This window comes from Rhipicephalus microplus, chromosome 6 (assembly GCF_043290135.1).
Source record: "Rhipicephalus microplus isolate Deutch F79 chromosome 6, USDA_Rmic, whole genome shotgun sequence".
Classification (NCBI taxonomy): domain Eukaryota; kingdom Metazoa; phylum Arthropoda; class Arachnida; order Ixodida; family Ixodidae; genus Rhipicephalus; species Rhipicephalus microplus.
This window is the reverse complement of record NC_134705.1, coordinates 5,454,095-6,607,527: the sequence shown is the minus strand read 5'-3', so window position 1 is coordinate 6,607,527 and position 1,153,433 is coordinate 5,454,095. Positions and strand designations below refer to the sequence as shown.

General features: G+C 46.0%; 3 protein-coding genes, 4 long non-coding RNA genes, 1 other non-coding gene and 1 pseudogene across 26 annotated transcripts in view; 6 read left to right on the top strand and 3 right to left on the bottom strand.

Annotated features, from left to right (window-relative positions):
• Positions 1 to 7,727, top strand: part of LOC119167758 (uncharacterized) — a 22,501-nt gene extending 14,774 nt beyond the window's left edge. For all 3 annotated transcript variants that reach the window (XR_012884071.1, XR_012884072.1, XR_005109299.2), the window contains one exon: positions 7,234 to 7,727. This is a non-coding gene — a long non-coding RNA (uncharacterized LOC119167758). The remainder of the gene's footprint in view (positions 1 to 7,233) is intronic.
• Positions 7,728 to 54,823: 47,096 nt separating this feature from the next.
• LOC142765178 (uncharacterized) lies at positions 54,824 to 71,816 on the top strand. Its single transcript, XR_012884070.1, has 3 exons — positions 54,824 to 55,032; positions 61,462 to 61,637; positions 71,692 to 71,816. It is a non-coding gene; the product is annotated as an uncharacterized LOC142765178 (long non-coding RNA).
• A 90,517-nt stretch (positions 71,817 to 162,333) lies between these two features.
• Positions 162,334 to 165,470, bottom strand: LOC142764732 (uncharacterized). The gene is made up of 3 exons (XR_012883840.1): positions 165,394 to 165,470; positions 164,412 to 164,525; positions 162,334 to 164,113 (listed from the first exon to the last, which is right to left on the bottom strand). It is a non-coding gene; the product is annotated as an uncharacterized LOC142764732 (long non-coding RNA).
• A 53,705-nt stretch (positions 165,471 to 219,175) lies between these two features.
• Positions 219,176 to 1,042,198, bottom strand: LOC119167762 (glutaminyl-peptide cyclotransferase). 14 transcript variants are annotated; one of them, XM_075865229.1, is made up of 11 exons: positions 1,041,792 to 1,042,065; positions 897,830 to 897,844; positions 823,609 to 823,758; positions 819,635 to 819,793; positions 799,655 to 799,765; positions 775,383 to 775,694; positions 752,265 to 752,450; positions 650,927 to 651,026; positions 626,942 to 627,064; positions 445,329 to 445,619; positions 219,176 to 226,040 (listed from the first exon to the last, which is right to left on the bottom strand). In XM_075865229.1, the coding sequence occupies exons 1-11, from the start codon at positions 1,041,876 to 1,041,878 to the stop codon at positions 225,835 to 225,837; spliced, it is 1,740 nt and encodes a 579-aa protein (XP_075721344.1). In that variant the 5' UTR covers positions 1,041,879 to 1,042,065; the 3' UTR covers positions 219,176 to 225,834. The 14 variants fall into 14 exon arrangements, with proteins under 14 accessions (XP_075721344.1, XP_075721341.1, XP_075721345.1 ...); XM_075865226.1 differs by having other exon boundaries at positions 897,830 to 897,860; positions 1,041,793 to 1,042,064; XM_075865228.1 differs by lacking the exon at positions 219,176 to 226,040 and adding an exon at positions 395,818 to 396,035 and having other exon boundaries at positions 897,830 to 897,860; positions 1,041,793 to 1,042,064.
• On the top strand, positions 225,926 to 536,040 carry LOC119167760 (uncharacterized). Of its 3 annotated transcripts, none has more exons than XM_075865242.1 (6): positions 225,926 to 226,056; positions 277,252 to 277,287; positions 288,465 to 288,638; positions 289,469 to 289,644; positions 354,157 to 354,230; positions 535,103 to 536,040. In XM_075865242.1, the coding sequence occupies exons 2-6, from the start codon at positions 277,270 to 277,272 to the stop codon at positions 535,477 to 535,479; spliced, it is 819 nt and encodes a 272-aa protein (XP_075721357.1). In that variant the 5' UTR covers positions 225,926 to 226,056; positions 277,252 to 277,269; the 3' UTR covers positions 535,480 to 536,040. The 3 variants fall into 3 exon arrangements, with proteins under 3 accessions (XP_075721357.1, XP_075721356.1, XP_075721358.1); XM_075865241.1 differs by having other exon boundaries at positions 277,249 to 277,287; XM_075865243.1 differs by lacking the exons at positions 225,926 to 226,056; positions 277,252 to 277,287 and adding an exon at positions 278,684 to 278,760.
• On the bottom strand, positions 233,517 to 260,289 carry LOC142765114 (uncharacterized; annotated as a pseudogene).
• On the top strand, positions 514,304 to 518,659 carry LOC142765177 (uncharacterized). Its single transcript, XR_012884069.1, has 3 exons — positions 514,304 to 514,559; positions 516,858 to 516,924; positions 517,842 to 518,659. It is a non-coding gene; the product is annotated as an uncharacterized LOC142765177 (long non-coding RNA).
• TRNAT-CGU (transfer RNA threonine (anticodon CGU)) lies at positions 530,489 to 530,561 on the top strand. Its single transcript has one exon. It is a non-coding gene; the product is annotated as a tRNA-Thr (tRNA).
• LOC142764731 (uncharacterized) lies at positions 551,844 to 585,786 on the top strand. 2 transcript variants are annotated; one of them, XR_012883839.1, is made up of 7 exons: positions 551,844 to 553,702; positions 554,159 to 554,218; positions 554,290 to 554,349; positions 554,402 to 554,506; positions 554,562 to 554,675; positions 554,972 to 555,153; positions 585,054 to 585,786. XR_012883839.1 is itself a non-coding variant. In XM_075865244.1 (7 exons), the coding sequence occupies exons 2-7, from the start codon at positions 553,528 to 553,530 to the stop codon at positions 555,013 to 555,015; spliced, it is 558 nt and encodes a 185-aa protein (XP_075721359.1). In that variant the 5' UTR covers positions 551,844 to 553,397; position 553,527; the 3' UTR covers positions 555,016 to 558,565. The 2 variants fall into 2 exon arrangements, 1 of the variants encoding a protein (XP_075721359.1); XM_075865244.1 differs by lacking the exon at positions 585,054 to 585,786 and having other exon boundaries at positions 551,844 to 553,397; positions 553,527 to 553,702; positions 554,972 to 558,565.
• Positions 1,042,199 to 1,153,433: the final 111,235 nt, after the last annotated feature.

Here is a 1,153,433-nt window from a genome sequence, read left to right as displayed (position 1 = left end):
ATAGCCTTACCATCTAGCATAAACGATATGGTATCAGTTTTAGTTGGTGATATGGAAGTCCAAAATTTGCGCGGGTTGGATTGAAGTGATCTTGGAAACTCAACTTTAACATAAAAGTCTTTAGCTTTTTGCAATTCGGTACGTAGTTGCAGCACGGCATTATTAAATCGAACGATACTGTCAGGATCTTGTGTCTTTTTTTTTGGCGCCGTAAACGACGAACGCGACGTGATGTATGCAGTAGAGTGCGACTTTGGGATTTCTTTTTTTAGACTTAAGGGGGACAAAGTTATTAATGCATAGTTCAACGATGCGCTCAAATTCTTCAACCAGTTTATCAACGTCTTCGCGAACACCAAGCGCTTGAAAAGAATCAAAATTAAATGCAAGGGTGTCCGTTATTGAAGCGTCATGAGCCCGAGGAAAGTCAGGGAAATGAGTAATAATCGGCTGTACTTTAGTCATTTGAGAGGGGATTCAAACGAACACAGCTTTGTGGTCAGAAATGCCATCGAGTATGTTGTACTGAAAACCAGTTTCAACTAGATGAGAACTTAAGAAGACCAGATCAAGGACAGATGTGTTTCGGGTAGGTGTTTACACGATTTGAGTAAGACCAAGGGATAATGAAAGAGATAAAACTTCCCTACAAATGGCCAGATCATGGCCGGTGCAACACAGAGTTCGCCAATCAATACCCGGAGCATTGAGATCCCCCATGAACACAATCTCCGAGGTGCCGAAGTCCTGTTCGTGCATGAACAAGCTAAGCTTTTCTAAAGTTTTTATTGGAGAACCAGGTGCTCTATAGCACACACCAACAATCATAGACAGCCCTTTTAAACATAGCTTACATCAAGCAACTTCGACATTAGGCGTATCTGGGAGCACAAAAAATTTTATGTCCGAACGAAGAAGAAGAGCGACACCACCCCCTTTACCACAAGATCGGTCGTTCCGTAGTGCTACATAGCCTGGGGGTGTAAATTCGGAATCGTACACGTCGCTGTGTAACCAAGTCTCTGTTATCGCAATTACATGGGGCGAATATGATGATACAAGAGCGAGTAAAGGTAAAAACTTGTTCACAATGCTTCTTGCATTCAAACACAAAAAACTTATACAGCTGTTACATGGCTGCAGTCAACGAGAACTTGCTCCGGCCGTAGAAGTAGAAGTGTTTTTAGCAACTTTGTTGGTAACGCGCTTTAGCGTGTCTGTATCAGTGTCCCACATGTAGCGTACATCATCAATATAAGCATAACCGTAGCTTAGTTTAACTCTGCATCCCTTATCACGAAAACTTCCCGTAGCGTCCCACAGTTTCTTACATAAGGCGCGCACGTTTGGTGATAAGTCCTCATTGATATGAAAACCAGAAACTTTCAGTTTCGTGACGTTTTTCATAACCCGCATTTTTTCCCTGAAGTCAAAAATTTTCAGTATAACAGGACGCGGTCTCCCATCCCGTGGTCGGCCCACACGGTGACAGCGCTCAATATCTGGACATGTTAGTTTAAGATGCTCTGTTAGTATTTGCAAAACATTATGCAATAAAGAGTCAGTATTTTTGTTGTGAGTTTCTGGTAAACCATGCAAAAGTATGTTGTTCCGGCGCGAACGGTTTTCTAAATCGTCGGATTTCAAAGCGAGTTTACAGACTGATTGTGCCTAAGAGAGACAATTTCAGAGTTAAGCTTGTCATACACTGCACTGCAGTCAACAGCAGCTGTAGAAAATTCCAGTGAAGATATGCGCGCTTCAAGGACATCAAATCGAGAATTAAAAGACTCATTTATATCTGCAATGTCACTAGCAATTTGCTTTTGACCAGCCAACAATTGCGCGACGAGATTAGCCGTTTCTGGAGTGGGACTGTCTGAGCAGTGATTGACATTCGTATTATTGGCATTAGCCCCCTGTGCCTTTGATGTATTTGTTGAAGGCACCCTCTAGGCCCAGGGTTAGGCTCAACGTCCCCACTCAATAGAAAGTCATCGTAGTAATGCAACATACGAAAACAGAAATCAACAAGACTGCTCGGGCAGAACAGCAGTAACAAAAAGCGGTCATCTGCGATAACTATAGGCATGCTGGATGTACGATACCTGCACGAAGAACAAGCAGTGATTAGGCATCGTTCCGGCGTCACCGCTGTTCTGCCCACTGAAGGAATGTGCTGACGGGATGTCCTTTATAGTCTCCCATGTAGACGTCGCTGTCCGCAGGTTACCGGTAACTGGCTGAAGAACAATGGCCTCAATCAATAGTTCAGCACGTGGCAGGCCGTTCGAAAAGCCGCAGAACACGCTATGGCCATCACCGAGACCAGTGACGGGGCAGTCCGGAGGCACTCTATCGGCAGGTTCCACGTGTCGCAAAAAAGGCACCATGGACGATGAGGCAGCGCCGTCGCAGAAGAAGCCATGGAAAAATCCGAGGAGCTGCACGAAGAACAAGCAGTGTTTAGGCATCGTTCCGGCGTCACCGCTGTTAATGGAAAGTACCTTAGTAACCTGCGATTCGCTGATGACACTGCCTCGATGAGTAACTTAGGAGATGAATTACAGCTCACGATAACAGAACTGAACATGGAAAGCAGGAAAGTAGGTCTAAAAGTGAATGTCCACAAAACTAAAGTAATGTGCTACAGTCTCGGCAGAAAACAGCACTTTGCGATAGGTGGAGAAACGCTGGAAAATGTAAAGGAATATGTCTACTTACGACAGGTAGGAGCCGCGAAGCCGAACCATGAGAGTGAAGTAACTAGACAAATAAAGATGGGGTTGATCACATTCAGCAAGCCTTCTCTAAACATGAATGGTAATCTGTCACTAACCCTCAAGAGGAATGTATATAACAACTGCATCTTGCTAGTATTTACCTATGTAGCAGAAACCTGGAGGCTTGCAAAGAGGGTTGAGCTTAAATTGAGAATGACCCATTGAGCGAAGGAAAGGAAAATGATAAGTGTAACTTTAAAAGACAAGAAGAGAGCAGAGTGGGTCAGCGAACAAACCAGGGTTCAGGATACCATAGCTGTAATCAAGAATAAGAAATAGACATGGGCCGGGCACATTGCATGTAGACAGGATAACCACTGGTCATCAGGGGTAACTGACTGGATTTCCAGAGAAGGCAAACACACGAAGGGGAGACAGAAATTTAGGTGGGTCTATGAGATTAAAAAGTTTGCAGGTATAAATTGCAACGAAAAGCACAAGATCGGGTTGATTGGCAGAACATGGGAGATGCCTTTGCCCTGCAGTGGGCGTAGTCAGGCTGATGATGATGGCACTTTCAATGTACGACGAGGTTTAGTTTTAAGTGTTAAGCAAAAGTGAGCATGCCAAAGTTGCGCTGAAGGCAAAGCACCCGCTTTTTATGCAGATCGCAATTTACAGGTGGCCACTTGACACACCAATCATACAGTATATGTATAATGCGCCACTTGACACACCAATCATACAGTATATGTATAATGCGGTGGTCCACTGCGGCTCATGTCAGCAGAACCCTAACAACAAAATTTGCCAAAAGCGTGAGCAATAAGCTTGTTTGCAAGACCGAACATGTACATGGGCTTCTTTGCAGACGTTTTATATATTCTAGGGACTTGCCTAAGTATGATGCACCGTTTGTGCGTAATTTTGATGTAATTAATAGACTGCTTTTTTCTTGCATTGTCGTGTAAGCAGCAGCCAAAGAAGTAGAGGCCACAAAAGTGTACAGAACTGAACGGTTTAACTTGGTATAAGCATTCACGTGTGATCACCGACAGGGGATATCGCAGTCACAGCTTTTTTTCTCTCTCTCTATGCTACTTGGACTACCTGTGCGAGTAGCGGAAATAATGCGATATTCATACCGCCGGTGTCACACAGACACTTGCGATCGCGGTCGGGGCATCTGCGCCAAACTCGATGCTGTACAGCGCAGCAGCGACAAAGTTGTTGCGCGCTGTACTTCTCGAGGAAAACCGGTATTAGTCACCGCTACACGGTCCGGATCAAATACAGTGCAGCGCGACCACATGCAGCAAGTACACTTGTAACAGCGTTCACTAAAGCACGTCACAGCGCACCGTGCATTCAGAACTAACGTCCACACAGAACAGTCAGCACTCAAGCATCACCATATTCGCAAGGAATAATATCACAATAATACAAACCGCCACAGAACACCGAAATAGAGGAAGCGCTGACACACACATAACACAGCCAGCGGTGCCTTTACATACCCGCACCGCTCCAGCCAGCGCGGGCGCACCACTAGGGACTAAAGTGCCTGGGGATGTTCGCGCAATTTGGCACCTAGGCCGCGCGTGGTCGTGAGAAAAGCACCTAGCGGGAGGCCTTGCCGTGGTGCTGCAGTCACCTGTCTGGAACGGTGCTGGAATGTAATGTCGCTGCCGAGCTGCGGCCGCCGAAGTTTCGTCTGCTCGACTTGAACTCTTGCTTGCAGCGCGTGGGAGCATATTGCGCTGTTGTAGCACATGCATGCGAACGCGTTGTTGCAAGACTAATGCGGATTTGTGAGCACGCAACGTACACATACCGATAGCTCCACCGACCATTGACACGATGCAGTATGGTTGGTTCCTAAATGAGTGTTAAAAAACTCCTTAAACCGAAATGGCTGTGCAGCTGGGCTGGGTCGTCCGGTGCTTCCTTGGTAATTTTTCATGGCAAATTCTGGTATTGATGTGGCGTCAGCACTAAATAAAAGGCAGCGTTGCATTGGGTGTCACTGAAAATTCGAGGTAAGAGCTAGCCGAAGGACGTTTGCACCTTCATGTTTTCTTTGCGCCACACAGCCCTTGCAGGAGTGAAATAGGCTATCAATACAGAGTTTCAGTGCGGGGGCTCCAAGCGACTTGCGCACGTGAGCCCTTGCGTTCTTTTGTATTCTCCACAGGCGCAGCGGTGAGTACAAAGGAACGCGATAGCGTGCGCGTGCTAGAGGCAGCTAGGGGTACCCAGCATTAAAAGTGCGTGTGCGCGCGCGCACGTGTGGATGCGGATGTTGCTATCGAGTTTGAAATGCGAAGCATTACTTAGTGAACTTCGTGACTTTGAGCGTATCTATCTATCTATCTATCTATCTATCTATCTATCTATCTACCCGCTGACGTCTGGTGCTCTCGTGATCACCTCCTTAACTTCGCGTGTACCAAAATTAGTATGGGAGGGTTCCATAGTTTGACGAATACGACGCACTGGTTAAGACCTGAATAAGGTCACAATCCTGTCACGTGTGTCGTCAAACACTTCCTGCCAAATAGTGACACATACCCGCGGGCGGGTATGTGCCACAAGTAATTGACACTTAATTTTTTTTGCATCTACCCAGGAATGACGAGAACACACGTGGAAAATTTTGACGCGTGAGCATTACGAAATTATGAACCATTTCCCGAAGTGAACCCTGCTGGGTTGCGAAGCAGCAGTGGTGCACACAGCGTTGACCCAGTTGAAACGGGCGTCGACGCGGGTGCTGGAAGAACGGCTTGAAGCGAAACTAGGTGTAACATTTACTCGAGTAAACGTTTGTTTGAAACACAAAAACATGGGAGGCGGGTTGGGTTTCGAGTACGTTTCATCACAGATAACGAGCTGAAAGGGTGTTTCCACTTGGCGTGCGGTCGAGTGTTGCGGCGGTGGAAAGAGTGAAGCAAGAGAGATGTGTGTTGCGAGTGGGTGGAGGAGCCGGCAGCTGCTGCGGGTGAGACGTTAACGCTCCGCTGCGACTTGACCTACTTGGCACCGCTCCAATACCTGCGGCGAGGAAAACGCGCCGCGACTACGTACGGTGCATTCGGACTACTAATGCGGTGCATTCGGACTACATACGTACGGCGTTACACATGTGAGTCAAAGAGATGCTTCGCATCTAAAAAGCCTTACATCGGCAGTGCTAACCCTACGAATGCCAAGACTAAATGTCAAGGTCCCAGCAGTAATCGAACCCAAGCATTCTGCATGGCAATCAAGCATATTCTACCACAAAGCCACGTCAGATCTCGGACCTACTTTTCAGATTGCTTAATACCTTAATATGCTCATGAAATGTCAATTGTGGTTGCAAGGGTTGCAGTGCTAACTATCCAATTTTATAAATATTACATATGTACACCTATGATGCAGCTTTGACGTCGGGTTAGCGTCAATTGTTGCTAGGTCCATGCGCTGAAGCTTACTTATGTAGCAGCGTCCAGGGCTACCATCCTCGCTAGCCCCAGCGCTTCATATCAGCTTATTGCTTCTGGTGTTCCTAATGCTCAAGTTCGTTTTCATCATCGCACATGTACAAACAACTGGTTATATAAACACTTGGAACTTTTCAATGTATGTCTGTGCATGCAACATTTGGATGTATATTTGGCGTAAATTCATGACGTGCCACTATAAGAAAATTACAACATGGTCATGCTAAGCATGCCTCCGGGGTCTTCGCATAACGTCAATTCTTAAGCTACGTGGAATCTGCTGAATTTTTCAAATATATCCTTGTGCAAGACATACTTTCAGCACGAATCTTGACATAGGTATGTGTCAGTTTTATACAAGAAAATGTAACTCTTAGGAATGCCGATTACCATATTTTTAATCGTATAGTCAGTGTATTTAACATTTCAAGCGGTACTCTCTTTTATATTCATACAAAACACAGCTGTAGTGCATGGCTCTTAGTTGAAGAATATGCTGGCAAAGCACATCTTCCACTTCTGCAGTTAACATGACATAACTTAAGGGCCCACTCAATGCTTCTATTATGGATGGCTTACTGCTAAGTTGTTACTGTTACTTCGTGCGATCAGGCTTACATTATGATCTGCGCATGATCCAGCTCCTCACCCGCACGATAGTGATTTGCATCGCAAAGCTGTTTTCTGGCACAACAACAGGCATGAGAATTTTGGGACAGGATGTGACAATGAGCAATTAGGTTAAATCTGAGGGTGCCATCAATTCAGTCGATCTCTGCATAGGAGCGAAAATTTAGCCAAGTAATAGTATTTTTAAAAGTGATGCATAGGGAAAAAACGAGGAGCTCTCAAAAATGGGGGCGAGAGAAGTTTGGTGTGTGTGCCTCCTTCTTTCTCTCTTTTCCTCTCTCTTTCTTATTGAGAGCTCGCCTTTTTTTTTTGTTATTTTCTCTGTTTTATCTTTTCGCTTTGTTTTTTTTTTTCTGTCTTTCGATGCATCACTTTCTACATTCTTTCCTTTCCAGGTGAAAATACTCCACGGTTTCAGTTCACTTTAACTGGAACCATGGCTGTATACAGCTGGGACCAAGTGGAAGCGCACAGGTTAGCAAGATGTTCCAGTTGGTCGCAGCAAGAACCACTCCAGACTGAAAATGAAACCAGCTGGCCTGGAAATAGAATCAGCTGGAATCATTTCTTATAATGAAACCATTTGGTGTGAATTATTATTATTATTATTATCCTTATGGTCATTCTGTTTATCTCAAAATACCTGTAGTGCAAGGCAAATAAGAGATAAGTGCTCACTGCCTTTATGATGGTTTTTTTTGTACATTTGATTCTGACAACATCAACAGTTCATTGTATGCCAGATCATTTGGCAGCAGTGGATGTGGCAGCGTGGCTGCTTCTAACTATCGACTTGAATTCTGTACAGATCTACTGAACCTGTTGCCTCTGGCTGATCGTCGTATGCTGTTAGCGTGTATTCCAGTAATAAATGTGTTACGTTTGGCTGCTTCGCTCTCATGGCTGTCTTGCTGGGCTGGCTTGAACTGCACTTCTGCACCTGCGTAGTCTGCACTTCCGACGCCTAGCGGGGACAAGAGCCTACATAAGGACGTTCTCCTGGAGGATGGCGATCATTTAGCAGCAGTAGTTGTGGCAGCGTGACTGCTTCTAACTATCGACTTGAATTCTGTACAGGTTGGTGCTTTGCCAGTCCTTTCTCTTTTTTGTGCTCTGTCATAGCCACTGCCGCTGCTGCCATTTTGTGTTGTGATTGCATCTTGTCACTATGCCTACGAATGCTGAATTGGCAAGGGAGATAGAAGCTCTCCGTTCTGAGGTTTCAGACATGCAAAACAGCCTTGAGGCATTCAATGAAATTTATGAATCAGTCAAGGCAAGAAATGAAGCTCTCGCGAAAGAAAACAAGGAGTTGAGGGATGAAAGCAAATCACTGAAAGATGACTGCAGGCTGTTCTCGCAGCGTCTTTCTGACGTTAAGCAGTATTCACAGACGAACAATGTCGAAATAAAAGGTATTCCAAAGACAGATGGCGAGAGCTGCCTCGCTGTTGTGCAGGTCATTGGCGAAAAAGTTGGCTGTGTAATTGCCCCAAGTGATGTAGATATAGCGCACCATGTACCGGTAAGGCAGGGCACGTATATTATTGGGAAGTTCTGTTCAAGGTCGAAAAAAACAGACTTCGCTACTAAAGCAAAAAAGGCAAGACTTAATACAACAGCTATTGGGCTTTCAGGGCATTCAGTTGCACCTATCTACGTCAATGACCACCTGACACCAGAGAATAAGCGACTTTTTGCACAAGCCCTTGAGCTGAAAAGAGCCAAGGGATGGAAATTTCTCTGGACAGATAACTGCATTATCAAGGCCAGGAAATCGGATGCTAGTCGAGCACACCACATCACTGGCGTGGGAGATCTTGCCATATTTAAATAACTTGTGATTGTAAGCCCCATTTTACTATACTATAGTCACCGTTCAAAATGAACGCCACCATATTTTCACTTGAACGCACCAAAGCACTTCTCAAGGACAATACGTCTGCACTGTCCCTGATTCATTTTAACGTCAGGAGCCTTCGTAAACACTACGATGACCTTAGCGCTTTATTTTCAGTTGTCGATCATACGTTTTCACTCATATACTTATCAGAAACTTGGTTGACTTCACACGACGGCGCCCTGTATGGAATCTCTGGCTACACATCAGAATATTGCCATCGTAAGGGTAGTCGTGGAGGCGGTTCAGCTATTTTGGTTGAATCTTCTGTGCCTAACCGGTGGCGACTTGATTTGTCCTAAAGCACACCACTTTGCAAATCCATTTGCATTGAAATTGACTGTCATTATTTGTCGATGACCAACCGTAACACCATCATTATATCACTTTACTGATCCCCTTCTTCATCATATTCAGAGTTTTGCGCAGAACTTGAGCTATTGTTAAACAAACTAATTGAAGAGAACAAGAACGTAGTTATATGCGGTGACATAAACATCAATATCGCTGATCAATAGAGCCAATACTGTTCTGAATACGTACGTTACTTTCTTGGTTGCGGCTTTTCGTCAGTAATACGTACTCCAACTAGGTACGATTCCAATACACTGATCGATCACATTTTGGTCCGTCTGTCTATTGATGACATCTGAGCAGAAGTATTGGATTCTGCTATTACAGATCAATATCCCATATTTTTGTGTTTCGGTACTAAAGAGATTCGCCGTAGTAAAAATAATGTGCGCACTACTTTTGATTCAAAAACCTTTGTAGACACCATTCGAAAGACTAACTGAAACGAAATATATGACAAAAGTAACGCCGAAACTGCATTCAACTTTTCTTCAGCTAAGGTAAGAGAATGTATTAGTCAGTCGTACTCTGAAACCATAATTTTACAATGGTTCCGTGCACCTAGGAATCCTTGGATTACTAAAGCACTAATGCATTCTATAAGGAAAAAGGACAATCTTCGCAAAAAGGTCAAGGCAGAGCCATTCAATAATTCACGCAAATGTCGGCTAAAAACTTATTCCAATATTCTGGGAGCTGCCATAAAGCACGCTAAACGGGAACACTATCAAATTAAGATTAGAAATAATAATGGCAACACAAGGCAGAAGTGGCAAGTAATTAAAGAATTTCTGAACAGCAATGAGCCTAAATCGCACCCAACTGCTATATGTGTTAACGAAAACAGATACACTGATTATGATTCTACTGGTGAGGTTTTCAGCTCTCATTTCAGCACCCCTGTACGTACTAATACAAACACTCAGTCAAAACTCTCACTGTCAAGTCTTCCACGTACTCCTCAATCTTTCTTTTTGTATCCCACGGTAGCAGATAAAGTTAATAATATCATCTTATCATTAAAGAATACTGGCCCAGGGCTTGATCAAATCTGCTCTTCTAAAATTAAACTTGTATCAAAAGAACTTTCCCCAATCTTAGCCTATTTAATCAATAAGCTTTTGCGGCTGCTGTGTTTTCTAAAGGCCTTAAAGCAGGGAAAATTATCCCCATTTTTAAGAAAGGTGATCGCGAATGCTATAACAACTATCGCCTGATTTGCATTTTACCTTTCTTCAGTAAAGTCGTTGACAAACTAATTTGCAACCATTTAATAAAATACCTTTCTAAATTCAAGATATTATCTGATCACCAATTTGGCTTTCGTCCAAGTCTTTCGACTGAAGTTGCACTAATAACTTTTACTGACAGGATTAAATTGACAATTGATGAAGGTATTCTTTTTGGAGTGGTGTTTATTGATTTTACTAAAGCTTTCGATACAATTAACCACGCCATCCTATTTCATAAGCTTGACTTTTACGGCATATCTGGACCACCCCTTCAGCTCATTAAAAGGTATCTTTGTGATCGGACGCAGGTTGTTCAGATAAACCAGAGTTTTTCATCTCCAAAAACCACTAACATTGGCATTCCTCAAGGATCAATCCTGGGACCCCTCCTGTTTTTGTTATTTATAAATGGCTTACCACTTCGTCTGAATCACACTAACGCTCTTATCTACGCTGATGACACTACTACTTTTACCGCACACAAGGATCCACTCATGCTACAACAATCACTAAACGTCGACTTAAATAACGTTCATTAATGGTTTGTATCAAATCTGTTACTCATCAATCCATCAAAGACTAATTTCGTGGTATTCCATTCCCCGCAGTTGTTTCCAAACATCGCTTCATTAGCAGTGACACTTGATGGACACTTCAATTCATGCATGTTTAACTAAAAAATTTTTTGGTGTGATATTATATAAACATTTGAAATTCAGTGAGCATGCGCAGGTCTTAATTCAAAAGGTGTCTTTCAGTATTCACGTAATCATCAAAACACGACCTTACTTCTCCACTGAAATCCTTTTATCTTTATATTACGCATTCATTCATAGTCACCTGTCATACTGCGTATGATCGTGGGGAAATACATATTGGTCACATGTAAATCGTCTAGAACGATTACAGAAGCAAGCTTTGAGGCTCATTACTTTCAAACCATTTTCATCACCATCAGCCCCCCTTTTTAGCAATATGAAAATTTTACCTCTGCATAAACTCTTCAGCCACAAAATTCTAATTATCATGTTTCGTATCCTTAATAATGAATTATACATTTCCAGTTTCTCAGGAGTTACTCTTGTAAATACTAACAACACGAGGTTTTCAGGTAACCGTAATCTAGTTCTACCTAAAGTACGTATCAACTATGGTCAAATGACGGCAAGATTTTCATGCATAACACTGTGGAAAATGCTGCCTGTTGATCTCAAATCATGCTTAATGTACTCCTTCAGTAAGCGCTTTAAGGTGTTATTGTTAAATGACTTATGACTTGAATGTTTTTTTGGGGGGGTTTCTTTGTTTCAAGCAAATTGTCACTATTGCTCATATGGCCCTACGTTTTTGCACCATTTTCTTTTACATATTGCTGTGATTTTGTCGCTGTTTGCTGACTAAAAAGCTAATCCTCTTTTTACTTTTTGTTAGGAGGTCCCCCTGACAGTTTTTGCTTTGGGACCTCCGATTGTTCATTCGCCATGCAAAAAATGTATTCACAAAAATGTATCTATTTTTGAATAAACAACAAACAACAAAACAGTACAAGTTTCATTTGAAAAAGGCACAGGGTATTTCAAGCAGTGCAAACAACTAAAAAACATTTTGCGTAAAGCACTGGACATATGCATAACCAAATATTGCTCTGTGCTGCATCGAAGTTTAAAGGGGCTGGCACTCCCTTCCCTCATATTGCCTTGCACCTCTCTGCCAGAGGAGCACATGGCACTGTAATTCATAGAAAGGCATAAAGCTACTCTGAAAAGGTCTAACTGTTTTGCCTCATACTGCCATCTCCTGATCTTTTGGACATGAAGTAAGGCTGCATGGAGAACAGGCAACAGTGCATCAGTCATTTCCTAATGCATACCTCCTTCGAAAATCCGAAACGTCCTCAGGGTGTCCTGAAAGAATGTGCTGAGGACAATCACAGGACTGGCTGATATATTTGAGTCCATTAAATGCAGTTAAAATATGTAGGTCTCTGTAAGGACCATATAAATACTGCTTTGAACAGTGTAAGAGTGGAACACAGATTTAATGAGTAAAATGCAAAACAAATGCAATGTTATCGATGCAATGGTAATAATAAAAATAATATTTTAAAGTTAATAATGATTATATTACTAATATAACTATAATAGTATTTTTTGGTTTCTATATACAAGGTAACTAATCATGAGGATTAAAAGGGGGTGCACAGAAAGGCAGTGAGGTTTATTTATAACAAATGCAATCTAACGAATTCTTCTAGAGTTGCAAGCCAAAGCAGGTCTATTAACACTACAAGGTAGGGCAAAAATAGCAAGACTAAAGTTTTTGTTTCAATTAATTCGTAGTCACATAAACATCTACACGTCAAAACTAATTTTTTCAGTTTTAAGTTAACACATTACAGGCACTCACAAACACCTAATAAATACACTTCCAAATCAAATTGCTATAAATGTTCATACTTCCCACAAACCATAAAAGAATGCAAACCAAATAAGTCCTTTTGATAATAACTCCTCATCTTTCACTGTGTCCTTAGATATGGTACAAGTGTCACGCGTAACCGAGAGAAGAAGAGATGAGAAAGAAAAGAAGGCGGTATCTACTCAACAGTATAATAGACGACGCTTTCTTAAAAAGTACATAGAAAGTGTAATTGGGTAAAGATGTACTAGATGGTGCTGTACCCCTACTCTCCGATTGGCTTCATGTGCAAGCTGTGCCTGGGTATGCATAGAGCGAGCGCATCTCTCAGTCTCCTGGATAGTCACCGTACATGGTGGATCGCTGGTGGGGCATGGACGAAGCAGAGTGGCGGGCACGTTGAAGACACTTGTGCTCGGTTTCCTTGGCACGCGTCTCATCGGTGTTACCCGTGCACCATATGCATTCTCGAATACGATTGGACGCAAAGACGCATGCACGGTAGGACGCCTCATCCCACTCATCATCGATCACTCCATGAATATGCTGTGATTTTTTAAAATTTTCTTTTGTTCTTCTGGGATTAAGAAAATTTATTATTATTTTCACTCGGTTTAACTTGCACATATGTTGTAATACCACTTCTAATATTATATTCTAACAAAGCTTATTCAGCAGCTGAGTACATCTACGTCGCCCTAGATTTCATACTACACTACGCAGTATAGATTTAAAAATACGCTTCAAAGTTAGGCTCCTCTTATTTACTCATAAATTGTGCCATTCTCTTGATGCAGTCATTCATAGACTGAATTGTTTTAGAATTGTCTAACACATTTGACAAGGTCAGTCATAAACATTTACTTTAAAATTAAGTCATCTGGACCTTGGCACTAACAAACTTTAGTACTTTGGATGCTTCGCATTGAATTGAACTCACTTTGTGCTCAGCTAAGTCCAGCTTATTTCTCATTTTAACTGCCAGTGCCTCTTCTTTGCTATCATATAAATTTTGTCATGATTTGCTGAAAATGGTGTTGTAGTTTGTGAAATTACTAACAGAGACTATTTGTACCTCATGTTATAGATATATTGCTAAATAAAAGTAGGGTGGAATTATTCTGAAACTCTCATACTAACTAGAAAGTTAGCAATGCTAACCACAAGCTTGGCTTGTGCCAGAGATATCGCACCACTCCTTCCTTTCTTAATGTTAACGTACTACCGAACCAAAACACGTGCACGCATGTGCCTTTAACACGTTTTGTTAACAGATTTGCCCCATGCTGATGAACAAGCCTTACCAATGCCTTTTGGCCTAATTGACACTTCAGGGCCTTCGATGCACTTTAAGGGCACAAGAAAATTTGTGGGTCTTAAAAGTGACTTGTTTCAAGACTTTGCAATATGATGGTTGATTGAAAGTGATAAAATACTGAAGTTGATAAAAGAGTTAGTTGTGTTGTATTGTATAATGGTATGCATAACTTGTGAAAAAGAAGCAAGCATGCAAATTAGTAAATTCATAATGAAAATATAGTGACATTAGTTGTCACTATTGGTTGTCGTGGTAACTCACCTGCAGTTTGATGGTAATTATGTAAGATGAATGTTTAATTACCTTGAGTTTTAATAAATTGGCATTTAGTTTGTGAATAACAGTATGCTAAAGAGCATGCACATATTTTTGTTTGCTCGTACAACGACAGCATAAGGAAATATTTTTAAAGAATGAGTGGTAAAAAATTTGTGGCACAAGCCAACAACATAACTAGCATTGCTCATTTTGTAGTAAGCCTGGACATTCGAGAATAATCTAACAGACTTCTGCACAGCCAACTATTTAAAATTACCAGGCAATTTTCAAGGCACGCCTACATAACAATTGCACCTGCATGCATGAGCTCGTGTCTCTCAGGTTTGATGCATGTGCTTCGTTATGGCAGAGCGTGGTGCAAATATACCCAATGGTTGTCGGCCACTGATTGGTACACGTGTTGTGCAGCAAACTAAATTTGAAATAAATTTTAATACAAAATGTTTCATTGCTATTTCCCTGTTGATGTATTATTTCCATTGCAGTATGAAAACAAGTACTTCAAATACTGGCTGTATCTCTTTTTGCACTTATGATAAGGACTCCTAGCAATTTTAAAACAGGAATCGAGTATCTGGAGAAAAAATCAAGCCCTTAAAATCTATAGAAATGTTAGGAAAGGGTAAGTGACAATTGTATAGGTAGCAAAATCACTGTCCTAGAGTGAAGCTTCTATTTATTTCTGTGCACTTACCATTTTAAATATTCTTAACCTATAAAAAATATTTAGTTCTACGAATATTAGTGACTGAATCAAATAGAACAGTATTCAATTTGGTATGTGAAATCGTAGAAAATTTGCACACCCTTTGAATTTGGCACTTTCAAAATTTCCCTGGAACACATACTTCTTCATGTGGACTTTACATGTTTTCTAGAAAAAGCTTCTGAGCCATCATCATGAAATAATCTTTTAATTAAGCCATCATAGCAAGTGTTATACTTGTACTTCATTTGTTTTTTGCAAAGCAGTTATAGGTTTCACATATCTTCATTTTCAAGAAATATGAAGTGAATGAATGAATGAAAGTATAGGTGGGCAGCTAATTGAATGATATAATGACCCGTATGGACTATGACCACTGTAAGGGTGGAGCAGGTGTTGTTAGACGTGGACTTACAGGCCGTTAAGAGTAGATAGACAAATCTGGCTGATTGTTGCGCTATTATTAGGTCTTATCAGTTCAGATTAAATACCAGCCAAAGATCACAAGCAGCAGTCCTGATAGATGTGGACTGTTGAAAGCAGTTCAAGCTGGAAAAGAAGTGCCATATTTATTAGTTACACATCTGTTGAAACTTTGAAAACCAGGAAAGTTTCTCGAGCAGGCAATGTTATGTGATGCTTTTTGATGACTGTGACATTGCACACTGTCACACTGCACATGTGTCTGTTTCCTTATATATTTTATACCAAAGCCACAAATAAAGATAGATGGCAGTTAAATACGTCCTGTGTTTCTTGTCTTATGCAAGTGTCATTCGGCACTTTATTACTTGTTGCTGGGCTGGTTGGTATAACATTATTAGGGGAAATGATAGACGATGCGAATGTGTGATATTTTGCGAATGTGTAAATATTTTCTGTAGTTCAGCTGCGAGTGACGCTCTTTCCCTGTGCTTTTTTATTTTTTCTGTGGTGCTTAGGCATCTAGAATTTTCCCTCTTAGCTTAATTACCTCCCTGAAGCTATGCACCCTCTCGACCATTAACAAACATTGTTAAACTATTGTATGAGGCATTGTTGATACAAAATTACATTAGAGTATATGCTAGAGCTCCTGCAGGATCACCGGCTAAATGTGACAACCAGTTCACCATTTATAGGACACAAAGTAGTGACATTTTCAATATATCTGTTCGCACAGTGCTTTATTTGAGTCATGCAAGCTTAAAATATGGTGCTTCCACAAAGAAAGTTTTCTTCCTGTGCTGTGACCTATGGGAAAACTATGTAGACAATAACGAAAAGAGATCACAGCTAGGCTTAGCGGTGCAATGTCTGCCTCTATAAATTAATGTAATCAATTAATGCAAGTGTGCTTATATCACCATGGTGTTGCCAGTTTATAACAACGTTTGATATCAACCTCTGCTCGCTCCACCATGGTGTTCCTGGGGGTGTACACAGTCTTACCTCTGAGACAGCATTGCCAGAACTAATTTCACTGTCACAATCTTGAACAGGTGTGCGACAAGCATGCACCAGTGCAGAGAACACAAGAGAAGTGGTCACTACTTACATGTTCAAGGTCCTATGCACGCACACGACTATGATTTTGCAGTGTCTTACATTTTGAGAGGAGTATACATCGTGATGGCTGGAGTAATCTCTGTGGGCACCAGCTAGACTGTCACAATGTTGATATTGTTGATTGAGACAACTGTTTGGGGCAAAAAAAGGGCACCGTAGAAAAAATATTTTTACGCTAATGTAAGGGCATGTGATGAGGAGACTCTCAAAAGGCATATGGTGCATCATCTTGCAATAGAGAAGCAACATTTATACCTGCTAAACATTAGCCATACAACCTTGTGGCTAGAGAAGGATGATGTCCAGAAGATACCTTCCTGAAATGTTAACCTGCACCGTCCTCCCTTGCCCTTCTTGGTGCACTGGAAGTTTTGCCCTAAAGGTACTAGTTTCTTCAGTGGGTACTCTTGAAGGGCTTGTGAATAAGCTCACTCTTACCACCTGCTTAACTCAAGGGCCAATCCTGCTGTTGTAACTTGTTTGCTTGGCAGAAATTTTTAACAGAAAAAGAAGCTTCAATCGTTACACAAATGAAGCTACAGCATTGCAAGATTACTATGATGTTATGTACCTAGACCTACCGCATATAATTCACTAAAATGTCACTAATTACCTCTATGGTGAGCCTGATCAAGCCCTAAGAAAGCATGTAAGTTTCTTGATCCTATACTTTTTAATCAGTACATGAACCTTGAAAAAACAAGATCGTCACGTGCTGTGCCTAAAACCAGTGCTTATGAAGTGCAATAATGCCATCGGAAGTATGAGCAAAAGTGAAGTCACCCTGCTAGAAAGCAAATTCTGCATGAAATGTACTGTTAACAAAGTCTTCTTGACAACTTCATTATTTCTATTTCTGCAATTTGCATAACCCTATCTCATGTATACCTTGCTGTCCACCCTATAATTATTGACATCTGAGGTGTTGCTTAAGTGACCATGCTCATTTAACATATCTGCAAGCCTCAGTGCTAACCTAATAAAATTGGAGACATTAATAAAGTAATGCTCTCTAATGCTCACCCCTTCAAAAAAAATTTTGGCATCCCCTTAAAATCCATTCTTTAAAAACTTAATGATCAGAGATGCGATGTATCTCCACACCTGATGACAAGCATTTGTACACTTACAGCCACATTATAACAACAAGCAGCCTTTGAAAGATGCTTGAACACGTGCCATCATCTCAGGTCAACATGTTTCCTGAAACCACCTTGCTCTTAGTTATGCGACAGAATGGTTTTCATAAATCATTTTCTTGCTAAGCTTAACTTGCCCCTTGACAAACTGTGCATTTAATTTTAGACCATTGTTCAGGAGCTATTTTTCTTGATAACTCGAGAAAACCCGATAAAATGAACCATGAGCTTTTGAAGGAAAATTTGTCAAATATGCATAATCACCTCCAATACCTAGTCTGAGTATACCTTTCAATAATAATAATCATTGTCAACTTAGAGCACATATCTGATGGCATAATACCTGGAGTACCGTGGAGTCTGCATAGGTATTTTTCACTACTTTATTGGGGGCCATGCAACAATTTTAAATTATTCATGCGATATACTAGAAGCTTACTGCGATGTGAATCACTCGCCGCAATGTAAAAGAATAATTATCGGGGGAACATATGGACTCTTTACAAAGGCTGAAGTTGGTGTCGATGCTGTTTGCCGCATGACCAGTATGAGACAAAGCACGGCGCATCAAATTAGGCCGAATAGCAGCGCTACGCTTCAATTCAATGCCTCCTCTAGAAATATGCCTGAGGAAAGGCTCGCGCTCCCAGCGGAGTTGGCCTGCCTTCAGTTTTAAACAAGCTCCGTGCGGTGGCGCTCACGACCGACACTATCATAAAGAAGATAGAAAGTACATAAAAAGATAAAAAGGCAGCTGCGAAATTTTGGAACCATCTAAACTCACTAAGAAATGAGACGAGCCTAGAGCAGAGTTTTATAACTACAGCCCAAGGTGCTAGGCTAGAAGGAGGCGAAGCTATTGAATATATAAGAACAAGGGTGACAGAAAAATTTCAACAAAGAAGTACTTTGTGCACCACAATAGACAAGGACGAATCAAGTGGTGCAATGGCTCCATTTTCACAACGAGAGTGGGAAAGCGCTGAGAAAAGGGTTCCTAGTAGTACATCAACAGGCCCAGATGGCATTCTAATTATGCTGATAAAGACATTAGGTCCGAAGTCTGAGCAGGCTTTGAGAGAGGCAGTGAGCAAAATAATAATCGATGGTGAAGTTCCCGATGGATGGAAACTTAGTAGGATGAGCATAATCTATAAAGGAAAGGGGGACAAAGCTGACATAAACAACTACCGTCCTATAACAGTGACATCAGTGATCTACAGGCTGGCGATGCAGATTATAAAGGAAAGACTGCAGGCATGGATAGAGGATAAGGGGGTGCTGGGGGAACTGCAGAATGGGTTTCAGAAACACAGGAGGGGTTGGAAGACAATTTGTTTTCACTGACGCAGTGCATCGAAATAGCAGAAAAGGAACACAGGCCCCTGTGGTTAGCATTTTTGGATATCAAGGGAGCAAACAATAGCGTGGTTCAAGAGAACTTGTGGGGAATACTAGACAAACTGGGTGTGGAAGATGGAGTCACTAATCCTTAAAGGAAATCTATAAAAGTGACAAAGTAGTTATAAAGTGGGAAAAACAGGTATCCAAGCCCACAGAGGTGAAACGGGGTGTTAGGCAGGGGTGTCCACAGTCACCCTTGTTATTCATGATGTACCTACAAGGAATAGAGGCCAAATTAGAGGGAAGTGGACTTGGCTTCAACCTCTCTTTTGTCAAACAAGGAAAACTCATTGATCAGGCACTACCAGCATTAATGTACGCAGATGATATAGTGCTAATGGCCAAAAACAAGGAAGATTTGCAGAGATTGATGGACATCTGCGGTAATGAGGGAGATAGGTTAGATTTTAGATTCAGTAAGGAAAAACCCGCAGTCATGATTTTCAATGACAACGAAGGTAGTGAGCTTAGAATACAGGAGGTCACGCTAGAGATAACAGACAAATACAAATATCTGGGCGTATGGATAAGCAATGGGACCGAGTACCTGAGGGAACACGAAATATACGTGAAGACTAAAGGTAACAGCAATGCAGCAGTGATGAAAAATTGGGCACCGTGGAATTACAATAGGTATGATGTTGTGAGAGGAATATGGAAAGGGGTCATGATTCCTGGGCTTACGTTTGGCAATGCGGTCTTGTGCATGAGATCAGAAGTTCAAGCAAGATTAGAAATTAAGCAACGTGGAATAGGTAGGCTTGCTTTAGGAGCTCATGGGAATACACCAAATCAGGGAGTACAAGGTGATATGGGATGGACATCATTTGAGGGCAGGGAAGCAAGCAGCAAAATAAAGTTTGAAAAGCGATTGAGAGAAATGGGGGAGGAGCGTTCGGCTAGGAAGGTTTTCAGCTACTTGTACATGAAGAATGTCGATACAAAATGGAGGAAGCGAACTAGGAAATTGACTGGTAAATACTTAGAAAACAGCAGGTGGCCAAACCAAAAAGAACTATCAGTTAAGAAGAAAGTGAAGAAAACAGAGACTGACATGTAGAGAATGGGCATGATTAAGAAGTCCGCACTAGAGATCTATTGAATGTTTAAGCAGGAAATTGCCAAGGAAAGGATCTATGATAATACTCGGGGTAGTTCTCTACTGTTTGAGGCCAGGACGGGAGTACTGCGAACCAAGACATATCGGGCCAAATACGAAGGGGTAGACACAGTATGCAGTGCGTGTGGAAAGGAAGAAGAAACTGCCGAATACTTGATAATGTTCTGTAAAGGGCTTCACCCTATAGTTCAGGATGATGGCGCAGAGTTTTTCAAAGCACTGTGGTTTAGGGACCGGGAGGGCAAAATAGACTTTAAGCGGGTAGACTTAACTAGAAGGAGGTTATCTGATTGGTGGCTAAAGTCAAGGCACGAGTGAAAATTAAACTCTTCACTGCAAAGTACGAATCCTCAAACTCACTTTTTAGAGAGAAAAAAATAAATCTAGTTTTTGGTTCATTAAATATAACGACTTGGTGGCGCTAGCCACCGCCCGATTTAAAGGGTACAGCTATATTCATCTATCCATTCATCCATCCATCATCACGGCGACGGGCGGTACCAGCTAAGTGTTTTTCACCTGCGGCCCATAGGGGCGCGTCAGTCGAGAGTTGTTTGAGACCTGCAACTGTGCACTACTGTTTCGGAGGCTATGCAAAGTGTTGCACCGTCCGCCACAAGTGACGCTAGCGACCGAGAACATTTCCAAATTGAAGGAGGGAAAGGGTGTGGCAGCTGTTTTTTTTTCTCATGCGGCAGGCATCTTCCTAGAAGAGGCGTTCCATTTTACACACACACACACGCACGCTATGTATGCTTCGCCGCAATACATTGCATGCACTTCACCCCATTACACTGCTGTATTGCAGCAACGTTAACTTTTTAAAAGACATTCAGGGGTTAGCAATTTAAGCTCGACAATGCTACCAGTAATGAAATTTCTATTTTATTCCGTTTCTTTATTTTTATACACTTGCCTAAACTAGTGTTACCGACCGTCCCAAATTTTACTGGACTGTCCCGACTTTGCCCGCGCTGTCCCAGTCGGGACACATGTCCCCAATTTTTTCTGGACTGTTCAGTACAGCTTTTACTGGAACATTCTACTAGGAGAAGTGTCGCGAACAGCACATAGCAAAATTTAGTGCCACATCAAGAGACCGACGCAATAAAGAAAAAAAACAACGGATTTGTTTGGAAGGCACCGCAACAAAGAAAACTACTTTGCCCACCCACACACAACTATCTTCACTGTTGGTTACCACAATATAAACACACACTGCTAAGCAAACAAACGCATCTGCGACCGTTTAATAACGCCACTCGGACAAGAACACTCTCTAATTAAAACTTGTGCATTCCGTATCTATCTCGCGCACTTACGAAAGAACAAGCTTCAACGAAAGCGTTGGCACAAGTATATACTTCGTTCCAAGTGACACCAGCTGTTTGATCGGTCCTCAAGCAACACGCATGCACCTACCATACATCCGCGTAGTACATGCGTCAGACAAACATCCACAAATCGCGTTCCACAAGGCCTTTATTTTATGCTCGTTATCATTGCTTGTAGATTTGGTGGCAAACACTTCGGGCGAATGACGTTAACTACTTGATAAGCACAGATGAGAAGCTCCTGAACACGGCGACATCACAGGAATTAACAAAAGCGGCATCGACTTGCACACGAATCACTTTTTAACGACAGAAAGCGACGACGTCCCCACGGGCAGAGGCGGTTCTCGCCATTTCAAACAGATTACAGTCCAATCCACCACCAACATCAGACAAAATAACGTCACGACTAGAATACGATGAAACCGCCACAGACCGTGTGTGACAAGTTAATGGCAAATTCTACCTGAACCGCAGAATAAAGAACGCCTAAATCATAGAGTTCCCCAAAATTAACTAGAGGGCACTCTGGCGCTGCGATCGAATGGCCGACAACAACGAAGATTTGCAGAGATTGGTGGACATCTGTGGTAATGAGGGAGATAGGTTAGATTTTAGATTCAGTAAGGAAAAATCAGCAGTCATGATTTTTAATGATGAGGAAGGTATAGTGAGCTTAGAATACAGGAGGTCACGCTAGAGATAACAGATAAATACAAATATCTGGGCGGATGGATAAGCAATGGGACCGAGTACTTAAGATACACGAAATATACGTGGCGACTAAAGGTAGTGCCATTTTTTGGGCGTGTTGGTAAAGGGAGCTTGACGACATATTGAGCGCTAAGAGACAGGGACAGGAGAGAGTGGACACCACAATGCGCTAACTTCAACAATTTTTATTTTCAGGAAACGCGAACCTATAAATCCGTGTACAGTGGCGCCACCAGTCTATCCACTAGCCCAGCAGAAAAGCCCTTTCTCGATCTAACAAGTCAACTGACGGTGCACTTACACATGCGTCACCTTTGCGAAAGATAGCATGGGCTTCAATTATCTCTCGCACGTCTTTATCTTTATGCTTCGCCAGAACACTGCAGGATGCGTACAAGGGTGTGCAACCACATTCCACGCAATGTACTGACAAATGGCCATAATTATTCTTGTTTTTAACATTGAGCTTATGTTCACGAAGACGGTCATTAAGGCATCTACCCGTCTGACCTATACATATACCACCACAAGTCAGAGGAAGCCCATAAACTACCCCTTCAACACACGCCACAAAATGATCGCGATGCTTCTTGGAGCAACCGACAGCAGGCTTGCGGTGCGGGTCCGTCAAGCGACTTATCCTGCCAAGCTTTTGTGGTGCTGAGAATACTACTTTGATGCCCACTCGACTAGCTACTTTCTTCAGGTTATGAGCAGTTTTGTGCAGGTACGGCACTACTGCAACTCTGCTCCTACTCGCTGCCGGTTGGATGTCTGCTTCCCGAGGGCGACTGTCCAACCGGCATTTTTTAAGCAAACCCTCGACAACAGACACCTGTATCGACTCTGGGAAACCTGCTGCGGATAACCTCTCCGACTGACTCATGACACTTTTCTGAATTTTATGATGGCAAGATTTCCGCAATGCGTTCCCAAAACACAGATTGGCAATGCTTCTTTTTACTAGCTTCGAGTGAGCAGATTGGTATGGCAACAGGGGCTTATTAGCTCTGGGCTTGTATTCCCAACACGTGTGCTGCTGCTTGAATTCCATTTCAACGTCTAAAAACCGCAGCACGCTATCGGTTGGCTCTTCTACTGTAATAATGAGTGGGCTAAGGCAAGCAGAAAAAACAGCTTCGAGTTGACTTACTGCTACGTTTTCTTCACGCTCGAACAAGACAAGGTAATCGTCCACGTATCTCACAACTTTTGCCACCCTGTGCTGTGACAAGACATGTGCCAGATTTCTATCATGGTGGGCCAGAAAAATGTCACTCAGTACCGGCGCCAAACAGGAGCCGATACAGATGCCCTGCTTCTGAAGGAAAGTTTTTCCATTCCACGTGGCAAATGTCGAGCGGAGATATAAGCGAAGCAAGTCTAAAAAGCATTGAACCGAAATCTCGGCTGAGTTTTGAAACGCAACCACACCAAAGCTGTCAATACATTCTTCCACGCGCTCGATTAGTTCATTTTGAGGCAAAGAATAATATAAATCTTTTATGTCAAAGGAGCAGGCGAAAAAACCTTTGTCTGGGTTACTCTTCAGGAAATCTAATATTTCCCCGGAATGCTTAATCAAAAAGGGGTCGTCAATTTTAAGAATACCGAGCCTTTCTTGCAAGAAAAGGGCTAGGTTCTCCTGCCATGACCCTATTTCCGAAACTATTACCCTCAATGGCCATTCAGGCTTGTGCGTTTTCGCGCTAAACATAATATCAAGGCTATCTTTCTTGGCTGCGTCAATATCACACCCTTGTACGCATCCTGCAGTGTTCTGGCGAAGCATAAAGATAAAGACGTGCGAGAGATAATTGAAGCCCATGCTATCTTTCGCAAAGGTGACGCATGTGTAAGTGCACCGTCAGTTGACTTGTTAGATCGAGAAAGGGCTTTTCTGCTGGGCTAGTGGATAGACTGGTGGCGCCACTGTACACGGATTTATAGGTTCGCGTTTCCTGAAAATAAAAATTGTTGAAGTTAGCGCATTGTGGTGTCCACTCTCTCCTGTCCCTGTCTCTTAGCGCTCAATATGTCGTCAAGACTAAAGGTAACAGGAATGCAGCAGTGATGAAAAAATAGGGCACTGTGGAATCACAATAGGTATGATGTTGTGAGAGGAATATGGAAAGGGGTCACGGTTCCTGGGCTGACGTTCGGCAATGCGGTCTTGTGCATGAGATCAGAAGTTCAAGCAAGATTAGAAATTAAGCAACGTGGAATAGGTAGGCTTGCTTTAGGAGCTCAGGGGAATACACCAAATCAGGGAGTACAAGGTGATATGGGATGGACATCATTTGAGGGCAGGGAAGCTAGCAGCAAGATAAAATTTGAGAAGCGATTGAGAGAAATGGGAGAGGAGCGTTGGGCTAGAAAGGTTTCAGCTACTTGTACATGAAGAATGTCGATACAAAATGGAGGAAGCGAACCAGGAAATTGACTGGTAAATACTTAGAACACAGCAGGTAGCCAAACAAAAGAGAACTATCGGTTAAGAAGGAAGTGAAGGAAACGCAGACTGACACGTGGAGAATTGGCATGATTAAGAAGTCCGCACTAGAGATCTATCAAACTTTTAAGCAGCAAATTGTCAAGGAAAGGATCTATGATAATACTCGGGGTAGTTCTCAACTGTTTGAGGCCAGGACGGGAGTACTGCGAACCAAGACATATCGGGCCAAATACGAAGGGGTAGACACAGTATGCAGTGCGTGTGAAGAGGAAGAAGAAACCGCCGAACACTTGATAATGTTCGAAAAAGGGCTTCACCATATAGTTCAGGATGATGGCGCAGAGTTTTACAAAGCACTGGGGTTTAGGGACAAAAGGGCAAAATAGAAAAGCGGTTATACTTAACTAGAAGGAGGTTATCTGATTGATGGCTAAAGTTAAGGCACGGGTGAAAATAAACCCTTCACTGCAAAGTACGAATCCTCAACCTGACTATTTAAAGGGGAAAAAAGATAAATCTAATGATTAGCTCACTAAGTATTGCGGCTAGGTGACGTTAGCCGCCGCCCAATCTAAAGGGTACAGCCACATTCATCTATCCATCTGTTCAGTGACCATGGGAATTACGAAGGAAGGTGTATATTGAGAAACTCTATGGTCTAAATTATAGAGTTTGTCACAATATTTACTAGAGGGAACTCTGGCGCTAGTGTCTATGGAAGCTGCAGCGCACGACGCTTCAGCCAGCATGGGAATGATGGGTAGTTAGTTCATAAAATTAAAAAAAAATGCTGCATGACAGAGAAGTCACAGTTATGAACCAACTAAATAGTATCTGAGGGACCATGTTTAATTAACGAGTAATCATGTGTTGGTTTATAATTGCAATTTATCCGCAGCGAAGCATACCTTTTTTTATTTTCGCTGATTCTTTGCATGATCGTTGCACTGTATCAATGTATAAATCTTCGGGTGTAATTAACGAGGAGCTTGACACGTCGGTATTTTTTCACAGTGTCACAAGATGTCCACGTGGACATCTTGTGACACTGTAAAATGTGGACGTATTATATATATATATATATATATATATATATATATATATATATATATATATATATATATATATATATATATATATATATATATATATATATATATATATATATATATATATATATATATATATATATATATATATATATATATATATATATATATATATATATAGTTATATAGTCCGGTAGATCCTCCGTGAGCGGTCACAACGTGGTTTATTTCGACGTTTCGGCCTAGAGTCTGGCCTTCATCAGGATTAAAGGTACAGTTTGTTGGTGCTCAGCTTTATACAATCTCAAAACAGAGGGCAAGGAAAGAGGAAAAAAGACAGAAAAGAAAAAAAGAAAAGAAAAAGAAGGAAAAAGAGAAAAAAAAAGAAGAGAAAAATAATATACGTTGGACTCGCCCTTGGGCGCCCCCCTTCTACTCTTCCTTCCACTTTCATCTCTCTCCCCCTTCTCCCCTTCACCTTTCTGATGTCAGTGGTCTGTGTATGCTTCCTTCAACTAACGCATTCCTCCCGACCAGACGGAGCCTCCTGGCACTGGCGGTTCGGTGTGGGGCAAAAAAGAGCTTTTTTAGGAAGTTCTAAGCCTTTATCTACTCGGAGTCCCGTCAACATTTCATCGTAGAAAGAGGGGTGCCGCGTATTGTAGCAGAGGCTGGTAAGCGGGCATTTCAGGAAGTTCTAAGCCTTTAACTACTCGGCGCCCCGTCAACATTTCGTCGTAAAGAGAGGGGTGCCCCGTATTGCGACAGAGGCTGGTAAGCGGGCGCAATGCCAATTCTTTGCCCGCTTCTGGATTACGCGTGTAGTGGGGGCCTCCCGGCTGTGTACAGGGTTGCTGTTGGGCATGTCATGCATGGCACAATTGATTGGGTAGTAAAATAAAGCAGAAAACAGACGACACCTGCACTTAGGAAGAGTAGTTACACTTGGAATTGTTTTGGGTTGTCCAGTGCCCTTCGCAGCTGCAGGGCCGTGAACTCAGTTACTATTTTCATTATTGCCGTTTTTGTTTTCTAATGCTTTAATTGCTGCAAGTGTACCAGGATTCTCATTTATTCCTCTATCGAGGATGTTAAATCAGTGGATAAGGTATGACTCTCGTTGTTCACGTTCTTGATTTGATTTAAATCCCGCCTCTGAGAGCGTTACTGATAGTTTGTCGAATGCATGGTCGGGAAGATTGAGATGTTTTGATAGAGGTAGACTTGGGGCTGATTTCGCATGGGTTCTGCGATTATTGAAGCGAATCCTAAATGGTGTTTCTGTTTGTCCGATGTACTGCATACCACACACGTACGTTGCATTCGAGTAGGTATACTACCACATTAGAGGAATCGCATGTTAGGTTTCCACGTATGTTAATCGGAAACTTGGATTGTGTGCTCGTTGCTTTGTCTGTTTCTCGCATCGCCCTACACACAAGACATCGTGGCTTATATATATATATATATATATATATATATATATATATATATATATATATATATATATATATATATATATATATATATATATATATATATATATATATATATATATATATATATATATATATATATATATATATATATATATAGCTTTCAACATACAAAACGAGTTATTTCTACAGCCTCTAAATATTAACATTAAAGAGAAACTTGACATTACATGCAATTTCTGCGACAGGCACATGCGCGCTGATAGCACTAAATACAGTAAGTACCATATGAATTGGCTGCTGTAAATACCTGTGCTGTTTTGAAATTTGGTGATACTATGCTGGTATATACATTCGCCCACGCTTGTAATTTGGTCATTGTGGGAAATGCTGTAATATAAAATTTTTGTCATCAGAAAATCTGAGAACCATGACTTGACAGGGTCGCGTTCTTTAAAAAGCCTGTTACGTTTCCCGAGTTTCGTATCAGGTAAGGTGCATTCATGGTTCATTATTCATCAAGTCTTCCTGCAAAACACTACAAAAAAAACTTGTCTTCATTGGATGCACTGATGCTAGTGCACATGTACGTGTTATCCTACATAAGCTGAGTCTTTCGACAATAACTCATCAGTTGCAATACAGCGCCTGTGTTTGCATCTCTTTAGGTATGCATGATTGTGTTGTATTGTATGCTGCTTTCTCAAAAGAAAACTAATGACTAGGTCGTTAGCTACCTGCTGCAACAAATAAAAAAAACAAGTTGCAACATTTTTTTTTCTTTCAGTACTCCTCTTTCTACCCCCCCCCCCCTTCCGCACACACATGCACATCAGAGCTATAAGCGTCCAAGAAGGAAGAGGGGCTGTTTACGGTTGCGCACCTGTCATTGCTTCTCTAAATGTTTCGATGCGAGGGGGTTTGTCGGAAAGCGAGGATATAATGTACGACAGGAATCAAAGGTGAACGTTTGACATAAGCCTGTCTGTTTTGGATAGAAACTGAAGGATATATAGTCAAGAGTCCGACGGAATCCTGTCTGGTGACCGTTTGACGGGAGCTGGCTACTTGCGGATGCCCGCTTTCCTTCATGAACTCAGTGCAGCGACAACTGCAGCGTCCGGCTCAGTCACACACCATTGCTACAAGAAAATGCGCATCAGTGCCCTACGTCCCAGGCTTCAGCGAGACCCTCGATCGGGTATTGCGCGGCTACGACGTCCAAGTGGCTCACGTTCCGACACGAAAGCTCCATGGCCGTCTTACAAATGTCAAAGATAAGTTGGAAAGACATAATTTTCCCGGCGTGGTGTATAAAATTCCCTGCAAAGACTGTGAATACGGATACATTGGCGAAACGGGCAATTACAAAAGAAGGCTCCGGGAACATTTTAATGACGTCAATAACAAAAAAGTAGCTTCTAATGCCCTCGCAGAACATGTTGCGTCTACTGGGCACGCTATCGAATCGGATAAAGCCTGCATCATTGCCACGGAAAGAAAGTTGTTACCACGATTGCACATGGAATCTCTGGCCATTCAAACTACTGCGCATACGTTGAACAGAAATATTGGGACACTCCCCCCTGTGTACGCGCGATGTCTGACACGTGATGAAACATGCATAAGAAGAGCGCACTATGCCATTTGCGGTCACTGTGAACAAGGCTCCCGTGTTAGGAGCCGAAACGTCTTTTTAAGTTTTGTGTAGTTCACCTTGGTTGGCGTTTTTTTTTTTGTTAAACTGAAGGAATAAGAACTCTAACCAAAATATATTTAAGGAAAAAAACCCCCCGATGTTTCGAAGCTGGTCCGGCTTCTTCTTCAGGGGTGAGAAATTGGCTTCAAAACGTCGTTTTTTAACATGTTTTGGTTGGACTTTTCTCATTACTTCAATGTACGAATAGAAATGGGGATGGTGGTAAAGGAAAGGATTGCCCCAGTGGCTTTCACAATACTTCATTAGGTAAAATATTTTCTGTTTTCATCTTGCTGTGTAATCTCCTATAGCCTTCTCATGACTCTAGGCTAAGCTTTGTATTGTGCTTGGTAGCTCAGGGTGAGGTGAGTTTCCGCGAACCTTACCTGCCTTCCAAACCATTTACTGCATGCAAGCTTCCCCTGAATGGATGAATCTGTGGTTCAAGAAAAGGAAAAAAGACGCTATCTTTTCTTGCGAGAGCAGGGCTCAGTGGCTTGAAGGGAGGGAGGGGGGGGGGGATTGTGAAAAGAGTTTAGAAGTAGGAAGGAGGAGAAGGTTTGGAACATGGAAGAAGGAAAGGTAGGAGAGGGCATGCCCGGCCGGCGCGGGGCGTGAAAAGTGTGGCGGAAGTAACATCATGGCGGCCATATTCCCTAGGTACAATGGCGGCGTTGCTATGGTTACGTGTTGCGCAGTGGAGCTGGTCTAGCAGTGAGCAGCCGTGGCGGACAATATCTGTGCTCTGCGCCGCGTTATTGGTTACGCAGTTCTGGCAGTTACATTACTCTTAGCAACGTTTACAAGTCCCTTTGACCATCACGGGGTTTCAACTGTGCGTAGAACAAGTGCATATCCATGTGTCGTGCGGCGGATGAAGCAGTTAGTGTTCAGCGAAATTGCGTTGGGCACCATGACAAAGCTGAATGACGACGAACGCTTTGCAGGTCAGTGACGGTTGAGCAGTGCTCCTGCTTGTGACAACGGACGACGCTGTTGAGCCCAGCAAGACGCCATGAGGACCATGTGAACATACGTAGTTTCGTGTTGTGTGTGTACAGTAACAACTTGCATGTGCGTATTAAAACACCTTTTCTGTTCCGCTTGGTACACTCTCCACCAGCATTGCATGTAGTCTCAACGTAACAGCAACCACGTTCAACTGTCACTAGCACAGTGCTCAAAGTCATCGCGGTCGCAAAATGCTGACGCCGGTGTGTTCCACGCGAAACACGGACACAGTGGAAGGACGCTGCGTCGGCCGCGTGGCGGAATGCAACCGCAGAATGCGCACGACCGATTGTGTTGTCTGTACAGTTGCTGAATTAATGACGTGAAAGCACTCGCCGTTGTCAGTGCATATAGCGCGCGTTCTCTCGTAGTTGCTTCGTTGTCGGTGAGCTGTTACTCCCTGTTATTACTCGGACGAAGCGATTTCGCTGAAGGTGTCCCGCAGGCTCAGAGTGATGAGCCCCGTTGCATTAGTTTTGGATCGTCATGACACGCGCGCTGCGCAGCCCACGTGCGCAGCCCACGCAGCCCACAGGCTGGCGATGCAGATTATAAAGGAAAGACTGCCGGCATGGATAGAGGATGAGGGGGTGCTGGGGGAACTGCAGAATGGGTTTCGGAAACACAGGAGGTTGGAAGACAATCTGTTCTCACTGACGCAGTGCATCGAAATAGCAGAAAAAGAACACAGGCCCCTGTGGCTAGCATTCTTGGATATCAAGGGAGCAAACAATAGCGTGGTTCAAGAGAACTTGTGGGGAATACTAGACAAACTGGGTGTGGAAGATGGAGTCACTAATCCTTAAAGGAAATCTATAAAAGTGACAAAGTAGTTATAAAGTGGGAAAAACAGGTATCCAAGCCCACAGAGGTGAAACGGGGTGTTAGGCAGGGGTGTCCACAGTCACCCTTGTTATTCATGATGTACCTACAAGGAATAGAGGCCAAATTAGAGGGAAGTGGACTTGGCTTCAACCTCTCTTTTGTCAAACAAGGAAAACTCATTGATCAGGCACTACCAGCATTAATGTACGCAGATGATATAGTGCTAATGGCCAAAAACAAGGAAAATTTGCAGAGATTGATGGACATCTGCGGTGATGAGGGAGATAGGTTAGATTTTAGATTCAGTAGGGAAAAATCAGCAGTCATGATTTTTAATGATAATGAAGGTAGTGAGCTTAGAATACAGGAAGTCACACTAGAGATAACAGATAAATACAAATATCTGGGTGTATGGATAAGCAATGGGACCGAGTACCTAAGGGAACACGAAATATACGTGACGACTAAAGGTAACAGGAATGCAGCAGTGATGAAAAATTGGGCACCGTGGAATTACAATAGGTATGATGTTGTGAGAGGAATATGGAAAGGGGTCATGGTTCCTGGGCTGACGTTCGGCAATGCGGTCTTGTGCATGAGATCAGAAGTTCAAGCAAGATTAGAAATTAAGCAACGTGGAATAGGTAGGCTTGCTTTAGGAGCTCACGGGAATACACCAAATCAGGGAGTACAAGGTGATATGGGATGGGCGTCATTTGAGGGCAGGGAAGCTAGCAGCAAGATAAAATTTGAGAAGCGATTGAGAGAAATGGGGGAAGAGCGTTGGGCTAGGAAGGTTTTCAGCTACTTGTACATGAAGAATGTCGATACAAAATGGAGGAAGCGAACCAGGAAGTTGACTGGTAAATACTTAGAAAACAGCAGCTGGCCAAACCAAAAAGAACTATCGGTTAGGAAGAAAGTGAAGGAAACGGAGACTGACATGTGGAGAATGGGCATGATTAAGAAGTCCGCACTAGAGATCCATCGAACTTTTAAGCAGGAAATTGCCAAGGAAAGGATCTATGATAATACTCGGGGTAGTTCTCTACTGTTTGAGGCCAGGACGGGAGTACTGCGAACCAAGACATATCGGGCCAAATACGAAGGGTTAGACACAGTATGCAGTGCGTGTGGAGAGGAAGAAGAAACTGCCGAACACTTGATAATGTTCTGTAAAGGGCTTCACCCTATAGTTCAGGATGATGGCGCAGAGTTTTTCAAAGCACTGGGGTTTAGGGACCGGAAGGGCAAAATAAACTTTAAGCGGGTAGACTTAACTAGAAGGAGGTTATCTGCTTGGTGGCTAAAGTCAAGGCACGAGTGAAAATTAAACTCTTCGCTGCAAAGTATGAATCCTCAAAATCACTTTTTAAGAAAAAAAAATAAATATAGTTTTTGGTTCATTAGGTATTACGGCTTGGTGGCGCTTGCCACCGCCCGATTTAAAGGGTACAGCCATATCCATCCATCCATCCATCCATCCAGCTTTCCGAGCTGGAGAGAGAGTCGTGCGTTCTGCTTTACATTTGGATGTAAACAAGCGAGGAGAATTTGCCCAGTCAATATGGCCGACTTCCGGCTTCATCCCGGCTTCACAACGAGTGACGTCAGGGCCTCTCCTACCTTTCTTTCCTCCGTGATTTGGAAGAACCCGACGGCCATGGTTGCCAGAGCAGAAAGATAATAGGGGCCATTGGCAGGGCAGTCCCAGCAGTACGACTTGGAAATGTGGAGCTGCAACCATAAATGCACATACCTATGGCCATTCCCACAAGAAAAAAATGTTCTAGATCACCTTTCTTGGGCAAGAATACAGAAAACTAGCTAAACGAGAAAACTAAAATAAATAAACAACTGATAATCCGACCACCAATTGTCACACAGCTGCGGAAGGAAGTAAAAATGTAATCCATGACCTTGGCACGAGTGGCTACACAGAGGAATTTATTCGCAGAACACTGTGTATAAGAAAAGACACAAGAAACACGACACCAATGGTGCCGCAACCACGCCGCATGTCCACCCCACTTGAGCGCAGGGAACATCGAACGGAGCACAACGGCAAAACACTGTGACACTACTCCCAACATGTTTGCCCCATACCAGTCCCGAAGGCACGGTGTAGAGCTCGTTACGTTTTGAAGTCTTTCTGTATTCTTTGAAGAGCACAAAAAGCGCGAAAGATTTGGTACGAGAAACTTGAGCCTGGAAAACGACTTTGCCATCAAGCCTTTTGCAGTGTCGACTGGAAAAACGCAATGATGGGCGAGGGACGACAGGAAGTTCTTACGCGCTTCAAAGATGACTATGAATGGAAAAGTGTTTACATGGAAATGAAAAAAATCTGCAAAAACACGGGCATTGCTATGTTGTGTTGGTACAACAGAACTGAAGGCCGTTTGGAAAAAGATGGCAGGAATATCACATAAAGAGACTCAAGAATTAAAAGCCTCTCTGATGGCCGAGAGGTGAAAGAATTCTTCGACCACGTTTCAGCTTGAATAAATTTATTTCCGCGAGTGATGAAGGATCACGTACGGCATGAACAGTGCGTTTCTGCCTCCTTCCTTCTTGAAATATGGCTGCGAGAATTTTCATGGTACCCTAAATTACGCAGCCGCTGTTTAATTGGTAGCAAATGACATGACAAAAGGCCATGGTCTGTGTCATCGTACATTTAAAAAAATTTGAAATCCACCCGGAAGGCGCATTGTTATCGGGAAACTTTTAGCGCAAACAAATGCTTCCTCACGACGTTCACAAGCACCTATCCTGTCTCTCTCGTTCTTCTTAACGTCTTGCTCACAACTTTCCGACTCGCCACATTTATTCAAGAAAAAACTGAAGTGGCATCTGAGGGCACAAGCAGTTCAACGCAATAGAGAGAGAGAGAACGGGTGCTCGATTGCTCACGAATCGTGCTGCTTTCTCGTCTTTGAAGCCACTATAATAATGAAGCTGGAGCTTAGCACTTATTCTACGTTGATTAGGTACATAATCATAGATCAAGCTCAGTGTAAATTCCTATGTAACGTAATAAAGGTGACCTGGAGTGGCACATGTGTCACAACAAGCTGCAGAACCCAATTCCATGCCTTCGTACCGTCATGCTCGTTTAATACAAACGTTTGTAGATTGTATTACAGAAACAACATTAAAAGACCAAGAAATATTTAGTTCCTCCGTTCGTTAGTAACGCACTTCGTTATGTCTTCTTCTGTTCTCTGGGAGCTGATCACGTGAGTTTTGCAGCATGAATTACCATACAGTGCTGTTTCTATTTTTTTTTATTTTTATTTGTAGATACTGCAATCCCACATGAGGGATTATAGCAGGGTGGGAAGTACAATCATAAAATGTTCCTAGTTGAACAAGAACAAAATACGGAAGCAAAGTACCGTTCTCGGAATTACAAAAAAAAAAGGAAAAACTGATATACAAAATTCACGAATACATGATCAACCATGGCGACAAAATACAATTCAAAATGTACAGGATAATAAATTTTCCAGAAACAGAGTCACATACGCAAGGATTGGAAAAAAAAACACATGGGGGATAATTCTACACAATTTCAAATATATACACATATATACATACATATACATACACACATATGCACACATTTATATTATGCAGTTAAACACAAGGCAAACTTTTCAAGTGATGGCTGTAAAACAACGTCATTAGTTAGGTTGTTCCATTCCCCGACTGTTCTCGGAAAAAATGAATACGTGAAGCAGTTATTGCGTGTTTGAAAGGGCGTAATGGAGAGGTTATGGCGGTGCCTTGTCGGATACCCAGAGGAGAAAGACAATAATTTGCTAGTGTCTATCTTATAGTGCTTCTTAATTAGTTGATATAAAAATTTGAGACGAGAAATTCGGTTTCTTTCAGTTATTGGTGGAAGATTAGCTCTCGCTAGCAGTGCACTAACAGATGTGCGACCATAACTGTTGTATATAAAACGGGCTGCCTTTCTTTGTATTTTTTCAATCTTCTTTTTATTAGTCAACGTAAAAGGATCCCATATAACGACTGCATAATCTAGAATGGGTAGAACTGTTGATTTGTACGCCAGCAAGCGCACAGTGGGAGTGGAGTGCTTGAGAACTCTCCTAAGAAATGAAAGTCTTGTGTTAGCACAAGCTGCAACATAATCGATATGCTTATTCCACTTCAAGTTGTTTGTAATGTAAACCCCTAGATACTTGTAATACTGCACCTCAGCAAGGTATATATTGTTACAGCAATATTGGAACAAGAGGGGCTCTTTTTTGTGTGATATGCGCATAAATACGGTTTTTTCAAAGTTTATGGGCATCTGCCAACTGTCGCACCAAGATTTAACTTTTTGAAATGCGGCATTTAACTTTATTTGGTCATTAGAGTTTTTTACCTCGGAGTAAATAACGCAGTCGTCTGCATAGAGTTTTATGTTAACGGGTATGTCATTCACAATGTCATTGATATATAAAAGAAAAAGAAGCGGACCAAGTACCGAACCCTGGGGGACGCCAGATTCCACAGAAACCCTCTCAGAGCATTTATCTTTAAATACAACATATTGCTGCCGGCTATGAAGGTAAGATAAAATCCATTTAGTTAACTGCTTGTTTTTGAGTATGTTGTCTAGTTTGAAAATTAATTTTTTGTGAGAAACCTTATCAAACGCCTTTGAAAAATCCATAAAAATTACGTCAGTCTGCTCACCATTATTAATTGTCAATGCAAAATCGTAAACGGTCTGAACTAATTGGGTACAAGTAGAGTAGCCTCTTCTGAATCCATGTTGAGACTCGGATAGGGCATTATGAGCAGTTAGAAATTCCGAAATATGATTATGAACTATATGCTCGAGCAACTTACAAACTGTTGACAATAGTGATATTGGCCTATAATTACTAATTTCATCTTTCTTACCCTTTTTATGAAGTGGTTTCACTTTGGCTGTCCTCCAATCGATTGGCAGCTGTCCTTCTTTCAACGATTTTGTAAAAAGAATGCAAAGATATTTGGCGACCCATTCAGCGTACCTTTTGAGAAAGGCATTGGGTATTTCGTCAGCACCACCAGATTTTTTTACATCAAGTTTCAAAAGCATGTTGAAAATTCCCTTTTCACTTACGGTAATGTCAGGCATCGGCGGTAATGGTGACACAAAATTAGGCAGTTTGCCATCATCATTAGTAAAGCAGGACTGAAACTGCCTATTGAATGCATTTGCAATTTTTGTGGCATCAGTAATTTGGACACCATTAATGGTAAAAGCATCCACATCAGTATAAGATGGGGAAATTGCTTGCCAAAACTTCTGCGGCGAACTAGTAATGAAACTAGGTAAAGAAACTGAAAAATATTTGTCTTTGTCAGCTGCAACTTGTGTTTTAACTTTGTGAGACAAATCTGAAATTTTGGATTCCAGGTTTACGCAGTCGCCTACAGATCGACGTTTTTTCTTTAACCTCTTTAATTTTCTCTGCAATTGTATAGTAGAACGACTTATCCAGGCATTCACACGTTTGTTTTTCTTGCGTATCAATGGCACAAATTGTTCAATACATTCATGTATAAGTTTTGTAAAAGAAGCCCAAAGATTGTGAACATTTGCATCAGTGCGAGAGAAATTATCTAGATGAAACGAAAGCACGTCTATTATAGCTTCGTCATCGGCTCTGGAAAAGTTTCGAAAATATGAAACTTCGTTAGCTTTGTCGACTTTAACATTGCTGAGGCTAAGGAAGACGGCCTGATGATCGGAAATTCCTGGCATGATTTGAGATGTGGCGTTCTCGAAAATGCTACCGCTTACGAAGAAAAGATCTAGTAGAGTCTTACTGCTATCCTGAATTCTTGTGAAGCCTTCAACAACTTGAGTAAGGTCAAAGGCAAAAGCAATATCAAGCATTGCCTCTCCTACCTTGTCATTACGAATTTTGGGGGACATTGTTAGCCAGTCAACATCAGGCAAATTGAAATCACCAGATAGGATTATCCGATCATCAGGTTTGACATGGTCACATAAATACTCCTTCAACACATCCATGGTAGAAGCATCAGAGTTAGGGGGTCTGTACATGGCACCAACAATATACCTAAGGCCGCCACTACAGGCTTTGCAGAATAAACACTCAATGTAGGCAACTTCAGGCATCAAGAATACATTAAGCGCACTTTTGTAGATTATACAAACTCCACCACCCCTACTACCACGGTCTTTCCTGTAAACTCGGTATCCTGATGGAACGAATTCACTATCGTATATTTCATCACTGAGCCATGTCTCAGTCAGTATAACAATATCAGGATCGTTAGCGATAATTAGCCCCTCAAGCTCTGTGCTTTTATTGACTACGCTCCTACAATTGATGTTAAGAAGTTTCAAGAATCGATCATCATTTTGCCTTTGTCAAACCCGCCTATCACTTTTCAGCCGAAAGCGGCATTTCTTGTCACTGTCCCAACCGTACATAACGCCGTTTACACTTAGCTTATCATAGATAAGCTTTACCTTAGCCCCTTTTTCCTTTTCGTCTTGAGCAGTTTTCCAAAGCATCCTTCGCTGCTCACGGACATGATGCGAAAAATCTTCCGCAATAGACAATGAAGTGCCTTTAAGTTTATGCGAAACTTTTAAAATTGACAGCTTTTCTTTATAATCCAGACACTTTATTACAATTGGACGATTTTTATTTTCCATACTGCGGCCTAACCTATGAATTCGCTCAATGCTGACCGCTTTAAGTCCCAGTTTATCTTCTACAATGTCCTTATTAAATTTCTTTTCCAATTCTTCATGTGTCTCATTCTTGGGTTCATAAAGACCATAGATGATTAGATTATTTCGGCGACTCCTATTTTCTAAATCATCTACTTTGTCCCTAAGCGCCACGAAGTTTCTATCAAGGTGGGACATTTGGTCTTCTAAGCTTTTAATCTTATCGCCCAATGTGGCAAGACTAGACAGCTGTTTCTCCATTGCCTCCATTCTGTCGCTTACTGAAGACAATTTCTTTTCTATCTTCTCATGAGAAGATTGCATAGATGCCATGGTTTCCATTATTTTTTGTTGTCCGGCCAGTAACTCACGCAACGTATCACTTTGGGAGGGACCGGGGTTTGTTTCAATGTCGCCACAAAGTAATAAACTTTTTGCTAGGGTGAAAATATAAGTAACAACATTTAGTACAAAGTGTGGGCAAGGCAGCAGCAACAAATAAGGGTTGTCACTACGAAACCAATGCGATGGCCGGTTATCACCAACCTGAAGAACGAAGCAGAAGGGATTACTGAGCATCCCGCCGGTAGTGCTGCTGCCTGGCCCACTGGGGTGGCTCGCCGGTTCACGCCCTTTTGTAGCTTCCAAGATGGACACGTGATGTGACGTCACCGAAGATGGTCGCAATGGCCATCTTGCGGTGTGAGGACTTTTGATGCTGCTGATACCGTAGTCGGCAAGCGGCGATGGCTCCGGTCCATATCTGCGTAGCAGTTCGGCTTGCTTGATTCCAGGGAGGCAGCCGCGCTGTGATAGCCGAATTTCTTGAAGCACAGCCAAAACCTGAAGAACGAAGCAGAAGGGATTACTGAGCATCCCGCCGGTAGTGCTGCTGCCTGGCCCACTGGGGTGGCTCGCCGGTTCACGCCCTTTTGTAGCTTCCAAGATGGACACGTGATGTGACGTCACCGAAGATGGTCGCAATGGCCATCTTGCGGTGTGAGGACTTTTGATGCTGCTGATACCGTAGTCGGCAAGCGGCGATGGCTCCGGTCCATATCTGCGTAGCAGTTCGGCTTGCTTGATTCCAGGGAGGCAGCCGCGCTGTGATAGCCGAATTTCTTGAAGCACAGCCAAAACCTGAAGAACGAAACAGAAGGGATTACTGAGCATCCCGCCGGTAGTGCTGCTGCCTGGCCCACTCAATTTCACCCCAGTCAGCGAACAGTGTACTCTACAAACACATCACCTACATTAAACTTCGTTCCAGCGCAATGCATACAATCCTCAATTACATCGCCAAAAAAAATACGGGTCTCACGGAAAGAACTTCCTTATGCTTCGCTATATATTCAAACATCAAATTTAAAAATAGCACCACCATGAATGGGATTACCACAATGGCCAAATTTCACTGCAAAAAGCACTCGAATAACTGCACCTTCCAGGTATTCAATATACATTGGATGAGGTTTTAGGGGTGTGGTGACATCATTAGTTCAAGTTACATAGTTCTAGCGTAGAATTAGCTTTTAGTCACGTTTACTATGCTTTTTAATGTTAATATTTCACCTCATCGGTCATATAGTAACGGTAATTTAATTTCCACATCCTTAAATGAGAGTGATGAATAGTTGATATCCAAGCATTTTTTAAAGATATATGACTGGTGTTTATCAAAGGACCTAGAATGAGTTCTGGGGAGGGGGATATACGAACAGCTTGATCATTTGAAAAATAGAGTTTTCGGCTTTACAAGCCGGAACGTCAATACGACAACAAGGCACGCCATAGTAGGGGATTTTTAATATTCGGAACCATAGGTCGGCAAAATAAATGGAGCCTGTATAGACTCGCTCAGTAAATGTGCTTTTATTTTAGGGCTCGATATAGGGCGCAGCCTATAGCCGGTATTTTGGTCACATACAGGTGACCAAAAACATTTTTCTCTGCAAAACATTTTCGCAATTGACTGCTTTCATGGAGTAAATCAGCCCTACATTTTTCGAATACACCTAAGGTAGTCACCAAAACACCTTGGACGTTTGGCGTACAATGACCGATCAAATTTTACGTCGATACTTACCACTTTTCGCCCCCACTGTCTCTTTCCAAGTTCGTGTTCTTCCTTTCTTGACATTCAACTTCACAGTATTTAACAAATCCGCATTATATTGGTTCTATAGAAGAAAATAGCTTGTGGGATACGCATCTTAAATAAAACTTGGCCGTGTACTTACGCCCCATCTCACTGTTTTGTATCAATCATTTCACCGTTCTCATCTCACCATATTGCCACGTGGTTGCGACGACAAAGTATATGCTACTTGGGTTGCTCAAGACGACACTTTTTATTTCGTGAACGAGTGCCTAGAAAAGTACAAAGTACTAGAAATTCACGCTTTACGCAGATAGCGGTAATTAGAGCATTGGTCGTCGGTAATATGATCTGCGTGAAGGTACGTCGTCATATATACCCGTGGCATCGAACATCATCCGTATTGTGGGTGTCTCAAGCTTATCAGAAGATTCTAAAATAAACTAGAATTTTCGCAGACAGCCAAGTGTGCTTTGCGCAAGGCAATTGATTATTATGTGGCATTTAACGTTTCAAAACCACCATATGATTATGAGAGATGCCGAAGTGGATGACTCCAGAAATTATGACAATCTGGGGTTCTTTAACATGCACCCAAATCTGAACACATGGGCCTACAGCATTTTTGCCTCTATCGAAAATGCAGCCGCCACAGGCGGGATTCGATCGCGCGACCTGCGGGCTAGCAGCCGAGTACCTTAGCTACTGAACCACAATGATGGTGCTTTTGCGCTAGGCAGTGACATAAAAATACAAGCGAAGTGGCAGTATAATAATGTTGCGATAAAATTTCAGCAGATGCGACAGGCTCCACTGTGGATGCTATTTTCATACAGAACCATCAGCGGATAGCCCCGCGTTGCTACGTGGATCGACGTCCTTGGGTATTTCGAGTAGGCTAAGTTTCTGCCTTAAACGCATGGCGTGACGACAGCATGCACTCACGTTGACTGTAAATTTTAGCGAAACGAAGTGCACGCTTCGGTTGGATGATATGCATATTATTAAGGAGCTGTTGTGTATTCCTCAAAGGTCGAGCTAGTCAATGGTCGAGCAAACCTTCACTATCCCGTGCTGGATGAAAGGAATATATCTATGTAATGTTTACAGCCAGCCTATAGTCCGCAACCACAACTGACGGTGTGGGCCGACATCACTCCTGTATGTCTATATATTTAGGGTTGTATCCGTTACAGTAAAAAGTAACTAAATACGTTACTCGTTACTTTAATAAAAAAGGGAACGTTTCACGGATCCACGTTACATATATACATAAAAATGGTAACGCATTAGCATTACCGTAACCGAAAAAACATAACGACTGTTACCTCTGCCGTAGCTCCGGAATCATCAGTTTTAATCAATGTGCCTTTGCTGCAGAAACCCACAATGAGAATTTTTAAATTTCAAATTTATGTTTCACACATACTAACCCAAGCAAGGAATATACTCAATGTTCAATTAACGAGAATTATTTGTACAAATGTGCTGAACCTTAGCAATGTTATATAGAGGCTTAATGACGCCTGCCCATGTGATGGCTTCTGACTCTGCAGTGACCCAGGGTGAAACCATTTTTTTTTTTCAGTGGAGCATTATACATGAAGTGAGGTTCAATAATCTACGGTATTCACAAAGAAGCTATCACTGAACTCCCAAGAAATTTACAACAATCTCACTTTTCTTGATCCTTCAGCACCTTCAATAAAGCATGTCGAAATCGGTCTGTTGGTCCTAGCCACCGAAATGGCCCACCGCGCACCAGTAGGCAATCACGGAGGCCTACGGAGGCTTACATTGGTGCCTTTTTATTGAGGAGGGGGAAGTTGGGAGATGTGGTGGGACGGAGGGGGGGCACTTGCAAGTTTGTGACACGAGATGTGGCTTGCAGACGCGTAAGTCTAGAAAAATCACGAAGGGGGACACACATCTCGGAATAGTAGCCATTTTGTTTTAATATGTTGCAGGTTTTATTTTTGTTTATATTAGAATTACAATCATGCCTACAAATCAAATTGACAAACGAACGTAGGTTCCCAGCACTCGTAATTGCATTCTTTAATATAGTCTTTTCGGGAACCAGTCCAGAGTGGCAGTTGCGATTTCAATTGTCTCACACACCTGATGGGTATTGAGCACGTGTACACGCAACAAAAAAAAAGCATTAAAAAGTTGAATCTTTTATACATACTTATCAAGCATTCTTATTCGTGACGTTTGTAAGAGAAATTTTGATGGGGCCCACTTGCAAGGGGTGTCCCCCTCCCCTGACCGAGCACAAAGGGGTCGGGGAGTCAACGTTCTCTGCAGGCGTGGTCAACGGGCGTCCAGGTCGTGACCAGTATGGACTGTGTATCTGAGCAAATATTGCATTTGCTCTCATCTGTACTTATGACCATCGACAAGTTTTTGCTTGGGGGGGGGGTTGCAAACCCTTCTTTCAACTTGCATCATGGCTGAGGGAGGAAGTGGTGTTGGTGTCGCTAGAGAGGGTAGCAAGTGCTGGTGCGGCTTGAAGGGGTCAAGTGCCCGTGTTGCACCACCCGCCTCGCCGACGCCCATGTCAACACTTAATTTATTGAACACTGCGGTGAGGACTAGTTGACTAAATGCGCAGATTTGTTTTCTTCCGTATCTTATACCGCTACATAAAACATTCTCATATTGTGAAAAGTAGGTATTTCGATTCGTTTGAAGGAAAGTAACATTCAAGGCATGACAGATACTCAAAATAGCAGTTTCCTGCAATCGCAATAAGAAAACTCGTAGCAGAGGGGCTTCTTTTTTTCGTGCAGCGTACAATGTAAAAGTGAGATCCAATTCGGAAAAAGCGAATTGAGTGACCTGCGTCGGTTCTTGCTCAATGTTCCATGAAAGAAGGTTTCATGAAGTATGACGTAGCCAACAACAGAAACAAACTGCTGCATCTTAAATTAAAAAAAACAAGCAAAGTGCTGCAGACTCGTGGTAGAACATGGACATATTGAAATACGCGTATTTTATTATGAAAGCGAAATAAAAACTATTTTACAAAACTATTTGCATTCATCGTGATGTCGACACATATGTGTAGTGTCATTAGTGCTATTTGGATGAAAAGTCCTGAATTTCAACTAATTCAGTAACCTGTAGCAGAAGAACCTTTTGAATTTTTAGTTTCGGTTTCCGTGCTGCCGGTGCCGCTACCGCCGATGAAATAACCGGCGTGCGCCGACAACGCCACCGCCGCCGACTCTGAACGACCCTCACGCCACCGCCGGTCGAAATCACCTCGGAGGGTGATTCTTAAAAGCGAAAGGAAGAGAAAAGTGAGCCCTGTAACTGTCTGCTTCAGTGAGCGATACCTCAACAATAGCTCACAAGGGATGGGGGTGAGGAGCGATAAAAAGGGGTAGGAGTGAAGGTGTAGAAAAGAGGAAGAGACGTGAGGTGGTAAGCCAGAATAAGCGACAACAAACTGAGGAGATAGAAGAGATAGGAAAGATGTAAGCACGGTCACTGGAGTCCGAGCACGGTGCACACTTGCGAGAGCTCTTGTTAGCGTCAGTAGATGGCGTAGAACAAGTCCAGTCGGTCAGAGCTACACTGTCGTCGAAGGTCGTCGGCGTCAGGAGGTGACGTAGGGTGAGCCCAGTCAGCCAGAGCTACGCTGACGCCGGAGATCACGAGCGCACGTGCACAACCGGTCGGCACGGAATCCAGTAAGCGACTCCACAGAACACCTACCAGTTTGGCGACTCCGGAAATCACCTCGGCGCACACCTATAGTCTAGTACACTCTACCTCTAGTACTACCCAAGAAGGATACATAAAAGTTTTATGTATTTTCCTCGGTTAGCCACCCTACCTTGGTACTACTAAAGTGAGCTAGAATAGGGTAGTGGGCTTGTTGGGGTCCCCTGCTTGACGCCGGGTATGTCACACGTGTGGTGACGCCACCAGCGACTTCAATGTAGGGCACTGCCTGACCGAGGCGTTGGTGCGCAACTGAAGTCATGCTTTTTGTGCGCTGTTATCCCATGCACTGGACGGAAATGCACACGAATTACGGCAGTGTAAACGGTGATGCTGATGTCGCTAACACAATAAAAATAAAGAAAGAAAACTAGCGCGGAGCTAGGTGCGTAGGCCGTTGGCCTACATGTGCGCGTAGGTAACCATCTAGAACACTGTAGCATGGTGTATGCAGCTATACTGTTAGCTCGTTATTTGATGTTGAATGAAACACACCGAATACCGTCAGTACTCGTGCGAATAAAGCTGTAGAAAACATTCCTTTCATAAACTCCATCGCCGTAACTCGCACGATTAAACTGCATGCAGAACTCGATGCATGCAAGGGATACTATGCAAACTTGAGATGCATTTAAATTCTCTTACAAGTGATAAGCAGCGATGGCGAATTTTTCAAAGCTTACGTTGCGCGGCTATCAATTGTAAACTGGATTCTTTGCATTTCTCGGGTCCTACTTTCGTCACGCACGCATTTTACGAGAGTGTGAAATTATTACCGATGCTGACCTTGGCATACACTCGGGAGTTTACCACGAGCTCTTAATGTTATACATTTCACAGCATTTAAAATTTCTCAGCTGCTCATTCTTTCTGCAGATCTCCATTATCTTGGCTCTGTAATTTGGCTATTTCACCACTGAATATTCCTATGCAAAGACTGTAAAAATCCACAGATAAGAAAAACAGGAAGCCACCCCTATCGGAAAAAAACGAATGGTGGGCATGGTGGAAACCACCACCCACCATTATAGTGGATTAATGTAGTGGGTGAATGGTGGGAAAAACCCACCATGGCGCATGGTGGGTATGGTGGGTGCTGCAGTGCCGGCAACACTTGAGCGCAAAATGACGTCAGAATCACCGTGACGAGCTGCCACAAAAAATAAAAAATTATTCTATAAAAACGGTATAAAAAAACACCCGTCCCGTAAAAAAAAAAAAAAAAAAAACAAGGCGCCATGGAGTATCGAACGTGCAACCTGCGGATTCCCATTCGAAGACGCTAACCACTGCTTTTTTTTCTTTATTGCCTTGCAAATCATGACTGTTCACATTTTACATATTTACATATGGGTCCATATTCAAGTGCGTCACAAAATACACCCACAGAGTTCATTGAGGTACCGTCAGCTCTTGGCTGACTATTAATCAATACTTGGGCATTCGTAACAATCGCTCAATGCACCCAATCCAGTCTGGCACATCCTCTTGGTTTTTCAGCATTTCAAGAAAATGGCACACAGATTTGCAAAAATATTGGCGCACAGCTAGCACTTCTACATCCGCGTTTTCAAAGGCACATCGGGTTTTCCATATACTGTGCAGGCCCAGAAGCATGATAAGATCTTATTTGCAGCTTAAGGCGCGAAAACGACACGGACGAAGAGAGACAAGTTTGTCTCTCTTCGTCCGTGTCGTTTTCGCGCCTTAAGCTGCAAATATGTTAAACCAACAAGCCCAGTCTGCTATTCTTACACCATGATAAGATCATAAGGTACACCTGCCTCGTTTTTAACCGAAAGAAAACGGATGCCATGTGGACTTAACGGTAATTCTTTTTTCAAGGTTCTTTGCAGTATATCCCAGAAAAAGACCCCGCTCCAGCAATCTATAAACACGTGTTCAATTGTTTCCGGTTTATTACACAAGTGGCAATTTGTGCTCCATGGCACGAATATTCCCTTATCCTGCAACCACGTTTTAACTGGTAAGGTACCAGTATGTAATTTAAAGAAAAAAGTTTTGACCCCTGGCGCTACAAGCATTCTTTTAACACGTTTCAGAACATCCTGACCTGGGCCTGCACAATATAGCTGACGGTACAATGGAACAGGCAGTAAAACATCGACAAGGTCTCTATACAATTTTTTACGTGGTACTTCAGCCAGATACTCTAACGAAAATCTTACTGACAAAAAGCGGAAAGACGAAACAACTTCTTTTAAATATCCTTGTATTGGTCCTTGCATATTTGATGATGATACGAGAAATCCCGGCAGCACTCTAGATAACCTTAGTTGTATAACAGTTCTCAAAAAGGGGTCATCCACATCACGCAGAAAAAGGAAACGATTGACAAGTTGTCTTATGTACAAATGAACTAATCCGAGTCCACCATCTCTAACTTTTCTGAAAAGGTTTGTGCGGCTTGATCTTTCCAATACAGAGCTCCATATGAAAATTGCAAATACTCTGTGTATTTTCTGTACACTTATTCTACTGCAGTGCAAAACCTGCATTACGTACCACAGCTTGCTCACCAGAAACAAGTTGCATGTTGTGGCCCGTGCGAATATCGAAATACCCCAACCTTTCCATTTTTCTACATCATTGCGCAATGCCTGTGTTTCTTTTTTCCAATACGGTTCACTGTCATGATAGAACTCCAGCGGCACTCCTAAATACTTCACTGGTGTTTCCTGCCATTTAATGTTTAGAAATACTCTTGTCGTGACGTCCCATTCCCCATGCCAGAAGCCAAGGCACTTATCCCAGTTCACGGCACTACCACTCGCCTGGCAAAAAGTTTTCACGGCATTTACAGCATGCATTATACTCTCATAATTTGTACAGAAAACTGCAATGTCGTCTGCGTATGCGAGGAGGCTAACCTCAGCTTCATGCAGTTTAAAGCCGCTTATTGCAGGGTTATTATTTACACTTAAGCAGAAAGGTTCAATGAAAATAGCAAAAAGCAGGGGCGATAGTGGACACCCCTGTCTTACTGACCGCAGCACAGGTATACGCTCACCCGCAGTATTATTTAATACCAATCTCGTCGTGCATCCAGTGTAAGCCATGCGCACTCCTTCGCTAATCAAACTCCCTACGTTAATGTGCTCAAGTAATGAAAGGAGCACGTCGTGCGGCACGCGATCAAATGCCTTTTCGAGGTCAATTTGAAGCATGGCAACATTGAGATGCATAACGTCACAACTTTCTAGGATTGATCGTGCTATGTTTATGTTGGTCATTATTTTCCTTCCCTTTATGCCACAAGTTTGGTGGGGCCCAATCAGTTTTGTCATAACTGTCTGGAGTCTTCTGGCCAATATTTTCATCAATATTTTATAGTCAACATTAGTTAGGCTAATTGGTCTATAAGCAGTAACACTTCTTAACTTCGCGGGATCTTCTGTTTTAGGTATTAAGACCGTGTGGGCTGACAAAAACGATGGTGGAAGTTGTTTACACTTAAAAGCCTCGTTAAATACCTCCCTCAAAATAGGTGAAACTACGTGTTTGAATTCCTTGTACACTGCAGCACTAAGGCCATCTGGTCCTGGAGACTTACCATTATTTAAATTATCAATTGCTTTTGCAACTTCTCGCTCTGTTATAGGCAATTCTAAAATTTTCTTTCTTTCATCATCAAGTCTTGGCATTAATGAAATGAAATCGCTATTAAAACGTTCTGCGTGTACACTGGTTGGTGTGAATAACTCTTTGTAATATTCGAAAAAAGCACCGGCTATTGCTTCTTTCGTATGGCACCTTGTTCCTTTATATTCTATTTCTCTTATTTCATTCTTACAGGCATGTCTCTTCTCAGCTCCAAGAGCTCGTTTTGTTGGCATTTCTCCCGCTACCAAGTTTTCTGCTCGAGCTCGAATCAATGCTCCACGATAACGTTCTTGGTCTATCAACTCTAGCTTCTGTTTAGTTATGTTTATCTCCTCTGAAAATGTTCCGGCCTGAGTACATTCATCCGCTACTAACTGTTGCAAGTTTTCACGCAAACGCACTTCAATTTCTTTTTCAGCATGTCTCAGGATACTGGCTCTCTCAAGTGCTTTCAGTTTAATGGTCTGTTTAAATATTTCCCACTTATGTCCCCAGGATTCAAGTGTTCTATTTGCTAAGTCTTCTATGCCCTCTAGAAAAATTCGATTAAACTCTTCATCCTTTAGTAGCTTTACATTAAATTTCCAGAGGTCCCAAGAGAAATTTTTGTTATTCCTTATATGTTTACCCATTGAGAATGAAACCAAACAATGATCACTAAACGTAACAGGTGTAACTCTGTAATCATGGCACGAAGGAATGATTTCGGAAGACACATATACTCCGTCAAGTCTAGCATGGCTTGAACGCTGAAAGTGGGTAAACATAACCCCTTTTCCACTGCAAAGACATTCACCCGCGTCCTCTAGCTGAGCTTTCGCCACCATATCAATTAGAACGGCAGTGCTTGAATCTCTGTATGACCTGGAACTTGATTTATCTATACTCGAACAAACGCAGTTGAAATCCCCAGCCAAAATTAGTTTACGTTCACATTTTAAATACACATCAAGTTTTTCAAAAAACTCTTTTCGATCTTGAATCACAGTGGGTGCGTACACACAGATTACTCTCCATTTTTCTCTTTGTAGGGATAAATCACATATAATAAAACGACCCGCCTCGCAGGTAGTTACAGACTCCACTTTCGCATTTAGGCTCTGCCGAATTAACAAGAGGCAACCTGCAGACGCACCTACCGCGTGACAAACGCACACATCAAACACTCTTGTGAAAGGCTGCACCATTCGCTCAGCGTGCTCTTCACTCTCTACTTCAGTTTCCTGTACAGCGACGATGTCCAGATCTTGTTCTATAATCAGGCGGTAAAGCTGGTTTTGCCGCCGTTTGGCAGAAAGCCCACGTACATTTAGCGTCGCCAATCTAATCGTCGCCATCGTGATGAGAGAAAGCCGAGCGAAAGACGCTTACCTTACCAACACCTAAACAACTGTCCGGCCGACGCTCACGGCGTCGTCCCGTCGCCGCCGCGTGAAAGCGACGACGAACGCAGGCGGCCAGCACCCCGAGACTTTTTGGAGCCAGCCACTCGCCACTGCCCTTGATCTTCCTGGGTCAGACGCTGCTGGGACGCCGCGTCTCCCTCATTCAGGCGGCGCTTTACTGGCGTAGCTTCAACTGTATCCATGTCCGAAGTAGCGTCGGACCCGATGACTGGTTCAGCCTTGTGCTGGGTTTCCATTTGAGTCGAACGCCGTGGCGTTGGAGTGCCCACAACCGTATTTTCATCTGTGCCTGCGTCTTGCTTAGGTGTCTCCGTCTTTTCCTCGCTGGTCGCCACTGCATGAGACGCCTCCTCTCCTGCCTTCGACGCCGCGGCCCTCTCTGCTTCCTCTTCATCCATGAGCAATTCACTGTGGTCGGCATTTGTTGCTCGACTTGCTGCACTGGCATAGGAACGAGTACAGTCCGCCTGCTCATGCCCAAAAGCGCGACAACCAGCGCACCTGGGCACCCTGCAGTCGCGACGAATGTGTCCCGTGTTCCGGCAACGCAGGCACAGCGGTGCTCTTCCTGGCACGACCACCAGTGCCATGCCGCTTCCGAGACGCATCTGGTGGGGTATGCGATCCGTAGTAACGCCTTCTTTGAGTAGTAGCCGAACGAATCTTGTGGTTGACTCAACTCCTTCGAAGTCTTCGTCTCTCCACTTGTCGCTGATAACTTCTTTCACTTCACCGTACTCCCGGAAAGCACGCCGTACAGTCTCTGCGTTGACGTCAAAGGCTACCCAATGCAACTTGAGACGCACCTCTTGCCTTTCTGGGTCGACGACGACGCACGGCCGGTCTTTCACGGAGAGTAGGCCAGCGTCCAGAACTATCTTCTTGGCTTCATCTGTCTTCATGTTAAGAAGCCAGACGTGCGACATCTGATACGCTCCTATGCCGCTTACCTCTTGAATGATGCCTAGTTCCTTCAGCGGCTTTCGGAAGTCGTTAATCCCGTACGGACGCGCTGCGATGTCGCAGTGCAGAACCAACGTGCGTCTGAGTCCTTCTCCTGTGGGCAGTGGTGGCAGAATTAAACGGTAGTCCTTGGGAAGCGATGTGCACGAGAAACCGCGGCTAGCGTCGGCCGCTGTAACAGCTCTTGAGGAGCCTGCCATCCTGCGTCCGCACGCGTCGGTGACCAGAAGCAGAATGTCACTGCGCCACACCAACACGACGTTAATTGCGTGTTAAATACTTAGTTGGCATATAAACTTACGGTTCAACTTGTGTTATGTTTGTCGTGTACACAACATAGACAAGATCTAGACCTGCTACTAAAATTGCACATTTATTAAACACAAGCAACTGCGCCCTGTAACGATTGCCACTATGTTATTGGCACTAGTGCTATTTTTTTTTACAATTCACAACTTAAAGGAAAAAAAAACCAAGTGGACTGGGGAGCAGCAACAGTTTACCGGCGGGGTCTGCCAAGTTTAATATCCGTTTCGCGCTCGTTCTAAAGGGCGACATCTGCTCACGCTTTATGACGCTTCTAGGCTCATTTCATAGATACGCCCGCCTAATTTATTTGAGTGAGTATTGGGATGCTTTTCGCGCAATGTAGAGGGCGGTCGCGCCAGCGCAATGCTGTTGCTCTTTCGCTTAAGCAACAACTACATAACGGCTTGGCCAAAACGAATGCAGTGCACCGGAAACATTACGCTATCATAATGGTTCACCAAGCACACGAATTGCCACGTCTGAGTTCTCGTACAAAAGCTAGAGAAGTGCCGGCGAGTGCGACCGGCGGCTGTCGGTGAGAAGACACTAAATTACGTTCTCTGGGAGTGCTTTAATCGAGTCGCATCGATGTTTGTTGCTTCTTGAGCGAACAGCATACACAATGAAAAATGCTTCATTTAGGTTAATTGATGCCATATGGCTGCGCTGTACTGTCATACTTAATCGTCGTAATCGTGTATTCTGAAACCCGGAAGCACGGATAACACAATTGTACGGGCTCGGTCAGTAGGCCTAACCTTTGGTGGAAATCATGATGGTAGAACATGTAGTGTACAGATCCCAGCTTGGTACACTATATAATTTGCCCGCTATTATAAGCCCACCCATCATCTGCTTACTGCTTCCCAGCATTATCGCGATGGTGGGCAGAGCTTCCCAGCTTGGTACACCATGTGGCCCACCATAACAAGCAGCACCCATCATCTGCTTAGTGCTTCCCAGCATTATCGCAATGGTGGGAAGAGTTTCTCTGCTTGGTACACCATGTAGCCCACCATAATAAGCACCACCCACCATATGCTTAGGGCTTCCCAGCATTATCGCAATGGTGGGCAGAGTGTCCCATTATGGCCCACTATCTAGCCTCTGCTTTCCACCATCGTTTCCGCTTTACCCATCATCTGTACACCATACCACCCAGTATGTCCCGGCATAACCACCATATTTTCCACTACGTTCCACCATAGCCATCATAATTTCCACCATGCCCACTATTATTTCCACCATGCCCACTATTATTTCCACTACGCCCACCATGTTTTCCAGTATCCACCATGGCAATTTTTCCAATAGGGACTCTCCCCAAGTACTGGGCACAAGTACATGAAAATTTATTCATCAGATATATATTGGGCACAGTTGCTTACTGGATATTTCTTCTTCAGGAGCAGTGACTCAACTTTGAATGCTTTGCCTTTTCCCGCTTCTCGGTTCTATCAGAATTAATGCCTTTCACAAAACCGCTTAACAATATAAAAGCTGGTTACGTCTTTTGAGAGGCCAGGGGCGTGTTGTGCGCATCCAACTTCTTGGGAAAACTTTTCTTTCAGGATTTTCAATACATCCAAAATGCTGTCAGAATGCCACTTGTGGCAAGAAAGTCACTCCGTAAACATGTTTTCTAGCTTGCTCCCAAAACTGTACAGGTGGCTAGATGGATACAACAGTCCACCTTTATTACGAAAGGTGGTTAAACGAGCGAGCTGAAAATATTCTCCTTGAACTGGCATCGTGAGTAGCGTTATGCAAACTTCGCAGTTTGTTTTAATGACACACTTTCGTGCAATATAGCCAGCAACATAAAAGATCAGCCTGAAATCACTTCTAGCAATATGCTGGTTGTGGTCAGTAGGTGCTGGCACAAAACTAGGCTCATTCACAGTGCTTGCACTGCCAACTGAATCATCTTGTGGCAGTGTGTCAGTAGCAGCATTCACCTCCAGCAATGAAGCTAGCTCGCCTTGGTCACAATTCCCCTGGCTAACTGTTTTCACGAGACCATAGAATGACAGACAAGTAATGGTTAGCAAAAACTGAGTTGGCGTGGGTGGTCGTTGCTGCTGGATGGCTGACGTATAATACCAAATAAATTTTCTAATGGGTCTTGGCTGCTCTCAGATGTAAATACTTAGGAGTAACAATATCTGAAGACCTGAACTGGCCCCAACATATCAGTAATATTTGCTCTACTGCTGAAAAGAAGTTATTGTTCTTACGTCGCAAATTAAAACTGGCTCCAGCCCCCGTAAAGTTAACAGCGTACTTAACAATAGTAAGGCCTACACTGGAATACGCAAGCATCATATGGGACCCTTATCAAAAAGGATTAATTAAAAACATCGAACGGGTACAAAGAAGGGCGGCTAGATTTATTCTTTCAAAGTATTCTCGTAAAGATTCTGTAACACAGATGCTGCAAGAATTAAATTTACAGCCCCTAGTGGACCGCCGTCGCATAGCCAGACTTAAATTCTTGTTTCTGCTTTCCCAAAATACATTTAACTTTGATGCAGAGCAGTACCTAATTCCCCGTCAAGTGCGGAGCCTACGAAGTGACCACCTCAGAAAATATCCAGTTCCTCAATGTCGTGTGAACACATATGCATACTCTTTTTTCCCTAGAACAATAAAAGACTGGAATGCATTACCCGATGCTATACGTGGTTCTCCAACTGCAGAACATTTTGAAAACAATGTTACGAAATATTTTCTAGGTGAATCTTCGTAAACGGTGATTGCTGTTTTTGGTGTGTGTGCCTGTCATCTTTTGACTATGAATCTATTTGCTGTAACTTGTCTCATGTACGTTGTAGGATGTAATATTGGGAAGTGTATTTTGTGATGTATGTGATGTAGCATGTAAGTCGTAGAACGTAGTATAGTGATGTATTCCTTTTGTATCGGCTATGCATTTCTTTTTTACGCATGACATGACGGTTGTTATATTCGTTTTCTACCCCACCCCTGTAACGGCCCAATCGGCCAACAGTACCTGGAAATAAAAAAAATAATAAAAAATATGCACGTAGTCCCGTAGCACATACTTAGGCTGAAAATGAAGGCCACACACGGCAGATGTGTCGTCCAGGGCTTTGTCCGCCCGATGCAAATTTCTTTCCCATTGCTTCTTGGGGGCTGCATCCTTCGGAACGCCGAACAAAGACGGCTTCTTGCTGCCCTTCACGTGGACGTAACCTGTACGACAGCGTGGCGCAAAACAGTGGTTTTGCCGCCGCGGAAGCATTTTAACCTCGTTTGAGGGTCACTGCTTGTCAGGCCATATCAATGTTCGCCGAAGAAACTAGGAGATTGAGGATGCAAAGCGCGATGAGTTCTCAAAGTAACAAAACTCGCACACACCAACCGCCACTCCAAGCAGGCAACTGCCCCAACGCCAACGCTCGCTACATTTAATGCGGCGGTGGCGCCATGCCGCGGAGGCGCGCCAAAGCACGTTTGTGTGACATTGGCGGCGTCACCGCAATGCATGGCGCTGGTTGCTGGACGATCGCGGAGCCAGAGTGCCCTCTAGTTAATTTTGGGAAACTCTATGACCTAAATACCTTAATTAGGTTTTCCAACTTAACGGTTCTGTCGCCGTCTATTCATACAATTCAAGCCAAGTCAAGTCGCTTTTAAGCGGCTATTGGGTGAATCGAGCGTTCTGGTCCTCTAAACACTGTACCGAAACACTGCCGTAGAATTCGTAGATGAGGTTTCAGGGGTGTTTTCTACGTTTCTTTCTTTTGTGAACGAAAATAATATTCGCTTTACATAGTTATGCAGTATATATTTTTACATACCTTTTACTTGTATAAATATAATAATTAAGCTCTCTAGTCAGCATTAAGAAATTAAGCTGCGCAAACGCGATGCGCACCTTCGCGGCTAGAACAATTTTATTTGTCAGGACGTGTTTACCGGCCGCTCAGTCGCCTCTCGAAGAAGCGGGTTTGAGTCGATTTCTCTTGTGTTTTAAAACTGTGCTTGCGCGTTGTGTTCGTGTTTTGTGTTCTGCCAGTGCTGCTGATTACGAAGATGCGCTATACTCAAGCGAAGACGTGTGACCATAGAATATACTTTTACAGCGCAAACATAAAACGATCCACAAAGAAAGCGACGACACACACCAGCGCTGACTAACAACTGACTTTATTTCGGGATATGTCAATGCATAAATACCTACCAGGACTCGGTGACTAAGATTTTAGGTGATTTTAGCAGAGAAGGACGAGGTCTGGTGTTTACTTTTGAGCTCCCACAGAATGGTGTTTTACAGTTTTTAGAATTAAGGCTCGAGTTTTGTGAACGTCATGTGTGTTGGTCCTATCATCCACGCGCAACTAAGGACTTGTTACCTTTTAAGTCGGCGCATTCGAAAATTGTGAAAAGAGGTATTGCGATGGGGGCCATGGAAGCGGCGCTTAGAAAATCATGCACTCACAAGATGCACGATAGTTTCGCAAATCAGATCAGCCGACTTTTGGCTGCGGGGTTCCCAAGGTCGCTTTTGATTGCAGTGGCGGAAACACTCTTCCAGAAAAAGAAAACTGCCAAGCGGGCGGACGCCGTACAGGACATAGCGAGGCCTGTGGTGGTCCCGTATATGCATGGGATATCCCATCAGCTCAAGAAAGTGGCAGGCAGACATGGGGTCGCTATGGCGCTGTCTGCCCCGAACAAGCTTTCCAAGCTGTGCTCCCGCACTTGCGGTATGAACAGAGGAGGTTGCAAAATCCGACACGGTGTGACTTATGTCCCGTGTGCCGTCGGCGTGGTTTATGCCATCCCGCTCTCGTGTGGCAAGTTCTACGTCGGAAAAACTGGAAGATGTATCAACGAGCGGCTCAGGGAACACGCTCAAAAAGTTAACAAGAACGAAGATAAAGGAGCCCATCTTGTGGCTCATATTAATTCTTGCTGCAATTGTGAGCCACGTTTAAGGGACGTCGATCCTTGGCAGGAGTAACAATGAACATGCGCTGCTGGCTTTGGAAGCCTATCATATCAGAAAAAGGGCTCAGCTTTGTATAAGCGACACGTCTCTGACGCTGCTCCCATCTGAGTTTCAGTTCATTTCATCACGTATGTAATACACGGTTTCATTTCTTTTGTCAACTCTGATTGTTCCTCTGAGTGTCTGTTATCTGTCGAGATGTGTGGCGCATGTGCGGTGAGGTTGCCCAGGAGGTATTTATGCATTGACATATCCCGAAATAAAGTCAGTTGTTAGTCAGCGCTGGTGTGTGTCGTCGCTTTCTTTGTGGATCGTTTTATGTTTGCGCTGTAAAAGTATATTCTATGGCTATGAACCAACTAGGCCCAAAAGAAGTTTTACTGAAGACGTGTGAGTTCGTATCGTGGAGCACTCGCCAGGTATGTACCACACTGCTGCTGTCGGCGCTTTGTTATCACGGTATGGTTCCTTTTGGCGTTGCGTAAGTGGTTGCCAGACTGGAAGGGTGGAAGTTGCCAGACTGCCGCTAAATTTAGCCGATTTTTTTGTAGTTGTTTTTTTGCAAAAGTTTGGTGCTATCCGCGGTGCACTTCTTGGCTGAAAATTTTTCTCCTGTAGTTGTGGCTTCTCCGTAAGAGTTTGGTGCTATCCGCGGTGCATTTCTTGGCTGAAAATTTTTCTCCTGTAGTTGTGGCTTCTCCTTAAGAGTTGGGTGCTATCTGCGGTGAATTTCGCGAGTGCATGAGCGACGCTGGCCGTTTTAATTAACGGAAGGAACCGCGCCTAGCAAAAGTCGAGCACGGTGCTGTCGTGCAATTAAGAGGCCATTTTAATTAACGGAATGAACCTCCCATTACAGAAGTCGAGGCGCGTTCTCTTGCTGTGTGCGCAACTGTGCGATTAAGATATCGCGTCTCAGTATTAAGGATTACGGGGAAAACTGAATAAGAGTCGCAGGAGGTGATGCGCTGTCCCCCCCTCCCCCCTTACTTTTCTTTTTTTTTCTCTCTCAGCTGATCGTGTCGCGTCGACCGCGCGCTACGACGGGGGACGCTACGCTTCCCCTAGCTGTGTCAGCACAAGACATATCGTTCGGACTCGTATATACATGTGATGAATAAGCGTTTCAAGGCTGGTTAATCGGGGTACGTCGGATATGCTACAGCTATGTACGCCTGGAAGGCTGCTTTATCGAAGCAGATGGAGCGAATTAAGCGCGACTTGCGCGTACCTGTAAATGGGACCCAGCCGACGAGCCGCCGTCGCTTACAGGGCCCCACCCACAATAAGCACAAATTGTTTCTGAGCTCAAGAGCTCAGTATAAAACAATAGGGTGGGTACATAAGAATAAAATGGCTTAATATGTCTCACTACACGCTCATCACTCACGATATGGCAGGGATCCCTAAACAGGATATCGGCGAGCGATCACCTCCATTAATCGAAGGAAAAGGTCTTTCACTTTGAGACGTGCAACGACCAAGTACGTCTCGAGAAGCAAAAAAAAGGAGCCTTGCCCCTGTCTACCCAGCATTGTGAGTGTCCCGCGGAGCTGGGACAGCTAGCTGTTTCCTGCAACCATTGTACCTGAAGTGTGGGTCTGCTCGTTTTTTTTTTTTTTTGCCGGGGCTATTGTACGTGACGACTTACTGCATCCTGGGTCACCATAATTAAGCCGGGGTCCTTGCGAATTCCCCATCACTCGGATGTCGGCGGCCGCTTCTGTGCTGTTCCCGACTGTCTGCAGGTCGAACTGCCGCTCGAAGCGATGGCGTCTTCGGCAGTCCAATAACGCGACGGCTCCTGAAATGGTGACAATGTACTTTGCACAACTAACGTTACGGCATTTCATAGGGATCACGATCCTAAAGCTTAGGGATTGCGACCGAGATAGGGAGCACCAAATAAGGAAATTTAAGAGGTTTACGTGAGCAAGTTTGGCCATGTGTCGACGCCCAATGCACCGAGGTGGAGTACGTGCCCTAGGTGGTGTACTGTTTACGTGATACGTGGGTCACACCACGTAGCATCACGTAACGTCGTTCGCACTCCCGCTCAAGTCAAGTCACCGTTGCTGTGGAGAAGGAGGGGCACCGAAGTGGAGTACGTGACCTAGGTGTTGTACGATTCGAGGCGTCTTCGCCTATCCCGCATTTTCACACATATGCTCGCGTCGCGTCGGCGCCGTGACCCACCCCCTCTTTCTCCGCAGACACTCGCGTCGCGTCGGGTCGGCGCCATGTCAGCCAAAGTTCGAGGTCCGAAAAGGCTTCTTTATGTTTTTTTTTATTCCAGGCGTCTTTGCCCCCTCCCCCCCTCTTTCTCCGCAGACACTCGCGTCGGGTCGGCGCCTAGTCAGCCAACGTTCGAGGTCCGAAAAGGCTTTTTTATGTTTTTTTTTTGTTCCAGGCGTCTTTGCCCCCTCCCCCCTCTTTCTCCAGACACTCGCGTCGGGTCGGCGCCTAGTCAGCCAACGTTCGAGGTCCGAAAAGGCTTTTTTATGTCTTTTTTTTTTGTTCCAGGCGTCTTTGCCCGTTCCGTCTTTCTCCGCAGGTGCTCGCGTGGCGTTAGGGCCGTGGCCCATCCACTCTTTCTAGCGCCGCGCTCGACTTCTGCTAGGCGCGGTACATTCCGTTAATTAAAACGAAATTGAAACGGCCTCTTAATTGCACGGCAGCACCACGCTCGACTTCTGCTAGGCTTGGTTCATTCCGTTAATTAAAACGGAATTGAAACGGCCTCTTAATTGCACGGCAGCACCGCGCTCGACTTCTGCTAGGCTCGGTTCATTCCGTTAATTAAAACGAAATTGAAACGGCCTCTTAATTGCACGGCAGCACCACGCTCGACTTCTGCTAGGCTCGGTTCATTCCGTTAATTAAAACGGAATTAAAACGGCCTCTTAAGTGCACGGCAGTGCCGCGCTCGACTTCTGCGAGGCGCGGTACATTCCGTAAAGAAAACGAATTCTGTAATGCGAGGTTCATTCCGTTAATTAAAACGGAATTAAAACGGCCTCTTAATTGCGCAGCAGCGCCGCGCTCGACTTCTGCTAGGCTCGGTCCATTCCGTTAATTAAAACGGCCAGCGTCGCTCATGCACTCGCGAAATTCACCGCAGATAGCACCCAACTCTTACGGAGAAGCCACAACTACAGGAGAAAAATTTTCAGCCAAGAAATGCACCGCGGATAGCACCAAACTCTTACGGAGAAGCCACAACTACAGGAGAAAAATTTTCAGCCAAGAAGTGCACCGCGGATAGCACCAAACTCTTGCAGTAAAGCCACAACTACAAAAAAAAATTTTGCTAAATTTAGCGGCAGTCTGGCAACAACCACCCTTCCAGTCTGGCAACCATTTATGCAACGCCAAAAGGAACCTTGTCTACTTCAGCAGTGTAAAGGCAAAGTAGTGCGAAGTTAAGCGCGGACAAGTTTTTTTTTGTGTGTGTAGAGTGTGAAGCATGCACGCGTAGCGGGAATTCGGTGGCAGATTTGAGCAGTGTGTGGCGGCTGTCCGCCTCTGTTGGCACTGGTGCTGGAGGGGGGTCCTGCTCACGAGCGACCACTATTTTTGTTTATTAATTCTGGGGCGTTTGTCAGCTGTAGACGTTGATGCCTGTTCATACTGTGCGCTATTCAAGGGAACGTGTCTAAGGCAGTTACATCTGCTGTACGTTCCATTTTATACAACTACAGTATTTATACGTTATGACTACCATCAGAGAAGTTTTGGCAAGGTTCTGTTTGGCGTCTCTCAATTTTTTCCTTGCGAGTGACCGAATGTATGCCGGTGCGTGCATCCGTGCCGGCACACGTCTTTATAAACTACCGTGATACTCGAGTTTACGCGTGTTCGTGTGCAGCCCGTTGCATCGTCTTAGGTAGGGCTCGCAAAGGTTGCACCTACACTTAAGTGTTCATGCAGCTCGTTTATTTATAGTAAAATTCTAACGTTCGGTATACTCCAGCAATGTAAGTTGCCTCATGCGGCCTGAATCCGTGCATTTTAAGCCATTCGTTTATACTGAACTGTATTTTAGAACGAATATTTCATGGCTAAATGTGGCCAAATTGCTTTACCTTACTGTGCGAGCACTAATTCAGTCATAAGTCCACGCGTTCGAGCACCATCGATTTTACTCTGCTTGTTTCCACTATGCTTGTATTTTGATTTGGTTTATTAAATATTTTATGCACCTCCCCCAACCTTGGTGTTGAAGCTTTGCTAAACACTTTTATGTGTATGAACGATAAGTATAGTTTATAGCACCACATCAAATGAATTTTTCTGATTAATGACAAGCTTAACAGTATATTGGATAAAGTAAACATTCTAGCCATGCGCTACAGATGTTGGCGGAATCTGTGGTATGTGCAGAATGAATATTTTATTTATCACTCAAAAGTCGCGATAATGTTATAAATCATGGTGAGCATGCATAAGTCATGCACGTATTGCTGGTAAAATGTAAAATTGGACACCGTATTTATTTGAGAATATTAAATATAGACTGCAAGTTTTCAAGCTATTGGCACTGAAGGAATTATACAAATTCGGAAGTCAGTTTCATCAGATCTTATTGCTGAATCACGGTCAATAGCTTCCAAAATTCTGGATCTCAGAGATCGTTGCCGAAGCTTGCATGCTTTATTGGGATGGTGTGTGGTTCAAGATGGGCGCCTCGTGTTTTTTTTTTTTTTTTGCATTGACAGCCTGTGGTATTTGAGTGAGAGGTACTGCCATTTTAGCCAACCAGAACCATTGAAACTGATGACCATAGTTTGGCCGCACACAATAGTAATTTACTGATACCAATTTATGACATTATAGGTATAATTGTCCGAGTGTGAGCAGTTTGAAAAAAGCTACATTAGTTGTATTTGGAATCAAATTCATGGTCAATAACATAGGTTACCTGCAACGGATACTTGATGAAAGTGCATACCATCATGTATGTTGTTCGAGGTATAGCGCATCCAGGACGGGACAGAGAAGAAAACACAGAGCACATACACGGCGCTAACTTTCAACAATGCGGTTTAATCCGAGAAACAGCAATACTTACACCCAAACATGGCGCGTCACAACCACGTGCTAGAACCAGAAAACTGATCTACTGCAACTCATGCGACATTCAAATAATGTAATTCTTTCAATGATAATGATATCGATGGCTTGCTTATACACGCGTCCCCAAACTTAGCAATGAATTTTGCTTCTATGATGAGCCTTGTCATTTGGTTAGTGCTTCTTTCGATTATGCTGGTGCGATTAAAGAGGGGTTGGCACCCGCATTCTTTGCAGTGAATTGCAAGAAAACCCTCAGGCTGTGCCTTGGCCACGTTGTTCTTGTGTTCATTCAGCCTATCATGGATGCATCTACCAGTTTGGCCTATATAGCATGCATCACACGTTAATGGGATCCGGTAGATGACTCCTCTGATGCACGCGACATACCTAATACGATGGTTCTTTTCGCACAGACCTTTCTCTGGGCGCTCCGGTTTCGTCTTTCGGCAAAGACTGTTTAGCTTGATAAGTGCCGAGAAAACTACTCGCACGTTGCAATGTTCTGCTAATTTTTTCAGGTTATGTGAAACACCATGAATATATGGGATTACATCTAATCCTTTCCTTGCTGGCATAGCACGCGTTTTCGCGGCTCCGTCGGAGCGGATTTGCCTCAGAAGGCTTTCCGCGACAGATGTCAGGACGTGTTGTGAGTACCCCGAGACAGCTAAACGTTTTGTTTGCTCTCTCATGCTTAAAGGCAAACAATGCTGGCAGGACTTCTTCAAGGTGTTAGTAAGGCACATCATAACAATCCCTCGCTTGACGAGCTTGGAGTACGCCGAGTTATATGGCAGTATAGGTTTGTTAGCACGAGGGTGATAATACCAGCATGTCTGGTCATCATTAAAAACAAATAGGACATATAAAACCAAATCACATTGTATTTGCCGAAAGACGAAACCGGAGCGCCCGGAGAAAGGTCTGTGCGAAAAGAACCACCGTATTAGGTTTGTCGCGTGCATCACAGCAGTCATCTACCGGATCCCATTAACGTGTGATGCATGCTATATAGGCCAAACTGGTAGATGCATCAATGATAGGCTGAATGAACACAAGAACAACGTGGCCAAGGCACAGCCTGAGGGTTTTCTTGCAATTCACTGCAAAGAATGCGGGTTCCAACCCCTCTTTAATCGCACCAGCATAATCGAAAGCACTAACCAAATGACAAGGCTCATCATAGAAGCAAAATTCATTGCTAAGTTTGGGGACGCGTGTATAAGCAAGCCATCTATATCATTATCATTGAAAGAATTGCATTATTTGAATGTCGCATGAGTTGCAGTAGGTCAGTTTTCTGGTTCTAGCACGTGGTTGTGGCGCACCATGTTTGGGTATAAGTATTGCTGTTTCTCGGATTAAACCGCATTGTTGAAACTTAGCGCCGTGTATGTGTTCTTTGTTTTCTTCTCTGTCTCGTCCTGGATGCGCTATACCTCGAACAACATGAATAACCAACAAGCCCGCCGTGCAACCTTAGTCATGTATGTGTTTAGGTATCATTGAATTTGCTTTCAACGCGCTATGCACGAGCGCAATTCAAGCATGGTTTTGACAAATATGCAATGTGCAAATTGCATTTTCTTTCATAAGTTTGCAACTGTGTTCGCCAAAGACATCAAGAAAGTCTTGCTTGTAACTTCTCTAGTTTGTGTAGATCCTGCTTGTTTTAAGACACACGGTTCCAAACCATTTTAAATATACAAACAAATTCAGTTTTTCTAAGAGACACATGTCACTAAATTGTTTTTTCGGTGTTTCCATCGCAGCCTATGCATGCACCTTGTACGAACTGAGTGTGAAATAATTCCGGACAAGCCTGTCATCAATTGTGGCTCGTGGAAAAGTTGACTTCTGAATGTACAGTAGCTGAGCATGACTTCTGTTTCCTAAGGAAAGGGAACTTCCCTGAGCCACCTGGTTGCTGTATGCAAGTAGCTCGCATGTTCGTATGTTCAATATTAAGTATTTTGTTTTTCTTTGAAAAGTCAGTGCTATAAGTTGTGTGTCTAAAAGCCACCTGTGCAGATAGCTAAGTGTTCAGGGGAACACAATGTGCAACAATAGTTATCACTGTCAGGCATGCCCTTGAATAAGATTCAATAATGAACTTATTAGTGACTGCAGCAGGTGGCCTTGCACGTATTAAAATTTTGAGCCGGTCACATTTCTTTATGGGTCCAAAGAATTCTGGCATGCCTGTGCTCAGATATCCCGCTGGAAAGTATAGTTGTGGCTTGTATCATTATGCAAGCAGGACAGTGAGCACTAGCACACAGCTACTACTCCCTGAGGTGCCGCATTTAATCTGATCATGGATCGAAGCCATTGACAAGCATTATAATGGTTACCTTTTCACTACCGGCTGGAATAGCAAGCACTGACTGCTTGTCTCACCAGGAGTAATGTTTTGGTGATCCTCGCTGCCTTGCATGCGTAATCATGAAAATTTTCAATTCAATTTCAAAATTTGTTTTATTGTTTTCTTGTACAAGACACATGAAACAAAAGGATGTTGGGGCTAAAAGCATATAGCCTGACAGAGGACCCAACACCCTTATATACAGTTCGTACATTAAAAAAAATTGAAAAAACAGCTTTCACAGCATCAGTCCTTCATGAACAAACGAAGCAACAGAGAAAAGATAGCTACCAAAAAATATCATGTTACATTGAATCTGACTGACTGTACAAATCTTGTAATATACTTACTACATAACGTACCTAAATAACAATCACTCAGGAAAGAATCAGACTAGAAACATTAGAGACATGTGATACATACCATTATATTGCCGCGAATGTAATAACAGACAGCGACGAATCGACGTCTTGCTTGCCCTCAGACCAGGAAGCAAAAGCCCTCTTCTTTCTTCACTTCCAAGGGATTCCACCTACAGGTGATGGCTCATACCCATTACCTGTGACATTATTCCCTCTCCTCGAAAAGCATAGGCTCGACGCTGGTAATGAGCGTTGAGAAAAATGAGAAAGAAAAGATGTTACCATGGAAACCAACAACTCAGTCATAAGGAAAAAAAGGGGCTGCTGTCATAGAAGTACTCAATAAAGAAAGGAGTTAGGACACAAGACAATCAAAAAGAAACGAAAGTGACAAAAAATAGTCATTGCATGGCAAGTTAGTCCACGTTCGATGGATGACTTGAGAAATATGGCCTGAGCCTTGACTTGTGCGCCACATCACTTTGAGGAAACCGACGGGAACGTCTTGAGGTGCCCTCAGGGAGAACTTCATACGTAACGTCAATGAGTCGGCGCAGAACTTTGTAAGGGCCGAAGTAGCGCCGAAGCAACTTATCAGAGTGACCACGCTGTCGGATGGGAGTCCACACCCAAACTTCATCGCCTGGTTGGAAGGTAACTTCTCGGTGTGTAAGGTTGTAGCGGTGTGCGTCGGTAGTTTGGCGAGCCTGAATACGGCGTCGGGTGAGTTGACGGGCCTCCTCGGCGCGTTGAACAAACAATGCAGCATTCGCGTTGAACATGCTCAAGTTGTTGGGAAGGAGCATTGCGTCGAGCATTGTAGTGACCTCTCAACCATGAACTAAGTGAAATGGGGTGAAACCTGTACTCTCTTGGACTGCTGTATTGTAAGCAAAAGTTACGTAAGGGAGTATATCATCCCAGTTCTTGTGATCAACGGCCACATACATTGACAGCATATCTGCAATGGTCTTGTTCAACCGTTCAGTGAGTCCATTTGTTTGGGGGGGATAACCCGTGGTTTTCCGATGTTCTGTACCACTTAGTCTCAGCACTTCTTGAAGCATCTCTGCGGTGAAAGCGGTACCATGATCAGTAATTATCACAGCTGGCGCTCCGTGACGAAGTACGATGCTGGTGACGAAAAACTGCGATTTTGGCTGCGCTGGCTTTGGGCAGGGCCTTTGTTTCGCTGTAACGCGTTAAATAATCAGTGGCAACCACAATCCACCGGTTTCCAGACGAAGAGGTGGGAAATGAGCCGAGCAAGTTAATGCCAATTTGATTGAATGGTGTCTTCGGCGTGGCGATAGGCTGTAGTAGTCCTGCTGGTCCGACAGGTGGAGTCTTACGGCGTTGACAGTCGCGGCATGTGCGGACGTACTGCTTGACTGTCTTCGTGAGGCGGGGTGAGTAGCATGAGCGGCGAATTCTTTCCAATGTGCGGGTGTAGCCAAGGTGTCCAGAGGATGGTTCGTCGTGACAAGCATGTAAAATATCGTCCCGAAGCGAGGTCGGTGCAACCAGTAGGTAAGTAGCCTGGGTATGGTCGAAATTTTTCTTATAGAGGACTTTATCCCTGATGCAGAACGAGGCCAGCGAACGTGCAAAGTTTCGAGGAAGGCTGCGTTTTCGGCCTTCGGGGTAGCCAATCAGCGGGCTTAGCTCCATGTCGTCACGTTGTTGTTGAGCCAAGTCGGTTGCTAATACAGAGGAAAGGAATGTATCGTCCTCTTCAACGTCTGCGTTCGTACTTCCAATTGGCGCACGTGAGAGACAGTCAGCATCAGTGTGTTTGGGTCCTGACTTGTGAAGAATGACTGTAACGTCAAATTCTTGCAGCTGAAGGCTTCAGCGTGCTAGACGACCGGAAGGGTCATTGAGGTTGGCGAGCCAGCATAAAGAATGGTGGTCGCTAACTATCCTGAATGGTCGACCGTATAAATAAGGGCGAAATTTTGTTATAGCCCAAACAACGGCTAAGCCTTCTTTTTCTGTTGCAGAGTAGTTTTTCTGTGCAGATGATGGTGTTCGACTTGCATAGGCAATCACGCGCTATACGCCATTTTGCCATTGAACCAGTACAGCTCCAAGTCCGACGTTGCTGGCATCCGTGTGTTGGCATCCGTCTGTGGCAGCGTTATCGTCAAAGTGGCCGAGTACAGGTGGGGCTTGGAGATGGTTTCGTAGCGTGTCAAAGGCGTGATGCTGATCATGACCCCAAACAAACGGTACGCCGTCTTTCGTAAGTTCATTTAGCGCTTCAGCCATTTTAGAAAAGCCATTGACGAAGCGTCTGTAATATGCGCAGAGTCCCAGAAATCAGCGAAGGTCGCGCTTGTTCGTTGGGACAGGAAATGCGGCAACAGCTTTCGTTTTCTCAAGGTCTGGGTGTATACCAGCGTGGCTGACAACGTGACCAAGAAATTTCAGTTCCTCGAATTCAAAGTGGCATTTCTCAGGTTTGAAAGAAAGTCCAGCTGTTCGAATCGCCTGAAGAACTGCCTGTAAGCACTGGACGTGCTGCTCAAACGTGTCCGAGAAGACGACCACATCGTCAAGGTAGACAAGACACGATTGCCATTTTAGCCCAGAAAGAACCATGTCCATCATTCTCTGAAAAGTAGCTGGCGCCGAGCATAAGCCGAAGGGAAGGACCTTGAACTCGTAGAGTCTGTCAGGAGTAATGAAGGCGGTCTTTTCGCGGTCGCGCTCATCAACAGATATTTGCCAATAGCCGCTGCGTAGATACATGGAAGAAAAGTAACGAGCATTGCGAATGCGGTCCAGTGAGTGGTCTATTCGTGGTAAAGGATACACACGTCTTTCTTTGTGATCTTGTTCAACTTTCGGTAGTCGACGCAAAATCGCAGGGTACCATCTTTTTTTCTTTACTAACACAACAGGGGACGCCCAGGGACTGGTCGATGGCTGGATGACATCGTCTTTGAGCATCTGCTGGACCTGTTGGCGTACAACGTCTTGTTCTTTTTGCGAGACTCTGTAGGCATGCTGTCGAATAGGTCTCTCGGTAGGCTCGGTGATAATACGATGCTTGGCAAGCGGTGTTTGGTTAACTTTGGAAGTCGTAGCGAAGCGGTCCTGAAATGAGCCGAGTAGCTTCAAAAGACGTTCCCGTTCGGCGGACGGTACCATCTTTTTTTCTTTACTAACACAACAGGGGACGCCCAGGGACTGGTCGATGGCTAGATGACATCATCCTTGAGCATCTGCTGGACCTGTTGGCGTACAACGTCTTGTTCTTTTTGCGAGACTCTGTAGGCATGCTGTCGAATAGGTCTCTCGGTAGGCTCGGTGATAATACGATGCTTGGCAAGCGGTTTTTGAATAACTTTGGAAGTCGTAGCGAAGCAGTCCCGAAATGAGCCGAGTAGCTTCAAAAGACGTTCCCGTTCTGCGGACGGTAGACCCTGGTTTACGTCGAGAGTGCTTGCGAATGTCTTTGCGGAATTGTCGCACGACGAAAGAGCAGATAATGTTGAGGGACCAGGGACGTCGGCAATATCCTCAAGGTATGCGATCGCAGTGTGTTCGGTTAGATGGCGATACTCCTCGCTGAAATTCGGGACTAATAGGCAAGCCTGGTTTCTACTGGGCTGAACAATACCTCGGGCAACGCAGATTTGTTGTGCAAAAAGTAGGGACAAATTTCCTTCTGCAATTACTGCATCGGGGACGTCTTGGTCACATTCAACGTGGATAAAAAGGCTGCTGCGGGGAGGCAAAGTAACAGATTCGGAGGATACACGTAGGGCAGCCTTCGATGAGCGGGAGTTTTCCTGTTCAGGATGAAACGGGTCCTCAAACGACAGCTGCAAGTCTTGTAGGTCAATAATTGCGCCGTGTTCGCGAAGAAAGTCCAGCCCCAGAATGAGTGGACGGGAGAACACAGGTAATACGAGGAAAGACCCTGTGAACGTCGAAGCACGGACTCGAACACGGGCTATGCACATTCCAGTTGGCGTGACGAGGTGGCCCCCTGCTGTGTGCAGCGGCGGTCCTTGCCCAGGAGCAGTTACCTTCTTCAGTTGGGATGCCAGGGCGCTGCTCATAACTGAATAATCGGCGCAGGTGTCGACGAGGGCAGTGACGACGTGATTATCGACGTGTACGGTGATGTCGGCGGAACGGAAACAGTCTTATGACTTTTGCAAACGACTGAAAAGTCAGAACGGTCTTCGTCGGGTCTTTGCGTCGAGGGAGGCTCTTTGATAGTTCGTTGGGACGCGGCTTCACCCCCAGGAGCTGCGGTTTCTAGTTTCCCCTGTGGGGACTCGGTGACTGGCCTCTGAAAGGAGCATAAAATTACGAGGGAATGCTAGGTGACATGGGGCGGCGAGGTGATGGTGATCGTGATTGGGGGCGTTGACCAAGGCGAGGAGCTTGCTGGCCCGTAAGGTACGCTTCGATGTCGCGGGGACGCTCACCGTAACGCGGGCACCAAGCATCAGGGTGAAAGCCATGGAGACCAAGTTGGCGGTACTGGCAATCACGGTAGACGTGACCCGCTTTGCCACAGTGGTAGCAGAATGGACGGTTATCTGACGTACGCCACATGCAGGCCTTTGTGGCGTTCTGCCGCGATCAAGACGGACGATAAGTTGGTGCACTCGGAAACCTTGAGGCGGGTGGCGGAGTCGAAGAGGTGCCCTGGAATCGATGGCTAGCCTGATCCATTGTCCCTATGGTGGGATCAGGGCCATGTGGTGCAGGAGATCGCAGAGCCGCCGCATAAGTCAGCACAGGGGCCTCAGGCCTTGTTGGCGCGAGTGGGGTGACCACCTGTCGAATCTCATTTCGGATTAAGTCTGCGCGAGCACTTACGGGTGGTTGGGGTCCCGCTGCTTGGAGTTGGTGCAGCTCATCCCGCACGACGCTTGTTATGAACTCAGCGAGGGCATGCCTCTCGCTATCAGCCCCGATAGAGCATGCAGCAGGGGTCACGTCATGGCGTTCATACTGTGACGACCGATACTGGAGAGTACGCTCCATTGTGGTTGCCTCATTTATGAACTCTGCCACAGTCGTCGGTGGATTGCGCACGAGTCCGGCGAAGAGCTGCTCTTTTACCCCACGCATTAAATGCCGCACCTTCTTTTCCTCGGACATTGCAGGGTCAGCACGCTTGAAGAGTCGAAGCATGTCCTCGACAAACATCGAAACTCTCTCGTTGGGTCGTTGGTTCCGAGACGAGATAGCCTGCTCCGCTCTCTCTTTCCTTTCAGTGCTGCGGTACGCATCACGAAACTGTCGGCTGAACTCATGCCACGTCGCAAAGAAACCCTCGTGATTCTCATACCACGTTTTGGCAGAGTCTTCTAACTCAAAGTAAACTCTCCGCAGCTTGCGAGCTTCATCCCATTCGTTGATGTTGGCAACTCGATCAAAGTGGTCAAGCCAGTCATCAACATCTTCATAAATGTCTCTATGAAATGAGCGTCGTGTTTGCGGCGCATGAAAAACATGCAGGAGAAAAAAATAGGCGTCGTTGATTTGACTCGCCTGGTTCGTAGTTGAAGTTACCATCTCTTCTTGAGAGAGGAGACCGTATTCGGGAGAGTCCTCGAAGACGCGACTGCTTCTTGCCGTGGGAGCTGTAGCTGTCGCCAAGTAGCTCGGTGTGTCGGCTGAAAATCTGCAGCCGAGGCGCATTTACCCAGCACCTCCACCAGTGCCGCGAATGTAATGACAGAGACTACTTGCTTGCCCTCAGACCAGGAAGCAAAAGGCCTCTTCTTGCTTCACTTCCAAAGGATTCCACCTGCAGTTGATGGCTCATATCCATTACCTGTGACAGTATTTTATAGTTAATAAAATACATGTAGTACAATATTTCCATCGCCCGACTACTATCATTACTAACATCAGTATTTTTAGGATCCGTCAAAAAGTATGTTTTCCTGCATTAGCACTTCTTTAACTTGTATCTTAAATGATTTTTCTGTAAAATCAAAATTAGGCTTATGCTCTAATTTGTTTAATATGCAAGTTTTTTGATGGGTAAAGGTTTGTTTCGTTGTGGACGGCGTAAGATTTGGCGGATAGGATAAGTGTGTTGTCTAGCTCCTTCGTTGGGCTCATGTAATTATTTGCTGTATATGATTTGCAATATTTTCGTGTAATAGAATTGATCAGCGCGAAGCATAGGATATCTTTGAAATAAAGGTGCTGTCCTCAAGTTTGCATAATTTCCTTGGTGTTTGCAGTATATGCGGAGAACCCTTTTTTCTAGAAGTACAAGTTTCTTGTAGTTAGTTTTGGTAGTTGTTCCCCACACCAGAGCTCCATAGCACAGCTTAGAATAAAAAAGGCAATTGTATAGCTGTTGTTTCAACCATAGGGGATTCAGTTTAGAAATCCTGTACATAATAGCAATGATTTTTGATAAGTCTACACATAGTTGGCTAATATGCGCGTTCCAGCTTAACTCTTCATTAAACGTCACTTCAAGAAACTTCTGGTTTGTCACTTGCTGCAGTTTCATTCCTGCTTAAGTAATAGTTATTTCCTTATCGATGGGTGTATTGCGCGACCTGAATATAATGTTTTTTTCAGCGTTTAATTGCAATTTATTTTGATTCATCCAGCAAGCTAGTGATACAAGATAGTGATTCACACTGTATTCTAATTAATTCAGGTCCCGTGATTTAAAAAAAAGAGATTGGTGTCGTTGGCGTACATTATTAATTCTGGGGAATCAGGTACATTAACTATATTGTTTACGAAAATTATGAATAATAACGGACCTAGCTTAGAGCCCTGAGGGACGCCTCGTTCAAGCGTTATATAACCAGACGAAACATCCTGCATACGTACGAACTCTTGACGATTATTTATATAGCTTACCAGCAACCGACTTGCAACACTTCTAATTCCGAACTTCTCTAACTTTTGCAACAAAATTTTGTGATCTATAGAACCAAATGCCTTCTTTAGATTTAAAAATAGACCAAGTGTATAGTTTTTGTCTTCAATGTTAATTATTATTTTATCTTTGATGTACAAGAGTGCTTGTTCAGTGGATTTATTCTTTTGGAAGCCATACTGACTTTTTGTAATTATCTTGCATGCGTTAACAAATGTAACTAATCAGACGTAAATTAAAGCTTCGAAAATCTTTGAAAACACAGTTAAGATAGATATTGGTCATTGTTACAAGCTGCCACTCTAGCGTCGCCAGCGCGATGTCGGCGACGGGAATGACAGCAGGTTGGTTCGTTCCGTACGCAAGCAGAGACAGTGAAGAGATCAGAGACGTGGGAAAACAAAACAAACTTTACTCTAGGGATATTGCAGCACACAGGATCTAATACAACACTTCAATACAACTAGCAAAATACATCGACACTTGATACAACTAAAGAAATATATAACAGAAACAATAAATCAGCTTACGAGAGAGAACTATTACAAACTACACAAACTAACAAGAATAGAACGACGGAGGAGAAAGTTCGAAGATATAAACAGGTGAAGGCATACGTGTGATGACCGGCAGCGTTGTGTCCCCGACGATCGGATGCGAGAAGTCGAAGAGAATTCTGGCACGACTGCGATGTCGGCGGTGTTGCAACGCTGGTGGCTCCGGGAGGCTAGTGCTTGCAGGTGACTTCGAGCAGGTTGAGCTAACTCGAAGCGAAGTCCCGATGTCTACGTTGCAGACGTTAATATCGCGTCACAACAAGACGAACGGCTAAGTTTAGGTGGCCAGCCGATACAGAGCCACACTAAAAACTTCTAGAAGAGATGCTTGTTGATCTGTTTCTACACAATCTTGGTCAGCGACTAGTCTGCCTAGCAGGGCAAAATCCTGCACTTAAATCCCCCTCGTGTCTCCTCGCTCTCTTCCTTGGGGACAAGTGACTTCTACATGGGTCCAATCATGCGCGTTTAATTGATGGAAACTCCGCCCCAAAAATATTTTGACCCCACCCCTTTTTAATTGGGAGAGGGCCCTCAACTAGCGAGAGTGACAACCTGTCGGGTTGTTGTCATACGGCTTGGCCACCAGAGCGTTTCCCACGCTTTTCCCCGTGGGAACGGTCAAACGTTTGGCTCTCAGCCGGTGCGTCTCGTAGTCTAATCCTTGTTCGGGGTATACCGCGGCCTTCTACGATCTTGCAGACGCCGCCACAGTTACAAAAGGATTAACCGTCGGCGGCGACGTTCTAAGAAGAGCACCCCATTTTGCCCTTCTCGGCTCCCTTTTATGCGCCCGCCGCTCTCACGGTCAGTGGGGGAGTACGGCGCCCGTTAATTGCCGTGACGTGGTGTCGCCGAAATAGGCCGTCCGTGACAGTCATAATAAACACAATACAAAAAGTCACAAAAGCACAATAACCTTCGGAGTGGAATATCTTAAAGCATAGACATGCTCGATGAATATTTCCAAGTGGGATTGTCTAGAAACACGACTGCCACAAACAGTTCTATGCAAACATACCCACTTATTGTAGACACCGAAATTTCGGTATTCTTAGTTGATTGGGCAGCTGACATCATTATTGTCTTACTTTGTGTTCCCCTGGACACATAACTTATCTGCAAAGGCAGTTTTCTGTTCTTAAGGCTGAATTTTATTACAAGCACAAAGCACGTCTCTGAATGTGTCAGTGCTGTTTTTTAAGGTTTTATGTCATGTTTAATTTATGTGTAATCTGCAGTGCACTTAAAATTGAACTTTTTGCATTGCAATAAGGCTGTAGCAGATCAGTGGTGTAATATTGACTGAATATTTTATTTTATTGTTATTGTAACCTTATTTTATTAAACAAGTCTCCTTAAACATAATTCTGTAAGTGCAATCAAGTGATTTTCTAATGTCATATCTAACTTTGCCAATACCTAACAATATCTGATATATTAGTGATACCTAACCATGTTTAACATTGTTAATGTTGACTGACAGAAGGCGCTCTGAAATACTGTAGCGTTTTTAACTTCACTGTGTCTTTTGTGCGAGTATTTTGGATTAGAATTAAAATTCGGGGTGTTGCTAAAACCACAATTTGATTGTTAAACACAGATTTGTGGTGAAACCTATTAATTTCAACTGCTCATGGTTCTAACATACCTAAATTTCGGGGTGAGAAAAAAATCCCTTGTTCACCTGCTGCTTTTTGGCTATAACAAATAGTCTACCTTTATATATTTGCTACTGAGCCAATGTGCTTGCTAAGCTAGCCTTCTGAATTTCGTTGCACTGATAGAAGTCTGCTCGAAGAGAACAGTTTGTGCCTTTTGTATGTGTGCAGGTTCCTGGACCAAGCATCTGGCCAGCCCCTCAATCGCTTTGTATAATTATAGTTACTATAAAGCATGCAAGTTTTGGAACAAAATGTGCAGTCATTGTTATGTTTAATAAAGGTTACAAGTACGCAACAATATTTGTTGAAGTTTTGCATTTACTTTCGGATGTACAGTATAATGCATTCTAGGCAAGACCAGAAACAATAATGAGTGGACGTTCAAAAGCCCGTCTTGTCTCCAAGCAAAACAGATTATAGTAATGATAGATCGCAGTCAGTAATTGATTCTTTCAACAATTATGGCACCAATTTTGCTGATTATATTAGTGTCAGCAATAATTTCATGCCAAACTACGTTGCTGTTTCTACTTGTCACTCTCGACAGTGAAAAGCTAAATGCACCGATTGTAAAACGCTGGCATGGTGTAGCAAATTAACCACGAAAAACGCTCAACAAGCTGGTTTACATGAAAAATAAGTGTCTAAAAAGGTGTTAAAAGATCTAGCAAAAGTCTATTTAGAATCTTGGTAAGAAGTTTACTACACTCTAAAAAAAGAGCGAGTAAAAAGGGTGTCTTTTTGTCCCACAACAACAATCGTCATCTATATTGTGTTCCGTCCTTGCGCTATCGCCCCGCGCCCGGTACATTCCGGTCAAGATCAACATCCCCATTATCAGGGTTACATTGCATTCTCGATAGGAAAGTGGTCAGCACCGAGTTTTCAAGAAAGGAAGCGCACGCAAGTCTGATGACGATTATTGTTGTGGGACAAAAAAACAACCTTTTTACTCGATATTTTGTTAGAGTGTAGTCTTCTGATAATAAAAGTATAGTAAATGTTTACAAAGGTTCTTTAAAAATCTTGAAAGACATTCTTTAGACTTCTTGCTAGAAGTGTTCTAGCCGTATAATAATGTGGCGTTAGCACAGCTACAGGAGGTTTTCAAGCTGCTTAGGTTTAAATAACATCTCAACAAGACTTGTATACTTTTGGACTATCCTTTTGGGACATTTACTAGAAGTTTTTTAGCTTTTCTTGTGTTTCGTAAGAAGGCACGAGTGAAAATTACACCATTCACTGCAAAGCACCAGTTCTATACTTCACTATTTAAAGCGAAAAATAGATAAATCTAGTTGGTGGTTCACTAAGTATTACGGCTAAGTGGCGTTAGCCGCCGCCCGATCTAGCGGGTACAGCCACATCAACCATCCATCCATCGTGCATCTGTGCAGGTCGTGCAAGGTCGAGCAGGTTTATTGGTGCAGAAGCAGCGCGCAACAAGAGATAGATTTTCCTTTACTTCTTTCTGTTGGTAAACACCATTATTATTTTTCTCTCCTAATAAATAACTTGTGTTGCGAGTACTGTAGGTGTGGGACACGGGCAACGTTTCAGAGACGTTGACCACGTGAACGAGGTAGGCGGCTGTTTTGAAAAAGTTCGGGGTGCCAGGTTAGTTGTTAAACAGCTAGAGCCGAACATGAAGGGGACTTAGCGAGAGTCTACTTGCGAAATTGAGCACGTGTGTGTGCGGGCTAAGCGGCACCTTCAAACAGTTCTTGAGGTAGGAGAGTTAGCGGAAGCGGCTGAATAGCGGGATTAGGGTTGAGCTTAAGGCTGTCAAGCGCTTGGTCCGATTGTTTAGCGGTCGATGGCTAAAGAGGCTATGAAAACCATGGTTGAGAGTGAGCTGGTACAGTGCGAAGAGTGCAAGCGCTTGTGCTGCTTTGACGAGACAGCATTCTCGAGTTTTGCCGACGCGCAGAAGGCGAGCTTCGTGTGCAGGCTGTGCGAGGCACTGAAGGTGGCCGTGCAGTGCATGGAGGCTAGCATCGAAAGGCTTCAGGGGGAGTTTAGGGTGGAACGGGAGCAGAGGATAGAACTCCAAAAACATCTCGGAGCATCGCGTGAGCGGGAGGAGGAGGAGGCCACCGCCAGCCTATTAGAGCAAATGAAGGGTGACCTTCGAAAAGAACGGGAAGGGCGGACCGAACGCGAGCAGCGGCCGAATAAAGGAACTAATGGCGCTTTGCGCTGGCCCCGAGCGGTGTGAGATGGAAGGCGTGGGTAGCAGAGAAGGTGACAGGCGGGAAGGAACAGACGAGAAGGGAGGTCAGGGGGCCGCAGTGTCTGGCCACAGCACGGAGGCTCCGAGAACATACAGCTCAGTGGCGCGGCAGTCTTGGAGCAGGGCAGAAACACAGGACAGATGGCAGAGAAAGAAACAGGTGAAGCAAACAGGGGTGCCATCACAAACAGGAAGCCAGCGATTGGAGCGTAGAAGGGCCCTGGTGGTGGGGGACTCTAAAGTGGCCAGGGTTAGGGATGGCGTCTTCAAGACAGTGAAGGAAGATGGGAGAGTCAGGGTGGAGGCCCAGTCAGGAAAGAGCATTGTGGATGCACTGGCCAAAGCTCAGGAGGCCGCAGAGAACAGCATGGAGCGCGAAAATCTCGTCATTATTCATGCTGGGCTCAATGATGTGTTGAAGGGCAAGGATCAGAACCTTCACAGACAGTTAGAGGATGGAATGTGTAAGCTCCAAGAAGCCTCTAGTAGTGTGCATGTGACCATATGCACAGTCCCAGAGGTCTGGGGGCAGTCTCGTGGGATTGAAAGGAGGGTAGTGGAGGTCAATTGTGTGATCAAGGGTATGAGCCGGCAACTCGAATACAGCGTAATGGAAGTTAAACAAGAGGTGTACGAGCCCGGCGCTCGCCCCTTTGCACAGGGTGGCATTCACTTCAGGGAAGCGACGGGCAGGAGGGTCGGTAATAGAATGGGTCGTCAAGTCACAGCTTTTTTAGGGAAACCCAGAGCCCTGAGGCCATGGCCAAAGACGGTTCTAACTCTTTAGAATATTTAAGCCACACGGAGTCCGTGGGAGAAGAAAGCGACGTAAGCACAAGGGCCGAGCTAAGTCAGACGTAGGCTATATTAACATGCAGGGTGGCTGGAATCGGTCTATTTATTTTTTATTTATTAGAATACCCTCAGGGCCCGTAGGGCATTACAGAGGGGGTGGGTACAACATATATAACACACAAGAAAAAAAGACAAAATAAAAAAACAAGTATCAGATGCGCAAATCAGGAAGGCAACATAAGTCAACTAAAAATGTATAAGAATTCAAGCACATACAAGACAAAGATAGATAATGGAAACTGCGTATAGTTACAAGCATTGCTGAGAAATTGCAGTCTTGAATAACAAAGGGTCTGTTATTGATACAACGGAAGAGGAAAGGTGGTTCCAATCGGCGGCTGTTTTCGGTAAGAAGGCTGCTGAAAAGAATTTGGTGCGGCAAAACGGAATGGCAACCTTATGCTGATGATCAATGCGCGATGAGTGGTATGACGGTTGTGAAATGAGGTCTCGCTTCATTGATGGTTAAAGTGGGAAGAGATAGAAGAGCAGTTGAGGCAGGAGAAACTGACTGTATATAGTATTGTGGAGACAAATCTTCGGGACATGGAGCAACCACCTTGCAATCGGGACTACGTATGGCAATATTGCAATAGAACAGAAGGCAGCAAAAAGGGGGTGGAATTGGTGCATTCATACATAAGAGCATGGGTTGGCAAAGGGTCAAGCTGGGATGCATAGAACATTTATGGTTAAGAGGGAGAGTAGCTGGGCAGATGACACTCCTTGGTTTGGTGTACTTGTGGACGGGAATGAGGCCAGAGAGAAAAACCAGGCAATGGTGGAGTGTATATCAAAGGACACTGAGGAATTAGGAGGAGAGTGCGAGATAATTATACCAAGAGATATGAATGCGCACACAGAAGATATAGATGGGTATACTGACTCAACAGGCAAAATTATCACAGATATGTGTGAAAGGCATGATTTGATCATTTGCAACAGTACTGAGAAGTGTGAAGGGCAAAAAACATGTGGGGTAGGAAGGCTCCAGTCAACGATAGATTACGCACTGATGTCAGATATGATAATCTCAGGGGAATGCACATAGATGAAGGTGGCTCCAGAAGTCTGGGTAGTGATCACAAACGTATCAAGCTAAGTTTTGGAAGAGCAGCGAAAGTGGGAAGGAGACAAGATGAGCAACTACAGGAAAATTTTCATTCACAAAGGCAAATAGACATTGCTACCAAACAAATTGAGAAAGTAATCACTGAGGATAATAAAACAGTGTGGACATATACAAATCTAATTAGACTGTTTGGGCTAGAGCTTGCTAAGGTACGTGACAAGTCACAGCAGAAAAGAAGAAACAAGCCCAAGAGTTGGTGGGATGAGGAAGTTAAGAGAGCCATAGCAAAGCCTCTAGGGGACACAGACATGCTAAGCAGCGGGGTGAACCGACTTAAGATGTTGAAAAAAATGGGACATCTTTCTGAGCTCTAGAAGGGAAGCATCCCTCCTGATCAATGAAAAGAATAGAAGAAATGGGGCTTAGTGGCTGGCAGAAGTACATAAAAAGGACAGAAAGGCAGCTGCGAAATTTTGTAGCCATCTAAACTCCGTAAGAAATGAAACAAGCCTAGAGCAGAGGTTTTAACTACAGCTCAAGTTGCTAGGCTAGAAGAGGACAAAACTATTGAATATATAAGAACAAGGGTGACATAAAAATTTCAACAAAGAAGTGTCTTCACAATAGACAAGGATGGATCAAGTGGCGCAATGGCTCCATTTTCACGATAGTGGGAAAGGGCTGAGAAGAGGGTTCCAAGTAGTACAACCGACAAAAGGCCCAGATGGCATTCCAATTATGCTGATAAAACCTTGGGTCCGAAGTCTAAACACACTTTGAGAGAGGCAGTGAGCAAAATAATAATCGATAGAGAAAAGTTCCCGATGGATGGAAACTTAGCAGGATGAGCATGATCTATAAAGGAAAGTGGGACAAAGCTGACATAAACAACTACCGTCCTATAACAGTGACATCAGTGGTCTACAGGCTCGCGATGCAGATTATAAAGGAAAGACTGCAGGCATGGATAGAGGATGACGGGGTGCTGGGGGAACTGCAGAATGGATTTCGAAAACACAGGAGGTTGGAAGACAATCTGTTCTCACTGACACAGTGCATCGAAATAGCACTAAAGGAACTCAGGCCCCCGTGGCTAGTATTTTTGAATATCAAGGAAGCGTACGATAGCGTGGTTCAAGAGGACTTGTGGGGAATACTGGACACACTAGGTGTGGGAGATGGAGTCAATATTCTTTTAAAAACGATCCATAAAAGTTGCAAAGTAGTTATAAAGTGGGAAAACAGGTAGAGGTGAAACGGGGGCTTAGGCAGGGGTGTCCTCTGTCACCCTTGTTATTGATGATGTACCTACTAGTATTAGAGGCCAAATTAGCGGGAAGTGGACTTGGCTTCAACCTCTCTTTCGGCAAACAAGGAAAACTCATTGATCAGGCACTACCAGCAATAGTTTACGCAGATGATATAGTGCTAATGGCCAACAACAAGAAAGATTTGCACAGATTGATGGACATCTGCGGTAAAGAGGAAGATAGGGCCCCGCCGTGGTGGTCTAGTGGCTAAGGTACTCGGCTGCTGATCCGCAGGTCGCGGGTTCGATTCCCGGCTGTGGCGGCTGCATTTCCGATGGAGGCGGAAATGTTGTAGGCCCGTGTGCTCAGATTTGGGCGCACGGTAAAGAACCCTAGGTGGTCTAAATTTCCGGAGCCCTCCACTACGGCGTCTCTCATGATCATATGGTAGTTTTGGGACGTTAAACACCACAAATCAATTAAAGAGGGAGATAGGTTAGATTTCAAATTCAGTAAGGGAAAATCAGCAGTTGTGATTTTTAATGATAATGAAGGTTGTGAGCTTAGGATACAAGAAGTCACGCTCGAGATAACAGATAAATACAAATATATGGGTGTATGGATAAGCAATGGGACCGAGTACCTAAGGGAACGCGAAATATACATGACGACTAAAGGTAACAGGAATGCAGCAGTGATGAAAAATAGGGCACTGTGGAATTACAATAGGTATGATGTTGTGAGAGGAATATAGAAAGGGGTCATGTTTCCTGGGCTGATTTTCGGTAATGCGGTCTTGTGCATGAGATCAGAAGTTCAAACAAGATTAGAAATTAAGCAGTGTGGAATAGGTAGGATTGATTTAGGAGCTCACGGGAATACACCAAATTTGGGAGTACAAGGTGATATGGGATGGACATCATTTGAGGGCAGGGAAGCTAGCAGCAAGATAAAATTTGAGAAACGATTGAGAGAAATGGGGGAGGAGCGTTGGGCTAGGAAGGTTTTGAGCTATTTCTACATGAAGAATGTCGATACAAAATGGAGGAAGCGAACCAGGAAATTGACTTGTAAATACTTAGAAAACAGCAGGTGGCCAAACCAAAATGAGCTATCGGTTAAGAAGAAGGTAAAGGAAATGGAGACTGACATGTGGATTATTGGCATGATTAAGAAGTCCGCACTAGAGATCTATCGAACATTTAAGCAGGAAATCGCCAAGAAACGGATCTATGATAATACTCGAGGTAGTTCGGGAGTATTGCGAACCAAGACATATCGGGCCAAATACGAAGGGGTACACATGGTATGCAGTGCATGTGGAGAGGAGGAGGAAACTGCCAAACACTTGATAATGTTCTGTAAAGGGCCTCATCCTATTCAGGATGATGGCGCAGAGTTTTTCAAAGATCTGGGGTTTAGGGACAGGGAGGGCAAAATAGACTAAGCGGGTAGAATTAACTAGAAGAAGGTTATCTGATTGGTGGCTAAAGTCAAAGCACGAGTGAAAATTGAATTAAAATCCTTCACTGCAAAGTACCAGTTCTCAACTTCACTATTTAAAGGGGAAAAAATAAATTTAGTTGGTGGTTCACTAAGTATTACGGCTAGGTGGCGTTAGCAGCCACCCGATCTAAAGGGTACAGCCACATCCATCTATCCATTCATCCATCCATTGCTGCACCACCTAACTATTGTCGGTTGCCTTACGTGCATGCCAAAATCCTATGCACACTGTTATGGGATGGCCCTGCTACCTATAGCTGATCTAGCCTCTCTTGCGTAAAAAACTTGCGTGAAAAACTCGCGGAAGAGGTTGCAATGTTACCCTCCAAACCCAAATAAAAAAACTCGAAAAGACAAGCTGTACTCAAGACCCTCAAGAAAACAGAGAACAGGCTACCTCAACATGACTCGGGGACACCAGAGCCAAAACACCCCTCAGACAAGCAATTTCGCAGGCAGTGGAAGGAAGACACTCCGTCACAGGGCACTAGCAGGATAAGTGAAGACTTGGAGCACACAGCTGAGCTAGCAGAGGAAGGCAATGACTGGACACAAATGGGCAAAAAAGGCCGACCCTGGAAAACAGACAACACCAGACAGACACAGCAACAGCTCAGAGTGAACCAGAATCAGAAGCAGAAACATCCTTTCCTCAAATTCAGCCAAATGACCATTCACCACAACGCAAACGCACTGTAGTCCTAGGTGACTTCAATGACATAGACTGAAAAAATACCTCCGCAAAGCTATACAAGACCAAAGACTACGCATCACTACAAAGTCTGGCGCCAATCTCGAAGAAACACTTCAACGAGCTGAAGGTGAAATTCAGAAGGCAAATTCCACCAACTTGGAGCTGCAACTAATAATCCATGTAGGTACAACTGACGTCCTAAATAAAGCAGACATTGAATGACCACCGACCAACTGAAACAAAAACTGACATACTGGAGCCAAAAAACACCCAAACACCACTACATAATGTGCGCCATCCCTGAACCAAAAACAGGGCACCAACAATTTGCTACAGCATGTCAAACATGGAACACAGCAGTCCAAACTGCTTGTACAGCACTGGGCCCCAGTGTGCGATTTATATCAACAGCTGAACAGCTAACCGAAGATCACCTAAATGATATCCACTTCTCGTAACAGGCAGCTGACCAGGTCGGCAATCAACTAGGCGAGGCCATAAAAATTTTTTTATTGCACAAACAACCAACTCGCCCACAACACTGGAGACAATCAACAAGACCAGATCAAAGGACAGTACAAACGCTACTGAAGGCAATGACAACAGCCATAGGCAAATTGGTACAGAGAAACCAGCACTGCTAAGTAACCAAACAGGCCAAGCCATACACACAACCTCCCCCCTCCCCCAATTTCAGTCCACAGAGATCACCGTCAATCAGTTTCCAGGAAAAGACGAAACAGAAGAGCAAAGCATAGAGGTGTGCGCCGACTGGTCGGCGCACCGCCGCCGAGAGTTTTCGCCGCGCCGCCGCCACCGACGCGAACTGATCGGCGCGCCGCCGCCGCCGACGACGTTTTTCATCGGCGCAATCGGCGCGCATTTTATGCACCAGTACCGAATTTTCGCAGATTTGTCTTTTTCATCTTGATTTATAGCTTCGTTTCACATTTATGTAGCCAGTAAAAAACAGGCTTCTTAGTTATCTTCATCCAGCTTTAGAGATCGAGAGTACCACTATGAACAGCGGCACAAGTTCGGCGGCCGCTGCATGAAGTGACATATTGGACAAATTGACAAAAAATAAATGTAACAGTTACAGTAATGCATAGACGCTGCCATCTGAGGCTTAAAATCAATTTTTGCTGGTTCTCTATGTCGTAATTAGCAATGATTTTGGTCATACAGCGTTGAATATACTGGCCCAGCGTGTTGATGCGTGCGAGGTCACCGTAGCACTATTCGAATATTCATATGGATGCAAAACGGCATCATAATCAGACCAAGATGGCAGCCTATGATCGTGCCCGAAACAGGGCGTATACACAGATGAAATGAAATGGTAGCAGTGCAGCACGAATGCAGCGCGTTAGGTGAAGAACTACACAAAGCCCCGAAAGATGAAATCGAAAGGGAGAAGTTTAATGGAGATGAAAAGCGTCGAGGCATAATACATGCTCGAACCTACTCAGGGTACATCATCACCTGTCCGTGGTGGTAAAGTTGATAATTTTCGAGAATGACCACTCATATGCAGCGTCTCAACATGCTGCAGAAAATATTTGATGCCTTTTAATTCAGGCATCAGATATCCGGGATGAAGATGCCAAGGCAGTAAGATGGCAAGAGAGAGAAAGGAAGGCTGGGGGATTAACCAGATCTTGGCATCCGGTTTGCTGCCCAGCACTGGGGGTGGAGAAATAGGGGAGAGAAAGAGGGTGTAGAGAGACAGAAAAGAAAACGCATGTGCACTCAGGAGTAGGATGGCAAACTTAACAGAGGATTTATTACATTCTGTACAGACAGGGCGAGAGATCCTTTGCGAATGAGCTCGGTGGCTCATTATAAAGTGTGCGTTTTGACTAAATCAGGGAATGGGTCCAGAATGCGCTGTTGAATCACGGGGGACACACACCATTTCTGACGGTGCCGCTCACACTCGCTCAAGTCAACGTCTTTGATTGGGCGTGGACACCACACTGCACATGTGGCACCAAGAAACCACTGTGGTCATCTCGTCGAGCGTCTTAAGGTGTCGGAATGCCACCTCACTTCCCGGCTAAGATGGACAAAACATGGCGGACAGCGGGCTGGCAGCCCTTCGGTGACTTGTTTGACGAACAAAGAACGCCGCTCTCCCCTGTCGGCCCAGGCGCCGCGTGCAACAACGCTATATAAGTGGTGAGCAGAGGCGTAATAAGCTTGTCTGAGGCCACTAGTTTTAAAAAGAACAAAATAAAATTTAAAAATACTTGCCAGCAAAAAGTTTACTAAAGACGGCTGGATTCGTCAATAATGCGGAGACAGACACTTGAGCGACATGTCATATATGACGTAGTCCAGCAAACATGTTTTCATCACGTAACTTGAACGGACCTACTGGCACTGTGAAAGATGAATAATAATTGTTGTGGACAGTGGTGATGTACTTCTGTTGCGAAGGTAATGCTCAGCATCAACCAAATAAATCTTAACTTTATATTCAGGTCTTGATAAAACGTTAGTCAAGTTAGAAAGCTCCTCAGGTGGCTAAGTAATAAATTACTTCACCATACTTTATGTTGAAGTAATTTGCGAGTAAATAATGCAACCTTTGTTTAATTGATATTCAATGACGTGACTGCAATCAACGGTGTGTCGTCGCTATAAAACTGGAACGTTATCTGCGGACACGAGCGGGCGAATGCAGCGGAAAACGAATATGTCACGTAATAAAAGCAATGTGATGTCGCACATATTCGCCTGTACAACTCCGTGCCCTTTTGCTTGCTCGTGATGTACAGTATTCGAAGGAGCTAGCCAAGTCTCGGGTAGAAGTCGAGCAGAGTAGCCGGGGCTGATAAGAGGAACGTTTATATACACTATTTACACACAAAAGGTGATGATGTTGATGGTAGCATCATAAGCGTGATGGGAGCTTCTCAGGGATGGTTTAGAGCGTCTCGGTGCTCACGCTTTACGCCCTGGTCTTCCTAAAATTATCTGCAGGAGAAAACGGTGGACAGTTTGTAGTAATCTGCTAGGCAGCTTTTCTGTAAGGTTAGTTTTTCAACCAAGAACTCACGTTCACAGGTTGCTTTTCTCGCTCATTTCGTTTTTGCCATTCCTTTTTTTTGAGATCTTGTTGTGCTCGCATGCCTTCACTGGAATTTGGAGAGGTGACATTTTGTTGTACTCGCGTGCTCAAAATGAGAAATAAAAGCAGTCTGTGAGCGAGAGTTTTTGGACGAAAAACAAACCTTACAGAAAAGCCGCCTTGCAGATCACTGTAAACTGACAGACTGCATGTCAATTCAGTTCAGGGCAGTCCGAACAAATTGTCGTCTTCATCTCCATCCGCCAACTGGGGGCGGGGGGGTAGTGGTTATAAGAAGGTGCCTAATTTTTGCAGCCCAGCAGGGAGCGCAGGGAGCAGCGAATAACGATTAAAAAAACGAGAGAGGGAGAAAGAGAGAGAAAGTCAAACACTGCCTTCTTTTCAACCAAGGAAAGAGATAAGGTGCACGTTCAGTTTGTCACACGCCGAGAGAGAAACATAATGTAGGTCACAGTGCTATAATACGCACAACACATCACAGCGCAATAACATTGCATCGCATGTGCAGAATAGGGTCTGCAGCGCTAGGCAGGCTAGGGCTTGTGAGAATGGAAGACTTGCAAGCACCACAGAGTGTGAGAAACATACCTGACGAGGGATCCCAAGCTTTCGGCTAATTGTTCAGCGCCTCTCTTGGCACGCAGAACAAATAAAGCAGCCTCGATTTCAAACAGCTCTCCCTAGGCCGTCAGTCAGTCAGGCGTGTCCAACGAGTTTTTGACGAGGGGAGCCAACAGCCCTAAAGAATTCGAAGTATGACTTTCGTGTTGTCGCCGCTTTTGGCGCACCTCGAGAGAGTTGATCCGGAACAAATCAGGGTAGGCTTAGCTGCAATCGTCTCCCGCGTCCAAGCGGTGCGCAGCCAGGGAGGCCGATCTTGACATTTTCTACAGACACACGCACATAAGCACGTACAGTTTCACTCCGAGAGGAAATTGGTGGTGGTCGCAATGACGTACCTAACGTGCATCTACTATAAAAAGGCGTGCAGTGTATGCGATAGCTTTTTTTTTAAAGTCTTGTAATTCTAGTATATTTTCATTATATAGCCGAGGTATGAGGCGGTTGTTACTCTCTTATATTTGAGTTGGAGTACTACAAATATTTATTCGCCGTGCATGACTTTTGGAAATGATACTCAAAAAAAAAAAGGAAACCGCTTCAATATTTTTTAAACTAAGTTCGCACGTGGGAGTACTTGTTCTCTGTCTGCGCTTTTCCATGGTTCATGAGTGTTAAGCCCCGCTGCTGCTTCTATAGCATGGTGTACGATTAGCCATATCCACGCAGTGACAGTCCTGACAATAGTTATAGCGAGAGAACAAAACGACGACACAGAGACAAGAAGGACACGAAAGACACGAGCTTTCAGGTTTCTGCGAGGCGTTTATCGCGTCCGTTGCTGAGACGACCCTGCGGACTAATAAGGCAGAGCAGAGGAAGCGACAGAATCGGAGCAACACGGATACAGAACGTGAAAGGATAGCCGTGATTCCATACAAACACCAGATATCACACAGGCTCAAGAAAATCAGAAAACATGTTGGAGTTCGTGTCCTGTTCTCGGCACCATTCAAATTAATCAGCCTCACCAAATGTACAAACCCCCTGAAAATGCAGTCATCAACGTCAGTCATCAAACGTAGACATCAAGCAGTTTCAACATAGAAACAAGTATGCGGCCTGCTCCCGGGAAGTTGCCTTTAGGACCCCCCTTTCATGCGGTGCTTGTTATGTCGGAACGACCGGAAGGTGTCTGAACGATCGGCTATTAGCGCTCGTGTCTTTCATGTCCTTCTGGTCTCTGTGTCGTCGTTTTGTTCTCGCGCTATAACTATCGTCATGCCATACCAACTAGCCCAAGCTGCCACACTGCAGCGACAGGATTTCCTACAGACTACCAAGCATTCGATCACCAGGAATTTTCCCTCCGGCATATGTTGATTGAAAGAAGCGACATATTTTTGCTGAAAACTCGGTTTATGCACTGGGGCCCGGTGCACAGATGTTCCAAATTGCAACTCTTGATCATTGCGAGCGCGAAGACGGCAAGTGAAAGCCTCTATGCTGTTGTCTGTATACGGCAGGTGTAACGAAACCCTCCAGTCTTGAGGGTGTTGGGCTAAACCATGCACTTTGCCCATTGCTATTTTTCATCATGGCGTTTGTCTATTAACTGACTTGTGCTATGTGAAGCACGCGGCAGTAGTGCCGATGTGCTATTTGGTGCTGGTACAAAAAGAAAACTAGTTTGGATCGCTTCTTCAATGAGTCCTTCAATTAAACCTATGCTAGGGGACTGCATAAAAGACTATACACATGACACACTTGCAAAAGTACAGCACATTGTAAGAGACCACTTCTGCTAATTGAAGGACTTGTAGACCATCACCATCTAGACTTTGGTGGTCTGCAGAAAACCCGGTTTATGCACTGGGGCCCGGTGCACAGATGTTCCAAATTGCAAATCTTGATGATCGCGAGCGCGAAGACGGCAAGTGAAAGCCTCTATGCTGTTGTCTGTACGGTCGGTGTTACGAAACCATATATAAAAATATTTTGCTTTGGACTCACTCGGACTGAGACTAACGAAATTTCTCTCTATTTAAACTCACTCAGACTAAGACTCACCGATGTTTTTGTTAGCCGGATCCACTAATACTTTCCTCAAATATACCCACTCATACTCAGACTGATCAAAACGTTCCTCCAGCGGACTCACTCGGTCTAATAGACTCGCGAAATGTTTCTAAAACAGACGCACTTGGTCTGAAAATGAGCGATATTCGCCTTGGTCCAGCTCATACAATAAACGTCGACGGAGCACCATTGAAAAACACATGTGAAAGAATTGCAATTGCCAAGCAACCTATATATATATATATATATATATATATATATATATATATATATATATATATATATATATATATATATATATATATATATATATATATATATATATATATATATATATATATAAAATAAGGGAAAGAGGTGTATACCTATGGGCTCGTTTTTTATGTTTTAACACAATATTATTGAGATCTAACAGACAGTAATGCCAAGGAATGTACAGGGGAAGTTATTAGAACCAATGGAATGTAAATCAGAAGAAAGAAAAGTGAATGAAAAACTAACCAGCCGTGAGCAGAAATCGAACCTACGACCTTCGGCATCGAACGCGTTATTCGAAGGTCGTAGGTTCGATTCCTGCTCACGGCTGGTTATCTTTTCATCCACTTTTCTTTCCTCCACTCTCTTTCCTGTCCCGAGTTTCGTATCAGGTAAGGTGCATTCATGGTTCATTATTCATCAAGTCTTCCAGCAAAACACTGCAAGAAAAACTTGTCTTCATTGGAAGGAACTGTGGTTAGTGCAAATGTACGTGTTATCCTACATAAGCTGAGTCTTTCGACAATAACTCATCAGTTGCAATACAGCACCTGTGTTTGCGTCTTTTTAAATGGGAATGATTGTGTTGTATTGTATGCTGCTTCCTCAAAAGGAAAATAATGACTAAGTCGTTAGCTACCTGCCGGAACAAATAAAAAAACAAGATGCAACACTTTTTTCTTTCATTACTCCTCTTTCTGCTCCCCACCCCCCGCACACACACGCGCACCACAGCTATAAGCGTCCAAGAAAGAAGAGGGGCTGTTAACGGTTGCGCACCTGTCATTGCTTGTCTAAATGTTTCGGTGTGATGGGGTTTATCGGAGCAGCGAGGATGTAATGTACGACAGGAATCAAAGGTGAACATTCGACATAAGCCTGTCTGTTTTGGATAGGAACTAAAGGAATGAGAACTCCAACCAAAATTTATTTAAGGAAAACAAAAACCAGATGTTTCGAAGCTGGTCCGGCTTCTTCCTCAGGGGTGAGAGATTGGCTTCAAAACGTCATTTTTTAAAGATGTTTTTGTTGGACTTTTCTCATCACTTCAATGTACGAATAGAAGTGGGGATGGTGGTAAAGGAAATGATTGCCCCAGTGGCTTTCACAATACTTCATTAGGCAAAATATTTTCTGTTTTCATCTTGCTGTGTAATCTCCTATAGCCTTCTCATGACTGTCGGCTAAGCTTTGTTTTGTGCTCGGTAGCTCAGGGTGAGGTGAGTTTCTGCGAACCTTACCTGCCTTCCAAACCAGTTACTGCATGCAAGCTTCCCCTGAATGGATGAATCTGTGGTTGAAGAAAAGGAAAAAGACGCTATCTTTCCTTGCGAGAGCAGGGCTCAGTGGCTTAAAGGGAGAGGGGGGAGTGGAGAAAAGTGCTTAGAAGTAGGAAGGAGGACAAGGTTTGGAAGAACGTGACGGCCGTGGCTGCCAGAGCAGAAAGAGAATAGGGGCTGTTGGCAGGGCAGTCCGAGTCGTACGACTTGGAAATGTGGAGCTGCAACCACGTACGCACATACCTATGGCCATTCCCACAAGAAAAAAAAATGTCCTAGATCACCTTTCTTGGGCAATAATACAGAAAACTAGCTAAACGATAAAACTAAAATAAATAAACAACCGATAATCCAACCACTGATTGTCACCACAGCGGCGGAAGGAAGGAAAAACGTAATCCGTGACATCGGCACTAGCGGCTACACAGAGGCATTTATTCGCAGAACACTGTGTATAAGAAAAGACACGGGAAACACGACACCAATGGCACTGCAACGACGCCGCATGTCGACCCAACTTGAGCGCAGGGAACAGCGAACGGAGCACAATGGCAGAACACTGCGACACTCCAACATGTTTGCCCCATACCAGTCCCGAAGGTGGTGTAGAGCTCATTGCGATTTGTAGTCTTTCTGCATTCCTTGAAGAGCACAAAGAGCGCGAAAGATGTGGTACGAAAAACTTGAGCGTGGAAAACGACCCTGCCATCAAGCCTTTTGCAGTGTGGACTGGAAAAACGCAATGATGGGTGAGGGACGACAGGAAGTTCTTACGCTTCAAAGATGACTATGAATGGAAAAGTGTTTAAACGGGAATGAAAAGAAAAATCTACTAAAACACGGGCTTTGCTATGTTGTGTCGGTACAACAGAACTGCGGGCCTGTTGGGAAAAGATGGCAGCAATATCTCATAAAGAGACTCGGGAAATTAAAGCCTTTCTGATTGCCGAGAGGTGATAGAATTCTTCGACCACGTTTCAGCTTGAATAAATTTATTTCCGCGAGTCGTGAAGGATCACATACGGCATGAACGGTGCGCTTCTGCCTCCTTCCTTCTTGAAATGTGGCCGCGGGAATTTTCATGGTACCCTAAATTACGCAGCCGCTGTTTAATTGGTAGCAAATGACATGACAAAAACCCATGGTCTGTGTCATCGTACATTTTAACAAAACTTGAAATCCAGCCAGATGGCTCATTGCTATCGGGAAATTTTTAGCGCAAACTAATGCTTTCTCACGACGTTCACAAGCACCCATCCTGTCTCTCTCGTTCTTCTTAACGTCTTGTTTAGCGCTCACAACTATCCCAATTGCCACATTTATTCAAGAAAAAACTGAAGTGGCATCTGAGGGCACAAGCAGTTCAACGCAATAAAGAGAGATCGGGTGCTCGATTGCTCACGAGTCGTGCTGCTTTCTCGTCTTTGAAGCCACTATAATAATGAATCTGGAGCTTAGCACCTCTTCTCCGTTGATTAGGTACATAATCATAGATCAGGCTCAGTGCAGATTCCGATGTCACGTAATAAAGGTGTCCTGGAGTGGCACATGTGTCACAACAAGCTGCAGAACCTGATTCCATCCCTTCGTACCGTCATGCTCGTTTAATACAAACGTTTGTAGATTGGATTACAGAAACAACATTAAAAGAACCAGAAATATTTAATTCCTCCGCTCGTTAGTAATGCACTCCCTTATGTATTCTGTTCTCTGGGAGCAGATCACGCCATGAATTAGCATAAAGTGCTGTTTCTATTTCACCACAGTCAGCGAACGGTGCACTCTACAAGCACATCACCTACATTAAACTTCGTGCCAGCACATTGCATACAATCCTCAATTACATCGCCAAAAAAAATACGGGTAATTCATGGAAAGAATTTCTTAATGCTTCGTTATATATTCAAACGTCAAATTTAAAAATTGCACCACCATGAACGGAATGAACTCCATGGCCGAATTTTACTGCAAAAAGCGCTTGAATAACTGCCCCTTCCAGGTATACAATAGACATTGCATGAGGTTTTAGATGTGTGGGGACATCATTAGTTCAAGTTACATTGTTTTAGCGTAGAATTAACTGTTTAGTCACGTTTACTATGCTTTTTAATGTTAATATTTCACCTCATTGGTCATTTAGTGATGGTCATTTCATTTCCACATCCTTAAATGAGAGTTATGAATAGTTGATATCCAAGTATTTTTAAATAAATATGACTGGTGTTTATCAAAGGACCTATAACGAGTTCCGGGGAGGGAGAGATTTGAACAGTTTTATCATTTGAAAAATAAAGTTTTCGGCTTTACAAACCGGAACGTCAATGTGACAACAAGGGACGCCATAGTAGGAGGTTCTAAATATTCGGAACCATGGGTCGGCAAAATAAATGGTGCCTACATAGACTCGCTCAGAATGTGCTTTTATCTTAGGACTCGATATAGGTCCCAGACTATAGCTGGTATATTGGTCACATATAGGTGACCAAAAATATTTTTCTCTGCAAAACATTTTCGCAATTGACTGCTTTCATGGAGTAAATCAGCCCTACATTTTTCGAATACACCTAAGGTAGTCACCAAAACACCTTGGACGTTTGGCGTGGAATGACCGATCAAACTTTACGTCGATACCTATCACTTTTCGTCTCCACTGTCTCTTTCTAAGTTCGCGTTCTTCCTTTCTTGACATTCAATTTCACGGTAATTTAAAAAATACACATTATAATGGTTCTATAGAAGAAAATAGCTTGTGGTATACGCATCTTAAATAAAACTTGTTTGTGCACTTACGCCCCATCTCACTGTTTTGTATCAATCATTTCACCGTTCTCATTTTACATACCTTATTGCCACGTGGTTGCGACGGCAAAGAATATGGTACTTGGGTTGCTCAAGACGACACTTTTTATTTTCATGAACATGTGCCTAGAAAAGTACAAAGTGCTAGAAATTCACGCTTTACGCAGATAATGGTAAACAGAGCATTGGTCGTTGGTAATATTGTTTGCGCGAAGGTACGCGCCATATACACCCGTGGCATCGGACATCATCCAAATTGTAGGTGTCTCACGCTTATCAGAAGATTCTAAAATAATCTAGAATTTTCGCAGATTACCAAGCGTGCTTCGCGCAAGGCAATTGATTAATGTGAGGTGTTTTAACGTTTCAAAACCACCATATCATTATGAGAGATGCCGAAGTGGAGGACTCCAGAAATTATGACAACATGGGGTTCTTTAACATGCACCCAAACTTGAACACATGGGCCTACAGCATTTTCGCCTCTATCGAAAATGCAGCCGCCACAGGCGGGATTCGATCGCGTGACCTGCGGGCCGGAAGCCGAGTACCTTAGCTACGGAACCACAATGATGGTGTTTTTGTGCTAGGCAGTGTATAAAAATACAAGCGAAGTGGCAGTATAATAATGTTGCGATAAAATTTCAGCAGATGCGACAGGCTCCACTGTGGATGCTATTTTCATACAGAACCATCAGCGGATAGCCCCGCGTTGCTACGTGGATCGACGTCCTTGGGTATTTCGAGTAGGCTAAGTTTCTGCCTTAAACGCATGGCGTGACGACAGCATGCACTCACGTTGACTGTAAATTTTAGCGAAACGAAGTGCACGCTTCGGTTGGATGATATGCATATTATTAAGGAGCTGTTGTGTATTCCTCAAAGGTCGAGCTAGTCAATGGTCGAGCAAACCTTCACTATCCCGTGCTGGATGAAAGGAATATATCTATGTAATGTTTACAGCCAGCCTATAGTCCGCAACCACAACTGACGGTGTGGGCCGACATCACTCCTGTAAGTCTATATATTTAGGGTTGTATCCGTTACAGTAAAAAGTAACTAAATACGTTACTCGTTACTTAATTAAAAAAGGGAACGTTTCACGGATCCACGTTACATATATACATAAAAAAGGTAATGCATTACCATTACCGTAACCGAAAAGAACATAGCGAATGTTACCTCTGCCGTTGCTCCGGAATCATCAGTTTTAATCAATGTGTCTTTGCTGCAGAAACCCACTATGAGAATTTTTAAATTTGAAATTTATGTTTCACACATACTAACCCAAGCAAGGATCATACTCAATGTTCAGTTAACGATAAGTATTTGTACAAATGTGCTGAACCTTAGCAATGTTATATAGAGGCTTAATGACGCCTGCCCATGTGATGGCTTCTGACTCTGCAGTGACCCAAGGTGAAACCATTTTTTTTTTCATTGGAGCATTATACACAAAGTGAGGTTCGATAATCTACGGTATTCACAAAGAAGCTATCATTGAACTCTAAAAAAATTTACAACAATCGGCCTTTTCTTGATCCTTCAGCACTTTCAATAAAGCATGTCGAAATCGGTACTGTTGGTCCTAGCAACCGAAATGGCCCGCCGCGCGCCAGTAGGCAATCATGGAGGCCTACGGAGGCCTACATTGGTGCCTTTTTATTGGGGAGGGGGGGATATTGGGAGTGTCGTGGGGAGGAGGGGGGACACTTGCAAGTTTGTGACACCAGATGTGGCTTGCAGACGCGTAAGTCTAGAAAAAACACGAAGGGGCACACAGATCTTGCAATGGCAGCCATTTTGTTTTATTATTTCGCAGGTTTTATTTTTGTTTATATAGGAATGAAAATCATGCCTAGAAATCAAATTGACAAACGAACGTAGGTTTCCAGCACTCGTAATTGCATTCTTCTATTGAGTCTTTTCCGGAACCAGTCGAGAGTGGCAGTTGCGATTTCTTACATTTATGGGTATTGAGCACGTGTACACGCAACAAAAAAAGCATTAAAAAGTTGAATGTTTTATATTTACTTATCAAGCATTCTTATTCGTGACGTTTTTGGTGTGTTGGGGGCTGGCTGGTCCCTACGATTTGCCCATTTGATTGGAGATAGAAAACTGATGACCTCAAGTGCTGAATTCCTCGTTGTGAAAAAAAAAAGCCTCGAAATGTTGGGATGAACTGAAACTGTGGACCATTGTCCGTAACTATGGCACGAGGAAAACCTTCCCGGCTGAAGATTGAAGACAGAAATTCAATGATGACCTTAGAAGTAACCGTATGTGTGAAACAAAGCTCTGGCCATTTGGAATGGTAGTCGGTGAGAGAAACAATGAAGCGGGCATTTTGCGGAACATTATACAAAGGACCGATTATGTCCATGCCGAGTTTCTGCCAAGGCCGATCAGGCCACTGGACTGGCTGCAACGGAGAAAATGCAGGTTTGGCCGACTTGTCAGCTGCCTGACATATATGGCAGTTGTAAACTGCATGCTCGACCTGCTTGTCTAAGGCTGGCCACCAGTACCTGTCTCGGAGATTATGTTTGGTGCGGACAATGCCTGGATGGGTCTCATGGGCAAGCTGTATTAGCTTGTTACGGAAGGAAGCAGGGGGAATCACGCGTTCATCGCGGAAAAGCAAGTCTTCTACACAAGACAGTTCCTGTCGGACTGCGAAGTAAGGCAAGAATTCAGAAGCAAGAGCACATTTCGAAGGCCATCCTTCACGTAAATATTTGAGAACTTGAGACAAAGTGGAATCTGCAGCTGTAGCTGCCTGAAGCTCAGCTTTAGTAATGCAGGAAGTAACTAATGAAACAACTTCCTCATCCCGCTCTTCAGTAACCGGTATCTGAAAAGGAAGGCGCGACAGTGCATCAGCAACCACGTTATTAGAACCCTTATAATATTGAACACTGAAATTATAATACATGAGTTTGGCACACCAACGAGAAATGCGAATGGGGCGGCGGCCTTCGGATCCTGCAGAAAGAAGAGCAACTAGTGCTTGGTGATCTGTACGTAATGTGAAGTGCCGGCCCCACAAGTAAACATGCCATTTTTCACAGGCAAAAAGGCACGCGAGAGCTTCATGCTCTCCTACTGAATATGTGCGTTCAGCAGGGGTCAATGTACGAGATGCAAAAGCGATAGTGATCAGCTGATCACCTCTGAGTTGCTGAAACACTGCTCCCAGTCCAACATCGGACGCATCCGTCGTGATGACGATGGGAAGCTTCTCATTGAAAATACTAACAGCTGGCTTTGAGGCCAGTATTGACTTAACTCGAATGAAGCTCTGCTCAGCTTCAGCTGACCAGTTAAAAGGCTGTGCTTGACGAAGTAGAGTACGCAGTGGTTCAACAAGATCAGCATAGTGAGGAACAAACTTGGCATAATAACCAACAAGACCTAAAAAAGATTGCAACGTTTTGGCATCAGTAGGCCGTGGGGCATTGACAATGGCCTGAACTTTAGATTCAACAGGTGTCAAGCGACGGGAACTGACATTATGTCCTAGAATTTGTATCTCATTCACAGAAAAAATGCACTTGTTATTAAGTTCATACCACATTATTCACTGATGCGGTTGAGAACAGTATGCAAGTTAGCATCGTGCTCTTCGCGAGTACGTCCCCACATCGAAATGTCATCCAAGTAACAGAGGGCACCATTACAACCCTTAAGAATAATTGACATCATTTTCTGAAACACTGCAGGGGCAGATGCAAGCCCGAAACACACGCGGCGAAACCGAAACAAGCCTTCGTGCGATACAAATGTGGTTAAGTCTCTACTGCACTCAGAAAGTTCAACTTGGTGATAAGCGGACGCGAGGTCCAGCTTGGAGAAACATACCGCTCCGGAGAGCTGATGAAGCAGTTCTTCAATGTGAGGAAGTGGAAAATAATCTACGACGATCGCCTTGTTCGGTTCTCGTAAGTCGATGCATAGTCGAAGGGATTCATATTTTTTCTTGACGACGACCAGTGGAGAAACCCAGTCGGAAGCATAGACAGGCTCGATGATTCCGCTGGCTTGAAGGTGAGACAGTTCCGCAGAGACTTGCTCACGGAGAAGAAGAGGAATGCGGCGTAGCTTGGCACGCACAGGGATCACTTTATGCACAAAACCGCGCGCACAACCCAGTTCACGGGTGAACAGGTGGTAGAATTCAGAAGGCGCGTTGGCCGGAAGATCATCTTGGACGTCGACTTGAGCACACGTCATAGACGCACCGACGATGTTGATGGACAAAGCCCTGATGGCATCACGTCCCAAAAGCGAGCTGCCATTGGCAGTTACATAAAAAGTAATGGAAGCAGTGTGACCACGATAGGAGACCTGAGCTGTAAAATGACCTAAATTATCAATCGTTTCCTTGGAATATGTTTGTAGAACGACGTGTGAAGGCAAAAGCCGAATGTTTGAACTTCACTTTATTTCCTTAAAGACCCCCGAGGGGGTATTACATAAGGGGTGGGTTAACAAATAAATTTTTTTTTATTGACACGGGTTTTCATTGCGAAAGACGTGCAGACAGTTGGTCGAAAAATGTTGATGGACAGGAAATGGCCACGACATCGTGGGGACGATCATTCCAGTCGTTTGGAGTTCGTACAAAAAAGGACATAGAAAAAGTGGTCGTTCTAATGCGTGGACGGGCAACTTGAAGTGGATGTCTAGTGCGGTGAGATATGCGGGCTGGTGGAACAATGTAGGGATGACGGAATGGGCTGTGAAAAATTTTCTGAAACAGGCAGAGGCTGGAAATGCGACGGCGAACGTCAAAGTTTAAAAGAGCAGATTCTTTTTTGAGGGATGATACACTAATATTATACGAATACGAAGAATGAATCTAGTAGCACGGTTTTGAACTGCCTCAAGTGAGTCGATGAGATATGCTTGGTGTCGGTTTCAGATTGCAGAGGCATATTCCAATTTAGAGCGAATAAGGGATTTGTAGGCCTGTAACTTGACGTCCTGCGGGGCGTGCCGAAGGTGACGTTTCAGAAAACCTAGTGATTTGTTTGCAGATGATATAATGTTGGTAACATGCAGGCGCCAGTTAAGATCATTGCACAGGGTGACACCGAGATACTTATATGATTGCACGTGTTCGAGGGCGACGTTAGCGATTGAGTAAGAGAACAAAGAGGCGTTGCTACGGCGGTGGAAAGAGACTGTTTTACATTTGTTAGGGTTAAGTTTCATACGCCAGCTTTCACACCAGTCCTGCACGTGGTTAAGGTCATCTTGAATAGCGGTTTGATCTGTCGGGTTAGTGATTGAGTGATAGATTACACAGTCGTCAGCAAACAAACGGATACTGGAGGAGACATGCGAAGCTAGATCACTAATATAAATTAAGAAGAGAAGGGATCAAGAACGGAGCCTTGGGGGACGCCCGATGTTACTGGAAGGGGTTTAGAGTTACTGGGTTAGGTTACTGGAAGGGTGTTACTGGAAGGGGGAACAATGACTATGAAAGTCAGCGGCACTGATTAAAGAGACTGAGGCACCAGTGTCCACGAGAAATGACAAGGGCACATGGCCCACTGAAGCTACGATGCTGGGCTCGGACGTAGTGTGGAGGCCATCCACATTTAAAACAGTGACCGTATTGGTCTGTGCAGTGATTGAAGGAGCGGACGAAGAAACTGGTTCAGGAAGATTTGCTGGATGGGAATTGCATACGGACTGAAAATGTCCGATTTTTCCGCTCGCAAGACAAGTGCGGTTTCTCGCGGGACACTGCGCGAAATTGGCTAAATGCCGAGCCGATCCGCAACGAAAGCGATGCGCGGTTGCGCTTGGAGAAGAAAATTGCGAACGCGAGTTAGGAGCTCGGTGCTGTTCCTGAAAACCAGAATTTGGCGGAATGGGGTCGCCATATTGCTGGCTTCTTCGCCCCCGCGACGCAGAGAGGCCGCCATGTTGGCCGCCACGGAAGGACTGTGCAGGCGGGCGTCCATGTTGGCCGCCGCGCCGAGACGAAGATGAAGTGCCGCCATGTTGACGCGTCCCGTGAAAGAAAGAGCCGCCGCCTTGGCCCCCCGCAGCAGAAAGTTGCTGCACTGAATGCGGAGCGAATTGCTCCAACTGGGAGCGAATAAGCTCGTCCTCTCGCGCAATCGAGAGGGCTTCGGATAATGAAATCGAGGAGCCTTTTTGAAGCACGCGGCAGCGGACGTTTTGCGAGGCTACCCCGGTGAAAAGCTGATGGCGGATCATATCGTCCTCGAGCGCGCCGAAGCCGCACGATGCGGCGAGCGTTCGAAGAGAAGTAATGAACTCGGCGACTGGCTCGCCAGGCAATTGTCGCTTTTCTTGGAATTTTACGCGTGCGAGATAATCGCACGAGACACCTTTAAAATGCTCATCGAAAAGAGCAACAGCATTCTTGAAGACATCACCCGACGCTGGCGTCGGCGACGCGTTGGTGGCGTCCAAAGTATAGAAGAGCTTTAACCCGGTAGAGCCCAACGCGTTGAGCAGCAGGGCCTTGCGACGCTCGGGCTTGCTGGCGTCCTCCCCGGCCGCGTCTGCGTAGGCCTGAAACACCAACTTCCAGTCCGCCCACGGAAGTGGCGGGTCTCCGGGCGAATGAAGAAATAGGGGAGGTGGAATAGGAGACGCCATTTCAAGCAAAAAGAATGGAGAGGTGCAGACGAGAAGAAAATGACGCCAGTACACTGTTTGAAGAAGACGACAGAGGTGGTGTAGCTGAATGAAGAAGGAATGAATCGACGCAGCACGCAGCAGCCACCTTGCTGGGAACAAAGAGCGTCTAGGGTTAGCAGGGTAGGTCCGTTAAAAGCAAGAAAAAGACGAACACGGAGAATGAAATGGGTTCTTACACGTCCTCGTCGCCATTGCTGAGTTGGGGGCTGGCTGGTCCCGACGAAGCAGAAGAAGAAGACGGCCGACGGAGACGTACGCGGCCGGCGGGGACGCCGACCAGTCCGAACACTAGGGTTGACGCGAAGCGCCGAAGAGCAGAACAACAACCGCACTCCTCGGTTACCCAACACTCACTGATTTTATTTTACAGTCGCCTTGAAATCCTGGATGCCAGAACGGCGCCTCCTGGCATCCTCACATGTCATTCCGAAACCGAAAACCTAGAACACAACAGTTTTTAAGAGAAATTTTGATGGGGCCCACTTGCAAGAGGTGTGACCTCTTGAGAGCGGTTACCAGGCAACCTTTAATGATACCCCTTTTCACCAATTTTGAATGAGCTGAGTGGAAAGATAAAAGAGGTTTACCACTTCTCGGTGAAAACAGCCAGCACAAATGAGTACTTCTAAGACAGAGTCTTAGGTCTAAGAACCTAATCAAATTTCCAGACGGTAACTCATGCGTAAGTTCAAGAGGATACAAGTGCTTCCTAAACAAATCTAGAAGACTGTGGACAACAACTTCAAAAACAGTATCCAAACAATCAATAAATACAATGAAATCATCAACAAACCTACAGACCTTCACAACGAGAGACAAGTCGAGATCTTTTTGAATGTGGCGAACCTTATGCGCGAGAAAGATGTCACTCAGGACTGGTGCCAAACAGGAACCTATACAAATGCCGCTTTTTTGAATAAAATGTTGCTCATTCCAAGATGCAACCGTTGACTTTAAATAAAATGAAAGCAATTCCAGAAAACCTTGGACTGGCATGCCTGACGCATTCTGGAAGTTTATCGACCCAAACGAATCAATGCATTCTTCTAAACACTGGAGCAGTTCGTTATGTGGAAGTGAATAATATAGATATTTCACGTCTATTGAGAAAGCCTTCAGTCCTTTGTCATTAGACCTTAAAAACTTAATAACCACCTCAGAGTCTTTTACCAGGAAAGGATCGTCAATAGTTAAAAGGTTGAGCTGTTCTTTTAAAAACAAGGCGACCTGTTTTTGCCAGGTCCCGTTCTCAGAAACTATAACCCGTAGTGGGCAGTCAATCTTATGCGTCTTAGCAGTAAAAAAGATGTCAAGACTTAGCTTCTTTGATTTGTCAATACATTTAGCAACTTTTTCTAGGCCGAGAGAGCTGCAAAGCCTTTTCGCTTTCAACTTAGATTTTGCTATAGAAGAGTGGCTGAGTTTAAAAACAGAGTTTATAGCCATGGTGGCTTTGTCCTTAAACAAAGGGAAGGCAAAACAGCAAAGCCACCTTCTTTGTCCGATGGTAAAAGAGCTAAGGACTGGGCTTTGAAGAAAGATACAACATTTCTAGTGGCCACTGCACTGCTAGGTGGTTTACAGCGTGTTAAAACGTCCACACCATCAGAAACACACCTGTTCATCTCGCTGTCCGGGGCGCGTCGAGCAACTTGTCGTACGAGTGTCAGTAGCTCTTGTGGCGTTTTTCGAGGTTAACGGCAAACTTTGGTCCAAGTCCCAAGACATCATGCACTTTCTCAGGAAGTTCAACATCACCAACGATGTGTACCCGGTTCTTCGGCAAGACTGGCTTCTTTAAGGGACAGCTCGTAGGCTGAGGAGTGTGTGTTGCCACATAAATTCCGTCGTGCTGTCAGCCAAGGCAGAGAACCCACGCCATTTCTTCTTGGCAGTAGAGGGCCTTTCTGAACGTTGTAGCTGCAGATAGAGGCTCTCGCGACAAAGGCGAGCCTGGCGCAGCCATTCTGAACGCAAAATCTTGCAAATGCGAGCACCATGTCTAAGAGAAGGAGTGAAGGCAGCACAAAGGAACGCCACCTCTGCAGGCAAGACCTTGACACGGATGCAGTAGGCGAAGGACCTAGCTTTGCAAACAGCCATGGCGATACGACCTATTAAAACACTTGGAGGAACAAAGGAGCAAGAAAAAGGGCCCGTTGTACTAGAAATGAAGTTATGAAGCGTGGAAGCTTGGGCAAGTTGGTAGGACATAACTGAATTCAGGAACAGCGCAACATACAAGTAGTTACTTCCTAACTACCGAAGCGAAAAAAAAACCAAGGACAGAAAAGAGCGTGACTTTCAACAAAGATTTAATATCGGAGTGATGTACATATATAGGCGAAAATTGAGAAAAATGGGCATGCGTAGAAGGGTGCAGGAACAAACTGCGATACACTGTCAGCAAAACTCTTGTTGAAAGGGCTTAGAAAACAAATGCTTAAGTAACTTAAAAAAGATCGAGATACGCAATCTCCTTTTCCAACAATGCAACCGATGGGCAACTTACACATTTACCGTCAAACTTGTTTATTTGATAAGCTTCAATTATCTCACGCGTGGCCTGCGAGTTGTGCTTGCTTAATACCTCGCAACGCTCAAAAACTGGCACGCAGACGCAGTCTCTGCAGTGGATTCCGAGGTGTCCTTGAACTGCGTTGTGAACATTGTTATTGTGCTCTCTTAAACGGTCATTAAGGCACCTTCCGGTTTGCCCTATGTATACCATTACGCACGAAAGCGCAATGAGATACACGACACCAATGACACAAGGTACAAAGCGCGTTCTGTGTTTCATAGTGAATCTTCCTTTAATAGAAGCTGGATTATTCACCAGCTTAAAACCTTTGTAAGCTTTTCTGTGGCGGAAAAAATAACAGTGACACAAGCGCGTTTACCGATTTTTTTCAGCCGATGCGACACGTTATGCAGATACGGAACTGCAACATATTTCATGGGAAGAGACACGCTTTGAGGCTGAGATCGCCCTCCTTGATATTTAATTTGCTTCAAAAGTTTTTCCGCAACAGCAGAACCTTTTCTCTCAGCTCATTCAGAATTGGTGAAAAGGGGTATCATTAAAGGTTGCCTGGTAAACGCTCTCAAGAGGTCATGCCCGCACTCGACGCAATGCAGTTTTAAAGCACAGGTAGAACGCCTCTTAAGCGCCGGTTACTCGAGCGCCCTGATTTCTGCTGTTGCGGAAAAACTTTTGAAGCAAATTAAATATCAAGGAGGGCGATCTCAGCCTCAAAGCGCGTCTCTTCCTATGAAATATGTTACAGTTCCGTATCTGCATAACGTGTTGCATCGGCTGAAAAAAATCAGTAAACACGCTGGTGTCACTGTTATTTTTTCCGCCCCAGAAAAGCTTACAAAGCTTTGTAAGCTGGTGAATAATCCAGCTGCTATTAAAGGAAGATGCACTGTGAAACACAGAACGCGCTTTGTACCTTGTGTCATTGGTGTCGTGTATCTCATTGCGCTTTCGTGCGTAATGGTATACATAGGGCAAACCGGAAGGTGCCTTAATGACCGTTTAAGAGAGCACAATAACAATGTTCACAACGCAGTTCAAGGACACCTCGGAATCCACTGCAGAGACTGCGTCTGCGTGCCAGTTTTTGAGCGTTGCGAGGTATTAAGCAACCACAACTCGCAGGCCACGCGTGAGATAATTGAAGCTTATCAAATAAACAAGTTTGACGGTAAATGTGTAAGTTGCCCATCGGTTGCATTGTTGAAAAAGGAGATTGCGTATCTCGATCTTTTTAAGTTACATATGCATTTGTTTTCTCAGCCCTTTCAACAAGAGACAAGAGTTTTGCCGACAGTGTATCGCAGTTTGTTCCTGCACCCTTCTACGCATGCCCATTTTTCTCAATTTTCACCTATATATGTACATCACTCCGATATTAAATCTTTGTTGAAAGTTAGCGCTCTTTTGTGTCCTTGTTTTTTTCGCTTCCGTAGTTACGAAGTAACTTCTTGTATGTTGTGCTGTTCCTGAATTCAGTTATGTCCTACCAACTTGCCCAAGCTTCCACGCTTCATAACTTGGGGGTAAGGAAACCCTTCTTTCAACTTGCATCATGGCTGAGGGAGGGGGTCTTGTTGCTGTCGCTAGAGTGGGTAGCAAGTGCTGGTGCGGCTTGAAGGGGTCAAGTGCCCCTTTTGCACCACGCTTATGTCTACAGTTTATTCATTGAACACAACGGTGAGGTCTAGTTGACTAAGTGCGTAGATTTGTTTTCTTCCGCATCTTATACCGCTACAGAAAACATTCTCATATTGTGAAAAGTAGGTAACATTTCGATTCGTTTGAAGGAAAGTAACATTCAAGGCATGACAGATACTCAAAAGAGCGGTTTTCTGCAATCGCAATAAGAAAACTCGTGGCAGAGGTGCTTCTTTTTTGTGCAGCGTAAAAGTGTAAAAGTGTAAAAGTGAGATCCAATTCGGAAAAAGCGAACTGAGTGACGTGCGTCGGTGCTTGCTCAATGTTCAATGAAAGAAGGTTCAATGAAGTATGACGTATCCAACAACATAAACAAACTGCTGCATCCTATATTTAAAAAAAAAACAAGCAAAGTGCTGCACATTCGTGGTAGAACATGGACATAGATTGAAATACGCGTTTTTTATTATGAAAGCGAAATATAAACTATTTTACAAAACGCTTTGCATTCATCGTGATGTCGACACATCTGTGTAGTGTCATTAGTGCTATTTGGAAGAAAATTCCTAAATTTCAATTAATTCAGTAACCTCTGGCAGAACAACCTTTTGAATTTTTAGTTTCGGTTTCCGCGCCGCCGCCGATAAATTAACCGGCGTGCGCCGACAACGTCACCGTCGCCGGCTCTGAACGACCCCTACGCCGCCACCGGTCGAAATCACATCGGCGCACACCTCTAGCAAAGCATAGTGAAGTGAAAAAGGAACTTACTATATGGCTACTAAACATGCAAGGAACAAACTCAAGTGGGCTGAACTCCAAGACCAAGTGAACAGACAAAAAATAGATATCTACGCTCTAACAGAAACTCACCTGCGGGACGATGAACAACCTTTTCTCCTCGGACTAATATGGCAAGGAAAGAACAGAAGCAAAGGACAGAAATGGCGAGAAGGCATCGGTTTTATTGCACCAAAGAGAATCACAGTAAATGGGGACTGTCAAGACAAGGAACACATGTGGATAAAAACAAAATTTGACACGCGTGACCTCTAGATTTGTGTCATATACATGGCAACAGGTCTAGAGGAAAAGGAGTGAATTGACAGCATTTACGCATGCCTCAAGGAAGACAGAGCAAACTTACAAAGGCCAACCAGTACTATTATTGGGAGATTTCAACTGCCACATGGTAGAATTGGACGGTTACAAAAAAGATGCTGCTGGCTCCTGCAAATTGAACAATGCAACCTACAAATAGCAAACCTCTATCCAGCTTGTGAAGGCACTTACACATGGTCATGCAAAGCCAAGAAATCTGCTATAGACTATATACTTTACAATGAAGAGGTTGTAAGGCAAGATATAAACATCCCATCTCTGAACATGGACGAAAACAAAACAAATAGCTGTGGAAGTGACCACAACAGAATGAAACTGTGCCTCAGACGCAATCAACCACATCGAGTAAACCGGCATGAAACTACAAAAGCCCACCGGCGAGGGAAAGAGCAAGAGCGGCTAGACGAATTTGCCAATAAACTTGAGTCAACGTTAACAGAACCCCTAGCATACGAGGAATTCATGGAAAAATGTCTGTCAGAAGCACAAGAAACCATTGGAAAGACTATCGAGAACAAAAGGACCAGAAACATACGTTGGTTTGATGGAGAACTGAAAACAGAAATCCGCATTCGCAAAGAATTATCCAGAAGGCAGTGGCACGCACACAAAGAGGGGTAATTTGGAAGGAATACCTGGCCCAAAAAAGAAAAGTAAAGGAAATGGCCGCAAGAAAAATAGACCAGAGATTCAAAAAGAAGAATATTTGCATAAAAACCGAGACCATTACAGCCAGAAGCCAGAAGGACACTAGAACCAAAGAACACCCCTCAGGAAGATCCACTCATACTACCGACTGAAAATAGCATTCCTCTACTTACCAAGGAAGAAATTGAACAACACATAAATAAACGTTTTGAAAATATGCAAACCAATCAAGTAGATCCATCACCCCAGATCAGCATTAGAAAAAAGGACAAGGCCAGCACACCCGAAGAAGAAAAACTGACGGGCCCAATTTCTGAACTAGAACTAAAAAGACGCATAAATGATCTCAAGAATCAGAAGGCAACAGGACTTGATGACGTACCCAATGAATTCCTGAAAGCATTCAAAAACGAGGCAAAGATAACGCTTTGCGGCTGCCTCAATGATATTCTGACAAGCAGAAAAATACCAAGAACTTGGAAAGTAAGCCGGGTAAAGCTGATCCACAAGAGAAAGCTACTTGCACATGATGAATGTCGATACAAAATGGAGGAAGCGAACCAGTAAATTGACTGGTAAATACTTAGAAAACAGCCGGTGGCCAAACCATGAAAGAACTATCGGTTAAGAAGAAAGTGAACGATACGGAGACTGACAGGTGGAGAATTGGCATGATTAAGAAGCACGCACAAGAGATCTATCGGACTTTTAAGCAGGAAATTGCCAAGCAAAGGATCTATAATAATACTCGGGGTAGTTCTCTACTGTTTGAGGCCAGGACTGGAGTATTGCGAACGAACCCATATCGGGCCAAATACGAAGGGGTAGACTCAGTATGCAGTGCGTGTGGAGAGGAAGAAAAATCTTCCGAACACTTGATAATGTTCTGTAAAGAGCTTCACCCTATAGTTCAGGATGATGTCACAGAGTTTTTCAAAGGACGTGGGTTTAGGGACAGGGAGGGCAAAATAGACTTTAAGCAGATGGACTTAACTAGAAGGAGGTTATCTGATTGGTGGCTAAAGTCAAGACACGAGTGAAAATTAGACCCTTCACTGCAAAGTACGAATCCTCAACCTCACTATTGAAAGAGGAAAAAAAGATAAATCTAGTGGTTAGTTCACGTATTACGGCTAGGTGGCGATAGCCGCCGCCCGATCTAAAAGGTACAGCTAGAGGTGTGCGCCGAGGTGATTTCGACCGGCGGCGGCGTGAGGGTTGTTCAGAGTCGGCGGCGGCGGCATTGTCGGCGCACGCCGGTTAATTTATCGGCGGTGGCGCGGAAACCGAAACTAAAAATTCAAAAGGTTGTTCTGCCAGAAGTTACTGAATTAGTTGAAATTCGAAATTTTCTTCCAAATAGCACTAATGACACTACACAGATGTGTCGACATCACGATGAATGCAAAGCGTTTTGTAAAATAGTTTTTATTTCGCTTTCATAATAAAAAACGCGTATTTCAATATATCTCCATGCTCTACCACGAATGTGCAGCACTTTGCCTGTTTTTCTTTAATTTAGGATGCAGCAGTTTGTTTACGTTGTTGGCTACGTAATACTTCATGAAACATTCTTTCATTGAACATTGAGCAAGCACCGACGCACGTCACTCAGTTCACTTTTTCAGAATTGGATCTCATTTTAACATTGTACACTACACAAAAAAGAAGCACGTCTGCCACGAGTTTTCTTATTGCGATTGCAGAAAACCGCTCTTTTGAGTATCTGTCACGCCTTGAATGTTACTTTCCTTCAAACGAATCGAAATACCTACTTTTCACAATATGAGAATGTTTTATGTAGCGGTATAAGATGCGGAAGAAAACAAATCTGCACATTTAGTCAACTAGACCTCACCGTTGTGTTCAATGAATGAAGTGTAGACATAATCGTGGTGCAAAAGGGGCACCTGACCCCTTCAAGCCGCACCAGCACTTGCTACCCACTCTAGCGACAGCAGCACGACCCCCTCCCTCAGCCATGATGCAAGTCGAAACAAGGGTTTCCTTACCCCCAAGACAATAACCTGTCGATGGCCATATGTGAAGATGAGAGCAAATGCAATATTTTCTCAGATGCACAGTTAATACTGGTCATGACCTGGACGCACGTTGACTACGCCTGCAGAGAACGTTGACTCCCCGACCCCATTGTGCTCGGTCAGGGGAGGGGAACACCCCTTGCAAGTGGGCCCCATCAAAATTTCTCTTACAAACGTCACGAATAAGAATGCTTGATAAGTATGTATAAAAGATTCAACTTTTTAATGCTTTTTTTTTGTTGCGTGTACACGTGCTCAATACCCATTAGGTGTGTGAGACAATTGAAATCGCAACTGCCACTCTGGTCTGGTTCCCGAAAGGACTATATTAAAGAATGCAATTACGAGTGCTGGAAACCTACGTTCGTTTGTCAATTTGATTTCTAGGCATGATTTTAATTCTTATATAAACACAAATAAAACCTGCAAAATATTAAAGCAAAATGGCTGCCATTGCAAGATGTGTGTGCCCCTTCGTGATTTTTCTAGACTTACGCTTCTGCAAGCCACATGTGGTGTCACAAACTTGTAAGTGTCCCCCCTCCTCCCCACGACACTCCCAATATCCCCCCCTCCCCAATAAAAAGGCACCAATGTAGGCCTCCGTAGGCCTCCATGATTGCCTACTGGCGCGCGGCGGGCCATTTCGGTTGCTAGGACCAACAGTACCGATTTCGACATGCTTTATTGAAGGTGCTGAAGGATCAAGAAAAGACAGATTGTTGTAAATTTTTTGAGAGTTCAATGATAGCTTCTTTGTAAATACCGTAGATCATCGAACCTCACTTTGTGTATAATGCTCCAATGAAAAAAAAATGGTTTCACCTTGGGTCACTGCAGAGTCAGAAGCCATCACATGGGCAGGCGTCATTAAGCCTCTATATAACATTGCTAAGGTTCAGCACATTTGTACAAATAATTCTCGTTAATTGAACATTGAGTATAATCTTTTCTTGGGTTAGTATGTGTGAAACATAAATTGGAAATTTAAAAATTCTCATTGTGGCTTTTTGCAGCAAAGACACATTGATTAAGACTGATGATTCCGGAGGTACGGCAGAGGTAACAGTCGTTATGTTCTTTTCGGTTACGGTAATGGTAATGCGTTACCTTTTTTATGTATATATAGAACGTGGAGCCGTGAAACGTTCCCTTTTTTTATTAGAGTAACGAGTGAGGTATTTAGTTACTTTTTACTGTAACGGATACAACTCTAAATATATAGACTTACAGGAGTGATGTCGGCCCACACCGTCAGTTGTGGTTGCGGACTATAGGCTGGCTGTAAACATTACATAGATATATTCCTTTCGTTCAGCATGTGATAGCGAAGGTTCGCTCAACCGTTGATGTTCTCGACCTTTGAGGAATACACAACAGCTCCTTAATAATATGCATATCATCCAACCGAAGCGTGCACTTCGTTTCGCTAAAATTTGCAGCCAACGTGAGTGCTGTCGTCACGCCGTATGTTTTAGGTAGAAACTTTGCCTACTCAAAATACCCAAAGCCGTCGATCTATCTAGCAACGCGTGGCTACCCGCTGACAGTTATTTATGAAAATAGCATCCACAGTGGAACCTGTCGTATCTGCTGAAATTTTATCGCAACATTATTTTACTGCCACTTTGCTTGTATTTTTATGTCACTGTCTTGCGCAAAGACACCGCCATTGTGGTTCAGTAGCTAAGGTAGTCGGCTGCTGACCCGCAGGTCGCGCGATCGAATCACGCCTGTGGCGGCTTCAACTTCGATAGAGGCGAAAATGCTGTAGGCCGATCTGTTCAAATTTGGGTGCATGTTAAAGAATCCCAGGTTGTCATAATTTCTGGAGTCCTCCACTTCGGCATCTCTCATAATGATATGGTGGTTTTGAAACGTTAAAACACCTCATATTAATCAATTGCCTTGCGCGAAGCACGCTTGGTAATCTGCGAAAATTCTAGATTATTTTAGAATCTTCTGATAAGCTTGAGACACCTACAATTTGGATGATGTTCGATGCCACGGGTGTATATGGCGCGTACCTTCGCGCAAACAATATTACCAACGACCCATGCTCTGGTTACCATTATCTGCGTAAAGCGTGAATTTCTAGCACTTTGTACTTTTCTAGGCACATGTTCACGAAATAAAAAGTGTCGTCTTGAGCAACCCAAGTACCATATTCTTTGCCGTCGCAACCACGTGGCAATGAGGTATGTAAAATGAGAACGGTGAAATGATTGATACAAAACAGTGAGATGGGGCGTAAGTGCACAAACAAGTTTTATTTGAGATGCGTATACCACAAGCTATTTTCTTCTATAGAACCATTATAATGTGTATTTTTTAAATTACCGTGAAATTGAATGTCAAGAAAGGAAGAACGCGAACTTAGAAAGAAACAGTGGAGACGAAAAGTGATAGGTATTTACGTAAAGTTTGATCGGTCATTCCACGCCAAACGTCCAAGGTGTTTTGGCGGCTACCTCAGGTGTATTCAAAAAATGTCGGGTTGATTTAGTCCATTGAAAGCAGTCTATTGCGAAAATGTTTTTCACAGAAAAAGAGTTTTGGTCACCTATATGTGACCAAAATACCAGCTATAGTCTGGGCCCTATATCGAGTCCTAAGATAAAAGCACACTTACTGAGCGAGTCTATGTAGGCTCCATTTATTTTGCCGACCCATGGTTCCGAATATTTAGAACCTCCTACTATGGCGTCCCTTGTTGTCATATTGACGTTCCGGTTTGTAAAGCCGAAAACTTTATTTTTCAAATGATAAAACAGTTCATATCTCTCTCTCCCCGGAACTCGTTATAGGTCTTTTGAGAAACACCAGTCATATATATTTAAAAATACTTGGATATCAACTATTCATAACTCTCATATAAGGATGTGGAAATGAAATGACCGTCACTAAATGACCAATGAGGTGAAATAGTAACATTAAAAAGCATAGTAAACGTGACTAAACAGCTAATTCTACGCTAAAACAATGTAACCTGAACTAATGATGTCCCCACACATCTAAAACCTCATGCAATGTCTATTGCATACCTGGAAGGTGCAGTTATTCAAGCGCTTTCTGCAGTAAAATTTGGCCATGGAGTTCATTCCGTTCATGGTGGTGCTATTTTTAAATTTGACGTTTGAATATATAACGAAGCATTAAGAAATTCTTTCCATGAAACCCGTATTTTTTTTTTGGCGATGTAATTGAGGATTTTATGCATTGTGCTGGCGCGAAGTTTAAGGTGATGTGCTTGTAGAGTGCACCGTTCGCTGACTGTGGTGAAATAGAAACAGCACTTTATGCTAATTCATGGCGTGATCTGCTCCCAGAGAACAGAATACATAAGGGAGTGCATTACTAACGAGCGGAGGAATTAAATATTTCTGGTTCTTTTAATGTTGTTTCTGTAATCCAATCTACAAACGTTTGTATTAAACGAGCATGACGGTACGAAGGGATGGAATCAGGTTCTGCAGCTTGTTGTGACACATGTGCCACTCCAGGACACCTTTATTACGTGACATCGGAATCTGCACTGAGCCTGATCTATGATTATGTACCTAATCAACGGAGAAGAGGTGCTAAGCTCCAGATTCATTATTAATGTGGCTTCAAAAACGAGAAAGCAGCGCGATTCCTGAGCAATCGAGCACCCATTCTCTCTCTCTATTGCGTTGAACTGCTTGTGCCCTCAGATGCCACTTCAGTTTTTTCTTGAATAAATGTGGCAATTGGGATAGTTGTGAGCGCTAAACAAGACGTTAAGAAGAACGAGAGAGACAGGATGGGTGCTTGTGAACGTCGTGAGGAAGCATTAGTTTGCGCTAAAAATTTCCCGATAGCAATGAGCCATCTGGCTGGATTTCAAGTTTTGTTAAAATGTACGATGACACAGACCATGGGTTTTTGTCATGTCATTTGCTACCAATTAAACAGCGGCTGCGTAATTTAGGGTACCATGAAAATTCCCGCGGCCATATTTCAAGAAGGAAGGAGGCAGAAGCGCACCGTTCATGCCGTATGTGATCCTTCACCACTCGCTGAAATAAATTTATTCAAGCTGAAACGTGGTCGAAGAATTCTATCACCTCTCGGCACTCAGAAAGGCTTTAATTTGCTGAGTCTCTTTATGAGATATTGCTGCCATCTTTTTCCAACAGGCCCGCTGTTGTACCGACACAACATAGCAACGCCCGTGTTTTTGTAGATTTTTTTTTCATTCCCATTTAAACACTTTTCCATTCATAGTCATCTTTGAAGCGCGTAAGACCTTCCTGTCGTCCCTCACCCATCATTGCGTTTTTCCACTCGACACTGCAAAAGGCTTGATGGCAAAGTCGTTTTCCGGGCTCAAGTTTCTCGTACCAAATCTTTCGCGCTTTTTGTGCTCTTCAAGGTACGCAGAATGACTTCAAAACGTAACGAGCTCTACACCGTGCCATCGGGACTGGTATGGGGCAAACATGTTGGGAGTAGTGTCACAGTGTTTTGCCGTTGTGCTCCGTTCGATGTTCCCTGCGCTCAAGTGGGGTGGACATGCGGCGTGGTTGCGGCACCATTGGTGTCCTGTTTCCCGTGTCTTTTCTTATACACAGTGTTCTGCGAATAAATGCCTCTGTGTAGCCGCTGGTGCCGATGTCACGGATTACGTTTTTCTTTCCTTTGGCAGCTGTGGTGACAATCGGTGGTTGGATTATCGGTTGTTTATTTATTTTAGTTTTCTCGTTTAGCTAGTTTTCTGTATTATTGCCCAAGAAAGGTGATCTAGGACATTTTTTTTTGTGGGAATGGCCATAGGTATGTGCGTACGTGGTTGCAGCTCCACATTTCCAAGTCGTACGACTCGGATTGCCCTGCCAACAGCCCCTATTCTCTTTCTGCTCTGGCAGCCAGGGCCGTCACGTTCTTCCAAACCTTCTCCTCCTTCCTACTTCTAAACACTTTTTTCCACTCCCCCTCTCCCTTTAAGCCACTGAGCCCTGCTCTCGCAAGGAAAGATAGCGTCTTTTTCCTTTTCTTCAACCACAGATTCATCCATTCAGGGGAAGCTTGCATGCAGTAACTGGTTTGGAAGGCAGGTAAGGTTCGCGGAAACTCACCTCACCCTGAGCTACCGAGCACAAAACAAAGCTTAGCCGACTGTCATGAGAAGGCTATAGGAGATTACACAGCAAGATGAAAACATAAAATATTGTTACGGTACGATGGATGCCTTTATTTACAGGAGATGATCAATGCGAGAGTCCAGGGATCTGGCCGATCACTGCTCGTGCCAACCTCGTTCTCCTCTTCTTCCACGCGCATCCTCAGTATCGTAGCAATTCCCCCTTTGCAGACGATGCCCACCGGGCGAGTTAGGCTTCGTTGCGATGATGATAGCGTTTTAAACGGGCAACATGAACGACGTTGGTCTTGCTTGAGCGGCGTCCAGTTGACAACAGCTGAGATATCACGTACGTGACATCGCTTAGACGTTCCAAGACAACAAACGGACCGGTGTAGTTGGCCAGAAACTTTTGGCAGAGGCCGCGCTTGCGAAGCGGCGTCCAAAGCCACACCAAATCCCCTTTCTCAAACCATACGTGCCGGTGACTTCTGTCGTAACGGTTTTTGGAGCGTTTCTGTGAGACGAAAGTTCGAAGACAGGCGATGCGCCGGGCCTCTTCTGCGCGGCAAATGGTTTCGGCGAGAGTAGGTTGATCAGTCTCGGAAAAAGGAAGAATAGTGTCAAGAGCTGTGCGGGGTTGGCGTGCGTAGAGCAGATAAAATGGACTGTACCTCGTTGTTTCGTGCTGTGCAGTGTTGTAGGCGAAAGTTATAAATGGCAAAATCGCGTCCCATGTTTTGTGTCCAGAATCAACATACATGGAAATCATGTTGACGAGAGTCCTATTTGTTCGTTCCGTCAAACCATTAGCCTGCGGGTGATACGGGGTAGTGTGACGAAAATGGCACGAAGCAAGACGGAGGAGGTCTTCAACTACATCGGCAACAAATTGCCGCCCGCGATCACTGATGATGACACGGGGGGATCCATGGCGTAATATAACGTGTGACAGCATGAACTGTGAAACTTGAGTGGCCGTTGCCGCAGGAATCGCCGCAGTTTCGGCGTAACGTGTGAGGTGGTCAACGCCCACAATAATCCATCGGTTGCCGTTCGTTGATCGCGGAAAAGGGCCGAGCAGGTCGACACCTACGACGTCAAATGGTGAACTCGGGGGTGCTATGGGATGAAGTAGTCCGGCTGGCGGAGTTGTAGGACGCTTGTGGCGTTGACATTTCACAGCTCGCAACGTATGCAGTCACACTTTTACGCATCTTCGGCCAGAAGAAGCGTTCTTGCGTGCGATAAAATGTCCTAGAAAAACCCATATGGCCAGATGTTGGGTCGTCGTGCATTGCTCGAAGTACGTGTTGCCGAAGACTTGTAGGCAAAACTAGAAGTAGGCGAGGGCCTACGCCGGAATAATTCTTTTTGTAGAGAACGCCATCCTTTACGACGAAACCACGTTGACCGTTCGTTCCGGAAACAAAGAAAGAAGCGAGACTGTTGTCATTGCGTTGCTCTGCTCGAAAAGTTGTTAGGTCGGGGAACGGAGTATCCACTACAGCCAAATATTCATCAAAGTTGTCAGCGTCACACTCGGTTGTCGGAAGGGGAAGTCGTGAAAGGCAATCAGCGTCGGCATGACGACGACCACTCTTGTAGCAGACTTCAAAGTCGTGTTCTTGCAATCGTAATGCCAAACGAGCAAGACGACCAGATGGGTCCCGTAGTCCAGTGAGCCAACATAAAGAATGGTGGTCCGTGACAATCGAGAATCGGCGGCCATAGATATAAGGGCGAAACTTGTGCACGGCGAATATGACCGCGAGACATTCCTGCTCTGTGACAGTATAGTTTCGCTCCGGCTTACTTAAACAGCGACTGGCATAGGCAACGACGTGTTCAGCAGCTCCATGGCGTTGGACCAATACGGCGCCAATACCTACACCACTGGCGTCGGTATGAACTTCTGTGGCAGCAGATGGGTCATAGTGGCGAAGTACGGGCCCTGACGTAAGAGCAAACTTGAGTTGCGAAAAAGACGACTCGCATTCCGCTGACCACCGAAAAGGAGCGTTCTTGTTGAGTAGGGACGTCAAAGGGTAAGCGAGGTCGGCGAACCTGGGCACGAAGCGACGGAAGTACGAGCATAGGCCCAAAAAGCTTCGCAACTCTCGTACCGACTGAGGTTGTTTGAAGCTGCTGACTGCTGCGACTTTCTGGGGGTCGGGTCGAACGCCATGCTTGTCCACCAGGTGACCGAGAACGAGAGTCTCGCGGCTGCCAAAGTGACACTTCTTAGAGTTCAGGGTGAGCTTAGCTCTCTCAAGGCAGGTGAGAACAATGTCTAGACGATGGTTGTGTTCATCGAATGTACGGCCAAATATTATAATGTCATCCAGGTAGCAAAGACAAACTTCCCACTTTAGTCCACGTAACACAGAGTCCATGAAGCGCTCAAACGTGGCTGGAGTGTTGCATAGGCCAAACGGCATTACATTGAATTCAAATAGACCATCTGGGGTTATGAAGGCCGTTTTCTCTTTGTCATTCGGGTGCATGGGTATTTGCCAATAACCAGATCTCAAATCCACGGATGAGAAGTACGATGCCGAATGTAAACAATCGATGACATCATCAATCCTGGGAAGCGGGTAGACATCCTTTTTAGTAACAGAGTTGAGCCGTCTGTAATCCACGCAGAATCGGCATGTACCATCCTTCTTTCGGACAAGAATCACAGGGGCAGCCCAAGGGCTACACGACTCTTGAATAACCCTTTTCTTTAACATCTCTTCTACCTGTTGAGTAATGACCTTGCGCTCCGCAGATGAGACACGGTATGGTTTCTGCCGGATAGGGTGAGCGGATCCTGTGTCAATCCCATGGCGAGTACGCCACTCGGGTACACTTATTTGCTCTTCTTTCTGCGCAAAGTCAAATATAGTAGCGTGCTTCGCAAGGACTTCGACCAAAGCTTGACGTTTTTCTGATGTTAGCGACTTGTTTACCATACTCAGAAAGTTGGCTTCTGTATGGTACGTTGCACAAATAGGATCTACTCTCTCGTCACTTAAAGATGCAATGAAACTAGTCACATTTTGTTCGAAGCGGGCGAGTCGCATTCCGCCGGGTAGCATAACAGGTTCATTTGAATAGTTCGACACCCATAAGGCCGATCGCCCATCACTGATCGACAGAACACAATGTGGAATGAGCACATTTTTCTTGGCGCAATTAAGAGGAATGAGCTCCACAAGAACATCAAACTTTCCGGCGTCCGAGGCAGAGGCGTCAACGCGTACGGTCTTCATTGAGTTGGGCGGCAAGACAACATCCTCAATGACGGGGATAGATCCTTGACAACACCTAGGATCGTCAGTAAATGCCGATAGCATAATCTCGCCAGCACCGCAATCTACAGTAGCCCCGCACTCGCGTAGAAAATCGATGCCCAAGATGATGTCATGGGTGGAGCTGGTCAGGACGGCGAATTCAGCCTCGAAGACCTTGTCACCCAAAGTGACACTAACAACACACACACCGATCGGGCACAATGTCTCCCCGCTCACTGCACGAAATGATGCACAACTGTCCCAGCGAAACATCACTTTATGCCCTAGCCGCAATTTGAAGTTAAGACTCATTACTGAAACAGCTGCTCCAGTATCTATCAAAGCCATCGTAGGAAGTCCATCAATAAGCACGGGGACCCTATTTTGAGTCATAAAAACGGGTGGAGGCATAGGCGGATGTAGTGACAAATGTTCGGCGACCTCACCTCCATTGGCCGCACCCGGAGGCGGGGAGGTGACGCGTCGACCAGGAGATGGGGAACGGAACCGGCGTGTTGTGGGGGGCGTCAAGCTTCGCACGGAGGAAGGCGAGTCGTTGCGTAAATTCCGGTGGAAATTGCGTCCTACATGCGTATCACTGTGGGTCGTTTGCTGGAAACCGTCCCCATCGTACACGTCCCGCATTGAACGCATACCACCGCGCCAGCGGTTTTGTCGAGAGGAAGGTGATGGTCCCTCGTAGTAGCGTTGCTGGGGGCGACGCCTTTGACCACAGAATCGAGCCACATGTCCACGGAAACCGCAGTTATAGCACACAGGGGCCTCACGCACGTCGCGAAACCTTCCACGAGGGGCCATGTGCCCATGATCGTCCCACGAAGACACCATTGTAGGTGGTTGGCGGGAGGCGTTCTGGAAACCACGGCGATGATGTAAGTTGTCGGTTGGGGGCTCTGGTGCTCTTGATTGGGGCACATCATATAGCGTGGCATCAACGGCAGCACACATTGCGTCGTATGGCGGGGAGGTGTTGATAGCAGGTGCTCTCGGCGGGTTGACAGCATCACGTCGTCCAAGTTCTTCGCGTACGATTTGCCTGATCATTGAGGCAAGATCACAGGGGGATGTTGGAGGGACGTCGACACTTGCAACGGTGGTGACGTTGGCAAGTCTACCGAATTTGGGAGTGATGCGCCTAGCCTTCAGTGTCTCAAACGTGCGGCAGTGTTGTATTACGTCCGCTACAGACGCCAAGGTGTCCTTGCCGATGAGGAAATTGTAGACATCCTCAGCAACCCCTTTGAGAAGATGCCCTACCTTGTCGTCTTCTTTCATGCGTGGGTCTACAGACTTGCACAATTTCAAAATCTCTTCAATGTACGTTGTGCATGTTTCACCGGGGACTTGAGCACGCTGCATCAAAGTTTGCTCAGCGCGCTTCTTCTTCATCAATGGGTCCCCGAAGCAGCTCGCTATTTCTTTCTCAAACGCTTCCCAGGTCATTATTGTTTCTTCGTGGTTTTCAAACCACACCAAGGCCGTTCCTTGAAGAAACAATCCGACGTTGGACGACCGGGAGGCCGCATCCCAACAGTTGTATTTACTCACACGGTTGAAGTGTTTCAGCCATTCGTCAACGTCTTCTCCGACCCTCCCTGAGAAGCTCCGTGGTACCATGTGCCGGGGCCACGCAGCGCCAGACGAAGAGTGCGTGGTGTCGCCGTCAGCAATCGGATCCATAGAGAGCGGTGGTAGACCAGCCAGTCGGCGGCTTCGGCGTAGTTCTTGAGGTAGCGCTTCCGTGATCGTTGGACTTGGATAGCTCCGCTGTACCCAGCACCTCCACCAATCTTGTTACGGTACGATGGATGCCTTTATTTACAGGAGATGATCAATGCGAGAGTCCAGGGATCTGGCCGATCACTGCTCGTGCCAACCTCGTTCTCCTCTTCTTCCACGCGCATCCTCAGTATCGTAGCAATATTTTGCCTAATGAAGTATTGTGAAAGCCACTGGGGCAATCATTTCCTTTACCACCATCCCCACTTCTATTCGTACATTGAAGTAATGAGAAAAGTCCAACAAAAACATATTTAAAAAATGACGTTTTGAAGCCAATCTCTCACCCCTGAGGAAGAAGCCGGACCAGCTTCGAAACATCTGGTTTTTGTTTTCCTTAAATAAATTTTGGTTGGAGTTCTCATTCCTTTAGTTCCTATCCAAAACAGACAGGCTTATGTCGAATTTTCACCTTTGATTCCTGTCGTACATTACATCCTCGCTGCTCCGATAAACCCCCTCACACCGAAACATTTAGACAAGCAATGACAGGTGCGCAACCGTTAACAGCCCCTCTTCTTTCTTGGACGCTTATAGCTGTGGTGCGCGTGTGTGTGCGGGGGGTGGGGAGCAGAAAGAGGAGTAATGAAAGAAAAAAGTGTTGCATCTTGTTTTTTTATTTGTTCCGGCAGGTAGCTAACGACTTAGTCATTATTTTCCTTTTGAGGAAGCAGCATACAATACAACACAATCATTCCCATTTAAAAAGACGCAAACACAGGCGCTGTATTCCAACTGATGAGTTATTGTCGAAAGACTCAGCTTATGTAGGATAACACGTACATTTGCACTAACCACAGCTCCTTCCAATGAAGACAAGTTTTTCTTGCAGTGTTTTGCTGGAAGACTTGATGAATAATGAACCATGAATGCACCTTACCTGATACGAAACTCGGGACAGGTAACAGACACTTTAAGGAACGCGACCCTGTCAAATCATGGTTCTCAGATTTTCTGCTGGCAAAAATTTTATATTACAGCATTCCGCACAATGGCCAAATTACAAGCGTGGGTGAATATATATATCAGCGTAGTATCACCAAATTTCAAAATAGCACAGGTATTTACAGCAGCCAATTCATATGGTACTTATTGTATTTAGTGCTATCAGCGCGCATGTGCCTGTAGCGGAAATTCCATGTAATGTTAAGTTTCTCTTTAATATTAATATTTAGAGGCAGTAGAAATAACTTGTTTTTGCATGTTAGAAGCTATTTATATATATATATATATATATATATATATATATATATATATATATATATATATATATATATATATATATATATATATATGGGTTGCTTGGCAATTGCAATTCTTTCACATGTGTTTTTCAATGGTGCTCCTTCGACGTTTATTGTATGAGCTGGACCAAGGCGAATATCGCTCATTTTCAGTCCAAGTGCGTCTGTTTTAGAAACATTTCGCGAGTCTATTAGTCCGAGTGAGTCCGCTGGAGGAACGTTTTGATCAGTCTGAGTATGAGTGGGTATATTTGAGGAAAGTATTAGTGGATCCGGCTAACAAAAACATCGGTGAGTCTTAGTCTGAGTGAGTTTAAATAGAGAGACATTTCGTTAGTCTCAGTCCAAGTGAGTCGAAAGCAAAATATTTTTATATATGGTTTCGTAACACCGACCGTACAGACAACAGCATAGAGGCTTTCACTTGCCGTCTTCGCACTCGCGATCATCAAGATTTGCAATTTGGAACATCTGTGCACCAGGCCCTAGTGCATAAACCGGGTTTTCTGCAGAACACTAAAGTCTAGATGGTGATGGTCTACAAGTCCTTCAATTAGCAGAAGTGGTCTCTTACAATCTGCTTTACATTTCCAAGTGTGTCAGGCGTATAGTCTTTTATGCAGTCCCCTAGCATAGGTTTAATTGAAGGACACATTGAAGAAGCGATCCAAACTAGTTTTCTTTTTGTACCAGCACCAAATAGCACATCGGCACTACTGCCGCGCGCTCTACATAGCACAAGTCAGTTAATAGACAAACGCCATGATGAAAAATAGCAATGGGCAAAGTGCATGGTTTAACCCAACATTGTCAAGAGTGGAGGGTTTCGTTACACCTGCCGTACAGACAACAGCATAGAGGCTTTCACTTGCCGTCTTTGCGCTCGCAATGATCAAGAGTTGCAATTAGGAACATCTGTGCACCGGGCCCCAGCGCATAAACCGGGTTTTCAGCAAAAATATGTCGCTTCTTTCAATCAAAATATACCGGAGGGAAAATTCGTGGTGATCGAATGCTTGGTAGTCTGTAGGAAATCCTGTCACTGCAGTGTGGCAGCTTGGGCTAGTTGGTATGGCATGACGATAGTCATGCCATATCAACTAGCCCAAGTTAAAGTTGATAAAGTGTTAAAGTTGATAATTTTCGAGGATGACCACTCATATGCAGCGTCTCAACATGCTGCAGAAAATATTTGATGCCTTTTAATTCAGGCATCAGATATCTGGGATGAAGATGCCAAGATAATAAGATGGCAAGAGAGAGAGAAATGAAGGCTGGGGGATTAACCAGATCTTGGCATCCGGTTTGCTGCCTAGCACTGGGGGTTGAGAAATAGGGGCAAGAAAGGGCGTGTAGAAAGACAGAAAAGAAAACGCATCTGCACTCAGGAGTAAGTGGCAAACTTAACAGAGGATTTATTACATTCTGTACAGACAGGGCGAGAGGTCTGCTGCGAATGAGCTAGGTGGCTCACTATAAAGTGTACGTTTTGACTAAATCAGGGAATGGGTCCAGAATGCGCTGTTTAATCACGGGGGACACACACCATTTCTGACGGTGCCGCTCACACTCGCTCAAGTCAAGGTCTTTGATTGGGGCGTGGCCACCACACTGCACCTGTGACACCAAGAAACCATTGTGGTCGTCTCGTCGAACGTTTTAAGGTGTCGGAATGCCACCTTACTTCCCGGCTAAGATGGACAGTACACGGCGGACAGCAGGCTGGCAGCCCTTCGGTGACTTGTTTGATGAACAAAGAACGCGGCCCTCCCCCGTCGGCCCAGGCGCCGCGCGTAACAACGGCTATCCAGTGGTGAGAAGAGGCGTAATAAGCTTGTCTGAGACCACCAGTTTTATAAAGAACAAAACAAAATTTTAAAAACTTGCCAGTATACAATTTACAAAAGACGGCTAGATTCATCAAAAATCCAGAGACCGATATTTGAGCGACATGTCATATATGAAATAGTTCAGCAAACTGGTTTTCATGACGTAACTTGAACGGACCTAGTGGCACTGGGAGAGGTTAAGAATGATTGTCGCTGACAGATGTACTTCTGTTGCGAAGGTAATGCTCAAAGTCAACCAAATAAACTTAACATTATATTTAAGTCTTGATAAAAAAATAAGTCAAGTTAGAAGGCTCCTGAGGTGACCAAATAATAAATTACTTCACCATACTTTATGAAGAAGTAATTTGCAAATAAATATTGCAACTGCTGTTTATATGACATTCAATGACGTGACCGCAATCAACGGTGTGTCGTCGCTATAAAACTGGAAAGTTAGATGTGGACCCGATCGGGCGAATGCGGCGGAGAACGAATATGTCGCGTAATAAAAGCGATGTGATGTTGCACATTTTCATCTTTACAACTCCGGGCCCTTCTGCTTGCTCGTGATGTGTTCGAAGGAGCTAGCCAAGTGTCAGGTAGAAGTCAAGCAGAGTAGCCGGGGCTGATAAGAGCAACGTTTATGTTCACTATTTACACACTAAAGGTAGCATCATGGAAGCTTGATGAGAGCTTCTGAGAGCTGGTTCAGAGCGTCTTTTGCTCGCGTTTTAAGCCGTGGTCTTCCTAAAATTCTCTGCAGGAGAAAACAATAGACAGTTTGCAATTTTGCAATAATCTGCAAGGCAGCTTTTCTGTAAGGTTAGTTTTCCAACCATAAACTCTCGTTCACAGACTGCTTTTCTCGCTCATTTTGTTTTTGCCATTCATCTTTTTGAGATCTTGTTGTGCTCGCGTGCCTTTGCTGGAATTTGGAGAGGTGACATTTTGTTGTACTCGCGTGCTCGCGTGCATTCGCTGGAATTCGAAGAGATAAAGACACAATGAGGGAGAAAAGCAGTCTGTGAACGATAGTTTTTGGCTAGAAAATAAACCTTACAGGAAAGCGGCCTTGCAGATCACTGTAAATGGACAGACTGCATGTCCATTCAGTCCAGGGCAGTCCAAAGAAATTGTCGTCTTCATCTCCGTCCCCCAAATGGTGGGGGTAGTGGTTAGAAGAAGGCGCCTAATTTCTGCAGCCCAGCAAGGAGCACGGCGCAGCGAATAAAGATAAAAAAAAACGAGAAGGAGAAAGAGAGAGAAAGTCAAACACTGCCTTCTTTTCTATTCAGGAAATAGAAAGGATGCATGTTCAGTTCGTCTCACGGCGAGAGAGAAACACAACGTAGGTCATAGTGCAATAATACGCACAACGCAGCACAGTGCAATAACGTTGCATCGCACGTGCAGAATAGGGTCTGCAGCGCTAGGGCCTGGGGGAGTGGAAGACTTGAAAGCACCACAGAGTGTGGGAAACATACCTGACGACAGATCCCAACCTCTCGGCTAATTATTCAGCGCGTCTCGTGGCACGTCGAACGAATCAAGCTGCCTTGATTTCCGACAGCTCTTCCTAGGCCGCCACTCAGTCAGGCGTGTCCAAAGAGTTTTTGACGAGGGGAGCCAACAGCCCTAAAGAATTCGAAGTATGACTTTCGTGTTGTCGCCTCTTTTGGCGCACCTCGAGAGCGTTGACCCGGAACAAATCAGGGTAGGTGAGGTGACTTTCCGCGAACCTTACCTGCTTTCCAAACCAGTTACTGCATGCAAGCTTCCCCTGAATGGATGAATGTGTGGCTGAAGAAAAAGAAAAAGACATCATCTTTCCTTGCGAGACCAAGGCTTAGTCCCTTGAAGGGAAATGGGAGAGTGGAGAAAATAGTTTAGAAGTAGGTAGGAGGAGAAGGTTTGGAAGAACGTGACGGCCGTGGCTGCCAGAGCAGAAAGAGAATAGGGGCCGTCGGCAGGGCAGTCCGAGTCGTACAACTTGGTAATGTGGAGCTGCAACCATGTACGCAGATACCTATGGTCATTCCCACGAGAAAAAAAATTCTGCATCACCTTTCTTGGGCAAGAATACACAAAACTAGCTAAGCGAAAAAACTAAAATAAGTAAAGAAATAACCGATAATCTAACCACCAATTGTCACCGCAGCTGCGGAAGGAAAGAAGAAAAAACGTAATCCGTGACCTCGGCACGAGCGGCTACACAGAGGCATTTATTCGCAGAACACTGTGTATAAGAAAAGACACGGGAAACACGACACCAATGGCGCCGCAACGACGCCGCGTGTCGACCAAACTTGAGCTCACGGAACAGCGAACGAAGCACAATGGCAGAACACTGCTAGACCACTCGCAACAAATTTGCCCCATACCAGTCCCCATGGCACGGTGTAGAGCTCGTTGCGTTGTTTTGTAGTCTTTCTGCATTCCTTGAAGTGCACAAAGAGCGCGAAAGCTTCGGTACGAGAAACCTGAGCGTGGAAACAACTTTGCCATCAAGCCGTTTGCAATGTGGACTGGACCAATGCAACGACGTGTGAGAGGCGACGGGAAGTTCTTACGCGCTTCAAAGATGTCTATGAATGGAAAAGGGTCTAAATGGGAACGAAAAAAATCTACAAAAACACGGTCATTGCTATGTTGTGTCAGTACTACAGAATTGCAAGCCTGTTGGAAAAAGATGGCAGCAATATCTCATAAAGAGACTCGAGAATTAAAAGCCTCTCTGATTGCCGAGAGGTAACAAAATTCTTCGACCAATAAATTAATTTTCGCGAGTGATAAAGGATCACGTACGACATGAACGATGCGTTTCTGCCTCCTTCCTTCTTGAAATATGACCGCGACAATTTTCATGGTACCTTAAAATACGCCGCCGCTGTTTAACTGGTAGCAAATGACATGACAAAAGCCCATAGTCTGTGCCATTGATACATTTTAACAAAACTTGAAATTCAGCCAGATCGCGCATTGCTATCGGGAAATTTCGAGCGCAAACTAATGCTTCCACATGACGTTCACAAGCATCTGTCCTGTCTCTCTCGTTCTTGTTAACGTCTTGTTTGGCGCTCACAACTTTCCCATTTGCCACATTTATTCAAGAAAAAGCTGAAGTGGCATCTGAGGGCACAAGCAGTTCAACGCAATAGAGAGAGAGAGAACGGGTGCTCGATTGCTCGCGAATCGTGCTGCTTTCTCGCCTTTGAAGCCACATTAATAATGAAACCGGAGCTTAGCACTCATTCTCCGTTGATTAGGTACATAATCATAGATCAATTGATTGATATGTGGGGTGTAACGTCCCAAAACCACCATATGATTATAATCATAGATCAAGCTCAGTGTGGATTCCAATGTCACGTAATAAAGGTGACCTGAAGTGGCACATGCGTCACAACATGCTGCAGAACCCAATTCCATGCCTTCGTACCGCGTCATGCTCGTTTAATACGAACGTTTGTAGATTGGACTACAGAAAACACATTAAAGTCTCCGTTCGTTAGTAACGCCCTTCGTTATGCATTCTTCTGTTCTCTGGGAGCAGGTCACGTGAGTTTTGTAGCATGAATTAACATAAATTGCTGTTTCTATTTTACCGAAGTCACCGAACGGTGTACTCTATAAACAGATCACCTGCATTAAACTTCGTGTCAGCACAATGTATACAATGCTCAATTACATCACAAAAAAATACGTCTTTCATGCAAAGAATTTCCTAATGCTTCGTTAGATATTCAACCGTTAAAATTAAAAATAGCACCACCGTGAACGGGATTAACTCCGTGACCAAATTTCAGTGCAAAAAGCGCTTGAATAACTGCACCTTGCAGGTATGCAATATACATTGCATGAGGTTTTAGATGTATGGTGACTTCATTAGTTCAGGTTACATTGTTTTTGTAGAATTAGCTTTTTAGTCACGTTTACTATGCTTTTTAATGTTAATATTTCACCTCTTCAGTCATTTGGTGATGGTCATTTCATTTCCACATGCTTAAATGAGAGTTATGAATAGTTAATATTCAGGCATTTTTTAAAGATATATGACTGGTTTTTATCAAAGGACCAACCCTAGAACGAGTTCCGGGGAGGGGGGAGATAGTAACAGTCTTATAATTCGAAAAATAAAATTCTCGGCTATACAAGCCGGAACGTCAAGAAGTTTTAAATATTCAGAACACTAGGTCGGCAAAATAAATGGAGCCCACATAGACCCACTCAGTAAATGTGCTTTTGTCTTAGGACTCGATATAGGGCCCATCCTATAGCCGGAATTTCGGTCACATATAAAAATATTTTTCTCTGCAAAACATTTTCGCAATAGACTGCTTTCAATAGAGTAAATCAGCGCGACATTTTTCGAATACACCTGAGATAGTGGAATAACCGATCAAACTTTACGTGAATACCTATCACATTTCGTCTCCACTGTCTCTTTCCAAGTTGGTGTTCTTCCTTTCTTGACATTCAACTTCACAGTATTTTAACAAATCCGCATCATATTGGTTCTATAGAAGAAAATAGCTTGTGGTATACGCATCTTAAACAAAACTTGGGCGTGCACTTACGCCCCATTTCACTGTTTTGTATCGATCATTTCAGCGTTCTCATTTCACTTACGGTATTGCCACCTGGTTGCAACGGCAAAAAATATAGTACGTGCGTTGCTCAAGACGACACTTTTTATTGAGTGAACATGTGCATAGGAAAGTGCAAAGTACTAGAAATTCGTGCTTTACACAGATAGCGGTAATTAGAGCATTGGTCGTCGGTAAAATGTTCTGCGCGAAGGTACGTCGCCATTTATACGCGTAGCATTCATATCGTAGGTGTCTCAAGCTTATCAGAATATTCTAAAATAATGTAGAGTTTTCGCAGACAGCCAAGCGTTCTTTGCGAAAGGCAACTGATTATTATGTGGTGTTTAACGTTTCAAAACCACCACATGATTATGAGAGATGCCGTAGTGGAGGACTCCAGAAATTTTGACAACGTGGGGTTCTTCAACATGCACCCAAATCGCAGCACATGGACCTACAGCATTTTCGCCTCTATCGAAAATAAAGCAGCCGCAGGTGGGACTTGATCCCGCGACCTGCGGGTCAGCAGCCGAGTACCTTAGCTACTGAACCACTACAACAGTGCCTTTGCGCAAGACAGTGACATAAAAATACAAGTGAGCGTGGCAGTATAATAATGTTGCGATAAAATTTCAGCAGATACAACATGTTTCACTGTGGATGCCATTTTCATACAGAACCGTCAGCGGGTGGCCACGCGTTGCAAGGTGGATCGACGTCTTTGGGTATTTTGAGTAGGATAAATTTCTACCTAAAACATACGGCGTGACGACAGCACTAACGTTGACTGTAAATATTAATGAAACGAAGTGCACGCTTCGGTGGGATGATATGCATATCATTAAGAAGCTGTTGTGTATTTCTCAAAGGTCGAGATCCTTAATGGTTGAGTGACCCTTTCCTATCACGTGCTGGGTTAAAGGAATATATCCATGTAATGTTTACAGCCAGCCTATAGACCGCAACAACTGACGGTGTCGGCCGACATCATTCCTGTAAGTCTATTTAGTGATGTATCCGTTGCAGTAAAAAGTAACTAAATACCTCACTCGTTACTCAAATAAGAAAAAGGGGAACGTTTCACGGCTCCACGTTATATAGATACATAAAAAAGGTAACGCACTACTGTTACCGTAACCGAAAAAAACAGAACGAATGTTACCTCTGCAGTAGCTTCGGAGTCGTCAGTTTTAATCAATGTGTCTTTGCTTCAGAAACCCACAATGATAATTTTAAATCTCAAATTTATGTTTCACACATACTAACCCAAGCAAGGATTATACTCAAAATGTTCAATTAACGAGAATTATTTGTACAAATGTACTGAACCTTAGCAATGTCATATAGAAGCTTAATGATACCTGCCCATGTGATGGCTTCTGACTCTGCAGTGACCCAAGGTGAAACCATTTTTTTTTCATTGGAGCATTATACACAAAGTGAGGTTCGATGATCTACGGTATTTACAAAGAAGCTATCATTGAACTCTCAAAAAATTTACAACAATCTGTCTTTTCTTGATCCTTCAGCACCTTCAATAAAGCATGTCGAAATCGGTACTGTTGGTCCTAGCAACCGAAATGGCCCGCCGCGCGCCAGTAGGCAATCACGGATGCCTACATTGGTGCCTTTTTATTAGAGGGGGGGGGGGGATCGGGAGATGTCGTGGGGAAAAGGGGGGACACTTACAAGTTTGTGACACCAGATGTGCCTTGCAGAGACGTAAGTCTAGAAAAATCACGTCTTGCAACACACATTTTGCAATAGCAGCCTTTTTTTAATATGTTGCAGGTTTTAATTTTGTTTATATAGGAATTCAAATCATGACTAGAAATCAAATATACAAAAGAAGAAAGGTTCCCAGCACTCGTAGTTGCATTGTTATGTTGTGTCTTTTCCGGAACAAGTCGAGAGTGGCAGTCGCTATTTCGATTTCTCACACATCTGATGGGTATTGAGCACGTGAACACGCTACAAAAAGCATTGAACAGTTGAATGTTTATACATACTTATCAAGAATTCTTATTTGTGACGTTTTTATGAGAAATTTTAATGGGGCCCACTTGCAAGGGGTGTTCCCCTCCCCTGACCAAACACCCAAGGGGTCGGGGTGTCAACGTTTTCTGCAGGCGTGGTCAACGGACGCCCAGCTCGTGACCAGTATGGGCTGTGTATCTGAGCAAATATTGCATTTGCTCTCATCTGCACATATGACCATCGACACGCTTTTGTCTTGGGGGGATGGAAACCCTTCTTTCAACTTGCATCGCGACTGAGGGAGTAGGTCGTGTTGGTGTCGCTAGAGTGGGTAGCAAGTGCAGTTGGAGCTTGAAGGGTTCAAGTGTCCTTTTTGCACCACCCGCCTCGCCCACGGCCATGTCTACACTTAATTCATTGAACACTGCGCTGAGAACTAGTTGAATAAATGCGCAGATTTGTTTCCTTCCACATCCTATACCGCTGCATAAAAGATTCTCACATTGTGAAAAGTAGGTATTTTGATTCGTTTGAAGGAAAGTTACATTCAAAGCGTGACAGATACTCAAAAAAGCGGTTTCATGCAATCGTAATAAGAAAACTCGAAGCAGAGGTGCTTCTTCTTTTGTGCAGCGTACAATGTAAGAGTAAGATCAGATCCGGAAAAAGCGAAAGGCAATGGCTGCTGCGCCGCGCGGTGCAGTAGCCATCCCCACACAGAGCAGGCTTCTGCGCTGCACGGAAGTGACGTCACAAAAATTGTCATGACATACGTCGTTCCCGATTTAGCGCGTTGTTCGAATTTACCGAATCGGAACGTGGCTCAGCTGGCCAGCAGAGGCTCACTTGCTGCTGCTGCTGCTGCTGCTGGAGTACGGCTGGTTGCTGCTTCTGCGAGCTGTCTACAGGCCTTGTTCTGCTACATATTCGCAAGCCTCGAACATCATCTTCATCTAAGCTCAACCGCTCATTTTCACTGCTATTTTATATTTACTAACGTTGTTTATATCCATCCCAATACGTATTTTTGTGATTTTTCGCGTATAGGCTGATTTAGCAGTATCTGTGCGCGGCCCTTTCTTTGGTCATCTGTGTTAACGTGCTTCGTATCTGTGTCGTAGTGCATTTGCGTAGTTGACAGCCGTGTTTTAGATTAAATATTCATTTTCTTGTTTCTTTTTTTTTTCATGGTGTAATTCTGAATTGAAAGTGTGCGCAACATGACGCGTGTGTTAGTAGTGGGCGTTTCAATGGTGAAATACGTCGACCAGTATTTCCCATCGCGCCGTGGCTTGTCTGTTAGCGTTGCCGCACACAGAGGAATAAGGATTGAGCACTTGCTCTCAATGATTGCTGACAAGCTGGCCTGTTTTGATGTTGTCATTGTACATGTTGGCACGAACAACACTGTTGACAGTGTCAACATGTGCATGGACAAATATCGCCAGCTCGCTCAGGGAATCATCGAAAGCAATCCCATGTTGCATGTAGCTTTTTCTGCCATTCTTCCTCGGGGCAGAATCGGTACCGCGAAGGGGAAGAACAGTTGTGTGATGTTTGTCATTTGAATGACCACTACAGGAATGTGAATGCCGCACTCGCACAGCTTTGTCTGGAGAGGGGCTTCACTATCCTGGATAGTCTTGTGGACAGCTGACCTGGATTCCTGAGCAGGGATGGTGTCCACCCCAGCCGGCTTGGCAACAAGGTGCTGGCAGACTTCCTGCACCGTGAGGCCTGTGCCTTGTCCACCCATCTAGAGAGGAGACACATCCAACAGTCCTACAAGGAGTCCAAGGCATCTGCATGGAGTGGGTGGGCTCGGCAGGAGCACTTTTCCATCAACTTGGAAGTCGATTTTCCAGCACTTGGTATGCATACAGTTCAATATTCTCCAGCAGTAGGTGGACCTTCCGCTGCACCAGCTCCTGTCTGGAAAACCAGCAGTGCTCTCATGCAGAGACACGACACTGACCAACTGGCCAGTACCATTCATGGTATTGGCTTTACGCTCGTTGGCGGTGTCCGCGTTCGCTGCAAGGGAAGCAAGGCTTGGTGGACCTGGGACAGCCTGCCTTCCCCCATTTTCCATGGCACAAGTGTACCATGCAAGGGAAACACTGGGGAGAGGCCTATTCAGCCAATGATCCCTAGTCGAGGTGCAAGCACCACTTGTGACAGGAAAATAAGGAGAGCCTCACAGGAGCATGAGAGTGCTCTTGTGCGCTCTTCTGTGGGGGAAGAGTAGGCCAGTGCTGGAAAAGCAGCTGTGCCACAGGCTGTCGGCCAGTGTGGCGACAGTGAGTGGAAACTGGTGCAGTCAAAGAAGAGCCGGCGGAAGGCTGCGGCACTGCACAAGCAAGAACAGAGCTCTAAACTGTGTGCAGACAGTGAAGGCAAAGTTCTTGCTGTGACAGCTGCCAAGTCCATCAGGTCCACTTCACCTATGACAGCAGTTGTGAGCCAGAAACAGATTCAGTCTGCTTCTTCCGCTGTCTGTGGTAGAAAGCCTAAAGGACGAGCCAGTGTCTCGCACAACGTCATTCGTGATAGTTTTAAAAAGGTGCAGCGTGTTCCTAGCAGGCAGTTGAAAGACTGCTCAGTTAGTTCCGCGACTCACTGTGAATCTGTCACGAATGACGCTGTGAACGAGGTTTCTGTCTGCAAAAGCCATCTACCAGCACTGACTCGGGATTGCATGCGAATTGAGCGCGATCCTGGCACAGAGGCTGGTGACCCTATGGAAGCTGGGTGCACTGCAGCTGTGCAGTACAAATATTGTGAGGCTGCTTTGACATCCAGAAGCAGGCCTGTTAGCCCTGGTGCCCAGGCTATTTGTGTAAACACTGGTGCCAACCCAACTGTCCTCAATAACCCAGTAAATACACTATATGGTGGGGGCAGCAAAGTTTATTTAAATGCAACATTTGATAACTTTCTTTCTTTTAAGAAAAGCTTTGATGAGTGGTGCGGGGAGGGCAGGCATGTAGTCATGATAAATAAGAGTAATAAAAGTCCATTCACATCAGAAGATAAGGACTTCGAGTATATTAGGATTAAATATAACTGCATTCACGGTCCCACAATAAAGCCCAGGGGGATAGGAAAGCGACCAAAGCAAGCTTACGATGGTACTGGCTGTGAAATGACAGTATCGGTAAGCCTATGTCAATCGCCTACTCTGCACTACAAGATAACTAAACTACAAGCTAATCATAACCATCCCACAGAATATTATGATTTGTATCCTCAGAAGAGGCTCCTGAATCATGGAGAAAAAGAAGAATTCTTTGACTTAGCTAAATGTAATATTGGCGCAAAGGATTTTAAAAACTTGGTCGAGCAAAAAACTGGTAAGAAGTTAACTACAAAGGACATTAATAATTACAAGCAACGTTTTTCTATTCCTATCCGCAATGAGCAGGCTCATGGTGAAATGGTTTTAGAGAAGCTAGAGACCTTGGTGAAAAATAATCCAAACTGGGTTATTCACTATGAAATGAATCAAAATAATAACCTGCAATTCGTACTTCAAACAACGCACATGCGTGAGATTTTGGAAAGGCATCCAGAGATTCTATTTATGGATGGAACGTATAAAGTGAATATTGAGGGTTATATTCTTTACTCTATATTAGTTCAAGATGGTCGTGGTCGTGGGAGACCTGTGTGTTATGCCTTCTTACGAAATGAGACGACTGAAATTGTTGAGCCCATGTTCACAAAGTTTGTAGATTTCAACCCATTTGTTGTGTCTGCTTGCAAAGTAGTGATGATTGATAAAGATCTCAATGAACTGCGCATTTTAACCAGTATTCTTCCTAATTCTAACATACTTTTGTGTACGTGGCATGTGTTGCATTGTTTCCAGCAAAAGGTTAATGAAAAAGCTAGACAGCAACGTGATCAGTTGCTTCCTCTCTTAAAAAGCTTAGTTTATTCCCCCACTGAGCAAGACTACTTCGATAAGCTTGCTAACCTCCAAGCTATGACTTGCACAGATTTCATTTCTTACTATATGCATAACTGGCACTTGTGTAAGGAAATGTGGGTACATGCATATCGGCAAGGCCTTCCTACATTTGGTAATAATACTAATAATCGCATTGAGTGCCACAATCAAAAGATTAAAAATGATCTCTCTTCAAGCATGCATTTGGTTCAAGCAATAGAAGCATTGGTAGGTTACATTGATAATGATTCTTTATCTCTACAGTTCTCTAAGCTTAAAGAAATGAAGCTGAACCTAAACATAAATGATCTCAATGACCCATTTCAGCTAGAATTGTCCCGTAATTGCACTTCTGAGGCTACAAGTAAAGTACTAGAGCAGTATGAGAAGTTTAAAAATGTAAGTCATCAAGTCACTTCCACTCCTAATTCTTATGTTGTAGTTTCACCAAGATCACAGTACAGTGTTTCATTGTGCTTGGCTTCTTGCACATGTGCTTTTTATAACCAGTACACTCTGCCTTGTGCACATATTTTAGCAGTGCGTGACTTTATTAAGCAAGATCTTTTCGACAAGGCTTGCATACCAGACAGGTGGTGCAAGGATCATTTCCTGAGTGACAGCTGCACAACCACTAGTGCCACACCAGTGGTAACAAGCAGCATTCAGTCACCACCCTGTGTGAAGCTTGACACTGCACAAGAGAAGTATACTTATGCTTATAGGAGTCTTTGTGAAATGTGAAAAACCGTGGCTAACGTATTATCTAATTGTGGTGAGAAGGAGTTAATGGAAAAACTTTCGTCCTGCGAGGCTTTCTTCAGAAATTTAACCACATTTCCTCGTAACCAAACTTCAGCAGCCATAAAGGCTGCACCAGCTCAGTTAGCACAAACTACTGCCACAAGTTATCTTGGGCATTCTAACAGTAAAAAACTTGTGGTACCTTTGGTTAAAGCAAGAAGGGGGCGGCCAAAAAAAGTGAGAGCTGTCAAGCGTAAATTTTTCCCAAATCAAGTAAAAAAGGTAGGCCTTGCAACTGTTAAAGTAGACATGCTAAATGTCTACAAACGGTATTCTCTTTCAGATGCAGATTTGAATGTTCTGGTACAGGGCACCTCCATATCAGATAGCGTAATCAATGTCGCACAGTATTTAATTCAGAAAAAGTATCCTACTTGTGTCGGCTTTCAAGATGTCTTACTGGGCCGATGTTTACAATTCACTCAAATCAAAGGCCCTTTCGTTCAAATCTTGCATGTTCAGAACCCCAATGATTGGCTTACAGTAACAAATGTTGGTGCGGACAAAAACACAGTCTTCATATATGATTCAATTGATCAAGATACCCCTCCTGACGCTGTTAGGCGAATCTGTCATATTCTAAAATTACAATCGCCAACATTAACCATTCAAACAATGGAGGCACAAAACCAGTGCAACACACTTGACTGTGGCTTGTTTGCAATTGCCAACATGTATTATATAGCGTCAGGCAGAAAACCAGAAACTTTGAACCTTAACCAAGTTATGCCACGCAAACATTTGCTGCAATGCATACAGAATGGTATGATCGAAGACTTTCCCCTCATAAACTCCATGGCTGCTCGCGTACAGCCAAGAGATAGTATTTACAAGTTACATTGTGTCTGCCGGCAACCACAATATAGTGGGGTAGTATTGGACATTACTTGTGCAAGTTGTTCAAGAGGATTTCAGGGAGCTTGTCTCGGCTCTTTAGCAGCTAACTTAGACAAAAAAGTATTCGTGTGTTCTCAGTCATGTTTGCTGGTTGCCAAGGAAAAGATACATTCTTCTAATTAATAATAGCATTCCATTTTGGTGTAGACATATGGCAAAATTTCTAAGCATTCTTCATGTCTCCTCCTCTAATTTTTGCTTTTCTTTAAAGGGCCACTCATCGGGTTTGGCGATTTTGAGCTGACAAGTGCAATGCGTACATCGGGAGTTTATGGTCACGTCTGCCAAACATTGCAACTCTATGCGACGCGGAAATGGGTCAAATTTCAAAACGAACGCTTCTCCCCCTTTTTTTTGGGTGGCGCCTCCAGAGAAGGAGGTTATGATGTGCAAGTATGAATCGCCCTACATACACAGCAGTGCAGTGACGTTGGTCTTATATGTATACGACTGTGCTCTGACGCTGCCAACAGTGGCACGTGACATGACTGAAATTATTTAACGTGACATGCGTAGTTAATGTAATTTGTTGCTTGAAGAGATTAATAAAACTTGGGATACATATTGAGACGCAATAGAAGAATGTGTTTGTCTTTTGCATTTTTTTCCCCGTGAATTGCAACGAGATGCCGAGCTAATGTGCTGGCGTTTCGCATGCGTTTGTGTCTCCGCGGTTACTGCATCAAGCAGACTCCTGTCCTGGAAAAGAAATTAATGGTCCTGCGCATTAAAGCACTCATTATGCTCATCTTTTCAACCGCATCAAAGCCAGCGTTTCCAAACAATGTCGCAAAAACAGGCAGTAGACACAATACAATGCTGGTCAACAAAACAACACCGCTCGCGCGCTCGAGGGTTGGGCTTGTTTGAGCACGTCATGTGCACGTGACCTCTTGGTTGGATGCTGGAGAGGGTAGGAAAGACATTTGGCTTGTGAAGGCTACACGGGGGAGTGGCAAGGGTTTTGAGCTTGCTTCCTTTCATCCTTGTTTCCTGCTGTTAAAAAAAGAAGAAACTGTTTTCTCAGCTCATAATGAACTGATTGAAAAACTTTTTGTGGTGTAATGCTCTCCGTTAGATACACAACTTCCACAGTTTGTTATGGGACCTGGTGAGTGGCCCTTTAAGGACTGACTTCAGGGATCGAAAGTATGAAGTTAGGCATGTTGGTAATGCATAACCGATCACATAGCACAAAAATTTGACCCAAGACAAGAGAAGGAACAAACACGAGTGCTCACTTCCAAGAAGATTTATCTTGAAGAGCAAACACATATATACTCCTGAAATGTGAAAATCAGGCAAATCATTCAAGACGCCCACAACTGCCATGCGCAAATATCTTACATTTTCAAAAAAGACAATTTGACAAAGCCCGAGACAGAGTGCTGAGGCAGTTCAGCTCTAGTCTACAAATCCTCTTTGCCTCGATAATTTCTCTTGTCATTTTATTTGTTGTTTTTTCTTACAGCAATAATGATGTCCCGCAAAATCATTTTGCAGCCACACGTGCTGCAATGAACACCCTTGTAACCTCAAGAATGGTCGCAATCGTTTCTTGGCCTTGCACTGCAGCAGGTGTGGCTCCAAACCACTTTTGTGTGACACCATTATCATTGGGAAAAAAAAAACTACAAGAGAAATTGTCGTGGCGAAAAAGATTTGTAGACTAGAGCTGAACTGCATCAGTACTTTCTCTCACTCTGTCTCTAGGAATTTGTCAAAACAAATTGTCTTTCCTGAGGATGTAAGGTTTTCGTGCATGGCAGTTGTGGGCTTTTTGAATGATTTGTCTATTTTTTGCATTTCAAGAGTATATATGTTTGCTCTTCAAGATAAATCTTGTTGGAGGTGAGCACTCGTCTTTGTTCCTTCTCTTGTTCTGGGTCAAATTTTCACGTTATGTGATGAGTTAACTTTCTGCATGCACCACCTTATTTTTTTCCTTGTTGTAAGCTAGTGGTGGAGCGTTAACTAGAAGTACATAAAAACATTGCCAAATGTATGTTACCCCAACGAACCAAATTCCTTTGTTGAGGCAATCCTTTCTGTGGCATTCCTTCTTTATTGACTTCTCATCACGTCAAACCTCAAACCTGTCTCTTTCATAAAAGTTCTAGAACTAGTTCTTGCTTTGTTTTGTTTTTTTGCCAAAAGTAGAAAAACTTCCCTTCGTTGAGCAAATTTTCCTGAACTAAAATATATTCATATCTAATGCACGAAATGAATAATAAAGAACAAGAAAATTTATAGGCTGATCACTAAATGTCAATTGAATAAGGATTTCGGAAATAATACCATGAATGGCACACAACAAACACTCATGCATGCAGCCTTTTACCATGTGCAGCTGTAAACTGCAAAAAAAAAGTATCAGATATTGTATATGATTTGCTTTTTTTTCTTTTCAGCAACAGTACCTTGCCCTTTAAGAGAAAAATATGAATATCAAATTTTCAAAAATAGTCATTTTTGAAAACCTGTCAATATATCAAAATGGTTTAGTTGATTCATGATTATTCAAGCAGTTCTTGCATGCCTGTGGCACTGTGATTGTTAATGTAGGCAGGCTGAGTTTGTAATGTTCTAAAGCCTCAGCATTTTAGTGTTATATTACAATATAAAATTCAAATATTTTATGAATTCAACTATGAAATTTTCTCACAATGAGTTTGCTACAAATTAAGCAACCAAAGTCTGTGTATATATTGCCCACATTAACGTCACACTGCCACAAGTCTCTAGGCGGAGCCTGACCACTTCAGAGCGCGTTCTCGGGTGGCGGATAGAGAAAAGTCTTGCAATGAAGTGATGCTAAGCAGCTTCTATTAATAAACAAGACTGGCACTTGTGCCCGCGGACCAACAGGCAGAAAATACATATGACAACAGGAGTCTTTTCACTGCTGTGGTGGGCAAGTTGAAAGTTTCAGGTGCCATATTTTAAACTCTGATTTATCTGTTGTTTTTTTCGCCTGTTTTCTTCATCTTGTACAGGTCCAGTACATTGTAGACTCACCCTGTTGTCAAGTCGTCAGGAAGTTGGGTGATGCTGTCTTCTTCTAGCTAAATTATGCAACTACTAAGAAGGGGATCAGAATTCTATTTTGTAGCAGTTATTTTACAAATAAATGTTAGTAAAATTTTTCTTGGTTGTAGTAGTGTCATTGTGTACTCACGGACCATAACATTACATAAGACAGGAATCCAAGTGCACAGCAAAAAAGTGCTGCTATGAGCACCTGTTATCAACATCAGCTCGTCATTCTTAATTTTGGCCTTTTATTTATCGCACATCGAGTAGCCGCAATGGCTTGGTTTACAGGCTGAGAGAAAATTTAGCTCCCTTTCTTGCACGCCAAAGGTTGCTGGCAGTGAAACAGCGTTGTCAGCATTTTGATAGATACTTTGAAAATGAACGTGAAAACGACGGAGGTACAAGACAAAGGCGAAGTACTGAGTCTTTCTAATCTCGTGTCTCCGTCGTGTTCGTGGGCGTTTTCCAAAAATGCATAGTTTCCAACTCGACCTTACTGATATATTGTGAAAACTTTATGAAAACGTGAATCCCCGAAGTTAAGTATAAAACTTTCACATAGAATGCATCACTTCTAGCGTCAACAGTTGAGCTATTACAAAACTTTGATACGTCGCAATACACGTAAAAGCAAGTATGGTCAAGCTTCACTGCCTTGTGAAAGCACTGCGGTAAAGCCAGCGTGAGCAGAAGAGCATTACATGATACGAAATGAACGCATGCACAGGCCACTTGTGCATCAAACAAATATAAGCATTTGCGACTGCTCAGGCCAAATATGCATGGCACGTCCGTTTCAGGCAAACAAAAGGACAAATACCAAACTATGATCAAGCTTCACAGCATGGAAAAAGCACTGCGGTAAAGCCAGCGTGCGCAGAAGAGCATTACATGATACGAAATGAACGCATGCACAGGCCACTTGTGCATCAAACAAATATAAGCATTTGCCACTGCTCAGGCCAAATATGCATCTTGGCACGTCCGTTTCAGGCAAACAAAAGGGCAAATACTAAACTATGATCAAGCTTCACTGCATGGAAAAAGCACTGCGGTAAAGCCAGCGTGAGCAGAAGAGCATTACATGATACGAAATGAACGCATGCACAGGCCACTTGTGCATCAAACAAAAATAAGCATTTGCGACTGCTCAGGCCAAGTATGCATCTTGGCGAGTCCTTTTCAAACAGACAAAAAGACAATTACCAAAAAATGATTGAGCTTCACTGCATTGCGAAAGCATTGCGGTAAAGCCTATAAGTAAATGATGTGCAGCAATCAAAGGATATATGCCTTATTCATCGTACGCACCTGTTGGTGTATTAAAGCTGCTCACATTTGGCAGGCTATTATGTGAGTGAGAGGCAATACCTGATGTGATAATAGCTGTTACATTTCTTTAATTGCTCACTTTGGGAACTATAGCTGGTTGATCGCAAGTTGAATTTGCATGAGTCCTTGAGTAACTTAGCCACGTGCCATCTTTGCACATAATGTCTTAGCTGTCACTGAGTTATATAGATAGATTGACGTGGCGTGGCTTTGATTGCGCGCGCAGTGCTGTTTAGGTTAACTGCTGCAGATGGGGAATAAATATTTAAAATCTCGTGGTACGCGATGCATTTGGTAAGGCATGCAAGGCTTATTCCTAATGTACGGCTCCTGCTTACGAGCTGCGCAGTCTGCGATCTGCGCCGATAGACAAACTGATAGTGGAAGAAAAATTGCTCTCTCCCACTAAAGGGAACCATGCATACGTGTGAAGCAGCGGGCGCTAATGCTTACACAGGCGGCGCCGTGGACGCTGGCTCTCATCGTGGCGTTGTGCAGGAGATCAACCTGAGGACGAGGCGCTAAGCACGCAGTGATGGACCGGCGTTTCTTTCTGTAACATGCCAATCACTGCTAATGGGTGAGAGACGCAAGACTCTTATTAAATGCAGAGACCCTCAGTACACTTTTAACTAAGTATAACGCGCACTCTGCTCATTTTCATTGTTCAACAACGCACAAGAGAAATCTATCACCAGCACTACCTTGGAGGTCAATATCCAGTGCCTAATACGGGGTGGCCAGTGAACGGTTGGGCAGTGCTAGCAGTCATTTTTTTTTTTTTTATCAAGGAACTCGCTATCAGATGCTGCTTGCGTCGGTGATGCGAGTCGAGAGAAGGGGGAGTGTAGGAGAAAAGAGAGACGGGGAGGGGACGCGCATGCGCAGCAAGGGTGGTCACGCCGCACACAGCATTGAACTCGACCATAACATGCTTGGCATCTAAAATGGCCCCAGTGTACGAGAGAAAATTGCTGGATCTGCAGTCAAAGATTTTCCGCCAAAGAAATGTAGGCTGCAGACTCTAGATCACATTACCGGCTGCCATTCGGTTCAGCACATTAAAAGTATGAGTTAATTTACATGGAGCATAGCTACATGCACTTTATAAATGTGCCCGCAAAATCACCTGTAAATTTACACGGTGGACACTAATCCAGAGCTCCCGCCTGTTTCTGAAGCATTGTTACAGCAGAACACTGAAAAGCATTGCTGCAAGAGCATATATATATATATATATATATATATATATTCACACAGCAATTCATACATGCCATTCTAACAACCTGACATATACACATGGCCCCACTCATGGGTTGGCTGCTGTGAGGAGCATGCACAGTAGCTTTCCTTGACACTCGCAGTGCATCATGTTACTGTAACATAAACAGCGTCATAAGGCTAGACTATATTTTAGTTTTATGACATTCTTTGGCTCCCAAGGAGCAGGATGCTTTTCTTGAAAAGAAAAAGAAAAGGCAGATCCCATGCACAGTATACAGGAATCGATGCATAATGCGAAGCAGCCAGGAAGGAGGAAACCATGCTGTACAATTAAGACGTGGATATTATGATTTGCATGTTAGGAAATGTCATTTATGGTCATCATACAGTGGTATGCAATGCAAATTTCGCTGTATATTAAGTTAGCGAAATTGCCGCAAGCACACCAAGAACCCGGCATGTAAATCACGTGGTGCATGATTGTATGTCATAATTTACATGTTACCATTTGCTCTTTATGTTCATCATGCAGTCACGGGCATAGGTTGACGAACTCACCCACGAGTCGACTCAATCAAACTCAGATCAAGCTGTGAGCCTCAGTCTGAATGAGCTGCATAAGTTTTGCTGACCTATGGTCACGTCATATTAATTTTGGTATAAACCAAGCTATAGCAAAATAACCGCAAGCACACCATGAACGTGAGATGCATGTGAACCCATTCGAGACATGCATGTGAACCCATTCGTGACATGCATGTCATGGTTTTTCCATTACCACACCATTAATTTATGTTATTTGTACAAAAATATCTCGTCATATCATATTTGGCATATATCTATGTAATGAAACGGCTGCGAGTGTACCAATCAATGTATAACGGTATGTATACCAATTTTGGCATGTACATCCCTTTAATGATATGCTAAGGAGTGCACAAGGTCGTAGGCGGCTAGATAGATAGGTATATATATATATATATATATATATATATATATATATATATTGAGAGAGAAAGAGAGAGATCGTTTGATTGTATGATTGATTGATTCAAAGTCACAGAAGTTCACTAAGAAATGCATTGCACTTGAAGTTAAACAATTGTAAAAGGTCAGCTTTTATTAGTATATTGCGTGAATGGCACCAGTGCTCTATCTGGCTTATTAAATGCATATTATTTAATTTATTGTTATATAAATATAAAAAACACACCTATTTCATTTGCAGAACCGTCTGAAGAAAGTAGCATGTTATGATCGTAAATCTGTAATGGCTGGATGGCTCATTGAGATGTTGTCACTCTCTGACCACATTGCTTGTATTGCCTCTGTTGGCAACAAAATGCCAATGATAACCCCATTTCATTCATAGACAGTGCCAAGCTTACTGCCTACATCCCAGATCAGTGGGCTTGGGCTGAAGGCTGCTGTTGCGAATGCGTGTTGCCACTTGCATTACATCGTCAAAAAGTTTACAGTGTTATAAAATTGAAAAAAGTAAAGTATTTCTTGAGTTCAAAAAACAATACTTCCCTGTAACTTCACATATCTTTAGGTAATATATATAACTTTATGAATACTTTTAGTCTACTAAGTGACCAGCAAAGTTGGCTTTCAATGAACACTGAGCTTTCTTCTAAAAAAAAAAAGCGAAATCGGAATTTATTTTTCAGTCGATATATCTTGAGCACCTTAATCATTTTTACTTCATAGCATGTTGAACAGGCTGCTATGACATATTATTTGTGCCGTTTTATTTTGACATGCTTCTACAGTGAATATCGAATTTCACAAATTTATTCAATTTGGTTCGTGCCAAAATCCCTTAATGAGTTTATATACATAAAAATGTAATTTATTTACAGTTACATTATCTCATTAGCTTGCCATAAACACCATTTTATCGAGTGCATCCTATAGACATCCTTTGAATGAAAATTGTTGTTTGATACTCTCTAGCTGAGTCGGCGAAAAGCTATAAACTAGCACGAACAGGCAAGAAAATTTTCGTCTACAGAAATTAGCAAGCAGAGCAAGTTTTAAATACAAAAAAAAATTTGGTGATTTTTTAGCCAGATTTTGCAAAAAGCTGTTGAAGAGTGAGAATCATTTTAGTGGAGAGTTGTAGATGTTTGACTGGCTTTTCGCCTGACATGTTACTCCAGATACTGGGTGATAACTATGATATATGCAGTGATAAACACATAACACATACACTCACACATGTGCACTACACTATTTACGATGTTTCGTTCAGATTTGGGGCCCAAAAGAATGTCAGTAGCACTTTTGTGGCATGTAACGCACTGGAGCTACTTTGCCATGGGCCTAAAATATCTGGTGACTCTCCTTAAAAAGTATAAGTGATTGCTGTCTATATCTAACAAAGTCTGGCATTTTGGATTATATTTATCATACCTTTATCTCGTGTTTGTTTGACACTATTGAGATTTTGCTGTAATTTTAAACAATGAAAAAATATTCCCCTAGGGTTATTCAAACAAAAGACCAAATTGAATGGTACTGCACAATATTACTTGCACTTTTCAAATACTTTCACACCATTAATTCTGACACGTCAACTCTACCATGCTGTGTCCAAACTTTTATTGCATGACTTCATCAGTGTACTGTTATCATTTACTTTAGAGTTTTGCCTCTAAATTTAAGTTTACATACTTTAACAAAGTAGTACGACCTTTTCGAGACAGTGTATTGGAAGGCTCCAGACAATTTGAACCCCATTGGGTTCTTTATTGTGCCCTAGTATTCCACCTGACGTGGTTCTCTAGGATTTCACTTCTACAGAAATGCAACCATGGTGCCTGGATTAATCAAAGCTGCATCTATTGGGTGAGTAGGCGAGTACTGTATGAGCCACTGAAGCGGCACCACCTCTGAAAATATAAGTGCATACTTGTGCACCAGCCTATACATGCAAATGCTTCTCTTGAATAAAAAATGATTTTTTTGTGGCTAAAGTATTTTCTTGCTATTTTTTTCTTCAGGCTTAGAAATGGCATAAAAAAGACATTCACAAACTTTATTGATAATGACTAACCAGCCTAAAAATTCATAAAGCGGTTTCATTTAAAAGGGAAGGAGACTTTGGTACATTAGAATTGTCATTTACTGATTTTCTTGCAAGAAATGCCTCAAGGCCCTTATTTGTAGGGATATATTACATAAAGAGGAGGGAAAAACAGATAGGCTGTAGCATCAATAAACAGCAGAACAACAATACTCATCAAACAAACACCTAAAAAAGTGTGACATAACAAACAAATTATACAAAAATGCAATTCTGAAAATAGAAAAGCTCTAGTGAGACAGCCTACAAATGGGTAATATTTTTAATAAGTTTATTAAATTTAAGTGTATTAATTTTAGTTGCAATATAAGGAGGCAGCCAGTTCAACACGATAATGGTTTTAGGGATGAATGATTTAGCAAAGATGTAAGTACAGCAAGCTATGTGTTTAATTTTGAAAGGACGATGGTGATGTGGAAATATGATTGGAAAAAAAATGAAGTAATGAGTGGCAGTATATTTTATAAAAAAAGAGGTAAACAAACTAGTGTACAATGATGGTAAAGGTTATCAAGACCAGCACAAGCCTTTAGGACTGACACACCAATGAAATGGTAGTAATCAGAAAAAAAAAAATCTGTTGCATTTTTTTGGAGAGATCGATGTTACCTATGATATAGGCCTAATCCAGGTGCCACATCTATGAAGTATACTCTATATTTTAGGATGAATCAAAGTAAAGTGGGTGAGATTAAGCACCTGTGCAGGAGCATGTTGTAGATTACAATTTGAGAGGCAGAGAGGTAGTGGCAACTACAAAGCGAAATAGGTATGACGACTCCATGTCAGGTCAAACATAGAATCAACATTTAAATAGTTGTCAGTGCAAGCTGAATCAACATTTATGTATTTGGAGTATGTGAAGTTCAGAAAGCAGCATGAAACTTTTTGTAAACGTGACAAGTTTAGCCTTACACTTATTTAGAAATGTAGCCATGATGAGCACCAAGTTGTAATTGAACAGAGGTTGCTTTATAATAACTGATAGCCAGAGTTACTTTTCATGGCTCAGTACACTACAAATGAGGTCATCAGTGAAAAAGTCTAGTTTGAGAAAAAATACATTTAGGCAAATCATTAACAAATATTAGAAAAGAACAGGGGACCAAGGAAACTTCCCTGCGGAGTGCCGAATGTTACTTGAGCTGTCGAAGAGTTAAAGCCATTAACAGAGGTGAATTGACTGCGATATCAGAGGAACCCTTGTATACTAAGATGTGTGTGTGAATGTTCAGTTGTGTTAACTACAGAATCTATGGCCCGTATTCACAAACCAACCTTGGCCTTTCCTCGAGTTCTCCTCAAGCTTTTGTACCCTCTACTTGTGTTATAAAGGCACAAAAATGGTAAGGAGGTAAAAAACTACAACAAGACTGGTTCACGAATAATGGCCAACTTTGTACATCAAGCGCAATAAAGGCTTACAACCGATAACAAAAACTTGAGGTAACACCGAGGATGGTTAGTGAATACAGGCCTATGGTCAGAGACCTAATCAGTGCACCGAAAAAACTGGGAAACAAGGTTTCAACTTGAAAGCCAGTGTCTATTAATAAGCCATGAGTAAATTATGTCAGCTGATGATCACAAGGAAGTTCCTTACAGAAACTGCTATTTAAACATGATGTAATCTTTGAAATAATTATTTATTTGAGTTTGAATGATGCCTTCAAGGAGCTTGGAAAAAGTGTAAGTGAAAGGAATGAGTCTGTAGTTTAGAGAATCAGGGCAGGTGCCTGATTAGAACATTGCATAACTTGGCTTCACACCAGTGATGAGGAATGCAGCAAAAGGATAATGATCAATCAAAAAAAGTGCAGTAAAGGCTTCAAAAATGCTCCCAAATATATTTTAATATATCGTGGCTAAAAACAAGGAGATCTACACTTTCAGCATTTTTATTGTTTGTAAATAAAGAAAAAATACCATCTTTACTGACGACTACAAATTTATTTCATAGAATAGAGAAATCATGAAATGAACTAAAGATTCGAAAAGGAGTAACCATTTCAAGAGTGAAAACAGATGAGAACGCTTTTATAATAAGATAGGCAGAATAGACGCCATTCAGCTAGTCAATGTTCAGATGGATCAGGGTATAAATGCGGCTTATATTACATTCCAAAACCTCCAGGGTTTATTACATAGCACAGTGAACACGCAGGGGCGTCTGCATAAGCAGGCGTTTAGTGTGTAACGACACCACGGACCCGAGCTAAGGGGGGGGGGGGGGGTTCTCACCAGAGATGGATTGGCCACCCGGGTGCAGTATCTGCCCACTACCTCCCACATGCATACGTCAAATAACTCACGGCCCTCAGTCCCCAGCAGCTGCGAAGCAACTGACCCCGGCGGCGGTCAGATCTGCAATGCAGCAGAGGGTGCTAAGAATCTCTGGATCCAGACAGGCCACCATTGGAACCTGAACTTGGCAACGTTTACTAACACTAGAACCTTATCTAGTGAGGGAAGCCTAGCTGTACTACTCGAGGAGCTAGAGGGTGTTAAATGGGATATAATAAAACTCAGTGAGGTTAGGAGGACAGATGAGGCCTATACGGTGCTATAGAATGGGCACCTCCTTTGCTATCGAGGCTTGGCTGACAGAAGAGAACTGGGAGTGGGGTTCCTAATTCACAGAAACATAGCTGGCAACATATAGGAATACTATAGCATTAATGAAAGGGTGGTAGGTATGGTAATTAAACTCAATAAGAGATACAAGATGAAGGATACAACCTTACGCGCCTACATCCAGCCACGATGACGCATCAGTTGAAAGCTTCTATGAAGACGGACGTGGAATCAGCAATGAGTAAGGTAAAAACACACTATACTATACTGATGGCAGACTTTAATGCAAAGATAGGCTGGACACCAGGCAGTAGGAGATTATGGCATTGGTACTAGAAATGCCGAAAAAGAGCTACTAGTAGAATTTGCAGAACGCAATAATGTACGTATTTTGAATACCTTCTACCAAAAACGAGGAAACCGTAAGTGGACATGGAGGAGCCCTAATGGGGAAAGTAAGAACGGAATAGACTTTATAATGAGTGCACACCCAGGCATCGTGCAGGATGTGGAAGTGGTTGGCAGGGTGTGATGCAGTGACCGTAGAATGGTACGGTCTTGATTTCACCTAGACTTGAAGAAGGAACGACAGAAACTGATACGCAGGAAGCCAATCAATTAGCTAGCACTGTGAGGGAAAGTAGAGGAATTGAAAGTCTCCCTTCAGAACAGGTGCTCGGCTCTTATCGAGGAAACCAGCCTTAGTGTTGACGCAATGAATAATAATCTGAAGAGTATCATTATGGAGTGTGCAGTGGAAGTTGGAGGTGCGGTACTTAGACAGGACACTGCCAAGCTGTCCCAGGAGACGAATAACCTCATTAAAGAGCGTCAAAGCATGAAAGTCTCAAGTACAACAGACAAAATAGAACTGGCAGAACTTTCGAAGTTGATTAATAGGCGTAAGGTATTCGATGTAAGAAGGTATAACATGGAGGGAATCGAACGTGTTCTGAAAAATGGAGGAAGCGTCAAAACAGTGAAGAGGAAACTTGGAATAGGGAAAAATTGAATATATGCACTAAGGGACAAAGAAGGCAAAATAACTACCAATATTGATAGGATAGTTAAAATAACGGAGGAGTTTTACAGAGATCTGTACAGTAGCCAGGACAACCACGACTTTAATACTATAAGAACTTGCAGTAACCCAGATGACACCCCACCAGTAATGATAGAAGGAGTCAGAAAAGCTTTGGAGAGCATGCAAAGAGGCAAAGCTGCTGGTGAGGATTAGGTAACATCAGATCTGCTGAAAGATGGAGAACAAATTGTGTTAGAAAAACTAGCCACCCTATTTACGGGGTGTCTCCTGACGGGAAGGGTACCAGAGTCTTGGAAGAATGCTAACATCATCTTAATACATAAGAAAGGAGATGACAAGGACTAAAAGAATTACAGGCCGACCAGGTTGCTGTCCGTAGTATACAAGTTATTTACAAAGGTACTTGCTAACAGAGTTATTAAAACATTAGAATTCGATCAACCAAAGGAACAAGAAGGATTTCTAACAGGATACTCAACAATCGACCACATTCATACTATCAATCAAATAATAGAGAAATTCTCAGAATATAACCAACCACTATTCATACCCTTCATAGATTAGGAGAAGGCGTTTTATTCAGTAGAAATATCATCAGTCATGCAGACACTGCGGAATCAGAGCGTCGATGAAGCATATACAAAGATCCTGGAATACATCTACAGGGGATCAACTGCTGTCCTAATGCTTCATAAAGAAAGCAACAGAATACCAATCAAGAAGGGTGTAAGGCAGGGGGATAAAATCTCCCCAATGCTATTTACCACGTGCTTACAGGAGGTTTTCAGAGGCCTAGAATGGGAACAGTTAGGGATAAGAGTTAATAGAGAATACCTTAGTAACCTGCGCTTCGCCGATGACATTTCATTGCTGAATAACTCAGGGGACTAATTCCAACTCATGGTTAAAGAATTAGACAAGGAGAGCAGAAAGGTGGGTCTTAGAATTGATCTGCAGAAAACGAAAGTAATGTACAACAACCTCGGAAGAGAGCAGTGCTTCAAGATAGTTAATAGTGCACTTCAAGTTGTTTATTTATTTTTATTTCATAATACCCCTATAGGCCCCCGAAGGGGTATTACATAGGGGAACGGGCACATGAAACAAATTTTTGTACGCTTATACAGTCTAAAAACAAGATTAAACAAAATAATGAAAGCGAGCTAAATACAAAAAGCAACAACAACAACCAAAATCAGATGCTATGAAAAAAGAAAAATTAAGTAGAGATGAAATATTGAATGCTGTAAACATAAATTAAGGGCACTAACAAATACAGTATACAAGGAAAAAAAACTAAAATGATGGCATGATCTTAAGATACAAAAGTTCACAATTAACACATAAATAATACAAATCAAGCGTGTACAATGGTCGTGAAAAACATTAACACATGATAACAAGAAAAATAAACACTGATGTACATATGAAGAAGCTTAATGAGAGTACGCACGGTGGATATCTAGTCGGAAATGTTGAGTAAAAGTTCGTTAAATGTTGGGAAATCTGCTTGAGTGGCAATGTGGGATGGCAAGCTATTCCATGCAACTATTGTTCGGGGAATGAAGGAATTAGCGTAATGAGCTGAGCGACAAGTTATACATTTTATCTTGAAGATATGGTCTGTGCGTGGAAAGATGACTGTTGGTGCTTCGAAAATGCGGTGAAGGTATGGGTGATGATAGAGCTTGTGGAGAAGCGAAAGGCGGGCAGTTCTGCGGCGATGAGTTAAGTCGTCAAGCTGAGTGCGAGTTTTTAGTAAAAGACTATGTCTACTTAGTGCAGGTAATAACCACGGAGCCGAACCAAGAGATTGAAGTAACTAGAAGAATAAGAATGGGGTGGAGCACATTTGGCAAGCACTCTCAAGTTATGACAGGTAGATTGCCACTATCCCTCAAGAAGAAGATATATAACAGCTGTATCTTGCTGGTACTTAGCTATGGAGCAGAAACCTGAAGACTTACAGACTTACAAAGAGGGTTCAGCTTGAATAGAGGATGACGCAGCGAGGAATGGAAAGAAAAATGTTAGGTGTAACTTTAAGAGACAAAAAGAGAGCAGAGTGGATCAGGGAACAAAACGGGTTTAAGCATATCATAGTTGAAATCAAGAAGAGGAAATGGACATAGGCTGGGCATGTAGTGCATAGACAGGACAATTGCTGGTCGTTAAGGGTAACTAACTGGATTCCCAGAGAAGGCATGAGAGTTAGGGGGAGACAGAAGGTTAGGTGGGCAGATGAGATCAAGAAGTTTGTGGGTGTAAAGTGGCAGCAGCAAGCACAGGATCGAATTAACTGGCGGAACATGGGAGAGGCCTTTGTCCTGCAGTGGACGTAGTCAGGCTGATGATGATAGTGGACAGCACCTCAACTGACGGCTTGAGGCTTTGAGCATTTTTCTGTAATCCATATCACTTGCTGTTAAATTCCCAAGGATTAATAGTGTAGACCTACACAGACATTTTTGTTTCTTCTTTTTATTGGCTCTTCGAGGCAAAAATGCATATTTACTACACCGTACTTTTGTAACAGGTATGTGTCATATCATGAGTTCGGGTAGTTTTGAGCGGCGTCTAATTTTGTTCAAAAAAATGGGGAGAACATAGAGCTAAAAGGCTCTCAGAAAAAGAAGTTTCAAGGTTTATCTCATCAAAATCAGAACCTACAATTTGTATAGGCTTCGTAATAAACTGAGTTAGGTGAAAGTCTTAACAAGCTTTTATAGTAAGGCATGGGCTACCTTATCACTAGCCGAGATAGATAAAGTGACAAAACTGAAGCCTGGAAGTTTAAAATCGCCGAACGTTAATAACTAACACTAAATTTGGCGTAGGTGAGGAGGCGACAAAATTTGTCAGTAGACCATCATATAAGGTCAGGAAGATTTTGCCCGGTCCTTTAGACCCACATGTTTTTGTCCTGCCATTGTTGAGCTTCAGTTATGAACTAAGTAGCCAAGAAGGGCATCTCTTAATCTGTCTATGTTATGAGAGATTAAAATGCATGTGTCGTATCAGTTTAGGTCATCGTGCACAATGAATGCATGGATCCGATGCAAGCAAATCAACGCAATACAGGCATCACACATGAAGCAAGCACTTCAGCTCCTTAGTCAGACATATGATCGCAGCACTTCCAACCATGCCCTGGTCACCTCAATAGCGAGACGTGAAGACTTCGTAGATCATGTGAGTTTTTCGACAAAATTGTAGTGCTTTTGTAATCTAGCTGCTATAGGCAACATTAAAAGAGGCTCTCGTGCAGTGCCAGGATTGCCAGCCTAATGCTGACTGTACTAACATTGTCGTCACAGGTGAAATTAATGAATTAGTGTGGTTTTAATGTTGGGTGTTGCATTAATTAAATTGATGGCAACCTGTACAGTATGGCTAGTAATTCAAGTAGTAATGGGTTAGTCATTTTTATCTCATTTGTGAAGAAAGGTTGGATGAAAACAGCTTGTATACCTTTCTCTTATGTTGATGATAATAACCTTTCTACTTGGAAAAGGTTTCTACATGCATACGAAGCTACAATAGTCAGCCCTGTCCATAGCTGTACGAGGTTTGCAAGTCCTACCTGCGAACCAATCGCTGCACTATAACGCGCTAAAAAAGAAAAGAAAACCGAAGAGCACCTGCAAGTACTTTATATGGCAGTCTATTTGCGAACATATTCAACTCATACTTAGTGGAAGCGCAGCAGCACATCGTAGCCGCATGAATTAAGATGTGTGACCCAGGGCATGAGGGAGGTCAAGCTGGTTTGCTTGGTGGTCCAGACACGACTACCTGGTCTAGAGGCACAAGCGACAACATGGCCAACATTCCAGATTTGTTTAAAAGAAATAAGCGGACCATCTCTTCCTCAGAGTGTAAGCATGTAAACATTTTAATATCCAGTGCAAGGGTATAGTTAGCACAGAAGCTTAACGTGGCATGCATAGCACGTACATAAATGACTTTTTTGTTAACTTTTTCATATAAGGCGATCAATAATGTGCTGCATGAAAACTGAAAATTGCATACGCAAGTTGGATCGCATTCTTGATTTTAGCAGCGCACTGAAAGATCCTCGTCCCTCAGAGCACTGCTGAAATCAATAACAATAATGTACTGTCTGCGACACAAGTTAACAAGTTTCTCCTAAGCACATATTGGACTGATCTTCCTGAATGCCACCTCCTTTGATTTCGAATGTTTGATTATCCTCGCAGAATAGGACATTTATACGCTTGTTCAACAATCGATGCACTTTCTTGCCGAGACGTACAAGGACACACAAAACTCCAGGCCCGTAAGCGAAAACGATGCAACTGACTGCATCGTTTCCTCCGCCCCTGGGTAAGCAATGCTGTCCACGCTATTTATTGAGGCTCTGATGACAGAAAAACGCGCCGCAGTAGACGTGGTACCAGAACAGCGTCACTGGAAGCATAGATTTCGCGAACGAAAGGCAAGGATGCTCATTAATTTGACACCAGACCACCGATTTTCTCTCTGTCTACCAAAGAAACACTCTGTCGACAGGCAAGGATGCACATTAATTTGACGCCAGACCACCGATTTCCTCTCGGTCTATCAAAGAAACACTCTGCTGACGTTGCGATGCAGATTTATCACACGGTGTTCGGCGAATGCTGTTGACATGGCACATTGCGATGTAGAACGTACACATGTACTGTACAATATTGTGTGCGATACTGTACGTATGTGTACTGTATGTGTACAATACTGTACACATGTACTGTATTAGGGTAGTCGTAGGATCAAAATACGCTCCAAACCGAAACCACGGAAAATCCCGCTGCACCCTCGAGCACAGAACAAACAATCAACTTATTTTTCTTTTAATAATACTTATAAACCAACAAATAATTTATTAGTTTGTTAAATTGAGCAATATATACTAATAATACAAAAACAATATACAACACAAATATTTTTATACAATGCGTTAATAATTATTTTATGCACTATAAAAAACACGTTACACACTTGTTTAATGACACTTTTGTAAGGTTATTGCATTATAAAGTAATTACTTGCACATTTAAATAGCTTTACGTTAATTTTTTTAAAAGTGACGTCACTTTTGTGCGGCGCAGCAGCCAGTTTTGTGTGGGGATGGCTGCTGCGCCGCGCGGAGCTAGAGGTGCGCCCCGAGGCGACTTCGACCCAACGTTACTAGACTAGGTTCAGTTGCCAAACTCTCCGCCGACGCCGTGCTTCGCCGGTGTCTCCACTTTCAGTTTGTCCGACAGATGGCGGGAGCGTTCCATTTAAATTTCGCATATACTAGTTGGTTGTGTGTGCGGTGTTGTGTGTGCGGTGTGTGATGTGTGTGCTGTGATGTGCCGCTCAGGTGAATGTCAGCAAGTTCTGCCACCCGCGGGTGCGGGGATTGTCTCGTCGGGCCTCAGCGACCAACGGGATACCATCAATGTGCGATGTCAGTGCATCGTCGCGATGTGTTGTCTGTGTTGAAATGAGGCCTAACTGGCCGCTCTCGTCGTAGCTGCTCAAACAGCACCAGCGCGGACGCGTAGTAGTACCAGCTGTGGACGAAAGGTGGCGCCCCCCTTCTACACCTGGGTGCGATGGCGAAGAGGGCGAAGAGGAAAGAGCGGGAGGAACCAATGGTACAGTGTGAGAAGTGTCGGAGATGGGCTTACCTAGATGAGACGAGCTTTCCATCAATGGAAGCAGCAGATGCCGCAGAGTTTGTATGCAACCTCTGCAGCACGATAGAAGTGCTTCAGGCAAGGATGCGTGCTTCGGAGACTGAGATTGACACACTTCGAGGAGTGATCTTGGCGGTAAAGGAGCAATTGCGAGAACCGCTGAGAGCTGCCGAGCACAGCTGTCCTTCCCGGCCGGTACTGACTGCATCCACAGCAGCGCAGACGCATTCGGTGGATGTCCTGCAGGAAAGGGATCAAGCGGTGGTGGAGTCGGAGGGTGGCCGGCCACTGCAGTCGGTGCAGGAGCAGTTGAGCTATGCGGTCGTTGGTGAACAGAGCGGCGAGGGTGCGCAGCGGGGTGGCGGCAGCTCCTCTCATACCACCGGCGAGGCGCAGGGTCTTCCCGAACGGACCCACGAGACGGGTGGCGTCGGCGAGACAATGAATCTGAAGCACGGGACTGCTGCTGGACTCGACGGGAGCAAAGCTGACGACCAGTCTCTCACAAACGCTCAAAATAATGAACAAAGACCGGGAAAGTGGAAGAAAAACAAAAAGGCTGCTTGCCGCTACACACCCGAGGTCCTAGTCGTTGGTGATGGCAATGCTCCAAGAATCGCGGGTGAGCTCCGAAGAATCTGGGGCAACAGTGTGCTCGTGAGGCAGGTCTCGGAGCGCAGGATGACGGCGGACAAACTGCAGCACCTGCTTCAGAGCCGCAGTGAAGGGGAAGGCCACAGCGCACAGCTGGTGGTCGTGCACGTAGGGGTCCACGATGTTCTCAAAGGAGTGCAACATGGAGATATTGCCCAGAACATCCGGCAGGCGGTGACACCGTATGCGAAGAGGCTGGTCATCTGCTCCGTCCCTGAAGTTAACACGAGAGGCAAGGCAACGCAGGCAAGAGCAATGCTCCTAAACGCAGAGCTAAGGAAGATGAGTGGAGCCGTAAAGGCAAAGTTTGTCGACCTCTCTAGGATGCTGGCAGGAGAAGGACGACTAGCCCAGGACGGCATTCACTACCTGGCACATACAACACGTGAAGTTGCGACCCAGCTGGTCCAGGAGACACGAAATTTTTTAGGACTACGCGAGCCTCACAGGAACAGGGGCAAGCCAACTCGCAGACCACCTCCAAATATAGGATCGAGAGTCCCCATGCCCGCCCTGGAGATACATTCCCCATCCCCGGAACCACCCAAGACCACAAGCGTGACCACCCACCAGGGGGAAATCAGGGCCGATGTACGGACCACCCCAGGGCAAACCCTCCGCGAACACACCCAGCCGGTTTACGCAGCAAACATAGCACAGCTAGCACCTTTGAGCACACCCCGTCCACCGGGGACGAGTTTGGCTCCGCCAACATGGGGGCCACATCTGGGCACTGCACACCCTACGAAGACCCCGTGGCAAGCATTCAGGCTCAGCGCAAGCCCCGAGCTGTATCAAATGGTTGGGGAAATGGTCCGCCAGCAAATGATGCGCCAAATAATAATGCCGAGTCAAACCACCCAATGATTCTGAAGAGCCGTCGAAGACACCACCACCGCAAACGCACAACCACCAATGTAAACGTTGGTTTTCTCAATCTTCATGGGGCGAGAAAGGCAGCTAAGTGGGCTGAGCTGTATAAGACGCTGAATAGCGAAAAGATCGCTCTGTATGGTGTGGTGGAAACTCACCTACGAGAGTTGGAAGAGCCACCAGTTGACCCCGAATGGCAGTGGGTGGGCTGCAATCGTACAGGGGATTGCCGCAAAGGAGGCGGCGCTGGTGTGCTGTGGCGCAACAATACAGCCTGGATGCCAATGAAGGGTCCTTGTGCCGAGCACATTTGGGTTTCTGGGACTATTCTTGGTGAGCCAGTTCTCTTTGGTGTGGTGTATTTAACGGTGGCTAGTGGACCACATGACGGTAACGACAAAGTCCTACAGTGTATCATTGAAGATGTGAAACGGTGGGGTGCAGACCGCGAGGTGTTGTTGATGGGAGACTTTAACGGACACATCCCGGCCACTGACGGGTACTTGGATTACAATGGGAAGCTGTTGTTGCAATGTGCGGAGCAGCTCTCTTTGGAAATCGTTAACCTTCGCACTGACTGTGAGGGATGCTTCACATGGTGCGCTCGTACCAGCCGCTCTACCATAGACTATGCTCTGGTGACTGCAAAACTGGCCGCTCGCATAGCACAAGTGCATATTGATGAAGAGGGCCAGTTCAGCCTTGGAAGTGACCATAATCGCATACGGCTGTTGTTCTCTAAGGGCGGCTTTCGAACAGGCTGCATGTCACCTCCACCCAGGCGTGGCATGTACTTGCCGAGCAAGTCCGTGGAGAGGGTCGCCAAGGATTTTGAAAGTAGTCCTCAACGGCGGGAATCCCGCTCGTACAGTGAGTTCATGCGCGCACTGGACGCTGTAATGCGTACCCAGATGGTCCAGGAGAGGCCGGGACGCAGGCCACAGAACCCATGGTGGGACAAAGAAGTGGAGGTGGCGTGGAAGGAGCGCCGCCAAGCAAATCGGGAACATCGAAGATTTGTCAAAGGCCTTGACACTGAGGTATGTGCAGAGAAGTGGGCTGTGTATCTGGACCGTAAACACAAGGTACAGACCCTGATTCAGTGCAAGATAGCAGACTACAACCTTAGGCTGATCCAGTCCATCAGACAGGAAGGAAGATCTGCAGCACACAAATTTTGGACATACATTAGGTCCTTGGACAGAGCCGCCCCCCCGCCACCTCCTCTCATAGATGCGGCAACGGGGCAACCAGTCGGAGAGCCCTGTGAATACATTGCACAGCACTTCTCCCGGATTTTCGGGACCTCAGACTTGAATACAGACACCACCCTTAGTAAAGAGGAGGCAATCAGTCCTAATACCGAACGCCCCCCAAGCCAAACAGAACCACCCTGGGCCCTCTCAAGGTTCACAGTTGAACGGGCGTTGAAGCGGATTAGGGCTGGAACGGCCACTGGTCTGGACGGCATGCCAGCGCGCGTACTAAAGTGCTTGGGAGAAGACTCGAGGGAACAGCTCGCAGAGATCCTCACGGCCATCATCGAAGGCGAGCCCATCCCTAAAGAATGGCATGAAGGGAAGGTGATTCTTATCCCCAAAAGGGGCGGAGATGCGAGGAACATAGAGGACTACAGACCAATAACGGTCACCAGTGTTATGTATCGCTTGTTCGCGGGGGTCATCAAAGCATGGATGAGTGGCTGGGCGGAAACCAAGGGACTACTGACCGAGCTTCAGAATGGCTTCAGGCCAGGCAGACGTCTGGATGACAATCTGTTCGTCGTCACACAGTGTGCAGAAATAGCTCGCAGGGAAGGGAGAACGCTGTTGTGCTGCTTCCTCGATGTTGAAAAAGCGTACGATAGCGTGCCGCACGGTCCTCTCTTTGCATGCCTGTCTGACCTTGGACTGCCCCGGCTGCTAATCTCCACTATACAACGGTTGTACAGTGACAATGTAGTGAGTGTGCAGTTGGGTGCCATAACTACTGGCCCAATTCATGTAAATAAGGGTCTGAGGCAGGGCTGCCCACTGTCACCATTGCTGTACATTCTATACGCATCCAGAATAGAGCGGGCCTTGTTGAACTCCAACCTCGGATTCAGCATGCGTTTCAGCACAACTAGTGCTGAAGAGAACTTCCACCTGCCTGGTTTGGCATTTGCAGATGATCTGGTGGTTATGGCAGAGAGTAACCAGGAGTTGCAATCCCTCCTCGACATCTGCCAGACGGAACTCGCGAGTCTTGGACTTCGATTCAACACTAAGAAATCGGCGGTTGTCCGTCTAACTGGAGGGAGTACCGATGCAGCAGCGTTGACTTTAGGAGGAGAACTGCTGGCCACACGCAACGATTACAGATACCTGGGCGTCACCCTGTGTGTGGATGCAGCAAAATATAGTCTACACGAGACTGTGATTCGACAGACTGCGTTGCAGGCTCAACGAATCCTTCGTCGCCGATGCCTATGGGGTTGCAACCGATTTCAGATGATCCGGGACCTGTGGAAGATGGTTCACGTGCCGGGCCTGACGTTTGGAAACGCGGTAGTGTGCATATCGCCAACGACACGGGAGTGGTTGGAGCGTCAGCAGAGAGAGGTCGGCCGTGCAGCGCTCGGTTGCCATTATCGAGTGGCCAACGAGGCGATTCAGGGAGACGTCGGATGGTCCAGCTTTGAAGCTCGGGAAGCCGCCAGCAAGATTGCCTATCGGGGTCGTCTCACGCTCATGCGACGCACTCGATGGGCGCGCCGCGTGTTCGAGTACCTTTCGGCAACATGCATGAGGACTGACTGGACACGACGACTCTACCAGCTGGAGAAGAAGTATGGCTTCTTTGCAGAAGCCAGTCCTATTGAAACAGCAGCCAAGTGGACGGTCGAGGTCCGCATGCGAGTCAGAGAAGCAGAAGAAACCCGATGGCGAGAAGCTATGGAGGCGAAGTCCACTCTCGAGTGCTACAGGAAACACCAGGACAGCATCTGTGGGTCGCGCCTCTATGACAATAGCATTGGCAGCAGCCTCCTGTTCGAGGCGAGAGCTGGGGCTCTTCGCACTCTGGAGTACCGCAGAAAGTTTGATGCCACTGTGGTCAGCAACCTGTGCAGAGTTTGCGGCGTAGCGAGTGAGACACAGGAGCATCTCGTCCTTCACTGCAGGAGTCTCCCAACTTCTCAGGTGGAGGGTGCAACCCTCCCACAGGCGCTCGGGTTTCAAAGGCTTGATGAAGATGGAAGCAGCGACAATGGGGGGGGACGGTACGCGGTCGCAGCCACGAAAAGGCGGCTTACTGAGTGGTGGGCAACTATACGGCGGACTTAGGACCTAGACCACTGTGTGCGCGTCTCTTGCCTGTGTCGTTCAAGAGTGTGGATCCTTTTCTTGGTCCTTTCTTTTTTCTCTGTGCTTTTTGTTTTTCTTTTCCCACTTTTCTTTTTGAGGCCAGGACACTGAGTGTGTTCCCCCGTTGCAAAGGGGCCGGCCGCCATCACATCATCATCATCATCATCATCCAGCTTTCTCAGCTGCTGCGCCTGCTAGGCGCTATACGGGCGCCGAATTAGCGCGTTTCTTCACGCGTAACCAGATGGAAAACTACAAAAACATCACTGCTACACATCCTAGCCACTGAAGCTCCTTTTATACTTGTATCAAAGCATGCAGCGCGACATGCTTTCGAGTAACGAGTTCGAAGCTGCCGAAAACCATCTGTCGTTTCGCTGCTTTTGCGCATGCCCTGCTTTTTTTACTATCCGAAAATGCGCCGTTGAGAGAGAACGCACATGCTGCATTAGTATTGCGTCCGATTCATGCGGAAATAAGAGGTGGTATCCCTGCCCGTAGTCATGACGCGGGGGGGGGGGGGGGCGTTTATCTACCGGCGATGGTAGGATTCGTTTAGTTCCCAGCGGCGTCTTCGGCCATCTGGGCTAGTGACACAAGGCCTGCGTAAGCGGGTCTGTGCTGAGCAGCACGGCCTCCCACTGCTTCTCATTCGTGATTTGGAATAAAATGGCTAATAGTCTATAGGGGTTTTTCTTTGCAGGGCCAAATCACATGCAATGTAAACGCTTATTCATGCATCTTGGCAGGCACAGAATGACCACTGCAACTAGCAATTTAGCACGAATTAAAAGTTAACAAGGTAAACATCTTTCGTTCAGCGGTTTATTCATAAATGCACTGGTCTTCCATTTCAGACCACACTGATCAACAGTACTGTACAAGATGTTTTAGCAAACCGGTCCACAACACTGAATAACAAACTGGTCCAGGAAAGCAACATCCCAGCAAGTGTTTGCATTGCTGCAGTCCAGAGAAAGCACATTTTTTCAAACAGGTATTCACAAAAGCTTAGCACGCTTCCTGGCAACTTTAACTTGCACACTTGTGTCTTTGTGTTGCCGTAGGAACCTTGCATAAAAATGCATGCGGGTGACCAGGTAAAACTTCATGATGCGTGCAGAGAGCTCTTCAGAATGAACACCACATCCGACTTGTGCAAGGCTGTGTCCTTGTGTCAAATCTTTGACAATGCACCAAAACAGGTCTCCAAACACTACGTTGTCCCTTGTTCTTTCCGTTATGGCGCTCTCAACATCCGTAAGAAGTGACGTCAAATCTTTTGATGGCAGCTGGAGGGCACCCGGAACAAAAGACCGCATCTCTGTCAGAACGGCTGCAGATGGTACGTCATTAGTAGCAAGAAGAGTAGCCTTACAGTCCCCGCAGCTTGAAAACTTTTCTGCTTTCTTCACTACGTATCCTGCCAGGTAGTACAGAGCAGCATCGTGTGGAGTTGGTCGACCATAGTCGTGCTGGTTTGCATCCTCTTCTGGCAGCTTCTCCAACACAATGCTGTGCATGAGCTGTCCGAGCTTGTCTTCTCGCTCCTTCTTCTGATGAAGGACTTCCAGCCTCTTTGAGCTCAGGCTCTCCTCCATGGTGACGAGAACAGGATCCGCATCGCCAGTGCAATTTCCTTTTGTCGCCATCTTTAAAGGAGTGTACAGGCTCAAAAGCCTGAATATTTGGCCGAAATGTACTATCGTAGGGTGATCTTCGTCACCACCAAACGACCTCACGACTCCAAAAAAGCGCTGGGGAGAAAAAAAAAACTGTCAGTGTGAAGAGCAAAACAAGGAATGCAAAATTACATCAAAATGAATCCTAAAAATACCTACTTCCAATGGGTCCTGGTTCAATTTTGCAGTCAGCACATATCTCACATCCTTGTCAAGAAGCAGGGTGATTATGTCCAGAACTGACATCAACGTGACTCGCAGAGATTCCGTCGTCAACTGAGATGCAAACAGCTTTGTGTTTTTTTCAATGCTGTTCTTTTCGGTCTCATTCAGCATGACCAGGAAGTCTTCTATCACCTGTAGCATGGCAGACAAATGCCCCCTTTAATATATTCGACTCATAGTATAACACAATAAGCATAAGGAAGCCCATTACCTTGATCTTGGGCGAGTTCTTACGGATGCCGGTAGCAGGGTGCTTGGCGTTAAGGACATCAAATAGGTCGTTAACCTGCATCGTGAACATTTCAGTTCCCTCACTGTCCTTTAAGCCTGGCTCACGCTGCTCTCTGTAAAACTTCATCCCAATGGCGACGCTCCTGCTGAATAACTGAAACAAAGGTTTAAAAAATCCAGTATTTGCATTTAGAAAACTTGAATAAAAACTAAATGTACGACACCGGTTAGGTACCTGTGTCGCAAGTCTGACATTCATCTTTTCCAGCTTGCTTGGCTTGACGTGCGAAGATGTGAACTTCGGAACAATCTTGAGGTGGCTGTCCTTTTCAGCTTCGTACAGGTGCACATAGTGTTGAAAGTTTATGCAGTTGGTGCCAGCCTGGTAAAAAACAGCAAGAAAGGCATAAGTAAATTTCATGTAGGCTATTTGAGCAATCCCGTTTGAATTACCTTTGCATATGTGTGTGTCAGGAGATGGTTTCTCACACACTTTATGATGTGGGGTACATCACATAGGAAATGAAGAAACCGTCCGTCTTCAAGCGTCGGGTGAGGAATCTTGTTGACAGGGTGGTGCAACTTTCCAGATATGCCAAGATGTGTCCACATTGATCGGTTGTTGCCTGCACCATCACTAACAACACCCAGAACTGTTGCACCATGGCGCTCAAGTTGCAGCACCGACTCCACAACAATCTTGGCCAACACAGCCCCAGGAGCTGCCCCCCTAGTGGCGAAACTGGCAATAGGCTGAACCCAATTGTGAAACAAAGGGATGAACATCAGTACAAGGGCATGGTCAGCCAAGGTGGCCTTGCTTTTCTCTCCGGTGTTTTCAAACTCCACAAAGCCATCAAACTTGTACGTGGTTTTGTTGAAGTCCACTCCCTCTCTCAGCTTGATTTCATCCAGCACGAGCGTACCACACTTCTCAACATCACGCTTGCTTGAAAAGAATGCCTCGAGCGCTTTCAGGACCACTTGATTGTAACCATACTCACAGGGTACACCTGAAAGCACCTGGTTAAGTCGACTTGTAGTTGGTAAGGGAAGCAAATTCATCTTGCGTATCAAATTGTAGGCTTTGGGGCTTGAAATGTGGAGAAGAAGGCAGTTCAGCACCCAACTTCTGGTGTATCGCACACCCTGTGGTCCCTTTGCTTCCATTTGTTTCAGAGACATCTTGAATGCTAGTTGTTGAAGAGGCGGAAGTGACATTAGATGCTCATTGATTGATGAGGATCTTTCGCTTGTCAATTTCTCTTTTAGTGCTGCCATATTCTTCATGAAAGACACTCTTGCAGCAGCTACCCTGATGGCTTTCTTTTGAAGGTTTTTCACCTTTTTCTGTTTGCACACCTGCCTTTTTTGCTTGTGAGAATTCTTTTTCAAAAGCCTGTTTTTTTTCATTGCGGCAGAATGAACACGTTGACTGCTTAGCTAGTGCCTGGCATCTGAGTGAAAAACCAGTGCTGCTTTGCACGTCGTATCCGGAGCATGCATGAAGGCTGTGCACTTTGTTTATCAGGTCACTAAGATCTAGCATGGCCTTAATGCTGACGCTCAGAAAAGCCTTCGCCTCGCGGCCTCTCGCACTTGCAGTTGCCACTCCGCCATTGCTTACAACGACGCACTTTTCGATTTGCGGCGCCTTATTTGCTGAGGTCAGTGTGAAAAATGCCGCAAACTTACCGCTGCCGTTTTCCTCAGTGATTCTTTGCCACGATGGTGGTAGCTCAACGCATTCCATTTCAGCAAACGACGGCGCGGATGGCTCGGGCATATCGTCTACCACGACATCGGCAGGAATTGTGCTGCAAGAAGCTTGTGACTGCGGTGATGCTGTTCCTTGGTCAGCGTTTCCATTGCTTTCTCGCTGCCGTTTCCGCCTCTTCTCCGCTGGCTTTGACAAGTACGAGGGCAAGTTCGGGAAGACTTTAGGAAGGGCACCCTCGACGAGACTCCACTTACCCCTCGGGATTTCAACAGTTTCTCCGTTGATCACGTGCACGTACGTTTTGCGAATGTCCTGATCGTGAAAGTGGATGGAGCATACCCTAGACTTCGTTGTGAGGTCTTTGTCTGCGCGGGGTATCGCCCTGTTCCAAGCTGCGTGAAGTCGCTCGTCGCTGGGAGCGGAGAAAAAATGCCGGACCGACGGGCTAGTGTCGTTCCGGTACCCGCTTGTACAGCCAGGTACGCAACACGTCGGCATGATTTGGTCGGCTTAGGGGCACCCACAGTCACCCACAGCACTGCATCGAACAAGGCAATCGATACGTTCAGGCAAACACATCGGTCTGAAAACGCGCACCACATAAAATCACCCGGCGACTGTCCGGCGACTGCCCAAACTGGCTGCGCAGCGCGGCTGGCGAGGCGAAATCCGTGGAGCCGGTTGCGACTGCAGCGCCAGTGGGAGCAGTATCAGTGGCCGTTCCGCGCAACGCAACGAACTTTGTAAACTGAACCTATTCTAGTAACGTTGATTTCGACCGGCGGTGGCGTGGCGGTCGTACAGAGTCGGCGCCGGCGGCGTTGTCGGCGCACGCCGGTTTTTTCATCGGCGGTGGCGCGCGGCCAATTTTCGTCGGCGGCGGCGGCGCCGGCGGCGCAGAAACCGAAACTGAAAATTCAAAAGGCTCTTCTGCCACAGGTTACTGAATTAGTTGAAATTCAAGAATTTTAATCCAAATAGCATAAATGACACTACACAGATGTGTCGACATCCCGATGAATGCAAAGCGTTTTGTAAAATAGTTTTTATTTCGCTTTCATGAAAAAATAACGCGTATTTCAATCTATGTCCATGTTCTATAGTAAATGTGCAGTACTTTGCTTTTTTTAATTTAAGATGCATTAGTTTGTTGTTGTTCTTTCAAAACCTTCTTTCATTGAACAATGAGCAAGCAGTGACGCACGTCACTCATTTCGCTTTGGCAGCGTCTCCATAGAGAAATAAAAAAAGGTGAAGAGCGGACACTCCCGTAGACCCCAGCGGCCCAATCGACCCTAGCACACCTGGTGGTTGTTGAGAGCAAATGGCGTGCACTTCCTGTTTCGGTTTCACTGGCGCAAATTTTGAATTTTTATTTTCTTTTATTTTTATTTTGATTAAGTTATTATAAAGAGAGATGCAGGTAGTGATAATTCACTACGATTTTATTCATCGCGCTTGTTCTTGTTCTTTTGTTCACTTGTTCTTTTGGAACAAGTGATCAATGTATATATCAGTCAAAGAGACAGAGTATCCGCAATGTTTTGGAGGAAGAAGACGACGAAGCTGTTGCTGCTTGGCTAAGTAGCTCTGTCTGCTGTTATCGTTTATTTTTGTTTATATTACGGCTCAGCACTGCTCAAGACGTCGGACGACTCGAAACGGTACCTGCCGTATCGGCGACCGACGGGTGCTGCGCAGCCCGCCGCGTCGAAAGGTGCTAGAAGAAACGAGACAAGCATCAGGGAGAGCGCCGCCATGACCTCCCAAGGTGTGACACAAGGTCAGAAGCACCAGCTGGTCTGCGCAAGCATACCTGACTGCAAGCGACAACACAGCGCTGAATCAGAGGACGAATCAACTGTCGTCGGGGACCACAACGGGGCGAACCTCACAGATCAAGACATGGACGAGGGTGGTTTCCGCCTTGTACGACATCGCAAAGACAGGACGGGGGGCATTCCTGTCTTAATCGCTCCAACATCCGAAGGAGCTAACTTGAGGCAAGTGAATCCTATTCACCTATACTCGGAAATTGAAACGATTCTCGGTGGAGCCCCAGTTAAGAGCCGTTTCACAGCACAGGGAGCCCTGCTTTTGGATATAGAGACAGAACATCAAGCTAATATGCTTCTAGAGACCAACACTATCTGCGGCCTTGCCATATCGGCTTGTGTACCACACAGCTACATGAAAAATACCTGCATTATAAAAGGGGTCCCAAGATGGTACTCGGACGAAGAGCTGTTAACCTACCTGAGACCTCAGGGAGTATACCACGCAAGAAGGATCATACGACGAGTCCAAACCTCATCCACCGAATGGGAATCAAGGCGCACTGACTCTGTAGTTCTCACATTCGCTCCCAATTCGGAACGTCCAGATAAAATCAACCTTGACTTCACCAGACACGAGCTGGTAGACTACGTGGAGACGCCACCACGCTGTTTTAAATGTCAGCGTTTTGGACATGTTGCCAAGCACTGTCGTGGGGAACAAAGGTGTAAGCGCTGTGGGGGGCCTCATGACTTTAAGACGTGTACAAGTAAAGAAAAACTTGTGTGTGCAAACTGTGGCGGCGACCACCCAGCTAGCTACGGCCGATGTCCAGCACGAACAGCTGCGCAGCGAAAAAATAAGACGTTTGTCCTCGGCCCGAAGACTGTGAACGAACCATCGCTCACAAAGAAGACTTCCGGCGTGCCACAACTTGGCGTTTCGGATAACGAGTGCGCAGGAAATTTTCCACGCCTAAATCCGACAAGAGCTGGTACTGAGTCAACGCAAGTGCTCAACGCTGGTGAGAAATGTATCACGAAAGAGTCCGCCAAGCGCACCTACGCTGATGCACTGAGCCCATCTCAAGTACCATCTGGAAGCCAACAGCAAGAAAACCTCGAGCACGTTATTCGCGCTCTGTTCACAGCACTGCGTTCACACGTCGCTAAGATGCCTGCGAGTTCAATGAAGGATATGTTGGGAGCAGTCCTGGCTTTAGAGTCAGTGTTACTTTGCTCTGCTTCCACAAACACACAGTAGAATAATGGCGCTGTCTCGCCCACCTGGTCTATTTCGTCCTTCAAAAGTGCACTTAATAATGCAATGGAACTGCGCCAGTCTTCTAAAACGCCTGTGCGAACTCAACCTTTTCCTGCGCGACATTCCAATACCGATTCTAGCCCTCTCCGAAGCCGGTCTACCGAATGCAAGGACGCTCCCAGGGTACATCCGACACGGCAACCCGAGCATAACGTCGTTTGCAAATGGAAGCGCAATGATATACATAAGGCGGGAAATACCTCACGTCACCCTGCCAGTGCAAGACCTCTGTTCCAACTCACTGGAAGTCGCTGCTGTGCAAGTGTGTCTGGGAAACCGAAAACTGAGTGTGGTATCGGTGTACATAAGCCCACGAAAAAAGGTCTCTATGGAGACTTTCCTAAAGGACCTCTGCACTCGATGTCCCGCTCCTCGAATAATCTGTGGTGATTTTAACGCGCACCATCCACTCTGGGGAGATAAGAGTGTAGATTTTCGAGGCAGGGAACTTCTAGCAGCTGCAGATGCTGCCGACTTATGTGTGGCGAACGATGGTAAACCTACATTTTTCAGGCCACCTGATTCATGGAGTGCAATAGACCTTGTACTTCACTCCACGGACCTTCTGGTATCATCGACCACGGCCCCAGACAAGATGGGCAGCGACCATTTCCCCATCTTCACCAATATCCTGGGATTTCGAACTGCTGGTCGGCAATTCTGCAATGTAACACGTTGGGACACCTACAGAGAAGTGTTGGACAAATCCACTGGTGAGCTGTTCGCAGATATGTTGCAAAGCAAGCGATCAGCAACTTCATTGCTGAAACTGCCTGACCATTTTCCTGCTCCAGACTTGAAATTGAAGAACCTCTGCGCAGCACGTAGACGAGCGGAGCGGAAAATAATGAGAACAAAAGGAAATCCGTCTGCGAAAACCGAATATAACAGGATAAACGCTGCAATTCGTCGCCATACAAAAAAATTAAGACGAAATCAATGGGCCGCTTTCTGTGAGAGTTTATCAACGTTTACGCCCTTGACAAAGATATGGGCAGTAATAAATAGTCTTTCTGGGAAGATCCGAACAAACAGGCCATTCGAAGCACTCGCTTTGAAACAAGGGATAGATTTGCAAACCCTTGCAGAGGATTTCGCAGACGTGTACATACCTGGTAGACCAGCAGGAGCGGCGATTCCTCTGTCACCCCAGTTTTTCCACACGATGGATACGCCATTCACCTTCCGAGAGCTGGATATGGCACTTAGCAAATTAAGAAGACGCTGTGCCGTGGGTCCCGATTTGATCAGCAATCAAATGCTGACAAATCTACCATATGAGCGAAAAAGGGCTCTTTTGGACATATTTAATCATGTCTGGAGCACGGGAGAGATCCCACTTGTTTGGAAGACAGCATGGGTGGTGCCAGTCCTTAAGTCCGGAAAGGATCCTGCGAGCCTCGCGTCATATCGACCGGTATCTCTAACATCATGCGTATCTAAGTTGATGGAAAGATTAATATGTACAAGATTAACTTGGTACCTTGAACAAGGAAGACGATGGCCACCGTGTATGACCGGATTTCGCCCACGGCTGAGTGCCCAGGACAGTGTTTTGGACCTCTTAAGCCACATCGAACACCACCGCGTCAGCGGACTCTCGACGCTCGCCGTCTTCATGGACGTTGCCAAGGCATATGATTGTGTGCTTCAGGCAGGCATCGTGAACGGGCTCCAAGCCATGGGTGTGTCGGGAAATGCTCTTCGGTTCGTACATGAATTTCTCAGAGACCGCTGTGTCCGTGTTAAGCTTGGAAATGTAACGAGCGAAGAGAGACGCGTTTCCCTCGGCGTCCCACAAGGAAGTGTTCTATCTCCCTTGCTTTTTAACGCTGCCATGGCCAGGCTTCCCGACACTCTGCACTCAGCTCTGAAAGCAGTTAAAATATCCATCTACGCCGATGACATCTGCATTTGGATCTCAGGGTACCAGCACAAACGTTTGGCCCGGATAGCACAGAGCGCTATTTCAATCATTGAGCGTCACTTGTTGACACTTGGCCTATCTTTATCAGCGGAAAAGTCGGCCTTCATGCTCTTCCCGGGAGTGCGACGGAAGTCAACACGTCTGTCGATGAATATTCGAGGCCACTCAATTCGTTGTGCAACAAGTGTTCGCTTCCTGGGCATTACCATCGACAACAAGCTATTATGGCGACGTGCGGTTGATGGTATAGTAACTGCATCAGTGCAAAGGATCAACGCTCTTCGTCGCATGGCAGGGGTCCGTTGGGGCAACAATCCTATGTCCATGCTTAAATTGAATGATGCGCTTTATAACAAGCCGCATTCTTTATCAGCTGCCCCTGATATCACCATCACCAAGCCAGTTCGAACGCCTAGAGGCAGTGCACAGAAAGGGTCTTCGCTTGGCGATGGGAGTCCCTCAGGCGGCTTCAAACACGAAGGTCACCAATGAAGCCGAGTCTCTTCCGCTCCGCTTTTTGGCGTCTCAGGCCTTATTGACGCAGCTGTCAAGACTGGGCGAGTCCTTCGCAGGCACGGCGCTTCTCCGGCGGCTAAGAGCAAGAACTGGCTCACATTTCAACGCGGCACTAAACACATTTCAATATTTAGGCTTGAAACTGCCTAAACGGCGCCCTATGGACCCGCCATGGTCTTTTGTGGATGTTGCGTGCAACTTCAGCGTACCCAATCTACCAGCGAAGCGCACCATTCCAGCCGCGGAAGCGAAATTTCTTGCGCTGGACCACTTGAGCACCATGTACCGTTGCCACCTACAAGTGTACACCGACGGATCAGTGTGCACACAGACTGATAGCTGCGCAGCGGCTTTCTGCATACCCAGCCTGGGCGTGTCATGGTCGGGCCGCCTGGATCGCGTGGTTTCGTCCACAACGGTAGAAAGCGCTGCAATTACGGCGGCTTTGCGAAAACTGCGATCCTTTTCTGCACGAGATGTTGTAGTGCTGACGGACTCCAAATCGGCGCTACAAAGACTGCATCGTGGCCTACCTCAAGAAAAGTTCACCAGGCAATCTCTGGCACTAATCAAACACCTAAATGGCAAGAGTTTTAATATAAAGTTCCAGTGGATCCCATCCCACGTTGGCATTGAGGGCAATGAAAAGGCTGATGCCCTTGCATGCGAAGCACGTACATCGTTGCCAAAAGTAAGAACTCCCAAGACGTACCAGAACAACAAAGATGTGATACGCAATCATTTCAAGGCGATCTACAGGTTTCCACACCAAGCATGTGTAATTCATGGACTTTCTCGTGAAGAAGCGACGCTGTTGTACCGCATTAGAACCGGCTCCGCATACACCCCGGCCTGGTCATTCAAGACTGGGAGATACGCTTCCCCGTTCTGTGCCTTCTGTGGTGACATCGGGGATATTGAACATTTCATTTGGCTTTGCCCACAGTTTGATGCGCAAAGAGCAGCGATGATCCGCACCTTGCGAAAAGGCTGTCATAGGCACCGGACAGTTGATGACATCATCTTTCCTGAAGGACCCGCGGCAACTAGGAGGAACGTGCAACGAACTTTGTTGGTCTTCCTGCGAGACACTGGGCTGTCTGACACGTGGTGACATTTTCCAAATTAAGGAGATGCTCAGGCGGAACAATTGCCGGCCATGCAGGCCAGGCTAACCCCGCCTGCTGCAACACCACCACCACCTATCCGCAATGTTTTATTCAAAGGCAAGGTAGAGTCTGAGAATATAAAAAAGCACAATATGACAAAGGTAGACAACAAATGCATCTCGCCTTACAAATAAATTGTAACAAATATTGTAACAAATACAGAGAGAACACAGACAACGCACACATTGCTAGAGTTGGCAGAAGCCGAGAAGCTGGTGAAGTATGACACACCGGGCCCGTGGGTAAGTAAGGATCTATGGCAAAAACACAGCGCGCAATGCTGAAGAAGGAAGAAGTGACATATACACAGCAATGAAGTCGCGAATCACGCCTGGGGTTAACCAAAATAATGCATAGAAAAAAGAGTGCACAGAAACCACACGACACAATATAGCAGAAAGGCAAAGCTGAAGTGTGCTGGCTGTCCTTAAGAACAGCTAGCCCAAAATGAAAAAAAAAAGCAGAATTGATGCCTGCTTGTCCTCAGAAAGGTAGGGCTTTGCAGCTTGCTCACTACGTGAAAGACAAACTTTATGCTAAACACTGGCAGGTCTTGTGGCTCTTCTTATCATCAAAAACTTAAGATCCCAAGTGATTTGCGCCTGGGTGTTGCTGTGACGCTTGCGAGCTAAAATAGATTGTAGTCATCACTTATCCAGAATTGTGGACCTTAATTGTTGTTACAAGAGCGGTATTACAGGGCTAATAAACAGCAGAAGGAAACCACTTTGGCTCATTATTTTTCACAAAGGCTCTACATCGTACGTTATCACTCACAAGCTATATAAAAATAAAATGGCAGCGTCCGCAGCCCCGTCAAACGCTACAAGTTTGGGTATTCTTTTGAAAATTTTGGTGGGTGAGATGAGGAGGTTGATGAGAAGCTAAAATACAAAAAGCGTGATAACGTGAACTGTGCCCACTTCATACTGTGTTCCTTACCCGCTCGAAGACATTTCAACAAGCGGTTTTGTTATCGATATATTACTTGAGCTGAAGAAATAAAGCATACACAGTGACCAAGCGACCCACAGTAAAGTGTACAGTTCGCCCGCATTTGCTACAAAAATACAGACAGGATACCCAACACTCTTTTTAAGGTAATGCAAATCACTTCGAGCGAATACACAGTGTCCCTACTCCTCATAGCGGGTAACCAAAACAATGTATGCAACGAATGAGTGGTTAGTTTGGTGAGGCTGTCTCCGCAGTCTTTTGATAGTTTTCCACTGTGCTGCTACTTTGGCTTGCAGATGTTTAATGGTTTGCTTGTACTTCATTGATGGAGACATTGTCGCTGGCACACAGGAACGCACTGCAATAAACAAAAAAATGGATGTAAAAGCGAAGAACAACTAATCCCATACGAGCACTTTCCTCGCTCTTTCAGACCCAAGGTGCACAACTTTCTGTGGTGCAAAGTTTTCGATTCCACTACCTAAAAACAAACCATTCACAATGTTGACAATGCACAAAAAAAAAATTAAAATCACTGAGAGCCCACCCTTACATTTTGTAAGTGCACACGTAGTGTCCTTTGGAGGATAGTTTCCTCAGAATGTCCTAAACATAAAATATCACATTAAAAACAGCTGCAATAAAAGCATAGTCACCATTTTCTCTAGGGCACTCAGACGTGGAGCTGTTGGCGGAGACATCTTCTGGAGGGTCTTGTGAAGCTTGTTCGGTGCCTTAGACAGTGCTGTCGGAACAATCTTGCGAGCGGCCTGCAGAACCAACAAACCCCTTTGAATGATTAGCTAATCGATGCACAATAGAAAACCAGTGATACATCTCTGACCCATAAAACTCTGACTTACAAAGATATACGTCAAGACCACGTACAAAGATCTTCAGAAGTTTCCAGGCCGCTATCCCTTGTAATGCAATGGTATCGCGGCCTGGGAACTTTAGAACACCTTCGTGCGTACGCAGTATCAGCACAGTACATTGGGAAGAAAAATCGTAGTTAAAATTTGTGCGGCAAAAGTATATTGGAAACGTCAAAAAAATTTGTGGGCAGCTTGCACTAGTGGCACAAGGCTAGCGAAGAAACGAAGATAATGGCCACTTGGCTAGTCCAGATTTGCCTCCGGCACACCAAGAATTATTCGTGTTGCGAGCCTTCGGGAAACGTGTCGTGAAGCATGCGAGGCCCAGCGAACGCTTCTCAATATTTTGCACCGAGCCACCGAGCCTATGACCTAGCTGCCCAGCTATGCTCAGCCTCGCGTCCGTGGCTCGCGTCCGTGGCAGACGCAGCACGCGTCGCCTCGGCTTGACGCCGTGCCGCCTTTGCTATACTGCATACGTTGCACAATGTTCCCGTCTAGCCACCGCATAGAGCCACAAACTTTCTTTTTAGCGAACCTTCCAGTCCTTACAAGCTTCAGAAAAAGGTTACAACTGCGTGAATGAGACGCCACGTAAGAAACAAACTCGCACACACGAAGCGCAACGTGTGTGTGTGCATCTTTCTATGTTTGTTTCATGGTGTCTTATTCGCACAGGTGTAACCGTTTTCTGAAACAAAAAATGACCGAACAAGACCAACAACATGTCATTCAACAAGCTTCGCTTGAAAACGTGCCTCACCTGTTATCTCACGCACGAAAACACCGACGCAGACGACGAAAGCTTCTCGCTGCCAGTCATGCATGGGCTTGTCGCAACGTTACTAGAATAGGTTCAGTTTACAAACTTCGTTGCGTTGCGCGGAACGGCCACCGATACTGCTCCCACTGGCGCTGCAGTCGCAACCGGCTCCACGGATTTCGCCTCGCCAGCCGCGCTGCGCAGCCAGTTTGGGCAGTCGCCGGACAGTCGCCGGGTGATTTTATGTGGTGCGCGTTTTCAGACCGATGTGTTTGCCTGAACGTATCGATTGCCTTGTTCGATGCAGTGCTGTGGGTGACTGTGGGTGCCCCTAAGCCGACCAAATCATGCCGACGTGTTGCGTACCTGGCTGTACAAGCGGGTACCGGAACGACACTAGCCCGTCGGTCCGGCATTTCTTCTCCGCTCCCAGCGACGAGCGACTTCACGCAGCTTGGAACAGGGCGATACCCCGCGCAGACAAAGACCTCACAACAAAGTCTAGGGTATGCTCCATCCACTTTCACGATCAGGACATTCGCAAAACGTACGTGCACGTGATCAACGGAGAAACTGTTGACATCCCGAGGGGTAAGTGGAGTCTCGTCGAGGGTGCCCTTCCTAAAGTCTTCCCGAACTTGCCCTCGTACTTGTCAAAGCCAGCGGAGAAGAGGCGGAAACGGCAGCGAGAAAGCAATGGAAACGCTGACCAAGGAACAGCATCACCACAGTCACAAGCTTCTTGCAGCACAATTCCTGCCGATGTCGTGGTAGACGATATGCCCGAGCCATCCGCGCCGTCGTTTGCTGAAATGGAATGCGTTGAGCTACCACCATCGTGGCAAAGAATCACTGAGGAAAACGGCAGCGGTAAGTTTGCGGCATTTTTCACACTGACCTCCGCAAATAAGGCGCCGCAAATCGAAAAGTGCGTCGTTGTAAGCAATGACGGAGTGGCAACTGCAAGTGCGAGAGGCCGCGAGGCGAAGGCTTTTCTGAGCGTCAGCATTAAGGCCATGCTAGATCTTAGTGACCTGATAAACAAAGTGCACAGCCTTCATGCATGCTCCGGATACGACGTGCAAAGCAGCACTGGTTTTTCACTCAGATGCCAGGCACTAGCTAAGCAGTCAACGTGTTCATTCTGCCGCAATGAAAAAAACAGGCTTTTGAAAAAGAATTCTCACAAGCAAAAAAGGCAGGTGTGCAAACAGAAAAAGGTGAAAAACCTTCAAAAGAAAGCCATCAGGGCAGCTGCTGCAAGAGTGTCTTTCATGAAGAATATGGCAGCACTAAAAGAGAAATTGACAAGCGAAAGATCCTCATCAATCAATGAGCATCTAATGTCACTTCCGCCTCTTCAACAACTAGCATTCAAGATGTCTCTGAAACAAATGGAAGCAAAGGGACCACAGGGTGTGCGATACACCAGAAGTTGGGTGCTGAACTGCCTTCTTCTCCACATTTCAAGCCCCAAAGCCTACAATTTGATACGCAAGATGAATTTGCTTCCCTTACCAACTACAAGTCGACTTAACCAGGTGCTTTCAGGTGTACCCTGTGAGTATGGTTACAATCAAGTGGTCCTGAAAGCGCTCGAGGCATTCTTTTCAAGCAAGCGTGATGTTGAGAAGTGTGGTACGCTCGTGCTGGATGAAATCAAGCTGAGAGAGGGAGTGGACTTCAACAAATCCACGTACAAGTTTGATGGCTTTGTGGAGTTTGAAAACACCGGAGAGAAAAGCAAGGCCACCTTGGCTGACCATGCCCTTGTACTGATGTTCATCCCTTTGTTTCACAATTGGGTTCAGCCTATTGCCAGTTTCGCCACTAGGGGGGCAGCTCCTGGGGCTGTGTTGGCCAAGATTGTTGTGGAGTCGGTGCTGCAACTTGAGCGCCATGGTGCAACAGTTCTGGGTGTTGTTAGTGATGGTGCAGGCAACAACCGATCAATGTGGACACATCTTGGCATATCTGGAAAGTTGCACCACCCTGTCAACAAGATTCCTCACCCGACGCTTGAAGACGGATGGTTTCTTCATTTCCTATGTGATGTACCCCACATCATAAAGTGTGTGAGAAACCATCTCCTGACACACACATATGCAAAGGTAATTCAAACGGGATTGCTCAAATAGCCTACATGAAATTTACTTATGCCTTTCTTGCTGTTTTTTACCAGGCTGGCACCAACTGCATAAACTTTCAACACTATGTGCACCTGTACGAAGCTGAAAAGGACAGCCACCTCAAGATTGTTCCGAAGTTCACATCTTCGCACGTCAAGCCAAGCAAGCTGGAAAAGATGAATGTCAGACTTGCGACACAGGTACCTAACCGGTGTCGTACATTTAGTTTTTATTCAAGTTTTCTAAATGCAAATACTGGATTTTTTAAACCTTTGTTTCAGTTATTCAGCAGGAGCGTCGCCATTGGGATGAAGTTTTACAGAGAGCAGCGTGAGCCAGGCTTAAAGGACAGTGAGGGAACTGAAATGTTCACGATGCAGGTTAACGACCTATTTGATGTCCTTAACGCCAAGCACCCTGCTACCGGCATCCGTAAGAACTCGCCCAAGATCAAGGTAATGGGCTTCCTTATGCTTATTGTGTTATACTATGAGTCGAATATATTAAAGGGGGCATTTGTCTGCCATGCTACAGGTGATAGAAGACTTCCTGGTCATGCTGAATGAGACCGAAAAGAACAGCATTGAAAAAAACACAAAGCTGTTTGCATCTCAGTTGACGACGGAATCTCTGCGAGTCACGTTGATGTCAGTTCTGGACATAATCACCCTGCTTCTTGACAAGGATGTGAGATATGTGCTGACTGCAAAATTGAACCAGGACCCATTGGAAGTAGGTATTTTTAGGATTCATTTTGATGTAATTTTGCATTCCTTGTTTTGCTCTTCACACTGACAGTTTTTTTTTTCTCCCCAGCGCTTTTTTGGAGTCGTGAGGTCGTTTGGTGGTGACGAAGATCACCCTACGATAGTACATTTCGGCCAAATATTCAGGCTTTTGAGCCTGTACACTCCTTTAAAGATGGCGACAAAAGGAAATTGCACTGGCGATGCGGATCCTGTTCTCGTCACCATGGAGGAGAGCCTGAGCTCAAAGAGGCTGGAAGTCCTTCATCAGAAGAAGGAGCGAGAAGACAAGCTCGGACAGCTCATGCACAGCATTGTGTTGGAGAAGCTGCCAGAAGAGGATGCAAACCAGCACGACTATGGTCGACCAACTCCACACGATGCTGCTCTGTACTACCTGGCAGGATACGTAGTGAAGAAAGCAGAAAAGTTTTCAAGCTGCGGGGACTGTAAGGCTACTCTTCTTGCTACTAATGACGTACCATCTGCAGCCGTTCTGACAGAGATGCGGTCTTTTGTTCCGGGTGCCCTCCAGCTGCCATCAAAAGATTTGACGTCACTTCTTACGGATGTTGAGAGCGCCATAACGGAAAGAACAAGGGACAACGTAGTGTTTGGAGACCTGTTTTGGTGCATTGTCAAAGATTTGACACAAGGACACAGCCTTGCACAAGTCGGATGTGGTGTTCATTCTGAAGAGCTCTCTGCACGCATCATGAAGTTTTACCTGGTCACCCGCATGCATTTTTATGCAAGGTTCCTACGGCAACACAAAGACACAAGTGTCCAAGTTAAAGTTGCCAGGAAGCGTGCTAAGCTTTTGTGAATACCTGTTTGAAAAAATGTGCTTTCTCTGGACTGCAGCAATGCAAACAATTGCTGGGATGTTGCTTTCCTGGACCAGTTTGTTATTCAGTGTTGTGGACCGGTTTGCTAAAACATCTTGTACAGTACTGTTGATCAGTGTGGTCTGAAATGGAAGACCAGTGCATTTATGAATAAACCGCTGAACGAAAGATGTTTACCTTGTTAACTTTTAATTCGTGCTAAATTGCTAATTGCAGTGGTCATTCTGTGCCTGCCAAGATGCATGAATAAGCGTTTACATTGCATGTGATTTGGCCCTGCAAAGAAAAACCCCTATAGACTATTAGCCATTTTATTCCAAATCACGAATGAGAAGCAGTGGGAGGCCGCGCTGCTCAGCACAGACCCGCTTACGCAGGCCTTGTGTCACTAGCCCAGATGGCCGAAGACGCCGCTGGGAACTAAACGAATCCTACCATCGCCGGTAGATAAAACGCCCCCCCCCCCCCCCGCGTCATGACTACGGGCAGGGATACCACCTCTTATTTCCGCATGAATCGGACGCAATACTAATGCAGCATGTGCGTTCTCTCTCAACGGCGCATTTTCGGATAGTAAAAAAAGCAGGGCATGCGCAAAAGCAGCGAAACGACAGATGGTTTTCGGCAGCTTCGAACTCGTTACTCGAAAGCATGTCGCGCTGCATGCTTTGATACAAGTATAAAAGGAGCTTCAGTGGCTAGGATGTGTTGCAGTGATGTTTTTGTAGTTTTCCATCTGGTTACGCGTGAAGAAACGCGCTAATTCGGCGCCCGTATAGCGCCTAGCAGGCGCAGCAGCTGAGAAAGCTGGATCTCAATGGAACGCTCCCGCCATCTTTCGGACAAACTGAAAGTGGAGACACCGGCGAAGCACGGCGTCGGCGGAGAGTTTGGCAACTGAACCTAGTCTAGTAACGTTGCCTCTAGCTGCGTGTAGCCGCCGCGCATTGGCGAGGGAGGACGAGCGTTGTTGACAGTTGCAGCCGCAAGTTTCGCGGGGGGCGCTAGTAGTAGGGAACACACCGAAGAGACGCGCGGGCGCGCTACGGCGAACGCGGCATTTTCGCGCCAATTTCTCGCTGCAAAATGTGGTTACATGCTCCAAACAAATATAGTCGTGTTCAGCTTGATGCGATCTGCCTCACAGTCCAGCTAGGTAGTTAGAGTGGCCAGTTAGTGTGCCAAAAACTGCTGTGTTCCACTGTGCGCGTCGAACGCAAAGAAAAATCCCGGTTTGAGCTACCATGAATTTCCATCGAGCGCTGAACGACGACAAGCTTGGCTCACCAACATCTCCCGGCAGGGATCTGGCGGAAAAGAAACGAGGGGGTACCTAGTGACCGCTCTTCGGTTTGTTCTCTTCACTTGACCGAAAATGACTATAAGAAAGGCACCAAACTGCGAATGCTCCTGCCAACTGCTATCCCGACGGTGTTCCCTAATTACCCGTCCTATATGCAAAAGCCAAGGGCTCCAAGGATAAGAAAGTGGCCTCGAAGAGAAGTACCAGATGGTGGTTCATCAGCTTGCGTGAAAATGAGTGCACGAAATGGCCCAGATGAAAGCAGGCATGAAGATGTCGAGCCTGATCTCTTCGGAGATCAAGAACATGTTGCACCAAGCGGGTCTTCGGACGGAACGTGGGACTGTTCATTGCCTGCTGATAGTATGTGCCAAACCAGTTCATGTACAGATAAAATGTCTCAAACAGACCTTGACCTTAAGCGGATGATAGAGGATGCGAAGAAAACGACAAACCGCCTGCAGCGGAAAATTTCCCGCCTCAATAAGTCACTGCAGACGCTCCAAAGCCAGCACGATACGGTTCGTGAACGGCTTCAAGCTTTCGAAAGCAACAAAGAAATCGCCTGTTTTTTTTTTTTTAGTGTACTAAGAGCCGCAGACGAAGGCCATAAAACCACCGAATTTATCAAGAATCAAGTGTCGAATTTCGCTTCCAAGAAGCCAGCGTACACTGAATCAATTCTAAGGGAGTGCGTCTTCTGGAAAGCGTGCTCCAACAAAGGTTACGGGTATGTGAGAACAAGAGGCCTGTTCAAGTTGCCTTGTCGTGCCACACTACAGAAGTACATCGGGCACTCAACAGGCGATATAGGCGTCACATCGCTCATAACAGAACGCCTCCGCGCAGAGTTTCAAGCGCTACAAGTCGAACAAGAAATTTTCTGCTCCCTAATCATCGATGAAATGGCGATACAGCAGAAAGTTATGTACGATCGCCAACTTGATAAGGTTTTCGGTCTCGTTGACATGGGTCCTGAGCAGCAGTCATGTTCAACGCCTGAAGTGGCGAACAGGTTGTTGTGCTTCGTCCTGCGAGGGCTATTAACTGCCTATGTAATAACAGTTGGGTACTTCTTTACCCGGTGCCTCAGGAGTGAGCAACTTCGTTCTATGACAATGAATGTCATAAAGGCAGTCGAAGATGTGGGTTTCCGTGTAACGAGGATTGTTACCGGCAATCACCAGTCAAATGTTGCGCTCTTCAAAAGCCTTTCCGAGGACGGAATGCTTCCGCATGTAGTGCCACATCCATTGCGACAAGGTGATCCTCTTTTTTTTGTCTTTTGATCCGAATCACCTCATCAAGAACCTCAGAAATAATCTTGTGGAAAGAGAGATGATGGACCGAGATAATGTAATTCAAGGTGGACTGTACTTGAAGAAGCTACTCAGCATTCAGTCACAGCTACTCGTAAAGGCAGTGAGGTTCCTAACACAGTCACACGTTGAACCGAACAACTTAGAAAAGATGAAAGTGTCAAGGGCTACGCAAGTTTTCTCCCCAGTCGTAATAGCAACGCTTGAGTTCCTACAAGAAAACCCGCAATGCCACCCTGATGCGAAAGAATTTCAGGACTGTTTGCCCACCATCACCTTCATAAAAATGGTGTCGAAGTGGTATGACCTTCACAATATTGGCGCTGTGAAGCCACGCGGTCAAAGGGAAGAACCATTCTACTTGATCGACGACGACCGTCTTTTTGTGGCTTGAAGTAGACTTAATCACGTACATCGAGGAGATTCAGCTTTCTGGTGGCAAAACAAAAAAGAAAATGACGAAAGAAACATGCGGGGCAACGATAATGACGATGAGGTCAACTGTGGCCTCGTGAATTGATTCAACATCTCTTAGACAACAAGTACGTTTTTCTTTTTTCACCTTCATATTTTTTATCGCAGTTACGTATATGTGTATTGACTTAGGTATCAAACAAACTTTTTTCCAGCTTTCGCTACGTCTTGACCCGCGCCTTGAACAGCGGCCCCGTGGAGTCCCTCTTCAGTTGCTTTCGACCGTTTAACGGAGGCAACGATAGAGTTGATGCAAGAACCGCGGTCCTCACAGCCGAAAAGCTGTTAAAGGTATATTTGGTGCCCGTTGGAGAGCACACCCATGTAACCTACGCACTTTTTTCCCCAGGTTGGAATCCTCCAAGCTGCTAAGAGTGGAAACACTACCCATAGCTCCGAAACAAATGCACCTCTGAAACTCAAACCCCAAGAAGGCAACACCGCGGCCGTGCCACTTGCGGTCGTCCTCGGTGCTCAGCGGCTTTCCTATGAGCTAGAAGTATTAAATGTTTGGCTTGCTGTGCCGAATGACCTCCAACTAGCACCCCTAGTATACCTGGCCGGTTACATCGCGCGTGCATGTGAGGAGAAGGTAAGGACGGTTATTTTTAATCTTTGCATTATTTGCTGCATTCTTTCGAACGCATCGCTAGCGCGCCAGCCAGTCGTAAACAATGTTCACTTCACTTTCGCCTTCTTCGAATGCTAACTATAATATGCGAACCAGCAGTTCTCCTTCTTTCTGGAGGGAGAACTGCTGGTTGGAGGACCAGCAGTTCTCCAGCAGGAAAAAATGGAGGACCATGGCACGTCCATTTTTTTACCTTGAAATGCAGGCAAAATTGTTCTGCTGTATTAGAAAATATACTGATCTTTTAGAGATTGTAGAGCTCCAGTTAATAAACGCACGTTTCATTGTAAGCATAATACCCGGCATTTTCATTATTTCCACATGCCCAGCAAAGAAAACAATTTCACACTCAACAGTCTTCGAACTGGAAATATGCAGACGGATGCTAATTTAGAGTTATTATAGCTCCTGAAATACTCTGGAATGAATTGAAGGTTATGTAATCCACCGTCGCGCCAGCGGACAAAGGCAAACGTAAAATCATGGCCTTTATTCAAAAGTGATTTTAACGAGAAGCTAAAACGTTGTGCTATAGTTAAATGCCGTAAAAGGGGTCTGAAAGTTCTTTCAAGTCCTTTTGTAAAATAATATAAAATACGTGTATTGATCATGTGGCCTGAGGACGGGGCAAACTTGTGATAAGCATGAATTTAAAGCTGACTGTCGCAGGGGCGGGATGGCTTAGTCGAGGCCACTCCGTCTCCCTTAGTAGCGACAAACCATTTGTAACAAGGGAATGGGTCCCGTAGTAGGGTGGAACAAAGCGCTGAGAGGATATCAAATTCAAAGTGTCCGCTTGCAGCACGAAGAGTCGCGAGTTAAAACATCCCGGGAATTCGCGCGCGCACCGCTACTCCGCCGCTTTTCATTGTCCTTGATCGGTGACGCCGCGGCGGCAGGAGAATGAACTCGGCCTCTCCCGCTGTTTCGGGCGCACGCAGCAGTCCGCACCCTGTGCGCTTTGATCCAGCGGCCGTGCTACTGTTATGCGCTTTTTCTGGCAGGGGAAAGGCAAGCGCTGGTCTCGCCGGGCAAACTTGAGCGGGTCTCCCCTATTCAACGCTGTATGACCAAAATCATTGCTAATTGCGACATAGAGAACCAGCAAAAATTGATTTTAAGCCTCAGATTGCAGCGTCTATGCATTACTGTAACTGTTACATTTATTTTTTGTCAATTTGTCCAATATGTCACTTCATGCAGCGGCCGCCGAACTTGTGCCGCCGTTCATAGTGGTACTCTCGATCTCTAAAGCTGGATGAAGATAACTAAGAAGCCTGTTTTTTACTGGCTACATGAATGTGAAACGAAGCTATAAATCAAGATGAAAAAGAAAAAGACAAATCTGTGAAAATTTGGTACTGGTGCATAAATAGCGCGCCGATTGCGCCGATGAAAAACGTCGGCGGCGGCGCGCCGACCAGTTCGCGTCGGCGGTGACGGCGCGGCGAAAACTCTCAGCGGCAGCGCGCCGACCAGTCGGCGCACACCTCTATGTACAGCCACATTCATCCATCCATTCACGGAGGAAGAGAAGGTTTCTTTCTCCGTGCATCCATCCAACCGTAGTGATGTGCGTGTGTGTGTGTGTATGGGTCACCGTGGTATGGGTAGGGTGGCTAGTATGGGTGCGCGTTAGAGCGCACAACATTTTGTCCTGTGGCGCTGCGTGCGCCTGCCCTTTGCCAAAAGGGATTAGGACAATCTACCAACTCTGTTCATTTGCGGGTTATAGTTTTGCCACAGAACACTTGTTTTGCTTTTACTACTAGTTTTGCCGGCGTGTAACAGAGGCCACTTGCTGTTTGGGTCGCGTGGCTTTGCTTGTGCCATGAACTGACGCTCTAGTTCATTCTCGGCACTACGTAGTGGAAGAGAAGACAAATTCTACATTTGGTGGCGACAGAGTTGGCCCCGAGTTTTCGTCGTTGTGTGACCTACTGAAAACATCTACGAAATGTCGGCGCAGGTAAGCACTGGTTGAGGACGGGCATTCACCGAAAAACATTCTTTCACTTAGAGCTCGTTCGTTGGTGTCACAGGTCGCAAGTGAAACTAGCGTCACACATGTGACGCTAGATCCCGTTGGCTGCAACTCGGGCCAACGTTGCTCAAGCATTGTCGCCAGTTCTGGAATATACCCCTAATTTACTGACAGTGTATTTTGAGTGGCAGTGTTTGGCGCAACTCGCTGTAAAAGCAAACTGCTGTTTTCTTTTTTATTTTGTTTTCGTTTAACACTCGGAACGTTCATTGATGAGCGTAAGTTCATTGAACTGCTGACGTGCGCGGGTGCGATGACTGGTGGGCCTGTTTTATGTCGACGTTCTTGTGCGTCGTTTTCAGGAAAGCCGGCAGCGGTCAATATATTTGTCGGTCCCGACTGTCATCCCCGGAAAATCTTGAAAAACAACCACGCAGCGGTAGTTCTTAGAGAAAGATGAGAATAAAACCCCGGGAGCTGTTGCTAGACGCTCAACGTTGACTGCCTCGATTGACCCCGTGTCGACACGCCTTATTGCCAACACGCCATATTCATATCAAAGCTTAACTAGACAAATAAAGCTTCGGATTGAAAAGCACTTATTGGTTCCAGTCAGCAATAGTCCCAGAGAAAAAGCTTTTTTTTGAAAGCAGTAGTATGAGCAAAAACAGGCGCCAGTGAATATTTATGCTTATGTCTTGCTTTTCTGGAAGATAGACGTGTCACACTGCTGGGCAAACTTATTGTAACTTTTTTTTATTTACTAGAAAGAATTTTGTGCAGAAACGTTAACCGGTTAATTTTCCTTCGACATCACAATGTTTGGATGTCATTAGGCTGCATAATTTGTGTTGGCGAATCATGTCTTTTATATTTGCTAAAAATAAATCTGACCATTTTCCGTTGAAGTTTTTCAAGTATGACAACATATTTTTTACATTGAGGGCCCCAAACAACCGAGGCGTATTCAAGCTTTAATCTAATAGAAATGTTGTATGCCAATAACCTGGTCTCCTTCATGGAACATTTAAGTTTCCTTTTAAGAAACCGCAGTTTCCTAAGTGCAGCTGTGCATATGCTTGCAATATGGTCTGACCATGTAAGTGACTTCAAGGTGACTCCTAGGTACTTGTGTTTTTCTACTTCTTTGAGAGGGCTATTGCAGAGACAATAAGTGTAAAGGCTTGGAGTGTATTTTCTTGTTATCCTCGGGAGACTTGTTTGTCACTATTAAGTGCCATGCCCCACTTTTGGCGCCATTCATCTCTACTTGAAGAGATTGCTGAAGTAACAGGTGGTTGTTTACACAACATATTTCTTTAAAACAACACAATCGTCTACAAATAATCGAATAGATATGTCCTTATGTACAAAATCAACTAAATCATAAAAAAAAAATCAAGAATAATAAGGGGCCTAACACACTACCTTGTGGCACACCGGAAGAAGCACGTAGAGAAGAAACACAACCCCTGACCTTAACAAATTGACTTCGGTTTTTTAAATACGCATGAATCCACTTTACAATTCCCGAAGGTAGCCCAATATTTTCAAACTTAAACAAAAGTTTTCCATTAGGCACCTTGTAAAAGGCCTTACTAAAATCTAAAAAAAAAAAAAACACATCAGTCTGCCCAGATATATTTAAAACCCATGCGAATTCATGTGCCGTAGACCAAGCTGAGTTAACGTAAACATATTTTTTTGGAAACCGTGGCGATATAACGAGAAAATATTATTTTTCAATAAAAATGTGTGAACATAATTGGTAGCAACATGCTCTAACATTTTATAGCAACTACTAGTGATAGAAACAGGATGGTAGTTTGTTAAGGAATGGCGGTCACCTTTTTTAAAAATTGCCACAACATGAGCTGTATGCCAATCGGCCAATATCACACCACTTTTGAGGGATGCATTAAAAAGGGCAGTAACGAAAAGGGCAGTGTTTAGCTTGCTTACATTCATGAAAAAAAATCAAGGTTGTATTTAATGTGGAAATAGTTGAAAATCACTTTTAAACCGCACAATACACCTATTAAAAACTAAAATGGGCCCAGAATAACAGAGAGCCATGCTAATTGGTAAGCATTCATTTTAAAAGACACGGACACTAGAAATAAATCAAGACACTATACAGGACGACAGATAAAAAACCAGCCACGAAGCTGCTCATGTACGTCCATGCACACCTAGCAATCCAACACTCGTGCGGGCCTACGTGACAGATACTGTTGAGGCATTTCATTTGTTCTTCATGCAAGCTAATCACCGACTAAGGCGCATGCGCCACCATTATTGCCAATCTATAAACATGTTCTTTAATTCCTGTGTATTCACCTGTATCTACTTACACTCACAGCAAAGTTGAAAGGTAAGCCGTCTGGTTACCGATGAACCCTGGTAAATACAGCAGCTACTTAGAAGTGGTCGCAGCTAAAAAGGACCCTATAAACACGGCAATCACCGATTTGTTTTTGAGTTGTATCAAAGAAAGAAAAGTCAGCAGCCATGAAAACAAAATCTACGTCATATCTACTTCCCAGTGTCTTTAGCCTGTGAGATATGTAACAAATCTTAAATGCGAAGCATTTCTTTGCGTACTGCTAGTACTTCTCGCGTCTGTCTGCATATCTATGTAGCTGCTTACATCGTGGGGCTCTCGTGCTCACCCCCTTAACTTGGCATGAACCAAAATTAGAATGGGAGGGTGTCGAGATGCTCCGCTGGGAAGGGTAAGAGCAGCGCTTCACAAGAGAGACTGCACGCTCGGAAGTCAAGCTCCAAAGAGCTCCACTTCATTCTCTCCAACATCCTACATCACCATGAGGGTGTGACTAGTATGTTACCCTCTACAGCTTCCTTCCAAAGCAGGAATGTACCCAACAGACATGCACAAATCAGTCACAAGGCCTCAGTCTGTGTGGATTTTTCAAACATCTTCCACATTGCGAGTATCGAACACCAGGAGACCCAGGAACTGCGGTACTTTCACGCAGCTTGTTCTCCGTCGCAGACTGGCCAGTTAAAACGTCCTGACTGGTCGGTGTTGACTGGAGCATCTGACATCAGGCCTGGAGATTCAGCAGTACATTCATGAACATTCATGCCTGTTGTATGGGCGAGGGTGTCTTGGATGAAGCGGATGAGGGAGTGCATAATACGGACGAGGAACTGACGCTTGGGACAAGATATCGACGATTCCTCACTAGGATACTGTTGGGCATCTGCGCAACATCAGAGCATGGCCTTTGAGCAGGACTCTGAGCAGGACCTAATAGTGCGAACCATGCACTTTAACCTCCCTGTTCGATTGCAGATAACGGGGGGGCTACCTGTGATGTGCTGAAATCCGTATACCTCGACAAAGTTCTGAAATGCTGTACAAGCAAACTGTGGCTCATTGTCGTTGATCACGGTATCTGGATTGCCATGTAGTGCAAAATGCTTTTCGTTGCGAGAATGACCGCATCATTCGATGAAGTGGCAGTGAAATAACTTCTGGTTATCTAGAGCGGTAGTTCACTACCAGCAAAAAATCTTCACCATCCACATGAAATAAATCTATGGCGACTTGGTCCTAAGGTGAGGAGGGAGTCTTGGTGTTGAGTAGAGGATGAGCCAGCTGGATTCTACTAGTAGGTCAAGAGCGAAACCAGGATATGGCTGTCTTGAGTTGGATAGTGATGTCAGGCCACCGAGCGAACTTCTGGCTTCAGCCAAACACTGGCTGATGCCTTGATGGCCATCGTGCAGTAATTCTAACATGTTCTTGTGCAAAACATTTGGTACAATAAGCCTTTCACCCATCATTAACTAGCTTTCACAGACATGGACGTTGCTGCGATATTTCCAAAAAGGAGTCGTGTTAAGGGGTAACCGATCATGTCTAGGTCAGCCTCTAGTACGGTATTCTATCAGGGTAGTACACTCTCCATTCAAAGCCTGCTGGGTTTTTAAGTTATTCAGATGACCTGCCAAACTAGAGGTAAGAGCTGCAAGTACTTGGGATATGAAGAGTTCCACGTTGTTTGCTGAAACTTGAAGTGAGACTTGAGGGTTTATGGACAGTGTCCACCGTGGCTAGGCATTTGCCTGGCGCATAGCTGATGGAGAACTTGTACGGAAGCAGTCGTATCCGGAAATGTTGTACCCTTGGAGGCATGACATCGAGGTCAGCTGAACCAAGCAGTTCGACAAGTGGTTAGTGATCAGTCTCAGTGACAAACTGAGCAAGAACTCATCGAATTTTTGGACAGTCCACGCAGCAGCCGGAGCTTCCCGTTAAATTTGCCTGTATTTATGCTCTGCACTGGTGAGAGCTCTTGATGCAAAAGCGATTGGACGTCTTTCGCTGTTAGGTTGGTCTTGTAAAACAGCTCCGATTGGTCCATAAGAGCTTAGCATCCGCAGATGGGATTATTGCAAGTCAAGCAAAGCTGGACACCCCTCGAAGATTGTAGGAACAACAGACACGTTGGTACCCGAGTCTACTTTTAAGCGAAGTTCGTGGGAGGCATTTATTGCGAGAAGTTGAATGTCGCTGAGACGCTTCTTTCTTGAATGGAAAACTGCCGCTCAGTGTCCTTTATTGTGGCATAAGTTGCATACAGCTTTCTTGGCCGGGCAATCTTAGCAAGAGTGTGTTGAGGAACCACAGAAGTCGCTGATAGCATTCAATGAGACCCGATACTGGTCGGCCTCTGGATGGGAGGAGTGTGAGAGGGGCCTGAGCTGCAGGCACTGGCATGCTTTTTTCCAACAGCGTCTATGTTGAAAAGATCTACTTGCAAACTCCGGGCTTGTATTTCCTTGAGTCAGCGCATCTTGAAGAGCGAGGTGCGAGATGCGGCAGAGCTGGTCCAGCAGGCGGGAATCCAGTAGACCCACGACAAAACACTTGTGCACGAGACAATCTTCCAGCATAAGACGGTAGTTGGATTTCTTGACCATGTTTTTGAGCACAGTGTAGGACGCGTCAACAGTCTCGCCGGGCAGTTGGTTGCGTTAGTAAAACTGGTTGGACCCGTAGAATTCATTGACCAGGTGAACAAAGCATCTGTTGAATTTTTCTTTGTGACTGCGTTATATGAGGCATAAGCTTCCGTGTCAGTCATGAGAGAGGACAAGAAAATGCGAGCTTAAGGCCGCATGCAGTGGAGCAAGGAGAAGTCTTCGAACTGTTGAATCCATGCTAGCCCCTGACTGTGTTGTCGAAGTTGAACTGCGGTGGAGAGCGAAGAAAAACGCTGGTGCCCTGGGGAGCAGCAGAACTTGAGGTCTCAAGATAATAATAATAATAATGTGTATTTTTCATCAATAGTTTGATGAAGGACAGCTGCAGGTAAAAGCTGCTCTCTAAAAGAGGCAGCTTGACAAAGGCCCACAGCTACCTTTTAGCGCGACAGCAGTGGCAAACAATCAGCAATGTGAAGTCAACAACAATAACAAAAACACCAAATAGATAAATAAATAAATAATAAATAAATTGCAAGGGAGTTTAATAGCGACGCCAGGTAGTAGGCAGGCAGCCGGTACGGACAGAAATGCTCGAGCAGTCCAGTGTCTACAGCTCGTGCACACACACGCGCTTCGCACTCCGAGAGAGATGGTCCCACTAGTCAGTGCCTTGCGAATTCCCCACTACAATACCCCGGTGACGAAGACGAGCCATCCTGGCGACTCAAGGTGACGAGAGAACAGGAGGGTCGTAGCAGGGCTTGAGGCGACTGACGTGGACCGTCTCACGACCAAGGCGGCGCTTGTCCGTGGATGGCTTGAGCGGTTCAATCACATAGGTGACAGAAGAAGGGTGGTGTATGACGCGGTAAGGGCCCGTATACTTCGGTGCAAACTTGGGAGTCAGTCCAGGAGAGTGGAAAGGCAGTCGGAGCCACACGAGAGAACCGGCGGGGAATGTGTCCTGAACAAGATCACGGTCGTGGCGATCTTTTTGGAGGGCTTGATTATCGGCTGTGAAGGACCGTGCAAGCTGACGACACTCTTCGGCATGTTCTGCCATTTCAGAAACTGGGCTGAACTTGGAAGCATCAGGATTGTATGGCAGAATTGTATCAAGTGTGCTGCATGGGTCACGACCATATAAAAGAAAAAATGGAGAAAAGCCCGTTGTTGATTGAATCGCCGTATTGTAGGCATACATCACGAAAGGAAGGACAACGTCCCAATTTGGGTGGTCCGAATCAATATACATAGCGAGCATGTCTTTGAGGGTTCTATTGAAACGTTCCGTTAGGCCATTCGTCTGAGGGTGGTAGGCTGTTCATGTGCGGTGTACCGTGCGGCATGAATGCAAGAGCTGCTGCAGAACTTCGGACAAGAATACACGGCCCCTGTCACTCAGGAGCTCCCGTGGTGCACCATGACGAAGAACAAACCGATGCAAGATGAAGGTTGCAACGTCACGAGCACCAGCCGAAGGTAGCGCTGCCGTTTCGGCGTACCTTGTCAGATGGTCGGCAGCCACAATCACCCATCGATTACCACCAACAGAGCACGGTAGCGGGCCGTATAGGTCAATCCCAACACGGTCAAATGGGCGTGCAGGACATGGTAAAGGCTGCAGTTGACCGGGTGAATGAGGGAATGTCTTGCGCTGCTGACACAGGGAACATGAGCGAATGTGTTTGCGTACAAACGTATACATATCCCGCCAGTAGTAACGTTGGCGGATCCGTTCATACGTCTTTAGCGCACCGGCGTGTGCGTGTTGCGGCTCAGCATGAAAATATTCGCAGATATCAGAGCGCATATGGCTGGGTATGACTAGCAGCCATTTACGACCCACCACTTGATAGTTGCGACGGTATAACAGGCCATCTCGTATGGCGAAATGCGTTGCTTGGCGGCGAAGAGCACGCGGGTAACCGGAAGTTGATGTGTCAGAAAGCATATTCAAGAGCGAGACAATCCAAGGGTCTTTCCGCTGTTCGGATGACATGTCTGACACTGACGGAGGAGAGAGGAAGGTCAAGGGCTGATATTTCCGTACCATCAGATTTCACGGGTGATTGTTAAAGTGCATCTGCGTCGGAGTGCTTTCGCCCCGATCGGTAGACGACGCGTATGTCGAATTTCTGGAGGCGTAGTGCCCAACGTCCGAGGCGACCAGAAGGATCTTTCAGTGAAGCCAACCAACAGAGCGCGTGATGGTCTGCTACCACGTCAAAAGTTTGGCCGTACAAATAGGGGCGAAACTTGTTTAACGCCCACGCAATCGCCAGGCAGGTAGTAGGCAGGCAGCCGGTACGGACAGAAATGCTCGAGCAGTCCAGCGTCTACAGCTCGTGCACACACACGCGCTTCGCACTCCGAGAGAGATGGTCCCACTAGTCAGTGCCTTGCGAATTCCCCACTACAAAATATATAAAAGCTTTAGTTTCACAAGAAAATGGTTCATTTTTTCCTCAAGCGTGATACTATTTTCAGTTGAAACAAACATACTGACATCATCGGTATATGACGTATTTAGCATCCGGATAATTACGAGTTAAATAATTTATATAGGCTATAAAAAGAAGGGTTCCAAGGATGCTTCCATGAGGCACACTCTTAGTAATAGGCTTCAGCTCTGAGAATTTTTCATCTATTTCAACCACCTGTTTGCAATATTTAAGGTAACTTTTCACTAGGTCTAGTGCATGACCACGAATTCCATAGCACTGCAACTTTTCAAACAACGTGGGATGCTGAATGTTGTCGAAGGCTTTACTAAAATCAACAAACATATTGAGAACAGCACGTTTGTTTTCAAATTCAGATAATATGTACTCTTTTTGTTCTAATAATGCCATTTCCGTAGATCGATGTTTCCTGAAACCAAACAGAGTTGGGGAAATCACGTTGTGTTTTTCTAAGAATTGGTACAGTTGATGGTGCATAAGCTTCTCTAAACCTTTCGAAAACACCGGAAGGATAGATATGGGTCTGTAGTTTTGAATGTCATTATTGTCGCCTTTTTTAAACAAAACACTGACTTTTGCTGTTTGCATTCTTTTGGGAAACGTTGCACTTGAAAAACAGAGATTGAATATGTGAGTGATATAAGGAACAAGAATATCTAGCGCATATTTAATGGGTCTAATCTGCATACCATCAACATCATGAAATGATGTATTTTTAAGTTTCGATAAAATGGAATAAACATCTTCGTCCAGTACAGGCCAAAAAAATATGGAGGATGAATTTGGATCTGGTAGAAATTGAATAAAATCACTAGCGTGTAATTATGCGTATTATTAACTAAGTGGTCATTGAATATATTTGCAAGTTCAGCTCCTGATAAGCTGCGCCCATTTATAGTCAGGCTCTCCACACTTGCCCGCCCATTTATAGTCAGGTTCTCCACACTTGCCCGTGTTGTACCACGGTTCAAAAATAAGTTCAGCTTCGTCCATAAGGTGTGAGTCTTATCTGCACTGGTTTCTATTTCAGTATGTATGTAGTGCTGTCTGCGCTTGCTGATTTCCTTATTTAATCTATTTCTGTATACTTTATATTCTTTTAAAATGTCAGAATTTTTATTCACAAGGAGTTTGTGATAGTTCATTTTTATGTTTAATTTTGTTGAGCAAGTCCGGGGTCATCCATGGCTTACGGGTTCTCTTGTTCAAGCGAACTTGTTTTTATTGACATTTTATTGGCAGGATCCCACTTCTTACACCATGTCGAAACGCTCTGCTGGGAAGGGTAAGTGCTGCGTTTCAAAAGAGACAACACATGCTCGGAAGTTGTGTTCCAAGAAGCCTCACTTTATATTCTCCAACTCCTTACATCATCATGAGGGTGCGACTAGTCAGTTTCCACTTATATGCACCCTCTACAGAATGGGAGGGTAAAATGCTTTGACGAATAAGACACGCTGGTCAAGGCATGAATAAAGTCACAATCCCGTCGCGTAGTAGTAATGAATTATTTATAAATTGTGTGATCTCACTCCTGTGCCTAAGTGCGCCAAATCAGACTTACTGCGCCATCCTGATAATACCAATGAAAATTGCGCCAAACTGTGCCAAAGTTTGGTTTTATTTCCCATTTATTTTATTGGAGCATCTGTCGCCAGCAATTCGCAACTTTCACGACTTATAGGTGGCACGACTGTACATCCAACATGGCTGTCGTTGAGATGATCGCCCCGAAAGAGATGGTACCGGAAAATATTCTTTTGGCTAAGATTGCAATTTTTAGCGCTTCGGTGGCCCTTTGATTTATCTTTTTGAGAAAGTAGGGGAACACTAGCATAGTCTATTAAGTAAATAAATGCTGGGTAGCATATGGGGTAGATAAATTTGTGCAAAATTGCAAATAAGGCACACTTGTATGCTCTTCACCAAGTGTTGTGCATAATTGCGCGCAACGCCTCATGTCATGTTGCAAAAGTATTGAGAGTCTCAATACAAATTTCTCATTAGTGTCAGAAACATTTCCCAAGACGCACTTTGTCTTACAGTTTTGCTTGCATTGTACTCTGCGCAAAGCTTGTCCAGCTCACCTAAAAGCATGAAGCAGAGTGAGCTGACGAAAAAAGTTGTTTTTCGATGCCAAAGCACAAGTACCATGTCATATAACCGGTAATATTATTTTAAGGAGCTTTTTTGACTAAAATAACAGCAAAATATCAAGAAAATGAATTTGGCAAGCAGAATGAATGAAACCAGTGGTATTATACAATTTTCACATATAAGAGGGGACGTTCTCATTGCTATTCCATGTTCCGTTGTTTTGAGAAGTACGACAGATAGCATGGTACGGAGCAGAAACGACAAAAAAAAGTGCCATCAGCAAGTAAGAACGAACAATAATTGCTGCAGATCCATGGAGGCGCCTTGCAGATGCCTCAGATATGTAATGATGTGATGAACGTTTTGAAATCGGTCCTTTCATTCTTTTCTGGAGGTGGAACGCATTCCTAATTTAGTTCTGGTGCTGTTTGTACAGCGACCGTGTCGATCAGACGATTTAAGTGCGAAAACTGCAAATCTGGAAGTTGCTGTACTCGTACACCAAACGTGTGTGGCATACATTTAAGGGCCTTGGTTATTTGCCTGTTAAATTTAACCATCTTAACCACTCATGCCTTTTTCGGGTGCTAATTTGATCAGGAGACTTACTTTTCCTCACAGTGTATATAGGCTGTGAGCATTGAGGCTTGCAATCAGTCGGATTTTTCTTTTTTTTTTTTCTGCTTTGCATTTAACTTCAAGAACTCAAAGGGTTCTGGTAATATCGAGGCCGTTCACAACGTTGCAATATGACCACAAACGTGGGAAGACCAGCAGCAACAACTGCCGTTTGAAGCAGCTGCAAAACTTCAATCATCTGAGCTTCCGGCCACCACTGCACAGCGGCGCTACGGTACCTGCAAGTTGCGAATAGCCATGCCGGCGCGTCAAAGCATGTGCATATCGTTCTCGGGGCCACCAAAGTCACAATCGCATGCCTATAATTATTCAGCTGAAATAAAAGCGGCCACGCATGCGTCCTAAGTAATCCATGATGCTATGTTTGGTGCCCACGCAACTTCTGCTGTGCAAGTCTGCTCAACAGTGAAACGCGCTCTCCACAGCGGCTCGTGATGTCTAGTCCAAACAGTGCGTGACACTGTGGCGGTGATTCGTTGGTGGACTTCTTGATATCGGGATCTAATTTCCCACGCTTCGCATCCACAGAAGAACACGTGCACGATGGAAAGGCATTGACTTTTTTTTTTTTTAATACACTTTATTCATGGATCTTCATTCAGAAGTTCATTTTCGGAGTTCCTTCTACCAGTACATCTGTGTTTGTAATCACTGTCATGGTAAAAGCTTCTAAAACACTCTGCCATTTCGAACTTGAAATTGCTACGGTTCGTATTCAAAGTGATGCTTTTTTTCATGTCATCTCACTAATAAAAGCATGCTTCAGGTCGTAGCAGCCGGAATTCAGTTTTAATACGCGCAGCTTTCAATAGGGAAGCTATCGCTGGTGGCTCTGCGGTCGGAAGGCCCACGGTGAAGCAGATACGTCTTGTTACACATCTTCCTCTCGCTTTCCTAGGTCAATTGCTGATATATAAAAAAAATGAAACATCACGTCTCTGCATTTATTGCTTCGTGTTTTTTTTTGGGTGCGGGGGGGGGGGGGGGGGGGGAAAGCTGCATCCCTTGATGGGCGCATTCGCAAGCCCTATCTCGAGGCCTAATGAGACATGCTTGTAAACTTTCTGTGCTACTATAACCTCTGCTTTGCGTTTAGGTGACTGACCGTGCAAAAACCACTTCGGCTATCAGAGTGATGGCTGACAGTGCAAAAACCGCTCATCTGAGTTATGGGATGCCTGTGCAAAAGATACTGTTAGTTAGTTTCACTTAGGCTCTTAGCAATGAATGCAATACCAACAGTCTGTTCGCATTGAGGGTACGAGAATGAAGGGTATAGCAGCTGTCTTTAATGTCCGCTGAATTAGCGCGAGTGCCCATGATCACACCTGAGGTTCATAACACACCCTCCCGAGTTCCTAGTTCCTTTCTGCTTTTTGAAGATAGGTGGCACGTTCCTCTCTGCTTTAGTAACAATCGATGGCAGGCCTGCCACACGGGGTGATGCTATCGCATCTGCACTCCGTGCAAAGGAGGTCTGACGGCTCTTTGTTTCAATTATATGGACAGTCTGTGCTGGCTTTCTGCTGTCGCGGCCACTGCCATCATTTATCGTATATGTATATGTATCTATATATATGAAAACTCAAGAAAGAAAAAGCCGTCCAGCTCGTCATGATGCGCTGACGCGCACTTATCTCCCACGCGTACTTTGCCCCGTGAATGTGTGTGTGTGTGTGGGAGGCGGGGGGCTGGGGGTAGATGCTTGCGCGCCTGGGCGCGCTTATTTTTCGATGGGGAGAATCATGTGCCTTCGGCTTGTTGGAACAATTGGGTTGGGCCCGGCAACTAATGCAAAGGTCACTTCGCTGGCTGCACAGGCCCTGTTTGCGAAAAGGGCGCGCTTTTCATACACTGCAAAGTATAACAACTGGGACACTTGTTGGTTTACACTCATTTGTACTTGTGACTGTTTCGTGCGTCGTTTTTGTTTAAACAGCGTGTTAAGTGTCGAGCGATAAACGTTGTTAATTCGCTCTTATCCTGGGTATGTTGTTTATAGACAGAATTCTCTAGCCACATAAAACATCACTGCAAAAGGAAAACGAAGTTTGTTAAATCGTGTAGTTTTAGCACAGAGAGGCGAGTGCTGGAGGAGGTTGGCCTTATAAGACTAGCTAAATGACGTTATGTTAAGCCCAGTAGTATGGTCGATTGTGAAGAAAAATAACCTTTCTATATCATTGAAGTCGTATCAGGGAAATGTAGTTGTGACTGGCGTCTCTAGTGTTGTACGTCACAGCGTTTGTCTACCATATATACTGATAACCACATAGGTGTATAGAATGTTATTTCATGATGTACAATTTTATTTAACCAGTATTCTGTTTATTTGCTACGAATATAATCACTGGACAAGTTTTTTCAGTGTGGCCAACATAGTGAAGCCAATATCTTTACGTCATCAACTAAAATAGGGAGGAGTGCTCATACATAAGAAATCTACTGTTATTCCATATTTGAACGGTTTTACCCGCTGCCTAAAAAAGGAGGCATCAAGATATGACCTGCGAGTGGCTATTTCTGCCTGGAAAAAGTTATCCACTTTTTGCGCGAAAGTAGATGAACGAGTTGTGAATCAGATATATGGCCAGGAAGATACATGCAATGTTAGTCATATTCATAATTATGTATCATGTATCACCGGTTTTGTCTACTCTATACCCTTGCCATGCAATCATGTATACGTGGGTCAGACAGGCCGCTGTCTAAATGTTAGACTTCATGAAAATTTTAAATTCTCTGAAAGGCCACTCCGGCCTTCATTTAGCAGCCCACTGTAGGGAATGCGGCTGCGTGCCGCTCTTTGATGATACTTCTGTGTTGTTTCGGCATAAAAACCAAAGAGGGCTGCACATATTCACTAGATTTCTGAGTCGTGCGTCAGTGTTCCCTCTGTGGCCATACATGTTTCGTCTGCACTTGTTTCACAAGCTGTTTCATCACACATCGCTGCGGGACGGTCTTATCTTGCCTCCTAGTTATATCTCACCCCGGCTGGATCATTCCCATAAGGTCGGGTTGCCTTCTTGCAGGACTTGCGCCTTTTCTCAGTCTTTCATACCTCGCACCTCTGAGGACTGGAACCGGCTTCCCGCATCAGCTGCAACCATTGTAAATCACCTTCATTTCAAAAGTGTCTTAGCTAGTTATGTGTAATTACAGCCAACAAAGTATTGTATTACCCGATGCTGTGTTGTTCCTGTACAGTATTTATTTTCTTGTCGTTTTTTCTGTCTTGATGTAATTCTCATCATTCCCGCGTTTTTGTTTGCTATAAAGCCTGTTGGCTAACCTGTATAATTAAGATCTTCTGCTCGATGTAAGATTCGTCGCTGCATTTGTAAAAATTTTTGTCTTTTCTTTTGCAACCACTCCCCTCTGTAATGCCGTTTGGCCCTGAGGGTATTGCAAATAAATAAATAAATAAATAAAAAATAAATAAATAAATAAATAAATAAATAAATAAATAAATACATGATAAAGAGTTGAGCTTTCTAGGTTTTGTAAGATGTGCGTGCTATTCCTAATGTGGCCTATGTTTTGTTGATTAGGTCCCTCGTGCCTTTTTCTCCACCCCCTTTGCCCTCCCTTACTTTTCATTATTTCCTTTATATATTGCTTAGGTCTCGCAATAAAGCTTCGGTTGACAGTCTGCGCTTGTCTGTCCTTTTTTTTTTACTTTGTGTTTTCATCCGTTTTTTGAGCAGTACATTATGGATCAGTACCAACTTGCCCAACTAGCCATTCTTCTGCTCCTACGATGACTGAGATTTGAAATGAGATTTGAAATGAATGGAAATATTTCGAGTTCTTCACAGGAGACAAGAGCCCCAAAATAATTATTCCTGCCCTCTAATGTAAATGCAACTTGCTTCACCTCCAGGATGTGAAGTTAGCTGCTCAACATTGCTCCAAAATAGGAAGTTTTACTGCTCTGAAGTGCTCCAAAATCTAAAATTTGGATGGTGTAAAGTGCTCTAAAATCTAAATTTTGCTACTCCAATGTGCTCCAAAAAAGAAACTTTTGCTGATCCAAAGTGCTCCAAAATAAAAATTTTGCTGCTCCAAAAATTGCTCTAAATCAGAAGACCTCGATGGCATCACTGAAATGCGAAGTGTTTATTTGCATACTGTAAGCACTTTTGGCGTCTATCTATTTATCTTGCCGCTTACATCTGGGTGCTCTCATGATCACCCCTTAACTTGGCGTGAACCTAACTTAGTATGAGAGAATAATATGGTATGACCAATTTGATGCACTAGTCAACACACGAATAATGTCGCAATCCCTTTGTGTACATTGTGAAACACTTCCTGCCAAACAGTGGCACATATCCATGGGCGGGTATGCGACACTGATATGCGAATATGTGCCACAGGTTATTGACACTTAGTAGCTACCAAGGAACGACGACAATACACGTGGGTGACATGTCGACAGCACGAAGTAGGCTTTATGTGCCCCTGTGCCATCGTTTTGGTCTTTTCAACCAGCTCGACAACCTCGGCCATCCTGGCATACGTGCCTCTAACACGCCTCGTGGCTGAGTCTGGCCCTTCATGCAGCGCGATCGCCTAACCTGGTTGCACTCCTGCATCCACTGCCAACGCGCTCAAGTCACGAGGCACATCACGTCACAACTCAAAATATTCCCTCAGCCCGTTTGTCGGTTCGAGCACGTCCACCTCGACGTCATAGGGCCCTTTCCTTTGGCTGAACCTTCCCACCCCCATCACTACTGCCTCACCACCATCGACCGGTACACACGATAGTCCGAGGCATAGCCCCTCGAAGGATTCACCGCGGAAGGCTACGCTTCGGCCATCTTCACCAGCTGAATTGCCCGTTATGGTGCGCCCCAGTCGCATAACCAGCGACCAAGGGCGACAGTTTGAGTTTCATCTATTCGGGCTCCTTGCACTGACCATCCGGTTTGAACGCTTGAGGACCACCAGCTACCACCCCTGCACCAACGGAATGATCTTTTCCACTGACAGCTAGAGGCCGCCATTATGTGTACCTGGACTCAACCTGGCTCGAGGCAATCCCAGCTGTCATCCTCGATTTTTGCGCCACCTTCGAGCCTTACAGCCAGGTTACACCAGCAGTGCTCGTTTACGGGGAGCGACTCCGTCTCCCAGGTGAATTTCTTGCAGCACTGCCGTTCAGCACGACGAGGTGAGATTCCTCTGACTTCATCGCCCGGCTCCAACGCGTCAACGCCGCCTTACACCCGTCATCACCTGCAGTCCATCACAGCAAGCCTCCTTCTCTTGTGTTCAATGAGCTAGCATGGGGCACACAGGCTTTTCTCCACGACGACACCGTCCGCAGGCCCCTTCAGTCACCCTTTAGTGGACGGACCCTACCAGCTCATCCATCGCGACGACAAAAACTTCACTCTATGCCTGAACGAGAACCACGTCCATGTCTCAATTAACCGGCTCAAGGCTGCATACATCGCTGCGAGCAAACAAGGCAGCGCCACTCAATCCACAGGCAACTATCGACAGCCCCCGATGTAGCAGTCGGCTCCTTTCACAACACGCTCTGGATGTCTGGTACGCCTTCCAGATTTCTGCAGATCCTCAAGGCTTTGGACTGTGGCGACACACTGTGCACAAACCGGCGCGACTGGCCTGAGCAACATCTCAAAATCTTGCCTGTTGAGAAGATATGGACTGGATTAGAAGTGGCTTCTCTCCTTCCATGTGTCCACTTAATGCCACTTCGTGCATTTATTTTTGTGTGCTAGTCAACTACACAAATGTTTATTTCAAAGCATAATTTTTTAACAGTCCTATACTTCATGTTGCTGTTACTCATCAATTAACCGGGTATATATAGCAACAGAAATGATGTTTTTGTCACTTTAGGATCTTTAAAAACTTTTAGAAATTTTTAAAAATAGATTCACCTAAACAACCTAATTTGGCAATGAACAAACTCTAATGTAAATGCAAGGCAAAAGCGGTAGCAGCGTCGGAACAGAAGCAGCAAGAGCTGGCTGAGTATACGGACGTTGCGCAGCAGCAACCAGGCAGTGCTAGCTCGCGTCTTGCGTCAATGTGTCGATGTCACTGTGGTAGTGGGCATGCCTCTTTACTACATATCGTCCCCCGTCGGAAAAAGAGCCATCCTGGCGACTCACGGAAAACAGAGTAAGAGCGGATCATAATATGGTTTCAACCGCTTTACGTAAACTGTTTCACGACCCCGAAAGCGCTGGTCCGTGAATGGCGTAACGGGTTTGACGATGCAGTTAACAGGTGAAGGCTGCGAGACAACGTGCTAGGGTCCCTGGTATTTTGAAAGAAGTTTCGAAGAAAGGCCTGTAGGGACAGCTGAAACCCAAAGCCACACAAGAGTGTCCGGAACAAAGTTAGGGTATGGGTGGTTATCGTCACGCCGAGATTTTCGTCTCCATTGGTCGATGGTTGTGAACGACTGGGCGAGCTTACGGCATTCCTCGGCACGGCGGGCAGCTTTTGAGATGGGCGTAGACTCTGAGGAATCGGGGTGGTAAGGCAGAATAGTATCTAGTGTGGTGGAAGGGTCTCGGCCATATAACAAGAAAAATGCCGAAAAGCCCGTATTCGCCTGTGGAGCAGTATTGTATGCGTATGTCACAAAAGGCAGAATGAGGTCCCAATCAGAGTGGTCTGAGGCAACATACTTAGATATCATGACGCCAAGGGTGTGGTTGAATCTTTCCGTAAAGCCATTCATTTGGGGATGGTAGGTGGTGGGAGTCCGGTAAATGATACGGCATTCGGCAAGGAGTGTGTTGACGACTTCGGAGAGGAATACACGTCCTCTGTCGCTGAGAAGTTTAAACGGTGCGACGTGATGGAGAATGAAGTTCCGCAGGAGAAAAGATGATACGTTGCGTGCTGTGGCAGCAGGCAAAGCGACTGTTTCTGCGTGTCGGGTCAAGTAGTCGACAACGATCCAACGATTTCCGGAAGCCGTGAATGAAAGGGGCCCGTACAGATCGATTCCAATGCGTTCAAAAGACCTGGCTGGGCAAGGGATTGGCTGGATCGGATTAGAGGTGTGATGAGGCAGAGCTTTCCATCATTGGCACTACGGGCATGACTGAATGTACTTGTGCAAAAAGGTGTACATGCCTCACCAATAAAACCGGGAGGAAAGCCGAGCGTATGTTTTGAAGATGACCGCATGTGTGCACTGAGTGTCAGCGTGGAAAGCTGAACATAATGCAGCACGAAGATGGCGAGGTATGACCAGTAACCACTTTCGGCCATCAGACTTGTCATTCCTGCGATAAAGGAGGCCATGGCAGAACTCAAAGTGAACCGCTTGACGGCGCAATTTTCGAGAAGATGGAGAAGTCGACGGGTCTGAAAGGAATCGTAGAAGAGCGCTGATTTAGTCACCCTTATGCTGCTCAGACGCCATGTCGCAGTTTGCTGGAAATGCAACCGTTTCGTTGATGGTAGATAGACAGGCAGAGTTTTCCGATGATACAGGTGAACGCGATAGGGCGTGGGCATCATTGTGACGTCGGCCAGACCTGTAAACAACACGCATGTCAAACATTTGCAACCACAAAGCCCAGCGAGCTAAACGGCCGGAGGGGTCCTACAACGTGAATAACCAACAAAGTGCATAGTGATCGGTGACTACGTCGAAAAAGTGACCATATAGGTACGGTCTAAATTTACGTAGAGCCCATATGATTGCTAGACGCTCTTTCTCTGTCACAGAATAATTCTTCTCCAGTTTGGTGAGGGTACGGCTTGTGTATGCGACAACGTACTCCTGGAAACCAGATTTGCGCTGCACGAGCACGACGCCGAGTCCAACACCACTGGCATCGGTGTGTACCTCAATCGGAGCAGTCGGGTCGAAGTGACGCAAGATTGGCAGTGAGGTTAACAGGTGGCGCACCTTTTAGAAGGCATCATCACAGGCGGGTGACTAAACGCAACTTTTCGAGCAATTCCATAAAAGTTCAGCCAAGGGTGCAGTGATCATCCCAAAATTCCGAATAAAGCGGCACAAAAACGAGCAGAGGCCAAAAGCTGCGCAGATCTTCCAGAGACGCAGGTTTAGGGAACTCTGTAACTGCCTGAAGCTTGGCAGTGTCAGGAAGACTACCGTCTTTAGAGACATGGCCGAGGATTGTGAGCTGACTTGCGTCGAAGCGGCATTTTTTCAGGTTGAGATGAAGGCCAGCGTCAGTTAGGCACTGTAGTACTTCATCTAGCCTGCGGAGATACGTGAGAAAATCTGGTGAAAATATAACCTCATCATCTAAGTAGCACAGGCATGTTTTCCACTTCAGGCCACGCAGAAGATTATTCATCATCCGCTCGAATGTTGCGGACCGCAACAGACCGCAACATTCGAATTTGTAAAGGCCATCAGGTGCGACAAAGGCCATTTTAGGCTGATCTTCAGGCACTATAGGGACTTGCCAGTAGCCGCTCCGTAAGTCAATAGAAGAAAAGAACTCCGCACCTTGGAGGCAGTCAATGGCATCGTCGATTCTCGGCAACGGGTGAACGTCTTTTCGAGTTATTTTGTTAAAACGACGGTAGTCAATACAGAAGGGAATTGACCCGTCCTTCTTCTCAACGAGAACGACTGGAGATGCCCAGGGGCTATTCGATGGCTGGAATACGCCACGCTTGAGCATGTCAGCTACTTGGTCACCGATAACCTGGCGCTCTGTCGCGGACACGGGATAGGGTCTTTGACGAAGTGGTGCGTTGGTGCCCGTATCAATTGTGACACACAGCTGACGTGCCGCCGAGGGGACTATGCTGGCAGTCAAAGGAAGAACGGAACTTGTTCAGGAGTTGTAGAAGCTGAGCACGTTGCGAAATGGTTACCATGTTGGCGATAGAGCTGCTCAGTATGTCAGGTCTAACAGTCTGCGGCGAAGAGGCACAGGTCAATCCAGCGACTTGGTGTTCGGCGAAAGAACCAGGCGGCATGTAGATAATTGCAGAAGAGTCACGACTGTAAACACGCCTGACGCACTCGCCCCGAAGTAGTGTTACATGACATGACAGCAGATTTGAGATGAGCAGTCTGCTGGCGCCGTCATGAAGTTCCAAAAGGGCATGAGGTGGCGATGAACTCTTGAGACGAACGAAAACGGCAGATGGCATGAAAAGGGGACTCGACTCGGCGAGTGCATTGCAAGACATCATGGCAAGGGCCAAAGAGTGCGGCGGTATGGTAACATCTTCAGCAACAAATAGTTTGTCCCCGGGTTCAGGAGCGTCATAAAAAGGAGCGTCGCTAAACACTTCAAAGGCTACCTCTGCGCGAGAGCAGTTGATGACGGCCTTATTTGCTGAAAGAAAGTCCCAACACAAAATGAGGTCATGAGAGCAGGAATCTAACACTAGCAATTCGACGACGTAAATTAGGCCGTCAATTGCAATGCGAGCAGTACAGGCAGCGGCCGGCGTGACATGCTCTGCGCTCACTGTACGAAGTGATATACTTGCTAGTGGCGTCATAACTTTTTTGAGCAAGTGGCTGAGTCTGGCACTGATCACTGAAACTGCGGCACCAGGTCGACAAGAGCGAGTGCAGCGACGCCGTCCACATATACATCCAGAACATTTGTCGGTGAAGAGAGAGGCCTTGGCCTTTTCGCGGGTGACGCAGTTCCTGACTCTCCAACTGCGGCAATGAGTTTTTCCACTCTGGCGATGAAGGACCACGCATCGGCGATGAAGAGCGATGTCGAGGCGATGGCGAGCAACGGCTAACACAAGGGCAATGGTCCGCGTATGATGACATCTGATCAGGGTGCTGGGAGCCTGCGAAAGAAGGGCGCGGTAACACAAAAGGGGCAGGTTTGAAGCTCTGGTGGTAGTTCTGGTGATAGGCAGGGACACGCCAACGGCAGTATCGCGCTGTGTGGCCAGGTAGGCCACAGGCAAAGCATATTGGCCGATTGTCGAGTGTACGCCATTGTCTGCTACTCTGGAGGGACCTTGGCTGAGCGAACCGGTGAGTGGGCATGGCTGATGGTTGTGACCTGAAAGTCTGAACAGGTGGCCTTGCGGCAACCTCAGCATAGCTTAGAGGTGCATTCACCTCGGCACAGGCCACAGGGGTCGGCAACAGCGAAGTGTCGCGGGCAGATGGCAGAGGCGCGCAAACTTGCTCCTGGATGACCTCATGAATGTTTGCTGGCAGATGTGATGGTGGTTGGCTGGCTGTTCATAGCAGCGACAGCTGACGAGTGACCTCAGCGCGAACAAACTCCTTTATCTCCGATAGCAGCGACTGAAGGTCAGAGGTGGTTGTCACGCTTGAGAGGGTGTCATCTGGGACCTTAGGGCGCCGCGTGAGAAGACGCTGTCGTCGTAGCTCGACGAAACTTTGACACAGCTCGATGAGCTTCGAGACTGTGGTAAGGTTTTTTGAGAGGAGCATTTGAAAGGCGTCGTCAGAAATGCCTTTCATAATGTGTCGTACCTTGTCAGTTTCCTCCATTGTCGGGTCAACACGCCGGCAGAGGTCGAGAATGGCCTCGATGTAGCTGGTGAATGTCTCACCAGTTTGTTGGGACCGGCTTCATAGGCGTTGTTCTGCGCGAAGTTTCCGCACCCCAGGGCGTCCAAAAACAGCTGCGATGCAAGTCTTGAAGGTCGTCCAAGTAGGAATGTCTGCCTCATGGTTTCTGTACCACAGCTTGGCAACATCCGTTAAATAAAACATTACGGTACCGAGTTTCATGGCATCATCCCATTTGTTGGTAGCGCTGGCTCGTTCGTAGGATTCCAGCCAATCCTCAACGTCTTTCTCGTCTGTGCCGCTGAAGATGACGGGTTCACGCAGGAGCTAGGCACCGGGATAGCCCCTGGGTGGCGAAGCTCGGGGGGTGTGTGATGACAGCGTTGTCAGGCATGACGGACGGCATTTGGCTACGCGATTCCAGGGTCGGGGAAAACTGCAGCAGCCTCCACCAAATATAATGTAAATACATGGCGAAACGCAGTAGCAGCATCGGAACAGAAACAGCAAGAGCTGGCCGAGTATACGGGCGTCATCGCAGCAGCAACCAGGCAGTCCTAGCTCGCGCCAACGTGTCGATGTCGGTGCGGTAATGGGCATGCCTCTTCACTACAAAACATATTTTCGGGACGCTGTAAAAATTCAACCCTCAGAGGGTTAGAGAAATTTATTTCAAGTGGCATTTCCTGTTAAGGTTTCAATAATGCTGTGGTTTTAGTGCACGAAAGCCTGAAACTGTTCTCAGTGTGCAATTGCGCACCAAGATGAGCCAGTCGGGAAATCTTGGCAGTCTGCTACGCTTCAATTAATTCATCAAACGCCTCGAGTTTCATGGTACTCGTTCGAGAAGAAAGGCCAAAAATTTTTTTGACTGTCTGTTAAGTCAAGACTTCTGGTTTGGCCTTTTCGGCAGTAGTCCAAGCGTGCATAGAGGCAACATAATTGATATGATTTAAAAGGAAAGCATGGAATAGTTGGAGGAGGTTGTCTTGTTTGATGTCTTCTCTTCTACCTGACATCCTTTGATTAAGTCGAACGGTAGCAGCAGTGGTGTAGTCCAGCTTCTGTATCGTAGCTGAATTCCTACTGTTCTGAGAGATGAACATGCCTAGACGGGCTCGTTCCTTTTTTTACCCAATCATGCGAATCCAATAGACAGTTATGCCAAGTAAAGCATGAAAAAACAACAATTGTAGTCTTTAAGGATACTGTAGTAATCGTGATGCAAAGCGAAATCCCCCTTTCCGAATAGTTTATCTAGTTCCGCATGTTGTATAGAGGAGTGCAGAATTGGTTGGGAAGAAAGAGCATACGACAGAAAAGATGCTCACTGGCAAATGAGGAGCATTTTTTCTCACTGAGAAAGTTTAAGTGAATTTTGTGCATAAGCTCTTTAGTGGGAAGTTTTTTCAAATAAACTCAGTTGGAAGTGAGCGTCGTTTCTGTCACGTGTTCTCTCTTTTAGTGTCGTGAATTGGGCTAGTTTGTAACTACTGACTTTGAAGAGGAAACAGCGCTAACGGAGACAACAAGGTGGCACTTTGTTTGTGTCTTCTCGTCTTTGTCCTGAGCTGGTGCTGTTTCTTGTTTCAAAGTGTTCTCTCTTCTCTTCTGAAAGGTCTCCCTTTTGTTAATGGGTTCCAAAGCATGCACTTTACTGGGTTTCCAAAAAAACATCAAGGCGGGGTGATGAAGAAATTCGCAAACAAAGTTGTGTGCTCAAGCTTCGACAAACAGTCCCGTTTACTTTGTTGTGTATGTGAAACTCTTGGCAGCCAGGGTAGCCCTTGTTTTTTTGTTTTTTTTTTTCCTGCAGCCACTGGCCACTGGAGAAATGTGCAGGGAGGAGAGAGAACGACTGGTCCAGCAGCGTATGGAGGACATGAGGCGCAAAAATGAAGAACTGCTTCGACGACATGCAGTGAGGGCAGCTGCCATTTCAGTCCCAAATTTATTGTTAGTTTAAATGCCTTTTAGTTTGACCCCTATGCATCTGGGGCCGTTAAAGCATTGAAAGGACCCTGACACAGTTTTATACATGTTATACATGTGTCGCATGTGCATTTAGAAGGCCCCTCGACCGATATTCTATTAACTCAACTGTCACGACAAGCTGCCACACGGGCAGTTTCGAAGGCTGTTGAGTCAATAGTCTATCGAGTTAATGGAGCGCCCCACAATTTCACTGAAACTTGAATGGGCACTGAGCAATGGTAGCAGAAGTGGCACAAGCGTGTGCTCTTGGTCGCAGTGTGCTCACACACATGACTAGAAAAAAAAGGGATATACATCTAACCAGTATGCTTCAAAACCAGTATACATGTGTGTGCCTTGCGACTTGCGCCTTGCGACTGTGTGTGCCTTGCGATTTTTGCCACTTGAAATGTGTGGGGTGCACATACTCTCGACAAGAGCAATGTGCTGGTCTTCAGTTCCACCGTGTATCGCTCACCATGGTTTCGCTGCTCAATAACCTAGAATCTAAATATGCAGTCACAACTATAAATAAACAATCCATTGAAATATTTAAACAATGTCGACAGACATGTTTGAGCTTTTAAGTAAACTCATGCTATTAACCTTGAAGTAACATGAATACAAAAATAAGGGTCCACAGCGCCATACAATATTTGCCAGAAACGTGTGAAGGGTCATTCAAAAATGCCTTGTAGCAACACGACAACTGCATAAATAGTTTAATAAACTTAAAATTCCACAAGATGGTGCATAGTTGATGGCTGTCAGCTGCACACATAGTAGCACCCATACTCTCCTCTTGTCATGTGAATGTGTGTTTTTGCTGCTTAAAATTCCTGTCATCCATCGATAGAGTTGCAGCGCTTCAATAGCCATGAACGGGAGGTCAGCCTTGCAAAAGGGCCCATGTGACACTGGTATCGCAGAGTAAGCTATTATGAAGTCATAACAGGGTTATAGTTGTCTGCAATCGGTGTCTGTAAACGCTATCAGGCGAAATAAGACAAAGAAGAAATGAGACACAAAAAAAATACTCCGAATCAAATGAGATTGGAACCCGAGCCCCCTGTATGGCATTACATTATTCTACCACAGAGCCACGGTTGTGCTTGAAACTACTTCACAAAAAGACCCTACACTGGCATAATGTCAGGCAACAAATCACATTAACCTGTGTATTGCAGTGTGTTGGAGGAGTAAACAAGATAACAATAGTGTGTCACACAATTATAATTGTGCAACATGTGGGATTTAAAGCTTCCCACCACTACGAAGAGCTCAGCAGCTGATAATTTTTCATGATCAGCCGCCACCAGCACTATCAACATATCGCTTCGAAGATGTGTAGCAGTACTTTGCTTATTCGCAGGACAGGGAAGGAATGATGTCAACAGATGTAATGTAGTGTGGTAGAGAAGTAACAGGGCAACTGGACATCACAGAGTGAAAATTGCATGATAAGCTTAATGTGCACATAATGCCTTACATATGTGTGGCTGGTACTACGCTTCTCTGTAGAATAATGAATAATGGCATAGTTGGGGCTTCTCTAGTTCAGAAAAATTATGATGGTTTGCGGCGTAGTGGGTGCCACCATGCAAGTATGCTCGTTGTGATGTCCCGACCAAAGTTTACAAAAGGCTCTAAAAAGGCCCCTCTTTCAGCTTTCACTGTGATTATGCTGCGTGTTTCGCACAGGCCTGGTGTTTGTTTGACAGTTCTGTACAAATGTGCAGAACAAGTTTCACATTTCTGACAGCTCTTCTGCACACCAACTTGAGCATTTGCCGTTAGTTATGTACGGCATTGGCACACTAGCAGAAGTTAAAATATGTGCGTCACTATGGATTTTAGTACCAGCACTACATTGAGTTTTTAGGTGCTTGACATGGCAAGGTTGACATATGTGGTTGGCTGGTTTATCAGGTTTATCAACATTTTGAAAACAAATACCTATTTATAAAAAAAGTTCTTTGCCTTCAAAAAGCAAGAAAATACATGATCACATATGCAGCCTTAAAATTCCAACAGAAAGCCGATGTATTCCGCTTGCATTAGAACGTACTCCATGCTCACAGGAGCTGCGCAGTCTGCGCTTCTTTTATTGAGCACTATGAATGACTTTTGATGTGTTGCAAATGTAGTGACTGGCTGACGTATCTGTAGAGGTCACTACAGTTCAGCTCTTTCATTAGGCTGCCATCGGAGCATGGTGTCCTGTGTAACTTGTTATAATATTTTGACTTGCACAAGTTGGTGGTAGCACATATTCAAATGAATGCTGCTTGGCGTAGATTAAGGCAAAAATACACATAGAACAGAGACAAGCACTGACTTACATCTGAGTTTATTTGCTCTTCAACGGGCCTTTTTAGGCTCCATACCTAGCTATAGTCGTCCAAACATTGATAAGATGGACAAAATTAGAAAAAAAATATGAAACAACCGAAAATAAGCACATAATTACAAGGACACCTTTTGTATTGTTTTTTTTAGGAAGGAGGTAGGCTCTTCTTTTCAATAAAAATGCTAGAAGGTCATCAGTTTCACTGACTGACATTGAATTCTCTTCTCTAGATTGTTATATTTAGTTGTTTCATCCACGTGTGCACTTTCTGTGCCCTTTTTGGTGACATTTTCATTTGCTGGCATACTTCCACTTACCACGAAGACCAATTGAGTTATTCATGCCCTGCACATACATATTCATTATCCTGGTGCTGGTTTTCAAAGTGCAATGCAGTGTTGTTGGTCTTCTCATCAGGAAAGTAAGTTGCTTCCTATAAAAACAAATGAAAACAAGAGGGCGCACCTGTGGTAGTATTATGTCCATGTAAACATGCGATTATATTTTGTGAACCTGAGTCATGTTCCTGGCACCTGCCAGGAACTTGACGCCAAGCTGAGCTAGCTGCTATCTCGCCTTGCAAAAGCAGGCACCATATTGAACCATGGCAAGTGTCGTCTTGAGGAATGTGAGGTGTTTTTTCTCAAAAATCGTTGCCTTGGCACAGTTAATCAGGTCAGATCTAGCTAAGATCAAACCAGTCAAAGGCATAAAAGCTACAGCGGATTTTACTGGCATTAGACTGTTGGGAATGAGGAATCATCTCACCAGATTCTTACCACACATCTTGGACATTGCGGCAACTGTCAGGGGCTTATTGAAGAAGTCTGCGAGTTAAGTGTGTCAGCATGAGCAAAAGACAGCTTTTGAGAAAAATCGAGGGACTCTTGCTGTCAAACAGGGACATGGAAAAACAGCACCTGTCTCTGCAAATAAAAGCTCATTCGTAAAGATGCAACCTAGTTGCATTGGCTTTGAGGCCAAGATTGAGTCTCAACATCCTTGCCTAACAGCCAGACCGAAAAAGCTTTGTCAAGGACAAAGAGTGGACGAATTCGTTTTGTATTGGGGGAAGACCTGCGGCATTTGCTTTCCCACATATTTTATTATGCTTGCTCGGCGATGGACTCCAGACGCTGTCGTTCCTGTTAGCGTCTTCTCTCGCACTCGGCTTGAACACTCGGAGCATCTGAAAAGCAAGTTCGTCATCTTCTCCCACATGCTGCTGGCTCGCCATAAGGGTAGCCGGCTAGAGAGGTAGTCGGTATGCAGCAAAGAAGTTGGAAGCACGTTCGTCTGGTATTGGCTGATGGTTTGTCGTCTGCGAGAACGACATCTGTTTCGAGGAGGGCCAGCTTTATGTTATCAATGGAGCCACTGTATTCGTGGCAATTAAGAAGCGGGGAGAAATGCTTCGGGCAACGCTTGGTGACTTTAAAAGGTCCGTCGTAAGGCAGTTCCAGTGATGGCCTGATTGCATTGTGCTGTATTAAGGCAGAAGTGCGCTCACAGCAAGCACAACTGATGAAACTTGGTCATGAGTGTTAATGTAGTGTAGTAGGAGACATATCTCTCATGGTAATTCTGAGGCGACTGGCATAATCATCAACGTTAAAAGGTGGTACTGGTGATGCGTCGAAAAACTTGCCAGAAAGCCTTAGTTGGTCAGGACGTCTTGAGGGGTCAAGGCGGCGATGCGGGCTAGTTGGTTTCGTTCTCTTGCATTCATATTTGTCGCGCAAAACGGAAGGGAAGGGAGACACAGAAGAAACACATGAACAGGACGGGCACCATACATCAACAGATTTTTTTATTGAAAAAGCCAAACCGTCAGACATTAGTGCATGCGCACAATCACACTCTGAGGGGCTTTCTTATGTCTGTCATTTCACGTGTTAACACGCTGCATGCATAAGATTTACTCTCAAATACTCTATCTCTTTTTTGGACAAGGCAATTGACGCCACACTGACACATTTTCCCCCATTCTTGCTAATAACGAATGCTTCTATCTTGCCTTATCCTTGCCTTTTCTAAGCACTCATGTTTTGGCAAAATCAGGAGCACAATTACACCTGAGGCAGTGATCCGCCAAATGACCCCCCACTGCCCGCACCTCAACTGCTGAATGGTGATCTCGCAATCTATCATTAATACAGTGCTCGCTTTGTCCTGTGTAGGATCTGCTACATGAAAGAAGTGTATTCTACACGACACCCGTCTCACAAGGCACGAACAGTGTTGCATGCACAAAAAAAAGCACACACAAGGAAGTACACAACACTGTTCATGTGCACCTATGTATATTCAGGCCCAATAAATAGAAAGCGGGTATACTTTCGTGTAAACAAGTATTGCGTCTGTGTGTCTGTATCCCTGTGGCACTAACCGTGCGACAGCGTCAAGCTGCGACAGCACGCACTTGTGCAGGGCAACTGACCATTTGAGCTCAACATCAACAATGTTAGCATTGAACTTTCAGTATCTGATTTGCATGAGGATCTGAGTTTTAGTGGCCATTACTTTATGCTGAAAGAGTGTTACTTCCACAATTCCCACATTTACGGTACCAGTGATTCTTGCAAAAGAGTTCTGGTCATTCTTGTTCTTGATCATCAGCCAGCTGGTAGCAGTAGAGGGGTTAGCAGTGGCTGCTATGCTGCATTGTGATGCCTTTTAGATGTAAGCCCAAAAGACTCGATGAAGCAGAGTTTGGCTCTGAGAAAAGGTTAACCTATTATCGGCTCACTCAGTGATTTACTCTAGTTGTAGCCTGAGCTCATTCTAAAGAAAGCATTTAGTGTCACATTTATTATTAAACTTCTGCAAGTGCGAGATTCACACATTAGCTGTATTGCCAAAATAAAGCATTGGTCTGCGTCTTCTGCCTCCAGGAAATCGAAGCGGACAAGAAGAATGCCGACCTGCTGAGCCGTGCAGCCATCAAAGACTGTTCGCTTCGCAAGCCACCCCCTGTAAGTGTCTGATCTTCACTGTGCTGAATTCATGGGTGCGTGCTTCTGAATAACGTGCCCTGCTTTATTACAACAAAAGCTGCTATCAGATCACAACAAGTGGGGTAGTTTTTGCTACCACTCCTAGTGGCAGTTGTATGCCAGACGAGTAGCGAGGAACAAAAGCAGTTTATTCAGTAATGCAGCCGAGTATATAAGGAGGCTTGTGATAAGCGGATCGATAGTTGCACATGCGCGTTGGTTGCCGTGCAAGCGTCACTTGCACTCTACTACAGCCGTAACCAAGATCGCAGAAAATAAGAAAAAACGAACACGAAAAAAATTTGCAGAAATGCTGGTCGGTCTTACTGTCATCATCAGCAAAGCAGAAGCACCTTTAACTCCTTAACTGCTTTGGACGAGCCAAGCTCGTCCTGCCCAAACTGTCACCAAACTGCTTTGGACAAGTAGAACTCGTCCTAGTGGAACAGGTACTCCCCCTAGCTGTCAGGTGGAGAAGCACACATTTATGCAATACATTGCATGTCATCCACCAGATGGCAGCATTTTCTCGAGAAATAGTTTTTTTACCTGCGGCAAGAGAATGCTTTTTGTAGGGAAAGACGGCATGCGGTGGCGGCAACACATGCATAGCTGGCCTGTGAACACGAGAAAAAAATGCTATCCATTTTCGTGATATTTTTGAAGTGATGAGGATTCGAATTAAGATACTTGTCGTGTGCCCAGAAGCGAAGACAGTGATGATGGTGAATTGAGTAGCTTCTCCGGTGATGGCGAAGACAGCCTGGATGTTAACATCGCGAGTGCCCGCCAGTGAAGCGGCCTTGCATTATTCCGCGTTTTGAAAATTTCCACGCAGCCCCGAAGCTTCCCGAGAAAAATACGCTATAAACGCTTCACCTGCAGGATTGAAGAAAGTTGTGGCATCTGTAACTATTTGGTTTATAAGGTTTTTAAATTTTATTAGCAGCAGTTAGCTGGTTTTCTATGCGTTGTTCAGGAGTAAACTTTATCCTGTTAATTTGACTAAGTACGTGGGGAAAATATTTTTTGAACATGAATTAGCTACAATCAGATTTGAAATCAGCAATAAAAAAGACGGGCACTTTCTGACCGGAAATTTTCAAGAAAAAGTGAGCAGTTAAGGGGCAATAGCAGAAAAGTTGTATGCCTTTAACCTCAATTTTTAATATCAAATGAGGGCGTGAACCTGGGCGACAGATACCACCTGTAGTGCGTGGTATTTTTTGCTTCCACCTAGTTACTGCTAAACAGCTACTCTGTGCTCCCGACTATGGCTCTGGTGACGAGGATGGTGTTTGGGCCCTTACATATAATATACCTATATTGTTACGACTTTACAAGAGCCAAATTCGGTGTCATAGTTGCCAGCTACTGGCGCTGCTGCCGCCATTATCTGTATTCCCTGTGACATAAAATGAAAAGCCAAAGGAAGTGAGGAAAACATTTATAAGGACAGACAGGATTTGAACTCGGGGCCCTTGGTGTGGCAGTCCACCACAGAGCCCCGCTGGTGCTTGAAACTCCACCGTAAAAGTGCGCTCAACAAGTGCTATTCCGGGCAAGCAATCGTGTCGGCGTACGTAATATTGCATTCTTACAATAACCAGCCGTCATACAATTCCAACTGCACAACAAGTAGGTCGTTGCATCCAACACATTACGAAAGGCTCAGCTATAGTTCTTCGTCTTCACCAGCACAAAGTGCACATAAAGCATCCACGATTCTCCGCAAAATCGCAAATAATATCGTAGATGCTTTTTTTACTTCATGAAAGTTGCCATGATTTATGACATCGTGGGGCATTTGTACTTGCACTCATTGACTCAAAAGAGTTTACAGAAAGCTGGTGCAGAAACCCAGCTACAGAAAGCTGGTGCAGAAACCCAGCTACAGTTCCAGCTGCACACAGTCATAGTTAACATAGCTTGAGTCATGGTAGCTATGAAGGGTTCAGGTGAATGAGGCAACAGACTAGGTCAACAAAACAACACTTTGTTTCTACATTAGCAGTACTGGGTTAATGTCGCGCAGAGGGATAGCTCGCATGGGCCTTGGGTGTGAAGGGTGCGGGGCTGTACCAGGGAGAGACCGTGTTCCCGTCTTCTTGTCGCTTTAGTCCACACCTCCGGTTTCCCTCTCCCTAGCCAGGGTATCTTTTTATCAGAGGGACTGGTTTTTCCTCACTGCCCAGCATGCGTGCTACCCCACATGTTGCGCCGGCAGGTTTTGTAAGGCAAGCTCCCAAGTACGTTCAGGCTACCTCGCATGCTCCAAATCCGCCATTGTCAAACAGTCCAACTGACTTCATAAAATAGAGGTAATCTGCCCCATTCATTGAAATACGCCAAGATTTTGGACATTTGCTGCCTAGTACTATACAAAAATCTCATTAATAGAGTGGAATTAATTAGGCAATCCCAGTGATTTGATCTTGTCCACCAGTCTCAGAAAGCATTACTTAATGTCAGCAGACTCATGTTAATTCAGATGTGCGTTGCTTCGATTAGGTTGTGTCAGAAGACCCATGATGGTCTTCTGCTGCTGCCAATACGTGAAGGCTAGTGACGGAAAATTTAGGGCAAATTCGTGGTGCATGGTGGACCACGGCACAACTACCGAGACGAACACTGAGAACCGATTTATTTATGTTGACACTTCGGGGTGGGAGGGGGGGGGGCACACTGCTGTTTAGAGGCTTTTAAAAAGCATCAGTAATAGCTATAAGACAAATGTAAAAAGGAATAAAATAGAAGTCTTGGGATAGTTCTGTCCACGCTATTTTGCATGGAATAAAAAAAAAAAAAAACACTAGGCCTGTGTCAAACGCGCACTTTCACTGAGAAGCTGGAAGAGCGGCCTTTATAGACAACCGCTACAAGCACACGGATATGGTATAATTTTTGTGTAGTAGGGAGGCATTCACTCTGCCATTTTTCATCATTCTTGGGAGAAACATGGTACTTGTGAGAAATTATGTGCATGTTATTGATGCTCTAGCTGACAATGAAGAATCATGCCTCAGGCTTTTCTAATGGTTTGAAACATTTGATTGCTCACTCGTTATGCAATTTACATTGTGTGACACCTGGTTGTTCTTGCGCTGTTGTAAAACGTTTTATTATATATAATAACATGATTCCTTATCAGACATGAAGCTTGCCTAGGGAAGCTTGCCATGGAGATTCAAGTGCTGGTGTAGCTCAGTGGTAGAATACTGGGCTTGCACGCAGGGGGCCAGGGTTCAAATCCCGTTGTGTTTTCAGTATTTTTTTCATTTAGTATTTTTCTTATTTCGCATTATAGTGGTTATGGTGACCAGCGATGGCAGTGGACCACTACGGTATCACTGATGACCCTCGTTGTGATCTCATAAGTTTTCACTGTAAAATTGAAAGTAGGCCCCTAACAAACTAGTTTCTCTCTGTAGCCAAATTAACAGGCACAGTCAAATGTAAAATAACAAAATAACTTGTGTTCTGTTTATCATGTAAACAGGTTTGTACCTTGTGAAAAAAATATACATATTTTGTTCTTTTATCATCTACATTCAACAAACAGGTAGGTACGTAAAAATGTGTTTATGGGAGAAAAACTACAGCAGTAAACACATTTATCACCCTGGCAACTTAGCTACCCATTTTTCTAGGGGCCATCATCGGCCAGATCTTGAAAACACCACAGTTGTAACTTAATATTGATCCCCAAAAGAAAGGGAGATCGTTTAAGCCTTCATGATGTACAACATGGGCAGAGATTTGTGCGCCATTGGTTCACTTGAAGGACAATGAAGTATAATTTTACATAGAAATTTAGATCATGGACGGTTTATAGTGGGACATGAATGGTTCTCCACTAGTGTCCTTGTTTCTTTCCCCTTTTATATACATGTGAATTAATAACCAAATAAGCAGGCATTACAAGAGTGGAAGCTCAGGCTAGTCGGTGCGTAGTTATGTTTGCAAGCTTTTTCAGCGCGCGAACATAGGGAAAAAAGGGACAGGTTAGGCAGCAAGAGTGCTCGTTCTGTCTACCCTGTCCCTTTTTTCCTATGTTCACGTGCTGAAAAAAACTTGCAGATAAGCAGGTGTTAGTTTGTGTGCAACGTAAAGTATTTTCTTGTGTGCATTTTTGTGTTGAAACGGTGTGCCACTAGTGTTTACTACCAAACTAGCCCCTACTCCAATCACTTCTAGTTTTTATGTCAGTCTTACAGTAACTGTGCACTGAGGATCTTACAGTAACAGATGTAAATTGTTTGCAACCAGAAACACTAGTAAGCGTCTTTTGTGGCTGCTCTGTAAGTTACTTTGTGCTCTTTGTCGCACCCAATCGTGCGTGCAATTGTTCATCTCTTCGCAGCCGTGCCACTGAGTCTGCGTGCAGTAGTTTCAACGTAGTGGTTCTATGTTGAAATGGAACTCTGAAGGAAGCTGGCTTTATTTTTCATTGGGGAAATGCATCTTTGTGGTTATGTTGAGCTCCAGTCTGTCCTTTTATGATGATGCCAGTATGGCAGCACTTTGCCAAGGAAAAGCTGCAAATTTTCACATAGCTTTTGACGACAGTCCACCAGTAAAATGCTTGTTGGTTTCTCAGCTTCTAATACTTATTTTAATATAAAATCACACTATGATGTAGAACATGGTCTCAGGATTACAGAAAAAAAGATTAATTAAAGAACTGAACATCTTGACCAAATTTACAATTCCCATTGCCACGTCCTCCCTTAAGCTACCTTCACCGCGGTACACCGGGATCCTGTAAGAAAGCATTTCATGATCTAGAAGGGGCTGTTTGCACTAGTCACAAGACATACTGCAGTTTGTTTAATTACTCATGCATGTATATGCCACATTATTGACATTATTGTGAGTACTAATAGGCTTTCTAGCATCTAAAAAAGTTATGGGCAATTTTTTAGACACTGTATGATATCGCTGCAGACCTACAAAAGTCAAAGAAAACTGTGTGTCACCTTTTTTTTTTCGCCATTTCTACTGCTCAGTTTAACAAATTTCCCAAATCTCAATGCTGCCAGCTTCACAGATTCACATTTCGATCTTCATAGTCTGTCAAAGGATTTGAGAGGTGGGGCAAATGCCAATGTGCACTTTATGATTGTTTGTTGAAGGGGATGGTTGGAAATACTACTTCATTGAAATAGCAGTGTTCATATTCGCTCCATGGGATTTGGAGGATGTAGAATGGTTTGTGCTTTTTTTTAGCTACTTTTTTTCATGCTGCTCCAAATCTGGTCTTTCATGATAAAAAAATGAGTTTTTTTTTCTCATGACCTGCTTCAAATTTGGATTTTCGTGCTCCGAAAGTAACAGTTTGTTGCTCCAAAAATTTCTCCGAATTGCTGCTGCACCCCTGAGCACCGACAGCTGATCCACGAGAGAATTCATGTTCGCCGAGTCAATGCAGCAGTACAGGAACAGGCCTGGTTGGTGAAGTGCAAGCAGCAACTGTGCACTGAGGATCTGGCAGCTTTCTGAGCCAAGCGTAAGTAATAACGACAAGTGGAGGAAACGGCATAGCAGGCTGAGCAGTATCAACATGGCAATAGTGGGAATGCATTTGCTGGGGATGACGCTGGCTTTTGCTGAGAGTTTTTGAGTAGCATTTTGACTTTGGCTGCAATCACACGTGGCCGCTGCGTGCGAAACCGCGGTTGCAGATGCGGCTAACGCTGTGGTAGAGGCGATAAAGACGTAAAAAACGCCAAACGCGTTTTGTCATTCCTTTCTAAAGAATAAGTGACGTTGTTTCTGACGATCTGGGCACTTTGGCCCTGAGAATGAACACTGGCGTCGCTGCGGTCGCGTTGATGTGACGTTACGGCACGAGCTAGCATGCTCCGCAGGCACTTGTCGCCTTTTTCTGCGCCCACAATGTACACGCTCTTTAGCGATACATTGGTGAGTATTCCTCAATTTCGTGACGTAAATTTTTCAACATACAAGGTGCAAGGTTTCACAGCAAGTGAAAGTTTCTAAAGCTGTAAGAAGTTTCTGTAATTTAGCTTAGGATAGACAGGCCAAACAGAAGATTTATTGTGAACATGGGGATGTAGAAAAAGACGTTCCTTGTTTTTATCGCGTACATCACAGAATGGGTGCTAAGAAAATATGCTAAGTCGTACTAATGTTATTACAACTAGGCACAGACTCCGGGAATAGAGCATCTCTGTGCCGAAGTATGAGAAATGAAATTGGGGCATTTTCACTTTACTAAATACATTGCACTTTACTGTGCAAGTTATGTCTGCATCTGCGAATGATCTAAATGATTTAACAGAACTGCCTTTCCTCCAGCGGAACACATTACATGAATATGACTGTCATAAGCATGCACGTAACATATTTGTAAAACAAACAAAATAATGCTGCCACACACACGATTTGAGAAGTAATGAGATGTTTCCGTTCACTGGGATCATATGTACAGGTTTCTTCTCATTAGACACCAGGGATTATGTAGTCTTACACCCTAATTTGTGTGAAATTCTGGAGGGTTCTACCGCCGCATCACAAATGTTGATGAAAGCTTCATGTGGGAGGACCACTGATAGCAACGATTTCAACAGGAATGTCAGAAAGATGAAATAAACTCTTTCTATGGCACACTCACGAACTTGGCTCAAGCAGTGTGGTAACCAGAGGATGGCTCACCGGGCCTGTCCTCTACCCCCCGAAATTTTTCCCTGCGCAGAGAAAAATGACCATTTCAAGTAGGCGCCCTCCCCCAACCCCGAAAAAAATGTCAACTTATAGACAGTTTTGCCAGAGCCTGCCAGTCTCTAGCAACATTGTACGTTCACCGGAAAACCACCCCTGGAAACAAATTCTAAAACCACGTTTTTTGCGTGGTTTCAGCATTTGTTACTGGCCGCGGCTGCTTGTGTCCGATGTTTTATGCGGATAAAATTATTCCAATGAAGCGCTGGCAACTCGGGCACAGCTGTGTCAAGGCAAGATGCAGTCTGCATGCCTAAATTAATTTTTTTATGCTAGTAAAAACAATCTGTTTTTCAACCGATGGTGATAGAAATAGCACCTGCATTGTAGCGATCACATAAAAAAACTTGATTCCTACTAAGAGTACATAGGTTTGTTCTGCACTTCATCAAAGGCAATGTAAAGCTCAGCGCAGACTGATAGCACAGAGGCGATACTCAGACGTTAGACTAGTCGAAGGCGCTCAGTTACTTGGAACACATCATGCAGTCACTGTCGTGTTCCATCCGTGGCACATAAGTGTACAGACACCTGAAATGGGCAGTAAAACATGAAAGCTAAAACTGAAAATCCATCGCACAGTTGTTTATTTTACAGTTTGAGCAATATCAATTATGTGCACTATTCCGAACAACACGGGACGCAAAGTACCTGGGCTTAACATGAATCCCCGCACAGTGAACGTCGTGGTGTCCACATTTTGTTGTTCTTGCATTTTTCTTGATTTTTTTTTTGAAAGCGACGCCGACGAATGGGTCATCTGTGCGAGCAAATGACTCATTGCCTGTCTTTCTGCCGCTAATGAACATTGCCACATTCTCGCTAATGTTGTTTTGGGTGTGAACATGGACTGTAAATTTAGGTAGGTTCATCTTGAAAGTTTGATTCATGAATAGCTTACTCGTGAGTAAACTATGATAGTTCACGTAACCCTGCAGCCGCAGTTGACGTCATCACATCAGCACATTTTATAATTTCTCAGTCACATGAACACTTCAAATTGCGAGCGATTCCGATCGTCACTGATCTCTTTAAAAAGTACCCGGTGTAACACAGGCGCAAAAATACCGTAAGCGTTTTATCCTGAGGTTGTATGCTTAGAAAAAAACACAAATATGTTCGGGGTTCAACAGGAGGAATGTTTCTAGTTCTAGTCGAAAAGCTGAATTGATCAACGTCACAATGAATTGAGCGACTCTTCTTCTGCATGTCGACGATGTGGGGGTGCTTTGAAGACGCGGACAGGAAAAAGACAGGTGCGCGCTGTCAATTCCCTGTCTGCGTCTTCAAAGTGCATCGACATTGCAAACATGCAGAACCAACTGGCTCAATTAAGTTCGCTGACAAACTTCTCCTGCAGTTTATGCATTTTCTGTTCGTATAGGCACGACCACTATCGAAGGTAACGCGAAGCAAGGGGCCGCGCTCATCAGAACGTCATGACGGATATTTTGCGCGCCGCCCATGGACCACATGAGCAGTGAGCCCCTTCATGTAGCCGCTAGACCTTGCTGCAAACACATTCTAAGGAATGCGCCAGAAATAACAGAGAAGCAAACTGAAACACACTACGAAAACACCGCCGGAACCATTGAAAAAGCATTGCTGGAAGTGCCGTACGGGAAGTCTGCTGGGGTAGGCTGTTCAGCGCGAGCCAGTTTTACAAACACCAAAACCGTCTATAGGCTTTTGGACCCATGTTATAACTAAACTACCTTTGCCTCGATGAGGCGATGACTGGTCTTGCACGTCATGTCCACCAACAGATAATCAACTGCAAGGAAATTTAACATGAGCTTTTGGATTTAAGTCCCATAAGCTGTTGGAATTAAGCCTTGCTGCATTGGGCACAAATAAAAACGTTCAAACGTGGATACGCAATTATTTGAATGGTAGAACCCAGTCCGTTGTTTTAAATATTGTCAAATCTTTGTCCATCGCAGTAACTTCAGGCGTTCCCCAAGGGAGCGTTCTAGGACCCTTACTGTTCCTAATCCACATAAACAACATAGTTGAAAACATTACGTCACCCATAAAATTATTTGCTGACGACTGCGTCATATTGCTGCGACTGGTTCGCCACGTTCAAGTAGCCCGCCATAGTCATTGTGGCACCAGCACCTGCAAGACCCGGCTGGCATGCGCCACACGTTCGTGCGCTCCGGCAACGAGGAAGAGGAAGATAGTTGGATCTGTGCCACTCGGCTACTCGGACTTTATGACCATAGTCTTTAGAATAGTGGGCACAAGGTCGCCCTAATAAATACGCTTGTTTTTTTAACCTGTCTGCCTCAACATCCCTACATTTCTGGTGGAGTTGCTGGGTTATGAACCGAAGCCCCGCGAGCTCAACCCCGTGGAAGTGACTCCTGTACACCAAAGGGCAAGTCGCCGTCTTCGAGGTGACTCACCTGAGTTTGGTCCTCTTCACTTCACACCAAGGGTAATTCAAACGATGGATGCCACCACTATGACTAGCCAGGTAACACCGGCACAAGTGTTCATTAGCCAACCGCACCAGCCGCCAGTATTCCACGGCGACTCGTACGAGGATGTTGAAGATCGGTTGGACCTGCGAGAGAGTGGCGAGCTTGAATGGATGGGACGAAAGAGAGAAGCTCCGTCGCGTATACTTCGCCCTAGAAGACTTCGCAAAGACATGGTTTGAGAACCATGAAACCTCGTTGTCTACCTGGGAGGTATTGCGACGGCAAGCGGTGGCTACGTACGCTAACATAGACCGGAAAGAAAAGGCGGAGGCTGCTCTTCAATCGAGGAACCAGCTCGCGAACGAGAGTGCTGCTATGTACGTTGAGCACATGGTTCATCTGTTCAAGCATGCGGATTACAACAAGGCTGAGGATAAGAAGGTGCGCCATCTAATGCGCAGAGTGAAGCAAGAGCTGTTTGCCGTTATCGTCCGCAACCCTCCAAGCACAGTTGCTGAGTTTTACTCGGAAGCGACAGCCATCGAAACAACACTGGAACAGCGGGCTCGGCAGTACAACCGGAATATTAACTGCGCATCTGCACAGGTATTCTCCGGAGGCGTGCGAAACGACGTTGAAGCCCTGCGAGAGCTCATTAGATCAGTTATTACAGAAGAACTGAGCAGACTGCAAATGCCCCAGACTCCAACTGCACTATCCGTTACGTACGTTGTTCGTGACGAACTGAGGCAGGTGATACGCGAGCCAAAGCGTGAGCTGCAGCCGGTTCGACCTATATGAACATACTCTGAGGTTGTCAGACAACCCACGGTACACACCAATGCAGCAGTTGCCATAGCGACGACTCCTCTCCCACCTGCGGCACGCAGCGCACCTCGTCCACGGGAACCAACAGCTACCTATCTGCCCCCAGGAGCACGTAGCACACATCACTATGTGGAGCGTAGGCCCAGGAAAAGTGACGTCTGGCGTGATCACGAGCGCAGGCCTCTGTGTTTTCATTGTGGGGAAGCGGGTCATCTGTACAGATTCTGTCCTTATCGACAGGCTGGATTAAGAGGCCTCCCGTCGTATGCACCGTGCCCCCGAAACGGCGAACAACCAGCGGAGATTGAGGAGAAACTTGTCCACGCGCCAGAACTCGCCAACTCTACGCCAACACCGGTCACGGTCACCATCGCCTATGCGCTACCGGTCATCCAGCCCACGTGGACCTTCAAGGCAGCCTGGTCATCACTCTCCAAGCCCACTCCCGGAAAACTGAAGCAAGCGACCTGTGGATGTGAGGCCGCTGATAACGTCAATTACGAAGATCCTCCAATATGGTTTGAGGGTGATGACAATGTATTTCCGGTAGATGGGTGCAGCAACGAAAACGTTACTTCAGATTTGCGGTTGAGGATGAAAGGATAGGAGCTGAATGCCTTAGTCGACACCGATGCTGATTATTCAGTGATAAGTCACAAGATGGTGAAAAAGCTAAACAAAGTTGTGACACAGTGGAGTGGTTCGCAGATACACACGGCAGGCGGTGACATTATTACGCCCCTTGGCAGATGCACTGCAAGACTTGAAATACGGGGCTTTATTTACGTGGCCGATTTTATTGTGCTGCCAGAATGTTCAAGGGAACTCATTATAGGAATGGATTTTTTGAGAGCTAATGGTGCCGTAATTAACCTGCGTAGGTCCAGCGTGTCGTTTTCGACTGAACGAGCTATACCTGTGGAAGAATCTGAGGAACGACGCCTAACTGCTCTACGCGTTGTTCATGATGACCTAACTGTGCCGCCACGCTGCAGTATAATGGTGCTCGTAGAAAATGACGCATTGTACAACCGCGAAGGCATAGCGGATACAAATGTAGGGCTGTTTTTGAACAGAGGTGTCTGCGTAGCTAGGGGTCTTGTTCACTTGACGAAAGGCCGTGCAAATGTCCTACTCACAAATTTCTCCAATGAACTTCAACACATCGCTCAAGGCACGGCTGTTGGCTATTTACACGACTTCTGTATGGTGACTGAAATATGCAGCTTAACGACATCAACCACTTGACCAGTGGTCTGCAACATCGACACATACGTGACCGGCAATCAGAGCCTTCCGGACAGTCAAACGAAACAGACTTACGCCTTGGTAAAAGAATTCTCTGATTGCTTTTCAAGTGCCTCGAAGGTCCAGCGCACGTCAATCACGAAACACAGAATTATAACGCAAGAGGACACGAGGCCTATATGCCAGCATCCATATCGGGTGTCACAGAAAGAACGGGAAATTATCAAGAAGCAAGTGGAGGAGATGCTTTCGGATGATGTCATCCAGCCTTCGAATAGTCCATGGGCGTCCCCCGTAGTGCTCATTAAGAAGAAAGACAACACACTTAGATTCTGTGTCGACTACAGAAAACTGAACAGTGTAACTAAACGAGATGTCTACCCCTTGCCAGGTATCGACGATACACTAGATCGGTTGCAATCCGCAAAGTTTTTCTCCTCCTTAGATCTGAAAAGCGGATATTGGCAAATAGAGGTCGACGAGCGGGACCGTGAAAAAACGGCATTCGTAACACCAGATGGCCTCTACGAATTCAAAGCGCTTCCATTCGGTCTCTGTTCCGCACCAGCGACGTTCCAGCGAATGATGGACACTGTCCTTGCCGGATGGAAATGGCAGTCATGCCTAGTGTATTTGGATGACGTGGTGGTATTCTCTGCAACATTTGACAAACATCTAGAGTGACTAAGCACAGTATTGGAAGCCATCTGGTCAGCAAAATTGACAATCAAACCCGAAAAATGCCACTTCGGCTTCGAAGAGCTGCGATTCCTTGGACATGTCTTTAGTTCCGATGGTGTTCGTCCTGATCTCGAAAAGACAGCCGCTGTTCAGAGGTTCCCTACACCCAGAGACAAAAAGTCAGTGTGTCGATTTTTGGGTTTATGTGCCTACTATAGGCGATTTGTTGAAAATTTCTCAAAGATTGCGGATCCTCTTACAAAACTGACAAAAGACGACGTGCCCTTCACATGGGAAAGCGAACAACAGAAAGCTTTTGACAAATTAAGAAAACGACTACAGGGTTCACCAATACTTGCCCATTTTGATGAGACAGCCGACACTGAAGTACATACCGATGCCGGCAATGTCGGCCTCGGCGTCATCCTTGTTCAGTGGCAAGATGGTGAAGAGAAAGTGTTAGCCTATGCCAGCCGCAAACTATCAAAAGCTGAGGCTAACTACTCTGCAACTGAAAAAGAGTGCCTCGCAGTCATCTGGGCAATAAACAAGTTTCGACCCTACCTTTATGGTAGACCGTTCAGAGCTGTCAGTGACCACCATGCTCTATGCTGGCTGGCAAATCTCAAGGACCCGTCAGGTCGACTAGCAAGATGAAGCTTCAGCCTGCAGGAGTGTGACATTACGGTCGTGTACAAATCTGGAAGGAAACACAGTGATGCCGATTGCCTGTCACGCTCTCCCGTCGATCCAAGTGTACCTGAAGAGGAAGACTTCCCGTTTCTAGCCATTGTCGGCGCATCCGAAATAGCTCAACTACAACGAGATGACCCGGATTTGCTGGCGCTTATACAACACCTGCAGGGTCTCGACGTTCAAGTCCCTCGCATATTCTCCAGAGGGCTCTCCGCGTTCTGCCTTCGAGGAAGCGTCCTTTACAGGAGGAACTTCGAACCTAATGGTGAAACGTTTTTACTAGTCGTGCCCACAGCCATGCGAGAGGAAATTCTGCACGCATGCCACGACGAGCCAACATCTGGACACATGGGTGTGAGCCGAACATTCGCCAGGATTCGCCTGAAATACTATTGGCCTAAGTTGCTCGCATCAGTGCAGCGCTACGTGAAAACTTGTCATCAATATCAACGGCGCAAACTCCACCCGTAAAACCAGCCGGCCTTCTCCAGCCAATAGACCCTCCAGATGCCCCATTCCAACAAGTCGGCATGGACTTCCTAGGACCTCTCCCGACATCGTGTGCAGGCAAGAAATGGATAGTCGTAGCCACAGACTATCTGACCCGTTATGCCGAAACTGACTCTCTGTACAGTGCGACAGCTGCCGAAGTCGCCAAGTTTTTTGTGAACAACATAGTGCTCAGACATGGTGCGCCCATCGTCGTTATCACGGATCGGGGCACCACATTTACTACAGACCTCATGCAATGCCTGATGCGCATGACAAATACCGATCACAGAAGAACAACGGCGTATCACCCTCAGTCAAATGGCTTAACCGAACGCCTCTACAGAACTCTGACCGACATGCTATCAATGTATGTCGATGTTGAACATAAACAGTGGAATGAAATATTACCCTACGTAACATTCGCATATAATACAGCCGTTCAAGAAACAACCCACGTCGCCCCTTTCGAACTAGCATTCGGCCGAAGAGTGACCACCCCGCTGGATGCCATGTTACCACTACAGGATGAAAGCAGCTATCCACCTGACTTAGATGACTTCTTGCAAAGAGCCGAAGAAGCACGGCAAATGGCAAGATACCGAATATGCCACCAACAGCACCCGTCGATTCTAGTCGGTACAACAAGCGACGCAGTAACGCACCTTATCATCCCGGTGACAAAGTGTGGATATGGATACCAGTGCGCCGCCGCGGACTCTCTGAAAAGCTTCTTTGCCGATACTTCGGCCCTTATGAAGTACTCAACCATATCAGCAACGTCACTTATGAAGTCAGAATCGCTGGACACGTGAGTTCAAGACGCCGCAATCCCACGAAAGTGGTACACGTAGTTCGCATGAAACCCTATCATGACAGATCGTCGAAAAATGAGTGAGAGTGCGCATGTATCTTTTCACTGTCTTAAGCATCGGGACGATGCGTCTGAGGAAGGGGGGTAATGCTGCGACAGGTTCGCCACGTTCAAGTAGCCCGCCACAGTCATCGTGGCACCAGCACCAGCAAGACTCGGCTGGCATGCGCCACGCGTTCGTGCGCTCCGGCAACGAGGAAGAGGAAGATAGTTGGATCTGTGCCACTCGGCTACTCGGACTTGACGACCATAGCCTTTAGAATAGTGGGCACAAGTTCGCCCTAATAAATACGCTTGTTTTTTTAACCTGTCTGCCTCAACATCGCTACAATATGCAGAGAAATTATGACTGAATCTGATACTCGCATTTTACAAACCAACCAAGATCACATAGCAAACTGGTGTAAAAAATGGAAAATGAATTTAAACCTTGAAAAGTGTTCCAGTGTGAGCTTCTCAAGGAAAATATTCAAATCATTTCATCAATATAACATTCATGGCGTACTCATTAACACACACTGTGATTATAAGTATCTTGGTGTTCATTTTACTGAATCATTTACATGGAACAAACACATTGACACGGCCATAGGAAAAGCTAGTAGGATGTTACACTTTATTCGAAGGGATTTCAAAGGGGCGACGCGCGAAATCAAGGAAACTTTATATTTCTTGCAGGTCAGGTCTATACTTGATTATGATGCGTAGTATGGGACCCCAAGACTATCTTATAATTAAAATAGAAAAACTTCAGAATCAAGCGGCAAGGTTTGTTTTAAATAATTATAGCCCGTACGCCAGCGTTTCACAGATGAAGGCCACTTAAGGATGGGATCTGCTACATGTACGTAGACAGAAACTATGGCTTGAACTGTTGCACCAGATATATTACTTTAACACAGGAATAAGTCACCATAGCTACCTTGTTCAACCCTCCTACACATCCATTCGCTGTGACAATAGCAAAAAGATATCTACCTTCAAATGCAGATCCAATACTTTTTTTTTCATTCTTTTCAAAAACAATAAGTACAGCTTAAGTGATGAATTGGTTAGTGTAACAAATAATGATTTATTTTTTTCTACGCTGTGAAATTCTTCTTGCATTATGCATGTTCTGTGTGTATGAAAATGCATTTGTGATCCATTATTATGTTCCGGCAAGATAAGTACCGGTATCTTGCCGGTACTTGGCTATGGAGCAGAAACCTGGATACTTACAATGAGGGTTCAGCTTAAATTGAGGACGACGCAGGAAGGAATGGAAAAGAAAATGGTAGGCGTACCCTTAAGAGACAGGAAGAGAGCAGAGTGAATTAGGGGACAAATGGGGGTTAAGGATATCATAGTTGAAATAAAGAAGAGAAACAGGATAACCGCTGCTCATTGAGGGTAACAAACTGGATTCCCAGAGAAGGGAAGCAGGTTAGGGGGAAACAGAAGGTTAGGTGGAAACAGAAGGTTAGGTGGGCAGATGAGATTAAGAAGTTTGCAGGTATAAATTGGCAGCAGCAAGCACAGGACCTGGTTAACTGGCGGAACATGGGAGAGGCCTTTGTCCTGCAGTGGACGTAGTCAGGCTGATGATGATGATGATGTTCCGATAAATTTGACAGCGTTTTTTATGTGCGTTTATGTATTTTGCTGCAAATTCATTTGTTTGGATTTTTTGTCCCCCCCTCGTAATGTTTATATGGTGATGTAGGTACTATGTAAATAAATAAATTAATATGAGGTGGCTATCTAAACTGGTAGTTTGGAGCGCGACCACACTGTTGCTACGATTCTGCACGAAGACAAAATCTGACACCACTAGGAATTTCCGCACCTAACCTCAACCTTACTTAACCTCAATAATTTCGGTCTAATCGTCAAAATTATTGTGAGAGAAACATGAAAATAAGCAACGTGTTGAGTGAGAAAGTACACGAGAAAAACACACAACAGCAGCGGCGGTATTCTAGGGCGAGCGCCTTCCAGTATATGTTGCAATACTCGATTCTGCACGTGAGTGCTGGGCTTGAAACACTTGTGAAAGCGCTGCCCGTAGATACATGGATTCCTCTGGTACAAATTATCCTAGGGTACGAGAGGCCCTGATATCCCCGAAAGGAATCACCCATGCGCATGTCATCCTTATAATGTGAATATGGTGTCTTTATTCCATCTAAAAATCACATGGTTATGCATCAGTGAGTTTGTTTTGTCTAAGCAGAAGTATGTTCTTGATTTTCACACTCATCGGAATTTGGTTGTCGTCGCCATGAATGAAATCCATCACTGGGATTAGCAGTGTGGCACAGAATTTTTCACTCGAAAAATTGATTTGCTGCACAAACTTGAAGGAAAACACGGGAGACAGGAAAGAGCGCAGACTACCAACTGTTTATTGTCGTTTCTTGAAGCCAATATATACGCATGCTACGCTGCGCTTCCACGATGCACGCAAAACGAAAGATGCCGCAAACAAAGCCGTCGCAAAACAAATCAATTCAAAAGTGACTGCCACCACAATGACAAATGCGAAAAATGGCAAATTACAAAAGTGATGCCCACCACAATCTAAACTGCATATTCCCACGGTGTGCGCTCTTATTTAATCTTAAACTTATCTTTTATTATCTTTTGTATTTTTATTGCACCAAGCATCAACAAAGGCGTTAAAGTTTGCAAACGTACTCTACAGACTTATGTTTCAAAAACACTTAGAAAGCGCTTAGCACCGAATAAAACAATAAAACAACAATTTTATAGTCACTCCAAGCAGCCCAAAGTGAGCAAACCCGAAGAAGCAGTAACCGAGGGAGTAAAAAAAATAATATAATAACAAACAAAGAACCTTACAAAACATTACGTAGCGTCGCATGGGAAATCAAACAGGAACACTCATGAACAAAGCAAAAGAAGAGAAATGGAAGAGAACACAATGCAAGGGGTTACGCACAACATTACACATGACTATGTAGGAAGACCAATTCCCTGTCCGAAAGTGAAATTGAAGGCATGCTTATGCACTTGTCATTAAATTGCCTGATAAAGTACGCCTCTACAATCTCCCTTTCGGTATTTGCACGTGTCTTAGCCATGTCTGATGCATTCTCAAACCGGGGGTGCAACCACATGTCGTACAGTGGAAATCTAAATGACCATTATTTTTTTCTTTTACGACCAGACTGTGCTCACGCAAGCGTTCGTTGAGGCATCGCCCCGTCTGCCCTATGTACACCCTTCCACACGACAAAGGGATCAGATATACAACAGCAAATACACACCTAATGAAGACATTCACATGCTTTTTTGTGCATTTAGCCTTCTTCTGTTTAGTCATTAACGAACAGATCTGACCTAACTTTGTAGGCACTGAAAACAGTACAACACCGTACCAATTCGCATGATTGTGCACTAGCAAAAGTAAACTTTTTATTGTTTTACATGAAACATTACTAAATCTGTTCTCTTCATTCATCTGCATCTTGAAACAAGCAAAAAGCGAACGCAAATGTTGGAACAGCGCACGAAGCGAGCGCATCATTATGTGGGCACGCCGCGGCTCGCATCGAAGAGTCCGTGCCATGACGTCTTCCGCCAGGCAGCGCCACTCCAACATCTCGGGGCTAATAATAATTAGAAATTAAGTTTTCAGTCAGCCTTAAGCGAAGATTCAACCTGCGCTTTCCCGGCAACCAGCTCTGTCGTCCCGTCTGTTCCCGTGTGTCCCAGGAAAACATATGCCAGTTTTTTTTTTTCTTTGACAGAAATGGATTTCGCTAGTTGTTTTGATATTAGAAATTTTGAGAGATACAAGTAGTACGTTCGGTCACTTTTGAGACTTGCACCTTTTGTTGTAGTTGGGAAACCCTACCCTCGGATGTGCAGTCTCTCCAAGTCGGTGCGAGACTGCGCTACGCCGATGTTTACTGACCCCCCACTCCCCTCATTATTTTGGGTGATGTCTTTTTTGTGCAAAAAAAAAATGAAGAAAATTTGGCAGGACAGCCCTCCTCTTATAGTTGCGGAAATACCCGAGATGCTGAATCCTCCTACTTAGCAAGTATGAATTGGCATCAACTTGACCAACTCTCAATTTCTGAAACAGTAATTTGGCGTGAGTTGATATCGTTTGGTTTTCCAAAACTGCATGGGGAGTACAGTTTTACTGCGTCAAACCATGGACAAACGAAGTGAAAGACTCTTAATGCTCTTCGGTGTTAGCTCCTTTTATATTGTGCAGGTAGTGAAGCTAGTGAAGCTAAAGTGAGCTAAGGTGCAGACTAGACGTGTCTGTTATAATTGCAGTATGCATGTACTATACGAGTGAAATAAAAATGAGTCAGTTTTAAAAAATTTAGAGTAAAACATTTTCAACACAGCGTGCCACTTTTAGTCCTTGAGAAACGTGAGACAGGTCCTGGAAAGTGCTTTAACATGCCTTGAGTTTTCGCTTTGAAAACCTGTACGAACCCTGTGGCTGGCGTTTATGCTACTGGGAGGAGTCTGTCACATAGGTGATAATACCAGCACCTCTACAAATAAAATTTCACGTCCTAAACAAAGGCAACATTTAAAAGGTGGCTTCACAAGGTCCAAGTCCCAAGAGCGGTCAGCACAGCACAGCCAAAACAAAGGCATATGCACAAGAACTAATTCGTCTGCCTCTTCCAGACCAGCAGATTAGGTGCGTGGCAGTATAACGAAATCCTCTTTATAGGGAATTTTTTCGATAATTTATCAATTTTGTAATACCCTGGTTCGACTGTAGTCAGTCTTGTATTTATGTAACTGGATTCAATTTTTTTTTAACCAGCATGAAATAGATGTAAACTATAGTTAAATTTTCAGTGATTTTAGCTTTTTAAACTAAAAAAAAAAATGTTTGTGTCATCTGCAAACATGATTATTGCAGGAGATTCACAGGTCTTTACCAAATCATCTACACAAAGCATGAATAGAAGTGGCGCTTAGGTCGGTCCAATTTCCTGTTCTAGTGTCATTTTCTGAGTGCGTGCCCTTGTTCAGTTAAAAGATGAACCAATATCAACTAGCCCAATTATCCGTGCTACTGCAATAGAAGGGGTTTGCGTAATTCTGTCTCTTGTATCTTGTCTGCTTACACATTCTTAATACCGCTATGAATAAGAAAGGGCCTGAAATTGACCCTGCAGAACACCTACTTGCGCGCCCTTGCCCACAACCATCCAATGAATAGAATTTTCACGAGTCTGTTTTGAAAACGCTGTTGATTCTGCCTTTTCTGATCAGCATGTGGCAACGTGGGGCACTTGTGTCGATGTTCTATGCCTCAACGCTCTATGCTTATTGTAAGTATTGTAAGTTCTTGCTTTGAAATTATAGGGTAGTACTGAGTTTCAGTGTATATACGTTATACGATGCTTGCCTCCGGCATTTTGTGACTTTCAAAAATACTAGTCAGCTCTGACTTACCTGAATATGACAACTTAATTTTAGCCTGAAACACAATTACACAAGCTTGTGCATTCACCGTGGCATGTGACAGTCTCACGATGGGCTGAAATTCCTCTAGTATCCAATTCTTACAAGCTGCAAAATCCAAAAAACAGAAAAACAGAAATAAAACAGAAAACTAGATTCTCTCATGAACTGTATTTATTCCTCTTCTCTTGAAGCAATGAGAAGTGTCGTCATTCAACACTGTTCTGCCTCTTCTGCTGGCAGCACTGTAGGATTGTTCTTATGCGGCATTGTTAGCACCTTGAAGCACATTGCCGATGCTGTATCTACGGTGTGGTGCACTCAGTATGGACATCTACTGGGTGCACAGGAACATGCAAGCAATTATCTAAACTACACTTGGACATGTGCATAGAAAAAATTAGTAGCCACTGTTAGTTTGCCACTCCTGATGGACTGTTGCTACTAAAAAGTTACAATCATGATGATTACAACCTATCATTTTTTTCTTGAGATGTGGTGAAAGGCACTAAAGTACAGGTGTGAAGAATTGTGGTATAGGGCCTTTCTTTGTTCCTAAATCTGGCTCGAGAAAAATGATTTAAAAGTAAAAGAGCATCTCAACATGCATGCCAGTGGTGGCATTCTCTATGGCTGCATACACAGCAACAGTCGACCCTAAAGCGACTACGCAATAAAAAGCAGCGCCTTTTTCGGAAAGCCAAATGCTCGAGGTCAACTGACCGATGGGCTGCGTACAATGAATCAGCCGATGAATATGCGCACGCGCTTGCCGTGGCTAAGCGTTCTTTCTTTGAAGTTACCCTCCCCTCTATGCTTAGAACTAATCCCCGTAGATTTTGGCTAACCATCAACGGAAAAAGTGAAAAGAAAATTGAACTGATGTCTGAAGACGACTGTATGATCCCAAGTGAAATGTGCTGCGAAGCCTTAAATACGGTATTTTCGTCGGTATTTGTGACCTGTACGCCATACTGTTTGTCTCCTTTCCCTGCCTGCAATTATTTACCTATGGATCCATTAATCATAGACTGGGTGGGTGTTGCCAAATTGATAAGGAATCTGAAACCTTCCTCCCCCGGAGATGATGGTATTAACCCCAAATTCTTAAAAAATACTGAAATGTTATCCGCTATAATTCTATCTAAGATTTTTTCACAGTCTCTGGAAACTTCTGCAATACCACAGGATTGGAAGGTCGGGAAGGTGGTTCCTTTGCCCAAAACAGGTAACACTCACAATCCCATCAATTACAGACCCATATCGCTCATCAGTGCACCATGCAAAATTGTTGAGCACATTATCTACAGCCATTTAGTCCGCTTTCTCGAAAAAAATTACTCCTGTGAAACTCAGTTACTTAGCCTCACTAACGACCTATTTTGCGCCGCTGACCGTTCTTCAGTTATCGACTGCGTATTTATCGACTTCACGAAGGCATTCGATACCGTTTGTCATAAACTACTGCTTTCTAAATTAAACTCAATCAATCTAGATGTAAATATTCTCAAATGGTTGGAGTGTTTTCTAAGTAACCGCACACAATACGTTGTTGCTAATGGCTTTATTTCCACGCACTGCTCTGTTACGCCTGGTGTGCCGCAAGGTTCTGTCTTAGGTTCCCTATTATTCTTAATTTATTTTAATGACTTGCCGAATACACTATCATCAACTATTAGACTCTTCGCGGATGACTGCGTAATTTACAGAGAAATTTTGGATTCCGCCGACCAAAGTGCGCTACAATATGACCTTAATAAGATTTCTACCAGGTGCGATACATGGTTAATGAAACTGAACACAAATAAGTGCAAAGTAATGCGAGTAACCCGTCAAAAACATAATACTACAGCGTGCACTTACATACTCATCCACGACCCCCTAACCAAAGTGTCATGTTACAAATATCTTGGCGTGTACATCTCGGATAACTTTTCTTGGCAAACACACATCGATCATATCACAAGCGACGCTAACCGCATGCCCGGTTTTTTACGACGAAACTTTGCTCTTGCTTTAGCAGATATAAAACTCGTTTTATACAAAACTTTAGTTCGGCCAAAGCTGGAGTATGCGTCGTCGATCTGGGACCCGCATATCAACTCGTTACTTCATGATATCGAAGCTATCCAGAATCGTTCCGCACGCTTCATATTATCAAACTATTTTCGTACGGCTAGCGTCTCGTCCTTGAAATCTTCCCTTAACCTACTTGATCTGTCTGTTCGCAGGAAAATATCACGACTTTGTCTTTTTCATAAAATTTATCACGCCAATTCAACGCTCAAAGATTCGATGCTTTTTCCTCCCACTTATTCGACAAGAAACGACCATCAGTTCAAGGTTGGCGTACCGAGCAGCCGGACAAACTATTATTTCAACTCATTTATTCCTAAAACCAGCTCGGACTGGAACCACCTCCCCACCTGCATTGCTTCAATAATTAATCCAGCCAATTTCAAGGTGGCTATTAGTGGCCATATTACCCGTTTTTTTTTTTTTTTCGCGAATTCCGCGGTTTTGTGTAAATCCTGCTCGGTTGTTCCCGTGTACGGCAAATGTTTTTGGCGCCTTTTGATTTTTCCTTTCTGTTATTGTTTGTTTACTTTTCCAGTTTATGCGGATATTTCAAATATGTTTCATATGTGTAACCACACTCCTGCTGCATTGTATACCTGTAGAGTGTTTTACCCCCCACTCCTCTCTGTAATGCCCTTGGCCCTGAGAGTAAATAAATAAATTAATAAATTTGTCACCACAGTCACTGATGGTTTCATTAAACCTGTAATTTCAGCGTGTGTGTGTCGTCTTCTTTTCTTGTGTACGCGTCCCTAAGCTGGTTTCTCTGTTTCTTCAAGTATGTACCAACCGACCCAGCAACAAATCTACAGCTACTATTCGCTTCAAATTTGCTTTGAACCAAGAAATTGTTGTTTGCCTTAGCCTACTATAAAGTAAAGAAATTTGTTACCACTGAAATTCACTGTACTCCTGATCTGCCCTGATCACATAACCAATGGTGGCACTTCCCCTAGCCTGTTTGTCTGCTACTCTGCATGCGGCCTTTTGGACGGAACAACAACGCTGTTTTGAGCTTCCAGCAATATTTGACTGTTTGTGCAAACTTGCACGGAAAGTCCAGTATGCTATTTTGCACACTGGTTGACTAAGGTGAGAAGCCGTAGACTTGCATAGTGTAGGACCGCCTATAAGATGCCGTGTTCTTATTATGCGTCCATTCAAGTGCAAAAAATTCTACATATGTCTTTATTCTACTTATGCTTAACAATTACATGACAGGAGCACTCTGCACTGGTGAAACATCACCACGAGTGCTAAAGCTGACGTCAGCGAACTGGTGCCGACAAGTGCGCTTGTAAGTTACGTCTGCAGAGGTAGAAGGTTTGAACGAGAACGTGGGCGCTGGAGAGAAGACATTTGTGCAGGTCAGGAGTACTGTAGGTCGTAGCCTTCACATAAGTGCTCGCCAAAAAATGATTACATCTAATCTTTGTCATCCTAGGGGTCATGCCCGTGACAGTGTCCTTAATAATAGTTGTCACACTTTGTTGTTCTAAACAGCTTGGAGGTGCTTGTGCATATCAAGCATAGCCTGGGGTAGTCGCTGCTGCCGCTGGAACCTGAGTGGCGTTTTATCTGTGCAGGCAGAGTCCTCGACCTCGCCAAGGGACAATGCCGAGAAGAAGCCCCCAAAGCCCAGGGAACCACGAGTGCGTCCAGTGCCGCCACCTGTTGAGGTGAAAGCTCTTTTTGCATCACCTGCAGTCGAAGAAATGTAGGTGCAAAATGTTTTAATCATTTATATTTAGTGCCAATGCTCTGTTCCCAAGCGTACTTACTAGATTAAAAAAACAACTCACTGCATTATGTTTATTAAAACATTACAGTAATATGTGCAGTGTCCCAAAACTCCACAGGTTGTACGTGACTAGTGCCTCATCTGAAGCACCTTTAGATAATGGCAGTTAGCCATATTTGTGCTTGAGCTTTGTTGATCGTGCAGAATCTGGTGGCAGCTGGCTGTGCAGATAAGACAGATGCTTGGGCTAGTTGGTGATCGGGAATCAACATATTTCCCAGCGCAAGACTACGAGTAGTTACGACGTAACTACAGAAGAAGAGACAAGGACAGAAAGAGCGCTGTACACCTGCACCTGTCCTTGTCTCTTCTTCTGTAGTCACGTCATAACTACTCGTAGTCTTGAGCTGTGCAAATATGGCTGTACAGCCTACGCAGGTGCAGCGCTTCACTACAATGCTGCATATAGTCAGCGACAATCGCTGTCCAACTGTGTCTAGTTTTTGCGACATTGTGCAAAAGAACTAAGGCCAAATACTGTATGATGTGCAGAGCCTGTTTTACCGGCAATATTTGTCTCCTCCCAAAAAAATCGTTTTTTTGTTTTCGTGAACTTCATACTATAACACTTTTTGGGGGCTTAGTTGCTGCATATTGACTAAAATTATTTAACACAAGCAAAATGCATCATTGTCTGTTATCTCTTAGTAATATTGTCTCTAATAAAAAGCGAGACGAGCTCTCAAGTTTACCCTTCTTTCCTTCATTCATAGTGAGGGTATCGTTCTGGTAGACTTAATGTTTTCAGATGGTATGAGAAAGATTATTGGTCAGCTGCTAGCTCATAATAAGGTCACGTGCTACGGTACACAGACAGGCAAATAATGAGCATCCCACATTCGCCGCAATGGCTGCAGGCAGTGCTGACTCAGGCTTCGTCCTTTAAATGCACATTATACCCTATTGACTGGGCGAAGGGATGACCGCTTTGTAGTGCGGTGGTATGATCCTGCTGGTGGCAAGTTATCTTTTTGTCCACTTTTCTTTCTGCACATTACATTACAATTACTTCTAATAACAACCCCTGTACTGCACATGGTATTACTGTCTGTTAGTTCTTATTAATATTGAGTCTAATGAAGAAAACAAGCCCTTAAATATCTTGCATGCGAGAGAAAAGCACTACCTACAACTGTTTATTGCACGACGACATGAAACAAGTGTTGAATGGAAAAACATGTGAGAATGGTAACAGATTTTCTATCTTGTATACATGTCAAGCAATTTAGAATAATTAGTATGCATAGTGACAGAAGGCTTGCTTACGGACCCCATCCCTCACTTCCTAATGAGAAATCTGTCTAGTGCATTCGAACCCCTTTATAAGCGACACTGATGTAAGAGACAAATGGTTATGTGAAACACCAGTGTGCCAACAGTGGAATACAAGTTGATAGGAAAATTCACATGAGGTATTGCTTCTAAGAGACATCTCATGTATAAAACAAGAATCGCCATCCGAAGCATGTCACTTATAAAGAGGCTTGCATACTGTATATAAGATAGAGATTTCCATGACACGTGTATGAGATAGGAAATATGTTATCAATCTCACTTCCTTTCTTTCTTTTTTTATTGAACGCATTTGCACAGCTGCTGCATGTTTACCACATTTACTCGCATAATCCTCACACTTTCACTGAGGAAAAGTTGGCGTGGGAGGGTGGGAGTGGGGGAAAGAAATACACAAAGAAAATTTTCTACGAAAACCTACAGAGCAGGGGGAAAAGAACAGAAGCAGCTGCAAATCAGGATTTTCACGCTAGCATCTAACAAGCTTTAAGAAGTACTAATCAAGACTTGCCACAGGTTGAACACAAGACAAGATCGATTTGAAGAGAGTTTTCAAATACCATACGCAAAGCTTGCGGGTGTAGTGTTAGTGTTCATCACTAAACGGCAGCTTGCAACAGGTCAACCTTGGGCTGATAGCAATCTGACACGGAATCGTCCGCAGTTACCTTCTGATGAAGTAGTGTTACCATCCACCCTAATCTTAGGCATGCGGAAAGCCCTGCGCGTCTTAATGACTTTCAGCTGCCCATACTGTTCAAACTCGTCTATTCCGAAATCGCTACCGTTCGCCCTGTTGAATTGTTTAGCGCATGATCAATTGCTTTCAACTCTAGCTTCCACTGGAGTACACTAACGCACTACAATGCACACTTGCTACTTTGCCTTGGTTTGGCTTGGTTTAAATTGGGCCTCTGTAGTGTGCTCAATGCTTAAGAGGTGGCGCCAGGCTGTTGTGCGCTGTCATCTTGAGTGGTTAGAAAGAGCAGATGACATTACGGCTACAATAGGAAAAAAGAACTCGACTTTGCAGGTTTCAACTTGGTTTTAGATACGGCACTGCTACAGCCAATAGCCTCATTTAAGTACTTAGGGGTCATGTTTCACTCGGACATGAACTGGAAATCGCATGTAGAAAAGACATGCTCCAAGCTAGCATATGGGTGTCACACGCTACTAAAAGCCTGTGAATGTTTTGGCACATCGATTTTACGCATCCTATATTTTGCATTCGTGCACAGTCACTTGAGCTACTGTATAGCATCGTGGGGCAGTACATATAAAACTCATTTGAAATGTATTAGCCGCCTGCAAAAGAGGGCAGTCCAGATTATCACATACTCAAACAGGACGGATACTCCAAAATAACTGTTTCAAATGATGCATGTACTTCCACTGGACTCTGTTCACGTGTCCAGTGTTGCTGATATAGTGCATGGAATAATAAAACGTGATGACCCATTCCCATTGAGCACCTTTACGTTATCCTTGCACTGTACAAGAGCTACAGCGAATCACTGTTTTAATTTACCGGTAGCCAGAAATGCCTACGGTCGAAGGCTCATAGAATTTCACGGCGCTCTCATATGGAATGCAATACCGACTGATGTGAAAAAGGCCAGAAATTTTTCATTGGCCATAAAGCATGCACTTCATGCGAACTTTCTAAGTAATACGACTGTATAGTCATTTAGCGTTATTAATATTATTATGATCATTATTTTTCTAGTGCTAATATTATTCTGTGCTATAAGTAGCTATGTTCTGCACTATGTTTCTTTGTATAATTCTAGCATGTGTTTTTTTTTCTATTTTCAAACATTGTATCCAGTTTGATGTCCTTTGTCGCTGTGTAACCGCTTGCGCAAGTATGTACGTATGTCACACAATTGGTCCCTCTACTAGCCAGTTATGCTATGGGACCAAACAAGTGTTTGCGAAGTTTTTTGTTACATGGATGTGAAAGTTACAATTAAAAAAAAAATTCGCATGTGATAATTACTCACTGGAAAAAAAAAATCGTATTTTTTGAGGGAATGTGGGGGGGGGTCTGCAAGTGCGACGATTATGCGAGTAAATAAGGTATATATATGCACTCAAACCACGATATAAGAAACCTGGATATTATAAAATACTGGTTATAACAAATTAAATGAAAGACAGTCTTCTAATAGGTTTAGTGTTAGGAATAAACGTTTATAAAAAAATTTCGGACATAACAAACTTGATTTCGTATAAGATGCAACTTTGTTATAATGAGGTTTGAGTGTATATGACGACATTGTGCAACAAACAGATCTAAGGAACACTTGTCCCCTGTGTATCTTTCTTGTGTGCTGCACTTTTTCTTGTGCTAATTTTTATCTCATGAAGTAGATTGTCTTCGTTTGCTGTTGGAGCTTTCCGTCATTGTAGTAGGGGCTCTCAATCAATCTTATTCTTTCTCTCAATTTTATTCAAACCGAATAGAATTTTTTTCAAATACTTCAAAATGAAACTAAAAAGAAGTTGCAGAGGATGCCTAAGCACATTATGAGATTGCAACATAGAATTATTTTTGTTTTTTTGTCTACGTTGGTAATGTTCTGTAGGAGTGTTCTATATTTGTTTTACAAGAATGATGGAATACAGAAACTGAATTGTATTTACTTATATGATTTGGTGCAATCAATGTGGTATCGACAACACTTAACACGTGAACTCTGTGTACGTTTCAAAAAGTTTATTTTAGGCATATATTACTGTGATGTTCGCAGGTCACTATGAACAAGACGCGTTTGCAACACTCGTAGCATTTATTGGGGGTAGCAAGAAGACGCGGAAGCTATGCGTTGGTGTCACTAGCTGGGAGCAGTCTGTCCTGCAAGGGCGGAGAGCTCGCTCGCTACGAACGCTCCTGCTTATGTCACTCGGTGCGTCTCGTGCAACGCTGGTCGCTGACTCCGGAGTCTCGTAGCACTTCCTCCACCGCAATTCAAGAATCAAGATGCCTGGAATCTGTTGGGTTGCTTCCTAATTAGTTGAGAGTATCACCTCGGAAGGCTGTTTTTGCTGACCATGCTTGCTGCTATATTTTCAAAGGCGGCAGCTGCTGCGGGTACACATTCTACAAAGGCTGTATAGCAGTTGTCTGTGTCCTCATTCATCGCAAATGAGGACGCTGTCGTTGTGGTAGGGGCTGAAAGCAAATGATCTGTGGGTCGTCTTTATGTACAAGGTCATTTGGTGTCTGCACCTTGACCTCGTACGAGACTGGTCCCGTCTGCTGCAATATAGTTGCATCGAGCCACTTTGGTCCGCTCCTGAAATTGCGCGCCAAAATTTGCTTGTTTACTTGAAGCGTAGCGTGAGCGGTGTTTCGCCGCGTAATTTGTTAGGACTGGCTTGTGCTGACCGTGCACAATAAGGTGGGCTTCAGTGCGTCCGAACGAGTGTGCATCTAACGACCTAGGAAAATATAAGATGGTGTCTCTAGCGTTGTTGCATGTGGCGTGATCCGATGCACCATCAAGAATTTAGACGTTTCCTCAAGACTTTCTGTTGCAGGGCCTTTGCGTAGGGCATTTTTTAAGGTCTGGACAAACCTTTCTGCCTGTCCATTGCTACTCGAGTGATAAGTAGATAGGAGAACTTGTTGAACGGCGTGTTCTTTCATGAACATCTTGAACTCACACGATGTGTACTTAGAATAGTTTCTCGTGCGCCTTATCGAGCGAACAAATCACGTAATCTTGCTATGGTTGCTTGCACTGACGCGGATGACATGACGTAAACCTCTGGCCATTTCGAATGCACGTCGACAGCAACTAGCAGCATACGATTATGGAATGGGCCCGCAAAATCAATATCCACATGTGACCATGGTCGTGTCGGCCACGACTATGAGTGCAATGGTGCCTGTTGTGGCATGTTGCGCTGCTGCTGGCATGCCATGCAGTGTCTCACTTGATTGTGAACATCTCGCCCCACGGATGGCCATTATATGTAGCTGCGTGCGAGTTACTTGCTTCGTACGATGCCTCGTTGTCCCTGATGTATTATATCCTCCAATACGGTAAACTGCAGTTTTGGCGGCACCACTACTCGCATTCCAAATATTAGGCACGCTTCGTGGACTGTCAACTCACAGCGTCTGTCAAAGTATGGTTTCAACTCTCCTTCGTCAACATAGAAAGGTCATCCTTTTCTGGTGAAATCCAAAACGAGGCTGAGAAGAGGATCACGAGCTGTGTGGCGCGCTATTTCTGTGCTTGTCACTGAAAGAGACGCTCACCAAAGCGTATGAAACATCTCACTAGTGCTGTCTTCTCCCTCGCTTGTCTCCAGCGGTAGTCACGAAAAACAGTCCGCATCCACATTGTCGCCTGATTGTCGGTAAACCAGGTCATATTTGTAAACTGAAAGAGTTACAGCCCATCGTTGTAGTCTTGCAGCCGCTATAGCTGGAAGCCCGCTCTTCGGCTCAAGAATCACTAGCAGTGGCTTATGGTCTCTGATGAATGTAAATGGTCGACCATAAATATAAAAATGAAATTTCTTGACCCCAAAGATTAAAACAAGTGCCTCCTTCTCAATCTGGCTATAGTTTTCTTCGGCCTTTGTTAGCGTCCTGGAAGCGTAAGCGATTGGCCTAACAGTGTGGTCTTTCATAAGATGTGGTAACACGGTGCTGAGACCGTACGCGGATGCGTCACATGACAGCTACAGCGGCAGCGTCGGATCATAGTGTGCAAGGACTTCGGTCGACGACAGCACTGCTTTGAAGGCTTCAAACGCTTGCTCGCATTTACGGTCCCAGGACCAAGAGACGTCTTTCTGTAACAATCTGTAGAAGGGTTTAGCAAGTGTTGCCAAATGCAGGGTGAACTATAGCAGTTCATGAGTCCAAGCAGCGAACCCAGCTTTGCTACGTTAGTAGGCCCTGAAACTTTCAAAAGAGCTTGAAATTTTTTGTTTGTTGGCTTGATGCCGGTCTTACTATTAACATGCCCAAGGTGCTGAAGTCTCTATTTGAAGAACTCACATTTTTTAAATCTTTACTCCGACGCCTTTTTGCACCAGTGTTTGAAACACTGCTTTGAGATTTCGGAAGTGCTCTTCATCGATTGCTCCAGTCACAAGAATGTCATTTAGATAACATATAACTCCTGGCAGACCTTTTCAACATGTTATCCCTGATGTGCTGGAACAATGCTGGTGCTGAGGCAATTCTGAACGGCAGCCTGTTTATCGCAAATAGTCCTTTGTGCATGTTCAACGTGAAGAGCTTTCTGGAGTCTTCCGACATTTCCACCAGCAGATAAGCCCTGTTTTAATCCAGCTTCGAGAAGTATCGCTCTCCAGCAAGTGTAGCTAATATCTCGTCTAGCTTCTGTAGGGAATACCATTCTCTGTCTATGACAGGGTTCAAAGTTGTACTGTATTCTCCACACACATGTATTGTCTTGTCTTCTTTAACAACAGTTACAATTGGTGTGGCAAATTCGCTAGACGAAACGTGGGCAATGACGCCGATTTACCGCAGGTTTCGCAGCTCTTCCTTCACTGCTGAACGTAAGGCGTATGGTACGCTTCGAGCTTTAAGGAACATTGGACATTGTTCCTTAAAAAATAAAGTCGCTTGCTCACCTTCTACCTTGCCAAGGCGCTCGTCGAAAGTGGCACTGTACTTGTGAATGAGTCCATTCAGTTGCATGCTGTGCTCCTCTTGCTTTGCGTCAGGCTGCGAGTCATTGCAGAGCTTGTGTAAACCATTAGAAGGGACAATTGGGCGAGTTGGTGCACTTCCATCTTAAACGAATATTAACGTGACGAAAACAGAGACGGGAAAGAAAAGACAAACTACAGCGCTGGGTAGAAGAAATATGTTGCATCAGAAGGGACAATTGGGCGAGTTGGTGCACTTCCTTTTTTAAACGAATATTAGCGCGATGAAAACAGGGACAGGAAAGAAAAGACAAACTATGGCGCTGGGTAGAAAAATTGTGTTGCATTAGAAGAGACGATTGCGCCAGTTGGTGCACTTCCCATCTTGAACAAATATTAGCATGACGAAAACAGGGACGGGAAAGGAAAGACAAACTACAGCGCTAGTATTCATTTAAGATGGAAGTGCACCAACTCGTCTAATTGTCTCTTCTGATACAACACATTTCTTCTACCCAGCTCTGTAGTTTGTCTTTTCTTTCTTGTCCCTGTTTTCGTCGCGCTAATATTTGTTCAAGATGCTTGTGTAAACCGCAGATTCCATCCCAAGCGAAGAGTTTCGAGCCTCTCACGTCTCAGTAGAGCTGGTCCTCCAGTGTCCATGACGTAAAGCGGAAGGTCACTAACTTGGTCCTTGTACTGCACAGATGCTTTCAAAACGTCGCTGGGCTGGACAACCTCTCCTGTATATATTTTCAGGCGCAGCTCTGTTGGTTACAGCTTCAAACATGGTCTAATCTTCTTCAACTGTTGCCTTGATATCACAGACACTGTGGCACTTGTGTCTAGCTCCATACTTAATGGTACACCCTGAGTTTCGACTTCAACAGTGACGGGACTCTGGCTTCTTGAGACAGCGTCTGGACGTTGCCTGTGTCGTCGCTGTACAAAGTGCGTTTCGACTTCTTGGAACTTGCTGACTTCGGCTTGGGACCACGACAAGCGCACTGAATTTGTCCTTTCTTGCCGCAGTTGATGCACTTACAAGCAATATGCGGACAGGCTTGTCAGAGCCGCAACGGTAACACTCAAAAGATCGCTTCCTTTTCTGTTCATCATAAGTGCTCACTTTGTGAAGATTGTCCCCAGCTTTTTTCGCGTGTGACTCCTCAACATTTTTTTGTAGCTTCTTCCAGAGCAAGTATGCGTTCAAGGGCTTTCTGGAATGTCAGCGTTTTGTCTTCTGTGAACAAGTATCACTGTATGTCCGTTCAGAATAAACTGCACACAAACATGTCTCGAAGCGACTCGGCTAAAAAGATGCGAAATGCACAGGTTTGAGCGAGTCTGCTGAGCTCGGCTACTTACTGTGCAATACCTTCATGCTGCAACTGACATCTTCTGTGAAATTTCGCTTGCTCTCGTATCACAGACACTCTCAGGGGTGAAGTGATTGCGAAGCAATTCTGTTAGCTGCTCGAACGTCTTTTCTGATGGCTTGTCTGGTGCAGTCAGAGACTTCAAAAGGCTATACGACTTCGGCCCAATAATGCTAAGCAAGGCATGCACCTTCAGACCTTCTGGAACTTTGTTCACTGCAAAAAATGAACTGAGATGCTCTTCGTAAGGTAGCCAGTCACTCGCAGTTTCGTCGAAAGCTTAAACTTGGACAATCTGATGGGACACTGCAGTCTTGGAAGACTTGACGCCTTTTGTCGTAGCATTGCTCTTCGGAAGGTTATCAATGCTTCGTTGCCATGCTTTAGTGCTTCTTTCTTGTGTCTTGCATTGAATTCACCTTCCTCGTCGCTATTTGCATATTTGCCAAGTCTCCCGGATTGGCCGGGAGACTCCCGGATTTGAACAGTTTCTTCCGTTTGTATGGTTGCCATGAAAATTTCTCAGAAATCGATATTTTGGTGCGTGATCCAGCGGCCTTGACAAAAAAGCAGCTCAATCCGCTGCAGCCCTTTTAAACCTATTCTATTTTATTATGAATGAGCTTAAGAGGCGTTCATTTAAACGTACAGTAGAATCTCAGTGATGCGAAACCGTGGCAGATACGAATTCGTAAAATTTCTCAGCGAAATTCTACCATGTTTATTGGGCCTAAATTTGAATGTTCCGAACACATTTCCTGATCGCGGTGGGTGATACGAACTTTAGTACGGAAATCGTCGAACGAAGGCCGAGAGCAGCGTACTCGAAGCTGCAGAAGTACGCCTGCGACCGGCGCACGCACTGCCTTCTACAGTATGCGTGATTGTCGTTGCCACAACCGCTGTCGACGAAACCGTGGTCGCTTTTTACGCGATCATGTATATATAACTGACAGAGTCCTGAAAGTGTGCGTCCGTTCAACACTCAACCAGTCAAAGCAAGGCTGCTTTCTGCAAATCCTGCGGACAAAACCGCGGCAGATGCGATCGTATACGGCATAAAACAACTTTGTTTTGAAGGGGCGTACGCAGTCAAGCGCACGGGGATTGAAAATGGAACTACCATTTGCCGCAACCGCTGCATTCGACATTGTGGTCGCGGCGGTGCGATAGCGATCTTTGAGCTCCGAGGGCACGTATTGGTAGACGAAAGGCAGTAAATGCGTAAAAAAAGTCACAGTTTCGTCGCAAGGGCGAAGCAATGAATGCGACAGCAACAACTTGGAATGTCACACTGAGAACGGCAAGCAGATCGAAACGTGCAGCGCGCTGCTCAGGCACAAATGATGCATGAAAACAATACACACAAGACGAGAGCGAACTAACAACGTTTACTGCTCGACACGTAACGGGCTGTTAAAAAAAAAAAAAGCAATGCTCGATACATAATCAAAGGTACGGATGAGTACAAACTAACAAGTGTCCCTGTTATACCTCGCTGTGTATGAAAAGCGTGCTTTTTTCGCAAACGGGGCCTGTGCATAAACTGAAGATATCTTCGTGGGCACGGCAACTAACGCAACCATTCCAGTGAAAGCCGAAGGCACACGATTCTCCACACCGAAAGATAAGCGCGCGCGCACAAGCATTAACTTCCCCCATCTGCGGGACAAAGTACGCGCCAGAAATAAGCGCGCCTCGGCACATGGCGACGAGCTGGGCACCGAGCGCAAGCGGCATTTCTTTCCTTTCTAGAGTGTTAATATTTTGGCCCGTGTTGCTGACTTCGAGCCTGTATTTGTCACGCCACTTCATGCAGGCCATCGCATCCAAAGAACCTTGCCTCGCTGAGCATGTTTCTTCCTCCGCTTTTACCACCGCTATCAGCAGCGAATTGACATATTCACAGAGGCAGCAGCCGCTCGCGTTGTTACAGAAACATAATGCTGACAATTTGCTCTTGTAGTGGTGGCAGTTTGATGTCTTTCGCAGCGACCAGACAAAGTGGCTTCTGATCGTCGTCAAGCATGTAGTCGGTGTCAGCGAGGTGAACGACGCGTTGTCCACAACAAATCAGCGCGGAAGCAGATGATAGAAAATCCTACCCTAAAATTAGTTGGTGAGAGCAGCGGGACAGGACAGCAAACTGGACATGATGGCGGATGCCGTCGATGAAAACACGCACAGTACAAAACGCGGAAGGGCGAATGACATTCCCCTGGGCAGCAACTAACGTGGGGCCATCGTAAGGCGTCATTACTTTCCTTAAATGTTCACACAAATCAGCGCGTATCACAGACAATGTCGCACCTGTGTCCACAAAAGCATCAACTCGCACTCCTTCCACTTCCACAAAAACCATGTTACACGGGCCTGCTGGAGGAATTTCAGTTCTGATTCCGAATGCAGTTTTTCCTCCACAAACTGCATCACTTAGTTTTCCGAATGAATATCAGAGGTGAATGAGGCGGGCCGAAGTGCCCCGCCGCGGTGGTCTAGTGGCTAAGGTACTCGGCTGTTGACCCGCAGGTCGCGGGTTCAAATCCCGGCTGCGGCGGCTGCATTTCCGATGGAGGCGGAAATGTCGAGGCCCGTGTGCTCAGATTTGGGTGCACGTTAAAGAACCCCAGGTGGTCAAAATTTCCGGAGCCCTCCACTACGGCGTCTCTCATAATCATATGGTGGTTTTGGGACGTTAAACCCCACAAATCAATCAGGCGGGCCGAAGTGGAGAAGTGGAAGGGCGAAGGCGAGCGGCGTCTCGTGTTTTGGCTGTTGCAGTCGATGCAGGAGGAGATGGAGACCGGTGCGGGGGAGACGAATAACGCCGACCTTGATAAGACGCGCCGGTGTACAAATCTTGTTCACGCACGTCGTTCCGACGCTTATCTTGCTGGCGCTTTCGGCAGAAACGAGATATGTGGCCGCGATAGCCACAGTAGTAGCATACAGGGCGAGACGGGCGCCACGGTAGGGAGTAGCAGGAATTCGGGGCACCTGGAGATAGCCCGGTCAGGTGGGCCGAAGGGTCAGGGGGCACGGAATGGTAGTTCACCGGGGGAGCGGCAGCAACCGACGCGTAGGATGGACGTGGCAATGTCGCGTGGGCGTCGCTGGGAGGCACAGCAGCAACTTGAGGGTACGTGGACTTCGTTTTGCCCCGTCATCAGTGAAGCTGTTAGCCTATAATACCATCATTAGACCTTCTCTCGAGTATGCGTGCGTCATTTGGGACCCATACACTAGGAAAAACATTCATGCCATAGAAATGATTCAACGTAAATGCATCAGGTTTATATTTTCTAAGTACCGCATGACAGACTCCCCTACAGCTATCATGAAAGAAAATAATATACAAGAACTTCAACTTCGTCGCAAAATTCTGAGATTAAAATTTCTTTTTCAGTTAAAACACAAACATTTCGCACTAGATGCCTCTACGTTTATACAACCACTGACGTCACGAGAAACTAGAAATCGCCATGCTGCGTCAATAACACCATTCCAGACACGTACCAATACATTTAAGTTCTCTTTTTTTCCTAGGACCATTGTAGACTGGAACGCCCTGCCGTTTGAGTCGTTACAGAACATTGAACACTTTGATTTTATCACTTCATAACGTTAAGCCCCAAAATGCTCCTATCGCTGCGCCATATGTTATTGCGAATATGTATTGGTGTGTATAGTTTTGTGTAAATATACTTAATTTGGTCACGAATTGTTACTAATTTATGTGGTGAAAATTGCTGTTGAATATTAATTGTCATGCGTACATTTATTAATTTTGTGTGCCTTGACTGCTGATTGCTTGTGATTTTTTTTTTCCCACTCCTGCATGGGCTCTGAAGTGAGCCTGCAGTATTCTGTAAATAAATAAATAATAATAAGGTGAGAAGCAGGTGGCTGTACAGGCGCAGAGCCAGTCAGGGATGTAAGTTCCTTCCTGATGATGTCACGTAAGGGCATTGCCGAAAGCTGTGTAGGTCGCGGTGTAGGAGTTGTGAAGCCCATGAACCGCAATTCTTCGCGTATAATGTCCCGGATGAGGTCACGCAGATGGCCATCTGACGTGGAGTGGTGGTCGCCAATGTCTGGTTGAAGGCGAACGGAGTCCAGCGCATAAAGGCGCTGGCATGTCGTCACAACATCAGCGATGGTAGCTGGGTTTTGCACAGCGAGGGCATTAAAGGCAACAGGCCCAATGCCTTTCAATATATGGCGCACTTTGTCCGATTCCGGCATGGATTGATTGACACGCCGGCAGAGTGCGAGGACATCCTCGATGTATGAAGTGTACGATTCACCGGGATGTTGTCGGCGAGTATCGAGTGTTTTCTTCGCGACGGCGGATCGAATGTCTGGTGTCCCAAACATGTGTCGCAGCTGCTGCTGGAAGGTAGCCCAGTCGGGTAAGTCAACGACGTGGTTAAAATACCATGTCTTCGCGACTTCGATCAGATAAAAAGGCACGTAACGCAGTTTGGCGGCTTCGTCCCACCTATTAGCCGCACTTACGCGGTCGTAGTCATCAAGCCAGTCTTCTACGTCTTCTCCCCGAAGACCAGCGAAGAGCGGGGGTTCCCGCTGATGTGTCCGTGTATGTAAGTAGAAGGGGCAGCTTGCGGCGGTGCGTGGTTGATGACATCAGTGCCGGCAGTCTCTATCTGGGACATGCTGCCTGACTATGGGCGCAAGCGGCGGCCTGAACGAAGCTCCAGGGGGTATAGCGGGCTGCGGGAGGTCAGAGGACCGAAAATCCACCTCCACCACGTATGAAGTATTGGTAGTCTTGAATGCATCAGCGTTTATTTGAGGAAAGACCTCGCAAAACGAATGGGCGGCGCCAGTACACAGACGATGACGATGATGATGACCCAGAGTGGCAATGAGGACAAAGAGACAAGCTGATGATGGTGACTGTGATCATGCAGGGATGATGACGATGTAAGTAACAAATGCCCACAATATATATTATAATAAAGAACTGAGACAGTCAGAATGGTTATTCGAGACCAGGTAGGAGCGTAGGCCTAGCCAGTGAAATTAGCGACAGCGTCCAGGTTGAGCGTCTCGTGCTTAGCACTGACTATGTGTTTGCCGAGCTTTGCACGGCCCACTACTCCATTACATATTTCCCCCTTGCTGAAGACGGACCCAAGTAAGTGTTCTAAGATGTCGTGAGGACAAGTGGTTCGTGATACAATTTGAGACGATCCACATGTACGATTTCGCAGCCTCGGCGACGCAGGTTCACAGTGGCCGTTAGGGGTTCGATGAGGTAGCTGATAGCAAAAGCTTGTTCTATGACACAATAAGGTCCATGGTACCTGCTGACAAACTTTGTAGAGGTACCAGGAGCAGCAGTGGGAGGCACCCACAGCCAAACAAGAGAGTTGGGCGAAAACTGGTAGTTGGACCATCCATCGTCGTGACGAAATTTCTGTAGCCCTTGTTCTTGAGTTGTAAGGGTGCGAGCTAATTGCCGACATTCTTCCACATACTGAGCGGCTTCGAAAACTGGTGGGCCTTCGGACGAGTCGGGTCGGTAGGGGAGAATGGTGTCGATTGGAGATGATGGTTCGCGACCATAAAAAGAAGGGAGAAAAGCCTGTCGTCGCTTGAGGTGTCGTGTTGTAAGCGTACGTTACGTAGGGAAGGATAGGATCCCAGTTGGTGTGGTCGGAGGCGACATACCTGGAAAGCATGTCGCCGAAAGTGCGATTGAAATTTTTCGTCAAGTCATTTGTTTGTGGGCGATATGTGGTAGTATAGTGGTGAATCACAAGGCATTCAGCAAAAAGTTCTTGAATAACCATTCGCGAGAAAGACGCGGCCTCGGTTACTGAAAAGTTCACGTGGAGTGCCGTGACGCAGAACAAAACGTTGCAGCAGGAAAGACGCAATGTCACGTGCCGTCGCGGCTGGTAGAGCGGCCGTTTCTGCATATTTCGTGAGTAGGTCGATCGCTACAATAATCCAGCGATTCTCAGCTGATGTATATGGCAGAGGACCATAAAGGTCTATTCCAACCCGGTCGAATGGTCGTACTGGGCACGGTAATGGCTGCATTGGTGCAGTAGGACAGCTAGGATTGTGCTTGCGGCGTTGGCACTCTGTGCAAGATCGAATGTACGTTTAAACGGATGTGTACATTCAGCGTCAATAAAACCGATAACGTAGCCTGGCGTAGGTTTTAAACAAACCAACGTGTGCATACTGCGGATCGGCAGGGAAAGCAGCGCATATGCTGGCCTGGAGATTCCTGGGTATGACGAGTAGGCATTTGCAGCCGTCAGGGAGGTAGTTGCAGCGATAAAGTATTCCATCACGGATGGCGAAGTGAGAGGCTTGTTGGCGTAGCGCTCGAGATGGCGGGTGGGCGAGTGTTTCAGATAGGTAATCCATCAGAGACGCAATCTGCGAATTTTCGCGCTGCTCCGCAGCCATGTCGATGGGTCCTGATAGTGGAAGGAAGTTGTCTTGGATGGAGACACTTGCAATATCAGTAGAAGCAGGCGAATGCGAAAGAGCATCAGCATCGGCGTGCTTCTGGCCTGAGTGATAAATGACACGTATGTCGTACTCTTGGAGCCGTAAAGCCCACCGTGCCAAGCGCCAGGAGGGATCCTTGAGGGAGGATAACCAGCAGAGCGCGTGGTGGTCAGTAACAACATCGAAAAGGGCGTCTGTACAGATAAGGCCGAAATTTTGTAATGGCCCAGATAATCGCTAGGCATTCTTTCTAAGTTACCCAATAATTTGCTTCTGTTCTTGTAAGAGTACGGCTCGCGTACACAACATATTCTTGGTAACCAGGCTCTCGTTGGGCGGGTACAGCACCAAGACCGACACCGCTAGCATACGTGCGGATTTCTGTGGGAGCGCTTGAATCGAAATGACGCAGTATGGATGGTGTTGTAAGCAGTTTGCGGAGCTTCGCAAAGGCACTGTCGCAGGCCGGAGACCACGACGATAGATTGCGGTCTCCCTGAAGTAGGTCTGCCAGAGATGCCATGATCGAGGTGAAATCCAGGACGGAGAGGTGGAAGTATGAGCAAAACCCAATGAAACTACGCAGCTCCTTGAGAGACACGGGCCACGGGAACTCGCGAACAGCACGTAGCTTAGCAGGGTCAGGAAGAACGCCATCCTTCGACACGACGTGTCTGAGAATGGTCAGCTTGCGTGCTCCAAAGTGACACTTTCTTCAAGTTTAGTTGGAGACCTGCTGCAGAGAGGCAGCGTAGAACCTGTTCCAAGCAACGAAGGTGCGTGGAAAAATCGGGCGAGAATACCACCATATCAATTAAGTAGCACAAACACGTGTTTCATTTGAGGCCTCATAGGATAGTGCTCATCATGCGATCAAATGTTGCCGGTGCATTGCATAGGCCGAATGGCATCACGTCAAATTCATATAAGCCATCTGGTGTAACAAAGGCAGCTTGGCCTATCATCCGGATTCATGGGCATTTGCTAGTACCCAGAGCGTAGATCAAGAGAGGAAAAGAACTCTGCGCCTTGTAAAGAGTCGAGGGCGTCATCGATTCAAGGCAAAGGATAAACATCCTTTCTTGTTATTTTGTTTAAACGACGATAATCTATGCAAAACCGTATCTTGCTATCCTTATTTTAAACTACAACAACCGACGATGCCCAACGACTGTTTCATAGTTGAACGATGCCACGCTTTATCATGTCACCTACTTGTTCATCGATGACACCGCGATCAGTCGGCGAAACACGGTACGGTCGCTGCTGTAGTGGTGGGTGATTACCTGTGTCGATCTGGTGGCATACAGTAGATAATCGATCTAAAGTAGCGCTGTGACTGTCAAAAGATGGCAGAAACTTGTCAAGGCGGCTCAAAAGCTCACACCTCTGTTGTGGGCTTAGGCCTTCGTCGATGACATTGTTGAAAATGCCGGTAGTGAAAGGGCCATTCACGGAACTACAGGAGAGGGCGCTGACTTCCGATGATCCATCAGGAACGTCAAGTGTAGTGATGGTTTCGAATAATTCCATTGAGCCGATACATTCGCCCCGAAGCAGCGTAATCGCGAATGGGAACGGATTCTCCACAGGCACGTCGGTCGCACCACATTGAAGAGTAAGGAGAGCGGTTGGGAGCGGTCATAAGTGGCGATGAATGAAAGCAGTGGAAGGCGTGAAGAATGGGGCAGCGTCGACGATGGCGGAACATGACACAGGTGCGAAGACAGTAGCGCGTGGAGGGATCTGGGTGTCGTCACTAATGACCAACTTCGCGTAGGAAGCGCGATCGTCCACAGGTAGAGCATCACCAAGGGGACAAAAGACGACTTCGGCACGGACGCAATGAATGATGGCTTGGTGATGGGAGAGAAAATCCCAATCTAAAATGATGTCATGAAAACAGTGCGGGAGTACTACGAACTGCACTGTGTAGGGCACTCCTTGAAATACAAGTCTGGCAGTACACGCAGCCACAGGCTGCACAGGCTGTGCAGTGGCAATATGAAGACATGAACCCAAGTAAGGCGTTGTCACTTTTCGAAGTGAACGGCAAACTTTTCAGCGATGACAGAAATGGCGGCACCAGTATCAATAAAGGAAAGTACGGGTGCACCTTCAAGAATGGCATTAATTACATTCGGCGGCGAACGAAGAGGGCTTGTGCTTTGCGACGAGGACGCAGTTCTTGCCTCGGGAACTGCGCTATTTAGTTTTCCGCGTCGATTGTAGGGGGGCGTCGGCGCATCGGGAAGGGCGAGCGTGGACGTGGAGAAGGAGATAGGCGATCAGAAGCTGGTCGGTGGCTTGGTTGAGGAGCGTACAATTCGGGGTCCGGAGTGTAGGGAGTGTACGTTTGATCGTACTCATAATGGACGTAGGTTTTCATGTGAGTGGAGTGGGTGGCGGCAGCACAGACGTGCAACGTGTCTGGGTAGACCGCACGAAAAACAGATTGGTCGGTTGTCGGCAGTGCGTCATGTATTAGGGGCTCGGTGAACTGGAGGTCGTGGCGGCTGGGTGGCATAAACAGGAGCAGGCCGTAGAGGCGGTGCTTGGAACGTCTGTGGTTGTGGTTGTTCTGCTGCTTCGCCGTACGTCAATGGTGCATTGACAAGTGGCACCTCCACCAATTATAACAAAAAACTGAGACAGTCGGGACTCTTATTCGAGACGACGTAGGAGCGTAGGCCTAGCCAGCGAAAGCAGCGACAACGTCCGTGCCGAGCGTCTCGTGCTTAGCACTGACTATGCGTTTGCCGAGCTTTGCATGACCCACTACTTCATTACATATATAGAAAAGTATACATACACGATGAATGACAGCGGTGGCGGTGGCGGCAAAACACCAGCCTAGACTGTCAATAACAAAGGGGCCAGGCGCGTTTTGGCGTTCCTGTCAGAAGAATCTAGTAGGGAGCAAAGCTTTGACTTGCACTTTTGCGACAGCCAGCGGCGCTGTCCCGTCCGTTCACATGCACCCCAGATACACGAGCTGTTTTAAAGGAAATAAATTTTGCTAGTTGTGTGATTCTTTGAGACTCTATCATTAGTGGGAATCCCTACCTTCGGGTGTTCGGCCACTCCAAGCCGACCGCAACTCCGTTGTTTGCGCTTGCGATTGAGACTCCCCACCCCCTTTTGTTTTTTGCGATGTTTTTTTGATTGTTTGTTTGTTTGTCCTTGGCGATTTTTTTTTTGATGCCGAAGAAATAAGAGCAAATAATTCAGTCCCCCCCCCCTCCGCTGCGGAAATCTCCCGGATTCAGAATCCTTGAACTTGGTAGGATAAGTTGTGATGTTTGGGGGTCACAACAAACAAGATGCGTTTACAACACTTGTAGCATTTATTGGGGTAGCAATAAGGCACTGAAGCAATGTGTTGCTGTTGCTAGCTGAAAGCAGTCGGTCAGGGAGCTCACTCGCTATGAGCGCTCCCGCTTATGTCGCATGGCACGTCTCGTGCAACGCCGGTCGCTGACTTTGGCATCTTGTAGCAGTTACTGTCCCCCGTATTTGGGTACAGATTTCACTGACGAATTGCATGATCTCTTACGCGCTTTACATGATATCTTTAGGCTTTCCCAACATTCCAATCCTTTTAGTTGACAACTTCAGCTACCCCATTATTGTGAGGAATAGTAAAATGCCTTATATTTTTCGACTTGATGTAACAAGATTTAAAGGGGAGATGCGGGTCTAAAAATGCGAGTTTTTTTCAAACTTACCAATTTTCATTTTCACCTGTTTAGATAAGATTAGTACCTCTACTGTTATAAAAAGAAAAATAAGGGCCGAGACTGGAAATGCTTTAAAATTGCATCTAATGAGTGCAAGCTGCCTGTTAAAAGGTCCAAAGTGTGCGGTCTTCGAGCACCTTGCCGCCGATCATGCGCCGTTGCTCGCCATCGTTGATCCCATGAGCCAAAGAGTCAAGTCTCACTCTTCAAATAACAACAGTTTCCCTCGCTGATGCAGCACAAGAAATAATAAAAATAAGCGCGCTTCTGCGCGTTTTTCGAGTGCCGCGACTGGGTTATCATGTAGTAAGGATTGGGGACCGCCATTGATCGCCACAGAAGCATATTTGCGGAGTCCATGTCTTGTCGAGCAGCGCAGCTGAACAATGCCTTTCTCGTGTAATTATCTTCGTTATGAACGGAAAAACCATTTCTCGCAAGTGAAAGCTGTTGTGCGGCATACTCTGTAGGAATAGGCTACGGACAGCTGGTCCGATTTGCGGCAGTAGTTGGCTTGCAAAAGCCAATGCATCAAGTCATTCACACCCGTCAGCTGGAAAGGTCGTGATGCGGCAATGGATGACGTCAGCGCAAATCTTGCGAGGTCGAAAGAGCTCGCAGTGAGGGAACTTAGCAGAGACGACATTGCCATTATGTACGGCGGTATGTGGCACAAACATGGCCGCAAAATGGCATGACACAGGACTTCGCAGTCCTGTCGAACTTCTTCCTAGCTTGCAGTGGGAACAAGGGTCTGCCAGATCAATCAATCAATCAATCAATCAATCAATCAATCAATCAATCTATGAAACTTTACTTTCATGAATAGATATATGTAATTACAGGGATTATTTGGACCGATAGCCTAAAGTGGCTAGTGGACGGTCCAATACAAAGTGCAACATAAAAAAGTGTACAGGTCAGCTCTGAGGTAACAACATAAAAACAAAGCAAAAAAACAATCATATAATACAGATAACACAGTAATACATTTTTCCTGCAGAAAAAAAAATACAATGAAAATCGAATCAAACACACACATGCTTACATGTCTTGACTCCACAGAAAAAATGATTTACATGCCATGCTGAAATTACGTGCCGTTTTAATCTCTAGGGGAACCGTGTTCCATATTTTTGTTCCATTAAACTGTATCAGTCTTTCTCCGTAAACATTAAAACATTTGGGCAGATTGAAATTATCATTCGAAGCATGTCGCGTATTGCGTTTAGGAATTGAAAAAAAATCAGCAGGCAAAGATGAATTTCTATTAATTATGTTATTTACTAAAACGGCAATTTTGTAGTCACGCAACATCGGAACCGAGAGAATGCGTTGTGATGGGAAAATATTCCTTACTGATTCACCTTGGCTTATGATTTTCAGTGTACGCTTTTGAAGTCGTTCAAGAGTTTTTAGATAACTGTTGTACGTCACACCCCACGATTCCAGACAGTAACCTATGTGACAATGACACAATGAAAAGTAGAGTGTGCGAAGTATAGCTTGTGGAAAATATTGGCGAGCTTTTATTAGAGAATAGCAGCCATAGGCTACTTTTGCGCACACACTCTGTACTTGCTCATGCCAGTGTAAATGTTCATCAAAAGTGACGCCTAAATATTTAAAACAAGGAACTTGTTGAATAGGAGCGTTGTTTATTGTTAGGTTAAAAGATTCAGTGTCAATATGTTTCCTACGAGAGTGAAACACCATGTACTTTGTTTTAGTACAGTTAACAGCCAGCTGATTGCTGGCAAACCATTCCGAAATGTTCGATAAATCGATCATCGCGTCATTTTGTAAATCTGCTAAGGAGTGTCCTGTGAAAACTAAAACAGTGTCGTCTGCGTACATCAGTGCCCTTGACCTCTGTAGGGATCGCGGGACATCATTAATATAAAGAGAGAACAATATAGGGCCCAAAACTGAACCCTGTGGCACCCCGCATGTAATATAACCGTAAGATGGCTTGATGTCACCAATGACTACCTTTTGTTTGCGTGCCGATAAATAACTAGAAAAAAAATCAAGCGAGTTACCTTTTATCCCATAGGAATGCATTTTTTCCAGTAAAATGGAATGACTAATAGCATCAAATGCCTTTCGTATGTCTAAAAATACTGCTATTGCTATGTTGTTTTCATGTAGCGCGGAATTAATATATCGCGTAAGCATCGAAACAGCAGTTGAAGTGGACCTGTTTGCAACAAAGCCGTGTTGCTGGGGACGAAGTACATTCGGTTCACCCAGGAAGCGCCTTAATTGCGACGAAATAAGTTTTTCAAGCGTAGTGTTAATACTACTCAGGACAGATATTGGTCTGTAGCTGTCCGGAAGATTCCGATCACCAGATTTGTACACTGGTATTACTTTGGCAGTCTTAAGTATACTAGGATATGTTTTAGAGGAAAATGCATGATTAAATATATGGCATAAGGGACCACACAAAACATCAATATTCTCCTTTAAAATCCTTGATGATATGGCGTCATGACCAGCTGCCTTGTTCCCTGGTAACTTATTAATTACTTGTCGGATGTCATCCTCAGTTACATCACATAGATCGAAATTATTGGTAACAGTACAGGATGCATTTAAATTCGGCATATGAGCAGGGAAATTCCTCGCAAGGCTGAGACCAATATTAGTAAAGTAATCGTTAAAGTTGTCAGCTACTTCACGAGTTGGATTATCAGGTATAATGCGTTCTTTGCTACCCATGCCAGTGACGTCTTTAACAATCTGCCATATCTTCTTCGTGTTACCATCATTTTCTTTCACTAGGTTGGTATAGTAGCACTTCTTGAATTTTCTTATCATTGCTACTGACTTATTTCTGTAAAGCTTAAAATTTTGATGGTAGTATTCATTGCTCCTGCTATTTTTCCATTTGTCGTAGTAAAAATCTTTCAGCTTCAAAACCTCAAGTATATTTCTATTCATCCATGGACATATGGCATGGTCATAATTTCGGCGCGAACAGTTACGTGTTGATCGTTCAATGACATCCACAATGCATTTTACAGCGTTATCACACTCGACGTCCACGTCTTCATCATAGAGGACATCAAAATTCGTACCTTGTAGTAGTTTTTTCACGGAATTATAGTCGACACGTGTTGTACGCTTAGTGGCAGGTACGTCAGATGGAGCGGAAGTTTGGCAAGCATTTCATGGCCCTGCCTGTGAGCGAAATGTCTTTGAAGAGTTAGCTCGAAAAAGCCGAGAGAGACAAACTCGGGGTGCTGGCGTATGTTAGTGGCAGTGGCCACTACAAGAAGCATTGTTCTTTTAGGTGTGCAAATTTCATCAGAATAATGATATCGTTTATAAATGAAAACTCAATTTTAACTTTAAAACTCATTTTTCTCAAAACACAAATTTTGCCATTTCTTCAATGTGTCCCTCCTTTTTTGGGCATTTCTAGTGCTCGGATCTGCATGAAATTTTGCCGTATTTTTCCCAAAGTATTACAAATACAATTATCTAGTTTATACTTCAATATTTTATTGTATCATAAAAAATTGTATGTAAACTTTTACAAGGGTAAGTGAAATAAGGACTTTTTATGTTTATTATTTTTCACCCCTATTACATATTTTGTACATGCTTCCTAATTAGTTATTTGCATTCTACACTTTATTTCGAACATTATGAACTATGAATGGTTAAAAATTACGGAAGTTTAGGGATGAAAGGGAGGGGGCAGAAGGGTTAAGGTTTTCACTTTGTCAGGTTGCAGACCTAAAGGTATGGAACTTGAAAGAAAACTAATTATATATTTGAAATCAGCACAAAAAGTTAACAGCTCAAATTTCATTGCTCTAGGGTGAATATTAAAAAATAACTGTCTTCGGGTAGCATCTTCCCTTAATGATCTGTCTGGATTTCAACCTGTCACAGCTTGTCACTGAACCTACTCAAACTACTTCAACCACATCCAGCATTTTGGATCCCGTTCTAACAAACATACTGCATCCTATTTCTTCGGTCTTGGATCTACCTGGCCTCGGTTGTCATTCCTTGCTTCATTTTGACATTGAGGCCCTTGTATACAAGCACACTAATCGGGTAAAGCACATTAGGGACTATAAACGAGCAGATTTCGATGCCAGGAACCGTCAACTGTTTTTGTCTCTTGTGGGCCTTTTGTGGATGAATACTTGCCGAAGTTTTCACTGCATTCTGTCAGCACTCATGGGGAACACTTCGAACGTCTTACTGCTGCTTTTGTGCCGCATAAGTTTTTAAGGTGTGATAGAGAATCGCCTTGGTTCAATATGTTTTTTAAGAGACTGTCTATTAAGAAGAAACGTTTGTTTTGCTGAGCAAAGAAGTCGAATTCTGAAGTGCATTGGGAATCCTACTTTCGTGCGGCTGCTGAGTACAAAGCTGCATTAAGAAACGCCAAGGATGCATTGTTCTACAACACTATGCCTGCTATGCTGGTTAACAATCCAAAACAATTCTGCAGTGTAATTAATAAAAAGGACATCACCACATTACTACTCACTACAACGCCTGATGGAGTTTCGTTTCTATGAAACAAATATGCTTCTGTTCTAAACAATGTCTTTGCGGCTGCTTTTCCTAATGATGTTTTTTGTGATGATTGCAACAACCTTTTTTTGATGCTCCTCTCATGGACCCAGTTGTTTTTGAGGCACCGGGCATTCAGAGAATTATACGAAATCTTAAACTTCACTCTTCCTGTGGTGTTGACAATAATAATTCATAATTCTTGATTAACATGAAGTCATATTGTTTCATAATTCTTACTAAATTGTTCGAACAATCTTTTCAAAAGGGGTTGTATTCCAAGGGATTGGAAAGTTTGAAGAGTGATTCCTCTGCACAAGTGTGGAAATAAACATTATACTGATAACTTTCGTCCCCTTTCTCTCACCAGTATATACCATGTAAAATCATGGAGCACGTCATATGCTCTCATTTGGTCTGTTTTAGAATCCAATTGGTTTTTCAGCACTGCTCAGCACGGATTCCTTAAGCCATTTTTATGTGAAACCCAACTTATAATTCCACGTGCGTTTCTTATTTCCACTTTTGTTTCACTCAGTTTTCGCCTACAAAGCCTCTCGGGAATGCTCAGTGCCAACCGTGCCTGCTGTGTTCGAGAAGCTTCAGGAGTATAGTAGATCATTTTGTTAAGATTGCACCCACTTTGTGAGTGTGCTTGTGGCCATGTTTAAGCTGAAAAAGTTCAGTCTGAACATCCAGTATGCTCCCTTCATCTGCGTCATGACTCTGTGACCTTCCCTGCATCCACCCCCGTGGATCTCGGGCAGACTGCATACAGTTGAACCCCGCTACAACGAAGCTTAAGGGGCGTGAAAAAAATTCCATTGAAGTAAAAATTTCGTTATAGTGTAACCGAAAAAATATAGCCGATCTGATCTTGCAGAACAAAGAAACGTTTATTCTCAAAATTCAAAAAGTGTCCGCTGCTTTTTATTCTATCCCAGCACGCTTACGGTGCGATTCTCACCCATGCATAGCGAGGCCATGGTGAAAAGCTCACTGAAACAATGACTACAACCGCTTTCGTGAACGAACCAAACAGTTGCATTAACACGTTAACACCAGCAACTGTCCACTGTCAAAATGCCGAGATAGCAGCAGGCTATCGTAGAGCGGTGACTTTTGCCTTATTTTATGCCATTCTTGGCATTCGGCAAGGTTCTGTGTGACGTTGCATATCTCAGTTGCCAGACTTTGGGGTGGTTGTTGCCAGACTGCCGGCAGATTTGGCAGAGAAATTAAGTGACTTCCCCGTGAGGGCTTCATGTCGTCCGTGGTGCATGTCGCCTGCCATGCATTTCGTGTGTGATTGATGAACTTGTCTGCGTGTGCGACTTTGGCCGTTCTAATTAATGGAATGAAACGCGTGTTGCAGAAGAATTCGGGGCGCGTTTTCTTGCTGTGTGCGCAGATGGGCAAATAAGAGATCGTGTCTCAGTATTAGGGACGACGCGTATGAATGCTTAAGGGGAAGCGAATTTGTGACCCGTGCTTCAAATTACATCGCACTCGTGTCACCTAAGCACGGAATATTTCCGTAGTGGTGCGTACCTAGTCGCTGGGAAAACTGAATAGAATCGCAGCAGGCTGTGCGCTTCTCTTTTCTGATCGTGTCCGACGATCATACCTCGGAAGTAGCCTCTCTGAATAGCTGATCGTGCTGCGTCGATCACTTGCGACGACGGAGATGCTACGCTTCCCCTAGCTGTGTCAACACAAGACGTGTTGTTCGCTCTCTATTCAGTTTCCCCAAAAAACGCGTTGTGCGCAGTCGACTAGGTACTCACGGCTACGGAGATATCAGTGCTTCAGCGGCGTGGCTCACAAATTCACTTCCCCCCATTCATACGCGTCGTCCTTATTACTGATCAAGACATGATCTCTTAATTGCACAGCTGCGCACACAGCAGGAGAATGTGCCCCGACTTCTGCAACGCGCGGTTCATTTCGTTAATTAAAACAGCCAACGTCACACACGCACTCGGGAACAAGTTCATCGCACACACATGCGAAATGGACGGCGGACGATGTGTTGTTTCCATAACTCTGAGACACGATCTCTTATTTGCACAGCTGCGCACACAACGAGAGAAGGCGTCCCAACTTCTGCAATGCGTTCCGTTCATTAAAACAGCCAACGTCACTCACGCACTCGCGAAATGCATCGTGGACAACGCAAAGCCCTCAAGCCCTCACGGGGAAGTCACAACTAGATGGGGCAAAATTTTCCGCCAAATTTGGTGACAGTCTGGCAACAGCTTATGCAATGCCATAGCCTCCTATATTTTTCTTGCCTGCCGGATGAGGGTCAAACGCTTGTCATGTATGACAAGCGTTTCCTTGTCACTTTCTGCTACCTACGTAGAATTGAGGGTCTTTGTACTTGGCCTTTGAAACCGGCAACTATGGCGTTTGCTAAATTCAGAGGCTATGCCTTGTATTGAAGGGGTTGCTTGCTGAATGAGCGTGAAACACCCATCAACTATAATGGCGTCACTTACATAGGGTTAATTATAATTAATTATAATTATGTATCCATCTTTTTAAAACTTTTTAAAGTTATTTTTGTTGCATATAAGCTCCAAAAATGTAAAAATTCATTTGAAGACAACCCTACTTACCACCGCAGTTACAATGACAGCCGCTTCTCAAGTGACCCCCGATTATCTGACAGGCAAGGGAAATCTAGGAGGCTGTGGCAACCCCAAACAGAACCTTGCTTCATTCTTATTATCCATCACTCGCGGCTGGCTGATTTTGTTGATAATTCATATGAATAGCCGCTCTGATTAGTTAACACACTGGGCGAGCGCGAACAAAATGACAAGCACAGGAATCTGTAAAGGCATGGTTCCGCAGGTGCACCCAGCAGCTGCACGAAGGAAACCATGAACTAAGCAAATGAGCTTCAGCTTCGGATTGTCTGCGGCTATACACTAAAGCCAATATTTTACATTTTGATGCATTTTCAGAACCTGAAGCGCTCGAAGGAGTGCTTTGCCGAATATCGATCCTGATCGAAATATAAGTGGAATTCACTGGTTGAAGTAATGAAACAAACATATCAATTTTATATGCACAAAAGACAAAAATAAATGAGCCAGTACAAGTTAAGAAACGACCGTCTGAACTGAAGGCACTTGTCAGTCCAATGCTGAAGGTGCACACGTGTCGTGCAAGCTTTTTAAAGTTTCAAAAACTTCCTAGACAACGGCTTCCTTTGATAAAGCTTGGCCACAGATTTTTTATCGGTGAAATCGACAGCATAGTTTGTGAACAGCGGCTTCATGAACTTTCTGCACATAAGTTCTATTAATCTGCTTCTTTGGATTTGGTTGCAACTGTCACACAGCAGTACTGGCAGGCCAACAATTACATCCGCACTCTTCACGATGCACGTCTGTAGAGGCTTAAGAAGAGCTGCGCGGTGCAGAAGCATCACGTCCACCAATCTTTTCATGGCATGCAGCATACGCACGAGCTCCACAGTGGGTAGCACAAGCCACCTCTGCCTGGTGGGAAATCAAGCTGTCCGTGGCACTAGTGCTGCTCTCTTTTGCCTTCAAGAATAACGACACGCAGCGCTCACAGTCAGTCTTTTCACTCACGACGCAAGATATGTATCTTGCGATGAGAGAAACTACTGCTACATCTGGCGAGGGCATAAACAGCTTTGTCGAAGTGCAGAGTTCCTGCAGTAGGTGCTGCGCCGAGTTCACTGCTGCGACCACGATTGTTGTCGATGTGCTGCTTGACTCGCCGCTCCTAATAATGCTCCCCGAGAAAGCGAACGAAGCTGAGCTCTGCACATTGCTTGTGTGGGAAGCTGCAACGATGCCCGTCTTCAGCATCTTCTCAAGGCCTTAAAGAGCTCTTCTGACATCAAGCATATCATTGCAGCCAGCGCTGCGTCGAAGCGTCCTAAACAGGGATTCGATGCGATCGCTTGAAAACTTTCTAGTCGACACAAATTTGAACCGTCTATCTAACAGAAATCTGATACACTAGACTTTGGCGACTGTGGTGAATACCAGTGCATGGTGAGTTTCTTTCGTTAGAAAGTTCATTGGTGCGCTTGCCATCTTGAGCTCTTAAATGTATTCTAAAAAAACAAGTTCCAGCCAATGAAGTCTGGAGTCCTCAGTATAATCAAACTGCTTGGTGTCCGGATCATTCTGGTGAATATGCTTCTGGCAGTTGCTGACGTCCATGAGAGTAAACCATTTTGGCTTGCTTCGTCCCGATGCACTTGATTTCAGTGTTGAGTCTCTGCTTCACTAGGTCACTTGAGCCTACTTCTCTGGCAGTTGTTCCCATGTATCTTTGTAGCGTAGTTCTGTACCGGAGTGCGAGGAGCTCGGTCCTGATATACTCGTATGACTTTGTTGAGAGGCTTCTATGAATCACGCACTGTCGTATAGTGATTTCACACCACTTTGGTTTTTTCACCTTGTAGTTTAGGACTTGGTCCATTATCACGCAGGCTTTAGTGCAGCCCTGATCGCAGTCTCTGGCTACTTGGATCGCAGTCTGGCTCTCTGGCTACGTTGCACTCTTCCTTTAATCCATGCAGCTCTTTCTTGTAAGCATCTAGTGTTGCCCGCAGCCTTTCATTTCGTTGCTTCTACGCCCTTTCTTTGTGGCGCCATTTTCGCCGCTCTAAGAAGGCTGTTGTGAAGCTTCTGATGTTAGCTTGAACACCAAAGGTCCTCAAAACACGCGCACCTGCACCCTTTTCCGCTGGCTTCGCATCAGTTGGCCCAAGAAAGTTTGCGGAATGACAGTAGTGACTAGCTTCTGCTACAAAAGGCAAGTCTTGGATGTCCCTTGGAGTGACATTTTCTGGTTGTTGCCGGCTACTGGGCTGAGTGGCTTCGTTAAGCGTGTTTGCACGAACTTCTGGCGCCGGTGCAGGGCACGAATCGATTTCCTGACTTGGCAGACTTGCGAACGTATTCATTGAGGAATTGCGCTTTGTTTTCTGGGTGCTGCTGCAGCTTCTCACCTTTAGTGGCTCTTTCCTCATGTAAGATGGGTAATGTGGAAAGACACTTGGCACCGCATCGGGCTTTAGCATGCGTCTTTTGATATTTTTCTTAAAGTCAGTTTCCATAAAATCTAGGCTGCACACGGCCGAGTAACACGAAGTGGAATTCGGCATCCAGTTCTTCCACGCGATAATTTGTAGCCATCGTTCACATAGCTCAGTGTTCGCTGGAATTTCGTGAAAGAACACACTTTGTCTTTCTTTCACTGGCTAGACGTGCAGAACAGAACGCAATAGCAGCGCATGGTGAGCGATGAAAAAGCAGGATGACATCACCACTGAAGCAAACAGACGGACCTACAACTGCCACTGCGACCAAACGACGGTTTAAACTTGTCATTTGCAAGGTGACTGGGACTCGAATTATAACTCCGGTAAGAGGCATATTGACAGTTTATTTCACCTTTATTATTTATTACACATAAATATTACTTTATTTAATGTGATGGCAACAACTCCGAGCAAGGTTCGTGATTACTTTAAGCAGACAACAAAAAAGCGCAAAAAACTGGCGCGCAAGCGGCGACGAGCGTTGTCTGCTGGAGGGTAATAGCACAGAGCTGTCAAGCGTCGTCGTCAGGCAGAATCGAGAAAGTAAAGGGAGAGGGCACGGCTGGTGCATCGGCGCTCACGCGGCAGGCACAAAAAATATAGGAGGCGCTGAGCATAGTGTCTTGTAAGAGTGAAGGTAGCCCGAAAACAGGAGACCGGGAGGCTCATAGAAATAGAAGAGAATCCGTTTATTTGGCAGACTTGCGCCCACTAAAGGAAAATATACACATCGGCTTAGCGGGTGGCAAACAGCGTGTTCGACGGCCGTCGGGGGACAGAATGCCCCACTGGATTGCAAGACGCGTTCACCATCCGAGATACGCCCCCCCCCCCCCCCCCCAAAAGAAGGTATAACAGTCGTCGTAGAATATGGGGCTATCTGGTAATCAACGAATGGTCGACGTGCGGGCCACGATCTTCGCAGATGAATCGTGGTGCGTCTTGGACCACGATAAGGTCGCGTGCCGGCAGTATCGGCATGCGCAACACTATACGCTTCGCGGCATTGCTTCCCTCCTCAACGTAAGCATCGACCCGATGCTTTGTTTAAAATAAAACAAAAACAAAAGGACAGACTGTGCGAAGGTAAATGGCAAATAAGCGCGAATCACGCGCACATAAACAAAACAAAAGATGCAAACAGGGAGCGTCTTGTAGCGTGCATGATAGAGCTCTAAACGAGCGACTTGTACCACTTCTTGTCGTGTGCGGCGTCGTTCGGATGAGCTAGCCCCATCAGGGACCACTTCATAGTCCACTTCACCCACTTGACGGATGACTTTGTATGGGTTGAAATAACGGCGCATGAGTTTTTCCCTTAATTCACGGCGGCGAATGGGCGCCCAAACCCAGACTCTGTCACCTGGCCTGTATGTTAAATTGGGTCTCCACAGGTTGTAGCGTCTTGCGTCGTTTCGCTGTTGGTCTTTTATGCGCAGACGCGCAAGCTGCCGGGCTTCTTCTGTGCGCTTAAGGTAGGCGGCCACGTCTAGGTTGTTTTCATCGGTGACATTAGGCAGCATGGCGTTCAGGGTAGTAACTGCATCCCTCCCGTGGACGAGATTAAATGGTGTCATTTTAGTGGTCTCCTGCAACGCGGTGTTTTAGGCGAAGACCATGTAAGGCGGAATTAAGTTCCAGGTCTTGTGTTCTGTGTCCACGTACATAGCGAGGATATCAGCGATGATCTTGTTCAAGCGTTCCGTGAGACCGTTTGTCTGCGGATGGTGCGCGATTGTTCTTCGGTGATCTGTATGACTGTAATGTAAGATTGCCTAAGTAAGATCAGCCGTAAACGCCCTTCCCCTGTTTGTTATTAGTACCTCAGGTGCGCCATGCCGGAGGAAAATGGATTTGACAAAAAAATTGGCAACTTCTATGGCTGTGCCATTCGGAAGAGCCTTAGCTTCAGCGTATTGGGTGAGGTAATCGGTGGCCACTATGATCCACTTGGTACCAGATGTTGACGTGGGGAAATGTCCAAGCAGGCCCATACCAATCTGTTGGAATGGTCTCGAGCGGGGTTCAATTGGCTTGAGCAATCCAGCTGGTTTTGTTGGAGGTCTCTTCCGGCGCTGACATTCACAGCAACTCTTGTCGTACCGCGCAACATCTGAGAAGAGGCGGGGCCAATAGTACCGCTCTTGAATTCTGTAGAGTGTGCGTGTAAAACCGATGTGGGCGGCAGTGGGTTTGTCATGTAACGCTTGTAAAATTTCTTCTCGGAGGATGCTTGGAACGACAAGTAAGCTGCCTTATTCGGTGCGAAGTTCTTTTTAACGACCACTCCGTTTTGCACACAGAAGTAGCATAACCCACGCTTGAACAGTGCAGGTGGTATGGAGGCTTTTCCTTCGATGTAGTCGATCAACTGTTGTAGGATCGCGTCTGAGTGCTGCTGTAATGCAAAGGTGCTGCTGCTGATAGGCCCAAGAAAGGCATCGTCGTCTTCATGGCTTGGGGGTGCGCCCGCAGGGGCTCTTGAGAGGCAGTCTGCGTCGGAGTGCTTACGACCAGAGGTGTAGACCACCTTCACATCAAACTCCTGAAGCTGTAGGCTCCATCGAGCGAGGCGGCCAGAAGGGTCTTTTAAACTGGCCAACCACCACAATGCATGATGGTCCGTTATGACCTTGAAGGGTCTGCCATACAAGTATGGGCAGAATTTTGAGGTGGCCCATACTATCACGAGACACTCCTTCTCAGACGTGGAATAGTTCACTTCCGCTTTCTACAGTGAGCAGCTTGCATACGCGATGACGCGCTCGCAGCCCTTGTGCTTCTGAACGAGAACGGCACCTAAGCCGATGCTGCTGGCGTCTGTATGTATCTCAGTTTCGGCATTTTCATCAAAGTAACCCAGCACAGGCGGCGACTGTAAACGTTGTTGAAGTTCTTTGAATGCCTCACGTTGCTCAGCTTTCCATTCGAAAGGGGCGTCCGACTTGGTGAGCTGCGTCAAAGGGGCAGCAATGTGTGAGAAGTTGTTGACGAAGCGTCGGTAATAGGCGCACAGTCCTAAGAATCGGCGCACTGTTCTCTTATCTTGCGGTTGAGGAAACTATGCGATAGCGGCTGTCTTCTCGGGATCTGGTCTTACGCCATCTTTGCTTATAACATGGCCAAGGAACTGTAGTTCTTCATAGGCAAAATGGCATTTTTCTTGCTTCAGTGCCAGCCCTGATGACTTAATTGCGTTCAGTACCATCTGGAGCCTTTACAGGTGGTCGCTAAAGTTGGAGGCGAAGACGACCACGTCGTCCAGGTATACGAGACATATTTGCCACTTGAGGCCAGCCAGTACTGTGTCCATTAGACGCTGGAAGGTTGCTGGAGCGGAACAAAGTCCAAATGGCATCACTTTCAACTCATACAATCCATCCGGCGTGATGAAGGCGGTCTTTTCTTGGTCTCTTTCATCAACCTGAATTTGCCAATACCCTGTCTTCAGATCAATAGACGGGAAATACTTTGCATTACTAAGACGATCTAGGGTATCGTCAATCCTTGGTAAAGGGTACACGTCTTTCTTGGTTACACTATTCAACCGTCGGTAATCGACGCAAAACCGAAGAATTCCGTCTTTCTTTTTGACAAAGACAACCGGTGCTGCCCGTAGGCTTTTCGATGGCTGAATTACACCGTCGTGTAACATTTCCTCAACTTGCTCTCGGATGGCCTGGCGTTCATGTGCCGACACATGATAAGGGCTTTGATAAAGAGGGCGGATGCCTTCTTGTGTTATGATTCGATGCTTTGCGAGAGAAGTTCATCAGACCTGTGAAGAAGTGAAGAAACAGTCATAACGTCGAAGAAGGTTCTGGAGCAGTTCCTCCTTGTATTCAGGTAAGTAAGGGTTAATGTCGAATGACAGCTGCGAGTTGTGGGTCTGTGGGGGTGATGGTCGCTGGTTTGGAAAGGGCGAGGGTGTCACTGACTTTAGCAATTTCATCGAGAAAGGCAATGCTCGTGCCTTTGGCCAGGTGACGGTGTCCTTGGCTGAAATTTGTTAGCAGCACTGGGCCCTGTCCAATCTGGAAGTCCGCAATGCCTCCTGCGATTGCGATATTACGGCCAAGCAATTGCTGTATATTACCTTCGACGATGCCATGGGCATTTTCGGCAGTACCAGTGGTTACGGTGATTAGGGTGGTTGATCGGGGTGGGACGCTCATGTCATTCTCGAGCACACGAAAGGTTGCGCGATTATGTGGTGCCGAGTATGAATTTATGGCTTCATCCGAGGAAAGTTTGATGGATCTGGACGCCAGGTTGATAACCACGTGATGTTGAGTCAAGAAGTCCATGCTGAGAATGGCGTCACAGCAGCACTGTTGGAGCACCAAGAAAGTCGCAAGGTATGTACCATCGAATGTCATCCTTGCAGTACATCGCCCTGATGGGGTGAGGAGGTGGCCTCCAGCTGTGCGGATCTGCGAGCCGTCCCAAGCCGTCTTAACCTTTTTCAGTTGTGCTGTGAATGGCCCGCTGATGACCGAGTAGTCAGCCCCTGTGTCAATCAAGGCAGTTACCGGGTGGCTGTCGATAGATACTTCAAAATCGGTGACGCATGGGCTGGAGTTGCACGTTGGTTTTGGGTTCGGGTCACGGCTTCGTCTTGTTGCTTCGTTTTCCTTCGTCTCGCGGCTTGGGTTGTTGTGCGTTCTCGTCGTCGTAGATGATGTGCTGTCATCATAAATGGTCGTCGTTGAAGGGTCGTCAGCTTTTCCTCTTGAAGCAACCTCACCTCCAAAGGTTTCTGGTTTTAGTTTTCCCTACGGGGACTTGGGGACCTTCTTCGTTCGTTGTCGCTGCGGTTCAGTGACGCGAAGCGTGAAGATGGCCGTGATGGAGAACGGCTGGACAAGTACTCTGTATGGCACAAGTAGTCTTCGATTGCCGAAGGTCGTTGTACAGGGCGTGGCCGTGGTGCCCGAGATGAGAAGCCATGCAGTCCCATCTGCCTGTATGGGCAGTGTCGAAGAATGTGGCCGGCCTCACCGCAGTGAAAGCATAGGGGACGATTGTCGAGAGTTCCTCCAGGTGTCGCATTTTCTTGGGCTCGGGCGTCTCTCGTATGTAGGTTGGGTGGGGAAGGGTGGACGGTTACTTGAGGCTGCAGGGTACCGTTAAGGACTGGGCTAATTTCGTCGGGGTGGCCTAGTGTTCACTGTAGCGGTATAAGTCATTGCTTCGGCCTCTGTTCCAGTCGTTGCTGATGAAGAGCCAAGCGCCTGCTGGACTTCATCACGCACTATGTCCAAGAGAGATGCTGCTTGGCGGGGGCTGGGGGAGAGAAGATAGCAATCGACGTAGTTCTTTTTTAACCACTTCTCGGATAGCTTCCCGCAGATCGTTGGTGGTTCGCCCACCTCCGATCGGTTCTGAGTAGAGCGAGCTGAGCTGAAACGGACGGTTGTATAAGCCGAGTCCGGGCGTCCAGGGTCCTTTGTATTGTGTGCGCTTCTTCAGTAAATTCGGCGACTGTTTTAGGGGCATTTCTTATGAGGCCGGCGAAAAGCGACTCCTTCACCCCTCGCATTAGGTATCTGACCTTTTTGTCTTCGGTCATGTCTTGGTCTGCTCGCCAAAAAAGACATTTCATTTCTTCGACGTACACGTTTAGGGTCTCGATTGGCTGTTGGGTCCTCGATTCTAGCAGCAGCTGGGCCCTTTCTTTTCGCATGATGCTGGTGAAGGTCCTGAGCACCTCATTCTTCAGAAATTCCCAGGTGGTCAGTGTGGTCTCATGGTTTTCATACCACGTGTTGGCGGGGCCGTCCAGGGAAAAGTAAACGTATTGCAGCTTCATTTCTTCATCCCACCTGTTTATGGTAGCCATGAGCTCAAATTGGTAGAGCCATTCTTCTGGGTCTTCAGCGGCATAACCATGGAAAGTTGGAGGCACCTGTGGCTGCTGCAGAATGACAGGAGTGGGTGATTGCGGGTTGCTCATGGTGGCTGTGGAAGCGTCCTTTCATGGTCACGTGGGGTCTGGTAGCAGTCCCAGCTCAGGTGGCAGGTTTTCGAGGCGGCGGCTGCTTCGAGTATCCGTGTCTTCAGCGTTCTCACTCTCTGCAGTGGCTGTCTTAAGGTGGTTCTTGTGCATACCCAGTACCTCCACCAGATGTCACGTAAGAGTGAGGGTAGCCAGAAGACAGGAGACCGGGAGGCTCGTAGAAATAGAAGGGAATCCGTTTATTTGGCGGACTTGCGCCCACTAAAGGAAAGTATACACATCGGCTTAGCGGGTGAGGAACAGCGTGTTCGACGGCCGTCAGGGGACAGAATGCCCCACTGGATTGTAAGACGCATTCACCATCCGAGATGCGCCCCCCCCCCCCCCCCTCCCCCAAAAGAAGGTATAACAGTCGTCGTAGAATATGGGGCTATCTGGTAATCAACGAATGGGCGACGTGCGGGCCACGATAAGGCCGTGTGCTGGCGGCATCTGCATGCACAACACTATCCGTAATACGCTTCGCGGCAATAGAGTTTCCCAAAATCAACTAAAGGGCACTCTGGTGCTGCGATCATTCAGCGACCATAGGAATGATGGGTAGTACACACATTTGCCTAGTCTTCATACTTGAGGGCGGGGAATCGTACTTGCAGCTTCGTTTATTGCTGGTTATGGTTTTGTTTTGAAAGAAAGAACGAACCCTTTTGAACTTAGTGACTTGATTCGAAATGGTAAGCCTAAAAGAATAAGGTTGTGAAGCAGAAACGGTGAACATTTGCTAATTTATGTTTTCGTGAAAAAACAGCTCCAAGCCACACGAACACACACGGAGCCAGAAGCAGGCCAGAAGTATCAATATTAGACAAATGTGTGTACTACCCATCATTCCCATGCTCGCTGAAGCGCAGTGTGTTGCAGCTTCCATAGACACTGGCGCTAGAGTTCCTTCTAGTTGTATATCAAGAAACTCTATGGCGCTGAGCGAGCATGGGCGGCGCCATTGTTCGATAGCGTTGGCAATGAGACTGCCCTGCTTTAGCCAGTGGGACTCTTCGATTTTCCACTTCTGGGTACCTGCAGGCGGCCATCATTAATGCATGAACGAAGGACGTAAGAAAGAAGCATGTACTAAGAAACACGCTACGCGCTATGTTGAATGTGTTTCAGCGATTGTATACAAAATATTGTTTACATGCGGGCTCTGTTACATTGGCCAAACAGACCAATGCATTAATGATCCCTTGAGGGAGCACGCTTACTCTCTAAAAGGTTCCGTTCCCAGCCACTTGGCGGACCATGGTAAAAAGTGTGGCTGCCAGCCAATTTTTGACAAGTGTGTGATTATGGGGCGATGTAAAAATCAGCGCGAGGGCGATTAGCGAAGCCTCCCACATTCAACAATTCGGTGCTTCCTGTGTTAGCGTACTTTCGATTTTTCTTCACGGCTGTGAATTTCGTTATCTAGGGTCCCCTGATATGACTGGCTCTTGATAAGGTAGGCCGTTCGGCACATGTATGTCCGATTTTGGCTGATGTTGCGGGGTTATGTGCAGATTCTGTTTTCCTATATATTGCAGTTGGATTGCAATAAACTTTAGTTGTTAGTTCAGCGCTTTGTTCTCAACTCTTCTATCCCCTCCTGTCGTTGGCGCTGCTAAGCACTTTCTTCATCTATCATGCAGCACCAACCAGCCCAATCAAGCACCTTGTTAAAAAGTGTTCGTTGTGGCGACAATATTTCTGCATTGACTCCTATGTACTGTTGATGGGGAACCGTGAATTTTTTATTGTCGGGAATTTCGTTGAAGTGGCGTTCGTTGTAGCGAGGTTCGACTATAGTATATTTAGATTGAAGGGGTTCGACAGTCTCGCATGGGCCGATATTTTTTAAATTATGTCATCTCAACATTGACCTTAGTATACTTGTATTGTTGATCTACTTTCTTTCAAACTGTTTTAAATTTGTAACAGCCAATAATTTTAATTCCCATCCCTTACCTGTCTAATCTGGTGCGTCTCAGAGTTGTCCTCTTTCATATCTGCATAAATGACTTACCCACTAACGTTTCTTCTTCAATGATTTTTCTTGCTAAGGATTATATATTATTTACTGTGAAATTAACAACATTTATTGCCTTAAATCAGACATTAACAAAGTTTTGGATTGGTGTTAACACTTGGAGTATGAAACTAAGCATTTAATAAGTGCAAGCACATGCGCATTTATCAGAATTCAGACGAACCTCCTACTTACTACATTAACAATGTTGCTCTTGAAACTGCGCTCTCTTATAAGTACCTCGGTGTTCACATTTCTTCTATTCTGTCGGGGAAAACTTACTGATTATATTATAAATAATGCCAACCGCATGCTTGGGTATGTTCGCAGAAACTTTCCTCATTCACCAGTTCAATAAACTTATTGCATTATAAAACAATGGTTTGCTTGAGCTTAAGAGTATTCTGCATCTGTCTGGAGTCCTGGCATTGATTCACTCATTTCTGATTTGGAAGCTGTGTAACACAGTGCCTGTTGTTTCATACTCTTTATTACCTAATAAGTAGCATAACTGATATGAAATCAAGTTTATCCCTCCCTCCTCTCTCTCTCATCGCAGGTCTATAGCTACGTTATGTCTTTTTCCTAAAAGTTACTATAATAAATAACTACCTGAAAAACAAATTCCTCAGAAGCCCTCCATATATCAGCCCGTATTGATCACCCTAATTGAGTTGGAATTCTATCATATCACAATAATTGTTTTCATGACTCATTCATACCCAGAAGTTTTGTCAGTTGAAATAGCCTTCCCCATAACATGACTGACATTACTGATTTTAATATGCCCCGTAACACAATTCCTATTTTATGAATATATTTCTTTGTTGCTCCTTTTATAACTTTTTCTTATTGAAATTGTCCTCTTGCACTCCTGCTTCTACTTCTCATTATTTGTCTCGGTGTGGGGTTTTATCATCCACTATGTAATTTCTTTGCCTTTATGCTTTGTTTATTGTATTCCTATGTATCCCCAGTCCCCTCTATAATGCTTTTGGGCCCTAAGGCTACAATAAATAAATAAAGAAAAGGACTCTTTCTTTTACCTCTCCCTTCTTGAAGTTTTGTGGAGGCCCAACAGATCTGGCAGGCAAGGGTGTGCTCTCTTCGAATCCAAAGTTGCTGATATGTTCTGTAGACATCATTGTATTAAAACATGTGAAATTTTAAACATTTTGGTGTGAAACAACCTTAAATAAAGTCCAGCGGCCTATGCAGTGTGCATTTGAACCAAAGAGGTTATACAGTTAAACCTGCTTATAACGAACCTCCATATAATGAATTCCTTGATATAATGAAGTTTTTCTATTCCTCGTCGTTGCTCTATAGCACATGTATTTGCGACCTATATGTAACAAAAGAACACTGGGGGACAACCCTGATATAACAAATTTTCCAAACGATCAATCTAGGAATTTCACTCCGCATTTTGGTACGAGCATGCATCTTCCACGACTGCACCACCGCCGATGAAGCGCAAAACGGTGGTGGCGTGCACGGCGCACCAGGCAAGAGCGATCGCTCGTTATTGGGCACGGGTGGGTGAGCGCGAGGCTGGCCTACACCCCACTCCACGAGCCAGCGTGCGCAAGTGTGTGCCCCCCACTACTCCAAACCAAAATAAAAAATAAAATAAAACTACGTTCGCGCATTGGCAGTGCCATGCTTTTAGTTAGCGTCACATATGCGGGGCCGCACTGCACATGGAGGGTGCTTTACCGAATAGTTTTCCGCGGTGTCCATATTGTTCGCTCTTCGTTTTCGACGCTGTGTGTGTGTGCATAGTATCACTGCACGTGCATGGTGCATCCCCCGGTGACGTTCAGCTTTTCTTTTCTAGTACTATTGCGATAGCAACTATATGGACAGCCTTAGCTTGTTTTTTTGCGGTTGCGGCCGCGATTCACTGTATATGTGTACATACCTATATATATGAAAACTTAAGAAAGAATAAAAAAAAGCCACCCGCGCATGGCACCTAGTTTCTCATGATGCGCCGACGTGCGCTTATCTCCCATGCGTGGTTCGCCCTGCGAAAGGGGAGGGCTGTTAGATGCTCGTGCGCACGCGTTTATCCTTCGGTGAAGAGAATCGCGCACCTTTGACTTTCACCGGAATGATTGCATTTAGTTGCCGGGCGCACAAAGATCACTTCGCTCGTTGGACAGGTGCCGTTTGTGAAAAGAGTATGCTTTTCAAATACAGTGAAGTTACAACTGGGGCACATTGTTGGTTCGCACTCACATTTGTACCTGTGATTATGTTTCGTTCTTCATTATTGTTTAAATAGCCTATTGAGTATCGAGCGATAACTGTTGTTAGGTCGCTCTCAACCTGTGTATGTTGTCTTCGGGTGTCATTTGTACATGAGCTGTGCTCTGCCCGTTTCGATCTGCTTGCCGTTCTCAGCGTTCTTTCCAAGTTGTCGCTATCGCATTGCTTTGCCCTTGCGGAGAAACTGCGACTTTTCTTAATTTTGGACAACCGTGTCTTCCCCACCAAGAGGATGTTAGATTAGGTGCTGATGGAAACTCTTCGAGACCACGGTGACGACGGACATTCGGAGGTTGACTCGTCACGCGCTTCCGTTTTGTGTCGCGCGAGTTAGCAGGCTGGTAGCTTTCACGATTAGCCGATTAGTTCTGGCAACAACACGACGATGTGTTAAAGGGAATGCAATGAATGCGATAGCAAAAAATTGTAATGTTTAAGAAGTAAGGCTGGCAGCCAATGCTTTTTGATCCGATATCGTGGAACTCCTGCAAAACGCTAGTGTGAGCAAATATGGCCACTCCAGAGAGAAGTGCTCTTTTCACACAGTCTCTTCACGTCAAAACTGCACTGATACTCGCAGAGATAGCAAGCGTGCCAGCGATCGCAACAGCCTTAAATTCCAGGTTTATTCCTACTCGAGCGATTCCCCTCCTCCTTCCTGCGATGTTTCATGCTCGTTCAAGACAGGTGGTTTACTTTCTGTTTGAGCTTTCGACAACAGTTATAACGTGCGGGAGATGTTTTTTTATGCACTTTTCAGGTGATAGGTATGGGCTGACTCATTTGATTTCTGCTTCAGCAGTGCTCGTGCGCTTTTACCGGCTTGTGAAAGTTACGATGCGCGGGGGCATGTTATCAGTTTAGACTTTTTACGGAATATGGCGGTGATGGCGAAAACCCGCCGCGAGCGTCCATATAATTGCTATCGTAATAACAACGCAGTTTTTCAATGTAAAATGAGTGTTTTAGGTTAGCTCTACCTTCAATCCCCTTTTGTTTGCGTGTTTATTTTCCGAAATTTTCTGCCAAACCTGCATTTGTGATGACGTTTATTCGAGCAGAGAAGTCGCAACGAGGTCGTAACAGAAAGTGGGCGTACGGCAAGTCTGGCAAAGGCGGCACAAACTCTCGCGCAAGCAGAGCACGGGCTTTTCGTTGTCTTCCGAACGCGCATACGCGTTAGTGCGTATGCTCCACTACAATACCCCCGGGGTGAAGGGTAGCCATCCTGGCGACTCAGGGCGTAGGCACAATGAGGGGGTCATAGTAGGGCTTGAGACAGTCGACGTGTACGGTCTCGCGTCCTTGACGCCGCAAATCTGGTGATTGTGTTAATGGCTCTATGATGTAATTCACCGGGGAGGTCGCGTCAATGACACGGTACGGACCATGGTACCGGGCCAGAAGTTTAGAAGACAGGCCAGGAACATGCGGGGGCACCCAAAGCCACACAAGGGGCCAGCACGAAATGTAGGAGCTATGTGGTAAGCGTCGTCGTGTCGAGCCTTTTGTAGACTTTGAGACTCATTTGTCAGAGACAGAGCCAACTGACGGCAGTCTTCAGCGTATCTGGCGACTTCCGAAAGCGGGGAGCACTCAGATGCATCAGGGCGGTACGGTAGTATAGTGTCGAGTGGGTGGGAAGGTTCGCGGCCGTACAATAGAAAGAACGGGGAAAAACCGGTAGTCGCTTGCATCGCGGTGTTATAAGCGAAGGTAACAAAAGGCAATACAGCGTCCCAGTTAGTGTGGTCGGAGGAGGTGTACATCCTCAGCATGTCGCCAAGTGTGCGGTTGAACCGCTCAGTAAGACCATTTGTCTGTGTATGGTATGCGGTAGATTTCCGGTGGATAATGTTGCATTCAGCGAGGATAGCTTGGATGACCTCCGACAGGAACACTCGACCCCTATCACTGAGTAATTATCGCGGAGCACCATGGCGTAGAATGAAGCTGTGGAGAATGAAGAGTGCAACTTCGTGGGCGGTCGCTGCCGGTAGAGCTGCAGTCTCAGCGTAGCGTGTCAGATGATCGACTCCGACAATAATCCACCGGTTTCCAGAGCTACTATATGGGAGGGGACCATAGAGGTCTATACCCACGCGGTCGAATGGGCGAGCCGGGCACGGGAGTGGCTGTAACATGCCAGTAAGGTGCCGCGGAGGTGTCTTGTTCTGTTGGCAAGTGGTGCAAGACTGAACGTATTTCTGCACAAAGCGTTACATTCCTCGCCAGTAATATCGTTGGCGCAGCCTTTCGTAGGTTTTCAGGACACCTGCGTGAGCACTTTGGGGATGTGCATGGAAATTCATGCAGATGTCAGAGCGCATATGAGTTGGGACAGCAAGGAGCCATTTCCGACCACCAGGCATGTAGTTGCGGCGGTACAGAATGTTGTCTCGTAAGGAAAAGTGGGCTGCTTACCGGCGTAGCGCTCTCGTGGAAGGGACTGTAGACAGATCGGTAAGGTAGTCGACTAACAAGGCAAGGTATGGGTCTTTACGCTGCTCCGAAAGCATGTCAGTGGTGTCGAGTGGTGACAAGGTGGTAAAAGGGGGTGACAGAGAAGCCACATCTGGTGATAATGGCGATCGGGAAAGTGCATCGGCGTTTGCATGCTTGCGACCGGAACGATATACGACACGGATGTCCTATTCCTGCAATCGAAGTGCCCAACGCCCCAGACGTCCGGACGGATCTGTCAAGGTGGACAGCCAACATAGAGCGTGGTGGTCTGTGACCACGTCGAAAGGACGGCCGTAAAGGTACGGGCGAAACTTCGTAAGCGCCCAGATTATGGCCAAACACTCCTTCTCTGTCACGGAGTAATTCAATTCAGCCTTCTTAAGAGCGCGACTTGCATAAGCGACTACGTATTCGGTTTGGGTGCCTTTCCGTTGTGCCAAAACTGCGCCAAGACCAACGCCACTTGCATCAGTGTGAACTTCTGTGGCAGCAGTGGGGTCGTAGTGGCGAAGAATAGGTGGCGAGGTCAGCAGGCGGCGCAGCTGGTGAAATGCAACGTCACATGCAAGTGACCATGCAGATATACCTTTGCTGTTGGAAAGCAGACTAGTCAGAGGTGCAATGATGGACGCGAAGTTGCGCACGAAGCGACGAAAGTAAGAGGAAAGACCAACGAAACTTCTTAGGGCTTTCAGTGATGTGGGCATTGGGAAGTCAGCGACAGCTCAAAGCTTATCGGGGTCCGGAAGAACACCGTCTCTTGTGATGACGTGTCCCAAGATGGTTAGTTTTCGGGCTGCGAAATGGCACTTCTTGGTGTTAAGTTGTAGGCCTGCAGAAGCTAGACACGTCAGAATCTCGTGCAGACGACGAAGATGTGTCGGGAAATCAGCTGAAAAGACTACGATGTCATCTAGGTAACACAAGCAAGTTTTCCACTTGTGGGCCCGCAATATGGTATCTATCATGCGCTCAAACGTCGCAGGCGCGTTGCAGAGCCCAAATGGCATCACTTTGAACTCATATAGTCCATCCGGCGTTACAAAGGCTGTTTTAGGGCGATCACATTCAGCCATTGGCACCTGCCAATACCCAGAACGCAGATCTAAGGTTGTGAAGTACTCGGCACCTTGTAAACAGTCAAGAGCGTCGTCTATTCGTGGTAGCGGGTAGACGTCTTTTTTTGTAATCTTGTTTAAACGGCGATAGTCCACGCAAAATCGAACGGTGCCATCTTTTTTCTTTACCAGAACCACGGGTGACGACCAAGCACTTTGAGAAGGCTGTATGACTCCACGTTTAAGCATGTCATCTACTTGCTCCGTAATAACGCGGCGCTCTTTGGCAGAAACGCGGTAAGGACGCTGTCACAGAGGCGAATGTGAGCCGGTGTCAATAGTATGAGTGACAGTTGTGGTGCGGCCCAAAGCAGGTTTCTGAAAGTCGATAGAAGAGCGAAACTTGTTAAGGAGAGCAACAAGTTGGCTGCGATGCGAGGGGGGAAAGTCTGCGTCAATAGCATTGCCGAAAGCTGGCGAGCTTGATGGCTCAGACGCCTGAGTGATTGTGACATGGCGTTTCGTCGGGAAGAATAATATCATTGATATGGTCGACAGGTTGCACATATCCTAAGGTTTCACCACGAAGCAAGCCAATGGGGTAGTTACGGTGGTTGGTAACCAGCATTACGGTTAAACCAGACGCAATCGTAAGAACGGCAAATGGGAGCACGATGCCCTTGCGTTCAGTAAAAACAGGGGATGGCGTAAACACTACCGTGGCATCAGGTTGCGCCACACATGAAAGGCTAATAGGGACTGAAGCTTCCGGAGGCAAGGTGATGTCGTCGTCAGCGATAAGTTTGCAGAGCAGTGGTGAATGGTCAGGCGATGGAAATTCACAACTTGGCACTAGGGACACTTCCGCACGGCAACAATCGATGATAGCTTCATGACCTGATAAGAAATCCCAACCCAGGATGAGGTCATAAGAGCAAGATGGTAGTACAAAAAATTGGACGATGTACAAAACGTCTTGGATGACGACGTGCGCCGTACACACAGCCGAGGGCTGAATGCGTTGCGCGCTAGCCGTGGACAGCACGATGCCACAGAGAGATGTGGTCACTTTCTTCAGTTTGCGACAAAATTTTGCGTTCATCACAGAAACGGCGGCCCCAGTATCAATTAACGCTTGTGTGGCGACTCCCTCAACATTGACATCAACAACATTTTGCGGCGAAAATGGAGGCCTTGATAATTGCGCAGAAGTTGCAATTTTTGCCTCTGGAACTGCACTGATTAGTTTCCCTCCTCAGGAGATGGTCTACGACGCATAGGAGATGGCGATCAGCGACGAGGAGATGGGAAACGAGAAGTTGATGGGCGACGATCCGAGTCAGAGTGCCCCTGTTTTGAGTTCCAAAGGAGGCGTACGCAGGTGTGGGACGGCGGCGGCAGTAGCGTGCAATGTGGCCAGCGATGCCACACGCGAAGCAGATAGGACGGTTGTCATGGGTGCGCCACTCATTAGATGGACGGAAAAAGCGAGGTGAGGGCCTGTAAACCGGCAGCGCTGCCGGAGGAGGTGGAGCCAATAAGGATACTGGATGCGGTGGGGGCCGCGCAACCACAGCTGCGTAGCTGAGAGGTGAAGATGGTGCAGGTGGTGAGTAGCTGACAGCTGAGAGATTAGATGCTGCTGAAGTGCATGCGTAAGGGGCCTGCACTGTAGGTAGGACATCGCAAATTTCAGTGCGTATGGCCTGCTGCAGTGTCGAAGGCAGACTTGTGGTGGGCGCGTCAATATGCGGCAGCAGGGAGAGCTGTCGGGCGACGTCCTCCCTGATGAAGTCTTTGATCTGGTTGGACAGACTTTCTTGGTGAACGTTGGCATTTGCGAGTGCGACAGCCGAGATCGAATCTGGTGGTGAGACACTCTGTCGGGCGATCGAACGCTGACGGCGTAATTCATCGAAGCTCTGGCACAGGCTTACGAGGATTGCCATCGAGGTCGGGCTTTTCGCTAGCAACATCTGGAATGCGCCATCCTCAATGCCCTTGAGAATCTGCCGAATTTTCTCTTCTTCGGGCATAGATGGGTTAACACGCCTGCAGAGGTCGAGCACATCCTCAATGTAACTCGTAAACGTTTCGCCAGGCTGCTGGGCTCTGTGGCGCAGACGCTGGTCAGCGCGGAGCTTGCGGACCTCTGGTCGGCCGAACGCTTCAGTTACGAGGGTCTTAAAGGAGGACCAGTTGGCGATGGCGGTTTCGCAGTTGGTAAACCAAAGCTTAGCTACGTCTGCCAAGTAAAAGATAACGTAGGCGAGTTTAGAGTTGCTGGCGCTTACGCGTTCGTACAAGGAGAGCCAGTCTTTGACGTCTTGCTCACCACTTCCGCTGAAGATTGGTGGGTCCCGCTGGCGAGTAGCGCCAGGGCAGGTAGACGGGGCAGCCGATGGTGCTGGCTGGGCTGGTTGGCGACTGCGTCAGTCATGTTTCGCGGTAGTCTTTCAGGCAACTTGCGAGAGCGGAGCTCTCGGGGGATCTACTTGGGGATCTCAGCAGCCTCCACCAAATGTGATGACGTTTATTCGAGCAGAGAAGTCGCAACGAGGTCGCAACGGAAAGTGGGCGTACGGCAAGTCTGGCAAAGGCAGCACAAACTCTCACGCAAGCAGAGCACGGGCTTTTCGTTGTCTTCCGAAGGCGCATACGCGTTGGTGCGTATGCTCCATTACACATTTAACAAAATCCTCTTCATAACAAATTTTTGCGGGAATCTATTAATTTTGTTATATCCAGGTTTAACTATACTAATGCTTCTGGAGCGGTGCAAGAGCTCTGCAGCTGGGGCTGACTCGCCACCAGATTGCTCAGGGCAGAAAGCGGATGGGGGCATTGTGGTGTGTGCGGCCATATGTGGCTTCTGCATTGTCTCTGTGATGTTGATGTTGCGTGTGTGACCTCTAATCAAACAAGGAGGCTGTGGAAGTCAACTGTGATCACTAGTCTCAACGATGGCGGGCGCTTGCGCAGCTTATGGCTGTGTGAATTGCATGAAGCAAACACAGGACATAACTTTCGATGTGTCAGGCATTTTTTGCTCGCTTCCTCTCGCATGTGTTGGAGACTATGAATGCATTGTCATGTGCGAATATTTCCCTTTTGCATACAGGTTAGACATTGTGCAACATTTTTTTGTAAGTTTTAGGTTTTCCAAAGACGTCAGATTGTGTAGTACATAGAAGCATGCTGCGAGGCGAGAAGGTTGAATGTGAAAAAATGATGGTCTTGTCACATGTTCAGTGCACTTCGAAGCAGACTGCTTCGAAAACACAGGGCAAAACAACGAGGTTATGCGCTGGTAGCAACCACATTCACAGCGAGTCTAGCGTCCCTACAAAAGCCAGTGAATACACTTCGTACAAGTGAGTGCTTTGGTTCTCAAAAGTCATAAACGTAGTGACAGCTCTGAATTTATAGGATTTTCAGTTTCCTATATTTGCTTGTGAACTGTGTGAACACATTGCGAAGTGATCATCGTAGTTACCATTCTTTAACGCCTTTAAGAGATTATGTGCCAACGAAAAAAATAAGTCAGATCTGTAATAAAATTACTCCATCGTTCCCACGCCTCCTAAGAAAAATAAGGAGAGGCACTTTCACTGCCACAGCGAAATGGATGGCCACAAGCGCATGTGGTACTAGGCGATCACCCCCTCCTGCTCTGAGCAATGTGGTCGCTGCGGCTTCACTGCGATACATGGGTGGGTATGCGGGATCGTTACTCTAGAAGTTCTTGTATAACCTCCTTGGTGCGAACCAGCACTTTCGCGAGCCAATCCGTTTACGGCTGTCGCGTAGCCCCACATGCAGCTTTGCTGCAGTACCAGAATGTGATACGGTGAAGCATATTAGAAAAGAAAATATACGAAGGGGTCATTGAAACAACGCAGTGCATCTCCATGTAGCAATCAACAACGTTTTCTCGAGCCAAGGGATCTTTTTCAGGACACGACCGCCACCAGCCATTGTCCCTTTCAGGTTGTGTGGCCCAGCCCCCACCATCTCCCATTTCATCGTGGGACGGGGGTGGCGCCAGGAAAAGATGAAGCACAGAAACAGCTTTCGTGGAGTGTGCAAGATTACCATTAAGTTGTCAAAATGGTTGTTGGGCAAGTTGGTGGTTCAGCATAGTCTGAAATACGAGCGCGATATGCAGACAGGGACAGGAAAGACAGACCTGTCCCTGTCTTTTCTGTTTCTGTCTACGTAGCACGCTTGTATATCAAACTGTGATTACCATTAAGTCTCGAGTGGGGCCTCCTTACTTCCCTCATAGTTGTAAGCGGCAACTGGAGCAAATTTTCTCTCGGTCACTGATCCCCTGACAACCTGCTGATGACAAGTTTGTCGACACGTTTTACTGGTGTTTTCAGTCTCCCATCACGTTGCGACATGACGACATGCTGTGACGGCATGCTGTCTTTCGAGGAGTCAGCCTAAGGTTACTGTGCAAGATTACCATGCCTTGAAAGATGAAATTACGGTTGCAGGACTGCAAATTCAAGGTGCAATGAGACGGCTCCTTTAAAAGAATATCAACGCTTTCTCAGGCAAGGGTTAATGCATGAACCAGCCTGTCGAGTGCGAAGACAAGAGGAATTTAATTACCAAGTCCTACACAAGTAACAATCGGCATGCCTCTGATGCAGGCAGCTGCGACGACATTTTGTGCACAACATAACTAATCAGATTACTAAGTTTACAGTGTGGAAAACACCCCCCCCCCCCCCCCCCCCCGTACTGCTTCCCAACTTTTTTTTAGACATAGCAACTCAGGTGTACAGGGAATAACTGACACATTCCTAGTTTCTTCACGGTTGGAGGAGATCTTTATTCATATTCTTTAGCTGTGTGAATCAGCTGTTTTGCAAATCAATTCAATATGATGCGCAGGATATTGCACCTCTTTAAGGAGAATAATTTGCAGCTAGAAACTATATTGCTTGGTTAATATGTGCATTTATTTTTTTCAATGCCGATCGTAAGCACTACATCATTATTCCTCATTATACAGCTGCGACAGGTTCGCCACATTAAAATAGCCCGCCACAATAATCGTGGCACCAGCACCAGCATGACCCGTTTGGCATGCGCCACGCGTTCGTGCGCTCCGGCTACGAGGAAGAGGAAGATAGTTGGATCTGTGCCACTCGGCTCCTCGGACTAGACGACCATAGTTTTTAGAATCGTGGGCACAAGTTCGCCCTAATAAAGGCGCTTGTTTTTTTTAACCTGTCTGCGTCAGCATCGCTACATTTCTGGTGGAGGTGCGGGTACTTGGACGATACTGTCTGTGCTAGATTCATACCTATAAGAGTTTTTACGGAAGTAAAGGAGGTTGAAGCGGAGTGAATAGCTTTCGTTATCATTGCGAGTCGCTTTGACGAATTCCCGAAGCTTTTTGCACGCCTATTGTACTTCAGGAGAGAAATCTTTTTAAGTTTAGGGGTATTGCGTAAAACATCCATTTTTGATTTAAAGTTGAGAAATTTTAGGATTGTGGGCCGGTCGACGTTCGCACGCCGCTGACCCAATCGGTGAGTGCGTTCGATGTCCCCGGTTTGTACGCCTAGGTGAGTTGCAAAGAATTCACGGTTGTTTCTGACTCTTTGTACCCCTCCTTTTCTGTTTTGGCTATGCCCTTGACAATCAAGTTGTTCCTTCGCATTCTGTTATTGATATCATCAACTACGTCAAATAATTCATCGTTTACCTTTGTGATGCTTGTCTTCACTTCGCGTACAGAGTCGCCTACATTCTCACACTTTGTTTCAATTTGTGACATTTTACTCAGGTTATTTTTTATTGCACAGAGTCTTGAATTAATACTATTGATTAAATGTCTCATTGTGGTCAGAGTAGCTTTCATTAGGGCGAGAACATCATCGATCTTAGGACCAGGGTTAGTTTCCACGTGAGTGAAATAACCGAACCTAGAAGCAGGAAGATTGGTCTAGGGCACAGGGATCTAACAAAAGGGGACGCAAAGCTAAAGCGAGCATTGCGGGACTTCCTAGGTTGCCGGCAAGGAATAAATGAGCCAATCCTCACGCGATAGGTCAACACGTCAACACCCATCACACTTCCAATAAAAGTAAAAAAGATGCAACAGAGCGGGATCAGCGGCCATACACTCGAGGGAACGTATAAAGCAGCAACTTGTGCCAAACTACATGCCTACCTAAAACAGCGAGAGCAGAACTTAGCCGTGGGAGCCGTTGGCCGCGAATCCCAGAGAGTTGATGGCCGGTACTCTTTTTGTAGCCCATGGTGGCGCTGCTTTTTTTGTGACGTCAGTGGATGGAATCACGGGAACATCGATGATGCAGGAACGGAATGAAGCAGCCCCGATTCTCGGTGACGAGAGCCGCCGGACAGCAATCAGCGGCACGAGGCAATGGTGTCTAAAACAGCCAGAGCAGAACTTAGCTGTGGGAGCCATTGGCCGCGAATCCCAGAGAGTTGATGGCCGGTACGCTTTTTGTTTGCATGACGCATGTTTTGTTGTCATGCAAACACTGCGGAATCAGGGCGTAGATGAAGTATATATAAACATTCTGGAAGAAATCTACAGGGGATCAACTGCTACCATAATGCTTCATAAAGAAAGCAACAGAATACCAATCAAGAAGGGTGTAAGGCAGGGGGACACAATTTCCCCAATGCTATTTACCGCGTGCTTACAGGAGGTTTTCAGAAGCCTAGAATGGGAACAGTTAGGAATAAGAGTCAATGGAGAATACCTTAGTAACCTGCACTTCGCCGATGACATTGCATTGCTGAGTAACTCAGGGGACGAATTGCAACTCATGATTACGGAGTTAGACAAGGAGAGCAGAAAGGTGGGTCTTAAAATTAATCTGCAGAAAACGAAAGTAATGTACAACAACCTCGGCAAGGAGCAGCGCTTCGAAATAGGTAATAGTGCACTTGAAGTTGTAAAAGACTATGTCTACTTAGGGCAGGTAATAACCGCAGAGCCGAACCACGAGACTGAATTAACTAGAAGAATAAGAATGGGGTGGAGCACATTCGGCAAGCACTCTCAAATTATGACAGGTAGATTGCCACTATCCCTCAAGAGGAAGGTATATAACAGCTGTATCTTGCTGGTACTTAGCTACGGAGCAGAAACCTGGAGACTTACAAAAAGGGTTCAGCTTAAATTGAGGACGACGCAGCGAGCAATGGAAAGAAAAATGGTAGGTGTAACCTTAAGAGACAAGAAGAGAGCAGAATGGATTAGGGAACAAACGGGGGTTAAGGATATCATAGCTGAAATCAAGAAGAAGAAATGGACATGGGCAGGGCATGTAGCGCGTAGACAGGATAACCGCTGGTCATTAAGGGTAACTGACTGGATTCCCAGAGAAGGGAAGTGGGTTATGGGGAGACAGAAGATTAGGTGGGCAGATGAGATTAAGAAGTTTGCGGGTATAAATTGGCAGCAGCAAGCACAGGACCGGGTTAACTGGCGGAACATGGGAGAGGCCTTTGTCCTGCAGTGGACGTAGTCAGGCTGATGATGATGATGATGATGACTCTTTTTGTAGCCCACGGTGGCGCTGCTCTTTTTTGCGACGTCAGTGGATGGAATCACGGGAACATCGATGATGCAGGAACGGAATGAAGCGGCTCCGATTCTCGGTGACGAGAGCGGCCGAACAGCAATCAGGGGCACGAGGCAATGGTGTCTAAAACAGCGAGAGCAGAACTTAGCCGTGGGAGCCGTTGGCTGCGAATCCACACTTTATCATCCCGGTGACAAAGTGTGGATGTGGATACCAGTGCGCCACCGCAGACTCTCTGAAAAGCTTCTTTGCCGATACTTTGGCCCTTATGAAGTACTCAACCATATCAGATCCGCTGGACAAATCCGCTGGACACGTGAGTTCAAGATGCCGCAATCCCACGGAAGTGGTACACGTAGTCCGCATGAAGCCCTATCATGACAGATCGTCGGGAAACGAGTGAGAGTGCACATGTATCTTTTCACTGTCTTAAGCATCGGGACGATGCGTCTGAGGAGGGGGTTAATGCTGCGACAGGTTCGCCACGTTCAGGTAGCCCGCCACAATCATCGTGGCACCAGCACCAGCAAGACCCGACTGGCATGCGCCACGTGTTCGTGCGCTCCGGCTACGAGGAAGAGCAAGATAATTGGATCTGTGCCACTCGGCTACTCGGACTTGACGACCATAGTCTTTAGAATCGTGGGCACAAGTTCGCCCTAATAAAGACGCTTGTTTTTTTCAACCTGTCTGGCTCAGCATCGCTACAACACAATATTCAGATATGCTGATGCAAAATTCAAACATGTTCTGCAGTCTATTAACAGCAAGTTATTAGAGGGAGGTAGCTCACAAGTGAATTCTAGTTTCATCTCTTCGTCTTTAAACTTATTTAGAATGTGTTTACTATTATTTTTTATTTTTTTTACAACTCATGATTCGTAATTCTGTAACACTTTTCTCAGTTTGGTGTTAATGGCCCAATCAAACCGCGTTGGTATTAAATGCCATAGCACCTTGTGAGCTGTTAAATGTTAAATAAATATGAATTCAATGTTCCACCTTGCAATACTCACGATAGCATGTTTTGACTATATGTATCAGCATGCAATAACTCGCATGCTGCTCAATTGCTACATTCGATGCACATTCGCTAGGTGATACCTACACTGACTGTGCTATTCCTTTCATATTTCATGCGTAAAGACACATGCAGATGTTCATATGCGTACAATGAACTGGGAGCGCGGGAACACACAAAGGACAAAGGAGAAACCATGCAGCACGTGCTCCTCTGTCTTATGTAGGTTCCTGTGCTCCCAATTGGCTCAATGAATATGAACTACCAACTACCCCACCTTTCTTCTATCTTGTTACATGCAGGTGCATTTGGACATACCTAGTGCTCGGGATTTAGTCGACGAGTGGCAACACATTCCTTTTGTTTTGTGCTCAACAGCTGTATATGATGTTTCCGGACTTCGTGTCTGTTTTCTTTATAATAATATGACCCTTCTGATGTTTCTTTCTTTCATACCTAAACTCCTCATGCTTTTCCACACTTCTTTTTCAGAAGGACTCCCTTACCCACCGAATGCAGAGGCTTAGCATGGTAAGGACACTCTCTTAGGAGTAGAGGCGATTAAAAAAATATAGTAGCGTTAGTCTATAGCATAGAACAATAAAATTTGTGCTGTATATGTGGGTTTTTATATTGATAATGATTGCAAGCATGTAATTAGTTTTATAGTAAGTTGCACACTTTTTTTTATGCCATGACGACATCTAATGTATAGCTCTTTTTGGACAAACGTTTTCTGCCTCTAATTTTTATTATTCTCAGTCATTATTGGCTCGTAATGCTCAACCTGAAACTGTAAAATGCAAGCAACTACCACGGAAGTACATGAGAAACAATTTAACAGACAAAAAATTGTGATCTGGGAATCTGTGGAATGCTCGGCCCATACTATTTGCTTACTTTAGGTTGGCAATAATTAGACAAGCTATATCAAGTTTAAATCAGGTACTTGCACTCTTTTCATGGTAAATAGTATGTGGGCAAAGTTTTGCCACGATCGGGCCACCCAAAGTACCAAAAACATGATTTTCTAACACAAAATGTTCCCTAAAATGAATCTTAACAAAAAATCATTGTAAAGGTATAAGTGAACTGTGATTTAGGTAGAAAAAAATCTCTTTTTTAAGATGATTTCTTACATAAGAGAGCTTGGCAATCAGTGTTAGTAAGAGCATGTGGCTTCAGGGAACTCCTCATGCGAAACGCAATGACAAGCAGCCAGGTGACGATTTCTAGGGGGACAGTGAGCCCTTAATCTCAACTCACTTGGAATTCAAATCACTATTTTCACTTTTCTTTTTTTACAGAAGGTAAACTTGTGACAGCAACTTGACAGCAAATAAAAACAAAAATATGAAATTTTGGAAAAAACGAAAACTTGTTTGTCGGCTTGCATCTTTCCTTAATATTGCCACACGCTTTGACAGTGAAGAAAGCAAAACACAGCCAGTAAAGATGAAATGCTTCATTGAGGTCCAGTAAAAAGAAGTAACGCTCTTTAAGTGCAGTGAGAGCCACAGCCCAGGCAGCAGTCATTGGCACGTGGCATTGAAGATTTCAGCTGGGGGCCGCATTAATTCCAGAATAAACTATTGCTCGTGTTGTGCATTCCATCTTTTGCAAGATGCTAGGATAATCTGGAATGTTGTGAGACATCCTGGCACAATCTGCACAAGGACTGTGGTTACCTGTGTAACCAGCTGTTTAGAAATAAGAAGCAAATCTAGCTATTTCGTTGCTTTTTAAGTAAAAATTATCATTTCGATATTCTGTGCTTTACTCATCTATAGAGCAGTTTTGTGTTTCACAGTGTAATGGCCACTCACAGAATTCGTTTCATAATCTTGGGTCAAAGAAAAAAGAGGATGGAGGGGTATAGAATAGGGAATGTTTTGTATGCAGAACACAGGATTCTTAATTTTTTGCAGGAGGCAGAAGGGTGAAAACATAAAGAAAAGCAAGCACGCTTCATCCTGTAAAGGCACCAGAGGTTAAACAACTCTTGTGAGTCATTACTGTTTAATACCTTGGCTACACAGGCAGCCTAAATGGCGATTAACGTAACCGCAGTTACATGTAGCCGAGGTTTGCTTATGTCACACGGTACGTGAAACCATGGTCATGGCACTAACCATGGTTTCATGAAGTGAGTTTCATTCGTTTGAAAATGCTACTGACAACTTGCAAGGTTCTACATTTCTTTGAACCGAACATTCCCGTCATTGCCACGACTGATGCCTCCAGATATGGACTAGGCGCTGTGCTATAACGAAGGAATTCTACAGACCGTTGCCTTTGCCTTGTGCACGTTGAGCCCACAAGCAAGGAAATACTCTGCAGCATGCATTTTGGATAGTGAACTTTGGTGCCTGTGGGGTCGTCCCTTCTTTCTACGAACTGACCACAGTGCCCTTGTTATCTTGTTTACTAAGAGGGCTGGACAACGGCCATTGCGCATTTCATTTCATTTCATTTCATTTCATTTTATTACCTTAAAGACCCCATTGAAGGGGTAGTACATAAGGGGTGGGTACATATAAGAAAACGTGAAAGCCATTTTTTTTTACAATGCAAGGTAATTTGTTACGGTGTTCAAAAAGGTGGTAGGACAGGTTATGGCGGTGATTTCGTTAGAAAGGCCGTTCCAGTCCGTAGCTGCACAAAAAAAGAATGAGGACGAAAAAGTGACGGTGCGCGTACGCGGCCGCTCAACTTGTTGCGGGTGACTAGTGCGATGGGAGATGCGTGCCGGAGGAAGAATGTATGGTGGCCTGCCGAGCGAGCTGTAAAAAAACTTGTGAAAAAGGGAGAGACTAGAAATGCGGCGACGAGATGCAAGCAATGATAGGCCAGATTCTGTTTTTAGTGCTGATATGCTGACGTCGTAAGAGTACGTAGAATGAATAAATCGTGTGGCTCGATTTTGAAGTGACTCGAGTTGATTGATGAGATATGCTTGATGCGGGCTCCAAATGGCTGATGCGTATTCTATCTTCGTCCTTACGAGAGATTGATAAGCTAGTAATTTGACATTATTAGGAGCGTGACGCAAATGGCGTTTTAAAAACCCAAGTGTTTTGTTAGCAGATGCAATGATGTTCGTAATATGCGTTGCCCAGGTTAAATCGCTACAAAGGGTTACTCCGAGATATTTATAGGAAGGAACTCATTCGAGGTTTGTGTCAGCAATTTGGTACGGGAATACTATCGGATTTCGACGGCGGTGAAAGGAAACAGTTTTACATTTGTTAGGGTTGAGTTCCATTAGCCAAAGGTTACACCAATCCTGTAAGCTTAGTAAGTCAGTTTGAAGAGACGTGTTATCCGAAACGTTGTTTATTTTACGATAAATAACGCAGTCGTCTGCAAACATGCGTATGTTAGAAGATACATGTAATGGTAGGTCATTAATGTAAATCAAAAACAGAAGCGGGCCCAGGACAGACCCGAGGGACACCTGAGGTTACCGGGGTAGTGTTAGACATTTGATTGTTGACGGAAACTGATTGCGAACGATTAGTTAAGAATTCTTTAATCCATGCTAATACGTCATCATTTAAATTCAACGCAGCAAGCTTGTCTTTTGTGCTTTTCTCGCGCTGCTAAAACCCAAGTATGCCATACCAACTAGCCCAGTCAACCGCTCTATTACGAAACAAGGGGGCTTTAGGAAATTTAACGACGACTTGGTTGAGGCAATTGTGGAATTCATCGCAAAAAGTAGACAAACTGTTCGGCGGACGGTAGCAAGCACAGAACAAAAAATCTGCGTAGTTTATCTGGATACAAACACAAACAAATTCTAAATGTGATGAAATGCTGACGTCATAAGACGCAATCTCATCGGATACCGCAATAACAATTCCACCTCCTTTCCGCTCAATTCTGTCGTGCCTGTATATGGTGTAATCTTTTTTGCAATTCAGCACTTCTTAATTATCCACATGTTAATGCAGCCAAGTTTCGGCGAGCACAACAACATCAGCTGAGCACGCGTCAATCGCAGACGATAACTCATCACGTTTAGGAATCAAACTTCTGATGCTGGTGAACAGAAAAGAATAGTCGCGTTTGGATTTCGCCCGCACGGCTGAGGGTTGCTAGGTAGTGGTTTGGTGCGGTAACAGAGAGTTGGCTGTATCACCAGTAGAAAGAGGGGCACTGTACGTCCCGATTTCGCAGACACTATCGGTTACACTGCAATAAGCATAACATTGTTTGCCGGCGTACAGCTTGTTAAAGTGCAAGCTGTACTGTTTCCCTGTAGCCTTGCCGAAATCGTGAAGCTTTTTGCGCGAGTAGCGAGTGGCCTTACAAAAGTCTTCCTGGATTGTGATACCGGTGCCCTTAAGTTTAGCCTTTTGAGATAAAATTCGGTCTTTTGTTTTGGAAGACGCAAACTTGACAATTATAGGTCGGCACTTGTTCTCGACAAAGGAGCCTAATCTGTGTGCCCGAGCAATGCCATCAGTGGGCACTGGTTCAGAAAAGGCGGTGGACAAGAGCTTCCGTACTTTCTCTTCAGCTGACGCCCATGTATCTGAATAACTATCGTCAAAGCCGTGAAAAAGCAAGTTGTCCCGCCGAGCCCTATCTTCTAAATCATCGAGGCGAGACAGCACAGCCGAATTGTCGCAGTTGACAATTTCAGCTACTGTGCGGCGAGTGTCAGCGTCGTCACTAAGGCGTTCCAGGGTGGAAACCTTGTTCTCAACCGCTGATAATCTCTCGGTTACATCTGTTACTCGATCTTCGAGCAATTTCTGGCTGGCTCTTACTTCGTTTAGCGACGACATTACATCGGCGTGGCGTGATTCTATTGTACCTGCGAGGGATTTTATAGCTTCCAGTACTTCACTATTGGTAACCTCGGCTACCGGTTTAGGAGGCCCAGTGTTAAGTTCTATATCCCCTGACATAATAAGCAATTGCATAGCATGAACACAGTCAGTGCAAACCATCAAAAGCACATGGGGGCATGGGACAAGCAGCAGACAACGGTTGCTAGTTTTTTTACAATGCAGGGAAGGTGAACAACTAACCTGTATGAAAAACAAGAAGGGCTTAAGCAACGCCATCTTCACTGCTGCTGCCACATGCCCACTGATGGCAGCTTGTTCACGCTGGCTCTTTATACTGTCCGAATCCCCTGGCGGCCGTGATGCGGTGGTTCCTCCGGTGTAGGTGTGCAGTGGAGCCGCGTCCACGCATGGCCGCGCATAGTCGACTCGTTGAAGATAGTAGCTGGTTACCGGGGTTGACCAAGAACGCACAAAGTAGCCAGGCTGCGGCGTTGATTCCGGGGTCAGCCGCAGAATGGACATCGGCCACGGAGGTGAGACAGCCAGTATCTGTATGAAAAACAGGAAGGACTTAAGCAACGCCATCCTCACTGCTGCTGCCACATGCCCACTGATGGCAGCTTGTTCACGCTGGCTCTTTATACTGTCCGAATCCCCTGGCGGCCGTGATGCGCTGGTTCCTCCGGTGTAGGTGCGCAGTGGAGCCGCGTCCACGCATGGCCGCGCATAGTCGACTCGTTCAAGATAGCAGCTGGTCACCGGGGTTGACCAAGAACGCACAAAGTAGCCAGGCTGCGACGTTGATTCCGGGGTCAGCCGCAGAATGGCCATCAACCACGGAGGCGAGACAGCCAGTATCTGTATGAAAAACAGGAAGGGCTTAAGCAACGCCATCTTCACTGCTGCTGCCACATGGCCACTGATGGCAGCTTGTTCACGCTGGCTCTTTATACTGTCCGAATCCCCTGGCGGCCGTGATGCGGTGGTTCCTCCGGTGTAGGTGCGCAGTGGAGCCGCGTCCGTCGAAGATAGCAGCTGGTCACCGAGGTTTGCTCGCTCGTGTGGTTTCCATAAGTATTGCAGTGCATGACCTGTGAACTAATACTGCCGCCTGCCCCTTTGGCAAAGGGGCATTATCAGGGGGCGTTTTGGTGGAATGAGAAATAGCTGGATAGGCGAATGTCTGATAACTTTGCAGCTAAATTGGACTCTTTTTTTATTGAAGCAGAATGATGAGAGGTTTATTTATATTGGTCAACTTGATACGCTTGAACATTCTGAGAGATTCTCCTGCAATTCAACTCTATGTATGTATTACTGGGAATTTTCATGATTATTCCCTGCTGTGATTGCGGGCGCGCCGGTAGTTCCTTTTTCATTCATCTGCAGTTGCTTCAAATTGTGCAATTTCTTGTTTGTTTACTTCTTGATGTTGCATAGGTACTTGTTCCTGTTGTGCCATGGCTCGCTTAATCGCTTCCATGCGGGAGTTCAGTTTCTTGAGGAGATGCATGATGGTGTCCAGAGCCTGGTCAGTCATAACGAGCGATGTTTGTTCAAGGGTGTGAGGAGCCTTCTGATGCTCATGTTGCTTTTTGATGCACGGCTGGGTCACAGTGTTAGATGACAAAGGGTTCTCTGCGGCAGGTGGTGACGATTTCTTGAGGAGTGATGGTCCATCTGATTCTTTAGGCTTGGCCAGCGTTAGTGAATTCACCGCTGTTTACTCATGAATTCCTTGCGAGGCCTGAATCCAAGATGTGATCTGTTGTTGCATTGCGTCAAGTTTCTGCTGCATGAAGCTTTCCATTTGTTGCTGGAACTTGGTCCAGGCACTTGTCAACGCTTCCTGTCTTTCCTCGACCTTACCGAGGCTTCTTCCCGCAGTCGATGCCGTCACCTGCGACCAGTCGGCAATGGAGTGTCTGGTATTTTTGCGATTGTTGCTGGCTGCTCTCCTTGTTTAGATTTTGTGGCAGCACTCTTCTTGGGAAGTGATTGGCTTGTGGCTTTCAATGCTCTAGTACGGCAGTTGAGGTCCAGAGAAATGTGGCCTGCTGCTTGACAGGCCACGCAGAACGGGTGTCTCCTCGTACTGGCTATCCTGCTCGTGCGTGCGGCCTCAGCGACAACATACAGCTCGCGATGGGCAGAACTTGGCCATGTGGCCCAATCTGTGGCACCGAAAACACGCTAGGGCCCTAGGCCTGTGCTCATACACTGGGACAATTTCGTAGTCCAAGGATGGTCGTGTCGGAGAACTAAGGGTATCGAAGGTGATCAGAAGCATCTGTGTCTTATCCGAAATCCCAGAATGTTAGCGGTATTGCAACGAATGTGATTGGCAATATATTCCTCAGTGTGCTCAGCTCGTATTTTCACGACGCCCTTGCTAGTGACCTCAGCAGGTTGGGTTGCGTCCACTATTGCAACAGTAATCCTAAGCGCCTCAACTGTAGATCCCAGCGTCAGCTCTCTTTGTGTTACCAAATTGTTCAAGTGCTGCTTTTGCTAAATGGATAACTGCATTAGCCTTAACTATATACCTAAATGCAGAATGGTCGGCGACAACGCTAGTGGGGGCAGCCTGTCTTATAAGGCGAGCAATCGCTGACTTTGGGATCTCTTGTATAGACATTTGGTTGCGGCCTGACGAGCATGAATAAGTGAGGCCTACTCACCCTCTCCGACCGCAATTCGCCCTTGAGTCTTCGCGTCGTGTATCTGCTGTAGTTGACTGTCTCCCACTTCGATGGCTCGTTGTCCTCATGATCCATGCTGTCCTGGGGACTCTTAGCGAGCTGCGTCGGTGTTGAGGGCGCTGAACCGGCCGATGCTGCCTCAGCCTCTGCTTCAAGCAGCGGGCACGTTCCAGACACTGTTGAGCGGGCGTTCCTATGTTCCGTCACAATTTCATCCGAACGAGAGGCTACGAGTGGTGCCGTGGGTTGCTTCAGTTGCTGAAATGGGTGCAGGAGTGTTCACTGAGTCCCTGGTTGCAGGGGGCTTGGTCACGTAGGCGACCGCCAACCCGCACGGCCGTACTCGAGCGTTAGGCCCAATCCATCAGAACGGCACAAATTTCCATCTATGAAGAAATTGAAGAAATTGTCCGGTGAATGTCCAAGAATACACACACTCCACTTACTCCGCTAGCGTTCATGATCTTTCTCACCGAAATCTAAAGGCATACGTTGAAAAAATCTACTAGACGAAGAGTTTATGTGAAGAGTTTATGTTGCACGCTCAGAGCGTCTCGCCTTGTGAGAAAATTACCATGGATATTATTGCCTCCTTTTGAGCAAGCTCCCATCAATTGCTGTTCTACGGTTATGCTTATTGATCATCACAGCAAATGTCCAGAAGTTCTTTTTCTTTTGCAAGACAAGTTTTTACGGCAACGGTCAAGAACGTCCTGTTACAAGTGTTTGCTAGTGATGGCTACCCAAATGGAATAGTTTCTGATCATGGACCTAAACTCAGCTCAGCTGACATTGAGGAGTTCCTTCAGGAACGGGGCATATGGCGTTGCTTTTCTTCTGTTTACCACCCGCAAACAAACGGACTTGTAGAAAGGTTCAACTGAGTTCTCAAGTCTGTTGTTAAGATGACACTATACGAGCGACGTGATACCTGTGTCACCATGGTGGAATATTTGGGTGTCTACTGCTACACACCTCATGCCACAACGGGAGTTGCACCCACCGTTTTCCTGCACGGACAACTGCCACGGACTCGTTTAACCATTGTTGGATTACAGGATTCTTAATTTCAGTAAAATCCAGGAATGACTGCGTCAGCGTGTAAAACAAAAACAAGCTTCATTCAAACTTTACACAGACTGCTGTCTTGAAGCCGGTACCACAAAACTTTGCCATCGGCGTCTACGTCCATGTGAGAAAGTCTGTTCATGAGAATATATTCTCTCACTTTTCGGAACTGAAGAAAGTCACTGAGCAACGAAGCTCAGCTTCATTTTTTTTTTTGGAAGACGGTCGCGTATAGAACTTCCAAATTTAAACCAATACACCAAGAAGCCGCGGGGAAGCTGACAAGCTTGGAATTCTAAATTTGAATCTGACCTTATCGTACGAGCCTTTTCAAGGTAGTGCACCTGAGAGTGAGCAACACTACGACTGTTCACCTACGCCACAACAAGGGACAGCAGCCCTAATCAACGGTGAATCACGGTCAGACCCACCTTCACTGCCGAACAAAATGTCCGGCCAGCCATCATGTAAGTGCCGACGAGTGAAAAAAACTTCATTGAAGCTCAGGGACTGTGCTACACAAGCGAAAGTTGTTTGTTTTTTTAATTAATCACGGTAAGTGTTGAATATAGGAAAGAAAATAAAGATGAGCGTGTCAGAATGAAGGCATCAGATGCATCGTTCTTGTGTGTTACAACTGAAAGGGCCAAGCTAGCGCACAGGTAGCAACTAAATTACAGTTATAGTATCAGAATTACTACAGTACAGCACAACAGTGTCTCCTATACCTCTCATTATTTGTTGGTTTTCATCAGCCCTTTCTAGTTCGGAACATTTATCAACCTTCCATTTATTCCAGTACGAAACTAAATCAAAGTTCAAGTAAATAAAGTTCATAATTTATAAGGGTATAGTGCACCACGACAAGGACACAAAAAGAGAGACGCGCACACACGAAGTGCTAACTTGCAACTATTGTTTTATTTGCGATTACACATGCTATTTATACAGTAAGAGTGGACCGATAAAACCTGGAACATATCATGTTAAGATACAGCACGCCTCATGTAAGCGTCATCATCGATTGCGACAATCGGAACTCGACAACTTCAAAGTGAAGATTCAAAATACTGCCGGTGTGTCGAGTGGACAGCTTTTAGAGCTCCTTTACTTTTATCTTAACTCGACCAATGCGACGTGGAGTGGGAACACTGTGAAACAAAAGAACGGGATATGTATAGGTTCCTGCATAGCCCCGTACTTGAGCGACCTGTTTTTAGAAAAACGTAATAAGGTCCTTGACGAGCGTGTGAAGCACACCGATGTGATTGCTGTTTTTAGATTTGTAAATGACTATCTGATCGTTGCCAATAATGATCATAATTTTTACGCAGTTGTGACAAACTCTAACCATGTTCTTGACAGCGTTATCTCTCCTGGTGCTGATGCATGAAGTACCAAATGACAATTTCACAAGATTCCTTGACCTCGGGCTGTATTTTTCGCCAGCAGGAGTATGCTGGAGCTATTAACCGCGAGGAAATAAACCGGTTCTTCCGTTTACGTCCGCTAACTCAAAATTGTTAAAGCGTGCAGTGATAAATTTCTGTCTTCGAAATTCACTGGTGAAGTCGTGCCACCACAAGCTTGATGAAAGCTTGTGGGCTCAAGCTAAACGTTTATTGGATTCTGGTTATCCCATGCGCCTGTTAACCGCCGTCATGGAAAATATAAGAGGGAGAGGAAGGGCAAACGTCAGAGACCAGGCAGACGTCACTAAGGCAGCCAAGGTTGCTGTATTGCCCTACATGCATGCCAGTTCGCTGAACTTGCGAAGGATAGCGAGAAAGGCTGGTGCGGATGTAGTTTTTTCTGCTCCAGAACGGTTGCAAAGAATGTGTAAAAAGGTTAACGCGGACTGCTGCGGGAAAAGGGACTGTAAGATCAAGCACCGGGAAAAATTTGTGAATTATTGTCGTCTATGGCACTCCTTTGACTTGTGCTTGCGTGCAAATTGGCCAATCTGGAAGGTGTGTGAATGAAAGGCTTGGGGAACACAAATACAACGTAGAAAGTGCTATATATGGTCATTTGGCCCTTCACTGTCAGAGGTGTGGTTGTGTCCCTGTGGTTCGAAACACCCGTATTCTCTTTAGGGCCCATGACACAACTAAACGAGAAATAATTGAAGCCTTTGAAATTGACAAAATGAAAGATAAGTGTGTGAGTGTGGCTTCAATAGTTTTGTCAACTAAAGAAAAGAAGTATCTGGAATCTTCACTTTGAAGTTGGGGAGTTCTGATTGTCGCGATCGATGATGACGCGTGCATGAGGCGTGCTGTATCTTGACATGATATGTTCCAGGTTTTATTGATCCACTGTTACTGTATAAATATCATGTGTGATCGCAAATAAAACAATAGTTGCAAGTCAGCACTGTGTGTGTGTGTGCCTCTCTCTTTTTGTGTCCTTGTCGTGGTGCGCTATACCCTCATAAATGATGAACTCCAACCAACTAGCCCAGCATTGTGTCTTAGCAAATAAAGTTCACCTGCTCTTTTAGAGATGGCACCTAATGCAATGAGAAAATGCACGCGTACATCGACCACCACAGAGCTTGTCGAGTAGTGCCGAATGACGGATTGATTAATTCAGCAGTGTTGCATTGTTGGGAGGGGGCTGACAACAATTTCCAAAAGGTTGCATTTCAAACGAAGACACAAGCCCTTAAAACTCTTGCTTAGTAATGATACATGTCTTGTGGTTCGTATTGCTATACAGATACAAGACTCCCAATCATCATATAAGGTGCCTGTAGTGTATTCAATACTACCCAGTACTGGCTGCTTTACACATGTATGAGCCAGCTTGCTAACCAATTTATCATAATTGCCGTTCGTCCCAATGACAATACTTGTGGTCATTGACTGTCTTTGCCCTCTTCAGTATTGAGCCGTATATGGAGCGTCCAAAATTATCAAAATTGCCTTTTTTTCATTTGGCCTGGTCAGCTATTCTTCTGGCCTTACCACACACAGCTTTAATGAACCCGGCTTTGGTATTTCTAGTGTGGTGAAATTTGGAGGTGGACTTTTCTTCGAAATTGATATGAATTTTTTCATTCCCATCGTAATGCCTATTTTCTAATGTAAATTGTTCATCGTTGCCAAAATGCATCTTAAGAGTTGACCTGCAGGAGGACGGCCCTCCACCGGACCCCAACTATCGCTTTCTGGCTGACCGAATGCGTGAGGGTGATGCAGATGGTGGTGGGGACCGCGGCGGCAGCCGTCGCCACCGAGACAATTATGGAGGCCAGGACTTTGACAATGTGCGGCATGCCATGCGACAGGATAAGGCACTACAAAGGGTAATTATAGCAACTTTAGTAAGTTTAGCACCAAAGTAGCTCAGTGGTTGTGTCATGTTGCTTGTGGTTTTATTCTCGTGGTCTAGTGGCTAAGGTACTCGGCTGCTGACCCGCAGGGCGCGGGTTCGAATCCCGGCTGCGGCGGCTGCATTTCCGATGGAGGCGGAAATGTTGTAGGCCCGTGTGCTCAGATTTGGGTGCACGTTAAAGAACCCCAGGTGGTCTAAATTTCCGGAGCCCTCCACTACGGCGTCTCTCATAATCATATGGTGGTTTTGGGACGTTAAACCCCACATATCAATCAATGTGGTTTTATTCTCAGCCACTTGGTTTCATTAGTGTACCAAGAGCAGTGAAATACATTTGAAAGATTTGTACCTTCTTAATGCTACAGTATCAGAGCCAAAGAAATAGTGGTATGCTACTATCACCAAGCAGTAGAACCTGTTTTGCTAATAGAATGCACTCTTTGTCTAGTTAGCCAGCAATGCAGATGAGTAAGAGAACAAGGAGCTGCCGGATGGAGCCAAGCAAGGACTATGCTTAGACATAACTTGCTAATACATTTAGCAATGCCAAGATATTAGTGGTGGGTAAATGATTGTGCTGCAGTGTATGCATGGAAACGCATTGTTCGTAGTGGCGCCGAATAGCCAGCATAGAAAGGCAAGGGAAGTGATTTCTGAGCAAGTTTATTGCTGCTGTTCAGCTTACCTTGAGGTTAAAGAGTGGGCCAGTTATATACTCTGACAGGAAAAAGTAATAAAATTAGGCTTACTAGAATGAAATGAAGCAGAGCGACCATTGCAGTTGTTCTCTGCCACAACCAGGAGTCTGGCCCTGTCCTGCCTCCCAAGCTGGCCATGACTGGGCGACAGCGGCGAGAGTACGAGCAGTGGAAAAGCGACCGTGCTGCTATTGACCAGGAGCGAATGCAGCGCCACACCGATGCTGAAGGCAACTTCACGCGCGAATGGGACCTCCACAAGGGGCAGAAGCAGATGGGGTGAGACATCTCATGACTCAGTCAACGTTTCATACCTGCCAAGTCTCCCGGGTTGCCCAGGAGACTCCGGATTTGGACCGTTTCTTAAGTTTGTACAATTGTCATGAAAATTTTCCGGAAATCAAAATTTTTGTGCGTGATCTGGCCACCTTGACAAAAAAGCAGCTCAATCTGCTCTAGGCTTTTCGAACCTACCCCATTTTACTATGAATTAGTTTAGGAGGCATTCATCTAAACGTACTGTAGAATCTGAGTGATGCGAAACCACGGCATACGAATTCCTGAAATTCCTCAGCGAAATTCCACTATGTCTATTGGGCTTAATTTCGAATGTTCCGAACGGCAGGTGATACGTATCACCTGCCTAATCGCGGCAGGTGATACGAACTTTAGTACGGAAATCGTTTAACGAAGGCCGAAAGCACCGTACTCGAAGCAGCAGCGTCTTGACTGGTGAAGTCCTACAGTGGGAGGGCAATGTTTCACTGATTTCCATAAACTCCATGCTTGGCTGGACTTTTCAAGGACGCACGACTCTTTTGACATCACAGTGTGCCACATCGAGAATGATGATTTGGGCCTTGAAAACTCATGTAGTGGAGTCGGACGAGTTCTTACAGACGTTCTGGGAACTGGAGTGCACTGGTATATCTGACACGGTTGACAGACGTAATGAAGCCAGCAAGGTGATGCAACATTTTGAAAGCATCATCACATATGGTGATAGAAGATATGAAGTGGCATTACCTTGGAAAGACGGATTTGAGCTTTCGGACAACAAGCAAGATGCTGTGACAAGGCTTTGTAGGCTACTCACGCGCCTAGCAAGGCAGAAGGGATTGTTAGAGACATTCGGCGACATCATACGCAAGTACCTACGAGCAGGACTCGCCGAAATTGTCGATGACATTCCTACCGAGCCAAACAAGTTGTACTACAGGCCACGAACGGAAGTCATCAGAGAGCAGGCGTTGCCTACTAAAGTTCAAGTAGTTTTCGACGCATTTTCTCATGATAAGGGATGCAAGTCTCTTAATGAGTGCCTTGAAAAAAGAGACAACCTCTACCAAAACCTTGGGAAGATACTTATGCATTTCAGGACACATCTCATAGCGGTAATTGCTGACATAGAGAAGGCATTTCTAAAGATATCTATACGTGAACAAAACAGAGACGCCTTTCACTTCCTGTGATTCGCTGATGGCAACTTAATGGGTAGTCAGCTTCAAGAATGGAGGAAGATGCGGGTACCCTTTGGAGCTACAGGCAGCCCATTCCTGCTCATGGCGACCATCCTTCACCATGTGAGGAGAACGCAAGGTGCCTAAGCAAAAACAGCAAACAGAACGGCAGAGTCATTTTACGTAGATGACCTGGTCACCGGCGCTGGCACAGAAGACGAAGCTGAAGAATTTAGTCACGAGGCGCAATAATTCATGAAATCAACGGGAATGGTCCTATGCAAGTGGACCACAAACTCACAGAATCTGATGGTTGCCCTTGAACGGAAGAAAAGATCTGCCAGTAAAGAAATGGTAGTCCTTCATGAGCAATTTTTTAATGTCCTTGGTGTTGCCTTGAATCCCACAAAAGATGAGTTCAGCTTCTCTGTCGACAGACTGTTGGATTTTATGAAAGAAAGACTTGAAGCTAAACGGTTCGTCCTGCAGGCAACGTCAAGAATATTTGACCCACTCGGAATCGTTCGACCATACACTATTGCCATACGAATACTATTCCAAAAACTGTGGACACGCGGAATGAGCTGGGTTGAACAACTACCTGATGACCTGCGACACGAATGGCAAAGCTTAGTCCGGCAGCTTCCACAACTGCAGGAATTGTCGATTCTTCGCTATCTCGGCGGAAGGAGCAAGTTGCCAAGTGGAATGCAACTCCATGTCTTCTTCGTTGCCAGCCCAGCAGTGTACGGAGCCGTTATCTACGTCGTCACTGCTATGGCCGAACGACCTATCTTGCTGATCTCCAAGGCACGGGTGGTTCCCATTGAGAAAGCAACGCTATTACGCCTGGAGCTTTTTGGCGCATTGGTTGGCGCAAGGCTGCTGACATACATGAGCAGTGCACTCAACGACATTGATATTGAATACACTATGTGGACAGACTCCACGATTGTATTGTCGTGAATACGAGGAGACTGCACTAAGTGGAAGCAATTCGTCGCTAATTGCATCACTGACATCAAGTGCCAAACAGAACCATCCCAGTGGAAATATTGCCCAGGATCGGAAAATCCATCTGATCTACTCACAAGAGGGGTGGCATTAGACAAAGTTAAATCCAGCTCATTGTGGTGGCATAGTCCTGACTGGCTATATGGCTCAACGGACAAGTGGCCTCTTCAACATATAATTTCACCTGGCATTGGTGAAGCTATCTAAAGCGAGGTAGCAGCAGTTCAAGTAGTGACACTTAGTCCAATTATACACAATGAGCATTTCAGCAAGCTTCAGCACCTGTTGCGAATCGCAGCTTGGATGTTTCGATTTACAGACTACTACTGACGTAAAACAGAAGAAACTAGCCACCTGACAGTGACTGAAGTTCTTCGGGCTGAGCACTACTGGGTTAAGTGCGTCCAAAACCAAGAATTGAATTCGGAATTGAGCTGCCTAACACATGGGCGTACACTCAAACCCGCATCCCCCATTGCCAACCTTCGCCCATTTATTCACGCTGGCGGAATTCTCAGAGTCGGTGGCCGTTTGTCACTCCTGAATTCACAACCTGGAGTCAAACATCCAGTACTTCTGTCACTCCTGAATTCACAACCTGGAGTCAAACATCCAGTACTTCTCCCAGCAAAGCATCATTACTCCATTCATCTGAGCACATCAGCAATTCCTACATGGCGGTGTACGAGACATGCTTACTCAGCTGCGAGAGTGCTACTGGATTTGTCGCGCACGTATTTTGGTGAAAAAAAGTTATACGTAACTGCAACGTGTGCAAACAATACACCGCCAGACCAGGAAGCGCCCCAACAGCGCCTTTGCCGAATGACCAGATAGAGCCAACAAACCCTTTCGAGGTTGTTAGTTTAGATTTCCCCGACCCACTCTTAGCACGCATGCAAGAAGGCGACGCAAAGTGTCACATGGCCCTTTTCACATGTGCTGTTTTGCGAGCTATTCACCTTGTGCTCGTCTCTAGCATGACAGCTCAAACATTCATCTTGTGTTTGCGACTGTTTGTCAGCCAAAGGGGATTGCTCTCCGTCGTCTATTCGGATAACGCGAGGAGCTTTAAAAGGACATCACAGGATTTAAAATGCCTGATCAACATGTTCAAAGAAAAGGACATCGCCAACCATCTCACCGCCAAGGGCATTCTCTGAAAGTTTATCATGCCCAATGCACCATGGTGGGGAGGATAGTGGGTGCGGCTGATCAGATCAGTAAAAACGTCGTTACAAAAGATTCTTGGCAAAGCCTGGCTTAACTACGAAGAACTAACGACAGTGCTGACAGAGGTCAAAGCAGTAATGAACTCTGGACCGTTAACCTTTGTCGAGACAGACACAACAGAACCGTGCACGTTGACTCCTGCCAACTTACTGCTTGGACGTCGAGTAACGGTGATGCCGTATGATACAGTTGAAAGTGACGCCAGCCCAAGACGATCAGATACCATTCCCAGTCATGCCTACAGAAAACTTCTAGCTGATAATTTTCGGGAACGATGGCAGAAAAAATATCTGCTGCAACTCTGATGTGCACATTTTGCTCGTTATCAACGAGCCATGAACTTAAAAGAAGGCGATGTTATCGTGCGTTCCGAGACTTTGCCTAGGCTACTTTGAAAACTTGCGAGAATTGTTCAGGTTTTTAAAAGTCTAGATGGGCATGTTCGCTTTTGCAAGGTAAAACGGCAAGGTGGTCTTATCGTGACAAGGCCCATACAAAAGCAGTACAGGCTGGAACTCCGTGATTGACTTCATCGTACGGCCGGGAATGTTAATTCTGTCGTGAGGGTTGGCGGACCACCTGAGGAAGAGAATGAATTAAGAACAAGCACCAGAGAAAAAACGGGGTCCTTTAAGTATTAGCAGAAAAAACTGGCCTCTTACCTGTAAATAAAGTTTCATTTTACTACGTCGACCCATTCGAGTACTTCTAAGCTGCTTCACGCCATATCTTCCACACAGTAAAAGATAAAAAAAGCCTCGTTGAGCTACACTCAACTATTAACTCTGTTATATCATGGGCTAAATCTGAAGTGGGACACTTGCAAATGATGTCCTTCCCAGCCTGAACACCGGAAGAGTCCAGACACTCTTGACCCCCCTCGCCCATGATTTACGCCAACTATACTACTTGTATACTAGCTGGATACTAGCATACGGCATGTTTAATAATAAATATAAATATTTATTAGATGCTAATTGATGTTTTAGACTTCAGGAGTCGTTAGGAACATGCATCTGCTCCAAAAACACCAATAGCAACCCTAAGCTATAGCATTTTTTTCTACTCCAAAGCACCATTTTTTCTGCTCCAGAATCTGCTCTAAAAAGCAAAATGTCGCTTCCATCACTGAACACCTAATCTGACATCCCCTCGGCAGTGACGGCACGATTTTCCGCATAAAAAAAAAAAAGAACAGCTGAACGTCGTCGAGGCATGAAGTGACTGTTCATGTCAGTGGCTTCCGGAACGTCAACGGCGTCTTTTGGTGGGTTCAACTGCGCTCGCTTGATGCGCTAGCTCCTCCTAGTAGAGATCAGTGATTACGATAGACCCCATATATAGTGAAGAGGATTTTGGTCTGTTGTAAAAGGGGTATGTAAAATCCAAGTACTGGTACTGTTACAAAAGACTTTTATGGAAACACTGAATGGGTCTGTCATAACTGAAGAAAATAATGAGCCATATCGAATTCATTCTCAATGAGAATTATAAAGTTGATTTCTTTGGAAATCATTCTTCAGAGTCTGTAGCCTTTTTCTGTTATATTCTAAAATATTGCTAACTGAAAACTATGTAAAGATGCTGTTGAATGTTTTTTTTTTGCCTGTTGAGCTGGTAAACATCATCATGGGAGTCAAAAAAACAGCGTCTTTTAAAAATATATAGCTTCGTGGCATAACTGGCCACCATCATTTTATGCTCTTTGTAAAAGTATTTTGTAAAGAGCAGTCTGTGTTCAAAAAGCAGATGTTTGAAGTTTAATAGGAGGATTCCAATCGACTGCTTCTGCCGTATAGCTTTAGTACGCCTCGCTAGTCGGATGCTCGTTCCGTATAAGCCTCTGGGATAGCGTCGTCTGCTTTTCATGCGTCGTGAGGTCATGGCTGTCTAAAATCTCACTACTTCGTGACATTTTCGCGCTCGTTATGTGTTAACCATTTGTTAAGGCAGCTAAAGCGAAAGTTCAGTCTTCAGATTACGATCACACATTGTACTTGTTATAAACATTGCACGCATGCGTCTTGAACTGGTTGTCATAGCATTGACTCATTGGCAAAAAGGTTCTGTTTATCAGCACTTCTAACCTTGCGACGAAGACCACCACGAGACATATCTTTATACCCCGATTCAAGCATGTCATACTTTGAAATTTTGGGCACTGCGGCCATGCACATTGCAGCCACGCTTTCTGCTTGAAGTCGTGGCTAGGCCTAACTCCACCCCGAATTTGGCAGGCAAGACCATGGCACTATCGGATATAGCCACGCACCCACCGGTCGGAACAACGGTGGCAGTGGTGGCGGTTGGCGAAACGCTTCGCCGGTGGCATTGTGGGGTGCAGTCGCTCGGTGCTTGGGGGCAAGTTTTATTTTCTTTTTGAAAGACTAATCTTCATCTCACAGTGGCGCGATGAAATATTTGCCATGCTGGCTAGCTGTTTATTTCAGAGAAGTGAGCACACTTGGCGGCCTGTGCGAGGAAAAGCGGCACCGTCTTCCAAAATGGGCAGTGTTGACTGTGGCATGTAGCGTGCGTTGAAAAGCATCGACAATAATGGTTCACCTTTATGGACGGTGAAACTGGGAGTATTTTGCATGGTGTGTGCAGTGTGAATAACGCGATGCATCTTGTTTGTGAAAACATTATTATTCGTTATGGGCCGGTTGCAGTAACCGGTTGTCGATGGAACTTTACGATCTGACATTTTAGCCAAAGTAAAAATGCATTTGAAGCGATCATCTGCAAGTGAGTACATCCCAGCATATGTGCGGTGTGCAGAAAAATAAAATTGCATGATCTCTGGGTGATATATACGATTACGCATGAGCTATAAGCATGTTGCAGCTTTGCCAAATCTGCATATACGCTTCACCATGGCAATAACTCATATTATTGGATACCTAATACGTGTTAATGGAAACGACGGAGATTTCAATTTCTTATCTACTTTGTACTTTTACGGCTTGATCCTTATGAAGTGACAATGCGCATTAGAAGTTTGTGTATCAGGCCCAAAGGAGCAAAATAGTGTTATGCCTGCGAGTCCACACCGAACATCCATGCCTCTGAAAAAGGCAATCTGTGTCAAGGCTAGCACGCGAGTCCGCCTGACGCAAACAACTAAACGGCGTCGTCACGCGGCGGCGCCGATCTGTCGCGCATGCACAGCGAGCCACCTCAGCCCAAGAGCCCGTTGCAGCAATAGGCGCCTTCCAGTCTGGCGAGTCTTACGCAATGCGTAACGACGTCACTCGTCTTTGGCTGCAACCACGCGCAGCGGCTCTGAATTTGATGAGAATGACGCGGCCCAGTGGCGACCCCATTGGAGGATTCTGACCTCACGGCCAGCGGCGCTTCTGGTTGGACATTTGGTTATTCAAAGAATCCACCCTGTGCATATAAAAAAAAAAAGACCTGCGGCACGTCGCGAGCAGTAGATCTAGGTGTCAGAGTAGAGAGCTCGGCTCTTCGAGTCTCTAAACTGTCGGCCCCAGTGCCGAATTTGTAACGGCTCTATTTTTTTGCTGTACATAAACCTTGTTAACTCACCGTCGTTTCAGCCGCTCATCTATCAGCTCTGCGCAGAAGCAGTCACGAGCTGAGAAACCTACGTTACCAAACGGCTGGTGACTGTGTCGGCGGAGATTGGAACAGTGGCGCCTTCGGGGCCGTGTTGGCGTCGCCGTCTTTCGTAACAATAGGTACGAAAACACATTTGAGGTGTCAAATGCAGGAAGGTAACTGTGCCAGATAACATTATATATTATTAAGTTGTCGGGCTTTACATCACATGAATTTTCACTGGGTTATTGGGAAACGCAGCAGAAGAATTTCACTTAAATTTTCACGAGGATATGTTAACTTCAGCCTAACGCACAGAAAAAAGTGTTTCTTTTTTTTTTCGCATTCATCTTCAATAAGACATTTGCACAATGAGTGAGAATCTTATCCGTGAAGTTGCACAGATCAGCTCAAAATCATGCTGCCACCAATGCTGTACTTCATTTAAAGCTGCATTGTACATGCAACAATGGAAATTGGATAAGTTTACATCCATGCCATGCAAATATTTCTCAAAGTTCCAGTCACCGTGTACATTCAAAACGTTCGCTTTCAAAAAAATCATATTTTCTTTATGACTGCCACCTACGTGGGAAAAGCCCACTGCGTGCTAGTCGCGTCTGTCAGTACTCTAAATAAAATTTCTCAATCCATTCATCTACGACGAGCAAATTTCCACACTATGAGCAGTGACCCTTCCGCAACCCCCTGCTTTCAAAAGCTGTGAATTTAGGACAATGTAGAAATTTCTGTCGAAAAAATGCACACGCAGCTCTGGTATTCAGAAAGATGCCGCCGGGGGAACTTTTCTTGTTCTTGCCAACCAGTACCTGCACCAAGAGATATCGCCACGTTCCATTTCTGAAGTTCTTGTTATCGTCCCAAAACACCACACGATTCTCAGCGCGCCTGCAGTTTTCGAGAAGGTTCCGGACTGTAGTAGATCATTTCGATAAGATCACGCCCACTGTGCGAACGGTACAGATTGTTCTGGAACCTACGCCACTGCCAGCGATAACGCTAGAACATTCGACAGCAAGAGTATAAATGCCGACGCGCTTCGCCGCTTGTCAGTTGTTGAACGAAGGCCGACGCTCCGTTCGCCGCTATCAGTCCGAGACTGCTATCTGTGCAAGACTGCTGCTGTAATCGGACTTTCCATTTACTGGGCACAGGTTCGCCCAAATAAACAGTTAAATCCCAACACGAAGTCTCCTGTCTTCGGCCACGTCACGACCCCGTGACATCTGGTGGAGGTGCTGCTTCGTTCATGTACCGGACGCCCCCCTCAAGCCGTGAACCCAGCCCACGTCGCGGAGAAGACACCGACACCAACCAAGAGCAGCGAACAAGCCGCCGACAGCAAGGTCTCCCACCGGAGTACGGGCTTCTACAAGCCAAGGCCATGACCTCTACTGCAGCGACTATGACAACCGGAGCGTCCCAGCCCGTGATCGTCATTCATCAACCCAGGTAACCACCACGTTTCATGGGTCATCGTTTGAAGACCCGGAAACCTGGATAGAAACATACGACCGTGTGGCCGCCCTCAACCACTGGGACAACGAAGAAAGGCTCCGTCGTGTGTACTTCTACCTGGAAGACACCGCAAGGACCTGGCTAGAGAATCGGGAGTCCACGCTCTGAACGTGGGATGTCTTCTGCGACGCATTTCTGCAAAAGTTCGCGAGCGTCGCTCGCAAAGAGAGGGCCGCTGCTCTACTAGAGACCCGGGTTCAGCTACCAAATGAAAAGGTTGGAATTTTTACAGAGGAGATGACCCGCCTATTTCGTCACGCTGACCCAGACATGTCTGAGGAGAAGAAGGTTCGTTTCCTCATGCGAGGGGTAAAACAGGAGCTCTTCGCGGGACTAATGAGGAATCCACCGAACACCGTCCAAGAATTTGTATCCGAGGCGACAACCATCGAAAAAACCCTGGACATGCGCACCGGACAGTATAATCGTCGCCTGACTCCAGAATGCGCTGCTGCTCAAGCCAGTGACTCCGACAACCTGCGTGAAATGATCCGAGCGATCGTGCGGAAAGAGCTGCGCAAACTGTTATCTTCAGCGCAACCTCAAGTGGATTCGATTGCCGACATTGTGCGAGAAGAAGTTCAGCAATCGCTTCGAATTCCCCAAACACCGCTGCCCGAGCCAGAAACTATGAGCTACGCCACTGCAGTGCGCCACAACGCTCCTCTCCGTCCACGCCGAAACGCCGCCCCGTCGCACTTCCGTCGCCAGACACCACCGCCGCCACCGACGACCTACCGTTCGCCAGCGGGCCAGCGCAGTGCGCCGAGGGAAACCGACGTTTGGCGCACCCTTGACCACCGCCCACTGTGCTACCACTGCGGCGAGGCCGGGCACACTTACCGCCGTTGCCAGTACCGACAGATGGGACTGCGTGGCTTCGCCGTCGATGCACTGCGTCCGCAGCCAGGAGAACGGCCACGTGACATCGCGACTACCTGACAAGAACTCAATGGACACCCCGAAGTCCTTCCCGTTCGCCGTCGCCCAGCCGCCGCATGTCACCGCACCCCCGGCAGTACTTCGGCCCAACGCGGGGCCGGTCTCCTAGCCCGTATCTGGGAAACTAAGGGCAGCAACCGGTGGAGGTGCGGTTGCCGTGCGATGAACTACCGAAGATCCTCCTCCGACGACGACACAGCGACGGAGCTTTCTGAACACAATGCCAACCAGGCAAAGCCCTGGCGGCGAAAGCTCACTTACCGGAGGTGGCCTGACGATGCAACATGGAAGCAGCGGAACAAGCCGACGCAGCCGTGACCCGACGCCACGCCCTAACTGTAATGCGACACGGCGAACTAGCGACATCGACGTTCTTATCGACGGCCACAGTGTGACCGCTCTCGTCGATACTGGAGCCGACTATTCTGTCATCAGCAGGTCGTTCGCCGCGAAGTTAAAGAAAGTTAGGACAGCTTGGAAAGGCCCTGAAATCCGCACAGCCGGAGGTCATCTCGTAACGCCTGCAGGAATCTGCACAGCGAGAGTCACCATTAACGGCCGTATTTATCCTACAGACTTCATAGTCCTACAGCGTTGCTCGAGAGATGTCATCCTTGGCATGGACTTCTTATGCCTCCATGGTGCTGTCATCAACCTGAAAACAAAGTCGATAACGTTATCCACAGAAGAATGTTACCCACGTTATCCACTACCACCGCGCACGCCGTCAGGACACCATGCCTTGAATGTGCTGGAAGAATAAGTCACCATTCCATCTCGCTCAAGCGTCATTATTTCAGTCGGCGCTCCTAAATCACCTGACTTGGAAGGCGTCGTTGAAGGCAGTCAGCATCCGTTCGTCACCCGAAATATTTGCGTCGCAAGAGGAATTGCAGAGCTGCGGGGAGGCAAAGCAATGGTTATGCTCACAAATTTCAGCAATGAGTACAAACATGTGAACAAAGGAACAACGGTCGCATACATCGAAGAAATTGTCAAAGCCACCAGTGCTTTCGCCCTCGCCGATTCTGCGGAACCTGCTCAGAGGAACCAAGCCCCTCTCATAGCTTTCGACGTCAATCCCAGACTTCCGAACGATAAGCAAGAACAGCTCAAGATCCTGCTCCTGCAATACGAAGATTGCTTTTCGTCGTCATCGAAAATTCGGCAGACCCCAATCACGAAACATCGCATCATAACCGAAGAAAATGCCAGACCACTTCGTCAGAGTCTGTACAGGGTTTCGACGCGAGAACGTGAGGCCATGAAGAGACAAGTTGATGAAATGCTGCGGGATGACATTATCCAGCCGTCCAAGAGTCCTTGGGCATCCCCCGTGGTGTTAGTGAAGAAAAAGGATGGGACCCTACGTTTCTGCATCGATTATCGCCGCCTGAACAAAATCACAAGAAAGGACGTGTATCCTCTCCCACGAATAGACGACGCACTTGATCGGCTCCATAACGCCAAGTACTTTTCGTCAATGGACCTCAAGACTGGCTATTGGCAAATCGAAATCGACGAAAGAAACCGAGAGAAGATGGCGTTTATAACACCGGACGGCCTCTTCGAGTTTAAGGTGATGCCCTTCGGCCTTTGCTCAGCGCCTGCAACTTTTCAACGCGTTATGGATACAGTACGGGCAGGATTGAAGTGGTAGACTTGCCTTGTGTACTTGGACGACGTCGTTGTGTTTTCCTCGAGTTTCGACGAGCATCTTCGGCGCCTTGAAGCTGTACTTCAAGCCATCAAGACGTCCGGACTCACACTGAAGCCAGAAAAGTGCAGATTTGGGTATGAGGAGCTCTTGTTTCTGGGACACGTTATCAGCAAGTCTGGCGTTCGTCCTGGTCCACGGAAAACAGCCGCCATCGCCGACTTTCCGCCGCCCACTGACAAGAAGGCCGTGCGCCGATTTCTGGGCCTGTGCGCCTATTATAGGCGGTTCGTGAAAAACTTCGCCCGCATCGCCGATCCTCTCACTAACCTTACCAAGGCCGACGTAGAGTTCAAGTGGGAAACGCCACAGGAACACGCTTTCCAGGAGCTTAAACATCGCCTCCAGACGCCTCTGTTACTTGCCCATTTCGACGAAGTCGCCGAGACAGAAATACATACTGACGCAAGCAGTGTAGGTCTTGGCGCCGTTCTTGTGCAGAGGGCTGACGGACTTGAAAGGGTTATTAGTTACGCCAGCCGATCGCTATCCAAAGCAGAAGCAAATTATTCCACAACAGAAAAGGAGTGCCTTGCCATCATCTTGGCTACGTCGAACTTTCGCCCCTACCTCTACGGCAGGCCCTTCAAAGTTGTGAGCGACCACCACGCCTTGTGTTGGCTAGCCACCTTGAAGGACCCTTCAGGTCGCCTCGCACGATGGAGCCTGAGACTTCAAGAGTATGACATTACTGTCATTTACAAGTCCGGCAAAAAACACTCCGACACCGACTGTCTCTCTCGTGCGCCTGTCGACCAACCACTACCCGACGACCCGGATGACGAGTACTTCTTGGGAACGATAACTACCGACGACTTCGCTGAACGACAGTGGGCCGACCCGGAACTTAAGGTCCTAATAGAATACCTCGAAGGCAGGACCGCCGAAGTCCCGAAGGTATTCAAGCGCGCACTTGTGTCGTTCTTTCTACGAAACGGTCTTCTACAAAAGAAAAACTTTTCACCACTTCGAGCTAAGTACCTCCTTGTGGTGCCTTCAGCTCTGTGACCAGAACTCCTGCAGACCCTGCACGACGATCCGACGGCAGGGCACCTTGGTGTTTCTCGCACGCTCGCGAGGATACAAGAAAGGTACTACTGGCCACGTCTTACCACCGACGTCACTCGTTATGTGAGGACATGCCGGGACTGTCAGCGACGCAAGACACCACCGACAAGGCCAGCGGGACTTCTGCAGCCAATTGATCCACCTTGCCGACCTTTCCAGCAGATTGGTATGGACCTACTGGGGCCGTTCCCGACGTCGGCTTTCGGAAACAAGTGGATCGTGGTAGCTACCGACTACCTCACCCGCTACGCCGAGACAAAAGCCCTGCCAAAAGGCAGTGCATCTGAGGTAGCTAAGTTCTTCGTCGAAAATATCGTCCTACGTCACGGCGCCCCGAAGGTCCTTATCACCGGCAGAGGAACGGCATTCAATGCCGACTTAACTCAAGCCTTTTTTCAGAGGGGGGGCAATGCGACGTTTCATTTCTGAAGTTCTTGTTATCGTCTCAAAATACCACACGATTCTCAGCGCAAACCGCGCCTGCAGTTTTCGAGAAGGTTCCGAAATGTAGTAGATCATTTCGATAAGATCACGCCCACTGTGCAAACGGTACAGATTGTTCTGGAACCTACACCACCGCCAGCGATAACGCTAGAACATTCGACAGCAAGAGTATAAATGCCGACGCGCTTCGCCGCTTGTCAGTTATTGAACGAAGGCCGACGCTCCGTTCGCCGCTATCAGTTCGAGACTGCTATCTGTGCAAGACTGCTGCTGTAATCGGACTTTCCGTTTGCTGGGCACAGGTTCGCCCAAATAAACAGTTAAATCCCAACACGAAGTCTCCTGTCTTCGGCCACGTCACGACCCCGTGACAATATTATGGTGGGCGGGGTCCCTGCAGTGACGTCACACTGTTTACAAACAGGGAGAGGTCTATATTTCACATGTCAGCGGCCGACTTTTCGTCGCCGTAGCTAGGCATAACTGTTCAATAACAGACTGGAGATATGCGACCATCGTGCTTAAATCTGTACGTCGATATCCGTGGCCTCATTCCTGTCCTGAAAGTATGCCAAGCAATGTTTGAAGTCAGAAGATGTTGAATTAGTGATGTCTGCAGTAGAACAGTCCGCTGTAAAAGAGTTCTCACTACCTTGCTGGCTTCACATTTTAGTCAATTATATACGAATGTCCATTGTGCCAGAATCTGTAGTAAACGAAGTTCAATCAATGGAAGAAAAAGAAAGGTCGACATAACGCCGCAAGTTTGTATGTAGTAACTGAATGTTGTAAGCGGATCTGTTGTAACAAGGCTCTACTGTATGTGTATTACCTATTACCATTTTCAGTGGCGGTCCAGTTGTGTCATTTTGCTATGTTTCCGCCTTTATGCGCCTTATGGTGGCAGTTCAAGTGCATATTGTTGAAGCTCACTACTGCACTTGTTTCTTTCTTTATTCAGTACAGCAGACAGGTCCAAGCAGGGTGAGGACAAAAAAGAAACAAAGCAAACGTAAACATAAAAATATATTTTGCAACTATCACAACATGATGGAAGGCAACAAAAAAATATTCCAATCGTCAATACTGTCATTGCGCATGTGCATATTCTCATACATAAAAAGGGTTAATAAATAAAATAAAGCAGTTGCAGTAAAGTGCTTGTGTTTTCATCTTTCATGTGTGCATGTTTGTTTCTTCTTCTTATTGTTTTCTTGAGTGTTTTTTTTCCTTTGTATCCTTCTGCGCAGTTTCTTCAAGAACAAGTTTTATTATCATTTCACTCGAGGTCTGAGCTTCATGAGACCTCGAGCAAAACGTAATTAGAGCTGCTTTCCAAGCACGTCTGTTTGACTTTTCAATACACACACAGACACACGCACTTGCATATATATATATATATATATATATATATATATATATATATATATGTGACGTAAGAAGGCAGGGATGGTTAGGAGAAGTAGAGGAGAAAGAAGTGCAGTACAAAATAAACATGGCGTATGAGCCAGGCCACGTCACCCATTCATCATAGCGTTACACAAGTCGACAGGATGAAGACCTCGCAACCACTTCATCGCCCGGCCATCATCATCGAAGACCTCAGCGAGACGCAGTGACCGAACGCGGACCACAGAAGAACGCGGGCCACGAAGACCACCAAGCATCATGACAGCAGCATCAGACGACCTTGACATCCCTAAGTACACCGGATCAGCGGACGACGGACCCGTACAGGACTGGTTCAACCTGTTCGAGCTCCATGCCGCCGCTGCATCATGGTCGGAACGGGAAATGATCACCAACTTCACTGACTACATCTCCGGTGAGGCATTTAGGTTTTACCTGATACACATATTCGAAAACGACGAATCATGGCAAAAGATCAGAGAAGAGATGATTGCCCGTTTTAACGACTACGACAAGGACTTCCTCATTACCAGTCATCTGCATACAACCACACGCGGCAGTCACAGTCAACGCTTATTTCTCAAGGAACGTAGCTTTCCACCAGGTTTCCCTTCACGAAAGCCGGTATTTTCAAAGTCATCGCTCCAGCACACGACACGAGACGTTGCTTACCCACCTCATGCACTTCATTTTTCGTCTCGCATACGTGGTCCACCATCCGCTTTTCCATCACGCTGTTCTTCAAGCACTCCTAATGCTCACCACTTGCCTTATAAGGACGCCGTATTTATGGTAGATGACCTGGCACATAGAGAAAATACCCTGTCAAGCCATTCTTCTTCCGTACGGTTTCATGCATCACCGTCCGGTGCACACACCCTCGACAGTCCAAACAAAACAGAACGCTCAGACGCATCGAACGTCGCACACTACCAGGCGCAAGAACCACTCGCAGTGAACTGCGAAAAAGAAACCCCTGAAGAGCTTCCTGTCATTTCTACGGCACCGCAGACTTGCCAAAATCTGCAGTTCAAACCTAGTAATGCCATGTCAGCTGTGGTGCCCACATGCAGAGCTCACGAATTCATGAATAGAACAAATTCAGAAGTACATGATACATCAAACCTCGTACACAGTTGTCTTTCGGAAGCGTGCGTAATGAACCACGTCACTGAAGCCTCTGAAGAGCCTGCTAGCAATGATGACGCATTACCAACTATGCCCGACAAGCAAGACACCAATCCACCAAGCATCAGCTGTCGACAGGAGACGTCAAACACCGAAGGAAATGAATGCCCCATTCCGGAAGAGGCGCCACTACAGCCATCTCTTGAGCAGCCTCAGCAAAGCAAGCAAAGCCAAGTTCATAAACCCATGCTACAACGAGAGAAACTGCAACGAGGGCATCGACGAACGCAAAATTCAACGGAAGCGCACTCACCAATAAAAGAACATCAGAAAATAAGATCTCTAAACCAAAGACCAATTCAAGACGTCAGGCACTTTCGCACAAAGAAAAGTCACCGGAAACACTCCCTGCACCTGCTATTACACCGACTGCACCACCACAAAAAACGCCGAGAAAGACGCAAAAGCACTGCTTACACACCGCAAGCACTCAGGCACTTCGTCACAGTCTGTCAAAAAGATCGAAAGCAAGAAGCACCAGGATTGCACTATTCACGACTAAAAACACAACCCCGACGACACCCGAGCTGCCGATGCAACAATGCATTCCAACCTTGCTCAGTCCCCAGAACAGTTCAAGCAGTATTGTCAGTGTTCACGTGTAGCCCACTCTGTCCGGAACGCAACAGTCAAGCTCGTCCACCAGAGTCGTCATAAAAATCGCCGGACAGCTCCCTCGGCCTTGAAGATTTAGTGAGATTGTGAAACTCTGTCGGGACGTGAAACTGTGAATTTGGCCATTATTTTGTTTACTCTCTACAATTTGTTGTAGCCTGTAACCGGTGCCATCTTTCGGGGGGAGGGGGAATCCTGTGACGTAAGAAGGCAGGGATGGTTAGGAGAAGTAGAGGAGAAAGAAGTGCAGTACAAAATAAACATGGCGTATGAGCCAGGCCACGTCACCCATTCATCATAGCGTTACATATATATATATATATATATATATATATATATACCACCCCTAGTCCCACGTAATGATTGCTTTAAGTTCAGTTACTTTCCACGTGCTATTGAAGATTGGAATATGCTGCCAGAGTCTATAATTGGTTGTTCCTCGCTTACATCATTTGAACAGAATCTAAAACGTTTATTTTCCGAATAACAGTGACATATGTTTTTTTTTTTTTTTTGGCGTGTGTGTGTACTTCTTGTTGGTTGCATGATTCTGCAGTAGTTGTCTTTCAAATCTTCAGCGCGGTGCAAAAGTGCCGCCTCAAATGCGTCATGTGCTGTTCTGCGCGTATGTATTGCATCGCATGTGTGTTCCATTTATGTATGTTATGTATAACTTCGAGTTGCTGGTCACAATAATACCGAGAAATTATCTCGAGACCTGTACGGTACTTCTTTTTTGCAAATAATTGTTTGTACTTCCACCCTGTAACGGCCCACTTGGGCTAACAGTATAAATAAATGAAATGAAATGAAATATATTGTAATGTGGACAGTATGACACTCAGGCGGGGGGGGGGGGGGGGGCATGCTCGGCTAGCATGAACACAAGAAAAACGAGGGCAGACACAGAACAGCCGGTCCAGCAAACAGGTGCTGTGTCTGAGTCTCATTCTTGAGTCGATGAAAACGAAGTCCTACGTCTTTAATTCCTCGTCAATAGCATACTCCAACATGCAGCCATGGTAGGCATAGCTTGAGGGTGGCGCCTAGTCCTCCTCGGCACCTGCTCACCTACCGCCACTGCCACCACCGTTCGGGGACGGCTTCTAGGCCTCCTTGGTGGCTCCTGACTACTGAATCCGTACCCGTTTAGACACGTGGACGTCTACACCGTCCACGTATTTTCAGCCATAATCTTGCCACCGTGAGTATCGGGACTACCGCACACTCTGCTTTCATAATTCAGGACAGCACCGGTGCTCTAAGTGCTGCGATATCCACACATTTTGCAGCCGTTGCAAAAGGCCCACCGGCCGGCACACCCGATGATGCAGCACAGATCATTCACGCCACCACGTGCCTGTCGCAACAACTGGGCAGCTTGACCATTTCCTTCAGCTGGTCCTGTACCGCCTTTGTGAGTGCCGGGGCCTCTGCGTCACACACCTCACGGACGTCATGAGGACATTCTTTCTAGCTAAGGTGCTGGCCCGTTTGGGCGAGGAAGCTTCCGAATCATGCCATACCACTTTATAATCAGTGGCCGCACGGGAGCTACTGAAGTTGCGAAGTTTCCAGGCTGACGTATTCCTCTGGGTCAATATCATTAACTAGCTTGGAAACTGCCGTAGCTGGACAGACCAACAGAAATGGTGGGAGGCCCCTGACCACACGATGCCGAACAGGCATGGCATGCATACAAAGGCGTCAGGCAGCGGTCCTGGTCTCACTGGTGTGCGAAGCTCACAAGTCTCTTCGCCCCCTCTCGAGTGCTGCCGACCACCTCACTGCCTACCCACCGTGTGCCATGGCTTGGGGCTGCAAGACTCGCCACATGGCCAGCGTAGCTCGGGCCTCTGTCACTCTGCCCTGTCTTTATAAGCCAGCTCATGAAGGGCACCATCTCGAAGCTCCAGCTGGGCCTTATGACCTCTCGACAGAGAACGTCGTCGACTTTTCTGCCGCAAGAAGCAATTCCAGATGCTGTACACCACTACAGTCACGCGATGCCAGCACCATACCACCAGACGCTCAAGGAATTTGCCACCAACATGACTCGGGGACGCTGCTCTCGGGCTCTCCATCACGTTCACGTGTGGTTGTACTGGTTGCTGTTGTGCAGGGCATTCTACATCACTACGAGCCAGTTCGTGCGGAAAATGCAAACAAAAGGGGCCACATTGGAGCCACATCCACCGTCGTTACAGCAGTCATTGGCCAAGTATGCAGGTGCTTCAATCAATAAATCCAGGGCTGCCGATGACACAGCTGTAGAAGATGTGACTTCTTGGGCGGGATCTGCCCGCTGCGCCTTGGCTGATGCACCACAAACAGATGAAGCCAGCATTAGCCCTTCCGGCCTCTCGATGTGCGTATATAATGGCGATGATGGGCAGTTCCTTAAAACTTCCAGCAGCTGAGTGCCGTGTGGATCACCCCGAGGCTGTGTGCCTCAACAGGGACTCTGACGCTGATCGGCCGGATGGCGACCAGTTCGCATGATACAGTGAGGCGATGCCTTTGTACAACCCTGACATCTGCAGCCCCGCGCACAGCCATGGTGGCGTTAACCCGTCTGGAGGCCACAGTACGGAACCTCTAAAGAGCATCTTATTTCCCCACGAGCACAAGACAGGACAGTGCGATGACACTGACCAATGTCATCGCACTGTCCTGTCCCGCGGCTGTGACAGCGATATTCTTGTGTCATACCATGAAAACCACACATTGCAGCCTGTCTGAATTCACAGGCATACTTGGTTACACAAGAATTTGCCTGCTCTCCTAGTAACCATGCGACGACCGGAACGAAATAGTCCGTGGCGTCCACCAGAGTCGTCACCGCCTGAATTTCAAAGCAAGATGCCACATAGTGGTCGTGACTGGCCTCTGCGAGGCAGCCAATGCCAGCCATCAGAGGCATCAATTTTTTTTACGGTGGTTCACAGCTCAGGCCCTCTGAATTTTTCCATCTTCGAAGAAACAACCACTGTGCCAGTTTTGGCAGGGCTGCATCTGGGCAACATGGCCTAGTGTAATGTGGACAGAAGGACACTTGGGCGTGGGCGCCCGCTAGACTAGCATCTAGAAAAGAAAGACGAAGGCAGATAAAGAATGGCTGGCCCAATGAATGGGTGCTGTGTCCGAGTCTCTTTCTTGTCAATGCGCGTGTGTGCGTGCGTGTGTGTGTGTGTGTGTGTGTGTGTGTGAATAAAAAGAAGACACGTCGGAAAAACAGAAAGGTTTCTTTACGTTTAGGCCGTGGGACCAGCCTTCGTCAGAATAACAGATGTAACAGTGGTGCAACAGCATATAAGCGCATACGTTTCGCTTGCAATAATCACGTGAGCGCAAGCATCATAAAAGCAAGTGCAACAATCAGACATGAAATTTATATGGAGGGCCTCGTATTACATCCTACTTACAAGCAATAAATTAACAAGTCACGACACGTGCACAAAGATTACAGCTGGTACAAGCAATAACATCTACAGCGGTCACTGATGCAAGATGCTAAGTTTCCCCGTACTCTCATTTAAACCGCCCGCGATTGTATTGAACTTAAAGATGACAAATGATTCGCGCACTTCCCTGTCATGATGCGTTCGGAAGCCAGACTCCAGAATCGTGGCTCTAATGTTATCAAATGAGTGGCCCATTGTGTTAGCATGCTTTGATGTTGAAAGGTGAGGAAGTGAAGAGATATGAGCCTTGTGATTGTTAAACCAAAGTTGCAGTTAGGCCTATCGTGTGCTTAAAACTGGGATTGATGATAAACTTTATTTCTTCAGAAGGAAACTGCGGACGATTCTGTTAAATAGCCATCAGCCCAATACTGACGTCCTACGCTTAACTTTTGAGGGCTCCTGTTGAGCGCCGACTGCTACCGCTACGCCCACAACGCCCACAAGCTTCGCGTATGGTATTCTGATTCTCGACTATTTGCTTCCACTTTTTTTGTCTCAAATAAATCTTGTCTTGTGTTTAGCCTCTCCTTTTATTGTTGAGGTAAGCTCTAATTAGTACTTCTTAAAGCTTGCTGTAAGTTGCTGGTGTGAGAATCCCGATTCGCGGCCACTTCGTTTTCTTTTTCCCTCTCTGCGTTTTCGTGGAAAGTTTTGCCCGCGTAATTCTGCCACCCCCCCAACTTTGCATCAGTTTTCTGGCAAAAAAAAGTGCGAGGATTATGGGAGTACATACGGTATTCTACTGGTATATGCAACTACTCTCTCTTGTGAAGAGATGTCACGTTGAAGCAGAACGGCACCTATATCGCGGCCGCTAGAGTCCGTATGTAAGATGGTCGATGCGGCCTAATCAAAGTGGCGAAGTACAGGTTCAGATGTGAGGGCACATTTTAACAGGTCGCATACCGTTTGACATTCTTTTGATCGCAGAAAGGGCATGTCGGAAGCAAGAAGCTGGTGCAGTGGAGCCGCTATTGATGCGAATTTTCGTATAAAACGACAAAAATAGCCGCCGAGACCCAAGAAAACTTCGCATCTCCTTCAGTCTTTCGGGGTGCGGAAAGCGAAGCACTGCAACATTGTTGGTCACGATGTGGCCCAAATGCTTGATAGCTTTTGTGGCGAAACGACATTTTTTGGTGTTGAGTTGAAGACCAGCGGCGGCAAGGCACGTCAGAACGTCATCTGAACATTGCAGGTGCTGAGGAGTTGACGAAAAAATGACGATGTCGTCTAAGTAGCAGAGGCAGGTCTTTCATCCGAGGCCGTGCAGCACAGTATTGATCATGCACTCAAAGGTAGCGGGCGCGTTGCACAGCTCGAAAGGCATAACGTTGAATTCGTATAGCTTGTCGGGGGCTGTGAATGCCGTCCTCACATTATCCTCTTCGTGAATAGGAATTAGCCAGTATCCGGAACGCAGGTCAAGGCTGGAAAAGTATTTCGTTCCTTGTAGAGAATCAAGGGCTTCGTCAATGCGAGGCATTGGCTACAGATCCTTGCGAGTGATCTTGTTGAGTTTTGTGTAATCGATGCAAAAGCGCATGGAGCCATCCTTCTTACTAACCAGAACCACAGACGATGACCAAGAGCTAGATGAGGGGCGAATTACTTCTCGTTTGAGCATGTCAGCTACGTTTTCTTCGATAAGTTTTCTCTCAGCAGGAGACGCGCGGTAGGGCCGACGGCGTACAACAGATGTTCCTACTGTTTGGATTCGATGCGTTGTAGTAGGAGTAAACATCCAGGAGCAAACATCGAAGGAACTTGCATGATTCTTTAACAAAGCAAGCAGCTGTTGCGTCTGTGAAGGTGTCAAGTTGTCGCTAATGGCTGCAGTAAAGGTGGAAGAAGAAGCAGGCTCACAGTTAGGGCTGTCGTTGGAAGAGACGGCATGAAGTGACACAACGCACGCAGGCCACCGTGGTATTCTGAGAAAGTAGAATTTTTTCGGATGTTGTATATTCACGGCGGTGACAAGTGCGGAATCATTGAGAAAATGAACTACACCGGAAGCGAGAATGATGCCTTTACTGACGCAACTAAATGATGGTGAGACCAAGGCGTTGCCGTGGTCGATGTCTTTGAAGGTAATAGTTACAATTCGCTCTTGACCTGGTGGTAATTCAATATCTTCCACAGCTGTCAAACAAAGTGGCCTCTGTGTGTCGTCGTTGAGTACACAGTCCATGTCGGTGAGGTGAACAACGCGTTGGCCACAGCAAATAGCCGTGGAGGCAGAAAAAAAAATCCCACCCTAAAAAATTGGTGAGAGTAGTCAGTCAAGATGGCGAACTGTATGTGGTGTCAGATACCATCAATAAAAACGCGGGTTGTGCAGAAAGCGGAAGGGCGAATGGTATACCCCTGGGCAGCAATCAATGTGGGTCCATCGTAAGGTCATCACTTTTTTAGACGTTGGCCTAAATCGACATGCAATAACAGAAAATGCCGCACCCGTGTCCACCAGAGCAGAGAGAAGTACATTCCTTCTACTGTCACCGAAATCATGTTGCGCGGGCCTGGTGGAGGAATATCAGTCCTAATTTGGAATGCAGTTTTTCCCCCAGAAACTGCATCACTTAGTTTTCCGAATGACTGGCAGTGGCGAATGAGGCAGGCCGATGTGGGGAGGAGGAGCAGTGAAAGGGTGAAGGTGAACGGCATCTGGAATTCCCGCTTTTCCAAAGTGCACTCGATGTTGGCGGAGAGGAAGATTGGTGTGGAGGTGATGAATGTCGTTGATTTTGATAGTACGAAGTATCTCGTTCACGCATGTTGTAACCGCGACGCTCGTCTTGCTGGCGCTTGCGGCAGAAACGAGAAATGTGGCCGCGATACCCGCAGTAATATCAATCTGGGCGAGATGAGTGCCAGGGGGGAAGGGTAGAAACCATGCGGAGTACCTGAAGAGAGTGCGGTCAGGTGGGTAGAGGAAGGGTCAGCCGGGACCGAACGAAAGTTGAGGGGAGAAGCGGCAGTGACCGATCCATACGATGGTAGCGGCAACGTCGTGTTTATTTCGCTGGGAGGCGTAGCAGCGACCTGCGCTTAGGTTCGTATGCGCTGAGACGGGGGTGACTGGACGTGAGCCGGAGAGTTCAGAGATCTCAGTTCCTCCCTGATAATGTCGAGTGATGCCGCTCCAGTAGACTGTGGAGAACATGGTGGAGAAGGTGAGTAACCCATGTTCTGCTACTTTTCACGAATTATATCTCTTATGAGGTCACGGAGAGGTCTGTTTGTCGTGGAATAAGGTTCGCCAATGTCTGGTTGTAGACGAATCGAGTTCAAAGTATGAGGCGCTGACATATCGTGACGACATCGGCTATGGTAGCCGGGTTCTGAGCAGACAGGGCATTGAAGGCAATAGGACCTATACCCTTCAAAATGTGGCGTACTTTGTCGGACTCTAGCATGGATGATTTGGCACGCCAGCAGAGCGCAAGAACGTCCTCGATGTATGACATGTACGACTCACCGGAATGTTGTTGGCGAGTGTCGAGGGTTCTCTTTGCGACTGCGGACCGAATGGCTGGTGTGCCGAAAACATGACGGAGCTGCTGCTCGAAGGTCGCCCAGTTTGGTATGTCAATGATGTAGTTAAAGTACCATGTTGTCGCCACACTGGTCAACTAGAAAGAGACATAACGGAGCTTGGTGCTATCACGCCAGTGATTAGCAACGCTCACGAGGCTGTACTCATCGAGCCAGTCCTCCAGTCTTCCCCACAATGACCAGCGAAGTGAGGGGGATCAGGCTGGTGGCTGTGTACGTAAACAGGAGGCGCGGCTGAAGACGGCGGGGGAGAGATGGCAGCAGCGCCAGCAGGCTTGTTCTGTGGCATACTGCCAGACAGTGGGGGCAATCGGCGGCCTGAACGCAGCTCCAGGGAGTCCAGCGAGGTGGGAGAGGATCGAGGACCAAAAATCCACCTCCCCCACATATGACGTCTGGGTTGAGACAGCGTTTATTCAGCCCAAGGGCTCAGCAGCGAACGGACATTATGAGACCGAGCGTGCACACACCCAATGATGATTGTGGTGACACCCAGTAAAGATGACGACAAAGACCCAGGCGGATGATGATGATTATGAATCATCATCAGGACGTTCGGTTGGTGGCAAGAGCTCGCTGCTGCGCGTTCACTGCGGTATACCGTCGAGTCGACCGTTACGTCTGCTTCGAATAAACCCCTCGTAGACGTAACAGAGTGGTGGAGGTGCGGGGTACGACACGTCGACGTACCACGGAGCCACAGCTGTTTGGAGTTCGCCGGAGCCGTTGTCTTGCTGGTCTGCCGCCGACAACAGTCGTCATGGCCCAGAGCGAAGGTCAGGAATCAACCGCCTCCACTTCGCGCCAATCTACACTGGCTACACCTAGGCATCACTACACGGAACCCCGACCGTTCGCGGGAATGGCAGGAGAAGATGTGGACGCGTGGCTAACGCACTACAAAAGGGTGAGCCGGTACAACCACTGGAACTCTATCGATCAGCTGGAAAACGTCGCGCTGTTTCTCACGGACACTGCCCTGATGTGGTATGAAAACCACGAACAGTCCTTGACAACATGGGCTCTTTTTGCTCAAGAACTCAAGAAGTGTTTTGGTGACTCCGACTCAAAAAAGAAAAGCGCAGAGCGGACTCTTGCTGGAAGAGCCCAGACTCCTGGAGAAACCTGCACTGCTTATATAGAGGACGTTCTTAAGCTTTGCAAGATTATAAACCCGCAGATGTCTGAAGAAGACAGGGTCGGACACCTATTGAAAGGCATAGCGGAAGACATTTACAATTTTCTGATAGGCAGGGATAACCTCACCTCTGCCTCCGACGTCCAACATCACTGCCGCACGTTTGAAAAATTGAAGACTCGTCGCATCGCCCCAGGCTGGCTGGCATCGCCCAGGCTGGCAAATGTGACAACGGTTGCCAGCGTCGACGTGAGCCCGCCCACCGACCTTGCCGCTACTATTCGGGCAATTGTGCGTGAAGAGCTGCTGCGACAAGGTGGTAGGGTTGACGAAACCATTCCTCATCCACCTACCAATCCACCCTACTACACAGCCGCACCATCAGCTCCTTTGCCACCATCGGTATGTGTGGCAGACATGAGCGAAACCGGAAATCCGTGGCCACGTCGTGACTGATTCGTGGCCGACCAGCGATATGGCCAACGCCTTCGGCACGGCCCCGCCACACAGAGGTGGGCAACCCCGGCTCAGCAGGATCGTCACCGACCCTTCACAGCTGAGCGGTCTCAGCATTGGTTCGGCGAGCGTCCTCTACCAGTCTGCTACAACTGTGGCTTCGAAGGACGCATTGCCAGGTATTGCAACTACCGGCAGCCGCCAAGATACGACCGATCACCGAGATTTAACCGTTCTGGCGTTACCCGAGCACCGACATTCCCGGGAAGCGCGTCTTACGATATCCCAGGACCGCTTTGAAACCAATCTCCGGCCTCTGACCGCAGTGTGACACCACCACCTGCCCCTCGCGCCAATCGATCACCGTCTCCTCGGCGCCGCCACTCTTCGCCTCCTACGAAAAACTAGCCGGCGCGGCCGTTGGAGGCGAGGTCCCCAGACAGTCTTCGATTTCAACAGATATACCTCCGTTAGCTTCCATGCTTAGAAATAAGGTTCGAGTGCTTATCGATGGTGTACCAACGATGGTGTTGGTGGACACAGGTGCAACCTTGTCAGTGATGAGTTTAGTTTTCACCCGCCTTCTTGGACGAAAGGTTATGTTTCGTTGGGACCGTCCTCATAGGTTTTGTCGAGTGAGCGGAGAGGTGTTACAACCTGTTGGTGTCTGCACTGTGACTGTTAGTTTGGCGTGCCAGAACTTTGTCGCAGAGTTTGCTGTTCTCCCTCATACTACGCATGACGTCATTCTGGGACTCGATTTCTTGAAGCTATGTGGTGCTACTGTCGATTGCCGCACAGGACAAATTGCAGTAGATTCTGATATGCCAGTTTCGTTTATGGAAAACTCGCCCTCTCAAGAAAGTGCTCTTTGCGTGTCTGTGGACACAACTGTGCCGCCGTTGTCTGCAAAATGTGTCCCTGTTGTCTGTTCACCTGCAAGCGAGAAAACATTTGACGCAACTGTGGAGCCCGTGCATCTCAGTTGCATAAAGAAGACAGTTTTAATACCCTACTGTACACTATCGATTGCGCAAGGGCATACTAGTTTGTGGGTGATTAACTGCTCTAATGAACCTACAGTGCTGCCGAAGGGTCTGAAACTTGCAGAGATTCGTGAACACCAAGTATTCTCGCTTGCCACCCTCGCAGAAAGCAATGATTCCCCGGATAAGACCCGTTGCGATAATCTGCACGCCAGGGACACCACCATTATGGCTATGATTGATAAGTCACTCAGCATCAAGGAACGCAATGAACTGGCGAGTATTCTGCGCAAACATGCCGGTATTTTTGATTTCGCTCAGCATGATTCACCGTCATTCCCTGGTTCTCGTATAAAGCACCGAATCGACACGACATCTCACAGACCTCTCCGACAGAAACCATATCGTGTATCGCCTTCGGAACGCGCAGTGATCAATGAACAGGTTTGCGAGATGCTCAAGCAAAACGTAATTCAAGAATCATGTAGTCCGTGGGCCGCTCCAGTAATTCTAGTGAAGAAGAAGGATGGGACATGGCGATTTTGTGTTGACTACCGCCGTCTCAACGCCATCACTAAAAAAGACATATACCCACTCCCGCGGATTGATGATGCTATCGACTGTCTATCATCGGCCTCTTACTTTTCGTCTGTGGATCTGAGGTCAGGCTACTGGCAGATTCCAATGCACGAGGAAGAAAGGGAGAAAACGGCATTTGTTACAACAGATGGACTATTTGAATTCAATGTGATGCCGTTCGGACTCTGCAACGCGCCCGCAACCTTTGAGCGATTTATGAACATTTTGCGTGGATTGAAGTGGGCAGTGTGTATGTCTTACTTGGACGACGTAATTTTTGGGCGCACCTTTTCTGAGCACAACACATGCCTTGGCCTCGTACTGGACTGCCTAAGCAAATCACGCTTGGTAATCAACTCAAAGAAATGTCGTTTTGGAGAGCGCCAAACACTCGTCCTTGGACACTTAGTAAACAAAGAAGGCATACGACCGGATCCCGCCAAGACGGCCGCAGTGGAGGCATTTAAGCAGCCAAACTCGGTGAAAGAACTGCGCAGCTTTTTGGGGCTTCGTTCATACTTTCGCCGATTCATTCCTGGCTTTGCCAATATCGCATACCCGCTCACGTGTCTGCTTCAGAAAGGTGCGCAGTTTGACTGGACCCCGGAATGCGAGTCTGCTTTTTCGGAGTTGAAGTTTCTTTTGACGTCTCATTCGATTCTTCGACACTTCAATCCTCTCGCTTCCACTGAGTTTCACACAGACGCCAGCGGTATTGGTGTAGGTCCTGTCCTGGTTCAACGCTTGGATAATCAAGAACACGTCGTAGCGTATGCAAGTCGCTCGCTCAGCAAGTCCGAGTGTAACTACACTGTCACAGAGCAAGAATGCTTTGCAGTAGTCTTTGCAGTGCAGCGCTTCCGGTCCTACTTGTACGGACGCCCCTTTACCGTCGTGACAGATCATCATTCTCTCCGCTAGTTGGTCAATCTGCGTGACCCATCTGGTCGGCTGGCGCACTGGGCACTTCGTCTACAAGAATATGACTTCACGGTTTCCTATAAAAGCGGCCGACGTCACACTGACGCAGATTGTCTTTCGCGACTACCGCTCCCAACGATGGAATGTGACGCGGACACCTTCGATACCTACATTGCATCACTCGACCAATCATTTTCCGATAACAAGACTTTTAAAGACGAGCAACAAAGGGACAGCACCATACAACAGCTTCTTGCTACCAAACCAAAATCATCGCCTACGCGCTTCTGCATCCGAGACGGGCTAGTTTACAAAAAGAACTACACCTACACTGGCTCACGATATCTTCTGGTGGTTCCGAAGAGTCTTCGCGTTTATGTCTTGCAGGCTATGCATGATGACCCAACATCCGGTCATCTAGGCACAGCAAAAACTCTTTGCCATCTTCAAGAAAGATTCTACTGGCCCAAAATGCGCCAGACGACGGAGCAATACGTGTCTAGCTGTAACGAGTGTCAACGTCATAAGCGCCCAACAAGTGCTCCTTTAGGAAGATTACATCCGGTGCCGCCCCCTAGAACTCCATTCGAGCAAGTCGGGATTGATCTCCTTGGACCCTTTCCTCGGTCTTCTGATGGAAATCGCTGGATAGTCGTTTGCACCGACCATTTAACACGGTACTGCGAGACAGCTGCCATACCATTGGCAACTGCAGCCGATGTGTCTTCCTTTATGCTACGTTTTGTAATTCTTCGGCATGGACCTCCCAAAATCGTAATCAGCGACCGTGGCCGACAATTCACAGCAGACGTGATGGAAGAGATGCTTCGTTTCTGTGCTTCAAGGTTTCGGCACTCTACATCATACCATCCCCAAACGAACGGTCTAAATAAGTGAACGAACAGAACTCTCTCGAACATGCTGTCTATGTATGTTGCATCTGATCACAAGGACTGGGACAGTATTCTACCCTTTATCACATATGCATTCAACACAGCTCAGCATGAAACTACCGGCTACAGTCCTTTCTTTCTTCTATATGCTCGACCACCTCGTCATACCCTGAATACCATCTTCCCGTGTTTGGACCACCATGATCCCTGCATATCCGAGATCATCTGTCGGGCAGAAGAAGCTAGACGCCTTGCTTATTTGCGCACTCTTGCTTCGCAAGACCGTTTGAAGGCACATTTTGACCGCCGACGCCGACACGTGACGTACAATCGCGGCGACCTAGTTTTGCTGTGGACACCAACTAGAAAACGCGGTTTGAGCGAGAAACTGCTAGCGCACTATGCGGGACCTTATCTTGTTGTAGACCATATCAGTGATTTAGTTTACTGCATAGCGCGTCTCCATTCAAATGGCCGACGGTCTGCAAAAACTGAACTTGTCCATGTTGCACGTTTGAAGCGCTTTATTCCTCAAGAGACTGTTTGACTCGCCCAGTGGGCTTCGTCTGCGCGGAGGGAAATGTTACCACATGTGTGATTTAGGTATGTGCACCTGTGTAGCGGGGAACATGGCGGTAGGAGAAGAAGAGGACATTGGGTTGGTGGCAAGAGCTCGCTGCTGCGTGTTCACTGCGGTATACCGTCGAGTCGACCGTTACGTCTGCTTCAAATACACCCCTCGTAGACGTAACAATATATTATAAGGGGGTTTATTGACTAAAACCAATTGCCTGATTCAAGAGGCGTCAGTCACTGTCACGAGCTCAGCTCTTCGTCGTAGTCGTCTTCTAGGTTTTCCGACTTGATACTGTCTCTCTCCCTCTTCCCCTCTACATTTGCTCCGGTGGTGAAGAGGAGCCATCCTGGCGACTCACGGCGAAGCAAGCACAAGAAGATCATAGTAAGGTATCAAGCGGCTGATGTGGACTGTCTCACGACGACGTAGTTGAGCGGTGATGTGTATTTAACGATGCGGTACGAACCATTGAACTTGGATGCAACCTTTCGGGAGAGGCCGGGGGACTGGAATGGAACCGAAAGCTTTACAAATGAGCCTACGAGGAAGCTGTGAGCAGGCTTGTCTTAGTCAAGTCGTCCTTTTTGGAGACCTTGTGCGACGGACGTAAATGAACGCACTAATTGGCGGCACTCTTCGGCACACTAAACAAGTTCAGAGGCTGGGCGATATTCTGAAGCATCTAGGCGGTAAGTATCGTGTCAAGCGCAGAGGAGGGCTCACGTCCGCACAGTAGAAAAAAAAAAAAGGTGAAAACCTAGTAGTTACTTGCTTGACCGTATTATACGCATACGTCACGAAAGAGAGCACCAAGTCCCAATTAGAATGGTCAGAGGATATGTACATAGAATATTACCGAGCGTGCAGTTAAAGCACTCCGTCAAACTGTTTGTCTGTGGGTGATAGCTTGTAGTGGTGCGATGAATAATATTGCACTCACTGAGAAGCTCCTGGACGACTTGGGATAGAAACACAGGCCCACGGTCGCTAAGCAGCTCACGTGGCGCGCCACGGCAAAGGACAAAGCTACGCAATGAACAAGGCGACATTACGAGCAGCAGCGGCTGGCAAAGCGGCGGTTTCAGCGTAACGGGTTAGATGGTCAAAGGCCACAATAATCCAGCGATTTCTAGCAGCAGTACAAGGTAGTAGGCTGACGAAGTCGATGCCGATTCTATCAAACGGCCGAGCTGGACACTGCAATGATTGTAATTCGCCAGAGGTGTGATGAATAATATTGCACTCACTGAGAAGCTCCTGGACGACTTGCGATAGAAACACACGCCCACGGTCGCTAAGCAGCTCACGTGGCGCGTCATGGCAAAGGACAAAGCTACGCAATGAACAAGGCGACATCACGAGCAGCAGCGGCTGGCAAAGCGGCGGTTTCAGCGTAACGGGTTAGATGGTCAACGGCCACAATAATCCAGCGATTTCCAGCAGCAGTACAAGGTAGTGGGCTGACGAAGTCGATGCCGATTCTATCAAACGGCCGAGCTGGGCACTGCAATGATTGTAATTCGCCAGAGGCATGACAAGTTGTTTTCCGTCGCTGACATTCGGTGCAGGAGCATATATACTTCCGAACATACGAGTATATTCCATGCCAGAAAAATCGCTGGCAAAGCCGGTCGTATGTTTTCAAAACGCCAGCGTGTGCGTTTTGAGGGTCTGCATGGAAGTACGCGCACATGTTAAAGTGCAATATATATATATATATATTATGACGACTCGGTTGTAGCGAGGTTTATTGGCCGTGAACTCGGGAACGAACAAGCGCAACGGACCCGACAAAGAAGCGCTCGTGCCAAGCAGATGATGATTGTCAGCCAGAACATATGATGATGATTGACTGCTGTTCAGATGAGGATGAAGCGCATAATAGATGCCTACACTGATTCCCCCCCCCCCCCCCCCCCCCGTGGAAGCGGCCAGCCTGGCCGCTGCGGGCGGGTAGTCAAGGTGATGAGGAACGTCGTGTGAAAAGCTTCATGCGGGAAATGTGTACAATTTCGGTGCTGCGGTAACGGCGGTCAGTTGTCACGACAAGAGGCGTCACACGATAGTTGACAGGTGAAGTCTGCTCTAAAACAACATATGGGCCGATGAATCGAGGCTGGAACTTGTCGCAGAGACCAGGTGTGCGAATTGGTGTCAATAGCAGCACCTCGTCACCCGGTCGGAATGATACCACATGATGAGAGGTGTCGTAGACGGCCTTCCTTGCTTGTTGCGTAGCTTCCGTGTTCATACGAGCGCGCTGGCGGCACTGGGCAAGGCGAGAAATATATTCTTCGCAAGAAGATGGTGATGTAGGGCCATTGCTGGTGAAGAAGGAAACATCGATAAAGAAAGTAGGTGAACGTCCGTAAACGAGATAAAACGGTGAGTAGCCTGTTGTGCGCTGGACAGCGGTGTTGTAGGCGAAAGTGAGGAACGGTAGAAGTTTATCCCAGTTTCTGTGATCCGGTTGAATGTATACGGCGATCATGTCGGCAAGGGTTCGATGAAATCTCTCGGTCAGACCATTTGTTTGAGGATGGTAGCTAGACGCCATCTTGTCTGTGGTACCAGAAACGCGAAGAACTTCACCTAAAAGCTGTGATAAGAAGACCTTTCCACGGTCACTCAGAAGTACACGAGGTGCACCATGACGTAGTATTATGGCCTGAAGGACGAAGTCAGCAACTTCCGATGCTGAACCAGTAGCTACTGAAGTTGTCTCGGCGTAGCGTGACATATGGTCTACGGCGGTGACTATCCATCTATTTCCAGCACCAGTAACAGGAAGGGGTCCATAAAGATCGACACCGACGACCTCGAAAGGTGTTGTAGGGCACGTCATTGGCTGTAACTGACCAGCTGGGGGAGATGTCGGAAGTTTGCGAAGTTGGCATGGAGAGCAGGAACCCACGTACTTTGCTACGCTGGTAGAAATCCCAGGCCAATAAAAGCGGCTTCGAATGCGGTCGTAGGTTTTTTGAAAGCCTAGGTGGCCAGCAGTCAAATTGTCATGAAAGGTGTTAAGTACATGACGTTGAAGAGCGCGTGGCAGAACAGGTACCCAGCGTGTGCCGTCAGGATGATATATGTGACGATACAGCACACCGTCCTGAAACTTGAAGTGCTCGAGTTGTCGACAAAGGCGTGCATTGGGTGGACACGTAGCTCCTGAAAGGTGGTCTATAATGCGCCGACAATACGGGTCAGCCTGCTGGTGAGAACTGAAGGGTTTTTCATCGTTGATTGGCGGTTGGTACAGCGAGGCGAGCAAGGCAACAGAAGTGGGAGTCACGTCCGCATTGGTGTCGTTGGAGGTGGCAGCTGGAGTGTCGAACGACGCTGTAGGTAGTGGGCAACGAGAAAGAGCGTCGGCGTCTTGATGTTTTTTGCCCGATTTATAAATAATCTCAAACTGATACTCCTGTAGGCGTAAAATCCAACGACCCAAGCGTCCGGACAAGTTCTTCATTGTAGAAAGCCAGCATAAGGCGTGGTGGTCCGTTACGATGGTGAATTGACGGCCGTACAGATAAGGACGGAACTTTTGTATGGACCAAACCACAGCGAGGCACTCCTGCTCAGTGATGGTATAGTTTTTTTCGGTAGAAGTTAGCACTCGGCTAGCATATGCGATGACCCTTTCCCGTCCAGAGTTATCGCGTTGGAGGAGAGCAGCACCTATACCGCAGCCGCTGGCGTCGGTATGCAGGAGTGTTGGGGCGGTGTCATCAAAATGGCAGAGTACAGGCTCTGACGTCAAAGCTTACTTCAATAGGTGAAACGCCGACTGACATTCCTCGGACCACACAAAGGGTGCATTAGATGCAAGTAGTTTGTGAAGTGGTGCAGCTATTGAAGCGAAATTTTGTATGAAGCGACGAAAATATGATGCGAGGCCAAGAAAACTTCGCAAATCCTTAAGTCTTGTGGGGCATGGAAATCGAAGGACGGCAGCGATCTTTTCGGGGTCAGGGCGAATACCGTCCTTGCTGATGACATGACCGAGAACCTTGATGGATTTGGTGGCGAAACAACACTTCTTAGTGTTGAGCTGCAGACCCGCACCGGCGAGGCATGTTAGGACGTCATCCAAGCGGCTCAGGTGCTGAGAAAACGTTGATGAAAAGATGATAATGTCATCAAGGTAGCAGAGACACGTCTTCCATTTCAGACCACGCAGGACGGTGTCGATCATGCGTTCAAACGTCGCGGGCGCATTGCAGAGCCCGAAAGGCATCACGTTAAATTCGTATAGGCCATCGGGGGTTGCAAATGCCGTTTTTTCTTTGTCGTCATCGTGCATGGGAATTTGCCAATATCCCGAACGCAAATCAAGGCTTGAAAAGTATTCGGCGCCTTGCAGTGAATCAAGGGCGTCGTCGATGCGTGGCATGGGGTATACGTCCTTGCGTGTGATGTTGTTAAGTGCCCGGTAATCAACGCAAAAGCGCACGGAGCCATCTTTTTTTCGTACCAAAACAACAGGGGATGACCAAGGGCTAGTTGATGGACGAATTATTTCTCGTTGGAGCATGTCAGCGACGTTTTCCTCGATGATTTTTCGCTCAGCGAGAGACATGCGGTACAGGCGGCGATGTACAATAGATGTTCCCTCCGTCTGAATGCGATGCGCTGCAGTGGTAGTTCGGCCCAACGTTGAGGAGCAGGTGTCAAAAGAATCGGCGTGTTTCGTTAATAACGCAAGCAACTGCTGCGCCTGCATAGCTGTTAAGTCATCACTGATAAGAGCTGTGAAAGGAGAGGATGAGGCAGGCTTACTCATAGAACGGTCGTTGGTAGAGGCAGGGTTAAGTGGCGTGACGCTGACAGGCCCAGCATCCACAACACAGGCTACTGCAGTGCCCTCTGGCAGGAGAACTTTCTCTGGCGTTTCATTCGTAGCGATGACGAGCGCGGAGCCATGGTGAAAGCGTACGACACCTGTTGCAAGGGCTATGCCTTTTGCGACGCAAGTCGACGAAGGGGACACCAAGACGTCACCGTGGTCGATGTCCTTAGAGATCAGGGTCACAATTCGTTCTTGGTGTGGCGGTAGTTCGAGATCTTCGCGAGCGAATAGGCGTAGAGGCTTGTAGACGCCTTCGTCGAACATGGAGTTCGTATTAGTTAGGTGCAGAATCCGTTCACCACAACATATAGCGGCTGAAGAAGAAGATAGGAAGTCCCACCCTAGAATTAGCTGGTGAGAGCACCGGGTAAGCACAGTGAACTCGATGTAATGCAAAATGTCATCAATAAACACACGAGCAGTACAAAGAGCAAAAGGGCGGATAGCGTTCCCCTGGGCTTCGACTAGATTCGGTCCATTATAAGGTGTCATTACTTTCTTCAGGCGTTTGCACAAATCATACCTAATCACAGAAACTGTAGCACCGGTGTCCACCAAAGCGTCCACGAGAACTCCTTCCACCGTAACAGAAACCATGTTGAACGGGCGTGCTGGAGGAATATGAGTCCTACTGTTACATGCAGTTTCTCCTCCGAAAACTGCATCATTTAGTTTTCCGACCGGTTATCAGTAGTAAATGAGGCTGGCCGAAAAGGAGAGGAGGAGCGACGGAAGGGCGAAGGTGATCGGCGTCGGCTTGAACGGTAAGTGTTCCGCGTCTCAGTCGACGCGGGCGGAGATGGAGACCGCTGCTGTCCAGATGAATAACTCCGAGCGTAAGAGTCCCCTCTGGAAAAGTCCCGTTCGCGCATGTCGTACCCGCGACGCTCGTCCTGCTGGCGCTTGCGGCAGAAGCGCGATATATGGCCACGATATCCACAGTAAAAGCATGTTGGGCGAGACGGGCGCCAAGGCGGGTAGTAGAGGGCATTCGGCACACCGGGAGATAGCGCACTCAAGTGGACTGACGGAGGGTCGGGTGGGATTGGCCGGAAGTGGACCGGTGGTGCAGCAGCAACCGGCGTGAATGATGGCAGCGGTGAAGTAGAGTTTACGTTGCGAGGAGGCGTGGCCGCAACTTGCGCGTACGTTGGAGGGCTAGACGGAGGTGGCTGGACGTAGGCTGGACCGGTGAATGATGTTAGTTCCTCCCTTACGATGTCACGGAGGGCCATGCTTGAAGGCTGTGTGACAGATGGAGAAGGTTGTGAGATGACCATTGATTGAAGTTCTTCTCGTATGATCTCCCGTATCATGTCACGCAGGTCCCGGTATGCGGTACGGTGTTCACTGTTGCTCGACTGAAGGCGAACAGAATCAAGTTCGTCGAGACGCTGACACGTAGAGACGACGTCCGTGACAGTAGAAGGATTCTGGGCAACAAGGGCATTGTAGGCAATGCTTCCGATGCCCTTCAGGATGTGGCGCAGTTTGTCCGACTCGGACATCGAAGAATTGACGCGCCGGCAAAGCGCAAGGACATCCTCGATATAAGATGTGTGTGACTCGCCGGGATGTTGTTGGCGAGTATCTAGGGCCCTCCTCGCTAGAGCGGATCGAACGGCTGGCGTGCCGAATACTTGGCGAAGCTGCTGCTTGAAGGCAGGCCAGTCGGTGAGGTCGATCTCATGGTTCAAGAACCATGTCTTGGCAACGCCCGTGAGATAAAGCGATACACAGCGGAGCTTGTTAGAGTCGTCCCAGTGATTAGTTGCGCTTACCCGCTCGTAGTTATCGAGCCAGTCCTCCACATCTTCGCCGCAGAGACCAGCGAAGATCGGAGGGTCACGCTGGTGGTTTACGATGTAAAGAGGAGGGGCTTGCGGCGCAGTGACGGCTTGCGGCGCAGAGACGGGAGCCAAAAGGGCATCCACCCACTCACTCTGAGACATGTTGGCGGACTGAGGGTCCAAGCGGCGGCCTGAACGGAGCTCCAGCGAGTAGGCGTTGTAAATAGAGGTACTGGGAACGTCAATCCACCTCCACCACGTATGACGACTCGGTTGTAGCGAGGTTTATTGGCCGTGAACTCGGGAACGAACAAGCGCAACGGACCCGACAAAGAAGCGCTCGTGCCAAGCAGATGATGATTGTCAGCCAGAACATATGATGATGATTGACTGCTGTTCAGATGAGGATGAAGCGCATAATAGATGCCTACAATATATATATATATATATATAATGAAGGATATATACAATGAAGGATTCTTCAATAAAGCGAGCCAACAGAGTGAATGATGATCTGTAACTATACAAATGCGCGTCCGTATAAGTAAGGACGAAATTTTTTTAATGCCCAAGCATTGACTAAACATTCCTTTTCGGAAACAGAGTATTTGTGCTCTGCCTTCGTTAGGGTGCGACTGGCATACGCAACTACATACTCCGAGAAGCCAGGCTTGCGTTGAGCAAGGACAGGGCCAAGTCCTATGCCACTGGCATCTCAGTTGTGCACCTCGGTTGGAGCAGTAGGGTCGAAGTGGCGTAATATAGGTGGTAAAGTAAGGAAATGGCGTAATGTTGCAAAAGCATCATCGCATGCTGGCGACCAATCGGAGAGGTGTCCATCGCCACTGATCAGATGTGTCAGTTGTGCGATTATTGAAGCAAAGTTCTTCACAAAGCGGCGAAAGTATGAGCGCAGTCCGACAAAGCTGCGAAGCGTTTTCACGGTCGTAGCCTTCAGGAACTCAGTGACAGCATGAAGCTTCTCTGGGTCTGGGAGGACGCCATGTTTTGAGACAACGTGGCCAAGTATTGTGAGCTTTCAAGCTCCGAAGTGGCACTTCTTGATGTTTAGTTGAAGGACTGCACTCGTGACGCAGCTCAAGACTTCCATGAGACGATGAAGGTGGCTGTTGAAATCAGGTGAGAAAACAACATCATCCAAGTAACATAGGCATGTCTTTCATTTTAGCCCACGCAAGACGCTATCCATCATTCTTTTGAATGTGGCTGGCGCATTACAAAGGCCGAAGCGCATTACATTAAATTCGTATAGCCCATCGGGCGTCACGAAAGCAGTTTTTGGACGATCTGATGGTGCCATGGGGACCTGCCGATAACCGCAACATAGGTCTAGATGAGAAGAATTCAGCGCCTTGCAAGCAGTCCAGAGCATCATCGATGCGTGGCAAAGGGTATACATCTTTAAGGGGGGAGGCTACCATCGGATACCAACTTTTTTGTTTATTGAGATATCCTAATGAAATTATCAGGATAGACTTATAGCAAAAGCATTAGAAGAACTACAGAATTTCATCAAGTTATGTTCACTGGTTTTCAAGTTACAGCAGAATATCAGGATAGTGCACATGGTTCTCTTATTCTAGGCCTGGAGAACTTTCAAAAGGTGCTGGAACTATGAAATCAACTATGATGATTCCCAGATTGATACTCCAGGGGGTAACAGAGCCCTTTTTTTGAATTTCCTTGCTGAAAAGTTTTAGCAGACCATCAAACTTTATAGTTCCAAGCGTGCAGGTCATCAGGTGGTTGAGTGCAAAAGAAAGGTAGTTTATAAGACCCCTTTCAGTTGTGGGAATTTTTATGTCGGTCAGACTGGCCGATGCTTAAATGTGAGATTGAAGGAGCACATGACCAACTTGAAAGGGAGGCCGGAAACACATTTAGCACTGCACTGTGCGCGTTGTTCTTTTAGTGCATGTAAGCCGTTGTTTGATCAAACTGAGGTGGTGTATGTACACCCAAATCAGACAACAAGAGAAATAGTAGAAGCGTGGCACATCTCTAGACTTAAAGATATGTGCGTCAGCCATCCGTCGATATCGCTTAGTGAAAAAGAAATTGAATTGCTGAACAACATGTGATATTTGGTTTTTAAGATTGTACGATGCCGTTTTTGCTCATGCGCGGTGATCATGGGGTGCAAGTAAGCGTATATATTCTGTTTTCTTACTGAATAAAAATCAGTTGTTAGTCTGCGCTGGTCCTTGTGTTCCCTTCTTCTGTGTCCTTGTGTGTGTGCGCAAAAACTTCAATTATGCAGCAGTACCAACTAGCCCGTCTTTCCGTATTATTGCATCAAACTTTGTGTTCGTGATTAGGATATTATCAATCAAATTTTGATTAAATATAATAAATAACACACACAATATATTGAAAAAATGGGCTTGTCACCCCCTGAGAAATTTATTCATGTACATAATAAAAACAAGACTTATGGAAATCCAATGAGTGGTTCCAGAGATATGGCTGGAATAAGCAGCCTCACTAGCCAAAAAAGTCATTTTGAGAAAACGACGTTTGAAAGTTTTGAGCACATAGGCAGTTCTAAAATGAACCTGCAGCGTAACTGGAGGTGTCCTTTGGCTCTCTCTTTCTTTGCCGCCTTTCCATCTTCTCTAGGGATCGCTTCTTAGCCTTTTTCAAGCGCAGAGAATCTTTCTCGGCTGCCCGTTGAATGGCCAGGTGGCCAGGTGTTAGCCCCACTGATGAAGCTAGCTCTTGGGTGACCCTGTAGCAGCCAGCATTGTATCTTAGCACTGCATCATGCAGTGCTGTCTCCACAGCAATCAGTGACGCATGCTGCTCTTTGGGCATGAGGGACCACAGCACAGAGTGAAAGGACTCTGATGCATTCTGCGTCTTTGCTCCCAGGCAGTGTTGCAGAAGAGAAGCCTGTGAGAGCCTCTCATAAATGGGTAGAAGTACATCTGCAACATAGCGTGGCAGCTTGTACGAATGCTTCGGAGGTGGAACACCGGTAATCTTGCTGGCATTGTGACGACACCAGGAGTCTGCACCCTCTGGGCACAAGTCGTGGTGCGGCTCCTCATCCGTCGACGTCACATGGTGGTACGATGCCATCACTGCCCGCCGCATTGCAGCCACATCATCGGAATTGTTCCGTAGGGCCCAGCCATAATAATCTGTCAACTTGTCGATGGGGGCCTTTGTCAGCTGGCCCTTCCCTCCCAAAGCCTTGTCACTTTTCTGCACAAGGTTGCGAAGTGCAGTCCCCATCCTCTTCTGAACGTGGTTCAGGCATTCCTCTTTTGAAATGGTGACCAGTCCATAAACATTTTCTTGTACAAGGGCAGAGAAGGTGGCACTATCTCCATCAGACACGAGCGTTGTGTAACGGAGGTTGTGCTTCGACAGTGAGCGTGAAAAGAGGATGATAGCTGCCTCAACCTCCATTCTCCCTGATTTAGAGTCGGTGTTTTTCTGGCACACATGATTCTCCAGCCAGCATGCATAGTCTACGTCTCCAGGCTTTGGTCCTACTTGGCAACCAAGACACTGATTAGACAGAACAACGGCGTCCAAGATAAGGCCCGTATGGTATTCGATAATTGCCCCGACTCCAATATGGTATGTGTGCCCACACTTGTGCCATGTTCCATCATAACAAACTGTTATATCCCTGGTGAAATATTGATCCATTTCTTTGTAAGTGGCTTTTACAGCAGAAGCAGATTCTGCATAGAAATTTTCTATGCATTGTGTCAGCGGTTCCCTGAATTTCTTCAGGTGCTTCTGAAAGGTCTTGTGATGGAGGCCACGATGGGACACGTTCATCGCTGCCCAAAAGTCGTTGAGAGCTGTTTGTCCCTTGCCTATTTGTTTTGTTGCCATAATGGCTCTTACATTCACATCAAAGGCCTTTGTGTCATCCTGACGAGATGAACTCCATGAGCTTGAAACTACTCCACAATGAAAGCATACTAGCTCAAGCTTTGCAGCAAGTCCAAGTTGGGTGCCTCCTCGTACCTTCATCCCAATCGCGGTGCACTGGTGGCACGGGGTCCGAGATAGCAGGTCGTCTAGGGCATCCATTTGCTCAAGGAAAAATTTTTCGCCTTCACTTGTAGCGGTGGCAGCTTCATGATCGCGCTCCATTGCCTGAAATTTCCGCTCCGTCGCTGGCATAGCGCCAAGTTCTCTTTGCACAGCAGCGCGTTGTTGATCCGCCGCTTCTTTCTCCTCGCACGTCAGGAAACTTGTTCGCAAATGCACAGTTGACGACGCGATCGCACTCGAGGCCGATGAAAGAGAAGATGCGGAAGCCACTGTCGATGAGCACGAGACACCAGGCGCACTTGTAACGACAAATTCTTGCACCGGCGGAGCAGGAGTCCCGTTGCTAGGCGCGTCGATGCGACCACTCTCTTGCGTAGATAAAGCAGAAGCTGCCCCACAGGTTCCGTCGGCGCGATCACCATCGGCGCACGTGTGAGTGGAGAGCCTCGCCGGGCGGACAAGCTTCATAGCTCGCTTCCTTGCACCGAACGATTGTAGCGTCTTCTTTTTCGTTGGGCGCATCGTGAGCGAACACAACAACGGTCTCGTATAGACGGTTGAAAATCGTCTCGTAAAGACGGTTGAAAATCGTTTCGAAGACAGTTGAAACGTGGGGAGTATGCGAACGGCTGCAACGATACACGGAAGCGAGCGGAACACAGACGCCGGACGGAGGAGCAGCAGACGAGCGGCCGCATCGGCCGCATTATGCGCAAAAGCGCTACGTCACCGCGCGCAGCAGCCAATGGCAGTCGCGGGCTCCCCCGCGTCCTTGGGGAGCGCGCGCTTCGCCCAATCCCAGCTGCGCGCCTCAGCCGCGGGAAACTTGAAAGCTCTCGCGAGCCCTCCAATCATGAGCAGCTTGCTCCTCTCCTGCGCTGCCACCGGCGACGCAGGTGGCGGGGAAAGAAAGAGCAAAAATTCACAAACAAAACAACACCGAAATGGCGGCGCTCCGTCGAGCGGTCGAGAAACTGCGATCACGCCAAGTTGGGGTATTTTGAGCGCTCGCTCGCCGCTCGAGGGCCGCCGCGGCATGTTCTAAACTTTATTTCAAATGGTTTCGCGACGAATTAGACGTTGATATTTACAGAAAAGGTAGTTTATGACACATACTGCCTGAATATGTGGTTTGCCAAAAATCGACTTTTTTGAGATTTTTCGGTTTTCAAAGGCCGCGTCCCCCCTTAAGCGTGACTTTGTTTAAACGGTGGTTATCGACACAAAAGCGAATCGAGCCGTCTTTTTTTCTCACAAGTACCAAAGGTGAAGACCAGGGACTGCCGGACGACTGAATGACGACCCATTTAAGCATGTCGGCCACTTGCTCGGTGATCACACGACGCTCAACAGCAGATACACGGTACGGATGCTGTCGCTGAGGCGCTTGGGAGCCGGTGTTAATGTGATGGACAACGGTGTGCGTTCGGCCTAAAGACGTCTGCTGGCAATCGAACGAGCCGCGAAACTGGTGTAGAAGTTCTAGAAGCTTCTCACGGTGTGGTTCTTCAAGTTCGCCATCAATTGAGGGGCCAAACAAATATAATGTTTTCGTGAACAGGTGAACGGGCAGATGGCATCAGTGCATTAAGCTGCAAATTAATTTCACCTTTAAGGCCGAAGATGGAGGAAACGTCTAAGTCTTGGAATGTTCCAATACATTCTCCAAAGTTTTAAATCAATTACTGAAACGGCAGCACCAGTGTCCTCAAACGCAAAGGCACGGTAACCATCTTCAAAAACGTTGATGAGGTTTGTCCGAGAAATGCGGGGACTTGATTCTTTCGATGACAACGCAGTTCGTGCCTCGCGAACTGCAGCATCTAGTTTTCCGTGTCTGAAGGGCAGGGTCGACGGCGCATAGGTGACGGGGAGCGACGTCGGGAAGATGGAGATCAGTGACTTACTGAGAGGGGGCGGTCGGATGAAGAGGATCTTTGATGACGTGCTGTGTTGTTAAAGCGCCGAGAGTGGTGCAACGATCTTTGCATGGTGTCGCTGTGAACGAAAGGGCAGCGGCGGCACAAGCGAGCCACATGTCTTGCGTAACCGCAAGAATAGCAAATCGGGTGGTTGTCTGCGGTGCGCCACGGATTCAGAAACGCCACAATTGGCCGGAACTGGTGATGACTGAACAGGGACCGTTGAGGTAGCATAAGTGGGCTGTCAAGGTGCTCTGGCTGCAACGACTTGCACATGCGTCAAGGGTGCGGCCTCCAGACGTGGTGAACGAGCGAAAGGCAAAGCGTCAGCTACCTCATCTCGTATGACCTGCCTTATGGCCGGGGCTAGATAATCTGGGGCCAGAGGATGCGTTTGTGCTGGTTCGAGTGTGCTCGATGAAATGGAGAGCTGCCGAGCGACCTCCTCACACACGAACTGCTTTATGCGAGCCAACATGTTGTCCTGGTCTCCGAGAGTCAAGGCCGCGATCGAGTCACGTTGTTCCAGAGAGCGCCGTGTCAGGGTACCTTGCTTGTTTAATTCATCAAAACTCTGGCACAAGCTGATGAGATCAGCTATAGTTTGTGGGTCCTTGGCTAACAACATGTGAAGTGCATCGTCCCATATGCCCTTGAGGATTTGTTTGATTTTGTCGGCTTCGAGCATCGCTGGGTATACCCGCTTGCACAAGTCAACAACGTCTTCAATGTAGCTGGTAAAGGTCTCTCCTGGCTGTTGAGCATGCTCACGAAGTCATTCTGCGTGGAGTTTTCGCACAGCAGGGCGGTCGAAGACTTGCGAAAAGGAGATCTTGAATGAATCTTAGCTGGAAATGTCGGCTTCGTGATTGCGCAATCAAAGACTAGTGACGCCGGACAAGTAAAAGCTTACATAGGTCAGCTTAGCCGCATTGTCCCACTTGTTCACTGCGCTCACCTTGTGGTAAGTAGCCAGCCACTCCTCAACGTCTTGGCTGTCAGTGTCGCTGAAGATCGGTGGGTGACGCAGTGGCCACATGCCGGGACATGTTGAGGCGAGAACTTGCGAGGTATTGTCGGTGGAGTGTTCTTCCGGCATTGCTGGCACTGGATGTAAGGTGCGACACAGTAGTTCCAGCTTCGTAGACTACCCAGCACCTCCACCAAATTATAAGAGGGTTTATTGACTAAAACCAACTGCCTGATTCAAGAGGCGTCAGTCACTGTCACGAGCTCAGCTCTTCGTCGTAGTCGTCTTCTAGGTGGTCCGACTAGATACTGTATCTCTCCTTCTTTCCCACTATAATATATATATATATGTGACGCTACGATGACTGGGTGACGTGGCCTGGCTCATACGCCATGTTTATTCCTTTCTCACTTCTTCCTTCTCGGCTTCTATCTACCATCACTTCATCATCATAGCGTCACACGAGTCGGCAGGATGATGACCTGGCCACCGCTCATCAACCTCACGTCATTCACGAAGCCACCGGCAGTATGCCTCAACTGAATATCGACCACAGAAGAGGTGATCTCAGTCGCATGCAGTTCCCGGCATCATGACAGAACCATCTACTGACCTTCCCATCCCCAAGTACACCGGAACTGCGGACGATGGACCTGTACAGGACTGGTTCGACCTGTTCGAGTTCCACGCTACCGCTGCATCATGGTCGGAACGGGAGATGGTTACAAACTTCAGCGACTACGTGACTGGTGAGGCATTCAAATTTTACCTCATCCACATCTTCGAGAACGATGAGTCTTGGAAAAAGATCAAAGAAAAAATGATCACTCGTTTCAAAGAATACTATGAAGACCTGTCCATACCTCATCAGCGGAAGGCTTTTCAACTCGCCCATCAGAGTTACGCGAAGTCTTCCCGCAGTAAGCCTATTTCCCAAACAAGACCTCAGAGAAAATATACTACCATTGTACCGTCATATAACTCTTCCGAAAAAACGTCACGCATTCGAACACCGACCGGTAACTTGCACGTCGCAACAGACAAGGTAAAGCCTCCATATACCGAAAGGAATCTAGACCATTTCGCCAAAAGACAAAACCTAAAGCCGGCTTTCTCAAGAGCAATAAAATCGGCATTTCCAACGTGTTCACTGCACCACAACACTTCAGATTTTACTGAACCACCTGAATCCTTTGATGTTTCGTGTCACACACAAGGCCCAGACGGTTTCGAACGTGCGATCGAATTTCCGCTTGACGAGCTGGTGAATCCTCACAATACCAGCCCATACCCTGACGTTCCGGACCAGGGTCGTTCGACAGACATTCTCAGCCCAATCACGCTGCAAAAAGAAAAACATACGCCATCAGAACCGTCCGAAGCCATGTGTGTTGTGCTCCCATCGTCAAGTGATAACACACATAGGAGTCAAAGCACTACAGCAATTTTGAATCCACCAACGCCGGCGCGTTTTCAACTGACAGAAGCATTTACAATCAATGATGACTCACAGCCATCTTGGGAGCTTTCTCATCAGTCTGTCACACTGCTTTCATCGCAAGACAAGCCCAGCAGTACAGTATCGACTACCGACTGTCTACTGTCTACTGAACACTGAATGAACAAGGGTCGAAGTACTTGCAGCATTTGAGAGTCGGATGTCGTAGGCACGAAGTTCTCCGTCGTAGACGCTGCTTTCTGTGTCGTGGCTGAGACATAACGAGTGCTTGCAGCCTGCATGTGCGAGAACCGAAGCAGATGGTGTGATGACTTTGTTCCTTCATTGTACACGTGGTAGCTGTACGTCTCTTTCGTAGCTTTATGTAGTCTTCTCTCAGTTTGTTGAATCGTAAACACGGCGTTGAGAACTGGTGCAGGAAACTTTGTCGACGTTGCTTTCTGCGAAGATGGCTTAGGCATCGACTTCGTCTTTGCTTGTTTAATTGATGTTGTCTCTCATGATCTTTCAGCCACAAGTGTACTCGTGAGGAGGTTTCACTTGATCGTTGTTCTTGTTCGAGTAGCCGTTGCAGTTCTTGGAGTTCGTGGAGTTGTCTTTGTTGAAATCGCTCGTCTTCTTGTGAAAGTTCGTCAGATGGGCCTCTTTCAGGAACATGAGTCTGCTTTTCTTTAGATGGTGATGTGATCAGTAGATTGTCGGTAGTCGACACTGTACTGCTAGGCTTGTCCTGCGATGAAAGCAGCGTGACAGGCTGATGAGAACGCTCCCAACATGGTTGTGAGTCATCCTTGATTGTAAATGCTTCTGTCAGTTGACAATGCGCCGGCGTTGGTGGATTCAAAATTCCTGCAGTGCTTTGACTCACATGTGTGTTGTCACTTGACGATGAGAGCACAACAGACATGGCTTCAGGTGGTTCTGATGGCGTATGTTTTTCTTTTTGCAGCGTGGTTAGGCTGACAGTGTTTGTCGAACGACCCTGGTCGGGAACGTCAGGGTGGGGGCTGGTATTGCGAGGATTCACCAGCTCGTCACACGTAAATTCCGTCACACGCTCGAAACCATTTGGGCCTTGTGTGTGACACGATGTATCAAGGCATTTGGGTGGTTCTGTAAAATCTGAAGTGTTGTGGTGCAGTGAACACGTTGAAAATGTCGATTTCATTGCACTTGGGAAAGGCGAGTTTAGGTTCGGTTTTTTGGCCAAGTTTTCTAGATTTCTTTCGGTATACGGATGCTTTACCTTGTCTGTTGTGACGTGCGCGTTACCAGTCGGTGTTCGAATGCGTGACGTTTTTTCGGAAGAGTCATATGATGGTACGATGGTGGTATATTTTCTCTGAGATCTCGTTTGGAAAATCGGCTTACTGCGGGAAGACTTCGCGTAACTGTGATGCTCAGTTGAAAAGCCTTCCGCTGATGAGGTATGAACATGTCTTCATCGTATTCTTTGAAACGGGTAATCATCTCTTCCCTGATCTTTTGTCATGATTCGTCGTTTTCGAATATGTGTGTCAGGTAAAACTTGAATGCCTCACCGGAGATGTAGTCAGTGAAGTTGATGATCATCTCCCGTTCCGACCAGGATGCAGCGGCGGCGTGGACCTCGAATAGGTTGAACCAGTCCTGTACGGGCCCGTCGTCCGCTGATCCGGTGTACTTAGGGATGTCGAGCTCAGTCGATGGTTCTGTCATGGTGCCGGTAACTGTATGCGCCTGAGGTCACCTCTTCTGTGGTCGATATTCAGTTGAGGCGTATTGCAGGTGGCTTCGTGAATGATGCGAGGTTGATGAGTGGTGGCCAGGTCTTCATCCTGTCGACCTGTGTGACGCTACGATGACTGGGTGACGTGGCCTGGCTCACACGCCATGTTTATTCTGTTCAGCACTTCTTCCTCCTCAGCTTCTACCAACCATCACTTCATACGTCACATATATATATATATATATATATATATATATATATATATATATATATATATATATATATATATATATTAGTTATAAACTTCGAAAATAGTGCAGTATAGGAAACAAAACAATAAACTATTTATTTAATCCTAACAGTTTCGGCTGGTGGACCAGCCTTCTTCGGAGGATGTAAGTGAAATGGTACAAGTTCCCGCAGCAGAGGGTCACCCTCACAGTTTGAAGACCCTTCAAAACAATTAAAAAAAAAACGAGACAAACAAGCGAACGAGGTAGCAACAGACAAGAAGCAGAAGGAGAGAAACTAGAAAGGAGCGACGGAGAGCCGCCGCAGTAACAATGCCAAAATTACCCGCTCGTTTCCGGCGGCTCTCCGTCGCTCCTTTCTTGTTCCTCTCCTTCTTCTGCTTCTTGTTTGTTGCTACCTCGTTCGCTTGTTTGTCTCGTTTTTTTTTTTAATTGTTTTGAAGGGTCTTCAAACTGTGAGGGTGACCCTCTGCTGCGGGAACTTGTACCATTTCACTTACATCCTCTGAAGAAGGCTGGTCCACCAGCCGAAACTGTTAGGATTAAATAAATATTTTATTGTTTTGTTTCCTATACTGCACTATTTTCGAAGTTTATAACTTTTATTACGGTAGCCGGAAGAAACTCTGATCATCTATTTCATCTATATATATATATATACATATATATATATATATAAGCAGCATCGCCAAGGCCCGGCTCTCTCGGCTCGTGCTTCGGTTCGTTGCTGTGCCGATCGCTGGACGGTTCTTCACGCTGTTTCTTCGCTGTCTTTAACGACTAATAAACCTCCTCACATTTGGTGGAAGGTGCTGTTAATCCCCGTTGCTACACCCTGGAGCTGCGAAGCCGTACGCTACCGCCTGTCATGACTGACAACGCCACTACATCGACGCCTTCGCCCCAGTTCAACTGCCCTGGCCATCCTAGGCTACGGGACCCGAAGGTCTTCAGCGGTGCGGATGGGACCGACGTCGAAGACTGGCTTGAGCACTACGAACTGGTGAGCGCCAACAATAAGTGGGATGAAGCCAACAAGCTGGGCCACGTGATATTTTATCTCACTGGCGTCGCCGAATTGTGGTTTAATAGCCACAAACACAACATCCCCACATGGAGCATCTTCAAGACGTCATGTGCTGAAGTGTTCGGCCGGCCGGCTGTCCGCAAGCAGCGGCCAGAACAGCGCTTGCGCGTCCGCTCTCAGCAGACTGGCGAGACCTTTACCAGCTATATTGAGGATGTCGTCGACCTTTGTCGACGTGCGAATGACACCATGCCCGAATCTGACAAGGTTAAACACATCCTGAAGGGCATCGACGACGGCGCATTTCAAATGCTCTTGGCAAGAAATTCGAGCAGTTTTCCGAAGTCGTCAGCTTGTGTCAGAGCTACGACGAGTTGAAGAAGCAACGCACTCTGACTCGGCAGCCTCAGCATGGTGGTGAGTCACTGTCCAGTTTCGACACCCTGCCTGACAATTCACCGTTGCTTCAGCAAGTTCGAGCCTTCGTCCGTGAGGAAGTCACCCGCCAACTTTCCCTAGTGCCCTTCACTCACGAGACCACCACCCGTCTACCTGCGCCGCTTCGCACGGCTATTTCGGAAGAGGTTGCCCAAGCTGTTCCTGTTGCGCACCACGAGCCGCCTCTAGCCAGCCGTGTTCACTGCCAGCATGTCGCGCGTGCCTCCTGCCAGCGTGCCTCCTGCCAGCGTGCCTCCTGCCAGCGTGCCTCCTGCCAGCGTGCCTCCTGCCAGCGTGCCAGCGTGCCAGCGTGCCTCCTGCCAGCGTGCCAGCGTGCCTCCTGCCAGCGTGCCAGCGTGCCTCCTGTCGCCTATCCGCCAGCCGTGCAGCCTGTGGCCGCACCCCTAACGTATGCAGCGCAGCCTGTGGCTCCTCCTGTCGCCTGTTCGCAAGTGATGCAGCCTGTAGCAGCGCCGTTCACATATGCAGACGCTGTGCGTAGGCTTCCGCAACCACCCTACACCTCGCGCTCACAGCCCGCACACCCGGCTGCTTATACTGCACCTTGGGCGGCACCACCAGTCGCCAATTCTTGGAGGACGCCCGATAACTGACCGATATGCTACGCCTGCTTTACTCCTGGACACGTTGCCCGCTACTGTCGCCGTCGACCTCAAACGTTCGGTGACTATGTCCGATCGTCGCAACCCGGCAGCCAACCCTTCGCGCAATACGGGCCGGTCTCGTCACCTCGCTATGCCCCTTCCAACGACCCCGACTTCGTGACGCCGCGCACACCCTCTCCTCGTCGGCGATCGCCCTCCCCCATGCGTCGCCGGCCCAGACCTTCTGACCAGGAGAACTAAGCACCGCAGTTCCAGAGGCAAGAACTGCGCCATTTTCGAACTGTCTAAGCCCTCGCCCCTCTCCTGCTAATGTGGTCGCAGTAACTGTTGAAGGTTATTCTACTTTCGCCCTTGTAGACACCGGTGCCGCTGTTTCTGTTATTGCCGCTAATGTCTGCCGTGTATTACGTAAAGTCACGACGCCGCTTTCGGGACTGTCACTCCACACCGCAAGTGCACAGCAAATAACGCCTCTCGCAGCCTGCACTGCAAGAGTGTCCATCGAAGGCATTGTTTACATTGTGGCATTTATTGTCCTCGCTGTCTGTTCGCATGATGTCATCCTCGGATGGGACTTCCTATCCCGCCATAATGCCGTCATCGACTGCGCACGCGCTGAAGTTGAGTTTTCACCGTTTTGTGATGTTTCATTACTTGACGCTCTTCATCAGCCGCCGAAGTTGTTCGTGCATGAAGATACCAATATTCCACCTGAAAATTTCTCACTTGTTCCAGTTTCATGCAACGCCTACACTGACGCTACAGTCTTTTTTATGCCTTCCGATATCTTCACGAGTCGACGATCTCTGCCGCCGCCTTTCGCAACGATTGACCTTGCTGCCGGAAGAAGCAATATGTTCATACTCGACCCGCTTTCCACACCTGTCACTTTGCTTGCGGGGGAATGTCTCGGCCGCGTGCAAGATCTCGACCCTTCGTCTTTGGTTGATGTCCCGGATGACTACTGCGACCACCCAAAATCACGGTCGGCCCTCGAGGAGTCGTTAAGGATACGTTTTCCAGCGCCATCACCGACACCCTCACTCCCACCGACCATGCCGACCTGCTTGATCTTCTGCATGAGTTCCGGAATTCTTTCGATGTGTCCCAACCTCAACTAGGCCACACGTCGCAAGTCAAGCATCATGTGGACACCGGCCTACACCAGCCACTGCATCAAAGACCACACCGTGTCTCCACTGAAGAGCGCCGCGTCATCAACGATCAAGTCGAAGATATGCTTCGTAGAGACGTAATTCGACCATCTCACAGTCCCTGGGCGTCTCCTGTCGTCCTGGTGCGTAAGAAAGACGGATTTATCCGATTTTGCGTGGACTATTGTGGTTTGAATAAGATAACCCGCAAGGACGTATATCCTTTGCTGCACGTGATGACACCATTGACACCCTTCACGGAGCGGAATGGAATTCTTCTCGTCGCTAGATTTGCGGTCTGGCTACTGGCAAGTTCCAATGGCTGAAGCCGATCGCCAAAAAACTGCATTTATTACACCTGACGGACTATACGAGTTTAACGTCATGCCCTTTGGGCTTTGTAACACGCCCGCCACGTTTGAACGACTTATGGATAATACGCTACGTGGCCCCAAGTGGAATATGTGCCTCTGCTACCTCGACGATGTCGTGGTTTTCTCGCACGACTTTCCTACGCACCTCCTTCGCCTCAGGCACGTTTTGACTTGTCTGACCAACGCTGGCCTGCAGCTTAACCTGAAAAAATGCCGCTTCGCTGCACGCGAGCTCGTCATCTTAGGCCGCATCGTGTCGAAGCACGGCGTATTACCTGACCCAGCAAAACTTCGAGCAGTCGCTGAATTTCCCAAGCCGACGGCCATGAAGGAACTTCGCAGTTTTGTAGGCCTATGTTCATATTTCCGGCGCTTTGTTCGCAATTTTGCATCCATCGTGTCACCATTAACCCAGCTTCTTCGCGGTGAGGTGACCCTCTCCTCCTGGTCCCCTGCATGAGTCGTTGCCTTCACTACTCTGCGCCGTCTGCTCACCTCCCCACCTATTCTTCGCCACTTCGACCCGATGCCTCCTACCGAAGTGCACACCGACGCCAGCGGCGTCGAGCTAGGTGCTGTCCTCGCTCAACGAAAATCCGGCTATTCAGAATACGTTGTAGCCTACGCTAGCCGCACTCTGACGAAAGCCGTAACTATTACAGTGTGACAGAAAAGGAGTGTTTGGCTATGGTGTGGGCGCTTGGAAAGTTCCGGCCGTACTTATACGGCCGCCCGTTTGATCTAGTAACTGATCACCACGCGCTTTTCTGGCTCTCTACACTGAAAGACCCTTCTGGCCGCCTTGCGCGATGGGCACTCCGCATCCAGGAGTACGACATTCGCGTCGTATACCGCTGCAGACGCAAACCCTCTGACGCTGACGCCCTGTCCCGCTCACCTTTGCCACCAGATCCGACGTACGGAAACACGTGCCCCCAGACCTTGTCATCGTTAAATCTTAACTCAATTGCCACCGAATAACGTCGTGACCCGTGGATCGCATCTCTTCTCGAATATCTATCCGGTATGCCCAACCTTCCGGTATCTCGATCTCTCAGACGTCAAGCTTTCCATTTTGCCATCCGCGATCAACTTCATCGACGCAACTATTCTTCTGATGGGCGCCGGTGACTACTGGTCATTCCACGCACTTTAGGATCGCAGGTATGCGCCTCTCTTCACGACGATCCACAATGTGGCCACGCCGGGATGTTCAAAACATATGAACTCCTTCACCATCGCTATTACTGGTGCCGCATGTATTTGTGTAGTGCTGACCTGACTGCCAGCGACGCAAATCAACACCGCTACGTGCGACTGGCGAATTGCAGCCACTTCCGTGCCCTGCCAAGCCATTTGATCGCGTTGGCGTAGACCTCTACGGCCCCCTTCCATTGGCACCAGATGGCAATCGGTGGATTATAGTGGCGATCGACCATCTAACACGCTACGCCGAAATAGCCCCTTTACTGAGCGCTACCGCTCAGGATGTCGCCTCTTTCATTTTACGTCAATTTATCCTTCGACATGGCGCACCTCGAGAGCTCCTTAGTGACAGAGGCCGTGCTTTCCTCTCCGAGGTCGTCCAAGCTCTGCTTTCGAAATGCCACGTCATTCATCTGAAAACGACAGCATACCACCCACAGACTAATGGGCTAACGGAATGGTTTAACCGCACGCTGGGTGACATGCTCTCAATGTACGTGGCATCTAATCATAGCAACTGGGACCGTGTTCTCCCATACATCACATTCGCATACAATACTGCAATACAAACAACCACGGGATTTTCACCTTTCTTCCTTCTTTATGGACGTGACCCTTCCCATACAATTGATAGTCTACTTCCCTACCGTCCTGATGCTTCCGAATGTCCACCTATCTCCGATGCTGCTCGACAAGCCGAAGAGTGCCGCCAGCTAGCCCGTGCGTTCACCTCGGACGAGCAGCAACGCCAGAAAGAAAACCGTTGCACCTCTCTTCCGGATCCCAATTATGCCCCAGGGTCTCTCGTGTGGCTTCCATCCCATACCAAACTCCGGGACTCTCATCAAAACTTGTCCCCCGGTACGAGGGGCCTTACACCGTTTTAGAGAAAACCTCTCCGGTTAATTACCTAATTGAGCCAGTTTCCCGATCGGAGGACATGCGCCGGCGTGCACGTGACATCGTCCATGTTTCCCGCCTCAAACCGTATCATGAGCTTCTCCTTGAAACTTCTTGGGTCGCCAGGATGGCTCCTTTTTCAGCGGGGGCGATTGTGAAGAAGATGTGCCTGCAGCAAGCAGCATCGCCAAGCTCTCTCGGCTCGTGCTTCGGTTCGTTGCTGTGCCGATCGCTGGATGGTTCTTCACGCTGTCTCTTCGCTGTCTTTAACGGCTAATACACCTCCTCACAATATATATATATATATATATATATATATATATATATATATATATATATATACATACATACCTTGATGCCCTGACGAAGGCCGGTCCCCGGCCGTAACGTTGGCAATAAAGCATCGTTTTTCGTTTGCTCGTTCGCTTCTTCTGGTGACTTATAACTCGTTATAACTTGACCGGAATCTAGGAAGACTTTCAAGAAATATATATATATATATGTTTATATATATATATATATATATATATATATATATATATATATATATTAAAGAAGAGGAAGTACTCTGGCGCAGAGGCAGCAGCATCGAGTGTGCAGCAGCGGCTCGAGCTCGGAAATCGCGGCTGGTGCATCGCCTTCCAAGCCTTCCAAGCATCAACCTTTCTGCGTAATAAATCTCCTTTATAATTGGTGGAGCCGTGCCGGGTACCGTCCCTTACACCTTTCCGCTACCATCCTAGAACTCCGTTCTCGACGGCTACCTTCTGCTAGGCCGGACGCCGATCAGCAGATGCTTCCATCTCTTCCGGCCACCTGTCCAGGCAGTGTTCCTCAGCGGGAGCCTCCAATCTTCAGTGGAACAGATGACAATGACGTTGAAGAGTGGCTCTCGACTTTCGAACGGGTGAGCGCTTTGAACAGATGGACGGACGCGGACAAGTTGACACGCGTTTCGTTCTATCTCGCGGGTGTAGCCAGCCTTTGGCTTAGAAACCACCAGGCAGACGTCCGAACGTGGCCGCAATTTAAAACGTCGATTGTAGCAGTCTTCGATCGACCTGCCGTCCGAAAACTTCGTGCCGAGCAACGTTTACGCACACGTGCACGAAAAACGGGTGAAACCTTCACAAGTTACATAGAGGACGTCGTCGATTTGTGCAGACGCATGAACGCCTAAATGACGGAAGCTGAAAAATGTAAGCACATCCTCAAAGGGATTGACGACGACGCTTTTCAAATGCTCTTGGCGAAAAGCCCGACCACTGTTAATGACGTAATTAGCCTCTGCCAAAGCTACGATGAATTGCGGAAGCAGCGAGCTCTGACAAGACGTCCTCCAGCGCACGATTTGGCATCGCTGTCTAATGTGATCAGTGGTCATGACCACGCGTCACTAATAGCCGAAATAAAAGCATTTGTCCGCGAAGAAGTTGCACGACAGCTTTCCTTGGTGCCTTTCACACCAGAAGCTACCACAACTTTACTATCGTCTCTACGTGACGTCATTCAAGGAGAGGTTGCCGAGGCCTTACCAGCTGCTCGCGAGCCTAATCTTGTGGCTGCTCCTCTCACCTACGCCGCGGCTGCAGCCATGCCAACTCGCAAGGCACCTGCGCCTCCGTTCCAGCCTAGCGCGATCTATCCCCCAGCTCCAGTTCACTGGACCAGCACTAACACCGCCAACCCGTGGCGCACCCTCGATAATCGCCCGATATGTTACGCTTGTCGATACCCCGGACACGTCGCAAGGTATTGCCGCCGCCGGACGCATATCACCAATGAAAACCGCCGTGAGCCTTTCTTCCCGCTTGACTCCAACGCGTGATACGGTTCCTCCACTCCAATGCCAGCCTGCTACCAGGACGACCACCGCCCTCGGCCGGGACGTCTTCGCTCGCCCTCTCCACGCCGCCGCTCGCCTTCTCCTATGCGTCGACGGCCCGCACCTAACGAGGAGGAAAACTAGACGACGCAGTTCCTGAGGCAAGAACTGCGCAAGTTTCGGTTTGCCCAAGTCCTCATTTGTCACCTACCAATGTTATTGATGTGTTCGTCGAAAATATTCCTACTGTCACTCTTGTAGATACCGGTGCAGCTGTTTCGGTTATAGATGCTGGATTTTGTCGCTCAATTCGTAAAGTTACGACGCCTTTCTCCGGATTATCGCTTCGCACAGCCAGTGCTCAACCTGTTCAACCGACCGCAGTATGTACAGCCCGCGTGACAATTCAGGACGTTCTGTATACGATAGAGTTCGTGGTTCTTTCATCATGCTCCCATAATATTATTTTGGGATGGGACTTTTTGTCGCGTCATAACGCCGTAATCGACTGTGCTAGGGCTGAGGTCGAATTTCGCTCACTGGATGACCAAGCGTCGGTCGACACCCAGTTTGCCGCTAAACTTGTCGTTAGCGATGACACCTACATCCCTCCATGCTCTTTTGCGTTCGTGCCAGTTTCATGCAGCGCCATATCCGACGGCACGGTCTTCTTCACACCATCTTCAACATTCGTCGCCCGAAGAGCCCTCCCCCTGCCTTTTGCTGCTCTCGATCTTGTAGAAGGGTCAACTACAATTCCAATTTATTATCATGAGTCGTCGTCTTTATCCCTACTTTGTCACGAGTCCCTTGGCCACGTCGAGACAATCAGTTTTTCCAGAATTATATCCGTCCCCGATGAGGTACCTTCTACCTCCGTCTGTGAACTGGCTGTCGTCTCAGCGCCTGATTCAACGTCGGCAAACATATTTCAACCATTCATCGCTGCAGATTTGACATCTTTGCAGCGTTCACAACTCCTCACCATTCTTGAGAGCTACCGCCACTCTTTCGACGTTAAACAAACATCTCTCGGCCGTGCCTTAGCAGTAGAACACCACATCGACACTGGGTCCCACTCACCGCTGCGACAACGACCATATCGCGTGTCCGCTACAGAACGCCGCGTCATTGCTGACCTAGTAGACGACATGCTTCGCAGAGGCGTCATTCGACCTTCACAGAGCCCATGGGCGTCTCCGAGGTTCTCGTCAAAAAGAAAGACGGTTCTATTCGTTTCTGTGTCGATTTCCAGCGATTGAACAAGATCACGCTGAAGGATGTCTATCCACTACCGCCCATTGATGATGCTTTGGACAGTTTGCAGGTTGCAGAGTTCTTTTCCTCGTTAGACTTGCGGTCAGGCTACTGGCAGGTGCCTATGGCGGAGGCCGATCGCCCCAAAACCGCTTTTGTCACGCCAGACGGCTTATATGAACTCACTGTCATGCCCTTCGGACTTTGCAATGCACCTGCAACGTTCAAACGAATGATGGACAACATCCTGCGTGGACTAAAATGGAAGATATGCTTGTGTTACCTCGATGATATCGTGGTCTTCGCCCCTAACTTTGACACACACTTACGTCGCCTTCAGCACGTCCTTACTTGCTTAACTAACGCCGGTTTGCAATTAAACCTCAAAAAATGTCGATTTGCCATGCGTCAACTGAACATTTTGGGCCACGTTGTTTCCAAGGAAGGCATCCTCCCGGATCCGGAGAAATTGCGAGCTGTTACGGCGTTTCCTAAACCTGCCACCATCAAAGAACTTCGAAGTTTCAACGGCTTGTGTTCATATTTCCGGCGATTCGTCCGAAACTTCGCGTCTGTTATATCACCTCTCACGCAACTTCTCAGCAGCTGTAAAGACCTCTTATCGTGGTCCCCTGCCTGCGACGAGGCTTTCACCACCCTGCGACGGCTTCTTACGACGCCACCCATTCTACGCCATTTCGATCCTGAAGCTCCAACTGAAATCAACACCGACACCAGTGGTGTAGGCCTGGGTGCTGTGCTCGCACAGCGTAAACCGGAACATCAGGAATGTCTTGTGACTGGTGCCGCGCGAGCGTGCCGGAGCACGAGCGGCCCGTACCCGCGGAGAGAGACGATACGCACGACTGCTGCTCAGCTATCGAAAAGGGCCCCCCCACTTTATTCGGGGCAGAATATATATAATCTCAGGGGCGCCACATGCTAGTGGCAGCCGAACTAAATGACTGAAGGGTGGCGACCTCTACATCCCCCCCTTGAAGACCAGACGGAAGACGGAGGACGCCAGACACTGCACATCACAAGTTCAGGCGGTTCGGAGGCACAACACGGCGGCCACTACGTGTTCGTGTCACACCATCACTGCGGTCACTGTCTGCAGGGGGCAGTCCAAGAGAATCTGGTGGTTGCACTGTAGTAGTTCGCTAGGGTTCCAGAGGGGGCAGTGTTCGCTGTGGCTCCTGCTCCTCAGACGGCGTTAGTTCCACCCTTGGCGCAGGAGGTGCAAAAGGCACTAGGTGACGCCGGTTGCGCTGTAGGATGCCACCCTGCTCCGTTTCCACGACATAACTTCGTGGTCGGCGTGCTGGGCTAAGCACTGTAGCTTTGACCTGATCAGGTCGTACCCAGACACACTGGCTTGTTCGGAGCGATGACAGATCTTGAGCTCTGTGATGCCTGTTAAAGTCAGCGGCCTGTTTCTGCTTGTAGGCTGCATCTTTTCTCCTCACGTCTTTCCTCGACGGCCAGTGAGGACATAACTGGGAGTCCTGTTTCGGCACTTTGGTTCGAAGTTGTCGTCCCATCAAGAGCTGGGCTGGGCTGAAGCCATCGACTCCGGGGATGTCCCGGTAGCTGAGAAAGGCCAGATGAGGGTCTGTTGCTTTGCGAAACAACTCCTTGATGGTCCTGACCATTCTCTCCGCCTCTCCGTTCGATTGCGCATAGTGCGGGCTGCTGGTGACGTGGTCAAAGCCGTAAGATGCCGCCAATGCTGCAAACTCGCGTGAAGAGAACGGTGGACCGTTGTCTGATCTGACTTCTCGCGGAATCCCATGCCGGGCAAAGATGCTTTTGAGAACGTCGATGACTGCCTGAGCCGTTGTGCTCCGCAAGGTTACAACTTTAGGGTACCTGGAGTGGTAGTCCACCACCAAGATGAATGTCTGGCTGCGGAGGTGGAACATGTCCATGCCGACAAGTTCCCAGGGACGTCCAGGTAGGACCGTGGAGACCAGGGTCTCTGCAAGGTTCACCCGAGTGGAAGCACATTGCTCGCAGTTAGTTACCATAGAGGCAATGTCTGCCGAAATGCCAGGCCACCAAATGGACTCTCGAGCGAAGGCTTTCGTCCTGTTGATGCCTTGGTGCCCTTCGTGCAACAGCGTCAAAACATCCGGCCGAAGAGAATGCGGGATGACCATCCTGGTGCCTTTCAGTAGAACACTGTCACAGACAGAGAGCTCATCTGCTGCTGAGGCATACTGGGAGAGGTGCAGTGGCAGTTTGGACTTCTGTGGCCAACCATTCTGGCAGAAGGAGGTGAGGGCTCTGCATTCGCCATTGGACTCTTGTGCTTGTCGATCGTCCTCTGGGCTTAGTGGCAAGGCTTCTGACATGCCGCTGACCACTTGAGCTGCAAACAATTCCACGGTGTCCAGGGGGAGGGACGCCTTTTGGGTGATGCGTGACAAGGTATCTGCCGTAGCTAACAGCTTTCCTGGCACGTGGAGCATTCGGAACTGGTATCGCATGGTCTTTAACCTGAGCCTCTGTATGCGAGGCGGCAGCATGTCCAGCTCCGTCTTGCCGAAGAGAGAAACGAGTGGTAGGTGATCTGTCTCAACATCAAAGGTGATGCCGCGGATGAATTCGTCAAACAGTTGGATAGCCCATGCTGTTGCCAACGCTTCCTTTTCTGTCTGGCTGTAACGCTGCTCTATCTCGGTCATTGATCTCGAAGCAAACGCAACTGGGCGGCGCTCTCCAGAGGGCTGTGTCTGCAGCAAGACTGCGCCCAGTCCGAATGAGCTTGCGTCAGCCGAAACTGTGGTGGCGTATGATGGATGGTACTTGGCCATGCAACGGTCTGATGTCAGGAGTTCCTTGATTTTCTCGAATGCAGCATTTTGTTCATGCTGCCACACCCAAGTCGCAGACTTGTTTAGAAGCGCTCTGATGGGAGCTGTGACCTCTGAGATGCAAGGCAAAAACCGGGCAAGATGGTTCACCATTCCTAGCAGTCGCCGGACACCTGCGATGTCGGTTGGAGTCTCCATGGCTTTGATTGCTTCGACCTTGTCTGGACTTGGCCTGATGCCTTGTGCTGAAACGATGACTCCTAGGAAGGAGACTTCGGAGACACCAAAACGACACTTGTCTTGGTTCAACGTGATGCCTGCTTTTGCAAGGCGAGACAGCACCTGGTTCAGTCTGGCATCGTGCTCCTCGCGGGTGCGCCCAAAGACCAGAATGTCGTCTATCATATTGGCGACTCCTTCCTGGCCCTCCAGGATCCTGGCCATCTGTTTTTGGAAGTATTCTGGCGCGGAGGTGATGCCAAAGGGGAGCCGGCAGAAGCAGTATCGGCCAAATGGGGTGATGAACGTTGTGAGCTCTTGGGAGTCTGCAGATAGTTTAACCTGATGAAAACTGGCTGTTGCATCCAGCTTGGAGAAAACTGTTGCGTCGCCAAGGAGGCCAAGGACTTGCTCTACCGTTGGTAGGATGTGGCGTTCCCGAAGGACAACCTCGTTCAGCTGAGTCAAGTCAACGCACAGCCGGTAAGAACCATCGGCTTTCCGTACTACAACGAGACCAGAGCACCACGGGGTTGGGTTGTCGACTCTGTGGATCACGCCTCCTTCCTCCAGTTTGTCAAGCTCGTGACGGACGACCCCGCGTAGCGGGATGGGAATCCTGCGAGGCACACTTAGGGAGAAGGGTACGGCGCCAGGTCTCAGAAGGATAGTGTACTCGTCCTTGAGGGTGCCCAATCCCTAGAAGAGCTCAGCACGCAATGTTGCTTTCGGAGTCTGAAGTTCGTCGAGAAACTTTACAACTTCCAGAGCTTGAAGCGCCGGCAGTCCAAGAAGAGGTACGGTGAGAGACTGGATCACGTACAAGCGCTGAGAGCTCATTTTCCCGTGCCACCTAAGTCTCGCCATGTACGAACCCAGCACGCGCAGCGGCTGACCGCCAGGTCCGGTGAGCAGGCTGTTGACGGGGTCGAGCTTGGCCGGCAATTCAGGGAAGTCGTTCGGAACGGCGGACACCTTGGCTCCGAAATCGACCTTGAACTGCGCTGTGTAGTTGTCAACGGTGATGACGACGAACTTTGCCGCGGCGAGCGTCCCGACAGCGTGTAGCTGAATGGAGCCGAGCTTCTGTTTTGCCTGCCGCGCGCGGCACACTTCCGCAAAGTGTCCTTTCTTTTTGCAGAAGTTGCAGACGGAGTTTCGAGCAGGGCAGTTAGAACATGGATGTAGCGCGCGGTTGCAGAATTCACATGTTGACAGCTGGCAGGAGCGCTCTGCTTTCCGCGGGGGCGAAGGCCGCTTATCGTAGTTGCGGCGGCGAGAGGCGAACTTCTTATCTCGTACGGCGTCGAGGTGTAGCTCGCGGGAGTGCTCTGCGCAGTTTTGAGGCAACGTTTTTTCTTTGTCGGCGTCTTTTGATTGACGGGCCTGCATCCATGCTTCTTTGAGCGTCAACTTCGCGTTCCGGCAAAGCTGGTCCGAAAGGTGCGAGTCGCGGAAGCCGACGACGAATCTATCGCGTACAAGCCTTTGCTCCACCTCAGCTGACGGATAGTTGCACCGCTTCACCATTCTACACAGTTCGGCGTAGTAGGCGTCGACGCTCTCGTCGGGTAACTGAACACGCCGGTGAAAACGCGACGACTCGTACAGTTCATTCGCCGGATGCAAGAAGTGGTCGGTGAAGCTGGCGGCAACTGCTTGAAATGAGGCGAGTGATGCGGTGTCGAGCGAGAACGTCTCAAGAAGGGGGCGGGCCTCCGGCCCCATGCAGTACAACAACGAGTGTACCTGCATGTCGCCGGATGCTTGAGTCAGGCCGGAAACGCCGGCGTAGTCCTCGTAGCGGCTGAGCCATGCTGGCCAGGTTCCCGGGTTCACGAAGTTGAATGGTGCGGGCAGCTGGAGGTTGAGGCTGAGCTTTTTCGACGCCACTCCGTCGAGGGCCATCCTCGTGCGGTACGGGCGAGTTCGGGATGAGGGGGCGTTACGCAGCCACTTCTGACACCATGTCTTGTGACTGGTGCCGCGCGAGCGTGCTGGAGCACGAGCGGCCCGTGCCCGCGGAGAGAGACGATACGCACGACAGCTGCTCAGCTATCGAAATGGCCCCCCCACTTTATTCGGGGCAGAATATATACAATCTCAGGGGCGCCACATGCTAGTGGCAGCCGAACTAAATGACTGAAAGGTGGCGACCTCTACAAGGAATACGTCGTGGCATACGCTAGTCACACACTTACCAAGGCTGAGAGCAACTACAGCGTCACAGAAAAGGACTGCTTGGCCATTGTGTGGGCCCTTGGAAAGTTTCGCCCATATCTATATGGTCGTTCTTTTGACGTCGTGACCGACCACCACGCGCTGTGCTGGCTTTCGACGTTAAAAGACCCATCTGGCCGCCTCGCTCGCTGGGCGTTGAAAATTCAAGATTACGACATACGCGTGGTTTATCGGTCAGGACGGAAGCATGCTGACGCCGACGCACTTTCCCGTTCCCCCCTGTCCGAGAATGCCACAGCTGACTCCGCTTGCGATTCCACGTTGTCATCGCTTGACTTTGACACCATTGCTATCGAACAACGCAATGACCCGTGGACTGCGTCTCTCCTCAATCATCTCTCCAACACTTTTGAACTCCCAAAGACGCGAACGCTTCGGCGCCAAGTTCCACACTTCTCGATACGTGACACGCTTCTCTATCGACGTAACTACGCACCAGAGGGACGCAAGTGGCTGCTCGTCGTTCCACAAACCCTGAGGTCGCAGATTTGTTCCTCTTTTCACGCTGACCCACAATGTGGCCACGCAGGAGTCTTCCAAGACCTACGAAAAGCTTCGACATCGCTACTACTGGCGTGGCATGTATACCTTCGTCCGCAACTTCGTCCGCTCTTGTGCCGAATGTCAGCGCCGAAAATCTACACCACACGCCTCTGCGGGTGAACTGCAGCCTTTACCGTGCCCTTCCCGACCCTTCGAACGGGTTGGAATAGATATTTATGGGCCACTTCCATTGACTCCGACTGGCAACAGGTGGATAATAGTTGCTATCGACCACCTAACGCGCTATGCTGAGACCGCTGCTCTTAAAACGGCTACAGCACAGGAGGTTGCCACTTTCCTACTGCGTCATTTTGTGTTGCGTCATGGAGGCCCTCAAGAACTCCTCAGTGACCGCGGCCGCGCCTTCTTGTCCGAGGTCATTGAAAAATTGCTCGCTGAGTGTGCTATTGTACGTCGCACATGTACCGCTTACCACCCACAAACCAATGTGGCTACCGAGCGCTTTAATCGTACTCTCGGTGACATCCTATCTATGTATGTGACGCCTGACCACTCTAACTGGGACTTAGTTCTCCCATTCATTACATATGCCTATAATACGGCAACGCAAGCGACAACAGGCTTCTCCCCTTTTTACCTCCTCTACGGCCGTCACCCCTCCCACACCATTGACACCATTTTGCCCTATTGACCAGACGCGTCCGAGTGCCTACCGATCTTGGACGCCGCCAGACACGCAGAAGAATGCCGCCAGTTAGCTCGTCGCTTTACCTGCGATGACCAAAACAGGCAAAAAGCAATTCATGATGCCCAGACCTCAACTCCCGTTTTTCTTCCGGGTTCTCTTGTTTGGCTGTCAGTGCCGCATCGCACACCTGGGCTCTCTTCCAAGCTTCTGCCAAAGTACGATGGGCCATATCGTATTGTCGAACAAACTTCGCCAGTAAACTACCTCATTGAGCCTCTTACGCCACCATCAGACTTGCGACGTCGCAACCGCGAGGTTGTACACGTCCAGAGGCTCAAGCAATATCACGGTTCAACGCCGCCTGCCCAGGACTAAGTCGCCAGGATGGCTCCTTTTTTCTCCGGTGCAGAGGCAGCAGCATCGAGTGTGCAGCAGCGGCTCGAGCTCGGAAATTGCGGCTGGTGCATCGCCTTCCAAGCCTTCCAAGCCTTCCAAGCATCAACCTTTCTGCTTAATAAATCTCCTTTATAATATATATATATATATATATATATATATAGAGAGAGAGAGAGAGAGAGAGAGAGTGAGAGATACACCCTTGTTGAGTGTTGAAGGCAAGGACAAGGTGACAATGTCTTGTAAAGTAACAGACTGACTGTTACTGCTGGTATTATCTTGCTGCTTGCATTAGGGCAGCATTTTCTGGTTGAATAAAAATATAGAATAAAAAATTGCAAATAGATTTGTAGTGCTCCAAGTGATATGAAACTCTATCTTTCCTGCTCTAGAGCTGTTTTTAAGCACTATATTTCTGCCCTGAAAATCGCTACAAATTGGCTGGACTACCACTGCATCATTACAACAGTCTTATGCTGTAGCTGTATTTGATTATACTCCATAGACCCAGATACAGAAATTTTGAATTCTAGTTGTAAACAAATTTTTTTTTAAAGCTCATCCTTGTGACTTTTTCAGCAGAGATGCCCTATCATAATAAGATTCACAAAATCATAAGCCATCGAATTTCCCGCTTGACAAAAAAATGTTTTATTGTAAATGAGGGAAGAATTACTGTGGTGACTTTACTATGGATATTGATGCACTTTTGCTTTCTTGCATACATGTAGTTTCTTCTATATTTGGAAATGCTCCTAGTGAAGCTGACCCAGTGACTTTAATAACAAGAACAGTTTTAAAGACAATAGTCTTTCTTGGAGACCTTCGACGAAAAACTTTTGGTCTTTCTGTCTGTCTGCTCATTTGTCTTTTTGTAAGCCTTAACAATACCTCAAACAGTCGACCTCATCTCCAGCGCCCACCAATATTGCTCAATATGCAGCGTTCATACTTTTGTAATTGTCAAATAAAAAGCGATCATTTCGCATATCTGAGGTACCATAATAATACGTTGATGTTTTGTATGTGTGCCTTTATACTAGAGAAGGCACACACAAGTAGTTCTAAGGACCGTAGCGTTGAACACGCTACGGTCTTTACACGAACAGTGCAGCGTTGAACACGCTGCGCTTACAGTGCAACGCGATGCTCAAAAAGGAAAGTGTTACCAACGCTTTGCTAAAATAACACGGTGGTGGCAGATGTCCGTTGCTTTGCATTCTACAACCTATCGCCTCCGAGAATGGCTCGCATCTTTTTCCTTAGGCGCGCACGCCTTCTTTTATTTTCAAAAATAACTGCCAGATGGCGCTCGTGTCTAACGTGCCTCGATGTGCTTGTTCGCCTCCGCTGCACGCTCGAGGCACTTCAAAGCGCCTCAAGATTGATTGATTGATTGATATGTGGGGTTTAACGTCCCAAAACCACTATATGATTATGAGAGACGCCGTAGTGGAGGGCTCCGGAAATTTAGACCACCTGGGGTTCTTTAACGTGCACCCAAATCTGAGCACACGGGCCTACAACATTTCCGCCTCCATCGGAAATGCAGCCGCCGCAGCCGGGATTCGAACCCGCGCCCTGCGGGTCAGCAGCTGAGTACCTTAGCTACTAGACCACCGCGGCGGGGCAAAGCGCCTCAAGAATACCATTCACCGATTTTCTTGCACAGAACATCAAATAAATGTTTTGTTCACTCTCTCCAAACGCAAGACTATCGTCTTTCGACGACATTTGCTGTGTAACATGCAGATCCAGGGCCATTTTTTTTTTTACAGCATTAGTGTTTGGTATGCTACCCATCGTGTTGGGCGGTATAAATTGGCGCTTTTGGCAACTCTTTCTTAAACATAAAATTGTTAAGGCAAATGACATATACAAATTCAGGTTGTTACAATCCTATATTAGCGCAAACAGAGGGAAACTAGACGCATTCCTAACACTTGCAAATCTTGAACATACACAAACCATTTACTTCCATGGATATAAATCCTGGTGGAAAATTCTATTATCTCGCACCAATTACGGCACCCTAAGACTTAGCCACATGCTATCTACTATATTGAACTCATACGAGCAGCAAGACATAAAAATGGACACATTAAACAATATCGATGTGCAAACACTATTCTTGTAGATTTGTACTGTTTACATAGGTCACTCTGTATTGCTTTGCATCATTTATTGTGTACCTTTATATATTTTTTTCCCTATTATTTCTTTTGTGTAACCTCATTGTGTACCTTTTCCTTCTTATGTATGAAAGCGATGATACATACTTTACGAATTACTGTGCTCATGTGTTTATTAAATGTTCCTTTTTGTTTGTATACCTTGGCCTGTCACATACTTTGTCTTCTGCTTGAATTGTTTCCTGCTCTATATTTGTTTTTTTTTTTTCAATTTATTGTATTTCGTTTTCACCCTGTCATTGCTGACGTATGGGGGACGGTGCTTAGTCAAGCTGCAATAACTGCAGCTTTTTTGCCGTCTCCCCATTTTTCGCCATTGTAGCTGTTTTGGTGAAAATAAAATAAAACTTCGGCCTAAATGTAAAGGACACTGATAACTATTCAAAGACGATAGTCTTTCTAGAGGACCTTCGACGCAAAAATTTTAATCTGTCTGTCTGTCTGTACATTTGTCTGTCCAACCTGAACAATACCGGGTACTCCGAACGGCACTAGCCAATACCCCAAACGGCCAACCCCATTCGCAGTGCCCACCAATGTTGCTCAAGATTCAGCGTTCATACTTGTGCAATTGTCAATTAAAAAGCAATTATTGTGCATATCTGAGGCACCATAACAACACTTATATATTCTGTATGGGCGTCTTTTACTAGAAAAGGCATACATAAGTAATTTTAAGGACCGTAGCGTTTATCACGCTGCTCTGACTATGTAATGCTTGCACGAAAAGGCGAGTGTTTCCAACGCTTTGCTAAGACGGCACGGTGGTGGCACCTACCCGGCGCCTTGCGTTCTACACCTTATCACCTCTGAAACGGGTTTGCACGCTCGTCTCGGAGCCATGCGCTTCGTTTTCCAAAACTGCCAGATAGCACTCATGTCTCACGTGTGACGCGACTTGATGCGCTCATTCGCCTCCGCTGCACGCATGAGGCACTCTAACGCAGCGCCTCCAGAATACCATTCACCAGTTTTTTGCGCAGAACATCAAATAAATGTTTTGTTCACGCTCACCACACGCAAGACTATCGTTTTTCGACGACATTTGCATATTAACATCCGAATACGGGGCCAGTTTTTTTTCTTAATATGCCTCGTTATGTTTGTGACATTTCGATCCCCAATCATACAACTAAGACAAGCTCTGATTTCCAATTTTCACAAAGGCTATCATCTCCTCTGACTGACTGTCGAGCACCGCTCGGAGGATTCTCCTTGGGGAGTCGTACACACATGCGAGGTCAGTAAAATTCCTTCCTCATAGACTGTGTGTACTTTTATCACTTCTAGTATTCAAAAAAGCTGGTTTATTTTTTTTTCTCAAGAGATAAGCCCATTGACCGCTACGCACAGTTACAAAATCCATTTAAGGGATTGTTCAGTGTGATTGCAAGCGTTATGAAGTGTCAGGCATGGCATGTTTGCTCATGTGAAGAATGAAACAGTGACTGTTTCATAAGTCTTGTATTATTTGATTCAGTTTTTTTTCTTTTTTTGTGTGTGTGCAAAACTTGAAAAGTCTCTCTTTCAGTGGTGGTTGTTCTGGCATGTCATCACATGGGACCATGTCTGCGTGGATGGGCATAGATGCATTAAAATTGTATCTCGATACGGTAAAAAATACTTGGGCACGAGGTATTTAAAGTACACAAGTGAGATACTATTACCAAAATTATTGTATGCAATTGTCACGGATTTGAGGGGGTTGAGATGATGGGCTCAAGCCAAACCCTGTTAACAGCAAAACACATTTATTAAACACACCACTGCTACCTGAGCAGTTATAATACTTGGAGGGTTCTATCATTCTAGTCTTCTCATAACTGAGGCACTGGGCGCCGCTTTTACTTGACTTCTCTTCGAGAGGTTAATAGCCGTAGCCTGTGTTGGTTTGCATCTAGGTCAGTGATCTTGATGCTCTCAATGAGTGTTTCCTTCTTTGCCGTTGTCGTGTAGTTGCCAGTCATTGTGAATGCAGAACATCCTTGTTTACGTGACATAGGCCTCTAATATTACGCCTATGTGGCAGTCTCGATCTTCAGTACAAGAAGCCGATGTGGCTCACGTGGACTGTTCTCGGCGGCTTGCTTTTTTTATGGGGGCAGCAGCGAGGCCCACCGTTCCACTGTGTCTTTGGCAAAAATTAATGTCAGGTATTACGAGAAAACATAACCCTTGGAGGTGTGAACTAGCCGGCACAGAAAATGATCAGCCTTCGATGTTTCGAAGAATTGCAAGTTCTTTATATCTCATTTTCTGTATGTTCTGTTTATACGAAAACTTGCTTAACTCGAAGATTTCTTGTGGCCCCAGTGGCTTCGAATTAACGAGGTTTTACTGTATTCTATGTCATGCATAATGTGCACAAACATGCTTAGGGCTCACAGGTTCAGGCTGACAGGCCTCGTCTGACATCACGGGATCTGCCCAATGTGCGCAGGATACCAATTGAGTACACGATGACTAATTCGCTTGTTTTGGAGAATGCGTAGGGCCTGCGGGGCGAATCTACTTTTGGGGAAGGACCAAATTGTGCATCTGTATTCACTATGAATGACTTGCTCATTGTCGTTCATCATTGCGAGTGCAATCTCGACCAGCTTGTTAGTGAGCAGGTCCTTAGCAGATATTGAGGCTTATTTATTCAGCTCATTTTCGTGGTTAATAAGAACTGTGGTGAATTTGAAACCGATTGGATACAAGGCCGTATCTACGAAACAGGTTTTGCTGTTTTGTTGGTAATTCCTGAGGATAGTGCAGGCTGGGGCCTGCGTGTTGGGGAGTTGTGTTCTGGAAGAACGCTTCTGGGAATTCACATTGCTGTTATAAGCTAATACATGCTGGTATTTCTATGGAGTCGCCGTGGTACAATTGTATGCCTGCCGACTCTCCCAAATTATTTTGGAGGATCCCGAATGTTGACCTTATCTCATGATTGTACGAATGCTGTCTCGAATCTCCCAAGATATGGCCACCACGGCAGAGGCATTTTTTTCCTTTTTCTTAAAAAAAAAAAAAAAACATGCATACGTCAGTCTTTTTTGTTGCCGCGACAGTCGCAGTGCTGTGTAAAAGCACTCGCCACTACACCTATAGTGTTCTTTAACCATACCGTAGAGTACGGCTAAGTATGTAATGCGCATCAGGGCGAAGGCCAAAAGCCACTATACCAGTGGTTGTCAGCCATGGATGTGTCGGGGACCCTTTGTGGACTGGTTGAAGTGATGGGAGACCCCTTGAAGCAGGGTCTCCCATCACTTCAACCAGTCCTTAAGGTTCTTGGGTAAATTAACAACTCTGGAGCGTGAAACAGGTGCCTTTTATTGCTGCCAAGAGCGTGAAACAAACATGCCACATCACTTCATTTTTGACAGTTCACCATACGCGGCACAGTCACGTTAAAGAAAAATGTGTGTGAGGGTTTCACAGATCATACAAATGGCTTTGCGGACCCCCATTAGAGAACCACTACACTATACCAAAGGAAGACAAGGGAAAGGTGTAGCAACTTTTGCATTTGTCCTGGCCCCCGCGTTTTGTGCGCTGGGCCTACTACACTCGCCTAGGAATCAGTTGTGTTTGTTAGGATGTGGAAGTTGCGTGTTTCCCCGAGTTTAGTTTAAAGGTCGGTGGCAGTGTCAAAAACACAGAAGTACTTGCAAGTGTTTCTGGACTCGTACCCATCTGAGTTTAAAGTACCATATTTACTCGAACAATGAACCCACTTCCCCTCTTTGGTCCTTGAAAAAAGAAAAAACTTTTTAAAATCTATCTGTGGATTTAATTCGGCATTATAATCAGTGCCGTTGGCAATTGAAACAACATTAAATCAAGCCATCAAATTGCAAAATAACAATGTAATAAAAGTCAAAACATAGTTTCGCAACTTTAAAGTCGTGCCTTTTGGGGCAAAACGCCATCTGTCGAATGCAGGAGAAACTTCTTTGCTGATAGCGCCAGGCAAGCACACAGGCACAAAAACAAAGCACGTGGCCTCCGAAATGGCAGGTGTGCAGCGTAAGAACACGCCGCACACGCGCCATCTAGGAGGTCATGCAAAGTGCAACCGCACCCAACGCACCGGCAATGTGTTATGCACCCACAGCGTCTACCATAAGGTTTGTGCACTGCCATCCAAAGCTGCGTTTTTGTTGTCGGGATTGCTTTTGTGAACTTAGTTTTGACATCTACTGTGCAGGGCGCGTTCAACCGGTATGCTACCTACACAGCTGGTTACAAACAGCATGTGCTCGAGCATAAGAACCGGGCGGCTGGATGACACTTCAGCGTCAATCCGTTACAGGAAAAAACAAGAGCTTCAGGCTACAAAAACGATTCATTGCACATTACGCGGGCCAACACAAGCAAAAACCGTCATGTGAAATTTTTGCTGTTATAGCTCCTGTCACTTTTTTTCCCACTTCATGAATCCTCCTCCCGAATCGGCGTCAACTTGTTTAAAAGAAAGTTGGGTTCATTACGCGATTATATACAATATAGGGGATGCTATTACAGTGTAGACCACTTTTAGCATAACCTCTTACAGTGCAGAACTGGTTACAATACGGTTTTTTTCTACTCCCGTTCACTTTCCCATAAAACCCCTTGTACACGCATACCGCTTATTGTGTAGCCTCCCAAGATAAGAAATCGGTTATAATTCAGCTGCTGGAAAATATTTGTGACAATCACGGTAACGAGTGCACGTCTGAAAGGAGGTGCGAAGGGTGCGTCATTGGGGAGCGAGCGGCGAGGTCATTAAGGAAGAGGAGGATAAGTGGAGTTAACGAATGAAGTGCAGAGGCAAGGAAAAGAAAAAGACTGTAACACGATGCGCGAGCTCGTTGAGTAAAGGAGGAGGGCAGTTGCATCGACAGGTAAGCCTTTGCACAACCACCGACAGGTAAGCCTTTGCACAACTTCGGCCGCGTGCGGCTCAACATAGCACATTTGATTCTGTTCTTATCAACTGCACCTAACAGTTTCCTATCGGGAAAAGCATCGTCGTTATCATGCATGCTTCAGATATCGCGTCTGCTACCTAGACCGTAAATTTAAAACCTTTTACAGCTTTATGATGCGAGCTTGCATTATTTGAATATCCCAGGTTCGGTTCCTGCCGGTAGCAAGTTCTTTTTTTGTCCATTTTTATTTCTTCACATTTATATTACAATTACTTCTAGTAACATCCCCTTTACTTTCTGGTATTAATGTCCGTCTTCTCATGTCATCTCATTAATATTGTGTATAACAAAGAAAACGAGTTCTTAGATTTACATTTTCCTTCACGTATGGGTTCTGTACCACGTGCACGTGTGATGTAAATATTTCGTATGGCGGCAAGGCTGGCTGGAGCTGTTTTCACGCGATGGGCGCGATCACCGACATATCAGTCACGTGACATGTGACGTAATTCGCATCTCTCCACTGCCAGCATTCACACGACAAGGGAGAGTCCACGCTACAAGCAAGCATTCCGGCACTGATCCCTCAAGATCCCAACTGTGATTTGGGCCTCATTCATTTCGTAAACTGCTCCACGCAGACCAAAGTAGAGCTGCGAAAATGGCTAATGTACAATGACATTGTTATATGCAATCTGCAAAATCGAATGGTAATTTGGTCTATTGTGTAAATACAGCTTTAAGGTGCTCATCAGTTCACAAAAGCCTCAGAACTATGGTCGTTCTTTGGAAGGGTCGAGTAGCATCGGAAGCTTTTTTGAAAAGAGCTGCAAAGATAGTGCAATCCGTACGGAATGCCTATCCATAGGATCTACTTTTGGGGAAGGACCAAATTGCGCATCTGTATTCACTATGAATGACTTGCTCATTGTCGTTCATCATTGCGAGTGCAATCTCAACTTGTGGAAAACAACCTGCCACCCTCATTGTTGTTCATCATAGCGAGTGCAATCTCAACTTGTGGAAAACAACCTGCCGCCAAGATCACACGGGACCATTTTTTCAAAAGGTGTCCCCGAAATGCGAGGATGCGAAGGGGAATGGGTGCGGACGTACTACTAAAACACCTGCCATTGATGGGGGATATGGCTGTAGATGCCGAACCTACAATGATGGACACTCTGGAATGCCGTGCTTTCTAACTGCAGTGGATGGAAGCAATGACGGCGGACACAAATGTCTCAGTCTCGGTAATTTTCGATATGCAACCCCCCTTGCTGCAGTTTCCCAAATTTACATGCTGCATGGTTAGTATCTATGATCGTTCTGTATAGCCAGTAGTGTCCTGAGGACACATTGAGGAGCTTTATTTAAAAAATGAAATCTCTTAACCGAAATTGGCTCAAATAAAGCTCTATCGTCACATGCATATTCTCAATTTGCCTTTAAAACAGTAATAATTATTTCAGCCAGTTCCAGCTTAAGGATTTAGCTAGAGGTGTTTGAATATTAGAATTTTCGAATAGAAATCGAATACGAATACATAGCTTCGAATACAAATAAAATATCGAATAATGAAGAGGTGCAATTTTTTCTGACAGTACTTTTTACTCAATCATATATATAGGTTCAAAACAGTACAATCGTTACTATAGGAAGTCATTACGCAAAAAAAATTTTAAAAAATGTCACCATCTGTACTTCCCAGAAAGCATAAGACTGTAATAGTTGAGCCTGTGACTGTGATGTTTTGAGTTCAATCTACATGTTGCACAAACTTTTTGTATCTTTTTTTGTGAAGTAAGACTTTATTACAAAACAAAAAGAAAAGCTTTTGTACCTGCCATGATGAGTAGGCCACTGGTTTGATTGTATTAAAAGTTAACACCAGTGTGCTTAAATTTAAGTATATAATAAAACAGCCTAGGTGGTCACAATTCATCCATGTTCCCACACTATCAGTTTTGGCTCGAAAGACCCCGATTTTAAAGTTTTCTTTCTAATTTTCTCCTTTGTTCTCACTGGTCAAGCCACCAAGGAAAACAGGAGTACTTGGGGCATTTTTAAACGACACAGCAATACTCGTTATCTCGCTTGCTTCTATTGCCTTTCTCGAGGACTGCGCTCACCATTTTCCGATCAAGAATGCTGTGTTGTGCTGATAGCTACACGGTCATTACCGAGGTGTACCGGGCGCGGAGCGATAACGCGAGGTAAGTGCGAGATCACTGATGTGTGAAAGACACCCCAAATACACCTTTTTGTTGACAAAGCCACAACTCCCGGCAGCGAAGGCACTATTTTGCCGCATCGCGACCCCTTTCAGCGCACTTCCTGCAGACGGCAGTAAACTGGCGTTGGCAAAAGAGCAAGATCGTAGCAACAGTGTAATGGAGGGTTGATTGCAGGAGAAGATCCCACGTGAGCGCGATGCGCGTGTGTCGAAATAGCAAAGGAGCTGTCAGAAACACAGCAATCACCGTCACCTTATGTGTGCCACGATTAGCAGCGGTAAACTATTTGTGATCACGCTATTGTAACGTTACCGAAAGTGCATGGCCTTTTCTATATTTGCCATTGCGTGGAAAAATGCTTCAGCTCATTTGCATGGCCATATCCACTATCATGAAATAATTTTCGAACTATGCTGAAGTAGTGGCACAGTTGACGGATGACTCGTCAGGCTTTGACATGTGCACATATGTTTCTGCGGAGATTCATTAGCAAAAGCTGGTGTAGCTATAGATGAAACACGTTACCATTGTACATCAAGCTGAGCGCGTCCTTAGCTAGTTGCGTGCAGTGCATCGCCTACTAAGCTTACTCCATCATCGCCGTGACCTGTAATATATATGCATGCATTTTTTTTTCTTTGTGCTCGCTCAGCACTGGACTGAGCAAAGGTGTGAAGACTAACTGCGGCGACTAGTTGCCTTCGTTTCCACGAGCGATACGCATTACGGACCCGCGCACAAGGGCGCGGCAGTGGACGCGTAGTCGGTACACTTACATGAACCATAACAGCGTTAAACCACATGTGCTTTCGTGCAGGCAGTACATGATTTAGATTTATTCAGATGCTTATCATTGGTAGGTTTGTCCCAATGACTTGCCGCTGCATTCATTGGTAGCCATCATCATGCTCCCATGAATTTCCATGCAGGCATCACCGCACTTGTGCCGAAGTCATTGTAATCACTGCATGATCTACTGAGGCCCTTGTGGCAAATGCACAAAATCTTAAGTTCGATTTATCCATGAACATCAAATATTCATGGAATGTTCGAGTTGGTTTGAATATTCGAAATTTTTGAATATGTGCCTATCGAATCGAATATGAATACAGTTAAGCCTGCTTATAACGAACCTCCATACAACGAATTCTTCTATATAACGAAGTTTTTCAATTCTCCGCACATGTATTCACAACTTTTATGTAACAAAGTAACAGCGGGAGATGACCTTCATATAACGAATTTTTTCCACAAACAAGCTAGGAATTTCACTTCGCATTTTGTCATTTTGGTACGAGCATGCATCTTCCGCGGCTGTTCCGCCGCCGCCGAATGACGTGCACGGCGCACCAGGCAAAAGCGAGTGCTCGTTATTGCGCGCCGGTGAACGCAATGTGGGCAGGCAGGCCTGCGCACCACGAGCCGGCGTTGCCGCCACCTGCCACTCATCGCGGCGGGCGCAGGGGGGGGGGGGGGGGTGTGCTCCGCCACCCCCCCCCTCGCGCTTTACACGAAAATAAAAAAAAAATAGCAAAATTAACCGAATAGTTTTCCGCGGTATCCGTGTTTGTGTCCCTGTCGTTCGCTCTTCATTTTCGACGCCATGCGCGCGTGCATAGTTTCACTGCACGCGTATGGTGTGACCTCCTACGATGGTCAGCTTTGTTTTTTATTTTATTGCGAGATAGCAATTATATGGACAGTCTTTTAACCGATGCCACAGCTGTCATTCACTGTATATGTATAAGTATCTATATATATGAAAAGGGGAAAAAAAAAGCCGCCCGCGCTCTGCGCTCAGCTTGTCACAACGCTGGGCGGCTTATCACTCACACGTACTTTGCCAGGCGGGGGGGGGGGGGGGGGTGACGATGTTTGCGCTGCGCTTATCTTTCGGCGGGGAGAATCGCGTGCCTTCGACCTCGGCCAGTACAATTTAGTTGCAAGGCGCACAAAGCTCACTTTGCTCGATATACAGGCGCCGCTTGCAAAAAGTGCACTTTTCAAACACAGCGAAGTAACAACTGGAGTATTTGTTAGTTCGCACTTATATCTGCACCTGTGATTACGTTTCGTGCGTTGTTCTTGTTTTTGTTTAAACAGCGTGTAAATTGTCGAGCGGTAAACGTTGTTAGCTCTCGTCCTGTGTATGTTGTTTTCGCGTGTCATTTGGGCTTGAGGAGCACGCTGCATGCTTCGATCGGCTTGCCGTTCTCAGCGTTACATTCCAAGTTGTCATTGCTTCGCCCTTGCGGCGAAACTCTGACTTTACTTTACTCAGGAAAACCGTGTTGTTACCCCTGAGGGGTGTCAGATTAGGCGCTGATGGAAACTCGCCGAGATCTTCGGAGGTCGACTCGTCACGCGCTTCCGTCTTTCGCTGTCCCGCGAGTTGGCAGGCTGGTAGCTTTCGCGATTAGTCGATTAGTTCTAGCAACATGACAGCTCATTGAATGCGTTGCAGTGAACGCGATATGAAAAAAATATAATGTTAAAAGAAGTAAGGCTGGCAGCCAACTCTTTTGGAACTGATATCGCGGAACTCCTACAAAACACTGGCGTAAGAAAATACAGCCATTCCAGGGTGAAGTGCTGTTTTCACACGATTCCTTTGCGCAGAAACTGCACTGATACTCGCGGAGATAGCAAGCGCACCAGTGATCGTGACCGCCCTTAAAATCCAAGTTCATTATTGCTACTCAAGCGATCCCCCCCCCCCCCCCCTCCTCGTGTTGTTTCACACTTGTTCAAGACGGGTGGTTTATTTTCAACATTCGACGGCAGTTTTAACGATAGTTATAGCGCGAGAAGAGAATGACGACACTGAGACAAAAAGAACACGTGTCCATCTTGTGCGTCTTGTCTCTGTGTCGTCGTTCTGTTCTCGCGCTATAACTATCGTCATGTCATACCAACTAGCCCAAGCTGCCACACTTCTAAGGCAGTTTTAACACAAGGGAGATGTTATCTTATGCACTTTCCAGGTGATAGGGATGCCGTGTGCTCAGATTTGGGTGCACGTTAAAGAACCCCAGGTGGTCTAAATTTCCGGAGTCCTCCACTACGGCGTCTCTCATAATCATATAGTGGTTTTGGGACGTTAAACCCCACATATCGATCAATCAATCAGGTGATAGGGATGGGCCCACTCATTTGTTCACTGTTAGCGCTCTTGCGCTTTTACCTGCTCATTTATCGCTTTTACCTGCCCGTGAAAGTTACTATGCGCGGGGGCATGTTATTTGTTAACTCAACTTCCGATCACAGCCATGACCTTCTCACACGTTTATTGCCTGATGCTGCACTTTTGCCACGTGCGTGGACATATAATGCCTCCTCATAACAATCAGCAAGGGGAAGTGGCAGTATCGTATCACGTTCTATTTCGGTGCTCTACACGAAGATCCGTAGTATAATGGGAAAGCGTGACTCTTTTGACGCTATTATCGATTCTTGTGAAGCTGACGTGATTGCCGTGACCAAGACTTGGTTGAATGCTCATGTTTGCAATACCGAAATTTTTATCATTCCAAATCGTTGAACATTTACCACCGCGATAGAGATGGAAGACAAGGTGGTGGTACTTTGCTTGCCATTTCGAAGCGTTTCAAGTCCTTTCTTATAAACGTGACGTCTGCATTGGAAGGGATATGGTGCGGGTTGGTTGTGAATAGTAAAACGCTTGTTCTTGACGTCTGTCACCGCCCTCCAGATACAGACATCAGCTTTGTTCAGGAGTTTCACGATAACATTAATGAAATTACAATGCGGTACCCATCTTCTTCGATAACTATTCTCGGCGACTTCAACTATCCTACCATAATGTGGGCGTCATCGTTACCAGACGTCGTACCATTTTCTTCAAATGGCCAATACTTTCTTGATACTTGCAACCTGTTTAATTTTACGCAGATGGTGAATAACCCAACTCGCGTCAGCAGTTCTTCATCACACATTCTTGACCTGGTTCTTACAACAATGCCCGAGAACATTCATGCACTAAACTCACTTCCTGGTCTCAGCGATCACTGTCTGCTACATTTTTACATACGCAACAGCTTGCCAACTGCGACTGAGAAACGCAAGGTTATCTATAACTACAATGCTGCAAACTTTGAGGCAATGAACCATGAACTCTCTCTATTTTACGATGCTTATCTACATGACTTTGATAATAGAACCGTGCAGGAAAACTGGGATCTGTTTGTTAACAAAATCTACGAACTTACTCGCATTTTTGTTCCCTTAAAATCTATACCTGTGAGCTCTTGCTCACCCTGGTAAAATACATACTTAAAGCGACTTTCTAACAAAAAGAAATGCTTGTTTCGTGCTGCGAAACTCGAGAGTACGGAGGAACGCTGGCGCACCTACGAGAGTGCTGCGCGAGTTTACTCGTCAGCAGTTTCGGATGCTAAGGCTAACTTTCTAACACTCTGCCATCAATGCTTGTCAACAACCCTTGAAAGTGTCGGAAAACTATTACAAATACCAACCACAGTGAAATTGTACTTGTTGTTTGGACGACCTTCCCGTATCTTCCGAGATGTGTGCAGCATGTCTGAACGAAAATTTTGTTTGGAACTTTTCAGTATCGTCCACTTCTGCTACCGTCTCTTTACTAGCGCGCAAGTATCCATCAACGTCTGTTATAGTGACTGAGGCCCATGGAATTGTAAAACTAATTGAATCACTCAGAGTGTCCTCTGCTTGTGGTGTTGACAATGTAAATGCAAAAATTCTTAAAGAAACTAAGCATGCCTCATCTGTGTTCCTGTGTAAAATATTCCAACAGTCTTTAAATGAAGGTGTGGTGCCACGCGTTTGGAAAGAGGCAAAGGTGGTTCCACTACACAAGTCAGGAAACAAGCATTCTGTTACTAATTACCGACCTATTTCACTTACTGCTATATCATGCAAACTTTTGGGACACATAATTTTCTCTAACTTGGTCACCTTTCTAGAATCAAATTCGTTCTTTAGCACGTCACAGCATGGATTTAAGAAGTCATTCTCATGTGAAACGCAGTTGCTTTGTTTTACCCATTCATTACATATCATTCTAGATCGGAGTTCACTGGTCAACTGTATTTTTTTAGACTTTCGAAGGCTTTTGACAAGATTAATCACACCTACTACTATATAAGCTTAGGACCCTTAATATTGATGGCGGCACTCTTGCTTGGATCGAGTTTTTCCTAATTAATCGCTCAAAATTCGTTGTTGCTAACAACTACAGCTCACTCTCTTCTCCCGTTACTTCTGGTGTGCCCCAGGGTTCTGTGTTGGGCCCTTTACTATTCCTTATTTATATTAAGGATTTACCCGATGTTGTAACTTCTTCTATTCACCTTTTCGCCGACGACTGCGTTGTTTACCGAGAAATTTTATCTAACTCTGACGCTACTTCTTTGCAAAGTGACATTAATAATATTGCCAGCTGGTGTAGAACTTAGCACATGGACCTCAACACTAACAAATGTAAAGTTTTACGTATCTCACGAACTACCGGACCCCCTGCTAACTAATTCTTAATGACGTTGATCTAGAGTCTGTAACTTCGTATAAATACTTGGGGATTCATATAACATCTGGCTTGAACTGGAAACATTATATTAATTATGTTATTAACAATAGCAACCATATGCTAGGGTACCTACTACGCAACTTTAGCCGTGCCCCTCAAGCCGTGAAACTAACAATGTATAAAACACTAGTTCGTCCAAAACTCGAATATGCATGCTCCATTTGGGACCCTTTTCAACTGAACTTAACTCATTCGCTTGAAATGGTACAGAATAACGCAGCACGCTTCATTCTATCTAACTACCATCGCACTAGCAGTGTTATGTTGATGAAACGCAGCCTTTCACTTCAGTCACTTGAATCACGTCACAAAGCATCTCGTCTCATACTTTTTCACAAGATATTCAATAATCCACTTTTAAAAGCTCAGTTCATTACCACTCCATCCTATTACTCAGCTCGTTTAGATCATCAACATAAGGTACACGTCATTAGCTGCCGCACTAGCACACTCCATCATTCCTTCGTCCCACGCACATCCAACGACTGGAACCACCTTCCCTCGGACATGGTTTCCATGTCAAATCATGACTTGTTTTTTTCTACAATACAGGAGTACTTACGTGATGACGCGTGAAGTGTATGTTGTACATATATATTGTTGTACTCTGTTTCCCCCATGTTTCTGATGATACTTACACATACATTCAGTGTATTGCCTGACATTGAATTTTCATGTCTTGTAATCTTTATTATTTTGATGTTACTATGTTTGCTCTTGTTTATAGTTTATTATTTTTCTGTACCCCACTCCCCTCTGTAAGGCTATGTGCGATTGAGGGTAAAATAAATGAAGTGAAAAAGAAATCAATCTGGACCTATTAAGGAACATGGCGGCGACGGCAAAAATTCGCTGAGAGTGTCCATATAATTGCTATCACAATAATAATGCAGTTTTTTTTTTACTGTAAAGTAAGTGTTTTGGGTTAGCTCTGCCTTCAGTCCCCCTTTTGTTTCATTTGCACGTTTATTTTTCGAATTTTCGTACCGAACTTGCATACAACAAAACCCTCTTTATACCAAATTTTCTGGGATTTTATCAATTTCGTTATATCCAGGTTTAACTGTATTACAAATGCAATATTCCCGAATATTCGAAACTTTCCTATATTCGCACACTCCTAGATTTAGCTCATTTCGAAAAAAAAAAAAAGCTTCTCATGTAGGCTCATTATTGTGGATCTGACGCGCGTGTGATCTGAGAGTGCTCCTGTGCCTCCACAATTTCTTCTAAGTTGTTGTGCATACCAAACTGCAGTAGCCTACGTACTCAGGCTGCAAGGCATGCCAATGGCACTTTTGACGAACGAGTGCATTGAGTTTCTCTTTCATTTCTGTAATTTCTGGAGTTTTGCAAAAGAAGTTTCACGGCGTAGAAACATTAGGAAGGCGTGGATTAACCCTTCCTTGCGTTGTCGCATTAACGTTAAGGATGAACTTTATAAAAGCGTTTCAAAAGCAGACACTTATTAACTTTAGTGCGATATAGAGCGTATATAGTAGAAATAAACTAAACAAGGACATCATAACGACTAAGAGGCAAGATTATGCTGATATTTTATAACTTGGCAATAGTTGTAGTGATATCCTCCGGAGGCAGCTATCCATTCTCAATCCTAAAGGCACTAATGAAATGCCTGATAAAATGACGGTCGACGAGGCTAAAGTGTCTGGTACGTCTCTGGCAGATTCTTTTAACAGGTCTTTCCTTATTCACTTGCAGTCTGGAGCTAGTCTCGAGGCATTACAATGTGTTTTATGGCGATAACCTGAAATGTCGATAACCGTCGATAACCTGTCGATAACCTGTGTTTTATGTCGATAACCTGTCGATAACCTGAAAGTCATCTCAAATTTTCTTAGCCTAAAAAGCACTACTTTCTTGAATGCAGATGATTTACAAATTCTGCCGGTTGAACATGTTATTAACTTGATTGCACCTTTGCTGGTCCATATTTATAATCTGTTTACAGCAGCCACATTTCCACTTCAAAAGCAAATTGCTTAGATAATTCCTATTTTTAAAAAGGGAAATAAGAAAAGTGTTGCTAACTATAGACTGATATCTCTCCTTCATGTTTTTTTGATGAGCTTAGAAAAAGTCAATATAACTCACCTTTCTCGTTTCATCGAACGACATAAATTGATAACGACATTCCAGCATGGTTTCAGAAAAAAATCGTCCACTGAAACGGCACTACTTGCCCAAAAAGAATTTATTAAAATTTAGAGAGGAGAAGCAGGTAATATAAGCCCTTTTTTTGTTCATTTCAAAAAAGCCTTAACCATGCTAAGGCACGTTGCCGGGCTAGTTGGTTGGGATTCATCATTTTCACTGGTATAGCGCACCACGACAAGGACACACACAAAGGAGAGATTCACACACACACAGCGCTAACTTGCAACTAATGTTTTATTTGCGATCACACACGCTGTTTATACAACAGGAGACGGATAAAACATGGATAATGTCACGTCAAGAATACAGCACAGCCCATGCACGTGTCATCACTGATAGCGACAATCTACACTAGCTCGTCAAAGCGAAAATTCCAGATACTTCTTTTCTTTAGATGATAATGCTATGGAAGCCACACTCACACATTTTTCTTTCATTTTGTCTATTTCAAAAGCTTCAATAATTTCACGTGTGGTCCTGTCACGGGCCTTAAAGAGTATACGGGTGTTTTGGAACATAGGGACGCAACCGCACCTCTGACAGTGAAGGGCCAAATGACCACATACAGCTCTTTCTACATTGTACTTGTGCTCCTTTAGTCTTTCATTCACACACCTTCCAGATTGGCCTATGTATTCGCAACTGCAAGTCAAAGGAGTGCTATAGACAACGCCACAACAACAATTCACAAATTTCTCCCGGTGCTTAATCTTACAAACCTGTTTCCCGCTACTCTCTGCATTGACCTTTTTGCACATTCCTTGCAACTTTTCGGGAGCAGAAAACACTACATCCGCACCCGCCTTCCTTGCTATCCTTCGCAAGTTATGCGAAATGGCATGCATGTAAGGCACTACAGCAACCTTGCCTGCCTTAGTGGCGGTTGCCTGGTCTTTGCCGTTTGCCCTTCCTTTCCTGTTTATAGATTCGGCGACAGCGGTCAACAAGTGTGAGGGGTAGCCAGAGTTTAATAAAGGTTTTGCTTGAGCCCACAAGCTCTCATCAAGCTTGTGGTGGCACGACTTCATCAGTGAATTCTGAAAACAGGATTTTATCACCGCACGCTTTACCAATTTCGAATGAGCGGACGTGAACGGTAGAACCGGTTTATTCCCTCGCGGTTCATAGCTCCAGCATACTCTTGCTGGCGAAAAATACAGCCCGAGGTCAAGAAATTTTATGAAATTGTCATGTGGTACTTCATGCGTCAGCACCAAGGGAGATAACACTGTCAAAAAAATGGTTAGTGTTTCAGTGAGAACTGCGTCAAAATTGTTATGATCATTATTGGCAACGATCAGATAGTCATCTACATATCTAAAAACAGCAATAACGTCACTGTGCTTCATACGTTCGTCAAGGACCTTGTTACGTTTTGCTAAAAACAGGTCGCTCAGGTACGGGGCTATGCAGGAACCAATACATATCCCGTTCTTTTGTTTTACAGTGTTTCCATTCCATGTCGCATAGGTCGAGTTAAGATAAAAGTAAAGGAGCTCTAAAAACTGATCACTCGACACACCGGCAGTATTTTGAAAATCAACCGCTCCTACTCTGTCTATACCTTCCGATACACACGCCATCAACTCTGCCTGAGGGAGGGTGTAATAAAGGTCCTTAACGTCGATCGAAAAAGCTAAAAGGTCTGCGTTTTCCTTGCCTGCAAGAAAGTCTAGTACTTGTTCCGACTGTTTCACCAAAAAGGGGTCGTCAAGAGATATCAACTTCAAATGCTTTTGTAGAAATAACGCGATACACTTTTGCCACGATTCATTCTCTGAGATGATCACTCTGAAAGGGCATTCAACTTTATGCGTCTTTGCCGTGAAAAAGATATCAAGATCCACTTTTTTTGTCTTCTCAATTGATCTAACCAGGCCTTCAAGATTAAAGCTTTTGCATAGCTTCTTCGCGGCAGTTCGCACTTTTTGTAACAAAATATTGTTATGAGTATCAAAAACAGAATTGACGGCCTCCGACGCCTTCGCTCGATACAGTGACTTACGCATAACCGCAAAGCCACCGTCTTTATCGGCTGGTAGTAGCGCGAGCGAATTGTCCTTCAAGTGCCTAATGGTCTCCTGGATAGCATATCTTACACCCGTAGGACGAACACGCATGAGAACGTCGACACCTTCAGATACACACCTGTCAACGTCACCTTCAGGTACTTGTTTTGAGACATTCCGAACCATCCCTAGAAGTTCGGGGCTTGATTTTCGCGGCTCGACGGCGAACTTTGGTTCACACTTGAGTACCTGTCGCACTTTGTCGGGCAGGTTCACATCACCGATGACGTGAAGAGGATTCGATGGTGCGGGGGGCTTCTTTTGTACTTGCGTCCTCAGCCCCGGCAGAACTTGCCGCCAGAGAAATTCGGTTGTCCGTTCAGCTAGTAGCGAGTAATCGCGCCAGTCGTTGAAGCTTGAGCTTGGTCCCAGAATGAGCCTGAGATGATTTCTGTACATTCGAGTTTGCCTCTGCCATTCGGATCGCATAACTTTGCAAATACGAACACCATGGTTGGAGGAAGGCAAACAGTATCCAAACAGTGCCAATACTTCAGGAGGGAGCACCTTGTGTCGGATGTAGAACCCAAGTGTCCGAGCTCTGCAGGCTGCCGTCGCGATCAGCGGGATGATTTGGCATGGTTCGGTGCTGTACCATAAAGGAATGCCCGATGTACAAGAAATGAACTTTGCTAAGGCACGTTGCCGGGCTAGTTGGTTGGGATTCATCATTTTCACTGGTATAGCGCACCACGACAAGGACACACACAAAGGAGAGATTCACACACACACAGCGCTAACTTGCAACTAATGTTTTATTTGCGATCACACACGCTGTTTATACAACAGGAGACGGATAAAACATGGATAATGTCACGTCAAGAATACAGCACAGCCCATGCACGTGTCATCACTGATAGCGACAATCTACACTAGCTCGTCAAAGCGAAAATTCCAGATACTTCTTTTCTTTAGATGATAATGCTATGGAAGCCACACTCACACATTTTTCTTTCATTTTGTCTATTTCAAAAGCTTCAATAATTTCACGTGTGGTCCTGTCACGGGCCTTAAAGAGTATACGGGTGTTTTGGAACATAGGGACGCAACCGCACCTCTGACAGTGAAGGGCCAAATGACCACATACAGCTCTTTCTACATTGTACTTGTGCTCCTTTAGTCTTTCATTCACACACCTTCCAGATTGGCCTATGTATTCGCAACCGCAAGTCAAAGGAGTGCTATAGACAACGCCACAACAACAATTCACAAATTTCTCCCGGTGCTTAATCTTACAAACCTGTTTCCCGCTACTCTCTGCATTGACCTTTTTGCACATTCCTTGCAACTTTTCGGGAGCAGAAAACACTACATCCGCACCCGCCTTCCTTGCTATCCTTCGCAAGTTATGCGAAATGGCATGCATGTAAGGCACTACAGCAACCTTGCCTGCCTTAGTGGCGGTTGCCTGGTCTTTGCCGTTTGCCCTTCCTTTCCTGTTTATAGATTCGGCGACAGCGGTCAACAAGTGTGAGGGGTAGCCAGAGTTTAATAAACGTTTTGCTTGAGCCCACAAGCTCTCATCAAGCTTGTGGTGGCACGACTTCATCAGTGAATTCTGAAAACAGGATTTTATCACCGCATGCTTTACCAATTTCGAATGAGCGGACGTGAACGGTAGAACCGGTTTATTCCCTCGCGGTTCATAGCTCCAGCATACTCTTGCTGGCGTTACTCTTTAAGGCCCGTGACAGGACCACACGTGAAATTATTGAAGCTTTTGAAATAGACAAAATGAAAGAAAAATGTGTGAGTGTGGCTTCCATAGCATTATCATCTAAAGAAAAGAAGTATCTGGAATTTTCGCTTTGACGAGCTAGTGTAGATTGTCGCTATCAGTGATGACACGTGCATGGGCTGTGCTGTATTCTTGACGTGACATTATCCATGTTTTATCCGTCTCCTGTTGTATAAACAGCGTGTGTGGTCGCAAATAAAACATTAGTTGCAAGTTAGCGCTGTGTGTGTGTGAATCTCTCCTTTGTGTGTGTCCTTGTCGTGGTGCGCTATACCAGTGAAAATGATGAAAGCCTTAACCATAAAATACTTCTCGCCAAGCTTCAATCAAAATTATGGGTTTAGAAGGCATGCTCTTCAACTGATAAAATCTTTTGTCTCATAGACGCCAGTATGTTAGTGTCCATTGGTACACCTCACAAACACCGGGTCTTACATCAGGTGTGGCACAGGGAAGTGTTCTAGGGTCATTTTGATTTAATTTATGTAATAATGATATTGTCCACATTCTCTCTAAGGCATGTTTTGTTATATATGCCAATGACATGAGTGTTTTCTTTAGCATTGAAGATGCACACGAATTGTTAGGGAACGCTAATGAAATGCTTCGTATTCTCAAGCAATAGTCAAACTTAAATGCTTTGCAAATTAATGCGACTCAAACAAAAGCGATGATTTTTCGTTCCAAAGGTAAAACTATGCCATGCTCTCAATCTTAAGCTATAGATGCGAAAACCTATATAATGTGTTAGCTTTCAAAACTAGGCTTGTGGGAATAGTGAATTTTAGGTTCGAAGCGAATATTGATTTTGGTCAAGTAACTTCGAATCGAATTCGAATAGCACATATGGCATATAAAGAAAAATGAACATCTTCATGATTACCTAACTAACCTGCACAGAGAGAGAGAGAAAAGACTTTATTGGACACAATTGGCCGGCAATTTGGTCTCGGTGGCTTTAGGTGGCGGCTCGTAGTTCCTGGACATGGACGGCATCCTCGGCCTGCGGGACGGCCCAGAGTTGGTCGTTCAGCTCTGGGCTTTGGAGGGCCGCCTCCCGACGCCGACGAAGAAGGTCCCCCGCGGCTTCCGCAGCCGGGGCGGCAACAGGAACGAGTGAGCTCGAGGCTCGCTGTAATTTGGTATTGTTGGCCGCTATAGGCGCATCGGGATTGTTGGTGTTTTCACGACTGTCGTCGCCGGCACATTCTCAGAGCATGTGGCTCAGCGTTGCTTTGTGCCCGCACACTTTACATATATCGGTGGGGTATATGTTCGGGTAGAGGTGGCGTAGAACGACCGGGCTAGAGTAGGAATGGGTTTGGAGTAAGCGAAAGCATACGGCATCTCGCCTGTTTAATTTCTCGTGCGGTGGCGGGAATTTACGCCTTTCGAGCCTGTAGTGCTGGATGATGTCACGGAACGTTGTAAGACGATCACCCCATGACCATTCTGATTTTTGTTGCTGCATGCCTATCAAAGTGCCTTGATCCATCAGATGCATCGCCCCGCTGTCCAAGTCAGAGGCGGCGGCCACATAGTGAGCCACGGCTCGGCCAGTGAGACCTCGAGTGAGCAGTGAGTGAGCTGCAGCGTGGGCCGCCTCGTTCCCCACGAGCAGAACGCTGGTGTGTCCCGGGGTCCATAGGAGGAAAACCCGTTGGAATTTGAGGTTGTGAGCGCGACGTCGAGCCGCCATCTTCGCACATTTAAAAGATGCGTGCCACTTTCCGCGAGATACGGCCGCCCGCGAAACTGTGGACTGCCACCTGCGAGCCGCTTATCACAATCTCTGCATGCGGCGAGTGCTAAGGCTATCGCGACTTCTTCGGCCGCCTCCGTGCGTCCCATCATCACTGTGGCGCTCGCGAGGCATTTGCCCTGATGGTCAACGACCACAGTTGCGTGGGCGCTTCTCCCTTCTCCATATCTCGCGGCGTCTATGTATACTACGTCCGTACTGTTACCAAACTTCTTTTAAAGCTGTCTAGCACGCTCGTTCCGCCGTCCGATGTGGTGCGTCGGGTGCATATCCTTGGAATCGGCGGAACGATCAAGCGGTCGCGGACTGAGGTAGGGACCTCCACCTTTTCTCCTTGCTGAGCGTGATATCTGATGCCCAGCGACTCAAGGATGTGTCGACCCGTCTTTCATTTGGTTAAGCATTCGTATTGCCCAACGTCATGGGCCTCAATTAACTCGTCGAGTGAGTTGTGAAGTCCTAGCTCTACAAATCTTTCGGTACTCGTGTTGATCGGGAGGCTGATAGCTCTCTTAAAAGCCTTTCGTATCATGCAGTTTATTTTGTTTTTTTCTGAGCCTATCCACTTGAGGTGAGGGGCAACGTATGTTATTCGGCTTATCGCGTAGACCTGCACGAGACGGATCGCGCAGTGTTCGCGCAGACCGTTACGTCTATTCGTGATAGGAGGCAAAAGTCTGATCACGTCGTCTACTGAACGACGGAGTCGGCGCACAGTCTCACCATTATGGCCATTTGACTGTATGTGTAAACCCAGAATTGGAATTCTGTCTACGTGTGGTGTGGGAGTGCCGTCTGCCAACAGAACACATATTTTGAAGAATTCCCTGTCCTCGCCACGTGGGGTTTTGTGGCCTCTGCTTGTGGTATTGTAGATTAAAAGTTCAGACTTGGTCGCTGCGCCCTCGAGGCCCATTCCTTGCAAGTACTCCTGAACTTTGTCTACTCACGCCTGTAGCGTTCTCTCAACGTGACCGTCACAACCTCCTCCTGGAACCCAGAGGGTGATGTCGTCCGCATATATACTGTGATACAGTCCGGGTATTTCCATTAATTTCTCTGGTAGCCCCAATAGCACTAAATTAAAAAGTAATGGTGATATTACGGAGCCTTGTGGCGTGCCCGTCGAGCCCATCTCAAAATCCTGTGACTCTTGGTCGGCGATCACGACACTTGCGCACCTGCTTGCAAGAAAATTGCGTATGTAATTGTACATTTTTCGACCTAGACCTAATGCCTCAACTTGTTTCAGTATTGATTGGTGTTTGACGGTATCAAATGCCTTTTTAATATCCAGGCCAAGAATCACCTTGGTGGAGCTCGTAGTGTCATCAACATTGTGGTGCTTTAGCTGAAGTAGGGCATCCTGTGCGGAGAGATTGCGGCGGAATCCCACCATGGTGTGCGGGAATGCGTCACGGTCTTCAAGAAAGTCGGTTACTCTAATGAGAACTGCGTGCTCCATGACTTTTCCTACACAGAACGTAAGCGAAATTGGCCTCAGATTATCGAGCGCAATTGGCTTGCCTGGTTTAGGTATCATGAAAACTCGAGCTTTTTTCCACGCTTCGGGGAAAGAGCCGCCTCTCCAGCAGTCGTTGAGGAAAGTTATCAATCGGGAGATTGACTCATCGTCTAAGTTTCGGAGAGCCTTGTTGGTAACCCTGTCTGGTCCTGGCGCCGACCGGGAGTTAAGTTTGAAAAAGACTGCCCGAATTTCTGGCTCCCTTAAGTCTGCATCTAATTTATCATTAGCAACTCCATCGTAATCAGGGTGTTGGGCGCTGTCTTTCGTCTTAAAGTAACAGTCTCGTATTGCGGCGAGAATATTCGCACCTTCATAATCTTTCACAAGTCTCCTAGTTTTATGGCCTTGGGCGGCCCGAGTCTCCTCCGGATCCAACAGATGCCGAAAGAGATGCCAAGCACCCGCCCCATGCATCTGCTTCTCCAAGCCATTACACATGCCTTCCCACTGTGCCATACATACTTTGAACGCGTGTTCCTCGATCTGTCTGTCTAACTGTGCCATGCCTTTTCGCAATGCCCGGTTGTGTCTTTAGCGTTTCCACCTTTTAAGTAGCGCTTGCTTTGCTTCCCACATAAATAGTAGTCGGCTGTCGATTACTTCAAGCTTCGCCTCGGGCGGAATGTCGCACGTTGCCGCATCTACGTCCCTATTGAGCGTCGCAGTCCATTCGTCTATATTCGTGATCGGCTCGTCGCCACGCCCTCCTTTTCGTTTCTTCCGGAGAGCGTCCTACTTTACTAGTTTAAGTTTACGGCTGTTGCCTTTTGAGCATGTTCCACGATCACTCGGGCCCATGTCAATTATAATCTCTATAAGCGAGTGGTCACTCCCTAAGTCCTCTTGCATGTTTTGCCAAGACGCTGTGGTTACATTCGATACGAACGCAAGGTCTGGCAGCGTGTCTGCACTCACACTATTGCCCCTGCGTGTTGGATCGGTGGGGTTCGCGACGAGTTCAAGCCGTAGGTCTTGCGAGTCTTCCCAAAGGTGTTTGCCTTTAGGCGTTTCACGCATACATCACCAGGCCCCGTGCGGCGCATTAAAATCACCCGCGACTAGCAGAGGTTGCCCATTGGCGGCCGTGCTAGCCATCCGGAGCGTCTCCCCAAATCGGTGCTGCAACGTGGGTTTGCTGTATACGTTAAGGACAAACAGTCCTCGCCCACGCCTAGGAACTAATTCTATGAAAACATGTGGTATATTTGCACACTGAAGTTCATGCTGCGCCACTGTGACATTACCTCTAACAAGCACGGCGACAGTCAGTGCCGGAGGCGCGCTCGACGGTGGCGATCGCGGCCACACCGACGTCGTAAGTGAAACCGCCCCGCCGCCGGCGCCACGCGGCCACTCCCGTCAACCCGCCATGTGCCGAGCGGGATGTCACCCGTTGTTTTCTTTGTTTGCAGTCAGTCGCTGCCGCGTTAATGGCTTTGTAACCAGCAAGTTTTGCCGGATGGTTTGTCTTCCGTAAAATGATAACATCAGGTTTCGTTGCGCGGCCACGAATATATTCCTCTAGATTGCCTCGCTTCCTCCTATAACCCCGGCAGTTCCACTGCCAAATCTTATACTGTTGTTGACTAGTGTTAGTGCGATTATGTGGGTGTCTAGCCATGGTGACAGTCACATTTAATTTAACCCATCGCTGTCAAGGCGACTTGGGTTTGGCTGAATTGGCGTCTCTGCGTCTGTCAGCGTGTTTTGCTGTTGTTGACTCGGTTGCTGTCTAGCGTACGGCTTGTTTATCGTTCTAATCGGTCTGCCCCCAGCTAGCGGCAGTCAGGCTTCTATGTTTTCTATGCGCGCCACATGCGCGGTGAGCATTTGAGCCATTTTCTCAGACAGCTTAGTTATCGCACTGTTCAACATGTCATTCATCCGTGCCACATGGTTTGCAAAACGCTCATAAAGGCTGCTTTCTATAATATCGATGCGTTTTTGTAGTTGCTCATAACGTTCACTTTGCCGGGGGAGGGGGGGGGGGGTTCGTGTCTCGCAGGATCTAGTGCAATTCTTTTCGCGGTACACGGGCGGTCGTCTCGGCCGTCTGCCTCTTCCCCCGAACCGCTCTCATGGTTCGTGTCTATCTCCGCCGCCTCGGGTCTCGTGGAAGTCGAGGACCTAAGCGACGAAGGTGGCAGCAGCGTCAGCTGTTGCTGCGAAGGTTGCGATTGTGGAGCCTCGCCTTTTAACATGGAATTTTCTGCTTTGAGGATAGCGTTTTCGTGTTTAAGCTCAGAATTTATCTATTGTAACGGTCCTAGGCGTTGTTCTAGCGCTCGCTTTATTGCTTGCTCGACCTCGCTTCCACCACCGACGGCGGGACCAAGAGAACGATCCGCGGAAGCGACGCCACCGGCGGGAAAAGCGGCGACATTCGCCCATCTCACCTGTTGCCCAGTGCTCATGTGCCCTTGTTGCGGCTGCCGCCTCGTCTGGTGCTGCTGACTTTGTGTGCCTTGGTTAAAGGCTGCGGTGTCTGGATCGGCACCACCACGCGTCTTCGACATGCTTCTTGGCGTCGGTGTGTTGCTGCAAGAACGAGACCGACGTTTCTCCCTGCTGCCTTTTGTGTCTCAGCTAGTCGAACGTCTTATTGGGCTGGTGTTGCAGAAATTATTGTCAAACGATGGATAATGACCGTAGTGACCTGCGTTGCCTCCTGTGCCGATGCTGCTGTTGTATGTGCTGCCGTACACCTCGGCCGCTTCCTCTTCTTCTCGTCGTCTTCGCTCTAGTTGGCGACGTTGACTATGTACGGAGTTTTGTATCTCGCTTTGCAGCTGCGGTCTTCTGTGAGGTGGCCTTTGTCACACAGTTGACACCGCGGCTCATATTGATGGTCAGACGGCGGGTTGTTGCTGCCACAGCCCCAAATTATCTTGTCCTGCGGGTTGGGGCACACGTCAGAGCGATGTCCCAGCCTGCCACACTCATAGCACATAGATGCTTCCTGTACAGGGAGCATCTGACAAGCATAGGTCCATAGTACACGTGTCTGGGTATATGGAAGCTGTCAAACAATATGATTATGTTGTCCGTAGTGCCCATGCGCTTAGCAAGCAGCACTCCGGGGTTGCGCTGCATCACTAAGTTATTAACAATGTTTGCCGGGCTCTCATCCTTAGAAATGTTCCTAATCAGGCCTTTTGAAGTGTTTTCCGGGGCAGCTTGATAAGCATTAGCAGCGAACTCTTTGCCACCGATGCAAAGCTTGCTGATGGCTCCATAGCGTGTGACTCTGTCTGCTGACGGTGTGCTGAGTACAACGATATTTTGCATCACATTGAGGCTGATGCTATCTTCTCTAGCTGCTTCTCTGCCAATACTCGCCGCGTTACGTAGGCAGCAAGAAAGGCGATCCATTCCATCGTTGAAGCCATCTCTAGGGCGTACGATGATCATAAAATCATCGGGTGGTAGTTCTGGCATTCGACTCGCCTTAGCGAGGTGCCGCAATTGACGGGCACACTTTTTCTTGTAATACGCAGCCATGGCCGCAGCTGGGGCTATTCCTGTAGTCGATGCGCAAGCCGGCGCTTGCTGCGTCTTTGCCTGCTGCTTTTGCGCCGACTTGAACGCGCCATTCGTTTTTGTTTACTGACGCTGCACCGTCCTGCTCCCTCGCCGAAATCTTCCGGCCGAATCTCTTCTCCATCTACCACTACGACATCCATTTATCTCTTGGAAAGGCCTGGTGCGTTTTCGTCGGAAATCGGGAGCTCCCAGGAGGTCCAGCGACACTTCAGGTTTGCTAGCCCTACCGCCACAGCGGCCGGGCTATGGCACAGTACGTAGAGACGCTGGACTTGGCGTTCGTGCCAGCGTAGCGGAGGAAAAAGCTCCGATAAGAGGCCAAAAAAATGGGCCCACCTGGCAAACTTTGTGATAGAGGAGTACTTGAAACTTCCGCTGATCGATGGAGAGAATGGTTTCCACGATGAGTTTGACAAACCACTAAAAACATAGGAAAGTTACGGAGCTGACGCAAAATACATCTGCACTCCGTGCCCCCCTAGCAGTGTCCCCAGTCATAAACGAATTCAACTAACCTGCACAATATTTTTTTTTTATTGAAACAGAGCCTTTATGTAAATGTTTTTTTATTCAAAAGAAGTCGAAACAATTTTGAGTAGTAGCAGGATTTGACTTTTGGTAAGATGCGGGTGACCTGTGAATTTCATAACACTTTAAAAATTATTATACATATAGCATATAAGCTGCCATAAAAAGCTTCTAAGCCTAATAAAATGAGGAATTGATTTAGGGTAATAGGTTCATTTAAAGGGGCCCTGCAACAATTTTTTAAGTAGCCATGAAATGGATTCACTAAAGAAGCTCATTGCTTCACAAATTCACCGCCGCCAACATTTTTAGAATCTGTCCAGCACGAGCGGAGTTGCAAAGATTTGTTGCACGCTACTGTTTTCTCGTCTCAACGAAAGCGCTGGTGGGAAAGATCACGTGTGCCTGATGACCTTCAGCACTTTTTTTCTCGTTCTTCCAATACGCAGCTTTTCAATGTGAATGCACGTGTACGCATAGTCAAGTGGCAGTCCTATAGGAGACCCACGCCGAGGGAGGCGCTGCGGAGCGTGGCGCTGTCAGTCAATGCGGAGAGAAAACTGGTTACACGAGTGTTGGCCTCTCCGCTGTCTCATTCAACCTGCTTGAAAATGCGTTGCTTTGCTCCCACGCTGCACGCGTTCTGCACGTGTTTTTGAGAGTCTCGCGCGGTTATTTGTCCGCATTTAATAGAGTGCCGCAATTGAGGATTCTTTTTTTTTTCGTGGCAGCAATTTGGTAAAAGGGCAGCGAAGCAAGTTGTAGCAGACGCCGCCGTCATCGTCAGAGCGAAGTGCGTTTCGCAAGTGAAAGACAACGCTGTTTACGACGTTAGAGGTGAATAAAACTTTCTGTACGTTCATAATTATATACCTGTTTTATTTGGATTACTGTGTGTACTATGCACTACGTTTGTTACTGGATGCATGGGTAAGGCTGCTTCTCGTGCTTTAGGTTAAGCGGTTCTTGCGCTGTGACTGCTATTAGTTGGGATACCTTAATTTACTAGCACCCACCCAAGTTATCGTGCGGTATATACACAGCACTTTAAAAATAAATGGTCTATTTGGGGCTTCTTTCTGACCCACAACAATAATTGGCATCTATCTCGCGTGTCTTTCCTTGCATTATCACCGTTCTACGAACAGCGTGCGTACCATCATGATGAGCGCCCAGCTTTCAGAGAAACTTTTGTGTGCGTGTTCAATCTGCAGGGGAAGAGCGCATTGCTATAAAGGCATTTTATCTTGGTCACGTATCAAAAATGCACCGTGTTGTTCGGGCTACCCCTGCACACTCACTAACAACTAGTTCACTGTATCTGCCAACGGACGTGCAACAACGGCTAATGCATTTTTTTCTTTTTTTTTCATAGTTGTCCAAGCTTTTGGCAACCACACACTTCCGTCGTCGCTGCGTAGATTTAAAAATATATAACAACACATTACCAATACCACATGTGCACACAGCTTCAACTACTACGTCCCCAACAATATCGAATAATAGTAGCAGCATAAAATATTTCTTCGCTATTTTTTAACAGTGCTCTAAAGACGGGCATGGAAAATTTATACATTTAAGATGGGGACGTGCATCTCCCAGTAACTTGATAGATTAGAGGAACGTTGACGCAAGAATTAACACCCGTAATTTTGAATGCATTGTGCGCCTGCTAATTTTTATGAAAAAAATTGTTTACATACTTTTTTCGGCGCACTGCTTTAATCCATTTCTGTCGTCAGCTTGTTTCGTACCATCGGTTTGGGAATCGGTAGAGTTTCACTGGTGTAGTCGACCTCTTCGTGTTTGCATGGTTATTGTGACAGTTAACGACGCAGCAACGTCACCCCCTTTTCTGTTGCGGTGACATCATGGAACGAGGGACGTTTCACGTGCAGCGCGTGCTTCGCAAATGCGTGGAAGCCAAAGGGAGCGGAAGGGTCGGAAGACTCTACTGTTGTGCGCTTTTTCTGGCAGGGGAAAGGCAAGCGCTGGCGTCGCCGGGCAAACTTGACTGGGTTTCCCCTCTAGAGACAACTGAGCGCGCTATGCCCATGGCTGATACAATGGCTGTGACGAGGGATTTTTGAGCTTGCGGCATCATTTGCCGAGAGAAGAGAGCAATTTTTAGCTGACTTTGAGATTTAAGGGAATAGCACACCGCGCGCTGCGGCATAACATTTGGCTCGCGTTTTAACGGTAGCCTTGACTAGTGAACGGCAGCGTTTTCTGACCATGCTCAAGAAGTGTTGCACGAAGCCCCTTTAAATTTGAAGGGGGCTTCCTGGCAAGGCGTATTTTTTTGTAGAGGTGTTTTCACAGCTTAGCATTTTTACACTGCTTTTACACCTTTACAGGCAGTTATGTGCAGAATAATATACGTCTATTGGTTCATTGCGAATACTTTGAAGTTTTGAATAATTCAAATTCGAATGGAGGCGAATTCGAATGCTCTATTATTCGTTAGAATATTCAAACTATTTGAATATTTGCACAAGCCTATTCAAAACCCTTGGTATTCGGTTTAATGAAAAGTTGCTGTGGAATGTTCGAGTTAATCACGTATGCTTAGCTGCCTCATGCTTTATTAGTCTTTTATACTAATACTCATCTTCTTCCTACCAAAATTTTTATCTGTTGCTTTTCAAGTCTCTGTTTATGTCACAGGTTAGTTATTGTCAGCTTGTATGGGGCACAAATTTAGCAAATGTTTATATTTTATTTAAAAAAAAAAAAACCTTTATACGCTTTACCCAGAGATTACCTTTCTGGGCAGCTCTTCTAAACCGCTGCTATTTCAAAAGTATTTAGTCTGTATAAATTATGCCCAGTGCCCGATATAAACATAAAATAAAACAAAATATATCGATGCTTAAGGAAATAACAGAACTAGCCAAATGCATTTATATTGTTACGTGGAAAATAACAGTAGTCCGCAGCCACACCGCAGCTAGCTCACCAACAACGTCCACTTCTTCACTCTCAGTCTGAAGCACCCTTCTTGGGTATGTCCCGCTATGCCCTGTTTCAGTCAGCCGAAATCACGTAATACGACCCCCGGGGGCAAAAGCGCTGACCTGGTGAGTTTACGGGGCCACAGCTGGAGCAGTGTGGTAAGGCTTGACCCTTCATACGTGGTCGATGTCCCGGGACAGCAGAGCAGAAGAGGTTGATGGATTATCAGGGACAATTTCATATGTAGTGTCTGCCACTCATCTAAGCACGCGGTATGGGCCCGTGAAACGAGAGAGAAGCTTCTCTGAAAGGCCTGCATGTCGCGTAGCAGACCAAAGAACAACGAGGGAACCTGTCGGAAAGTGTTCGTCGCGATGCCGCTCGTCGTAACGATGCTTCTGCGAGCCTTAGGACGCCATTAATCTGCTGCGGGCAAGCTGACAACCATGGTCAGCTTGAGTAATAGCGTCGCATGCATATTCAGAAGTAGACTGCACAGCGGCTGACAGGAAGGTATCCAACGGCAATGTTGGTTCGCGTCCAAACAGAAGGTAAAATGGTGAGTACCCAGCAGTGTCATGCCGGGAGGAATTGTATGCGAACGTCACGTATGATAGTGCAAGGTCCCAATCACGATGGTCGACCGAGACGTATTTCGATAGCATGTCTGTCAGGGTGCGGTTTAAACGTTCTGTAAGCCCATTTGTTTGGGGATGATACGATGTCGTGAGCTTATGTTGGGTAGAGCAGGAATGCAGGATATCGTCAACCATTTTTAAAAAAAAACGTACAGCCTCGGTCTGTCAGCAGTTGACCAAGAGCTCCATGCACTAAAATGAGATTGCGTAGTAGAAAATCAGCGACATCTGTAGCGCAGCTTGTTGGCATAGCTCGCGTAACTGCATAACGGGTCGCGTAATCTGTAGCAACCGCGACCCACTTGTTTCCAGGGGCGGATGTTGGGAACGGACCAAGAAGTTCCAAACCAACACGGAAGAATGGCTCCGATGGGATGTCAATGGGCTGAAGATATCCGAAAGGGAGTCCCGACGGCTTTTGCGACGCTGGCGAATTTCGCAAGTGTTGACATAACAACGTACAGAGTGTGAAAGGCCAGGCCAGTAGAAGCGGCGGTGGGCACGGTCGTATGTGCGAGAGACACCAAGGTGACCTGCGGTTGGCGCGTCATGGAGCTCGCGTAGGACTGTGGAACGCAGGTGCTTTGGTATGACCAGAAGTAGGTCGTGACCATTGGGCGATAAATTAGGCCGGTATAAGGTGTGGTCCTTTAAGGTAAACATGCGAACATAAGCGTCTTGCGGTGAAGATTCGAGCTGTTGTATTAGGCGGCTGATATCCGAATCGCGACGCTGCTCGTCCTCGAGATGAAGCAGCTGGGAGATGGAAAGGACGCAAGCCACAGAATCAGTGCTCGTAGGACCGCAGTCGGCCACAGGGTAGCGTGACAGACAATCCTCATCTTTGTGCAGTTTCCTGATTTATACACTGCGGTGTAAGAATACTCTTGGAGGCGGAGTTCCCAGCGGGCGAGACGACCTGTGGGATCTTTGAGGGAGGCGAGCCAGTAAAGAGCGTGGTGGTTGGTGAGAACTATAAATGGTCGGCCATATGAGTAAGGGCGAAATTTCGCGACTGGCCACACCAGCGCTAGGAATTCGCGCTCTGTTATGAAATAATTACGCTCCGAGGGGGACAGCAGCTTGCTGGCATAGGCTATCACGCGATGCTGCCCAAGTTGTCGCTTAGCCAACACAGCGCCTATTGCGTAACGGCTGGTATCGGTGCGGACTTTGGTCGGTGCCATAGGGTCGAAGTGAGCCAGAACAGGAGAGGAAGTGAGCAAAGTGGTCAGGTCGGAGAATGTTACTGCTTGCGAGGGACCCCAGGTAAACGTCTCATCTGGTTTGAGTAAATCTGTTAGGGGCCGAGCGATTTCCGCGAAGTTCTTGATGAACCGCCGAAAGTAGGAGTAGAGCCCCACAAAGCTGCGGACATCTTTGGCGGTTTTTGGTACAGGAAAGTCCTTCACAGCTCGAACTTTTTCTGGGTCAGGCTGTACGCCGTAAGCGTCAACAATATGTCCAAGTATTGTAATGCGACGGCGACCAAACCGGCACTTGGATGAATTCAGCTGAAGGCCGGCGAGATGGAATACATCAAGAATTTTCGACAGTCTCTCAAGGTGCGCTTCAAAAGTGGGAGCAAACACAATCACGTCATCCAGATAACAAAGACACATAGACCACTTGAATCCATGGAGCAGGGAGTCCATCATTTGTTCAAAGGTGGCGGGGGCGTTCTATAAGCTGAAAGGCATGACTTTGAATTGGTAGAGGCCATCGGGTGTTACAAAAGCCATCTTCTCTCGGTCCATGGGGTCCACGGCAATCTGCCAATAACCAGAACGAAATCTATGGAAGAAAAGTAGGCGGCACCATGGAGAGGCAATCAAGGGCGTCGTCAATTCGGGGCAGAGGATATGCGCCTTTCTTGGTGATGTTGTTAAGGTGGCAATAGTCCACACAAAATCACCATGATACGCCTTTCTTTTTAACTAATACCACCGGGGACGCCCAGGGACTAGAGGATGGTTCAATAATGTCCTTCGCTAGCATCTTGTTCACCTCCTTCTGAATGATGCTCCGCTCAAAAGCAGACACTCTGTAGGGATGGTGGTGAACAAGGTTGGCATCACCCGTGTGTATGCGATGCTGGACAAAGGGCGTCTGCCCTAGAGGTAGGACCCTAAAATCGAAAACATTCTGGTAGGCCTCGAGAAGATGCTGTAGGGCTTCAACTTGCGGAGGTGGAAGATCAGTGGCAATCATGTCTACAACTTGATGGCTGCCCGAATGTGTTGCTAGTGGTGTGCACTGCGGTGAAACAAGGGTGTCTAAGGCAAGCACTTCAATTTGTGAATTGAGAAACGGACACAGGTGGGCCACAGAAATGCCTTGCGGAAGCACATGATTCATGTAGCCGAAATTTACAAGTGGTAGACAAGTTTTGTTATCTGTGATGCTGAGCACCGTATTGGGCACAGCAACATTGTGTGCAAGGAGTACGTTGGTGAGAGGCGTAGCGTAATAGTCACCGTCGGGCACAGCTGGTGAGCACAGAAAATCGACGTACGTCACAGTTCTGGAGGGCAGGTGAACAAAGTCGCTGCATTGTAATCAGCATGTAGGTTGGTACGGGGTGGCACTGATTTGTGGCAGTTCAAGGCTGAGCACACCAGCGGAGCAATCAATCAGAGCAGAATTGGCGGCAAGAAAATCGAGGCCTAGTATGAGGTCGTGGGGACATGTTGCAAGCACGGTAAAAAGGACGACCACTTGATGACTGGCTACGGTAAGTTGAGCTGTGCACATACCGACGACAGGGACTGTTGCACCATCTGCAACTTAGACGACACTGGTCAAGGGGGGCGTGAGGACCTTCATGCAACAACGAAAACGCGAACTCATAATACAGACGTGAGCGCCCGTATCTATCAAAGCTTCAACAGGTGTGCCATCAACATATACTTCTAGGGTGTTCTGGTTAAAATGTAAGGGCAACAGAGGATTTTTGGGTAAGGTCGACAGGGCAGCTTCACCTCCAGAAGCTGCGCAGCCTAGTTTTCCGGGGACATACGGCGGTTAAACGATGGCGAGGGAGAGCGGCGATGCGTATTTGAACGCGAAGGGCGGCTTTGAGGCGGTGGCGACGACGGGACAGGGTGGCCGTAGTCCTCAGGGGCAGTAAATGCTGTAGACTCAGTGCGGGTCGGATAACGGTGGTTTGGTCGACGGAATGAGTTAAGCGGGGTACGAGCCAGAAGACATAGATGGCCATTGGCTGCGGCAGTAACGAGCGATGTGTCCTGCGCGACCACAGTGGAAGCAGATTGGCTTATCATCAGCTGTTCGCCATTCAGACGGGTTCATGGTTCGAATAGAGTACGGACGGCGACGTCTCATGTCCACAGAAGCTATCGAGGGACCAGTATTATCCAGGGTGGGCGCAGTGGACAGGATACCAAGGTTAGCGAATTCCTGGCGGACAACAGCCTGGATCAAGGCGACAGCTGATGTTGAGGCGTCAGGCAATGTCGGTTTGTTGGCAGCCGGGTAACCGGCCTCGAGTTCACGTCGGACGATGCACGTCATGTCTTCGGTTGTAGACGGATGACAAGGAGTGGCTTCGCAAGACGACGTTGCCGCGATGTTGGGTAGGCGCTGAAACTGCTGCAAAATGCGTCGACTCTTCGCCTGCTCGAGACGGCGACACTCTTTGATCACGGCGTCGATAGTCGTTACGTTGGTAAATACAAGCAGGCTGAACGCATCGTCGGCGATTCCTTTTAAAACGTGCGAAATCTTGTCGGCCTCAGTCATGTTGGGATCGGCCCTTTGACACAACGCTAAGACGTCTTGAATATAAGTCAAGTAGGGCTCAGTGGACGTCTGTGTACGTACAGCCAATTGCTTTCGGGCATCAAGCTGTTGACCAAACGGGTTGCCAAAGAGGTCGCGGAGCTGTTGTTTAAACATTTCCCAGCTTGTGATTTCGTGCTCGTGGGTCTCAAACCAGATGCGAAGGGTCTTGTCAAGATAAAAAATGACATTCGCAAGCATAACGGTTGGGTCCCAGCCATATTGCTTGCTGACGCGCTCGTACATACTAAGCCACTTGTCCACATTCGCGTTGTCCTCTCCAGTAAAGGTAATGGGATCACGGGGTTGCGTTAGGGCGACGTACCGGGTTGCTGTCGTTGCAGAGGTAGGTGGCGAAGTCGTGTCCTTACCCGGTGCCATGGTAGCAGACTTAAGGAGGCGTCCACTGCGTAGCTCCATTGTCAAAAGAGCACCCAGCAGCTCTACCAAAATGTTACGTGGAAAATAACAGTAGTCAGTCCGCAGCCACAATGCAGCTAGCTCACCGACAACGTGCACTTCTTCACTTTGAGTCTGAGGCACCTTTCTTGGCTATGTCCCACTATGCCGTTTCAGTCAGCCGAAATCACGTAACAATATGTACCCTTTCAGGCTAATTGAAAAACTCAAGGTCAGGTCCTCACGCACAGATTACAGTGCCAAAGTGTTAAGAATTACTTTACCTCTGTTTTAAATGTTTTAGCCCAAAATGGTATTGACATTGATGTATGTTGTAGGTCTGAGCTTCTAGCGTTTTTCTAATGAAGCTTATATCTGGGCTTTCAAATGTGAAGTGGCCTTCATGAAGTAATCTGAGTGCTTATTGGTTCAAATTTTAATGACTCCCTGCATGTAATGAATGGTTTTTCACTTTGTTCTTTTTTTGTTTTTGTATACTTTATTGCACAAGATGCGTGTACTGAGACTGTGTGCGGCTGGGCTGTGACCGGCTGTATAGCCTAGTCAAGCTCTGTCGAGTTTTTGTTCCCATGTTCCCTCTACCCCGTGATGTGGTAACTAAATGAAATCAAATGAAAACTGCGAGGTGATTCAGAGGTGCAGTTGCTTGATATGTCACAAAATACAATGTACCATGTACATTGTGGTTCTCGAGGTTCTCTTAACACAAAGCCTGAATGCGCAAGTACTTGTTTAGCACAATGTGGTGCTGCTGCCACTTGCGTGCAACCAAGTTCTCATCATGCATCTTCACTGCGAAGCCAACATAATGGGATAGCGGACCAGAAAGCATAAAACCTGAGCCATACGGACACCGACGCACTGTAGTGAGCCTCGGATATTGCGCTAATGTACCATTTTAGCCCATTAGCTCCTACAGCCAGTAATCTGCCGGCCATGACGTCGAGGCCAAAAGCACTTTTACCGGTCAATCACCGGCCGCTTAGAAAATGACTGTTTTTTACATTGTTTTATAATGGCAGCACATTATTTAATGTTTGCTGTTTGCTGAATATCTTCTCCACTACATTGACATAGTTGCTCATTGTTGGAGCTTTTTGTAAGTGAGTGGTGTTTTTTTTATTTCTTTTTAGTGGTGAAGGGTGCACGTTCCCCTCGTTTTTGGCTCATGGCTTTGCTTAAAAACCCGCCTGTCACGTCCTCACGAATGCAGCACCCAGCCTCCAAGTGCGCTCATTTTCCTTGGAAGATCCTGCCGAACGTATTGCAAAAATTATCCCTCAAGGTGATGTTTAGTTTAGAAGGCACATGTCAAAAAGTTCGAGTGCGGATAGGGGTGTGAAAAATACGAAGTTGCTGTTCAAATTCCCCTTTGCTTTAATGTTTTTCACTCACCAAAACCGTACTGCAATAGCTGATGCAATAAAGCATCGCTAACAGAATAAAACAAGATTTTGTGACGCCCCGGCGGGGTGTTCTAATGGCTAAGGTACTCGGCCGCTGACTTGCAAGTTGACTCATTGCAGCTATTCAACACGATGAATTCGTTGCTGCGTTTGTCTTTGTTCACAGAGTGCCAAAGTGCGGATGTTGCTCGCAGTGACTTCATCGTTAAATGAAAATTGCTGTGCGAAATTGTTTGTCTAATTAATCAACCCTATAAGTGAATAGGGCATAAATGATTCTCAGCCCACGTAGGATCGTAATACTATTCTCACAGAACATTGTTTAGAACTATTACTAGTGGCGAATCGCAGGGGTGATTATGAAAGAGTTCCTGTAGTCACTCCTTTCCTCTCCGGCAAGTTAAGAGGGAACGAAGTTTCGTCGCTCGCAGAAACGGTATGTGCCATGCTCCCCTTGTCACTGATGTTTCATAGCAATGCACAACTTCTGTGTCACGGGGAAGTCTGCATGGGATTGTGTAAACAGCCTGATAGCTTGTCTTTGACTTTTGGTCTTGTCTTGTCCACATTAGAGCGGCATTTTGTGGCTACACTTTAATAAAAATAATCGTGAAAAACTTGCTGCTGTTTTACCCCAAGCGATGCCCAACTTCATTTTGTCTGCTGAAAATTTGTTGCAAAGCACAATTTTTCCAGCTCTTTACCTGCTCCTGAACACAGTTTTTTTAGCTACAAATGTGCTACAAAAAGGCTTTTCTCCTGCTTTAAATTTGCTCTGAGACTGGCGGGATTACCGCTATTACATTTACCATCATGGCTATGAGCAGTGCTGCTTGGCTGTCCCAGTATTATGCAGCACAAATAACCAAGACAGTGGATGAGATAGTGTCCACTGCCATAGCTCAGTCGATGGAGCATCACATGCATTATGAAAAGGCATTGGTTAGAGTTTTTTTACCTACATTTGGTTCTTCATTGCCACACTTCAAATGAAAACTATAACATTTATCTTTCCTTCATTAGTATCTCTTTTGTTCAGTAAAAATAAAAGTGGGCCTCTTGACTCCTCCATTTAACAGCTGAAAGAGAAACGTAATTATTTCTTTGATAGGAGAATTGCTGGTAAAGTGCAAAGGATGTAGCAGTTAAGTAGCTGGAAAGGAGCTCTGACACGAATTTGAAATACTTTGGGATGCTTGCTCTAAATAACAACACAGCATTCAAGAACCCTAAAAAGTGTACTGTAGTGCCTGGGTATGCATCGCATGTATTGTTAATACCACTACCTACTTAAAGGAGGAAGCGAGACCAGAAATGTTATTTTTGGATTTTTCTGGCACTGATACACCACCTTGCCATTTTTTATACATCTTAAATCATTATTTTAGCCGTGACAACAATTTGTGTGACATTGGCAACCTAAATTATTAGCAATAGAGGCGTAAAAAAATGGGCTTTTTTAGCACTGCACACGCTATTGCCATTCTACACTTCTGTAGCACAGTCAGTTGGGCGAGTTGGTGTGGGTTCATTGTTGTAAACGGCGCAAAAAGCACGAGACAAAAACGAAAACAAAAACACACAGGCGCAAGCACTCGTATCTGTGTGTTTTTGTCTTCATTTGTGTCTCACGTTTTTTGTGCCGTTCATGACAGTCAATTTGGTTGTATTCGAAAGAGTCGCGCTTTTCCTTGAATATCGTGCCACACTTGTCCGCGCCAAAAAAAGGTCCCACCACCTATTGCCACAGTGAGCACATGAGACAGAATTAGACAGTCTATTGCAGAGCACACAAAGCGGCAAGTTCTCCTTGCTGTCGTTGCACTGTGTTTCGGTCTCTTTGATTTTCGTTTGTAAGGTTTCAATTTGCACAATCTAAGAAGAAATTGAAACAGCCATTTTTTTTATTCTCCACAACAAAGACTGTACGTTGCTGTGTCGTACTGGCTGGGCACCAAGCAAGCTAGGCGAAGTGCCCGCAGCCACTAAGAGTAAACTAGGCCTGCGCTCTCAGCCTTATTTTGAAACTTTGTGGTAGGAGAAGCCATATCAAAAGTTCTGCGGCACTCATTAATTGAAAAGAAATGCAAAAAAGAACAGAGAAATGTGAGATCCTGGCTCAATCGCATCAGCAGCATAGCCAGTGCAAGATGGCATGGCTACGAAATTCAATCCATCGGTCAAAAGGCCAAGTTCGCCACCTGTTCTGGCTGCTGTCTGGTTGACGTCGTTAGGCGGAAATGTTGCAGGCCCGTGTACTCAGATTTGGGTGCACGTTAAAGAACCCCAGGTGGTCTAAATTTCCGGAACCCTCCACTACGGCGTCTCTCATAATCATGTAGTGGTTTTGGGACGTTAAACCCCACATATCAATCGGTTGACGTCGTTGATAGGCAACATGGTACAAGAATCAGCACAAAATTTTTTACTGGCATCGATTTTGTGTGCGCAACAGACTGACAATAAGAAGTGCTATAAGAAGTCCTGCTTATCGGCAACTTCTGCTAGCGAGCACGAGCTGTGCACCAACTTTGTTCGTCGACTTCTCTGCAGTCAACAAGCTGCGCGAAAGGACTAAGTGCCGGACATGCAATGGGGTTGTTTATAAAGCATCCGACGTATGCAATCTTATCAATGCCATCACTGCAACGTCACGTGCGTTAAGTATAAAAACAAGCTGCTCAATAAACTGTCCTTCTTGTTGTGTTATCTGGCTTCCATGTTGTATTTCGATAGCGGCATAACATTGCCGTAAGCGAACTGCGCAAACATGAATGCTGGGCTGCCGCCAGAATTTGGAGGTGCGGATGGTACCTGGCCGATGTATCGTGTTTGCCTGGAGGCTTACCTTGAAGCACATAACATCGCAGATAAAGCGAAGGAACGAGCTCTTCTAGTATCGTCGCTCACGGCAGTGGAAGCGGTGCAGAGGCGTTGTCGCTCAAAGAAAGTCAACGAGCTCAGCTACGATGACGTCGTCGGGCATTTGGAAGAACATTACACACCTCAAGTCAACGAGACAGCTGCAAGCTATGCATTCTTCATGGAAGCACAAAAAGTCGGTGAGACTTTTCAGAGTTTTATTGCCGAAATCAGACGGCTGGCGGAGAAGTGCAATTTTGGGACATTGTTGGAGTGAATGCTGAGAGACCGAATTGTGTGTGGCGTGCACGATGAAGACGTTAAAGGACATTTATTGACACAACGGAAGCTCAGGCTACTAGAACAGGCAGAATGCTTTGCATTTCAGCACAGGAAGCCGCTGAGAACACCCGAATGATGCACTCTTCGGAGCAAGGTGCCGTAAATTTTGCGCAACAACAAAACCGGACTGGTCAATTTCGCACAAGAGTGGAAGCTTGGGCTAGTTGGTGCGTATTCATATTTGCAAGGTGTTTCAGCGTGCGAACAAAGGAAAAAAGGACAGGGTAGACAGAAAGAGCGCTGACTTCCAACTAACTTTATTTCGCAGAGTGGCAAGAATTTATACGTCTAAAAAGGAAGATTACAGAGCATAAATGTAAAAAACCAGCCCAATCTACACACCAGTAACAGCACGTGTGACAGGTCCTCTAATGCCTTAAAGCCCAGCCAGGTAATCGCGTTCAGCCTGGGATAAAGCAACCGATGAAGTGCTTACGCATTTATTTCCTAGCACGTGTATTCTTTCTGCTTCGATAATTTCTCGGGTAAGTTGCTCCCTGTGCCTTGCCAATATAGAGCACTGATCAAAGAGGGGGGTGCACCCACAATCTCGGCAATGAATGCCAAGATGCCCTTGTACCACATTGTGCACATTGTTTCTGTGTTCTCGCAGGCGGTCGTTTATGCACCTGCCGGTTTGGCCGACATAGACGCACCCACACGTCAGTGGAATTAAGTATACGACTCCCACTGCGCATGGGACGTAGCATGTCCTGTGCGCGACAGAGCACGCGGCAGAAGTTGCGCGAGGTGTATTTACACGTTTGCAAAGCTTCTGCAATTTTTCAGGTGCTGAAAAAACAACAAGAACGTTGGCGTCTCGAGCAATCTTTTTCAGCCTGTGTGAGATGTCGTGCACGTACGGTAGTACGACAGGCCGGCTCTTACTGACGCTGTTGCGCTTATCTGGTTTGTTGCCTCGCTTCACGACAGTGACCAGCTTTTCCGCCACTGAAACTAGAACATGTGCGGGGTAACCGGCTTTGCTGAGGCGCTCCACTTGTAGAGCAAAGCTGCGGTGTACCATGTGGGGGCAAGACTTCTTTAAGGCGTTGGCAAGGCAGAGGTTAGCAATGCCCCGCTTGACCAATTTTGAGTGAGCTGAGCCGAAAGGCAGAAGTGGCTTGCCGCTTCTTGGTTCCAAGATTCTACGCTCAGAATGGCTTCGGCAAGCACGCCTGTACCGTCAAGCCCTGCAACTACGAATCCTAGGGAACGAACGCACAGCAGTTAAACAAAAGAAGTGTCGTGAACTCTCAAGCCTCGTTGACCGAAACGTCGAGTTCATGTGGCGTCAGACGCTCAGTTACCTGCGGGCCATCACACCAAGGAAGTCTCCAGCTGCTAGGGACCTTGTGCATGTTCTCGGGGATGCTTTTCTTCCCGACAACGTTAAGCACACCCTATGCCTCGGACCAAAGTACGCAGTGGCACCTTCAAGAACACCACACGAGCTCCTCACTCTAGTCAGGCAAGTCGCTCGTCGTGCTCCTGACTCTGAATGTGATAGATGTGTTGCCCAAGGCGTGCAGGTGCTATCGAGATGTAAGTCCTCGAACAAAGTTGTTAATACAGGAGGCACTGTCGCGTACCTAAAGGCACATTCCTTGTCACTTCTGCAGGCTGACAAGGAGGGTGGTTTTGCGGTTCTTCCTCGTTCAATGTTTAAGGTGAAGGCCACACAGGCAATGCAGTCTCTTTTCAACGACTGTGATAAAATTTGTCTAAATAAGCTTAAGAAGCGTGCGAAAACTCTTGCCGGGGATCTGGGGCTTCAGAAGCTTTCAAAGGCAATAGATAGCTGCAAAAAGCTTAGCCTTGACTTGTTTTTTTCTGCGAAAACGCACAAAATTGACTGCCCTTTGCGGGTCATTGTAACAGAAAGGGGGACCTGGCAAAAGTCGGTAGCACTTTTCTTGCAAGAAAAGCTAAAAAACTTAACAATAGACGACCCTTTTTTGGTAAAAAACTCTGACGCTGTTATTGACATTATTAGGCGAACTAACACAGGACTCCAGGCAATGTCTGTGGATATTAAGGACTTGTATTACTCTTTGCCGCACGATCAACTACTAAAATGTGTAGAGGAATCCATAGACAACTTCGGATCATCAGCGTTCCAAACGCGCACTGGAATTCATAATAGCAGACTATTAGAGTTACTCAGCTTCTACTTGAAGGCCACTTTTGTATCTTGGGATGAAAAAAACTACTTACAAAAAAGTGGAGTATGTATTGGTTCATGCTTGGCACCCATTCTCAGTGACATATTTCTAGCACATCAGGATCGTGTCTTGTCAAACAAACTTGATGACTCTGTGGTTTTTAAAGTCTGCCGTTTTGTTGATGATTATTTAGTGTTGTTTAAATGTGACAGTCAAAATTTTCAGACCATTTCCTCTGACGTGTTGACTGTTTTCCGAGAGTGCCTGAAACCATTAGTTTTAACGTATGAATCACCCACTGATAACAACCTGAAATTTCTAGATTTGAAGCTTTTGCTAGAACCCCGACATGTTTGCTGGATGTATGAACCAAGAAGCGGCAAGCCACTTCTGCCTTTCGGCTCAGCTCACTCAAAATTGGTCAAGCGGGGCATTGCTAACCTCTGCCTTGCCAACGCCTTAAAGAAGTCTTGCCCCCACATGGTACACCGCAGCTTTGCTCTACAAGTGGAGCGCCTCAGCAAAGCCGGTTACCCCGCACACGTTCTAGTTTCAGTGGCGGAAAAGCTGGTCACTGTCGTGAAGCGAGGCAACAAACCAGATAAGCGCAACAGCGTCAGTAAGAGCCGGCCTGTCGTACTACCGTACGTGCACGACATCTCACACAGGCTGAAAAAGATTGCTCGAGACGCCAACGTTCTTGTTGTTTTTTCAGCACCTGAAAAATTGCAGAAGCCTTGCAAACGTGTAAATACACCTCGCGCAACTTCTGCCGCGTGCTCTGTCGCGCACAGGACATGCTACGTCCCATGCGCAGTGGGAGTCGTATACTTAATTCCACTGACGTGTGGGTGCGTCTATGTCGGCCAAACCGGCAGGTGCATAAACGACCGCCTGCGAGAACACAGAAACAATGTGCACAATGTGGTACAAGGGCATCTTGGCATTCATTGCCGAGATTGTGGGTGCACCCCCCTCTTTGATCAGTGCTCTATATTGGCAAGGCACAGGGAGCAACTTACCCGAGAAATTATCGAAGCAGAAAGAATACACGTGCTAGGAAATAAATGCGTAAGCACTTCATCGGTTGCTTTATCCCAGGCTGAACGCGATTACCTGGCTGGGCTTTAAGGCATTAGAGGACCTGTCACACGTGCTGTTACTGGTGTGTAGATTGGGCTGGTTTTTTACATTTATGCTCTGTAATCTTCCTTTTTAGACGTATAAATTCTTGCCACTCTGCGAAATAAAGTTAGTTGGAAGTCAGCGCTCTTTCTGTCTACCCTGTCCTTTTTTCCTTTGTTCGCGCGCTGAAACACCTTGCAAATATGGTCAATTTCGGCCAAAGCCAGATACGCATTGCCAATGTGGACGGTTTGGCAGCGAAAAACATGCCAACGATGAATACAAACACCTGCGTACGTTGTGCCACAGGTGCGGAAAATGAGGCCACCTGAGCTGAATATGTCAGTCAGCAAGATCTAATCACTGACAACAGCGACCACACGCGGATGCTGGGGCGTACGCAGTGACAGCCGAAGACTGCACGACCTCAAACGATAGCGAAGCCGTCCTTCTCCAAAAAGCTAGTATCCGAAAGGTGAAACCTATTTATAGAGCCGTCAGCTGAAATAACGTTCCTTTAACAATGTTGGTGGACACCAGATTACCTGTAAGCATAATTTCAGCAGCAGTGTTTCGTTAGTGCGAAATGAAGTGGCCGCCATTGTGAAAAATGCAGCTAAAACTGTTCTGTCTCTTGAGTGAACTTGCCGTGCTGGGACAACTAAGCATGACGGCCAGATGCTATGGGAAGGATATGCAAGGCACGATGATAGTAGTCAACAGCTCTAGACAGTCGTTGTGTTGCCGAAATACCATAAAGCCTTTAAACAAAATTGGAGTTTTCATGCTGAAAAACATTGTCGCAAGCATGCAACCTACGAAGTTCGATCGAGCTGTTATAACGTGAGAAACCGACAGCATTCCAAGAACAAATGATAAGTTTATTACAGAACACACAAGTATATATAAGCAGAGAACCACCTGAGAGGCCGCACAGCAATGCCAGTACTGGATGCCCAGGTGATATGTGACGTCATGCCACAACACTCCATCCCTCATGGATTACTTTCGAAAGTCACTCGGCTGGTATCTGTCCGGGCCACGTTGCATACGTTCACTACGCTGCAGGGTTGTAGGTCTGGCTACCGATGGCGCACCTGGAGCGCCAAGATAGTCCAATGAGCCGGAGGCAGCGGTTTCGGCCGTGGGCGATGTAGTTGCTGGCAGGGGAACTGTGGCAGATTCTGTCATGCGTGGACCTCCGAGAAGCAACCCGATGGCAGGCCCACACTGCTTGGGAACTATCGGAGGGGTGGCGTCCTGGGAGGGTTGAACAGTTTGCGTAGTGGGCTGTGATGGGGTCAGCATGCGTAAGCCGCAGCAGCGTCTGCGATACTTTCACCAAATAGGTTACGGGACTAACAACCTGTGTCACGACATCATCGTCCGACGACACCGTCTCACCTCGCACCGTCTTCACCCACACAGCGTCTTCCACAGCAAAACATCGAGAAACCCCGCGTGACATGTCGTTTTACAGTTTCGTACATTGCTGCTGCTCATACATCGAGAGCTCAAAATCTGGCTTTAGCAAGGAAAGCTTTACCCTTGGCCGTCTTTTCAAAAATAGTTCTGCCGGGGTCTGGCCAGGGGTACTGTGAGGAGTGTTCCTACAGCTCATTAGATAGCTGTCCAAACATTCCAATAATGCGTGTTTCTGGTCGCTAACCTTGTCTTGTAAGACATGCTCTGACAGGGCTTGTTTGGTCGTCTGAACCAGACGTCCGGCCGCTCCGTTAGAGGCCGCATGGTACAGTGGCGTCTTGATGCGCTTTACCCCGTTCAATGTCAGAAAATCCCCGAACTCTTCTTAAATGAATTGGGGTTCGTTATCACTCAGCGATACCTCTGGCAGACCATACGCGGCAAACACGCTACGTAGCTTTTCAATAGTTTGCAGTAGCGGGGGACCTCGATCTATTTAGAGAAAGCATCGACGAGGACTAGGAAAGCCTGCGAACCCTTTACAGCATAGTCCATGTGCACGCTTTCCCAGGGCTTCGTGGGATAATTCCATGGCTGCAAAGGAGCCGCTTTTTGGACGGCCTGGCACACGCGACATTGTCGGACATAGTTCTCAACAGAAAGGTCGAGACCAGGCCACCACACATAGCTTCTTGCTAACGCTTTAATGCGGCCTGATCCCGGGTGATCCTCATGCAACATCTGCAAGACCTGTGGCTGGAGCTTATCTGAAGTGATTACTCTTGATCCCCAAGAGTGTTATGCAGTGTTTCTCTAGTGATAGCTCGTCGCGCTACGAATGAAATGGTCTAAATGCTTCGGAGCACTCCGAGGGCTATCCATTAAATATGAAGTGCGTCACGCGAGATAGAGTGGGGTTACGTAATGTAGCTCTCGCCACCTTATTTGAACTGAGGGGCAAGCTGTCAAAGAGCAAGAGACACTCGGAAGGCTTGTCAACAGCCACAATAGGCCGTGGAAGCGGAGACAGAGCATCAGCCACCTCAAAATTATTTTCTTTTCAGTATTTTAGTTTATAATTGTACGCTCCCAGCGTAATTGCCCATCTTTGCATTCGCGCGGCGGCAAGTGCCGGCACAGGCTTGTCTTGACCCAAAATTTCGAGAAGTAGCTGATAATCTGTATAAAGAGTGAACTCTCGTCCATACAAGTAGCGATGAAATTTTTTCAACCCAAACATCAGTGCTAATGCTTCCCACTCGCCCTGAGCGTAATTTTTCTAGGCTGATGTAAGTGTTCTTGATGCAAACGCCACTGGCCTCTCGTGCCCACCTGGGGTCACATGAAAAATAACAGCCCCCAACCCATACGAGGAAGCGTCACATGACAGAGCAATCGGTTTCACGACATCGTAAAAAGTGAGCACATTACTCTTCACAAGCAACCGTTTCGTTGAAGCAAAAGCTTCGCCGCACTCCCATGTCCACGTCCACCTTTCGCCCTTGCGCAACAAACGGTACAGGGGCTCTGCCACGCAGGCAAGGTTATTTAAGAAATTTGCGTAAAATGTTAGCATGTCTAGATAAATCTTCAGCTCCGTTTGGCACGTAGGCACGGGCGTTTCTATGATCGCCATTATTTTTTCCTCTGTAGAATAGATACCCTCAGCGCACACTGTGGGTCCGAGATACATCACAGTGCTCTGGAAAAAAAAAAGTCACTTTTCCTCTTTCAACGTGACGTTGTAGTCATCAAGTCGATGCAGGACTAGTTCCAGCATCTTTTGACAGTCTGCGACGTCTTTCCCCGACACAATGACGTTATCTATATAACACCCCACGCGTGGTAGACTCTTGAGTACCTCATTCATGAAAGACTGGAAAATGGTGGCCGCGCTGGCTACACCAAATGGTAAGCATTGGAACTCGAACTGCCCCTTGTGCTTATTAATTGTAAGCAGTGGTCGGGACTCAGCTGAAAGCGGAATTCACTGATGTGCGGCTGACGGATCCAGCACACAAAGCACTTTGCCGCCAGCTATTGCAGGGTACATATCTTCTGGTTTGGGCAGTGGGTAGTGGTCGGTTTTTAACAGAGGAATAATTGTGACCTTCAGTCTCCGTACAATCTCAGTGAACCATTTTTCTGTGAATCACGACAAATGGTGTCGCCTAATCGCTCCGATTTACCAGGCAGGCAACCCCGCTTTTCTCTAGCCGTTCTAGCTCACTCTCCACTTTCTCTCAAAGTTCAAGGGGCAGGTTTCGTGCCTTTCCGAAAATGGGTGTACTATTCTGGCTTAGCACTATTCTTGCTTTGTACCCTTTTACTCTGCTGGGTTCCTTGGAAAAGACCTCGGGAAACTTTTCTTTTACCACCTCTACCTTGTTAGAATCACTGAAACTTGAAACGAGCACATTTTTTTCAGTCAAGCTTGAGCCTTTCGAGCCAATTTCGCCCCATCAGCAAGGACAGCTGCTTGCCGTGATCACTTGCAGTAATTGCGGGCAGTCGCTAACACTGGTTTCCCTTCGTGACTGAAATGTCGCGTTGGCCCCTTACGGGAACAGGTTCCCCGGTGTAAGTCTTTAAAGTGACTCGAGATGGCTCGCACTTGACATGAGGAAATGCTTTAAGCCTCACGCTCTCACGAATTAGTGTAACAGCCGCTCCTGTATTAATTTGCATGCAAAGGTTCTGCCCTTCGGCGTTTACCTCCATCTCATACCCAGAACGCACTGTATTATTAACATGGTAAACTTATAATTCAGAGTCACTATCAGCACGGTCAACAATGTTGACAGTCTGAAATTCTTGGTGTTTTCTTGGACACTTCTTCTGCAGGTGACAAATTTGCGAACAATTGTGACATTGGGCATTCTTATACTAGCAAACACTAGCCGCATGCTCCTTGCCGCATCTTTCACTGGCTGGCTTAGATTATTTGAACTTCCGAAGCTTCCTCTTATTTTTACCTCCCGGACATCTTATCACTATGGCATGCACCGCCGCTTCCTTGCCATTGGCATGTAGTAACGCTGTCAATCGTGCGGCCTGCTCTCTATCCAGGGCTATCTTGCATGCCTTCTCGAAGGTTAAATCTTCTTCCGCAAATAATACAACTTGCAAAAAAACTTGTTGGGCTAGTTGGTAAAGCATTTCTAAAAGTTCATTCGAGCGCGAAAATATGACACGATCACTCACACACGCACACACCCATGCATAAAACACACAGAGCGCTGTGTGTATTTGATGCATGGGTGTGTGCGTGTGTGAGTGATCGTGTCGTGTTTTCACGCTCGAATTAACTTTTAGAAATACAACTTGCGTTTCTTCACCTCTTATGCCTGGCACTATTCGGTCCCGCAGCGTGTCTTGTAGAAACTGGCCAAAGTTGCACTTCCTTGCTAAATGTTTCAAGGCAACTATCAAATCCTCGATGCTATCCTGTTCCTATTGTGCTCGCTTGTTAAATTTACAACGTTAGGCAATGACCGAGCACTGTGGACTATCTATAGTGCTTCTTCAACAGCACTGTGACCTCTTCAAAGGTCTTGTCTTCACAGGAACAGCGGGTACTATCAAACTTTTGTGCACCTCGTACATTCGTGATCTTATCACACTCAAGAATACTGCGAGCTTCTTTTTTTTTTGATGTCATTAGCAATGACAAAGTGCTCGAAAAGTTCCAAATAGGATTCAAAATTTGGATCCTTCTAGTTGAACTTGTCTAGCTTTCCTAGTCGCGCTATCATTCAGACAAGGTGCAGTGTACTTATCGGTCAGTTGCTCTTCCGGCGAAGACGTTGATCTTCGGCGAAGTTCGCAGCCGCCGAGTTCCGTCAGTCCAAGCCAGTAACGCCGGTGATATTGTTTTGAGGCCGTCGATTGCCGGTTATCCGCCATACTGCCTTCATACTGAGCTAGAACGGGGGGCGGATCCCATCCTCATCGCCAGTGTTATAACATGAGGAACCAACAGTATTCCAAGAACGAATGATAAGTTTATTACAGAACACACACGTATATATAGGCAGAGAACCACGTGATAGATCGCACAGCAATGCCCGTTCTGGAAGCCCAGGTGCTATGTGACGTCACGCCACAACAGGTGCCAACACGGAACTAGAGACCCTACTTAGCCAATATGCTGACGTTTTTGCTCAAGGTCTTGGATTTTGCAAGGGACCACCGATGACCTTTCGACTAAAAGAAAGCATTTTTCCGTAGTTTTTCAAGGTCCGGACTATACCCTACGGCTTGAGGGACAAGATTTCGGAAGCGCTCGATGAGCTAGTAGCCCAAGACGTCCTCACACCTGTGGAAACTGCCAAGTGGGCAACACTAATCGTACCAGTTTTAAGAAAAAAAAAAGATTAGTTGTTCGGAATCTGCAGAGACTTTCGAATGAATGTCAACACGACCACTGTGAAAGAGCAGTACATGTTGCCACGAGTGGATGACATTTTTGCGTAGCTGGACAGCGGGGAAGTTTTCACGACGTTGGATCTGCATCAAGCCTTCAATCAGCTACCCCTGGACGAAGACGCCCAAAAGATAGCAATTTTGAACGCTCGAAAGGGCCTTTTCTGTTTTATACTGCTGCCTTTTGGCGTAAGCTCTGCACCGGCCATATTTAAGAGATGAATGTGGACGCGCTCCTGAGCGATATTCGAGGGGTACAGGTGTACCTCGATGATATTGTCGCAGTGCAACGCGAACAAAAGATGACAGCAGCTTACGGCAGTGAAAAGAGCGTGTTCAGGATCAGCTGTACAGAAAGACGCCTGCTTCATTGTCCCGAAAAACTGCCTGTCTCACTAGCTGGAATCTACAAAACATTCCAATTGTCGTTCTTTTTCATATACACACGTGTCACTTGCCCCTCCTTATAGGAGCATCGCCCCGATGCTGATTCAGACCCACCGTATTCTTTTTTTAACGTGCAGTCAGTCGCTCACATACGGCTTCATACGCACTAATGCACAAGTTCAGGCTGGTGCTGTTGACGCCTCGGGTAGTGGGGCCTGTCAGAGACGACCTGGTAGGTGACGTCACTTAGCTGGCGCAATACTCGATATGACCCGAAATATCCCCTTAGCAGCTTCTCGGACAGTTCACGTTTTCGTACGGGTGTCCAAACCCACACTCTGTCACCGATTTTGTATGTTACTGTTCTATGGCGAGCATTTTAGCGGCCTGCGTCGTTGGCCGATCCGTAAGCGGGCGAGCTACCTAGCTGCTTCTTCAGCGCGTTCAGTGAACACGACAGCGCCTGTGTCAGAAGCGTCCCATTCATGTGGCGACATCGCATCCAGCATTGTCCATACCTCCTTTCCGTGAACCAAGCTGAATGGAGTCATGCGAGTCGTTTCTTGTTTAGCCATATTGTATGCGAACGTGACATAGGGTAAAATTTCGTCCCAATTCTTATGTTGGATATCCACGTACATCGACAGCATGTCTTCAATTGTGTTGTTGAGGCGCTCCGTTCGTCCATTCATTTGCAGGTGGTACGCAGTGGTCTTACGGTGAGTCGTTCCACTTAGCATCAAGACGTGGTCTAAAAGAGCTGCCGTAAATGCTGTTCCGCGGTCTGTTATCACAATAGTTGGGGCACCATGGTGTAGCACAATATTTTTTATGACAAATCTCGCCACTTCTGCTGCGGTGCTCTTTTGAATAGCTTTTGTTTCAGCATACCTGGTTAGGTAGTCTGTTGCGACTATAACCCAGCGATTCCCTGCAGTAGAAGTAAGAAGGGGTCTCAAAATATCCATTTCTCTCTGGTCGAACGGTGTACGTGGAACCTGAACTGGTTGCAGCTGACCGGCGGGTTTATTTGGAGGTGACTTGCGTCGCTGACAATCGAGGCAAGTGTGAATATAATGCTTGATGGCTGTTGTGATTCGTGGCCAGCAGTATCCCTGCTGTACTCTTGCCAATGTGCGAGTGTAGCCTAAATGGCCAGACGTCGGCTCGTTGTGGCGTGGTTGAAGCACTTCGTTACGAAGAGGTGCAGGAATAACGAGCAAATAGGGAGCTCCGATGGATGAAAAGTTTCTTTTGTAGAGGACGCTATTGCATAAACAAAACGATGATAACGCCCTTGCAAAGACTCTGGGTGCCCTCAAAAAATGTCTGTCCACGTAATTAATCAAATCAAGTGATTGAGACAGGCAGTCGGCGTCCGTGTGTCGCTTCCCAGACTTGTGTATGGTCGTCATATCGAACTCTTGTAACTTTAGACTCTACCGTGCTGATCGGCCGGTTGGATTTCTTAAATTAGTCAACCAACTGAGTGAATTATGGTCACTAATAACTTTGAAGGGGCGGCCATACAAATACGGGTGAAATTTCATAACTGCCTAGACCACGGTGAGGCATTCTTTCTCAGTTGTTGAATAATTGTCCTCAGCACGTGTTGGCATACTGCTTGCGTTGGCTATCACTCATTCCATGTCTTCTTGCCACTGCACAAGCACAACTCTGAGACTTACATTGCTTGTGTCGGTGTGAAGCATTGTTGGGGCTTGTTCGTCGAAGTAGGCAAGCACTGGAGGTGTTGGAAGACGTTGGCGGAGGTCATTAAACGTTGCTTGCTGTTCGTCGTTCCACTCAAAGGTGGCGTCGTCTCTAGTGAGGCGAGTTTACGGCGACACAATCCGTGCGAAGTCGGCGATAAACCGGCGATAGTAAACGCATAGGCCCAGAAAGCGCCTGACAGCTTTCTTATCGGACGCTACTGGGAACTGTGCCACGGCCGCAAGTTTTTCGGGATCAGGCAGAACGCCGGTGCAGCTGACGACATGAAAGAGAAACAGCAGTTCTTAGAACAAAAGTGACATGTCTCTGGTTTCAATGTGAGGCCCGTGGAGCATATGGCTCGTAAAACAACTTCTAGCCTTTTGAGATGCTCGTCAAAGGCTGGGGAAAACACTATGACGTCATCTAAATAAACTAAACAGGTCTTTCATTTTAAGCCTGAAAGTACAGTGTCCATGAGCCTTTGAAAAGTAGCGGGCGCTGAGCACAGACCCAAGAGCAACTTTAAATTCATATAAACTATCCGGCATCACAAAAGCAGTTTTTTTTTCCCGATCTCTTGGGTCTACCTCGATCTGCCAATATCCGCTTCTGAGGTTCATTGAATAAAAGTAGCGAGCGTTTCGAAGCCTATCGAGGGAGTCATCAATATGTGGAAGCGGATACACATCTTTCTTAGTCACTTGATTCAGCTTCCAGTAGTGCACGCTAAAACGCAGGGTACCGTCCTTTTTCTTAACCAGTACTACAGGCGATGCCCACAAGCTCTGTGATGGCTGAATCACATCATCTTCAAGCATTTTAGCGACATGTTGTTATATCACTTCCCATTCCTTTGGAGCCACACGATAAGGATTCTTGTGTATAGGCCTTGCTGGCCCTTGAGAACGTAGTACCGACGTCACAATTAGGTACTGATTCTTCTTGAGGTGCTTCGTCTAGTGCCGATAAACTGCCTTGGATTTCTCCCGTATTGTCAAAGTAAGCGACGGCTGTATCCTTCGGGAGGTGTCGGCGCTCAGCACTGAAGTTAGTGAGCAGCAAGTTTGTGCGTCCTGCAGTGACAGTGACAAGACCTCGGGCAACTGAAATACCGTGGCTAAAGATCAGCGAGCTTATTTGGTCGGCAATACCCTCGCCGTCAAACGGCTCATCCCCTGCCACCGGAACAAGTGTGCACGATCGTGGCGGGACGACGTAAAGACGTAAAGGGTTATCTCTCGGCTCTGAGCGATCGACTAAAGCGGGGTTGTTGTTGCGAAACGTAATGACACTGTCAAGGTACTACAGGCGATGCCCACAAGCTCTGTGATGGCTGAATCAAATCATCTTCAAGCATTTTAGCGACATGTTGCTATATCACTTCCCATTCCTTTGGAGCCACACGATAAGGATTCTTGTGTATAGGCCTTGCTGGCCCTTGAGAACGTAGTACCGACGTCACAATTAGGTACTGATTCTTCTTGAGGTGCTTTGTCTAGTGCCGATAAACTGCCTTGGATTTCTCCAGTATTGTCAAAGTAAGCGACGGCTGTATCCTTCGGGAGGTGTCGGCGCTCAGCACTGAAGTTAGTGAGCAGCAAGTTTGTGCGTCCTGCAGTGACAGTGACAAGACCTCGGGCAACTGAAATACCGTGGCTAAAGATCAGCGAGCTTATTTGGTCGGCAATACCCTCGCCGTCAAACGGCTCATCCCCTGCCACCGGAACAAGTGTGCACGATCGTGGCGGGACGACGTAAAGACGTAAAGGGTTATCTCTCGGCTCTGAGCAATCGACTAAAGCGGGGTTGTTGTTGCGAAACGTAATGACACTGTCAAGGACGTTGATGACGGCGCCATGTTCTCTGAAGAAATTCATTCCGATAATCAGGCCTTTGCAGCATGAAGCGAGAACGACGAACGTCGCCACGAAAGTAGAGCCACCGATGTCGAGCCTTGCTGTGCACATTCCAACAGGCATCAGTAATTGGCCGCCTGCCGTCCTTAGGTGAGGTCCCGTCCACGCTGTATTTACTTTCTTGAGGCGTACGGCAAGGTCATCACTAATAATAGAGAAGTCGGCCCTGGTATCGAAAAGCTCTGACTTGCTGTCCGTCCACAAGAACGGTAAGGCCTGAGGTCACAGTTTCGTCGGTATTACATCTTGTCGGCTTTACAGCGTCCTGACGTGGGAGTAATGGGGGCTTTTTTCTTTGTCTTGACAGCCTGCAACCTTACCCCCTGAGGTCGCCGCCTTCAGTTTCCCCAGTGTGGGCTGGTCGACCTCGCTCCTCTGGTGTCGGCAAAAGTGCGGCGCTGCAACGAAGGTGACTAGGCTAGAGAAGGAGAGCGTGGTCGATGTCGGAAGCCCGGCTGGCAATCAGTTATAATTTCGTCATCATTGTTACGGCGGCCGTCGAAGGGGGGTCGAGTCACCAGAGGTCCTTGAGAACCGACATAACCACGGCCGGATACGTAGTCGTTGGCATGTCGACTGTCAAACCATGGCCTGAGAGGGCGAAACAGATCGGCGCGGTACCAGCAATAGCGGGCTACCTGGCCCACACCTCCACAGTTGAAACAGAGTGTACGCCTGTCGACAGTGCGCCAGGTGTCTGTTTGGCGAAGCTGTGGATGCCGTGATGACTCCTCACGTGACGAAGGCCATGGCAGGCCAGAAGACAAGTGGTCGTATGGTGGCTAGATGGGTGGGTGCCACGATGTCTTTCCTTGTGGTGGTGACCAAGGAACGGTTGCAAGTGGCAGGTAGTACCGTAAAAACCCGCGTATAGCCCGGAGTTTTTTTCTAAAGTTTAGGGTGCGAAGCTTCAGCCCCGTACTATATGCGCATCCCAAAAAAGTTTCGGCCCGAATTCAGTTTTGGTTTCGGCATTGGTTGGTGCTATTATCATTATCAGGTGTCTGCGCACTTCTACGTTAGGTGGCGTGGTAGCGTGAGCGGCGTTAGTCCTAGAGACCTATAGGTACAGGCGTGCATCAGGCGAGCAACAGTGGCCATTGCATTCACTTGGCGCACATCACGACGGCCACGATTCTACTTCCGTGATTTTAAGCCATGTCGGGACCGCGCAGGCAGTACTCGGCTGCCTTTAAGAGGAAAGTTATTTCCAAACGAAAGACGCTGCCGAAGGGGGAGACGTTCCCAAAAAATGTTGTCGTCCGCTGCCAGGACAAGTGGTGGATGCACGAGTCACTGGTGTTGGACTGGATCAAGTCTGTGTGGTGTCGACGGCCCGGAGCACTGCTGGGGCTCCCATCGATGCTTGTGCTCGACGCGTTTCGGTGTCACCTGGCGGACTCCGTGAAGCGACTCCTGCGCGACTCCCGCAACGAGCTCGTCGTCATCCCGGGCGGGATGACATCCCAGCTACAGCCACTTGATGTGTGCCTTAATAAACCGTTTAAAGACCACATCAGGCGCCTGTATATGGAGGGGAGGAGGTCCGGAGAGCCAGAAGTGACCCCTGCCGGACGGCTGAAACGGGCCTCTCCAGCTCTGCTCTGCTCGTGCATCGCCGAGGCGTGGGCCCGCATTCCCGAGGCGCTCGTTTGCCGTGCCTTCAAGAAGTGCTCCATCTCAAACGCGCTGGATGGCACGGAGGATGAGGTGCTGTGGGAGGACATTTCGAACAAGGGAGATTCGGAAGACAGTGTGTCAGACGAAGACGACGACTAATCGTGCGCGCGCGTGCGTGAGCATGCAAGTGTGTAAGTAAATGCATTTTTTCTGTTTTCCTCGAACAATATTCGCGTGAAAATGTTTTTTCTCGCGTTTGCTATCCCCGAGTTACACCTCGAACTATACGCGGGTCCGAACTATACGCGGGTTTTTACGGTATGAAGGTCGAGCGGGGGGGGGGGGGGGGGGGGGAATTCAAAGAGTAGCGGCGGTACATCATGGGACGTTGCTCGGGGGCAGGATCAGCTGTCGAGAATGCTTGGCGGATTTCGTCGCGGACGACTTGAGCGACAGATGCCGTGGGTGTATCCACTACCGGAGTCCACAACCTCTGCAGTTCTTCACAAACAATCTCTCTAATTATGTCACGCAAAGAGCTATGATTGTCAAACGTCACAGTGGCAGCCTGAATTTGGGGGCTGCTGCACAAGCGGTCATATTGTCGGCAGCATTGGTGAAGTGCCCGCTCGATAGCCGACGCTTCTCTACAGTGCTTGGCGGGTTGCGCAGAAGTCCGGCGAACAGCTGCTCTTTCACGCCACGCATGAGGTAATGCAACTTCCTATCTTCGGTTATCTGTGGGTCAGCCCTCCGAAATAAATGTCTCATGTCTTTGGCGAACATGCTGACCGTTTCATTGGGTTTTCGGACCCTTAGCTCTAGTAGTTTAAGGCGCGGTCATGTCTGTCAACATTGGCAAAGGTTTCAACCATATGCTGGTGAAAGTTGGTCCATGGAGACAGGCTGCCTTCTCTGTTCTCGTACCAAGTACGAGCGCTGTCATCAAGATAGAAGTAGGCCCGGCCAAGCTTTTCCTGAGCAGACCACTCGTTGATATTTGCAACACGGTCATAGTGATCTAACCAGTCTATAATCTTTTGTGTACGCCATCACCAAAGCGTTCAGGCTCCAGCGATTGAAAAAACGTTACCTGGGACGGAGCGGGAGGACTGGTGCCGAGAAGTACAGGCTAGGGGCTGGTGTTAGCCATTTCTGGATGTCTTGTAGAGGGCTTCTGCGAGGGGTTGAACTCTGGAGGAAGACCTCGTAGCCAACGACTGAATCGATGGACAGGGGTTGCAATAGGCACGTTTGGGCTCGATTAACGGCTCTCTCTAGGGGTGTGAAGCATCGGGCAGCGTCGCGGTCCAGCTCCTCCACCAGTGTCGCAGTGCAACACGAACAAAAGATGACAGCAGCTTACGACAGCGAAAACAGCCTGTTCAGGGTCAGCTGTACAACAAGATGCCTGCTTCGTTGTCGTCTTGAAAAACCACCTGTCCCACTAGCTGGAATCTACAAAACATTCCTATCGTCGTTCTTTTTCATATACACACGTGTCAATATTATCAATGCTGAAAATCAAAATGACTCGACACGGCCGCAGAAAGTCCTTCAAAAATTTCGTGAATACGGTCTTCAGTTGCACAAGAAAAAATTCAAGTTTTGGCAAGGCGAGGTCACTTTTCTCAGCCATTGTATCGACACTGAGGGTTTTCGGTCAAAAGACGAGAACATGAAGGCCGTCCGTAAAGCGCCAGAGCCCACTTCGGTGAGTGAGCTGAAAGCATTTATATGTCTTGTGAACTATTACGCAAATTTTTCCCGAACCTGGCAACCATGCTCTTCTTGCCAAAAATGCCAAGTGGCAGTGAAACCAAAAACAAAAGGAATGCTTTCAGAAAGTTAAAAAGACAATGGAGGCCTCTAAGTTTCAAGCACATTTTGACCTTGATAAGTTGTTGAAGGCTGGAGTGTGACGCGTCATCAGTAGGTATAGAAGCTGTTTTGTCCCATCAAATCAGTGGTGTTGATTATCCAATTGGTTTCCGCTCCAGGAAGCTTACAAGGGCAGAATGTAATTGCTCGAAGTTGGGAGAAGAGGCTGTAGCGCTGGTGCTCGGCATTGCACGGTTCAAGGACTACTTGTACAGGCAGGAGTTTGTCTTGGTGGCTGACCACAAACTTCTCGCTGGTTTATTCAAGCCGGAAAAACTGATACCACCGATGGCAGCTGCACAGGTTCAGCGTTGGGCCTTGTTTCTGGCCAACTAAAGCTATATGATGCAGTATCGTAGAGGCAGTGAACATTCGATTGCAGACTTCCTCAGCCGGTTGCCACTGCCGAATACAGAGCCACGAGAGAGTCATGCCAACGAAAGGGAGTACATTTTGTTGGCTCAAGCGATGGAGGAAACGGCAATATGCACCCGAGAGGTGAAACAAACAACCTATCTAGAGCCTACTCTTCAGCAAGTAAACACGGACTTTAGAAGGATGGCCACGGTTCTGACCATAGCATCACGAGCAATACCAGTCGTACATCAGCAGGAGAACAGAACTGATCGTAAAGAAGAATTTGGTGTACTGGTTCATCGCATTGTTTTACCCTTTGGTGTAAGAAGGCGCTCATCAATCCTGCTGCATGAAACTCATCCCGGTATGGTTTCCATGAAGTGCAGGTGAACCGGTGTCGATGCAGTTTTGGAAGAAGTCATTCTTGAAGTGGTGCAATACAAACAAGGGTCAAGGATTGTCATCGTACATTCTGCTCAAGGAAGGCACCGACGACATCTAGACCAGTTAAGGCGCCGAGTGGAATCAATGGACACGGATCTTGACCAGAGAAGCAAGCAAGAGCCAGCCGAAGATACCAGAGAAAGGTTGCAGGACAGCCCGGAAGAAACAGTCTCGGAATCGGCACGCTCACCGCTTTTGTGTAGATAAACCAGGCAACGGAAACCACCGGAAAGCTATGGCTTCTAGAGGAAGGGAGATGAAGCGTCTGACGTATCTAATCTTGTCAATGCCTTCACTGCGACGTCACCTGCATTGAGTTTAAAAACAAGCTGCTCAATCAATCGTCCTTCTTGCTGTGTTTTCCATAAAAAATGTCACAGACAAATCTTCTGGTGCCTTATGTTTATTTGCAAAAGTAAGGCATTTTTATTTTTGTAGCTCTCTTCAAATATACATTGCTTTCTTTGTTAGTTTAAGATTTTCTCTGTTTCAATTTATTGCCATCTGTGATTCTTCTGACAAGCATTGCTGCACTCGATGTTGATCATTTGTATTGCTGAAAAGCTGGATGTTTATAGAGTGCAACAAAATGGCATGTGTTTATGTAGGAAAGTAAATTTTTTTTCAAAGATAAAATAACATATTTTCTCAGTAATTGAGTGGTGAACTTTAATGCTTTATAACCCTTGTTTTAGGAAAGCCAGAGCTATAAAATTTGTTTTTTGTTCTGTTTTCCTACTGTGGCATTTAATTAAGCAGAGTTGTGCAGCCAATTTATTGAAAAGGCAGATAAATAAAATTTCATCCAAATAATAGTTTTTAAAAAGTTTGTTGGAAGCTACTTAGAAACTGAGTTCATATTTGATGTGTGCACACGTACATACACAGTCATCGATGTTTTAATCATCCTAACTTAAACAAAAGATTATTTATGTCAAAGTACCCCTTAAAAAGTCACTTTTGCTTTCAACTGGGCGGCTTCTTCGTCAAAGCAGTGTGTTGTCACAGGAAGACATGGCTTACTCGTGGCAAATCTGCCATATATCTGCTTATGGCGCAGATTAGTGCATCTATTACCTCCTGCGACGCTGACAAGTGATTTCTGTGTGGCTGCATGCAGTGCACAAAACCCAGTGATACTGTGTTGACTCGGGATAATCTCTATTGCGGTCGGGCTGGATTGTTGATACTGGGGGAGGAAAACTATAAATTAAAGAAAATATTCTATACGAGTAGGCAGAGTCCATTGTGTGGAGAAGGTTAAAGGGGCACCCCAAGGAATCAAGAAATGTTCTTTTTGTGATGTCTCAAATTCGTGTCAGTACACTTTAAAGTAGCACATGTAATTTAGCACTTAATGCTTACAATCAAAAGTTGCCTGCACTTTTGCACAAGCTTGCATCGCTGCTTCTGGCTGTTACAGGGCACTCGCATGCTGTGCCATCATTTGCACACTGTTATTAAATATTCAAGGGCTGTTCACGGAGACGTCCTTTTTTTTTTTTGCATATTTCAGAAATTCCAAGCCCGCCATCTGAGCCAGAGATCTGGTAAACCTTCTGTTGTGATCTGGAAGGAGCCTCTCCAGGATTCACTGATCTCAATGTTTGGTCAGCTGTCTGCTGTGTGTTTTTCATAAGTTATAAAACGTAGGTTTTGTTCATGAATGTTGTAGTCACTGAGCCTCGTTGTTGCAACTGTCTTTAGAGCTGCTTGTTGTTCTGTGTTCGCTTCTGGCAAGCTTAACAATGCCTCGTGTCTTTAAGTAGTGCACTACTATCCTTAAGAGATCATTTTCAGGCCAATCCAAACAAAAGGTTCAGAGAATGATGGAAGCTTGAAAAGGTGTTAGATTTGTGAAAACAAAGTTTAGACGAGCAGACTTCTCTTCCTCAAGGATGGAGCGTTTTCGTTTTGTTTTTGTTTTTTTGCAACCATGAGGTCTGCTTGCCTCAATTTCGGCTTTAGTCACAGATCATGTGATCCATCACTTTCAGGCGGGCAAATGTTGCGTCATTGGACTCAACACAATGCCTGCCTTGTACCAGGAATTGTGTTGGTCGTCTACTCTGACATGCCTGACAATGTGTCATTGTGAAAAATTCGGCAAAATACTGTACGGTCACTGGCGTATTGCATGAGCTTAAGCAGCTTTTGCACAGCCTTATTATGTTTGCCAGCAGCTCTATTGGACTTGTAATGCCATATATATATATATATATATATATATATATATATAATATAAGGCTTATATGCAGAAGAATAACTTCGGTTGCCGCAAGGTTATAAATATGAAAGTAGATGCGCTTTCACATAACTGTTTATTGTGCCGACGTTTCGACGGGAACCCCGTCTTTTTCAAGACATAATACTATTTACACATGTTCCGTGTCTTCTTATAGCCTGTCGCGACAGAAGGGAAGGGGTGAAAGAAAAGTAAAAAAAAGGAAAAAAAGAAAGAAAAGAGAGAGAGAAAAAAGAAGAAACAGCGAAACCGGAGGACAAACATTAAATAAAATATCTTAAATAAAATAATAAATAATAAACATTAAATAAAATAATAATCTAGGAGAAGAGGCAAGACCGACACGGTGTAATTAGAAAAGGGCAGCATCTCAACAGAGTAGGGCAGAGGTAGATGAGCAATGTCATCATTGTCAACAATACCTCCCCCGCACCCACTCTTCCCCAAATGGGCAGTGAGCCGCCGTTCTTGTATTTCACCTTTCCGTGTAGTCCGTTGGCAGCTCGTTCCTCTTTGAAGTTTAGGACAAGTTAACGGGGAGGGCTTAAGTGCTTCGAGTGCAGGCTGGTGGCGTCAGGAGGAATGAAAAAGCCGGTGATTGAGGCACCGCCATCAATATTCATTATATGCAATGGCTCCTTGTCAGTGAAAGAAGAGAATGTGCGTTAAAAATTAGAGAAGGAAAAAAAAAAGAACAAGGGGGGGGGGGGGGACTGTACGACATCTGGGACAGTCACCACACAGTTGCGGCTCACTGGGAACACATGCGCGCATGTATGAAAAAGTTAACGAAACTACCTAGCTGTCAGCTCCTTGTCAGTGAAGGAACAGATTGTGCGTTAAAACTTAAAGAAGAAGAAAAAAAAAGAAAAGAAAAAGGGAGGGGGGGGGGGAACTGTACGACATCCGGGACCACTTATCTGTGCGTTCTGGCTGTGCTTGATGAGGCAAATCATTTCTATGTTGTCAGATGCATAGGCCAAAAGCTTTGTTAGCGGGTAATATTATTGTAGTAATGAAACCGGACTGATTAGAGAGAAGCGTTTGCGTCTTTTAGCGGTCATAACGCTGACAGAGTGCCTGGGTGTTCATTTATTCCGTATTTCGTCGTGTTAAATTTGTAGATAAAATAAGAAGATTCCTGTTTTTCCCGTTCTCTGATTGTTCGAAAGTTGTTTTCTAGTAGTGTAACCCTGATGTCATCAAAGCTGTGGTCTTTTAATGTGCAGTGTTTTGAAAGTGGAAGGCCTGGCAGAGGTCGTACATGTGCCCGATGGTTGTTGAATCTAATTCGAAACGAAGTGTCTGTCTGGCCCACGTATTGCTTGTTACATACCCCACATTCCAGGAGGTATATGACGTTGTTTGAGTCACAGTCTAGTGCACCTCTAATCCTGTGCTTAAAATCCGAGTGGGTGCTTTTCGCCACTGTCGTTGTCTGCATGTGTTTGCATACCTTGCATCTGCTTTTTCCGCAAGGGTGAGACTCAATTTGAGGTTTCACACCTATCTTTGAATTTATTAAATGATCCTTTATATTTTTCGGCCGTCTGTATACAACACAAGGAGGAGAAGTGAAAATTTGGATAGTCTCACGCTCTGTTCCAATATGTTAAAGTGTTTTCTTAGGACCTTGTTTATGTTCGATGGGTTGCTCGTGAAAGTTAATAGCAAGTTTTTGTTGCGGTGTTGGTCGGCGTTTTTCTGGTGGTTGAGAAGAATCTGGTGGTCCAGATTTTCAGCTTTTTTTGACGGCGTCATCAATGATAGCTGGCAGGTATTCTTGATTAAGGAGTACTTCGCGCATATGTGTGCTGTTTTTGTGGAAGTCCTCGGTGCGGGAGCAGATTCGTCGGAATCTGTGGGCTTGGGAATAGGGAATGCTGGTCTTGCAATGTCGCGGGTGGCAGCTTTTAAAGTGCAGGTATTGTTGCCTGTCCGTAGGTTTTCTGTATACGTTAGTTACCAACGCACCATTGTCAACTCGAATGAGTACATTAAGAAAGTTTATTTCAGTGTTAGAGTAGGAGTGTGTAAAATAAATGCTGGGGTGAACCTGGTTGAATGCCTGTATGAATTTGAGGAGCTCGTTTTCCGAATGTGTCCAAATTATGAATATATCATCTAAGTACCGTTTATATAGTAATGGTTTGATATTACAAGATGAAAGAAACTTGGACTCTATGTGGTGCATGAATATGTTAGCGTAGTTTGGGGCCATTCTTGTACCCATCGCCGTGCCGCTGATTTGAAGATAGTACTGGTTGTTAAATTCAAAGCTGTTCAAATCGAGTACAAGTCTTGTGAAAATTTCAATTACTTTTTTGCTTGGATAAGCGACAGGGTTGTGTGTGCCATACGATTCAACAAGCGCCCTTACACCATCGTCCTTCTCTAATTTTTAACGCATATTCTTTTCCTTCACTGACAAGGAGCCATTGCATATAATGAATATCGATGGCGGTGCCTCAATCACCGGCTTTTTCATTCCTCCTGACGCCACCAGCCTGCACTCGAAGCACTTAAGCCCTCCCCGTTAACTTGTCCTAAACTTCAAAGAGGAATGAGCCACCAGCGGACTACACGGAAAGGTGAAATACAAGAACGGCGGCTCACTGCCCATTTGGGGAAGAGTGGGTGCGGGGGAGGTATTGTTGACAATGATGACATTGCTCATCTACCTCTGCCCTACTCTGTTGAGATGCTGCCCCTTTCTAATTACGCCGTGTCGGTCTTGCCTCTTCTCCTAGATTATTATTTTATTTATTGTTTATTATTTTATTTAAGATATTTTATTTAATGTTTGTCCTCCCGTTTCGCTGTTTCTTCTCTTTTTTTCTCTCTTTCTTTTCTTTCTTTTTTTTCCTTTTTTTTTACTTTTCTTTGACCCTTTCCCTCCTGTCTCAGGCTATAAGAAGACACGGAACATGTGTAAATAGTATTATGCCTTGAAAAAGACGGGGTTCCTGTCGAAACGTCGGCACAATAAACAGTTGTTATGTGAAAGCGCATTTACTTTCATATATATATATATATATATATATATATGGGATATGGCACGACGGGTGCGTTGTCAACAAGGATAAATGTATTTTTTTCCCAACAGTTCTGGGAGGGGTCCTCCCTTCATCAGGGGATGAGTTATACTGACATGAACTTCCAAACTTCGTTGCTGCCGCGTCCCTCTCGCCTTGAAAAATGTTTGCAGAGTGAGAGGGAACTAAAAAAAAAAAAGGAAAAAAAGGGGGGAAGAAAAAAGACGAAAAAGAAAGAAAAGAAAGAAAGTAAAAATGAGGAAGAACCACTGTCAACACTGAGAACGAAAGCATCTGTTTGTGTACGTCCACATACGGTTCTTATCCTGACCTGTTCAGTTCTCGACGTGTGTCGGGCCACACAAGATTGTCGCCGCGGTGGCGGCAGGGACCGTGACGGCGTGCGTAAAGAAAGGGTTTCCCTTAATGGGTCGGTCGGCGTGCGGCGTGCGTGAAGAAAGATTTTCCCTTTAATGGGTCAGTCGGCTCTTTACCTTTAATCTTCGTCCGTTTCTCTTCAATGGTCATCAAGTGGTAGGCGAACGTAAACACTTTGTATGTGCATGTGGAAAAAAGAAAAAAAAAAGAGAAAAAAAAAGAAAAACAAAAAAACAAGAAAGGACTGTGTACACGTACGAGTCAGTCAGAAAAAACAAGCATGGTCTCCAGCTATCAATCTTTGTCACCAATTTCCTCCTTGCTTACGGAGGCAGTTGAGTTTTCCGAGGTCCTCGTTAATGCCGGCTACTAGTGTTCGAAATTTGAAAATAAAATATGCCTCACGCTGTTCGCGCTCGCGTCTGTTTGAGAAACCGGACTACAAAAGAGTTACGCTGATATTTTCAAAACTGTGGTTTGGCAGGCGCAGATGTCTAGATAAAGGTAGCTTCGGCAGTGAAGTGGCGTAGTACCGGTGATTATTGAACCGCAGCCGAAATGGCGTGTCTGTTTGGCCGATATATTCTTGTCCACAGATGTTGCAATGTAGCATGTATATTACGTTACTGGAGTCACAATTAAGGCTTTCAGTTATGCAGAATTTGAAATCCGAGAAGTTCGCTTTGGATTCACGTGTTGTGACCATCTGTGGGCATACCTTGCATCGAGCTTTTCTGCAGGGATGGCACCCTGATTGAAATTTGGAGGTGCTTGTCTTTGCCGGAGGAGTATGTCCGATGTATTGGACCTTGCACACAGAGCATTCAAGCATGTGCACAATGTTGCTTGTGTCGCAGTCAAAAACCTACGGATAGGCAGTCATACCTACATTTCAATAGTTCACATCCAAAGCACTGAAAAACTGCAATCTCATACGGTCAAGCACTGCGTTTTAAGCAAATATGTTCGAACAATTCAGATTTTACAGACAACGGCGCCTAACTTCGGGAGGCCCTACAGAAACAAAAATATCCACTACAAATTATTAACGATGCTATTAAACGGGCTGAGAACATTGACTGTAAGGAACTTTTTATTCAGAAGAAGCAGGCTGCACCCTCAAGCACGAGCCTGGTTTTAACACACGTCGCATCAGCACCAAACATCAACAGCATTCTTCAGAAGCATCACAACATACTAATACAGTGTGGATCACCTTAAAAAAAATCTTTCCTGATCCCCCACGTGTGGTATATCACAAATCGAAGAACTTACGCGACATACTAACCTCATCAAGGATTACTGCCACCATTTTTTCTGTTTGTCATCCGTGCAACAAACCCTATTGCAAAGTTTGTAACCATATGACGACGACCACTTTGGTTAAGAGTATAGCATCAAACTTTCATCTACAAATTAAAGGGGATTTTGACTGCGACACAAGCTACATTGTGTACATGCTTGAATTTTCTGTGTGCGAACTCCAATACATCGGACATACTGAAACACTTTTTAGACTGCGCTTTAATAACCTTAAGTCACATGCCACAAGCCTACCCAATCTACCTTTGTCTAAGCCCGCTAACATTCCTGGTCACTCATTCAATAAACTAAGAGCTACTATACTGGAATCAGGTTTCCCTTCACACTATGATGGTGAACTGCGCGAGTCATTTCTGATACACAGGTTCAACGCGATCTTATCCGGTGTAAATGAAGATCCAGGCAAACTGACGTTTCTGTCGGCGCAGAACTAAGTTCTAGTTTCATCACAGTATGTTCATAATCACTGTACACGCAGATGTTTACTACATCTTTTCGGTGCAGTGAATTTCTTGACTTTGTGTCATCAATTCTGTTTGTGCCCCATGAAATTCCTAGTTATGCATCTTGTTCCATTTGAACGTTTTCTGCTATACTTTTTTGTCTTTTTTGTGCATGTGATTAGCTGTATGGGTGTGATAGTTTTGTTTGTAGATATTACTGTACTTTTCAAACTGCTATTCATGTGATCTACTTGATGTAAACACCGTTCATGCATTCTCACAATCTTTCTTTGACATTGCTTCGACATTCTCTGCTGTTCATTACTCACCACGTCACAGTAGATAGTGCATGATAGTGATAGTTCACGTGTCAGGGGCCCTTGATATACTATGCCTACTTAAGAAAAGCGCATTTTTTTAACGTGTTTTCCCTGATGAAGGCCGGTCCCCAGCTGAAACGTAGGAAAAATAAAAAGTTTTCGTTTTGCCCGTCCTCCACTTCTTGGTATTTTTCCACTGGATCCAAAGACACCTTCTTTTTCATATATATATATATATATATATATATATATATATATATATATATATATATATATATATATATAAAATAAAGGAAGGAAGTGTATACCTAAGGGCTCGTTTTTCCGTGTTTTAACACAATATTAATGAGATCTAACAGACAGTAATGCCAAGGAATGTACAGGGGAAGTTATTAGAACCAATGGAATGTAAATAAGAAGAAAGAAAAGTGGATGAAAAAATAACCAGCCGTGAGCAGGAATATATATATATATATATATATATATATATATATATATATATATATATATATATATTGTGATGAGTGAGACAGAGAACAAGAGACAACACCCGATCCAGGGCCAGCTGTTCTTATTCTGACTTCATTCTTCTCTTCCTTGCTCTAGCTACCCGCGCGCCGAAGCGCCAGCGTCTTTCTTGGTCATGACACTCGGCCATGACTGCGCGCGCGCGGAGCTGGCGGCAAAGTTTCTGGTGGGCGGGGACCACAATACAACATGGAGCGCCGGTCTGGGGGAAGCGTCTCTGGTGGACGGCACTGGCTGCCTCGAGCTGGTCGCTCTTTTGCACGCCACGATGTCCCTTGAAAAAGTGCTGTGGACTCAGGAGGCCGGCACTGGCTGCCACGTTGCGGCCGACGCTCTCGGCCGCGATTTGGTCTCGGTATCTGCCAAAGGTAGATCTGGCAGTCAATGTAGTAGTTGCATCTCGGAGGTCGGCCTTGGCCACGCTGAAACTTGGCGCCAGAGTCTTCCACAAGTCTATCGGGAGGTCGAGACTGGCTGCATCGTTGTGGTCGGTCTCGGCCATGGAGAGACTCTCTGTGGGAAGCAGCTAAACATGCACCTCACAGCGCGCTTCGGACAGGCCGCAAAATCAGCAGCAGACGTTGAACTCCGGACGAGGGTAGCCGAAAGAGTATCCCAAAAGACGCGCTGGGTACCTTGAGCTCCACCAGCACCATCTCTGTAGGGGGTTCAAGCATAGGCGATGCTGGTGTCTCCACTTGTCTCAGTAAAGGTGATATTGGGGCTGGCTTCTCTAACTGACCTGTATGAGGACTGGTACCAGCCGCTTCCACTGACATAATGGCATCGCGTACCGGCGCGGGTACTGAGAGCAGTAGTCGCGTGTCGCACCTGCGTCTGACGTCATTTGTAGGACAGGCGGAGAAGCTTACTGCGGCGCGGCTGGAGGGCTCCGAGGAACCTTCGAGGTGTTGCTCCACTTCAGCTCGGTGTGCGAATGGGGTTGCGTCGGTGAAGGGCAATGCAGCACAGTCGAGATGATTCTCTGCGGCTGTTTTGTTGGAGCAACGCCCTTCAAGAGGTCCGACTTTGGTAGCGGCCTCTGGCTGCAGTGAACTTGCTTCGGGTATCGACAAAGTGTCTAACTTCTCGTGTGGTAAGCTGCAGCGCCCAGCTGCAGCCTCGAGGTGGAAAGCCTCTTGAGCTTGCTCCTCGATACCGACCAGGTTGGACGGGGTGGTGGTGGAGAGGTGGTAAGGATTACGACCGAAAGCAGCTATGAGCTTGCAGCTCCACTCCGCCCATGACTGCTGCTTCCAGCCTTCATACCAGTGCCACGCCGCTGCACCTTCCCGAAGACGGTCTATGGCCACATACCATTTCTGATTTTCTATCTAGGCCTTGCGCATTGCTATTGCGTTGACGGTTGCCACCCAACCATCGGCGTTTTTCCGGACCCTGTGGAATTTCCGTAGTTTGCAGACGGCTGATGATTGTCAGGTCGCAGGTGGCAACGCAGAGATCACCGACGCGAAGCAGTCGAGCTGGTGTGAGAGCTCGATGAGAGAAGACCGAAGCTGGCTGCGTTGCTACGGTGTGCTTGCCTCAAGGTCGTATGAGGCAGCTACGTCCAACGCTGCGTTAATGTCACACAATGCTGGCAACATTGTAGGAGCACGCTCGGCGATCAACGCTGTCAGTTCGTTAGTCTCGACGCCGATTAGCGCAATGGTACGTCGCAGGTTCGTGGTGCTGTCGGGCATTAAGCCCTAAGTGTCGGTGATCGTGGTCTTTGAGTAAGTAGCAATTGCAGCATTCACCCCGGTGTGGTCGACGAGCAGGGAAGCCTGGACGGCGTTCCGTGGCAGCTCGTTTGTTGAAAGAGTACCGCAACGGGAATGTAGGCCATGGGAAACGTGAGTGGCATTCCCAAGGGACAGGAGCCGGTGTGGATCCTTGCCGTGAAAGGGTGGCAGGGTTTCAATCAGGTCATGTTCTAGAACCACAGGGGAGGCCTGGACGCCGTCCACAGGTGGTCTGAAGGGTGGCTGAAGCGACGGGTGGGACACCATCGCTAAGGAAGCGTGAACGGCGTTCCTTGATGGAGAAGCCCGCACTGCCGACGAACCACGAAGACGCGTACCGGTGGCTTCCCGCAGAGGGCTCACTTGTTGGCTTGCGCTGATGACAGAATCCGTAGCCAAGGACGTGTGGACGGTGTCCCTTGTGAAATGGTACCGGTAACGCGTACTGCAGCCGCCGAGGAGGCCTTGACGCCGTCCCCGAACGGTAGTGGCAGTGGCGGCAGGTGAACAGCTGCCAAAGAGGCCTTGACGCCGTCCTCGAGGGGCGCTTATCGCAGCTGTCCTGGTTGACGAAGCCCGGACGTAAGCCTTCTTCTTTGTCGACTGCGCCATTGTGATGAGCGAGACAGAGAACAAGAGACAACACCCGATCCAGGGCCAGCTGTTCACTTATTCTGTCTTCATTCTTCTCTTCTCTGCTCTAGCTACCCGCGCGCCGAAGCGCCAGCGTCTTTCTTGGTCATGACTATATAATATATATATATATATAGTGGGCATTTATAACACGCTTCTTCATTTATTACCTTTACCACATAGTGTTCCTCATCTGGATATAGCCCTTGAGTCTGTTCTGTGCTTTGGAAGTGACTGTTTTTGGCCACGTCTTCCAGGCCTAATAAAGGCGTGTAAAGGACTATGTCGCAAAATATATATATATATAAGCAGGCATAGTGGCAAAAGTGGCCGTAGTGTTGCAGATTGTGAAGTAGATCTTCCGTGAGAACAGTAACAACTGATTTCTTTATTCCAGCCAGAGTCTGGGCTTTATCAGGAATGAGGGTACATGTTGTAATCAGTTACATTCGTAACATTTTACACCAAAAGTGAGAGAGGAAGGATCACGAAAATAGAGAGAGAACGAGAAAGGTAGGTGGGGGCGAGAAAGGAGAGGGTCACTGCCATGGCATCGTCGAAGCTTATTTTCTTGGAAACATTGCGTTCAGTTTGTTTAGGTGGGGGTACTTTTAATGTAAGTGGTGGCCAGCTGAAGGAAGTGCTTGTAAGGTTTGTGGAATGCACATCTAACTACTGTGTTTACTCGCATATTAAACGCATCCCCAACTTCAGTCATCAAAATATTTTTTTTTCCCCCGCCAACAAACGCACCCCCTACATTCATCTGCTTGCAGTCCCGCTAATTGACACCTGGTGCCTTCTCACCCGTTGGATATTTTCGGTTTTTTATTACTTTGCCAACCCCTCTCAACCACCTCGGCTCGCTTCCCCACCTCTTCACTCGTTGCCGCGTGCTTTTCTTTCTTTTTTTTATTGCTTTTCTTTCTATCTGTAATAAACGCATCCCCTACATTCAACCGTTGCAGTCCCGCTAAGCAACACTTGGGGCCTCGTCACCGTTGGCTCTCTTCTGTTCTTTATTACTTTGCCAACCCCCCTCAACCACCTCGGCTTGCTCCCTTCCCCTGTTGCCGTTTGCCTATTGCTTTTCTTTCTATCTGTGCACAGCACATCCCTCGTCTTATCTGTGTGCTACAGCAAGGTTCACAAGCAGTGCAGTGTAGGAACATTGCAGCTGATAAGCTCACAGCAAGTGAAGGTCACCAAACTGCCGGCACCAACCAACGTTGGTGGCTTACTGTGAACCCCCTCCCCTCTTCTTTTTTTAGCCTACTTTCTTTTTTCTTCACTCTGTCTCTTCCCTGTTCCCTGTTCCCCCGTGAGTGCACGCTTTTGTTCCCCCGTGAGTGCACGCTTTTGGGCGCACCGCGAGATCACAAGCAGATACTACTGTTGCAGTTAAACGATTGCAAGAAAAGATAGTCGCAAAGTGTTTTTATGGCGTGGGCGAGCGGCCCGGGGGACAGCTTGCAGAAGATAGCGCCATCAACCACCGAAGATGAGTGAAGTGCAACAAAGAAACTGTTTCCAAACAGTGCGTGCGTATGTAAATTACAAAAGGCTAAGCGACCTAACTTTTTTGCATTACCACATTTATTCCTTCTCCCGAAAAAGTTTTCACAAAATTTACTCTGCAAAATAATTGCACCCCTCAACTTTGCTCCGATGTTTTTAGAAAAAAAGTGCGTTCATTACACGAGTAATTATGGTACTCACCCGCTTACTCAGTCTTCGTCTGGCCTCGTCCTTTTGGCCGACCGTCACTGAACAGGTGTCGGCGACCTGGACTATTGTGGGACTGCGGTTGATGTCTTTTATCTATCTTTGCCTCGACATATTGTTCCTCAACAAAACAGTATCCGGAGGCTCCAGTGAAGCTACGCAGACAGAAAAGGTTTGTTAAAGAACTGTTTCGCTTCGAAGGGGACACTGGACAGTGTTGCCAGAAGAAGTAAATGGGCGTGTAATGTTATTTACAAGCTTGTTCTGAGATTCCGTTTGGGGGCTCTTGTGTATGTGGTGGCTGTTAGACATGTCAGGCCTAAAACCATTGATCGGTTACCAAGCTGGAGATAGAAATAGATGACAGTAGTACATTAGAAAGAGTAGTCATATTGAAAGATATTTCCCATTGTCGAGACACCGTCCCAGTCACAATGCCATGAAATATTAAAATGTCATGATTATTAATATTATTATGCAGCACTTTAATTACTGTAAAACTACCCAAACTATCATTTATGTTTCTTTTGAGAGTGTTAAACTGGTTAAATGTGACTTACGTTATTCACGTTCCCGGTTTGATTTAGACCCTGTTTGTAAAAGTGCAATTGATAATTCGTCGAATGAATGACAGCAAGGTTAAGGTATTTTGATGGATTTGGGCTGACTTTACGTGGGCCCTGTGATTGTTGAAATGAATCCTAAAGGTTGGTTCTGTTAGTTCAATGTGTTGCATGCCAGACACCTTGCATTCGAGTAGATATGCAGTCAAGCCCACATTTAACGGCCCCACGAAATATACCTGCGTAACTTCGGAAATATACATTATTTCAATGGCGTAAAATCGCACTTACAACGAACGTCTCTAAGCCTCGTCGATAGGTTACAGCAAGCAGAGTCGGTGCGCCGGCGATTTCCTGGGAAACCCTATAGATTTTTATTATTAAATACTGACTACCTCCAAAGCTCTCAAGTTCTCACTCTTTGTCCCCCTGCTACTCTAAGCACCCCGCATTGCCAGACAAAGCCGCTATTTCCGCACTGCCACCCAACTTTCAAAGACCAATCAGCCAAGAAGTCTCCCGGCAATTCTTGATCGCCGGTTTATTGTTCGTGTCGCCAGCCTGGAGAAAGCAGATTATTTCTCAAAATCGTCTTTGACTGATTGTACCCGATTGTCTGCGTCTTGTCTACATCGGTGTCATAGCGTTCCAGTGCACGCGCTTGCGCTACACCACCGACTTAGATAATTCGCGATTCGTTCTGTGTTTAGGACCTGCTCTCGCTCACTTTGCACTTGGCTCAGCATGCCCTCCGCACGCGTTCTGAAGCGTAAGAATGGCTTTTACATGGAACGGATCATGAATTATCGAAGTCGGCGGGGCTACAGTTGTGAGTGACGTACTAGCGCCAGTAGAGGGAACCAGCAATGCAGTCGGCCACAGTGTGCTTCCATTTCCGGGGTTTGTCTCTGCGTCGGAGTTTATAGTGACACGTATCCCGAAGGAGAACGGCCACTAGCGTGGGTCCGATCTTAGCGAGCCGCAGGGCACGCGTTATCCGTCGCCGGGGGTGAGAACACGATACTCTCGAAGTCGCAACACTTTATTGTCTGTGGCAACACCAAACACAGTACAGCCCGTTGCAAAGGCGCGGCGGGAAAGAAAATAGGCTTATCCACGCCACGGGCATAAAAGTACTACACAGGGTGTCGCAAGCACGTCTCCGAGGTAAAGGTGATCCACAGAGACGCCGGGACTAAGGCCCGGTTGCTCGAGCGATGGCAAAGGTGCTCGCGTTGACTTTGGAGGGAGACGGGTTGGCGTAGCTAGGTCACGCACAGGACAACGTACCACCCTTCGGCCGAGCGTTCGGAAAGGAGGGGGGCGACATAAGGTAAGCATGCGCCGCGGGCGCAGGGCGCTGTTGGCGAAGTCCGAACGAGCCCCACAGGGAGCTGACGGACGGAAAAGAAAAGCGTGCTTACCCCCATGTCGTCCCCAGAGAGGTCTCTCTCTACTCCCGACGCAGCGCGCGAAAACTTGTCGGGAGACTCGGCGCGCTGTGCCATAGTCAATATCCTCTACTGGGTGAGGGGGTTAAACGTCACTCCGCTCTTCTAGCGCAGCAGACAGCTGAGGAGGGGAGACATGTTGGGACGTGAGAATGGCAGAAAATGCGGCAAAGCCAGCAGTGGGCTAGCCTCAATTCCCACATCCCCCTCTCCTAAATTTGCCCTTTACCGGTCTGCAAAAGCAGCCGGACGTCACCCACGCAGTTAAAATGACACTGCTATGAGCAATAGCTAACCTCAGTCCAGCCTTGTAACTGCTGCTAAAAAAAATGATGACAAAGGAGAAAGAACATTAATAAACACATGACACTATAAAATGTTTGCAAAAGGGAGCACAGGAAAGTAGTAGTAGTGTTCATGGTGCTGAAGGGGGATAGCGTCCACTGCACAGAGGGGCGGAAGAGCGTCACAATGTTCGCCAGGTGCGATGCCAGAGTGCGAGGTCAGGGGCACGGAAGAGGGCTCTCTGATGGCTCGTTGCTGCTCTTGTTTAGCCGCGAGTCCAACGGACGCCGCTTCGGTTGTGGTTCGGAGGCCCTGCATTTCCGGCTCGATGATGAAGCTGGGGTGTTGCGGGAAGCCGGGCCTCTCCAGTGATCAGAGAGGCCGAACCAGAATTGGCTGCGAGGCGCCCTGGCGTTGGCCGGCAGCATATAGCTGCTTTCAGCTGGCCTCGCGCAGGAGCCATTTTATTTTATTTTATTTTATTGATACTGTAAGCCTTAAGAGGCTCATACAGGAGTGGGAAGAAATTATACAGATTGTAATCTTCACATTAGACCACAGAAAAAAAAAAACACGGGAAAAAAAATAAGAATGAACAATACAGACTACTCTAAACAATTACAAATTACAACTGTACATCTAGTCGAAGAACCAAGAAATAAAACAGAATAAAAACACCACAGGCTAACAGAGAAGAGTGCATATTAGACACAGATCTGAGAATTGAAACATCGAGTGGCATACAAATCAAAACGTACATTCAATGAAAAGTTGCGCCATTATTCTACAACGCTGCAACTTACTGATCCAAAAACTTTTCAAGATTGGCAGTGAATGATTCGAGAGATTCTGAGGACACTATATCACGTGGCAGGTTATTCCATATTTCTATTACTGACGGAAAGTAAGAATACTTAAATGAATTGCAACGGGTGATGAAAGGCCTGATACTCCTGTCATGGTTTGTTCTGGCGGAGCGCTGATATGGTGGTTTCAAGTACTTGTGTTTGTTAATGTTAATGTTGTCATGATAAAGCAGATAAAGAAATTTTAATGCAGCTATGCGTCGCCGGATCTCCAGTGTTTGAATGCTTGCCCTATTGCAAAGCGCGGTTATGTTGACATCTCGAGAATACTGAGAATACACAAATCGGAGCGCTTTATTTTGTATTCCCTCCAGCTGGTTAAGAAGGTAAGTTTGATGCGGATTCCATATTACACTGCCGTATTCGAGGATTGGTCGTACGAGGCATTTATAACTTGTTAGTCTAACTTTGGAAAGGGCTAGAGCGAGTTTCCTGCGAAGATATCCCAACTGTCTGTACGCTTTTGTGCACGTCTGGTTAATGTGAACATCCCATTTTAATGTGTTTGTGATGGTAACGCCCAAATATTTCACCGAAGCGGCCTCTGCTACGTGTAGTCCTTTTAAATGATACGCAAATTTTAAGGGTGCTCTCTTTCGGGTTATATGCATATACGAGGTTTTTCCTACGTTTATTTCCATTCCCCATTCTTGACACCATCTTGAAATGTTAGTTAGAGAGGTATTAAGCCGTAACTGATCGTCGATCGCTCGTACTGTGGTATAAATGACACAGTCGTCAGCAAACAGTCTAACTGTGTCGTCAGGTTCAACATGACAATGAATGTCATTAACGAAAATTAGGAAAAGAATCGGGCCTAGCACAGACTCTTGTGGGACCCCCGAGTAAACGTCTAACTCTTCAGATTCAGCGTCGTTTACTTTAACGTGCTGACTGTGGTTTGAGAGGTAGGCGGCTATCTAGTGTACTATGTTGGTTTCAATCCCGATAATCTTCAGCTTGTCAATTAGTTTTTGATGGGGCACCTTATCAAATGCTTTGGAGAAATCTATGAATATTGCGTCACATTGAAGTCTTGAGTTAATTACGGTAGCAAAGTCATGTGCTATTTCGAAAAGTTGGGTTATGGTAGAGAGCCCTTTTCGAAAGCCGTGTTGTTTGGAGTAAAGTAGGTTGTTATCTTCTAAGTAAGTGGTGATTGCTTTGTTGACTATATGCTCCATTAGCTTGCAACAAGAACTAGTGAGTGAAATCGGCCTGTAATTGGTCACAAGTAATTTGTTACCCCCTTTATGAATAGGAAGGACCCTGGCACGAAGCCAGTCCGTCGGCAGTGTGGCTGTTTGAAGCGATGATACGAAAATTGCATGTAGAAAGGGAGTTATTTGTTCTGCGTAGCGCCGTAGAAAGGCATTTGAAAGATCGTCAGGGCCTGAACGTTTCTTGACGTTAATCTGCAGCAACAAGTTAAGTATTCCATCATGAGTTATGACTAGTTCCGACATTGATAACGCAGAATCTAGCACAGTTTTGTTTTGAGCAGACGCAGAAGTGCCTGTAAAAACCGACTGAAAGTACCTGTTAAACGTGTTGGCAATAGTGAGAGCTTCATCCGTAATAGTCCCGTTGGTATCGATTTGAGTAACGTGGTCCGCGGGCTTGGATAGATAGCGCCAAAACTTTTGTGGATGCTGTGCCATGAAACTTGTTAATGTCGTTGAAAAAAAAACGTCTCTTGCGTTCCTAATAGATGCCTTTAGCTCATCCGAAAGTCTGCGGATATCGTCAGGATTTCGTTTCTTCTTTTGCATTCTTTGCAGCCTTCTTTTCAGGTGGATCACACCACGTGTAATCCACGGGTTTCTGCGTTTTGTACGTTTGATTCGCGTGGGTACGAATGTTTCCTCACAATATTTCATTATATCTTTTAGTTTAAGCCACAGATTATTCACTGTATGGTGATTTTCAATGGAAAACATTTCTAACGCTACTTCGAGGTAGTCAATAATGCTGACATCATCAGCTTTATTGTAGTTTTTAACAGCTACGCGTGATTTAGGAACTGGTACGCTGTGACCGATAGTGATTGTTAGAAGAACAAGTTTATGATCAGATATGCCCTCTTCTAGTGTGACATCAGCTGTTAGATGGTTAGAGATAAATGCAAGGTCTAGTATTGGAAGCGTATGCCCATGAACGCGCGTTGGTTCTGTGACAAGCTGAGATAATGAAAAACTAAATGCTATGTTCAAAAGCAGTTCAGAACTAGAAACATCTCTACTACCAGCTGTCAGTGTATTCCAGTCAATAGTGGGCAAATTAAAATTCCCGGCAAGAATTAACTTAGTACGGTCTTTCAACTTGCCATGAAGGAAGTCGTGAATTTTTATGATGTATTCATCAGACACGTTTGGCTTCCTATAAATACCACCAATCAGCACGGGCGATTCATGGGCATATACAGTGCACCGCACACTTTCATGGTCTGGAATGCCTTGCACTTTACGAAATGATAAACCCTTACGCACTGCGATAGCGACTCCACCGCCGCGACTATCGCGGTCGGTGCGCATAAGAGAATAGGAGGGAGGAACTATTTCTGAATCATGAATAACGCCGTGTAGCCATGTTTCGGTTATGCACACAACGTCAGGACAATGAATGAGCAGTATATCTTCTAGTTTTGCAACTTTATTCACAATACTCCTTGCATTAAAACTTATTGATGACAGTGAATTCACAACCCGTACTCGTCATGCGTTGTGGTCCTTGGACTTCCCAGTGCCGCCGTGACGCACACTGTTCAAAGGCAGTCTGCATTTTTGTTCATCATTTCATAAATACACTTGATCGTTCACTTTGAGCTTATCGTATAGTAGTGTTACCTTATCGCCCGCATCGCGCTCTGCTTTAGAAGACTGCCAAAGTTTACTGCGCACTTCACGTACTGAGGCCGAGAAGTCTTCCGATATAGATATCGAGCTATTTTTGAGCTTCTTGCAGTTACGCAGAATGGTCATCTTTTCTGTGAAGTTGTAAAACCTTATAATTACAGGTCTTGTACTGTTTGGTCTTTTCTTTCCAATGCGATGTACACGCTCAACTGATCTTGTTTCTACCCCGAGTTTGTCTTTGAACACTCCTTTCACTACCGCTTGTTCTAAATTGGTACTATTTTCATTCAGTCTTTCTTCCAACCCGTAAATAATGTTATTCCTGCGGCTTCTGTTTTCCATGTCGTCTATTTTTTTGCTCAGAGTCCTGATGTCCTTACTCATTGTGGCGACATACTGTTCGCACTGCTCCACTTTTTGATGGTACTGTTTTATCGATGCTAGAGTACCTTCTATCTCTGCCAGTCTGAATTGAACTCCTTGCAATCCTTCTTCCAATGTTCGTTGTGAAGTTTTAATTTCTGTAACCACTTTTAAGATCTCGTCGAGCGTGTTTGGGCCAGGATTTTCTTCTATATCACCACTAAGCAACAACAACAGTTAGCGAGCAATGCTGAACGATTCATAAACGCAACACAAAATACACTCGGGGCTCGGCAGCACCACAAAGCAAAGAACATCACTTTTGTGACACTTAGAAAATAGATAGTCCCTTCTAACCTGTACGAGAAGAAGAAAGTGGTTTATCATGGCGTCCTTGACGGTGCCACCGAGCCCACTGAAGGGAGTACGTGACTGATGGGGCCTTTTGTGCGTTTCGTCCGATGTCGCTGCTGTCCCTGGTTGGCCGAAGGGGCGGTGCGGTGCGATAGTCCAAATAGCTGGATTCACAGGAAGAAGGATTACCGCCGTCGGCCGTGATAACAGCACAGCGGGGTGCTGTTCTCGATGCAAGATATCCGACGTTCCCGAGTCATACTGCCGAATTCTCGAAAACCGGTCGCAGCTAGCAGTGGTCCCCTCCAGTCCGAGCAGCGTCTGTACGAGAAGAAGAAAGTGGTTTTTCATGGCGTCCTTGACGGTGCCACCGAGCCCACTCACTGCACCTTTCCCATGGTGGGAAAGGCAGCAGGGCTTCTTCGTCCACGGCCGAGAGCAGAGCACAGCGCCTGTAGGTCAGTGCCCCGAGCACCTCTAGTGTCCGCGTCGATTGGGGGAAGCCATGATGCACCCTTCACGGGCACGCACTGAAGCGTCACGCACTTACACACGCACAGAAGCAAGCACGCACGCACAGCGCCGACGGCTGCACGAGCGTAGGTGCAAAGCGTCCTTCGTCTCTCTCCCGGCATAGGCACTGACACAAGGTCACGACTCCCTTTGCGGTAGACGAAATAAACACGGGAAAAAAAAAGTAAAACAGAGCACAATGACACTCAATCTCTGGCCAAAATAAAATAAAAACAAAATGCAAATAAGACTTAATATTGAACAAAAGAAACATGAATCACACATGAACATTTAAAAAAGAAACACTGGCAGCAAACTGGACGGGGTCAACTTCTTTACGAGAAAAGGCCGTAAAGAAGCTAACATATACTGAGGCTAGACAGTAAACTGAGGGCTTTCGGTTGCGGAGAAGTCCGCCGTTGCGCAAAATCACAAAGGTGACCGCTTCCTCAGATTATACCGGTGCGGGGTCCGAATGCGGTCCGCCGGGTGTGTCCGTTGCTTGCGTGAAGTGCTGCAGGACGCTCGCGTGAGCTCGTCAAACCATGGCAAAGGGCTTCAGGTCTGCGATGTGGACACGGCCGAGTTTTCCCAAAGGGGATCTTTCAGGAAGCACGCCCCACGGACGCTCACTGACAATCGGTTCACAAGACCGGGCGGCTTTCCAACCCTTGGTTCAACCGTTTGTCAGACGTGGCAGGCACGGAATAGCGATAAAGGCCACGCTTTGTGCCGGGCCAGGTCACAATGTTGCTCAGTTTGCATAAAGCTTTGGAGCCGCTCAGGTGACCGGCCATGGGTTCGTCGTGAGAGGATAGCAACAGTGCGGCTCTCAGACTTTTGGGCATAACCGCCTTAAACGGGTCGATGGACTCGTCGTCAGTGGCTATATACTTCAGCAGGAGCCCGTCATGGTCTAGCGAAATGAATCTGCCGGGGACTCAGCGACACACGCTGTTTCAGCCCCCTAATCGCACCTGCCGCAGAACAAGCTGCGTAACAGCGCTCCGCGGCTCTTTAAGACGGTTTATCGGCGCCCGCCGCAGAGCAAGCAGCGTATACGGCGCTCCGTCCCTTCGAGACTCGAAACGGATCACCCTGCTGAGCCTTCTGTAGCTCTTCACTGCCGAAAGCAGCTCCCAATTCTCCTAAATGGGAGAGTCTGGTATCGTGCCCACTCAGGACCGCAGCAACCGCTGCGTGCACGGCGTCACGGGTTCGCTTTGGGCAGGTGGCCTTCGGAAAGTTCCCCCGCTCGTCTGCCAGGCAGTGTGCCGCACTTACCTGGATAACAGCCACAGTAATCCTCATAGGGACTCCCCTTTTTCGCCGCTGTTTAGTCCCCGACACTTGCATGTACTGTGGAACCGCGAGCGGCCGTTGCACCAAAATCCAGGTTCTCGGCAGACAACAGGGGGCACGAGATAGCGCGTCAGCTACCACGTAGATTGTGTATTCACCACAAAAGAGGGTGACGACACGAACGAGCGCCAAAGGGTGCCCGTCGATAGAGGCGGTGGCCTCTTTGTGCAACGGGGCATGCCACGAAGCAGGCATGTTGCGACGAGCCCGAATCGCGCAGGCGAACTGACTCGCTAAGAGCAGTCAAAAGCTTAGAGCTTTTGATACAGCGTTGGATGCCAGCTTAGTGACACGTATCTCGAAGGAGTACGGCCACCAGCGTGGGTCCAGTCTTAGCGAGCCGCAGGGCACGCGTTAACCGCTGCCCTGACGAGAACACGATGTTGCTCAAAGTCGCAACACTTTATTGTCTCTGGCAACACCAAACGCAGTACAGCCCATTGCAAAGGCGCGGCGGTAAAGCAAATAGGCTTATCCACGCCACGGGCATAAAGTACTACACAGGGTGCCACGAGCACGTCTCCGCGGTAAAGGTGATCCACGGAGACACCGGGACCAAAGCCCGGTTGCTCCAGCGAGGACAAAGGCGCTCGCATTGGCTTCGGAGGCAGACGGGTCGGCGTAGCTAGGCCACGCACTAGGACACCGTACCACTCTTCGGCCTAGCGTTCGGAAGGGGGGGCAGCATAAGGTAAGCAATTGCTGTGGGCGCAAGGCACTGTTGGCGAAGTCCGAACGAGCCCCACAAGTTCCAGGGTAAAGAACTCGGGCAGCCGAGTCAAGGTCGTTGACACATTAAACATTGCCTTACCATGTGTGTAGACTAACACAGCCTCATTATTAAACAGTTTATTATTATGATGCGAGTCTTCAGGTGTCCTGTCCAAGCCTCACATATGATGCAGTCGACGCCGGACATTTGCCAAGCCAGCCAGCCACGGCAGCGCAAGTAGCCCTTTGCCTTTCCGCCACCGTTTGTATGGTTTGTATAGCACCCACACCATTGAAGACTCGCGTCGGGAGAGACTTGTTGTTACTGCCACTCATCGCTGTCTTTGCATAAGAAGAAACGCACAAAATGTTGACAGCTAGCTCAAAGTCCGAAGCCCACGTTTGACTGGCCGCGTTTTGTTCAATCATATTATCGTGTGTACGTCGAGTGTCGCCTGACTGTGCATCCTGCCTGGAATTATTTCGGACCAGCTAGATACAGTGACGATGCTGCGTTTTGGTATTCACCTTAATGCGATGAACTGACCCATCACGAATTAGATAGCACAGGCACCAAGGAAGAGCTAGTCAAGTGCCTCGAAGCCCGCATCGAAAGGCATCGTAAAGCAACACTGCTGTCAAGCGTCGATAGCACAAAGCGCGTTTGCCCTTTGATACTCCAACCCTCAAAAGCCTGACTTCTATTCCAGCAGCTTCCACACCCCTCGACAACCATTGTCACACTGCCTGACTTGGCTTCGTCAATAGCATATTTCGGTGATTATCCTACGCAAAATTTTAACACCTGGATCAGTGATATCCTCTGTATACAACAGCTTGCCGCATGGGATGACGCTACCACTCGCCTTATTGCTGCAAGCAAAGAGAAAGGACCAACTCTTAATTGGCATTTAGCTTTTGCGGATGATCATTCAACGCGGGAAACGTGAAGTGCAGTCTTGAAGGAAGCTTTCTCCTCGGAACTGACCCTCTGCAAATGGAAAGAACGCGTCATCAAGATTAGATAAGACTCAAGCAAGAACCTACATGAGTCAAAGATTCGGGAGATGGAAATCTGCTCGTAATGTTCACCGATGCTTAGAAAATTGACTACCTACTGCAAGGCCTCACCGAGCCGCATGTTTTCGCAGCCATAGCGGCTAATCGACCTTCGAAGATACAAAACCTAATATCCACGTGCACAAGCCTGGACAAGTGCACCCACCATATGCAACATACGGCAAGTGTAAAATCAGCGGTATACCTTCCTCTGCAGTCAGTTCGACGTGGAAATTTAGAAGATCAGCAGCCCATCTTCCAGCCACCAGCTCCGATAACAGCTACAACAGCGCAGCCAAGGTCATGCATTTCCGCGCTGCCTAGAGAAGAACCGGAACATCATTATGAAGTCATTTCCACATGCTAAGGGGCCCCAGTATTTCGCAGTGGCCAAGACATAACTTAAGCAGTTTGCTACAGGTGGGGACAGGTGGACATTTGGCATCGGCATGTCCTTTGCGTACCAAGCCACCAAGGACCGAATCGTCGCTCACCCTTGGCCCTGGACAGCCACAGGCTCTGCATAAGTTTTCCCAGAACACTAGAAAGTTCTCAACAGCTGTTCTCATTTTTCACGGCGACCATTACAGGAATTGGACTGCAAGACGCTTACCCAGACTCGGTTATGAAAGTCACCATGCTGTTGCCATGGACCAATCAACCTCTGTCCGTTGTAGGAGGAGCTACAGCCTTACTGGTTGGGTCAGCCCTCCTGACAAGTTTTGGCCCTATCTCTGGTGTGGTGAAGGCAGCATTTTTGGAAACACAACACTCTTCCCTTATACTGGGTGAAGACTGGTTTGCGGCAGCATAAGCTCGCTTGGTCTTTCAGCCACAACAACCTACGTAGGTACAACACCCAGCCACGAGCTTAACACTGCTAGTCACTCAGCGTCTCATCCTGCAAATGGCCAGTGCTGTTACTTCAGCCCATTCAAAGCTTTTCCTGCTGATAAACCACCACAAGACTGCCTGCAATGAGAGCCATTACCAGTGACAATAGAGCCTCGTTGGCAACCTTTGGCCGCAACCACTCTGCCACCGGGCCGAACCTCTGTTGCGCCACTAGGCTGCACTACCATGCCTGCACACATCCACCCCGACCTGGCACCACACAGCTTAGGCCCTGAGCTCTCCTCTTAACATCACTTGGTCATTGCTGACAATCTGGCTAGGAATAACCACAAAGTGCCCAACAAACAAGCAGCCGAGGTATTCAACAGGCAATTGTTTTTGCCTGAACACATGCCTGAACCTAAACCACTTGAACCTCCTGATATCACAACGCCTTTAGACTTTACAACACCGATCAATGTCAAAGTAAATCAGAAGAGCAAACTAGAGCCAGAGATGTTTGAAACAACGATTTCCATTGTGACGTCTAATACCACCGGAAATGCAAGCTATGAGACACCTGAACTGAGCATTCCACGGACTCTTCACTGAAGCCTAGGAAACAGCACGTCAAGCGTATGAAAAATCTTCAACAGTGTTGAAACTGCACAGATGCTGTCTACTTCCTCTTCTTCTTGACGGCCCTCTTGTGTCTTTTGCCTGTAAGAGATCTTGAAGGCAATGATGAAACTGGTGGATATGTGACTATCGGCAAGAAAACTGTTTATGCGGCAATCATTACACACAAACATGCATCTGCACTGCAACATGCTCATCCAAGTGTGTCCCCATGTCATGTTTTTTCTGCTCTGCATGTTTGAAACCTGCTTCCCAAATAGCAACGCGTGTAGCTGTAGTTAGAAGTCTTGAAAATACGCCACTGCAGCAACATGATTCTCCACAGAGATCACTGTGAGAGGAGCATGTAAACGCTTCGTCTGAGCCAGACGCCTCTGTTACCAGTGAGATGCCCTCCACTCCTGTCTCAGAAAAGGCTACTATGAACAACTTCAACTAGCCGCAGCCCAAACACCCTCGGATTTCAGGCCAGCTTCTCCTCACCCGCGAAAGTAGTGCTTTACAGTGCGTGTCGACACCACGTGAGACCAAAAGACTTGGTCTTCTGGGGAGAGGTGAAATGTGAGTGATGTGCTAGGGTCATTAGCAGGAACCAGCAAAGCAGTCGGCCACAGTGTGTTTTCATTTCTGGGGCTCGTCTCTGCGTCGAAGTGCCATGCTCGGGCAGTCGAGTCAAGGACGCTGACACATCAAAGCGTTGGCCCACCATGTGTGTAGACTAACGTAGCCGCATTAAACAGTTTATTATTACGCTGCGAGTCTTCAAGTGTTCTGCCTAAGCCTCACACAGTGTACTAGCAAGACTGCACAAGTCCGCCGGCGCTACAGCGCTATTTTTTTACCTATACATGCGCACACTACTCCAAAGAACAGCTATCGCTCTCTCAAGTTTTTGTATGCGTGAATTGTAGGTTTCGTAGACCCTGAAAGCAAGCTACCCTACCTGCCTTCTTCCCACGTATTTTGGTTTTCAAGGTCATCTTCCCTTCGTATGCTCTCCTCCTTGGACTGAGTCCGAACACCTTCACCCATATTCACTGCTTCGCGGCACCAGCCACGCTGACTCGAATCGAGAAGTTTCGTTTTGTGACTAGAAGTGGGCCCAGACAATCTCCACACGTGCTGGCTTCTACGTCGCACGTTCACGTCTTGCTCGCTGTTGATGTACATGTGTGGTCAAGATGGTAGACAGGAGGCCTTCTGCACTTTTTTCTGCTGCTCAAGAAAACGTCAATAGTGTGACCGCATGGCTTAGTTGTAATCTGCACGTTTAAGACTAGGTGCCACGTTGCAGAGCGCTTGCAAATGTCTGTTGACCACCCAGCAGCCAACTTGCTGCTTTGGGTGTCCCTGTATTCAGCTGTGGAGATGATGAAGGCTTCGTGGGCGGTGGTGACGGCTACATGTGTGTGAAACTAGTTTCGCGAGGCTGACTTCGTCCACGTTGAGCCCGATGCTGAGCCTGAAGCTTTCTAACAAGACCACTGCAGCGGCGATTTGTGGCAGTGCGCCGATGACTCCGACATAAGAGGGCGGGACATCTCTTGTGATTATATCATTATGGTCGACAAAGATGCTGGCGCCGCATAAACGGGCACGGATGAGGGCATTGTGAATTATGTGCACTGCAAAAGCCATTTGGAGGAATCGAATGGCAATGACAATGAAACTTTGGAGCAAATGCCCACAAGTGTGCTTATAGCTATTGTCTGCATTAATAGTCTAGGGCTGCTTATGCCATGGGCCTTGGCATAGAGCATGCTGCCACTCTAAATAAACTCGAGATCATCCTCATCGCTTATGCTATTTGAAACACATGTATCAGGGGCTTTTTTGGGAAAAAAAACTTATGTTTTCACTTGCAACTTTTTAAAAGCTGTGTTTCATTCACTACGAACTTCAGGAAACAGCGAATGGATGCCAAATCACGGTCAGGTTCGTTATAAGCAGGCTCGACTGTACCCTATTGGAAGAATTGCTTGTTAGATTTCCTCGTATGTCGATTGAAAACTTGGATTGTGTGCTGGTTACCTTGCTTGTCTCTCGCATCGATTTACATACAAAACATTAAGGCAAGGTCAGCATAAACTGTTGGATATTGAAGCATTGATTTGGGAGTTTACAAGTGTGTCCTTGAGGTTGCGCACTTGTCAGTAATCGACACCAGAAGCCGATGGGAATGTGTGTTTCAGATGTTCACTTTGTTTCACTGCATTGTAGCATCATTTAAAGATTCTGTTTACATTGGGAAATTTTGTGCTGTAAGTTAAACACAGGTTTGTCTGTTGCGGGTTGTGTTGTGGTGGCTGCTTCATAAGAAGGTCGTCATGCTTTAGTTTCCTAGCTTTTTGAATAGCGTCATCAATTACATGTAGAAGATATTTCTGTATTTCAAGCATAAGTTTTAGTCTCTGTGAGCTCGTGTCGAAATTAGCGTCTCTTCAACAAATTCGCTTGAATCAGTGCGCCTGGCCGTATGGTATGCTGTTTTTACAATGGCGCAGATGGTAACTTTGGTAATGGTGGTACTGTTGTCGATCCATTGGTTTGCGAGGGGGTTGTAGAAAGTCCTTTTGCGGGCATGGCGAAAGTGTTGTCATGAGAACTGAGCCGATTATTCTGCTGTTACAGGTTGTCCTGTGCTCAGCACCGACACCGTCACCTGCATCGAGCAAGAAAACGGCCACCAGCAGCTGCGAGGTGCATCGCATCGAAAGGCCGCCGTGGCATTGTGGTGCTTCTGGACTAGAGCATGCGCGCGGAACAACACCGATAGCGACGGTGACATTCCAACGCAGTGGCTACATAAGGACAGTAGTGGCTTCGTGGGCATGGCGAAAATGTTGTCATGAGGACTGAGCCGATTATTCTGCTTTTACAGGTTTTCTTGTGTTTAGCACCGACACCGTCACCTGCATCGAGCAATAAAACTGCCACCGGCAGCTGCGAGGTGCGTCGCATCGAAAGGCCGCCGCGGCATCGTGCTGCTTCTGTACTAGAGCATGCGTGCGGAACAACACCGATAGCAACGGTGACATTCCAACACAGTGGCTACATAAGGGCAGTCGACACCCAGTGGCTTCGTGGGCATGGCGAAAGTGATGTCATGAGGACTGAGCTGATTATTCTGCTATCACAGGTTTTCCTGTGCTCAGCACCGACACCGTCACCTGCATCGAGCAAGAAAACGGCCACCGGCAGCTGCGAGGTGCATCGCATCGAAAGGCCGCCGTGGCATTGTGCTGCTTCTGGACTAGAGCATGCGCGCGGAACAACACCGATAGCGACGGTGACATTCCAACGCAGTGGCTACATAAGGACAGTAGTGGCTTCGTGGGCATGGCGAAAATGTTGTCATGAGGACTGAGCCGATTATTCTGCTTTTACAGGTTTTCTTGTGTTTAGCACCGACACCGTCACCTGCATCGAGCAATAAAACTGCCACCGGCAGCTGCGAGGTGCGTCGCATTGAAAGGCCGCCGTGGCATCGTGCTGCTTCTGGACTAGAGCATGCGCGCAGAACAACACCGATAGCGATGGTGACACCCATTGCAGCGGCTACATAAGAACAGTCGACACCCAGTGGCTTTGTGGGCATGGCGAAAGTGTTGTCATGAGGACTGAGCCGATTATTCTGCTGTTACAAGTTAGTAAGTTTGGAAAATGTTTCCGAAGTGACAACGATTCATTATTGTCCTGCCATGCCCCAAAGTGTGTGCTTCTTGTGCCTTGGAATGTGTTTCTATGTTGCTGATACTGTCCGGAGATATTGAGCCTAATCCAGGACCCAATTATGTTTAAAAAATGCTTGCGGAAATTTTAGAGGGGCAAAAATTAATGAGTAAGGACATAAATAAAATAAAAACAATGCTGGATTCCTTCAGTAACCAGTTAGAGGCTATAAACAGAAAGATTTTAGAAATAGAAACGACCGTGAAGGCGGTAAGGAAAAATGAAGAGAAAATAAAGCTGCTAGAAACAGAAGTTAGTAATATAAGTAGTACTGTGCAGTACACCCATGAAAGAATGGTTGATTTAGAAGACCGCAGCCGTCGGAACAATTTAATCACCTTCGGAATAACAAAAACTACTAATGAAACTACTGACGAACTAAAAACAAAAGTCGAGCGAGCCGTATTTGAAGAGACACTTGAAGTGAAAGTCGGCACAGTTGAACGAATTCACAGAATTGGAAGACAGGGCCCAAATAAAGTTCGGCCAGTTATTGTAAGATTTTTTCACTACAATGAAAATATGAAAATATTCCAAAACTGCAAAAAGCTGAAGGGCACCAGTATCTCAATTGCGGATGATTATTCGGAAGTGAGTGACATTACGAAAGCGTAAGAACTTATAGGAGAGTGAAAAAGCGGAAAGAGAAAGTGGCAAGAAGGTTAGCCTCGTGCATGATAAGATTCGGATCGACAATGACATGTTTTTCTGGGACGAAAGCGAGAAGTGCCGAAAAAGAGTTGGTAAGGGAGGGTCAAGCTGGCGTACAAAAAAAAAAATGACAAAGGAAAAGCAATCCAAGGGATTTTACTTTGATTAATATTGTTACGTCTACGAGAGGGGTTTATTCAGAGCCGACGTAACGGTCGGCTGGACGGTATGCAGCAGCGAACCCACACCAGCGAGCTCTTTCCACCAACCGAACGTCCTCTTCTGCTACCACCCTGTTCCCCGGTACACAAGTGCATATACTTAAATTACATATGTGGTAACATTTCCCTCCATGCAGACGAAGCCCACTGGGCGAGTCAAAAACAGTCTCTCGAGGAATAAAGCGCTTCAAATGTGCAACATGGGCAAGTTCAGTTCTGCAGATCGTCGGCTGTCAAATGGAGACACGCTATGCGGTAAGCTAAATCAGTGATACGGTCTAGAACAAGATAAGGCCCCGCATAGTGCGCTAGCAGTTTCTCGCTCAAACTGCGTTTTCTAGTTAGTGTCCACAACAACACTAGGTCGCCGCGATTGTACGTCACGTGTCGGCGTCGGCGGTCAAAATGTGCCTTCGAACGGTCTTGCAAAGCAAGAGTGCGCAAATAAGCAAGGCGTCTAGTTTCTTCTGCCCGACAGATGACCTCTGATATGCAGGGATCATGGCGGTCCAAACACGGGAAGATGGTATTCAGGGTATGACGAGGTGGTCGAGCATATAGAAGAAAGGACTGTAGCCGGTAGTGTCATGCTGTGCGGTGTTGAATGTGTATGTGATAAGAATATTAATATTCGCAGCCTGGCCAACAAAGCCGTGGAATTTGAACATCTTCTAATGCAGTACAACCCAGATGTTGTTGTCGTGACGGAAACTTGGCTACGCCCTGAAATAAAGGACAGCGAACTAATCCCTCCTGGTTATGCCATGTTCCGCAAGGATAGAGATACGTGTGGCGGAGGCGTAGCCATTGTTTGTATTGAACTGATCGTTGTGGATGACTGTCCCAACACCGAAAGTATTTGGTGCAAAACGGTGTTTCTTGGTGTTCCCTTTGTTATCGGAGCTGTCTACCGACGTCCAAACGCTCCAATTTCATTTATAGAATGTCTGCAGGATTACATGTGCAATAACGTTCCTCCTAGCACCCGTGTCATTATTGCGGGAGATTTCAACCTATTAGGAATAGATTGGGCTGATCTTGCAGTGGGTTCAACAGATGTTGCACATTGTGAAGCCTTGTTGAACCTCTCTTTCAGTTACGATCTCACGCAAGTTGCTCGAGATAACACTAGGATTTCACCGACCTCCGAGTCAATACTTGACCTAGTACTCATTTCAAGTAATATAATAGAATGTAGTGTTTCTGTTGAAGATGGATTATCAGATCATAAATTGGTTTTGCTTTCTGTTAAGAAAGCACTACCTACGAAGAATTTGAAGCCTGCTTGCTATCTGTATATGAGACTATAGTAATGCAGGTGATGTTAGCATTTTGGACAGTCTCGAGTTGTCATTGTATTCCTTCAATGGGGCGACTGACGTCAGCACTTTGTGGGATAGATTTAAAAATATCGTAAATAGCTGTCTGGACAAGTTCGTGCCAAAACGAACCGAGGCAGTATAAAAGCGTAATCCTTGGATAAACCGCAAAATAATTTAGCTTAAACGTAAAATAAGACGCAAAAGTCGGAACAAAGAAAAAAAACAGAACGGAGATTTCGCAGTTTTCCCGAACACTTAAGCATATGCTCGAGACTTCGAAAGAGCGCTTTTATTCGCAGACATTACCTAATTTTATGAGAGATTCACCACATCGTTTCTGGCGTCACCTTGTTCCTTCGCGCGAACAGATACAGTATGTGTGTGTCGACGGCAATATTATTAACGATTGTGTACAAATTGCTGAAAAATACAATGAATGCTTTCATTCTGTGTTCGTTCCACCAGAGCCAACGTCATCTGATATTGCTGAGACTCCCACCGATGGTATGTTGCATATGCCTGACATCGTTTTCACAGAGGAGGGTATACTTGCATTACTGCTTAATCTGGACACTAAAAAATCGGCTGGCTCTGATGGTATCCCAAATGAATTTTTAAAACGATATGCGGAATGGGTAACTAAGTATCTCTGTATCATTTTTAAGACGTCATTAGACCAGCACAAACTACCATCTGATTGGCTGACTGCCAGAATTACTCCTATTCATAAATCCGGTGATAGGCACACCATTGAAAATTACAGACCTATTTCAATTACATCCACATGCTGCAAAATTATGGAACATGTGATATCAAAAAGCTTTTTTAATGATTTTGAAAACGTTAATATTTTTCTTCCGAACCAACATGGATTCAGGCAAAAACTGTCTACAGTTACACAGCTCATTTAAACTATACATGTTTTTCATGTATAGTTTACACACACATGCATACGTCAAATAACTCACGGCCCTCAGTCCCCAGCAGCTGCGAAGCAACTGACCACGGCGGCGGTCAGATCTGCAACGTAGCAGAGGGTGCTAAGAATCTCTGGATCCAGACAAGCCGCCATTGGAACCTGAACTTGGCAACGTTTAACGCTAGAAACTTATCTAGTGAGGGAAGTCTAGCTGTACTATTCGAGGAGCTAGAGGGTGTTAAATGGGATATAATAGGGCTCAGTGAGGTTAGGAGGACAGATGAGGCCTATACGGTGCTACAGAATGGGCACGTCCTTTGCTATCAGGGCTTGGCAGACAGAAGAGAACTGGGAGTGGGGTTCCTAATTCACAGAATCATAGCTGGCAACATAGAGGAATACTATAGCATTAATGAAAGGGTGGTAGGTATCGTAATTAAACTGAATAAAAGATACAAGATGAAGGTAGCACAGGCTTACGCGCCTACATCCAGCCATGATGGCCCCGCCGCGGTGGTCTAGTGGCTAAGGTACTCGGCTGCTGACCCGCAGGTGGCGGGTTCAAATCCCGGCTGCGGCGGCTGCATATCCGATGGAGGCGGAAATGTTGTAGGCCCGTGTACTCAGATTGGGGTGCACATTAAAGATCCCCAGGTGGTCGAAATTTCCGGAGCCCTCCACTACGGCGTCTCTCATAATCATATGGTGGTTTTGGGACGTTAAACCCCACAAATCAATCAATCCAGCCATCATGACGCTTCAGTTGAAAGCTTCTATGAAGACGTGGAATCGGCAATGAGTAAGGTAAAAACACGGTATACTATAGTGATGGGCGACTTTAATGCAAAGGTAAGGAAGAAGCAGGCTGGAGACCAGGCAGTAGGAGATTATGGCATCGGTACTAGAAACGCCAGAGGAGAGCTACTAGTAGAATTCGCAGAACGCAATAATTTACGGATTTTGAATACCTTCTACCGAAAACGAGAAAACCGCAAGTGGACATGGAGGAGCCCTAATGGCGAAAATAAGAACGAAATAGACTTTATAATGAGTGCACACCCAGAAATCATGCAGGATGTGGAAGTGGTTGGCAAGGTACGATGCAGTTACCATAGAATGGTACGGTCTCGAGTTCGCCTAGACTTGAAGAACGAACGACAGAAACTGATACGCAAGAAGCCAATCAATGAGTTAGCACTGAGAGGGAAAGTACAGGAATTCAGAGTGTCGCTGCATAACAGGTACTCGGCGCTAAGTGAGGAAACCAACCTTAGCGTAGATACAATGAATGATAATCTGATGAGTATCGATACGGAGTGTGCAGTGGAAGTTGGAGGCAGGGTAGTTGGAGAGGACACTGGCAAGCTTTCCCAGGAAACGAAGAACCTAATTAAGAAGCGTCAAATCATGAAAGTGTCAAGTACAACAGACAAAATAGAACTGGCAGAGCTTTCGAAGTTGATTTCATTTCATTTCATTTCATTTATTTTCTCTCAATGCACAAGGCATTACAGAGAGGAGTGGTGAAACAAACAAACTGTACAAACAAATGGAGCATGTTTAAAAAGGGTATGCGTTTATGGTATTCTTGAAGTTGGTCGGGTCAGTGATGGATGCGATGGAAGCGGGAAGGTGATTCCAGTCCGTGCTTGTTTTGGGCACGAATGAATTAAAATGGAGGTTTGTACGGCTGCTTGTAATTCCAACTTTGAAGTGGTGATCGCTGCGGGATGAAATGTAGGATGGCGGCAAAAAAAGCGAGTTACTCAGTGAGTGCATGGTATTGTACAACTTGTGGAAGAGGCACAAGCGCGAGATTTTGCAGCGAAATGATAGGCTGGATAGATTTAAGGTTGACTTCATATGGGTTACGCTTGCTGTACGGGAATAGTTCGACAAAATGAAACGAGCGGCGCGATTTTGAATTGCTTCGATGCTACTGATATGGATGTTTACGTGGGGATCCCATACAGATGATGAATATTCTAGCTTTGGTCGGACTAATGTTTTATAGAGCAGAAGTTTCAGTTGCATCGGGGCAAGGGAGAAGTTACGGCGTAAATAACCAAGTGTGCGGTGAGCATTGTTTTTAATAATGTCAATGTGAGACTGCCAGGAAAGGTTGTCAGAAATTGTAATGCCAAGGTACTTGTAAGAGCTAACTTTAGTAAGAAGAGAATTATTAAGTACATAGTTAGCAGAAATATTACATGTTCGACGTGAGACTCTCATTACTTTGCATTTAGTAACATTAAGCTTCATTAGCCAAGTATCGCACCAAGATGAAACATTGTCTAAGTCACACTGAAGGGCAAGGTGGTCAGAAGGGGTTTTAATTTCTCGGTAAATAACACAGTCATCGGCGAAAAGTTTAATAGAAGAAGAGATGTTATGTGGCAAATCGTTAATGTAAATCAGGAAGAGTAGTGGGCCAAGAACGGATCCTTGGGTGACGCCAGAGGTTACGGGTGAGAGGGGAGAGTTGCATTCATTCGCAGTTACAAATTGGGAGCGGTCTATTAGAAAGCATTCAATCCATTTTAATATGTTAGCATCAAGATTAAGTTTGCTTAGTTTTAGCAGTAGCAGTTTATGGCATACAGTGTCAAAAGCTTTAGGAAAGTCGAGAAAAATACAGTCAACAAGGGAAGAGGCGTCAATGGCAAGAAAAAGGTCAATAGTAAGGCAGAGAAGTTGGGTCTCGCATGAGTACTGTTTCCGGAATCCATGCTGGTTATAACTAAGGAACGAGTTGTTTTCTAAGAAAGTGATTATGTGGGAGTAGATGACGTGTTCCATGAGCTTACACGGTATACTTGTTAACGATATGGGCCTGTAATTGCGGGGGTTATGAAAGTCACCTGATTTGTGAAGAGGAACCACCTTTCCCGCTTTCCAGTCGCCCGGGAGGCAATGACATTCCAAAGACTGTGTGAAAAGCTTACATAAAATGACAGATGAGTAAACAGAGGTATTATGCAAAAACTTTGCACAGATACCGTCTTCACCTGGAGCACTGGCTAATTTCATGTTTTCTATCAATTTTTGTATGCCGACACAGTCAAATAAAAGGGGTTCCATGGCAACAAAGTTGTGGGTGGGGGTATTGGGAAAGGAAAGCGCTGTAGGTTTAACAAAGCACGATGAAAACACAGAGCTTAAAATGACACAACACTCTTCTTTTGGTACACGGCTGTTATCATCATGGATTAATTCTATCGCCTTTTTTTCATTTCCCCTAATCATCTGCCAAAATTTCTGAGGGTTAGTTGCAAGCAGGGAGGGAAGCGTTTGTTGATAATAATTTTCTTTTGCGACAGATAATGCGCGAGTGTACTCGTCAGCTGCATGATAATAAGCGGACCACCTTTCCGCGTTGTTAGTTAGCTTTGCCCTTCGAAAAATTAGTTTCTTTTTATTCAGTAGTCGTTTTAGTGTAAGCATGAACCAAGGGGACTTTGCGCTTTGCCTAATTCTGCGGAGCGGAATAAAACGATTGGTAAGTTCTGCTACCTTCTGCTTAAGCAAATTCCAGTTTTGTTGCACGGACCTTTCCGGAAATTGCGAAAGGTAATCGTTTAGGAAAAGCTGAAGCTCATTATTAATTGAAACATAGTCGGCTCTTTTGTAGTCCCTAAAAACTTTTGAGCTATCATTTCTTTTAGTTGTTTTAGTCATGTTAAAATGAATAGCTAGATGGTCGCTTACGCCCGGAATAACTGATAGGGATTTAATTAGGTCGGGATACGTGGTCAGCACCAAGTCTAGAACTGAGGAGGTGGACGAGGTAATGCGGGTTGGAGCGTTAACCAGCTGGGTAAGGTTAAAGTCTGAACACACATCAAGAAAGGCAGCACTGTCAGCAGAAGTTGATGAAATTATTGGGAAAGGGGGAGACCACGAAACATTAGGGAAGTTAAAGTCACCTAGGAGAAACATAGGCGCAGCCGGAAACCTTACTTGCAACTTATTTAGTACATCGTGTAATTCATTTGCGAAACCGGTAGTAAGGCTAGGAGGCCGGTAGCAGCCACAAACAACGATATCTTTGTAGTTAATGCGAACACACGCGACAACAATTTCAAGCGGTGAAACAACAGGCACGCTGAACGAGCTACTCTCATCGCTAATGGCAATCAATACGCCGCCCCCGCGCCTCGTACCCCGGTCACAGCGGTAGAATTTAAACTTTTTTGAACAGTTAAATATTTCGTTATTTTCAATTTCCGTGGACAGCCAAGTTTCAGTTACTACGACGACATCAGCTAGACATGTATCTATTAGCGCAGATAGGGCATCACGCTTGTTAGTAACACTTTGAGAATTACATAGCAAAAAAGAAAATTCATGAGCTCGAAAATGCTTATCTAGCTATCGATGTGAGGGAGGAGCGCTGGCCCCTGCGCATTCTGCATTGCTTACTTCGGGAGCAACGTGGACGGGGTTATCATAAATAGGTCCTGCCTCGGTTACACGATCGGTGACCGGACAATAAACGTAGGCTTTCTTGTTGATAAGTATCTTGTTATACTTCAAGTAATATGGCTGCCCAGTGCTTTTAGCGAAATTTAAAAGCTTTTTCTGCACGTGGCGCGTGGCCTTGCAGAAATCTTCGCTAACTGACACGGGGGTGCTGCGAAGCATCGATTTCTTAGTAAAGACACTTTCTCTTGTTTTAAACGAACTGAAGCGAACAATAACAGGTCGACATTTGTTCTGTACATATGTTCCAAGCCTGTGTGCACGGGAGATGGCTTCATTAGGAAGTTCCAGTTTAAGAGACGCAGACAGAATTTCACGAATTTTTAGCTCCGACTCGGCCCAGGTTTCTGAGGCAGAATCCAATATCCCATAAAAAATTAGGTTCTCCCTACGAGAGCGATCCTCGAAGTCATCAAGCCGTGAACTGAGAGCGACACTTTCGTGTCGCACGGCAGCCGTTACAGGACCTTGTATCTGTGCATTGTCTGGAACGCTCTCGAGGGTAAGAACCTTCTGTTCAAGTACAGTTAGTCGGGTGGTTAAATCTGTTACTTTGGCATCAAGTAGCAACTGGTTTTCTTTAACTTCGTTAATAGTCTTCTGCAAGTTGTCATGATGCTCATCCAAGTGTGCGGTTAGTTTGCTGATGGCGGCTAATACTTCGCTATTCGGACCAGGATTCTGTTCAATATCCCCGCAAAGAAGAAGTTCCTTTATAACAACAAAACACTCTGCGACTATATCAAGCAACACATGTGGGCATGGAAGGAGCAGCAGACAATAGTTGCTAGATCGCTTAGCGCTATAATCTTGGAAGGGACCAACCTGTACAAAAAGCAAAAAGTGGTTGGATGAGACCATGGTGGCGGCCGCTCCGTTCCACTGCCCACTGAGGCGCGCGGTGCAAGGCTGGCTGTATTTGTAGTTTTCTGGGTGGCTTGACGATGTCGATGCGGTTGGCTTGGTGGCAGCGTAAGGGGTTACCGGAACGGGAGGTTGAAGTGGCTCCGGGCAACAACGGCTCGGTTCGGGCTGGGGAGGGCACGTGCCGTTTGGCGTGCCAGGCGCATGTGGTTCCACGCAGTCTGGCAAGCTCGTGCTGATGACTGCGAACAACTGTACAAAAAGCAAAAAGTGGTTGGATGAGACCATGGTGGCGGCCGCTCCGTTCCACTGCCCACTTAATAGACATAAGGTATGCGATGTAAGAAGGTATAACATGGAGAGAATTGAACACGCTCTGAAAAACGGAGGAAGCGTCAAAGCAGTGAAGAGGAAACTTGGGATAGGCAAAAGTCGGATGTATCCATTAAGGGACAAAAAAGGCAAAATAACTACTAATATGGATAGGATAGTTAAAATAGCGGAGGAGTTTTACAGAGATCTGTGCAGTAGCCAAGATAACCACGACCTTAATACTATAAGACCTAGCAGTAACCCAGATGACACCCCACCAGTAATGATAGAAGTCAGAAAAGCTTTGGAGAACATGCAAAAAGGCAAAGCTGCTGGTGAGGATCGGGTAACATCAGATCTGCTGAAAGATGGAGGACAGATTGTGTTAGAAAAACTAGCCACCCTGTTTACGAGGTGTCTCCTGACGGGAAGAGTACCAGTCTTGGAAGAACGCTAACATCATCTTAATACATAAGAAAGGAGATGACAAGAACTTGAAGATTTACAGGCCGATCAGCTTGCTCTCTGTAGTATACAAGCTATTTACAAAGGTAATTGCTAAAAGAGTAAAGAAAACATTAGAATTCAATCAAACAAAGGAACAAGCAGGATTTCGAACAGGCTACTCAACAATTGACCACATTCATACTATCAATCAGGTAATAGAGAAATGCTCAGAGTATAACCAACCACTATACATAGCCTTCATAGATTACGAGAAGGCGTTTGATTCAGTAGAAATATCAGCCGTCATGCAGACACTGCGGAATCAGGGCGTCGGTGAAGTATATATAAACATCCTGGAAGAAATCTACAGGAAATCAACTGCTACCATAGCGCTTCATAAAGAAAGCAACAGAATACCAATCAAGAAGGGTGTAAGGCAAGGGGACACAATCTCCCAAGGCTATTTACCGCGTGCTTAGGTTTTCAGAAGCCTAGAATGGGAACAGTTAGGGATAAGAGTTAATGGAGAATACCTTAGTAACCTGTGCTTCGCCGATGACATTGCATTGCTTAGTAACTCGGCGGACGAATTGCAACTCATGATTACGGAGTTAGACAAGGAGAGCAGAAAAGTGGGTCTTAAAACTAATCTGCAGAAAACGAAAGTAATGTACAACAACCTCGGAAAGGAGCAGCGCTTCAATATAGGTAATAGTGCACTTGAAGTTGTAAAAGACTATGTCTACTTAGGGCAGGTAATAACCGCAGAGCCGAACCATGAAATTGAAGTAACTAGAAGGATAAGAATGGGGTGGAGCACATTCGGCAAGCGCTCTCAAATTATGACAGGTAGATTGCCACTATCCCTCAAGAGGAAGGTATATAACAGCTGTATCTTGCCGATACTTAGCTACGGAGAAAACCTGGAGACTTACAAAGAGGGTTCAGGTTAAATTGAGGACGACGCAGCGAGCAATGGAAAGAAAAATGGTAGGTGTAACCTTAAGAGACAAGAAGGTAGCAGAGTGGATTAGGGGACAAACGGGGGTTAAGGATATCATAGTTAAAATAAAGAAGAGGAAATGGACATGGGCCGGGCATGTAGCGCGTAGACAGGATAACCGCTGGTCATTAAAGGTAACTAACTGGATTCCCAGAGAAGGGAAGCAGGTTAGGGGGAGACAGAAGGTTTGGTGGGCAGATGAGATTAAGAAGTTTGCGGGTATAAATTGGCAGCAGCAAGCACAGGACCGGGTTAACTGGCGGAACATGGGAGAGACCTTTGTCCTGCAGTGGACGTAGTCAGGCTGCTGCTGCTGCTGCTGCTGATGATGATGATGATGATTTTTCTAGCATATTAAACGAGAAAGCTCAATTAGATGCTGTCTGCCTAGACTTGTCGAAAACGTTTGACCTCGTTCCGCACCCTCAACTTCTTGATAAATTGTTCAGTCTTCGCGTTAACATCAATATCATCAAATCGATTAAGTCATATTCAGTAATAACACAGTTTGTACAGGTAAATGGTGCGAAATCCCGAATGTTGCCTGTAACATCAGAAGTCCCTCAGGGATTGGTGCTAGGCCCTGTCATTTTTCTCAGTTATATAAATGACATTGCTGACCAGATTAACCCGAATATTAAAGTTCGACTTTTTGCAGACGACTGCCTGATTTACACCATTGTAACCAGCCGCAGTGATCAAATCGCATTAAATTCAGCATTAAAAATTATAAGTGACTGGGCGAAACGTGGAAAATGAAAATAAACTACAGAAAGACTATGTATATAATGATAATCAATAAAATTAAAAAATAGCACTCCTTCGAATATCAGATGGTTGGCAAAGCTCCAAGCCGTGTAAACCATTTTAAGTACCTCGAACTTACTATACTCAATGATTTAAACTGGAAAACACACATAGATAACATAAGCTCCTCGGCTGAAAAAAAGCTCTGGTACTTAAGGCAAAAGTTAAAACTTGCTCCAGAGCAAACTAAATTAACTGCGTACTTAATGCTTGTTCGTCCTACTCTAGAGTACGCGAGCGTCCTCTAGGACCTCTTTAAAAACTACTTGATAGAAAGAATTGAAAAAGTCCAAAGAGCCCCAAGGTTCAGCTTATCAAAATACCGATCAACTGATTCCGTAACCAAGATGATTAACAAATTAAACTTGTCTTTACTTGCTCAACGCAGGAGGATAGCTAGATTGAAAATTCTGTATCTTATTCATCGTAACTGGTTTTATTTCAATATTCAAAAATATAAAAATGAAATTAAATAGCGATAAATCAGTTGTCATGCATATAACAAATAAGAAACACCGTTTTAATTATACCTATTCTCTCAATAACTGTACATTGACTGAGGTTAACGAATATAAATATTTGGGCGTCACAATTACAAGCCACCTAACATGGTCAAGCCACATTAATAAAACATGCTCATCTGCTTCTAGAAAGCTTGGTTTTTTGAGACACAAATTAAAAACAGCGCCCCCAGAAATCAAAATGTTGGCCTACAATGCTTTTATAAGACCAAAGTTAGATTATGCTAGTGTCGTTTGGGACCCACATATAAAGAAAGATGTTAAGAAGCTTGAGATGGTGCAGCGAAAGGCGGTTCGCTTTATCTTTAATGCCTACCGCAGAAATGACTCGCCAACAACGCTCATAGCTAATAATGATATCCCCACTTTACAATACCGAAGAGCTGTTGCCCGGCTGAAATTTCTACACTCACTTTATTTCCGCAAATTCAACATTTGTCCAGAAACTTATATAAGAAATCGAATCTCAATACAAACTCGACATACTCACAGCTACACTCTTGAACTTTACTTCGCACGTACTAATCTTTTCATGAACTCATTCTTTCCTCGGACGATCAATGATTGGAACGCGTTACCTTTTGAAGCATTCTGTGATAATGAAAATCCTGACTTCGATAACTTTGTATCTTTCCGTTTTTAACCGTACAACTCAAGATCTCTGACTGTCTCACGTTGTATTTGATTTGCATTCTCCGGTTTCAATTTGCAATTTCTTGCTGCCATTTAACTTTGTTCAAATGCTATCCTGTGTTCTGCTGCCTTAACATGTTTTTATTGCTTGAACTTTCTTTTATTTAGTTACATTGTGAATCACTTTTTGTTATGCCCCCCTGCTTGGTCTTTCGACCGCAGTATTCTGTAAATAAATAAATAAATAAATATATAATACAGCGAGTGTCCCTAACAGTCAGAAGCAGCCACCAAGAGCATATTCTACCAATTCCAGCATAAATAGATTCACATAAATACTCGTTTTTCCCCTGAACAATCGAGGAGTTGAACTCACTGCCACATGAACTACTGACAGTAGATAATGTGAGCAAATTTGAAACTGGGATAACTAAACTTTTCACTTCGACTACACACACATAGCCTATAGATTGTGGATTAAATTTACTTAAAGAGAACTGTCGTTTCTTGTTGTATGAGAGCTGATTCCTTCAGCAACCACGGAAAAATTGATGGTACCAGGGTTTACCAGTGTCTATAGCTCTTCTTGCTTGTATTGTACCTCTTCTATCATTGTATAACACATTGTGTCTTTTGCGTGTACTGTACCTTTAGTCTGTCCTCAATTTAGATTGCATTTTCTCTCTTTTTTATTGCATATCTTGTAACGCAACCACCTTGTAACGGCCTTTGGCCAACAGTATTGATAAATAAATGAAAATAAATAAAGTTTGTCTTCTTGTATTGTTATGGGAACTTCAAGAAAATTTATGGTTACTTATGAGTACGTGTATGTGAAGTGTATATTAGGATGCACAGCACTGTAAGTGTAGATAAAGCTTAGCAATTCGTTCTCACTGAGGGTACACATGAGAAAAATGTCATTAATGTATCTCTTGTATAGGAGAGCATTGAAGAAAGTTTGGGACAGAAATTCAGGTTCTAGCTTTCCCATAGAAATGTTTGCAAAATTTGGTGCAAGTTTGGTGCCCATGGCAGTTCAGTTCCAAAACAATCATTGTCAAACTTGCGATGCCAGGGAAAATCTGGGATGTCCGATTTTCTGTTGTGTGTGTACATGTTTTCTAGTGCTGTTATGCCATCATCATGGGGGATATTTGTATACAATGAGGACACACTAAAATAAATAAGTATGAATCTTTCGGAACACGCATACCTGCAATATTTTTTGTGCGTGATACTTCATATGTGAGAGCAAATAACACGTACCCTCATTCCTGATGAATGCCAGACTCTGGCCAAAACTGTCGAAATAAACACTTCCGTTGTTACTGTTTTCATGGAGGTCTACTTCACTATAAACAACATATTGTAGCGATGTTGAAGGACTCGTGGGGTATAATAAAACATATTTATTAAAAGGGCGGACCTGTGCCCACAACTCAAAGTGGCTATGGTCGTAGAACTACGTGTCAGTCGAACACCAAAGATGTCCTTCAGATGCCTTCTTCTCTCAGCTTAAATTGAGGACAACGCAATAGAAAGAAAAATGATAGGCGTAACTTTAAGAGACAGGAAGGGAGCAGTGTGGATTAGGGAACAAACGGGGGTTAAAGATCATCATCATCATCATCAGCCTGACTGCATCCACTGCAGGACAAAGGCCTCTCCTATGTTCCGCCAGTTAACCTGGTCCTGTGCTTGCTGCTGCCAATTTACACCCGCAAACTTCTTAATCTCATCTGCCCAGCTAATTTTCTGCCTCCCCCTAACCTGCTTGCCTTCTCTGGGAATCCAGTTAGTTACCCTTAATGACCAGCGGTTATCCTGTCTACGTCCTACATGCCCGGCGCATGTCCATTTTCTCTTCTTGATTTCAACTGTGATATTGTCACGTGCTAAAGAAGGTCTTCAATCAGGAAGAACTGAGCCGATGGAGAGACGCACCGAAAACTGGCAAGATGGCTGCTTCAATAATAAACAACTAGCCAGAGCACGCTCTGCCCCAGAACATACTCTTCCATTCTCGCGGGCAGCCATGGCTTGCGCTCGCCATAACTAGCAGCCAAGTGGCATTGCTCCCCCTCTGAGAAAAAAAAGGCATCACTCTCATGCTCGGAAAGTACAAAGGCAAAGTCGGGGTGAACCAACAGAAAATACGCGCATACGCAAAAACAGTGATATGGTTCATGCGCAGTCGCACTACCGCGGAAACTACGGCTTCAGGCGCACCACGTGGACAATCTCCGAGGAGTACCTTCACCGTCGTGGCAAGAAGACGCTGTCAGGGACTATCTCGTAGTTCACATCGCTCACGCGTCGCAACACTTTGTATGGTCCGAAGTAGCGACTGAGCAGTTTTTCTGACAATCCCTGGCATCGGACTGGAGTCCACACCCAAACTTGATCGCCTGGATGGTATTCAACTTGTCGATGGCGAGCGTTGTAGCAGCATGCGTCTGTACTCCGCTGGTGCGTAATGTGTAGGCGTGCTAACTGGCGTGCTTTTTCGGCGTACTGGGTAAGCTGCACAGCATCAGGAGTGATCAAAGCATCGCAATTGTGTGGAAGCATCGCATCCAGCATGGTCTGGACCTCACGTCCATAGACAAGACGAAAAGGCGTGAATCACGTAATTTCTTGGACGGTAGTATTGTATGCGAATGTTACGTACAGTAGCACCTGGTTCCAGGTCTTATGCTGGACATCTACGTACATAGATAACATGTCAGCGATGGTCTTGTTGAGTCGCTCTGTCATGCCGGTGCTCTGCGGATGATATGCCGTGGTCTTGCGATGGCTCGTGTAGCTGAGCTTGAATACGACATGAATGAGCTGGGCCGTGACTGCTGTTTCTCTGTCTGTGATTACGCACGACGGGGCACCATGTCGAAGAACGATCTGGTCCATAAAGAATTTGGCGACGTCGGAAGCCGTAGCCCTTTGTAGTGCCTTTGTTTCGCCGTACTTCCTCAAATAGTCGGTGGCTACTACGATCCACTTGTTGCCGGCAGATGATAGCGGAAAGGGCCCCAGTAAATCCATTCCTATTTGATCGAATGGCGCTCTGGGTGGTTCTCTTGGTTGAAGAAGCCCCGCGGGCTTTAGTGGCGGGGATTTGCGGCGTTGACATTCCCGGCAGCTTTTCACGTATAGCTTAACTGATGCAGAAAGCTTAGGCCAGTAGTATGCTTGTCGAACTCGAGCAAAAGTTCGAGAGAAACCTAAGTGACCAGATGTGGGCTCATCGTGGCAGGCAAGAAGAATGTCGTCACGCATGTCAGTTGGCACAACTAGAAGATAGGTTCTCTCATTGCCGTTGGAGTTTTTCTTATACAGGACCCCATCTCACAGACAGAATGACGACAGACTTCGAGAAATACATAGAGGTATGGACGAGTTGCGTGCTTCAAGTTTTTCGATACCTGCGCGAATTTGATCGTCCGCGCACTGTCGTGTAATCAGATCTGTTGTACTAAGTGCCCCAAGGAAACCACCGTCATCCTCGGTGTCGTGGCCACAAACTTCGACAGGTGCACAGGATAATGAATCAGCATCTTTGTGCTTGCGGCCCGATTTGTAAGCAATCCTGAAATCGTATTCCTGCAGACGAAGACTCTATTGCGCGAGTCGCCCACACGGGTCCTGTAGGTAGGCTAACCAGCACAACGAATGATGGTCGGTCACTACCTTGAAGTGGCGTCCGTAATGGTAAGGCCTCAATTTCATCGTGGCCCATACAACAGCGAGGCACTCTTTCTCTGACGTGGAGTAGTTGACCACGGCGCGGGAAAGAGTGCGGCTAGCATACGCTATCACTCGCTCTGTGCCCTCTTATTGCTGTACGAGGACAGCACCAAGACCCACGTAGCTGGCGTCAGTATGAATTTCAGTATCAGGGTCCTGGTCAAAGTGAGCGAGGACTGGTGGTGTCTGCAAACGCTCCCGTAGCTCAGAGAAAGCTGCGTCCTGTTCTTCCTCCCAGACGAATGGAACATCTTCACGAGTGAGTCGAGTAAGCGGTTCAGCAATCCTAGGAAAACTGGCTATAAAGCAGCGATAGTACGCGCAGAGCCCTAGAAAGCGACGTACTGCCTTCTTATCACTTGGAACAGAAAACAAGGCCACGGCGGTACTTTTGTCAGGGTCTGGTCGAATACCATCCACACTGACAACATGGCCGAGAAACTTTAGTTCCTTGTAACCGAAGTGGCATTTTTCTGGCTTCCGTGTCCGGTTAGCAGAGCAGAGCGTTTCCAGCACATTCTGCGGACGCTTCAGGTGCTCCTCAAAGGTGGCAGAAAATACGACATCATCGAGGTAAACTAAGCACGTGTGCCACTTCAGACCGGTAAGAACAGTGTCCATCATTCTCTGGAATGTCGCAAGTGCAGAATAGAGGCCGAAGGGAAGCACTTTGAATTCATATAGGCCATTCAGTGTAACGAAGATGGTTTTTCACGATCTTGTTCATCAAGTTCGATCTGCCAGTAGCCACTTTTTAAGTCTATCGATGAAAAATACTTGGCCCGCCGCAGTCTGTCGAGGGAATCGTCGATGCGAGGCAGCGGATAGACGTCTTTTTTAGTCACGCTGTTAAGTTTCCTGTAGTCCACGCAGAAAACGCAGTGATCCATCTTTTTTCTTCACAAGCACGACCGGAGATGACCAGGCACTTTTCGGAAGTTGGATAATGTCATCTTGCAGCATCCCCTTGACTTGAGCATTTATCATGTCACGTTCCTTTGCTGAAACGCGATAAGGGTGTTGTTTTATGGGCGAGGCGTCGTTATACGTAATTATTTGGTGTTTGGTGATCGGTGTCTTCGAGATGGATGCGAACCTTCGAGGTGGACGCGAAGCACTCTTTAAATTGATATAGCAGTTCACGTAGCTCGGTCTGTTGTTGTTCCGAGAGGGTCGAGTTGACATCAACTTTTCCAAGTAGTGAAGTCACGTCGCTTGGTGTCAGTCGAAGCTCGTCGTTGGCTGATGTAGATGCGAAGCATTCAGAAACGTCTGCGATAGGGTAGGCAAAAGCGATGGCGGTGTCACGAAACAGGTGCCGGTACTCGTTACTGAAATTAGTCACAAGTAGGGCAGTGTCCATCATGAAGCGTGACGAGGCTGCGTGCAGCGCAGACACCTAGCGTGAACAAAAGCATCAAGTTTGGTTCGGCGACAATCTCACCATCCTGTAACTTGTCAGACACCACATCAACTAGGACGCTTGAATGAGGAGGCAACGTGATGCTGTCGGCAGAAACGCGAAGCGTGCTGTCACGGATGTCGTCAGGTTTGTCGGAGGATCCAGCTGTCGAAAACGTCACGGTACGCTCTCCAAGATCGATAATAGCGCCGTGCTCCCGCAAAAAGTCGACTCTGAGGATTAGGTCTCGGGAACAGTCACGAAAAACGAGGCAGCTGGCGAGAAACGTACGTCCTCCAATGCTCACTCTGATAGTGCACATGCCGATTGGGGTGACCACATGCCCGCCGGCAGTTCGAATTTGTGTTTCGTACCAAGGCGTTACAACTTCCTTTATGTGCGCTGCTAGTTTCCCGCTTATGATCGAGTAGTCCGCACCTGTGTCCAATAATGCACTAACGCCGTGGTGACCATCGACTACCACATGTATATCCAGAGAAAATCTGCTTCTGGCTTTCGTCGCTGTCGTCGGGGAATCACTCTGTGTCTGTCCTTGCGCCGGTGGGAGGCCTTGCTTGCGTCGAGTGTCAGCGGCCTCGCTCCCGAGGGTCGCTGTCGTTAGTTCTCCCGCCTAGGGCCTGGCGAGCGCGTTGGCGTCGCTTCTTGGAGGCTCCGAAAATTTGGAGAAGATCGCCTTGGGGATGGGGACCGGGACTGCCGCCGTAGTGGTATGCACTGCTGTGAGAGGTGATCTTCAATAGCTCTCGGTCTTTCGCCAAATCTCGGCCGTGGTGCGTCGACAGCAAAACCCTGTAGTCCGAGGCGTCGATAGGGACATTCCATGTACACATGTCCAGCTTCACCACAGTGGTAACACAGTGGTCGTCTGTCCGGTGTGCGCCATACGTCGGATTTTCTGGGAGGCGGCTGTCGATTTTCTAAGTGCTAAATTGACTGCAGCGAAGGAAGTGAATCCTGAGGCATAGGATTAACGAAGCGCGGTGAAGCAGGAATATATCGGCCTACAGCTTCTGCATATGATGCACGATGTGGCTCCGCACGGACAGGCGGGACATAGCTGGAAGGCGGCACTTGGAAAGCCTGTCGTACTTCGTTTCTGACAAGGCTGCAAATAGACCCTGCAGAAGGTTGGGACTGGCACTGAATCTTTCGTAGTTCGTCGCGCACCACCGATCATGTGAGATCGCAAAGAGACTCGATGTGTATGTTGCTAGCCGCACCTCCGATTTGACCTATTGACGAAGTGGCACTCACTTGCCGGTCGTACACAGTAGATCGCTGCTGCAGCACTTGCTCCATGGTTGTGGCTTTGGTCAAAAATTCAGCCACAGTCTTTGGGGGACAGCGAAGAGGCCAGCGAAAAGCTGTTCCTTCACTCTTCGCATTAAATGACGGACCTTCTTTTCTTCTGCCATGTCGGGCTCGGCTCGACAAAAGAGGCTCGTCATGTCCTCGACGTACATCATGACGCTTTCATTCGGCATTTGGAGGCGCGACTGAATCGCTCGCTTGGCTCGTTCGCGGCAATCGGGATTGGCCCAACTTGCCAGCAGGCATCGACGAAAGACGCTCCACGAAGGAAAAGGCTCACGGTTTTCGTACCAAGTACGAGCGCCGCCCTCCAAGCTGAAATACACGTTCCTCATTTTGTCAAAGTCGGTCCAACCATTGTAATTCGAAACCCGTTCGAACTGGGCCAGCCAGTCTTCGACATCCTCCAAAACAGAACCGTGGAACACCTTCGGCACACGTGGCTTCCACAGCGTATGATGCGTGACTACAGCGCTTTCCTGTGCGTTGGAGGCTGCAGCGCCTTCCGTAGCGTTCGGGGGTGTGACAGACGTCATCTCGGGAAGAGGTCCACGCTCAGGAGCTAGTCCTTGGAGGCTTCGGCTTGAGCGGTGGACAGGTGTTGTCACTGCAGGTATAGGGCTACCTGGAGGCATTTGAAACATTGGCTGGGGGTTACCCAGCAGCTCCACCAGTTGTCACCTGCTACAAAAGGTCTTCAACAAGGAAGAACTGAGCCGGCGGGGAGACGCACCGAAAACTGGCAAGATGGCTGCTTCAATAATAAACAACTAGCCAGAGCAGGCGCTGCCCCAGAACATCGTCTTCCATTCTCGGGGGCAGCCATGGCTCGCGCTCGCCGTAACTAGCAGCCAAGTGGCAATATCTTAAACCCAGCGATGGGTTAGGATATCAAGAGTGCAGCGATGGCGTAGTGGTTAGAGCATCCACCTGGCATGCGAAAGGTCCGTGGCTCAAATCCCGGTGCCGCGCAGTTCCCAACCGGATATATAAAAAAAAAATCAGTGTGGCGATAGAACTGCATTAAGAGGCCTGGGGTGCGGCCTCACCGGTAACAACCGCCGGAAACGCACACCCTCACCAGAGAAGAATTGGCCACCCTGGTGCAGTATCTGGCCACTGTCTCCCACATGCATACGTCAAATAACTCACGGCCCTCAGTCCCCAGCAGCTGCGAAGCAACTGACCACGGCGGCGGTCAAATCTGCAACGCAGGAGAGGGTGCTAAGAATCTCTGGATCCGGACACGCTGCCATTGGAACCTGAACTTGGCAACGTTTAACGCTAGAACCTTATCTAGTGAGGGAAGTCTAGCTGTACTATTAGAGGAGCTAGAGGGTGTTAAATGAGATATAATAGGGCTCAGTGAGGTTAGGAGGACAGATGAGGCTTATACGGTGCTACAGAAGGGGCAAGTCCTTTGCTATAAAGGCTTGGCTGACAGAAGAGAACTGGGAGTGGGGTTCCTAATTCACAGAATCATAGCTGGCAACATAGAGGAATTCTTATAGCATTAATGACAGGGTGGTAGGTATCGATACAAGATGAAGGTGGTACAAGCCTACGCGCCTACATGCAGCCAGGATGACGCTTCAGTTGAAGGCTTCTATGAAGACGTGGAATCGGCAATGAGTAAGGTAAAAACACAGTTTACTATACTGATGGGAGACTTTAATGCAAAGGTAGGGAAGAAGCAGGCTGGAGACCAGGCAGTAGGAGAATATGGCATCAGTACTAGAAATGCCAGAGGAGAGCTACTAGTAGAATTTGTAGAACACAATAATTTACGGATTTTGAATACCTTCTACCGAAAACGAAACCGCAAGTGGACATGGAGGAGCCCTAATGGGGAAAATAAGAACAAAATATACTTTATAATGAGTGCACACCCAGGCATTGTGCAGGATTTGGAAGTGCTTGGCAAGGTACGATGCAGTGACCATACAAGGGTACGGTCTCGAATTCGCCTAGACTTGAAGAAGGAACGACAGAAACTGATACGCAAAAAGCCAATCAATGAGCTAGCCCTGAGAGGGAAAGTACAGGAATTCAGAGTTTCGCTTCAGAATAGGTACTCGGCTCTTAGTGAGGAAAACAACCTTAGCAGAGATACATTGAATGATAATCTGAAGAATATCGTCAAGGAGTGTGCAGTGGAAGTCGGAGGCAGGGTAGTTAGACAGGACACTGGCAAGCTTTCCAAGGAAACAAAAAATCTCATTAAGAAGCGTCAAATCATGAAAGTCTCAAGTACAACAGACAAAATAGAACTGTCAGAGCTTTCAAAGTTGATTAATAGGCGTAAGGTATGCGATGTAAGAAGGTATAACATGGAGAGAATTGAACACGCTCTGAAAAACGAAGGAAGCGTCAAAGCAGTGAAGAAGAAACTTGGGATAGGCAAAAATCGGATGCATGCACTAAAGGACAAGGAAAGCAAAATAACTACCAATATGGATAGGATAGTTAAAATAGCGGAGGAGTTTTACAGAAATCTGTACAGTAGCCGGGACAACCACAACTTTAATACTATCAGTATAAGAACTAGCAGTAACCCAGATGACACCCCACAAGTAATGATAGAAGTCAGAAAAGCTTTGGAGGGCATGCAAAGAGGCAAAGCTGCTGGTGAGGATCAGGTAACATCATATCTGCTGAAAGATGAAGGACAGATTGTGTTGGAAAACTAGCCACCCTGTTTACGAGATGTCTCCTGACGGGAAGAGTACCAAAGCCTTGGAAGAACGCTAACATCATCTTAATACATAAGAAAGGAGATGACAAGGACTTGAAAAATTACAGGCCGATCAGCTTGCTCTCTGTAGTATACAAGCTATTTACAAAGGTAATCGCTAACAGAAAACATTAGAATTCAATCAACCAAATGAACGAGCAGGATTTCGAACAGGCTATTCAACAATCGACCACATTCATACTATCAATCAGGTAATAGAGAAAAGCTCAGAATATAACCAACCACTATACATAGCCTTCATAGATTATGAGAAGGCATTTGATTCAGTAGAAATATCGGCCGTCATGCAGACACTGCGAAATCAGGGTGTCGATGAAGTACATATAAACATCCTGGAAGAAATATACAGGATCAACTGCTATCATATTGCTTCATAAAGAAAGCAACAGGATACCGATCAAGGAAGGTGTAAGGCAGGGGGACACAATCTCCCCAATGCTATTTACCGCATGCTTACAAGAGGTTTTCAGAAGCCTAGAATGGGAACAGTTAGGGATAAGAGTTAATGGAGAGTACCTTAGTAACCTGCACTTTGCCAATGACATTGCATTGCTTAGCAACTCAGGGGACGAATTGCAACTCATGATTACGGAGTTAGACAAGGAGAGCAGAAAGGTGGGTCTTAAAACTAATTTGCAGAAAACCAAGGTAATGTACAACAACCTCGGAAAAGAGCAGCGCTTCGAGATCGGTAATAGTGCACTTCAAGTTGTAAAAACTATATCTACATAGGGTAGGTAATAACCGCGGAGCCAAACCACGAGATTGAAGTAACTAGAAGAATAAGAATGGGGTGTAGCACATTTGGCAAGCACTCTCATATTACGATAGGTAGATTGCCACTATCCCTCAAGAGGAAGGTATATAACAGTTGTATCTTGCCGGTACTTAGCTATGGAGCAGAAACCTGGAGACTTACAAAGAGGGTTCAGCTTAAATTGAGGACGACGCAGCGAGCAATGGAAAGAAAAATGGTAGGTGTAACCTTAAGAGACAAGAAGAGAGCAGAGTGGATTAGGGGACAAACGGGGGTTAAGGATATCATAGTTGAAATAAAGAAGAGGAAATGGACATGGGCTGGGCATGTAGCGCGTAGAGAGAGAGAAACAACATTTATTCACGCATCCGGCGTGTGGGAAGTCACCGGCCACGCAGGGTGCGGGTATTCCCTATCTGAAGACTATGGCTAATAGTCCTATAGTCCCAGGCCCTAATAGTCCTATAGTCCCAGGCCATAGTAGCACGTAGACAGGATAACCGCTGGTCATTAGGGGAACTGACTGGATTCCCAGAGAAGGCGAGCGGGTTAGGGAAAGACAGAAAGTTAGGTGGGCAGATGATATTAAGAAGTTTGCGGGTATAAATTGAGTTTGCGGGTATAAAAAAAAAGCACAGGACCGGGCTAACTGGTGGAACATAGGAGAGGCCTTTGTCCTGCAGTGGACGTAGTCAGGCTGCTACTGATGACGATGATCTTTAACCGCCGTTTGTTCCCTAATCCACACTGCTCCCTTCTTGTCTCTTAAAGTTATGCCTACCATTTTTCTTTCCATTGCTCGCTGCGTTGTCCTCAATTTAAGCTGAACCTTCTTTGTAAGTCTCCAGGTCTCTGCTTCTTAGCTATGTACCTGCAAGGTACAGCTGTTATATATCTTACTCTTGAGAGATACAGACGATCCCGGATATATCAAACTCGGATATACTGCATTATTGACTTTATTGAACAGTTTAAAAATCCCCTAGGAACTTTCCATGCAAAAGTATGGACCGGTGCACCCGTATATTGAACTTCCCCACAGTGGGACATCCGCTATTTCAGCTATGATATCCTTAACCCCCATTTGTTCCCTAATCCACTCTGTTTTCTTCTTGTCTCTTAAGATCACACCTACCATTTTTCTTTCTATTACTCGCTGTGTCGTCTTCAATGTAAACTGAACCCTCTTTGTAAGTCTCCAGGTTTCTGCTCCATAGCTAAGTACCGGAAAGATACAGCTGTTATATACCTTCCTCTTGAGGGATAGTGGCAATCTACCTGTCATAATATGAGAGTGCTTGCCAAATGTGCTTCACCCCATTCTTATTCTTCTAGTTACTTCAATCTCGTGGTTCGGCTCCGCGGTTATTACCTGCCCTAAGTAAACATAGTCTTTTACAACTTCAAGTGCACTATTACCTATCTCAAAGCGCTGCTCTCTTCCGAGGTTGTTGTACATTACTTTCGTTTTCTGCAGATTAATTTTAAGACCCGCCTTTCTGCTCTCCTTGTCTAACTCCGTAATCATGAGTTGCAATTCGTCCGCCGAGTTACTCAGCAATGCAATGTCATCGGCGAAGCACAGGTTACTAAGATATTCTCCATTAACTCTTATCCCTAACTGTTCCCATTCTAGGCTTCTGAAAACCTCCTGTATGCACGCGGTAAATAGCATTGGGGAGATTGTGTCCCCCTGCCTTACACCCTTCTTGATTGGTATTCTGTTGCTTTCTTTATGAAGCACTATGGTAGCAGTTGATCCCCTGTAGATTTCTTCCAGGATGTTTATATATACTTCACCGACGCCTTGATTGCGCAGTGTCTGCATGACGGCTGATATTTCTACTGAATCAAACGCCTTCTCGTAATCTATGAAGGCTATGTATAGTGGTTGGTTATATTCTGAGCATTTCTCTATTACCTGATTGATAGTATGAATGTGGTCGATTGTTGCGTAGCCTGTTCGAAATCGTGCTTGTTCCTTTGGTTGATTGAATTCTAATGTTTTCTTTACTCTGTTCGCAATTACCTTTGTAAATAGCTTGTATACTACAGAGAGCAAGCTGATTGGCCTGTAATTCTTCAAGTCCTTGTCATCTCCTTTCTTATCTATTAAGATGGTGCTAGCACTCTTCCAAGACTCTGGTACCTGATCCTTACCAGCAACTTTGCCTCTTTGCATGCCCTCCAAAGCTTTTCTGACTTCTATCATTACTGGTGGGGTGTCATCTGGGTTACTGCTAGTTCTTATACTGATAGTATTAAAGTTGTGATTGTCCCGGCTACTGTACAGATCTCTGTAAAACTCCTCCGCTATTTTAACTATCCTATCCATATTGGTAGTTATTTTGCCTTCTTGTCCCTTAGTGCATACATCCGATTTTTGCCTATCCCAAGTTTCTTCTTCACTGCTTTGACGCTTCCTCCGTTTTTCAGAGCGTGTTCAATTCTCTCCATGTTATACCTTTTTACATCGCATACCTTACGCCTATTAATCACTTTTGAAAGCTCTGCCAGTTCTATTTTGTCTGTTGTACTTGAGACTTTCATGATTTGACGCTTCTTAATTAGATTCTTCGTTTCCTGGGAAAGCTTGCCAGTGTTCTGTCTAACTACCCTGCCTCCAACTTCCACTGCACACTCCATAATGATACACGCCAGACTATCATTCATTGTATCTACGCTAAGGTTGGTTTCCTCACTAAGAGCCGAGTACCTGTTCTGAAGCGAGACTCTGAATTCCTGTGCTTTTCCCCTCAGTGCTAGCTCATTGACTGGCTTCTTGCGTATCAGTTTCTATCGTTTATCTTTCAAATCTAGGCGAATTCAAGACCACACCATTCTATGGTCACTGCATCGTACCTAGCCAAGCACTTCCAAATCCTGCACGATGCCTGGGTGTGCACTGATTATAAAGTCTATTTCGTTCTTATTTTCCCCATTAGGGCTCCTCCATGTCCACTTGCGGTTTCCTCATTTTCGGTAGAAAGTATTCAAAATCCGTAAATTATTGCGTTCTGCAAATTCTACTAGTACCTTTCCTCTCGCGTTTCTAGTACCGATGCCATAATCTCCTACTGCCTGGTCTCCAGCCTGCTTCTTCCCTACCTTTGCATTAAAGTCTCCCATCAGTATAGTATACTGTGTTTTTACGTTACTCATTGCTGATTCCACGTCTTCATAGAAGCTTTCAATTGAAGCGTCATCATTGCTGGATGTAGGCGCGTAAGCCTGTACCACCTTCATCTTGTATCTCCTATTCAGTTTAATTACGATACCTACAACCCTTTCATTAATGCTATAGTATTCTTCTATGTTGCCAGCTATGTTTCTGTGAATTAGGAACCTCACTCCTAGTTCTCTTCTGTCAGGCAAGCCCCAATAGCAAAGGACATGCCCATTCTGTAGCACCGTATAGGCCTCATCTGTCCTCCTAGCTTCACTGAGCCCGATTATATCCCACTTAACACCCTGTAGCTCCTTGAATAGTACAGCTAGACTTCCCTCACAAGATAAGGTTCTAGCATTAAACGTTGCCAAGTTCAGGTTCCATGCCATCATCATCTCTGCGCAACACAAGACTGCGCGTATTTGTGTCCCAGTGCGCGCGGTGATGGGCGCGTCGTTTGAATGCAGGCAAGATGTCGTCGCGTAATTTCCCCCCCCCCCCCCTGCATAAGGCAATGAATAGATTCCTGGCAGGCGTCACTGGTTTTCCTATGATCTTTCATAGTAAGGCTTCATTCGGACTACATGTACAACCTCTGTAAATTTGCGATGTTTTGAGCTCCCATTTATAGCGGACTTGACTTGGTATATTACATCGCTTACACGATGGAGTACTTCGTAAGGCCCGAAGTATCGGCTATGAAGTTTTTCAGAAAGTCCCCGGCGAGGCACTGGGTCCATATCCATACTTTGTCACCGGGCTGATTATGCGCTTCAATACGATGCTGATTGTACCGGTAGGAATTGATACGCTGTTGGCGGCATATTCTGTATCTCGCCATCAGTCGTGGTTCCTCGGCTCTTTGCAAGAAGTCGTCTAGGTCGGGTGGATTGCTGCTTCATCATTCAGTGGTAACACGACATCCAGCGAAGTGGTGACTGTTCGGCTGAATACAAGTTCGAGTGGTGTCACTCGCATTGTTTCTTGAACGGCTGTATCATATGCGAACGTGATGTAGGGCAATATTTCATCCCACAGTTTTTGCTGACGTCAACGTACATTGAAAGCATATCAGTCAGAGTTCTGTTCAGGCGCTTCATTAGGCCATTTGAGGATGGTAAGCCGTAGTTCTTCTCTGGTCTGTATGGGTCATTCGCATCAGACATTTCATTAGGTCTACAATAAAAGCTGTGCCACGATCTATAATTATGATGCTGGTTGCACCATGCCTGAGGACTAAGTTGTTGATGAAGAACTTTGCAACTTCAAGAGCTGTTGCACTGTACAGCGAGTCAGTCTCATCGAACGGGTAAGATTGTCCGTGGCTACGACTATCCACTTCTTGTGTGCAGTCGATGCCAGAAATGGGCCTAGGAGATTCATACCGACTTGTTAGAATGGTGCATGCGGCGGTTCTATTGCCTGGAGGAGGCCTGCTGGTTTCACGGATGGAGTTTTGCGTTTTGACACAAACGGCAAGTTTTCACATAGTGCTGAACTGATGCTAACAGCTTTGGCCAGTAGTATTTTAGATGAATTCTGGCGAATGTACGGCTGACACCCATATGTCCCGATGTTATCATCAGGACATATGGGTGACATATTATTATATCATGACATGCGTGCAGAATCTCGTCTCGTAAAGATGAAGGTACAACGAGTAAAAACTTGTCATCATTGGGCTTGAAGTTCCTCTTGTAAAGAACCCCTTTTTAAAGACTGAATGAAGGAAGCCCTCTGGATAAAGTGCGCGGGACTTTAACGTTGAGTCCTTGGAGATGCTGTATAAGCGGCAGCAAATCCGGGTCATTGTTCTTGTTGAGTGATTTCTGATGCCTAGACGACGCCTAGAAATGGGAAGTCTTCTTCCTGCGGCTCACTTATCTCCACTGGCGCGCATGACAGGCAGTCAGCATCGCTGTGCTTTTTCCCAGATTTGTATACCACAGTAATATCATACTCTTGTAGTCTAAGGCTCTATCTTGCTAGTCGGCCAGAGGGGTCCTTAAGATTCACCAGCTAACACAAGCAATGGTGGTCACTGACTGCTCGGAATTGCCTACTGTAGATGTACGGTCGAAATTTACTTATGGCCCAGATGACTGCGAGACACTCTTTTTCGGTTGCAGAGTAATTTGCCTCAGCTTTCGAAAGCTTGTGGCTGGCATACTCTAGCAGTTTTTCTTGGCCATTTCGCCGCTCGCCTAGAATGGCTTCGAGGCCGACGTTACTTGCATCAGTGTGAACATCAGTTTCGGCAGTCTCATCGAAGTGGGCGAGGATCGGAGAGGCTTGCAGGTGTGTTTTTAACTCATCAAATGCTTCCTGTTGTACATTTTCCCATATAAAGGGCACATCGTCTTTTGTTTGATTATTAAGTGGTTTAGCAATGTTTGAAAAATTTTTCACAAATCGCCGATAGTACCCGCATAAACTCGGGAAGCAATGTACTTACTTCTTGTCTCTGGACGTCGGGAACTTCCCGATAACAGCTGTCTTTTCAGGATCTGGACGAATGCCTTTGGAGCTGACGTGTCCGAGAAATCGCAGCTCTTCAAAACCGAAGTGGCATATTTTTGGCTTGATGGTCAAGTCTGCTGAACAAATGGCTTTTAATACTGTGCGGAGTCGCTTTAGATGTTGGTAAAATGTAGCGGAAAATACGACGTCATCCAAGTACAACAAGCAGGACTGCCATTTCAGTCCCGCGAGAACATTGTCCACAATGCTCTGAAACATCGCTGGCACTGTGCACAGGAAGCGCTTTAAATTCGTAGAGGCTGTCTGGGGTTATGAATGCCATCTTCTCATGGTCGTGCTCATCCACCTCAATTTGCCAATATCCGCTCTTGAGATCAAGGGAGGAAAAGTATTTTGCACTCCGTAGTCAATCGAGTGTATCATCGATACCCGGCAGAGGGTATACATCCTGTTTGGTTACGCTGTTCAGTTTCCGATAGTCTACGCAGAATCAAAGGGTGTTATCTTTCTTTTTAACAAGCACTATGGGAGACGCCCATGGACTGCTGGAAGGCTGGATCACATCATCTGAAAGCATCTCGTTCACTTGCTTCTTGGTGACGTCTCTTTCCTTTTGTGATACTCGATATGGGTGCTGTCGACTCGGTCTCGTGGCTTCTTCTGTTATAATCCTGTGTTTTGCAATAGCCGTGCATCACACCTTAGAGGAGATTGAAAAGCAGTCTGAAAATTCTTTTATACGGGCAACCAATCGCTTCTTTTGACATTCTTGGAGCCTATGGTTGACGTTAACTGATGCGTCAACGTTGCAGGTCTATTGTAGAGTGGTTGGCGTTGTCGCTAAGCTGCATAGTTCGGTCACCATGCAGCACTCCTGAAAATAGGCGATAGGCATACTTAGCGCGATGTGCTGACATTCATTTCCGAAATTCGTAAGGAGGACAACTGAGCTGCCATTCGTTAAGTGAACAAGACCCCTCGCCACGCAAATTCCTTTGTTTAAGAAGAGCCCTGCATTTCCATCTACTATTCCTTTGTGGTCACAAAATGCCTTATTTTCGACAAGCACTGCCTTATTTTCAACAAGCACTATTTTAGACAAGCGTGATGGCACTGTGACGTCATCATCAACAACCCGCAGAGCAATAAGACGTCGCTTTTCCGATTCCTCCACCGACATAGCTTGTTCGGTCGAAAACGTTACACTAGATCTGCGCAGAATAATTATGGCTCCATTGGCTTGCAGAAAATCTATTCCTAATATAAGCTCCCTTGAACATTACGGGAGTACGATAAAGTCAGCATCGCAACTAAAGCCTCTTATTTCGAGCCTTGAGGTGCATCTGCCAAGCGGCGTAATAGTGTGGCCACCTGCCATGTGTATCTGTGCCCCACTCTATTTCATCACGACCTTTTTCGCTTTTTTTTTGCCAACTTGTAACTCATTACTAAATAATCAGCATCGGTGTCAACTAAAGCATTCAGCTCGTATCTAACCATTTTTAACTGCAAATCAGAAGTAATTTTTGCACTGCTGCACTTATCCTCTGTAAATGTAGCATCGTCACCTTGAAAACGTGATGAAGGATCTTCGCAACTGTAGTTATCAGTGGCCTCACCTCTACTGGTCGCTTGCTTCAGTTTTCCGGGTGTGGGCTTGTAGAATGGTGCCCAGGCCGTGCAGAAGAAGCACGTGGGCTGGGTGATTGGTAACGGCTGGGCGACGGCGATCTTGGCTGATGTTGGCGTGGAGTGAGTAGGCTCTGGCGCGCGGACATGTGCTCTTCGATCTCTGCTGGTCGTTCACCTTTTGGATGGCATGGTGTGTATAACGGAAAGCCCCTTAATCCTGCCTATCGGTAAGGGCAGAACCTATACAGGTGACCTGCTTCCCGCAATGGAAACGCAATGGAATGGCCTGCGCTCATGGTCACGCCAGATGTCACTTTTCCGGGGCATTTGATCCACGTAATGAGCTACACTAAGGGTTCGTGGCAGGTAGGTAACCGTCTGTTCCAGTGGACGAGGTGCGCTGCATAACGTCTGTGGGTAAGTAAGGAGCGGCCATTGCAACTGCTGCATTCCTGTGCGCCGCGGGTTGTCTGAGTATTTCAGAGTATGTTGGGATGCGTTGGATCCGCTGTGGCTCATGCTCCCGGTCACGGATAATCTGCCTCAGTTCATCGCGTGCTACATCAACGATAGACAGTGTTGCTGTTGTGTGAGGTGCTTGCAACTTGTTGAGCTCTTCCCTGATCACCGATCTGATGAGTTTTCGCAGGGCGTCCATGTCACTTCCCTGGCCTCCAGTGAAGACATTTGCAGGTGCATAGTTTGTGTCCCGAATGTACTGTCAAGCCCGCTGTTTTAGCGTTTTCTCAATGGTTGTCACTTCCGTATGAAACTCCGCCACTGTTCCTGGTGCGTTGCGGACGATAACAGCGAATAGCTTTTGCTTCACCCCACGCATGAGGTGTCGCAGCTCCTTATCTTCAGCCATATGGGAATCTGCGCGCTTGAACAGGCGGATCATGTCCTCGATGTACATTGCGAAACCTTCATTAGTGAGTTGGTTTCTGGTTTCAAGCACAGCCTGTGCCTTTTTTTTTTGCGATCCGTGCTGGCATAAGTAGCCAGAGCTTGTCGCCGAAATTCATCCCAGGTAGTAAAGGAGGTTTCATGGTTCTCATACCACATTTTTGCCAAGTCATCCAAAGCAAAGAATACGTGGCGGAGCTTTTCTCTCTCGTCTCAACCGTTCAAACTTGCCACTCTTTCAAAGAGGTTCAGCCAATCTTCTGTGTCTTCATACGAGTCGCCATGAAATACTGGTGGCTGGTGAGGCTGATTGATCACCATGTGTGCCGGTGTTACCTGGCTTGTCATGGTGGGGGCGTCCATTGACTGAGTTCCCCTCGGCGTGAAGTGGAGTGGACTGAATTCTGGTGAGTCACCTGGAAGACGGCGACTGGTCCTCTGATGCACAGGTGTCAGCTCCACAAGATCAACTCGCTGATGGTCGGGGCTACACTGTCTTGCTTCGATTCATTACCCAGCACCTCCACCAGAAATGTAGCTACATTGTAGGACTCGGGGGGGGGGGGGGGGGGTCGTAAATTGTATTATTATATTATTAAAAGGGCGAACCAGTGCCCAAAACTCAAAGTGACTATGGCTGTAGAACTACCTGTCTGTCGAACACCAAAGATGTCCCTCAGCTACCTTCTTCTTCCTTTCCGAAGAAGAAGGCAGCTGAGGGAGTTCCGAGTGCATAGTGCACATCAGCCGGGTCCAGCTGGGTGCTCGTGCCATCATCGTCTCTGCACAAAGCAAGACGTGCGCATCTGTGCCCCTGTGCGCGCGGTGATGGGCGCTATGTTTGAATGCAGGCAAGATGTAGCGGCAACATATTGCCACCCATTGTATATAGTGGGTGACATGCTTATGTAGAGGCACAGACTACAAAGGTGCATGCGCTATTCCCCCTTGAGTGTACGTCCCAGCGACACGTGTGGTGAAAGCGCTGCTGTGTGAGTTCTATGTTTAATAAAACTTACCTGGACCTTTAAAGCGATGTGACAAATGATGGAGCTGCTGGGTGGCCCTCATGGATGGTGCAGACTCCTCCAGGGAGCCGTCCTACAAGCTCAGTGCTTGTCAACATACCTGTGCATGAGGTCAGCCGAAGGATCAGGGGATTACCTCTAAACGTCGACGTTACGGTTTGCACCTCCTCAACTGGCATGACTAGCACTTCCGTTCAGACCACCGCAACCGATATAGAAAGCACTACGGTGAACCGCTACACACTCGAGAGCCCGTGTTTTCCAAAGCCGTACCGTGGCACTAAGGTCGAAGACCTCGAAGACTGGTTGGTTGGTTTCAAGCACGTGGCTGCCTTGAACGAGGGGGACGACGCAGGCGAACTAGGATGAATGTACTTCTATTTGGAGGACGGAGCACGTACTTGGTACCAGAGCCGTGAGGAGCAATTCATGTCGTGGTACAAATTCTGCCGTCACCTGCTGGACTCTTTCACCAGTGCTCAAGTGAACAAGCAGAACGAGCAATCCCAGTCCGCGTTCAGACGCCTGACGAAACCATCACTATTTTTGTCGAAGATATGACGCTCCTTTGTTAACAGGAGGAGCGTAACTCCTTCGTTACCGCACGAGTATGTTTTTTTCTCATATGTCTCGGAAAGATTGTTCTTGTCAGTTCGAAAAGTACTCCAGCACGCATTGCAGCATACCGAACTTTGCAGAATGAAATGCTCTTTCCAGAAAACATAGGTTGTAGAGCAACAAAAATATTTTAGAATGAATAAAAATGTGTAAAGTGTGAAATTTTTTGTCACCAGCTGGTAAACAGAGGAATAGAAAGCACTATATATGCGAAAATATTCAAAACCAAAAAAATTCAGAATATACATTTTGTCGATAAATGACCCAGGAACAGTATAAAAATAATTAATGATGTACAAAATGTTTTTCTTCTTATAGACAAAGAAAATCAGAACTGAAATGCTGCTTCATAGCTCATACCATGCGGTAAAGCATTGCATGGTTTTTCGCGAGACACTCTTCTCTGTGAATTTTCGTAGCCTCACGATAAGAGTCTCTAGGTATTACAGTGTAGATTGATACCTGTGATGCGAATAATCCCTCTATAAATGAGATGTCCAATGAACTTCGCTATTTCATCTAGCGTCACCTCTTTCCGCATGCCCCGCCGCGGTGGTCTAGTGGCTAAGGTACTCGGCTGCTGACCCGCAGGGCGCGGGTTCGAATCCCGGCTGCGGCGGCTGCATTTCCGATGGAGGCAGAAATCTTGTAGGCCCGTGTGCTCAGATTGGGGTGCACGTTAAAGAACCCCAGGTGGTCTAAATTTCCGGAGCCCTCCACTACGGCGTCTCTCATAATCATATAGTGGTTTTGGGACGTTAAACCCCACATATCTATCAATCAAATCTCTTTCCGCATAAGTTGGCATTCTAATATATGCATTCAAGCATATTATTTTGCATCTTTGAGCATATCGTAATAAAAAATGGACAATATCACGTGCATAAAAAATCTTTCGCACTGCTCCGTAGTCAGGGCCAAGATGTGCTCCGGGGGCCTTTTTGCTATTAGGAGAAGCTCTGCAGCCAGTGCCACCACATCGCATTCTAGCAAAGTATGGACCACGCATGTAACCTGAGTAACTATAAGATTATGCACTAAGGTGAGAAGCTATATGCACTTGTGGCGAAAAAGACAACTTGAGGATGTAAACAAAACAAACCCATGAATGGATACGGATGTCTCAGGCTGACGTAAAACATCGTTCCCATAAAACTTGAAGCTGAGGTGCTATCATCCAGGAAATCACAGCTCATTTACACTCAATTCAGGTGGCGTCGCAAGACAGTTTCAAGCGGGGCATGTGTTTTGCAGCGCTGATGCGCACCCATGCGCACGTGACGACCGCGTAATAGGAGCGACTAGTGACACTAGATGTGACCCTGTGTCTGATATAAACAATGCAAGCAAAACCAATGCGGCTGGAAACTGGCTGTGAGAGCCACCTACACACTTTATACTCCTCGTGAACCTTGGGAACTATTTTTTTGTAGAATTAATTTTCTCTGGCTTTTAACAACAGCTCTCTATTGATTAGCTGGCATAACTTTTTGACAATTATTACAGCTCAACTCGGTCAAATTGCAAAGCTAACACATCAATTCAATATTTGGCTTGCAAAGTTTCTTTTCATTACAGAACTTCGATGTTACTGTAGCGCAATCGCGACGGGCATGCACTTCTGTCAAGTTCGCCAACTTAGTGCATTTTTACAAGTACACAGGCACATAGGTTCGCACAAAAGTCTATGAAAAAATCGCCCAAGTGGTCAAATTTACTAGAAAGTGCTGGGTGCACAAGAAAAAAATTGAACACGTCAAAATCGATGACCAAAAGGTGTTAATCACCGGTGATCGATTTGAATAGGCATGGTAACGAAGGAGTTAAGATGGGCTGATCCCAAATTGGCGGGGAAGAAAAAGTTGTGCCACCTGATCAAAGGAGTCAAGGAGCAGCTTTTTGCTGGTATTGTATGTAGCCCTTCAAAGATGTTCATTGAGTTCTTGTTGGAGGCGGTCACAATGGAGAAGATGCTTCTGCATCGATCCACCCTCTATGAGTGACAAATAAACACTTCCGCTACTGAGATTTTCACGACTATCTATCGCTAATACAGAGAGAGTCTTCTACAACTAATCTGCTCTATAATACGTGAGGAGTTGCAAAAGGCCCCCACATCACCAGTCTCTACGGTGATCTCCATAGCAAGTATCATAAAGGACGAATTAAACAAGGCACTTCGTGACTTTTTGTCTTGTTAGCACCGCAAAAACCAGGCACTTTGCCACCCTTTTTCTCTTGTTAGCACCGCGAAAATACCCTCTGAATACCGGCATGCAATCTACACAGAAGCCTTGAAGCACCCCACTTCTTCTCCCTCTTTGTACATTCCTGCAGCTCCTGTGCTTTCACTTCAGTCGGTGCAGCTACACTATGAAAACAATATACTATACAATACTATGGAGATTCGTGTCCGCCCCACCTTTCCTTTGTGCTAGTCCTAATACACATCGTTCAGAGCAACCTGATTGCTACCTCGAAGATAGACGCCCGTTCACTCAGAAATCCGACGTTTGGTGTACTCTAGATCACCGACCTTTAATTTTCCGCTGCGGTGACGCACGTAATTTTTACCGCCAGTGCCCATACCGACACCTCGGGCTGCAGGACTTTTCTGTCAGCATATTTGCTGCCTCTCCAGTATGGCCAGCAACACCAAGATATCAAGGACTACCTGGCTTAGTAGTCCATGCCATCTTCTGTTGTGCGCGAGTTGCAGTCACCGTCATCGAGGATTTTTCATCTCTCCCACAGCGATCTGCTAGAACACGGTCCTCACTGGGAAAACTAACTCAAGCGACCTTTGGAGGCGATATCTCTGGCAGTCAATGTGCTTAATACCTCAGATAAACGCAAGCAAGAAACGGTGCAGATCTGACTGAACGATTTTTTATCCATACAGCGGTGCTGATCAACAGTTATGCGGCTAGTGCTTTAATGGATACCAAAGCTGACTATACGATGTTAAGTGGAAAATGTCCACACTTCCGAAAAAACCAACCGATTTGAATGCCCACCGATTTGAAATGGAACCTGCACGGGTAGAGTTCGGATATGTGGATCGACGTTTGTAGCAAGTCACCTTGTGCTATGTGAATGTCCGGTGATGTTTTTCTAGGTGTCAACTTCCAACAGGAGTATGGGGCTGTTATTATCTCCAAGAGCATACTATCACCTTCTCAGCTGACTGAGCAATCGATGAGCATGATGATTAATGGTGCCTCAGTGTTCTTCGTGTTTCTGCTGACAGTGGAATGCTTCCTCTGCGGACCAGTGAACTTTGACCACCTACTGACCCAAGGTGTTTGTTTCTGCAGCTCGGAGTATCATACAGCTTCATGATGGCTGATCCAAGTTGCTTGTTACGAATTTAGGTAACCAACATAAACACCCTTTCTGCGGTACTTCATTAGCATGTGCAGAATAAATAGCAAAGGGTCGCAGCTGCTTTACATGTTAAGCAGTGGAGGCCGCTGATATGCAGCTGAGCAATATCAGCATATGTTCTGACCTGTCGACCGATAACTAGACAGCTCTGCCGAAGCTTTTGCTTGAAATCCACTCGCGCTTCGCCTGTGGTTCTAAAGTTTATGAGACTTCCGTCACTAGGCATCGTATCATCACACGAAGTGATTCATATGCACGTGCGACAAATCCTTGACAACGGCATCATTGAGCTTTTAACAGTGCTTGGTCATAACTGGTCGTCTTAGTATAAAAGTAAGATGGCACTCTACGCTTTTGCGTTAGCTACTGGAAACTGAGCCACGTGACTGAAAAAGACGTGTACCCGCTGCCATGCATCGACGAATCATTAGATAGGCTACACCGCGCCCATCATTTTTTTGTGTAGACTTAATAGGCGGGCACTTGCAGATCGAGGTAAACAATCAAAACTTCGAGAAAACAGCCTTTGTGACCCTCGATGGGCACTGTGAATTTCAAGTCTTTCCTTTTAGCTTATGTACAGCACTGGCAACTTTCTAGCGAATTACAGACACTGTACACATTGGGCTGAGGTGGCAGATTTGTCTTGTGTACTTTGATGATATGGTCGTCTTTTCTGGAACGTTCAAACACCTTCTTCACCACCCAAGAAGTGTGTTCGAGGCTGTTCGATCACCATATCGGGCAAGTTCCCTGATAGACGATAAACCATTCTAGGTGTTTTCACGAAAATGTTCCTAAGCTGATCACTTTGTGTCTATAAGCTATAATGTGTTTTGAGAATGTGTGGCATGTTAGGAATAGATGCAGAGCGTGTTAAGATAAGTTTAGTTTCTGAAGTTAGCACCTTGTTGTCATTGCTAGTGCGACAATAGACTCACTTGAGAGTGTTATCAAATATTTTTGAATAATAATTGTTATCCCATTAGGGCTTTACAGATCTAGTCAAAGCTACAAGTGAATTCGCTGTTGTCCACACAATTCATCATGATAACTTATTTGACTCTTAAGGGCATTACATACGGAGAGCAAGCATTTTACTGCTTTACTACATAAAAAAAACAAAGAAAATAACAAAGTAGTACAAGTACAGAAGCTATACTTTTGTAGGATCAATAAACATACACACATAAAATGTACTTATATGAAGAAACATGCATGCACAAAGTTTACACATATAAAAAGCACGAAATAAAGTGACGGTGGTATAGTTTCAATGAACTTCCAATTTTACGTGAGCTGTTAGTAGCTGTTTGAATGCGCACAAGTCACGCTCTGAGGCGATTGTTTCTAGTAAATTATTCAGTTCCTTGATCAGGGTATCTACCAACCTGAAAAACCTGGAAAAGTGAGGGAATTCGCACCCTTCTGGAAAAGTCATGGAAAAGTCAGGAAATTTTTGAAAAACCTGGCCAGGTCATGGAAACTGACAGCAGTTCTGTGCGAGCATCACAAAAATAAGCATTATCATTCATCAAAGCTTAAAAAGTTGCTCTTTCAGCTGCAACTACAGTGAGCTGCTAGAAGGCGTGTGAAAAAAAAAAGACATTGCATAACTTTTGCTTCTTAGTAAAAATCCGAAAGGATACACCGACCCATAGAAGACAAAGTTTACTAATGTTTCAGCACACGATATGGGAGGGAGCCTTGTTCACAATAAAAGCCTTGCGATTAAGTACGCCTATATAGGTGACATAGGCAGCGAGAGTACATTGTCATAAGTGTCTCATCACTCCTGTTCAGCGTATGTACAATCTGTATCTGGATTCCAGGTGCAGGCATGATGCAAGCTTCTTTTGAATGCGGACCATTTTATAGTCGCACCTATTCGCAAATCCGGTGTCGGCGGTGGTGTCTATACCCCTACTGCACATGCTCGCTTCTCGTGTCTCGTGCCAACTGTCGCTCTTTCTCCCCTCTCTCACCTCGCAAGGCCAATGCAGGCAGCAGCTGCTAGTAAAAACCGACTGCTCGCGTTGCACAACCATTCACTGACCACCCAGTATATGTAGGCACTGGATCGAGTGTTCGGAATTCAGTTGAGGGCGTCTTTATTTGGCTTTCACTTGACTTGACGCTTTGGTTGACCCGAGTAGATGCGATAGTAGCAACAGGACCTTCAACCAGTAGTGGGACACAACCCAACAGTGTACCACCACTCGTTAAAGGCAATGCTTCTCTTCCATTGAATAAATATGAATAATGAAAATGAAATAACAATTAAGCATTCCTAAAACATACCCAATTACACAACATTCTCGCAATACCCCCTCCCTACTTCGCGTCGCATTCACTCTTGTCTCCCCTCCTACGGGAAGATGCGGATTTTTCCTTTGTCCAGAACACACGCATTTTACAAGTCTATTTGGTGGTCTATAGATTCCGCGTGTTCAGCGAGGGCAGTCGAGATCACGCTTCGTTTCGTGGCGTGATATTTGTATTGTTTGACTCTTTTCTTGAAATGACCAGTTTCACCGATGTACTGGTTGTCACAATTGTGACAGCCTATGGCATAAACAAGACCAAAGAAATTTCAGCTCGACAATTTGTCCTTCACATTGGCTAAAGCATTCCTTGGCTTCCATGTTGGTATATCCACTATTTTGATGTTTGTTGCTTCTGTATATCTGACTTTCAAACCAGAACATTACGTCTGCAAAATTTATGCATGTTTGTCTAGGCTACGATTTCGGCTTGGCTCGGCTTGTATGGCGTGAAATAAATAAACTTATGAATAAACTTAAGAAATAAATAATTAAACCTATGAAATAAGTTGAGAAAATCATAGAGCTTCTCACAAACTTACTTAAAGGGAAATCTGGCGCTAGTGAGGTGAAGGCTACTTAAGCAATTTGATGAACTGTAGAATGTGATGGGCATTATGTTCTTCGGGTGTAACCAAGCTTTTTTAATGTGTCAGCTACTAGGTATGTGGTGTGATCTGACCATGTGAGAGTGTTATAAATGGCAACGCCAAAGTATCTGTAACTGTCGACATACGCCAAGTTCGTTGAGTTTAAATTGTAGACGTATTCCGAGTTTGAGTGATGGTGGTGGTGGTGGTTGTGATGCTGCAAAGGCGGGGTTAGAGTGGCCTGAAAGGCCGGCAATCGTTCTGCCTGAGCATCTCTAAAATTATAGGGATCAGTCACCAAATGTCACTCAGCCGAGTGTCTCGCAGGAAAGTCATCAGAATCCGTTGCACACTCCTCCTCATCGTCGTGGGTCTTTCAGGAAAAATGAAATCTTCCATTGCCCCGTGCTTGTGACAACCTTTCTTCAAGCTGTGTACCATCTCTGTTCTTTCTCTGTCAAACCAAATGTGTGTCCCCGATATCACCACAAATGGTACAAAAAGGGGAAGTGCCTCACCCAGTCTTGAATGACCAAGCCAGCGTGTATACGGAGTCAGTTCTTATCCAGTAAAGTGTAGGATTGGGCTAGTTGCTAATCCATTCTTAGACTTCTCAGCGCGAAAAACTTCAGACAACGAACACCGGCGAAGCAGCGTCGCTTGTTTTCTGGAAAGTTCGTGGATTGCGCATGACTAATGCGAAAACTTGCGAATCGCCCCGATGTGATTGCGTATAACGTTATTGTTGTTCTGATAAGTTTTAGGAGCTTCTATTGTTGGAGCGCAAGTTGGCGCTTTGCATGCAAGGCCGTCAGCTTTTTTATTGCCTTCAATTCTAAAGTGGAATGGGATCCATTGAAATTTTACAATGCTCTTGCCAATCAGGTGTTTAACGAGCACCAGACATTGTCTTCTGAATTTTTCTTGAGTTAGCCTTCAATTCAGTCGCTGCAACACTGACTGTGAATCAGTCAGCACTACCGCATCTCATGCAAAAAGCGTTTGTTATTTTCGCAAAGCCGCGGTGATTGCTGCGCTTTGTACTGTTGTGAACGACACAGCACGATCCAGGCCATGACATGCCCCAGGAGGGTATACGGAAATCCGCTGCGCAGCTATTCGTCTGTGTGCACACTGATCTTTCAGTGTAAACTTTTAGGTGACCAAGGTACATGTTGCTCAAGTGGTTCAACACCAGAAACTTTGCTTTCTCAGCTGAAACGGTGCGTTTCATCGGCAGTTTAGGAACCCTGAAGTTACATGCAACGTTCACAAAGGACCATGGCGGGTCGATGGGGCCTGCAGAGCAGATTTCAAGCCTAAATGTAAAAATGTGTTCAGCACTGCGTAAAAATGTGAGTCAGGTCTTGCTCTTAGCCGCTGGATGAGGGCCGTGCCTGTGGAGGACTCGCCCAGTCTTGATAGCTGCATCAACAAAGCCTGAGACTCCAGGAGGCGGAGTGATAGGGACTCGGCTTTATCGCTGACTTTCTTGTTTAACACCTCCTAAAGGACTCTCATTGCCAATCAAAGACCCTTTTTGTGCATTGCCTCTAAGCGTTCAAACTGGCTCGGTAATGGCGATATTAGCGGCAGCTGGTAAAGAATTCAGCTTGTTCTGACCGCAGCATTGAGCTTAAGCATCAGCATAGGGCTGTTGCACCAGCGTACTCCTGCAGTGCGACATAGAGCGTTGAGTATCTGCACGGATATGGCCACAATAAGATCAACTGCTCATCGCCATAGTAACTTATCATGGATGATAACGCCAGGAAACGAACACTCGTCCCACGACGAATGAAATGACCTCAGATAATCAGCATCAGGCACGTTGATTTCTGCCGCACGCCCGGGATGAGCATGAAGGCAGATTTCTTTGCTGATAGAGGCAGGCCAAGTGTCGTCAAACGCGCTCAATGATTGAAATGGCGCCGTGTGCTATTCGGGCCAGACGTTTGTGTTGGTATCCTGAGATCCAGATGCAGATATAATTAGGCATAGATGGACATTTTAACTGCTTTCAGAGCTACTTTCAGAGTGCCAGGAAGGCTGGCCATGGCGGGGTAAAAAATTAAGGTAGATAGAACAGTTCCTTGTGGAATGTTGAGGGAAACGCTCTTCTCTTCGCTCGTGAAATTTCCAAGCCTAATCTGGATGTGCCGGTCTCCAATAAATTCATGAAAGAAACGAAGAGCATTTCCCAAAACACCGATGGCTTGAAGTCTGTTTACGATGCTTGTTTGAAGCACATAGCCATATGCTTTGGCAACGTCCATGAAGACGGCGAGTGTCGAGAGGCTGCTGGCATGGTGGTGCTCGATGTGGCTCAGCAGGTCCAAAACACTGTCCTGGGCACTCAGTCGTGGGCGAAATCCCGTCATACACGCGGGCCATCTTTCTTCTTGCACAAGGTACCAAGTTAGTCTTGTGCATATGAGTCTTTCTATCAACTTAGATATGCATGATGCTAGCAATACCTGTCGATATGAGGTGAGGCTTGCAGGATCTTTTCCGGGCTTCAGCACTGGCACCACCCATGCTGTCTTCCATACAGATGGGATCTCTCCTGTGCTCCAGACATGATTAAATATCTCCAAAAAGGCGTGCCTTCAATTATATGGCAGATTTGTCAGCATTGGATTGCTGATCATATCAGGACCCACAGCACCACGTCTTCTTAATTTGCTAAGCACTATATTCAGCTCTCGAAATGTGAACTGCAGATTCATTGTATGGGATAATTGAGGTGGCAGAGGTATCGCCACTCCTGCTCATCTGCCTGATGTGTATTCGTCTGCGAAATCTTCTGCGAAGGTTTGCAAATCTTTTCCTTGCTTCAGAGTTCTTTGAATGGTCCATGAGAGCAGATCTTTTCAGAGAGACTATTTATGACTCTCCATATTCTTGTCTAGGGTGTAAATGGTGGTAAACTTTCACAGAAAGCAGCCCATTGAATTCTGCATAGTTTTTTTGTGTGGCGACAAATGGCAGCATTTATCCGGTTATAATCAGTTTTGGCCAATCAGTTTCCTTTTTTCCTCATGAGCTTCGGCTCCGTTCTTCTACGCACTGCACACAGGTTCTTTAATTTCAAGACGGAAGGAGGGAAATGATCGGGCAATTTCAGCAGCCATATAGCCGCTCGCTTACTTCATAACATATTTGGTTAACCTCCCTGCCTTCCTTTTTTCTCGTTTCTCTCTCTCTCTCTCTCATAACATACCTGCAAGCAGCTCGCCAGAGGCTTCGTCCAGCGTTGCTCTGTACGTGTCCCAGTGTACTATGCAGAAATGTCAACCAGTGGTCCCAAATTTGATGATATTGGTATAGTGAACTAGAAGTACTCTAGTGGTGCAACCGGCCAGGCTGTGGCGCCAGCCTTTCACACGGATGGCGCGAGGTGGCGCCACTGCTCCATTTCCTAGGAGCTTCGGCTGCGTTGGCCGGCCGTCGCTGGCTCCTTCTGAGTTGCAGCTATGGTCAATTCTAACGCGCGTGTTTGCTTCCTGGCTCATGCAAACGTAAAATTGCTAGGCTAGTTATTGCGTGGCTCAGCGGTTTGTATATACATAGTTTGGCCAAGAATATATATATATATATATATTCATATTTACCACACGCGCTAATAACATTCGCTACAAAGCGATTGCTCATCACCATCACAAGCTTACGGCGCGCTTCCACTATAGTTTTGGTGCTGGCTTATTACATAGAAGGTCATGGTAAGGACACAGTGCTCAGCATCGAAAATGAAAACAGGAACATCTTTTTATTTATTGTGATGGTTGGAAGAGTACAAAAAAATACAAAATAACAAAATAAATTTCACTAGTTTAACAGCTTTTCAAAACTATTACGAGGATTCGCAAAAAAGAAGACACGTGAGATGGACATGTGCAGAACTTAACATCTACTGACTGAGCTTTAGGTGCTTGGCTGATTCTCGTTTTTTAGCACTATTCTGGTTCACGCTTTTAGTTAGGAAATGCAGACGAGTAGTGATGTAAAAAACGATGACCTCAGCTGCAATGCCTTCAGAATGGTCACGACAACCAAGCCCATTTTTTTGCTTTGCCTTAACTTCGCTTAAAATGTCGAGTATGCTATCAGCGTGCAGCTCCAGCAAACTGAAACACGTTGTGAAGGCTTTTTCTAAATCATGAACAAACTTAAACAACAGGCTAGACGGATAAAGCAGGCCACCTCTGTCTTTCATGTGTGTCAATTGCGCAAGGTGTTTGAGACTTTCAGCAGACTCCTTTTGCATTAGAAGAAGTTTACGGCACTCTTCGCAGCCGGACTTCAGTAGGCATTTTCTAGCTACATATCCTGCTATATAAAATGTTAGCCGGTTGTCACTGGCAGATATAATGCATGACGCATGGTCTGGCGCACTTTGTGGGAGCGAGCTCTGCACGGCAGCTAAATTGTCACTGTTTATAAACTTCTGCTTCTATACGACACCAGTACTGCTTCTATACGACACCAGTAGTTTGCAGGAACTTCAAGTGTGCGAATAGCTTCAATTGAAAGTCGCGCACTAGTGGCAGCATTAAAGTCCATGCCTTCCATTTCACCGCCGTCGCACACTTCGTCAGGTGCATCAGGCCTGCGCCGTTTTCTGCTTGCGCCTTCAGGAGGTTTGGCTGCTTTCCTTCTCTCGGGTCTTTGCTTGGGCGCAGCGACGGAAAGGTACGCTGGACAACCTGGCAAAAGCGTTGGCACGGCATCAGGCACCAATGACGGTTTTCCTCGGGGAGTGCGCACTTCACAGCCATTTATCACGTGCACATATTCGCGCAGAATATATCTTGGCTCGAAGTGATGTTCGCACACCGCTGATGTTTCGGTCAGAGGCTTGTCATCCCTCCGGAGGTTACGCTCCCACTTTCTGCGGAGATCGTCTTCTCTAGGAGCTGCAAACAACGATGCCTTCGGGGCGCCCGGGTAGCCGCTTCGGAAACCCGGAGCAAAACAGTGTGAATCCGTCCTCCGCTTCGACATGTCACGAGCTACATGTTTGTTGGTACGGAATACCTGAACAGGTAAAGACAGCTGCTCCACAACGGTCCGTGCGAGAAAATGCAGAGCAGAGTATACCGGTACACGTGCAGTACAGTAGCTGCAGACAAAGCGATGCGCAGGATACCGGCAGACGTGCTGAACTAACGCGCTGAATCACCAAGTGACCGCGCCTCGCCTAGGAAAAGGCGCAGTAGCGCCACGAGAAACCCTAGCGGCGGTTCGTGGTATTTCCGACCGCCAAGATAGGCGGCGTGGCCTGGCGGTCGTGCCACTAGAGTACTTCTAGTTCACTATAATATTGGTGAATATTGGGAAATAGTCGCTGCCCGTTCTCTCTGGGGCTATTGCCGATGATACCAGAAGGTCCTTGGAGTGTAAGACAATGTCTATCACAGTCCATGAATCTGGTGGCCGAAAAAATGTTGGTTTGCCATCATTCATCCCACATGTCGGCAGCATCCGCTGCTGCTAAAAGTTCTTTGCCTCGAGAATCAGCACTCTTATCTCTCCAGAGTGGGTGGCGTGCATTAAAATCACTACAGATTATTCTAGGAGCGGGACACCGTATACAAATGTCTTTTAGGAGAGCCTTCTTGGAGACCTTCTTGCGTGGACAGATGTGCACCTATTAATATTACACTTAGTTTTGGATTTTCTATGCGCACTTTCACTGCAGTGACTTTCAGTGAGTTATAACAGAGGTCTGGCACTGGTAATGCGACGTGAGGCACATCCTGCCTTATGTATATTATGGCACTTCGATTTGAAAACAATGGTATGCTTGGATTGCCATGTCGAATATACTGTGTGGGCGTCCTTCCATTTGGGAGACCGGCTTCTGAGAGGGCTATAATCGTTATTGGAATGTCTCGCAGGAATAAGATAAGTTCACACAAAAGCTGCAGAAGAACGGCACAGTTCTATTACATTATTAAGGGCACTTGTGAGGAACGGAATGAACCAGGCAGGTGAGATATTGCCATATTTCTGCTATGTATACATGGAAGCAAAGCACAGTATCACTGACTCGAGAGCCAGTACTGCTTCCAACATATCCTTCGTAGAACTTGCTGGCATCTTCGGGATGTGTGAGCATAGTGCCGTGAACAAAGCTTTAATCACGTGCTCACAGTTTTCCTTCTGAGTGCTTCCAGTTGGTTTATGTAACTAGCAAGGACGACGATACAGCATGATGGCCAGAACAAGAAGAAGATCGGTTTAGTCAGTCACTGATTATATAGGTGCATGATAGCGCGCCGTGAGTATCTGCGCATGTCCAATGCGCAGTTGTGATGCAGTAGCCTTGCCGGATACATCCTTTCCGTTAACAACAAAATTACATACCCACCGAAACAGTGGTAAGTACATGGCACTTCAAAAAATGATATCATACACTTGGTTAAAGTCCTTGTCATAATGAAGATGCTGTGGTGGCTTCACGGTTCGAGTCGACCTTCTCAAAGCTGGCGTCGGTGGTGAAGTTGACTGATGCACCATAGGTGGCGAAGGGTCACCCGACGTCGGAACTTCGCGACGTCGTCCATTGGCTGGTGAGGTTGAAGTTGCCACTGTCGGATGGCCACCAACGTTGTTGTCCGCTGGGCTGGTATCAATGTCGTCGTCGCTTTCCTCGATGAACCGTTCGCCAGTTTGAAGTAGGTGACGACGATTGCGCCTTAGCAGCTTCTGGTCCTCCGTTTTGACAAGGTAGGACCTTGGATATGGCGAACCCACCACTTGAGCTTTTCGGAACCATGCAGCGTCTCTGAGCCGCACGACGACACCCTTCTGCAGAGGAGGCAAAGGTCTTCCCTCTTGGGCCTGGCTGTGCTTTTTGACGTCGGTTGCGGTCACCGTACTGAAGTCCAGGAGGTTGGCGCGAAGGCGCCTTCCTTGCAGTAGTTCACCAGGGGATCGCCCGTCCTCCAGTGGGGTAGAGCGGTAGGCCAGCAGGCACAGCCAGAAGTCGTCGCCCGAATTTGCAGTTTTTTTCAAGATGCGCTTCACAACCTGCACACCTTTTTCCGCAAGCCCCTTTGACTGCGGATAATGAGGGCTTGAAGTGACGTGCGTGAAGTCGTACCTCCTTGAAAACAAAAGAAATTCATGGCTGGAAAATTGTGGGCCGTTATCAGTGCATACTTCGACGGGCACGCCAAATCTGGCAAAAATAGTGCTCAGTGCTGCGATGGTTGATTGCGCCGACATGTCAGGTAGTTTCTGAACTTCCGGAAAGTTTGATAAGGCGTCAAAGACAACGATGTACGAGTCCCCCGCAAACGAAAAAATATCAGCTCCAACTCTATGCCATGCACAACCTGGCACGGGCCGCATTTGAAGTGGTTCCTTGAGCTGTTTGAAAGCATACTTGCGGCATGTAGGACAAAGTTGCACCATGGAAGCAATCTCAGCCTTAAGCCCCGGCCAAAACACGAGGCGTCTGGCCCTTTCTTTGCATTTTTGCATGCCGAGGTGACCTGCATGGATTTTTTCAAGCATAGTTTGTCGCATGCTTTTCGGAATAACAACCTTCGACGCTTTTAAAAGTATTCCGTTGAAAAATGAGAGTTCTTGCTCAAAATACTTTAGTTCACCTTCTTCTGGAAGCCCCACCGTCAAACTTGCGATCACCGACTGTAGGTAGCGGTCACGAGCCGTTGCCGCTTGCAGTTCTTTCTGCGTTGCTTCTGTGACACGGTAACCTAGAAGCTGGATTGCGTGAACTTCCACGTCGGTAGTAGCACCAGCCTCGTCTTGGTTGTCAGCAGTTGACCGGGACAACATGTCAGCAAGAACAAGGTGCTTCCCAGGAATATACTGCAAAGCAAAATCATACTTGAACAACCTCAAAAAGAACCGTTGAAGGCGAGGTGGCATGTCACTAATTTCCTTTTGAGCAATTGACAAGAGTGGCTTGTGGTCCGTTTCAATTGTGATTTTATGGCCGTAGACGAACTGGTGAAATTTTTCGCACCCAAAGCAAATTCCTAGGGCCTCCTTTTCTATCTGTACGTACAGTTTTTCTGCCTTAGCCAGTACTCGAGATGCGTAAGCTACGGGCCGCCACTCGTTATTGTGACGTTGCAGAAGAGCGGCACCGACGCCGTCCTTCGATGCATCGCAAGACAACCCGTTTCCCGTCGTGGGTCAAATATTGCGAGCACGGGAGCGGTGGTCAGAATTTGCGTGACGCTTTTCCACTCTTTGGCGTGGTTTTCTGTCCACTCAAACTCAGAACTGGCCTTGATAAGAGTTCTTAACAGGGCCGTTCTTTCAGATAGCTGCGGCACGAACTTTCCAAAGTAGTTCAACACACCAAGCATACGTTGAACATCAGCCTTGCATGTTGGCACTGGCATTTGAACCAAACTTTTTACGAGCCCTGGATTTGGGGATATGCCGTTCGCACTTATGATATCACCCAGAAACCGTAGCTTTTTTACGCCAAACTTGCACTTGTGCGGATTAAACGTTAATCCAGCTGTTTCAGCAGTTTTGAGGACTGCTACTAGGCGCTCATCATGCTCTTCCTTCGTTGAGCCCCAGACCAGGATATCATCTATATATATGAGCACGCCTGGCAGACCGTCAAATATCTGACAAAGCGCCTGCTGAAACACCTCGGGTGCAGATGAGATGCCAAAAGGTAGCCTTAGAAAACGGTATCTGCCAAAAGGCGACGAGAACGTACAGATCTTTGTTGTTGTCTTGTTCAAGGGCACCTGATGAAAGCCGGCGTTTGCACCCAAACAGCTAAAATAAGTAGCACCGGTTAGCCGTGCTTCCAAGTCCTCGCGTCTGGGTAAAAGAAAATGCTGCCTCTTGATATACTTGTTCACTCTTCTGGGGTCCATGCAAACCCTTAGAGCACCGTCTTTTTTTTTTCACCAGTACCAGAGGGCTTACCCAGTCGGTTGGCTCATTTTCTTTGACGATGATGCCCTCCCGGGTCATTCGCTGTAGTTCCTTCTTGAGAGGTTCCTGAAGTGCAAGTGGAACCCGGCGAGCAGGCTGAACGACCGGAACCGCGTCTGGATCCAGGACCATTCTGTACTGCGTTTTCAAGCAGCCGAGCCCTTGGAACAGGTGCCTGAAATCTTTCAAAAGTTCATACTCAGACGAGGCATTGACAGCGTCCACCGTACGTCGAACCAATCCAAGCGCTTCACTGGCATCAAGCCCAAGGATGGCTTGGCGCCCATTCTTTACGATGAAGAATTTCACGCTTATCTCGGTGGTTCCGACAGACACTTTCTGTGACGCTGTTCCATAACTTGAAATAACGCCCCAGTTGTAGGGACGCAACACTGACCCCGTTGGTTGCAATGCTTCTTTGGATCCAAGCTTACGGTATGTTGTAAATGGAAGTAAGCTTGCCTGCGAACCGGTGTCCACTTTGAACGTCACTTCCCTGCCATTTACTCGAGCCTTAATATTCCAGTCTTTCTTGCGAAAATTTTCGGAGCCGATTTCGAGAATCTCAAAGTCATTCTCATCGAGATTAGCTACTTCGCTAACAGCGGTAGACTTCTGGCAACAACTTGCAAAGTGGTTGTATTTGTGGCAAGAATGACATAATTTACCATACACGGGGCATTGCCTAGGTTTATGTTTGCGGTTGCACTTCCTGCAGCAAATATCTTGATTATCGCGACTCTGCTTTTTTTTCCGCTGCTGCCGTTTTTTCGTCACCGTTTCGCCACTTGAAACTGCGTCAATGCTGTCTTCTGTCCTATTCCAAACTAGGCTCCTTAGTGCCACTGCTTCTGCCGCTTTACACATTTCCTCGGCTTTTAGTAGCGTCGGGCCTTTCTCGGCAAGCATTCTTTCACGCAGCTTTGGGTTGTTCGTACCAAACACAATTTGGTCTCTAATCAGTGAATGGTGCTGATCCCCAAAGTTGCACTGTGTCGCCTGCTTCTTTAAGTACCACACAAACTTCTCAAAAGGTTCTTTCTCCGCCTGGCTTCGTGTACGAAAAACATATCTTTCGTGAATTTCATTGCTCACCTCAGAGAAGTAGGCGTCGAACTTCTGCACGACCGTGTCGTAACAATCCTTGCTTTCTTCGAAGCCGTACTGAAAGTTGTTGAAGATGTCGAGCACTTTGTCTCCCGAGGAGCTCAGCAAGAGCGCCACTTTCGAGGAGTCACTTCTCGGGGCCTTCTCGACTGCCGTTGCTTGCAGAAAAAGCTCGAACCTTTGCTTGAAGCGCTTCCACTTTTCAGACAAGTTGCTCGATAGGCGCAATGGCTCCGGCGGCTTCAGTAGGTCCATGGCGATTCCGCGCCGTTGCTGCCGTGCTTCGGTCCGCGGTGGCCACTTCTGACACCATGTAGCTAGCAAGGACGACGATAGAGCATGATGGCCAGAACAAGAAGAAGATCGGTTTATTCAGTCACTAATTATATAGGCGCATGATAGCGCGCCGTGAGTATCTGCGCATGTCCGATGCGCAGTCGTGATGCAGTAACCTTGCCGGATACAGTTTAGATCGGTTCAATGCAACCGCATAGGCACACTTGGTGGAGTCTGGGACATGTTTTTCAGCAACAATAATCATTGCCATTGGCTCAGTTACGTCTCGTGTCGGTTTCAGGGGCGGAAAATTTTCTTCATGGTCATTATCCAAGCCACTACTTTGTGGCGTGTTAATCGTCTTCCTTGTGTTCGATGGTTCGCTTACAGCCTTTGGGCCGAGGACAAACGTCTTATTTCTTCGCTAAGTGGCTGTCCGTGCTGGACATTGGCCGTAGCTAGCTGAATGGTCATCGCTGCAGTTAGCACACACAAGTTTTTCTTTACTAGCTTACGTCTTCAAATCATGAGGACCTTCACAACACTTGCATCTCCGGTCTCCACAGCGAGCTTTAGCGACATGCCCGAAACGATGACATTTGAAACATAGTGGTGATGTTTCCACGTAGTCTTCCAGCTCATGTCTGGTGAAGCCAAGGTTGATCTTGTCTGGGTGTTCCAAATTGGGAGCCAATGTGAGCACCACAGAGCCAGTACGCCTGGATTCCCATTTGGAGGACAAGGTTTGGACTCGATGGATGATTGCGATGGACAAGGTTTGGACTCCTTGCGTGGTATACTTCCTGAGGTTCCAAGTAGGTTAGCGATTCTTCGTCGGAGTACCATCTTGGGACTCCTCTCACGACACACGTATTCTTCATATAGCTATGGGGTACCTGGGCAGATATGGTTATGCCAAAGATATTTTTGGTCTCTAAAAGCACGTTAGCTTGGTCTTCCGTCGCAATATCCAAGAGCGAAGAACCCTGTGCTGTGAACTGACTTTTGACTGGGGCTCCACAGAGAATCGCTCTAATCTCAGAAAAAAGGACAAGAGGGTTCACTTGCCTTGAGTTAGCTCCTTCGAATGCTGGAGCAAGTATCACAGGAATGCCCACTGTCCTGTCTGTGCGAACACACACCATACGAAAGCCCTCCTCGTCCATACCTAGAAGTGTGCATGACTTTGCATTTGGAAAGATTGGTCTGCATCAGTCAGAGTGAACACCAGTTTTCAACTAAGGATAGGTCATCCTGTAAAATTTCGTGATCGCAAAGGGTGGTTATTCGGCAATAAAGGATGCAATCATTCGTAAATATTTGAAATGGTGACGAGATTCTTAATGGTAGATCGTTTACATATATAAGGAAGAGTAGGGGCTAAGCGCCGATCTCTGAGAGACACCGGATTTAACGGGAGCAACAGTGAAGTGAAGCCCGGCAATGTCACAGAGCTGAAACCGTTGTGCTAGGAAGTATCGCATCCATGACAGGGTTAAAGGTTTCAAGTTCAGACAGCAGAGTTTATTTATTAGTTGCTTAGTTGTTTATCATGAGCGACACGATCCAAGGCTTTAGAGAACTCGATGTATATCATGTCAGTTTGAAATAGAGAATCTAAGTTTCATTGTAGATCGGTAGTAAACTCGAAAATCTGAGCCTCACAGGACAAACCAGGTCGGAAACCGTGTTGGTTTTTAAGAGCTCGCTATTATTGAGGTGGTGAGCAGCATGCAAATAAATAATGTGCTCCAGGATTTTGCAGGCAATGCATGTTATCAGAATAGAATGATAATTAGATGGGTTAAAACAGTCAGCTCATCTGAATACTAGGGTTACCTTGACTACCTTCCAGTCCGCTGCTATAGTACCTTCGGAAAGGGGCTGAGAGAATATAATTTGCAGAATGTGGCTAGTAATAGCTCCAGTGCATTTTGGTATATTTGCCAGTATGTTATCAGGACCAGAGGCACTTGATGCTTTCAGTTGGTTTATAACTTTTAGGATACCTTCAGCATTTATGGTGATGGGTGGCATCTGAGAAAAGGCGTACTTAGAAGTAGAGGGGATATTGCCTCGCGGCTCATTAGTAAAGACAAGAAAAGTAAGAATTTATGGTCAGAGCGCTGCTGAGCTAGTACCCGTGAGCCATCAGGATTGCCCAGGGAAATGTTATGCGATAAATTGTCATGGTTGATAATGTTCCAGAATTTTTCGAATTTTTCGCGGATGATTTTTAGGAGATGTTCATGGGAATACTACTGTTTAGCTTTTTTTCAGCGCGCTAGTATATTTCTGAAGGCAAGTGAATATTTGTTCCATTTCGGTGGAGAAATGCTACGTTTTGCCTAGCGGAAAAGACGTTTCATTTTTTTTTTCTGAGAGTTTTTTCACAGAATTTGTATGCCAAGGACTATTGTCACAGTGACCAGGCACAAGCTGAATGTATTCTGCCATTAGCGCTAAGACCTGTCGTTATATCATAGCCAGTTCTGTTCTACACTTCTGGCGATGGCTTTTTAAAAAAAGAAGCTATGAAAGCTTTCCGATTCGGTAATGATTGCGTGGACATTGATTTTCTTGTAGTCACGTATGAGCTTCTTCCATGGATGATACCTAAATACTGAAATACAAAGGTTGAATAATATGGTGTGATCACTCACACCTTCTATACACGTAGGCGAGTGAACAAGGTCGGGGTGAAAAGAGCTGACAAGATTGAGTATGTATGTAAAACCTTTCAGACGCCATCTATGAAGAACTTTTTGGAAAAATGTCAAATATCACAACATAATTTTAAAACCCTCAATATTCTATTGCAACAATAGTTGTATAATAGATTAATTTGTGCCTTTTATAGCAGTTAATTAAAAATTAAGCTTTAATTAAATGTCTACTTATCCTACAGACATTCATGTTTGGTTCTTGAATATATGGAATCAAATCTCAGAGTAGAAATATAGTGCAAATTTATTTCTGGTTTTGCTTATATTGAGAAAACAAAAAAAATGTTTCATCGTAGCTTCAAGGAAAGACCATTTCGAACGACTCGTCGACCATGATATGCCTTCGGAAAAGCGATTATGTGCAACAATATGGCGAAAACTGAAGTTAAATGAGGACACATTTATAAGGCAGGAGGTTCATTTCCTCTAAACCTCATTGTGTCTTTTTATTTTATACCCCCTATTCGACACAACTAGCATAAACAAGTGATGTACACAATTGTGTGCAAATCCTATGAAAGGGTTAATTAGCTGCTTCTTTTGAATTTTTTTAAAACAGATAGCGTGGCTGTGAGAGACTGTTATTTTGCAATGCTTGGCATTGCTGCTGTTAAAATGAACATACAGCTGTCGTTCTGCAAGCTTTCTGTAAAGCTTCGTAATTAGTTTATTATTGTACAATGTCGTGAAGGAAGTTTATTTCCAATAGTGAAAATAAGTAGGGAAAGGAAATTGATATGACTGTATTTTGGAAGTCGGTTTTGAAAGAAATCAAGCTTCATTCTTGTGGCACCTTTGAAAATAGTTGTCGACGAAACATTTTAATAAAGTGGCCTATGATCTCAAGTGCTGAAGGAATCATTTCCTTGCATGTGCATGAAGGTGTTTGCATAAATAGGACCTACCGTGTGGCCGTTTAGGTGCTGCTAATTTGATTATAATATTTGTCGTAATATTCAGTGTTAAGCTTGAGCTCATGCAATGCCTAGGCTGAAATCGTTGATAGGATTGTCATCTACAGAGTCTTTATAAACATGAAATACAGACTGAAACCCTTCTGCGTAAGGAATTGTACAGTGATGCTATGTCTCATGCGATTACAAGAGCATCATGCAGATCAACTGTGTGTCAAACAGAAACGGATGTGTGTGTGCTAGTGTGTGTGTCAGAATCAGAATCAGATTTTATTGTTACTGTGAAGTAAAGTCATTACAGACAGTATACAGAAGGAGGTCCCGTAGTCGGAGACTGAATTGGGATATACACACATACATATATACACACATACATATACACATATATATATACACACATATATATACACACATACATACATGTGTGAGAGCATGCTTTAGAGGCTATGAGAATGAAGTGCTACGTGTTGTATTGGTTGACAAAGAGCTTTTTTAATTCTTTTACAAACGAGTGAGGATTCATTACTAAGATGGATGGAAGTGAATTCCATAAGGAAAGTGAGCTAAAATGAGCGGTTTGTTTGCCATAGTTAGTCCGGGCTTTCGGTAAGATGAAGTTTTTGTGGTAAGCAAATCTAGTGTTGTTGGTATTGAGAAGTGAGGAGGATGGGATGATGGAAATGGGAAATAGCTCATTGATATGCTTGGATAAACATATGACAAGATTATACTTAACCATATCGCGCACTGTAAGGATGTTGTAACTGTAGAATAGTTGTTTTGAATCGGTGTAATGTGAACTAGAAGTGACTATTTTAATTGCTTTGTTTTGAACAGTCTGTAACGGTGCGAGGTGAGTGTTGTAGGTAGTGCCCCAGGTAGTTATACAGTAGTTGATGTGAGAATGAATAAATGCGTAGTATAGTGACAAGAGAATGGAACGCGAAAAAAAAGGGTGAGACCGAATGAGGATGCGTATACCATAAGACAGCTTTTTCTTGACATCTAAAATATGAGAGTGGAATTTTAAGTTTCTATCTAGTTTGACGCCCAAGTAAACACAATCATTACTAGCGTGGATCGAATGATTTGGGATACTAATTGAGGGATCCGTTACTAGCGATCGCTGATGTGATGAAAAGAGAATGAATTGGGTTTTTTGAGGATTGAACTGTAATTTGTTTAGCTTACACCAGTGTAGTATATTGCGAAGATCTGTGCTCAGCTTATTTATTAAACAGTCTATGCTATTATCGGAACTAAAAATCGTCGTATCATCAGCGTAGAGCAAATATTTACAGTGTATGATAAAATTAGGTAGATTGTTAATATAGATTAAAAACAAAAGTGGGCCCAGAATGGACCCTTGTGGTACTCCTATGTTCGTTGCTGTTTGTTTGGAGTAGGTACCGGAAATACTGACCGTTTGGTTTCGATTAAGGAGATAACTGCGAATAAATAACAGAGCAGGACCACATATTCCAATTGCTTCCAGTTTTATGAAGAGTACCTGATGGTTAATAGTATCAAAGGCTTTTGTTAGGTCAACAAAAACAGATCCAGCTAAACTGCCATCGTCAATCGCCTGCTTTAGAAATTCACTAAGATATAATAAAGCGAGATCAGTAGAATATCCTGTTCGAAAACCAAACTGAAAATCAGTAAGAATGCTAAACTTTCGAAGGTAATTAGTTAGGCGCTTTTCAAATAATTTCTCAATTACTTTGCTGAGGAACGGAAGCACACATAAAGGCCGGTAGTTCGTTAGCAATGATCGGTCTCCTTTTTTAAATACTGGGGTAACTCTAGCACGCTTAAGTTCGCGAGGAAAAGTCCCCTTTTTAAATATTAGATTAATGACATGTGCAAGAATGTCAGATATAAATAGAGCAAATAGAGCTTTATGTGTGATGGACTGATGCCGTCTAGACCAGCGCTAGTGGTTTTTAGATTCCGAATTACCGCGGTTACTTCATGGGCAGAAGTGGGGAACAAATAGAAGGACTGGGGTAAGCGAGTGATTTCGTAATCTAAAACTTGGTCCGATGGCAGATTGTTCGAAAAAAAGAAGTCACTAAATGTATCAGCAATGTCACGTGGATTTGAGTGTACAATGCCGTTATGAATTATTGAAGTAATGCTTCCTCGGTCGCCGTTTCTATTTAGAAAGGAATTTACTAATTTCCATTTTTTATCGGAGTTACTTCCACATTCCAATATTTTCTGTTCGAAGTATTTTCTTTTTGCTCTTTTTAAGTACGCACAGAGATTGTTACAATATTTCTTGTACCTTGCTCTTAGCTTAACATTGAAAGGCTGTTTCTTGGTTTTTTTGTAAAGATTCTCGCGTCTGCGCATTGCTTTAAGTAATTCATCAGTTAGCCATGGATTTTGAGGGGACGCAATGGTCTTCTTGCATTTTTTCCTATGGGAATGGGAATGGAAGTAATGTGAAAGTAAAGAAAAAAAGCGCGAGAATGCTTCTTGAGGGTCGTTGGTTTCCCTTACAGCAAGCCAGTCTGATTTCGTAATGTTCTCGATAAGTGCTTCCTTATCCAAAACAAGTTTATGAAAGCATGCGGAACGACAAATAGGAGTTGAAATAGTTTTAAGAATAATGGGATCTGAGCCTCACAGGAATATATATATATATATAGGCAGGCATGGTGGCGAAAGTGGACGTAGCATTGTAAATAGTCAACAAGATCCTCCGCGAGAATGGTAACAACGGAAGCATTTATTTCGACAGTTCCAGCCAGGAAGCGTTTTCACGGAAAATGTACTTGACTATATATACACACACACATATATATATATATATATTTTTTTTTTTTTCAAAAAAGAAATTCTGTGGGTCCGGTGCAAATATAATTAAGAATAAAGGAGCACACTTACGAAAATTTGATAATTGTTTACTCTACGTTGCGGCCGTGGCACGGCCTTCGTCAGGAACCTGACGAAGGCCGTGCCACGGCCGAAACGTAGAGTAAACAATTATCAAATTTTCGTAAGTGTGCTCCTTTATTCTTAATTATATATATATATATATATATATAAGGGAAAGAAGTGTACACCTAAGGGCTCGTTTTTCCGTGTTTTTAACATAATGAGATATAACAGACAGTAATGCCAAGGAATGTACAGGGGAAGTTATTAACATTAATGGAATGTAAAATAAGAAGAAAGAAAAGTGGATGAAAAAATTACCAACTGTAAGCAGGAATCGAACCTACGACCTTCGAATTACGCGTTCGATGCTCTAACCACTGAGCTATTACAGCGGCCCTCTCTCCATCCACTTTTTTGGGTTTATCTGTGAATTTAGAAGTAGGAGCGACAGTCAGCGCCATCTATAAGCCAAACAACGAGTGTGAAAACACTCTTATGCGCATGTTTGGCGTCACGTAGCACGTGAACTTATTATGAGCGGGCAGCTGATTAATTGTCCCTCTTATACAACCTAAACACACCAAGTCTGCCAGTACGAGACCCTCGTTCAATGAAATAAGGGAAAGAAGTGTACACCTAAGGGCTCGTTTTTCCGTGTTTTTAACATAATGAGATATAACAGACAGTAATGCCAAGGAATGTACAGGGGAAGTTATTAACATTAATGGAATGTAAAATAAGAAGAAAGAAAAGTGGATGAAAAAATTACCAACTGTAAGCAGGAATCGAACCTACGACCTTCGAATTACGCGTTCGATGCTCTAACCACTGAGCTATTACAGCGGCCCTCTCTCCATCCACTTTTTTGGGTTTATCTGTGAATTTAGAAGTAGGAGCGACAGTCAGCGCCATCTATAAGCATCTATATATATATATATATATATATATATATATATATATATATATATATATATATATATATATAGTCATGACCAAGAAAGACGCTGGCGCTTCGGCACGCGGATAGCTAGAGCAAGGAGGAGGAAGATGAAGTACAGAATAGAACAGCTTGCCCGACGAACGGGTGTTGTGTCTGTCTCACTTATCACAATGGCGCAGTCCACGAAGAAGAAGGCTTACGTCCAGGCTTCCGTCATCCAGGACAGCTGCGATAAGCGCCGCTTGAGGACGGCGTCAAGGCCTCCTTGGCAGCTGTTCACCTGCCGCCACTGCCACCAGCGTTCGGGGACGGCGTCAAGGCTTCCTCGGCGGCTGCAGTACCAGTCTTGGCCTCCCGATAGACTTGTGGAAGATTGGCACCCAGTTTCAGCGTGGCCAAGGCCGACCTCCGAGATGCAGCCACTATATCGACCGCCAGATCTACCTTTGGCAGATACCGGAACCAAATCGCGGCCGAGAGCGTCGGCCGCAATGAGGCAGCCAGTGCTGGCCGCCTGAGTCCACAGCACTTTTTCATAAGACATTGTGGCATGCAAAAGAGCGACCAGCTCGAGGCAGCTAGTGCTGTCCACCAGAAACTTTGCCGCCAGCTCCGTGCATGCAGAGTCATGGCCGAGACCAAGAAAGACGCTGGCGCTTCGGCGCGTGGGCAGCTAAGGGAAGGTAGAGGAAGATGAAGACAGAATAGAACAGCTTGCCCGACGAACGGGTGTTGCGTCTGTCTCGCTTATCACAATATATATAATGAAACCTAACAGATAATAATGCCAAGGAATAAATAGGGGAAGTTATTAGAACCAATGTATAAGGAGAAAGAAAAGTGGGTGAAGAAATAATTTGCCGCGGATCTCTGTTAAATCTGTTAGATCCCATTATTATTGTGTCAAAACACGAAAAACAAGCCCGTAAGTATACACTTCTTTCCCTTATGTGTATATATTGTTAAGAGGTTTATTGGCGGACACTTTGCGATGATTCACGACAGCGACAGTCAATGGGGGGACCGCCTCTCTGCACGAGCTGCTCTTCTTATGAAAAGGGCGACCCACTAGAAGGCACTGGAGAGGACGACCCACTGTTCAAAGGCTTTACCACAACTACCCCAGGTATGAAAAGGGAGCCGCCTGGCGACATAACAGCTGGTTACAATGAGCGGGTCATAGTAGGCCTTGAGGCGCTCCACGTTAACAATGTCGCGTCCTCGACGGCGCATGTCCGAAGATGGTTCGATGGGTTCAATCAAGTAGTTGACTGGGGAAGTGCATTTAACGACACTGTAGGGGCCTTCGTATTTGGGCAATAGTTTTGAAGATAGGCCAGTTGCAGTGGTAGAGATCGAGAGCCAGACGAGCGCTCCAGGGAGGAACGTGGGCGCAGTAGTGCTAGTGTCAGCGCGAATGCCTTTTTGCCGCTCTTGATCATGCGCTGTAAAGATCCTTGCAAGCTCTGGACACTCTTCAGCAAGCTTGGCTGTAACAGAAATAGATGCCCACTCAGACGGATCTGGAATGTACGGAAGTATCGTGTCGATGGTGTGTGACGGCTGCCTTCCATATAATAAAAACAAAGGTGAAAAACCAGTAGTGCTCTGAGGGGTGGTATTATATGCGTAAGTGACGAAGGGTAGAATGGAATCCCAATTTGTGTGATCGGCGGTGACGTACTTGGAGAGCATGTCGCCGAGCGTACGATTGAAGCATTCGGTGAGGCCATTCGTCTGCGGGTGGTAAGCAGCAGTTTTGCGGTGAACAACGGTGCACTCTTTAAGAATGGCTTCAACTACTTTAGACAGGAAGACACGGCCTCGGTCACTGAGCAGTTCCTGAGGTGGACCGTGTCGCAGAATGAATCGTTGGAGCAGAAAGGAGGCCACATCGCTCGCTGTAGCCGCGGGAAGAGCGGCTGTTTCGGCGTATCGCGTGAGGTGGTCCATAGCGACAATGGCCCAGCGGTTACCAGCCGACGTTAGTGGAAGTGGCCCATACAAATCGATGCCAACGCGCCCAAAGGGCCTGGCAGGGCAAGGTAGAGGTTGCAGACCTACCGGCGACAGGTGCATTGAAGCTTTGCGACACTGACAATCTATGCAGTAGCGAACGAATTTTGCATGTAGCGGTATATGCCGCGCCAAAAGTACCGTTGGCGAATACAGTGGTAAGTCTTCGATACCCCGGAGTGCGCACATTGCGGATCAGAATGAAAGAATTCGCATATGTCAGAGCGCAGACTGCGAGGTATTACTAGTAGCCACTGGCGGCCGTCACCGTTGTAATTGCGCCTGTGTAGGAGGTCGTCGCGAAGGGCGAAATGGTGGGCTTGACGACGCAACGAGCGAGTGGATAGAGTGGATGGATCAGTCAGCAAGTCTATCAGTTAGGCAATCTACTAATTTTTGCACTGCTCAGTAGCAATGGTATGAATGCTAATCGAAGAAATTGCAAGGTGAGACGCTGAGTTGTTGGCATTGTCGTCAGGCAAAGCAGAGCGCGACAGGGCATTGGCGTCAGCATGTTGCCTTCCATTGCGGTATAGCACGCGGATGTCATAGTCTTGCAGGCAAAGTGCCCACCGGGCGAGACGGCCTGACGGATCTTTCAATGACGACAGTCTGCACAGTGCGTGGTGGTCGGTGACGACATCAAATGGGCGACCATACAAATAAGGTCGGAACTTTGCAAGGGCCCAGACGATTGCCAAACATTCTTTCTCGGTGACTGTGTAATTAGTCTCGGCTTTAGTAAGCGTACGGCTTGCATACGCCACAACATATTCCGGGAACCCTGGTTTGCGCTGCGCAAGGACAGCGCCGAGGCTGACACCACTGGCATCCGTGCGTACCTCTGTAGGGGCCGTAGGGTTGTAGTGGCGGAGTATGGGATGCGACGTCAACAAACGACGAAGTGTTGTGAAAGCGTCGTCGCACTGTGATGACCACGAATGAAGAGGCCCGTTACTTCCGAGAAGCTTTGTGAGCGGCGATAAGATAGTCGCGAAGTTTCGAATGAAATGCCAAAAGTAAGAACACAGTCTTACGAAACTGCGCAGTTCCTTGACGGATGTCGGCTTGGGGAACACGGTCACGGCCCGAAGCTTGGCTGGATCAGGGAGAATTCCGTACTTGGACACGACGTAGCCGAGTATTGTCAGCTGCCGAGCTGCAAATCGGCACTTCTTTAGGTTCAGTTGCAGACTGGCGTCGCTCAAACGCGTTAAAACATGCCGAAGGCGCTGAGGGTGCATCGAGAAGTCCGGTGCGAAAACGATGACGTCATCGAGGTAGCACAGGCATGTGTGCCATTTCAGGTCACGCAGAACAGTATCCATCATGCGCTCAAAGGTGGCGGGCGCATCGCACAGCCCAAACGGCATGACGTTGAATTCGTACAAGCCGTCGGGGGTGACAAAAGCGGTCTTCGGTCGAGCGTCCTCAGCCATAGGTACTTGCCAGTACCCTGAGTGCAAATCGAGGGATGAAAAGAATTCTGCTCCTTGCAGGCTGTCAATCGCGTCATCTACCCGCGGTAGTTGGTACACGTCCTTACAAGTGATCTTGTTGAGGCGTCGGTAGTCCACACAGAATCGTCCTTCTTCGTGACGAGAACGACAGGAGATGCCCAGGGGCTGCTAGAGGGGCGAATAACATCGCGGCGAAGCATGTCATCGACTTGCTCGTTGATTACACGGTGTTCTGTGGGAGATACGCCATATGGACATTGCCGCAGCGGCGGCTGTGCGCCTGTGTCGACGCGATGTGTAACGGTGGATGTGCGGCCGAGAGAAGGTTGAGTGACATCGAAAGCAGAGCGGAATTCTTCCAACAGGCCAAAAAGCTGGGAACGCTGGCCCGGCGTAAGGTTGTCGGATATGGAGGGACCAAATACATCATCGGATGTTGAAGCAGATGTCGAAACATACAGCACTAAGCGTACAGGAACTTGAGCAGAGCATGTCATCGGGTTGATCCATAACTTGCGCGTCTTCGATGGGTTCCACGCTGCCGAGACATTCCCCTCGCACCAACGTAACGCTGTACGGAGATTAGTTCACAACAAAAATAGTGATGCTGCCGTCAGTGAGTTGCACGGTCGCGAAAGGAACCAGCAAGCTTTCTTTTATGAAAACACGATGAGATGGCGAGAGGAGTGCAGCGGTGTCAGAAAGGCTTGCGCAGTAGAGCGGCACCGCCACGGGCGAGTTTGCAGGCACTTGAGTGTCGTCTCTGACGAGTAACTTGCTTGCAGCAGATGGACTGTCGGCCGGCGATAAAGAAGAGAATTGCGTGAGTTCTATTTCTGCTGGTGCGCAATGAATGACGGCGTCGTGGCGGGAGAGAAAATCCCATCCTAGGACAACGTCGTGAGAGCATGAAGAAATTATGATGAATTCGACCGCATACATCACGTCCTAAATCATAAGGCGGGCTGTGCACATCGCTGTAGGGTGAATGCTTTGGGCGCTGGCTGTACGGAGGGAGAGCCCGCAAAGCGGCGTGGTCACTTTGCGCAGTAATCGGCTAAGTTTTGCGTCTATCACGGATAAGGCGGCTCCAGTATCTACAAGGGCAGATGCACGAACGCCATCCACAAGCACGTCTATCACGTTCGACGGGATTTCCTGAGGGTTTCCGCAGTTCGACAGCGTCGCAGCCCTTGCCTCGTGGACTGCGACGACTAGTTTTCCTGGTCGCCCTCGACTGGACGTGGCCGCATCGGCGACAGTGAGCGACGTCGTGGAGATGGTGAACGGCGGGTAGACGAAACGGGGCGGGACGACGGTGACATAGACGGCGGTTGGTCATAAGAGCGGCTTAACTGGCTGGGAAAGTTGGAGGCGACTTGCGGTTGCTGCACATGATTGCAATAGCATGCTACATGACCGACGCAACCACAAGCAAAGCAGATGGGGCGATTGTCAGCAGTGCGCCATCTGTTCGCGGGTCCCATCCATGTCGCAGAACGCGATTGGTGAGCCGGCTGCTGATATGAGCGCATGGTAGGCGGCACTCGGGACACGTGCATAACGCCGGCGTATGTAGGTGAGACAGTTTCTCCGAAGGCCTGGGGCCTCGCGACGATTTCGGTGTAACCAAGGGGAACAGCGACAGAAATCGGTGAGGGCGGCCTAGCGACAACTTGGGCGTAGCTGCGTGGCGCAGATACAGGAGGCGGCTGGTGGTATTCAGGAACGACCTCCGCGATTTCCTGCTGAATGGCTCGGCGTAGGGGAGGCAGAAGTGTGCTTGATGACTGTTCAGCATGTTGCGGGGAAGCAAAGGCCAGTAAAGAGACCTGGCGGGCAACTTCCTCACGCACGAATGACTTGATTTCAGCGAGCAAGGCGGTGTGGTCAGGAAGTGTTGACAAGGCCGAGAGATCAGCGTCACGTGAGGGTGGTCGACGGGTCATCGAGCGCTGCCGTCGCAGCTCCTCGTAACTTTGGCATAGTGTAATGATCTCTGCCACAGTGCGAGGGTTCTTGGCCAGGAGCATGGTGAAGGCATCGTCGGCGATGCCTTTTAGAACATGGGTAATTCTGTCGGCCTCTGACATGCTCGCGTCCACTTTCTTGCACAAGTTAAGGATGTCCTCTATGTAACTTGTGAAGGACTCACCGGTCTGCTGTGCTCGTTCACGTAACCGCTGTTCGGCTTGCAGCTTACGAACGGCAGGACGGCCGAACACGTCGACGACGGCGGTTTTGAAAGCGGACCAAGTGGGGAAATCGGATGCGTGGTTGTTATACCACATGCCGGCCACACCCGCAAGGTAGAAAACCAGGTTGCCGAGTTTACCTGCCTCGTCCCAATGGTTGGTGACGCGCACGCGTTCGTACATGGCCAGCCAGTCCTCGACGTCGGTGCCATCCGCGCCGGTGAAGACAGGAGGGTCGCGGATGCGGGGGACACCAAGACATGGCATCGGCGTAGGAGGAAGCGTTTGTTGGGTGGCGTCTTGGTGCATGGTTGAAGGCACGGTACGGGATCGAAGCTCCAAGGGCATCGAATTCGGACCGAAGGTGTTTGAAGGGCACAGCACTCTCAGCTCTCTCCACCAAATTGTTAAGAGGTTTATTGGCGGACACTCCGCGATGATTCACGACAGCGACAGTCAATGCGGGGACCGACTCTCTGCACGAGCTGCTCTTCTTATGAAAAGGGCGACCCACTAGAAGGTGCTGGAGAGGACGCCCCGTTGTTCAAAGGCTTTATCACAATATATATATATATATATATATATATATATATATATATATATATATATATATATATATATATTGTTTTAAAAGCTTTATAATATATTATAAAGTTTTAAAATTTTGTGTTGCATATGAACATAACTTGTTGTTGTCTTTGAGGTCTGAAATTCGAAAGAATTGCGCAAACCTGAGAGGCTTAGCACATTTACAGCCGAAAATTTTGTTGCGTCCGATGCGGAGTTCTGAACACTGGCACATCCCCCGACCGCGAACAAATTACGGACTTCAAATGCTAAAGCACTCTGTTCCCCATATACTAAATAAGTTCAAGCTCACAGAACAGCAATTGCGTCTCCTTTCAAGTAGTGATATATTAAACCTGTTTGTATAAGGAGCTATAAACCCAGAAAAATTGCACCCAGTACTTGTAAATGCATGAAATTTTAAGTGTACCCCTTTCTGTTATAGCGTCTTATTTTGGTTGCCTTTTTTCCCAGTAATTGTTTGTTTGTAAACACCCAAGTGTGCATCTATTCTGTACTTCATAAACAACCACTAGAATGTTATTTTCTTTTCTTTTTTCTTTCAATCATACGTGAGCACCGTATGGAGTTTGGTGTGCCATTGTTTCTGTTGCCTTGTACAAATGGGAGGTGGGGCTAGTCAAGCTGCTATAGTGCAGCTTTCTTCCTACTTTCGATGCCACAATTGTTTCTTGATTGTGTATCGTTGTGGTGAAATAAATTTCAACTTTCATATATATAGTTACCGACCACATTGGAATGCTGGCTGTCGTCATTGAAAGACCCGACAGAACGCCTCCCTCACAGGGCTTTACACCTACAGAAGTATGATATATGTGCGATTTATCGCTCTGGATGAAAACACTTGTACACTGATGCCTTATCTTGATTACCACTGCCCTCAGACTCTGCCTGCTCACCAGCTTCTACTTGTAGTTCATCATCTTTGACCGTCACCGACATGCCGGCTGAGCACTGCAAAGATCCTTGGATCGCCTCTCTACTTGGAATTTCGTCTTGCTATCCCTTCAACTTTGTCTCACTTACCTTTCGTCATTAAGTTCAACACTTCACACTTGAAAACTTGCTGCATAGTCACAATTACCTGACCGACGGCTGCAGGTGGCTGCTCATTATCCGGCGTCATTTGCACATGAATACTTGCAGTGTTTCCACGATGACCTCCATTGCAGTCACGCTGGCACACTCAAGCCGTACTCGTGTCTTTGCCTGAGGTACTTCTGGCGAAGCATGTATCGACATGTTCGCCAGTATGTTCATTCATGCCCTGTGTGTCAACGTTGCAAGCTACGTCCTTGCAGGAGCGCTAGGTCTCTACAACTGTTGTCTTGCCCTGCCCGGCCATTCGACCACATCGGAATCGATGTCTTCGGTCTACTCCCGACTACTATACACAGTTTGCATTGACGTTACTATGGCCGCCATTTTAATGCCCCCAACTGGTTTAAGATGCTGGATGAGCTCAGACGGTGACATTGAATTAGTGCCGGTGCCCATCGCGTTACTTTACGTTTTTATTTGGCGCGCCTTGCGAACCGAAGAAAGCGGGGACTGAAGAACTTTGTGTCCTCCTCTGCAGTGGTGCTCTCTAATGAGATGAAAAGTCACAGTTGCCGCCATCTTAGGGCACCTAGAGCAGAAAGGTTATCTGGGACGTCACGAGAAGATTATGTTTGATGGCAACCGCTGGATAATAGTTGCCATCAGCCACCTCACACGGTACGCTATGAGAAACATCAGCGCTACCAGCCGCCACCACGAAAGGCGCATCGTCGCCTGGTTCTGTTTTTGTATGCCATCTTATTCTGCGACGCGGTGCCCTACATGAATTATTTTGCGACCACGGCCGTGTTTTCCTCTCAAATGACATCAAGGCTGTGTTAAAAAATTGCTGCATAATGTACAAAGCACCGCTACCGCTTACCTTCCTCAAGCTAACAACATGACTGAACGCTTCATTTGATCTCGCCGACATGGTAGCAATGTACACGTCGGAAGATCATGCCAACTGGGACCGCTACTCTATTTCATCAGCTAAGCTCATAACCACTTGTCTTCCCTCCATTTTTTCTCATGTATGGACGGAAACTTTTGTATTCCATGGACATCATTATGCCCTACACACTGAACGTTTCTGGAGCCAAAGTGATCCTCAAGCTGCTGCTTATGCTGAAGAATGCCGTTAGCTGGCTACCTGGTTTAGCACACAAGATCAGTTGTGCCAGAAGTTTTGTCATGACGCCTCTGTGTCTGATGCCCATTAGTCTCCAATGCTAGTTTGGCTCTTGGCCCCGTCCACAGCTTCCGGTCTTTCTACCAACATTTTGTCTACAGTACCGAGGTCCTTACCGCATACTGGACCAGACATCTAGCAGCAAGATTGCAAGCTGGGCCAGTTGTATTATGTTCATAATTGAAAATTTAATGAAAATTGAAATGAAACATAATATGGACAATTTTTTCAATCCCGGCACGAGTGGTTTCTGTTGCAACCTGTTTTGATGCACATGCGGGAAAGACCATGTATTTACTTTAAATGCTTTTTCTGACTAATAAACCTTCAGTTGTGAGAGCAAGCACTGTCCTTGTTTGCACACATAGTCTGAACAGGACGCTTCGGCCGTATCTGTGGTCACCATATGTGTGCACACCCTGCAGAGAGGTTTCCCGCACGGTCTACAGCCCTGATGGTGGTCGGATTTGTTTGTTTTCACCCTGACCAGTAAGTCTCTCAGTTTTTTATTTCTTCAGTAAACCACCTTGGGGGGAGTCTGAAAAACAGCAGAGAGTCTGAAAAACCGCATACTTTGTTTAAGTATGTTGAAGTGGCGGGTAACAATGCAAGGATTACCCGCCCGCTTCCGGCGACTGTCCGTTGCTCCTTTTTTCTTCCTCTTTCTCTTCTTCTTCTTGTTGTCTGTTGCTGCCTCGTTCGCCCGTTTGTCTAGTTTTTTTTCTTTTGTTTTTCTTTTTTCGTTTTGGGGGTCTTCAAACTGTGAGGGTGGCCCTCTGCTACGGGAACTTGTATCATTTCGCTCAGATCCTTTGAACAAGGCTGGCGCACCAGCCGAAACTGTTAGGATTAAATAAATATTTTATTGTTTTGTTTCCTATACTGAACTATTCTCGAAGTTTGTAATTTTTATTACGGTAACCAGAAGAAACTCTGATCATCTATTTCATCTATTTTAATTCATGGCTACTGCAAGTGCTGCGAGGAAACAGTTAACATGGAAATTCCCTCACCATCCCTCAGCGTCAGCCATCATCGGTGACTCTCAATCAAAGTACCTGTTCAACCATTTCGACCCTTGTCGAACAAACACACCCGTCTTCGTGACTCAGTCTGGACTGTTTATGCAGGAAGCACTCTCGCTGCTGGACTTTATTCCACACACAGTGACCACTCTGGTGTTACACATAGGTACCAATGACATAGCCTCCTCCCCAGCCACAGTAGTGTTAGAGAAATACAAGGACATGGTGAGCCAAATCGTGGAGCAGCGCCCAAAGATTAAGAAGATCTTCACCACATTGGTGCTACCGAGGGCCCCAGACCGCAGGCGCGCGTGCCTCAACCGGCCCTGTGCCGTACGTTTCAACAGATAAACGGGCCGCTTCAACCACCTCCTTCGATTTCACTGTCGTTGAAGCGGTACTCTCTTCTACATCGATCACCTTTTGGAATGGCTTCCGCCTGGCCGGGTTCTGGTGGCCGATCGTATACACCTAAGTTTTGAGGGTGTTGCCTTCATCGCCAACCACCTGAAATCCTACTTCTATGAAATATGGTAAGGTCGCCATCAACCTGCCTGGGCCATGCACCATTAGGCCTGTTGAGCCCACCGAGAGAACATTTTCCTTCCTGGAGTGAGTTCCCTAGCATCCGCGAAGCAAGCAGGAGCCAGAGCCGACAACCATAACCACGAGCGCCGAGTGGTGCTCCTCGTAGATCAAGGAGCAACAGCCCTTACAACACAACTCGGGGCCACCCAGAGGCTGTTGGTGACAGTGCTTCTATCTCATGCAGGGTCTGACTCAGCAACCCGTCAGGTACAACCCGCTCCAGCAGATGTTGGTCTCGTGATTTCATGGCCTTAAGAAAGAATGTTGATAAGTGCGTGAGGTTTGAAATGCATGCTTCAAACCTGGAAACATTTAGGTAATCGGGATTCGCACCAAAGGGTCTCACTGTTCAGCTGCAGCCCGCAATGATTAACTTCGACAAAAATGAGCAGCGGCAGTGGAGCAATACCTTAAAAGATGCATCTATTAGGCTTACACAGGTCATAATACAACACAGTACACGTAGGGCGGCGGAACTTAAAGAGGAAGAACAGGCGCGGCTAAAACAGTCAAGGTTGACGCTGTCAGAAACAAAAAAGCTGGCCAAATACGAAGGAAAAAAAAGATTGACAATTCAGGGCAAGAAAGACAAGAAATTGAAGCGGGACGGCGCGTGGCCGACTTTAAAATACTCCGCCGGCAATCCTCCTACAACGTATACAAATCAAACTGTAACCTCTCATCAATCTCCCCAAAATAGCACCAATGTCACCAATGTGGTTAACCTTTCCAGCAAATCCTTGACACCTGCGCAGACAAAGCTGCTATAAAAGGTCTAACCCTCTGCCCCACCTCTGGCAAAATTGATGAGTTTAAAGTTTACCAAGATTTGGACAACTTTGCCAGAACCATGCGTCTGAAAGAATATTTTCATGATCAAAGCAGCACGCAACAAAATAAATTTTCAGATAAACCTTGGACTCCAGGTGAACAACGAGACAAGTATCTAGACATGTACATTTCAGCCGTCCAAGGTGATATAATTATGGAACAAGAAAAGCACCGACCCATTTGTAACAATCTGTTTAAAGACGGACAGACGGAAAAACTTTATTAAAAAAAAAAAAAAAGAAAACCCTGCAGGGTTACCAACCCGGGCTCAGGCTACCCCGACGTTTTGTGCGGTGAGGTGTAGCCTTTCCACTGCTGTCCGGGCCCGCTGGATTGCCCACAGTTGGTCGTGCAGATCTGAGCTAGTCAGCGCACTTAGCCAACGCTCCTCGAGAAGGTCCGGTTTTATATTGTCCTCTCGGTATATTATAGTGACCTGTGTGCATTGCCATAGAATATGTGCCATATCTGCGTGTTCGTGCTTACAGAGGGTACAGCTTGTTTGCGGGTATTGTTTGGAATTTACTCTGTTCAGGTGTATTGGATTTAAAAAGGTTCTGGTTTGCAATCTTCGCCAATCTGTTTCATGAGATCTGTCTAGCTGTTTGTGTGGTGGCGGATATTTTTCTCGTTGTCGCTTATAATGTGCCAATATGTCATGATACGTGACCAGTCTGTCTCTGTCGTCTTGTATCGCATATTCATTATTGTCATCACCTCCATCGTCCCCATCGCCTCCACGGGAGTCATCCCCCCGTCTGTGGTGGGTGCGGAGGGCCGGGCCGTCACTATCCGAGTCGTGGTGGGTTAGTTCTCGCACGGTTCGGTGGGCCTTCTCGTTGAGGTTTTGAGGGATGATTGTGTCTTCGATGTTTAATTCCTCCATGTGCGCCGGGATCCACTTGAGGTATTTGGGTACAATTTTGCCGTTCCCGAAGTCTTCTGCTCTGCGGTTCAGGATTTTGGCTGCTTCGGTGGAGACCCATCCCTTTGTGAAATTCTTAATGGTCATCTTAGAGTCATGATTATTTAATCTGTCGTGTTTTCGACCATTGACTACAGCCAGTTCAATGGCCATTTCTTCCGCTGCCTCCGACGATCTGGTCCTTACGGAGCCCGCGGTCAAGGTCTTCCCTTTTGTGTCTATGACCGCCATTGCGAAGAAGGAGCCATGCACAACCCTACTACTGATATCTTTATTTCGGGAATACCGGGCGGCGTCTACAAAAAGCACACCCTCCCGCATGCCATGGTTTTTAAAGATCATTTTCGTGCGGCTTTTTCGTCTCTCAAAGTTCTGTGCAAGGTGCATATTTTTTGGGATGTTTTCCGTAATTATCGCGGACCGGACGTCCGGGTGAATCTGCACCTTGGGACCTTTCATTCCGTGGCAATTAATGGAGATCTTTTCCATGATTTCTCTACCCGCCATGGTTCCAGATAATCGTTCGAGTTGCCCTATCTTTTGTGCTTCAGCGATCTCGTCCAGCGTGTTATGTACTCCGAATTGTAGCAGCCTTTCGTTCTTTGTGTATTGCGGTAGACCCAGCGCAGCTCTGTACGCTTTTCTAATCAGCGCGTCGACTTTGTCTTTCTCGGCTTTGTTCCAGTAGACGAATGCCGCTACGTACGCGACATGGCTGATCGCGAAGGCCTGGACCAGCCGTACAACGTTTCTTTAATGCCCCTTCGTTTATTAGACACTCTTTGTATTAGCCTAACGGCTGCCATGACTTTCTTTTCCAGGCGCGATATAGTTTCCCCATTGGTTCCCCTGGCTTCCATCCAGAGACCCAGGACTCTGATCTTCTGAACCAAAAGTATCGCCGTGCCATTTCTAGTGGTCATCCTGATTCTTTTGTGTAATTCTGCTACGTTTCTGCAATGTATGCTTAGTCTTTTGGGGTGGTATAGTAGCAGTTCTGATTTGGCCGGTGAGAATTCCAATCCGGTGCCATCCAGATGACTCTCGACTGCATCCACCACCTCTTGAAGTCTATTCTCCATCTCGCTTTCACTGGTGTCTTGCGTAGTCTAAATCATAATGTCGTCTGCATGAATTGTGTGATTGATGCTTTCGATTCGCTCTAATTTTTCTGATAATCCTATCATGACGAGGTTAAACAGCATCGGTGACACGACGGACCCTTGCAGTGTGCCAGGGCTGCCCATGTCCACTTGGATGCTCTCCTCCTCGTCCAGTCTAACCGTGGCAGTTCTTCCTGTAAGAAAATTTCTGATGTACTTGTACGTGCGCTCGCCTAGGCCGAGTTGCGCAATTCCTTTTAGAATGGCTGCGTGCTCGATCATGTCGAAGTCCTTCCTTAGATCTAGCCCGATTATTGCTCTCATGCCTCGTCCAATGGGGTCTATGACTTGCTCTTTTAGTTGTATCATGGCATCTTGTGTGGAGAGCCCTCTTGAAGCCGATCATATTGCTGCGGTATACGTTGTTAGGCTCAAGGAGCCGTTAACCCTGTTCAGGCAAGTATGCTCCATTACTTTACCGACGCAAGAAGTGAGGGAGATGGGCCGCATGTTCTGGATTTCTCGGTTTACCCGGCTTAAGAATGAGGATCATGTCGGATTTCTTCCATTCGTCGGGTATCTTGCCGTTTCTCCAGCACTCGTTGATGAAGTCTGTCAAGTGGCTCGTTCCCTGGTTGTCCAGGTTCCAGAGCATCTTGTTGGACACTTTGTCGGGACCTGGAGCTGACTTGGTCTTGATAGTCTGCAGGACTGCCCTGGTTTCTTGCTGTGAAAAGTCTCTGTCAAGATCTTCGTTAGGAGAACCCGAGTATTCCTGGTGTTCGACTGCCGGGGGTCTGCTGAGATAGAGCTTGACGATTTCATCACCCATCTGATGGATATTCTCTTTATACCTGTGTCTTAACTTGGTCATTTCCGCTTTCACCGCCGTTTTGGTGGCCAACAAGTCCAGCAGGTGCTTGAGGATTTTCCATGTCTTGCCTGTGTTTATGTTGCCGTCCATGGCATCGCACACTTCGTCCCATTCCTGATGGCATAGCTGGGTAAAGTGTGTTTCGATGTGCTTGTTTAGCTCGGCGAGTTTTCTCCTTAAATTTCGATTGTGTTTTTGCCTATGCAGCCCTTTCTGAATAGATTTTTTGGCTTCGACAAAATGTGCAAGCCTGCTGTCCATCCACATTGAGAGGGTTTCGCCACACTCATCTTCCTCTTCTCGTCGAGCCAACCAGTCATCCCACTCCATTTCGGTTGTGGCTTTTTCAACGTCTCGTAGAAGTTCCCTGCTCCATTCTTCTATGTTTTCGATAGGTCCCTGTTCTTTCTCGTTTCTGCTTTTGCGGAATTTGTTCCAATCTAGGCACCTGATTGTCCGTTTGCAATTCCTGGTGGGAGGATTGCCTAGGGTGAAGCTGAGGATCCTGTGATCACTTCCGAGGTCTTCAAAGGTGTTTTCCCATGTAATTCGCCCGGCGTTCTTGCAGAGGGTTAGGTCCGGCGTGGTGTCCCTGTGCGGACCTACACCGATTCTGGTGGGCGAGGCTGGCTCATTCAGAATGGTTAGTTTGGCCTTTTCGATGAGGTCGGCAAGGTTTTTTCCTTTCTTCGACGAGTGCCCATATCCCCACTGCGTGTGTGGAGTGTTAAAATCTCCTCCAATAACAAGTCGGTTGTCGCCTGCGATGTTCATCGCCTCGTTAATTAGTTCTTCGAAATTATGCTTTAGGCCCTTTTTAGACGGGCTGCTGTATACGTTTAGGACAAAAGTGCTGCTCTCCTTTTTGCTGTGTGACATGACTTCTATAAGAATGTGGTTGATATCCGTGACTTGCTTCGAAATGTGTGGGATAGCAACTAGCCCCTTCTTCACTAATGTGGTCACGACTATGTCTCTCCCCTTTCCTTTTGTGCGTTGTTTGTGGGTGGCATACCCAGCAATTTTGGCGTGGTCGAATGTCTCCTGCAAAATGATCACGTCAGGTTTTTTTCTTTTTGTGGTGATTTTGATTAGTTGCGCCATCGATGCTTTTTTATTAGAAAAGCCATGGCAGTTCCACTGCCATATGACGAGTTTTCTCATTTTGGTGCCCGCCATGTCTAAGAAATTTTCTTCTCTATCTCTTCGAGCCGCTTGTCGTATTTTAGTGCCAGCGCCTTACTCTCTGCCTCACTGTCGCTAAGTCACACGACCAGCATCTCGAACATTTTCTCCATTTTGTCCGACAGTTTGTTTATCATGTTCTCGAGGACGTCTGTTTTTTTCGTGCTAGAACGGGGCCTCTTGACCTCTTTTTCTGAGTCATTTTGCTCTTTGGTCTTCATCATGGTATTTTTCACTTGGCGCCTGGTTGCTGTGTTTCCACTGCTACCATTTTTACCTCCTCATTCTCTCTCTCCCCTGTGGTATTGGTCGCTGGCGTGGAGAAGGCCGCGATGGCGGTCAACGAAGGCGACGTCTGTATCTGCATTTTCATGAGTATTTTATTAAGTGATTGCTGTAGTTCATCAATTTTTTTAGCTGATTTATTGTTATGCTTTTTTGCTTTTTCTAGCTCCTGTCTGAGTAGCTTGTTTTCCGTTCTGTATTCCTCTACGCGTTTCTCTATATCTCTGTAATTATCCCTAGCGTTACTACTATTGCCGGACTTTGCCGAATCGCGATTGGCCACTACGTCTGACCAGCCCACCTTGTCTGGCGTCTTCTGTTCTCCTTGCTGCTTCGTTGTCCCTTCGGGCGTCCTTCCCCTCGAGGTGGATCTCCGCCCACTCCTGGTCCTGGGTCTGCTTCTGGACCTTGACCCCAAGCGACGTAGTCCCCAGGCTCACAGCCTGGACTTGGATCTGGACCTTGATGTGGGTTGACGGGCTGGTTGTGTGTTGCTGCTTCCCCAGGTGTCCTCGTCTGGTGAGTCGGCTTCCCACTGGAGTTCTTCCTCGTTTTTCCTCGCAGCCCACCTTCGTTGCTTTACGAAGTATGGCGTCTTAAATTCAGCCCTGCAAGTCCGGTCTGCCGTGGGGTGTGCGTCTCCGCAGAGCTTGCACTTGGGAGTGCATTCATGGTCTCTGGTAGGATTTTTGGCACCACACGCCGGGCACAACTTGTCTGTTGGTATTGGGCACACATCAGGCCTGTGCCCGAGCCTCCCGCACTCTTTACAAAAGTCTATTTCCTTCCGGTAGAGGGAAACTTTCATCATGATGCTGTTGAAGTAAGCCCACATGGGGACCCTGTTGCCTTCGTACAGTAGTATCACAGTGGTCGTGCTCCCCAGTCTCTTGGCGTACGCCAATGAAGGGTTCCTCGAGCTCACCAGGGCATGCATGAGCTGATCATGTGTGTACTTCAGGGGAATGTTGCGGATTATCCCCTTGGCCATGTGTTCCGGCGCCGAGACGCACGCGTTGGTCTCGTACTTCCTCCCGTTGATTTTTTAAATCCTTGATTTTGATGAACTTCGTCGCCATTTTCTCATCCGGTGTGCTGATCACCAGGATATTTTGTGTAGGGTTGGTGCAGATCGTGAAGATTTCGTCGTTGCTCACCCCTGCCCCTTGCCGTATCACTTCGTCAAGGCTAGCTCTGCACGTGTGTCTAATGCTCAGCCCGTCTCTTGGTCTGACGATTATCTTGATGTCGTCTGCAGGTAGCCTTGGCATCTTGCTTGCTTGTAAAATCTTGCTCATGATGCTTTCCCACCTCTGCGCGACGGACTTCTCGAGCGCGTGCCTTTCTGTGCTGTCTCTTCGCCAGAGCTCACACGGCCCTTCCTTTTATACGTGACTTCGATCCAGCCCTCCACGTCGCCGTCAGCGTCTCGTCTCGTTGGATCGCTATCGTCCTCTCTGGTATCACTACTTGGAGTTTCCCCCACTTCTGCATCATCTATGTCCATTTCGGAGGTGCTTCCAATCCCTTGGCTTACAACTCGGCACCGTTGATCACCCTTCTCGAGGCTGGCGTCGGTCTTGTTGGTGTAGGCTTAGCTAGGCACACTTGTAACTCAGGTGGTTTTTCACATCGAAAAAGCTTCAGAAAGAGTCTCTCGCCTAGGTTTTTTGTGTCAAAACGTTCGGATGGACCCGCTCTATTCGGTGGTCGTCGATTGCCAGGTATTTGACTTGATAAAACTGCGGAACACATTCCAAAAGGCAGAGTCGACGTGAAGCACATCCGCAGCGTTGCGTTGCCCGGTAGGGTCCATCTGTTTAAAGAGAAGCTGGAGGCTTCGTGCTGTTTAAGCGACAGCCAAAGCATCATTATTAAACCAGCTGATAAGGGTGGTGCTGTGGTTGTATTCGACAGGACTGACTACATCGAAAAAGGGCTTCGCCAATTTGCAGATGAAAATTTGTAAACGGAACTGCCATGGGAACTAAAATGGCCCCAAATTACGCAAATATTTTCATGGCCTCTCTGAAGATTCCTTTCCTCGAAAATTCTCCGTTCACACCGATATTCTACCGAGGCTTCTTCGATGATATATTCTTCGTGTGGGCTGATGGTGAACATAATCTTTCCAAATCCATTTCCGATTTCAACTCCCTGCATTCTTCGATAACATTTATGCACACGTATTCGCAGAAGAGTGCTCACTTCCTGGATGTCACTGTATCACTCAGTGGCACCACCATATCTACTTCCCTGCATAGAAAACCAACTGACTGCCAACAGTATCTGCATTTCCACAGCAGTCACCCCCATCACTGTAAAACAGGTGCTCCTTACTCTCAAGCCCACAGGTACAGAAGAATTCGCTATGAAATCACGCAATTTGACACCCATGCACAGGAATTGAGAGCAGCCTTCTTGCGTCAAAAGCACCCCGAAAAAATGATTGACAATGCAATTGAGTGCGCTCGCTCTTTGGACCGAGAATCAACAATGGGTGAAAAAGGCGGAAATAAAGATATAACTTCAGGGGCAAATTTAATCCTTACATACTCAGCCGCCGCCCTCGGGTGAATTCTATACTAACCCGCCACTTCAACAAACTTAAACAGAGTAGTCGCCACTATGCCGTTTTTCAGACTCCGCCCAAGGTGGTTTACCGAAGAAATAAAAACCTGAGAGACTTACTGGTCAGGGCGAAAACACACAAATCCGACCACCATCAGGGCTGTAGACCATGCGGGAAACCTCGCTGCAGGGTGTGCACACACATGGTGACCACAGATACGGCCGCAGCCTCCTATTCAGACTATGTGTGCAAAATTAAAGACGACTTTAACTTGTGCGACTCAGCCAATGTGGTATACAAAATTCGCTGTGAGGTGTGCAAACAGGAATATATTGGACACACGGAAACCATGTTCCGTTTGCGTTTCAACAACCACAGGGCACATGTAAAGGGCCTCCCCAATTTACTGTTCTCCAAACATATCAACCTTTCTTCCTGGTCACTCTTTCGAACGCGTGTCATACTCCTACAATCCGGCCTCCAGAACACACGGGAGAGCGAACAGCGGGCGTCATACTTCATAAAGAAATTCAGATCACTTACCCACGGAATCAACGAGAGCCCTGAGCGACTGACGTGCCTCCACAAAGTTTCGTGAAACACAGAAAGTGAATTACTCAATTTATTTATACATACATAAATTCACACACATAGGATAATCAATATAACGTGAAAATAAACGAATTCGATGCTACGTGCATCAACCGGCACGTGTTAGTATTATTAGATTCTATTTTTATTTTTAAGTACTTCAAATATTTTTAAAATTATTTTTTGTTTACATTTTTGTTTGTTCATCGTTTAAAGAATACCCATTCATTTATTTTCAGTATGACTGGTTGTACACTTTTCTGCAAGTGTGGCAGACAGGGGGAGGGGGGAGAGGGCACATTAGCTTTCCATCATGGTCAATATTTTCCTAAAGCTGGAGCGGCTCGTATGCTTCTTGTGTGTGTGGCCCGATGCTGCGGGCCAGCCGCCGAACCACGTGAACTTTAACTTGATCCATGTGTGGGATGCGAGTAAGCGGCAATATGTTCCACTTTTTCCCTTTTCCTTGGTCGCCTTCGCTGACGGCGCGTCTTATCTATCCCTAGTAACAATGCAAGGATTACCCGCCCGCTTCCGGCGGCTCTCCTTCGCTCCTCTCTTCTTCCTGTTCTTGTTGTCTGTTGCTGCCTTGTTTGCCGTTTGTCTCGTTTTTTCTTTTATTTTTTTTTTCGTTTTGGGGGTCTTCAAACTGTAAGGGTGGCCCTCTGCTACGGGAGCTTGTGTCATTTCACTTAGATCCTCCGAAGAAGCCACCAGCCGAAACTGTTGAAATTAAATATTTTATTGTTTTGTTTCCTATACTGCACTATTCTCGAAGCTTATAATTTTTATTATGGTAGCCAGAAGAAACTCTGCTCATCTATTTGATATATATATATATATAGTTATAAACTTCCAGAATAGTGCAGTATACGAAACAAAACAATAAAATATTCATTTAATCCTAACAGTTTCGGCTGGTGGACCAGCCTTCTTCGGAGGATCCTCCGAAGAAGGCTGGTCCACCAGCCGAAACTGTTAGGATTAAATAAATATTTTATTGTTTTGTTTCGTATACTGCACTATTCTCGAAGTTTATAACTTTTATTACGGTAGCCAGAAGAAACTCTGATCATCTATTTCATCTACATATATATATATATATATTGTTTTTTGGCCCTGCCGCGGTAGTCTTGTGGCTAAGGTACCCGACTGCTGACCCACAGGTCGCGGGGTCGAATCCCGGCCGCGGCAGCTGCATTTCCGATGGAGGCGGAAATGTTGTAGGCTCGTGTGCTCAGATTTGGGTGCACGTTAAAGAACCCCAGGTGGTCGAAATTTCCGGAACCCTCCACTACGGCGTCTCTCATAATCATACAGTGGTTTTGGGATGTTAAATCACACATATCAAATCAATAGTTTTTTTATCCACTTGCTATTAGAGGGCTGGCTGTGAACAGTGCTCATTGTAGTGTTCCTTTTAACAGTGGATGGTACTGTGTAGTCATAACATATCTGTTAGTGTGCGATGAAATCTCTCTGTCAGCCCATTTGTTTGAGGGTGGTAGGCTGACGTCGTCTTATGTAGTGTGCCTCAAGTTCTCAGTAGGTTTTAAATGATGATGGACAGCAGTGTCTTGCCGCGATCACTCCGAAGGACACGAGATGCCTCATGATGTAATACAATGTCGTTGATGAAGGAATCTGCAGCACGTGAGGCAGAATTTGTATGTAGAGGAGTGGTCTCTGCGTACCGTGTCAGGTGACCGACTTCTGTCACTATCCATTGATGACCTGTTGGCGTGATGGGGAAAGGTCCAACTCGGTCTATTTCAACGATAAAGAAAGGTGTCTCTGGACATGGAATGGGTCGCAATAGGCCAGCAGGACATCAAGTTGGTTGCTTTCGTCATTGACACAGAGGGCATGATGCAACGTACCTGGCCACAAGGGTAGAGATGCCAGGCCAAAAGAAACATCTCCTGATGCTAGCTAACCTCCCTGTCTTTCCGCTTAAACTTTCTTCCTCCTCCTCTTGATGTGGCTGTGTTTCTGTGGAACTCGAAGTGGCCGTATTTGGGTCGCCATGAAAGGCTTCGAGGACTTGATGACGTAGCGAACGTTGAAGTACTCGAACCCAGCGGTGTCTGTCAGTCGTCTAAACCTAACGATAGAGCACATGGTTGTCAATAAGCCCTAGTGGTCAACACAATCTGGCTTTAGGAGCAGGTGATCTGCCACTTAGGCATTGGATAATGCAGTATGGATTATCACGCTGGCGTGTGGCAAAGTGGATGTAGTGACTGAAAGCTAGTGTGTCAGTAACCCCTCAGTGGGACAATATGAGGGGTGACGCAGTGTCGGCACTACGTGATGAGCAATGCGCAAACATACTCGATAACAGTGGTAGCGGGAAGCGAGAAAGAGCATCAGCATCCTGGTGTTTCTTGGCCTACTCGCAGATGTTTCAAAATCGTACTTTTGCTAATGGCACACCCAACGGCCCAGGCGACCAGACAAGTTTTTCAGCGACAATAGCCAGCATTAATTGTGGCGGTATGTAATGACTGTCAAGTGGCGTCCGTGACAATATGGGAAACAAACCTTTGCTGCTGTTTTTTTAGTCACACACAAAATTAGTCAAGAGAAGTATTGTGAGACACTGCCTCGACATTGCTCTGTGCAAATCTTGTCGACATTTAATGGGGACAAGCCTCGACTGCCAATAGGCTTGCCTAACCTAAGCAGGCTACCCTGATTACCTCCTGGTGTCAGTCGCAGAATTCCTACTCTAAAATCCTTCAGATCGCCAAGATTGTACCTCAATCACTATAAATGCCTGGAAGAAGTATGCAGCTATGCCCTACTTGCACAAGATTTCCCACAACATTAAAAAAAGTCAGCGCTCGAGCAACTGCTATGTCATGAATCTGCACATTGGAATGGACAACCAATCGTCCCGTTCAGCGGCGCCACAAGTCCAAACATGGATTCTCGACGAGATGCCATTCACCATATCGCCATCGTCAACAACCAGCCAGCTGCCTATAGAGGAACAGCGACTACCCCCCGGCGCGCTATGGGCTCAGTGGCATTGCCACGATACGGTCCACTATTCTGAACCTGTTCATCATGCAGGTCTGTCAACCACATCTTCTTTTCGCTAAGAAAACAACTAATTATTGTTTCGTGCAGCTACCGAGCTTGCAGTGCTGCTTTTACATTGCTTCTGAGTGTCTTTGTGTGATTAGATCTCTATTATTAATCGCTGGACCAGGATTGAAAGTAATCCTGGTCCAGATAATGCCGCTGTGCTTGCCGAAATAAAAAAGCTTTTCGCTGGTCAGGCAAAGATGATCGCTGAAATGGAAGATCTCAAAAATCAATCTGTGGCTACGACCGCATTGCTGGACACTTTGAGTAAGAGGCTGACAGACCTAGAGGGTAATTACCAAAGCCGACATGCAATCCATGTGGACAGACAGCGAACGTACGGCGCAGCTGATCCATAAACTTAAAGCGCGTGTAGACGATGCTGAGAACCGGTCTAGGCGAAATAATTTGGTTTTTTACGGCCTTCCAGATCCGTCTGCATCAGAATCTTCATGGGATTCCGAAAAAACTATCTTAAATCACTGTTCCGACTACCTCAGTGTACGACTTGAGCCTAAGGAAATAGTGCAAGCACATAAAATTGGTCGGCACTTCTGTAATCGCAAGCGCCCAATTATAGTTAAATTTGTGTCCCATAAAACGAAAGAAGCTGTCCTTTCAAAGGGGTGTAACTTCAAAGGCACTGACTTTAGTGTTGCCAAAGATTTTTCACCAGCAGTTAGGAACGCCCGTAAACACCTTGCTGCCTTCGCTAAACAGAAATCAGCGCCCTATTCCTCGCATTTTAAAACACTATTTATGGGCCCAAAGTGCTACATATACGACGACGCTTCTCAGACGGTAAAAGAAGCATAGCAACAAATTGACAGGATAAAAATAAACCGTTGTCCGAAAGTAACAGGCGAGTCATGTCTTCCTATCTCAGTAATCTTAACTAATATACGCAGCTTCATTTCAAAACGCGAACAAGTGTCCAACCTTGTACTAACATCTAAAAGCAACATGCTAATTCTCTCCGAAACTTGGCTTGGCAACCACATTTCAGACTCGGAAGTTCTGGCTGATTTGCCTAATTTCAATGTGTTTCGTGCTGATTGTACGGATGCACGGGGAGGAGGAGTCCTTGTCAGTCAGCAATTATCATGCTCCGTTCTTAGTATCAAGTCCAACTTAAAACTACTTTTCATTCATTGTCACGCCCCTCCACAATCAGTACTTGTGGGCGTTTGCTACAGACCCCCTCGCGGTAGCCAAGATTTTGCCGCTGAGCTAAACAATGTACTCTGTGATATAACATCTAAGCACCCCAAGGCTGACCTTCTCCTTTTCGGAGACTTCAATTTTCCAGATATCGATTGGCACAATTTAGCTCCCCACTTAGTAAATCATATAGAAGCGAAACATTTTCTTGATGTTTGCTTGACATTGATCTCACTCAACTTGTATCCCAACCAACACGCATTACACAAGATACAGCTAACGTATTAGATTTAATACTAACAAATCAACCTGACAGATTATCGTCAATCACCTATCTCCAGAAAATTAGTGACCATAAGGTTATTCATGCATCCTTAACTTTGTGGCAGTTCCACGCTTGACAGTTAAAAAAAACTATACATCTTTTTCACAAAGTGAACTACGAAGCAATCCGTGATAACTTGCGTGAATTCCTGACTTTATTTGAAACATCTCCTAATGAACACACCATCCATACAAATTTGCAAAGGTTTAAAAAAAAATAAACAGCCTAGCAGATAGGTTCATTAGAAAAATAACATTACGAACGCAGCCAGAAAAGCTATGGTTCACCAATTCTTTAAAAAAGCTGGATAACAAAAAGAAATGTTTATACTGAGCAGCAAAAGGTAGCACAAACGGATTCACATAGAATAGATATTGTACAATGGAACGCGCATATTTGTCAGCTGTCCACGAGGCGAAAGAATCATTCTTTCACGAAGATCTACCCTAAGATGCTGGTCAACAATCCGAGAAAATTCTGGCAGGTGGTTAACTCTCGAGATATAAATAGCAACACACTAGTTAACGATAACGGGGAAATGGTCGATGATGTGGAGTGCCCTAACATTTTCAATGCAGCTTTTGCGTCAGTCTTCTCCAAAAAAAGCTTACCGTTTCCTTCTACAGCTACGAGCACATGTAATGCCATGCCAGCGATAAATTTCCATGTCCATGGTATTTTGTCTTTAATTGACAATCTTAAACTGTCATCTTCAGCCGGTGTCGATAACATAAACTCAAAAGTTAAAAAATACTAAAGATATCAGTGCTGTTTATTTGTGTCTATTGTTCTCCCAGTCACTTTCCACTGGCATCATACCCCATGATTGGACGGTGGGAAAGGTTGTTCCAGTCTATAAATCAGGTAATAAGCTCCCCACTTAACTATCGCCCCACCTCGTTAACAAGCGTACTTTGCAAAATCATAGAACATGTCATTTATACAGAAATCATGAAATTCTTAGACTCGAATAACTTTTTTCATCCTCCACAGCATGGATTTCGGAAAGGGTTTTCCTGCGAAACCCAATTGGCAACGTTTCTACATGATCTTCACCCTAATCTAGATACTAACCTACAGACAGACGCCATATTTTTAGACTTCACGAAAGCATTCGATAAGGTACCACATCAACGATTGCTGCTAAAGCTGTCTTTGGCTAATGTACACCCCGACATCTTGCGATGGATTGAAGCATTCCTTCATAACCGCTCATAGTTTGTCTTTATTAACAACAGCTCATCTGATTCCCTGCAAGTAACTTCCGGAGTTCCACAAGGATCTGTTCTCGGGTCTCTTCTCTTCTCAATATTGACGCGCGTATGTGCCAGTGGGGTGGACAACGAAGGAACGCGATTGTCTTTGGCCGAGGGCAAAAGACACTCGCGCTCCTTCGTTGTCCTCACCACTGGCACATACGCACGTCAATATATATTAACGATCTGCCTTCTCATGTAACCTGTAATATTCGTATGTTTGCGGATAATTGTGTCATTTACAAAACAAGTAATAATGCCTCTCACCGAAATTCTCTTCAGGAAAATATCAACTGTCTGCAACAATGGTGTGATTGCTGGCTAATGACACTAAACCCAAATAAATGCAAAGTTGTGACCTTCTCCCGCCGACGTAACCCTCTGGCTTATTTATACGCAATCAATAACATACCATTAGAACCTGCGTCCTCTTACAAATATCTTGGTGTTAACATAACTAATGATTTGTCTTGGAATGTACATATTGTTATGGTTGAATTAAAGGAGAGCTGGATTTATTTACAGGGTGAGGATGAAGTTCGGCAGTCGCGGTAAAGATGGAGTCCTCAGGCCGCACCAGACAACGCCATCTTCCTCTTCTCTCTACCCAGCACATACTACAACCCGGCTCATATCGTAGCGATCCCCGGTTCACAGACGAAGCCCGCTGGGCGAGTTTATGTCACTGGAGGGATGAAACTTCTTGAGGCGAGCCACGTGCACCAACTGCGTTCGATTTGACCGACGAGAAGGTGTCGTCAAGCGTGCCACAACATATGTCAAGTCAGTCAAGCGATCTACAATGACATAGGGGCCTGTGTATTACGGTAAAAACTTATGACATAAACCAGGTTTTCGTTGGGGGGTCCACAACCACACGAATTCACCTTTGCGGAATGAAATGGCATCATGGCGTTGATCGTATTGTTGCTTGGAGCGATCTTGTGATGCCAGTATGCACAAGCGAGCAATTTGGCGGGCTTCTTCAGCCCGGCACATTGTTTCGGCCTCGGACTCATCGGTATAGAGCTTAAATGAGAGGAATGTATCAAGGGAGCTGCGTGGTGATCGAGCGTAGAGCAGGTAGAAGGGCGTGAAGTCCGTGGTCTCGTGCTTCGCTGTATTGTATGCATAAGTAATAAATGATAAAATCTCATCCCAGTTTTTGTGATTGGGCACGACGTACATTGCGAGCATGTTAGTAAGAATTCGATTGGTACGTTCTATAAGACCATTCGTCTGGGGATGGTATGTTGTGGAATGTCTGAACTGTGAAGTGCAGAGGCGAAGCAATTTTTCCACAGTGTTTGCGATGAATTGGCGACCACGGTCACTGATGATTACTTGAGGTGGACTATGGCGAAGAACAACGGAGCGTAACAAAAAGGCAGCGACGCCATCAGCTGTAGAAGATGGTGCGTCGACCACCTGGTAAGGTGGTCGACGCACACTATTATCCAGCGGTTGTTGTTCGAAGATCGCGGAAACGGGCCCAATAGGTTGATGCCCACTTGCTCGAAAGGCGTAGTAGGCGGTCCTACGGGAAGAAGAAGGCCGTGCGGTGCACTGGTAGGTCATTTGTGACGCTGGCAGTTCTCGCAGCTCGAGACGTATTGTTTTGTAAAATCTCGCATTCGGGGCCAGTAAAAACGCTGCTGCACTCTATGCAGGGTGCGAATGAACCCAAGGTGTCCCGACGTTGGATCGTCGTGCATCGCACGGAGAACGTCACATTGAAGACTTTGAGGTACAACCAGTAAATAAGGTGCGCCGGTTGCTGAGGAATTCGTTTTGCACAACAGTCCATCACGAATGCGAAAGTGACCACTGCCTTTGAGATTGCGAGCGTCAACGATCAATGGGTCTAAAGATAAATCATTCAATTGTTCTCGTTTGAAGATATTGGCATCAGGAAACGTGTGAGAGACCGCAGCAAAACAGATGTCAAGGGTATCTGCACTGTCCTCCGTCATGATCATAGGTATCTGCACTGTCCTCCGTCGTGGTCATAGGTAAGCGAGAAAGGCAATCAGCGTCCGAATGCTGTCGTCCACTTCTATACGAAATGCTGAGGTCAAATTCTTGAAGGCGTAAAGCCCATCGAGCAAGGCGGCCAGAAGGGTCTCAGAGGGTAACAAGCCAACATAATGAATGATGGTCTGTCACAATCATGAATGGACGCCCGTAGATGTAACATCGAAACTTCTTAATGGCGAATACAGCTGCTAAACATTCTTGCTCTGTCACCGTATAATTCATTTCAGCCTTACTTAGAGATCGACTCGTATAAGCAACAACATGCTCTGCATTATCTTGGCGCTGAACAAGCACACCTCCGATGCCAGTTCCACTTGCGTCACTGTGCACTTCTGTAGGAGCAGAAGAATTGAAATGACGAAGAATAGGCTCAGATGTTAGTAGAAATTTCAGTTCAGAAAATGCGGCATCACAATCAGGTGTCCATTCGAATGGGCTGTCTTTTCGCAACAAGCTCGTCAGTGGGTGTACTACGTCCGCGAATCGGGGCACAAAGCGGCGAAAGTAGGAACATAGACCCAAGAAGCTGCAAAGTTCCTTCAGTGTCTGGGGTGGTTTGAATGTGCGGACTGTTTCGATTTTGCGGGGATCCGGCTTGACACCATCTTTGCCAACTAGGTGACCGAGGACTAAAGCCTGTTGTTCCCCAAACCGGCACTTCTTAGAGTTCAAAATCAAGCCAGCCTTTCCGACACAGTCTAAAACAAGGCTTAAACGGACGCTGTGCTCTTCGAAGGTATGCCCAAAGATGACGACGTCATCCAGGTATCATAAGCGCACCTCCCATTTAAGACCACGAAGGACAGAGTCCATAAACCTTTCAAAAGTGGCAGGGGCGTTGCAAAGCCCAAACGGCATCACATTGAATTGGTACAGTCCATCAGGCGTCACGAATGCGGTCTTATCCTTGTCTAAAGGGTGCATAGATATCTGCCAATATCCTGATTGTAGGTCTATTGAAGAAAAGTACGAAGCCGAGTGTAAGCAGTCAATAACATCGTCAATCTTAGGCAGCGAATATACATCTTTTTCGGTCACGGCGTTGAGCCTTCTGTAATCAACCCAGAACCGCCAGGCACCATCTTTCTTCTTAACCAAGATGACTGGTGCTGCCCACGGGCTACAGGACTCTTCAATAACACCCTTCTTCAGCATTTCCTGAACCTGGTCGGCAATAACTTTTCGTTCTGATGACGACACTCGGTAAGGCTTTTGTCAGATCGGATGGGTAGTGCTGGTGTCAATCCTATGGTGAGCGCGAGAACATGGTAAAGGTAGTCGCTTCTCCTCTTGGCAAAAGTCAAACACAGAAGCATGTCGCCTCAACAGATGGCGTAACGTCTGCTGCTCGTGTGACCGCAAAGTGGCGCTAATCATGCCTAAGATCTGCGACTCGTAAGAGCAACTGGGCTTGCCAGAGACTGTACCTTTCTCGCTTTCATCGTTAACGACCGCTACAGAACCTTCAGGTGAATCATCGAAGACGCCAAGCTTCAATCCTCGAAGGAGCACAACCGGCATTGGCGAGCAGTTCAGTGCGCACAGAAAGGTCGCCCCTTCATCAACAGATACCAAACAACGAGGGACGAGTATGCATTTCAGCACACTGAACGATTGCAGGTTCAACGATGGCGTCAAAAGATGTGGCAGATTCTGGGGCAAACACCACAACTGACCTCATTGACCATGGCGGCACTGTCAGCTCATCGGAAACAATCAGAGCATCCTTCGCGGCCTCCGGCGCCTCATCTACGAGGGCAGGAACAATGTCACCGCTGACGGAAACTTCACCGCTTCTACAGTCGACGGAAGCGCCACATCCTTGGACAAAGTCAAGACTGAGAATCACATTGCGGGTACAATGTTGCAGCACAAGAAACTCTGTTGGGAACACCTTTCCTGCGAATAAGACATTGACGGCACAAACTCCGACAGGATGAAGTACCTCCCCACCAACACTACAAAACCTTGTTGATTCACCCCAAGAAAAGATAACTTTGCGGCCAATGCGACTTTTGAAAGAAAGACTCATAACTGATATCGTAGCACCAGTGTCCACCAAAGCACTTGTACAAAAGCCATCTATTTCCACACGTATCTTGTTCTTGGACATTATAACTGGCGGAGGCATCTGAGGCAAATCCTGTTGTGCGACCTCACCTCCATCGGTCGCGCTAGCTAGTTTCCCGGCGGCGGCGGTGATGACAGGCGTCGTCCCGGCGATGCAGTCCTGGCGAAGGGGAACGATGCAGTCGGCCAGATGGAGGCCTCAAACTACGGTCAGAAGCGGGAGAACTGCGACGGTGATTTCCCCACCGTGAGGTACTCCTAGAATAGGCGGGCCAATGACCGTTGTGACCAGTGCCCACTGGCGGAAACTCTGATGGGGAACGATATCGGGATGTCGGCTCTCTCTGTCGACGACAGAACCAAGCTATATGCCCGGCGATAGCGCAACGGTAGCACACAGGGGCCTGGCGGTATGCGTTGTACTCCTGGAAGGCATTGCGCTGACGTGGTGGTGGTACGAGTACATCTTCGTTCGGGTCGTAATAGGTGTTGGATGGCCGATGAGGGTAACTGAAGCGGTATTCGTACCTCGGCAGCGGGTAGTTATTGCGCTGTGACCTCGGTGATGAGGGTGGCCTGTAGTTGTAGTCATCATGCCTGCTGCAGTGATTGACACGGGAGGGCGAGAGGGAGGCGGTGCAGGTGTAGCTTCGTACGGCGTCGGGCGAGCGTGTTGAGTGAGCTCTTCTCGAACAATCTGGCGTATTATCGACGTGAGATCAAGCGGCGTGTATTTGTCAACACTTGCCACGGTGGTTACATTCGGTAGGCGACCGAACTTGGGAGTGATACGTCGCATCTTCAGGGTCTCGAATGTCTGACAGTGGCTTATGATGTCGGTTACCGTAGCAAGGCTGTCTTTGCTGATGAGGAACTGATACACGTCCTCGGCAATGCCCTTCAACAGGTGGCCAACTTTGTCTTCCTGTGACATAAAAGGGTTGACAATCTTGCAGAGCTTCAAGATTGCCTCGACATAGGTCGTGCAAGTCTCTCCTGGGATCTGAGCTCTCTGCAGTAACGTTTGTTCCGCCTGCTTTCTCTTAGCTACGGAGTCTCCGAAGCACGCTCTTATTTCGGAAAAGGAGCGATCCCATGACGTGAGGGCATCTTCGTGGTTCTTGTACCACACGAGTGCTGTGTCCGTTAAGAAAAATACTACATTGGTCAGCTGGGTCGCCGCGTCTCACTGGTAGTATTTGCTCACCTGTTTGTAGTGTGTGAGCCAAGCATCCACGTCCTCGCCAGATTCACCACCGAATGTGCGCGGCTGTGCTGCTGTGACTGGTAGGTCTGCAGCTGCGGGGATCCGGTTTCCTTCCTCCCCATGAGATATCTCAGCTGCCAGTGGTAACGGGGGCAGTCCAGCGAGGCGGCAGCTTCGTCGTAGATCAGGCGCTTGAAGCGTCGTGTTGCTTGGTTGATTACCCAGCGCCTCCACCACAAAACTGTTACGGTTGAATTGAAAGATATGTGAATTTATTTACAGGGTGAGGATGAAGTTCGGCAGTCGCAGCAACGTTGTCTTCCCCTTTTTCCTACCCGGCACATATTACAACCCGGCTCATGCCGTAGCAATATTACTAACGTCATCTCATCTTCTAATAAGGCACTCGGTTTCTTTAAACGCCACCTAAAACAAGCTTTAAATTATGTGAAATTACTAGCCTATCAAACCATAATCTACCCTAAGCTCGAATACGCATGTGTAGTATGGAGCCTCCACCAAACATATTTATTCAACGCTCTCGAATCTGTACAAAACCGTGCTACAAGGTTCATACATTCTCAATATTCATATCATGTCAGTGTGTCGTCTTTGCGAAATGAATTAGGACTACCGACACTTGCTACTCGTCGCCGTGTATCATCCCTATCTCTTTTTCATAAGTTCTTTCATGGTTCCCTTAATCAACCACCGTACATTATTCCCGCTGGCCGAACGTCGCATCGTACTCGGCACATGAACCAAGTGGGCTGCCCCCATACTCATACTGCAACTTTTTCAGGTTCTTTTTTTTTTCGCACAGCCACAGATTGGAACAGCCTGCCCCACGAAATTGCCCCCCAAACCAGCGCACCCACATTCGTACAAAAAATATCCGATCATTTTGCAGAATAAAAACTACTGGATGTCATTTTCATCATTCCAACTGGTTGTATACATTGCAGAATCATGTACCCATATTACTCATACCGTGTTTAATAATGCTCTTACACATGTTATTTCCAGCTATTGTATAATGAACATATGTAAGCCCACCCCTCATGTAATGCCCACGTTGGGCTTTTTAAGGTAATAAAATGAAATGAAATTATCAGCGTCATTTTTAAAGCTCCGAACAAACTGGGAAAATTGTGCAGTTTCGGAAACCTAAATGATCGCAAAACACGCAACTGTAAGAAAAAGATTACGGAACATGCCACATGCAATCCAAGGAAGCTGTGTACTAGCTTTCTATATACCCTCAACACATATTACACTTGTCGGATGTTCTGAGGGAGCTTGATGCAGGCCATAAGATTCACCTTTTCCTCCAGAATTTGTACTTTTCTGGCCAATGATCAGCTACCGTAGTTGAAGGAGAGCGAAAAGCAGTAAGGACCAGCTGTATCGAAGTACTGTGCAGATGGTGAGCAATGCTTGTGTGAACGGCGATGTTTTGGAACTCGTTCCTTTCCAAGTCATCACTATAGCCTCGCCTGTCGACTTTGTTAACAGGAGCTTAAAATGCCATGGATTCCACAATAATAGCAGATCTGGACACTAGGCATTGAAAGACAGAGGCGTTGGCCTTGATGTATGTATATATATATATATATTGTCACAGGTAATGGGTATGAGCCATCAACTGTAGGAGAATCTCTTGAAAGTGAAGAAAGAAGAGGGCTTTTGCGTCCTGGTCTGAGGGCAAGCAAGAAGTCGTTTTGTCGCTGTCTGTTATTACGTTCGGGGCACTGGTGGAGGTGCTGGGTAAATGCGCCTCGGCTGCAGATTTTCAGCCGACCCACCGAGCTACTTGGAGACAGCTACAGCTCCCACGGCAAGAAGCAGTCGCCGCCTGCGAGGACTATCTCCCTAGTACGGTTCCCTCTCTCAAGACGAGATGGCAACTTCAACTAACAACCAGGCCAGTCAAACCAACGACGCCTATTCTTTTCTCCCACATGTTTTTCATGCGCCGCAAACACCACGCTTATTTCATGGAGACATTTATGAAGATGTTGACGACTGGCTTGACCACTTCGATCGAGTTGCCAACATCAACGAATGGAATGAAGCTCGCAAGCTGCGGAGAGTTTACTTTGCGTTAGAAGACTCTGCCAAAACGTGGTACGAGAATCACGAGGTTTTTTTTGCGACGTGGCATGAGTTCAGCCAACAGTTTCGTGATGCGAACCGCTGCACTGAAAGGAAAGAGAGAGCGGAGCAGGCTATCTCGTCTCGGAACCAACGACCCAACGAGAGAGTTTCGATGTTTGTCAAGGACATGCTTCCACTCTTCAAGTGTGTTGACCCTGCAATGTCCGAGGAAAAGAAGGTCCGGCATTTAATGCGTGGGGTAAAAGAGCAGCTCTTCGCCGGACTTGGGCGCAATCCACCGATGACTGTGGCAGAATTCATAAATGAGGCAACCACAATGGAGCGTACTCTCCAGTATAGGTCGTCACAGTATGAACGCCACGACGTGACCCCTGCTGCATGCTTTATCGGGGCTGACAGCGAGAGGCATGCCCTCGCTGAGTTCATAACAAGCGTCGTGCGGGATGAGCTGCGCCAACTCCAAGCAGCGGGACCCCAACCACCCGTAAGTGCTCTCGCAGACTTAATTCGAAATGAGATCCGACAGGTGGCCACCCCACTCGCGCCAACAAGGCCTGAGGCCCCTGTGCTGACTTATGTGGCGGCTCTGCGATCTCCTACACCACATGGCCCTGATCCCACCATGGGGAGAATGAATCAGGCTAGCCATCGATCCCAGGGCACCTCTTCGACCCTGCCACCCGCCTCAAGGTTTCCGAGTGCACCAACTTATCGTTCGTCTGGATCGCGGCAGAACGCCACAAAGGCCAGCGTGTGGCGTACGTCCGATAACTGTCCACTCTGCTACCACTGTGGCGAAGCGGGTCACATCTACCGTAACTGCCAGTACCGCCAACTTGGTCTCCGGGGCTTTCACCCTGATGCTCGGTGCCTGCGTTACGGTGAGCGTCCCCGCAACATCGAAGCGTACCTTACGGGCCAGCAAGCTCCTCGCCTTGGTCAACGCCCCCAATCACGATCACCATCATCTCGCCGCTCCACGTCACCTAGCATTCCCTCGTCATCTTATGCTCCTTTCAGAGGCCGGTCACCGAGTCCTCACAGGGGAAACTAGAAACCGCGGCTCCTGGGGGTGACGCCGCGTTCCAACGAACTGTCAAAGAGCCTCCTTCGACGCAAAGACCAGACGAAGACCGTTCTGACTTTCCAGTCGTTTCCGAAAGTCATAAGACTGTTTCCGCCGACATCACCGTACACGTCGATAATCACGTCGTCACTGCCCTCGTCGCCACCGGCGCCGATTATTCGGTTATGAGCAGCGCCCTAGCATCCCAACTGAAGAAGGTAACTACCCCTTGGCAAGGACCGCCGTTGCGCACGGCAGGGGGCCACCTCGTCACGCCAACTGGAATGTGCACAGCCCGTGTTCGAGTCCCTGCTTCGACGTTCACAGGGTCTTTCCTCGTATTACCTGTGTGCTCCCATCCACTCATTTTGGGGCTGGACTTTCTTCGCGAACACGGCGCAATTATTGACCTACGAGACTTGCAGGTGTCGTTCGAGGACCCGTTTCATCCTGAACCGGAAAACGCTCGCTCATCGAAGGCTGCCCTACGTGTATCCTCCGGATCTGTTACTCTGCCTCCCCGCAGCAGCCTTTTTATCCATGTTGAATGTGACCAAGACGTCCCCGATGCTGTAATTGCAGAAGGAAATTTGTCCCTACTTTTTGCACAACAAATCTGCGTTACCCGAGGTATTGTTCAGCCCAGTAGAAACCAGGCTTGCCTATTAGTCACGAATTTCAGCGAGGAGTATCGCCATCTAACCGAACACACTGCGATCGCATACCTTGAGGATATTGCCGACGTCCTTGGTCCCTCAACTATATCTGCTCTTTCGTCGTGCGACGATTCCGCTAAGACATTCGCAAGCACTCTCGACATAAACCAGGGTCTACCGTCCGCAGAACGGGAACGTCTTTTGAAGCTACTCGGCTCTATTCGGGACTGCTTCGCTACGACTTGCAAAGTTAACCAAACACCGCTTGCCAAGCATCGTATTATCACCGAGCCTACCGAGAGACCCATTCGACAGCATGCCTACAGAGTCTCGCAAAAAGAACAAGACGTTGTACGCCAACAGGTCCAGCAGATGCTCAAGGACGATGTCATCCAGCCATCGACCAGTCCGTGGGCGTCCCCTGTTGTGTTAGTAAAGAAAAAAAGATGGTACTCTGCGATTTTGTGTCGACTACCGAAAGTTGAATAAGATCACGAAGAAAGACGTGTATCCTTTACCACAAATAGACGACTCGCTGGACCGCATTCGCAATGCTCGTTACTTTTCTTCCATGGATCCACGCAGCGGCTATTGGCAAATATTTGTTGATGAGCGCGACCGCGAAAAGACCGCCTTCATTACTCCTGACGGACTCTACGAGTTCAAGGTCCTTCCCTTCGGCTTATGCTCGGCACCAGCTACTTTTCAAAGAATGATGGACACGGTTCTTTCTGGGCTAAAATAGCAATCGTGTCTTGTCTACCTTGACGATGTGGTCGTCTTCTCGGACACGTTTGAGCAGCACGTCCAGCGCTTACAGGCAGTTCTTGAGGCGATTCGAACAGTTGGACTTTCTCTCAAACCTGAGAAATGCCACTTTGCATTCGAGGAACTGAAATTTCTTGGTCACGTCGTCAGCCACACCGGTATACACCCAGATCCTGAGAAAACGAAAGCTGTTGCCGCATTTTCTGTCCCAACGAACAAGCGCGACCTTCGCCGATTTTTGGGACTCTGCGCATATTACAGACGCTTCGTCAAAGACTTTTCTAAAATCGCTGAACCGCTTAAATTAACTTACGAAAGACGGCGTACCGTTTGTGTGGGGTCATGATCAGCATCACGCCTTTGACACGCTACGAAACCATCTCCAAGCCCCACCTATACTTGGTCACTTTGACGATAATGCTGCCACAGAGCTACACACGGATGCCAGCAACGTCGGACTTGGAGCTGTACTGGTTCAATGACGAAATGGCTTAGAGCGCGTGATTGCCTATGCAAGTCGAACACTATCATCTGCCGAGAAAAACTACTCTGCAACAGAAAAAGAATGCTTAGCCGTTGTTTGGGCTATAACGAAATTTCACCCTTATTTATACGGTCGACCATTCAGGGTAGTTAGCGACCATTATTCTTTATGCTGGCTCGCCAACCTCAAAGACCCTTCCGGTCGTCTAGCACGCTGGAGCCTTCGGCTGCAAGAATTTGACGTTACAGTCATTCACAGGTCAGGACGCAAACACACTGGTGCTGACTGTCTCTCACGTGCACCGATTGGAAGTACGAACGCGGACGTTGAAGAGGACGATACATTCCTTTCCTCTGTGTCAGCAACCGACCTGGCTCAACAACAACGCGACGACATGGAGCTAAGCCCGCTGATTGACTACCTCGAAGGCCGAAAACGCAGCCTTCTTCGGAACTTCGCACGTTCGCTGGCCTCGTTCTGCATCAGGGATGGAGTCCTCTATAAGAAAAATTTCGACCATACCCAGGCTACTTACCTACTGGTTGCGCCGACCTCGCTTCGGGACGATATTTTACATGCTTGTCACGACGAACCATCATACGGACACCTTGGCTACACGCGCACATTGGAAAGAATTCGCCGCTCATACTACTGGCCCCGCCTCGCGAAGACAGTCAAGCAGTACGTCCGCACATGCCGCGACTGCCAACGCCGTAAGACTTCACCTGTCCGACCAGCAGGACTGCTACAGCGTATCGCCACGCCGAAGACACCATTCCATCAAATTGGCATTGACTTGCTCGGCTCATTTCCCACCTCTTCGTCTGGAAACCGGTGGATTGTGGTTGCCACCGATTATTTAACGCGTTACAGCGAAACAAAGGCCCTGCCCAAAGCTACCGTAGCCGAAATCGCACAGTTTTTTGTCACCAGCATCGTACTTCGTCACGGAGCGCCAGCTGTGATAATTACTGATCGTGGTACAGCTTTCACCGCAGAGATGCTTCAAGAAGTGCTGAGACTAAGTGGTACAGAACATCGGAAAACCACGGGTTATCACCCCCAAACAAATGGACTCACTGAACGGTTGAACAAGACCATTGCAGATATGCTGTCAATGTATGTGGCCGTTGATCACAAGAACTGGGATGATATACTCCCTTACGTAACTTTTGCTTACAATACAGCAGTCCAAGAGAGTACAGGTTTCACCCCATTTCGCTGAGTTCATGGTCGAGAGGTCACTACAATGCTCGACGCAATGCTCCTTCCCAACAACTTGAGCATGTTCAACACGGACGCTGCATTGTTCACTCAACGTGCCGAGGAGGCCCGTCAACTAGCCCGATGCCATATTCAGGCTCGCCAAACTGCCGACGCACACCGCTACGACCTTACACACCGAGAGGTTACCTTCCAACCAGGCGATGAAGTTTGGGTGTGGACTCCCATCCGACAGCATGGTCACTCTGAGAAGTTGCTTCGGCACTACTTCGGCCCTTACAAAGTTCTGCGCCGACTCAGTGACGTTACGTATGAAGTTCTCCCCGAGGGTGCCTCAAGACGTTCCCGTCGGTTTCCAGAAAGTGATGTGGTGCACGTGTCAAGACTCAAGCCATATTTCTCGCGTTATCCATCGAACGTGGACTAACTTACCATGCAATGACTATTTTTTTGTCACTTTGGTTTTTTTTATTGTCTTGTGTACTTACTCCTTTCTTTATTGAGTACTTCTATGACGCCAGCCCATTTTTTTCCCTTACGACGGAGTTGTTGGGTTCCATGGTAGCATCTTTTCTTTCTCATTTTTTTTTCTCAACGCTCATTACCAGCATTGAGCCGATGCTTTTCGAGGAGAGGGAGTAATGTCACAGGTAATGGGTATGAGCCATGAACTGTAGGGGAATCCCTTGGACGTGAAGAAAGAAGAGGGCTTTTGCGTCCTGGTTTGAGGGCAAGCAAGATGTCGTTTCATCGCTGTCTGTTATTACGTTCGCGGCAATATATATATATTGTACCAAAGCACAGTGGCGCCAGCTCTGTGCCAGCGTGAAAGAAGACATTGACGTCCGTGTGTGGCTCGTGCTTGCCGGGTTCCTGCCTGTACCAGCTTGTTGCGGCTAACGTTTCTCGAATGATAACCTGTGTTTTTACGCAACCTTGCTCGTTGCATTTGGTGGAAACGTGCTGGGTAACGTCCTGGAGTTCCGCAGCCGTAAGCTACCATCTCAGTCCGCGATGACCGAGCGCGTCGATCCCCCACAAGGCTCTTCTACGCTGCCACCTGTCATGTGTTCTGGTGTACTTCGTCTGCGTGACCCACTAGTATACAACGGCACTGAAGATCAAGATGTCGAGGACTGGCTGGCAGCGTACGAGCATGCCAGCGCGATTAACAAGTGGGAATTCCAGTCAGATATATATATATATATATATATATATATATATATATATATATATATATATATATATATATATATATACATACATACATTGTGTTAAAACACGAAAATACGAGCCCTTAGGTATACACTTCTCTCCCTTATTTCATTGAACGGGGGTCTCGTAGTGGCAGACTTGGTGTGTTTAGGTTGTATAAGAGGGAGAATTAATCAGCTGCCCGCTCATAAGTTCACGTGCTACGTGACGCCAAACATGCGAATAAGAGTGTTTTCACACTCGTTGTTTGGCTTATAGATGGCGCTGACTGTCACTCCTACTTCTAAATTCACATACAAACCCCAAAAAGTGGATGGAGGGACGGCCGCTGTGATAGCTCAGTGGTTAGAGCATCGAACGCGTAATTCGAAGGTCGTAGGTTCGATTCCTGCTCACAGCTGGTAATTTTTTCATCCACTTTTCTTTCTTCTTATTTACATTCCATTGGTTCTAATAACTTCCCCTGCACATTCCTTGGCACTACTGTCTGTTATATCTCATTATTATTGTGTTAAAACACGGAAATACGAGCCCTTATTACATACATATATATATATATATATATAAGGGAAAGAAGGGCTCGTTTTTCCGTGTTTTTGACACAATAATAATGAAAGCTAACAGACAGTAATGCCAAGGAATATAGGAGAATTTATTACAACCAATAGAATGTAAATAGGAAGAAAAAAAAGTGGGTGAAAAAATAACCAGCCGTGAGCAGGAATCGAACCTACAACCTTCAAATAACGCGTTCGATGCTCTAACCACTGAGCTATCACAGCCGCCTTCCCTCCATAAACTTTTTTGGGTTTATATGTGAATTTAGAAGTAGGAGTGTCAGTCAGCGCCATCTATAAGCCAAGCGACGAGTGTGAAACACTCTTTTATGCGCATGTTTGGCACATGTTTATGTGCATGTTCGGATGTCTTTCAATTACAAGCAACCCAGTTTGGGCAGAACAACTTCGATGGCTCATCATATAGACACCGGCAGCCATGCACCCCTGCGCCAGCGTCCATACCGCGTCTCTCAAGCTGAACGTCGGATTATTGAAGACCAGGTGACTGACATGCTTAGCCGGAGAGTCATACAGCCGTCCCACAGCCCCTGGGCATCCCCGGTGGTGCTCATGAAAAAGAAGGATGGTAGCATCCGCTTCTGTGTTGATTATAGGCGCCTTAACAAAATCACGCGCAAAGATGCCTATCCGCTTCCCAGAATTAATGACGCGCTCGACTGTTTGCAAGGAGCGGAGTTCTCCTCTTCGCTGGATCTTCAGTCGGGGTACTGGCAGGTACCTATGGATGAAGCCGACCATCATAAAAGTGCGTTCGTAACTCCTGACGACTTGTACGAGTTCAACGTGATGCCCTTCGGCCTTTGCAATGCCCCGGCCACATTCGAGCGTCTTGTTGACAATATACTTCAAGGTCTCAAGTGGCATACGTGCCTTTGCTATCTGGACGACGTCATGGTTTTTTTCAAAAGACTTCGATACCCATCTCTAGCGCCTTGCAAGTGTGCTGAAATGCCGCACCCAGGCTGGGCAACAACTAAATTTGAAGAAATGTCACTTTGCCGCACGGAAGCTCACAATCTTAGGGCACGTTGTCAGCAAGGACGGGGTTCTACCGGACCCAGACAAGCTCCGCGCCATCACCGAGTTTCCTAAGCCGTCGACACTCAAAGAACTCCAGAGCTTTATAGGGCTATGCTCGTATTTTCGACGATTTATTCATAATTTCGCATCTATAATGATCCCTTTAACACGTCTACTTGCTGACAGCTAAGGTATCTCGGCATGGTCGTCCACCTGTGACGACGCATTTGCGAAATTACGTCATCTTCTGACATCGCCGCCGATTCTCCGTCACTTCGACCCAGACGCCCCTACCGAAATCCACATGGACGCCAGTGGAGTCGGCTTTGGCGCTATCCTTGCGCAGCGAAAGTCTGGCTTCGATGAGTACGTCGTTTCTTACGTGAGTCGCACTCTGACCAGAGCTGAAGAAAATTATTCGGTCACAGAGAAAGAATGTCTAGCCATTGTTTGGGCAATCGCTAAATTTAGACCTTACATATATGGTCGGACATTTGATGTCGTGACTTACCGTCACGCCCTCTGCTGGTTGTCGTCTCTAAAAGACCCATCTGGTCGCCTAGCCCCTTGGGCATTATGACTCCAAGACTACGACATCCGCGTCGTCTTCAGGTCAGGGCGCAGACATTCAGACGACGATGCTCTCTCTCGATCTCCGCTTACCCATGACTGTGCAAATGCGCCTGTTTCTACCTACAATTCTGCCTCCCTCACACACGCTGACATGCCATCCGAGCAGCGTCAAGACCCTTGGATAGTGTCTTTAATGAAGTTCGTATCGAAGCCATCACCGAGTACCACCAGTCGCTCGCTGCGGCGCACAGCTCGCCATTTCACCATGCGCGATGAGCTACTTTACCGCCACAATCACCTCAGTGAAGGTCGCAAGTGGTTGTTGGTGATTCCTCGCCACCTACGTGCTGATATTTGCGCCTCGTTCCATGCGGACCCCCAATGCGGCCACGCTGGTGTAATGAAAGACGTATGCATGCCTCCGGCTGCGGTACTACTGGCGTGGAATGTACCGATTTGTCCGCCAATACGTGCGTTTATGCTCAAAATGTTAATGCCGGAAGAGTTCACCACATGCCGTCACTGGACCGCTTCAGCCGTTGCCCTGCCCATCCCGACCTTTTGATCGCATCGGAATTTACTTATACGGCCCACTTCCATACACTCCTGACGGGAATCACTGGGTAGTTGTCGCTATTGATCATTTGACACGGTATGCTGAGACTGCCGCGCTGTCAGAAGCTACATCACGTGAAGTCGGCTTATTTATTCTTCACAAACTTGTTCTTCACAACGGCACCCCTCGTGAGTTACTCAGCGACCGTGGACGCACGTTCCTCTCAGAAGCCGTACAAGACCTCCTGCGTGAATGCAACGTTGTTCATCGAACGATTAGTGCGTGTGATCCCCAAACCAATGGCATGACTGAACGCTTCAATTGCACATTAGGCGACATGCTGTCCATGTATGTATCTGCTGACCACACCAACTGGGACCGCATACTACCATTTGTCCCCTATGCGTACAACAGTGCCACACAGTCCACGACTGGAATTTCTCCCTTCTTTTTTCTATATGGCCGTGAACCCTCCTCATTTATGGATACTATTCTGTTGTATCGCCCGAATACTTCAGAGTCTTCAACTCTCTCAGAAGTCGCCACCTATGCGGAAGAATGCAGGCAGCTAGCACGTTTGTTATTTACACAAGACCAAGCACACCGAAAGGACCGCCATGATGCCACCCTGCATCCCCAGTCATATTCGCCTGGAAAATCGGTGTGGCTTCGCGTTGCCTCCTCAGCTCCAGGCCTTTCTTCAAAGCTGCTGCCTAAGTATGAAAATTAAGGCCCCTACCGCATCCTGCGTCAAGTATCCCCTGTAAACTATATTGCCGAGCCCGTACAGTCATCTACAGACCGCCGCCGTCGCGGCCGTGAGACTGTTCACGTCGACCGACTGAAGCCGCACTATGACCCACCAGTTGTACCTGTGCCTTAGGTCGCCAGGATGGCTCCTTTTCCGCGGGGGAGTGATTTGTAGAATGGATAGGGTGCATTTAGCAGTGCCTGCAAAAGACGAGGAAGAGGACTGTGGTTCGTGCTCGTGACAGCTCCAATTTGGATCGCTCAGCGCTTGACCTGTGTTCGTTTTTAATAAACGCGTTGCGGACTCAGCGCTCAACGCGTACTATCACATATAACATTTCCTGTGCTTTCCCTGGCATGATTGTCTGTTCCATCTGATTAATAATGCGTCTAACAAAGCAAACGATCTCTTAAATGCGCACTTCTTTTCTTGATGCCCATAGAGCTAGCTAATATACAGACTCTAGCGGAAAAGCTGGTTCAGAAAATCTATAACCACCAAAGTGCTGACATCTTGGAATGTTGTCATCGTCATAACAATACTTGAAAAGAGTGCTAAATATATCAGTTTAAAACAATCTAATTCTCACAGCGTAAATCATAAACAAGTGTGTTCACATATTATAAACAAACCGATATTGTGTGATGTTTATATAAACTACTTTTACAAAATATACAATGGTCATTTATGTAGTTTGCAACACACGGACAAAAACGTTTGTAGGTTTGTTATCTAGCTGGCACCACCATTTTCACACCGCATATCAACATTTGAGAGTGGGGCCAAGTAGCGTGGGGCCCATTCCGCCGGCTTGCTTGGGCTTCGTTGTCCATTTTTTTGTTGCCATGAGACAACAACTCAACTTTATGTGACACCATCTTACTGTGATGCAGCAGAGATCCACGAAACACAATGAAATTCCAGTTGTCATAGCAGCATACAGTGGCAAGTACGAGCGTTCTATATCACCCGAAAGCAGAGTATCGTTCCATCATTGCGGCACCCAAGTGGTTATCGGTTTTAATGCATGGGCGCTATAGGCAGCTTTTTCATATTAACTCTATGTTGATGCCAAACCGGCAGATAAGAGTGTTCCACACTCACTGTCATCACTACGCTCCCATGTCTCATATATATCCCATAAGATAGACGGGGGAATAGCCGCCGTGGTAGCTCAGTTAGTAGAGCACCTTTTGTGATGCTTGGGCAGACACACTTGTGATGTACTGAGTGCATATACTTTTCTTACAATGTTTTGTCCTCCTTGTGCTCTGCTTTTATTTGAATGCGGTTATCCAACTTGCCCAGCAAAGCGTGCTCTATTATGCTTGTGTGACATGTGTGCATGGCAAATTAAGAAACAGATGCATGTTGCCACCCCATCTCCATAGTCCTGTCCAAATAGTGTTGCTGCATCCACAATGTTTTGCTGATGAGAGGATTCTGCCATTGCATTGCAGGGGGCTCTCGAGGCCGTGGCGAAGGTGGCAGGGGGCGATCCTTCTTCCCCCGAAGTGGCCGGGGCGGCTCCAGTGACACAGAGCTCGCTTGGCCCAACGAGAATTTTCGTAGAAAAATGAGGCCGTCACACCGGGCTGGCAGCGCTGGCAAAGCTGTACTCAATTTCCAAGAGATTTCTCATTGCCAGGGTTCGAGGGAAAGCCAGCGACGCCACAGTGCACGTTCAGATGTCTCGGAAGGCTCTGCTTCTGAGGAAGGCACCCAACAACCACCACCAATACTGGCAGATGGCACAATAGAGATTGACCCGACTAGAGAAATCAGCGAGTCAGATGCAGTCGCTGAAGCCTTTGAAGCAAAGTCTGATGACCCTTAGAAAAACTGAGCCAAGGGCAATCAGCATCTAACCATCTCAGCCGAAGGCGAAGCGATCGGATGGCCCTCATAAATCATGCCGACACTTGCAGGCATAACAAGTGGTTCCCACAGCAAGGTGCACAAGTGGGCCTTCACATTTGCTGCTCACGTCAGAAGGAAAGATCTACGCTCAGTGACAACTTGCATTGGCAGTGGAGCGAAGGCTTATGTGTTGCTCCCCAAGTACTACAGCAGCAGGTTGCATTTAATTTTGCTGTTGCTCGCTCTCATCGATAATGCATTTAGGAAATTATTGTGTACACGAAAAATGTGAATGGAGAAATGTTTCAGATTTTCTGTGTACATTTTAGTGTCATATTAGGAGTATACTTTTTTTGGAAAACAAAACAGTGCATTTGCAACAACTGACCCATTATGTTACGGACGCCATGTTTACTTTGAAAAAAAAAGATTTGCTGAGCAGATTGTGCTGTCCATGGAGGAAAGAAAGGTGGTGCTGTCTAAGGATTGGAAGGACAAGGAGGACATTTTTGCCAAATAAACAGTATTTGGCCTACGACTTCTTTGAGCCTCACAATAGCGCAGCATTTGTGTCAGTAAGGCCGATGAAAAAGTTATCAATAAACTTGAGAACTATTTCTTAACGCTGTAGCAGGCATGCGGTCCAGAAAAGTCACCAAGTTTCCAGGATGAGCCAACAACAACTGGCATGGAAGTCATAGTGTGGTGCTTATGTACTTTTGTTGCAGTGGTGTAACATTATCAAACTTTCATAGACTGTAGTGGCAAAGTTCACGCGGGATTCGACGCCACCTTTTGGTGGCTTATTGTCAAGAAGTGTCCTTGCAGCGCGCGTAAAAGGGCACAAAAATAAAATGGGCCCACATAGACACAACCAGTACTCTTAATTTCCAAAAGTGCTTCATTTTCAGAAATAGTGTGCAATCATGTACTCGGCTCACTAATCTTATGTATGGTATCAAAGCAAAAAAGTATATTTGTGCATTTTTCTATCCTAAGGCATGCGCAGATATTCAAGTTCTTTCGACAGTATACCATTGATAGTTCGCTGATGTGTCAGAGTGAAATAATCTGCTCAACTGCTGTTACAGGTCTTGTTGTATCACATTTACTCGCCATTGTAGTGGAATGAAACAAGGAAAGTGCGATGTTCATATCAGTGGAGTGCGAAGAAACCATCCCATACGATTTTTCTCTTCTTCTCGTTCATGCAACCTATCATTGATGCATTATTGTTTTATGTAACACTTCCTGCACTTTGAGGGGATGACCCTGTAGATAACTGCGATCATAAATTCAACAAACTTTTGTGTTTTACAGTGCATGCTTACCTCCTCCGGTTTTGTTTTTCCGCATGGTAGTCATTAGGCACTGAGAAATTCACATTAGTGTTACCTTGCCGTGCGATTTTCTTTAATTAGTGCAGCCACCGGTAGATGTACAGACTCACTGCTTGTCGTTTTTTCTCCCATCACAATTACCATATAGGTCGAAATTTTTTCCAAAATATGTCACTAAAAATAACCCACTGGCTTAAATACCAGCCCTTGACATAAACCAAGTGATCGTCGGGCAACAGGAAGTGTCGCATGCTTCTTGGGCATCAGCATCGACATCGCCTTTTTGGGCAGACACCCACGCTACAGTGGCTAAAATGGGAAAGTGTAATGAGCGCGCCCGCTTGGTCGTGCCGTTTTGCAGGGAACAAGATAGATAGCGCTGCGGCCCGTATTCACGTCGCGCGCTTGAAGCAGAAGCGTTGCCCAGGCCGCGTTAGAGTGTACTCTAGCCACGTATCGCCGCATTTCATTATGCCACTTTGCGTTTTTTATTTTCAGTTAATGTGGCTACACACTTTGTATGTTGTAGCTCAATGATATGTAATGCTACTATGACGAGAACAGATGGCAGAAGCTTGCATGGATGCGGAATGCCCTCAGCTAAACGCGATCAACAGGATGTTGGATTCTAGCGATTACAATAGTTTAGTTCGCCCTTAGATTTATGAAATAACTCTTATTGAAAAAAAAAAAAATGTGGACCACAACAATACACTTTATTGTACACTTGTCCAAGCACAACACAAAAACACTCAGATACGGTCGCACAAGTGAGAAAGCAGTTATGTGGCCTGAATGTTTATGTCAGACGGCTAAGTTTCAGATGTTTTTTTTTCTCGCGCGGGTAGATGCACGCTCCTTGTTCAGGGATTTCGTGTAGAAGTGGAGGGCGCTTATGAAAAAAAACTTTATCATCTGGTTGGTTAGGCTCTCGCCGTGCTACGAACATCCAAGCACGACAGAATTCCTCTGCAGGCACGAGGTCAACTCAGCCAAGCTGTCATGGTGTAGCTCATTATAGCTGAACCACGTCGTGAAGGTCATCTCCAGGGCTTCTACAAACGGGAAGAGCTGCTCCGAGGGATAGAGTAGCCCACCGTTGTCACAAAAGTGAGTCAGCGTAGCGAGGTCTTTGCTTGCGTCCTGCGGAGCTACGAGAAGCTCATCGAAGCAGTCACGGCAGCTGCTTTTCAGGACAGTCTTCCTGGCGACATATCCGGCTATGTAATAAACATAGTCGGGCGTCGCTTGTCTTTTCAGCATACACATGATCCACATCAAGCGCCGACTTTTCCAGTGCGCCAGAAGCTTCTTCGAGCTTGCCTTTATCAATCAGAGAGTCCACTTGCTTGACACTACTGCCGTCTCCAAAGAGAGAAGTCATTGAGCCTCCTGAACAGTTGCCACTGTTTGGGGCCTTCACCAGATTATAAAAGCTCAAGCAGTTGACTGTGATCAAAAAGTGCGTTGCCGTAGGGTGATCGTTGCACCCTGAAAATTGGCGAATGACTCCAAATAACTTTTCAGTGCAGTCTTGGCTGAGACGGCTTGTGAGGATGAACTTGAAGTTCAGCTTCTCACTCGCGTGCCTCGATAGGCCGAGGGTAGCATGCAGAGTGACTCTCAGTCCTTCGGCTGTGCTTCCTGAAATAAACCAAATTTTGGATGGCTTTAAGGAAGTTTCCCACTTGTTGAGGTATTCAAGAAACTCTAGTATGTTCGTTTCTTGAGGAGAATTCACCTTCAATCCTTGTGATGGAATGCGTGCCGTCATTGCTTCGATTAGTTTAACCATCATCTGCACAAACGCCTGTGTTGGGGTTGGGTCGCTCCACCGTCTAACCACTTCATTCTTGTAAAAAAATAGGCCATGTAGGACTTCAGCACTGAACAAATGAAATGCTAAGTTTACCTTCATCTTCTCGAAGTTGTTGGGTTTCACATGAGAAGCGGTGATTTTAGGCATCACTCTTAGAGTGACGGCGCATCTATCTTCGTCATACGCTGCTTTGATATGCTCCATGTACACAGCACCATCTGGGGTCTTGTAAGGGGCTTTTATAAAGCCATTCCTAACACACTTCATTAATGTGGGAAATCTGATATAAAGAAAAGGCGTCGGATTTCCTCTACAAGATGTGGTACGGAAGACTTTATCGATGTTGAAGACCCCCGATATGCTAAACCTGCGCCACATGGATCGATTCCATGAGGCTCCATCTAAGGTAATAAAATCTACTTTGAGGCCTGCTTTCTCTGTAAGCAGCACGGCTTCCATAACTATCTTTGAAAGTAGTGCAGCTTTGACATTTCCTCTGGAAGCAAAAACTCCCAGTATTTGGTGCCAAGGGCCTGTTAATGGTTGAAACAGAATGACCATACCATGGTAACATGGAATGTGTTTTTCGCTCTCAGGTGTGAACTCACCCAAATCCACAAATCCTTCAACCTTTCCTGCTGCACCAAGACTCAAGCACTCTGACAACTTCATTTCGTCTACTATGAGGCCCCCGTGTCATTTGAATTCATCCATGGACTTGGTTTTCTCTGCAATCCCTGCTAGCACCATGGGATTAAACCCAAAGCCGCTCTTATACTTGCGCATGTAAACTTTCAGGCACGAGCGACTCGGCAGCAGGAGTATGCCCTCCCGTCTCACGTGTTCATACAGCCGAGGGCTCTTCATTCGCATTATCATGCATTCAAGTAACCAATCTGGGTTGTACTTTATTCCCTTGGGCGACTTATGTCGTGCACCCTGAAAACACTGCATGATGGCAAGCTTTTGCTTGAGTGTGAGATCTTTAAGTCGGCTTTCAAGGACGTTTTCTTCGAGCTCCTCACTTTGCTGTTTCAGTTTCTGCATAGTGTCTTCATACCGCGAAAGCTTGGCCCTTAATCGTTTAAGAGCTTGTGTTTGTGCCCTCCTCCTTAATGACATACGAACAGCTCGAGTCCAGCCGCGTTGTTTCCGCGCAGATCTTTGATTGAGGAGGCCTTTCCTGAGATGCTTGCACGAAATCCATTGTTTTTTCTCTTGTGCAGTTCCCTGGCATTTTAAACTGGATATTACAGTACCGGTGACCGTGTACCCCTTGTTGCCAATGGCAAACGGAAATTATTCAAGGGTTCCATCCCCTGAGCACACACTTAGAGCGTCTACTAACAGTGAGGCAGGGTCGTCACACGCATCGTGCAGTATCTGCACTCCTTTCACAAACACTTCTTGCTTCACCCCGTCTTCTTCTTGTGTGAAAACAACCAACTTCCTGGCGAACAAGATGCTCTTGTCTTTTCCGGGTTCACACACGCTGCAACCAACAATTAGAGGAGATACGTATGTTTCCCCCACGAAGGCGACGATAAGGCGAGATTGTCAAACGGCATGCACGAATTGCTGTCGATGTCAACACTGTCAATCGCGTTCTCAGCACTTACTGATGAGGCAGTTTCTCGTGCACGTTTCTTCCTTGGTGGGCATACTGTTCAGTCCTTCTAGGGCGCTTTCTCTCCGGTGGTAGCCTTTTTGAGCAATAGACAGGGAGGTTCGGAAACTGAGTTGGAACTGCTCTCGGAGTCGCACACAGCACAATTTTTTTCCAGTTTCTTGTCGGCGGAAGGAACAGCGGGTTGCCACTGTGCGAGCAAGGTTGAGTCCTTCGGTACACCAAACAAGGACAGTTGAGTCTTATTAGACTTATAGCCTGTCGTACACCCAGGCACAAAACAGTGACTCTGCCTTCGCGGCATGGCTACAGAAGACGGGGGGGGGGGGGGGGGGGTGAACTTTGCACGCAGATACGTAAAATCAACCACACGCACATGTCGCTCAACAAAGAGAAACAGCACGCTTTTCAGCGCGGCGGAGGTACAGCCACAGAACACCTACCTGGTACAGCGACGTGAATGCGGGAGCGAGTGCCCCCACGCGGTTCCCTCTCCTCAGTCTTCAGCGCCTCCCATAGGAGCCGCTCGCCGGTCGTCCCACTTCCCCATTCTAGCCACTGTACCCACGCGCACTTTGCTAAGGCTATTTTTCTTTTCTTGTTCATTCACTGTTCCTAGCGAGTGGGGACCTTGTTCTGCGGTCATCTGTGAATACCGAGACATGGTGTCAGTTCACCGCCATGTTAAAAAAAAAGTTATCGACTTCGCAGAAGCCAATGGCAACATGGCGGCGCAGCGGCAGTTTGGAGTGTCCAAGAAAGACGTCAGGTACTGGCGCAACTAACAACCCGAACTGCCAGTATGTAACACACGAAAGACGTTTCACGATCGCCTAGCTATGCAACAGGCCAAAGACATTGTTTCAAGGTTGCCGAGCTGTGCACACTGAACTCGAGAATAAAGTGGCGGATTTCATCCGCGAGTACCATGCCAGGTCCTTGCCAGTGAATACAGAGCTCATTCGCACAAAAGCCGTCAAGGTCACCCATGAAGCCGGTCTGTGAAGAAGGAGTCTATTCAAGGGGTCTATTTATTGGGTCTGCCGCTTCATGCGACGCAAAGGATTTTTTCTTCGACAGCGCACGTCAATCTACGAGAAGCTGCCCGAGATGTATCCGGCGACATAGATTCCAGCACCGTTCCATGGATGGATGGATGGACGTATGCAGTTGTACCCTTTAGATCGGGCGGCGGCTAACGCCACCTAGCCGTATACTTAGTGAACTAACCACTAGATTTATCCTTTTTTTCCTTTAAATAGTAAAGATGGACGGGTACTTTGCAATGAAGGGTTTAATTTTCACTCAAGCCTTCACTTTAGCCACCAATCAGATAACCTCCGTCTAGTTAAGTCTACCCGCTTAAAGTCTATTTTGCCCTCCCTGTCCCTAAACCCCAGTGCTTTAAAAAACTCTGCGCCATCATCCTGAACTATAGGGTGAAGCCCTTTACAGAACATTATCAAGTGTTCGGCAGTTTCTTCCTCTCCACACGCACTGCATACTGTGTCTACCTTTTCGTATTTGGCCCGATATGTCTTTGTTCGCAATACTCCCGTCCTGGCCTACAACAGTAGAGAACTACCCCGAGTATTATCATAGATCCTTTCTTTGGCAATTTCCTGCTTAAGAATTTGATAGATCTCTAGTGCGAACTTCTTAATCATGCCAATTCTCCACATATCGGTCTCAGCTTCCTTCACCTTCTTCTTAACAGATAATTCTTTTTGGTTTGGCCCCCTGCTGTTTTCTAAGTATTTACCAGTCAATTTCCTGGTTCGCTTTCTCCATTTTGTATCGCCATTCTTCATGTACAAGTAGCTGAAAACCTTCCTAGCCAAACGCTCCTCCCCCATTTCTCTCAATCGCTTCTCAAATTTTATTTTGCTGCTAGCTTCCCTGCCCTCAAATGATGTCCATCCCATATCACCTTGTACTCCCTGATTTGGTGTATTCCCGTGAGCTCCTAAAGCAAGGCTACCTATTCCACGTTGCTTAATTTCTAATCTTGCTTGAACTTCTGACCTCATGCACAAGACTGCATTGCCGAACGTCAGCTCAGGAACCATGACCCCTTTCCATATTCGTCTCACAACATCATACCTATTGTAATTCTACAGCCCCGCCGCAGTGGTCTATTGGCTGAGGTACTCGGCTGCTGACCCGCAGGTCGCGGGTTCGAATCCCGGCTGCAGCGGCTGCATTTCTGATGGAGGCTGAAATGTTGTAGGCCCGTGTGCTCAGGTTTGGGTGCACGTTAAAGAACCCCAGGTGGTCGAAATTTTCGGAGCCCTCCACTGCGGCGTCTCTCATAATCATATGGTGGTTTCTGGACGTTAAACCCCACATATCAATCAATCAATTATTGTAAATCCACAGTGCCCTATTTTTCATCACTGCTGCATTCCTGTTACCTTTAGTCGTCACGTATATTTCGTGTTCCCTTAGGTACTCGGTCCCATTGCTTATCCATACACCCAGATATTTATATTTATCTGTTATCTCTAGTGTGACTTCCTGTATTCTAAGCTCACTACCTTCATTATCATTAAAAATCATGACTGCTGATTTTTCCCTACTGAATCTAAAATCTAACCTATCTCCCTCATCACCGCAGATGTCCATCAATCTCTGCAAATCTTCCTTGTTGTCGGCCATTAGCACTATATCATCTGCGTACATTAATGCTGGTAGTGCCTGATCAATGAGTTTTCCTTGTTTGACTAAAAAGAGGTTGAAGCCAAGTCCACTTCCCTCTAATTTGGCCTCTAATCCTTGTAGGTACATCATGAATAACAAGGGTGACAGTGGACACCCCTGCCTGATTCCCCGTTTCACCTCTGTGGGCTTGGATACCTGTTTTTCCCACTTTATAACTAACTACCTTGTTACTTTTATAGATTTCCTTTAAAAGATTAGTGACTCCATCTTCCACACCCAGTGTGTCTAGTATTCCCCACAAGTCCTCTTGAACCACGCTATCGTCTGCTCCCTTGATATCCAAAAATGCTAGCCACAGGGGCTTGAGTTCCTTTTCTGCTATTTCGATGCACTGCGTCAGTGAGAACAGATTGTCTTCCAACCTCCTGTGTTTCCGAAACCCATTTTGCAGTTCCCCCAGCACCCCCTCATCTTCTATCCATGCCTGCAGTCTTTCCTTTATAATCTGCATCACCAGCCTGTAGACCACTGATGTCACTGTTATGGGACGGTAGTTGTTTATGTTATCTTTGTCCCCCTTTCCTTTATAAATCATGCTCATCCTGCTAAGTTTCCATCCATCAGGGACTTCACCATCGATTATAGCTCTGCTTACTGCCTCTCTCAAAGTCCGTTCAGATTTCGGACCCAATGTCTTTATCAGCATAATTGGAATGCCATCTGGGCCTGTTGATGTACTACTTGGAACCCTCTTCTCAGCCCTTTCCCACTCTCGTTGTGAAAATGGAGCCATTGTGCCACTTGATCCATCCCTGTCTATTGTGGTGCATAAGGCACTTCTTTGTTGAAATTTTTCCGTCACCCTTGTTCTTATATATTCAATAACTTCGTCCCCTTCTAGCCTAGCACCTTGAGCTGTAGTTATAAACCTCTGCTCTAGATTTGTTTCATTTCTTAGGGAGTTTAGATGGTTCCAAAATTTCGCACCTGTCCAGACAGGTGACTGCCGTGCCACGACAAGCCGTGGCGCGAACTAATAAGAGTAGCCTCCCCGCTAGGTGCTTTTCTCACGACCACGCGCGGCATACGTGCCAACTTGAGCGAACATCCCTAGGCATTTTAGTCCTTATCAGTGCGCCCGCGCTGGCTGGAGCGGTGCGGGTATGTAAAGGCGCCGCTGGCTGTGTTATGCGTGTGTCAGCGCTTCCTCTATTTCGGTGTTGTGCGGCGGTTTGTATTATTGCGATATTATTCCTTGCGAATATGGTGATGCTTGAGTGCTGACTGTTCTGTGTGGACATTAGTTCTGAATGCGCTCTGACGCGCTTTAGTGAATGCTGTCACACGGGTACTTGCTGCATAGGGTCGCGCTGCACTGTACTTGATCCGGACCGTGTAGCGGTGACTAATACCGGTTTTCTTTGAGAAATTTTGATCGCGCGCAACAACTTTGTCGCTGCTGCGCTGTACAGCATCGAGTTTGATGAAGACGCCCTGACCGCGATCACAAGTGTCTGTGTGACACCGGCGGTATCAATATCGCATTATTTCCACTACTCGCACGTGTAGTCCAAGTAGCATAGAGAGAAAAAAAAAAAAAAGCTGTGACTGCGCTATCCCCTGTCGGTGATCACACGTGAATGCTTATACCAAGTTAAACTGCTCAGTTCTGTACACTTTTGTGGCCTCTACTTCTTTGGCTACTGCTTACATGACAATGCAAGAATGAAGCAGTCTACTAATTACATCAAGATTACACAAAAACGGTGCATCATACTTAGGCAAGTCTCTAGAAAATATAAAACCTCTGCAAAGAAGCCCATGTACATGTTCGGTCTTGCAAACAAGCTTAATGCTCACGCTTTTCGCAAATTTTGTTGTTCGGGTTCTGCTGACATGAGCCGCAGTGGGCCACCGCAGTATACATATATTGTATAATTGGTGTGTCAAGTGGTCACCTGTAAATTGCGATCTGCATAAAAAGCAAGTGTTTTGCCTTCAGCGCAACTTTCACATGCTCACGTTTTGCTTAACACTTAAATCTAAACCTTGTCTTACATTGAAGGTGTCATCATCATCAGCCTGACTACGCCCACTGCAGGGCAAAGACATCTCCCATGATATGCCTATCCACGCAGTCTTGTGCTTTTCGTTGCCATGCAACGAAAAGCACACCTACAAACTTTTTACCTGCAAACTTTTTAATCTCAAGGTCCCACCTGACTTTCTGTCTCCCCTTCGTGTGTTTGCCTTCAATGGGAATCCAGTCAATTACCCTTAATGACCAGCGGTTATCCTGCCTATGTGCAATGTGCCCGGACCATGTCCATTTCTTATTCTTGATTACAACTCTGATATCTTGAACCCTGGTTTGTTCGCTGACCCACTCTGCTCTCCTCTTGTCTTTTAAAGTTACACCTATCATTTTCCTTTCCTTCGCTCACTGGGTCATCCTCAATTTAAGCTCAACCCTTTTTGTAAGCCTCCAGGTTTCTGCTTCGTAGGTAAATACTGGCAAGATGCAGTTTTTATATACCTTCCTCTGGAGGGTTAGTGGCAGATTACCATTCATGATTAGAGAATGCTTGCTGAATGTGATCAACCCCATTTTTATTCTTTTAGTTACTTCACTCTCATGGTTCAGCTTCGCGGCTCCTGCCTGTCCTAAGTAGACATATTCCTTTACAACTTCCAGTGTCTCTCCACCTATCGTAAAAGTGAAAGTGCTGTTTTCTGCCGAGATTGTAGCACATTACTTTAGTTTTGTGGACATTCATTTTCAGACCTACTTTTCTACTTTCCATGTTCAGTTCTGTAATCGTGAGCTGTAATTAATCTCCTAAGTTACTCATCGAGGCAATGTCATCAGCGAATCGCAGGATACTAAGATACTTTCCATCAACTCTTATTCCTAACTCTTCCCAAGCTAGGGTCCTGAAAACCTCCTGTAAGCACGAGATGAATAGCACTGGAGAGATTGTATCTATCTGCCTTACACTCTTCTTTATTGGAATTCTGCCGCTTTCTTTATGGTGGCTGTGCATCCACTGTAGATTTCTTCCAGTATGTTTATGTAGCGTTCTTCGATGCTCTGATCCAGTAGTGCCTGCATTACTGCTGATGTCTTTACTGAGTCAAACACCTTCTCGTACTCTATGAAGGTTATGTATATATAATGGAGGTGATTGTATGTGAAGGTGTTGTTTGATATGTTTATGGCACAGGATAACGTTAAACTTGTGGTACATTCCACAGTGCAGGTAAGTGCGGCGTATTTCAATCGGTGCATCTTTTTTTCATGATCAAGCAGTAATTTATTTTGGGCAAAAAATATCAGTTATGGTCTTGTTGCTTATTCCCACTTCATAATGCAAATTATTTAATAAAAGACCACATCTCATACTTCAATAAAAGGACCAGGGCAATGGAGGGCCTTGACACTTTGATCATGCACTACCATATTGCCATTTTCAACTGCAACTCAAAGACCACTGCTTGGCAGATTTAATGCACAATAAATTCTATTGTTGTAACATTTGTCTGTGTAAATTTTGGTTGTGAAAACATGCTCAGCCGATCGACAACGGCTGGTCCATTAGTTTTTAAAAAGCACTCAAACGGTACCCTATGCCTACTGTCTATAGCACAGCGTAATAGTATTTGTCTAAAATATGTGGTCAATAGGTACGAAATAACAAATGCGGCACTTTAAGCAAGTTATTTGCAGTTAAATAAAAGCTGGAAGCTCTTGATGACAGCACTATTGGGAGTCTGTCATGATGTAGGGATCTTTTGTAAAAAAAGCCTTTGCTAGTCTTTGGCAATGGAGTCTTAACGCCCTTTGTTAACACCAAGGAAAGTCAAATGTTTTTCTAGGTCTTAAACTCTTTTGCTGGCCTCTGAAGAACGTTATACTAAGCTCTATTTTTCCTTTTATATAGCTTCTTTTCTATCCTTGTATAATAAACTGCTAATACCTGAACATTAAATGTCTAGAAATTCAAGTACTTCTGAAGTCAAGATTGTCACAAATTATTCAGATATTCTTTAGCGTGTCAGGATGGTGTCATAACATATTGAACTTCACTGTAATGAATAGAGTATTTTTGCTCTGATTTAACAGGTGCCATTTCAATTGCTATGCATTTTCACAGATTGTCAAACACATCACAAATGATCTAATAACAAATGCCTCAACTTAGTAAACAGAAAACTTGTATATTTAAAATGTGGTGTTTTATTGTATCTCATGAAGAGGGTAGCATCATTCAGTAAAAGCATTGCTGGTAATCTCCATAGTCATAGAACTATTTGAATTTAAGTAATTAGTAATGAGGTTCTGCTTTGTTGCATGTACATATAGTAGCACCATGATTGTCCTCTTCCTTATGCCTCTGCATTTCATTATAGACATTTGAACAAACCTGAAGTGTTGTAGTATTATTGCCTGTCTTCATCATCTTTCACTCTGACTTAGGACAGTATTTGATGCTAGATGCCAAAAAAAGAGATTAATATGTCACTTCTCCCATTCACCACGAAGAGGTTTCTTTTTAAGCTATTGTTCAAGGCAGTAATGTTATTCAGCATTCTGCTGTAGAGCATATGAGCAATACTGTTTGTTTGTACAGGACGCTATACCATCGGTCGCATATACATGCTTTTTCGGTCTACACATGTAGCTTTAAAAATCATCAGTGTAAATGCGGCTGCCTTTATTTAAATATGAAACAGTGCATTAAAAGAAAGAAAGTCTGTATCTCTAATCTGACCCTAAGGTGAAGGGAAATGGTACATACATTCAGAGGTGGATCCAGCCAATCATATATAGGGAGGGGGGTTGCTTAAAGTAACACCGTAGAGAGGGGCATGGTCATCACTTTTTGTTTTTTTACTAGCTTAAAAACTATCATAGCATAAATACTATTGATGTGTGCTTAAAAGAATCCCAGTCATTTGTCCTAATTGGTGATAACAGGTGGACGGCAAGCACTGAAGACAGGGGGAAGGGATACTGACAGGCTTTGGGGTGGGGGGCGATCGCCTCTAGCGCCCCCCGTCTGGATCCGCCACTGCGTGCAGTTCTGCACAAGATCACAGGATTGATTCCGAACCTCGAGAGTCTCATTATAATAGTTGTAATATGTACTAGTGCCCTAGTTCAATGCACTCAGGGAGATTATGAGGTCAAAATAATTAAGGTTTAACTTGAAACAGTGCATCTCACAACCAGATTTTAGTTTTGCGACGTGAAACCGTCGAACTTAATTTTATTCATTCTTCTCTAAACCAGCATTGATGTACAGTGCTTGCGAAATTCTGCTCTCACTTTTCTTTATGTGAATGTGTGGTTCATCACAGAATTTATGGCATTATTTAGCAGTGCGATTTTTCAAGGCCTTTCCTATTGCCATGACCTTTTTTTTTTTTTGCATTTGTTCAAACCAGAAGACAAGTTCACCAGGGAACATTTACTGCATGGGAGGATGTTTGAAACAGTTGGTTATGTGTTCAAGTTAGCCCATACACACACCTTTTGCAAATCAACAAAATTTCTTCATCTTCATTAGGCAAACTAATTCTATATAATTGTGCAGCAGTCATGCAGCTATACTGTCAAAGAAATAATGTTTCAGGGCAAATAGAAATGTTTGATAAAAGTTACTGACAAGAAAATGTAAAGTTAGGCGTCTGTCATAATCATATGGTGGTTTTGGGATGTTAAACCCCACATATCACCGAAAATGATAAGGTAACCTTGCCTGAAAAAGTTGCTTGTTATTTACTACACACCTCAAGGATCAATATGAATTCTCTGCAATTAGAGACAAGTGCAAATCTAGAAAAAAGTGCATCTTAAAACCAAATGAGGGAGCTGATAAACATTAATGCCACTGAGCACTTTTACTAAGTATCCTATCCAAGATTGCAGCAAAGTAAGCTCCTGCAAACATGTGTGCTAGTAATAACAACAGAATGCTCAGCTTGAGGTTTTTGATGTAGCAAAAATAAAGAAATTATGAAAACGACCGTATGTTGGATGATGAAGCCAAGACAATGCTTTATTAGCAGTTTTTAAAATGCTTATCTTATGGTTCGTTTCAATAATGTTCCTGACTTAGCTCGTTGTGCACTTGACTGGACTGCAGATTCATTTCCACCACTGTCACTTATCCTCCTTTGAGGATAAGTGACAGTGGTGAACTTCACTGCATGACTCGGGCTGCAATTAAAAGCATAAACTCTTATAAGAAACTGTAATAAGTGTCCACTTTGTTCAGACTGCAGATATTTAAGCGAAATTGCTTGAAACACAAAAGTATGAAAACAGGTGTGCACTTTTACTGTAAAGTATTGCACAGTTAAAATAGTGTGAAGAGAACACTCGCACATAGAGCAGCTGAATTGGTGGCAAGCGTTACTTGGTTTTATGGGTAGTCACATTCGATGGGCCTCTTGTGTACCCCTGGCAATGCTATGAAAAAAGCACATGCTAGTGTCTCTATTCCAACTTCAATCGCGAGTGGGCACTGTAAAATACAGAGCAAACGCCCCCTCCCCTCCCGCAATTATTTTTCAACCTAATCTCCACTACCGAATTCTACAGCAGCAGTTCTTTGGAACCAAAGTTCTGAGAGTCCTTATATATGCGCAAGATTTTTTTAACACATTTACAGTGGGATGCCTCGGGGCTGCATTCTGAGTTGTCACAAATTGTCTGAACATTTGTAGACCATCTTTCCCGCCTTGACATAACACCTGAAATTTCACACAAGGATTCTCCTCGGGTCTGTAAAACAGTAAATGCGTGTGCATTTTTCTGAAAGGCTCTTCTACATTGAATTAGTGTCCGAGACCAAGCAACGGCCCCCTTCCAGATCATCTTTCAGCATCGAGGGGGTAATTTCTCGGGATTTTATGTTAGTATGAAGTTGTAGGTAGTGCTTGGGCCAGTGTGCATCTCTCACTTTGAAGTACTAGGAACCTGTACAGCTTCTACCCCAATGCAAAGAGAATAAACACAGCATACCAAATACGTTTGCACTGTTCCATATTATTTTGATAGCGTTTGCTGGGTTCTCTATAGCTTATAATCGATAAAAATGAAGGACATTGTCATCTGTGGGTGTCATAGACGAAGCATACGAAGTTTCAGAAAATATCACAGAGCCAATTGCAAAATTATGAAAAATACATTTTAAAATTTTTGACGTCACCCATAGACATTTCCGCACAACTTTCAATAGTGAAACTTCAACCTTAATTTTTTCCGCTAATAATTAACTTGGGATAGTGAAACATATGGCATTGGCATTAGAGTTCTCAGAGTGCAGCTTGTCAATCTAAACAAGGTCACCGTTTCTCTTTAGTATCCTTGTAATGCTTTTGTAAAATACACACAAGAAGCTTGTGAATCAAGTGCAAAGCTGCACAGCAAACTGTTGCTGGGAGTACGGAGTTTGTACATTGTGATTTCACCCATGTCGCATTGCTGCAGTGAAGGAAACCAAACTGCTCGAGACTACAGCAGCAGAGGCCTAAAAATCGCTCCAGAGTTTCCTTCCACAGTTTCAACCAATGGGTTCAATTGTGGTAAAACATGACATTTAACCACTTGTTCTTTACAACTCTGTCATAAACAGAGACTAACACATGCATTTTTCTTGGTTTAAATGTAGTTTTTTGATCTTTCAGTGGATAAGTTGTCTTGGGGTAACACTGGTGTTATTGAAAATAGAATCATTTTGAAGAATAGATTCAATAGCTTTGCTGCTAGCCTCATTTCTGACATGAATTCATGACAATTGCATTAATTGGCAATTGTAAGAAGTTTCACCCTAGTAGTAAATTTACCATGCACCACCCTTTTAGCAAAATTAACTTCCTAGATATGATGGTATCTATTAAAACATTCTTTAATGTGAGCTGTGAAAAAAAAATCCTCTGCCCACACCATAAACATATAGCAGGCAATGCCAATCAGAAAAGAAAAATGAACAGGGCAGATGCAAGTGAAATTTTGAGGGGGAAGGGTGTGCAGGAGAAGCAGACTCTACCCCCAGTCGAACTGGACAAAAAAAAAGAAAAAAATCGGCTTTTAACTCGCCCAATTAAGCATGCCGACTCCTCGTTTCCATCTCCCCATTTTCGCATGTGGCCTTTCCTGCTTTGTATAAGTTGGAGGAGAGGGTATGAAGAATATACAAAATGCTCTAAGGTAGGCAAGGGATGAATTTTGGCCTTGTTGGTACAACATATGTGAAATGTTTGTGGTGATTTGCTGATTGTCAGCACCAGTGTATGTGGGTTCCCTTCATCTTGATAAATCTGCCCTACACAATTCAGATAGGTCGGCAGTTGCAGCTTTGAAGAAGTCTGCATGTTGAGACGATGGCTGTAGTGACAACCCGTGTTCACAAACATTTCATCTCCTTAAGCTTGTCTTCCTCACAACTTCTGTGTTTTTTGGTTTCATAACATGACACTTCTGGTTAAAAAAAAAAAATAAAAAAATTGGTACTATCTTGTATAATCCGTGTTAATAATAGCTCATTTTTGTTTGTATTTTGGTAGATTTTCAATGCACCCATTGTCTTAGTTTCTCTTGAGCAACAATTTGACTGAATTAGTGAACTAATGATTGCTCTTCATTTATTTCCTGCCATCTTGCGTCTACAGACCAGTCCGTACTGTACTAAGACTGAAAATATGAAACAAAAAGAATAATGTTTTTACACTGTAGCACCAAAATTAGGATATTTAGTAATTGCGTCTTTTTGTTTCATTACCAGCGTGTCAAGTGCCGGAGGCATGACTGCTGGCTAACCGTTGAAGAGTTCATTCCTGGGCGAAAATGAAAAACTCCCCCCCCCCCCACCCCCCCGCCGATGCTCATCTGCATTTTTTTCGGTGGTTCATTAATTCAAATAGCAAAACAATTTGAAAAGTGGGCGAAATGTGACGTATCACTCTAATTTTTTATGCAGCACTGAGCAGCTGGCTCATCCGTCACTCAGTGTCAGCGCAGCCGATTTTACCTGGTTGAAATGCTCCCGCTGTAGATCGGGCACAGCGGAAGAGCGACACGTGATCATAAAACCAGCAACGTGGTTAAATTACACACACAATAATTTGACATCATGAGTACACGTATCACAACAAGAGAAATACGCAACACGTACGGCGGAGGTATGGTAAACAATAAAAGTCTTATTTTTATTGTCAAGATCTGTATTAGCCTTTACAATAATCTCATCAGGCTGCTGTACAAACTGAGCAACTTGCACAGCAACATTTTTCGAATTGTGGTACATTAACACAGAGCGGTATTACCATCACTGCCACGAAATTGACCATTTGCGGAAAAGTGAGCGCCCCCTGTCGTGTAAACAGGAAAGCTTCGCTTTTGGTTGGAAAACAAAACGCTTGTTTTGTTGCTTTAGGACCAAAAACGCATGCCCGTTACTGAAACAAGAAGGTAAAGGAGAAAAACATTCTGTTGACGTTTGTATACACGGTGTAAAACAAGAATTTCTCGCGTTTCAGCCTGAGAAATAACCAAGTGAGGTGATACCTGCACTCCGCTACCTCGACGGTTCGCCAGGCTCATTACGCCTGCTCTTTTAAGAAGAACATTATGTTATACACTTGAAGTTGAACCTTGAAATGTCTGTCGATTAACTATAGGTTCAGTGAGGACGGCTTGTGCACCGTCTATGAGGTACGGTGTTTGCGTGAAAACGGCAGTGTTCGCCATTACTACGGGTCATATTGATGGAACGCCAGGCTGACGTTTTCCAACCAAAACCAAAACGCCTGTACAGGAACGCTACCTGTGCGGTTACTGCTCATGCGCAGTGGTTTTCCCGCAAATGGTCAATTCTTGGTGTGCTGGAGGCAAATCTGGACTAGCCAAGTGGCCATCATCTTCGTTTCTTCGCTAGCCTTGTGTCACTAGTGCAAGCTGCCCACAAATTTTTTGACGTTTCCAATATAATTTTACCACACAAATTTCAACTACGATTTTTCTTCCCAATTTACTGCTGATACTGCGTACGCACGAAGGTGTTCTAAAGTTCCCAGGACGCGATACCATTGCATTACAAGGGATAGCGGCCTGGAAACTTCTGAAGATCTTTGTACGTGGTCTTGACGTCTATCTTTATAAGTCAGAGTTTTATGGATCAGAGATGTATCACTGGTTTTGTATTGTGCATCGATTAGCTAATCATTCAAAGGGGTTTGCTGGTACACTTATGACGTGCGCATATCTTTTTCGTAATTTGACAGCGAAGCATCCACTTACTAAGATTTTCAGACCGTGCTGATGCCATGCCGTCCGGCGGTCCAAGCTACGGCAGCTACTGCTGTGTATCGTAGTGCTTCAACAATGGCAGAACCCACAAGAAGCCTGGGACGAGTTTCTTCCGCATACCACGGGACGGCAGGTGTGTTAAAGCTTTTGTATGGTTTGCATGTCTTTAGGCTTACTGTTCGTACTTGCTCAGTGAGGGTAACAATAAAAGATCACTATTCAAGCACTTCCCCTTTCAGCTGATAGTTCATTGCCAATGCAGGATGAAAGCATGGATGCAGTATGCTGGACGCGATGATCTCCTTAGTAAGCCGGCCAGCCTATTGTACGCGACGTACAGGGTTTGTAGCGACCATTTTACTGCTCAAAGTTTCATGGACCCTGGGCACACAAGGCTTACAAGAATGGCTGTTCCCAGGGGGCAACCAGCTGCACCATGTAAGTGATTGACTGAAACTCAAATATGTGCAATAGCAGCCACTTGTATTGAATCAGTGGCGACAGTTAACCGCGAAGATCTTTGTAGCCGATAGAGAAACCTTATATAGAAGTAACACTTGGAAAGTCTTAAGTTTTGTTAATTGTGGGCTATTACCTTCCTAACAGCAGCTTTACATTTCTGTCGTTTTTTGATGCTCTTGACCTGCGCAACTTGTTTTGAAAGACTTTAAAGGGCTATTTCACGTTATCTTCAAGCCTGAGTGCACATGTACGTATACCTTTCATCAGTGAAAGCTGGCACTGTTGATAACTCCAAAAATTACAAATTACTTGTTTCCTAGTTGGTGCCTTCTCTTTCCTTCCACGTTCGACCAATTTATGCGTTTGAAAGAGCTGTTTAAGTTTCCTCATGCTACAAGCTTTGTAACTTGTACCAACTGCACATATATGCAGGTTCTCTGAGCGTCGCTTCAAGTAGTGACTGTGACATGGCTGCAGAAGCTGCACTGCAAGGTGCGGATGAGCTTCAGTTTGTGTTATTTTAAGCCTCTTACTGACACATTGTCGCAATTTCATTTCTTCAGAACCTGCGGTAGAGGCTTCAAAAAGCGGCTCCTACACATTGAGGTGCCCCGATGAGCAGGGTGCGTTCAGTGTCACGATTTCTTTTTTTTTTACCCAAATTGACTGTTGCAGGTGGCAGCTCCCTTGTAGCTGGTGAAAGAATTTCTGCTGACTTCGTCTTGCCGGAGAAAACCTTAACCAGTCGTTCAGCTGTCACAAAAGGAACTTGTATGACCGGTAAGTTGTATGTTCACTTCAACACCAGAGTGGATTGATATAGAGACTTCCGCAGGCCACTCGCAAGATTGTTCCGACAGCACTGTCCGAGGCACTGAACAAGCTTCACAAGACCCTCCAGAAGACGTCTCCGCCAACAGCTCCACGCCTGAGTGCCCTAGAGAAAATGGTGACTATGCTTTTATTGCAGCTGTTTTTAATGTGCTATTTTATGTTTAGGACATTCTGAGGAAACTATCCTCAAAAGGACACTACGTGTGCACTTACAAAATATAAGGGAGGGCTCTCAGTGATTTTCATTTTTTTTGTGCATTGTCGACATTGTGAATGGTTTGTTTTTAGGTAGTGGAATCGAAAACTTTGCACCGCAGAAAGTAGTGCACCTTGGGTCTGAAAGAGCGAGGAAAGTGCTCGAATGGGATTAGTTGTTCTTCGCTTTTACATCCGTTTTTTTGTTTATTGCAGTGCGTTCCTGTGTGCCAGCGACAATGTCTCCATCAATGAAGTAAAAGCAAATCATTAAACATCTGCAAGCCAAAGTAGCAGCACAGCGGAAAACTATCAAAATACTGCGGAGACAGCCTCACCAAGCACCGTCATCGGCTTCAAAGGCCCTTGGAGTTATCCGACCGCACGTCACCGAGGAGGTTTTTAAACTTCTTTCTGCACATGTTCGCTTGAGGCCCAAACGCAAGGGCAAGCGGTTTCCCGTGTGGTTCAAGAAATTCGCTCTTCACTTAAACTTCCGAGGTCCGCGAGCATACCGATTTCTGGCTCCACATTTTTCTTTGCCCTCCCGGCGTTCATTAAGGAGGTGGCTAGCTAATGTAAAGATGACTCCAGGCATAATTCCAGGAATCCTTTCTTCCATTGCAACAAATACTCAAGCTTGAAATGAACGGGACCGAGTGTGCGCTTTAGTTTTCGACGAAATAGCACTCAAAAAGAATTTGTACTATGATGCTGCAAGAGACGTTGTCCAGGGTTTTACAGATGATGCCACTCATCGCACTTCAACCATCGCTGATCGAGCACTGGTTTTTCTTCTTGTTGGTGTTTCGAGAAAGTGAGTTCAACCGGTTGCTTTTACTGTAGGGCACACATCAACACCATCATCTGTTATGCATAACTTGCTGGTGTCACTCATTTTGGAGGTTAGGAGCATTAATATTGCAGTGAAACCAGTCATTTGTGACCACGGCAGTTCAAATGTAAGTCTCGCTAACCAACTAAGAGTGACTGTAGCAAAGCCTTTTTTTGAAGTTAATGGTGAGCGGGTGTATCACATTTTTGATGTTCCGCATTTAATTAAAACAATGCGTACTAATGTCCAAGCACACAAGTTATACATTGGGGATGACATCGTTAACTGGTCGCACATTGTAAGCCTTTACCAATCCTCACATGAGTTGCGGTTGCGATTGGCTCCAAAGTTGACTGAACGGCACGTTCATCAGAAACCTTTTTCTAATATGAAGATCAGCAGAGCAACTCAGGTCCTCAGTGCATCAGTTTCGATTCCTATCATGGCAATGGTGTATCGAATGTGAAGGTGCTGCCTGCCTCGGCCATCACTACAGCTCAATTTTGTGATCGTATGGACAGGATTTTCGATGCCTTGAACAGCTCGAGTAAAAAAAGAACTTCGCAAAAGCTGCGGTATGCAATCATGAAAAATGATTCAGAGCTGATCGACTTCCTCCGAGGCCAGCTTCCCTGGATTGCATCATGGCAGTTCGTTGGCAGACGTCAACCACAAACCATCGTAGGTTGGCAAATTACAATTCAGGCAATTTGTCAACTATGAGATGACCTCTCCAAAAATTACAATTTTGAATACCTGTTAACACGCAGGCTTCAACAGGATCCTCTGGAGAACATATTTGGCCACATTAGGCAAAAACAGGGTTGCAACACCAACCCCAATGTAGCACAATTTATTTGTGGCCGGAAGCACATCTGCATAAGAAAACTCTTCAAGCTGTCAGAATACGGAAATGTCGAGGATGATGAATGTGACCTGCTCCAGGAGCAGCTCTCGCCATTCTCCCTCACCTGTGCGTCTCTTGTGGATAATGAGGAGTGTGCACAGCCACAGCCTGACGACTTTCCCGCTCTAGACGATCTTTCTAAACTTGCGACCAACATTCACTCTCATATTATCGATGACTCCGCTGCATATTATGTAGCTGGTTTTCTCATCAAACACTTCCTTCGGAATGCATGTGACGGTTGCAGTTGCCCACAGTTACTGAAAGACGACAGTGAGACGCTTAAGGGTACCCACCAGTATTTCACAACGCTCAAAGCATACCACGTCCCCAGCAAACTTTTTGGGAATCTCACTGTGCCATCAGAAGCAGCTTTTGCATACGTACAACAACTTGAATCTCACTTTCTTGCCATAATTGAGGCCACTGCACATCACCTGAAAGTGTGCGGTGTTTTGTATCACCATCTGTCAAGTGTTGGCGATTTTCATTTCTGCTCTGCTGGGTGTCGCGCGAAGTTTCTGAAAATGTTTTGCCGGGTTCGTTTATGTTGGCATGTGCGTTTTGTGAACCGAAACTTAGATAGCGTTAGGTTCCAGTCTTCAATCTCAGGCATACAGCTTGACAAGTTCAAAGGTTAGCAATTACCGGCGGGTTTACACTAAAGTATTCGAGTTGAGCCGAATCCTGCAATAGCTTTGTTATGTTATTACTTCGTTACAGCAGACTTCATTATGGTCTTATATGCTTATATTCAATTCAACTGGACTAACCACTCCTTCGTTGCATACATTGTTTTGGTTACCCGCTATGAGGAGTAGGGACACTGTGTATTCGCTCGAAGTGATTTGCATAACTTCAAAAAGATTGTTGGGTATCCTGTCTGTATTTTTGTAGCGAATGCGGGCGAACTGTACACTTTACTGTGGGTCGCTTGGTCACTGTGTATGCTTTATCTCTCCAGCTCAAGTAATATATCGATAACAAAACCGCTTGTTGAAATGTCTTCGAGCGGGTAAGGAACACAGTATGAAGTGGGCACGGTTCACGTTATCACGCTTTTCGTATTTTAGCTTCTCATCAACCTCCTCATCTCGCGCATCAAAATTTTCAAAAGAATACCCAAACTTGTAGCGTTTGATGGGGCTGCGGACGCTGCCATTTTATTTTTATATAGCTTGTGAGTGATAACGTACGATGTAGAGCCTTTGTGAAAAATAATGAGCCAAAGTGGTTTCCGTCTGCTATTTATTAGCCCTGTAATACCGCTCTCGTAGCACCAATTAAGGTCCACAATTCTGGATAAGTGATGACTACAATCTATTTTAGCTCGCAAGCATCACAGCAACACCCAGACGCAAATCACTTGGGATATTAAGTTTATGATGAAGGCGACGCATAAGAAGAGCCACAAGACCTGCCAGTGTTGTGGCATAAAGTTTGTCTTTCACGTAGTGAGCAAGCTGCAAAGCCCTACCTTTCTGAGGACAAGCCGGCATCAAGTCTGCTTTTTTTAATTTTGAGCTAGCTGTTCTTAAGCACAGCCAGCACACTGCACCCTTTGCCTTTCTGCTATATTGTGTCGTGTGGCTTCTGTGCGCTCTTTTTTTCTATGCACTATTCTGGTTAACCCCAGGCGTGATTCGCGACTTCATTGCTGTGTATATGTCACTTCTTCCTTCTCCATCAGCATTGTGCGCTGTGTTTTTGCCATAGATCCTTACTTACCCACTGGCCCGGTGTGTCATACTTCACCAGCTTCTCGGCTTCTGCCAACTCTAGCGATGTGTGCGTTGCCTGTGTTCTCTCTGTATTTGTTACAATATTTGTTACAATTAATTTGTAAGGCGAGATGCATTTGTTGTCTACCTCTGTCATATTGTGCTTTTTATATTCTCAGACTCTACCTTGCCTTTGAATAAAACATTGCGGATACTCTGTTTTTTTGACTGATATATACATTGATCACTTGTTCAAAAAGAAAAACACAAGCGCGATGAATAAAACCGTAGTGAATTATCATTACCTGCATCTATTTTTATTATAACTTAATCGAAATAAAAATTACGTCACGACCAATTCGCACGAACCACTGAAAAAAACAAAACAGAGAATCGCTAAATCAAAACGACCTACAAAAACTATCCATTTGGGCGATGAAAAGTGGTCTAATATCATGAACTTTCGTCATAACCAAACGTCGGTTACGCAAAGTAATTCACAATTTGCGCCAGTGAAACCGAAACAGGAAGCGCACGCCACTTACTCTCACCAACCACCAGGTGTGCTAGGGTCGATTGGGCCGCTGGGGTCTACGGGAGTGTCCACTCTTAACCTTTTTTTATTTCTCTATGGCGGCGGTAGCAGGTGATGCCCTTAGAACCTGACGAGACACGGTGAGTCGAGAGAGCGCTGCTTGTGTTCGCTTGCACTATCTCACCTGCGTGCCTTTTTGCTGCGGCAAGGTTCTTTTTGGCGTTGCATAAGTGATTGTCAGACTGGCAGGGTCAGTGTTGCCAGATTGCCGCTAAATATGACTGCAAAATATTTTTTCTGTAGTTTTGGCTTCTCCGTGAGAATTTGGTGCCACCCGCGGTGCATTTCGCGAACGAGCGACACTGGCCGTTTTAATCAACGGAATGAACCACTCCAAGCAGTAGTCGAGCGTGGTGCTGCTGTGCAATTAAGAGGCCAATTTAATTAACGGAATGAACCGCACCTAGCAGAAGTCGAGCGCGGCGCTGCTGCGCAATTAAGAGGCCAATTGAATTAACGGAATGAACCGCACCTAGCAAAAGTTGAGCGTGGCGCTGCTGTGCAATTAGGAGGTTGTTTAATTAACGGAATGAACCGCGCCTAGCAGAAGACGAGGCGTGTTCTCTAGCTGTGTGCGCAGCTGTGCGATTAAGATATCGCGTCTCAGTATTAGGGATGACGGGGAAAACTGTATAGAGTCGCAGGCGGTGGAGCGCTGCCCCCTCCTCAACTTTTTTTTCTCTCAGCTGATCGTGTCGCGTCGACCGCGCGCTACAACGGGGGACACTACGCTTCCCCTAGCTGCCTCAATGCACTGCAGCGCCACGCTCGACTTCTGCTAGGCTCGGTTTATTCCGTTAATTAAAACAAATTCTGTAATTCGCGGTTTATTCTGTTAATTAAAACGAAATTAAAACGGCCTCTTAATTGCACGGCAGCACCACTCACGACTTCTGCTAGGCTCGGTTCATTCCGTTAATTAAAACGGCCAGCGTCGCTCATGCACTCGCGAAACGCACCGCGGATGGCACCAAACTTTTACGGAAAAGCCACAACTACAAAAGAAAATTTTTCAACCAAACTTAGCGGCAGTCTGGCAACAAAACCCCAAAGTCTGGCAGCTGATTTATGCAACGACAAAAAGAACCTTGCCAACATACGCACACCACTTGCAAAATCAGGGTCGCCAGGTGCTTAGAGAGCAACCTGCCAAGTTCAGGACCGTTAATAGCCAAAAAATAGCAAAAGAAAATGTTACAGTATGGATTGATATGGCTGTACCCTTTAGATCGGGCGGTGGCTAGCGCCACCAAGCCATAATACTTAATGAACTTAAAACTATATTTATTTTTTTCCCTTAAAAAGTGAGTTTGAGGATTCGTACTTTGCAGTGAAGAACTTAATTTTCACTCATGCCTTGACTTTAGCCACCAATCAGATAACCTCCTTCTAGTTAAGTCTACTTGCTTAAAGTCTTTCTTGCCCTCCCGGTCGCTAAACCCCAGTGCTTTGAAACACTCTGCGCCATCATCCTGAACTATAGGGTGAAGCCCTTTACAGAACATTATCAAGTGTTCGGCAGTTTTTTCTTCCTCTCCACACGCAATGCATACTGTGCTACCCCTTCGTGTTTGGCCCGATATGTCTTGGTTCGCAGTACTCCCGTCCTAGCCTCAAACAGTAGAGAACTACCCCGAGTATTATCATAGAGCCTTTCCTTGGCAATTTCCTGCTTAAATGTTCGATAGATCTCTAGTGCGGACTTCTTAATCATGCCCATTCTCCACATGTCAGTCTCCGTTTCCTTCACTTTCTTCTTAACCGACAATTCTTTTTGGTTTGGCCACCTGCTGTTTTCTAAGTATTTACCAGTCAACTTCCTGGTTCGCTTCCTCCATTTTGTATCGACATTCTTCATGTACAAGTAGCTGAAAACCTTCCTAGCCCAACGCTCTTCCCCCATTTCTCTCAATCGCTTCTCAAATTTTATCTTGTTGCTAGCTTCCCTGCCCTCAAATGATGTCCATCCCATATCACCTTGTACTCCCTGATTTGGTGTATTCCCGTGAGCTCCTAAAGCAAGCCTACCTATTCCACGTTGCTTAATTTCTAATCTTGCTTGAACTTCTGGTCTTATGCACAAGACCGCATTGCCGAACGTCAGCCCAGGAACCATGACCCCTTTCCATATTCCTCTAACAACATCATACCTATTGTAATTCCACAGTGCCCTATTTTTCATGACTGCTGCATTCCTGTTACCTTTAGTCGTCACGTATGTTTCGTGTTCCCTCAGATACTAGGTCCCATTGCTTATCCATACGCCCAGATATTTGTATTTATCTGTTGTCTCTAGCGTGACCTCCTGTATTCTAAGCTCACTACATTCGTTGTCATTAAAAATCATGACTGCTGATTTTTCCTTACTGAATCTAAAATCTAACTTATCTCCCTCACTACCGCAGATGTCCATCAATCTCTGCAAATCTTCCTTGTTGTTGGCCATTAGCACTATATCATCTGCGTACATTATTGCTGGTAGTGCCTGGTCAATTAGTTTTCCTTGTTTGACTAAAGAGAGGTTGAAGCCCAGTCCACTTCCCTCTAATTTTGCCTCTAATCCTTGTAGGTACATCATGAATAATAAGGGTGACAGGGGGCACCCCTGCCTAAGCCCCCGTTTTACCTCTGCAGGCTTGGATACCTGTTTTTCCCACTTTATAACTACCTTGTTACCTTTATAGATACCCTTTAAAAGGTTAGTGACTACATGTTCCACGCCTAGTGTGTCCAGTATTTCCCACAATTCCTCTTGAACCACGCTATCGTACGCTCCCTTGATATCCAAAAATTCTAGCCACAGGGGCCTGTGTTCCTTTTCTGCTATTTCGATGCACTGCGTCAGTGAGAACATATTGTCTTCCAACCTCCTGTGTTTCCGAAACCCATTCTGCAGTTCCCCCAGCACCCCCTAATCCTCTATCCACGCCTGCAGTCTTTCCTTTATAATCTGCATCGCCAGCCTGTAGACCACTGATGTCACTGTTATAGGACGGTAGTTGTTTATGTCAGCTTTGTCCCCCTTTCCTTTATAGATCATGCTCATCGTGCTAAGTTTCCATCCATCGGGAACTTCACCATCTATTATTATTGTGCTCACTGCCTCTCTCAATGCCTGCTTAGACTTCGGACCTAATGTCTTTATCAGCCTAATTGGAATGCCATCTCGGCCTGTTGATGTACTACTAGGAACCCTTTTTTCAGTCCTTTCCCACTCTTGTTGTGAAAATGGAGCCATTGCACCACTTGATTCGTCCTTGTCTATTGTGGTGCATAAAGTACTTCTTTGTTGAAACTTTTCTGTCACCCTTGCTCTTATATATTCAATGGCTTCGTCCCCTTCTAGCCTAGCACCTTGAGCTGTAGTTATAAACCTCTGGTCTTGGCTCGTCTCATTTCTTAGGGAGTTTAGATGGTTCCAAAATTTCGCAGCTGCCTTTCTATCTTTTTTATGTACTTCTGCCAGCCACTGAGCTCCCTTTCTTCTAATCTTTTCATTGATCAGAAGGGATGCAGCCCTTCTACAGCTTAGAAAGGTTTCCCATTTTCTTTCAACATCATCTGTCTATTCACCCCACTGCTTAGCATGTCTGTGTTCCCTAGAGGCTTCCTGACGTTTTGCTATGGCTCTCTTAACTTCCTCATGCCACAAACTTTTGGGTTTGTGTCTTCTTTTTCGGGGTGACTTGTCTCGTGTCTTAGCAAGCTCTAGCTCAAAGAGTCTAATTAGATTCGTGTATGTCCACACTGTCTTATTATCCTCCGTGATTACTTTCTCAATTTGTTTAGTGGCTATTTCAATTTGCCTTTCTGCATAAAAATTTTCCTGTAGTTGCTCATCTTGTCTCCTTCCCACTTTCACTGCTCTTCCAAAACTGAGCTTGATGCATTTGTGATCGCTACCCAGACTTCTGGAGCCACCTTCATCTATGTGCATTCCCCTGAGCTTATCATACATCCTATGTGACATCAGTGCATAATCTATCGTCGACTGCAGCCTTCCTACCTCCCATGTTATTTGCCCTTCACACTTCTCGGTACTGTTGCAAATGATCAAATCAAGCCTTTCACACATATCCATGATCATTTTGCCTGTCGGGTCGGTATACCCATCCATATCTTCTATGTGCGCATTCATGTCTCCTAGTATAATTATCTCGCACTCTCTTCCTAACTCCTGAATGTCCTTTGATATACACTCTACCATTGCCTGGTTTTCCTCTCTGGCCTTAGCTCCCGTCCACAAGTACACAAAACCAAGGAGTGTCATTTGACCTGCCACTTTCCCTTTTAGCCATAAATGTTCCTTGCACTCCTGCTTGACCCTTTGCCAGTCTGCACTTTTATGAATGAATGCCCCAATACCACCCCCCTTTCTGCTGCCTTCTGTTCTATTACAATATTCCCACGCGTAGTCCGGATTGTTCGGAGCTTGTTCCATGTCCCTGAGATGTGTTTATACAAAACCGTATACCATCGGCCTCTCTTCCCTTAGCTGTTCTTCTATCTCTTCCCACTTCAGCCTGTTCCTACCACCCTGCATGTTGATATACCCTATGTCTGAATTGGCTCGGCGCTCTTGGCTACGTCTATTTATGCCCCGGACTCTACCTATCTTAGATATTGGTGCCACTTTGGAATCGTATGTGTTCATACCACCTGTCGAAGAGTCTCCCTGGTTGTTTTCCTCGTTACTAGCTATCCTGCACCCCGAAGGGCTCGTTTGCCCCCCAAAAAAACTACTGCCCGTCCTGCAAGTCGCCAACCCACCCCATGACCTAGCCGCCCATCGAAGTGAATTCTGTCTCGTTGAAACCCCCCCCCCACCTATGCACCTCTCTGTTTATTTCCACCACCTCAAAGCCTTTCTCTCGACTCATCCGCCATATCTCTTGGTTTGCGTTGACCACCGCTCTTTGCAGGTTGCTATCACGCACCGGTACCTCCGGTATCGTGCATATCACTACCTGTACCTTAGGAGAAGTGGCGCGCATGTCATCGACGCCTTTCGCCAGTGTGGCTGCTAGTCCTGCTGCATCTTCATTTAGGACATCGTTTAAACCACCTGAAATTATCACGAGGTTTCGTCTATCAGCTGTCGTTTTGAGCTTTGCGCTCGCTTGCCTCATGACTGCTTCCAGCCTGCGTCCTGGGAACGCCCCTACTGCAACCCTCTTGTCACCTCTTACCCTCTCTTTGATGGATTCTGTGCATCGATTTAAATTCAAGTCCCCGGCGATTATCACATGCTGTGACTTTACAGCTGGAGCGTTCTGCACCTGGGGACTACTTGCACCTGTGACGCCGGCTGCTTTGTTCCCTCCCTGCCCCACCACTACCTCGCTGAAGCTGGGCCTTGCGACAGTTGAACCGGCTAAACCTGTTTTTTCCAAACTTGCTTGCTTTTCCTTCTCCACCGTTCTGGTTGCCGGTTCCCTACTGTTCTCTCGGTAGATCGCTTCTTTGTTGAGCTTCGCTAGCGCTTTCTCGGCGGACTTCAGTCTTTCTCCCATTGCCCTCGTTTTCTCTTGCTCTGTCGCCAACGCAGTCTCGAGCTCGGCGATTCTCATCAACAGTTCACTCTGGGCAACCATCATTTCATCATTTCATTTCATCAGTATTAGTTTAGTTCAAATGCAGCGCCCCCACGCGGTGCTGATAATTGGGTAGCTGTGCAAGCCTGGCACAGCGGTATGTGGCCATTTTGAAAAATTAAAGATAGTAGGTTCTGGGAAAAGGGCTCAACATGTTTTCAAGTTCTTCGCGGGCCAGATGGCCTACTGTTCACTGTAGTTACTACCGCTTGGCCATCCGTCAATCTACACATCTAACAACTTGCAACGAGGATGAAAGGAAGTTTCATGTAAGTCTTCATTCCCGCACCGCTCTGCCATCTATTCAACATGCCAAGTTTCGGCAACCTCGAGCCGTTCGAAAGGGGAGGAGACGACTGGCCCCGTTATGTGGACCGGCTCCAAGCATTTTTCCTGGCGAACGATGTCGCCCCAGGCAAGTGTACTGCCGTGTTCATCAGCTGCTGCGGGCAGAAAACGTATGCTTTGCTCCGCAATTTGGTCAAGCTCGCCAAGCCCAACGACAAGACGCTGGACGAGATTCTTCAAGTTCTTGGAAGCCATTACTGTCCAAAGCCCTCTGCTATCGTACAGCGTGTTCAACTCGTGCGTGCGCGCGGAAGGGGAATCCGTCAGCGATTTCACCACAGCACTAAAAAGCCTGTCCGAGCACTGCAACTTCGGGGCTGAACTCGAAAACATGCTCCGCGACCGCGTCGTGTGTGGCATAAACAATGTGTATGTCCAGACAAGTCTTCCAGAAAAACCAAACCTCACCTTTGACGACGCCGTGCAGACCGTTCGGGCGATGGAAGAAGCAAAAAGGGACGCAGGTCAGATAGTGCAAGCGAACATAAGCAGCGCTTTCACGACTCACCTTGTCTCGTCAGGTTCTGGGGGCGTCACATGCTACCGCTACGGGGACGGACATCTTGCATCAAAATGCAAGCACGTGAAGACAATCTGCAACTACTGCCACAAACGAGGTCATTTGGTGAAGGTGTGCAATTCGAGACAAAGGGACAGCCAAGCCCAAAGCAACAGCCCTACCAAGGCACGTTCGTTCTCGGCTTGCAGTTCACCATCGTTGAGTACCCGTCATCGCATTAATGCTGTACACAAGCAGGACGCCACTACCACTTCATCTAACGAAGTTATTGACATGTGGCCGGTCGACAACGCCACGCCGCCTCCGCCTTCCACCGTCACTGTTGACGTTTGCGACAAGCTGCTCCACATGGAAGTGGACATGGGGAAAAGTGTCTCTGTCATGGCCAAGTCGCGTCTTCTTCAGCTTTTGCCTTCAGTTTTTGTGCAGCTGTCACAAGTGCTTCTGCGAAGCTATTCTGGGGAACTAAAAAAGGTTCAGGGCAAAGTGACGTCAGTGTGACGTTTCATGACAGGGAGGCTGACCTACCTATTTTTCTGCTCGGAGACGGATCGCCCTCTCTTCTTGGATGCAACTGAATGCATTAGCTGGGCATCCGCGTCTCTGACGTTGTGAACATCCACGCACTTTCAGACGTCAAACACCTAGTCCAAGACTACGCCAAAGTGTTCGAAGAAGGCCTGGGTACATTCAAGGGTGCTAAAGCTTTTCTACATGCTCCTTCAGATGCTCCGCCTCGGTTTTTCAAGCTGCGTCCACTGCCATATGCCTTGACAGATGGTGTAACTCAAGAAATCCATAGACTAAGAAGAGATTCCATTCTTGTTCCAGTCAAGACAACAAAGTCGGCTGCACCTATTGTTCCTGCGACCAAAAGGAATGGATGCATCAGAATCTGTGGAGACTTTGGTGTCACCATAAACCCAGTGGCAACAGTGGAGCAGTACGCCATTCCAAGGATCGAGGACCTGTGGACTGTGCTTGCTGGAGGTGAGAAATTCACAAAATTGGATTTGCGAGATGCGTACCAGCAAGTTGTCCTTGACGAGGCCTCTAGGGAGTACGTCACTATTTCGACGCATATGGGGTTATTTCAGTACACCCGGTTGCCTTTTGGCGTCTCATCTGCTCCTGCCATTTTTCAGCGCGAGATGGAGAACTTGCTGAGGGGACTGCCCCATGTAGCAGTCTATTTCGACGACATTCTTGTGACTGGCGCAAATGATGCTGAGCATCTTCGCAATATTCGTGCTGTACCTAGCAAGATTCAGGAATCTGGCCTCTAGCTGAAACTTGAAAAATGCCATTTCTTCGTGCCACAAGTTGAGTATTTCTGGTACATCATCAGCAAAGAAAGCCTTTCCCCGAATGTTGACAAGGTAGCAGTCATTCTGCATGCTCCTGTGTCTTAGGATGTCAGGGAACTTCAGAGTCTCTGGGACTTGTAAACTTCTACCGGCGCTTCCTACCCAATCGTCACTCCTTCGTCCACTGCACTTGCTTCTTGGTCAAGGGAAGAAGTGGGAGTGGGGACATGAACAACAAGATGCATTCAAGGCCTGCAAGCACTTGGTGGCATCAGCTCCAGTTCTTGTGCATTTCAACCCTGCCAGGCCTGTTTGCCTCAGCTGTGATGCATCGCCTTAAGGTATAGGTGCAGTTCTGGCGCACAAAGATGCTGATGGCGGGGAACATCCCATTGCTTTTGCCTTGAGGAGCTTGTGAAAAGCAGAAAAAAAACTACAGTCAACTCGACAAGGAGGCACTGGCTTTAGTGTTTGGTGTGAATTGGTTCCACCAGTAATTGTGGGGCATCTCAATCGAAGCACACACTGACCACAAGCCACTTCTTGGAATGCTGAAAGCCAACAAGCCCGTTCCCGTGCAAGCTTTGCCTCGAGTGGTCAGGTGGGCTCTGAAGCTTTCTGCTTACATGTACAAACTTGCATACAAGCCTGGCAAAGAGCTCGGCATATCCGAGACTCGTTTCACCAGGTGTTGTGGCCCAAGCCACACGAAATGAGCCAGTTCTGGGCCATGTTGTTCTTGCTGTTCTGAAAGGAGAAAGCCTCCAAGTAGGACCAGAGTGGAACCCTTTCAATAACAGAAGCTCAGTCTCCATGAGGGTTGCCTACTCTGGGGATCAAGAGTAGTAATCCCAAAGTCATCGCAGGTCCAAGTTCTTGGTGTTCTTTATGCCAGCCACCCGGGTATCGAGAAGAGCAAGATGATTGCCAGGAGCCATGTTTGATGGCCAGGCATCGACAATGACATTGCCAACACCGTGAAGAGCTGCGCTACGTGCCAGAGTCAACATCGAGCTGCACAGCCGGTTCAGCAGACGCCGTGGCCTTTTTCACAGTGACCCTGGTCAAGGCTTCACATTAATTTTGGGGGACCATTTCGAAGTCACATATTCTTGGTTATTGTGGATGTGTTTGTTCTCGAAGTGGATAGAAGTCTTTCCTGTGTCTTCCACATCTGCAGAAGCTACCGTTTCTGTATTGAGAATTGCATTCACTCAGCATGGCCTGCCTGATGTCAGTTTCAGACAACGGTCCTGCCTTCACCAGTGCCCAGTACCTTGAGTTCTAAACTCAAAACGAAATACGCCGCATGCTTGTACCGCCGTATCACTCTGCCTCAAATGATGCAGCTGAACGAGTTGTACGAAATGTGAAGAACAAACTCAAGAAGTCTGGTTCTGGGAACTTCCAAACGCAGATCTCCAGGTTTCTGTTCCATTATAGGACCCACCATATGAAGTGACAGGTCAGCCACCGTGTGAACTCTTGACAGGAAGAATGTTCAAGACTCCGTTGGATGTCCTCAGGCCAAGCCTGCAGATGTCTGTATTCCTAAAACAACTCAAGCAGAAGTTGTATGCTGACAGAGGGTCCCGGCAGGCTCCATCTTTGCAGTCAGGTGATGATGTGTACGCGCGAAACTTTCACAGGGGTACACCCTGGGTGCCTGCCAGTGTCGTGGACGTCACTCCATCATCAGCCAGTGTCCATTTTGAAGATGGCACCTTGGGAAACCGACACAGCAACCACTTGCGCCTTGTGCAGACAGAAACATTGGCCTCTCCTGAAACTGCTATTGCTGCAGCTCCACCACAGTTGGAGCCGCCGCTTCTTCATGCGCCAGCTGTTCCAGAATTGCGTCATCTGGAACAGATACCTGGAAGTAGCTGTCCATTGAGAGCGACTGGACTGCACTCAACAATGGTGTGCATGTGAACAGTGACTCTGTCGTCCCTACGCCTAGCACGCCGAAGTTGCGACGTGGCACGAGGACTAGGAAACCAGTGAATAGGTACTCCCCGTAGTCTTCCTCCTAAGAGGGGAGGAGTGTTACAATGTTAGCTCAAATACAGCGCTCCTATGCGGCGCTGACAGTTGTGTTGAGCTGTGCAAGCCTGGCACAGCGGGAGGTGGCCGTTTTGGGAAAATAAAGACAGTTCGTTCTGGGCAAAGGGCTCAACATGTTCTCATGTTTTTCGCAGGCCTGATGGCCTACTGGTCACGGTATCACTACCCCTGGCCATCCGTTAATCTACTCATGTATCAACTGGCGACGAGGATGAAAGGAAGTTTCATGTAAGTCTTCGATCCCGCACCGCTCTGCCAACTGTTCACCATGCCAAGTTTCGGCAACCTTGAGCGGTACGAGGGGGGAGGATGCGGCTGGCCCTGTTACGTGGACCGGCTCCAAGCATTTTTCCTGGCGAATGATGTCACCCCAGACAAGCGTACTGCCGTGTTCATCAGCTGCTGCAGGCAGAAAACGTATGCTTTGCTTCGCAATTTGGTCAAGCCCACCAAGCCCACCGACAAGACGCTCGACGAGATTCTTCAAGTTCTTGGAAGCCATTACTGTCCGAAGCCCTCTGCCGTCGTGCAGCGTTTCCAACTCGCGCGTGCGCGCGAAAGGGGAATCTGTCGGCAATGTCATCACAGCACAAAAAAGCCTGTCCGAGCACTGCAACTTCAAGGCTGAACTCGAAAACATGCTCCGATCTACACATGTATCAGACAATAAATCCAAATAAAACATTTTTGTTTATTATAAACTGACACAAAACGACTTCATACACGAAGAAAAGAAATATGCAATGTGATAATAGACAGATCACGCACTTAAAACAAGTACAAGATGAAAAATGTGGTTACTAAAAAACTTGTGCGTCAGGAGAAGTGAAAGAGGTTATATTTACAATAAAATAAATCTAATGAGAATAAACAAAATCAAGGACAGGCAAAATCAATATCTCAAAGGTGTGGTAACACGTGCAAACTTGTGGAGTAGCAAAAGTCAGTTACATGAACAGTAAAACAACTTTTATGAATAAATTAAAAACAAAAAATAAAAGAAGTACTAGTGCAAGCAATATAAAGAACTTACAAAACAGCATAATTCCACCTGGTGTTCTGTGCCAGTGAACAGCGAGCTAGTTTTGTATCAGAGAACGAAGAAGATGAAGACGAGCAAGTTCCAGTAGAGACGTCCTTCTTTTGGCTGAGATTTTGACAGTCGCATCTCCTTGTACATTTCTTCGAGCTCATAGCGCGTGACAACTGGTGGAGGTGCTATGTATCCTATGCACCAAACCCCTCAAGTACAAGAAGCTCCAGCCCCATACCGGTGGTTACGCCTGTTCACCGTGCTAGCCGAAGGTTCCGTGGACTGGACCCTGAGTTCGGACTTCTTCCAGAGAAGATGATGACCCCAACTATCCCAGGCAGTGCCGTCCCAAGCGGCTCCAACCCAGCAGGTATGGAAGGTGCAACATGCACTATACGCTGTTTAAACCACGAACACCGAATCTCTTTCATGTTGCTGTCCATGAAGATGTTGTAGATTGGCTAGTCCACTATGACTTCGTTGCAGCTCATAACATGTGGGATGACACAGACAAGCTCCGACATGTCTACTTCAGTTTGAATGACGGGGCGCATCTTTGGTACCAAACCCGGGCAGGTGTGTTCACGTCATTAGTGGACTTTAAACGCCGGCTTCTCAAAACGTATGCAAGTCCCGATTGCCGAGAGCGAGCTGAGCGTGAACTCCAGTGCCGTATGCAAATGCCAAATGAAGGCGTAGCAACGTATGTTGAGGGCATGACGCGTCTTTTTTGACGAGCCGACCCTCACATGCCGAAAGAAAAGAAGGTGCGATACCTGATGCGTTGAGTGAAGGAGCAGTTGTTCCGTGGTCTTGTACGAAGCCCACCCAAGAATACATCAAAGTTTTTCGCTGAAGCCATCCTAATTGAAAGTATGCTTCGGCAACAAACCCAAACGTACGAGCGACAAGTGAGCTTTGCCTCTGCTACGGACTACATGGGAGATCTTGGGGGGCCACGTCGACTTCTTCCGAGAGCTCATATGCTCTGTAATCCGCGAAGAACTGCAAAAGTTATCAGTACCCTCGGTGCCCACTGTCAGTTTTTTGTCTGGCATCGTCCGAAATAAAGTTCAGAAGGCACTACGAGAACTGTCCTGTCAGACAGAGCCGCGGCCCCTAAATGACTTCCCTCGCATGTCGAATGCGCAAACTCTGCTCCAGCCAGCACCACCTTTGGCTCCACTTCCCATTGCAGCCCCTGCAATGCTTCCGGCAGACCAAACTTTGCGCCAACCTGCACCACATTTCACTCCGCTTCATACCTTGGCCCCAGCCATGCTTCAGGCAGTTCAAGCGGGCCTGTACCTCAGTGACCGCCAACCAATTCCGAGAAAATCAGACGTGTGGCGGGCCCCCGATTGACGTCCTCTTTGCTATCACTGTGGTGAACCTGGGCAAATCTACCAACAGTGCACTTATCGAGAGCTCGGACTTGGTGGTTTTTCGGCCAACTCTCGACCTCCTAGGTTCGGCCAGGGGCCTCCGGAAATTGCGGACTATGTTGCCCAGCAGCGCAAATCAACATCTCCGCACCACTGACGTTCTCTGTCACCGCGGCGGTTCTCCCCGAATCATCGCACCTATTTGGGCGTGGTACAGGGCCGGTCACCTAGCCCGCATCAGAAAAACTAGCCACAGCGACCTTCGGGTACAAGGCCGCTCAGACTGGTCATGCTGAAGGCCCCCTATCGACGCGGACTGAAGATATCGACGATACATCAACAACGGCATCACCGGCTGATTGCCGAAGAGTTTCCTTAGATATTTTTGTTCTGCTAGATGGTCGCGAAGTCAGCACTTCAGTGGACACTGGTGCGGCCTTATTCTATATTTAGCGTAAAACTGGCCGCTCTTCTGAAGAAAGTAACGATGTCTTGGAACTAAACGCGCATTCGTACGGCTGGCGGGCATATCGTCACGCCCCTCGGTATGTACACGGCAAGATTGCAAGTCCGCGGTTGTTCGTTTGTTGCCAGTTTGAGCGTTCTCCGGCAGTGTTCTCGAGACCTGATCATTGGCATGGATTTTCTCAGGGAGCATGGTGCTATAATTGAGATTCGAGGACGTTTAGTCATTTTCGCGACCACAAACGCCACAACAGCTTACGCGGACCCCAGCCACTCCCGCGTGTCTCTTCGCGTCACCGACGACGCTGTCATGTTACCACCTCATGCAACTGTTGTGGTTCAGGTGGCGTGAGACGGAGTGATGCATGGTGAAGCAGTCGTGGAAAGCAATCACTCGCTTCTGCTGTCTCAGGGTGTCTGCGTAGCGAGAAGCCTTCTTGACCTTCGGGATGGTCACTGCGACGTTTTTGTCACGAACTTTAGCTACGAGCGCCGGCACCTTTTTCCAGGAACTGTCGTCGCCAACGCCAACCCAGTCGCCAATGTCATCGAGTGTTTTGCTTCCGAGGCCATCGGCACTGTTGAAGCGCCTTTCCGCAGCGTCGACATCAATCCAACGCTTTCTTAAGCCAGCAAGCAGCGTTTGAGCGAGCTGTTGCTGGAATTCCACACATGCTTTGCACGTTCTTCAAAATACGTCAAACACCGATAAGGAACCACTGTATTAACACCTACAACGATGCGCACCCCATACGGCAGCAGGCTTATCGTGTTTCGCGAACCAAACGGCACGCGATTCAAACGCAGGTTAAGGAAATGCTTCAGAATGGCGTGATACAGCCTTCAAGCAGTCTTTGGTCATCACTAGTCGTTCTTGTGAAAGAGAAAGACGGTTCGCTTCGCTTTTGTGTAGACTACATGAAGTTGAACAATGTCACAAAGAAAGACGTGTACCCATTGCCCAGAGTCGATGATTCTCTGGACAGGCTGCGGGGCACGAAGTATTTTTCATCCGTCGACTTGAAGAGTGGTCATTGGCAAATAAGAGTGATCATTGGCAAATAATGGTCGATGAACGTGACCGGGAAAAGACCGCTTTTGTAACTCCGGATGGCCTTTATGAATTCAAAGTGCTCCCTTTTGGCCTCTGTTCTGCTCCAGCCACATTCCAGCGAATGATAGACACCGTCCTGGCAGACCTCAAGTGGAAAAGCTGTCTCGTCTACCTCGATGATGTCGTTGTGTTCTCAGAAACGTTTGATGAGCATCTTCGTCCCTTCGGAATGTGCTCGAAGCCATTAGATCGGCAGATCTCACACTCAAGCTTGAGAAATGTCATTTCGGCTACGAAGAATTAAAGTTTCATGGTCACGTCGTGAGCGTCGTCGGTGTTCGGCCTGATCCTGACAAGACTGCTGCCGTCGCTGCTTTTCCAGCTCTAACTGACAAGAAAAGTCTTAGACGATTTTCGGGTCTGAGCGCGTATTACTGGCGTTTTATGGAAAATTTCTCAAACATGGCGAAGCCACTATTACGCCTCACGCGTGATGGCACACCATTTGTCTGGGCTGACGTACAGCAGATTGCCTTTGCAAAACTACAGCACGGGAATATTTGCAAGAAGTTTCAGCGTGCGAACAAAGGAAAAAGGACAGGGTAGACAGAAACAGTACTCTTTCTGTCTACTTTGTCCTTTGTCCTTTGTTCGCGCGTTGAAACATCTTGCAAATATGACTACGCAACAACTAGCCCAAGCTTCCACTCTTGTGAGTAACAGCACGGGCTCTTTTCCCCCCCAGTGCTCGGCTATTTCGATGAAGATGCTGACACAGAAGTATGCACTGATGCCAGCAATATTGGTCTTGGAGCTATTTTGGTACAAAGACAAGACGGCATTGAACGGGTAATAGCCTAGGCAAGTCCCACACTGTCTCGCACAGAATCTAACTATTTCACATCAGAGAAAGAATGTCTTGCGGTCATTTGGGCAATTACAAAGTTTAGGCCACATCTCAAAGTGGTGACTGATCATCATGCTTTGTGCTGGTTGACCAATCTACGAGACTCTTCAGGACGATCAGCACGATGGAGTCTGCGCCTACAGGAATTTGATGTCACCATCATGTACAAGTCAGGCAAAAAGCACGAAGATGCTGACACGCTATCACAAGCACCTCTTCAATCCCTCAGTACAAGCGCAGAAGAAGACGGCGCCTTCGTGGCAACTCTCAGCGGGCCGGATCTAATGTCTCATCAACGAAATGACGCCCATCTACGACTGATTATAGATCACTTAGAAGGTGGCACCGTGCCCACTCCTCGTCCGATGTCGCAAATGTTGCCATCATTTTGACTACGAAACGGCGGCTTATACAAAAGGAACACCGGTGCTGGTGACAGATCTCATCTTCTCGTCGTGCCTGAAGCCCTCCGCGATAACGTCTTATTAGCTTGCCACGACGAGCCCACATCCGGCCATCTGGGCTACTCGGGAACTATGGATAGGGTGCGACAATTCTACTACTGGCCTAAAATGTCTGCCTGTGTCAAATGCTACGTAAAGAGGTGCCAGGAATGCCAGCGTCGCAAGACACCACTCTTAGAGCCTGCAGGACATCTACAACCGATCGATCCACCACATACACCGTTTGATCAAGTGGGAATGGACCTCCTAGGCCTGTTTCTTTTGCCCTCTTCCGGAAACAAATGAATTACTGTCGTTACCGATTACTTGACGCGTTACGCTGAGATGAAGGAAATGCCACGAGAGACCGCATCTGAAGTTGCCAATTTTTTTAATCTAATCGTACTATGACATGGCACCCCGTCATATGTCAACACTGATTCAGGGACATCATTCACAGTGAAGCTCTTAGATGACATCTTCAGGTTGAGTTACACAACCCATCGAAAGACCATTGCATATCACCCTCAAAGCAATGGTTTACCAAAAAGGCTGAACAAAATGCTAGCCGACATGACCTCTATGTATGTGGATTGATGATTGATTGATTGATATGTGAGGTTTAAGGTCCCAAAACCACTATATGATTATGAGAGACGCCGTAGTGGAGGGCTCCGGAAATTTAGATCTATGTGCGTGGATGTGCAGCACAAAACGTGGGACGACATCCTGCCTTGCGTAAAGTTTGCGTACAACACTATAACGCAGGCAACTACGTGCTTCACACCATTTCGGCTCGTTTATGGTCGAGATGTCAAAACTATGCTGGATGCCATGATTCCGTCTGAGAACATCGACAAGCTTGCCAATTAGCCCCTGACATCAATGAGTACATTCAGCGCGCTGAGAAAGCACGTCAACTGGCCCGTGTGAACATCAGAACTCAACAGTGTGCAGATGCACGATGGTGCAACATCCATCATCGAGAAGTTAATTATGAACCTGGCGATGAAGTTTGGGTTTGGACACGTATTAGACGGCGACGTCTCAGTGAGAAACTCTTGAGGAAGTACTTTGGACCTTACAAAGTACTCAGACATGTGAATGACGTGAACTACGAAGTGGTTCCAGACGGAGGCTCACCATCATCCCAGCACAGATTACCACGCCCAGAGACTGTACACGCCGTCTGCCTAAAACCATATTTTACACGGTGATGCAAATTTTCTTCGTGTGCCGATGAACTCTTCGAGTGAACAGTGAATGCCGTTTATTTGTGATTGCCAAGCCCAGAATGCATTTTCTCTTGTGTGCTAGTTTGTTCAATGTTTGTTTATGTTGCCTACTTCGACCCACTGCTGTGCACATTTTTGTTTGAGCATCAGATCGATGTCATATTGGGAGGAGTAATTCCACCTGGTGTTCTCTGCCAGTGAACAGTGAGCAAGCTCTGTGCCAGAGAACGAAGAAGATGAAGATGAGCAACCCGTTCCAGTGGAGTCCTTCTTCGTGTCTGAGATTCGGACAGTCCTGTCTCCTTGTACATTTCTTCAAGTTCCTAGCACGTGACAATATAAAAAATTATCAAAATAAAAATAAAAAAACTACTAACAAGACAGCTAGTGACACCTATCGTTAGATTGTGGAATTATTGCCGCGGTCACTAGGAGGTGAGAGAGGGAATCAACCATAAAGTTTCATACAGTAATTCGTAGAAAGGAATCTGGCCCTCCGATTGTATATCTTTATGGGAATTATGGGAAGTACAGGCTTCGGATTGGATTGCGTTAGCCAGTGAACTGTCTATGAATCTTTTTTTAGTTTCAGTTTCCTTTTTCCCATAGGGTGGGTAGTGGGGTGCGTGCAAAGGACTGAAGCGGCGCCTTTGTTGTTCAAAGAAGCTAAAAACTACTACGCCTCTCAATTTACTGCAATGCTGGAGCTGTATAAGTCGTGTTTGACAGTTTAAGCAAAGTGTCATCTACTCACCGCTGTGCATAGATGTAGCGTCTCATGCCAGAGCAGGATATTACATCGAGTTCGCGTTCGTTCTTAGTGCCTCTTGCCAGAACTCGTTGAAATCAACTGCTAAACGACGGGAACACGGAGTAGAGGCACCGCCATGCTCTTCTGACTTGACTTCACAACAAAACGAGAGGTGCGTTGGGTGCAAACCACTTGAACAGACTCACCTGCCATCACTGCAGATGAAACGCTAGGTGTTTCTCACTTAATACTGAGCTGTTATTTCCATAAATAGATATTGGGCTTCTTCAAAAAAAACAAGAATGCTTGTTTTGCAATGTTTGTAAAACATAATTCATTACATCGCGATGCTAAATCTAGAATGCAATGACAGAGCAATGATGGTTAAATTTGTCTGAGTTTCGCTTCTACTGCCTAGTCACAAAACCCTATTGCAATAAAGTTTTCATACAAAAAATGAAGCTGCCTAGTCACAAAACCCTATTGCAATAAAGTTTGCATACAAAAAATGAAGCAAGTTTTAATCAGACTTAACTTCATATTGCTTTGTTTTACACTCAGCAAACAAGCGTCGCAAATATTCAGAACGTGATCCATCCGAAGCAGATCCGAAGCCTGTACTTCCCATAATTCCCATGGTGGTACAAGCGCCGCTGAAGTAGCCCGCGCAGACACTAGCGCGAGATTCGCCTCAAGGTAATATTGTATGAAACTCTATGGAATCAACCATCTACCCTTATCTTTCTTTTCGCCCATATTACCATGACACTCCAAAGGGACTTGTTTTTGGGCTAGTTGGTACATACTTGGTGCAGAAGACTGAGGCGCAAAAAACATATCGTGAAGCAGGAAGAGCAGAAGAGAAGAAAGAACATTTTTCTAATGCAAAATTCTAGATAACGCGCTTGGCATGTCGCCGCCACGATGTTCTGAAACACCGTATGCGCATCAGGGATACTTGAAGACATAGTATGTCCTATCCAAAGGGAACCGGAGCCCAGTATATGAGAAAGGTATTCCAAAAGGACTTGTTTTTGGGCTAGTTAGTGCATACTTGGTGCAGAAGACTGAGACGCAAAAAACATATCGTGAAGCAGGAAGAGCAGAAGAGAAGAACTCCTGTGCGTTTCCTGGACGGTCATTAAACAATTGGTAGTTGGCGCTGTTCTTTCTTCTCATCTGCTCTTCGTGCTTCACGAAATGTTTTTTTTTGCTTCAGTCTTCTGCACCACCAAGACACTGCGCCTTGCTTCCTCAAGGGCTGCAAAAATCAGCGTCTTTTTTTTCCTTTTCTAACCACTACTACCACTGAGCAGTTATCGACACAACATCTGACAAGTCACATCATGAACAAATCAATAAAGATCGCTAGGTGTACAAACCAGTGGTGGAGCTTGGGTACATCATGACGGTAATAAAATGTTCCAAAAATGCGTCCGACGGCACAAACTCTTGACAGCAGTGTGTCTCGTCCCACAGACTAAATTTTACAAACAAGATATTTTCAAGTGTTTCCAAATTCATCCGGTTTCTGAGATCCGTTTTCGTGAGGCGTGCATACCTTAGACTGCGAAAATGCTAAAAGCCACCACTGCTAAAGCCGGCACACCCTGTTTCACATTCATCCTTTCTTAAAGAGGCATGCACAGCTTGCTGAGCGACATAGCACCAATTGTACGACCCCAGCCCCCCCCCCCTTTTTTCTTTCTCATTTGTTTATAAGTAAGGCAGGCCTTGCTTTTCGTGGTTTCGTGGCAGAAAGAAGGGGTGCGAGAGTTCTGCTGATGTACATTCACAAAGATACTGAAGCTAAACAATGATTAGGCACCCAAGGATTGGAAAAGGCAACGCAATACAAGTGTTGGAAGGAAAAGCAGGCAATAGCCCAAATACAGTTAAACTTGGATATAACAAAATTGATAAAGTCTCGGGAAAGTTCGTTATAAAGAGTATTTCCTTATATGCATGTTCAGTACGAAAATTCGGAAAATAAACATGCAAATTAAGCAACAGGGGTACCAAAGGAGAGCTAACCCAAAACACTTATTTTACAGAAAAAAAAACTGCGTTGTTATTGCGATAGCAATTATATGGATACACTCGGCAGGTTTTTTCGGTCGCCACTATGTTCCGTAACAAGTCCAAAATGATAAGATGCCCCTGCGCTTCGTAACTTTCACGAGCGGGTTAAAACGCGCGAGCGCTGCTGAAGCAGAGATCAAATCAGTCGGCCCATTCTTATCACCTGGAAAGTGCATAAGATAACATCTCCCACATGTTAGAACTGCCGTCGAATGCTCACACAGAGAGTAGACCACCCGTCTTGAACGACCATGAAACAACACTGGGAGGGCGGGACGACAGGATAATCGATCGAGTAGCATTAATGAACTTATTGTGACCTTACTTACAGCGCAACACTTACTTATCGTAAACTTACTTACTTACGATGGATCCTAACCAACTGGCCTAACTTACCGTCTTATTAATGAACTTAAACTTTAAGGGCGGTCGCGATCACAGGCACACTTGCTATATCGGCGAGTATCAGTGAAGTTTCAACACAAAGTGACTGCATGAAAAGAGCACTTCTCCCTGGAGAGGCCCTACTTGGTCACACCAGCATTTTGTAGGGCGAGTTTCGTGATATCTGATCCAAAAAAAAGTTGGCTAGATCCTTACTTCATATACTATTACAATTTTTTGCTAACACGCCCAATGCATTGCATTCAATGCCCTGTCGCGTTGCCAGAACTTATCAGCTAATCGCGAAAGCTACCAGCCTGGAAACTCACGACACGGCGCAAGACGGAAGCAAGCTACAAGCCGACCTACAAAGATCTGTCGACACCGTGGTCTCAGAGAGTTTCCATCAACGCCTCATCTGACATCCTCTCAGTGACGACGACACGATTGTCCAAAATGAAGAAAAGTCACAGTTTTGCTGCAAGGGTGAAGCAATTAATGACTGCAATAGCAACAACTTTGAATAACACGCTAAGAACGGCAAGCAGATCAAAATGTGCAACGCGCTGCTCATGCGCAAATGACGCACGAAAACAATTCACAGGACGAGAGCAAACTAACAATGTTTAGCGCTCGACACTTTACGCACTGTTTAAACAAAAACGACGCACGAAATGTAATCACATGTAGATATGAGTGCAAACTAACAAGTGCCCCAGTTGTTCGCTGCTGTGCAAAAGCGCACTCTTTTCGCTAATGGCACCTGTCCAGTGAGCAAAGTAATCTTTGTGCGCTCGGCAACTGAACGGAATTGTTTTGGTCAAAGTCGAAGGCGCTATTTTCCCGACCGAAGAATAAGCACGCGCGCACAGGAATCTACCCTCCCCACCCCCATTCACGGGGCAAAGTACACATGAGAGATAAGTCCGCGCCTGCACATCATGACGAGCTGGGTGCCGAGCGCGGGCGGCTTTTTTTATCTTTCTTGAGTTTTCATATTGGAAACGTACATATATGGTGAATGAAAGCTGTGGCGGTGATGGCAATAAACCAGCCGGGACTCTCCGCATAAATGCTACGCTAATAAAAAAAGCAAAGCCGAACTTCGTCAAGGGCCACACCATGCACACGCAGTAAAACTATGCATGCGTGCACGGCGTCGAAAACGAAGAGCAAACGACACGGACATCGCGGAAAAGTATTCGATAAAGCGCCCTCCATATGCAGCGCGGCACCACATATGTGACTCTAACTAAAGTGTGGCACTGCCAAAGCGCGAAAGTAGTTTTCCTTCTTCTTTATTTTAGATTGGAGTGGGGGGGTGGGGGTGGGGGCATACTTGCATGCGCTCGCAAGAAAGGCAGAAACGCCAGCTCATAGGGTCCAGGCCCTCTCGCATTCTTCCGCGCGCATTAACGAGCGCGTGCTCTCGCGTGGTTCGCGCCGCTTTGCGCTGTGTCAGCGGCGGGGCAGTCGCGGAAGATGCATGTTTGTAACTAAATGCAGAGCAAAATTCCTAGATTGTCCGCGGGGGAAATTCGTTATATCAAGATTGTCTCCCGTTGTTACTTTGTCACATAGTTGGAAAACAAAAACAGTGCAAAAATATAGACAAGGACAGAGGAAGAGACAACACCACGCTGACTTGCAACTGAACTTTATTGGAAGATACACGCACATGTATCTTCTTTCGGTAGAATACCTTCTCGTTTTCGGTAGAATATCTTCTACCGAAAACGAGAAAACCGCAAGTGGACATGGAGAAGCCCTAATGACGAAAATAAGAATGAAATAGACTTTATAATGAGTGCACACCCAGGAACCGCGCAGGATGTCGAAGTGGCCATAGAATGGTACGGTCTCGAATTCGCCTAGACTTGAAGAAGGAACGACAGAAACTGATGTGCAAGAAGCCAATCAATGAGCTAGCACTGAGAGGGAAAGTACAGGAATTCAGAGTGTCGCTGCAGAACAGGTACTCGGCTCTTAGTGAGGAAACCAACCTTAGCGTAGATACAATGAATGATAATCTGACGAGTATTATTAAGGAGCGGGCAGTGGAAGTTGGAGGTAGGGTAGTTAGACAGGACACTGGCAAGCTTTCCCAGGAAACAAAGAACCTAATTAAGAAGCGTCAAATCATGAAAGTGTCAAGTACAACAGACAAAATAAAACTGGCAGAGCTTTCGAAGTTGATTATTAGACGTAAGGTATGCGATGTAGGAAGGTATAACATGGAGAGAATTGAACACGCTCTGAAAAACGGAGGAAGCGTCGAAGCAGCGAAGAGGAAACTTGGAATAGGCAAAAGTCGGATGTATGCACTAAGGGACAAAGAAGGCAAAATAACTACCAATATGGATAGGATAGTTAAAATAGCGGAGGAGTTTTACAGAGATCTTTACAGTAGCCAAGACAACCACGACCTTATTACTATAAGAACTAGCAGTAACCCAGATGACACCCCACCAGTAATAATAGAAGAAGTCAGAAAAGCTTTGGAGAGCATGCAAAGAGGCAAAGCTGCTGGTGAGGATCAGGTAACATTAGATCTGCTGAAAGATGGAGGACAGATTGTGTTAGAAAAACTAGCCACCCTGTTTACGAGGTGTCTCCTGACGAGAAGAGTACCAGAGTCTTGGAAGAACGCTAACATCATCTTAATACATAAGAAAGGAGATGACAAGGACTTGAAGAATTACAGGTCGATCAGCTTGCTCTCTGTAGTATACAAGCTATTTACAAAGATAATTGCTAACAGAGTAAAGAAAACATTAGAATTCAATCAACCAAAGGAACAAGCAGGATTTCGAACAGGCTACTAAACAATTGACCACATGCATACTATCAATCAGGTAATAGAGAAATGCTGAGAGTATAACCAACCACTATACATAGCCTTCATAGATTACGAGAAGGCGTTTGATTCAGTAGAAATATCAGCCGTCATGCAGACACTGCGGAATCAGGGCGTAGATGAAGTATATATAAACATTCTGGGAGAAATCTACAGGGGATCAACTGCTACCATTGTGCTTCATAAAGAAAGCAACAGAATACCAATCAAGAAGGGTGTAAGGCAGGGGGACACAATCTCCCCAATGCTATTTACCGCCTGCTTACAGGAGGTTTTCAGAAGCCTAGAATGGGAACAGTTAGGAATAAGAGTTAATGGAGAATACCTTAGTAACCTGCGCTTCGCCGATCACATTGCATTGCTGAGTAACTCAGGGGACGAATTGCAACTCATGATTACGGAGTTAGACAGGGAGAGCAGAAGGATGGGTCTTAAAATTAATCTGCAGAAAACGAAAGTAATGTACAACAACCTCGGAAAGGAGCAGCGCTTCGAGATAGGTAATAGTGTACTTGAAGTTGTAAAAGACTATGTCTACTTAGGGCAGGTAATAACCGCAGAGCCGAACCACAAGATTGAAGTAACTAGAAGAATAAGAATGGGGTGGAGCACATTCGGCAAGCACTCTCAAATTATGACAGGTAGATTGCCACTATCCCTCAAGAGGAAGGTATATAACAGCTGTATCTTGCTAGTACTTAGCTACGGAGCAGAAACCTGGAGACTTACAAAGAGGGTTCAGCTTAAATTGAGGATGACACAGCGAGCAATGGAAAGAAAAATGGTAGGTGTAACCTTAAGAGACAAGAAGAGAGCAGAGTGGATTAGGGGACAAACAGGGGTTAAGGATATCATAGTTGAAATAAAGAAGAAGAAATGGACATGGGCCGGGCATGTAGCGCGTAGACAGGATAACCGCTGGTCATTAAGGGTAACAAATTGGATTCTCAGAGAAGGGAACCGGGTTAGGGGGAGACAGAAGGTTAGGTGGGCAGATGAGATTAAGAAGTTTGCGGGTATAAATTGACAGCAGCAAGCACAGGACCGGGTTAACTGGCGGAACATGGGAAAGGCCTTTGTTCTGCAGTGGACATAGTCAGGCTGATGATGATGATGATGACACGCACATGTATTAAGCATTCCACCCGGTCACGTGAAAAACCAAAGGAATCTGCGCATGAAAGCAAACAAGGTACGAAACAAGTCTAATCATATTGAACATCAACACGTGTGTAACAACCGAGAAAAAATGAAAAACACACCTTCATACTTGCCAAAAACATACGCAGCAGTTTATAACAAACTAGTAATTACTTTAACATGGCAGCGCTGAACACAGGTACCGAACTTCTTTTTCAGCAAGGGCCACAGACGGCTTACTTACACACCTTCTCCCCTCCTTTTCAATGAAAAAAGCCTCCATCACTTCCCTAGTGCACTTGTCTCGATGTCCAAACAAACAAGTGGCTTTATCTACAAATGGTTGGCAGCCACACTCCCTACAATAAGCTGGCAGGTGCAACCCGCCAGCAGCCATTAAAGAAGTTAAGTGTTTCCTTAGTCTCACGTTAATGCACCCCCCCCGGTTCGTCCTATATAAACTTCCCCGCATGACAATAGCAACATATACACAACACACGATTTACACTGAACATATCTATTTTTTCTCTTCTCCTGACAGAATGAGCAGGTCTTTTGTAAACCCGAACTTTTTTCATGCACGCGGCAGCAAATGGAGGACAACTTCTTGGGAGCGGACATCACCACACGTACCCCATACTTACTGGCCACATTTTTCAAGTGAAAACTTGTGCACGTAGGGTACCATAACTGGTTTCTTTTCGTTGCACACGCGCTCTGTTCTCCTGAGCGTATCATTCACGCCTTTGACCCACTTGATTAGCTTTTGACAACTCCTCAAGATTTCCATATCAGGATAGCCCGCCAACTTCAGCCTCTCAACCTGGCTCATGAAACTTTCTTTCAACGCATGCGTGCCCATTTTCAGGAGCGCATACCCATAGCGCAGCATAAATAATGCCGGACTTAACTATCTTATAATGGTCTGAGGTGAACGGCAAGATACCCTTTACGAATTGGGGCTTGTACGGCCTACACAAATGTTCCTCGTGAAACCGCATTCTAATATCTAGAAACTGAAGCTCTCCTTTTTCAGGCAGCTCGTAGGTGAACTTTAGCCCATGGCCAGAATCCTTAAAGAAGTTTATTATGTTCCAATAAAGTTCGGTTGTGAATCAGTGCGGTGTCGTCTCTTCCTCTGTCTTTGTCTACATTTTTGCGCTGTCTTTACTTCCCAAGTATGAACCAACTAGCTCAACTTTCACTATTATTGTCACATAGAGGTCACAAATACATGTGCTTTTATGAAGCAACGGCGGGGAATAAAAAAACTTCGTTTTATCTTAGAATTCGCTATATGGAAGTTTGTTATAAGTAGGTTTAACTGTATAGCCAAAAATCAAAAATCATGCCAACTCGAAAAAAAAAGTAGCCCAACTTGGCTATTATAGCCCAACCTGGCAACCCTGTGCAAAATGGCGTTTCTTTTTCTCTGATGGTGATAGAGCCGCCCAGCGTTGTACACGTGACCTCCATGGAACAGTCGGTTTTTTTTTTCACTCATGGACGCTTTTTTTCCCCAAGTTTTCTTTCGACAAACATGTTGGTTAGGTCGTTGCACTTCAAATTTCTCTTATTTGCTCGTTGATTTGCCTTCTTTTTTTTTTTTTTTTTTTTTAGGTACGCGGACCGTGTAAGAACTATACCGCAGGGAGGTAGAATCGTTTCTTATCACGTCCAAGTTCAGGGTGCGCCAATTTTGCGCCGAATAAAAAAAAAAGTTTTTTTTGTAACCACACTAGGGGAGCACTTATTATGCGATTGTGCAGATTATGCGAGTAAATACGGTAATGGTAGCCCGAAAGCCGTGAAAAGAAGCTTTTCAGGTAGCTTCTGAATGTAGTGACATAAGTATCAAGCAGACTATGCGAAACAAACGGACTGTATGTACAGCCGAACCAAAACTGGTGACTGCTGAGAAATCTCCAATTACTACGCACGTGCACAAGGTGGGGGATGTTCCCTGTGAACGAACACCGACAGTATTTAGGGTCACTGATAATCTTTCTGGAGAAGTTACTGCATGAATGAATGGTCCTATATTCTTTTTTGTTATAGAGGGAGAGAGAAAATCGGTTCAGAAACCGAACCATTGTTTCCAGCAATCCTTGCCACCAGCGTCGCTCAGTGAACGTCAGCTCCTAACCACTCTATTGTAAATAGTTGTACATTTTCAGGACAAAGAGAGGCTCCTCTTTTTTTGGCAGTTGTAAGGGAGCACGGATCTCTGGGCTGTGCTCTCTTTGTTTTAAATGGAGGGGAGGGTGATGGACAGCGTCAGGCACAAATGAAATGTTTCAAAAAAGATCATGGAAGCAGCAGCACCGCTGAAAAAGAACGGATTAGTTACAGTGGGGACAGGCTCTTTGTGCTCGCGCACTACGATGACTGAGAGCACATTTTCCTCTTTTTCTTTTTTTCTTTTTCAAATGTGAATTAGTGGTGTCTTTTAGTGGCTCTAGAAGAAACTACTCTCAAGATAGCGACAGTAGAGCCGCCATCTTAAGGGTTCCTTCATCGCGCATTTTAAGTAAATATGTGAGTAGGAATGGCCCGGCATTTGCATTCGAACCGAATTTCGTCATTGACTGTGTAAAATAGTCAAATGAATAGTCTGCATTTCTCAAAATGTATTATTCATTCTGTTCGTTTTTTTTTTTTTTTTCAGATTTTCCCAGCCATAGAATGATGCAAGCCTGATATCTGGGAGTTAACGTATCGCACGTATCGGAGTTAACGTATCGAATAAGTGTTCACGGCAAAGAGCACGAGAATAGACCGAAAGAGAAAACTGATTTAGCAGGAATACTACTCCATGGACTGTATAGTTGGGTTGCACAAGGCCTGCTGCAAATCGTTCCATGCAAACAATGTTGCATAAAAAATTAGTGCATTTATACAACTGTGAAGTAAACATCTAGAGTGAGGAAGCTTACGTTCAAGTCTTTCTTGTGTTTTACATACTTACATGCTAACAAGTACAGACTGTTAGAGGCATTTAACTTCGTCTCACATATGTACTGTGCCAATGTCACGTGCAAAAAATACAAAAAAAGCAGACCAAAAACGTTGGCAACCAACCTATAGCCACTAATCGACATAGTAAATCGACGCTTATGTAAGGTCGCGGTTAGACCTACGTTGTGTGCCGACGTAGGCCTGCATGAGGCGAATGATTACCTAACCAGACTTACTTTGGTTGTCAAAGTTGGGCTAACCTCAGGGTAGTTGGCGAGTGACAATCGGCCGCTGTTTCGCCGGCCTGTTGTTGCTTGGAATACTGTTCAAAGCGGAGTCAGGCTGCCTTAGAATAAGCAAGAATCAATGAAGAAGAAGACTAACGTACATGCTGTGGGAAAGCTAAGGAAACAATGAAACATGTTCTGATTGAATGCGGCCATATCCACCCAAGTATACGTGTAGATGAAAACCTACATGAAGCTTTGGGTTTTAGGGACAACCATGAAAAGCTGAACACATCAGCGATAGAAGCAAGAGACAGTTAGAGCCTAGAAACCCATGGATAACTCCTGGTCTCTTGCATTTTACATCTAAAAAGGAAAACATGCGAAAAAAATTGAAATCTCAGCCTTCAAACAGCTCTCTAAAAACGCGCTTAAAAAGATATTCAAATCTACTTTCAATGCTGCTCAAGAAGGCCAAACGCGAGTATTATGAAAAACAGATAGATAAGAACGGTAATGATACTAGGAAAAACTGGCAGTTAATAAAAAAATTCTTGAACAGCAGCGAGACCACATGCTCATCAAAAATAACGGTTGATAGACGTTCCCTTACCGAGCCACTCGATATCGCTAATGCTTTCAGTGATACTTTTGCATAAAATTCCCCCGATTCACTAGTTGACCTTCATTTTCCCATTCTATCTCGTTCACCTCAGTCTTTTTACTTACGTCCTACATCTGCAGACGAAGTCTTTCAAATCATGTCATCTCTTAAAACCAAAGGGCCAGGCTTAGATTCCATTCAACCGTCTAAGATAAAGCTCGTGGCACGTGAACTGTCTCCTATTTTAGCTGAAATAATTAACAAATTGTTCAAAGCAGGTGCATTTCCTGATGCTTTAAAGGTAGGAAAGATAACACCTGTTTTCAAAAAGGGCGATCGATTGTCAACTAATAATTACCGTCCGATTTGTGTACTTCCTTTCTTTAGCAAAGTAATCGAAAAGCTTTTTTACTTGCGTTTGATGTGCTATCTGCTTAAATTTAACCTACTCTCTCCCCACCAATTTGGTTTTCGACCTGGCTACTCGACAGAGCTCGCCTTGCTCAGCTTTACTGACCAAATTAAACAAGCCATAGATGATGGATTACTTACTGGGGCAGTTTTTATTGACCTCACGAAGGCTTTCGACACAATTAACCACCGGATCCTTCTGTGTAAACTTGAATCTTTCGGAATTGTGGGTCCCGCTTTGCAGTTCATTCGCAATTACTTAACAAATCGCTCACAGGTAGTTTATGTCAATAACATTGCGTCATCTGCTAAGCCAGTTACCATGGGCGTCCCTCAAGGTTCAATCTTAGGCCCTCTTCTATTCCTACTCTTTATTAACGACCTACCTAGTTCCCTTAACCATACTAACTGTCTTCTTTACGCCGATGACACTACTATTTTTACATCCCAGAAAACAACTGCTGAACTTGAAAGTAGCTTAAACTCCGATCTCTGTAATATTTATCAATGGTGTGTTAACAATCATCTTTATATGAATCCCTCTAAAACTACATTTGTGGTGTTTTCATCCGCACAGAACACATTTCCCTCACCAGTTTCCGTATCTCTTAACAACCATATTATTTCCGTATCGGATCATGTGAAGTTCTTAGGCGTAGTACTAGACAAGCATTTGAAATATAACAATCATGTACTCTCGATATTAAAAAAGCTTCTTTTGGCATTCATGTTCTCATTAAAGCCTGCCCTTATATTAAGTCACGCATTATTTTATCATTATACTATGCATATATTCATAACCATCTTTCCTATTGCATTTCATCCTGGGGTAATACATATGCCAGTCACCTGGAGCCCCTTCTACATCTTCAGAAACGGGCACTACGTCTGATCGCCTTCGCTCCATTTCAATCGCCTTCTACGCCACTCTTTATTTATTTTTCCGTGCTTCCAATTAATCTTTTATTCACTCTAAAGTTAGCTATATTGATGTACCGCCTCATTTATCATAGTCTATGTGTTTCAGGGCTATCCACACAACATCTTGTCAATACTAATAACACCAGGTTTTCAGCCTGTCACAATTTCCTTCTCCCTAAAGCGCGTAGCAATTATGGAAAACTAACTCTTAAATTTACAGGTGTATCCGTATGGAACAACATACCACTTGAAATAAAGCTATGTCCCACATTCTATTCGTTTCGCAAAATGTTTAAAGAGTACTTAATCACAAAACGTGTTTGCTAAACTCTGCCGTCGTGCCTTACTCAAAATTTTAGTATTTCTTTTACTCACTATACCACTTGCTGTTACACAGAACTTTTCTTGCCTTGTTGTTATGAAATTTTAACCATTCTTTGTTTAATTCGTACAAAGTGTTTTTCACTGCTTGCTGCATTGTTATCGCACTTGACTTATTCTCTAACGGAGGTCCCCCCGACAGTTTTCTAACTCCGGGACCTCCTCTGTACTGTAGAATTTTATTCATGTAAATGTATGCATTCCTGAAATAAATTTTGATTTGATTCGATTTGAAAGTACTGGCGGCACAAAAATAGAGATAAAGGACGGAAATAGTAAGAAAATGAGGTCGTACTGCCTGAAGAGGCAGAGAGATGAACCATGAATTTAGATTTTTCTTTGCTATAATAAGATAGATTTAATTGAAGTAGATAAGAAACATGGCCAACGTAGAAAGAAAGCTTTCTTTTTGTTATTTCTCTTGCAAGTCTGATGGCTTACATGATGTCTGGCAGCTTGGGCTAGTTGGTATGGCATGACGATAGTTATAGTGCGAAAACAAAACGACGACACAGAGACAAGAAGGACACGAAAGGCACGTGCCTTTCGTGTCCTTCTTGTCTCTGTATCGTCGTTTTGTTTTCGTGCTATAACTATCGTCATGGCATACATGACACTGCCCCGTTATAAAGGGGACGCTCAGAGCATCCATCCATCCTGACCGACATTCCTTTCTCTCCCTCTACACAGTCAACAAAGGTGCCAAGAGGGAGAGCAAAGGTCCCCGAGTCAACCAAGTTGAACGAACGTTAGAGTTGGTATCGAGACTCTCAGCAACACACATAGTCTCTGCATCGTTCATGTTTACCAACACTTACCCAGACCCTGTGGCAGGAAACAGAGAATTCATTCCGTGCACCGCATTTTAAAAGAAATATATAAAAGTGTTGTCTTCAGCATTGTTAACACTAATCGTGCATTGCTCAAACATGATGGCGTGCGATAGTTGTCAGTTGACACTCATACTGCGAGTGTTCTTTTGTGTGCCAGTTGCAAGTATCAAGCTGCTCATCAACCTTCAGGTGATATTCTGATTTCTTGGTATTGGATTCATTGCAGCCCTTGGGGCGAAACTTTTCTCTTATTCTCTTGCTCATAGTCAGACTATTTCAGTGAATACGTGGTCAGCTACTGTGCCTGGATAGCCGAGTGGTTTAAATGCTCATTTCTCAAGCATAGATACCCGGGTCTGGATGACGCCTAGAAATTTAATTTGGTTTTATCTGATTTTTTTTCTCAGTCTCCACTTGACATCTCTTCCCCTTGTTTTCTTTTTCTCCGTTTCGCCAGTGAAGAATTTTTGCTTAATGTCCGCCTTGTTTCGGAGTCCTTGCACTAACGCTCCCTGTTTTACTAGCCTTCACTATCTTCCACCACAGGCTTTCACCTCCTTCCACGTCACTCTGCTTTGCTCTTTCCCTGTGTCTTCCCTTTCTCTTACACACCGTGTACTCAGTACAGGGGCTTGCTCAATTCCTCTGCCTCACACATGTTGGGGTTTTGCGTGTGCTATGTGGACATTAGGCATTTCTACTTGAGCTGTATGACATGTTCTTCCCTCTGTCATCCCCCCCCCCCCCCCCCCGTCTTGCTTTGGAGTCTTCGGAATGTGTTCACTTTATGGTCTGTACCAAGAAACGATAAGGAAACCAAAGGAACAGTGAAAGACAAAAATAGCGCATGTCGTTCATCAGTGAACACGTCACCATCCATGAACGACATCTGCAAAGCCATTGTATGTAAGTTATCATTGCTGGCTTTAAATACTCAAAATTCATTTTGAGATAGAATGATCTATGATGAGCTAATACAACCTTCAATTGTTTGAATAAAAAGTCCTCTATAATTTCTACTTCTGGTTGAGCAGGTGCACACTGTAACACATTTGCGCCTAAAAACAATGGCTTCCATTTGCACGAAGCACAGTGGGTGGCCAAGTTACCAGGATGTGTTAGCAAGAAAGGTGCATATAGTAGCCATGTTCTTTACATCTTGCAGCGCAATGTTCCTGGCAGCACGAATGAGCGATGCATTCATACCATTTATATCTCCAACAACAGCTTTATGTACTTGTCAAAGTAATTGTCTGGAACTCCATCACTATGTGTAGCAAATGACCTCAGGCAAGCACAATTCTCAAATACAGTTCAACTCGGTGTACAAAAAAAAAAAAACAAAGAAAAAGTTCTGTACACAAGCAATTCTATGTATAATATATTTTAGAGATCGAAAATATATATATTCAGTGAATTTTGTGACTGATCAATGCATACAATAACTTGTTTTGAGTGGGTACAACTGTCTCCACTACTCAACCCGTGTACAAAATCTAATGAAGTGCCATTCGATTTGCTACTATAATTTTTTAAATCTGCACGTAGACCCCTACAGTAAGGGATATGTGAAGCGATTTTTATAACAAAAGAGAACCAAGTTCAGATTTCTCGTACCCTTACTCCTCTACTGTCCTTGTCTTGGCGCAATGATTTGTATGCCTGTAGCAAAGAGGGCAAAGCTGAAGCATGCAAATTTACACTACACACCTATGCCCACAGTGTTGACACATACAAAGAAACTGACATACAACACTCTTTCAATAATATTATTAATAATAATCATATAAAATAATTCAGAGGCGAAGGTACTCAGTGAGAAATGCCTTGAATATTTTGTTCAGGTTGTTGATAGTCGGATAGTTTAGATTCTCTTCGTTGTCCTCCAATCTGTGCCACACGTCCGGAAATGGACTGGGGATCACGTGCACAATAGGCACACCTGCAAAATGCACTCGAATTAGTATTTCATGTGCACTGCGAGCATTAACACCCTTTTTGTCAACATTGAAAAACACAGCAACTGTGCTTCCAAGGCACAGCCAACCGGCAAAAAGTGCTCCACACTCGCCATAACAGGCGCCACATATTGACGCTTTAAATGTACATATACAGTCGACTCCTCTTAAACAGAACTCAAAGGGGATCCATAAGACTGTTCCATTTATCAGAAGTTTCATTTAAGCAAAGTACACTTATTTAGTGAACCAAGACCTTTAATCACATTGCACAAACCTCACCTTAGTCATGGGGATGAGTAGGAGAAAAAATAGGAGTGAAGAGTGGTTTGTTTGGCAAGCTTGAGTTATTTTTTCACAAGGTATACACCCATGCTTGACAAACTAGCTAGAAATTTTGGACAAGCCTCATGCTCAAAATAGAGCTGCAAAAGTTCAGCAGCCTCTTTAGCTGATCGGTTTGGTGGCACCACTGCACTGGCAGTATTGTCAGCACATTCATCGCTGAAGGGTTGATCCTTATGGTGCACTTCGGCAATTATTTCCTCGACAGTCTCTTCACGACAGGTACGAACATTTTCATCAATTGATTTGTAGTCCTGCAGCGTGAAAGGGGCAGAGAGTACGACCTGGCTGAATACTGCCTCTATGTTGGCATCAGCAGGGCTTTCTTCTTCATCCGGTACTGCTTTCTTATGCTTGAAAACCAGCATGGTGAAAGCATCTGTGTATTGTTGTTGCCTTCACTTGCTCCCAGACACAAGCCAAAATGTGGATGGCTACCAATAAATCTATGCTGTAGCATTTCCCGTTGCCTGCTTTACACAGCATTTCATGGAGCAATTGTCTGCGGTAATGAACTTCAATGTTCTGAATAACCCCTTGATCCATCGGCTGGATCACTGCCGCTGCATTGGCTGGCAAGAACTCCAGAGTGATAGCTTGGAGATCTTGAACCTGACCGTGGGCTGGGCAGTTATCCACGATAAAGACAACCTTTCTGCCTTGCCTCGTAAATCTTGCGTCTTCCTCTCGAAGCCAGTTTTCGAAAATGGCCATGGTCATCCACGCTTTTCCGTTCCCATAATACACAACGGGAAAATGTCGAACACCTTTGAAACAACGTGGGTGCCTTGATTTTCCTGTTACCAACAGCTTCAATTTCTCATCTCCTGCCATGTTTGTACCCACTAGCACAGTGATGCGATATTTACTGCGTTTTCCTTCACTACAGGCTTCCCCTTTGATGGTGAGAGTTTTTGATGGAAGCGCCTTATAAAAAGAGACCAATCTCATCGACGGTGAAATGTTTCATGGATCAAAGCTCATCAAAATTTCCTTAAGCCGCCCCTGTTTCCAGTCGGTGCAAATGTCCCTGTTGACTGCAGCACTCTCACCTGAGATTGCTTTGAAGACCAGGCCATGGCACGTTTTGAAGCAGCTGAGCCATCCATCACTTAGGACGAAGTTCTCAACACCAATTTGCATGGCGATCTCTCGAGCTTTCTACTTGAGCACTGGTCTACTTATGGGCAAATTGGAACTTCGTGCACGCTTGAACCACAAAAAAGAACATTTCTAGTTGTTCGTAAGGTGTCCTCCGCATCCGCATTCGTTTAGATGTAAAGGTCCCATTTTTAACAGTGCCTTCAATCTTTTCTCTGTCTTTTCAGATCCGCGACAGCATTAATTTCGGGATGTCGTATTTTTTGCTACCTCCGTCTTGGGCAGGCCACTTTGATCGAGCTCCTAAAGAATTCGAAGCTTTTTTTTTTTCAAGTAAGAGTGCATGGTGCGGCCGCTTCCTTTCGAACTGGCTGAAATAATGCCGTGATCTACCACACTTAGCCGCACAAAAAGGCCTAACGCACAATTGACTCGCCGACTTCGCTCCCACAGCCACAAGCGAGAATGGCTACTGGATTGGTTTGTTTCTATCTCAAGATGTTGCCATGGTTGTGAGACTACCTTTGGCATGAGCGAGTCTATGCTGTGTTTAGAGTTTGTGTCGTTTAACCGTAGGTGACCAATAAGCACTGTTTCGGGTAACCGATGAATTTTACTGCGCAACACATAGATATCCAGCCATATGAGCCCGTATAGTTCCGTTAATAAGGCATTTTCGTTTAAGCAAGTTTCATTTATTGGGAGTTCACTGTATGTACCACGACCGCTCGATCTCCCTCCAAAAAGTGCACGTGAATAGAAAAGTTGCCAGACCCACCACGACGGGAGGTGAGGGCACTGCACATGCAATGCCATTTTCCACTTCCACACTGCTGTTTACATGTGTGACGCTATGATGAATGGGAGACGTGGCCTGGCTCATTCGCCATGTTTATTCTACTGTCACTTCTAGCTTCAGTCACTACCTACATACGTTACACCATTCCCCCTACCCCCGAAAGAATGCATGCGTTGTATAATACAATGCATGATGAATGACGAGTCCTAGAACACACACACACAAAAAAAAACGTCGAAATGGGCCGTAGTTGCACATCACATTGAAGTTCCATAAAATCGCACAAAGTTTTCACAAGAGAGGGCAGCAATCCGGGGTTATCAACTACACCTCCTGTGGGCGAGACTTGCTGTTACGCTCAGGACAACATAAGCATGCTTTGACCATGGAAACAGATGAAGATACAGCTGCTATTCTTGCAAAGAATGAACGAGGTTGGACCGCTTTGCAGGATTGAATGTTTCGTAGACGTCGCATTTTTTGTCGTGGGTCATACAAACGCCGTGCATGCAGTTTACGCGCCCGTTAGTCGTGGCGGATTAAGCACTGCTTGTGTTCCTGCAGAGCACAAGCGGTTGTTTTGTGGCTTTTGGGGAGTTTTATATAATGATGACACAGATGTTCAGACCGAAGGTGCAATCTTGAACACTGGTGCAGAAAAGTTCCTTGTGTTATGGCATTTATTAGCCGGCACACAGCGAGTATACACAATGGCGACAAAAACGGCCAAGCATGGACTCTACGCGCGAGCGGCATTCTTTTAGGGTAGACCCACAAGAAAGCACTTGAGAGTTCGACCTATTTCAGTGTTTGGGGGCTTTTCTACAATTACCTTGGGGTCGAAGAGGGAGCCGCCTGGCGACCTAACAGCTTATCACTACGAGCGGGTGGGTCATAGTAAGCCTTCAGGCACTCCAGAATGACTATGTTGCACACGCGGCGGCGCATGTCCGAAGATTGTTCAATTGGCTCGATAAGATAGTTGACTGGAGATGTGCGCTCGATCACCCGGTAGGGACCTTCATATTTTGGGAGTAGTTTGGAAGAAAGGCCAGCTACAGAGGTCGGGATTGAGAACCATATAAGAAAACCAGGAAGGAACGTGGGCTCAGAAGTGGCGGAGCCATCACCAATACTCTTCGGCCGCTCTTGCTCATGCGTCGTAAAAGTCTTGGCAAGCTCGCGACATTCTTCAGCAGGCCTGGCGGTCTCGGAAATAGTTGTGCACTCAGATGAATCTGGCGTGTACGGGAGTATCGTGCCGATGGTGTGTGACGGATGCCTTCCGTAGAGCAAGAAGAAAGGTGAAAAACCGGTCGTGCTCTGAGGGGCGGTGTTGTAGGCGTAGGTGACGAAGGGCAGTATAGTATCCCAATTCGTGTGGTTGGTGGCGACGTACATTGACAGCATGTCGCCGAGGGTGCGGTTAAAGCGTTCGGTCCGACCATTCGTCTGTGGGGGGTAAGCAGTAGTTTTGCGGTGGACAGAATGGCACTCAGTGAGAATAGCGTCGACGACTTCTAACAAGAAGACACGGCCTCGATCGCTGAGAAGCTTCTGGGGTGGACCGTGGCGCAGTATGAATCGATGCAGTAGGAAGGATGCAACATCACGCGCAGTAGCCGCAGGAAGAGCGGCGGTTTTGGCGTATCGCGTTAAATGATCTACAGCGACGACGGCCCAGCGGTTGCCAGTGGACGTCAGAGGGAGTGGTCCATACAAATCGATACCTATGCGCCCAAACAGATGATCAGGGCAAGGTAACGGTTGCAGACCAGCTGGTGACATGTGTGCGGACTGTTTGCGGCGTTGGCAAGCGACACAGGAGCGAACGAACCGCTGGACGTAGCGGTACATCCCGCGCCAGAAGTAGCGTTGTCTAATGCGATGGTAGGTTTTGAATACCCCAGAGTGCGCGCATTGTGGATCAGAATGGAAGGATTCACATATCTCCGACCGCAGACTGAGGGGTATCACGAGTAGCCACTGCCGACCATCGGCGTCATAATTGCGTCGGCGTAGGAGGCCGTCACGAATGGCGAAATGATGAGCTCGACGACGCAAGGCACGCGTGGATGGCGTTGCGGGATCAGAGAGCAAGTCGATAAGTTGGGCGATCCAATTATCCTTTCGCTGTTCGGTAGCGATGATGTCAACATCAGTGGCAGAAACAGCAACCGAGGATACTGAGCAGAGCACGTCAGTTTCAGGCAGAGGGGAACGCGATAGGGCGTCGGCGTCAGCATGCTGGCGTCCGTTGCGGTAGAGCACGCGGATGTCGTAGCCTTGTAAGCGAAGAGCCCCATGGGTGAGGCGGCCTGAGGGATCCTTCAATGCTGACAGCCAGCATGGTGCATTATGGTCGGTGACGACATTGAATGGGCGATCATACAAATAAGGTCGAAACTTTGTAAGGGCCCAGACGAACGCCAGGCACTCTTTTTCCGTGACGGTGTAGTTTGTCTGGGCTCTCGTGAGCGTACGGCTTGCATATGCCACAACATAATCAGGGAACCCGGGTTCGCGCTGCGCCAGGACAGCGCAGAGGCCTACACCACTGGCGTCCGTGTGCACCTCCGTTGGGGCCGTAGGGTCGTAGTGGCGGAGAATGGGAGGAGACGTCGACGAATGGTGGAGCTTCAAGAACGCGTCGTCGCACTCTGACGACCACGAATTGAGGGGCCCGTTACTTCCAAGGAGCTTCGTCAGCGGTGATATAATCATGGCGAAGTTTCGTATGAAGCATCGGAAGTATGAGCACAGGCCCACGAAACTACGCAGTTCTTTGACGGACGCAGGTTTTGAGAATTCGGCCACGACCCGAAGCTTGACTGGGTCAAGAAGAATGCCATCCTTGGACACGACGTACCCTAGGATGGTGAGTTGGCGTGCTGCAAAGCAGCACTTCTTCAGATTTAGTTGCAAGCCGGCATTGCTCACATGAGCGAAAACTTCTTTTAGACGTTGGAGATGCGTGAAGAAATTTGGAGCGACACAACAACGTCATCGAGGTAACACAAGCATGTGTGCCATTTCAAGTTGCACAGAACGGTGTCCATCATGCAATCAAATGTCGCAGGTGCATTACACAGACCAAACGGCATGACGAATTCGTACAAGCCGTCGGGTGTGATGAAGGCAGTCTTCGGTCGAGCGTCATCAGCCAGGGGTACTTGCCAGCACCCTGAGCGCAGATCGACAGAAGAAAAAAATGGGCTCCGTGAAGGCTCTCAGTTGCGTCGTCGATGCGTGGCAATGGGTAGGTATCCTTGTGGTATCTTATTGTAGGTATCTACAATAGGTATCTTATTGAGCCGTCTGTAGTCCACACAGAACCGCACAGAACCATCTTTCTTCCCAACAAGAACAACAGGAGATGCCCATGGACTGTCCGAGGGCCGAATGACGTCACGTCGGAGCATATTGTCAACCTGCTCGTTAATTTCCCGGCAAACAGCAGGCGACACGCGGTATGGACGTTACCGTAATGGTGGATGAGCACCAGTGTCGATACGATGCGTGACAGTGGACGCGCGACCGAGAGAACTTCGCCCAACATCGAAAGAAGAACGGTATTCTTGCAACAGGTCTAGAAGCTGGAAACGCTGTACTGACGCAAGATTGTCATCAATGTATGGACCAAATACATCAGGAGATGATGGGTCAGAAGTAGAAACAGCACTGACGATACGCGAATCGGGACAACGCGAGTCTTCGGGTACGTCCAGGACTTGTGCGTCATCGACTGGTTCCACTCTGCCGAGACATTCCCCTCGAACCAAAGTAACAGTGTACGGGGATGAGTTGGTCACGAAAATAGCGGCGTTGCCCTGGGTGATTTGCACGTTCGAGAAAGGTACTAGCAACCCTTCCCTTCTGGAAGCATGGTCGGATGGCGAAACGAGTGCAATTGTGTCGGAGAGACCGGTGCAGTAGACCGATACACCTATCGTCGAGCTTGGAGGCACTATAGTATCGTCTTTCACAAGAATCTTGCTCAGTGTCGAGGGACCGTCTTCTGGCGTCAAATGCGAGAAGGGCGAGAGTTCAATTTCGGCGGCGACACAATGAATGACGGCGTCGTTGCAGGAGAAAAAATCCCATCCCAGGATGACGTCATGAGAGCATGCAGGAATGATGATGAATTGGGCGACATACAGAACGTCCTGAACGACAACGCGAGCTGTGCAGCCTGCTGTAGAATGAGTACGATGTGAGCTAGAGGTACGAAAGGACAACCCAGAAATCAGCGTCGTCACTTTTCGAAGCAAGCGGCAAAGATTTTCGTTCGTAACTGATAGCGCAGCTCCAGTGTCATTAAGAGCAATAAGATGCATGAACACCGTCCACAAGCACATCAATGACATAAAGTGGGTGGCTCTGAGGGCTTTTACAATGCGATAGCGTCGCAGTCCTTGCTTCTGGGACTGCGACGACTAGTTTTCCCGCTTATGAGCAGCCGAACTTGGTCGCATGGGGGACAGAGACCCGACGTCATGAAGATGGCGACCTTCGAGAAGACGGACCTGGGCGGAACGACAGTGGCACAGACGGCAGTTGGTCGTTGTACGAACGGCTAAGGTGGGCAGCAATAGGAGAAGAAATGGGAGCCGGCTGTAGTCGAGAGCAATAACGGACTACGTGACCGGCGTAACCGCAAGCAAAGCAGATGGGCCGGTTGTCGGGTGTGCGCCATCGGTTTGCTAGGGTGGGTCTCGCCCGGAACAGTGGCTGGAAAGGCTGCATGGTGGGCTGAAAATGAGGCTGAGGGGTTGCGCCAACATACGCAGCCGGCATACCCGCTGCAAAGAACGGAGGTCGTGCGGCAGCTTCAGCGTAAGTCAGTGGTGCAGGCTCTTGAACGACTGGAGGCGGCCTGGCGACCACTTGGGCGTAACTTGGGGGCGCAGGGGCCGGAAGTTGTTGTGGGTGGTATGCAGGCATGACCTCTGCTATTTCCTGCTCAATCGCTCGGCGGATGGGTGGAAGAATGGTAGTTGCCGATTGTTGGACAGCTGGAGGGTGGGCAAAGGGAAGGAGAGAGAACTGGCACGCAATTTCCTCACGTATGAAGGACTTGAGGTCTGCCAGCAGCGCCATCTGATCACATCTCGCCTCCAAGCCAGCAAGCCCTGCATCTCATGGTGCGGAGCGACGGGTCGTCGAACGCTGCCGGCGGAGCTCCTCGTAGCTCTGGCACAGCGTGATGACCTCAGCTACTGTGCCTGGGTTTTTGTCAAGCAGCATCGTGAAGGCATCATCATCAATGTCCTTCATGACGTTCAGGATCTTGTATGATTCGGACATGCTGTCGTTGGGTTTCTTGCACAGGTCCAGGACATCTTCAATGTAACTGGTGAATGATTCACTGGCCTGCTGAGCTTGTTCGTGTAAGCGCCGCTCGGCTTGCTGCTTACGAACGACAGGGCGGCCAAAAACGTTGGTGATAGCGGTCTTGAAATCGGACCAGGTTGTAAAATCGGACGCGTGGTTGGTGTTGTACCCCAAACTTGCAATGCCCGCAAGATAGAACACCAAGTTTGTCAACTTGCCGTCCTCGTCCCATTTGTTGGGGACGCTCACACGCGCGTAAATGGCGAGCCAGTCCTCCACGTCAGTGCCATCGGCGCCCGTGAAGATGGGTGGATCGCGGATCCTTGGGACACCGGGACAAGGGGGTGGCATGAGAGGAGGCGTTTGCTGAGAGGCGTCGTGGGACATAGTAAATTGCAGGGTACGTGAGTGTAGTTCCAAGAGCATCGAAGGGGATCGTAGCACTCTCCACCAATTTGTTATGGCGTTAATTAGCCGGCACACAGCGAGTATACACGATGGTGACAGTAACGGCAAAGCGCGGACTCTCCGCGCGAGCAGCGTTCTTTTTTGGATAGACCCACTAGAAAGCACATGAGAGTTCGACCCATTTCAGTGTTGGGCGGCTTCTCTACACTTGGCTTTTCTTTTTGCGAAGATAGCTCAGATGCAGAATCAGTATTTTCTTTAGTGTTTGTAGATCACGACACTCTTTAAGCCGCAAGTATCCTTGCAATGTAGTTTTAGTTCTTGGTTGCCGTTGTTGGTGTTGCCGTTTTAGCTGTTGGGGTTCTCCTTGTTGCTTTTGTTGGCATTGCTGATGTTGCACTATCTGACGCGGTGGACTTCCTTTAGAAACATGAGCCCGCTTTTCTTTGTAGGTTGATGTGATCAGCAAATAGTTGATACAGTACTTGTGAGGGTGTCACGATTTGTGTCAGGCAATGAAGATAGTGTGCCAGAATTGGCAGGAAAATCTGCTGAGGTTCTTGCAACGCCATTCTTAATGGACCTTTCTGGCAAAGGGCAGTGCTTGAGAGTTGATCCTTCTGAGCCTCCTGTGTGGGTTGGGCTATCAGGTGGCTGGGAATTCAACGGCGACACTGCGAAAGGATCGATTTGGTCCTATTTTACTTGGGACTGTTTCTCTGTGTCCCCAACTTCGGAGATCAGCTGTTCTGGTGCATGAATATGGACGGTAGGCTCTAGGATTGGCCGAGTATCTTCGGAGTTCGGCAGCTCTATCCCGACAGTAGTGGGCGTGTGGGCTACAAAAGAGCCAAGTGATGGAAAACCAGGAGGTAGTCTAAGTGTGAGAGACTGAGAGTGCAGTGCACAAGGTGGCTCCCTAACATGTGTGCAGGGATGATATGTAGGCTCATTTTAGTTCAGTAGTAAAACGTAGATGGTTGACTCTTCCTGCAAACAGATCTGGATGCCTTTAAGAAAATGGATTTTTTAATTTGTCTTGTCAGAATGGGAATGACCGACTCAATCTGGCTGTTCTAATGCGTGAAGACTGCTGCGGTTTGTAGCAACTCAGCTCGATTGCCTTCAGATGGCGAGCTGTAATAAAGTCTTCATCGTAATCATGAAACCGGGCGATCATTTCCTTTTTGTTTGTTTTTTTTTTGCCATGACTCGTTGTTCTCGAATATATGGGTAAGGTAAAATTTAAATGCCTCACCGGTGACGTAGTCGCTGAAGTTCGTAACCCTCTCCCGTTCCGACCAAGATGCAGCGATGACGTGGAGCTCGAAGAGGTTGAACCAGTCTTCTAAAGGTCCTTCGTCCACTGATCCGGTGTACTTGAGGATGTCAAGGCCAGCAGATGGTTGTGACATGATGCTGGTCAATGCGTAATACTAGGCACTTGTACGGTAGTCCATATGTGGTAAGGGTTTCTTGCGGAGAACTGAGCAACAGATGATGCTGAGCGACTGATGAAAGGGCAGGTAGGTCTCCATCCTGTTGACTTGTGTGACGCTATGATGAATTGGAAACGTGGCCTGGCTCATACGCCATGCTTATTCTACTGTCACTTCTTCGTCATCAGCCTCTACCTTCAGTCACTACCTACTTACTTTACATATGTACGAGATCGCTATAAATAGACTACTGAGTCCATTTCTGGCCAATTTGGTGGGGTTCTTAGCAGCTCGCTGGAAAACCTGCTCAGACATTTTCCGAAACCACTTTTCGAGAAAGCTCTCCGTTTGTGAAATCGTGAAACATTTGAGTAATAAATTATGCATAAGTGATTGATTGATTGATTTGTGGGGTTTAACGTCCCAAAACCACTATTTGATTATGAGAGACGCCGTAGTGGAGGGCTCCGGAAATTTTGACCACCTGGGGTTCTTTAACGTGCACCCAAATCTGAGCACACGGGCCTGCAACATTTCCGCCTCCATCGGAAATGCAGCCGCCGCAGCCGGGATTTGAACCCGCGATCTGTGGGTCAGCAGCCGAGTACCTTAGCCACTAGACCACCGCGGCGGGGCGGATGATGCATAAGTGAAAGTATTTATGAAGAATTATAACTGATAACTGTCCGATTCACATTATACCTACATATATGTCACAGAAATAAATATGTCACCGTAAACAAATAATGCATCAGTATACCTTTATGAAAACAAATCATTACTGATGGTTATCAGATTTACATTATACCCGGATATATAATGCGAAAATAAATATGTCACAACGCGTGAATAAATATGCACAGTACCTATTTATAAACAAAATACACACTGAAATCGGCTATTTAGTTGGCACTGAATTTAGAACCTATACATTTAAATTATTCACAATAACACTATTAATGCAATGTTCAGTTGTGATATGAGTGAAAACAAGACAAGGATCTTGTTCTTCCTTAATGCTTTAATCGGACAGCCACACTTGCAGCGTGCATCTAATGAAGAGCATGTATGGAGAACCATCTACCTTCAAAACATTAATTGGTGGACTTGTTAGTTGTGCATAACTGGCTTTGACATACAGTAAAACCTCATTAACTCGGATCTCACGGGACCGGAGAAAATGTCTGAGTTAACCGAATTCTGAATTATCGAACGGACCATGAAAACAAAAGGAAAACATACACGACACAAACAAACAATTATTTCTTAAAAAAGTGCGTTATTTTTGCCTGCCTCCCCGTCGGAATTTCTGACAGAACGATTTTATTTAAACCCATCAGGTCATGGTGCGCACGTTCACTGTCGCGAGAACAAACGAAGAACCCCTCGAGGACAGCGAGGGCTTCGGCGGCCTCCTGCACGATGAGGCGACGTCGCGTCGGCTCATCACGTCTTTCAATATCATAACCTTTCTTTCAAGATCATTTGCTGGCTGCTGTGGCCGCTTATCCCCTGTGACGGTCGCCATGAAGCGTGACGGCGGCGACAACGCGCACAAACACAGTCGCAACACGGGAAGTCACAACACAAAGAACCAAGACACGAAGTAGTACACCAGTAAGCGTAGCATGGGCATAGCGAGCAGCTGTTAGTAGACACTCAATGCGCCAGTGGCCCAAGCGAAGCCGCCGGGTGGTGACTAGCACCACCTAGCCACTTCCCTCTCATTCACTATCATCATCGACATATTCTGCTGCAGTTCGCTCAGTTTCTGTTTCTCCGAAACTCCGGTTCTGCCGTCGGTGACGGCCTTGAGCCTGCAAGCCGCCGAGATCGCGCGACTCTGGAGTCCTGATAGCCCTCTACGGAGTTGTCCGAGACAACCAGTGCGCGGCTAAATCCCTCCGAATGAATGAGCATTTGACCTCAATGAAATATACAGTTTTACCGGGACCGTGCCGCGAGTCCGAGTTAACCGAATATTCGAGTTAGCGAGGTACAGATAAACGAGCGTTTAGTGTATTGCCTTAAGAATATTAGACATTGCTTCACTTTATGCACACCAGTTTAATTGGGCACGAAGAAATACTGTGGCACCCCCACGCGGACGCATTGCTGTGACGTGCGTGCTTGGACTGCTCCTCCAGCCCTGTCGTGCACTGCCCCTTTCGTGTCTCCTTTTTTTATTTAACATAAAAAAACAGTGCCAATAGCGAGGGACAAGAAAAGAAGGAGACAGACAGCGGCACTGACTTACAACAAGATTTATTTGCTGAAACCGCACAATATATTCTGACAAAAAAGGAAAAACACAAATCAAAGAAAACAGCATTCACCTAACACCCGAGTAATAATCGTGATAACGCGCCATGAACAAAACGTGTCGCAACGTTCTGAAGAAAATCTACTTCTTTTTGTGATAAAGCAATCGAAGGCCTGCTGACACACGCACTGCCCAGCCTTTCTATTTCTGCAGCCTCATAAATTTCGCGTATCAACAGGTCCCGATGACGCCTAATGACAGTACAATGCTGAAAGTCGGGGACACAACCGCAGTCTCGGCAATGAATGCCGAGGTGGCCCGATACTGTAGAAGAGACATTGTGAGCATGATCTTTCAGCCGCTCATTTAAGCACCTGCCTGTTTGGCCAATGTACCACTTGTCGCAGGACAGGGGTAGAGAGTACACCACCCATTTGATGCATGGAACGTACTTCTTGCGATGCTTGATTTTGCAGCCTCGCTCTCCTCTGAAACCAGGATTCACAGCCTTGCATAACCTAGCCAGCTTTTCTGGGGCAGAAAAAACCAGGTGTACGTCGCACCTGCTGGCCACTTTTTTGAGGTTGTGGGTGATGCCGTGGATACAGGGAATAACGACAAAGCTTCGTTTCACTTCATATTTGCAAGGTGTTTCAGCGCGCGAACAAAGGAAAAAAGGACAGGGTAGACAGAAAGAGCGCTGACTTCCAACTAACTTTATTTCGCAGAGTGGCAAGAATTTATACGTCTAAAAAGGAAGATTACAGAGCATAAATGTAAAAAACAAGCCCAATCTACACACCAGTAACAGCACGTGTGACAGGTCCTCTAATGCCTCAAAGCCCAGCCAGGTAATCGCGTTCAGCCTGGGATAAAGCAACCGATGAAGTGCTTACGCATTTATTTCCTAGCACGTGTATTCTTTCTGCTTCGATAATTTCTCGGGTAAGTTGCTCCCTGTGCCTTGCCAATATAGAGCACTGATCAAAGAGGGGGGTGCACCCACAATCTCGGCAATGAATGCCAAGATGCCCTTGTACCACATTGTGCACATTGTTTCTGTGTTCTCGCAGGCGGTCGTTTATGCACCTGCCGGTTTGGCCGACATAGACGCACCCACACGTCAGTGGAATTAAGTATACGACTCCCACTGCGCATGGGACGTAGCATGTCCTGTGCGCGACAGAGCACGCGGCAGAAGTTGCGCGAGGTGTATCTACACGTTTGCAAAGCTTCTGCAATTTTTCAGGTGCTGAAAAAACAACAAGAACGTTGGCGTCTCGAGCAATCTTTTTCAGCCTGTGTGAGATGTCGTGCACGTACGGTAGTACGACAGGCCGGCTCTTACTGACGCTGTTGCGCTTATCTGGTTTGTTGCCTCGCTTCACGACAGTGACCAGCTTTTCCGCCACTGAAACTAGAACGTGTGCGGGGTAACCGGCTTTGCTGAGGCGCTCCACTTGTAGAGCAAAGCTGCGGTGTACCATGTGGGGGCAAGACTTCTTTAAGGCGTTGGCAAGGCAGAGGTTAGCAATGCCCCGCTTGACCAATTTTGAGTGAGCTGAGCCGAAAGGCAGAAGTGGCTTGCCGCTTCTTGGTTCATACATCCAGCAAACATGTCGGGGTTCTAGCAAAAGCTTCAAATCTAGAAATTTCAGGTTGTTATCAGTGGGTGATTCATACGTTAAAACTAATGGTTTCAGGCACTCTCGGAAAACAGTCAACACGTCAGAGGAAATGGTCTGAAAATTTTGACTGTCACATTTAAACAACACTAAATAATCATCAACAAAACGGCAGACTTTAAAAACCACAGAGTCATCAAGTTTGTTTGACAAGACACGATCCTGATGTGCTAGAAATATGTCACTGAGAATGGGTGCCAAGCATGAACCAATACATACTCCACTTTTTTGTAAGTAGTTTTTTTCATCCCAAGATACAAAAGTGGCCTTCAAGTAGAAGCTGAGTAACTCTAATAGGCTGCTATTATGAATTCCAGTGCGCGTTTGGAACGCTGATGATCCGAAGTTGTCTATGGATTCCTCTACACATTTTAGTAGTTGATCGTGCGGCAAAGAGTAATACAAGTCCTTAATATCCACAGACATTGCCTGGAGTCCTGTGTTAGTTCGCCTAATAATGTCAATAACAGCGTCAGAGTTTTTTACCAAAAAAGGGTCGTCTATTGTTAAGTTTTTTAGCTTTTCTTGCAAGAAAAGTGCTACCGACTTTTGCCAGGTCCCCCTTTCTGTTACAATGACCCGCAAAGGGCAGTCAATTTTGTGCGTTTTCGCAGAAAAAAACAAGTCAAGGCTAAGCTTTTTGCAGCTATCTATTGCCTTTGAAAGCTTCTGAAGCCCCAGATCCCCGGCAAGAGTTTTCGCACGCTTCTTAAGCTTATTTAGACAAATTTTATCACACTCGTTGAAAAGAGACTGCATTGCCTGTGTGGCCTTCACCTTAAACATTGAACGAGGAAGAACCGCAAAACCACCCTCCTTGTCAGCCTGCAGAAGTGACAAGGAATGTGCCTTTAGGTACGCGACAGTGCCTCCTGTATTAACAACTTTGTTCGAGGACTTACATCTCGATAGCACCTGCACGCCTTGGGCAACACATCTATCACATTCAGAGTCAGGCGCACGACGAGCGACTTGCCTGACTAGAGTGAGGAGCTCGTGTGGTGTTCTTGAAGGTGCCACTGCGTACTTTGGTCCGAGGCATAGGGTGTGCTTAACGTTGTCGGGAAGAAAAGCATCCCCGAGAACATGCACAAGGTCCCTGGCAGCTGGAGACTTCCTTGGTGTGATGGCCCGCAGGTAACTGAGCGTCTGACGCCACATGAACTCGACGTTTCGGTCAACGAGGCTTGAGAGTTCACGACACTTCTTTTGTTTAACTGCTGTGCGTTCGTTCCCTAGGATTCGTAGTTGCAGGGCTTGACGGTACAGGCGTGCTTGCCGAAGCCATTCTGAGCGTAGAATCTTGGAAACTCGTAAACCATGGCCAATCGAGGGAGTGAGGCCACCAAACAACGCCTTGACTTCGGGAAGAAGTATCTTTAGCCGGATGCAGTACGCCAAAGAGCGTGCGCGGCAAGCTGCCACACTGATTAGACTGACGAGAAGAGAAGGGCTTGTAGAAGAGGAGATATAGATGCCCGATGTACTAAAAATGTAACTCACAAGAGTGGAAGCTTGGGCTAGTTGGTGCGTATTCATATTTGCAAGGTGTTTCAGCGCGCGAACAAAGGAAAAAAGGACAGGGTAGACAGAAAGAGCGCTGACTTCCAACTAACTTTATTTCGCAGAGTGGCAAGAATTTATACGTCTAAAAAGGAAGATTACAGAGCATAAATGTAAAAAACAAGCCCAATCTACACACCAGTAACAGCACGTGTGACAGGTCCTCTAATGCCTCAAAGCCCAGCCAGGTAATCGCGTTCAGCCTGGGATAAAGCAACCGACAAGCACGCCTGTTCGGCAAGCACGCCTGTACCGTCAAGCCCTGCAACTACGAATCCTAGGGAACGAACGCACAGCAGTTAAACAAAAGAAGTGTCGTGAACTCTCAAGCCTCGTTGACCGAAACGTCGAGTTCATGTGGCGTCAGACGCTCAGTTACCTGCGGGCCATCACACCAAGGAAGTCTCCAGCTGCCAGGGACCTTGTGCATGTTCTCGGGGATGCTTTTCTTCCCGACAACGTTAAGCACACCCTATGCCTCGGACCAAAGTACGCAGTGGCACCTTCAAGAAGAACACCACACGAGCTCCTCACTCTAGTCAGGCAAGTCGCTCGTCGTGCGCCTGACTCTGAATGTGATAGATGTGTTGCCCAAGGCGTGCAGGTGCTATCGAGATGTAAGTCCTCGAACAAAGTTGTTAATACAGGAGGCACTGTCGCGTACCTAAAGGCACATTCCTTGTCACTTCTGCAGGCTGACAAGGAGGGTGGTTTTGCGGTTCTTCCTCGTTCAATGTTTAAGGTGAAGGCCACACAGGCAATGCAGTCTCTTTTCAACGAGTGTGATAAAATTTGTCTAAATAAGCTTAAGAAGCGTGCGAAAACTCTTGCCGGGGATCTGGGGCTTCAGAAGCTTTCAAAGGCAATAGATAGCTGCAAAAAGCTTAGCCTTGACTTGTTTTTTTCTGCGAAAACGCACAAAATTGACTGCCCTTTGCGGGTCATTGTAACAGAAAGGGGGACCTGGCAAAAGTCGGTAGCACTTTTCTTGCAAGAAAAGCTAAAAAACTTAACAATAGACGACCCTTTTTTGGTAAAAAACTCTGACGCTGTTATTGACATTATTAGGCGAACTAACACAGGACTCCAGGCAATGTCTGTGGATATTAAGGACTTGTATTACTCTTTGCCGCACGATCAACTACTAAAATGTGTAGAGGAATCCATAGACAACTTCGGATCATCAGCGTTCCAAACGCGCACTGGAATTCATAATAGCAGCCTATTAGAGTTACTCAGCTTCTACTTGAAGGCCACTTTTGTATCTTGGGATGAAAAAAACTACTTACAAAAAAGTGGAGTATGTATTGGTTCATGCTTGGCACCCATTCTCAGTGACATATTTCTAGCACATCAGGATCGTGTCTTGTCAAACAAACTTGATGACTCTGTGGTTTTTAAAGTCTGCCGTTTTGTTGATGATTATTTAGTGTTGTTTAAATGTGACAGTCAAAATTTTCAGACCATTTCCTCTGACGTGTTGACTGTTTTCCGAGAGTGCCTGAAACCATTAGTTTTAACGTATGAATCACCCACTGATAACAACCTGAAATTTCTAGATTTGAAGCTTTTGCTAGAACCCCGACATGTTTGCTGGATGTATGAACCAAGAAGCGGCAAGCCACTTCTGCCTTTCGGCTCAGCTCACTCAAAATTGGTCAAGCGGGGCATTGCTAACCTCTGCCTTGCCAACGCCTTAAAGAAGTCTTGCCCCCACATGGTACACCGCAGCTTTGCTCTACAAGTGGAGCGCCTCAGCAAAGCCGGTTACCCCGCACACGTTCTAGTTTCAGTGGCGGAAAAGCTGGTCACTGTCGTGAAGCGAGGCAACAAACCAGATAAGCGCAACAGCGTCAGTAAGAGCCGGCCTGTCGTACTACCGTACGTGCACGACATCTCACACAGGCTGAAAAAGATTGCTCGAGACGCCAACGTTCTTGTTGTTTTTTCAGCACCTGAAAAATTGCAGAAGCTTTGCAAACGTGTAGATACACCTCGCGCAACTTCTGCCGCGTGCTCTGTCGCGCACAGGACATGCTACGTCCCATGCGCAGTGGGAGTCGTATACTTAATTCCACTGACGTGTGGGTGCGTCTATGTCGGCCAAACCGGCAGGTGCATAAACGACCGCCTGCGAGAACACAGAAACAATGTGCACAATGTGGTACAAGGGCATCTTGGCATTCATTGCCGAGATTGTGGGTGCACCCCCCTCTTTGATCAGTGCTCTATATTGGCAAGGCACAGGGAGCAACTTACCCGAGAAATTATCGAAGCAGAAAGAATACACGTGCTAGGAAATAAATGCGTAAGCACTTCATCGGTTGCTTTATCCCAGGCTGAACGCGATTACCTGGCTGGGCTTTGAGGCATTAGAGGACCTGTCACACGTGCTGTTACTGGTGTGTAGATTGGGCTTGTTTTTTACATTTATGCTCTGTAATCTTCCTTTTTAGACGTATAAATTCTTGCCACTCTGCGAAATAAAGTTAGTTGGAAGTCAGCGCTCTTTCTGTCTACCCTGTCCTTTTTTCCTTTGTTCGCGCGCTGAAACACCTTGCAAATATGAATACGCACCAACTAGCCCAAGCTTCCACTCTTGTGAGTTTCGTTTCACTTGTTCCTTATCCTTTGTACGGGTTCGAGCATTAATCTCTGGGCTCATTCTGATTTCTCGGAGTAGACACTCAGCAACGGCGGTCAAAATGTACATCGGGAAACCAGCCTCGGTGAGGCGTTTAGTTTGCCGATTAAAGCTGGACCGAATCATGTGAAGGCAGGACCTTCGCAGAGTGTTTGTGTAGCATAGCAATAGCGCGCTTCACCACTTTCGAATGTGCCGAACCAAAAGGGAGGATTGGCTTTTTTGCGCACGGCTCATAGGCCCAACACACATGGGAAGGACTCAACGTTAACATTAAATCTAGGAACCTGATGGTTCCTCTGTCTGGAACTTCATGTGTTATAACAAGTGGAGGAAGGCGCTTGCTGAAAATTTTTAAAATACTAGTCAAGGATGAAACAGCCGACGAGGTTCCAGCTTGAGTCCCGATTTTCTTGTCCCTCATTATTGGCGCTGTTTTTTGTGAATCATGTTGTATCCACTCGCCCAAGCAACTACGTTAGCTACTTTTTTTTATTATTATTCTTGTATCATTGTTTTTGTACTTCACTCAACAAAATCATAAAAATACTGCTGCGGCTTCATCACTGACTCTACAAAGCGCTAAATAATTTTTCCTGAAAAATTTTAGTCTTCTAATAATGCCTGACTGCCGGTGTTGCTAAGGCCACCTATATGAAAATCATGAGGGCCAAGCGCACTACTTTCGTAAAATGTAACAACTCATTTTGTGTAAAATAGAAGCATCAAATGGATATTACCGGGAGCCTGTCACAAATAGACTTATTTTTGCTGAAAACAATGTGCGCAACAAGGCTACTTTATTCATTGTAGGTATGCATCTAAAGACAGATTGCGATTGTCACGACAAGCATGCGCAAATTAGCATTTTTGTTTAGCACACAGCCTTACGAAGCATAGATCAAGTGGATCCCCCACTTTGTGAGAAACAACACAGCTTTCTTACAGCCGCAACCTATCTGTTATGATTGCGGGCAAACGCGAGAGTCGCACGTTTGTGCGTGCCTCATTCAGAGTTGTAACTATAGCTTATTATTTCAAACAAGGAAAAGTTTCTCTGCGGCACAATCCTAGAATTTATCACGAAAATTTTGTATGATTGTCACATGTTGCACATTCGATCACTGTCGAGTCACACATGGGTGAAAATTATGAATAATTGCCTCAGTTTCACAGCTTCAACAAAGAGCTAAATTGCGATAAAAGACTGCGATCCTGACCGGGCTCAATTACCATCGCAAGTGCACTGTGCACCAGCCATATTATTTTGCGGCCTTTATTGAGTATACGCCGCGAGGTATGTCTTGCTTACCGTGATATAAACAGCAATTTCATGTTCACAGAAGTTAAAAAACAGCGCTAAAAAGACGAGACAAGAAAAGAAAGGACAACAGGACAGGGCGCTGACTAGCAACCAAATATGTTTATTTCTTCAGTCAGCATACATATATACCACCGCACTATCGCAAAAAACAGCCTACGTAGCGGCAAGTGAGCCTGCGCAGAGGCATTCCAAAAAAATTAGTTTGACAGAAAATTGATTTCCTTCGGAAGGAGGGAAATGGAAGGGAGGCTAACACATGCCTCACCACTGTTATGAATGTGAAAAGCTTCCGAAATGAGACGTGCACGTTCATCGTGGTAGTATGATAAGAAAATGGTATCTTTAAAAGATGGGTGGCAACCGCAGTTGTTACAGTGAAGGGAAAGCTGACTATCTGTAGCGCGATTATGAACTTTGTTTGAATGCTCGCGCAAGCGGTCATTAGCACAACGGCCCGTTTGCCCTATATAACACCGACCACAGGAAAGAGGAATCTTGTAGACAACGCCATGACGACATTTCACAAACTTGTGCCTGTGCTTCTTAGTACATCCTTTTTTGTACGGTGCCTCACGATTAACATGCTGGCATAAGCTGCCTAGCTTATTTTGGGCAGAAAATAGCAGCTTAATGCCTGCCCTGGCGACAACTTTTTTTAAATTGTGCGCTACCTTGTGCACATAGGGGATAACTGCTACGCTTTTTAGCCGGCTATTTTCAGACTGCACAGTGGCCGGGCGCTTGTCCTTACAGACTGCTACTAGGCTTTCAGCAATACTAGTCAAAAGCGTTGCAGGAAAACCTGCAAGCTTCAGGCGGTCAACTTGCGAAAAGAAACACTTTTCCTGTTGTCCTTTCTTTTCTTGTCTCGTCTTTTTAGCGCTGTTTTTTAACTTCTGTGAACATGAACCAACCAGCCCAAATGCGTACGCTTCTGCAGCAATTTCATGTTTCAGTAAAAATGCCAGTTTCGATCCAGTTTTTCTGTTTATTGATCATAGTATCTACAGCGCACAAGGGCATTACAGTGGGGGCTGTAATGCATTACAGTTACAGCTTCATTCATAAGCTGTGTGACATTTTACGGCAGCTATTAAAAGATGAGTCCGTTTTTGAAGCTGATCACGTTTCTGCATGTAGATCAAAACAACATTGAGAAAAGGTGACAGTGGCTGTGGGCCCATTGTGAAGACATATAAGCAAGAAATTATGTGAGCTTAAGTCGCAAATGGCAAGAGCATAGGAGAAACTTTTTCCGGAGAGGGCACCACCTTGATTAGGATTAGGGGGCCAGGCAGACAGATGTGGTCGACTGTTGTGCGCTACACGCAATGGGAAAAAACTTCAGGAGTCACGGGCTTGGTGTGCCTTACGTCCCCCATGGCTGCACCACTGGCGGACGGAAATTCGTGTGGTCAGGTACACACATGGAGACGGACACCCAGGGAGGAGCGTGGGAGGTGGCGCAGAGTGCGGTACTATAAGTTACTTTGGCGAGAGAAGTACCGTAATTACTCGAATCTAACGCGCACCTTTTTTCCGGTTAAGCGAGTTCAAAAATCGCATGCGCGTTAGAATCGAGTACGAACAAAAAATTACGGTCAATCTATTGCCATCGCAAATCCAAAATGGCCGCCTCCTACGTGCGTCGGCATGGTGCGTCGGCTATTTCAGCCTATGTGTTTACCATGTGCGGCACTTCGTACGTGTGCTGATGAGTTCGTCATCTAGTAGTGCATTAGCATCGACGACGTGAAAGGGCCGACTCCAAAAACTCGAGTGCACCACGATGCCGCTTTTAAAAGAAAAGTCATCGCGTGTGCAGAAACGGACGGAAGTCGGGCCGCATCGCGGTCGTTCCCGAAACGTGCGTGCGGGACCGGCGGAAACAAAAGCAGAAGATTGTCGACAGCAAAGCTTCACGCAAAGGCTTCAGTGAACCACAGCAGGGTCGGTTTCCGCAAATTAAAGAGCTGCTCCGCGAGTATGTGCTTGAGGAGCGAGCGGCACAGCGGCCCGTGACGACAGAACTGCTCCAAGTGCGGGCTATGCAATTAGTCTTAGAAAAAAGTGTAATGCGGAGCCAGTTTAAAGCGAGCAGGTGCTGGCTAATTAACTATATGAAGAGGAAAGGCTCTTCCCTTCGAAGGGGAACATGCATATGCGAAAACTTTTGCGGAGAAGTACGATGAAAAGCTTTACAGTTTTCAAAGGTTCGTCCTAAACTTGCGGCGCAACAACGGCTACCTGCTTGGGCAAATCTGGAATGCCGATCAGACGCGCCTCTTTACTTCGACATGTCTGGCACCACAACCGTCGAGAAGAAGGGGGCGAAGCAATTTCGCGTGCTGACATCGGTCCACGGTAAAACTACAGTGACGGCAATGCTCTGTTACACGTCAGATGGGCACAAGCTTCGCCCGTACCTCATATTTAGATGGAAGACAATCCCGAAAGGAATCGTTTTTTCGAGTGGTGTGATCGTGCGGGCCAGCGAAAAAAAATGGGTGCGCGTTGCAATCGATGTCTTACGTTTTTTTTTTTTTTTTCGCGGTGGAAATCGGGTGCGCGTTACAATCGAGGGCGCGGTAGAATCGAGTAAATACGGTAGCTTTAGACGACTGGAGCAGCAAATGTATGACATAAGAAAGAAAGTTTTGTCGAACGCGTTGGCGGAACACTCAAAAGCAAATGGCCACGAAATACACCAGAATAGGGTTAAATTAACAAAAATTGAGAGAAAGAACTAGAATTCCAGGCTTCATCTTGGCTCTCTGACAATTCAAATGACAGCACACATTCTTAAATGTAATGACGGCAATTTCCCCCATGTGTACACAGGTACGTTGTATTTTAAAATATACATAATTGGACTGTTCGCACATTCATTTTTCCTTGAATGAGGCTCCCATGCAGTAACCACTCAAACGTTCGGATTTTATGTGAACAATCACGGTAATTGCTCATTTGAACATCATGGGCTTGAATTAACAACCACAATATAGAATAAAAGAGGTGACAGTGGCATCACGTATCATCGTACGTAGTGCCCTGTGGTGCACCACGGATAACCTTTGCTGCAAATTTCCGGATTGCGTAGCCTATAGATGTCCATACACATGAAGTATGAGCAAAACAACACTGTTCAAAAGTGGAAACACTGTAAAATCGCAGTTAAAAACAATGCATCGAACCACCAACTTTCCTTTGCCAGAGCCAGGCGAGATAACGTCATCTAACCTTGCACGTCACCATGAATGCAGCACCGGCTCCTCCAGTGGTGGGCCTCGCACCCAACACAGTGAATGTGTAAAAGATTGGAAATTGATGCATTACAAGTGGCAGCCCGAACCCGAAAACAAACAGTCACACTGCACTGGTAAAAGGCACCTAGGTATGTTAATATCAATTAGAGAAAGTTCGCCCAATATTGTCAATGAGCTGTTGCAACGTAGGGTTTTTCTTTCTTTCATAATCATTTCTTTAGAAAAACTAAAAAAACAAATAAATTTTAAACTTGTAACCAAAGAGGTTAAACAAGCCGCATACCATGCCTACGTTAGACGAAATTGGAATATTGTTGTCCTGTGTGGAATCCCTTTCACTAAGTACATACTCATGCACTGGAGCGTGTTCAGTCGATCGCAGCAAGATTCGTTCTGAGTAATTATGACCCAACTGCAGGCTCCAGGTGTATTAAAAGAGACCTTACTTGGCAATCCTCCCAAGACCGAAGGTGTGATTTAAGACTGAAACTATATTTTATTCAATCTATAACAAGAAAACAGGAGTTAATCCTTCAGATGATTTAAAACCAGCATATTATCAATCCTCTCGTCATGACCACAAATTTAAAGTACCATATAAACCGGACTATAGGTCGAGTGGGAATATAGGTCGACCCCAAAGTTCAAGTTACTGAAAAAGAAAAAAAAGGAAAACAACCCAAAATTGCCAAACGACATTTATTTGCACATTGGGCACACCGCACGCACCCCGATCGTCAGAGTTCCCCTCAACCACCATCACAACTGTTCCTATTCGTCCGACAAAGCACCGCTGTCTTCTGAAGACGAGAGTTTATCGCTGGCCGCCTCCCACAGTGCATTGTCTTCCGTTCTTTACAGTGAGTAGCTGATCGAACATTTCTTAAAAGCATTTTCCACCATGAAATCTGGCAAGGAACGCCAGGTGGAAAGCACTCAGCCACAAACAGTCGCAAGCCGAGGCCTCTGTAGGCGGCTCGTCGGTGTCTTTGGGTTGTCCCCGAACATCCACTTTTGGTACTCCAGCGGCACTCGGTCCTTGATCGGCTTATCTAGCACAACGTCGATTCGTTGGAGGATGGACGTCATACCACCTGGTATCACGGCGAGGTCTGTTTTTCCATCATCGCCCAGTGCGCGCCTCACAGCGTTGGTTAAGTGACCAGAAAACGCATCTAACACCAGCATGCTGCAAAGACGCAGCAGTGCACCTGGTTGACGATTCCAGATTACTCGTATCCATTTGAGCATCATGGCTTCGTCTATGTTTCCTTTTTGTTGACGCCAACGACAACACCGGGCGGGAACGCTTCTTTCCGCATTGTCTTACGTTTGAAAATGATGAAGAGCGGAAGCTTTTTACCATCAACTAGCATGCCAGCGTGACGAAGCGCGAGTTGTTGTTGCCAGTGGACAACAGCTTCATATCCCTGGCGTCACGCAGCATGATCATGGTTGATGAAGGCATGTCGAATTACACGGGGGTCTCATCGGCATTGTCAATCTACCAATTTACTCCATCATGTAGTTGTTCTGCTCCCTAAGCCGGTTCACGAAGCCCTGAAAGTTTATAAGCTTGTCCTTGAACTCGTCTGGAAACTTCTGACAGATAGATGTGCGCCACAGGAAAGAAAATCCTTTGCGTCGCATGAATCCACGCACCCTAGTGTTTGGTGCACGAAACTCTTCTCTTGTGAGCCCAGCTTCTCGAGCGAGTTCCACAGCTTTCTTGCGAATGGTATCCACGGTTGCTGGCAGCGAGCACGCATGAACTTCCCACACAAAGTTCCCTAGCGTATCCTCCAGCTGCGGATGAACCCCACTTCGCTCACGGAATGACATTTTACGAAGATTGCACATCTGCAGCTTCCCTTTCTGCCCACTCCAATAGCACACGCTTTTTTCTGATACACCAAAGCGGCGTTAAGCAGCCATATTCTCATCCGCTTCTGCGAACACAACAACCTCTAGTTTAAACGCAGCTGAGTACTGCCTCCTCGTACCACTACTCATATTCAGTGAATGGAAAAAGACCACTAAAAATGAAACACAATGTCAAGAGGAGCGAAAACTTGGAACAGATCGGAGGCAAATCACGAACACAAAAAAAACAGACAAGAGAGAAAAAAACAACCTGCTATTGCATTTGAATGTGAATATGGCCGTGTCCAGCTTCTCATGCACATGCAAGCCACATGTTGCCAGACAGTGGTGCACTGTCGGCTAGACACCGCTATATAAAACGAGGGGCGACTTAAGCTCGTTGTCTTATTGAAAATATCTCGACCTATATTCCGGTTTATACAGTACTGTCATACAACTCCAAAACTGAGCTTTTTGAACATTTTTTTACAATATTTACAATATGTTACCAGTCAATTTGAATGGCCGACAAACTGAGCATTCATTTTTGTGAAGGACTGTGTCCTTCATAATAGTGCCTAAAATGGCGCTTCTGGTAATTTACCCCCTCCTTAAAAAAATGTATATAGTTTTTTGCTACAGACAGTATCTTAGAGCCTGCTCCAACAACTCTTTTGCCAGTGTCTCCATGTCACCAAAATACCTCAAAATCTATACTGCGAATGAAATCCACATGTGTAGCCTGCTATCGTTGGCATGCAGGGGTAAATTTAGATTTTTGCTGGGTGATAATTAGCTCGTAAAAAGTCTAAATTGCTTCAAATGAATAATATAGATACAAATCGTTAATAATAATAATAATAGATGTTTTATGTGCCAGAACTATGATACAATTATGAGCCACGCCAAAGTGGAAGGCTTAGAAATTTTCAGCCACCTGGTGACACGCAGTGACATCGCGTAGTACACGGGCTTTAACCGCCGCCGCCGGCATCGTCATCTTTCCTGTGTTGGTCGCATTCCTTGCACTAGTATGTGTTACTCAGTCATCAGCCACCGGTCCAGCTAAAGTGATGCAACCTGTTCATCATGACAAAGCATTGATCAGAAATAAGTGAAACAACCAGACTGAAGGGAGCTTTACGAGAAGAGCACCTGCGTCACTGATAGCTAGCGCCATAGCCGATGCGGCGACTTAAAAGGAACTAGCGCTCTCACAGCCAAAGAGGAGCATTCAGCAGGCCACCCTCAAAAGGGAGATCGAGCGGCCGTGTATGTACAGCCGAGCCCACATATACAGCCCCACCTAAAACGATTTTATTGGCACAAAATTGCACTTACAACGAACATCTCTGAGCATCACTTATCGGTTACAGTGAACAGAGTTGGCGCTCCTTCACGGGAAACCACTTTAGACCACAGATAAGCCATTGGCGAGGTCCCCATAGATTCTTAACACCCACTCTGCCTCCGCACCCTTCTAGTTGTCGCTCTCCCGACTGTTATTTCTTTTTGTTAGGCACCTCTTCATTCTTTGTCTCCCTGCTACTCTGAGCATCCTACATCGTAGAGGAGGCCCGTGTTTGTACACTGCCATCGATGTTTCGAAGACCGATCCGCCAACTAGCTTCCCCTCAGTTTTTGATGGCTGGATTTGTTACACTATATTAGAGTCACCGACCTGGAGTGACCAGACCGTTTGCCAACATTGTCGGCCATTGACTGTACCCGATAGTCTCCGTCTTGTCAGGATTGGTGCGGTATCGTTCCAGTGGATGCGCTTGCGCTACCCCACCAACTTTGACAGTTCGCGATTCATATCCGTGCTGAAAACCTGTTCTCGGTCACTTCACACTCGTCTCAACATGGCCTCCGCATGCGTTCGGAAGCGTATAAAAAATTGGCAGATCCCACATACAGTGGGAATTATTGATATGCGAAGCATGAATGAGAAAGTTGATATTTCACTTTAAAGTCGGCACAATGTTACGAGGCAGATGTTCACTATGCTGTACGAGACTTCCATGTCATAATAATCGTGTCGGCGCCTGGCATTTTTGTTCATCTTCCATTCATGTCACGTGATACCAAATTTGGTATATGTGAATCTAGCGACACAACCACGAGCATGCTATGAGCGTAGCATGTAGTCATGTTTTACATAACACGCATGTCATGATTATTATGTTTGGACGTGTCCTTTGCCTTCGTCGTCCCGTGACACCAAATTTGGTAAATGTGAAGCTAGAAAACGACCGCAAGTGCACTATGAGCGTAGCATGTAGTCATATTTTAGATTATATGCATATTATGATTATCATGCTTGGACGTGTCATTTACTTTCGTCGTTCATTCAAGCCACGTAATAGCAAATCTGGTATATATGAAGCTAGCGAAACCACTGCAGGCGCATCATGAGCGTGGTATGTTGTCATGTTCTTACATGACATGCATGTTACGATTATCATGTTTGCACCAGTCACATACCTTCGTCGTCCATTCACATAACGTAACAAAATATTTGGTATATGTGAAGCTAGCAAAGCGGCCACAAGCGCACTATGAACGTAGCATGTAGTCGTGTTTTACATGACACGCATGTTACGATTATCATGTTTGGACCTGTCATTTGCCTTCATCCGTTCGCGTCACGTAATACCGAATTTGGTACGTGTGAAGCTACAGAAATGACTGCGAGCACACCATAAGCATGGTGTATAGTCATCACTTACATTACATACAAGTCATGATTTCTACGCTAGGGTCTGTCGCCATGCAGTCATCTTATACCACAACAGTTTTGCAATATATCATATGAACGAAACCACCGCAAGAGCAGAAAGGCCATAAAATGTAAGTCATGACATTTATGACATACATGCCATTATTTTCATGTTATGACTTGTCCCCTATGCTCGTCATACAGTCATGTTATGTAATACTAATTTTGGTAAAGATATCATTATCGAAATGGCCAGGAGAGCTAAAAGTCGTAGGCGGCTAGATAGACAGATATATAGATACGGCTGAAGTCTCTAAAATTCGCTGAGAAATTCTTCACAATTAGAAACTGCTTTTCCACAGAACGGATCATGTATTATTGAAATCGGTGGGGCCGTGGAAGTCCAGCGGCGCCACAATGCGATTAGCAAGTTGCTGGTTTCATGGACCCTGTAAGCAAGGTGCTCAACCAGTCTTATTCCCGCATGTTTCGGTTTTCAAGGTCGCTTTGCGGCCGTATGCTTCACTCTCCCACGGCGCTGGATGAAACAGCGCACAGGTACGGCCCGCCACGTACTTCAAAACCGGCGTGACAGGTCTAGTTCCCGAACCGCTGCTGCGGCGCCACCAAGGGGGGGGGGGGGGGGGCTGTTTTCGCAAACGTCCATTCAATCGCATGCGCGGCGCGCTTGAAGTAGTTCCGATTGAGCGCGTGCATCTTTGTGTCACCCGTGAAATCTTTTAATATCCATATCCATCTGGAGTGTGCCCACCAGGTAATTACAGACCTTGCTTTTAGATACCTGCAGCCCTTGCTAATTTTCGCTACTGCCTTACTCGAGATGGAACCTTGCACACCGATCAGTTTTCGCGGAAATAAGAATTGTGAGCCCATTTTACTCGGATCCTATAAGATCACAACTGGCAGATTTGGAAGAGCTACACCTTTCCAATGCATCTTAATTGATTATAGCAACTGTATGTCGTGTCAGAAAACGTTCCTTATTTAATAATTTCATTTAGAATCAGTAACCTCAGCAATTGCTGTTGCCACTGCTCCTTAAACACAAAATAAGATAAACTTTTTACTTCCTCCAAACACGTCTATAGTATTCATACAACACAGTATCAGGTGCAACAGCCACGAAATATACTTAGCATGTGTGCAATTTTATAGCAGTGGACTCGAGGCTCTTTGAAATTTCAGTGACTGTAACTTCAATGTTGGCAATTGAGCGAGCAGTTATGAAGTGAATAATATGAAAACTGCTAGACGAAAACAGCGACAAAAGGCTGCAAAACGCAAACATAACTGCTTGCATTCCTGCGCTTTTGAATGTTTTCGTCTCTTTTGCTCCCAAAGTTCTTATGATAATGCAGCTAATAAAACAGTGAATACATAACCGGAACACGATGCGCGAAAATATTTTATTTATTCTCAATTTAGGGCTGACCGAGGCATTTTTGTGTTTTGTTTACTTCTTTACACCTCTGCATAATAAAACAACTTGATGATTGCTTCAGCTTGTGCGCCCAAGTTTTGGCTTCTGTGTCTATCGAGAATGAAACCATCCGTTCGGTCTTTACATGTTAGCCTCTCCACGGGCACTGGCGAATCCCGATAGCACTCAAACGTGCTTGTCTTCTAGCAGTCTCCGTCATGTGGTTTCTTCATTCAGTACTGTTTGTTTGTTTTACTTTGTATCGTCGACAAATTCGCACCTGTGCTCGCTCAAACGTAGGCAGGTCCAGTGCACTTGACTGCCCTATAGCAGCCGTGGTTTTGCGATGTGTAAACGTAATAAAAACATGGTTGTCACTTGACCCAGCCCTGTGTGCGCGTACACACACACACACACATGCACGGACACACACACGCACAGGAAGAGACAAGACATAACTTAGCAGTTGTCTTAGTTTTATTTCGAACGGTTTCGACTGGTGGACCAGTTTTCGTCAGGTTTATGAATTATTTCACAAACCCCGACGTTTCTTTGATACACTTTCAGCATACAAAATTTATTAACGTCTATTGTTAAGTGTCCTAAAAATTGTCAAGCATTCCGGCTGAGAAAACGCGAAAGTGCTGAATAAACGCCACAAAAAACAAAAGATGTAAGTTTAAGACATATTCATAAGCAGAACAACGAATTTGTCTCGCATTCAGTGCCATATGATTCAGCTGCACGCATTGTGGTTTTTCTTTCAGACTCAAAGCAAGAAGCTGGCTCCGAAAAAAAAAAAAAAAAAAAAAACTTCAGGTGCTCGGCACGCACAGGCGAAATCAGTTGGCTTTTTAACTGGATAGCCCCTCGCAGTCTACTAAATATGCGATATGTCATCGCTGCGAAAAATGAGATTAAAAAACTCTGATTACAACAACTGAGTGGGTCACTGTTGTGACAACTACCAGTTGATTTGCTGCGGCTGCTGCCCCGAGGGAGCCGCCACCACTTGTTTCCTCGTCTCTCTTGCCCCCACCCCATCGCGCTGCAGCGGCCGCAACTGACCCTATGACTGACACACGCTCTCCCATAGAAAGTCGCTCCACGCGGCAGGCCTTACCGTGCGCTCTTTTATCCAGAGGTCGTGGCTCTCCTCTCTGTATCATAACTCTTTCGCATACTATCACGGTGTAAGAATAAGTTAGGTGACGACACTGCGCCCGGCACCGCGCCCAGATTGTGTTCACCGCCTGGGCTGCTTCCGTTTGATGTCGCATCAAATGGAAACAGCCCAGGATGACGCTCGCGTAGGGTAGGTCAAGGCAATCACTGAGGAGCGAGTCCAATCCGCATGGAGAATGTAATCCCAGCAGAGCCTTCTCGCTTGTTCTTTAGTTACGCTCGATATACTCATGTACATGGATGTCAATAAACTAATACAATGTGACTCAGTTGTAACGAAATTGATTTCCCAATTTTATATGCAGTTTATTTGCTAACAGTGTTTTTGCGATATAAATGATTCGACAAAGCAAACCTTGGCATGGAGAGCTGTTGCATATTGACGGGACAGCCCTAAAGAGCTAATTTCGTTAAAAGTTCTGCTGTCCGCAGAGTCAGCATCTTTAGTTCAGAACAAAAAAGCACCGTTGTCCGTGAGGAAAAATTTGAAGTGTTTGATAGCAGCCTGAGGGCAAAGGGTCGCTAGCTATTAGGGAGGCGATAGTCTACGTGCATGCGTTTGTTCGTGAATATCGGTGTTGCATTTTGGTTGCTTGGCAAAATTAACGAAAGACATCGCCAGAAAACTTTCAACTAATGTATCATAAAACTTACACGCATTTTATTAAGAACCTAAATCGACAAGCTACCCTTGGCAATATTGCTATTAGCGTCATGCAGAGTTGGCTCCTGGCAGTGTAAGCAGCATGGTATGATGGTAAAACTACACTGGGTCCAAAAAGTCAGCCCTGGCTTAACCCGTACCACACCATTGTCCGGACCGAAGGGCTAGTGTCATCAGCCATATTTTGTGCCATTTTATTCCGCCGCGCCGACTTCAGCATCATGAAGTGCTTATGAGACAGCGGAAGGGAGTCCACTACCTAAAGCAATACATTTTGTGAGGCTTGACGCTTATGCCATCGATGTGGCACGCCAACAGTCATATCCACCTTTGATGAGGCATCTAAGGATATCTAAGGCTTTCACTTTAATAATTAAACGGTGCTGTGTCGTAAGCACCATGGTCTTAAGTGCGCCTGCAATGTTCCAAGACGGTGACGAAGTGCTAGAGACATCTAAAAATAATGAGAAAATCTGGCTTGCCAAACTAATTATAATCATGACAGCTGCATTATTAAATAGCATGTACAGAGGGGTCCACTTTTTAAGAGAACACCGGAACAAGTGTCGTCTGCTCGGCGCCACTCGCTTCAGCTCGTCGCAGTCAGGCATTGCACTTTAAAATTTGTTCGCAGGCTGCATGGTGAGCTCAAATAGAAAGCTGTGGGAAAGGTGCAAAGAAATTATATTATCTAACATACTACCTTACTGATATTTTTGGTCGTTAAAAAAGCATCACCTTTTTACAGTCGTCTTTTTTTTAGCATAGCTTTATGAAGAGTATTTTGTGTGTGTGTGTGTGGAGCAAGGCCCCGCCATGGTATTCTAGAGGCGAATGTACTTGACTGATTACCCGTAGGTCACGGGATCGAATCACGGACGCAGCAGCTGCATTTCCGATGGAGGCCAAAATGCTGTAAGCTCATGTGTTCACATTTGGGTGCACATTAAAGAACTACAGGCGGTTGAAATTGCCGGAACCCTCTACTACGACGTCTTTCGTAATCATAAGGTGGTTTTGGGATGATAAACCACGCATACTATTAATCAATCATCCTTGTGGAGCGCATATTTACCGTCCACTAATGCAGATTTGGTCTGCGGCAGTGCGTAAGCTGAACAAAAAGTTTACAAGCGCCTTTGACTGGCGCCAACAAACAGCTTTTTCAAAGCAGGCAATTCCTTATCTAACGAGAAGGAGAACGCAAGACGGCAATCCGACGGAGAACGAAAGACGGCTGATGGGCCAGGGGATAGCTATCTGAATATAGATCCTTACAGACATTTTCATTCTAGCTCGAAGGAAAACAACTAAAGATTCCGCGACCAAGGCAGCGCTTCACGACGAGCTGAAGCATGGCCGCAACTGTAGCAAACGACAAACGAGTGCCGCCCACTGCGCTCACTGCTCTTGCGCGAAACAAGTTTCCGCTGTCGGCCAGCAGTGGCGCCAAGCAGATGACACGCGCTCTGGTGTTTCCTTTAACAGTGGACTCCTCTGTACAATGATTTCTGTGCACTGGTTAACCTACATTTGTTTTTCTTGGTCCAGATAGGCACAAATGAGGCAGCTCAAAAATGTGGCTTTCAATTTAAAACAAAGAATTACTTCTCTGGCGTGATGAACAACTGAGTTTGTAGCGCAGAGGCCCAAAATATCAGTGTCTTGTTGAGAAGCATCCTCCTCTTACATGGACGAGGCCCATCGCTGACGATGTGAAACCGCTACCTGCTGATTCATCACCACCATGCTATGAAAAAACCGTCTCTACGCGCAATAAACTTGGCGTTCTTTCAGCGATCATGTCAGGCACTTCAGATGCAGTTGAACCTTTTGGTCTCTGTCATATTCGAGATGTCGACAGTTAAAGCCAGCTGTTATTTCAGAGCTTTCCTGGTTTTTAGCTGCATGGTCAGGTATTTTGGACATCCTGGTAAAATGGCAGGCTTAGTTAGCATATGAAGTGAGCATAGATTTTTTTGGTGCATGCAACAGGACGTTTCGTTTCTATTCTGCATGATATGTGGCAGAGATCATCGCTTCTACCTGGAAATGCTTTGCGCACGTATGGTCAGTAGGCTGCAAGGCTCCATCAACTTTGAGAATCACTCGTCGCCACTTATTTAAGCGCTCCGGTTCACGTGGAGCATTGAAAAGCAATGCACGCTTCGTACAAATCTGACACCCCGACTTGAAATTCGGGACGAAACACCCCTTGCCCATTTCGAGGCGTAGCCAGCGACAAGGCCGCTGACGTGTACTCGAATCATATGCGGCTTCAAGGTATACATGCACTGAATCACAAAGTGCGAATCAGCTGAACAAATGCACTGGCAGGATTCATAGGCACAGGGGGGCAACGCAATTATAAACCACCAAATCCCATGCACACAAAGCTTTCAGAAATACATTGTTTCGTGCGCAAATTTCAGAATGAGCACTGTGCGAATACCTGGCGCCCCATACAGTAGAGAGCATCAACTCGCACGATGGCCAGTACTTGCAGCTCAATGTCATCAATGAACACAATCTGCCCGCGCCCTCCCCTTGCGCGGAGGAGTGAGTGCCATCACCAAACTGAGCATATGATACAGGGGCTGCGCCATGCTCCCTTCTGGGCTGCAGAAATTAGCCATCTTTTTCATCTTCTTACTACCACCACCTCCGAATGTCTCTCGCAAGTCTGCTATCCTCTCTTTATTGCAACTTCGTCTGTCTCCACCTTTCTGTGACGCTAGCCGCCACTCACACTGGCTCGAACTTGGAAGTTTTGGTTTCTGACTAGAAACGAGCCCAAAGCAGTTCCATGCGTGCTGGCGTCTGCATGATGCATGCGCGTCTTGCTTGCTGTTAGTGTGCGTTAGTGGTAAGGATTGTCGAACGGGAGGCCTTCCGTGCTTTTCTCCACTGCTCAACAAATCGTCAACTGTGACCGCTTGGCTTGGGCATAGTTCGCGCATTTATGACTTATTCTACGTTCCGCGTTGTAGAGCCCTTGCTTATATCTGTTGATCGCCCAGCAGCTCTCAGAGTGTCCCAGTATGCAGCTGCAGAGATGGCTAAGCCTTCGTGGGCAGCAGTGACAGCTACATGTGTACGAAACTGCTTTTGCAAGGCCAACTTCGTCGATGTTGGACCCAATGCCAAGCCTGGAGCTTCCGAACAGGACCCCTCCAGCCGCGATTTCTGACAGTGCGTCGTCGACTTCAAAATTGGAAGGTGTGCGGGACATCTGTTGCGATGATTTCATTATGGCCCATATTGAGGCCGACGATACGGAGCCGTGCACAGATGAGGGGAGGGCATTGTGAATGAAGTGCACCACAAGATCGATTTGGAGGAATTGTATGACGAGCATGACGAACCTTAGGAGCCCCTTCCACAAGCGTGCTTGTAGCAACCGGCCACATTAATAGTATCAGGTCGCTTGTAAATGTAGTGGGCAAAGAGAACGCTGTCGCTTTAAATAAACTCGAGACCATCCTTATCACTTCTGCTATTCGAAACACGTGCATCACAGACTTTTTGTCCTCACTTGCAACTTTTTTAAAGCTGTGTTTCATTTACCGCAAACTTCGGGATACAGCGAACGAATGCTGTGTCACGATCAGGTTCGTTATAAGAGAGCTCGACTTATACCCAATAAAGTACATAGGGCGATGACCGCCACCGCAGAGCATCGGACGCGTTATTTGAAGATCGCAGGTTTGGTCTCAGCCTGTGGCAAGTTATCTTTTTGTGCACTTCTCTTTCTACATATTTACATTACAATTACTTGTAGCAATGTCCCCTGTTTCCTTGGCATGAATGTCTGCTAGTTCCCATTAATGTATCTAAGAAAGACAATAGTATATCCTTCAATTTATGCTTCTTTTCTTCAAGCTACAGCCTGTGGCCTGGGAACAAATGCGCTAATGCGATAGCATGAAAGAGCTTAGTGCACCGAAATTTCGATGTCATCATTGTTGGTTGTGAGGGGAAAACAACAAACATGTCCGTGATCAAAAACTTGTGAAAAATGCAAATAAAATAAGTAAGAAACATTTCTTGTTCATAGTGAGTGAGTCAACTTCACTTCGTTCACATTAAATGTAAGTAAACTCGATGTGAGAATTGAACCCAGGCCGTCTATGTGGCAAGCAGCTAGCTAGGTGTTCTACCACAGAGCGATTCAAAGATGCGTAGAAGGAAGTAAAAGGGCGGTTGATAACGCTTGCTCAATCAAGCATGTTAAGAAAGACACTGCGTGTTCGATCAGTGAGTTTATAAAATTCTTTGCACGTGCAGACAGACGCCTGAATATTGGGCTGCGGGAGCATCACGATTCTTTAAAAGGTGGGGTAATGTCTCCCCTCGCCAGTCACTGCCGTGAGTGCGGTTGCACTCCCTTTGAGCAGACGTCAATTATAGATCGCCATCATAATCAACGAACACCTGAGATTGCGGAGGCTTACCACACGACGAAATGTGTTGGCAATCGCGTTAGCCAGCCATCTGCTGCTTTATAAGAGCAAGAAATTTGTTTCATCGATCGGATGTAATCTTGCATGGCACATAATTTTCTGTATATGTATGTATGTATATAAATATAATAAATATATATGTATGTATATATATATATATATATGTGCTTTCTTTCAAATAAATTTTCAGTTGTTAGACTAGTGCTTGTCCTGTTTCTTATATTGTGTGTTTCCTTTTGTGTGCTGCCCAATTATAGATAAATTACAACTTGCCTGCCTTTCAGTTCTACTAGGATGTTATTGTTTTAAACTGATTGGGAAAAAGACAATACGAATATCTTGTAGTGCAAAGAGTCTCCTGAGCATGTAATAATATGTGGAAGGATTGTATAATCACACCAGGTGCCAAAACCTGAAAATTGTGCTACAAATAAAAGCTGTCCATTCATTACAAATGTGCAGCTACACAAGTACACACGGCACTTTATAGATGAGTCGTGTGTACCTCGTGAATTGGCAAAGAACTTTACATCACGTATACATTCTAGGATAGTTTAAACCGGCAACATTACACACACAAACATTCTTCTCCTTGCTGCATGATCGAAGGCAATGCGAGTGCGGGCCCGATTATGCTATAGCGTTTTCCTCTTGAAGACGAAGCTCAAATGTCTTGCAAGTACTTAGCACTTTTGGAAGGGTATTTGAAAGCTCTAACACATAATTGAAGGCAAACGCAATTTCGTACAGTTTAAAGACACTATGAATAAAAAGCAAGGCTTCACTTTTACACAAAGAGACAAAAAGTTAAATAGAAAAGAAAGTGAATTACATAAGCATGCACAAAAGCCACCAACCAGACGCGATCGAATTTTGCATGACAACTGTCATGCCGCGAAATAAGACATGGGCAAAAAAATGAAGGATAACTAGTAAAAAAATGCACTGCAAGAAATATTAAATATTTTTGTTCTTTTTTATTATTTCATTTCATTTTCTAGAAGCCCAACAGGGGCATTAAGAAAGGGGTGGGTTTACATAATATCATTAAACTGGTTAGAAATAACATGTGTGAAAACATTGTTAAACACAACATGAGTAATATCGGTAGATGATTGCAGACAACACAGGAAGCTGAAATGATGAAAATGACATCTCGAGGTTTTTGTTGTAATATTTTTGTTCATAATAAGAAATGTCACCCACGTACTCGAAAAAACTGCCAAGTTAAAATATGCACAACTATGGACGAAAGGACAGTTCATGACCTGGTGGCAATATTTACTTTTCAAATGTGTTGCAGTATAGTTACTATTTGCTTGAATGTGTTTTTGTCGGTGCACAATTAACATTTGTTTTTGATTCGCTCAGCCTATGCTTAACTCTCAACTACTCAATATCATCGACAAACGCGCTATTGGCATACAGGATGATCACTAAAATAACTACGTACAAGCTGGAAAAATGCAAATAGGTCCAAAAAGCATGAAAAGTGAATGAGAAATTCTACAAGCGGCTTGATAAAAAACGAAGCCCAAGTCCGCTTATTACCGGAGCTGCCAACTCTGTTTTGCAGCCACAAATTCATAGAAGTGCCGAAAACAAGTTACACCGACAAATATGGGCCCCACTCTCAGGCATAAAACCGCAGTCACTTAAGCTATTATAAAACAAAGTCTCTTGATTGGCAGCACATTTGCTGTTCGTATTATCAACAGCAGAGAACCTATTACGTGACAAAAATATTCACTCACTTCTCCTTAAAAATGGAATGTGGTCATCTTCAATGAGAGCCAGCTGTGATGAGTTGACAAAATAAGTGGTCCGGCATCTGCTGCACCTCGTCTCCATGGCACTTAAGTCATTCAGCCGGCTCTCTGTAAACAAGGTACTTGCATTGGAATCACAGCCCAGCATTTACAGACAGCTTTTCTGTCTAGCTTTCAAGCATTACCAGCTGTTAACTATGCAATTATATTACGGTACCAGCCTTTCTGAAATGCACAACTGGTTAGCACATTATGTGTCATTGCTCATGTCAACGTGCAAAATGTGCTGTGAATTACACGAAGTTTTACTATTTTGAACATTGCCAAAATGTCTCCTCCAAGAATTTTATGAAGGCAAAAAGTGCGAAGTTATACCTGAATTTCAAAAAAATTGGTTCGAGTGCAAAAACACGATACAATCACACACACACACACACACCCAGGCATCAAACACGCACAGAGCTCACTTCCAACTGATTTATTAATAGGGGCTCGATACCACTGGAAGGATTCCATGCTTACGGCCTTTGCTGTTTCAGGTCACTGTTACCTGGGCAACATGCTGTGAGCTGCTGGGCTCCTCCTGGCCTGCTTCAGTTGTTGCGCCTTGCTCCAGTCCAACTTCACAGTGTTCTACGCCCATTCCTCGCGCAGTGATTGATTTCAGCTGCTCGCAAAAGGGAAACGCCTCTTGGCTGACTGACCTCAGCTGTGCTGCGCACAGGGGAGTTTCCGGCTTGTCTTGGCTGGTACCCAATTCTTGGCTTCTGGAATGGCAACCGGTCACGCTCGGTTTTCCAAACATGGATGGAAACGACCTTCTCGCCTGGCAACATGGCTATTCTGTCGCGATGGCTGGACAGCGCAGTGCTCTATTTAAGCGTCAGTCTGCGACTTGCTGGTTTGAGCTCGACACCGCTGGAAGGATGCTATGCTTACGGCCTTTGCTGTTTCAGGTCACTGTTACCTGGGCAACATGCTGTAGGCTGCTGGGCTCCTCCTGGCCTGCTTCGGTTGTTGCGCCTTGCTCCAGTCTAATTTCACCGTGTTCGACGCCCATTCCTCGCGCAGTGATTGATTTCACCTGCTCGGGAAAGGGAAACGCCTCTTGGCTGACTGACCTTAGCTGTGCTGCGCACAGGGGAGTTTCTGGGTCGTCTTGGCTGGTGCCCAATTCCTGGCTTCTGGAATGGCGACCGGTCACGCTCAGTTTTCCAAACATGAATGGAAACGACCTTCTCGCCTGGCAACATGGCTCTTCTGTCACGATGGCTGGACAGCGCAGTGCTCTATTTAAGCGTCAGTCTGGGACTTGCTGGTTTGGGCTCGACACCGCTGGAAGGATGCCATGCTTACACCCTTTGCTGTTTCAGGTTGGTTACTTAAATAATGCTTCTTGCATAAGAAGTAGCAACCGTTCCTTCCTTGTGGTGTCGTGCCCATTTGAGCTTAGGAGTGCTTTGAAGCGATTATTATCTTGCATGTACGTATGTGGTGCCATGCGTGAACTTTTATTAATACTGGCCGGTGATGTGGAATCAAATCCCGGTCCTATGAATAAGACGGAGACCGACACATTCGCTCTAGCCCTTACTGAAATACGCGATCTGAAGGAAAGTTACGAAGCTTTGCTCTCAAAACATGCTACCGCCGAGATTGAAATTAAACAGCTACAGCGCAAAGTAGAAACGCTTGAAAAAGCCAACGCTGTTCGAATCGCTGATGGGGCTGGTGCGGATGCCGATGCCCTTCGTGCCATGTCGGACAAAATGAAAGCAGCAGACAGCAAAATTAAAAGTTTGAGTACCAAGGTGAATTCACTAGAAGAAATCACCGCTACTCGGTCTGTGACCGCCCCTTCTGGCTCTGTTGACGCTTTGCGCACTGTGACGAACCAACTGTCAAAAATTAGGAATAGGTGCGACGATGCGGAAAATAGGTTACGTTGGTTTAACTTTCTATTTTTCGGCATTGAAGATGACCCCAATGAGAACTGGGAAGTCTCAGAAGATAAGATAGTGAAGTTTTGTTCAGACCACCTAGGCACTTCCATAACTAGTCTACAATTAGAGCGCGTGCACAGGCTGGGCAGATTTAACACAGATAGACGAAGGCCAATTATTGTAAAGTTCACATTTTTCAAGGACAAAGAGCAAATTTTGTCAAATTCGCATAAGCTTAAGGGAACAAATTTTTACATACGCGAAGATTTTTCCATGAAGACGCGACAAGCTCGCCAAAAACTTCTGGAATACGCAAAGGCTCAAAACAAACGCTTTAAGTTATCCGTTGATAAACTTCGCATTGACACTAACACCTACGTTTTCGATCACCCTAGCAACGTAGTTGTGCAGTCTACGAGATAGCTAGAGGCTAACACGAGCATGCGTAAGTGGAGTCAGTTTAAGTCGCCATCTTTATCTGTGTCTTTTACTAACATTCAAAGCCTACTTCTCAAGAGGGATGAGTTGAGTTCTTACTTAGATGATAGTGATGCCGACATATTAATACTCACGGAGACTTGGCTCTATCTTGACATAACCAACGAGGAACTGTTCCCAGATAAACACAACTATAACATATATCGACGTGATCGTGTCGATAGAAGAGGAGGAGGCGTCCTAATAGCAGTAAAAAAGACAGTGTCATCAGTTCCCCTTGATACTAACCCCTCTACAGAGATAACTTGGACTGCATGCGTTACAACTTATGCCAAAATACTTATAGGAGCATGTTATCGTCCACCGGATGCCCATTCCTCTTTCCCCAAAGATCTTTGTGACAACATAGAACGAGCTACGCAACTCTATTCAGCTGACATTATATACCTTTTTGGCGATTTCAACTACCCACTCATTGATTTGTATACCATGACTACCACATGTCACGCCTCATCAAATTTTCTCGAAGTAACCCTCAATTACAACTTATCACAAGTTGTTCACCAATGCCCCCGTGGTACTAACATACTTGACCTTGTTTTCACTAATGCACCAGAAACCACTGGAGCGATTTCTTACATAGAAGGATTTAGCGACCACAAGCTCCTTAACTTTCAAATCAACCTACCTGTAACTTTCACAGGCTCAGTGAGAAAAACAATCCGGGATTAGAACCGTGTTAATTTTCATCAATTCAGGATGGAGCTAGAAGATTTTTATCAGGAACTTTTTTTGCCGTCGTTTGCCTCACGAACCGTGAATGAAAACTGGATTCTTTTTAAAGAAAAAATATTAGAGTTAGTTGACCAGCTTGTGCCGCTGATCTCTGCATCCAACGATAAAACTAACCTTTGGTTTATTAAACATCTTCGAACATTACGAAATAAAGAGAAACGTTTCTATGATACCTCAAAACGCATTGGCTCTGTGTCCTACTGGGATAAATACAAGGTCTGCTTACAAGACTATTGTAAAGCCTTAGACACAGCTAAGAAGAAATATTATTCGCAGGACTTGGCGTCACTTCTCAAAAATAACCCCAGAAAGTTCTGGCAAATAATTTCACCCTACAACAAGTCTCCTAATCACATTACAATACATAATAGTGAACTAACGCCGCTTTCTGATGAAGCTTCCGCTATTGCTTTCAATGAGTACTTCGCTTCTGTTTTTACACAGGAAGATTGTTCCAATGTGCCATTTGTTCCAGATCACTCTTTCGCTTAAATGGCCTCAATCATTGTCACTGCCGAAGGTATAGCCCAACTCATCACGAATCTTAAGGTTTCTACTTCATCAGGTATTGATAACATTAACTCTAAAATACTGAAGAACACCACAGATATTTCCAGCCGCTTCCTCTGTCTCCTATTTAACCAGTCGCTATCATCAGACGAACTGCCCAAGGATTGGAAGATTGGTAAGGTGATTCCCGTATTTAAGTCCGGTGACAGGCACTCACCCCGTAATTATCGACCCATTTCACTTACATGCATCTCTTGCAAACTACTTGAACATATCGTGGCTTCTGATATCTACGATCACCTTGAATCACACAACTTCTTCTTCTCCCATCAGCATGGCTTTAGAAAAGGCTACTCATGTGACACCCAGTTATTCTAATTCACGACTGACCTTCACTTTAATATGAACGCTAACGAACAAACCGATTGCCTCTTCCTTGATTTCGCCAAGGCATTCGATACTGCCCTCATTGTCCTTTAATCTCTAAATTGGCTGCACTCCGTATTGATTCATTAATCCTGTCTTGGCTACGAAGCTTCCTCTCTTCGCGTGAGCAACTTACGGTGATCAACGACATTTCATCTAACCTTTGCGACGTCACATCCGGTGTTCCCCAAGGCAGTGTAATAGGTCCGTTACTTTTTCACATATACTTTAATGATTTGCCCGATAACTTTTCATCCACAGTTGGGTTGTTTGCTGACGATTGCGCCATATACCGCAACATTAAATGTTTTAATGATCATTCGGCTCTCCAAAATGACCTTGACTTAACCTTCCGGTGATGCGAAACTTCGCAGATGTCCCTTAACGCCTCTAAATGCATGTCAATCTCGTTCACTCGAAAGCATACCAATTCAGCATTTCACTATAAGATTAATAACGCCGTTGTGTCAGCTACACCATCTTACAAATATTTAGGCGTTCACCTTACATCGGATCTATCCTGGACTACACATATAGCAGCTGTCTCATCGAAAGCATCTCAATCTCTCGGATTTCTCCGCAGAAACTTGCGCAACGCTCCTTCTAACGTACGCGCATTATCATATATTACTTATGTTCGCCCACAGCTAGAGTATGCATCATCCACATGGTCACCATATCAAGATTACTTGGTACGTATGTTGGAAGCCGTCCAGAATAGGGCAGCGAGATTCATCTCCGGAAACTACGACTATCATTCAAGTATTACTCTAATAAAACAAGACCTTGCATTTCAGTCACTAGAAATACGCCGCAACATTGCTCTTTTATGTCTGTTTCATAGGTACATTTATAGTAACGGAATTCACTGTTTGCCAATTTATTCTTCTGCGCTCTATTCCCAGCGCATTCACAATGCACGTAGTTTTATACGCATTCATGGTCACACGCAGGCATTTAACTTATCATCACTACCTCGAGCCATTGCATATTAGAACGGTCTTCCGAATTATGTTGTATCCATTGTAACCGTGAAATTTTTCGTGACAACCCGATTTCGTTGCACTCTAGTATTGTATAATGCTGTTGCACCTTGATTTTTGTAATCTTTTATATATATATATATATATATATATAAAAGATTACAAAAATCAAGGTGCAACAGCATTATACAATACTTCGTGTTGGGATTTTAACTGTTTATTTGGGCGAACCTGTGCCCGGTAAACAGAAAGTCCAATTACAGCAGCAGTCTCGCACAGATAGCAGTCTCAGACTGATAGCGGCGAACGGAGCGTCGGCCTTCGATCAACTACTGACAAGCGGCGAAGCGCGTTGGCATTTATACTCCCGCCGTCGAATGTTCTAGCGCTACCGCTGGCGGCGGCGTACGTTCCAGAACAATCTGTACCATTCGCACAGTGGGCGTGATCTTATCGAAATGATCTACTACAGTCCGGAACCCTCTCGAAAACTGCTGGCGCGGTTTGCGCTGAGAATCGTGTGGTGTTTTGGGACGATAACAGAAGCTTGGGAAATGGAACGTGGCATTGCCCCCCTCTGAAAAAGGCATCGTCTCGATGCTTTAACTAAAGATGAAGGTACAATAATAATGCAAGAAAGTACAATGAATAAATTACAATACAACAATAATACAAAAAACACTGTTTCAGTTTGTTAACGCGCATGAAACGGCTTTAGGCGTGCGACATGGACGACTTCAGGTCGCGATCGGCGTCGTTGAGAGTTCGTGATGCCGTCGGGGACAACCTCGTAATCAAGTGGGCCGAGACGTCGAACCACCCTGTACGGTCCGAAGTACCGTCGCAGAAGCTTTTCACTTAGTCCACGTCGGCGTATCGGCGTCCACACCCAAACACGTTCACCGGGCTGGTATTCCACGAAGCGTCGTCGAAGGTTGTAACGGTGGCTGTCGGTCGTCTGTTGATTCTTGATATGGAGCCGCGCAAGTTGTCGGGCTTCTTCGGCGCGATGAAGGTACTCGCTCACATCGATGTTTTCTTCGTCGGTGACGTTGGGTAACATGGCATCGAGCGTCGTTGTCGGGCTCCTTCCGTAGACCAATTTGTATGGAGATATCTGCGTCGTCTCCTGCACTGCCGTGTTGTAGGCGAAGGTCACATACGGAAGAATGGCGTCCCACGTCTTGTGTTCGACATCGACGTACATTGACAGCATGTCGGCGATCGTCTTGTTAAGCCGCTCGGTGAGGTCGTTGGTCTGTGGGTGGTACGCTGTCGTCCGGCGGTGGTTTGTTTGGCTGTATGCCAAGATCGCTTGGGTTAAGTCGGCAGTGAATGCCGTTCCTCTGTCAGTGATAAGGACCTCCGGGGCGCCGTGACGTAGGACGATATTTTCGACGAAGAACTTAGCTACCTCGGATGCACTGCCTTTTGGCAGGGCTTTTGTCTCGGCGTAGCGGGTGAGGTAGTCGGTAGCTACCACGATCCACTTGTTTCCGAAAGCCGACGTCGGGAACGGCCCCAGTAGGTCCATACCAATCTGCTGGAAAGGTCGGCAAGGTGGATCTATTGGCTGCAGAAGTCCCGCTGGCCTTGTCGGCGGTGTCTTGCGTCGCTGACAGTCCCGGCATGTCCTCACATAACGAGTGACGTCGGTGGTAAGACGCGGCCAGTAGTACCTTTCTTGTATCCTCGCGAGCGTGCGAGAAACACCGAGGTGCCCTGCCGTCGGATCGTCGTGGAGGGCCTGCAGGAGTTCTGGTCGCAGAGCTGAAGGCACCACAAGGAGGTACTTAGCCCGAAGCGGTGAAAAGTTTTTCTTTTGTAGAAGACCGTTTCGTAGAAAAAACGACGCAAGTGCGCGCTTGAATACCTTCGGCACTTCGGCGGTCCTGCCTTCGAGGTATTCTATTAGGGCCTTAAGTTCCGGGTCGGCCCGCTGTCGTTCAGCGAAGTCGTCGGTAGTGATCGTTCCCAAGAAGAAGTCGTCATCCGGGTCGTCGGGTAGCGGTTGGTCGACAGGCGCACGAGAGAGACAGTCGGCGTCGGAGTGTTTTTTGCCGGACTTGTAAATGACAGTAATGTCATATTCTTGAAGTCTCAGGCTCCATCGTGCGAGGCGACCTGAAGGGTCCTTCAAAGTGGCTAGCCAACACAAGGCGTGGTGGTCGCTCACAACTTTGAAGGGCCTGCCGTAGAGGTAGGGGCGAAATTTCGACGTAGCCCATATGATGGCGAGGCACTCCTTTTCTGTTGTGGAATAATTTGCTTCTGCTTTGGATAGCGATCGGCTGGCGTAACTAATAACCCTTTCAAGTCCGTCAGCCCTCTGCACAAGAACGGTGCCAAGACCTACGCTGCTTGCGTCAGTATGTATTTCTGTCTCGGCGAATTCGTCGAAATGGGCAAGTAACGGAGGCGTCTGGAGGCGATGTTTAAGCTCCTGGAAAGCGTGTTCCTGCGGCGTTTCCCACTTAAACTCCACGTCCGCCTTGGTAAGGTTAGTGAGAGGATCGGCGATGCGGGCGAAGTTTTTCACGAACCGCCTATAATAGGCACACAGGCCAAGAAATCGGCGCACGGCTTTCTTGTCAGTGGGCGGCGGGAAGTCGGCGATGGCGGCTGTTTTCCGTGGATCAGGACGAACTCCAGACTTGCTGATAACGTGCCCCAGAAACAAGAGCTCTTCATACGCAAATCTGCACTTTTCTGGCTTCAGTGTGAGTCCGGAAGTCTTGATGGCTTGAAGTACAGCTTCAAGGCGCCGAAGATGCTCGTCGAAACTCGAGGAAAACACGACGACGTCGTCCAAGTACACAAGGCAAGTCTGCCACTTCAATCCTGCCAGTACTGTGTCCATAACGCGTTGAAAAGTTGCAGGCGCTGAGCAAAGACCGAAGGGCATCACCTTAAACTCGAAGAGGCCGTCTGGTGTTATAAACGCCGTCTTCTCTCGGTCTCTTTCGTCGACTTCGATTTGCCAATAGCCAGTCTTGAGGTCCATTGACGAAAAGTACTTGGCGTTATGGAGCCGATCAAGTGCGTCGTCTATTCGTGGGAGAGGATACACGTCCTTTCTTGTGATTTTGTTCAGGCGGCGATAATCGACGCAGAAACGTAGGGTCCCATCCTTTTTCTTCACTAACACCACGGGGGATGCCCATGGGCTCTTGGACGGCTGGATAATGTCATCCCGCAGCATTTCATCAACTTGTCTCTTCATGGCCTCACGTTCTCGCGTCGAAACCCTGTATGGACTCTGACGGAGTGGTCTGGCATTTTCTTCGGTTATGATGCGATGTTTCGTGATTGGGGTCTGCCGAATTTTCGATGACGACGAAAAGCAATCTTCGTATTGCAGGAGAAGGGCCTTGAGCTGTTCTTGCTTATCGTTCGGAAGTCTGGGATTGACGTCGAAAGCTATGGGAGGGGCTTGGTTCCTCTGAGCAGGTTCCGCAAAATCGGCGAGGGCGAAAGCACTGGTGGCTTCGACAATTTCTTCGATGTATGCGACCGTTGTTCCTTTGTTCACATGTTTGTACTCATTGCTGAAATTCGTGAGCATAACCGTTGCGTTGCCTCCCCGCAGCTCTGCAATTCCTCTTGCGACGCAAATATTTCGGGTGACCAACAGATGCTGACTGCCTTCAACGACGCCTTTGAAGTCAGGTGATTCAGGAGCGCCGACTGAAATAATGACGCTTGAGCGAGGCGGAATGGTGACTTGTTCTTCCAGCACATTCAAGGCATGGTGTCCAGACGGCGTGCGCGGCGGTAGTGCTTCTTCTGTGGATAACGTTATCGACTTTGTTTTTAGGTTGATGACAGCACCATGGAGGCATAAGAAGTCCATGCCAAGGATGACATCTCTCGAGCAACGCTGTAGGACTATGAAGTCTGTAGGATAAATACGGCCGTTAATGGTGACTCTTGCTGTGCAGATTCCTGCAGGCGTTACGAGATGACCTCCGGCTGTGCGGATTTCAGGGCCTTTCCAAGCTGTCCTAACTTTCTTTAACTTCGCGGCGAACGACCCACTGATGACAGAATAGTCGGCTCCAGTATCGACGAGAGCGGTCACACTGTGGCCGTCGATAAGAACGTCGAGGTCACTAGTTCGCCGTCTCGCATTACAGTTAGGGCGTGGCGTCGGGTCACGGCTGCGTCGGCTTGTTCCGCTGCTTCCACGTTGCGTCGTCAGGCCACCTTCAGTAAGTGAGCTTTCGCCGTCAGGGCTTTGCCTGGTTGGCGTTGTGTTCGGAAAGCTCCGTCGCGGCGTCGTCGGAGGATCTTCGGTAGTTCGTCGCACAGCAACCGCACCTCCACCGGTTGCTGCCCTTAGTTTCCCGGATACGGGCTAGAAGACCGGCCCCGCGTTGGGTCAGAGTACTGTCGGTGGTGCGGTGACGTGCGGCGGCTGGGCGACGGCGAACGCGAAGGGCTTCGTGGTGTCCACCGAGTTCCTGTCAGGTAGTCGGCGATGTCACGTGGTCGTTCTCCTGGCTGCGGACGTGGTGCATCGACGGCGAAGCCACGCAGTCCCATCTGTCGGTACTGGCAACGGCGGTAAGTGTGCCCGGCCTCGCCGCAGTGGTAACACAGTGGGCGGTGGTCAGGGGTGCGCCAAACGTCGGTTTTCCTCGGCGCACTGCGCTGGCCCGCTGGTGAACGGTAGGTGATCGGTGGGGGTGGTGGCGGCGGTGGTGTCTGGCGACGGAAGCGCGACGGGGCGGCGTTTTGGCGTGGACGGGGAGGAGCGTTGTGGCGCACTGCAGCGGCGTAGCTCATAGTTTCCGGCTCGGGCAGCGGTGTATGGGGAATTCGAAGTGATTGCCGAACTTCTTCTCGCACAATGTCGGCGATCGAATCCACTTGAGGTTGCGCCGAAGGCAACAGTTTGCGCAGCTCTTCCCGCACGATCGCTCGGATCGTTTCACGCAGGTTTTCGGAGTCACTGGTTTGAGCAGCAGCGCATTCTGGAGTCAGGCGACGATTATACTGTCTGGTGCGCATGTCAAGGGTTTTTTCGATGGTGGTCGCCTCGGATACAAATTCTTGGACGGTGTTCGGTGGATTCCTCATTAGTCCCGCGAAGAGCTCCTGTTTGACCCCTCGCATGAGGAAACGAACTTTCTTCTCCTCAGGCATGTCTGGGTCAGCGTGACGAAATAGGCGGGTCATCTCTTCTGTGAAAATTCCAACCTTCTCATTCGGTAGCTGAACCCGGGTCTCTAGTTGAGCAGCGGCCCTTTCTTTGCGAGCGACGCTCGCGAACGTTTGCAGAAAGGCGCCGCAGAAGACATCCCACGTTCGGAGCGTGGACTCATGATTCTCTAGCCAGGTCCTTGCGGTGTCTTCCAGGTAGAAGTACACACGCCGGAGCTTTTCTTCGTTGTCCCAGTGGTTGAGGGCGGCCACACGGTCGTATGTTTCTAACCAGGACTCCGGGTCTTCGAACGATGACCCATGAAAAATTGGTGGTTCCCTGGGTTGATGCATGACCATCGTGGGCAGGGATGCGGCGGTTGTCATTGTCGCTGCAGTCGCGGTCATGGCCTTGGTCTTCCGCGCCTTGTCTTCTAGAATCCCGTACTCCGGTGGTAGCCCTTGCTGTCGGCGGCTTGTTCGCTGCTCCTGCTTGGCGTCGGTGTCTTCTCCGCGACGTGGGCTGGGTTCACGGCTTGACGGGGGCGTGCGGTACATGAACGAAGCAGCACCTCCACCAGATGTCACGGGGTCGTGACGTGGCCGAAGACAGGAGACTTCGTGTTGGGATTTTAACTGTTTATTTGGGCGAACCTGTGCCCGGTAAACAGAAAGTCCAATTACAGCAGCAGTCTCGCACAGATAGCAGTCTCAGACTGATAGCGGCGAACGGAGCGTCGGCCTTCGATCAACTACTGACAAGCGGCGAAGCGCGTTGGCATTTATACTCCTGCCGTCGAATGTTCTAGCGCTACCGCTGGCGGCGGCGTACGTTCCAGAACAATCTGTACCATTCGCACAGTGGGCGTGATCTTATCGAAATGATCTACTACAGTCCGGAACCCTCTCGAAAACTGCTGGCGCGGTTTGCGCTGAGAATCGTGTGGTGTTTTGGGACGATAACAGAAGCTTGGGAAATGGAACGTGGCAATATATATATATATATATATATATATATATATATATATATATATATATATATATATATATATATATATATTTTTTTTTTCGTCTGCTTTTCTCTTTTATTGTTATTTCGTTTGTATACTGATGCCCCCCTTACTCAATGCCTTTCAGTGGGCCTGTAAGGTATTTTGAATAAATAAATAAACAAATAAATAGCTCGAAGGCTTGAATATATACATAAGGCACATGCCCGCACTAACATCATAGAAGGCCAACAGTATACAGTTTATCATTTCAGATCATGGAATCTATAAACTGGCATTCGCTTGGTAACAATGATAGCGAAAAGGTGCTTACACACTGATCTTTATTTTTATTACGATAGCAATTATATGGACACTCTCGGCTGGATTTCGCCGTCGGCATCGATGTCATGCACCGTATATGTATACGTATCTATATATATGAAAACGCAAGTAACAACTGCGACGCCTAATCGCCTGCATCCGTACCTGTGAGTATGTTTCGTGTGTCATTTGTGTGTGAGAAACACGAGGCAAGTTTCAATCGGCTTGTCATTTTGCACAAGACTTTCCAAATCGTTTCTGTCACGTTCGTTGCTTCACATTTGCGGCAAAGCTACTACTTTTTTCAATGAAAAACCTCTAACAGTTCACGGGCAGTTTTACTTGCGCTTCTGCCTAGAATCTGTCTCGGAGAATCGCGCGACACAACCACGCGAGATGACATGCTCAACCAGGTACGCATGCTTGTCATCTTGTTAATTTTTGGGCGTGTTCCCTTAATCGGTCATTAATACATCTTTTAGTTTGGCCAATGTTCCCTTTTCCGCAGGGTAAGGGTATAGAGTACACAACCCCCATAGAACATTTCACAAAGGGCCTCTAATGCTTCTTCTCGCAGTCGCACTTTTTGCTAACGCACACACGTAGGCACAGTTTTCCGATTTTCTTGAATGCCGAAAACATCATCGGTATTACGTGCCTGGCCGCGGCTTTCTTGCGGCTGTGCGAGAACTTATGAATATATGGAACAACTTGTGGCCTAGTTCCTAATGTCTGGGTAGCAGTCATTGCTTCCCGTGTTTCATGTTTAAAGTTGCGCAGAAATGATTCAGCAACCATTGTAATGACCAATCGAGGGAAGCCCAACAGCCTCTAATTGGCTCACCTGATTAAGGAAACTAGGTTTCATGTTGTGTGGGCACGACCTCCTCAGCATTGACAAGCAAAGAGACGCAACACCCCTCTTGACAATCTTTCAGTGGGCATAATCGTACGCATCAGCTCCTTCTTAACACAAGGATGATAGGACCAGCAAAAATGTTCATCTTTCCACGTGAGGCTCAAGTCTAAAAAACTGCAGACAAGCTTTCTGCGGTGATTCAACAGTGAAGGAAAGCCCTCGTCCTAGTCTTATAAAAACGTTTAAAATAAAATCAGGGAATGTAAGAATTAAAAAATCGTCAACGTACCTAAAAACCTTTAAAGCCTCCCCCACTTTTAAAGCGTTATACAAGTCCCTATCTACTAGGGCTAAAAATATATCGCAGAGAGCCAGCACGACACAGGAACCAATGCATATTCCCTGCCACTGAAGAAAGGCATTTCGTCAAACATTATAAAAGTTAAACATTATAAAAGTCAAACATTATAAAAGTTACATTGACACAAATTTCTAAAAGCGATAAAAAATTGTGAACATTAAGGCCTGCATGGTGAAAAACACAGCATCTCACTATGTGACATTGTTTAATGCGGTTTTAGCGCGGTTCATATCTTAACCTAACCTAACCTAACCTAACCTAACCCAACCTAACCTAACCTTACTTAACCTACCCTAACCCAACCTAACCTAACCTAACCTAACCAAACCTTACCTAACATAACCTAACCTAACCTAACCTAACCAAACCTAACCTAACCTAACCTAACGTAACCTAACCTAACCTAACCTAACGATGTTTGCAAGCGCTTTCACATTAGATATCGCAGTTCCCGACTTTTAATGGTGGAAAACACTACATCTCACTAAGTGACATTGTTTAATGCGGTTTTAGGACGGTTCATACCTTAACCTAACTTAAGATTCGCACTTGTATTGAAAAACGCTCTATTACACTGTTTCGTTCACAATTACGATATTTGCATAACCTCACAGTTTTTCACCAACTTATTGCAGTACAGAACGCTGTATCTCGCTAAATGACATTGTTCTTTAAGGTTTCACGATGCTTGCATGTGCTTTAACGAGAATATCACATTATAGCAGTTTCGCACTTGTAACGGTACAACACGCAGTGTCTGGCTTGTTCATGCCGTTTTGTGTGCTTTCACAACATTTCACCTATTGCAATTTCGTACATGCAATAAAACAATTATATCTCGTTAGATTATGTCTTTTTTGGTGGTTTCACGACGCTACCTAGCTTAAACTAACATAATTCAACCTAACATATCCTTCGCACTTCTATCGTTAGAAAACGTTTTACTCGCTACTTTACAATGCTCTCTACAACATTACGACGGTTTCATGCACTTTCACATTAGATATCACAGTTCCCGACTTGTAATGGTGAAAAAACCTGCATCTCACAAAGTGGCATTGTTCAATGCGGTTTCACGACGGTTCATATTTTAACCTAACCTAACATTCGCGCTTTTATCTCAAAACGCTCTATTACACTGTTTCGTTCACAATTACGATATTTGCATGACCTCACAGTTTTTCACCAACTTATTACAGTACAGAACGCTGTCTCTCGCTAAATGACATCATTCTTTTAGGTTTCACGATGCTTGCATGCGCTTTAACGAGAATATCACAACATAGCAGTTTCGCACTTGTAACGGTACAACACGCAGTATTTGGCTTGTTCATGACGTTTTGTGTGCTTTCACAACATTTCACCTATCGCAGTTTCGTACTCGCAATAAAACAACACTATCTCGTTAGATGACGTCGTTTTTGGTGGTTTCACGACGCTACCTAGCTTAAACTAACATAACTCAACCTAACATAACCTTCGGACTTCTATCGTTAGAAAACGTTTTACTCGCTACTTTACATTGCTTTCTACAACATTACGACGGTTTCAAGCGCTTTCACATTAGATATCGCAGTTCCCAACTTGTAAAGTTGAAAAACACTGCATCTCACTAAGTGACATTGTTTAATGCGGTTTTAGCGCGGTTCATATCTTAACCTAACCTAACCTAACCTAACCCAACCTAACCTAACCTTACTTAACCTACCCTAACCCAACCTAACCTAACCTAACCTAACCAAACCTTACCTAACATAACCTAACCTAACCTAACCTAACCAAACCTAACCTAACCTAACCTAACGTAACCTAACCTAACCTAACCTATTCTAACGTAACCACACCTTACCTAATCAAATTTCCAGACGGTAACTCATGCGTAAGTTCAAGAGGATACAAGTGCTTCTTAAACAAATCTAGAAGACTAAGGACAACAACTTCAAGAACAGTATCCAAACAATCAATAAATACAATGAAATCATCAATAAACCTACAGACCTTCACAACGAGAGACAAGTCGAGATCTTTTTGAATGTGGCGATCCTTATGCACGAGTGTCACTGTTATTTTTTCTGCCCCAGAAAAGCTTACAAAGCTTTGTAAGCTGGTGAATAATGCGTAAGCTGGTGAATAATCCAGCTGCTATTAAAGGAAGATGCACTGTGAAACACAGAACGCGCTTTGTACCTTGTGTTATTGGTGTCGTATATCTCATTCCGCTTTCGTGCGGAATGGTTTACATAGGGCAAACCGGAAGGTGCCTTAATGACCGTTTAAGAGAGCACAATAACAATGTACACAACGTAGCTCAAGGACACCTAGGAATCCACTGCCGAGACTGCGGCTGCGTGCCAGTTTTTGAGCATTGCGAGGTATTAAGCAAGCACAGCTCGCAGGCCACGCGTGAGATAATTGAAGCTTATCAAATAAACAAGTTTGACGGTAAATGTGTAAGTTGCCCATCGGTTGCGTTGTTGCAAAAGGAGATTGCGTATCTCGATCTTTTTTAAGTTACATATGTATTTGTTTTTTCAGCCCATTCAACAAGAGACAAGAGTTTTGCTGACATTGTATCGCAGTAGTTGTTCCTGCACCCTTTTACGCATGCCCATTTTTCTCATTTTTCGCCTATATATGTACACCACTCCGATATTAAATCTTTGTCGAAAGTCAGCGCTCTTTCCTGTACTTGTTTTTTCGCTTCCGTAGTTACGAAGTAACTACTTCTAGGTTGCGCTGTTCCTGCATTCAGAAGAAGCAAGTTTCATTTACATTCAAGGGCATAAATAATTATTTTGGGACTTTTGTCTCCTGTGAAGAGCTAGAAATATTTCAATTCATTTCAAATCTCATGAAGCCAGTCATCTTAGGAGCACTCCCTATTTTAGTTGATGATGCAAAAATAATGGCATCATTAGCTTGGCCATGCTGAAAAAACTTTTTGAGTGATTATTTTGGTAGCAAATGAATAGAATACTGATTGAATAAAATTGTACTTTATAAAATAACATCCTATACACATATGTGGTTATCATTATATACAGTAGACAAACGCTGTGATGTACAACACTACAGACACACACAGTCGCAACTGCATTTCCCTTAAATGACTCCAAGAATATGGAAAGGTTATTTTTCTTCACAACCAATTAAGCTGCTAGGCTTAACATGCTGTCATTTAGCTAGTCTGATGAAGCCAACCTTTTCTGGCACTCGTCTCTCTGCGCTGAAACTACTCGACTGAAACTACTCGACTGAGCGGGCAAAAGCGCACGAGCAGAGGTGATGAACGCTGCTTGAGCAGAAATAATAAAGAAAGTCACAGTTTCTTCGCAAGGGCAAAGGAATGAATGCATTAACAACAACTTGGAATGTAACGCTGAGAACGGCAAGCAGGCCGGAACGTGCGGCGTGCTGCTCGTGCACAAATGACGCACGAAAACAATATACACAGGACGAGAGCGAACTTTGGGTGTGATCATTGGCACTCGCGCTAATTCCGCATGCATTAAAGATGGCTGTTATGCCCTTCTATCTTTTACTCTCAGTGCAAACAGAATATCACATTCATTGCTGAGAGCCTAACCCCCGAATGCAGAGATGTTACTTGGCTCGCGACTTCAGTCCTGCACCGAGTCATACATTACATACATATAACATGTGCTCGCCCTCTGCCCGAAGGTTGACAACAAGATGCCCGAAATCTGAAAAGGTCGCGCACATCCTCATAGGAGTCGCGGATGACGCCTTCACTCTTCCCCTGTTTCGAAACTCATTGATCGTGGACGACGTTACTTTTGAATGCCGACGCTTCGAAGAAGCGAAAAGTTGTATCACTCCACACTTTTCGCGTCTTCCCAACATGGCTGCAACATTTACCAGCGAGGATGCCCGTTTGCCACCAGCCCCTGCTGCTTCTGACAATATCGTGCGCATCGTGCGCCACGAAATCGAGGCAGCATCTCCACTGTCTGACCACGTTCGGACCCCTAACGACTCTCGCGCCACGATTTCTTTGATCAAGAGTGTTGTGCGCCAAGAACTGGCTAACAACGGACTTCAGACGCTATGCCCTATTGATCGACCTTACAACCGACTGCCCAGCACACCTAATATGTCCCACGAACCGAACAAACGCCCACGTTGCCAAAACTAAGCAGAATGGTGAACTTCTGATGACAGGCCGATCTGCTTCAACTGAGGACGAGTCGGCCATATTTCACGTCATTGCCACACTTCCTGCCATGGTCACATTATGCCAACATTCGACGCCCACCAACTGGTTCTTAGACACCGATCCACATGGAACAAGACGATGCTTCCCCATCCAGGACCGCCCAACCGAACCACTCCCTGTCGCCCTCTGGACGCATGACCCGCTCAGCTAACCAAGGTCACTCTCCCTCACCCTCCTACCACCAGTCTTCGGAAAACTGACGAGCGCAGCTCCTAGAGGTGAGCCTGCTTCGACTACCCCACCCAAAATTCCTCTACACACGATACCCGGACACAACAACTTGGTTAAAGTAAATGTTGACAACACTTCTATAGCAGCACTCATTCAAACCGGCACTCACATATCGGTCATGAACTCCAGCCTTCGTGCTCGACTCCAGAAAATGCTCACTCCTGTTCCAATCACTGTTGTCCGAGTAGCCGATGGTGCAACACCAGCGGTCACTGGGATGTGTGCCGCCCGCGTCACTGTTACTGGACGTCATACCACAGTTCAGTTTTACGTACTGGGCCACTGCCCACATGACATCATTTTTGGACTCGATTTTCTGTTGGAGCATTCCACCCTAATTGACTGTTCTGCTGGTGTTGTTCAGCTCGTCCTACCACACGCTGTTGACCCTTCTGGTCCTGCGACGCCAAAACTATCCTCCGCCTACTTTGTTCGCCTATCTTATCGAGCTGTGACGTATATCGACGTCTGTCCTGATCCACCTGTGGCTGACGGCGATGATGTCATGTCACCTAATCCTACAGTTCTGTGTTCGCTCAATGATGCGTTCCCCCACACCATCATCACAATGAAGGACAACGTGGCAAGTCTCCCTATCGTGAACATTGGACTTAGCTCTGAAATGCTGCCACGAGGGATATCCCTTGCAACCCTTGCCCCGGCCGGCGACTACCACATCTCTGCCTTAACAGAGGATACAGTCGGGCAGTACACTAGTCGGGCAGTACACTAGACTGCATAACTAAAACGATTTGCCTCTGATCTCCCGGCCGAGCATGTGTCTGCGCTTTATGGCCTTCTTGCATCGTATCAAGGCGTCTTTGATCTCTATGACCGTCCCCTAGGTCAAACGACCGTCGTAAAGCATCGGATCAACACTGGTGATGCATATCCAGTACACCGGCGACCCCATCGGGTTTCCTTTATCGAGTGCCACGTGATCCAGCAAGAAGTCGACAAGATGCTTGCCCGAAACATCATCAAACCTTCTTCAAGTCCTTGGGCTTCGCCTGTTGAGCTTGTGACAAAGAAGGATAACAGCTGGCGCTTCTGTGTCGACAACAGAAACCTTCACAAGGTTACAAAAAAACACGCATATCCTCTGCCCCCCGATAGATGACGCTCTTGACTGCCTCTGTGAAGCAAATCATTTCTCCTCCATCGACCTACGTTCGTTCTGGAAACAGGCAGATATCAGTTGATAATCTGGAGCCAGAAAAGACAGCATTTATAACTCCCGATAGGCTATATCAGTTCAAAGTAATGCCGTTCGGGTTATGCAATGCCCCGGCTACATTCATAATGCCGTTCGGGTTATGCAATGCCCCGGCTACATTCAAACGAATGATGGACGAACTTCTTCGTGGTTTCAAGTGGTGGTCAATCTGCTTATGCTAGCTTGATGACGTCATTATTCTTTTGCCGACTTTCGAAACTCACCTCGAGCGTCTCTCAACAATTCTTTCGGTTTTCCGTAAAGCAGGGCTCCAACTAAACTTGTCGAAATGTCACTTTGGCCGCCGGCAGCTCACTGTCCTTGGACACCTTGTCGATGCTTCTGGTGTTCGTCCCGATCGTGAGAAAGTCCACGCCATCAAGAATTTTCCTCTGCCGACCTCTGCGAATGACGTTCGCAGCTTTGTGAGCCTTGGTTCTTACTTTTGTAGATTTGTGCAGGATTTCGCTGACGTCGCACGCCCCCTCACGGAACTACTAAAAAAAATGTGACTTTTGTGTGAGGACCTGAACAAGCCAGAGCATTGGTTGAACTGACGACCAGACTTACGACGCCATTGATTTTTGGCCACTTTGATTATGCGCTCCAACGAAAGTGTGTACCAACGCCAGCAGCCACGGAATCGGAGCTGTTTTGGCACAACGACAGCATGGCTGCAAGCGCATTATTGCATACACTAGCTATCTTTTATCACCAACAGAACAAAATTACTCTATCACGGAACGCGAATGCCCTGCGCTCGTCTGGGCAGTGGCTGAATTTCGGCGATATTTGTAAGGACGCCCGTTCACGATTGTCACACTATGCTGGCTGTCTTCCTTAAAAGATCCTAGAGGACATCTCGGCCGGTGGGCTCTACGGCTACAGGAATATTTATACACGGTTGTCTACAAATCAGGCCGCCACCATGAGAATGCTGATTGCTTGTCCCATTATCAAGTAGACCCAACAGACCTTTCTGAGAGCGATGAGTCTACTTGCGTTTTGGCACTTTCAGTGTTCAGCAACATCGGAGACCAGCAGATCCTCACCTCAGAGATATGATTCTTCGGCTCAGTGGTCTGACAACTTCTCCATATTTTCGTATGCTCCTGCTCCAAGATGGTGTACTATATCGCTACAGCATGCATCTTGACAAACCTGAGCTGCTGTTGGTCCTACCACAACATATGCGTCAGACTGTCTTTGCATAGTTGCATGATATTCTGACAGCTGGTCACCTTGGAGTTTTAAGAACTTATGACTGCGTTAGATATCGCTTCTTTTGGCCTGGTATTTACCGATCAATCTGCCATTACGTCGGCTCATGCAAATCCTGTCAACATCGCAAAAAAAAAAACAACCATTCCAGCGAGATGCCTTCAACCCATTCAGATCCCATCCGAACCATTTTACAGGGTAGGTCTTGACTTACTAGGACCGTTTTCCTTATCAGCCAGCGGAAACAAGTGGATAGCAGTCACGACAGATTACACCACTCGGTATGCCATCACGCGGGCCCTCCCTACCAGTTGTGCGACCAACATCGCTAACTTTCTCCTAGAAGACGTCATACTACATCACGGCGCTTCTCGGTAACTGCTTACCGATTGGGGTAGCTATTTTTTATCACAAGTTATCCAAGACATATTATACTCTTGCACTACAAATCACTAGTTCACAATGGCGTATCACCCTCAAACCAACGGGCTCACAGAGCGGCTAAATAGAACCATCACAGACATGCTCGCCATGTACATTTCTTCCGACCATTGTGACTAGGACTCCACCCTCCCAATTGTGACATTTGCCTATAATACGTCTTGGCATGATACTGCAGGTCTCTCAACATTTTTTGCTCCTGTACGGACATATGAAATTGAACCTCTTAACACCACCAGCGGGTGATCGTGTTGCGACGTTCACGTCACTTGGCTAAAGCGATATTATTTGGATCAACCAAGCACCGAGACGGTGCTTTCGCCGTCGATGGTGATGCTACGGGGCACTACAGATGACCATAATAGAAAAGAGGTCGATGTTTAGCGTGAGCTCAAGCAGACTGGGCTCCATATTGTATGCCTTGATTGATATGTGGGGTTTAACGACCCAAAACCACCATGTGATTATGAGAGACGCCGTAGTGGAGGGCTCCGGAAATTTCGACCACCTGGGTTCTTTAACGTGCACCCAAATCTTAGCACACGAGCCCACAACATTTCCGCCTTCATCGAAAATGCAGCCGCCGCAGCCGGGATTCGAACCCGCGACCTGCGGGTCAGCAGCCGAGTACCTTAGCCACTAGACCACAGCGGCGGGGCTCCATATTGTATGCCTGCCTGTTTATCTAAAGTAAAGGTATTTTTCCGACGCCTTCTCCCCGTAACAGTATCAGCACTATTAGCCAGCTGAAACACCGACCACGTATGCAACGCAATTTAGGAATAGGGTCATTGGTTTTACGTAGAGCTTCAATTGCCCTTTTTCTTCCAAGCAGCTGGTATTGCTGAAAACTGGCAGGTCGCTGGTGTCAGTTTTAAGGCAGCTATAGGGATTATAGTCACACTTTCACTGATGAAATCATTCACTTGCACACAAATTCTCGGAGATTGCGTGTGCTGGAAACAAAATATTTGAAGACGCACCGCTGTCTTCGTTTCTCTTTGCTCAATGACTACAGATCACCTAACGAACACGCACTCATGCTCGCTCACAAGCTTCGATGTGAACTTGCTGCAACCGAGTGACGCCATCATTGTTTACCGGGGCGGAATAAAGTGAAATGGCACCAGAAAGCAAGAAAACTAGAAACAGCAAAGAACAAAAACCAACACAGCTGATGCTTCATAATAATAATTCAAACAATGTTGAACATAATATTTACATCCTTTCTTTTTTATATTTTCTATTATGCCGACGACTGTGTTTTGTACAGGCTTATACATAGCTCCCATGATTGCACTACTCTTCAAAACGATCTTGACACAGTTTCTGAATGGTGTGGAAAGTGGCAAATGTTCATTAATGCAAGAAAAACAGTGCATATGTGTTTCACTAAGAAAAAGACACAATATGACTTATTTTACACTGTAAATTCAAACAGGCTGCTAACAATTCGTGAACACAAGTATCTCGGTGTATATTTTACACCGGACCATTCTTGGAGCTGTCACATCATGTCACAAGTAAAGCAGGACGTGTGTTAGGTTTCCTGCACAAAAACGCAAGTAAGTTACCACTTGAGATCAAGAATCAACTATATATGACTAACATTCGATCTCTCTTAGATTATGCTTGTGCTGTGTGGAATCCGTGCAAGGCATGTGATGTGTCCAATTTAGAAAGAATTCAAAACATGGCTGTTCGGTTTGTGTGCTCTGATTTTACCAGAAGTTTCAGTGCTTCAAAAGCAAGAGAAAAGCTTGATTGGTAACTGCTAGATAAGGGAAGGAAATATCCGAGGTTGAAACTTTTTCACAACATATTTCATAGTTCTGGATCCCTCAAGATACTTTTGCAAACCAGACTACGTTTCACAGCGACTAGATCATACCAATAAGATAAGTGAAATAAGCTGCCGCACTGATGCATTTAAAATGTAATTTTTTTCCCAGAACGATAGCACGGTGGAATAGGTTGCCTTCTGAAGTAGCAGAGGTTACTTAACATGAAGTATTTTCAAGATTACTTCAGGGTCTAGAGTAGTGCACTCGGGAGGATGTGTAGGGATGAAACGGTACAGTGAAGCTGCTTTGTATTGTCTACTCCCACGTGCCGCTACGTATAGTTGACAATGAATTGCATTATTATTGTGCTGCAGAAGTGTGAGCATGTGTATTTATTGCTGAAATTTTTTATTCTTTCCGCCCTACTGTAATGCCATTGGGCACTGTGGGTACTATGATAAATAAATAAATAAATAAATGCTATGTAGCATACTAAAGTAAGCGTTCATGGACTACAAGCAGATGCGTAGTGAGAAAGGGTGTGCTTGGACTTCATAGCCTTGGCTCTGCTACCACAGAAAGTTGTCACTGAGCATAGTTGTTTGATTGTGCAGACACCTTTTCGAAATCCACGTTGACAAGGTGTAAGCATTTCTTCTTTTTCAAGGTGTTTGGTTATGTGCTTTAAGATGATGTGTTCCAACAATTTCCAGGCTGTGCATGTCAGTGAGATGGGTCCAGTTAAACTTCCTGATTTATGAATAGATTTCACTTTAACCGTTTTACAGTCATTAGAGAGGGTCCCCGAGGACAATGATTTGTTAAAAATGATTATTAGATACTTGGCCATCCACCCATCATACCTGCAAAGGGATCCATTTGATGTACTGTGAGGTCCTGACAATTTTTCTAATGTCTAGTTTGAGCAGCAAGTTAAGTATGCTTCCTTTGATTATTGAAAGCTGGACTAGAGGCTTTAATTAGAGCAACCTGTTTGTGGTATGGTGCCGTCACCTTCCATGAAGACAGAGCAGAAGTAGTGATTAAACAGGTTAGCATACTTTTGGTTGTTTACATCTACGGTTCCAACGTAGACAATGAAATGTCATCTCTTTCAAGAAAAACATCTTTACTGGTTCGTAACCACTAAAAACTTGTATTCAAAGGTTCTATGTCAAAATGCACCAAGAAAGAATGACACCGTGAAATGCTGAAGAAGAGCATGGATGTACTCTATGGTTGAAAAAGCTCATTCTAGGCTACTACACGTTTACATTAGTGAATTTTTAATACTTTTCATTACAACGACTTTTCAAAATAACGAATGATTTTCAGTTGTCTCTTGAGATTCGTTGTATCGATATTTCACTGTAGACATTTCAATTGTAACTGTAGAGTGGGAATATACTTTCCTACGATTCTAGTGGACAAGATGCCATTTTCCTATTTTCTAAAACAAATGCATTCAACAGTTGAAACACTCGATTTGCAGTTTTATTTACCGGATAATGTTAACAACTATTACCACAGCAAGGAAGATAGTGACCAGGATGAACCATTGTCCATATTTGCTCACTCGCATGGTGATGCAATACACATTGACCATACTACTGCAATGCGAGGCATTGACTTATGAGACAACCTTTGTAAGGGACACTGTTGAAATAAAAGACAGCAATGTGCGTGTCCTGAAGGCCTTCCACGGTGACTTTTAAGTGTACCAGGCCAAGTGCCACTTTCACCTGCGCAACCTTTTTCTAGAGGTCCTTAAAAGTTTCTGCTCGATGACTGCCTCCTCTATGTGCAATGTTCCTGTTCATTCTGCATCATGCTTTCCCCCCATATGAAGGTATATTCCCACCCTAAAAATTTTTATTTAGCATTGCATAAGCAAACTCTTGACGTTTCATTATGATGTTCTCTCGATAATAATGAGTGTTTTCAAAGAATCTTGCATAAACAAAAGACACCTTATGGGTGCTTTATTTTTAACAATTTTGGGTGATATACGTACTTGCTCGCATTTGTCATTATGCACGGCAAATAAATGTGCTGCGCACAACTTACCGATATCCACGAGCCGGTCATATACAGGCCTGGTGTCAACAAAGTAGCTGTAGAATCGTGGCTCAGGTGCGCCCAACAAATCTAAAAGCACCATCACTTCCTGCAGCAGAATGCACATCGAAATAGAAGGCTAAAAAAGTGGAACACAATTTGACACACTGGAAGGAGCACATAGGTACCAAGTTGTTAATATCAGCTGCAAATTGAGACTAAAATGTATAGCAAGTGAGTGCAAAATCATATAGTAGCCACCATTTGGATATAAGTGCAAATCAGCACGGCCGACAGGAAAGGACAGAAAAATGGAGACTGACCCTTTGTCCCATGCTGTCAGTTCAACTAATTTGCGCTTATAACCATGCTGTACCAACACGCCCAATCATACAGGCATCACGAGGGTCTACAGCAGAAGTAAACAACATACTTCAATGTAGCAGACAGGTACGAAATGAACAATGCTGATAACGGCAAACGATTATGCAGAACCGAACCAGGGACCCAAAAACATCAGAGCTCAGCAACTTACCTGATGTGGAAAGCATTGTGTAAAGTGGTTTGACATAAAGCATCAAGAGTAATGCAGGGACGCTGTAATGTAAGTTCAATGAAGAGTGTGTGTGGTTAGATGTGTGACATCATTGAAATAATGGAAATACTGATTTTTAACCATTTACTGCGTAGTGTTGGAAATTCTTGACATACCAAAAAATTTCGAGCAAGCGAGTCACGGAATGTGTGCCCACATTAAGGCTGTCAGGTACTCAAGAGGACCTATAAAATCTAGCACTATTTCGTGTAATGCATTTTATGCTAGAACCAATCATTTTGTAGCTAATGGCAGAGAACACGGAGCGCGTACAACTTACATCTCCGTTCTTTCTTGCCAGGTTGAAGCAAGTTCTATCTTCCACAATTTAATTTATTTGACGTCTACGCGCTCAAAACGTGGCATACAATATGTTGGGTAGTTCTGAAGTACAGTGGACTCTCAATAAACGAAACTCGCTTAAATGAAAATGCCTCATTAACAAAACTAAATGGGCTCATATGGCTGGATTTTTATGTTGTGCAGTAAAATTCATCGGATAATCGAAACAATGCTTGTTGGTCACCTACCGTTAAATGGCACAAACTCTAAGCACAGCATCGACTCATTCAGGCCAAAGGTAGTCTCACAACCATGGCAAGACCTCGAAACAAGCCAACCCAGTAGCCATTTTCACTTGTGGTGGCTGTGGGAGCCAAGTCGATGAGTCCAGCGCATCCTATATTTTTTTGTGCCTGCCGCGTGAACGCCGCCGCGCCTGTCATGCCCTCTCCTTTTACTATCTCAATTCTGCCCCTCGATGCCGCTTGACGGCTCTGGGTTATTACCCTCTAGCAGACGCCGCTCGCTGCCGCTCGTGCGCCGGTTTTCTGCGCTTTTTTTGTCGTCTGCTTAGAGTAATGGCGAACCTTGCTCGGAGTCGTTGCCATCACACTAAAAGAAGTAGTGTTCACGCGTAATAAATAATAAAGGTGAAATAAACTGTCAATATGCCTCTTACCGGAGTGATAATTCGCGTCCCAGTCACCTTGCAGATGACAAGTTTAACCCGTTGTTTGGTCGCAGTGGCAGTTGTAGGACCGTCTGTTTGCTTCAGCGGTGATGTCATCCTGCTTATTCATCGGTCACCATGCGCTGCTATTGCGTTTTGTTCTGCAGTTATAGCCAGCGAAAGAAAGAAGCAAGTGTGTCCTTTCACGAATTTCTAGCGAACACTCAGTGTTCGCTACGTGAACAATGGCTACGAGTTATCACGCAGAAGAACTGGGTGCCGAATTCCATTTCGAATTACTCGGCCGTGTCCGCCCTACATTTTGTGGAAACTGACTTTAGGGAAAATACCAAAAGACGCATGTGCAAAGCCCGATGCGGTACCGAGTGTCTTTCCGCATTATCCATCCTATATAAGGAAGGAACCACTAAAGGTGAGAACCTGCAGCAGCACTCAGAAAAGAAAGTGAAATTCCTCAACGGACATGTTGGTAAGTCTGCCAAGTCAGGAAATCAATTCGCGCCTTGCACCGGCGCTAGAAGTTCGTGCAAACACGCTTGACAAAGCCACTGAGCCCAGTAGCCCAAGCGACAACTTGCCTTTTGTAGCAGCAGCTAGTCACTACTGTCATTCCGCAAACTTTCTTGAGCCAACTGATGTGAAGCCAGCAGAGGAAGATGCAGGTGCGCATTCCTTGAGGACCTTTGGTGTTCAAGCTGGCAGCAGAAGTTCCACAACAGCCTTATGGAGCAGAAAAAATGACGCGACAAAGAAAGGGCATGGAAGCAATGAAATGCTGCAGGCAACAGTAGATGCCTACGAAAAAGAGCTGCATAGAATAAAGGAAGAGCGCAACGTAAGCAAACTTCTTCAAGTAGCCAGAGACTGCGATCAGGGTTGCACTAAAGGCAGAGTGATAACGGACGAAGTCCTAAACTACAAGGTGAAAAAACTAAAGTGGTGTGAAACCACTATACGACAGTGCGTGATTCTGAGAAGCCTCTCAACAAAGTCCCATAATATAACTGTCAGTTCAAGTGCACGAATAAGCAGAAAGAAAGAGAGGACAAGTGCTTCCCTTTCTAATAAACAGTTTAGTTGCGAGAATGCACTTGTCCTCTTTTCCTTTCTGTTTATTCGTGCGCTTGAACTGACAGTTATACCATGCATATCCAACTAGCCCAACTTTTGATTCTGTTGAAAGTCACATGAGTATATCAAAACTGAGCTCATCGCACTTCCGTGCAGAACTACACTACAAAGATACGTGAGAACAACTGCCGGAGAAGTAGACTTCAGTGAGCTAGTGAAGCAGAGGCTGAACACTAAAATCAAGTGCCTCGGGATGGAGCAAGCCAAAATTTGGAGCCTCATCAAAGATGAAATGAGAATAAAGCAAAGGCTTGAATACCACGAACAAGATGCCTTCTTGGGCGCTCTCAATCAAGTGTTGTCAGACTCTGAAAGAAGCGAACTTGCGAACTTGCTTTTATGCTTTTTGATCTGTGGCCTTCACGCTAGGTTTCGGATCCCAGTGAGATACTCTTCACCAGATCATGCACTGGCGAACTACTTGTGGAAACGACCAAGCACATCATCAAGAAAACTGAAGAAATGGGATTCAAGATAGTTTGAGTTGTGACTGACAACCACAAAATTAATGTCGCTGCAATGAAAATATTATCAGGTGGGCAACTGAAAACCCAAGTGCCTCATCCCGCCGACCCAAGCCGCAGTTTGTTTCTGGCGTTCGATCAAAGTCACATCCTCAAAAACATTCGATCGCAATATTTGGCACGAGAACAGGGAAGAAATGGTGAAATTTCTTCAACCTACATCATCATCATCAGCCTGACTACGTTTACTGCAGGACAAAGGCTTCTCCCATGTTATGCCAGTTAACCCGGTCTTGTGCTTTTTGCTGCCAATTTATACATGCAAACTTATTAATCTCATCTGCCCACCTAACCTTCAGTCTCCCCTAACCTGCTTGCCTTCTCTGGGAATCCAGTTAGTCACCCTCAATGACCAGCGGTTATCCTGTCTGCGCACTACATGCCCAGCCCATGTCCATTTCTTCTTCTTGCTTTCAACTATGACATCTTCAAACCCCATCTGTTCCTTTATCCACTCTGCTCTCTTCTTCTCTCTTAAGGTTACACCTACCATTTTTCTTTCCATTGCTCGCTGCGTCGTCCTCAATTTAAGCTGAACCCTCTTTGTAAGTCTCCAGGTTTCTGGTCCGTAGCTAAGTACCGGCAAGATACAGCTGTTATATATGCCTTCCTCTTGAGGGATAGCGGCAATCTACCTGTCATAATTTGAGAGTGCTTGCCAAATGTGCTCCAATCCATTCTCATTCTTCTAGTTCCTTCAATCTCGTGGTTCGGCTCCGCGGTTATTACCTGCCCTGAGTAGACATAGTCTTTTACAACTTGAAGTGCACTATTGCCTATCTGGAAGCGCTGCTCTCTTCGGAGGTTGTTGTACATTACTTTCGTTTTCTGCAGATTAACTTTAAGACCCTCCTTTTTGCTCTTCTTGCCTAACTCTGTAATCATGAGTTGTAATTCGTCCCCTGAGTTACTCAGCAATGCGATGTTATCGGCAAAGTGCAGGTTACTAAGGTACTCTCCATTAATGCTTATCCCTAAATGTTCCAATACTAGGCTGCGGAAAACCGCATTGGGGAGATTGTGTCCCCCTGCCTTACACCCTTCTTGATTGGTATTCTGTTGCTTTCTTTATGAAGCACTATGGTAGCAGTTGATCCCCTGTAGATTTCTTCCAGGATGTTTATATATACTTCACCGACGCCCTGATTCCGCAGTGTCTGCTGGACGGCTGATATTTCTACTGAATCAAACGCCTTCTCGTACTCTATGAAGGCTATGTAGAGTGGTTGGTTATATTCTGAGCATTTCTCTATTACCTGATTGATAGTATGAATGTGGTCGATTGTTGGGGAGTCTGTTCGAAATCCTGCTTGTTCCTTTGGTTGATTGAATTCTAATGTTTTCTTTACTCTGTTAGCAATTACCTTTGTAAATAGCTTGTATACTACAGAGAGCAAGCTGATTGGCCTGTAATTTTTCAAGTCCTTGTCATCTCCTTTCTTATGTATTAAGATGATGCAAGCATTCTTCCAAGACTCTGGTACTCTTCCCGCCAGGAGACACCTCGTAAACAGGGTGGCTAGTTTTTCTAACACAATCTGTCCTCTATCTTTCAGCAGATCTGATGTCACCTGATCGTCACCAGCAGCTTTGCCTCTTTGCATGCTCTCCAAAGCTTTTCAGACTTCTTCTCTGATTACTAGTGGGGTGCCATCTGGGTTACTGCTAGTTCTTATAGTATTAGGGTCGTGGTTGTCCCGGCTAATGTAGTAGTGGGGTGCCATCTGGGTTACTGCTAGTTCTTATAGTATTAGGGTCGTGGTTGTAAACTCTGTAAAACTCCTCCGCTATTTTAGCTATCCTGTCCATATTGGCAGTTATTTTGTCTTCTTTGTCCCTTAGTGCATACATCTGATTTTTGTCTATCCCAAGTTTTCTCTTCACTGCTTTGATGCTTCCTCCGTTTTTCAGAGCGGGTTCAATTCTCTCCATGTTGTACCTTCTTACATCGTATACCTTATGCCTATTAATCAACATCGAAAGCTGTGCCAGTCCTATTTTATCTGTTGTACTTGAGACTTTCTTGGTTTGACGCTTCTTAATGAGATTCTTCGTTTCCTGGGAAAGCTTGCCATTGTTCTGTCTAACTACCTTGCTTCCAACTTCCACTGCACACTCCGTAATGATACTCGTCAGATTATCATTCATTGTATCTACGCTAAGGTTGGTTTCCTCACTAAGAGCCGAGTATCTGTTCTGAAGCGAGACTCTGAATTCCTGTACTTTCCCTCTAAGTGCTAGCTCATTGATTGGCTTCTTGCGTATCAGTTTCAGTCGTTCCTTCTTCAAGTCTAGGCGAATTCGAGACCGTATCGTTCTATGGTCACTGCATCGTACCTTGCCAACCACTTAACATCCTATTTGATGCCTGTGTGTGCACTCATTATAAAGTCTATTTCGTTCTTATTTTCTCCATTAGGGCTCCTGCATGTCCACTTGCAGTTTCCTCAATTTCCTTAGAAGGTATTCAAAATCCATAAATTATTGCGTTTTGTGAATTCTACTAGTAGCTCTCCTCTGGCGTTTCTAGTACCGATGCCATAATCTCCTACTGCCTGGTCTCTAGCCTGCTTCTTCCCTACCTTTGCAGTGAATTCTCCCATCAGTAAGGTAAACTGTGTTTTTATCTTACTCATTTCCGATTCCACATCTTCATAGAAGCTTTCAACTGAAGCGTCATCAAGGCTGGATGTAGGCGCGTAAGCCTACATAAAGGACCTCTACAAGATGCAGAAGGGCTCGATTATCAAGCCGGTCCATTTTCTTACGACGAAACTTGTTTATCCGTCTAATTAAAAAAAAAATGGGAGTCAAGCCTGCCGTCCAGTTGTTTTCACCAGCCGTGACAGCGGCTTTGTTCTTCATGAAAGATCATGCTGGGCATACGTGACGCAAAGTTCGCCAGCGTCGGCCCAACTGTTGAGTTCATGAATAATGTGAGCAGATAATTTACTCTCATAGACGTCAGCAACTGCCAGCAGCATATTCACCAGAACCATCCGGACACCAGGCAGTTTGATGATCCTGACGACTCCAGACTTCATTGGCTGGAAGTTGTTTCTTTAGAATACATTGAAGAGCTCAAGATGGCAAGCACACCAATGAACTTTTTAATGAAAGAAACTCACCATGCACTGGTATTCACCACAGTAGCCAATGTCCAGTGTATCAGATTTCTGTTAGACAGAGGGTTCAAATTGGAGTTGACTAGAAAGTTTTCAAGCGACCCCATCGAATCCCTATTTAAGACGCTTGGACGCAGCGCTGGCAGCAATGTTATAAGCTTGATGTCAGAAGCGCTCTTTCGGGTCTTGAGAAGATGCTGAAGACGGGCGTCTTTGCAGCCTCCCACACAAGCAATGTGCAGAGCTCAGCTTCGTTCGCTTCCTCGGGGAGTATTATTTATCGAATCCCTGTTTAGGACGCTTCGACGCAGCGCTGGCAGCAATGTTATATGCTTGATGTCAGAAGCGCTCTTTCGGGTCTTGAGAGGATGCTGAAGACAGGCATCTTTGCAGCCTCCCACACAAGCCATGTGCGGAGCTCAGCTTCGTTCGCTTCCTCGAGGAGTATTATTAGGAGTGGCGAGTCAAGCAGCACATCAACAAGCGCGGTTGCAGCAGTGAACTCGGCGCAGCACCTACTGCAGAAACTCTGGATTTCGACGAAGCCGTTTATGCCCACGCCAGATAAAGCAGTAGTCTCTCATCGCAGGATACATATCTCGCGACGTGGGTGAAAAAACTGACTGCGAGCGCTGCATGCCGTTAGTCTTGAGCGCAAAAGAGAGCAGCACCAGTGCTACGGACGGTTTCATTTCCCACCAGAACAGAGATGGCTTGTGCTACCCCACTGCAGAGCTCGTGTGTGTGCTACATGCCTAAAAAGATTTGTGAACGTGATGCTTCTGCACCGCGCAGCTCTCCTTAAGCCTCTACAGACGTGCGCCTTGAAGAGTGCGGATGTAATTGCTGGCCTGCCAGTACTGTTGCGTGACCGTTGTGACCTAATTCAAAGGCACAAACTAATAGAACTTGTGTGCAGAAAGTTCATGATACCGCTGTTCATAAACTATGCTGTCAACTTCACTGATGAAAAATTTGTGGCCAGGCTTTATCAAAGGAAGCCATTGTCACAAAAGTTTTTGAAGCCTTGAAAAGCTTGCACGACACGTGCGCACTTTTAACGTTGGACTGACAAGTGGTTTCAGTTCGACCAGTTGTTTCTTAACTTGTACTCACTCATTTCTTTTTATTTTTATTTTTTGTGCATATAAAATTCCTATGTCTTATTTCATTACCTCAACCAGTGAATTTCACTTATATTTCGATCGGGATAGATATTCGGCATAGCACTCTTTCTAGCGCTTGCAAACAAAGAATAAGACACCTTACAACACGTTTTTTTGCAATACGTTACTAAAACAAGTGCACGAATGCGAAATTACCGAATACGAAGGAAAGTAATCGCACAAAATTGAAAAAAGCCAGTGGCTGCGTTGCATCCACTCGTAGCAGTCAAGCGAAGAGAGGCCGCGCGAGAGGATAATAGCCTGACGCTACTACGTGGTCACTCAGAAAAATAGAGCGCCAATCGTAGAGCAATGGAAACGGGCGCGACGCAACAGGAACAGAAGAAATAGAGGAGGCGCTGGCGAGTCAAATGTGTGCTAGGCCTTTTTGTGTGGCTAAGTGTGGTAGATCACGGCTTATTTCAGCCAGTTCGAAAGGAAGCGGCCGCACCATGCACTCTTACTTGAAAAAAAAAACTGCGAATTCTTTAGGAGCTCGATCAAAGTGGCCTGCCTAAGACGGAGGTAGCAAAAAATACGACATCCCGAAATTAATGCTGTCGCGGATCTGAAAAGACAGAGAAAAAATTGAAGGCACTGTTAAGAACGGGACCTTTACATCTAAACAAATGCGGATGCGGACGACACCTTATGAACAACTAGAAATGTTCTTTTTTGTGGTTCAAGCGTGCACGAAGTTCCAATTTGCCCATAAGTAGACCAGTGCTCAAGTAGAAAACTCGAGAGATCGCCATGCAAATTGGTGTTGAGAACTTCGTCCTAAGTGATGGACGGCTCAACTGCTTCAAAACGTGCCATGGCCTGGTCTTCAAAGCAATCTCAGGTGAGAGTGCTGCAGTCAACAGGGACATTTGCACCGACTGGAAACAGGGGCGGCTTAAGGAAATTTTGATGAGCTTTGAGCCATGAGACATTTCACCGTCGATGAGATGGGTCTCTTTTTATAAGGCACTTCCATCAAAAACTCTCACCATCAAAGGGGAAGCCTGTAGTGAAGGAAAACGCAGTAAATATCGCATCACTGTGCTAGTGGGTACAAACATGGCAGGAGATGAGAAATTGAAGCTGTTGGTAACAGGAAAATCAAGGCACCCACGTTGTTTCAAAGGTGTTCGACATTTTCCCGTTGTGTATTATGGGAACGGAAAAGCGTGGATGACCATGGCCATTTTCGAAAACTGGCTTCGAGAGGAAGACGCAAGATTTACGAGGCAAGGCAGAAAGGTTGTCTTTATCGTGGATAACTGCCCAGCCCACGGTCAGGTTCAAGATCTCCAAGCTATCACTCTAGAGTTCTTGCCAGCCAATGCAGCGGCAGTGATCCAGCCGATGGATCAAGGGGTTATTCAGAACATTGAAGTTTATTACCGCAGACAATTGCTCCATCAAATGCTGTGTAAAGCAGGCAGCGGGAAATGCTACAGCATAGATTTATTGGTAGCCATCCACATTTTGGCTTGTGCCTAGGAGCAAGTGAAGGCAACAACAATACACAGATGCTTTCACTATGCTGGCTTTCAAGTGCAAGAAGCAGTAGCTGATGAAGAAGAAAGCCCTGCTAATGCCGACATTAAGACAGTATTCAGTCAGGTCGTACGCTTTGCCCCTTTCACTCTGCAGGACTACAAATCAATTGATGAAAATGTTGTGAGGAGACTGTCAAGGAGACCTGTCGTGAGGAGACTGTCAAGGAAATGATTGCTGAAATGCAAGATGAGTATCAACCTTCCAGCGATGAATGTGATGACAATATTGCGAGTTCAGTGGTGCCACCAGACTGACCAGCTAAAGAGGCTGTTGAACTTTTGTAGCGCTATTATGAGCATGAGGCTCGTCCAGAATTTTTGGCTGGTTCGTCAGGCATGGGTGCGTACCTTGTGAAAAAAACAACTCAAGCTTGCCAAACAAACCACCCTTCACTCCTTTTTTTCTTCCTACTCATCCTCATGAGTAAGGTGAGGTTTGTGCAATTTGAATAAAGGTTTTGATTCACTAATAAGTGTACTATGCTTAAATGAAACTTCTGATAAATGAAACAGTTTCATGGATCCCCTTCGAGTTCTGTTTTAAGAGGAGTCGACTGTACATTTTTGGTTGCAAGGTTTTTGCTTTTGTGGCATGTGGAGCATTCGCAACTTACATAAAAGTATATGTTAAAGTGCGTTTTAGATAATTTAACGATCGAATTATTTAAAGGTTGTGTGAAGAAGATGCATTGTTGGCAAACAGCATCGCGAACAATGCATCTCCTTCTTCACAGTTGCTATTTAAAAATGAGATGGATCTGCTTTTCCTTGTATAAAAGCCATTTACAAAAGCAATTGCTAACAGAATTAATACATTAAAATTCATTCAACCAAAGGAACAAGCAGGATTTAAAACAGGGCCACTCAACAATCAATCGCACTCATACTATCAATCAGGTAATAAAGAAATGCTCAGAATGCAGCCAACCACTATACACAGCCTTCATAGATTATAAGACGGCATTTGATTCAGTAGAAAAATCAGCAGTCATGCAGACACTGCGAAAACAGGGCGTCGACAAAGCATAAAACACCATGGAAAATATCTACAGAAGATGAACTGCCACCATAGTGCTCCATACAAAAAGCGACAGAATACCAATCAAGAAGGGTGTAAGACAAGGGGATACAATCTCCCCAATGCTATTTACCGCATGCTTACAGGAGGTTTTCAGAGGCCTAGATTGGGAAGAGTTAGAAATAAGAGTTAATAAAGAGTACCTTAGTAACCTGTACTTCGCCCATGACATTGCATTGCTGAGTGACTCGAAGGACGAGTTGCAACTAATGATTACTGAATTAGCAAAGGATAGCAGAAAAATAATCTGCAGAAAACGAAAGTGATTTACAAAAGCCTCAGAAAAGAACAGCACTTCTAGATAGGCAATAGTGAACTTGAAGTTGTAAAAGACTATGTCTACTTAGGACAGCTAATAACCGCAGAGCCGAACCATGAGATCGAAGTAACTAGCAGAATGAGAATTGGGTGGAGCACATTCGGCAAGCACTCTCACACCATGACTGGTAGATTGTCACTATCCCTCAAGACGAAGGTATACAGGTAAACCTGGATATACCGAAGTTTATTAAGTTTCAGAAAAATTTGCTATAAAGAGCATTTTGTTATATGCAGGTTCGGTACGAAAATTCTGAAAATAAATGCGCAAATTATACAAGAGGGGCACTCAAGGAGAGCGAACCCAAAATACTTATTTTACAGTAAAAAAACTGTGTTATTATTGCGATAGCAATTACATGAATACACTCGGCGAGTTCTTTCCATCACCGCCATGTTCTGTGACAAGTCCGAATTGATAAGATGCCCCTGTGCTTCGTAACTTTCACGAGTAGGTAAAAGAGCGCGAGGGCTGCTGAAGCAGAGATCAAATCAGTCTGCCCATTTCTGTCAACTGGAAAGTGCATAAGATAATATTTCGCACGTGTTAGAACTGCCGTCAAATGCTCACACAGAGAGTAAACCACCCGTCTTGAACGAGCATGAAACAACACGGGGAGAGCGGGGGAATCGATCGAGTAGCATTAATGAACTTAGATTTTAAGGGCGGTCGCGATCGCTGGCACACTTGCTATTTCGGTGAGTATCAGTGCAGTTTTAACTTGAAGTGACTGCGTGAAAAGAGCACTTCTCCCTGGAGAGGCCGTATTTGCTCACACCAGCATTTTGTAGGAGGAGTGCCGTGATATCCGATCCAAAAGAGTTGGCTGCAGCCTTACTTCATATACCATTAAATGTTTTTGCTATCATGTTCATTGCATTGCATTCAACTAGCCGTCGTGTTGCCTGAACTAATCAGCTAATGGCGAAAGCTACCAGCTTGCGAACTCCCGGTATGGCGCAAGAGGAAAGCACGTTACGAGCCGACCTCCAAAGATCTGTCATCACCATGGTCTCTGAGAGTTTCCATCAATGCCTCATCTGACATTCCCTCGGTGACAATGACACAGTTGTCCAAAATTAAGAAAAGTCAGAGTTCCATTGCAAGGGTGAAGCAATTAATGAATGTAATAGCAACAACTTTGAATGGAAAGCTAAGAACGGCAAGCAGACTGAATCAATAACGCGCTGCTACCGTGCAAATGACGGATGAAAACAATTCACAGGACGAGAGCAAACTAACAATGTTTACCGCTTCACACTTAATGCACTGTTTAAGCAAAAACGAGGCACAAAACGTAATCACAGGTACAGGTATGAGTGCGAACTAACAAGTGCCCCAGTTGTTGCTTCGCTGTTTTAGAAAAGCGCACTCTTTTTGCAAAGGACGCCTGTCCAGCGAGCAAATTAATCTTAGCGCGCCCGACAACTGAACGCAATCGTTCCGGTCAGTTGAAGGCGCTATTTTCTCCACCGAAAGATAAGCGCGCGTGTGCAGACATCTACCCTACTCCCCCCCTTCCCCTTAATTCGCAGGGCAAAGTACGCATAAAAGATAAGCGCGCGTCGGCGCATTGTGACGAGTTGGGTGCCGAGCAGGGACGGCTTTTTTTTTCTTTCTTGAGTTATCATTTTGGATACGTACATATACGGTGAATGACGGCAATAAAACAGCCGGAACTCTTCGCATAAATGCTATGGTAATGAAAAAAAGAAAGCAAAGCCGGTCAAGGGCCACACGTGGTCAAGGGCCACACGTGGTCAAGGGCCACACCATGCACGCACATTAAAACTATGCACGCGTGCACAGCGTCGAAAACGAAGAGCGAACCACAGGGACACTGCGGAACAGTATTCGGTAGAGCGCCCTCCATATGCAGCGCGGCTCCACATATGTGACGCTAACTAAAGCGTGGCACTGCCAACGCGCAAATGTAGTTTTCTTTCTTTTTTATTTTGGTTTGGAGTGGGGGAGAGGGCACACTCGCGCATGCGCTCGCAAGAAAGGCAGCAACGCCAGCTCATAGGGTGCAGGCCCTCTCGCGCTCACCCGCGCGCAATAACGAGCGTTTGCTCTCGCCTGGTGCACCGTGCGCGCCGCACCGCTTCACGCTTTGTCAGCGGCGGGGCAGCCGCGGGATAAGCATGCTTTTAACAAAACGCGGAGCAAAATTCCTAGATTGTCCGTGGGGAAAATTCGTTGTATCAAGGTTGTCTCCTGCAGTTACTTTATTACATAGAGGTCGCAAATACATGTGCTTCTATGGAGCGACGGCGTGGAATAGAAAAACTTCATTATGTCGAGGAATTCGTTATATGGAGGTTCGTCATAAGCAGAATTAACTGCACACTCAAACCACGTTATAACGAAGTTTAGGGGAGCCACAATTATTTTGTTATATCCATTATTTAGTTATATTGATTATAACAGTTTGTGGCAATGTATGCTCAAATGGGCGCACACCTGTAAGCATACAAAGAAGAAAACCGAAAAAAAACCATGCGTGCGACGAAAAAAAACACAGTCGAATCTAATTAATTCGAACACGCTCAATTCAAACTTCCGGTTAATTCGAACTCGCAATGTGATCCTGTCAAAGCTATGTGTATTCCAATAAGCGAAAACATCCTGTAATTCGAATGCGCAAGCGCTTGTGAGGGTTAATATGAACGAACCACGCTCCGAAAATGCTCTCAGTACCATGCCCAAACCCGTGGTGGCAACTCTCGATGCTGCACAAGAAAAAGGAAAAAAAGAAAAAGAAAGAAAAGTCTGGTGCATTGTTTTCTTGCTCTCAAATGACTATGGCGGGCCTGAGCCACGCTTCTCCTTTTCCTGTCTCAGCACGTAGTGACCCTTCTTCTTTCAAGGCCGTGCACGAAGAGAGAGGAAAAAGAAAAAAAATCTGTCATGGAGAGTTCGCTCGCTCTTGCCGATCTGCTTCTCTCGGCGTAGAGATGCTCCTCCTTTCTCGGTGCAGAGGGTAGCAGAGGAGATGCAGTTGTTGCTGCCGCCTTTAGAGAGTGTTGGCGCTCGACTTAGCCGCCCGCTATTATGCCTTGCAAACTGCGTGCAAAATTGACTTGCTGCAAGGCAAACATGTGCAGACGTGCATCACCGATTAACTCAATTGATGAAGGATGTCCTCTGATTTGTGAATAATTGTAAGTCTTCTGACGCTTCCCCATATCACAGCGCCACTTCTCCGTCATGTGACCCGCTGAGCGCTTCCTCAATCCTCTCCGCTGGCTGTCTGAAACGAACAGCTGTCTCGGCCGTGCGTGGCGTGGCTGTAAGGTTGGCGGGGGAGTTTTCAAAGAGCCGCGTCGAATTAGTGCCAAACTCCGCAGAAAACGATGTACTTAACACATAGTGGTTGGTTTTTTTATAGACTATTTGATAGACTAATTTATTTCGTAATATCCATTTACCAGTCAATTTTATTTTATTACAACAAGCTTTGAAATGCATGGTTCTCAATGAAGATTTTAAGAGGAATTTTATTTACTTTGTTGTATCCATTATTTCGTTATATCCCGTTACGTTGTAACCTGGTTCGAGTGTATACCAGCTGCATCTTTCTGGTACTTACCTACGGAGCAGAAACCTACGGAGCTTACAAAGACGGTTCAGCTTAGATTGAGGACGATGCAGCGAGCGATGGAAAGTAAAATGATAGCTGTAACCTTAATAGACACGAAGAGAGCAGAGTGGATCAGGGTAAAAAGCCAGGGTTAACAATATCATAGTTGAAATCAAGAAGAAGAAATAAACATGGGCCGGTCATGTAGCCCGTAGCTAGGATAACCGCTGGTAATTAAGGATAACTGACTTGATTCCCAGAAAAGGCAAGCGGGTTAGGGGGAGACAAAGCTAAGTGGGCAGATCAGATTAGAAACTTTGCAGATATAAATTGGCAGCAGTAAGCACAGGACCAAGTTGACTGCCAGAACATGGGAGATGCTTTTGTCCTGCAGTGAACGTAGTCAGCCTGATGATGATTTAAAGATGGGAAATGCTTACTTAATGTGGGATGATTACTTATTAGCAGTGCCCAAAAATGAGGAGCGCATGAATGTTGAAAAAGTTCTGCCAATCATTTAAGAAATGGGGATGGGGCTAAAGTTCACCAGCGAAAAATGCCTTCACAACATGCGTTACAGTTCCTGGACATAAAGATAACTTTTGTCAACCACCACCCTTGTTGGGCGTATAACCTAAGATCAGTAAAACATGTGCTTAATTACAAGTCTGGTCATTCAAAAGTAGTGAAGAAGGGCATCGCTACGTCTAGCCTCGTGGCTGCGATCCTGAAGTCGTGTAGGCACCAAGCGAAACAAAGGTTCTACGAACAGGTGTATCGTCTTCAGGTAGCCGGCTTCCTGACGCCCGGCTTCCTGACGACCAACTTCTGTTTGTGAAGGTCTAATACGTCAGATCAAGAAGGGTGAACAAAGTGTTAAAAACAAGAGGGATCAAAAAAATGTGCCACCATGCCTTACAAGCATAGGTTAGCCCATGGACTAAAGAATATGGCATCACGATATGATGTACAGGTTCTATTCTCAGCAAAAATCGAATTAGAAAAATTGTGCCATATGGCGAACAAAAAGAACAACAAAAAGAGCTCTAGCCAAAATAAATGCGGTGTAAAACACAGGGACACCTCACTACTCTATGTACTAGGGGTTGTATACAAAATTCCTTTAACATGAGGAAGGGTTCATATTGAGCAAACAGCGCGTTGTCCTAATGTACGACTAAAAGAACACTCTGGAACCTTCAAGACCAGCACGCACGCGAATTCGCTTTCGCACTGCCACACATGTGGGTGCAGGCCCTTGTTCAATGAAACGACAGTGCTCTTCAAACATAGCGATCAGATCACAAGAGAACTAGTGGAAGCATTCTATATCAAAAAAGAAGGGGAGTCATGCGTTAGTCAGACATCAATATCTTTACATGAAAAATAAAAAATCCTAATCAGTAGCATGTTGGTTTGAATGAAACATGTCACGCCTGTGCATTTACCCGTAGCGTAAAATTATTAATGACGTCGACACGGTCCTTCGCCGGCCCCTCTGCGCATGTTCTCTGTGTTTTTATCTTATGTGTTCAGATAACTTGTATATTTCAATAAATTCTTCAGTTGAGAGTCAGCAATTCTTTGTGTCTCTTCTCTTTATACTCTGTGAGTTTGTGCACTTTTACTGCCCATAATGTAAGCTGCTTCAAAGTTTTACTTCTAAAGTGACTATGTGATGGTTAGGCTGCGTGTTCCGACCACAACTTTAACTGCCGTTAATAGCTTGTCGACTTCTTCACTACTGCAGTACCAATAATTTGGTATGTAGGGTGTAAATTTGTAATTAACAAACTTTTCAGGTAGAGCCAAGAAGCTGGGCTTCTTTGAATAGCCTTCAAAAACTGCAGTGAGGCGAATGTATAGCCTAAGCATAACCTCACAAAGCATGGTGCGGGCGTTGTGATGGCTATGCAGTAATTGGAAATTTATTTCTGCTGTTTTGGCATTAGATTGATCGATTATCAGACATATGATTCCACTAAAATACAATTTTTCGAATCTGTTTGAAGGCTATGCACGCCATTCTTCTCTTGCTGTAGTGACTGCTTCATCTTGTACTCGCTGTAACTGAAACCAACAGAAACTTTGGTTATGAGGCGCTAGTATTGAGCGGTGCTGCTGGTGCATGCATGGCGTTTCACAGTGCTTTCATGGTGTAGCGAGTGGTGTGACTGGCATTGAAAAATGTCAGTATGATTTAGGGTTTATATATGGTAACATTCTCTATGGCGCTATGCATAATTAGGAATTTTGATTACTAAGCACACCGCACATATGTAGTGTGACGACTTGTTCTGCCTAAATTTTAGGAAAAATGGTGACTCTTGGCGACATTTCATTCGTCGTTTAGCAAATTCCTGCCAAAAGTCAGTGGCAAACATGCACCTGGCAGTCTGGCCTACATACACTTAGCTTTATCAGAGTATGACATTGGGCGAGTTGGTGCATAGCTTAATGAAATAATGGGGGCGCAACAGATACTAGTAAAGAAAAAAGAACGAGATAGGATAGAGCGTGAGACTTTCAACTCGTTTAATTTTCCTCGCATCACACAAATATATATATGCTTCCAGAATACGCACAAGGAAGGGGCACAGCACAAGAGAATATCACTTTGCACACACGAAAACCTGAACAGAAGAAAGCTATATCACACAGCGCTATCTAGAAACAGGTATTCCTTCTTGTACAAAGTGATCGGCAGGACACTGATGCATTCATTCCCGTTCCTTTGTATGTGGTAAGCCTCCAGTACTTCATGTGCTAACATTTCCCTGCTTCGTCCTAACACACGTGTCTCTACGAATAGTAATGTGCAGTTGTACGACGCACAATGTATGTAACGGCAGGTGTGAACCCACGCTATTCTTCATTTATAAGATATGCTCCCTAAGGCGATCATTAACATAGCGTCCTGTTTGGCCTATGTACACCTTGCCACAGCTCAATGGAATCAGCTAAATAATGCCCATTATGCGGTGCAGAACTGGCCGGGCGTGCTTCTTTTCGCATGAAAGGTTAGGTTTTTGCGAACAAATACGGGCACAGAACTTCGATAGCTTGTTGGGTTCCGAGAAGACCACTAGAACGTCATGCCTGTTGGCAACTTTCTTCAAATTGTGGGTAATTTTGTGCATGTAAGGCAGAACCAGTAGTTTCTTTCTCCGCACAGCCTCTGGCTGACTGCTGTATCCTTTAAGCTTCTGGAGCAGAGATTCAGACACACTGGTTGAGACCGCTGAAGGGAAACAGGCTGCACCAGCTTTGAAATCTGTTCTTGAAAACTGTCGTCCATGATGTGCTCACACGACTTCAGCAACGCAGACCGAAGACACATTGTCGCAATGTGGTGTGCAGCCGCACGACGCACAATGTATGAAACGGCAAGTGTGAACCCACGCTATTCTTCATTGATAAGATATGTGCCCCAGGGTTTCCGAGTGTGCAGATTCGTGAGGCAAAAGGTCTTTGGGTGCACGAGGGCTGTACATCCAGCACAAATGTGTAGCATTTAATGACAGGGTATGTCTAAAAACTGCAAATGATTGTCTTGAGGTAGCTGATGTGTTAACGTCAAGCCTTTTCCCAGCTGAATAAAAAACTGATAAAACATTCTTCACATCATCACAAGTGGCCAGAGAGTCTGGGCAGTTTAAGAATACAAGAAAGTCGTCAATGTATAAAAAAACTTTGGGACAAAATTCTGAGTCGAAGTTTCTAGCAAGTGCCTGGTCAATAGATGAAAGAAAGATGTTTCATAGGACAGGAGTTACACACGAACCAATGGAAATGCCTTTGCGCTGTACATAGATAGAGTCATTAGAAGAAATCAATGCGATTCTCAAATAAAATTCAAACAGGGACAAGAAATTGTCAACTGATAAACCACAAGAATTCATCAAGTCAGTGCTACCATTGGCATCAATGCATTCTCTAACACAGGGAAAAAGTTTAACGTGCAGCACAGAATAAAATAAACCCTCGACATTGATACTAAAGACGTGCCGAAAGGTGTTTCCACTACTCAAAAAATCAGTGACCATGGCTGAATTTTTTGTGGCAAACGGGTCATCAAGGCAAAGCTTATTTAGATGCTTGAACAAGAAGTGACTGACCTGAAGTTGCCATGTGCCCCTTACCGTGACAATAGACCTAACTGGCCTTTCCAGCTTGTGTGTTTTAGCTGAGAAAAAAAAAAACTTCAAGGGTAAAACCTTTGCACTTGCCAATAGCTTTTGCCAGTTGGCCCAAATTTAGTTCCTTGCACAAAGATACAGCACGGCTTTTTACCTTGGTAGGCTTCGCTGATGAATGCAAGAATTTTTTCTCAATAGCGCAAGAGGCTTTCTCCCAATATAGGTCTTTTGGTAAAACGACAAAGCCTCCTTCCTTGTCTGACTGGAGGAGGGATAGTTCATTTTATTTGAAGGACACAATGTTTTCTGTTGAAAACGTCTGTCAAGCCGTACTCTTATTCCTGAGGATTGTGTCAGTTCCCTCTAGAAGGCAACGATCAAGGTCCTGTTCTTCAACTCCCAAGAAAACATGCCGGTTCAGAGCCAAAAGTTCATGTGCAGGGACCTCAGGCTGTAGGCAGAACTTCGGCCCTTTCTTAATAACTGGGTCTGCCTTCTCGGGAATAAAAAAAATTCCTTATTATATGCACGTCGTGAAATGTTGGAAGTGACTTACGTGAGCACTTGGGAAGACGCACTAGGATGCAGCGCCACCAGTACTCAATCGTCTCAGCTGCCAAGTGTTAAAAACACTAACTGCAACCAGGCCATCCTTCTTGAAAAGCGTGAGTAGCAAAAGGCCTGCAGCAAATCCTGGTACAAATGCACTTTCGCTAAAGGAGCTTGAAAGGTCCGCGAAACGCGCTACTTGCGCGTGCTAAAACTTGAAAGAGTGCCTGTGTGCGCAAAGGTCAAAGCACAGCCGCCTGGATCGGCGTGCGCGGCGGTGCTCAAAGAATCGGCGGCCGTGGTAAAAAGTCGTTTGTTGCACCGGCAAGTTTGCGTGGCCGCATCGACTTTGATATTTCGCAATTCGTTCAGTGCAAATTAACAGCCGTTTTCACACGTGCGGAGGGCATGCTGAGCTGAGTGCGTAGCGAGCGACAACAGGTCCTAAACAAGAAACGAATCGCGAATCATCAGAATCGGTGGGGTAGCGTACGCGCGTGCACTAGACGCAGACGATCGGATAGAGTCAGTGGCCGACGATGTTGGCAAATGGTCTGGTCACTCTAGGCCGGCAAAGCCAACGACAGTTCCAGCGATCAAAAGCAGGGCAGATAGCGAACCGGTCTTCGAAAAATGGCAGTGTAGAAGCACGGGCCTTGTCTGGTGATGCAAGATGCTCAGAGTAGCGGGGCGACAAAGGACGGAGGGCTGCGTAACAAAGAGTGGTAGGGGAGAGTGGCAACTAGGGGTGCGTGAAAGCAGGGTCGGCGTTTAACAATAAGATGTATGGGCGCCTCACCGATGCCTGATCCATGGTTGAAAGTGGTTTTCCGGGAAGTGGGCAGAGAACTGACCCCGTTCGCTGTAACCGATCAGCGGCGCTCGAACACGATTGTTGTAGTGCGATTTTGTGCCATTAAACCAATGTATATTTTCACAGTCACGCCGATATTGCTCGTTTTAAGCCAAAGTTCATTTTAAGAGGGGCTGTTTTATGTGGGCTCGATTGTAATTCATTTCATTCATTCATTTTTATTTCCTTAAGGACCCCACTCGGGGGTATTACATAAGGGGTGGATACACAGGAAAAGAGAACATTTGAACACGTTAGTTTTCGCAGCATAGGTGATTTGTAACATTTGTCGTGAAGGATGATGGGCAGGTGGTTGAAGCAATGGAGCAGGGAAGGTCGTTCCAATCCTTGACGGCACGGGGAAAAAAAGAAGTGGAAAAAGTGGCAGTTCTGTTACGATAACGGGACACTTGAAGTGTATGGCTTGTGCGATGTGAAATGTATGTCGGAGGGAGGATGTAAGGAGCTGCATTGAGAGAAGAATGAAAAAAATTTATGAAAGAGAGAAAGGGTGGCGATACGGCGCCGAACAGAGAGGGGTGATAAACCGGATTGTGCTTTCAAGGATGAGACACTGATGTCGTATGAGTGCTGGGAGTGAATGAATCGAACGGCGCGATTTTGGACAGATTCGAGGTCGTTAATGAGGTACGTTTGGGGCAGGTTCCATATGAGGGAGGCATATTCGAGTTTCGATCTGATGAGGAACTGATATGCCAGCAATTTCACATGTTTTGGTGCATGACGTAGAGGACGCTTCAAGAAGCCCAGAGTTTTATTTGCCGATGAAATGACGTTAGTAATATGCGCATTCCAAGTGAGATCGCAATACAATGTGACACCTAGATACTTGTAGGATGGTTGTGATTGTACAGGGATGTTGGCGATATGATATGAAAAAAATGAAAGGATTCTTACAGCGGGTAAACGTAACAAGTTTGCATTTGTTAGGGTTAAGAAACAAAAGCCAATTATCGCACTAATCTTGAATGTGGTTAAGATCGTTCTGGAGAAGATTTTGGTCGTGAGTGTTAGTTACTGTCCGATAGATTACACAGTCATCTGCAAACATGCGGATTTTGCAGGATACGCTGAGGGGTAAGTCGTTGATGTATATCAGAAACAGGAGGGGGCCAAGAACTGAACCTTGAGGTACGCCTGATGTTACTTTGAGGTAAGCAGAAGATTTATTATTGACATGCACAAACTGAGAACGGTTAGTTAGAAATGCTTTGATCCAATTTAGTACACTTGGGTCTAAGTTTAACTGGGATAGTTTTAGCATTAGTCCTTGGTGGGGTACTGTGTCGAATGCCTTTGCGTAATCTAGAAAGATTGCGTCAGTTTGTAAGTTGTTGTCAAGGTTAGCATGCAGATCGTGAAGAAATATTTCTAGTTGTGTTTCGCAGGAGAATCCTTTCCTAAAACCATGCTGGCTGGGGTGAAAAAAGTTGTTGGAATCTAGAAAGTTTTATCTGAAAGTAGATGACATGCTCCATGATATTGCCTGGGACGCTTGTTAAAGAAATGGGACGGTATTCCAATGGACAGTTATTATCACCTGATTTGTAGACGGGAACGACCATGCCCATGTTCCAGTCATCTGGAAGAATGCCTGTGAAGAGCGACTGCGCATACATCAAGCACAGAAATGGGGCGATGGTGTCATGGATATTTTTTAACACTTTTGAGTTAATATCGTCGACGCCACCTGATGAGGACAGTTTCATATTTTGAGTAATACTTGAAATACCACCTGCACGAAAAAAAATTGAGCCCATAGAGAATGTCAACAGCACCAGGGCAGGAGAGGAAGGTACGCTAGGTTCGTTAGTAAACACAGATAAAAATGCGCTGTTAAAAGCATCAGCACATTGATCATCTGAGAGCATGTGACCAGAATCATTAGTAAGGTGGATGGTGCTGGTAGACCGAGGGTCCACTATCTGCCAGAATTTACGTGTGTTATCGGTTAGCATGCCTGGTAAATCCTGGTTCAAAAACGTATATTTTGCGTTACTAATAGCGGTAGTATATTCTTTTACGGCTGCGTTGTATTTCGCCCAAGCTTCAGGCGTCTCTTTTGCTTTTGCTGCGCAAAAAAGGCGCTTTTTCTATTCGCTAGTCTCTTTAGTTTGTTTGTAAACCAGGGTTTCTGCGACGTGCTACGGAATGATGTTGTGGGGATAAATTTGCTGATTAACTTATTCATCTTATTTTTAGAAATATCCCAATTATTGCTCACAGATCGGGAGTGAAAGCTATGTTCGAAGTCTGGAAAGAAGTTTTCGAGTTCTTTGTTAATGGCCTCATAATTACCTTTATCGTATAGGGTAATTGTTTTCTTGAGTTTGTCACGCCGCTCAAGAGGGAAGGAAAAATCTGCATGTATTACTTTGTGGTCACTAATTTCGGGTAGGTATGAAATGGACGATAAAGAATCTGGGCGGTCGGTTAGTATTAAATCTAGGGTGTTAGCACAGCCGCCTGATATGCGCGTGAGCTCTGACACAAATTGAGATAAGTTAAAAGTCAAACAAACGTCTATGAAATCTTTCGTTTCGACATCGTATGCCGACGAGGGTGCAGGGTTATGCCAATCAATTTTCGGGAAATTAAAGTCCCCAAAAAGTAAAATGTGAGCGTTAGGGTAGGTGGTCCTGAGTGTGCTCATTATATTGTTTAAATCACGTGAAAAACCTGTATTGGTGCTCGATGGCATGTAGCACACGCCGAGTAGGAATGTTTGAGGGTAAGTGTGGCAAACCAGCCACAGAATTTCAAAGGCAGATTTTATGTTAACAGCAGAACAGGGTATTTCTGGGCCAATAGCGATTAGCACACCCCCGCCCCGGTCGCGTTTGCGGTCGGTGCGGAATAACTGATAATCGGGTAAGTCCGAAAGCACTTCGGCGTCAGTAACTTCATCGGTTAGCCAAGTTTATGTTAGTACCAAAATGTTACTGTTGGAAGACGCTACAACGTTTAACCTGAGTTGGCATTTTGGCATGAGACTACGAACATTAGTAAAGATAACAGAAAAAGAAAGTTCATGACGTGTTTGGATTTGGTGGTGGTGCGGTTTAGTCTGCGGGCGCGGTGATCGCTATGCGACTTCTATAACCGATTGTGATCCGTGATCAAAAATGTACCGTTTGGAACACATATACAAAGTTTTGAAACGGATCTGAAATTTACCCAATTTCTGCTTAGCGAAAGCAACGAGATGACGGCGGGCAGTACGAACTGAGAGGGAATAATCTTCGCCAATGCTGAAATCTGTTCCTTTTAACTTTTTGGCATTTGAGAGGGTGTTCTCTTTGGTTTTGTAGAATGTGAACCTGACTGTTATTGGGCGGCAACGATTATTGGTGTGGCGGCCGAGGCGGTGCACTCAGTCAATTTCTTTCGGGTCAATTTTTGTTTTCAAGTGTTCAAGACAGTAGTTAATGATAAGTTCTTCTGTTTCAATATTTGTTTCTTTGGCGTTGGTATCTGGAAGGTTATAGAAGATTAAGTTGTTGTGGCATGACCGGTTTTCTGCGTCATCAAGCCGTTTTTCAAGTTCGGAAACTAAGTGCGTGGTTGCGGTAGTGTCGGCTTGAATTGCGGCAATGTCACCTCGTATAGGCAAAATATTTTGGTAATGGCGTTCTAGTTTGGTCATACGCTTTCCTAGATCCGACAATGTTTTGTCGGTTGTGAGGAGTTGCTGCTTTACTTTTTCAAAATCGGATATTAGTTTGTTTTGTCCAGCGCTAATCTTTCCGAGTTCTGCGAGAATTTCGTTCATTTCCGGACCAGGGTTAGTTTCAACGTCACCAGATAACAACAAGAGTACGGAGTAAACGGCATATAAACACTCGGCAATGATAGCGACAAGACACTGTGGGCCCGGCAGCTGGATTAAAAAGTAATCACTTAAGGGGAGACGCGGGTCGAAAAGTCGCGGTTTTCCGGAAAATTTACGCTTTTTTTTTCCGGCTGTATTGGCATCCTTGGACTATAATCTATTACTTCTGAAAATATCAACTGAAATTCGCACGAGAAATTGTCAAAAAATGCTTTCAAGTGGGTAGCGGTGACGCGAGAAATGCGCGAAAGTCGCGAAAAACGGCGAAGTTCGCGTCGTCCTGTCGCGAAAACGACGCGTTGGCCGCCATTTGCAACCGTGCACGCATGCTGCGAAGGCCGTATCCTTCATAATCCACTAGTAGCCAGTCTCGTGCCTTCACGCAGAATAAACAAAAAACGAGAAAAACAACGCGTACGTCACGCGTTTTGAATATTGTGGCACACAGCGCGAGGCCGCCATTGGACGGGGGTGCGCTCCACGCTCCTCCCCCTCCTATCTCTCCGGCTAAAGAGCGAAGCCTTGGACGTCGCGATCGAGTTTTTCTGCGTTTCTCTGCATTTTTGCGTCATGGCAAGCCCGAAGAAGTGCAGTTTAGATAATCGAAAATTCAGAACTCGCCACAATTATCGAGGGAAACGGCGTCGGACCCTTCGCAAAGCGACAGCGAACGACGATGTCGCCCCCGACCAACGCCCCGACGCTCCGACTTCGGATAGGCCTAACACCGTCACCGAACCCTGCGACAGTGGTTGTGAAATAGCCGCTGCCGTGGAATTCGTCAGTGCATCCCAAAGGAAGATTGGATTCTTCGAGAGTGAACGTAGACCGGTAGATGCTGCTACTGCGAACATGCTGCTTTGCGAAATCGATGCGCTGACGGCACTTGTGACGGGTGCGCAATGCCCAACCTGCCGCGAACGGAAGCTCGGCGTGCGAGAGGCAGCTGGAAAGCGCAAAGGACTTTCGGCATTCCTCGAACTGTGCTGTCAAAATTCTGATTGCCCTGAATCTGCACTTTCGTTCACGCACACGTCGAGACGTACTGCTTCGGCCGGGGACCAAGGAACGAGCGCTCGTTTTGACAGCGGCAGCTCGCGTGACAGCTTTGCTGTAAACGTGAAGGCAGTTCTGGCAGCACGCGCTATAGACGCAGGCCACGACCAACTTTCACGATTTTGTGCGATTCTCGGTCTTCCGAGCCCGATGCATCACAAGACATTCAACGGCATTTGCAAGAAGCTCCATGGTGCGGCGATGACGGCAGTGAGCAAAAACTTGCACCAGGCACGAAACATCACAAAGGATGCAGTCGGGGGCAGAGATGTGCCAGTCATGTTTGATGGCACCTGGCAGAAAAGAGGTCATAAAAGTCACAATGGAGTGGGCACAGTCGTGTCCCTGGACACGGGGCTCTGCCTCGATTTTGAAGTTCTTTTGAACTACTGCTATGCTTGCAGTATACACAAGGGCCTTGGGGAGGATGAAGAGATATGGCGAGCTTTTCATCTTCCAGTTTGCCAAAAAACACTGACTGCTCATCCCATGCAATGGAACCTGCGGCAGCTGTCAATATATGGCAGAGGACCTTGTCTTATGAAACTCCACTGCGATTCACCAGCTTCCTAAGTGATGGTGACAGCAAGGTCTACACTGCAGTCTGCGAGGCAAATGTATACTGTGACACCCCCATTGACAAAGAAGAGTGCACGAACCACGTTGCGAAGCGCTTGGGAACTGCCCTACGGAAATTGGCAACGCCACTGCCACGAGGCGAAAAACTGAAAGATGCGACAATAATAAAACTACAAACATATTACAAGATCGCCATCACGAGCAACAAGGACAGTGTCCGAAATATGTACACTGCCATATGGGCATCGTATTTTCATTGCTGCTCCAGTGATGGTGCCAGTAGCCACAACTTTTTCCCCGCGGGACCAAATTCGTGGTGCAAGCACAAGCGTGCGGAAGCACTGAGGGAGCCTGCACCACGCCACACCCCACTGTTGACGAAGGCTCAAGGATTGGCAATTATGCCTATCTACAAGCGCCTTACAGAGGAGAAACTCCTTATTCGGTGCCTTCATGGCAAGACACAGAATGCAGCCGAATCGCTGAACAGCAAGATATGGCTGCTATGTCCAAAAACAAAGTTCGCCTCCAGAACAACTGTGGAGACAGCCACCGCTCTTGCTGTACTCTGGTACAACAAAGGCCACAGGGGCTTTGAAGAAGTGCTCGAAGGCATTGGAATTCTCCCCTCACAAGATCTGGCCACACATGGTGACCACTGTGACGTCATGCGCATCAGGAAGATGAACCTGAAGCAAACTGCAGAAGCGAGGGCACACCGTCACAACACAGCGAAGAGAGCTCATGTTGAGGACACTGACCGCAAGAGCCGTGAAGGACCAAGCTATGGTGCAGGGGACTTCTAGACACTTGCAGCGCATTCAAGGCAAGGTAATTTTCATTGTGCCCCAATTTGATGCAAAAAGAATGATTTCCTAATAAATGCCAACTTTGCGAACTTTCAAACTTGTTTTTCTCATTTTCATTTTTTCTGACAGTTTCACGTTTTCCGGGCAGCCTTTTAGAAACTTATATTCATTGTATAGTAACGAAACTTGGCACACATATTCTTCAACACATGCAGAATGCAAATATCTACTCTTAATTGCAATGCCTACCAGCATTAGTTGTGAAAATATTAGCTTATTGTTTCAAGGGAGATTGAAAATAATAAGTCATTCAATACAACTTTTTTTTCTTGGTTTCAATATTTCTGTGACATATCTATATAGATATTTGCACTTTTCAATCTACCAAGAGTCAAATAAGATCAGACACAGTGCTTTTACTGAAAGTTTAGTACATAAAAGAGTGCCCGCAAAAAATGTAACTTTTTGCTATTGTTTATGGCATAACTCAATAATTATAGCAGCTACACAAAAAATGATTGCATATTTGAAATCTGCATGAAAAACTATACTAATAACAAACTTTTCAAGTCTCTATTACTAGAAATAAAAAAAAAACTTTTTCGAGCAGCGTCTCCCCTTAATTTTTTTTGCGTAAAGACTGCTGTGCTTACTAACCTGCATTGTTGGGAGGAACGGGTAAGCGGACTGCATTGTGTCACAGCTGCCAAGCCCACAAGCTGACGCCGGTGACCGTTCGCGATATATAGGTGCTCGGAGTGGTGATGCTGACTTCGATGGGGCTGTCCAAGGTGAAGTGGGCGAGGAGTAGTCAAGCCACCACGCTGGCAACAGCGTCGGAGCGGTAGCGGAGGGGGGCGGGACAGTGCCTGCTTCGCCATTGCCAGGCAGGAAGGTGCAGTTTGATGATGGATCCAACGAAGTGATTGCCAGGCCGAGCATCAGCAGGCGGGCGACAGGTACAAAGAATACCTGCATTGTTGGGAGGAACGGGTAATCGAACTGCATTGTGTCACAGCTGCCAAGCCCACAAGCTGACGCCAGTAACCGTTCGCAATATATAGGTGCTCGGAGTGGTGATGTTGACTTCGATGGGGCTGTCCAAGGTGAAGTGGGGGAGGAGTAGTCAAGCCACGGCGCTGGCAACAGCGTCGGAGGGGTAGCGGAGGGGGGCGGGACAGTGCCTGCTTCGCCATTGCCAGGCAGGAAGGTGCAGTTTGATGATGGATCCAACGAAGTGATTGCCAGGCCGGGCATCAGCAGGCGAGCGACAGTTACAAGAAACACCTGCATTGCTGGGAGGAATGGGTAAGCGAACTGCATTGTGTCACAGCTGCCAAGCCCACCTTGGCAGGTAAAAGTGAATCTGTACAAACCGTCTTTAGCTATTATAGCCTCGCGTTTGCCAACACTGAGGCGCTAGAACCAGTATCAGCATTTTCCATCAATACAATGTTCTCAGGTCTCGATGGACCGCCGAAAAGAAAGAAATAGGCATCACATAAGACATTTGGAGAGGGCATGAACCAAGTCAATGCCCTTGGAGCGTCCTGATCTCTCTCCTGGCGAGGAGAAAGGAAGAACCTGAATGGATAGATGGGACACACGATTAAACTTGCATTCACAGTGAAAAAAACAGCGCCAAAACAACAAGGAAGAGACCGAAAAACATGTCGAATCTTTCTCCTCTACCTCAGGGGACGATGTTTCAACCGTAATCGAAGGACAGGAACTTGATTAGATTGACATTAAAGGGACACTAAAGGCAAATAAAGACAATAAAGGCAAACGACAGGGAGGTGTCCGATGCCTGCTCGATAGCAAGGGTTTTTAATGCCTTTTTCTCATTTGTATTTGTACGTGTAACCCAGTGCTGCACTAATTTCAATATTCCTGGCTTTGACATTCTTGATATAACTATTACCAGGCCGGGAATATTGATACACAACAGCTGGCACAGCCTGGCTGCAAGAAAGAGAAAGACGACGTTGGTGGCTGGTTGTTCATGAACTGTCACCGTCTTGTACGCCGAGCACGGTGCATCGTATTTAGTTTATTAAATAAGTTACCCGTAACATTATTGGTGGAGGTGGACGACTCCCGTACCTCGATGGAGATGCGCAGCGGTCACAACACCGGGGACTCTTCGGCTACTTCAGCTGCCAGTGCCTCATCCCCACCGGTCTGTCGATCCGAGTCGACAACCTACGTCACCCTGCCACCCCTGCGGGATCCTGGAACTTTCTCCGCTGACGGTACCATCCACGTTGACTCCTGGCTGCACCGGTACGAGCGAGTCAGTGCTACCCACCGCTGGGATCCCACGCTCATGCTCGCCAATGTTGTGTTCTACCTCGACGGCACGCCGCGGACATGGTTCGAAACCAACGAAGCCGAAATCACAAGCTGGGATCTTTTCAAATCAAAGATCCGTGATCTTTTCGACGATTCATCTGGTCGTCAGCTCGCTGCCAAGAAGACTCTCGCCACTCACGCCCAGACGTCTACTGAATCGTACGTCTGATACATTCTTGACGTCTTGGCACTTTGTAGCAAGGTCGACTAGCGCATGTCAGAAGAAGAAAAATTAATCACGTCCTCAAAGGAATTGCTGACGATGCCCTCAACCTGCTGGTTTTTAATAATGTCACGAGCATCGACACGATCCTGACAGAATGCCGCCGTCTAGAACAGGCTAAAGCCCTCCGCGTCACCCACGGCATCACGCGCCTGCCGAACACAGCTGCTACTTCCTCTTGTGATGACGCCGTCCGCCTAGTTCCCGATGTGACAACCTCACCCGCATCATTCGTAGCGAGGTCAAGGCAGCCCAACCAGTAGCTACTCCAATTCCAACGCCTGATCCTTCACCGACCACAATCTCACTGATACAAGCCGTCGTTTGTCAAGAATTATCGAACGTCGGCCTACACCCCATTCAACCAGTCTACTCTGCCGAGCCGTTTTATCGTCGTCCCTCCGCTCCTCGAGTTGGTTCCAACTACTCTCGACAGCGCAATTTGTCCGAATGGCGTACACTGGACGACAAGCCCATATGCTTCAACTGCCGACGTGTCGGTCATATTGCTCGCCACTGCCGCAATCAATGGGCTCCGCCGGCACACTATGGGCCTCCTACCCAGGCCACTTTTGTCCACCAGTCGTCATCGACATTTGATTTTGATTCCCCTATGCCGACCACATCCTTTGATTCTGCCGCACCTCTGACGAGACCTCGCTACGCCCGCTCACTACCCCCTGCTCGCCGTCAATCTCGTTCGCCCCCACATCGCTGTCCTGCCTCTTTGACCTATTCGCAGCGCCCCCGACCGGAAAACTAGGCAGTGCAGCTTCTGGAGGTGAAGCTGCATTGACGACGACCTCTGCAAGAAATCCTCGTGTAACATTACTGACCACCCGGAATCTGTTGAACGTTACTTTAGACAATGTACCTGTGCGCGCGTTGATCGATACCGGTGCGCATGTGTCCATAACGAGTGCTGCTCTTCGTCGTCGCCTAAAGAAAGTTATCACACCCGCCTTGAACCGAGCTGTTCGAGTCGCCGACGGGGGAACTGCCGCGATTATTGGCATGTGCTCTGCCCGTGTGACTATCGCCGATAGAAGCACTGCTGTTCTTTTCACTGTTATAGAAAATTGCCCTCATGAAGTAATTCTAGGCATGGATTTTCTGACAGCTCACTCGGCCCATATAGATTGTTCAGCCGGCTGTCTTGACTTTGAAATTCCTCTACTTTCTGATCTGACCAACCCACCCCAATGTCGCCTTTGCTGCATTGATTTCGCACGCCTCCCGCCTAAATGTGTCACACATATCGACCTCTTCTCTACACCACCTGTACCTGACGGCGATTACATGGTTGCCCCAATTCATGCCGTGATGCTTACGCAAGGCGTCGCTATTCCGCACACCATTTTGACAATTGTTGAAAACCGCACATGCCTTCCTATTGTCAATTTTGCCCTCACTGCCCAAATTCTTCCACAAGGTATCTCCCTGGCTGAAATTACTGCTCTACAAGACCATACGGTTGAACCCTTCAGAGTGGATGATTGCTGCACCTCAGACCATGAACTAACTCTATCACGTTCATCAGGCGTCGACGTTGACCACATGGTACCATCAGACCTCGCTCCTGATCAAGCGGAAGCCCTTCGTCAAGTCCTGGAGTCCTATAGTGACATTTTCGACATCGCCAGCACGGCTTTAAGCCGAACGAGTGTTGTTACTCATCGCATCAATACTGGTGACGCGAGTCCTATTCACCGACGTCCATACCGTGTTTCGCGTCCGAGCGCACAGTCATACAACAGGAAGTCGAAAAGATGCTTGCAAAAGACATAATCGAGCCCTCTTGTAGGCCCTGGGCTTCTCCTGTCGTCCTGATCAGAAACAAGGATGGAACATGGCGCTTTTGTGTAGATTATAGGCATCTCAACACAATTACAAAGAAAGATGTTTACCCGTTGCCTAGAATCGACGATGCCATGGACTGACTTTACAGTTCTATGTATTTTTCCACTATCGACCTTCGATCTGCTATTGGCAGATCGCTGTGGACGAGATGGACCATGAGAAGACTGCATTCGTCACTCCTGACGGGCTTTATCACTGCAAAGTTATGCCCTTTGGTCTCTGTAATGCGCCAACCACATTCGAAAGAATGATGGACTCATTGCTTCAAGGGTTTAAATGGTCAAACTGCTTATGTTATTTAGACGACGTTATCGTTTTCTCGCCCACATTCGACTCCCATCTCAAGCGTTTATCGGCGATTCTTGAAGTTTTTCGTCGAGCCAGACTTCAACTGAACTCGTCGAAATGCCACTTTGCTCGTCGTCAAATAACCGCACTTGGCCACATCGTCAATGCCGCAGGAGTCCGCCCGGATCCCAAGAAAATTTGCGCCGTCACGGACTTTCCTGTTCCGAAGTCAACAAAGGTCGTTCGCAGTTTTGTGGGCTAGTGCTCCTACTTTCGATGGTTTGTTGAGGACTTCGCCATCATTGCACGCCAACTCACAAACCTCCTGAAGAAGGACACCCCGTTTTTCTGGGGCGCTGATCAAGCCTCATCTTTTTCCCAGCTCATGACGCTCCTTACAACACCGCCGATTTTAGCTCATTTCGATCCATCAGCTCCAACCGAGGTTCGAACTGACGCTAGTGGGCATGGCATCGGGGCAATGCTATTGCAACAACAACACGCACATGACCGTGCTATAGCATATGCAAGCCGACTGCTATCTACAGCCGAGCGCAACTATTCAATCCCGGAGCGTGAGTGTCTCGCTCTTGTGTGGGCAGTCGCCAAGTTTCGCCCATACTTATACGGGCGTCCATTCCGGGTAGTCACCGACCACCACGCGCTCTGCTGGCTGGCCTCACTCAAGGATCCCACAGGACCCCTCGCTCGTTGGTCCCTATGATTACAAGAATACACGTTCACCGTATTGTACAAAACAGGGCGGTCACATCAAGATGCGGATTGTTTATCACGCTACCCTGTGGAAGAGGCGGCCCATACTGACACATTTCCAGACCTTCTGTCTGTGACGCAGCTGCTCAACCTTGGCCACGAACAACGCCGGGATGCTTCCCTGCGAAACATCATTGACAAGCTTGAGTCAATGCCTCACGACGCATCTCTACAAATGTTCCTGGTAAAAGACGGCATCCTGTATCGCCCTAACCTCGATCCATATGGCCATGATTTGCTCCCCGTCATACCAGCACATCTTCGTGCGACTGTTCTCAACCAACTTCATGATGCTCTTTTGGCGGGCCACTTGGGCGTCTCTCGCACATACTACCGTGTACGTCGTCGTTTCTTTTGGCCTGGTCTTGCCCACTCTGTTTGGCGATACGTTGCCGCTTGTGAGCCCTGCCAGCGCCGCAAAAAGCCATCTTCCCTACCAGCTGGATTCCTTCAGCCGATCGACATTCCCATTGAACCTTTTTTTCGAGTTGGCTTCGACCTGCTTTGCCCATTCCCGATCTCCAGCTTAGGCAACAAATGGATCGATGTCGCCACTGACTATGAGACACGGTACGCTATCACACGAGCACTTCCGATGAGTTGCGCAACCGATGTGGCGGACTTTCTGGTATATGATATTATTTTAGCACACGGAGCTCCATGCCAACTTCTCAATGACCGGGCCGGACCTTCCTATCAGCTGTCGATGAAATCCTGCGCTCTTGCTCTGCCAAGCACAAGTTTGCCACTTCGTACCATCTGCAAACGAACGGTCTTACGGAGCGCCTCAACCGCACCATAACCGACATGCTTTCTAAATACGTAGCGGCCGACCACCACGACTGGGACGTTCATTTGCCATTTGTGACGTTCGCATATAATTCGGCACGTCACGACACTGCCGGCTATTCACCATTCTATCTTCTATACGGCCGAGAACCCGCTCTACCATTTGACACCTTGCTGCCCTCGGTCACTGAGTATGCCGGGGAAGCCATCGCGCGAGCCGACCACGCGCGCCAACTCGCCCGCAGCCGCCTGCAGGCCTCACAGGAGCACCAAAGACAGCTCTACGATTCCCATCATCGAAACGTGCACTTTTCACCGGGTTCCCTTGTCCTCCTCTGGTCCCCCACTCGGCGTGTAGGGCTTTCTGAAAAACTGCTGTCACGCTACACTGGACCATACCGCGTCGTTCGCCAGGTGACTGACGTTACATATGAGATCGTTCCAGCCGATTCAACGTCATCATCGTCACCTTCGAGTGACATCGTGCACATAACTTGACTCAAGCCTTATCACCCTCCTTCTACGGCATCCGAGTTGCTCAAGCACCGAGACGGTGCTTCTACCGCCGGGGGGTTATGATACACAACAGCCGGCACAGCCTGGCTGCAAGAAAGAGAAAGACGACGTTGGTGGCTGGTTGTTGATGAACTGTCGCCATCTTGTACGCCGAGCATGGTGCATCGTATTTAATTTGTTAAATAAGTTACCCGTAACATTATTTTTGGCTTTGCTCAATCTTGACCCTAAAAAGACCACAGGTCCCGACAGAATACCAAACGCATTCCCTTGCCGGTATGCAGAGTGGTGCTCAAAATACTTTTACATTATATTTACTGAAAGTCTACTAAGTGGTGTGGTTCCAGACGATTGGAAAACTGCAAAAGTTACTCCTTTGCATAAATACGGTGATAAACTCTCTGTAAGAAACTACCGCCCCATATCCCTTTTGTGTACAGCCGGTAAAATTTTGGAGCACTTTATATTTAAACACCTCATAACGTATCTTGAGAGCAACATGTTTTTTACGAGCAATCGACATGGTTTTCGTCGTGGATTTTTCACGGTTACACAATTAATACACACGACTAATGACATCTCAACAGTTTTAGATAAGGGGGGCAAATTGACCCTATATTCTTGGATTTCGAAAAAGCTTTCGACCGAGAACCCCATAGCAACCTAATGTTGAAAATTCGAAACTTGGTCAAAAATGAGAAGATAACTCAGTGGTTGGACTCCTACTTATCAAGCCGGTATCAGTATGTTCAAATAGGTGACTCTGCCTCTCACTTGCCATCAGTTGTTTCTGAAATCCCACAGGGCTCTGTCTTAGGTCCGTTGTTTTTCATTATCTATTTAAGCGATTTACAGTTCGACTGTCCGGTGCGTTTCCGTTTCTTTGCCTATGACTGCATTGTTTATCTCCCTATTAAATCGATATATGACAAGAAAATTCTCAACAAATACTTAACAGCCGTTAGTAAGTGGTGTGCCGATTGGAACATGAGCCTCAACACAACAAAGTGCTGCCAAATGACAATAACGTGCAAAAAGTGTCCGTTTCAACATACCTATCAAATTAACAATGTTGAATTAGAGGTTGTTAACGAGTTCAAATATTTGGGTATAACTATGACATCAAACCTCCCCTAGAACAAACACATACAGAATATTACATCATCAGCACTGCGCAGACTTTGGCTTCTAAGACACCGACTTGAGCACTGTACAAGCAAATCGAAGACCGTTGCGTACACTACGCTGGTCCGCCCCTTGCTCGAATATGCAGACGTTGTTTGGGACCCACACTCAGAGACAAATTCAGCGATGCTCGAACGGGTACAAAAGAAAGCGCTGCAATTTATTCACTACGCATACAGCAGGTGAGTATCCATGACAGAACTGCGCAGGTGTTCTGACCTACCAACACTAGGGCCCCGCCATAAACTACGTCGTTTTAAAATATTACACAGCATAGTCAATGGTTATTCAAAGCTTGACTTCAATACTTATCTCGAATTCAACATGTCACGCCTCACCCAGAACAAGCACAACAAAACAATTCTAATGCCTTTCACAAGAACAAACGCTCACCGTCTATCCTTTTTCCCGAGAACGATAGCAGAATGGAACACCTTGCCACGTGACGTTGCTAACTTAACTAATCAAAATGTTTTTAGAACAACTATTCAAAATTGTGTATGATTGGAAGTGCTGGTCTTGTTCCCCTGTTCTATTGAACTAACGTATTTCACGTGTTATCTTGCTACCATGCCACTAAGGCACACTGTTTTTTTTTTCCTCCCGCTTCCTGGTCAATGCGCGTAGTGCACTTTGTGTGTTTTTGCATTAGACTAGCATTGCCGGTTTTATTGTATCACGTAGCTATTTGTAACGAGAATTACTACTGCTTTTCGAATCATGGGCCCTGCTACTGATTGCGTGCTTGTGTGTGTGTCGAGACAATCTGAAAGCTTACTGCATTATTGCTTCCCTGTGTACCGTGGACCGTGTTACTGGTCGCGTGTAAACTGTGTTCAAACTCTGCACTGTACCACTCCTGCCCTGGCTGTCAAAGGGTGGCTGGCAGTATTGAATAATAAAAAAAAAATTTGGCATTGGTTGTTTATATCATGAGGTCTTGGTTCGGATTATCTACATTGGCTCCCGAGGAGCAGGCAGCCGACAGCTACGATGAAACAGAATGAAGATGCTCATACACGACAACAATGATAATGTATGAATAATACATAATGATGATGATAATCTGTAGATGAAAGAGATAGGCGTATTGTGATGAACCGGTTTATTCAGCCAGGCTCGAGCTAAATCACACTGGTGATGATATTTACAGATGATGAAGATGTACAGGTGATGATGATATCTAAAGAGAATGAAGAGTCATTCGCTTGTCGCGCTCACGCTAATTCCCTCGCCCGGTGAAAGCCGCCATCTGGTCGCTTGACAGTATTATGAAATGCGTCGCGCATAAGGCTTTAAACGAGATACGTGCACTATCTCTGTTCCTCGGAAACGATGATCACGATTAGCGCTAAGAAGAGAAACGCGGTATTTGACAGGAGATGTCTGTTCGACGACCGTGTGCAACCCAATGAAGTGACTGATGAATTTGTCGCATAAATTGGGAACGCGTAGTGGAGTCCATAGAAGAACTTTGTCACCAGGGGAAAAACTCACAACACGGCGAGACGAGTCGTAGCGATATTTTCGAGTGTCTTGAGAGAGGCTGGTGATAACGCGGGCCTGGTGATGGCAGTGTGCGAGACGAGATAAAAATTCTTCAGAGAAGGGAGCCGTCGAAGGTGCAGGAGCCGAAAGGAAATAGACATCCAGATCGAAACTCGGCAAGGGACCGTGGACAAGAAAAAATGGAGAAAAGCCGGTAGTGCGTTGAGCAGCCGTATTATAGGCGAATGTCACGAAGGGTAGAATGGCATCCCAGTTTGTGTGGTTTGGGTGAATGTACATGGCGATCATGTCCGATAGGGTCCGATAAAACCTTTCAGTCAATCCGTTGGTCTGCGGGTGGTAGCTAGAAATGGTCTTGTGAACAGTGTTCGAGGCATGCAAAACTTGCTCGACAATGGAAGCGAGAAAGACTTTGCCACAATCACTCAGGAGAATGCGTGGAGCTCCATGACGCAAAAAGATGACGTAAAAAAAAAAAAAATCGGCGACCGCAGTGGCAGTCCCAGATGGTATAGAAGCTGTTTCCGCGTAGCCAGTAAGGTGGTCGACGGCCATGACAATCCAGCGATTCCCATTGAACGATATAGAAAGAGGGCCATACAAGTCAATTCCAACGACTTCAAAAGGCGAGGCGGGACAAGGAAGAGGTTGCATTAAGCCAGCCTGAGCAGTTGTCAGCCGTTTTCGCCGTTGGCAATGGACACATGAGGCAACGTACTTAGCGACAACTGAAGACAGGCCAGGTCAAAAACAACGACTTCGTATTTTGTCGTAAGTCTTGTGACAGCCTAGATGAGCGGCCGTTGGATCATCATGAAAGGCTTCCAGAACTTCACGTTGCAAAGAACGTGGGATGACGGGTACCCACTTGTTGCCATCGATGTGGTAAATGTAGCGGTATAAAGCACCATCGACAAGCTGAAATTGTTTAAGTTGTCGACGGAGTCTGGCGTTTGGAGGAGTAGTAGAGCCGGTCAAGCTGTCAACAATGGTGCGGCAGCATGGGTCGACACGTTGTTGTGAAACAAGGACGGGTAGGGTGGCAGGTGACGAACTTAGCGCTGCGACTGGAGAGGTGTGCTGTCATTTTGGAGTATCAATAGTGAGTGGCTTCCACTGGGCAAAGGACAGTGCGATAGAGCATCAGCAGCTTGATGCTTCTTACTAGATCTGTAGGCGACATTGAAATCATACTCTTGCAAGCGAAGCGCCCAGCGACTGAGGCGACCGATAAGTTTTTCAGCGATGATAGCCAGCATAGAGCGTTATGGTCGGTAATGACGATAAAATGACGGCCGTGAAGATATGGTCGGAATCTTTGCACTGCCCAAACAACAGTAAGGCACTCCTGCTCGGTGATAGTGTAGTTTTCTTCTGGAGCGGTAAGAGCGCGACTTGCGTAAGCGACGACGCGTTCACCTGAGCTTTTGTCACGCTGCAAGAGTACTGCACCTAGACCATGACTACTTGCATCGGTGTGAAGGATGGTGGGTGCGGTGGAATCGAAGTGGCACAGTACCGGATCCGACGTGAGGGCTTGCTTCAATGCCGTGAAAGCGCTTTGGCAGTCTTCAGACCAAATGAAGGGGACATTCTTTGCGAGGAGTTGATGGAGCGAGACACAAGTTCTGCGAAGCCACGTATGAAGCGCCGGAAGTAAGAAGATAACCCAAGAAAGCTGCGCAGGTTCTTTTGACGTAGTGGACGAGGAAAATCAAGGACGGCGGCAAGCTTCTTGGGGTCCGGCCGATTTCCTTCTTTGCTGACGAGGTGGCCGAGAACCTTGATTGTCTTGCTAGAAAAGGTACATTTCTTGGTGTTAAGCTGTAGACCGGCTTTTGCAAGGCATGTGAGGACTTCGTCAAGACGTTGTAGATGCTGCGAGAACTTGGATGAAAACACTCATCAAGATAGCACAAACACGTTTTATATTTCAAACCACGCAATATGCCGTCTATCATGCGTTCGAAGATGGCGGGTGCATTACAGAGTCCAAAAGGCATCACATTAAACTCGTACAACCCATCTGGCGTTGAAAAGGTGGTCTTCTCTTTATCAGACTCCGACATTGGTATCTGCCAGTAGCGTGACCTAAGGTCGAAGCTAGAAAAATACTCTGCGCCCTGTAATGAATCCAGTGCATCGTCGATCCGAGGGAGAGGATAAACATCTTTGCGCGTTATTTTGTTTAGCGCACGGTAATCGGCGCAGAAACGCACTGTCCCATCTTTCTTTTGGACGAGAACAACTGGGGTTGACCGAGGACTCGAGGAAGGACGTATGATGTTGCGTCGTAGCATGTCTGAGAGGTTTTCCTCGATGATCTTGCGTTCTGCCTGAGACACGCGATATGGACGCCGATGTACAATACGAGAGCTGTAAGTCTGGATGCTGTGAGTAGCGGTGGTAGTCATGCTGAAGGCGGGCGAGTTCACGTCAAATAGAGAATGGTGTCTATTCAACAGGGCGAGCAAATCTTCAGTTTGATCAGGTGTTAAGTGAGGGCTTAAGGTTGCCAACACAGGTGTGGAAGAGGCATTTAACGGCAGTGATTGTGACTTTGGGACATCGTTGTGGTTGTTGTTCGGAAAAGTAACAATCGCAACAGGCTCACTGTCGACCGCGCAAGATACTGTTGAGCCACAGGGGAGCAGTACACATTCGGGTGTTTGATTTATGATGGCTAGGTAAGTAGACCCATCGAAGAAGCGAATAAGCACTGGTGTGATCACAATGCCCCTACGTAGGGTATGGCCGTAAGAGAGAATCAGTACGTCACCATCCACAATGTCGGTGCAATTAACACTTATAATTTCTCTGATGTATGGCCGAAGTGCATAAACTGACATGGTGACAAGGCGGATGCATCCCTCGTGTTCAAGCGGAGAAGAGTCAGTGGCATTTAGATGCAGGAGGCACTGATGACAAGATATGAAAGCCGAAGCACAAGGCGAGAAATCTCGCCCCAGAATGAGAGCGTGGGTGCACTCACGAAATACCGTGGAAACGATATTCCCAGGCATGTCAGTATAATAGGTAGGAGATGGTGAACAGTAATAGGACGATCGGGAGGGTGATCATAGGTAGTTCATAATCGGACGGAAGCTTCGATGTTCTTCTGGAGCGTAGCCGCGTTGCTCGTCTTGTTGGCGCCTTCGACAAAACCGAGCGATATGTCCTCGATAGCTGCAGTAGTAACAGATTGGTAGAGGTGGGCCTTGAGGTGCGTAGTAAGGTGGTGCACGCTCTGGCGGTGACAACGAAGCCACAGGCGTATGGTCTGCTGGTGTAGGCACAGAAACGGTGGGTGCCACAGAGAGCGTGGCAACTTCGGCGCACGTGCGCGTCTGGCGCACGCAGGGACCCTTGAAACACGTCGGACGCGATCTCTTGTTTGATCAGGTCTCGCAAGCTATCTTTTTCAGAAGGGAGAGTAACTTCCACAGTGCAGGAAGAGCAGTGCCCGTGAAGCTCTTCACGAACGATGTTGCGAACAAGCGCACGCAAGTCGAGGGGTACAGGCAAATGAAGGTCGGTGGCATCGGAGCAGAGGCGAAGAGACTGAAGCTCGTCAAGTCGCTGACAGATGGTTATCATGTTCTGGGTGGTGGCAGGATTTTGCGTGGCGAGGTTGTAAAGGCGACGGTGTTAATGCCTTTAATAATGTGGCGTATTTGGTCATTATGAGACATGCCGGTGTTAACGCGCTTGCATAGTGCAAGGACATCCTTAATATAAGAGGTGTAAGAATCACCCAGCAGCTTCGTGCGTTCAGCGAGCTTATTCTTTGCTGCCTCAGTGCGAACTGTAGGGGCACCAAATATTTGACGAATTTGCTGCTCGAAAGTGTCCCAGTCGGGAAGATCTGGGTGGTGGTTCCAGAACCAAGTTTTCGCAACATCGAACAAGTAAAATGGGACGCTGCAAAACTTCTGTGGATTGCCCCACCTATTCAAATCGCTGACGAGGTCGTAGTTTTTGATCCAGTCTTCGACATCATCGCCCCGGAGACTGGAAAACACAGGTGGATCACGCAAGCGAATGTTGTTGGACGGAGCGGGTGGCGGTGGCTGCAGTAGGATGGGGACGTTGGATGGGCCAGGGTTTTCTTGGTCCGCCATGGCTGGGGGTTGTATGCAACGACCCGAGCGGAGATCCAGCAAGAAAGGGCGAGAGGACTTGAGGGAACGAAAAGCACAGTCCACCACTTGTGAGGAACCAGTTTATTCACCCACGCTCGAGCTAAATCACACTAGTGATGATATTTACAGATGATGAAGATGTACAGGTGATGATGATATCTAAAGAGAATGAAGAGTCATTCGCTTCTCGCGCTCACAATATCAAATGCCCAGAATGATTTCCCCCCACGCAAAAGCAGCCAGCCTGGCCGTGGCAGGTCAAGGGGACAAAGAACGTTGTAGGAAATGACTTATACTGGAGACATGAACAACCTCAGTTGTTTGAGAACAGCAGTCTGCTGAAGCTGCAAGTGGCGTCACGCAATAATTCACTGGTGAAGTCCCTTTGATAACTGTGTACGGCCTGATGAATCACGGCTGAAATTTATCGCACAAACCAGGTGTGCGAAGAGGTGTCAAGAGGAGCACTTCGTATCCAGGTCAAAAAGATACAGCACAATGGGATTCACCGTACCCTAGCTTTCTCTCTTGCTGTGTGGTTTCAGCATTCATACAAGCACGTTGGGGACACAGGGCTAGTCATGAAACGTACTCTTCGGAAGCAGATAGAGATGAATTCGCATTGCTGGTGAAGAAAGAAACGTTCAGAAAGGAAGTAAGAGAGCACTCGTAAACTAGCTATAACAGTGAGCAGCCGGTTGTCCCCTGAATGACTGTATTGAAAGGGGAAAGTGATGAATGGTAAAACAGCGTCCCAGTTCTTGTGGTCTGGTTGAATATAGGCGGCGATCATGTCAGAAAGAGTGCAGTAGAGTCGCTCGGTCAAGCCGTTCATTTGGGGATGAACTAGAGCCAGTTTTGTGAGTTGTGCCGGAGGCGTAAAGAAGTTCGTTCACTAGTTGCAAGAGGAAGGCTTTTCCACGGTCACGGAGCAGAACACGTGGAGCACCATGGGGCAGTATAACGGCTCGAAGGATGAAATCCGCAATTTAAAAAGCTGAAGCAGTAGTGACAAATGCTGTCTCGGTGTATTGCGTCAAATGATGAACAGCTGTCACTACCCACCAGTTTTCAGTGGCACTGACTGGTAGGGGCCATAAAGATCGATGCCTACAACTTTAAATGGTGTTCCTCGGCACGAAAGGGGCTGTAGTGCACCGGAGGGGTAAACAGTAGTTTTCTAAATTGGCAGATACTACAGGAGCCGACGTACCTAGCTACACTAGCAGTCGTCTTCGAGTTTGGCGGCTGTGCGCAATGACATTGCATTCCCTTATACCCTGCATTTCTTCTCACGCAGACTGCCTGTGTTGCGCTAACAGTGATAATGCCCTCAAAAGCGAAAAAGGATCGGATCTGACGGTCACTGGCCTTATCAGCTGTTGGCTGCATCAGCTAGTAGTATCAAAAACAGTGCTCCTACGCATGTCCCGAGATATTGCTGATGGAAAGATAAATGTTTATGTAGATTGACGCGACTAGAAGGCTGTCAAATTGTTTTGCTGTGGTTTGTTTTTGATGAATGTGAGAAAGGATGATGCAAATTATGTGACTTCAGAATTTTGAAATGGTCGCTGTACAGAAGATAAATGAATTTAAGCTTTGAAACAGTTCTCCGTTTTGAAAGTGGTTCAAGGTTTGCTCTCGCTAATATTTCAGAGACCCTAAATTGTCTAGAATAGACAGAATATATGAATCTAGCTGCTAGTTTTTGTATGTGCTCAATTTTTTTCAGTTAGATGTTTTTGGTAAGGGCTTCAGATTAAGTCAGCATACTCTAATGATGGTTTGATGAGTGTTTTATAATCATTTAATTGTTTGCCACATGCAGCGATTGCACTCTCTTTTCTCGTTCCGACAAAAGCGCTTGAAGCAAAGCCAGGAGAGATGGCGTAGGAAAAAAAAAACACGTCACGTACGTGTCATGACCTTGAGCACTCTTTCTCCTCCTTTTTTTTTTTGTTGTTTGAAGTACACGGATTTTCAGTGGGATCGCGCATGTACGCGCGGACATGTCGCGGCCACCCACAGCGGCTCTAGTAACGACCGAGTGCCACATGCTCAAACCAGCCAATGGCTGGTACAATGGCTGTGATGAGCGCTTATTGACATTCTGGCATCATTTAGAGAGAGAAGAAAGAAATTTTAATCTGACTTTGAGAATTCATTTTAAATTCGTCACGTGCTGCGCTATATTACTTCCTCGCATGTTCTCAGTAGCCTCGAATACCGATCGGTAGCCTTTAATGAGTATGCTCAAAACGTGTTGCAGGGCTCCTTTAAATTTGAGATAAGGCTTTGGTCGAGCAAATTTCCCCTGAATAGGTACTTTCATGGCTTAGTACAACTGTACTGTAGTGAAACCAACTTTTGGGGCAGTTACGTGCGGTCTAGTATACACCTGTTCGTTCATGTCAAATACTTCAAAATATTCTACAATTTAAATTCGAATCGAATCAAATTTGAATACTCTACTATTCAAATATTTGAAGCATTCGAATATTCGCACAAGTCTAGTCTTACTTAAGCCAATCATCAAACCTTGTGATATTGAAATTACGTTAAAATTTCAGGACACCATTTTAGAACCTGTAAAATGTAAAAAATACTTAGGTGAGTGGTTTGAAGAAAGTATGTCCTGGAACACACACATAAACAAATCTCAAAAATAAGTAGAGGAGTTGGTTTGTTATTCAAATTATCAAATCTAATTCCGTTACACCTTACGACGGCAATTTCTTATGCTCATTTATATTCCCACTTATCATACTGTGCACCAGTTTAGGGAACCACAACAACTACTAATATCAATAAACTAGACATGCAAAAGAAAGTGCTCAGGCTGTTTTAGAATTACTTTGGTGAACCGAAAGACTTACCAACCAATCCTTTCTTTATTAGGCATAATTTGCTCAAAGCGAGTAAACTATAGCAATACAAACTTCTTCTGAACATACATAAACATGAGTTGTCAAACGAGACCCATGAAACATTTGGACGGTATCCACTACGTAAAAACAGATACTACCGTATTTACTCGCGTAATGAACCCACTCGAATAATGAACCCTACCCCCACCTTAGCCTTGAAGAACGAGAAAAAAAATTTTTTTTGCAATGTATCTGTTCATTTTATTTCAGTATGATAGCCAGTGTCATTGATGATCGAAACAGCAATAAATGAAGCAATTATATCATCAAATAACACAATAGAAGTCAAAACATAGTTTTGCAACTATGCCAAACAGTTACGAGCAGTGCGAGCACGATCAACGTCAATCGAAATTTGAAAGTCTCGCCTTTTATGGCAAAGTGCCATGCAAGAGCAAACTTTTTGCCGATAAAAGAACTTGTTGTTGGCCTAGTTGGTATAACATTTCAAAAAATTAATTTGAGCGCAAACACACCACAAATTCACACACACACACACACGCAGGCATCGAACACTCACAGCGCCCACTTCCAACTGATTTATTCACAGCACTATTGCTTGAATATATTGTTACAGGGGTTACAAATACACGGAAAAGAAAAACGAGTGTATTGGCAATATTTACAAGTAGGTGTGACACCCCAGGGCTAATAGCATCTCACGCTTCGAGTCCGCTTCTTCTTCATCGATTCGTCTATGACGGCGGAGCCATGCGCACTGCCTCCTAACATCACCCCCGGCGGACAAAGCGCCGTCACGGCACCGGTAAGTCAATCAGGACTGGCAGTGTAGTAGTGTTTTAGTCGCGACACATGAACGACATCAGTAGGGGGTGTGGCAGAAGATGAGTGTGGTTGAACAGAGTGATGAGGTAGTCGATGTCAGTCACCTTGCGGTGAACTTTGTAGGGCCCGGTGTATCGTAAAAGAAGCTTCTCACACAAGCCTTCAAGCCGATGCGGAGTCCAAAGTAAGACGAGAGGGTCAGCAGGGTAGTCAACGTCGTGGTGCCAGTTATCGTAGCGGACTTTTTGTGAGACTTGAGAAGCAGTGAGCCTAGTGTGCGCGATTTGGCGAGCGACGCGGGCTCGAGAAGCACCCTCCTGAACATATACCATTGGTTCGGTAGTATCAGAAAGAAGGAGTGTGTCAAATAGCAATGCAGGGTTGCGGCCGTACGGACGAAAGAATGGAGAATAGCCGGCGGTGTCATGCCTCAACGAATTGTATGCAAACATAACATACGGGAGCGTTGCGTCCCAGTCACGCTGATCAGCAGAGACGTACATGGACAACATGTCTATAAGAGTTCGATTGAGGCGCTCTGTGAGACCATTGGTCTGGGAATGGTAGGCAGTAGTAAAGTGATGTTCGGTAGAGCAGCTACGGAGAATTTTGTCGATAAGTTTTGCGAGAAAGCAGCGGCCACGATCCGTCAGAAGCTGGCGCAGAGCCCCATGCCGCAGAATGACGTCATTCAGTAGAAAGTCTCCAACGTCTGTAGCGCAGCTACTTGGCAAGGCACAAGATATAGCATACCTGGTCGCATAGTCTGTTGCGACAGCGATCCATTTGTTGCCTGACACGGACGTTGGGAAAGGTCCGAGCAAGTCGAGGCCGACGCGGAAGAATGGTTCCGGGGGAATGTCGATAGGTTGAAGCAGGCCAGCTGTACGGAGAGCAGGACGTTTGCGACCCTGGCAGCGCTCCTAAGTGGTGACATAGCAGCGCACAAATTTATACAGGCCAGGCCAAAAGAATCGTTGCCGCACGCGGTGATAGCTGCATAAAAAACCCACGTGTCCTGCCGTCGGAGCTTCATGCAGATGTTTAAGAATGGTGGCATGTGGGTGTCGGGGAATAACTAACGAAAATTTTGGGCCATCAGGCTTCATGTCGGGGCGATACAGAATTTCATTTCGGAGGACATATTGACGGAGTAAAGGGTCGGATTGTCCTGAAGATACTCGCTCAATTACCGTCTCCAGGGTTGCATCCCGGCGCTGCTCTTGCCGATGGCGTGCAAATCAGATATGGCGAGTATACAAGAATTGCTCTCATGGACAGCGAGGCTAGCAGGATCCACCGGATAACGCGAGAGACAATTGGCATCTAGATGCAACCTGCCAGACTTATAAATTACGTCGAAGTTATACCCCTGGAGACATAAAGCCCAGCGACCTAGGCGACCAGTTGGGTCCTTGATCGACAACAACCAACACAGAGCGTGGTGGTCCGTAATAACTGAAAACTTCAGGCCATACAAGTAGGGGCGAAATTTTGCTAAAGCCCATACCAACGTGAGACACTCGCGCTTTGTTATCAAATAGTTTGGCTCAGATGTGGAGAGAAGGTGGCTGGTATATGCAATAACACGTGTTTGGCCCCCCTGGTGTTGAGCGACGACGGCATTGATGCTGTTAGCACTGGCGTCTGTGCGAACTTCAGTCGTCGCGAACGGGTCGAAGTGAGCCAATATTGGTGATGAAGTGAGCAGGTCGATCAGCGAGAAAAACGCGGCTGCTAGGTCTTGGCCCCACGAGAAGGGCGCGTTCTTTTTGAGAAGATCAGTTAGTGGTCATAATGATGATGATGATGTTTGATGTTTTGTGGAGCAAGGGCCATTTCACGGCCAAAGAGCGCCAGTTCATCTTACTAAAGACATGAACAATGATTGTGATAAGCGGCTGTATAAGGGCCATAAAATTCCTCGTGGTAAGGCGGGTAAAAACATACAAGTAATAAAATCATGACCACGCCGTGAAAGGTGTGTGTGGTGTGAATAGATGACAAAAGTTGGTGATAATAGAAAGCGATGGTGGACATGTATGGCATTAGCACAAGTGTCTCACTCGTTCATACCCTTGTGTCCAAGGGTCGTGAGGCAAGTGCTTTGTTGTGTAGCCACCGCAGCGAAAACCTCTCTGGAGAGGTCATGTTACGGAATGCCCGGGTATATGATATGAAAACTATGAATTTCTTTTAAAAACGCTAACAATGATTTATGACTAAAAAGTGGTTCCCTACCGACAAACATTGCAAGGTGTAAAGGAATATGTTGTCAGTAGGGTGAATGAAAGTGTTGTTTTCTTAGAGTTTCTAACTGTTTGCACTGGATTAACATGTGAAGAACTGTTAATGCTTCGCCACATCTGTCACACAATGGTAGATCGCCACCGGACATAAGATATGTGCGTGTTGTGTATGTGTGTTCTATACTGAGCCTCGTTAGTATTACCTCTGTATGACGCGATTTTGATACTGGCAGTCAATGGCCAAGGTGTGGCTTAATAATGTGTAGTTTGTTATGTGTGTGTCTATCCCACTTGCTCTGCCAGTAGTCCCTGAGGTTTTTTTCGAGAGACGGCTTAAGATCGAGGGCCGGGATTGATATGGGTGTAGTGGCAGTGCTTTCATGGACGTATGCAGCAAGCTGATCTGCCCTCACGTTGCCTTGGATCTCACGGTGCCCTGGCACCCAGCACACTACAACATGTTGTTTGAGTGTGTAGGGTGTGCATAAAATCGAGTAAATTGAGACGAGGAGAGGGTTTTTTTGTTTTTTAAGAGTGTGCAGAGCCGTTACCAAACTGAGGGAGTCCGTATAAATTACTGCTTTTCGTATTTGAAATTGCTTGATGTGTTTACCCGCCACAAGTATTGCATAAGCTTCTGCTGTGAATATACTTGTGCCTGGATGTAGAGGGCCAGCATCCGAAAAGGATGGGCCGACAGCAGCGTAGGACACAGAGGAGTTAGGCTTGGAGGCATCTGTAAAGAACTCAGGACGTGTGTATTTGTGTTGAAGTTCCAGGAAGTGTGTTCGGATATGGGCAATAGGCGCATGTTTTGTAACTTCTAGAAAAGACACATCGCAGACTATAGTCTGCCACTGCCACGGTGGCAGGTATGCTACAGGAGCCATTAAACTGTGTTCAACTGACACTCCAGTTTCCTCAGCTAGACCCTTTAGGCGAACTAAGAAGGGCTAACTCATCGAAGGCCTGTTTTGAAACAGAATGGAGCTCGACAAATCATTAATAGTAGAGTATGAGGGGTGCTTCTTGTCTGCTTTCACCTTAAGGAAATATACAAAGAACATGTAAGTTCTCTGCAGAGTAAGCGACCACTCATTTGACTCAACGTAAAGGCTTTCTACGGGACTGGTGTGAAAAGCATCCGTAGAAAGGCGGATGCCCAAATGGTGCACGGGGTCCAGCATCTTCAAAGCACTTTGAGTCGCAGACTGATAACCAAGGGCCCCATAATCTAAGCGGGTGCGAATGAGGTTTCTATACAGTGTGGGAATCGAGAGCACCCCCCTACCTGGCGCCTCATTCCCCAGCTGCCGCGCGCGCGCCGACGGCGTAGCCCGGGTGCGCATAAGCACCGGCATCCGCCAAGATGGCTGCCAGGGCGCCTCTTGGTCTGGGCCAGTCAACCGTCGGCTCTTTCCCGTGCTGGCATGCCCGGGTACGCTACGCTGGCGCGCTGCGTGGGCCTACGTCACAACGCAGCGCTATTTCCCTTTGGGCCGCGCGTGACATCCTCCTTTCCTACAAGCTATGTTGCGCCCGACGATTCGCTTGTCGCGGCAGATGCTCTCAGGCCTTCACGATGGGTTGACACGCTGCTAAACAGGCGGCTTCTCGTACGTGCGTTCCACTTCGGCCCTTGTGCAGGAGTCGTCACGCCCTAGGCAAGAGTACTTGCTAGGTCTTGCGGAGTTCCCTATACAGCCTGCAAGCACGTGAGTGTCGCACTGTGCTGCATCTTGGGTTAATAAACCCGTTGTTCTTGTTTTCCTGCCTCGTGCGTTGTTTCTGCGCCGTGTCGGAGAAAACGACGAACCCGGCCGCAGCGTCGTCACACGTAGCGGCAGTGGAGGACGTCGCATCCTTACACGGTTGCGCTTAGTAGGTAAGCCTAGTGCAAACCTATCTCCACAACAGATTCATGAAACATTGCCTGTCACTACCCCATGTAGTACGTGAAAACACTTTTAAAACATTCATGGCTTTTAAACAGTTAGTTTTTAAGTACTTGATATGCGGTACGAAGGTCAACTTGTTGTCCAAGATTAAGCCTAAGAATTTATGCTCCGTATTAACAGACAGACGTTGACCGTTCAGTTTAATGTCGGGTTCTGAATGCATGCCTCTCTTTCTGGAGAACAAGACACATGTGCTTTTTTGTGGGTTCAGTCGGAATCCATTTTCCTCTGCCCATTTGGAGACCTTGTTTAAACCTAACTGAACCTGCTGCTCACACATTGCCAGGTTGGATGACTTAAAGCCAAGCTGAACGTCATAGACATATGTACAATAAAACATATTGCGAGGAATGGACAAGTGCAAGGAATTCATTTTGATGAGAAAAAGTGTGCAGCTAAGTACACCACCTTGCGACACGCCTGTTTTCTGGACAAATGTTCGGGAAAGGACCCTGCCCACTCGGACACGGAATGTCCGGTATGACAGGTAACTTTCGATTAGGTGAAACATTCTTCCGCGCATGCCAAAGGTGGGACAGGTCTCTTAGAATTCCAAAGCGCCATGTTGTATCATAGGCCTTTTCGATATCGAGGAACACAGAGAGAAAATATTGTTTATGGACGAAAGCGTCTCTGATCTGTGCCTCGATACGAACAAGGTGGTCTGTGGTGGATCTACTTTCTCAAAACCAGCACTGAAATGGGTCGAGCAAATTGTTTGTTTCAAGGAAGTGTGAGGTCGGCAGTTTATCATTTTTTCGAAGACTTTGCACAAGCAGCTTGTAAGTGCAATAGGCCTATAACTCTAAGCTAAAGAAGGGTCCTTGCCCTCTTTCAAAATGGGAATAATAATAGCCTCTTTCCAGGAGGTAGGGATAGTGCCAGAAAACCAGATAGCATTGTACAAACAAAGTAAGGTTTTTCGTGTTTCGATTGGTAGGTTTTTTAACATTTCATACACCACACTGTTAGGTTTGGCCTGGGGATTCATCTCTCAATCCCTTCGGCGCCCAGTCTTACCGACGCTGTCAAGTATTTGAGTGATTATTCCAGACCAGGCGGCGGGCAGAGGCGAGTTCACGTCCTTCAAAAGCGGACCTTTTGTCGTCGCTTCAAGCAGAAGCGGTGACTAATGGACTCGGCGACTCATCGGGCGACGGCAAAGCTGTCGTGGCCGGCGCTGGAGCTGACAGAGGAGCGGTGCTCCCTTTTGATCCCCAATCACCAAGCCGACCGGCCGACTGCCTATGCTCGTCAGGCACTGTACGTGCTAGCCGGAGGACCAAGACGTCGTGTCGCCAAGACGCCATTAGCCGTTCGAGAGAGGCCAACAAAGACGGCGTCTTTCTGAAAGAGACCGCGACGGACAGCGCACGCAGATCGCCCCGCTAATTGGGCGAGCTGTGCAGTGGGCCCTTTGAAGTATGCGGCCAGGATCGTGGGAACACTCGTCTAACGGCACACCCACGACGAGGACCAGCCCTGCTGGCGCCACCACCGTGTAGTGTTCACGTGGACCTTGTATGCTCGCCTCCCTCACCTGTGTGTGCGTGATTGGTGTTCGGCTCTGAGAGGAGGAGCCCGACAGGGCATAAAACGACGCGGAGAGTGCTGGACATTGCGCTCTCTGAACCTGGCTCTGAACTATGTAGTGTTCAACCACCACGCTCGTGGTTTGTGAAACCACTAACCTGTTCCTTCCTGTAAATATGTGTAAATAATGTCATAAACCCCTGTTATGTTTTCCGTATCCTCTTGTCAGCGTTCAGTTCCTCCATCCGGATGCCACCACCTGCAACATCTTCCTTCCCACATTTTGAGGCTAGACATACAGTTCTAGGATTTATAGGACGCAGTTTGATCTGCTGCGAGTAAGTTTTCATTGGCGTCAGGGCGTCCTACAAGTAGGCACTCACGACTACGTTAAGTATTAGAGAATGAAGAATGCGCACAATTACCTTTCGTGGGTTCGGGCTGCCTTTGCGTGTAATTTAGGTAGTTGTATTTCATGATGTTAGTCATGAAATAAATGTCAGTTACAACTTAGTAGTGCGGGTGGTAGGAGAAAGCTAGTTTTGTAAAATTGGAATTACGGTTATATGGGGCCAAATTGTGTTTGCCTTGGTGTGTTTTCTCACACGGCAATTTGTTCCATCTTTAGTAAGCATCTCCACAACCATGATTGTTGTAACTTTGGGGGCACAAAATTGTTTCAAAATTTTAGCGTACAGGTTTCTCTTTTGTTTGTGTTTTGAGAAGCCTGGAGGGTTTTGAGCGGGTCGAATGTGCCTGACTGCAGCATGGTATTGTGTTGTGTGGTTCGCCTTGCTGTTGTCGGTCATTGTGAGCTGGATTGGGAGTTGGTTTCGAGTACGCAGCTGGAGAGAAGGGCCAGGCCATCGTCCTCGTCACCACCCATTCTCTTCGTGCCCAGCGGTTGGGAGCGCTGGCCAGCCGAGATTTTCCGGGCGGCGGAGGAGCTGTTAGGTTTGGCCTGGGGATTCATCTCTCAATCCCTTCGGCGCCCAGTCTTACCGACGCTGTCAAGTATTTGAGTGATTATTCCAGACCAGGCGGCGGGCAGAGGCGAGTTCACGTCCTTCAAAAGCGGACCTTTTGTCGTCGCTTCAAGCAGCAGCGGTGACTAATGGACTCGGCGACTCATCGGGCGACGGCAAAGCTGTCGTGGCCGGCGCCGGAGCTGACAGAGGAGCGGTGCTCCCTTTTGATCCCCAATCACCAAGCCGACCGGCCGACTGCCTATGCTCGTCAGGCACTGTACGTGCTAGCCGGAGGACCAAGACGTCGTGTCGCCAAGACGCCATTAGCCGTTCGAGAGAGGCCAACAAAGACTGCGTCTTTCTGAAAGAGACCGCGACGGACAGCGCACGCAGATCGCCCCGCTAATTGGGCGAGCTGTGCAGTGGGCCCTTTGAAGTATGCGGCCAGGATTGTGGGAACGCTCGTCTAACGGCACAACCACGACGAGGACCAGCTCTGCTGGCGCCACCACCGTGCAGTGTTCACGTGGACTTTGTATGCTCGCCTCCCTCACCTGTGTGTGCGTGATTGGTGTTCGGCTCTGAGAGGAGGAGCCCGACAGGGCATAAAACGACGCGGAGAGTGCTGGACATTGCGCTCTCTGAACCTGGCTCTGAACTATGTAGTGTTCAACCACCACGCTCGTGGTTTGTGAAACCACTAACCTGTTCCTTCCTGTAAATATGTGTAAATAATGTCATAAACCCCTGTTTTGTTTTCCGTATCCTCTTGTCAGCGTTCAGTTCCTCCACCCGGATGCCATCACCTGCAACTTCCTCCTTCGTCAAATCTTACAACACGGTCAGAACTTGGGGCAGAAGTACTCCAGGAGTTTAGAGATGTTCGGAGCTCTGTTAGACTGAAAGCTTGGTTATATGCCTCGTATCTAGTGCATTTGTGTTCGAGTTTCTGCTTTTCTATTCTTGTTCTGTATTTTTGGAAAGTGTCAGTTTAGTGGGACGAGCTGGACAACCGTTCGAAGTGTGCGCCGAGGAAGTTTGCTTGATCTTCAAAGGTATTACCCTGAGTGTTTACGAGTGGAAGTGTGTGTACTTCTTTTCCTGCTATCCTACCGACCATGTTCCAGACTTTAGCCTCCTTTGTGTACGAATTGATCCCTGACTGAAACTTCTGCCAGCTCTCTCGTCTGGCCTGCCGACGCGTTCTCCTGCCTTGAGACTTTATTTTCTTGAAGGTGTCAAGATTTTCGGCTGTCGGTGAGTTCCGAAGCAACCTCCATGCTTTGTTTTGCTGTTTGCGCGCGTTTCGGCATTCAGAGTTCCATCATGGCACACGCCGTTTTTCAGGGTGTCCATTTGTTTGCGAGATGAATTTTTTGCAGCATCAATCGAAAACACTGTGAAGTAGTTGACAGCAACATCAATGCTTAAAGTACATATGTCACTACAACCTAGACGAGCGATAGTATAAAACCGTTCTCAGTCGGCTCTGTTTATGAGCCATTTGGGAACACGTAGTGGACACTAAGTTGCTGCTGTTGTGCTCAAAACTACGGGGAAATGGTCACTTCCGTACAGATTTCTGATGACTTTTTACCAGAGTAGAGGCAGAAGAGATGGCGACACTATGCTTAGTTCTATGAAGGAGTAGGTATTATTAGCGAGATTATAATAGGTTGGATCTTTTCGATTTAGGAGACACGCGCTCGACGAGAGAAGGAACTGTTCACTCAGTCGACCTCGCGCGTCGCAACGAGAGTCACTCCATAGCCTGCTATGCGCATTAATGCCTCCAAGGAGAACATAAGGCTCCGAAAGTTCATCAATTAAAGAGTGTAAGTCATGTTTTTGCAGCTGATAGTTGGGAGGAATGTAAGTAGTGCAAACTGTGATCAGTTTATCAAAAAGAACAGCTCGAACAGCCACTGCCTCAAGGGACGTTTGGAGTTGTAAGTGTGTACATGCAATCCCTTGATTCACTATAATGGCAACACCTCTGGATGATGTCATGGCGTCATCACGATCCTTTGGGAAACTAATGTATTTACGAAGAAAGTTGGTGTGTTTTGAATTGAGGTGTGTTTCTTGTACACACAGCACTTTTCGTGAGTGTTCGTGTAAAAGTTCTTGGATGTCGTCAAGGTTTCTGAGAAGGCCCCTGACATTCCATTGTATAATTTGAGTGTTCATGGTGAATGTGAAGTAGTGCTGTGTGTACGAAAAACGAGTGGCTGTTTAGGCGGGGAGTTTGAGTTCATGTGACAGGGCCGTCACCAGGTCCTGTTATTTGCTCTTTTGTTTTTTTGGCGCGCTCCAAAGAGCTGCGCTGCTCTTTCGGCACCAAGGGTGCCGATGCATTAATTGCCTCCTCAGAGGCACTGGATGCCCGCACGTGCGAGCTGGTAGTTATAATTTTGGGCTTCGCCTGATGAGGGGAGGCCTTGAGACCCGAAGACCCTGCGGTCTCTGATCTCTGTTCAGATGTAGGCGGAGTAAACTGAACTACTGCCGCCTTGGGGGCAGGTGCCACAGCCAACGGTTCGCTCTGTGCAGGCGGAAGCAGTGGCGATGGCTGGTGCGATGCTACCCCCGGACGCGCCGCATCAGCATATGATTTTGGGCCATAGAATGGCAGGACCCTTCTTCTTGCTTCTTTAAATGAGATGTTTTCCTACACTTTCAACGTGATGATCTTTTTTTATTTCTTCCAGAATAGACATGACCGTGAGTATGAGGCATGATTTCCATCACAGTTGACACAGTGTGCCGGTTTTGTGCAAGTAACGGAGGTGTGACCCGAAACTCCACATTGTGTGCAAGTTTGTCGGCCACTACAGCTTTGCGAGCTGTGGCCATATCTCTGACACTGAAAGCATCGCCGCGGGTTAGGTATGTATGGTCTAACACGAAGCTTTGTGTACCCAGTTGTGAATGTTTCGGGAAAGATGCTTGAGCCAAAGGTAACGATTATATGTTTTGTTATAGTCTCCTTGCCATTTCACTTTATCTTGATTCTTTGTACATCAATCACATTTTCTTCTTTCCAGCCGTCAAGAAGTTTGGCATCTGTCAAGTCAAGTAAGTCATGCTCCGATATGACTCCTTGGACGGTGTTCACGAACGATGTGCAGAAACAGTGATTGGGACATCACCAAAAGTCTTCAAACTGGATAGTTTATCATATTGTTCCTTGTCTCGAACTTCAACAAGAAAGTCACCGCTGGCCATTTTTGTAGCTTTGTACCCTGTTCCAAGTGTGTCTTTTAGGCATCTTGAAACTAAGAATGGAGAAAGTTTTCTGACAGGCTTTGCTGGTGTGTCGCTGTGGATAACGTGGTAGGGTGGAAAGTTGTTTTTGTTTAGTTGAAAGAGCTGAAAGCTTGCTTCGGTATGCTCCCTCTTCAGGGAGCAATCAATAGAGGGTTGGAAGTTTTTGGCCATAAAATATAAAGTGTGTTCAGTGGCGGTGGCAGCCACCCACCACCAAGCCCAACGAGGGGACGCTGCAAGACATGAAGAAATTGCTTACATTCGCCAGCTATACACCGCCACTATAACCTGATGTGAGGCATCCCAAGGTGGGGTGAACACACAAGGTTAACCCTTGCCGCCAGGAAAAAGCAGAAGTAAGCAGAAAAGAGAAGTTGACAGGACAGACTAAAAGTGACAGATAAAGAAAAAGTCGTAGGAGAGAGAGATAGGAAAAGGCGACTGCAGATTTACCCTGGGTGGGTCAGCCCAGGGGTGCCGTCTGCATGAAGCCGGGGCCAAAGGGGTTGTTGCCTCTGCCGGCAGGCCTTAAAGGTCCAATCACCCAGCGTCGACTCAACCCCCAGAATCCGCTTTTCCCCGGACACGGCTCAGCCACGCACGGCTAGGCATGGGCGACCCCCCCCTCCCCCCCCCCCGTAGCTCGTGTCCGGGGTGTCGCTACACACCAAATGCCTATTTGTGCAGGGGCCCCTGCGGGGGATGTAGCGTACGTGTGAGACCGAGATGACCGGAGCACAGACCCAGAAAACTTCGCAGGTTCTTCACTGTTCGTGGTCGTTCAAAGTTGCGAAGCACTGCGGTGTTCTTTTGGGTCTGTTCGTGCGCCTTCTTTATCTACGAGAAAGCCTAATACGAGGGCTTGACGTTTTCCAAAATGGCAATTGTTTGAGTTTAAAAGAAGGATAGCTTTGTGTAAGCATTCAAACACAAGTGACAAGTGGTGGTTATGCTCTTGAAAAGTCTTGCCGTAGATAATCACGTCATCTAAATAGTACTTGCAAATTTCCAATTTAGTCCACGGAGTAATGTATCTACAAATCTCTTGAATTTCGCTGGAGCATTGCACAAACCAAAGGGCGTAACGTTAAACTAAAAAAGACCGTCTGGTGTTACAAAGGCCATCTTCTCTTTATGTGAGGGATGCATAGGAATTCGCCAATGCAAGTCAACAAAAGGAAAATAGGAGGCAGAATGCAGGCAGTCCACGGCATTCACTATGCGTGGCAAAGGGTAGACGACTGTTTTTGATAAAATTTAGGCGACGATAGTCTGCGCAGAATCTCCATGAATTATCCTTCTTCCTGACTAGAATGACAGGAGCTGTCCACAAACTACATGATTCTTGTATGATGCCCTTCTTTAGCATGTCTTCAACTTGATCAGCGATGACTTTCCTTTCGGAAGGCGATACGCGATAGGGCTTCCGGCGTATTGATGGTGCTTGATTTGTAAGGTGCGGTGTTGAGTACGTGAAGACAATGGCGTAACTGTAGACGTCTCGTCTTGGGCAAAGTCAAAGACTGAGGCGTAGCCTGCGATCACCTCCTGTAGCAGCGACCGTTCAGTTGAAGGAAGTGACTTGTTGATCATACGGTCAATGCTGGAAGAATAGTCGGGGTATGAGTTGGCGTGGGGTTTCTTTACATTCACCGGCAGTTGGAGTGACCGTATGGTAAGAGTACTTTGCTCTTTAAAGCTTGCCAATTTAAGTCCTGCAGGCAGATATATGGGTTGTGCGGAAATGTTCACAGTCCACAAGTCGGCACAACCATCGATGGTGAGCACGAAACGAGGCACAATAACGTTTTTCTTACTTGGCTAAACCATAGTAAGAACCCCCACAGGAACGTGAAAAGTTTACGCGCACCAACATTCCAAGATGCGGGGCCAAGCAGACGTCTTGAGACGCGAATAACACGTCCGAACTGTCATCAACGGTATCTTCCGTCAATGGAGAAGGCAACATGGTACGAAAAATAACCCACCACTACCACAATTCAGAGTGGCACCACATTCATGCAAAAAATCTATACCTAGAATGATGTCGTGGGTCGCACGTGCAAGCACCATTAGTCCAACTCTAAACGATTGGTTTCCTACTGAAATTAAAACAGAACAAACACCAACCGGTCAACGTTTCTCCCCCTACGCCGCAGAACGTAGCACTCCGATTCCAAGCAAACATTACTTTCGTTCCAAAGCGATTTTTAAAAGACATGCTCAATATGAAAACGTCAGGACTGGTATCAACTAATGCAACAGTACTCACATTGTTTACAAAAACACTCATTTTGTTCTCAACCATTACAACACAAGAGGGCCTTGCGGAAGATGATATTGCGGCCTCGCCCCAATCGGCTGCACGAGTCGTGCGGCCGATGAGGCGAGTTTCCCAGTGGTGGTGGCGTCCGCGAGCGGCGACGCGGGGACGGGGATCGCTGTTGGCGTGCGCGCGGTGGGGCAACGCTGTGGTGGGAGCAAGGCGAGTCAGCACGTGCTACGTGTTGCCTTTGGAAAGAGCCCTGGAATGATAGAGACTCGCCAGCAGGCACATAGGGCGTGTACACACACGTTGAATCGTGGAGCTCGCTGCTGGTGACGGTAGCAGTACCTAGCGATGTGTCCAGGTAGCCCGCAGTTGTAGCAAGTACGGGTGTCGCGCCTAGTGGTCACCGACGAAGTAGACCTCGGTTGATAAAGCCAAGCGATGGCCACTTAGGAGTAAATCGCCGTGATGCAGCTTGCCTGTATTCCTGGCTTTCGAGTGGGCATTTACTCCTTCGTTCGAACTGATCTGTGTAATTCGGGCGAGGCTCAAAGTAGCTCTGACGCATCCGAGCTACCAGTGGTTCACGGGGCGATTGGTCGAATGCACACTGATGGCAGACAAGGGTGGTGTCTACAGCTTGCAGTTGAGCAAGTTCTTACAATCGAAGAGACGTTGTCCTGTGATGGAAGGTTGACACTTGCAATCGTGGGTACATTGTCAAGACGTCCAAATTTCGGTAAGGTCCTCCTCCTCTTAAGCGCTTCAAACGCCCGGCAGTGTTTACTTAGGTCGGAAGGTGTCTGTAGGTCTTCCTTAGTGATAAGAAAATTGTAAACGTCTTCCGCGATTCTCTTGAGCAGATGACCTGCCATATCTTCGTCAAACATGGTCGCACTCACGATTCCGCAAAGCTTCAAGATGGCCTCTATATAGGTGGTGCATGTTTAGCCACGTAACAGCTCTGCGTGAAAGCGTTTGCTCCGCCAGCTTGACCTTAGCAGTCGAGCCACCAAAACACCTCTTCAGCTCGTCCACAAAAATGTCCCATGTGGTCAATCCACTCTCGTGGTTGTCGAACCAAGAAAACGGGGTGCCGACGAGAAAAGCACCACATTCTCGAGCTGCTTAGCAGCGCTCCAGCGGTTGCTGCGACTCACTCTTTGGTAGTGCTTGAAGCAATCCTCAACATCGTCATCTGGCTGCCCCAAAAAGGTCCTTGGTTGATATTCCGGCGTGCCGCAGCCAGCTTGTCCTGGCGGGTGAGCGTGTTGCTCATCAGCGGCGAGGTTGTTATGGCCTGCTCCCACGTCCTGCATGTCTGGTAGCTGCGGTGGCAAGCCTGCCAAGTGTCTGCTCTGTCGCAAAATCGGTAGAGCGGGACCGTCCAGATCGATGTACTCGGCCCCTTCCACAAACTGTTACGAGTGATTGTGTTTATTTACAGATGAGGTGAAATGGCGTTGGGAAAGAGCAGCGTACTTCTCAGACAGGCCTAGTCCGGCTCATCGAACCACACAGTCTAAGCACCGCTACACTACACTTCTTTCGTGCACCGTACGCTCGTGCATCTTCATTGCACTATTGAATCTGGAAATGGGATGATTGGCGGCTCTCCTTGGCGCTGTGTCCAAGACGTCCACAGGAAAAGCAACCCCGTCGCATGGAGGTGGTTGGGGACTGCCCAGCCTGCTACGGCGTGCGGAGAGTGAGGTGGCGTCAAGTACTCAGCTGGAGTTCCACGGTCATGTGAATGAAAACGATCGCGGTGAGATCTCCGGTACCTGAGAGGACAGAATGGCCGCATTAGTGGCGTCACACATTTTTTCGACCACGTACTGGCGCGCCACGGGAAACTGCCACGTGATTCCACAGTCATTGAGAAGCAAGTAAGTTCTATGCTATGTCTTCTGAAATGGAGGTGCGCCCCGATAAGTGACGCCAGTCGCCGCCATAATGGAAAAGAAAATACTCGGAAGCAAACGACAAAGTGCGCTTCGTAGCTCCGTTCTCGCAGTGGCCTTTAGAGACTGTGACATGCTTTTGTAAAGCGCTTAAAGATTTTATAAGGCCATGGTGACTTCGTGAGTCACTTATGGCTGCACAAAAATCGCATCAAGAAGACACCTGGGATCACTTTTCACGTGTAAGTATTCTCGCTTCGTTCACTGACGATTGCCTGTTTTTTTGCGTATGCCGCTAATTTAGAAACAATATGAAAGGTGCGCATGCATGCGTATAGGTGTATAAGGGCAACTTGAAGCGTTAAATGCTCGCTGACATGACGTTGTCCATGAGTTTTAATTTAATGCACGAAGCACTTGCGGTCTATGGCTGCACGTATGAAATATTAGAACAAGTAGGACGTCTGAATGCCCTTTGAATTCCAAGTTTTCTGGTGCTGTCTGATGTCTGATGAGACAAGACTGATAGCGTGCATGCATATTTTTTTGGCGAGTGAATATTGAATTTGGTGCAAGCTTGTCGAGGAATTCGCAAACGCAGAGAATATTCTATGCCGTGATTATCCGTGTTACAGGTTTCCGAGATACAGTGCGCTGCCTTGTGTCTGGGAACGTGCTGTTCGAAGAAATAGTTGGAGGGCTACGAACGGTGACCACCTCTGTTCCATTCACTTCGAAGAATGCTGCTTCAACAGAACGGGGTAGACGACCAGACTGCAGCGCACCTTCGATTTCCTGCTTTCCGAGCGCATGTGCAAAAACCTGTTAGTTTCTACCTCCTTGCCATAGCTTCAATAAAATTTAGCCTCAAAAATAAGCAATTGTGTCTAAAACAAGATGACACGCCATTGAAATTCGTTCCATTTTGCTGATGGAATCGAAACCAAAACGCCGATAGGCGAAGCTGCAAAAATGAGTGAATGGCGTTATATAAAACATCGAGCTACCTCGTCTCTAGGTTGTGAAGGCTGTGCTTGCCATGTAAACGCACGTCGCCAACGAATGTTGAAAAATAATATGCAGAACCAACGCCACTGCAATCGTTCTTATAAACATTCTATTTGGGGTACGCCTCCTGGAGTACGTCTCCGGGAATTTGTCGGTTGCACGCGACATCGGTGCTTCGGTTTTCATTCCGCCTGTAAATTAGTTGGAATTCAATAACTCTAGAAAAATTACTGGTGATGCCCAGTTTACTTATTTACCTCTCTTTTCTAACTTTAGCTTTAATTGTTTCAACTTTCTTATATATTCTCCGGTAATCTGCCAACACAGACACAAGCATATATATGAAAGAGGCGAGCCAATGTCGCGTTCCCCTTTATCTTGAGTATCTGCAGGCACATTTCTTAAAACAACCAATATATACTACAACTCTTTTGTACCGCAATAGTGCATCAGCAAGCTCGATATGCAAAGCATCCCTCGACGACAGATTGATCTGAAAGCGTGCAGAAAATAATGGGTGCATTGTTTCGTAAAAAAAGGGGTGCAATTTGTTTTCGTAAATAAAAGGGTGCAAAGGGGTGCAATTTGTTTCGTAAAAAAGAAGAAGCATTTATTCGTTGGTGTAACTTAAACGTGGTTTCCATATCATTTTTTTTTTATCGTGGAACTGCAAACCGACGCGCGCCACACAAAAATATATCATAAAAAATATGTCATCGATGTCATATTTTTATTTGGACACATGGTGAAACAGAACTTCTAAACTTTATAGCTAAATTCAACCAGGTACATCCCGCTATAACATTCTCCCATACTTACTCACCCTTGTCTGTAGCCTTTCTCGACGTCAGGATTACCATTTCCCATGGACGCCTAATTACGAAGCTTTTTAAAAAGCCAACCGATAATCAGCAGTTTCTTCATTTTGAAAGTAGCCACATGCGCCATTGGAAGACTGGAATTCCATATAGCCAGGCACAGCGCTTTAGGCGCATATGCTCTGAAGATCAAGATTTCAATTCTTGCTGCCATGATCTGAAAAAGAAGCTTCTTAAGCGAAAATATCCAGAAAAAATTATTGACGACGCGATACACCGAGCCAGAGGACGCGATCGAATGGACTGTTTAAAAGGTAGCATAAAAAGCAACGAGCTTCAGTCAGCCAATTTAGTACTAACACACTCAGCGTCCATCCCCAAAGTTCAAGGTATACTGCGTAACCATTACAACATCCTCACCCAAAGCGACAGACTAAAAGCGGCCTTTCCTGAACCCCCTCGAGTAGTGTATAGGCGCTCAAAAAACATAGGTGACATCCTGACGTCATCTAAAATTGCTACTACTAACCGCACTGGTTGTAGCCGCCGCAACAAACCCCGTTGTAAAGTTTGTCCTCACATAAAACCGTCATTAACAGCCACCAGCACATCTAACCAATTCATTTTCACAATTAGGGGAAGCTTTAATTGTGATTCATCCAATGTAGTGTATTTACTTGAGTGTGGAACCTGCCATATGCAATACATAGGCCACACTGAAACCCCATTCAGAATACGTTTCAACAATCACAGATCGCATGCTAAAACCCAACCAAACCTTCCATTATCAAAGCATGTGAACATGCCCGGCCACTCATTTAGTAACCTCAAAGTCACGATACTAGAATCGGGATTCCGCACCAGCCATGATCGTGAACTGCACGAATCATATCTCATTCATAAATTTAACACTGTTTCAGCTGGAATCAACGAAAACAAAGGAAAACTGACCTGTCTTTCCATAGATTAAGAGCGATGATGCACTGGTTTCAAATTGTACCACCTAAATCATGCCTTCTATGTCTGCCCTTTTCAATTTTTATTTTTTATTATCTTCAACCATTTCACAGTGGCTTCCATTATACGTTCACATATCACTAAGATTGTTCTTATGCTGCCAAGCAATGTCATTACACATCTACATCTCTTAACTACATATAAGCATGGTATCACGTCACTCTACATGTAAGGGAATCTATAACTATGTCTTTAGTATGTATGTACCCTTCTGGTTTTCGTATTTTTGTCTTTTTTTTTCTTTTTTTTCTTTTTTTCTGAAGTACTTGACATTTTATGATGCGCATTGTAATGCTAACCAGAGCAGATGGCGCTGACCTGTTATTGAAAGGAGCTTTTAAAGCCATGTATGAACTGTTGTCACATTACTCTGACGAAGGCTGGTCCACCAGCTGAAAACGTTTAGTAAAGACGCTTCCACGAAAGTTTCGTCGCCCCCTTTTTTGCCTAATATATATATATATATATATATATATATATATATATATATATATATATATATATATATGAGATCTAACAGACAATAATGCCAAGGAATGTATAGGGGAAGTTATAAGAACAAATAGAATGTAAATATTGTAAATAAGAAGAAAAAAAAGTGGGTGAGAAAATAACAAGCCGTGAGCAGGAATCGAACATACGACCTTCGAATAACGCCTTCGATGCTCTAACCACCAAGCTGTCACAGCGGCCTTCCCCCCATCCACTTTTTTGGGTTTATATGTGAATTTTAGAAGTCTGAGTGTCAGTCAGCGTAATCTGTAAGCCAAGCGGTGAGTGTGAAACACCCTTTTATGCGCATGTGTAGTGTCATGTAGCACGTGAAACTACGAGCGGGCAGCTGACCAATAGTCCCTCGTATACAACCTAATGACACCAAGTCTGCCAGTACGAGACTCTCGTTAATATGGGAAAGAAGTGTATACCTAAGGGCTCGTTTTTCCGTGTTTTGACACAATATTAATGAGATCTAACAGACAATAATGCCAAGGAATGTATAGGGAAAGTTATTAGAACAAATGGAATGAAAATAAGAAGAAATAAAAGTGGGTGAAAAAATAACCAGCCGTGAGCAGGAATCGAACCTAGGTACGACCTTCGAATAACGCGTTCGATGCTCTAACCACTGAGCTATCACAGCTTTTTTTTTCGTTCTTTTTTTTCTTTATTGCCTGCTTAGCGAACATTACAAATCAACATAAGAATACAGGGCAGTGTCACCTGTAAAAGTGCTGTGACATCTTCCAGCACATGGGGGTTAAAAAGGCAGATGCTTTATGCCCACCAACTTATCTAAACATGGAAACCACTCTGGCTTACCGTATCTTGCGCATCAAATGCAGTCGTCAAATACTGTACACTTTATATGAAGTACTCTTGAGCGGGCCGGGGATTCACGGTTGCGTTTCGCACTGTCATCCGTGTTCGCCACACACTGTGAAGAACCAATACCATGAACATATCGTAGGGCACACCGCCTACGTTCATGACAGGCAGAAAACGGATGCCATACTGTGTAACTGGCAATTCTTTTTTCAGGGTCCTTTGAAGGATGTCCCACAGAACACTGTCGAAATTTGGGCTTGTTGGTGCATTGTGACGACTGAAAATAGCGCTAAAAAACGGGGACACAAGAAGAGGACACACGGCACAGCGCCTGTGCCGTGTGTCCTCTTCTTGTGTCCCCATTTCTTAGCGCTATTTTCAGTCGTCATGTCCCACAGAAAGACTGCATCAGTACAATCTAGAAAGATGTGGTCAACTGTCTCAAGTTTTCTTCAGATAATGCAAACCACTGTGGAGACGAATATTCCTTTTTCTCAGAGCCATGGATTTGTAGGGAGTGTGCCGCTGTGAAGTTTGAAAAAGAATGTCTTCATTGATGGTTTAATTGGCATCCTCTTCACTCTCTTCAAGACGTCATCCCCGGGCCTATTAGGGTACAATGTTTTATACAGAGGCTCTGGCAACATGGTTTCTACACGGTCTTTGTACAGTCTCTTTCGCGAAACCCTAGAGAGATACTGCATCGAAAATTGCACTCTCAATATTTCTAAAGCAGCAGTCACTTCTTTCATGTACCCCTTAGGTCTTCTTGTCACCCCATTGACTGTGGTTACAATAAAATCGGGCAAAAAATGGGACAGCCGCACATGTATCAACGTTCTCAAAAAACGATAATCTTGATCTTGTAAAAAAACAAACCTAGCTACTATTTGCCTCAGGAACAAGTGTACAAGACCAAGCCCCCCACTTTTCACAGAACGAAACAGATTAGTTCGGCTTGTTCCCACGTGGACGTCCAGATAAACACTGCGATCACTCTGTGTAGCTTTTGTACAGCACCACGCGACATGAATAGCACTTGTAAAACATACCATACTCGTGAAATAAGAAATATGTTGCTTACTGTTGACCTTGTAAACATTGAAAAATTATGCCCATCCCACTTTTTTGTCTTGTTTCTTAGTTGCTCCGTCTCTTCTTTCCGAAATTCTGTTGTGTCCCTGTAGTGTTGAAGAGGTACACCTAAGTACTTGTCAGGTATAACCTTCCATGTAATGCTTTCAAATATTGATGATGTGCTTTGCCAGTTTTCGGGCCATATTCCAAGACATTTACTCCAATTGACTCTACTATCGGTGCAATCACAGTAGAACCTCACATCATTTAGTGCTCCTCTGATACTCTCCCAGTCTTGGCAGAACAGAGCAATATCGTCGGCGTAACTAAGCATTTTGACCTCTGCAGACATCAAGTGAAACCCCCGCACTTGATCATTCTGTAGCACTTTCTGGCATAGAGGTTCTAAATAGATAGCAAAAAACAGTGCCGATGCAGGGCATCCTTGTTTTACGCTCGATAAGACTTGTATATTATCACTAAGCTGTTTGTTTATTACAATTCTCGTTGTGCATCCCATGTATGCCATTCAGACCCCTTCCAACACCACAGACCTTATGTTGACAAAGTCAAGAATGCTGAAAAGTACATCATGATTCACGCGGTCAAATGCCTTCTCGAGATCGATTTGTAGCATAGCTACCTTACAGTCAAACTCATCGCAGCATTCTAACATATTTCGTGCAATAGGAATGTTCGTCATAATTGTTCTGCCTTTTATGTCACAGGTCTGATGTGCTCTGACTATTTCTTTAATCACAGTTTGGATTCGCCTGGCCAAAACACCCAGGAATATTGTAGTCAACATTCGCTAGGGTTATAGGTCTGTAGGATGTGACGGACAGCTGTTTCCTGGGATCTTTAGTTTTTGGGATTAACACGATGTGTGTTCTCCAAAAAGATATTGGTAACTCTTTCCTTTCGTATGCATCATCTAACACATTCCACAAAGCTTCTGCCACAAGATTTTTAAGTTTCTTATAGAATACTACACCTAGTCCATCTGGACTGGGTGTCTTACTATTTTTCATTTTTTCAATCGTGATTTCGATTTCTCTGACACAGATGGGTGCTTCTAATCTCGCTTTTACGTCATCCTCAAGCTTCGGCATAAGTGACAAGAAATGCCGACTATACGTACTCGTGTCCGCTCTGACACCCCCCAACAGCTCTTGGAAATATTCCACAAACGCGTGCTCAATCTCTGTTTTATCTGTGGTGACTTCATTTTTGTATTCTATTGCCCTTATTCCGTTTTTAGTCGCGTAGCTCTTTTCACCTATGACTGCACGTTTTGTGGGAACCTCGCCATACCATAGTCTTTCGGCACGTGCGCGTACCACCGCTCCTCTGTACCTTTTCGTATCTACGGCTTCTAATTCTTGTTTCACTCTTCCTATTTCTTTACGGCGCACTCCAGGTTGCGCACATTCTTGACATAACAAAAAATTGAGCTCGCATTGCAGTTGTCTTTCTTTTTTCAGGTTAGTGCATTTTATTGAAGCTGACCTTCCTATTGCTTCTATTTTTACTTTTTCCTTGAAGCACTCCCATGTGTAAAATTAAACTACTAGCGTTACCTTTCACCACTTCTTCTAATTCCTTTTCAGCGTTTTCTACAAACTTCTCATCCCCGAGTAGCTTGTCGTTTGACTTCCAGAGTCCCCAATTGAATTTGGGCTTTTCTTTTTTATTAATGGTGAACATTACTAGGCTGTGGTCACTAAATGAAACATTCTTCACTGCGTAGCCTTGGCACATGGGAAGCAGTGGCGTAGACATGTATGCTCTGTCAAGCCTAGCTTGACTGTTCAACTGGTATTTATTTAATTATTTATTTATTTATTTACTCTCAGGGCCAAGGGCATTACAGAGAGGAGTGGGGGGTAAAACACTCTACAGGTATACAATGCAGCAGGAGTGTGGTTACACATATGAAACATATTTGAAATATCTGCATAAACTGGAAAAATAAACAAACAATAACAGAAAGGAAAAATCAAAAGGCGCAAAAAACATTTGCCGTACACAAGAACAATTGAGCAGGATTTACACAAAACCGCGGAATTTGCGAAAAAAAAAAAAAAATCTGGTAATATGGCCACTAATAGCCACCTTGAAATTGGCTGGATTAATTATTGAAGCAATGCAGGTGGGGACGTGGTTCCAGTCCGAGCTGGTTTTAGGAAAAAATGAGTTGAAATAATAGTTTGTGCGGCTGCTGGGTACGCCAACCTTGAACTGATGGTCGGTTCTTGTCGAATGATAAGTGGGAGGAAAAAGCATCGAATCTTTGAGCGTTGAATTGGCGTGATAAATTTTATGAAAAAGACAAAGTCGTGACATTTTCCTGCGAACAGACAGATCAAGTAGGTTAAGGGAAGATTTCAAGGACGAGACGCTAGCCGTACGAAAATAGTTTGATAATATGAAGCGTGCGGAACGATTCTGGATAGCTTCGATATCATGAAGTAACGAGTTGATATGCGGGTCCCAGATCGATGACGCATACTCCAGCTTTGGCTGAACTAAAGTTTTGTGTAAAACGAGTTTTATATCTGCTGAAGCAAGAGCGAAATTTCGTCGTAAAAAACCGAGCATGCGGTTAGCGTCGCTTGTGATATGATCGATGTGTGTTTGCCAAGAAAGGTTATCCGAGATGTACACGCCAGGATATTTGTAACATGACACTTTGGTTAAAGGTCGTGGTTGAGTATGTAAGTGCACGCTGTAGTATTATGTTTTTGACGGGTTACTCGCATTACTTTGCACTTATTTGTGTTCAGTTTCATTAACCATGTATCGCACCAGGTAGAAATCTTATTAAGGTCAGATGGTAGCGCACTTTGGTCGGCGGAATCCAAAATTTCTCTGTAAATTACGCAGTCGTCCGCGAAGAGTCTAATAGTTGATGATAGTGTATTCGGCAAGTCATTAATATAAATTAAGAATAATAGGGGACCTAAGACAGAACCTTGCGGCACACCAGACTTAACAGAGCAGTGCGTGGAAATAAAGCCATTAGCAACAACGTATTGTGTGCGGTTACTTAGAAAACACTCCAACCATTTGAGAATATTTACATCTAGATTGATTGAGTTTAATTTAAAAAGCAGTAGTTTATGACAAACGGTATCGAATGCCTTCGCGAAGTCGATAAATACGCAGTCGATAACTGAAGAACGGTCAGCGGCGCAAAATAGGTCGTTAGTGAGGCTAAGTAACTGAGTTTCACAGGAGTAATTTTTTCTGAAACCATGTTGGAATTTGCTAAAAAAGGAATTGTTTTCGAGAAAGCAAACTAAATGGCTGTAGATAATGTGCTCAACAATTTTACATGGTGCACTGATGAGCGATATGGGTCTGTAATTGATGGGATTGTGAGCGTTACCTGTTTTGGGCAAAGGAACCACCTTCCCGACCTTCCAACCCTGTGGTATTGCAGAAGTTTCCAGAGACTGTGAAAAAATCTTAGATAGAATCATAGCGGATAACATTTCAGTATTTTTTAAGAACTTGGGGTTAATACCATCATCTCCGGGGAAGGAAGGTTTCAGATTCCTTATCAATTTGGCAACACCCACCCAGTCTATGATTAATGGATCCATAGGTAAATAATTGCAGGCAGGGAAAGGGGACAAACAGTATGGCGTACAGGTCACAAATACCGACGAAAATACCGTATTTAAGGCTTCGCAGCACATTTCACTTGGGATCATACAGTCGTCTTCAGACATCAGTTCAATTTTCTTTTCACAATTTCCGTTGATGGTTAGCCAAAATCTACGGGGATTAGTTCTAAGCATAGAGGGGAGGGTAACTTCAAAGAAAGAACGCTTAGCCACAGCAAGTGCGTGCGCATATTCATCGGCTGATTCATTGTACGCAGCCCATCGGTCAGTTGACCTCGAGCATTTGGCTTTCCGAAAAAGGCGCTGCTTTTTATTGCGTAGTCGCTTTTGGGTCGGTGTGAACCACGGGGATTGAACAGTATTCGTTATTCTACGCAGTGGTACATAGTGGTCTATTAACTCAGACACCTTGGATTTGAACCGATGCCAGTTTTCGTCTACAGAACGCTGATCAAAATTTTGAAACAGTTCTTCGGTGAATATTTCAAGCTCCCTATTTATTGCAGCATAGTCTGCACGTTTATAGTCTCTGAATGTTTTGGAGGTTTTCTGTCGTCTGGGATTCCTGTTGGGAATAGTAAAGTGGATTGCTGAATGGTCACTGAGACCAGGTATCACAGAAAGGGATGTAACAAGATCTGGGTGAGCTGTGAAGACTAAGTCTAGAATAGTTGAGCTGGTAGTAGTAACACGGGTCGGGTACTTGACAAGTTGTATTAGATTGAAATCTGAGCACACAATGACAAAAGATGTGCTTTCGGACGAGCTGGAGCTAGCACTTGGTTGGGGTAAACACCAAGAAATATCGGGCAGATTGAAGTCTCCCAGAACAAAGAACACTGCAGCAGGAAATCTAATATGTATCTTATTTAAAACATCATGAAATATCTCGGAAAAGCCTGAAGAAGAATTTGGAGGCCGATAGCAGGCACAAAGAATGTAGTCTTTGTGGTGCAGGTGAATGCACACACAAACTAATTCTAGTTCAGAAGCGGCATTAACTTTGAAAGACACAAATTCATTTGATACCGCAATTAAGACGCCTCCGCCAGAACGGCTACCCCGGTCGTACCGATAAAGAACGTAGTTTTTTGCACCATGCAAAACTTCCCTGCTATCAATTTTCGCTGACAACCAAGTTTCCGTCAGTATGATCACATCTGCCAGGCACGCGTGAACAAGGGATAATAATTCGTCACGCTTGTTCATTACGCTCCTTACATTACAAAGGAGAAAGGAAATTCCCCGCTCAATAGCATCAGCTTGTGTGCGCACATCTAGCTACGTTGAAGACTGACCTTCACTTTTGTTTGGGGTACTCGATCCGGCTTGGCCCAGACTATTTTGATTACTTCGGCAGTTTTGAAAGCGCCCATCCTTTAGTCCAATTTCAACAACACGATCGGTAATGCTGCAATACACATAGCTCTTTTTGTCGATTACAACTTTGTTGTACTTCAGAGAAAATGGCTGACTGGTGGCCTTGGCGAAATCCAGCAACTTTTTACGTACGGTGCGCGTTGCCTTACAAAAGTCCTGAGCAACTGAAATGTTTGTACCGCGTAGCTTGGACTTTTGTGAAAAAATTGATTCTTTCGTTTTAAAAGACGCAAATTGGACGATGATTGGCCGGCACTTATTTTCGACAAACACTCCTAATCTGTGCGCACGATTAATCGATTTATCGGACAATTGTATTTTGAACTTGTCAGAATGAATTCCTCTAATTTTATCTTCTGCTTCAGCCCACGTCTCTTCCGCACAATCAGATATTCCATAGAATACCAAACTTTCTCGTCGTGCCCTGTCTTCAAAATCATCTAGCCGTGATTGTAGTGTGGCGCTTTCATTACGTACAGCTGACGTAATCATCGCGTCCAAATTCGCTTCATCATGTAGTGCGTCAAAGGAACTTACTTTTTCTTCAACAGCGGCAAGACGCATTGTTAAGTCAGATACCTTGGTGTCAAGAATTCGTTGGTTTTCTTTTACCTCATTGATAGATTCCAAGAGCTGGTCGTGCCGCTCGTCTAGGTGCTTAGTAAAACGGTTAATTGCAGACAAGACTTGGCTAGTTTCAGCTGCAGGGTCCAGTTTTGGGGGACCAGGGTTAAGCTCAACGTCGCCTCCTAGTACAACAAGTTTAACAACATACACAATGTCATAAAACCCAGACACTAAAACATGTGGGCACGGGAATAGCAGCAGGCAGATATTATCGGATCTTTTCGAATAGAGCGAGGGTACGGTACCAACCTGAACAAAAAAGCAGAAAGGGTTTTTAGCGACCATCGTCGCTGCTGCCATTCCATGCCCACTGAATTGTGGCGAAGTCGGAAGGCGGCTTAAGTAGGCCATGCTGGATGCGGTCGATGTCCCTCTGGCGGCTTGGGCAGCGTCTCCTTGCGGAGACACGTATGGAGGCAGGTCACATGGCGCAGAATGGATCGTTGTTATCTCCAGGACCGGGCGTTTTCCAGCAGCATTTGGGTGCGCCGAAGTCACGGCGCAGGCATAACGGCACGTGTGGAGAAGTGCAGCCAACTGAATAAAAAAGCAGAAAGGGTTTTTAGCGACCATCGTCGCTGCTGCCATTCCATGCCCACTGAATTGTGGCGAAGTCGGAAGGCGGCTTAAGTAGGCCATGCTGGATGCGATCGATGTCCCTCTGGCGGCTTGGGCAGCGTCCCCTTGCGGAGACACGTATGGAGGCAGGTCACATGGCGCAGAATGGATCGTTGTTATCTCCAGGACCGGGCGTTTTTCAGCAGCATTTGGGTGCGCTGAAGTCACGGCGCAGGCATAACGGCACGTGTGGAGAAGTGCAGCCAACTGAACAAAAAAGCAGAAAGGGTTTTTCGCGACCATCGTCGCTGCTGCCATTCCATGCCCACTCATGTGTATAGTGGGTACCCTGCACCAGTACATATCCCACGTCTTCCAAATTTCGCTCACGCGCCATTGAATCCAATACCAAAGCACTATAGTCACGTACAGGGGTTTTACATGCCCAGTCTTCGACGTTACACACACAGTTGAAATCGCCTAGAAATATGACTGCCTTCTCGCATGATAGATACATATCATGACTTTCAAAGAATACTCTCCTATCTTGTCTATTTGGCGCAAACACGCACACAACGCACCAACTCACGCCAGAAAGGAGAAGATCACATGCAATTATTCGACCTTCATTATCACTGTGTACACTTTCTTTTACAATGCCAATTGTGTTCTTTATAAAAAGAAGACATTCACCTGAAGTGCCTACAGAATGACTCGCACATATACTGTTTTTCGGTTTCTCTGGCTCTCGTTCGAATGTCTTGTTCTCGACCTTTTCATTGTCAATCCTACTAGGCCTGCTCAGTTTCACCAATTCTGGGGTGACCTGTTCTTTTCCCGCAGTGGCGCTCCCTGCCTCTTCGGCTTCATGCTCGTCCATTAACGACTCAGCCTGGTCGTTGCCACTCGCGGGTCCGGTGACGTTGGCATAAGACAGCGTGCAGTTGTTTTCCTCGTGGCCAAATCTTCGGCAGGCACCACAGCGTGGCACACGGCAATCTCGCCGTATGTGCCCCTTTGCTCGACAGTGTAAGCGCACTGGCGCTCTGCACGGAACAATCACCAAAGCTTGCTCACCGCTTACGTTCACTTGGTGAGGCAGGTCATCAATTTTGACGCCCACTTTCAGCCGAAGTGTCACAATACGGGTAGTGGACCCTTTTTAACTGATGTCGTTTACACGCCACCGCTCCCTGCTGACGTCAACCACTTGACCGTACGGCTCGAAAGCGCTTCGCACATCCTAATCGAGAACATTGTGCAGCAGCCAGTGCACTTTCATACGCACATCCTGGTTTGCCGAATCAATGACAAGACAGCGACAATTTTTTACCTGATATCGCCTTGCGATAGAATCGTCTTGACAGCGTTCATCTTCTTGAACGTTACCGCCCACACGTGGCTCATCCTATACGCCCCCAAAGCAACCACTTTGGGAAGCAGTCACAGGCTCGCCAGAGTGTCACAGAAATCTTCCACTCAATAAGGTCGAGCTCGTACGTCAGCGTGCAAAAAAACCGTATTTAAAACAATACATCCTGTAGGAAGGGTTGGCAACACAACTTCATAATCCTTTCCATCTTCAAAAGACCTGTTTCCACGGCTCAAATGGGCCGCTGATGCCGCTCCACTAGAGCTTGCCATCACACGTCCGTTCGCTTCAGCGTCCGGAAGTGGAATCACTGAGCTATCACAGCAGCCTTCCCCCCATCCACTTTTTTGGGTTTATATGTGAATTTTAGAAGTCAGAGTGTCAGTCAGCGCCATCTGTAAACCAAGCGGCGAGTGTGAAACACCCTTTTATGCACGCATGTGTGGCGTCACGTAGCACGTGAACTTATTACGAGCGGGCAGCTGACCAATAGTCCTTCGTATACAACCTAATGACACCAATTCTGCCAGTACGGGACCCTCGTTAATGAATAAGGGAAGAAGTGTATGACCTAAGGGCTCGTTTTTCCGTGTTTTGACACAATATTAATGAGATCTAACAGACAATAATGCCAAGGAATGTATAGGAAAAGTTATTAGAACAAATCGAATGTAAATAAGAAGAAAGAAAAGTGGGTGAAAAAATAACCAGCCGTGAGCAGGAATCGAACCTACGACCTCCGAATAACGCGTTCGATGCTCTAACCACTGAGCTAACAGCGGCCTTCCCTCATCCACTTTTTGGGTTTATATGTGAATTTTAGAAGTCGGAGTGTCAGTCAGCGTCATCTGTAAGCCAAGCGGCTAGAGTGAAGTGGTGAGGTGAGGCCTTGAGACCTGAGGACTCTGGAGTCTCCGGTCTCTGTCTGGGAGTAGGCGGTGTAGCCTAAACTACAGCCGCCTTGGGGGCAGGTGCCACAATCGCCAGCTCGCTATGCGCAGGCTGAAGGAGTGGCGAGGGCTGGTGTGGCGGTGCCCCCTGACGCGCCGCATTAGCGTACGTAGGTCCATAGAATGGTGCCACTCTTCGCCGTGCTTCCTTAAATGATCCTCCTTCACCTTTAATGTAATTATTTCTTTTTCTTTTTTCCAGTATGTGCAGGGGTGTGAATATGCGGCATGGTTTCCTTCGCAGTTTACAAGTGTGGCAGTTGTTTGCAGTTCTCAGACACGTGGCCTAGGATTTCACATTGTGCACAAGTCTGGCGACCACGACAGGTTTTAGAGCCATGGCCATACCTCTAGCATTGGAAGCAACGACGAGGGTTTGGTATGTACGGCCTGATGGATGTCTTCGTGTACCCTGTTTGAATAGATTCTGGTAGTTTACTGAATGCAAACGTGATAATTAAGTGTTTCGTCGGTATTTCCTTAATATCTCTTCTGACGATAATTCTCTGCACATTATTGACATTTTGGCTCTGCCAACCTTCTCTGCCAACCTTCCAAAAGTTCAGTCTCGGTCAAGTCAAGTAAGTCCATGTCAGATAGCACTCCACGAGTTATGTTCATTGATCTATGTGGTGTTATGATTATTGGTATGCCACCGAAATCTGAGAGACGGTTTAGTTTTTCAAATTGTTCTTTGTCACGGATTTCGAGGAGAAGGGCTCCGCTAGCCATTTTGGTTACCTTGTATCCTGTGCCAAGAGTTTCGGTACGACATTTAGCAACTACAAAAGGACAGACGATCCTGGCTTGCTTTCCAGTTTTTTCACAGTGGATAACATGAAAGTGAGGAAATGTTTCTATTGGCCTGTTGAAAAAGTTTATGTCATCGGTGCGTACTCGCTTCAAGCCGGTACGATCGCTAAGTGAAGGAAATGCTTTATGAATGCCGGTTTTATTTTTATTCAGCAGCGTTGGCGACCAACCCCCATGTAGCCCAACGAGGGGACGCTACAAGTTCGTAAATATTAAAAACTTGCCGACGCCAGCCGTACAACACTACTATAACCCAATGCGCCTAGACAAATGTAGGCTATTTGCACAGGGTTAACCATCGCCGTCAGAAAAATTGGAAGTAAAAAGAAGAAACAAGACAGGAAAGGTAAAAAGTGATGGCAAAGATGAAGATGTAGAGAGAGAAGGAGGGATAGGAAAAGGCGACTGCCGATTTTCCGTGCGTGGGTCAGTCCAGGGGTGCGGTCTACGTGAAGCCGGGGCCAAAGGGGTGTGTTGCCTCTGCAGGGGGGCCTTAAAGGTCCAATCACCCAGCGTCGGCTCAACTCCCAGGATCCCCTTTTCCCCGGACACGGCAAAGCCACGCACGACTAGGCGTGGGAGGGGGTCGAAACCCCCCCGTTAGCTCGGGTCCGAGGTGTCGCTACACACCAAACATCTGCTTGCGCAGGCGCCCCTGCGGGGAGTTAGTGGTTATGCAATTGTAGCGAAATTGCATATAAAACGTCGGAAGTACGAGCATAAGCCCACAAAACAACAAACATCTTTGGTAGTAGAAGGCACAGGAAAGTTCTTGACAGCGCTAATCTTGTCAGGGTTCGGTTAGATGCCAGCAGCACTTACATGATGACCAAAGACCAAAATTTCTCGTCGGCCAAAACTGCACTTCTTCGAGTGCTGGAGTTCTGCTCAACGAAAAACGGCTAGAATGGTCGACAAACGAGTTAGGTGGCTTTCAAATGTTGGGGAAAAAACAATCACATTGTCGAGATAGCAAAGGCAGATGGACCATTTATAACTACGGAGGAGAGAGTCCATCATGCGTTCAAACGTTGCCGGGGCATTGCACATCCCAAAAGGCATAACCTTGAACAGATAAAGGGTGTCCGGTGTGACAAAGGCAGTTTTTTTCTCGATCTAAGTCGTCGACAGAAATTTGCCAATAGCCCAAATGCAGATCTATAGATGAGAAGTATTGCACGCCATGAAAGCAGTCAAGAGCATTGTCGATTTGTGGCAGCGGATATACGTCTTTGCGGGTAATCTCGTTCAAGGCATGGTAGTCAATGCAAAATCTCCAACTGCCATCCTTCTTTTTTATTAAAACAACAGGTGATGCCTATGGACTTGAAGAGGCCTCTATGACTTCTTTAGAGAGCATCTTCTCGACTACTCGTTGTATGAACTGACGTTCGGACTGGGAAACATGATATGGTCGCCATCTAACAGGACTAGCATCGCCGGTATGTATTTGATGACGCACGACGGACGTTTAACCCAAAGGGGGGTCATCGGTGTCGAAAATATCTCGGTAAGTGGTCAGAACGTAGTGGAGTTGTGCAGCCTGATAGGGCAGAATATCAGGGGTAATCATCATCATGATTTCATCCGTAGGTGCGTTTGCTTGGCTGGCTGCAATAGGGGACGAGCAGTCTTCAGGGTCTAATGCCACAATGTTACATGCATCAAGTGGGGAAACATGCCCTAACGAAATACCTTGTCCAATAACTTGGGTCGAACTACTAAAGTTGAGGAGCGAAAGCTGAACGTAGTTGTCCACGATAGCCACGATGATACCCATGCGGCACCGCAACACTTCAGGCCAAAAGCACATCCACTAATAAAGACACTATGTAGTCACTGTCAGGAAGAGCTGGCGATGTCGTTAAGGCCACAAACGTGGTGGCTTGCGGTGACAGCCGAACATAATCAACAGCACACAAGCGGTGTGACGGCGAGGACGGCACAGCCCCAAGTCGAGGCAGTTAAAGTTGGAGAACGCCGGTTGCACAGTCGATTAGAGCGGCATGAGTGGACAAGAAACCCAATACAAGAATCAAGTCATTGGGGCACTGCTCAATAACTCCAAAGAGAACAGATGTGGGGTGATCGGCGATTGTGATGCGTGCTGTGCACATTCCTGTGATGGCAAGACTTCTTCCGTCGGTAACACGAATGATGCCAGGAGCAGCCAGTGTGAGAACTTTCCTCAGGCGGCGACAAAGTCGGGCACCCATCACAGAAATATGCGCCCGGGTGTCAATAGTGCAGAAACAGTCAGGCCGTCATCGTCAACGTCGATCAAATGAATGATCTTAAAATAAGCCTGCTTTTGGCCAGTTCGAAACGCCGGCATTCCTGAATAACTTCCTGAACGGTCACGCAGTTCCGACACATTAGCAGGTTTAACGCATCGTCCGCCATCCTCTTGAGGACGTGGCCAACCTTATCAGACTCCGACATAGAGCCAGCATGTCCTGTATATACAACATATACGGCTCTGTGGACGTCTGAGCACGTATAGACAACTCGTTCTTTGCAGTCGCCTTTCGACCGATGGGCTTCCCAAATAAGTCGCGAAGCTTCTCCTTGAATGTGCCCCAACTGCCGATCTCCTTCTCATGGTTCTCGTACCAGACTTTGGCAATGCCTTTCAGGTAAAACAGCACACTGGCCAGAATGATAGTCGGGTCATACCGGTTGAGCACACTGGTACGTTCGTAGTCAGCTATTGTCAACATCAACTTTGACCGTACCGCAGAACGTTCCTGGATGTTTCGGATGCGTCAGCACGTACGTGTGTGAGGGTGGGGCCGGTGGAGGCATTGCCGTGGATGATGCAGGCGTTGTCGAGGCCGAGAAAGAGGTGGTCGTGGGATTAGTGCCGTGTTCCATCACGAAAACTCCGATTTGACGACCACTGCAGAGCTTTGTTGTATGACGATTCGTTACCCAGCACGTCCATTTATTTTTTTACGGGGGTTACAAACACATGGAAGAGAGAAATGAGTGTATTTGCAATATTCGCAGGTAGGTGTGACACCCCAGGGCTGCTAGCATGTCGCGCTTCGAGTCCCCTTCTTCTTCATCAATTCGTCAATGACGGCGGAGCTATGCCTGCTGCCTCGTAACAATATACATGGGACACAAGCACACAATAACATCAAAGAAGGCCGAAAACATACACTATCCAGATAGCACCACGCAAGCACAGTGGCACGAAAACAAAGCGCATGGCCTTCAAACTGGCGTGCGCGCGGCATAAAGACACGCCGTGCACTCGCTATCTCGAAGGCTATTTAAAACGCAACCTCACCCATCGCGCCAACAGCGCGTTGTGCACCCTCAATGCTTGTGGGCCGCCATCCGACGCTGCGTTTTAATGCGATAGCAATTATATGGATACTATCGGCTAGGTCTTGCCACTGACGTCGGCGTCACTCACCGCATATGTATATGTATCTACATATATGAAAACCCAAGAAATAAAGCCGCCCCTGCTCGGCACCCACCTCGGTTACAATGCGCCATGCTTATCCCCCACGCGTACTTTGCCCCAGGAATGAAGAGGGGGGGGAGGTTATAGAAGCTTGTGCTTATCTTTCGGTGGGGAGAATCGCAAGCCTTCCACTTTGACTGGAATGACTGCGTTTAGTTGCCGGGTGCACAATGATCCCTTCACTTGCTGGACAGGTGCCGTTTGCAAAAGATTGCATTTTTCAAACACAGCGAATTAACAACTGGGGCACTTGTTATTGTTATTTTACACTCATATCAGTACCTGTGATTACGTTTAGTGTGTCGTTTTAGTTTAAGCAGCGCGCTACGTGTCGAGCAGTAAATGTTATCAGTTTGCTCTCGTCCAGTGTGTGTTGTTTCGTGCGACGTGTGTGAGTGAACAGCGTGCTGCATGTTTAGATCTGCTAGCCATTCTTAGCGTTACATTCTAAGTTGTTCCTATCGTGTTCATTGCTTTACCTTTGTGGGGAAACTGCCACTTTATTATCGTCGGGTTTATTGTTGTGAACTTAGTTGGGACACCTGCTGCGCAGAGGGCGTTCAGCCCCCTGCTCAGTAGGTGGTTCAGCCCCCCAGTACGCTAGCTACACGGCTGGTTACAAACAGCAAGCGCTGGAGCATTTGAACCAAGCGGCTGGACAACACTTTGGCGTTGATCTGTGCGCATTTGTTATGAGAGGAAATGAAAAGAGCTTCGGGCTACAAAAAAGATTCGTCGTGCATTTCACGGGCCCAAACAAGCAAAGCCGTCACGTGAAATTTCCGCTGCTGTAACTCCAAACTTTTTTTCCCACATAATGAACTCTCCTCCCAAATTGGCATGAACTTTTCTGAAAAAAAGGTGAGTTCATTATGCGGGTAAATAGGGTAATACCACCAACACACACAACGTACGAAATGTCAACCCTAACTTATCTGACACCCGCCTTAATAAATCAAATGTCTTTTCAAATCAACATTGATGTTTCAATATCTGATTCTCCAGCCAATACAACATAAGCTCGTTTATGTCACTTTACTAGTGTTTTTGCATTGTTCTATCTTTTATGTAATCAGAGTGACATATGTCTACATTGCCTGAACGTGTATTATTTCTCTAATATGCTCTCAATTTTTTGCTTTGATTGTGTATCTTCATGTATGTAGCGTACATTCACCTGATTCGTGCTTTTTTATTTTATGTTTATTTTAAATTTTCACCACCTTAGTATTCTCAGCTATGCTCATATTCAAGTTATTATTATCACTTTTTCATGTCACTATTTATTCGCTGCTACATGTAAGGTTCCTCAGGTCCCTTGTTTTTGACAGTTTTTTGCCTGAGGGCACCCCCAGAATTTTGTGTGGGAAAATTGGTTCAAAATTCAAAGTAATGCCAGACCGATAAAACCGACTTTGAAGGTGGTTGTAGGTTTTATGATAACCAAGGTGACCAGCAGTCCGATCATCATGAAGCGCTTTGAGGGCGTGGGACCAAAGAGATCTGGGTAGAACGGGATTCCATCACAGACCATCAGGATGGTAAATTAGGCGGTACAGCACCAAGTTGTCTAGCTTAAATTGAGAGAGTTGGCGACGTAGCTTTGCATTAGGTGGACGGGAATCGCCAGTGCGGTAGCCTATAATACGCCAACAGTACAGGTCAGCCAGGTGGCTAGAACGAAAATCTTGCTCTTTGTCCGCAGGCAGCTGGTCTACAGAGGCTAGAGAGGGAACTGCCATAAACGTGGACTTCGAGTGTGCGTTGTGCAAAGTGATTGTGGAAACGCCAAGTGGGGCTGCCGGTAGTGGGCAGTGAGAAAGAGCGTCCGCGTTACTATGCTTTTTGCCACACTAGTAGATGATGTAAAATTCATACTCTTGAAGACGTAGAATCCAGGAGCCGAGGTGTCCCGACAAGTTAGGCGTCCACACAAGTGCTTGAGTGTCGAATGCCAACATATAGCCAGGTGGTCAGTGACTATGGCAAAATGATGGCCGTGTAGATAGGGACGAAACATCTGCACTGAGGAAAAGACGGCGAGGTACTTCTGCTCGGTGATGGTCTAGTTCCTCTCGGTTGTAGAGAGAACAAGGCTGGCATTTGCAACGACTCCCTCTTGCAAAAAGATGTCGCGTTGTAGAAGCACGGCTCCTAAAGCGCGTGTCTGTGTGCAAGAGGGTCGGTGCGTCGTTGTCAAGTGGGGAAGCACAGGATTGGTCGTGAGGGCACTCTTCAACATGTTGAAAGTCACTCAAAGGGCATACCGCAAGCAAGTAGCTTATGGAGTGTTGCAGCTAAGGAGGCGAAATTTCGTATGAATTGTCGAAAGTAAGAGGCAAGACCAAAGAAACTTCGCAAGTCTTTCGGCTTGTCAGGGCAAGAGAAGCGAAGCACTGCAGCAGTTTTTTCAGGATCAGGAGGAATTCCATCCTTGCTCACGGCCTGAGCAAGGACCTTAATAGTTTGGTGTTAAATTGAAAATCAGCACCCGCAAGACAAGTCAAGACCTTGTCTAAGCATTGAACATCTTCAGGAAACGTCAATGAAAAAGCAACAATGTCATTGAAGCAAGTCTTCCATTTCAGGCCATGCAGCACAGTTTCAATCATGTGCTGAAAAGTTGCGGGCACATTGCATAGGCTGAAAGAAATAACATTGAATTTGTATAGGCTGTCCGAGGTTGCAAACACTGTTTATTCTTTGTCGTCTTCATGCATAGAAATTTGCCAATAGCCGGCAATGCAAGTCGATGCTCGAAAAGAATTCAGCCCCTTGTAAGGAATCGAAGGCGTCGTCAATGCGTGGCATGGGTATACGTCCTTTCTAGAAATCTTATTGTGAGCCTAGTAATCAATGTTAAATTGTACTGTGCCATCTTTCTTACGCACCAGAGCAATGAAAGATGACCAAGGACTGAATTAGGGTTGGATTATTTCCCGTCACAGCATGTCATTTACATTTTTCTCAATTATTTTGCATACAGCTTGATTACACCTTGATTTAGCCTTTGATCGCTTTACTAGTATTGATGTCAACTGCCTTTGGAGTACCTTCTGGTCACTCTGTTACTATTGTCTCGAAAATTTCATCCCAAACAAACTTAAAAAAACAATCCTCTAAAAATCCGTGGATAACAAGGGATATTATTCATATAGCGCGGAAAACTAAGCGGATGAGAAAACGAAAGTCACAGGGTCCCTTGTTTCAAAAATTAAAAAAAACCCTCTCAGAAAAAATACGGTCTACCAAGCACGCGTTCTATTCAGTAAACTTACCGCAATTCCTTAAAAGCGATCCCACCAAGTTTTGGCTCTACATAAAGACTAATAAACAAAAAAATTCCAACTGCATCTTGCTCGGCGATCAAATTATTCGAGATGAGGCAAAAATGACAACAGAATTCAACTGTTTTTTTCACTCTGTTTATTCTAACCCATGCGTGTTCGATAATGCCAGCAGAAACTGTGCAGAAATCGACCTTGACTTCATAACGTTCGAAGGTAGCTTTCATACGCTTCTAAACATCAAAACAAAATCTTCTTGTGGTCCAGATAACATACCTGATGTATTTTTACGTCGTTACGCTGGATCACTTTCCCGCTTTCTTGTTATAAGATTTCGCTTATCCTTATCACAAGGCATTATACCCGCAGATTGGCGCATCGCTCGAGTAATACCAATTTTCAAAAAAAGGAAATAATCTGCTCATAACCAATTATAGGCCGATATCTCTTTCAAGCACATGTTGTAAACTGCTGGAGCACATCATTTCAAATTACATGGTAAATTTTTTAGACGTGCGAAATGTTCTATCGCCATTCCAGCACGGCTTCCGTAAAAATCTTTCTACAACTACCCAATTAACTTCTTGTGTTCATTTATTCTCCTCAGTAGCAGATAAATCAGGCCAAACCGATGTAATTTTCCTTGACTTCAGCAAGGCACTTGATTCAATAACGCACTCCAAACTAATTCACAAGCTTAATCTGGTAGGTTTTCCTTCTACAATTGTTAAATGGGTTGAATCAAATTTAAGTTTATGTACACAGTTTGTTGACATAAACGGTGTTTATTCTAACCCTCTTTCTGTTGACACCGGTGTTCCCCAGGGAAGTGTCCTTGGGCCTCTGCTTTTTCTTATTTATATTATTGATATTACAACATGTGCTAAACAAGGTGTAGAAATCCGCTTATTTGCCGATGATTATATTTTATTCGGTTCAATTCAACTCTTTAAATTTATTTATTCATGTACCCCAAAGGCCCGAGGGCATTACATAGGGGGGGGGGGGGGGTAATAGTATACATTTATAGAAACTAACACGAATAATAAAGTAATAAAATGTATGAAAAAGTAAATAACAACGTATAAATAATGTACAAAATTGCAGAAAATCAATTATGAAGACAAAAGTATGCTAAAAAGGAAGGCGTATCAAAAGAACAAGCGAGGCTGAACATTTATATGCTAAACAATGCTAATCGTAGTCAAATAAGCGAGTTATACAGCGTGCTAAAAAACCGTTATATAAGCACATGTACATTTGGGTCGGTTGTATTAGGTCATTCAAACACCAAGATGAAGCTTTAGTTTGTGAGTGAATTCTTTGCGGTTTTTTACACAGACAATATCGTTGGGAAGTTGATTTCAGTGATTAACAGCAAGAAGTAATGATGAATGTAAAAACAGGTTTGTTCGGGCAAATAAAAGTTCTAATTTGAATTTGTGGTCCAGACGAGCAAATATTCTATGAGCAGATTTAATAAGTGCAGACAGTTGCAAATGGTTATGGTAGAGATTGAGAAAAAGAGACAGAAGGGAAAACAGTCTGCGTGACTGTAGAGACGGCAAGTTTAGAGACTTATTAATTTTATTTATGCTAGAAGTTCGAGAGTATATCTTTGTTATGAACCGGGCACTTTTGTTTTGAAGGGACTCTATTTTATTTATGAGGTAAACCTGGTGAGGGTTCCATATTCGGGAAGCATAGTCAAGCTTAGAGCGGACTAGTGTATTGTACGTCAAAAGTTTAGTATCAGAGTTGGCGAAATGATGAATCGCAGTGTCTTATAAGCGTTGCTAGTGACAGTGTCAATGTGCAAGTTCCATGATAAGTCATTCGTTAAATGAACTCCCAAATACTTAAAATTGAGAACAATTTTAACTTGTTTCTTATTCAATGTATAGTTATTAGTTATTGGTGTCTGTTTTGTAGTAAATGAAAGGACCTTTGTTTTGCTCACGTTGACTTCCATCTGCCGACTGTGGCAGCACTTACCTAATATGTTAAGATCGTTCTGCAAATTATAAGAATCTTCAATGCTAACCACCTTTCTATATATCACGCAGTCATCGGCAAATAATCTTACCGTAGAAGTCATAGAAGTAGCTATATCATTAATGTAAATTAGAAACAGAATCGGCCCCAGTACAGACTCTTGAGGCACTCCTGATTTGACGTGCGCTAAAGGGGAGTGTTTGTCGTTGACTACAACGGATTGGTACCAGTTATACCTGTGTCACACGGGCACACAAAAAGTCTTTTAAGTAAGCGGTCTTTTACGAAGTTGAAAGACTTTTAACAAACGGCGCAGACACACGGCAGCAACAATCTCCTTTTAGTGTTTTCGTTCGAAGACGTTAGCGAACGCGTGACGCTAGCAGTTAAAAGAGAAGCAATGAAAATTAAACGATGTATCACGATGTACAAATTAGAGACTTGTTGCACTGCTCGTTTCTTCAAATAAATTTAGGAATAAGAGATGAAAAAACACCAATGTGAAAGTTTGTTGCACTAGTTAAGGAAGCATTACCATAACTAGCGACGTGCACAAGTACGTCTGGCACCACTGGGCTTTTATTTACCGTGTTTGTTTTTCGCTGCTCTCGACTGCTCTCGACACGTTATGGGCGACCGTATGAAAGAAAAAGCGAGGATCGCAAGCCTCACGGCCTGCCATGTCGCTCTGGAAAGCGAGGCAGACGCCGCCAAGGAGAGGATCAAGCAGCAACTGCTGTTCAGCAATTCCTTGCTGTGCGCACTGGAGCTGTCGGAGAAGGCCTGCGATTGATCGATCTGGGTCTTCAGACGAAACGAGAGGTGGTTCGAGGGAACTGTACCTCACCTCGGTGAGCAGAACTTCAAGCAATCTTTTCGAGTGTACCCGTCCACCTTTCGTTTCATTGTGGAGAATTTGCGCAGTGAGCTTGAAAAACAGTGCACCAGCATGCGTGAAGCCATCACTCCTGAGAAGCGAGTCGGCATTGCCCTATACAAGCTTGACCACTTGAATGACGGGCAAACACACGACTGCCACGCTTTCCTCGCTTGTGCAAAATGGCGCGGCGCGAGACCGAGCGTCACCACGTGATATTGCCAACACGATGTAGCTGCTTACGAGAGTAGAAAAGGAAATAACCATTAAAAGAGTTCATTACTCCTTCTGCAGGATATGACATTTGTTTTTACAAAGAGTCTTGGTGACAGAAAAATAAGCATTCGCTCTTTTTTTCCCACCACTCGAAAATTGCTGGCGCCCACTGGTTTCGAGGCTACTCATTCGGAGCGTAAAAGAGATCGACGAACTCCGTTTAAGAAAAAGACCGCTTCTGAAAAGGAGTTCGCTCTGTGCTGTGTGTCTGCTGTTAGGAACTCTTTTTCGGAAAAAGACCGCTTGCTTAAAAGACTTTTAAGTGCCCGTGTGACAGGGGTATTAGTAGAAATTCCGATATCCAATTAAAAACGTGGGTGTTTAAGTTAACAATGGTAAGCCTTTTCATTAGTCTGGCATGATGGACTTTATCAAATGCTTTTTTAAAATCTACAAAAAAAGCATCGATCTGGCATCGGTCATGCAAAGCAATATGAATGTCTGTAATCAACTCAAATAATTGTGTCTCGCAAGATCGACCTTGCAGGAAGCCATGTTGGTTGTCAAAAAAGAAATTGCTTTCCGCTAAGTAGTTCATGACTGCCGATGAAATGATGTGCTCAAGCAGTTTGCTGCCAATACTAGTTAGGGAGATCGGCCTGTAGTTAGTTGGGCTAAAACGGTCTCGAGATTTAAATATAGGTATTACGCGGGCTAGCTTCCAGTCGTCGGGTACACAGCCTGTATTGAGGGACTGTTGGAAAACGGCACTTAACAAAGGACATAATTCTAGCTTTACCATCTTAAGCATTTTCGGACATATCTCGTCAGGACCTGGTGCAGAATTTGCAGAAGGCGATCAATGGCTGCTGCGATGCCTCGCGAAGTGATAAGGACATCTTGCATGCAGGAAGTTAAAGGAATAGCAGGTAGGTTAGGTGTGGACTTTCATCCATAAACACAGAGCTAAAGAAGTTACCGAATTCTGTCACGGCGTCTGCCATAGAAAGGAGTTTCCCGTCTTTCGCTATTGATATTATGGCCTTAGAATCGTAACATGAACTCACAACCTTCCAAAATTTTTTACTGTTGCTTTTTAACATGTTTGAAATATCAGAGTTACAAAATTCGTCTTTTGCTGTTTCGATTTCCATTTTACATATCTGTGCGTGTTCACGATAACGCTTCCAGTCGTCCTCAGATGCTGTCAATTTCGCTCGTGGGTACAATCGTTTCTTTTTGTTAATGCAGCATTTTACGTGAGCCGTGAACCATGTGCTTTGTGTTAATGCGACTATGGTGACTTTTGGAATGTATTTTCCTCTTAGTGAGATAAGTTCGTCCCGGATAAGTGTCCACTTTTTGTTTGCATCACGGTCACCAATAGTGTTTAAAAAAATCAATAGAAAAAGAAAAGAGTTGGCATGATATCGTGTCAATATTTGCTTGTGCATAGTCGAAGATAGTTTTCTTTTTATCACGTGTTTTTTCTCGGAATGTTTCAAATTCACAATGCAAGATTTCGTGATCGCTGCTGCCTTCTAACACATTAACACACGTGTTGCTTAGATCAGTAGTGAGCCCGAGATCTAAAATCGATTTGCCGCGTGTAGGTACACAAACCATTTGACTTAAGCTAAAGAAAGAAAGTACATCAAGTACTCAAGTACATCAAGTACATCAAATCCTGACACTCACGTTTTTTTGTGCCACCGAAAGCCACGCATGCCTGCCAGTCAATATAAGGATAATTAAAATCACCAGCCAATACAATTGGTGACAGTGGGAATTGGTTCTGTATTGTATTAAGGGACTCGTTTAGGCACTCTGGGAAGTTATCTGTTGAATCTGGTGCACGGTAGCAGACTCCGATAGCACAAGTTACAGCTGCAAAGGGGCGGAGTGCAACCCACACAATTTTGAGGCACATGTCAGTTACAATGACACCGGCGTCCATATTTTTTCCATATAGCGATTAACACTCCACCACCACGTGAGGCCGATCTATCTTTCCTAAATATTGTGAAGTTTTTAGACATAGACAGCTCAATATCTGACACATTACCAGACAACCACGTTACCATTCCTAGAACGATATCAGCAGAACACATCTCGAGAAAAGCACATAGATAGTCCTGCTTGTGGAATAGACTCCTGAAGTTCGATACTAAGATTGATAAAGGTCTACCCGAGCATTGTTGTCTAAGTCAGTGCGTTGTATCACGTCTATCAGACTTCGGTAAAGCACGAACCGGATTGCTCGATGAATCAATGCAGTACATGGTTTTGTTTAGAACAAGCTTATCATTTAGCAGTTTATACCTGTCTTGAGGTTTCTTATTTTCTCGTGCGAAACCACCGAGTTTCTTTCTGATTTGCTGTACCCTGGGTGAAAAATCTTCCTCGATCCATACACGCTGCTCTAGGTGTTTAAGCTTGAAGGCATTTGTGAGGATGTCGGTCTTATCTTTAAAGTTCAAGAACCTTACAATGATAGAACGAACGCGGTCCTCTTTTCGTTCACCCAACCTGTGGGCACGCTAAATTTCTCCTGCTGGTAAACCCAAATTCTTGATTACAAATTCTTTGATGAGCACTTCAGTGCCTTTCCATGTTTCCGAAGAGGCCTCGGGAATACCTTTGAAAATCAAATTATTGCGGCGCATTCGGTTGTTAAGTTTATCAACAGCCATGTTACACTGCTGTGTTTGTTTGGATTCTATACTCTGTAACTTATCTTGAGAATCCTTTAGCAGTAGTCCCATATTGTCAATTGATCTACGAAGGTCTACCATGGTATCCGGCCTGATACCATGGTAGACCATGGACGATCAGATAACGCTGCACCAATCTGTCGAAGCCATATCTGCGTGGTGTGACCGCTGGGGAATGAATGTAAACCCTGATAAAACTATGTTCATGCGTATCACTAACAGGAAACAGCCGTTTATTTACCCATACAGTATAAAAGAGACCCCAATTTTACTAACAGAAAGTTACAAATATCTTGGCGTGACAATCACTAACAAACTAACTTGGTCTTCTCACATAGAAAAGATTTGTTCATTTGCACGTCGAAAACTAGGCATGCTAAGGCATAGACTCAGTACTTCTCCCCCAGTACTAAACTTCTAGCTTATAATACAATAATCAGGTCTGGTTTAAAATATGCATGTGAGGCGTGGGATCTGCATGCTTAAACAGATATTAACAATCTAGAGAAAATCTAAAGGTTAGCCGTCCGCTTTATTTTCAACTGATTTCGCTGACCCGATTCCTCAACTGAACTAATGCATGATAACAAAATTCAAACTCTAGAATGTCGCAGGAAAACTGCAAAAACTTCTTTTCTATCTATCCAGCAAAAAAAGTGTACTTGAGCTATCAAATATTCTTTCTCCGTTATCTTCACGTCCAACTAGACGATATCATTCACAAAACTTCACTCCTATCTTTGCTCGAATTAACAATTTCAAATACTCTTTCTTTCCTCGCATATTAACAGAATGGAACGAACTACCACATCACATTTTTGAATCTGGAAACGTGTTAAGGTGTATTGAAAATTTTTTTAAAATAACTTAGGATCTTGTACCTCAATGTGTTGTATATTTACCTGTTAGTTTGTGCCTTCTGTATTGTTGCTTTTTTTTTGTCATATTCTCATACTGTACCCCCCCTCCTAGCCTGCAGTATTTTTTAAATAAATAAATAAATAAATAAATAAATAAATAAATAAATAAATACACGTGGTGCGGGTAACGGAGCACAATGAATGTTCCGTCGGTCTGAATGCGATGGGCCGCAGCGGTAGTCTGGCCCAAGGTCGATGAGCACAGTCGAACCCTGCTACAATGAACGCCGCTACAACGAAAAATTCACGGTTCCCCGTGAGCAGTCCATAGGAGTCAATGCATAAATATTGTCGCTGCAACGAACACTTTTTTTTCTGCCATCTCGCTTCAACGAAATTTCACGAGGCGATTCCAGGCTCAAATATTTATTGCTATACAGTGAACCTAATGTTTAATATTTTGATGCATTTTCAGAACCTGAAAATACGTCGAAGAAGCCTAAAACATGCGGTGGCACCACCAAAAACCACCGCTGTTCAGCAAGCATGGGCGCCGCCATTTCTTGATAGCGATGGCGACGGGTAGCTGCTAGTGTTAACGTGTTAATAAAGCTGTTTGGTTCGTTCACGAAAGTGGTTGTAGTCATTGTTTCAGCATGCTTTTCACCATCTTGGCTATGCATGGCTGAGAATCCCGTCGTGACGCTGCTGGAATAGAATAAAAAGCAGCGGACAATTTTTGAATTTTGAAAATAAACGTCCCTTTGTTTTGCTAGTTCAGATCGGCTATATTTTTTCCATTCAACTACAACGAAATTTTCACTTCAACGAAATTTTTCCCGGGCCCCTTCAGTTTCGTTGTAGCGGGGTTCGACTGTAGGCGTCGAAAGAGTTCACATGCTTTTCCAACAGAGCAAGCAGCTGCTGCTTCTCGAGTCTGTCAAGTCTCTGCAGATTACTGCTGTAAAGGCCGAGGAAGCAGCATGATTAGCAGAATGGTCTTTAGGGATGACAGGGTAAGAAGCACGACGCACACAGGCTCCAGATCGGCAACGCAGGCCACAGTGATGCTCTGCCAAAATAAAAATTTATCTGGTGCGGTTTTCGTAGCAGAGAAGACAGCTGGTTCACTGTGAAAGTGAGCCACATCTGATGTGAGAGCTATGCCTTTACTAAGGCAACTGGGTGATGGGGTGACTAAACATCCACTAGACTCAATATTGTTAGACAAAACTGTTACTACAGTATAGACCGCTTATAACTTAAGTCGTGGGAGTTGCGAATATTTGCACGATAAGTGATACTGCACTATGACCAAAACACCTTTTTCAAAGGCCGCGCTTGCGCAAAACGTGTTGAGCATGCAGCTTCGGGTGTCCAAGAATCAAAACATGAGATGCGCACTTGGTAACATTTAAATTTCTGAAAGTTTAAAGAATTTAATGCGCAAATACACGCATTGCCAGTAAAATGAACCCGATAAATGAACCCGGGGGTGTCTAACAAATGAAAGCAGCATTGTGTAAATTTGCCGACTACCAGACCGCTTTGATTATGCGCATTACACAGAAACCATGTCAAATCACGTCCAGAATTTGACACGTTGAAAGACGCCAACCATTCAATTTCATGCGCACGCACTAGAGTTAAGACATCGCAATCGAATCGCGAACCACTATTTGAATGCTACACGTGCTGCCCTCATTTTCATTAACGACATGTATCCCTTCCCTCAAGTGCGACCACCGCAAAGAGTTTAGTTGATTCAGTAACTAACCGCAACTTAGATTCACGCGACTGCTACCAATCGAAGTGCAACCAATGCTGATTAGGCCTAGCTTGCCCTTTGGTATGCTTTCACAGAAAGTTTGTACAAAACATGTAGATTCGATTTCAAAAAGATCGCATAACAGTAAATCAAGAATAACGTGCATGATACAAAGTTTGCGTTCATGGATGGAAGATCAGCAACGATGAAAACTTGCCAAGCTTGCGTACAACAGCGCACCAGCAGCAAAAGTGAAAGCTCGCGTCATAAAATCGTAAAAAGTTTTCAATTTGCAGACGAGGATGCAAACTTGATATTTGTTGTAAGCTTGATGACGATAACGCGTTTACTCACAGGAAACTTTTAAGCGCATGCAGTTGATAAGGACGGGATCGCACGTGCCACGTTGAGCGGCTCGCTCTTGAAGTCATGCTAATGAAGTAGTACGCTGTAGACGCGTTGGCGCCGGTACAAAGGCTTATCCGTCACCGAGGCAACAGTCCACCCTTACTCGGCAAGCCCGCTCAGTGTACCGCCATCCCTCCGCCCTTCGTTCATTCACTCCGTGTCCCCTCATCCTCCGTAACGACCTCATCGTTCGCACCCCAGCAGCACACTCAGCGCGCCTCCTTTAAAAAGCGCACTCGTTACCCTGTTTGCCACTAACAATTTCCGATAACCGCATTATAACTGGCCTTTCATCTTGGGGGACTGCACAATAAGCGGTATGCGTATACATGGGGTTCTAAGGGAAGGTAAACGGGAGTAGAAAAAGACCGTATTGTAAGCAGTTTTGCACTATAAGCGGTTACATTATAAGTGGTCTACACTGTAATTGCTGTTCACGTAGTGGTAGCTCAACATATGCAGTAGCAATGAGTCGAAGTAGCCTGTAGATTTCGTCACTAAGCAAGTGGTCTGTGTCGGTAGCATGGACGACACGTTGTCCACAACAAACAGCCGCGGAAGCAGAAGCAAGAAAGTCCCAGCCTAAAATGGGTTGGTGAGAGCTCTGGCATAGTACAGCGAACTCTATATGGTGAAGGATGTTCTGGATTAGCACACGGGCAGTGCAGAGAGCAGAAGGACAAATTGTAGTTTCCTGGGGTGTAACCAGCATCGGTTCATTGTAAGACAAAAAATGTAGTCTCGATGTTTACCAAAGCATCTATGTGCACTCCCTCAACTGTGACCAAAATCATATTGTAAGGGTGCGCAGGAGGAATTTCAGTCCTGTGTTGGAATGCAGTTTTTCCTCCAAAAACTGCATCTCTTTGTTTTCCGGACATTCAGAGGAGGGGCAAGCTGAAGCGGAGACGAGGAGCGATACAGTAGGGCGATGCTGAACGGTGTCTGGTTGACTGATGACTATTGTGAGTTCACGTGATGCGGGCGAAGATGGAGAGAGACGCGGGGGTGAGCAATAATGGCGGCCCTGGTAAAAGGCTTCTCCAGTAAAATCCCGTTTGCACATGTCGTACCCTCGACGCTCGTCTTGCTGGCACTTGTGGCAAAAGTGCAAGATTTTTCTGCGATAGCCGCAATGGGTTTTGTGGCTGATGTGGCATGGACACCGAGCAAGTGCTCAAGCCAGCGAGCATGTGTGTGGGCTGACTACAGTCAGCCACAGACGCGGATGTTAGTAGAGTGTGTGGTGCTGTCACAAGGTCATGAGTTCGGCGTAGTCGTGTTCGAGTGTCTTGGAAATCAATTTTCACAGAAACGATAGTTGGAATCGCGACGAGGATGCAAGATTCGTCATGAGCATCCAAGGAGTTATGCATTACAGTGCTAAAGGCGTCTGGGGACTTCAAAAGCAATAAGTGGTACTGTGTGCGACGAGAGAATATCACCAAGGTGGTTTCGTGCAAGCGCATACCTGCCGCTGTTAGGTAAGTGAACTGTTTATATTTGCTAGCCAGTGAAGGTGTCTACTACTACATGGGATTTGATGTCCCAAAACCACGGTATCATTATGAGAAATGTCGTAGTAGAGGGCTCCCATGTTCTTTAGCGTGCACTGGTATCCCACAGTACATAGGCCTCTACCATTTCGTGGCATTTTGTCTCCACTGAAATGTGAATGTCGTGGTCAGGTCGAACGTATGATCTTCGGGTCAGCAGCCAAACACCCTCGCCACTTATCCACCGGGGGTGAACAGCTGCAGTTCTAGTGCTAATTCGTGCATTTTACATCAGTCCACGTGCCTCCCCTATTAAAAATGTTTGGCCGCTTCATTTTTTTTTTTCCCAGTATCTTTTACGCTCTGCTGCACAGCACTTTTCAACATTGTGTGGGCTGTTCACATATGCAGACGCTGGCATGAAAGCACGTTATCGACTTGCACATTGGAAGACTAAAATATGTAATCGTCCTCGCTTAATCATAATAATACACTTCGGGGAGAAACAAAAAACTTAATGCCAAAGAAAATTCTGTGCGCCTGTCCCACCGTTAATTAGCATTCATGCTCACTGAACCCCATTCTGTAGCACACAAGGTTGCAGTAGAGAGGCACTTAATTTGTGAAGTATTCTATGTGACTCCCAAAGCTTGGACGCTGAGATCAGTTTGCTGCTAGGGCAGTTTGACTTTCCCCACAAGTGTCGGTTCACACAAGTGATTGAGGTTTTGTTGCTGGGACATATTGTTTGAGTATTGCCTATGACTGTTACGTAGCTCTTGGAATTTTGATTTGTGGCGATGTTGAAAGCAACCTGGGTTTCTCCACAGCTGATATTTTACAGAATGTACTGAAGGGACATGCCGATATTCACGCCGAGGTTACTGAAATGAAAAATAGGTTTAGCGAGTGTGTACAGCTCATTCGTGATCTTGACTCACGTTTAAAATCACTAGAGCAACTTATGAAAGAATCAAAGAAAAGCTTGCCGCTAATTACAGCAGTTCAATCATCGTCATTATCCCTTCAAAATTCAGTGGCCTTGCAAAGCAGAAAACTTGTTGACCTTGAAGATCGCAGTCGAAAGTCAAACATAATTGTTTATGGCATTTTCGAAAATAGCGGGGAAAATGAGGCATCATTAAGAAAAAGTGTTGTTGGAGACATTTTTGAGAAAAAACTTGGAGTTAAATGCGAGTCTATAGCCCGTATTCACCGCCGGCCGACGCCCAGTAATAGCCTATTTTCAAGATTTTAATGAAAAGCAGGCTGTCATTCAAAATACAAACAAACTTAAAGGGACAAACATTTTCATTCAAAATGACTACAGTCATTAAACACTGCGCGTGTGCAAGCTTCTTTCGGATAGCGCCAAAGTTGACCGAGTGAATAAGAAGCGCGTATCTCTTTTGCATGATAAGTTGAAAATTGATGACACCATCTTTGTATGGGACGATACCAGAAATGACCGTGTAGCACTTCCAAAGCAGCGGGACGCCACTCGTTGACGTACACGTGCAGAGGCAAAATATATAAGGATACTCAATTTTAATGCTCGGAGCCTTGTAAATAAAAATGGCGAACTTGAACTGTTGCTTCTTGAACATGATCCACACATAACAGTAATCACGGAACCCTAGTTAAATGACAACGTTTGTGATTCCGTTTTAATACCGCCAAACTATAGCATTTTTCGTTGTGATCGGCCAAGTAGGGGCGGCAGCGTAGCCATTGTTTTATGGCATCCATTGACAGGTGTTGTTATAAACCAAATCGATAGTCATGAAAGTTTGTTCCTCAGAGTAAACTGCTGGGGCCATGTCTTTATCATGTGTGCTCTGTATAGGCCTCCATCGGCTTCCCCTGAATAAATTTCCAAACTGTGCGATCATACGGCTCAGTTTTTGAACAACAGGGTGATACTCGCCGGTGATTTCAATATTCCGTACATTGATTGGCGTGACCCCGTTTCCTTTTTCGATGTGGACATAAACCCTCTTGTGGATATTATGATTATGTGTGATCTAAAACAAACTGTTACAGAGTACACCAGAGAAGCGGGAAGTGCCCGTTCGGTAATAGATTTAATTTTTATTAGTAATGATATTTCTACACACTCTGTGGATCTGGTTCACGGTGTGTCGGACTACAAGGCGGTGTACCTTTCCTTTCCGCTTGGTGATGCGAAGTTGCACAAAAAACAAGGAAAAAAGTTAATAAAAGATTTCGCTAAAGCCGATGACCATGCAATACTTGACTGTTTGTGGGAATTTTGTGATAACATGCCGGGCTGCGTTACAACACTCTGGAATGCTCTGGAAGAAACTATTCATTATTTCATTGAAAAATTTGTCCCCTGCAAATATGTTCGCACTCAAAAAAATAACTCGTGGATGACAAGAGAAATTATTCATTTACACCGTAGGCTAAAACGAGCCAAAAAACATAAAAAACCAGTTAGTTAGATATCTAAATTCAAAGTCAGCCTTGCTTCCAAACTCTCCGACGCAAAAATTAGGTATTTCACTCATTCATTACCTGAATTTTTGATGAAAAGCCCTGAAAAATTCTGGCGATATTTAGAACAAACGGATGCTACGCCCAGTCAAATAACTGTTGATGGTTCCATTCTAAATGATGCGTCGGTTGTCGCTGATCAGTTTAACAGATACTTCTGCTCCGTATTTTCTGCTCCCCAACATGAATCACCACATGACAACCTTCTTCCAGTAATGTCTTCCGAGTTCATAACTTATGAGGGTATATTTTCTTTGCTGCTTAACCTAAAAAATAAATCTTCATCTGGTCCAGATAATATCCCTAACACATTCTTGCGTAAATATGCCGAACCCGTTGCGCACATTTTAACAAATGTTTTTCGCCTTTCCTTCGAAAATTCCTTCATTCCTGATGACTGGCGCATGGCACGTGTAATACCGGTATTTAAGAAAGGGGATCGTTTAAACATTGCAAACTACAGGCCTATTTCCTTAACGTGTACGTCATGTAAGCTATTAGAACACATAGTCGCACATTACGTCACAACATTTCTTGAAGAAAACTGCCTGCTATCGCCATTACAGCACGGATTTAGAAAAAAATTATCGACCACAACGCAGCTAGTTACAACAATTCATGAGTTTACGTTGTCGCTGGATACGGGGAATCAAATTGATGCTATTCTTTAAGATTTTAGTAAAGCCTTCGATCTTGTCACGCATAGCAAACTCATTTCTAAATTACAAATTCTAGGTCTACCTGTTGACCTCATTGACTGGATTCGTTCTTACCTCCAAAATTGCAAGCAGTATGTTAAAGTAAATGACTGCATGTCTGGTATTCTACCAGTATCATCCGGAGTTCCTCAAGGTAGTGTTTTGGGACCTATTCTCTTTCTAGTGTATATAAATGACATTGTTAAATCAATAGACACATCGCAAGTCCGCATAAAGCTTTTTGCAGATGACTGCATACTTTATAAAATGATTACTGCTTCGAATGACCAGAAATGCCTGCAATCCAACCTTTGTGCCATTTCTAAGTGGTGTGAAGATTGGTCAACGAAATTAAATAGCGATAAATCAGTTGTCATGCATATAACAAATAAGAAACACCGTATTAATTATTCGTATTCTCTCAACAACTGTCCATTGACTGAGGTTAACGAATATAAATACAGTCGCCGACCGATTTTTCGGACCTGGCGGGGACTGAAAAAAAGTACGAAAAATCGAACAGTCCGAAAAATTCGTTTTCGCCAAAAATCTGAAGTTTATTGCATCAGGCAGGTTTTAAAAAGTCCTTGATGCTGCCTTGCCTCAAACTACGCTTGGAGGCAATTTGGTTTGCCCGTATTTGCGCCAAGGTGACATCGTCGCCGTAAACGCTCGACAAAATTGTCACCGCGTTGGCGATCTCCGCCGCCGACGGCTGCGGGCGGTCGTCGTTGTCGTCATCCGAGCCGCTCTCCGGCTCCGGGACAACCTGGTGAAGAATTTCGTCGTCAGTGGCCTCCGCGCACGCTTCTTCACACCACCTGGCTCCCGCGATGGCACAGATGGCGGAGCCATGGCACCGAGAACACAAAATTCGATGCCGCAGATAGCCGCTGCGAAGCACACAACGTCTCGACGCTACGCGACACAACACGTGCAGAATGGCGACTGAAAAAAAGCTGCAACGACCCGACAATAAAAGAATCCTTCTTTCGCCTCCTCCCCGTGCGATGTGATGACGATAGTGCTGACCGAAGACGAAAAAACGGCATCCATCACCACGTCTTTTAAAAAGCAAACACGGCCTCCGAAACTTAAAATATAGCGTGCGCATTCCAATCTCGGAGGCAGGAAAGGCATCTGAAGACCAAGTTTAGTCAAGCCGACGGAAAATCCAACATGGCGGCGTTCACAATAGCTTGGGGCGTGGCACAAAACGAGCGATTTAGTCCGAAAAATCGAACTTTCAGGGGCAAATTCGCCCGAAAAATCGGTCGAAACAATGCATTAGCTCTATGGGATCCCTGACGGTGCATTTATGAAGTCCGGAATATCCAACAAGTCCGAATTTTTGGAGTCCGGAAAATCGGTCGGCGACTGTATCTGGGCATCACAATTACAAGCCACCTAACATGGTCAAACCACATTAATAAAACATGCTCATCTGCTTCTAGAAAGCTCAGTTTTTCGAGGCACAATTTAAAAACAGTGCCCTCAGAAATCAAAATGTTGGCCTACAATGCTTTTATAAGACCAAAGTTAGATTATGCTAGTGTCGTTTGGGACCCACATATGAAGAAAGATGTTGATAAGCTTGAGATGGTGCAGCGAAAAGCAGTTCGCTTTATCTTTAATGCCTATCACAGAAATGACTTGCCAACAACGATCACGGCCATTAATGATATCCCTACTTTATAATACCGAAGAGCTGTTGCCCGACTGAAATTTCTACACTCACTTTATTTCCGTAAATTTGACATTTGTCCAGAACCTTATATAAGAAATCGAATCTCAAGACAAACTCGACATACTCACAGCTACACTCTTGAACCTTACTTCGCACGTACTAATCTTTTCATGAACTCGTTTTTTCCTTGGACGATCAATGATTGGAACACGTTACCTTTTGAAGCATTCTGTGATAATGAAAATCCTGACTTCGATAACTATGTATCTTTCCGTTTTTAACCGTACAACTCAAGATATCGGACTGTCTCACGTATTTGATTTGCATTCTCCGGTTGCAATTTGCGATTTCTTGCTGCCATTTAACTTTGTTCAAATGTTATCCTAAGTTCTACTGCCTTAACATGTTTTTTATTGCTTGAACTTTCTTTTTATTTAAGGGGGCACACTGGTCTTAGAAACTTTTTTTTTTTGCTTTCCAACCAATTTTAATGAAACTCCAAGGGCTAGTTCAGTTTTTTTGGCTGATTTCAAATATCCAATTAGTTTTGATGTAAGCTAATTAGTTCCCAAGATAATTAATAAATCTTTCGTGATTGTTCTTGAGAACAATAGAAAAAAAACTAGTCAACAAAAAATTACCAGCATGGCATGAATAGATACTAGAAGTTGTGGAGAATGAAATGACGGAAGCAGTTTTTTTGTCTGGCAATCACACATGCAAGTTTACATCAATTCTAATTTCTCGGTTTAAAGTATGCCTGCTAACCAGTTATAAACAATGCTAATTAAACAATTATTTAAACGTGAAATGCAAAATCTGTTTCCCTTACTTCAAGGTTTAAACATTCAGCTTGACAATGCAAAAGAAATTATCTTTCTAGCTGCACCGCATGCCGAGATGTACCTCTCAAGAATTTCCTAAACGTCAAAAATATGCATTTTGAGAAAATGGCAAAAAACACAACGGTGCCATGTTTAATGTAAACGGTAAAACGTTCTGTACATTTTTGGAGCGAAATGACTAGTAGGCCCCAGAAGCATAGTCCCCTTGACTGCTGGCATCCAGGTGCCGCTTCTTGAGCGTCCGCTGCACATTTTCTGCAGATGCACGCCTGAGGGTAGAGTCCCTGGTTCGGCGGCGGTCTTTTTCAGCCATGCGTTTGCTACTCAGTAGGCCGGGGTTCAAGCACAGCTCTTTGAGGATCTTGGATGATGTTACTTGACTTCCGGCATTAAACCTCATCACTGCCTCGGTGACCGCAGCTTCTACACTGTGCAGTGATGCATGGCGCTCCTTCGGGGCCAGCGACCAAATCACAGAGTGGAGACTTTCATTACTGTTCTGAGTCTTGCCTCGCTGGCAGCGCTCCAGCAGCTTCTTGTCCGCCAAGCGTTCGTACACTGGAAGCAAGGCCTCACAGACATGCGGCGGCAGGTTGTAGCGGTGTTTGGGGGCCGGCTCAACCCTGGCCTTGGCAGCGTTCGGGCGGCACCACGAGTCAGGACCTGTAGGGCACAGGCTGTGGTTGGACACGGCATCGTTGGACGTCACATGGTGGTATGTGGCCATCACAGCATTGTGCATGGCTGGCACATCCCCTTTGTGAGATTTGAGGGCCCAGCCATAGTAAGAGGTCAATTTGTTAACCAGGTCACCAGTCAGCCGCCCCCTACCACTGAGGCTCTCAGAGCCAGCTGGCCTCTGCTTGGGGAGATTGGCCTCTGCTTGGGGAGTGCTCATCCTCTTCTGGACGTGGTTCACACATTCCTCTTTGGTTACCTTTATAAAACCATACACATCTGCTTCCTTCAAAGCAGGGTAGGTGCAGCAGTCGCCATCAGAAAGAACTGTAGTGTATCTCGGCTTATGACGCTCCCACGACCTCTGAAACAGAATGAGGGCAGCTTCCACTTCCATCTCTCCAGCTTTTTTTGTGCTGTTTTTCTGGCATTGGTGGTTCGCTTTCCACTCGTCGAAAGGACGGGTCACTTTCTTTAGGCGCCCGCTCGCAGCCGGCACAAAAATTGCAGAGCACGACATAATCGAGCACAAGCCCTGTAAACAACTCGATAACTGTGCGGACTCCGATGTGCGACGAGTGTCCCCTCGTCATCCAGGAACTGTCGTACGACACAGCGATGTTGCCCGGGTTGCCGAGGTCCAGTTCCGCGTACAGTTCCCGAACCGATCGTGCGCACTCCGCGGTCAGCTTTTCCGACGCACAAACAGCTGCGGGCGTCAGTTTCGTCTTCACGTAGCTCTGCCACGTTTTGTTGTGCAGGCCGCGCGAAGAAATGTTCATCGATAAAAAAACGTCGTTGAATGCCGTTTGCTGATTGCTAGTAGACTACATAGCACGCGCGCCCAAAACATTGATGGCAAACGGCTTTGCCTTGCTCTCGCCGTCAACGCGCGGCGAGCTCCATGCCACCGACACATCGCCGCAGGTCGCGCACGTAAGCACTAGCTTTACGGCAAGGCCGTACTCCCTGTCCTCTTTGCCGATGTTTACATCACCGGAGCACAATTTGCACTTCACTGCACGCATCAGTTCCTTCACCTGGTCCAAACTCACGATCAAAAACCGTGTTTCGTCCAGCGGCGTGGCTACGGCATCGTCGATATCGGCTAACAGGCCGCACTTGCGTTGTGTTGCTCCAGTTGAAGCGAGCTCTTGCAGCTTGTTTTCGGCGTTGCGACGCACCTCTGCCACTTCTAACGGGTGCAGCACTGCTGTGTCAAGACGAATGCGGCCGCTGCCGGATGCGTTATCTTGAGCGGGCGGCGGCGGAGGTGCTAGGCCTATGTTATCAGGGGCCTCGCCGCTGGCCACAGAAGGTGGGTCGCTTGCTCGTTCAGCACTCCTCGCTGACGCGGAACGGCCTTTGAAGTTCTCGAGGAGCGACTTCTTTCTTTTTTTGCCGTACTGATTCCTTGTGTGGAATTTCCTTCCGGCTTTCCACATCGCGCGCGATCCTTGGCTAATCTGTCGTTCTCAGTCCGAGCAATATGGCGCCTGACTGCGCCGCCGACGGCGCGAAGCAGACGACACATGCCGCGTGCGGCCAATCGCGTTGCGCTGTTTAGTTACGTGCGCTCGCCGGCGAATAGGAACGCGTATTTTTGCTTTTTTTTGGCGCGTGTTTTCTACTCTACCAATGAGCAGACAGTAGCCAGAGTGGCGGGAAATTGAAGACCGAAGACCGCGCTTTCAAATGAGACCTAGATCACTGCGATACTGCCCATGGCAAAGCTGCAGGGAATTATTGAAAAATTGCCATTTTGGCGTCAGAATCTCGCCAAATCGGGCCCGTACGGCTTTTATAAATAGCTGTTACTGTACAAGTACCAACTTTTCGGAAGAAAAACTGAGCAAACTAATAGAAAAATACCTGTAGATTTCAAAAATGACATCTAAAAAAAATGCGTTTTTGGGCAATTTTTCGGCCCCAAAGACCCGTGTGCCTCCTCAAGTTACATTGTGAATCACTTTTTATTATGCCCCCCTGCTTGGTCTTTCGACCGCAGTATTCTGTGAACAAAATAAATAAAATAAATAACAGAATTCACTGTACATATGCGCCAAATGTCCGTCCTTACCGTGCTAAAGCTATTACTTACTGTCAGCCCATCAGAATTTCGCTTATGCTAATTTTACACTATTGTGTATCTACAATTTTTTTATTCAAATGCTTCATTTGCTTTCATAGCACTTACAAAATTTTCCTCCCTACTTACTGGTACTTTTTTTTAGGCACTACCTGGAGAAGTAGTGCTGTGGCATACATTCGACAAGGAAGAACAACACGCATAGAAAGCTTGTTGTGGGGAAGATCACCAAATTGACGAAATGATCTCGTAGTATTTATAAATATAATACATGCCTCACTTCAAACGAAATTTTTTCATTTTATAGAGGTGCTGCCATGCAGCAGTAATCTAATGATCATTATTTTAATTCTAAAACGAGGAGTTCTCAGCTGAGAAGAAGACCAATAGAGTTCCAATACACAAGTACAGTAGTAATAGACAAATAGAATGCCAATAGACATATACATGACTAATGCATCAATAGACCAATACGCAATAGGCTAATGGAGCGCCAATAGACCAATACATTAATACAGCCGAACCTGCTTATATCGAACCTGAGCGTGACACGGCGTCCGTTCTCTGTATCCCGAAGTTCGTAGTAAATGAAACACAGCTTTAAAAAAAAAGTTGCAAGTGAAAACACAAACTTTTTTTTGCCCCAAAATGTCTGTGATGCACGGGTTTCGAAGAGCAGAAACGATAAGGGCGGTCTCGAGTTCATTTAAAACGACAGGCTGCTCGTTCGCCGAGGCCCGTGGCATAAGCTGCATGTGGCGCTGACTTCAAAGCTTCGTCGTTCTCGCAATCCCATTCCTCCAAATCGCTCTCGCCACGTACTGCATTCACAATGCCCCAATCCGTGCACAGTTCCGCAGTGTCGGCATCATAATCGGCCATAATTAAATCATCGCAACAGATGTCCCACCCGCTCTCCCAGGTCGGAGTCGATGACCCGCTGCCACGAATCGCCACCGCAGTAGTCCTGTTCGGAAGCTTCAGGCTCGGCATAGGGCGCGACGATTGACGAAGTCGGCCTTACGAAAATAGTTTCGTGCACATATAGCTGTCACCGCCGCCCACGAAATATTCACCATCTCCACAGCTGAATACCGGGACGCCCGAAGCAGCAAGTTGGCTGCCAAGTGGTCAACAGCTATGAGCAAGCGCTCCGCAACGCGGCACCTAACACGCAGATTACGCTCAAGCCAAGCGGTCACACTTTCAACGTTTTGTTGAGCGGCACGAAAAAGCGTGCTTGTCCTCTTGTCGACCTTCATGACCACACATGGACATCAAGAGCGAGCAAGACGCGCACACGCGTGGAACAGCTCTGGGCGCGTTTCCAGTCGGAAAACGAAACTAATTCGAGCCAGCGTGGTGGGCGTCGCGGAGCGGTGGAGACGGGTGAAGGGGTTGTGACCAAGAGAGGAGAGCAGACTTGCGAGAGAAGGGCAAGGAGTTGCAATAAAGCACAAAGGAATGAATGATTCCTTCCTACGTGCGATAAGGAGAGGGGAGAATGCGGCGGGAAGGCGTCCTTGAAAACCAAGATACACGGTAAGGAGGCAGGTTGGGTAGCTTGCATGAGAGGTCCGCGAAACTCTCACGTACAAAAACTTGGAAAAAGTGTCAGCGTGCGCAGAAGTTAAAGCATGGCCGCCTCGTTTGGTGCGCACGGTGGCGTTTGAATAATCGGTGGTCGTGATCAAAAAATCTTTTTGTTGAGCCGGCGGGCCCGCGTGGCCTCAGAAACTTTGATATTTCGCGATGCGTTCAGCGCAAATTAACAGCCGCTTTCGCGCTTCCACACGCGCGCGGAAGGCATGCTGAGCTGAGTGCAAAGTGAGCGAGAACAAGTCCTGAACACGAAACAAATAGCAAATTATCAGAGTCGGTGGGGCGTGTGCACTAGACCCGGACTATCGGATACAATGCAGTCAATGGCCGATGAAGTTGGCAAATGGTCAGGTCACTCCAGGCCAGTGACGCCAACGACAGTACCAGCGATCAAAAACAAGGTACCTGGCCGACGGGTCTTCAAAAGATTGGTTGCGGTGTGAAAACACGGGCCTCGTCTGGTGATGCGGGTTGCTCAGAGTAGCGGGGGGACAAAGGACGGAGGGGTGCGTAACAAAAAGCGGTCGGGGAGAGCAGCAACTAGAGGGTCGCGGAGGCAGAATCGGCGTTTAACAATAAGAATGTATGGCCACCTCGCCGATGCCTGATCGGTAGTCGAAATTGGTTTCCCGGAAAGTCGGCGGACCGCTGACTCCCTCCGCTGTAGCCGATCAGCTGCGCTCGGCAACGTTCGCTGTAAGTGCAATTTTGTGCCATTGAACCAATGTATATTTTTACGGTCACGCGGATATTGTTCATTTTAAGCGAAAGTTTGTTTTAAGTGGGGCCGTTATATGTGAGCTCGACTGTATATCGATAAAGTTCCAATAGAGCATTGTACCTGTAGACCCATACAGACCAACAGACTAATATGTTCAATATTCCTATATGCTATTGGTTTTTCTGAAGGCAACTTTCGGTAGGGTATTGTCACTCATGTATTAATATCTATAGAACATTCATTCATTTAATTAAAGTGGAACCCCGTTTATACGATTTTCAGGGGACCACGGAAAACTGCCGTATAATCCGGGCTTTGCCTCAAAAAATGGGTATAGACTGCCTGAATGAGCCCACGGCACAACCTTGTGCCTGTGCTAGAAATGTAGATTAAATTATTCTGGCCAGCAACAGCTAATGGCAGTGTAACTTAACTAAAAGAGGTGCAAGCGAATCTATTCTCAAGTTTAAAAAGAATCGAATCCAATGCGCATCTTTCTACCGATAAATAGAGTCCGAAAATTGCCTGCGCGTGAGAACAAATTCGAAGCCGTTTTGCCAATAGCTTCCCGTCAGAAGAGTCAGACACGGTGTCATCGCTATCACATAATGACGACCAACCATGAGTGGGCGTAGAATGCCTTCGTGTGCGACTGAGCTATGCATGTTGTAATTTGTGGCCTTGTGAAGTGCAACTAGTGATTTCCCGCTGTTAGTATGAACGTGTTAGTATGAACGTGTTAGTCGACGTCAACTGAAAGTAATCTTTCACAGTGAAAACAGCTGCATCGGGCCCTTATGGATCCCGCAAGCATGTGACTGCTAGTGGAACAAAGGCAGGAGATCAGCTGTATGTCAACCAGAAAATGTTTCCATGGACCAAAAACGTGAAAATATCAGCTTTTCGGCAAGCTGGAGCTACTTTGCGTGAATATAGCTTGACTAGGTAACGACCCCAGGCACGTGCACATGCGATTGCAGCATGTGTAGAAGCACACTAACTTTTAAAAGAATAAACTTTCTATTCTAAGAAGACATCTGTTTTGCTCTCTACCTTTCTAATCTTCAACCTAGGGGAATGCAAGTTTATATTTTTCACACGCGAATATTTGGTCCACGCTCAATTCAAGTAAAGGCGTTCTTTTTTCTTTTGGACAAAATCTCACTGTCATCGTAAGATGTGGAATCGACGTAAAACTGCATTGTATAACCAAGGTTTTTAATACATTATTTTTATGGAAATTTATGCCGGGACCTAACTGATTCGCCGTAAAATGCGGGTAGTCGCGAAACTGGGTGACGTATACATGAAGTTCCACTGTACAGAGCTAGTCGTGGCAAAAAATATCAACAAACTGATCATACCAAGTCAGATTTCATCTCCACAAGACTGCTCATCACTGAGAAAGAGTTTCGCGAAACAGTTCTTGAAAGCAGGTAAACTGACCATGCGGTCAATCTGGGTGGCAATGTCTGAGCGAGGCAGGCAACCTTCAAGGTTGTAGCTCTGGGTGCTGTTGCGGTGCCAGACATCTGCCAGGTGACGGGACCCATACAGGGAGTCACTTGAGCTCCAGCGCACAAACGCCTCCTCCCCATCAAAGAAGATGAGCTGGACTGTCAGGCCATCGCCCTGCACAAAGCAAAGAGATTGCTACACCACACATTCATATTTCCGTACTTTCCATGACCAAAGAGAAAAAAAAAGAGTGGCACATAAGAAATAAAATGGACAGGAGAAATGAAAAGAAATATGAAAAGCGCATCATCTTGTTTTCACCACACTCTGACCTTGAAGGCAATAAAAAGATGCTAGAATACATAGGTCTCGATTGTATCGTGCATGACTCGTGTGGCTTTTTAGTTCCACTTTACTAGATTTGCTTGAAAAGAAATGTGAACCAGGGGAAAATGTTGGTGCCATTTGTAGCGTTATCGTTTTTGCCATTCATCATCATCTTCTTCTTAGCCACCACGCCTTTCATGCCAAGCTCGAGCTGCGCGAGCAACAGGATGAGTTCACGCACCTGGCATGTCGGATGCTGGCAGTCACCGCCGCTGCTCTTCAGCCCTGAAATATGGTGGCAAGATCGGCACGGCCACTTCGGCCGACTTCACGACAAATGTTACTAGAATAAACTCGGTTTGAAAGCTCCGCCGTTGAGGCAGGCCGCTAGGCGGTCATGAGAAGTAGTGGCGCTGCACTACGATCTTGCTGTAGCGGCTAAGGTCGCGCGTGTTGTGATCGGCGGTGGTGTCATGGAAGCGGCTACCGCAAATGGTGCACTGTATTTCCACGTCACTTCTCGGACTGTTTTTTGGCACTGCGTAGTTTCTTGTATGAAAACGCGTTTCTCAATTCTGAGGCATAGCAAGGGGGAGCAGATTTATTTACATTGACATACATGCCAGGCTCCAATAGCGGGGACCGCAATGACGACTTCACTTCACAAACTTGTTAGTTCACTTGTTTGTTTATTCATTAATTTATTTTCTTTGTAAGCATGCTTACACAGTGGCATGGGCCAACATAGAAGCTGCTATAAGCAGCTTGAGAACGCCATACATGTCGTCTCTGATCCCTTTCGGCCAGCAATGGCGGGCTAGCAGATGAACGATCGTAAGCAAATTGGCTGTCTAGCCTTGCATATTGTAGTGCAAATAAAATTATATTTCCAATAACAATAACAATATAATTTAATAATTTATTATTTAATTTTTATTATTATTACATAGGGTAGCAATGGGTGGATATAGCAGAGGTCACATCGTTGAGTATTATGTATATTGTGTGACAGCAATTACACAAAAGTTACAAACACAACAATTACAAAACTTGGAGGACGCTTGAGCTTCGCTTTCAAGAGTAGACTGCAATAGCGTAACTGGGCCCTATGCGAACCAACTGTTCAATTGCTAGCCTAGCTTCGGTCTCGGTGTATGCCCCAACCGTGCCGTGAAGTAACGAATGACTGTGCGTGCAACACTGGCTGTTTTAAACTATCGTACAATGTCTACTGCAAGTACAGTTGTGAAGTGCCCACTGCATCATAATTGTTCCTTTTGCGACTCAGCAAATGGGCCTTTACACATGCATAAAGCAACACGCGAACATAATGGAGCGCCCCATAATGGCTGGCCCTTTCTAACACCCACTCGTTGCACATTTCACATGTTTAGATGCGCGACACAATTGTACGCTTGTACCACTTAATAGAGTGTGGATTCAAGAAATTTCTTCTACTACATGAATAAAAGAAGTGTAAAGATAAGGCCTAGTTTTTTTGGTTGAACACAATATTAATGAAAACTTCAACATAAAATTTATATATATATATATTTTTCGAATTGGTTTTGACCATTGGCATGCCTCTGTGGTATAACCTCCGATTGCCACGTAAAAAGCCTGGGTTCGATTCCCACTTGTACCGAAGTTTTTGTTATTTATTTCATTGGCAAGTTTCTTGATATTTTTTTTTTTTTGTCACGAACAAGATGATATATACTCGCTCATAACTAGAGATACTGACAGCGATGCCGATGCTAGAATTTCTGTGAAACGGGCTCGTTAAAGCTATGACGTTCCACTAATATACAGCACATAAACATAAGTATAAGTATAGATGGAAAGACAGTCGCTCATCTTACAATTTAATTTAGGAGCATGACCAAAGCACACACTGGAAGACAGTTCTAACCTCCAACAAAAATAACCCAGCAAAGTGACCAGATGATCGAAACAATTTGAGACGATGTTACTATAGTAAAACTTTCAAATTGGGCATAGTAAAGTGAATCATTTGCATTCCATCATTTAGTCTTGATTGGCATATAAACCAATTACCGTTGATCGTGACAGACCTAAAAAAAATTCAGCACAATTCAAAAGGTGGTACAAAACCTGGCGTCGCAAATATAGAAAGCTCACTGCCAAATCCAAAGTCTACGATGTTCAATGTGAGACTGACGGCATCATAACACACTACTGTCAAGTTTTGCTGGACAAGAAGTTTTGATCTCACGCGGGAAGTGGGAGTTCGCACCCGGTACTCCACTTGTTCCTAGCGATTCCGCCCCATGTATCAATGCCGAAATGTTCATAACCAGGGTGCCCATTCCCTTCTTCCCCTCCCCCCCCCCCCCCCCAAACACATGGCACCCCTCGAATGCTCAGTGCCCAGTTTGGAGGAGCCGCCAGAAGTAGAACAGCAAGACAAAAGACACGCGACAAGCAACGCTGTCGATACTTAATAAGGACATTTATCAATTGTCAATGGTCTTGCTGCATTAAAAGCAGTGGATAATTTTGCTTCAACATATATTTCTCTTATCAACCAACACAAATGTATGTAAGCGGTAGTGTTTTGCCAGTGTGGGAATTGAGGCTAGCCCGCTGCCTTTGCGCGGGCTTTGTCGCCTTTTCTGCCGTTCTCATGTCCCGACATGTCTCCCATCCTCCGCTGTCTGCCGCCCTGGGGGAGCGGAGTGACGTTTAACCCCCTCACCCGGTAGCGGATGTTGACTGTGGCGCCGTGCGTGGAGTCTCCCGAGAGGTTTTCGCGCGCTGCGTCGGGAGCGGGGAGATAGATACTTTCCGGGACTGCAGATGGTGAGCCACGCAATCTTTTCCGTCCGTCGACTCTCATCGCTCGGGGCTCGTCGGACTTCGCTGACGGCACCTCGTGCCCGAGGCGAACACTTACTTTTTGTTGCCCCACTGCGTACGCACGGCCAAAGGGCGGTACGGTGTTCTAGTGCGTGGCCTAGCTACGCCGAACCATCTCCCTCCGAAGCCAACGCGAGCGCCTTTGCCTTCGCTCGAGCAACCGGACCTTGGTCCCAATGTCTCCGTGGATCACCTTTACCGCGGAGACGTGCTTGTGGCCCCCTGTGTAGCACCTTTATGCCCGTGGCGTGGATAAGCCTATTTGCTTTACCGCCGCGCCTTCGCAATGGGCTGTACTGCATTTGGTGTTGCCACAGACAATAAAGTGTTGCGACTTTGAGCAGTATCGTGTTCTCGCCACGGCGACGGTTAACGCATGCTTTACGGCTCGCTAAGACCAGACCCACGCTAGTGGCTGTACTTCTTCGGGATACGTGTACACTACACCAGTGACCAGGTTTTCTTACATTTATATTATAGCAATAGATATTTTTCTCAATCGCAGTGTTTTCATTTCTGAACTTTAAAGCAGGTAATGGTGGCACATGTCGGTGTCATTTCTCATTGCAGCGAAGTGCAACAAGAAGTAGCACACCATGAGTGCACTGCATCTGTGGGTACCTTCATAAAAAATTGAATAAGTGACAACTTGCAAAGAGGGCCTGTAGCATCTTTCACAAGTACCCCTGGAGCTGGTGCGCCCAAACCACACGAAAGTACACTCATTCAGAAAGAAGGCTGCTTAGATCATCCCTTATGCGGCCTACTTTCTACATTAAAAGCGATTGAGAAAACTGTAGAAAGGCTTTTTACGAATATCCCCTGCTTAATGACCTCTTTTGAATTGTGCTTGAAAACTTTGAATAGTTGCCACTGCATCTTTTGAGTTATATTGCTTATCATGAGAACGTGATGGTTATATTTTACATTGTGATGAAAATATCCTTTTTTCTTTTTGCAAGAAAACCAATCAGGAGCTTGCTGAAAAGGTGTACAATGCAAGAAGGGAGGTGAAGCTGCTGTAACATTGAGCACTCTGCTCTCGATTGGTAGCTGTCGCGAAGACTTGTCTGATGAACAGTGTGAAGCATGGGTACTGTTTCTTCAAGAAAGTCTCTTTTCTTTTTTTTTTTTGGGTAACTAGCAGAAAACATGAGTACTCTTTTTCAAAAGTATTTTTGTATTCTAGTAGGTAGGCCAGTTTGTTTGAGGCCTTTACAACCGTTTTGAGCCGCTTTTCGTCTAGGCAAGATGACAGTGGTTAAAATGGTAGCAGTCATCATAAAATTTTTGCTCTTAAATTGCTCCTTCTTGCAGAATTTCCTGTACCTGAAGGTTAAACCGAATGCAGACAGTGCAAATATAAGAAGGACATTGATTCTTAGCCAACTTGCAATGAGGAAAACATCCGGGCCAATCTATAGAGTAGACCTCGTGTGTATCCACCTAAGCAGTCCATAAATGGGACGTGAAAATGTTGACTGGAAGCACATGATGAGTAGTCAAGTTTGAGAACATTACAACAGGAAAGCCGGCGTGTGGAACAGCACAGCGCACCGTTGCGGTACACCACCGTAGCAGACGATGCATTGCGCAAAATCACACTGCAGTGCCGCTAGTTCTCGCGACCGCCGTTCTGCCCATCCTCCTCCGCTGGCTGAGATACGGAGCTTTGAAACTGAGTTTATTCTAGTAACGTTGTTCACGACATTGTCGCACGTATCTCTCCTCCTCTACTCTCTGCGCTGCTACACTGGTGACCAGAAGGACACGCCCATCCATGCTTCCGCCAGTCTGCCCACCAGTGTCGCCGTTCCACCCAACCTTACCCCAGGCATGGCTTATCCGCGCGGCACGACGTCCTTCTCACTGTGAATAGTGTTGCGGACCCGCCACTTGTGCATGCCATCTTAATTGAGGCCCTGCTGGTAGAGTTTCGCCATCTTGCTGCCAAATCAACCACAAGCCTGCAGCCATATGACGCCCTCTGCACTGTGGTGGTCATCTGCGTGGCCTCATGTACTGCTCGTTTCCGCAATACCGTGACGTCGGGATCGCCACTGCGTCGCAGCGTACGCTACCAACTGGTCCGCAGCCATCCATTGAAGACAACCTTACTACCCCGGCTACAACTCCTACCTCAGACTCGGTCGCAGGAACATCAAATTTTGCACCTGACTACGACGACGAGGTAGAAGACGCCCCCACTATGACTGAACTCCCCTCCGAGAGGTCTGCCTCTCGGAGCCCATCTACGATGATCTGTCACATCTGCCTGCCACCCTGTACGTCCTCCACAACATCGACGGCATGCAACACCTCAGCGCGGCAAAACTCCACAACGGCTACCTTGCCGCACGCCCTGGACCCTTCCACAGCCACAGTAATTGTCCTGCCCGCTATTCGCCCCCTGATCACGGAAGCATCGTCGTCGACGATGTCTGAAGGTGACTCTCGACTGAACTTAACGCGCTGTACATCTTGAAAGCAGCCACTACTTTGACGTCTACCGCAGCTGTAGACCTTGACGTCTCCCGCAGCTGAAGTTCCTGCCTGCGACATGCTACGGCCGAACTTCTAGGATGCTGCAACTATGAACGAGGACTACGTGGCAGCTTCGTCAACAGCTCGATAGACGGCACCTTTTGTACCAACCACGCATCCGGACAATTACCAGGCTGCCCCGATGAGCACGGGCACACCATTCAACCCTCCAGCAGAAGCCACGCCTTCTGGGCTCCACAATTATCCCAGGGACCCATAGGCGCAGGGCGGCGACCACCAGAGGTGTGTCACAATAGCGATGACGCCTGGTCATACTGCCTTTCTACCACCCTTGATAGCACACCGATGAAAACAACACGATCAACGTAAAACAGAGAGGCCCTTTTTCAGGTGTCCTGCTATGCAGCCCGCGGATGGCAGCCATGCCCTTCAAGATGGCTCAAGCACCTAATAAGTCTGCCCAATGCAACGGCGAACCACTTGCCCGGCACATGACTACCCAAAGTCCACGGGGCGCCGTTATTCAGGCAAGGCGTTTCCGTGTTTGTCGACTCAACCACCCGTGCCGGCATGCCAGCCGCAGTGATACGCTGAAGTCGGCGTTCGACGGCGACGTCCGCACCAGCTTGACCAGTCCATTGCTCCTTGTCGACAGCATGCTTGGCGCCCTGTGAGCTGTTCCTGACCCTGCCATGGTTGTGACACTTCAGTGCTCGGTCATCATGGGTGCGCTTCGACCCTTCACACCGTTTTACCCACATTGCCGATGCGAGCTCTTCAGCGCCTGTCTACGGTTCCACCTTTGGGAACCTTTGTCAGCCATGTCTGCTCAAACCGATGGATGTGCTCTCGAATGATTCCGCAGCGTCGTCGCGGGACGCGCATGTCTATGACCGCAGCAACCTGGCACCTTCATCTCCGTCTGCTGAGTTTCTCCCAGTGCCCGCCAGAGACCTACTGGTTGCCGATAGTCTCTTCCTGTTGACAACCTAGACTGCTCACGAACCTTTTCGTTTCGCACACAGAACCCACTTGTACATACGCTCTCATTGTTTTCATCCGGGTTCATTTCTGTAGGAGGGGCAGTCATTTGTAGCATCATCATCATTGCCATTCATCATCGTCATCATCTTCTCCTTAGCCGCCGCGCCATGCCTTTCATGCCAAGCTTGAGCTGCGCGAGCAACAGGACGAGTTCACGCACCTGGCGGGCCGGTTGCTGGCAGCCGCCGCCGCTCCGCTTCAGCTCTGAAATAAAGTGACAAGATCAGCACAGCCCCTTCGGCCGCGCTCTCTCCTCCTCACTCTGGCTGCACCGCTCCTTTTGCATTTCTTTCTATCCCCCCCGAATATGTGAAGCAATGAAGTTTAGCTCCAGGTTTTATTAAAAGCTGGATTGTCCAGAATGAAGAAAATCGTGCCTCCCAATGCATAGAAAAAGAGGTTAATCTACAAAAAACCTGCAGCCTGACTCTGTGGGTTGCTGCTGCTGTAGCTCATGAATCGAAAGCAGGAACAGACTCTTGTCTTCTTTGTCCATCTTTTTTCAATAAACTGCCCCACACGGAGAAGTTCTGGAAAGTTCAATACCAATAAGCACATATGCAAAATAGTCCATTTAACAGTATTTCTGCCCTGTAGTCTCTGGAGCTCTGCTATTCAAACAATCATTAGTTTCCGGGGCCCACTTGACCAGTGTAAACGGGCCGCTGAGTTGACGCTTCACGCAGTTTTCATCTCTGAAAAGCATTCTTTGAACCAATGTTCCCAAGAAGGCATTGCAAAGCTCTCGTGATCAAGTACTCGGACAACGCAATTTCTCGGCCAATCGTTTTGCCACAAAACTGTGCCGGCTACCTCGGTTGAATAGAACTTAAACTAGGTATTTGTTTCCTTGTCCGGCTGCCCAAGCAATAGTAGTTTTAGGTAGAGCTACCAGTTCCAATAACTTTGATCTACACTGTTGACATTTGGAGAATGGTAATCAAATTCAGCAGCTGAGAGTCGTACATTGTTTTAGCATGGTGTCGATTGCACTTTGTACATATAGCATTCCTCATGCAATTTTTTGCCAATTGATGTTGCAATGTAGAGCAAAAACATCAACTTCCACTTAGCAGTCATTTTTTATTTTCCTTGAGAGGAATCCGACAGTTGCACTGCTTTGCGATATGAGTGTTTGCCTCACTAAAAAACCGGGCATTCTTTCGTGGAGCTAGTTTTCTCAATGTAGTTATGAAACGATGTTGCGAAGATGTCGTGCTAGAGCGCAAATCTTGACCTTGGCACTTCAACATGTGCTCATTGCAGACATGTGCACAACGGTTCCTTTGTGAGACTTTACATATGGTTGAATAAAGCACAGCAAACGCTGAATGCTCGCCTTCTGTTCTTGGGTGTGCTTTCCACGCTAGCCTGTGTGCTCTGTATGTTGGCGTGTGATTGTGTAGTTGAAGTCGAGAATTATTTTGTGCAGAAGCGACTTCAGCAGGATGGGGTAGAACATTGCGGAGTAATTTTCCTCCCATACTCTGAGAGTCTTTTGCCTCTGTAGGAAAATGTAAAAGGCAGCTTTACTGTACTACAAAAATGTGATGAGGCAAAGCATTCAAAAACCTCAAGGAGGCATTTTTTATTAGACGTGTACTGTAACCGAAGAGACAGCACATTCTTCAAAATATAATTTAAAAAGTTTGTAGCAGAGCCTGAAAGGCAGCTTTGCTGCATTATGAGAATCGAATGATGTGAAGCATAATAAAAATATGAAGGGGTCACTTTTTATTGGAATTGATTTGATTGATTGATTTGAAGTTTCTAAACGTCCGACTGTAGCAGAGACTGAAAGGCAACAAAACGAGAACGTGATGAGCTGGAGCACAACAAAAATCTAAAGAGGTGTTTTTTAATCGTACGTTAAGTGCATTTGTCTTTGGGAAGTTCGAACAGTGAAAATTCCACTGCAAATTGAATCGAATAGCAAACACTATTCTAAAGATATTAAAAATTTTGAATATTTGCACACACCTACTTACAAGTTGAGAGATTGGCAGATATATCAGATCTTGAACGAGTTATCATGGAGGTGAACATAACTGAGTGTAAGTTCAAGAAGGGTGAATTTTACTGTTTCCAAGGCGTGCACAAAGCACCTTAATTGCAAAGAATTTCTTATGGCACCTTCAGCTGGCAGGACTGGTGGTGGTGTTTTCTGTGCACTTGCGCGCTGCAGTATGCTCGTCTCAGCACCATGCGTGCGATGCCCCACATTAGATGCCACATGTTCGGCTGGGCTGGCTATGACACGAGTGCACACCACTGTGGAGATCGATAGTGAAGTGTGGTGTAATCCCATCCTTCCACATGCGCTGGCAGACGACATGGCGAGGTTTCATCATTGAAGGCCCAACTCACAACTAACACGGTGGCAGAATACGGCCAGATAGAAAGGATAGCATGCAAGAGCAACGCATCATCTGGCCGTGCTCACACAATACTATTTTTGCTGCCGAGATTTTACTAGACAGCGAAGGTGATGGGAAAATTACTGCAACTCTCATCAAGTTGGAGCAAACCTGACATGGCACAACCATGTGGAGAACAAACGATAACAAGCGCACATGACAAAACATGCGAAACATCTATTGTCTTGTGTTACGTCATAGGCCAGCCATCTATATATACTTCTTCATCATCATCATCATCAGCCTGACTAGGTCCACTGCAGGACAAAGGCCTCTCCCATGTTCCGCCAGTTAACCCGGTCCTGTGCTTGCTGCTGCCAATTTATACCCGCAAACTTCTTAATCTCATCTGCCTACCTAACCTTCTGTCACCCCTAACCCGTTTGCCTTCTCTGGGAATCCAGTAAGTTACCCTTGATGACCAGCGGTTATCCTGTCTACACGCTACAAGCCCGGCCCATGTCCATTTGCTCTTCTTGATTTTAACTATGATATCCTTGATCCCCGTTTGTTCCCTAACCCACTCTGCTCTCTTTTGTCCCTTAAGGCTACACCTACGATTGTTTCTTTCCATTGCTTGCTGCGTCATCCTCAATTTAAGCTGAATCCTCTTTGTAAGTCTCCAGGTTTCTGCTCCGTAGCTAAGTACTGGCAAGATACAGCTGTTATATACCTTCCTCTTGAGGGATAGTGGCTATCTACCTGTCATAATTTGAGAGTGCTTGCCAAATGCGCTCCACCCCATTCTTATTCTAGTTCAATCGCGTGGTTCGGCTCCGCGGTTATTACCAGCCCTAAGTAGACATAGTCTTTTACAACTTGAAGTGCACTATATCCTATCTCGAAGTGCTGCTCTCTTCCGAGGTTGTTGTACATTACTTTCGTTATCTGCAGATTAATTTTAAGACCCACCTTTCTGCTCTCCTTGTCTAACTCCGTAATCATGAGTTGCAATTTGTCCCCTGAAGTCCAGGTTACTAAGGTGCTCTCCATGAACTCTTATCTCTAACTGTTCCCATTCTAGGCTTCTGAAAACCTCCTGTAAGCACGCCGTAAACAGCATATGGGAGATTGTGTCTCCCTGCCTTACACTCTTCTTGATTGGCATTCTGTTGCTTTCTTTATGAAGCACTATGGTAGCAGTTGATTCCCTGTAGATTTCTTCCAGGATGTTTATATATGCTTCATCGACGCCCTGATTCCGCAGTGTCTGCATGACGGCTGATATTTCTACTGAATCAAACGCCTTCTCGTAATCTATGAAGGCTATGTATAGTGGTTGGTTATACTCTGAGCATTTCTCTATTACCCGATTGATAGTATGAATGTGGTCAATTGTTGAGTAGCCTGTTCGAAATCCTGCTTGTTCCTTTGTTTGATTGAATTCTAATGTTTTCTTTACTCTTTTAGCAATTACCTTTGTAAATAGCTTGTATACTACAGAGAGCAAGCTGATCGGCCTGTAAATCTTCAAGTTCTTGTCATCTCCTTTCTTATGTATTAAGATGATGTTAGCGTTCTTCCAAGACTGGTACTCTTCCCGTCAGGAGACACCTCGTAAACAGGGTGGCTAGTTTTTCTAACACAATCTGTCCTCCATCTTTCAGCAGATCTGATGTTACCCGATCCTCACCAGCAGCTTTGCCTTTTTGCATGTTCTCCAAAGCTTTTCTGACTTCTTCTATCATTACTGGTGGGGTGTCATCTGGGTTACTGCTAGGTCTTATAGTATTAAGGTCGTGGTTATCTTGGCTACTGCACAGATCTCTGTAAAACTCCTCCGCTATTTTAACTATCCTATCCATATTAGTAGTTATTTTGCCTTTTTTGTCCCTTAATGGATACATCCGACTTTTGCCTATCCCAAGTTTCCTCTTCACTGCTTTGACGCTTCCTCCGTTTTTCAAAGCATCAATAAACAATTGTATCAGGCCAGTTGGTAAGGATCTATCTTGCTAGGAAGCGCAGCCACTATTACAAAGAACACACAACACAAGCGCTTAACTTCAACTAAACGTTTAATGCAAACGTCAGAGTTTATAAAGGGGTGAAAAGAGAAAAAGAATAAAAAATGGTAGACAACAAAAAACACATGTGCCAGTTTCGTACATTACTATCCGCTATTGTCTATCACCCCATCCAAAAAACATAGTTCTTTCCGCGTGAGCGAGATAGAGGGTGCACTAACACAATCAAAATCATCGCGTGTCATTTCAGCAGCTTATACTATCAAACGGGTTAACAAATCTCTGTCCTGATACAGCACGCACGTGTTATCGAAATAAGGCACACAACCGCACTCCTTAGAGTGGATCGCCAAGGGACCATTGGTACTTTTCTATTAATGAAAGGCTAAAAGAGCACCCCAATAAAGTGCAGAAGGGTACCGATGGTCACTTGGCGATCCACTGTAAGGAGTGCGGTTGTGTGCCTTGTTTCGATAACACGTGCGTGCTGACTCGGGACAGAGATTTGTTAACCCGTTTGATAGTAGAAGCGGCTGAAATGACGCGCGATGATTTTGATTGTGTTAGTGCACCCTTTATCTCGCTCACGCGGAAAGAACTATGTTTTTTGGATGGCTTGATAGACAATAACGGATAGTAATGTATGGGACTGGCACGTGTGTTTTTTGTTGTCTACCATTTTTTATTCTTTTTTTTAATTCTTTTTCTCTTTTGACCCCTTTATAAACTCTGATGCTTGCAATAAACGTTTAGTGGAAGTTAAGCGCTTGTGTTGTGTGTTCTTTGTAATAGTGGCTGCGCTTCCTAGCAAGATGGTTTCAAAGCATGTTCGATTCTCTCCATGTTATACCTTCTTACATCGCATACCTTACACCTATTAATCAGCTTTGAAAGTTCTGCCAATTGTATTTTGTCTGTTGTACTTGAGACTTTCATGATGTGATGCTTCTTAATGAGATTCTTCATTTCCTGCAAAAGCTTGCCAGTGTCCTGTCTAGCTACCCTGCCTCCAACTTCCACTGCACACTCAGTAATAATACTCGTCAGATTATCATTCATTGTATCTACGCTGAGGTTGGTTTCCTCACTAAGAGCCGAGTACCTGTTTTGAAGCAAGACTCTGAATTCCCGTACTTTCCTTCTCACTGCTAGCTCATTGATTGGCTTCATGCGTATCAGTTTCTGTCATTCCTTCTTCAAGTCTAGGTGAATTCGAGACCGTATCATTCTATGGTCACTGCATCGTACCTTGCCAACCACTTTCACATCCTGCACAATGCCTGGGTGTGCACTCATTATAAAGTCTATTTCGTTCTTATTTTCTCCATTAGGGCTCCTCTATGCCCATTTGCGGTTTCCTCATTTTCGGTGGAAGGTATTCAAAATCCGTAAATTATTACGTTCTGCGAATTTACTAATAGCTCTCCTCTGGCGTTTCTAGTACCGATGCCATGATCCCCTAGTGCCTGGTCTTCAGCCTGCTTCTTCCCTACCTTTGCATTAAAGTCTCCCATCAGTATAGTATACCGAGTTTTTACCTGACTCATTGCCAATTCCACGTCTTCATAGAAGCTTTCAACAGAAGAGTCATCATGGCTGGATGTAGGCGCGTAAGCCTGTACCACCTTCATTCTGCATCTTTTATTTAGTTTAACTACGATACCTACCACCCTTTCATTAATGCTATAGTATTTCTCTATGTTGCCAGCTATGATTTTGTGATGTGAAATAGGAGCCCCACTCCCAGTTCTCTTCTGTCAGCCAAGCCCAGACACCAAAGGACGCGCCCATTCTGTAGCACCGTATAGGCCTCATCTGTCCTCCTAACCTCACTGAGCCGTATTATATCCCATTTAACCCCCTCTAGCTCCTCGAATAGCACAGCTAGACTTCCCTCACTAGATAAGGTTTTAGTGTTAAACGTTGCTAAGTTCAGGTTCCAATGGCGGCCTGTCCGGATTCAGAGATTCTTAGCACCTTCTGCTGCGTTGCAGATCTGACCGCCGCCATGGTCAGTTGCTTCGCAGCTGCTGGAGACTGAGGGCCGTGAGTTAATTGACGTATGCATGTGGGAGATAGTGGCCGGATACTCCACCAGGGGGGCCAATCCTTCTCTGGTGAGGGAGTGCGTTCCCGGTGGTGGTTACCGGTGAGGCCGCACCCCAGGCCTTTTAATGCAGTTCCATCAACACGCGGATTTTTTTTAAAAATCCGATTGGGAACTGCGCGGCACCGCGATTTGAACCACGGACCTCTTGCATGCGAGGCGGATGCTCTAAACACTGTGCCATCGCCGCACTAATGTATATACTTCATTATCTGCTGAACAAAGCTATTCTGCATTGGTTTCTAGCCTGGCCCTGTCACTCTGGCCTAAGCTACAACACACCAAACATTTAGTGTCTGTCAAGCATCTCTCATTGTCTGCCTTTTCATCGTTCCCACTCTTAATCTCAGACGAATTCGTGTCCGGGAATAACCATTCGCTACATGATGTCTCTCGCAGATGGCGCTGCTGTCATAAATTCAGGTTTGATGTGATAACTTGTAAAAACCGGGTAGTTCTGGGCCTTGAAAATCTCTCGACTAAATCCCAGAGACGTACATTGGTGGGCTCCATATTTACTGGCTGGTCATGTGCGCTGTATTTTTTTCATTGCAAACACCGACGCCCCTAGCTGCCGGAATTGGCCGACTGATCTTATCACATCTCTACGCCCTTTATTATTGAATGCAAACAATTTTTTAAGGTGAGTAGCGCGATACTGGTCATCGACTTCTGGTACTTTGATGGAGGATGGGAGTAGTTGGTGCTGTGACAGGCAAGTAGTGCTTCTCTCTCCAAGGCTTCTCTGGAGTCTTGCCTTGACATGGTGTCGTGAAGGTGATCCGGAGTTAGCCGCCTCTGACCCACGTCCAAGCTTGGACAAGACCTTTAGTTACTGGGCTGCCTGACTTTTGTTTGCACTCAGTTCTTTATGTGACTGGCAGATGTGATCCAAATATTGAATTAAATGCCGTTCGTCCTCCAGTTGAACATCCATGCACGAAGAGTGTTATTCGGTGACAATTGCAGGGAGTCACGCAGGACTAGACGGAAGTTCCTTGCGAACACCTGGTCACCAGAGTGACCCAAAACCCAGGGTCTTATTCCTTGGTCACATCTGATTTTCTGCTTAAGTTGCTCCTATAACACCTCAGTCCCGAGCTCTCAATATACCAGGGCCAACGCAGTCCTCAGCTCCTGCCCCAACAACAGCTTCGACGGTCAGCGGCCTGTGACCTCGTGAGGCGTTGACCTGTAAGTCAGGAGCATGCGGGCAATTTGAGTGCGAATATTTTCAGGACCAGCTTTTCGCAACTTGTTTTTGACATTCTGCACTGCCCACTCTGCAGCACCGTTTGAAGCTGGATGGTACAGCCACACCAGCATTTGCCCCACCCCGTTTTTCTTGAATAATGCGGAGTAGAGCTCACTCATAAACGCTGACTTATAATCCGATATGACCACATCTGAAAGGCCTTGCTTTGCGAACATAATTTGCATGCAGAAAACAGTTGCTTGAGCTGGGACTGTGGAGATCTTACCGGCATTTTTCTGGATTGCTTCGCACTGCTTACAGAGGTTCCGGACAACGAACGCATAGTCAAGTACAGGACAAGTTAGCAATTTATATAACAGAAGCTTCGTCTTCTGGGTATTTAGATAGAGTGCGACATAGATAGCCTAGTTTTTTTAAATGCTTTGTTTTTTAAATATATTGCCACGTTCCATTTACCGAGTTTTGTTATCGTCCCAAAACACTACACAATTCTCAGCGCAAACCGCACCTGCAGTTTCGAGAAGCTTCCTGACTGTAGTAGATCATTTCGATAAGATCACGCCTACTCTGCGAACTGTACAGATTATTCTGGAACCTACGCCATCCCCAGCAATAACGCTAGAACATTCGACGACAAGAGTATAAATGCCGACGCGCTTCGCCGCTTGTCAGTAGTTGATTGATGGCCGACGCTCCGTTCGCCACTATAAGTACAAGACTGCTGCTGTAATCGGAATTTCTGTTTACCGGGCACAGGTTCGCCCAAAAAAACAGTTAAATTCCAACACAAAGTTTCCTGTCTTCGGCCGAGTCACGACCCCGATCTGGTGGAGATGCTGCTTCTTTGATGTTCGGAACGCCCTCTTCAAGCCGCGACCCCAGCACAAGCGGCAAAGAAGACACGGATGCTAACCCTGAACAGCGAACAAGACACAGGCAGAGGGGACTACAACCAGAGTACGGGCCCCTTCCTGAAGCAGCCAGGCAGACCCGGATCCCGACATCAACTACTGCAACCATGACCGCCCCCGTGCAGCCTGCACCACTCCTGCTCCGGCAACCCAAAGAGTCGCCAACTTTCCGCGGTTCGCCACTGGAAGACTCAGAAAGCTGGATCGAAAGGTTCGACCGCATCGCCGCCTTCAATGACTGGACAGACGATGACAAGCTCCGGCATGTGTATTTCGCCTTAGAAGATGCTGCTCGGACCTGGTTCGAGAATCAAGAGCGAAGCCTTACAACGTGGGACGTCTTTCGCACCAGGTTCCTCCCTACTTTCGCAAGTGTGGTGCGCAAGGAGAAGGCCGCTGCTCTTCTCGAAACCCGCATTCATATGCCAAACGAAAATGTGGCGCTATTCACGGAAGATATGATTAAACTTTTCCGCCATGCTGACTCTGACATGTTTGAGAAGAAGGTCTGTCTGCTCATGCGAGGAGTAAAGCAGGAACTCTTCGCCGGGCTAATCAGAAACCCGCCAAAGACGGTCGCCGAATCCATTTCAGAAGCATCTACGATAGAGAAGACGCTCGAGATGCGCACGCGGCAATATAACCGTAGCAAGGTACGTTCGCATTCAAGCGCTTGGAACCACTGACTTGTGTGAGACGATCCGAGCGATCGTGCAAGAAGAACTGCGAAAATTACTTCCTTCAGCGCAGCCTCAAGTGGAATCCATCGCGGACGTCCTACGCCAGGAGATCCAGCAATCGCTGGGCGTTTCTCAGCCTCAAGAGCCTCAGCTGCAAGCCATGAGCTATGCTGCTGCAGCCCGCCGCCACGCACCTCCTCCACGCGCACGCCAAAACTCTGCCCCATCGCACTTCTGTCGCCAGACGCCACCACCCCCACCGACGTCCTACCGTTCGCCAGCGGCCCAGCGCAGTGCGCAAAGGAAGAATGACGTCTGACGCACCCCTGACCACCGCCCGCTCTGCTACCACTGTGGCGAGGCCGGGTACACTTACCACCGTAGCCAGTACCGACAGATGGGACTGCGTGGCTTCGCCGTCGATGCACCTCGTCCGCAGCCAGGGGAACGGCCACGTGACATCGCCAACTACCTGACAGGAACTCGGTGGACACCACGAAGCCCTTCCCGTTTGTCGTCGCCCAGCCGCCGCACGTCACCGCACCACCAGCAGTACTCTGGCCCAACGCGGGGCCGGTCCCTTAGTCCGTATCAGGGAAACAAAGGGCAGCAACAGATGGAGGTGCGGTTGCTGTACGACGAACTACCGAAGATCCTCCGCCGACGCCGCGACGGAGCTTTCCCCACACAACGCCAACCAGGCAAAGCCCTGACAGCGAAACCTCACATACTGAAGGTGACCTGACGACGCAACATAGAAGCAGCGGAACAAGCCAACGCAGTCGTGACCCGACGCCACGCTCTAACTGTAATGCGAGACGGCGAACTAGCGACCTCGACGTTCTTATCGACGGCCCCAGTGTGATCGCTCTCGTTGATACTGGAGCCGACTACTCTGTCATCAGTGGGTCGTTCGGCGTGAAAGTAAAGAAAGTTAGGAGAGCTTCGGAAGGCTTTGAAATCCGCACAGCCGGAGGTCATCTCATAACGCCTGCAGGAATCTGCACAGCGAGAGTCACCATTAACGGCCGTATTTATCCTACAGACTTCGTAGTCCTACAGCGTTGCTCGAGAGATGTCATCCTTGGCATGGACTTCTTATGCTTCCATGGTGCTGTCATGAACCTAAAAACAAAGTCGATAACGTTATCCACAGAAGAAGCACTACCCCCCGCGCACACCGTCAGGAAACCATGCCTTGAATGCGCTGGAAGAACAAGTCACCATTCCGCCTTGCTCAAGCGTCATTATTTCAGTCGGAGCTCCTAAATCACCTGATTGATTGATTGATATGTGGGGTTTAACGTCTCAAAACCACCATTTGATTATGCGAGACGCCGTAGTGGAGGGCTCCGAAAATTTCGACCACCTGGGGTTCTTTAACGTGCACCCAAATCTGAACACACGGGCCTTCAACGTTTCTGCCTCCATCGGAAACGCAGCCGCCGCAGCCGGGATCCGAACCCGCGACCAGCGGGTCAGCAGCCGAGTACCTTAGCCACTAGACCACCGTGGCGGGGCTCCTAAATCACTTGACTTGGAAGGCGTCATTGAAGGCAGTCAGCATCTGTTGGTCACCCGAAATATTTGCGTCGCAAGAGGAATCGCAGAGCTGCGGGAAGGCAAAGCAACGGTTATGCTCACGAATTTCAGCAATGAGTACAAACATGTGAACAAAGGAACAACGGTCGCATACATCGAAGAAATTGTCGAAGCCACGAGTGCTTTCGCCCTCGCCGATTCTGCGGAACCTGCTCAGAGGAACCAAGCCCCTCCTATAGCTTTCGATGTCAATCCCAGACTTCCGAACCATAAGCAAGAACAGCTCAAGGCCCTGCTGCTGCAATACGAAGATTGCTTTTCGTCGTCCTCATAAATTCGGCAGACCTCAATCACGAAACATCGCATCATAACCGAAGAAAATGCCAGACCACTCCGTCAGAGTCCATACAGGGTTTCCACGCGAGAACGTGAGGCCATGAAGAGACAAGTTTATGAAATACTGCGGGATGAAATTATCAAGCCGTCCAAGAGTCCATGGGCATCTCCCGTGGTGTTAGTGAAGAAAAAGTATGGAACTCTACGTTTCTGCGTCGATTATCGCCGCCTGAACAAAATCACAAGAAAGGACATGTATCCTCTCCCACGAATAGACGGGGCACTTGATTGGCTACATAACTCCAAGTACTTTTCGTCAACGGACCTCAAGACTGGCTATTGGCAAATCGAAGTCGACGAAAGAGACCGAGAGAAGACGACGTTTATGACACCGGACGGCCTCTCCGAGTTTAAGGTGATGCCCTTCGGTCTTTGCTCAGCGCCTGCAACTTTTCAACGCGTTATGGATACAGTACTGGCAGAATTGAAGTGGCAGACTTGCCTTGTGTACTTGGACGACGTCGTCGTATATTCCTCGAGTTCCGACGAGCATCTTCGGCGCCTTGAAGCTGTACTTCAAGCCATCAAGACGTCCGGACTCACACTGAAGCCAGAAAAGTGCAGATTTGGGTATGAGGAGCTCTTGTTTCTGGGACACGTTATCAGCAAGTCTGGCGTTCGTCCTGATCCACGGAAAACAGCCGCCATCGCAGACTTCCCGCTGCCCATTGACAAGAAGGCGGTGCGCCGATTTATGTACCTGTGCGCCTATTATAGGCGGTTCGTGAAAAACTTCGCCCGCATCGCCGATCCTCTTACTAACCTTACCAAGGCCGATGTGGAGTTCAAGTGGGAAACACCGCAGGAACACGCTTTCTAGGCGCTTAAACATCGCCTCCTGATGCCTCCGTTACTTGCCCATTTCGACGAATTCGCCGAGACAGAAATACACACCGACGCAAGCAGCGTAGGTCTTGGGGCCGTTCTTGTGCCGAGGGCTGACGGACTTGAAAGGGTTATTAGTTACGCCAGCCGATCGCTATCCAAAGCAGAAGCCAATGATTCCACAACAGAAAAGGAGTGCCTCTCCATCATCTGGGCTACGTCGAAATTTCGCCCCTACCTCTACGGCAGGCCCTTAAAAGTTGTGAGTGATCACCACGCCTTGTGTTGGCTAGCCACCTTGAAGGACCCTTCAGATCGCCTCCCATGATAGAGCCTCAGACTTCAAGAATATGATATTTCATTTCATTTCATTTTATTATACCCCTCAGGGCCAGAGGCATTACAGAGGGGGAGTGGTAAAAGCACAAAAAGGTAACAAAATAAAAGGAACAAAATATGCAAGTACAATAGAGACGCACTATAAGTTAGAAAGAGCCTGAGTATACAATATTAGCTACAGAATTGCGAAAATGTTTACAGTTATTAATGTTTACAATGTCAGCGGGAAGGCCATTCCAATCGCGAGAGGTTCGTGGTAGAAATGATTGATAAAAGTACTCAGTATTACATGAAGCGAATCCAACTTTGTGACGATGATCAGTGCGATGGGATACATAAGATGGTTGAGGGATGAGTCGATCGCGCAGATCAGGATGATGATACATTTTATGAAACAAGGCAATGCGTGACACTTTTCTGCGCAGTGATAATGATGGGAGGGAAAGGTCTGATTTCATAGAAGTTATGCTGGCGGTGCGACTGTAATTAGCGCGAATGAAACGTACAGAGTTGTTCTGAACCATCTCTAGAGCAGTAATTAAGTTGATATGGGTGGGATCCCACACCGATGTGGCATACTCTAATTTCGATCGGATTAGTGTTTTATAGAGCAGGAGTTTCAAGGAGGAAGGAACGTGATAAAAATTTCGACGAAGATAGCCTAACATGCGGTTAGCTTTGTTAATTAAGTGCTCGATATGAGCAGACCAGTTTAGGTTTGCAGTAATGTAAACACCGAGGTATTTATATGAAGTTACTGATTCTAAATGAATGTTATCAATGTGGTATGGTGGTGGACGGGAAGTTTTTCTGGAAACACGCATGACTTTACATTTATTAATATTTAGTTGCATTAGCCATTCACTGCACCAGTCTGCGATTGCGCCAAGATCAGACTGAAGTGAGGCAACATCATTAGAGTTCGTTATCTCTCTAAAAACAACACAGTCATCCGCGAATAGGAGAATATTAGAGTTAACAGCGGAAGGAAGATCATTAATATAAATTAGGAATAATAAAGGCCCAAGGACTGAACCTTGAGGAACTCCCGAATAGACATCTGTAAACTCTGAGTTAAAGCCATTAAAAGAAACAAATTGTGAGCGGTTTAAAAGGAAGCACTCAATCCATTTCAGTAAATTAATACCAATATTAAGCGTGTTTAGTTTAAGCAGTAGCAATTTATGACAAACCTTGTCGAATGCCTTAGAAAAATCTAAAAATATGCAGTCAATGATCGATGATCGATCTAGTACTTGATGTAGCGCATGAGTAAAGGTTATTAGCTGAGTTTCACATGAGTAATGTTTTCTAAAACCGTGTTGTGCTGAACAGAAAAAAGAGTTGGATTCTAGAAAACCGACAAGGTTAGTGAAAATAATATGCTCAAACATTTTACAACATGTGCTGGTTAAGGAAATGGGGCGATAGTTAAGTGGAGATGTCTTGCTTCCAGACTTGTGAATTGGAATGACCTTCCCAATTTTCCACTCATTTGGAAGAATGGACTGATCAAGAGACTGTTGAAAAAGTTTAGTTAAGATTAACGCAGCGTAGGCCGAAGTGTTTTTCAAGAACTTGTTACTAATATTATCACAGCCGGGAGCTGAATGAAGGCTAAGTCCACCAATGAGCTCAAGAACACCAAGTGTACTGATTAGTATAGGTGGCATACTTTCAAAGGTATGGCTGTTTGTTGTGGGGTTATTAACAGCAGAATGGGCAGAAAAGTTCTCAGCAAATGTACGGTTAAAAACTGAGGCACAAATATCAGATGAAATGGGGTCGCCAGAGGAATCGGTCAGTGTGATAGCGTCATCGGATGAGGGATTAAAAGTTCGGCAGAATTTCTTAACATTTGTGGTTAACATGGAAGGTAGTACATGGGAATGAAAATGTTTTTTTGCATCTCGAAGGGCTTGAATGTACAACGTAGACGCTGTTGCATATAAAGCCCAACGTTCATTAGAAGGCGAAAGTTTTGCGGCGCGAAAGAAACGCTTTTTCCTGTTTGACAAACGCCGGATATGGCTGTTGTACCAGGGTGCATTTGAGTTGTTGGTTACACTGCGGTGTGGGATGTACTGTTCAGTGAGTTGAATTATTTTATCTGAAAACATATTCCAATTAGTTTGTACACTACGATCGTCAAAACCGTCAAGAAAAAGATCAGTGAAGGTAGAAAGGTCATTGTTGATTGCCTCAAAGTCACCTCTGTTATAGTCACGAATGATTTTCTTCTTTTTCTTTGTTTTCGGGTGGGCTAAGTTAATGGAAAAATGTAGAAGCAAATGATCGCTAAGACCCGGAAGGTACGTTATGGGCGATATTATATCGGAACTGTTTGTTAGAATTAAGTCTAATGTGTTTGCAGCGTGAGCTACTATTCTGGTTGCTTGTGTACACATTTGCTGTAAGGAAAATACCGAGCAAACGTCTAAAAATTCGCGAGCTTGGGACGAAAGCGGAAATATTAAAGGGGAATGGGAATTCCAGGTTATGTTGGGAAAATTGAAATCACCCAGCAAGAGCAACGGCGATGTAGGGAAACGCGTACTAACAGCGTTTATGGCATCTTGAAGTTCGCTACTGAATGTAGGCGAGGGTGAGGGTGGGCGGTAGCATACCCCGATGACTACATTCTGGTGACTAAGCGTTACCACAGCCCATATCATTTCTAGATTAGTATGAACGTGTACAGATGATGATGGGATATCGCTGGAAATAGCCAGAAGTACGCCACCGCCTCTCTGTGTGCCACGGTCGCGACGAAAAAGTGAGAAGCGATGAGCGTTTAAAAATATCTCGGAGTCGCACACTTGCCCGCAGAGCCAAGTTTCAGTTAACGCGATAATTTTAGCGGAGCATGTGTCGATTGCTGATGATAGAGAGTTATACTTGTTAAGAACACTTCTGATATTAGTAAACAGGACCGATATGGAAGCTACAGTCACATGACCACTGCCCCTCGCGCTTTCCTAGGGCTTGGAAGTTGCAGGCGGGGCAATGGTTTGTGTACTACGATTTGGAATGTTGATGATTGCATCACTGTTTGGGTCGTACATGTAGCATTTTTGGTTCAGAAGCAGCTTGTTGTAGCTGAGTTTATGCTTGACGGGGCCTGGTTGACTCTTGGCAAAATCAAGTAGTTTTTTCCGAGCTGCACGTGTAGTGGGTGAAAAATCCTCTGCTACAGTGATGTTATGTTTCTTTAGGTGTATATGTGTCGCAAGTAACGCATCTTTTGTTTTATAGGATAGGCATTTAACTATGATTGGGCGACATTTGCCCTGGCTGAAGGTACCCAAGCGATGCGCGCGTTCAATGGCATCAGAGGAAAGGGGAGAAGAAAGGTGGCAATTGAGAGTGGAAATAACTTTTTCCTCTGTCATTGCCCAGGTCTCTTCAGAATCTGGGATGCCGTAGAAAATGAGGTTGTTGCGTCGCAGTCTGTCATCGTGATCCTGCACCCGTGTTTGCAATGAGCATACCTGAGCGGAAAGCTGATCTGTCTGAGTATGGATGCTACTAACTTCCTGGGTAAGTTCTTCTAGTTTTTTATAATTTTCCTCCAGTACTTCAAGCCGGTTCTGAATAGCAGTGATCTTGGTTTCGATGGATTTCTGTCCAGATTTAATTGCTTTAACATCAGCTGCTAATTCGGTCTGTACCTTCGAACTTTCCAGTGAGCGGGTGTGAACATCTTTGAGCATTTGGAAAATGACCCTCATCTGTTCCGCGGGATCTGCGGGTAAGGATGCTATGTCACCGAGCGTGTCCGAACGCTTGGTAGGGGGCCCGGGGTTGCTCTCAACATCGCCAGCGCGTAGAAGCAAAAAAGGTATGAAAAAACATTCACAAAACACTTCACACAACACCCGTGGACACGGGACCAGTATTAAGCAGAGGTTGTTATTTTTCTTTGCATATAAAGAAACGTTTGCACACACCTGCATTGCAAAAGGGAAGCGATTCAGTGCTTGTACAGAAGCACCGATCCCGTGTCCACTGAATTGGTTTGGGCTGCGCTGGCTTCTTAAACACTTGGTTGAAGTTGATGCTGCTGTCGATCCGGGGGGTTGCTTGAAGACGAGTTCATCAAGAATAGGCAGGGTAGGCATGGGCGCGAAATCACGAGGCGAAAAGATCACCGCGTCAGACGCGCCGATGCCTAGATGTTCCAGCGTCGAGGGTAATGAAGGAGCGCATATCACGCCTAAGGATGCACTTGATAAGAAGGGCACGAGGAATGCCAGCTGAACCTGCATTGCAAAAGGGAAGCGATTCAGTGCTTGTACAGAAGCACCGATCCCGTGTCCACTCTGTCATTTACAAGTCCGGCAAGAAACACTCCGACGCTGACTGTCTCTCTCGTGCGCCTGTCGACCAACCACCACCCGACGACCCAAATGACGACTACTTCTTAAGAACGATAACTACCGCCGACTTCGCTGAACGACAGCGTGCCGACCCGGAACTTAAGGCCCTAAAGCCGAGTTCACACTGAAACATTCGCTTTCTACAGCGACCGAAATTCCCCTGCCGCCGAAACACAGCGTTGTTCGCACTGGACGCGCCCCGCGCCGCCGAATATGCCATCTACTACGGGGCGAACGCGGGATGGATGCGCTGTCACCCGGTTGTTGTCGCGGCTCGCAAACGCTGCTACGGTATCCATTGGTGCATACTTCGACGATTCTCGTGCGGAAGAAGCAAGAAAAGACAGTACTGCTTACTTTGCTGGCAAATGGCTGCCTTGTAATGCACGAAGAGCAGAAAAACCACTGACGCCAGCGGCGTTGGTGGGTTCGTTTTGCTTTGCAAGACCGCAACAAGCTCGGTCACGCCATTAGCAAGCTCGGTCACCTCTTTCACGAAATATGGAGGTGAAGTAGGCACAGAGTAGGTTAAACTCCGTTGGTATCAACATTCAGTTACGTGCACTGCAGCATAGCAAGTGAATAGGACTTGGCCGCTATTTTTCAAAATTCTTTGACTAGCGCTCCTATTGGTCCGCGGTGACGGATTCGGCGGCAGACGCCGCAAAAAACGGTCCGGGAGCGATCGGCGCGGAAAGGGCCCTTTCGGCGGATCTCGCCGCCGCCGAACCGGATCCGAAGCACTTTCGGCGCCCGGAATGCTCAGTCTGAACGCGGCCTAATAGAATACCTCGAAGGCAGGATCGCTGAAGTCCCGAAGGTATTCAAGCGCGCACTTGCGTCGTTCTTCCTGCGAAATGGTCTTCTACAAAAGAAAAACTTTTCACCGCTTCGAGCTAAGTGCCTTCTTATGGTGCCTTCAGCTCTGCGACCAGAACTACTGCAGGCCCTGCACGACGATCTGACAGCAGGGCACCTCGGTGTTTTTCGCACGCTCGCGAGGATACAAGAAAGGTACTACTGACCACGTCTTACCACCAACGTCACTCGTTATGTGAGGACATGCTGGGACTGTCAGCGACGCAAGACACCGCCGACAAGGCCAGCGGGACTTCTGCAGCGAATTGAACCACCTTGCAGACCTTTCCAGCAGATTGGTATGAACCTACTGGGGCCGTTCCCGACGTCGGCTTTCGGAAACAAGTGGATCGTGGTAGCTACCGATTACCTCACAACCTACGCCGAGACAAAAGCCCTTCCCAAAGGCAGTGCATCCGAGGTAGCCTAGTTCTTCGTCGAAAATATCATCATACGTCACGGCACCCCGGAGGTCCTTATCACCAACAGAAGAACGGCATTTACTGCCGACTTAACTAAAGCGATCTTGGCATACAGCCAGACAAACCACCGCTGGACGACAGCGTACCACCCACAGACCAACGGCCTCACCGAGCGGCTTAACAAGACAATCGCCGACATGCTGGCAATGTACGTCGATGTAGAACACAAGACATGGGACGCCATTCTTCCGTACGACCTTCGCATACAACACGGCGGTGCAGGAGACGACGCAGATATCTCCATACAAATTGGTCTACGGAAGGAGCCTGGCAACTACGCTCGATGCCATGTTACCCAACGTCACAGACGAAGAATACTTCGACGGGAGTGAGTACCTTCAACGCGCCGAAGAAGCCCGATGACTCGCACGTCTCCGTATGAAGAATCAACAAACGACCGACAGCCGCCATTACAATCTTCGACGACGCTTCGTGGAATACCAGCCTGGTGAACGTGTTTGGGTGTGGACGCCGATTTGCCGACGTGGACTAAGTGAAAAGCTTCTGCGAGGGTACTTCAGACCGTACAGGGTGGTTCGACATCTCAGCCCACTTGATTACGAGGTTGTCCCCGACAGCATCACGAACTCTCAACGATGCCGAACGCGACCTGAAGTCGTCCACGTCGCGCGCCTCAAGCCGTTTCATGCGCGTTAACAAACTGAAACAGTGTTTTTTTGTATTATTGTTGTATCGTAATTTATTCATTGTTTTTTCTTGCATTATTATTGTACCTTCATCTTTAGCTAAAGCATTGGGACGATGCCTTCTTCAGAGGAGGGCAATGCCACATTCCATTCACCAAGTTTTGTTATCGTCCCAAAACACTACACAATTCTCAGCGCAAACCGCACCTGCAGTTTTCGAGAAGCTTCCTGACTGTGGTAGATCATTTGGATAAGATCACGCCTACTCTGCGAACTGTACAGATTATTCTGGAACCTACGCCACCGCCAGCGATAACGCTAGAACTTTCGACGGCAAGAGTATAAATGCCAACGCACTTCGCTCTTTTCAGTAGTTGATCGACTGCTGACGCTCATACAGAATGAAATCAATACAAATTTCATACAGAATGAAATCGTTGACATAAAAACGAACTGGAGAAGAGGTGTGGTCAGGCAAGCCATTCATGGAAAGTAAAAAAATATAGGCGCAAAAATGGACCCTTGTGGCACTACAGATGTTAAATTATTAACAGCAGAGAGTTGTCTGATTTCTAAGAAACACACTGAGGACAATACGACAAAAAGCTAGATATCCAGTTAACCATTTGAGGATTGTTTAGTATCACGTAAAGTTTAGCAAGAAGTTTAGAATGTAATACTGCGTTGAAGGTCTTTGCGAAGTTTGTGCAAATGTTGCCAACCTGGTTTCCATGATCAAGGCTAAGCAAAATATCATGCGTGAATTAAACGAATAGCGTTATTGTGCTAAAACCACGTTAAGAACCATTATGTCTGCGAGATAGTAATTGGTTTCATTCCAAGAAGAGCGTAACGTGTTTATGAATGATATGTTCTAACATTTTGCACGACTGATAAATCAATGATATCAGTCTATAAATAAATAGGGATTGCTAATCACTAAATTTAAACACAGGGGGAACCTTAGCCATCTTCAATGAAGAGGGAACAGCGCTAGGAGAAATATTTATTGATAACAATATGACTGTTAAACATCTGCGTGACCCCAAAGAGTAGCGAACTAAGAATGCATTACCGTAAATACTCGAATCTAACACGCACCTTTTTTCCGGTTAAGGGGGGACGTGGCAAGTAAAACTAATTTTTTTATTAATGTACTGTTTGTGATGAAATTTGGTGTGTGTATGTGGATGATTGTGAGGATTCCAAATATGAAAACCGTTTTCAAATACCTCTTGTACATTTTGAGTTACAAGCATAATTATACTAATTAATGCTCTTCGCACTTAAAGAGATAATTATTGCTAAATGAAATTATTTTTTCATATTATTATGTTCCCAAAGCATCAACTTGTGCAAAGAAGCTATTAGTTGATTTTTCTAGTTCTTGTAACCATAAATAAAATTTCCAAAACATGGATGTTGTTTTGCGCACACATCGCAGTAATTATAAAATGTGTTCTAAAAATTTTAAATGATGAGTAAGAAGAGAGATAAAGCTTTATTGCACTGCTAAAGGCCTCCTGAGCCTAGTGCAAAAAACGGAACGACTCTATCAGTCTTTGTTAAAAAATGACAGATGTTCTAGCGAAGGCACATAGGCGAAAATCAAGAGTTGAGAAAACTGACTTTGAAAGTTCACTCTTGTTTGGAAGTTCACAACATGCCTAAAACACTCAGAATCCTCCTGGGCAGTAATCCTGAGATGCTGTGGCCTTGGCCTCTGTAGAGCGCAACCCAGTTTTGCGCTTCTTTGTCGTGGAACAATGCGTCTTTTGAGCCCTCTTCACCCTTTTGGCATCCTTTTCGGCTGCTCGCCGCAAAGAGCAGTCTCCTGGATTGAAGCCCAGTTGAGCAGTGATCTCTTGCAGCGCACTCTTGCAGCGCACTCTTGCAGCCACCATTGAAACGGCAGACTGCATCTGCAACTGCACTTTCCACACTTCGAAGGGAGGCGAACTGGCTCTTGGACTGGAGTGACCAAATGAGGCTGTTGATACTCTCCACAGCGTTCTGGGTTTTTCCCTGCGCACACCTTTCAAGGAGCTCTTTGTTCGAGAGGCGCTTGTAGATTGGCAGCAGTGCCACTCGCACGTGAGGGGGCAGTTTATGTTTGTGAGGCGGCAGCGGCTCTCCCTTGGCCAATGCCTGATTGTGCGGGCACCAGGAGTCAGTCCCACTTGGGCACAGGTCGTGGTGTGGATCCTGGTCTGTGGATGTTACATGGTAATAAGTGGCCATGATGGCCCTCTCCATGCCAGGAACATCGTTGGGGTGGCTCTTAATGGCCCAGCCATAATAATTCGTCAACTTCTTTATAAGGCCCTGCGTCAGCCGGCCTTTGCCACCCATGCTCAGTCCTCGGCCTTTGGATTTGTGCTCATCAAGAAGGTTGCGCAAGGAAGTGCCCATTCTTTTTTTCACATGGTTCACACACTCCTGTTTCTTAATCAACATGTAGCCATACACCTTGTCTTGCGTGAGGGCAAGGTACGTACGGCTGTCACCGTCGCAGAGCACATTGATGTATCGAAGCTTGTACTTGGTAAACGATCTTTCAAACATGATCCTCGCTGCTTCTACTTCCAGGCCTGCATTAGCATCGGTGTTCTTTTGGCACTGTGGCTTGTGTTTCTCAAGCCACTCCTCATAGTTGTCGTCACCAGGCTTGGGACCAACAGCACAGCCTTGGCAGTAGTTGGACAGGACACAGTGGTCCAAGACCAAGCCTGTGTACAGCTCGATTACACAGCCCACGCCAATATGACTTCTGTGCCCCCTCGTCATCCACGTGCCGTCGTAAATGAGGTCAATGTTGCCTGGCACTCCTCCTAGGTCCTTGTAAATGTCATGCACCTTCTGTGCACTTTCTGCTTCAATGCGGGTGGCAGCTGATGTGGTGGCAGGGTGGCTGTACTTCCTTTGCAGTCTCTGGTAGGACTTGTGGTGCAGTGCTCGATGCGAAATGTCCATCGCAGAAAAAATGTCATTTATGGCAGATTGTTTTCTGCCAACTGACTGCACAGCCCTCAAAGCACGCACGTTTACCTCAAAAGGGTTCGTTTTTTGTTGCCCGGAGCACCTCGGGGACGACCACGCACTGTTCACTATGCCACAATTGTCACAAAAAAGTTCCATCCTCGCCGCGAGTCCAAGGCAGTGCGTAGTCTCGAGGCGTATCGACCCTTCGTCGCACTTGTTGCACTTTACTGACGAAAGCAGACCGTTCAGCATCATCTTATTTACAATGAAGAATGTGGAGTCCTTACCGCCGTCATTTTCGTCGCAGCCTTCGTTCAGAAGCTCGAGCTTCCGCTTTGAAGCGGATTTCGATGCTACGGCATCCAAAACATCCCGCCTTGTCTGCGCCCGCTGCGCGATTTCTTCACTGCTCGGAATCTGGGCCGAAACTCGCGATAGAATGTTCGACGCGCGCACGCCCGGAGTTGCAACGGCTGCCGACGCGGTGCCACCGCAATCGGGTTCGCGAGAGCGTCCATCACGGTCGACGGCATCCGGCGGTCTGACATACGACGATGTGGCACCTTCCACACTCTCGGCCTCACAACAATCAGCGAAGGGTCTGAGTAGAGGCTCCGTGACGCTTGAAGAGCATGCTCCGTCCGGAACTGCGACTGGGACGGCAGCCGCAGTCGTCTGCCCTTTGTTCCAAGCTTTCCGACGCTTGCCGTACTTGTGGACGCTCCGGAACTTTTTTTGCGACAACATAGCACCGCAGTATGAGCAAGCACTCAGAAGAGACCACCGATGTAAACAAAGCTTGGTAAAAAAAGCACGCGAACTATCACAAAAACAGCCAACTGGCAAAAAACGAAGCGCACGCCGGATGATTCTCGACTCGGCGGCCGCAGATGCGCTCGCGCTTCCAAGGTTGCCAAGGTGCGCGGCGCAGCTTTGACCAGTAAGAGGTCGCGCCTGCTACCACGTGACCCGCGCAGCCAATTGCCGTTCTTCGTTTTCGTTTTTTTACTTGCTCCTCGCGCTTTTATTTTCACTCGGCGAAATACGAGACCGCGACCATCGGGAAGCCGGCTTTCTCCTCTTTCCAAAGCTACCAAAATGGCGGCCCACGGTCAACAACTTGACGCGTTTGTGCGGCGTGAACAACACCGTTTCAGGGGCTTTTTTTTCGCACTTTTCGGCGACTAGCCTCGGCAAAAACACTATTTGCGGGATTTGTAGCGCACGTTTCGCTGTAATATTTTAGAACAAGGAAGTTGAAGGTCTGAAGATTACGAAAAAAAATAAATCAGAAAATCGCATATTTTGACCAAAATCGGCACTTTACTTGCCGCGCCCCCCCTTAAGCGAGTTTATAAATTGCATGCGCATTAGAATCGAGTACGAACAAAAAAATAACGGTCAATCTATTGCCATCGGCAAATCCAAAATGGCCGCCCCCTACGTGCGTCGGCATGGCGCGTCGGCCATTTCTGCCTATGTGTTTCCCATGTGCAACACTTCGTACGTGTGCTGAGGAGTTCGTCATCTAGTAGTGCATTAGCATCGACGGCGTGGAAGGGCCGACTCCAAAAACTCGATAGCACCACGATGCCGCTTTTAAAAGAAAAGTCATGGCGTATGCAGAAACGGACGGAAATCGGGCCGCATCGCGGTCGTTCGGAGTTCCCGAAACGTGCGTGCGGGACAGGCGGAAACAAAAGCAGAAGATTCTCGACAACAAAGCTTCACGCAAAGGCTTCAGTGGACCACAGCAGGGTCAGTTTCCGCAAATTAAAGAGCTGCTCGGCAAGTATGTGCTTGAGCAGCGAGCGGCACAGCGGCCCGTGACGACAGAACTGCTCCAAGTGCGAGCTATGCAATTAGTCTTGGAAAAAGGTCTAATGCAGAGCCAGTTTAAAGCGAGCAGGTGCTGGCTAACTAACTTTATTTAGAGGAAAGGCTTTTCCATCCGAAGGGGAACATGCATATGCGAAAAGTTTTGCGGAGGAGTACGATGAAAAGCTTCACAGTTTTCAGAGGTTCGTCCTAAACTTGCGGCGCAACAACGGCTACCTGCTTGGGCAAATAGAGAATGCCGATTTGACGCCTCTTTACTTCGACATGCCTGGCACCACAACCGTCGAGAAGAAGGGGGCGAAGCAAGTTCGCGTGCTGACATCGGTCCATGGTAAAACTACCGTGACGGAAAGCTCTGTTACACGTCAGATGAGCACAAGCTTCGCCCGTACCTCATATTTAAATAGAATATGCTCCCGAAAGGAGTAGTTTTTTCGAGTGGTGTGATCGTGCGGGCCGGCGAGAAAAATGGGTGCGCGTTGCAATTGATGTCTTACGTTTTTTTTTTTTTTTTCGTGGTGGAAATCGGGTGCGCGCTACAATCGAGGGCGCGGTAGAATCGAGTAAATACGGTATGTATCTCGTCTAGGCTAATGCATTTTTTACATCCAATTTTAAGATAAGGCTACGAATGCCTTCATTTCTTACTTCTATATCACTGATAGGTTCAGAATGAAAAATACCTGTCAGAGAAGGAATGGTGGTGTTGTCAGAAATAAACACAGACTGGAAAAGCATTAGACATAGCTGAAGGGTTAGTAATGACGTGATCATTTTGAAAGAAGGCGAGTCAGCGCGAGGCAATATCGAACACCAAAATTTGCATGGATTCATCGTTAACAGATACGGCAACTGAACGCGATGAAAAAAATTTTTCCCCGTTTTCATCATACAGTTGAGTTCACACTTAGCCGTCTGAAACCGGTCTAGGGCATTGGGATTATTAGATCTTTGGGAGCGCCTAAGTCGAAAGACACAAGGAGATAAGTGTAAGAGATCAGAAGTAATCCGAAAAAGATTAGAATTGCTTTTCTTTGTCTTCATTGGCACGGGTCTTCGGATACATGGCATTACAAGAACCTCTAAGTAATGAACAAGACAAGTTTTATCCTGACTGTCAGAAAGCGCACAAAACGTATCAAACTGAGCAGCCAAAATATCAATTATGGAAGTGTCATCAGCCCAAGTGGAATCAGGGAATCTGGTGAATGTATATTATGATTTGGACGTCGGACAGCAAAGTGTTCAGAAGACACCTTTATGGTCCAATAATCCTTCAACTATCTTTCAAGTGAAGTTGCTGTTAGCTAGATCTGTACTTATAAAAACTAAGTTTAGGATAGAATTGAGCCTAGTTGGACATGAGCGACTTGAGTAAGCCCGAAAGATAGAGAAATATATATTATTTCATGACATATCGTAGCATCACGACCCGTTACAGTCAAAGAAAGCCAATGCGTATGAGGAGCATTAAAATAGCCCATACAGATCAACCTTGATGAAGCAATATTTATATCACGCATGAAATTGGCAAGCACATGAAGAACTTCAAGGGATCATCCATTAAGGCCATATACAACGCTAAGTACAGTACCACTGATTATTCAGCTAAACCTTACACCAGAGGGATTCAGTGTCAAGAGGCGAGGGTAGCACTGAGAACCAGATATCTGAGCGGATAAGTAGCACAACGTTTCTGCCAATGCCTCGTACTCTGTCCTTACGTAAGGCAATAAAATCGTGTGAAGTAAAGTCAGAATCGTAAATGTTACAATGAAGCCAGGACTCTGTGATGCCAATGATATGAAGGGAATAAGTTGCAACAAGCGACAATACATCTGGAAACTTTTTTGCAACACTATGAGCATTGATGTTTAGGACCACCGGGTTCCCATGCCGGCTTTAATGAGATCATGTAAAGGATAAGGTGGGATTCGAAGACGCAGGGATAAGAAAACGAGAGCCAAGTGCTCGATCTGAGAACTTAATGAATTTGAGGTGTCGTCCCAGTTATATTGTACATTGTCAATAAATGCATGATTGTATCTTAACTCTACCACGGAGCCATCGTTGCGTAAAGAAAGTGAAGCCTCCCAAATTTCTTTCCGTATGTATCTAATACGTGCAGAAAAGTCTTCTGAAATAAACACGTTTGAGCCTTTCAGTTTAAATGCATTTTTATTCTGGTGGCATAACAGTCACAATTTACATCACAGTCACAATTGACATCACAGTCATGCACTTGTCGATGAATGGCTGGTCAAAGAACGAGTAGTCGGGAACACTGATTTGCAGTTGTTCAAAAGCTGATGTGCAGGAATCGTCCTATAATAAAGAGATATGGCTGTACCATAATAGACAGTCCATGATGTCCTCGTGCCCAGCCAAAAATGACTGTGTAGAACTGTGTGCTCCTGACACTGAGCATGTGATGTCCCAGTAATTCAGATCTGCAATGCCGGTGTGGAACTGCAGCAATAGCAAGCAACGGGTAAATATCAGGCTGGTGCTGCTGCGACCTAGCCCTAGAGACGATTGACGCGACCTAGAGACGATTGACCGGCAGTGCATTTATATTTCTTCTGGTGTCTGATGTCACAGTCACGCAGTTGTCGATGGATGGCTGGTCAAGCAACGGGTGGCCATGAACCCTGACTTGCGGTAGTTCAAAAGCTGATGTGCAGGCATCGTCTCATAACAAAGAGATATGGCCATACCATGATAGACAATCCATGATGTTCAAGTGCCCAGCCAGAAATGACTGGGCAGAACCACGTGCTCCAGACACCGAGCATGTAACAAATGTGATGTCCATACAGTTCAGATACGCAATGCTGGCGAGGAATCGCAGAAGTACCAAGACACGGGTAAACATTGTGTTGGTACATGAACTTGTCAGTATCCAGTACACGACCTTGTCATCTATTCCAGTGTTCAGCTTTCCAAGTTGTTTGTTAACTTACAGTTTTCAGCGCTTTCGTAACGCTTTTCAGCGCTTTCATATCAATATAGCATCTACTTGTAGCCTAGAATTTATTACTGCAGCAAAATTGTGAACACTTTCCAAAAGCTGTGTTGTTGTGAAAAGACAATAGTGGGAGTCATGTTGTTCAGTGTATAGTAAGCTACTTTCTTCAAAATATGCCACAACTGCTGATGTATCCGTGACGTCACGCCAGCCGAAGCCGCCGTTATCACCACTGCTTCTTCCCTTCCCCTTAACCCCTCTCGCACAACGCTACATTAACCCGCGCTATCGCAATAAAGCTTTTGTCTTGGCCCAGCCACGGCCCTGGCGTGTTCGTTTCAGTGGCGACGAGAATGGGATAAAAGCGGTGCGGCAACTCCGTCCGTCATGACCGCCGCACCCACGGGAGGATACGCCAGCCCGCCGCAGTTCGACGAGGCGAGCGACAAGTGGCCCGCGTACCAGGTTCGGCTGGAAGCCTTCTTTGAGGGAAATGGCATCACGGAAGACAACAAGAAGCGGGCCCTGCTGGTGACTGCACTGTCCACCCACACCGTCGACGTACTGAGCGGACGTTGTGCTCCGGATAAGGTGAATGAACTTTCGTACCCACAAGTGATAGCCTTGCTTAAGCAGCACTTCTCGCCGCAACCGAACGAGATAGCACAGTCTTATAAGTTCTTCACCCGCAATCAGCTGCCCGGCGAACCGGTCAAGGATTTTGTCGTGGCGATTCGACAGATAGCGGACACCTGCAATTTTGGTGCTTCGTTGGACAGAATGCTACGAGATCGCATCGTGTGTGGTCTGCACAACGTCGGAGTGCGTCGGCAGCTACTCGCGAAACCACAGCTGACGAGGAGCGAAGCGGAAGAAATTGCGATATCTACCGAAATGGCCGAGGCCAACGCGCAAGAGATAGTAAGCCCCACCGCTGAGGCAAGTGTGCATGCGCTGGGAGGCCAGTCCTATCGCCCACGAAGCCGGCCACAGATTGTTGGGTGCTACCGCTGCGGAGCAAAAGGGCACGGACCCGAGGATTGCCGCTTCCGCTCGGCGTCATGCTTCAAGTGTAAACAACGAGGTCATATCGCTCGAGCCTGTTGCCGCCGTGAGAGTGGGTTCGGGGTGGTACCACCAGAACGCCAAGTACACGCCTTGTCGCGGGAGGAAGACACTGGCACGGACGGTATGTTCGCGCTGGAGGCAGCGGACAGTCACATCGGCCACGTCGGCATTACGCAACCCATCGTGCGCACCTTGGATTGTGGTGGGGTTCCAGTGAACATGCAGGTCGACACAGGCTCACCGGTTTCGGTCATCACGTGGCCCACATATGAGCGGAACAAAACAGTGTGGCCGAAGCTGCGTGGTTCGCCATTGAAACTCACCTGCTTCCTGGGACGGCTTCCAGTGCGGGGACAACTTCAGCTCAAGGTTTCGTGCGGAAACAAGTCGATGGCTGGATCTTTGCAAGTCCTTGGTTGCTCCGGCCCAAACCTCTGCGGACGCGACCTGATTCAAGCGTTCCACATGCTCGAGGCACCGGTAATGAACGTGAACACGTCAGGTGAGCAACTGCCGTTACTCGGTGCTGACGACGTTAACGTGGACCGGTTGCTAGCAGAATTCGCTGATGTGTTCGCGCCAGGTTTAGGGCTCATAAAAGGGCCACCGGTACACTTCGAGACGCGAGAAAACGTGGTGCCGAAGTTTTGGAAAGCACGCGAAGTTCCGTATGCTTTTCGGCCAAAGGTCGACGCGGAACTGGACCGCCTTTCGGGCGCGGGTATTATTGTACCGGTGCCTCATGCGGAGTGGGCGGCGCCAGTGGTACCGGTAGTGAAACGGAATGGCTGCATCCGCCTTTGCGGCGATTTTAAGCTAACGGTCAACAAAGCCTGTCGCACTGAGCAATATCCGTTGCCACGGGTGGAGGATATCCTGGCTACATTAAATGGCGGTGAAGTTTTTACCACGATAGACTTGCGGGAGGCATACAACCAGCTTCCGTTGGATGAGGAAGCCATGCACCTCACGACCATAAACACGCATAAGGGACTGTTCAGCTTTACTCGCCTGCCTTTTGGAGTGGCGTCCGCGCCGGCCGTGTTCCAACGGCGTATGGAGACCATTTTGCAGGGACTTCCGGGTGTTCAGGTCTACCTAGACGACGTCATCGTGGCAGAGAAACGCAATGACTGCACCACCCTGCACGATGTATTCAAGCGTTTCCGGGAATACGGCGTGCGCCTGAACGCAGACAAGTGCAAGTTCCGCCAACTAGAGGTGGATTTTTTGGGGCATCGAATCAGCGCTCGAGGTCTTCAACCAAAGACGGAAAACATAGACGCCATCCTTAAGGTTCAGGCACCACGGAATTCCGCAGAATTAAGGTCCTACCTCGGCATGGTAACGTACTACCACAAGTTTCTTCCCAATGCATCGACCGCCATGGCACCCCTATATCAACTACTCCGGAGGGAAGCTAAGTGGAAGTGGGATACCGCTCAACAGCAGTCATTCAGCAGTGTGAAAGACCTTCTGAAATCCGCAGACTTTCTGGCGCATTTTGACCCACACAAGCCGCTAGTCCTGGAATGCGATGCCTCCCCGGACGAAATAGGCGCAGTGCTTTCACACGATGTCGGGGGCGGAGTACTTCGGCCCATAGGGTTCCGCTCTCGGTTATTGACTGGAGCTGAGAAAAATTACTCGCAGCTGGAGCGTGAAGCCTTGGCACTTGTGTTTGGTGCGTCGAAATTCCGACAATACTTGCTCGGCAATACTTTCACATTGATGACGGACCATAAGCCGCTTGTTGCACTTTTTCACCCAGACAGGCCAGTGCCCGTGATGGCCGCTGCGCGAATCCAGCGGTGGGCCCTGCTGCTGAGCGCCTACGATTACGTCATCAAACACCAGCTCGGGAAAGACAACATTCCAGCCGATGCCCTCAGCCGACTCCCCACGTCAGCAACTTCCCAGCCAGAGACGCAGGAAGAAACTGTGGACGGTGAGTATGTCCTGCTCACGGAGACCCTCAATGATGGTGTCATGTCTGCGAAGCAACTGGGCACTCTCACGGAGCTTGATGACGATTTAGCAAAGGTGCAAAAATGGGTGCAGGAGGGATGGCCAAGAAATTTGGGGCCTAAGGACCAGCACTTGATGCCATACTTCAACCGGAAAGCTGAGATAACGGGGAGTTATGGGCTTCTATACTGGGGCCATCGAGTGATCGTCCCTAAGAGTGCCCGAGCAGTGATGTTACGTCTGCTGCATGATACTCATCAAGGGATTTGCTCAATGAAGCGGCTAGGGCGCTCCTTGATGTGGTACCCCCGGATCGATAATGACATTGAGCACATGGTTAAGTCCTGCACCAGTTGCATCCAAGCTGCCCCTATGCCCCCAAAGAAACCCCCTGTTGCGTGGCCAGAAACGGATGAGCGTTGGTCGAGGCTGCATATCGATTTTGCGGGGCCGATCGATGGTCACATGCTACTGATTGTGGTGGATTCACATAGTAAGTGGATAGAAGCGATACCCATGAAGAGTTCCACCACACACGCCACCATAGAGGCTCTGCGCACCTTGTTCAGTACATTCGGGTTGCCCCGGACGCTGGTATCCGATAATGGCCCACAGTTTACGAGTTGGGAATTTAACACCTTCACGAAGCTGAATAACATAGTACACCTCCGAACAGCACCGTATCACCCCCAGTCCAATGGGCTCGCGGAGCGGGCGGTTCGTACGGTGAAGTATTCATTGAAGAAGAACGTACAAGGGTCACTGAAAACCCGCCTGGCTAGGATTTTGCACAGGTACCGCAGGACGCCGCAGGCCGGGGGCCGGACACCAGCGCAACTCCTAATGGGCTACGATCTTCGCTCCAGGCTGGACAACGCAGTGTCCATTCCGCCCTCACCAGTTGACCGTCCCCCCCTCGATGGGTGGCAGCCCGGGGAGCCAGTCTGGGTGAGGAACTTCGGGCGAGGCGAGCCGTGGACTCCAGCCAGCATTACATCGACAGACGGAGCCCGCCTGGTGAAGGCCGATGGTCCGGAGGGGGAAACCATTAGGCGCCACAGCGACCAGGTGAAGCCACGGGAGTTGGAGCATGACCAGGGAGAAGTCGGTGACTCTCGGTGCCTCGAAACTGCCGGCGGGGCCCTAGCAGGAGGAACACCGAGGCGAGCGCCAACAAGGAGCGAGATCGCCGGGAGCCCCTCAACTCCGGTGTTGCGTCGCTCGGGCCGGCAACGCAAACCCCCAGACCGTTACTCACCGTAGGGGGAGCGGAATGATGTATCCGTGACGTCACGCCAGCCGAAGCCGCCGTTATCACCACTGCTTCTTCTCCTTCCCTTCCCCTTAACCCCTCTCGCACAACGCTACATTAACCCGCGCTATCGCAATAAAGCTTTTGTCTTGGCCCAGCCACGGCCCTGGCGTGTTCGTTTCAACTGCCTTGTTAATAATGCAGCAGCTGCTTAGCGATATGGGCCCGTAATAATTGTTTATTGGTAGGTTGTGGGTGGTATTTGCACATGCCCATTTCACTAGAACACTAACTGTTTTGAATTTTAAAATATGCTGTGACAGTTTCATGAATCTCTTGCTCTGTGAAGTGTCTGAGAAAAATACTTGGAATATTATTGGGTCCAGGTGACTTTCTTACTAGCATTTGCAAGAGAACGTTTAGGATTTCATGCTCTGAAAAGCATCATTGTTGTTGAATTGTGCACTTCAGCATGTTCCAGAGGTCCTGATGTGAAAATGTACTGGAAATACTTGTTGAATGCTTTTGTAGGAGCATCATCCTCAGGTACACTATTTATTTCTAACTGCTCAACAGCGTTTTCAACCTCGGACGAGTAGAATTAAAATTTGCTTGGTTCATGTGGCACGAAAGTTGTAAGTTGCCGAAATAACTCAAGCATCTCTCATTGTCTGCCTTTTCATCGTTCACACTCTTTATCTGAGCAAAACAATGGCGAGGTTGATGCGTATTGCACATGAGAAGTTTTTTGCATTTTTGGAGAAAAGTTAAAACTAATCAAAAGAAAATGTGGAAATATGTCAAGAGCAAAAGGAAGTCCTGTGACGCTATTCCTGACGTCATGGATGAAAAACCTACGGCTAAGATATCAAGGCGAAAGCAGAGGCCTTCAATGCTTATTTTCGTTCTGTGTTTTCACACTCAAAAGGCGTAGTTCCTAAATCATATGACGAGGAAGGAAAATCATATGACAAGGAAGGAAATCATATGACGAGATGAGGAAAATTGAGCTATCTGAAGAAGGTATCGCATTACTGCTGCAGAAGATTAACATCCACTTGGCTACCGGTCCTGACTTTATTTCAAATTTTGTTCTAAAAAACTGCGCATTGTCTGTCTCTTCTTTCCTAACACTGTTATTTAAGATATCCCTTCATTCAAGTAGGTGCTCTGCCTTCAGACTGGAAAACTGCAAATGTCATTCCAATTCACAAAAATAGCTTAAAAACAAGAACATGTAACTTCAGGCCAATTTCACTCGCAAGCGTTCTTGAAAAACATTAGAACATATAATTTATTGAATTTAATGGCCCACCTTAAAGAAAATAGCTTCTTCATTGCAACGAAACATGGCTTCAGGGCTGCTTTTTCTTGCGATACTCATCTGATGGAATTCTGTCATGAACATTGCAGCATTTATTAACTCCAGTATGCAGGTCGACTGCATCTTTTTAGACTTTCGGAAAGCATTCGATACCGTATCCCATACCCTGTTGCTATAGAAGTTGACCAGTCTCAATTCGCCGAATACCCTCCTAAAGTGGTTAGAAGTGTACCTGCTAGATAAAAACCAACACATGATACTTGGAGGTGTTTGTACTTCTGTTTCAATTTTATCAGGTGTGCCACAGGGGTCAGTCTTAGGGCCTCTGCCTTTTCTAACATTCATTAATGATATAACTGAACACATGTCACGCTGTGTGAGGCTATATGTAGATGACTGCTGTATCTACCATGAAATTTCAAGAGAATCAGACAGTGAAGAGCTACAAAATGATCTCAACACAGTCATGTCTTGGTGTACAACTTGGAGCATAACACTGAACCTGTCCAAATGCAACTGCTTCAAGATTCACGAATAAAAACACCCCCTTATGACAAGCTATGTGATAAATACAACACAGCTGTCTCTAGTGACAGAATATAAGTACCTAGGAATAACTTTTTTCAGCAATCTGACTTGGAATGCGCACATTGATTACATTGTAAGAAAGGCCAGACACATTAAACTTCTTGCGACGTAACCTTACACAAGCACCAGCTAGCCTGAAAGAAACCCTCCATATCTCGAACGTATGCCCACTTTTGGAGTACGCATGTAGGACTTGGGACCCTTTTACTAAAGGGAACATTGATGCTCCAGAGCGTGTGCAGCTGAGAGCGGCCCGTTTTGTCACAGGTGATTATGACTTTTGTAAAAGATCTTTAGAAATCGGGAATACTTTAGGATGGCCCCTTTTTGAAGACAGACACAACTTCTTAAGTTTATCTCTGTTTCACAAAATATTCCATGGTTTAACTGATATTCACAGAGAGAACTACATATTGAAGCCTAAGTATACATCTGCTTGCACTGACCACCCACACAAAGTGCGAAACTTCGCTGCCTCAGTAACGTTTTTAAATATTCATTTTTTCCGCGATCCACACAGCAGTGAAACAAACTATCTCACGAAATTGTAACCGCATCCACGGAAATATTCAGTGTCGTGCTTCAAGATCACATTTTCTTCAGGGCCTCATTATACTTTCATTTAGTTGTTTTCGCAGTGTATGCAAGAATTTGTTTTTGTTTTTTCTCATTTTTTAGTGATCTTTTTGCGATCTCTGATTGTATAGGTGTGTGTGTGTATGTATGTACGTATGTATATATATATATTAGAGCATCGAACGCGTTATTCGAAGGTCGTAGGTTCGATTCCTGCTTACGGCTGGTTATTTTTTCATCCACTTTTCTTTCTTCTTATTTAAATTCCAATGGTTCTAATAACTTCCCCTGTACATTCCTTAGCATTACTGTCTGTTATATCTCATTAATATTGTGTTAAAACACGGAAAAACGAGCCCTTAGGTATACACTTCTTTCCCTTATTTCATTAAACAAGGACTCGTACTGGCAGACTTGGTGTCATTAAGGTTGTATACGAGGGACTATTAATCAGCTGCCCGCTCATAATAAGTTCACGTGCTACGTGACACCAAACATGCACATAAAACAGTGTTTTCACACTCGTCGCTTGGCTTATAGATGGCGCTGTCACTCCTACTTCTAAATTCACATATAAATCCAACAAAGTGGATGGCGGGAAGGCCGCTGTGGTAGCTCAGCGGTTATAGCATCGAACGCGTTATTCGAAGGTCGTAGGTTCGATTCCTGCTCACGGCTCGTTATTTTTTTATCCACTTTTCTTTCTTCTTATTTACATTCCATTGGTTCTAATAACTTCCCCTGTACATTCCTTAGCATTACTGTCTGTTAGATCTCATATATATATATATATATATATATGGGATAGGGCACAACGGGAGCGTTGTCAACAAGGATAAATATATTTATTTCCCAACAGTTTCGGGAGGGGTCCTCCCTTCATCAGGGGATGAGTTATACTGACATGAGCTTCCAAACTTCGTTGCTGCCGCGTCCCTCTCGCCTTGAAAGACGTTTGCGAGAGTGAGAGAAAACTAGAAAAAGGAAAAAAAAAGGGGGGAGAAAAAAGACGAAAAAAAGAAAGAAAAGAAAGAAAGTAAAAAAGAGGAAGAACCACTGTCAACACTGAGAACGAAGCCAACTGTCCGTCTACATCCACATACGGTTCATATCACGTGCTGTTCAGTTCTTGACGTGTGTCGGGCCACCCACGATTGTCGCCGCGGTGCCGGGAGGGTCCGTGACGGCGCGCGTAAAGAAAGGGGTTTCCCCGTAATGGGTCGCTCTGCGGGCGGCGGGCGGCGTGCGTAAAGGAAAGGTTGCTCGTTAATGGGTCGGTCGGCTATTTACCTTTAATCTTCGTCCGTTTCCCTTCAATGGTCATGAAGTGGTAGGCGAACGCGTAAACACTTTGTATGTGCACGTGGAAAAAAAAACAAAAACAAGGAAGGACAGTGCACACGTACGAGTCAGTCAGAATAAAGCATGGTCTCCAGCTATCAATCTTTGTCACCAATTTCCTCCTGGCTTACTTCTCGGAGGCAGTTGAGTTTTCCGGGGTCCTCGTTGATGCCGGCTACTAATGTACGAAATTTGAAAATAAAATATGCCTCACGCTGTTTGCGCTCGCGTCTGTTTGAGAAACCGGACTGCAAAAAGTTACGCTGATAATTTCAAAACTGTGGTTTGGCAGGCGCAGATGTCTAGATAAAGGTAGCTTCGGCAGTGAAGTGGCGTGGTACCGGTGATTATTGAACCGCAGTCGAAATGGTGTGTCTGTTTGACCGATATATTCTTGTCCGCAGATGTTGCAATGTAGCATGTATATTACGTTACTGGAGTCACAATTAAGGCTTTCAGTTATGCAGAATTTGAAATCCGAGAAGTTCGCTTTGGATTCACGTGTTGTGACCATCTGTGGACATACCTTGCATCGAGCTTTTCCGCAGGGATGGCACCCTGATTGAATTTTGGGGGTGTTTGTTTTTGCTCTGACAAGAATGTCCTTCAGATTTTTATCCCGGCGGTACACCACGTGAGGTGGCTTCGCGAAAATAGAAGTTAGTCGTTTGCTTTGCCTGATTATGTTTAAATGGCTGGAAAGTATGTTGTTGATTCGTGGCGCTGATGAGGAGTAAGTTAGTACAAGGTTCGTTTGGGAAGTCGTTTTAGATACTCTGTTTGGTTCCTTAATTATATCATTCCTGTTCACGTTGCGAGCACGCAGTATGGCATCGTCAATAATGTCTTCCGGATAATTTTGTTTCAATAAGGAATGCTTTAGATGTTCCGCGTGTCTATCAAATTCCCGCATATCGGTGCATATTTTTCGGCATATCGGTGCATATTCTTCGTTCTCAGTGTTGACAGTGGTTCTTCCTCTTTTCTACTTTCTTTCTTTTCTTTCTTTTTTTCGTCTTTTTTCTCCCCCTTTTTTGTTTCTTTTTCCTTTTTTCTAGTTCCCTCTCACTCTCGCAAACGTCTTTCAAGGCGAGAGGGACGCGGCAGCAACGAAGTTTGGAAGCTCATGTCAGTATAACTCATCCCCTGATGAAGGGAGGCCCCCTCCCGAAACTGTTGGGAAATAAATATATTTATCCTTGTTGACAATGCTCCCGTTGTACCATATCCCATACCTTCACGAAGACTAACTGGCCCATTGAATTATTACTCCCACTATATATATATATATATATATATATATATATATATATATATATATATATATATATATATATATGTGTGTGTGTGTGTGTGTGTGTGTGTGTGTGTGTGTGTGTGTGTGTGTGTGTGTGTGTGTGTGTGTGTGTGTGTGTGCGTGTGTGTGTGCGTGCGTGCGCGTGCGTGTGTGTGTGCGCGTGTGTGTTTATTATATTTAAAAATATTTTGCTGTGTATATTCTGATAATTACATGTCACCATTTTATGCTTTATTTTGTTGCTTCATTTCTTTTATGTACACCGTAGTGTTAATGGCTTGTCGACATTCTGCATTCTTTTTTTTTTTCTCTTTACTATTCTGAAATGTATTACTTTTTTGAACATTATTTTTAAAATATGTATCGATATGTTATGCCCCTTTACACTAATGCCCCATGTGGGTGCTATAGGTATTGTAAATAAATCAATAAATTAATAGAAACATGTTATTTTTATGATTAGTCACCGAAAGAACAATACACGTACATGCAATTCAGTAAAAAGGAGCACAACATCAAAAAACGAAGCACAAAACTAACATTTCAGTTATCTCATGAAGAAAGCATGCAATGCAGGCCAAGAAGATGCATTACAAAGACCATTTTGTGATAAAAAGTTTAATACATAGGGCAAAGTTATTCGTAGCATCTGGGCTCCGTAGTTTGTGGAAGATGTTCTTGTTTCAAACTTTTTCATGAACTGTAAGGGATACAAAGAAGAATATTCAACTAACTCTATCAAATCGACCAGCATTAACATATTGTTTTTTGTGACCAAAATATTGTGTTGGCTTAACAAATCAGCATATGCAATTTGTGAATCCAGCCTACACACTTGGTGCATGGCGACTGGTGTGCCACCCCATGACTGTCAGAGCAGCCAGCCATTGAGAGCCTGAGAAGAACCAAATGCTCTCGCAATGCCTGCTAGCACGTAGGTCATCGAAATCATGAACTACTGTATAGTCGATTACACTAAAAAGTACACAACGTATCCTGTAGGAACAACTCAACCCTGTTTTATTGGGCAGCGAAACAAGGGGCTTACCGCTGTGAGAGGTTGAAAATGTTTGGTTCCCGCTCCCTCTGTCGTCTCTTGTTCTGCTGTCGCATGCTTGAATTGGTCTCAGACACGACCTCTGCAGGTGCAATGATATTATCGCAATAGCAATTATATGGATACTCTTGGCTGGATTTTGCCGTCGGCATCCGCGTCGATGTCATGCACCGTATGTTTATACGTATCTATGAAAACGCCAGAAAGAAAAAAGTCCAGAAAAAAAAAACTCCGGCGCGAAATCCAACGTGGGACCTCTGCGTCATGAAAGCGAGGCGTTAACCACTGAGCCATCCTTGAACCAACCGCTGAACCACTGAGCCAACCACGGAGCACATCATTCATTGTTCGAACGGCAAGCTACTTATATCTACCACTTACCGCTGCTCGCCAGCATCTCGGGGGCAGAGGTGGGGGGGTGGGGGGAAATTGTGTTTTCAGCATTACCAGCAAGAAGCGCAATGAGCGTGTGTCGCCACGATCCACATCGCGCGGCAGCACTCCCTCTAATATCCTACGCGTACTTTGCCCAGCGCAGAGAAGGGGAGCGATGCTCTCTCACGCGCCCTTATCTCGCGGCGGCGAAGAGGGGAAGGTCGTACGCGTTGGCTGGCCTCGGGCTTTACCTGGAACGATTGTGCTGTAGTTAACGGGTGCACAAAGGTCACTCCAATCATTGTAGTCTTTGTTTGCGAAAAACGGGCACTTTTCAGACACAGCAAAGTAACAAATGAAACGCTTATTCGCGTGCATTTGTACCTGCGAGTACATTTCGTGCATTTTTTGTGCATGAGGAATGGGGGGGCATGTTTCGATCTGCTTTCCATTCTGCGCATGACTTTTCAATTTGTTGCTACCCCGTTCATTGCTTCACCTTTCCGGCAAAGCTGTAACTTTTTCGTGATGTTCCTGCTGACATAGAGCTTGTGAGAAAAGAAAGTCATGCTAGGCATCTTAATGTAATGTCTGATGGAATGCTTTATGCTTTAATAGACCTTAATAATTATCAACTCGCCGCATACCCTTCGCAGTTTTAGGGAATGCAATGCGAGGTAAATAGGTGCTTTGGTGGGTTAATAGGACCATCAGTTAGGGGCGAACTGAGTTATGTAGCATATTACCGCAAACACAACTCGCTGCCCAACCGCGCTATGCAAACACGGTAGGATACTTCGAAGGGTTGGTTTACCCTTGTTAAACTGGTGCAACGCACAACGAGGGATCGGCCATGAAATTGGCGGAGCCGTGTTATATAAAGAAATTTATCACTAATCTCAAAATGCTTAGGAATAAATCATTTTAAAAAAAAGTAATTAGCTTAATTCACGAAAAAAAATCATCAACGTTGAAGAATAAGCTTGGTTCAGATAACCTTAGCAGTCAATTCGTCTCGCGTAGTAAATTGCATTCGTCATCGCAAACGCTCCATCAGCTAAAACCTAGTGCTGTAGCCCCAATGGAAAGAAACCCAAGAAATGATAAATTGAATCCCATCCTTCGGAGTAGTTCATCCAGAAGTCTTTTTCTTTGATTGGTAAACAATCTGCATGTTAGAAAGAAATGATTCAGGGTAAAGAGTAGCAGAACTAAAGGGTGAAAAACGAATCTTTGCCAATGCTGTAGCGACGGCTGTGCGTTTCGTAAAGCAACATAAACAACGAAAGAGGTTATAGTGAGTGAGAGAGATGTAACTGTGGCCGACATGATCGTGTCGAAGTAGTCGCCACTTCACAAGGTGACGCGAAAGACAGAACGGGGCTACGGCGCCCTCTCCGACCGAAATCGTAGTGTGTTCTCTTTCTCGTCCACGCCTTGAACTTTTAGCATAGCTGAGCGAGCGGTGAGATAAAGACCATAATAGTGATGAGCAAGGATAATGGCGCGAAAATTTCAAGCAAAACAATTCGCAAGACTCGGTGGCTGAAAATCGCCGATGCACAAAGCCGCTACCTTTGGGTGCAGGTTGGGTGCAGAATCGCCAAGCTTTGAGGTTGGTTAGTTGTGTGCAGAATCGCCAAGCTTTGAGGAAATGTAGCCGGATGTAGCAGCCAGGCCACTTGGCCGCATTTTGGCACAGTGGTAGCATCACTGCAAGACACTGGCTAGCTGATATAGGAAACATACAGCACCCATAGGTGGCATAACAATCCACGGCACAAATGCGCCGTCAGCACCAGGTGTGATGACTTGTGCCAACTTCAGTTTCAACTGGTGGGCTCCAAATTGTGGTCTCTCTGTCAGCTACTCCCACGTTATATGCAAGTGCGTGTGCATGAAGGTAACAGATATGATAAAACAGGTAGGCTTTCAAAATTTAACAGGGCATGATTATTTTGGGGCCTTTAACAAAAAGAAAGCACTTAAACTTAGGGATTCAATCATGTTTTATTGTGACAAAGCATGATGCAACAGAGTGTTCTGAAAGGGCGATTTGTGCGGCCGGCCAGCATAAAGCTCGAAGCGTGGGCCGTCACCATTGATGTTGTATGCATTCTTTCCCACATTTCGCCTCTTTATTGCTGAGTAATTGCATATGAGTCTGACATGTTTTAGACGAACACGTGCAATTTGCTCAAATCCTACTGATGGTCCTATCCTTGCGTTCATTGTAAACAAGGTCCCTGTCATAGGAGTTGAAAGATCTTCTCTCGTATTCTTTTTTTCATGATCGTTGTCTTTCTTCCGTGTATATGCATTGTGCCCTTTCCATCTACTCCCAACAAAAGAGGAAGACAGGGGCAACTGAAAAATTTGGGGGGTAGCGAACAAACAAGGGGTCGGCATGCCCAATAAAGTTAGCAAACAAGAAAAAAAAAAAAACAAGGGGGCAGTATTCATGTCAAAAGGCAAAAGGAAAAGAGGTAAGGCTACCTACTTGGCTACCATTACTACATAAACGAGGGCACCATTACTTCATACTGAGTGGCAGGTGCGTTCACCCTTGTTTCACCTTCTTTTACATGGACTCCTACCTCTAAGTATCTACCCAACAAGCTTCAAGCACATTTTATTTTTATTCTACTGCATGCTGCATCTACTTACGTCGCTTAAAGGGTTACGAAGAAAGATTCCAGTAGCCATTTTTTTTTTTCGTGAAATAAAAGGCCAAGAGTGCCTAGAAAATATACTGCTAAGCATGGCTGTACTGTACTTTGTGAAAGTAATTACAGGGCATTATTGAAAGCTAGCTTTGCTTTTTGCTGTACCCTGACGGCACAACACAATATGAGCTACTTGTCATGTGATCACGCAAGATATTGTGACGTTTTTACGGCTGCTCGGCAAAGTAGCTCTGTTGGCGATGCACAGGCAGCCATTCGAATGTTTTGGTGTCCTCATTACAACTAGCTAGACTGCAGCATGAAAACACCAGCATTCGTACTATAGCCTGACATTGTTAATGTCGGTAAGTGTGCCGTGAGGGAATAGACTTTTATATCAAAATAAAGTATGTCACCAGCATTTTATGAGCCACAAATTCACTTAGAACTGCCTCTATAAAAAGGAAATTTGTATGGTAGAGTAATATTCACCTTTATAAAATGGTGTCAGTACCCCTTTACCTTTTAAAAGCAATACTGACGGTGAAACCTTACCCGCCTCTTCTGCTCCTGCAGTTTGCCATTGAGAACAGCAGCCAAGTATATCAGCTGGGCACAGGGCACCGCAGAGTCAGTTGCCCCCAAGAACACTCCATGCTTGTGGACCTAGCCAAGATGTATGGAAGAACCATAATGCATAAACACGCACAACCTTTCCTTTATTCTTAATTTCCAACCAAAAAATACTGCATCATCAATCATGCCATACAAAGTCTTGCATTATTTTGTGAACTGAAAGGCATCACGTATCAAAGCTCATTGACAACTTATTTAATTTTAATTAATTTTAATTATTACTGGCCACGGCTAGCACTTGTACAAACACTTAGTAGGCTTTGCACATATGGGAAGCAGCGCGGCACAAAAATAGTACGTAATTTTACCCGACTTTACATTAACAAGTTCTAATATTCGGTACTTTTATAGTATAATGAAGAGCATTAGAGGTTTGAGACTATGACTGTGCGAGTATTCATACTTTCAAATATTTTTTCAGCTGTTTTTGCTATTTTATTCTATTCACACTAGAAGTAATGGTTCCACTTGCTTGAAAACACCAGAAAAAGCCGCTTCTCAATTATATGCATAAGCCCAATTCTTGCAAACATCGACCTATAAAAAGCTAACTGGCATCACCACACCTTGACACTATTGAGGAAAAGATAGCCCGATCAATGCGCAAAGACTACAGGTTTTTCCGATCAATTCAATCTAAGGGCCAGCCAAATTATTCTAAGCACCGGTCAATTTAATCTAAGTGCCACGGAAATTAATCCAACCATCAGCCGATTTAATCCAGACACCAGCAAATTTTATTTTGACTGCATCACGACTTCAAAGTGTCCCAAAATTTTTGGTAACGTGTGGAGTTAATAGATTTGTAATGAGTTTAAGGGGAAACATTACCAAGATGTGTAGAATAAACAATGATTGAGTCACTAGTGACACAGTGTGACACGCGCGACTTCATAACACCTATCACTAGCGTACGCACTATTCATGCATACTTTCGACATGCATATCAAAAGAAGTGCCGTCCACACAGTAATGACATCATACCTATTGCCCAGGCGAATGACCAGATCACTAGCGACTCAGGTGACATTATCACGCATATCACCCATGCATGCACTGTCTTAACCTGTTGTCATGCATATCAAACAAAACGCCTTTGAAAAGGCAGGAACATGACTCCTAAGACTCGGCCAAGCGACTTGATCACTAGTGACTCATTTGTTGTTTATTCTACACATTTCGATAATATTTCCCCTTAAATTCGTCCAAATCTGTTCACTCCACGTGTTCTCAAAAACTCTGGACTGCTTTGATGTTGCGATGTAGCCGGGTTTAAATTTGCCGGCATGAGGATTAAATTTGCCGGTGCCTGGATTAAATCGGCTCCGGGTTGGATTAATCTTAGTGACACTTGGATTAAAATGAATGGCACTTGAATTAATTTAAATGGTGGTTGGATTAAATTGACGGGCACATAAATTAATATGGCTGACGCTTGGAATAAATTGAGGGGGAAAACCTGTAGATAGAGTGCAGTGTACAAGCACAGCATCTGCTTACACGTTATTTAATATGATGTAATGTACACCTAATTTTCAGGAGTTCTAAATAAAGATGCAACTGCACACCATGTTAAAACAATGGAATGCCGCTATGTTAACGATCAAAACAACAAGATGGGCAAGCATAAGGCACGCTAATGGAAGAAAAAATTTATTCCACTGCCAGTACCTTTCGTTTACTTTTGCTAAATTTAACGTTACTTCTGGATACACCTTCATCACACGCCATTTCACGGGCAGTTATTTCGACAACTTACAACTTTCATGACACATGAACCAAGCAAATTTTGATGCTACTCGTCCGAGGTTGAAAACGCTGTTGAGCAGTTAGAAATAAATAGTGTACCTGAGGATCATGCTCCTACAAAAGCATTCAACAAGTATTTTCAGTACATTTTCACATCAGGACCTCTGGAACATGCTGAAGTGCACAATTCAACAACAATGATGCTTTTCAGAGCATGAAATCCTAAACGTTCTCTTGCAAATGCTAGTAAGAAAGTCACCTGGACCCAATAATATTCCAAGTATTTTTCTCAGACACTTCACAGAGCAAGAGATTCATGAAACTGTCACAGCATCTTTTAAAATTCAAAACAGTTAGTGTTTTAGTGAAATGGGCATGTGCAAATACCACCCACAACCTACCAATAAACAATTATTACGGGCCCATATCGCTAAGCAGCTGCTGCATTATTAACAAGGCAGTTGTGGCATATTTTGAAGAAAGTAGCTTGCTATACACTGAACAACATGACTCCCACAATTGTCTTTTCACAACAATACAGCTTTTGGAAAGTGTTCGCAATTTTGCTGCAGTAATTAATTCTAGGCTACCAGTAGATGTTATATTGATATGAAAGCGCTGAAAAGGGTAACCCACTGTAAGTTAACAAGCAGCTTAGGAAGCTGAACATTGGAACAGATGACAAGGTCGTGTACTGGATAATTGTGTACCTTTCACGCAATTCACATTTTTTTTAGAGTACTTAATGGGTCGGTGTTAGGTCCGATATTATTCCCAATATACATGAATTATATGAACCAATAAGTTGAACCAGATATCACATTAGGATTATTTGCATGATGGATGAGTTATTCAAAAAACAATATGAACACAGGGAGATCAGGCTCGATTAAACTAATCTTGGCTAAGTAAGTATCACCAAGTGGTACAATGAATGGAGAATGCAACACAGAAGAAATAGGTGCTGCTCTTCACTTACAGCCTAATTCGGTCAAACGTTGCTCGGACATGATCGTACAAATACTTGGGCGACACTAATAAGTCCATTGAAATGGGACACAGACATTAGTAACAAGCGAGACAAAGCCTTGAAACAAGTGGGGTTTCTGCACAAAGAACTTGCAAGAGCACCCCGTAATGTTTAGCTATCCTGAACCTGTGGTACAGCCCATTCTCAAATACAGCAGTGTTCCATGGAATACCTACGAAATGTATCTTATCAAAAAGTTGAGACGATTGAGAACAATGCGCTTCAAATATGTATTCTAGGTACCCTAAAAATGACAGTGTCACACAACTCGACAATCATGCTGCAATACAAACACTTGAAACTCGTCGGCATATTTCCTCTTCTAACTTGACATGCTTATTACATCACAATAAGCTTAGAGTTAATAGGAATGACCACCCTGTCAGTCCTCTTTTTGAATAAGTCGTACAAAGTTTATCAGGCCACATATAATATGCTGGGGACACTTACAAGTGTTCTTTTTTTCTGTCCACCACAGAAAAATGAAAAAGTCTGTCACATGCTTGCATAAATGTTGAAATATCAGAGGTGTTCGTTGCTCAAATTGAGCAATATTCTTTTGTTTAACACTTTGGAATTACTATATTTCTACATTACTAAATTCACCTCAAAACTTAGAGATTTGTTGATACGCAACACTGTGCTACATAAAAATAAAATTCTGTTGTTTCTCTCTTGGATCTGTGTAAACAACTTTGTCCCATAAAACACTAAACTGCAGTGTGATAACTATGTCCTTGTTACTTTATTGTGAAATCAACCTATGTATTGATTGTTCTTTTCAGCATGGGCCTCTTTAGGCTCACAGTATCCAACAAATAAAAAAGCTTTGTCTACACAGAGCTGCTTGAGAAGTAACAAAGCCTTTCCAGAAGTTAAGTTACTACTAGCGGCTTTACATCCTCTTTGGTAATAAGACAAGCATGTCCAAAATCCTGACATCGAAAGAATTGCAATGACAGGATAGAGTCTACAGAAGTATCAATGCAAAAGGGAATCTTTTTATCTGAAAGGCGCAATTCAACGCCAATAATTTCATCGCATCACAAGTTGCACTACTGAATGAATGAGAATAGTAGCTCTGTGAAGTTCGCAAGTCCACTTGTCAAAGGTTCCAAATTAAGCTTACAAACTGCCGGCGGACCTCGCACAAAGGATGCAACGCCTTGGTCCCATCCATCACCGAACATAAAAAGTCTATATCTGAAGTGATTGCGATCAAGAGACAGGAGGCTAAAGCAGCACCGAACAGTGATGATGACAGTCTCATGAAAGGTGTGAGGGTGGTGTCAAAAGAGAAGTCTACATCGACTCGCCCACCAGTTCATTGCATGCAGCAACTTCTGTGGGACAATTCTGAGCACATTATGCCAACAGCTAACGATGGTTGTTTAATTGTCCTTGTAGAAACAAAGTTCTGTAATTTCTGTAAGTAATTTTCATAATAAAAAGATATGGTAATGCTTCATTCAAAATGAGAAAGTAAAAGTGAAGAAGTTGTGCTCTGTCCTCAACTCAGACAGGGTAGCAAAGTGCCATTATTAAGAAAGAGTGTTCTCCATAGAATTTCACAGAAGGGATGGACTTTTCGGGTGATAGCATCAGAAAGAGGGAAAAGGCAAATAATGCTTAGCGGTTTTCTCCAGCATATTCTCAGAGTGTTACGTATAAATGATCTGTTCATTATCAAAAGCTCAAAAGGTGTGGTACAGTTCTTAAGAACGAACACTAAGAGAGCTTTCAATAATGACTGTCGGGGTTAAACGTCCCAAGACCACCATACTATTATGAAAGATGCCGTAGTGGACATCTCTCGAAATTTCGACCACCTGGGATACTTCATGGTGCATTCAGACAGTTGACCGCATTCGGATTTGTCGTGGATGCAAATGACTAATCCTCAGATGATGCACCTGCAGGAAGGTGCATTCACAGGGTGTTCTAGGAGAGAACAGCCGGTTTACACCTGTGCCAGCTGACGACAGACTGTTTTAAGAGAATTCAGCAACATGAGATCCAACAGAATGTGAAGCTCGTTGAGCTTTTTCGAGCATTCTTAAGGACTGTAATTTGTTTCGGTGAAAAAAAAATGGTGTCGGCAGGATAGCTGGATGGGAAGAAAAATCTGCTTTACTGCTACTGAAGACTGAGCTCACAATGGTGTCACGCATGGGGCCCCGCATAAGAAGTGATGTGACATAAGAAGTATAGTTACGCGACAATTTCGGCACAGTCTTTTTTCCTTCGTGGATAATAGGTACCAACATTGCACACTGCACTGCAGAATATTGTGCTTGCTTCTCTTGGCTCACACCTTAACCATAAAAACAGCGTTTAATGTAGGCAGAGTTCCGAGACTACTGCTTTTGATGACACCAACTTCTTTGCCTGCCAAAGCATCCTGCAAGAAGTAGTGGGAAACCTCCAACCTGCACTAACTAGAAATTCCTGCACTATAATGCTCTAAGAGGGTCTTTTTTGTCTAATATGCACCATTGCTGTGCCACCAGGTGATTTTGGTATCAAAAATAATGTTGAAAACACGCATCATGACTAGGTATTACGTGATGATCGTCATCTTGTACACTTGTGCTGCTGCAAAAGCACTGAATCATCTGATAAATTATTGCAATTTCCATGCAATTGCGGTGGTGTTTTTTCTGGCAACATCGGCAAAGAATAAAGACGATGTTATACTACTGAAAGATGCACGAGTATAACTTATCACCAACGAGAAGCCTACGTGTGTGTGGCATAGCGCCGCTATAAGACTACTGCACACACTTAATAGCCGGCCACTACCCGAGGCGCTGATCATTACTGCCACAATTGTAGTGCAGGACCGTGTTCAGCATGGAGTTGAGTGTTGTGAATCGTGAGCACCGAGACAACAAGCATGGTACACACTATCATGAGGCGACAGCCCAAACGTGCCTCCGCCCACTGCTAGGACCACTAGAGCATCGCTTGAAGACAGCTTGCATCGTTGTGTTAACGCAACAAGCTTCTCGCTGCATCAGTGCATGGTCTGAAGGAGAGTAGGTGCAAGAGGACTGGCATGGTGTGTGCGCCAAGTAGGCAAAGCGCTGCACGCAACTAGTCAGTAGACAATCACCTCCCTGCGACTGTACCGCGTCTCAACAAAACTGTCAATTTTCGCCGAGTAGCAAATCGCGGTACACATTTATCGCAGACAGCAGATTATGTCAGTTTCATTGCTATGTCAGTCGCTGTGCTGGCTGCGAATCTCGGACTCCGCAGTAGTTTCGAAATGCTTTGGTGTCACCACGGCGTGCCATCGAACGGTCGTGCAAGAATGCCAATCAATTTTGTACATTGGCAAAAAGAAAGAATGGCTTCGTAGTGGGCACTTTAGGCAATATTTGCTGTGGCACTGTATTTTTTCTTTCTTCAGCGGTGATGGCACACGTAAGGAAATAAAAATTGGCACTTGGTCATAGGCGTATGCAGAAAGGGGGTGCAGTCAGCCCTATACATTGACATGATAGGGGGAGGGGGGCACAGCAATGAACCTTCCCCCTCCCCTCTAAAGGGGATCAAACCCTGCACACGCTTATGTAATGGTTAATGTCTAAGTGTAATGTGTCGTGTGCTCCAGGCAGGTTTTTGACATGTACATATTAACAAGGTGTTACGGTAACGAGCTTTGAATGTGTCTACATGTGTGTGTGCACATGCTTCTATGAACTTCATGCTGTAGCTAGCTTGTTGGTGCACTGTTTTTCACTAATTTATGTCACTTTTTTGTAGATAATCCTACTTTTATTATTTTTTACTTATTTTGTTGGCTTGCAGCTTTTGTATAAATGACTATGTAAAATGAGGGAACATTAAACTAAATTAAAGCTAAATTTTCTTCTGTGTGTGTCACGGACACAGCCCGTGCCTGCTCCAAACACAAAGGTAGCTGCTCCAAAAGCAGATTTCGCATGCTCCAATGGCTGCTCCGAAATGCTGGAAGGCATTCCCACCACTGTGCATGTGCAATGATTGAAACAACAACTTCTCCACTCTCCAACCAACCAATCAGCGCTCATTAAATGTGATAGATATCTCAAAAATGATAATCTTAGAAAATGGCTTTAAATTAAACTGAACTAAGCGCTAACAGACCTGAGCTGTACGGCTCCAGTGGACAAAAAGTGTACTAGTTTCCAGCCTGTTTGCCCGCTAAAATCTGCAGCGTTACTCCACCAGAATCCCATTGTGAAAAACAGGTTGGGCTCATCCATCCGCAAATTATGCAGACGAGTCGCTGGCAAGGGGAATTGCTGATGTGAGGTCATGCAACGCACGCCCATGCCTCGAAATCTAATTTCAGTTCATCGACTGAATGGACCATTAAAGAGACACTAATAGCAAAATGACTTTTCGCATATTCGTAAAGTAATATTTCACAATCCCGAAAACACTACTCTTACAGGAGAGTTGCTTTATTGGGCAAGTTGGTACATACTTAGTTTACTACAAAAGAAGCCACAAAATGTTGAAATCAGAAAAAGCAGAGCGACAGATATAGAGACAGAGAGCGGAGACGTGGCATAAACAACTGACGTTTATTTCAGAAAAAACTTTCCTCTCAAGTCTGCTCAACGCATGCGCAGATAACATACCAAAAACCAAGCAAGCTAATCTAAAAAATCATCTCTGGGCTAGAAACAAACATTCTTTCCTGGTGAGATAAACCGAAGCTGCATTAACACGTTTGTCTGAACCAAGTTTTCAGATATAGAATGCCTCAATAATCTCTCGTTTACACGGCATCTTAGCCTTACCGAAAATTGTCACCTTAACAAACAGTAGCATACAACCATACAACTTGCAATGCAACTGCAAGTTACCACCAGTGCTAGAGAGTAGAAGATTTTCCTGCCCCTTCGACCAAGGAAGCATGAAAAGGACCAGATTGAGACCAACATGAGAAGGACTGATGGTCCAACGTAAAACCTGTCCCAACTTAACGGGATGCCATACACCACACATTTGTTACACGCACAGTATTTCTTGACATGTTTCATGTCACACATCCTACTTATCGTGCCGAGCTGCACAACCTTCTTGCAACGACTCGCGAGTTCGCTGGGTGCAGAACAGACCAGTTTCTGCAAGGACAATTAAACAACCACCTTTACCTGTTGGCATAATGTGCTAAAGATTGTCCCACAGCAATCCTGGCTGCAACCTTTTTTCAATCTGTGTGAAATTCCATGTACATACGGCATAACCACAACATTCTTCTATACTCTAACACCACCATCACTTTTGTGTTTTACGTTAAAGTGCTTAAAGCCATATTCAGCAACAGATATTACAGTCAAACACATTTATACCGAACACGCATATATCGAATTTTCGGGTATATTGAACTCGCAAGTCATCTTCTTGAAATTTCTTTGGAGAAGTATAGAAATTTGCACATTTATTTTGAATGGTAATTTTACCTCCCTTCGGATATATCGATCGCTGGGCGAGATGGAAGGTTCGCTACAGCACTCGCCTCTCTCCCACCCTTTGCAACCTATACGCTCGAGTAGGAAGGCATGCTTTGGCACTCCCAGCGCCCAGCGACTTCCCTACGACACCACCCCTCCACCAAATTTCACCAAAACCAAAACGCTCGAAAAAAATAAGGGCGAGAGGGCTCGAACTGCACAATCTCCAACTTATGAAAGAACTTTTTTTTGTTTCTCTTTCTCTCTCTCCTGCTTTCTCTACAGTACACATTGGCTCAAAGAGCAGGAATGAAGAAGCTGCCGTCCTCCTCCTTTCATCTTTTCTTTTTATTTTTTTGTTGCTGCTTAGAGAGTTTTGATCAGCCAACCACAGCTCGCGCTTTTTGCTGTTGCCCTCCCAAGTGGCCATCGCCTAGCGAGCGCTTGTTGCTTCCGCTGTCGCGTTACCAATGTACCGCCGCATGCGCAGCATTTCTCTTTCATTTACGTGGTGTGCAAAACCGCTGCCCTTGAATTGTCGACTTCTCATGTAGCTCTGGCTAGCGTCAAGAAGCGCAAGACCCTTGACCTTGCAAAGAAGTTGAAGGCTATTCAGCTTATTGGCAGCTGAGAAATGTTCGACCGTCGCGGATGACTTCGGGATACCACGGAGCACTCTGAGTACCTTGTTGAAAAACAAAGCAGATATCAAGGCAAAGGCGGCGGAGAAGCGAACGTCGGGAGCCTGTCATGTGCCCGCTTCTGTGCACGGGAATGTAGAAAAAGTACTCTATGCCTGGTTTTTAGAAGTGTGGGCAAAGAACATTTTGGTGGATGGTCCGGTGTTGATCGCCAACGCCAAATGGTTCGCCGCTACACTCGGTGAAACGACTTCGCCGACAACAGGGGGTGGATTCACCGATTTAAGCGGTGCTATCGTTGGCAAAACCAATTCTGGCAAAAGCAAAGCTGTCAGCAGCCAGGACACCCAGCAGTGGATGGCGAAGGAGTAGCCAAAAATTTCCACGAAGTTTTCTCCCGTGGAGATCTTCAATGCTTGGCAAGACGTGAAGACGTACACAGGGGTCAACTGCTTCTGGAAGGCAGGCTTTGAGACGGTGGAACTTGCGGGAACCGGTGAAGACAACGACGACGAGTGTATAGACGATGCGTTTAGCGAGTTGTCGTCTCCCTTCCCGGCAGCAATTCCACATGAAGTCTCTGCAGATGACTTCGTGGAAGCACACTGCAGTGTCCAGGCTGACAGCTCATGTGACGAGGAAGATCGTCTGGACAAGGCGCTAGCTACACGCGCATACTCCACCTGCTAAAGTCCTGGCAGCGTTTGGCATCATTCACTGTTACATCGGCCACATGGAGGAAACCAAGCTATCGCACCTAGACAGCCTTGATAAGATCGAGACTAGCGTCTGCAGCATTTCAAAAACAAAGAAGCAGGCTAAGATTAGCAATTAACTTCATGAAAATAAATCATTTTATTGCGGCGTGTGTGCAGAATTAGTAGTCATTTTCGAATGCGTCTATTGTAGTTGATGATCCGCCACAGGCCAGCTCTCACAGTTTCTATTTTGCGATAATAAATACCATAAAATCATTTTAAAATGCCTGTGTCAGGCACAGAGATTTTGGCATGAAATTTAAAAAGTGAATTTAAACCATGATTTTCTCCACTAATAATGAACTTATAATAGTAAAACATACGACATCAGAGTTCTCAGAGTGCCGTTTGGAAATCCAAGCCAAGTCACTGCTGTTACATATTAGGTATTTGTAATCCCCGTAACATATTGTTACGGGGATTACAAATACACGGAAGATAGAAAGGAGTGTATTTGCAATATTTACAGGTAGGTGTGACACCTCAGGGTTGCTAGGATCTCGCGCGCCGAATCCGCTTTTTCTTCATCGATGCGTCTACGACGGGGCGGAGCTATGCCCACTGCCTCGTAATATCACCCCCGCCGGACGAAGCGCCGTCACGGTGCCGCTAAGTCAATCAGGACTGGCAGTGTAGTAGCGTTTTAGTCGCAACACATGGACAACATCAGTAGGTGTTGTGGCAGAAGATGAAGGTGGTTCAACGGGAGTGATGAGGTAGTCGACGTCAGTAACCTTGCGCAGAACTTTGTAGGGCCAGGTGAATAGTGGAAGGAGCTTCTCCCACAAGCCTTCACATCGATGCGGCGCCCAAAGTAGGACAAGAGAGTCAGCAGGATAGTCAACGTGGTGGTGCCAGTCATCGTAGCGGACTTTTTGTGAGGCCTGAGAAGCAGTGAGCCTAGTGTGTGCAATTTGGCGAGTGATGCGGGCTCGAGAAGCAAGGTCCTGAGCATACACGGTTGGTTCGGTAATATCAGAAGGAAGGAGTATGTCGAATGGCAAGGCAGGGTTGCGGCCGTACAGAAGAAAGAACGGAGAATACTCGGCAGTGTCATGCCATGATGAATTGTACGCAAACGTATTGTAGGGGAGCATTGCGTCCATGTCATGATGATCAGCAGAGACGTACATGGACAACATGTCTGTAAGAGTTCGGTTGAGGCGCTCTGTGAGACCGTTGGTCTGGGGATGGTAGGCAGTGGTAAAGTGATGTTCGGTAGAGCAGCTACGGAGGATTTCGTCGATAACTTTTGCGAGGAAGCAGCGGCCACGATCCGTCAGAAGCTGGCGCGGAGCCCCTTGCCGCAGAATGACGTCGTTCAGTAGAAAGTCTCCAACGTCTGTAGCGCAGCTACTTGGCAAGGCACAAGTTATAGCATATCTGGTTGCATAGTCTGTTGCGACAGCGATCCATTTGTTGCCTGACACGGACGTTGGGAAAGGTCTGAGCAAGTCGAGGCCGACGCGGAAGAATGGTTCCGGGGAAATGTCGATAGGTTGGAGCAGGCCAGCCGTACAAAGAGTAGGACGTTTGCGACGCTGGCAGCACTCGCAAGCAGCAACATAGCGGCGCACAAATTTATAGAGGCCAGGCCAAAAGAACTGTTGCTGCATGCGGTGATAGGTTCGTGAAAAACCTAGGTGTCCTACCGTCGGAGCCTCATGCAGATGTTTAAGAATGATGGCACGCAGGTGTCGGAGGATAACCAACAAAAGGTCTGGGCCATCAGGCTTCATGTTGCGGTGGTACAGAATTTCGTTGCGGAGGACATATTGACGGAGCGAAGGGTCGGAATGTCCTGAAGATACTCGCTCAATGACCGTCTTGAGGGTTGCGTCCCGGCTCCATGCTGATGTCGCGCAAATTGGATATGGCGAGCACACAAGAATCGCTCTCATGGACGGCGAGGATAGCAGATAAAAACTGAAAACTCCCGGCCATAGAAGTAGGGGCGAAATTTCGCTACAGCTCAGACCAACGCAAGACACTCGTGCTCCGTTATCTAATAGTTTCGCTCAGATGTAGAGAGAAGGCGGCTGGCATACGCAATAGCACCCGTTTGGCCCACCTGGTGTTGAGCGAGGACGGCGCCGATGCCGTGAGCACTGGTGTCTGTGCGAACTTCAGTCGTCGCGGACAGGTCGAAGTGAGCCAATATTGATGGTGAAGTGAGCAGCTGGATCAGCGTGGAAAATGCAGCTGCTTGGTTTTGGCCCCACGAGAAGGGCGCATTCTTTTTGAGAAGATCAGTGAGTGGTCGTGCAATTGTAGCGACATTGCGCATAAAACGTCGGAAGTATGAGCATAAGCCCACAAAACAACGAACATCTTCGTAGTTGAAGGAAGAGGAAAGCTCTTGACAGCGCTAATCTTGTCAGGGTCCGGTTGGATGCCAGCAGCACTTACACGATGACCAAGGACCGTGATTTCTCGTCGGCTGAAATTGCACTTTTTCGAGTTCAGTTGGAGTCCCGCTCGACGAAAAACGGCTAGAATGATCGACAGGCGAGTTAGGTGGTTTTCAAATGTTGGAGAAAAAACAATCACATTGTCGAGGTAGCAAAGGCAGATGGACCATTTATAACCACGGAGGAGAGAGTCCATCATGCGTTCGAATGTTGCCGGGGCGTTGCACAGCCCAAAAGGCCTAACCTTGAACTGATAAAGACCGTCCGCTGTGACAAAGGCAGTTTTTTCGCGGTCTAAGTCGTTGACAAAAATTTGCCAACAGCCCAAAGGCAGATCTATAGATGAGAAGTATTGCACGCCATGAAAGCAGTCAAGAGCATTGTCGATTTGTGGCAGCGGATATACGTCCTTGCGGGTAATCTCGTTCAAGGCATGGTAGTCAATGCAAAATCTCCAACTGCCATCCTTCTTTTTTATTAAAACAACAGGTGATGCCCATGGACTTGAAGAGGCCTCTATGACTCCTTTAGAGAGCATCTTCTCGACTTCTCATTGTATGACCTGGCGTTTAGATTGGGAAACACGATAAGGTCGCCGTCTAAAAGGACTAGCATTGCCGGTATGTATTTGATGACGCACGACGGACGTTTGACCCAAAGGGGGGTCATCGATGTCAAAAATAACTCGGTAAGTGGTCAGAACGTGGTGGAGTTGCGCAGCCCGATAGGGCAGAATATCAGGAGTAATCATCATCATGATTTCATCATGATTTCATCCGTAGGTGCGTTTGCTCGGCTGGCTGCAATAGGGGACGAGCAGTCTTCAGGGTCTAATGCCACAATGTTACATGCATCAAGTGGGGAAACATGGCCTAACGAAATGCCTTGCGGGAAAACTTGGGTCGAACTACTAAAGTTGAGGAGCGGAAGCTGAACGTAGTTGTCCACGATAGCCACGATGATATGCGGCACCGCAACACTTCAGGCCAAAAGCACATCCACTAATAAAGACACTATGTAGTCCCCGTCAGGAAGAGCTGGTGATGTCGTTAAGGCCACAAACGTGGTGGCTTGCGGTGACAGCCGAACATAATCAACAGCGCACAAGCGGTGTGACGGCGAGGACGGCACAGCCCCAAGTCGAGGCAGTTAAAGTTGGAGAACGCCGGTAGCACAGTTGATTAGAGCGGCATGAGTGGACAAGAAACTTAATACAAGAATCAAGTCATTGGGGCACTGCTCAATAACTCCAAAGAGAACAGATGTGGGGTGATCGGCGATTGTGACGCGTGCTGTGCACATTCCTGTGATGGCAAGACTTCTTCCGTCGGCGACACGAATGATGCCAGGAGCAGCCGGTGTGAGAACTTTCTTCAGGCGGCGACGAAGTCGGGCACTCATCACAGAAATAGGCGTCCTGGTGTCAATAAGTGCAAAAACAGTCAGGCCGTCATCATCAACGTCGATCAAATTTTATCATGTCGGCAGTACAAGGAGAGGATTTAAGGTCGGTATCGAGGATGCAGCTTCACCTCTAAAAGCTGCACCGCATAGTTTCCCTGACGAGAATTGAGCGGGGAGGTCGGGCGTCGTCGTAGAGGAGAAGGGGACGACGGGCGACGTGCAGGCGGCGAACGAGACTGATGACATCGAGGCGACGGTGAGCGGCTGTGCTGCGTGTTAGAGACATCGAAGGGTGAAAGACGGCAGTAGCCATCGGGGATCGGCGCAGGAGGCTGGAAAAGGCAGTAGCTGTCTGCGCGGCGAGCAGTGTTATACTGTGTTGGGGACGAAGACCAATAGTTGCGGCAATACCCTGCGACGTGCCCTATGCGACGGCAGTTAAAGCAGATCAGCCTATCATCCGCCGTTCGCCATTCTGCCAGATTGCGAGAGCATGGAAAAGACCGTTCCTGGGGCGGTGACCTTGAACGGAAGCCAAATGATTGAGACTGAGCAACGGCGCAGACATCGAAGCCCAAATTGCCGAGTTCTTCCCGCACAATCGACTGTACCAAGCAAACCTGAAGTACTTGCGAATCGACGTGGCCGTTGCTGAGAAGAGCAGATGTACTTGCTTCGATTTCCCACTGGAAGATTCGCGTGATTTCAGTCGCCGGTGAATACTGCTGATGAGAGGTCAGTCCATCTTCGCAGGAGGACGTCGCAGCGGTGTTTGGCAGTGGAGTGAAAGATCTTGAAATATGCCTGCTTTAGGCCTGTTCCAAACGCCGACATTCCTGAATAATTTCCTCAACGGTCACGCAGGTCCGCCACATTAGCAGGTTGAACGCATCGTCCGCTATCCCCTTGAGGACGTGGCCAACCTTATCCTACTCCGACACGTCATTGTCGACTTTACGACATAGAGCCAGCACGTCTTGTATATACGAGATATACGGCTCTGTGGACGTCTGAGCACGTATAGACAACTCTTTTTTTGCAGCCGTTTTTCGACCGATGGGCTTCCCAAATAAATCGCGAAGCTTCTCCTTGAACGTGTCCCAACTGCCGATCTCCTCGTCATGGTTCTCGTACCAGACCTTGGCCGTGCCTTTTAGATAAAACAGCACGATGTCCAGCATGAGAGTCAGGTTATAATGGTTGACCGCACTGGTACGATCGTAGTCGGCTATCCAGTTGGCAACATCAACTTCGTCCGTACCGCAGAACATTCCTGGATGCTTCGGATGCGTCAGCACATATGTGGGTGGGGGTGCGGCCGGTGAAGGCGTTGCCGTAGATGGTGCAGGCGTTGCCGAGGCCGATGGAGAGGTGGCCGCGGGATCAGTCCCGTGTTCCATCACGGAAACTCCCATTTGACGACCACTGCGGAGCTCCGTTGTAGTGCGCTTCGTTACCCAGCATCTCCACCAATTCGTTACAGAGATTACAAATACATGGAAGATAGAAAGGAGTGTATTTGCAATATTTACAGGTAGGTGTGACACCTCAGGGTTGCTAGGATCTCGCGCGCCGAATCCGCTTCTTCTTCATCGATGCGTCTATGACGGAGCGGAGCCATGCCCACTGCCTCGTAATATTGATTGACTACAGTCTAACCTCAATAGAACAAACCCAGATATAACTAAATATTGGTTATAAAGAAGTAAATAAAAAATAGTCTTGCAGTAGATACAGTGTTAGGAATAAACTTTTTAATTAATTTGCATATATAATGAATTTATTTTGGTGTAAGATGCAACTTTTTATAATGAGGTTTGAGTGTATATGAGAACAATACCATTTCAAACGAAGACAACTGTATCAGCCGGCACGCTCCTAAAAGTACTTATGTTTTATTTCAGGTCAGCCAATGTTCAATGTGATGAACAGATCTGAATTCAGAGAGAAGGACCAGAGAGAAGGGTTATATTTAGGCTTGTGCGAATAGTGAATTTCAGGTTCGAAGTGAATTCGAAGCAAATAGCGATTTTGATTGAATAATTTCGAATCGAATTCGAAACATAAGTATGAAATATATAAAAAAAAAAGAGAATATTTATCATGACCGAACTAACCTGCACAATATTTATTTTTAATTGAAATAGGGGCTCTATGCAAATGCCATTTTTTTTTTTCGTTCAAAGTAAGACGAAACAACCTTGGGTAGTAGCTTCGGTATGATGCAAGTGATAACCTGTGAGATACTGAATGTTTTAAAATTTATTATACTTGGAGCATATAAGCCATCATAACAAACTTCATAAAATGAAGAATTGATTTGAGAGTAACATGTTTGTTTAAATTGGCGCTGCAACACTTTTTCAAGTAGCCATGGAGTCAGTAAACATGCCTGTTGCCTCAAAAATTTACCGTCACAAAGTTTTTAGAATCAGTCCAGTATGAGCGGCGTTCCAAAAATTTGTCGCACACTGCATTTGCATTCTCTCTCTTCGTCTCGACGAAAAAGCTGGGACCTAAGCAGGAAAGAATGGCATGGTGAAAGAAAATATGTCACATGCACCTCGTGACCATGAGCATTTTTTTCTTCGAATATGCGGCTTTTCAGTGCGATCACGCACGCACTCGTGGACAAGCGGCGACCTCCCGCGGCAGCTCCAGTAATGACAAGCGTGCCATGCTCAAATCAGCCAATGGCTGTTAACCCGAGCCGTACATTTCTTCTTGGCTGTGACAAGTGATTTTTGAGCTTGTAGTGTCATTTGCCGAGGGAAGAAAGCAATTTCTAGCTTTGAAAATTTATTGTGAATTACATGCTGCGTGCTGCGCTATAATATTTGTCTGATGGGTGATTCCACGAGAGATCGACACGGGTCCTAAACTTGATACTTTAGATTTCATTGAGTATTTTATATTTTGTGCACCTCTCACCAGGTAGCCCGAAAGTCAACTTCGTTTTATTATTAATGGCATATGCGGCCACGCAGCGCGGAAATCAAACGCCTTCCTGCTTTGTTATAGATATCGGCCATCATCACCGCCTGCTGCCCGTGCGTCGTGCTGCTCTTGCCTGGAAGGTGATAGGGAACGGGCCATCGTCTCGGCTGTTTGACGTCACAGACCAAGAAGAGCTAAGTGCTGTCGCAGCGCCACCGCTCAGCATAAAAGGACTGCTCGCCCCTGACCCTCCGGGATATGCGGCTTCTTCTTCCAGCAAAAACTCATCAGCTGTTTCAGCTGAGAAGCCATTAGACTAAGACAGCATATCTCTGAGGCGTCTAAAGCGGTTTTGACAGACGTGGTCGTTGTTATGTGCATGGCGGGCAGCTTTCGGCAAAAGCTTCTGGAGGGCAAACAGGCTGATGTCTTAGACCTTGCGGAAGTTTCTTTGATAAGGTGTTTTCTTTTTATGCAACATGAGGTAATCTGAACAAAAAACTATCCCGGCTGAAGTGGTCAGCCATCGCCACGCTCCTTGAGGCTTAAATTACTGGCAATGCAACTGTGCACGAAACCAGCAGGACGAAAGTGATCTACCTGTGGTCTGTTCCTATGTCTCTCACCTGTAATGAGAGCAGACGTAAAACAGCGTGTGCAAGTATCCTCAGTGCGAATGCAAAACTGAAGTATAGTACGTTAAAATAAATTTCACAATGTTTTTGTCGATAAAATCACAAGAGGTGTAATCTTTGTCCCTACTTTGAACCATATGATCTAAAGCATTGCCTCCAAGATGTGGCGCACAGCAATTCATCTGTACAGCAGACGACGGATGACAACTTGCCCTAAAGCGTGTTATTCAGTCTAATGCGGCAGTCTTCGTGCCCCAAATGATAAAAATTTGTTATGAATCGTTTATGAACTCATTCAACATTCAATTCTCTTAACCACCGTGTTGCAAACACATGGCCGTTACAGCAGCTCCATCTGCGTGTCAGTAATGGAGAGGCACCACATATTAGAAGTCTCAGTGCTCTACGTATAAGAGTGAATTGAGATACTGTAGAATACCGTGTTCAAAATAGTTACTCCTATCTGCTAAAACGGCCTTTCTTCACCAAATGCGGTCACGTTTACTCACGTTTGAAGCTTATTGCCGCTTTTCCGTTCAGATTTCTAGATTCCTCAACTTATCAGCGCATTCTCGAAAAGCTCTGATTTGTACCACGAATGTTGTCACTAAAAACAAAATAATGCAACATGTTTGTCTATATTACTGTATAATGGCTTTCGGTTGTCTATTTACGGGATTTTAAGAAAAATCGAAGATGGGGTTTTTTATTATTCAAATTTCAATAGAGTACACTTTTGCCAATATATAAAAATTTACATTTGCCCTACCGCAGCAATAATTTATGTGCCTAATGAACACGCTATATCCTTAAAACGTGTCAAGTTTGAAAACGCTGCTTCCATTACTTTCGGAGAAAAAAAATGGGGAATACGTAACCTATTTTAAACTGTCGCAAATTAGACATTTTTAAAAGCTATTTTCTTAAGGTCTGCTAACTTGAAACCGTATGAATTCATTCTTCATTAGACATACATTGCAGGTAAAAAATATCTTCGTTGAAGCAAAAATATTTGTCTTTTTATAGCATATGCAATTTTCGAAAATGACAGGTGACGAAATTGGTGCCTACGTGTTGGCCAAGTTTGATATTTTTTTTTCTCATAAGTTATGCCGTTAATCATAAAAAGTTATGCCGTTAATCGGGCTACCTGGTGAGATGTGCACGAAATATAAAATACTCGATGAAATCTAAAATATCAACTTTTGGACCCGTGTTGATCTGTCGTGGAATCACCCTGGTGTATTTTTGGTAGCCTTGAATACCGATCGGCAGCGTTTTCTGACCATGCTCAGTAACAGTAAGTGTTGCAGGGCCCCTTTAAATTTGAAGGGGGACTTCGCGGCAAAGTAAACTTCTTTTGAATAAATGCTTTCATGGCTCAGCACCTCTACATTGCAACAAAACCATCTTTACAGGCAGTTACATGCAAATTAATACACATCTATTCGTTCACTGCGAATACTTCAAAAATATTTGATAATTTAAATTCAAATCAAAGAAAATTTGAATACTCAACTATTCGTTTGAATATTCGAAGCATTCGAATATTCCCACAAGTCTAGTTCTATTGAGTCGTATCTGGCGGCCAATTTAAAAAGATATTGCAGCAAAATCTGACAATTCCGTCAAAATGCTGCAGTTGAATTCTCAGTGGGAGAATACATTGAAAATAAGTAGTCATTCATTGAAATCTTTAGTGGGTGGTATCGTTGTCCCCTAGACCAATGCAAGTTAGAAGCTATGGTTTCACGACTCCCTCAATCGACACCAGACTGGCCGGCTGCAGTTTTACGAAGCACGCACGCCATTGCATACCTGCACAGCATGCATTCATGATTCCCTTACCAGCAATGAACCAACCTACGATGACACAGACCATTTTTACTTGCCAAAAAATTATGACTACGAGCTTCCTGTGCCAAGGGACAAAAAAGAACAAGCCATGGACATTTCAGTAAGGTGGACTGGGACTGTAGGTGGTCCAAGGTGCAGCGGGAGCAGTATATAAAGTAATCTTATGGAGGACGTAAAATGCATTGTTTTGAATGTAAGATGACATTGCAGCACAGCTAATTCTACAAATACATTTTTGCCAATCAGCATTATTTGGTCGGATGACAATGACAGAACAAGACTTCTTTTTTTCCCTGGCAACAGATTCTTGCTGACGTCTCTGTTGGCAACAGGGTAGCCCACATGACCTTTCAAATTACAACACCCACAAATACGACGTTATGTTGACATAACTTCCCAGTGCTCGCTGCTATGCCTTTCCTCATGTGTGCACTTAGATCTTCCGCGCTCTGCTCATGTGAAATATAGTTTGCCCTTTCAGAAGGATGCTGCCACATAATCAAAAGTGTAAGCTTTTGACACTTCAGGAGAAGTGTAGGATTATCACCAAACCAGCGAAAGGCAAAAAAAAGGGAACATTGCAGAGCACTGTGCGTACCTCTCTTGTTGTGCTCCTATCTGAAATTTGCTGGAACCTTTCACTTTCACATTGCAGAGGAAGTGCGCATCCCGTAATTGGTGCGTGTACTTTATTTATTTTTGGGACAAAAAATTTCTCACGGGAAGGAACAAAAATTGCTCTCCCAGTGATTTCCTACTAAGGAAATTACAGTTGCCGCTACCACTACTACAGTAGAACCCCTATACTATAAGAGACATGCACCTCAGAGAAATTTTAGTCTTGAAAATGACATGACACTTACAAGCAGAGCGTCATGCAAGCGCTTTTTTATAAACCTCTATTTGAACGTAGGCCCACTGACGTCTCTTATACCCATCTGTCTCTTACATTAGTGTCTCTTACAAAGGGGTTCGACTGTACTGCTTCTACTACTACTAGTAATACTATAGTGAAGTTATCAACCATGGAGTCATAGTGGCAGGCCAACACCAGGCGATGACAAGCTGAGGGGTCCAAGGTAGCGACAATGTTGCTGAAAACCTTGTTGCCATGAGGTGTAGGGGCTTCAAATGTGTCCTCCTCCACATGCCAGTCGAGCTGCTCCATCGATTGCCGCAGGAACTGCACAGTGACCAATTCATGGGAATGAATTTTTGAGAAAGGCTTGTGAGAGCATGCCAGTGTCCTTTCATGCCTGCCTGACTACATATACGATTTTCTTTTTAAATGCATCTTCGTCCAGCACTGCACTGTTCAGCACTGCACTGTTCAATCTGATAGATAAAAACTTTACAAGAAAGTTTCAAAGCATAGCTATGCACACAAAGCCCCCTAAGTTTGCTTAGAGCCCCGCCGTGGTGGTCTAGTGGCTAAGGTACTCGGCTGCTGACCCGCAGGTCGCGGGATCGAATCCCGGCTGCGGCGGCTGCATTTCCGATGGAGGCGCAAAATGTTGTAGGCCTGTGTGCTCAGATTTGGGCGCACGTTAAAGAACCCCAGGTGGTCCAAATTTCTGGAGCCCTCCACTACGGCGTCTCTCATAATCATATGGTGGTTTTGGGACGTTAAACCCCGCAAACCAATCAATCAAGTTTGCTTAGAGCCAATAGTAGCAGAGATGGAGGGATGAGTGAGGCTAGATCATCTGCAGGGACAGCACAGCTTCGAATGACAAGCATCATTGTAGGTCACTGGCTGTAGCATATGTGAAAGCAGCAGGTGCTAATGAAAACTAAGACTATCAGTGGGAATTCCACGAGAGATCCGCACAGGGCAAAAAGTTGATACTTTAGATTTGATTGTTTATTTTATATTTCGTGCACTTACCAACCAGTAGCCCAAAAGTGAGCATTTTTTTTTTGTTAACTGCATTGTTTAAGAGAAAACAAAATATTGAACTTATTTCATACAGAGGGACCAATTTCATCCCTTGTCGTTTTCGAAATTTCATGACGATATAAAAGCACAAATATTAGCCTGGTGAAGACAATTTTTTTCTAGTAAATGTACGTGTAATCAAGAGTGAAGCAGCATTGTCTGAAGCTTATATGCTGAAGTAAAGTGTTTCTGAAAAATGTCTGAACAGGTGACAATTTTTAAAAGGTGCCTAATTTGAGATTTTTTTCCTCTTAAGCTAAACCAGCTAGTGTTTTATAACTTGGTGACCTATTACGACATGATGTTTGCAATATTGCCTGTCAATATTGTTGCTGTACCTCAAACACATAATTTTATGAATGGCCTCAAACTTTCAAAATTGTTGACAGTAAAGCCTTATGAATAATCAATATTTAAAAAACCCCATCTTTAATTTTTCTTGAAATCTGATAAAACATTCCTCACAGATAATAGAAAAATATTATTAAAAACATATTGCATAATTTCATTCACAGCGACAATATTACGGGTGGAAGTTCCAGCTTTTCGAGCATGTACTTAAGCAAAAAACGCATGGGAAATCGGGCTAAAAAAAAGTGGGCTTGAGCTTCTGAGTCGTTTGAACAAGACCATATTTTCAGAAGAAAAGCAGATTTGGTAAACAAGATTGATGTTTTAAGCGCACCCTACTGAAATACCTCAATTTGTCATTTCAAGTCGAGGCTTGAGAACCCCAAGTTAATGGCACCTTAGTTGCTCACCTCAATTACATGAGGCAGCTATTACAGCCATCTGCTTTTAACGTTTTGGTTCAGTAAACTTAAATGGGAATAGGCTCGCGAGAGGAACCACCGAAGCATAACTAATATTGAGATTTAGTAACGCTGCTGCCACCTCCTTAACATGAACACAGTGTAACATTTCCTTTTCGGTCCCCTGCTCAATAATTTCAGGCGCGCCCTTTCTTGTAGGCAAGGTATCATAAGGTTTCAACTACAGGAAACGGTAAGAAATCTGTTATACGGCTGAAGAATGTCAAAACGCTCTATGCAAATAGAGATTACCTAGAGACCATTCGTTCTTTTAGGATTGTTTCAGTGCATATTATTGCCACGTGTTGCAGGCCTATGTTTTCGGTGCGTTTAGTCAACCTCACCTAATGATACAAACCATGGTCGTGTTTTGTTAAGTGTCGAGCACTGCTTAAAGTCTGGAAAAATTGCTAACGTTTTGAGCCCACCATGGCTTTTGTTCAATGCATTCCTCAGTTTCAGAGGAGATAGAGGAGGCGGTCATTCCAAGTGTTCATGTACTATCTTCCGTGGTGCTATGCTGGTGTTAGAGCATTTTAATTCATCACGTCGTCTGCAAATATCTATGGATTGCCTTAGAATGTGTCACTATATATTGCTCATACGGCTTTAAAGCTGAGCGAAGTGCACCAGAAATGTGCCTTTACAGAAATTTATTCTTCAATGTGCTAGATCTGCTTCTCCTCTGTAAGTACGGTACTGTTCAAACGACCCAAAAGCTCAAGCCCACTTTTTTTTGCTCGATTTATCATGCGTTTATCGACCAAGTGCATGCTCGAAAAGCTAGAACTTCTACCCGTAATATTGTCGCTGCAAGTAAAATATTGCAATGTTTTTAAATATTATTTTTCTATCATTTATGAGGAACATTTTATGAGATTAAAAAAAAATGAAGATGGGGCTTTTTACATATAGATTTTTCGTTATGCTTTACTACCAACGAATTTGAAAGTTTTGGGCCATTTAAAAAGTTATGTGTTTGAGATACAGCAATGGTATTAACAGGCAATATTGTAAACATAAAATTGTAATAGGCCAGTAAGTTATGAAAAACTAGCTCGTTTAGCTTAAGAGAAAAAAAGATCTCAAATCAAGCAACTTTTAAAAAAATGTAACTTGTTAAGACATTTTTCAGAAACACTTTGCTTCAGCATACAAGCTACAAACAATGCTGCTTCACTCTTCATTATGTGTTAATTCACTAGAAAAAAAATTGTATTCATCAAGCTAATATTTGTGTTTTTATATCACTGTTAACTTTAAAAAATGACAAGGAACGAAATGGGTCCCTCTGAACAAAGTAAGTTCAATATTTCTTTCCTCCCAAACTATGCAGGGAACCAAAAAAAAACGAAGTTCCCTTTCAGGCTACTGGGTGGTATGTGTACAATATAAAATAAACAATCAAATCTAAAATACCAACTTTTCGACCCGTGTCGATCTCTCGTGGAATCATCCCAGTGTTTTGTGCAGTGTGCAAAAAGCGGCAGCAATCGAGCACATTGTACAGTATTAAACAATCGTGGCAGAAATATATTCAGCCTCAGTTCGCACTTGAAAGCCCACTTAGAACAAACAAAATACAAGTTCTCAGAATTGAGTACCTTAAACAGAAATCGCCTAAAGTAATTCTTGTAATTAATTTTGTGCACACGGAATGAACCGCTTGTAAAACAGTTACTGCGTATGCTCAAGCAAGTTTATTTTCCAGCAGAAAGGCTCGACCACAACTAGCAGGCAAATTAATTTTTTCCATTCATCATTAATCCTTGCCTTCCTTTTATTTCATTTCTCCTATTCTCTAGATGCACGGAGAGCAAGGAGGTGGAGATATACAGTGACGTGTAATATTCATGCAGTGTGCCTTTAGAAGGCTTTGCAATACTCCCACGCCTTCACTGCAATGTGAAGGGGTCAACATACTTCGAGTTAGAAAAGCCATCTAAGAACGATAGTTCCGACTAGAAAACATTCCGGTGGAAAGTCAACTTACAGGCGTCTTAAAGCGTATGCGAAGGGGCGCTCACTGTTGTGAAACAATTCAATTACTAAAATGTACACTAAAACCACCCTGCTGGTCCAAAGTGACAGTATGCACTGAATGCCCTGACGACCTGATGTGACCCAATGATCCCATTCAGACACCGATGCTGTTGCACATAAATCATGTTGAGACTCCTGTTCTGCAATGATACCCCACTCTAGGCAAGCCACATACCAGCAACCAGATGGACATAATTTGCACACCTGTCGCACTTTTCTGTGGCCCGGGCTACCGACAGTGCGTGGCACAAGGATGTTGCGCAGCACATCGTGGAAGGTCTCCTGCTCTGCCACGGGGAGTTCACTTGCGTACAGCAGCTGATCGTGGACCAAGGGCGGCAGGTCACGCACCCACTGCAACACAAAGAACACTCTGGTTTCATCAGGGCAACACAATGACAGAGTGCTCCTGTCATGGAAATTTCCATGTGGGCGTTGTTGATTTTAAGCAAAAAATTGCAACAGATGCTAATAATTAAATTTGTGGGTCTGAGCCCGCACATTTTACACCATGGAGTGACGTCGGTGACTGAAACTGCCTTCGAATAAAACAAAACACAGACGTCATATTGTCCAATGATTCAATCAATGAATCCATCTCATCATCATAAAACTGTAAACTCAGAATTACTCAAACAAACAGCTTGATGTGGCTTGCGGCCGGTACAATATAAAATACAATAGTAACGAAAGAATGTACACGTCAGTTAAGAGGAAACAAAACGAAAACAAATGTGTGAACACATAAATATTCACATTTATGTTTACTATAGTAATGCATAGCTAAGTACTTAATGGCTTGTTATTTACAGCTTGCAATACACAGGTACAATACACAGCTTGCAATACACAATAGAAAGATGACACCTCAACAAGTCGGCACAGGGATAGAGTAATGAGAATACAAGGGACAGAATGGTAAAGGTAAGAGACAATTAAAAAAAAGGAAAATGGGACTTGTTCAACCCGCCTTCTCCAGCACGCACTCGAATTAACTCAACGTGCAGCCCACCGGGAAAGCCGCCGAGAAAGCCAAGGCACAGTGATGTGCACAAATCAACATGGGCAATAAGAGTGGGGTCGTCTAAACCCATAGCGACTCCGATAGTTACGCCACTTCGGAAGGCCAATCCTAGGGTGTCACGACGAGCAGGGCCACATCACAATATTGTTGCTTTGAAGAGTCTACTGGAAGCATCGGGAGCACAGCACCAATTGATGCAAGTAGTGCTTCCATCTTAGTGTCCGTCGCGAGGTCGGCAAGGGCCGGCAGCATCGAGGAAGTGGGCGGTATAGTCATCGCATTCTTGGAGACGGCGGTAAGAGCCGGCGATTGCGAAGAAGTGTGTGGTGTTTGTGCAACCATCGAGCGCAAGCCGACGATGGCAGAGGCCGGCAGAGTCATGAAAGAGGGCAGTGACACCGTCATGTCCGATGGGCGCACTCAATGAAGGCTGCAGCGGCACTTCCGAGGTCATACTGCCAGTTTTGGCAAATGCACCCCGAAAAGAGCGGCCCTTGATGATTGTTGCACTGCTCCCAGGGGTCCTGGCATGTTCCTTTGCTTCGCGGCGAGCCACAGTGCCGTCACATGAGGCCATAATGATCATGGCCTAGCATTGGAGTTGCCAGGAAAGGCAGCAAGGCTCGGTTGCGGAATGTTTTTTGCTACAGTTGATGCAGCAAGGATGTTCTGCTGCACACGGTCCTCAGACCCGCTTGACGCCGCACTGCAGGCACCGTTCGTCCCATGAGGAAGTGGCAGTTACGTGCCCGAAGTGGCATCATCAGGAACACTATAGTGGCCGGGACTGGAGCGGACATTCAAAGCGTCCTTGCTTGTAAAGCAGGATATCCAGGAGGATGATAGTCCACACAAAGGTGAGAGTGCAGCAGTTGCCTCTGCGCACACCGCACACGAGTGACACTGGTGAAGGTGGGTATGGTCCTCTAAGGGGATGGACGGGTCTACCCTATAGATCATGCCGACACAGGCATTCAGGTCAAGTTGCTTGGCCCAGACTTTAATCTTGCAGATCACCTCAACCTGGAGCAAGGCATTCATATCGGTGGTGGGGGGCATGTCAACCGCAACCAGGTTGCACTTGAAGTTCAAGTTCAGCCGTGCAAGTTGGATGACAGGGAATCCTGAAAGGAAGGTGGCGATCGCATCCCTTGTTATAGCAAGGAAGTTGGCCTTCTTTCCGACACGTCCATAGATGATCGTGGCCACCTGGTGATTATGGAATAAATCGCCGATGAATTGGGGATCTTGAGGGCACGGGGATGAGCTTGGAGGCTCGCCCAATCTTGGGGAGGGCACCGTTCACTCGACAGCACCCCTGAAGTGGGGGAGAAGAAGAGATGGTGTTGCTACAAGGAAGTGACTATTGCTGAAAGCAACGACCATGGAAGGAGCCGAGGAAGTTCCAGTTTTAACTTTCCTTTCACTCGGAGCCTAGGAGAGGGTGGCAGTGTCATGGCTACTGTCCTCCAGAGGCCGGGCTCTCTTCTCGGAGTGTGCGGACTTCGGCTGTACCTGCTGCTGTGCCTGCTGCTGTGTGATGTCGATGCTAAGGTTACCAGGAGGCACTCTACAGCTGCGTTTTCTTCCAGTTACCTCTCTGAGGCGCCATTTGTAGCTTTTAGAAGGGCTACAAACGTGACAATGAATGAAAGCGATGATCAAAGAAAGGTTGGGAGAGCAAAAACACGTCCTGCTTGCTTGAAATCTCGCTCAGCTCTCCCATGTGATCATCAGAGACATGAGCCTTTTTTTGTAGATAAGCCATTGAATTTTCCAGCGTTATTCCTGGTGCTCTCATAATATCTCGGGTAAACTTGAGTGTTTACTTTCGGCGTGTAATTAACCAGAACGAGCTCAAAAAATCGGGATACTTTTCAAACGCGATGTGCTCTACACCAAATGTTGTTAGTCAATGCAGATAAAACCTGAACACAGAAAAAGAAGGCAATAAACACGTGCCCCAATATGACTATCCAATGTTCTTAAGCCTGTACTGACATCGCACAGCACATGAACTTACATTGAAGTTTGTTACGAATAAATACACTGGGGACTATTAAATACAATGTTCTTTCATGCTCTGCTTTCATATATTAAGAAAGTATCCAAGTAGCTGCCAAAACACAGAGTGGCTTTTCTATGAAGCTGTAAACAAAAGAGGCAAATCACCTGCGCTTTTCAGTGAGAAGAAGTCCTGCTTTTTGAACACTGGCTCTACATATATTATTATCAGATAAAGGCTGTAAGTCCTGCCTCATCCGAAATTCAGATTTTTTTCTAAATTACGGTAAAAGAGTGTCCACCATCAGGTGCTCATGTACTTTGACAGATGACGCACAAGTCAAGAGGGCTGGCTATGACAGCATACAGTGGTGGTCCAGCAACTATTGGAGATCAAACTGCTTCAGAGCTCATTTGGAGATGAAAAATTTCTTTGAGGCAGATTTCGAGCAGGGAAACTCACATTTGATATCACTATATATTTACTGCATATTCTTAATTGTTCCCAAATAGGATATACCACTAAATGTAAACAAGTACACAAGGCAGTCAAGGTACAATCACTAATGAGGCATCTCGCATAAAATAACGCCCTCTGATGGCGTTGCCTTAAAATGCAGGATGTGCACTGAGGTGAACAATTTGTACAACGCATACTGCCATGTGTACTTCTTTCTCCATACAGTCGAAACCCTCTGTAAGAGACCAATGGGCGATGCAATAAGTGCCGACCATGCCACTTGCCGCAGCGCGTGACAAGCATTTGTGGGCTCGGGCGACGAGCAGTGTTCCCGCAAGCATAGAGATAAGTGCACGGAAGCATGTGTTTTGCATTGTGATTTAACGATTTTGTCGGCCTTCAACAATGTCGAGAAATAAATGCTGCATTGTTGGCTGCTCACACATATAAAAACTCACGAGGAAATCACTTTTACAAGTTCCTGGAGCTGTTTCATAGTAGAAGCGACTCCTGTTGTGGATTGCAACTGTCCGATGGAGAAGGTAAGCAATCGCACTTTGTTAGGTTTTATTTCTACATATATGTCACAACATCTTCAGTAAACGCTACTACGTTCACTTAGTCGCCTTGCCTACATTCTGGACACTACACTAAACATGATTTTGTTGTTACTGATGAGACGCCATTCATCTCTTAAAGAAGAATGGCACAAAGTGCAAAAACAGAGAATGTGGAGCTGTTGCAGGCTCGTTTACGAACACGCCGTGCAATCACACGCATCTTGTATGGAATAGGCTGCATTCTACTTATTGATGACACTGGAATGCGATTGTTGATGGAGAATGTTGTTCATTGTGCGCTCGCCTCAATTGTATGCCATATTGACTGTAGAGCATGGCACTTGCGAGCACCAGAGGCTTTTGACTGCATAATCAACCTCCTTTTGAATTCCTCATAACAAGACTTCATGCTAATAGTAAACTCCCAAACGCTTTGATATCTTCCACCAATGCTCATTCGCTTTACACAAGCTGTGTTATGCCATAGGTGGCACCCCCACCCCCTTCTATTCATCTAAGGTCCCCGAATCTGCACAACGCATTCACGTAGTGGGGTGGGAGAGGGGCGCTGCAATAAACTTTTGCCTTCCCAACTGATGAGGAACCTCGCGCACACCTGAGTGGAACCGGTTATGAAACTTTTCCATTTTCTTTTCTTTTATTGATGCTGGTAGTTAAACAGCTGGCCACACCATGCGACATGTTCCTAACAATACAATGTTACAAATCACGCGATTGTTTCCACTGGAACCACTCCCAGTTACGTAACTAATAATGTCAAACGTTCTTGCAAGAACTTGGCGTATCTACTTACGTACCATGTTCCTGGCCAAAACACCGTCTTATCACATAAGACCTAACGGCACTATGCAACACTCACAAATATCTTGCAAAACCTAGCAAGCATCGCCTCGGTCGTCTAGTGGTTGTGGCATTCAACTGTTAACCTGAATGTCATAAGGTTGAATCCTGGATCGGCGTACAGTGCCCAGAATATACTGGCTAGTGTGCTATCCGCAGCCTTCTAGGTGGCACCAGATTGAATGAATGCCGGTGGCTGCCACTTGAGGCGCTGTAGCCCAAGTGGGTGTCGCTGCGCCGCCCGGTTCTCATAGCCCGCCGTGTTTCCGCAGCAGTGGCAAGGAAGCCGCTGCCCGTTTTGATGCTAGAAGCAGAATATTTTTTGTCCAATGAGGCAACCGTAGGCTGATTTATTTTAAGGAAATACAGCAAAAGCTTTTAATGTATCCTACTCGCAGTGTATGGTGGCGGCATGCCTTGGATGCTAGCATGCACAGCCTCGAAGAGTTCTCGCACTTGCACTAGCTTCTCCTTAGCTTATGTCCGCACATATAGCTCAGTCAAAGCATTAAAATTATTAGCACAGAGGCCAAAGCCACCCTTGAAATCCTGCAGGTACTTACCTTTGCAGACAAGCTGTCCAAGGCATGCAGTCCCATGATGGCTCCTTTGCGGAGATGTTCATACAACTTCAGGCATTGCATCTTTATCATGATGCATTCCACAATTCACTCATCATTGTACTACAACTTCCGTCGTGCGGCAACGAAGCAGCTCTTGACATTAAGTTGTTGTTGTGGGGAGAGAGACCTAATATTACTTTCGAATGCCTCTTCGCTAAATGTGTCTCATTTTGTACTTTCATACGAGACACCTGCTCTTTTGCATTCGCGAGTCTCTTATTGATTCTCAACAAGTTGCGAGAAATGTTCTTTTGTTGTGTTTGGTTTGTTTGTTTGTTTGTGCTTGGTTGTTTTGTTCGTGTTTGGTTTGTTTGTGCTAAGTTTGTTTGTGTTTGGTTTGTTTGTTTGTTTGATTTGTGAAGAAGAAGATGTGCTTGCAGCGAGCAGCATCGCCAATGCCCGGCACTTTCGGCTCGTCTTTTGGTTCGCTGCTGTGTCGGTCTCTGCTAGACGGTTCTTTACGCTGCCTCACCGCTGTCCTTAATGACTAATAAACCTCTTCATATTTGGTGGAGGGTGCTGTTTATGCCCGTCGCTACACCCTGGAGCTGCGAAGCCGCCCGCTACCCCCCGTCATGACTGACAACGCCAACCCATCGGCGTCTTTGCCCAAGTTCGTCGACTGCCTTAGCCATTCTAGGCTACGGACCCGAAGGCCTTCAGCGGTGCAAATGGGACCGACGTGGAAGACTGGCTTGAGCACTACGAGCTGGTGAGTGCCAATAATAAGTGGGATGAAGCCTACAAGCTGGGCCACGTCATATTTTATCTCACTGGCGTCGCCGAATTGTGGTTTAACAACCACAAACACAACATTCCCAGATGAAGCATCTTCAAAACGTCATGTGCTGAACTGTTCGGTCGGCCGGCTGTCCGCAAGCAGCAGGCAGAAAAGCGCTTGCGCGTCCGCTCTCAGCAGACTGGCAAAAATCTACCAGCTATATTGAGGACGTCGTCGACCTTTGATGATGATGATGATGATGATGATGTGTGGTGCTTTGTGGCGCAAGGGCCAATTGATGGCCAAAGAGCGCCATTTCGATGAGTAGAGATGCGGACAATGATATGTTGCGTGGCTGTATAGGGGTCTTAAAATTCCTCGCGATAATGCGGGTAAAAACATAAGTATTAAGATCATGGCAGTGGCGTGACATGCATAGTAAAAAGGGTGACAAAGGTTTTGATAATAAAAGCATGTAAAAATATTTGGCGCTAGCACAAGTGCCTCATCAGCGCCCTTGTGTCCAAGGGCTGCGAGGCAAGTGCTTTTAAATATAGTCACTGCAGCAGCAACCTCTCTTGAGAGGTCACGCTACACAATGCCTGGGTATATTACATGATAAAAACCGACATCTCTTAAAAAAGCTAGCAATGATTTATGGGTGAAAAGTGGTTCCCTACCGACAAACATTGCGGGGTGTAATGGTATATGTTGTCGGTAGGGTAATGGAAAGTGTTGTCTTCTTAGAGTGTCTAATTGTTTACATTGGATTAAAATGTGAAGAACTGTTAATGTCTCACCACATTTATCACACAATAATGGATCGCCACCGGACAAAAGATGTGTGTGTGTCGTGTATGCGTCTCCTATCCTGAGTCTTGTTAGTGTTACCTCTGTTAGACGCGATTTTGATAATGGTGGCCAATGGCCAAGGTGTGGCTTGATAACGTGTAGCTTGTTTTGTGTGTGTCTATCCCACTTGCTCTGCCAGTAGTCCCTGAGCTTTCGTTTGAGAGACAGCTTAAGATCAAGGGGCGGGATCGATATGGGTGTAGTGGCACTGATTTCGTGGACGGATGCAGCAAGCTGATCCGCCATCACGTTGCCTTGAATCTCTCGGTGCCCTGGCACCCAGCACACTACAACACGTTGGTTGAGTGCGTAGAGTGTGCATAAAATAGAGTAAAGTGAGACGAGGACAGGGTTTTTTTGTTTTTTAAGACTGTGCAGAGCCGTTACCACACTGAGGGAGTCTGTATAAATTACTGCTTTTTGCATTTCTAACTGTTTGATGTGCTTAGCTGCCACAAGTATCGCGTAGGCTTCCGCTGTGAAAATACTTGTGCCTGGATGTAGAGGGCCAGCATCCGAAAACGAAGGGCCAACAACAGCGTAGGACACAGAGGAGTTGGACTTAGAGGCATCTGTGAAGAACTCAGGACGTGTGTATTTGTGTTGAAGTTCCAGGAAGTATGTTTGGATATGGGCAATAGGTGCATGTTTTGTAACTTCTAGGAAAGACACATCGCAGTCTATAGACTGCCACTGCCACGGTGGCGGGTATGCTACAGGAGCCATTAAACTGTGTTCAAGTGACACTTCAGTTTCTTCAGCTAGACACTTCAGGCGAACTGAGAAGGGCTGCCTCATCGAAGGCCTGTTTTGAAACAGAGTTGAGCTCGACAAATCATTAATTGTAGAGTATGAGGGGTGCTTCTTGTCTGCTTTCACCTTAAGAAAATAAACAAAGGACATGTAAGTTCTCTGCAGATGAAGCGACCACTCATTTGACTCAACGTAAAGGCTTTCTACGGGGCTGGTACGAAAAGCACCCGTAGAAAGGCGGATGCCCAAATGGTGCACGGGGTCCAGCATCTTCAACGCACTTTGAGTCGCAGAGTGATAAACAATGGCCCCATAATCTAAGCGGGTGCGAATGAGGCTTCTATAGAGGTTCATGAGACATTGCCTGTCACTACCCCACGTAGTCCGTGACAACACTTTTATAACATTCATGGCTTTTAAACATTTTGTTTTTAAATACTTGATGTGCGGTACGAAGGTCAACTTGTTGTCCAAGATTAAGCCTAAGAATTTATGCTCCGCATTGACAGACAGACGTTGACCGTTCAGTTCAATGTCAGGTTCTGGGTACACGCCTCTCTTTCGGGAGAACAAGACACAGGTGCTTTTTTCTGGGTTCAGCCGGAATCCGTTTTCCTCTGCCCGTTTGGACACCTTGTTTAAACCTAACTGAACCTGCCGCTCATACATTGCTAGGTTGCATGACTTAAAGCCAATCTGGACGTCATCTACATATGTGGAATAAAACATGTTGCGGAGGATGGACAGGTGCAAGGAATTCATTTTGATAATAAAAAGTGTACAACTAAGTACACCACCTTGCGGTACTCCCGTTTCTTGCACAAATGTTTGGGAGAGAATACTGCCCACACGGACACGGAATTTCCGATTGGACAAGTAACTCTCGATTATGAAAAGCATTCTACCGCGCACACCCAGGTGAGACAAGTCTCTTATTATGCCGAAACGCCATGTTGTGTCGTAGGCCTTCTCGATATCGAGAAACACAGAGAGGAAGTATTGTTTGTAGGCGAAAGCGTCTCGGATCTGTGCCTCGATACGCACCAGATGGTCGGTGGTGGATCTACCCTCTCGAAACCCACATTGGTATGGGTCGAGCAATTTATTTGTTTCTAAGTAGTGGAGTAAGCGGCAATTAATCATTTTTTCAAATAGCTTGCAGAGGCAGCTTGTTAACGCTATAGGTCTGTAACTTGATACAATAGAGGGATCTTTTCCCTGCTTCAAAATTGGAATTATAACAGCCTCCTTCCAGGAGGAGGGGATCACACCCGAAAACCATATGCGATACTAAAGTGAGAGGAGGGTTTCTTTAGTTTCGGAGGGTAGTTCCTTCAGCATCACATACATTACGTTGTCAGAACCTGGGGTAGATGTATTACAGCAGCTGAGTGCTGTTCGCAGTTCTGCTAAGCAGAATGGTGCATTATATGCCTCATTTCTTGGGGATTTTCTTTCTAACTTTTGTTTTTCTATTCGTGCCTTGTAATTCTGGAAGGATTCGGAGTAGTGTGAGGAGCTCGATATGTGTTCGAAATGTGTGCCAAGAAAGTTGGCTTGATCCTCCAAGCTTTCCCCGAGGCTATTAACTAGTGGAAGAGAATACGTTTGTTGGCCCTTAATTTTCTTTATCTTATTCCACATTTTTCCCTCGTCTGTGTACGAGTTGATACTCGATATAAACTTTGTCCAGCTCTCTCGTCTAGCTTGTCGGCGCGTTCTCCTTGCCTGCGATTTGACCCGCTTGAAATTTTCCAGGTTTTCTGCTGTAGGGGAATCGCGAAGCAACGCCCATGCTTTGTTCTGAGTGGTCCGTGCTTTTCTGCATGCGTCGTTCCACCATGGGACTCGCCGTTTAGAACACATGCCACTCGTTTTGGCAATACATTTAGATGCAGCATCAAATATAAAAGCTGTAAAATACGTGACAGCGCCATCTATGGTCAGGGCAGACAGCTCAGTCCATGTCATGTGTGTAAGAGTTCTATACCCTTCCCAATCAGCTGAGTCAATCTTCCATTGAGAAACCTGCGGGGGTAGTTGATCTTTGTTCGGCACACTCAGGATGATTGGGAAGTGATCACTCCCATAAGGGTTTTTAAAAACGTTCTACTTAAAAACAGGTAAAAGGGACGGTGATGAAATGCTAAGATCTATGGAGGAGTATGTGTTGTTTGCAAGGCTAAAATACGTAAGCTCCTTCATATTCAAAAGACATAAACTAGAAGAGAAAAGGAGCTGCTCAATGAGACATCCTCGTGCATCACAGTGAGCATCGCCCCACAGGGCATTGTGTGCATTAAAATCACCTAGAACCAGAAATGGCTCTGGGAGTTCATCTATTAATGATTCCAGATCACGTCTGTGTAGCTGTTGATGCGGTGGTATGTACACAGAACATATGGTAATGAGTTTGTTAAAAAGTACAGCTCGAATGGCCACTGCCTCCAGGGCCGTTCGGAGCTTCAAATGCTGGCATGCTATACTACGATCGACTATAATGGCTACACCGCCAGATGGTACGACAGGATCTTCCCGGTCTTTTCGGAAAATAATATATTGTCGTAGGAAGTCCTTGTGCTTAGGAGTTAAGTGCGTTTCTTGCACACATAGCACTTTCGCGTTAAACTTACACAGAAGTTCTTGGACGTCATCTAAATTTCTAAGTATTCCCCTTACGTTCCACTGTATGATTTTGTCTATAGTGGAAAAAAAAAAGGGGAAAAGTGCTGTGTGCAACGAAGACGATGATTAACTCATTTTACAGGGCCTTTGTCAGGCCCTGTAATCGGCGTTCTGTCCTTTTTGGGGCGGTCGAGCGAAGCTCGCCGCTCCTTCGGCGCTTCCTGCGCTGTTTGGCTTGAACTGGTGTCCATAGCCTCTTGCAAGGCACTGGACACCCGCTCTAAAGAGCGATCTGTGCGTCGCTTAGACTTCGCCTCGATCGACGAAGTCTTTGTCCCCACCGAGCTGGGGCTTGATGGAGCCCCCTTGGCCTCGCGATTGCCCTGGCTGCTGCCAGAGCTTGTAGAGGTCACTGGTGTGGACAGGCTGAATGTGGGCAGGGCAGCGCTGGCTGCTCCCGCCGCAGGGGCTTGTGGCATTGGCCTCGGCATGCTAGGCGCGGTCCGGGCAACTGCCAAGGGCCTTTGTGGTGCCGCCCCTCATTGCACCACTTCGGCAAAAGGTGTTTTTAATGCTAATGATAACGAGACTCGTTGTCTTGCTTCCCTGAATGTGATATTTTCCTTAACTTTTATATTTATTATTTATTTTTCTCTTTTCCAGGCTGGGCACGCTCTGGAGTATGCGGGGTGGCTACCTTCCCAGTTTGCACAGAGGATCTCGTCATGACTACATTCATCAGCACTGTGGCCGGTTGTGCCACACTTGGCACACATCAGCTGTCCTTGGCAGCTCTGGGATGCATGACCAAATCGCTGGCATTTGAAACAACGCCTCGGGTTTGGAATGAAGGGTCGGACATGGAGTTTTACATAGCCAGTTTCGAGAGTCTCGGGTAAAGTGGTTGTGTTGAAGGTGAGTATCAAGTGCTTTGTTGCTATTTCATTGTTGTTACGTCTGATTTTGATGCGCTGGACTTGTATTACACCTTGATCCTTCCATCCATCAAAGAGCTCTTCTTCACTCAGTGTCATCAAATCTTCGTCCGATACCACGCCCTTCACTGTATTCATGGTACGGTGTGCGCTCACAGAGACAGGGATGTTACCAAAGGCCACGAGGTGCGAGAGTTTATTGTACTGTTCCTTGTCTTTTAATTCAAAAGCAGATCTCCACTTGCCATCTTCGTGGCCTTATAACCGGTTCCAATGGTCTCTCTCAAGCACTTGGCCACAAGGAAGGGTGAGATTGCTCTAGCTTTTGTAGATGATTGTTCGCAGTGGAGGACATGGTATTTTGGGAAAGTTTCTCTGTTTTTGGGCCAAAGTAGGAAAGTTGCATCGGTGCGTACCCTTTTCGAAGCACGATCAGTTAAAGAGGGGGTCGGGGATCCCATGAGAAAATGTGTATTTTTCGGTAACGGCGCCTACCACCCACCACGGAGTCCAACGAGGGGACGTGGCAGAGCATGTGGGCATGTCTGCGCAACGCCAGCAGTACGCAGTTACTATAACCCAATATAGTTTACCCTAGTTTGGATAGCCACACAAGGTTAACCCTTGCCGCCAGGAAAAATTGGAAGTAAAATGAAGTGAGGAGAAGACAGGAAAGATGTAAAGTGAGAACAAAGGACGAAGATATAGGGAGAGAGAGATAGGAAAAGGCGACTACCGATTTCCCCTGGGTGGGTCAGCCCAGGGGTGCCGTCTACGTGAAGCCGGGGCCAAAGGGGTGTGTTACCTCTGCCGGGGGGCCTTAAAGGTCCAATCACCCAGCGTTGGCTCAACCCCTAGGATCCCCTTTTCCCCGGACACGGCAAGGCCACGCACGGCTAGGCGTGGGAGGGAGCCGAAACTCCCCCGTTAGCTCGGGTCCGTGGTGTCGCTACACACCAAACGCCTACTTGCGCAGGCGCCCCTGCGGGGGTCGTAGACCTTTGTCGACGCGCGAATGGCACCATGCCCAAGTCGAACAAGGTCAAACACATCTTGAAGGGCATCAACGATGGCACATTTCAAATGCTCTTGGCTAGGAATCTGAGCACAGTTTCCGAAGTCCCCAGCTTGTGTCAGAGCTACGACGAGTTGAAGGAATGCACTCTGACTTGGAAGTCTCAGCGTGACGGTGAGTCAATGTCTAGTTTCGACAGCATGCCTGACAATTCACTATTGCTTTAGCAAGTCCGAGCCTTCGTCCGTGAGGAAGTCGCCCGCCAACATTCCCTAGTGCCTTTTACTCACGAGACCACCACTCGTCTACCTGCCCCGCTTCACACTGCTATTTCAAAAGAGATTGCCCAAGCTGTTTGTTCACCTTGCGCACCACGAGCTGCCTCTATTTAGCCGTGTTCAATACCCACGTGTCGCACAGCCGGTAGGCACTCTTGTTACAGTGTACTAGAAGGGAAAGTGTGCCGTGCGGCGCCGGAAAGAGAGTCCTTCTAGCGATGACCGTTCCGCGCGCCGCTAAAGGGTGCTGCTGGCTAAAGGAGTGCTACACTTGCTGCCGTGATGGCTCAGTGAGTGGGCTGTGTGGCCGATTTATATCTTGTTCCGAGTTGTTGTCGCGGATTTTTATGCGATAAATGCCGCTTAATTGTGAAATTCCACCCTTCTGCATAGACACGAGCCTACACAAAAAGACCCGACTACAATTCGGTGAGGTCATTTACACCAGCTGAACTTGTTTCTTTTTGAAATTACTAAATTTTATATAGTAATAATGTGCTTTCAAATTGCATTGGGTGAGTTTCAACGAATTAATTTATAGACCTCAAATATCTATTAAAAAGGCTCTGTTCAGTCCTGTGTCTTTCATATCTTTTATATTACTTAGCACACTAAACGGTCGGGAAGCGTCAGTCGAAGGCCTCCAATTCTTTCAACCACTGCTTCTTCAGATAACTGCTCATTTTTGCTTTCATTCGACTCAAGCTGATTTTTGCACTGCTAAGCTTGGCTTTCGTTCTCCGAAGGTTACGTCATATATTGCAAGGACTTTGTTTCGTAAACATCTTCTGACATCGTCTTCTGGAAAGCTGGTTGAGTATCAGCTTTCTCTGATATTTGCAGTGAACACAAGCACTGATGTCATTTACTACAAGCTTGCAGTTTTTCGAAGACAACACCCCATTTACTATGGGAATTCACCAGCTAAAACCTCCATTCCCACGCCGGGACACAAAGTCAATTTGCTCACATTGTTTAACGGCAACTCTGCCTCTTCTTGTGCTACGAGTTCCTCTTGGCGCCTCTTCTTTTTTCCAATGAGAATTTCGCCATTTCCAGCACTTTCAGCAGCTTTCTTCTTAATCTGAATGAGTTTTTCCAATGCTACCTTGTTATGTTCAACAGCGTCGGCTTCCAACTCGGCGTAAAGAAATGAGTTCCCAACACACGGAGGAAAATTTCTGACTACTCATTTGGAATAGCGAGATTTTAAAATGACAGCCCTTGAAGTTCTTGGTCATGAGCTTTATCAGCGGCACTATCTCGGCCAACATCATTCGACATCCTTTGGCATTCCCGTTTCGGAACATCATCGACTGAACTGCCTTGATAAACGTCGTTCGACTGAACTTCTGACAACGTGTTACTTTCCCGTCTTTGCTTCGGTTTGGGGAGAATCTGATCGCTAATGTTGCGATACTGCTGCTTTTTTTTTTTTTCGGCAGCGATTTTAAAAGGGAGCATCAGAAAAAATTGTAGGAATGCGATTTTTTAGTGGCAGGTGTCTTAGGTTCTCAATATTCTTACCGTCGATAGTCTTCTTGAAAGTTCACTGTATGAATCTTGCTTTGAAGTGTCGCTCATAAACAGCGCTGCTCTTGTCAAGGACTCTATCATCTCTCTTGACGTTCCGCGATTATTCTTCCCAGTGGTCAGCTTCAACGACACCCGAAATAAGGCGTGCGCCTCTTCACACGAACGGAAACCACAATTTGGCACAGAGCAAAAGCCGTCTCGCTTGTCCCGCCGTCTCCCAGCTATTTTCTCATTCCAGTAGACAAGCGCGAACATCACCGTAATTTCTTCACTCCCGTACAGCGCAATCTGGCGAGGAGCAGAGTTACTCGATGCGAGAAATACCGGCAACGAGGAACTGGTCACGCGCTAACAGCAAAACAACAGAACATGAGCTGACACACGCGCTCCTGTGGCTCGCAGCGTCCCCTAGCGCCCCCAGGCTGTACTCAACCTGTTTCATTGCTGAGGGGGCCTCCTCGGCTCCAATGGAACGCGCTGCGCACGGCACACTTCCCTTACTAGTACACTCTACTCTTGTCGCCTATCCACCAGCCCTGCACCCTGTGACCGCACCCCTAACGTATGTAGCACAGCCTGTGGCTCCTCCTGTCGCCTGTTCGCAAGATATGCAGCCCGTAGCCACGCCGCTCACATATGCAGACGCTGTGCGTAGGCTTTTACAATGCCCCTACACCACGCGCTCATAGCCCGCACACCCGGCTGCTTATACAGCGCCTTGGGTGGCACCACCAGTCGCCAATCGTTAGAGGATGCCCGATAACCGACCAATTTTCTATGCCTGCTTCACTCCCGGACACGTTGCCCGCTACTGCCGCCGTCGAACTCAGATGTTTGGCGACTATGCCCGGCCGTCGCAACCCGACAGCCAACCCTTCGCCTATTATGGGCCGGTCTCGTCACCTCGCTATGCCTTTATTGACCACCTTGACTTCCAACCGCAGCGCGCACCTTCTCCTCGTCGGCGGTCGCCCTCCCCCATGGGTCCCCGACTCAAACCCTCCAACCAAGAAAACTAAGCACAAACTAAGTTCAAGAGGCAAGAACTGCGCCATTTTTGACCTGTCTAAGCCCTCGCTCCTCTCCTGCTAACGTGGTCGCAGTAACTGTTGAAGGTTATTGTACTTTCGCCCTTGTGGACACCGGCACCGCTATTTCTGTTATTGCCGCTAATCTCTGCCGTGTATTACACAAAGTCACATTGCCGCTTTCGGGACTGTCGCTCCACACTGCAAGCGCACAGCAAGTAATGCCTCTCGCAACCTGCACTGCAAGAGTGTCAATAGAAAGCATTCTTTACATCCTGGAGTTTACTGTTCTGACTGTCTGTTCCCATGACGTCATCCTGGGGTGATACTTCCTATCCCGTCATAATGACGTCATCGACTGCGCACGCGCCGAAATCGAGTTTTCACCCTTGTGTGATGTCCCATTACTTGACGCTCTTCATTAGCCGCCGAAGTTGCTCGTTTATAAAGATACCGATATTTCACCTAAAAAATTCCGCTATTGTTCTCGTTTCATGCAACGCCTACACTGACCCTACAGTCCATTTTATGCCTTCCGATGTCTTCTCGAGTCCTCGGGCTTTGCCGCTGCCTTTCGCAATAATTGACCTTGCCGCCGGAAGAAGCAATATGTTCGTACTCAATCCGCTTTCCACATCTGTCACCTTGCTTGCGGGGGGAATGTCTCGGTCGCATGCAGGACCTCGACCCTTCGCCTTTGATTGATGTCTCGGATGACTACTGTGACCACCCGAAAGCACTGTCGGCACTCGAGGAGTTGTCCAATGATACATTTTCCAGCACCATTGCCGAGACATCCTCACTCCCACCGAACATGCCGACCTGCTGGATCTTCTGCATGAGTTCCGGAGTTCTTTCGATGTGTCGCAACCTGAACTGGGCTGCACGTCGCAAGTCAAACATCATGTTGACTCCGGCCTACACCAGCCACTGGGTCAAAGACGATACCGTGTTTCCACTGAAGAGCGCCGTGTCATCAACGATCAAGTCGAAGATATGCTTCGTCGAGACGTCATTCGACCATCTCACAGTCCCTGGGTGTCTCCTGTCGTCTTAGCGCATAAGAAAGACAGATCTATCCGATTTTGCGTAAACTATCGTCGTTTGAATAAGATAACCCGCAAGGACGTCTATCCTTTGCCGCGCATTTATTACACCATTGACACCTTTCACGGAGCGGAGTTCTCCTCATCGCTAGATTTGCGGTCTGGCTACTGGCAAGTCCCAATGGTTGAAGCTGATCGCCAAAAAAACTGCATTTATTACACCAGATGGATTATACGAGTTTAACGTCATGTCTTTTGGGCTTTGTAACGCGCCTGCCATGTTTGAACGACTTATGAATAATACGCAACGTGGCTTCAAGTGGAATATATACCTCTGTTACATCGACGATGTCGTGGTTTTCTCCCATGACCTTCTTATGCACCTCCTTTGCCTCAAGCACGTTTCGACTTGTCTGACCAACGCTGGTCTGCTGCTTAACCTGAAAAAATGCCGCTTCGCTGCAGGCGAGCTCATCATCCTAGGTCACATCGTGTTAAAGCACGGTGTATTACCTGACCCAGCAAAACTTCTAGCAGTCACAGAATTTCCCAAGCCGACATTCATAAAGGAACTTCGCAGTTTTTAGGCCTATGCTCTTATTTCTGGCGCTCTGTTCCCAATTTCGCATCCATCATGTCACCATTAACCCAGCTTCTTCGCATTGACGTGAACGTTTCCTCCTGGTCTCCTGCATGTGACGTTACCTTCACTACTCTGCGCCGTCTGCTCACCTCCTCACCTATTCTTCGTCACTTCGACCCAACGGCTCATACTGAAGTGCACACGGACGCCAGTGGCATTGGGCTAGGCGCTGTCCTCACTCAACAAAAGAACAGCTATTCAGAGTACGTTGTAGCCTACGCTAGCCGCACTCTGATGAAAGCCGAAACTAATTACAGGGTGACAGAAAGAGTGTTCGTCTCTGGTTTTGGCGCTTGGAAAGTTTCGGTCGTACTTATACGGCCGCCTGTTCGATCTAGTAACTGATCACCACGCACTTTGCTGGCTCTCCGCGCTGAAAGACCCTTCTGGCTGCCTTGCGCAATGGGCACTCCGCATCCAGGAGTACGACATTCGCGTCGTATACCGCCGCGGACGCAAACACTCTGACGCTGACGCCCTGTCCTGCTCACCTTTGCCACCAGGTCCGACGTGCGGAAACACTTGCCTCCTGACCTTGTCATCGCTAAATCTTGACTCGATTGCCACCGAACAACGTCATGACCCGTGGATCGTATCTCTTCTCGAATATATATCTGGCACGCCCAACTTTCCAGTATCTCGAACCCTCCGACGTCGAGCTTTCGCTTTTTGCCATCCTCGATCAACTTCTTCATTGATGCAACTACGCTCCCGATGGCCGTCGGTGGTCACTGGTCATTCCACGCACTTTACGATCGCAAGTATGAGCCTCTCTTCATGACGATTCGCAATGTGGCCACGCCGGGGAGTTCAAAACAAATGAACGCCTTCGCCATCGCTATTATTGGCGCGGCATGTACAATTTTGTATGCAAATTCATGCAGTGCTGTCCTGACTGCCAGCGTTGCAAATCAACACCGCTCATGCAACTGGCGCATTGCAGCCACTTCTATGCCCTGCCGAGCCATTTGATCGCGTCTGCGTTGACCTCTACGGCCACCTTCCATTGACACCAGATGGCAATTGGTGGATTATAGTGGCAGTTGACCACCTGACACGCTACGCCAGAACAGCCGCTTTGCCTAGCGCTACAGCTCAGGATGTCGACTCTTTCATTTTACGTCGCTTTATCCTTCAACATGATGCACCTCGAGAGCTCCTTCCTTAGTGACAGAGGCTGCACTTTCCTCTCCGAGGTCGTCGAAATGCTGCTTTTGGAATGCCACGTCATTCATAGGAAAAGGACAGCATGCCACCCGCAGACTAACGGGCTAACGGAACGGTTTAACCGCACGCAGGGTGATATGCTCTCAATGTACGTGGCATCTGATCATAGCAACTGGGACCGTGTTCTCCTGCACGTCACATTCGCATATAACACTGCAATGCAAACAACCACGGGATTTTCACTTTTCTTTTTTCTTTACTGACGCGAGCCTTCCCATACGATCGATACTCTACTTCCCTACCGTCCTGATGCCTCTGAGTGTCCACCCATCTTCGATGCTGCTCGACAAGCCGAAGAGTGCCGTCAGCTCACCCGTACGTTCACATCGGATGAGCAGCAACGTTAGAAAGAACACCGTAACACCGCTTTTCCAGATTCCAGCTATGCCACAGGATCTCTTGTGTGGCTCGCCATTCCATACCAAACTCCGGGACTCTCCTCAAAACTTGTCCCAGGTACCAGGGGCCTTACACCGTTTTGGAGAAAACTTCTCCAGTTAATTTTACAATTCAGCCAGTTCCCTAATCGGGCGACATGCGCCGGCGTGCACGTGACATCGTCCATGTTTCCCGCCTGAAACTGTACTATGAACCTTTGCCTGAAACTTCTTTGGTCACCAGGATGGCTCCTCTTTCAGCGGGGGTGATTGTGAAGATGATGTGCCTGCAGCGAACAGCATCGCCAACGCCCGGCTCTCTCGGCTCGTGCTTCAGTTCGCTGCTGTGCCGGTCTCTGCTGGACGGTTCTTCACGCTGCCTCGCCGCTGTCCTTAACGACTAATAAACCTCTTCACAGGTTTATTTGTTTGTCAACAGGTCGGTTGGTTGGTTTGTTTGTCAACCGGTCGGTAGGTCGGTCGGTCTGTTCGGTCGGTCGATCCGTTCGGCCGGGTCGGGTCGGTCTGGTCTGGTCGGTCGGTCTGGCTTGTGGCGGTTTGGTTTGTTTGGGTTGGTTGGTTTTTCAACAGCTTGTTACAACCCGCCCACGGAGATATAGGCCGTGAATCGGACGGTGCCTTGCTTTTTAAACTAATTCACTTCATGAAGGAAGAAGTTGAATCAGTAGATATTACAGGTAACATTTTTGGCATCATTTCTTGCGCTTTTATTTGCATTTTTCTTTCTCTTGCAGGTCTGATTTTGAACCAGAACCCTCTGGTACTGGCAAAAAATGCAAGGCTTTCTGTCTGACTGCACTGTCAACAAGTATTTTTCAGAAAAAGAAATGCCTATGAATGAGTCGTGTTTCGATGAAACTACCTTTAAGCCACAACCACCACAAAAAGCTGTCACTGAAACTTTGATGAGGGCTTCAGCCTCATACTACATGCGAAGATTTGCTTTGATTTCTCTCGTCCTCCGAGATATACTGTTGCGACAAATTATAGCCGTTCGGGGAAAAGCTTTTCGAAGTATACCATTTTTTATATGAACAGGATAAAGAAATTATTCGCTTCACTTTCACAGTACGCGTATGCTACTGTTCCTGCTGACAGAGTTGGCACTTTCTGCCATGTGACAGGAATATTGTGGGTGCTGACCGAGCTTCAGTGTTTTGCATGCTTTCTGTTTCTGATCTACAGGGTGTGGCGCACTCTTCAGGCACAAAAGAAGTATCCTCGCCACAAGATTCTTTAATGGCACAAATGACTTCCGAGGCAATCGACATGGCGCTGCGGCGGCCCTTTGCAGGAACGTCTACATGCTGAAGGCAAAATTGTTTCTCGTTTTGTTGACTATTTTGGAACAAGGTGCTGAGGATATTGACACGTGCGGTTCTTTTGGTTTACGAAGAAAGCCGCTATCACTTTCTGTTAAGCGCAACGCAGGCCGCGTTTATCTTGTATGCCACTCTAGAACGCGTTACGACGCGTGTATAAAAGACTGACACGTGCGGTTCTTTTGGTTTACGAAGGAAGACGCTATCACTTTCTGTTAAGCGCAACGCAGGCCGCGTTTATCTTGTATGCCACTCTAGAACGCGTTACGACGCGTGTATAAAAAGCCGGCGCAGTGCGCCACTGGGGGTCTTCTTTTTTCCGTCGGTCGACGACTGTTCACGCCGCTGTTGCTGTGAGTTGTGTTTGGCCCTGTTTTGCTGGGCACAAGTTCCCCCAATAAACAGTTCGCCTGACACCGCCCTGACTCCTGCGTGCTTCCTCTCAAGTGCTGCGTGTATCACAACCTCGTGACAATATTCAGGGAATGTCGTGGGCACCGCTTTAGCTTTGAGGTGCAGTTTATCCCGGGGGATTTCGATAAAACTCATCAAAGTGTTTCTCACAAACCACAGCAGTTGGTGTCAGTCTCTTATCCGCCCTCATTATCTTTCAGTCCCATTCCGCAAGACGTGTTTCATCTACTGGGGCCGTGAAGAATGATAATTGCCGTTTCCTCGAATGATAACCAGCCGAACAGAACGGTAGAAAGCAGGTCCTTTCCTTCAATCGCTTTGACTTCGACATTCTATCATTCACCTCATAGTTCCCCCATTGTGACAGACACAGAAACACGACAACCACTCACTCACCATTTGACGACTTAAACAAACAACCCAGTAACAACACTGAAAGCACGAACACAGAAATCCACGCGACTCTGGCAAATCGACTTTGCGATCCAAACGACACACAGGGTCAGCACCCACCTGCTTGGCAACGCCTTTGCCAGCCATCGTGGGCATTCATCCAAATTAGTGCCACCCTCCTCCATTGAAAAGAGCTGGCGAACGGCACACTAGCCAGTATATTCTAAGCACTATAATCAGCAGCTGCATTTTCGATGGAGGCGAAAATGTTTGAGACCAGTGTACTTCGATTCAGGTGCACGTCAAAGAACCTAGTCTGATCAAAACTTCTGGAGTCCTCTATTAAAACAAATCTCTCATAATCGTATAATGGTTGGGAGTGTCGAGGTGTTTTTCGTCGAGGTGTTTTGTCGAGGAGATATTTTATGAGCCTCCATCGACTACCTTTTCATATTTGCCCATTGAGGGAGTTGCAAACTTCGTCCCACTGCTGTCGGGAAAAACCATGCAGTATTCTTCAACAGTTTTGTTGAGCTCGGCGAGCTTCTTTCACAGTGCAGTCTTCGATTGAGTCATTGACCCTTCCACCTGGCTAGTATAGAGTGCTTGGCTTCAAGAAGGTTTGCTAGCCGGCTGTCCATTCTCTCCACCTTAACGTTCGTAGTAATTGTTCGTTCCGATGCTGCGATGTCGGCTTTGAGCTGTTCAGTCCAGCTTGCTATCGTGTGTTTTGTGGTTGCGCCTGACGAGTTCAATGACTGCATCCATATTTTGCAAAATTTGTCCCAATCAGCTTGTACTCCCTTTGTCTCTTTCCTGGCAGTTCTGAATCAATTCGGAGAATGTAGTCATCACTGCCAAGGTCTATGCACGAGTTTCACCAGCCACATTTCTCAATGCCACGGACGAAAATCAGGTCCGGTGTAGTGTCGCGGCATGTGGAAGTACCACACATAGTTGGAGTTCCCGGGTCTGTGATGAGAGTGAGATCTAGATCAGACACGATCATGTAGAGACGCTCACCTTTGCTAGAAAAATATGCGAAGTCCCATGCCTGTTGTGGGGTGTTTAAATCGCCATCTACAATTCGGCGACTATCTTTTGTGATGCTCGCGATCTTGTCGAGCATGCTTCTGAACCCTTGTCTTGTGTCCTTAGGGCTGCTGTCAAAATTAGTAAGAAAGATGCTTTGCTTGTTCCCTACACGGTCGTGAGGTATAATCTCAATCGTGACGTGTTCTAGATAGCAGGCTATGTGGTGGATATCATGGCGAATGTACGGGATTTTCTTGCCAATCAGAATAGCGACGCCTCTGCCTTGCTTGCCTCTGCCTTGCTGTGGGTTTCAGTCTTATAACTTGAAAGGGTAAGTTTTATTGTGAGCGTTTCTTGCAGTAACATTACATGTGGTTTTTTGGTTTCTGATTTTGCCATCTGTAGGAGGACCGCCTTTTTTGAAGCGATTCCCTTGCAGTTCTATTGCCAGATACAAAAATTTCGTGTCCTATTTGTCACTGCCATGTTGACCATCATAGCCCCCTTCACTTGCAGTGAGAGCAACTTGCAGAGGGCCATGCACGCCGATGTGCTTTGACTGCATCCTCTCCATGGCTGGTACTACCGTGTTGTTCAAATACATTTCCACTTTTTGAACTCGCGTGTCAAACATGTCCATTTTCTCATTCATTCACATCATGCTCTCGTTCATTAGTCTCATATTCTTGTTTATGACATCCATGGCGCACTTCACGTCTGATCGCATGACCATTCACAGTTGCATTACAGCTCGATTCTTGGGAGCAGGGGATTCTTTGAGTTGTTCTCCTTGTCTCGCAATCTCAAGTGCTCAGGGAGTTTCCATATCGCTTGGTGGTTCGGGAGTGCTTGTTGGCGTACTGCTGTTTGCTTTACGTGCTTCGGATAACTCGTGCATTAGTTTGGTATTGGCAGCTTTAAGCTTCAGGGTTTTCCTTCGGCGTAGTCGTTGTGCTCCTCTGACATTATCTGCCCACGTGCCATCGCCTCCGTTGTTCTTTCTCATGAAACGCACCTGTGATCCTAAGCGACTCCTGCTTGTGGTCGATGTCCTCGCAGGTGTGCGACTCCAGGATCGAGAGCGGAAGTGGCTCCGTGTCGAAGTTTTCCACGTTGATCGGCCTCGTTCTGTCTGTTGATTGTCTTCCTTCAGCTCTGCCCGATCTTGTTGCTCAAATCGCACTTGTTATCGCCGTGCACGCACAACAGACGGGACGAGATTGCGTTTCGAGTGCACCTTGTCCACCGTCATGCCCAAGCCACCACACAGCTTGCTTTGCGGATCGCACACAAAAGATGATGTTGGGTTAGAAATTCCGCAGACTCTGCACTTGGTGGAGCCGGGTCAGCGCAAACGTCCCCACGATGGCCTATATTTTCCCACATATGTCTGCGATATAAGTAGCAGGGTACCAAAGTGGGTTCATATCTGACGCAGTGCGGGACGCGAAGTCCATCAAACACAATGATCACTGATCGTGAGTTCTTAATTGTTTTTTCCTCTAGTGCCAAGAGATTTCGGTAGTTCATGATGTTGCTTTCAATCGTTTTATGGTTGTCAGAAATGTCGATGTGTCGAATTACCCCTTTGCAGGCGTCGCTTAGGGCAGCTTCGTAAGAGCTGACTTCGTGCATTTTTCAGTCTATCTGAATAGCCACTATGCTCACGTACTTATCTGCATTTTCTCTAAACGACGTGCTTGCCACCATAGTGTATCGTATCAGGCTCAAGCGCGCAAGCCAGCTATCTTGGTTGCACTACACGTGCCTTTCTTTACTATCTACTAAACCCCTACCCCTTTCCCTGGTTTCGCTATAAAATACTGACGGCAATAAACACACGTGTTCACTACTATCCTGACATGAGTGTTGGTGTCACTGAATGTGGCCCGGCTGATAAATAGTGTCAGAAGTGCGGAACCAGAGCCTTGCCTGCTCGACGATGAAGGAAGCACCGTAACAAATAGGTACCTACACCACAGCTTTCAAAACCACCGCAAAATAGAGTACGTCAAACCACCGGAGCCTCTGGGCCTCTTGACCCACAGGGGAAGAACGTAGAAGCTCTTCCAGCAAAAATTTGATTTCTCTTTGGCAGCCACAGAATGCACTGAAGAACCAAGGTCACAGGCAGCAAAAACGTCTCTTTTCTTCAGTGTGGCTGGTGACGAAGCGCTTGAAATGTACAACAACCTTACGTTCGATGAAGGCGAAGACAAGCAGGACTATGGCACGGTAGTTGCTAAGCTCGACAACTACTGCGTCGAGCAAGAGAACACAATTCACTGGATCACAGAGCGAAGCTGGACCCTTCGAACAGTTCCTATTTGCGCTGAAGAAGCAGGCGCAGTTTTACTATGGAACGATGATAGACGAAATGATGCGCGACCAAATTGTGTTTGGTACAAAGTCGCCGAAGCTTCGGGAGAAGCTGCTCAGGGACAAGAACCTTACGCTGGACAAAACCGTGGCTTTATGCAAGGCAGTGGAAACATCAGCCCGTGAGAACTCGCTGTGGCAGAAGACTGACAGAGACCTTCACGTCCTGTGGGGGTGCTGACACCCCCTGTAAAGTGGTTTGCGCCACATGGCGCAGGAGTCTCGCACAGAGGCCGTATTTCGGAGGTCACTATCGCCAAACGATAGATGGCGTTGCGTTTGCCCTGAGTACCAGTACTGTTAGTAGAGTGGTAGCGCCGGTGGTGACCCCTGGCGGAAGGCAGGCCTTGGTGGCAGGCGAGAGTTGCGCGAGTTCCTACTGCGCGTGGCGGTTGCCGCGAACGTTTGTCTCTAGCTTGGGTGCTCGTCGTGTGGCACCCCGGGCCTGCGCGCCGGGGGGGCCCATGTGGTATGTCAAGCATTGGCGACGGCACCTTGGGTGTGTTATTGTGTCTGTCATGTTTTGAAGTGTATGGCGACGCCACCTTTTGTGTGCTCATGTGTTGTTTGAGTGTTTAGTAATTTTATGTAATGATGACTTGGCGCGTTAATAACGATTGATGTAATAACGATTGATGGCGGACGATATCGTCTTTCAAAAGTAGTTAAATAAATGTGTTGTTGTTTGGTTTGTACCAACCATGTCTACTGTGACCGTTCACTCCAAGAGCGTGGCGTGATGCTCGCTCGCCATATCGAGACCCCACACTGGCGCCCAACGTGGGGCTTTTGGAGTATCGGACGACAGTTTTTGTGGTTTGGTACAAGCTTTTGTTAGCACCGGGGTAGAGTAGGCCTAGCGGGACTTTTTGCTAGCGTCGGCGGTGTGCTCTGTTGAGAAGTGAGGAGATTGGTTTTGTGACGCGCTTGAACTTGTTGGCAGGTTGAGTTTTCATTTTTTTTTTCTGTTCGCAAGTGTTTTTCTTGTTGTGTTAGTTTTCAAAACAGTTGTTGAATTAGGACAAGAGCCATGCAGTCTGCATCCTGGGGTGAGCAAGGCCTAGAGCACGTGGTTTGCAGGCCAGGCCCGAAATGAGTGAGTACGGAAGCCTTGTGAGTGGTCGAATTTTCTGTAAATAGCTTCTTCTATATGTTTGGGCTCTTTGGGCTCAGGACTTGTACTGCGACTCGACGCCGGGGCGGTTGACGTTGATCGCTCGGTAAGCTGCTGTGTGCGGCGAGCGATAGGGCCACCTCACAGCGTGGATGTCTCCTCGCGGCTGCCTCTGCTGCACCTAGGCTGGGTGCTGGGTGGATTTCGGTTGTTGTCGAGCGACTCATTAGGTCTAAGGATCTGCGCAGCCGCCTGTCGCAAGTGGCACAACTAGGTAGATCGTGGCGTTGAGGTGTTGCGCTCTGCTTCCCTCACTTTTTTTTATCTTGTGAGGCACGAGTAAGCAAAAGGTGATTTTTGTTTTAATTTTGATGGGCGTCTCGGCCGCCGCCGATGTATTAGCTAGCTGTATTGACCATCGTACCAGGTGGGCGAAAAGCCCAAAGCTTCCTTTCCTAGGCCCTGCTCCATTGTTTTGAGAGTTTGGAATATATTCAGCGGGAGGGATGTCACCCACGGCTGGCTGTCTTCTGCACATCATCAGCATCGCTGGCTAGGAATGCGGTCGTGAGGTCGGGCAATGGAGACGCCTGGGACCTGCGCAACTGCCTGCAGTCCGGCGCCCTTGTGAGTGCTGGTCGCAACTGGAAGACGTGTCGGCGCTAGAGACGGTTTGTCGTGCCAACGACAACATTGATGTTGCGGGGCCGGTACTGTCTCGCACAGAAGCCGTACTTCAGGGGTGACAATTGCCGGACGATAGATGGTGTTGTGTTCGCGCTGAGTACCAGTATTGTTGGTAGAGTGGTAGCACCGGCAGTGACCCCTGGCAGAAGGCAGGCCTTGGTGGCGGGCGAGAGTTGAGTGAGGCTCTTCTGCGCGTGGTGGTCGCCGCAAACGGTTGTCTCTCGCAGTGGGTCTGCTGTAGACGGCACCGCGGGCCGCCTGCGGTAGGCCCACGTGGTGAGTGAAGCGTTGGCGACGCCGCCTTTTGTGTGCTCATGTGTTGTGTTGTTTGAGTGTTTGGTAATTTTGTGTAATGATGACTTAGCGTATTACATACCGAGTTATGTATCATTCAGCGGACGATGTCTTCGTTGTAAATTAGTTAAATAAATGTATGTTGTTGGTTTGTACCGACCACGTCTGCTGTGTCCGTTCACTCCATGAGTGTGGCGTGGTGCTCGCTCGCCATATCCAGACCCCACAGTCCTTGCAGCATCGTCGAGTCGAAACTTAAAACGTTCCCGCTGCAGCCGATCTCATGCCACACGGCACTATCCAGCCTACGAAAAAACTTTCTACTTGTGCAAGGGGTGTAACCATTTTGCGTCATGCTGCCAGTCAAGCGGAGCCATCTTCAAGGTAAAGGAGGAGAGGAAGCCGCCATACCAAAGCGACGACTGCGATGTTTCGGATGTCACCATCGGAAACATCAGCAGTGACCGGGACTGGATCATGAAAGCAAATATTGCAGGCAAGGACATCAACCTCAAGATCAACACAGGGTCTCAAGATCGACACAGGGTCCCAAGCAAACTTGATGCCGCTGTCACTTTTCCGAAAAATTCAAGCCTATCCAGTAAAAGCAAGCAACGCGGTTCTACTATCCTATAACGGTGGCGTCATCAAATAGCTTGGCCCATTTTCGTCACACGTGACCATCGGGAACCGGATCGTCTACACAGACTTCGTGATTAGGAAAGACCACAGCGTCCTCCTGGGTCTGAAAGCTGCGGAGAACCTGGGGCTGATCAAAGGGAACGTTGATGCTGTGGACGTTGATGCTGTGAGTGGAATTTGTTGCCCCGAAACTCTACTCTTCTTTCCTTTTCACCATGAAATGCGCCTTGTGTTTCCTGGCTTTCACAATACTTGTTTGATTTAACAATTTGTTGTGTTCCTAAGAGTCTGGTGCTTTGCTTATGGATTGTGTTGCAGTGGGTGTACTCAGCCCTCTGGAAACGAGTATAATTTGATGGTGATTGCTATGTTTTTCTTACATTTCGTGTATACCAGTATCAATTTTGTTGTAACTTTGTTGTACTTTTATTTTACCTTTGAACTTGCTGTACCTTTCCTGCTTGGACCTTAAATGGTTCGCAGTATATGGTAAATAAATAAAATAAAATAAATAAATAAATAAAACAATCCTTTCACGATCATTGATCAATTTCCCCAGCTTTTTCAAGGAACAGGCCATGTAGAGCGCGAGTACAGGATTACTCTTCGCGAGGGTGCCGTGCCCGTCATTCAGCCAGCCAGACGAGTGCCTTTGGCGCTGTGAGAACCTCTGCGCGCTGAACTACAGCGAATGAAAGTGGAAAGCATCATACAAAAATTCAGCAGCCCGACAGATTGGGTAAGCCCACTTGTCATCGTGCTTAGAAAGGACAACAGATTGCGGTTATGCATGGACCCGAGAAAAACTAATGAATGCCTTAAGAGAGAACATTATCAGATGCCGCGCCGAGAAGACATAGAAGCAGAGCTAGCAGGAGCGAAGATGTTTTCTCGGCTTGACGCTAACGCCGCGTTCTATCGAATACCACTGGATGAGCAGTCTTCCAAAATATGCACCTTCGCAACTCCCTTTGGCCATTATCGGTTTCTTCGACTGCCTTTTGGCATTTCATCGGCAAGCAAAGTTTTTGAAAAAAGCACTCAACGAGAGATTTAATGGTTCACGTGGCGTGCGTGTATATGTTGACAACGTGCTCATTTGGGGGGCTAACCAGAAAGAACACAATGAGAGGCTAAAAGTTGCGCTACTAGCGGCAGCAAAAGCAGGACTGACATTCAACGCGTCAAGATACTGGTTCGCCGTTGAAGTTTTTTTCTTGGTGACATCATCAGCAGCAGAGGCATACGCCCTGACCCTGCTTTGGTCGAAGCTCTGCTGAAAATGCTGGCACCACGTGACAAACAAGCGGTACAGAGGCTCTTCGGCGTCAACTACTTTTGCAAATATGTGCCTTCACTATCCCAGCTCACTTCTACTTTGCGTTCGCTGTTGAAGCATGATGTTGTTTTTGACTGGAAACTGACTATTAGAGTGAATGGCAGGCTATATGCAGGAAGCTAAGCGAGTCGCCACTTCTAGCAACAGGATAAGAAACGAAAATAACGGCGGATGCCTCGCAGTACGGTGTTGGTTCAGTGCTGATGCAATGCCACGGGAGCGCCTGGAGACCTGTGGCTTACGCTTCAAGAGCTCTTAACGAAACCGAACAACATTATTCACAGATAGAAAAAGAATCTCTGGCTTTGGTTTTAGGGTGCGAGAAGTTTTCATCACTTTGTATATGGACATCCTTTCATTCTTGAGAGCGACCGTCGCCCACTGCTTGACATATCAAAGAAGGCTATTGCTGACATGCCGCCTAGAATACAGCGTATCTTTTTGCGGTTATTGAAATATTATTACACCTTGATTTTTGTTTCCGGCAATTAGATGGTTGTGGCCGACATACTTTCCCGGGCACCTGCTTCTGAAGACGGTGCTGCACCTCCCACAAGTGAGGTCGAAGTTCATGGAGTCGCAGTAGTATGGACACTCGTGAGTGAAAAAACTATTTCAAGGCTTGCAAGTGAGATGGAACGTGACGTTTACTTTCCGCAGGTACTTCACGAGCTTGCAAATGGGTGCGCTGTGGAAGGTCCGCTGAAGGCGGCTGCTTCCAAACTCTCGATGGTCAAAGGAGTCTCTTTAAAAAGAATGAAGGTCGTGGTGCCAAGTACCATGCAATTGGACATATTGAAGCGTGTTCATGCAGAGCATCTCCGCATAGGAAAATGCAAGGCCAGAACAAGACAGTTGGTATACTGGCCCAATCTAAATTCTGATATAAAAAGACTAGTTCGCATTGTTCAGTATACGAGACTTATGTTTATAAGCAGCCGCCAGAACAACTAATCATGCATCCAACACCGACTCAAGCGTGGTATCGCGTGGGCGTTGACTTGTTTCAGTATGGTGGCCAGCATTATCTCTGTGTCTATGACTCAATGTCGAACATCCCAAAGTTGAATTATTACCCAGCACCACAGCCAGTTCCATCATAGAAAGATTAGCAACTATATTTTTCCGTTATAGTATACCAATTGAAGTATGCACATACAATAGACCCCAGTTCACCAGTTGCGAGTTCAGGCTATTCGCTCAGCAATTCGATTTCAAGCAGATCACATCCAGTCCAGAGTACCCTCAGTCAAACGGCCTTTGCCGAGAAAGGTGTACAGATAAGTAAGCGCATATTAAAAAAGACGAAAGCGGCGAATGAGAACTTTTGGCTTGACGTCCTGATTATAGAACAAGTCCATTGGAGGATGGGCCATCGCCAGCAAAGCTACTGCAAGGAAGACGCCTGCGGACCCCCATACCGGACTTCGGACCCCTTGTTCTCACGCGAGTGAGAAAGCACCGGCAGAGCAACCACAACAGACGTGTACTTCCCGGCCTCAAAAGCAACGACACTGTTTGCATGGGTGGGGAGACATGGATGAGAAAAGCCAAGGTTCTTGGATCAGTGGGGCCTCGATCCCTCCATGTGCGAACAGAAAACCGGAATATCCTGCACCCCAATCGGCGGCACCTCTTGGCAACGAGTGAGCCTTTTGAAGACACCTCCAACGAGGAAGATGACAACGAAGAGCAGACACCTGCCTCTGTAGAATCTCCCACGTCCGGCTCGTCCACAGTAGTGCCAAGTTGTCCACAACAATCATTGCAGCCAGTTATAATGCAGCGAAGGTTGCAGCATCAAACACGTTGTCCAGAACGTCTGGGATACGATCAAAGCTTTCAGCAACTAAGTCAACGACGTTGAAGGGGAAGATTGTGGGGTCTGGATATGGCGAGCGAGTGCCATGCCACGCTCTTGGAGTGAACAAACACAGCAGACCCGGTCGCTACCAACCAAAGAACAGCATACACACATTTATTTAACTAATTTACAACCACAATATCGTCCACCGAATCGGTACATCAATCGATATCAACACGCTAAGTCATCATTACACAAAATTACCAAACACTCAAACAACATAACAACAGAGCACACAAAAGACAGCGTCGCCAGCGCTCCCCTCCTCACGTGGGCCTACCGCAGGCGACCCGCGGTGCTGTCCACGGCAGACCCACCGCGAGAGACAACCGTTCGCAGCAACCGCCCCGCGCAGAAGAGACTCGCTCAACTCTCGCCCGCCCCAAGGCTTGCTTTCCGCCAGCGGTCACCAGCGGCGCTACCACTGTCACAACCATGATGATGATAATGACAGTGGTAATCAATGCCGCCCATCACCCGGCGGTCGTCACCTGAAAAGCGGCCTTGGGGCGAGACATGTGTGCCACACGACACAAACAACTTTACAGGGGGTGTCAGCACCCCCACAAGATGTATCAGGCCCAAGAGTGCAAGCCAGCTATCTTGGTTGCTTTACAAGTGCCTTTCTTTACTATTTACTAAACGCCTACCCCTTTCTCTCGTTTCGCTATAAAAGACTGACGGCAATAAACACAGGCGTTCACTACTATTCTGACATGCGTGTTGGTGTCATTGAACTTGGCCCGGCTGATACACATAATATTCTGCATAATGTTGGGACAAATAATGTCCTCCGTGGTCTAAACTGAATGAAGATGTGCTGATTTTACGACGGCTTTACTCACCAAGATAGGTCCGACCTTTTGTATGCTTAAGCCACCCTTCAGGCAAAACATTACCTTGATGTTGTCTTTCGGTAAGGACGGCATGCGTGAGGCCCTGATCACACGATTCATGATGTTAGGAGGCGGCCGAGAGGAGGTCACCTGTCCGCTGCTTGGATGGTTTTCTTGATGCATAAGTGGCGCAGTTGTTTCGGCGCGTTCCCTCTTCTTCGTTTTCCGGCTGCTCACCACTTTCCAACCCGTGTTGTCCGCAGTAAAACCCGCGTTTTCGTAAGCTGCGATCTCTTATTCATCTGATATAGATGAAGCACCCGGCGTTGCTTGTAGATCCTCCGCCGAGCTCTCCATTTCGTCAGTAGTAAACGCCATTCGCATCTCCCCCTGGCGCAAAGGACGAGTATACGCCTTGCCGAGCTAAGCCCACTCCACTTGGGGCGAGGCCTAGCTTGCCGCAAATGTGACAGGAACACAAAATCCCGGATAAAATGCACAAATGTTGACCCACCGGGGTGAATTTAGAGTCCTGGCAACTTCAGAAACTCGCTCGCATTCTTTTTAGACTGATCAAAGAGGCATAATCACCCAAAAACATTTGAAATGTGGCAGAGAGTTAGCGGCGTGGTTTGCCGTGTCGACGGTCATCCGCCTCTCCCAGAAATTAGTTATCAGGATGTAAGAAAGAAAGCAGCATAATCAAGCGTTTGACAAACAATTGTCTGGCAAGAGATTATCCTTGTGATGTAAACATACACATGCCAAGGTAAAAGAGAAACGAACAAGTATAGACTTTTTTTTTATAATACATGGACGATCACTTCTGTATCGCCTGTTGTCAACACGCCACGCAGTTTCTCGAGCACCTGACCTCTTTCAAGGCAAGCATACAGCTCACAGCAGAAGAGAAAATCAATGGATAAAATCCCTTTCTTAACGTCCTTGTGGAGAGAATCTCTAGCGACTTAAAAATAAGCATTTACATAAAATAAGCATGGCACTTTTGTTGTGTGCTTTTTCTTGCTCTAGTGTCCGTCTCTGTGTGCACGCCTTTACTCAGTTAAAAGATGAACCAATACCAACTAGCTCAATTATCTGTGCTACTTCAAAGTATAGAAAGCCAACGCACCCAGGGAAGTACCTCAGCTTCCTCTCAGCACACCCTATCAGATAAAAGCGATCCATTGCATCAGCACTCTATTCCCAGGCATTCTGTGTCTGCTCCAGCCCTACGAAATGCAAAGAACTGCAGATTGTGAGAAGAGCCTTTTAATGAACGATTACTCTAACCAACTTCTCAAGACTCAGAAGCGCAATGCAACCATGCTCCGCCATGAAACAGCCAATGAAAAAGAAAGGGCTAAGTGTGCAGCAATTCCATACGTACCGGGAACAATGAGGTTCTTGCAAGAATTTTCAAAGGCTATGGTCTTCAAATAGCCCACTTGAAAAACTTTGACAATAAATTATTCACCCAAACGATCCTCAGGAGCGCATGGACTTCTCGGGAATTATCTATAAGAGACAGTGCGAATATTGTGACGTGTCATATATCGGTGGGAGCAGGAATTTCAAACAGCATTTGAAACAACACAAAAATGAACAAAAATGAAGTTACTAATGGCCACACAACTGCGAATGCCTTGCAGAAACACCACAATCAAACTGACCACAGTATTGTAGTGGATCGTAGCAACGGGGTGACCGGCACGTGAGGGGTAGATTGGGGAAAGAGAACGACGAAGACAGTGTTGTGTTGGATTGTGTTCGAGTGAGTGGCTCTTGTACATTACAGTGTTAACTGGGACGCAGTAGCTATCATTGCAACAGAAAGACGTTTACCAACACATCTGCTTTTGGAATCATTTTACATTCAGTTGACTAGTCGCACGTAAAATAGGGCAAAGGGTAATCCATCCAAAATACACACCCGCACACTGCTCTACCTGACCCATAAATAGCCACATGCCCATGCTAACATTTTCATTGTGACCAAGGGGCCTGAAATGTCAATGCTCCTTCATTTTTAATTTAACCTCGGCGAGCGTATGTTATTGAACACACACAAAAAATATCGTGTGCTTACAATGAGCTCCACATCGTAGGGAAACTTGTTGACGCTTGTCTGGGACAAGCACTTGTTGCGTATGGTAGCAATGTTGCCCCATACAGCTGTGACATAGGAAACATGTCCACTATTATTAAGTGTAGCTCCTTTGTGCACATTATCACGGCAAAATTAATTATTTGGGACATGCACAAGCGCCAAATCGCATGCACATACGTTCGCCATGCTTGCAATAAAAAGAAGAGTCTGCAGCGTCCATGGCTACTACAGCCGCTGCTACACAGCTTTCTGTGGGCTCTTATAAACTCTGCACATCGCGCATAAGAACAAGACACCAATACGCATTGAAATAGGAGTGGATAAAAAAATGTGTGCGGGATTCCCTGCTTAGAAGAGTCACCATATATAAAAGACAAAACTTCCTCCTCGATACATGTCTCTTATATAGTGCTTCAACTGTATTCATTGAGGTGACTGTGAAAACACTGCCTTGTACGCACCATGCCATAATATCGAACATTCACGATCATTGAGATTGCTCTGATAAGCTTGAGTGCATAACGTGAATAGCACAGCTTATTCTTAAAGCAACGCAGCCACCAACGCTGGAATCTTTGATGTCACATGCATGAATGTCGACATACCTAACCAATAGTCAAATTATACAACGTTCAAGGACTGTGCATGCTGATATCGCAGCACTACAAGTGTCCCTTTTCTGGGCAAAATTTTGCCCAATAAAAAGTTCACTGTGACTGCTTTGTTTACTGGCACAGCCACGTAACATCTGGTAGAGATGCATCATCATTCATGATCCGGATGTCTCCGGCAACCGAGGGAGCCACCAACTTGCAGCGGATCATCATTCACGAAGCCGGAAAGCTTCCTTGAAGCGTCCGACCGCATTGTGTGTTCAATACCTGGAGCAACAAAGACAAGTTATGGCATAACTATTACCCCTTGCAAGGCACCACCAGGACATGGTTTAACTAAAAGTTGATCTTGACAGTATGGGATGGTTCTCACACTAAGTTCCTGGCCACATTACTAAAAGTTGGTCTACAGTCGGCCGTCGTACCGCAGTGCCTGGATTATCCATCAGAAAATACTGGGCCTAATGAGGACTCCGCGCTGAAAGGATTACGCTCGACAGGGGCCATGACACCGCAACAGTGGGGATGCCACGCTCACTTTTCATGCTTCCGCAGGTGGTGTTGTTGGCGACTTTTGGTCTACAGTCGGCCGTCGTACCGCAGTGCCTGGATTATCTATCAGATAGTACCGGGCCCAATGAGGACGCCGCGCTGAAAGGATAACGCTCGACACGCGGCCTACCTTCGAGTCCGCCACCATGTCAACCGCCTTTTCTGGATATGACTGCGTTACCCGGCTGGCAACATGGAACCTTATCCACAAAAAGCACAGTACTTAAGGATGCCCACTTCGACAGCACTTCGGGCCATGACACTGTAACTGTGGGGATACCACGCTCACTTTTCATGCTTCCGCAGGTTAGTTTAAATGATGCATGATCTTTTCGCGACAACGATGTGTTTTTATTAGCGGTGTCGTGACCACCCAACTCAGTAAAGCGTTTTTGTGATTGTGTTACGCATCTTTTCCTGAGTGATTGTTATTTAAGTGTGTTATGTAGTAAGTATGTTACAAGATTTGTACAGTCAATCAGATTCAATGTAACATGATATGTTTTGGCAGCTATCTTTTCTCTGTTGCTTCTTTCGTTCATGAAGGCCTGATGCCGCGAAAGCTGGTTTTTTTTATTTTTATTTTTTTGATGTACGAACTGTGTACAAGGACGTTGGGTCCTCTGTCAGGCTATATGCCTTTAGCCCCAACATCCTTTTGTTTCTTGTGTCTTGTACAAGAAAACAATAAAACAAATTTTGAAATTGAATTGAATTGAATCTGTGGCGCCTATTGCTGCTTGAGGGTGATGTCGAGGCAAACCCGGGCCCCATGACTAAATCTGAAGAAGAAAAGCTTGACTTTGTATTCAATACTGTTCAGAGCCTAGATTCGAGCAGTATAGGTATTCTAGAATCTGTCAACAAGGTGCTAAAAATTCATATCGGCCTAAAAAGCGAACTCGAACAATCAACTTGGCGTGTCTCAGAATTTGAAGCCAAAATTCAGTCTGATGCTTCTGAAAAAATCCCACTTATCTGCGAAGAGCGGCTTTCTAAACTGCAGAATCAATTCGATCAGTTTGAGCGTAAGATAACTTCAGGATCTTTGTCGGGGGAGGCTAATGCGCACTCTCTGACAACACATGAAGTAAGCATTTCTAAAATAGAAGACAAGGTTGATGATGTGGAGAACCACTCCCGCAGGTGCAACTTACTGTTTTATGGGCTTTCTGACTCTGAGCAGAATGAGAGATGGGAAACGTCTGAGCGCCTGGTTCAGAAATTTTGTCAAAACAATTTTGGTTTAAAAATATCCTCAGTAGCAAGAGCGCACAGGTCAGGCCGTTTTACTGACGATAAGAAGCGACCAATTATTGCAAAGTTTTTGAATGACAACGAAGTTGAGGCAATAATTGGCTATGGTTACAAACAAAGATAAACCGTTTAGCATATCACGTGACTACTCTGAAACTGTGCGAAACAAGCGGCGCAACCTTCTACAATTTTCAAAAACAATTCGAAAGGATAGTGATCGTGTGGGACTTGTGTTCAACAAGTTGTTTGTAAATGATGACGTTTATATAAGGGACAACGATCCTAAATGCGCGATGCGAGTGTCAAAACAAGCAACAGAATGACCAGTGTCATGTAATCGCACCAACTATCCGTCCACTCGATGTTTATCAGGGAGGAATGACGCTTAAGGCCTTGTTCCATTCCTGTACACTATCATAAAAAAGTGTCCTCTCGAAAACAGTATCACTATCATCCGCGATTGACTCATGTTCAGCCTCCTTAGTGATACTAACTGAAACGTGGCTCACCGATACTGCACCCGATAACTGCATTCTGGATAGTTGGACCTTGTTTAACTTCTTTAGGTGCGACAGGTTAAATCGAATAGGTGGTGGCGTTAAGGTAGCAGTGCAAAAAGATCTTTTCGCCACATATGTTCTCCTAGACACTTTTTTAGAGTGTGTTTGGGTTTCAATCAAACATAAAGAAGGTCTCATAATCATTGGTGCCATTTATCGACCACCTGACATGGACAAAACGTTTTCTCAGGAATTCCAACGGCTTCTTGAAATTAATTCTCCTCATTTTCCTAAATCTGTACTTCTAACTTTTGGGGACTTTAATTTCCCCGATGTTGATTGGGCTAACCTTTCCACAACAACCTACCAATAGGAGGCTCATGGTTTTTTGCAGTCATGTCTCGATTTTTCTTTAACAAAACTTGTCACGCATCCCTTGCGATCTTCGGCTACATCAGCCAATATTTTAGATCTTCTATTAACCAATGATCCGGAAGTGCGCTGTGACCTAACTCATCAAGATGGGCTTTCTGATCATAACATCATAACAGGTAGTTTTATACTTTCCCTTCCAAGACGCCAGTGCTCTGATAAATATATCCGATGCTATAATAAAGCCAATTTCAACAGCATAAACTCTGAGCTTTATGTTTTTTCTTTAGATTTCCTCAATAATTACCAATCTCAAACCATTGAACATAACTGGTTAATGTTTAAAACCACTCTCACTGACCTAATCAATCGATTCGTCCCTCTAACAAAAATAGCCTGCACTCCGACAACATCCTGGTTTACCATAAAGCTTTGACGCCTAAACAATAAGAAAAAGCGTTTATAACGTTCAGCGGATAAGGACCGCCTCTCCAATTCCTGGCACCGTTACAAGGTCTGCGATAAGCAATATTAATCACTCTTAAAATCATCGAAATGACATTTCTTTGCTCATGACTTGTATTCCATGCTCACTAACAATCCTCAGCGTTTCTGGCATGTAATAAACTCGAAGAGCTACCGTGACATAACACTTGTTAATGAGCACGGCGATATGGTTCACCACTGCGAGTGTGCGGGTCTATTGAATAACACATTTTCATCCGTATTTACACATGAAGACACCCCATCATCACCCTCCCTTGTCAATCTCATCAACGTATCTATGCCTGAAGTAATCATTAGTGAGGGAGAAATTTCTTGTTTACTGAATAAACTTAGAACTTCTTTGGTATCTGATCACAATAGCATTAATAACAAAACGTTAAAAAGTTTGTCTCCTAGCTTATCACCTATACTGTGTGCACTCTTCTCGCAGTCTCTATCAACTAAAACTATTCGGAGCGACTGGAAAGTAGCAGAAGTCATACCCATATTCAAGTCTGGGGACCCCACTCAACCATTGAACTATCACCCCATTTCTCTTACAAGTACTATTTGCAAATTACTTGAACACGTATTATACACTGAAATCATTAACTACTTAGAAGACCACAACAGTGTTTTTGAATAGCAACATGGCTTTCGTCGGGGTTATTCATGCGAAACACAGTTAGCCGGCTTTTTACATAACATTCATTCATATCTAGACCTAGGATTTCAAGTTGATGTCATCTTCCTCGATTTCTCGAAAGCTTTTGATCGTGTTCCTCACCATAGACTAATAGTAAAACTAATGAACCGGAGTATGCGCCCAACTGTTGATGGATGAATTAAAAATTTCCTCTTATCTAGATCACAATACACATCAGTTAACAACAGCACATCCTCATCCACCAACGTAACCTCTGGTGTCCCGCAAGGCAGCGTTCTTGGCCCTTTACTTTTCCTAATCTATATTAATGACTTACCTAACTGCGTGTCCTCTCACATCAGACTTTTTTGCGGATGACTCTGTGATTTATCGAATAATTTCATGTGCAATGATAAAGATATTCTTCAAGCTGATCTTAACGCAATTAATACATGTTGTTCAACATGGTTGATGACTCATAATACAGCTAAAACACAGTTAATATCATTTACAAGACGCATGCACCGCATTCTGACATCCTATGTAATCAATAATAACATAATTCAACTGACAACTTTGTATAAGTACCTAGGTGTTCACTTACAGTCTGACCTTACATGGCATCATCACATCTTCCTGAGGTTGGCATCAGCTAACCGCTCATTAGGTCTACTCAAACGCAACCTCAAGCATGCTCCAGATAATCTCTGTAGACTAGCATAGATCACATTATTACGTCCTAAAATCGAATACGCATCAGCTATCTGGGATCCCTCACAAATCTACATAACCCAAGAAATAGAATTTTCACAAAACCGTGCAGCCCGTTTTATCTTTTCCAATTATTCACCCTATACTAGCATTTCAGCACTAAAAACTCGTGCTCAGCTTTACGACTTATCTCATCGCTGCAGAACTGCCCGCCTTTCGCTTCTCCACAAACTCTATCATCACCCATACTTTCACCGCATGTTCGAATCACCAACAGTCATCTTTCTTGCACAAACCGTATCTTCAAGATAAAACGTATAACTTGTCGCTCAGCTCATTATGCTAATTCCTTCATTCCCCGAACAATAGTTGCATGGAATAACTTGCCATCCCACATTGCCACTCAAGCAGATTTCACAACATTACACGAACTTTTACTCAACATTTCCGACTACATATCCACCGCGCGTACTCTCATTAAGCTTCTTCATATGTACATCAGCGTTTAATTTTCTTGTTATCATGTGTTAATATTGCTACCTGTAGGCTGCCACAAACCATAGTGCGAATGCGCGTGTGCGCCCGACGAAGAAGATGAGGCTCGCTGGCTGCTCGAGCTCGGAGCCAGACTGGCCAGTGCTGCAACCGCTCTTGCAAATATATTTTTCGAATATATTCGCAATACTTTGTCTCGTTACTCACGTAACATATTTGGTGGAGGTGGAACGATCCCCGTCCTCACCACGCAGCTCCGCAGTGGCCGCATCCTCCAGCTTCCCGCCATGGCTTCCAGTGACAACGCGTCCGCTTCATCATCTGCGGCTTCTCCGACAACCTTTGTCGCCGTCCAAACACCACGTGATCCCGGGACATTTTCTGCGCAACCTGGCCTCGACGTCGACAAATGGCTTCGCCTTTATGAACGGGTCAGTCAAACTCACCGTTGGGACCCTACCATGATGCTCGCTAATGTTCTCTTCTACTTGGACGGAACCCCGCGTGTCTGGTACGAGACAAATGAGTCCGAACTCACCAGCTGGGACACGTTCAAGGAGAAGCTACGTGACATCTTTGGGGACCCGACCGGTCGCCACGCAGCTGCACGACAGGAGCTGGCTACCCGTGTCCAGTCGCCAACTGAATCGTATGTGTCATACATCCAAGAAGTTCTCGCTCTTTGCCGAAAAGTGGACGAGGCGATGTCTGAGGCTGAAAAGGTTGGACACGTTTTGAAGGGGATCGCGGACGACGCCTTCAATTTGCTGGTGTACACTAACGTCTCGACCATCGACCGTGTAATTCAAGAATGCCGCCGTTTCGAAACAGCAAAAAGCCGTCGGGTGCGCCCTCCTTTTTCTCGGTTGCCAAACACGGCGGCTACGTCCACCTGCTCCGATTCTACCGTCACACCGCCCTTTGAGCAGAGTGTAACGCGTATCGTTCGACGGGAACTTGAAGCAGCAAGTCCAGCGCCGCTTCAGCCCACTTCTTTCGAACATACCATACCGACAACCCCCGCGATCTCCGTTATTCAGGCGGTCGTACGACAAGAATTCGCCAACCGCGGGTTCCCTGATGCTTGCCCCATCTCTTGCCCCTCCTCCAGACCAATTCCCATTAATGCACCTCGACGTGACCCATTTGTTGCTCCACGATCTCGCAACCCGGCGGAATGGCGAACTCCTGACGACAAACCGATCTGCTTCCGGTGCCACCGCGTTGGACATGTCTCCCGCTACTGCCGTGCCTCCTGGACGCCGCCACATAGGAGCCAGTTTTTCGCACCTTATAGCCCATATGAAGATCTTCGCCGGTATTCGTCCAGCCGTACCGCCCCTGCTTTCGACACGTCTAACAGCCGCCTTCCTGCTCGTTCTCCGTCCCCTCAACGCCGTCGTTCCCCGTCGCCCCAGCCACGCCGCCATCACTCGCCGCCTAACTTTTCATCGTACCCGACGGAAAACTAGACAGTGCAGCCCCTGGAGGTAGTGCTGCATCATCCCTGTCTGAACCAAACCCTCCATTGACGCTTCATACGAACAAAAATCTTGTCGATGTACACGTGGACGGTATTTCTCTGTCGGCACTAGTCGATACTGGCGCTCATGTGTCCATAATCAGCGTTCATCTTTGTCGCCGCTTAAGAAAAGTACTCACGCCCCCTGCTACCGAAGCTGTACGTGTGGCCGATGGCGGCACTGTTCCTGTCATTGGCATGTGTACGGCTCGCATACGCATCGCCGACCGTTACATCCCTGTTCTATTCACGGTGCTCCAGAACTGTCCTCATGACCTCATCTTAGGGATGGACTTCCTGTCGACCCATTCTGCTCTGATCGACTGTTCCGCTGGTACTCTTTGCTTAGACCTTCCTCTTCAGCCGGATATTCACCCTGAACCTCAACACGGCCTTTCTGCCACAGACTTCCTCCGCTTACCGCCTAAAGCCCTCACATTCACCGAATTCGCCACGACCTCACCCGTATTGGATGGGAATTACATCGTCACGCCGATTCCTGATGTCCTACTGGCACGTGACGTCACCGTCCCTCACTGCATCGTAACTGTAGCCTCCAACCGGACCCGTCTACCCGTCATAAATTTCGGCTTCACAAAGCAAGTCCTCCCTGAAGGCATCCTAATTGCCACGTTGCGGTCCTTAGCCGATGATCACGTCACCACTTTCGCAGCCGACGCATGCCCCAATTTTCCTTGTCGCCCACTCGATGCCACATGCCTCGACATGTCAATACGTCCCATGATCGACCCTGACCTTCCCCCAGCGCAATCAGCCGCTCTCGCACGCCTTCTAGCTTCCTACCGTGACATCTTCGACCTTGACGACCGCCCACTCGGCCAAACTTCTCTTGTAAAGCACCGCATCAACACCGGTGATGCTGCTCCCATTCACCGTCGACCGTATCGCGTGTCCGCGTCGGAGCGCCAGATTATTCAAGCTGAAGTGAATAAGATGTTAACTAAAGGCATTATTGAGCCCTCATCAAGCCCATGGGCGTCACCCGTCGTCCTGGTTAAAAAGAAGGACAACACATGGCGTTTTTGCATCGATTACCGGCATCTAAATCGAATCACCAAAAAGGACGTGTATCCTTTACCACGTATTGATGACGCCCTCGATTGTCTCCACGGCGCACGCTACTTTTCATCCATCGACCTTCGTTCTGGTTATTGGCAGATTGCCGTAGACGAGAAAGACCAAGAAAAGACCGCCTTCATCACTCCAGATGGCCTATACCAATTCAAGGTTATGCCCTTCGGCCTATGCAATGCCCCCGCCACGTTCGAACGTATGATGGACTCTCTGCTACACGGGTTCAAATGGTCAACATGCCTGTGTTACCTAGACGACGTCCTCGTATTTGCACCTACGTTTGAGACCCACCTTGAGCGTCTGTCGGCCATTCTCGACGTCTTCCGCAAAGCTGGCCTCCAGTTGAACTCCTCGAAGTGTCACTTCGGCCGCCGACAGATTACCGTGCTGGGCCACCTTGTCGATGCTTCTGGTGTGAGACCGGACCCTGAGAAAATTCGTGCCGTCACGAATTTCCCAGTACCCCAATCCGCCAAAGATGTCCGGAGCTTTGTGGGACTTTGCTCCTACTTTAGGCGGTTCGTGAAAGATTTTGCGGCAATCGCCCAACCACTTACCGATCTTTTGAAGAAAGGCGTTCCATTTTCGTGGGGGTCCACTCAAGCTGCCGCCTTCTCTCACCTCATAACACTTTTGACGACGCCCCTATCCTCGCCCACTTTGACCCATCTGCCCGAACTGAGGTCCGAACTGATGCCAGTGGTCACGGTATCGGAGCCGTTCTCGCCCAATGCCAACAGGGACACGACCGCGTTATCGCGTATGCTAGCCGCCTCCTTACACCTGCAGAGCGTAACTATTCGATCACAGAGCGAGAATGCCTTGCTCTTGTCTGGGCGGTCTCAAAATTTCGTCCATATTTATATGGCACTCACTTTTCCGTCGTCACCGACCACCACGCGCTCTGCTGGCTTTCATCCTTAAGAGATCCTAAAGGTCGACTTGGTCGCTGGGCTCTGCGACTGCAAGAATACACCTTTTCTGTGATATACAAGTCTGGACGCCTGCACCAGGACGCCGATTGCCTTTCTCGCTATCCAGTTGACCCATCGGCCACCATACCTGACAACGACGCCTGCGTGTGCTCCGTTTCTCAACTGAACCACATAGCCGACGAGCAACGCCGTGATGCAGCCCTACGAGCTATCATTGAGCGCCTCGACTCCTCCCCATCGAACCGATCCTATCGCTCGTTCGTACTCCAGAATGGCACATTATACCGGCATAACTTCCAGCCAGACGGCCCATCTCTGCTGCTTGCCATACCCAAACACCTCCGCTTGGCTGTACTCCACGAACTTCATGACGTTCCTACTGCCGGTCACCTGGGTGTGTCCCGCACATACGACCGGATTCGCCGTCGCTTCTATTGGCCAGGTCTGGCACGGTCCGTCAGAAGATACGTCGCGGCGTGTGAGGAATGTCAGCGCCGCAAAACACCATCGACACTTCCGGCTGGGCGCCTTCAACCACTCGATATTTCTACTGAACCTTTCTTTCGCGTCGGCTTGGACTTACTCGGCCCTTTTCCTCTGTCTTCTGCTGGCAACAGGTGGATAGCTGTGGCCACAGACTACGCCACACGCTACGCAATCACACGCGCCCTTCCAACAAGTTGCGCCACTGACGTCGCCGATTTTCTTCTACACGACGTGATCTTGCAACATGGTGCTCCACGCCAGCTGCTCACGGACCGAGGCCGCACATTTCTATCGAAAGTCATAGCGGACATTCTACGCTCTTGTGCAACACGCCACAAGCTCACTACGTCGTACCATCCGCAAACAAATGGCCTCACAGAACGCCTGAACCGAACCCTAACTGACATGCTTGCAAAGTACGTTTCCTCAGATCACTCTGACTGGGACATCGCTTTACCATACGTGACATTTGCCTACAATTCTTCGCGCCACGACACGGCTGGTTACTCCCCTTTTTTCTTGCTGTTCGGCCGCGAACCCACATTACCCCTCGATACGACGATTCCGTTACCAGCAGCTCCAACTTCACAATATGCTCTGGACGCCATCAGCCGGGCCGCCCACGCACGCGAAACCGCTCGTGCTCGCCTTCTGACCTCCCAAGCAAACCAACTCCTGCTGCCTCGCCGTCTTCATCCACCCCTAGGGCCAGCGACATCGTACACGTCGCACGCCTGAAGCAGTACCACTCGCCCAATGATCTTGACATCTAGATGCGCCGAGACGGCGCCTTTGCCGACGGGGGTTATATGCTACCTGTAGGCTGCCACAAACCATAGTGCGAATGCGCGTGTGCGCCCGACGAAGAAGATGAGGCTCGCTGGCTGCTCGAGCTCGGAGCCAGACTGGCCAGTGCTGCAACCGCTCTTGCAAATATATTTTTCGAATATATTCGCAATACTTTGTCTCGTTACTCACGTAACAATATTTTTCACGACCATTGTACCAGCTTGATTTGTATTATTTGTGTGTTAATTGCAAACTTTTGTATCTTAAGATCATGCCTTCGTTTTAGTTTTTTTCTTTGTATACTGTATTTGTTGGTGCCCTTAATTTATGTTTACAGTATTCAATATTCTATCTCTACTTATTTTTCTTTTTTTTCCAAAGTATCTAGTTTTTGTTGTTGTTTGTATTTAGCTCGCTTTCAGTATTTCGTATAAACTTGTTTTTACATTGTATAAGCATACAAAGATTCGTTTCATGTGTCCGTTCCCCTATATAATACCCCTCTGGGGCCTTTAGGCGTATCATGAAATAAAAAAAAAGAGAGAGAGAGGCCCGAACCTCTGCTCGAAACCAGTGTCCAGCTTCCAAACTAAAAGGTAGATCTCTGATTGATTGATATGTGGGGTTTAACGTCCCAAAACCACAATATGATTATGAGAGACGTCGTAGTAAAGGGCTCCGGAAATTTCGATCACCTGGGGTTCTTTAACACGCACCCAAATCTGAGCACACAGACCTACAAGATTTTCGCCTCCATCGAAAATGCAGCCGCCGCAGCCGGAATTCGATCCCGCGACCTACGGGTCAGCAGCCGAGTACCTTAGCTACTAGACCACCACGGCAGGGCAAAAGGTGGATCTCTTCAAGAAAGAGATGACCAGACGATTGATCTATGCAGACCTTGCCATGTCTGATTAAAAGAAAATTCACTGCCCTGATGTCAGGAGTACAAGTAACTCTCCGTGGGACTGATGAGAAACTCACCCAAGCAGGGGCGGAGACTGCAGGGGGTATGGGAGGGAGAGGGGGGCAGGAGTTACACAATATTCGCCTCCCCCCCCCTTAAGCTAACCTTTAAGCACTCCTGCATGAACTCACTAGTTTTTGGGTGACAATATCACATCGTGCAACTTGTCTGTTTGTTTATACATTTACTTTCTTGGTAAACACTGTTACACACCCACATGAAAATAGGGTGTGAATTCCTAGCTGGAAATTAAATTTCCAGCCTGGATTTCAGCTGGAAATGGCTATCCAGGAGGCGAACCTTCTATTTCCAGCTGGAAATGCCATTTCCGGCTGGGAATGAAACCCATTCCATGCTGAGAAAGATATTTTCAGGCTGGAAATGGAAATAATTCCTAAGTGGAAAGCAATTTCCAGCTGGAAATATAACTTTCAAACTGGGTCTGGAAAGCTTCTGGATGGCTTTTCAGTTTGAAATCATTTTCCTTTCTAGCTTGACATTTTTCAGCCCCAGTTTGGAAGTGATATTTTGAGCTACAAATTTTTCGATGTCCCCCAATGTTGTTGTAAATTTTTTCTACCTAAGGTCCCACACGTTAGAAATCGAATACCACAATTCTACTTTTTCTACTTAGATGCAATGAAATGTGTTTTCTCAATAATGCAGGCTGTGCATTTGAGGATGACTCAAAAGATCGATCTCATGCATGCATGGGTGTCGGCAGGGGGGTGGAAAAGGAGCATTTGCCCCCCTCAATACACACCAAAGTTTTCCCCCACCCAAGCTATACCAGCACGCTTCCCCTACCCTAGCAGTGGTGCAACACGAGTCCCCCCCCCCCCTCCCTGACAAAATCCTGCCAACGATCCATGATCATACGGCATACCAGACGGATTTTAACAGTGTGTTTCTGGGCACCCGGTACGGCTGATAATCTTTAACAAAATTTAAAATATATAAATAGCTGGGGCAGAATGTACTTTTATTTGACCTTATAGCAGTATAGTCGTGCACCTGGCCGACACGCGATGCAAAATGTGACAACTGCCCCGGCCGCTTGATGAAAACGCAGGTCATCGAGCAGCCGCGCAACTGTAATAGATTTTCAACCAGATGCTTGCTCAGTTGCTCATTGAGCCGATGTGCCTACAGGTAGTATTTAAACAATACCAATTTCTTCCTTGTGAAAAGGAGCCTTACTTTTAAATTCACCATTGACTGCCACAATCTTATATTTGTGAGCTTTGCTAGCTTGCTCTCCGATTTCGTGAACACGAACCATGAAAAACGACATGCTGCCGCAATTTTCGTGAAGATCTCAGTAGCACGAGTAGTATAAAAGCTTACTCCTTATTATTTATATTGGGCAAAAAAAGTAATATTGTTTTTCAAAAGGTAGCATCATTATTGAGAGTGGTCTAGTACAGCGGGAAAATTATTATAAGCCACTGCAGTTTCGTACAACACATGGCAGCTAGTCGTAAAGCAGGTTGTACGTGTGTGCGCTCAGTGTACGCTAGTCTAGTCCTTTTGCCTGCGATTTGACCTGCTTAAAATTTTCCAGGTTTTCCGCTGCTGGAAAGTCATGAAGCAATGCTCACCCTTTGTTCTGACCCATCCGAGCTTTCCTACAGGCATCACTTCACCATAAAACTCGCCATTTGGAACTCATTCCGCTGGTTTGAATTATGCCCTTAGATGCGGCATCAAGAATAAAAGCTGCGAAATGCGCAACAGCGTCGTTTATGGTCAGAGCGGGCATCTCAGCCCATGTCATGTGGGTAAGAGTTTGATACTGTTCCCAATCAGCTAAGTCGAACTTCCATCTCGGAACCTGCAGGAGTAGTTGGCCTTTGTTCGGGGCACCCAGGATGACCGGGAGGTGGCCACTTCCATAAGGGTTTTTAAGGACATTCCATTTAATATCAGCTAAAAGGGACGGTGATCAAATGCTAAGATCTATCGAGGAGTACGAATTGTCATATTGTAAGATATTTAACGCAACTTTGACTTTTGCAAAGATATGTTGACGACTTCTTAATTCTTTTACAAAAATGGGTGCCCTATACACCCCCTGATAAAATTTTCAATTTTCAAGAGTCTGGTTGTACCTCGACAAGTGTGTGTAGTAAGGATGCCTTATATGAAGTAGAGTGTATTTATTGTGAAGAAGTGTCAAGCGTTTTTAAAGAGCACGGTCGTGGACTTAGCTTCACTACCGAGGTACCCACAGAGACTTGTCTACAGTTTTTAGACCTCAAGCTTCCCGAGGGACAGTGAGCACTTTTCTTGGTATTACCATCCTCGTGTGAAAAAGGGGTTGTTGTCGTATGATTCTGCGCACTCTAAGATAGGTAAAATAGGAATCGCTTCACTATGCCTAGAATCTTCGTTGACTAAGTCGTGTCCACACCACATGCAAACTTGTTTTTATGATCAGACCAGCCAATTGACGGCGGGGGGCTAACCTTTGTTGGTCATAAACACGGTCGCCGAGTCACTACTGCAGAAGATGAAATGTGGAACACAAAGGGATGAAGCTGCTCGTGATCCATTGGGTTCCAAGCCACAAATGCTGCCGTACTTGCACAAGCTCTCCCATAACCTTAAGAAGGTGGCTGCTAGGCATGGTGCCGCTGTGCTCTTTACGGCACCGGATAAGCTAGCCAAATTGTGTCCACACATTTGCAATGGCAAGAGACGCGGTTGCCGGAAAAAAACATCAGAAAGCCTTCGTCAAATGTTCCATGGGAGTTGGATACTCGCTTCCTTTCTCCTGTGGAAAGGTGTACATCGGCATAACCGAGAGATGCCTAAATGACCGGCTTAGGGAGCATGCGCTAAAAATGAAGAGAAATGAGGATAAGTACGCACATCTTGTGGCACATACCGTCGCATGTGGGTGTGATCCACGATCCACAGACACCCAGGTTCTCAGAAGAAGCTTCAATTTATCTGCACGTTTGCTGTTGGAAGCATATTTTATAGACAAAAATAAGGACATCTGTGTTAGCGAGCGGTCTTTGGTGATACATAAACAGTAAATATCTTTTCTTGATGCAAGGATTTAGTGCTTCTAGCTGGTGTTTTCTGCTTTTTGTATTTTTTCTTAGTTGTTCCTTTTTTGTGTGGCGGTGTTATATTCATCGTGATTGCCTGACGCGGTTGCGGTTGCGCTATTGTTAAAGGCTTTTCACACACGCAGCTTTGTTCTTTGTTGGTTTTGTGCACTCTGTTGTACGTATATAAGAAGGTCTTTCCTGTGCAATAAACAGTTGGTAGTGAGCACTGCAAGCTGTGTTACTCGGGTGATTGTGTGAGTGTTTGCGAAAGTTGAGGTTGTGGTAAATATCTTACAATATGACGAATGACGAACTAGCCCAAAACAAGTTTTATTGAGTATGAATTGTTTGCAAGGCTAAAATACATAGGATTCTTCGTATTTAAGAGACATAAGCTAGACGAATAAAGAAGCTGTTCAATGAGACGTCTTCAAGCATCACTGCGAGAATCTCCCCACAAGACATTGTGTACGTTAAAGTCACCTTAAATCGAAAAGGATTTTGGGAGTTCATCTGTTAATGATTCCAAGTTGCGTCTGTTAAGTGTAGCATGGCAGAGTCACTTCGACGTCACCAACCATTTCGTTAAAATCACGTGACCTGTTACGTCACCATTCTTGCCTATATCTACTTCGTTTCAACGACAATAAACGTTGTTCATCACCCAACTGTAGGCCCGCTTACATGGTGGCAGCGGTGCCTAGCTGAAATGGCCATGCCGCCAGGGATTTTGCCGTCAACAATCTTGCCTCCGCCTGCAAGAATTGCTGCTGCTTAGTTACAATGCACAACTTGTTGTAATCTCTGAAACGTGGCTTTCAGACAAAATAAGTAGTGACGAAATTGTACCACCAGGTTACAAGTTGTACAGACGAGATCGAGTTTCAAGAGGTGGTGGTGTTGCGGTGGTAGCGAAAGAAAATATAGCTGTTACTTTCATGGACCAGATTCCAAACCATGAAAGTTTATTTTTAAATGTAAAAATATTGGATTTCACATTCCTGCTTTGCGCAGTTTATCGGCCACCTGATGCCGCTGATTCGTATCTTGAAGAATTGTATGATTTCCTGTTGCCGCATCGAAATCGTAATGTTATTATTACTGGTGATTTTAATCTGCCCGACATAGATTGGAAGCAATTTAGATCGGAAAAATATGCAACCTGCAATGTTGTATTAGATATACTTTTAGCAATGAACCTCGACCAAGTTGTACAGGAACCAACTCGAGAAAACGCAGTAGTAGATCTTTTCTTTATTAGTCAAAAGTTTTCAAACGGAACACTTACCATAGAGCCCGGCATTTCAGACCATAGGTTACTGTTATTTTCCTGGAGTGCTCCACATGCTGCTAGTGCTAGAATTGCCTCATTAGCGTACATACGTGACTATGTACGTGCTGATGATGAAAGTATTATTGATTATATGGAAAGAAAATTAGTATACCATGACTTTGAAGATGTTCATTTTTTGTGGAAGAGGTTTAAGGAAGTTGTAAATCATTGTATGGAACACTTTGTACCCATGAAAAGAGTCAGAAAAGGGCGTCGCAACCCTTGGATCAGCCGCGAGATCATTCAGATCAAACGAAAATTAAAAAGACTCTGTAAGCAGCATAAGACCGGAACTCAAACATTTCGAGAGCTTAAACATTCCTTAACCGCTAAGATTGCCCTAGCAAAGGGAAAGTATTTCAAGACCACACTCCCAGAGTACATTAAGAACGATCCACAGAAGTTCTGGCGTTTTCTTTCCAACCGTAAAGATTGCATAAAAGAAGTTAAACTTGATGGAGAACTAGTGACGGATGAGGCGGTAATAGCCAAGTGCTTTAACGAATATTTTCAGAGCGTATTTATTAACGATAGCGACACTACAGCGACATCTGTGTCCAATTCTTCTATCGGAGATGTTCCCGTGGTGTCGGTGGAGGGTGTTCTGAAAATGCTACGTAATCTAAAAATTAGAAAAAGTGCTGGACCAGATGGTCTTTCTAATGTATTTTTAAACCGTTATGCTGATCAAATAGCAGAATACATGACGAGAATATTCCAAGTGTCATTACAGTCTGGGGATGTACCAGAGGATTGGTACAATGCCAGAGTAGTGCCTCCCGTGGTGTCGGTGGAGGGTGTTCTGAAAATGCAACGTAATCTAAAAATTAGAAAAAGTGCTGGACCAGATGGTCTTTCTAATGTATTTTTAAACCGTTATGCTGATCAAATAGCAGAATACATGACGAGAATATTCCAAGTGTCATTACAGTCTGGGGATGTACCAGAGGATTGGTACAATGCCAGAGTAGTGCCTATCCACAAAAAAGGTGACAAATGCAGTGTAGGAAACTATCGACCAGTGTCTGTCACATGTACATCATGCAAGTTTCTTGAGCACATTGTAGCCGGTGAAATTCTTGATTTTTTAACAATGAATAACATTCTGTCTCAGCATCAGCACGGTTTTAGGAGAGGAATGTCGACTGTTACTCAGCTCGTAACTACAGTCCACGAATTCGCAGCAATACTAGACAGATCTGGACAGGTAGATGTGCTCCTACTAGATTTTTGTAAGGCATTCGATAAAGTTTCACATGCGAAGTTGCTTCACAAACTAAGTGTTCTTGGGCTTCCTCAATACCTTGTTAATTGGATTACTGCATATCTGTGAAAAAGATCACAATTTGTAGACATAAATGGCTGTTTATCACCTACTTTGGCAGTTCTGTCTGGAGTACCACAGGGCAGTGTGCTCGGTCCGTTGCTATTTATTATTTTCATAAACGATATAACAGAAATATTACCGGAATCAGTTAGCATAAGGTTATTTGCAGATGACTGCATTATATTCAAAGAAATAAATTCAATTAACGATCACGAAGTTCTCCAGAAATCACTGTTGAAAATAGATCAGTGGTGTGGGGACTCTAAAATGCAATTAAATGCTTCAAAGTCAGTGCTACTCCGCATCTCAAGAAAACAGCAACCAAGCGTATTCGAATACCGCCTAAATCAGTCAGTGATTCCGCAGGTTACGCAATACCGGTATTTAGGCATCACACTGACCAACGATTTAACGTGGACGGCTCATATAACAGATATTAGCTCCTCGGCATTTCGTAAACTATGCGTTCTTAGACGCAAAATTAAGAACACGCCTTCTAATATCAAGCTTTTGGCGTATTTAGCGTTAGTAAGGCCAAAACTGGAATACGCATGTGCGCTTTGGGACCCATATACAAAAAAAGACATTCACCAGCTCGAGAGAATTCAAAGGAAAGCAGTTCGCTTTATTTTTGGAAAGTATAGGAGACACAAGGCTATCTCAGAGCTAATGCAGAATAATCGGATTACGCCCCTGGAAACACGTAGGAAGATAGCCCGTTTATTTTTCCTGCAGAGCATTCTGTGCAAAAGGATGAATATAACGCCACCGTCATTTCTAGGGCAGTTGACATCAAGAAGAACGCGTCACACGTCGACCCATGCATTGAAGCCTATATTTGCTCGTACTGTTGCTTTTTATAATAGTTTTTTTCCGAGAACTATATCGGAATGGAATAGTCTACCAGAGTTCGTCGTTCAAGCACACGATTTTCATCACTGTCTAGAGGAATATTTGTTAGTGAATATATGATTATATATGATATGAGTGTTGGTTGTTTTATGCGCCTTTTCATTTGCGTCCACTTTGTAACCTTACCTATGAACGTGTTATTGTAGTGCCGCTTGCACATGCAATTGTTCGTCTGTCTATTTAACCTTTTTTTTAGTGTGTAAATTCTGGATACGCTTGTTCACGTTGATGTCGGTGATATGTATGCCTCTCCTGCTTTGGGCCGGCACTCGGCCCGCGGTATGATGAAATAAATAAATAATAAATAAATAAATAAAGCCGCTGGAAACATCGGGCAACACCTGGCTTGCATGGAAAACTTGGAAGGGTGAGTTCACGCTATTTTCCACTGCTACCCAGTTGACAAAACAAGCGAAAGAAGTGCAAGCAGCCACGTTGCTAGTGATTATTGGCGAAGAGGCAAGGAAGGTATACAGCACCTTCACGTTTGAGCCTGAAGAGGACAAAAATAACGTAGACATCTAAATTGCCAAGTTTGAAGAGTTCTACAAGCCAGAAACGAACTTGATCTATCATTAATTTCTATTTGGGTCCAGAAACCAAAGGAAAGGCGAACCTTTCAAAAAGTGGCTGACGGAGCTACGAATGTTAGCCCCAAACTGTGAATTTGGGGTAATGGAAGACCGGATGATACGCAGTCGTATTATTCTGGGTATTCCTGACGAGAACCTGCAAAAGAAACTGATTGCAGAAAACCCTTTATTCAAGAAGACTATCGATATCTGTCGCACGCAAGAGCAAGAGAAACAGCAGTTTCGTGAAATCAGTGAAGCCGCGGAGACAGCGCAGGACATGGCAGTTAATGCAGTCGCAAAGAAAGGGGATGCCTGCGGCAGCTGCGGCTATCGCGCACACCGTGGCGAAAGATGCCCCGCCACCGGTAGAACATGCAATAAGTGGGGAGGATCTAACCACTTTGCCCGAGCATGCAAATCGGCAACGCCTTTGCGAACTGTTCCTTGCAAGAAGAAAGAACTACGGGAACTATGCGCAGAAGACGGCAATTTTTTTCTGCAAACATGAACGGTGAGCACGGTCAACACAGACCACTGGAGCGCGACGGTGGACATTCAAGGTAAACCAATCACTTGCAAATTAGACACGGGGGCTAATTGTTGCGTGATTTCAAGGAGGGACGTTGCAAAGCTACCGAATCTACCAGAGCAGGCTTGCTGGGTCGCGCTAACAGCATTTTTCGGCCACAAGGCAACCGACCAAGCAAAAGTGCACCTGCGGCTTTCAGCCAATGAGAGGATGATCCATGAAACATTCTACATCATAGAGCAAAGTGTACCAGTGACTCTGAGTGGTTCAGCAGCCGAACGCCTTGAATTTATCCGCCGGGTACAGCACATTGATGTCGATCAACTTTACCAGACAGCCCAACCTTTTGCAGTTGTCTTCACGGGACTGGGTGAGCTCAAGGACTACAAGTACGAAATAGCCCGGCGCCATGGGTGTCGTCGTACCAGCTTGAAGAGTCCCCGTGGCCCTGGAGGACAAGACTAGAGCGGAACTTCAGCGTATAGAGGATCAGGGCGTCATAACAAAGGGTCCAGCCATATGGTTACCGTTGTAAAAGGAGACAAAGTTCGAATTTGCCTAGATCCAACATCGCTCAATCAAGCCATACTCCGTGAAAACTATCCCATGCCAACGTTAGAGGATGTCGCTCCTAGGCTTGCCGGAGCAAGATTCTTTTCTACGCTTGATGCAGCTTCAGGGTTTTGGCAAATTCAGCTTAGCGAGTTGAGCTCCAAACTTTGCACCATGAACACTCCATATGGTCGCTATCGGTTCCTTCGCATGCCGTTCGGAATAGCTTCGGCCCCAGAAATATTCCAAGCAGCAATGCACCGCGTTTTGGAAGGGTTGTCCTGTGTGGCGGTTGTGATGAATGACGTATTAGTATGGGGCAGAACTAAAGAAGAGCACGACTGCAACTTAAAACTTGTGTTATCCCGGTGTCAACAGCACAACCTCCGACTTAACCCCAAGAAGAGTGCGTTTCTGCAGCCGGAGGTCCGGTATCTGGGACACATACTCACTACAGAAGGCCTACGCCTTGATCCAGAGAGGGTACAAGACATACTTGGAATACCAGAACCGAAGAACAAGAAAGAACTGCATGTATTTCTTGGTACGATGAATTTCGTGCAGGGATTCATTCCCAACATGTCACAAGTAACCACTCCGTTTCGAACACTGTTGCGTAAAGACATTGCATGGGTTTGGACTGAGGCGCAGCAAAAGAGTTTTGAGACCTTGCGTCAATCCTTGACGAAAGCACCCATTTTGGCTTTCTTCAACCCTAAAAAGCCTTTCATTCTCTCGGTTGACGCAAGCCAATTAGGAGTCGGCGCAGTTCTCATGCAAGATGGCCGCCCCATCTCTTTTTCGTCCCAGTCACTCACAGAGGCGCAACAAAACTATGGACAAATTGAGAAGGAAATGTTGGCCATAGTGCATGATTGCACGAAGTTCCATGACTATGTTTTTGGTCAGGCAGAAGTGATTGTAGAGACCGACCACAGGCCTTTAGTACCAATACTTAACAAGCCGCTGCATCAGTGTCCCCTTCGCTTGCAACGCACCAAGCTGACCTTGCAGTGCTATCCGATTAAGCTGGTTTATAAGCCAGGCAAAGATCTTTTTTCTTGCTGATGCTTTGTCACGTTTTCCGAGCACAGTGAGCATGTGCGAGGAAACTGCGCAGTTTCAAGTAAATGTGCTGGAATTTGTTTCAGCCTCGGAACCCCGTCTAAAAAGTATTCTCGCAGCAACCAACAACAATACCGTTCTCTCCAAGCTGCGGGGATATGCGCTAACCAGTTGGCCTGACAAGAAGCACGAGGTTCCAGAAGCCATCCGCCCATACTGGTCTTATCAGGAGGAGATACACGCACAAGACGGGCTTCTATTTCGCAGCAACAAGGTGATCATACCAAGTTCGATGAAAGCAGAAATATTGGCTCTTTTGCACGTCGCACACCCTGGAGCCGATAAGATGAAGGCGCGGGCACGAAGCGTCATGTTCTGGCCCTGCCTGGCAAGCGACATAGAGCAATTTTGACGAAACTGCAAAATCTGCCAAAAGCATCAGCCCCGAAACGCAAAGATGCCGCTTTTGAGCCATGAGGTTCCAAACTTGCCCTGGGAAGCTGTAGGAATAGACCTATTCTTTTACGGGGGCCGACAGTTTGCCATTATTGTCGATTTCTATTCCTTTTTTTTTGAAATAAGGGAATTTCGCCATACCACTGCTAATCAGCTGAAGTCTTGATGCACAGAACTTTTTTCGATTCATGGATTACCGCTTAAACTGTGCAGTGACAATGGGCCGCCATTTAACAGCACAGAATTCAAAGACTTTTTATATGGGCTTGGCATCACCCACGTAACGTCAAGCCCATATCATCCGCGCTCAAATGGTATGACAGAGAGGGCCATGCAAGAAGCAAAAAAGCTATTAAAGAAGTGCTCTCTTAGAACGCCTGATTTCCACATGGCTCTGCTTGAATGGCGTAATACACCGCGAGATTCTGTTTTGAAATCCCCTGTGCAGAGACTGATGGGAAGGCAGACGAGGACCCTGCTGCCCGTACCCTCAAGCCACCTGGTGCCGGAAACTGTGTCCAACCGAGCCGTCCATAACCGTCTCCAGGAAATCCGCAAACGCCAGAGGATCTACTACAATCGCCGATCCAGGCACCTACCACTTCTATCACCTGGCCAGAGGGTGACTACATACGATACCCATGAAAAGACCTGGACACCTGCAGTCGTTCTAAGGCCAGCTGAGACGCCGCGCTCCGTGGTGGTGAAGACGGAAGAGGGCCAGAAAATTAGATGCACACGTGAGAATCTGCGAGACGCACCTACACATCCCGAAGAAAGACCTCGTGACGGGTCCGAACTACTAGACGATGCCCAGCCCGCTCAAGAGCTGCGGAGAAGCACAAGGCCACGCTGGGAGCCCTGCCGCTACCCACAACCAGAAAGACCAGTGTAATTATTTGATTCCCTCAGAAAAGGGAGATGTACCATGGCTGAGTCACTCCAACGTCACCAACCATTTCGCTAAAATCACGTGACCCGTTACGTCACCATTCTTGCCTATATCTACTTCGTTTCAACGACAATAAACGTTGTTCATCACCCGACTGCAGGCCCGCTTACATTAAGCTGATGGCGTGGTGGTATATACGTACAGGAAGAATAAGGTGATGATTTTGTAAAAAAGTACAGCTCGAATGGCCACTGCCTCAAGGGCTGTCCTGAGCTTCATCTGCTGGCATGCCACAATTAGATCAGCTATTCGCGATAAGATCGGGTTATAGTGCAGCACCGTCCCCACGTAGTGTGGATAGGGGGTCGGCGGCACGTATACAAATACTTACAGCGGCGCTTCGTTGCGTACAGTCTGAGCCGATTGTTGGTGGATAAAATGCATTCACTACAGTGTATCTATGCTCTTCTCTACTGAATCTATGCACGACGCCTACACAACATTAACATTACCCACGAGTAAAGCGCATTCTGCCTTTAATAGGGATGCTCGCCCTGGGTGACTTAATGCTTCCGCCCTAAATCACGCCTTTGCTATGTTCTTTTACGTGGTTAGCTAGTATTCTGTCAGTTACCTACTGCTGTAGCGTGACTGAACTACTTATTTACATCTTTCTCATCTGCATACTACAAAAAAAGAGAGAAAGAAAGATCGTAGAAAGGCCGCATATCTGTTAGTTCAGCACCGCGTTCACACATTATATGGATATAATTTTTTTTTCTCTCATTCTGTTCACCATGAATTGTGGGACAGTTGATAAGTCTAGTCAAAAAAGCTTAGTGGCTGACTGAACTTTACGCTGCACTGCATGTACCACGTGTATGCACATGTTTTTCCACCAGTAAAAATGTAAAAATATTATATAAGAGTGCAGCAGAAAGCTTTCATCGATGAATTACGTTCATAACAGTGCTACAAGAGAGGCCTGGTTAACAAGACAACCATGTTTTTTTTTTGTTTTTTTTTCGGTCAAAAAAAATTACCACTGCCTTTTGTCGGTCACTAACAATGCCACACAAACACTAAAGACAATGTAAAAAAAATAAAATTTTCATTAAAATTGTGTGACATATACAAGGCATGCGTCTGAATTAGTTTTCAACATCTGGGCTTTTTAAAGTCTTCATAAGTCTAAGCACACGGTTGCGCATAGTAACTCCATTCTAAGTACAGTTTAGGTACAACTAAGGCTCCTCGCATGATCGATAAACTACAGTGCCGTAGTTGTACACCTACCAACAACGTGCAAGTGCATAGCCTAGAGTCTGTTTTGTTTTTTGTTTTGTTTTTACAATCGAGTCGCTGTGACGCGTATTCACACACCATTTATAGCCCTCATGTTTTGGGAGGATGCCAAGAGCATTTTGCAATGAGCTTGAAACAGAAAGCGGCACCCGCTCTGAAATTATTCTGGTCAATGTAAAGTACGACAACGATAAACAGTACTCTGGAAAGTTGCACTTGCCAATCTTATTACAATACATTAGCACCTGAGCAAGACCAAATGCTTTCGTACATCGTTTCAGGCATACACAGAAACAGTCACACTCACGCTGACATGACCGGACAAATCACACTTTGAGAACATGCATGGCGTATGTGCACATATAAACACGACGTGGCTAGCAAAAGATGCACGGAGCAATCCACGCTTCGCCTCTTCGACAAGTTGCCGCCACACGGCGACTCTGCTCGATCTCGCGGCCAATAATGGCTATTCCGTCAGATGATATGACAGCATCCTCATGGTCCTTTTAGAAAGTAATGTATTGGCGGAGAAAGTTTCCGTATTTAGGAGTAAGTTGTGTTTCTTGCACACAAAGCACTTTACTTTTGGATTGAATTTACCGAGAAGTTCTTGGACGTCACCTAGATTTTTGAGTAGCCCTCTAACATTCAACTGAATAATTTTATCTATTATGAACTAAAAAAAAGTGCTGTGTGTAGACAAGACTGAGATTGGCTTATTTTACAGGGCCTTTGTGAGGCCCTGCAGTTGGTGTTCTGTATTTTTTGGAGTGGTCAAGACGTCACTGCTCCTCTGGTGCTACCGGCACCGTTTGGCTACAAGTGGTGTCCATAGTCTCCTGCAAGGCACTGGACACCCGCTCCTCAGAGCGATCTGTGTGTCGCTTGGACTTCGCCTCCGTCGACAAAGTCTTTGCCCCCATCGGCCAGGAGAATTATGGAACCCCCTTAGCCTCTTCATTGCTCTGGCTGTTCCAGGGCTTGGAGAGACCACCAGTGTGGACTGGTTTTATTTTATTTTTATTTATTTATTGCATACTGCCAGCCACCTCTTGGTGGCCAAGGCAGGAGTGATACAAAATTTGATACTTGCAGCCACATATAAAACTATACTTCACGGCGCAGAAATGAAGTCACCACATAACAAGTTTGCGTGGAACATGAATACTCGGGTTACAGGAGCAACACAAGAGCGGTATCGAAAATACAATCCAAATTTTTGTTCCTAACACGAAGTGTAAAAACATCATTAGAAGAATTGAAGTCTGCACATACGACCAGACAGCTTTTACCACAAACAGGCAGTGGCAGCTGATAAGAATGCGTCGGGCGCTGCGATGCTGGTGACGTCATGAGGTAGTTCATTCCAGTCGGAAATCGTTCGTGGAAAGAATGAATATCGCCGAGAATTTGTTTTTGTAAGCGGCACCACTATGGTGTTATCATGCTTGTTCCGAGTTTTTCGCGATGTATTGTACTGCATGTAAGTGTTAAAGGCGAGTCCTGAGTGTCCGTTGACTAAGTTATAAAGGAATTTTAAGCGATGTAGCTTTCTACGGGACTCCAATGTGGGAAGAGCGGATCTATTACGGAGTTCAGTGACTGAACAGTGTCTACTGTACGCAGGGTAAATAAACCAAAGGGATTCATTTTGGACTCGTTCTAGTAAGTATATTTCTGTTTGTGTGTGAGGATCCCATACAACGTCAGCATGTTCCAACAATGGGCGTACCAATGTAGTGTAAGCGACTAGTTTTGTTTTGCTGGTGCAGTGCCTCATGCGATGCTTTAAGAACCACAATCGCCGCAGTGCTGCTGATGCTATACCTTCGATATGAGTTTTCCAGCTCAAATTAGAAGTGATTGTCATACCAAGGTATTTGTACTGGTTAACGGTTGTTATAGCAGTGTTGTTTAACATGTAAGTGAATTCCGAGGGATTTTTTTTACGTGTTATGGTCATCTTGACGCACTTTGCTATGTTGAGGCTCATTGATTGTTGGCAGATCAGTGCTGGCTACTCTCACCAAAGGGGCAGGTGGCTTTGACCTAGACACGCTAGGTGTGGCTCAGGTACCCGCTAAAGGCCATTGTGGTGCCGCTCTTCATTGCACCTCTTCAGCGAAGATTGTTCTTAGTGCGAAGGAATGTGAGACTCGCTGTTGTGCTTCACGGAATATTGCAATTTCGTTAACTTTTATGGTGACAATTTCTTTTTCTCTTTTTCCAGGCTGAGCAAGCCCTGGAGTATGCGAAATGGCTGCCTTTTTGTAGTTTGCACAGTGAACCTTATCGTATTCGCATTCATCAGTACCTTGACCAGTTGTTACACATTTACCACAAGTCAGCTGACCTCGGCAGGTCTGAGATCAGTGTCCAAATCGTTGGCATATAAAACGTGTCAAGTTAGGAACGTATGGACCAATGGGAAGTTTTAAATAGGCGGTTCTGTGTGTCTGGAGTATAATGATTGAGTTGAAAGTAAGTATTAAGTGCTTTGTTGCAATTTAGGTGTGTTGTTTTGTGCGATTGTTATGGGCTGCAAATGTGTTATGCCTTGGTCCTTACATCCGTCAAGGAGTTTATCTTCGCCTAATGTGATCAGGTCTTTATCGGACACTACGCCCTTTACTGTGCTCATGGTACGATGTGCACTTACTGATAAGGGGATATTGCCAAAATCTACTAGGTGTGAAAGCTTGTTAAACTGTTTTTAATTCAGGTAGAGTATCCCCACTTGTCATCTTTGTGGCCTTATAGCCAGTTCCAATGGTGTCTTTTCAGCACTTGGCGACAAGGAAAAATAAGATTGCTCTGGCTTTAATTGAGGATAGAATTGTTCGCAGTGAAGGACATGGTATTTTAGGATATTTTGGGGGAAAAACAGAGATGATGCATCAGTGTATACCCTTTTGAGGGCACAATCAGTTATGGGGGGGGGGGGGGGGGGGTTCAGAGGCCCCATGAAAAAGTGGCTTCTTCAGCAGCGGCGCCTACCACCTACCACGGGGCAGACAAGGAAACGCGGGAGAACATGTCAACTAGTCTGCACTACCCTAGCAGTAAGCCATTGCTATAACCGAATATGGTTTACCCTAGGTAGAATAGCCACACAAGGTTAACCCTAGTGGCCAGGAAACAATGAAGTAAATGGAAAAGAGAAGAAGGCACGATAGATTTTAAGAGAAAAAAAAGATGAAGATGCAAAGAGAGAGGCAGGTAAGGGCAACTGCCGATTTCCCCTAGGTGGGTCAGCCCAAGGGTGCCGTCTGCATGAAGCTGGGGCCAAAGGGGCATGTTGCCTCTAGTGGCGGTGTGGGGGGCAGCATTCAAGGTCCAATCACCCAGCATTGGCTCAACCACCAGGACCTCCTTTTTTCCCGGACATGGCTCAGCTATGCACGGCTAGGCGTGGGAGGGAGCCGAAACACCCCGTCAGCTCGGGTCCGTGGTGTCGCTACGCACCAAATGCCTGCTTGTGCAGACGCCGCTGCGGGGATGGCTTGACTGATGGCTTCCGCAGGGATTTAAAATACCGCACTCGAATATTCCAGTACATTGTGCACGGGCAACATAAAGCGCTTGCAGAGTTGCTCTCTGGTACCTTAGAGAAAGAGAAATGACAGCGCAAACTTCATTCATCCCCTCAAACGTCACCTACTCGGCTTCGCACATGTACCATCTCCAGCGCCCCATAGGCGGCTTCAGTGAAGCCTCTGTGCACCTTGTCAATAAAAGCGCCCTCTGCCATAAACTTTTTTAGGCTGTTCTTGATTGATATGTGGGGTTTAACATCCCAAACCAACAGTATGATTATGAGAGACAACGTAGTCGAGGGCTCCGGCAATTTCGACCCCCTGGCATTCTTTAACGTGCACCCAAATCTGAGCACACGGGCCTAGACCATTTCTGCCTCCATCAGAAATGCAGCCGCCGCAGCCGGGATTCGAACCCGCGACCTGCGGGTCAGCAGCCGAGTACTTTAGACATTAGCCACTAGACCACCGCGGCGGGGCTTTTGGGCTGTTCTTAAGATGCATGATTGCTAAAAAAAATGCACCGCCGTGGCTGCAGCACAAACATTTTACTTTACGCATGATTTTATGAACTGATTTAATGAACGATTCAGTATGACTACCAGCTTTCACCTAACTCTAACACTTGACCGATCTCCCGGCGCAAGCTCCCGGTGAAGAGAAAAAAAGCACACATGCCGAGAGCATTTCTGAAATCATTGGAAAAGTGTGTACACCGCCGCCACTACCGCCAGACAAGGGGCGAGCATAAGAGGTTTGCCAAGGAAGCCCCAAAAGGTACATGGTACAAGGCACCTGCAATCTTATATTTCTTGGTGGAGTGAAAATGCCTGAAGGCGTCGCATCAGTGATGAAAAAAGGACTGAAATTCGGAGTGGCGCCAGATGTGCAAAAACATGAGCTAGATTGTGGATCAAATAGAGAGAGTCACCGGAAAATCCAGTGTGGAGTAGCTATTGAGTTGATTGATTGATTGATTGATATGTGGGGTTTAACATCCCAAAACCACCATATGATTATGAAAGACACCGTAGTGCAGGGCTCCGGAAATTTCGACCATCTGGGGTTCTTTAGCGTGAACCCAAATCTTAGCACACGGGCCTACAACATTTCCGCCTCCATCGGAAATGCAGCCACCGCAGCCGGGATTCGATCCCGCGACATGCGGGTCAGCAGCCGAGTACCTTAGCCACTATACCACCGCATCGGGCAGCTATAGAGTAGCTACCATCTCCAAAATGCTGATTATCTCGTCAAAAAAATAAATAAATAAATTCACTCTCAACCAGTAAAAAGGCAAGTTACCTATAAGACAAGTTGTCTCCTATTTTCACCAGAATGATTTGACGTTGTCACAAGGAAATAAAAAAAGTGGATTTGTCATGCTTACAAACTCCGAGTATTAAGGCAAGGCCTTGGAAGCGATTTACAAGAATTTCAAGGAAATAAAAGAAAAAGCAACGTCTGTTAAGAAGAAATTTGAATTCTTGTGGTGGTTGTACCAAGCTCGGTAAAAGAAAGGTATCTTATTTTTTGACTCGCACTCACTCTGACACAGTAATGATGATGATGATATATGGTCTTTTTTGGCGCAAGGGCCATTTGATGGCCAAAGAGCGCCAGTTCATGGGACAACGAATGTGGACAATGTGTTTAGCGGCCGTATAAGGGCCATAAAATTCCTCGCGGTAAGGCGGGTAAAAACATACAAGTAATAAAATCATGACCATGCCGTGAAATGTGTGTGTGATGTGAATAGATGACAAAAGTTGGTGATAATGTGAAACGATGGTGGACATGTATGGCATTAGCACAAGTACCTCACTGGATCATACCCTTGCATCCAAGGGCCGTGAGGCAAGTGCTTTCCTGTGTAGCCACCGCAGCAAAAACCTCCCTGGAGAGGTCACGCTACGGGATGCCCCGGTATATGATATGAAAATTATGAAGTTCTTTTAAAAACGCTAACAATGATTTATGACTAAAAAGCGGTTCCCTACCGACGAACATTGTAGGGTGTAAAGGTATATGTTGTCGGTAGGGTAATGGAAAATGTTGTTTTCTTAGAGTTTCTAAGTGTTTGCATTGGATTAGTATGTGAAGGAATGTTAATGTTTCACCACATTTGTCACACAATGGTGGGTCGTCACCAGACAAAAGATAGGTGTGTGTCGCGTATGTGTGTCCTATCCTGAGTCTCGTTAGTATTATATCTGTATGACGCGATTTCGATACGGGCAGCCAATGACCAAGGTGTGGCTTAATAACGTGTAGTTTGTTTTGTGTGTGTGTATTCCACTTGCTCTGCCAGTATACCCTGAGGTTTCGTTTGAGAGACGGCTTAAGATCAAGGGCCGGGATTGATATGGGTGTAATGGCGGTGCTTTCGTGGACGGATGCAGCAAGCTAATCCGCCATCACGTTGCCTTGGATCTCACGGTGCCCTGGCACCCAGCACACTACAACATGTTGTTTGAGTGTGTAGAGTGTGCACAAAATGGAGTAAAGTGAGACAAGGACCGGGTTTTTTTGTTTTTTAAGACTGTGCAGAGCCGTTACCACACTGAGGGAGTCTGTGTAAATTACTGCTTTTGGTATTTGTAATTGTTTGATGTGTTTAGCTGCCACAAGTATCGCGTAAGCTTCTGCTGTGAAGATACTTGTGTCTGGATGTAGAGGGCCAGCATCTGAAAAGGATGGGCCGACAGCAGCATAGGACACAGAGGAGTTGGATTTGGAGGCATCTGTAAAGAACTCAGGACGTGTGTATTTGTGTTGAAGTTCCAGAAAGTATGTTCGGATATGGGCAATAGGCGCATGTTTTGTAACTTCTAGAAAGGACACATCACAGTCTATAGTCTGCCATTGCCACGGTGGTGGATATGCTACAGGAGCCATTAGGCTGTGTTCAAGTGAGACTCCAGTTTCCTCAGCTAGACTTTTCACGCGAACTAAGAAGGACTGCCTCATCGAAGGCCTGTTTTGAAACAGAATTGAGCTCGACAAATCATTAAGAGTAGAGTATGAGGGGTGCTTCTTATCCGCTTTCACCTTAAGGAAATAAACAAAAGACATGTAAGTTCTCTGCAGATGAAGCGACCACTCATTTGACTCAGCATAAAGGCTTTCTATGGGGCTGGTGCGAAAAGCACCCGTAGAAAGGCGGATGCCCAAATGGTGCACGGGGTCCAGCATTTTCAAAGCACTTTGAGTTGCAGACTGATAAACAACGGCCCCATAATCTAAGCGGGTGCGAACGAGGCTTCGATACAGATTCATGAGGCATTGCCTGTCACTACCCCAAGTAGTACGTGACAACACTTTTATAACATTCATGACTTTTAAACATTTTGTTTTTATATACTTTATGTGTGGCACCAAGGTCAACTTGTTGTCCAAGATTAAGCCTAAGAATTTATGCTCGGCTTTGACGGACAGACGTTGCCCGTTCATTCGAATGTCAGGTTCCGAGTGCATGCCTATCTTTCGAGAGAACAAGACACAAGTGCTTTTTTGTGGGTTAAGTCGAAATCCGTTTTCATCTGCCCATTTGGAGACCTTGTTTAAACCCAGCTGAACCTGCCGCTCACACATTGCCAAGTTGCATGACTTGAAGCCAAGCTGGACGTCGTCGACATATGTACAATAGAACATATTGCGGGGGATGGACAAGTGCAAGGAATTCATTTTGATGAGAAAAAGTGTGCAGCTAAGTACACCACCTTGTGGCACGCCTGTTTCCTGGACAAATATTTGGGAAAGAACCGTGCCCACTCGGACACGGAATGTCCGGTTTGACAGGTAACTTTCAATTATTTGAAACATTCTTCCACGCACGCCAAGGTGGGACAGGTCTCTTAGAATTCCAAAACGCCATGTTGTATCATAAGCCTTTTCGATATCGAGGAATAGAGAGAGAAAATATTGTTTATGGACGAAGGCGTCTCTTATCTGTGCCTCGATACGAACGAGGTGGTCTGTGGTGGATCTACTTTCTCGAAACCCGCACTGAAATGGGTCGAGCAAATTGTTTGTTTCAAGAATATGTAGAAGTCGGCAGTTTATCATTTTTTCGAATACTTTGCACAAGCAGCTTGTAAGTGCAATAGGCCTATAACTTGAAGCTAAAGAAGGGTCCTTGCCCTCTTTCAAAATGGGAATAATAATAGCCTCTTTCCAGGAGGTAGGGATAGTGCCAGAAAACCAGATAGCATTGTATAAACAAAGTAAGGTTTTTCGTGTTTCGGCTGGTAGGTTTTTTAACATTTCATACACCACACGGTCAGAACCTGGGGCAGAAGTACTGCAGGAGTTTAGAGATGTTCAGAGCTCAGCTAGACTGAAAGCTTGGTTATATGCCTCGTATCTAGTGGATTTATGTTCTAGTTTCTGCTTTTCTATTCTTGTTCTGTATTTTTGGAAAGTGTCAGTATAGTGGGACGAGCTGGATACCCGTTCAAAGTGTGCACCGAGGGAGTTTGCCTGATCTTCCAAGGTATCACCCTGAGTGTTTACGAGTGGAAGTGTGTGTACTTGTTTTCCTGCTATCCTGCCGACCATGTTCCAGACTTTAGCCTCCTGTGTGTATGAATTGATCCCTGACAAAAACTTCTGCCAGCTTTCTCTTCTGGCCTGCCGACGCGTTCTCCTGCCTTGAGACTTTATTTTCTTAAAGCTCTCAAGGTTTTCTGCTGTCGGCGCGTTGCACAGCAACCTCCATGCCCTGTTCTGTTCCTTTCGCGCATTACGACACTCTGTGTTCCACCATGGGACGTGTCGCTTGCCGGGCTGTCCAGATGTTTGTGGGATGCATTTGGCTGCTGTGTTAATAAGGAGAGCTGTGAAGTACTGCACAGCTTCATCTATGCTTAGCCCACATATGTCAGTCCAAGATAAGTGAGCTATGTTATGAAACTGTTCCCAGTCGGCTTTGTGTATAAGCCATTTGGGAACTCGTGGAGGATATTTGTATGATGTTTGTGTACTCAAAACGACAGGAAAATGGTCGCTTTCGTAGGGATTATTTAGAACTTTCCATTGGAGTAATGGTACAAGTGAAGGAGATGCGATGCTGAGATCTATGGAAGAGTAGGTTTTGTTGGCAAGGTTATAATATGTTGCCTCTTTCCTATTCAACAGACAGGCGCCGGAGGAAAAAAGGAACTGTTCAATGAGACGACCTCGTGTGTCGCAGCGAGAATCACCCCATAGACTGCTATGAGCATTCAGGTCACCAAGGACCAGATAAGGTTCGGGTAGTTGGTCTATCAAGGACTCGAATTCTCGTTTTCCAAGACGGTGGTGTGGGGGTATGTACAGAGAGCAGATGGTGACGAGCTTGTTGAAAAGAACTGCTCGAACAGCCACTGCCTCTAGTGTTGTTTGCAGTGGTAAATGTGTGCATGCTACTTTTTGATTAACAATAATGGCTACACCACCGGATGATGCCGCAGCATCATCTCTGTCCTTTCGGAAGAGAACATACCGACGCAAAAAAATCGTGTTTTTAGATTTTAAATGAGTTTCCTGTACACACAGCACTTTCGGCGAATGTTTGCAAAAGAGCTCTTGAACATCATCGAGGTTTCTAAGGAGTCCTCTGACGTTCCAATGTATTATATGTGTTGCCATATTGAAAGGTAACGTAGTGCTGTGTGTAAGGAACAATGGGTGTGTCTGCTTCTTAAGCTAAGCGTTAAGACTCAAAGAACAGGGCCGTCGCCGGGCCCCGTTATTGGCTTTTTATTTCTTTTGGCGCGCTCTAGGGAACTACGCCGATCTTTCTGCACCAGGGGTGCCGTGGTGTCCATTGCCTCCTCAGAGGCACTGCGTGCCCGCATTTGCGAGCTGATGTTTTGGGCTTGGGACCTCGCCTGGTGAGACGAGGCCTTCATATCGGCCGACCCTGGGGTCTTCTTCACCTCGGGGGGCGAAACCTTCGGTCCTCTTGGGCTAGAGGTCGAAGGAACCTCCTTTGGTGCTGAGATACCCCTGCCGCTGCAAGAGCTTGCAGCGGCCTTGGTTGTCGCCGTGGGGACGAGTGGCAGGACAGCCTTGGCTGTTCCCGCCGTGGGTGGGGGCATTGGCGACCGCCTGGGCACACTGTGCCTGGCATGGGCAGTTGCCGCAGGCCGTTGTAGTGCTGCCCCCTGTTGCACTACATCGGCAAACGGTGGTTTGTTTGTGAAAAGACCAGATACTTGTTGACGGGCTTCTCGGAAAGTAATGTTTTGTGTGATTTTGATTGTAACAATTTCTTTTTCCTTTTTCCATGTTGGACAGGTTCGGGAGTATGCGGGATGGGCACCATCGCAGTTTGCGCAGTGGGCCCCATCCTCCACGTTACACTCGTCCGTAGCGTGTCCTGTGGTGGCACACTTTCCGCAGGTGAGTTGGCCGCGGCAACTCTGAGAGCCGTGACCAAAACGCTGGCATTTGAAGCAACGTCGTGGGTTGGGAATGTAAGGTCTCACATTCAACTTCAAGTATCCTGTTTCGAGATGTTCAGGCAGGGTGCTGGTGCAAAATGTCACAATTATGTGTTTTGTTGGGATTTCCTTCTTATCACGCCTAATTTTGATTCTTGGTACTTGTGTCACCTGCTGGTCCTTCCAGCCCTCGAGGAGCTCACCTTCAGTCAGGTCAAGCAAGTCTTGATCAGATACAACGCCTCGGGAAGTGTTGAGTGAGCGGTGTGGTGTAATTGAGATAGGTATGTTTCCAAACGATTCTAGTTTTGAGAGGTTTTCATACTGGCTCTGACTTTTTACCTCGAGGAGGAGATCCCCACTGGCCATTCTTGTAGCCTGGTAACCTGGTCCAAGTGTAGTGGTGAGACATTTGGAAACAACGAAAGGCGAAATAGTTCTGGCGTTCTTTTCAGCGGTTTCACAATGGATTCCATGGTAGCGGGGAAAGGTTTCTTTCGGTTTGCTGAAATAATTGCAAAAGTCTTCGGTGCGCCCTCTCTTCGGGAGAGGACGATCGTGCAATGAAGGGAGAGAAGAAAAAGCCATAAACTAAATGTGAGTTCGGCAGCCATGCCAGCCGCCCATCATGGAGCCCAACACGGGGACGTGACAAGTCCTAAATTTATATGAGGCATGTCAACGTCAGCTGTACACAGCCGCTATAACCAAATGTATTGTGCCCAAGACAGAACACATACACAAGGTTAACCCTTGCCGCCAGGAAAAATCGGAAGTAAATGGAAGAGAGAAGAAGACAGGATAGATTTAAAGACGAGAAAAGACTAAGATGTAGAGAGAGAGAGAAATAGGAAAAGGCGACTACCGATTTCCCCTGGGTGGGTCAGCCCAGGGGTGCCGTCTACGTGAAGCCAGGGCCAAAGGGGTGTGTTGCCTCTGCCGGGGGGCCTTAAAGGTCCAATCACCCAGCATTGGCTCAACCCCCAGAATCCCCTTTTCCCCGGACACGGCAAAGCCATGCACGGCTAGGCGTGGGAGGGAGCCGAAACTCCCCCATTAGCTCGGGTCCGTGGTGTCGCTACACACCAAACGCCTACTTGCGCAGGCGCCCCTGCGGGGTCTCACACAGTAAAAAAAAAAAAGGTATTGCACAGTTTTGCCTTCAGTCTCCGCTGAAGAAATTGTGCCGCCACAAGATGCAAAAGAGCTTTGATGCACAAGCATCGTGGCAGGCTACAGACCCGCAGTTATCACAGCAGTAGCTCAAAGCTTGTTGCAGAAGTGCAAGAAACAACGCGTAAACACAGACGCCAGTGAGTACACTCGAAAGAAACGTGCTTTCATCATCGTTCCAAAAAGTTTCACATCAGCTCAAGAAGGTTGCAATGTTGGACTGTTTCTTTCTACGCCCAACAAGGTTTTGCCCTCATATATCGGCCAGGCCAAGGCGAGGTTGCCAAAAAAGGCCCCTTACACCTTACATAAACGAACATGTGGCATCGTTTATGAGATACCAAAGTTACATCCGCGAGACGTGGTGATGTGTAAACGACCGTTTTAGAGAGTGTGCCTGGAACATAAAGAAGAAAAACTAATGCGCTTAGCGGATCACGTATAGACTCTCGTTGGTGTGAGGGATTGTTTTCCGAGGCAGAGATTTTCGGAAAAGCAGCCATGAGCAAGCCCGCTTATTAGAAAATGTGGGAATCAAGCGTGCCCTCCTCTTCTTTGGCGACTCGTTGCCCCAGCTCGCTCGAGCGCCGAAAACATGGCTATCTTGGCTTCGCAGCCAGGCCCTTTTGTCTGCTGCGAGCCCAGAGTTGGTTTTCCGACAGGGAGACGCATGTTCAAACTTGCCCGAACAATGCGCCTCCCTATTAAGGCCACACTAGCTTATGTCATGGTGCTCCACCAATCCTCATTGGTTGCCCATGAGCCCTGTCTCCTGGTAGCTTGCATTCGCTTGTTGCGAGCCGGCAGCCAGGAGATGCTCACAGGCCTGCATAAGAGGTTTATGTGCTGCTTCAGCAGGGTGCTCCTCTTACCTGCTTGACTGCCGCCCTTTGTGCGATAGCCCTAGCACCTTCCGGCAAGTGTACACTTGCTCGGTCCTGCGAAGTTCCCAGCTAGCCTGCAAGCCTGTGATTCCCAGACTGTGCATCTGGGCAACTAAACCCGTGTGTTGACGACCTGTCTTGAGTGCCATCTCTGCCCAGTGTAAGAAAATCGATGAACCCAGCCGTTGTGTCTTCGCGTGTGACGATAGTAGAGATTGTCGCGTCCCCTCCTGGTCGCTTCATAGAGTAAGTCGCTAGCAAACCCTGTCTCCACATAACTCGCGGCCAACTTTATTTCAGCATGGCTTCAAAGCAGACCTCCTCGAGGCTCTCATTCCAGTTTGATCCCATGATAACGGACTTGACCTCATTCAATGCGGACGAACCTGCCAGCACGAGATATGGTGACCTCGGCAGCCCTCTGCTTTCAATCACCAGGAGAGATTCCTTTATCTTGATTGAACAGCGCACTCGAGACGAGGACGAAGAAGAACACAGGCATATGTACTCATCTCGCGTGCGCTGTTTTGTCAAAATGAACCCCTACCAACTTGCTCAAGTTTCCCTTTTTATGACGATCCCTTAATTTCTTTAGGGCCTCCTACAGTGATAACCGCTCAAATGCAGATGTATGTGCGCATGGGCTCACTCTATGTGTCGTCTCCACTTGCTCTGGCCTTTCCTTGTCAGCAGCCCAGTTGACGGTCCAACCCACCGCACCCAAGCCTTCCTTCCAGGCCCACGTATGTGTCCGCACACACGCCCTTACTGACCCATCTTGGGCACGGGTGCAAAAAGTTGACAGCGTTATCCGTGAGCACGTTCCGCGGTGCCATTTATTGGCTCTTTTCGCTCTGATGTGCTTGCCGGAGAGCAGGTGCGCGACCCTGTTACCGCCATGCCTGCATCAAAGCAATCACCACTGCACACAACTGCGGCGCAACTCCTTAATGCCTTGTTGGAAGCCGAATGCTCGCAGCGTTGTGCTGTTAAGGAAGACCCAGAGTCCCCTCAGCCAAGTGCTTCAAGCAGCCTAAGGTACCTCTACCATAGTACAGTGGTCATTCGGACTATATGAGTGCCACGGAGTACTTCGAGGGATTGCACCTCTATCAGCAGGCAATGCGGCTGAGCGACAGCGTAATGCTAGACAGTGTTGCCTGTTGCACTGACAGCACAAGCGGCGCGGTGATAGTGACTTGTCGGCCACCAAACTCAGTCGATGGAGAAGTTTAGAGCTCTCTTCTGGAGCGTGTTCCTTCCTCCTGACTACAAGTGCCGCATGCATCGCAAGCTACTGACGAATCTCTTCTAATGTACATCTGGACATTGCAAGAGCTCTACCTTCTTGCCGACCCTATGGCATCAGACGCAGAAAAGCTGGAGCGAGCCATTCACCAGACTCCTCCAACCCACGAGCTGGCCTCCAATGCGAAGCGGATTTAGGGCGACATACTGTCGGCAAAAGCTTACCGCCCACCACCATCACCGTCCGCTTCCCTCGAGCCTCACTGTACATTGGGCTGGCGATGACTCATCACCTCGCGTTCTGCCTAATCACGAGGTGGCCTCGGCTACGAGAGAACAACGAGACGCGCCCGCTGTGTCGGACCGCGCTTTCGACCCACACTCGTACGACAGGGGTCCCTTTGCCCTGCAGGGCGAATGAGAATGAGATCCCTGTGCCCCAGTGGACGAGGGAACCATCTTGCTAGGAAGCACAGCCACTATTACAAACAACACACAACACAAGCGCTTAACTTCAACTAAACAGTTATTGCAAACGTCAGAGTTTATAAATGGGTGAAAAGAGAAAAAGAATAAAAAAAAAAGAATAAAAATTGGTAGACAACAAAAAACACACGTGCCAGTCCCGTACATTACTATCCGCTATTGTCTATCACCCCATCCAAAAAACTGTTTTTTCCGCGTGAGCGAGATAGAGGGTGCACTAACACAATCAAAATCAGCGCGTGTCGTTTCAGCCGCTTCTACTATCAAACTGGTTAACAAATATCTGTCCCGATACAGCACGCACGTGTTATCGAAATAAGGTACACAACCGCACTCCTTACAGTGGATCGCCAAGTGACCATCGGTACCCTTCTGCACTTTATTGTGGTGCTTCTTTAGCCTTTCATTATTGCATCTTTCAGTTGTTCCCACATAAACAAGACCACATGACAAGGGCACTCTGTAAACAACCGACTGCGCACACTCAGCATATTTAGTGCGATGCTTAATTTGGCAACCTTTCTTTTCTTTTGAAACAGGACAAGTTTGGTGACATATTGTGGACAGTTTTTCAGGAGCAGACATAACCACTCGGACGCCCACCTTATTACCAATCTTTTTAAGATTGTGAGCCACACTATGGATATTGTTTGTTGACGACCTGCCTCTAGTGCCATCTCTGCTTCGTGTCGGGGAGTCGTACAACCTGGCTATTGTGTCTTTCCGCGTGACAGCAGTAGATATTGTCGTGTTTTTTCGCGGTCGCTTCGTAAGGTAAGCAGCTAGCAAACTCTTTCTTTACAAAGGACGGATTTCACGTTAAAGAGAGGGGTAGGGGTATGTTATCACTCTGCATGCGCATAAATAACAGCCGTTTTACGTTGCTGCATGGAAGTGTTAATACGCTGCCTATTTTGTTTCTTTAGGTCCCTATGTAGCGATTCAGTGTCACTTATAATCATTCGTTGCGGGTAGCCTACCAGTCGCAAAACCTGTTGTTCAAAGCTCTTCTTCATGAGGTGTAAACAGAACTTCTTCAACGAATTAAAAAGACACATTCGTGCAACAGACCTCTTCACTACTTTGGTATGGGCAGAAGAAAAAGGCAACAATGGCTTTTTGCTCCTGGGCTCATAAAGCCAACAAACATCGTCATCTTGAAATTGCAACAACAGATCTAGGAACCTCAGCGTATCACCATAGGGCACTTCATGTGTTAGTTTCAGAGGCTGACAAATTGTCTCAAATACTCCAAGTGTCAAAACAGCAACCAAAGTAGTAAAGAGGTCTGTTGCAAGAATGTGCCTTTTTAATTCGTCGAAGAAGTCCTGTTTTCACCTTATGAAGAAGAGCTTTGAGCAAAAGGTTTTGCGACTGAAGGCAGCAGGCTACCCGCAACGAATTGTTATAAGCGTCGCTGAATCGCTACATAGGGACCTGAAGAAACAAAATAGGCAGCGTATTAACACTTCCCTGCAGCAACGTAAAACGGCTGTTGTCCCCTATATCCATAGTGTGGCACACAATCTTAAAAAGATTGGTAATAAGGTGGGCGTCTGAGTAGTTATGTCTGCTCCTGAAAAACTGTCCAGAATATGTCACCAAACTTGTCCTGTTTCAAAAGAAAAGAAAGGTTGCCAAATTAAGCATCGCACTAAATATGTTGAGTGTGCGCAGTCGGTTGTTTACAGAGTGCGCTTGTCATGTGGTCTTGTTTATGTGGGAACAACTGAAAGATGCATTAATGAAAGGCTAAAAGAGCACCACAATAAAGTGCAGAAGGGTACCGATGGTCACTTGGCAATCCACTGTAAGGAGTGCGGTTGTGCACTTTGTTTCGATAACACGTGCGTGCTGAATCGGGAGAGAGATTTGTTAACCCGTTTGATAGTAGAAGCGGCTGAAATGACACGCGATGATTTTGATTGTATTAGTGCACCCTCTATCTCGCTCACGCGGAAAGAACTATGCTTTTTGGATGGGGTGATAGACAATAACGAATAGTAATGTACGGGACTGGCACGTGTGATTTTTGTTGTCTACCATTTTGTATTCTTTTTTTCTTTTTTTTTCTTTTCAGCCCCTTTATAAATTCTGACGTTTGCAATAAACGTTTAGTTGAAGTTAAGCGCTTGTGTTGTGTGTTCTTTGTAATAGTGGCTGCGCTTCCTAGCAAGATGGATCCTTACCAACTGGCCCGATACAATTGTTTATTGGACGAGGGAAGATCCAATCGCGGAGCCCCGCCTGCATATAGCGGATGGAGGCCTTTCAGCTCTCATGAAGCATCGAAATCCCCCTTTGATGGCGGAAAAGGCATCATCTGCTACCACTGTCATGAGTGTGGCCACATCATGCAAACATGTGGCGCGCTACAACCGACGCAAGGCCAAGCTTGCCTGCCGAGAAACGGGATGAGCCATCCATGAGCTCCCCCTCGCCGGCAGCTACAGCAGTATAGAAACATGAGCATGTAACCTAACCTCTGGCACCGTTAATCGCTTTTACAATCTCTGGTCGAGAGTTAGTGGCATTGCTGGATAGCATAGCTTTGATTTCGCTGTTCAGCGAAGAGGTTTTGGCTAAAAGAGCCTGGCAGTGAAACTGGTTTCGCTGCCAGGCTCTTTTGTCTGCTGCGAGCTGTGGAATTGGTTATCCCACATGGAGATTCATGTCCAAACTTGCCCCGAGAAAGCGCCTCCCCATTTATGTCACGCTAGCTTACATCACGGGGCTCTGCCAATCGTAATTCACCACTTGTGAGCCTTCTCTTCAGATAGCTTGCATTCGCTCGTCGTGCGCCGGCAGGAGATGCGTACAGGCCTGAATGAGAGGTTGATGCGCTGCTTTAGCAGGTGGCTTCTCGTATGGACGCTCGGCTCCCGCCTTTTGTGCGATAGCCCTAGAGGCTGTTGACAAGCATACACTCGGTCGGTCTTGTGAAGTTCTCTCCCGGTCCAAAAGCCCGTGCTTGTTACATCGTGCTGTATCTTGGGCAAATGAACCCGTGTTTGTTGACAACCTGCCTCTAGTGCCATCTCTGCTTCATGTCGGGGAGTCGAACAACCTGGCTATTGTGTCTTTCCGCATGACAGCAGTAGATATTGTCGCGTCCTTTCCCGGTCGCTTCGTAAGGTAAGCAGTTAGCAAACTCTGTCTCCACAAAGGACGGATTTCACGTTAAAGAGAGGGGTAGGGGTATGTTATCACTCTGCATGCGCATAAATTTAGATTTCCCAACACCTATATACGATGGAAAATCTGCTCTAATTTGATTAATTCCTTGCTTGTTTTATTGACCGCATCTGTGCATGTGCCGCATGCATATGTATGTTTCATCACGACATTGTGGAATAAACAGTTGTAGGAAGCGCTTGTCCCTTGCATGTCTTGTGTGCTGCATTTTTTTTTCTTGCAACAAGTACTTATTGTCAATATGCCCCAACTATGCCCTTGAAATGTCCTTTTAGCAAACGAGCAAGTCACAAAGTTCCACCTGTCAGCCTGTGTATTAGAAAGATTGTGCAAAAAAGCAACGCCAGACTTCCGAGGTGTGAAGGGCTGACCACACGTTGCAGCGCATAGCTTTCTCATGCAACGCCCGGGCCCTCTCCCTATGCATAGAGAGGTTGCGTGACTACGTGAAGCTGCGTGCCCTCTCTCCATAAAGAGAGTGCATGACTCCACGTGAAGAAGCCATGCACTGTAATGGCGATGTGTAGTGAAGGCCTTAGATTACGAAATTAGGAGAAAAACGTGTTGGCCTTAGGACACTCTTGAGCCCACCGTAAACCTGATTCGACAAGCGTGACTCGTACTGTGACAGCCTCATAACTTTGGAAGTACGTGACATGCGCTTACGATGCCATAATTAAAATACAGGCTATTTCGTATCTGTTTTGAGTTCAATAAATCCCGCAGGCAGTCAGCACTAGCGTTTGTCATTCTTCGGCTTTCTCAGTCCTCCTGCATCTATGCTTCATTCTGCTCATCTTTGCTATAAACGTAAACAATCTCGTTCACAATGCTACTCTTCATCGAAGTGAAACTTAAGATTTTTTGCATGCTGCAATACTCATTAAGGCCCTTGGTAGTGTCAGCCACTTCAAGCAGCAGCAGCAGCAGTTGCAGAAGCATTTTTCCCAGCTAAGCAACAGGTGTTCCAGCAAGCAGCTAGTGGCAAGCGAGAGAGCGCATGCAGCAAATGCGATTACCTGCAGGTGTCTCCGCTTGCCCAGTGCAGCCAGTTGGGGAGAAGGGCACGGGGAGAAACAAAGACACAGGGTCACACACACACACAGAACACCAAGCAACCACTTCTCACAACAAAATAGCCGCGAATATGAGCAGACTTTTAACAAGTAGACTTACAGCCATCCTAAAACTACACACTTATGGTGCTTCGGTGACATTTTATGAATTCACTATGGACAACAATCAAATAAAAAGGCATTTCATAATGTAATCATACGTATAACAATCTTGGCGTTCTAACTGGCACTAACACAAAAACAGGAAAGTTTTCTTGCCCCGAATAATATAGGAGCCAGGAATCATACCTAAGACATCATATGCTAAGTAGCCGAATGACGTAATTATGAAACCACCGAGGCAGATGGACTTATGATTATTTGCTGTTACAGTCAATTCAACATGTCGCACTCGGTTTGTTTTTCGCCACTACCGCAGGCTCCAGGTTAAAAGGCTTCACAGTAATTCATATCCGCAAAAGCCAATACGATAAATGCACAAATCTGTAGACCGATTCCATGCTTAAAACCAGCTATAACCACCGTCGGCTATTTGTAATGCTCAAAGACTGTTGCGTTGCCATATGGAATTCAGGAATGTCATCCCGAGAATAGTCAGTAGGCAAGCACTCCCTTGTTCAGCTGTGCTAGCCTCAGAGCTAACGCACCATCAAGAAATGAACACAAGCCCAAGTGAAAGTTTCGTGCATCAGTGAATAAACCGGACTGTCCGTGACACTATAAATCCGATTCATTCTTGCGAGACGCGAAGTTTTCATGAAAATAAGTGGCAACTCGTGCATTCCGTTATAGCCCGCAGAGTACACATACCGGCTTTACGAGATTTTCTTCAGCCACGCTGGATAGTTGAATGTTATCGTCTGACCTTTGCAACTAAAACTCTCCTTCTTTCTCGTTCGTATAGTATTTCTAAGTGCTTTTGTAGTAAATGAACCTCATAACATTCATTGTACGCGAAAAGTACCGCAGGCTCACAGTTTGCTCTTCCAAACCTTAGTCAACGTTATGCGGCTTCTTTTTTACATTCATTGATAAATGGTACCACACTGCAGGAAATTCGTTTGTTGCCGGGTTTCAGAGCGAAATGTTCCCCGCACCCAAAAAAACGCGGTGAGTGACACTGTGTTGGTGTTGTGCAGGCTGAGTGACGCATTGTTGGTGTAGTCGAAGTCGCTTGGAGGAGAGAATTCCGCAGATTGCTTTCAGCAGTGATGTTCACAGAAACCATCTTGATGTCGAGGATTCTTCACTAGAGATAGAAGGTTGTCAATACACCGAGAGTGACAGCGACGATGAACGATCAAATGATAACTCCCGAGCAGGGAGTTGCACTTCAGATGCCTTCGTGCGTTAGTGTTTTTTCAGGCTTGTAAGTCACTTTGATTGTACTTGAAGTATAACATCCTTCAGCGAGATCAAAATAAAAGCACAGTTTTTCTCGTGCATTGAATGTAGCCCAAATACAGTGAATATTGTGGAGCACCGCATGCCACCAACATGCTCGAGCTTGACCTGCAAAGTGAAATGGTTAGAGCAATGAAACTGAACTTGCGACTACAATTCACGTCTCTTTGCTAACATCTGCTGTACTTTACCGGTATTGTCCGGACAACCTTGTCTTTCAAAGAATTTTCACAATTTCGACGTTGCCAGAAGCATACGTGTATAAATTTGATATTCTTGTTGCGATCGCGCTGATAGAAGCTGCAACATCCGAGTGCAGTGAATTGCATACAGTTCGAGTCTGAGCAGGACTGTGACACAAGTGCTACTTAATGGGAAGTTATATTCTTGTGTTCTGATGGAAAAGCAGCTCCATGATGCGGAGTGCACAAGTAACGACGACAGCATAATATGTTTGCAACCCAACACTACGTTAAACATTCGGTGTCCTGCAGCTGCGATGGCGCGCTACTCGCTAGCGGCCTACTGCTGTGGCAAATCCTTGAGGCAGGCTCGGCATAAATAATCTCGGGGTGCCATTTAGTTCATCCGTCAATTTCAGTTCATGCAGTTTTCTGTAGCATGCACAGTATTCAGAAGTCATTGTTGATGCATGGTCGATTAGCTGACAACACCACGCTTCACACTGCGGCAAAAAATGAGGTAGGGAAGATTTAGCAGTTCCTGTCATTTGGGAAAGTACTTTGGTCTAATATACATTCATTTGACGATGAAGATTTCAGCTGGTGAAATTGGCACAGGGCGTATGTCTGTGCATCTTATCTTTTCCTATGCGAGTTTACAGGTTGACCCTCTTCCCGCAGTCATCTTCGATTACACGGTGCGCCGCCTATAGCCCGTGGGCATTGCGAATACTGAGGCGCTTGAAGCGGCGCGTAGGCTCCGGCAAACCCAAAGCTCGCCTCCACCTTCTATGATCACGTGACAACTAGCATAGCAGCTGTCAAGTGCCTCTGAGCACACAGCGTCTGGGAGCCTCCCACGTCACAACTGGCGCAGCAGCTGATAACTTCATGATGAAACAAGCGCCAATATTTACGAAGACTTCGAAACGACACAGGACGGAGCGCTTACTATCAACTAAAAATTTTCATTTCAGAAAGAACACTCTTATTATATATTGCTCCCGTGTCTCTGCTGTTGCTACGTACTGTCATTCTCTGACATGGGCTCCCCCGGCCACCGTGGGTGCCAGTTCACTGTAGACGTAGTGAAAGAGTTATGCTTATGTTGTTCTACCTTTCGGCATTCAACACATTACTATACTCAAACAAATGGAGGTACCGAGCTTGCGAACTGGACACTTACAAACATGATTTCCATGTACGTGCTGTCTAACTGTTAAACTGGAATAAGATTTTACCGTTTATAACATACGCCTTCAACACGGTGAGAGACAAAACACCACGCTATAGCCCAATTCTTTTTTCTCTACGCATGTCCTTCTTGCTATACTTTAGATACCGTCCTTATTTTGATGAGCGCTGACAACTTATCAGTAGCCGAGAATCTTTGTCGGGCGGAAGAATCTCATCAACTAGTGCGGCTATACATACTGGCTTCCGAGACCACGTCAAAGACCCAATACGACATTAAGCATTGTTCTGTGAGCTATGCCCCTGGTGATTTTGTGTGGTTGTGGACACCAGTATATAAGCATTGTCTTGCACCAAGGTGTGCAATCGCACAGTTTACCTCACTTAAACAGTTGATGATGACATATGGGCCATCGTAACAATATGCATAACATGCATGCGTGTCACCACAAAGCACTGCTATTACCACAAACAGCATGAATAAACAAAACACCACTCCGATATCTGGTGGCATACAGACGGAAAACACAAGTCGAAGCCCCCAAAGAACAAAAAAAAGAAATGCACTGAGTCATGTGACATCCAAAAAAGCAAATTAAAAATCTGTTAGCAGAACAGACGCCTGGCTGACACACTGATCACCTCCTTTCTTAATTCGAAACACTTCTGTAATGAAGTGTTTCCCTCAAAGATCCCTCCGGACACTTGGCACGATGAGCTTTACGGCTCCAAGGTTACGAAATCCATCTCATTTATCGCTCAGGCCAGAAGCACGCCGATGCCGATGCTCTTTCGCGTTCGCCTATTTCTACTGATATTGTTATATCCTACGGAGCCTACGCGCCGCTTCAAGCGCCTCAGTATTCGCAATGCCCACGGGCTATAGGCGGCGCACCGTGTAATCGAAGATGACTGCGGGAAGAGGGTCAACCTGTAAACTCGCATAGGAAAAGATAAGATGCACAGACATACGCCCTGTGCCAATTTCACCAGCTGAAATCTTCATCGTCAAATGAATGTATATTAGACCAAAGTACTTTCCCAAATGACAGGAACTGCTAAATCTTCCCTACCTCATTTTTTGCCGCAGTGTGAAGCGTGGTGTTGTCAGCTGATCGACCATGCATCAACAATGACTTCTGAATACTGTGCATGCTACAGAAAACTGCATGAACTGAAATTGACGGATGAACTAAATGGCACCCCGAGATTATTTACGCCGAGCCTGCCTCAAGGATTTGCCACAGCAGTAGGCCGCTAGCGAGTAGCGCGCCATCGCAGCTGCAGGACACCGAATGTTTAACGTAGTGTTGGGTTGCAAACATATTATGCCGTCGTCGTTACTTGTGCACTCAGCATCATGGAGCTGCTTCTCCATCAGAACACAAGGATATAACTTTCTACTTCATCCAAGACAACTTCCTTCCACTATCATAACTCATCGACATGGCTGCAGAGCAGCGCAAAGATTCCTGGATTGCGCCTCTGATGAATTACCTATCTGAAACATTCGCCCACCCGCCATCTCGAGCGCTACACCTACAAGCCTCTCACTTCGCCATCCGTGATGGAATAATTTATCGCCGCAACTACCATCCTGACGGCCGCAAATGGCTACTCGTCATACCCAGGCATCTCCGTGCCAGCATATGTGCTGCTTTCCATGCCGATCCGCAGTGTGCACACGCCGGTTTGTTTAAAACCTACGCCAGGCTACGTTTTCCATTTTATTGGCGCGGCATGTACACATTCGTTCAAAAGTACATTCCATCTTGCACGGAGTGCCAACGCCGCAAGCACGATCCTAGCCGTCCTACTGCACCAATGCAGCCGTTACCGTGCCCAGTGCGACCATTCGACTGGGTTGGAATAGACCTTTATGGTCCTCTGCCATATACATTAGCTGGGAATCGCTGGATTATTGTAGCGATAGACCATCTCACGAGATATGCAGAAACGGCCGCTCTACCAGCGGCGACGGCACGTGACGTTGCGTTTTGACTGCTGCAACGTTTTGTTCTGTGTCACAGCGCTCCACGTGAAATTTTGAGCGACCGAGGCCGCGTCTTCCTCGCGAATGTTATTCAAGAACTTCTTGCTGAATGCTATGCGATTCCCCGCTGTACTACCGCATATTGCCCACAAACAAATGGCTTGACCGAATGTTTCAACCGCACTCTTGGCGACATGCTTTCTATGTATGTCGCCTCCTACCACCCAACTGGATCTTATCCTTCCCTACATATTGTACGCTTACAACACGGCACCTCAAGCGACTACAGGCTTTTCTCCCTTCGTTTTACTTTATGGTCGAGAACCATCATCTCTAATCGACACCATTCTCCCCTATCGACCCGACTCATTCGAAGGCACACCAGTTTCCGAAGCAGCTCGGTATGCGGAAGAATGTGGGCAATTAACTCGCACCCTTACAACACAACAAGGGCTAGAGAAATTTCGTCACGACGATGGACGGTCCAACTACCAGTTTTCGCCCAACTCTCTTGTTTGGCTGTGGGTGCCACCCAGCGCTGCTCCTGGTACCTCTACAAAGTTTGTCAGCAGGTACCATGGACCATATCGCGTCATAGAGCAAACTTCCGCTGTCAATTACCTCATCGAACCCCACACGGACACTGCGGACCTGGGTCGCCGAGGCCGCAACATCGTACATGTGGATCGTCTCAAACCGTGTCACGAACCACTTGTCCTCGCGACACTTTGGAACACTTACTTGGCTCCGTCTTCAGCAAGGGGGAAATATGTAATGAAGTAGTGGGTCATGCAAAGCTTGGCAAACAGATCGTCAGTGTTAAGCACGAGAAGCTCAGCCCGGACGTTGTCGCCGATTTCGCTGGCTAGGCCTACGCTCCTACCTAGTCTCGAATAACAGTTCTGACTGTCTAACTTCTTGCTTAAACTTCCATTAGTTCTCTTATCGTTCGCTTCTTCTCCTTGTCAATTATTTCTGTGTCAGAAAGTTTTGACTGGCAAGTGCACTCCTTGTAATGCATCGCTAAGTGCGAGTGCAGGATCCCCTTTATTGAACTCTCATGTTCACGAAGGGTGCACAGTAAGGCAATGACCTTTTTGACCTACGTATTCCTTTCCACATGTGAAAGGAATTTTGCACGCATTTCTTTTGTTTCGGTTTATGTTACATCCATTTATTTTCTCTGTGCTTCTCTTTTTGGCTAGCCTTTCCAGTGCGGGACATTTCAAAAACAACCAGCACTCCATACCTTAATGCAACCTTTTTCAACCGATGTAAATTGTCATGCTGATAAGGGATGACCATTGTCCACAGTTTTTTGCCGTCAACTAGTCTGTCCCCTTCTCTTGTGCTGCTTATTTTTTTATTCACTTCTCGGCAATTTCATTCAGAAGCCAGTTGGCTTGCGAAAGTGGCCCTCACTAAATCATGCGTACATTCAATGAAAGAGAGCATTTTCGCTCAGACTGAGTGCTTGAGGAGAGCTGGTTATCCAGATGATTGTCTCCTTTTACACAACACTGGTTCACTGGGCCAGTTGTCCTATTTCTACCCTTTGTCCTTTTCGTCCTCTCCTCACAATCTATCCAGTCTATAGCCTGTAGCCCGTGCCCATGCAGCTCTGTCATCCTCATAAAAAGGAAACATGTTTACTTAAGACAACTGCGGAGCCCAACCATGACCAGAAGAACAACAATCAACTAGAAGAATAAGGATGGGGTGGAACATATCCGGCAACTGTTCTGAAATCATGAATGATAGTCTACCCCTATCCCTCACGAGGAAGGTATATAACAGCTGAATTTTATCGATACTTACCTACAGAACAAAATCTGGGGCATGGCAAATATTTGGCTGACAGTATTTATGAACGGCTATCATTGCTTTTCCTGTTTGTGCCGCGGTATTGAATTGTAGTAACAGCACGGAGCACTCATGAAATATGCGACAAAATCCTGCTTCATCAGCATGATAACGCAATGATGTTCCATTGTCCTGCTACCAGACGGCGTCGACAGTGAGATCATCGGTTATAAGACTACAAGAGGAGTGGCAAGACATTGACCACACCAAAGAGCATGGCAAATATCTGGCAGACAGCATGAATGATCGGCTATCAGTGCTTTTTCAAGTTAGTTCTGGGTGTCACACTGGTTTCTGCCAAAGCGACAATAAATTTTTGATGGTTTTGCCGTGCTGTTGTGCTATACTGATTGGTGTTTGGTGTATGGTAATACTGTAATGAGCAGACAAAAGCAATGAATACGACAAGAAGGAAGGCATTGTTGAAAGACTCCCGAGATTTGGGCGCCATCTTTTCTGCCACAGAGTTTATTCTATGTGTCCGCCCCAGTAAACTTATTCTCTCCCTAACAATATTATTGTTCATATCGGGAGACATTCGAGAAAATCCAAGGTTGCGATGGAACAGATGTTGCCGACTATCTTGGACAACCATTCGTAATCATTGTAGAAGGACTGAAAGCTGGACCAGTTAGTAACAGTATATGAACATACTTTAACACAACGCACGGCTATGTGGACACCAGAGAAGTGATGCAGTTTGTCTTTTCTCTTGTGTCCGCGATGTCGGGCGCTGTGTTAAAGTATGTTCAGGATCAGACAGCAGGCTACAACTGAGTAAATCTCAACCCTGAACAAGGTTGAGATTTGACTTTGTGATATTCTTGTATTCCAGTAAATAAAAGCTAAAATTTATTATCTCGAAAAGACGGTAATGTACCAGGCTAAGCGATTAATAGTTTTAGAAAAGAGGAGCACAAGAAATAATATTGTATTTTTGGTGTTGAAGAGCAGAACAAAGAATCTTAGGCTGATTTGAGAAAAGTTGTTGTGAATGAAATATTCGGAAAAAGACTGGGCATTGAATCAATTAAAAGGATCCACTGAATCAGTAGAAAGATGCAGCAAGATGCCGACCAATAGCAATGAAAATCTACAACAGCCAGGAAAAGGAAAGTGTGCTGCATAACTGCAAAGAGCTCAAAGGAAGTTATATCAGCATCAGCAATGATTATGTGCACGAAACTGCCGCAGTTTGCAAAAACTGTGGGAGAGGGTCATGCAGACCGAGCAAAAGTCAACTCTGCTCGGTGACAAGATTAAATAGGCGAGCAACTCTACACGTGCGATACAGTACAAAATTAGTGTTGTTCGAATCAGCACCGCCCGTACAAGAGCCAAAAAAATACAACACACACAAAATTAGAGAAAGTACTGCAAGAGCAGAGAACCCCTGTGACACGGCAAATCTAATGTCATTTACAATGAATGACATTAGGGGGCCTGATGCCCGTTTACCTGCGTGCTGTTGCCCGACAAAAACAGATGCTATTTTGAATTGATGAACATAACCTTAGCCTTCTGGAGCTGTGAAATTTGAGAAAAATAAAAATATACTAAAACTTGCATCTAACATCCGTGCATCCACAAAAATAATTTTAATGGGTAATAAGATTCTCCTAGAATATATAAGCGCCTATTTTACACAACTTGCCACAGCTGCACGACACACTCAAAAACCAATATCACCAACGATATGACCGGGCATGTGTACAGTTATAGCAGAGTGAACTGAAGCGGGCAACATGACTGACTTCTTGGCTGCACAAACAAGACAGCGGCAGCGATTTCATGTAGTCAACACTTTCGTCCCCCACAACACGTGTGATCGCACGAACAACATCCGGGATACAGCCAACAACAAGAGAGAAAAAATGAAACATACCTTGAAAAGTTGAAAATACCTTTTTTTAACTTTTCAAAACCTTATAAGATCTAGTAAAAATAAAATACTTACAAATAATCAAAGTTGCGTATAAACAGTCATCTCCCTAAAAGTCTCCGGCATCGGGGCTACTCATTCGAGCCGAAATCAAATGTGGATGTGTTTCGGGAACTCAATCGATAGAAAATGTCATTTTTGTCAAATGGCGTTACTTTTCCCGTGTGACGTACAACAAACAAATGACATTACAAACGAATGACATTCGCTGTTGACAGGGGTGTTGCTCTCTTTAACTTTATGGGAGTGTAGGGCTTAGTTAGCCGCGAAACTTACTCTTTCCTTTAAGGCCCTCCAACACTTTTGAAGCAGCTATTTTTTGTATGTGTTTTGTGTATACCGATATGATGGTCGGGGATAATTTTAGCGTAGGTCCAAGCACACATATCAAATCATTTGGTATTTTAATCGTGCAATAAAGCCACCTCAATGCTGCCGACCGCGCCGGCGCACAGTGGCGCTCACTAGAACTATGCGGGTGGAAATCATGACGATGAGCACAGCCTATCACAGGACGCGTAAAGCCTCGCTTCGAAGCAAAAGGACCTGCTCGAGTTCTGACAAGTCAGGGAGGCTCATGTCTACCAGCCTCACCCAGATGTTCGACTTTGTAAACGGAACAGCATGGTCAGGCCCCACGTTGCCTGTTGCCATAGCAACATCTTCATAAACACATTTGACTGAACAGGCAACAATGGTGTACAAGCTTTCTCTGGGTAAGAGCTTTCAGCTCATGTCGTTGAAGCTCCCTGCAACGTCACAGCAGAGAGTGACATGTGGTCATGTCGCCTTGCGAAATTCGAGTTGAGGGTAGGCATTTTTTTTTTTGTATTTTGAATTTTAAAATTTATTAACTTCATACTGCGTGCCGTTATCACTGCCATTCTTGCTACAATAATTTGTCCCTGCGTCACTCTATGCAGTCCACGAATAAAAAATGGGGGGTCGAAAAGTGTTAGAGGGCCCCTTTAAGGCAGAGTATGAGAGACTGCGAATGCTCTGCTGCTAAGGTGGAGTTTCCAATCTACGAAACCGTCGTGCCAATGAGGCATGAATGCAGTCTGGCACTTTTTCCTTCCTGATAAAGTACAATTTAGTGCCTACATATCACCAATGATGCCGCCAAGCAATATAACTCTCGTAATCATACGCCTCTGTGCATCGACGCCCCAGATGTAAATCTAATGTCCTAAGTCAACAGGGTAACTTTTAGTCGTAACAAAAGCATGGATGGTTTCCTGATAATGAACGTTTCCTTCCCGAAGCAAAAACAACACCTTCAAAGCAAGAAACAGCTACAACTTCTAACACGTCGCCGAGTTTTTGCTCTGAGCTTTCAAAGTGACAACATGTTTCCTTTTGGCCTCTGCTCCTGTCGACATGTTTTTCGTTTCGCTGCCACTTCGTGCCTTCGTGCACACAGCCCTTTTAAAGGCCAGCCATGGAGACCAGATGGAATCTCAAGGATTTCCTCAAGTGCATGTACCCACATCATATGGCCACCTACTGCACTCGATCGAAGCTTCGGAGATCAAGCTAAGCAAAGAGCTGAGGCGCTTTCCCAGCACAGGCAGATGCCGTGATCGGCTGCTTTCAAGAGAAGTATAAAAAAGCATATGGCACCCATAAAAAGAGACGTCAAACCCAAGCCCCCTAAAAGCCTGCAGAATCGGGGAGTACTGTCATCACTGCGCACTCCATCTCAAGTCCTTCCGACATGGTGAATCAATCGCCATCATCGCCTGTGGCCGCACAAAAGAAAGGCTCCACCCTGGGTACCCCTTCTCGAGCGACTCAACAGAGACCGGCACCTTGATTGTCTGCAGCTCCTTTTGGGAGCACCACCCGTCGGCCTCATCACCAACAATGTGGGATACAATGGGTGCGCAAAAAGTTGCCTCCTTGCACTTCTGCCCCCCCCTTTCTGGCCTCCTCTTCCATCTCGATCGCCAAAGCCAACTCGACTATGGTGACCAAGCCTGTTGCCCCTGCCTCCCCAACAATCATGAGGAAACATGACGGCACAATCATTTACAGAACAGTTGGAAAGTAAACAAACTTCCTCACCGCACCTCATGATTTCATCCCAGAATTTCTCTTCAAATTCGCCACCACCCGATATGTCCGCATGAACTTTCAGCGCAACCTTGTTGCTGTGGACATGGCACCTGCAGCAGACCCTTCGGAAGTTCTCGGAGTTCAGAGGATCTGCTCCATCAACTTCAAGTCCAAGGTTCTAATGAACGACCCTTGTGTGGTCGTGGTCTACAAAGTTGACCTAGACTTAAACGCCGCTGACATCGCGGCAAACATCGGCTCGGTCGTGCCGGTCTCTTGTGTGCGTCGTGGCAGGTGCTTCAACATCACCTTTGAGGGAATCACAGTACCAGCGGAAGTCTTCCTCTTGAAACTCTGCCGGCTAGTCCGCCTGCGCCTGCCTTCGCCCCCACAGTGCTCCCGTTGCGGCCGTTTTGGTCACGCCACCACCTGCGCACGTGACGAGCACTGCCTCCAGGCTAGCGGTGACCACCCAAATGAACCGTGCCCTTCAGAACACCAGAACAGTGGCAAACATCCACCCAAGAAAGAGAAAGAAGACAACCACCTGTTTTGTAGCATGAAGCCATAAGGAAATCTAAACAGATTTTTCAGAAAGAAAGCCTCATCAGTTGTCGAAAAACTTGTCCCGGTCTGGTGTACGAATCAGGGACCCTCTGCCGATTGAGCTAACCAGGAAGCTAGCAAATGACAGCACGAGGGCGAATTTATCAACAACTCGAAGCCCATGGACACAAGTATTGCAAATGAGTTCTGCCGAAACACACAAGGCGGCGGAAGAGTTAAGAAAGGGAAGGAAGACAACTACCCATTTTGTAGCACTAAGCCTCAAGAAAATCCCTACAGATTTCTCAGAAAGAAAGCCTCATAGTTACCTCGGCTGGAGGTATTGTAAATAAAAAATGTAGATTCATTGAACTTATATCTATTTAATGTTATCGACAATTTCTCATTAATTAACCCTTTGTTGCTTAGTTTTAGTGTTACTGTTGTTGAGTATTTAAAAAGTGTTATTGCTGTCTTCGATCTTGTATGACTATTATCTAATGTTCATGCGTGCGCATTACATTCTCTATTATTACTTTTGTTTTGTTCTGATGCTATTGTTATTCTTTTCTTTTTCTTTTGGTCTTTTAAACTTGTCTTATTTCGTTGTGGTTTCTGTGAATGTATGTATTTATGTGCTGCCCTCCTGCATGGACCCAATTAAGGTCTGCAGTCATATTTGCAAGATTGTTTCAGCGTGCGAACGAAGAAAAAATGACAGGATAGACAGAAAGAGCGCTGTGTAAATTAATAAAAATAATAGTTGCCGAAAAATTCGTCCTGGTCCGGTGTTCGAACCCGGGACCGACGTCTATCTGGGGTGGTCAGCTTTTACAATTGAACTAACCAGAAAGCTAGCAATTGAGAGCGCGACGGCGAATTCATTGACAACTCAAAACACATTGACACAAGTATTGCAAATGAGCACTGTGGAAATCCGCAGCAGCCGTTTTTTAGCATGAAGCCACAAGAAATTCCTTGTGGCATTCCTTGTAACCAACGAGCTGCGCTGCCCCTCCTGGCAGATCCAGCACAAGGCCGCCATCATCATCACCGCTCCGGAAGGCCTCATGACACGCCGCCATGCGTGTGAGAAGACCAGGACAGCTGTGAACAACATCGACAAGCGCGGCAGTCATGATGGGTCGCTCTTTTCGAGACGCTGTCATCGGTGGTGATTGATGATCGTCTGCAACCATCCATCGCCCTGCTACGACTGCACCTCCTTCCTCTTCGAGCAAGATGACCCTAGCACCCCCTCTTCTGGATATGCCGGCCCTCAAGGCCAACCCAAAGGTCAGGGTGATTACTGCACATGCGGCGGCAATTTGTGCAGTGCTTATGCTCCTGCTGGTTGACTCTCCTGCCAATGCGTGAATTGTGTGCCGCGGCTCTTGCTGTGCATGAAGCCATTGTATTGGCGAGTTATACAGCTGGATTACCAAATCGTGGTCATCTGGACTCCTACCTGCGAGGTCATCTAAACTTTTTTTTTTAAGTGCCTGAGCCACGTGCCCAAGCCAGTGATTCGCGCACTCCCGTCTTATAGATGCACCATTTCGGTTCATGAACTTCTTCGGCGAATGTTTTCCCTGGCCTTTTCGGCGGCTTTTCCAGACGGTTGCAAGTTGGGGTGGTTCGGGCCCGCACTGGAGGAGGCAAAGTGTATGTGTCCTACTTTTTTAAAAATTTTTTCTTCTCCTGCCTTTTCGTTACCTATCCCTTTCATACCAATTATCTCAAAGCTGTGCTGACCTGTTGAAGTATCATCTTGAGAATAGACAATCACGGGTGGCACTTTTCCTTTCATAACCACTTGGAGAGATGCATTCAGAAAAGCTTGTGTGGGGGCTAGTTAGAACATACTAAAGGTAAAGGCTACGCTACAAAGTTGAAGACATAGAAAGACACATCGTCAAAATTAGTTTACGGCACAAATAAATTGCCTTAGTGTAAGGTACAGGCTCAAGGTAATAATAAAAAAAAAGGCCTACAAAATAAAACAAAAATAAAAACACTTGACCTAGTGGAATTCAAACTCGTCGCCTAAGTGTGACCAGGCGGGTACCGCTAGATCATGCTCGCTGCGTAGTAAAAAAAAGAACATGACAAAAAGAAAACACGTCGTCTCGCTTCGCAGGTCGCAGTTTAACCATGACATCTTCTATAAACTTATGACCTGCTCACCGACGCCACCTCTATAGAGGCAATAGGGTTTAAAAATTGGTGCATAGGCACCATAGTTGTGCCAGGTGCCGCCACGTTGTGCCAGGTGCCGCCACGACTTATCCCCATAGCAGACAATGCACAAACATTGTGGTGCATTCGTTTGCGCGCATTACTTCAATAGTTTTTTTCTAGTTTCTAAAGCATGGATCGAGCAATTCAAGGCTTAAACGTCTCAAAGCAACATTCTTGTTGCAACGCCAGTGGTTGCCGAAGTGGACGCAGAACAGCAGGTGCGTGCGTCTTTTTTCTCTCTTTGTTCCCTCTCCACCCCCTTTCCCCTCTTTCATGATACAAGTTTCAAGCGGTCAATAAATGCTCTCTTCCGACTGGTGACTCCGACTAGTTCATGTCTCCAGCGGCGTCTCTGTCGCCAACGTAACAGTGGCAACGAATTTATGCGACCCACCGAAAACGCTTATGCCGACGCTAGCCCAGCGTCGCTGGGCCTTCAACGCTGATTATACGACAGGAACTCTGCAATGCTGACTCAGCGCGGAACCCAGTGATGACCATGGCACATAGGCTCCCGAAGTTCGACCAGGAAACAGATAAGTGGAATGCTTATCTTGTAAAAGTTGAAGTGTATTTTGAAGCCAATGAAGTTACCGATGAAGCTAAGAAGAAGGCATTGCTGTTCGCTGCATTGGGGTCAAAGACGAAAGAAGGCCTTTGCGGAAGAGTGGCGCCGCATCTGCCAAACGCTCTCAACTACACGAAGGTGATAGCAACGATGAATGACTTTTATGCCCCAACGCCTAATGAGCTCTCGGTGAGCTTCAAGTTTTTTCACTGTAAGGAAGAGAAAGGGGAGTCCGTAAAAGCATTCATTGTTGAAGTTAGAAAGATTGCCCAGAACTGCAATTGCCCAAGAACTGCAACCAAGATTGCTCAAGAACTGCAACCGAATGCTGAGAGACAGAATCGTGTGTGTTGTTCGCTCGAAAATTTTGCAAAAACAGTTGCTAGCAAAAAGCAACTTGACTCTTGAAGAAGCTGAGGCTCTTTCTTTGGCTGCGGAAAGCGCAGAAGACGGTTCGTAGCAGATAGATAAGCACACTGATACTTCGACGGTTTTAAACGTTAGCCAACGGCGCGTATCTGCTACCATAATGAAAAAGCAAAGACACGTGCCGCGGCAATGCAAATGCTGTGGCAAGTACGGTCACAAAGCTGCTACATGCTTTAAAAAGAGCTGTCGATGCTACAGTTGTGATAGGCAAGGGCACCTGGCTCGCATGTGTACAAAAACAGGCGGCACCGGAAAAACGCTAGATCTAAATGCAGAAAATACAAACAGAGGTGATGACAGTGACTCTAGCGCATTGCGAATCTGGTCCGTCACTGGCACTGAACCCGTGATTCCAACCATAAGGAAGTTTATAACATGGAATGGTGTCACCATAAAGATGAACGTGGACACAAGTTCTCCTGTCTGCATAGTTTCTAAAGGAATGTATGAGGCACATTGCAACCATTGGCCCTAGCTGCAGAATACCCATTCAAAGCTTTCTTGTTACTTGGCCAAACTACCTGTGTTAGGTACATTGGCAATGAAGGCAAATTATATGTCGGGGGAGGTCGACTGTAACCTTACCGTGTTAGATTGTGAAGTCCCCAGCTTGTGCGGGTGAGACTTATCGGAGAAGCTTGTAGCAGAAGGAACGCCGGTTTTGCACACCACTACGCCACCCAGCGTGGCAAGTCAACACAAGGCAGCTGAACTGGTGCTATAATGGCCGAATATGCGGACGTATTCACGGAAGGTCTTGGGTTATTCAAAAGCCCACCAGCTAAACTTTACATCAAGGACATGGCAGTTCCAAAATTTTGCAAGGCTAGAAAGGTTCTTTTTGCACTGCTAGATAAGGTATCTGCTGAGATATACTAGTGGAATCTGGCATATCATATAAGGTACCATTTGCAGAAGGGAAACACCAATATTACCGGTAGTGAAAAGCAATGTCACTGTGCACATTTTTGTAAATTTTAAGGTAACATTAAACCCTGTGACTGAAATGGAGTGATACCCTTTGCCAGTCATTGATGGAATCTTCGCGAATTTGCAATGCAGAGAAAAATTCAGTATCTTGGATCTGGAAGACACTTACAACCAGATTGCATTAGACGAAGACTCGCGAAAGCTGGCTCTCATAAACACACATAAAGAGTTGTTTTGCTACAACCAGTTGCCCTTCGGAATCACTTTCGCATCGGCAATATTCTAGAAAACGATCGAGTTCATACTACAAGAAATACCTGGGGTGAAAGCGTACTTGGACGATGATTTGATTGTGGAGACTGCAGACAAGCCCTATGTAAAGCTTCGACAGGTTTTGGAACGATTCAGAGAACACAGCATTAAACTTCGCGCCAACAAGTGCCAGATAAACGAACCCTCGGTGGTTTATCCAGGACACCAAATCGACGCCGCAGAGTTGCACCAAACAGAAAAGAATGCGGAGGTCGTCAGACATGCTCCTGCCCCTCAAAATGTTACAGAGCTGTGATCATTTTTGGAGCTACGATCATTTTTGGGGATGTTAACTTTTTAGAACAAGTTCTTACCGAACCTGTCGACTCTACATACAAATATGAAAGAGCATGAAATGAAATATCGATTATACAAATATGAAATATGAATTATACAAATATGAAAGAGCATGAAACGATGTGAACTAGCGAGATCGAGCCTTTTTGTAGGAGAAGTGCAAAACTGCGATATCATGCAAATGTCGTGAAAGTGCATGAAAGCGTCATGAAACCGCACGAAACGATGTCAACAAGTGAGATAGTATTTTGTTCCGTTATAAGTACAAAACTGCAGTATCATGCATGTGTCTTGAAAGCGCATAAAACGATATGAAGTAGCGAGATGCAGTGTTTTATAGTCCTACAAGTGCGAAGCTGTGATATCATGCAAATATCAAGAAAGCGCATGAAACGATGTGAACTAGTGAGATACAGCGTTTAGTATCGATAAAGTGCGAAACTGCGATATCATTCAAATATTGTCAAAGAACACAAAATGATAGGAACTAGCGATTAAAAGCATATTGTCATGCTACTGCGATTTCATGCAAGCATCGTGAAACCGCACGAAACGATGCCAACTTGCGAGATGCAGCGTTTTGTACTGTTAGAAGTGCGAAACTGTAATATGCAAAGTCGTTAAAGCCACGAAAGCTTGTGAATTAGTGAGATCCAGCCTTTCAAGTAATCATCATCATCATAAGCCTGGCTACGTCCACTGCAGGTCAAAGGCCACTCCCATGTTCCGCCAGTCAACTCGGTCCTGTTCGAAATCCTGCTTGTTCCTTTTGGTTGAATGAATTCTAATGTTTTCTTAACTCTGTTAGCAGTTACCTTTGTAAAACGCTTGTATACTATGGAGACTCTGGTACTCTTCCTGTCAGGAGACACCTCGTAAACAGGGTGGCTGGTTTTTCTAACACAATCTGTCCTCCGTCTTTCAGCAGATCTAATGTTACTCGGTCCTCACCAGCAGCTTTGCCTTTTTCCATTCCCTCAAAGGCTTTTCTGACTTCTTCTCTGATTACTGGTCGAATGTCATCTGGGTTACTGTGAGTTCTCAACATTATGGTTGTGATTGTCCCAGCTACTGAACTGATCTCTGTAAAACTCCTCTGCTATTTTAACCATACTATCTATATTGGTAGTTACTTTGCCTTCCTTGTTCCTTAGTGCATACATCTGCTTTTCGTCTATCCGACGTTTCCTCTTCACCGATTTGATGCTTCCTCCATTCTTTAGAGTGTGTTCGATTCCCTCTATGTTATACCTTCTAACATCGAATACCTTACGCTTATTAATCAACTTCAAAAGCCGTGTCAGTTCTACTTTGTCTGTTGTGCTTGCGGCTTTCATGCCTTGACGTTTCTGAATGAGGTTCTTCGTCTCCTGGGACAGCATGACAGTGTCCTGTCTAACTACTGTATCTCCAACTTCCCTTGCACACTTTGTAAAGATATTCGTCAGATTATAATTCATTGCGTAAACGCTAAAGTTGGTTTCCTCTATAAGAACTGAGTACCTGTTCTGAAACGAGACTCTGAATTCCTGTATTTTCCCTCTCAGTGCTAGCTCATTTATTAGCTTCTTACGTATCAGTTTCTGTCGTTCCTTCTTCAAATCTAGGCAAATTCAAGACCATACAAATCTATGGTCACTGAATCGCACCTTGTTAAGCACTTCCACATTCTGCACGATGCCTAGGTGTGCACTCAGTATGAAGTCTATTTCGTTCTTATTTTCGCCATTAGGGTTCCTCCATGTCCACTCAAGGTTCCCTCATTATTGACAGAAGGTATTCAAGATACGTAAATTATTTCTACCAATAGCTACCTTCTGGAATTTTTAGTACCGATGCCATAATCCAGTCTGCTTCTTCTCTACCTTTGCATTGAAGACTCCCATCAGTATAATATTGTCACGTCACTCCAGGGGGTGTCGGCAAGGTTTATTGACGTCTGAGCAATAGGGCTCTAACCAAGCGCGTCGGTTGGGCTTGTTTGTCAGAGCAGGGGGGCCCCACGCGCACTTCTTTCTTCTCTGTGGTGCGAGCCTTCACCTTGGCATACGACCCACTACTAGAAGTAGGTGGCAATATACTGTGTTTTTACCTTACTCATTGCCGATTTCACATCTTCATAGACGCTTTCATAGAAGCATGATCATGGCTGGATGTAGGCGCGTAGGCCTGTACCACCTTCATCTCGTACCTCTTATTGAGTTTAATTACGATACCTACCACCCTTTCATTAATGCTATAGTATTCCTGTATGCTGCCAGCTATGTTTCTGTGGATAAAGAACCCCACTCGCAGTTTTCTTCGGTCAGCCAAGCCCCGATAGCAAAGGCTCATTCTGTAGCACTGTATAGGCCTCATCTGTCTTCCTAACCTCACTAAGCCCTATTACATCCCATTTAACACCTTCTAACTCCTCGTATATTACAGCTAGACTTGCCTCACTAGATAAGTATCTAGCACAAAACGTTGCCAAGTTCAAGCTCTATTGGTGGCCTGTCCAGACCTAGAGATTCTTAGCACCCTCTGCTGTGTTGTAGATCTGGCTGCCACCGTGGTCAGTAGCTTCGCAGCCGCTGGGGACTGAGGGCCGTGAGTTAATTGGTGTATTCATCTTGGAGGTGGTGACCAGATACTGCACCAGGGTGGCCATTCCTTATCTGGTGAGATAGTCGCTCGCCAACGATAGTCGCCTCACCAACGATAGTCGCTGGTGAGGCCACACTCCAGGCCTCTTAATGCAGTTCCTGCACCACGCGGATTTTTTTTATCCCGTTGGTAACTGCGCGGCACTGGGGTTCGAACCACAGACCTCTTGCATGCAAGGCTGATGCTCTAACAACTGTGCCATCACTGCATAATTGAACTAAAATACAGCCCTGTTCAATTAGCAAAACACATGCCCTGAAATCTAGTAAACACCACTTTTTGGGGTCGCACAAAATTTTTCAGACAGCCAACAACTTGTTAATATTATCAATGCTGATGAATAATACCCGGTGACACTTATTACTACTGGTAATGAGCCTTCATAAAAAATGAGCGAATGCACCGTGCACCTGCAGAGAAGCAGTTTGACTGCTGCAGCGCTGGGGGTAATTTGTGGTGCTATGGCGTGCTGTGGCACATTACAGAACTAAAAAATAAACAAGCAAAAGCAAATATGGTGACACAGGGAGCGGCGGCATGAGCAGGTTGTAAGTATATAGAAGAGGTCCTGGTTTGAACACAGAAAGTTTTTGTTTCTCCAACTAAACCTTGCATCTCCATAATATGGAAATGCTGCCATTCACGCATGACATGCTGCTAACGCCAAGACGCCAAGTTTCTTTCAGAATTCACAACCTAGAAAAGATAATATAGAAAAATTACACAGAGAAATTTGGGCAGATTATCAGCTATTACTGCCATGTCTAAGGGCTGTTCCTCACTTTTTGTGCTGGTTGGCGTGCACAGAAGCTTTATATAAACTGTAATGTTCACTACGTACGCCCGTACTTGCTTGACAACCTTCCAGTTCGTTTCCTCTATTTAGTATCGACATTCTTCATGTACAAGTAACTGAAAACTTTCCTAGCCCAACGCTCTTCTCTCATTTTTCTCAATAGCTCCTCAAATTCTATCTTGCTGCTAGCTTCCCTGCACCCAAACGATGTCCATTCCATTTCTCCCTGTACCCCTTGATTTGGAGTATTCCCGTGTGCTCCCAAAGCAAGTCTATTTATGCCACGTTGTTCAATTTCCAATCTTGCTTGAACTTCTGATTTCATGCACAAAACTACATTGCCGAGCGTCAAACCCGGGACCATTACACCTTTTCAAATGCCTCTAACAACGTCAAACCTATTGTAGTTCCACAGTGCTCTATTTTTCATTACAGCTGCATTCCTGGTTCCCTTAGTCATGACTTATTTTTCGTGCTCCCTTATATACTCAGCCCCGTTACTTATCCATACGCCCAAGTATTTGTATTTATCCACTATTTCTAGCATGACTTTCTGTATCTTATGCTCACTGCTTTTGTTATCATTAAAAATTATGACTGCCGATTTTTTTCTGCTGAACTTCATATTCAACTTATCTCTCTCCTTGCCACAGATGTCTATCAACCCCTGCAGATCTTCCTTGTTGTCGGCTATTAATAATATATCATCTACATACATCAATGCTAGTAATGACTGTTTAATGTGTTTTCCTTGCTTGGCAAAAGGGAGGCTGAATCCGAGTCGACTTCCCTCTAATTTTGCTTCTAGTCCCTGGAGATAAAGCATAAATAACAAAGGTGACATGAGAAATCCCTGTCGAAAACCGCCTTGTATATCTATAGGTTCAGATACCTGTTCTCATTTGAGAACTACCTTGTTACTTTTATAGATACCCTTTAGAAGATTAGTTATTCCATCTTCCACATCTAGTGTGTCCAGTATTCCCCACGCGTATTCTTAAATCACACTATCGTAAGCTCCCTTAACATCTAGAAATGCCAGCCACAGGGGCCTGTGTTCTTTTTCCGCTATTTCAATACACTGCATCAATAAAAACGAATTGTCCTCCAACCTCCTTCGTTCACGGAACCTACTTTGTAGTTCTCCCAGCACCTCCTCATTCTCCACCCATGTCAGTAGCCTTTACTATCTGCATCACAAGCCTGCGAACTACTGATGTCAAAGTTATAGGACGGTAATTGTTTATATCAGCTTTGTACCTCTTTCCTTTATAGATCATGCTCATCCTCCTTAGTTTCCACCCATTGCGAGCTTTACCATTCATTATTTCTTTGCTCGCTGCATCTCTTCATGTTTGCTTAGAGTTTGGTCCTAGTTTGGTCAAGCTCCATCCGCTAGCAGCGCCCCCTCGAGGCTGGCCGTATACAGCATATACAGCAGCGGCGACAATGGACGTCCCTGTTTGAGACCCCTCTTCGCCGTCACTGGTACAACTTGGGCTTCGTCAAAACACGCCACCACCGTATTGTCCGTGTACAGCCGTTGCTGCAGACTGACCCATGTCCTCGGCATGCCAATCTGCGTCATGCAGTGAAACAAAGGTCCATGCGGTACGCTATCATATGCCTTCGCGACATCGAGAAAACAAGAGTACAGTCCTCTGTTCTCCTTTCGTGCTATCTCGATAGTCTGGGTGAGCACAAATACATTGTCCTCGAGGCGCCGTCTGCTGTGGAAGCCATTCTGCAGCTCTGACAATTTGTCGTCGTGTTCTGCCCAGCCGCCCATCCATGTCTTCAAGATATGGGCGAAAGTTCGGTGTAGCACGCTTGTAACTGTGAGGGGTCTGTACTCGCATAGCAACCCTGCATCTCCTCCTTTCTTCGGCACCAGGATCACTTGGCCACATCGCCAATCCTCTGGTATTGGTTTTCCTACCATGATGCCCAAGAAGGTATCTGCCATCTTCTGCCTGGCTTCGTCTTCCAAGCATTTGAGCAGCCCCGCAGGTATTCTGTCCAGCCCTCGAAGGTGTGTGCTCCTATGCGTATAATCGCTGTCCAGAGCTTGACGGGTCCCTTCTCATTTCACCTTATTGCTTAGGCGGTAGGGATTATCGTCTCTTATTTTGATCTCTGGTTCGTCATTGCTGAAATCGTAGTTTACGCATGTTTATGCTAGGTGCTTGCCAATGTCTGATACTGGCAGTCCTATATCCTCGTGCCAAATTTGGGGTACCTTGGCTTTCCTACCCAGGACAGACGCGTAGGTCTAAAACTTCCCGGCTCCATTGCGTCTGTTAGCTGAGAAAGATTGGAGTTGTCAGCTGTTGTGTTCACCGATTTTGCTTCGGACTATTGCCTGCATAACATGTTTACAGTTAGGTATTCCTGCCTTGCTTGTCGCGCTGCCATTTGCTCGAGCCCACGGAGGAAGGAAAGGTAAGGAGAGGGCATGCCCAGCCGGCGCAGGCCGTAAAAAATTTGGCGGATATTACGTCACGCGCGGCCATATTCACTAGGCACAATGGCGATGCTCTGTTATTGTTGATGTAGTGCGGTGCGGCACTGTTCAGGTGGTCCAGCGGCAGTGTGCGCGTTTTCATGGGCCTCGCACCTAACCGTGGCGTACTGCAGGTGTTCGACAGCATCCATTCTTTATGCCGCATTGTTAGCTACGCGATTTTCTTTCGGTGGTGGTTGTAACCAGGTGTCTGAACTAGAAACCACGGAACGAGCACGCGTATACGTACGCCGAATTTGCAGCGTCCATAAATTATGCTGAAAAGCCATCATAGAAGATAACGACTGTGCTCAAGAATTCGTTCAATGAATGCCTTGCAGGTTAGTGACAGTTATGCGGTGTTGCTTTTTATGACAACGGACGATGCATTTGCGATCCGCAGGCCTTTATTAAGACTGTAATCTAATCTTGCTTTTCATGTTCCTGTACAGTTACTGGTTGGCAGTTGGTGCTTAGCTCTGTTCCAGATAAGGAAGGCACAAACAAGCACCTTCTCTTTATTTTCCTCTAATGACTAGCCACTTATCCCGGAGACATCTTCCCTCGCATTTGGCTGGCTTTCCCTGCCGTCCTTGGCGCTGTGTCGACGCGTGAAGCTTCCCGCAGACCTTTTCTCAGGCATTCCTTCGGCTAACTTTTCCACCTTTCGCCCTAACGTGATCCTGGTCTCCGTTCTCCGTAGCTACTAGTGCGCGTGAATCACACTGGAGACGTGTTCCCATGCACTTTCGGGTGGTCTTCGCTGCTTTCGTCCTAATTAAATCATGGTATTTGGGATATCCGCAGGAACCAGTGCGCGTCGGACAAAAGAGGGGCGAAAACAAAGAGGCCGGCGCAATCTCAACGGGCTGCCATGCACACAAACTCCACCGACGCCAACTTTACTAACATAATTACGGACCTCCAGGTTTATTGCAGGGAAGACATTTTTTTTCTTTTTTTATCATTGTGTCTAGCCCACAGCCTGACCGAAAATTTCATAAAACCTAAAGAGAAGCGCAAAAGGGGAAAAAAGTGATCTGAAAGAAGCTGTACAAATTTCGGTGCCTGGTTCGTCGCGCGGCAATGTCCGAAATATAATCTTTATTTTCACAAAGAACACATCAAATAAAAAAAAAGCTTAACGTGCAACTTGCCATGTTTATCATTAGCGTCGGCAGTGCAAGAGTACAACAGCCGTACGCAGAGATTTCGTCAACCATACCGCGGCAAGACAGCGTGTTGAAATCCGTTCCGCTAGTTTCGGATAGCACCGACGCACGAGTCGCGCGGGCCACGTGCTTTTTGAGACAGAGAGGGAGTTGCCTCTTCTGCTTCCCATTCACATGTAAACAAGAGAGGAGAATTTGCCTAGTCAATATGGCCGACTTCCGGCTTCATCGCGGCTTCACAAGGAGTGACGTCAGGACCTCTCCTTACCTTTCCTTCCTCCGGGCTCGAGCCGAAGTCGCGGAAGCACAAAGGAAATGAACCGCCCGCAAAACACGTCGCGAACAATAGGATTGGATTGGATTCGATGTTGCCAGCGTGCATATGTTGCCAGCACAAGGTTGAAAGATCGCGAGGTTTGTCGTAGCCATTTTAAGGAACCAGCGGGGCGGCACCGCTAAGGCACGATTTGAGGTGCTTCAATTATAACGCGGACCCCCAAATCACTTCAGAGAGATTTTGAAAAAAACTCTCATTACATTCAGGTAAATACGGTATGTCACTGGGCTTCCCATCTGCGTAATTACGCCATCTGCTCAAGTCATATTTTCACCACGAACACATTTGACAAACACTTGGTCACCCACGAGGAATCCGCGTTCAGTACCCCGGTGCTTATCTTTCTGCCGCTTGCTGTTCAACTGTGTGTTGAACATATCTTGCTGAAAATAGGGTTTCAGGGATGACAACTGGGTCTTAGGTTGCCTTTTCAAGAATAGCTGTACAGGAGTGCTTCCTGTCACACTATGTGATGTGTTTCGATAGCTCATCAATAAACTGGTTTGCACTGATTCTCGGTTGTGTGCGACATCTGATAACGTTTGCACTACACGTTTGGCTGCCCCGTCCGAAATTGGGTGATAGGGCGGCATTCTTGTATGTATTATGTTATTTTTAGCCATGAAAAAGCTTGAACTCTTGTGATACTAATTGCGGCTCATTATCACTCACAATTTTATAGAGAAATCTGTAGGCCGCGAAGAAGTTTCTAAGTTTGAAAACCATTTGATTTGTGGCGTTCCAGTTCATAATACATAAGTTAGTATGAGGCACCAATTACCAGCGTGTTTTGTGTAGCACAAATAATGTGGCTGATGCAGACCGCGTAGCCAGCTCCCGTCCCGTCAACTAACGAAGCTGATCAGTTCTGCGAAAGCGAACGCGGAAGACCCGAGCACAGGAAAGAAAGGAGACTTCTTCGTTCGCACGGTTCACGAGCGGAGCCGTCAAGGTCGCCCCCGTTCGGGATTAGAAGGGGAAAGCTTACTCGGAAGAGCGTCTGGCAAAAAGCAGGCCAGGCGTCGCCGTCTGAGTTTAAGCCATTGTTGGCATGCATGCGTGCCATTGAGAATGACGCGGGGATGCGACCATTTGGCTGACCCAGACATAGTGGCGGTAGGGAGACAAGCATAACCTCCCCTGCTGTTGTTAGAACGTCGGGGCGCCTCGCTGTCGCATGCACACCTGGTAAGTGCACAGAGCCCAGCGGTGTACTCACTGCTCTTAAGGAGTCTTCTACAAAGCAACATTTAATGAGAGAGCTGACGGGTCTCGAGCGTGAGAACGGCTGCCAACGGAAGTTGGCCGACGGAAGCAGCACGGCCTGGCATGGGAGAGAGTGTCACACGCGGAGAACCTATCCCTTTGCGTGTATCAATCAATCAATCAATCAATCAATCATTTTATTTCCTTTAGATAAGGTGGAGAACAGGACTAAAAGCTCAAGAGCTTGACGAGGTCCTGACCCCGTTCACAAGTTGACAAAGCAGTAAGAATGGCAGTCAATCATGCACAACAAATATGAAATAAACATATAGGTATAACATCACAAAAAAGTAATACAAAAAGTTTATGAAAACAGTGCTAAGATAAAAAGAGAGTAGTTCAAATGTATGGTCATGAAGTGGCATGAACATGAAAAGCAATAATAAAAAGGAAAGAATGGGCATAAATTCTGAGAGATGTATCATTGAGGATAATGTATCAGTTGGGCAAAGTGTTTAATCTGACAGTTTTGTTTAGAGGAAGGATCGAAATCTTCGCGGTTTAAAAAAGTTTAACAAAGAAGGTAGTCTGTAGGACAATGATTGTTTGTCATAAAAAGTTCTTTTTAAACCGTAAAATTTTCGTTGTTAAAAAAGTTTAACAAAGAATGTAGTCTGTAGGACAATGATTGTTTGTCATAAAAAGTGTAATATTTCGTAACGTGGTTTTTACCAATGCAGTGTCCATTATAAAAGTGTTTCTGCAGTTCGTTGTGGCAATGTGAGCCCACACGTGTGATTGGCTTCTGTGAAGACTCTTTATTCAACCGAGGGTTGAAAAGAAGATGCCTGAATCTGAAATAAAGAGCGGAGTTTCGGGCTTAGACTCGGGCAGACGCCTGAGGCTGCAATAAAGCGTCTCTTCACTGCACTACGGCTCTTCCTTCGCGCTGCCACCGTCCACTTGAGTCATCGAGGGGATCCATTCCCAACCTCAAACATCTTCCCTACTTGACTAGTGTAGAAGCTGGTCGAGGAGAAGAAAATTACCTCCATACTTCAATCCACTTAGAATAGACAAAAACTAAGACTAGGAAATTAAACTGTCCTTTTATAGCAAAGTCAACATGCAGCTTTTGCCTTTTTGGACGGATAAGGCCAAGGGTGTAGTGGTACAGGCTGCGTGGCTGGTTGCACGACATGACAAACCCAACAGGTTCGTACGTAGTATTCTACTGCTTTATCTAGGCCTGGCCAACGAATAAAGCTTCTAGCCAGCATTTTGATTTTGAGATGCTTGGATGGTCCTCATGCAGCAAAGACAACATAGTCGATTGCAATGCATCGGGCATGACCTCCCTTGTGCTCCACGTGACCCAATCTTGCTTGAGTGATAAATCTAGACGTGTAACGTAGTACAGCTGGAGTTCGATAGACACTTCTGAAGGCCAGTCATATTGTCACGTGGTCGTGACGTGGCCGAAGACAGAATACTTTGTGTTGGGATTTAACAGTTTATTTGGGCGAACCTGTGCCCGGCAAACGGAAAGTCCGATTACAGTAGCAGTCTTGCACAAATAGCAGGGAACGGAGCATCGGCCGTCAGTCAACTGACAAGCGGCGAAGTGCGTCGGCATTTATACTCTTGCCATCGAATGTTCTAGCGTTATCGCTGGCGGTGATGTAGGTTCCAGAATAATCTGTACAGTTCGCAGAGTGGGCGTGATCTTATTGAAATGATCTACTAAAGTCCGGAAGCTTCTCGAAAACTGCACGCGCGTTTTGCACTGAGAACTGTGAAGTGTTTTGGGGCGATAACAAAACTTGAGAAATGGAACGTGGCATTGCCCCCCTCTGAAAAAGGCATCGTCCTGATGCTTTAACTAAAGATGAAGGTACAACAATAATGCAAGAAAGTACAATGAATAAATTACGATGCAATATTAATACAAAAAAAGACACTGTTTCAGTTTGTTACACGCATGAAACGGCTTGAGGCGTGCGACATGGACGACTTCAGGTCGCGATCGGCGTCGTTGAGGGTTCGTGATGCCGTCGGGGACAACCTTGTAATCAAGTGGGCTAAGAGGTCGAACCACTGTGTACTGTCCGAAGTACCGTCGCAGAAGCTTTTTCACTTAGTCCACGTCGGCGTGTCGGCGTCCATACCAAAACACGTTCACCGGGCTGGTATTCCACGAAGCGTCATCGATGATTGTAACGGCGGCTGTCGGTCGTCTGCTGATTCTTGATACGGAGAGGCGCGAGTTGTCGGGCTTCTTCGGCGCGTTGAGGGTAATCACTCACATTGAGGTTTCCTTCGTCGGTGAAGTTGGGTTACATGGCATCGAGCGTCATTGCCGGGCTCCTTCCGTAGACCAATTTGTATGGAGATATCTGCATCGTCTCCTGCACCGCCGTGTTGTATGCGAAGGTCACGAACGGAGGAATGGCGTCCCACGTCTTGTGTTCGACATCGACGTACATTGCCAGCATGTCGGCGATCGTCTTGTTTAGCCGCATGGTGAGGCCGTTGGTCTATGGGTGGTACGCTGTCGTCCGGCGGTGGTTTGTCTGGCTGTATGCCAAGATCGCTTAAGTTAGGTCAGCAGTAAATGCTGTTCCTCTGTCAGCAGCAAGGACCTCCGGGGTGCCGTGACATATGACAATATTTTCGACGCAGAACTTAGCTACCTCGGATGCACTGCCTTTTGGCAGGACTTTTGTCTTGGCGTAGCGGGTGAGGTAGTCGGTAGCTACCACGATCTATTTGTTTCCGAGAGCCGTCGTCGGGAACGGCCCCAGTAGGTCCATACCAATCTGCTGTAAAGGTCGGTGAGGTGGTTTAATTGGCTGCAGAAATCCCGCCAGCCTTGTCGGTGGTGTCTTGCGTCCTCGACAGTCCCGGCATGTCCTCACATAACGAGTGACGTCGGTGGTAAGACGTGGCCAATAGTACCTTTCTTGTATCCTCGCAAGCGTGCGAGAAACACCGAGGTGCCCTGCTGTCGGATCGTCGTGCAGGACCTGCAGGAGTTCTGGTCGCAGAGCCAAAGGCACCACAAGGAAGTACTTGGCTCGAAGCGGTAAAAAGTTTTCTTTTGGAACAGACCGTTTCACAGGAAGAACGACGCAAGTGCACGCTTGAATACCTTCGGGACTTCGGCGGTCCTGCCTTCGAGGTATTCTACTAGGGCCTTAGATTCCTGGTCAGCTCGCTGTCGTTCAGCGAAGTCGTCGGTAGTTATCGCTCCCAAGAAGTAGTCGTCATCCGGGTCGTCAGGTGGTGGTTGGTCGACAGGCGCACGAGAGAGACAGTCGGCGTCGGAGTGTTTCTTGCCGGACTTGTAAACGACGGTAATGTCATATTCTTGAAGTCTCAAGCTCCATCGTGCGAGGCGACCTGAAGGGTCCTTCAAGTTGGCTAGCCAACACAAGGCATGGTGGTCGCTCACAACTTTGAAGGGCCTGTCGTAGAGGTAGGGGCGAAATTTCGATGTAGCCCAGATAATGGCGAGGCACTCCTTTTCTGTTGTGAAATAATTGGCTTCTGCTTTGGATAGCCATCAGCTGGTGTAACTAATAACCCTTTCAAGTCCATCAGCCCTCTGCACAAGAACGGCGCCAAGACCTACGCTGCTTGCGTCGGTGTGTATTTCTGTCTCGGCGAATTCGTGAAATGAGCAAGTAACGGAGGCAACTGAAGGCGATGTTTAAGCTCCTGGAAAGCGTGTTCCTGCGGCGTTTCCCACTTGAATTCCACGTCGGCCTTGGTAAGGTCAGTGAGTGGATCGGCGATGCGGACGAAGTGTTTCACGAACCGCCTATAATAGGTGCACAGGTCCTGAAATCGGCACACTGCCTTGTCAGTGGGCGGCGGGAAGTCGGCGATGGCGGCTGTTTTCCGTGGATCGGGACGAACTTCAGAATTGGTAATCACGTGCCCCAGAAACAAGAGCTCTTCGTAAGCGAATCTGCACTTTTCTGGCTTCAGTGTGAGTCCGGACGTCTTGATGGCTTGAAGTACAGCTTGAAGGCGCCGAAGATGCTCGTCGAAACTCGAGGAAAACACGGCGACATCGTCCAAGTACACAAGGCAAGTCTGCCACTTCACTCCTGCCAGTACGGTATCCATAACGCGTTGAAAAGTTGCAGGCGCTGAGCAAAAACCGAAGGGCATCACCTTTAACTCGAAGAGGCCATGCTGTGTTGTAAACGCCGTCTTCTCTCGGTCTCTTTCGTCGACTTCGGTTTGCCAATAGCCAGTCTTGAGGTCCATTGACGAAAAGTACTTGGCGTTATGGAGCTGATTAGTGCTTCTTCTGTGGATAACGTTATCGACTTTGTTCTTAGGTTGATGACAGCACCATGGAGGCATAAGAAGTCCATACCAAGCATGACATCTCTCGAGCAACGCTGTAGGACTACGAAGTCTGCAGGATAAATACTGCCGTTATTGGTGACTCATTGTGCAGATTCCTGCAGGCGTTACGAGATGACCTCCCGCTGTGCGGATTTCAGGGCCTTCCCAAGCTGTCCTAACTTTCTTTAATTTCGCGGCGAACAACCCACTGATGCCGGAATAGTCGGCTCCAGTATCGACGAGAGCGGTCACACTGTGGCCGTCGATAAGAACGTCGAGGTCGCTAGTTCGCCGTCTCGCATTACAGTTAGGGCATGGCGTCAAGTCACGGCTGCGTCGGCTTGTTCCGCTGCTTCCCTGTTGCGTCGTCAGGCCACCTTCGGTAAGTGAGCTTTCGCTGTCAGGGCTTTGCCTGGTTGGCGTTGTCTTTGGAAAGCTCCGTCGCGTCTGTTCTGTTCTGTTCTGTTTTAACTGTTTTGCTGTGGAGAGGTTGAGGTGCCTATTGCCTCGGCTACTCCATATTACAAAGTTCTGCAGCGAAAAATAAAATAATAATACAGAACGGTACCCAAAAATTAACAATACGAAAAAGAAAAAAAAAGAAAAAAACACATAATAGGACACTGAAACCAGTTCAAATAACATGCCAATACACAGTTTTCTTCACGCAGTTCACACAGTCATAAACTACTTACACGCACACCTTACTACTCTAGTGTCAGTATATACATGACCACATTTTACATAATACCCATCTCTGGCTGTCAGTCATAGGCGCTTGTCCAGTCCAGTCTCCACTAAAAAGTCTGTCAGAAAGATTATTGCCTTTTTCTGGAGATGCATCTCAGGCCATGGTCCAAGTAGTTTCTTTATTGTGAGGGGCCGTCTGTCCAAACTTGCTAATTTGTTCTTTAATTTTTCTCTTTCATTCGCGTATTTAACGCACTCCAAAAGAATATGGCGAACATTTTCTTCTGCATGACCACAATGACATTCCGGTGAGTTGGATCGATGTATCTTGTGCAGGAAGCTGTTTGTGTATGCTACTTCAAATCTAAGTCGGTGGATCAATGTCTCTAGGTGTCGTGGGAGGTCTGTCGCTATGGAAAATTTTCTGCGTGGATCGACTTCATAAAGTATCGTTTCCTTTGATTTGGGACTCTCAAACCACTTCTCCATCGAACAATGGTTAGCTCCTTGCGATATAAAATGTCGAATATCCGCCCCAGACATAAGGATTGTGCAATCCCGTCTTTCTTTCAATGCTTTCTTCGCGAGACTATCAGCATCTTCATTTCCCTTTATTCCAATGTGGCTGGTATCCATTGGAATACGATGTTGTGACCCTGCAATGAGGCATATTCTACAGTTTCTGCGATACATTGTGCTATTTCGCAGAAACTGTGGAATATGCCTCATTGCAGGGTCCGTCGCATCGTCGTCAGAGGGTCTTTGGTAGTTCGTCGCACAGCAACCCCACCTCCATCGGTTGCTGCCCTTACTTTCCCGGATATGGGCTAGGAGACCGGCCCCGTGTTAGGCCAGAGTACTGCCGGGGGTGCGGTGACATGCGGTGGCTCGGCGACGGCAAACAGGAAGGACTTCGTGGTGTCCATTGAGTTCCTGTCAGGTAGTCGCGATGTCACGTGGCCGTTCTCCTGGCTGCGGACGCAGTGCATTGACGGCGAAGCCACGCAGTCCTATCTGTCGGTACTGGCAACGGCGAAATGTGTGCCCGGCCTCGCCGCAGTGGTAGCAGAGCGGGCGGTTGTCAGGTGCACGCCAAACGTCCGTTTTCCTCGCCGGACTGTGTTGACCCGCTGGCGAACGGTAGGACGTCGGTGGGGGGGATGGCGGCGGTGGGGTCTGGCAACGGAAGTGCGACGGGGCGGCATTTTGGCATGAACGGGGAGGAGCATTGTGGCGCACTGCAGCGGCGTAGCTCATAGTTTCTGGCTCGGGCAGCGGTGTTTGGAGAATTTGAAGCGATTGCCGAACTTCTCGCACAGTGTCGGCGATCGAATCCACTCGTGGCTGCGCCAAAGGCAACATCTTGTGCAGCTCTTCTCGCACGATCGCTCGGATCGTTTCACGCAGGTCTTCGGAGTCACTGGCTTGAGCAGCAGCGCATTCTGGAGTCAGGCGACGATTATACTGTCTGGTGTGCATGTCGAGGATTTTTTCGATAGTGGTCGCCTCGGATACAAGTTCTTGGACGGTGTTCAGTGGATTCCTCATTAGTTCCGCGGAGAGCTTCTGTGTGACCCCTCGCGTGAGGAGACGAACGTTCTTCTCCTCAGGCATGTCTGGGTCAGCGTGACGGAATAGGCAGATCATCTCTTCTGTGAAAATTGGAACCTTTTCATTTGGTAGCTGAACCCGGGTCTCTAGTAGAGCAGCGGCCCTCTCTTTGCGAGCGACGCTCGCGAACGTTTGCAGGAATGCGCCGCAGAAGACATCCCACGTTCGGAGCGTGGACTTCCGATTCTCGAGCCAGGTCCTTGCGGTGTCTTCCAGGTAGAAGTACACACGTCAGAGCTTTTCTTTGTTGTCCCAGTGGTTGAGGGCGGCCACACGGTTGTATGTTTCTAGCCAGGTTTCCGTGTCTTCAAACGATGACCCACGGAATGTTGGTGGTTCCCTGGGTTGATGAATGACGATCGCGGGCTGGGACGCTGCGGTTGTCATTGTCGCTGCAGTCGAGGTCATGGCCTTCGTCTTCCGCGCCTTGTCTTGTAGAAGCCCGTACTCCGATGAGAGGCCTTGCTGTCGGCGGCTTGTTCGCTGCTCTTGGTTGGCGTGGGTGTTTCCTTCGCGACGTGGGCTGGGTTCACAGCTTGACGGGGGCGTCCGATACATGAACGAAGCAGCACCTCCACCAGATGTCACGGGGTCGTGACGTGGCCTAAGACAGGATACTTTGTGTTGGGATTTAACAGTTTATTTGGGCGAACCTGTGCCTGGCAAACGAATAGTCCGACTACAGTAGCAGTCTTGCACAGATAGCAGTGAATGGAGCGTCGGCCGTCGATCAACTACTGACAAGCGGCGAAGTGCGCCGGCATTTATACTCTTGCCATCGAATTTTCTGGCGTTATCGCTGGTGGTGGCGTAGGTTCCAGAATAATCTGTACAGTTCGCAGAGTGGGCGTGATCTTGTCAAAATGATCTACTAAAGTCCAGAAGCTTCTCGAAAACTGCACGCGCGTTTTGCGCTGAGAATTGTGTAGTGTTTTGGGCAATAACAAAACTTGAGAAACGGAACGTGGCAATATCGCATGTACTCTACTACCACTCTGCACGGTTTGCCATCACGTGCAGTGGCTTTAGCTGCACGTGGTGCTTTCAAACAGAAAAGCATTCCGAACCCTCAGATTTGGGATAAGATGGTACAGGTAGACGAGGCAGAGCATCAGTCACTTCGATTTCGGCCCCTGTGCGATACTTAAACGTATATTGGTATACTGACATTATTATGGGCTATCTTTGTAGTTTGGCAGCTGCTTGCGATGGGGTTGCTTTGTTCTGTCCCAAGATGCTTACGAGCGGCTGATGGTTCATGTACAACATAAACTTTCAATTAAAAAGAAACTTGTAGAACATTTCAAGACCAAAAATAAGCACTAGGGCCTCTCACGTTGAGCATCATTTTTCTTCGGCCGATGTCAGAGTTCGTGAAGCAAAAGCTATTGAACGCTCTTCTTCTGGCAGCACGTGAAAAATAACCGCTCCATCGTTGCAATGTGATGCTGATGCATCACATTGCAACCAGAGCGGCTTGCGTTCGTCGTAGTAGGTAAGAGCACGGCCATTTGGAAGCAGATGCTTAGGCACTTTGTAAGCCTTACTGCACTGCTTCGCTTTCCCTTCAGCAACAAACGGTACATTGGTACTGCCACAGATTACACATTCTTCAACAATTTGCTGTAAAAATTGAGCAGCCCTAGGTATGCTCCTAATTCTGTTACATTTATTGGTTCAGGAGCATGCAGGATTGCCTTCACTTTCTCTTCTGTCGGGTAGATGACATTGACCCTTACCTTGTGGCCTAAGTACGAGACAGAATCTTGGAAGAACTTGCATTTTTCCAGCTTTAACGTAATGTTATACTCCGAATGCTTGCCCAGAACCCGCTTGAGTATTTTTTTGGCAATTGTCTACGTTCTGGCCTGAAACTATGACATCATCAATATAACAACCAACATTTGGAATGCCCTGAAACAAAGAAGGGGCACTGGCTATTCCATGACGATTATGTGTGGTGCTTTTCGGTGCAAGGGCCAATTGATGGCCAAAGAGTGCCATTTCAGTGAGTAAAGATGTGAACAATGATATGGTGCATGGCTGTATAGGGCATAAAATTCGTAAAAATATGCGGGTAAAAACATAAGTATGAAAATCATGACAGTGTCATGAAATCTGTGCAGTGAGAGTGAATGTCGAAAGGTCATGGTATAATAAGACAATGGCAGAGATGTAGTCACCACAGGTCCTGCTACAGATCACCTTGAAATATGCAGTGAAAACTAGTACATTATTTAAGAACATAAACAATGAGTGAATTTTAAAAACTAGATCCCTACTGATAAGCATTCCAGGGTGTAGTGGGAGCTGCTGTGCTTAAAAGTAAAAAGTGCTTTTTTTTAGGGCGTCCAACCCATTACACTGGACGGGGATGTGGAGAACCGTAAGTGATTCTCCACATCTCGCACACAATGGTGGATCACCAGCAGACAGCATATATGACTGTGTAGAGTATGTATGCCCTGTTCTTAGCCTTGTAAGTGTTACTTCTGTATGTCGCGATTTTCATAGTGGCAGCCAATGACCAAATTGTGGCTTAATAACATGTAGTTTATTACTTGTGTGTCTGTCCTACATATTTTGCCAATAACCTCTGAGCTTTCGTTTTAGAAAAGGTTTCACGTCAAGTGCAGGGATTGGTATTGATGCATTAGCGGCATCGTTGCTCGCGGATGCAGCCAGCTGGTCGGCCAAAACCTTTCCCTGTATCTCACGGTGCCCCGGCACCCAGCAGACTACAAAATGCTGTTTGGATGAGTAGACTGTGCATAAGAGTCAATAATGGGACTCAAGAACACGGTTTTTGCGTTTTTCAAGTGTTTTCAAGGATTTCACCAGACTCGGAGAATCCGTGTATATTACCGCTTTTTGTAGTTTTATATGTGCAATATGTTTAACAGCTGCAAGTATTGCGTAGGCTTCTTCTGTAAAAATGCTTGCATCAGGATGCAGGACGCCAGTATCTGAAAAAGATGGGCCATGGCTGCGTATGAAACAGAAGTGTTGAACTTTGAGACATCTGTAAAGAACTCAGGGCATGTGCACTTTTGTTGTAGTTCTGGAAAGTATGTCCAGATATGTGCAATGGATGCATGCTTTGTAATCTCTAAAAAAGACACATCACAATCTATTATTTGCCACCACCATGATGGCGGACATGCTTCGGGAGCCATCAGACGATATTCGAGCGACACACCGGTTTCCTCAAAAAGGCCCCTTACATGTAGTGAATAGGGTTGCCTCAAAGATGGACGGTTTTCAAACAGAACAGAAGTAGACGTGTCATCAATTGTGAAATGTGAAGGGTGGTCCTTGTCTGCCTTCACTTTGAGATAATATAAAAAAGACATGTAACATCTCTGTAGGTGGAGTGACCATTCGTTCGATTCAACGTACAGGCTTTCAACGGGGCTAGTGCAAAAGGCACCAGTAGAGAGGCGAATGCCTAGGTGGTGAATAGGGTCAGGCATCTTTAGGACAGTTGGTGTCGCAGACCGATAGATTATTGCTCCATAATCCAAGCGAGTGCGTACAAGGCTCCTGTACAAGTTTATGAGACACCTCTTGTCAGTCCCCCACGTAGTGCGTGACAGCACTTTTAGAACATTCATGGTTCTGATGAACTTGTTTCTTAAATATCTAAAGTGTGGTACGAAGGTTAACTTGGTGTCCAGAATTAGGCCTAAGAATTTGTATTCGGCATTAACAGACAGGCGTTGACCATGCAATTGAATGCCAGGGTCGGGGTGAGTGCCTCTCTTTCTAGAGAACAAGATACACATGCTTTTTGGGGGGTTTAATCGGAATCCGTTTTCCTCAGCCGATTTGGAGACCTTGTTCAAGCCAAGCTGAACCTGCCGCTCACAAATTGCCAGGTTACAAGACTTAAATCCAAGCTGGACGTCATCAACATATGTACAGTAAAACATAATTTGTGGGATAGAAAAACGCAAAGAATTCATTTTGACAATAAAGAAAGTACAACTAAGTACACCACCTTGCGGTACTCCTGTTTCTTGGACAAATGTTCGGGAAAGAACACTGCCCACTCTGACACGGAATATACGATTGGACAGGCATTCCGAATCTATATGTCATATCATAGGCTTTTTCGATATCGAGGAACACAGAAAGAAAGTATTGTTTGTGGACGAAGGCGCCTCGAATCTGTGCCTCGATGCGTACCAGGTGGTTGGTGGTGGATTTACCCTCTCGAAAGCCGCATTGGAATGGGTCGAGCAGATTGTTTGTTCCAAGGTAATGTACAAGTCGGCGATTTATCATTTTTTTTCAAGAAGTTTACACATGCAACTTGTAAGTGCAATTTCCCTGTAAATACTAACAGAAGATGGATCCTTGCTTTGCTTTAAAATCAGAATAATAATGGCTTCTTTTCCAGGCAAAAGGGATTTCATGGGAAAACCAAATAGTGTTATACAGGGAAAGCAGGGTTCTTTGCGTTTCAGGAGGCAGTTGTTTTAATATTTCGTATACTATACGATCAGAACCTAGAGCTGATTTATTGCAGACATATTGAGACGTCCCCACTACGCCACTGATCGCCAAAGAGAGGGAAGACCACTCAACCCCTTGTCTATCGGGTTTCTTCTTGGCTATGTGTCTCAATCACTTTTCACATACAGGGATTCGTGCTGGGGCCGGGAAGTAAGAGTCGCTACGACCTGTTTCTCTTTACTGATTCATTTAATTGAATAGCAAGAGCAAATGGCGTACACACATACTGTCCGTGAAAGACATCTCTGTTACACGAAATTGTAACACATCAGCAAATACTCGCGACACGCAAAACAGGATACATAAGTTAAGTAACTGTGACAATACAAGGGTGCCTCAATACAAAGTAAACACACGACGACACAAATGACAAAGTCATTAATTAACAAAACCGCGAAAATGTCGCAATTCACCACCTCCCTTCCCGCAAAGCTAATCTAAATAAGGTGCATAAAGTCCGTCTCACGAAAGGTCCATGTTGACGGGGGCCTCGGAGCTGGTTGTTCGAGTAGGGACTCAGGGCTTCTTCCTGGGGTCATTGTCCAATTCGACAGCGTCTTCATCGTCTTCGTCATCGTCGTCGTGCCTCTCAGTGATTTCCATCTTAGCCCTCTTACGTAACGTTCCATTCACTCGCCTCCTATCCCCAACTTTCATTCCTCATTGTACCGTCCTTGTCCCAGTCATCATCTCATCGCCTCTCATCGCTATCTCTTCGCACCGTTATCTTCCTTTTCCATTCCGTCTCTCTACCATCTCAATCTCAACGCTCCGTCTCTCTGACCCCCCCCCCCCCCCCCGCATCGTCTCGTAGTCCCTTTTTGTAGGACCCGACTTCGCCCTACCGGGGCACCAAACCAATCGCCACTATCCATGCGGCATATTTGTCAGTCGGTGTGTGTCATCTTCGACGGCCGCTCCCGCGACCCGCACCAGTAGAAAACCCTCTCCCAAACAAAGCTGAGCAAGTAACAATGTATAAACTCAAGCCTCAGGGAGAGTGAACGGCGAGCCGTCCGAAGACACTTTAATTACTGGCGAACAATGGTCCCGATGCTTCCGGTACTTGGTGAGCCGATGTCCAGACCAAGTCTCAACGTTTCCATGTAGCTCGGTGTCTCCCGCGAAATTCTCTGTAGCCGTCGATTCTTCGTCATTCACTGCCGCGGGCGGCCATCCGCGCAGAACGCAGTAATGAGCCCTGGAGCCACGGAGGCTGATGGGAAGTTATACTGGACCCGGCACAAGCGCCACGGCAGCGTCGCATTCCCAAAACCAACAAAAGGTGCTCTGCTGCTCCCCCATGCCACAAATCTGAAGGGTGCGCACCGATTATCTCCACCCTACCCTGTCACACGGTCTGTAGTAGACGACAAGGCGCCGCCCAGTCTTCGTGTTTGCGCGGAGGAAGCCCGTGAGAATAGTAGAAATAATCCTTCTGGTACTTGACTCCGGAATGCCTATTCGTTACACCGAAGGTTTTCTTTTCCTTTTTTTTTTTTTTTATGCGTGGGTTTGAGAAACGAGCGAAAACATCTTGAAAGGACCGGGAGAGCTCGCGTTTGCGGGGACGTCACAATATAGCGATGCTTATAACTCGGCCAAACAGAAAGCGTTGTTGTACGCCTCATGTTAAGAGGATTTTTGCTGTAGTTTTTCTTTTTCGATTTTTTTTTTTTGTGTCGTTGAAAAGCTGCAGTATAATGCGACGAGCTGGACACCTGTTCGAAGTGGGCACAGAGGAAGTTCGCCTGGTCTTCCAAGGTGTCCCCTTGTGCGTCTACGAGAGGTAGTGAAGATATGTGTCGTCCTGCTACCTTGCGAACCATGTTCCAGACTTTAGTTTCTGGTGTATATGAAGTGATGCCTGATAAAAACTTATGTGAATTTTCTCTCCTAGACTGCCTGTGCGTTCTCCTACCTTGGAACATAATTTTCTTGAAGCTTTCAAGATTCTCTGCTGTCGGCGAGTCCCGTAGTAACGTCCACAATTTGTTTTGTTGTTTGCGTGCATTGGGACATTCAGAGTTCCAGCATGGGACAGGTCGCTTGCCAGGCAGTCCAGAAGTTTGCGGGATGCATTTCATCACAGCGTCGGTCAGGAAAGCTGAAAAGTATTGTACAGCTGCATCTATGTTTTATTTATTTATTTATTTATTTATTTATTTATTTATTTATTTATTTATTGTACCCTCAGGGCTTTACAGCATTGCAGAGGGGAGCGGGCACTGACGAACAATGTTAAAGAAAAGAATACATAGACAAGACACTAGAACATTATTAAACACTGGAAAGCAACTATTATGAACTGCAACTATGTTATACAGCCAGTAAATTATACAAGAAAACTAACAACAAAATCAAACGTTTACATTTCCAACACCAAGTATGTTATCGAGCGATGTTTTAAAACTGCAAGGCGAGGTGATAGATGCAACTGATTGTGGGAGGTGGTTCCAATCCTTGCAAGTTTTAGGTAGGAATGAGTGGAAATATGTTGATGTCTTGAAGCGAGGAACAGCAACTTTCTGCGCATGGTAAGTACGAGTTGAAATGTATGACGGTGGGGTTATTAAAAATGGTATTAAACTAGATAGGTCAGTCCAACTTAAGTGAGTAATCTGCGAGAACTGATTCCAATTAGCTTTGTCAGTGATCCATCTGGGGACCCGTGGGCGATATTCATTTGATATGGGTGTGCCTAGCATTACCGGAAAGTGGTCACTTTCATAAGGATTATTCATGACGTTCCATGTCAGTAAAGGAAGTAGGGATGGAGAGACAATACTGAGGTCTATTGACGAGTAGGTATTGTTGGCGAGGCAGTAGTATGTGGGCTCTTTCCGATATAGAAGACACGTGCCAGAAGTAAAACGGAACCGTTTAATCAGGCGACCTCGAGCATTGCAGCGAGAGTCACCCCATAGATTGCTATGTGCATTGAAATCTCCAAGGAGAATATAAGGTTCTGGAAGTTCGTCTATGAGGGACTGGAATTCATGCTTTTCAAGACAGTGTTGTGGAGGTATGTATAGAGAGCAAATGGTGACGAGCTTATTTAAAAGAACTGCTCGAACAGCCACCGTCTCAAGAGATGTTTGTAGTGCTAGGTGTGTGCATGCAATCTCTTGATTGGCTATAATGGCAATACCACCGGATGGCACAATGGCATCATTCCGGCCCTTTCGAAAGATAAAATAATTGCGTAGAAAGTTAGTGTGTTTCGGTTTCAAGTGTGTCTCTTGCACACAGAGCACTTTTGGTGTATGTTCGTGCAAGAGCTCCCGGATATCTTAGAGGTTTCTCAGCAGTCCTCTGATGTTCCACTGTAATATTTGTGTCATTTTAGTCATGTGTAGTGCTGTGTGTACAAAAGTGTTGCCTTAGGTTACAGGGCCTTTTGGGGGCCCAGTAATTTCTTTTTTGGCGTGCTCCAAAGAGTTGCACCTATCCTTCGGCGTGTGAGGCACTGGAGGAGTGATACTTGTATTCATCACCTCTTGTGAGGTGGTGGATGGTGCCTGCTCGGCAGGCATGGTCACAGAACTTTCAGACCTAACTGCACTTGCAGTGCTCCGAGATTCAGCAGACACAGGGGTCTGCTGGCCCTGTTTGTCAGGTGGTGGAGCAGTACAGGCTGCTCCAGCCGGGGAACGCTGGTGCCACGACCGCCGCCACATACTGTGTGACATTCGCGGGTGCAAAAACATGTGGCGCGGCGCCCCGGCGCGTCACATCTGAGAAGGAGGGATAAGACGGATTGTGGTGTGCGAAACGTTAACGTGCTTCTTGGAATGACAGATTGAATTTGACCTTAAGTTCTACTATTTGTTTCTCTTTTTTCCATGTGGGGCATGATCTCAGGTACACAGCATGGTCTCCTTCACAATTCGAACAATTGAGTTTTTTCTGAGGTGCAGTTTTCTGATATGTGTTGAATGGATGCAAACTTTGCGAAAGTGGCACGTCCTCTGAAACTCTGCGATCCATGCCCGAAATGCTGACACTTGAAACATCGATGAGAGTTCGGAATGTATGGTCTTACACGGAGCTTACAAAAGCCGGTTTCTATTCATTCTGGTAGGTCACTTGTTCAGAAGGTAATTATTACGCGTTTTGTAGGTGTCAGCTTGTTGTTGCATGTTATCGTTATTCGTTGGACTTTGACGACGCTCTGGTCCTGCCAATCTTAGAGCAGCTCACTTTCAAAAAGCTCAGTAAGATCATCATCAGAAACTACACCATGGACAGTGTTCATAGACCTGTGTGGGCCCACCGAAACAGGGGTTTCCCCAAAGGCTACAAGTTTAGACAGCTTCTCATACTAAGCTTTGTCACGAACCTCCAGAAGAAGATCGCCACTTCCCATCTTTGTCACTTTATAGCCTGGGCCTGTTGCTCCTGTGCGAGTTTTCGACACAAGAAAAGGGGAAATCGCTGGAACTGTCTTCTTTTCATTCTGGCTGTGGATAACATGGTACATTGGGAATGTCGGCTTTGATGTGTTGAGCAAAAAAGTGTCTTCGGTGCGCCACCTTTTCAGGGAGTGATCAGAAAGGGGGGGGGAAAGCTTTTGCCATAAAATATTATAAAGTTCAGCGGCGATGGTGGCCACCCACCACCGTGCCAAACAAGGGGACGCTACAAGGTTGAATAGCAAACACTTGGAGACGCCAGCCATGCATCACCGCTATAACCTAATATAACTACCCAAAGTTGGGTAACTACACAAGGTTAACCCTTGCCGCCTGGAGGATGGAAGTAAACAAAAGTGAGGAGATGACAAGAAAGATTAAAAGAGATAAAAAGACGAAGATCAGGGGAGAGAGAGAGAGAGATAGGAAAAGGCAACTACCGATTTCCCCTGGGTGGGTCAGTCCAGGTCCAATCACCCAGCGTAAACTGAACCCCCAAAATCCCCTTTTCTCCGAACACGGCAAAGCCACACACGACTGGGCGTATGAGAGAGTCGAAACCACCTTGTTAGCTCGGGTCCGTGGTGTCACTACACACTAAACTTCTGCTTGCACAGACGCACCTGCGGGGCTGGCTATTCCATAAGGAAGCCTGTTATACTGATAGAGTTCCTTATGCATGTTAACTGTCGGAATATGTCTTGATTCTTTGCACAGTACCATTTCTTGGTATGCCGATGACAAATCTATGACACAAAATACTTTGTCTCCCCAAATTGCAGTAAACATTTCCTCTGGCTGTGGTAGTGGGTAGTGGTCCACTTTGAGTACTGGATTTACAGTGATTTTGTACTCACCACAGAGGCATATTTGATCACTTCGCTTCTTTGGGACCACAACCAGTAGAGTTGCCCAATCACTTCTACTCACAGGCGTGATAACGCCTTGGCTTTTACGCTCAGCGAGGCGCTTTCCCACTTGTTCGCACAAATAAAAAGGAAGTGAGCCTGCTCTACAAAATACCCCTGTACAACCAGGTTGCAAGACTACTTGCGCCTCGAAGTTCCCGATGGCACCAAGCATGTTTGAAAACTTCCCGTAAATGTTACTTACTCGGTCTTATCTAGACTGCAATCTCATTTACACTGCAAAGCGATTTCCAATTGAGCCAGGTTCGTCCTAAGACAGCTTATTAAACCAGGTTCATCCTAGCAATACAGGTAACTCGTGCTCAAGTTCTTTGATGACAACGATTGGTAAAGCCGCCCTCTGCCCTTCATAGGTTGTGGTTGCCCTATGACATCTATTTTCTTGCCTGAGTACGTCTTTAGAACAATCTGACTTGGTTCACAATTCACATTTTTTTCAACTTTTCTTTACATTTTCTTCATATTTTTCAACTTTCAATTCAACTTTTCTTTGTACACACTTTCAGGTACAATTGTCACTGCAGGTACCCGTGTCCACCTGCATTGACGGCATCTGGCCCTCCACATTTACAGTCACCACATGTAACCGTTCTTCACAGATGTGTCGACTGTACAGAGTTGCTCCGAGCACTTGTACAGAGAGTGCTTCTCTTCTGATGATTCCATTATTGCCCATGCCTTCAGCTCGCTTCTGCTTTCCTAACTCATGTTTTGAAGGTGTCCCACTCTTGAACATAGCTTGCACAAGTAGTTTTTATACCAGCAACTTTTTGGCGCATGCATCTTGCCACAGCGGTAACATTTTTGTTTCTTAGTTTTGTTACGCGCCGAACTTTACCCTTCGCTTGGTCCCGGTTGCTGCGCTGATGCTCGTGTTAGCCTTCATTTTCACTGCGTTTATGTTCTCCGCCCGACTTCCTGCTTGTATTGTGGTTGTTTGTTTCACGGCCAATTCACTGTCAAGAGCTATTTTGCATGCCCTTTCAAAGGTGATGAGTGCATCTGCTATGTACAACGCCTTCGAAGTATTCTCACTTCGAATCCCAGCTACCAATCTGTCGCATAGGGCATCCAGGAGAAATTCCCCGAAGTCTCAGTTTCTGGCTAGGTGCTTCAACTTTTTGATGAAATCTTCAACACTTTGGTGATCAATTTGCACTCAACAGTTGATTTTGCACCTTTCTGCAATTATAGACGTCGTCAGGCTTTAGTGGCTTTGCAAGAGCTCTTTTACGAAGGTTTTATCTCCTGGCAGTAATGGAACAACCAAGTTCTCGAGAACTTCATAAGCTTCTGCACCAATCACTGTCAAGAAAACAGACGATTTCTCCTCGTCCGCTATCTTGTTTGCCCTGACACAATACTCAAATGGTTCGACATAAGATTCGAAGTTTTGAACCTTAGCATTGCACTCGTCCAGTTTGCCGAAGCAGAACATGGCTTGGTAGAAGAACTAATTGTTACTTGAATGACTTTCGCATCCATTGTTGGCCTTATGCTAGTGATGCCTCCAGTAGTAGCATGGCCTCATTGAGCCGCAACATCTTCACTGATGGTGTGCAGTAAGCCAGGTTACGGTGATCCCATCCTCGTTGCCAGATTAACTAACACATTTGAGCGACAACGTTTCAGAAGCATAAAGGCAACTGACTTTATTGCCAAGAATGACTTGTTCTTATACAAAAGAATGCGTCGTCACAGGTTATCACAAAAGACGTCACACCAAGCTTACGCTACGACACACATGGATGCGAGTAATTTACGACTCGGTGTCATTCTCATTCAGTGGCAAAATGGAGAGAAGCGAGTCATTGCTTAGCTATCAGCACTCGATCGAAGGCAGAAAGTAACTATTCGGCAACACAAAAAGAATGCCTGGCAGTAGCTTGAGCCATAGGAAAGTTCCGACCATACCTTTATGGCAGGCCATTTCGAGCAATGAGCGACCATCACTAGCTGTGCTGGCTAGAAAACCTCAAAGACCCGTCTGGGCGACTTGCACGTTGGACTACTGAGGGAAACTTCCAGACGCCTAAACCACCACAGGAAGAAAGACACACAGTAAAAGAGCGTGACGCTCTTTCTCTGTGTGTCTTTTTTCCTGTGGTAGTTTAGGCATCTAGAAGTTTCTCTCAGTATGAGGAACCAACTAGCCCAGCAACAAGCACCTCTAAGTTGCAAGTTGGAGCCTGGGGCTGCAAGAGTACGACATAACTGTCGTGTACAAGTCTGACAGCAAACACAGTGACGCTGACTGCCTGTTCCCCGCACCTGCCTAATCTGCGCCTGTGGAAGATGCAGATGACTGCCCGCTCCAAGGAGCCGTCACCACATCAAAGATGGATGAACATAAGCGATCTGATGCCAAGTTGCTTTTTCTCATCAAGTATCTGCAAAGGCACCTTGTGCATCTTTGGAAATTTTCGCATATGTCCTGTGAAATAACACCCTGTACAAAATAAATTTTGAGCACAACACCGAGAAATTCCTACTCGTCATTTCTTTGACCCTACGATCAGAAATCGAAGGCCTGTCACGATGACCTCTCATCAAGACACCTGCGAATGAGTCGAACCTTTGCTCCCATACGTGCCAAATACTACTGGCCAAGATTATCGAATACTGTACAGCATTATGTCAGAACTTTTCGTAATTGCCACAGAGGATGTATAAAACTGTGAACTCGGCGAAGGTTATGAAGGGTCTTTATTTTCTACGCGACCCTAAACAAAGGGCCCCAGGCCCATTTGTGAATACAAGTGGTGTTCCCGAGCAGCCTGTCTCTCTGGCTGCCGGAGGTCGACTCTCGTAGCTTGCATGATGCTCTCCCGCCTCCGATGCGATCACGTGACCCAGCCGTGGCCTCTCAGACACCAACCACCGGGGTTGAAGGTCGAAACATAACGACGCTCGGTTCGAAAGCATGAGGTGCGTTGACAGACAAATACCTCTCGCTTCCCGTAACCATTCAGAGGAAGAGCCGTGGTTTGTTCAGGATCAGTTTAATGACCGCCGCAGGGTCTCCGGCTCACAGGGTGCGAGGAAATGGCGCGAAGGAATCCACGGCTGCAACACCGATATATTTTGGACAGAGTCCGCAAACCCACTGTCACACAATAAACTCCAAGATGCCTCCATAAAAACCAGCAGACCTTGTCCATCCAATAAAACCGTTTGAACAAATGTAAATGAATCAGCTTGATCCTTTTCCGACATCATCATTAGGGAAAAGATGGCCTGCAGTAGTGATGGGTTACTTGAGCCGATATGCTGAGACAGCCTCGTTGGTCAGAGGGACAGACATCGAAGTAGCAGAATTCTTCGTCTTTTCCATAATATTACGACATGGTGCTCCATGGTGCTCCAAATTGTTATTAAAGACGATAGTCTTTCTTGGGGACCTTCGACGCAAAAATTTTGGTATGTCTGTCTGTCTGTACATTTGTCTCTTTGTCCACTCTTAACAGCATCGGGTATTTGAAACGGCCGACCCCATCCGCAGCGCCCACCTATGTTGCTCAAGATTCAGCATTCATACTTGTGCGATTGTCGATTAAAAAGCAATTATTGCGCGTGCCTAGGGCGCCATAACAATTGATTGATATATGGGGTTTAACGTCCCAAAACCATTATATGATTATGAGAGATGCCGTAGTGGAGGGCTTCAGAAATTTAGACCACCTGGGGTCCTTTAACGTGCACCCAAATCTGAGCACACGGGCCTACAACATTTCCACCTCCATCGGAAATGCAGTCGCCGCAGCCGGGATTCGAACCCGCGCCCTGCGGGTCAGCAGCTGAGTACCTTAGCCCCTAGACCACCGCAGCGGGGCTAGGGCACCATAGCAACACGTACATATTGTGCACGTGCGACTTTTACTAGAAAACGCATACATAAGTAACTTTAAGGACCGTAGCCCTTATCACGCTGCGCTGATCATCCAACGCTTGCACGGAAAGGCGAGTGTTTCCAACGCTTTGCTAAAACACGACGGTGGTGGCACCTACCCGTCAACTTGCGTTGTACACCTTATCACCTCTGAGGTGGGCGCGCACACCCATTTCAGAGCCATGCGCTTTGTTTTTGAAAGAAACTGCCAGACGGCGCTCATGTCTCACGTGTGACGTGACTTTATGCGCTCGTTCGCCTCTGCTGCACGCTTGAGGCACTCTAACGCAGCGCCTCCAGAATACCATTCACCGATTTTCTTGAGCAGAACATCAAATAAATGTTTTGTTCCCTCTCTCCACATGCAAGACTATCGTTTTTCGACGACATTTGCAGATTAAATGGAGATACGGGGCCAATTTCTTACAGACCGAGAAACGGCATTTACAGCTGATTTTATGCAGTCCATCATGACACTTTATTTATTTATTTCAGGTACCCTCATGGCCCAGAGGGCATTGTTGAGGGGAGTGGTACAGGATCAGGATGTTGAAAGGTGTTCGAATTGTACAAACAAAAGCACTGAACAAACAAGTATCCAGCGGTGCGTAGAAGTATACAAAAGTTTAACACAAATCTACACAGGTATTGCCTCTAGCATGAAAAGATAACAAAACTAACATTGACAACTGCATGCATATGACACATTATAAGATAAATAAACACTGTGGAAAAAAAAAAGTTCAAGCTACACAGAAGTGAAGTAATCAGACACTTTTTTCCTAAACTGGTCAATGTTGTTAGTAAGCACTAGGGATGGTGGCAGGCGATTCCACTTTGATGTTGTTCTAGGAATAAACGAATTTGAATATGATACAGTGCGACATTTCGGGATACCAACTTTGCAAGAATGATCTATGCGCAATGAAACATGAGCAGGGGGTAAGATAAGAGCAGTTTTAAGGGTGGCGTTCAATTTATAGATTTTAAAGAAAAGGCACATGCGCGATATCTTCCTGCGCAGTGTGAGTGGTTCAAGAGATAGAGTTGCTGTCATTTGCGTTACACTTGATAAACGGCCATAATCGTGAAGGATGAAACGAGATGCTCTGTTTTGGGTTGCTTCAAGTGCATTTATTAGTGAATTATTGCACGGGTCCCATACTGAAGACGCGTATTCGAGTTTAGATCGAACAAGTGACTTGTACAATAACAGTTTAACAGAAGCGGGGGCTAGAGAAAAATGTTGCCGAATAAAACCAAGCGTCCGGTTAGCGTTTAAGATAATAGAGGAGACATGCATATTCCAACTCAGGTCTGCTGTTAAAATAACCCCGAGGTATTTATAGGACGACACTGGTAGCAATGGGGAGCTGCTTATACTGTAAGAAGAAGGGTTTAATTTACGTTGGCGTGAGAACCGCATTACTTTACATTTATTAATATTAAGTGTCATATGCCAAGTCGAGCACCAATTATCGATAGCGTCAAGGTCCTGTTGAAGCAAAGAAACGTCAGTAGCATTTTTTTTTTCGTGGTAAATAACACAGTCATCGGCAAAAAGTTTCACAGAAGTCAGATTGCTAGGCAGATCATTAATATATATAAGAAAAAGCAGTGAACCTAAAACTGAGCCCTGTGGGACGCCTGAAGTGACAGGTAGAGTTGAAGAGTTAAAACCATTAACATGAACAAATTGAGAGCGATCTGTGAGAAAACATTTAATCCACTTAAGAACGTTAGGGTCTATATTCAGTTGGCTTAGTTTGTGAAGAAGCAGGCTGTGGGGAACTTTATCGAATGCCTTACAAAAGTTTATGAATATGCAATCAGCCGCGGAACCATTATCAAGTACAGAATGAAGGTCGTTTGTGAAGGCTACCAACTGCGTTTCACACGAAAATAATTTTCTAAAGCCATTTTGCTCAGGTGAAAAAAATGAGAATGATTCAAGAAATTTCGCCAAGTGGGAAGCGATGACGTGTTCAAATATTTTACAAGAAATACTCGTTAACGAAATGGGGCAATAGTTCGAAGCAGAATGTTTGTCACCAGATTTATGGAGTGGAATCACTTTACCTATTTTCCAGTCATCTGGAATCTTCCCTGACTGAAGAGACTGATTAAATATTTTGGACAATATTATAGCAGAATAAACCGAGGTGTTTTTGAGCACTTTTGTATTAATGTCATCGGGACCACAACTAGAAGATAATTTTAGGCTCTCAATAATGCGTACAATGCCATCAAAATCAAAATGAACAGGGTCCATGGGGAAATCATAATGAGTGTGACAGGCAGGGAGTGACGAGTTAGTACAACTGCAAAATGCTTTTGCAAACGTGTCATTCAGAGCGGCGGCGCAATCAGCGTTGCTAATTTTTTTTACTGCAAATCAACAAGAGAAATTGTCGAATCATCTGTATCCTTAATCAGACTCCAGAATTTTTTAGGGTTTGCGGAAAGAAGTTCAGGTAATGTAACATTCATAAACTTATGTTTTGCTTGCTTTAAAGCTTTCTTATATGTACATACGACATCCTTAAGTGCTGACCAGTGCTCCGATTTTCGAGACCGCTTTGCTCTGATGAAAAAACGCCTTTTTTTGTTAGCAAGGCGTTTTAATGCACGGCTGAACCATGGAAACTGACGGTTAGTGGTAATGACCTTTTGGGGAATATGATGTTTAATTAAATTGTGAATTGTACTTTTAAACAGGTGCCAGTTTTCAGTGACTGATCTCTCGTTGAAACCAACAAGAAACTCATCCAGAAAAATCTTCAGCCCATCATTAATGGCCGAAAAGTTAGCCTTTCCGTAATCGTATTTAAATAACCTTAGGGTTATTATGGGACAAACGAGCTGGGACATTCAACATTACGTGTATTACGGAGTGATCGCTAATTTTCGGTAAATAGCTGATGTCGGTGACAAGATCGGGAGCTGTTGTTAACAATAGGTCAAGTGTGTTAGACGTGGAATCAGTTATTCTTATTGGCTCAGTGATAACCTGAGTCAAAGAAAACGTTGAACAGAGTGCCACAAAATTTGATGATTCGCATGTTTCTTCACTTGATATAGCGGGTGACTGCCAGTTAACATCGGGAAAATTGAAGTCACCGAAAAGAAATATCTGCTGATTAGAAAACTTTGTGTGAATGGTGTTAAGAGTGTCATGAAGATCATTACAAAAGCCTAGTGGCGTAGACGGCGGACGACAACATACACAGAGTAGAAACTTCGTGAAGTTAACAGATATTTGGACGCAAGTGAACTCAAGATTTGTAGTGACATTGATTTGTGAGCATACAAAATTGTGGTTAACAGCAACTAAGACACCACCGCCACGCTTTGAGGAGCGATCGCATCGGAAAATATTGTAGCACTTTTGAGCAGAAAAAATTTCACTGTCCCGTACAGATTCGTTCAACCAAGTCTCAGTTAATACAATAATGTCAGCGGCAGTAGTGTCAGCAGCACAAGAAATAGAATCGTGGTTACGGACTACACTTCGTATGTTAGTGAAAAGAACTGAAATGTTACTTGGCGCCCGCGGCACGTTATGTGGACGGACGGTGAGCTATTCTATGGATGCATGTGGAAAGAGAGTTGAATGCAGAGTTTTAGAGGCGCTGGGGCTTCTGCATTTTTCCTTTACTTCACCGCTTACCTCGCAATACTCGTAACACTTATTGTTTAAAGTGAGTTTGTTATAGCGGAGTTTGAATTTTTCATCTGGCACTGAGCGTTTCGCAAAGTCTACTAGAATTTTACGGGCATGTCGGGTAGCTGGCGAGAAGTCTTCACTAATTGTGATGTCTGATCCTCTAAGTTTATTTTTTGCGCTGAGTACTTTTTCTTTTGTTTTGTAATTTGCAAACTTTACTATTATCGGTCGAGCTTTGTCGCAATGCAGTGTGCCAACTCTATGCGCACGCGCGATATCACTATCGACAAGATTAATCGACATTTGGTCAAGTACAATCTTCTTGACCTCCTTTTCCGAGTCCACCCATGTTTCCGAGGGGTTATCAGGCACATTAAAAAATAAAAGGTTGTCCCTTCTCGCTCTATCTTCCAGGTCTGACAAACGTACTTTTAACAAAGTATTTTCGTTTTGAAGTGTGCCAATAGATTCTTTTACTGTAGTTATGTCTTCAGCATGCTCTTCCAGAACTTCAAACCTGTTTTCCATGGAGCTTAACCTTTCAGATATGTTTTTCACCGTCGCGTTCCGTTCAGCGTGTTTTGACGTTAAGCTTCCGATGGAATCGAGTATGCGCGCCTGACCATCCTCGATCAGCTTTGAACGGGCTGTGAGGTCCCTCAGCATTGTTATAACAACATCGGTCGTAGGCTCCAGTGGTACTTTGGACACCTGCGTGCCACCCTGTCGAGGTTTAGTAGGCCCCGGGTTAAGCTCCACATCCCCCGACAGTAACAGTTTCAACACATCAAAGCACTCATTTACATGTTGTAAGAGCACTTGTGGGCATGGGAATACAACAAGAAAAGCGTTATTGGAGCGCTTAGAAGGAGCTTCACTAACCTGTAACAGGCAGAGACGAAAAATATTCGTGAGCCGCATCGTAGCGTTGCTCCCATGCCCACTAAAGTGGCACGGCTGGCCCGATGCGCTTATATCAGGTGGCGTTGCTGATGTAATCGAAGATGTCCAGGTTGATCCAGGGGGAGCCACAGGGACTTGCGTCAGGGTGGTCTCCCACGGCATGTCGGAGCGTGCGTCATGTATTGCTGGTTCAGAGACGATCGCCGTTGAATGATAAGCGTCACCGGGAAGCCACTCGGGCAAACCGACAGCGCATGCGTCGACAACGAACGGCAGCTGCAACAGGCAGAGACGAAAAATATTCGTGAGCCGCATCGTAGCGTTGCTCCCATGCCCACTAAAGTGGCACGGCTGGCCCGATACGCTTATATCAGGCGGCGTTGCTGACGTAATCGAAGATGTCCAGGTTGATCCAGGGGAAGCCACAGGGACTTGCGTCAGGGTGGGCTCCCACGGCATGTCGGAGCATGCGTCATGTAGCGCTGGTTTGGAGACGATCAGCGTTGAACGATAAGCGTCACCGGGAAGCCACTCGGGCAAACCGACAGCGCATGCGTCGACAACGAACGGCAGCTGTAACAGGCAGAGACGAAAAATATTCGTGAGCCGCATCGTAGCGTTGCTCCCATGCCCACTAAAGTGGCACGGCTAGCCCGATGCGCTTATATCAGGCGGCGTTGCTGACGTAATCGAAGATGTCCAGGTTGATCCAGGGGGAGCCACAGGGACTTGCAACAGGGTGGTCTCCCACGGCATGTTGGAGCGTGCGTCATGTAGCGCTGGTTCGGAGACGATCAGCGTTGAACGATAAGCGTCACCGGGAAACCACTCGGGCAAACCGACAGCGCATGCGTCGACAACGAACGGCAGCTGTAACAGGCAGAGACGAAAAATATTCGTGAGCCGCATCGTAGCGTTGCTCCCATACCCACTCGTAGCGTTGCTCCGTTGCTCCCATTACCCACACCTGCCATAAGAAAACGACTACTTATCACCTGCAAACGAATGGCCTGACCGATTGTTCTAAGAGCACACTGCCTGATATGTTGTCAATTTATGCAGACTAGAAGCACAATACAGTGACGCCATTTCAGCTTGTTAATGGGTGAACGGTCACTACACCTCTGGATGCAATGCTGACCACAAACCTGACGTCAGAGATTTCACCCGAAAGGCCAAAGAAGCACGTCATCTGGCACGATACCACATTCAACAATCACAGTGAATCGATCTGGACCGGTACAACTTTCGGTGAAGAAAGGTCGAACACGCACTGCATGACAAAGTATGAATATAGACCCTTCTGCGAACAGCTGGCCTCTCTGAAAAGCTTCTCCGTTGTTACTTTGGTTCCTTGGGAAGTACTCCACCAAATTAGCCTCTTAAACTGTGAAGTTTCACTGGAAGGACACGTTAGTTCATCCAGGTGCCAACGTTGCACAGGAACTGTTCATGGGGTTAGAATAAAGCAATACTATGACCAGCAGTGATCATCCTCTAGTCTGCGCTGAAATATAACAGATAAAACCGTCTAACTCCCTGGCGTATGCATCGGGATGATGCGTTTGGAGGGGGAATAATGACACATACCATAAAAGTGTTCAAAATACGCGCACCCTCCTAGCAGACAACAGCGTGCTGTAGTGACAAGAATCGGCCATGACTACATGATAATTCAAGGCACGGGATTGGATCGTGGAGGACTGAACTAGATGAGAGAATGAAGTGACAATCCGCTCAAGGAATCAATAAAACACTTCTTGGTTTTCTCTTGTGTTTGACTAGTTAACCTGTAATAAATAGTTATCTCCAGACTACCTGAATTTTGCGTTACAATTACGATGGCAGGACACCTTCATGTTCCCGCACACTCGCTAGGATACAAGAAACGTACTACTGACCACACCTTACCGTCAACATCACTCGTTATGTGAAGACATTACGGGACTGTCAGCGACGCAAGACACCACCGACAAGGCCTGTGGTACTTCTGCAGCCCGTTGAACCACTTCACTGAGCATTCCAGCAAATCAGTATAAACTTACTGGGGCTGTTCCCGACCCCTCAGCAGTCATAAAAAAGTGGATCGTGGTAGCTACTGACACCCCCCCCCCTGCTACGCCAAAACAAAGACCCTGCCTAAAGGCGGCAGCGCTGTCTTTCCGTTTACATCATCCTGCATCATGGTATCCTAGTGGTCTTGATTACGGAGAGAGGCACAGCCTTTACAGCAGAGCTAACTTAGGCAAATTCTGATATACAGCCACACAAGCTACCGCTGGACGACCGCCTATCACCAACACCACCTAGAACTAGGAGAAGGCCCGCGCATGCCCCCCTCTCCACACCAACTGTGTCCCCACTGTGAGATCTGCAAGCCCGACGACGCGACATACAGAGTTGGCACAACACATACTGAAATGGGCACAACTCCGCTTAGCTTTCGGCTGTGGCGAGTACGAAATTATTCTGCTAGCATGCGTGTTGTACGTAGAAAACTGTTCATTGAATGTGGCAGTTGCAAGGTGTTTTTTTATGCATAAAACAAGAAAAATTTATGTGTATTCATTTACGTCATCGTATATTCATGTGGTGCAGTACTGATTACAAAAATTGCAATATACTGCAGGCTTGAATGCATAAGAAAACCAATGCTAGCGGTGTCACCATAAGCATCTGGGAACGCTGAAGTGCTGCAGCATGCTGCAGCTTGCCTGTTGGAGCGCATGTTCTTTCTTTGTCCTCAGTTGCTCAAGAGTGATGCGTGAGCTTTTTTCTGGTGGGCTGTCGAAAATGCCTCGAGCACCCGTATACAGATTTCTGTTGGACTCCACCCAAAACGTAGCATGGACGAAGGCTGCCCAACGAGAAAACTTCGCACCTACAAAGTACGCTGTGGTAAGCACATGTTCCCGTTTATTTTCCGGCAGTCATGCTTCTTGTAGGAACAGGGTCTAGTTGATTGCATGAGGCATGCAACCGTTACAACGTGCTATGCAGAATAAGGAATGACAACGGAGCAAATAGTGCGTTTCAGTGTTATACTGTTCCAAGTTCATGGCGTAAAAAGTGCAGTGCTATATTTACGCCTCAGGTTGCTCATGTGCAGTTTTGCCTAATGAGAAATTGATTTGGCGCAATGTATTCATGAGTAAAACTGTCTGCGTCGAACATACAATGTAGACGGCGTAGTCATTTTGCATGGGGGGCATTCGCCGCTACTTGAGCGCCAAACAAACGATGGCTCATGGTTTAACATCTCAAAGCAAGGTTCACCAAGTGAGACGTCATTCTTGTTGACTGCATGGTCGTGGTTGGCATACTGAAGCAGATAAATGAAGCGAAGGAATTTGTCTTAATCTTTACAAACGGCGCACTAGGATCATATAATTCTGCATAACTGCAATGTATAATTCTGTCGCTTTCATTTTATACCTCATTGTTCGTGCTTATGTTCCAGGTCTGTGAGCACCATTTTCTTGAAAGTGACTTCAAGTGACTTCATAGACTCCACTAGCTACACTGACAGTATGACTGGAAAAGTAATTGAAGTACCCCTCAAGCTCAGGTGCTTGAAGCCTTGTGCAATAGCGTTTTCCTTCATTGCCCTGCTTATTTGTCTCGCCAAAAAAATTCTGCATGCGAGAGCCCAGAAGAAAAGCACGCTCGTCTGGATGCAGAAGCGTTGCCGGAGGCAATAAGATTATAAGAGCAGTCTCACGAAGCAGAAGAAAAAAAGAATGGCATCACCACTTTTGAAAACCTATTGACAGCAGAAGGTGACCTCTCTCTTACCGACTTCTAGACCAAGGTGCTCACCAAGAAACAACTATTTTTCCTCAACTTCAGCGACCAAAGTGCCCCAGTTGTGCATCATGCAGTGACAGTGGCATCCGACCTTTCTTTGGCAGTGTATGTTCATGAAATGAGGTTACAAAACCTAGGTTCCTGTGAGCTTCCTTCAACAATTTCTGACTTGAGAGTGCATCAGAAATTTCTGTGTGATGTGGAAGTTGTCATGAGGGATTCTAAAAATAATGAACTCCAACTAAAGATTCTGCTGAAGCGTGTTGTGGCACTCCTGAAGCAACTGTCATCTTCAGCTCTTCCACATGAGTGGCAAGTGCAAGTCGTCAAATCTGTGACACAGCAACTTCAAGTTCTCCTCCCTAAGGCGTCCTCTTACCCAGCGGACTTTCTGGTATTCTGCAGCCTTGTGTACACAATATCACCACATGCATACGAATTCATCAGGAGTACAGCAAAATTATAGCTCCCACATCCGCAGGCAATAAGACGAATTTGTGCCTCTTATTGTGCTGCCCCATCCAGAGAGTAATGGCCCATTTAGAGAGCAACAATAGTATTAATTCCTTTCTTACGCAGGGAGGCTAGCACCAATACTAAAAGATCACAAGCGCTTTGTGGTGCTTATAATGGACGAGATTCCCCTGCAGGCATCCTTTCAGTACTAGGGTGATTATGTCACTGTTGCAGTGAAAAACAATAAAAATGTGGCAAAGACAGCATACGTCTTCATGATACAAAGCTTGTTATCATCAAACAAGAATGTTGTGCATATACACCTTGCCAAGTAGCACAAATAGAAACGTAACAGCTACACGAATTCCTTGATATGCTGATCAAGCACCTAGAAGACTTTGGAATACGAATAGTTGCAGTGGTGTCAGACAACAACCTGATCAACCGAAAGGCTATGTCATCTTTTTGATGATCCTCCCAATGTGAGCATTCTATACAGGCACCCATAAGACTGATCAAGACCCTTGTTTTTTATTCTGGGTGCAACGCATGTATTAAAGTGCATTCAAAATAACTAGCTCAATCAGCGTAATTGTGGAAGGTGCATCTTCTTTCCCAATTTCAGTGCCCTCTCAGGAAACCCATCTGTCCTGACAGCCTCGATTAACACACAATGCAGGTTGCATGAAGGAGGGAAAAAATGAGCTTTTGCGACTAGCTTCAACTTTTTCCTTCAAGTCGCTGAATCCATCCAATTCGAAGCGACAAATTGCAAAGCTCACACTGAAGATCTTTAACAGTTCAACTGCTGAAGCACTAAAAAGCATGACATGAAAGTATCACTTGAACATAAAGCTGATACATCGAAATTTATTAACATTGTTTTGATATGGCAGAATGTAGTCCATGTCAAGACGCCATTCAAAGGACAGCATCTTTGAGACCCATTTCAAGAACTGATAAGTGCACTGCAGTATAACCAAATTGAGTTTCTAAACAAGATTGTGGATTGGTAGGACCACTGACAGAGCTTGAAGCATGATGCTGGCCAGTTGACTCATGAAACACACATGGCACTGCGACATACCTCACATGCCCTTGTTGAGGTGTCAATGTATAGCATTGAAGAACTTGGGTTAAAATATATTTCGCTCAGGAAATTTAAAACCAACAGTTTGCCAGACAGGTTCGGCAGGTATCACATTTCGATACGTCAGATTTACGAATCTGAACAGAAGCCAAGACTCCAGAAGCTGCTCGATCTTCCAAACTTGGATACCATTGCACCTTACATTCTTACCACTGATTTGAAATTTCTTGTTAAACAGTTTGATGTTGCAGTGATGGTCGATGATGTGAAGGAGAAGGTGAAAATGCTACCTGCTATTACATATGTTGCAGGATATTGTGCACATGCTGCAGTGAAGAAACTTGCCTGCTCTTCCTGCCAAGAAAACTTGACAGTTGAGAATCGGACCATTGAATTGAAAGATGATGTGCTGATAGCTAATGCAACACATGGTGGACTGAAATTTCCACAAGCACTAGTTTGATTGATATGTAGGGTTTAACATCCCAAAACCACCATATGATTATGAGAGACGCCGTAGTGGAGGGTTCCAAAAATTTGGAGCCCTCCACTTTGCCCTGTGCGGATCTCTCGTGGAATTCCCACTGATAGTCTTAGTTTTCATTAGCACCTGCTGCTTTCACATATGCTACAGCCAGTGACCTACAATGATGCTTGTCATTCGAAGCTGTGCTGTCCCTGCAGATGATCTAGCATCACTCATCCCTCCATCTCTGCTACTATTGGCTCTAAGCAAACTTGATTGGTTGGTTTGCGGGGTTTAACGTCCCAAAACCACCATATGATTATGAGAGACGCCGTAGTGGAGGGCTCCAGAAATTTGGACCACCTGGGGTTCTTTAACGTGCGCCCAAATCTGAGCACACAGGCCTACAACATTTCCTCCTCCATCGAAAATGCAGCTGCCGCAGCCGGGATTCGATCCCGTGACGTGCGAGTCAGCAACTGAGTACCTTAGCCACTAGACCACCACGGCGGGGCCACAAGCAGTAGTTGTGAATGCCGTGCTCACAATGAAAATTCTCCTCGACAAACTGAGAAGTCCGAAGTAAGCATCACAATTTTTTGCTTGTGCAAAACAAAAAGAAGTTCTTGTAAGCCTCGCGACTTCCCTTGTTGAACACAATGATGACTTAGATTTTTGCGATGGTGGCCACTCACCTGAACTTGCTTTAAACTTATATTCTCAGTGCTGCTGCCAACACACTCCTGAATAATTTGTGCAAAGTTAAAGATAACCAGCTGAATGAAACCAAGGCTGCAAAGCAGAAAAAAGCTGAAAATAAAGAAATTGAGAACAAGGCTGCGAAAAGGAAGTTGAGTAGTCTTCAAGCATATTCTTCTTTCTAACGAAATGTTCTGCCTGTTTGGATTATGATGGATCATGAATAAATATGCCTCACAACGAAAATTTAAGCCTCTTTTAAATTGCACGAAATGACTGTGCGTGCTGTTAAAAATTTCACCAGTACCTGATGAATTATTTCAATTCAGCGTTCAGTTAAAATATACTGAAAATATTCCATTCTGTGCACTTCAAAACCATGAATATAGTAAGAATATATAGTAGAGAAAATTCGATTTCATAAAGTGAATTCGATTAAGTGAATTCATAAATTCGATTTCATTGAGTGAAGCCGTCTTTTAGGCTGATCTAACTGCGGTGACGTCACCCAGCCCTGCACAGGCCTTCTCTATTCTAGGTAGTGTTGCTACCACCCACAGACCAATGGCCTCACCGAGCGTCTAAAGACCATAGCCGACATTCTGGCCATGTAGGTCCACGTCGAACACATGAAGTGGGATGCCATGCTTCCATACATGAACTTCGCACCGAACACGACGGTGCAGCAGACGACGCAGATGTCGCCATAAAGTTGGTCTATACTGAAGGAACCCGGCCACGACCCTCGCTGCCATGCTGCTAAATGTCACAAACAAAAGAAACATCACGTCACCGTCTACCTTCATCACGCTGAAGAGTCTTGTCAACTCACCAGCCTGCAGATCAATAATCAGGAGACGATCGATAGCAGCTGTTACTACATTTAATGACGCTTCGTGAAATATCAGCCCGGTGACCGTGTCTGGGTGTGGATGCCAATATGCCGACGTAGACTTGGTAAAAAACTTCAGTGATACAGGTCATGCATGTTGTGCAACTCAAGCCATTTCACCAGATTAGGGAGCCTGAGGAGTGCACTTTTCACATTGTTTTTGTTCTGTCTTGCTTGTGCTAATTGTTTGTATTACTTCCTTGCTCTATTGCTATTTCTTGCATGCATTTCCCCCGAGGTTATTTGAAGCATCCGGGCGATGCTTTTCCAGAAGGAGGCATTGCCACGGCTGGTATTTTTATGTGCTCGATTCAAACCCACAAACACTGTAAGCAACAGTCGACACAGATTGCGCCTCAGTGTTCGAAAAACTTTTCGATTGTAGTACATCGTTTTGTTAAGATTGCGCACAGGACTCAAGCACTCAAGATTATTCCAGAGCTTGCACGACCGTCAGCGATAAGGCTAGAAATTTTGATGCGTCATATATAAAAGACTGCGTGTCCAAGATAAGTTATGTAAACTGGTAGCGTAACTTCCAAAGATGCCCATATGCCCCATAGTTGGTGGCTCGTTACCACTGTCGCAATCTACATATGAAGGGGACAACCAACAGCTAACAAAAAAAAAAGATTTAACATAACAACCAGAAGCGGTACCAACATCCTAAATTTGCCCTACATGGCACAAAATTGAAAAATTTCTTAATTGCTGATCTTTTGTGTGCCATTATATATACGTAATTTTATTGAGCCTTATGGCTTGCTAATTACGTGTGCGAGAGAAAAAAAAGACCAACAAGAAAGATTGAGGAAGCAAAGTTGTTTAATTATCCAAGTGGTGTCGTTGCAATATATACCGATAACATCACAGATGAGACTGTTACAACAGGCATGCGTATTCTCGCACATCAAGTGCTCCTCTTGGCCTCGGCGCCAGAGGGGCATACGCGATGAGATGCAAGGGGTAAAGCGAGGCTTGATATTTTCGGCTATGTGACCACGCGTACAGCGGCGCAACCCAATCAGGCCGTGATGCCTCCTAATGATATGCCTAATGTCTGCCGCTTCGAAGGCACCGCCACGTGCTGGGCCAATGCCTCCTTTTCTAGATGTCTGCTGTATGGGTCCATAAACGCGGTTCCACACATTCTTCCCCCTCCTTTTCTCCGCAGAAAGACAACGAGGGCCGCGTGTGACGAGCTCCTGCAACAATGCAACAAATGTCATGTGGTGCTGCTTCCGAGACTGCCATCACACTTGTTACCATCACGGAGGTGCTAGCAGCATCACTGACAAGCATCATGCTGGCAATAGAGTTGCATACAATAACACCTAGAGGGAAATCTGGCACTGCTATTGTGTACACTCATGGGAATTATGGGGAGTACAGGCTTCAGATTGAATCACGTTTGCTGGTGAATTGTCTACGAATCTTTTTCTACAGTTTCAGTTTCGTTCTTCGTGCAGAGTGGTAGTGGGGTGGGTGCAATGCACAGAAGCAGTGTCTTTGTTGTTCAAAGGAGCTGAAGACCACTACATTCTTCAATTTACTGCGAGGTTGGAGCTGTATAAGTTGTATTAGACAGTTTAAGCAAAGCGTCGTCCACTCACCGCTGCGCGTAGGTGTAGTGCAAGTGTAGCGTCCTATGCCAGGGCAGGATATTACATGGCGTTCCCGTTTTTTGTTAGCGCGTCTTGCAAAACTTTTTTAAATCGACTGCAAAACGAAGGCAAGGCGAAGTAGATGCACCGTCACGCTCCTATGACTTGACTTCACCACAAAATGAGAGGTGCTTTGGGAACAGACCACTTAGAAAGACGCACCTTCAGCAACGCAGCAGACGAAACTGTAAGTTTCTCACTAAATACTGTACTTTTATTTCGATAAATAGATAATGCGGATTTTCCAGGGGTGAAAAAGCATGAATGTTCTCAAGTGTTGTAAAAGATAATTCATTATATCTTGATGATAAATTTGGAACGCAATCACAATGTAATGAATACTCTGGTGATTCCATTTGTCTAGGTTTCATTTCTACCACATAGCCACAAAGACGTTTTGCAATAAAATATAAGTAAAAAATAATGAAGCAAGCTTAATTTAAGTATAACTTCATATTGCTTCGTATCGACCTTAAAGTCAAAGTTCCCTTATGGTTTGGAGTTACGAACGCGAGCCCTCAGCTACCGCGAAGTCAATTCAGAACATATCGTGTGCATTCAGCGAAGCACAGTTGAGTTAATTGATTAGATTTGATTTGATTTATTTGTTTACTTATTTATTTACTTAAGCAAAGCATTACACAAGTATTACAACAAGATGTCGTAGGTGACCAGGGAAAAGGTAGCTGGTACTATCAGCTTCACGGCGTCCTGGCCACCCTACACGTGCTACAGCGTAAAAAGTGGTAACGAATGAACAGAAAAAAAAAGGAACAGGAAAACGAAATGTACACATAATATACTGTACATAAATATCCTTCACATGAAAAAAAAAAGTAATGTGATTCTATTGACATAATTAGGAACATAATAAATTAATGAATTTTTTTCCTTCAGGAACAGTTAAAAATAAAAAGGAAAAAGACGGCATTGTTTATGAGGCATATTCATGATACAGATATTGTGATGAAAATTCTCCATAGTTCTCTAAATGAGATTCAACAAGGCTGGGAGCGTGAACCGAAGCATCCGTCGACCATAGTTAGCGCGGCATTTGTTAATTTGCTATTTTTCAGGCTTGCGTTGCGAAGGTGCTGACAACCCCTGTAAGGTTGTTTGCACTGTGTTGTGCTCGTGCCTCACCCAAAAGCTGCATTTCGGGTTACAACTACCGAGCGATAGGTGGCGTTGTGTACGCGGTGGTGACCTCTAGGGGAGGGCAAGCTTTGGTGGCGGGCGAGAGTTGAGCGAGTCTCTTCTGCGCATGGCGGTTGCTGCAGACGGTTGTCTCTAGCATGGGTCCTCGGCACGTGGCACCACGGGCCGCGCATCGGGGCCCCTCGTGGTAAGTCAAGCGTTGGCGCCGCCGCCTTTGTTGTGTTATTGTGTTTGTCATGTAGTGTATGCTAATAATGAGTACAGACGTCCTAACATATTGAGAACGATTGATTGATCAATTTGGCAGACGATATCTTCGTTATAAATTAGTTAAATGAATGTATGTTGTTGTTTGGTTTGTACCGATCGTGTCTACCGTGTCCGTTCACTCCAAGGGCATGGCATCCGCTCGCCAATTCGCGACCCCACAGCATATATTATACTTTAGTAAGGTGGCCTGTAATACTGTTAGTGTTTGTAGAGTACTAGTTTCTTTCGTTAGGCTAGATTTATACTGCCGACATAGATTATAAAAAAAAAAATTGACTTTACCCGGACAATGTTGTCTTATTAAAAGGTGACTAGTGTGTGAAAGATATGAAGCCTTGGATGCTAATCGAATCACACGTTTTTGTTAAACTCCAAGCTTTTTTATGTTTTATTTAGTAGTAGTATGCTAAACTAGCAATCCATATTTGAATATTGATACGAACAGAGCATTATACAAAAACATGTTGATGCATATAGGGCATTCAAAAGAGACATGGTGCATCACACCTATTGTAGAAGATAGTTTGCTAATTAGGTGATTTATGTGGTCATCCCATGTCATGTGCTCATTGAAATAGACCTCTAAAGTTTTTATTGATTTTAATTATTTTTTATTTATTTTCATTTTATTAAAACTCAATTTCTGCGTTATTTAACAATATTGATGCTAGTTGAACGTTCTTGTTCTGCGGTCAAAACAATATTGCCTTCGTTTTCCTAATGTTAATTATTACGTGATTTTGAGTCATCCAGTAACTTATTTTCGATAGCACTTCATTACCTTTATTAATTAAGTGTGTTTCTGACTTCCCTGAAAAAAATAAATTGATGTCATAAGGGTATATTATGACTTTGGCTGTATCATTGAACGCAGGTATTTCGTTAATATAAAGTAAAAATGTTGTGTCCCGAACCACCCCTACATTCCGAGCAAGTCTCTGAGTGGTACATAAAAAAATGGTGGATGACTGGTTGCAAACGACTCGGGTCATTAAGACTCCCCCTCTTCCATCTCCCGCTCGACAACAATCCGCCGCTCACTTACCCACAGCAGTTTCACTGCCACCCCCGTCTGAGTAGGAATAAACAAGTTTTAATCCTTTGTGGTTGCCTATGCCTTTTCACTGACTGCCGCCCCCGTCTGAGTAGGAATAAACAAGTTTTAATAGTTTGTGGTTGTCTATGCCTTTTCACTATCGTTACAGGTGTACGTGTATGCGATAACGACAACCCCGTACATAACAGTGGTGACGAGGAAGTGGATTTGGACCTGCACTACGCAACGCTTTTGACAAGCAAGTCATGGCTACGCACGAGCTCCGAATTCAGCTACCCGAATTCAACCGCTCATCATGGTCATTGTGGTTTAGACAACTGCAATTTTACTTCAAGGCTAACAACATCGCTTATGCAGCAATGAAGAAAGCCAACCTGCTGACACTTTGTGGGGAGCAGACATATGACACAGTCTGTGCTCCGATTCAGCCACACACTCCAGCAGCTCTCGACTACGACGACATCATAGCTGGGCTACAAAAGCACCATAATCCAAGGCCACCGGAGGTCTACAGCTGAGCCTGCTTTCAACGGCGAGACCAACTGGAAGGCGAGAAAGTGATCGATTACATGGTGGCTCTGAAAAAACTCACTGCTGACTGCTATTTCAGGACGCCGACCTCAAAACTTGAGCCACTGCGCAGGAGGGAGGATCGACTACCACATCTGCTAACACCACTATGCTCCCCTTGGACGTTATGTTGCGGGACCGTTTTCTGTGTGGACTGCGTGACGAAGGCCTACAACAACGCCTGTTCACAGGTACAGGTCTCACAATCTACAAAGTGTATGACATTGCCCAGCGAGCAGAGAGCGCCAGTCACCAGCAAAGGGATATCAGACGGAACGTCGAGCCAGTGCACCAAACCAGTCAGCAGCCAAGCCATTCTGCTACCACGGCCAACTCAAGGAAAAACACAGCGCTGTCGGCGATGAGACTACATGCATGATCCCCACGTATTTCTATTCAAGCAACTATGAGCAATTTTTGCCAAAAAACTGGACAGATTGAAAAGGCATGCATAACCAAGTGCAAAAAGCCCAGGCCAAAGGGTAACCACAATGTCGACGCTCAAGAGGGCCAGACACACGATAGCACAGCCAGGACATAACTAACATCAGCGGCTCTATACGACTTAAACACCGTTATGAATCTCGGCACGAGACCAAAGATAATGACAGAAGTCCTAGTACACCACTGCCCCATGAAGTTTAAGGTGGATTCTGGAGCAGCAAGCGCGCTCGTCAGTGAGGACACTTTCCGAGCTACTTGGAGTGAGATTGCGCAAACTCTCCAGCAAGACGACACGCTGCTGAGATCCTGGTCAGGACATTCCCTTCCACTACTGGCTTGTGCCAATGTAGAGGTTTACTACAACGGCCAGACCCACCATCTGCCATTGCTATTTGTCCACAGCTCTGGATCAAGCCTTTTAGGCTGAAACTGGTTCACCCCTCTTAGAGTGGTCGTTGGCAGAGTTAACCATGCACCCAGCCTCAGTGGAGCAGCTCTAAGAGAAGTACAAGGCGTTTCTTCCGAAAAAATACCAGGAAGCAACGGACCTCCAGTCCCACTGGAGCTGTGAAAAAATGTAACCCCGAAATTTTGGAAAGCTTGGTCGGTACTTTTTGCTCTACGAACAGTAGTCGAGAATGAGTTATGACCGGCTGCAGGAGCAAGGGATCATCGAATTGACGCAATATTCAGAATGGGCTACATCACTCGTTTTTGTCTGAAAAAAAAATGGTACAACACGCCTCTGCAGAGACTACCCGAGCACCGTCAAATTGTCTACAAAGGCATCATCCTACCCACTTCCAACACTGGAAGAGGTTTTTAGCACGCTTCAGGGTGCAAAATTCTTCAGCACCTTGGATTTGACACAAGCCTACCAGCAACTGAAGGTGAGGAAATCCACATCTGAATTGCTCGGGATAAGCACCAGTAAGGGTATCTATTAAGTAAAAAGGCTACCATTCGGCATAGCTGCAGCACCAGCAATCTTCCAGAAATTTATGAAGTCTACACTCAGCGGGATCCTTGGAGTTTGCGTCTACTTAAATTATGTTATTGTCGGGGGCCCCTCTAATGAAGAGCACACAGAACGTTTGGAGCTCATTCTTGAAAGGCTATCAAATGCTAACTTGTGCATCAACAAAGAAAAATGTGTTTTTCCGGTGCCGGAAGTGGTTTTTTGGACACCATATTGATGCACATTGTATTCACCCCACTAAAGACAAAGTCTGAGCAACTAAAGCACGAGCGCCCACTAACAAACAAGAATTACTGTCATTCTTATGGCTAGTAACGTTCTGCAACTGGTTATGGGAATATCGAACTACAGTGGCCAACAATCTATACGAGCTCCTGAAGAAGGGAGTCCCATGGACTTGGTCGCCCCGCCTCGAAGAGTCATTTGTTGCCCTTAAGAAACTGCTACGAAATTCTACTGTAATGCGACATTACAACAAAAGGAAACCCCTAATGCTAGCCTGTGACACATCAACATGCGGAGTGAGAGCAGTCCTCTCCCAAGCTGACGACCAGGGACGGGACGCCCCGATCGCTTTAGCATCGCACACACTATCACAGGCAGAAAGGAATTATTCCCAGCTAGACACAGCAGACCACTTTCAACAGTATATTACTGGCATAAAAGTGACCTTCATAACTGATCACCGGCCCTTATTGGGTATTATGGGCCCCCAGAAACCAATGCCACAAATGTTGTCGCCGCAAATGACAGAATGGTGTTTCAGATGTTGGCGTACGATTATGAGCTCGTACATCACACTGCCAAAAAAAAAAACATCAGAATGCCAACGCACTAAGCCGCCTGCCGCTAGGCACCACAATAGACGAACCACCCCTGCCAGGTGATATACTCATGTTCGAAGCGCCGCGAACCCTTTGCTAACGGCTGACATGATAGCGGCATCAACGCAGGAGTGCACGGTCTCGACGGCAGTCTACACAGATATAAAGGAAGGCAACGTGCACAAACTTAAGGGTCAACACTTCAACCCTTACCGCAAGTGAGCTACGGAGTTGAGCCCTCATCGCGGTTGTGTCACCTTGGGATCAAGGGTGGCGATTCCTGTGGCACTTGGCGAACAAGCCATGTCACTTGTCCACGCAGGTCATCAAGGCATTATTCCCATGAAGAAGTGCACCAGAAGTTATATGTGGTGGCCGGGTATCAACCGTGACGTCAAATCAACAGTTCAGGATTGCCAGCCTTGCCAGTGCAACCACAGAGCCTCACCAAGAGCTCCTATACCAAAATGGTAAAGACGAGAAACTCCTTGGCACACCCTGCACAATGACTTTGCTGGACCTATTGAAGGATGTTCATTCCTGGTGGTTGTTGATGCACACACCAAATGGCTAAAGGTAAAACAAATGGTCACAACAACATTGCCAGCAGTTATCGGCACTCTGCGGTCGTTGTTTGCAACGTTCGGACTACCGCTCAAGGTTGTCTCCGACAACGGCGCTTTGTTTGTGTCCTGTTCTATAGAGACGACAGCATCTCGTCGATTACATTAGCTCCGTACAAACAGGCAAGCCAAGCACTATGTGGCAGAGCTCAAACGCACCCTTTCTCTTCAGACAGCACAACACTGTTCAAAGCTTTACAAGAGAAACGCTAGTGAAACTGACAATTGGCCGAGAAAAGTGAACCCAGCTGAGAGCAATTGACCCGAAGCCCTCGGGGAAGACATTGTTCGAGGATGATGATGATGATGATGTGTGGTGCTTTATGGCACAAGGGCCATTTAATAGCCGATGGACGCCATTTCTAGAGACAGGTGTTTATGGTAGGTGGCTGTATAAGGGCCTTAAAATTCCACACACTATGGCGGGTAAAACATAGCCATATTAAAATTATGACAGTGACGTGAAAGGTGTCTAGTGAGAATGGGTGGCCAAGGACTGTGATAATGAAACTATGGTGATAATTTACATTAACACGAATGCCTCTTGAACGCCCTTGTATATAAGGGTCGGGAGGCATGTGCTGCGTTTTTTTGTAATAACCGCAGCAGCCCCCTCTCTTCAGAGGTCGTGCTACGAATTCCCTGGGTAAATCACTTGAAAATCTTGCACCTGTCTTAAAAATGACAGCAATGACTCGAGTTTGAAAAGTGGTCCCATACCGATGAACATTGCAGGGTGGAGTGGCATTTGTTGACAGTAGGGTAATGTTGACAGTAAGGCTGTCTAATTCCTTACATTCAATTAAAATGTAAAGCCCAGTTGGTGCTTCACCACATCCCTCACACAATGGTGGAACATCACCAGACAAAAAGTATGAGGGTGTCGTACATATGTGTCCTACCTTAAGCATTGTTAGCGTAACCTGTGTGCGGCGTGACTTAGATACTGGCGGCCACTGACCGAGTTGCGGCTTCATGACACGCAGTTTGATTTCGTGCGTGCGTATTCCATGTGCGCTGCCAAGAAGCCCTGAGGTTTCGTTTGAGGAGAAGTTTCAGGTTAAGTGCAAAGATCGCCATTGTTGTATTGGCATTGGTTGGCTTGGCGGATGTAGCGAAGTTGTCCGCCAATTGGTTTCCTTTCATCTCGCAGTGTCCTGGCACCCAGCATTATACGACATGCTATTCGAGCGAGTATACTGCGCTTAGGAGTGAGTAAAAAGATACAAGGACAGAAATTTTGTGTCTTCTCAGGGTTTTGAGGGCTTTTACCACGCTTAGAAAATCTGTGTACATTACTGCACTTTGTAGCTTTATTTGTTTAATGCCCTTAACGGCTGCAAGTATCGCATGAGTTTCTGCAGTAAGGTTGCCTGTGTTAAGATGAAGAGTACCGGCATCTGAAAAGGATGGGCCGCCCGCAGTTAACCTTGAGGTAATACACAAATACACATCCCTGTAAGTGGAGTGACCACTCATTCAATTCCACATACAGGCTTTCCACGGGGCCAGTGCAAAAAGCACCCGTAGAAAAGCCAATGCCCAAATGATGCGTGGGGTCCAGCATCTTCAAAGTGGCAGACTGATAAACAACTACCCTATAGTCTAACCGGGTGCAAATGAAGCTTCTATACAAATTCATGAGACATTACCTGTCACTACTACTTCACATAGTGCGTGACAACACTTCTAGAACATTCATGGCTTTTACGCATTTTGTTTTTATATACTTAATGTACGGTATGAAGGTGTTAGCTTGTTGTCCAAGATTAGGCTTGAGAATTTATGCTCAGCATTAACAGACAGATGACCATTCAGTTGAATGTCAGATTCTGAGTGCATGCCTCTCTTTCGGGAGAACAAGACACACATGCCTTTTCGTTAGTTCAGTCGGAATCCGTTTTCCTCTGCCCATTTGGAGACCTTATTTAAACCAAGCTGAACCTGCCGCTCACACATTACAAGGTTGCACGACTTCAAGCCAAGCTGGACGTCATCGACATATGTACAACGAAACATATTGCGGGGTACGGACAGGTGCAAGGAATTAATTTTGGTAATCAAAAGTGTACAACTAAGCGCACAACCTTGCGGTACTCCCGTTTCTTGGACGAATGTTCGGGAGAGACCACAGCCCACACCGACACGGAATGCCTGACTGGACAAGTAACTTTCGATTACAGAAAGCATTCTACCGTGCACACCCAGGCGAGACAAGTCTCTTAATAGGCCAAAATGCCATTTTGTGTCGTAAGCCTTCTCGATATCGAGGAACACAAAAAGGAAGTATTGTTTGTGAACGAAAGCGTCTTGGACCTCTGCCTCAATATGCACCAGATGACCCGCGATGGATCCACCCCCTCAATACCCTCACTGGAATCGGTCAAGCAGATTGTGTGTTTCAAGGAAATGTAAAAGTCGGCGGTTTATCATCTTTTCAAAAAGTCTACAAAGGCAGCTTGTAAGTACAATGGGCCTATAACTCCAAACTGAGGAAGGGTCCTTGCCCTGTTTCAAGATAGAAATAACAATAGCCTCTTTCCAGGAAGTAGAAAGAAATTTTTGAAAGAAATTTATGTAGCGTGAGGCGAAAAAACGAACACAGGAAAGAACAGACTGAGAAGACAGAGCGCTTCCCCAGGAAGTAGGAATGGTGCCATCCCCAGGAAGTAGTGATGGTGCCAGATAGCATTGTATAGGGAAAGTAAAGTTTTTTGCGTTTTGAGCGGCAGGTTCTTCAACATTTCATACATGACACGGTCGTAGCCTGGGGCACAACTAATGCAGGAGCTTAGTGATGTTTGTAGCTCAGCTAAGTTGAAAGGTTGGTTGTATGCCTCGTATTTTGTAGACTTGTGTCCTAGTTTCTGCTTTTCTATTTTTGCTTTATATCTTTGGAAAGCTTCAGTATAGTGTGATGAGCTAGACACCTGCTTGTAGCGTGCACAGGGGAAGTTCACCTGATCCTTAAGGCCAGTGGTTCTCAGCCATGGATGAGTGGGGGTCCCTTGAGGACTGGTGGAAATGATGGGGGACCCTTTGCAGCAGAGGGGAAGGGGGAGGGGGAACGTAGGTAAATTAACACAACTGCAGTGTGAAATAGGGGCTTTGTATTGCTACCAAAAACATCAAATAAACGGGCCACATTGCTTCATTTTGGGCAGTTCATCAATGCATGGCACTGTCACGCTTAAAATTTAAAAAAATTACAATGAGGGTTTTGCAGATCGTAGAAATGGCTTCGTGGACCCTCTAGTATCCGCGGGCCCCCATTTCAGAACCACTGTTCCACGCTATCACCCTGTGAATTCACGAGTGGGAGTGAGTGTACTTGTCTTCCTGCTACCCAACCAACCATGTTCCAGACTTTAGCTTCTTGTGTATATAAGCTGATGCCTGATAAAAACTTCTGCCAGCTTTTTCTTCTGGCCTGCCGACACGTTCTTCTGCCTTTAAACTTTATTTTCCTGAAGCTGTCAAGATTTTCGGCTGTCGGTGAGTTCCGAAGCAACCTCCATGCCTTGTTCTGCTTCTTTCACGCATTACGACACTCAGTGTTCCACCATGAGACATGTCGCTCGCCGGGCAGTCCACATGTTTGCGGTATGCACTTGGCTGCCGCGTCAATAAGGAAAGCTGAAAAGTACTGCACAGCTTCATCTACGCTAAACCCACATATGTCAGTTCAACTTAAATGAGTAATATTATAAAACTGTTCCGAATCGGCTTTGTTTGTCCACGGCCGGGCTAGAGAGCGATCGGCGGGCTCATACGGCCTTCGCAAGAGGCCTAGTTCCTGCCTGCGGCCGCTGCTAGGAGCTGGCGCTGCGGGCCAACCCTGCGGACGCGCTCGTCTACCACTCCGCGCGCGGGCGAGCTATGCGCGGCCTCTGCTCTTCTTTTTTTTATTTTTCACTACAATCACCGCTACTGGCGTACGCAGAAGGGGGGTTAAAGGGGGCCGGGTAAAAAGAACCAAACGAAGACTGCGTGCCCATCCCCGAATAATGGTTTGTGTCGCACGCTACGCACCAGCCCACGGCCGGGCTAGAGAGCGGCGCCGCGCGCGCTACAGCGCCCGCCGCTTTCTCTCTAGCCCGGCCGTGACCAGCCATACGCGACTTCTATGTATGTTCTCAAAGCGACGATGAGCCATTTTGCAATTTCTCTGAAGAAATTAATGAAATAATTACAAAATTCGACAGAACGTGGAATCGCCCTAAATTTTTAGTGTATCGTGAATAAATTACAAGCTTTGGCTTTTTTCTGTTGTGTGGCTTAATTTTTGAGTACTTTTTTGGTCTTTCACGCTGCCCTCCCTGCCCCCCCCCTCCCCCTTTTCTGAACTGAAATCCTAAGTACTCCGCTATCGTGGGCGCCCGCCATCGGGTGCAACAAAGAGAATTGCTGCAAAATTTTGCTCTCAGCGCAGCGTGATTGATTCGCCTTGGCTAGTTTCAATGTTTCGGTTTCATATGCAGGTTGAAGTTCTTAGCGGCGTACTCTAATTGTCATAGGTTATGACTTAAAACTTGCAGAGCGTTAGTTAGAAATCTTTAAAAACGCATGCCGAAGAAAAAGCATCGGGGATAATCTGTGAACTGAAAGGCACCAGGCAAACTGGAAACGAGTTTATTAGTTTATTATATGGAAACGAGTTCGAGCACCAGAAAAATCATCTTCGGCGTGACAGAACAGTCTTGCACAAAAGAAACGTTGTTCGAGCTGGAGAAGCTTCACAGTCGGAAGTGCTTCCTCGACGGCTTATGTATGTATAGTTCATGTGCTTTTCATTGTCGTCGGTGACTCGAGTGGAGTGATTCACTAAAAGGATCCTGAAGAATCTGTCAGCAATCAAACTTGCTGACCGTCTTCCGTGACTATTGTCAACACTTTCGGGGCAGTTCAGCAGAGGTACGTCCTCAAGATGCGGTCCTACAAGCAGCTGTAGAACTTCGAGAACATGCGTGCGTGGCAGGTGTTTTGCTATTTTCTCGAAGAATGTGACGATCCCGTTTAAAAGTGCAAGGAACTCTGGCCTCGGGTAGGCAAGGCCGCTTCTGTCCTGGCCTCTCAAAAGCGTGTACAGTGGCTGATCTTTGTCGCTTGTAGTGAGGAGCATGGCGCAAGATTCGCACCCGAAGTCCGTGATCAGTTTCGCGATGTAACCGCCGACGTAGGCCAAACCAGAGCATGTCACAGACAGTGGGGGAGCGGAAGTACATTCCCTAAGCTCTTTCAGGTCGTCAGAGAACGTCACCGACAGGCTACTGACCAACTTGTCAACATCAGTGTCGCACGTCACGACTTCAGGTGGCCTTGCGAACTTGGATTTTACAATTTGGTCCAAAGCAGCCGTCACAGCCCGGGCGTCGAGCATGTCGTTTCCACCGCACATGTACCTGACTCTGCCGAATACTGCTGCTATGGGGTCGCTGTTTAGCTTCCTTGTTAGCACGTAGTTGATGCCTTGGGTTAGGAGGTATCGAGTTGTTTCCACTGTTGACTTTGTAGTGAAAAGCAGGGCCTCAAACGTTTCCTCGGTGAAAGCGCCCTTCCCAGAGGCGACTGAGCTTGCTTGTACTTTCTTTACATAGCACGTGAAGTCATTTTCTAGCCACGATAGCCGGCCATCGTCCACGTCTGCAATGGGGGCCTTCTGCCCCGTTCCCCCGAAAGAGGTGTCGTGCATATCAAACCAATCTTTCATTGTCCTCATGAAGTGCACGGTGGAACTTGCTCGCCTAAATGCGGAGAGTGCAGGGTCATTGCGGGAGTTTTCTTCGAGGTGTTCCAGTGCTGCACAAACCTGTGGGGAGAAGATCTGAACCGCACGAAGTACATTCATCTTCTCCAGGTTTGTAGGGTAGACGTGCTTCCTCGTCAAATTCCTGGCAAGCTTGATTGTCATATTCTTCTGGTACTCGTACAGCTCTTGTACGAAGGTGCCACTAATCACACCTGAGCCATCCGTAAGCTGTCGCTCCAGGAACTGGTTGCGCACATTCTTCAGGACGTGGCAAGGATCGAAGCTGAGCAGAATGATGCGGCTGTCATCGTGTGGGTGCCTCATGACTGTTTGCAGAGAGCCACTCCCCAAGTGTTTAAACAAGGTGACGTTGGCTGAGTAATTGTCAGTCACAATGCGGGTCACAACGAAACCACACAATTCCACCGCAGCGATCACCTCTTTTGTCCACGTGAACAGGTCCCTGCCGCTCAGCTGTTTTGTGAAGTAATACGAACAGGGAATTTTGTACTTGCTTGACAGGCCTTGCAATACAAAGCACAAAACTCTGTTCGCGAGCACTTCCTTCGAGCTGCTGGGCGTATCACCGCCGGGCTTGTCTTTAAGGCCAAACACAGCGTCGGCCTTCCTGTCATAGATGCACTTGGGTCTGATGCTTGCTTCATCGATTATGAAGGAGGCCATATGCTGCTTGGTGCTCAGCATCGACGCCTCGGAAACGAGCCTCTCCTTCATCGCGGCCCTCATTCCGGATGTCGTCGGGGATGGACCCATGTACCTCTGTAGAGTACACTTTGCAGGCAAGGTTAAAAGGCCCGACGCGCGAGCGTAGTCATATCCTTTCGGCGAAATGAAACGCCATATTACGCACTCTCAAATGAACTCTTCAGGGTAACTGTCATGCTTTTTCCCGTACCTTCCGATCTGATGTAGAAGGAAAACGGCCTTTTTTTCTCCTCGCTCAGCGTCTGCCACAATTTCCTCAAGTGCAGCCAAGTGTCTGTTTGCACGGTACGCCTCGCTTGCCTTTTGTTCAGCTCTCAGCAGAGACAGAGACTTCTGACTTTGAGAACGGTGATAGGCGACTTGAGAACGCAGTCTTCCAACCATAGAAAGGTACCGACTTGCTCGCTGCGCATCATTGTTAGTGGTCTGGGTGGAAACATTTGCAGACGGCTTGTCGAAACTCTCCGGAGCATCCAAACCCGCAGGTAGTTCCTCTGGCTCTGCCTTCCGCTTAGTTGGTTTGCGAGGGGGCAAAGATTGTCTTACGACTGGTTCTTTCCGGGGCTTTTTCGCACTTGGCGCCAAGTATACGGGATAATCTTCAAAGACAGTTGGCACGGCTCCGGGAAGCAGCTTTCTTATCCTGCAGTCAGGAGCGTAATCGATCTGACGAAAGTGCCTGCTGCATACGACAGTCAACGGCGACCTGTCGTTTATTACGAGGTTCTACCTTGAAATGTTCCGCTGCCATTTTGAGCACAGTTCTTGATCCACAGGGAACTGGTGGAACGAATCCCCCGGCGTTTTCCCGGCACGCGATTTGCAGTACGGGACACAACAGTACACCATCACAGCACCGGTCGAAGCATATACACTGAGTTCACTTTACTATGTTGAACAACATGCAGCGCACTGCGATGAATTTCTGAAAACTCACGCCTTCAGCCTCTCTCAGACCGAAGAAAAGTAAGACGATGTGATTGCGGTTAAATCACAGAAGCACAAACACAGCGAAAACAGCCCGCACGTGCGTCGAAAGCAGCCTGCAAATGCAAGCGCGCAAGCAGCGCAAGTGCCAGGCAAGGGTTGGCTCGCGTAGCCCCCGTGCGGAGACCGGCGGAACTGTACGTCGAGACTCCTCCCCTTTGTTCTCGCCGCCGCTGCGGAGGCCGTATGAAAGCGCGCGCGCCGCTCGCTCTCTAGCCCGGCCGTGGTTTGTCAGCCATTTGAGAACACGTAAAGGACATTCGTATGATGTTGGTGTACTCAAAACGACAGAAAGATGGTCACTTTTGTAGAGATTATTTATAATTTTACATTGGAGTAATGGTACAAGTGAGGGAGATGTGATACTGAGGTCTATGAAGGAGTAAGTTTTGTTGGAAAGGTTATATGTTGCCTCTTTCCAATCTAAGACACACATCAGAAGAGAAAAAAAACAGTTGAATGAGCCTACTTCGTGCGTTGCAGCGAGAATCACCCCGGAGACTGCTATGGGCATTCAGGTAACCAAGGACCAGATAAGGTTCAGGTAGTTCATCTATTAAGGACTGGAATTTTCGTTTTTCAAGGCGGTGGTGTGGACGTATGTACAGACAGCAGATGATGACGAGTTTGTAGAAAAGAACTACTAGAACAGCCACTGCCTCAAGGGATGTTAGTATTGGTAAATGTGTGCATGCTACTCTGATTAACAATAATTGCTACACCACCAGATGACGCCGCAGCATCACCTCTGTCCTTTTGGAATAGAACATACTACGCAAAAAATTTGTGTTTTTAGATTTTAAGAGTGTTTACTGTACACACAGCAGTTTTCTTGAATGTATGTATAAGAGCTCTTGGACATCGTCGAGGTTTCTAAGCAGTCCTCCGACGTTCCAATGTATAATTTTTGTACCCATATTGGGGGTAATGTAGTGTTTTGTGTACAAAATCGGTGTGACTGCTCTTTGATTGATTGATTTGTGGGGTTTAACGTCCCAAAACCACTATTTGATTATGAGAGATGCCGTAGTGGAGGGCTCCGGAAATTTCGACCACCTGGGGTTCTTTAACGTGCGCCCAAATCTGAGCACACGGGCCTACAACATTTCCGCCTCCATCGGAAATGCAGCCGCCGCAGCCGGGAATCGAACCCGCGACCTGCGGGTCAGCAGCTGAGTACCTTAGCCACTAGACCACCGCGGCGGGGCGTGACTGCTCTTTAAGCTGGACATTAAGACTCAAGTAACAGGGCCGTCATTGGGCCCAGTTACAGGCTTTTTACTTCTCTTAGTCCACACCAGAGAGCTTCGCCGATCTTTTGGCACCAAGGGTACCGTGGTGTCCATTGCCTCCACAGAGGCACTGCGTGCCCGCATTTGCGAGCTGGTGTTGTGATCTTGGGGCCTCACCTGGTGAGACGAAGCCTTTATATGTCGACCCTGGGGTCATGTTCACTTCGAGAGCTGAAACTTTTGGTCCCATCAGGCCAAAGGTTGAGCGAACCTCTTTAGCTGCTGTGCCACCCTGGCTGCTGTAAGAGCTTGCTGCGGCTGCCGGTGTGGCCGTGGGGACAAGTGGCAGGGCAGCCTTGACTGTTCCCACCGTGGGGGAGGCATTGTCAACCGCATGGGCACAATGTGCCTAGCATGGGCTGCTCCCACAGGCCACTGTAGTGCTGTCCCCTGTTGCACTTGCAAGACATTTCTTGCACTACAAGGGCGAACGATGATTTATTTGTGAAAAATCCAGATACATGTTGTCGGGCTTCTTGGAAAGTTAGGTTTTGTGTGACTTTGACTGCGATTATTTCCTTTTCCTTTTTCCATGTTAGACACGTTTAGAAGTATGCGGGGTACGCATACTCCCAAACAGTTTGTGCAGTGGGCCCCAGCCTCCACCTTACAATCATCTGTGGCGTGTCTTGTAGTGGCGCACTTTGCACAGGTGAGTTGGCCGCGGCAACTCTGAGAGCCGTTACCAAAAGGTTGGCATTTAAAGCAACGTCATGGATTGGGGATCTAGGGTCACACATTTCAACTTCAAGTATCCTGTTTCGAGATGTTCAGAAAAGATACTGGGGCGAAATGTCACAATTATATGTTTTGTTGAAACTTCCTTCTTATGACGCCTGATTTTTATTCTTCGTACTTGTGTCACCTGCTGGTCCTTCCAACCCTCGAAGAGCTCACCTTCAGTCAGACCAAGCAAGTCTTGATCAGATACAACGCCTCGGGAAGTGTTGAGTGAGCGGTGTGGTGTAATTGAGATAGGTATGTTTCCAAACGATTCTAGTTTTGAGAGGTTTTCATACTGGGCCTCACTTTTTACGTTGAGGAGAAGATCCCCACTGGCCATTTTTTTGGACTGCTAACCTGGACCAAGTGCAGTTGTGAGACATTTGGAGACAACAAAAGGCGAGATTGTTCTGGCGTTCTTTTCAGCAGTTTCACAGTGAATTACATGGTAGCCAGGAAAAGTTTCTTTTAGTTTTTTGAAACAATTGGAAATGTCTTCGGTGCACCCTCTTTTCGAGAGAGGACAATCGTGCAGTGGAGGGAAAAAAGTAGAAGCCATAAAATAGGTGTAAATTCGGCAGCCATGCCTGCCGCCCACCATGGAGCCTAACACGGTGAAGTGACAGGTCCTAAAATTGTATGAGGCATGTCAACGTCAGCTGTACACAGCCACTATAACCAAATATATTGTGCCCAAGACAGAGCACATACACAAGGTTAACTATTGCTGCTAGGAAAAATCGGAAGTAAACAGAAGGGAGAAGCAGACAGGAAAAATAAAACAGTGCGAGTTAAAGACGAAGTTGTAGGGGAGAGAGATAGGAAAAGGCGTCTGCCGATTTCCTCTGGGTGAGTCAGCCCAGGGGTGCTGTCTACGTGAACCCGGGGTCAAAGGGGTGTGTTGCCTCTGCCAAGGGGCCTTGAAGGTCCAATCACCCGGCATCAACTTAACCCCCAGGATCCCCTTTCTCCTAGACACGGCTAAGCCACGCACGGCGAAGCGTGGGAGGAGGTCAAAACCCTTCTGTTGGCTCGGGTCCGTGGTGTTATCAAGGCACACACCAAACGCCTGCTTGCGCAGATGCCCCTGCGGGGACATTGTTAGAGGAAGAAAAGCTCCCGCATAGCAGGAGAATTGAATGTGGGCAGCATATATATGCCCGCCAGTTTAACAGAGGGCCTGGCTGGGTTGAAGCAACGGTGCTCAGACGCACAGGTTTGTGGTCATGGCACGTCGACATCGGTAAAAATGCCACACGCCGCCACCTTAATCAGCTACGTCGTCCAGATAGCTTCAGAAAGTTCATAACTGATGAATGAAGCAAAAGGCAAAACAAAAAGAAAAATACAGGCAGTTTCATTTTGTGCCGCAGCTTTTGAGAAGCATGTCAAGGTTTGCTACATTCTGGATGACTATCGCTCGATCATGTTTAGTACGACAAACGAGAACCTTTTCATCTGCATGTCATGCACATCGGAAACCGTTGTTCACTGCACATTAACCAGCTTGAGGAAGAAACATTGATTGAAAGAAATTGACGGTAGTTTCTGTCAACGTACTTGCTATATACGATGCCTAAGCATGGCCTGATGCCTAAGCACGAATTTTTATCGGCAGTTTGTTTGTTTTGAACTTCGGTATTCATTTGAAAGAAATTTGTGTAGCGCGAGGCAAAAAAACGGACACAGGAAGGAATAGACTGAGGAAAGAGCGCTACTAGCAACAACATGTTTATTTTCGACCTCCAAGCCGCTTTTAAGCCATAATCGTCAGGCAAGCAAGCAGATAAGCACGTGTATTCAGATAAATGCACGACAATCTCATCTACCTACAAGAAAAAACGATAAATAGGACAACAAAAAAATTGCACAGATAAAATCACGTATCACTGCGTACGCAGGAACTTCAGTTCCTTGAGTGACAAAGCAATTGAAGGCTTGCTGATACATACATCTCCAAGAGCATCAATAAGTTCGGCTTCTATGATCAACCCAGTCATCTCATCCTTATGTCGACCAACCATTATTGTACTCTGGAACAAAGACCGGTACCCACACGCGTGAATGTGAAGAGCGAGAAAACCTTCTGGCGGTAGTTTTCCCATTTTGTAATTGTGTTCTCTCAATCGCTCATTCACACACCTACTGGTTCGGCCGACATATTTTTTCCCACATGTGAACAAAATAAGAAAAATAACGAACGAAATGCACTCCACAAATTTGTGTGTATGCCTTTTTGTGCACAACACGCTTTCCCCACGTGATGGATTCGTTCGCACACACAATTTCCCAAATTTATCACGAACTAAAAATAGCACCCTAATATTGTCCCGAAGTGCCACTTTCTTCAGGTCATGTGACAGCTGGTGAACATATAGAATTATGGCCGTGCGTCTTGATTGTGCCGATGAATCGACATGAACATTAGATTGGCTTGAACTTCCACGAATCCTTTCCAACTCTTTTTCCGCAACTGAAACTAAAACATGATCCGGATAGCCCGATCCTTGCAAATGTGTGATCTGATTATGGAAGCTCTGCTTCATAAGGTGTGCACATGACTTGTTCAATGCGTTTTTCAGGCAAGTTGTCGCGATGGCTCTCTTGGTTAGTTTGGAATGACCGGAATGAAATGGGAGTAAAGCTTTCTGAGCACGCGAATCATAGCACCAGCATAGCTGCTAGACAGAACACTGAACACTTAAGTCTAAAAACCTTATTCGTCCTATTGGACGAATAAGGAGTGCTGGTGGTCAGCTGATGACTCCCACGGGTAAATGCACCACTCAACTTCGCATTGGGGATTCTAGCTTCGTGGCCACTTTCGTCCTATTGCCAGACTGCTGTAAAGAGCTAATTTTCGGCATAGATTTTCTTCACGATCATGGCGCTGTTATCAACATCCCTCAATGTATGGCGACGTTTTGCGCACATTCGTATGTCGACAATAGCAGCGATGAACAACGAGGTCGTTTGCGAATAGCTGACGATGTGACGCTCCCATTGAGATCCTGCTGCCTTGTGTCAGTGTCCAGTGGGTGGCCTTGCTATAAACATGTGATAGCGGAGCACATAGTCGCTCTTTTGCTCACGCAAGGCATTTCCATCGCGAGAGGCGTCCTGGCACTTACTGGTGGACAGGCAGAAGTGCTCCTCACGAACTTCAGCAACGAGCACCGTCAAATCCAGAAGGGTACCGTAATTGCCTACTGCGACCATATAGACCAAGTCGGCGATTGCTTTGCTTCGCAAAAAGACGATGCGACTGTCCCTGCCTCGACAACTTTGCCGGTGGACGTCTGGCTCCACGCTACCACCTTATGATAGGAGCGCTTGCTTGAACTTGTACACCGATTCGAAGACTGCTTTTCGCATACGTCAAAGGTCCAGCAAACACCATTGACCAGCCACCGCATCATTACTGAAGACAACACGCGACCGATTCGGCAGAACCCTTACTGCTTGGCTTCGAAAGAACGCGAGGAGATTCAGAATCAAGCACAGAAGATGCTCGCTGATGACGTCATACAACCTTCGAAAAGTCCTTGGGCGTCCCCCATGGTTTTAGTCAAGAAAAAAAGACGGCAGCTTGTGCTTATGTATTGATTATCGCAAGTTGAAACAAATCACAAAGAAAGACATCTATCCACTGCCTCACATAGACAATTCACTCGATCGGCTTCGTCATGGCTATTTCTCTTCAATGAACCTCCAAAGCGGCTACTGGCAGATGGAAGTCGACGAGAGAGATCGTGAAAAAATGGCCTTTGTGACGCCCAATGGCCTTTATGAACTTAAGGTGCTTCCTATTGGGTTGTGCTCAGTGCCAGCCACTTTTCAGTGTCTCATGGACACCATACTATCAAGCCTGAAGTGGCAAACATGCTTGGTCTATCTGCAATGTTATTGTATTCTCAGCATCATTCTAGGAATATCTCATTCGCCTATTCACCATTCTCCAATTCACCATTCTCCAAGCCATATGCTCGACCGGCCTTACCTTAAAACCAGAAAAATGTCATTTCGGTTTCAATGAACTTAGCTTCCTAGGCCACGTGGTCAGTCACGAGGGTGTTCGACCTGACCCCGTCAAAATAGACGCCGTAGCGCAATTCCCTGCACCTTGTGACAAAAAGGCTGTGAGACGCTTTTTAGGATTGTGCGCTTATTACTGGAGATTTATTGAGGACTTCTCGTCTATTGCGCCGCCATCGACACGACTCACATGTGAGGACCTCCTCTACTTTTGGGGTGAGCAGGAGCAAATGGCATTCAATCAACTACGACAACACCTGCAAACACCTCCAGTCCTTGTGCACTTTGACCAAGACGCCCCTACAGTACTTCACACTGACGCCAGCAATGTAGGTCTAAGTGCTGTTCTGGTGCAGTGGCAAGACAGCTGTGAAAGAGTAATAGCGTACGCCAGCAGAACTCTCTCTCGCACGGAAGAGAACTACTCGACTACCGAGAAGGAATGTCTCGCCGTGGTGTGGGCAGTCATCAAATTTCGTCCGCCTTTGTACGGCCGCTCATTCAATGTTGTTAGTGACCATCACTCTTTGTGCTGGCTGACCAACCTTAAAGATCCATCTGGCCGTATGGCGCGCTGGAGCCTAAGGCTTCAAGAGTTCGACATGACCATCGTCTATAAATCTGGGAAGAGGCACACCACCGACGCTGGCTGTCTCTTACGGTCGCCAATGAAAACTGTCGCTTCCGATGATGAAAACATCGACGCGGCATTTTTGGGAGTTGACAGCACGGCCACTATTGCATAAGAGCCACTCATTGAATATTTAGAAAGACGACGTAAAGACGTGCTGCAGTTATTCGCTAGAGGACTCATCTTTTTGCTTGCGAAACGATGTTCTTTATAAGAAAAACTTCTCACCAACCGGTAACCCACACTTGCTCGTCGTGCCTGCTTCTCTTCGAAGAAAAATTATGGAAACGTGCCATGATGAAGCAACTTCTGGTCATCTAGGCTACACACGAACATTGTGCCGACTACGATGCAAGTACTATTGGCCAAAGTTACCTGCTGCTATTAACCATTACGTGCGAACTTGCACGGACTGCCAAAGACTCAAAGCGCCTCCCAGCAAGCCCTAGCCAGTCTTTTACATCCAGTCGAAGCACCAGCAAAGCCGTTCACCCAGATTGGAATGGATTTCCTGGGTCCCTTTCCAACTTCCACAACAGGGAATAGATGGATTATTGAGGCCACTGATCATCTCTCCCGTTATGCAGAGACTAAAGCTATGCAGCATGGCACAACAGCGGAAGCCGCTCAGTTCTTCATGGAAAACATCATCTTTCGGCATGGCGCTTCGACAGCAGTGATCACAGACAGAGGACCTGCCTTCACCGCAGAGCTTTTGGAGCCAGTTCTCAGACTCAGCGGTACAGCTCACCGGAGAACAACTGCATACCATTCGCAAACAAACGGACTGATGGAGCACCTCAATAGGACCCTCACAGGCATGATCAGCATGTAAGTTGACACGGAACATAAAAACTGGGATCATATATTGCCGTACGTGACCTTTGCCTATAACACCGCTCGACAAGAAACCACTGGAATGACACCGTTCAGTCTGATCTATGGTCGCGAAGTCACCACAACATTGGACGCCATGTTGCCGCATGAGTGTGACGACATCCACGTAGACGCCGAAGAACTCACTCAGCGCGCCGAGGAAGCCAGACAGCTCCCACGCGTGCAAATCTGTCATCAGCAGCAGCAGGATGGACAATGCTGTGACACCCAACACAAGTTTATTAGCTACACTGCAGGTGACAAAGCCTGCATCTGGGTTCCGATACGTCGACGTGGACTGTCTGAAAAACTGCTAAGACGGTACTTTGGCCTATACACGAAAAACTGCTAGGACGGTACTTTGGCCCATACACCATCGCTAGAATGACGTGAACTACAAAATTGTTCCCGACACTGATTGTAGTTCTAAGCGCCAAAAGCATTTGCCCACGTCGTGCGTATAAAACTGTATTTATCGAGTTAATTAGCTCCCGGTTACAATTTTGGTACGACCACTTCATACTCCTCATAGAGCACCTATGGTGCGCATCGGGACGATGCCTGTTTCGGGGGGAGGCACATGCCACGTGCTTGCTGAAAAAAAACGATGGCAGTTGTGCATGTGCCATGAAGGTTTACGAAATGGACGAAAAAGAAGAAGTCGCTTGCGTGTTCTAATTAAAAGATCGACTTGCTTCTGGTGTCTCAATCTCTGCGGCAAGACCTCTGTTTTGACGTCATGACAATATGCCACTGTATGTATATATGTGTGTGTGTATAATTATGTAAAAGTGTAAGAGTATATATATATATATATATATATATATATATATATATATATATATAAGTACCTACCTTACCGGGTGGACACGTTTCTGCATGTGGGCACCACGGACATACGGAAGACGAGCTCTTCAAGATCACTGGATTCGTTGAGGGAGGCATTGAAACGAATGAGGCAGATGCGCCCGAAATTCAAGACACTGCATCTTAGTCTGCCACTACCTCGCGCACCCAATCCCCGACGGCGGGGCTCGCACTGGCGATCAATTAATCTATTTATTATAGAGGTACAACGATTCAGCAGAGAGGCCCGCCGTCTCTGCCAGTACGGGTTGTTGGGAGCAGGCGTCTATTACGTAGAACATGGTTTCTCAACACTCCCACTGCGCCGCTTCCTGGCTGCTGACGGCTTACATGCAAGCTTCGAGGGAGTCGCGCTACTGGCACAGCACACGAAGGTGCAGCTGCGATGGACGTCGACGGCATGGAGATCGGCGGCAATCGCTTGCACGGACAACTCCAGTGCCAAGCCCCCTCAACAACAAGGAGCCGAGCGACACACAGAGCCATCCAGGGCCCCAGCAGTGACGATGTCGCCACTACCACCAGCGAGGCCAGCGATGTCGCCACTACCACCAGCGAGGCCAGCGAGCCAGCGAGTCCCACCAGTGAGTCGGAGATCGGCGGCAACTGCTTGCACGGCAAACTCCAGTGCCAAACCCACTCTACAACAGGGAGCCGAGGGACACAAAGGGCCATCCAGGGCTGTGACGACGTCACCACTCCCGCCAGCGAGGTCTTACAATACCAGGCGGACGAATGCGGCGAAGACCAAGGCGGAGGCTTCCAAATGACATGGGGAAACAAAAGGTACGGGCAGTCTTAAACACGCATGGTCCCACTCATTTCTATCGATTAGGAAAATCATTGAAAAGCAGGTGCAATACGAAAAACATGCGGAACAACTAACCAAATATCTATCTCACGAAATTGCACCTAAGGGCCTCCACCTAGCCTGCAACCCCTCAATGTCTACACTAAGTGAAGCAGAAAGGGGGAAGTGGGAAAAAATATTACTAAAAGTGTCCTTGCAACTGACTCGGGTCGTTGCGGACCATAGTGAGCGTAAGGCCGCCGAATACAGTATCACGGAGGCCACGCAGAAATTGGTATCTAATCTCGGAGAGCATGAGGCAAGAGAACTGGAAAGATATGAACTAAAAAAGAGAGGCGAAATTTCAGTAGTAAAAGATAGAAAATTCAAGCGGGACTGCAGAAGCTCTACTGCTCTGCAACAGGAAAATAGGAATGAGGCCGTACAAGAACACCAGGGACCACCCGTACCACAACCTAACTTTCACAACCTAACTTTGAGGAGAAAAATGGGAACTCGGAACTACAGTGCCATCCTAATCAAAACATCCTTACTCTCAAATATGACGCTGACACTCCCGTGCCACGTGATAGCCAAGAGCAGCCGAAAACTTATGAAAAAAATGTCCTCAATCTGTCAAACACAACACTCACACCCGCTCAGCTTCAACTTTTGTCGAGAGGCTTAACCTTTTGTCCATCATCCGGTAGATTCAATGAATTTGAACTGTACCAAGACCTCGATAACTTTGCGCGTAATCTCCGCCTCTGTGAATACTTTCGTGATCGCAAGGACTGTACGGACGAGAATAGATTGATTGGTGATGACAAATCATGGTGTCCAGGTGAGCAGAGGGACAAACACCTCGATATGGATATATCAGCAGTTCAAAAAGATTTCATCATAGTGTATGAAAAAAATCGGCCATTTCGAAACAACATATCAAAGTCAGAACGAAGGGCACTCGATGAACTACGAAAAAACACTGGAATTACAATCAAACCGGCTGATAAAGGGGGCTGCATAGTAATTCTAAACACGTCGGACTACTTAAAAGAAGGGGGACGACAACTATCAGACACAAAATTCTACAAAGAATTTCCAACGGACCCGACTCCCGAATTTGAAAGGGAGAAAAAAAGTAACTCTAAACAATCTCCGCCGGAACGAGAAAATTACTGCCAAAATGTTAAAAGCAATGTTACCGGCCCATTCTGTTCCCGGTCGATTCTATTTGCTCCCCAAAATACACAAGGCAGGCAATCCGGGACATCCGATAGTATCCAGTAACAGCACATCAACAGAAAATATATCAGAATTCATCAATTCCTTAATAAAAACATCCCCCCAAACTTTCCCTATTACCCAAAGGACACAAACTACTTCATCTGCGAAACTTCAAGTCTCGACATCCCAGGCGGCAGTTTTCTGGTGACCATGGACGTCTGCTCACTGTACACCAACATACCCCACCATGACGGAATAGCGGCTATGGTTTCTGAATATGTAAAATCTGACTCATCAACTAGTGTAAGTGGCGAGGTACTGTTTACACTTCTTGAGCTTGTACTAAATTACAACCATTTTGAGTTCAATGGCAACCATTTCCTTCAGGTCAGTGGCACTACAATGGGCACGAAAATGGCCCCAAACTTCGTGAGCACCTTTATGGCTTCACTTGAAATCCCATTCATTGAGGGACGCACCTTGAAACCTTTCTACTACAGAAGATACTTAGACAGTATTCTTATGATATAGAACCATGATGAGGGAAGTCTTTCCCGCATCATAGAGGATTTTAACAAGTGCCACCCGTCAATTAAATTCACGCACAAAATTTCTAAAGTAGCATTAACTGTTTGGACGTCACTGTCACGGTCAAAAATGACCGCTTGTCAACAAACCTTTACAAAAAGCCTACAGACCGTCAAATGTACCTACATTTCAACAGCAGCCACCCAAAGCATTGCAAAACGGGTATTCCATATTCTCAGGCCTACCGGTACCGAAGAATATGCACCGATATGCAGGAATTTGACAGACACGCGGAACACCTAAAGCATTCCTTATTGAAACAAAATTATCCGGAAGACATTATTGACGATGCCATACTACGTGCTCGCAACGTGAACAGGAATGATATGATTAAGGGACCAAACAGAGTATCTAAAACGACTTCCCAAACAAACCTTGTACTAATTTACTCCTCATCAGCGCCACGAATCAACAACATACTTTCCCGCCATTTCAACATAATCAGGCAAAGCAAACGACTATCTTCTATTTTAGCGAAGCCACCTCACGTGGTGTATTACAGGGATAAAAATCTGAAGGACATTCTTGTCAGAGCAAAAACAAACACCCTGCGGAAAAGCTCAATGCAAGGTATGCCCGCAGATGGTCTCGGATTTCAAATTCTGCATAACTGAAAGCCTTAATTGTGACTCCAGTAACGTAATATGCATGCTACATTGCAACATCTGCTGCCAAAATTCAATCAGGGTGCCATCCCTGCGGAAAAGCTCAATGCAAGGTATGCCCACAGATGGTCTCGGATTTCAAATTCTGCATAACTGAAAGCCTTAATTGTGACTCCAGTAACGTAATATGCATGCTACATTGCAACATCTGCGGACAAGAATATATCGGCCAAACAGACACGCCATTTCGGCTGCGGTTCAATAATCCCCGGTACCACGCCACTTCACTGCCGAAGCTACCTTTATCTAGACATTTGCGTCTGCCAAACCACAGTTTTGAAAATATCTGCGTAACTCTTTTGCAGTCCGGTTTCTCAAACAGGCGTGAGCGCAAACAGCGTGAGGCATATTTTATTTTCAAATTTCGAACATTAGTAGCCGGCATCAACGAGGACCCCGGAAAACTCTCCTGCCTCCAAGAAGTAAGCAAGGAGGAAATTGGTGACAAAGATTGATAGCTGGAGACCATGCTTGTTTTTTCTGACTGACTCGAACATATACACTGTCCTTTTTTGTTTTCCTTTTTTTCATTTTTTTTTCACATGCACATACAAAGTCTTAATGTTCGCCTATCACTTGATGACCATTGAAGAGAAACGGACGAAGATTAAAGGTAAAGAGTCGAGCGACCCATTAAGGGGAAACCCTTTCTTTACGCACACCGTCACGGACCCCTCCCGCCACCGCGGCGACAATCTTGGGTGGCCCAACACACGTCGAGAACTGAACAGCACGTGATAAAAACGGGATGTGGACGTACACGGACAGTTGGTTTTGTTCTCAGTGTTGACAGTGGTTCTTTTTTAGTTTTTTTCTTTTCTTTCTCTTTTTTTTCTTTTTTTCTTTTCGTCTTTTTCCCCTTTTTTCTTTTTTTTCTTTCCTTTTTTTTAGTTCCCTCTCACTCTCACAAACATCTTTCAAGGCGAGAGGGACGCGGCAGCAACGAAGTTTGGAAGTTCCTGTCAGTATAACTCATCCCCTGATGAAGGGAGGACCCCTCCCGAAACTGTTGGGAAATAAATATATTTATCCTTGTTGACAATGCTCCCGTTGTGTCATATCCCATACCTTCACGAAGACTAACTGGCCCATTGAATTATTACTCCCACTATATATATATATATATGAGATCTAACAGACAAAGGAATGTATGGGGGAAGTTATTAGAACAAATGTACTGTAAATAAAAAGAAAGAAAAGTGGATGAAAAAATAATAACCTGCCGTGAGCAGGAATCGAACCTACGACCTTTGAATAACGCGTTCGATGCTCTAACCACTGAGCTATCACGGCAGCCATCCCCCCCTCATCGCCTTTTTTGGGAATCGAACCTACGACCTTTGAATAACGTGTTCGATGCTCTAACCACTGAGCTATCACGGCAGCCATTCCCCCCCATCCCCTTTTTTGGGTTTATATGTGAATTTAAACGTGCAAGTGTCAGTCAGCGCCATCTGTAGCCAAGCGGCGAATGAGGAACACCCTTTTATGAGCCTGTGTGGCGTCCCGTAGCACGTGACCTTATTACGCACGGGCAGCTGACCAATAGTCCCTCGTATACAACTTAACGGCACCAAGTCTGCCAGTACAAGACCCTCGTTAATGAATAAGAGAAAGAAATGTATACGTAAGGGTTTGTTTTTCCGTGTTTTGACACAATATTAATTAGATCTAACAGATCTCATAACAGATCTGTTAGATCTCAATATATTGTGTTAAAACACAGAAGAACGAGCCCTTAGGTATACACTTCTTTCCCTTATATATATAGTATGTTATATTGCCTCACCGCCAAATATAAAGGGTTGTCTGCTAGTCAAGCTGTCCGGAGACAGCTTTTTGCCTACAATACCCCCATCTGTATCTCACAAAGATGGCAAATAAATGTACTATTTAATTTTTATTTATTATTATTAATTATTATTTATTATTAATTTGTTGGCATGCAGTACATGCAGTACTCTTAATCAGATCTCGGGTAATGTGTTGGCTGTAAGCAGCAAACTAGACGAAAACGGTCTAACTGCCTGCCTATATCTTGAACCTCAAGCATGACATGATTATGAGTGCAGCTACCATTTGGTACTGCGCCATTAACAATTGAGAGAACATGTTTACGGGGGCACTGCACATATCTTTGTGCTGCTCTATCATCTTTCCTTACTGGCTGCTTAACACATCACAAGTTAATTTTGCAAGCGGGAATAATAAAACGCCAGTTAGGGGACTCGTCTACAAGGCATGCTAGCAGCTGAAGCTCCTGCATGGCCTGTTTTTTCGCAAGTAACAAACGCGACACTCGCTGAACGCCGGTTATGTCGACAGCTTCACCGGTTGCTATAAGAACGGTAGGTTTTTTTTTAGTATCTTGAAGTTGCGCTGCCTTGGCGATAGGCTAGCTGCCAGCAGTGGTCCGACAGACGAACGTCGCTGTTACTTTATCGGGTCGATCGTGTTCCTTGAGCAAGTTGAGAGGTGTCCTCGCCTAAACTGTTTGTATCTTACAGCATGATCATAATAGAAGCGACGTAGTAAAGGACGCTGTGCTATCACCGTATCGCGAAGCGCCGAGTGATAAGTCGGACCGATCCATGGACGGGGAACCAACCTTTTATTTTGATGGCAATCGCTTATATACAGATGATAGCATTGACAGCGCCCCCTATACACTACACAACACATTCCCCCCTCATAAAAATTAACAACACAACTAAAGTCAGTCTACTTTCGCGCACTCACTTCACAGCACCCGTTCACTTCACCACACTTGATGTTCTTGTAGTCAGGTCAGCTCGTAGTCTTGATACCGTGTTGGCATTCTTCTTGTTCGTTCCGGCCTGGTGCGTGATGGTGCTGTGGCTGTGGCCAACTGCGACCGAGATGTGTCCTGCTGATCGGGAACCTCTAATATGGGCTCCGTTACCGTGGTTTGTGCACTGTCAGAATGGTTAGCGCTTCCCTGGGTGTCTTCTGATGGACCCACTTCCGATTCATTCACGACTATAGGGTTTTGTGGCTGAGCCATCTTTCCTATGTGAAGATCCATGTCGTAGGAAAACCCCGAAGATGCATTGCGTCGCGCTGTAACCGCGTCAGCTAGTGCCTGTGCCTGTCCTGTCCTTCCTTTACTAATTACTGTTAACTTTGATGCGTTCCATTTCGTCCCGTTTGCCAGTAGAAACGAATTCGTGCCCACACGTCTCTTCACCTGGATCGGCAAAGAAAACTTGTGTTTCGTCTTCGGTCCGCCTTGTTTTACTTTTACGAAATCTCCTGGCTCAATGACAGACGCTCTGGCACCTCGTTTTTCATCGACGTACTTTTTTGTTCGTTGTTGCTGCTCCTTAACGCGCTGTTTCAACTTTTCCATGACGACACGCGGCTCCTCAAAAAATTCCCTTTCTGGGAGGCCAACAACATCCAATCTCGTTCTGGGTTTTCTTCCATGCAGCAGGTAAGCCGGCGACGCTCCTGTAGTTGCATGCGGGGTGGCCCTATAAACACCCAGGTAGTCCCAAATTGCCTCCTTCAGTGGTCTTCGCTCCAATGCCGCAACCTGCATATACTCCTTGAGAACGCGGTTGAACCGCTCAATTTGCCCATTGCATTGCGGGTAGTACAATGTTGTAACACAGTGCTGAATTCCCCGGTCTCGTAAAAACTGCTCAAAACATGTCGACATGAACTGACGCCCATTGTCAGTCACAATGCTTTTCGGGTACCCTTCTCTCGAAAAAATTTCCACGAGTACTTTCACTACTGCCTGTGCAGTTATTGTGGACACAAATGCCACCTCAGGCCACTTGCTGTGGTAATCAATAATAGTGATTGCAAACCTGCACTCTGGAGGGGCTCGTTCCATCGGCCCAACGATGTCAATTCCAAGCTTTTCCCACGGCTTCTCGGGCCACTGCACTGGCTCCAACGGGGCCCTTACAGTTTTTGCAGATTTATCTGATGCTTTGCAGACAGCACAATTCCTAACCAAAGATTCAACATCACTGTCCATTCCGGGCCACCAGTACTGTTCCCTCAACCGTTGTTTGGTCCTTACAATGCCTGGATGCGATTCGTGTGCCATCATGACCAGCCTGGAAGCAAGTGCTGCTGGGGGAACGACCCGTTCAGCGCGAAACAATAGTCCGTCTATAACCGACAGTTCTTCTTGCATACGAAAAAACAATTTTATGTTTTCAGCTAAACAGCCCTTTTCCGGCCATCTGGACATAACATACTGTGCCACCTCATTTAACACTGAATCCTCAGCTGTCGCTGCCTGCAACTCACTCTTTGTGATCATGCTGGAAACCACAGCAACTACTTCCTCCACAGGGTCGTCCTCTGCAGGGGTCAACGGTAGCCTAGAAAGCGCATCCGCAACGACATTGGTGCTCCCCTTTGTGTACTGCACCGTGAAGTTGTATCTCAGAAGTCTAGCAGACCAGCGTTCAATACGCAGTGGCCGTCTTCCAACCCCATTTGTGGACAGCAGTGTCACCAAAGCCTGATGGTCAGTTCGTAAGACAAACTTGCGGCCCCACAGATAAACATGCCAATGTTCGCACGCCCATAAACATGCCAGCGCCTCTCGTTCCCCGGTAGAGTACTTGCGTTCTGGTGGCGTTAGTGTCCTCGAAGCGAATGCCACTGTACGTACTTCTCCGTCGACTACCTGCTGTAGCACAGCTCCCAGTCCATATGCCGAGGCGTCAGTGGTCACTTGTACAGGCAAAGACTCGTTGAACATGGCCACCACCCCACATGACGACAGCATCTTCTTGACCCTGCAAAAACTCTCCTCGGTGCTCTGGTCCCACACGAACTTCTGTCCTTTACGAAGAAGCCGTCGCAGCGGCTCCACCACCTCTGCATAATTGGGGAGAAAATGAGAGTAATAGCCTATGAGCCCAAGGAAAGACCGCAGCGAGACTACATCGGCAGGCGTTTGTGCTTTCATCACAGCATCCACCTTTGACTTAAGTGGGGCCAGACCTCTTGCACTCACGTGATGACCCAAAAAGGAGAGTTCCTTGACAGCGAATAAGCATTTCTGATTCAGCTGCAGCCCCGCCTCAGCGATCCGATGCAATACCTCGCGAAGGTTACGGTTGTGCTCGTGCTTAGTCTTTCCAAAGACTATAATGTCGTCGATATAAAACAACACGCCCTTGCAGCCCTTCAATATTTCTTGCATCATTCGCTGAAACGCGGCAGGTGCCGATGCGAGGCCAAAACAAACTCTGCAGAACCTAAATAAGCCTTCGTGCGTAATAAACGTCGTTATTTCGCGACTCTCTTCGGCTAATTCCACTTGATGGTAGGCTGCAGCAAGATCCAGTTTCGAGAACCATGCTGCTCCGCTCAGCGCATGTAACAGTTCCTCCGTGTGCGGCAAAGGGAATCCATCAATGACTACTGCTTTGTTTGGCTCGCGCAAATCGACGCATAGGCGAATAGTTCCATCTTTCTTCTGCACAACCACTATAGGAGACACCCATTCCGCAGCGCTAACCCTTTCTATAATGCCTGCATCCAATAATCTTGTCAGTTCAGCCGCTACTTTATCTCGCAGCGTCAGGGGCAAGCGTCGAACTTTCGCTGCTACTGGTTTTATGTCTGCGCGCAGCTTTACAGAATGTACAAAGTTTTTCGCTAAGCCCAACTTATCAGCGAAAAGAAAAGAAAACTCACACAATTCAGAAGGGAGCGACTGGGGGCTGGCCGTGACTTGTAGACATTCCAATGTAGAACCGATGATGTTCAACTGTAGCTGGTGCACCGCGTCTAGTCCCAGTAATGCCACGCCCTGGGGAACAACGTAAAAGCGGAGGCAAGCCGAGTTTTTCCCGCGTACAACTCTGGCTGTGAACCATCCCAAGACTGGAATTTTCTTCTGTGAAAAATCACGCAGCGTCGCTGTAGCCGCAGTCAAAGGAAACCTGTTGGCGAACTTGTCTCGGTAGACGTGGTCGGGCAAAATAGACACCGACGACCCAGTATCCACCAGCAACTGAAGTGGCTCGTTCTCAACAACGACGTCAACTACCAAAGTCCGTCGTTCCACTTGTCTGACCGCCAGCACAGTGAGCACGCCTTCTTCGCTAGCGCCGTCGTTCCGGACCGTCCGTACGTTCTGCTCCCTCCTCATGCCACAGACCGCTTGAAAATGTCCCATCTTGTGGCATTTGGAGCAACGTTTCCCCCGTGCTTTACATTCCTGTGAATTAGCGAGGTGCCTTGTAGAGCCGCACCGGTAACACTTGCGCACCGACGTCGCTGTCGAGTCGCCGTCTGGGCCTCTGCCTTGGAATACGTGCTGTACTATGTCCGTTTGTGGCGACCCTTGGTCATAGACCGCAGCGCCCTCCGCTGCCTGCTCGTACGTCTGCAGCATTTCTACAGCCTCTGCCAGCGTAAGTTGGGACCCCTTCACGAGCAGTTTCTGTCGCAACTCAGTGCTCCGTATTCCATCAACAACCCTGTCTCGCAGAGCCGCCTCCAAGAAATCCCCGAAGTCACACGTCTTCGCTAACTGTCTGAGGTTACTGACGAACTCCCGTATAGGCTCATTCGGCAGTTGCCGACGTAAAGTGAATCGACGTCGCTCTACCAGTACGTTGACGGTGCTTGAGAACTGACGCTCCAATAGGCCCAACGCCTCGATGTAACTATCTCTTCCACTTGCCTCCGTCTTATCTTCTGTCGTGCCTGGCGTCCGCGCCGGCTCTGGGCCCAGTGTGCGAAAAATACGGCGTCCCTCGACCCCGAGACATTGCAGTAGAATGGCCTTTTTCCGTGGTGGCGGTTGCGCGTCCATCCCCGTTGCTTCAAGGAAATTTGTGAAATCATCGCGCCACTGCTCCCATGGGATTGTCGCATCTCCAGGAGTCTCCAGAAAAGGCGGTAATGGCGGTAGTCCGTACGTTGCCATCTCGTAGGCGACGCCCCTTAAAACGGCAGGAAACGGTTCGTCGCTAGCTCGCTAGCTTCGCCGACTGCGCCAGAATGTGCTATCACCGTATCGCGAAGCGCCGAGTGATAAGTCGGACCGATCCATGGACGGGGAACCAACCTTTTATTTTGATGGCAATCGCTTATATACAGATGATAGCATTGACAGCGCCCCCTATACACTACACAACAGACGCCAGAAATTTCGACCTCCTGCGGTTCTTTGACCGGCACCAAAATGTGAGCACATGGGCCTACAGCATTTTTGCCTTCATCGAAAATTCAGCCGCTGAAGCCGGGATTCAATCCCACAACCTGCGGATCCGCAGCCGAGTACCTTGGCCACTAGACCACCACGGCGGGGTCATTGTCACAAGGTTGTGTGGGCAGCAGCCACTGTTTTTATGAGTGAACGTTCTATGTAAGCGAACTTGTGCTCAGAATATGAAACGTCACTCTATAAGCAATACACGCTGTAGACTGATAGCAGCAAACATACAGCGTCAGCCGTCAGTAATCTGCCAAGCAGCGAAGTGCGTCTACATAATACATGTGCCACTGAAGATTCCAGACTTATCACTAGCGGCCACGCGAGTTTCAGAACAAGGCTGTAATGTACACATTGTGCACTTAATCTCATCGGAGGATATCTAGATCGTTAGCAGTCATTCGGGCACGGTTTGAGCAAGAGAGATAAAAATAAAATAAATAAAATGAAAGGAGCATGTGCGACATTACCATTAGAACATTACAAATTGTTCTTACTGAGTCATCGCTTCGCTGGTGAAACTAATGTTTATTTTTTTCAGTTTATACGGTTCGACGGTCTCCACCACGGAGCGAGTGCTGTGCTCAGCGGTTGCTCGGCAATGGTGTGAAGAGTTTTTTTGCAACATCACTGTCATTTTTATAGTTTGACTAACAGTTTTGCTCATTAAACATATATATTCTTTTTTTCACATTCTGTTCACGTGGCGCAAGATCCATGCATGAACTTAGATACGGCATGACCGAACTAATTTAATATGCACGCTGTTGCGTTTTATGTGCAGCCCACGCATGTTGCTCGGTCAATGATAAAACTTGACTAAATTGGGTGTTGCACGCATAAATTGCCATTTCAATGCAGCTTGGTGCAGCAGGTCAGATTGATAGAGAGCAGTGCCTTTGGCACAGCACTTCCACTCCTGCTTAGAGAAAATTTAGGCTATCGAGAACGTCGGAAGGCCTTCAAGCAGTCCTTATGACCAATGTTATGACCGACATCTGTCATGTTATGAAGTGTTTGGTGTAGTTTTTTGCCTTAGAGAAAATATAGACTAACAAGAACGTGGAAAGGCTTTTTACGCAATGCTTGACCTGAATGTTATGACTGATATCTGTCCCATCTTGGTGCGGTTTTTGCATTACAGGATATTTCAGATACAGACTTCTGAAATCCTTATATACAGTGTTCAGTTACACTATCATGGCCATTATCTGTGACTTCATGATGTGTTGGGTGCGGTATATTGCATTACAGAATATTTCAGCTACAGACAATGTCCAAAAGCCTTCCATACTGGGTTCAGTTGCAATCTTATGACTAATGTCTGTTGCATCATGAAGTGTCAGGTGTGGTTAGTTACATTATAGTGTATTTTGACGGCAGATAATGCCCAAAGGCATTCTTTGCATTGCCTGGCTCCAATCTTGTGGTTCCCATCTTTTTCATAATTAAGAGTCAGGTGTGGTTTGTTGCTGTGACCAGGTGCAACGTCATCAAGCATTGCAGTGACTACGCATGCGCAAGCCTGCCCTGCCTCTGTACAAATACACCGGCATCATGCAATAAAGCGCTGTTTGGTTTTCTGCTGCTCAACTGTCCACAAGGTGTCAGAAGAGGTTCGTTTGGTGGTTCGTTTCACACCACGGTAAATCGGCAATGAACGAATCTAACGACCGGCCGGAAACGCGCTTCACGAGAATGGCGTCAACACTGCTGCAGCCACCTAGGCCACTAGACTTGTCTGGGGACATGTTTTACAACTGGACCGCATGGAAAAGTGAATTTGACCTTTTTGCTACGGCGAGGGGACTGAGCCAGCAGCCTAAGGATGTTCAAGCCACAACCGTTTTGATGGCAATAGGCGAAGACGCGAGAAGAACATTCCATACTTTCAAGTGCGACAGCGAAGACGATAAAAAAAGACCTCGGAATTACTTCAGCAAAGTTCGAGGCGAATTTAAAGCCATCTGAGAACCTCACCTTTAACGAATTCCGATTTGGCTCCAGGGACCAACAAGACGGAGAGTCGTTTGATGACTGGCTCACGGAGCTGCGAATCCTCGGAGGGAGATACAAATTCGGTGAGCTTGAGGAACGGCTGATAAGGAACAGGATAATTCTCGGCATCAAAGATAAGGATTCCCAGCAGAAGCTTCTCTCGAAAAACCCCTCGTTCTTAAATGTAGTGGAAATGTGCCGCGCAAGGGAACAAGCAAAATAACTGCTACTAGAAATCAGAACCAGAACAGACAACCCGACAATTGCCGCAATCACAGAGAATACAATGCCTTGCACGCACTGCGGTCTTGAAAAACACCAATATGGGAAATATGCGGCGCAGGGCAAACGAGTAAAGCAGGTCGTTTTGGGAATTGGAGACGAGTGTTTTATACAAGCCCTACAAGCGTATGCTACCTCCAGTGAGGACCGTTGGTCAGCGGAAATTGTTATCCCAGGTTCAGCGGCTGAATGCAAAATTGACACTGGAGCCAACTGCTGTGTCATGCCTGAGGCGATGTTTCGGAAACTAACTAGTAGTCGGCGCAGCCATGCTCGACCACCTTGAGCGCTTTTTTCGGCCACAAGCAAACGGCGTTGAGTAAAACCACTTTACCGACTTCGTACATGACTCAGACTTGTCAAGTAAAACTTTTCATTGTACCCCAGTCCGCGCCAGTAACAGTGAGTGGCAGTGTTGCAGAGCGCTTAAGACTAATATCCCGCGTACGCACGGTCGATTGCCTGCCAAGCCAGGACCCAATTGCTGGTTTTGAAGATGTATTCCAAGTCCTCGGGGAGCTGAAGGGTGTTTCGTGCCACACCGAGCTCAAGCCAGGCACGCAAGTCAGCATAAAGCCAGCTCGACGAGTTGCGGTTGCTCTTCAAGAACGCGTGAGAGAAGAGCTCGATACAATGGAGCGTGACCTCGTCATTACAAAGGTAACTGAACCTACTGTCTGGGTGCATCCCATGGTCGTAGTAGTTAGGAATGACAAAGTGCACATTTGTTTAGATCCTTCAGACTTTAGGGGAGATGCTACTCGAAGACACTTTTTTTTAATATTCACCCTAGAGCAATGAAACTTGAGCTGTTTATGGAACTTTCCATGCTGATTTCGAATATATAATACATTTTCATGCAAGTAGCTTACTTGTAGCTCTGCGAAATGACAAATCGAAAACATTAACCTTTTCGCCCCCCCCCCCCCTCTTTTCATCCCTGAACTTCCGCAATTTTTTTACCATTCATAGTTCATAATATTTGAAATAAAGTGTAGAATGCAAATAACTAATTAGGAAGCACATACAAAATATGTAATAGGCATGAAAAATAATACACATAGAAAGTCCATATTTCACCTACCCTATAAAAGGTTTATATAATATTTTTTTGTTATACAATAAAATACTGAAATTTAAACTAGATAATTACATTCGTCATACTTTGGAAACAATTAGGGCAAAATGTCATACAGATCCGAGCATTAGAAGTGCCCGGAAAAGGAGGGGCACATTGAAAAAAAAGGCGAAATTTGCGTTTTGAGAAAAACGAGTTTTTAAGTTAAAATTGAGTTTTTACTTATGAAAGATATTAAATCTGACGAAATTTGTACACCTAAAAGTACAATCCTTCTTTTAGTGGCCACTGCGACTAAAATACGCCAGCCCCATGAGTTTGTCCCTCTCGGCTTTTTCAAGCCGATTGCTCACAGACAGGACCAGGAAACGCTTGCCAAACTTCCGCTCCATCTGGCAGAGCCTTGTGCCAACTGCAAGTTCGAAAGGACTGCGAAATCCAAACTAAGTCCAGTGTCATGCCATTTTGCGGCCATGTTTGTGCCACATAATGTCATACATAATGGCAATGTCGTCCCTGCTAAGTTCTCTCACTTCGAGCTCTTTCCACCTCACAAGATTGGTGCTGACGTCATCCATTCCCGCATCACGAACTTCCCAGCTGACGGGTGTAAATGACTTTTGATGCATTAGTTTTCGCAAGCCAAGAACTGCTGCAAATCGAACCAGCTGCTCGTAGCATATTCCCACAGAGCGCACCGCACACGGCTTTCACTTGCAAGCGATGCATTTTTTTTTTTCATAACAGAGATAATTACACGAGAAAAGCATTGTTCAGCTGTGCTGCTCGACAAGACATGGGCCCGGTAAATATGCTTCACAGCACATACAGGCGTGCAGCGGCCAATGGCAGTCCCCAATCCGTACCACGTGATAAGCCAGTCGCAGCGCTTAAAAAACGCGCAGAAGTATGGTTCTTTTTATTATTTCTTGCGCTGCATCAGCGAGGGAAAGTGTTGTTTCTTGAAGTGTTAGGCTCGACTCTTCGGCTAATGCGATCAACAATGGCAAGCGGTGGCGCATTATTAGCGGCAAGGTGCTCGAAGACTGCACACTTTGGACCTTTTAACAGGCACCTTGTGCTCTTTAGATGCAACTTTAAAGCATTTCCATTTTTTTTTTTTTTCATAACAGAAGAGGTATTGATATCATCAAAACAAGCAAAAATAAAAAATTGGTAATTTTTTAAAAAACTCGCATTTTTCGACCCGTATCTCCCCTTAAACAAGGCCATACTGAGGGAGCACTATCATATGCCGACATTAGAAGATGTAGTTCTGCCCTGCATGAAGCAAAGTACTTTTCAACGCTAGATGCATGTTCAAGATTTTGCCAAATGAAGCTAGACGAAGAAAGTTCGTTATCATGTACCATGAGCACTCCTTACGGCCGCTACAAATTTCTGTGCATGCCCTTCAGGATTGCCTCAGCTCCAGAAGTTTTTCAGCAGGCAATGCACCAGGTAGTGGAAGGCCTGAGTGGTGTCACCGTTATAATGGATGGCATTCTCTTATGGGGAAACTGTAAAAAAGAGCATGACAAAAATCTATCAGCTTTGTTCGCAAGCTGCAGAGAGAACAACCTAAAGCTACAGTGTTATTTTTTGCAGCCACAAGTTCGATACATGGGTCATATCCTCACGCAAAAAGGACTTTGCCTGGATCGTGGGAGAGTAGACGAAAACTCGCAAGTGCCACCACCACAATACTGTAAGGAACTGCAGGTTTTTCTCGGGATGATGAACTTTGTGGTACGTTTCATCCTCAACATGTCTTCACTATCTGCATCCCTTCGGGAGCTATTAAAGAAGGACACGACCTGGGTCTGGACACAAGAGACCCAAGAAAGCTTCAATACACTTCGCCCTAGCCTAACAAAAGCACCTGCTCTCACATATTTTGCGAAAGGTGTTCCCTTGACGTTGTCCGTGGACGCAAAACAGAAAGGGGTAGGGCAGTTATTTTGCGAAATGGACACCCAATCGCCTACTCGTCACGTTCACTTACTGAAGCACAAAAGAAATATGCCCAAATCAAGAAAAAGCTTCTAGCCATTGTTCACAGGTGCACAAGGTTTGAAGACTACATCCTAGGGCAGCCAGAGGTAACCACTATGTGAGTGCCCGTTATGATTGCAGCGTATGAGACTCGCCCTTCAGAGGTTTCCTATAAAAGTGATTTACAAACCAGGAAAAGAATTGTTCCTAGTGGATGCACTCTCGCGTTTTCCTAACCAGAAGGAGCTGAAAGAAGAATCACTGGATTTTCATGTACACGCTCTCTCGTCCAGTCTCTGATCCGCAACTGCAGCAAATACGGGAAGAAGTGCTCAAGGATGCAACAATGACCGAACTGTGTAGCTATTCAAACACAGAATGGCCTGAGAGCAAGCTTGACGCGTCTGAAACCGCACGAGCGTGTTCGAACTATCGCCTAAGAAGCAACAAGTTGGTCATTCCGCCGACAAAAAGGCAGGAAACTGGTTTGGGGATGTAGTGCAAATTGAACTTTGAATTGTTTCTTCAATGCGCCTTCGTTTAGACATTTTGTGTTCTGTTTTTCTTTTATTTTTTTTTCCCCAGATGCAACGTCATCTGTGACCAGATGCAACGTCTTGTCTGTGACAAGATGTGACCAGATGCAACGTCATCAGACATTGCAGTGACTACGCATGCGCAAACCTGCCCTGCCTCTGTACAAATACACTGGCATCATGCAATAAAGCGCTCTTTCATTTCCTGCTGCTCGACAGTCCACAATTGCATTAGAAAAGCCTTCTATACAAGGCTAAGTTGCATTCTTATGGTCAAAATCTGTCACATCATGAAGTTTCAGGCATGAGTTATTATTTTAGAGTGTGCTGTAAAATATGAAATACATATAAACATGTACTGGACGTACAAGCATGTTGTAGAAAATATTAATGAACTTGGCAGTGTAGGCATAGGAACCTGGTGACTTATAAACCTTGACGCTACTTCATTTTTTGCTCATTGTATCTTTCAGAAAATCATTCTTGCTATGAAATGCTTTTGAAACAGGAAGAAACATACGTACTGCTCGAAAATATGCTTTTTGAGCCATTTCTAGCAACAATTACCTGCTGTTCAGGCACCATCATACTCCTTACTTTATTTTAGAGAAAAAATTTTTTGCACACTACCGCAACATGAATGCTGTATAATAGGTCAATCACTGTTACTTTCTTAAAATCGAATTCTTTTTAATCGAATCACTTTCTCAAAACATCACAATGCATGAAAGCAATAAGCAAGTATGTCGTGTGCAGTGTGCACTACCTAGAAGTGCATAAAGTGTGAGAAAAGAATGTTTGATTGATGTGCACTTTAATTGTGCTGAATGATGCATGTTCAATTATGACAAAACAAAAAAAGTCTAGCCCAATTTGCAGTGCTATATTTTACCTGTATTTTGTTACTAGAGGGACCATAAGTTGAAGTTTCTAGTAATGCTTGTATTTTGTTTCCAAGCTAGTAAAAAAAGAGTTCATATGTATACATTTTTTAGGATTCGAATGTCTCGAGTGGTTCATTTACGAGACTTAAAAGAACTGTCTACCACCCTTATACCCCTGTCACACGGGCACTTAAAAGTCCTTTAAGTAAGCGGTCTTTTTCCGAAAAGGAGTTCCTGACAGCAGACACACGGCACAGAGCGAACTCATTTTCAGAAGCGGTCTTTTTCGTAAACGGCGTTCGTCGATCTCTTTTACGGCTCCGAATGAGTAGCCTCGAAACCAGTGGGCGCCAGCAATTTTCGAGTGGTGAGAAAAAAAGAGCGAATGCTTATTTTTCTGTCATCAAAACTCTTTGTAAAAACAAATTTCATATCCTGCAGAAGGTGTAATGAACTCTTTTAATGGTTATTTCCTTTCTAGACTCGTAAGCAGCTACAACGCGCCGGCAATGTCACGTGGTGACGCTCGGTCTTGCGCTGCTTTATCCTCTCCTTGGCGGCTTTTGCAGCGTCTGCCTCGCTTTCAGAGCGAGAAGGCAGGCCGTGAGGCTTGCGATCCTCACTTTTTCTCCCGTACGGTCGCCCATAACGTGTCGAGAGCAGTCGAAAGCAGCGAAAAACAAATACGGTAAATAAAAGCACAGTGGTGCCAGACGGACTTGTGCACGTCGCTAGTTATGGGAATGCTTCCTTATCTAGTGCAAAAAGCATTCATATTGGTGTTTCTTCATCTCTTATTCTTAAATTTATTTGAAGAAACGAGCAGTGCAACAAGTCTTTAATTTGTACATCGTGATACATTGTTTAATTTTCATTGCTTCTCTTTTAACTGCTAGCGCCACGCTTTCGCTAGCGTCTTCGAACAAAAACACTAAAAGGAGATCGTTGCTGCCGTGTGTCTGCGCCGCAAACACCTCTTTGTTAAAAGTCTTTCAACTTCGTAAAAGACCGCTTACTTAAAAGACTTTTTGCGCGCCCGTGTGACACAGGTATTAATTGCTCTCCAGTTTGGTGTCGCAATAAAAAGCGTACCATGTTAAGTGTAACCTTTCAGCAGTTTCTCTAGAAAGTGTGTAAAAATATTTATTACGAAACTTTTCTGTCCACGTTCCGTCTCTTTCCATTGGTGGGATGATTGCCCACAACATTGGTCGGTGCCGGTGAAGGTCGAAAACTGAAACCACGTGTGGTTTTTACAGGCATCATCAAGTTTTGTTTATTAATGAAACAAATACCTTAGTGGTCATTTTAGGCAGCATACACTTTTTCGTTGTTTTCATGAGCAGTGGTGGTCGCTCTGCTCGTGTTTCTCCACTGTTTTTCTGGTGTTTCTCCACCAGGCATGCAGGCAAGTGAACACACGGCCGTCAGCGCTATCGGGCGCCTATTTGAACACGTGAAGAAAAAAAAAGCAAACAGACTCTGGCGCAACTGAAAACTGCCTCATGTGCATAAAATATAATTTCAAGTTATACGTGTTTACTTTTAAGCAAAATAAGTTTACCTGCGAGAATTTCTTGTCCTAATCGATTGTCAAAATTGACCACATTTGCTGTTGGGGAGACGCTAGTGATCACTTTTTATCTATTCAATATGAAGTTAAACTTATAATTCCTTTTTTCTGGCACGAACCAAGCTCGTTGCTGTCTATGTGATGAACAATCTTTTAGCTAGCGCCATTATTAAATATTTTTCCGAGCAGTAGACAGCCTCTTTCAAGCATCTTAGATAAACTGTCTTTTTGCAATTGTAATGAGTAATAATTCCTATGTGCTGAATTTTTCGGGCGGATTGTTCGCACTGCGGAGAAACTTGTATTTCCCATTTTTTTACCCCTCGTCATTAACTAAAGTTGGTGCCAATTAGGATACAATGTCAAGTACACCAATGGAGCTTGCTAGAGCGCTCCCGTCTGCTTCTTTTTAGCAGCTACAGAACTTGAACCATTTTTCATGAACAGGACGATTATATTCCTGTTCGGCACTATTAGCGAGGCCGTCAACAAGGCGATCGCGCCAGCACTGGCGACCCCGCAAACATCGTTGACTGTGTCTCATGATGCATAGATGTACAGTGTTCTGGACGCAAACTTTCATTCGCGGGAGCACCGCACGCACATGTGTTGATTTTTTGTGCACACCACAGTATTACCAGAGTTCTTCAATGCTTTCTGGCAACAAAACTCTGCCCAAAGGTTGATTTAGGGACAAAATCTCCCGATAGCGGCGCCACCAGTCGTAAGGGGGCCACAAGCCGCAGCCAGTGCTGGGGTTATATGCGCACTATTGCCGACGTTTCGACGTGATTATGTGCGTGCTATTCTTCCTGTTACCTTTTATTAAATGTCACTGAACGCAGCAATGCCATTAGATCAGTACAAACGTGATCCAGTGTCGACGACGAATGAAAGCTGTTTACTTAAGAACGCACGCGTCGTTTGCTTGGGAGTGCGGACCAACCTTATAAATTGCAGCGCATTTAAAGTGTTATAACAGCGCCCGATAACGCATTGTGTTAAGAATTGCCTCATAGCCCAATTATTTGCGTACTTACGATGCCTCGAAGCGGTACATCGTTGCTTGCCAGTGTTTAAAGAGAATGCTCATGCTCCGTGCTCCCGATGCGAGCAGCTACTTCTGGATGTGCTCGACAACGTGTTCGCGCCTAGCCAAAGGGCGATTCTGTTTATGGGGTTTTAAAGCTTTCTATTCTGGCAGTACCGCAAATATGGTGAGAAAGGTGAACGGAATGAAACAGGACTAGGTAAGACAGGGGCAATCGCATTGGTTTATATCTGGCTCGTCTCTCGGGCGCTGCTATCCAAGTAATCGAATAAAGGGAATGGTCGAGCTAGATGTTTTATTCTAGACCTTTCAATTGAGTCTGCACCCAAAGCGCAGTTGTTCTGGACACACGTTTGTGAGCACCGATCACTTTTTTGATGCGGGTACTTTTGATGTCACGGTTATAGCAGCTCAGCGCTTTTGCAACCGCTCGCTTCGTTATTAAGGGTGCCTCTTGAATAGGCACGAGTTTCACATGCCTAACATCTGAGTGACCCCTTTTTTACACGCAGTTTATTCGAGACACCCGTCTCTTGAAGTTTCCTTATGTTTACTGCTTAGAGCAGCATTAAGTACCGGCCTACAACCCGCGATTTCTTCGGCAAGCAAGTACAGCAGCCTAATCTGGAAGTTCCTTTCGATGCCAATACTAGCTGCTCGGCGACCTTTGCCACACTAGCTAGGTACTATACCATACTTCTTTGTGCTTGGGGGAGAGGGGGCAAGTTACGATTTAAAGCATGCAATGAATCTGATATTTGGTACTAATGATATGCCGCTTAGTATTTAGATGTGTACCTATGAATGGAAGTTTCCCATCAGGTGCATTTATTGAGGAGCAAGTTTGAAAACATGTTTTGTTTGCAGGAAATACACAGAGAACAACACCTTGGAGAAGAACAACACCTTGGAGAAGAGAAGCACTAGAAACTATTATGGCTGTGTGCAGTAATGTTACACACTCAGTGCCTTGTAAGGGGAGGGGGATGGGACCCAGTCAAGTTTTCTGCTTTCTCTCCCCTCACGTCCTGCTTTCTGTTCTACGTCACCTGAACCCTGGGGCATCAAGGAATGGCGGGAAATGAAGCAGCGCACACTGCAGCCCGATAACATACACAGCCATTATGCTTAACACTACAGCTTCCGCCCCCCACTTGCCGGGCATGAACCACGCACGATTGCCCACGAGGCTTTGTTTTTTTCTCGCGTGAAGACATGTAATCTACATTGCTCCTGAAGTACGGCGCTACTGGGGAAACAGAAGAGCGACGTCTTTTCCTTGATTCTTCTGTATCCGGTGCTGCAGCCCGTCACACAGCACGTCTTAGGCATTGCTCCTTCGAATTTTCATGCCGTCGACCTTGAACGCAGAGAACTGGCCCTTGAAGTTCTCGTGACGCTGATGCAAAAACTTTGTTCGAAAAAATACCGCGAGCTGCCTTTACACAACGCCTTCGAGCTGCCGCCACTGCCGATGCGTTCAACCGGGCAATGGCCGGGCGCAATAGAGCGATGGCCCTCCTATCCCAGCTTGCGCCGCGTAGCGGCCGCTCTTGGCAGCATATCAAGCTCTCCCATAGAGTGACGGAGAAGTTTCGTGACCAGAACGGTATTAAAGGACTCTGGTATTACTTTGGTCATTGGGATGTCAATTACTTCTTAAATAGTTGGAGAACTGTGGCAGGTATAGCACAATCAATATTTTAATGTGCTCTCATATCTTCAAAAACATACCAACTCGCTTCTACTGAGAAGGTGCCGTTCTGTGCTGAACTTGGACAGTTTTAAACCAAAAAATTAAGCAACACTGCATCAGCCTTGGACACGTGCCAGTGGTTGCACGCCGTTTACTTCACCCAGTGTGACTAGACACTTTTGACATGCAGGCGCGTGCGTACGCGTGCCAGTGGTTGGCTATAATTTGAATACTCGCAATCTCCGATCGTGGGAAATCACTACAGGAAGACAGCAGCCTTGAGAATATCGCTTTGGCAACTGTAGAGTACAGCATCTTGTTGCCTAGTGTGTCGCATTCACCGTCACCTAAGAGGAGGAAATGCTGGCCGGGCGCGAGTGAATGCAGTCGGCTGTCACAGGAGCGCCTATCTACAAATTCTGTGAGCTAGTTCAGCTAGCTCACAACCCTCTCCAAAAATGCACGTTACCAATAGGCAACACCACAAAAAAAATTGACAGATCCCACGTACAGTGGGAATCGATGATATGCGAAGCACGAATGAGAAATGCTGATATGTCACAAAAATCAGCACAACAATACGAGGCGGAAGTAAATGATGCCATACGTGACTTTCGTGTCATGATTATAATGTTTGATTGTGCCGTTCACTTTCGTCATCTATTCGAGTCACGTGATACCAAATTAGTATATGTGTAGCTAGGGAAACGGCCGCGAGTGCATCATGAAGGGTCCAAGATACTCCAACGTAACATTGACATGCGCGCACGCTGGGCACAGCGACGCTACGTTTGCAAAACACAAGCACTCTATAGTCTGAGCTAAGCACGACTAGTGTCAGCCGGCGTGACGCTACGGAAATCGGCGCAAAACGCGACATGCTGCATTTCGTGCCGAGGCGTTACCCAGACAACCTTGTGTCTCCCTCTTTTCGTGGCGGAGGGATGCCGGGTGCAATGAAAGGCGCATGCGTTAAAGCAACGCAGCGCAGCGCGCGCCTGCGAGTATATGAGCAGGCGCGCGAGCATATGAAAGCGCGCCTGCGAGTATATGAAAGGCGCCTGGCGTGGCAACGCCAGCACGACCCGATGAAATAAATGCCAGCAAGTACGCGCACCGCATCACGTCAAAATGTATTGGCGCCTTGGCTATGGCATGTATACATCATGTTCTCACATGGCACGCATCTCATGATTATCATGTTTGTACCAGTCACATACCTTCATCATCCATTGGTGTCATGTAATACCGAATTTCGCATATGTGAAGCTAGCGAAACGGCCGCGAGGGCATCATCAGTCTGGCATGTAGTGATATTCTTACATGACACGCATGTCCTGATTATCATGTTTGGATGTGTCATTTACCTATGTCGCACATTCGAGTCGCGTAATACTGAGTTTGGTACACGTGAAGCTGGTGAAACGGCAGTCAGCAGCACATCATGAGCGTGGCATGTAGTCATGATGTAACATGACACGCATATCATGATTATCATGTTTGCACCAGTCACATACCTTCGTCATCCATTAACGTACTGTAATACCAAATTTGGTATATGTTACACTAGCGAAATGGCCGCGAGCGCATCATGGGCGTGGCATGTGGTCATGTTGTTACATGACACGCATGTAATGATTTTCATGTTAGAGTCTGTTTCTTGTGTTAGCCATGCAATCATGCCACACCATGCCAGTTTTACAACATGCCATGTGAACAAACAAAACCATCGGAAGAGCTGCAGGACCATGAAAGGTAAATCAAGACATTCATGACATACACGTCACGATTTACATGTTATGACTAGTCAAATATGCTCTTCATACAGTCATGTTATGCCATATTAAGTTTGGTACCGATACCATCAACGAAACGGCCAAGAGAGCTAAAAGTTGTAGACGGACGGACGGACGGACAGACAGACAGACAGATAGATAGATACGCTTAAAGTCACCGAAGTTACACAGGTGGGCTCGGTGGCACTGCCATGATGCGGTCCACTAATCCGCTTCTGTTCATCATGCAGATTATGACGTCCTTCGTCATGCGAATGTTGCTGCCCTTTCCCGCGGAATCAACGAGCGCTTCGTTGGCCAAGGCGAACCCGTGCACCAGCTGTGTCATCAATTTGCAAATCGGAATCGGCAACCAATCGTCCCGTTCAATGGCGCCACCAGTCCAAGCATGGATCCTCGACAAGATGCCATTCGCCCTACCGCCATCGTCAACAGCCAGCCAGCGGCCTATAAAGGAGCAGCGAATACCCCCCGCGCGCTGTGGGCTCGGTGGCACTGCCATGATGCGGTCCACTAATCCGCTTCTGTTCATCATGCAGGTCTGTAAATCTCATCCTCTTTTCGCTAAAAAAACAAGTAATTATTGTCTTGTGCAGCTACCGAGCCCGCAGTGCTGCTTTTCCATTGTTTTTCAGTGTCTTTCCGTGATTAGATCCCTATTATTGCTTTCCGGTGATATTGAAAGCAATCCTGGTCCAGATAATGCCGCGCTGCTTGCCGAAATGAAGAAGATTTCCGCTGGTCAGGCTAAGATGATCGCTGAAATGCAGGAACTAAAGAACCAATCTATGGCTACGACCGCGTTACTGGACACGTTAAGTAAAAGGCTGACGGACCTCGAGGGTAATTACCAAAGTGTGATAGCCTTGCAAGGAGACATGCAATCTATACAGGCAGACAGCGAACGTACGGCGCAGCTGATCCATAAACTGGAAGCGCGTGTAGACGATGCTGAAAACAGATCTAGGCGAAATAATTTGGTTTTCTACGGCCTTCCAGATCCGTCTGCATCAGAGCCATCATCAGATTCTGAAAAAATTATTTTACGTCATTGCTCAGATTACCTAAAGGTACAGCTTGAGCCCAAGGATATGGAGCGGGCACACCGAATTGGTCGGCATTCCTGTAACCGCAAACGCCCAATTATAGTAAAATTTGTGTCTTATAAAACGAAGGAAGCTGTTCTTTCAAAAGGACGTAACTTCAAAGGCACTGACTTTAGCGTCGCAGAAGATTTTTCACCAGCTGTTAGGAACGCCCGTAAACACCTTGTCGCCTTCGCTAAAGATAAATCTGCACCCTATTCCTTGCGTTTCAAAACGCTGTTCATGGGCCCAAAGCGGTACGTATACGATGAAGCTTCTCAAACAGTCAAAGAAGCATAGCAACCACAAATCGAGACAAAATTAATCCGTCGTCCGAAACCAATAGGCAAGTCACGTCTTCCCATCTCAGTAATCTTCACTAATATACGCAGCTTCATTTCAAAACGTGAACATGTGTCCAACCTTGTGCTGACATCTAAAAGCAACATGTTAATTCTTACCGAAACTTGGCTTAGCGACCACATTTCAGATTCGGAAGTACTGACAGATTTGCCTAATTTCAGTCTGTTTCGTGCTGACCGACCGAATGCACGAGGCGGAGGTGTCCTCATAGCTGCCAGCCAGGAACTATCGTGCTCTGTTCTTAGTATCAGGTCGAACTTAGAACTACTTTTCATTCATTGTCACGCCGCTCCACAATCAGTACTTGTGGGCGTTTGCTATAGACCCCCCCACAGTAGCCCAGCTTTTGCCATTGAGCTAAACAATGCACTCTTCGAAATAACATCGAAGCATACCAAGGCTAGCCTTCTCCTTTTCGGAGACTTCAATTTTCCAGACATTAATTGGCACAACTTATCTCCCCACTTAGTAAGCGAGACGGAGGTAAAAAACTTTCTTGACGTTTGTCTTGATTTTAATCTTAGTCAACTAGTGTCTCAACCAACGCGTATCACGGAAAACACAGCTAACGTATTAGATTTAATACTAACAAACCAACCAGACAAATTATCATCGATCGCCTACCTAAAAGAAATCAGTGATCATAAGGTCATTCACGCGTCCTTTAACTTTGGGGCAGTTCCGCGCTTGAAAGTACAAAAAACTATACATCTTTACAAGAAAGCAAACTACAAAGCTATGTACGATAACCTGTGTGAGTTTTTAGCTTCATTTGAAACGTCTTTCAATAAACGCACTATCCATACAAATTGGCAAATATTTAAAGAAAAAATTAACAGCCTAGCAGACAGATACATCCCAAGGATAGCGATAGGAACGCAACCAGAAAAACCATGGTTCAGCAATTCTTTAAAAAGGTTGGATAACAAAAAGAAACGTTTATACCGAGCAGCAAAAGGTACCACAAATGTATGCGCATGGGATAAATATTACACAGCGGAACGCGCATACTTGTCAGCTGTTCGGGAAGCAAAAAAAACGTACTTTCACGAAGACCTGCCCAAGATGCTGGTCAACAATCCAAGGAAATTTTGGCAGGTGATCAATCCTCGAGATATAAACAGCAACACGCTAATTAACGAAGACGGTGAAACGGTCGACGACGTGGAGTGCGCTAACATTTTCAATGCAGCTTTCGCGTCAGTATTCACCAAAGAAGTTAGCTTACCATTTCCTTCTACAGCGTCAAGCACACCTAATACCATGCCAGTTATAACTTTCCATGTTGATGGTATTTCCTCTTTAATTGACAATCTCAAACTATCATCTTCAGCCGGAGTAGACAACATAAACTCAAAAGTGTTAAAAAATACTAAAGATATCAGTGCTGCTTATTTATGTCTATTGTTTTCTCAGTCACTTTCCACAGGCACCATACCTCATGACTGGACGGTGGGAAGGGTTGTTCCAATCTATAAATCAGGGGACAAGAATTCCCCACTTAACTATCGCCCCATTTCACTTACAAGCGTACCTTGCAAAATCATGGAACATGTCATTTATACAGAAATCATGAAATTCTTAGACTCGAATAAATACTTTCATCCTTCACAGCACGGATTTCGCAAAGGGTTTTCTTGCGAAACCCAATTGGCAGCGTTTCTGCATGATCTTCACACAAATCTCGATACTAACCTACAGACAGACGCGATATTCTTAGACTTTGCGAAGGCGTTCGATAAGGTACCACATCAACGATTGCTACTAAAACTATCTTTGGCAAATGTACACCCCGACGTCTTACGATGGATTGAAGCATTCCTTAATAACCGCTCACAGTTTGTCTTTATTAACAACAGCACCTCTGACTCCCTGCGTGTAACTTCCGGTGTTCCTCAAGGATCTGTTCTCGGGCCTCTCCTCTTTTTAATATATATTAACGATCTACCTGGTCATGTAACCTGTAATATTCGCATGTTTGCGGATGATTGCGTCATTTACAAAACCATTACTAATACATCTCACCAAATTTCTCTTCAGGCAAATATTAACCGTCTGCAACAATGGTGTGACTGTTGGCTAATGACACTAAACCCCGCTAAGTGTAAAGTTGTGACATTCTCCCGTCGACGTAACCCTCTGTCCTATTCATATTCAATCAATAACATATCATTAGAAGCTTCGCCCTCATACAAATACCTCGGTGTTACCCTAACTAAAGATTTATCTTGGAACGCACATATCACTAACGTCATCTCATCTTCTAATAAATCACTTGGTTTCCTTAAACGCCACCTAAAACAAGCCCCAAAGCATGTTAGATTACTAGCCTATCAAACCATAATCCGCCCTAAACTCGAATACGCATGCGCAGTATGGAGCCCCCACCAAACATATTTAAGCAACGCTCTCAAAACCGTGCAAAACCGTGCTGTAAGGTTCATACACTCTCAATATTCATATCATGTCAGCGTGTCTTTATTGCGAAAGGACTTAGGTCTGCCGACCCTTGCCTCTCGTCGCCGTGTTTTATCACTATCTCTTTTTCATAAGTTTTATCATTGTTCGCTCAATCAAACGCCGTACATTATTCCCCCTGGCAGAACATCGCATCGAACTGGGCACATCAACCATGTGGGCCGCCCCCGCACTCGTACTACTACCTTTTCAGGTTCTTTTTTCCTTCGCACAGCCATAGATTGGAACAGCCTGCCTCACCAAATTGCCGCCCTAACCAGCGCACCCGCATTCATGCAAGAGATATCTCATCATTTTTCAGAATAACAATTACTGGATGTCATTTTTCATCTTTCCAACTGATTGTATATACCACAAAATCATGTAAACCATATTTCCACGTCATGTTTAATAATGCTTATTCAAATGTCATTTCTAACAATGTATAATGAACATATGTAAACCCACCCCTTATGTAATGCCCCTGTTGGGCTTTTAAGGTAATAAAATGAAATGAAATGAAAATGAAATGAAATGAAAAAGTTTGCTAAGAAATGCTCCGCATTTAGAAACTTAAATACCATAGACGTCTACTTAACAATGCTCATAGACAAACCTCATCAGTTTGCCATGACAAAAAAATTAAAAAAAGCCGGCTCACCAACACAGTAACTTCCCTTATGTGTATGCTTGGAAAATTTCTATACTCTGCTATCGCGCAGCGGCTCAATATCTTATCTTTCAGCATTGGCTCACACTCGCACTCAAGAACAGTGAGTGGGTGGCCGCTTGCACTGTCCATGTTCACGCAGGCGCACCTTTACTTATCTTTTGGTCTGTCCATGCAGACGCACGTGTGCCATCTGGGAACCCACAGCTGCTTTTAATGAGAGCTGGGCTCGACAGACGTGCGCAGTCCTTCATTTCCGCATCGACTGCAGCCGTACAGTGCTTGCCGGCAGCCCCTCGTGTCTGGAGAATGAAACACTCGAGCACATCCTTCTCCACTACTCCGGATACGACGACCAGCGCTGTGAGATCTTCGGTGATTATGGCTGCCTGCCACTCGTGAGACTGGACAACCTCAATTCCCCTGTGCTCACTGCACGAAACTTAGCAAATGCTCAACGGGCTGCTCGACTTATGTGGCGACACGTAGAAGTTGAGTAGTGCGTTAAGGCCCATCATACAATGTTTGTTTACATTCCTCCTGTCCCCTGTTTGGCAGCACCTTTTTGTGCCTGTTGAAGAGAGGCAATGCACGTGCAAACGAGGCAGAGCAAAACCTTCTTTCTCCTTTTCTCTCCAACACTCCTTATTCGCAATGCCGAGAGACTCGCACCGCCAAAGGAGCGTCCTCTCAAGGATGGTCAGTAGGCAGACGCTAGCTGGTTCAGCTGTGCTAGCCTCAGTGTTATCGCATTAGCAAGAAACAAACACTACTACTTTGCAGGTCTCCTGCATCAGTGAACAAACTTGTTCCTTCGTGACACAATAAATTTGATTCGTCTTCGTCAAACGCAGTTTTCGTGAACATATGTGGCAGCTTGCGCTTTCGATGTTAGCCCACGGAGCACACATATCAACTTCACGAGGTTCACATGTGTCCACGTAGGTTAGTTAAATGAACGTCTGACCTTTTCAGCTGAAATTCACCTTCTTTTACTTGCATATAGCCTTCGTCAGCGCATGTGCAGTGCATGAATCTCATAGGATTGTACGCAAAAAAGTTGGGCGGGCTCGCGATTCGCTATAGACGCCAGACTCTGCCGAGGCGGCACTGCGAAAAATGCCACCACCAGCGTCCCCATCGACGCACTGGCCCTAAGTGGGCAGTGCAAAGTGAGCCATCCAAAAGTGAACGTGCATCGGCCCTCCTCTTTCATAGTTCTTTAGGTGCTGTGTTCTAAATATTAAGGACCTGGCGAATTCCTTCCTTGAATGCAACCTTGCTTCAGAAAAGTAGGAAGCTCATCAAAATGAACTGCGGGTACGATGCGAAAGATGTTTCAGTTATTTCCACGAACTGCAACTGGAAATTCAAGTGCAAGCAAGCAGGGACGTACCCAGAAATTTTTTAGGGAGAGGGGGGCACCTTATTAAAATGGGCATTTTTCGCTCTCTACGTTATGGTGAAAAGAAATTTCGAAGGGAGGGAAGGGGGGTGCCCGGTCCTGATGTGCCCCGCAAACCTTCAATCGCATATCCTGTCTGAGGCAAGCATTCCGGAGTGCGTTTATACTTGAGCATACACATCATGCCAAAATGATGAAGTGCATACACAAGCAATCTATCTTGCGATTCGTTGTACGAAGCTCGCTTTATCCGGCACAAATAGTTCTGCCGGTTTTCGCCTTTGCAGTTACATTCTCCACCAATCTTTCGCTTCCTGTGCGTTGTACTGTTTCATTATGCATGCTAGAATGTTCTTTTGATGGTTGTCATCTTTTCATATATACTGCTAATAAGGATACATGCATTTGCACTTTCTTGGTGTACAACGAAAGGCAACACCTAGGTCTAAGAGTACTATGCGGTAAACAACACGGACGGGAAAAAGAAAGCACTAGCACAGACTATCAACTGAAGGTTTATTCACCCCACATTGCATATATAAATAACAACCTGGAAAAAAAGAAGAAGAAAGATATACAGGAAGGAAAGTAGCATTTGAAAGAAAACGTCGGACTTCGTATAGGAATGTGTCACGCATGTAGTATACAGGATTCCGCTATCATGTGGTGCATGCTACATTGGCCAGACTGGGAGGTGCCTCAACAAGCGCCTGCGCGAACACGCACGCAATGTTCGCAATGGCAACGAGGGCTTCTTAGCTCAGCATGTCAGCAGGTGTGGTTTCCATGCGCTTTTTAAAAATACAGTTGTATTGTACAGGCATGAAGATGATCACATGCGCATGACTGTTGAAGCAGAGAGAATGGCCAAAGAACCTAACAACTGCGTGAAAAACCATCGGTTGCCCTCCTAGATAAGGAGCTCCAATTTTTGGCAGATGGGCAATGCATGTGATTCATCTGATTTCTGCCTCATGCTTTATGTATATGAAGTCTGACGTTTTTTTCAAATGCTACTTTCCTTCCTGCATGTCTTTCTTGTTCTCTTTTTTCCTGGTTGTTATTTATATATGCAATGCAGGATGAATAAACCTTCAGTTGACAGTCTGCACTTGTCCTTGTGTTTTTCTCGTCCCTGTACTCTACCACGTAATACTCTTAGATCATGTATCACCAACTGGCCCAATCGTCCACCTTGATTAGCAATACTAAGGCCTCCGAGATAGCTCAGCCAATCACGGAAACTAACGGCACTGAAAACCTGTTTGTGGTCGCAATCATTTTTCGATTGCCCTGTACGACATACGTGTTCAAATTTCCTAGTTAAAGCCGGAACTTAGAGCTTTCAAAGCCCTACATCCATAATGCTGTGTGGTGGCGACAACTTCAAATTATCATTGGTCGCGGCGCGTGCGATGTTTATCGTACGCATCGCCTGTCTACTGCTACACAGCATGCACCGTGGTCAAAGGTTTTGTTAAGCATTGCAAATCCATGTTACCACGGTTCTTCGTCAAGGCACCTCAAAACAATAGCAGGAGACCTACAATATCACACACTCTCTTGCGAATGGCTGAGGAGAGCGCGAGTAATTCGCTCACCCAACATGTTCGTAACGACTCGTATTCAGTGCTCTCACCGTCCTGCTTCGCAAAAGCTGCAGAAGTTAGTAAAACTATAAACCTTTACGTCCGCGGCTATTCCACGCTCAATAGTAGTGTCGACTGGGGTCTTTTTTTTCGAAGAGCGCGGAGCTGTTGCGTCTGCTCTTGTTTTTGCTGTCATTCTGGCGAGTTAGCCAGCAAGCACTTCACGGCAGTTCGGTAACGAGTCTGGCTAGCGGAGAGAAATTCGTAGGTCGTTTTCAAAGTGTTCAATGCGCAAATACACCTAATATTTAGCTGGGTCATAGTGTGGAACGCTGTAGTTGCACCTGGTTGCACAGCAAATTGTGCAAGAAAGCCAGGCTTCGAACTACTCAAAACTGTGTCGACAGCTGGCGATGCTTGTCTGCAAAACTCTAGAGTTTGGTGTTTATCTCAAATTGCTCGAATTGACCAGCGCTGCGCTATTTGTTCTTGTACCTTTGTTGACAGTTGGCAGCACACTGCAAGCGATTTGGTTGTGGACCAGGAGCAGCACCAGGATGATTTTACTGGGGGTTACCTGCAATAAGCGAGCTCTCTCGGGAGGGGTGGGGGGGGGAGCAGGGAAGCGGGGAACTTAGCCATTGTGTTATGCCCCGCCGCAGCAGTCTAGTGGCTAAGGTACTCTGCTGCTGGCCCGTAGGTCATGGGATCAAATCCCGGCTGTGACGGCTGCATTTTCAATGGAGACGAAAATGCTGTAGGCCCATGTGCTTACATTTCGATTCATGTTAAAGAAACACAGATGGTCCAAATTTCCGGATCCCTTCACTACGGCATCTCTCATTATCATATGGTGGTTTTCGGATGTTAAACCACATATATCAGTCAATTAGCCGCTGTGTCATGACTATGTTCCCTGTTGGCAGGCAAACGAGAATTTAGTGAGGGCTCCAGCCCCCCTCTCCTCACAGAACCTGTGTCCATCCCCGACGCTGCCCCTGTTGTAGACTGGTCTGAGCCAAATGGGCGAAATGTTCTTCGCGATTAGATAAACACGGTGACATGGTCTTGACAAAGTTGTTTTGAGGAGTAAATTCCTCAGATTGCTTTCAGTAGTGATGCTAAAAGAATCCAATTCGACAAGATTTTTCACTGGACGTAGATGGCTGTGAACATATTGAGAGAGTCGGTGACGATGTACGATCAGCTGCTAAGTCATGAGGAGCGAGTTGCACTTCAGATCTCCTCGTGTATTAACGTTTTTTCACGCTCAAAGGTCACTTTGATTGTATTGAACGTATTAAATCCTACAGCGAGGTCAAAATAAGAGCGTGGGATTTTTTGCGCATTTCTTGTACCACAATGAATGTGGATAGTATGGAGTGCCGCATGCCTCTACATGCTTGCGCTCAACCAGCGAAGCGATATGGTTTGAGCGATGAAACGAGCAGTTACAGCAACAATCCAAGCCTGACTGCTAACTTTTCCTGTACTACCGGTACCTTCTGAATGGCACAAGATTGGGCAAGTTGGTTTGTCATACTTGAACTGGTATAGTGCATACTGTTTTCTTCTATCAGCCTGCTTGGTCATTTCTACTTTACCATAATGCGTGATACCAGTTTAAATTCCGAACAACCTTGTTGTTCGACTAATTCTTGCAACTTAAATGTTGTGAATGGCATACGTGTGCATTCTTTTCGATATTCACACTTCGATTGGGCTGATCGAATCTTTAACATCCAAGTGCAGCGAATCCCGCAAGCTAAAGTGTGATCATGGCTGTGACACAAGCACTATCTTAATTGGAAGCAACTCCGTGTTCCTGATTACACAACTAATGATAATGGCTTAATATGTGTGCAAACCCTCCCTACGTTAACAACATGTGATCCACTGCAGCAGCGATGAACCTGCTACCTAGCGGCCTACTACTGCAGCAAATCAGTCAGGCAGGCTCGGTAATTGCTACCTCAGAATGCTGTTCAATTCATACGTCACTTCTAGTTCATGAAGTTTTCTGCAGCACACACAGGATTTAGCAACGCATTGCTTAAGCTCTGCAAAAGAGATGAAATATAACCTTTTGTACCAAGGTGGGGGGGCTTCCATGGTTTGGAAAAGTATTTCTGTTTCATATCCATTTCAATGCAGCTCATGACTTTATTCGTTAAAGGTGACATGGTCAATACATCTGGAGGTCCTATCTGTTCCTGTTCCTATGCTAACAAATGGAGTCACCCTCCTCCGGGTGCAATCTTGAATTGTACAGTGCGCCTCTTGAAACTCTTCAAACAAACAAAATCAAACAAAAGCAAAAGAAGCCAGGAAGAACGAAAGCGAGAAAAAGGAGTGGCTGTCATTCCATAACTCCACAATATATCTCATGGCTTGAAAAAAGGTGGCTTCAAATATGGTATGGATGTGGTATTATCAACCCCGTGCAAAGTAGGCCGGATTTGCAGGTTAAAAGGTGAGTGCGTTAGTGGAATGTCAATGAAGAGTTGGATGTGCACCATAAAACACGCAAATAAACTCATAGAATGCGCCATGGGAGTGGTGTACAAACTTCTTTTAACGGGCGGTCGCAGTTATATAGGTAAAACTGTATGTTGCATAAATAAAAGGTTGGGTTGAGCATAAATAAAAGGTTGAACGATTTATGCAAAGGGATAAGTTGCAACTTTGTAATGCACTGTGAAATTTGTGGGTGCCAGCCACGATTTAAGGCCGTGAGTGTGCTGGGATGCCATATGGACAAATTAACACGTGAAATCGCTGTGGCATATCATATCAGGAAATTTGGTGACAAATGTGCGAGTCAGCCTTCGGTGGCTTTGCATGAAAAAGAGATCACGCTTTTGGAAAGGGGTTAGCTTTTTCAACATTGTGCCTTCGTTTTTATCGGACACTCCTGGAGAATTATGTCACATTGCTCATGTTTGCTATTTGAAAGATTTTATCCCTTTGTATATATGAACATGTGTGCTGCGAAAAATACATTCAGTTGATAGTCAGCGCTCGTATTGTCTCTTTTTGCCTCCCGTTCCTCATCTTCCATATGCTTTTCTTCCAGCAGTTTCATGCCTATGCTGCAACCTCTATTGACTGATGAGGGAGAACAAGCAGGCTCCAGACAACACATTTTCTTTTTGCCATAACAACATAGCGCATAACCACTATTCCTCACAACGATGACAATGAAAAACAGCGTTCCAGACCACATGTTCTCTTTCTCCCATGGATGAAAACGATAGTGGAAGCCTCTCGCCTGTGATAGGCATGGTGGTAATGCTGATAATGAGCTGCTACGAAATCTACCACACATGTTGGCAACAGTTCTAATTACTATTTTTATTGTTCATGCATAATGATTTTTCAACTCCTGTTTAGCCCTAAGTAGGCCCTGCAGTCTTTGTCAATGAATAACAAACAAGAATGCGAAGAAATGATAGAGGGCAAAAAGATTACTTACTGCTGGCAACGTTTTAAACCTGCGACCTTTGCGGGATTATTTTTCAGCTGCCAGTACGTGAAAAGAAGACGTGCTACCCAACACCAGCATGCAGATGAAGAGTGTTCCACATTTGCCGTAATGGCTACAAGCAGCGCACAGTAACACTCCCAGGCCAAAAGGACATGGCAAATCTGTTAAGATGAAGCCACCTAAACTACAACTTCTGTATTTCCAAGTTTTGCTATGCTGTGCAAGTGAAATCACGGACGACCGGGACACGAGTTTGAGCATCAAAGCATCTGGTTTGGTTTTTTTTGGTTTTTGTGGTACATAGGCAGCTTAGGCCATCATGCACCAAACCCATGATATGATCTTTTTTAAATGCTGGGATGCCTCGCCGAGTCCTTGCCTAGGCAAGGGCCTTGACGATACCAACCAGGTCTAAAAAAAAAAAAAACCTCGGTCGTCTTCTCAAAAGTGGGAAGCCCTACGAGGTGTTCCTGTGTATTTAAACGATGCAGTGTATAAGTTTAGAGTTTGTCTAAAAATCCTGCTTCTTTTAAGAAGCTAAAAACTTCTGAGTTATCAACAAGCACGTCTTCACTTAAGAGAAGTGCAGGATGAAGAGGTATATGCTGATTGTAAAATACGATAAAATGTTTTTTCCGTAATTTTTTTAGTTTAGTGCATGACATTAAAAGATGATTTACAGATAGCTCGCCTCCGCATTTCGGACACGGAGGTTTGTCCTCTTTTGCTAGTAAGTAATTGTGGGTGAGGTGTGTGTGTCCAATGCGTAAACGACATAAAACTACTTCTATGAACCGTACTTGGTGTGAGCAGGACTTCCATTCTTCCAAGGTGGGTTTCACTAGGTGGAGCTTGTTTTCTGTTTCTAGTGCCACTTAGCCTACCATGCATTTCTGAGTTTGTGGTGTACTGATCTTACGACATATTTGTAAGAAATGCTGACGTTCTTTATTTCCTTACATCGCGCTTTTGCTGCACATTCATCTGCTTTCTCATTTCCACAGATTCTGACGTGGCTCGGAACCCAGCAAAGCATTATGCCATGTCCTTGTTCTATAACTGTTATCATGTTGTGTAGGAAGTCGCCTATCATTGGTACACACGCATTTCTCGGCTCTTAGTACACTTAATGAGTCTGTGTATATTACTTTTCTCGATGTTTTCATTTTTGATTTTTTTCACTGTTATTGATGCAGCGTAGCATTCTGCGGTAAATACGAATGCACACTGCGGTAACCTAACTGTATGTTCTAAGTGATTGTTTATTACCGCACTTCCAACATATCGTGTCGATTTGGAACCATCGGTGTAAAATGCTGTGTGTCTCGCATATTGTGCCTGAATTGCTAGAAATTCTTGTAGTATATGCTCATGCGGGGTTTGCTTTTTTTTAAATTGAGTCAGCGTGAAGTCACACACAGAGGGGAGGCTGTACCAAGGAGAGAGTGCATTGGGTCTCTGAGCAATCATCGGCAACGTGTCCTTTATATTTAAGTCTCGGCACGTCTCTTCAAATCTGAGGAGCGGCCTAATTGGTTGGGGTTTGTTGATAAATAGTGTTCTGGATGGGCATTGAGTTACTATAGCGTGACAAGGGTGGTTGGGCATTGATAGAATCTTTAGAACGTATGAGCATGTGAGCATGATTATTCTGTCTCCCAGTAGTGATTCATTTGCTTCTACATACAGACTTTTTATAGGCGACGTCCTAAATGCACCGGTTGCGAGGCGCAGACCTTAATAAGGTACCGGATCCAGCTGTTTCAGATACGATTTTCTCGCTGATCCATATACTATACTACCATAATCTAGGAAGGATCGTACAACAGAGTGGTAAATTTATAGTAGGCCTGCCCTATCTGAACCCCAGCGTTTGCGTGACAGAACCTTCAGTATGTTCAGAGATTGGGATGCTTTATTCTTTAACGCTTTTATGTGTGGAAGGAATGTAAGGCTTTTATCAAATACTATACCCAAAAACTTATGTTCTTTCTTTACTGGTAATTCCGTTTGATTTAGGTGTAAGATAGGGTTTGTCTGTATGCCTCGTTTGAGAGAGAAGAGAATGGCCACAGTTTTTTGTGCAGAAAATCGGAAACCATTTCTGTCTGTCCATGTTGTTAGTTTGTTAATCGCTAACTGCACTTGTCTTTCACATGTCGATGTGTTGCAGGATGTGCTAGCTATTCGGAGGTCGTCGACGTAGAGTGAGTACATGATGGACTTGGGTATTACTTTGCTGATCGAGTTCATTTTTATAACAAATAGTGTTGTGCTTAGAATGCACCCTTGGGGTACTCCATTTTCTTGAGTGAAACTTTTTGATACTGTTGAACCTAGGCGTACCTGGAATGAACGGTTAGATAGAAAGTCTTTGAGGCAGTTCAACATCCTTCCGCGGATTCCTAGCTCAGCCAGGTCCTGGAGGATTCCGAACCTCCAGGTGGTGTCGTATGCCCTTTCTAAGTCAAAAAAGACGGCCAGACAACTTTTTTTGTGCATGAAGGCTTCACGAACAGTGTGTTCAAGTCGTACTAGGTGATCAATTGTGCAGCATGATTTTTTAAAACCACACTGATGAATATCGAGGAGTTTTCATGATTCTAAGACAAATGACAGCCTAATATTAACAACACTTTCGGAGGACTTTGCGAGACAGCTGGTGAGAACTATCGGTCTGTAGCTACTAGCACTGGTTGGTGGCTTTCCCGGTTTCAAAAGAGGGATGATGATGGCCTTCTTCCAGGCTTCAGGTAATTTTCTGGATATCCAAACTTGGTTGACCATTGTTAAAAGTATTTCTACTGCGCCTTCGGAGAGATGGGCTAACATTTCGTAGTGTATCTCGTTGGGTCCCGGTGCAGTTTTCTTGCCTGCTGTCAATACTGTGCGTATTTCTTGATAAGTAATTAAGCAGTTGTATGGTTCGTTTGTGTTTCCTCTTGTTGTAAGTCTTTGTTTTTCGGCTGCATGTTTGTGTTTCAGAAATGATTGTGTATATTGTGACGAGCTGGAAACAGCACAGAAGAATTCACCTAGAATATTCGGCTGTTCTTCAATACTTGTCTGTACGCCAGGAGGCGTCAGCAACGGTACAGTGAACGGAGAAAACTTGCCGTCTATCTTCTGGATTTGTTCCCACATTTCTTTTGATGTGGTGGTGCTGTTTATGGAAGAGATGTACTTTTGCCACGATGCTTTTTCAGCATTGCGACGGATGTATCTGGCCTTGGCTCTAGCTTTTTTAAAACTTACAAAGTTTTCCGGTGTTGAGTACCTGCGGAAGGTCCCCCAGGCTTTATTTTGCTTCTTTTTAGCTTCGCTGCATTCACATATAGTATACCATGTTTTGCGATTTTCTTTTGCGAGTCCAGATGTCTGAGGGATAGATAGCCGGGCAGCTGTTACGATGCAGTTTGTAATACATTCGTTTTGTTCATCTATGTTGAGTCCTGTTTCTAGTTTTTCCAGGCAAGCCTTTTCTTGGAATAGGGCCGAGTCGGCTAAATGTAGCTTCCAACGTTGTGGTTTTTGTTGAATGACTTGAGGTGTTGTTGTTTGGCTGATTAGTATGGGCAGATGGTCGCTTCCATATGGGTCGTTCAGTACATCCCACTTAAAATCCATAAAAACAGAGGATGAGCAAAATGATAAGTCTATGCAGCTCATTTTTCTTGAGCTAGGAGAGCAGTAGGTTGCTTTTCCTGTATTAAGTAGGCATATGTTATTATTGCTCAATAAAAAATTTTCAATGATTTGGCCTCTAGTGTCAGTTTTTTCACTACCCCAAAAAAGCGGAGTGTGCATTAAAATATCCAACCACCAGAAATGGCTCTGGCAGCTGTTCTATAAGGTGTTATAAATCAGAAATGGATATTTTAAGATGTGGCTCCAAGTATGCGCTGCACAATGTAATCGATTTAAATGTGAGTATGGAGGCCGCCACGGCTTCTATTCTGGTTGCAAGTTTGTGTTCTCGCGCTGGTACTCCGCTCTTGACTATAATTGCAACACCACCTGAGAGCCTACTTGCCTGCTCTCGGTCGTGCCGGAATACACTGTAGTTTTTCAAGATGTTTCCATGTTTAGGACCTAGATTAGTTTTTTGTAAACACAAGGCTACAGGTGAGAAAGTGGCTAGTATGTCCTTTATGTCGTTCAAGTTATGTAGGAGTCCCCTGCAGTTCCAGTGTATAAAAGCCATGTTGTATGTTACAGGTAGTGCAAAACTTAAGTTTTCTTATCAGGCCCAGTTATTCTGGGCTTGTCGTTTTTTCGATCTAAGGAGTCCCGCTGTCGTTCTAACGTCGACGGTCCAGGACTACCCTGACTACTTGTGTCCATCGCATCGCCTAACACGATGGTCGTCTGTCCTGATTGCACAGATTTCTTCTCGTTTAGCCTCGCCGCATGGAGAGAGGCTTTGAGGCTCGCTGACCCTAGGGTTCGCACAGCCTGAGTTTGAGGTAGTGGTGCAGCGGGAGCTGCGTCCACTTTGGGCGCTGGGTGCGCTAACCTGACATCACTAGGTGTGCCCTGGGCAAGCGCTGAAGGCCGCTGTGTTGCCGCGCCCTGTTGCAGCACAACGGAGTAGCTTCTGCTTTCCAGGAACGAAAGATGCTTCCGCGCTTCTCCGAAGCTGATGTTTTCCTTAACTTTGAGACTAACAATGCTTTTTTCTTGTTTCCATGATGGGCAAGCACGCGAGTGGTGTGGTTCGACTTCGCAATTTTCGGAAGTGTGTTCGTGAGAGGCACACTTAGCACATGTGTTTTGGCCTCTGCAGCTCTGCGAGCCGTGGCCGTATCGTTGACATTTAAAGCAGCGTCGCGGATTTGGTATGTAATGGCGTAGTTTTAGTTTGGTGTATCTAACCTTCACAGTTTCTGGTAGTATGCTTGATGCGAAAGTGAGAACGAAGTGCTTTGTTTGTACTTCCTTTTTTTCTCGTTTGATTTTTATTCTATACACATTTGTGACATTTTGGTCCTTCAGTCCATCCAGGAGTTCCTCGTCACTTACATATTTGTGGTCATCATCAGAAATGACGCCTCTGACAGTGTTTAGTGATCGGTGAGGTGTAATAGACACTGGAATGTCTTCGAAGGCAGTGATTTATGAAAGGTTCTCATACTGGTGCTTGTACAGTACTTCCAAAAGAAGGTCCCCATTGGCTAGTTTCTTGATTTTACACCCTTGCCCTAAGGTGTCGGTTAGGGTTCTGGATACTTTGAAAGGGGAGACATGTCTCGCTATTCTTTCTGGGTGCTCGCTGTGAATCACATGGAATTTTGGGAATGTGCATTGGTTGTTAGTGAAAAATTTTTGTGTTACATCGGTGCGCGTCCTCTTTTGAGGGTGGCGATCAGGTGAAAAGACCGGAGAGTCCATCTAGTTTGTGTGTGCTTCAGTCGCAGTAGTAGCCACCCACCATGGAGCCCAACGAGGGGACGGGACAAGGTCTCACGTGCAAGACCTGCCCACGCCAGCTGTATACCACGACTATAACTGAATATGGCTTAACTCAGGGTGGTCAGCCACACAAGGTTAACCCTTGCCACCAGAGAACATGGAAGCAAATAGAAAAGAGGAGTAGACAGGACAGACAAAAAGTGAGGAGAAAGACAAAGATGTAGGGAGAGAGAGATAGGGAAAGGCGACTGCCGATTTCACCTGGGTGGGTCAGCCCAGGGGTGCCGTCTACGTGAAGTGAAGCCGGGGCCAAAGAGGTGTGTTGCCTCTGCCGGGGAGGGGGGGGGGGGGCTTGCAGGTTCAATCACCTTGAGTCGCGGCTCAACCCCGAGGATCCCCTTTTCCCCGGACACGGCAAAGCCATGCACTGCTAGGCGTGGGAGGGAGTCGACCCTTAGCTCGGGTCCGTGGTGTCGCTACACACAAAATTCCTGTTTTCACAGGCGTCCCTGCGGGGTCAATGCATCTGGATATTGTGGCTTGCAACGTGGTGTCTGGCTTCCTACGAACGTCATCGACTATGCACCAGTGCCTGCGTATGGAACGGTAATGACCCCCCCCCCCCCCCCCCCCCGTATGAAAATGGAGCGCACAGGCTACTTAAGGACAGTTGGCATCGAGGACTTTCGTGGGCATGGCGAATCTGTAAAGATGAAGCCACTTAAACTACCGCTCCTGTATTTCCAGGTTAGCGGCTTTGAGAAATGCTTCAAAAGCAGTAACAGATTTATTGTTGTGCGGTGCCTCAAGACCTGTTTTGATCTCGCCATTTCATGCTTGTCAATGATATTGCTGCTTTGTGGTGATGTAGAATAAAATCCTGGTCCTAAAGTAGAGGATATGCTACAAAAACTTTTGGAAGGGCAGAAAGAAATCGAGAAATACATGAAAGTAATTAAGGCTGACCAACGATCCGTCTCTTCTCAACTAAGTAAACTAAATCAGAGGGTGTCTGAGGTTGAGAAGACGCACAAAATTGTATCGATGCACGAGGAAAAACTTGCTCACCTCGAGACAACTTTGAAAGATATTGCAAATGCCATTGAGATACAACAAGAAAAAATGACTGATCTCGAAGATCGCAGTCGTAGAAACAACCTCATAGTGTTTGGTATTCCAGAAAACGATAATGAAACTGTTGAACAAATTGAGAAGCGCTAATTGATGTATTTCGAGAACATAACCACAGCCGATTGCATACAGAGACTTGGCAGAAAAAGGAAGGAAAAGTACGTCCAGTTATCATAAGGCTTTTTGACTACAAAGAAAAAATTGCAGTGTTGAAGAACTGCAGGAAATTGAAAGGAAGTGGCGTTTCTGTCTTGGACGACTATTGTGCAAACACTCTACAAAAGCGGAGAAAGCTACGGGAAAGCACTAAAGCTAAAAATAACGGGCACATGAAGGTTCGACTGATGAACCACATATCACTCCTTATTGATAAGGAGTGATATGCGTGAAATGATACACAGTCCTGTCGAATAAAAATAAGCAACAAAGGCCCTAACTCACGCGAGTCCGAATGACAATGAAGCAACCAAACTCCAGATTTCAGGCTGATAAACATTAATGTTCGCAGCTTAGTGAACAAAACCACTGAATTTGAGCACCTTTTTCTGCATAACCCAGATGTTGTCATTGTAACCGAGACCTAGTTACGACGGGACATAGCTGACAGCGATATAATAAACCCCTCCTAACAAATTATTCGTAATCGTAAAACCCATGGTGGTGGAATTGTCTACAAAAAATATATGGAACTTGTGACACTTCCCGAATGTCCTGATAATGAAAGCATTTGGTCTAGATCAACGCTGCATGGCTCTCCTTGCGCAATTGGTGCTGTTTATAAAAACCCTAACGCCCCACTTGCTTTCCTGAAATCTATTCACGACTTCTTGACTGAGATGTGCCAGGAACTACACGCCTAATTATAGCGGGCGATTTTAACTTACCGGATATTCTTTGGGACGAACTGCAGACTGACTCGACCGACCTCAACCATTGCGACGTTTTACTTGACATGGTATTCAGCAAGGACCTAAAGCAGGTTGTTAACGAAGCAACTAGAATTGGGGCTACCGCTAATTTATTCCTTGATGTGGTATTTAAAGATAGCAAAGTTACTGATTATGTTGTTTTCGTTAATGATAGACGATCCGACCACAAGCTTGTTCAAGTGTGTATAAGAAATGTTTTGCCGGCCAAGTCTCCCAGAACATCAGTACATGTAAGAAATTTTGCCACAGCAGATCATGTTAGTCCCCTAGATTATCTATAGATGCAACTGAAGTCATTTGATAGATGGAGTGAGGTCAATACGTTACGAGATAAGTTTAAAGATATTATCAATTTCTGTATGTGTAAATACGCATACAGGTATAAACTTGAAAAGGCGAAATCTTTGGGTCAGAGAAATCATACATCTAAAGAGGAAAATAAAGTGTAGGAGAAAAAGAACGAATAAAAATCGTACTGAAATCCGTAATCAATTGCTCTCAAGAAAAAATTATTTTTTGTAAAAGAACATTACCATTTCCACGCTTTATCAAAGCTCATGAAAGAATCGCCACAGCGTTTTTGGCATCACCTGGCTCTGTCTCGTGAGAATGCGACTTACATTTCCAATAATGAATGCATAATTGGAGACTCCGCTCAAATCGCTGATCAATACAATGAATTTTTCAACTGTGTTTTCGACCCTTCTATGCCTTTACCTGCAACAATAAAAGATAAAATGGACAATACTTATTCTGACATGTAAGACGTTACGTTATCTGAAGAAGGCGTACTTTCACTCTTGTTAAAACTAGATAACAAAACATCACCTGGCCCGGATGGCATCCCTAATGAATTTCTGCGAAGATATTCGGAGTGGATCGCTAAATACTTACTGATAATTTTTCATGCTTCCCTTGAACAGCACAGATTACCACGTGACTGGTTAATGGTGCGAGTCGTACCAGTACACAAAACAGGTGATAAACGTAAAGTACAAAATTATAGGCCGGCATCCATTACATGTGCATGCTGCAAAATGTTCAGGCATTTACTATCAAAAAGCTTGTTTAGTTATCTCAAAAGATCTTGCCGGTTTAATCCGAACAAGCATAGATTTCGGAGCCACTTTTCCACAATCACCCAACTTGCAGAAACAATGCACGATTTTGCTCAAGTAATTATTGAAACAAGTCAGATCGAGAGAATTTGCTTACACTTATCGAAAGCTTTCGACCGCGTGTCGCGCTCATATTTGCTTGGTAAACTACTTGATCTCAAAGTTAATTTAAATATAGTTAAGTGAGTTTAATCATATCGAATAGGATGCAATAAGTGGAGATCAAAGGGAAGAAATCAAAAACTTTAAATGTGACATGCGACGTTCCTCAAGCGTCGGTATAGGTCCCGTTTTATTTCTTTGTTATATTATTGACATTACAAATGACCTTAGCCGCAAAAATACTGTTCGCCTATTTGCAGAAGATTGCCTGATATATTCTAAAATATCATGTCATGAAGATCAGTTAGAGTTAGCTTCAGCACTACAATTGATTACTAATTAGTACACACAATAGAAAATGAAAATAAACCACGATAAAACAGTATATGCCCGCATAACTAAGAAAATAAAAAAATGTGTTAGTTTATAATTATATGCTAGATGGTAAGCCATTAACACAAGTGAAGCACTTCAAGTATTTAGGCATTACAATATTTGATGACTTATCTTGGATAAAGAATATTTCTAATTTATGTATGTAGGGATCCGTCTTATGTACGGCTGACGCAGAAGCCTAACTAAAGCCTCAACCACACACAGTCGTACCGTGCATGATTAACGTCCCGTATCTGTAGCTCGTCTCACTGCAGCTACACGGGTTCAGGCGAATAAGGCAACAGGCTAGGTCAACATAACGACACTTTATTGCTAGGCGTCAGCAATAGTGCGCAAATGTCGCGAGCAGAAAGTATAGTAAACAAGGGTAGGCGCTTACTGCTTGGTCGTTGACGTCCTTGGCTCGCAGGGGGGTTGCAGGTCCGACCTCCTTGGTTCCTGGCCGGTGCCGGAGACCCCCGCGCGGCCGTCCGCACGCTATTTTTGTCCACTGTCGCGGTTTCCCTAATACCTTTTCTCGCTGAGGGAGAGGAAACCTGTTTTGCGCTCCAGAAAAATAGGGAATCGCGAGCGCCAGCTGTGGAGGTATTCCCGCAATTAGTCTTTCGCGCTGCAGTAAAAAGGAAAAGGGAGGCCGGGCACGCGTGCTCCCCTACAACCTCCCCTCTTAAGAAGGCCCCTGAACGACAGAGACTGCAACATGAGAACATTTTGTTATTCATCATCGAGGAAGGCTAGGACGATGGGTCCCAATCCGTGCCCTCCTGCAGTTGGCCCTCTGCCGTAGGTGCAGCCGGTGCCCCCACTTGTCGCCGCTGCATCCAAAGTAGCCACCACCACTGCTGCCGTGCGCACATGCGTCATGGCCAGTCACCGCCACCGCCGTCACCTCCTCCGCCGTTACTGCCACTGTTGTCGCTTTCGCCGCCGTACCTGCCGCCCTGGATCCGGCGCTGGTATCACTCTGGTCTGGACCCCGCCCCGTTGACCCCTGCCACTCAAGTCGTTGATGACTACTGAGAGTTGCCAGTTGGCGACGGTCCCGTTCAGCACTGGCTCAGGCCGCCCTCTCCAGCATGATTTTGATTTGGGCTGCCGCATCGGGTCGCAACTCCATTGGTCTGGCGGACTCGGGAGTCTCATCTTTGGTGTGTTATGTCATGGCCTCGAGGAAGCAGAGGTCAAGGGGTGCCCGGAAAACTAATCGGTCGGCTAGGTAGGTTTGTGATAGCGGCTTCGAGGCGGCTGGCTCTCTTGGCTGGGCTGGTGGCTGGTCACCCTGACGCCTCTTGCGTAAAGGCCCGATGATAAAGGCAATGGGATAGGTTGGAAGTGGCGTTGCTTGGTTGGGTGGGCGTCGGTGACGACATATATGATGTTGGGGTTGATCCGGCGAGAGGAGCGGTTTCTTCTCCGAGCTGTTCCGGCAGCACCTCTTTCCCTTTCGGCTCTCTATCTGCTCGGTGAAAGCCGACACAGAAAAAAGAATAGGTTAACAATCGCGCACGTATTGCGGGCTAACCCTAGCACCTCGCGTCAAACTTATCAAACTCGGCCTATTGTGCATAGTTGTCTCCACCTGTTACGCAAGAAGTAATGCGGTTCTGGGTTCCTCACTCGGTGTCGAGCGATATCAACTGTCGCGCGCGCGCGGCTTGGAGGGGAACTGGCCATAGTCCTCATGCTCCTTTCGTGCCACATAGCGTTTCAAGTCACATACGTGCACCGGTCTGCCGCTTCGTTTAACTTTCATGTTCGCAAGCCGGTAAGTGAGCGAGGAAGCTTTCTCTCACACTCGGAACGACCCGGACCATTTTGGTGCCAGCGAGGCAGCAAACTGTTTGCTAGCATTGCTGAGAACATGATGGTGCTTTAACACCAGATCGCCCACTTGTAGCGTACGTTCCGATGCAAGTGGTCGTACAGCGCCTTCTGCTGTGCCCTAGCAGTGCTGAGATTATACCAAGCTTTACGTAAAGCTTTCGCTAGTTTCTCGTGGTGCTGCGTTGCGTATTCAGTGCGGGCTCATGTCGCCACTGGCACTCCACTGCGATCCGCAAGTACAGTCTCCATCGGATTCGGCAGTTCTCTCCCCAGGTTCAGAGACGAAGGCGTATACCTAGTCGATCGGTTCAAGGTTGAGCGCATTGCGAAACCGATCTCTGAAAGGTAGGTATCCCAGTCCCTATGCACATCTCTCAGAGAACGCAACAAGCATGTGCTTGATGTTGCGATTAACTCGCTCCGTGGGGTTCGACTGAGCATGGTAGGTGGTTGTTTTCTTGTGCTTAATGCCCAACGCGGTGCACGTATCAAGAAACACCTTCGCAGTGAAATAAGACGCATTGTCTGTAATCAGCTGCTCAGGGAACCCAAACCTGGTGAAAACCTCCATCAACATTTCCAAAATCACTCGAGCCGTCAACTTCCTAAGGGGAAAAAGTTCCACCCATTTAGTGAAGTGATTCGTGATCACCACCAAGAACTTGTTTCTGCTAGAAGTTGTGGGGTATGGGCCCATTACGTCACACGCCGCGATTTGCCAGGGAGTCTGACTGTTAATCGGTTGCATGAGGCTGGGCGGACGTTGACGCTTTGGCACACACGACATGAACGGGTGTAGCAAATCACATCCCGCATCATACCTGGCCAGGTAGCGAGGCGACGCAATTTAGCGTAAGTTTTGGGGTTGCTCGCATGCCCAGCCATGCACGAGTCATGAAAGTAGCGAAGTGCTCCCCTCATGTGCGCAGTATCACGACTTTGAATGACTCACTTGTGTCACCGCCGGATGGGATGTACCTCAGCAGGACGCCATCAGAATCAAGGAGATATGAATTCAACGTGCTCACAGCATACCAGCTGTTGCTGAGCGCTCCGTACCGACAGCAATACCAGCTGCACCCTTGTGCGCGATGGCCTCCTACCACCCGGCTGCCCGAGCCCGTCGAACATCTTTCGACAAAATGGATCCTTCTGCTGAGCTTCTAACAGTTCTCCTCTGCTGAAAACAATTCCTGCGCTAACGACAGCCTCTACGTGGTTCACGCTCTCACCTCAGAACTAACGTTTGCTCCGCTGTTTGCGTTAGCGCGAGTGTCTCGCTCTCAGTTCATTCCGAATTAGTCGCGTGAATTGCCTTGTGTCGGACTGGAGCACGGGATAGTGCGTCGGTCGCAACATTACTCTTACCCTTGCGGTAGCAAACGGTGAAGTCGTAACGCTGCAGCAGCAATGCCCAATGCGCCAGGCGGCCACTTGGTTCATTCAAGTGCCTCAACTACGTGAGCGCCATGTGGTCAGTCTCAATCACGAATGCAACTCCGTTGGTGTAAAAGTCAAACTTACGGAGAGCAAAAACTATCGCAAGACACTCTTTCTCGGTTACCGAGTAGTTCCTCTCCACCGGCATCAACGTACAGCTCACGAGCGCAATCGGTTGGAGGGAACCTTTATGCTCCAGAAGCAGAATTGCTCTTCAGCCCAGGTCACTTGCATCTGTGTGAATCACAAACTTTCTGTTCAAATCGGCTAGCTGCAGTTGAGCCGTGTTGGCCAGCAACTTCGTGAGGTGATGCGATGCGGCCTCCTGCTCTTGACTCCAAGCCCAATGCTCGCCGTTCCTCAAAAGCTTCGTCAAAGGTGCCTGCACTGCCGCGCAGTCTGGAATGAATTGGAGATAAAAGTTAACCATCCCCAGAAAGTGCCTGAGCTCACCGGTATTATTCGGCAATGGATAGCTCACTATCGCTTCAAGCTTAACCTTATCTGGCAAAATGCGACCCTTGCCAAGCTTAAATTCCAATAATGTTATTCGCGTCGCCGCCATCTGAGCTTTGTTTGGGTTCACGGTGATGCCTGCAGACTTCAGCCTTTCTAGAATGTCTCTCAAGTGGCGCAAGTGCCCTTCAAATGTTTTCTTGTAAACCACTACGTTGTCTAGATAGGCAAGTGCATGCTGCCACTTTGCATCTCCCAAAAATCGGTCCATTAGCCTCTGATACGTAGCGGGAGCGCCCACCAAGCGGAAAGACATTCTCCTGAATTGGAAAAGTCCCCTGTGGCACGTAAAAGCTGTCTTCTCTTTATCCGGCTCGTCTATCTCAACCTGAAAATATCCACGGCTAGCATTGAGCGTAGTGAAGTACTTTCCCCCACCTAGGTTGGATACTAGCGATGAAATGAAGGGAAGGGGGTACGCGTCCTCCATAACCTCATTCAGCCTGCAGTAGTCCACACAAAAGCGATACGTGTGATCTTTCTTTGGAACTACAACTACCGGGGAGCCCCATGGGCTGTTCGACCTCTCAATTACGTCTGTGTCGATGAGTTCCTCTAAGGCGGCGTCAAGTGCTTTCCACTTAGCCAAGCTGATCGATCGGGGGTTGCATTTCCAAGGTGGTGCATCACCCGTGTCAATTCTATGCTTGACCAGCGTAGTGCGGCCGGGACGGTCAGTAAACATAGGGTCATACTCGTAAAACAGCGACGACAGGTGTGCTCGTTCCCCTTCTAGTAGGCTCCGTGCCTCTACCAAAAATGGGTGCACTGCCCTTCCCTGCAGCACAGCACATTGTTCCGGCGGGGTAGTTACTCGCTTTCTCGACGCGCTTCCCTCCTCGCGTACTCGCGCCTCTCCCTGCTATTGGCATGCCTTTGTCAATGCGGGGGCCTTCGAGAAAGTCTTTAGCGTGTCTTCGTCGCGCTCGAGGTAACCGCCGTTTGCAATGTCAATTACAATACCCGCCATGGCGAGAAAGTCTCAACCAAGGATTACAGACATTGATAACCCAGGAAGATGCATAAAAGCTGTCGCTTCACGCGTATATCCCAGCGGATCACTAACCTAGCCGCGCCGCTCGATTGTGCTGTGCCCGTAGCAAGGCGAAAAATGGTATTGCTTTGTCTCAAGCGGATATTGTTCTTGCAGAGATGCTGAACACGTCGTTGACGAATAAAGAAGCGCTTGCCCCAGTATCCAAAAGTGCTACGAACTTCTTTTGAGCTATCGTGAACTCGATTAGCGGTGCGGGCGAGTCTAGGCCCCACCTGCGCGACAGACTGACAGTGCAAGTGATCCGAACACATCAATGGAATTAGTGATCGCCGCGTGGGGTCCGATGTGGATCACCGACGGCGCCGTCCGTTTCCGGAACCGTGCGTTTGCTCCTAATTGGGTGTGCAGTCGCATTCGCGGGCGATGTGCCCAGGCGCACCGCACCGATAGCAAGAACCGCGGACACCACGCCGGCCCGATCGTGAGTCGCTTCAATGAGGTGGACTTCGCTCTGGGTTGCGCCGCTCGTTAGACCTCGTGTCAACCGCGTGCTCCTGCCTTGGAATGTCACGCCTGGGGGTGGCGTGGGCCGTACAGAGCGTGTAAGCGTAGGAGTCCAAAGCGCAGTCTGACAGCTCCCAATCGCGTGGTACCCGTTCATCAGCGAACAATGTTGACACGTTACCCCTAAACGCTTCTGAAACTACCGTGCCGCAGTTCTACGCACAGCGAGGCTTGATTGACTGCGCTGCGGGCAAATGTGGGTGATACGATCGTCCAGCGAGGATGTCCCCTTGTATGGGCTTCGCCTCAATGGCGAGCTCTTCTAGGTCTGCGAACTTACATCCCCTGAAGTGCAATGCAAAAGTCAGGTGCGCCTGACGCGTAGCACGCTCGACTTTTTTCCTGTTGGTGGCGTGAGGGTTAGCGAGGCGATACAGTTCGTCCATCGCCCGTACATACTCCAGCAAGGATTCATACGGATGCTGGGTGCATAGCTCCAATTCCCTCCGCAAACACCATATTGATTAGCCGGTAGGAATTCGCCGCGTAAGCTGTCGCGAAACTCTTCTACCGTGCGGCAACATTGGGACTACGTGCTCGAGAAGTTCTGCGTCAGAAAGCCCCGTCACCTGCTGATAATGGAGCAACCGGTCGAGACATTGGCGCTCTTGCAGTTGTGGTAACCCGTGTAGGTAGGTATGCCTACCTTGACACATGGCTGCACAGTCTGCACGGGGGCCTGTGTTGTGTTCTGCAGGGCGCTTGCGAGGCTTTGCATAACTCAAAGCGCATTCTGTAAGAGTACCTCGCTCGAGGAGAAACTGCTGCCCGCGGACTCTCCTACAGTTGCGGCGCGTGTCGAAGCAACTTGTTGCGGCGCCTCTCTGTACGGAACGCGAGATGCCGAAGCGCTATGCGTGACGTTTTCCGTAGTAGACCTAATGTCTGCTAGCGCGATCTCTGCCCCATCTTGATCATCCTGCGTGAAACAACCAAAATCTACGCAGTCGGAAAGTCCTAACTGTGCCCCCCCCCCGTTAGCCAAAAGATCGCCACTCTGCGATACGACATCAGACAACATTGACGAATCTTGGAATTCCGACATGCCTGTTATCTTACGTGTGGGGGGCGCGTCCGTAGTTGCTCACGCCCACAAACTAGCCGCATTGCCAAATTTGTTACGTTGGGTGCCAGATGTAGGGGTCCGTCCTTTGTACAGCTGACGCAGCAGCCTAACTAAGCCTCAGCCGCACACAGTCGTACCGTGCACGATTAACGTCCCCTATCCGTAGCTCTTCTCACTGCAGCTACACGGGTTCGGGCGAGTAAGGCAACAGGCTAGGTCAACATAACGACACTTTATTGCTAGGCGTTAGCAATAGTGCGCAAATGTCGCAAGGAGAAAGTACAGAAAACGAGGGTAGGTGCTTACTCCTTGGTTGTTGACGTCCTCGGCTCGCAGGGGGGTTGCGGATCCAGCCTCCTTGGTTGCTGGCCGGTGCCAGAAACCCAAGTGTGGCCGTCCGCACGCTATTTTTGTCCACTGATGCGGTTTCTCTCTCCCTGATGAATATAATACCTTTTCTCGCTGAGGGAGCGGAAGCCCGTTCCGCACGCCGGGAAAGGGAGAATCGCGAGCGCCGGCTGTGGGGATATTCCCGCACTTAGGCTTTTGCGCTGCCGTAAAAAGGGAGGCTTGGCGCACGTACTCCCCCACATGTAATACCACAGAAATTAAGCTTTGCACATTATGACATAAGCTAAAATTTGCCTCCAGAGATGTTATACTTATTGCAGACATGACTTTGGTACGACCCGCACTTGAATACGGTAGCATAATATGGGATCCGTATAAAAAGAGTGAAATTTAAAATATTGAAAGAATACAGAAATGGATAGCAAGATTTATTATGTCGAAATATAGGTACACAGATTCAGTGACTGAAATGCTCACTCAAGTGAACTTGCCTGAGCTTTAATTGCAATGAAAAGTGGCTAGATTAAAATTCATTCACTCAATGAAACATGGTTGCTTCAACTTTAACCCTCACAAATACATACAAAACAGAATGTCACGTATTTCACGATCTGTAAGATCGAGCAATCCGGACCAATTTGTGCCCATACCCGCAATGATTGACACCTTTAAGCACTCCCTCTTCTTGAATATGATTGAATAGTGGAATGTGCTACCCCATAATATAACCAAAATTAACTCTTGAGAGAAATTAAAAAAACTTGTACTGTCCTATCATTCTTCCTGGTAATCGTATATAAGCGTTATTACCTTCCTTTTTTTTTTCCAGTGAAAGGCGGCTTGCATCCTTTGACAACAGTTCAAATACCTATAGATAATGATAAAAAAAGTTCCTGAATTTGATGATTATAATTTTCCTGAATATGATGATCATAACAGTGTATGTTGAGTGTGGTGTCTGTGATTGTGTTGCTTTCTGCTCAATGTTGGTCACTACTGTGTAAAACTTTAATACTTTTGTGCATTGTACTTTTGGTAAGAGTTGCTTTTCGTTTGCATTACGATTTTTATAGTCTGTATGATGTAGTTTTGTTTAAAACTGTCAGATGCATTGTCTGTCTTGATTTCGCTTGTGTCATTGAACAATTGTGTGAGGAGTATTTCGGTACTCCACTCTGTATCAGCCTTCGGCTAACAGTATCAATAAATAAAAAATAAAATAAAAAAAGATACCAAGGAGGATGACTAACATCGCAGCTCAATTGGTAGAGCATCGGACATATCATTCGGAGGTTGCAAGTTCAATGCCTGCCAGCCGCAAATTGCCTTTTCGCTTATATTTATCACATTGTATGTTACAAGCACTAGAAATAACACCCATACACTTTCTTTCATTTCATTGTTTCTGAGTTCTCATAACACAAGGAAGTAAGAGGCTCATGACCGCATTGTTCAGCTGTAGATGAGTCATCTTTTGGTCAAATCTACCTGACTAACAAGCTGGAGTCCGTGCAAAACATCCTCTCATTTCAAGCATAAGGCAGATCAAATATAACATTGCACTTATTCCCTTAAATGTATCCATCACTCTTTTATCCTTATTCCATAAGTATCGCAACAGCATCAAGCAATCTAACTTACCATTGGAAGCACCTTTATGCATTTCACGTGGCTTAATTAATCAATAGATCATTGGAGACATAAATCGCCAAACTAATACTATCAATTCATAGGCACTTGTCTGAGATTTTCCTACGGAAGGATCTTCCCAACAATATGTGAAACTGAGAGCAAACATTGATCAGTTGATAGATTGTGGGAACAAATTCTGAAATTGTGTCATGTAATCATTTTATAATTCGTGACACTTCCAGATGTTCTCTTTTATGCAAGTTTGTGATTTGATGGCTATTTTCTAATATTAAGGAACATCTGCTGTTTCTCTGTTCAGAACGTTTTTCTTGCCGCTTTTTGCCTCGTACAATGCTTACTAACAGCACTTAATTTTTAAAATTTATTTTTCTGCATTTACTGATGCATTTTTTTTTTTCAATATATATATGCCCGGCACATGCCCACCTTGTTCAATGCACTGTAGAGCCTTGTAAGATGCCATGAATAAAAATTTTGAAAAACAGGTTTTTTTTAAATTACATTGCTAGCTAAGACAAATCATTTTGCCCACAAGCGAAAGAAATGGACTTTGTCTTCTTCATTTTGTCTATAAGTTAATAACCAACACTATAGCACAAATCTCCATAAATAATTGACTTTCTCTGCAGGTTTTGGGCCACAAGGCCACCCTACATTCTTACTGTCACACACTTTCAATCACATAATTGTTTTTTGTTTTTTGTTTTTTTGAGGACTGTAGCAGACTGAAATGCTGTTCTACAGCCTCATCTTGAAAAGTTTTCCTCTCTTCTCCAACAGTTCACTTGTGCCTAACAGTGTTTTTCAAAATTTTACTTTGACACTGTCTGCAATTTTACTGTATGGCACAATCATCTTTTGGAAATATTTGCCATATAATAATGAAATAGATTTCTGCTTTTTTAGCATTTTATTTTTATAACACTTTTTAAACTATTTCACTTATTTGTGTAATTATGGTTGTATTGCTTAACTTTGTGTTCTTACTTATATTTAGATCAAATATTTCGTTATGTTCAGGCTAAATATAGTATGCCTGTCAAACTTCCTTCCTAGCTGCTACTCCCTAGCCCTTCTGAATCCCTTCACAGGACTGCAGTATCCACAAATAATTCAATAAGAAATTGATAATGACAGATTATTATTCTTGGTCAGACTTCTGCAAGAATATTTCAGCGATAGAAATTGTCCAGACATGCATGTCAGTGAGAGCAAAAGATGTTCTTTAAAAGTAATGTCCCCAAATGAACAATACAGCATGGTTTCAGGTTATGCACAGATTGCGCTGTCTATAGTCTTATTACAACCTGCAAATATATATTTGAAGTAAATGGGTCCAACTGTGCTGTGAAGCTCCTCCCAATCATTCCAATTTACTTAGTAATTCAATTACAGGTTTAGTGCAGTGGTGCTGCATAGTATCTTGAAATATTATCTGATATTCTGATGAATTAAAGAATATCAGAGGAGTGTGTGTTGCAAAAGCAAATGCTGGAGAGAATTTTCATGTCATCTATTTGTAACACTTGCTTTGAAAAGGTTGAAAGTATGAATTTTTCTCCTATGCTTTTTCGTCACAGTAATGCAATCCTTTCTTTAGCACACCTACTTTGATTTTGTGGTTCATACTTGTTACATGCGTGACTGCCACTTCAACGGAAGATGGAACTTCTCCATGAAAAGTGACACTGTTTCTAGCCCATTTTCATTTTTGTAATGAAAATCCCTGTAGTATATACATGACAATCAGCAGGCAGAAAATGCTACAACTAGTAACACTGCCAGCACAGAACAGTGCACACGCCTCTATCCAAACCTTCTGTTTTATGCAATGCTTTTAGTCATGACAGATGCTTTCTCAACCGTCCACCCTTGTGTCAGCTGGCCTGCTCAAAAAGGTATGTGCGCTCTTATGCATGAAATACCTGCGAGCTTCGAAACATGCACTAATGCTTCAAGGGCCATTGCATAAGCATGTTTCCATGCAACATTACTGATGTGCATACATTAAGCCATAAAAAGTCTATTGCTACTGGCAAACAACAGTAATGAATCTGATATACAATATGGCAAAGTGAACTTGTTAATAAGCTTATGCCACTAGCTATGAGCTGGCTCTGTATGGCGAGCGTCGGTAGCGTTTTCTTGCGGGGGGGGGGGTGGGAGTCAACAACGTGTTGCAAGGCGGCTAAGGCGGAACGCTGGTGTGGCCGCTTTCGCATCCCAATGCCAACCCACATGACTTCCTGCTCCTGTTCAAGTGATGCCCATCGTAGGGCATGGCGCACCTATTTGCATGGGCATTCATCCTCAGTGACGTAGCCAGGGTCCAAACCCCTCCCCACGAAAATTTGATAATTTTGATGTGCAAACACACAAAGGCAAACACACTCATGTATGTAAAAACCTACTTCAATGCCCCTCCCTCCACCACGACTCTGAATTAAATTTCAGGCACCACCACTGCTCAGAATGTATGTTGAACAGTTTTTTTTTTTTTTTCTTTTTTCAAGCCATACACTATAGCAGAAAAAAAGGGCCTTCAAATAACTGTTTCTAAATGAACTACATTACTACGAGACGTGTAGACAAAAATAAAAAAAATATCTGGTTATGTTTGAAAAAGAGCAACAGCTAATAGAAGCAGCAAGTTTAATTGAGTGGAACATGATATCAGTAAGTAATGTTCAGAAAAAATCGTCACCAGGGTGGAGCACACCGAGCCCGTAACCCCCCTCCCCCCGAAACATTTTTTTCCTATGGCACAGGCAGCCAAAAATCATCTTTACAAAAATTGCCCCCCCCCCCCCCCCTCACTAAAAAATTTCACTACGGCCTTCCAACCAACAAACTTTTTTAAGACGGCTCGATAAAAACACCCGTATAAGACAGAAATCATTTAGAACCACTAGGCGAAGTGTATCCCCAGCAAACCATCAATATTTAGAGGATGTCAACAAATGGTCTGAATATCCAATGTTATTTCTGAATATTCAGTGGATATTGAGTGGACACTTGTATTTAAATATTAAAAGTGGATATTCATAAAATATTCGTGAACGTTGTTTTACTAACATATATGCCTAAGCGAGTTCAACCCGAAGGTCGCGGAAGTGAATCCCGGCCACGGCGGCTGCATTTTTGATCGAGATGGAAATGCATTAGGCTCGTGGACTAATTTAGATGCATTTTAAAGGACCCCAGGTGGTTGAAATTTCCGGAGCCCTTCACTACAGCATCGTTTTGGGACGTTAAACCCCAATAATTATTAGCATCAAGACGCCAGAGATATTTTATTATAAAGATAACATTAATGTGTAGCTTTTTCTGTTTATGTACATAGAGCAATGAGATGTTTTTTTAATCAGTTACATTTTTGTGAAAATAACCTGATTTGTACACAGACTAGTTTGCATGTGCATGCATGCTTTTGTATTCACCACACTTCAGCCACTGCAACATTATAAAATTGCATGCAAGTTGTGCAATCAAATTTCAGATTAGCAGCTGTAATGAACATTGTGATTGTATGTATGCATCCCGAAAAATATTTTCAAAAAGAGACTGATTTCAACAACAACTTTTACATGTTACACCACAATCAGAATATCTTGTAAAACTTGATCGTTGTGGGAAGTCACTCGTAAAACGCAGCCTACTCCAGGTCGCTGATATCTCGAGTAGAAAATCAGAAAAACCATTCTGCTGCACTGAGCTGAACGCGCTTGGGCCACTCACAGGATGTGATGGCTCGTTCGGGGCTCGATTAGTACCACAGTATATCCCATGCCCTCTTTCAAACAATTACGGGGGATTACGTCCCACCACCGCGCTCACAACTCTATGGCCACGCCATCCGCATCACAGCCATGTTGTTTATTGAATCGTCTAGGCCCCTAGCCGGCTCTAGCCACATCCGCCTAACACGCTTCCTTGGCTAATGGCTAAATCATACAAATTGCTACACAGTGCATTTTAAAATAACTACCTTACAAAAACGTAACTGTTTTTATACCACGAAATAAGCTGTGAAAGCACTGTTAAAAGTGTGAAGGTTTTCATGTAAACCACGTGTAAACGACCTTATTTTTTTTTTTTTGAGCTGCCATGACGACTTGCCATTGGCTCGCTGCAAGCTGAACGCAGCCGAGACAAGCTCCAGTCAACATAGTCCGCTAGTGGGTTGCGCAACGTGAAGTACTACATTGTGCACGGCGTGCTTAAATATCGTCATTGGGTTTATCCTGCTGCTGAAGCTGTAAACGGTTGGTACTTTTCCCTTTAAGACTTCGAAATTTTCACCCGAGAAAAAACCGAATCCACCATAAGGCACGCAGTCTCGCATTGTGGCTGTAATCTGTTCGTGATTCATCCCAGCGCATGTCTACAAAGGGCCATTCTGCTTTTATCGTTCCTTTATTTGATCATGACAAGCTTATGGCCTCGCCCTTTGATCTAGGTGATTATGGATGAAAAAAACACGCTCGTATCAAATAATCAAAAAAACAATTTGGTTGTCGTATCGCAGGCCCGTTTTCCCTGTACACTTTCCACTTTCGAGGGTTAGGCGTGACCTCCTCCATGAAAGTATAGAAGAATGTCGTTTTAATCAGAGAATAATCACTACACACAGATAGGACTAATCAGTAAAGCATTGCATCAGTGACTCGTAAAATTGTTTCGCCATCATGTTTATTTGTAGATGTCATTTGCGGTCGTCGACTTCTTTGACGCGATGGAAGCTGAAGTTGTACTGGCGTCGTGGTTTGACGACGGTACATGCTGCTGGTCTTGCGCCAAGCCTGATAGAAATGTCCAGCTGGCGAAAACTTTGACCAAGCCTTCAGCAGGGTGGGCGATATATCCGGCCAAAGTGAAAACAAGAGGCGGGACCGGGCTAGTTGGTATTGTCTAAAACAGCTGAAGTGCTAAAAAGTAACAATGGTTTAAGGAAACGACTAGGACAAGAGCTAACTTCCAACTAAAATTTTATTGCAAAGCAGTAAGAATATATACCTGTCACATGACATCGCAATGAAATCAATCAATGCACAAATATAAAGAAAAAAAACTAAGCAGCAGTGAATTTACAAAGAAAAATCTTGTGCCGGTGAGTTCAAGCAATCTAGTTCTTTGTTTTTTTTGTTCGTTGGACGAATGGCTTACTGATGCAGCTTCAACTTGCTATCGCCGCCGCCTCAATGATGAGCCTTATTATTAGAGTGATTAGCCAGCACAGTTTTATCAAACACCGGATTGCACTTGCATTCTTCACAATGAGTCACCAGGAAACCATCAGATTCCTTTTTTACTTGCTAGTTATGTTCAGGTAATCGCACATTGAGGCATCTGCCTGAGTGTCCGGCGTAACTTAGACCGCAGGTGCAGGGTACTTCATATACTGCCGCCTTCTTCACATATTGAACAAACTTATTCGGGTGCTTAATTTTACACTCGTTAGAAGGGTCTTCTTACCGGATTAGTTCTTCCACATATCTGCGACAACTTATTTGGCGCAGAAAATACCACCGAGATCCCCATCCTCTGACCAATATTCTTTAAATTATGTGATATTTCATGCAAGTATGGGATCAAAGCCACCTCCTTACCCAAGGCTGCCTGAGAAACGGTGCACGTGGCACTGACTTTCGAGTCTTTTCGCAGTTTTTCTGATACGTATACCAGCAAGTGGCTAGGATACCCAGCTGCCCTCATATGGGCTATCTGCCCTCTGAAACTTTCCTGAATTGAATGATGCATGACATTGTGAGTGCGCTGTACAAACAAGCACGGACAACACCGTGCTTGATCAGCTTGCTATATCCCGAGGCGAAAGGCAACAAAGGTTTTTTGAACGAGGCTCATAGCTCCAACATATATAGCTACTTGAAAACAAAAGCCTCAGGACCAAGAACCTCAGGGATCCATTTTCGGGTATCTCGTGCGTCAGAGTGGGTGGCGTTGGGCGATCTTTGCACAGCGTTAAATGCCTTTTGAAGGGACCGTTTCTCAGGCAGCCTTGAGTAAGAAGGTGGCTGTGATTCCATACATGCATGGAATTTCACACAACTTACACTCAATCGATCAGAGGGTGGGGGTCCCGGTATTTTCTGTGCAGAATAAGTTGTTGCAGTTATGTGCAAGAACTAATCCTGTAAGAATACCTCCTAACGAATTCGAAATTAAGCACCAGAATAAGTTTGCTCAATGTGTGTGAAGAAGGCAGTATATGAAGTACCCTGCACCTGCGGTCTCAGTTACATCAGACAGTCAGGCAGATGCCTCAATGTGCAATTACCTGAACATATCCAGAAAGCAAAAAAGGGATCTCATGGTTTCCTGGCAACTCATTGTGCAGAATACAAGGGCAAGCCGTTGTTTGCTAAAACAACTGTGCTGGCTAATCACTCTAACGATAGTGTAATTAAGGCTCATCATTGAGGTGGCTGCGATAGCGAAGCTGCATCAGCAAGCCATCCGTCGCACCAACAGAAAAAAGAAGCAAAACCGCGATTCAGCCTAGTTGGAATATAGTCATCTTGAAATTTTTGTACAAGCACACAGGGAAACAGAAAGACAAATGGGTGCAATCTAACAACTGGTTTATTTTTTGAAAAACATTCCCTTTATACTCCTCGGATCTGGGCTCTCTGGTCACCAAAAAAAAAACAATAAATGCACTGCACAGATATTGAAAATAACGATAACAAGTTCAATGATTAACAGACATGAGCGAAATTTCTTTCTCTAGTAAGGCTGCCAAAGGGTGGCTAAACACTTGTCCTTCTGCTTGTCTATAAGATAAGCCTCCATTATCTCTCTTGACGTCTTGTTTCAATTCCTATATACCAAAGTAGAGTCGCGAAAACAAGGAGAGCACACGCACTTATTGCAATGCATTGTCAAATGGGTGTTTGGGCGACGTTTCAGATTTGACATATGCTCCCTTAGCCTCGTGTTAATGCACCTGCCAGTCTGCCCTATATATACACAAGCACACGACAAAGGTATGCAATACACCACATTGTGTGCACATTCAACAAACTTGAGTTTATGTTGAATGCTGCATTCCTTATGTGTGCTGGTCACTCTGTTACATTTTTGGTTGAACAACGCGCACACTCCTCCTATTTAGTTTTTGGCCGAAAACACCCCCTTAACATCCTACTTTCTGGCCACCTTTTTTATGCTATGCGAAAGTGTGTTAGCCACCCTTCGGTAGCCTTACTAGAGAAAGAAATTTCGGTCATGCCTCGTAATCAATGAACTTATATTATATGGGATCCTTTTACTAAGACTAACATTAACAAATTAGAAAAAGTGCAAAAAAGAGCAGTTCGTTTTGTCTACAATAATTTTTCGAGGACTTCTGTTACTGACCTATTAAGCAGAGCTCAACTTTCATCTTTATCATTAAGATACCGTAACTCAAGGCTTAAGTTTCTGTACCAACTAATTAACGGCCAATATCAAGTAGACATAGCCGATATTTTTTCTTTTTCTTCTGGCTACTCTACCAGGCAGAGACATGACCTCACCATAACCCCCTTTCCCACACGCAATAATTGCTTTAAGTATTCATTTTTTCCTCGCACCATAGTCGAGTGGAACAAACTAATGCAATTGTTTCAGCACCCTCATTGGCATTGTTTTCCTCGGAATTAGAAAATGCACTAACCAGTTGAATTGTTAAATAGCATTACATATCACTGTACATGCTTGTATAATTGTAGTCTCCTATTTTTTATTGTATGTTATTGCCAGTTGAAGTTTGTATTTGCCCTATACACATTGTATAACCTGTATATATTATATGGCATTGTACTTGCGATTTGTTCATGACTAACTTCATGTACCACCCTGCTAAAATCACCAAATGGTGATTGCAGTATCTGTAAATAAATAAAAAATAAATAACTTGTTATCATTATTTGTGATATGTGTGCAGTGCATTTGTTCTATTTTTTTTTTTTGTGACCAGAGAGCGCAGATCTGAGGGGTATAAAGTGAATGTTCTTCTAAAAATAAACCAGTTGTTAGATTACGCCCGTTTGTCTTCCTTTCTGTGTACCCCGGTGCTTACGCAAAAATTTCAAGAAGAAAAAAAACTAGATCACTTGAACTCACCGACACATGATTTTTTTTTTTTGTAATTTGACTGCTGCTTAGTTTTCACTTTTTCTTTATGTATTGATTGATTTTATCTTTGTGCATTGATTGATTTGATTGTGATCTATGTGTCAGGTTCTTACTGCTTTGCAATAAAATTTTAGTTGGAAGTTAACGCTTGTCCTCGTTGTTTCCTTAGACCGTTGTTACCTTTTAGCACTTCAGGTTTTTAAGTCATGAAAGTGAAAGGCCTTTTCTGTAAGTTAAAATTTGTCTATATTGGCGGTTCGTAAACACATCTGTGTTTTTCACACATGTGTGTTTGTGATCACTTTTGAGTAGAGATGTGTCTTTTTTTTTTTTTTTCACTTCAACCTCTCCAATATTATGTTAACTCGCGTACACTGTTTGTAGCATGCATGTCGAAACGGCAAAGCGTCGCGCTCAGGGCTGCAGCTGAGCATATAGGCCACATCTAATCATGCCCGTAGTCCCAATGACGTGCATTCCTTGCGTTTTCTTTGTTTGTCACTGGAGCTGCATCAAGTGTTTTGGACGTCAAAAGCGGTCAGAAGCGCTCTTGGTAGTACATAGAACAGAACAGAGAATATTGTGCAAGATTTGTCTGCGACAGGCTGTGGGAATGATCACACTGCTAACAGAAAGTTATGCAACATAGCTCAAATTATTCGGAAGCTAACCAGGACGATTCGCCGCTGTTTGATTTTTCTGTGCTAGTTCAGACAGCATTTCTCACAGCCAAAACAGTTGCATCCGCATCCCAAAAAAGGCTCTTCATTGGGGGTTGCCCAAGCTTGCATGTAGCCTATATCAATCTTCGTGTTGTCTGTAGATGTGAACCATGCAGTGCAGAGCTGGACACTCTGGCGCTCTAGACCAACATGTTGCCCTCTGTACGAGCTGCAAGCAGTGCTGTAGATGTAGTTGAAAGCTGAAGTGCAATTTAAGCTGCTATTACTCTCGGCAAGTTGTGCACTGCTCTTGCATATAGAAAGGCTAGCAGTTACAGCAACTGAAAATGTACAAGGGTAGCTTGGGCTTGGTTATTTCTAATTAATCCAGACACTGCACGCAGGACAGAGACAAGAGAGGCACATCACTGTGTTTATGGACTCTCTTGTCTCTGTCCTGCATGCAGTGTCTGGATTAATTACGAAAGTTTACTCTATAACTTATTGTTAATCACTGAAGTGGCCTTGATGTTGAAATTGCACATTAATAGGAAGAAAAGAAGGATAGGAAGGTTAGCCACTTTTCAGACCGGCTGGCTACCCTGTAATAATAGATTAAACACTATGGTAAAAGAGACTACTAATTCGTGCATAATCTTGCATTGTGAATGTATAATGTAATCAAGCAAGGCTGTATTCATGCACACATAAATGTGTACACATAAAACAATATGCGTGCTTTTCACCCTTTAGAATATGCATTTAATGTCTGGTAACTATTACAACTAGAGAACCTAATTTCTTCATCATTATGCTCTGCTGGTGCAATTCATTGGTTTCTAAACAACATGTTTAGAATGTTTAGGCTAAATACCCATATGTGGTGACACTCATTATTGGAACTGCTGTCATTGCATTTGTAATGCTGTTGAGGTAATTTTTCAAAGTCCAGATTACACTCTGAAACGTGCTTCATACACTGCTCGTTGAGGTTCAAGTTTTCCTTAGCTGTGTCAACACTGGTGTTTATACACATGCACATATTTGCAGGCTACCAGTGCCCTGACTGACTGACCACTGCCATCACTATGACAGATCATCCAAGACCTTTGCTGAATTTGATGCAATAAATTTAACTAAAGGCAACCATACCGAGTTAACAGTCTCACTATTTTGTAGCATATGGTGCAATTGCATGCACGTCTGTCCGCCTCAGTGGAACAGTGGCTAAGGTGCTCAACTCCTAACCCAAAGGTCACGGGTTCAATGCCGGCTGCGGCGGTCACATTTTGATGGAGGCGTGATTGTAGAGGTACGTGTACTATTCAGTGTCAGTGCACGTTGAAGAACACCACATGGTTAAAATTTCCAGAGCCCTCCACTACATTGTTTCTCATTTGTATTGTGGTTTTGGGACGTAAAACCCCACATAGTATGCATATCTGCATTGCTGCACCTGAAAATAAGTGTCATTTGATATATCAATGTTATTGTAGAACTGCTGTGGACAATCTATGGATGTTGACTCTCGTCAAAATGAACATCCTCTAAATATTGTATTAATATTGCCGAATATTATATCAATATTGTGTGTGAAACTGATGTGGACATTATATGAAGGTCCACTCAGTTCAAAATGGACATCCTCTAGATATTGTATAAATATTAAATTAACCTTTGTGGACATTTATTGAAGATAAAAATATCATATGGTTGATATTTATTTGATGTCTACTGGACATTACATGGTTGGCTGGGTCGTTTGCTGAGTTACAGAACGAACGTGTCCCAAAATGAATCAATTGGATGGCAAGTACTGCTGACTCGGCGAGTTGGACAGGCGCATTCACAAAACGCTCTCACGCTAGAATTGGAAAAAGCATGCGAACGGGAAGGTTTGTCAATAGGAAGCAATTGAAACGTCAAGAAACAATTTCAGAGAAGTACTCGAACAGTTAAATATCACAAAAAAAAATGCCTCCCGCATCTTCCGGATGCGTCGCAGAGTGGGGAGGGGGGAATCACGTAAATGTTGCGCGTAACTGGGTATGGTTAGGGAATGCTTAATGGCTATTTCGTCTTTATTATTCTTATTTATTGAATGGAGGAGAAGTGTTGCCTTCAACGAGTGATGGGATGCTGATAAGCGATATAGTGCCTACATATACGGGGTGGCCAGTGAACGGTTGTGCAGCTTTTTACTAGCAGAGGCTGCCTGCGTCAGTCTTGCAAGGCGAGAGAGGGTTTGGAAATACATAATTGTTTGTCTTTCTTATTCTTATTTAAGGAATGAAGGAGAAGCGTTCCGTTCAACGAGTGGTGGCACGCTGATGTGCGATCCAGTGGCCAGTGAACGGTTGTGCAGCTCGAGCAGCCTGTTTTTTACTAGCAGACGCCGACTCCGTCGTTCTTGCGAGGCGAGAGAAGGGGGAGCAAATAGTTGGCACGAGACGCAAGCGTGCGGCACGATACGCAAGGCGCAAGCATGCACAGTGGGGGGACGCCGACGACGAGTGTTATGGTGCTACTAAGAAATGCCCCGCATTTTAAACTTGCTTAAGGATATGAGCGTCGCGGTAACGGAACAGAAAACCGAAAGTGGAGGCAGCGTAAACACGAAGTGACATGCCGAGCAGGCATCGGTACGATCAAGATGAGATCAGTTCGAATAGTGAACACTCACCTTCAACTCGTTCCAAGTGACGCCTTCGGTGAGTGTGATGAGAAGCGCCAAGATAAACTCGACCAGAAGACCCGTGGCGATGAGCATTACAGAATCCGCGTTGACAGCGCAGGAGCGAAGATCCGACTACTACTACCACCCGCACACTACACCGCAGCAGTGGACTCACAGAACACCTACCAAATTAGAGAACGCAAAACTGTACCTGTACCTTTGGGCAACGCCTCCTCTAGGAGGATGCCTGCCGCATGAGAAAAAAAAACAGCTGCCACACCCTTTCTCTCTTTCAATTGAAAGTATTCTCGGTCGCTAACGTCACCTGTGGCGGACGGTGCAACAACGCAAGACTTTGCATAGCCTCTGAAACAGTGGTGCACAGTTGCAGGTCTCAAACAACTCTCGATGGACGCGCCCCTATGGGCCGCAGATGAAAAACGCCCTAGCTGTATTATCGCCCGCTGCCGTGATAATAGATAAATAGATAAATGAGTATGGTTGTACCCTTAAGATCGGGCGGTGGCTAGCGCCTTCAAGCCGTCATACTAAATAAACCCAAATATATATTTATTTTTTTTTCCTTAAAAAGTGAGTTTGAGGAATCGTACTTTGCAGTGAAGAGTTTAATTTTCACTCGTGCCTTGACTTTAGCCACCAATCAGATAACCTCCTTCTAGTTAAGTCAACTTGCTTAAAGTCTGTTTTGCCTTCCCGGTCCCAAAACGCCAGTGCTTTGAAAAACTCTGCACCATCATCCTGAACTATAGAGTGAAGCCCTTTAAAAAACATTATCAAGTGTTCGGCAGTTTCTTTTTCCTCTCCGCACGCACTGCAAACTGTGTCCACCCCTTCGTATCTGGCCCGATATGTCTTGGTTCGCAGTACTCCCGTCCTTGCCTCAAACAGTAGAGAACTACCCCGAGTATTATCATAGATCCTTTCCTTGGCAATTTCCTGCTTAAAAGTTCGATAGATCTCTAGTGCGGGTTTCTTAATCATGCCCATTTTCCACATGCCAGTCTCCGTTTCCTTCGCTTTCTTCTTAACCGATAGTTCTTTTTGGTTTCGCCACCTGCTGTTTTCTGAGTATTTACCAGTCAACTTCCTGGTTCGCTTCCTCCATTCTGTATCGACATTCTTCATGTACAAGTAGCTGAAAACCTTCCTAGCCCAACGCTCCCCCTTCATTTCTCTCAATCGCTTCTCAAATTTTATCTTGCTGCTAGTTTCCCTGCCCTCAAATGATGTCCATCCCATATCACCTTGTACGCCCTGATTTGGTGTATTCCCGTGAGCTCCTAAAGCAAGCCTACCTATTCCACGTTGTTTAATTTCTGATCTTGCTTGAACTTCTGATCTCATGCAAAAGACCGCATTGCCGAACGTCAGCCCAGGAACCATGACTCCTTTCCATATTCCTCTCACAACATCATACCTATTGTAATTCAACAGTGCCCTATTTTTCATCACTGCTGCTTTCCTGTTACCTTTAGTCGTCACGTATATTTCGTGTTCCCTCAGGTACTCGGTCCCATTGCTTATCCATACGCCCAGATATTTGTATTTATCTGTTATCTCTAGCGTGACCTCCTGTATCCTAAGCTCACTACCTTCGTTGTCATTGAAAATCATGACTGCTGATTTTTCCTTACTGAATCTAAAATCTAACCTATCTCTCTCATTACCGCAGATGTCCATCAATCTCTGCAAATCTTCCTTGTTGTTGGCCATTAGCACTATATCATCTGCGTACATTAATGCTGGTAGTGCCTGATCAATAAGTTTTCCTTGTTTGACTAAAGAGAGGATGAAGCCCAGACCACTTCCCTCTATTTTTGCCTCTAATCGTTGCAGGTACATCATGAATAATAAGGGTGACAGGGGGCACCCCTGCCCAAGCCCCCGTTTTACCTCTGCATGCTTGGATACCTGTTTTTCCCACTTTATAACTACCTAGTTACCTTTATAGATACCCTTTAAAAGATTAGTGACTACATGTTCCACGCCAAGTGTGTCCAGTATTCCCCACAATTCCTCTTGAACCACGCTATTGTACGCTCTCTTGATATCCAAGAATGCTAGCCACAGGGGCCTGTGTTCCTTTTCTGCTATTTCGATGCACTGCGTCAGTGAGAACAGATTGTCTTCCAACCTCCTGTGTTTCCGAAACCCATTCTGCAGTTCCCCCAGCACCCCCTCATCTTCTATCCATGCCTGCAGTCTTTCCTTTATAATGTGCATCACCAACCTGTAGACCACTGATGTCACTGTTATAGGACGGTAGTTGTTTATGTCAGCTTTGTCCCCCTTTCCTTTATAGATCATGCTCATCCTGCTAGGTTTCCATCCATCGGGAACTTCACCATCGATTATTACTTTGCTCACTGCCTCTCTCAAAGCCTGCTCAGACTTCAGACCTAATGTCTTTATCATCCTAATTGGAATGCCATCTGGGCCTGTTGATGTACTACTAGGATCCCTTTTCTCAGCCCTTCCCCACTCTCGTTGTGAAAATAGAGCCATTGCACCACTTGATTCGTCCTTGTCTATTGTGGTGCGTAAAGTACTTCTTTGTTGAAATTTTTCTGTTACCCTTGTTCTTACATATTCAATAGCTTCGTCCCCTTCTAGCCTGGCACCTTGGGCTGTAGTTATAAAACTCTGCTCTAGGCTCGTCTCATTTCTTAGGGAGTTTAGATGGTTCCGAAATTTCGCAGCTGCCTTTCTATCTTTTTTATGTACTTCTACCAGCCACTGAGCTCCCTTTCTTCTAATCTTTTCATTGATCAGAAGGGATGCAGCTCTTCTACAGCTTAGAAAGGTTTCCCATGTTCTTTCAACATCATCTGTCTGTTCACGCCGCTGCTTAGCATGTCTGTGTTCCCTAGAGGCTTCCTGACGTTTTGCTATTTCTCTCTTAACTTCCTCATCCCACCAACTTTTGGGTTTGTGTCTTCATTTCCGGGGTGACATGTTACGCGTCTTAGCAAGCTCTAGCTCAAAGAGTCTAATTAGATTCGTGTATGTCCACACTGTCTTATTATCCTACGTGATTACTTTCTAAATTTGTTTAGTGGCTATTTATATTTGCCTTTCTGAATAAAAATTTTCCTGTAGTTGCTAATCTTGTCTCCTTCCCACTTTCACTGCTCTTCCAAAACCTAGCTTGATACGTTTGTGATCACTACGCAGACTTCTGGAGCCACCTTCATCTATGTGCATTCCCCTCAGCTTATCATACATCCTATGTGACATCAGTGCATAATCTATCGTCGGCTGCAGCCGTCCTACCTCCCATGTTATTTGCCCTTCACACTTCTCGGTGCTGTTGCAAATGATCAAATCATGCCTTTCACACATATCCATGATCATTTTGCCTGTCGGGTCGGTATACCCATCTATATCTTCTATGTGCGCATTCATGTCTGCTAGTATAATTATCTCGCACTCTCTTCCTAACTCCTGAATGTCCTTTGATATACACTCTACCATTGCCTGGTTTTCCTCTCTGGCCTTTGCTCCCGTCCACAAGTACACGAAACCAAGGAGTGTCATTTGACCTGCCACTTTCCCTTTTAGCCATAAATGTTCCTTGCACTCCTGCTTGACCCTTTGCCAGTCTGTACTTTTATGAATTAATGCCCCAATACCACCCCCCTTTCTGCTGCCTTCTGTTCTATTACAATATTCCCACGCGTAGTCCGGATTGTTCGGAGGTTGTTCCATGTCCCTGAGATGTGTTTCTACAAAACCGTATACCATCGGCCTCTCTTCCCTTAGCTGTTCTTCTATCTCTTCCCACTTCAGCCTGTTCCCACCACCCTGCATGTTAATATACCCTATGTCTGAATGGGCTCGGCGCTCGTGGCTACGTCTATTTATGCCCCGGACTCTACCTATCTTAGACATTGGTGCTACTTTGGAATCGTATCTGTCCATAACACCTGTCGAAGAGTCTCCCTGGTTGTTTTCCTCATTACTAGCTATCCTGCACCCCGAAGGGCTCGCTTGCCCCCCAAAAAAGCTACTGCGCGTCCTGCAAGTCGCCAACCCACCTCATGACCTAGTCGCCCATCGAAGTGAATTCTGTCTCGTTGAAAACCACCTCACCTATGCACCTCTCTGTTTATTTCCACCACCTCAAAGCCTTTCTCTCGACTCATCCGCCATATCTCTTGGTTTGCGTTGACAACCGCTCTTTGCAGGTTGCTATCACGCACCGGTACCTCTGGTATCGTGCATATCACTACCTGTACCTTAAGAGAAGTGGCGCGCATGTCATCGACGCCTTTCGCCGGTGTGGCTGCTAGTCCTGCTGTATCATCATTTAAGACATCGTTTACACCACCTGAAATTATCACTAGGTTTCGTCTATCAGCTTTAGTTTTGAGTTTTGCGCTTGCTTGCCTCATGACTGCTTTTAGCTTGCGTCCTGGGAACGCCCCTACTGCAACCCTCTTGTCACCTCGTAACCTCTCTTTGATGGCTTCTGTGCATCGATTTAAATTCGAATCCCCGGCGATTATCACATGCTGTGACTTTTCAGCTGGAGCATCCTGCACCTGGGGGTTACTTGCACCTGTGACGCCGGCTGCTTTGTCCCCTCCCAGCCCCACCACTACCTCGCTGAAGCTGGGCCTTGCGACAGTTGAACCGGCTAAACCTGCTTTTTCCAAACTTGCTTGCTCTTCCTTCTCCACTGTTCTGGTTGCGGGTTCTCTACTGTTCTCTCCGTAGGCCGCTTCTTTGTTCAGCTTCGCTACTCCTTCCTCGGTGGACTTCAGTCTTTCTCCCATTGCCCTCGTTTTCTTTTGCTCTGTCGCCAACGCAGTCTCGAGTTAGTCGATTCTCACCAGCAGTTCACTTTGGGCAACCATCATTTTCTCCATTTTTTCCTCGACCTCACATTGCCTACACTTCGCATCAGCCTCTTTTCCATCCGCTTCTACGCTTGGGTCCACTTTCAAACCCACTCCACATCCTGAACACTTTACAGTCTTTTTAACCATGTCTTTCTGACACCAATTGTCCCTATACTCGATAATTACTAAACTCGAGCCATGCACTACGAAAAAAAAAAGAAAGTCTAAGCTCTACTACAAAAATTGGCGTGTTCAATGTACGCGCACCTCCCCCACGGGGTGGCAAAAGAAAAAAAACAAAAAATTTCAAACACACACACCCGCACTAACTAATAAATACCTGGTGACTGGCCCCCGAAAAAGCCGTACCATAAAATAAGTGCTACGAATATTTCAACCGCTGCCTTATAATTATAAAGACAAGCTCAAAACATGCAAAAACACTTATCTGCGCAGTCGATCCGGAGCGTTCGAAAAACACGTCCATCTACCGTGACGGCCCGAACAGAAGAATACCGTAAAAACCCGCGTAAGCCCGGGGTTTTTTTCTAAAATTTAGGGTGCGAAATTTCAGCCCCGTACTATATGCGGATCCCAAAAAGTTTCGGCCCGAATTCAGTTTTGGTTTCGGTATTGGTTGGTGCTATCATCATTATCAGGTGTCTGCGCACTTCTACGTTAGGTGGCGTGGCAGCGTGAGCGGCGAAATTAAGCAACGTGGAATAGGTAGGCTTGCTTTAGGAGCTCACGGGAATACACCAAATCAGGGAGTACAAGGTGATATGGGATGGACATCATTTGAGGGCAGGGAAGCTAGCAGCAAGATAAAATTTGAGAAACGATTGAGAGAAATGGGGAAGAGCGTTGGGCTAGGAAGGTTTTCAGCTACTTGTACATGAAGATTGTCGATACAAAATGGAGGAAGTGAACCAGGAAGTTGACTGGTAAATACTTAGAAAACAGCAGGTGGCCAAACCAAAAAGAACTATCGGTTAAGAAGAAAGTGAAGAAAACGGAGACTGACATGTGGAGAATGGGCATGATTAAGAAGTCCGCACTTGAGATCTATCGAACTTTTAAGCAGGAAATTGCCAAGGAAAGGATCTATGATAATACACGGGGTAGTTCTCTACTGTTTGAGGCCAGGACGGGAGCACTGCAAACCAAGACATATCGGGCCAAATACGAAGGGGTAGACACAGTATGCAGTGCGTGTGGAGAGGAAGAAGAAACTGCCGAACACTTGATAATGTTCTGTAAAGGGCTTCACCCTATAGTTCAGGATGATGGCGCAGAGTTTTTCAAAGCACTGGGGTTTAGGGACCGGGAGGGCAAAATAAACTTGAAGCGGGTAGACTTAACCAGAAGGAGGTTATCTGATTGGTGGCTAAAGTCAAGACACGAGTGAAAATTAAACTCTTCACTGCAAAGTACGAATCCTCAAACTCACTTTTTAAGGGAAAAAAAATAAATATAGTTTTTGGTTCATTAGGTGTTACGGCTTGGTGGCGCTAGCCACCGCCCGATCTAAAAGGTACAGCCATATCCATCCATCCATCGTTAGTTTTAGAGACCTACAGGTACAGGCGTGCATCAGGCGAGCAACAGTGGCCATTGCAATCACTTGGCGCACATCACGACGGCCACGAGTTTACTTCCGTGATTTTAAGCCATGTCGGGACCGTGCAGGCAGTACTCGGCTGCCTTTAAGAGGAAAGTTATTTCTGCTGCCGAAACCATCGGCAACTGTGCCGCGAAGCGGCAGTTCGGCGTGAATGAGCGGAGCATTCGCGGTTGGCGGAAGCAGAAGGAAGCTCTTTTTGCATGCTGCGGCAAGAGAAAAAGTTTCCGGGGACCGAAAAATGGAGCATTTCCAGACGTGGAACGAGAACTGACGGCTCGTGGATCGCCGAGGCGTGGGCCCGCATTCCCGAGGCGCTCGTTTGCCGTGCCTTCAAGAAGTGCTCCATCTCAAACGCTCTTGATGGCACGGAGGATGAGGTGCTGTGGGAGGACATTTCGAACAAGGGAGATTCGGAAGACAGTGTGTCAGACGAAGACGACGACTAATCGTGCGCGCGCGTGCGTGCGCATGCAAGTGTGTAAATAAATGTATTTTTTCTTTTTTCCTCGAACAATATTCGCGTGAAAATGTTTTTTCTCGCGTTTGCTATCCCCGAGTTACACCTCGAACTATAAGCGGGTCCGAACTATACGCGGGTTTTTACGGTAGTCTCAGTTGCGAGCGCCATCGCGCGGCGCGAGCCATTCCCCAGGCATTGTTTAGAGGAGGCGTTGCTTTGGGCCGTGTATCAAAATAACATGCAAATATGTAGCGGCGGCGTACTGAACTGCAATACCGCGAGGCCAGACGGCGCTGAAAGTACCATCACAGAAACCTACCAGTTTAGAGAACGGAAACTGCACCTTTGGGCCGTTGTATCAAAATGAAAATAACATGCAAATACGTAGCGGCAGCGTACTAAACTGCAATACCGCAAGGCCAGATAGCGCTGGTCACGGGGCAAGAGTTCATACTTCTTTCTCCGTGGCGCTGGTAATACTATCATCATCTTCTTGTCCTACTTTTGAATTGTGCCGACGTGTTTTCGCGCGCTCTACCTGTTCAGCGGATTCAAGGTCGTGCAAGGTTATGCAAGGTTGGTTGGTGCAGAAGCAGTGCGCAACGAGAGATAAGCATCTCTTCATTTCTTTGCGTTTGTGTAACCATTATTATTTTTTCTCTCCTAATCAATAATTAGCGTTGCGAGTATTGTAGGTGTGGGACACGCGCAACGTTGTAGTGACGTTGACCACGTGAACGGGCTACGCGGCTGTTTTGAAGAAGGTCGAGGCACCCGGTTAGTTGTTAAAGAGCTAGAGCCGAACACGAAGGGGACCTAGTGAGAGGCTACTAGCGAAATTGAACACGTTGTGTGTGGTGTAAGCGGCAGCTTCAAACAGTTGTTGAGGTACGAGAGTTAACGAAGGTGGCTGGATAGCGGGATTTGGGTTGAACGTAGGCCTGTCGGGCACTCGGTCCCATGGTCGCGCGGGCGATGGCTAAGGAGGCTAGGAAAACCACGAGCGAGAGTGAGCTGGTGCTGTGCGAAGAATGCAAGCGCTAGTGCTACTTGGACGAGACAGCATTCACGAGTTTGACCGACGCGCAGAAGGCGAGCTTCGTGTGCAGGCTATGCAAGGCACTGGAGGTGGGCATGCAGTGCATGGAGGCTAGCATCGAGGTGCTTCAGGGGGAGCTTAGGGTGGAACGGGAGCAGAGGATAGAACTCCAAAAACTGCTTGGAGCGTCGTCTGAGCGGGAGGAGGCTACCGCCAGCCTATTAGAGCAAATGAATGGTGATCTTTGAAAAGAACGGGAAGGGCGGACCAAGCTAGAGCAGTGGGTAAAGGAGCTAATGGCGCTTTGCCCCAGCGCCGAGCGGTGTGAGACGGAAGGCATGGGTAGCGGAGAAGGCGACAGGCGGGAAGGAACAAGCGAGAAGGGAGGTCAGGGAGCCGCAGTGTCTGGCCACAGCACGGAGGCTCCGAGAACATACAGCTTGGTGGCGCAGCAGTCTTCAAGCAGGGCAGAAACACAGGGCAGAGAGAGAAACAGGTGGAGCAAACAGGGGCGCCATCACAAACAGCAAGCCAGCGATTGGAGCACAGAAGGGTCCTAGTGGTGGGCGACTCTAACGTGGCCAGGGCTAGGGATGGCGTCTTCAAGACAGTGAAGGAAGATGGGAGAGTCAGGGTGGAGGCACAGTCAGGGAAGAGCATGGTGGATGCACTGGCCAGAGCTCAGGAGGTTGTAGAAAACAGCATGGAGGGCGAAAACCTAGTCATTATTCAAGCTTGGCTCAATGATGTGTTGAAGGGCAAGGATCAGAACCCTCAAAGAAAGTTAGAGGATGGATGCGTAAGCTCTGAGAAACTTCTGGGAGTGTGCTTGTGACCGTATGCACAGTCCCAGATGTCTGGGGGCAGCCTAGTGGGATTGAAAGGAGGGTAGTGGAGGCCAATTGTGTGATCAAGGGTTTGAGCCGGCAACTCGGATACAGCGTAATGGAAATCAACCAAGACGTGTACGAGCCCGGCGCTCACCTCTTTGCACAGGATGGCATTCACTACAATGGTGCGACGGGCAGGAGAGTCGGTAACAGAATGGGTCGCCAAGCCACAGCTTTTTAGGGGGACCCAGAGCCCTGAGGCCAACAGTGTAGGCAAAGACGGACTTAATGGGGCACAAATATTCAAGCCACGCGAAGTTCGTGGGAGAAGAAATCCACGTAAGCACAAGGGCCAAGCTAAGTCAGACGTAGGCTATATTAACATGCAGGGTGGCAGGAATAGGTTAAAGAGGGAAGATATAGAAGAGCAGTTGAGGCAGGAGGAGCTGATGGTATATGGGGTTGTGGAGACACATCTTCGAGACATGGAGCAACCACCCTGCAATGCAGACTACGTATGGGAATATTGCAATAGAACAGAAGGCAGCAAAAAGGGGGATGGAATTGGTGCATTTATACATAAGAGCGTGGGTTGGCAAAGAGTCAAGCAGGGATGCATGAAACATTTATGGTTAAGAGGGAAAGTAGCTGGGCAGATTCCACTCCTTGGTTTGGTGTACTTGTGGACGGGAGCAAAGGGTAGAGAGGAAAACCAGGCAATGGTGGAGTGTATATCAAATAACATTAAGGAATTAGGAGGAGAGTGCGAGATAATTATACTAGGAGATATGAATGCGCACATAGAAGATATAGGTGGGTATACTGACTCAACAGGCAAAATGATCATGAATATGTGTGAAAGGGATGATTTGATCATTTGCAACAGTACCGAGAAGTGCGAAGGGCAAATAACAAGGGAGGTAGGAAGGCTGCAGTCAACAATAGATTATGCACTGATGTCACATAGGATGTACGATAAGCTCAGGCGATTGCACATAGATGAAGGTGGCTGCAGAAGTCTGGGTAGTGATCACAAACGTATCAAGCTAAGTTTTGGAAAAGCAGCGAAATTGGGAAGGAGACAAGATGAGCAACTACAGGAAAATGTTCATTCAGAAAGGCAAATAGAAATTGCTACTAAACAAATTGAGAACGTAATCACTGAGGATAATGAAACTGTGTGGACGTACACAAATCTTATAAGACTGTTTGGGCTAGAGCTTGCTAAGGCACATGAGAAGTGACCCCGGAAAAGAAGACACAAACCCAAAAGTTGGTGGGATGAGGAAGTTAAGAGAGCCATACCAAAACGTCAGGAAACCTTCAGGGAACACAGACATGCTAAGACGGGGTGAACTGACAGATGATGTTGAAACAAAATGAGAAATCTTTCTAAGCTCTAAAAGGGAAGCATCCCTCCTGATCAATGAAAAGATTAGAAGAAAGGGTGCTCAGTGGCTGGCAGAAGTACATAAAAATGACAGAAAGGCAGCTGCAAAATTTTGGAATCATCTAAACTTCCCAAGAAATGAAAGAAATCTAGAGCAGAGGTTTTTAACTACAGCTCAAGGTGCTAGGCTAGAAGGGGACGAAGCTATTGATTATATAAGAAGAAGGGTGACAGAAAATTTTCAACAAAGAAGTGCTTTATGCACCACAATAGACAAGGCTGAATCAAGTGGCGCAATGGCTTCATTTTCACAATGAGAGTGGGAAAGGGCTGAGAAGGGGGTTACAAGTAGTGCATCAACAGGCCCAGATGGCATTCCAATTATGCTGATAAAGACATTGGGTCCGAAGTCTAAACAGACTTTGAGAGAGGCAGTGAGCAGAACTATAATCAATAGTGAAGTCCCTGATGGATGGAAACTTAGCAGGATGAGCATGATTTATAAATAAAAGGGGGACATAGATGACATAAACAACTACCATCCTATAACAGTGACATCAGTGGTCTACAGGCTGGCGATGCAGATTATAAAGGAACGACTGCAGGCATGGATAGAGGATGAGGGGGTGCTGGGGGAACTGCAGAATGGGTTTCGGAAACACAGGAGGTTGGAAGACAATCTGTTCTCACTGACGCAGTGCATCGAAATAGCAGAAAAGGGACACAGGCCCCTGTGGCTAGCATTTTTGGATATCAAGAGAGCGTACGATAGCGTGGTTCAAGAGGAATTGTGGGGAATACTGGACACACTTGGTGTGGAACATGTAGTCACTAATCTTTTAAAGGGTATCTATAAAGGTAACAAGATAGTTATAAAGTGGGAAAAACAGGTATCCAAGCCTGCAGAGGTAAAACGGGGGCTTAGGCAGGGGTGCCCCCTGTCACCCTTATTATTCATGATGTACCTACAAGGATTAGAAGCAAAATTAGAGGGAAGTGGACTGGGCTTCAACCTCTCTTTAGCCAAATAAGAAAAACTCATTGATCAGGCACTACCAGCATTAATGTACGCAGATGATATGGTGCTTATGGCCAACAACAAGAAAGATTTGCAGAAGATTGCGACGCTCTTTCTCCGTGATTTTTTCTTCCTGCGGTGCTTTAGGCGTCTAGAATTACCCCCAGTAAGATTTGCAGAGATCGATGGACATTTGCGGTAACGAGGGAGATAGGTTAGATTTTAGATTCAGTAAGGAAAAATCAGCAGTCATAATTTTTAATGATAACAAAGGTAGTGTGCTTAGAATACAGGATGTCACGCTAGAGATAACAGATAAATACAAATATCTGGGCGTATGGATAAGCAATGGGACCGAGTTCCTAAGGGAACACGAAATATACATGATGACTAAAGGTAACAGGAATGCAGCAGTGATGAAAAATAGGGCACTGTGGAATTACAACAGGTATGATGTTGTGAGAGGAATATGGAAAGGGGTCATGGTTCCTGGGCTGACATTCGGCAATGTGGTCTTGTGCATGAGATAAGAAGTTCAAGAAGTTTAGAAATTAAGCAACGTGGAATAGGTAGGCTTGCTTTAGGAGCTCACGGGAATACACCAAATTAGGGAGTGCAAGGTGATATAGGATGGACATCATTTGAGTGCAGGGAAGCTAGCAGCAAGATAAAAATTGAGAAGCGATTGAGAGAAATGGGGGAGGAGCGTTGCGCTAGGAAGGCTTTCAGCTACTTGTACATGAAGAGCGTCGATACAAAATGGAGGAAGCGAACCAGGAAATTGACTGGTAAATACTTAGAAAACAGCAGGTGGCCAAACCAAAAAGAACTATCGGTTAAGAAGAAAGTGAAGGAAACGGAGACTGACATGTGGAAAATGGGCACGATTAAGAAGTCCGCACTAGAGATTTATCGAACTTTTAAGCAGGAAATTGCCAAGGAAAGGATCTATGATAATACTCGGGATGGTTCTCTACTGTTTGAGGCAAGGACGGGAGTACTGCGAACCAAGACATATCGGGCCAGATACGAAGGGGTGGACACAGTTTGCAGTGCGTGCGGAGAGGAAGAAGAAACTGCCGAACACTTGATAATATTCTGTAAAGGGCTTCACCCTATAGTTCAGGGTGATGGCGCAGAGTTTTTCAAAGCACTGGGGTTTAGGGACAGGGAGGGCAAAGTAGACATTAAGCGTTTAGACTTAACTAAAAGGAGGTTATGTGATTGGTGGCTAAAGTAAAGGCACGAGTGAAAATTAAACCCTGCACTGCAAAGTATGAAAACTCAACCTCATTTTTTAAAGGAAAAAAAAGATGAATCTAATGGTTAGTTCACTAAGTATTACGGCTAGGTGGCATTAGCCGCCGCCCGATCTAAAGGGTACAGCCACATCCATCCATCCATTCATCATCAATAAACAAACGCATGTTTTTTTTTGCAGCAGGTGGGGGGAGGAGGGTTATGCTGCTGACTCGCGCTGCTCGCTTCCTGTTTTTTTTTTTCATTTCTAAATCGCGTTTCGCGTCTGTAATTATCGCCAGGTGACCTAGCTGGCCTCGACTGGCAAAAACAACGTCAATCAAGTAAGGTTTGCATCGTTTATTGCGAATGTCCAAGCCGGTACAATAAATGTATACGGTCGGGTCCGAATAAAACGTCACTCATACATATCGAAAGCTTTCATTCCACGTGTAAAGACTCTTGAAAGCTTAGAAGCATATGCATATAACAGAACATCTAGATCACTGATTGAACGTCACTCTCATTGTGTTACGGCGCTCGAGTTTAATAGCGTGGCTTCAGGAAGGGGGTCCGATTCTGCCGTCAGATGCGGCGCTTGCCCTGTATTGTTGATCTTGAAGTGAAGTGAATGCATGATGTGGAATCTGGAAGGAAACTTGCACATTGCTGATAGATAGCTTGCGCACTGAGAGCAATGTAGTTTTGATAAATTTGTTAAATAAGCAATTGCGGATGTGTGCCGTTCTGAATTTTTTCGCTCTGCAATGCCACATTGAGTACCTCACAATTGTGCATTGTCGCGTCTGTGAACAGGGTAGGCACTAGTTTTAATTTTCAGCCGTGAACTCATATCATAGGTAATATGCACTGTAAACCAAATTGCACCCATATAGATGTTTTATTGTGTCTATAACTCACACTTATACACCCCACGAAATGGGTGTAGCAAGCAGGACTACACCTATTACCGTGGGCGGATTTCCGAATTCACACCCTGTGGCACAAAAATTTTTTAGGGTGTAAAACAAATGTACACCCAAGTGGCCTTAAGAGAATGAGGGTGTAAAAGCAAATGTACACCCAAGTAATCTTAAGGGCGTAAGGTTGTAATATTGCTATGACACCTTAACACCCTTAAAAAACAAAAGTAGTGTAGGGGTGTAATTCGCCCAAACAGCAAAAAGGGTGTGGGGGTGTTCATGCTGAATAATGCCCCAACACCCATGCGAAAAATACCATAATTCGAGCGTTACCCCTTTCCAGTAGACCCCTGTGGAAGCACGTGAAAGCTTACCCTTTACCATTCATGTGCATATGTCCTATTGTAGTGGCTCCTGCCACAGTGTGGTAATCCTGGCCCTAGCCCAGCTTTTATGGTGCATATATGAAGCATGGCATATAAGGCTCTCACATATAACATGTAATCCTAGCTGAATGCGAAGGCATCACTCGAAATGAGCTGTCACAAATAACACAACGATCACAAAGTCATGTCATAATACAAAATGAAATCAAGCTTTATTTTATTAGACACAGAGCACATACAGACTTCAGAGACAACTTGTACCTTAATCAAAAGCCTTTTTCAATTGTGCAGAGCAGAATGCCATTTGCTACGAAAGAAGACCAGAAATCAGACGTCAATGGTACGGCATTGAGCTCTAACGACCAATGCATGCATATCAAAGTACAACAGAAGAGCCTTTATTTGCACTTAAAAATGACGAACAAATTTTACCACGCTTCAATGCAGCACAAAAGCACAGTGCAGTGAAGCATACAAACAGCAGGAAGAGTAGTGTAATGCAGCATGCCTTATTTCCCCAATATTCTGAAATAATATATCAATGCACACTACAATTGCCACATCGATACGTCACAGTTTACATGTGTTGTGGCATGCCTTATGCATATTATGCAAGGCTAGTGGTATTCTAATGAATGTAATGACAAAACAGTCTTGAAATGGCATTTTCATTTCACAATAACCCTTGTGTGTTCAGACATTCGGAATACTGGAGAAGCAATCATACAGGAGCGAAAACAATAGGCAAAATTACAATAGCTTAACAGTGTCACTAGATACTCACCGTGCAGAATAATTGATTTAAAGATGTAAAATGTCAAGCGCATCACATAATATGTCCCCCTGAAACAATGCAACACCAAAGAACATAAATCAACATCATCATCTTCATCAGCCTGACTACGTCCATTGCAGGACAAAGGCCTCTCCCATGTTCCGCCAGTTAACCCGGTCCTGTGCTTGCTGCTGCCAATTTATACCCGCAAACTTCTTCATCTCATCTGCCCACCTAACCTTCTGTCTCCCCCTAACCCGCTTCCCTTCTCTGGGAATCCAGTTAGTTACCCTTAATGACCTGCGGTTATCCTGTCTACGCGCTACATGCCCGGCCCATCTCCATTTCCTCTTCTTTATTTCAACTATGATATCCTTAACCCCCGTTTGTCCCCTAATCCACTCTGCTCTCTTCTTGTCTCTTAAGGTTACACCTACCATTTTTCTTTCCATTGCTCGCTGCGTCGTCCTCAATTTAAGCTGAACCCTCTTTGTAAGTCTCCAGGTTTCTGCTCCGTAGCTAAGTACCGTCGAGATACAGCTGTTATATACCTTCCTCTTGAGGGATAGTGGCAATCTACCTGTCATAATTTGAGAGTGCTTGCCGAATGTGCTCCACCCCATTCTTATTCTTCTAGTTACTTCAATCTCGTGGTTAGACTCAGCGGTTATTACCTGCCCTAAGTAGACATAGTCTTTTACAACTTCAAGTGCACTATTACCTATCTCGAAGCGCTGCTCCTTTCCGAGGTTGTTGTACATTGCTTTCGTTTTCTGAAGATTAATTTTAAGACCTACTTTTCTGCTCTCCCTGTCTAACTCCGTAATCATGAGTTGCAATTCGTCCCCTGAGTTACTCAGCAATGCAATGTCATCGGCGAAGCGCAAATTACTAAGGTATTCTCCAATAACTCTTATCTCTAACTGTTCCCATTCTAGGCTTCTGAAAACCTCCTGTGCGCACGCGGTAAATAGCATTGGGGAGATTGTGTCCCCCTGCTTTACACCCTTCTTGATTGGTATTCTGTTGCTTTCTTTATGAAGCACTATGGTAGCAGTTGATCCCCTGAAGATTTCTTCCAGAATGTTTATATATACTTCATCTACGCCCTGATTCCGCAGTGTCTGCATGACGGCTGATATTTCTACTGAATCAAACGCCTTCTCGTAATCTTGAAGGCTATGTATAGTGGTTGGTTATACTCTGAGCATTTCTCTATTACCTAATTGATAGTATGAATGTGGTCAAGTGTTGAGTAGCCTGTTGGAAATCCTGCTTGTTCCTTTGGTTGATTAAATTCTAATGTTTTCTTCACTCTGTTAGCAATTACCTTTGTAAATAGCTTGTATACTACAGAGAGCAAGCTGATCGGCCTGTAATTCTTCAAGTCCTTGTCATCTCCTTTCTTATGTATTAAGATGATGTTAGCGTTCTTCCAAGACTCTGGTACCGTTCCCGTCAGGAGACATCTCGTAAACAGGGTGGCTAGTTTTTCTAACACAATCTGTCCTCCATCTTTCAGCAGATCTGATGTTACCTGATCCTCACCAGCAGCTTTGCCTCTTTGAATGCTCTCCAAAGCTTTTCTGACTTCTATCATTTCTGGTGGGGTGTCATCTGGGTTGCTGCTAGTTCTCATAGTATTAAAGTCGTGGTTGTCTCGGGTACTGTACAGATCTCTGTAAAACTCCTCCACTATTTTAACAATCCTATCCATATTGGTAGTTATTTTGCCTTCTTTGTCCCTTAGTGCATACATCCGACTTTTGCCTATCCCAAGTTTCCTCTTCACTGCTTTGACGCTTCCTCCGTTTTTCAGAGCGTGTTCAATTCTCTCCATGATATACCTTCTTACATCGCATACTTTACGTCTATTAATCAACTTCGAAAGCTCTGCCAGTTCTATTTTGTTCATTGTACTTGACACTTTCATGAATTGACGCTTCTTAATTAGGTTCTTCGTTTCCTGGGAAAGCCTGCCAGTGTCCTGTCTAACTACCCTGCCTCCAACTTCCACTGCACACTCCGTAATGACACTTGTCAGATTATCAATCATTGTATCTACGCTAAGGTTGGTTTCCGCACTAAGAGCCGAGTACCTGTTCTGCAGCGACACTCTGAATTCCTGTACTTTCCCTCTCAGTGCTAGCTCATTAATTGGCTTCTTGCGTATCAGTTTCTATCGTTCCTTCTTCAAGTCAAGGAGAATTCGAGACCGTACCATGCTATGGTCACTGCATCGTACCTTGCCAACCACTTCCACATCCTGCACGATTCCTGGGTGTGCAGTCATTATAAACTCTATTTCGTTCCTATTTTCGCCATTAGGGCTCCTCCATGTCCACTTGCGGTTTTCTGGTTTTCGGTAGAAGGTATTCAATATCCGCAAATATTGCGTTCTGCGAATTTTACTAGTAGCTCTCCTCTGGCGTTTCTAGTGCCGATGCCATAATCTCCTACTGCCTGGTCTCCAGCCTGCTTCTTCCCTACATTTGCAATAAAGTCGCCCATCACTATAGTATACTGTGTTTTTACTTTACTCATTGCCGATTCAACGTCTTCATAGAAGCTTTCAACTGAAGCGTCATCATGGCTGGATGTAGGCGCGTAAGCCTGTACTACCTTGATCTTGTAACTTTTATTCTGTTAAATTACAATACCTACCACCCTTTCATTAATGCTATAGTATTCCTCTATGTTGCCAGCTATGTTTCTGTGCATTAGGAACCCCACTCCCAGTTCTCTTCTGTCTGCCAAGCCCCGATAGCAAAGGACGTGCCCATTCTGTAGCACAGTATATGCCTCATCTATCATCCTGACCTCACTGAGCCCTATTATATCTCATTTAACACCCTCTAGCTCCTCGAATATTACAGCTAGACTTCCCTCACTAGATAAATCATCATCATCATCATCATCAGCCTGACTACGTCCACTGCAGGACAAAGGCCTCTCCCATGTTCCGCCAGTTAACCCGGTCCTGTGCTTGCTGCTGCCAATTTATACCCGCAAACTTCTTAATCTCATCTGCCCACCTAACCTTCTGTCTCCCCCTAACCCGCTTCCCTTCTCTGGGAATCCAGTCAGTTACCCTTAATGACCAGCGGTTATCCTGTCTACGCGCTACATGCCCTGCCCATGTCCATTTCTTCTTCTTGATTTCAGCTATGATATCCTTGACCCCCGTTTGTTCCCTAATCCACTCTGCTCTCTTCTTGTCTCTTAAGGTTACACCTACCATTTTTCTTTCCATTGCTCGCTGCGTCGTCCTCAATTTAAGCTGAACCCTCTTTGTAAGTCTCCAGGTTTCTGCTCCGTAGCTAAGTACCGGCAAGATACAGCTGTTATATACCTTCCTCTTGAGGGATAGTGGCAAACTACCTGTCATAATTTGAGAGTGCTTGCCGAATGTGCTCCACCCCATTCTTATTCTTCTAGTTACTTCAATCTCGTGGTTCGGCTCTGCGGTTATTACCTGCCCTAAGTAGACATAGTCTTTTACAACTTCAAGTGCACTATTACCTATCTCGAAGCGCTGTTCCTTGCCGAGGTTGTTGTATATTACTTTCGTTTTCTGCAGATTAATTTTAAGACCCACCTTTCTGCTCTCCTTGTCTAACTCCGTAATCATGAGTTGCAATTTGTCCCCCGAGTTACTCAGCAATGCAATGTCATCGGCGAAGCGCAGGTTACTAAGGTATTCTCCATTGACTCTTATCCCTAACTGTTCCCATTCTAGGCTTCTGAAAACCTCCTGTAAGCACGCGGTAAATAGCATTGGGGAAATTGTGTCCCCCTGCCTTACACCCTTCTTGATTGGTATTCTGTTGCTTTCTTTATGAAGCACTATGGTAGCAGTTGATCCCCTGTAGATTTCTTCCAGAATGTTTATATATACTTCATCTACGCCCTGGTTCCGCAGTGTTTGCATGACGGCTGATATTTCTACTGAATCAAACGCCTTCTCGTAATCTATGAAGGCTATGTATAGGGGTTGGTTATACTCTGAGCATTTCTCTATAACCTGATTGATAGTATGAATGTGGTCAATTGTTGAGTAGCCTGTTCGAAATCCTGCTTGTTCCTTTGGTTGATTGAATTCTAATGTTTTCTTTACTCTGTTAGCAATTACTTTTGTAAATAGCTTGTATACTACAGAGAGCAAGCTGATCGGCCTGTAATTTTTCAAGTCCTTGTCATCTCCTTTCTTATGTATTAAGATGATGTTAGCGTTCTTCCAAGACTCTGGTACCGTTCCCGTCAGGAGACATCTCGTAAACAGGGTGGCTAGTTTTTCTAACACAATCTGTCCTCCATCTTTCAGCAGATCTGATGTTACCTGATCCTCACCAGCAGCTTTGCCCCTTTGCATGCTCTCCAAAGCTTTTCTGACTTCTTCTATCATTACTGGTGGGGTGTATTCTGGGTTACTGCTAGTTCTTATAGTATTAAGGTTGTGGTTGTCTCGGCTACTGTACAGATCTCTGTAAAACTCCTCCGCTATTTTAACTATCCTATCCATATTGGTAGTTATTTTGCCTTCTTTGTCCCTTAGTGCATACATCCGACTTTTGCCTATCCCAAGTTTCCTCTTCAATGCTTTGACACTTCCTCCGTTTTTCAGAGCGTGTTCAATTCTCTCCATGTTATACCTTCTTACATCGCATACCTTACGTCTATTAATCAACTTCGAAAGCTCTGCCAGTTCTATTTTGTCTGTTGTACTTGACACTTTCATGATTTGACGCTTCTTAATTAGGTTCTTCGTTTCCTGGGAGAGCTTGCCAGTGTCCTGTCTAACTACCCTGCCTCCAGCTTCCACTGCACACTCCGTAATGATACTCGTCAGATTATCATTCATTGTATCTACGCTAAGGTTGGTTTCCTCACTAAGAGCCGAGTACCTGTTCTGCAGCGACACTCTGAATTCCTGTACTTTCCCTCTCAGTGCTAGTTGATTTATTGGCTTCTTGCGTATCAGTTTCTGCCGTTCCTTCTTCAAGTCTAGGCGAATTCGAGACCGTACCATTCTATGGTCACTGCATCGTACCTTGCCAATCACTTCCACATCTTGCACGATTCCAGGGTGTGCACTCATTATAAAGTCTATTTCGTTCTTGTTTTCGCCATTAGGGCTCCTCCATGTCCACTTGCGGTTTTCTCGTTTTCGGTAGAAGGTATTCATAATCCGTAAATTATTGCGTTCTGCGAATTCTACTAGTAGCTCTCACTAGATAAAATTCTAGCGTTAAACGTTGCCAAGTTCAGGTTCCAATGGCGGCCTGTTCGGATCCAGAGATTCTTAGCACACTCTGCTGCGTTGCAGATCTGACCGCCGCCGTGGTCAGTTGCTTCGCAGCTGCTGGGGACTGAGGGCCGTGAGTTATTTGACGTAAGCATGTGGGAGGTAGTGGCCAGATACTGCACCAGGGTGGCCAATCCTTCTCTGGTGAGGGAGTGCGCTCCCGGCGGTGGTTACCGGTGAGGCCGCACCCCAGGCCTTTTAATGCAGTTCCATCAACACGCGGATTTTTTTAAAAAATCCGATTGGGAACTGCGCGGCACCGCGATTTGAACCACGGACCTCTTGCATGCGAGGCGGATGCTCTAACCACTACGCCATCACCGCACTGCGGTGTAAAGAACATAAAATGGACACACAAAAGCAGGGTGAAAGAGTAACCACTTACAGCTAGCAGAGGTGGAGCAGCCAAGCTATCACCTGGAGCAATATTTTGGAGCATCATGTCTTGCTTTTCGAGGGAGAAAATTTAAATTTGGAGCAGGTTTCAAGAAAAACAAACGCAGCATTTTGGAGCCTGAAATTCAAAATTTACAGCATTGATTGATATGTGCAGTTTAACGTCCCAAAACCACCATATGGTTATGAGTAACGTCGTAGTGGAGGGCTCCGGAAATTTTGACCCCCTGGGGTTCTTTAACGTGCACCCAAATCTGAGCACACGGGCCTACAGCGTTTTTGCCTCCATCGGAAGTGCAGCCACCGCAGCCGTGATTCGATCCCGCGACCTGGGGGTCAGCAGCCGAGTACCATAGCCCCTCGACCACCGCGGTTGAGCCCCAAATTTACAGTAGTTCAACAAATTAGACTGAATCACACAAAATGAAAAAAATATATGTAGAAATTATTTGACATCCGCTAATTCATTCAAAATACACGAGAGCGCAGCTATTTCAATAAAAGCACTCTTGAACTGTCCCACAGTGCAAACAATGCTAACCTCCCTATTTACGAACGCTCCTCGACTCGAATCTCGTCCTTCACTTGAACTAGCTAAGCACAGCGTCACCGCTTGTCTAAAAATGACGCTGCGTTTCTCGAGAATCGCTGCAGATTATCCCTGATATTGAGTGACTTGCTCTGTCTAGAGACTGCGCTGGAATCAATTTTCTCAAGTCAAGGTGAAGCATTTAGTGAAGGGACGTTTTAAAATACTGTGGTAAAACTCACAATAGCGCTTGTCAAACTTGTCAAACTGTTTGACAGGCGACCCAGAAATTCCAGATATTCGTAAAGGAGGAGCTCAAGGGGGTGGCGAAAAGAAAAAAAAAATGGCATACGATTTTCTTTATTGTCGTTTAAGGCAGCAAAAACCTCATAAATCACTCTGAAAGACGTCCAGCACTCATACTAGTATTCGTTATTAAATGACATCTGCATGGCAGAGTAAAAATATTTTGTGTCCTGTGACAGCGAGTATTAGTAGCCACTTCCAAATCATAAAGCATTTTTCCGCAGAGCGAAAGCGTACTCTTGCAAAAGCGACTTAAAAAGCGTTATGGACGCCATAAAAAGGGGGGAGAACTTTCTTTTAAACCGTTCTACTCTTTTCTTTTGCTGTGAGGTTAGAATATAGTCAACTAAAAGTTATAATTACGGTTGGCCCATCTGTATTATATTGGATGATGATGACCCTGCCTCGATCGTTTTGTTGCCAAGGTACTCAGCTGCATTTTTCATGCAGGCGAAAACGCTGTAGGCCCATTTGCTTAGATTTGGGTGCAGAAGAACCCCAGGCGGCCGAAATTTCTGGAGCCCTCCCCTAAGGCGTCTCATAATCAAATGGTGGCTTTAGGACATTAAAACTGCACAATTCAATCAATTGGATGGTGACGCGCAAACTTACGTTGAATAATGAATGTTATATTTCTTGATAAAATTAACAATACTGAGAAATAATTGAGGCTGGTTGGGCATTTCATGATGGTTTTGTGAAAAATTATGAAATTGTATCCAATTGACACAATTGGCGTGGCTGATGTTCTTTTGAACATGCAAATATGGATACGAAAATAACATGTAATATTGTGCTACAGACATTAAACATGTGCTGTCAATAGACATGAATGCCTGAATTGAATAGTGAATTTCGCGACGAAACCACGACCACACAAAGAAAACACATGGACAGGACCGGTGCTCACTAGCAGCTGTTTGTACCATATATTCATAATATACCATATATTCATACACACAACCTTAAAAAGGTGGCGAGTCGGCATGAAGTACTGATGGAGTTCGTGCCCCTAACAAACTAGCAAAGTTGCGCCGGTGCATCGCTGGAAATCATGCTGAGCAGCTGAAAGGCTGTAAAAAGAAGCATGCGCGACCATTCATGAAGTCTGCCACTGAAGCGGTTGACAAAATATCCCTATCGTGCAGAAAGAGACATGTTAGCCAGACGACGAGGCGCTGCGTCAATGATCGAGCGAGGGAACACGCCCTTACGGCAAAGAATAACGACGGTTCCCGTAAAAGAGCGCATGTCACTTCATGTGGATTCACACCAAAAGCAATTTCGAAGGGCTTTCACAAAAAAAAAAAGGGGGTATCGATTGCGTTAGCAAAACTTCACTCATCATGTATGAGCTGGAAGCACGGTATCTAGCGATTATGTGTCCTATAGCTTGATTAGGTAAGGAACGGCCCGAGTAGGTTGCACATGCGTTGACGAAAAGTGCGTTTACATCAGCCTGTTTCCTCAAGAAATAAACAATGGCAAATGAGTGCCCATCCCGTTAACGTGTTTTCTTCGTTTGTGTGGTCGTCATTTTGGCACAAAATTCACTAATATTTAATGCAAACATGCACCAACTATCCCAACAGCGAGTTCTACTAGATATGAATGCCGCTGCTGCACATGTACACAACAATAGCACGTGCAGCCGCCTAAGAACTGTGAAAAAAGCACTGTTATACAGCGCCTCAGAGGAGGCACTTTCAATATATTTCTGGGTAAATAAATGGCTTAAAAAGCATAGGACCTTTTTCTGTGTTCATTACACGCTGTTAGAGTGATTTCATGCCAAGCGCCCAGCCATTTTGGCGACCATCTCAAATGAACTAGAAAAATATTGTGCTGATTAACTCTATTGAAAGCAGTGAAACGGTAGGATATTTCGGAGAGAAAAAATAATTGGTCACGTGGTTGCCTTCGGAACTTTCCGGAATGTCGTTTGGGTGTTGTTTGTGAGAAAAGTTATTTTAAAAGTATGTTCTATACCAAACTTGGTTTACATGTTGAGTAAAGGTTCTTGTGCAAGGTGTTTGAAGCCCAGTAATATTTTTGCATTTATACTGGCACATATGCTTCTAAGAATTTATCTAAAATGTGTTATGTTTGCAATTTTTTATTGCAATACTGCAGTTTGTATGAATATCTGAGTAGTGAATAGTTACTCCACGCAAGGTATATTTTGAGAAAAAAAATATTTGAGACCTCTCAAGCTGGTAAATTTTATGAGAAAAAATCATAAATTCTACAAAATCGTAATTTTTGTTCATATTGAGATGCGATTTAGGCCGTGTGGTGGCTCAACTAAAAATTACCCTTATACATAAATTGAAAGCAAATAAACAGTTCTTTTCATATACCATCAGTATATTTTTTGTTTTAAGGAACAAAATATTTTTTAGCATTTCCATTGGCGCCTATCTTCCCATTCGGTCATATGACAGCTGCCACCTTGAAATTCCCTATTTTCATCAACGGGAAAAGTTCAAAACTTATTTTCTTCATTAAAACAAAAAAATGTTATGACAACAATTGGCATATGAAAATACCTTTTTTTTCTTTCGATTCAGGTTTGAAGGTCATATTTATTTGGACCACTCGACAGTGCAAATCGCGTCTCAATATAGACGAAAATGACAATTTTGCGAAATTTGTAATTCTTTTCTCGCAATGTTTAGCAGCTTAAGAGGTCTCATAATTAATTTCCCCAAAATATACCTTTTGTGTAGTTAGTATTCATTACTCAGACATTCAGAGAAAGTGCAGCATTACAATAGGAAAAATTCAAATATAACACATTTTGACTAAGTTCTTGAAGGCATGGTAGACAAAAAAATTGCTTAACAGCGCAAATGACAAGAAGGGTTAGAAAAGACGAAAACAGAGCCCTGAACAAATAACCAAAGTTTATTGCAAACCAACTGCAATATATAGAAAACAATCTGCACATTACCTGCACCATAAGCAGAATCGCACATACATGCACCGTGCGGCCTACCTTATCAACAACCGTTCATATAAATGGACCCCAGATAACTAACTTCACAGCAGTTAAGAAAAATTGAGGGTACGCTAACACAGGAAGCACCAAGTTGTTTAATATAGAAGGTTTCACTAATCTCCTGCTCGCGCCGATTTTTACATCCCCCGTGATCAAACACTTGTCAAGAATTGGCTGACAACAAAACTCATTACAATGGTCTGCCAAGTGGCTGGGAAGGAAACCTTTTAGAGAGTTTTTAAAGAGATGCTTTTTTTTTGTTGATCATGTATGTTGGCGGTACGAGCCATGCTCAAGAAAGAACCTCCTTTTTACGTCCACCCATTCAAAGATAGTCGAGTGAAGCATCGCGTTTTCCTGCCTAAAGGCAATTTTAACTGGCTCTTGTCACCGCCGGATAGGGTGCAGTTTCTCGCTCCAAGTTCACTGCCTTCAACAAGCAGGCTTTTCTAATCCCGAGCTAACTTCTATTGCCGAGACTCTCCTAACGTCACTAAGAGCACTTGATAAGAGACAAAGCAACAGCTAACTCAACAAGCCTCATTCTAGCAAGGCTGTTATTCCCTACGTACACGAAGTTTCGCAAAGACTAAAGAAGGTCACTGGCAAAATAGGTGTAAGAGTTGTGTTCTGCGCACGCGATAAACTCGCTGGTCTATGTCGCAGGGTCAACAGCGAAGGACCTAAGAAAGAAGCATGCACTAAGAAACACGCTACGTGCCATGTTGAACGTGTTTTAGCGATTCTCTACAAGATATTTTTTACTTTCGGGCACGGTTACATTGGCCAAACAGGGCGATGCATGAATGATCGGTTGAGGGAGCACGCTAACTCTCTAAAAGGTTCTCTTCCTAGCCACTTGGCAGACCATTGTAATAAGTCTTGTTGTCAGCCAATTCTTGAAAAGTGTTTGACCATGGGGGGGACGGGATATAAAAATCGACGCGATCACGAGATTAGTGAAGCCTTCCACATTTAACAACTTGTGCGTACTGTGTTAGCGTACCCTCAATTTTTATTAACTGCTGTGAAGTTAGTTATCTGGGATCCACTTATATAACCGGTTGTTGATGAGGTACGCCACATGGTGCATATATGTGCAATTCGGCTTATGGTGCATGGTTGTGCGCAGATTCTGTTTTCTATATATTGCAGTAGGTTTGCAATAAACTTTGGTTGTTTGTTCAGGGCTCTGTTCTATTCTCTTCTTTCCCTTGTTGTCGTTTGCGCTGTTAAGCACTTTCTCTGTCTATCATACAGCACCAACCAGCCGTATCAAGCACATTGTTAGTCTTGGAGGCGTATGTGCCAGTGAAATTGCACTTATATTACTGCGCTTCAAACACTTTACACATGAACTTGTACTTAACATATAGACAAATTTTGGTATAGAAGCAAAGAACAGTACTTTTAAAGTAAAATTTTGCACAAAAAAGAGTAAAACGACATTCCGGTAAGTCCATAAGCAACTACGTGACCAAAAATTTTTTTTATTTCGAAAATATTTTACTGTTTCACTGTTTTAAATGCAGTAAATCATCACAATTTTTTTGAGTAGATTTGAGATGGTCGCTAAATAGCTGGGGTGTTTGGCGTGGAATGACGCATTAGTGAATCAACCTTTTAAGCTGGAGACATCTAGGCCATCTCCAGTTTATCATACAACTCTAACATTATGCATTGTACACAGGTTTCTACATGCACTGCTGTTAATCTGATGACAAACTGATACTCATATTGGAAAAATAAATAGGTATATAGGACACATAGCTTGAGATGAAGCCTTTCCCATGAGAGGAATGTTCTTAAAATGTACAAGATATTTGGCGCAACCTATGAGTAGCATCCACCGCTGCTGCAACCCTTTGAGTGCGGTCGTGAGCCCGGAACAGCTGTTTTCAGGTTGTGATGAAGAGTGCACTGCATCTTGAGCACCTAGTCCATCGTAGAAGACGTAGTGTGCTTTCCTTTCAACATTCTGCATGTAAGATATGCACAACATTCAACTAAGCATTTAAAAATACTGTGAACAATCAGAACCTCATTATGATGTGTCATATAATAAAAACCTCCAGCTTCCTCACTTTCAGCTTTACCACTATTCACTTTTACGTTTACAAGCATCTGTGCACATTAGTGTACGAATGCAAGTGCCATGTTTGAGTCTACACCATGGTGGTGGTGAAAAAGTGCTTCTCTCTTGAATCATGCACCTACCAAGAAGTTTGAAATATACTGGGATGCTCAAATTTCAGCCTTTATACCAAGTTTTCTTGCTTAGCTAGAACACCCTAACCAATAGGCCACTACAATGGGTGATACAAAAAATTATATAAACCCATTCAGAAAAAAAGTAGCAATATTTATCATTTACTTTGAAGGATCGTTTTGCAGACATGTACACATCACAGATGTACAATCTACTGTGTGAAACTAGTGTAAAACATCGAGCAAGCCCCAATCTGAAAGGATCAACAGCACTTATAAAATGACAACTGCTGCTGGAAACCCAGCACTGTGTATTTCTGGAAGCTTACCTCTAAATTTCTTCTCCAGTTACATAAATTTGGTGTACTAGATGATTTTATAATATGTCTTTCACAGGTTGCTTATTGACCAACAAAATGATAACTTTAGGCCACGAGTAAAACTGACTACTCTCAAAAATCAATAAGACGTGCTAATCTTATTCTTCGAGTGCATGCATTAGCAGCTCATTTGCAGTTGAATTTTTTTATTTCATAAAACAGCCATGCGAAAGATAATGTATCACAAGTAAGTTAAATATGTGCTCCTTAAGCTCTGAACTGCTGGACTATAAATATGTATAATTAAAAAAATGCATGGCTTATTGGAGAAGTAGCTAACAGGAATATATGCATGGAGGGCTTATTAGTTGGATCAGTGTGTTTACACTCGTAAGGATGAAACCTTCACAGAAAAAATGCATGAAACATACAAGAGCTGTTAGGTCTGCCCGCTTTCATTTACTGCCACCTGTGTCGCCATCCTCATTTTGTTTTTCGCGAGCGTGTTCTTTAGTGGCTAACTATGCCTACACCATTATCATCTGTGCTATATCAGTCTAACTGAAAGTTTTGTGTGGGTGTCGGTACACTTTGGCTAAGCTTTCATACGTAACCACAGTGCCAACACGCTACACCAAAATATAAAGAAATATTCTATTCTGCAATATTCTATGTGCCGCACTGCAACGATGCAAAAATGCAAAAAGATGTGTGCGATTGAGTGCGGCTGTTCAATTCCTTATTAAAGCAGATCAATATTTCTATATCCTGATTATCTACGATATAGTACTAGAAATATAAACAAACCTAACAAGGCATAAAAAGCGTGAATTGCTGACCAAACAAGGCACATATAAATTCTTTGGTTAGCTTAACGATTTTTAACAAAAACACATGTCACGCCGTTGCAAAACGCAAGCATCAAAGGGGTACTGATACAAATTTTAAGTATTTTTGAATTGTTGCTTTAAATAGCGTATTTACTCGCATTAAAAACGCACTCCTGTCTTCAGTCACTGAAATCTGAATTTTTTCTCCCGCGTAATAAACGCGCCCCATTTGTCCACTGCAGTCCCGCTAACTGACAACTGGCGCCTCATTTACCGTTGATATATTTCGTTTTTTTATTATTGTGCCATTTCTTTCGCCCACCTCGGCTCACTCAACCCCACCCCTTTTTTTTTCACCCGCTGCCGCATGCCGTAAGGTCTATCTGCACGCGGCACATCCCCCCCCCCCCCCCCCGTTTTCTTTAAACACGCGCCACAGCAAGGTTCACGAACACTGCGACTGTTGAGACATCGCAGCTGATAAGCACACAGCGAGCGAAGGTCACGAAGCTACCGGCGCCAACAGACAGTCGCTTCCTGCAATTACGAGTATCGCGGGCCAATCGGGAGTTGGAAGGCAGGCACGCACTTCTGCACTTTGTTGTTCACATGCACGAAAGCTTACCTTTTCAGCAATAGCACGAAATCCAAAAGCGTTCTTCATGTAGCTCCCAGCGTACACTCTTTGGATTGCTTGATCGGAAACACTCTGCTTGCGGCGGACGCGGCTGGAGTGAGACGCTGTGCGGACGTGTTTCGCATGAGCTCCGGCCCGGTGACCGACTATGGGCGGACGCGCTTTTTTCTGGAATTGCTGTCAGTGGGCTCGTCTGCAGGAGGTTGCCCTGTACCTACGGACACCACTCGTTTAGGCAAGTTTCTCCCTGTTTTTGGAGTTTCCGAGATTTTCCTATCAACCCCATGGTGGCAAGGCTAGGCCTATCTCCTAGGCCAAGTCTGGGCCGCGTCGCCGGGCGTCTGACTTGCGCCCGGTGACCGTGGGCCTTGTTGGGCTGAAGATGGAATACTACGTCGAAGGGGAGACTATAACACCCGAAGATTTTGAAGCGGGAGAGTGGGCTCCCGTGCTGAAGGCACAGGACCAATTTAAAAAGACTCAGCATGGCGGGAACGCCAAGAGTAAGCCTTGCGAGACGCAGGCTGGCAGCGACAGGCGCAAGACGCACGGAACGCAGCAAGTCAAGCGGGGGAAAGCGCCGGCGTGGAAGAAACACGGACCGTTTCTCAAGTTGCCGGCCACGGATTTCAAGGTTGTGTACAGGCCCCAGAACTGGGACTTGAGTGTTGTGACAGCGAAAGAACTCGGATGTGCACTGAGAGCAGCAGCGCGTCTAACGAGTGCGATTGCCGCGCAAGAAGACATTGTGCGGGTTAATGGCACAAACAACACGTTGACGGTGAGCACACCGTGCATAAATCGCAGTGGGGCATATGCGACTTTGAAGACGCTCAAGCTGGGTGATCGTGACCTGCCGGTTTCGGCATTCATGGCGCCGTTGGAGAACTTCGTGCGTGGAGTGATTTACAATGCTTATGATGGATGCCCAGTGGAAGAAGTTCGGGCGGGATTCCTGAAGAAGAATGAAGGCATAGACATTCTGGACGCGAGACCTCTGGGAATGTCAAAGGCGATTCAGATACGTTCGGGGGAAAACGCATACCCCGGCAGATTACTTACTGGAACTGTCTGTACGCTGTGATCCCGTACAGAAATTTAGTCGAGACCTGCTACAACTGCAGACGAGTTGGACATCGAGCGGATGTTTGCTATCGTCCAAAGAGCAACCTATGTCACCGTTGCGGGAAGGACCATCCTGCCCCGCCAGAAGGAGAGCCACCTACGTGCACGCCGGACTGCATCGTGTGCCATGGTGCGCATCACACAGGGAGCCGAAACTGCAAGTTTCGCCTGGCTCGCAAGCCACCGATAGGCCGGCAGTAGAGCATCGAAAGAGAGAGTGAAGCTGGCAACGATAAGCGGTCCTCGAGGGCCACGGAGCGGTCACCGAGGGGTAAAGAAGGCACAAGCAAAAGCAGGGACCAGTCGAGTTCATTCCCGCCATTGCCAGGGCGCGGGGGCGGCCAAGATGGTGGACGAGCATCCAGTACCAACAGCTGCGCACGCGACACCAACAAAAAGGTGAGCTTCTCAAGCACGGCCTCCCAGATCGAAACCGCTCGAGAGAGGGAGTTAGCAGCGCTGGCTCAGCGACAGGGAGACTTGATTAAAAGAATGGAAAACAGTGGTGCAATTATATAAAAATTCCAAATCCGGACGGAGTCGGTCTGTCGGTGACGTCAAAAAGTGGGCGGTCCGCAAAGGTTGCGAGAACGAGAGGAAGTGAACAGCGAATGAGGGAAATGGAGGCTTGCGTCATCATTTTGACGTTGACTTGGGGGCCGTATAGCAAAGTAAAAGGTGTTTGTAACATGTTCAGAAGTGTTTGACTATTATTGCGCACTATTAAATTGTGTTGGCACTAGTTTTCAATTGTTTAATAAGGAATACGATACAATCCAAACGTACTTTATTTGTTATTGTTCTAAACAACGCTAAATTTAGCGGGACGGTTAGTAGTGGCGCTAGGTACAGCTTTGTTTCAAGCAGTTACTGTTTTTAAAACTCCACTACTAAACGGCGCAACTTTCGAAGTCGTTGGTAGTAATGGCGGAGGGCAACGGCACCGCTAGCCACCAGCAGCAGCGGCTCATCCGCGTTTCCGAGGGTCAGCGCGCGCTGGTGCTCGCCTTCATGACTGAACATCCGCATCTCGCGGCGAAAGCTTTGAGCTGCAGCATGGCGTCATGGTCGCCGACCGGCGGCGGCTGTGGCAAGAGCTCAGCGACACGCTGAACCTTGAAGGCCCTGCGCAGAAAAACGTGGATGAGTGGCAGGCTTGGTGGCGCAGGCAGGTGCACGAGGCTTGCCGTGACGCCGCCGCCATCAAGGAGGCACAAACGTGAGTGACCGTCGAATGTGCGGGCGATTTGTTCTTTGGCATTGGTGTATATTTCCAGGGGCACTGGAGGGGGTCGTCTGCGAGGCTTCCGTGGTCGCGTGTTGCAGCTCACCGGGTTGGCACGCTTCGGTGGCGTCTTCACTTCCCTCGAATATCAACAGGTAAGCACTCTGCCGCCGCAGTATCACGGGTTCCTAAGCGGTGCCATGACAGAATTTGCCCATTTTGTAAGAGGTTCATTTAGGGGAACCTTGTTGAACAGTAAGATAGTGCAGGAAAAAGAATTCAAAAGCAGGTAGGTTTGTCAACTGAAATCTCACTTTGCAGCCCTTGCAGTAAAAGGCGTATTTATTTATCAGACACGAAATGCCTACGGGCAAGTGCATGCACTAAAATGGTAATACGTGATATCAATGACCACTGAATAGCTGCAGAACATTTCCGCAGATGTTTAGTACGTAAGGTTGTAAAATAGCCAGAGTAACGAATACCCTTTTTCTGAAAGATTATGCCCACGACACTTTCCAACAGGTGGATGTTCCCGCTCCTGCAGCGGAGGTCGAGGTGGAAGCCACTGAAGCGGCTGCAGGTGACAGTGACACAGTGACACGTAAGCATCTGAGAACTTAGTTTTATTGATTATAGGACGTATGTGCCCCCAGTTCGTGAACTTTTATTCTTTACTCCACAGAAGGCCCCCCAAGTTACCTTGAAAGCGGCCCCGCTGCACCGGGTAAGTTATTGATCATCAAAGTGTTTTGAGAAAATAACCTCTCGTATGTTATTCGAATTGCCCAATTATTCACAACATGGCCATTGACTTAAAGCCTACCACAGCATGCGGTGACGAAAATGCTGCATGTTTTCAGTGTCTCAGCCTCCTGTGCGGCCTCGCCGTCGACAGAGGCCACGGCGCACCGACACCTTGTTGCGGGTGTCTTCTCAGTGCGACCAGAGCCTCGAGCTGACTGAGAAGTTGCTTGATGTGAGTAGACCGTTTGTTTAAATTTTACGTAAAGGGTGTGAACATTTTTGATGCTCTGTTATGATGACTGAAACCAACTTGGGCTGTAAATAAGAAACATGCATTGTATTGAGGGCACGGTATCTGACATCTGCAATGATAAACTGGCAAAAGGTTGGGTAGCCCTGAAAAGGGCTGTTTGATGGCAAGAGATGCATTAGAGGAGATGAATGAAGAGTAGTTCCAGCAATTGTTTGTTGATCCAAACGAAGAGGACATAGCTTGTACACGAAGCTTCACACTTTCAAAGGATGCCACCAGGCCAATGAATTTTCAACTGAGGGGAAATTGTTGTTCACGTTGCAATTCTCCGCAGGAGCAGCTTCGAGCCACGAGATGGTCGAGAGTTCTTCAGCAGCTCATGCAAACATTTCCACCATGATGATTCATTGCAGGCGGTGTGGGGGATCAAAAGGTCAGCCTTCCACATAACTTCTCTAGCGCGGCGTATGGCAGCAGCACCGGAGCGGGTGGCAGCAGCACAGGAGAGCATCCTGCAGGTGGTCCAATCCTTGGAGCGGGCCATGGCTGAGGGCCCTCTGCGGGAAAAAGCCACATAGTTATTAAGTTTTACATCATGTTTTTAATGTTTTAAATGTATCAAGCATTATTGGTTTATTAGTTTTTATATGTTTACGTGTTGCAGTCAACGTACAACTTCATACGTTGTTTTTTTACATTTAATACATATAACTAGCTTTAAGTTAGCATTTACTTTGTACAAGGAGTACAGCATTTTTTTCTTCACATGTCTTTCATCTATTTTGATGTTCGATATATGCGTTTATTTTAAGTTTTACATCATGTTTTAAATGTTTATCATGCATTATTGGTTTGTTAGTTCTTATATGTTTACGTGTTGCAGTCAACGTACTATTTCATACGTTGTTTTTTTTACATTTAGTGCATATAAGTAGCTTTAAGTTAGCATTTACTTTGTAAAAGGAGTACAGCATTTTTTTCTTCGCATGTCTTTCATCTATTTTGGTGTTCGATATATGCGTTTCTCAATTTATGTTCGACCTACTCGTGAGGCAGCGTCTCCCCCCTCCCCCCACTATCTTAAAGGTGTCTAGTCATCCACACAAAGACCAAGAGCGTATAGTTGACAATTTTTGTGAATGTTTTTAGCACTGTGATATTTGTGTTGCCTCACTGTTTTCTAGCTCACTGCGCTTTTTATGCAGCATTACCACATAGTGTTGGGCTGTGATATCTTTTAGCCTCACACTGTTTCGCAGCTCGCTGCATTCTTTATGAAGCATGTTTACCTGCCGAAAATTGCTTACACAGTGATATTGTCATTTCAGCGCAATGAGGCTAAGGTACAACTACAACCAAGTCTTTTTTTGAGATCACTAAACTAGCAAGTGGGTATGTCCCACAGTTTCACTAATGAAAATGGTCATCATCACAGCAACTTGCCAGCGACTGTTTTCATTGTAAATTACTCATTGCAGGAATTAATTTTGAACGTGGTATGCTTTGGAAGCAGCGAGATTGCTGAGGCAAATATTTATGCCGTATGTCATCAAAACAACCCACATGTTATTTGCTGCTTTGATTTACGTATTTTGTAGCATTGCAGTATAAATGTAGTCGGGAATTCAAATCAAATGAATTATTATTTAAATATTTACACAATGTTGAGGACAATGAACAAAAAGCCGGCACGGCATTGTGCTCGGCAAGCCTAGCGTGTACAATTGAATGCTTGCAGTCAATGGCTATGAGAAGAGACGGACATACGTATCATGCGTTCTTGCAACATGTTTCTAATGTAACTGCAATTTTTATGCGTTTTCGTGAAAGAAGTTGTGTGACGTTGCTGCATTGTCCCCACAATCTTTTGATGGCAACAGTCAGCACAGGGTGCCCCTCATATGCGCTTGCTCCAATCTAGTCTGTTGTGACTGTGATCACTGATATAGAAAAGGTTGTTTCCGTTGCCTATTTCATGTGACATTTAAAGAAAATGCAACATTTTCCCATTGCCTTCATGAATCATGTTGAAGCACGAGTAAGTACTTTGTGTTCTGGCAAACACGGCCCTGTCTTGCCTGGGTGCACTGGAAATAGTATGAATAAATTATGTGTGTGATATGACAGCTTACCGTGTTCCTGTGCACTTCAAAAAAGGCCCACGACAGCGCTGCGCTGCTGCTGTCCTCTGAGCAGCACGTTGCGCGGTGTGAGCACATGGCTCTCTCCTGGCTCCCCATCGTCATCCTCAGCTGGTGGCATGTCCCCAACATACTCATCCAAGGTCCAGTCACCCGCGTCTAATGCAATGTTGTGGAGAGCAGCGCAGGCATAAATAATTCGCCCTGCTCGATCGGGGTTGTAGAGCATCGTTTGAAAGTGCTGCAAGCAGTGGAATTTGCTCTTCAACACTCCGATACATCTTTCCACAACATTGCGCATGAATGCGTGCTCCTTGTTGAATCGGCCTTCGGAAGTGTTGCCGGGGTGACTGCCAGGGACTGGAACGAGGAGCCATGGCTCGAGGGGATACCCTGCGTCTCCTGCAATAGAAAAATGGTGGCTGAATGCTCTACCCCAGTTAATTCACATTAATACTTACCAAGCAGATATTCGCCAGGCTGCAGCTGTGCAGCTAGGCGTGAACGCAAAGGGTTGTGCTTCCAAACCCAGGAGTCGTGGCATGAACCTGGGAATCGTGAGTCCACGACAAGGATGCGCAGCCGCGCGTTGCACACCTGCAATGTGATACAAAATAGTACTGCATCTATGCTCCAAACAAACCCCTTCTTTCTACACATAATCTGGAAACAATGCATACTAGTACAGTCATTGGTACAGGCAGTTTCACCTAGAGGGGAACAGAGGGACAGGGCGTAGCAACTGAGGAGGGAAGGGGGCAATGACCATTCCCCTGTACACATGGCTACGACTTCTACTGAATGATCGAAAAATAAAAACCTACGCCATGCTATTGGGAAAGAACACTCGTAAATACCACAGCTAGCCCATGCAATTGTGGTTATAAGTACTTTCGTGTTTGAAATGCTTCCCTATCGTGTATATAATTCTGCTACGACTACAGCCCATATTCCTTCAAAATGCTCAACTCCATTGTGCATGCATGCCAGAACGAAGACACAAAATACGACAACTGGCTCACTTACACAAACACTTGCCACTTATGATAACCGAGGCCACGCGAGCCACCAACTAGCACACACCCATTTCTCCGCATGTTCTCTCTTATTCTTTGAATTGGTACTTTTCCCAGCTCCGACGTCAAAACTGAACTACTCCGATGGGCGAGTAAGAAAGGATCCTAACGGTACTTACGATCATGACGTTCAGGGCATAATAGCCCTTTCTGGACATGAAACTCGCCGTGTCGGCCAGGCTGTATTCCTCTGGCTTGCGAATGGCGACCAACGTGCCGTCGACACACGCCAGCACGCCTGGGATGCAACCACGTCATACAAACTCCGCCTTAGCCTCATGCTTGGCAAGTGTGGTCAGTGGGAAGTCCACCACCCTTTTTCTAGCGGCCACGGTAATGATCGCCTCCGTCACCTCGTGGATGGTGTTGCTCACCGCCGGCTGAGACATGCCGATGTGTTCCTCGCGACCAATGCTCAGCTGGAAGCTACCAGTGGCGAAAAATCGCAGCGCGCACAACACCTTTCTCTCTAAGGAAAGACCACTGGCTCGCTGGCATCCGATGATAGGGTCAAGTTCGTCACACAAGCTGCGCACTGTTCGTTTGGACAGACGAAAACATTGCCGGAACTCTTCTTCGCTGAACTCTTCAAATGCATCTTTTACCTCGCGTCGTCGCCTCGGCTCGGTTGAAGCTACCGCACAGGCAAGGCAAAGTACCATGTCAGTGGGAAACGCCATGTTGTCTAAGGGCCCCGGTGCCGAAAAGTCACGCATTTTTCCCATTTCAATCCAATCCAGGCCACCTTGCAGCGATTTCAATCCATCCGGTTGCTTTCGGACAGTCTCTCCGACCATTCCTTCGCCTTTCTCCGAAAACCAAGGAAAAAGAGTCACGTGACACCCCAGTCCACGTCACTCATAACGTCACAGCATTCGTCACAGCTTGTATGGGCCAATCGCGTGCGACTCAATGGAAGAGACCGCTTTTGTCCGGATTTGGAACTTTTACATAATTGCGCCACTGAATTGCAGAGATGGAACGCGCACTTAGAAACGACAACGGAAGGGGACGCAGGCACCAGCAGTGCAAGGCCTACAGAAAGCGACGCAAGAGGCGTCTGCTCGCGTACAGGAGAGTGCAGCTATGGAAGTGCAGAATCGGGGGACAGTGAAGAGACCACTGCCGGGGGATGAGGTAGCTAACGCAAAACGATTAGCCGAAACGTCACCAGTAGACATGCCACAGCCTGTTTTTAAGGTCATTGGTCTTACGTCAGATGTAACAACACTTGCGGATAAAGTAGGCAAACAAGGGAAAAGACAGTATAGGCTGGAGGCTCGAGTCGAAAAGATCAAAGCCAGATTAGGCACAATAGAGGAGCTCCTCGGCGTGCTCTCCACTGAATTTAGGGATTCCCAAACCCAGGTCATGGGCATGTTTCAGCAGCTTCATACTCTATTAAAGGCAAGACTGCCTCCCGTGGGTGGCCAAGAGCCATTAGTCAACCTGGTGCCTCATCATGGCGCCTCGCCAGCAAATTGAGGTTTGGCAGTGGAACTGCAGGGGCTTTCGTCAAAAGCGGGGTAACCTGCAGTTGCACGTACAAAATCTGGACAGTAAACCAGACATAATAAAATAGCCTTACAGGAGGCTAGTGTTTCCGTAAAATTACCTGGATTTAAGGCATTTACAGCGCCAGGAATTGATTCAAGGGGCGTATCACGCGTCTTCACAGCCGTGCTAGTCCATCGCAACATCACTGCCATTCAGCATTCCGTAGATAACAGCAGGGAAGACTAGGCCCTGCTAGAGATTTTGCCTAAACGAAAGTATGCGAAGAGTCTGTTTTTACTTAATGTGTATGGTTCTCCAAAAGATAAAGGATTAGGCTTGCCACAACTCCTGATTCAAACTCAATGGTGAGCACCTCGCGCTCCGCTTATAGTGGTAGGAGATTTCAATGCACCTCACCCGGAGTGGGGTTATATTCGAGCCAGCCCAAAGGGCAATCGGCTTTGGCAAGTTGCCCGGGATCTGCGATGGACGCTGTTAAACAATCCACAAGATCATACGAGAATAGGCAACAGCATAAGCATGGATACCTCCCCAGACCTTACGTTTTTTAGAGGCATCAGTAATGCACAGTGGATTAACACGGGACAAGCCCTAGGAAGTGATCACTATATCCTTTCCACGACGTTTAGCGCTGCGAAGCATAAAGACAAAGTGAGGGGGCATAGAATTACAGATTGGGAAAGATTTAGGAAAAGCAGAGCAGACACTGTAAACGGGAAAATTAATGACCTGGATGCATGGGTACAGGCGCTCAAGGAGGATGTAAATAATACCACGGTAGAAGTGCCAGTCTAGCAGGAGGAGTTTACCGCTGACTCGAGACTATTACACATGTGGGAAGCGCACGCGAGTCTCTTGAGAAGGTGGAAGAAGCAAAAACATAATGGCGTCCTTCGCAGAAGGACTGCCAAGTTAGAACGTAAAATCGAAAGTCATACAATTGAGCTGCAAGCCAAGCAGTGGGGCCAGATTTGTGATCGCATGAATGGACAGTTTGGATGCAAAAAGACATGGCAGCTGTTAAGGCATCTTTTGGAGCCGGCAGCAACGAAATCGGCGCAACGGGGACAAATGACTCGGTTAGTGCATCAATATGAAGGCACAATTGGAGAGTTTATACAGGAACTCCGGAATCGGTACATAACTGATGGAGTAGACGGTTGTTTACCACACTACTCGGGGGAGGAAAACTGAGACCTAGATGAAGGGTTCACAATTGCGGAGGCGGAGTTTGCCATGGGGCAGCTGCGTACTACGTCTGCTGCAGGTCCGGATGGAGTTACTAATAAAATGCTGAGAAACCTAGATTTCAAATCGGTCGGGGTGATCACTGACCTGATAAATGAGTATTGGGTGGCCGGGGAGATCCCAGCACAATGGAAGCATGCTAGGATTATATTTATTCCAAAGCCAGGCAAGAAACTCTGCTCGGAAAACCTGCGCCCCATATCGCTGACATCATGCGTGGGCAAATAGATGGAGCACGTAGTTCTCAACAGTCTTCAGAATTATGCAGAGGACAAGGCCATCCTTCTCCCAACCATGATAGGTTTGAGGGCCAATTTGTCCACACAGAATGTCATGATACAGTTAAAACATGATGTAGTCGATCCCGGGCATGGCACGGGCACCAAAGCTGTATTGGGGCTTGACCTGAATAAAGCTTTCGACAATGTTTCGCATGAGGCAATAATAAATAACCTGTCGGAAATTGGCCCAGGGGTCAGGACATTTCGCTACATCAGATCATTCTTAAAGGGCCGAACCGCAGAAATTTCAATAGGAGATATCAAATCGGACTCATTCGCGTTAGAAGGCAAAGGAACGCCGCAGGATTCATTTTTGTCACCGTTTCTGTTTAACATCGCCTTAATTAAAATACCGCCGAGGCTGGAGGAGATACCAGGACTCAAACACACATTTTTGCGAAATGAGGTAGTGACGCGCATCTGGAAGAAACACTGCAACTGGCAGTTAATATTGTCGAAGAGTTGGCAGGGGAGGCCGACTTTCATGCTCTCAGCCCAAGTCCGAGCTCTTTGTGGTTCGGGACAAACCCAGAGGGCTACATGCAAGACACTTTATTCCGCCACCGCCGTTAGAGGTAAAGGTAGGGGGTAGGCCGGCAGCTGAAGCTCAAACGATTAGAATTCTTGGCCTATATCTGCAAACTAACAGGAAGAATAGGGTGGCCCTTGAAAAACATACACCACGGTCAATGCTACTGTCAGGCTAATCAGAAGAATCGCTAGCCGTAAGAGCGGGGTTAAAGAAAAAGAACTCTGTAAGCTGGTACAGGCGTTTGTGCTCAGCAGGATTACTTACGCGACGCATTATATGAAGTTGGATGCCGCAGAAAAAGGTAAGGTTGAGGCTATGATCCGGCAAGCTTACAAGGCAGCGCTTGGGTTGCCTAACAACGCGCCTACAGAAAGGCTGCTAAAACTAGGGGTACACAACACCCTGGATGAATTATGGGAGGCGCATCTGGTGATGCAGCACGCTAGGCTTTCGACTACCAAAACGGGCAGGATCATATTGAAAAGGATTGGCATTGGAGCAGAGGCTCCCACTGGGGACACTAAAATTCAGGTGCGGCGAGAGTTACATAAGGCCCTGTACATAAAACCTTTGCCCAAAAATATGCATCCGATTCACCATACGCAGCTCAGGCAGGCAAGAGCCAGAGCTTTACACGTTGAGTACGGCGAGTACAAAGCGGCAGTCTATACAGATGTTGCGGAATATAAGGACAAAGACGCTTTTGTGATTGTGGTGGTGGACAGGCGGGGGCGTTTGGTCGCCTCTGGATCGGTCAAAACCCGCTTTTCGGAAACTGCAGAGGAAGCGGCAATAGCGCTAGCTATAACTAATTCGCAGTCAGATTTGATTTTCAGTGATTCAAAGACAGCCATCCGAAATCTGGTGAGGGGCAGAATATCGGTGACCACCGCACGATTTCTGCATGGGGCCACGGGACGAGAAATTAGAGAAATGGAAATTGTCTGGGTACCAGCACACTCTGGGAACCCTGGGAACGAGGCGACTCACCTGAATGCTCGAGGTTTCATCAGCCGGGTAGGTGAGCCGCCAGTTCCGGGGAGGTCCGCGAAAGATGGGCTGGTGTCCTTTCATGACATAACGAATCATTATTAACTAGAGCGGAGGTTTTATCCGCCCCCGCACAAGTGGTTGACTAAGGCGCAGGAATGCGTCTGGAGAAAACTGCAGACGCAATCTTTTTCCAACCCTTACGCGTTGAACAAAATGTACCCGGAGGAGATTAAGCCACAATGCAAATGGTGTCGGGCTGTGGCAACATATGATCACATACTTTGGGAATGTAGCATAGTGCCGCCGCCGGTAGATATTATGCGTGATCCCTCTCTTGAGCACTGGGAGGCCGTGTTGGCCAGCTCAGACCCAGTCGTCCAGTTAAGGGTCGTGGAGTGGGCCACACAGGTTGCCGCCAACCTTGGGTTAGAAGGGCAAGAGTGGGGGCTAGTTGGTTGAACATTGTTGAGACTCACACCGCGCTGGAATTAAACACACAAATAAAAGACACACTGAAGCACAGGTAGGACACACACGAGCGCGAACTAACAACTGTTTATTCGATGGAAATGTGACACACACATATATAGGTTGAAAGGAGAGAAAAAGAAGAAAAAGAAAGAGCGTGAACATGCGCACTGCCCACCAAGATAAAGCGCCCATCAGTGCTAATCAAATCCAGCCTTGTCCAAGGGAACAGCAACCAAGGGAACAACCACATATGTTCGGTTAGGCATGTTAACAAATTTGTTCCATGTGAAACAAATGTTGTATATGGTACTCCTTTGCCTTGCGGAAATTGGTACGTTGGGCAAACTGGTAGGTGCCTTAACTCACGTTTACGCGAGCATGATTATAACTGCAAGCAAATCAGTCACCCCAGTAACTTAGCTACCCATTGCATGAAGTGTCATTGTAAGCCGAACTTTGAAAAGACCATTGTTTTATCCAGATCAGAAGACAAAAGGGAAAGAGAAATCATTGAAGCTTTCATGATGCGCAGGTTTGGTGAGGACAAATGTGTTAGTGTGCCATCTATTCATTTGTCAAACAATGAATATACTTTTTTACGTAGACATTTTAGATAGTTGACAAGGCTGGATTTGATTAGCACTGATGGGCGCTTTATCTTGGTGGGCAGTGCGCATGTTCACGCTCTTTCTTTTTCTTCTTTTTTTTCTCTCCTTTCAACCTATATATGTGTGTGTCACATTTCCATCGAATAAACAGTTGTTAGTTCGCGCTCGTGTGTGTCCTACCTGTGCTTCAGTGTGTCTTTTATTTGTGTGTTTAATTCCAGCGCGGTGTGAGTCTCAACAACCTTGGGTTGATGGCCATCTAACACGGAATCATCCTCAGTTGCTTTCTGACGAAATAAAGTTTTTTTCCATTCATCCACCATCTGCTTGCGGTGTGCACAAGCTTCAACGAAAGCCGTTGACAGAGGACACACACTCCGCTGCACCGAAGTTGTTCTGTACTTGCGGACGCGCCACAGATTGCAGTGACTCGTACTGCATCTAGTGTAAGCGTGAGTTGAACCGCGCAAGCCGTATAAGTACACATCCTGGACAAAGCATGTGAATAGTAAAATAACAAACCACCGTCAGCCTGCAGCAAACACGCACACGACATGTTACCACCCAATTCAAAGTCTGCCTGTTGACGATGGTGATGCGCAGTTGCTCCTAGACCTCAAAACTAAAACCGAAAGTGATAGCAGTACCGTTTTATGATATAATTTCCAAGCTATGTGAAGCCTCCAAGATATAGTGTAATATTTTATGCTTCACAACATATTTATTTGCTAGCAGAGCTTCGAAGTCGTTTTTTTTTCACTGATGTGTGCAGGCGGCAAATGCGTAGCCTTCGTAATGCACATTTTTCTTACCCGAGTGAGGCGTGATTTCTGCGTTGTTTCGACATTTTGGAGTCAAAATTTGTTACTTGTGCAACATAGATATAAATAAAGAGTTAGGGAAGAGCGGCGGGGAGGTTGTTTCATATTTGACACATCTCCACTCTTTTTTGTGTTCGTTTGAGGAGCTTTTTTTATTCAAAATGGGGCAAATCTAGAACCGCAAAAAGCTCAACTAACGCTGCCTTGGCATACACATGCTATCAACGTTTTTCTAGAACAGTGATAGGTATAAATAATGTTTTAATATTACTGTTTTAGAGGAAAGGTGAACGTATGTATGAACCAATTGAGTGTCATTGGAGCTACTTTCGGGTCAGGATTTGGCCCATTTCGCACACAAAAAAGAAAGCTACCGATTTGGTTTCTTAAGTATGCAACCACAGGCAAAAAGGTGCATACAAATGGGTCAAGCCCCCCCCCCCCCCCCCCTTTTTTTTCTCTTTCTATCCGCCTGCATGCATTAATAGTAGCAACACCCCGCTGTGCTATTATCTTCTTTTAAATAACCCTCGGCCATTCAGCAAGAACTTGGGGACTATGCTTTTTTTTACCGACATAGTATGAATGACGCTTGCTTTTATTTCAAGTCTTGAATTTTGTGTGAGCATAGCAATGTGCGATTATCAGTGCATTGCAACGCCACAGTAACAACTATCAATTACAATGCTGTAACTAGTCAACTGTTCTCCATTCTTGTGGCACGGGTATATTGCGCTAGAGTTGTCTACTATCGTTCACGTGTATATTATACGACGCGCAAGCGTTCATATCAAGGAAATAAGAAAGAACAGTAAATGCCCACAGAGTGGTGCATCCCATTGGACGAGTTCACCTGCGCTTAGTGGATGTGCGCTAAGCGTGTCCTGCGGCGCGGTATGCGTGCACAGCAGCTGCATTAGAGTAAGCTTAGCCTGTTATTTGTAAGCATGCCTAGTTCCACGGCAATGCGAATGCTGCAAACGTTCAATTTGAACTCATCCATGTTCATAGATCTAAACGTAACTCACTGAATAAATCAGGGACTTGTGTATTGATGCGAAATATTTCAGTGTGAGAAAAGTGGACCCTCATTGTAAAAAATTGGCCCCGTATGTGCATGTTGCTGCAAATGCCGTCGAAAGACGATAGTCTTGCGTGTGGAGAGAGTGAACAGGACATTTATTTGGTGCTCTGCGCAAGAAAATTGGTGAGTGGTATTCTGGAGGCACTGCGTTTGAGTGCCTCGAGCGTGCAGCGGAGGCGAACGAGCGCATCAAGGTACGTCACACATGAGCGTCATCTGACAGTTTTCTGAAAAAAACGAAGCGTGTGGCTCTGAGACGGGTGTGCGCACCCATCTCAGAGGTGATAAGGTGTAGAACGCAAGGCGACGATAGGTGCCACCACCGTCTCGTCTTAGCAAAGCGTTGGAAACATTCCCCGTTCCGTGCAATCAATGCATGGTGAGCGCAGTGTGATAAGCGCTACGGTCCTTAAAATTACTCATGTATGCTTTTTCTAGTAAAATACGCACATGCAGAATATATACGTGCTGTTATGGTGCCGCACCCATGCGCAATAGTTGCTTTTTATTTGACGATTGCACAAGCATGAACGCTCAATCTTGAGCAACATTGATGGGCGCTGCGGATGGGGTCGGCCGTTTAAAGTACCAGATGCCGTATAGAGTGAACAAACAGACAAATGTGCAGGTGGACCGACAGACAGACCAAAATTATTGCGTTGAAAATGTACAAGGACTATCGTCTTTAATAAACCAGGACCTCTGGTACGAAAAACTTAGTGTGATTTCAAATGAGAAATCGCACACAATAGCCTGTTGAAAACCATGTGTAATCGTTTCATGTTATGTTTAAGCGCAACATAATCTCTTTTACCGATGTGTCTGTGATAATTAGGGAAGAATGGACATCAGTGGCAGTTTTGGGATTCAGTAAGAATCCCAAAAACGTAACCCATGAATTAAGTCGTTGAACATGTGAGAAATCTTCTGAATAATGTAAATAGGGGGTGGTATAATAAATAAAATACATAGTACGATATATTTTGGCGAATGATACGGGAAATGAAAACAAAGGCCGAAACATCAATATTTTTACCAGAACTTTGGCATGCGGTTTGATTGCATCCGTTGAGATGTGATATGTATTGATGGTCTACACTATATGCATATATGATAGGTGTAACATTCAAGGAAACACCCTTGGGTTTAATTTGCGAACATACCCCTATAGTACACCTAAAAATGACAAATGGGTGTACAAAAGGTGCAATTGCAAAAATTACACCCGTGCGGATAGGTTTGGCAGAAACAATAGGTGTATTTGGGTGATTTATTGAAATATCCACCCTTAAGGGTGTGAAATGGTTTGCAGTGTACTAGCTTTTCTTGCTGAAAGGCCCGAAATCATGCGAGCAGCTTAAACACACCAATGCGGTTATACTTGCGAACCCAGCCTCAATTACGTTAAAACAGCGACAGTGCATAACCGAACACGCATCACGTTCTCGTGTGCCACGTACACTGCAGAGGAGAGCCAGGCCGAACTTTCAAGAGAAGTCGATGGCAGCACTGCCGCTGCAGCTGCCACCACGTGCGCCAACCGGCGAGGCACAGTCGTGCCACTGGAAAGTATTTTAGTGCACTGTAATATCCGTGCACTGACTGCTACGACCCGGTGAAAATAGCGCAAACGCTATTTTCAACCAACTTGGCTTGGATCCGTACAAACCTAAGGCTTTTGGAGAAAGGTGGGTCAACGCCTCCTCTAGAAAGATGCCTGAGGAATGGCTCGCGCTTCCAGCGGAGTTGGCTTGCCTTCGGTTTTAAACAAGTTCCGAATGGTGACGCTCGCGACCGACACTATCATCACGGTGGCGGGTGGATGAATGAAAAACTTTATTATACATATTGCTGAATGGGTGGAGTCCCTAGTCCGGGATCCCACTGGCTTGCGCCCCGGTCCTTGCGCGGGCCACCAGGGCTTCTTGGACCCCCCAGTTCGGGCTGGACAGTGCCACCTCCCATCCATCTCTACTGAAATCTCTAAAGACATCTGTTTTGGATGTGTTGCACTGGCACTCCCATGCCATGTGATAAAGTGTAGCTATACTAGTGTTGCATAGCCCACATGTTAGTGAGGGTACTTATCAGGATCGATTTTGGAGAGTACGTGTGGGTTCAAATACGATAACGTTTGTGAGCGGCGCCAGACTACCTGTGCGGCTTTACTGAGTTGAGAATGTGGTGGAGGATATTTCCTTCGCGCAAGCCTTTGGTTTTGTAATAATTCAGTGTATGTGGTAAGGTGGGCTGTCTGATCTGGAAGGGCTGGAGTCCCTACACTGAAGTTAGAGTCCCGGGGTAGAGAGCTCGTGTGGGGGCATGAGCTAGCTCATTGCCTCTAACTCTACAGTGGCCAGGTATCCATATGACTTGTTTCCAGTCTCCCTCAGTACGGCCTTCTGGTGCTTGTGAAAGTATTCTGCGTTCAAGAGGACTGATTTTGCCTTTAAGGTAGTTGCGATAGGCCGTCATTGAGTCCGTAAGGACGAAGGTTGACGCTGGGTTTCTGAACCCTAGGGCGATAGCAACCTCCTCCATGCTTGTAAAATTATCCTGTATGGAAGATACGCAGTCGACACATTGCCCCTCTTTTACTACTGCCACCATGCACTTTCCTGTGTGTGACCGGGCAGCGTCCATGAAAAAGGCACTCTCGTCATCTGAGTATTTCTCATGGGCTGTGGCTCTGGCTTTGAGCCTATCTGCATGGAATGTGGGCAGTGGCCGGTACCAGCTAAGCATTTTTAATCTGCGGCCCATAGGGGCGCGTCAGTCGAGAGTTGTTCGAGACCTGCAACTGTGCACTACGGTTTCGGAGGCTATGAAAAGTGTTGCATTGTTGCACCGTTCACCACAGGTGACGCTAGCCACCAAGAACATTTTAAATTATAAAGGAAAGACTGCAGGCATGGATAGAAGATGAGGGGGTGCTGGGGGAACTGCAGAATGGGTTTCGGAAACACAGGAGGTTGGAAGACAATCTGTTCTCACTGACGCAGTGCATCGAAATAGCAGAAAAAGAACACAGGCCCCTGTGGCTAGCATTCTTGGATATCAAGGGAGCGTACGATAGCGTGGTTCAAGATGAATTGTGGGGAATACTGGACACACTAGGCGTGGAACATGTAGTCACTAATCTTTTAAAGGGTATCTATAAAGGTAACAAGGTAGTTATAAAGTGGGAAAAACAGGTATCCAAGCCTGCAGAGGTAAAACGGGGGCTTAGGCAGGGGTGCCCACTGTCACACTTATTATTCATGATGTACCTACAAGGATTAGAGGCAAAATTAGAGGGAAGTGGGCTGGGCTTCAACCTCTCTTTAGTCAAACAAGGAAAACTTATTGATCAGGCACTACCATCATTAATGTACGCAGATGATATAGTGCTAATGGCCAACAACAAGGAAGATTTGCAGAGATTGATGGACATCTGCGGTAATGAGGGAGATAGGTTAGATTTTAGATTCAGTAAGAAAAAATCAGCAGTCATGATTTTCAATGACAACGAAGGTAGTGAGCTTAGGATACAGGACGTCACGCTAGAGATAACAGATAAATACAAATATCTGGGCGTATGGATAAGCAATGGGACCGAGTACCTGAGGGAACACGAAATATACGGGACGACTAAAGGCAACAGGAATGCAGCAGTGATGAAAAATAGGGCACTGTGGAATTACATTAGGTATGATGTTGTGAGACGAATATGGAAAGGGGTCATGGTTCCTGGCCTGACGTTCGGCAATGCAGTCTTGTGCATGAGATCAGAAATTCAAGCAAGATTAGAAATTAAGCAGCGTGGAATAGGTAGGCTTGCTTTAGGAGCTCACGGGAATACACCACATCAGGGAGTACAAGGTGATATGGGATGGACATCATTTGAGGGCAGGGAAGCTAGCAGCAAGATAAGGTTTGAGAAGCGATTGAGAGAAATGAAGGAGGAGCGTTGGGCTAGGAAGGTTTTCAGCTACTTGTACATGAAGAATGTCGATACAAAATGGAGGAAGCGAACCAGGAAGTTGACTGGGAAATACTTAGAAAACAGCAGGTTGCCAAACCAAAAAGAACTATCGGTTAAGAAGAAAGTGAAGGAAACGGAGACTGACATGTGGAAAAGGGGCACGATTAAGAAGTCCGCACTAGAGATTTATCGAACTTTTAAGCAGGAAATTGCCAAAAAAAGGATCTATGATAATACTCGGGGTAGTTCTCTACTATTTGAGGCAAGGACGGGAGTACTGCGAACCAAGACATATCGGGCCAAATACGAAAGGGTAGACACAGTATGCAGTGCGTGTGGAGAGGAAGAAGAAACTGCCGAACACTTGATAATGTTCTGTAAAGGGCTTCACCCTATAGTTCAGGGTGATGGCGTAGAGTTTTTCAAAGCACTGGGGTTTAGAGACCGGGAGGGCAAAATAGACTTTAAGCAAATAGATTTAACTAGCAGCAGGTTATCCGATTGGTGGCTAAAGTCAAGGCACGAGTGAAAATTAAACTCTTCACTGCAAAGTACGAATCCTCAAACTCACTTTTTAAGGAAAAAATAAATAAATATATTTTGAGTTTATTAAGTATTACGGCTTGATGGCGCTAGCCACCGCCCGATCTAAAGGGTACAGCCATATTCATCCAATTATTTTAAAATGAAGGAGGGAAAGGGTTTGCAGCTGTTTTTCTTCTCATGCCTGAGGAATGAAATGGCTCGTGCTCCCAGTGGAGTTGGCCTGCCTTCAGTTTTAAACAAGCTCCGCACGGTGACGCTTGCGACCGACTCTTGGTGGCACGACCAACACTTGGTGGCGCTAGCCACCACCCGTGTTCAGTTCGGACTGTCATGGTGGATGGACGTGTTTTTTGAGCGCTCCCAATCGACTGCGCAGATAAGTTGTTTTGCATGTTTTGAGCTTGTCTTTATAATTATAGGGCAGCAGTTAAAATCCCTGTAGCATTATTGTACGGCTTTTTCGGAGGTCAGTCAGCAGGTATTTATTAGTTTGTGCGTGTGTTGGATTTTTTTGTTTTTTGTTGTTGTTTTTCTTTTTCTTTTGCTACCCGGTGCGGGAGGTGCACGTACATTGAGCACGCAATTCATTGTAGTAGAGCTTACACTTTCTCTTTTACGTAGAGCAGGGCTCGAGTTTAGTAATTATCGAGTGAGACAAGTCATAGAACAATTGGTGTCGGAAAGACATGGTTAAAAAGACTGTGAAGTGTTCAGGATGTGGGGTTGGTTTTAAAGTAGACCCAAGTGTAGAAGTGGAAGGAGAAGAGGCTGACGCGAAGTGTAGGCAATGGGAGGTCGAGGAAAAAATGGAGAAAATGATAGTTTCCCAGAATGACATGCTGATGAGAATCACGGAGCTCGAGACTGCGTTGGCGACAGAGCAAGAAAAAACGAGGGCTATGGGAGAAAAGCTGAAGTCCGCCGAGGAAGCACTAGCCAAGGTAAACAGAGGAACGGCCTATGGAGAGAACAGTAGGGAACCGGCAACCAGAACTGCGGAGAAGAAAGAGCAAGCAAGTTTGGAAAAAACAGGTTCTGCTGGTTCATTTGTCGCAAGGCCCAGCTTCAGCGAAGTAGTGGTGGGGCTGGGAGGGCACAAAGCTGCCGGCGTCACAGGTGCAAGTAACCCCCTGGTGCAGGACGCTCCAGCGGAAAAGTCACAGCATGTGATAATCACCGGGGACTCGAATTTAAATCGATGCACAGAAGCCATCAAAGAGAGGATAAGAGTTGACAAGAGGGTTGCAGTAGGGGCGTTCCCAGGACGCAAGCTTGAAGCAGTCATGAGGCAAGCGAGCGCAAAACTCAAAACTACAGCTGATAGACAAAAACTTCTTGATAATTTTAGGCGGTTTAAACGATGTCTTAAATGAAGATAAAACAGGACTACCAACTACACTGGCCAAAGGCGTTGATGACATGCGCGCCACTTCTCCTGTGGTACATGTAGCGATATGCACAATACCGGTGGTACCGGTGCGTGATAGCAACCTGCAAAGAGCGGTTGTCAACGCAAACCAAGAGTTATGGCGGATGAGTCGAGAGAAAGGCTTTGAAGTGGTGGAAATAAACAGAGAGGTGCATAGGTGGGATGGTTTTCAACGAGACAGAATTCACTTCGATGAGCGGCAAGGGCATGAGGTGGGTTGGCGACTTGCAGGACGCGCAGTAGCTTTTTGGTGGGCAAGCGGGCCCTTCGGGGTGCAGGATAGCTAGTAACGAGGAAAACAACCAGGGAGACTCTTTGACAGGTGGTATGGACAGATACGATTCCAAAGTGGCACAAGTATCTAAAATAGGTAGAGTCCGGGGCAGAAATAAACGTAGCCACGAGCGCCGAGCCATTTCAGAGATAGGGTATGGTGCATTTCAGAGATAAGGTCATGCATGGCGGTAGGAACAGGCTGAAGTGGGAAGAGATAGAAGAACAGCTAAGGGAGGAGAAGCCGATGGTATACGGTTTTGTAGAAACACATCTCAGGGACATGGAACAACCTCCTGACAATGCGGTCTACGCGTGGGAATATTGTAATAGAACACAAGGCAGCAGAAAGGGTGGTGGTATTGGAGCATTCATTCATAAATGTACAGACTGGCAAATGGTCAAGCAGGAGTGCAAGGAACATTTATGGCTAAAAGGGAAAGTGGCAGGGCAAATGACACTCCTTGATTTCGTGTACTTGTGGACGGGAGCAAAGGCCAGAGAGGAAAACCAGGCAATGGTAGTGTGTATATCAAAGGACATTAAGGAGTTAGGAGGAGAGTGCGAGATAATTATACAAGGAGATATGAACGTACACATAGAAGAAATAGATAGGTATGCCAACCCGACAGGTAAAATGGTCATGGATATGTGTGAAAGGCTGGATTTGATCATTTGCAACAGTACCGAGAAGTGTGAAGGGCAAATAACATTGGAGGTAGGAAGGCTGCAGTCGACGATAGATTACGCACTGATGTCACATAGGATGTATGATAAGCTCAGGGGAGTGCACATAGATGAAGGTGGCTCCAGAAGTCTGGGTAGTGATAACAAACGTATCAAGCTAAGTTTTGGATGAGCAGTGAAAGTGGGAAGGATATAAGATGAGCAACTACAGGAATATTTTTATTCGGAAAGGGAAATTGAAATAGCCAATAAACAAAATGAGAAAGACCACTGAGGATAATAAAACAGTGTGGACATACGCGAATCTAATTATACTGTTTGAGCTAGAGAGTACTAAGGCACGTGACAAGTCACCCCGGAAAAGAAGACACAAACCCAAAAGTTGGTGGGATGAGGAAGTTAAGAGAGCCATAGCAAAACGTCGGGAAGCCTCTAGGGAACATAGACATGCTAAGCAGCGGGGTGAACTGACAGATGATGTTGAAAGAAAATGGGAAATTTTTCTAAGCTGTAGAAGGGAGGCATCCCTTCTGATCAATGAAAAGATTAGAATAAAGGGAGCCCAGTGGCTGGCAGAAGTACATAAAAAGATAGAAAGGCAGTTGCGAAATTTTTGAACCATCTAAACTCCCTGTGAATTGAGACGAGCCTAGAGCAAAGGTTTATAACTACAGCTCAAGGTGCTAGGCTAGAAGGGGACGGAGCTATTGAATATATAAGAACAAGGGTGACAGAAAATTTTCAACACAGAAGTGCTTTATGCACCACAATAGACAAGGATGAATCAAGTGATGCAATGGCTCCAATTTCACAACAAGAGTGGGAAATGGCTGAGAAAAGGATTCCTAGTAGTACATCAACAGGCACAGATGGCATTCCAATTAGGCTGATAAAGACATTAGGTCCGAAGTATAAGCAGGCTTTGAGAGAGGCAGTGAGCACAATAATAATCGATGGTGAAGTTCCCGATGGATGGACACTTAGCAGGATGAGCATGATCAATAAAGGAAAGGGGGACAAAGCTGACATAAACAACTACCGTCCTATAACAGTGACATCAGTGGTCTACCGGCTAGCGATGCAGATTATAAAGGAAAGACTGCAGGCATGGATAGAGGATGAGGGGGTGCTGGGGGAACTGCAGAATGGGTTTCGGAAACACAGGAGGTTGAAAGACAATCTGTTTTCACTGACGGAGTGCATCGAAATAGCAAAAAGGAACACAGACCCCTCTGGCTAGCATTTTTGGAGATCAAGGGAGCGTTCTACAGCGTGGTTCAAGAGGAATTGTGGGAAATACTGGACACACTAGGCGTGGAAGATGTAGTCACTATTTTTTTAAAGATCTATAAAAGTAAGAAGGTAGTTATAAAGTGAGAAAAACAAGTATCTAAGCCCACAGAGGTGAAACGGGGGCTTAGGCAGCGGTGTCCTCTGTCAACTCTGTTATTCATGTTGTACCTACAAGAATTAGAGGCCAAATTTATTTATTTATTTATTTCCAATGCTGCCAGTCTCATTCCGAGACCATAGCAGGTGGGCGTACAGATTGTACATGCAGGTGGTACATTAACGGCGCAGAAAACAGAAACAGGAATGTAGTGAAATGACAGTCATCACAAAGTATAAGAGCGAAAAATATACAAATTGTTTACATCTGCAAAGACAAAGAAACCATGACCAAAAAGAAGAGAAATTTCGCATGAAGTGCAGTGGTACACAGGCAAACAAATAGCAAACTTCCAAACACCCCAGTTAACACTTGTACACTCCTCAAATACGCTTTCACTGGTGGCGCAATGCTTCTGGTTATGCGAGTATTGCCGCATTAAGAGAACATATTTTCTAATTTTAGTGCAAAGTCGGATACCGATTTCGCAATATTTATGGAGGAATCCAAGCAGTTCCATTCCCTTATGGCAAGTGGAAAAAAGGAGTGCCTGAACGTGTCATTGCGGTAAGAGTACTCTTTCAGTGTGTGTGAATGTTTTTGCCTAATAAAGCGGGAGTCTGACGGACGGATGTACAATGATGGGTCAATTTTATAATGGTTGTGAAGTAGCTGAAAAAGAAATTTAAGGCGCGCTTGTTTTGCTCGAATCGCAAGTGTTTGGAGGCCAGAGCTTGCTAACATATTTTAGGAGAATCAGTGCGCTTGTATTTGTTGCAGATGAATCTTGCTGCCTTCCTCTGTACATTTTCTAGCTTTTGAATGTTAGTGACTGTATAAGGAAACCATACTGTGTTAGCATATTCTAATACCGGTCTTACGTAAGTAGTATAGGCTAAAAGCTTGGTTGAGTGAGGGGCCAACCAAAGGCATCTGCGAAGATAAAAGAGCTTGCGCAGAGCAACCGAAGTAATGTTAGAAATGTGCGCATCCCATCTGAGGCTTGACGTTATCGTGACGCCTAAATATTTGTGCGCATTCACTTTTTCAAGCCTGGTGCCTTTAATGCTGTAGTCATACTGGATAGCTTCTTTTTTTCGGGTTATCGTCATGCACACTGTTTTTTGGGGGTTAATCGACATTTGCCACCAGTTGGAAAGATGGTGTAAAGAATCGCTTAGTGCAAGGTGATCTGAATGACTGTTAATTTCTTTGTAAGTAATGCAGTCGTCGGCGAAAAGCCTAATGGTGCAAGAGATACTATCTGTGATATTTTTAATAAAAACAAGAAATAACAAAGGCCCCAAAACGGAGCCTTGTGGTACTCCGGACGTAACAGGCAAGTTTTCTGATGGTACTTGGTCATACAGGACATATTGTGAACGATTAGTTAAGAAGTCCTTAACCCAATTTGTTAATATTCCATCTCCAATAATACTTCGAAGTTTTGCAATTAATTTGTTGTGACATACGGAATCAAACGCTTTAGCAAAGTTTAATAGTATGATAACCGTTTGCGTGCAGTTGTTAATAGATAATGCTAAATCATGAACAACTTCTAATAGTTGCGTGGCAGTCGATAATCCGCTGCGAAACCTGTGCTGGCAAGATGACAAAACGCCTTTACCTTCTAAAGAACGGTTAAGTGTTTCGAAATTATATGTTCTAATATTTTGCATGACGTGCTGGTTAAAAATATTGGCCTAAAGTTTGAAGGATTATCGCTATTTCCTGCTTTGGGAATCGCTGCTTTTTTAGCTTTTTTCCAGTTGTCTGGAAGTTTTGCTACGGCGAGAGATTTGCGGAAAACCATACCAAGGTATTTGCTGCACCATTCGGAATATCGCTTAAGAAAGGGATTGGGGATGTCATCTGGCCCCGAAGATTTTTTGGGGTCTAGGTCGAGCAAAAGAGAAAATATTCCTTCATCAACTACATCTATAGGGCTGATTCCAATATTATTCATGTGTGCAAGCTGTGGAATTTTCCCGTCATCTTTTGTAAAAACAGAGTGGAAATAGTTGTTGTACATATTAGATTTCGCCGTTTTCTGTTGCAATGAAAGTTCAGGACTGCTGTTTTTTCTAGGGCTGAAATGCTTCCAGAGCCTTTGTGGGTTACCAGTATTGAATGACGGTAGCGTTACTTCAAAGTAATGTTGTTTTGCTTGCTTTGTTTTGGCCTTAAATTGTGAAATAGCTGTTTTAATTTTGATGTATTCGCACTGCAGCACTGTTTTTTTTACCGCTTTCCGAAGTCGTTTGACTTTCCGCTCTGCGTGTAGAATTTCTCTTGTGATCCAGGGGTTATGTCTTTGCAGCCGTGTACGCCGCAGTGGTATAAATTCATTCATGCAGTGCAGAACAATGTGCTTGAACCTTAGCCAAAGGTCATTTATAGTTGTGGCGGGATCACAGTTCAATTCCACAAACTCGTAAAACTCATGGGCTAAATAAGTAAGTACGCTGGCGTCGTCTGCTTACTGAAGTCTGGGACATGGTTTACTGTTGATTGTAGGTGTAATCTGTGATCAAGTGCTAGCCGGCAAACAGGCACTCTGTGGTCTGAAATGCCCTCTACAACATCAACTTGAGTGTCCACATGGCTAAGGTGACTACTAATAAGTATTAAATATAGTACACTTGTGGCTGTTCCTTGAACACGAGTTGGGCATGAAACAATTAGGGAGGTTGAAATTTAACATTAAATCAAATAAATCCTCTGATCCCTGTGAGGTGTGGTGCATGGTACTCCAGTTTATGTCAGCAAGGTTAAAATCACCCATTATCACACCTGCAGAGCTATGGACATGCTGCTGAGGAAAATTGTGGATGGAAACTATGCATTCCGAACCAGAGGATGGGCTACGATAAACGCAACCCGCCACTATGCTTTTGCTATTGCACAAAATTTTGCAGAAAACCGCTTCTGTGTCCGGAACGTCTGGCAGTAGTGTGTATGAAATGGAACGTCGAATTAACAACGCGACGCCTCCACCTCGAGATAGTCTCTTTTCGGAAGACAGAATAGCTAGGGGGAGTGAATTCATGGTCGAGTATATCTGATGAGAGCCAGGTTTCTGTGAGTGCTACAATATCTGCTTCATGAAGCAGCAACAAGTTCTCAAGAGACTGCACTTTATTCACGACGCTTCTGGCGTTCACATTTAGCAATGTTAATTTTTCTTTTGTGTGGTACTCCGCGTGTTCGGCCGAGTTGGTATTTCATAGTTTTTTGGTTTGTTTAGTGGCACCCTCTCTTCTTTTTCCTCATCCCAAACGAACGCGCAGTCATTTATGTACAGCCTCTCGAAAGCCAGTGCCACTTTTTCCTTTTTAGCTCGGTTCGATTTCGCACTGCCCCAAAGCTTTTTTCTAATTTCGCGAGTTTTGCGACAGAAATCTTCGCCAATAGCGTAATCAGTTCCCTTAAGGTGCTTTCCATTCTTTAGTATGGCTTCCTTCTGACGCGAACCCACAAGTTTAAAGATAACTGGTCTGGTTTTATTGGGAGCTGGTTTACCTAGCCGGTGGATGCGCTCGATCGCAATCGGTTGTAGTTTGAGTTTATCCTGTATGACGTTCCTGTTTACTGCCTGTTCGAGGGTTTCACTTGTCTCAGATTGTGCTTCCGGCAATCCGTATACGATTAGATTGGATCTTCTGCTCCTATTTTCAAGATCGTCTATTCTTTTTTCTAATGTTTGTATTACCCTAGTCATTGAATTAAGTTGCGTTTTACAGTGCCCAAGCTCTACCTCAAGGACTGACAGAGCATCAAGTTTGTTATCAATGTCTACTAGCCGCTTTTCTTTTATTTCCTTAATGTCGCTTGCAATGTCCTTTAGTTGGTTAAAAACTTATTCAAGGGTGGGGCCTGGGTTAGCTTCAATGTCTCCTCGCAACAACAGCAGTTTTTTAAGAAACTTCATGCTATCTAACGCCATGCTAAACAGCCGTGGGCACGGCAACACGAACAAAAGCGATCACTTGACCGAAAGCATTTACCGTAGTTTCTGCTCACCTGCAGAATGAAGACAAATGGGTTAGCGAACTGCATTCCGCTGGTGAAGCCGTGCCCAGAGACCATCGCCTCAGGGAGGCTGGCCTTTATAGGTGGTCTGGAGGGGGGCGCTGCCAGTTGGTTCTGCGCACCGAGATGCGCCGATGTCGTCTTGCGTGGACTGATTCCATTCAGCAGGCCCGGCCCGTGTAGGACCCTCCTGTTCAAGATTAGCGCCGTTCCGTTTATGCTCAGCCATCCAGTGTCACCATTGCTGACTGGGTACAGCTGGATGAGGCAGAACTGCAGAATGAAGACAAATGAGTTAGCAAACCGCATTCCGCTGGTGAAGCCGTGCCCAGGTTAAGCTAGGTAGCGTCGTGAAACCACCCAAAACGACCTCATCTAACGACATATTGTTGTTTTGTTGCGAGTAAGAAACAGCGATATCATGTGAAATATTGTGAAAGCCCACAAAACGATGTGAACCTGCAAGATACGGCGTCTTGTACCGTTACAAGTGCGAAACACTTTATTTATGCAGATATCGGGAAAGCGCAGGACAGCATCGTTAAACCTCGAAACGGTGCCTACTAGTTAGTGTTCTGTGGTGTTAGAAGTTAGTGGAAAACTGTGACAATATGCAAATATCGTAAATGTGCTCGAAACAATGCGATCTAGGAAGATACATAGTTTTGTAGAGATACAAATGCGAAGGTTTGGTTAGAATAGGTTAGGTTATGAAGCGTCATAAAACCACATGAAAGGATGTCAGCTATTAGGAAACGGTGTTTTTAACTACAGATTGGAAACTGCGATATCAAATTTGAAAGCATTTGAAAGCGTCGTATGATTGCAGTAAGCGATGTTAAGTCGCGAGTAAAAAGTTTTGTGACGCTAGAAATGTGAAGGATGGGTTAGGTTAGGTCATGTTAGGTTAAGCTAGGTAGCGTCGTGAAACCACCCAAACAGACGTCATCTAAAGACATAGTGTTGTTAGTTGCGAGTACGAAACAGCGATATCATGCGAAATAATGTGAAAGCACACAAAACGATGTGTACTTGCCAGATACTGCGTCTTGTACTGTTACAAGTGCGAAACAGCTTATTTATGCAAATGAAACTACGATAGCCTTATTTCGCTCATTTATTAGCGAAATAAGCTGGGAATCTCAACTGCATGAAAGTGACCCAAATAAGGCATACAATTCATTTTTCGATAAAATGATTGCTGGTTATGATAAAGCTTTTCCGCAACGTAGTGTTAGAAAACGACCTAAACAATTAGGAAACCATGGGTTAAGCTGCACTTCTCACAAAAATTGAAAGAAAAAATCAAATGTAACACACATTCATTAAAACACGAAATATTAATCAATTAGCTGAATTCAAGACTTATCGTAACCAAGTAAATTCAGAGCTAAGAAAAGCGATGGCAAAATATTACGAAAGAGTTTTCTCGCATATACATACGAATCCAAGAAAAATTGGCAAGGAATTAGGAAGTTGTCTGGAGCGAATGCTACTTGTAAAAATGTGCAAATATCTTCGGTAAATGATGCTCTTACAGACGGTGAAGCATCCAGTGCCCTAAACACTCACTTCTTTGAATGCTGCAACAGCGATTCTTTGGAAAATTCCGAGTATGTAAGACTCGCTGTAACAAAACAATCTGTGCCGAATTCTTTTGTATTATTTCCTACGACTGCAGGTGAAGTTGAAAAGGTAATTAGTAGTTTTCCATGCAATGCAGCTGCGGGATTCTATGGTATACTGGCATCTCCCATAAAATATGTATCGGATATCATTTCTACAGTCCTAGCCCATATTATCAATAGAATGCTCGAATGCAAAATTTTTACAAGCAAACTTAAAATAGCCCGTGTCTCTCCAATTCACAAAGGGGGTGCAGACAATTCTGTAAACAATTTCCGACCTATTTCAATACTATCACTCTTCTCAAAACTTTTTGCGGCTGTTAATAATTCACGACTGGAAGGTTTTTTAATAAGTATGCTATAATTAGCAAATCTCAGTATGGATTTTGGAAAAATAAATCATGTGAGGATGCACTCCTCAAAATAAAACATCAAATACTACAAAACATTGAAAATCGTTTATACATAGTCAGTTTATTCCTTGACCTCTGTAAACCGTTCGACAGTGTGAATCATGAAATACTGTTATCTAAACTTCATAGCTATGGGATACGCAGTACAACGTTAGATCTCAAGCGAAGCTACTTAACGGATAGTTTTCAGTATGTTTCACGCGATCAGGTGACATTTCCATATATTAGAGCACAGACTGGCGTACCGCAGGGATCCATACTTGGCCCGGTAATATTTAACATATACATCAATGACCACCCAAGCATTTCACCTACACCGAACATAGTGATGTATGCGGATGACACTAATCTTTCCTTTTCAAATTCATCCCTACAACAGATTGAAAAATAAATTAATGATGATTCAGATTTATTATCTGACTAGCTGAAGTCAAACAAACTTCAAATAAATGTCAGGAAAACTAAGTATATAATATTTAAACTGATAAATGAGCCAATGCCTGTCGAGATTACTGTTTTATTTAAAGGAGAGGAAATAGAACAGGTAACAACGCAAAAGGTTTTGGGGGTATGATATCAAGAAAACCTTTCTTGGGACAATCATATCAATAAACTTAGGAGCGACCTCAGTAAAGTAGTAGGCTCTATGTATAACATTAGTAGTCTTATACCACTAACACTAAAGAAGGCAATGTACTACGTCCTCTTTCACTCAAAGCTTAGCTATTCTGCATTAATATGGGGAACCACAACTGCAAAATATTACAAGTTAACAAAACTGCAAAAAAGGGCATTGCAAATTTTAAAAAACTGTCACGGTAGACCGCGAGATTTACCCACACACAATCTTTTTGAGAAACACTCGTTAATCAGAGCAAATCGAATCTACTATTATAGGTTACTTTTGCACATAAAAAAAGCGCAGGCTCCATGTTAGTAGCCTGCCCGTTTCTTCCCCTCGATATCAATTACGCTACCAAACGAGAATGCCACCACTTATGCGAACAAACTATGGGCGTCAGGACCTTAAGTATTAAGTACCCCTGCTATTGAACATTGTTAAACATCATATAGATTTTCATGCACCCCGCTTAAAAAATTTATAAAGAACTTTCTGTTACATTCCACGATAACTTATCAATAAAACTTATCTGTCTAATTTTCTACGTGTACCGCATATACAGTTTGTGCTACAATTATAAAGTTCACAATTTAATGCGTATAGGTTTAAATTCTTGGAGTGTCTCTATGATATGTTTGTTTTCATGAAGAGTTTTCATGTATGATGTCTACCTGTAATGCTTTATTTGCAGTGACAGTTATGTACATGCATGTTTTGTTTTTTCTGGTTGCTCAATTGTTTGTATACTTGCATCACATGAAAACATGTACAGGCATGCCGAATACGAATGGGAGTAGGAGCCTCTGTCAGGCAACACGGCCTTTAGGTCTTCCTCCTCTTTCTGTATCAGAAAGAAATAAAATAAACTTCAAACTTCAAACTTCAAATATTGGGAAAGCACAGGACAGCATCGTTGAGCCTCAAAACAATGCCTACTAGTTACAGTGTTCTATAGCGTTACAAGTTAGTGGAAAACTGTGATATCATGCACATATCGTAAAAGTGATCGAAACAATGCGATCTGGCGAGATACACCGTTTTGTAAATATTCAAATGCGAAGGTTCGGTTAGGTTACGATAGGTTATGAAGCGTCATAAAACCGCATGAAAGGTTGTCAGCTATTAGGAAACGGTGTTTTTCACTACAGGTTGAAAACTGCTATATCAAATGTGAAAGCGCATGAAAGCGTCATAAGATAGCAGAAAGCGATGTCAAGTAGCGAGTAAAACGTTTTGTGACGCTATAAATTTGAAGGTTAGGTTGGGTTAGGTCTTGTTAGGTTAAGCTAGGTAGCGTCGTTTAAACGCCCAACACGACGTCAACTAGTGAGATTGTGTTGTTTTGTTGCTTGCACGAAACTGCGATATGTCGTGAAAAACTGTGAAAGCACACAAAACGTTGCGAACCAACGAGATATTGCGTTTTGTAACGATACAAGTGCAAAACTGCTATATTATGCAATTGTCGTGAAAGCGCATAAAGGCATTGTGAAACCTCATAGCACGATGTCAACTAGTAAGATACAGCGTTCTGTACTGTTGCAAGTGAGTTGAAAATTGTGATGTCATGCATATATCGTAAATGTGCACGAAACAGTGGGACTTAGCCTTTTGTAGATACAAGTGCGAAGGTTTGGTTAGGTTAGCTTACGAAGCGTTATAAAACCGCATGAAACAAGGTCAGCTATTGAGATGCAGTGTTTTTCACCATTACGAATCGGAAACTGCGATATTAAATGGTGTTTAAAGTTCATGAAAGCGTCATAAATTTGCAGAAAGCAATGTACAGTAGCGAGTAAAGCGTTTTCTGACACTATAAGTGCGAAGGTTAGGCAAGTTTGGGTTAGGTTGAGCTAGGTAGCGTCGTGAAACCCCCCAAAACGACGTCACCTAACGACATAGTGTTGTTGCGAGTACGAAACTGCGATATCATGTGAAATATTGTAAAAGCACACAAAACGATGTGAACTTGCCAGATACTGTGTCTTGTACCGTTACAAATGCGAAACAGCTTATTTATGCAAAAATCAGAAAAAACGCAAGAGAGCATCGTTAAACCTCGAAACGATGCCTACTAGTTAGTGTTCTGTAGTGTTATAAGTTAGTGGGTAACTGTGATGTCATGCAAATATTTTAAATGTGCTTTAAGCAATGCAATCTAGCCAGATACACTGTTTTGTAACGATTCCAACGCAAAGGTTCGGTAAGGTTAGTTTAAGTTAGGATATTGAGCGTCATAAAACCGCTATAAAGGAAGTCAGCTATTAAGCAACGGTGTTTTTCATGACTACAGGTTGGAAACTGCGATATCAATTGTGAAAGCGCATGAAGGCGTCGTAAAGTTGCAGAAAGCGATGTTAAGTAGCTAGTAAATTGTTTTGCGACGCTATAATAGCGAAGGTTAGGTTAGGTAAGGTAAGTTAGGTTAAGCTAGGTAGCATCGTGAAATCACCAAAAACGACCTACACTGACGAGATAGTGTTGTTTTGTACGAGTACGAAACGGCGATATCGTGTGGAATATTGTGATAGCACACCAAACGGTGCGAACTAGCCGGATACTGCGTCTTGCACCGTTACAAGTTCGAAACTGCTGTATCATGCAACTCTCGTGAAAGCGCATGCAAGCATCGTGAAACCTCAAAGAACGATGTCAATTAGCGAGATACAGCGTTCTGTATTGTACTAAGTTGGGGAAAAACTGAGGTCATGCAATTATTCTAAATGTGCACAAAACAGTGTGATCTAGCGTTTTGTAAAGATACAAGCGTGAAGGTTAGGTTAGGTTAGGTTAGGTTAGGTTATAAAGCGTCATAAAACTGCATGAAACAATGTAAGCTACTGAGAAACAGTTTTTTGACGATTCCAAGTCTAAAACTGCGATGTTTGTTGGGTCAAGTTTGGAAGCGTCGGGAAATCGCCGAAAACGACGTCACCTGGTGAGATGGCGTTCTCGTGAAGAAGAAGATGTGCCTGCAGCAAGCAGCATCGCCAACGCCCGGCTCTCTCGGCTCCTGCTTCGGTTCGTTGCTGTGCCGATCGCTGGACGGCTCTTCACGCTGTCTCTTCGCTGTCTTTAACGGCTAATAAACCTCTTCACATTTGGTGGAAGGTGCTGTTAATCCCCGTTGCTGCACCCTGAAGCTGCTAAACCGCACGCTACCGCCTGTCATGATTGAAAACGCTACTAAATTGACGTCTTCGCCCCAGTACAACTGCCTTGGCCATCCTAGGCTACGGGACCCGAAGGTCTTCAGCGGTGCGGATGGGACCGACGTTAAAGACTGGCTCGAGCACTACGAACTGGTGAGCGCCAACAATAAGTGGGATGAAGCCGACAAGCTGGGCCACGTCATATTTTATCTCACTGGCGTCGCCGAATTGTGGTTTAACAACGAAAAACACATCCCCACATGGAGCGTCTTCAAGACGTCATGTGCTGAAGTAGTCGGTCGGCCGGTTGTCCGCAAGCAGTGGGCAGAACAGCGCTTGCGCGTCCGCTCTCAGCAGACTGGCGAGACCTTTACCAGCTATATTGAGGACGTCGCCGACCCTTTTCGACGTGCGAATGACACCATGCCCGAATCTGACAAGGTCAAACACATCCTGAAGGGCATCGACGACAACTTATTTCAAATGCTCTTGGTAAGAAATCCGAGCACAGTTTCCGAAGTTGTTAGCTTGTGTCAGAGCTACGACGAGTTGAAGAAGCAACACGCTTTGACTATGCAGTCTCAGCGTGGTGGTGAGTCACTGTCCAGTTTCGACACCCTGTCTGACAATTCACCGTTGCTTCTGCAAGTTTCATCCTTCGTCCGTGAGGAAGTCGCCCGCGAACTTTCCCTAGTGCCCTTTACTCATGAGACCACCATCCGTCTACCTGTCCTGCTTCGCACTGCTATTTCGGAAGAAGTTGCCCAAGCTGTTCCTCTTGCGCACCACGAGTCGCCTCTATCCAGCCGTGTTCACTGCCAGCGTGTCGCGCAACCAGTAGGCCCTCCTGTCGTCAATCCGCCAGCCGTGCGGCATGTGGCCGCACCCCTAACGTATGCAGCGCAGCCTGTGGCTCCTCCTGTTGCCTGTTCGCAAGAGATGCAGCGTGTAACAGCACCGTTCACATATGCAGGCGCTGTGCATAGGCTTCCGCAACCACCTACACCTCGCGCTCACAGCCCGCACACCCGGCTGCTTTTCCTGCACCTTGGGCGGCACCACCAGTCGCCAATCCTTGGAGGACGCCCGATAACCGACCATTATGCTACGCCTGCTTCACTCCCGGACACGTTGCCCGCTACTGCCGCCGTCGACCTCAAACATTCGGCGACTATGCCGATCGTTGCAACCCGGCAGCCAACCCTTCGCACAATATGGGCCGGTTTCGTCACCTCGCTATGCCCTTCACAACGACCCCGACTTCGTGACGCCGCGCGCACCCTCTCCTCGTCGGCGATCACCCTTCCCCATGTGTCGCCGGCCCAGACCTTCTGACCAGGAAAACTAAGCACCGCAGCTCAAGAGGCAAGAACTGCGCCATTTTCAAACTGTCTAAGCCCTCGCCCCTCTCCTGCTAACGTGGTCGCAGTAACTGTTGAAGGTTATTGTACTTTCGCCCTCGTGGACACCGGTGTCACTGTTTCTGTCATTGCCGCTAATGTCTGCCGTGTATTACGTAAACTCACGACGCCGCTTTCGGGACTGTCACTCCACACCGCAAGTGTACAGCAAGTAACACCTCTCGCAGCCTGCAGTGCAAGAGTGTCCATCGAATGCATTGTTTACATTGTTGAGTTTATTGTGCTCGCTGTTTGTTCGCATGATGTCATCCTCCGATGGGACTTCCTATCCCGCCATAATGCCGTCATCGACTGCGCACGCGCTGAAGTTGAGTTTTCACCCTTTTGTGATTTCCCATTACTTGACGCTCTTCATCAGCCGCCGGAGGTGTTCATGCATATTCCACCTGAAAATTTCGCACTTGGTCCAGTTTCATGCAACGCCTACACTGACGCTACAGTCTTTTTTATGCCTTCCAATATCTTCATGAGTTGTCAAGCTCTGCCGCTGCTTTTCGCAACGATGGACCTTGCCGCCGGAAGAAGCAATATGTTCACACTCAACCCGTTTTGCGCACCTGTCACTTTGCGTGCGGGGGAATGTTTAGGCCACGTGCAGGATCTCGACCCTTCTTTGGTTGCTGTCCCGGATGACTACTGCGACCACCCAAAATCACTGTCGGTCCTCGAGGAGTCGTCCAAGGATACGTTTTCCAGCGCCATCGCCGACACCCTCACTCCCACCGAACATGCCGACCTGCTTGATCGTCTGCATGAGTTCCGGAATTCTTTCGATGTGTCGCAACCTCAACTAGGCCGCACGTCGCAAGTCAAGCACCACGTTGACACTGGCCTACACCAGCCACTGCATCAAAGACCATACCATGTCTCCACTGAAGAGCGCCGTGTCATCAACGATCAAGTCGAAGATATGCTTCGAAGAGACGTCATACGGCCATCTCACAGTCCCTGGACGTCTCCTGTCGTCCTGGTGCGTAATAAAGACGGATCTATCCGATTTTGCATGGACTATCGCCGTTTGAATAAGAGAACCCGCAAGGACGTATATCCTTTGCCACGCATTGATGACGCCATTGACACCTTTCACGGAGCGGAGTTCTCCTCATCGCTAGATTTGCGGTCTGGCTACTGGCAAGTCCCAATGGCTGAAGCTGATCGCCAAAAAAACTGCATTTATTACACCAGATGGATTATACGAGTTTAACGTCATGTCTTTTGGGCTTTGTAACGCGCCTGCCATGTTTGAACGACTTATGAATAATACGCAACGTGGCTTCAAGTGGAATATGTACCTCTGTTACATCGACTATGTCGTGGTTTTCTCCCATGACCTTCTTATGCACCTCCTTTGCCTCAGGCACGTTTCGACTTGTCTGACCAACGCTGGTCTGCTGCTTAACCTGAAAAAATGCCGCTTCGCTGCAGGCGAGCTCATCATCCTAGGCCACATCGTGTTAAAGCACGGCGTATTACCTGACCCAGCAAAACTTCTAGCAGTCACAGAATTTCCCAAGCCGACATTCATAAAGGAACTTCGCAGTTTTGTAGGCCTATGCTCATATTTCCGGTGCTTTGTTCGCAATTTTGCATCCATCATGTCACCATTAACCCAGCTTTTTCGCGGTGACGTGAACCTCTCCTCCTGGTCCCCTGCATGTGACGTTGTCTTCACTACTCTGCGCCGTCTGCTCACCTTCCCACCTATTCTTCGCCACTTCGACCCAACGGCTCCTACCGAAGTGCACACCGACGCCAGCGGCGTCGGCCTAGGCGCTGTCCTCGCTCAACGAAAGCCCGGCTATTCAGAATACGTTGTAGCCTACGCTAGCCGCACTCTGACGAAAGCCGAAACTAATTACAGGGTGACAGAGAAAGAGTGTTTGGCTCTGGTGTGGGCGCTTGGAAAGTTTCGGCCGTACTTATACGGCCACCCGTTCGATCTAGTAACTGATCACCACGCGCTTTGCAGGCTCTCCACGCTGAAAGACCCTTCTGGCCACCTTGCGCGATGGGCACTCCGCATCCAGGAGTACGACATTCGCGTCGTATACCGCTGCAGACGCAAACACTCTGACGCTGACGCCCTGTCCCGCTCGCCTTTTGTAACCAGATCCGACGTGCAGAAACACGTGCCTCCAGACCTTGTCATCGTTAAATCTTCACTCAGTTGCCACCGAACAAAGTCGTAACCCGTGTATCGCATCTCTTCTCGAATATCATTCCGGTACGACCAACCTTCCGGTATCTCGATCCCTCCGACGTCAAGCTTTTCATTTTGCCATCCGCGATCAACTTCTTCATCGACGCAACTCCTCTCCTGATGGCCACCGGTGGCTACTGGTCATTCCACGCACTTTACGATCGCAGATATGCACCTCTCTTCACGACGATCCACAATGTGGCCACGCCGGGGTGTCTAAAACATATGAACGCTTTCGCCATCGCTATTACTGGCGCGGCATGTACAATTTTGTACGCAAATTTGTGCAGTGCTTTCCTGACTACCAGCGACGCAAATCAACGCCACTACGTGTGACTGGCGAATCGCAGCCACTTCCGTGCCCTGCCAAGCCCTTTGATCGCGTTGGCGTTGACCTCTACGCCCCCCTTCCATTGACACCAGATGGCAATCGGTGGATTATAGTGGCGGTCGACCATCTAACACGCTACGCTGAAACAGCCGCTTTACCGAGCGCTACTGCTCAGGATGTTGCCTCTTTCATTTTACGTCGATTTATCCTTCGATATGGCGCACCTCGAGAGCTCCTTAGTGACAGAGGCCGCACTTTCCTCTCCAAGGTCGTCGAAGCTCTGCTTTCGGAATGCCACGTCATTCGTCGGAAAACGACAGCATACCACTCGCAGACTAATGTGCTAATGGAACGGTTTAACCGCACGCTGAGTGATATGCTTTCAATGTACATGGCATCTGACCATAGCAACTGGGACCATGTTCTCTCATACGTCACATTCGCATACAATACTGCAATACAAACAACCATGGGATTTTCACCTTTCTTTCTTCTTTATGGACGTGACCCTTCTCATACAATTGATACTTTACTTCCCTACCGTCCTGATGCTTCCGAATGTCCACCTATCTCCGATGCTGCTCGACAAGCCGAAAAGTGCCGCCAGCTCACCCGTGCGTTCACCTCGGACGAGCAGCAATGCCAGAAAGAAAACCGTTGCACCTCTCTTTCAGATCCCACATATGCCCCAGGGTCTCTCGTGTGGCTTGCCATTTCATACCAAACTCCGGGACTCTCATCAAAACTTGTCCCCCGGTACGAGGGGCCTTACACCGTTTTAGAGAAAAACTCTCCAGTTACTTACCTAATTCAGCCAGTTTCCCGATCGGATGACATGCGCCGGCGTGCACGTGACATCGTCCATGTTTCCCGCCTAAAACCGTATCATGAGCTTCTCCCTGAAACTTCTTAGGTCGCCAGGATGGCTCCCTTTTTAGTGGGGCCGATTGTGAAGAAGATGTGCCTGCAGCAAGCAGCATCGCCAACGCCCGGCCCTCTCGGCTCGTGCTTCGGTTCGTTGCTGTGCCGATCGCTGGACGGTTATCCACGCTGTCTCGGTGCTGTCTTTAACGGCTAATAAACCTCTTTACATTCTGTTTTGTTGTTTGCGCGAAACTGCGTTATGTCGTGAAAAACTGTGAAAGCACACAAAACGTTGTGAACTAACGAGATACTGCGTTTCGTAACGTTACAAATGCAAAACTGCTATATTATGCAATTGTTGGGAAAACGCATACAAGCATCGTGAAACCTCACAGCACGATGTTAACTAGTAAGATACAGCGTTCTGTACTGTTGCAAGTGGGTGGAAAATTGCGATGTCATGCAAACATCGTAAATGTGCACGAAACAGTGTGTTTTGTAGATACAAGTGCAAAGGTTAAGTTAGGTAGGGTTTGAAGCGTAATAAAACCGCATGAAACAATGTCAGCTATTGAGATGCAGTGTTTTTCACCATTACAAGTCGGAAAGTGCGATATCAAACGCTGTGAACGCACATGAAAGCGTCGTAAACTTGCAGAAAGCGATGCCAAGTAGCGATTAAAACGTTTTGTAACGCTAGAGGTGCGAAGGTTCGGTTAGGTTATGTATGGTTAAGCTTTGTAGCGTCGTCAAACCACCCAAAACGACGTCAACTAACGAGATAGTGTTGTTTTGTTGCGAGTACGAAACTGCGATATCATGTGAAATATTGGAAAGCACAAAAACAGCGTGAACTAGCCAGATACTGCATCCTATATCGTTGCAACTGCGAAGCTGCTATATTATGCAATTCTCGTGAAAGCGCATGCAAGCATCGTGAAACCTCAAAGAACGATGTGATTTAGCGAGATACAGCGTTCTGTACTGTACTAAGTTTGTGAAAACTGTGAGGTCATGCAATTATCCTAAATGTGCACGAAACAGTGCGACCTAGCGTTTTGTAAAAATGCAAGTGCGAAGGTTAGGTTAGGTTAAGTTAGATTATGAAGCTGCTTAAAACTGCATGAAACAATGTCAGCTATTGAGAAACAGTGTTTTTTACGATTACAAGTCTGAAATTGCGATGTTTGTGTGGCTAAGTTAGGAAGCATCGTGAAACCACCCAAAACAATGTCAACTAGTGAGATGGTGCTCTGTTTTGTTGCTTGCACGAAACTGCGATATGTCATGAAAAACTGTGAAAGCACACATAACGTTGTGAACTAACGAGATACTGCGTTTTGCAACGTTACAAAAAAAAAAAAACAAAATGAATCACGTTTGTAAATTATCGCGATTTATCACTTCTTGAAGGCTACAAAAATTTCGGCAATAAGCTAAATGCTGACATCAAACGAGCCAGGATATGATATCAATACAACTAATAATTACCATCCGATTTGTGTACTTCCTTTCTTTAGCAAAGTAATCGAAAAGCTTTTTTACTTGCGTTTGATGTGCTATCTGCTTAAATTTAACCTACTCTCTCTCCACCAATTTGGTTTTCGACCTGGCTACTCGACAGAGCTCGCCTTGCTCAGCTTTACTGACCGAATTAAACAAGCCATATACGATGGATTACTTACTGGGGCAGTTTTTATTGACCTCACGAAGGCTTTCGACATAATTAACCACCGGATCCTTCTGTGGTAATTTGAATCTTTCGGAATTGTGGGTCCCGCTTTGCAGTTCATTCGCAATTACTTAACAAATCGCTCACAGGTAGTTTATGTCAATAACATTGCGTCATCTGCTAAGCCAGTTACCATGGGCGTCCCTCAAGGTTCAATCTTAGGCCCTTTTCTATTCCTACTTTTTATTAACGACCTACCTAGTTCCCTTAACCATACTAACTGTCTTCTTTACGCCGATGACACTACTATTTTTACATCCCAGAAAACAACTGCTGAACTTGAAAGTAGCTTAAACTCCGATCTCTGTAATATTTATCAATGGTGTGTTAACAATCATCTTTATATAAATCCCCCTAAAACTACATTTGTGGTGTTTTCATCCGCACAGAACACATTTCCCTCACCAGTTTCCGTATCTCTTAACAACCACATTATTACCGTATCGGAACATGTGAAGTTCTTAGGCGTAATACCAGACAAGCATTTGAAATATAACTATCATGTACTCTCAATATTAAAAAACCTTCTTTTGGCATTCATGTTCTCATTAAAGCCCGCCCTTATTTTCAGTCACGCATTATTTTATCATTATACTATGCATACATTCATAGCCATTTTTCCTATTGCATTTCATCCTGGGGTAATACATATGCCAGTCACCTGGAGCCCCTTCTACATCTTCAGAAACGGGCACTACGTCTGATCGCCTTCGCTCCATTTCAATCGCCTTCTACGCCACTCTTTATTTATTTTTCCGTGCTTCCAATTAATCTTTTATTCACTCTAAAGTTAGCTATATTGATGTACCGCCTCATTTATCATGGTCTATGTGTTTCAGGGCTATCCACACAACATCTTGTCAATACTAATAACACCAGGTTCTCAGCCTGTCACAATTTCCTTCTCCCTAAAGTGCGTAGCAATTATGGAAAACTAACTCTTAAATTTACAGGTGTATCCGTATGGAACAACATACCACTTGAAATAAAGTTATGTCCCACATTCTATTCGTTTCGCAAAATGTTTAAAGAGTACCTAATCACAAAACGTGTTTGCTAAACTCTGCCGTCGTGCCTTACTCCTAATTTTAGTATTTATTTTACTCAGTATACCACTTGCTGCTACACAGAACTTTTCTTGCCTCGTTGTTATGAAATTTTAACCATTCTTTGTTTAATTCGTACAAAGTGTTTTTCACTGCTTCCTGCATTGTTATCGCACTTGACTTATTCTCTAACGGAAGTCCCCCCGACAGTTTTCTAACTTCGGGACCTCCTCTGTACTGTAGAATTTTATTCATGTAAATGTATGCATTCCTGAAATAAAGTTTGATTGATTGATTGAAAAATTCTATAATAATTCCAGGAAAATGTGGAATGAGGTAAATAACACAACTGAACGTAACAAAAAAGGTTATTTTAATATCAGTGCTATTGCAGACGATACAGCAGATGTCGGAGAACTACCAGCCATAAATTAGTATTTTGTTTACGCTGGCGACGTCACAGACTCATCTTGTGGGGAAACAGATCCGCCTGTAGCAGATAGAAAACATCTATCACACTCACTCTTCCTCACTCCGGTTACACCTTGTGAATTTGAAAAATTAGTCTGTAAAATACGTGACAATGTTGCTGCAGGTGTTTACAAAATAGCAGCCAGCTCGATAAAACATGTAGCGTCACTAATTTCACACCCTCTTTCATACATCATGAACACTATGTTAGAAACTGGCATTTTTCCTTCAGAACTAAAAATAGCCTGCGTTTGTCCTATTCATTAAGGGGGTGCTAAAAATGTATTATCGAACTACCACCGATATCGGTTCTACCGGTACTCTCCAAATATTTTGAAGGAATAATACACTCCAGAAATGAATGTTTTTTCACTAAGCACCTGATAATCAATAAAGCACAGTATGGGTTTCAAAAGGGTAAGTCTACGGAGTCGGCGCTATTAGATACAAAAGAGGAGATATTAAGAAAAAACGTGGAAAACAGAACCTACACCATAGGTCTTTTCATTGACTTGAAGAAGGCCTTTGACACAGTCAAACATAATATTCTGATATCTAAGTTGCATGATTATGGTGTAAGGGGCGTGGCAGCTAAACTAATAAAAAGTTATCTTACCGAAAGAAAACAATATGTTAAGGGGGGTAACCTTGTTTCCCCAATGAAAACTGTAAAAAATGGTGTACCGCAGGGTTCAATACTTGGACCGTTACTATTTATAACATATTGTTACCACATGTGTAATTCAGGTATGTGCACCTGTGTAGTGGGGAACATGGTGGTGGCAGAAGAAGAGGACGTTCGGTTGGTGGCAAGAGCTCACTGCTGCACGTTCACTCCTATATACCGTCGAGTCGACCGTTACGTCGGCTCTGAATAAGCCCCTCTCGTAGACGTAACAGAGTGGTGGAGGTGCTGGGTACGGCACGTCGACGTACCACGAAGCCACAGCTGTTCGGAGTTCACCGGAGCCGTCGTCTTGCCGGTCTGCCGCCGATAACAGTCGTCATGGCCCAGAGCGAAGGTCAGGAATCAACCGCCTCGACTTCGCGCAGGTCTACGCTGTCTAAACCTAGGCATCACTACATGGTACCCCACCCGTTCGCGGGAATGGCAGAAGATGTGGACGCGTGGCTAACCCACTAGAAAAGGGTGAGCGGGTACAAGCACTGGAACTCTATTGATCAGCTGGAAAACGTCGCGCTGTTTCTCACGGACACTCCCCTGATGTGGTATGAAAACCACGAAGAGTCCTTGACAATATGGGCTCTTTTCGCTCAAGAACTGAAGAAGTATTTTGGTGACTCGACTCAAAAAAGAAAAGCACGGAGCGGATTCTTGCTGGAAGAGCCCGGACTCCTGGAGAAATCTGCACTGCTTATATAACGGACGTTCTTAAGCTTTGCAAGATTATAAACCCGCAGATGTCTGAAGAAGACAGGGTCGGACACCTCTTGAAAGGCATAGCGGAAGATGTTAACAATTTTCTGATAGGCATGGATGACTTCACCTGTGCCTCCGACGTCCAACATCGCTGTCGCACGTTTGAAAAATTGAAGACTCGTCGCATCGCCCCGATATATGGTAGGCTGGCAAATGTGACAATGGTCGCCAGCATCGACGTGAGCCAGCCCACCGACTTTGCCGCTAGTATTCGGGCAATTGTGCGTGAAGAGCTGCGGCGACAAGGTAGTAGGGTTGACGAAACCGTTCCTCATCCACCTACCAAGCGACCTTACTACAAGGCGGCGCGATTAGCTCCTTTGCCACCATCGGTATACGTGGCAGACATCAGCGAAACTGGAAATCCGCGGCCACGTCGTGACTCATTCACGGCCGACCAGCGATATGGCCAACGCCTTCGTCCCGGTCCCGCCACACAGAGGTGGGCAGCCCCTGCTCAGCAAGCTCGTCACTGACCCTTCACAGCTGAGTGGTCTCAGCATTGGTTCGGCGAGCGTCCTCTACCAGTCTGCTACAACTGTGGCTTCGAAGGACACATTGCCAGGTATTGCAACTACCGGTAGCCGCCAAGGTACGACCGATCACCAAGATTTAACCGTTCTGGCGTTACCCGAGCACCGACATTCCCGGGAAGCGCGTCTTACGAAATCCCAGGACCACTACGAAACCAATCTCCGGCCTATGACCGCAGTGTGACACCACCACCTGCCCCTCGTGCCAACCGATCACCGTCTCCTCGGCGCCGCCACTCCTCGCCTCCTACGGAAAACTAGCTGGCACGGCCGTTGGAGGTGAGGTCACCAGACAGTCTTCGATTTCAACCGATATACCTCCGTTAGCCTCCATGTTTAGAAATAAGGTTCGAGTGCTTATCGATGATGTACCAACAATGGCATTGGTGGACACAGGTGCAACCGTGTCAGTGATGAGTTTAGTTTTCACCCGCCTTCTTGGACGAAAGGTTATGTTTCGTTGGGACCGTCCTCATAGGTTTTGTCGAGTGAGCGGAGAGGTGTTACAACCTGTTGGTGTCTGCACTGTGACTGTTAGTTTGGCGTGCCAGAACTTTGTCGCAGAGTTCGCTGTTCTCCCTCATACTACGCATGACGTCATTCTGGCACTCGATTTCTTGAAACTAGGTGGTGCTACTGTCGATTGCCGCACAAGACAAATTACAGTATATTCCGATATCCCAGTTTCGTTTATGGAAAACTCGCCCTCTCAAGAAAGTGCTCTTTGCGTGTCTGTGGACACAACTGCGCCACCGTTGTCTGCAAAATGTGTCCCTGTTGTCTGTTCACCTGCAAGCGAGAAAACATTTGACGCAACTGTGGAGCCCGTGCATCTCAGTTGCATAAAGAAGACAGTTTTAATACCCTACTGCACGCTATCGGTTGCGCAAGGACATACTGGTTTATGGGTGATTAACTGCTCTACAGGGCTGCCGGAGGGTCTGAAACTTGCAGAGATTCGTGAACACCAAGTATTCTCGGTTGGCACCTTGCAGAAAGTAATGATTCCCCAGATAGGACCTGTTGCGATAATCTGCACGCCAGGGACAGCACCAGTATGGCTATGATTGATAAGTCACTCAGCACCAAGGAACGTAATGAACTGGCGAGTATTCTGTGCAAACATGCCGGTATTTTTGATTTCACTCAGCATGATTCACCGTCATTCCCTGCTTCCCGTATAAAGCACTGAATCGACACGACATCTCACAGTCCTCTCCGACAGAAACCATATCGTGTACCGCCTTCGGAACGCGCAGTGATCAATGAACAGGTTTGCGAGATGCTCAAACAAAATGTAATTCAAGAATCATGTAGTCCGTGGGCCGCTCCAGTAATTCTAAAGAAGAAGAAGGATGGGGCATGGCGATTTCGTGTTGACTACCACCGTCTCAACGTCATCACTAAAAAGACGTATACCCACTCCCGCGGATTGATGATGCTATCGACTGTCTATCATCGGCCTCTTACTTTTCGTCTGTGGATCTGAGGTCATTTTACTGGCAGATTCCAATGCACGAGGAAGACAAGGAGAAAACGGCATTTCTTACAACAGATGGACTCTTTGAATTCAATGTGATGCCGTTTGGACTCTGCAGTGCGCCCGCAACTTTTGAGTGATTTAGGGACAACATTCTGCGTGCATTGAAGTGGGAAGTGTGTATGTGTTACTTGGACGACGTTGTAATTTTTAGGCGCACCTTTTTTGAGCACAACACACGCCTTGGCCTCTTACTGTACTGCCTAATCAAAGCACGCTTGGTGCTCAACTCAAGGAAATGTCGTTTTGGAGAGCGCCAAATACTCGTCCTTGGACACTTAGTAAAGAAAGAAGGCATACGACCGGATCCCGCCAAGACGGCCGCAGTGGAGGCATTTAAGCAACGAAACTCGGTGAAAAAACTGCGCGGCTTTTTGGCGCTTTGTTCATACTTTCACCGATTTATTCCTGGCTTTGCCAATATCGCATACGCGCTCACGTGTCTGCTTCAGAAAGGTGCGTAGTTTGACTGGACCCCGCAATGTGAGTCTGCTTATTCAGAGTTGAAGTTCCTTTTGACGTCTCATCGGATTCTTCGACACTTCAATCCTCTGACTCCCACTGAGAGTCACACAGACGCCAGCGGTATTGGTGTAGGTGCTGTCCTGGTTCAACGCTTGGATAATCTAAAACACGTCGTAGCGTATGCAAGTCGCTCGCTCAGCAAGTCCGAGCGTAACTACACTGTCACAGAGCAAGAATGCCTTACACTAGTCTTCGCAGTGCAGCGCTTCCGGTCCTACCTGTACGGACGCCCCTTTATCGTCGTGTCGTGACAGACCATCATTCTCTCTGCTGGTTGGTCAATCTGCGTGACCCATCTGGTCGGCTGGCGCGCTGGGCATTTTGTCTACAAGAACATGACTTCACGGTTTCCTATAAAAGCGGCCGACGTCACGCCGACGCTGATTGTCTTTCACGACTACAGCCTCCAACGACGGAATGTGACGCGGACTCCTTCGATACCTACATTGCATCACTCGACCAACAATTTTCCGATAACAAGACTTTTAAGGATGAGCAACAAAGGGACAGCACTATACAACAGCTTCTTGCTACCAAACCAAAATCATCGCCTACGCGCTTCTGCATCCGAGACGGGCTAGTTTACAAAAAGAACTACACCAACACCGGCTCACGATATCTTCTGGTGGTTCCGAAGAGTCTTCGTGTTTATGTCTTGCAGGCTACGAATGATGACCCAACATCCGGTCATCTAGACACAGCGAAAATTATTTGCCGTCTTCAAGAAAGATTCTGCTGGCCCAAAATGTGCCCGAGGACGGAACAGTACGTGTCTAACTGTAACGAGTTTCAACGTCATAAGCGCCCAACAAGTGCTCCTTTAGGGCGATTACATCCGGTGCCGCTCCCTAGAACTCCATTCGAGCAAGTCGGGATTGACCTCCTTGGACCCTTTCCCCGGTCTTCTGATGGAAATCGCTGGATAGTCGTTTGCACCGACCATTTAACACGGTACTGCAAGACAACTGCCATACCATCGGCAACTGCAGCCGATGTGTCTTCCTCCATGCTACGTTTCGTAATTTTTCGGCATGGACCACCCAAAATTGTAATCAGCGACCATGGCCGACAATTCACAGCAGACGTGATGGGAGAGATGCTTCGTGTCTGTGCTTCAAGGTTTTGGCACTCTATGCCATATCATCCTCAAACGAACGGTCTAACTGAACGAATGAAAAGAACTCTCTCGAACATGCTGTCTATGTATGTTGCATCAGATCACAAGTACTGGGACAGTATTCTACCCTTTATCACATATGCATTCAACACCGCTCAGCATGAAACTACTGGCTACAGTCCTTTCTTTCTTCTATATGCTCGACCACCTCGTCATACCCTGAATACCATCTTTCAGTGTTTGGACTACCATGATCCCTGCATATCCTAGATCATCTGTCGGGCCGAAGAAGCTAGACGCCTTGCTCATTTGCGCACTCTTTCTTCGCAAGACCGCTCGAAGGCACATTTTGACCACCGACGCCGACACGTGACGTACAATCGCGGCGACCTAGTGTTGCTGTGGACACCACCTAGAAAACGTAGTTTGAGCGAGAAACTGCTAGCGCACTATGCGGGACCTTATCTTGTTGTAGACCGTATTAGTGATTTAGTTTACCGCATAGCGCGTCTCCATTCACATGGCTGATGGTCTGCAAAAACTTAACTTGTCCATGTTGCACGTTTGCAGCGCTTTATTCCCCGTGAGACTGTTTGACTCGCCCAGTGGGCTTCGTCGGCGCGGAGGGAAATGTTACCACATGTGTAATTTAGGTATGTGCCCCTGCGTCGCGGGAAACATGGTGGTGGCAGAAAAAGAGGACGTTTTTTTTATTAAAAGAGAACGTTCGATTGGTGGCAAGAGATCGCTGCTGCGCGTTCACGGCTGTATACCGTCGAGTCGATCGTTACGTCGGCTCTGAATGAACCCTTCTCGTAGACGTAACAATACATTAATGATCTGTGTGACATTCCACGATTCCCAAAATTAATTATTTACGCTGACGACACCAACATATTTTTACAGGTAGAATACTCATGCACCTTGAAACGGAACTAAATGATTACTTACTCAAATTAGAAAAAATGGCTATCAAAATAAGCTCATGCTTAATATATCTGAAAGTAAGAACATAGTATTCCAGCCTATCAACAAGCCCTACGAGGACAACATTAACATCTTTTTTTTTTTCAAAAAGCAGAGGCTGGAGCAGGTTAAATCACAAAAAAATCCTCGGAGTGTGGTTCCAAGAAAATTTGTTTTGGAATACCCATGTTGATAGCTTCGCATCCGAACTAAGTAAGACTGTTGGGTGTATATTTAAAATAAATCCACTTTTACCAATTTGGCTAAAAAAGATATACTACGCTCTTTTTTTCGGATTTAAATTAGAGTATGCTAGTATGGGGCACTACAAGTGAGAATTTAAATAAACTAGCAGTCTTACAGAAAAAAGTTCTCAGCCTACTCGATGATTATTATGGCAACTCAAGGGAGATGCCTAGTGGTCCACTATTAATAAAACATGTGGAACGGGGTTTATTGGCGCAAGTAGTACTTGCACAGCAGGTCTATTGATGCGGGAACCGGGTGGAAGGAACCAACGCAGGAAACACAACGCTCGGGGCAACAGCTCGCGCTCGGCTCCTCTTGCTAAAGGCGTGACCCACTGCGGCACATATTCTTCTTCCTCTCTACAATACCCCGGCGACGAAGAGCCATCCTGGCAAGTCAAGGTGGTGAGATTAGGAGTGGGTCGTGATATGGCTTGAGACGACTCACGTGGACAGTCTCACGACCAAGGCATCGCCCGTCTGTAGATGGCGTGACCGGCTCGATCACGTATGTGACAGGAGATCGACGTTCGACGACGCGATAAGGACCGTGAAACTTGGGGGCAAACTTAGCGGACAGACTGGGGAGTGGAAGGGCAGTCGAAGCCAGACAAGCGAGCCCACGGCAAAAGTCTCGACTTGCTGGTCGCGGTCGTGGCGGTCTTTTTCGAATGCTTGCTTGTCCGAGGTGAATGATCGGGCGAACTGACGACACTCTTCAGCGTGGTGCAAAATTTCAGAAAGAGGGCTGTACTCTGAGACGTCGGGACGATACGGCAAAATGGTGTCAAGGGTGGAGCATGGCTCATGCCCATGTAGAAGAAAGAAAGGCGAGAAGCCTGTGGTTGACTGCGTCGCGGTGTTGTACGCATAGGTCACAAATGGGAGAATGACATCCCAGTTTGATTGGTAGGAATTGACATACATGGCGAGCATGTCTCCTAGCGTTCGGTTGAAGCACTCAGTTAGACCGTTGGTCTGCGGGTGGTAGGCTGTAGAGGTGCGGTGCACCGTGCGGCATGCCTGAAGGAGTTGTTGTACAACTTCGGATAAAAAGACACGCCCTCGATCACTTAGCAGTTCACGTGGTGCCCCGTGACGCAGTACGAAGCGTCGCAAAATGAAATTGGCTACGTCACGTGCACCAGCCGTAGGTAGTAGAGCTGTTTCAGCATACCTCGTCAGATGGTCGACGGCGACAATGATCCATCGATTTCTAGTGGCAGTGTAAGGAAGGGGACCATATAGATCGATACCAACGCGGTCGAAAGGGTGCGCCGGACACGGTAGAGGCTGTAATAATCCGGGTGAATGGGCAGCTGTCTTTCGTCGTTGGCATAATGAACAAGACCGAATGTATTTTCGTACAAAAGTGTACATACCACGCCAGTAGTAACGCTGGCAGATCCACTGATATGTTTTTAACAAACCAGCGTGAGCATGTTGTGGGTCGGCATGAAAATACGCACAGACATCAGATCGCATGTGGCGTGGTATAACCAAGAGCCATTTACGACCATCCGCGTGGTAGTTTCTGCGGTATAGTTGCGCGTCCCGTATCGCGAAATGTGTGGCTTGGCGGCGAAGAGCGCGTGGGTACGCAGACGTTGAAGAGTCGGAAAGAATGTTAAGGAGAGATGTTATCCATGGGTCTTTCCGCTGTTCAGACGACATGCTTGTGACGGAAATGGGAGCGATGGAGAAGTTGGTGTCCGAATGCAGGTCTGCGGTGGATCTCACTGGTGATCGTGAGAGGGCGTCCGCATCAGAGTGTTTTCGTCCTGAGCGGTAGACGACACGAATGTCGAATTCTTGTAGTCGAAGAGCCCAACGTCCAAGGCGACCTGAAGGATCTTTTAGCGACGCCAACCAACAAAGTGCATGGTGATCGGTCACAACGTCGAAACTCTGTCCGTACAAGTAAGGACGAAACTTGCTTAACGCCCAAACGATTGCGAGGCATTCTTTTTAAGTTACGGAGTAGTTCATCTCCGCTTTCGTGAGTGCGCGGCTTGCGTATGCGACGACGTACTCTGGAATACTTGGCTTTCGTTGCGCGTAAGTAGGCGGCGCAGTGTAAGGAAAGCTTCGTCACATGCCGGGGTCCAGTTAGAAAGATTAGCTGGACCGTTCAGTAGTTGTGTAAGTGGGGCTATTATTTTTGCAAAGTTGTGGACGAAACGACGAAAATACGAGCATAAGCCGATGAAGCTCCTAAGTTCTTTCAGTGAAGTCGGCTTCGGAAAGTCTGCTACGGCTCGAAGTTTGTCTGGTCGGGGCAAATTCCATCCTTTGTCACAACGTGACCAAGTATCGTAAGTTGGCGAGCCCCAAAGCGGCACTTCTTTAGGTTAAGCTGGAGGTTTGCCTTGGTAAGACACTGAAGAATGGTGCGCAGACGGTCGACGTGGGTAGGGAAATCAGGAGAAAATACAATAACATCATCGAGGTAACATAAGCATATCTGCCATTTAAGGCCGCGTGAAATGCTGTCCATCATTCACTCAAACGTTGCAGGTGCATTGCACAGACCGAATGGCATAACCATGAATTCGTATAGGCCACCCGGCGTAACGAATGCTGTTTTTGGGACGGTCACACTCTGCCATCGGAACCTGCTAGTAACCTGAACGTAAGTCCAGCGAAGAAAAGAATTCGGCACCTTGTAGGCAATCGATAGCGTCGTCGATGCGGGGAAGAGGGTACACATCTTTTCAGGTAATTTTGTTCAGTCGCCGGTAGTCGACACAAAATCTAATCGAACCGTCTTTTTTCTTCACTAGCACCAAGGGTGAAGACCAGGGGCTCGAAGATGGTTTGATAACGCCGCGCTGAAGCATATCATCCACCTGTTCTGCAATTACACTTCGTTCCTTGGGTGATACGTGGTAGGGGCGTTGCCGCAAAGAAGGGTGCGTTCCAGTGTAGATTGTGTGAGCGACGGTGTTAGTTTGACTCAGTGCCTTTTGAGGAAGGTCAAATGAATCTCGGAATTCATGGAGAAGGGTCATTAGCTGGTCCCGTTGATCCGGAGGAAGCTTGCTGTCGATGGAACGATAGAAGATATCCGAGGAGTAGTCATCCCGCGTGAAAAGAGGAGTAACGGCGTTCAGTTGAAGTTACTGGCCAGGGTCATGGGACTCAATAGGCACAATAACGTTGTCATCAACAGAATGAACATAGCCCAGTGTTTCGTGAGCTCTTAAGGTGAGAGGGCATGAGCTAGGATTGCAAACGACAATTCCGGAAGTATCCTGGTGAGGTGGCAGAACGGCGTATGGCAGAGACCTACCGTGGCGGCGACTGAAAACGTCAGATGGCGAGAACACAATGGTAGAGCCGGATAATTCAGTGCGATTGACGGGGACAACGATGGCACTAAGAGAAGGAACATCAACGTCGGAAGCAACAAGAAGCTTGCCCCGCCGCTGTGGTCTAGTGGCTAAGGTACTCGGCTGCTGACCCGCAGGTCGCGGGTTCAAATCCCGGCTGCGGCGGCTGCATTTCCGATGGAAGCGGAAATGTCGAGGCCCGTGTGTTCAGATTTGGGTGCACGTTAAATATCCCCAGGTGGTCAAAATTTCCGGAGCCCTCCACTACGGCGTCTCTCATAATCATATGGTGGTTTTGGGACGTTAAACCCTACAAATCAATCAAATCATCAGCCACAAGAAGCTTGCCCAGGTGAGTGCACTCATTGTCGGTAGATGGCGCATCTGAAAACACAGATAATTCCACCTGCGCGCGAGCGCAGTCAATTACGGCGTGGTGGCGTGACAAAAAATCCCATCCAAGTATCACGTCGTGGGCACAAGTGGTCAACACGAGAAACTCGATGTGGTACAGGACGTCCTGAATGTTTACTCTCGCCGTACATGCTCCGACTGGTCGAAGGGGTTGCGCACTCACGGTATTCAGCAAAACGTCGGAAGGCGGCGTCGTTACTTTTCGTATCGAACGGCAGAGTTTCTGACTCATCACAGATACGGCGGCACCCGTATCAACAAGCGCAAGAGTTCGTAGACCTTCAACAAACACTTCCAGAACGTTTGTGGGGGATGGGCGAGGACTTGTACAATGCGCCGATTTCGCAGCTCGTGCCTCCGGAGCTGCGGCAGTCAGTTTTCCGTCTCTACAGGGTTCGGTCGGCGACGCAGAGGGGACGGAGAACGGTAGCGGCGTGGTGAGGATGAGCGACGGGGACCGAATGATCGGTAGTCGGCAGCAGGGCGGTGGTCTAGTTCGGTTGGTGACGGGTCGCGTTCCACTGATTGTCGGTCGCATTGACGTGGCAGTTCTCGTTGCGCGTTGTACGGGGCCGGTAAAGAGTAGTCAGGGTACCTCGGAGGTGCAGCCGGACCCGTTGCGAAGCGCCGGCGACAGAAGCGCGCCACGTGACCTGGATATCCGCATGCGTAACAGATCGGACGATTGTCAACTGTGCGCCAAGGGTTTCCGTTAGAGCGCTGTTGTGTTGCTGGAAATGGCGCCGTTGATACTCGTACAGGCTGGGGAGTCGGCCCAAGCGGAGGTCGTGATGGAGTAGAAGCAACAGCAGCATAAGTCAATGGCGCGGTGACGGGTGCTGTCTGAGAGACGGACGGCAATGCCTCAGAAACCTGCGCCTGTATTACCTGCCTGATGGCGGGCGCGAGACGCTCAGAAGAGGGTTCCGCTGCCGGTAGATACGACAGACACGAAAGTTGTCGGGCCACCTCCTCGCGCACATATCGTTTGATTTCGGACATTATTGCGCTGTGGTCTCCACCCAGGCTCAATGCCGCGAGAGTTTCATCGGTAGCCACTGGACGCCGTGTCATGACTCGTTGTTTGCGCAACTCCTTGAAGCTCTGGCAAAGAGTGGCGAGTTCGGACACGGTACGTGGGCCCTTGGCCAGCAGCATCTGGAAGGCGTCGTCGTCTATCCCCTTCAAAATATGTTTGATCTTGTCTGCCTCGATCATTGAAGGGTCAAGGCGCTTGCACAAGTCGAGCACATCCTCGATGTAGCTTGTGAAGCCTTGTCCTTGAAGCTGTGCGCGTCCCCGTAGGCGCTGTTCGGCACGGAGCTTGCGTACCTCGGGGCGACCGAACACATCGGTAATGCGTAGCTTAAAGGCACCCCAAGTGGCGAATTCCGACTGGTGGTTGTTAAACCAGAGACTAGCCACCTGTTTCAGGTAGAAGGGTACATATTGCAGCTTCGAAGGGTCGTCCCACTTGTTGCTTGCGCCTACCTTTTAAAATGTCGACAGCCAATCTTCTACGTCTTGCTCATCAGTACCGTCGAAAAAAGGTGGATCGCGCACGCGTACCGCAGTGGGAACGATGACCATCGGAGGCTGGGTCGTACCTTGCTGGATGGTTTCTTCAGCCATGTCTGGGATGGCAGGTAGTTTCCTGTTGCGGAGTTCCAGGTTGAGTTACCCAGCACCTCCACCACTCTGGAATGGGGTTTATTGGCGCAAGTAGTACTTGCACAGCAGGTCTATTGATGCGGGAACTGGGCGGCAGGAACCGACGCAGGAAACACAACGCTCGGGGCAACAGCTCGCGCTCGGCTCCTCTTGCTAAAGGCGTGACCCACTGCGGCACATATTCTTCTTCCTCTCTACACATGGTATACTCAAAGCAAAAAAGGTGTATGAACACAAGCTATTTCTTTACATTTATAATAATAAACTCCACACTATTACGGAACAGGGAGGTGCACTCAAATACTCGCTCCGTAGGCAACAATTCGCGTTCCTGCTACTAGGACTGGATATGGTAGAACCTTAATTGCATAACGCTTCCCACTGCTTATAAATAATTTAGGGAAGCAATTAAATATTATCCTCTCATTAACACAATTCAAATATCACATAATAATTTTTCTCATTATTTGAGTAAAGAAAACATCATGTTTCCAATAAACTACTGGCTAGGTTCAACCTATACTCTCACCTTTAGATACAAAACGCGTGTATATGCAGTAGTATGTATGTACATATGGGCAGATGTATGTTATGAAGATATGAGTGTATTATATGAATATATCAATATGTATGTGTTTTTATATGTATTGAAAAGAGCCTTGATGACTGACTCTGTGTGTCTATGCAGCCTGTTTTTTGTATTTATATGCCACCTATTTTCGCATTTATGCTGTTTCTGTGTTCTGTTATTATGCTGCTCCTTGTATTGTTATAAGTATTATTTAATGACGCACTGTTGGCTGAACTTTTATCATTTCGCGTAGCGAAGCCACGTCACGCCGAATGGCCTTTAGCTTCGCTTCGTTTTTCTGTATCTCACCAGAAATAAAATCTGTTCATTCATTCATTCAAGTGCGAAACTGCTATATTATGCAATTGTCGTGAAAGCGCATACAAGCATCGTGAAACCTAACAACTGAATGCAGGAACATCGCAACCTAGAAGTAGTTACTTCGTAATTACGGAAGCGAAAAAACAACGGCAGAAAAGAGCGCTGACTTTCAACAAAGATTTAAAGCCGGAGTGGTGTACATATATAGGCGAAAAATGAGAAAAATGGGCATGCGTAGAAGGGTGCAAGAACAACCACTGCGATACAATGTCAGCAAAACTCTTGTCTCTTTTGAATGGGCTGAAAAAACAAATACATATGTAACTTAAAAAAGATCGAGATACGCTATCTCCTTTTGCAACAACGCAACTGATGGGCAACTTACACATTTACCGTCAAACTTGTTTATTTGATGAGCTTAAATTATCTCACGTGTGGCTTGCGAGTTGTGGTTGCTTAATACCTCGCAACGCTCAAAAACTGGCACGCAGCCGCAGTCTCGGCAGTGGATTCCTAGGTGTCCTTGAACTACGTTGTGTACATTGTTATTGTGCTCTCTTAAACGGTCATTAAGGCACCTTCCGGTTTGCCCTATGTATACCATTCCACACGAAAGCGGAATGAGATATACGACACCAATAACACAAGGTACAAAGCGCGTTCTGTGTTTCACAGTGCATCTTCCTTTAATAGCAGCTGGATTATTCACCAGCTTACAAAGCTTTGTAAGCTTTTCTGGGGCGGAAAAAATAACAGTGACACCAGCGCGTTTACCGATTTTTTCAGCCGATGTGACCCATTATGCAGATACGGAACTGCAACATATTTCATGGAAACAGATGCGCTTTGAGGCTGAGATCGCCCTCCTCGATTTTTAATTTGCTTCAAAAGTTTTTCCGCAACAGCAGAAATCAGGGGGCTTGAGTAACCAGCGCTTAAGAGGCGCTCTACCTGTGCTTTAAAACTGCATTGCATCGAGTGCGGGCATGATCTCTTTTCACCAATTTTGAATGAGCTGAGTGGAAAGGTAAAAGGGGTTTACCACTTCTCGGTGAAAACAGCCAGCACAAATGATTACTTCTAAGACAGAGTGTTAGGTCTAAGAACCTAATCAAATTTCCAGACGGTAACTCATGCGTAAGTTCAAGAGGATACAAGTGCTTCTTAAACAAATCTAGAATACCAAGGACAACAACTTCAAAAACAGTATCCAAACAATCAATAAATATAATGAAATCATCAACAAACCTACAGACCTTCACAACGAGAGACAAGTCGAGATCTTTTTTAATGTGGCGATCCTTATGCGCGAGAAAGATGTCACTCAGGACTGGTGCCAAACAGGAACCTATGCAAACGCCGCTTTTTTTAATTGAATGTTGATCATTCCAAGATGTAACCATTGACTTTAAATAAAATGAAAGCAATTCCAGAAAACCATTAACTGGCATACCTGACGCATTCTGGAAGTTTATCGACCCAAACGAATCAATGCATTCTTCTAAGCACTGGAGCAGTTCGTTATGTGGAAGTGAATAATATAGATCTTTCACGTCTATAGAGAAAGCATTCAGTCCTTTGTCATTAGACCTTAAAACGTGATAACCGCCTCAGAGTCTTTTACCAGGAAAGGATCGTCAATAGTTAAAAGGTTAAGCTGTTCTTTTAAAAACAAGGCGACCTGTTTTTGCCAGGTCCCGTTCTCAGAAACTATAACCCGTTGTGGGCAGTCAATCTTGTGCGTCTTAGCTATAAAAAATATGTCAAGACTTAGCTTCTTTAATTTGTCAATACATTTAGCAACTTTTTCTAGGCCGAAAGAGCTGCAAAGCCTTTTCGCTTTCAACTTAGCTTTTGCTATAGAAGAGTGGCTGGGTTTAAAAACAGAGTTTATAGCCATGGTGGCTTTGTCCCTAAACAAAAGGAAAGGCAAAACAGCAAAGCCACCTTCTTTGTCCGATGGTAAAAGAGCTAAAGACTGGGCGTTTAAGAAAGATACAACATGTCTAGTGGGCACTGCACTGCTAGGTGGTTTACAGCGTGTTAAAACGTCCACACCATCAGAAACACACCTGTTCATCTCATTGTCCGGGGTGCGTCAAGCAACTTGTCGTACGAGTGTCAATAGCTCTTGTGGCGTTTTTCGAGGTTCAACAGCAAACTTTGGTCCAAGTCCCAAGACATCATGCATTTTTTCAGGAAGTTCAACATCACCAACGATGTGTACCCGGTTCTTCGGCAAGACTGGCTTCTTTGAAGGGACAACTCGTAGGCTAAGGAGTGTGTGTTGCCACACAAATTCCGTCGTGCTGTCAGCCAAGGCAGAGAACTCACGCCATTTCTTCTTGGCTGTAGAGGGTCTTTCTGAACGTTGTAGCTGCAGATAGAGGCTCTCGCGGCAAAGGCGAGCCTGGCGCAACCATTCTGAACGCAAAATCTTGCAAAGGCGAGCACCATGTCCAAGCGAAGGAGTGAAGCCAGCACAAAAAAACGCCACCTCTGCAGGCAAGACCTTGACACGGATGAAGTAGGTGAAGGACCGAGCTTTGCAAACAGCCATGGCTATACGACCTATTAAAACACTTGGAGGAACAAAGGAGCCAGAAAAAGGGCCCGTTGTACTAGAAATGAAGTTATGAAGCGTGGAGGCTTGGGCAAGTTAGTAGGACATAACTGAATGCAGGAACAGCGCAACCTAGAAGTCCCGGAAAGCTGGATCGAAAGGTTTGACCGCATCGCCGCCTTCAATGACTGGACAGACGATGACAAGCTCCAGCATGTGAATTTCGCCTTAGAAGATGCTGCTCCGACCTGGTTCGAGGATCAAGAGCGAAGCCTTACAACGTGGGACGTCTTTCGCGCCAGGTTCCTCACCACTTTCGCAAGTGTGGTGCGCAAGGAGAAGGCCCCAGCTCTCCTCGAAACTCGCACGCAGATGCCAAATGAAAACGTGGCGCTATTCACGGAAGATATGATTAAACTCTTCCGCCACGCTGACTCCGACATGTCCAAGGAGAAGAAGGTCCGTCTGATCACGCGAGGAGTACAACAGAAACTCTTCGCCGGCCTAATCAGAAACCCGCCAAAGACGGTCGCCGAATTCGTTTCAGAAGCATCTATGATAGAGAAGACGCTCGTGATGCGCACGCGGTTTTATAACCGTAGCTTCTCGTCTACAAGCTACGCCGGCATTCAAGCGCTAGGAACCACTGACTTGCGTGAGACGATCCGAGCTATCGTGCAAGAGGAGCTGCGAAAATACTTCCTTCAGCGCAGCCTCATGTGGAATGCATCGCGGATGTCATACGCCAGGAGATCCAGCAATCACTGGGCATTCCTCAGCCTCAAGAGCCGCAGCTGCAAGCCATGAGCTATGCTGCTGCAGCAAACCGCCACGCCCCTTCTCCACGCGCACGCCAAAACTCTGCCCCATCGCACTTCTGTCGCCAGACGCCACCACCCCCACCGACGTCCTACCGTTCGCCAGCGGCCCAGCGCAGTGCGCAAAGGAAGAATGACGTCTGGCGCACCCCTGACCACCGCCCGCTCTGCTACCACTGTGGCGAGGCCGGGTACACTTACCACCGTAGCCAGTACCGACAGATGGGACTGCGTGGCTTCGCCATCGATGCACCACGTCCGCAGCCAGGGGAACAGCCATGTGACACCGCCGACTACCAGACAGGAACTCAGTGGACACCACGAAGCCCTTCCCGTTCGCCGTCGCCCAGCCGCCGCGCCTCACCGCACCACCAGCAATACCCTGGCCCAACGCGAGGCTGGTCTCTTAGCACGTATCCGGGAAACTAAGGGCGGCAACCGATGGTGGTGCGGTTGCTGTGCGACGAACTACCGAAGATCCTCCTCCGACGACGACGCCGCGACGGAGCTTTCCGAACACAACGCCAACCAGGCAAAGCCCTGACGGCAAAACCTCACTTACCGAAGGTGACCTGACGACGCAACATGGAAGCAGTGGAACAAGCCGACGCAGCCGTGACCCGACGCCACGCCCTAACTGTAACGCGAGACGCCGACCTAGCGACCTCGACGTTCTTATCGACGGCCACAGTGTGACCGCTCTCGTCGATACTGGAGCCGACTATTCCGTCACCAGTGGGCCGTTCGCCGCGAAGTTGAAGAAAGTTAGGACAGCTTGGGAAGGCCTCGAAATCCGCACAGCCGGAGGTCATCTCGTAACGCCTGCAGGAATCTGCACAGTGAGAGTCACCATTAACGGCCGTATTTATCCTACAGACATCGTAGTCCTACAGCGTTGCTCGAGAGATTGCATCCTTGGCATGGACTTCTTATACCTCCATGGTGCTATCATCAACCTAAAAACAAAGTCGATAACGTTATCCACAGAAGAAGCCCTACCACCGCGCACGCCGTCAGGAAACCATGCCTTGAATGTGCTGGAAGAAAAAGTCACCATTTCGCCTCGCTCAAGCGTCATTATTTCAGTCGGCGCTCCCAAATCACCTGACTTGGAAGGCGTCGTTGAAGGCAGTCAGCATCTGTTGGTCACCCGAAATATTTACGTTGCAAGAGGAATTGCAGAGCTGCGGGGAGGCAAAGCAACGGTTATGCTCACAAATTTCAGCAATGAGTACAAACATGGGAACAAAGGAACAATGGTCGCATACATCGAAGAAATTGTCGAAGCCATCAGTGCTTTCGCCCTCGCCGATTTTGTGGAACCTGCTCAGAAGAACCAAGCCCCTCCCATAGCTTTCGATCTCAATCCCAGACTTCCGAACCATAAGCAAGAACAGCTCAAGGCCCTGCTGCTGCAACGAGAAGACTGCTTTTCGTCGTCATCAAAAATTCGGCAGACCCCAATCACGAAACACCGCATCATAACCAAAGATAATGCCAGACCACTCCGTCAGAGTCTATACAGGGTTTCGACGCGAGAACGTGAGGCCATGAAGAGACAAGTTGATGAAATGCTGCGGGATGACATCGGGGCATGCCTTAAAGCATTGGGACGATGCCTTTTTCAGAGGGGGGCAATGCCGCGTTCCATTTCCCAAGTTTTGTTATCGTCTGAAAACACTACACAATTCTCAGCGCAAACCGCACCTGCAGTTTTCTAGAAGCTTCCGGACTGTAGTAGATCATTTCAATAAGATCACGCCCACTCTGCGAACTGCACAGATTATTCTGGAACCTACGCAGCCGCCAACGATAACGCTAGAACATTCGATGGCAAGAGTATAAATGCCGACGCGCTTCGCCGCTTGTCAGTTGTTGATCGACGGCCGACGCTCCGTTCGCCGCTATCAGTCCAAGACTGCTACTGTTCTCCGACTTTCCGTTTACTGGGCACAGGTTCGCCCAAATAAACAATTTATTATTCGACTCGCAGTGTGCTCCATTCGTCCACGTCACGACCCACGTGACAATAACATGTCGCGAAAAACTGTGAAAGCACACAAAATGTCGTGAACTGACGAGGTACTGCGTTTTGTAGCGTTACAAGTGCAAAACTGCTATATCACGCAATTGTCGTGAAAACGCATACAAGCATCGTGAAACCTCACAGTACGATGTCAGCTAGTGAGATACAACATTCTGTACTGTTGCAAGTGGGTGGAAAATTGTGATGTCATGCAAATATCGTAAATGTGCACGAAACAGTGTTACCTAGCGTTTTGTAGATACAAGTACGAAGGTTAGGTTAGGTTAGGTTATGAAGCGTCATAAAAACACGTGAAACAATGTCAGCTATCGAGATGCAGTGTTTTTCATCACTACAAGTCAGAAAATGTGATATCAAATGTTATGAAAGCGCCTAAAAGCGTGTTAAATTTGCAGAAAGCAATGTAAATAGCGAGTAAAACGTTTTCTAACGCTAAAAGCGCGAAGGTTAGGTTAGGTTGGGTTATGTTAGGTTGAGCTAGGTAGCGTCGTGAAACCACCCAAAACTACGTCATCTAACGACATAGTTTTGTTTTGTTGCGAGTACGAAACTGCGATATCATGTGAAATATTATGAAAATACACAAAACGATGTGAACCTGCCAGATACTGCATCTTGTACCGTTACAAGAGCGAAACAGCTTATTTATGCAAACATCTTGAAAACGCAGGACAGCATCGTTAAACCTCGAAACGATGCCTCTAGTTAGTTTTCTGTACTGTGACAAGTTAGTGGAAAACTGTAATGTCATGCAAATATAGTAAAGGTGCTTTAAACAATGCGATCTAGCGAGATACACCGTTTTGTCAAGATACAAATGCGAAGGTTTAGTTAGGTTAGGCTATGAAGCGTCATAAATTGCATGAAAGGATGTCAGCTATTATGAAACAGTGTTTTCCCCACTACAGGTGGGAAACTGCGATATCAAATGTGGAGGCGCATGAAAGCGTCGTAAGGTTGCAGAAAGCGATATTAGGTAGCAAGTAAAACGTTTTGTGAAGCTCGACTAGCGAAGGTTAGGTTAGGTTAGGTTAGGCTAGGTTGGGTTGTGAAGCGTCTTAAACCACATAAAAGGATGGCAGCTATTGAGAAACGGTGTTTTCACGACTACAGGTTGGAAACTGCGATATCAAATGTGAAAGCGCATAAAAGCGTCATAAGATTGCAGAAAGCGATGTTAAGTAGCGAGTAGAACGTTTTGTTACGCTCGAATAGCGAAAGTTAGGTTATGTTAGGTTAGGTTAGGTTAAGCTAGGTAGCGTCGTGAAACCACCTGAAACGACGTCAACGAGGTTTATTTTTATTTATTTATTTGTTTTATTTATTTGATACTGTCAACCCCATGCTTGGAGTCATGAAAGGGAGGGTGTCACAAAGTAAATAACGTTCGCACAAAAAAGGAAAATTCAAAAGCACATATAAATACGAGATTAATAACCAACAATAAAAAATAAGAAACAAACAGCAATGACTACACACAGAAAAATCTAAGAATGAATGCTGACAACAGAATTTAGCACGTATCGATACAAAGAAAACCGTCCAATGCATTTTCAAAATCCGCTGATGTTGTTTGTTGCACAACCACATTGGGTAAACTATTCCACATATCTATTGTGTCTCGGAAAAAGGAGTGGCGGAAAGCATTCGTGCGTGCGAAATAGATTGTGTAGTTTTGTACAAGTACTAAACTGCAATATTATGTCAAATATTGTGAAAGCACACAAAAACGGTGTGAACTTGCCAGATACTACTTCTTGTGCCGTTAAAAGTGCGAAACTGCTATAACATGCAATTCTCATAAAAGCGCATGCAAGCATCGTGAAACCTCAAAGAACGATGTAATTTAGCGAGATACAGCATTCTGTAATGTACTAAGTTAGTGATAAACTGTGAGGCCATCCAATTATCCTAAATGTGCATGAAACAGTGTGACCTAGCGTTTTGTAAAGATACAAGTGCGAAGGTTAGGTTAGGGTGTTGAAGCGTCATAAAACTGCATGAAACAATGTCAGCTACTGAGAAGCGGTGTTTTTCACTATTGCAAGTGTGAAACTGCGATGTTTGTTAGGTTAAGTTTGGAAGCGTCGTGAAACAAACGCAAGACGACGTCAACTAGTGAGATGGTGTTCTGTTTTGTTGCTTGCGCGAAACTGCGATATCATGTCGCGAAAAACTGCAAAAGCACACAAAACGTTGTGAACTAACGAGTTACTGCGTTTTGTAACCTTACGAGTGCGAAACTGCTATATTATGCAATTGTCGTGAAATTGCATACAAGCATCGTCGAACCTCACAGCACAATGCCCACCGGTGAGATTCAGCGTTCTGGACTGTTGCAAGTGGGTTGAAAATTGTGATGTCATGCAAATATCGTAAATTTGCACAAAACATTGTTACCTAGCGTTTTGTAGATACAAGTGCGAAGGTTTGGTTAGGTTAGCTTACGAAGCGTTATAAAACCGCATGAAACAAGGTCAGCTATTGAGATGCAGTGTTTTTCACCATTACGAATCGGAAACTGCGATATTAAATGGTGTGAAAGTTCATGAAAGCGTCATAAATTTGCAGAAAGCAATGTACAGTAGCGAGTAAAACGTTTTCTGACACTATAAGTGCGAAGGTTAGGCAAGTTTGCGTTAGGTTGAGCTAGGTAGCGTCGTGAAACCACCCAAAACAACGTCAACTAACGAGATAGTGTTGTTGTGTTGTGAGTATGTAACTGCGATATTATTTGAAATATTGTGAGAGCACACAAAACGGTGGGAACTAGCCTGATACTGCGTCTTGTACCGTTTCAAGTGCGGAACTTCTATATTGTGCAATTCTTGCGAAATCGCATGCAAGCATCGTGAAACCTCAAAGAACGATGTCATTTAGAACGATACAGCGTTCGTAACTGTACTAAGTTGGTGAAAAACTGTGAGGTCATGCAATTATCCTAATTATGCACGAAACTGTGTAACCTAGCGTTTTGTAAAGATACATGTGCGAAGGTTAGGTTAGGTTAGGTTAGGTTAAGAAGCGTCATAAAACTGAATCTAACATTGTCAGCTACTGAGAAACGGATTTTTCACGATTACAAGTCTGAAATTGCGATGTTTGTTGGGTTAAGTTAGGAAGCGTCGTGAAACCACCCAAAATGACGTCAAACTGGTGTTCTGTTTTGTTGCTTGCGAAAAACTGCGTTATCATGTCGTGAAAAACTGTGACAAAACGTTGTGAACTAACGAGATACTGCGTTTTGTAACGTTACGAGTGTGATACTGCTATATTATGCAAATGTCGTAAAAGCTCTTAGAAGCATCGTGAAACTTCGCAGCACAATGTCAACTAGTGAGATACAGCGTTCTGTACTGTTGCAATTGGGTGTAAAATCGTGATGTCATGCAAATATCGTAAATTTGCACGAAACAGTCTTACCTAGCGTTTTACAGATACAAGTGCGAAGGTTAGGTTAGGTTAGGAAGCGTCATAAAACCGCATAAAACAATGTCAGCTATTGAGATGCAGTGTTTTTCATCATTACAAGTCGGAAACTGCGATATCAAATGTGAAAACGCATGAAAGCGTCGTGAAGCTGCAGAAAGCAATGTAAAACAGCGGGTAAAGCGTTTTCTAACGCTAGAAGTGCGAAGGTTCGGTTAGGTTGGGTTATGTTAGGTTAAGCTAGGTAGCGTCGTGAAACCAACCAAAACGACGTCATCTAACGAGATAGTGTTGTTTTGTTATCAGTACGAAACTGCGATGCCGTGAAATGTTGTAAAAGCACACAAAACGATGTGAGCTTGCCAGATACTGCGTCGCTTACCGCGAAACAGCTTTTTTATGTAATCATCAGAAAAGCGCAGGACAGCATCGTGAAACCTCGAAACGATGAATACTAGCTACATAGTGTTTTGTAGCGTTACAAGTTAGTACAAAGCTGTGATATTATGCAAATATCGTAAGTGTTTTCCAAACCATGCGATCTAGCGAGATACAGCGTTTTTTGAAGATACAAATGCGAAGGTTCGGTTTGGTTAAGTTAGGGTACGAAGCGTCATAAAACAGCATGATAGGATCTCAGCTCTTAAAAAACGGCGTTTTTCACGACTACAGGTCGGAAACTGCGATATCAAATGTTGTGAAAGCGCATGAAAGCGTCGTAAGGTCAGAAAGCAATGGTAAGTAGCAAGCAAAAGGTTCTGTGACACTAGAATAGCGAAGATTTTGGTTAGGTTAGGATAGGTTATGTGAGGTTAAGCTAGGTAGCATCGTGAAACTACCCGAAAAGGCAACTAACGAGATAGTGTTGCTTTGTTGCGAGTACGAAAATGCAATATTATGTGAAAAACTGAAAGCACACGCAAAACGGCGTGAACTAGCGAGATACGGCGTCTTGTACTGATACAACTGCGAAACTGCTATATTATGATATTCTCGAGAAAGCGCATGCAAGCATCGTGAAACCTCACAGCACGATGTCAACTAGTGAGATACAGCGTTCTGTACTGTTGCAATTGGGTGGAAAATCGTGATGTCATGCAAATATCGTAAATTTGCACGAAACAGTCTTACCTAGCGTTTTACAGATACAAGTGCGAAGGTTAGGTTAGGTTAGGAAGCGTCATAAAACCGCATAAAACAATGTCAGCTATTGAGATGCAGTGTTTTTCATCATTACAAGTCGGAAACTGCGATATCAAATGTGAAAACGCATGAAAGCGTCGGGAAGTTGCAGAAAGCAATGTAAAACAGCGGGTAAAGCGTTTTCTAACGCTAGAAGTGCGAAGGTTAGGTTAGGTTGGGTTATGTTAGGTTAAGCTAGGTAGCGTCGTGAAACCAACCAAAACGACGTCATCTAACGAGATAGTGTTGTTTTGTTATCAGTACGAAACTGCGATGCCGTGAAATGTTGTGAAAGCACACAAAACGATGTGAGCTTGCCAGATACTGCGTCGCTTACCGCGAAACAGCTTTTTTATGTAAATATCAGGAAAGCGCAGGACAGCATCGTGAAACCTCGAAACGATGAATACTAGTTAAATAGTGTTTTGTAGCCTTACAAGTTAGTAGAAAGCTGTGATATTATGCAAATATCGTAAATGTTTTCCAAACCATGCGATCTAGCGAGATACAGCGTTTTTTGAAGATACAAATGCGAAGGTTTGGTTTGGTTAGGTTAGGGTATGAAGCGTCATAAAACAGCATGATGGGATCTCAGCTCTTAAAAAACGGCGTTTTTCATTACTACAGGTCGGAAACTGCGATATCAAATGTTGTGAAAGCGCATGAAAGCGTCGTAAGGTCAGAAAGCAATGGTAAGTAGCGAGCAAAACGTTCTGTGGCGCTAGAATAGCGAAGGTTTTGGTTAGGTTAGGATAGGTTATGTGAGGTTAAGCTAGGTAGCATTGTGAAACTACCCGAAAAGGCAACTAACGAGATAGTGTTGCTTTGTTGCGAGTACGAAATTGCGCTATTATGTGAAAAACTGAAAGAACACGCAAAATGGCGTGAACTAGCGAGATACAGCGTCTTGTACCGTTACAAGTGCGAAACTGCTATATTATGCAATTCTCGAGAAAGCGCATGCAAGCATCGTGAAACCTCACAGCATGATGTCAACTAGTGAGATACAGCGTTCTGTACTGCTGCAAATGTGTGGAAAATTGTGATGTCATGCAAATATCGTAAATGTTACGAAACAGTGTGACCTAGCGTTTTGTAAAGATACAAGTGCGACGGTTAGGTTAGGTTAGGTTATGAAGCGTCAAAAAACTGCATGAAACAATGTCAGCTATTGAGACGCAGTGTTTTTCACCAATACAAGTCAGAAACTGCGATATGAAATGTTGTGGAAGCGCATAAAAGCATCGTAAACTTGCAGAAAGCGATGTCAAGTAGCATGTAAAACGTTTTGTAATGCTAGAAGTGCGAAGGTTGGGTTAGGTTAGGTTATGGTAAGTTAAGTTAGGTAGCATCGTTAATCCACCCAAAACGACGTCAACTAACGAGAAAGTGTTGTTTTGTTGCGCGTATAAAACTGCGATATCATTGGAACTATTGTGCAAGCACACAAAACGATGTGAACTAGCCAGATACTGCATCTTGTACCGTTGCAAGTGCGGAACTGATTTACTATGCATATATCGGGAAAGCGCATGACAGCATCGTAAAACCTCGAAACGATGCGAACTAGCGAGATACAGCGTTTTTTATTGTTGCAAGTGCGTGAAAAATTGTGATGTCTAGCAAATATTGTAAATGTGCTCGAAAGAATGCGATTCAGCGAGATACAGTGTTTTGTAAATATGTAAATGCAAAGGTTAGCTTAGGTTAGGAAGCGCCTTAAAACCGCATGAAACGATGTCAGCTATCGAGCGTTTACAGCGTTTCTCACGGTTACAAGTCTGAAATTGCGATGTTTCTTGGGTTAAGTTAGGAAGCATCGTGAATCCACCCAAACGGCGTCACCTCGCGACATAATGTTCTGTTTTGTTGCTAGCGTGAAACTGCGATATCATGCCGTGAAATATTGTAAAAGGGCACAAAACGATGTGAACTTGCGAGATATTGCGTTTATGGGCCGTAACAACCGGCCCATATGTTACCTTTGCGGAATTCCAAGTCTCGTTCCACGTCTATGTCGTCTGTGCTTCGCAGTTAGCGCACCAAGATACCCTGACTACTCATTTCGGCCTCCATACCACGCGCCTCACGTGCCACTTTAAGTTCACGAATGCGATGCGCAAGCTGCTTACGGCACCTGAACCTCCACTTCTCGACGTTCTACTTACCACTCGCCTTCCCTAAACAAGTCGTCGTTCTGTGTCGCCTATGCGTCGACGACCCACCTCCATTGAGACGGAAAACAAACTGCCGCAGTTAAGAGGCACAAGCTGCGTCATTGTCTCATCGTTTAAGTCCCTGCCAATCTTATCGATGTAATCGTCGAAGGTGTACAAACACTTGCACTCATCGATACCATGCAGTGACGCAATATCTGTGATAAATCAAAGACTCTGCCGCTCTGTTCGTAAAGTGACGATGTTTTCTCCCGTGGTTTCTCTTAGCACTGCGAGCGCCCAAAAAATTGAGCCCGTCGTGGCATGTACAGCAAATGTGGTTATTCGAGACGTGTTGTACATCATTGAATTTCACGTGTCGGCTTCATGTTCCCACGATGTCATCCTAGGATGCGATTTCTTATCGCGTCATCACGCCGTCGTGGACTGCGCTCGGGCTGAAGTGGAGCTGTTACCGTTTCGTGATGCGCCTTCTGTTGATGCTGCCGTATCTAGTGTGGCTAACCTTGTCGTCACGACGGACACAGACCTTTCTCCTTTCAGCGCCCAGTTTGTCCCTGCCTGCTGCGCTTCACTTTCTGACGCTACCGTCCTATTCACATCATCTGACATCTTCGGTAGCCGCCACCACACATCGCTACCACTCGTCGTTCTTGAGCTTTGTCAAGACACTACCGAAATATTTATTTCCAATCCCGACTCGTGCCCCCTCAGTTTGCGCTGCAACGAGGCGCTCGGCCGCATTCAGCTTATCGATGAAGGTACTATCGTGCTTCCGATTTCTTCGACACCAAGCCGAATATGGAGCTGAACGCGTTGGTTCCTCATTTTGCCTTAAACACCGTGTCGTCCGATGCGTTTCACTGTTCTATTGACAGCCATCTCGCCCCGGCTCAACGAGAGCAGCTTGTTACCCTGTTGCACGAATTCAGGCGTTCGTATGACTTCCCCCAAGCGGTGCTAGAAAGAACGAACACCGTTGTGCACACAGTTGACACAGAGAAAAGTGGATGGATGGATGGATGCTATGAGCGTCCCCTTTATAACGGCGTGGTGACAAGTATGCCACCAGGCTCGACAAAAAAAAAATCTTTTTTCCTTTTTTTTTATGTTGGCCTAATGCCTCTACTTCAATAAATTCTATATTAATAGAAAAAAGGTAAATTTTCAGCTTAAGTTCTCTGCCATTTACGGCACACTGTCCATATTTTATTTTTCCAATATTTATTTTTGTCCTTTCTCTCTAATTTTCTGCCACCAATACTCTAACCGTCTCTTACTTATTTCAATCGCGGGTGTGTTCAGCTTTCCATTGTTGTCCCTAAAACCCAAGGCTTCCTGTAGGTTCGTGCCCAAACGTACACCTGGGTGGATATCTCCACATTCAATCAGAACATGTTCCGCCGTTTCCTTATCTTTCCCGCAGCATGTGGATTGTTCTTCTTCTTTACTGAATCTTGCTTTATAACTACGCGTTCTAAGGCAACCCGATCTCGCTTCAAACAGTAAAGCGCTTCCCCTTGAATAATCGTAAAATGCCTCCCTCCTTATTTCATTTTTGCCCTTTCAGTAGTTACTCAAAGCCGGTTTTTTCTCCATAGCTGCCATCCAGTAAATCCTCTCCGCCTCCCTGACTTTTCCCTTAACGCTCTTTGTTGACATATGGCTCATAATACCAGCCGTATATTTACTAGTGAGTCTTCTAGTTCTTTTTCTCCACTGTGTGTCCACGCTCTTCCTATACAAATAACGGAACACCTTCTCTGCCCATCTACTCTCCTTCATATTTCTTAGCCTTTCTTCGAACCTTATTTTGCTCTGCGCTTCCCTCGCCTCAAAACCTGCCCACCCCATATCGCCCTTTACAGCCTCGTTTGTCGTCTTCCCGTGAGCACCCAACGCGAGGCGTCCCACAGTCCTTTGATTTACATCCATTCCCGCTTGCACCTCTGCCCTCATGCACACCACTGAGTTCCCAAAAGTAAGCCCTGGAACCATTACACCCTTCCACAGACCTCGAAGCACCTCATACCTATTGTATCCCCACAACGCTCTGTGCTTCATTATTGCCGCATTCCTCTTTCCTTTTGCTGCCGAGGCTTTTTCCTGTACCTCCATGTATCTATCACTCTCATTTACCCATACTCCAAGGTACTTGTATTCACTTACCCTCGGTATTTCTTGGCCTTGTATGGACACCGTCTGATCACAGGGATCATTGAATACCATCAAACCACACTTCGTTACACTGAATCCTAGTCCAAGAGCTTCACCTTCCCTTCCGCATATATTCGCCAGCTGCTGTATATCATCTCGACTGTCCGCAAATAAGACGATATCGTCCGCATAAAATAAACCTGGAAGCTTCTGCTCAATCATCATGCCGCCCTGTTTGTGTGACAGATTAAAACCAATGTTGCTACCTTCTAGCGCTTTTTCCATACTCACCATGTACAGCATGAATAACAGTGGGGACAAAGGACATCCCTGTCTCAGACCCCTGCTAACCTCAACGTTCTCTTTGCTACGCATTCCTTCCCACTCTATGCAAACTGTATTTTCTCGGTATATCTCCCTCAAAAGCTGTATACAGTCGTCGCCCATGCCCATTCCTTTCAATATATCCCACAAAATTTCCTGATTAACGTTGTCGTATGCCCCAGTGATGTCTAGAAAAGCCACGTACAAGGGCCTATTCTCTATTTTAGATATTTTTATACACTGAGTGAGAACAAACAGGTTATCGTCTAACCGCCTGTAGACTCGAAATCCGTTCTGAAGTTCTCCCAAAATATCGTTATGTTCGGCCCATGTTTCTATTTTCATTTTTACTGCTTGCATCGCCAACCTGTATAGTACCGATGTAATGGTTAGTGGTCTATACGAGCGAATCTTGTCCTCCTTTGCGCCAGCGCCCCCTATCGTGTGTCCCCGGCGGAGCGTCGCGTAAGTGCAGAACAAGTAGACGACATGATACAGCGTGGAGTCATCAAGCCTTCTTGTAGTCCTTGGTCTTCACCAGTTGAACCTGTAAAAAAAAGCTGGTTCAATCCGGTTCTGCGTAGACTACAGGCACCTAAACAACATTACGAGCAAAGATGTTTACCCTCTTCCCGCATAGACGACGCTCTCGATTGTCTCCAAGGTGCAGAATTCTTTTCCTCGCTTGACCTTCGCTCGGGTTATTGGCATGTCCCGATGGCTGAGTCTGATCGTCCAAAAACGGCGTTTGTCACACCGGATGGCCTCTATGAATTTACTGTAATGCCATTAGGACTCTGCAATGCGCCTGCCACATTCGAGCTAATGATGAACAGCATTTTACGCGGTCTCAAATGGAGCTTATGCTTGTGCTATCTTGATGAGGTTGTGGTTTTTTCACCCGATTTCACTTCGCATCTCACTCGTCTGCGTAAGATTCTACAGTGCCTAACAAACGCCAGGCTTCAGCTTATAACCTGAAGAAATGTCACTCGGGGCTAAACAACTCACCATACTTGGTCATGTCGTCTCGAAAGCCGGCATTCTTCCCGACCCTGACAAGCTTCGTGCTGTTGCCGAATTTCCTAAGCCGACTACAGTTAAAGAACTACGAAGCTTTGTGGGCCTGTGCTTCTATTTTCGTCGGTTTGTCCGGAACTTTGCCTCCGTCATTGCGCCACTCACCAAACTCCTTGCCGGCCCTGCAGATCTTTCGAATTGGACAGCAGCCTGTGACGAATCCTTCGCAACACTGCGCCAACTCCTTACCTCACCACCCGTTCTGCGCCATTACGACCTTACTGCGCCGACCGAAGTACACACGGATGCAAGTGGCGTTGGCCTTGGTGCAGTACTCGCGCAACGCAAACCAGGTTTTACGGATTATGTGGTCGCCTATGCCAGCCGCGCCCTCACTAAGGCAGAAGCCAACTGTTCTGTTACGGAAAAAGAGTGCCTTGCGATTGTGTGGGCGTTAAACAAGTTTCGCCGCAATTTGTACCGCCAAACTTTTGATGTGGTAACTGACCATCACGCACTCTGTTGGTTGGCTTCACTGAAAGATCCTTCTGGTCGCCTCGGACGTTGGGCACTACGCCTCCAGGAATTCGACATTCGCGTCGTTTACCGGTCGGGGCGAAATTACTCTGACGCAGATGCGCTTTTACGATCACCCGTGAAATCACATGATACGTATATATCAGCCCTTGACCTTCCTCTCTCTGCCATCAGCGTCACAGACATGCCATCCGAACAGCGGAAGGACCCTTGGATTGCCTCGCTCTTGAATATGCTTTCTGACGCATCAACTTTCGGTAGCCCGCGTGCTCTTCGCTGCCAAGCAACGCATTTCGACATACGGGATGGCCTGTTATACCATCGCAACTATCAAGTGGCGGGTCGTAAATGGCTGCTAGTCATACCCAGCCATATGCGGTCTGATATCTGCAAATATTTTCATGCTGAACCGCAACACGCACATGCCGGTGCGCTAAAGACGTATGAGCGGATCCGTCAACGTTACTACTGGCGGGGTATGTACATGTTTGTACGCCAACACATTCGCTCATGTTCCCAGTGTCAGCAGCGCAAGACATTTCCTCATTCACCCGGTCAACTGCAGCCTTTGCCATGTCCTGCACGTCCATTCGACCGTGTTGGGATTGACCTGTACGGCCCGCTACCGTGCTGTGTTGGTGGTAATCGATGGGTGATTGTGGCTGCCGACCATCTGACAAGGTACGCCGAAACGGCAGTGCTACCTTCGGCTGGCGCTCGTGACGTTGCAACCTTCATATTGCACCGGTTTGTTCTTCGTCATGGTGCACCACGGGAGCTCCTGAGTGACAGAGGTGACGTATTTTTGTCCGAAGTTCTGCAGCAGTTCCTACATTCATGCCGTACGGTAGACCGCACATCAACAGCCTACCAACCTCAGACAAACGGCCTAACGGAACGTTTCAACAGAACCCTCGGAGACATGCTCGTTATGTATATTGATTCCGACCACTCCAACTGGGACGTTGTTCTTCCTTTCGTGACGTACGCTTACGATACAGCGATTCAATCAACAGCAGGCTCTTCTCCATTTTTTCTTTTATATGGCCGTGACCCATGCAACACACTCGACACAATTCTGCCATACAATCCTGATGCCTCCGAGTTCAGCCTAGTTTCTGGAATGGCCGAACACGCCGAAGAGTGTCGTCAGCTTGCGCGGTCCTTCACAGCCAAAAACCAAGCCCTCCAAAAAGATCGCCACGACCATGATCTTGTTCAGAATACCTTCCCCGTCAGTTTTCTCGTGTGGCTCCGAATGCCTTTCCACTCTCTTGGACTGACTCCCAAGTTTGCACCGAAGTATATGGGCCCTTACCGCGTCATACAGCACCCTTATTCTGTCACCTCTGTGATTGAACGGCTTAAGCCGTCCACGGACAAGCGCCGCCTTGGTCGTGAGACGGTACACGTCAGTCGCCTCAAGCCCTGTTACGACCCTCTTGTTTTCTCGTCACCTTGAGTCGCCAGGATGGCTCGTCTTCGTCGCCGGGGCATTGTAGTGGGGAATTCGCAAAGCAATGACTAGTGGGACCATCGCTGAGTGCGAAGCGCGAGCGTGTGCACGAGCTGTAGACGCTGGACTGCCCGAGCATTTGTGTCTGTACCGGCTGCCTGCCTACTACCTGGCGTTGCTATTAAACTCCCTTGCATTAGCAACACTAACCGAAAAAGTGGCGGCTGCTATTGAAGGACTTCAGTACTCGGCAGAGGAAATTTATGATGACGCAATCAAAATACTGCAAAAAACGTTCGGCAATATAGAACATTCCTTTGAAACGCACATAAATGAGCTACTGAGTTTGGAGAAAGTGAGGTCTGTCCAAGATACCGATTACTTAAATAGGCTAATACAGAGAGTGCAAGTTAACATATTGGCACTCAAGTCACTAAAAGTCGAAACCGAGAGCTATGCGCCGATGTTGTTACCGGTATTGAAAAAAGAAGCTCCACCAGAATTATCAGTGCAGTTCAAGTCAAAAGAGGCTATGAGAAACAGCTCAGCTTCAGAAAACGGCGAGCAAAACAACGCAACGGGAAAAGCGTGCGAGAAAAAGCTGGACAGGCTTATGTTATTCTTAAAAGAGCAAGTGGCTTTTTGGGAAAAAACACAACGTGAACAAGAGAGGATACCTGCAAAACCAAGAGAGAACCGCGGACAGATGCGCACAACTTCAAGCTTCTATAGCTCAGCCGACAGAATATGCTTATTCTGCAAGCAGAACGCCCACGCAACCGAAAACTGTCGTAGGAGCATTCCAATGGATGAAAGGAAAGCTATGCTTACCGAAAATAGAGCATGCTTCAGATGCACGCGACCAAACCACACTGCACGCATTTGCAAGGCTCAAGTAAAATGCAGGCAATGCAAGGGACGACATGCCATGTCAGTGTGTAGAACGGTGATGCAGAAAACAAGGGCAGAGCTGGTCTCAACAGCGCAAGCCGAAGCGACGACGTCTACGCTACACGCAACCGAAAATACCAAGCATGTTTGTGCTTTTGCAGACGGCTGTAGCATGCGTAGAAGGAGAAACATGTGGCCGACATTGCCGTTTGTTATTAGGCAGCGGAAGTCAACGTTCATTTATGGAAGCGGGATTAGCGAAAGAAATAGGTGCGACGGTGTTGCGACAAGAAAGGCTGACGATTGGCTCATTTGGAGGAGACGAAAAGGTCAAACCAATGAACGTGGTGCAAGTGACTGCAGGATCACGAGAAACAAGCACGACAACAGTGATTGAACTGTTGTTGAACAAGCCGACGTTATCTCGCACAGTTGTATACCCACTCCAACTAAGAACCTCAGCGAGAAAATGAAACAGCAAAGATGCAAGTGGCTGATCACAGGACCGAGACGACTGTTACAGATTCTGTAGAACTACTGATCGGCTCAGACTATTATTGGGAATTCTTTACTGGTAGAACTCAAAGAACGGAGGACAGACTGAGAAACTATACTGGGATGGATACTGCAAGGGCCGTCAGAGCAAAGCAAGACAAAACTAACACTTAATTGAGCAGTCCTTGTTCTGAAGGTCGAAGCTGCGGAGACAGAACTCCAGCAAGAGCTACAGAAGTTCTGGAGCCTGGAGTCATTGGGAATCACAAGAAATAGTTTGGATAACACCGGAAATTAAGTGGTCGAAGAATTTGAGCACAAGATTGTACAACCAAACGGTCGCTATCAAGTCAGCTTGCCATGGAAACAAGAGGCAAACTTAGAAAGCAACAAGGAAAATGCGACAAAAAGACTACAGCAACTGACTAAAAAACTGCAGAAAAATGAAGACATGCTGTATCGCTACAACAAAGCTATATCAGAGTATACGGCATTAGGAGTCGCAGAGGAGGTCCAAGAGCCATCAGTACAGCCAAATGCACTTTGCTACTACATGTCACATCATGTGATCATTAGAGAGGACTGAGCCACAACAAACGTTCGAGTAGTGTTTGACGCCTCATCACATTCTCGAAAAGGCATGTCTTTAAACGGGAACCTAGAGGCAGGACCCAATTTGAATGAGGACATGCTATCGCTGCTCATTAATTTCCGAAAAGAAAAGGTGGAATTAGTTGGAGATGTTGAAAAGGCATTTCTACAAATCTCTATACACGAAAAGGATAGACATGCAATGAGATTTCTGTGGTGGAAGCATGACGCTGAAGGAAGGTTAATGAATGAAGTGATAACATGGCGCATGACAAGAGTAACGTTCAGAACAACACCGAGCACGTTTATACTGGCAGCTACAATTAAACACCATTTAAACAAGTAGAAGACCGGTTTCCTGATACCAAAAAGAAACTGCAGAAAGCGATCTACGTGGACGATGTCATTCTGGGAGCAGCAACGTTTGATGAAGCAGTCAATTTGTAGGAAGAGGCAAAACAAGTGTTCAGAAAGGCAGCGATGAATTTCAAAGTATGGACATCCAATGAAGAGTGATTAAACAAAATAATAGATGAAAACAAAAGGGACGATTCTCACATAGATATTCAATCTAGAGGATTTACAATGCTTCTGGGCTTGATATGAAAACACTCAAAGGACATGATTTGCTTCGCTGTGGAAAAGTGGAATTTATTAACAGATACAACGCACATGACAAAAAGGGCTGTGTTACAAACCACAGCGAAGATATTTGACCCACTAGGTTTGTTGTCGCCATTCACAGTACGCGCGAAAATAGGACTGAAGAGACTGTGGAAAACGAACGTCACGTGGGACGACCAGCTCTCTGAAGATGAATGCGACAAATGGAAGAACCTTATGTCTGAAGCGGAGGACTTTGGAGTTCTAGAAATCCCCCGATGCTACGCAAGCAAGAATCAACCAGTACAAGCATAGAGGCTGCATGTGTTTGCCGACACGAGCCCATTAGCATACGAAGCGGCAGCATACTTGATAGCAGTATACCACGATGGAAGCAAAGAATCAAGGCTAGTAACAGCAAAAAGCCGCGTAGCTCCAATTAAAGAGCTGACATTGGCGCAACTTGAACTGATGGCAGCGGTGGTAGCATCAAGATTATGCGACTACATCGAAGGTCACTTCAACGAAAGCTTTCAGGAAATGCACTGCTGGACGGACTCGATGATTGTGCTGCACTGGATCAAGGAAACAATCAAAAGAGATCCGTTTGTTGCCAACAGAATCGCAGAAATTAGAGAAAAAATACTTCAAGCAAGCTGCTCATTCGTTGAAAGTGACGACAACCCTGCTGACCTACTTACACGAGAAATGAGCGCAAAGGCATTGATAACGTCAAATTTATGGTGGAACGGTCCCGAATGGATAACATCACTGGAAAAGAACTTAGTAAGCATAATTGGCACAAATACAGACGTGGAAGACTGGCATAAAACGCAATGTCATCAATGCATGTGAAGATCCGAAATTGCGCCAATCTTGTAAATCGAAAAGTATTCATCATACAGACGGCTTATAAGAGTGACAGCATGGGTGTTCAGATTCATAAACAACACAAGAAAGGAAAATCACAAAGGGCCGTTGACAGGAAAAGAGGTAACAAATGCAGAGAAATACTTTATAAGACAGACCCAAATATTACTGAGACAAACAAAGGGTGAGGCCTATTCAAACAATCGATCATTTGAAATTAATGGACACGAAGTCTACCTTGATGACGATGGAATCATCAGACAGAAAGGACGATTGCAGTGCAGCCAAGAATTCAACAAGCACGTAATAGTAATTCCAAAGGATGAGCATTTCACGGAACTGCTAATACGTCACGTGCAGAAAATAGTATTACACGGAGAAGTTCAAGTTACGCTAGCGCAACTTGAATCTAAGTTCTGAATATTGTAGGGTAGACAAGCAGTGAAAAGAGTTTTGAACATATGTGTCGTCGGCAAGAGGTATAACTCCAGACCGTCGACTCAAGACATACCTCCACTTCCGGTACAGAGTCACTGAAGCAGAGCCATTCAAAGTTACGGAAGTTGACTTCACAGGACGTCTTTGCGCAAATGACAAGTACCAGATTTTGAAGCAATATGTACTGATATTCCCCTGCGCGGTAACGAGAGGAGTACACTTGGAAGTTACCAATGATTTCTCATCGTCAAGTTTTTTACAAGCATTCCGACGATTTACAGCTCGACGGGGAATGCCAGCAATTCTCTTCTCGGAAAACGCCAAATTATTTATAAAAGCTGGAAAAGAAATGAACAGAATGCTCAAAACAATTAGAAACGAGGTCTTAAATAATTACTGCAGAGGCCAACAAATTCAGTGGAAAACGATAGCCGAGTGCGCGCCATGGTAGGGAGGATTTTACGAGCGCCTCATAAAAAGCTTGAAGACGTCGATGCGAAAAATAATATCGAAAAGCAGAGCTTCGGTAGAGGAGCTACGCACTATTGTAGCAGAAGTTGAAGGAACACTCAACAATCGACCATTGACTTACGTATATGAAGAACCTGACGAGCCAATGCCACTAACACCGGCAGACATCATAGGTGAACGGCGACAGCTTCAAGACGGACAAACAAGACTGTACAACGGTGACATTGAAAACGCATGGCGAAGCAGATGCAAACCCGTGCCCGCTTGCTGGAAAAAATGGCATCAAGAATACACCAAGAAAATAGGAGCTACGGTCAAAGCCAAGACGCGGCAAGCCACACCACTCTCACAGGGTGACATCGTGTTGGTTGAGGACAAGGCTTCAAGAACATTTTGGAAAATGTGCCGGATTGAAAAACTCTACCCTGGGCGAGACGGAATAACAAGAGCTTGTCTCCTCCACACTGGCAAAAAAGAGCTTCTAAGGAGATCGGTGAACCATATATACATATGGAAGGTTGTTTCAGATAGCCCGCGAGAGGTTATCACATTTCAACTTGGGCGGGCGGGAGCCTATAAAATATCATTATAAAACGCCGGAAGAAGACGAAAGAAGACTGCTGCCTGGAGCGAGTGCGTGCTACTTCACTTCTAATAAACCATATTCGTTCGAAACAATCCCTGGCCTCGATCGTCTTAATAAATGCAGTGTTTTTCAAAAGTCGGAATCTGCGATATCAAATGTTGTGAAAGCGCATGAAAGCGTCGTAAAGTTGGACAACACAATGTCAAGTAGCGAATAAAACGTTTTGTAACGCTACAAGTGCGAAGGTGAAGTTAGGTTAGGTGACATGTTATGTAGCGTCCGGAAACCACTCAAAACGACGTCCACTAACGAGATGATGTTGTTTTGTTGCGAGTACGAAACTGCGATATCTTGTGAAATATTGTGAAAGCACACAAAACGATGTGAACTAGCCAGACACTGCGTCTTGTACTGTTACAAAAGCGAAACTGCTTTATTATGCAAATATTGGGAAATCACACGACAGCATCGTAAAACCACGAAACGATGCTAACTAATGACATACAGCGTTTTCTACTGTTACAAGTTAGCAGAAAACTGATATTATGCAAACATCGTAAAAGTGCTCGAAAGAAGGCTATCTAGCGAGCTACAGCGTTTTGTAAAGAAAATGCAAAGGTTAGTGTAGGCTAGGTTAGGTTAGAAAGCATCATAATACCACACGAAACGATGTCAGCTGTTGAGATACAGCGTTTCTCATAGTCTGAAATCGAGATTTTTGTTGGGTAAAGTTAGGAAGCGTCGTGAAATCACCCAAAACGACGTCAACTAGTGAGATAGTGTTCAGTTTTTTTTGCTTGCGCGATACTGCAATATCATGTCGTTAAATATTGTGAAAGCACGCAAAATGGTGTGTACTAGCGAGATACTGCATTTTGTACCGTTGCAAGTGCAAAACTGCTTTATTAGGCAATTGTCGTGAAAGCGCATGCAAGCATCGTGAAACCTCACAGCACGATGTCAACTAGCAAGATACAGCGTTTTGTGCTGTTACAAGTAGAAAACTGATATCATGCAAATATTGTAAAAGTGATCCAAACAAGCCGATCTAGCGAGATGAAGCGTTTTGTAAAGATTAAAGCGCAAAGGTTAGGTTAGGTTAGGTTAGGTTAAGAAGCGTCTTGAAACCACATGAAATGATGTCAGCTATCGAGATACAGTGTTTCTCATGGTTACAAGTATGGAATTGCGATGTTTGTTGGGTCAAGTTAGGAAGCGTCGTGAAACCACCCAAAACGACGTCAACAGGTGAGATAGTGTTCTGTTATGAAGCAAGGGTGAAACTGCGATAATGTCGTAAAATATTGCAAAAGCACACAAAACTATCTGAACTTGCGAGATACTGCGTTTTGTGCCGTTACAAGTGCAAAACTTCTATATTATGCAATTGTCATGAAACGCATGCAAGCATCGTGAAACCTCCCAGCACGATGTACACTAGCAAGGTACAGTGTTTTGTACTGTACCAAGTGGTTGTAAAATTGTGATGTCATGCAAATATCGTAAATGTGCACGAAACAGTGTGACCTAGCGTTTTGTGAAGATACAAGTGCAAAGGGTAGGTTAGGTTAGGTTACGATGCATCCTAAAAACGCATGAAACAATGTCGGCCATTGAGATGCAGTGTTTTTCACAAGTCGGAAACTGCGAATAAAGATGTTCTGCAAGCGCATGAAAGCGTCGTAAATTTGAAGACCATAATGTCAAGCAGCGGGTAAAACGTTTTGTAACGCTACAAGTGTGAAGGTAAAGTTAGGTTAGGTTGGATTGTTAAATTAAGCTAGGTAGCGTCGTAAAACCACCCAAAATGATGTGAGCTAACGAGATAGTGTTGTTTTGTTGCGAGTACGAAACTGCGATATCATGTGAAATATTGCGAAATCACACAAAACGATGTGAACTAGCCAGATACTGCGTCTTGTGCCGTAATAAGTGCGAAACTGCTTTATTATGCAAATATTAGGAAAGCGCATGACATCATCATAAAACCTCGAAACGATGCCCACTAATGACATGGCGCGTTTTCTTTTGTTACAATTTTAAAAAACTTATATCATAAATATCGTAAAAGTGCTTGAAACAATGCGATCTAGCGAAACACAGCGTTTTGTGAGGATGAAAATGCAAAGAGGTCAGTTTATAATAGGTTAGGAAGCATCATAATACCGCAAGAAAGGATGTCATCTATTGAGATACAGCGTTTTTCACAGTTACGTCCGAAATTGCGATGTTTGTTGGGTTAAGTTAGGAAGCGTTGTGAAACCACTCTAAACGACGTCAACTAGTGAGATAGTGTTCTGTTTTGTTGCTAGCGCGAAACTGCGATATGTGGTGAAATAGCGAAAGCACACAAAACGATGTCAACTAGCGAGATACTGCGTTTTGTGCCGTTACATGTGCGAAGCTGCTATAATATGCAATTGTCATGAAAGCGCATGCAAGCATCGTGAAACCCCAAAGCAAGACGAGAACTAGCCAGATACATCGTTCTGTACTGTTGCAGGTGGGTGGAAAATTGTGATTCCGTGTGATTCGCGAATGTGCACGAAACAGCGTGACCTAGCGTTTTATGAAAGTACAAGTGCGAAGGTTAGGTTAGGTTAGGAAGCGCCATAAAACCGCATGAAACGATGTCAGCTATTGAGTGTTTTTCAGGATTACAAGTCGGAAATTGCGATATCAATTCTTGTGAAAGCTCATGAAAGCGTCGTAAAGAGTCAGAAAGCGATGTCAAGTAGCAAAAAACGTTTTGTAACGCTAGATGTGCGAAGGTAATGTTAGGTTAGGTTATGTTAGGTTAAGCTCGGTAGCGTTGTGAAACCACCCAAAACGACGTCAACGAGATAGTGTTTTTATTATCGAGAACTAAACTTCAATATCATGTGAAATATTGCAAAAGCACACAAAACGATGCAAACTAGCTAGATACTGCGTCTTGTACCGTTACAAGTGCGAAACTGCTTTATTATGCAAATATCGGGAAAGCGCATGACAGCATCGTGAAACCCCGAAAGGATGCCAAATAATGAAATACAGCATTTTGTACTGTTACAAGTGAGTGGAAAACTGTGATATCATGATAATGTCGTAAGTGCTCGAAAGAGTGCTATCTAGCGAGATACAGCGTTTTGTAAACATGAAAATGCAAATGTTAGGTTAGGTTAACAAGCGTCTTAAAACTGCACGTGACAATGTCAGCTATTGAGATAAAGCGTTTCTCATGGTTACCAGTCTGAATTATCGATGTTTGTTGGGTTAAATTAGGAAGCGTCGTGAAATCACCCAAATTGACGTCAACTTGCGAAATAGTGTTCTGTTTTGTTGCAAGGGCGAAACTGCGATATCATATGAAATATTGTGAAAGCACACATAAAGATGTGAACTAGAGAAATACTGCTTTTTGTACTGTTACAAGTGCGAAACTACTTTATTATGCAATTGTCGTGAAAGCGCATGCAAGCATTAAGAAACCTCACAGCATGATGTCAACTAGCAAGATACAGCGTTCTGTACTGTTGCAAGTGGGTGGAAAATTGTGATGTCATACAAACACCTTAAGTGCTCAAAAGAGTGCTATCCGGAGAGATACAGTGTTTTGTAAACATGAAAATGCAAAGGTTAGGTTAGGTTAAAAAGCGTCTTGAAACCGCACAAAATGATGTCAGCTATCGAGATACAGCGTTTCTCATGGTTACAAGTCTGAAATTGCGAAGTTTGTTGGGTTAAATTAGGGACTGTCGTGAAGCCACCCAAAGCGATGTCAGTCACCCTAATGAGGAAACGAAAAAAAAAGATTGGAAGCTTAGGCTAGTTGGTGCGTAGTCATATTTGAAGATGTTTCAGCGCGCGAACAAAGGAAAAGGGACAGTGTAGACAGAAAGAGCGCTGACTTCCAACTAACTTTATTTTACAGAGTGGCAAGAATATATACTGCTAAAAAGGATGATAACAGAGCATGAAGGTAAAATGCAAGCCTAATCTACACATCAGTAACAAAACACGTGTGACGGGTCATCTATTGCCTCAAAGCCCAGCCAGGTAATCACGTTCAGCCTGTGATAAAGCAATCGATGATGTGCTTACACACATATCTCCTAGCAAGTGTATTTTTTCGGCTTCGATAATTTCAGGGTAAGCTGGTCCCTGTGCCTTGCCAATATTGAGCACTGATCAAAGAGAGGGGTGCACGCACAATCTCGGCAATGAATTCCAAGATGCCCTTGTACCACATTGTGCACATTGTTTCGGTGTTCTCGGAGGCGGTCATTTTTGCACCTGCCGCTTTGCCCGACATACATGCACCCACACGTCAGTGGAATCAAGTAAACGACTCCCACTGCACATGGGACGTAGCGTGTCCTGTGCGCGACAGAGCACGAGGCAGAATTTGCACGAGGTGCATTGACCTGTTGGCAAAGCCTCTGCAATTTTTCTGGTGCAGAAAAACCCACAAGAACGTTGGCGTCTCGAGCAATCTTTTTTAGCCTGTGTGAGACGTGCACGTAAGGCAGTACGACAGGCCGGCTCTTTCTGGCACTGTTTCGCTTATCCGGTTTGTCGCCTCGCTTCACGACAGTGACCAGCTTTCCCGCCACCGAAACAAGAACATGCGCGGGGTAACCAGCTTTGGTGAGCTGCTTTTGTAGAGCAAAGCTGCGGTGGACCATGTGGGGGCAGGACTTCTTTAAGGAATTGGCAAGGCAGAGGTTAGCAATGCCCCGCTTGACCAATTTAGAGTGAGCTGAGCTGAAAGGCAGAAGTGGCTTGCCGCTTCTTGGTTCATACATCCAGCAAACATGTCGGAATTCTAGCAAAAGCTTCAAATCTAGATACTTCAGGTTGTTATCAGTGGGTGATTTATAGGTTAGAACTAGTGGATTCAGGCACTCTCGGAAAACAGTCAACACGTCAGAGGAAATGGTCTGGAAATTTCGACTATCGCATTTCAACAACACTAAATAATCATCAACGAAACGGCAAACTTTAAAAACTACAAAGTCGTCAAACTTGTTTGACAAGACACGATCATGATGTGCTAGAAATATGTCACTGAGAATGGGTGCCAAACATGAACCAATACATATTCCACTTTTTTGTAAGTAGTTTTTGTCTTCCCATGATACAAAAGTGGCCTTAAAATAAAAACTTAGTGATTCTAATAAGCTGATGTTATGAATTCCAGTACACGTTTGGAACGCTGATGATCCTAACCTGTCTATGGATTCCTCTACACACTTCAGTAGTTGTTCATGCGGCAAAGAGTAATACAAGTCCTTAATATCCCCAGTTATTGCCTGGAGTCCTGTGTTAGTTTGCCCAATAATGTCAATAACAGCATCAGAGTTCTTTACCAAAAAAGGATCGTCTATTGTTATACTTTTTTTAGCTTTTCCTGCAAGAAAAGTGCTACCGACTTTTGCCTGGTCCCCCTTTCTTTTACAATGACCCGCAATGGGTAGTCAATTTTGTGAGTTTTCGCAGAAAAGAACAGGTCAAGGCTAAGCTTCTTACAACTATCTATCGCCTTTGAAAGCTTTTGTAACCCCAGGGCCCCGGTAAGAGTTTTCGCATGCTTCTTAAGCTTATCCAAACCAATCTCATAATTCTCGTTGAAAGGAGACTGCACTGCCTACATGGCTTTCACCTTAAACATTGAACGAGGAAGAACCGCAAAACCACCTTCCTTGTCAGCCGGCAGAAGTGACAAGGAATGGGCCTTTAGGTACGTGACAGTGCTTCCTGTATTGACAACTTCGTTCGAAGACTTACATCTCGAGAGCACCTGCACGCTTTGGGCAACACATCTATCACATTCAGAGTCAGGAGCACGACGGGCGACTTGCCTGACCAGAGTGAGGAGTTCGTGCGGTGTTCTTGAAGGTGCCACCGCGTACTTTGGTGCATAAACGACCACCTCCGAGAACACCGAAACAATGCGCACAATGTGGTACAAGGGCATCTTGGCGCCCCGCCGCGGTGGTCTAGTGGCTAAGGTACTCGGCTGCTGACCCACAGGTCGCGGGTTCAAATCCCGACTGCGGCGGCTGCATTTCCGATGGAGGCGGAAATGTTGTAGGCCCGTGTGCTCAGATTTGGGTGCACGTTAAAGAACCCCAGGTGGTCGAAATTTCCGGAGCCCTTCACTACGGCGTCTCTCATAATCATATGGTGGTTTTGGAACGTTAAACCCCACATATCAATCAAGGGCATCTTGGCATTCATTGCCGAGATTGTGGGTGCACCCCTCTGATCAGTGCTCAATATTAGCAAGGCACAGGAACCAGCTTACCCGAGAAATTGTCGAAGCCGAAAAAATACACTTGCTAGGAGATAAATGTGTAAGCACATCATCGGTTGCTTTGTCACCCGCTGAACGTGATTACCTGGCTGGGCTTTGAGGCAGTAGAGGACGCGTCACACGTGTTTTGTTACTGATGTGTAGATTAGGCTTGTATTTTACCTTCATGCTCTGTTATCATCCTTTTAGCAGTATATATTCTTGCCACTCTGTGAAATAAAGTTAGTTGGAAGTCAGCGCTCTTTCTGCCCACCCTGTCCTTTTTCCTTTGTTTGCGCGCTGAAACATCTTCAAATATGAAAAAAAAAGAATACTATGATAAGCTTATCGAATTTTCCTATTTGAGAAATAGGAAAATCCGCAGTTGGCCTTGACTCAGATAAACATGTACTGCTTGACGATATAACTCATGACACGGTGGATAGCTTTAACAAGTATTTTGCAGACGTCGGACTTGCTTTGGCTGCTCAGTTTCCTGACACTACAGGTCACACGCGTCCCATAAGACCTGTTTCTGATAGTTTTGCCATATTTGAGAAAGAAATGTCCCATATCATGTCAATAGTAAAAAACACCACGCCAATAAAGCGGCTGGGCTCGATGCTATTACAGTTAAAGTAATAAAAAATAACATAGACATTCTGGCAGACCATTTGCTGCACATGTTTAAACACTGGCAGGTCTGTGGTATATACCCAAATGAGCTTAAGTTGGGTTAAGTCGTCCCTGAATACAAAGCTGGAGACCGATCAAGTGCCTCAAATTACAGACGAATATCTGTGTTGAGTGTAATTAATACAATGTTTGAAAAAATTTCATCAGCGCAGATAACATCATTTGCATCCAAACATAATATAATTTGCTCATACCAGCATGGTTTTCGAGCACACAGATCTAAATCTACTGAAGTTTTGGTATTTATCCAACAAGTTAACAAAGCCTTGAACAACAATAAGATAGCCGTCGTAGTTTTCTTAGACATAAAAAAAGCTTTCGATTCCGTCAACCACAACATCATGTTAAGTAAGCTTCATGACTACGGTTTTCGAGGCGAAATTCACCAGCTCATAAATCATACCTATCCGACCGACAGCAACGAGTAGTGATGAATGGTGTCAAGCCCTCTACTCAATCAATAGTTTCTGGAGTACCACAAGGCTCAGTTATTGGACCCACTTTTTTTCCTATACGTTAACAATTTTCCCTTTATCCTACTATATTCAGAAGCTTTAATGTACGCATCCGATACGGCTCTAATCTTTGTTGGTGACAGCTCAAGAAACATCGAAGGTAAAATAACGAAGAGTTACAAAGAGTACAAGTATGGTTTAAACAGAACCACCTAAATATTGCCACGTTCAATTTCTCAAGTTCTGTTATCGCCCCAAAACACTACACAATTCTCAGCCCAAAACGCGCGTGCAGTTTTCGAGAAGCTTCCGGACTTTAGTAGATCATTTCGATAAGATCACGCCCACTCTGCAAACTGTACAGATTACTCTGGATCCTACGCCACCGCCAGCGATAACGCTAGAAGATTCGATGGCAAGAGTATAAAAACCGACGCACTTAGCCGCTTGTCAGTAGTTGATTGATGGCCGACACTCCGTT

Bases quoted from the DNA above. Each gene is read 5' to 3' on its own strand.
- LOC119167762 (XM_075865226.1), bottom strand. From the start codon at position 1,041,878: ATGCTCATCGCCACGGGTCTTCTGGTCGAGTTTATCTTGGCGCTTCTC. The intron at 897,861-1,041,792 runs GGTGAGTGTTCA...TTCTCCCCAACT, and splicing joins GTCACTTGGAACGAGTTGAA to GGCTGCACTGGGCAAGCGGA. The intron at 799,766-819,634 runs GTTGATAACTTC...CATCTTGGCTAG, and splicing joins CCTGCCACTATGACTCCATG to GTCCACAAGCATGGAGTGTT.
- LOC119167760 (XM_075865242.1), top strand. The intron at 289,645-354,156 runs GTGAGACATCTC...ATTTTCACAAAG, and splicing joins AAGGGGCAGAAGCAGATGGG to GCTATCATCTCCTCTGACTG. The intron at 354,231-535,102 runs GTCAGTAAAATT...ATTGCATTGCAG, and splicing joins GAGTCGTACACACATGCGAG to GGGGCTCTCGAGGCCGTGGC.
- LOC142764731 (XM_075865244.1), top strand. From the start codon at position 553,528: ATGAAAGCATGGATGCAGTATGCTGGACGCGATGATCTCCTTAGTAAG. The intron at 554,507-554,561 runs GTAAGTTGTATG...AGACTTCCGCAG, and splicing joins AAAAGGAACTTGTATGACCG to GCCACTCGCAAGATTGTTCC. The intron at 554,676-554,971 runs GTGACTATGCTT...TGTTTATTGCAG, and splicing joins TGAGTGCCCTAGAGAAAATG to TGCGTTCCTGTGTGCCAGCG.